This window comes from Nomascus leucogenys, chromosome 12, assembly GCF_006542625.1.
Source record: "Nomascus leucogenys isolate Asia chromosome 12, Asia_NLE_v1, whole genome shotgun sequence".
In the NCBI taxonomy this organism is placed as follows: domain Eukaryota; kingdom Metazoa; phylum Chordata; class Mammalia; order Primates; family Hylobatidae; genus Nomascus; species Nomascus leucogenys.
In genome coordinates this window covers 10,468,030-11,581,897 of record NC_044392.1, presented here as the reverse complement: position 1 = coordinate 11,581,897, position 1,113,868 = coordinate 10,468,030, and the positions used below count along the sequence as shown (strand labels likewise).

Below are 1,113,868 nucleotides of genomic sequence, written 5' to 3'. Positions count from 1 at the left end.
GTCTGTTCCTCCAGGTCACTGAGATCCCTCCTCTCTTTAGGGCCTCGTAATAGCTGTTACTTCTGTCTGAAATATTCCTTCTAGATCGTAATGTGGGTTGGTGGGGGATTGCGGGGGTTGGTTGGGGTATGTATGTGGAAAGTAATGCTCCTTGTAGTTCAGGGCTCACCCCAGATGTTACCTCCTCAGAGGCAACATTAGACCTAATCTAAAGTAGCCCTTGGTCACTCAGATCACTGGTTTGTTTTCTTCATGCCACCCCCCCTTCCACATTATCTTCGTGTAGTATGTGTCTACACCTCATTTCCTGCCACACACACATAATCTTCCTCCCTGATAGCATATAAACTCCATGAAAGTAGAGACTCTCCTGGTCCTATTCGCAGCTGTAGCTGCAATGTCTCCTACTGAATAGCACATAGTAGGTATTCAATAAATAATAGATGCAATGAATTTAGTGGAAGAAGGGGACCTTGGGCAAGGCTCATTCAATATAACAGCATGCATTTAATATAATAGTTATTATTTCCTAGGTCATTTGATCATCTTTTCTAGCTCTGTCGTCTGAGAAAGCAAGGATTACATATAAAAAATACAGCGTGTCTCAATTTAAAGGGTCCTTTTTATTTCTGGTTACTGATCCTCTCCTCTTGGTCTCCTCCAACTGAAAAAGAAGAAAGCGGAGGAGGGGGAAAAGGAACAGCAGCAGTCACGCTTCAGTGTAATTTTATACCAACTGTTTTAGAATAAATCTTTAAAATTGATAATATCCAATGTTGATGAGGTTGTGAAAAAAATAGTACATTGATAAACCGCTAGTGAAAATAAATTATGATAGCGTTTATTAAGCAGTTACTAAGTGCTAAATACTTCACATGCTTCATTTCATTTGGTCCTCACAACCCTATGGGATAGAGAACTATTATTGTTCCCATTTTATGAATCAAGAAATTGAGGCTCAAGGAGGTTGAGTAACTTGATTATGAAAACGGTATGTTGACACACTTTTTATTTATTTTATTATTTATTTATTTATTATTATTATTGTTTTTTGAGACAGAGTCTCACTTTTTGCCCAGGCTGGAGTACAGTGGAGTGGTCTCAGCTCACTGCAACGTCCACCTCTTGGGTTCAGGTGATTCTCGTGCCTCAGCCTCCCACATAGCAGGGACTACAGGTGTGCACCACCATACCCGGCTAATTTTTGTATTTTTAGTAGAGCCAGGGCTTTGCCATGTTGGCCTGGCTGGTCTTGAACTCCTGGCCTCAAGTGATCCACCTGCCTCGGCCTCCCAAAATGCTGGGATTACAGGTGTGAGCCACCACAACTGGCCAGGCAGAACCCTTTTCTAAAGCAAAGGAAGTGATGTCCTAGAGCAATATTAACATTTATATCCTTTGACTCAGTCTGATCTTGCAAATTTGTTTTCTGGAATAATTCAAAAGAAGAAAAGAACTACATGCACAAAGACCTTCAACACAGCATAATCTTAAATAGTAAAAAAGTAAAACCAGGCCTGGCATAGAGGCTCATCCTATAATCCTATCACCTAGGAGGCTTAGGTGGGAGGATCACTTGAGCCCAGAAATTTGAGACCAGTTTGAGCAACAGAGTGAGAGTGAGACCTCATCTTTACAAAAAGTACAAAAATGAGCCAGGCATGGTAGCACGTGCCTGTACTTGGGAGAGGCTGAGGAGAGAGGATCACTTAAGCATGGGAGGTTGAGGCTGCATGAGCAGTAATCACACCACTGCACTCCAGCCTGGGTTAGAGAGTGAGACCCTGTCTCAAAAAACAAAAGTAAAAACAACTTAAATGCCAAACAAGAGAACGTCTAATTTATAGAACATCCACATCCTCAGAGATACTGAGCAGTACTGTTCCACCCTGATAGATGAAATGGATGTGAATGTTGCTGATCTTTTCTGAAGAAGCAGTCCCACTACACTAAAGATGAGCTGGAGACTGTTCACCTACTTTGTACTCCTGTTTGGAAATATTTAGGGGTAGTTTCTATGTAATGGGGTTTATGTGAACTCTCTTCTCATACCCCCTCCCCCAGGAAAAGCTCTTGGTATTTTCCTATCCTTTATTTTAGTTTATTTTATTTATTTTATTATTATTTTATTTTATTTTATTTATTTTAATTTATTTTTTCGAGATGGAGTCTTGCTCTGTCACCCAGGCTGGAGTGCAGTGGTGCAGTCTTGGCTCACTGCAACCTCTGCCTGTCGGGTTCAAGCGATTCTCCTGCCTCAGCCTCCCCAGTAGCTGGGACTACAGGCGCACGCACCACCACACCTGGCTAATTGTTTTTGTATTTTTGTTAGAGACAGGGTTTTCCCAAGTTGGCCAAGCTGGTCTCGAACTCCTGACCTCAGGTGATCTGCCCACCTCAGCCTGCCAAAGTGCTGAGATCACAGGTGTGAGCCACCGTGCCCGACCTCCTATCCACTTTTAAATAATGTATTGCCCTAAATCTTCTTCATTAAACATTTAAAACTTTTCCCATAAAAATAATTATAGAACATCAACATGATTGAATATCATATGGCGATTGAAAATGTTTCCATGGTATATACAGTAAATTAAAAATCGAACTGTGAAAATGAATATACAATATTATAATAACCATTTAGAATATATGTACTTGAATTAGGACCGAAAGGGAATAATTGTAAAATAAAAATAGTTGTGTTAAGACTGTGGTATTGGTGTAATCCCAGCACTTTGGAAGGCTGAGGTAGGTGGATCACCTGAGGTCAGGAGTTCGAGACCAGCATGGCCAACATGGTGAAACCTTGTCCCTACTAAAAATACAAAAATTAGCTGGGCATGGTGGCGGATGCCTATAATCCCAGCTACTCGGGAGGCTGAGGCAGGAGAATTGGTTGAACCTGGGAGGCAGAGGTTGCAGTGAGCGGAGATCATGCCACTGCACTTCAGCCTGGGTGACAGAGCAAAAGACTCCGTCTCAAAAAAAAAAAAAAAGCTTGTGGTATTATAGGAGCATTTTTGTTTTTGTTTTTTGCTTTTTTTCAGATGGAGTCTCACTCTGTCACCCAGGCTGGAGTGCAGCGGCGCTATCTCGGGTTCACGCCATTCTCCTGCCTCAGCCTTCCGAGTAGCTGGGACTACAGGCACCCGCCACCATGCCTGGCTAATTTTTTTGTATTTTTAATAGAGACAGGGTTTCACCGTGTTAGCCAGGATGGTCTCAATCTCCTGACCTCATGATCCACCCACCTCGGCCTCCCAAAGTGCTGGGATTACAGGCGTGAGCCACCACACCCAGCGTAGGAGGGTTTTTTAAAAAACAAAATTTGCTTTAATGTGACTGTATTATTCTTACTCTTAGAAAATAAATCAGAAAAGATACCCATGATAATGGGAAAGAATGTTGAATTAACCATACATGTGCTCTGCTGAAGAGAAACCTAAATAAATCATTGAACTAAAGTCAATATTTTGGTCAATACAAGGCATCTGAGGATATCAAACAAACTTGAGAAATCCATTTTTACAACTGCTTTAATGAATTTATCAGCAATTTTGAAGACTCTTGGCTGATATCCATTTGGGATCTGTGGTAACTCTTCTCAGTGTCATGGTCCACCTTTTGTCCAGGCTTTAAGTTAGCAGTTTTGTTCGGTATAGCTTTAGGCACCAGTGATTTTATAGTTCTGACTTTTGGTCTTGTTCTTGTATACCATGTGTCTCCTTCAGGGAAGCCACATTTATGTATCCAGCCTCAGAATTCTGTGAACACACAAGATTCTCAGGGGACTTTTCAGGGGACTTTGAACCTGCCATTGCTTCTTTTGACTTGATCTCTTCAGTCTCTTGAAGACTTACAAATGACTCTACCAAACCTTTTCCTGAAAAACTAAGGAAGGCCATATGTGAGGGCATCATGTAGAGTTTGTTGGTAGCAGTTTGGGGTTACAGGGATACAGGCATTGACAGAATTTCAATTTTTTGCAACTGTTACACAAAGAAAGCCAAATAAAATTTACCTTAAACCTATGTTCATATTTTATTTCCTACCTTAAGTCAGGATTCTGTGAGGTTTAGGGTTGAAGGAGTGGCAAGGGGAGGAATTGGAAGAAGATTCAAATAATTCATGTAGAGAAAATGACCCCAGAATGCTATGCCTTCTCAAGCCAGCAATCCAGGACTAGTTAGGCAGCCACGACTTTCAGGCATGGCTGAGAGTCCATCTCAGATAGACTTTACTTTACTTGTCTTGACTTTACTAACCTGGAGTTTGATAAAGGCAATATTTCATTCACTACTTCGGATTCAAGTATGTCACTAATTGTTGTTTCCTAAAAGGAAAGAAAGGATGAATGTGAAAAGTTATAATGATAAACCATTAGCTATATGATCCTAGAAAAAATATATATATAATAGATACAATACCTGCACATAGTACAAACAATGAAAAACATAAAAGGGTATAGAATAAAAAGCTGGTTGCCCTCTCTCTCTATATATATATAATCTATCTATATCTATCTATAAATGATCTGTCTATCTAGTTTTACACACATGGTACCCGTTTCTTCTTTTGTTACATATATTTTGGAGATATTGCAGAAAATTTTATTTTTAAAATAACTGCTTTGTTGAGAAGTAATTCACATACTATAAAGTTTTCCCTTTTAACGGGTTCAATTGAGTGCTTTCTAATGTACTCACACACTTATGCAACCATCACCACTGTCTAATTCCAGAACATTTTCATCACCCCCCAAAAAAGCCCATACCCAGGAGCAGTCTACTCCCCATTTATTCCTCCCCCGAATCCTTGGCAATCACTAATATACTTTCTGTCTTTATGGATTTTCTTATTCTGGATGTTTCATATAAATGGAATCATACAATATGTGGCCTTTTATGTCTGCCTTCTTTAAAATATTATCATGTTTTCAAGCTTCATTATGTTATAGTAAGTATCAATACTTTATGTCTTTTATGGCTGAATAATATTCCAGCGTTTGGATAAAACACATTTTGTTTATCCATTCATCAGGCGATGGAGAGTGGGTTGTTTTCACTTTTTAGTTATTGTGAATAATGCTGCTGTGAATATTTATGTGCAAGTTTCTGGTAGGACATATATTTTTATTTCTCTTGGATATTATGATGGTCAGAAAGTTTTTTAAAATTTTTATTTATACTATTGAATATTGACAAATTATAAGTGCCTATACTTATGGGGTACAAAGTGACACTATGATATATAATATGGAATGATTGGATTGAGGTAATTAACATATCCATCACCTCAAATACTTACTCTTCCTATCTAACTGAAACATTGCACCTTTGGCCAACATCTCCCCGTTGCCTCCCCACCACTCAGCCTCTGGTAACCAGCATTTTGTTCTATGCTTACATGTGTTCAATTGTTTTAGATTCCACATTTAAGTGAGAAGATGTGGTATTTGTTTTTCTGTGCCAGGCTTTTTTCACTTAGCATAATGTCCTCCAGGTTCACCGATGTTGCTGCAAAGTACAGAATTTCCCTCCTTTTTAAGGTTAAATAGTATTGTATCGTATCTACATGCCACATTTTCACACACCATAGTGTATATCACATACTGACTTCAAATCCTTTGGATGTATACCCAGAAGTAAGATTGCTGGATCATATGGTCGTTCTAGTTTCACTTTGTTGGGGAAACTCCACACAGTTTTCCATAATTGCTGTACTAATTTATATTCCAAACAACAGTGTACAAGGTTTCCCTTTTCTCCACATCCTTGCCAACACATTATCTTTCATATTTTTGGTTTGTTGAGATAGGGTGTTGCTCTGTCACCCAGGCTGGAGTGCAGTAGCATGAACATAGTTCACTGCAGCCTTGACCTCCTGGGCTTAAGGAATCCTCCCACCTCAGCCTCCTGAGAAGCTACAACCACAGGTGCACACCACCACACCCAACTAATTAAAACAAAAAAAAATTTTTTTTGTAGATACAGGGTCTTGCTGTGTTGCCCAGGCTGGTCTGGAACTCCTGACCTCAAGCAGTCTTCCCACCTCAGCCTCCCAAACTGCTAGGATTACAGGTTTGGGCTACCATGCCTGGCCCTTATCTTTCATCTTTTTGATAACAGTCATTTTGACAGGTGTGAGGTGATATCCCATTGCAGTTTTAATGTACATTTCCATAACAATTCATGATGTTGAGCTTTTTTTTTTTTCATATATCTGTTGTCCATTTGTATGTCTTTTTTTTGAGAAATGTCTATTCAGGCCCTTTGCCCACTTTTTAATTGGGTTGTGTTCTTGCTATTGAGTTGAGATCCTTATATATTTTGGATATTAATCCCTTATCAGATGTGTAGCTTACAGATATTTTCTCCCAATCCATAGGTTGCCTCTTCACTCTGTTAACTGTTTCTTTTGCTGTGCAGAAGCTTTTTAGTTTGATGTAATCCCATCTCAAAGAGTCGGACCCGATCGGGCTCAAGCCAAAGACACGCTGGTCGCGGTCAAGAGATTTTACTGGAGGCACCAAAGCGACAACACGCAGAGGAGGAGAAGGAAGGAAGAAGGGGCGAGCTGCTTAGGTGCTGGGTTTTTATACTCAGTGGGGCTACTCGGGCATCGGTGATTGGCTTAGGGGTGGGGCTTGAGTAAAAGGCAGGAGGTGTTCTTCCCTGATTGGCCTTCTCTTGGCGGGCTCGCGGGGTGGAGAACCGGGAACTGGGGGTGAAGAACACGGAACCGGCGCCATCTTACTGTGCCCACGTTACCTAACACCATCCCATTTGTATATATTTGTTTTTGTTCCCTGAGCTTTTCGCGTCAAATTGAAAAAATCGTTGTCCAGATCAACATCATGTAGTTCTTTCCCCATGTAGTGTTCTTCTAGTAGTTTTACAATTTCAGGTCTTGTCTAAGTCTTTAATCCATTTGGAGTTGATTTTTTAATGTGGTGTTAGGTAACGGTCCACTTTCATTCTTCTGCACGTAGATATCCAGTTTTCTTAATACTGTTTTGTTGAAGGGACTGTCCTTTTCTCAATGTCATTTTCATCCTTTGTCAAAAAATTAACTGACTGTAGGCCAGGTGTGGTGTCTGACACCTTTAATCCCAGCACTTTGGGAGGCCAAGGCAGAAGCATTGCTTAAGCCCAGGAGTTTGAGACCAGCCTGGACAACATGACAAGACTCCATCACTACAAAAAATTTAAAGAATTAGCTGAGTGTGATGGTGTGCACCTATGGTTCCAGCTACTTGGAAGGCTGAGGTGGGAGGATTGCTTGAGCCCAGGAAGTTGAGGCTGCAGTGAGCTATGATTGCACCACTGCACTCCAGCCTGGGCAACAGAAAAAGAAAAATCAATTGACTGTAAATGTGTGGGTTTGTTTGTAGGCTCTCTATGCTGTTTCATTTGGTCAATGTGTCTATTTTAATGCCAGTCCCATGTTGTTTTTATTACTGTACTGTTATACACACACACACACACACACACACATATATATATTTATTTATTTATTTATTTATTTTAGACTGGGTCTTGTTCTGTTACCCAGGCTGGAGTGCAGTGGCACAATCATGGCTCACTGCAACCTTTACCACCTGGGTTCAAGCAATCCTCTTGCCTCAGCCTCCCAAGTAGCTGAGATTACTATGCCCAGCTAATTTTTTACTTCTTTGTAGAGATGGGGTTTTGCCATGTTGGTCTTGAACTCCTGGGCACAAGCTGGTCTCAAACTCCTGGGCTCAAGCAATCTTCCCCCCTCAGCCTCCCAAAGTGCTGGGATTACAAGCCTGAGCCACCATGCCCAACCTGTGATATAGTTTGAAATCAGGTCGTATGAGGCCTCCAGCTTTGTTCTTTCTGCTGAATATTGCCTTGGCTATTTGGGGGTTTTGTAGTTCCACATGAATTTTAGGACTGTTTTTTCTATTTCTATGAAAAATGACATTGGAATTTTGATAGGTATTGCACTGAACCTATAGATTGCTTTGGGTGGTATGGGCGTTTTAGCAATATTAATTCTTTCAATTCATGAACACTAATATCTTTTCATTTATTGTATTTTCTTCAATTTATTTCATCAAAGTTTTGTAGTTTTAAGTATACAGATCTTTCACCTCTTTGGTTAAATTTATTCCTAAGTAGTTTATTTATTTTGTAGTTATTGTAAATGGTATTATTTTCTTGATTTCTTTTTTGGATAATGTGTTGTTGGTGTATAGAAGCACTACTGATTTTGGTGTGTTGATTTTGTATCCTGCAACTTTACTGTACTTGCTTCTTAGTTCTAACAGTTTTTAGGGATTTCTACATATAAGATCATGTTGTCAACAAATAGACACAGTTTCACTGTTTCCTTTCCTATTTGGATGCCTTTTATTTCTTTCTCTTGCCTAATTGCTCTGGCAAAGATTTCCAGTATACATGAAATAGATGTATACATGGGCATCCTTGTCTTGTCCTTGATCTTTGGGAAAAAGCTTCCAACTTTTCACCATTGAGTATAAGGTTAGCTGTGGGCTTGTCATATATGGCCTTTATTGTATTGAGGTATATTCCTTCTAAACCTAATCTTTTGAGAGTTTTTATCATGAAAGGATTTGAATTTTGTCAATGCTTTTTCTGTATATAATAAGATGATCATATGGGTTTTGTCCTTCATTCTATTAATATGGTGTATCATGTTTATTGATTTGCATATGTTGAACCATCCTTGTATTCCTGGGACAAATCTCACTTGATCATGGTGAATGATCTTTTTGTAGTCTCACCTGGCTTTGGCATCTGGGTAATGCTGGCCTCATTTAATGAGTTTGTTAGTATTCCCTCCTCTTTATTTTTTTTTTTGAAGAGTTTGAGTAAGATTGGTATTCCTTCTTTAAATATTTGGTGGACTTCAGGAGTGAATCCAGCAGGTTCTGATCTTTTCTTTGATGGGAGACTTTTTATTATGGCTTTGATCTCATGATTCATTATTGATTTGTTGAAGTTTTCTATTTCTTTATGGTTCAATCTTGGTAGGATGTATGTTTCCAGAAATTTATCCATTTCTTCTAGGTTTTCCTATTTGTTGGCATATGGTTATTCATAATAGTCTCTAATGATTCTTTGTATTTCTGAGATCTCAGTTGTTATGTCTCCTTTTTCATTTCTGATTTATTTATTTGGGTCTTCTCTCTTTTTTTCTTAGTTAGTCCGGCTAAAGATGTGTTGATTTTGTTTATCTTAAAAAAAAACTCAACTTTTTGTTTCATTGATCTTCTATATTGTTCTTTTAATCTCAATTTCATTTATTTCTGCTGTAATCTTTTTTTTTGTTTATTTGTTTTGTTTTGAGACAGAGTCTTGCTCTTTCACCCAGGCTGGAGTGCAGTGGCATGATCTCGGCTCACTGCAACCTCCGCCTCCCAAGTTCAAGTGATTCTGCTACCTCAGCCTCCTGAGTAGCTGGGATTACAGGTGCGTGCCAACACGCCCGGCTAATTTTTTGTATTTTTAGTAGAGACAGGGTTTCACTGTGTTAACCAGGATGGTCTCGATCTCCTGACCTCGTGATCCACCTGCCTTGGCCTCCCAAAATGCTGGGATTACAGGTGTGAGCCACTACGCCTGGCCTGCTCTAATCTTTATTATTTCTCTCCTTGTATCAATTTTGGGTTTGGTTTGTTCTTGCTTTTCTAGTTTCTTGAGGTGCATCTTCAGGTAATTTGAAGTCTTTCCACTTTTTGGATGTAGGTGTTTATTGCTATAAACTTCCCAGTTAAGGCCAGGTATGGTGGCTCATGCCTATAATCCCAGCACTTTGGGAGGCCGAGGCAGGCGGATCACCTGTCGGGAGTTCGAGACCAGCCTGACCAACATGGAGAAACCCCGTCTCTATTAAAAATACAAAATTAGCCAGGCATGGTGGCACATGCCTGTAATTCCAGCTACTCAGGAGGCTGAGGCAGGAGAATCGCTTGAACCCGGGAGGTGGAGGTTGTGGTGAGCCAAGATTGCGCCATTGCACTCCAGCCTGGGCAACAAGAGTGAAATTCCATCTAAAAACAAACAAACAAATAACAACAAAAAACTTCCCTCTTAATATTGCTTTTATCATATCCCATAGATTTTGTATTCCCATTTCCATTTGTTTCAAGATATTTTAAAATTTCTATCTTAATTTCTTAATTAACCCATTGGTCATTTGGGAATATGTTGTTTTATTTCCATGTGCTTGTGTAGTTTCCATGGTTTTTCCTGTTATTGATTTCTAGTTTCATTTCATTGTGTTCAAAGAAGATACTTGACACAATTTCTATTTTTCGAATTTGTGCTTGTTTTGTGGTATAAGGTATGGTCTATTCTGAAAAATGTTCTATGTGCTGATGAAAAGAATGTGTATTCTGCAGCAGTGGGTATGTTCCATAAGTGTCAGTTAGATCTATTAGGTCTAGTGTGTAGTTTAACTCCACTATTTGTTGATTTTCTGTTAGGATGATCTGTCCATTATGGAGAGTTGGGTGTTAAAGTCCCCACTATTTTTGTGTTGCAGTCTATCTCTCACTTCAGTTCTATTAATGTTAGCCTTATATATTTGGGAGCTCTGGTGTTGGATGCATAGATATTTATAATTGTTATATTCTCCTGCTGAATTGGCCCTTTTATCATTATATAGGTTACCGTCCTTGTTGTTTTTGGTCTTTCACTTGTAGTCTAATTTATCTGACATGACTATAGCTAGTCCTGCTCCTCTTTGGTTTCCAGGTGCATGGAATATCTTTTTCCACTCCTTTTCAGTCTGTGTGTCTTTATAGGTGAGATGGGTTTCTTGAGGGCAACATATAGTTGGGTTTTATTTCTTCATCCATTCAGCTACTTGGTGACTTTTATTTTTTTGCATTGATCTTATTTATTTTTTTGAGATGGAGTCTCGCTCTGTCACCCAGGCTGGAGTGCAGTGGCTCAGTCTTGGCTCACTGCAACCTCTGCCTCCCAGGTTCAAGTGATTCTCCTGCCTCAGCCTCCTGAGTAACTGGGATTATAAGCACATACCACCACACCGAGCTAATTTTTTTGTATTTTTAGTAGAGATGGGGTTTCACCATGTTGGCCAGGCTGGTCTCGAACTCCTGACCTCAGGTGATCCATCCACTGCAGCCTCCCAAAGTGGATTACAGGCATGAACCACTGTACCCAGCCAAATCTTTAATGCTAGATCCCTACCTCCTTTTTGGCTCTAGGTGGCACCTTCAGCCCAGGTTCACCTTGGCTCTAGTAAATGGTGACAGCACTGCCTGTCCCAAATAGGGGAGGTCCCAAAGGGATTATCCTGGCAGTGAGGGAAGGCTGTCTAGGGGCTCATGCCCAGGAGACCTGGGGGACATAGCTCCTACAGCCACTCTTATGCCTTCTTTGGCTGGGTTACAGAGCAGAGTCCCACCTCTTCTGTTTCAGGGATATTTCAGGGTTATGCCTGTCTTCAGGGATATTTCTGCCTGCAGGAAGTTGTGATACTACCTGTGGGTTAAGACAAGGACAGGTTTCTGGCTAGGAAACCCAAGAAAGTGGGAAATCTGTTTGACTACCTCAGTTTTACTTTTTCCAGTGTAGAAACCACAAGTTTAGAGATTTTCCAAACAGTGGGTGCCTGGCAGAATGTGGGGAAGGGAATTGTGGATGTGGAAGTTGGATTCTCCTACCATCTGCTCAGAGTGTTTCCACTTCTCTGTGCCCTCAGGAACTGACTCATCCTCATGCTGGAGTTCTGCATTGTTGCTGGTGAAGACCTCAGTGCTGTATATTTCTTTCTGTTTCTTTGTTGGAGGGAGAGAAGTCAGCTTGCCTCTATGCCACCATTTTGGAACAGGAAACTCCTTAAGATTCTAAGTTTAAAAACAATTTTGGAGTTATTATTCCAATAGGTATCAAGATGTTAGAAGTTAGTACCTTTGACACATATGGAATATTGAGTCTGATGTGCTATAGTTCTGATCCATGTGACCATTCTTTTCTTTTCTTTTCTTTTCTTTTTTTTTTGAGACGGAGTCTCGCTCTGTCGCCCAGGCTGGAGTGCAGTGGCGCGATCTCGGCTCACTGCAGGCTCTGCCCCCCGGGGTTCACGCCATTCTCCTGCCTCAGCCTCCTGCGTAGCTGGGACTACAGGTGCCCGCCACCTCGTCCAGCTAATTTTTTGTATTTTTAGTAGAGACGGGGTTTCACCGTGTTAGCCAGGATGGTCTCGATCTCCTGACCTCGTGATCCACCCGCCTCGACCTCCCAAAGTGCTGGGATTACAGGCGTGAGCCACCGCGCCGGGCCATGTGACCATTCTCATCTTGATTCAAGGGTAACAATATAGATCGCAAAGCTATTGGTCCCAGACATACTCCATTAAGTCTTCTAACTCAGCACCTGTAATACTATAGTACTTATTTACAAATGTGTCTGTCCTTCTCTGCTAGACCAAAGGCCTCTGAAAACAGGGACTATCTTTTTATTCCTAGGACCTAGGTCATTTCCTGGAATTGATAAGTATTTGTTGAATGAATAAGTAAAAGAATGAATGACTAGACAATTGAAAACAGTTGTAGCTCAAGGAAAGACATAAATTACTGGATACCAAGCCACACTACTTGGCAGTTCTACTTTTGACAAAATCAGAAAACAAACCAAAAACCCACTCATACAGCTTGGAAATAATCACCTCTCTGAGACCAAACAAGTCTTACAGCAACAGTGATCAACAAGCAGGATCTACTGTCCAGTATCTTGGGAAGAAACATCTAGTAGGTGATATAAACCAGAGAAGAAAGTAATCAGCCTCCATCTTGGTTTCAGAATATGATTCTGTTCATTGAAGTCCCTCTTGCTGACTTGCTTACCAGACAGATTATGGACCTGATCTGAACCTGTATTATTTTCTGCATCTCTCTGTATTTGGCCACTTGTCTGCTTGGACTTTTGGAACATAATTGCTTTTCTTTCACTCAGATGCTCTCATTAGGCTTGACTCTTTGCCATAGCAAACTTCACTTTACTTCAGAGTCTCAGATTTGCTCATGTTTTAGATGGGGCTAGAATCATACATGGCAAACAGTGCTGTTGAGAATGAGGCACATATGTTAAAACACTGAATATTTATTCATTCTCAAATATTTATGGAGTACCTGTCCATAGATACAGTAATATATGAGATACACTCCTTGCCCTCCAGGAACTCACTGCTGAGTTAATGAGATAGAGAAGAAAAAGGGCAATGACAATACAGTGTATTAAGGAAGAAGCTATGAGGCATATACAGATTGCTTGGAGATCACACAGGAGGAGATAGTTTACTAAAATCTGGCTGATCAAGAGCAGTCTCAGGGTCTGCTATCCTGGTGTGCAGCCAAGAGCCTCTTTGCCACAGCCTACCATGAGGCCAAAAGCCCAGCTACAGCTATATAAAGATGAAGGGAAGAGACAGCACAGCAGCCGTAGCAACCCGAACTTCACATTAAAGGCAGGCCCAATAGGAAGCACACATCTTACCTCTCCTCTGCGAATATGGATGCTCCTTATAATTCGCTCTAAGAAGCCAATCTGCTGTGTGAGACGAAGACTATGTTCCTGTAATTGCTTATTTTCTTTATCCATGTAAAGTACCCTAAGAATGGCATAAATCAGTGGCATGATTAGAAATTTCTGTATCATTACTAAAAACCCCAAACTACGTCCCACTTCCCACTGGCCCTGGATCTTAGACCGCTGTCCAGATTTTAGAAGCAAGTTTGACAGAATAATTCCCACCATATTCCAAGACCAAGTGTGATGTTTAATACTGCGTGTCAACTTGATTGGATTGAGGGATACAAAGTATTATCCTGGGTGTGTCTGTGAGGGTGTTGCCAAAAGAGATTAACATTTGAGTCAGTGGGCTGGGGAAGGCAGATCCACTCTTAATCTGGTGGGCACAATCTAATCAGCTTCCAGTGAATATAAAGCAGGCAGAAAAATGTGAAAAAGAGAGACAGACCTCGCCTCCCAGTTTACATCTTTCTCCCATGCTGGATGCTTCCTGCCCTCGAACACAGGACTCTGAGTTCTTCAGATTTGGGACTCAGATTGGCTCTCCTTGCTCCTCCGCTTGCAGACAGCCTATGGTGGACCTTGTGATTGTGTACGTTAATACTTAATAAACTCCTCTTTATATAGTAAAGACTCCTCTTTATACACACTCTCCTTTACATATACATATATATGTCTCCTATTCTTTTCTTTTCCTCTAAGAAAACCCTAATACACCAAGTAAAAGTTAATAAGCTTCTGGGCTGTACATGGTTATTAAATACATGTACAAGAGTATTAATTCTAGCCCTTGAAAAATTTAAGGAAGGATATGATCCCATTTAGGGTGGGAATGAAACAAGAGAGACTCTGTATCCCTTCAAATATTGTAGCTACATAGCTTATATCTGGTTCTGTTCTCATACTGATCTGATTCTGATTTCTTGTGAAGTAGAAATAGTGGTAGCAGCAGCAGCAACCATGTTTCAAGTACTTGCCATGTACTTATGCAATGTAACCTACCCACACAGTAAGCACTTCAAACTTTTCAGGTATTAGCTCATTTAATATGCACAGCAACCTGATGAAATATACACTGTTGTGACAAATCTGAGCCTCAGTTTCGTTATCTGTAAAATGAGGAAATACTCCTTGGAAGAAACTTACTCTAAGGAAAGCATTCAAGTCCAGTCCAGGTGATTGTGTCATCAGTAGGGCAAGATAGAAAGATTATTAATGTTAATGCAAAGGTAATGAGTTAATTGTGTTGGATCCTGACTGTCAGAAGCTATGACAGTTTGAGAAGAGCAATGATTTATATGGGACATCTAAAAGGGGAGACACAGACAGTAAAAGATCAGAGATTCTCCAAGCCTGCTCAGAGACGTGTGCCCAAAGCAGTGGACAAGAACATTCCAGTCTGCTTGGCAGTCCTCTCCCCAGACTATGGTGCCGTGGTCTAGGGCCAGGCCGCCGAGGTCCACATGCTGCTCTATCACTGACTGGGCTGAGTGAGTTCCCTCACCTCTCCAGACCTTGGCTTCCTATCTGTAAAATAAGGCTAATAGTGCCTCTCTCCTGGGATTGGTGTCAGGATTAAATGAACGAAAGAGCTTAGAACAGTGCCTAGCATATAGTAATTGCTCAGACAAATCTTAATCATTCCAGTTATTATTGGTGACATTATTTGTTAACACCAACCCACTCTCTTTGATTATAATTAAAGTCTCCTATGAAGAAGAGAATGCTCAGGCTGGCTGATATATGACTTATTTTCTGCTTATAATATTTCTCATTAAAAATTAATATGCTGATATCCTGTGGATTTCATGAATTTAAGTTACTTCTGTGAGCCTAATTCTCTCTTGTTCTACCTTGATTCCATAGGTATCAAATAATAAAAATGTGGATCAACACACACAAAATGACGGGCCAGAATGCACACAGCCAAGTCCTCAGTGAGGCAATGACATTATGAAACAGCCTGTCTAAATAGCCAACCAGCCTCCTCCATGATATTTTTCTTTTTAATTTAATAATTTCGGCCACTTGTATGTCTGCTGAAAACAGCAGACAGCAGAACGAGAGTTATAGGGTAGGCTACAATCTCAAAGGACAGTCTCTAGAACCATCTCTTTGTTGAGGGAGAAACATCCTCTTGTGGAGTTTATTGGCTCCCAGGCAGGATGGCACCTACCTGCTCTGGATGGAAGATATCGTCCATTTGTTGCTGTGGATCAACTGTTCTTGCTCTATGACTTGCTCCTGAAGTTTCCTTTTTTCTAGAAGCAGGGTATCATTTTGGGCAGTGATCTGGTCCTGTATTGCCTTCTCCTAGGGATTAGAAAGTCTCCTAATTACCACAGCAGGAGAAAGAATGATAAATTTAAGAGCATAAGGCTGTTTCTAAATCTAGCAGAAATTTTCCATTATTTACTTTTTTTTCTCCTGTCCCCTAGTCTGTTTCTGTTTGATGACATTGTCATTCACTGTAGCTAAATAGTTTTTCAATTTTTGAGAGGTTATTTTATGTCATGTCATATATATATAATTTAAAGACAGAACTTGCCCTGTCACCCAGGCTGGAATACAGTGGTGTGATCTCTGCCCACTGCAAGCTCCGCCTCCCGGGTTCACGCCATTCTCCTGCCTCAGCCTCCTGAGTAGCTGGGACTACAGGTGCCCGCCACCACGCCCAGCTAATTTTTTTGTATTTTTAGTAGAGATGGGGTTTCACTGTGTTAGCCAGGATGGTCTCTATCTCCTGACCTTGTGATCTGCCCACCTTGGCCTCCCAAATTGCTGGGATTACAGGCGTGAGCCACCGCGCCCAGCCCATGTCATGTATTTTTTTTCTTCTTTTTCATGACCCTGAAAGTTGTGAGATCATGTTTTTTTGTGTTTGTTTTGTTTTGTTTTGTTTTGTTTTTGACATGGAGTCTTGCTTTGTTGCCCAGGCTGGAGTGCAGTGGCACTATCTCGGCTCACTACAACCTCTGCCTCTCACGTTCAGCCTCAGCCTCCCGAGTAGCTGGGATTACAGGCATCCACTACCATACCCAGCTAATTTTCATATTTTTAGTAGATACAGGGTTTTGCCATGTTGGCAAGGCTGATCTCAAACCCCTGACCACAAGTGATCTGCCCACCTCGGCCTCCCAAAGGTTTGGGATTACAGGCATGAGCCACTGTGTCCAGCTGTTTTTTTTTTTTTTTTTTTTTTTTAGACAGGGTCTAGCTCTGTCATCCAGACTGGAGTGCAGTGGTACAATCATGGCTCACTGTAACCTCACACTCCTGGGCTCAAGTGATCATGTGCCTCAGCCTTCTGAGTAGCTAGGACTACAGGCATGAACCACCACAGCTGGCTAATTTTTACATTTTTTGTAGAGTCAGATGCTTGGTGCCATGGCTCACACCTGTAATCCCTGCACTCTGGGAGGCCAGAGTGGGAGGATTGCTTGAGCCCAGGAGTTCGAGACCAGCCTGGTCAACATGGTGAGACCCCATCTCCACACACACACACACACACACACACACACACACACACAAAAGCCATGTGTGGAGTTCAAGGCTGCAATGAGCTAGGATCACACCACTGCACTCTAGCCTGGGTGACAGAACAAGACTCTGTCTCAGAAAATTTTTTTTAAGATAAAAAATAAAATAAAATAGTAGGAACAGGGTCTTGCTCTGTTGCTCAGGCTGGTCTCAAACTCCTGGCCTCAAACTATCCTCCTGCTTCAGCCTCCCAAAGGACTGGGATTACAGGCATGAGACGCTGTGCCCAACCTACATGTTTCTTTTAAATAAGATACTAATGTAGGTCATTCAGAAAAGACTGGCCATCTATTATTATTATTAATTTTTTTTTTAGATAAAGTTTTGCTCTTTCACCCAGGCTGGAGTGCAGTGGCGCAATCTCGGCTCACTGCAATCTCTGCCCGCTGGGTTCAAGCAATTCTCCTGCCTCAGCCTCCTGAGTAGCTGAGATTATAGGTGCCCACCACCACGCCCAGCTAATTTTTGTACTTTTAGTAGAAATGGGGTTTTGCCATGTTGGTCAGGCTGGTCTCAAACTCCTGACCTCAGATGATGCACCCACCTCGGCCTCCCAAAGTGCTAGAATTACAGGCATGAGCCACCATGCCTGGCCATCCATCTATTATTAAAGACCTATAGGATGTAGATTAGATTATGTTCTGAAAAAACTATTCCAGATTTTAAAGTCCATCTCAGAGACCCTGCAATATCTAATGGTAGTCTCACTTGCTATAATTTAAAGACATTTAATTAATAATGTATTGGTAAGGATTGAGAATAGAAGCAATCTTCCCACAGACAAACCCTAGACAGCTCTAACTGGATTAAAAAGTGTACTGCATGAGGAAGGTGACTGACACCTTGTCCTTGGGAAATACTGTATTTTTTAAAACAAACAAAAATTCCAGACACATACTGTGATAACAGGATAAAATGGGAAAGTCTGGTTTGAGTGGTCACAACAGAAGTCTCAATTGACTCATTATATAAAGAAAAAGTTGAAGGAATGAAGCCAAAAGAAGTGGCATTACTTTTTGGAGACTTAGAAAGCAAATCTGGCATTTTTATGCTCAGTGCTCTGGTCCTTGGGCCCTAAAATACATAAAATAATTCCTAAGCTTGTACCACTGTGGCATTAAAAGCTCTAACATCAGTCTTCTCTAGGCTAAGTCATTCTAATTCTGTTAACAATTTCTCACGTGAACAATGAATCCACGAATTAACATTCTTCTAAGGTTTTTTTTTTTGAGATGAAGTTTCACTCTTGTCACCTAGGCTGGAGTGCAATGGTGCAATCTTGGCTCACTCAACTTCCACCTCCCTGGTTCAAGCAATTCTCCTGCCTCAGCCTCCCAAGTAGCTGGGATTACAGGCATGAGCCACCACACCTGGCCCTTCTGAGAGATTATATACCAAAAAAAGGAAAATAACATCTATGAAAAATGTGTATGTACCAAGTACCACTTTAGAAATTTTAAGTTTTAATACTCACAAAAGCCTTGTGTATGTAAGGTAGGGATTATTTCCCTCATTTTACAGATGAGGAAAGTGATACACAGAGACTTGTCCAAGCTTACAGGCAGGGCTAGAATTTGAATCCAAGTCTATTTAAGGCCAAAGCCCACAGTACCCTTCAATGGCAGTGAGCAAAAGATCCAATTATTCTCTCAGCCTCTGCTTACTTGGGAGCTCCAGCATATTTTAGGAAGACCTGTGGTTCTTTGGGTAGGTGCATTAGTTTCCTAGGGCTGCCATAACATTTTCTCATAGTTTTGAGTGATAGAAATCTGAAATCACATTGTTGTCAGGGTTAATTACTCATGGGGGCTCCAAGAGAGATTGTGTTGCATGCCTTTCTCCTCGCTTCTAGTGGTTGCCAGCAACCCTTGCTATTTCTTGGCTTGTAGCTGTATCATTCCAGTCTCCGAATTCATCATCATGAGGCATTCTTCCCCTGTCTGTGTCTGTCTGTGTGTTTTCCCCTCTTCCTATAAGGACAGCAATCATCTTAGATTTATGATTCACCCTAATCCAGGATAATCTCACTTAACTAATTATATCAGCAAAGACCCTATTTCTATATAAGGTCACATTCTAAGGTTCTAGGACATGAATTTGAGGGGAAGCTATTCAACCCAGTGTAGTCAGGAAGAAAGCTGGCATGCCTGTTGAAAGCAGAAGACTGTTTTTCTGGCCTAGAAGCAAAATGCAAAAGTATGAAAAAGAACTGATAATATAGAAATAGGCTGATGATATGTCTGATGGACCCATTAACTAGGGTTGCTACATTTTTTTCCTTTCTTTCTCTTCCCTTTATTTATTTATTTTTTTTTTTGAGACGGAGTTTCGCTCTTGTCCCCCAGGCTAGAGTGCAATGGCATGATCTCAGCTCACTGCAACCTCCGCCTCTTGGGTTCAAGAGATTCTCCTGCCTCAGCCTCCTGAGTAGCTGGAATTACAGGCGTGTGCCACCATGCCTGGCTAATTTTTTTGTATTTTCAGTAGAGATGGGATTTCACCATATTGGCCGGGCTGGTCTCGAACTCTTGACCTCAGGTGATCTGCCCACCTCGGCCTCCTAAAGTGCTGGGATTATAGGCGCAAGCCACCGTGCCCTGCCTCTTCTTTTCTTTTTTTTTTTTTTGCCCATGGGTGCTACTAAAATGGATTGCTACTTTTTCTTATACACTTTCCATAGTCTTTTCCTAGTTCTAAGCTGAATCTCAGTGTCTAAAAGTTTGGCAAATTAATGGCAAAAAAAGGAGGACTGCAAAAATCCAACTTATTTTTCTTCTCTCACTATAGAGTATCAAGAGGAGTTTTTTATTTTCGTTAGACAGAGCCTCTCTATGTTGCCCAGGCTGGAGTGCAGTGGCTATTCATAAGCACAATTATAGCTCACTGTAACCTTGAACTCCTGGCCTCAAGCAATCCTCCTGCCTTGGCCTCCCAAAGTGCTGGAATTACAGGCATGAACCATTGCACCCAGCCAATTTTTTAAAACTAAGAATGCAATATTTGTGACCCACCTATTATACTCCAAAAATGCTTTGTTGTGTACAGTCTGGGAATTCTTGACCTAGAGTCTTAGGATAGTTGATGGAATCACTGAAATTACATTAATGGTTATGGTATCCTTGGCACATAGTGATGGTATAAAAATTTGTTGAGTGTGGAAATGAATATTTTAAGAGTGATGACAGAGTTCTCAAAATTCTGAAAGGGCTAGTGATCCCAAGAAGGGAAAACCTTACTGACCTAGTCAGTTACTCTCCATCTTGAATTTATGTAGTTTAATAATCCCACAACCATTCTGCATTTGATTCTATTCATCTGTCCCATTTCCTGCTTATTCATCCACCACTAAGTCACAAGGGCAATAAGACAAACATAAAGAAACCATGGATATTTAGAAAAAAGCTTGAAGGCAAGGACTGATAAAGGAGTAAGGATCACGTATCTTCACTGCCATTTAAAATTGACACTGAAGTCTGAGGCAAAATGAGGGCTCCATAAAGCAGAAATGAGTTATTGAGAGTGGTTTGGAAGTCTGTGCTCAGGGGTGTTCAAGAAAAGGATCTCCATCTGAAGGCAAGACATTGACCATAAGTTGGCAGTACAGAGTATTTTCAGTATTCAGTTCCGTTTAGCAGCACTAGGAGTCTTATGTACTTTTGGTCAGGGCTTAAAGAATTACTTATTGAAAGATGGTGGAAAGAAAAGAAATGAAAACGAGGACCATGAAGGAGTCTCAAATAATTTTTAAAATGAAAAGACTTTCTCCAAATGGCTGATCATGGGAATCACCAGTGAGCTCTTCACCTTTTATTTTTTTCCTCACCTTTTCTACTTTATGCTGCAAGATTCCAATTTCATCTTCAAATTGGTTAATTCTCTTATCTCGTAGTTCTACTTCATTAGTTAAACGATACTTGACTTTTTGAAGCTTGATTTTTTGTTGGTGATGTTTCTCATTATAGTTTCTATAAAAGTAAATTTGAGTTTAGACACATGTGAACACAGTTAAAATTTATTTGCATCCTCAATATGCACCTTTCTTGGGTGTCCTCTTCTTGCTTAAGTCAGGGGACTGGCACTGGATGTGGATACTTATCCTGCCTCACATCTTCTTGCCCTCCATTTCAGGGAGTGGGCCAAGGATAACTCCCTACATAACACCAGCTTTAACTACTGCTGTGGACTCAAGTATTTGGCTTATCTTGGTCTTTTTTTTTTTTTTTTTTTGAGATGGAGTCTTGCTCTGTCGCCCAGGCTGGAGTGCAGTGGCAGGATCTCAGCTCACTGCAACCTCCACCTCCTGGGTTCAAGCGATTCTCCTGCTTCAGCCTCCCAAGTAGCTGGGACTACAGGTGCCCGCCACCATGCCCTGCTAATTTTTGTATTTTTAGTAGAGACAAGGTTTCACCATATTGGCCAGGCTGGCCTCGAACTCCTGACCTTGTGATTTGCCGGCCTCGGCCTCCCAAGGTGCTGGGATTACAGGCGTGAGCTACTGCACCTGGACTACCTTGGTCTTGTACTGATGGTTGTGGTATAACTTTAGCATCTGAGTTTAATTTAGGAAACTCCTTGATTTTTTTATTGTGGTATAACTGATTTTTTATCCCTGACATCTAAATTCTGACTCCTGTTCCACTAATTCAGTCATTAACTTAAAATTTCCTCATTCTTGGCTGTATCTTGGACAGTGATATACTCACTTCAATCTTATCTAATTTCCAGATGACTGGGCCTGTTCTCAGTCCTTGCATTGAGTCTGGACCTCTTCTTCTTCTTCTTTTTCTGAGACAGGGTCTCACTCTGTCACCCAGGCTGGAGTGCAGTGGTACAATCACGGCTCACTACATCCTCGACCTCTTGAGCTCAAGCAATCCTCCCACCCCAGCATCCCAAGTAGTGCACACCACCACACCTGGCTAATTTTTTTAATTTTTTGTAGAGATGGGTGTCTCACATGCTGCCCAGGCAGGTCTTAAACTCTGCCTCAAGCTATCCTCCTGCCTCAGCCTCCCAAAGTGCTGGGATTACAGGCATAAGCCACCCAGCGAATCTGGACTTCTAAAAGCCAGTTCCATATAGGTCACTTTCAAGACTCTGATTCTTAGATACATCTAAGTTATGGCCAAAAAGCACATGAAAAGATGCTTAACATTACTAGCCATTAAGGAAATGAAGATCAAAAGCACAATGAGATACTGCTTCACACACACCAGGATGGCTAGAATAAAATGACAGATAATAACAAGTGCTGGCAAGGATGCAAAGAAATTGGAACCCTTATACACTGCAGGCAGGAATGTAAAATAGTATAGTCTCTTTGGAAAACAGCCTGGCAGTTCCTCAAGTGGTTAAACATACAGTTGCCATTTTTTTTTATTTTTTGAGATGGAGTCTCACTCTGTTGCCCAGGCTGGAGTGCAGTGGCGCGATCTCAGCTCACTGCAAGCTCCGCCTCCCGGGTTCATGCCATTCTCCTGCCTCAGCCTCCCAAGTAGCTGGGACTACAGGCGCCCACCACCATGCCTGGCTAATTTTTTGTATTTTTAGTACAGACGGGGTTTCACCGTGTTAGTCAGGATGGTCTCGATCTCCTGACCTCGTGATCTTCCTGCCTTGGCTTCCCAAAGTGCTGGGATTACAGGCGCCAGCCACCACGCCTGGCCTAGAGTTGCCATTTGACCCAGCAATTCTACCTAGGTCTATATATTCAAGATAAATGAAAACATATGTCCACACAAAAACTTACACACAAATGTTCAAAGCAGCATTATCCATAACAGCCAAAAGGTGGAAACAACCCAGATTGCCATCAACTGATGAGTGGATAGACAAATAGGGTGTATCTAGCCAGGCATGGTGGCTCACACCTGTAATCCCAGCACTTTGGGAGGCCAAGGCAGGTGGATCACTTGAGGTCAGGAGTTCAAGATCAGCCTGGCCAACATGATGAAACCCTGTCTCTACTAAAAATACAGAAATTAGCTCGGTGTGGTGGTGGGCGCCTGTATTCAGGACGCTAAGGCAGGAGAATCACTTGAACCCAGGAGGCGGAGGTTGCAGTGAGCTGAGATCGCGCCACTGCACTCCAGCCTGGGCAACAGAGTGAGACTCCATCTCAAAAAATAAAAAAAAAAAAAGGCAACTGTATGTTTAACCACTTGAGGAACTGCCAGGCTGTTTTCCAAAGAGACTATACTATTTTACATTCCTGCCTGCAGTGTATAAGGGTTCCAATTTCTTTGCATCCTTGCCAGCACTTGTTATTATCTGTCATTTTATTCTAGCCATCCTGGTGTGTGTGAAGCAGTATCTCATTGTGCTTTTGATCTTCATTTCCTTAATGGCTAGTAATGTTAAGCATCTTTTCATGTGCTTTTTGGCCATAACTTAGATGTATCTAAGAATCAGAGTCTTGAAAGTGACCTATATGGAACTGGCTTTTAGAAGTCCAGATTCGCTGGGTGGCTTATGCCTGTAATCCCAGCACTTTGGGAGGCTGAGGCAGGAGGATAGCCTGAGGCAGAGTTTAAGACCTGCCTGGGCAACATGTGAGACACCCATCTCTACAAAAAATTAAAAAAGTTAGCCAGGTGTGGTGGTGTGCACTACTTGGGATGCTGGGGTGGGAGGATTGCTTGAGCTCAGGAGGTCGAGGATGTAGTGAGCCGTGATTGTACCACTGCACTCCAGCCTGGGCAACAGAGGGAGACTTCATCTCAAAAAACAAACAAACAAAAAAAACCAAATAGGGTATATCCATGCAGTGTCATAAAAAGAAAGGAAGTACTGATACATGCTACAACATGAACCTTGAAAGCATTATTCTAAGTAAAACAAGCCAGGCACAACAGACCAAATATTGTAGGATTCCATTTATATGAAATGTCAGTAATAGGCAAATTTAGACAGAAAGAAAGTAGATTAGTGGTTGCCTAGTCTGGTGGTGGGAAGGGAATTGGGGATAGAGTGATAGCTAAAGAGCATGGGGTTTCTTTTAGGTTGATAAAATGTTCTAATGTTGATTGTGGTAACAATCAAAACATGGACAAAAGCCATTGAACTATACACTTTAAACGAGTGAATTGTATAATATTTGAATTATATCTCAATAAAGCTGTTTAAAAAACCAAACAAACAAAAGTCTAAGTTACCATTTCAAGCTACTATAACATCTAATCAGAGTAAACAAGAAAATAGATTAAAGCATCCATACTACCACTAGCCAAACCTCTTGGAGCATGAGTGTGATACAAACAAAAAGAATGTTGTTCTTTAAAATTATGGAGAAGCTTCACTTTGAACCTGCTAGATGTGATTACACCAAATAACTCTAAACAAACCTCTGCATTGTTCACATTTTAGGCCTGATAAATATTTGTTGTGGAAAGCTATAATGTGCACTGTAGAACGCTTAGTAGCATCATCAGCCCCCACCCACCAGATGCCAGTAGCACCTCCTACAGTTGTAATAACTAAAATGGTTTCCAGATATTGCCAAATGTCCCTTTGCCCTGGAAGGCTGTAATCTTTTTTGTTTTTGTTTTTGAGACAATCTTGCTGTGCAGCCTTGATCTCCCCAGCTCAAGTGATCCTCCCACCTCAGCCTCCTGAGTAGCTGGGACTACAGGTGTGCATCACTATTGATACGGTTTGGCTATCTCCTCACCGAAATCTTATCTTGTGGTTTCCATAATCCCCATGTATCATGGGCGGGAGGTGATACCTGGTGGGAGGTAATTGAATCATGGGGGCGGTTTCCTCCATACTGTTCTATTGATAGTGAGTGAGTTCTCATGAGATCTGATGGTTTTATAAGGGGTTTTTCCCCTTTTGCTCAGCACCTCTCCTTGCTGCCACCATGTGAAGGACGTGTTTGCTTCTCCTTGTGCCATGATTGTAAGTTTCCTGTGGCCTTCTCAGCCATGCTGAACTGTGAGTCAATTAAACGTCTTTCCTGTATAAAGTGCCCAGTCTTGGGTATGTCTTCATTAGCAGCATGAGAACTGACTAATACAACTATGCTTAGTTAACTTTTAAAACAATTTTTAGTAGACACAAGGTCTCGCTATGTTGCCAAGGCTGGTCTCGAACTCCTAGCCTCAAATGATTCTCCCACTTCAGCTTCCCAAAGTGCTAAGATTACAGATTTGAGACACAGAGACTGGCCTGGGAGGCTGTGATATTGACAAAGATATATTTGGTCTCCCTCCCAGTTTCCTGGTGGAAAAAAACAAACACAAAAAAACCTCTTAAGTCCTTGGAATCTTCTCTGGAGTAATAAGTGTCTCTTGTATGTTAATGAGATGACTGGTGTCTGGAGGCCCTTAGAGAGCTTCAGGATACTAAGGTATGATTAGAGAGTTGGGGCTTCCAGGCGCATACCCTTTTCATTCAGGAAGGGGAGAGGATGAAGGTTGAGTTGAACCACCAATGGCCAAGGATTTAATCAATCATACTGAGAAAAGACAAACAGCTCAGAGCAGTCTGAGCTATATGAAGCATGCAAAATTCATCAGGCCCAGAGACAAGAATACAGAACTTCAGTCATTACCTGCCCCCATTCAGACTTTTTATAACTGAATTTGCTTGGGAGTGACTGTTTTAAAGTCATTTTGTTTCTGACTAGCTGCCTTACTCATTATTTTCTGTTCTTGAAATTTGTGATACAAAGAATAATGTATAGCTGGCCAGGCGTGTTGGCTCGCACCTGTAATCCCAGCACTTTGGGAGGCAGAGGCGGGCAGATCACTTGAGGCCAGGAGTTCAAGACCAGCCTGGCCAACACGGCGAAACCACATCTCTACTAAAAATACAAAAATTAGCCGGGCGTGGTGACGCACATCTGTAATCCCAGCTACTCAGGAGACTGAAGCACCAGAATTGCTTGAACCTGGGAGGCAAAGGTTGCAGTGAGCTGAGATCGTGTACTGCATTCCAGCCTGAGCAACAGAGCAAGGCTGTCTCTGAAAAAAACAGAACAATGTATTGCCAATCAATGTATAGCTTATGTTATTTATTTGCTTTTTTTTTTTTGAGATGGAGTTTTGCTCTGCCCAGGCTAGAGTACAATGGCACAATCTCGGCTCACCGCAACCTCTGCCTCCCAGGTTCAAGCAATTCTCCTGCCTCAGCCTCCCAAGTAGCTGGGATTACGGGCATGCACCATCATGCCCGGCTAATTTTGTATTTTTAGTAGAGACAGGGTTTCTCCATGTTGAAGTTGGTCTCGAACTCCTGACCTCAGGTGATCTGCCCGCCTTGGCCTCCCAAAGTGCTGGGATTACAGTCGTGAGGTACCGCGCCCGGTCTTATTTACTTATTTTAAGATAGAGTCTCACTCTGTTGCCCAGGTTAGAGTACAGTGACATGATCTTGGCTCACTGCAACCTCCGCCTCCCAGGTTCAAGCAATTCTCCTGCCTCAGCCTCCTGAGTAGCTGGGATTACAAGTGTGTGCCACCACGCCCAGCTCAACCACAGCAGGAGAGGGCACTGGTCAGAGTAATGAGGCCCCCTTTCCAGGCCCTAGCTCCTGGACATACCCTAAGCCATAAGGAAACCCGCTCCCTTGAAGGGAAGGACCCAGTCCCGGTGAGATTCATCATCTGCTGGCTGAAGAGCCCTTGGGCCCTGAATGACCAGCAGCAATACCCAGATACTGTATTAAGGGCCTTGGTGAGACTCTGAGACTTGCTGGATTCAGGTGACAGCACATTCCCAGCTGTGGTGGTTACAGGGTGAAACTCCTGCTTGAGAAAACTGGAGGGAAAAGTAAAAGGGACTTAGTCTTGCAGCATAGGTATCAGCTTTGCCACAGTAGGGTAGAGCACCAGGAAGGCTCTTGGGGTCTATGATTCCAGGACTTGGCTCTTAAACAGCATTTTTGGACATGCCCTGGGCCAGAAGGGAGCCCACTATCCTGAGGGTGAGTACCAAGCCAGGCAGCATTCACCACAAGCTGATTTAGGAGACATTGGTCCTTAAGGGAACATTGGCAGTAGTCTGGCAGTACTCCCCACGGGCCTGTGATGGTAGTGGCTATGAGGTGAGGCTCCTCTACCTTTGGAAATGGGAAGAAAGAGTGGAAAGGACTGCATTTTCGGGTTTGAGTGCCAGCCTAGCTGCGATACAACAGAACACCAGGTGGACTTCTCAAGTTTTTTTATTCTAGTCCCTGGCTCCCAGATGGCACCATTGGAACTGCCTGGGGCATGGGGGAGCTCGCTGCCCTGAAAGGAAGGACGTAGGCCTTGCTGACTTTGCATCTGCTGATTGTGGAGCCCAGGGACTTGAGCGGTCATAGGTGGTAGCCAGGGAGTGGTTACAGCAGGACTTGGGAGAGACCCAGTGCTGTGCTGGCTTCAGGTATGACCCAACACAGTCCTAGTGGTGGCCATAAGGGTGCTTGTGTCATGCCAACCCCAGTTCCAAGCGGCTCAGAACATAAAGAGAGAGACTCCATTTGTCTAGGAGAAAGTAAGGGAAGAGAACAAGAGTCTCTGCCTAGTAATCCAGGGAATTCGTCCAGATCTTTTCCAAGACCATTAAGGCAGTACCTCTACCAATCTGCAAGAACCATAGCATTACTGGGCTTGGGGAGTCTCCTAAAGCAGGTAGAGCTTAGATGACAACACCCAAGTACTTTTGAATATCTGGAAGGTCTTCACAAGAAGGATGGGTACAAATAAGCCCAGACTGCAAAGACTATAATAAGTATCTAACTCTTCAATGCCCAGACAAGATGAACATCTATAAGTACCAAGACCTTCCAGGAAAACATGATCTCACCAAATGAACTAAACAAGGCACCAGGGACCTATCCTGGAGAAACAGATATGTGACCTTTCAGACAGAAAATTCAAAATAGCTGTTTTGAAGAAACTCAGATAAATTAAAGATAATACAGAGAATGAATTCAGAATTTTATCAGATAAATTTAACAGAGATTGAAATAATTAAAAAGAATCAAGAGGAAATTCTGGAGCTGAAAAATGCAATAGGCATACTGCAGAATGCATTAGAGTCATTTAATAGCAGAATTGATCAAGCAGAAGAATTAGTAAACTTGAAGATAGACTATTTGAAAATATACAGGGCCAGGTGCGGTGGCTCACGTCTGTAATCCCAGTACTTTGGGAGGCCAAGGCAGGCAGGTCACCTGAGGTCAGGAGCTCGAGAACAGCCTGGCCAACATGGCAAAACCCTGTCTCTACTAAAAATACAAAAATTAGCTAGGTGTGGTGGCATGCACCTATAATTCCAGCTACTCAGGAGGTTGAGGGAGGAGAATTGCTTGAACCTGGGAGGCAGAGGTTGCAGAGAGCTGAGTTCATGCCATTGCACTCCAACGTGGGCAATAGAGCGAGACTCCATCTGAAAAAAAAAAAGAAAAGTAAATACAAAGGCAGAGGAGACAAAAGACAAAAGGAATAAAAAAGAATGAAGTACACCTACAGGATTTGGAAAATAGCCTCAAAAGGGCAAATCTAGCCAGGCACGGTGGCTCACACCTGTAATCCCAGCACTTTCGGAGGCCAAAGTGGGCAGATCACCTGAGGTCAGGCATTCACAACCAGCCTGGCCAACATGGTGAAACCCCATCTCTACTAAAAATACAAAAATTAGCTGGAGGTGGTGGTACATGCCTGTAATCCCAGCTACTTGGGAGGCTGAGGCAGGAGAATCGCTTGAACCCGGGAGCTAGAGGTTGCAGTTAGCTGAGATTGCAGCACTGCACTCCAGCCTGGGCAACAGACCCAGACTTCATCTCAAAAAAAAAAAAAAAAAAAAGTAGGGGGGCATATCTAAGAGTTATTGGCCTTAAAGAGGGGGTAGAAAAAGACACAGGGGCCCATGCAGTGGCTCACGCCCGTAATCCCAGCACTTTGGGAGGCTGAGGCCAGTGGATCACGAGGTCAGGAGTTCAAGACCAGCCTGGCCAATATGGTGAAACCCCATTTCTACTAAAAATACAAAAATTAGCTGGGTGTGGTGGCACACACTTGGGAGGCTGAGGCAGAAGAATCACTTGAACCCGGGAGGCAGAGATTGCAGTGAGCTGAGATCGTGCCACTGCACTCCAGCCTGGGTGACAGAGTGAGACTCTGTCTCAAAACAAAAAAGAAAAAGAAAAATAAAAAGAAATAGGAGTAGGAAGTTTATTCAAGGGGATAATAGCAGAGAACTTCCCAAACCTAGAGAAAGATATCAATATCCAAGTACAAGAAGGTTATAGAACAACAAGGAGATTTAACCCAAAGATTACCTCAAGACATTTAATAATCAAACTTCCGAAGGTCAAAAATAAAGGATTCTAAAAGCAGCAAGAGAAAAGAAACAAATTACATATAATAGAGCTCCAATATGTCTGGCAGCAGACTTTTCAGTGGAAACCTTACGGGCCATGAGAGAGTGGCATGGCATATTTAAAGTGCTGAAGGAAAAAACTTTTACCCTAGAATAGTATATCCAGTGAAAATATCCTTCAAGCATGAAGGGGAAATAAATACTTTCCCAGACAAACAAAAGCTGAGGGATTTCATCAACACTGGTTCTGTCCTACAAGAAATGCTAAAGGGAGTACTTCAATCAGAAAGCAAAGGACATTAATGACTAATAAGAACTCATCTGAAGGTATAAGACTCACTGGTAATAGTAAATACATAGAAAACCACAAAATATAACACTGTAACTGTGGTGTGTAAACTACTCTTAAGTAGAAAGACTAAACAATAAACCAATAAAAAATAATGACTACAACAATTTTCAAGACATAGTACAATAAGCTATAAATAGAAACAAGTAAAAGTTTAAAAGTGGAGGGATGAAGTTAGGGTATTGAGTATTAGTTTTCTTTTTCCTTCTTTGTTTATGCAAACCATATTAAGTTGTAATCACGTTAAAATAATTAGCTATAAGATAGTGTATTAGTTTGCTTTCAAGCTGCTGATAAAGACATACCCAAAACTGGGAACAAAAAGAGGTTTAATTGGACTTACAGTTCCACATGGCTGGGGAGGCCTCAGAATCATGGCGGGAGGTGAAAAGCACTTCTTACATGGCAGTGGCAAGAGAAAATGGGGAAGAGGCAAAAGCGGCAACCCCTGAAAAGCCCATCAGATCTCATGAGACTTAGTCACTATCACAAGAATAGTACGGGAAAGACTGGCCCCATGATTCAATTACCTCCCCCTGGGTCCCTCGCACAACATGTGGGAATTTTGGGAGACAAAATTCAAGATAAGATTTGGGTGGGGACAAAGCCAAATCATATCATTCCGCCCCGGTCCCTCCAAATCTCATGTCCTCACACTTCAAAACCAATCATGTTTGCCAACAGTCCCCAAAAGTCTTCATTCATTTCAGCATTAACCCAAAAGTCCACAGTCCAAAGTGTCATCAGAAACAAGGCAAGTCCCTTCCTCCTATGAGCCTGTAAAATCAAAAGTAAGCTAATTACTTCCTAGATACAATGGGGGTACAGGTATTGGGTAAATACAGCATTCCAAATGGGAGAAATTAGCTAAAACAAAGGGGTTACAGGGCCCACGCAAGTCTGAAATCCAGTGAGGCAGTCAATTTTAAAGCTCCAAAATGATCTCCTGTGACTCCAGGTCTCACATCCAGGTCACACTGATGCAAAAGATGGGTTTCCATGGTCTTGGGCAGTTCCATCCCTGTGGCTTTGCAGGGTATAGCCTCCCTCCTGGCTGCTTTCATGGGCTAGTGTTGAATCTGTGGCTTTTCCAGGTGCATGGTGCAAACTGCCAGTGGATCTACCATTCTGCGTTCTGGAGGATGGTGGCCCTCTTCTCACAGCTCCACTAGGCAGTGCCCTAGTAGGGACTCTGTGTGGAGGCTCCAACCCCATATTTCCCTTCCACACTGCCCTAGCAGAGGTTCCTATCCCTACAGCAAACTTTTGCCTGGGCATCCAGGCATTTCATACATTTTCTGAAATCTAGGTGGAGGTTCCCAAACCTGAATTCTTGACTTCTGTGCACCCACAAGCTCAACACCACATGGAAGCTGTCAAGGCTTGAAGCTTCTACCCTCTGAAGCCACAGCCCGAGCGCTACATCGGCCCCTTTCAGCCACGGCTGGAGTGGCTGGGACACAGGGCACCAAGTCCCTAGGCTGCACACAGTATGGGGACCCTGGGACCGGCCCACGAAACCACTTTTTCCTCCTGGGCCTCTGTGCCTGGGATGGAAGGGTATGCTGTGAAGGTCTCTGGCATGGCCTGGAGACATTTCCCCCATGGTCTTGGGGATTAACATTAGGCTTCTTGCTACTTATGCAAATTTCTGCAACCAGCTTAAATTTCTCTTCAAAAATGGGGTTTTCTTTTCTATTGCATCCTCAGGCTGCAAATTTTCTGAATTTTTATGCTCTGTTTTCCTTTTAAAATGAAACGCTTTTAACAGCACCCAAGTCACCTTTTGAATGCTTTGCTGCTTAGAAGTTTCTTCCACCAGATACCCTAAATCATCTCTCTCAACTTCAAAGTTCCACAAATCTCTAGGGCAGGGGCAAAATGGCGCCAGTCTCTTTGCCAAAACATAACAAGAATCACCTTTGCTCCAGTTCCCAACAAGTTTCTCATCTCCATCTGAGACCATCTCAGCCTGGACCTTATTGTTCATATCACTATCAGCATTTTTTGTCAAAGCCATTCAACAAGTCTCTAGGAGGTTCCAAACGTTCCCACATTTTCCTGTCTTCTTCTGAGCCCTCCAAACTATTCCAAACTCTGCCTGTTACCCACTTCCAAAGTCACTTCCAAATTTTTGGGTATTTTTTCAGCAATGCCCCACTCTACTGGTACCAATTTACTGTATTAGTTCATTTTCACACTGCTGATAAAGACATACCCGAAACTGGGAACAAAAAGAGGTTTAATTGGACTTGCAGTTCCACATGGCTGGGGAGACCTCAGAATCATGATGGGAGTGAAAGAGACTTCTCACATGGCAGTGGCAAGAGAAAATGGGGAAGAAACAAAAGCTGCAACCCCTGATAAACCCATCAGATCTCATGAGTCTTATTCACTATCACAAGAATAGCACAGTAAAAGACTGGCCCCCATGATTCAATTACCTCCCCCTGGGTCCCTCCCACGACATGTGGGAATTCTGGGAGATAAAGTTCAAGTTGAGATTTGGCTGCAGACACAGCAAAATCATATTAGATAGTATCTGCAAGCCTTATGGTAACCTCAAACCAAAAAAACATGCAACATATATACAAAAAATAAAAAGTAAGAAACTAAATCATATCACAGAGAAAATTGCCTTCACTAAAAGAAAGACAGGAAGGAAAGGAAGAAGGAAGAGAAGACTACAAACAACCAGAAAACAAGTAAGAAAACATCAGGAGTATTAAGTCCTTACTTATCAATCATAATATTGAATGTAAATGGACTAAACCTTCCAATCAAAAGACATAGACTCGCTGAATGGATTAAAAAACAAGACCCAATGATCCATTTTCTACAAAAAGGACATTTTACCTATAAAGATACAAATAGACTGGAAACAAAGGGATGGAAAAAGATATTCCATGCCAGTGGAAACCAAAAAAGAGCAGAAGTAGCTATACTTATATCAGACAAAATAGATTTCAAAACAAAAACTATAAGAAAAGACAAAAAGGTCATTATATAATAATAAAGGGGTCAATTTAGCAAGAGAATATAACAATTATAAATACATATATATACCCAACACTTGAGCACCCAGATATATAAAGGGAGTATTATTAGAGCTAATGAGAGAGACAGATCCCAATACAGTAATAGAGGGAGACTTCAACACCTCACTTTCAGCATTGGACAGATTTTCCAGACAGAAAATCAACAAAGAAACACTGGATATAATCTGCATTATAGACCAAATGGACCTAATAGATATTTACAAAACATTTTATCCAATGGCTGTAGAATACACCTTCTTCTCCTCAGTATATGTATCATTCTCAAAGGTAAACCATCAGGTCACAAAACAAGTATTAAAACATTAAAAAAACTGAAATAATATCAAGCATCTTCTCTGACCATATTGGAATAAAACTAGAAATAAATAACAAGAGGAATTTTGGAAACTATACAAATACATGGAAATTAAACAATATGCTCCTGAATGACCAGTGGGCCAATGAAAAAATTAAGAAGGAAATTGAAAAATTTATTGAAATGAATGATAATGGAAACACAATATACCAAAACCTATGGGATACAGCAAAAGCAGTAAGTTTATAGCTGTAAGTGGCTACATTAAAAAAAAAACTGCAAATAAACAATCTAATGATGCATCTTAAAGAACTAGAGAAACAAGAGCGAATGAAATCCCAAATTAGTAGAAGAAAAGAAATCATAAAGATCAGAGCAGAAATAAATGAAATTGAAATGAAGAAAACTACAAAAGATCAATGAAACAAAAAGTTGCTTTTTTTTTGAAAAGTTAAACAAAATCAACAAACCTTTAGCAGGCTAAGAAAAAGAGAAGATCCAAATAAATAAAATCAGGGACAAAAATGAGATATTACAACTAATACCACAGAAATTCAAAGTATCATTAGTGGCTATTATGAGCAACTAAATTCAGTAAATTGGAAAACCTAGAAGAAATGAACAAACTCCTAACCACATACAACATAACAAAGATTGAACCATGAAAAAATCTAAAACCTGAACAGACCAATAACAAATAATGAGATCAAAGCCATAAAAAAAGTTCCCCAGTAAAGAAAAGGCCAGAACCCAATGGCTTCACTGCTGAATTCCACCAAACATTTAAAGAAATAATACCAATCCTACACAAACTATTTTGAAAAATAGAGGAGAAGGAAATCTTTCCAAACTCATTCTACAAGGCCAGTGTTATCCTAATACCTAAACCAGACAAAGACACATACAAAAAAGAAAACTGCAGGCTACTATCACTGATGAATATTGATACAAAAATCCTTAACAAAATAGTAGCAAACCAGCTGTATGCGGTGGGCTCATGTCTGTAATCCCAACACTTTGGAAAGCTGAGGCAGGAGGATAGCTTGACCTCAGGAGTTCGAGGCCAGCTTGGATAACATAGCAAGACTCCATCTCTACAAAAAATTAAAAATTAGTTGGGCATCATGGGGTATGCCTGTGCTCTCAGCTACTCAGGAGGCTGAGGTGGGAGGATTGCTTGGGCCTGGAAGGTGGAGTTTGCAGTAAGCCGAGATCACACCACTGCACTCCAGTCTGGGTGACAGGGTGAGACCCTGTCTCAAAACAAACAAATGAAAAACCTAGCAAACAGAATTCAACAATACATTAAAAAGATCATCACGACCATGTGGGATTTATCCCTGGGATGCAAGGATGGTTCAACATACACCAATCAATCAATGTGATACATTATATCAACAGAAGGACAAATGATGTGATACATCATATCAACAGGACAAAAACCATATGATTATTTCAATTGATGCTGGAAAAGCATTTGATAAAATTCAACATCACTTCATGATAAAAACTCTCAAGAAACTGGGGACAGAAGAAACATACCTCAACATAATAAAAGCCATATATGACAGACCTACAGCTTGTATCATACTGAATTTGGGAAAAATGAAAATCTTTCCTTGAAGATCTGGAACACGACAAGGACACCCATTTTCACCACTGTTATTCAACATAGTACTGAAAGTCCTTGCTCAAGCAATCAGACAAGAGAAAGAAATAATGGACATCCAAATTGCAAAAGAAGCAGTCAAATTATTCTTGTTTGCAGATGATATAATTTTATATTTGGAAAAACCTAAAGACTCCACTAAAGAAGTACTAGAACTCATAAACAAATTCAGTAAAGTTGAGGAATACAAAATCAACACATAAAAATCAGTAGCATTTTTATATGCCAACAGGGAACAATCTGAAAAAGAAATTAAAAAGCGATTCCATTTATAATAGCCAGACATAAAATTAAATACCTAGGAATTAGCTTAACCAACAAAGTGAAAGATCTCTATACTGAAAACTACAAAACACTAATGAAAGAAATTGAAGGACACCAACGAATAGAAAAATATTCCATGTTCTTGGATTGGAAGAATCAATATTGTTAAAATGTCCATATTACCGAAAGCAATCTACAGATTCAATGCAATCCCTACCAAAATACCAATGACATTCTTCATGGAAATAGAAAAAACTATCCTAAAATTTATATGAAACCACAAAGGACCCAGAATAGCCAAAGATATCCTAAGCATAAAGAACAAAACTGGAGAAATCACATTATGTGGCTTCAAATTATACACAGAACTGTGATAACCAAAATGGTATAGTACTGACATAAAAATAGACACATAGACCAATGGAACAGAATAGAGAACCCAGAAACAAATCCACACACCTACAGTGAACTCATTTTTGACAAAGGTGCCAAGAACATACACCAGGGAAAAGATAGTCTCTTCAGTAAATGGTGCTGGGAAAACTGGATATCCATATGCAGAAGAATAAAACTAGATCCCTATCTCTCACTGTATACAAAAATCAAATCAAAATGGATTAAGGACTTAAATCTAAGACCTCAAAGTATGACAGTACTACAAGAAAACACTGGGGAAATTCTCCAGGATATTGGTCTGTGCGAAAATTTCTTGAGTAATACCCCACAAGTGTAGGCAACCAAGGCAAAAATGGACAAATGGAATCACATCAAGTTAAAAAAAAATCTTCTGCACAGCAAAGGAAACAATCAACAAAGTGAAGTGACAACCCATAGAATAGGGAAAATATTTGCAAAATACCCATCTGACAAGGGATTAATAACCAGAATATATAAGGAAATCAAACAACTCTGTAGGAAAAAATCCAATAATCTGATTTTAAAATGGTCAAAATATTTGAATAGACATTTCTGAAAAGAAAACATACAAATGGCAAACAGGCATATGAAAAGGTGCTCAACATCATTGATTATCAGAGAAATGCATATCAAAACTACAATGAGAGGTCATCGCACCCCAGTTAAAATGGCTTTTATGCAAAAGACAGGCAATGACAAATGCTGATGAGGATGTGGAGAAAAGGGAACCCTAGTACACTATTAATGGGAATGTAAATTAGTACAACCACTATGGAGCACATTTTGGGGGTCCTTCAAAGAACTAAAAATTGAGGCTGGGCATCGTAGTGGCCCATGCCTGTAATCCTAGCACTTTGGGAGGCCAAGGCAGATGGATCACTTCAGGAGTTCAAGACCAGCCTGGCCAACATGGCAAAACCCCGTCTCTACTAAAAACACAAAGAAAAAAAAAAAGCCAGGTGTGGTGGTGCATAAGTACGCCTGTAATCCCAGCTACTCAGGAGGCTGAAGTAGAAGAATTGCCTGAACCTGGGAGGCAGAGGTTGCAGTGAGCAAGATGGTGCAAGACTGTTTCAAAAACAAACAACAATAAAACCTAAAAATTGAGCTATCATATATTTGAGCAATCCCGCTGCTGAGTATATATCCAAAAGAAAGGAAATCAGTATATCGAAGAGATATCTGCACTCCCATATTTGTTGCAGCACTGTTCACGATAGCCAATATTGGCAAGCAACCTAAATGTCCACCAACAGATGATTGGATAAAGGAAATATGGTACTTATACACAATGGAATACTATTCAGCCATAAAAAAGAATGAGATCCTGTCATTTGCAATACATGGATAGAACTGGAGGTCATTATGCTAAGTGAAATAAGCCATGCCACAAAGACAAACATCACATGTTCTCATTTATTTGTGGGATCTAAAAATCAAAACAATTCAACTCATGGAGATAGAGAGTACAAGGATGGTTACCAGAGGCTGGGAAGAGTAGTGGGGGAATCGGGAGAGGTGGGGATGATTAATGGGTATGACTATTAAAAAAAAGTTCTTTAACTGTAAAAAGTAAAGAATGAATAAGACTATAGTCAATAATTGTACATTTTTAAAAATTGTACATTTAAAAATAACCAAAGAAACAGACCAGTTGCAGTGGCTCACGCCTGTAATCCCAGCACTTTGGGAGGCTGAGGCAGGAGAATTGCTTGAGCACACAGGTTCAAGACCAGCCTGGGCAACATAGTAAGACCTTGACTCTACAAAAATAAACAAAGTTAGGCCAAGTGCGGTGGCTCACGCCTGTAATCCCAGCACTTTGGGAGGCCGAGGCGGGCAGATCACAAGGTCAGGAGATCGAGACCATCCTGGCTAACACAGTGAAACCCTGTCTCTATTAAAAATACAAAAAATTAGCCGGGCATGGTGGCGTGTGCCTGTAGTCCCAGCTACTCCAGAGGCTGAGGCAAGAGAATGGTGTGAACCCAGGAGGCGGAGCTTGCAGTGAGCAGAGATCATGCCACTGTACTCCAGCCTGGGCGACAGAGCAAGACTCCATCTCAAAATAAATAAATAAATAAACAAAATAAAATGAACAAAATTAGTCAGGTGTGGTGGCACATGCCTGTAGTCCCAGCTACTGTGGAGGCTGAAGTGGAAGGATCACTTGAGCCCAGGAGGTAAAGGCTGCAGTGAGCTGAGATTGCGCCACTGCACTCCCAGCCTGGGCAACAAAGCAAGACTCTGAAAAAAAAAAAAAAAAAAAGAAAAAGAAAAGAAAAGAAAGAAAAAAACCAAAAAAGTGTAATCATATTATTTGTAATGCAAATGCTTGAGGGGATAAGTACACCATTCTAGACGATGTGATTACTACTCATTGCATGCCTGTATCAAAACATCATCTCATGTACTGCATAAATATACACACCTACTATGTATCTATAAAATTAAAAATAAAATTTTTGTTTAAAAATCCACTTGTAACTTCTGGTAATCAGATTGTATATTCAGGGCAACTTGAATCTATGCTCCTGGGTTGCAATCCCTAAGCCTGGATCAAATAAACTCGCTACTTATATTAATTTTGCCTCAGCTTCTTCCCTTTAGGTTGACAATGGCTACCTCATGAAGCCTTCGAAAAAGCCCGAAAGGACTGGGTTTGCGGGACTTCCAAATAGCTGAACACAGGTTCCTGGAGGGTGGTGCACCCAGAGAGGGCATAGAAACTCCAAGCCCCTTCATGGGAAGGGATGCTGTGCTCTGTTCATCTCTTCCACCTGGGTGTTCATCTGTATCATTTGTAATATCCTTTGTAATAGATGGGTAACATAAGTAAGTCTTTCCTTGAGATCTGTGAGCTGTGTGCCTTTTTCCTTAGCTGATTTTAATCTGTATCCTTTCACTGTAATAAACCATAACCATAGCTGTTTTCTGAGTTTTGCACTTCATTCTAGGGAGTCATCAAACCTGAGGGGAGTCTTGGAGATTCCTGACAGATAAGTTACTTTTTTTTTTTTTTTTGCCCCTCATATTGTCCCATATACTTTGAATAACTGTGCTCTGCCTGATTTATCCGAGATCTTGAGCCACAGAGGTCTGTAGGTATTTCCCCACACTCTTGTTTGAACTTCCCTGCAGGCAGCTCTTCCTCAAATATTGTAGTTCAAGGTTACTGGTGTTTTCTAGTTTTATAAAAGCTTTTTTTTTACATTTTATTTTAGGTTTGGGGGCACACGTGAAGGTTTATTACACAGGTCAAAATGTGCCACAGGAATTTATTGCACATATTATTTCATTACCCAGGTATTGAGCCCAGTACTCAATAGTTCTTTTCTACTACTCTCTCTCTTCCCCTACTCCTCAAGTAGACCTCAGCATCTGTTGTTTCCTTCTTTGTGTTCATAGGTTTTTATCATTTAGCTCCTGAGAAGTTATTTAAAAGAAGTTATTCTAAAGAGAAGAATCTGACCCCAGAGCCTATGATCTTCCCATCATACCCTACTGCTATAATACTAACGAAAGTAGGCAAACAGATAACCCTGATTTCTCCTGATGAGATATACTTCATTTTGTACAACCAGATGGGATTGGAAGAACAAAGCAGACTTATCTAGATGCTAATTTTAGTTAAACTGGTATGGAAGAACTGCTCCAAGGGAGTCCTATATCCTTGTAAGTTGAAGGAAATGAAAATATTTCACTCCAAAGTATATTTCCTTGATATTTCAGGATACCTATTCAGAATGGCTGGAAATACAAGAATAGTTGAAAAGTTGTCTTTTGTGGGAGCAGGTGGATGAGGGGTGGGGATTTGCATCTAGAGAGAATATGTTCAGCCAGGCTTTCTCTGAGGGCCTTCCTTCCCTTGTCAGATCTAGGACAGATTCAGTGAGTCTGAAACCTTTAAAGGTGTGAAAGCGATATTGACCATCTATTCTCTCTGAGGGCTGCTATAATACCTGTGAGGTTTCATCTACATAACAAGACCACCTTTGCTAGGGAGGCCTCCTCTTCTCCCCTTCCCTTAACCTGTTTTGCCATGATCTAAGCCCCCATTCTTTCTGTAATCTCAAGATGGTGTATAAGCTTCTATACCTCATTGAAGACTGGGGTAATCTTTCTGTGGTTCTCCCCCATGCACGTTAATAGATTTGCATACTATTTCTCCTGTTTATCTGCCTTTTGTCAGTTGATTTTTCTGTGAACCTTCAGAGGGTAAAGGAGAAGTTTTCCCTTGGCCCCTGCTAAGTTGTCTCACCCTTAAATGTGTTTTTGCAGGACTCCATTTTCCAAAATAGTCCTCCTCTTTCTCCTATTTGCTAAGTGTACATAAAAGAATCATTTTGCATGTTTTTCCCTGAAGAGATTAATTTAGCTAGATACCAAACTGAGCAGTTTGGCTTCCTGTAGGCCAGAGGCATGTATACAAAGCTAGATATAGCTTGCTCGAAAGTGCATGCCGGAGTGACTGACTGCTGGGGTTGTACCCAATCCAACTTCTCCTTCTTCTACATTATATACCCCGTTTTTTTTTTGTTTTTTTTTTTTTGTTTTTTTTTTTTGCTGGGCACTGGTTTACTCAGCATAGGAACTACATTTTCTGGCTTTCCTTGCAGTTATATGAGGCCATGTAAGTAAGTTCTGGCCAACAGAATATTACTCAGCATAGGATGAGTTATTGCAGTTAGATGAGGCCATGTAAGTAAGTTCTGGCCAACAGAATGTGAATGGAAGTAGTGTGCCTTAAAGGAAAATGGAATACCCTTGCCTTCCCCTCTTTCTTTCTTACTGGCTGAAATGTAGATATGGTAGTGAATTATTTTGAACTATGTGGATAAGGGCAACATGTTAAAGATGTTGAAGCAATAACAAGATAGAGGGAGCCTAGGCTTTTGATCCATTGAGCCACCATCAGCACCCACTACATAATATGAGGCATGTACTTTTGCAGACTGTGTTCACAATTACCACAGCTGTGACTCAGATTCTTTACAAGGAGGTATTCTTTACAAAAAGGTACACTTCATAACTGTTCTCATTCTCCTTTCTGCTAGGAACGTTTGGTAAAAGATATCACTGGTTTTCAGCCGGGCGTGATGGCTCACGCTTGTAATCCCAGCACTTTGGGAGGCCGAAGCGGGTGGATCACCTGAGGTCGGGAGTTCCAGACCAGCCTGACCAACATGGAGAAACCCCGTCTCTACTAAAAATACAAAATTAGCTGGGCGTGGTGGCACATGCCTGTAATCCCAGCTACTCAGGAGGCTGAGGCAGAAGAATTGCTTGAACCTGGGAGGTAGAGGTTGCGGTGAGCTGAGATGGCACCACTGCACTCCAGCCTGGGCAACAAGAGCAAAACTCCATCTCAAAAAAAAAAAAAAAAAAAAAGATACCACTTGTTTTCAACATCCTCCAGTATATAGCTTCAGAGATGTAAGATCCAGCAGTGTGCCTGTCATCCTCTGGGTTTCCCAGCTGTTTGCAGTTGCTCTGATGTTTTGGCATCATTGATAATACAACATGTACTTCTGAAACTGAAGAAATTACGATAGTGAAAGAGATCTGACCTAACTAACTCCATCTTGCTTCTAACCTCCAAGCTGTTCGTGTTCATTCCTAGGTGTAGGCCCAACTAACTTCGGGAGAAACTTAGTTTATAGTTTAACTTCAAAACAAACTTGATAACAGCCCTTTCCCAAAACAAACCCCCTTCTTGCCTGGGGACTAGACTGCCTTTGCAGGACTAACAAATGAGCCACAAGATTAGAAATTATGGTTTAGGAGTCACTGTTGTAAACCTGAGATCAGCGCTTGAGATATTTTGCAGACCCTGTGTTGAGGTGCACCAGCTGATGACACCTAGATGGATAAACTGGCTCATGTGGTCTTGTAGCCCCCACCCAGGAACTGACTCAGTGCAAGAGGAGAGCTTCAACTTTCTGTGATTTAATCTTCGACCTGATCAATCAACACTCCCCACTTTCTAACCCCCTACCCACCAAATTTTCCTTAAAAACCCCAAACATCAAATTTTCGGGGAGACTGATTTGAGTAATAAAACTCTCGTCTCCCATACAGCTGACTCTGCATGAATTAATCTCTTTCTGTCTTGCAATTCCCCTGTCTTGATAAATCAGCTCTGTCTAGGCAGTGGACAAGTAGCACCCATTGGGTGTTACACTTCTGGAATTTCTTTCACCTATCCTGTACTGGAATATTAAAACCCAAGTCTCTAACTTCTCATGCCAGACAGCTGCTCTCTTATTCTGCCATTTGGGTAATTAAAAAAATAAATTTATTCCTTAAAAAACTTTTTTTTTTTGGTAGAGTCGAGATCTCACTTTGTTCCCTAGGCTAGTCTTGAACTCCTGGGTTCAAGTGATCCTCCTGCCTTGGCCTCTGAAAGTGCTAGGATTACAGGTGTAAGCCACCATGCCAGGCCAATTTATTATTTAAAAGAATTAATTACAGAAAGTTTGGGAAAATCCCCAACTCCCAATATGACCAGTACTATGATATTGTATTTCCTTCTAATTCCTTTTATAAGCATCTTTTGTCTAAACATTGTCTACATCAAAATGTTTATCATATGCTCTTTTCACTTATTACATTATAAGCATTTTCCTGCATTATTATCTAATATTCACAGCCATCATCCTTTACAGCTGTATTATGTCCTATTAAGTGACTGTATTATACTTTACCTAATTAGTCTCCTCTTATTTGATATTTAGGATACTCTCTGTAGTGTTACACATGGTTTGGAAAGCATGTTGATGCAATACAGCTGGTGAGAACTTACAGATTCCCTTGTCATTGCTGGCTATTTGTCGCTACTATTGGTTCGGTCTGAAGTCCTGTTGGCCACCTTGCTTGAAGAACGTGTAGATTTTCCATGCTTATTTTTGGCTTTGTTAACTATTGATGTTATGAGGTGACACAATATTTATGTTCTAAAATTTAGGAACAACTTTTAGCTTGTGTTTAAGTAAAACCAGGTTGTCTATACTTTGATTTGAAAAAAGCAAGGGAATTGTTCCTCTGGAAAAGTGGTAGAGAAAACATAAAAAATAACCATTGCCTGCGAAAGTCAGGACTGGGATCAGGGAAATGAAAACAAAAATAAAGGTAGAGTTTCAATAATTCCTTCCATTTTCTTTCCTAAATATAGTTTTCAACCTCCGATGCACATTAGAATCACACAAGGATGTTTTTAGAAAAGTACTGATCCACAGACCCTATGCCCACAGGTTTTTATTTTATTCATCTATGTTGGAGCCCAGGCATGTGCAGCGGGGTCAGAATCCACCACCCTAAAAGCCTGTGTACAAACAATGTGGAAAAACATTCAGCCTCACTAGCCATCAAAGAAATTCAAAATAGGCCAGGCGCAGTGGCTCACGCCTGTAATCCCAGCACTTTGGGAGGCCAAGGCGAGTGGATCATCTGAGGTCAGGAGTTTGAGACCAGCTTGGCCAATATGGCGAAACCCTGTCTCTACTAAAAATATAAAAACTAGCGGGGTGTGGTGGCATGCGCCTGTAGTCCCAGCTACTCAGGAGGCTGAGGCAGGAGAATTGCTTGAACCCAGGAGGTGGAGGTTGCAGTGAGCAGAGATTGTGCCACTGCACTCCAGCCTGGGTGACAAAGCGAGACTCCATCTCAAAAAAAAAAAAAAGAAGTTCAAAATAAAATGACAAGTAAGTAATTTCTGTCTATAAGTGCACTTAAAAATAATAGAATATGTTGAACAGAAGAAGTCAGACACAAAAGAGTATGAAGCTGCCCCAACAAGATTGACAGGGAGTATGTGCTGGGTTCTGGACAGCAATATAATTATAATAAAGCATTAATCAGGCTTCACTTTGGTCCACCTCTTTGTTGCTAAAAGTCACACAGCATTAGATACTGATCATTTGCATCCCCATTGTTCCTACAGACAGGACCTCTAACATTAGAATCTTTGTTTTTTTTTTAAGAATTGCTTGGCTGGGCATGGTGGCTCACACCTGTAATCCCAGCAGGGATTACAGGAGGCTGATGCGGGTGGATCATTTGAGGTCAGGAGCTCAAGACCAGCCTAGCCAACATGGTGAAACCCCATCTCTATTAAAAATATAAAAATTAGCCGGGCAGTAGTGGCACACGCCTGTAATCCCAGCTACTTGGGAGGCTGAGGCAGGAGAATCGCTTGAGCCTGGAAGGTGGAGGTTGTGGTGAGCCAAGATCAGGCCACTGCACTCCAGAGTCTGGGCAAGAGAGTGAGATCCTGTCTCAAAAAACAAACAAACAAACAAACAAACAAACAAACAAAAGGAGTTGCTTAAGATGTTTTTCAGACACAAATTCCAGCAACCAGTTTGAAGACCCCCAGAGAGGAACAGCATCAGCATGAGAATATAGCTACTTCATCTCCCTGTCCTACGACTTCACCCTGGACTCTTTGACCTATCAACTATCTTCACATTTTGGCCCAATCCAAAACTCTTAAAAACCCTAAACCTAAGTTCCTCAAGGAGATGGATTTGAGGTTTCCTCCCATCTCCTCATTTGATGACTCTACGATTAAACCTCTTTCTCTGCTGCAACCCAATGGCTTGGTGTATTGACTTGCTGTGTGCATTGGGCAACAAACCTATTATGGTTACAATTACATGTAGTATAATTCCATTTAGAAGAAATTCTAGGGCAGGCAGAAATCAGAACAGTGGCTACTTGGAGGGAGGTGGGAGAAGCAGTAGGTGCAGATCAACTGCAAACAGGTCATAGAGGACTTTAAGGGACAGTGGAAATATTCTGTATCTTTTTTTTTTTTTTTGAGATGGAGTCTTACTCTGTCATTCAGGCTAGGGTGCAGTGGCATGATCTTGGCTCACTGCAATATCTGCCTCCTGGGCTCAAGTGGTCCTCCTGCCTCAGCCTCCCGAGTAGCTGGGGCCACAGATGTGCACCACCATGCCTAGCTAATTTTTGTATTTTTGGTAGAGTCAGGGTTTCACCATGTTGACTGGCCTGGTCTTGAACTCCTGAGCTCATGCAATTTGCCCGCCTCAGCCTCCCAAAGTGTTGGTATTACAGGCATAAGATAAGCCACTGCGCCTGGCCCTGTTCTGTATCTTCACTGGGGTGGTGGTAATATGGGCACAAACATTTGTCAAAACTTATCCAATTGTACATTTAAAAATCTTTGCATTTATTATATGCAAATTATATCTCAATTAAAGAATATTGGCCGGGCGCAGTGGCTCACGCCTGTAATCCCAGCACTTTGGGAGGCCGAGGCAGGTGGATCATGAGGTCAGGAGATCGAGACCATCCTCGCTAACACGGTGAAACTCTGTCTGTACTAAAAATACAAAAAATTAGCCGGGCATAGTGGCGGGCACCTGTAGTCCCAGCTACTCGGGAGGCTGAGGCAGGAGAATGGCGTGAACCCAGGAGGTGGAGCTTGCAGTGAGCTGAGATTGCGCCACTGCACTCCATCCTGGGCGACAGAGCGAGACTCCATCTCAAAAAAAAAAAAGAATATTGGGGAAAACTTCATCAGAACCTCTCTCCCCCATCAGTAGTAGTACTCAACGCTAATGAGGATGTGGTAAAATTGCTGCTCTTATATAATGAAGGCAGAAAAATTTCGTAGTGTCAGAGGCATTTGAACCAGAGCAACTCCGTGTTGAATAAGGGCTGGGTAAAATGAGAATGAGACCTGCTGGGCTGCATTCCCATTAGTTAGGCATTCTTAATCACAGGATGAGATAGGAAGTTGGCACAAGATACAGGTCACAAAGATCCCAGTGATAAAACAGGATACAGTAAAGAAGCCAGCCAAAACCTGCCAAAACCGATATGGCAATGAAAGTGACCTCTGGTCGTCCTCACTCCTCATTATATGCTAATTATAATGTATTAGCATGATAAAAGACACTTCCATCAGCACCATGACAGTTTACTAATGCCATGGCAACATCTGGAAATTACCCTATATAGACTAAAAAAAAGAGGAACCCTCAGTTCTGGGAAATTCCTGCCCCCTTCCCAGAAAGCACATGAATAGGCCGGGTGCAGTGGCTCACGCCTGTAATCCCAGCACTTTGGGAGGCCGAGGTGGGTGGATCACAAGGTCAGGAGATCGAGACTATCCTGGCTAACACGGTGAAACCCCGTCTCTACTAAAAATACCAAAAATTAGCTGGGCATGATGGCGGGTGCCTGTGGTCTCAGCTACTCTGGAGGCTGAGGCAGGAGAATGGCGTGAACCCGGGAGGCGGAGCTTGCAGTGAGCCGAGATTGTGCCACTGCACTCCAGCCTGGGCGACAGAGCGAGTTTCCGCCTCAAAAAATAAAATAAAATAAAAGAAAGCACGTGAATAATCCACCCCATATTTACAATCAAGAAATAACCATAAAAATAGACAACCAGCAGACCTTGGGGCAGCCTCTGTCTATGGAGTAGACATTCTTTTATTTCTTTACTCCCTTAGTAAGTTTGCTTTTACTTTACTTTTTAGATTCACCCTGAATTCTTTCTTGCATGATTTCCAAGAACCCTCTGTCGGGGTCTGGGTTCAGGACCCCTTTCTGGTAATAGTAGGATACTTTGGAATGTTTGCCAATACATTTTAAGATCTACAGTTCTATAAAAATAAATTTAAAAATGAAAAATATAATACCAAAATGATTTTTTTCAGCACTGTTTTGAATAAAAATATTCAACCATCAGACCAGTGAGTAATTCTTAACCAAATTAGGATTTTGTTGTGAGAGTTAATTCCAGCAGGTCTAGGATTAACCTAAACTGTTTTGCTAAAGTGCCTGTTTGGCACTGACTGTTGGTCAAGCATATGATAGAGGGAAATATAACGATTAAAATAGTGTGGCTTCATAACCTCAGGTCCAAGTAGTTTCATGGCAGTTTGTACTGGTTTATCAGCATTGTTTATTGATAACAGTGATAATGATGATTTGCACCTGGTCTCATTGAGACCCCCAAGAAGTCTCTGCTCTTGAAGCAGGTTACATGGCAGGAATATGCTTATGTGAACAACAGAATATAAAAAGTATTTAATAAAATCTCAGCTGAAACTCGGTTTTGGGCTCCCTGGTTGTGAGGTGGTCAATGAGCACATGAGTGGTTCCTGATCTGAGAGAGGAAGTGCATCCAGCCACGACCCTTACAGAGTGAACAACATTGCAGCTGCTGCCTGACTTCTCTGGTCCACTTGCTGTGAAACACACACAGGCTCTAATGCATATTCTTCCTCTAATGCTGTTTCTATATGATACCCTATTCCTGAAATAAGGTATACATTTGTTAGCACTGTAATTGTAGGTTCTGTTAGTCTGTTAGCAGTTGTACCCTGTTTAACTGCTGCTGTTAGTGCAAGGGCATATCAACTTCATGAAATATTAAATTTTATGGAAATAGCAAATTTGAAGACTATAGCAACAAAGCACAATGCTTATCATATGATATTAAGAGAAAAACAGTATAAAACTTTTATGAAAGCTATAATAAAACCATAAAATTATGTTTATTGACAAGACACTAGGAGTGAACTTGGGAGAATGTCTGTATAAGTTTTTTTTCATTCAAAAATTTTACACTGAGAGGTGTGCCATAAATAATTACAAAAAAAAAACTGCACTGGGCACAGTGGCTTATGCCTGCCTATAATCCTAGCATTTTGGGAGGCCACGGAAGGAGGATCACTTGAGGCTAGGAATTTGAGACCAGCCTGGCCAACATAGTGAGACCCCCGTCTCTATAAAAAAATTAAAAAGTGAGCTGGGTGAGCCTGCACATGACTGCAGTCCCATCTACTCAGGAGACTGAGGTGGGAGGATCACTTGAGCCCAGGAGGTCGAGGCTGCAGTGAGTTGTGATCGTGCCACTCCACTCCAGCCTGGGTGACAGAGTGAGATCCTACCTGAAAAAAGAATTTTTTTTTTTTTTTGCAATGTTGTTTCATTATATGTAAAATGAAAAAAAATTAACTGCCTAAAAACCAGATGTCATTTTACCTTTGGACAATGGTATTTGCCTGATATACATATATGTATATATGTATGTATGTATGTATAGAAAGAGAGAGTATATAAGTATCATATATGTAATAGATATATCATTATATATAACATCTACATAATATACGTATTAGTAATATTCTGCATCAATTCTCTAAAATAAAAAATAAAAAAGCTCTTTAAATGAGGAGAGGGTGGTTCAGGCTGAGGAAAGTATGTGAGGTGAAAAAAAGTGTGAAGGCAAGTGAGAAGGGTGTATTTGGGGAAAAACAAGTTCAATACCATCAAAGCTCAGTGAATGGTAATTCCCTTCTCCCTCCCTCTCTTGAGAAGAAATTAGGCCCCATATCTCCCTAGGAAAAGCCCTGTGGACAGCACTTTTGGAAACAGGAATTTTATGATGGCCCTCTTGAAAGGTTGCTTCAGTGAGCAGCGCACTGTCTAGCCCTAGAGCCTGCTCAGCAACAAATAACTACTCTACATAGTTTTCTTCCAAAGAGAACTTGTCTTTGTTTACCTCACATGGACATTAAGCAGCTTCAATAATCGCAAATATTCTTCACGTAGAGCTTCCTTCTCTTGCTGTAGCTTAGATAGCTTCTCTGACAATTCCTGGTTGCTTTTGACATGCTGAAAAACATTGAAAAATAATGAGAACTCTGACCTGACAAAGGTATGATGTTGAAGAAATGCAAAGTCTTTCTGGTAAAAAAAAAAAAAAAAAAAAACTTAAGAGTCACTCCTGCTTCTGACATCATAGTAGCTTCACGGGATTCCTGTACTTCCAGATTTTCTGAAAGTCAGCAACTATTTCCCCTTGCCTTTTGCTTCCCCAGCCTTCCCAATAATTTTGTAAGCATTTAATTCCCTTTATTAAAAATCTTCCAAGGCCAGGCGTGGTGGCTCACACCCATAATCCCAGGACTTTGGGAGGCTGAGGCAGGCATATCACTTGAGCTCAGGAGTTTGAGACCAGGCTGGGCAATATGGTAAAACCCCATATCTACAAAAAAATATAAAAATTTGCCAGGTGTGGTGGTGTGTGCCTATAGTCCCAGCTACTTGGGAGGCTGAAGTAGGAGGATGGCTTGAGTCTAGGAGGCAGAGGTTGCAGTGAGCTGAGATCATGCCACTACACTCCAGCCTGGGTGACAGAGCCAGACTCTGTCTCAAAACAAAACAAAACAGAAAAACAAAAAATCTCCCAGCTTAAAGTATATAAAGTGAAAGCTGTTCTCTTCAATTAATTAACTCTGATAAAGTATTTGGTTCTAGAAGTGACTGCAGTGATGAGAAACTCAAACTTAGGAATTTGGGATTGGTTATCTGACTTGGCTAGCTTTGAAGGTGATATAGTCTTGTCACTAGTTCTAGCAATCTATGGCAAAAGAATTGATTATCACTTAATAGTTGCTGGTAATGAAGTACTTTGGAAGACCACATGAGTGGTATAAAAAATGTGATAATGGGATTGAGGACTACAAGGATTGTGAGGTGGGCTAGCCACATCTGATCATGTTACTGAGCTTAGAAGAAAATGTCCAACTTGGGGATTTAATTACTGGAACAAGGCATTGTCTGAGAACCACAGACCTTCTATGAGTGTCCTAAAATAATTTCTCTCTTGTAGTCAGAAGACCAATATATCCAAAAACCAAATCCCAAATATCAAGTGGACTGCAGAATTACAGCACCAATTGATTTCACAGCCTTGCCAGGTCTCGTATGTGAGAAACAGGCTTTGGGAATGCATGGAAGCCTGAGAATTACAGTGCCTCTCTTGCCATCACGAGCAGTCCCTCCTCTCCTGTCTAAGGAGATTAAGTTTGAAGATTCTGTATTGATTTCACCCAAGGCACTTACCTTGTAAGAGGATGCCTATTGTCCTCAAGGCCCACCTCTATACCACCACCACTTCTCATTGTCTCCAATCCTGTAACTACAGTTGGATCCCAGCACACCACGGTGAGTTGGGGTCAAGTGTAGGGACTGACTTTGGGACTGCCATATTGAAAGAATGGCAAGATTTTGCCAACTTAAATTGGCAGAAACTCTAGGACTATATGCAGGAATGTATTTGTAGGGAGTTACAGTAATCAGTGCCCCTAACCCCTGAACAACATGACAGTTAGGGACACTGACCCCCCACACAGTTGAAAATCTGCATTATGATTTTTTTGACTCCCCACCAAATTACTAATAGCCTACTGTTAACTAGAGGCCTTATCAACAACATAAGCAGTTAACACATATTTTGTATGTGTATCATGTATTATACTCTTGCAATAAAGTAAGCTAGAGAAAATAAAATTTTATTAAGAAAACCATAAGGTAGAGAAAATATATTTACTATTCATTAAGTAGAAGTGGATCATCACAAAGTTTTTCATCCTCATTGTCTTCATGTTGAGTAGGATGAGGAGGAGAAGAAGAGGAGGAATTGGTCTTGTTATCTCAGGGGTGGCAGAGCTGGAAGAGGTGGAGAAGGTGGAAGGGAAGGCAGGAAAGGCAGGTACACTCAGTATAACTTTACAGAAATACACTGTAATTTGACTTTTTTGCTTTTTCATTTCCCTAAAAATATTTCTATACGGTACCAATCCTTCTTTCATTGTTTGTGTTAGTTTCAGTGCCTGTATCATATAGAAATGTCCATACTGTAAAATATGTCAAAAGCAGTCTTGAATATTTGCAATCCTTCTGCCAGATTGTCTGAGGTCAATCTGTTTTCTAGTACTGCTTTTTCTGCTTTCTTCCTCATCATGTGGCACTGGTTTGAAAGTGCTAATCTCCATCAAGTTGTCTTATGTAATTCCTCCTCTGGGTGTGGTGTCTGTTTGCTCTTGAATTTCTCCAAGACTCATATCTTTTTTTTTTTTTTTTTTTTTTTTGAGATGGAGAGACGGAGTTGCGCTCTGTCGCCCAGGCTGGAGGGCAGTGGTGCGATCTCGGCTCACGGCAAGCTCCGCCTCCCGGGTTCACACCATTCTCCCGCCTCAGCCTCCCCAGTAGCTGGGACTACCCAGGCGCCCACCGCCAGGCCCGGCTAATTTTTTTTTTGTATTTTTACTAGAGATGGGTTTCACCATGTTAGCGAGGATGGTCTCGATCTCCTGACCTCGTGATCTGCCCGCCTCGGCCTCCCAAAGTGCTGGGATCACAGGCGTGAGCGTGAGCCAGCGTGCCCAGCCAGACTTGATGGCTTTCACAGCTTTTTCTATAACAATGACGGCATCTCCGTGCCTGTCACTTGCCACACAAATAAACTAAAAATGACAAAAATAAAACAAACAAAAACAACGATGGCATCTTCAATAGTGCAATCCTTCCAGACTTCACTATCAGGGTTCTCTTCCATAGTTGACAATCCTTTCCATAGAGAACCGTGTGTGATGAGCCTTAAAGGGCCTTATGACCCCTGATCTAGAGGCTGAATTACAGACATGGTGTTTGGGGCTGAATTACAGACATGGTAACGAGCCTCAAAGGGCCTTATGACCCCTGGTCTAGAGGCTGAATTACAGACATGGTGTTTGGGGGCAAGGAGACCACTTCAACATCTTTGGTGTTGAACTCATGTGGTTCTGGGTGGCCAGGAGCATTTGTCCAACACCAAAAGAACCTTAAAAGGCAGTCCCTTGTTACCAAGGTACTTCTTGACTTCAGGCAGAAAGCATAGATAGAATCAATCTAGACAAAGGGTTCTTGTTGTGCAGACCTTCTTTTTATACAACCAAATGACTGACAGCTGGTGTTTACCTTTTCCCTTCAAGGCTTGGGGATTAGAAGCTTCATAGATAAGGGCAGTTCTGACAATAAACTCGACTGCATCTGCACAAAACCGTTGAGTCAGCCTATCCCTTTCTGCCTTAAATCTGTGCTCACTGATTTTCCTTACTAATAGATGTCCTTTGTGACTTTTTTTTTTTCCCAGAATAGGGCACTTTCACCTGCATTCAAAAACTGTTCAGCAGATATCCCATTTCCTCAATGACTTTCTTCCTTCCTTTCTTTTTTTTTTTTTTATAGAGACAAGTTCTTGCTATGTTGCCCAGGCTGATCTCGAACTCCTGGCCTCAAGTGATCCTCCTGCCTCAGCCTTCCAAAATGTTGGGATTACAGGAGTGAGCCACTGTGCCTGGTCACAATTATCTTCTTAATGGCATCTGGGAACTCACCTGCTGTCTCTCAGTCAGCAGAAACTGCATCCCCTATTTTCTTGATATTTTTAAAGCTAAACCTCTTCCTAAAATTAACAAACCATCTTTTGCTGGCATTATTATTTTTTAGAGATTGGGTCTTTCTCTGTTGCCCAGGCCAGAGTACAAAGGTGCAATCATAACTCACTATAGCCTCAAACTCCTGGTCTCAAGAGATCCTTCCACCTCGGCTTCCCTAGTAGCTGCTACTTTGCTGGCTTTAAATTCTCTAACTTTAAATTCTTCACTTTCCTTTTGGTTTAAATTGTCATATAATGACTTCTCTTTTTCTTGAGTCAGAATCTATAGATATGCCTTTCTTATAGTAATCCTGCACCAACATAAAAGCTGCATTTTCAATATGGATAAAAAGGTATTTCACAAAAAGTGCATGGTTTTTATGCCTGCTAGCACAGCTGCAGCAACAGCTTCATGAATTTGCTTTTCTTTTTTTATAACGGTCCTCATGTTGGATTCATTTATCTTGAAATGTTGAGCAACCACAGTTGCAGACCTCATCTATAGTACCTATGAGGCAATTCAGCTTTTTATTGTAATGTCATAATTTTTCTTTGTTTCTTGGCAGTATTTCCGACATCACTAGTGGCTACTTTGTATGAGTCCCATGCTGTAATTTAAGGTTTATGGTATTGCACTAAACACAGTGAAAAATACTTGAGACCCATGAGAGATTTCTTTTTAATTCAACACAAAATTTACTGGCGAGAGGAACCTGCTCACGCAAAGAAGATTGGTGTCACATGGCATTTTAAGAGGATACTTGCAACATGTGAACTCACTGCAGGCCAAGGCAGGTGGATCACTTGAGGTCAGGAGTTTGAGACCAGCCTGGCCAACATGGTGAAACCTCACCTCTACTAAAAATACAAAAATTAGACAGGTGTGGTGGCAGACACCTGTAATCACAGCTACTAGGGGGTCTGAAATGGGAGAATCATTTGAACCTGGGAGGCAGAGGTTGCAGTGAGCTGAGAGCGCACCACTGCACTCCAGCTCGGCAACAGAGTGAGAATCTGTTTCAAAATAAATAAATAAATAAACTTACTGCAATACCAAAAGGCAGTGGCTATGAAATTATTACAGCAGTACAGTGTGTACTATAGTTAATTTTATGCAGTTATGATTTAATACTGCATCTTTACATTTGTTTACCTTTCCCTCAACTGCAAATGACGCTATGTATGGTCTATACGTGTTTGTGTGTGTGTTTTCAAAAATGTTAACTTTATAATAGAGTTATGTACACTTTATGGAGTAAAGATAAAATAGATAGTATCTACATATACGCTTTCACAACATGCCTAACTTTTTCAATGTTTCTAAGCTATGTGGCTCATCTGCAAGTTTTTTCAAATTCTGGCAAATCTCCAGAAAATTTTCCAAAAGAATCTGCATACCAGTGGACCAACACAGTTCAAACCCATGTTGTTCACAGTCAACTGTAATGTTAAATAGGCGGAATTTATTAATATGAATGCACTTATTGGACATTCAGGATTTAATGTGTTAATTTGAACATCTAAGAGTGACTTTGGGCCAGGTGCAGTGGCTCATGCTTATAATCCCAGCATTTTGGGAGGCCGAGGCAGGTGGATCACTTGAGCCCAGGAGTTCAAGACCAGCCTGGACAACATATTGAAACTCTGTCTCTACATGCAATAATAATAATAATAATAATAATAAAATAGCCAGGCGTGGTTGCACATGCCTATAGTCCCAGCTACTTGGGAGACTGAGGTGAGAGGATCACTTAAGCCCAGGCAGTTGAGGCTGTAGTGAGCCATGATGGCACTACTGCACTCCAGCCTGGGCGACAGAGTGAGACCCTGTCTAAGAAAAAAATAATGACTTTGTTTGCTCTTTTCATTGACTGAAAGTTGGACATACAAGTGACTTATATTAAATATATTAAGGTGCCAAACTTCTTTGGCATAAGGGAGAAAAAGGCATCCAAAGGTTTAAGCAGATGGGAAATCTGGAGTGGGTTTATAGTTACTCTTCATAACCATGGGAATCCAAAAGATACTCCCCTCACCAAGGCTTTACCAAATAACACTGGTGAAAAAGCACCAAATTACTTGAAATGCTGTATAATGCTAACCTATTGAGGATAATGGTGGAGGTGCCAACATTGAAATGGCTCCCTGATTTTAATGGGGATGAAGGTACTACACAGTGTCAGAGGTCAAGTGGCAGTGCTTAACTTTCAGATACAAGGTAAGTATTATTAATGTTAGTAGGAAATTGGGCCAGAGATACAATCAAAGGGTTTGACCTATAGCTATCTTGTCATAGTTAATTGATGACAATGACAGTAGGACTAAAATATACAGGCAGCCAATTAAACTCTTACTTGAAATGTATTTTCAAACAAAGAAGTAAGTAAATAAATAAATAGAACCCCTTAGGTCTGGTGAACAAAGGCCCAATTTAAATGACAAGAATGGAAAGTAATGGCCTCTTCTTGTTCAATCCCTAGGCCTGGGTCAGCTCACAGATCCGGAGTCCTTTGAATGACGGGCATGCTAGGGTTTCTTCAGGAAAAACCCTGTGATACCGACACAAGTGTGTGATCTTCTTCCAAACATTCCCCAAAGAGGACCTGTAGTCTCTTATCAAGGGGACTGGGCACTGGAGAAAGGGAATTATATAGACTTTTGGGGAACGGCAGTATAGTGATTCCGAGTCAACACTAATAGCTTGGAACCCAAAACACCATTGAATTTCACAATTCAGGGTGTGGACCTTAAGGAAATGAGGTGAAAAATGCAGTTTAAAATCACAGCGTATCTTAGGACACGTCCACAGTGATTCAATGGCTACATGTATGTTTCTGAATCTCCTCAGTGGTTATTTCCCTAATTCTTGAATGTATAGTCAGAATAGATAATCTGGGATAGCAGACTCTCCATACTGGCTTTCAACCTGAGGAGTGAGGGCTATTGATGGAAGAAAAGGCCAAGTGCTTGGAGTTGCCTCTTTAGATTCTGGAATCAACATATACCACATTTGTTCCTTCAACTCATTTAATTTAATTTTTTAAGAGACAGAATCTCACTCTCAAATGCCTTTCTAAAATTAACAAACCACTCTTTGCTGACATTATTATTTTTTAGAGCTTGGGTCTTGCTCTGTTGCCCATGCTGGAGTGCAGTGGTGCAGTCACAGCTCAGTGCAGCCTCAAATTCCTAGGCTCAAGTGATCCTCCCTCCTCAGCCTCCCAAGTAGCTAGGACTACAGGCATGTACCACCCAGCTAATTAAAAAAAAAATTGGAGAGACAGGGTCTTACTATGTTGCTCAGGCTGGTCTCGAACTTCTGGCCTCAAGCAATCCTCCCACCTCAGCCTCCTAAAGTCCTAGAATTACAGGTGTGAGCCACTATGCGTGTCCCTTCAACCCATTTATTAAGTGAGGGCTACAGGTTTTTAGTGGTGTCCAAAGCAAGACATTTTTCTTGCTTCCAAGTTTTGGCAGTTATGAATAAAGCTGCTATAAACATCTGTATGCAGGGTTTTGGGTAGGCATAACTTTTTCAACTCCATTGGGTAAATACCAAGGAGCATGGTTGCTGGATTATATGGTAAGAGTACATTTAGTTTTGTGAAAACCAGCAAACTGTCTTCCAAAGTGACAGTGCCATTCTGCATTCCCACCAGCAATAAATGATTGCAGGCCGGGCGCGGTGGCTCACGCCTGTAATCGCAGCACTTTGGGAGGCCGAGGTGGGTGGATCACGAGGTCAGGAGATCGAGACCATCGTGGCTAACACAGTGAAACCCCGTCTCTACTAAAAATACAAAAAAAATTAGCCGGGCGTGGTGGCGGGCGCCTGTAGTCCCAGCTACTCGGAGAGGCTGAGGCAGGAGAATGGCGTGAACCCGGGAAGCGGAGCTTGCAGTGAGCCGAGATTGCTCCACTGCACTCCAGCCTGGGCGACAGAGCCAGACTCCGTCTCAAAAAAAAAAAAAAAAGATTGCAAAGATATTGCTTCATATGCTTGCCAGCATTTGGTGTTGTCAGTGCTCTGGATTTTGGTTCATTCTAATAGGTATGTAGTAGTATCTCATTGTTGTTTTAATTTGCATTTCCCTGATGACATATGATGTGGAAGTTTCCCATATTTCCAGTTTACTGATAGCATTTATAATGAATGGATGTTGGATTTTGTCAAATCCTTTTTGTGCATTTGCCACTGTTTGAATGATGGTGTTCCCTCCAAAATTCCTATTGAAACATAATTCCCCATGCAACAATATTAAGAGATATGGCCTTTGGGGGGTGATTAAGTCATGAAGGCTCTGTCCTCATGAATGGAATTAGCATCCTTATAAAAGGGCTCCCAGTTGAAGGGAGCACCCTCTTATCCTTTTATCCTTTCCACTATGTGAAGACACAGAGTTCCTCCCCTCCAGAGGGTGCAGCAACAAAGTGCCATTGGAAGCAGACAGCAGACATCATCAGACACCAATACTGCTGGCATCCTGATCTTAGACTTCCCAACCTCTAGGACTGTAAGAAATAAATTTCTGTTGTTTATAAATTACCCACCCTCAGGTATTTTGTTATAGCAGCATAAACAGACTAAGATAGCATCAATAGATAGAATCATGTGATTTTCCTTGTTAGCTTGTTGATGTGATGAATTACATAATTTATTTTCAAATGTTGAACCAGTTTTGCATACGTGAGATAAATCACTTGATCATGGTGCATAATTCTTTGTATACATTGTTGGATTTGGTTTGCTAATATTTTGTTGAGGATTTTTATAACTATGTGAGAGATACTGGTCTGTACTTTTCTTGTAATGTCTTGGGTTTTGGTATGAAGGGAATTCCAGCCTCATAGAATTAATTAGGGAGTATTCCCTCCGCTTCCATCTCCTAAAGAGACTATAGAGAATTGATATAATTTTTTCTTAAATGTTTGGTAGAAATCACCAGTGAAACCATCTGGGCCTGGTGCTTTCTGTTTTAGAAGGTTAGTATATGGATTCAATTTCTTTAATAGACATAGTTCTATTCAATCGTCTGTTTCTTCTTGTGTGAATTTTGGCAGACTATATCAAGGAATCGGTCCATTTTATTTAGGTTATCACATTTGTGGGCATAAAGTTGTTCATAATATTTATTGATGATTGCTCTAATGTTCGTGGCATCTGTAGTAATGTTCCCTCTTTCATTTCTGTTATTTGTAATTTGTAACTCATGTCCTCTCTTCCTCTTTTTTTTTGTTGTTGGGCTGGCTAGAGGCCTATCAATTTTATTAATCTTTTCAAAGAGCCAGTTTTTAGTTTTGTTGTTCTATTGAATTCCCATTTAAATTTCATTGATTTCTTAAAAATTTTTTTTACACAAACATCACCATGTTAGATAATTTCATTGATTTCTCCTCCAATTTTTATTTCTTTTTTTCTCTGCTTACTTTGGGTTTAATTTGCTCTTCTTTTTGTAATTTTCTAAGGCCAAAGCTTAGATAATTGATTTTAGATCTTTTCTTTTTCTCCTCTGTATATTTTCAAATACCCTGGTTTGAGCTCACTGATTCTTCTACTTTATCCATTCTGCTGTCAAGAGCCTTTAGTCCATTTTTCAGTTCAGCAAATGCATTTCTCACAGTTCTAGGATTTCTGTTTGATTTTTAAAAATTTCAATATATTTGTTGAATTTATCTGATGAATTTCTGAATTTCTTTTCTGTGTTATCTTGGAATTCACTGAATTTCCTTAAAACTGCCATTTTGAATTCTTGATCCAAAACCTCACACATCACCATCTTGTTAGGGCTGGTCACTGTCTCCTTGCTTTGTCTGTTTGGGGAGGTCATGGTTTCCTGTTTGCTGTTGTTCCTTTGGGCTTACATCTTTGTCTTCACATTGAAGGATTAGTTACTTATTCCAGTCTTTGCTGACTGGCTTCTTTTTATCTTTTCTAGGGTGTGTCTGCTTACAGGTTCTTTGCAGTTCATCTGTTGAATCCCCTTTACTCTAGGTCACTGCCTCCTTTTCAGGACTAGATGGGTGCCTTAAACCAAGGTTTGCCTCAGTTCTCCAAAACATTTGGAGTGCTCATCCTGGATTGTGGTTGGGGGTGTCCCAAAATGGGATGCCCTGGCTATGTGGGAAGGCTAGCTAGGGGTTCATGCCCAGAAGACTCATGGACTGTGCCTCATACAGCATGGTGGTGCAGAACAGCCACTCTGATTTTGCATCTCCTTTGGCTGAGATGAACAGCATGATTTTGTGGGCTGGGGTTGTTAGTCCCAAACTCCTCTCTTTGTTTCAAGCTGCCTTCAGGGGTTTTTCTCCCTTCAGACACTCACATTGCTTCCTGTCTTTCTTCTCTTCTAATATATGCATTCAATGCTATAAATGTCCTTCAAAGAACCACTTTCCAACAAATTTTGATAAGTTGTATTTGCACTTTCATTTAGTTCAAAATATTTTGAAATTTCTCTGGCGATTCCTTCTTTGACTTTTGTGTTTACAAGTCTGTTGTTTAATCTCCAAGTATTTGGGAGTTTTCCAGCTATCTTTCTGTTACTGATTTCTAGTTTAATTCCATTAGGGTCTGTATTAGTCCGTTCTCACACAACTATAAGGAAGTACCTGAGACTGGGTAATTTATGAAGAAAAGAGATTTAATTGACTTGCAGTTCCACAAGCTATACAGGAAGTATGGCTGGGAGGCCTCAGGAAACTTACAATCACAGCGGAAGGTGAAGGGGAAGCAAGACATGTCTTACCATGGTGAGTGGGGGAGAGAGAGAGAGAGAAAAAGGGAGGGAGGGAGAGAGTGAGAGTGAGAGAGAGAGAGAGAGAGAGCACAGGGGGAAGTGTTATACACTTTCAAACAACCAGATCTTGTGAGAACTCTATCATGAGACAGCACTAGGGGGATGGTGCTAAACCATCAGAAACTACCCCGATGATCCAATCACCTCCCACAAGGCCCCTCCTCCAACACCTGGGATCACAAGTCAACATGAGATTTGGGTGGGGACACAGAGCCAAACCATATCAGGGTCTGAGAGCATACATTGCATGATTTCTATTCTTTCATGTTTGTTAATGTGTGTTTTATGGCCCAGAATGTGGTCTATCTTGATTAACGTTCCATGAGAGCTTGAGAAGAATGTGTAATCTGCTATTGTTGGGTGAAGTAGTCTATAGATATCCACTATATCTGCTGGTTTATGGTGGTGTGGAGTTCAACTATGTCCTCACTGATTTTCTGCCTGCTGGATCTGTCCATTGCTGATAGAGGGGTATTAAAATCTGCAATGATAACAGTTAATTTCACCTACTCCTCCTTGCAGTTGTATCAATTTTTGCCTCACATATTTTGACATTCTTTTGTTAGGCACATACATATTAAAGACTGTTTTGTCTTCTTGGAGAATTGACCTTTTTAATCATTAAATAATGTTCCTCTTTATCCTGGTTATGTTCCTGATATGATTTGACTCTGTGTCCCCACCCAAATCTCATGTTGAATTGTGATCCCGAGTGTTGAAGGTGGGGCCTGGTGGAAGGTGATTGGATCATGGGGGTGGTTTCTAATGGTTTAGCTCCATGCCCCTAGTGCTGTCTGGTGATAGAGTTCTCACAAGATCCAGTTGTTTGAAAGTGTTTAGCACCTCCTGCCTCACTCTCTCTTCCTCCTCCAGCCATGTAAGATGTGCCTTGCTTCCCCTTTACCTTCTGCCATAATTGTAAGTATCCTGAAGCCTCCCCAGCCATGTAGAATGGTGAATCAATTAAACCTCTTTTCTTTATAGATTACCCAGTCGCAGGTATGTCTTTATAGCAGCATGAGAACAGACTAATGCACTTCCCTTACTCTGAATTATGTGCTGTCTGAAATTAATTTAGCTATTCTCACTTTCTTTTGATTACTGTTATCATGTTACATCCTTCTCCATCCACTTACTTTTTTTTTATAGTTGTTTGAAGATGTGTTTTTTCTTCTTTTTTTTAATATATGATTTTATTTTTCCGTGATTACAAACACAACTAAATATCAAATGCACAAAGTAAGAATTATACAGGGAAAAAAAAAATCAGATACGTTCATATATATATCACCTTTTCAAGGCTATTTCCATCCAGAATAACCTTGGTTTGCCAGGGCCAATAGAAAGAAGTCACAAAATCGCCTTTTTTTGTGTGTTTGCTTTCTTCTATAATTCCAATACCTCCACCATCAACGACTTGAGATAGCTGCCAAGGTTAGTTATATAATCAGTGCCAGGGTCTTCATTCATTCTACAATGAAGGCTGTCACCTCACACTTGGAAGGTTGCACAGCGGTCAGGCAGAGACGCTCCTCACGTCCCAGACGGGGCGGCCGGGCAGAGGCACTCCTCACTTCCCAGATGGGGCGGCCGGGCAGAGGAGCTCCTCGTATCCCAGATGATGGGTGGCCAGGCAGAGACACTCCTCACTTCCTAGACGGGGTGGAGGCCGGGCAGAGGCTGTAATCTTAGCACTTTGGGAGGCCAAGGCAGGCGGCTGGGAGGTGGAGGTTGTAGTGAGCCGAGATCATGCCACTACACTCCAGCCTGGGCAACTTTGAGCATTGAGTGAGCGAGACTCTGTCTGTAATCCCAGCACTTCGGGAGGCTGAGGCGGGCGGATCACTAGAGGTCAGGAGTTGGAGACCAGCCTGGCCAACACGGCAAAACCCCGTCTCCACCAAAAATACAAAAACCAGCCAGGCGTGGTGGTGTGTGCCTGCAATCCCAGGTATTCGGCAGGCCGAGGCAGGAGAATCACTGGAGCCTGAGGCAGGGAGGTCGCAGTGAGCCGAGATTATGCCACTGCACTCCAGCCTGGGCAACAGAGGGAGACCGTCAAAAGGAAAGAGAGAAAGAGAGAGAGAGAGAGAGAAAGAAAGAGAGAAAGAAAGAAAAGAAAGAAAGAAAAGGAAGGAAGGAAGGAAGCCCATTTGCTTTTAATTTACATGTGCCTTTATATTTAAAGTGGGCTTCTTGTAGACAACATACAGTTGGGTTTTGTTCAACTTTGACCAATTTGGATGTTCTCTTTTAATTGGTGCATTTAAACCATTGATGTCTAAAGTGATTATTAATATAATTGGATTGCTATCTACCATATTTATTACTGTTTTCTATTAGTTGTTCTTTGTTGCTATTTTTGTCTTCCATGCTTTTTATGCCTTTTGTCATTTTAATTGAGCATTTTATATGATTCCATTGTCTCTCCTTTCTTAGGGTATCAGTTGTACTTCTTTCTATTTTTTCTAGTGGCCCTAGAGTTTATAATATACAACTAACCCAAGTCCACTTTCAAATAACACTATACCACTTCACAGGTAGTGTGAGTATCTTATAATAAGAAGATAATCCTAATTCTTCCTTCTTGTCCCTTATATCATTGTTGTCATTAATTTCACTTACACATAAGCATATCTAAGTGTATGTATGCGTGTGTATATATATTTATACACACAGTTATATATGACACACATAATCAAATACATGGTTGCTATTATGCTGAACAACTTATCTCTTAGATGAACTAAAATTTAAAAATGAAAGTTTTTACTTTACCTTCACTAATTTCTTCTCCAATGTTTTTCCTTCCTTATGTAGATCCTGGTTTCTGATCTATATTTTGTTTCCCTTCTTTCCAAAGAACTTCTTTTAACATTTCTTGCAAGGTAACAGATTCCCTTAATTTTTTTGGTCTGAGAAAGTATTTCTCCTTCACTTAGAAACAATTTTTGTTGTTGTTGTTGAGACAGAGTCTCACTACATTGCCCAGGTCGGTCTCAAACTACTGGTCTCAAGCAATCCTCCCATCTTGGCCTCCCAAAGTACTGGGATTACAGGTGTGAGCCACCACATCTGGCCCTCACCTTTACTTTTTTTTTTTGAGACAGGGTCTCACTCTGTCACCCTGGCTGAAGTGCAGTGGCATGACCAAATTGGACATTCTCATTTAATTGCTGCATTTAAACCATTGATGTCTAAAGTGATTATTAATATAATTTGATTTATATCTACCATATTTATTACTGTTTTCTATTAGTTGTTCTTGTTCTTTGTTGTTACTTTTGTCTTCCATGCTTTTTCTGCCTTTTGTAATTGTAATAGAGCATTTTATGTAATTCCATTGTCCCTCCTTTCTTACTATATCAGCTCATTGCAGCCTCAACCTCCTGGGCTCAAAAAATCCTTCCACCTCAACCCACTCCCAGTCTCCCACCCCCACCCCCACCCCCAGTAGCTGGAATTAGAGATGCATGCCACCACACCCAGCTAATATATATATTTTTTGTAGAGATAAGGTTATCACTATGTTGCCCAGACTGATCTTGAACTCCTTGGCTCAAGAGATCCTCCTGCCTCGGCCTCCCAAAGTGCTGGGATTACAGGTATGAGCCACCATGCCCAGCTTCCCTCACCTTTGAAGGATAATTTTGCAAGGTACAGAATTCTAGGTTGGTAACTTTTTCTCTCAATACTTTACTATTTATGTATTTATTTATTTCACAGGCCAGAATACAGTGGCGCAATCATGGTTACTGCAGCCTTGAACTCCTGGGCTGAAGCGATCCTCCCACCTCAGCCTCCCAAGTAGCTGGGACTGCAGGTGGTGCTCCACCACACCTGGCTAAGGTTTTGTTTTTTTTTTCTTTTTTTTTTTTTTCCATTTTTTGTAGAGATTGGAGTCTCGCTATGTTGCTCAGGCTGGTCTTGAACTCCTGGCCTTAAGTGATCCTCCCGCCTCAGCCTCCCAAAGTGCTGGAATTACAGGTGTGAGCCACTGTGCCTGGCCATTTTTTTTTTAAGGCAGATTCTTGCTTTGTCCCCTAGGCTGGAATGCAGTGGCATGATCACAACTCACTGCCGCCTAGACCTCCTGGGCTCACGTGATCCTCCTCCCTCAGCCTCCTGAAGTGGTATAGTGTTATTTGAAAGTGGACTTGGGTTAGTTGTATATTATAAACTCCAGGGCCACTGAGCTGGGACCACAGGTGTGCACCACCATACCCAGCTAATTAAAAAACTTTGTTTTTGTAGGGATGGGGTTTCACCGTGTTGCCCAGGCTGATCTCAAGTGATCTTTCTGCCTTGGCTTCTCAAAGTGCTGGGATTACAGGTGTGAACCACTGTGCCCGGCCTCAACACTTTAAATATTTCACTCCACTCTTCTCTTGCTTGCATGTTTCTGAAGAAAAGCTGGAAGTAATTCTTATCTTTGTTCCTCTCTGAGTAAGGTTGTTTATTTTTTCCTCTTTCAGGATTTTTCTTTCTCTTTGATTTTCTGTTATTTGAAAATTTTATGCCTAGATGTAGTTTTTTGGGCATTTATCCTGCTTGATGTTCTCTGAACTCCTGGATCTCTGGTTTGGTGTCTGTCATTAATCTCAGGAAATTCTCAATCATGATTATTATTTCAAATATGTCTTCTGTTCCTTTCTCTATTTCTTCTCCTTTGGTTATTTCCCATATGTATCTATATGTATCTATCATACCCCTTACATTTATCCCACAGATCTTAGATATTCTGTTGTTTTTGTTTTTTTTTTAGTATTTTTTTGTTTGCTTTTCAGTTTTACAGATTTCTATTCAGATGTCCTCAAGGACAGAGGCCCTTTCCTCAGTTGTATGCAGTCTATTAATAAGCCCATCAAGGTATTCATTTCTGTTATAGTGTTTTTGATCTTGACTTAAAAATCAAAAACACTGTAACGGAATTTCTATGTGGTTCTTTCTTAGGATTTCCCTCTCTCTGCTTGCATTGCCCATCTCTTCTTGCATGTGGTCTAGTTTATTCGTTAGAGCCCTTAGCACATTAATCATAGTTATTTTAAATTTCTGGTCTGATAATTTCAATATTCCTGCTGTGTCTGAGCCTGGTTCTAATGCTTGCTCTGTCTGTTCAAACTGTTTTGTTTGTTTGTTTGTTTGTTTTCCTTTTAGTGTGTCTTGTAATTTTTTCTTGATAGCGAAACATGATGCATTGGGTAGAGGAAACTGCTGTTAAATGGGCTGTTAGTGATGTGGTGGTGAAGTGCTGGGGTGGATGGATGGCATTCTATAGCTCTATGATTAGGTACAGTCTTTTAGTAAGCCTGTGCCCCTGGACTGTGAGCTTCACACGTGCTTGTTTTTTTTTCTCCACCCACCTCCCTTTTGTGGGACAAGATGGCTAGAGTTGGATATTTCTATTCCGCTAGGTCTGTTAGCCTCTGACAAAACCCTAGCATCTTAGGCTCTGGTTTCTCCTGCCGGCAGACCCTGTTAGGAAGTTTCAAATGTTCCCCTTTTCTCCCCCTGCTGGAAGCAAAAGGGGATTTTTCTCAGATATTCACTATAAGAACCTGGTATGCTACAGGAGGTAAAACTCACAAATGTCTCTAAGTCCCCTATTGACTGGGTCCCCCTGGAGTTTCTCTCTCTCAGACTTGATACGCTGAGCCTCCAGCAATTCATCATTTACAGTTCAGGTTTCCATACCTGGGCACTGGTCCTCATGAAGGTTTTGCTCCAGTAAGTTGTGATTGTCTATATTTGTCTATAGGTATCTCTAATTTTCGGGGTAGCAGTTTGGACTGTGACCTCTCTTCTCTGAAGCATCCAGGGAAATGTTTTGATTTTTCAGTTTGTTTGGCATTTCACTTGTTATCAGGATACAGTGACAACTTCCAGGCTTCTTACATGCTGGATCTGAACCTAGAAGTCTGTTTCACATGTTTTTGCATTCGCACCAGAGGCGTCTCTCAATAATCAGATGGAACAAATAATGCTTTCTGTACGTGTCATTTAGCCTCTTTCTAGCACCAATTTGCCTGCTTAGTGGGCTCATGGACAAGGTGCATGATAGCAGGAATATATATTTTTCAGGGAGTCACTGAGGCTAATCCACTTAATTTGCCAAACGCCAGGATCCCAATATAAATGCTGAGCAAGTAATATGGCACCATCTCCTGGGAGAACCAGCAAGCAACCTGGTAGCAGGTTCATTACCTTTCTATCATCAGTATCGTGGATAGAATGACAATTTGCTCTCAGTGGACTAGACACATTATAGATATGGATTTGCTTTTTCTTTTGTTTTTCTTTTTCTTTTTTTCTCTTTTTGAGACAGAGTCTTGCTCTGTCGCCGCTGGAATGCAGTGGCGCAATCTCAACTCACTGCAACCTTCACCTCCCAGGCTCAAGTGATTCTCCTGCCTCAGCCTCCTGAGTAGCTGGAATTACAGGCATGCGCCACCACACCCGGCTAATTTTTGTATTTTTAGTAGAGAGGGGATTTCGCCATGTTGGCCAGCTGGTCTCGAATTCCTGACCTCAAGTGATCTGCCTGCCTTGGGCTTCCAAAGTGCTGGGATGGCAGGCGTGAGCCACCACGCCCGGCCTGGATTTGCTTTTTCTGTCCATAATGCTTCTGCCAGGACCACCATCTGTGGACTTACCAAATTCCTTATTTCTCGTCATGATATATAACTCGGATCTAGACTTGTAGTAATTAAAAAAACCCCAAAATATTGCTTCTGACTAAGAAAATCATTTTATAGTAAGAAAAGTGAAACAATGGCTCATATAATCATATGATTCATTGGTTCTACTATATATCCTATCATGCAGAAAAACCAATCTGAAAAAAAAAAGGCAGTGAAATTACCTATGGAAGACTTAGCTATGATGCTGGCCAGGTGACAACACTTCATAGGTTTGAGGTGCTGTCTTACAAGATGATGTATAAACTTTTAACTGTGATTGATATATGATATTATTTCTCCCCTAGCCAGAATACATGAAAAGGGACCAAGAGATGAAATTGGGAGTGGCTTCTTATGCCAATACCCATTAGCAAAATGCATGCTATTGTATTACTGGTAGTTAACTTTATAATTTTTTGTTTTAATTTTTAAATTTTTCATTTCTTTTTTATTTATTCAGAGCAGAAGACCATGATGTTTTAATTTAAGAAATGAGGTCTTGCTATGTTGCCCAGGCTGGAATACAGGGGCTATTCACAGATGCAATCATAGCATACCGAGCCTTGAACTTCTGGCCACAAGCAAACCTTCTGCCTCAGGCTTCTAAGAAGCTAGTACTATAGGCACTTGCTTAATTATAAGTTCCTGGCTTCTAATTAAGCTTTTTCTTTTTTCACTTGAGGTCTCACTCTGTCACCCAGGCTGCAGTGCAGTGACACAAACATAGCTCCCTGAAGCTTTGACCTCCTGGGCTCAAGCAATCCTCCCACCTCAGCCTCCCAAGCAGCTAGAGCTGCAGGTGCACACCATCAGGCCCAGCTAAGTAAAACAAATTTTTTTTGGTAGAGACAGGGTATTGCTATGTTGCCTAGGCTGGTCTCGAACTCCTGAGCTCAAGCAGTCCTCCCACCTCAGCCTCCTAAATCGTTGAGATTACAGTCGTGAGCCACCACACCTGGCCTATAATTAAGTTTTAATGTTATAGTATATCCACGCATGTGGATTGAGACTGAAGTAAAATGAACATCATCCCAAAATAATCATAGATACTGATTGGACTTCGAGTATTTTTTATTTTTATGGAGACAGCGTGTCTTTATTTATATGAATTATAGTGCATCATATTAAGTGGAAGCATGATATTCTTCTTGTAGTTTAGAAGTTAAGCCACAAGTTAAAAGCATTTGTATGGATGCTGAGTGTCCAAAGTGGACTGTGCTAGAACTCAGCATGACCCCACTCTTCTAAGCTTTCCCCTGAGCCATGAGCTTGGAAGCCTGAAAACTGCATTTTCCAGACTCCCCTGCTAGCAGGGATCAAGTCTAGTTTCTGCAGATGAGAGGAACTTGCACACAATTTGGAAAGCATAAGGGAAGGAAAAGTAATTTTTCTTGAGTTACTGTGGTATAATACATATATATTTTGATCTTTGTCCTATTTCCTGGCACACTGCTCCTAAAACTCTTGGAATCTCTGAAGTGGTAAGTGTCTTTTTGTAAACTAATGAGAACACTGATGGCAGAGGGGTGGGGAGACTCCTGGGTAGCCTCAGGATGTGGGCAGGTTGCCAGGGGTACCACTATATGATTAGAGGGTTGGAACTTTCAGCCTCATCCAGACTTCCCAGGAAGGGAGAGGGACTAAAAGTTGAGTTAATCACTAACAGTTAATGATTTAACCAATCATGCCTACATAATGAAGCCTTCATAAACCCCCAAAGGACAGGGTTTAGGGAGCTTATAGGTTGCTGAATATGTGGAGGTCCTGGGAGGGTGGTGTGATCAGAGGTCATGGAAGCTCCACATCCCTTTCCACATGCCTTGCCCTATGCATCTCTTCCATCTGGCTGTTCCTGAGTTGTATCCTTTCACAATCCGCCAGTAATCTAGTAAGCAAACTGTTTTCCTGAATTCTGTGAGCCATCCTAGCAAAAGATCAAACCCAAGGAGAGGGCTGTGGGGACCTCTGATTTATAGCTGGTTGGTCAGAAGCATAAGCAAGAACCTGGACTTGCAATTGGCATCTTGAATGGGGGCAGTATTGTGGGACTGAGACCTTAACTCATGGGATCTGATGCTATCTTCAGGTAGATAGTGTCAGATTGACTTACATTTTTGTACATCCAGTTGGTGTCCACAAAGAATTGGAGAATTGCTTAGTATAGGGAAAAACTCACATAACTAGTGTCAGAAGTTGTATCTGGCCATTTTTGCATTGCTATAAAGGAATACCTGAGACTCGGTAATTTATAGAGAAAAGAAGTTTAATTGGCTCATGGTTCTGCAGGCTATACAGAAAGCATGGTGCCAGCATCTTCTCAGCTTCTGGTGAGGGCCTCAGGAAGCTCACAATCATGATGGTAGGTGAAGTGGGAGCAGACATGTCATATGGTGAGAGGAGCAAGAGAATGGGGAGAGGTGTCACATGCTTTATTTATATTTTAAATTTTATTTATTTATTTTTTGAGACAGGGTCTGGCTCTGTTGTCCAGGCTAGAGTGCAATGGTGTGATTTCAGCTCACTGCAAATTCCGCCTCCCAGGTTCAAGCCATCTTCCCCACCTCAGCCTCCTGAATAGCTGAGACTACAGGTGCATGCCACCACACCCAACTAATTTTTGTATTTTTTTGTACAGATGGATTTCTCCATGTTGCCAAGGCTGGTCTCAAACTCATGAGCTCAACTTCAAGGTCAAGCTCAAACGCCTTGGCCTCCCACACTGCTGGGATTACAGGCATGAGCTACCATGCCTGGCTACATACTTTTAAACAACCAGATCTCATGAAGAGCACACTCACTATCATGAGGACAGCACCAAGCCATTCAAGAGGGATGCATTCCAATGACCCAAACATCTTGCCTCAGACCCAACCTCCAACAACGGGGATTATATTTCAAGATGAGATTTGGAGGGGATAAAGAACCAAACTGTATCATTCCACCCATGACCCCTCAAATTGCATGTCTTTCTCACACTACAAGATACAATCATTCCCTACCAATAGTCCCCAAAAGTCTTAACTCATTCCAGCATCAAGTCCAAAGTCCTAAGTCTCTTCTGAGACTTATCTCCTTCCACTTATGAGCCTGTAAAAATCAAAATAAGTCATTTACTCCCAAGATACAGTGGTAGTACAGGCATTAGGTAAACATCACAATTCCAAAAGGCAGAAATTAGCCAAAAGAGTCAATAGGCCCCATGCAAGTCTAAATCTCAGGAGGGCAATCATTAAATCTTAAAGCTCCAAAATACTCTCCCTTGACTCCATGTCCCACATCCAGGTAACAATAGTGCAATGGGTAGGCTCCCAAGGCCCTGGGTAGCTCTTCTCCTGTGGCTTTGCAGGCCGCAGCCCCTGTGGCTGATCTCACTGGTTGGAGTTGGGTGTCTGAGGCTTTCCCAGGTACAGGATGCAAGCTGCCTGTGGATCTACCATTCTGGAGTCTGGAGAGCAGTGGCCCACTTCTTATAGCTCCACTAGGCAGTGCCCCAGTGGGGACCCTGTGTAAGGACCCCAACCCCACATTTCCCCTCAGCATTGCCCTGTTAGAACTTCTCTGTGAGGGCTCTGCCCCTGTGGCAGAGTTCTGCCTGGGCACCAGGCTTTCCCCCACATCATCTGAAATCTATGTGGGAGCTGCCAAACCTCCTTTACTCTTGCATTCTATGTGCCTGCAGGTTTAATACCACATAGAAGCCACCAAGGCTTATGGCTTGCATCCTCTGGACAGGCAGCCTGAGCTATATCTGGGGTCCTCTGAGCCACAGCTGGAGCTGTAGTAGCTGGGATGCAGGGAGCAGTGTCCTGAGGCTGAGCAGGGCAGTGGTACCCAGTGCCTGGCCCCCTAAACCATTCTTTCCTCCTACGTCTGTGGGCCTGTGATGGTAGGGGCTGTCTCCAAGTTCTCTGAGATTGCCTTTGAGGCCTTTTTCCCATTGTCTTGGATATTAGCACTTGGCTCCCATTTAGTCATGCTAGTTTCTCTAGCAAGTAGTTGCTTCATACTCTGCTGGGATTCTTTCTCTGCCACATGGCCAGGCTGCAAATTTGCTGAATTTTTATGCTCTGCTTCCCTTTTGAATATAAGTTCCAACTTTAAGTCATTCCTTTGCTCCCATATCTGATCATAGGTTGTTACAAGGAGTCAGGCCACTTCTTGAATGCTTTGCTGCTTAGAAATTTCTTCTGCCAGAGACCCTAAATCACCACTCTTAAGTTCAAACTTCCACAGATCCTTGGTACATGAACACAATGCAGGAGTTCTTTGCTAGGGTGTAACATGAGTGACATTTATTCCAGTTCCCAGTAACTTCCTCATTTCCATCTGAGACCTCACTAGGCTGGACTTCACTGTCCATATTTCTATCAGTATTTTGGTCACAACAATTTAACCAGTCTCTAAGAAGTTACAAACTTTCATCCTCTTTTTTTTTTTTTTTTTTTTAGACAGGGTCTTGCTGTGTCATCTAGGCTGTAGTGTAGTGGCATGATCATGGCTCATTGCAACCCTGATCTCCCAGCTCAAGTGACTTCCCACCTCAGCCTCCTGAGTAGCTGGTACTACAGGTCCATGCCACCATGTCTGGCTAATTTTTTATTTTTTTGTTGAGACAAGGTCTCATTATGTTGCCCAGGCTTGAACTCCTGGCATCAAGCAATCCTCCTACCTCAGCCTCTCAAGCGCTGGGATTACAGTTGTGAGCCACTGCTCCTGGTCCTCCTGTCTTCTTCTGAGCCCTCCAGACTCTTCCAATCTCTGCCTGTTACCCAGTTCCAAAGTTGCTTCCACATTTTCAGGTATCTTTTTTAGCAATGCTCCGCTTCTTGGTACCAATTTTCTGTGTCAAGCGTTCTTGCACTGCTATAAAGAAATACCTGAGACTGGGTAATTTATAAAGAAAAGAAGTTTAATTGGCTTACAGATATGCGGACTATACAGGAAGCATGGTATCAGCATCTGCTCAGCTTCTGGTGAGGGCCTCAGGAAGCTAACAATCATGGCGGTAGGTGAAATGGGAGCAGGCAAGTCGCACGGTGAGAGTGGGAGCAAGAGAGAGCGGAGAGGTACCACACACTTTTAAACATCTAGATCTCGCAAAAACTCATTATCGTGAGGACAGCATCAAGCCATTTATGAGGGACCCATCCCCATGACCAAACCACCTCCCGCTAAGCCCCACCTCCAATGATGGGGATTACATTTCAGCATGAGATTTGGAGAGGAGAATCATCCAAACTATATCAGAAGTGAAGTATTTAGAGTGGTACGAGTATAGAAAGAAGAAACAGGTTTGTTTGTCTTTCCCCCCAACAGTTCTCTAGCACTAGCAGATGGATAAAAGGACAGACAACAGATGAGACATTTGTAGGAGCTTCAGGAGAGTTCCTGCAAATTCTCCACTTTGACGCTGCAGGAGGTGGCTTCTCTGTAATTTCTGAACTTCTGGATTTATTGAAAGCTAGCAGCAGTCCTTTTTGACTCTACTCTCCCCTGGTCCTTCCAACTGTTTTGTAAGCTCTTATTCCCTGTGTTAAATCTCTTCTTGTTTTAAATACCTAGAGTAGATTCTACTTTCCTGACTGAACCCTGACTAAACAATTAAGTTTAGTAAAGTGCTAGGCACTCAATAATAATTAGCTGTTACTAATGGGAATAGGAAAACTGAGAAGCATGTCTATTTACTTTCTTACCTCATCATATTTTCTTTTTTCATTTTCCAGTTGTTTAAGTAGGGCCTCTTGTTGCTGAATTCTGGATTGTTGCTGAGAACAGGTCATTTCCAGTAGATTTTCTTTATCTTGTAAGGTTCTCACTTGCCTGTGTAACTCATCTATGTTCTGATATAGAAGTTTCCTGAGGGAAATGAATGTACATTAAATCACACTATGAATTGCAAATGAAATTCAGACCTAAAATTTTTATGGCATCACAAGGGATTTTTTTTTTTTTTTTTTTTTGGTTCATTGAAGTAGGGTATGTGTCTATAAGCTAAAGGGACCAACACAGGGAACCTCTTTTGTGATAGAAGTTTTCATTAGTTCTCTCACTCACTCATTAAAATGACTCTATGAGGAAAAAGTAGTTGTCCTTATTTCAGAGATGAGGAAGTTGTGGTAGAGAGAACAGTTAAGACAAGGTGGAGGTAGGGCTCGAATCCTGAATCCCATATTCTTTCTTCCTTACTGCTTTATCAGTTGAGCCCTTCATCTTCTGGGTTCAAGGTAACGTTAGTTACAAGCACTATTGATAATAATAAGCACACATTAACACTGCTATAAATGAATCATAAATGAGCCTGCATTTTATGAGAAAATTTACCATTTTCCAAAAGAGGGTAAAGGAACTCAGAGAATTTTACATCAAATATGGTACCCTGGTATACTAAATATTTTGAATGAAAGGCCCTTAGAGATCAGCAGATGCTAGAAGAGGCTTTTCTCTTATCTGCATGAAGACTGGACTTACCAAGGAGAACAATTATACACATCCCCTCCCTGAAATTGCATTATTTATGGATCTTCAGAAAAGAAGATTGAGGAATATAACAATACCTCCACAGTCCTTTTCACAAGACAACAGCTATCTCTTAAACTCATTCAAATTCCCAGGAGAATCATTTATGAATTAATTTTTGTCTCCAGGGTCCCTTCACTCTCCCTAATGAGTTACTGTCCCTTCAAATTGTCTACATTCCTCATCTCCCTCTCCCCTGGAAACGGGTATATAAGCTTTTGCAACACACTCTGATGCTGGGTCATCACACTTGATTTTCCCTACCCCACATTAATAAAATCGTGTTTGCTTTTTCTCCTATTAATCTGCCTTTTGTCACTTGACTTTTCAGAAAACCTTCAGAAGGGGAGGGGAAATTTTCCCTCCACCCTTACAAGGGCCATTAGCACTTTGCTCTTTCAGTCTCATTATGAAACCGGACCAACTGTCCCATAGAAATTACATTTACAGTTTTTTGAACAAATGTAGAAATGTACCCTCCCAGTCTTAAAACTTGAAATTTACATCTGAGTTCCTCCTTCAGGAGACTGACTCTCAGGCAAGACACTAAAATTCACCAGATCATAGCATCCAGAAAATGAGATGCCTCATTCCTCATGATTGGTTCCTTACCCCTCACTAATTCCTGTTTTACATTCCTTCCCTGCTATAACCCCCCAAATTTTAGTTGGTCAGGGAGATAGATTTGAGACTGATCTCCCATTCTTCTCAACTGTGGCACCCTAATAAAGCCTTCTTCCCTGGCAATACTCATTGTCTTAGTAATTGGCTTTCTGTGCACTAAGCAATGGGACCTAGACCAAACCCCTGGCATTTCAGTAATAGAGTACAGTTTGTGGAAAGAGTTTTCTGAGGATTTCAGACCAAGGTTCTCCAGACTTAGAAGATTCATCTCGAAGACTGTGATGATGATAATGAAATAGTACTGGTGGGCAAAGTCTCACCTGCATGCTAGAGCAGTAAAATACTGACATTAGACAAGTTTGCTTAATCTAACTTCGGTATTCTGAGAAATCAACAGGTTATTGGGGGATGATTATATTTGAGACATGGGCTCACATCCCTCCACCTCTAGTTCTCCTTATGTTTCTTGGATGTAAGTGCAGACTCTCCAAGGACTGCTATAGCTAATTTTCTACCATTCACATCTACTTCTACAGCAATATCCTCTCTTTCATCTCTGCTTCATCTAATTCACTGTATACCTGCTATTATGGCCTACTTCTTTTTGGTTCCATGCTCAATTTCCAGACTAAGAGATAAGCCTTGGAACTAAAAGAGAAGTTTTGATCCACTGAAACTAAAAACACTTGAGTTATTGGCAGTAAAATTTGAGAGCTGAAAACTAGAATTGGAAAGTAGGAATTTGGCTGGACATGGTGGCTCACATCTATAAGCCCAGCAATTTGGGATGCCAAGGTGGGAGGATTGCTTGAGCCCAAAAGTTCAGGAGCAGCCTGGGCAACATAGTGAGAACTCATCCCTATAAAAAATTTTTAAAAAATTAGACAGGCATGGTGGCATGTGCCTGTCGTCCAGCTACTTGGGAGGCTGAGGTGGGAGAAGTGCTTGAGCCTGGGAGGTCAAGGCTACAATGAACTGTGATCGCACCACTGCACTGCAGCCTGGGCGATAGAGTGAGAACCCATCTCTACAAAAAGAAAAAAGCAAAGTAGGAAGTCAACATTAAAACAGCAACTCAAGAATATGCGAGAAGTTAATTGATATAGAGTTTGAAAAATAAAAGACTAACAAACCAGGTCTGCCAATGAATAAAATCAAGAAATTGGTGTACTGATAAGACTCCCTGCATTCTCTGTAGCCTGAGCCTCTTTTAGTAGTCAGAGTGTTCTTTCTAAATTGCAAACTAATCATATAACTTCCTCTGCTTAAAATCCTATAGTGGTTCCCCATTACTCTTATTTATATATATATTTTTTCTCTTCCTTGATTCAGGAACCCCATACTCTTAAGGTAAAGTCCAAACTGTTCACCATGGCTTGATAGATTCTGCATGAGAAATGGGCACCGTGGCTCATGAGCATCTGTGGCACTATGGCTCACACCTCCTAACACTTTGGGAGTCTGAGGCTGGAGGATCACCTGAGGCCAAGAGTTCTAAAACAACCTGAGCAACATAGGGAGATCCTGTCTCTAAATTTTTTTTTAATTAGCTGGGCATGTTGGGCATGCCTATAGTCCTAGCTACTCAGTAGGTGGAGGCAGGAGGATCACCTGAGCCCAGGAGTTCAGGGCTGCAGTGAGTCATGATTGTGCCACTGTATTCCAGCCTGGGCAACAGAGCAAGATCCCTGACTCTAAACAAACAAACAAACAAAAAAATCTAAGGTTCTGCATGAGCAAGGCCTACCTCACCTTCCTCATCTCATTTTCTCACCACTGTCCCTAACCTCATTTTCTTTCAGCCAATGAACTTTTTCACTTCCTCAAAGTCGTCCTCCATACTATTCTCTATTTAGCTTCTTGATACCAACCACTTCATTCTCAACTTAAATCACTTTCTTTGAGGAAGTCTTTCTTAAGCTCCCTCACTCCATAGGTATCTGTGTTATGTACTATCATGGCAACCTAAACCTTCTTTAGTATAACACTTACCACACTTCATCATACTTCATTGCAGTTGCAAAGTCTTATGTATAAAGATATTTATTATAGCTTTATAATAGCAAAAAAGTCTAAAAGATATAAGTATTACATAAAGTATGATATATCTGTGTAACAGAATGTCATGCAACTGTTTAAACTGATACTATGAAATCATAAATCAATAAGAAAAAGAGAGATGGAAAATTCTAAATATTTGGGATAAACAACACGCTTCTAAATAATACATGAGTCAAAGAGGATGTCTCAATAAATTAAAAATATTTTGAACTAAATGAAAATGAAATACAACTTACAAAATGTATAGGATACAACATAGCAGAAAACTTGTAGTATTACATGCATATATTGTAAAGGAAGAAAAATTTAAAATCAGTAATCTAAGCTTTCACCTTAGGAAACTAGAGAAAGAAGAACATTATAAGCCTAAAGCAAGCAGAAGCAAAGAAATAGTAAAAATGAGAGTATTAGTCAATGGGATTGAAAACAAGAAAACAATAGAGAAAAATCAATGAAACCAAAAGTTCGTTCTTTGAAAAGGTGAATAAAATAGATAAACCTCTAGCCAGGCTAACTAATAAATAGAGAAGACAAATATTAATAATATAAAAAATGTGGCCAGGCACAATGGCTCACATCTATAATCCCAGCACTTTGGGAGGCTGAGGCAGGAGTATCACTTGAATGCACGAACTTGAGACCAGCCTGGGCAACACAGCAAAGCCCCATCTCTATTTTATAAATAAAACATGAAAAAAATATCAAAATGAAAGAGGGGCCACCACTACTAACTCCATGGACATTAAAAGGATAATAAAGGAATATTATGAGCAATTCTGCCTACAAATATGATAACTTACATTATATGGACTGATGCTTTGAAAGACACAAACTACGAAAGCTCACACAAGAAGAAATAGATAATCTAAGTTGGCCTATATCTGTTAAAGAAATTGAATCAATAATTAATTACCTTCCAAAAATAAAGCACTAGGCCCAGACGATTTCATGGTGAATTCTACCAAATATTTAAGAAAGAAATGATACCAATTCTCTGCAATCTCTTCCAAAAAAAATTGAAGGAGAGGGGACACTTCCTAAGTAATTTTTTGAGACAAACATTACCCTAATACCAAAGCCAGATACAGATATTATGTGATAGGAAAACCACAGACCAATACCTTCATGAACAGGTTCAAACTCAGTGTGGTCTGTTAAATTCCACATGACCTAGGTCTAGCTTACCTTTCTAGCCTCATTTTCTTGCCACTTTCCTTGTCTCTAAACATTTTGTTCTGGCCACATGAACTTTTTTCATCTTACTGAGAAGATTATGATGATAATGACGACAATAGTAACAACAATAACATCCAATATTACAATAACAACCCTTTTTTTTTTTTGAGATGGAGTCTCGCCTGTTTAGCCTGCTCTGTTGCCCATGTTGGAGTGCAGTGGCACGATCTTGGCTCACAGCAACCTCTGCCTCCTGGGTTTAAGCAATTTTCTTGCCTCAGCCACCCAAGTAGCTGGGGTTAACATGTGTCTGCCACCATGCTTGGCTAATTTTTGTATTTTTAGTTAAGATGAAATTTCACTATGTTGGCCAGGGTGGTCTCAAACTCCTGACCTCAAGTGATTTGCCTGCCTCAGCCTCCTAACGTGCTGGGATTACAGGTGTGAGCCACTGGTGCCAGGCCTAATTTAAATTAAATAAAATTAACTATAGTTTAACAAATATATTTTTAATACAGTAGCTTTGTAACATTTTGACTTGTCTAGTTTCCCAGAATTCCTTCTGTGTAAGTTTCTGGTTATAGTGGGCCACAGGAGATAATATTTGTGTAAGATTTAGAGAACAGAATTGAAACATTTTTTCCAAGTGGAAGGTTGGAGCAGGCACTTTTATAGTTTATAAACACTGCTAGATATCTGCTGCTCACCTTGGCATGACACAACAGCCAGGCCTACAACTGCTCCACCTTCCCTTGAATCCTCCTTCACCTTTTCCATCTCCTGGGCCAGATGTCTATTTAGCTCCTTGATGAAGGGTGCCAGTTTCTCCTGTAGGATACCTGCACTTTATCAAGGTTAGAGGCAGCAAGAACTGACATGGGTTCCAGTCCATCTTCATGGTTTCCACCTTGTTGCTTTCCCACTTTACATTCAGCTTCATTTCCTGATTGTTTGCCCTGCAGACTTCAAGCTCTAGCATAAGATGCAAAGATGACAGCCATACAGACTGCATAACCAGTTCCCACAACTGCATAAGACCAAGTCCCTGTAATAAGGCTTTTATTAAATATATATTCCTACTGATTCTATTTCCTGGTAGAAGTGCTTATTATGTGCCAGGATATATATTATGTCACTGAAATAGAAGAAACTGGGAAAAATCTAAATGTTCAACAATAAAGGATTTATTAAATTGTGACATATCATTAAAATAATATTCTAGAAAAAGTGTAATGTCAGATAAACAGATCACAATATTTTAAGTGAAAAAGTAGGTTACAATCTAACTATTTAAATCAGGGTTACTTTCTTCCAGATTATGAAACAATATACACTATAGAGTCCCCTTTTGGTAGAAGAATTTCCCTATATATTTTATTTTCCTACACTTAGTTTAAACAGTGCATACATATTTCTTCTTAGCAAATCTTCATAAGAGATGTATAGAACTGGCATTACAATTCCCACTTTAGAGATAAGGACACTAAGCAAGAACAAACATCAAATTTATGGTGAAACTAAGGTGGAAGAATGCTGAAGTCATTGATGCTTTAATGAAAAGTTTAAAGAGACAACAGCCCAAATAAATCAGCAGTTTACTAACGGATAAGTCATTTTAAGAAGGGATGAGATGATGTTGAAGATGAGGCCCACCGTGGCAGACCATCCACACCAATTTACAAGGAAAAAATTAATTTTTTTGTGCCCTAATTGAAGACTGATGATTAGCAGCAGAAACAAAAGCCAATATCATAGACATCTCAATTGATTCAGCTTACCACAATTCTGACAGAGAAATCAAAGTTTAGCAAACTTTCCACTTGATGGGTGCCAAAACTATTGCATTCAGATTAGCTACAGACAGGAGCAAAGCTTTCAATGGGAATTTTACATAAGTGGGATGAAGATCCTAAAGCATTTCTTTGAAGAATTGTAACAGGAGAAGAACCATGGCTTTACCAATATGATACTGAAGACAAAGCACAATCAAAGAAATGGCTACCAAGAGGAGGAAGTGGTCCAGTCACAGCAAAAGTGGACCAGTCAAGAGCAGAGGTCATGCCAACAGTTTTTTGTGATGCTCAAAGGATTTTGCTTATTGACTTTCTAGAAAGCCAAATGATAACCTGTTTATTATGAGAGTGTTTTGAGAAAGGTAGCCAAAGCTTTATTTTAAAAAATGCCTGGGAAAGCTTCACCAGAGTCTTTCTCTACCATGACAATGCTCCTGTTCATTCCCCTTATCAAACAAGGGCAATTTTCCAAGAGTTTTGATGGGAAATTATTAGGCATCCACCTTACAGTCCTGATTTGGCTCCTTCTGACTTCTTTTTGTTTCCCAATCTTAAAAAATATTTAAAGGGCACCCATTTCTCTTCGGTTAATAATGTGCAAAAGACTGCAATGACATGGTTAAACTCCCAGGATTCTCACTCAGTTCTTTAGGGATGGACTAAATGGCGTGCATCATCACTTACAAAAGTGCCTTGACCTTGATGGAGCTTATGTTGAGAAATAAAGTTGTTTTTTTGAGACAGGATCTCATTCTGCCACCCAGTCCAGAGTGCAGTGTTTCAATCATGGCTCACTGCAGCCTCAAACTCCTGGGCTCAAGTGATCCTCCTGCCTCAGCCTCCTGAGTAGCTGGGACTACAGGAGTGCACTGTCATGCCTGGATAACTTTTTTTTTGGTAGAGACAAGGACTCACTATGTTGCCCAGGCTGGTCTCAAACTCCTAGGCTCAAGTGATCCTCCTGCCTCAGCATCCCAAAGTGCTGGGATTACAGGTGTGAGCCACTGCACCTGGCCAATATATTGTTTATTTTATCTTTCAATTCAATTTTTCCACAAACTCTCTGAAGTCCCCTTGTACAAAATATCAACTTCATTGTAGTTTGAATTTTGTCAGACTACACGTCAGAGCAAATTCCAGAGTATTTCATAGGCAAGTCAGTCAAGAATATTTACTGTTACCACTAGGTGTGTCCCAGAACCAGAATAAATAATCTCTGCCTTTAAAAATCTCACACTGTAGCATCAGAGGTAAACTAGAAAATAAGCAATTAGAATACAGTGTGGTAAGTGCAATACATCAGGAATTGTGTGTGGCTGAGTTTACTTCATTGGGGACAGAGCAGAAATACTCTCTGATATTCTGTTAGAGTAAATTAATATTGCTGATTAACTCAGTCATGGCTAAACACACAGGAAACTGAGATCTCTGCTCCTCTTACCTCTTCTGTTGTTCTTCTTGATATTGTTGCTTTACTTTAGCTTCATTTTCTGTTGCTTCTTTTATCTTTTCCTCTAGCTGCTGCTTCTCTGAAATACAAGTGTCTGTGAGACAGACTTTATGAGCATGTTCTAATTTCCGCTGCAGGTCCAAAATCTTGAATGAAAAAAAGTTTACAAGTAAAGCATTAAGAAGAGTGTGACCTTTTTTCAAATTAGGGGAATAACATAAATAGCAAACATAGCAGTGCTAACATGTTGATCTGACCTCAAGTAAAAAGAGTAGCTGGATTTAATTTTAAAATAAATTGTTTAATTTTTGCAGTATGTAATGCATTCATATAATTCAATGTGTGTGCATAAAAGAAGCTACAGGCCAGACATGCTGGCTCATGTCTGTAATCCCAGAACTGTGGGAGGCTGAGCTGGGTGAATCGCTTGAGCCTCAGGAGTTCAAGACCAGCCTGGGCAACATGGTAAAACCCTATATCTACAAAAAAAATACAAAAATTAGCAGGGCGTGGTGGTGAGTACCTGTACTCCCAGCTACTCAGGAGGCTGAGGTGGCGGGAATCACCTGAGCCCAGGGAAGCTGAGGTTACAGTGAGCTAAGGATTGCGCCACTGCACTCCAGTCTGGGTGACAGAGTGAGACCCTGTCTCAAAAAAAAAAAAAAAAAAAAAAAGAAAAGAAAAGAAAAAAAGAAGCTATATAGTGGAAAGTCTCCTTCCCATCCCTGTCCTACTTCCACCAAATTTTCCTCTACCGAATAGGTAATCGTGGTTTTTAATTTCTTATGTACTCCTCCAGAAATTTATGTATACACATAAAAACACATATTATATAGTCATCTCCCATACATATAAATTTTACACAAATGATGACATACTATACCATATGTAATTAGGTACCTTACTTTTTTATAGCAATACACATTTGGTCATTTTTCCGTATTATATGCACATATTGAGTTGTCTTCTCTTTCACAGTTGCATACCACTCCACTGTAAGGGTATACCATAACTTATTTAACCAATGCCCTGCTGGTGAACATTTAAGCTGATTCCAATCTTTTGCTATTATAAACAACACTATTACAAACAATGTCTGCAGATTAAATTATGAGGTGTAGATTTACTAGGGCAAAGGTTATGAGTATTTGTTTGTTTGATAGATAATGCCAAACTGCCTCCACAGGTATTAGACCAATTTATACTCCCAACAGCATGTGAGTGCACCTAGTTTCTCCACAGTGTGGTTAGATTCATGAATAACATTGCAAAACAAAATAGAAGTCTCTTATAAACCAAGCACCTATTAGCATATTGCTTAGCATCAATAATAGGTTTTTTTAATGCTCTGGGAGAACTAAAAATATGACTTATGAATTTGAGAGACCATTATATTTTAGAGTTTATATGCTAGATTTAAAGTGTCACTTAAAAACATTTTTTCTTGCCTTTTTCATGTAGCAGCAAAAAAGGCCCCACATTTTTTAAAGATAAATTTCCTTTACACTTGTTTACTTATTTTTATAAACCCTTGTGTCACCTTAAATTGTGCCTGGTACATAGTAGGTGCTCAATAAATATTTGTTGAATGAATAGATTTCAGCAGGGTAGCTATTATCTATCTAATATATTTCTGACCCAACAAGGAATCCTTTGCAATGGCTTGGCATCACATTCCCCACAAATATTCAGTGAATGCCAGTGGGTGTCACCCGTTTTCTAAGAGAGGGGCTTTCTGCATCAATCCCAAGCCCCTGCACCTAGGTCTCTGCATAGCCCACACAGCATGAGAGAGGAGAAGATGCAGAATGATTCAAGGGGAATGGTAGTAGGCAGCCAGCTGTCTGAGGCCAGCTCAAGTTCCTTGGAGCTGTTCTATTTAGTTCTGTCTAGGGAGAATTCTTACTTAAGGAATTCAGTACTAATTCCACAGACAAAAGCATCACCTCATTGGCTTCTCTGTCAATGATACATTCAAACTTTTGAAACTGCCACACAATTTAAGAAAGGGAACATTTCCAATACATTTGAAGCCCATTCTGTGACCCTCTTTGATTATCCCTCTTCCCTCCCCACCAGAGAAAACCAATATCCTGAATTTTGTGTTAATCACATCATTGCTGTTTCTTTTTAATAATCTCTCTTTTTTTTTTTTGAGATGGGGTGTTGCTATATCGCCCAGGTGATCCTCCTGCCTTAGCCTCCAGAGTAGCTGGTATTACATGCATGCGCTACTATACCCAGCTAACTTATTCATTTTTGTAGAGACACAGTCTCACTATGTTGCCCAGGCTGGTATTGAACTTTGGGTTCAAGTGATGCTCCCATCTCATCCTCCCAAAGTGCTGGGATTACAGGTATGAGCCACCATGCTAATAGTTCCTTCCTTCCATCCGTCCCTTCCTTCCTTCCTCCCTCCCTCCCTCCTTCCTTTCCTTTCCTTCCTTCCTTCCTTCCTTCCTTCCTTCCTTCCTTCCTTCCTCCCTCCCTCCTTTGCTTGCTTCCTTCCTTCCTTCCTTCCTTCCTTCCTTCCTTCCTTCCTTCCTTCCCTCCCTCCCTCCCTCCCTCCCTCCCTCTCTCTCTCTCTTTGAGACAGAGTTTTGCTCTTGTCACCCAGGCTGCAGTGCAATGGTGTGATCTCAGCTCACTGCAACCTCCACCTCCCGGGTTCAAACAATTCTCCTGCCTCAGCCTCCTGAGTAGCTGGGATTAAAGGCACGTGCCACCACACCTGGCTAATTTTTGTATTATTAGTAGAGACAGGGTTTCACCATGTTGTTCAGGCTGGTCTTGAACTCCTGACCTCAGGTGATCCACCCACCTTGGCCTCCCAAAGTGCTGGGATTATAGATTGAGCCACTGCGCCTGGCCATTCACCTCGCCTGGCCACTTGCCTCGCCTCGCCTCTCCTTTCCTTTCTTAAAAATAAGTTAATTCAGCCAGGCGTGGTTGCTCATGCCTGTAATCCCAGCACTTTGTTTGGGAGGCCGAGGTGGGTGAATCACGAGGTCAAGAGATCGAGACCATCCTGGCCAACATGGTGAAACCCTGTCTCTACTAAAAAGTACAAAAATTAGCTGGTCGTGGTGGTGCGCACCTGTAGTCCCAGCTACTAGGGAGGCTGAGGCAGGAGAATCGCTTAAACCTGGGAGGTGGAGGCTGCAGTGAGCCGAGATCGTGCCACTGCACTCCAGTCTGGGGACAGAGCAAGACTCTGTCTCAAAAAAAAAAAAAAAAGTTAATTCTAGAGAAATGGCTGTTCCACAGACAGAGCAGGGCTACCCCATAGGCAGAGTAGCCTGGATGCTCTTTCTTTGCAACTGATACAAAGTGGGGGAAAGAACTCAGATTACCAGTAATACTACTGTATAAATATACAATTTATTTTTTTGATCTTGTGTCAGGGGACATTTGGCTTGTTTCTAGTTTTCTGCTATTTGGAACAATGATATTATGAACATGACTATCTTCCTGTTTCCTGATACATACATGCATGTAACAGTTTTTCTTATGCCTAGTAGAAGTGTTAAGTTGTATGATGCACATCTTTAAAACATTTACACTAATTAACTCTTCCAAGTGAAGTGAATATATGATTTCTTGTTGCGCCAAATCCTCACCAATATTTTGTATTGTCTAAGTTTTAAAATCTTGCCAATCTTTACCAATTTTACCAATTGCTTTTTAATGGAATAATAACATCCATATGGTAAAGTAACATACGTATATACATATGGTGAATAACATACATATCTTAAGTGTATTCAATGAAATCTGACTTGTATAACTACTTCCCCGACCAAGATGTAGAATACTTGCAGCACCACGGAGGATTCCCTCGTGCCCCCTTCAGTTAATACCTATCACAAGAATAACCACTATCTTATCTCCATAGCTTAGTTTTATTTATTCTTGAACTTTATACTGTACATAGAATTGTATAGTATGAACTCATTTGTTCTGGTTTCTTTAACTCAACATTAGATTTTTTAGTTTAATTCAGATTGCTGTCATCTACTTTTTGATGTTTGCTTCATATTATATGGTTTGATGAAATTATTTTTTTATCCAATTTAACTCTCAAACTTATCCATCAAAATGTACAACTGTTACATACTACTGCCACCTAGTGTTGGGCAATCTAAAATGAAGGGACAGTATTTCAAAATGGTTCATTTCACAACACAAATCCCCCTACAAAATTATAAAATATGTTTGATGTGATGAATATGATAATTACCCTGATCTGATCACTATACATTATATCTATTTAAACATCACTATGTACCCCATGAACATGTACTCAATGAAAAAAAATTTACATTAACAGCCAATGCAAATGAGAGAATACGTCTTCTCAAATGTGAAAATATAAAACAAAAGCCATATGGGATCAGTCAGTTCTTTAAGTTCATGTTATAACTTTAATAAAACTGACCTTTTTAAGTCCATGAAGTTTTTACAATACACAAGAATTCCTAAAATTGTAGGAACAGGTGAAATCAAAACAGAAGAAAACACGGGAGAGAAAAAAAAGAATTCTATCAAGTCTGCATCATACTTATTTCTTAAAATCCTCAGGGAAATAAGATTTCAGTAGTGGTATTCAGTGCATGCTATTTATTAAGCATGAGGATAATTACCTTTTCCTCTGCATCAGCAAATTTAGATTTCTCCTGAGCCAGCTTTTCCTGTAGGTTGTTCTGTGATTTAATGCTCTGAGTCTGTTTAAGTACTTCCAACTCCAGTTCCTTGATTTTCTGCTGACAGTGCTTGCACTCTGCCGTGAGTGAAGAGCACATCTTTGTACTGTCTAATAACTTCTGTTGGGCATGCTTTAGTTCAATCTTTATCTGGAGGTAGAGAATAAGTAAGAGTAATACAAATAAGTGTGGAATGAATGTGAACTGAATAAGCAGCTTTCAAAGGAGTGTAGTCCCCTAAAAGCCAACAAATACCAATGTCACATGGCTGAGTACCTCTTTAGAGCTGCCATGTGTTAGTAACAGTTTCCAAAGTTTAGTCAGATGGCAGTTAGACAAAGGAATTTTCCTGAGTTTCTGTGTATGCATGGTCTAAACATTTTCCATCCTTTCTTCAATCTAGTCCAAACTGGCTTTCATCCCCACTACTCCAGTGAAACTTTCTGCCAAGGGTACTAGCTGACCTCTTCATTGCCAGAATAAATCCAATGGACAAGTGATTTCTCAGTAGCATTCTGTGATACCAAACTTTGCTGGTTTTCACTTAGCTCTCTGCTGTTCTTTCTTGGTCTTCTTTGTAGACTCTTCCAATGCTACCCAACATGGGAGTATTATTGGACTCTTCTAGGCCTAGAGAGTAGATGATTTGCTATCCATTTCTATAATTTGAAATGCCATTTTATGCCAATACTTGCCAAAATGAAACTCCTTGATTCTGCCCATATCTCCAAAGTCTTTTTTTCTCTGTCTTCCCAATTTCAGTAAATAATGCCACCATCCAAACTTTTGTGCAGGTCAGTAATCCCTGAGTCTTCCTTTTCCATTATGAACCAATTCCAATCATTTAGCACATGCTGTCATTCTATCCCCACAATACAACTTGCATTAATCCATTTGTGTCATTTTTTTGCCACCACCCTACTCTAGGGCATCATCTCTAGCCTGGGCTATAGCAACTGCCTCTGCACTGGTCCTACCACTTCCATTTTTACTCTCTTCTAATCTATCCTCTAATGCTGTGGCCAAATTTTCTTTTAAAAACATAAATTGAACTACTTGATACCCTTGCTTAGAATCTTTCAGTGGTCCCTCACTCCAGATCCCACCAGCTTGCCTGGCTTTGTATGCTCTGGCGCTTGTCTATCTCTTTAAAACCATCTTGTTATTTCTCCTTCTCCCACTGTAACTCCTGTCACACTGGTTTGTATTAAGAGTTTCCGATACACTAAATTTTTTCCACACTTCCCTCTGCCAGAAATGCTTTCCCTTTTCCCTTCTCATTGTATGGTTGCCTACCTATTCTTCAGGTCTTAGCTTAAATGTCACTTTGCAGGGGGCAATTTTCAGAATCATTTAATCTGAAATGTCCTTACTCATCACTGTACCACATTTGTTTCCTTCATCAAACATATCATGATTTATAATTAAGTATGCATTTATATACCTGTTTATATCCCCTTTCCCCACTTTAAATTCCAAGAAAGCAGAGACTATGCTTTTAATTCATTTCTTAACACCAAGGCCTATCAAAGAACCAGAGAGTAGGTGATTAATCAGTTATTTACTGAGCACGTAAATGAATGATATTCTAAAAAATATCAGAACGTAGTGAATGTATACACTGGGCAGGGAAGGCTCATAGACAAAAGTGGTGAGAGAAAACTTACTTTGTTTTAATGGTAAATAGAATTCCCTGGTCTCAAAGCTTTTCAACTGAATTAATAGGGATGATAGCTATAATCATCTGTGATTATAGCTGTCCTTCATCTGTGCTTTCTCTATATTAACCAATCAGATTATATAAACTGAATCTAAAAGTAATTGTGTTCAACCTCTTTGAGCATCAGTTTCTTCATCTGTAATATGGGGATAATAAATACTTACCTCATAGGATAGTTGTGAGGCTGCATTAAATGAGACAAAGCAATCAAAGCCTCAAGAATAGAGCCAGACACATAGGAAACACCTAACAAAAGTTAAGTGTTGCTATTCAATAATTGCTTTTAGAATATCTACTGCATTTGAAATACAGAGCTGAGGCATATACTAATATTACTACTTTACATTTGTTAGGCTTTCACATCTATGAAGTGGCTGGCATTGGTATTTTAGCCCATTTTAGAGATAAAAAACTGAATCTCAAATAGTTGCCAGATGATAGAACCAAGGTCTGAATATAGATCTTCTGATTCTAATCCAGTACTCTATACTATATTTACTCTAAACTGTGAAATATGCGTATTTATTATTTCTCTAAAAAGAACACATTAGAGTGGATCAACAAGCTAAAATTTGGTTCTTTGAAAAGTCTAATAACATGAATAAACTTCTAGTGAGACTGATCAAAGAAAAAGCAACAAGGCAAAGGTAACTAATATTATAAAAGTGAAATGACCATCGTTATATATTTTTTCTTCTTTTTTTCAAAAGCTACCTTTGTTAAAATGTATATATTTTAAAAAGAACACAAGATGAATAAATTTCTGTAAAACTTTAAAAACTTTAAATGAAATGGAAACTTTAGAAAAATAAAATATAACAAAGTTGACGCAAAAAAAAAGAAGAACTTGACTTCTCATAACTATTAAAGAAATGGAACTAGAAATTGAAAACCTACCCAAAAGAAAGCAAAATCAGAAGGCTTTAGGGATGAGTTTTTTGCAATAATTTAAGAAGAAATCATTGTAACTTAATACAAACTCTTCTAGAAGACAGAAAAAGAGGGTATATTACCCATTTTTATTTTAAGAGGCTAGGATAACCTTGATATCAAAATCTGACAAGGGCATTGCAGGAAGTAAATGACAGACTAGTCTCACTGTTGAGCAAAGTTGCAAACATCCCAAAGACATATTGGCAAGCCAAATCCAGCATTGTAGGAAAAGAATGATAATTTATGATGAAGTTAGGTTTATCCCAGGAATGCAAAATTGGATTAACATTAGAAAATCAGTCAAAGTAATTCAGCATATTAACAGATTAAAATTTTTAAAAAACCTTCTCAAAATATTCAGAAAAAAATTTATGAAATTCAACATGTATTTGTCATAAAACATTGAACAAACTAACGCTAGAAAGCAATTTCCTTAATGTAATAAATAATATCTATTTTTATTTATTTTTCTTTTTTTCTAAAGTACATTTGGATAAAATATCTATTTTTAAAAAGCTATAAAATCATACTAAATGGTGAAATTTGAGAGCTTTTCCTTTGAGACTGGGAATTAGAAAAGGATGCCTACTGTCACCAGTTCTATTCAGCACTGTGCTAGCCAGTAAACAGAACAAGAAAAAAGAATGAAAGGTTTAACATATGGAAAGGAAGAAAGCAAATTGTCTTTAGATGATAAAAATCCAAAATAACATATACATACATTGTAAGAATAAAAAAGTATGGGAAAGTTTTTATTAGAAAATGATTAAGTGAATTTTTATACATTGGGAAAAATTAGAAAATGAACATTTTTAAAGTTACAATTTATAATAGTATGGAAAATATCAGCACCTGTGAATATGTCTAACAAAAGATATATAAGAAAATTTAAATATTGAGAGAAATTAAAAACCTAAATACACACTCTCTTCTTAAATTAGAGGATTCAATACTGCAAAGATATAATTCTGCCCAAATTGACCTATCGACTCAATGTAATTCCAACTGAAATCCCAAAAGGTTGTGTGTCAATATACGTGTGTTCTATGTGAGTTCATGTGAGTATTTGTGTGTAGCTTAACAAACTGATTATAAAACTTATATAGGAACCCCAAAGGCCAGGAATAGCCCAGATATCCCAGAAAAGAAGAACAAGGTGAAAAGATTTGTTCTATCAAATGTTAATATTTATATAAAGCTAAAATAATCATGATAGCATAGTATTGGCACAAGGGCAGACAAACAGAACAATGGAACAGAATAGGGATCTCAGAAATATACCACAATAGGCTGGGCATGGTGGCTTATGCCTGTAATCCCACACTTTGGGAGGCTGAGGTGGGCAGATCACCTGAGGTCAGGAGTTTGAGGCCAGCCAGGCCAATATGGTGAAACCCTGTATCTACTAAAAGTACAAAAAAATTAGCCAGGCATGATGGTGTGTGCCTGTAATCCCAGCTATTCGGGAGGCCGAGGCAGGAGAACTGCTTGAACCGAGGAGGCAGATGTTGCAGTGGGCCAAGATCATGCCACTGTACTCCAGCCTATGTGACAGAGTGAGACTCCATCTCAAATAAATAAGTAAATACATAAATACATAAATAGATGTTAATGTAGAATAGCTTTATGACTTTGAAGTAGTACGATATTTATTAAATCAGACCCCAAAAATCACTAATTATAATGAAAAATAATGATTATTAAAATTCAAAACTTTGATTCATCAAAAGATATATAAGCAGAATAAAAATGCAAGCCACAGAGTCGATGTTTGTAATACATACCTGATAAAGCGTTCATGTATTTAAAAAACTTCTATAAATTAATGAAAAAATTAAAATGACAGAAACCCCAAATAAATATGAACAAAATCTTGAACAAGCACTTCACAAAACAGAAATTCAAATGCCAATTAAATGTATAAAAAGCTGCTCAACCTTGTTTGCAAACAGGCAAATGCACACTAAAACCACAAGGAACTACCGCTATACATGTATACTAGGTTTGCAAAAATTTTAACGTCTGACAGTTCCAAGAGTTGGTGAGGATGTAGAGCAATGGGAACCTTCAGACACTGTTGGTGGAAGACTTTAGAAGGAGTTGAAGTAATACACATACTATGATAAAATAATTCCATTCCCAATCTCTTTCTAGAGGAATGTGTACTTATGGACATCAGGATACATGTGCATGAATGTTCATTGCAGCACTCTTTAAAAAATAGAAACATTACTCAGTTCTATTCATATATCTTGCTACTCAGGAAAGAATCTGATATTCATTGACTGAACATGTCTGAAATAATGTGCTGTTAAACCCTCTGTTCAAAGGCAAAGTTCTTTCAGTAAAAGCTGCTCAAGTGTGTAGAGTGCTTAGCTTATGAAACTTCATTTCCTCATTTTGCATTAATTTTTGAAGACCAGAAATGCCATTTCCAAAAATGTTAGTGGACACATAAAAATGGTCAAATGCTTTGTTAAACAGAATGAAGGCCGGGCGCGGTGGCTCACGCTTGTAATCCCAGCACTTTGGGAGGCCGAGGCGGGCGGATCACGAGGTCAGGAGATCGAGACCACGGTGAAACCTCGTCTCTACTAAAAAATACAAAAAATTAGCCGGGCGTGGTGGCGGGCGCCTGTAGTCCCAGCTACTCGGAGAGGCTGAGGCAGGAGAATGGCGTGAACCCGGGAGGCGGAGCTTGCAGTGAGCCGAGATTGCGCCACTGCACTCCAGCCTGGGCGACAGAGCGAGACTCCGCCTCAAGGAAAAAAAAAAAAAAAAAAAACAGAATGAAATGAGTGTATGTAAAAGTAAAGAAATTAAACCCTAAGAGCAAAATGCCTTAATATCATTGGTGGATCAATGTAGGTCAACAGGAAAAAATGTAATAAGCTTATCTCATAGATATTAACAAAAAGAAATTCTCAATCAAGTTTTAATAAACTTCCTATTTTTCTAGTAAAAACCCATTTCCCACCTTGCCATTCTAAACCAGCACACCTTCTGTCTCATTTTTTTTTCATTTTCTCATTTTATTTTGGAGGGTTGGTATAACTTTTGAAATTTCAATGATAAGAACAAATCTATTACCTGTTGACTTCTTCTCAAAAGGCACTCTAGCCTTTTAGAAAGCCTAGAAGTTTCATTTTTCAAGAACAATCTTACTATGAAAAAAGTAAGACACAAACAATGAGTAGATAAGAAACAAATCAAAGAAAAAGAAGAAATCAAGTGTTCTGGAATATTTGGTAAATTGAATTTGTTCAAAATTAAGAAACCTAAACGTCTCATTGTAAATAGAAAGGGTACATACAAGTCCTTTCATAATATATTGTCTATTTACTCCACAGGCCAAGAAAGGTAAAGGTCTCTTGGGCCTGTGATCAAAGAGTCAACACGGGGTTTTGGTGATGCCGGTAATGATGAAATAAGACAACACTGGGGCAAACACTGTTACGGCCAATGACCTATGCATCCAAGGCAGCTTCTTCAGCTTCAAGTTGGGACAGTCGAGCACCAAGAAGAGGATCTACAATAGCATCTTGGTACTGGTGGTGACAGAGCAGCAATCTGCCTGAGGCTCTGCAAGCCTATAACATTCTTTTTAACATCCCCAAGCTGGAAACATGTAAAATGTCCATAAGCCATAGAAAAAATAAATAAAGTATGGCATTTTCTTACAATAGAATACTATAGTGCAAAAAAAATGAATAAATAATGGCTATATACTATAACAGGAATGAATCTTGCAGACAGTTATCATAAGGCAGACACAAGGTATAAATACCGATTATATTTTTGAAATATGAAAAATAGGGAAGACAACTATATTGTATGGGATTCATAAATAGTTGATAAAACTATAAAGTAAAGCAAGAGAGTTATTACCAAAATTAGTGGTTACTACTGGGGTGGTAAGGTGATGGGATTACGATGGGGACAAGGTGTGCAGAGGCCACTAGTGTGCTGGCATTGTTCTATTTCTTGTCCTGGGTAGTGTTTAGATGTCTATTTACTTTACGACAACTAGGTAAACTGTATGTTTTCTGTATTTTCTAAGTGTTATATTTTATAACAAAATGATTTAAAAGCAATAAGTTAGTATTTTGGTTTCTTTTTTTTTTTTAAAAGAAAAAGTGATATTTTAATTTTTATATAATTTTTTTTTTTGAGACAGGGCCTCACTCTATTACCCAGGCTGGAGTGCAGTGGGGTGATCATAGCTCACTGCAGCTTCAAATCCCTGGGCTCAAGCAATCCTCCTGCCTTGGCCTCCCAAAGCTCTAGGATTGTAGGCTTGAGCCACTGCACCCAGCCACTATTTTTATTTATATTTAAATTTTTAAATAATTAATTTATTTTAGTTTTAAATTATACTTTAAGTTCTAGGATACATGTGCAGAACATGCAGGCTTGTTACATAGTTATATATGTGCCATGGTAGTTTGCTGCACCCATCAACCCGTCATCTACATTGGGTATTTCTCCTAATGCTATCCCTCCCCTTGTCCCCCACCCACTGACAGGCCTCGGTGTATGATGTTCCCCTCCCTGTGTCCATGTGTTCTCATTGTTCAACTCCCACTTATGAGTGAGAACATGCCGTGTTTGGTTTTCTGTTCCTGTGTTAGTTTGCTGAGAATGATGGTTTCCAGCTTCATCCATGTCCCTGCAAAGGATGTGAACTCATTCTTTTTTATGGCTGCATAGTATTCCACAGTGTATATGTGCCACATTTTCTTAATCCAGTCTATCATTGATGGGCATTTGGGTTGGTTCCAAGTCTTTGCTATTGTGAATAGTGCTGCAATAAACATACGTGTGCATGTGTCTTTATAGTAGAATGATTTATAATCCTTTAGCTGTATAGCCAGTAATGGGATTGCTGGGTCAAATTGTATTTCTGGTTCTAGATCCTCGAGGAATAGCCACACTGTCTTCCACAGTGGTTGAACTAGTTTACACTCCCCCCAGCAGTGTAAAATCATTCCTATTTTGCCACATCCTCGCCAGCATCTGTTGTTTCCTGACTTTTTAATGATCACCATTCTAACTGGCATGAGATGGTATCTCATTGTGGTTTTGATTTGCATTTCTCTAATGACCAGTGATGATGAGCTTTTTTTCATATGTTTGCTGGCTGCATAAATGTCTTCTTTTGAGAAGTGTCTGTTCATATCCTTCATAACCCACTTTTTGATGGGGTTGTTTTTTTCTTCTAAACGTGTTTAAGTTCCTTGTAGATTCTGGATATTAGCCCTTTGCCAGATGGACAGATTGCAAAAATTTTCTCCCATTCTGTAGGTTCCCTGTTCATTCTGATGATAGTTTGTTTTGCTGTGCAGAAACTCTTTAGTTTAAAAAATATGGAACGCTTCACAAATTTGCGTGTCATCCTTGCCCAGGGGCCATGCTAATCTTCTCTGTATCGCTCCAGTTTTAGTATATGTGCTGCTGAAGTGAGCAAGTATTTTTGTTTCTTAGTCTCATAAGTATGCCTAACATTAGCTAGAGACTCAAGTTTGATAATTTGAATGGATTTTTTTTTTTTTTGAGACAGATTCTCGCTCTGTCACCCAGACTGGATTGCAGTGGCCCGATCATGGCTCACTGCAACCTCTGCCTCCTGGATTCAAGCAATTCTCATGCCTCAGCCTCCCAAGTAGCTGGGACTACAGGCATGTGCTACCATGCCTGGCTAACTTTTTGTTTTTTGTTTTTTTTGTATTTTTAGTAGAGATAGGGTTTCACCATGTTAGCCAGGCTGGTCTCAAACTCGTGAGCACTTTAAGTGATCTGCTCACCTCAGCCCCGAAAAGTGCTACGATTATAGGCGTCAGCCACTGCACCTGGCCTTGAGTGGATTTTTAAAAGTGAGTCCTAAGTTTGTAAAGCTGAGGTTCCAAAATGACCCAAATTGAGGAGGGGTGTAATATGGAAAGATGTCTATACAGGAAAGAGAGAAACAGACTTGAGTTTAAGTTCTGACTCTGTAATTTGTTAGCTTTGCAATCTTGAACAGTTTCCTCATCCATAAAGTGCTGACCCTTTAGGGTTGTGAGGCTGTTCATAAGAGATAAAGTAGACAGGCTGGGCCCGGTGGCTCACACCTGTAATCCCAGCACTTTGGGAAGCTAAGCCAGGAGGATCACCTGAGGTCAGGAGTTTGAGATCAGCCTGGCCAACATGGTAAAACCCTGCCTCTACTAAAAATACCAAAATTAGCTGGGTGTGGTGACATGCGCCTGTAATCCCAGCAACTCAGGAGGCTGAGGCAGGAGAATCTCTTGAACCTGGGAGGTGGAGGTTGCAGTGAGCAGAGATCACACCACTGCACTTCAGCCTGGGTGACAGAGCAAGACTCCATCTCAGAAACAAACAAACTAAAAGAGATAAAGTGGATGAACTCTCAATAAAGGATACTCATCGTATATAACTTTCATAGGTCCCTGGCCAAAGAAGCTAATCAAGAGGCTGATGTCTTATTCCTAAATAGCCAATAATTTATCTCACCATGGAGATTAAAATAGATAAAAAACTTCTCTCTCTTTTTGTAAATTTCCTGCATGCTCTTTACAAACAGTGAAAAATAAAAATCTTCTCTTGTTACCAAGCTATCATTTATCCATCCCTGAAAGACTATTCATTAATCCAATAAATATTTATAGGGTACCAATCATCTGTAAGGCATTATAATCTGTGTAGTTCTGGCCATTGTTCCTTAAGAAATATGTAGTATTGTTAGAATATGTTCCGAGTTGCAGAGTTAAAATGATCTAAGAAATGTCCTTGAAGGGAAAGTGAAAGACTGTCTTATGAGAACATGTGATAAAGATTTAGAATTTAATTTAAAACTACAAAGGCTTGAAGGAATATGATCAGTCTTCAAAAACTCATGAAGGGTGAGGACAAGGAAGAGGTTTATTCAAATAATCCCGGAATACGAGAACTCCCTTAGAAGGCCTTCCTTGAAGTTTGGGATAAACGGATATTTGTTTTCCTCTATATCTCCCCTACTAGACTGTGAGCTCTTGAAAAGTAGGGACTTTTCTTATTCATGTTTATGTCACTTTTCAAATAAGATCATTTTATCCCGCTAGACCAGGTGTGGGCAAACTTTTCTCATAAAGGGCCAGGTAGTAAATATTTTAGACTTTGTGGGTCATATGGTTTCATCACAACTATCAAATCTGTTAATGTAGCACAAAAGCAGTCATAATATATAAACAGACAGATATAGCTGCCAATAAAACTTTATTTATAAAAACAGAAGGCAGACAGAATTTGACCTACATGCCAAAGTTTGCTGACCCCTGCACCATGGGGATAGGGACTGTCTATTGTGCCTACCATTAAACTCTCAGTGTGTCTGCAAGAATGCATATGAATACTGAATGCTGAATTTTAGAACCTTCAATAGAGGCTTATAGAAACTAAGTCCTTAATATATATTTACAGAATTGAAACCATAATTAAGAGGAAGTACTATTTTACATGGAGGTTAATTTTAAACATTTATGCGGTTCATAAAATTTAGTTGAATCCGTGTATGGCAGTTCTACATAGATTATTTTTAAACAAGCTTTTGGGGGATGTTGCCTTAACTTTTTCATGCTGTTGTATTAGGAAGAACAACTTTGCTCTCACACGAATTGTACCTTGGTGCAGTTGAGATCTGATTGAACCAATAATAATGGATACATCTAATAGGGATAAATAAGTCTAGTGGTACACAGGGCAGGACAACCAGGGTTTAGGGCTCAGGTCACTGAATTTTTAGTAAGCACTAAAAATTTTAGATAGTGTTTTCAGAAGATTATGTAATTTAATGCCTTTTTCTATTTACAGGTTGATAATACACACATTCTTACTTAGCAGGGAAAAGTTAAAGGAGAAAGTTACCATATAGCTCATATTGTTCACATATTTGTGGATCCTATCATGAATTATCAAGTAGAGGAACTTAGATTCGTTTATTCCCAGGGCCAACTGAAACCTTTCCATAAAGCATGTGCCCACAAGAGTTACCTTAATGTTCTCTTCCTGAAGTAAGCTATTATGTTGCTTTAAGTCCAAGTTCTGCCCTCGTTCATATCGAAGCTCATTTTCAGCTGAGTTGCATAGAATCTGGAGCCGGTGCAAATTCTGGTGAAGTTGTTGTACTTCCCCTTGCTGGTTGTATTTTAGTTTTTCTCCAGATGATGGATGCTAACGCAAACATTTTAAAAGAGAAACACAGACAATTGGAAAGCATATTGGTAAAACATGGGTTCAAGTTGTCAGAACCGGAATAATCAGAATGTGATTATTCACATGTAAATGTTTTTGGAGTTAGCTTATCTACAACACACTACTCTTTCACATTTATGGATAGTCGATACATGTTCATATAATACATGTTATATTAGAGTGAAAATAACAATAAAATTATGTTAACAAAAGCATTTAGGCACAGACAACTTACCTTATTTTTCATATCAATGATTGAAGCACAGACAATTTTAGAGTAAAACACATTTAAAATGGGAAGTTCAAAGAGTCCATACGTTAAGAAGTAGAATGTGAATGTGTGTGTGTGTGTGTGTGTGTGTGTGTGTGTGTGTGTGTGTGTTGGCAAAAAGAAAGAGGAAATTTAGTAAGAGACCTTAAGTTTCCTTTTTTTTTTTTTTTGAGACAGAGTCTCTCTCTGTCACCCAGGCTGGAGTGCAGTGGCGCGATCTCGGCTCACTGCAAGCTCCGCCTCCCGGGTTCACGCCATTCTCCTGCCTCAGCCTCTCCGAGTAGCTGGGACTACAGGCGCCCGCCACCACGCCCGGCTAATCTCTTGTATTTTTAGTAGAGACAGAGTTTCACTGTGGTCTCGATATCCTGACCTCGTGATCTGCCCGCCTCGGCCTCCCAAAGTGCTGAGATTACAAGTGTGAGCCACCGCGCTCAGCCGAGACCTTAAGTTTCTAGCCTTCCTCATCACTTTCTTTTATTTCCTGATGATTCTTCTCCCATAAACACACTCCCATAAAACACATTCTTTCAAGGCTGAAGAGTATTACATTGTGTACACACACACACACCACTTCTGCAGATATCTCTTTGACATACTGGTTTCAAATCCCTCGGATATATACCTGGAAGTGGAATTGCTGGATCATATGGGTAGCTCTATTTTTAATTTTTTGAGGAACCTCCATACTGTTTTCCATATTGGTTGTACTAATTTACATTCCCACTCACAGTGTTGAAGTGTTCTATTTTCTCCACATCCTTGCCAACACTTACCTTTTGTCTTTTTGATAAAAGCCATTCTAATAGGTGTGAGGTGATATCTCATTGTGGTTTTAATTTGCATTTCCCTAATAATTCACGACGTTGAACATTTTTTCACATACCTGTTGGCCTTTTGTATGTCTTCTTTTGAGAAATGTCTATTTGCATCCTTTGCCTATTTTTAAATTGGATTATTTGTTTTCTTGCTATTGAGTTGTTTGAGTTCCTTATATATTTTGGGTATTAACCCCTTATCAGACGTATGATCTACAAATATTTTTGCCCATTCTGTAGGTTGCCTCTTTACTCTGTTGATTGTTTCCCTTGATGTGCAGAAGCTTTTTAACTTGACGCAACCCCATTTGTCTATTTTTGCTTTTAGAGTCACATCCAAAAAATCTTTGCCAAGAAAAATGTGAAACATTTTCCATAAGTGTCAATCAATGGATGAATGGAAAAGAAAATATAGTATACACACACAACACACACATACACAATGCAAAACTGTTCAGCCTTTAAAAAGACAGAAATCCTGTCTTTTGTCACAACATGAATGAACTTGGAGGGCATTATGCTAAGTGAAATAAGCCAGGCACAGAAAGACAAATACTGCATGATCTCACTTATAAGTGGACTCTGAAAAAGTTGAATTCATAAAGTTGAACTCACAGAAGCAGCAAGTAGAATGGTGGTTGCAAGGCTGGGGAGGGGAGGCATGGAATGGGAAGATGCCGGTCAAAGGGTGCAAAGTTTCAGATAGACAGGATAAATTCTGGATACGTATTATACAGCATAGTGACTATACTTAATGTGTTGTATACTTGAAAATTGTTAAAAGAGTAGAGCTTAAATGTTCTCACCACAAAAAAGTATGTGAGATGATACATATGTAACTTAGCTTGATTTAATCATTTCACAATGTACATATAAATCAAAACATCAGGTTGTACACCACAAATATACAACATTTGTCAATACTCCTGAATAGGCTGGGCATGGTGGCTCACGCATGTAATCCCAGCACTTTAAGAGGCCGAGGTGGGTGGATCACCTGAGGTCAGGAGTTCAAGACCAGCCTGGCCAACATGGTGAAACCCTTAGCTGGGCGTGGTGGTGCACACCTGTAGTCCCAGCTACTTGGGAGGCTGAGGCATGAGAATTGCTTGAACCCAGGAGGTGGAGGTTGCAGTGAGCCAAGATCACGCCATTGCACTTCAGCCTGAGTGACAGAGAGAGACTCTGTCTAAAAAACAAAAAAAAAAAAAAAAAAAAAAAATCCTGAATAAAGCTGTAAAAAAGCACATGTATCAAATGCCAGCAATACACTTTCCTATCAGGCTTCTCCAGTGAAATAAGAGAATAGTCATTTGGATTTTCTACAAAAGGTAGGCACAAGTAGTATGCTGAATAGATAAAGAATTCCATCTTATACAATTCAATAGATAAGATATTCTTAGCGTTTCCTTAGTCCTGGTCCAGTATGCTCCTATCTACAACTTTCTAAAAAGCCCATGTCACTATTTCAGTTTTATCTCGCTTATGTCCCTAAAGTAACACAGAAGCCCTCAAATCCTGTTAGCTCTCCAATTCCTATTTTGGTTTAGCTAGAAAGGCAATCTAAATACAATCTGCTTTTCTCAGAGCTGCAAGATCCCTAGGAAAAAAAAAATCTTCAATGGGTTATAATGTAATTATGAAGAAGCCTCACTTTTTTTTTTTTTTTTTTTTTGAGATGGAGTCTCGCTTTGTTGCCCAGGCTGGAGTGGCAGTGGTGCAATCTCGGCTCACCGCAACCTCCACCTCCTGGGTTCAAGCAATTCTCCTGCCTCAGCCTCTTGAGTAGCTGGGATTACAGGCGCGTGCCACCATGCCCAACTAATGTGTGTATTTTTAGTAGAGATGGGGTTTCACCATGTTGGTCAGGCTGGTCTCCAACTTCTGAAGGTGATCCACCCACCTCGGCCTCCCAAAGTACTGGGATTACAGGCGTGAGCCAGTGCGTCCAGCCACTTTTTAAAAAAATTTCTTCTAATAAAAACCAGGATACATATGCAGAATGTGCAGGTTTGTTACAAAGGTATACGTGTGCCATGGTGGCTTGCTGCACGTACTGACCCATCCTGTAAGTTCCCTCCCCTCACCCCCTACCCTCAACAGGCCCTGGTATATGTTGTTCCCCTCTCTGTGTCGACGTATTCTCAATGTTCAACTCCCACTTATGAGTGAGAGAACATGTGGTGTGTGGTTTCCCGTTCCTGTGTTAGTTCGCTGAGGATGATGGCTTCCAGCTTCATCCATGTCCCTGCAAAGGACATGATATCATTCCTTTTTATGGCTGCAAAGTATTCCATGGCATATATGTACCACATTTCCTTTATCCAGTCTATCATTGATGGGCATTTGAGTTGGTTTCATGTCTTTGCTATTATAAATAGTGCTGCAATAAACATATGTGTGCATGTGTCTTTACAGTAGAATGATTTATATTTCTTTGGGTATATACCCAGTAATGGGATTGCTGGGTCAAATTGTATTTCTGGTTCTAGATCCTTGAGGAATCGCCATGCTGTCTTCCACAATGTTGAACTAATTTACATTCCCACCAACAGTGTACAAGCATTCCTATTTCTCCACAGCCTCGCCAGCATCTATTGTTTCCTGACTTTTTAATGATCGCCATTCTGACTGGCATGAGATGGTATCTCATTATGGTTTTGATTTGCATTTCTCTGATGATCAGTGATGTTGAGCTTTTCTTCATGTTTGTTGGCCATGTAAATGTCTTCTTTTGAGAAGTGTCTGTTCATATCCTTTGCCCATTTTTTGATGGGGTTGTTTGTTTTTTTCTTGTAAATATGTTTAAGTTCCTTGTAGATTCTGGATATTAGACCTTTGTCAGATAGGTAGATGGCAAAATATTTCCCCCTTTCTGTAGGTTGCCTGTTCATTCTAATGATAGTTTCTTTTGCTGTGCAGAAGCTCTTTAGTTTAATTAGATCTCATTTTGTCAGTTTTGGCTTTTGTTGCAATTGCTTTTGGAGTTTTTGTCATGAAGTCTTTGCCCATGGCTATGTCCTGAATAGTATTGCCTAGGTTTTCTTCTAGGGTTATTGTGGTTTTGAGTTTTACATTTAAGTCTTTAATCTATCTTGAGTTAATTTTTGTTTAAGGTGTAGGGAAGGGGTCCGGTTTCATTTTTCTGCATATGGCTAGCCAGTTTTCCCAGCACCATTTACTGAATAGGAGAGCCTTTCCCCATTGCTTGTTTTTGTCAGGTTTGTCAAAGATAAGATGGTTGTAGATGTGTGGTGTTATTTCTGAGGTCTCTGTTCTGCTCCATTGGTCTATATGTCTGTTTTGGTACCAGTACCGTGCTGTTTTGGTTAATGTAGCCTTGTAGTATAGTTTGAAGTCAGGTAGTGTGATGCCTCCAGCTTTGTTCTTTTTGCTTAGGATTGTCTTGGCTACACAGGGTCTTCTTTGATTCCATATGAAATTTAAAATAGTTTTTTCTAATTCTGTGAAGAATGTCAATGGTAGTTTCATGGGAATAGCATTGCATCTATAAATTACTTTGGTCAGTATGGCCATTTTCATGATATTGATTCTTCCTATCCATTAGGATGTTAGGATGGAACATTTTTCCATTTGTTTGTGTCCTCTCTTATTTCCTTGAGCAGTGGTTTGTAGTTCTCCTTGAAGAGGTCCTTCACATCCCTTGTTAGCTGTATTCCTAGGTATTCTCTTTGTAGCAATTGTGAGTGGGAGTTCATTCATGATTTGACTCTCTGCTTGCCTATTGTTGGTGTAAAGGAATGCTTGTGGTTTTTGCACATTGATTTTATATCCTGAGACTTTGCTGAAGTTGCTTATCAGTTCGAGAAGTTTTTGGGCTGAGATGATGGGTTTTTCTAAATATAAAATCATGTCATCTACAGAGACAACTTGACTTCCTCTCTTCCTATTTGAATACTCTTTATTTCTTTCTTTTGCCTGACTGCCCTGGCCAGAACTTCCAATACTATATTGAATAGGTATGGTGAGAGAGGGCATCCTTGTCTTGCACTGGTTTTCAAAGGGAATGCTTCCAGCTTTTGCTCATTCAATATGATTCAACTTCTTCCTGGTTTAGTCTTGGTAGGGTGTATGCAACCAGGAATTTATCCATTTCTTCTAGATTTTCTAGTTTATTTGCATAGAGGTGTTTATAGTATTCTCTGATGGTAGTTTGTATTTCTGTAGGGTCAATGGTGATATCCTCTTATCATTTTTATTGTGTCTATTTGATGCTTATCTCCCTTATTTATTAGTCTAGCTAGTGTTCTATCTATTTTGTTAATTTTTTCAAAAAACCAGCTCCTGGGCCGGGTGCAGTGGCTCACGCCTGTAATAACAGCACTTGGGAGGCTGAGGTGGGCGGATCATGAGGACAGGAGTTCGAGACCAGCCTGGCCAGCATGATGAAACTCTGTCTCTACTAAAAATACAAAAAATTAGCCAGGCATGGTGATGCGTGCCTGTAATCCTAGCTACTTGGGAGGCTGAGGCAGGAGAATTGCTTGAACCCAGGAGGCAGAGGTTGCAGTGAGCTAAGATCACGCCACTGCACTCCAGCCTGGGTGATAGAGCAAGACTCTGACTCAACAACAACAACAACAACAACAACAACAACAAAAACAGCTCCAGGATTCATTGATTTTTTTAGAGAGTTTTTCATGTCTCTATCTCCATCCACTCTTCTTTGATCTTAGTTATTTCTTATCTTCTGCTAGCTTTTGGATTAGTTTGCTCTTGCCTCTCTAGCTCTTTTAATTGTGATGTTAAGGTGTCGATTTGAGATCTTTCTAGCCTTCTTATGTGGGCATTTAGTGGTATAAATTTCCCTCTTATCACTGCTTTATCTGTGTCCCAGAGATTCTGGTACATTGTCTCTTTGTTCTCATTGGTTTCAAAGAACTTCTTGATTTCTGCTTTAATTCCATTATTTACCAAGGAGTCATTCAGGAGCAGGTTGTTCAATTTCCATGAAATTGCGTGGGTTTGAGTGAGTTTCTTAATCCTGAGTTCTAATTTGATTGCACTGTGGTCTCAGAGACCATTTGTTATGATTTCAGTTCTTCTGCATTTGCTGAGGAGTGTTTTACTTCCAATTATGTGGTCGATTTTAGAATAAGTGCCATGTGGCACTGAGAAGAATGCATATTCTGTTGATTTGGGGTAGAGAGTTCTGTAGACGTCTGCTAGGTCTGTTAGATCCAGAGCGGAGTTCAAGTCCTGAACATCCTTGTTAATTTTCTGTCTCGTTGATCTGTCTAATACTGACAGCGGGGTGTTAAAGTCTCCCACTACTATTGTGTGGGAGTCTAAGTCTCTTTGTAGGTCTCTAAGAACTTGTTTTATGATTCTGGGTGCTCCTGTACTGGTTGCATATATATTTAGAATAGTTAGCTTTTCTTGTTGAATTGTTCCCTTTACCATTTTGTAATGCCCTCCTTTGTCTTTTTTGATCTTTGTTGGTTTAAAGTCTGTTTTGTCAGAGACTAGGATTGCAACCCCTGCTTTTTTTTGCTTTCCATTTGCTTTGTATATTTTCCTCCCTCCCTTTATTTTGAGCCTGTGTGTGTCTTTGCACGTAAGATGGGTCTCCTGAACATAGCACACCAATGGGTCTTGACTCCTTATCCAATTTGCCAGTCTATGTCTTTTAATTGGGGCATTTAGCCCATTTACATTTAAGGTTAGTATTGTTATGTGTAAATCTTATCCTGTTATCATGATGCTATTTGGTTATTTTGCACACTAGTTGATAAAGTTTCTTCGTAGTGTCATTGGTCTTTATATTTTGCTGTGTTTTTGCAGTGGCTGGTACCGGTTTTTCCTTTCCATATTTAGTGCTTCTTTCAGGAGCTCTTGCAGGGCAGGCCTGGTGGCATTGAAATCCCTCAGCATTTGCTTGTCTGGAAAGGATTTTATTTCTCCTTCGCTTATGAAGCTTAGTTTTGCTGGATATGAAATTCTGGGTTGAAAATTCTTTTCTTAAAAAATGTGGAATATTGGCCTCTAATTTCTTCTGGCTTGTAGAGTTTCTGCTGAGAGTTCCACTGTTAAACTGATAGGCTTCCCTTTGTAGGTGACCTGGCCTTTCTGGCTGCTCTTAACAGTTTTTCCTTCATTTCAACCTTGGAGAATCTGATGATTATGTATCTTGGCGTTGATCTTCTCGTGGAGTATCTTAATGGTGTTCTCTGTATTTCCTGAATTTGCATGTTGGCCTGTCTTGCTAGGTTGGGGAAGTTCTCCTGAATAATATCCTGAAGTGTGTTTTCCAGTTTATTTCCAGTCTCCCCGTCTCCTTCTGGTACTCCAATCAATCGTAGCCGAACCCTCACTTTGGAATTAGATACGCCTGTGTTTCAGTCCTGAATCTACTACTTATCAACGGGTGATCCTGGAAAGATTACTTCATCTTCTATACTTCAATTCCCTCATCTTAAGATATGGCTAATAATGATTACTGCTGGATGGGGAGATGAGTTAGAAAGACAACACATGCAAGCACTTAGCACAATGTCTGGCACTTAATAAGCACTCAATAATGTTACCCATTACTGTTGATGCTTCCTAACGTTCCCTTAACTGTCTTCATTTTCCATCTGCAAACAACATGGAATGCCTTGATCACCATTCTACCTTCTTGTTTAACCATTATATAACAGCTTTTAACAATTAATTTATAATCAACAGCCTATAGGTTAACATACCAAAACAGAGATACTGTATACAAGAGATGCACCCCAGTTTTACCAAAAGGACAAAGGCCCAAAAGTTTTAGCTTTTTTTGAAGGATGGAAAAACCAGAACAGTAGTTCTTCTCATCTACATTTTCCAGTTCAGTCACTCTGCCAGAGTAGCAATGCAAATTATTTTTCAAGAAAGTCAACTGTTGAAGTAGCTAGCTACTAGACAAGCAGCCAACAAGAGTCTCTATTTGTTTTCCCACCATATAATCCTGGTAGAAAGTTACTGCAGAGCATATACACTCAATCAGGTTACTCGGAACCACATAAAAGAGCAAGGTAAGTACACAGGGGTCTTTTTTTTTTTCTCAGTCAACAGATCTATTAAGCCATTTACCTTTCTTAGTCTTCATTTATTCGTCTGTAAATTAAAGACATAAGACCAGATGATGCCTAACATCTTTTCCATCTTAAGGAATTACAAATTCCTTAAGAATTAAAATAAAACAAATTGGAACTAGCCTTAACTATCCTAATTTTATCAGCTTTTAATATTTTAAAATTTTAAATATTTTATTATTTACATATTTTATTTAGTATATTTAATATAAATAAAATATTTTTTAAATATATTTAATATAAATAAAATATTTTATTTAATTATTTAAATATTTTATTGTTTAAAAATTTTAACATTTTATTTTAATAAAATAAACATTAAGTACAAATGAACTTCATAAAATACTGGTCCCAATGGCAAGTTCGTTCCTATTGTGGCAATAGAGTGAAGACTACTGGCTAAGAAAATACTTGATAATCTTTGTGATCACAGTGTTCAGCTTCTGCTCAAGCCTCCCACACTGGCCAATGTCCACTGACCAATGTCCATCTGGAGCTGTAAAAGTAATCTCTTCTTAAATATTTGATGTCATGTTCCCCTTTGGTCTTCTGAACAAATTCAGTGACTCTTTTTCCTTTCACAGGTGTATCTAAATCTCCTTACAGGTAAATATTTTCCCTGTTTACTGTGACTTGTCTAGTTTTCAAACTCTGTATCTGAATCCTTTCAAATATATTTTTTAACTTCCTTTAATGCTACTCTTTCTTTTTCTAAATGTATACTTGAATCACTTTTCAAATGTATATTATCAGCCTTCTGTTTACTTATGAGTACAAAGGCCTCCCTTCTGTGGATCTCAAAATAATTTCTGGAAAGGTGTATGTAGAGAAATTTTAATTTGTATAAGAGAGAACCTGTAAAATTGAGGTGTAAGAACCAAAATGTGGCTGTAGTCACTATTTTTATTTCTCCTACAGGCAGATCCCTAGTAAAATAGCAAAAGCCATAATTAAAATAATAAAATGTCTGTCGTCTTTTCCTCACTAAAATGAAGTGCTCTGTCTAGTAAGCTACATACCAGAAATGGCAAATGTGGTGCATCCTACCATCCCCAAATCCCATCTGGCTAGGGCAGATGTCAACAGTCAATCGGTAATTTTCCTGCTGAGCTTAGATGGAGTTTACGAACATTTTATAATAAAGTGCATCAACTGATGGACTTAGTTCAGATTTTACTTGCTATTTTGTTACTATTCAGGCCATGGTTATAATATTGCTCACAAATTTATATGATAACTCACAGAGTGTACCTGGATTGTTTGTCATATAAAGGATAAATGCTTTAAGGGGATGGATGCCCCATTCTCCATATGTGGTTTTTATGCATTGTATACCTGTATTAAAACATCTCATGTACCCCATAAATACACACATCTACTATGTACCTACAAAAATTAAAAAATACATATATATGAATGATGGTATTTAAAATGATGCTTATATCCACAGCCAATCAGAGGAAACGAACCCAGTCAGGGCATGTATTTATAGCACCTACCTGGGCACCACTGTCATCTGAACTATCCCCAGAGCTCTGAGACTGAAGAAGGCTCTGATTTATATGGCTCAGCTCTTCTCTAAGCCTCACAACTTCCTCAGGCTTCATGGTTAACTGCTGTTCTTTTTCTTCATCTTTCATATCTCGATTCTGTTGCGAGCCCTCCTCCTTCTGCCCCTCTCTTGGAAAACTGCCCTCCTTTACTGACTCCTCTGGAATTTCCTTCTGCTTTCTTTCTCCTAATTTGGGACTTGGTGCAAATATAAAAATAAAATCTATCAAAATGCTTATTATAGTAGTAGAATCAGGAGAAAAAAAGCTACAAGTCAAGACAGTGTTGCAAACAAGATTTTCAACCTGAATTCTATAGCACAGCAGTCATCTTACTCTTAAAAATAAACTTTAAAAATGTAAGTCAGCCAGGCATGGTGGTTCACGCCTGTAATTCTTCCTTTGGGCTTTGAATTTCTGTTTCCAAAATTGGTTCATTAGATTCAGGATCTTTACAGGTATTTTCACTTGTAATTAAATTAGAAGGTGCAGTTTTTCCCCCTACAGTAAAATGATTTAATTGTGCAAATTATTGTGAAAGCTTCAAGACCTGCAAAATTAAGTGAAAAGACAAATATTCTATTTTGCATACTTTTATATAGCTGTGAAAAAAGTATACTGATTTCATTAAATGCTTAACTATTGGCTTATATAATATAAAATGACATCCTAATTGAAGTCTGATTCCAACTTAATTTAATACTTTGCAGTTGTTACATAACTTAATCGATTTTTTTTTTAACCATAGGCGTAAGGGTAAATTCCTATTTATTTATTTTTTTTTAAAGGTATTTTTGGTCTCTGGGGTTGGGTTCTCAGAGTGCTGTTTAGCATTTGTTTATACCTTTTAACAAGCACAAATATGTGATCTACAGAGTTTTACATTATTACCACACATTTTTGTTTTCAAGTTTTGAATGTACTTCATTGATTCATAAAAGCAGTAATATATAATAAAAAGCAATAACATACTGCTACCAGAAAACATTAGAAAGAATATTAGATATATCTTACAGAGATATCTTCTATATCTATACGAATATTAGATGTATCTTACAGAGAAGAACTTTCTTCCATAGTGGTTCTCGAACTGCTATGATATAAAAGCATCAGCTGAAGAATTTATTAAAAATGCAGTCTTGGCCAGGTGCAATGGCTCACATCTGTAATCCCAGCACTTTGGGAGGCCAAGGCAGGCAGATTGCTTGAGTCCAGCAGTTCAAGACCAGCCTGGGCAACACGGAAAGACCCTGTCTCTATGAAAAATTAGCTGGGCGTGGTGGTGTGCACCTGTAGTCCCAGCTACTCAGGAGGCTGAGATGGAAAAACGGCTTGAGCCTGGGAGGTGGAGATTGCAATGAGCCGAGATCAGGCCACAGCACTCCAGCCTAGATGACAGAGTGAGACCCTGCCTCAAAAATAAAAATAAAAAATAAAATATTTGTTAAAGAAAATGCAATATTGTAGCCCCTACCCTGAGTGAGATTCACTATCAGTGGTCTGGGGGGGAAATGGAAATCTGTACTTTAAATAAGCCTCCCATGTAATTCTGCAAGTAGAGCCTTTGAGAGTCGCTGCCTTTTGTGATTTGGCAAACAATTTGCTCAGTCTTTTTGTTTTGTTTTGACAAACAGATTCTAAAGATTTCCTTTCCTGAAAGGTTACTCTATATCTTCATATAAAATGAAAAAACATTTTCTTCAGGGAGTAGAAAGGATGGGTGGGGAATAATTCTAAGAAAGGAAGATGGGCTAGGCGCAGTGGCTCATGCCTGTAATCCTAGCACTTTGGAAGGCTGAGGTGGGAGGACTGCTTGAGGCCAGGAGTTTGAGTCCAGCCTAAGCAACATAGCAAGACCCCGTGTCTGTACCCAAATAAACAAACAAATAGAATGGAATAAAAAATAAGAAAGGAAAATGGATCCCCATCAAAGTATTGTGCTAAGGTAGACAATAGCCTGCCTGATTCATATCCTGAGGCTGTCTGAAAATGCAAAGCTTCTACATGTTTGATTCTAAGAACACAATGGACTTAATTATAAAGATCAATTTAAGTTTACTTTAAGAGATCCCTTTGGTTTCCTATGCCTTTTCAATTCTCTGAAGAGAAACTACAGTGTGTAAAATGGATTATAATCTCATAAAATCCATATAATCTCATATGGACTATAACCTTTCTAGGGGAGAAGGTTGGTCTTGAACTAGTCCTTTCAAGTTGGGAAGATATAGATAAGAGAAGAGACCACAAATAGCACATTTTAAGCATAGGGAGCAATATGGTCAAAGGCACTGACGTAGAACTGAATATAGAGTAATTTGGGGGAAAGTAAGGAGGATGATTTCATTGGAATAGAGGCTACAAAGTAAGGAGCTGCAGAAATAAGGCAAGATTGCAGGAGTTTGAGACCAGCCTGGCCAACATGGTGAATCCCCATCTCTACTAAAAATAGAAATATTAGCCAGGTGTGGTACATGCTGCAACCCCAGTTACTCAGATGGCTGAGGCATGAAAATCACTTGAACCTGTGAGGTGGAGATTGCAATGAGACAAGATCATGCCATGGCACTCCAGCCTGGACAACTGAGTGAGAAAGAAAGAAAAGAAAGAAAGGAAGGAAGGAAGGGAGGGAGGGAAGGGGTGGGGGAAGAAGAAAGCCAGTCCTGGTGGCTCACATCTGTAATCCCAGCACTTTGGGAGGCTGAGGTGGGCAGATCATGAGGTCAGGAGTTCAAGACCAGCCTGGCCAACATAGCGAAGTCCTGTCTCTACTAAAAATACAAAAAATTAGCTGGCGTGGTGGCAGGTGCCTGTAGTCCCAGCTACTCAGAAGGAATAAGGCAAGATTGAAGGGAGAGGTCAGATTATAAAGGAACGTAAAAGATAATTTTCTTAATGAGCTTGCATTATTTTTGTAAGCAGGAAAAAATATTCCAAAATGCTACTTAATCACTAATCTTTGTGGTCATTGTAAAAATGTAAACATTACAGATAATAAATGTTAGTCTCTTAAGAAGTAAAGAAAGGCGGCCTGGCAAAATAGGGAGACCCTGTCTTTATTAAAGAAAAATTTTAAATTAGCCAGGTGTGGTGCCATGTGCCTGTGGTCTCAGCTCCTTGGGAGCTGAGGCAGGATAATCACTTGAGGCCAGGAGGGGGAGGTGAGCTATGATATTGCCACTGCACTCTAACCTGAGTGATAGACAGACCTCATCTCGAAAAAAAAAAAAAAAAAAAAAAAAAAGGATAAAACGGTGGAGTTTAGATTTGATGTTATAGCAAACTGAAAGCTGCTGAGGGTTTCTGAAGAGGATGGTGACACTAACACAGAGCATTTTCTAGGTATTCTGAATTCTCACATGACAAAGTAGTGTATCTCTTAAGTGAGTAGAAGCTTTACTCTTTATAACAAAGAAAGTTAAAGCCATCAGACCCTCCATGACATGGATATTGTGGAACAGGACCAACTCTGTTCCACAGACTTCTTCCTACCAAAATTATATCTTAGTGATGTAGCTCAGTTTAATAATCAGCCATGTTTAAGTAGCATAAGAATTAAGCTGATGGTTCCACTTTCTGATTGAGGCCTTAGGCTAGGGTAGAAAGAGCATAGGCTGAGAATCACCATGTAACTTGGCAGCAGTCTCATATCCCTGGGCCTTGTTCTTATGTGTAAACTGAAGGAGTTGGCCTACATGATCATACTCCTTTCAGCTCTGAAATTCTGTATGAGTCTAGATGTTGTAACCCAAACAAAATGACAGCCTGTAAAATGTGGGCTTCAGCAAATACATACAACTTCTTTAGCAAGACTATCTTTAAGTCTAAAGCACTCTATATTCTGAAGAAAAACTAGAATATAATTTAAAAATCAAAGATTCAAAACAGAAACTTTTAATAAATAAAAGTTTGATGGGAAACATAACACATAGTCTCAAAGTATCTCCCCACAAGATATTTATGAATTGCAAAGGCGAAAGTAATAACTTTGTAGTGGAGAAATCCAGTAGACAGTACCTTAACCAAATGATCCAAGTTAATATCATGAGCAATAGAACAAAAAAAGTCATGTCTCCTGATAAAATACACTGAGAAGGATACAACATTATCTCTGTAGTATGGGTAATCTGAATTATATTGTGAGAAAACATCAGACAAATCCAAATTAAGAGACATTCTTCAAAATCAATGGTCTTGTTATGCACCGCATGTTTGTGTTGACTCAAAGCTCATATGTTGAAAGCCTTACCCTCAATGGGATGGTATTAGGAGGACCCATTGGCAAGTAATTAATTCACAAGGGTGCAGCCCTCATGATCATAGTAGTGCCCTTATGAGAAGAGACAGGAAAGAGCTTGCACTCTCTCTGTCTCTCTGCTGTTGGCCATGTGAAGATACAATGAGAAGACAGCTGTCTGCAAATCAGGAAGAATGCCCTCACCAGACACTGAATATGCCAGATATGCCAACATCTTGATCTTTGCTTTCCCAGCCTCTAGAACTGAGAGAAATAAATATTTGTTGTTTAATCTACCCAGTCTATTGTATTATGTTATAGCAGCCCAAACTGACTGAGACAGTACTCTTTGAAAATATCAAAGTCATGAAAGACAAAGACAGACTGAGGAACTTTTGCAGACTGAAGGAGCTATAGAGACATGACAATTAAATGCAATGTATGATCCTGGGTTGGATCTCAGACTAGGAAAAAAGTTATTCTCTTGCTATAGAGGGAAGTCATTGGTAAAATCTGAATATGAGCTATAGGTTAGATAATAGTATTGTGTCAATGTCAATTTCCTGATTTTGAGACTTGTACTGTGGTAACAGGAGATGTTATTGTTTTTAGTAAACCCACATGGAAATATTTAAGGGTAAAGGAGATTATGTCTCCAACTTACTCTCAAAGAGTTTACAAAAAACCTACCTGTGTGTGTGTCTCTGTGTGTGTGTGTGTGTGTGTGTGTGTGTGTGTGCAGAGGGAAAGAGAGACAATGACAAGGTAAACACGATACCATGTTAACATTTGGAAGAGTGAAAGTACATGGGAAGTCTTTGTACTTTCATAATTTTTTCTGTGAGTCTGATATTATTTCAACATAAAAAGTTTAAGAAAAAAGAAGACCCAGATTACCAGAAGAGCAGATCTGGATCTCTTCATTTTATATTATATTCTTCTCATTTCAGCTCATCTGTTGTTAACTTTTTCAATTATATTTTAAAAGGCCTGGTCCTTTAACTGTACAACATGATGATAACTTACCTTGCTGACAAGGTCCCACAAAAAAGGCTTAGTTGTATATTATGCTCTACATATCTACTCTCCCAGGTAGCAAACCCTGTGTTCTGGACCTTTCCCTCCCGTGTCACATGCTATCTGATCTATGTCCCAATCCCTCAGCAACCTGCTCCTGATTTTCTGGGGTAACTATACATAGGTTAAATTAGGCTTTGATTTAGTTATTCACCTTACATATGGTGTTAAAATATAGCCTAATATATTTTAACAGCTGTATTCAAGACTTTGCTCCTTAATCTTTAGTCTAGGTCAAAAGAGTGATTGAGGAAGGGAATTTTCAGCCAGGAGGAGATAGTGATAACCTAATAGGTGGGACTTTAGAAATTATACAGGCAACCTTTCAGTCTAGTATTGGACTAGATGGGAATTCTTTGCCCTGGTCAGGTAGCCTTTTTTTTTTTTTTTAAGAGATGGGGTCTCACTATGCTGCCCAGGCTGAAATGCAGTGGCTATTCACAGGCACAATCATAGCACACTACAGCCTCTAACTCCTGGGTGCAAGCAATCTCTCTGGAAGCCATTTTTAAACTTAGGGAACAAGCTTGAATCAGGACATTTGAACATTTTCCTAATTCTAAGCCCAATTTTCAGTGTAACTGAGAAAGATGGTTTGATCCTAAATTTTTAAATTGAAGACGTTTAAATAAATCTTTTACATTATAGAAAGATGTTTTGATCCTAAATTTTTAAATTGAAGACATTTAAATAAATATTTTACATTATAATATGTGCTCCAAAAATGAAGTTGGTGGGAAGCTGATTTAAATTTAAAAAATTTGCAGATTAATCCTAATTGCCAAGTACTGGTTGAAGTCCGAATATTTATCTTGACATGTAGCTTGACTCATAATCCACAGTATATGGCAGTATATGGCAATTTATGCTATAATAATAGAATAAACTCCAATTCCCCAATCATCTGTTGCTTAAAATTAATTTCCTTTTATCCTATCCTCATAAAAGCTACGTTAAATATTGAACATTTAAATACCTAACTCAGTCTCACCTTTGTTTCTAATTCAGAATTCTCTCTTTGTAACAGGTCACATGCTTGTAAAAAATGGTCTCTGCTTTCTGATTCCCCTTGAAGATTGTGAACTTCATTATAAAGGCATATAAGCTCTGACTTCGATTTTTGCAATTCCTGATTAAGAAATGAAGACATTTAGTAGAATACAATAAGACTATTTTCCCCATAAAAGATATAATACTTTTAAGAATGAATCTTGAAATGGTCCTGACAAATTTTTTGTTTTAAATATTCCAACCTATCCTTCTGGCAGACCGATGCCTTTCTTAGTAGTTAAAACAAAATTTACATAAATCAATTAAATAAACTGAGCATTCTTAGTTTCCATCATTCACAGGTTGAAAGATTTAGTTTCTAGAGTCCTTCCTACATTAAGCAAGGCTTATATACAGGTAAATTCTTTGGCAATGCTTGCAATGACTGCCAATAGTTATATTATCTGTTTCTAAAATGTATCCTTTTAGAAGTACCATTTATAGAACAAAGTGCTATGTGGTTTACCTTTAATGTTCTGACAACCTTATAAGGGAATTGTTGAAAGTAAGGCTCAGAGATCTTAAGTGACCTGCCTAAATTCACAAAGCCACGAAGTATAAAGCTGAGATTCCAAATCCATAAATCTGTCTGACTTTAAACTCTGTGTTTTTTTTTAAAAAAATATTTATTGATTGATTTATTTATTTATATTGATGTGGTCTCGCTATGTTGCCCAGGCTAGAGTGCAGTAGCTAGTTACAGATGTGATCATGGTGAACTATAGTCCTCAACTCCTGGGCTCAAACCATCCTCCTGTCTCAGCCTCCCAAGTACCTAAGACTATAAGGGTGCCACGATGCACAGCTTAAACTCTGTGTTCCTAACTACAAATTATGCTTATTTAATTATATTCAGTGACTTAATTAACCAGGGTTTTCTTTAATCCTCTGATGTTTTTTCTCTTTCTCTTTTTTTTTCTTTTTTGAGACAGGGTCTCACTCTGTCACCCACACTGGAGTGCAGTGGTACAATCACAGCTCACTGCAGCCTTGACCTCCTGGGCTCAAGTGATCCTCCCACCTCAGCCTCCTGTGTAGCTGGGATTACAGACACATGCCACCACACCTGGCTAACTTAAATTTTTTTTTTTTTTTTTTTTTGTGGAGACAGTGTCCCACTGTGTTGCCTAGGCTGGTCTCGAGCTTCTAGTGATCCTCTTGCCTCAGCCTCCCAAATTGCTGGGATTACAGATGTGAGCCATTGTGCCCAGCTTGATTTTTAAAAATATATATCCACGAGAGAAAACACTTTGGCTAAATGCAGATTTTTTTTTTTTTTTTTAGATGGATTTTTGCTCTTGTTGCCCAGGCTGGAGTGCAATGGCGCTATCTCGGCTCACTGCAACCTCTGCCTCCTGGGTTCAAGCGATTCTCCTGCTTCAGCCTCCCGAGTACCTGGGATTATAGGCATGTACCACCACACCTGGCTAATTTTGTATTTTGTATTTTTAGGAGAGATGGGGTTTCTCCATGTTGGTCAGGCTGGTCTTGAACTCCTGACCTCAGGTGATCCACCCACCTCGGCCTCCCAAAGTGCTGGGATTACAGGCGTGAGCCACCGTGCCCGGCCTAAATGCAGATTTTTATCAGATTTTTACATTGATGACACAGTATGTGCACTGATTGGCTGGTGGAAGACTTTGGGCTGAGAGTCAGTCTGTGGTGCTCAATGAAGGGAATAGGTTATATAAAATTTACTTTAGGAGAGGAGCTACTTGGTATTTTCCCAAAGCCTTGAAGTCAAAGTGGGAGGTAAATGCTGATTAGAAAGGCTTAGACAAAAAGGCAAGAAGGTAGAGGGTGGCCTCCCAAAACCACGGGAAGAGGGTAAATGATAATTGATTTCCTATCTTATTTCACTGAAAATTCCTGTAGGTCATTAGGATGAGATTAGGCGCACTGCAAACTACAAACTGATTGAGTGTCACTATCCTCTAAATTACTGATTTAGACTTCCATGAACTCACTTCCAGGTCTCTTTTCATAATATAGGCTGATTATGTCTCCTGATAGATCTTTCCAAGATGGCAGGACAAGAGGTTAAAACAAGAGATAAGCCCATGACTCTATGAACACTACAACAAACATCTGCTAAATAAAGGACTCTTTGATTAGTGCTAGAACTCAGCTTGGAGAAACAACAGAGCTACCCCATTATTATTATAGAAACACATATTCTATAGTGCTATGGACTGAATTGTGCTCTCCCTCCCTATTCATATTGTTGAAGCCCTAATTCCCAATATGGACTGTATTTGGAGATAGATAGGGTTGATAAGGAGGTGATAAAGGTCAAATGAGGATGTAAGGGTGGGGCCTTAATCCAATAGGGTTAGTGCCTTTATAGGAAGAAGAAGAGATACCACAGCTTGCTCACTCTGTCATGTGAGGACACAGCAAGAAGGCGGCCATCTGCAAGCTAGGAAGAGAACGCTCACCAGGACCTGACTTGGCTGGCACCTTGATCTTGGACTTCCCATCCTCCATAACTGTGAGAAAATAAAATTCTGTTCTTTGAGCGACCTAGTCTGTGGTATTTTGTTATGGCAGCCCAAGCTGAGACATACAGTTATACTTTATTTAAAAATGATAACATGAAATCCCTAAATTAGAACTACAACAAGAAGAAAACAGCTTCCTGAATGGTAATACCTCACTTTCAACTTTCCAGGCCTTCTCTACAGTGTCAAGACCAGATGACAACTGCTTCTCTCACTCTCTCTCTTTTGACCACTCACTTTCAAACATTTCATTTTTTTCTTGGGTCATTTTCAAGATCTGTAAAAAGCATTTTACATAATTAATTTTATATATAATAGCAGGGTTTCCTACAAATTCTGATAATAACAACTTTCTAACTCAATAATGAAATCATCCAGGGGATTTATGAACCTAGGAAAACTAGTTTATAGCTCATAAGATACGTTTTTCTCTCTAAGCCTCAATTTATGCAATGGTAAAATGTAGTAACACTTGTTCTACCTACATTATAGCCATCACAGTAGGAATAAAATGTGATTTTGAAAGTATTTTATAAAATTTAATCACTTATCAAATATAAGGCATTATTGAAATCTTTCCAAATTATTTGAAAATAATAAAAATTGGAGACATAATGATAACAGCTACTTTATATTGAGGACTTAACCACATGCCAGAGACTATGGTAAGTATGTTAGATGCATTATTTCATTTTGTTTTTCTAGGACCCCTATGAGATTGGAATTATTATTACATTATTTTTACAGAGGAGACATGTGAGGCTCAGACGTGTTACATAATTTGTCCAAGTTCACACAGTCAGTACTGGGATTCTAAGTCAAGTCTAACTTAAATCCCTTACTTTTAATATCTACTCTATTCAGCCTTGCCAAAGTGAATTTTCTCTTATGTACAAAAACCTATTAGGAGATAAAATTAAGATCAAAATACAACTTAGGAACACAACAAAAACTGAGCCAATTTCTTTGATGATCACACTATCACCAAGCAGCAGACCCCTCTCCATTTTTTATTTTTTAAATTTTTAAAAAATTATATATATATATATACACACACACATAGTAGTGATGGGATTTCGCCATGTTGCCCAGCCTGTTCTGAAACTCCTGGGCTCAAGCGATCCACTCACCTCGGCCTCCCAAAGTGCTTGGGATTACAGGTGTGAGCCACCGTGCCCGGCCGACCCCTCTCCATTGTAAAAGCCAATCTGTCAAATGAACTAATTGCACCTTTGGTTTGGCCAGTCAGGAAGCAGCTGAAATTGGCACATCTATACTTTGTAACTTGGGAAATGCAGAGTGGTATGTAGGAACAGCCCTCCCAGTCCTGTTCTACTGGTTTCCAACAATGGCATCCTGAGCTAGTTACCTCACTTTTCTTAGCTGTAGTTCCTCATATTAAAAATACGGATAATGATGCCTGGACATATACGGGCTCCTCACTTATAGAAAATGCTCTGTAAGTGGCAGTTTATATTATTATTGGATTGTTCCAAATTTTTACATTCATTCGTTAGTAAGGCAATACCTTTAAATCATCCTTATAACTTCAACACACCAGTTTATCCTAAATACATTAGTAAATGGGCTCCTTACTGATTGACTACTCCTGGCAAGGTTTTCTGTAACCACTGGTCACAATCACAGGATGTATATTCCTAGAAGTGTGCTTTCTCGTTTTGCCTATTTTCAGTGATTCTCGAGCATCCTTATGGTGTCTGCCTTACCTGTATTAGAAAATGTAACTGAAAATTACCCCGTTTTTCTTACCTCATTCAAATCTTGTACTTTGTCTCTTGATCTTTTGTACTGGTTTCTCTTCTATCTTCCTATGTTACTGATAATTCAGGCTCTAAAATGGAAGTCTCAATCTAAATAAATCACCAGTTACAAAATGTCATTTTAAAAAATACTGAAAAAAAGCTACATTTCTTAAGCATCTTCTTCTGAGGTAGTAGCCCTGAAATCACTTCCTAGCAACAAGTTTCACCTCCTATCTGGTCTTGGATCGTTTAGAGATTGGCTTTATTATGGATGTGAGACTTTGCTGTTGTTTGGTAGCTGAGCCAAAGGGAACAAGAATTAGAAAAATACACTACAGCATCCTGATTGTTCTGAATTAATCAAACTACTGATTTACCTTTCTTATGTTTAATGTCAATAAAACAGAAACAACAATCCCAAGCTGAGGAGTTGGAAAGAATGGGGAATGCTATTAGAAAAATGGATACTAAAATCCTAGTGTAACTTTTATAATTCCTCCTGTCCAGTGGTACGGACAAAAGATGTAGTCAAGAATCACGTCAGCTTAGCAGCACTGCACAAGGAAATGGAGTAGAATAAATATTTTTTCCCAGAGTACCTTCTCCCATCAGCCACCATCTGCACTGGTGAATATTTTTTCAAATTCACACATGACATGTTGATGCATTCAATACTCAAGCGTTTAACCTCTCACAAAGGAATATTATGCTATTCCTAAGCCAAACCCTAACCAAGGCTGAAAAACAGGCAGCTCTGCAGACAGCAGAGAAATTCGGAGATGAGCAATATGTCTCCTATGGTAGGTCAAAAGGAAAAGAGAAAATAGAGAGAGTAAAGAAACAGGGGAATCATTATTCCCAATTGGAAGAGAGGCAGTACTTATTGACAACCCTAACTGAAACCCTCAAATGATACTTCCAGATGCCCTGGTCCTTCCTGCCCACCATCTACATTGTCAGCTCCTCCAATTCTACAACACAAACCCCCAGACTTTTCTATGGTGTTTTTCCTTCCTTCTTTCATGGCTTATAATGTTCCTCCAAACTGGGAAAAGTTAATTTCCCCAAACCTTAAAATGCTTGGCTTAGAGTTGAGCTCAGAGGAAGGGAACCCAGAAGCTTGACATGCTGGCAAAACGGTAAGAGTTTTATGGTTTTTTTTTTTTTTTTTTTTAACCAGTTGGGCTTTTGGCTTCTCTCTCTCTGTGCAAACTGGTAAAATGAATAATAAGAACCACTGTTTATATTCTCTGTAAAGTTTTAATTAATGAAAGAGGATTTGTGAGGTTGGTCTTAAGTTGCAGCCAGTCTAGGGTGCATTGTGTGTCTTTCTGCATGATTCTGTTAAAAGAAAGCTTACCTTAGGTTAGGATACAGGCTCAGGACCTCATAAGCCTGTTGATCAAGCCAGCCCAACAAAATCTTCAGTAACAAACTTTGCTACAGGCCTCTATCTTGTTTTATGTCCTTGCGAACATGACCTGTAACCACATGGCAATACTTTGTTTTAGTCCCCACCATTGTAAAATGGGGTCTTTCTTCTATGCTAAGTCAGTTCCTGGGTGGGGGTCACAAACTCAGATAAGCCAGTTTATCGATCTGGGTGGTGCTAGTTGATCCATCAAGGGCAGGGTTTGCAAAATATCTTAAGCACTGACCTTGAAAGCAGTTTAGGGAGAGTCAAAATCTTGTAGCCGCCAGCTGCATGGCTCCTAAGCAATGGTTTCTAATCTTGTGACTAGTTTCTTGGTCTGCTCCCCAGGAAAGAGGGATGGTTATCATCTTTGTTTTAGGCTATAAACTGTAAACCATACTCCTTCCAGAGTTGGTTCAGTCTATGTCTAGGGATGGGGAAGGGCAGCTTTGGGGCTGGAAGCAAGATGGAGTTGGTTGGGTCAAAACTCTTGCACTGTCTCAGTCACAGTTTTGCAATGAAGGTTTCAAAAGCTGTTTACCACCCCTTTGAAAATACCTCGTACACTCGCAGCTAAGTCATAACCTAATTTAGGCTGGTTGTTTCACCTGTGAGGTTACTTTTTGTAAAGTTCAAAAGCTGAAAAACTTAACTGCTTGGTGTGGCTAAAGTCAAGTAACAAGGGACTTAAAAGGATTTTCTTAAAGAGTGCTCAGTTTAATTAAAAGTGGATATCCAAGCAAGGGTGTATTTTAAAACCCTTTATGCTTTTCTTTTCTTGGATCCTGTTTTTTGAAAAAGGGCTTTTTTCTTCTCAGTTGACTGAACTATTTTTCTCCATTTTTTTTGTCTTGCCACCCTTAAGAGGCCCTAAGATAACTTCTGGTAGTCTGGGACTCCTTGGGAAAAACAGAGGAGGCACCACAGACCGTTTTGGGAAAACACACACACACACACACACACACACACACACACACACCCTCTGTTTTCCTCATGAAACCCCAGGATTTAAAAGCAGCTAGATCTCTCTCAAAATCGAAGGTGCTGTTCTGTTTCGTATTGTGTTATCTGATAGTTTTAAGTTTTGGGGGTATCAAATTACTTTGTGTTATGAGAGGGCTTTGTGTAATAACTAGGTAAAAAATATACCTTAAGGGACGGCTAATAGTAGTTATGGAAGGATACTTAATTCTTTGCACATCTGGATCAGAGAAGCATGCACTTGGCCACCTGGAAGATCTGGAAACATCCCCACCCCAAATTAAGGGATAAGACTCCCATGGGGAATGGGCTGATTACAAAATGGGCCGATTGCCTTTGGGTTGCCTTGCAATGAAATGCATGGTAGAAGCACTACACTGTTTTCTCCCCATAGTATTTCCCTCCTTTTGGGAATCCAGGATCCACTATAAAATGGCACCCTTAATTTTGAGGATCTGTCTTTGCCTTCAGTTGTGCCAGCTTATTAAGCCCTAAAAATGCATGCTTTCCTAGTCCTGTTCCTCCAAGGTCTCCACCCTGAAGCCAGTAATCCAATTAAGAAACCAGCAAATGAAAAATTCTACAAGTGCTAAATCTTCTATCTGGGTAGCTGTATATGTGTTGTGTGTAATATCTATAAAAAGAGCTCTAATTAATTGGCTTAGAGAAAAATAAATGCTTAAATATTTTTAAGGAAAGATAAAAGCTGTAATGCCTCTTATTTAACATGACTTTAATTTTTAAGAAATAAAAAAGTCTTAAAGATTATTGGTAAAATACAAGTGCTACCAATATAAACAGGTGATCTAAATCATATAAGTCAAATACTAGGTTTGCTAAAGGTTTCAAGGTTGTAAACCAACTGCTTCACAATTTGGTAAGGCCTGGGGACATACAAGATTAACCACCTCCCCCCAACTATGCCGGAAAAAGTAAGTGACTTTCTCTGTGCCTAGTACACAATCAAAACAACTTACCAGGTTTCACATTAAAGTTGAAAATTGCTATGAGTTACTATCATAATATGTAATTTTGACTACTAAAAATAGATTTACATGCGAGGTGTGTAAAAACAGTAAAATGTGTTTTTTAGTAAGAGATTATAAGAAGGCATAGAAATGTGAATTTTACCTAGTCATAAAGAATTGTCTTAAATAAGATAAAGCTGAAGGTTTAAGCAAGTTATGGAAAGATTATAAAAATTAATCTGGCAAAAATCCCATGTGTAAACCTTAACTAAATTCAGAAGGGTATTATACGGTTTTTTCATAAATTGAGCATTGAAATAAAAGCACAGCAAAGTTGTCTTAAGACGCTAATTCGCCTTTCAGCAAAAGGGTTACAAAAGGTTTGTAAAGATTTCACCTCATGGTCAAATTGGTTAACATTACATGGTATTGTCTATAAGGTTTCATTAAAAAATTGAGGCTGGGCGTGGTGGCTCACATCTGTAATCCCAGCACTTCGGGTGGCCAAGGTGGATGGATCACCTGAGGTCAGGAGTTTGAGACCAGCCTGAACAACATGGTGAAACCCCGTCTCTACTAAAAATACAAAAATTACCCAGTCGTGGTGGCACATGCCAGTCATCCCAACTACTTGGGAGGCTGAGGCAGGAGAATCACTTGAATTTGAGAGGCAGAGGTTGCAGTGAGCTGAGATTGCACCATTGCACTCCAGCCTGGGCAACAAGAACAAAATTCCATCTCAAAAAAAAAATGGGGTTAACATTAAACTAATGCAAGGATAAATTTTGGCTTTGAACAGGATTTTCACATAATAGTAAAGGTTAATGAAAGATTTTTGCTTTTTGAGTTATCATTTTGGCAAAATAAATAATTTATGGTAATCTAGACTTCTATTTCATAATATCAAGTGTTTTAAACTCTAACATATTTATCAGGCTTCTAAAATCAAACTTCAAGTTTCAAAATTATCTCTTCTGATGCCTGGCTTTCTGGATGGTTCAGAGGGCCTCTGAACCATCCAGGGAAGAGGCAAACGGGATTATTTGACATATTTAATTACACGGAATTGCTAAAATGATGTCCAATCTTCTTTAGGTTATATTTTGTTGAATAATACTAATACATGTTCTAAAATTGTATGGGATTTCTAAAATTCTAATGTCTATGTATATGCTATTAACCATAATTACGATAGAATTATTGTAAACCACAAAGATAACCAAATCTCTTTGTCAGTCATGTTTTTAACAGTAACTATGCTGGAAATTTTGTCATCTGCTGGCAAGTGTTGTCTTGCTTTGTTCCTTTTCAAAAGGTAGTTTATAATCAAGCTATAGGACTTTTACAGGTGTTCTCAAATGCAGGTTTCTAACATTGGAATAGAGAAAATACATACAGGATTCATGAGGAGCTGAAATGTTCATGAATATCAAACAGGAGTTAACTGCATGAACTACACTAAAAGAAGTCTGACATAATCTTTCTTAACTTTTTGCTTGAAACACTGCTTATCCTTATTTTGTCCTTCAATGTCCAGGAAACTTTTATTTTAAGCTACCTACAGCTTTTAATAATTAAGTAAGGTATACTCTTGTGAACAAAATTTAAGGCATACTTCTTTTTCATTGCCTGGTTCCTCTAAAATTTGGAAACTATTTGTGAGTATTCTTAACTTACGGCAATATAGTTATTTGCATCAGTACAATAAGAATCCATTTTCTTTTTCAACAGAATACAATTGGAGAAACTGGTTGTCTTTACCAAGACTTTGACTGGAAGGCTGTATTTCTTTTTAAGGAATCGAGCTTGACTTGAAGAGCCAATAAAAGCCCTTTGGGGAAGACTGGCCTCATACTCTTGCCTACACAGTCCCCCAGGTAGATTCCTGACCTATGGTCAGTAAAAAACGTCACTTTCTAACAGGTCCAGGTGCTCCAAACTTATCTTAGGACCTTAAGAGGAAAGGATCACCCAACTCACAGGTATTTAAGGATATAAACCCATGGCTGGACTTGGCTTTAAAAGGTCTTATCTGAGATTCTTTCTGGAACAGAGTTTCATCAAATCCAATCCAAAAGGCCTATGTAGAAATAATTATTCTTGTTGCACTTTATGCAAATAGTCAGGCCAAGCATATGACTAAACTTTATTCTACAAACAACATGGTCCTATCATAATTTGTTTTTACTGAAAATGAGGACTGGAGAGAAAAAAATTATGCTCCAGGCCGGGCGCGGTGGCTCACGCTTGTAATCCCAGCACTTTGGGAGGCCGAGGCGGGCGGATCACGAGGTCAGGAGATCGAGACCACGGTGAAACCCTGTCTGTACTAAAAAAAATACAAAAAATTAGCTGGGCGTGGTGGCGGGTGCCTGTAGTCCCAGCTACTCGGAGAGGCTGAGGCAGGAGAATGGCGTGAACCCGGGAGGCGGAGGTTGCAGTGAGCCGAGATTGCGCCACTGCACTCCAGCCTGGGGGACAGAGCGAGACTCTGTCTCAAAAAAAAAAAAAAAAAAAAAAAAGAAAAAAATTATGCTCCAAAACTTATACATTTTTCATTAAATTCTAGTTTCATTGGTTATTTTTATGTTTTTTTTCCTACATTTTAGACTAGCCCTACTTATTCTTGTGAATCAAGTAATGATTTCCTGCAACTTGGGAAAAACAAAAATGTATGGGTAATGTAAAAATCTGGGTCAATATGCTAGTTCTGGCCAATTATCCTGCAAATCCTGCCAGGTAATAAAAGTGAGTAGGTTGCTCATAACCCAGAGATTTCTTTGGGACAATAAAACCAAGGAACTTCATAGACCTTCCAAAAGGGAAATTCTGTATCTTGGCAACTAAAATTTTAGATGGAAATGATCTACTACAACACCCTTGTGGGAATCGCTACACTCACTCTACTATTTGCAGTAGAGTTATACATGGTAGCACCTTCTTTTTTCTTTTTCATGGTAGCACCTTCTAACTGAAATATTGGACAGAAAGTTTCCACTGCTGTAGTATTTTTCTTAATTATTATCCTTATAGCATGAATAATAGCTATTGACAAGAGGTAAACATGAAGGTTTTACTATCACTGAGTCCACCAGGACTTTTTATTGGGTTTGGTAATATGTCACACCCTAGCTATGCAAAGAAGGTTACAAAGAAAATAGATTTTATATAAGAAAGGATCTTGTATGGTAAATTATTATCCTAAAGAGAATAACTGCTTGTTTAAAAAGAAGGATGTTTAGGAAAAGTCAGAAATTTTAAGCATGTCATAAATGGTCTGTGGAAGTTGTGAAAGAATTAATAATTGCAGGAAAGATTTAGCCAAGGTTAATACTAAAGTTACTCTAGCCACCCAAATCCAATGCCACTTATCCTTTTATATTAACATTATTAACATTTGTTAATGTTACTTTTATATTAACACTATTAACATTTCAGCAGCATCCGGTGGAGGCAAACGAGTATTACAACCCATCAGAATGGCGGACAGCAATCAAACTCCAAATGGTGCTGTGGACAGAACTATGCATGGACATGCCTTTCACCCCAGGAGAAGCCCTAGCTGGTGTTCTCCACAGGGCACCCCTTTTCAGCAGGAAGTAGTCAGAAAGAGTCATCATCTAATACCCCTTAATAACAGGTGCTGGGAACAAGCCCCCTGAAATCTGGCCATAAACTGGCCCCCCAACTGGCCATAAACAAAATCTCTGCAGCACTGTGACATGTTCTTGATGGCCATAACACCCACGCTGGAAGGTGGTGGGCTTACCGGAATGAGGGCAAGGAACACTTGGCCCGCCCAGGGCGGAAAACTGTTTAAAGGCATTCTTAAGCCACAAACAATAGCATGAGTGATCTGTGCCTTAAGGACATGCTCCTGCTGCAGTTAACTAGCCCAGCCTATTCCTTTAATTTGGCCCATCCCTTCATTTCTCATAAGGGGTACTTTTAGTCAATTTAATATCTATAGAAACAATGCTAATGACTGGCTTGCTGTTAAAAAATATGTGGGTAAATCTCTGTTTGGGGCACTCAGCTCTGAAGGCTGTGAGAGCCCTGATTTCCTACTTCACACCTCTATATTTCTGTGTGTGTGTCTTTAATTCCTCTAGCGCCACTGGGTCAGGGTCTCCCTGACCGAGCTGGTCTCGGCAGTTAGGGTTACCACTCCTGAGTGGGGAATAAGATAGGAGTTAAAAAGAAATTATTTAGGCAGATAGTGAGGGTAAAGAAGTCCTCATTAAGGTTTTAATTTTAATGAAAAACAGCCCCCAAATCATTTTCTTCTCTAACAAAGAGCAGCCTGTAAAATTGAGCTGCAGACATAGACAAGTAAGCTGGAAGCTTACAAAGGTGAATGCCAGCAGTTGTGCCAATAGGAAAAGGGTACCTGGGACTAGGCATGATCAAAATGGTGGCTCCATCTTCCCTTCTCTTTGCCAGCCACATGTACAGTATGGAGCAGACAAGATGGCGCTGGTCAAGTAGAAAGCCCATTTGCATATTAAGATTAGGGTGGGGTGACAAGCCTTCCCCACATGCTATGTAAATGTCACACCTAGTTGAATCAATCTGTAGGCCCTACATAAATCAGACACTGCCTCCTCAAGCTTGCCTATAAAATCTGCTGCGGTCCACTGCAGGCCAGCTTTTACCTTTTGGATGCCCCTCTCTCTCTCATAAGAGAGAAAGCTGCTCTCCTCTCTCTTTTCTTCTGCCTATTAAACCACTCCTTAGCCCACCCACGTGTGTCTATGTCTTTAATCTTCTTAGTGTGAGACGAGGAACCCTGGGTATTTACCCCCTCAACAATGCCGCTTCACTAAGGGTGGGGTGTAGTGGCTCATGTCTATAATCCCAGCATTTTGGGAGGCCAAATGGAAGGACTGCTTGAGCTCAGGAGTTTGAAACTAGCCTGTGCAACATAGCCAGACCTTATCTTTACTACAAATCACAAAAATTAGTTGAGTGTGGTGGTGTGCATTTATAGTCCCAGCTACTCAGGAGGCTGAGGTGGGTAAATTGCTTGAGCCTGGGATGTCAAGGCTGCAGTGATCATGCACTCCAGCCTGGGTGACAGAGTGAGACCCTGTCTCAAAAAGATAATCCACACAATAAAATATTGAGCCACAGAAAGGGATAAAGTACTAATTCATACTACAATATGAACTTTGAAAACATTATGCTAAGTGAAAGAAGGCAGACACAAATGTCCACATATTGTATGGTTCCACTTTTGTAAAATGTACAAGATAGCCAAATTCAAAGGCAGAAAGTACTTTAGTGGTGGCCAGAGGCTGGGGGAAGAGGGCAGGTAGAAAAATAAGAAATGAATACTAATTATATATAGAGTTTCCTTCTTGGGGGATAAAAATTTCCTGACAAGAATTTACGAGGGAGGTTCCAAGATGGCCAAATAGGAACAGCTCCAGTCTACAGCTCCCATTGTGAGCGACACAGAAGATGGGTGATTTCTGCATTTCCAACTGAGGTACTGGGTTCATCTCACGGGGGCTTGTTGGACAGTGGGTGCAGCCCATGGACCATGAGCTGAAGCAGGGCAGGGCATCACCTCACCTGGGAAGTGCAAGCAGTCAGGAAATTCCCTTTCCTAGCCAAGGGAAGCCACGACAGATGGTACCTGGAAAATCGGGACACTCCCACCCCAATACTGCGCTTTTCCAGTGGTGTTAGCAAACGGCACACCAGGAGATTATATCCCGTGCCTGGTTTGGAGGGTCCCACACCCATGGAGCCTCGCTCATTACTAGCACAACAGTCTGAGATCAAACTGCAAGTTGGCAGCAAGGCTGAGGGAGGGGTGTCCGCCATTGCTGAGGCTTGAGTAGGTAAACAAAGAGGCCAGGAAGCTCGAACTAGGTGGAGCCCATGACAGCTCAAGGAGGCCTGTCTGCCTCTGTAGACTCCACCTCTGGGGGCAGGGCACAGCTGAACAACAGGCAGCAGAAACTTCTGCAGACTTAAACATCCCCATCTGACAGCTTTGAAAACAGCAGTGGTTCTCCCAGCACGGAGTTTGAGATCTGAGAATGGACAGACTGCCTCCTCAAGTGGGTCCCTGACACCTGAGTAGCCTAACTGGGTGGCACCTCCCAGTAGGGGCAGACTGACACCTCATACGGCTGGGTGACCCTGTGAGATGAAGCTTCCAGAGGAAGGATTAGGCAGCAACATTTGCTGTTCTGCAATATTTGCTGTTCTGCAGCCTCTGCTGGTGATACCCAGGCAAACAGGGTCTGGAGTGGACCTCCAGCAAACTCCAACAGACCTGCAGCTGAGGGTCCTGACTGTTAGAAGGAAAACTAACAAACAGAAAGGACATCCACACCAAAACCCCATCTGTACATCACCATCATCAAAGACCAAAGGTAGATAAAACCACAAAGATGGGGAGAAACCAGAGCAGAAAAGCTGAAAATTCTAAAAATCAGAGCGCCTCTTCTCCTCCAAAGGAATATGGCTCCTTGCCAGCAATGGAACAAAGCTGGACGGAGAATGACTTTGATGAGTTCAGAGAAGAAGGTGTTACACCTTATAATTTCAAGAATTACATTGAAGTTACAGCATGGAATTGTTCTAAGAATAAACACATGGGTTAACAGAATAGAATAGAGTCCAGAGGCAGATCTTTATAAATGTTTTTAATAAAGGTGCCAACTTTAATCCTTAAATAAATAACTCTTTTTGCCAAATCTTTCTGGAATAACTGGATATACACTGAAAATGAATGAACCTCTCAATTTTACCTCACAGTATATACAAAAATTACCTGCAGTAGACCATAAACTTAAATGTAGCAACTAAAACTATAAAAAATTTGGAAGAAAGTATAAGAAACATATTTTGTGACCTTAGAGTAGACAAAGATTTCTTAAATAGGCTTTTTGTGTCCTATCACAAAATTATAAAAGAAAACATTGATGAATTCACCTCCATCAAAATTTTAAAACTTCTACTCTTTATAAAACATTGAGGAAATGAAAGACATGTCATAGAATAAGAAAAGATTTATTTATAATACATCCAAGGGATGTGAAGGACCTCTTAAAGGAGAACTACAAACCACTGCTCAATGAAATAAAAGAGGATACAAACAAATCGAAGAACAGTCCATGCTCATGGGTAGGAAGAATCAATGTCGTGAAAATGGCCATACTGCCCAAGGTAATTTATAGATTCAATGCCATCCCCATCAAGCTACCAATGACTTTCTTCACAGAATTGGAAAAAACTACTTTAAAGTTCATATGGAACCAAAAAAGAGCCCGCATCGCCAAGTCAATCCTAAGCCAAAAGAACAAAGCTGGAGGAATCATGCTACCTGACTTCAAACTATACTACAAGGCTACAGTAACCAAAACAGCATGGTACTGGTACCAAAACAGAGATATAGACCAATGGAACAGAACAGAGCCCTCAGAAATAATGCCGCATATCTACAACTATCTGATCTTTGACAAACCTGACAAAAACAAGCAATGGGGAAAGGATTCCCTATTTAGTAAATGGTGCTGGGAAAACTGGCTAGCCATATGTAGAAAGCTGAAACTGCATCCCTTCCTTACACCTGATACAAAAATTAATTCAAGATTGATTAAAGACTTAAATGTTAGACCTAGAACCATAAAAACCCTAGAAGAAAACCTAGGCAATACTATTCAGGACATAGGCGTGGGCAAGAACTTCATGTCTAAAACACCAAAAGCAATGGCAACAAAAGCCAAAATTGACAAATGGGATCTAATTAAACTAAAGAGCTTCTGCACAGCAAAAGAAACTACCATCAGAGTGAACAGGCAACATACAGAATGGGAGAAAATTTTTGCAACCTACTCATCTGACAAAGGGCTAATATCCAGAATCTACAATGAACTCCAACAAATTTACAAGAAAAAAACAAACAACCCCATCAAAAAGTGGGCGAAGGATATGAACAGACACTTCTCAAAAGAAGACATTTATGTGGCCAAAAAACACATGAAGAAATGCTCATCATCACTGGCCATCAGAGAAATGCAAATCAAAACCACAATGAGATACCATCTCACACCAGTTAGAATGGCGATCATTAAAAAGTCAGGGAACAACAGGTGCTGGAGAGGATGTGGAGAAACAGGAACACTTTTACACTGTTGGTGGGACTGTAAACTAGTTCAACCATTGTGGAAGTCAGTGTGGCGATTCCTCAGGGATCTAGAACTAGAAATACCATTTGACCCAGCCATCCCATTACTGGGTATAGACCCAAAGGATTATAAAACATGCTGCCATAAAGACACATGCACATGTATGTTTACTGCGGCACTATTTGCAATAGCAAAGACTTGGAACCAACCTAAGTGTCCAACAACGATAGACTAGATTAAAAAAATGTAGCACATATACACCATGGAATACTATGCAGCCATAAAAAATGATGAGTTCATGTCCTTTAGAGGGACATGGATGAAACTGGAAACCATCATTCTCAGCAAACTATCGCAAGGACAAAAAACCAAACACTGCATGTTCTCACTCATAGGTGGGAATTGAACAATGAGAACACATGGACACAGGAAGGGGAATGTCACACACCAGGGACCGTTGTGGGGTGGGGGGAGGGGGGAGGGATAGCATTGGGAGATATACCTAATGCTAAACGACGAGTTAATGGGTGCAGCACACCAACATGGCACAGGTATACATATGTAACAAACCTGCACGTTGTGCACATGTACCCTAAAACTTAAAGCATAATAATAATAAAATTAAAAAATATATATAATACATATATCTAAAACAAAGGACTGGTATTGAAAATATATAAAGAACTCTTGGCCAGGTGTGGTGGCTTATGCATGTAATCCCAGCACTTTAAGAAGCCAAAGATGGAGAACCACTTCAGGCCAGGTGTTTGAGAGCTTGGGCAACATGGTGAGACATCATCTCTAATATGTAAAAAACAAAATAAAACTACTTCTACAACTCAATATAAAGAAAGAATACAAGCCAGAGGCTGGGCACAGTGGCTCACACCTGTAATCCCAGCACTTTGGGAGGCTGGGGCGGGCAGATCATGAGGTCAAGAGATTGAGACACAGTGAAACCCTGTCTCTACTAAAAATACAAAAAATTAGCCGGGCATGGTGGTGGGTGCCTGTAGTCCCAGCTACTGGGGAGGCTGAGGCAGGAGAATGGTGTGAACCCAGGAGGCGGAGCTTACAGTGAGCCGACATCACGCCACTGCACTCCAGCCTGGGCAACAGAGCAAGACTCCGTCTAAAAAAAAAAAAAAAAAAAAAAAGAATACAAGCCAGAAACAGAAACAGTGGCACATGCCTGGAATCCCAGCACTTTGGGAGGCAAGAAGATTACCTGAGGCCAGGAGTTTGAGTCTGGCCTGGACAACATAGTGAGACCTCATCTCTACAAAAAAGATTTTTTTAAATTAGCTGGGTGTGGTGCTGCATGCCTACAGTTCCAGCTACTTGAGACGCTGGAGCAGGAGGATGGCTTGGGCTTGGAAGGTTGAGGCTGCAGTGAGCCAGGACTGCACCCCTGTACTCCAGCCTGGGCAACAGAGTGAGAACCTATCTCTAAAAAAAATATAATAATAAAAATAAAATAAATTTTTTAAGAATACAGACCACTCCATTAAAAATGTACAAAAGATTTGAACAGATGCTTCACAAAAGAACATATATAAATGGCCAAAACATATTCATGGTCATTAGACACCCTCAAAAGGCAAATTAAAACCACTATTTACTAGATATACCCTGGCACTTGCATCAGTCTGTCTTGGGTTTGATTGCTTTGCTCACCACTTTAGAGGCTGATAATGCTGAATATAGTAGACACTGTACACACTGGAGCCTACACTTTATTAGTTCTCCATGATTTGCTCAAATTGGTTGTATCTTCATAAGATTCTTTTCTCTTCAGAGAAACAATCTACTATATTCTCCAAATTAATTGTTCTCTATGAGGAAGAAGTGAACAGAACACATCCTCTGTAGCCCTCTTTACTCTTCCACTCTAATTAGCTGAGCAATAGAAAAAGACAGCCAAATAAGAAGAGTAGCAAATGATTAGCACCAATTACTCTAGTATACTCTGTAAAAATGTAACTCAAAAATTAGAAATCAGAAAGAACAGAACTTTAAAATACAATACCTGTTCTCTCTGTTCACCACCCACAGTTTTTCCAGGGGAGTGGTTTCCAAGTTGCTTATTCTCTTGAGATTCACACACCTCTCCTTTAAGTCTTTCGACCTTAAATACAAAAGTAAACATCTTGTAGACTTCTCAATTTTTGTTTGGATAAATTACTGCTTTGTTTTTTAATTATACAAGTAATATATAAATACACTCTTCTTGTAAAACTTCAACACATAGGTATACAGAATAAAAAATGGTATTTTCCTTCATATCACAACTGGTCCTCCCTTTCCAGAAATAAGACTGCTTGGAATGCACCCTGCCTGAACTTTTTCATGCATACACACATGTATTAAATATATAAATGTATTAGATACATAAATTTACAAAGACTTAGACAACTTACCAATCTTCATTTGCTTATTCATTCTTTTTATGATTGCATTTTTATTGTGTTAAAATACATATAACACAAAATTTACCATGTTAGCCATTTTTAAGTGTACAGTTCAGTGGCATTAAGCATCATTAAGCATATTATTAAGTACATTGTCAAGTACACTGTTGTGCAACCATCACCACCATCTATCTCCAGAACTCTTCATCTTGCACTGAAACTCTATACCCATTAAACAATAACTCCCATTACTCCTTCTTCCCAGCCACTGGCAACCACCATTCTATTAATACTTTCTGTCTCTATGACTTTCACTACTCTAAGCATGTCATGTAAGTGTATGGCTATACCACATTTTGCTTATCTGTTCCTCTATCAATGAGCATCTGAGCTGCTTCCACCTTTTGGCTATTGTGAATAATGCTACTATGAATATGGATGTACAGATATACGTTTGAGTCTCTGTTTTCAATTCTCTGGGGCATATATCCAGAAGTGGAATTGTCAGACCCCATGGTGATTCTATATTTAACTTTTAGAGTAACTGTTTTCCATGGTGGCTATACTACTTTAGATTCTCACCAGCAATGCACAAGGGTTCCAATTTTTCCACATCAACATTTGTTACTCTCTGTTGTTTTGATAGTAGCCATCCTGATGGCTCTTTAGTCACTCTTGCAAAAAAATTTCTCAAGCACCTAGTATTATGCCAGGTATTTTCCTAGATATTAGATATATGATTATTTAATGAGTATAACTAAAATTGAAGAGATGTATTTAAAATTTGGAAGTACATATTTTTAAAAATCGGTAAATTGCTAAGAAGAAATGGTTAAAAATATAAACAATTAAAGATTTAGTATTAATAATCTTAAACTTCTCCAATATAATAGAGTAATATTTTCTATGTGGTGAACGTGTTAACTATAAACTATTATCTAATTCCTTATTTAAAAGATCCTAGATTTACATGATAGCAACAGTGTTGCTATTTAGCATAGGTAGTTAAAATGTGTAAAATATAAGTACTGATAGAATGCATCTAGGTCAAAGCATGGCATCCCCCTGAGATGTTACAGCCACCAGTATTGGTCCCTGCTAAAGACCAACTTACATGTTGTATATCTGTGTTGCTTATGCTGTTGATTGTTACGGTAGACACATTTAAATAAGTTCTAAGAAGTAAATTAAACTTACCATTTCACCAAGCACCTTTTTTTCTGAGTCAAGGGATCGAACCCTATTTCTTAAAGCCAGAATTTCCTCATCCAATCTCTGATTATGTTCCTTCGCTTTCTGTAGGTCAGCTGCATCTAAAACAGAGAAGAACACAGTTTACTCAACTGGATCAAAGTTTTAGTTTCAGGGGTACTAACTCTAAAAACGAAGGAAGTGCTATTGCCTGCCCTTCTTGTCAGTCCTACCATGTCTCTGCATATGTGGCTGGTTCTCTGTGCAGGAGAGCCACTAGGCTCTCACGTCTAGTCCTAGAATATTCTACCAACCCAAAGAAACAACAGAGAAATTTTATATTACTCACACCAGACCAATGAATTGGACTTTTTGAGTGTAGGGTTTCCAGCAATAGAGATTCTTCTAGGACCTAGAATTTTAAAACAATTTAGCCTAGCCTACCTTTTAAAAGTTAAATGACCCAAAAAAAATGGTCTTCCTACATGCCTTTCAGTCCTGTCTCTTTTACATACCTCCTAGTCCATTAGTTTATATATCTGTTCTTAGAACAATTCCATGCTGTAGCTTTATTGTAAGTCTTGAAATTGTAAAGTGTTAACACCTCAAATTTTATTGATCACAAATGGAACATAGGCTTTTTGTTAATCAAACTACATAGTTTTGTTCAAAGTGAATATTTTTATCCCACCTTCACCTAGTACCATGTCGCAAAATAATATTTTTAACACACAGTAAATATTTTCAGAAATTTATATATATTTATAGTAATATACAAACAGACGAAGTTGTGTTAAAAATATTTAACAACTGGTTAAGGATGTACCCTCATCAATAAGAATGTAGCTCTGAAGTAGAGTTCTAGAGAACATTTTGCTGTGCTAAATATTATCTCTTTAGTGGCTGGGAAGACATGGGGCTGGAAGGAGCTAAGACAATTAGGGCAGGTAGGAATGCTTGGAAGACTCAGGACAACAGCTACTTACAACTCAACACAGAATTATTCCAGTATCTTCACAACATTACTGCCATACTAGTATATACCAGCTCACAGAGGTCCTGTGGGTACACGCACACACACACACACACACACACTCCACAAATAAAAAACCCAAATTACATTATACCACACATCTTACTCTACAACTTGTCATATTCACTTGATAATATATCACAGAAATCGATTCATGTCAGTGCACACTTGGCTTCTTGTCATCTTAAATAGCTGCAAAGTATGCCTCGTATAGTCACTTATTTAACAATCTATTGTTGGTAAACATACTGCATTTAATTTTACTATCCAACAAGTTATTTCTTACTCTCTGTACTTCTTTGTTAACTGGCCACTTAAAAAGGTGGGAAGTATTCTCTTCTTCAATTTTCTGGAAGAAATTATATAAATTTAGTATTATTTATTCCTTAAATAATTCCTCTTATTAGAATTCACTAATGAAGCCATCTGAGCCTGGAGTTTTCCTCATGGGAAGATTTTTATTTATTTTTATTTTTTAATTTTATTTTATCTTTTATTTGAGTCAGAATCTTGCTCTGTTGCCCAGGCTGGAGTGCAGTGGTGCAATCTCACTGCAGTCTCCGCCTCCTTGGGTTCAAATGATTCTCCTGTCTCAGCCTCCTGAGTGGCTGGGACTATAGGCATAGGCCACCACACCTGGCTACTTTTTTTTTTTTTTTTTTTTTTGTATTTTTAGTAGAGACAGGGTTTCGCCTTGCTCACCAGGCTGGTCTTGAACTCTTGACCTCAAGTGATTCACCCCCCTCGGCCTCCCAAAGTGCTAGGATTACAGGCATGAGCCACCATGTCCGGCCCATGGGAAGGGTTTTAACTAAAAATTCCGTCTCTTTACATAGATTTAGAGCTATTTCTTCTTAGGTGAGGTTTGGTAGTTTGTGTCTTTTAAGGAATGTGTCCATGTCATCCAGGCCATCAATTTATTGGCATAAAGTTATTCATAATATTCCCATATTATCTTTTTATTCTGTAGAACTATTCTGTTATTTTTTATATTGGTAATTTGTGAGCTCTCTTTTTTCATGACCAATCTAGCTAAAAGTTTATCAATGTTGTTCTTTCTGAAGAAGCAGCTCTTGGTTCCACTGATTTACTCTATTGTGATTCTGTTTTTAGTTTTGTTGATTTTTTTTCTGTTTTGAGACGGTGTCTCGATCTGTCGCCAGGCTGGAGTGCAGTGGCACGATCTCGGGTCACTGCACCCTCTGCCTCCCAGGTTCAAGCGATTCTCCTGCCTCAGCCTCCCGAGTTAGCTGGGATTACAGGTGTGCACCACCACGCCTAGCTAATTTTTGTATTTTTAGTAGAGATGGAGTTTCACCATGTTGGCCAGGATGGTCTTGATCTCTTGACCTCGTGATCCACCTGCTTCACCCTCCCGAAGTGCTGGGATTACAAGCATGAGCCACAGCGCCCAGCCACTTTTGTTGACTTTAACTCTTATTTTAATATCTCCTTCCTTCTGCATGCCTTGGATTTAATTTTTTCTTCTTATTCTGTTCTTATTCTCATTATATTTAATTATATTCTTATTGTTCTTATTCTGCTCACCTTATCCTGGGTTTCTGAGGTATAGACTTAGATTATTTTGAGTCCTTTCTTGATTTCTAGTATAAACATTAAATACTATAAAATTCCCTCTAAGTACTGATTTAGCTATGTCACAGAAATGATGATATTGTTGCATTTTCATTTTCTTCAAAATATTTTCTAATATCTCTCTTAATTTTTTTCTCTGAAGGCATGGTCTTTTTATAAATATCTTTTTACGCTGGGTGCAGTGGCTCACTCCTGTAATCCCAGCACTTTGGGAGGCTGAGGCAGGTGGATCACAAGGTCAGGAGTTCAAGACCAGCCTGGCCAACATGGTGAAACCTCATCTGTACTAAAAATACAGAAATTAGCCGGGCATGGTGGTAGGTTCCTGCAATCCCAGCTACTCGGGAGGCTGAGGCAGAGAATTGCTTGAACCTGGGAGGTGGAGGTTGCAGTGAGCTGAGATCATGCCACTACACTCCAGCCTGTGCGACAATGTGAGAATCCGTCTCAAATAAAAAAAAATCTTTTTAATTTCCAAATATTTCCAACTAACCTACTTCTGTTACCAATTTTCAGTTTAATTCCATTATGATCAGAGAACATAATTTGTATGATTTCATTTTTTTCACAGAGATTTGCTTTATGGCCCAGGATGGCTTCTCTTTTTTTAAATTTTGAACTTTAAATAGATTCTTGGACCAGTGCTTCATATCCATCAGCTAATTAGACTTTAGCACCTGTCTCATCCCCAGTGGCTTTTTCAGAACAATTACCTTCATGAATTTTCTCAAACCAAACTTGGGCATCTTCAGCATTTTTACTTTTCTAACAAAGACATCATGGAGAAGATAAAGAGATTGGCAAAGCTTTTCTATTTTCCAGTGCTGTCTGGAATCAATTTATTGACCACTTCTTTCAAGTCATTTGCACCTTTCAGGTCATAATTTCCATCATTTTCTTCTGGATTTCGCAGACCTGTTGGTGCTGAGCATAAGAGGCCTTCTATATCAGATTGTTGTGTTTTTTAGTAAAGTCAACACGGAGTAGATGAAACAAATAACCATTGGTAGTCTTGACATCAACGTGAGGTTCAATCATGGTCTGCCATTTTTTGACCATGGAACACATTTTGTCACGGGTAAATCCATGCCCTGGAAGTTAGTCAGTTTTTATCCTGAACATCTTCAGCAATCAGCTTGAATTTTCTAAATGCAACTTCATCATTCTGCAGATCAGCAAGACTCACTTCATACACACGGCCCTTGAGGCTATCAGATGCAATTTTGGTTCCTTGAGTCCTGGTGACTAGCATCTCTCCAATATTTCTTATACTGAACATAGCAAGTGCTTTTACATCACACCCATCTTTCTTAGAAAATGGATCAACCACTTTATTTTTGGCTCCCTTTTTGCTACCTTTCATAAGGTGCTTGTTCTTGCCAACAGCCATGGTGCTGCTCACAGAGCCAAAAGGCTATATGAGATGTTTTGATACAGGCATGCAATGCGTAATAATCATGTTATGGAAAATGGGTTATCCATCTTCTCAAGTATTTATCCTTTGTGTTACAAACAATCCAATTATACTCTTTAAGTTATTTTAAAATGTACAATTAAATTATTATTGACTATAGTCACCCTGTTGTGCTATCAAATACTAGGTCTTATTCTTTTTTTTTTACCCATTAGCCATTCCCCACCTCCCCCTGAAACTGCCCCTCTACTCTCCTTCCCAGCCTCTGGTAACAATCTTTCTGCTTTCTATGTCCATGAGTTCAACTGCTTTGATTTTTAGATTCCACAAATAAGTGAGAACACGCAATGTTTGTCTTTCTGTGCCTGGCTTATTTCTGTTAGCATAATGACCTCCAGTTCCACCACAATGGTCTCTCTTGGTGAATGTTTCATGGGTATATGAAAAGAATGTGTATTCTGGTGAAATTTTCTATAAATATCAACTAGGTCATGTGGATTGCTAATATTTTTAGGACTTTTTTATCCTTACTGATTTTTTTCTGTTTACTTGTTCTATTAATTACTAAGAAAGCAGTGTTCATTTTATAATTGTATTCATACATTTTTAAAAGGAGGGTATGTGTAGTTTTAGAATTTAATAACTGGTAAACGTATTTAAAAATTTTTTAGCCATTACCATTAAAATAGTCAAATTTCATTATATTATTGATAACTGGTAGCATTTTTATATAGGCAAGCTAGGGTCAGATTAATTCACCACTAATTCAAGCCTACTGGCTTCCCAGTGAACAAATATGTACAAAGTATTGTTAAATGCATTATAAAGTATATTGGTGTCAGTGGTCCCAGTAAAATATGCATGATTTGTGTTGATCACCGGTTTGGGAGTCAGACATACAAAGAGTCAAATACCAGCTCTGATACTTAATGTAGCTACTGGATAACTCACTTAACTTTGCCATGACTCAGTTTGCTTATCTAAGAAATGGGGATACTATTACTCACTACTTGGAACTGCTATGAGGATTAGATGAGATATGTGTGTTCAGAGTGGTATGGCCATAGACTGTTGTGAGGATTACAGATAACGCATGTGAAATGCCTGGCAGAGTACCTGTCACTTAGTAAGCAATAAATGGTAGTAGTACTGGTAGTAGTAGTAGTAATAATAACAGCAGTAGCAACAGCAATAATAGTCATAGTACTCATTATTTTAATTCCTAAATATTATTTTAAAGCATATTATTAATGTATATTATTTCTTAATGTATTATTATTAAATAATAATTTTTTTAAAATTTATTCTTTTGAGATGGGGTCTTGCATTATCGCCCAGGCTGGAGTGCAGTGGCACAGACATGGCTCACTGCAACCTCCAACTCCTGGGCCCAAGCCTACCAAGTCTTTGGGACTGCAGGCATGTACCATCGTTCTTGGCTACTAAATAATAATTATCGTATCTTCTAGAATGACTTACCATTTTCTTTCAGCTTTACCAAATTTTCCTTCAATTTGTCAATTTCTAGTTGAGCCTTCTTAAGTGCAGAATCTAAAAAAAGAAATAAAATATTTGTATAAGGAGCAAATGATTAGTATAATAATCAAATTTCAAATGACTCTCTCTCTGGAACACTTTCTTTCACCTGGCTACTGTCCTTAGAGTTTCTGCTTAAATGTCAGCTCCTCACGGAATTTTCCCAGACTTCTCTCTTAGAGTTCCTACCGCACCCTATATTTAGCCCTATCCCTGATTATCTGATCTCGTAATTGTCTTTCCCTAATAGTTTCCTCCATCAGATTTCATGATGAAGAGGAATTTAAACCACTGTAAACAATAGGAAAAGCTGAAAGTTTTTAGGTATGGTACTACCAGTTTAGCAAAAAGAAATTACACCCAGAAATAAGTAAAAATAATTTCTGCAATCAATCATATTTAGAATTTTGCCAATAGCTGCTAGATATATCAAAAAAACAAAATTTCAGGAAATAGCTTTTGGTACTATGCAAGAATTGTATAAGGATGGCACAATGATATTTAGGAAGACATGACGCATTGGAGTCTATTGGATTTGGGTTCTCTATCTCAGGTTTTATCCCTTTGTCTCCTGTGGTCTCCTCATCACCAGTGATATTGCTGGTGGATCTCCTATATTATCAGAATGAAGAACCTCCCAGAAGTAAGAGACTAACATGAATTTTATAACGGGTCACTTCTAACCACAGAGTGAATACATCAGCACAATTGTGAAGGTTTTATTATTACATCCGTAACACTCAGTTCTTTAGAGTAAATCCCAGGATAACCTACCAGATTCACCTAAAACTGTATTCCTAACTATAGCAATATTATTACTACTACTGTTACCATAGCAGCAACTGCCAGTGCCAGATATATGTATCATCATAACAAATCTGCAAAGTAGATATTCATGTTTCCATTTCATAGATGAGACAAACAAGACTCAGAAAAGTTAAGCAACTTGCTCAACATTACACAACTAGTAAACGGTATGTCTGGGATGTGAACCTAGGTCTGTTTACACTGAGCCAAAGATGTAAAAATAGCTTCCGTTTTACTAAAAGAACAGTTTTGCAAATGTATTCCTCTATGGAAGAAGGAAAGTAAAGTGAGGGCAGGTGGAAAGGATATTCTAGAAAGAGGGAATAACACGAGTAATGTAGGAGGTAGGACAGAACAAAGGAGATGACATAGGAGGGAACACTGAGTAGTTTTGGAACTACATATAGTCTAATACTGCCTGGTCTGTAGTGCAGAGAATTAGGAAAGTGTGGGATATGACCTGGATACATAGGCAGAGGCCAAACCAGAAAGACCTTATTTGCTACATAAGAGAGCTCAGAATTTATTATGTGAACCAGGGGCTCCCAAACCGTATTCTGTGAACCTCAAAGTTCTGAAGAGGTACTTCAGATGTTCTGAAACATTTGACTTGATTGCTATTTGAAAAAAATAACTATTTTTGGAATAGCACACATAGTGAAATATATTGCTCAAAATTTAGATAATATCAGACTACCGAATTTATTAACTTGTATGGTCAGGTTAGTTTCTGCCATATTTGTGTGGATACCTGAAAACTGTAGCTTTCTGGGGTTGGGCACAGTGGCTCACACCTATACAACACTTGGGAGGCTGAGGCATGAGGATCGCTTGAGGTCAGGAGTTTGAGACCAGCCTGGGCAAGTAAAACCCCCTTCTCTACAAAAGATTTAAAAATTAGCCAACTGTGGCACTACATGCCTGCTGTCCTAGCTACTCATGAGACTGAGGCAGGAGGGTCACTTGAACCCAGGAACTCAGTGAGTGAGTGATGATCGTGCCACTGTACTCCAATCTGGGCAACAGAGTGAAACCCTGTCTCTAAAAAAAGACAGAAAAGAAAGAAAACTGTAGCTTTCCAATAGTCCTCTTAAACCAGTAATATTTCTAAAACTGTATTGGTTGTAACTTTTCTTGAGATCTCTCTACTGGATTAACAGTTGTACTTTCTTAGTCTATTTCTAAGTCTCTTTCTAAGTCTAGTTAGCATCGATTTTAAAAAAAACTTTTTTACTTATGGAAAATTTCAAATATATACAAAAGTAGCTAGGGCAGAGTTATGGTAATACCTACATCCATCACCCAGCTTTTAACAATTACCAACTCATGGTCAATCTTGTTTCACTTATACCCTTACATATTATATTAATTTTCTAATGTTGTATAACAAATTACCACAAACTTAGTGGCTTACAACAGCATCCATCTACTAGTTCATAGTTCTCTAGGTCAGGAGTCTGGGCATGGTGTGCCTGGGTTCTGTGATCAAAGTCTTACAAGGGTGAAATCAGGGTGTTGGCCAGGCTGTGTTTCTCTCTGAAGGCTCTGGAGAAGAATCCATTTCCAATCTGATTCGGCTTGTTAGCTGAAATCAGTCCTTGAGGGTGTAAGACTGAGGTCCCTATCTCCTCACTGACTGTCAGTTGGAGGTCTCTCTTGGGTCTTGGAGGCTGCCCACATTCTTTGTTACGTGGTCTCCTCCATCTTCAAAGTTATTACTTATTTGCTTTTCAAAGTCATTAATGAAGAATCTCCCTCATGTTAAATCCCTCTTGCACTTCAAATCTTTTTTGCCAGGAAATGCCTTGACTCTTTTAAGATCTCACCTGATTAGATCAGGCTCATGTAAGATAATCTCCCTTCTTTAAAGTCAGTTGGTTTGGGACCGTAACTACACTTACAAAATCTCTTCACAGCAGCATCTAGATTGTATTTGTTTGAATAACTAGGAAAAGATGTATGTATACTAGGGGGTGGGGCTCTTGGAGGCCACCTTAGATTTTCACCTAATACACTTACTTCTCCCAGTTCTTATATTTTTAACAGCTTTGAGGTACAGTTTACATACCTTAAAAATTACGTATTTCAAGTGGACAATTCAATGGTTTTTCGTATATCTACAGGTATGCAACATCACAATCTAATTTTAGAACATTTCCATCAGCCTATTAAGAAAATCATATGCACTTAGTCAATCCCAATTTTCGTACCTAGCCCTAGACAGCCACTAATCTACTTTCCATTGTTTTTTTGAGACAGGGCATCACTATGTTGCTCAGGTTGGACTCAAACTCATAGGCTAGGTGATTCTTCTGCCTCATCCTTCCAAGTGGCAAGTAGTTGGGACATAGGCATGTGCTACTGTGCCCAGCTATGCCAATCTACTTCCTATCTCTATAGCATTGCCTTTTATGTACATTTCATCTAAATGGAATCACACAATATATGATCTTTTGCTCTGACTTCTTTTACTTAGCTTGTTTTTGAGATTCATCCATGTAGCAGGTATAAGTACTTCCTTCCTTTTTACTGGCAGATAGTATTCTATCATATGAGTGTCAGGAGTTCCCAAGATCACCCCCAGGTTTGGTGATGTGCTAAGAGGACTCACAAGACTCAACATATGTTCATACTCAAAGCTAAGATTTCCTACAGCAAAAGGATAAAGCAAAATCAGCAAAGGGAAAGGATGCATAGGGCAAAGGCCAGAAGAAACCAGGAACAAGCTTCCAAGAGTCCGCTCCCAGTGGAGTCACACAGGATATGTCTCCAGCAGTGAACTGTGACAATACATGTAAAATGTTGTCTACCTGGGAAGTTCATGAAAGACTCAGCACCTAAGGTTTTGTTGAGGGCTGGTCACACACACACTTTCTGCCCAGCATATGCCAAGACTCTTAAAGGAAAGCAGGTGTTCTGCATGGACCACATTGTATAAACAGCTTAGGCACAGTGAGCCACTATTGGTTAAGGAATGGTGGAAACCTTCCCAAAATCCAAGTTCCCAGATGTCAGCCAGATGCTTGTGACTGTTATAAGCAGTCCTTTCTTAAGAATAGCAGTGTCGGGTGTGCTGTTAGCTACTTTCTGCACAGTATGGATATACTGCATTTTGTTTATCTGTTCACCAATTGACAGACATTTGGGTTGTTTCTAACTCTTGGCTACTGTAACTAATATTGTTATGAACATTTACATACAAGTCTGTGTTGATACATGTTTTCATTTCTCCTGGGTAGATAGCTAGGAGTAGAATTTCTGGGTTGCATTTAATATTTTGAGAAACTGTTAAATGTTTTCCAAAGTATCTTCACTATTTTACCTTCTTACCAGCAATGTATAAGGGTTTCAATGTTTCCACATCCTTACCAACACTTGTCACTATCTGTCTTTTTCAGCATAGCCATTCTAGTGGGTATGAAGTAGACTCTCATTGTGGTCTTGCTTTGCACTTCCCTAATAACTAATGGTATCGAACATCTTTTTTTTAATCGACAAATAATAATTGTATATGTTTATGGGGTACAATATAATGTTTTGATATATGTTTATATTGTGGGATGATTAAATCAAGCTAATTAACACATCTATCACCTCACATACTTATCAATTTTTGTGATGGGAGGTGCTCAGCATCTTTTCATGTGCTTATTGGTCATTCACATATCTTCTTCCTGGAAATGCCTTTTCAAATCCTTTGCCCATTTTTTTTCTTTGAGACAGGGTCTTGCTCTGTCACCCAGGCTGGAACAATCATCGCCCACTGCAGTTTCAAACTCCTGGGCTCAAGCTATCCTTCCACCTCAGCCTTCCAAGTAGCTAGGACTACAGGCACATGTCACACACCCAGCCCCTCAACCCATTTTTAAATTGGGCTGTCTTTTAATTATTAAATTGTAAGAATTTGTTACATATTCTGGATGTAAGATCCATATCAAACAAATGATTTGCAAATATTTTCTTCTAGTCTATGAGTTGTCTTTTCACTTTCTGATGGTATGTTTTGAACTGTAAAAGTTTTAAATTTTGATTTAGTCCAATGTATTAGTTTTTCTCATCATTTTTGCTTTTGATGTAATATTTAATGTATTACTGCTTAACCCAAGATCATGAAGATGTTTTCCTTGTTTTCTTCTAACAGTTTTATAGTTTTAACTTACATTTAGCTCTGTGATCCATTTTGAATTAATTTTTGTATAGATATAAGGTAGAGACCTGTATTATTTTGAAGCAAATCCTAGACATCATTTCATTCACTTATGAATATTTCACTATATATCTCTAAAAAATAAGAACTCTTTTTAAACAAAAAATTAATTTAACAAAAATTTAACAATAATCTTTAACTCATATGTCTAGCAAGTGTTCAAATTTCAAATTGTTTTATAAATGTTAAAAATTTGAATCAGGATTCAATAAAGGCCACACATCATAATTGGTTAATAAGTCTCTTAAATCTTTAAAAATTCATCTTTTTTCTTGATATTCATTTGTTGAGGAATAAATATTTTATATAAATTCTTTTTTATTCTTGAAAAAATTATCATTGAAAAAATTTTTCATTTTCATCTAAATTTTATGATGTGATAAGAGAGTTAAAGAATAAACTAAAGAGAGCTAAAGGGATTTATTTTAAAAAGAGTTTGTTGAAAGAAACAAGGTAATACTTGGGAAATATTGTCATATAACACATGCCTAGCTACAAATTCTGCTATAAGTGGATGACTCAGGAAGTTACAGATGGCACACACACTGATACTGCACAACATTCCAAAAGGACTTGCTAATTCAGCTTCCCAACAGTCCTAATAGACTCACTATGGAGATGGCTTTCAGTTGATACGCTTGGGATTTACCCTACAGAGCAACTGCTGATAGAACAGGTTGCTATGTGATTGTGTTCTGTTGTGTCCAAATGTAACTACTAAGGGTACTGAATATCCAGCTTTTCCTTTTTCTTCTTGTATTGCAAGCAGCAAATATTGCTTCTCATCATGCTCATGTGACCAAATTTATTTTCTTTTTAGAGTGTGTTTACTAAGGAATAAATTGTATACAGTAAAATGCACCCTTTTAAGTGCATAGTTTGAAGAATTCTGACAAACATGTACAATTGTATACCCACCAACCCAAACGGGATATGGAACATTTCCATCATTCTGAAAAGTTATTTGTGTCCACTGTTTAAAATGTATTTATAAAAAATTTACATCCTGATATTCTTTGTTTTTTATTATTTGTTTTTAATCACACAGTTTGGCATAATCATTATTGTTTTATACATTTAACATTTTTAATGTTTATGATTCTAAAGTAACCTATATATTGCATTTGTAAAAGAATCAGTCACGTATTAAAAATATAGAAAGGAGATAATTATAATTTAAAATTTTTATACTAAATTCTAGATAAAGCAAAGATGTAAATATAAACAATAAAAGTACCTCCCCAAAACCAGTAAATATTTTCAATAATCTTGTAGTGAAGAAAAGGCTTTAAACATGAAAACTCAGAAAGCATAAAGAATAATTCACTTAAACCCAACTTGATGAATATTAGCATTTATGGTAAAAAAAAAAACCAATAACAACAACATAACATTTATAACCAACAAAAGGCTCATATCTACAATATATAAAGAACTCCCACAAATAAATAAAATAGAAAAATATACAAGAGATTCGAGCAGGAACTTCACAAAGTTGTATATCCAAACGAGTAACAACAACAACAAACATATGAAAAGATTTTCAACTTAATTAGCAGTCAGGGAATACCAATTAAAGCCACACTTAAATACCACTACACACTCAACATAAAAGGTGAAGTTAATAAGACTGATAGTACCACGTATTGAAAACGAAGGTGGAGGAACTAAAATCTCACATACAACTGAGGAAAGCTTAAATTAGTATAATTACCTTGGAAGACCAAAGTAGAACCTGCCCTTTGATTCAGTAATTCTGCTCTTAGCACAATCAGAAATGTGTAATAAGCACACTGAGACATATACCAAAATGTTTATAGCAGCAATATTCATAATAGACAAAAACTGACAACACAATCGTCCATCAGTAGAATGGATAAATTGCAGTATGTTTATTAATGAAATACTATAAACAACTATGAACAAACAACTGCTACGTGTAGCAAAATGAATGAATCTTATAAGACTGAGCAGGAGAAGCAAATCATAGAAGGCATACTGCATATAGTCAAACGCAGAAACTGCATTCAGTCAGGACAGTAGTTACTCTGAGGGAGGAGGAAGGATGTAGAGATAGAAAGAAGGAACAAAGGGGGGCTTCTGAGAGGCTGGGAATTTCTTGTGGTGAGTGGTATACACTTAAGAGTTGCGCACTTTTGGTAGATATGTTTAGGCTTTGAAAAAAATTCCTAGCATGGTAGAAAATGAGGCAGTTCATCACTTTTATGTGTTTATCTTAAAGTCTTTTTTTCTCAGTGTTTTTTTTTTCTCATGTTCCACCCTGAGATGAGATCAGTATAGTTAAAGCATGATCGGAAATGGTCATCTGAAACCACAGCTTACCTAATTTACACTGTTCTTTCTCCTTCACTTGTAGTTCATCAGTGAGCCTTTGAATCTCTTCATGAGCCACCCCTAACTTCTTTGCTACTCGTTCCATTCCTCTTCCTAGGCAGTTTTGTGATGTTTTGTCTTTTTCCAGGTCTTCATTATGATACTGAAATAAAACTTCTATTAGTAATAAAACAAAGAGCAAATGTACTCTCATGACATTTTGCTATTTTCTATTAATGTTTAAAAGCCAATAAAGAAAATTAGCAAACAATATCTATGTGTATTTCTTTGTGTCTGTGAGTGAGTGTGTATGTGTGTGTCTGTGTATTTCCTTTCAAAGAATAGGTTGAACCAAATAAAACTGGTGATATTTGATTGCTTTTACTTGTAAATATGTGGTTTCATGTGGTTCAACCTAACATCCAAGAGGTATGAGCGTATTGTTATATTTCTTTGCAGTATTTTTTATTCATACACATTTTTACAGTCATAATACTAATACATGTACAAGTTTCTGTCTGGCTTTTTAAATTTAACATTATACAGGAACACTTCTCTGTAAATTGCTGTACCAATTTTGTAATGATAATTTTTTTTTTTTTGAAATGGAGTCTCGCCTGGTCGCCCAGGCTAGAGTGCAATGGTGCAGTCTCGGCTTACTGCAACCTCCGCCTCCCAGGTTCAAGCAATTCTCCTGCCTCAGACCCCCAAGTGCTGGGATTATAGGCACGCACCACCACAACTGGCTCATTTTTTGTATCTTTAGTAGAGGCAGGATTTCATCACATTGGCCAAGCTGGTCTCGAACTCCTGACCTCGTGATCCACCCACCTTGGCCTTCCAAAGTGCTGGGATTACAGGCATGAGCCACCACTCCCAGCTTGTGCTGATCATTTTTAAAGGCTGTACTGTGTTCCAGCATGGCTATAACATTATTTCTGTACTCACTTAAAAATTTGGATAGCTTCTGATTTTTGCTATTGAAAATAATACTGTGACATACAGTTTAATCTTGGGTTACCTCCCATACTTAAATTCACAGTGTATACTTTATTCACCAGACTTACCTTTTAATAACATTTCCCTAGATCAAAAACATTAAATTCCATGAACAGAATTGAATATATTTAAAATAATGTGTTATATAGTCTAAAGAACTCCTTAAAAGGGGAACTACAAACATATTTGTAAATAAAAAATATGTATAGTCCCAGGGTGATTTTTTTTTTTTTTTGAGACAGGGTTTTGCTCTGTCGCCCAGGCTGGAGTGCAGTGACATAATCTTGGCTCACTGCAACCTACACCTCCCAGATTCAAGCGATTCTCCTGCCTCAGTCTCCCTAGTAGCTGGGATTACAGGTGTGCACCACGATGCCTGGCTAATTTTTGTATTTTTTAGTAGAGACAGGGTTTCACCATGTTGGCCAGGCAGGTCTTGAACTCCTGACCTCAGGAGATCTGTCTGCCTTGGCCTCCCAAAGTGCTGGGATTACAGGTATGAGCCACTGTGCCTGGCCTAGTCCCACGGTGATTTTTAAAAGGACATAATATATATTGATTGTTTAAATTTGGATACATTCAACAAAAAATCAGATATCATGTCAAATGAGTGATTTTTTCCTCCTCAAATTTTTGTGATGTGTTCAAAATACTTTTATGCATAATTTGATACTTTTTACATCACGACTCTTTTTTTTTTTTTTTTAAAGAGATGAGGTCATGCTCTGTCACCCAGGCTAGAGTATGGTGGCGCGACCATAGCTCACTGCAGCCTCCAGCTCCTGGGCTCAAGCAATCCTCCCACCTCAGCCTCTCATGTAACTGGGACTACAGGCACGTGCCACCACACTCAGCTAATTTTTTTTATTTTTCATAGAAACTAAGTCTCACTATGTTACCCAGGCTGGTCTTGAACTCCTGGCCTCAGGTCATCCTCCAGTTTTGGTCTCCCAAAGTGCTGGGATTATAGGCATGAGCCACCACATCTGTCCATGAATCTATACATTTTCATATATTCAAACAAAATACTTCTAAGGTAAAAGCTGATTTGTAATTAGCCACAATTATTAAGTAAAGGATTATAATTTCTTTTTTACCTCGCTCAGTTTTTTTAGACTGTTACACAGGTTCTTGATGTTCTCTTTGTAGAGACTGGTGGATTTGTTCCAATTTCTTCTTAACAAAATTCAATATATAAATGAAACGTACATAAATCAGTCTTCATGAACAAAAATGTCATTTTGCCTGGGTGTGGTGGGTCACCTGTAATCCCAGCATTTTGGGAGGACAAGACAGGAGGATTACTTGAGCCCAGGAGGTTGAGGCTGCAGTGAATGGAGAGCACTCCGGCACTCCAACCTGGACAAGAAAAAGAGAGAGAAAATGTTTAAATCCTCAACTAAAGTATAAAAATGAATGATAAACTTTAGCAAGATTGCTAGATATAAGGTCAATATATAAAAATAATTATAATTTAAAATACCAGTAACAAATAAGTAGAAAATTAATTTTTTAAAAAAGATAGCATTTATTATTAATAGCATTTAAAATATGAAGCACCTACGAATAAATCTAACAAAAATGGGCAAGATCTTTGTGGGGAAAATTATAAAAATTTACCTACATACATTAGAAAATGAATAGATATTTCATAATCACAGATCATATCTATCGAACAATTTAATTTTTATATATGGTGTGAGATAAATTTATTGCAAGGTTTAAAATTTCATGTATTGCCTTGACATCTTTCAGCCTCATGGAAGCCCCAAAAAAGCCTAGCCATCAGTTACTCGGCTCACACCAGAGATGTCCCCCATCCAGAGAGAAAGAGTCCCCATCTGGCCAGTTCCTCTATCAGCCAGAGCAGCTGTACTCCACCCAGTCCTCAAACTAATGAGTTTCACTTCCCTGCCAGCCCATAGAATTTTTCACACAAGCCAATCACATCTTTCCATGGGAACCAGGAGGCACCTCATCTTCTTGTTACTACAAAGCCTGCCTCCCATACCCCCTGTGAGTTCATTCTATTCCTGAGAGTAATCCCCTGTGGCCCTGCATAGCATAGCATATCTATCCTCTTCCCATGGGCTGTGAGTATATGTGACTAATAAACTGTTATCAATCTCATCTCTCCCCAGTGTCAGGTGTCATGTATTTGGCCATCTTGTGGTATTTAGAGCAGGCATTCCTCACCAATGGGAAACAGAACTTCGATCAGGATTTGGGGGGCTTTTTTTTTTTTTAGCATATGTCTATATCTAATTGTTCCAGCATCATTTGTTGAAAAGGTTATCTTTTTCTCATTGAATTACTTTGTCACCTTTGTTGAAAATCTGTTGATGGTGTACTTGTGGGCTTATTTCTGGACTCTCTATTGAGAGATCTATAGATCTATCTGAATGCCAAGAATGCATTTTCTTTTTTTGAGACGGAGTCTCACTCTTTCGCCCAGGCTGGAGTGCAATGGTGCAATCTCGGCTCACTGCAACCTCCACCTCCCATGTTCAAGCGATTCTCCTGCCTCAGTCTCCTGAATAGCTAGGATTACAGGCACCCACAACCACGCCCGGCTAATTTTTCTATTTTTAGTACAGATGGGGTTTCACCATGTTGGCCAGGCTAGTCTTGAACTCCTGACCTCCGGTGATCTGCCCACCTCGGCCTCCCAAAGTGCTGAGATTACAGGCGTGAAACATCGTGTCCAGCCCAAGAGTATATTTTCTTGATTGCTACAGCTTTATGGTTAAGTCTTGAAATCAGGAAGTGTTAGTCCTCCAACTTTGTTCTTTTTCAGTTTTTTGACTAGTCTAGGACCTTGCATGTCCACATCAATTTTAGAATCAGTTTGTCAGTTTCTACAAATAAAAAAAGTGACTCTGCTGATTATTTTATGCTCAGGCTCTTTACAACATTAGCTAAAACAAAATATTAGCTTTAACCAAATTGGGAATGCAACACAAATGTTACAGGCTATATTTTATCATAAAATGGGTATCTGGGAGGGGTTTTTTGGTTTTTGTTTTGTTTTGTTCCGTTGTTTGAGACAAGGTCTCCCTCCGTTCCCCAGGCTGGAGTGCAGTGATGCAATCATGGCTCACCACAGCCTTGACCTCCAAGGCTCAGGTGATCCTCCCACCTCTGCCTCCTGAGTGACTGAGACTACAAGTGCATGCCACCATGCCTGGCTAATTTTTGGATTTTTTGTAGAGATGGGGTTTCGGCACGTTGCCCTGGCTGGTCTCAAATTCCTAGGCTCAAGCAATCTACCTGCCTTGGCCTCACAAAGTGCTGGAATTACAGGCGTGCGCCACCGTGCACGGCCAGAGAATCTGTGTTAATTCTTTCTGGCCGTTACTGGAAAACTATGATCTAAAAGTGATTGAGTAGATGGCATTAGAGTCATCCAAGATTTCACCCACCATTCTCAATTTGTTTTACAGATTCATTTTCATTAATAACTCAGTTCATCTTCCCTTCACCATTTACACTCTGAGCCTTGTTTTCGTTCTCATTCTTTGATTATTACTGCAAAACTAACCCTAAGTTTCCCACTTCCAATCTGGTCCCTATGTAATCCATCCCTCTACTGTTGCTAGAGTAATTTTTCTAAAACATGTATCAGATCATGTTAACTGCCCTCTTAAAATTATTTAGTGATTCTCCAGATATTTTATAACAAAGTCAATAACTCATATATTCAAATATATTTGTATGCCTTTAGCATAGTCCAGGAACATCAAGCATAGTCCAGATGCCTTAGTTTATGGTTTCACCATGACGTGGTTCCTGAAAATATCTCCAGCCTCATTTCTTCTTAGCATTCACTTATGTGAACCAGTATGTATTATCGACTCTGTTCCCTTTGCCAGGAATGCCTTTCCCAACTTCTTAATCTAGCTAGCACCTTTCAAAACACAACTCAATACAATCTCCTTTGGAAGCCCTTTCTGGTCACCCTACCCATCCTGTCTTTCTCATCACCTCCCCTGAATTTTCCTAGTGTTCTGTGCTTTCCCTTAGCATAGGACTATCCACACTGAACTACAACCACTGGCTTATCTCTTTCCTTCATAGTTTACAGATTTATTGCAAGTCCAGATCAAGTCTAATTTGAAGAATGTGGGATGAATAGGATTGATTTACAAACTGAGGCTTACTGGTAGTCCAAATCATTAATATGCTAGGGAAAATTGTATGTGAACTTTTGCATTATAATGACATCATTCTCCTATTTATCAATCATCAAGAGATAATTTATATTGCAAAAACACATGGCCTGTAATCCCAGCACTTTGGGAGGCTGAGGCAAGCGGATCACGAGGTCAAGAGATCGAGATCATCCTGGCCAACATGGTGAAACCCTGTCTTTACTAAAAATACAAAAATTAGCCAGGCATGGTGGCGTGCATCTGTAGTCCCAGCTACTAGGGAGGCTGAGGCAGGAGAATCCCTTGAAGCCGGGAGGCAGAGGTTGCAGTGAGCCGAGATCACACCACTGCACCCCAGCCTGGGTGAAAGAGTGAGACTCCATCTCAAAAAAACAAAAAACAAAACAAAGAAAAACACATGTTGGCAGCAGGACATACAGTATCCTCTGTTTCTTGCAGTGTGGCAGATTAGAGCCCTTGAACAACCTTCCTACTGAGAATTACCAGAAATGCTGGAAGAAATTTTCCAGAAGCTTTGTAGAGGAAAAAAAAAAAAAGCCGGAATTAAAGAAAACTCTTAAAATGCAACCACTATACAAACAAAAATAGAATATTAACTTTAAATCATCAGAAGAAAATTCAGTCTACCCAGTAGAAAGCAAGAAAGGAAAAAATGAGGGTACAGTACAGTAATATGTCCTATAATTAACTCAGTTTTCTCTGCACCTGAGGCAAAAAAAAAAAAAAAACTTCCATCAACAAACTCTTGTAAAAGAAATTTCTAAAAGGAAAAAAGGAAAATGATCCCAAATGGAATATCTGAGATGCAAGGAAAAATGCTGAGTAAAGAAAATAATAAATGTGTGGTAAATATAATCACTGACCATATATAATAATATGTATAATAACAGCACCTAATTTTTTTATCTTTTTTTTTTTTTTTTTTTGAGAAGGAGTTTCACTCCTTTTGCCTAGGCTGGAGTGCAATGGCACAATCTCCGCTCACCACAACCTCTGCCTCCCAGGTTCAAGCAATTCTCCTGCCTCAGCCTCCCAAGTAGCTGAGATTACAGGCATGTGCCACCACACACGGCTAATTTTGTATTTTTAGTAGAGACAGGGTTTCTCCATGTTGGTCAAGCTGGTCTTGAACTCCCCACCTCAGGTGATCCGCCCACCTCGGCCTCCCAAAGTGCTGGCCTAATAGCACCTAAGTGTGTAGCTACACAAATATAGAATATTCTAAAGGGGTTCCATCTGTATTTTCCTTTGCAGCTTTGAAGTACTTAATATTTTCTAAGTCCTTAATATGCTAGTGAAGGAGTTAAAAATATGCCACTCTGGTGTATTGACTATTATGAGTTAAACACACTTGAAAAATAGCAGGTGCAAGATCACTCTGATCCTCCTTCTATTTCTTAAAAGCAGAAGATGAAATTCCCATGTTGAAAGATGCCCTCCCTTTGCTAGAAGGAAAGCAACACTCTTATGATTAAGGATGGGAAGTTGAGGCCAAGAGAATTCTGTACAGACCTTGTTAAAGTAACTCTTATCTCTTCAGCCTTTCCATATATTTAGTTGCTTTTTCACAACTTACTATTGTCTGTCTAACTCAGTATATGAGAGATTGATTCTAAGTGCTTCTTTGGGTCTTCATCTCCATTTATTTCCAATTTAAATAAATTTGTATGCTTTTCTCCTGTTAATCTGTCTTATATCAACTTAATTCTCAGGCTCAGCTGGGAAAAAAAAAAAAAACCTAAAGAGGAAGAGGTAAAGTGTTGCATCCCCTGAACTAGGTACTTTACAAGCCAGGTACTGTGAGAGACACAAATCACTAAAACTAGGACATGGTCTCTACTCCAGAGGAGCTGACACAGATTATAATATAGCGTGGTAAGTGCTGTAATAGACACTGAAAGAAAATACCCTGCACTCTCACACACATTTCAGACTATTTCAGAATACATACTTTTTAAAAGACAGGCAGAAAATACACCTAAAACATTAGAAGTATTATACTTTTCTTGGGGTAGAAGATATAATTTTTCCCTTCCTTATACTTGCATACATTTCTCAAATTTTCTATAATGTCATATGTTAATTTCTAGAATTAGGGAAGAAGTTTTAAAATGATATGCCCACAAAAGGAAAAACAACTCTGAGTTGGAGCTCTTTAAACCCAAGTCTAAGCTGTTCATTTTCCTTTTCATCATAACCATGAGAAAATGCTTCTTTTCCCTCTGTTAGGTTACAAATATAGTTTGCATAATTTTCCACCTAAAAAAAACGCATTTTCTTACTTTTAGTCCATGACTCATATTTTAATCCATATTAAAGGTCCAGGAAGTGAAAGAGCAATTAAGAGATCAACATTCTATTATGACTATAATCTGAGAAAACAACAGAAAACTCAGCTTTCCTTAAGTGTTGGCATCTGGCTCTAAACTCCCTTCCAGCTGTCTTACATTATCATACGCTATGTTTCCCATAGGTATGATGACATGTAACCACAAATTTCTGGGACAGTCCCAATCTCTAATATTTTTTTCTATCAACATACCAGGTTTCAAATCAAGTCTCCCTATCTGTGGTTTAGGAAATATGGTCATGATATCCATGAACAGAGAAAAATCTACATAATAATTAGGTTTATACTGCTATGCTGAAACTGATGGCTAAGATGATTAAATGTTAACAGGAGATTACATGAAAACAAATTGTTGGGTATTCTTTGAAAAGTTTCCAGTTAATATAACGGCTTCACAAAAAGCTACTTTTATGTGCATAATAACAGGTAGAAAGTTAATATGCTCCAGACACTATATTAAGTACATCAAATATTTAATTGTCACCACAACAACATGGGACTATTATTCTCCCACTTTGGAGGTGACGAAGCAGGCTTAGAAAGGCTAAGAGACTTGCCTTGTCACATAGGGAATAAGGGGAGGAGCTAGAATTCATACTCTCATGGGTAGAAACCAGAGACTGAGCTCTTACTATGCCAAAGTGCTTAGAAGTAGACTACCAAAATAACTGAATTGCATTTTGGTGAATTCTTTGGAAGCCTATAGGAAAACTCCTCAAAATATGTACAAAAAGATAAATAGGGCCAGGCGCGGTGGCTCATGCCTGTAATCCCAGCACTTTGGGAGGACGAGGCGGGCAGATCACGAGGTCAGGAGATCGAGACCATCCTGGCTAACATGGTGAAACCCCGTCTCTACTAAAAATACAAAAAATTAGCCGGGCGCGGTGGCGGGCGCCTGTAGTCCCAGCTACTCGGGAGGCTGAGGCAGGAGAATGGCGTGAACCCGGGTGGCGGAGCTTGCAGTGAGCCAAGATCGCACCACTGCACTCTGGCCTGGGAGAAAGAGCAAGACTCCGTCTCAAAAAAAAAAAAAAAAAAAAAAAAGATGAATAGTATAGAATGAACATAGGAATCACAGTCCAACTTCATCACTTCCTGGCAAGCTTCAGTTTCCTCTTTAAAATGGCAGGAACAATATCTATTTCTAATGATAATAGCTATCATTTATTGAACACTTGCTAGGTGCCAAGTACGTGCGTAATTTATATACACTAACCTGTATAAATCTCACAAATCCCTTTGAAGATGCTATTAACATCTCCATCTTACAGACAGAAATTTCAAGTTCAAAGCAGTTGAGTAACTTGCCCAGGGTTAAATAGAAAGATAATGCTAAAGGCTACTTTTCACCCCCATCTGCCTAATGTTAAAGTTCACACTCTATGATGCTATACTGCTTTTCATTCTAAAGGAGCTGCATTCTTCTTTAGAATCTGGAGATTGGATTGTCCTTTAAGAATTAAATTTTAAAATATTACCTGTGTGAGCTGAAATGTGAAAACATAGCAGAGTGATTCCCACGCAACCTGAGATAATTCATTAGTTCATTTAAAGAAAGTATGTAGAAAGTATGTTGATCAGTATTGGAAACATCCAAAAGAGTAACAATAGGATCAAAAAATAGCTTTATCTACTCCTCTAAGCACTAGGTGCCTGGTCCTAGGATATGAGGTCCAGAATGAGCGTAGATATAGATAGCCCTATTGTGGAAACCTGGCTATCTCAGCCAATGCTATAAAAATTTAGAATCATTTGTTCACTAAGTAAACATCTAATTAAAAGTTGGCTTCCCACATAATGTGCCTGTAAGAGAATACATCAGCCACCAAAAATACATGTTTAGTTCCTCTGGCAATTATATTTCTTATTGTCAATTAAAAAGGAGGTGTCTCATCTCTATGACTTTGGTTAATACAAGTCCAACTTTGAGAAGCAGATCCACTGATACTATGCTGACATTAGTTTCTAAGCCTTCAAAGAAAAGAGAAACCTAGAAGGTAAGCTCCTGAGAGATGGATGACTACCAAGATAATAAAAGCTACCTGGAGCAGTCCTGCTTAGATGCTCAACCAGTCATCACTGGGCAACATCCTATACATGTAGTCTTAATGGAAACCAACACAGACTGTTGCCATGTTTCATTAAAAAAATAGTCTACACGTGGGTGCTTTTCAAACTGTACAGTGATAGCCAAACATTAGTTTTTAATATGTCAATTTAATGAAGGGCAATAAGCAAAATCACAGGTGTCTTTAAAATTCTATGCTATTAGTTCTTACTTCTTTTGTTTCATCCATGTGCTTCACTATAAGCTCTTCTACATCTCTGGTAGCGGTCCTCAGCCTGTCTTCACTGTGCTGGCTGGAATAAGCACCAAACAGAGTTGTTCTTCTGTAGTAGCAAGGGGATTGATTTCTTCTTTTTCAAGATGGTGAAGTATGTCTTCTAAATGAACTTTTCCCTTGATAGAAGAAATAAGCATATGTGTAGGTACACACACACGCACACACACGACTGAGGATGCAAGGTATCTATGTGGGTGCCACCTTAGGCTCATTAGAGTACTAGTATTTAGGGTATTAGTAATAGAAAGCTAGTAAACCACCTGATCCTTCATCACACTTATGTATGTGTATGTATATATATCGTGGAAAATCCAAGATATTTCTAAAGAACAAAATATAGCTGGCAATACACATACAAAGCTGCTATGTGAGGAAAACGGAAAGCAGGAATAAAGAAGTCTATGTATATATGTCTAGAGTCAGACTCTCTACAATGTATATTTTACTTTTCCTATTGTTATCTAGTTATGAGCACTTAGATGAAACAGCTGGTAATACCAAAAAATTTAAGCTCTGAACAACTGTATATCTTCTAAAATAACAAATGACATGAAATATTTAATGAAAATTATGTACAATGGAAAAAAAGAAAGCTTTTCTGTCTGTTCTGAAGTTTACAACTTTTATCTAAAAAGTCTCCCAAAGGGCTCTTGTTTCTTTTTTAAAGTCCAAAGAAGTCTTTGTTCCTTTTATTGCATATTTAGAAATAAAAGGACTCCTCTGGAAGCTAGAGAGGCCGCTAATTCTGTACTATCCAGGATTTATTTTACTCACAGAATATGTCTTATAAATTATGTTGACTTCTCATTAATTCAGTTCTCTTCTGCAACTTTTTGATCTAAGCCTGCTATCAATGTTAATTTTTTTAGGTTGCAAGTAATCATGACATAACAGTTTGCAGTATGACAGTATATGAAAGATAAATATCTGCTGATCGATGAAGTGATATCTGTGTTACTAGAACCACTAACTATTTTTTTTTTTTTTTGAGATGGAATCTAGCTCTGTCCCCAGGCTGGAGTGCAGTGGTATGATCTCAGCTCACTGTACCTCTGCCTCCTGGGTTCAAGTCATTCTCCTGCCTCAGCCTCCTGCGTAGCTGGGATTACAGGTGTGTGCCACCACGCCTGGCTAATTTTTGTATTTTTAGTAGAGATGAGGTTTCACCATGTTGGTCAGGCTGGTCTCAAACTCCTGACCTCAAGTGATTAGAACCACTAACTATTAATAGGACTTGCTGTTCTAATCAAATACAACTTTTAACCAAGTTAATCTGACCCAAATTGCAGTGACAGACATAATTGTTATTGTACTTCAGTCCACATATACTATTTTGCTTTTTAAAAAGCAAAACCATATTTTTATTATTTTTCTCTTTGATTGCTAAGTTTTCTAGAGTCTTACCATTTCCACATCAACAGTATTTATAGATGGTACATGGTTTTAACTATCAGCTGATACTCATACTGATGAAAAAGCACCCAAGTCTGAATCCTGCACCTCTGTGGGTCCTCTTCACGACATATAACTAAAAATGTTCTTTTGTTCCCCGACCTCCTTCACCTGGTCGCCACTCATATCTTCCCCCTTCTCCCTACAAGGTCTCTGAGCATCATACGGTTATTTGTGGTTTTAGTCCTGGGTAGCAGAGAGCCCAAGATACTAAGAATACATAGCATCCTATGAGGACTATTTGGCAATATGGAAAAATGCTTGTGTGATAATGCTAAGAGAAAAAGCACAATGCAAAAGTATTATTATAACTATGTGAACACCAGACACACAAAGAAATGACTGGGAGCAAATACCTCAAAGTGCTAAAAGCAGTTGTGATAAACTGATGAGGTAATTAGAAAATAAATGCTTAAATTATTGTAAGTCCTGTACTGTGGGTTGCTTGCCCAACAGCATAATCCCCATGCTGTAGGGGTGCAGTAGGGGAATCTTAGGTTGGAGGATGTTAAAAGGAAAAGGGGATCAGGGATATTGGAAAATACCTTTGGATCTGATCCTTGCTGATCAGGAGGATGGTATAGGCTTCAGGTCAATACTCAAGTGCACAGATCACCCAAGCTCCTTCACTTGACCATTCTCCCAAAGCCAGTGATCTTTATTCACCATTTTATTTAGCCACCCATCCTCATGGCTACACCTGAGTCCTTTTCAACAGCCTGAACTGATGCTGAAACCCTGCCATCCTAAACTCCATGTGTCTCCCTCTAACACCTTCTATGCTTCTTCCCCTCTTTTTCTTCATTGTTGTAAATACACATAACTTAAAATTTACCATTTTAACCATTTTTAATAAAATTCCATGGGATGAAGTACAACCACAATGTTGTCTAACCATCACCACAATCATTTCCAGAAATTTTCCATTATCCCAAACAGAAATTCTATACCCATTAAACAATAACTTCTCATTCCCCTCTTCCCCAGTCCCTGGGAATCTCTATTCTACTTTCTGTCTCTGTAAACCTGCCTATTTTATATAACTCATAGAAGTGGAATCATACAATATTTGTCCTTTTGTATTGGCTTATTTCATGCAGCATAATGCCTTCAAGGTTCATCCATGTTGTATCGCTAATCATAATTTCATTTATTTTTAAGACTGAATAATATTCCATTGTATGTACATAGCACATTTTATTTATACATTCACCTGTTGATGGACATTGGGGTTGTTTCCACCTTTCAACTATTGTGAATGATGCTGCTATGAACACTGGTGTAAAAGTATCTGAGTCCCTGTTTTCAATTCTTTGGGGTATATACGTAGGAGTGGAATTGCTAGATACATAATTCTATGTTTAACTTTTTTTTTTGAGGAACTGTCCTACTGTCTTCTACTGCAGCTGTACCATTTTATGTTCCTACCAGAAATGCAGAAGGTCTTAATATCTTCACATCCTTGTCAACACTTACTTTGGGTTACTTTAAAAAAAAAATAGCCATCCTACACATATACACCATGGAATACTATGCAGCCATAAAAAATGATGAGTTCATGTCCTTTGTAGGGACATGGATGAAACTGGAAAACATCATTCTCAGTAAACTATCACAAGGACAAAAAACCAAACACCGCATGTTCTCACTCATAGGTGGGAATTGAACAATGAGAACTCATGGACACAGGAAGGGGAACATCACACTCCGGGGACTGTTGTGGGGTGGGAGGAGGGGGGAGGGACAGCATTAGGAGATATTCCTAATGCTAAATGAGTTAATGGGTGCAGCAAATCAACATGGCACATGGATACATATGTAACAAACCTGCACATTGTGCACATGTACCCTAAAACCTAAAGTATAATAATAAAAAAAATAAATAAAAATAAATAGCCATCCTAATGGGTGTGAAGCAGTTGCTCTCTTAAACTAAAAGAATTCTACAATTACAGTGAGACCTCCAGTCTCTGGACCATTACATCCTCTCTCAAACTACCAGATACTCTTTGGCTTCACCTGTTTGCCCCTCAAGCCTAAACCCAACTGTTGATCACTTCAGTCCTTCACCAGCATCCCCAGTTGTCTTACCCCTTTGTCCCACCTTCCTTGCAAATCTCAGCCCTGGAAAAGTTCATGCATTTGACTATTCTTCACTCAGGTTGCTGAGTGCTGACAGAGAACAAAATCAAACAGTCATGCAAATTTGAACCACTACAAATTCATGGCTTCTGGTCTGAGCCAAGCTTCTCAACCACTGGGTCATTTACGAGTTACTAGTTTCTGTTACTATTTCACTCAGCAACTATTCAAAACTTTCACCTCTCCCATCAAACTGAATATCTCATCTCTCCCCTCACTCTTGGCAAATGACCTTGTCTCCCAGAGAACTAGTAAAACTAAGGTCATCATAAAACTGTCAGTTGCTTCTCCTCACCAACATACCAACCTTCATCTCTACCCATCTTGTCCTCTTTCCCTTCTCAGTGGAAGAGCTTCCCAACCTCCTGATCAAGGTTAATCCCTTTACCTGTATTCTAGGCCCCATCCCATACTGCTTCCTTAGGGAAAAATTTTCTTTTCTGTATGTTCCTTATCTCCTTCTCTACTATTCTCTTGTCCTCAGCTCAAGACATCTCTGGTCTTAAAGATACAAAAAATAACCTTCCTTTAGCTGCACCATATACCTCTCTAGCTACTGTCCTCTTTTGGACAATTTGTCTTCCACACTCCTATATTGTGGCTTCTGTGCTTGGCTTCCACACTCCCACACTTGCTGCATTTTGCCTTCTGCTCTTACCATTGTACTCAAATTATCAGTCAACAATGAACTCAAAATGCCACATCCATAGTTCACTACAGTTTCAAACTCCTGGGCTCTAGTGATCCTTCCGCCTCAGCCTCATGAGGAGCTAGGACTACAGAAATGTGCCACCATGCCCATCTTATTTTTTAAATTATTTTTTTAGAGACGAGGGTGTTGATATGTTGCCCAGGCTGGAACTGAACACCTGGGCTCAAGTGATCCTCCCATTTCAGCCTCTCAAAGTGCTGGGATTACAGGCATGAGCCACTGTGTCTGGCCCTGTTTTTGTTCATTTGTTTTAACATATGATCTCTTTGCTGTACCTCTTCACTCCTTCCCTGAAAGTTTTTTTTTTTTTTTAATTCTGTTCTGTGATGTCACTTTCTCCTGTTTTGACTCCTATGTCTCTAGCCTTTCCTTCCCAGTATTCTTCCTGGGTTCCTCCTCTTCCATCCCTTCGAATGCTGCCATTTCCAAGAACCCTGCCTTTAGCTCTCTGCCCTTCTCACTACCATGTGATTAATAGCTTGGGCACAAGAGTCTAACATACCTTGGCTCAAACCTTGGCTTCGCTACTTTGTAACTGTGTGACTTACACAAGTCAGGTGACTTCTTTAAATTTTTATTCTGTCTGTAGAATAAATGTAATAGTAATGCCTACCTCACTGGGTTGTTTGAAAGATTAAATAAGAATCTCTCTCTGCTATGCTCCAGATCAATCTAGAAGTGGCAAGAAACAGAAACACATTGAAGTTGGAACAAATACAGGTGAGTGTGGTAGAGACTGCCGGTGTCCTTTAATATTTACTATTCCCGTCTTCCACAGAAATAAGATATTTAGTGTTTTGACTGATCACAAGGGTGACTTCCTTACTGATAGATACAGCCAGGTGACCAAGTTCTGACCAAAGGGTGTAAATGGAGTTATGTGCCGCTTCCAGAAACTGTCCTTAAGGAACATGATGCCCCCTTTCTTGCTCCTTTCTCCTTTCTACTAGCTGGAATTCAGACAAGATAGCTGAAGCTTGAGCAGCCATCCTGGGCACCATAAGCTGGAAACCACATGCCATGGATGCTATAATATCAGGAGAGAAGAAATCCGGGTCTCTGACCATTTCAAGGTGCTGCTTCTACCAGTTACAGATTGCTTTATTTTTGACTTTCATGTGGGAGGAATACATTTCTTTCTTTTTCAATGCATTATTATTTTGGGCTTTCTGTCCCTCACACAACCAGCTAATCCCAACTACTATACGAGGGTTATTGAGTGGATGAGGTACAAAGACATATGCTGGAAACTAAATGTGGCTACACAGGAATTGGATACGGAACTACACAGCCATTAACAGTCTCTCCTGACCCATGAGGTCTTTTGTCTCTGAGCTTCCCTGTGAGTTTGCTCCTCTTGCTTCTCCGCAGAGATGAACTTCCTCTGCTTGCTCATCAGCAAGGCTGAAAACAGCTATTCAAGTCCTTAGCCTATGTGACTTTTTAGATTAAGCCATTTCTATCTTTGTATCTCTTAGTTCAAATTTTTGAAAGAGACAACTGTTTGTTGCTCACCGAATAGGCTGTGCCCCCCTCTCCAAAGTTACCTGTATTTTTCCCATTCAGTCAGTTGTACATGGAATGGGTTGGAAGTAGAGGTACAAATATGGCCTCTGTGCCTACTCTTTAAGCAAGATTTGGCATAAAGATGCAAGTTCCAGAGAAGAGGCTATAAGCTAGGAGGGCAATATAAAATGAGTCTACTGTTTAAGACCAGTGTGTGTCCAGTTTTCTTGTGAACAACTCAGCTTGAACAACCCATTCATCTTTCCCTCCTCCTTCTGTATTTCATAGTTAAAATCACTGTCAACATAGTTTCCCAAGCCAGAAACCCAGGAGTCATCCTTGATCCTCCTTCCTATTCATTCTACCCTGGTATGCAACCAGTCACTGAATTTGCAGTACTTCTTTCATCATTTTCTAACTCATCCTCTCCATGTCTAGGGTTACTGCCTTAGTTTAGGCTTGCCTACTATTTTTTCAGTTTAGTGTAATAGCATCCTCCAGGCTGGCCTACATCCAATCTGTTCTCAGTAAAACTCCAGACTGATCCTCCTGACTGCAAATCACTTGCTGCTTAACCTTCTCGTAGCTTTCAGGTAGAGTTCAAACCCTTTAGCTTGGGGCCAGATATTCTTCACAATCTGGTTCCTCCCAGTCCCTCTAGCTTTGTCTTCTGCCGTGCCTTGATATTAGCCATTCATGTCAGTATACTTAGTGGTCCCCATCATGCTGCTTATATTTCCACAAATTTTGACATTCAGGTCACTCTGCCTGGAATGGTGCTATGAGATCCCCAAACAAACATTTTCCCAGTGGATTTATTGAGACCTGATAAATTCTAGTAAACTAGATCTTGAAGTAATAAAACTAAATTATGAATGCTCTGACACCTAAACTGTACCTAAAATTGCCCACACAACAAAGTACATAAGAATACTATTCTTGGCCGGGCACAGTGGCTCATGCCTGTATCCCAGCACTTTGGGAGGCCGAGGCAGGTGGATCACCTGAGGTCAGGAGTTCAAGACCGGCCTGGCCAACATGGTGAAACTCTGTGTCTACTAAAAATACAAAAATTAGCCAGGCATGGTGGCATGCGCCTGTACCCAGCTACCCAGGAGGCTGAGGCAGGAGAATCGCTGGAACCCGGGAGGCAGAGGCTGCAGTGAGCCGAGATCTCGCCACTGCACTCCAGCCTGGGCGACAGAGCAAGGCTCCATCTCAAAACGAAAACAAAAACAAAAAACTATTCTGTCCAAAGTAGATACTAAGCAAAGGCTCATTAAATCTCTTAAAAATCTAATCTCTGGAAAGAAGTACATCCTGAAGTGGTTTTAGGCCTCCAAAAACTTCTAGATGTAAAGAATAAGGTGGTAAAGCAAACTGAGACAAAGAATTTTAAACGAGAAGAGGGCAAGGAGAATGGGTGCAGTCTCCTTGTTGTTCTTTCTCCTAGTAGGTACTCTCCAACTGCATTGCAGGGGCCAGGACCCTATCTTATGCCATAGCACATCTCCTGACTCTGAGCAAAGGCTGAGCTTTGGATTCTAAAGTCTTTGAGTGACACCAGGGAACAAAGTACATAGCACGGCCACAAAAACTGAAATATCCAGTCAGGTGACTTTTCACTGTAACCTTTCTATCTTCTATCTTCCACTCCTTTCACACAAATATAATTTAAAACTCACACACATCTTAAATACAATACATATTATGCACAGTTTTTCAATTCCCAAATAAAATTAGTATACTTTTTTCAAAAGTTGAAAACAGTGTAGCAATGTAAAAAATGTTTAAAATATAAAGTGAAAAAGAAAGGCAAAATGTACATAACTATGTAAAAATGTACACAGCTAAGCAACAGTGACACAGAACAAAAAAATGAACTGCTGATGTGTTAAGACAGAGTTTCTCAACCTTGGCACTACTGACATTCTGAGCTATTGTGGAGGCATGTCTGTGCATATTAGGATATGGAGCAGCATCCCTGGTCTCTACCAACTAGACACCAGTAGCATATCCCTAGTTGTGACAACTAAAAATGCTTATGTACATTGCCAAATGTCTCACAGGGGGCAAAACCCCACCCCCCTCCCCAGGTTTAAAACTGTGCTAGAGGCCGGGTGCCGTGGCTCACGCCTGTAATCCCAGCACTTTGGGAGGCTGAGGCAGGCGGATCACCTGGGGGCGGGACTTCGAGACTCAGCCTGACCAACGTGGAGAAACCCCGTCTCTACTAAAAATACAAAATTAGCAGGGTGTGGTGGCACATGCCTATAACCCCAGCTACTCAGGAGGCTGAGGCAGGAGAATCACTTGAACCCGGGAGGTGGAGGCTGCAATGAGCCGAGATCGTGCCATTGCACTCCAGCCTGGGCAACAAGAGTGAAACTCCGTCTCAAACAAAACAAAACAAAACAAAACAAACAAACAAAACAAAAACAAAAAAAACTGAGGTAGAATGACAGGAATTTATTTTTTTTGAGACAGGGTCTCACTCTGTAGCCCAGGTTGGAGTGCAGTGGTGCGATCATAGCTCACTGCAGCCTCAACCTCCCAGGCTCAAGTGATCCTCCCACCTTAGCCTCCAGAGTAGCCAGGACTACAGGAGTGCTCCACCATGCCTGGCTAATATTTTGCAATGTTTGTAGAGTCAGGTTTTTTCCATGTTTGCCCAGGTTAAAATTTTTTTAAATTTATGCCTTGCTATTCAATAAATACATATTAGAATAGGAAAGGAAAGGAAAGCCCCTTACAATATAGCATCTAACATACTCTTTTTTGAAGAGTTAGGGTTTATCCAGTTCCAATTTAATGTGCAAGATTGAAAAGGCTGCAGAACTTGTTTTTGTTTTCTGATCTATTCTAGAGGAGAAAGCTTAATTTTTCAGTATTTAAAAACTTGACCTGGCTCTGAGCATGAGACATCACAAACAACTGCTTCCACTGGACTGAGAAATCAAAATATCCAAATCATTGTAGCCCCAAATAGCTGTTTAAAATGTGTATGTTCTGCATGTCCTCAAAATAGGTTTACTTTTAAACCTGAATACTGAAGAAGAAATAGTAAGATTCAACAAGGGATGCATATTGTAAGACAAATTAAGTCAAGCTTTCCAAGCTAAAATAAATTGCACTGGATCTAAATTAATCTTATGCCATATTTAAGGCCCTCTGTTCCAGCCTTTTTAGAACTATTGTGTCTGCTCCCTTGCCAAAAATATTTATTTTCAATCACTCCTTATTGTTTTCATTTATTGGCTTACATCACAAAGAATGTTTTCTGATTCAGAAATTGACAGGAAAAGAAGGCACAAGTACTATTTCAATTATCTCCTCTCCAGAAAATTACATCATATCCCCAATGTTGGGTTCATATGGGCTTAAAGTTGAAATCCTGTCTTACATGATCATTTTGAATGCCCTTTTCACACTGATAAACACATCAATAAAATTTAATTAAACAAGGAACAATCTTCTTTCATTATGTAAGCCTGAAATGGGTCCAATACTGCAATTTTGATTTTTTTTCCATTTTCAAAACACACCAGGCCTGCAGTATTTAATGTTTATATTTACCAATGTGCACTTCTCCTAGTCTCTAGTTTACCCAAGACTGAAAGGTTGCCATAGTGCAAAGAAAAACAGAAAATCTTCCCAATGACTGCAGAACTGGAGAATGCGAAATACTTAGGTACACAAAGCATTGCAGCAGGAAAGCAGAAGGAGGTGGTCTATAGATGACAGAGGTGGTGCAGACAAATGGACATTCAATAACGTGCAGCGTGAATAGGGAAAGGTTAAAATGGCTGTGAAATAAGCAGGATGAGAAAACTGGTGCTTGGAGTGATGAGAAAAGTGGAGAAAGTTGTAGCTTGAAAGGCAGAAGGTAACTGACTTCATGACCTCTGATGTTGAGGATACAAAAGGCCTCCAAATCTTCATCGGGATTCAAGGTTCTGCATGACGAACATCGGCCAAAAGAAAAAACCAGAAAACGGTAGTTCTTTGTTCGCGGGCCTACACGTAGGGGAAAGCTGCCCCTCCGTGGACTTCGTAGTGGCCTGGACCTTCGGGCGCTCTCTGCCCAGGGGCGCGTCTCGACACCTCACCTTTAAGTGAGAAAAGGAACGCCGACCTACCTCGCTGAGGATGTTCTAAGCCCGCTGTCATAATAAGCGGCAGCCTAATACTAAATGCTTGTGGCAGCTGGGTCCAGGGAAAACGGGCGAATTCTCCTTCAGGCGGAATCACTCCACCCAGAGAATAGAAAGGCCGGGCCAGGAGGTGTTCCCCTCCTGTAGTTTCGGACCATACTGGGGAGAAGCAGAAAAGGCCCGGAATGCGAAAAAGAGGGGAGATAGGGTGCTTTCCTCCTTGGGGCTGAGGCAGGAACCTCAGGAACCAAGTCGGAAATTTTCCTGCGGAGGGTGCGGCGAGGGTCCCGGGGTCTCTCGGTCCCTAGGCGCTCAGCTGCTAGCTGCAGGTGCCGACGGAGACCTGGGCGTCATAGCAACCGCGCTCGCCGCGAGACGCAGACGCGTCTTTCCGGCGGGAACCATAGAGACGACGCACGCCAATGGAGCCAGAGACTGTGGTTCTTCTGGAGACTGTTATTATGGCTCACACCATTGGCCTTCGGGTCGGGGGCGGAGTTGTCCCGGCCGTATCGATAGTACAACCCATTCCATTGGCTTTGGAGACAGCTGTAACCATGGTAACGTCGTGTCGAGCGTTTGCGACTTAGCGAATACATTTTGTCTTGGGGCGTTCTAGTTCTCAAAGAACTTCCCGCCAGGCCTCAGCTAGAGCCCCTGCCTACTAACCCTGGATTTATTTTTCTGTAAGTTCCTTCATTCTTAAAGGGGCAGGGAGTGCTAGCTTCTTAAAGGGGCAGGGAGTGCTAGCTCAAGAGTTCTGAATTTTAGGCCTAGATCGTGTCACTAGCCACGTGGGGCACGCAAGATAAATCACAATTTTTGGATCCAGCTTATTATTGGAAAAAGGAAGAAACTGGGCTTGACTAGAATTGTCCCTAAGGCTGAAGCCCTTTAGAAGTCCTAAGCACTGAAAATTCAGGTAAGGTGAACCTTATCTTCCCCACCTATATAATGCAAAATAAAAACTTATAAACGACACAAAATTTAACATACTCAATTTATATCATCTTTTTAGATGCGCTTATTGCAAAATTCTAGTTAATTATCAAACTCGATTTTACTCATGTTTTGGGGGCCCTTGCTTTGCTGGTATCCCAAACACAACATTTCTTGGTCTTACTCTAGTTCCCCAAGAGAATACTTTCCAAATGTTTGCTGGTTCTCCATGCATTATCTGGACGCTATCTTACTCTTTATTTAATAAAGTGCCTCAACCTCTTCTTCTGGCACTAGACTTCTTGCAAGTGTTTTTTCTGAACTAAAATGCTCACCACCAGCACTTGTAGCCCACTTCACTCCTGTTTATCAGTTTAAGTATCACCTACTCAGGGAGACATTCCTCCAAGATCAGGTTCTTAGTTACCCTCATTGACTCATGTTCCTTTTCTTTATACACTTCCACTTGCTAAAATACACACACACACATATACACTTTCTCTCTCCACCCCACCCCCCTGGAACTTTTACTTGTGTAAATAATCTTTTTAAGTGCTCTGAATATAAATTACACTGAAGTGGAAAACACTAAATAATTTCATGTAGAACACTGTTTTTAAGCGTTAACAAGACAGGATATAAAATTCCCAAGGGAGGTAATAATTATGGTAAAGACAAACATTAAGATCACTTCTACTTTTAACGCCATATATCCCCACTGTACATTCAAAGATGATGACAGTCATCATCCACATGAAGCTATGACTGCAGACAAGAACATATTCTACTTCTTGCCCTTCAGTACTGCAGCCACTGACAGAGCCCGCTGCTTTTGGGGTTTTGCGAATTGGACCCGAAGTTCACTTAAAATCATTGTCAAAGGAGCCTGGGTGACCGGGCGTGGTGGCTCACACCTGTAATCCCAGCACTTTGGAAGGCCCGGGCAGGCAGATTACGAGATCAGGAGATCGAGACCATCCTGGCTAACAAGGTGAAACCCCGTCTCTACTAAAAATACAAAAATTAGCCGGGCATGGTGGCGGGCGCCTGTAGTCCCAGCTACTAGGGAGGCTGAGGCAGGAGAATGGTGTGAACCTGGGAGGCAGAGCTTGCAGTGAGCCGAGATCGTGCCACCGCACTCCATCCTGGATGACAGAGCAAGACTCCGCTCAAAAAAAAAAAAAAAAAAAAAAAAAAAAAAAAAAAAGGAGCCTGGGTAACATAGTAAGACCTTGTCTCTATGAAAAATAAAATATTTAGCCAGGCATGGTGGCACACACCTGTAGTCTCAGCTGCTCAGAAGGCTGTGGCAGGAGGAGTGCTTGAGTCCAGGAGTTCTAAATTACAGTGAACCATAATTGGACCAGTGCATTCCAACCTGGGTGACAAAGCATGACCTTGTTTCTAAGAAAAAAAATTTTTTGTTCAAAGGGACTGCTGCTTCCAGAAGTCTTGACTGCTGCAGTTATTTTTCCTCTGTTCAAGGTCACACTTCCTGATTAATGAAGTATTTCAGTCTATCTTCGAATTTCTGTCAAATCTTCTCAATTAAATTTATTGTACTTCTATTATCAGACAGACACAGGGGCTACCCTTCCCTACTCCATGAAACACCATGAATTGTATTTTAAGTCAAATATTTATGTGAAACACAGTACCTGCTTCTACCTTAGTCATCAATGCTAATTTTTCAAATTGCACCTGGACTATCCTACAGATCATTTAGGGAATTTTTTTGCACTATGCTACTTGTGCACTCCAAACCCAAAACCTAGGACAGCAAGAGAAGTATTGAAAGTTTTTCAAAGATTCTCAAGGATTCAAAGATTAAGCAGGGCACTGGTATAACACTGCTTTGCTAAGTGAGAAAAACAATAATTGCAACCATTTAGTGAGTATGAATCAAATTCTAGGCACCAGACTGATGCTTTCTTTTTGCTATTTCATTTGATCCTCACAATAAATGGCATTACTTTGCAGAGAGATTATCCCTATTTTATGCATGCGGACACAGAGATTAAGTCAAATGCTTAAGTTTATAAAGCTAATAGGTGGCACAGTTGGCGAAGTTGATTCCTAGCCCACACTCTACCACACTGTAATGCATCCCTCAGGACAGAGATCACCAAGTGGCCCCTGCCTGGTCCCAGGTGGAAGGACATATTAAGTTAAACTGAAGAGCAGTCCTAAAATACTTGAAATGTAAACTGTTACCCAAATGTGACGTGAATCTACAGTACGAAGCAAAAAGTAAACGCAGTGAAAAACTCACCATTCTACAATCTATCTTCAGGGAGGTATCCTTCTTTCCTACTCCTATATTTGATAAATTTCAAACAAAACAAAACAAAACATCCTTTCCATTGTGTCAGCTTTTGGACACACACTTTATTGCACTTGATTTTTTTATACATCCATTTCCTAAATAAGATATTTTATTCATCTTTTTAATCCTCATGGCTCAGCACAGGGCCCGCCATACATAGGCATTCAACCAATATTTGATCTTCAAAGCATGACCATTCATGCATCCATAATCCTCTTTTTATAGTATAAAGATGGCTGATACTCAGGCCCCCATGTATATTTTAAGGAATATGTAATTCCCAATAAGCTCTTCTTTTTAAAGGTGAGAAACAGTTCTAGTGTTCAACTTCAAAATCAAAATGACATTCAGGTGAGCGTGTCAGGTGTCATTAAAAGGCAAATACCAAATCATATTTGCCTGCACACCACTGCCTTTTCCCTTTCTTTCATTTTCTCTGTCCATATGAAAGCCATGGTTTTACTGTAGTTTTCACCATCTCTAAGAGCCCCGAACAATTTTTGATCCTGTAAGGGCTTTTTACTTCAGTTTTTGTCACCTATAAAAGCTGTGTGTCGAGACTGAAGATTATCCACTATCTTCTCTTCTATCTCTATGCCTTTTTCTATTTCTTCCTCTGATAGCAATAACTTGGTTTCCGAGTCTTTGGTTACAATAAACACAAAGGACTGTCGTGACTCAAGGATATTAGCCACCACCATTTGATGCTGATAAATTTCCAAAGCCTTCCGAGCTCGATTAATTACAATGGCCGGATCAGTCTCCAACTTAAAGGAAATTATAAATGCTTTGGGAGCCCAGTCTTTAACCAAAGGAGAAAGCAGTTTTGGCACCATCTTCATTGTTATCTGTATTGGAAAAAGAAAAGCTTAATAAGCAAACAATGGTCATTACCTACCAGGTCAATCTCATGGGAAACTATGGAAACTAAAGAATCAAATTTAAGTGGGATTTCTCAACCATCAAACTTTTCAGTTAAATGCTTAGTTTAAAAAGTCTTAGGGGGACACAGTGGCTCGGCCTGTAATCCAGCACTTTGGAAGGCCAAGGTGGGCGGATTGCCTGAGCCCAGTTCAAGACCAGCCTGGGCAACATGGCAAAACAATGTCTCTACAAAAAAATACAAAAATTAGCCAAGCATGGTGGCACCCACCTGTAGTCCCAGCTACTCAGGAGGCTGAGATGGGAAGATAACTTGAGCCTGGGAGGTTGAGGCTGCAGTGAGCTGTATTCGTGCCACTGCACTTCAGCCTGGTCAACAAAGCGACACCTTGTCTCACCAAAAAAAAAAAAAAAAAAAAAAGCCTTGGCTCTGTAGAGTTCACAGTGATGCCTAAATTCAAGGCTCCATACATATTCTGGGGCAAACCATGCCTTCTGAATAAGCCCTGCCCTGCTCTGCCACCCTTACCACCATTAATATTTTCTCAAGCATGTCCCTTTATTTTTGAACCAAACCCTCAAATAAACAGATACAAATAATCTGTTCATACGAATGCTTGGCAGAAGCCCAAATAAAGTTGGGTTTTTAAACCTCTCAGCCTAAAATATTTCTTGCATTGGTAGAATGGCTATTAGATTCCATTTTTAAATTGTCACGTGTAACACAACTTAGCAGTGAGGGAACTGATTTTATTTTCACTTGACCAAAACTCCTAGTACCTTATCCCCAATCCCTTCTCAGGGTAATGTTCAGTTGCTTTGTTACTTTCAAGATAGAACTAAAAACTGTGGGATAAACTAAAGATCCCAGAGATATAAAAGTGTGAAATCACTAAGCTAATCATCAGACTTTCCCCTAAAAAAAAGCTGTTAGTGGGATAGGGATCATATACCAGTTTATTTATACTTTATTTTTCTCCTTAGCATTTATCACTACTAAACAAGGTATGTATTTGACTTACTTATTGTCTCCTTTGCAGAGGAAGCAACACAAGGGCAGGGTATGTTTCTTTTCACTGCTTTCATCTCCAGGTCCTACAGCAGTGTAGGACCTCAATAAACAAAGTCAGCAAATGCCCCACAGATAAGAGTTTCTCCTAATAAAATCCTACCTGTATCACCCAATAAATGACTAAGAACTCCTGAAGGTTCCAAGAAGCCAGATCATCTAAAATCACAACCACACCTAACTTACCCATATTTCTTCCTTAACCTACAATAGCCCCCAACTAATCTACCCACTCCACTTTCTCCCTCTCTACTTCGTCTTTCATACTAATGCCAGAATGTTGTTCTAAACAAAAACTTTATCTCCTTCTCCTACTTATGTGTCCCTTAGCTCCACAAGAAAAAGTCCAAGCTCCTTAAAAAAGGAAAACGTAGTCTTCTACAAAGCAAGCCATCTCTTCAGTCAGCTCTCCAGCCTTACCAAAGCACTTCGGTTCACAGCCCACTGTCCACTTTCAAATTCCAATTGCCATACTCTACCTGGAATGCCCTTTCCCACTTCGTACACCCTCTGCTCATTTTGTTTTGTTTTTTGTTTTTTTTTGAGACGGAGTATCGCTCTCATCGCCTGGGCTGGAGTGCAATGGCGCGATCTCAGCTCACTGCAACCTCCGCCTCCCGGGTTCAAGCGATTCTTCTGCCTCAGCCTCCCGAGTAGCTGGGATTACAGGCGCCTGCCACCACGCCCGGCTAATTTTTGTATTTTTTTAGTAGAGACGGGGTTTCACCATGCTGGCCAGGCTGGTCTCAAACTCCTGACCTCAGGCGATCTGCCTTCCTCGGCCTCCCAAAGTGCTGGGATTACAGGCGTGAGCCACCGTGCTCGGCTCTGCTTATCTTTTAAAACCCAGTTCAATTCATCTCCTCCAAGAAGCTTCATCGACTCCCCCAGGATTCACTCGCCCCATGATCTGACTGCGCTTTGTACATACCTCCACTAGAGCATTTATCACTCTGTATTGTAATTATGTCTGTGTCCAGCTCCCTCACTAGATTGTGAGGTCCATGAGGGAGGGCGGTGTCTTATTCATCTCTGTATCCCCTGTGCCTAGCGAATACAGATGCAAAAAGGCCATCTCCAGATCAAGAGGAAATTAACCCAAGATTGGTTATATGGGATTAGATCTCTGGAAGAGAAGCGCCCATCACCTGCAGTGGGCCCCCAGATGACTGGATCTTGTGTTCAGGCATTTCAGAGACAGGAACATAGAAATCTGACACAGCCGCAGCCAGGTAAAACATCGCAAAAGGGCCTGCAAAGAGAAACACAAGGTGTTAACAAATCGGCGAGGTACGATATAGGATCAGCTCCTTCTCAACTTGGGTTCCCCAGCTGAGATCCGTGGGTAAGCAGGAGGTAAGGTGATAAGTGGCTGGAGAGAAAGGCTGTGCTTCCAGGCAAAAGGGGTACTCCTAGGGCACGCACCTAGCGGATTGAGTGCCTGGGCCGCAGCCTGCAACAGATGCAAATAGTCCGCCAAAGTGGTGAACTCTACCGCCAGGAAGGTGCCTGCAGCCGCAGCCTCCTGGTAGCTCCTCAGAGCTTCAGCAAAACCCGGAAGTGCACTCTCCTCGGCCTCCAGGCTCAGCAAGCCCGAAAGGGCTGGGCCCGAAGGCCGCAGAGCGGACAGCCAAGTCTGGGGTGGGAAGCGGTGGGCATAGGGGAAGGCGGAGCGAGCGCGATACAAGAACAGGACCCCGTAGCCGGCGGCGAGAAAGGCCTCGGCCGAGGTTGCACCGCGCCGCCCGCTGCTGAAGTTGTCCAGGAAGCGCACCGGCCGCGCTTCCAGTGGGACCTTGGTGCCGCCTGACGTGACCAACACCACCCGCCGGCCCTGCGCGCCCAGCCTGGCCGCGAAGCGAGCCATAACCTCAGCCCAGCGCGCAGCACCGGGAGGCTGGGGGAACTCGGCTACCGGATCCATATCCGCCATCTGCACCGCAGCGGCCGGCGCCTGCGCACGTTTCGCGGCCGCCGCGCCACGCCCCTTTTCCCCTACCTGGTGTACGCGCCGCGCCGTAGTGAGTGGGCGGTTCACTACCCTTCTTTTGACACTAGGTCCCGATCTCTCCAAGTCTGGAAATGCGTAGTTGTTCTGCTCCAGAGCCCAGCGAAAGTGACACTGCGACGAGGGGGATCCCCGGCTGGGTGGGCATCTAGTAGGGTCACGTTCCCTCACTTTCCTAGCCTGGGTGAAGAACTGGCCATGTTTGACCCTTACCGGCCACTATACGGGCCTTCCTGAACCTAGACTCCTTGGGAGTCGTTTCTCAGCCATTTGACCCGTGGGACTTGTGGGTTTTGTGCTTTTCTTTCTTTCTTTCCCTTTTTCAACTTCAACAGTAGACCCAGATGTTAGTCGAGTCACGTCCCGCCGCCCTCTGCCCTAGAAATGCTGGCAAGTACGCGGGCCCGCGATCGTCACGTGACGCCGTGGTTCAGCGTATCCTTGCCGGGCAACCGTCTTAGAGACCAGCACCGCTGGCTGCACCATGAATGTGATCTACCCACTGGCGGTCCCCAAGGGGCGCAGGCTCTGCTGTGAGGTGTGCGAAGCCCCAGCTGAGCGGGTGTGCGCGGCCTGCACAGTCACTTATTACTGGTAGGCCCTGAAACGTGGCACCTGGGCGCTTTAACTCCCTCCCTCTCTCCCATTCCCGGGTCTGGCTTGGGTACCTTGCGTTAGCCGTGGCCCCTGACTCTGCAAGGGACACCTCAAAACGGCTTTAAGACAGGCCCCTAAGACTCCCGTGGCCTCGTCTGTCTCATCTCCCACTTATTCGTTCGTCACTCATGTTTTCTGAAGGCCTACTATGTGCTAGGCACTATTTTAGGTGCTGAAGTTACTGGGGCAGCTCGGTAGGTCAGTTCCTTCAAAGATCTAACATTCTAATGTGGGAGACAAATAAGTAAAGAAACAGGCCGGGCGCGGTGGCTCACGCCTGTAATCCCAGCACTTCGGGAGGCCGAGGCGGGCGGATCGCCAGAGGTCAGGAGTTAGAGACCAGCCTGGCCAACATGGTGAAACCCTGTCTCTACTAAAAATACAAAAATTAGCCGGGAGTGGTGCTGGGTCCCTGTAATCCCAGCTACTCGGGAGGCTGAGGCAGATGAATCGCTTGAACCCGGGAGGCGGAGCTCGCAGTGAGCGGAGATGGGGCCACTGCACTCCAGCCTGGGCAACGAGAGTGAGATGATAGTGAATGGGGCAGTATGTGGAAAGCTTTCTCTGTGGAAGAAGCATTTGAGCTGCATTTTGAGAGGGCAGTCAGAACCTGCTGCGTACAGGAGTAGTGAAGAAGGGTAGGGCATTCCCGGCATCCGGGACTGCTAGGGCAAATGGCAAAAGAACAGAGTTTGCTAAGAGCTGAGTGGAGAACAGTAGTGGAGGGAGCAGTCAGTGATTTTCAAACTGCAGGCCAGGGCCCTTTAGCAGTTTATGAATAAATCACAATCACCATTTAGAGAAAACAATAACAACAAAAAAGAGCATAGAATGAGTAGAAAGTATCAGGTTAATCCTACCTGAATTGTTTCTTAAAACTTTTGTCTTAGTGTTTTATGCGGACATGTGTGTGTGTACAGGGAAAATGTATTTCTTACTATAGGTTGAGTCAAAATTAGCTGGATGTGGTGGCGCGGGCCTGTAATCCCAGCTACTCGGGAGGCTGAGGCAGGAGAATCGCTTGAACCCAGGAGGCGGAGGTTGCAGTGAGCGGAGATCGCTCCATTGCACTCCAGCTTGGGCAACAAGAGTGAAACTGTGTCTCAAAAAAAAAAAAAAAGGTTGGAACATCATTGTGATAGGTAGTAGAAGTTTAAACCAAGAAGATAAAGGTTAGGGCTAGACAGTGACATGAGATCAAGGGTTTGGAATTTATCCCTTGGGAAACCATGGATGGTTTTGAGCTGACATGCTCTCATTTGTGTTAAGGAAAGAGGATGGGCTGCAGTGTGGAAGATACAGAGGAAGGTAGACACTGACGACTGCATAACAGATTAAGAAGCTGTTGCAGTACCTTCTCATACTGGCCTAGGTGTCCTTCCTCAGTGCTCTCAAAGCACTGAGTATGTCCCCTACCCTAACACTTAGGACGTGGACTGAAATCATTTATTTATTTCCTTCATTAGGCTGTATGCCCCACAAGGGCAGGGATGGCATCTGTGTTATCGTTGCTATCTCCTCTTTGGCGGCTTCATTGCATTTAGAATATAATTAAGAATTTGTAACAGAAAATACAAGGCCCTGATTATTTCTCTACCTTCACTTCCCACCACACTTACCCCATTTTTTCTTTGCTATAGTTATAGAGAACTGAAGTTCTAATTTGCTAAGCCCTTTCTTCCCTCAGTTTCTTTTCCCAGACTGTTCTCTCTGCTAGGAACCTCCCCTTCAACTACAAGCCTTCCTGGCTCCCTTTCATCCTTCAGTTCTCAGTTTAAATGTCATTTCTTCAAAGAGGTCTAAACCCAGTCTCAACTCCCCGTCATACTTTTCTCTCTCACAGTACCATTTTTCTTTGCTTTTTCTGTACTTTTATATTTTATTTTTGTGTTTGCTTCTCTGATATCTATGTCTTTTACTAGACCCAGTGCCCACACATACCAGACACTCAGTGAACATCTGTTGAATAAAACCAAATGGATAATAAACCCATTAACTTGGGCAAGGAACACAGGGGGAAAAGATGACAGGCGTCAGATTTGGTTTTGGGCATAGAGTTTGCGAGGCCTTTGGGTCACCCCTGGAGAGATGGCCAGTAAACGGCCGTGAGTAAAACCTGCCACTCAGGCTTGGGAAAGATTCAACCCTTTTGCTTGGTGTGAGCACTGACTTTTTCCTTAAAACACCCCTGTCCTCTGTATCCCTCCAGCCGGAAGTAATTCCTTTTGCCTCTGAACTAACTTTACAGTATTCTGTATCTCTCAGATGACTCATATTTCCCTTCATTTTAATTGTCGGTGAGTGTGTTATTTCAATTTTGTTATGCTCCATTAATGCTAGATACTATGTTAAATGTGTACAGAGGGACTGTCAAGTATGCTAACTTTTGATCTATGTCCAACCTGTCATTGTATGCCCCATAGTCTCTAGCAAAGTGTCTTGAAATAGTTGGCACTTGTGCTTTTATCCCTTAGGCCAAAAAATAAAAACAGGAAAAAAAAAAGAAAGACATAGTTGGCACTAATGTCTGATGAATGCATGTATAAATTATCATCTTCTATGCCCTTATCTTCGATTTTTTTCTTTTGCTTCTTTTACTTGCTTTTAATTCTCTTTAAGACCTTCTCCTTTTGTTTCTTTGCTCCTTTTCTCCAGATTTCTATGTCTTTGTGTCTTGGAGATTTCAAGATTTTTTGATAAAACAAAACTGAGGTCATTGTTCTATAGGTTTTGATGGTTGAATGTAAAGCATCTAGTACCCTGCCTGGAACCATGTTGGCACACAATAAATGTTCTTTTTCATCATCCCAAGTTTAAGGAGCAAGAAAGTCAGTTTGAATTTGTGAAAGTTTTTTTCTGCAAAAGAATATTTTTCCTGATTATAAATGCAATTCATGCTCACTGCAGAAAATCTGAAAATATAAAAAATAAAGAAGAAAAATAATCCATAATCCCACAACCCAGAGATTAATAACCTGAAATTTTGGTGAATTTCCTTCTTTTATCTGAATACATTTATATATTATGTATAATCTTGTGCATATTGCTCTATAGTGGATTATGACCATTCTCAGAGAATAGCACATTTTTATTTACTTTAGAGACACAGTAGAACTTTTTTTTTTTTTTTTTGAGACGGAGTCTTTCTCTGTCGCCCAGGTTGGAGCACAGTGGCAGCAACCTCCACCTCCCGGGTTCAAGCAATTCTCTTGCCTCAGCCTCCCAAGTAGCTGGGATTACAGGGATGCGCCACCATGCCCAGCTAATTTTTTTGTATTTTTAGTAGAGACGGCATTTCACCATATTGGTCAGGCTGGTCTCGAATTTCTGACCTTGTGATCCGCCCTCCTCGGCCTCCCAAAGTGCTGGGATTACAGGACAGTAGAACATTTTTAAGAAAAGGTAATTTTATGGAAGTACATACTAAAACATTGGTGACAGGTAAAAGAGACTTCAGTACCATAGGTTTACATGAATTTAAATGTCTTTAGTCAGGGCGGTCATTCTGTAATTCATTACAAATACTATTGCTTCCTGTTCTTGAATACCACTTCACCATTTGTTTTCTTCTCCTGGCCAGTGGTGGCATTTAAATTTGCACTTCATATGTCAAAAGGAAAAATTATTGCAAAAAATATTGCAGATTACTAAGAAAACAAACAGTGAAGTGGTATTCAATAATAGGAAGCTATAGGATCAGTGGTGAATTGTAGAATGAATGCCCTACTTAAAAACATTCAAATTCAGCTTAAAAAAAAAACGTGATAATAGCCAAACAAAACATTTCTGGCTCACAAGCTACTTAATTGTGAGCCCTGGTTGAAAGCATTTATCCATTCCTACTTTATCCCTGATCCTGTGTTAGGTGTTACGGGTGGGACAGATCAATAAGCAAGAAGCCCGCAAATATATAAATAAAGCTCACTTTATTTAGAAAGGCAAGATATGTCAGTTGCTCTCAGTGGAACAAAAGTTCAGGCATCTAAGTTAACATTTCCATTGCTTATAAGCCCCACTTGATAAATTCCCTGTGGAACTCAGCTATATCCTGGCTAAGTGCTTTTATTGATCTGTTTATAATAATTCTCTACCTCCCTAAAAACATTTTAAATGGTTTCTGTCATTTCTTTGGTAGCAGTCACAACTTGTAAAGAAAACACTTTAATTGCATTTCTATTGTCCAAGAAGTTGGCAATATTGTCCAAGAAGGCGCTTGAACATGGCTGTATATTGTCTGTGGCTGCTTTTGTGCTACAACAGCAGAGTTGAGTAGTTGCAACAGAGACCCTATAGCTCTCAAGCCTAAAATATTTATCTGACCCTTTACAGAAAAACTTTTCTGACCCCTCCTCTAGATTATTGTTACCTGTTTTGAAATACGTATAAATGGAATCAAACAGTTAACTCACATTTAAGTGAAAATGTGTAATAAGCAATAGAAATGCAAAAACCCATGATTGTATCCATCTAACAACAGAGCCTCAAAATACATGAAGCAAAAACAGACAGAACTGGGGAGAAAAATACACAATTTAATAATAATAGTTGAAGACTTCAATATCCTACCTTCAGTGATGAACAGAACAACTAGATGAAAGATCCAATATCCCACTCTCAGTAATGAATAGAACAACTAGATAGAAGATCAAATATTCCACTTTCAGTAATGCATAGAACAATTAGACAGATCAGCAAGGAAATCTAAGACTTGAACCACACTATAAACCAACTAGACCTAACAGATATCTATAGAACACCATTCAATAACAGCAGAGTGCCTATTCTTCTCTAGTGCATATAGAACATTCTTCAGGATAGACCATATGTTAGACCATAAAATAAATCTCAATACGTTTATAAGGATTGATTTCATACAGAGTATGTTCTCCACCTACATGGAATGAAATTAGTAGTCAATAACAGAAGGAAATTTGGTAAATTTACAAATATGTAGAAATAACACACTTTTAACCAATGAGTCACAGAAGAAATTACAAGGGAAATTAGAAAATGCTTTGAGATAAATGAAAACAAAAGCGACATACTAAAACTTAGTTGCTGGCAAAGCAGTACTCAGAGGTTACTATATGAATTTAGTACTCATATGAATTTATACTAATATACATACATTGAAAAGAAGATCTCAAATCAGTAACCTAGCATTTCATCTTAAGAAACTAGAAAAAGAAGAGCAAACTAAAACATATTTATAAACTCCTTTATGCACAGCCCTGTGGTGGGTATAGACACAAGCTAGCAGAAGAAAGGAAAATTAAAGATTATAGCAGAGATAAAACAGAATAAAGAAACTACAGAGAGAACCAATGAGACCAAAAGTTGGCTCCTTGAAAAGACCAACAAAATTGACAAACCTTTATCTAGGTTGACTGGCCTAGAAAAGAAGATTCAGATTACTAAAATCAGAAATGAAATTGAGGGCATTACTACCAACCTTGCAGAAATAAAAGAGATTATAAGAGAACACTATGAGCAATTGCATGCCAGCATCCCTGTGTGACTTCAGAATGTGAATGTGTGCCTGCAGAAACATTATACTCTCCAATCCCAACACAGTTTATACACCATCAAATAACCACATGAAAGGAAAGAGATTTGAGTCTCAGAAATGGCTTTGAGCTCCCTGCCTGGTTTGTGTTTGGCTTACTTTTCTGGTGTCTAGGGATAGGCCGGTAGGAGGGTTAATGGAATCTTAAGTCATGCCAAATATAAAGATCATGAAGTCTATGTTTCTGTTGTCAGTGGCGTGGTACATCAGAAAGCTGACTGGGACAGCATCCATGAGAAAATATGTCAGCTCTTGATTCCACTGCGCACTTGCATGCCCTTCTACAATTCGGAGGAAGAACGGCAGCATGGCCTGCAGCAGCTGCAGCAGCGGCAGGTAGGGCCTGCAGCACTTTCCAAGGTTAAGTTTTAGGTGCGGTGAAGCTGCCCAAGACAAGGGTGAAACTGTGTTGAGATTACTAAATTGTAACCTCACTGAGGGCAGAGACTTTGTTTTATATCTTTTTAAGTCCTCAACACCATTCAGTCTGTTGTTTTCCACATTTACTAAATACTCACTGTATTAGTCTGCTAGTACTGTCATAATTAAATATCACAAACTGGGTGGCTCAAACAACATACATTTATTTCCTCACGGCTCTGGAGGCTGGGAGGTCCAAGATCAAGGGGTCAGGAGGTTTGGTTTCTTCTGAGGCCTCTCTCCTTGGCTTGCAGATGGCTGCCTTCCTGCAGTGTCTTCACATGGTCCTTTGTGTGCAAGCATGCCTGGTATCTCTTTGTGTGTCCAATTTCCTCTTTTTATAAAGACACAAGTCAGATTAGGTTAGGGCCCACCCTAATGGCCTCATTCTAACTTAATCACCTCTCTACAGGCCCTAGCTTCAATTATAGTCACATTGTGACAGACTGCAGAATAGGGCTTCAACACATGAATTTTGGCAGGGGACACAATTCAGCCCATAACATCCACAGATGCCAAGAGCCTGGCCACATAATAGGAGGGTTAAGAATGATGTATGGATATACTACTGAATAAATAAAGGAGGTTAGCAAAACTTGCCACTATTATTATGTATAGTGTTGAGTATTGAGCATCTCAATCACTCTAAAAAATTAGCCCCTTATTATAAGCCATAAATCTCTAAACATAAGATCCATCTATTTTAGTGTTATGACACTTTGATAGTGGCCTTAAAACGATGCAGAGTTAAAGTTTTTTGTGATATTAGCTAAACAGGATAATTCCAGAAGGGAAAATGAGATGTTTCTCTCAAAATTAACTCAACTAGGAAGGCAGAAAGTTTCAGATTGTCCTGAGACGTGCTAGCTTTGCTAAAGTAAAGTTTTATTAGAACTATAAAAATAATACTCATTTATTCATCTGATAACTCTATATTGAGCATTCATCTATGCCAAGCCCTGAACTAAGATGAAAAGACACATGTTCCTGGGCCTTAAGGAGCTCATAGTCCAGAGTTTGCCTTCTTATATCACTTATGTGGGGCTTCACGTCCACTCTAATACAGGCAGGCTCACTATGTGCCTTTAACTGGGTCATTAGGTGTTGGCCTTATCCCCAGGGCCATCTACATCCACCTTTGCCTTTAACTTTAGACTGTCTCAGATAGTCTGTTTCTCTCTTCCACAGAAGTATTTGATTGAATTCTGCTACACCGTAGCCCAGAAATACCTCTTTGAAGGGAAACACGAAGATGCTGTACCAGCAGCTTTGCATTCCCTTCGCTTCCGTGTGACCCTGTACGGCCTGAGCTCCGTAGAGCTTGTGCCTGCTTACCTGCTGTTGGCCGAGGCCAGCCTTGGTGAGTGAAACCGACTTGATATGCTTGGATCCCTTAAGTGGTGCTATGTTTGGGTCACACCAATGATTGACAGTGGCACCATGAGACCTATTGTAGAAGGAGCAGGGTTGCTGTAAAGTTTAGCACAAGGTAGGGAAGGAGATGTCACAGACTTTTGTCTACAACTGGCAGAAATCCACTCAAGCTGGCCTGCACAAAAAGGAGGAATTCTGTGAGGGTGCTGTAGTATCCTACAAGAGCTGAGGCTTCGTGAGGGACTAGAATTGGAATGCTGTAAGGAACCAAGGCTCAAGGTGCCTTTCGTTCTCTCTCGGGCCTTGTCTCCTGTATCTACTTCTCTCTGGGTATCTGCTTCACTATTTTCCCTCTCTGCAGACCAGATTTGTCTACCCTATGCTCACTGTGGAAGACAGCTACCCCAAAATGTCAGATGGAGTTCTTCAGTTTACATGTTTTCTAGGTTCGAAGTAGGCAGTAGAAACTAATTAGCTTCTGATTTCCAATTACAAATTCGTAGAAGACAGAATTTTGTTGACATGGCTTGAGTGTGGGATCCACCTTTGTTCCCTGGGATCAGAGTCGCATAGTTCAGAAATACAGGAACCCACCCCTATAGATGGGAGAGGCAATTCTGAGAGTATAGAACAGACTTAGCAGATACCCTATGTGGTGGCTACTACAAAAGGAAAATTGGCATTTTGAGAGGAATTGACATTCTTGAGCATCTACGGTGTTTTAGGCACTGTGCTAACACTTCATATATTTTAATAGCCACCGTTTAAAAAAATGCTTCATATGTTTTAATAGCCACCATTAAAAAAGTGCTTCTTTAGAAGTAAAACTTTTTTAAAAGTAAAACTGTTAAAATTAAGTACCATATAAAGAACTTTTATCCCCTGAGTTCTCTGAGAGTAAGTTGCTCCCTGGTTCCCTATCCTTAGAATACTTCAGTGTCCCCTTAGTAAATGAGATAGATTGTATTGTGGTTATGAAGGAGAATGTCTTTGTGGGAACCACACAAGGGGACCCTGTCATCTAAGAAGACCCCATTCAAGTTTCTTGAATTTTCCCAATATCATCTTTATAGCAAAACGATACAGTTCAGGATCACACTTTTCATTTCGTTGCCATGTGTTGGCAATAAAACTCTGGAATAGTTTCTCAACCTTTTCTTGACTTTTATGACCTTGACACTTTTAAAGGTTACAGGCCAATTGTATAAAATATGTCTCAATTTGGGTTTGTCTGATATTTCCTGATGATGGGACTCAGGTTATGGATTTTTGGCAAAAACAGTACAGAGGTGATGCTGTGTTCTCATCCCATCCTATAAACTGGCATGTTTCCTTTTTTTTTCGTTACTGATGATGTTCATTTTAATTATGTTACTAGGATGGTGTCTGCCAGGCTTCCTCCCTGTAATGTTACTTTCACCCTTCTGTAATTAATAACTGAAATTTTCATTTCATGGAGAGGTCCTTTGAAACTATATAAATATCCCATTCCTCATGAAATTTTCAATGTATTCATTTAGTTATTTATATCAGTATTGCCTCTTTATTCAATGGGCTTAAATCCATTACTATCATTAATTTGATTCTCAAACTGTCCCTGATTTGACCAGTGGCAGCCCCCACTCAAGCTGGCTTCTGCATCTCCTAGATACAACCCCATTTGTTCTTTGCTCACTTGACTGCTTTCTGGAACATACCTCTAAAGAGCCCTGATTTCTTTCAGTGGAAAGTGAAATTCAGAAGCCAAAAGCTGTGCACTAGATGTATTCATGCTGTTGGGGTATTACTGCTCCCAGGCCTTCTCAGTGGAGTTAGGGAGTAAGTGTAAATATAATAATGGGTGTATGTATACACACATTACATCTGTATTTATTTCTATATCTATATATCTTTTTTTTGAGACTGAGTCTCACTCTGACACCCAGGCTAGAGTGCAGTGGTGCAATCTGAGCTCACTGCAGCCTCCTCCTCCCTGGTTCAAGCAATTCTCCTGCCTCAGCCTCCCAAATAGCTGGGACTACAGGTGTGTGCCACCATGCCTGGCTCATTTCTGTATTTGTAGTAGAGACGGGGTTTCACCATGTTGGTGATCTTGAACTCCTGGCCTCAAGTGATCCACCTGCCTCAGCTTCCCAAAGTGCTGGGATTACAGGTGTGAGCCACTGTGTCCAGCCTATATCTATATATCTACATCAATATCTGTATAACCACTAGTCTATAATACTGTTTGATCCAGATCTAATTCAGCACCACAGGGTTCAATCTAATTTACTTCCATTCCATAATTGCAACTCCCTTTGCTGACAGCTTTCACTTTCATTAGTTTATTTACATATTAATCAGTTCCCCTACATGAATCAATCCCCGCTGTCTAACTCCATCCTTTCCACCTTACAGATACCTCCTCCCTCTCCACGGGCTCTGACTCCCCATTCCAGGCTGCCTCTGCTGCATGGATCCCTCCTCCCTTGTATGGGTTCCGACTCCCCATACCAGGCTGTTTGCCTGCAGGAATGCCCTGCTCACCCTGCTCAGGTCTGTCACCCCATTCCAGACTGTCTTTCCTCCAAACTAATGAGAAAAGCACTGGACAAGATAATACAGCCCAGGTTCTGTTTACCTGTGACACTGGCTAGCTATGGGATTCTGGAAAAGTCACCTTAGCCCAAGTCTCATCATCTCTCATCTAGACCACTACGTACTAACTGGTCTCCCCACATCTTCTCTGGCCTCCCTCTAATCTGGTTTGCATACAAAAATGTGACCCATCACTCCTCTAAATAAAGACCAAATTTCTAAAGCAACCCATGAGGCTCTGCTTGATCTAGCCCTTAACAAATTCTCTCACCTCAATTCTATCAACTGTCTCTCTTGAATTATTTTCTCCCTCCCTTCCAGTTACACCGACCGGTCTTCTCTCAGTTCCTCAGAAGCACGATGATTTCCTTGTTGGGAAAGACTTTTCTGTAGCCACTCTCTCTGCTTCTCCTCCTCTTCCCTTCACCAAATTAACTTCTTGTCATCTTTCAGGTTTCAGCTCAAGGGTTACTACTGCCTTGTCTAGAAACTGTCCCAGGGCTCTAGACCGGGTTGGGTCTCCCTTTTTTTTTTTTTTTTTTTTTTTTTAGACAGAGTCTCGATCTGTTGTACAGGCTGGAGTCCAATGGCCTGATCTTGGCTCACTGCAAGCTTTGCCTCCCAGGGACAAGTGATTCTTCCGCCTCAGCCTCCAGAGTAGCTAGGACTACAGGCACGCACCACCACGCCTAGCTATTTTTTGTAGTTTTAGTAGAGAGAGGGTTTCAGTATGTTGCCCAGGCTGGTCTTGAACTCCTGGCTTTAAATGATCCACCTGCCTCAGCCTCCCAAAGTGCTGGCATTACAGGTGTGAGCCACCGCACCCAGCCAGGTCTCTTTTTTAATATACTCATTTAAAGACCTACTCCTTTCTTCTGAGCACTTACTCCATTAATAATTGTATTCATTGATGAGATTATTTAATTGTCTCCCTGCTCCAGTAGACTGTAAGCTCAGGGAGAACTGGATCTGTGTCTATTCTTCACTCATCACGGATGTCTTCACGCTCAGCCCAGTACTTAGCACAGAGAAGGTACTAAAAAAATAATTTCACAGTACCTGAAACCTCGTGAGCACTGTGTGAGTATGTGTTGAATCTGAGTTCTCTTCACAGGATTCTTTTAAGGATGAAAAGAGTTCGAGTGTAATGTCCATGAAAGTGCTTTGAAGTCTGGAAAGTGCTGTCTAAATGGAAGATTTCACTGTACCTCCAGTCATTGGTTTAAAACCTTGCTAACCTTTTTGGAAGTCTAAAGAAATCACTTTCCTGTGCACATGTTTCTTTCCCATCTTAGAGATTCCTTCAGACTGGAGTGGACAGATAACAGAAATTCAGCTTTTTTTTTTTCTTTTTAGTAAAACTTTGAAATTTTACTCAACTAGAAATGACATTTTCAGGAACACTTCAAGGAGGAGCCACCCTGCTCATCTTCCCCCACTGTTATCAGTGCTTTGGAAGCAGGAGAGCCTGGGTTCAAATATCAGCTCTTTCTTTACTGGCTGGGTGATCGCAGGCACCAAGCTCTTCTTCACTCAGAGCTCTCACATACATGGTTCCTTCTGCCTGGTATGCTCTTTCTGCTCTCATATGTGGCTGGCTTTTGATCATCCTTCAGGTATGTGCTTAAACTGGCCAGGCGTGGTGACTTACACCTGTAATTTCAGCACTTCGGGAAGTCGAAATGGGAGGATCTCTTGAGCCCAGGAATTCAAGATCAGCCTGGGCAACCTAGCAAGACCTCACCTCTTAAAAAAAAAAATTAGGCGGGCATGGTGGCATGCACTTGTAGTAGTCCCAGCTACTTGGGAGGCTGAGGTGGGAGGATTGCTTGAGCCCAGGAGGTGGAGGCTGCAGTGAGCTAGCATTTTGGTTACTGTGTTCTGTTCATTTCCTTCACAGCACTCGTGTTTTGTCTATTTATTGTATGCCTACTTCACTTGATTTTAAGCTTCTTGGAGTCAGGGATCATGTCTTAGTGTGCATTGAGCATCACACATTGTGATAGAGACTCAATCAATTAGGTGAATATATGGTTGGTTGAATGAATGAATGAAGTTGCCTCCTCTTCAAATTCCTCATCTGATGTTTATTTCACAATATTGTTGGCAGACTTAGACCACAGATACAAAGGGACTAGCACAATGTTGGGCAAATAACAGGTCTTCAATAAATGCAGATTCCCTTTTCTTCCCCTGGGCACCTCACAGCCACAACCTTTGACTCAGCTGTGACTGCTGTTTGCTGCATTCCTTCACTTTCATCACCAAGTCCTGCAAAATCTTCCCCCATAGTATCTCCCAGATCTGCCATTAACCCAGTATAAGCCTGTTGCCTCACCCTTCAGACAAGTACCACTGGTCTGTAAATGGCTGTCCTTTCTCAATTCCATACACTAGTAAAGTCACCCTAAGGGACAGTGTCACTTCCTTTATGTCTCCAGCACCTCCACCTCACCCTATGCCTCTCCAGGTAGGCACTGTCCATAAGAGGCAGGCCTGAACTTAGGCACTCACTGGTCACAATCTTAGTTCTGACTGTAATCTCATGGGCTAGTAGCAGCCCATTCTTCTCACCGTACTCTCTCTCTCTAGCCTCACAGTTTATTCTCCCAAGTATGCCTTTTCCTTTAGGACTGATGCTTGTTTAGATGCTGGTTCAGCTGGGTCTTGGAGTCTTCCTTCTTTGGCATTGCCTTCTTGAGTGAGAACTGGATGTGGAAAATTTTAAATTTCCAATATTTGTTAACGCCCTGTACCATTTTTTTCCCATCTAAACAATCTTAGTTAAGAGTCATTTGCTTCTTCAAATGTGAGAGGACTTCAGCCTAAACCTCATATTTTACAGACAAAGCCTGGAGGGAAGATGTGACTTGCCATGTTCACATGAGCCAGGATCAGGGACTAGGCCTCATGCTCCTCATCTAGTAATTTCCCATTTTAGTTTGCACTTTGACCTTCCATTAGGCAAAGTTACTTGCTTCTTCTTGTAGACTGCTTCCTCTTCATCTCTTTTCCTTTAATTCAGTGATGTAGGGTTACAACTAGAATAAAAAGCATGCTTACATATGAACTAGGTCTGACAGGAAGGACACAGAGGAGCAGAGGGTTGGCTTATGAGGGGTTCGTGTCCTTACCTCCTAACCCTTCGTTGATGCCGTTTCTGCTGCAGCACCTATCACACCAATGCTTCACTCCCAGAGCACGCCTCCTGCCCTGCAGCACACTGATGTAGTGGCTTTCTATTCAGTTCTGACAAATTTCCCCAGGATCCAAGCAGGTAGGCAGGCCTCTGTATATGTAAAGATTATATGTAATAAACAAAAAGCTTTAAGTGTCCAGAGTATCTAAATATTAGCAATAAAGGTGGCTTTCCTTTCTCTTACCTTCCACATCACTTAGTAACCGTGCGTTGTTCATTCTACTTCCTGTCTCTTTTGGATCTCCTCTTCCTTAGTTCACTGTCTTGTTTCAGGCTCTTAAGTGTGCTTGCCTGAACTATTTCAGACATCTTCCAGTGAATCTTCTACCTTTATTCCTCCCCTCTGGTCCCTCCTCCACATTGGTTCCAAAGGATCTTTCTAAATTTAAATCCGATTCTCTTGCCCTTTTTGAAAATCCTCTAGTTTTTATCCGCATGCATCAAGTTCCTTGGCATAACTCACTAAGCCCTCTGTGACCTGCCCCTTGCCTACCACCATAGCCTCATTTTCTGCCATTCTGTCCTTCACAATTTGTGCTCCAGCATCACAGGCTAATACAGTCGGTCCTCCATATTTGCAGGTTCTGCATCTGCCCATTCAAGCAACCATGGATCAAAAATATTTTTTAAAATAATATAATGATTAAAAATGATACAAATAAAAACAATACATGATGTTATTTGTGGGCTAGTAAGCAAAAAAAGAAAAAATTTAAACTTAAAAAAGACAAAAATTATATGGTATAACAACTATTTACGTAGCATTTACATTGTATTAGGTATTATAAGTAATTTAGAGTTGATTTAAAGTATAAGGAATGATGTGCATAGGTTATATGCAAATACTACACTACTTTATATTAGAGCCTTGAGCATCCTTATATTTAGGTATCTGATGGGGGTTCTGGAACCAATTCCCTGCAGCTGTGACTCTGTATAGTTCTATGAACATAACGTATTATTTCATATTTCTATGACATTGCACATACTGTTAGTTTTGCCTGGGATGCTCTCCCTGCCTTATCTACCTGGAAAACTTCTATTCATCCTCAAAACCCAGCTCAGACTCTGCTTCAGTGTCCCTCTCCATCTCATCTATAGAATTAAACATTTCCTATCCTCTGACACTTCCAAAGCTTGTGTTTCTATTGCAATTATACTATATTGTAAACACATTTGTTTTCATGTTGCACTTTGAATCCCCATCACTCAACACAAGGCCTGGCGCATAAAGGGTATTAAATATGCATATATATATTTCACAATTTAGATATAATTCACATATCATAAAATACACCCTTTTAAAGCACAATTCAGGCCAGACGCAGTGTCTCACGCCTGTATTCCCAGCACTTTGGGAGGTCGAGGCAGGTGGATCACCTGATGTCAGGGGTTTGAGACCAGCCTGGCAAACATGGTGAAACCCTGTCTCTACTAAAAATACAAAAAGTAGCGGGGCGTGGTGGCGCATGCTTGCAGTCCCAGCTACTTGGGAGGCTGAGGCATGAGAATCACTTGAACCCGAGAGGCAGAGGTTGTAGTGGGCTGAGATCACGCCACTACACTCCAGTCTGGGCAACAAAGTGAGACTCTGTCAAAAAAAAAAAAAAAAAAAAAGGACAATCCAGTGGTTTTAGCACATTCTGAAGGTTGTGCAACAATCACCATGATCTATTTCCACAATATTTTCATCACCCCTAAAAGAAAGCCTGTAATTGTCAGCAGTTACTCCCTCTTAGTTCCTCCCTTGCATTGGACCCCCTGTTAGTGCCTCCCTTGCATTGGACTCCCTGTCGCCTGGCCACCACTAGTTTGCTTTCCATCTCTATGGATTTGCCTATTCTGGACATTTCATATAAATGGAATCATGCAATATGTGGCCTTTGGTGTCTGGTTTCTTTCTGTTAGTATAGTGTTTTCAAAGTTCATCCAATTATAGCAGGTAGCACTACTTCGTTCCTTCTTATAACTGAGTAATATTCCACTCATGGAGATGGAGATGGAGATGGAGATGCCTCCTTTTGTTCATCCACTCATCAGCTGATGGACATTTACATTGTCTCTTTTTTTTTTTTTTTGGCTCTTCCGAATAGGCTGCTATGAACATTCCTGTATGAGTTTTTCTGTGTCAGTAAATACTTGAGTCAATGAATACATGAGTGAATGGGAAATGACTCATATTTCCTCATGTGTTCTTTGGCCTGGATATGAATTATAACCTTCTTTTCTGCTTTTGGGCAGGTCTGGGCCGAATTGTTCAGGCTGAAGAATATCTATTCCAAGCCCAGTGGACAGTCCTCAAATCAACTGACTGTAGTAATGCCACCCAATCTTTACTGCATCGGAATCTGGGACTTCTCTATATAGCTAAGAAAAACTATGAAGAAGCCCGTTATCATCTGGCCAATGATGTAAACAAGCTAAGTTATAACACCTGGATATTTCCAAAATCTAAATTATAACACCTGTATATTTCCAAAATCTGTTTAATTTTTTAAAAATTGTGCATTTCTCTAAAACTTTCTGTTTACAACTGATTATTTGGTGGCATTTTAGCCATGACACAATTCTACCGACCTAAGTTCAAGCATTTCTACTTCATAGCTATTCAACCTTGGCCAGGTCACATATTCCTGAAGTTTCAGTTGCCCTGAAGAGTAAAGGGAGGCAAAACAGCATACTCATTAAGAGAAGGGCTTTGCTGGCCGGGCGTGGTGGCTCACGCCTCTAATCCCAGCACTTTGGGAGGCCAAGGTGGGCAGATCACGAGGTCAGGAGATTGAGACCATCCTGGCCAACATGGTGAAACCCCGTCCCTACTAAAATACAAAAAATTAGCCAGGCGTGGTGGTGCAAGCCTGTAGTCTGAGCTACTCAGAATGCTGAGGCAGGGGAATCGCTTGAACCTGGGAAGTGGAGGTTGCAGTGAGCTGAGATCGCGCCACTGCACTCCAGCCTGGCGACAGAGCAAGACTTCGTCTCAAAAAAAAAAAAAGAGAGCGAGAGAGAGAAGGGCTTTGCTTCTAGTCACAGATCTGTTGTTTCACTAGCCACATAGTCTTGGAAAATTTGTTTCACCTCTTTCATCACCTGCAAGACAGGAATAATAAAACAGTCTCTGCCTCATTGGGTCATTGCGAAGATTAATAATAGGACAATATATGTACAGTACTTTGGCTATTATTTTAAAAAATAACAGTAATATCTCTACTTCAGAGTGTTGGTTATTAAATTTAAAAGAGCTAGATGTATAAGAAAGCACTTATCGATGATTAAACTCTGTACAAGGGTTAGATGGGATGTTGAGGGTGATAACTGAATTGTTCTTTCAAAATTTAAGGGGTTTCTATTAGGATTTCAGTACTGGAAAATATTACCAGAGAACAGAGTTCCTGGGTGTGAAATCTGAGTTAGCGTAGAGTCAGACTGCAGTCTCCATGCAGGTTGGTTCTCTCTTCAGCCTGTCTTCTGGCCTCTGCACCAAGCAGCCCTTCCTCTGGTTGCCTGCCTGTACGATGTCCATAAATTAAATTTTACACTGGTTATTCTTTAAATTCCACTACCCCATATCCGTTCTCTGCCCTATTCTGTGCCCTGGGAGCCTGACCTCTATGGACGACACAACCTCTGTGGACTCCATTGCTCTCTGGCCTTGGTTGGGTTTGGAGAGTGGAAGGCATAGTAGGGGAGTGGAAAGTAGGAGGAGAAAAAGGCTGAGGCACTGATTCTCTCTGCTGTCTCTCTGCCCACCCCTGATCTGGCAGGAACAGTGTTCCTCTGTGGCCACAGCTCCTGTCAGGCAGCCTTCTTCCATAGTGCTAGCTCTTGCTGGGCCCTGGTAACCTTGTTTCCTCCCCTTGCTGTTTCGGGTGTAGGGATGGTAATAGTTTCTTGCTGTTGGTAGTCCCGGGTGTTTCACTAGGCCTTGTTGGTTTTACTCGTAGGGCTTTTCCCTAGCCCTGGTTGGTTTCTTAACCCTTCTACATGTCAAATCATAATTCCACTAAACTGTCTTCAGGCAATCTTATTGAGGGTGCCATCTAGTTCCACCTGGGCTCCTGACTAATACAATTCTTTGTGTTTCTTCTCTATACTCTACATCCTCCAACAAATTAAGCAGAGGCACATTCTTTCCTGAGCTGGGCCACACAGTTAAGAATTAGTAGGCCAGGTGTGGTGGCTCACACCTGTAATCCCAGCACTTTGGGAGGCCGAGGTGGGCGGATCACCAGAGGTCGGGAGTTCGAGATGGTGAAACCCCATCTAAATATACAAAATTAGCTGGGTGTGGTGGCATGCGCCTGTGATTCCAGCTACTCGGGAGGCTGAGGCAGGAGAATTGCTTGAACCTGGGAGGCAGAGGTTGCAGTGAGCCAGGATTGCGCCACTGCACTCCAGCCTGGGCGACAGAGTGAGACTCAGTCTCCAAAAAAAAAAAAAAAATACAAAAAATACAAAAATTAGTCAGGTGTGATGGTGTGTGCCTGTAGTGCCAGCTGCTCGGAAGGCTGAGGCAAAAGAGTCTCTTGAACCCAGGAGGCGAGGTTGCAGTGAGCCAAGATCGTGCCACCGCACTCCAGCCTGGGCGACAGAGGGAGACTATGCCCCCCAAAAAAAAAAGAATTAGCACAAGATCAGATTCCTTAGCCTAGCTTTTTAAACACACACACACACAGACACCCCTTTATTGATATATACCATAAAATTCACCCATTTTAAGGGTACAATTAAATTATTTTTAGCAAATTTACAGAGTAGTGCAACCATGAGCACAATCAAGTTTCAGAACGTTTCCATCACCTCAAAGAGATCCCTTGTATCCATTTGCAGTCATTTCCCATTCCTGTTCCAGCCCCAGGCAACCACTTCCTGTTTCTACAAATTTGCCTTCTCAGGACAGTTCATACAGACAGAATCCTGTGTGGTCCTTTGCATCTGACCTCTTTCACCTAGCATGATTATTTTGAGATTCATCCATGTTGTTGCATGTATCAACAGTTCATTCCTCTTATTGCTGATTAGCATTCCATTGCCTGGATATACCACAATTTGTCTATGCGTTCATCAGTTGATGGACATTTTTGTTGTTTCTAGTTTTGTGTATTTTAAATAATGCTGATATAAACATTTACGTACAAGTCTTTGTGGGTAGGTACTTAGAAGAGGAATTGCTGGGTCATGTAGTAACTCTATGTTTAACTTTTTTAGGAACTACCAAACTGTTTCCACAGAGGCTGCACCCTTTTACATGCCCACTGGCAATGTGTGAGGGTTTCATTTTCTCCATATCCTTCCCAACACTTATTTTCTGTATTTGATTCTAGCCATCCCAGATGCAGTGATATCTCATTATAGCTTTGTTTTGCATTTACCTAATTACTATGTTAGCATCTATTCATGTGCTTATTATTCATCTGAATATCTTTTTGGAGAAATGTCAATTCAGATCTTTTGCCCATTTTTAAATTGGAATGTTGTAACAGTTTTTTGTATGTATTCTAGATACAAGTCCTTTATCAGATATACGATTTGCAAAAGGAACTCAAGCACTCTCCTTCTTCCTCCTGCTATAGATTTATTTTGCCAGTTGCGCATTTGGAACAGAGGACATTAGGACTTCAGGAGGCTACTTCCACCTGGCGAATATATTCTATGACCTTAAAAAGTTGGACCTGGCAGACACATTGTACACCAAGGTGAGCTGGGGAATGTGGGAGCTGAGCCTTCACTCTTAGGCTTGGTGTCTTATGACTTGTATTAGACTATTCATGAAAAACATACCATTCATGAGAAAGAGAGGCACAGAGAGATGAAGTGGCTTGCCCAAGATTATATAGCCTGATACATGATATACTCCATTTTCTTTCTTCCAGTGTCTCCACTACCAAAATAGACTAACCCTTAACATCCATAGGGTGATTAATGAATAATGAAGGACAGGTCAGTAAGAGCCAAACCCCTTCAAATAGACAGTTGTATGCTGTGTCATACCCATAGCAGCAAGCTAATGTGGGCATATTGAAGTGTGTGATAGAGAAGGAGATTTCCAAGGGAAGTCTCTTGCTACAAGATCCTGTCAAGGGATCCAAGAACATGAGAAATTTCCATATTTACATATAAAATATTTTAAACTGTTTCCAGTATATTAAAATGTCAGTTGTTTCCATATAGTACCACCTCACTTAGCAGGCAATCATTTGTGTAATAAATGTGTAATATAGGCTTTCTGCTGATTGTTGATTCATGTTTTAGACCTGCTTCTGAGAAAGAGGCATTTTGCTGTAGCTTAAAAGCTTTAGAATCAGATAGACCAGAGTTTAAATTCTGGCTATTTAGAATCAGATAGACCAGAGTTTAAATTCTGGCTATTTAGAATCAGATAGACCAGAGTTTAAATTCAGTTTACTAAATAAACTGAGCCTCAGTTTATTTACATGTAAAATGGGAATAATAAGAATATTACATCGGGATGTTGTGAGGATGTGAAGGTTTCGTGTTTTGTGTGCTGTACAAAAGATAGCCACTGTTATTGGACCCCACTAGGGCTACCCCAAGATGAGCTGCCACAGGCCCTTTGCAGCCCATCACTTGTCACACTTACCTTGGCCAGGCCTGTTTGGGCTCCTAGGGCTCCCTCTGCCTCCAGGCACAGTAGGAGAGAGAACCTCCACTTTGTCCAGAAGCCCGGCCATACGCGCTATTCTCCTCACCTGCCTAGTCTGACGGCTGAGATCTGGCCTGCTTGTCATATTACCGTCTCTTTTCCCAACAGGTCTCTGAGATCTGGTATGCATATTTGAACAATCACTATCAAGTCCTCTCACAGGCTCACACCCAACAAATGGATTTACTGGGCAAACTATTTGAGAATGACACTGGCTTGGGTAAGTGGCAGTTTTCCCTGAAGGGAGAGTAGTGACTTCATCTCACCCAATACACAGACTTTGTCCCTAAGAGGGAAAGCAGCTGTCCCTGTCATGAAGCACCATTGCTACCTTCCCCATGTTGCTGATGGAGAAAACTGAGATACGGGGATCAAAGAGATTTTACCAGTGTTGGGAAGAATTCAGATCCCTATCATCACACATAGCCATTCGGAGGTTACTAAGGGACAGATTTAGAGGAAAAAAAGACCCCATCAAAGCCCCCTGTGATTTCTGCAGAGCATCCATTTCTATGTGATCCCTCCAGGGCAGCAGTCCCAATCTCTCCCTGGCACCAGGGACCCATTTCATGGAAGACAATTTTTCCATGGACTGGGGGGCGTGGGAGGAATGGTTTCAGGAGAATTCAAGTGCATTACATTTATTGTGTACTAGGTTTTTATTATTTTTAATATATTGTAATATATAATGAAATAATTATACCATGCATTATAACGTAGAATCAGTGGGAGCCCTGAGCTTGTTTTCCTGCAACTAGATGGTCCCATCTGGGAGTGATGGGTGACAGTGACAGATCATCAGGCATTAGATTCTCATAAGGAGTATACAAACTAGATCCTTTGCATGCACAGTTCACAATACGGTTCATGCTCTTAGGAGAATCTGATGCTGCCACTGAACTGACAGGAGGTGGAGCTCAGGTGGTAATGCAAGCAGTGGGGAGTGGCTGTAAATACAGATGAAGCTTTGCTCGCCCCCACTACCCCTGCTCACCACCTGCTGCACAGCCTGATTCCTAACAGGCCACAAAACAGTTCTGGTCCATGGCCTGGGGGTTGGTGACTCTTGCTCCAGGACACATAAGCCAAGGTAGACTCTACACAGAAGTTGCATTGCTGATTTCTTCTGGTGCCTTAGCTTCATGCTTTACTGAACAGTGAGCTTCTCAGTGGCAGGGCCCAATTGAATTAAACTGTATTCCTGACTTCAATCTTGAACATTTGAGAATCTACATCTGACAAAGCCCCCCCAAAAAACCATCTTTGTTCTGAAGATCCTGGTCATGCTTTACTACCTGATGATGAATTCTTGAAAGGCAAGTTTCCCTAAAAAAGCAACATGTCTAAAATGAAGGTAGAAATTCATCTAGTTGAACTCATTTGTGTTTTGCCCAATTCCAACAAATTCGCAGCAAAAAAAAATTGCCCAATTCGCAGCAAAGGGCTAAGTGTTGAATAGTACCGTACAGCATCGTGCCTTCAGAGACAATGAAAAGACACAGAGGATCTAGTTTCTGCTCAAAAGAGACATACAGTGCAGCTGGTGATACAGAACCTATAGGCAATAACAAAAGAACATTCCTGTGAGTACAAATTAGATTACAAGATGAGTCCCAGAATGAAGAGGTGAGGACAGTTGGGTGGTGTTTAAGAAGGAAGGCTCTTTGGAGGAGAGGTTTTGAGCTAAAGTTTAAAAAATTAATAACTTTATTGAATTTTCTCTCATTATGTAAATAGTTCATGTTACAGCTGAAAACATGGAAATCATAGATATCCAAAGATAGCCAACCTTAACATGATGGTGTATATCCTTTTCGTCTTTTTCTCTAAGCTTAGTACTTGTCTAAGTGCTTTTAAGTGCATGTAGTAACTTCTCAGTAAATGATGACTAAAGTAGGACCAAAAACTGCTGGGGAAAATAGTAAACAGACTCTCAGAGGGAAGCATGAAGGTTGTTGCTTACCCATCTATGGCCTAGACGAGAAGAGTTAAGCTGCTGCAGCTGCAAGAAGTCCCTTCCCCCAGTTCTCTCCTCTCAGCTATAGACTGGAAGCTGAATTGGACCCAAGGAATCTGCCTGTGACAGATTCTCTGTGTTTGCAAGCCCAAGAGATCTAGAGTTCAGGACACCGAAAGAGAGAAACCTTAGCAACTTTGGGACCTGTGGGAGTGAGCATATTTTTAGGCTACTCTGATAATGGCATGCTAAGCAAAGCTGGAAAGCGGTCTGAAACTCCTGCTTTGGGGCTTCCTGCTTTGCACCTGAGGGAGTCCTCTAGGTAAAAAAAACTTGCTGTAATTGGTGCTATTTCCACCAGTGCCCCTGGGAAGGCTTCAGCAGACCAGGCCCTTTAACAGCTGAGTGCTTTTGATGAGGGCAGACTCAGTTGCCAAGAGCCTGTTTTTTCTTTCTTCCCCTTCCAATGCAGATGAAGCCCAGGAAGCAGAAGCCATTCGCATCCTGACTTCAATCTTGAACATTCGAGAATCTACATCTGACAAAGCCCCCCAAAAAACCATCTTTGTTCTGAAGATCCTGGTCATGCTTTACTACCTGATGATGAATTCTTCAAAGGCAAGTTTCCCTAAAAAAGCAACACGTCTAAAATGAAGGTAGAAATTCATCTAGTTGAACTCACTTATGTTTTGCCCAATTCCAATAGCTTTTGCCCTCAGAGCAAGCCTTACTCCAAAGAGGTTCAGATGCTCATGACTTTTCTCCTGTGTTGAGTCCAGCCTGCATAATGGAAGCTGGATTGTCTTCTTCCCCCGAGGGTTCCCAGTCTTGCACAGATAAAGGGAGTCTGGGGCAGTGCTGGGAAGCCTGCAGGGCAGGAAGGCTCTGGGGAGCCTTGGACAGATGTAGTAGCCGCTCTCACTCCACTCAGTTACTGAGTTCCCTGTTGCTGCAGGGATTCAGGCAGAAATGCATTGCCATGAAATGATTCAAAAAGTAACTGTTTTTGAGTACTTTTACATACCAGTTGTTGGCCTAAACCCTTTACACAATTATCATACTTAATGCTTACACCAACATTAATGAGGTAGCTATTTTATTATCTCTACTTTACAAACAAGGAAACTGAGGCACCAAGAGGGTCAATTCTTTGCCCAATGTCTTACAGACAGTAAGTGGTATGTCTCAGGTTTATTGATTTATTGGTTGATTCTCTCATTCATTCAAACATTTATTGAAAATCTACCATTTGTAAAGCACTAATCTAGGGACTGGGGATACAGTGGTGAGCCATACGTTTCCTATCTCCATGGCACTGGTATTTTTTGGAGGAGTGGAAATAAACATATGTATGTCTAATATAATTTCAGATAGTAGAAACTGCTATAAAGAAAACCAGGCCAGGCACAGTGTCTCATGCCTGTATTCCCAGTACTTTGGGAGGCCGAGGCGGGATGATTGCTTATGTCCAGGAGTTCAAGACCAGCCTGGGCAACATAATGAGACCCACTCTCTACTAAAACTAAAAATAAAAAAATCAGCTGGGCATAGAGGTGTGCACCTGTAGTCCCAGCTACTCGGGAGGCTGAGATAAGAGGATTACTTGAGCCCTGGAGATTGAGGCTGCAGTGAGCCGTGCTTGTGCCACTACACTCCAGCCTGGGTGACAGAGCAAGATCCTGTCTCAAAAAGAAGAAGAAGAAGAAGAAAAAGCAGTAGGCAGGGGGAGAGAGAGGAGGGTGGTTAGAGGGAGGCCTTTTTGTGTGGGTGAAATGGGAAAATTTAAGACTCCTTTCCTCCCTCCTCCTTCTCTTCTTTCTTCAGCTAACTTTTACTAAGCACCTGCAGTATACCAGGCCTGGAGGAGCTCACAGGTTATAATAGAGTGTGACAGTGAAGCCCAGAGCACTGTGGGAGCACAGTGCACAGGGCACTAACCCTGTCTGGGATAGGGGTAGGAATAGGTGAGGAATAGGAAAACATTTCCACTGAACTTTCAAATTTACATTGGACAAAACCTCATTTCTATGGTGCAATGTCCAATTTTCCACTGTATACTCAAGGAAGTCATTACCCCAGGGCGTGTTAGATCTACAAGAGGCCTTAGACAAAAGGCACACATCTATCTATCCATCAAGACTGGCACCTCACTTCCTTCAGGCCTTCACTTGACTCAGCTGTTTTCTTTTCAGTGAAGCGTTCCCTGCTGTCCCTGTCTAAAACTGCAGACGCCCACTACTATCTCTAATGCTTCCTATCCCCTTTCATGCTTTATTTTTTTCCTTAGCACTTATCCCTATTTAAGAGACTATCGTGTTTTACTTATTTGTCTTCTTTATTGTCTTTCTCCCCTACTACACTGTAAGTTCCATGAGAATAGGAATTTCTGCCTATACTCACAGGACCTGGAACATGGTAACCATTCAATAACAATTTATAGGAAGGAGGGAAGGAAGAGAAGAGAAGAAGGGAGGAAGAAAGGAGAGCCTCTTTCCAAGTCAAAACTCTGGGCCACATGGTCCCCAGGACCACCCCAGAGTAGTAATTTACTTATGTCACCTGTCACCTCTATGCCTTCCGTGATGGCCTCTAGGGCCGTCTTTGTATGGTCTGATTAAGGTCCTACATCTTAGGATGTAGTAATTTACTTGTGTCACCTGTCACCTCTATGCCTTCCAGTGATGGCCTCTAGGGCCTGATTAAGGTCCTACAAAGATCTCACTTTGTTAAGAAGGTATACTTAGTTTGTACTTAGTTCGTCAAGTCAGGTGGGGTTTTTTTCTGGTGCCCTGCTGCCCCTCCCAGCGCACATGTGGCTAGCTGTAAGGGCCCAGTGTGTTTACAGGTTTATCAACAAGAGCTCAGTGGGTGGTGTGAAAAGGTGGTGAGTTCTCTCTCATGTTTCTGGAGTTGAGCACAGATGGGGCTTCCCAGTGTTGTGCTTTCCTGTGACAACTTCCTTTTGTCACTGCAATGCTATTTCAGGCACAGGAATATGGCATGAGGGCTCTCAGTCTAGCTAAAGAACAGCAGCTTGATGTCCATGAGCAAAGCACCATTCAAGAGTTACTGAATCTCATTTCAACTGAAGACCATCCCATTACTTAGTGACCCATGAGCTCTGCATCAAGGGTTATTCCAGGGACTACTGAAGATCTAATATATTCCAGCCTTGCACAACTGCTTTGAGGTACTGTAGACTGCCGAAGTTTCCGCCCTCTTCCCCTGGGATTGCACACATAGCTGTTCTTTTTTTCTTACACAGCATATTAAGGGAATATAAAGCTTTAGGCATAGAAATCACTAAAAACTGTGTTTGTCATGACCTTTGTACTTGATTTATCATGACTTTGTATGACTGAGTAATATGTAGTCAGATCACTAATATGGTATTTGTAATTAAACTACAAATAGTTTGTCATTTCCCAGAAGTCTCCCAACAATGCATGTTTCATACACTTTTGCTAAAGGAGGGGTAAAGGAGGGGGTAGGGAATAACGCTATATTGGAACAAAGTTTCTCTGTTCTTAATTCTATGCTGGAATTAACTTAGCGTTAATCTGAGGTAGACTGTGATAAAGTACCTATTATAATAGAGCAATCACTAAGAAAATAACTCTAAAAATAGTTAAAAATCAACAAAGGGATTACAATGGTATGCTAGAAAATATCCACTTAAAGAAAAGGTGAGATAGAGGAACAAAAAGGACATGAGACACATAGAAAACAAATAGCAAAATACAAGCATAAATTAGACATAAGGTCTTTCTGTGCCAGAGTAGGCCCCTGGGCCTGTCAAGGAGCTTCAGTATGGATTGACTGAGATGCCATTCCAGGGTGGTATCTTTCTTATCTCAGACAATAATTTGAAGCAGATGTGGGCCATCTATACAGTCTAGGGGAGAGGCACTCTGAAAGATCTCCTGTGAGGGAGAGGACAGAGGGTGAGCCTTGGACTCAGACATGCCTGAGCTCAAATTCCAGCTCTCTCACATCATTGGTTTGTGACCTTGATCTCCCCATAGCCTCATCCATTACTATTGTAAAATGGCCCAGATGTGGCCACAGCTGTATCAGCTCATCCCATCTTGATGACTCTGGTAATTTAGCGTATCCTTTTTTTTCTCCTTTAGTTCCTCTCCAGACTTGCCAAGCAGAATTTTGCTTCATGAGTAGATCTGCACCCAGGGAGAAGATATGCAGGTCAAGAACCTGTCAGAGATTTTATGTTCCTCACTGTAAATTAATTCACTCAGACACATATAATAAAAATAAGTCAGATGGGTCACCCTGCCCCTTCAAGTAAAATCAGCTGGAAACCGCCCCCACCACCCCCCCACTCCCATGCCCCCTCCTTCCATACTTCTGGGCATTCTTATGCTTCTCCATGATGGCTATGAAGTCCCAGGGGCTTACTTGTCTTTCAGCCATCTCTTGATCTAATTTTCAGCCTCAGATGAATTCTCATTCTCCAGTCAACATTGTGTAGCACTTTCTTCTTCTCTTTAAAGACAGAGCCCCTTCTTCTTATCTCTTAACCTGTAACCCCAAATATGAGTCAGCTCTTTCAAATAGACTCTTAATGAAGACTGGAGGGGTAAGGAGGAGGATCAACAACTCTTCAGCAGATAATTTAAAAGAAAATATTAGAACTTACCTATTCTAAAAACATTCTAAAAAGTCCATTTTACTAGACTCTCACTCTGTTCTTTATTCCTTGGCCTCCTTCTGCCTTCTGACTCCTGTCTTATCCTCCCTGAATTCCTGTTCATTAATGCTTCTGCATTGAATAAATTTATAAAGTTATTGTTTAAATTTATTGTTTCTATTTTTTATTTTTATTTTTATTTATTTATTTATTTATTTTTGAGATGCAGTCTCACTCTGTCGCCCAGGCTGGAGTGCAGTGGCGTGATCTTGGCTCACTGCAAGCTCCGCCTCCCAGGTTCATGCCATTCTCCTGCCTCAGCCTCCCGAGTAGCTGGGACTACAGGCGCCCGCCACCACGCCCGGCTAATTTTTTGTATTTTTTTTTAGTAGAGATGGGGTTTCACCGTGTTAGCCAGGATGGTCTTGATCTCCTGACCTCGTGATCTGCTCGCCTCGGTCTCCCAAAGTGCTGGGATTACAGGTGTGAGCCATTGCGCCCAGCCAATTTATTGTTTCTATTGACTGATTTACTTCTTGGCTATAGGCCATAATTTTCTGCTTTTTTTTCACACTTAGTAATTTAATTTTCAGTTTTTCTTCTTTTCTAACACATGCATTTAAGGCTATAAATTTTACTGTATATACTGCTTTAGCTGATCCCATATATTTTAAAAATGCAGTATTTTATTTTTCTAAATGTTTCTTATTTTTTATGACTCATGAGTCACTTAGAAATATGACTCTTAATTTCCAAAAGAGAAGTCCTAAAACAACTTCTTTGCTATTGATTTCTAGCTTTATTGAGGTCCTAGAACATACTGTATATAATTTTGATTTTTAGAAATGTTCTTTATAGAATGTGGTCAATATTTTAAGTGTTCTGTGTGTGCTAGAAAATAATGAAGTTATTGGGAGCAGTGCCCCTTAAGTCAAGTTTATTCATATTTTCAATTCTTGCATATTTTTGCTGACTTTTTGTTCATTTCTAAGAAAGGTATAAAATCTATCCACTAACATTGTGGATTTATCTATTTCTCCTTGTAGCCCTGTTAGTTTTTGCTTTATATATATATACACATATATAATATATATGTGTGTGTGTGTATATATATGTATTTTATATATATATATATATATATATTTTTTTGAGACGGAGTCTCACTCTATCGCCCAGCCTAGAGTGGAGTGGTGCGATCTTGGCTCACTGCAACCTCTGCCACCTGGGTTCAAGTGATTCTTCTGCCTCAGCCTCCCAAGTAGCTGGGATTACAGGTATGTGCCACCATGCTCGGCTAATTTTTGTATTTTTAGTAGAGACTATCTTGGCCAGGCTGGTCTTGAATGCCTGACCGCGTGATCCACATGCCTCGGCTTCCCAAAATGCTGGGATTACAGGTGTGAGTCACTGCGCCTGGCCTGTTTTTGCTTTATGTTTTTTGAGGCTTTGTTATTGGGTGTCTACACATTTAAATATTATATTTCCTAGTGAACGGATTTTTTTTGTATTATGAAGTGTGATTCTTTTTATCTCTAGTAACGTTTTGGGCCTTAGAGTTTATTTTGGTCTCATATTAATATAGCTGCATTCACTTCCTTTGGGGCTGGATTGCTCGTTATCAGCTAGGCATCATCACCATTCCCTTCATCATTTACCTCTGCTTCTAAGGGGAAGCTTAGAGTTATAGTTCTCAGTATCCCTCTCCTTTTATGATTCTGGATAACATTCTGTCAATGAGGGCCAACTGCTCAAAATTTGGAAGCTGCATAAGGAGCAACCATTTACCTTCCTGCGAGTCATCCACTGTTGTTTTCCTGGATGCAGATTTCCTGTGGAAGCAGCCTGCTGCCCTTTGCCCCCTGATCTTGATCTCCCAGCTACTTCAAAGATTGTGTATGCCTCTAATTCTCTGTATTAAATAAACTTCTTTATTCAAAATGCCTAGGGAGGTTTCTGTTTTCCTGACTAAACTCTGACTGAAACTCTTGATATTTCTTCCAAACAATCTATATGTCTCCTATACTACCAAACAATCTATATCCTTAGAGGGGTTCTCACTATGTTTTGCAGGCTGGATTTGAACTCTTGGGGTCAAGAGATCCTTCTGCCCCAGCCCCCTGGGTAGTGGAATTGGGGCAGGCACCGCTGGGCCCAGCTCATAATGTTTGTGATGCATCTCTTGTAAAAATAATATGATTAGGTGTTTTTATATCTGTCATTCTTAAAGAATCATTTAGTCCATTTACATTTTGTTTACACACTAAATGATTTGGGTTTTTAAAAGTTGTTGGAGTTTAAATCTATGATCTTATTTTATGCCTTCTATTTGTTCTGCATGTTCTATTTTTTCCTTTTCTTTCTTTTGGATTGATTACATATTTTTTCTCCTTCCATTTCTTCCACTCTGCGAGTTTGTAGTTTATATTCTGTGTTTCTGTTCTTTTAGTGATTGCCCCAGAAATCCAAGCATTTGTTCCTTACTTATCAAAATTTAAAGTCATTTGGGAAACCCTCATCCCTGACAATAGAAGGTCTTTAGAATCTTTTAACTATATTTACCTCCCACTAACTTATACCTTCTTATTATCTATTTCAAATATACCTTAAACTCATGTCATAATTACTTTGTAAAGTCATCATGTTCCTTCTTTTCACATCTTCCATCTCGGCTCACATTACTGATAAATATTTCAGTATTTCCTATAGTGAGGGTCTAAAGATGGCAAATTCTCAGATTTTCTTTCTTTCATTAATTCGAAAATGTTATTTTGCCCTAATTTTTTTTTACTCTTCAATGAAAATGTATTTCATTTTTATATATGATTTATTGATGCAGGAAATCATCTCAGTTGTGAACAGCTCTACAAAATGTGGTTTACTTGGCCGGACGCAGTGGCTCACGCCTGTAATCCCAGCACTTTGGGAGGCTGAGGCGGGTGGATCATGAGGTCAGGAGATCGAGACCATCCTGGCTAACACGGTGAAACCCTGTTTCTACTAAAAATACAAAAAAATTAGCCAGGCATCATGGCGGGCGCCTGTAGTCCCAGCTACTTGGGGGGCTGAGGCAGGAGAATTGCTTGAACCTTGGAGGTGGAGGCTGCAGTGAGCTGAGATTATGCCACTGCACTCCAGCCTGGGCAACAGAGTTAGACTCTGTCTCAAAAAAACAAACAAACAAAAAAAAAGAAAAAGAAAAGAAAAGAAGCCTGGGTTCAGAGATAAATTTGAAAGTATCACGTACATGGTAATTAATACCAAGCCAATGGAGATCATGTAGGGATGAAACCTGCAGCTAAGGAATAGAAGAAAGCCTAAGGAAACGCCGGAGGAAACATTTAATGGAGAAGAGGTGAACCCAGCACAGGAGGCTGAGGTAATTTCAGACTTATTCAGCCTACTCACGCAAAGAATTCCTATAATACCTTTCGCCCAGATCTCCCAAATGTTAACGTCTTACCACATTTGCTTTATTTTCTCTCTCTAGAAACCCATTATTTTCTGAGCCATTTGAAAGTAAATTGCAGACATGATGTCCCTCTATCCCTTGATATTTAATGTGTATTTTCTAAAAACAAGGACACATTCTTACGTATTCTTATTAGAACAATCACCAAAATGAGGAAATTGACATTGATATGATACTATCAGGCAATACAGTACAGACCAATTGTCTTAATAATGTCCTTTAGAGCAGAAGAAAATCCCTGGGCAGGCAGTGTGCTCAGCTGCCACTTCTCTTTAGTCAGAGGAGTGCCTTTAGATGTGACACAAGTGCTGCCACTCCAAGGTTCCCTGACCCATCTCATGAGAATTTCAGCCAGAATTTTCTAACAAAAGATGCTTAGGCCCTTGGGGAGCTCTAAAGAGCTGTGATTCACCGAGAGTACAGTAGACCTAAGGTTAGTGGAAGAGCGATCATTTTTGAGAGAAGCCTCTCACCAGATTTAAGAAGTGCCATTAGTGAAAGCAGCAGCTGCAGGAAAAGCAGCGGATACCAGCGTGATAGACAAGTGGGTGCCAGCAGCATGAAGCTGGGAGAGTCCTAGAGGGACACCATGTGACTCTGGGAAGTAGAAGGGGAAGTATCACAGGCTTATTCTTCAAGGAGAGGAAATCCCAAGATCCCACAACTTGGAAAGGCACCTGCAGCCAGCCTGAACATCTCTCCACCTGTGCCCCTGCAGCATGGTTTCTGCCAGAGCCACCGTCAAGAGGGTAGGGAAGCCATCAGCAACCTTTCCAAAGTACTTCGTTTCCCACCAAATATGCTGGTCTACCATGGAGCTAAATGCGGTTCTCTTTGAGACAATGGGGGAATTTGAATATGCACTGGGAATTAGATGGTATCAAGGGATTATTGCTAATCTTTTTATATGTGGTAAAAGCAAATGGAAACGTCCTTTTCTGGGGAGTTTACTATTCTCTCCACTTTTGTGTAGTTTGACGATTTTCATGTAAGAGAAGAAGAAAGAAACATAGGCCACATTCCCCAGTGTTTGGGTTCAAGGACAATATGAATGGTACGTAATGTCATACCCCAAATCATCCTCGGCTGCAGCAATCAGGCACTATCCCTTTGATGCTCTGACCTCAGTTTGGACTCCCTGACCCTCAGAAGCTGGGGAATAGCCTTAGTTCAAGGGTCTTGAGCCTTGTTTTGACTGTTAGTCCCCCAGGGTCTTATCACTGCTTCTCCCAGGAAGCCTCTTGAAATGTCAGGCAAACACAAGTCCTGAGGGCCCTGCCTGACCTGTCAGAGTTCTTCTGGTGAGTACACAGATTCTTTCAATCCCCTGAGACCCCTTACCGCACCACACAGCCATTTTAAGCAGCTTTCAGCTCTCACTTGCTATTTGAATCTTAATTCAAATGTCAGCCCAGGAGAGCACGCTGAGCAGGCCCGTGACAAGCTCACGCCATCTGCATTAGTATTTTCCTCCATCATCTTGACAGTTGAGAGCTGGCAGTGTTACAATTCAGACGGCAGTCTGCGTTTGAAAGGAAAATTATAGTTTTTCAGAATGCAGCTGGTGTGCAAGTGAATAGGGTAAAGTTTCTTCTGTGAAGGCTTTTCCTCATTTTATGATATGAAAATAATAAAATGTAGATTCAGCATGTGATTCTTACAAGAACCACCAAAAGGCACAGAATTTTGGGGACAAAGGCAAACAAAGCATTCTGTTCCACAGTAATAATTTTAATAAAAAGCAAAAACAGCAAAACAATCATTTATAAATGATTTCTTCTCTGTTGGAGAAGTTAACACTGTTATTGCTATATAAACCACTTGGAAATGAGCTATTTTGGTGCCTAGTTAAGATGTATTCTTTTCAGCACATTTTCATTTTGCCAGTTAGGCAGGAAAAACTACAGTCCACTTTCCTGGAGGGAATTTAGCTGAACTACTGCCCATAGGTGACAGTGAACTTCACAAACACTCCAATAAGTTTAGTAGCAAAGTAAACATCTTTCTCAAGTGTTAAAACCACAGAAGTTAGACAGAACAAGCAGAGAAACAGTCTTTTAGGTGTTAAACTTCATGCCACTTGTGCACATTACACTAGGACACTTGCTTCTGAGAAATACAACACAAATGCTACCTTCCTGGAACTAAGATGTTTCAGTGCTCATGTGTATCAATTTCTTCTCTCTGTCGCCCAGCAGCAGTGGTGTGCTGACAAATGTTTAACAACCAGCTCTTGGGGAGGGGGGGTCTTGATATAGAGTGTTTGCCAATCTCTGTGGTGTAAGTACTCTCAATAGGGCCAATTCTCCAGCTACCGATGTGATGTCACTGAATGGTCAGGTTGGGAAGAGATGTGCAATAGCACCCATTATATGGTAGCACACCATACCAATACAATAGATGTCAGTATCCTCAAGAACATAGATAATAGTAAAATAATTAGGAAGTGATGAGTTTTGAGTATTTATTACTGTTTTTAACATGCTTTATTTAATTGTAGGTTAATATAATCTCTGATGGTCACTGTGGCTGTGTTTACCAACCAGCTTACAAAATTCCTGAAAATTGAACAATCCACTCTCATGGGCCAGTGCAAACCACTTCAGCACACCACTGGAACTCGGGACCTCAAGGTGGGACTAAGCAAACAGGGCACCTGCCTAGTCCTGCCTCCACAGTGACCTTTATTAGCTCTGTAGAATGGATAAGGGCCCCAGCTCTCCCCTTACAGATCAGTGTTCCTTCTAAATAGGAGATTATGGGAGTCCCACTCCGGATAGGCCCAGGACAGCAGAATTTTAGCGGCTTTATTGGTTAGTTCCATCTATCTCAGGGCTGTCATCCCTGCCAAGTCCAGATGGTGCTGTCAGACTATCAGAGTTCCCCACACAGCCCCTCCTCCCCCCAGCCTTCTGCACTCCCCTCACCCTCCATTTGACAGGTTTAATTCACGTCCCTGGCACCACCTCCTTCCATTTGATGCGAAGCCAGCAAACCTAATACAGGAAGCGCCAAAAAACCCAGGTGCTAAATCATCCAAGGTCAGGCTGTTTTCCAGGTCGGCTTTCCAGCCTCCCAGTTGTCTGAGGCAGTCTCTCCTCCAGGATTTTTCTTAGCCAAATACGTTCGCTAGATCTTGCACATAGCGTCATAAAATCTGAAGGATGGATGGGACCTTCCAGTCATTAGCCTGAACCACAGCATGCTTGAGCTGCCGCCAGCCCTGCCCCCAGCAGCTCTTTTTCCCAGCTGTAAAGCTGCTGTCTGCCAGCTTTTATCCCTTGGCACTGAGCCATGATCTCAAGAAGGCGATGCTTGTGTTGCTCACAGTGGGGGAAGCAAGAGGAAAGGAACTTATGGAAAGCCAGGCATGTGGTTAAGTGCGACACATTCAAGTTTGTTTATTTATCACATTTATAGGTGGCAAAATTAAGGTTTAACAAGTTGAAGTAAAGCGTCCCTGGGTCACACAAGCTTTAAGTTACCTGGATTTGAACTGGATCAGACTCAGACTAGTACCATTCACATTAGCCCACGCTGCCTTCCACAGGGTGTGCCCCTGACAACGAGTGCTGAATATGGTCATTGTGATGCCTGGCTTGTGTAGTGGAAATAAAAAATGCATCACCTTAAGAGGTGGGTCGAATTCCCCTTGAGGAGGGTACAGTCTTTGTCCAGGAAAATGCTTTTAATAAGCCACCCATGGTAAAATGTGAAGTCATGACGGTAAGGGTGTTGGCAGGAATCAAATTAAGAAAAGGAATGGCTATCCATCCAGTTGTATGTGAGAATACAAATGGATCTGCTCTGTCCTAAGGACAAGAGACAGGGACCACGTGGAATGGAAGGTGAGTGGAGATTCCTCCATAGTATATAAAAAGAACATTCTATAAATGGGGTGCCGAGTCTGCACTGTTGTAGCATCTGCCATTCCTTCCCATGTCACTGAGACACACGCAGGCACACACACTCACTTGCTTGAATTTTGCTATGTGGAAATGGGCGAGGGAACTGAGCTTCATGTCTCAGCTGATGCATTGCAGGGATAAGACGCTATTTAAAATGAGGTAGCAGAAGTGTGGAGTCAGCAGTGGCTGCAAAAATATAAGTCTTTGAGAAATCACAGAAATCTAGAGGTTCAGAAACAGAGCCCAGTTATCAGACCTCTCTGGATGTCAAGAGGCAGGGAGCCCTCAGCTGACATTTGGGTTACAATAGGGATGAATCTGTGCCTAATGTCTGGCTGCAAGGGGGACGCCCTGTGGAACAGAAAGTGGGGGGAAACTTTTGACCTTTTTGCTGATTGAAACTGGAGCATGTGCATCAAACAGGATTTCTTCTTGGGTGTGCCTAATGCAATAGGTTTAGGAGCTGCAAACCCTTGGGTTCCAGGACATTCCACAGTGAGGGAACATCAGCCAAATTGGAGCCAAATAAGCTTTCAGTTAGCTTGGCATGGGCTTTCTTCCTGAAAGTGTGGGGTAGAGTTAAATGGTCTTGGCTGGTCTAAAGACGGTGCAGGCCATGAGCCAGCTTGCATCATGGAAATATACATGCCTTTGGCGCTCTCACCTAGAAGCCATCCAAGTGCTGAACCCTTGACAGCTGGCACTTCAACACCATGTTGATCCAGAACAGAGGCTCATCAGAAGGGGAGGAGGTGGAGGGTAGGCCCAGGATGGGAGCACGTGCTAGATTCCAAGGAGGGACGGAGCTTCCTCCGGCAGTATGCCAAAGTGGATGAGGAATCAGATTGCCTGAGTCCAGCCTTGCTATTGACTGGCAAGTGACCATGGCCTCTGGAACTAAGATTCCCTGTTTATAAAATGGGGGACTAGACTGGTCTCCAAAATGCTATTTCCATGGTCTCAAATGGGGCTCATAAGCGACTTTCTTAGTGTTGCCCTGGAGCCCCAGAGAACATGAACCTCACAGCAAAATTACCAAACCAGGTTGGAATGCCAGCACAAGGCTTGAGATGGTGCATATTGGCACAGGAACTGTACCTGGAGAAGGAAATGGAAAGGCTTAAAAGAAGAAAGTTTTCACATTCAGCCCTGTGGTGTGAGGAGGGAGGGCTGCAGTCTAGCCGTAGACCTGGAATGGAGGCATGATTTAGTTTTAGGAAAAGATTAAAACAGTGTATCCCTTAGAAGAATCATCTCCCAGGTAACATTTTAAGGTAACAATCTGTACTGACCTTGAGTCTCAGAGGTAGAGTCAAAAATAGTCCCAGATCTATGAACATTCACTTTAGGGACAGTGACAAATATGGCTATTTTCAGGGGCCTTCCCAAGACATCCACTCAGACTAATGGCAAATAGGCTTACCTCCAGTTGCAAAGGAAAATATTAAACTGTAGTGACTTGACTAAGGTTGGATTTATTCTCTGACCTGACTCCTTCAACTGACCTGCTAAGGCAATGCCTGCACACAGTATTCTAGTTCATTAGCCTCTGGGAGGGTCAGCTTTTATTTGGGTGGTCCTAAAACTCCCCAGCCGCTGCTTACATCTTCCTCAGATTTGCATTCAGTGTTCTCAAGACCAGCATTCCTCAGGATTTAAAGAAGAGAGGAAGCACATCTCCCCCACTTCTCCAGGGTGGATGGAAATCCATGCATCTCATTATCTTTATGCAGAACAGCTTCAAAGACATCTACCTCAGATCAATACATATTCATGATTCTTTCATTAAAACAGCCCACAGAAGGGCCATTTTTTTCCTCCTTCCTACCAGAATTCCAAATGATCCCAATTTTTTGTTTCTTTCACAAAACTATTCCAGACCTTTCCCTTTTCCCTTTCCTCCTCTCCTGGCCCCCAGGGTCATGGAATCTCCTTTTAGCTGGAAGCCATGGGCCTGCAATTGTGACACTAGTGGCTTATGATCTACTTATATTGTTTCTGAGATCCTGAAGACCGAAAGCCCCAAATCCTCCTTCTGGCAACCCCATACCCGATCAGAAAAACAGCATGAAGACGTTTTTCCCAAGTGCAGAATCGTATATTCTGAGTGACTGAGCTATTGGCATTCAAGTTTTGACCAGTTTCAAGATGCTACTACCAGATAATGGGAAGACCATATACAGACACTGCAATCTATGTTACATAAGGAAGACTTCGTCAGTTGGTATACAAGAGTGGAGAGTTTCAGGTTATATACGATACATCCAGAAGGCTGTTTGAATACACAAAGTGCCTTATTCCTTTCAGGTCTTAAGTTTCCCTGGCTGGAAGTGAGGCCTCTGAGAAGCTGCATTCCTTTCTCGGGGTCCCTACCACTGTTTGGTGTGCTAATGCCAAGAATGTATGGCTTTTTTTTTTTTTTTTGAGACGGAGTCTTGCTCTGTCACCCAGGCTGGAGTGCAGTGGCACGATCTCCACTGACTGCAAACACCTCCTCCGGGTTCACGCCATTCTCCTGCCTCAGCCTCCCAAGTAGCTGGGACTACAGGTGCCCGCCACCATGCCCGACTAATTTTTTGTTCACTGTGTGAGCCAGGATGGTCTCGATCTCCTGACCTCGTGATCTGCCCACCTCGGCCTCCCAAAGTGCTGAGATTACAGGCGTGAGCCACCATGCCCGGCCTGGCCTTTTTCTTTAAGGAGTGATGGGAAACTGTTATAAAATCAGATGTGGGAGGTGCTCTACTACCATTAATTTACATGCACCAGTCTCACTTCAGCCTCAAAGAGGTAAACAAATGAGGCATTTTCTCTGTCTGAATGAAACATGGAGACACAGAGTTCCTGTGATTGCACAAGGTCAGCTGTTCAAGCGGAGAACCAGAACCAGGCTCTGGCTCTGCACTTCATGTTCCTTTAGCAGGCCTGTGGCCAGCTGTGACAAGTATAGCCTGTGGCCACCTGGCTGAGGCTCACAGAGCCCACAGCCAGCATGGTATGGGAAATCCTGGATTGGGGCTGGTTGTGGTCCAGCTATGATCCAGCTTTCTCCACTTCTAGACAGGGCGAGTGCCAGGCAATGAAGCCAATGACTACAGATGTCACTCACAGCTGGAAAATGGGCCTCCTTTGGCAAAGGAATCTGGAAGCACTCTCTAGCTGCTCTGCTCAGGCTGGGGCCCTTCTAGCCTCTTTTTAGATAAAGTGGGGAGACTAGATTCACACCAAACAGTGGAAATGAGGGAATGCAGCTTCCAGACGATCATCACTTGGTTAAGTTTGCACAGAAAGCGTAACCAGTTCCAGCGAGAACAAGCCTAAAGCTGTCCGTCTTTTAAAGCCACCCTGAGTGGTAAAGATAAGGTACATATCTTAACCTATATAAAGGTGAAGTATTATTTTTCAACTGTACAAGACACATTACTAGGGTTACAGTTCAGTGGCATGCACCTTATGTTGGACTGCATTTAAACTACAACTGTGTAGTGTGACATCTCCATTACATGGCACCAAACATTTGTCAATTGTACAACTATTACTTGGTGAGATCTGGTTTTAACTACAATACTTTAAAAGCCAATTTCTATTTAAATGTGTTACGAAAAAATGCAATAGCTTAACTTTATACACATTTTACATTTATGGCAGAGTAAGTACAGTAATTTCTGCACCCGAATGGGTAGTGTTGCCTTTGAAGTAGTCACCTTGGGAAGATGTATGTTTATTCCAGTGAAGCTGACCTTACACAGAACATTCCTAGAACCCTCTTTAGAAACTGTCAACTTGTAAGGGTCTTCAGTGTTGGTAAATCTTTGTCCTTTAAGGGTAGATTTTTTGAGGAATGATTTTTTTTTTAACAGCTACAGAGCATTAGAAAATAAGTCTGCTAAATAAAATGGGCGATGAAGCTCAGGATTATCTTGGTGGGCAGGAGGAGGGGTTGGATAAAACACAAGGTCTGACTATAAAGTTGCAGGGCCTCTTGCCTTGCATGGCTTCAAAGGTAATCCCAAAGGGGAACCCTAAGTGTTCTTGGCACATGCAACATCAAGAAAACAGCTCCAGTTATGCTAACTCTTGAGTGCACATGTTCTAGTGTATTTGGTTAAAAAGGTGGCTTTGTTCATTTTCAGTCATATTTCATATAAGCAGAAATGGAAAACTCCATCTCTTGATTTCTCCCAAGGGAAAGATCTCATTTACTGCTTAGAGAATTAAAATGAAAAGCACTTGGTGTCATGTCTACATTTAGCCCCCCGCCCCCACAAAATGTGCAATGAGTAATTCCTGATACCTGAGTCTTCCCCGTTTGGAAAAGTGGGTAAGGACAGGTGTCTGGATCCTAGATCAAAGTAGAGTTTCAAGGGGATTGGAGTGTTTCCAATGGCTCCCATCTACTCAACAGACCTACAACACCCACTCATACAAGGAAACCTCCTACAGCTAAGCAGTACACAAAGTTTCAGTAGAGGAGGGGAAGAATGATGATCTCCAAGTAGCTTTCTATGGTAAAAACCCACTGGCTTCTGGATGACAAGTGAACAGAGTCCATTGAAAAAGAAAGTCCATGGTGTTAGATTCTAGTGCACGCTTAAGAAATAAACTGAGTGGCCGCTAGCTCATTGAAGTGCATTTCCAGCTGAGGCCAAAGGCAGCAAAGGTGCAAGAAGCTGCTAGAGCTGACACTAGTTGAAGCAGGGTCTATAAATTCAGAGTGGCAAAGCAATTTGTAGAAAGGCCCAGTTACAAAGCAGGACATTTGCCAACCTGTGAAGTCAAAGAACGTTCAATCTCACTTTCTACAAAGTGCTTCATTGAAAATGCTAATGAGGAAGCTCCCTAAAACACCATATCCTGAGTGTCGGAGAAATATGGTCAAGATGGTGATTGATGGGGAGCAGAGATCGATCCTCTAATAGTGTTTGAACTGTGTATTTTCCAAGCATCACACACACACTTAGTGAAGAACCTATTACTGCAGTCACATTCCACCTCGTCTGCACATGCTTCCATCCCGTGGTTGCTTTTGAGTACATAATTCCAAGAGCCATTTCGAGCTAATGGGTTCTACTGCTAAAAGTCAGAAGCAACAGCAGAGTCAGTGCCTTAGAGTCAGCCGTAATGGCCACGTGCTCACAGCAGACATCAGTCTCATATTGATCAGTCGGGACGTTGTTCTTGGTGAGTGTTTTCATATTTGTCTTTGTAAAAACCACAAAGCTAGGCCATTTGCTTAAATCATCGTTAGAAAAAATGCTGAGTGCCCAGATGGGATTTCTAGTTTCTGTGCAAATGAAATCACATTAGTCCAGATTTTATTCACTCAAAACTACTAGGGAAGCAGTAGGATTTGGTTTAAATGCTGCCAAAAAGCAGGAATTCACTTAAGTTTTAATTCAGAAGCAATCCTGTTGTTAATGTTGTAGCCAGGTTCGGGCAGCATGGAGGGTGGGGCCCCCATTGTGCTTGCTGAGGAAGCCTGGATCTCTACCAGTTCAGGCTCACTTTCGCTAGAGGTAGACCCACTATTGATGGTATAGACGCTCTCTGCAACTCCCTGAGCTGAAGCACAGCCATCCGGCTCGTTCTTCTCCCTCGGACTCGACAGTCCTGGGAGGACAGCCATCTTTCCAGTCTGCCTAGTTGGCAGCAAGGACATGGTATAGTCGGCAATGATCCCACCCACATCTAAGTTGCATGCCTGGTCGAAGGCTAGGAAGCCGACATTAGCGTTTGCCTCACACACCACAAAGGAGCCATCGTCCATGATAAGGAGATCAATGCCACAGAAGTCCATGCCTAGGATGTTGGACACCTGAATAGCCAACTGCTTGCCTTGTTCTGTCAGCGGACACATGACGCCCACGCCACCTGTGGGGAAAGCACAGTGATGTAAAGGTGACGACTGAGAAGTCAGATGACTCTTCAGAGAAGAGGCAGGGATCTGCCCAGAAGGGGCAGAAAGACAGGCTCGATTAATCACAAAAGGTCTGGATGGAAATCAGTACACCTTGGGAAAACAATATGGCCATTTTTTATCTAGTCTTAAAAATGCTGATTTCCTCTGACTCAGCCATCCTACTACCAAGGAAATAATCTTATATATGGGGAAAAAAAGCTTTATGCACAAAGATGTTGATGGCAGTATTATTTAAAATACAAATCATAGAGCCAGGTACATGATGGGCACTTAATAAATACTCAATAAATATTGAAGAAATGAAAAATTATAATCTAAATCTCTCACAATAGAGAAAAACAGTGTATTTTACAGCCATTAATAATAATACCAGCTGGGTACAATGACTCACGCCTGTAATCCCAGCACTTTGGGAGGCTGACGTGAGAGGATTGCTTGAGGCCAAGAGTTTGGACCAGCCTGGGCAACACAGCGAGACCCCATCTCTAAAAAAAAATAATAATAAAACTAGGTGGGTATGGTGGCTTGCTGTAGGATTCCTCCCACCCCAGCTGCAGTTCCAGCTACTTGGGAGGCTGGGGTGGGAGGAACCCTAGAGGTCAGGAGTTTGAGGCTGCAGTGAGCCATGATCATGCCACTCCACGCCAGCCTGTATGACAGAGTAAAACCCTGTTCCAAAAATAATGCCCACAGAGAGCTTGTAATTACATGGGAAAACAGGGGATTAAAGACCATACAATATGACCATAACTAAGCAAAAAGAGATTTCTCAGAAGAAAAGACTAAAGAATGACACCAAAATATTAACAGTAGTTGTCTCTAAACGGTGGGGATGATACATACCTTTTTCATTTGACTTTGCTGTATTTTCCAAATTTTCTTTTTTTTTTTTTTTTTTTTTGAGAGAGTCTTACTCTGTCACCTAGGCTGAAGTGCAGTAGTGTGATCCTGACTCACTGCAACCTCTGCCTCAAGCAATTCTCCTCCTGCCTCAGCCTCCTGAGTAGATGGGACTACAGGTGCCCGCCACTACACCCAGCTAATTGTTGTATTTTTAGTAGACACGGGTTTCACCATGTTGGCCAGGCTAATTTCGAACTCCTGACCTCAGGTGATCCACCTGCCTTGGCCTACCAAAGTGCTGGAATTTCAGGTGTGAGCCACTGCACCTGGCCATATTTTCTGAATTTTCTATACTGAGAATGTATTCTTCTCATGATTAGAACAAATAAAATTAACTTATTTATTTATTTATTTATTTGAGACACAGTCTCACTCTGTCGCCCAGGCTGGAGTGCAATGGCACGATCTCAGCTCACTGCAACCTCTGCCTCCCGGGTTCAAGCGATTCTCCTGCCTCAGCCTCCTGAGTAGCCAGGACTACAGGCACATGCCACCACGCCCAGCTAATTTTTGTATTTTTAGTAGAGACGGGTTTCACCACCTTGGCCAAGATGATCTCGATCTCTTGACCTTGTGATCTGCCCGCCTTGGCCTCCCAAAGTGCTGGGATTACAGGGGTAAGCCACCACACCTGGCCAACTTACTGATTTTTAAGAAGAGAGATGGCTCCTTCTTCCATCTTTCTGTGCTGACAGAATGGTGCACATCAGTGTCCTGGCTGATGCTCTCAAGAGCATCACCAAAGCCAAAAAGAGGCAAATGCCAGGTTCTTATTAGGCCATGCTCCAAAGTCATCATCTGGTTTCTAACTGATGACAAAGCATAGTTACGTTGGCAAATCTGAAATCACTGATGATCACAGAGCTGGGAAAATTGTTGTGAACCTCACAGGCAGGTTAAACAAGCGGGGAGTGAACAGCCCCAGTCTGATGTGCAATTTGAAGATCTAGAAAAATGGCAGAATAATCTGCTCCCATTCCATCAGTTTGGTTTCACTGTACTGACAACCTCAGCTGGCATCACGGCCATCATGGCCTGTGAAGAAGTAAGATGAAAATACACAGGTGGGAAAATCCTGGGATATTTTTCTAGGGATGTAATAGATACTAATATTTATAAATAAAATGCCTCAATGGACCAAAAAAAAAGGAGAGAGAGATATATAGAAAGGACTGAGACAAAATCCTGTACCAAGGACAGAGACTGATTCCCCTTACTTTGCTAAAAAGCTAGGACTTCAGATTTGTCTCCAGTTAGTCTCCCTGGAAAGATTTAAGAATTGTATTCTCAGGTCGAATAACTAGTGTCTTTACCTTAACAATGTCCCTTCCCACCTATGACACTGTATCTAAAAAAGGCTATAAAACAGTTTTAAAACACCTCACCAAGAAAAGCAACATGGATAAATTATAAAGCCACCTGGTTACGAATGAATGGATTTTGTAAGGTAACTAAAAAAGTCAAAATGATAACACACAAGGTTTAACACTTCGGCACTAAGCATGATGATCATGAAAATGCCTGTAATCCCAGCACTTTAGGAGGCTGAGGCAGGCAGATCACAAGGTCAGGAGATCGAGACCATCCTGGCTAACACAGTGAAACCCCGTCTCTACTAAAAATACAAAAAATTAGTTGGGCGTGGTGGTGTGCACCTGTAGTCCCAGCTACTCGGGAGGCTGAGGCAGGAGAATGGCATGAACCCGGGAGGCAGAGCTTGCAATGAGCAGAGATTGTGCCACTGCACTCCAGCCTGGGCGACAGAGTGAGACTCTGTCTCCAAAATAAATAATAAGTAAATAAACAAATAAACACAAAAATCAGCCAGGTGTGGTGGTACACGCCTATAATCCCAATTACTCGGGTGGCTGAGACATAAGAATTGCTTGAACCTGGGAGGCGGAGGTTGCAGTGAGCTGGGATCATGCCTCTGCATTCTGGCCTGGGCAATAGAGCAAGACTGTCTCAAAAAAAAAAAAAAAAAAAAAGAAGAAAAGAAAATGAGATAACATGTAAGGTACTTAGTAGTGTGTCAACCTGCATCTAGCATTTGACACCAACACACCACTTTATCACAATTATAATTCCCTCTTCTTCTTCCTTTTTAAGAGATAGGGTCTCACTCTGTTGCCCAGGCTGGAGTGCTACGGCGGAATCATAGCTCACTGCAGCCTCAAACTCCTGGGCTCAAAGGATCCTTTCACCTCAGCTTCATGAGTTCAGCTGGGACTACAGGCATGTGCTACTGCACTTGGCTAACTTTTAAAAAAATTTTGCAGAGATGGGGTCTCACTTTATTGTCCAGGCTGGTCTCAAACTCCTGGCTTTAAGTGATCCTCCTGCCTTGGCCCTCCAAAATGCTGGGATTACAGGCATAAGCCACCACACCTGGCCCATATGTCTTCTTTATGGGACCACGTGCTACCCGAGGGCAAGGGCTCTCTCATCATCTCTACGCTCCCGGCATCCCTCGCAGAATCTGTTCCTGGAAATGCTCAATGACTATCAATGAAAGAAGTGCCAGACAGTGTCTAAGCCTCTTTATTAGTCACTGGACTTGGTATACTCATATGGTGATTTAGGAAATAATAACTAGTGATTGTGATTTTTTTTCCTATTACCAACATATAAACTCATTCAATGAGGTTGACAATAGCTTTCTGTGATGGGCACAAGAACTTACATCCCTCTTGGAGTATCTCCATTCAGTACAACAGAAAACAAACTTTATCAATGGGTTAATGGGATGGGTTTATGCATTCGACCAAAGCATAAACTATAGCTTTCTAATAGCATCATACAAAAAGGAAAACATTTCCATTAAAATATAGAAGGAAAATATGATATTTCTCCTGTCATCACTTTAGACTCTTACTATTTTTTTTGCCTGAGCTGTTGCAACAGCTTCAAATCTCACCTCCCTGCCTCCCACTTTATGCCGTCATTCCATCCTTTACCCAGATGGGAGTTTTTCTCTAACGTCGGTCCTCATGTCACTCCCTTTTAAAGTCTTAACACCTAGAGGACAGGGTTCAGTCCTCCATGTCCTGACACTCCTTGCCTGACCTCTGCCACAGTGCTTACACTTGTACGCTCCCCTCCAGGATTGCTTGCTGCCATAGGAAATAGTTTCTTCCTCATTCTCCTCTGTGAGATCCTGGTGTCTAGCAGAGGGTCTGACAAGACAGTAGGGATCGATATACATTTGCTGAATGGGTCCAAATACCCTAATGAAACCCTGTGCTTTTATACCTTACCGAGAGAGCAGTTGCTCTGCATCCGTCCATCAGTGGAGCAGCGAAGCATAGAGCCTATGACCTGGCCCCCTACCACCACCACCCGGATGTCCTTTCCATGGGACTCCTTCACGTACTTCTGGAACAGGTAGGGCACATCGTGGCGGATCAGATGGCAGATGTCAGAGAGGTGATGTTTATCTCTTGCCAGAAAAACAGCTTTTCCTTTAAGAAGAAAAAGAGCAAGAGAAGGGGTTAGAGAAGCCTCTGGACTCTGTACTTGCCATCTGGCCTCCTTGTCCATAAAGTCATCAGTTCTCTCTGAACTTGCCTCACTTTGGTTCCTTCTATTTCTCTGCTAGACTTTTGCTTCTTATCAAATGACTACGGAACCTTACTTTCCCTTAACTTTCCTCAGGTCCTAATACCCTCTCCCTCCACCATCATTCTTTTTGAAATGACTTAATGATTATTCCAGAAACACAGAGAAAGAGCCAAAATAGAATCCCAAGGATCTAATCAATTCAGTCCCCAAAACAGTTAATTAGCATCTCCCATCACCCCCAGGATGCTGATTAGGCAGGATCCACATCTAACTCATTTTAAAAAAATTCCTCAGACCTAACACTGGGCTGGATGCACAGGGCAGATGCCAATTAATGTTTGTAGAACACAATTTATTGAACATACTTTAGAGAAATTCCAAGTCTGGATGGAGAGAGATCCCAAAAAAAGGTAGCACAGAGTGATATAACATCAAGAGAGGTCTATGCATAATTCTGCGGGAGCTCAAAGGAGGGAACCACTGACAGGCATCCTTCCTTTTAGACATAAAGTTATTATATTTGGCTATACCCATGTAATTCTGAAAGGAATGGCCTATGCCTCTATTGATCTCTGCCGAAAGCATTCCTTCTTGATTCTAAATTCTTTATTTTCTGTTCAAATTGCCTACACTTTTGTAATTATTTAGCATCAGCTTTTTTTTTTTTTTTTTGAGACAGAGTCTCACTCTGTCACCCAGGCTATAGTGCAGTGGCGCGATCTTGGCTCACTGCAACCTCCACCTCCCGGTTTCAAGCAATTCTCCTGCCTTAGCCACTGGAGTACCTGGGATTACAGGCATGCATGCCTAGCAAATTTTTGTATTAGTAGTAGATATGAGGTTTCACCATGTTGGCCAGGCTGGTCTCAAACTCCTGGCCTCAAGTGATCTGCCTGCCTCAGCCTCCCAAAGTGCTGGGATTACAGGTGTGAGTCACCATGCCCGGCCAACATCGGCTTTTCCATTGATATATTAGTTAACAGACTTGAGCAGGGGTTCTGATAAGTTTGCTCTGCAAATCTGACATGAGCATGCCCAGTCTGAGCATTCTTTTCAGCAAATATGGAACAAAGAGATGGTTTTCCTAAGCTTTGGGTCACCATCTTACAAGGACTAGAACTCTTCTGAAGTCCTAATAAAAAGACCAGTCCCAGGCCAGCTGCAGTGGCTCACACCTGACATCCCAGCACTTTGGGAGGCTGAGGTGGGCAGATCACCTCAGGTCAGGAGTTTAAGACCAGCCTGACCAACATGGAGAAACCCCATCTCTACTACAAATACAAAATTAGCTGGGCATGGTGGTGCATGCCTATAATCCCAGCTACTCGGGATGCGGAGGCAGGAGAATCGCTTGAACCTGGGAGGCAGAGAGGCTGTGGTGAGCCAAGATTGCGCCATTGAACTCCAGACTGGGCAACAAGAGTGAAACTTCATCTCAAAAACAAACAAACAAACAAACAAACAAACCAGTCCCTAGTGGTACATAAAACTGAAAAGTAAATTCCAAAACATGTTATAACCAGGATGCAATCATTCCCAAGATGACTGGACCCTAGACACCTGACAGAGCTGGAGGAGTTCGGCCACGTGATCTGAAGATGTCCACATGGCAGGTGACAGGAGAGTGTGCAGGTAAGTGGGTGTCGGTGTCAGGGAAGCTGGATAGGGCCCAGCAAGGGTTCACAAGAGGAAAATGGAGAGGCCCCAGCAAGTGTGAATGATGCAGCACCAGTGTTTCCTGTCTTCAATGAGTGTGGGGCAAGCAGATACACATCTGATGCCAGGAGATCTGGAGATCTGGCTTCTGGCAACAGATGGCTGGGATTCAGGTATATGCACTGGGTTCTCCGGACATTAGGTAGGATTTTCAGCAGAGATGGGGCCTAGAGATAGGAACTGGGTTTCTTGGTTTCGGATACAGAAGTTCTAATATGGGCATCAGTCTGCAGTTAATAAAGGAGCTACAGTTTTAAGGCAAGAAGGAAAAAGGGAGAGAAAGGCAGTAAGATTGGTTAATTATGTACTAAGTGCCAAGCACTTTGATTTTTTATTATTTCACTTATACTTCATGCTAGCCCTAGGGAGCCATTATAACAAGGATGGTTAATCCCATTTGAGGGAAAAAGGGTCCAATCTCAAAACTTACTATAAAGTTACAGTAATCAAGACAGTGTGGCTTGGCATATAGAACTGTATCAAAAGAATAAAATTGAGAGCCCAGAAATAAACCTTCATGCACATGGTGAACTGATTTTTGACAAGGGTTCCAACAGCTTTTAGTGGTGGAATGAACAGGCTCTTCAACAAATGGTACTGGGAAAACTGGATACCCACATTCAAAAGAATAAAGTTGAACCCCTACCTCATACCATACATAAAAATTAACTCAAAATGGATCAAAGACTCAAAGGTAAGGGCTGAAACTATGAAGCTTTTAGAAGGCAACATAAATGTAAATCTGTGTGGCTTTGGATTAGGCAAGAACAAAATGACATCAAAAGCATATGGAAACAAAAAAAATAGACAAGTTAGATTTTACCAAAATAAAAAACTTCAGTGCATCAAAGATACTATACAAGAAATGAAAAGACAACCTATGGTAATGGGAAAAACATGTTCAAACATGTTATTATATATCTAATAAGGATTTAGAATCTACATTATATGGCTGGGTGCAGTGGCTCACGCCTGTAATCCCAGCATTTTGGGAGGCCGAGGTGGGTGGATGGCTTGAGTCCAGGAGTTTGAGACCGGACTGGGCAACATGACAAAATCTCATCTCTATAAAAAATACAAAAATCAGCCAGGCATGGTGGCACATGCCTATAGTCCCAGCTATTTGGGAGGCTGAGGCAGGAGGATCCTTTGAGCCCAGGATGCAGAGGCTGCAGTGAGACAAGACTGCACCATTGCAGTCCAGTGAGAGCATATCTCAAAAAAAAAAAGAATCTACATTATACAAGAACCCTTCAAATTCGACAATAAAAAGACAAAAAACCCAGTTAAAAAGTGGGCAAAGGATATGAAAAAACATTCCTCCAAAGAAGATACACAAATGGCCAACAAGCACATGAAAAGATGTTCAACATCATTAGTCTTTGGGTAAATGCAAATCGAAACCACAATGAGATACCATTTCACACTCACTAGATAGCTATAATAAACATACATACATACATACAAACATACATACATACATACATAACAAATAACAAGTGATGGTGAGGATATGGAGAAATTGGAACCCTCAAACATTGCTGGTGGAAATGTAAAATGTGATACAGCCATACAACAGTCATATTATTAAGTCACAAAGAGATAAACTAGTGTTACTTGCTACAACATGGATGAACCTTGAAAACATCATGCTAAGTGAAAGAAGCCAGACACAAAAGTCCACATACTGTATAAATCCATTCATATAAAATAGCCAAAACAGGCAAATCTATAGTAACAGAAAGTATTATTAATAATAGGTCAGTAGTTGCCAGGGACTGAGGGAGAGGCAATCGGGACTAACTACTACTAGGTATGAGGCTTCTTTTCGGGGTAATGGAAATGTTCTGAAATTAAGTAGTGGTAATAGTTGTAAAACACAGTGAGTACACTAAAATCCAGTGAATTTTACACTTTGCACTGGTAAATTTTTTATGTGAATTGTATTACCATTCTTTAAATTTCCAAAACATTATGTATTATATTTAATTTCTGTTTGCTGTCTTACCTTTCTACAATGTAACCTACTCGAGGGCAGGAACTTTTGTTCTTATCTGTATCCCCAAAGCCTGGAATAGTGCCTGGCATTTTGTAGACACTCAATAAATATTTGAATTTTATGTTATGTGTATTTTACCACAATAAAAATGACTAGTTGAAAGGCTGGTTGAAATTGAGCTCAGTAGCACATCTGCACCGCACTAAGAGTCCCTCTTTGCCACCCAGGCTCCTTTCTCTGCTCCTCAACATGACTCACCTATGCTCACAGGTTGCGTTGCCTACCCTTGCTTCTGTGTGTTGCTCACTCACTTCTGCCAATTCAAATTCTACACTTCCACTGAAGTCTCCTTTTCTTCCAGTGAAGACTTCATGGCAGAATTGTCCCCTCCCTCCTGTAGGCTCAAACAGACCCCTGGGCATACTTGCTTCATCAGTGATCACCCTGCAGTGCAACTGTGTCTACACATTTGAGCTCCTTGAGATCAGTGACTGGGTCTAGTTTTTTTTGTTTTTCTTTTTTTCGAGACATGGTCTCGCTCTGTCGCCCAGGATGGAGTGCTGTGTAGTTCATTTCTATTGCATAGTCCCTATACCATAGTAGTTGCTTACTATGTATCTATTTAGGGTGACCTTCCCTCACTCCAGATGCCCGGAGCGTTTAAGCATGCCACCTGGGTATCCCGATGAGGCACCTGCTCATATACTGCAGGAAGACTCCTTTCTGTTGCTGATGTCCCTACTGAGTCCCAACAATGCACTGAGCACTGCAGTAAGCCTTACAGAGACAGATGCTCAGGATCTGGTCCCCACCACTGAGCAGCTCGCAGTCTAGTAAAGGAAGCAGGCATATAAACCCGTAACTGTTACAAAGTATAGCACTCCGCTAGAGGCACATACAAAATGCTATGGAAACAAAAAGGGAAGAGCAATTAATTTTGTCTGGAAAACAAGGGAGGGAGATCAGGGAATGTATGTAGAAAAGAAATGACATCTGGAGCTGGCCTTAAAGGATGAGCAGAAGAAGTTGACCAAGTGAGCAGAGAAAGATGGCATTCTCAGCAAAGGGAAAAGAGCAGACGCTTAAAGAGGGGAAAATGCATGGTCTACTTGGTGAATGAGAAGTAGTCTGGAATGGATTATGAAAGGTTCATGTGGCCAGAGACAGCTCCAAGGGAAGGCTGAGGCTGTTTGTACAGGGCCTTCAGTTTCATGATGAGGAATATGGACTCTGTCTAACAGGCAGCACAGGGTCTTGGGAGGGTTTTTCAGTGAGAGAGTGACAAGAATAGATCTATGTTTCAGAGAAATTACTTCAAAAAAAGAACAGAAGAGGCACTGGCAGTGGAGTTAGGGAAACCGATCAGCATTAAGTCAGGAGTTGATTGCAATAGTTCAGGGAAGAGGTGAGCATGATCTGACAAAAGCAAGAACAGAGGACAAAGAGGAAGAAACACTGCAAGCTCCTCAAAGGGGAGCTCCATTTTTCTAAGCAGCACTTGAGGAGTGTCTTGTTCAGGCAGAGCAGCAGCCCTAGTGGGCTGATTACCCAGGAAGCCCTGGAGAGCTGGCACTGACCCCGGTGGCCTCGTGTGCTCTTCACCACGACTGGGTAGCCCAGGGGCTCAGCTTCATCAATCATTTTTGAAAAGTCTTCATGCCCACCTGCCAAGAAAAGGTGAAAGTCAGTGAAGGTAAGGCTGACGGTTAGGCAGTGGTCACCTCAGCCCTGCCCCTCTGTAGGAATTCTTGTGAGGCCTCATCTCTCTCTGATTAAGGCCATTCAAACCCAGGTGATTCAACAGACACACATTATGTACCTGCAAGGTAAAAGGTGGGAGCAGAGAGGTAAGGAAACCAACATTTAGCAGGTACCTTCTGTGTGGTAAAGGCTTCACTATCCTTCTAACAATCATATAGGTAGATACCTTTTCCTTTACAATGGCTGTGGTAGATGGAACCCCAAGATATCTGCCCCCTGGTGTACGCACCTTGTATAATACCCTCTTCGAAGTGTGGAAGGGACCAGTGAATACGTTGGGATATCATTCCTGTGATTTTGACTTTTAGTTAACTGAAAGGGAGATGATCCTTGGTAAGCCTGACCTAATCAGATGAGTCTCAAAAAAAAATGGTGAAACATCAGAGAGACTCTTCTGCTGGCCTTGAAGGAGCAAACTGCTATGTTGTGGAGAAGGCCATGTGGCAGGGAGCGGAGCACAGCCTCTAGCGGAGAATGTCCTCAACTGATGGCTAGCAAGGAAGTCGGGGACTCAGTCCCACAACTACAAGAAACTGAACGTCAACAATCAGGCAGCTTCGAAGAAGACCCCAAACTTCAGGTAAGACCACAACCCCAGCTGACACCATGATTTCAGCCTAAGGAGACCTAAGCAGAGAACCCAGCTATGCTGTGAGACTTCTGACCTACAGAAACTACGAGGTAATCAATGGGTATCATTTGAAGCTGCTCAGTTTTTAGAAGTTGGTTATGGAGCAATAGAAAACCAACACTCAAAGAAACCAAGCCTGGGGATTTGTCTCACCCCAAATTAAGGTATGACTCTGAAGCCTGAACTGGCTCCACCACACTCCTATAAGCCTTAATTTAAAAAAATATGAATAATGATCTGCATGAAAATATTTCTAAATTGTTTTATGAACCTGGGTTCCTATATATACTATATCAAACATAATCTTTTCTTGATAACTTAGAGTCCATGTCATGAACATTAATGACTGCACATTATGTTACTTGTCCTTTTGGAATCACACAATACTTTTGATTATACCATCCATCTTGGAATACTCTCTCCACTGGGCTTCTGTGATCTCTCTTCTTTCTCTTCTCACCTCTCAAGTTGCCCGCCCTCCCTCCCTCCTTTTTTTTTTTAGACATGGAGTCTCATTCTGTCATCCAGGCTGGCAATGGCATGATCATAGTTCAAAGCAGCTTTGAACTCCTGGGCTCAAGTGATTAGTTTCTTTTATAGATTCCTCTTCCTGTACCTGTTCCCTAAAGCAGGAGTCCCCAACCCTAATACCAGACTGTGGCCTGTTAGGAACCAGGCGGCACATCAGGAGGTGAGCAGCAGGTAAGCAGCATTACCGCCTGAGCTCCACTTCCTGTCAGATCAGCAGCAGCATTAGATTCTCATAGGAGCTCGAACCCTATTATGAACTACACATGCAGGGGGATCTAGGTTGCGCACCCCTTATGAGAATCTAACTAATGACTGATGATCTGAGGTGGAACAGTTTCATCCTGAAACCATCGTCCCCCACCGCCCCCCCATCTGTGGAAAAATTGTCTTCCATGAAACTGGTCCCTGGTGCCAAAAAGACGGGGGATCACTGCCCGAAAGGATTCCCTCTTTTAAAAAAATGTTGGTGTTAAAATATACATAAAATATACCATTTTAACCATTTTAGGTGAACAGATCAGCCCTCTTTTCTTCCTACATACCCTCCCTGAGTACTCTCATCCATTCCTGGGACCTCACCTCACATAATGAAGGTTTCCAGCTCCACTTCCCTTGTCTGCACTTCTTTCAGAAGCTCCAGGTTCGTTTATCTGCTGCCTACTAAATATTTTTACCTGCATGTACTATAGACACCTCAAACAGATCATGTCCCAAACTGAAATCATCTCTCCCCTATAATCCTTCACCCCCTACCCACAAATCAGCTTCTTTCCTCCCACATTTCTAGTCTTAGCGAATGTTTGCTTTCACATCTGGTGCTCAAATCAGAAACCAGTCACTCTTCATATAAATCAATCATCATGTCCTATTATTTCTACAACCTTCACAATTCCTGAATCTGTTCACACATCTTCATTCCCACTCTTAGTTTAGACCATCATTGCTCACTTGGATTACTTTTAAAACCTACCACTACTTGTCCTGTCTCTACTTTGCCCCGTCCAATTCCTTCTCCACAGTGTAGCCAAAGTGATCGTCTGAACTATAACTCTTATCAGGCCACCTTCCTGATTAAAGCCCTCCCATAACTTCCTGTTAGTCTCAGGATTAACCCTCATCTCCTTCACATGCTGTATGTAGCGCCCTCCTATCTTCCCAGCCTTATATTTCAGCTATCTCTCTCTTAACATTCTACAAACTACTCAGAATACCACCAACGGGTCAGGGTGTCTCTCCCCTCTGGGTCTTTCTATATTCTGCTCTCTCGTTACATTGCTCCCCTCCCACCATCTCCCTTCGCTTAACTAGATAACTTCAGCTTAGCTCTATGTTAGCTCTTTTAGGAAGCCTTCCTCAATGTCTAAACTGCACTGGGGAGCTCTCCTATATGCTCCTGCACCGCTCTGCACTTACTCTTATCATGGCACGTTTTACATTGCTCTGAAATTGCCTGTTTACTTGTCCTCTGCCTCTGATGAACTGGGAATGCCTTGAGGGCAGGAGCCTCTTGCTTAATGCTGTAGCCCAGTATCTAGCAGGCTGCCTGGCACACAGTGTGTACCAGATATGTATTTAATGAATGACTTTCAGAGGGGAAGACGCCAAGGCATTTTCAGATAGCAAGGTCAGGATAAAGATTTCAGACAGGCCAAGATGTTGAATCAACAGACTCACATTCAACAGCAACAAAGATACTAGAAGGTTTCTAGGGAAAGAAAACAGAGACGCACATGATTTGGGAAGATATTTCAAGCTGACTCACCGTAGGAGAAGGTGTCTGGCATGGGGACCCCATGTCCAGCCAGTTCTTGGAACGTCCAGAATTTGTTGATGCAATTTAAGATGCTCTGTGGGCGATTGACCAACCGGCAGCCCAGCTTCTCCAGGTGTCGCAGGACAGTGATGTCACTGTCTGACTGCACTGAGGGTGTGGGTACCCGTACAAGCACCACATCCGGGAAGGTGGTGAGAGCCTTCTGGTTTAGCTGGAGGCCTGCAATTCAAGGACAACAGTGAGTGCTGTGCCTGCTATCATTTAGTCCACCAGACGAAATGGTTCCAACAGACTCTTCAAGACTGAACCTAGTAGGAACAGAGCCTCAAAAATGGCCCCCTTGACATCCTGGTGTACAAGGAAACTCTACAGGCAACCCTATATGCCAAACAGACGGGCAGAGCATGATCATGAGGAAACACAAAGGAATGACCAGAAAGAAAGCATATCAAGAATAATCTAGGTTAAAAGAATCCACAGGAGATATACAGTCACCTTCCTTCCCATAGGACAAGTATGACTCAAAGTGTAGTGGCTTGGGAGGCTGAAGGCTTAATGAAAAGGAAATAGTTTAGCCTACTTCAGTAATCCCTACTACTCTTTTATATCTGACTGGAATATTATATAGCCCTTTTTTTTTTTTTTTTTTTAAAGACAGGGTCTTACTCTGTCACCTAGGTTAGAGTGCAGTGGCGTGATCTTGGCTCACTGCGACCTCTGCCTCCCAGGCTCAAGTAATCCTCCCACTTCCGACTCCCCAGTAGCTGGAACTACAGGCATGCACCACCACGCCCAGCTAATTTCTGTGTTTTTTGTAGAGATGGGGTTTCGCCATATTGCCCAGGCTGATCTCACACTCCTGAGCTCAAGCAGTTCACTCGCCTCGGCCTTCTTAAGTGTTGGGATTACTGGTGCGAGCCACTGCGCCCAGCTATGCAACCATTTAAATGATTTTATCAACATAATGCACAAATGTCAATGTTACATGAAAAAACAGGATATAAAATTATAAATAATGCATTATGATCTCAACTATATAAACAGATACAAGTTGGGAACAGCTAGAAGGAAATATACCAACATTTTAACAGTGGGCAATGGAATTACAGGTAATTTCTTCTTTATATTTTATACTAGTCTGTATTTTCCAAAATTTCTCCAAGTACTTATTACCTTTACAACAAAAAACTTTCTGAAAAAATCAGTCTACTAAAAATCAGTTCAATTCAATATCAAACAAAACTAGAATGCATCCAAAGACAACCAATCTACTTTGTAAGACGACGTGATGCTGTACTCCACTGGGTCAAGTAGAAATATTAGCTTGAAGTGAAGACTCAGAGGAACGGGAGCACAGTCTTCAAGTTTCTGAAGGGCTTCAGTGCAGAAGAATTATTTGGCTTGTCTTCTACAACTCCAGGAGACGGAGATATCCATAAGAGCATTATTTTGTCTGTCTGTTCACTGATATATCCTCAGCACCTAGAATAGTGCCTGCTGCACGGTAGGCACTCGGTGTTTATTGAATTGAATAGATGCTATAGGGAGATAGATTTGGGCTCAACAAAATGGATACTTTTCCACGCTCTTAGGATGTAAGGGCCAAGGCTCATTACTCAAGGATGGTATAAGAGAGCATGCAAGGGTAAGAGGGGTTCACAGCAACTTGCTTGGTCCCTCCTAGTCCTGACATCCTATGGCTGGTATTACTCTAAGTCATTACCTAGGTCTCTATGGTGCACCCAGAATCTGGTGATGGAATGATGCAGACAGGATATGGGATAAGTAGGGCAATGAGAAGCTAGTTCAAGGAATTATACTTGGTCTGCTCTAATTAACCTTGAAGGAATCTCTAAAATGCTCTAAAGAATATATTGTATTATTTTATTTTGTTTTTTAGACACGGGATCTTGCTATCGCTCAGGATGGAGTACAGTGGTGTGATCACAGCTCACCACAACGTCTAACTCCTAGGCTCAAGTGATCCTCCCACCTCAGCCTTCCAAGTAGTTGGGACTACAAGTGTGCACCACCATGCCTGGGCAATTTTTAAAAGAATTTTGGGGAGATGTAGTCTTGCTATGTTGCCTAGGCTGGTCTCAAACTCCTGGTCTCAAGTGATCCTCCTGCCTTGGCCTCCCAAAGTGCTGCGATTACAGGCATAAGCCACTGTGCCCATGCAAAAAAACCTTTAAAACACAATCTACAGAGACATTTTATAGGCTTTAACCCAAAGCACCTTCTATTTCGTAAGTGATATTATACTGTATAACCACATAATTCTAGGGGGAAAAGGGTGCTAATGAAGTTACAGTTTCTCCACCAGGTGATGAATAATATCAGTATAAAAGCTCTAGGCACAAAGATGAAAAACAAAACACCCACAAAATTATTACATGGCTCTGAACTGCACACTGTCCCCCATTCTAGGAGATATTTCACTGATTAAAAAGGGGAGGGGTAGGAACAATCATTACAATAAACTGTTTTTTGTACTTCCGCTGATCGTGTGAATCCAAGGAACTGGAACCTAATTCTCAGGGATGATGTATAAAGAGCATCCAAGTTATCTTCACTTTGCCATCAGAAAACAGTATCACTTATAGATGCTTTTACTGTTCTTTGAAAAATTCCTTTGACACTTACAGCCCTTGGGGGAAATAATACGAAAGGTAAAAGTAAACCATGTGTAGTAGCCTCAAAAGTGGTTGGAAAAAAAAGAAAAATATTCAAGTTGCTTAAGATAGTCAGTACAGAACACCCAGGACAACATTACACAGTGAGATAATATATGTGAAAATGCTTTGAAAACTATAAAATGCTATACATATGTAAGGCACTGGCATTATTACTACACAGACATTCTACTAAGCAAAGTAGGACAATTTATGGAGATTTTTACCACCTCACAAGAAAAACGGCTTTACAACAGAAACATGACCTAGAGAAACGAGAAGCAGCAAAAACGTCTGGCTTTCAAATCCCAACATGAGACCACAGACAAACAGTTAAACTTCTAAATGGGAAGAAAAGAATTCAATCATTTCTGGAAATACCAACCACAAGTGGACAGAGACAACTCAGTCTCAACGAGCAGATTCACATAGACCTAGGAAGTCTTACCAGGACTTCATCTCTCTTCTCCAAAGGTAAATCTTTGGGCCTGGCTCATTCCAACTGAAGCCTTTAATAAATGAAGAATGGAATGGGTTAAAGTGTAGCCCAAAAGGCTCTACTAAGCAGTTAGACAGGTCTTGTGCATGCTGGCTATCCAGCCCTGTGCAGAGAGGGACGTGACAGGTTTAGGGATGCAGTTGCAAAACTAATCACAATCTTTGCCCATTTACACAGCTCTGACATTCTTTTTTTCTTTTCTTTGAGACGGAGTTTCACTCTTGTCACCCAGGCTGGAGTGCAATGGCGTGTTCTCGGCTCACTGCAACCTCCACCTCTCAGGTTCAAGTGATTCTCCCACCTCAGCCTCCCAAGTAGCTGGGATTACAGGCGCCTGCAACCACGCCTGACTGATTTTTTTGTATTTTTAGTAGAGACAGGGTTTCATCATGTGGGCCAGGCTGGTCTCTTGACCTCAGGTGATCCACCCGCCTCGGCCTCCCAAAGTGCTGGGATTACAGGCATGAGCCACCGCGCCCGGCGCTAGCTCTGACATTCTTGCCATGGGCAACTTCACATGCCCCCTGCTCTTTCCCATTGCCACTGCCATCACATTTCTAGTAGTAGTAGACAAGAAGCAGCTGCTCATAGTGGCTTCAGTGGGAGCAACAGTTATACACAGCCATGGCCAAGGACAATTTGGGTTTAACGCTGGCCCTCAGCAAACCTGTCTGTAAATTTTGAGACCTATAACCACTTAAGTAATCTCCGCTCCCTCTCACCATTAACATCTCCTCTCTGGAAAGGACCTAACAAACTTAATACAGGATGGAGCTTAATGTATCACCTTTCCCAGGATCATTAACATTTCCACTGCAGTCTACGGACCTCAAGTCAAGGGAACGAAGAGCTGATGCAGGATATCAGGAAGGACAGGGCTCTGCTTGGTTGCCAGTCAACAGAAGGAAAGCCCTCAACAATCAGAGGCTCATGCCCTCCAAGAAGAGGTTTCATGTGATTGAGTACCCTAGTGCTCTTGGGTATCACCTTAACTTGGGGAGAGCGAGAGGCAGCTGAGTTGTTTCTGGAATATTTTGGGGTCTCCTAGACTGATAGGTTGGGCTTGAGATTTATTATGTTTGGCCTTAAACCACTTAAAAAAAAAACTAAAACAACCACTCTATCCCCAAATAGGTCAATAAAATATTAGTGGAAAAAAGATCAAACCTCAAACAAGTTAGGACAGTGACCAATTGCCAACCCAGTTAAAACCAACTTTTTGAAACCAAAACAATATTTTCTCTATATTCTAAAAAAGAATAATCTACTTTTGCGGGTAATTGTGTTCTGATTTCCTTTTGAATTCTCTATTTATATTTGAAAATATTTTAATGTATTAAAAACAAGATAGAAAACCAGGATAACTTTTCCCAAAGAACAGAGTCTGTTTTTTCTAACCCATATATTGGGTTAGGCTGGGCACAGTGGCTCTCGCCTGTAATCCCAGCACTTTGGGAGGCCAAGGCAGGTGGATCACCTGAGGTCAGGAGATTAAGACCAGTCTGGCCAACATGGTGAAACCCTGTCTCTACTAAAAATACAAAAATTACCTGGGTGTGGTGGTGTGCACACCTGTAATCCCAGCTACTTGGGAGGCTGAGGCAGGAGAATCACTTGAACCCAGGAGGCAGAGGCTGCAGTGAGCCGAGATCACGTCATTGCACTCCAGCCTGGGCAACAAGAGCGAAACTCCGTCTCAAAAAAAAAAACTTCATAACTAGACTTACGCATTTGTATGTGCAATAGCGAAGAAATGCACTTTATGATAAAGAGAAATAGCTTCAGAAATAAATCTTTATTGGAAAGCAGAGTTCTAAAACTTAACCATTCTCAATCATCAAACCAATAGAGGGAAGCAGAGGCATGGATAATAAAAGGTGTTGTAGTTCAGATTTGAATTCAGACAAGATTTTTACTGAGCCTCTATTGTGTTTTAGGTAATTTGCTAAGAACTTTCACACATTATCTCGTTTAAAGGTGTCTTATAATACAGATCCTTGGATAGATTTGATTATAAATGTCTTTGCATTTACACAAAGCCGACACATAATGAGACACCCTCCAACCTGTGCACGCATGTCACTCACATATGTGTGCACACATGTGCATCCTTGGATTCACTAAAGAAAGCTTCAACACTAAACGGATGTCTGGTATGCCAGAAAAAACCTTCATGTACAAAACAAGCAGAAAAATTAAGAAAACGGCAGGATACTAAAGCATGACAGCAAACAAGGACCTCACTTACGGTAGCTTTTAGGATCATGTAACAGTGGCTGGCAGTGAAACTCTGAAAGTTACCAGAAAGGAATCAACTATATAAATAACGTGAATAGGCCAGACGCAGTGGCTCACGCCTGTAATCCCAGCACTTTGGAAGGCCGAGGCAGGCAAATCACCTGAGGTCAGGAGATCGAGACCAGCCTGGCCAAAATGGTAAAACCCTGTCTCTACTTAAAATACAAAAATTAGCTGGGCGTGGTGGCAGGCGCCTGTAATCCCAGCTACTTGGGAGGCTGAGGCAAGAGAATTGCTTGAACCCAGGAGGCAGAGGTTGCAGTGAGCCAAGATCGCACCATTGCACTCCAGCCTGGGGGACAAGAGTGAGACTTTGTCTCAAAAATAAATAAATAACTAAAAGTGGATAACCCACTTAGCACTTCAGATTATCTTGTGTTATGAGGAAGACGTGTCACCCAAACATGACTTGGCACACCTCCATCAGTTTCCACCTTTCCCCTTATTTCTTCCTACTCCACCCACAGCATTTTCTCGTAAAATAGTTATTTTTATTCTTAACAAGTAGATGCCACACCCCTCCTCCTTCCCTTTTAAAGTTCTCTGTGACAATGCCCAAAGACTCACTAAAACCCACAGACATTTATGTGGCCATTTTCTCTTTCCACCAACTGTGATTTTGAGGTGATTTAATTCAATTCAACATTTATTGAACTGGTTGGTGTGACTCAGACACACTACTAAGCAGGAATACAAAGTTGAACTAGACGGTCTCTGCCTACCAGGAGATTATAGTCTCCTCACAGAGAAAGATAGAGACACAACTTATTCATTTTTTTCACTCATGAAACACATTGATTGTTTCACATATGCATTCAGTGAATATTTATTTAGCACCTACTTTGGGCCAAGCCTAGTGTTAGTTTGGTTTCTGTAGAAGCTCACTCAGACAAGGATTTAAGTGCAAGTAGTCTATTTGGATAGTAATTTCAGGAAATGTTGGGAGGGGCATAGAGAAGGGAATGAGGCAAACAAAACATACTTTATCAAGGGAGTTACCACCTCTCAGCAACCAGAGCTGAATCCTGCTGAGGAACTCTAGGAAATGGCTTAGTACATGCACTTCAGTTATTCCACCTGAGAGGCCAGGGAGTTGACAATTTCAAGTTTTTGTTTTGAGACAGGGTCTTGCTCTGTCACCCAGGCTGGGGTGCAATGGTGCGATCTCGGCTCACTGTAACCCCTGCCTCCCAGGCTCAAGTGATTCTCCTGCCTCGGCTTCCTGAGTAGCTGGGACTACAGGCACGAGCCACCATGCCTGGCTAATTTTTGTATTTTTTGTAGAGACAGGTTTTCACCATATTGCCCAGGCTGGTGTCGAACTTCTGAGCTCAGGTGATCTGTCTGCCTCAGCCTCCCAAGTGCTGGGATTTCATAAACTCATAATGTCTACCTCTCAGGGTATGAGCCACTATGCCCAGCCGATTTCAAGTGTTTATACATCAACTCAGTTTTTGGTTAAGGCTGCTCCAAGGGCATGGTGTTAATTTCCTGACCCTTCCGGCTTGCCATACATGTGTGGGCAACATGGGATCCTGTACCAGACAAAGCCCTCTAACAGGTGCAGGTGCTGGTAGTCAGAAGCCGGGCCCTGGTGCAATCAAATGGTAAAAGCCAAAGGGACTGACAGGGAAGCAACAAGCACTGTCTTCTTAAGGGCGGGGCATGGGAGTTGAGAGGTGTGAGTAAAACAAACAATATCTCTGGAATTTAAGAAGACAGACAACACACAGTTGTTATTAATGCTGTTAATGTTCTGTGTAGAGCACCTGGGTCTTGTTGAGCAGGGGGAGGGAGAGGAGACTGATTATAACACAATGTGCTAAGTGCTCCAACAGACCTACATCAGGGTCCAGGGAGAGCAAAGGAGGAGGGAGCAGTTAGGACGATTATCTCTGCCTGGGGAGAGAGAACAATCAAGGGAAGTTTCAGAAAGGAAATGTTGACACCTCGTGCCTCTAAGCTCTGAAGAAATGTGGAAAACTAATAAATTCATAATCTCTACCTCTCAAACAAATAAATAGTAAGACATTGCATCTTATAGGCACTGAGTTCAAGATGTCTTAAGGCTAAAGTAACTCCTTGGAAAGGCCCTTCAAGAAGTTGAAACAACATGAGATGAAAGGGAATTTGGCAAAGTGGATTACAGTATTGGCCTTCAAGTCAGAGACCTGATTTATTTAGCTGCTCTCATTTAGCTTGGCAAGACACAAAAATCTCTCTGGGTCTGTCTCCTCTTCTATAAAATGGAAGGGCCCCAGAACCTGGCAAACCTTCCTCCCTCGTCTCCCTCGCCATCTCACAACATGATCTTTCTTCAGCTATGAAGACAAAGCTCAGCAAGTCCTTCTCCTCTGTTCTTATCAGTCACTCAAGTCTCAGTCTCTGAGGCCACATCATTTCCCTGGACTCTATACCCCATATGGCTCTGACACTGCCTTTTCTCATTCCACCCTCCACCTCTTCCCATCTCCACTCTGCCCTCTGAAACTCAATGGACAGAAAATTCCCTTATCCTCAACCTTTTCCATGTGCCTTCCCTTCACTTTCCTTCTTTTTATGAGTCCAGCTGCACCCTGTCTCTCGCCAATGACACCGCTTCCCCAACAGCCCTCTAAGTTGTGGCTGTTTTCTCCCCTCTCGCCACAGATTACTGGGCCTAGATATCCTCCTGGCTCCTGATTGCAATTAGAAGACCATTCTGCCTTCTCTCCTCCCTAAAATACCCAGCCCGAATCTCATCAGGCCACACATCACCCCTTCTTGTGCAAGTCGTCTACAGAGCCCAGGTCACTCCCTCTGGTCTTGAAGCTTTAGCTCCTTACTCTCACTGTCAGAAATATTGGTGATTTCCATGTCCCTATGAAGAATCTTTCAAGGCCAAGGACTCTCAATGTCTTGACCTCCTTTTCTCCAAGGATCTTCTCCACCATCCCACCTCAGCTACCACTCCTGGTTACATTCTAGACTTTGTGCAAGCATCCTTATTCTAATCTCCAACCACTACTCCTATCTTTCCAGCTTGCTTATTCTAGTACTATACCTTGACCCAGCTATGCATTGACCTCACAAGAAGCTACCATCCACGGGTACCACCATCTTTTCACTGTCCCTCCGTTCATATCCTCAACTTCCCTTCTTATCCTATTCAAACTCCATAATCAAGCACCATGATCACTTCCTGCATATACCCTCAAATCCTTGCACCCACTTATTGTTTAGGTAAACCACAACTCCGGCCAGACCGATCCAACCCTTTACTTCATGTCCCTCCTTTGTAATGAAACATACCTAGAGAAAATACACAAACCTGCTGACTTGTCTCAAGGGCACCCTTAATGTCTGGCAATCATTATATGTCCCTAGTCCCTTCACTCAACCTCAACACTATTTCACACTTTCTCTTCTTATCTTACACTTTTATTACTTTGTCCCATCTTCTCATTCTTCCTATCTCAATGTGAAAAACTGAAGCAATCAGAAAAGACCTTCTCTGTAAGTTCCCACTATCACATCTACCCAACCACCTGCACCTGTGACATATAGATTACCTTCTCTGCTCTTATAACGGCTGAACTGTCCTTACTCTTAGCTTAGACCAATCCCTCCAAATACGCAGTATATCCCAGCCCTTCTCAGCCACTTAAAGCACTGCTCCTGCCATTTGCCTGTCTCTCCTACATCACCAATTTCTCCTGCTGTATTAGATCATTCACAACAGCATACAAACGTACGTTATTTATCCCTTCTTTATGAAAAGCCTCTCAGCTGGGCACAGTGGCTCACGCCTGTAATCCCAGCACTTTGGGAGGCTGAGGCAGGCAAATCACTTGAGTTCAGAAGTTCGAGACCAGCCTGGTTAGCATGGTAAAACCCCATCTCTACTAGAAATATAGAAAATAGCCGAGTGTGGTGGCATGTGCCTGTAGTCCCAGCTACTCAAGAGGCTGAGGCAGGAGAATCACTTGAACCCAGGAGGCAGAGGTTGCAGTGAGTCAAGATCGCACCACTGCATTCCAACCTGGATGACTGAGCGATACTCCATCTCAAAAAAAAAAAGGAAAAGAAAATCCTCTCAATCCTGTCTCCCTTTGGGCTATCATCCTGTTTTTCACCTTCCCTTTACAACAAAACTCTTAAGACTGTTTATATTCACTCTTTTCTGCCACTTACCTGAAACTGCTCTTATTGGGGTTGCTAATGCTACACGCACATTGCTAAATCAATTATCATTCCTCATCCGACTTCATCTACCAGCAACATTTTTTTTTTTTTTGAGATGGAGTCTCGCTCTGTCACCCAGGCTTGAGTGCAGTGGCACGATCTCTGCTCACTGCAACCTCTGCCTCCCAGGTTCTAGCGATTCTCCCACCTCAGCCTCCAGAGTGGCTGGGATTACGGGCGCACACCACCACACCCAGCTAAATTTTTTTATTTTTAGTAGAGACGGGGTTTCACCATGTTGGCCAGGCTGGTCTCGAACTCCTGACCTCAAGTGATTCACCCACCTCGGCCTCCCAAAGTGCTGGGATTACAGGCAAGAGTCACTGTGCCCGACCTACCAGCAACATTTGACATGATCTGATCACATCTTCCTTCTTGAACGACTTTCTCCACTTAGCTTACAAGACATCCACTCTCCTGGGTTTCATTTTTCTTTTACTCAGGATTCTTTGCTAGTTTCTCCTACTCACTCTGCCCACTAAGCACTGGAGCTCAATCTCTGAACCCTTCTCTATCTATAGTTACTCTCTTGATAGGTGTGTAAAGGTGCTCCTACGTTGATATCTCCAGGCTAAGCTTTTCTCCTGAATCCCAATCTTTCCATAAATGGTTACCTGACATATCCCCTTGGATGTTTAATGTGCAACTCACACTGAGTTCCGATATTCATCACCTGCCCAAACTTATACCTGTCTTCCTTTCCATATCAGCAAATAACATATTTTATTCTTCCAGCTGCTCAGGCCAAACACTTTGGAGTCCTCCTTGACTAGTCTTTCCTGAACACCCAATACCTGATCCCGTAGTCAAATCCTGACCACTTTGTCTTCAAAATATGCCCAAACTCAGTCACTTTTCACCATCTCCCTTGAAATCATGCTAGCCCAACAATCTCTTCTCACCTGAATTGTAGCAATAACCTCCCAAGCAACCTCCCTACTTCTGTCCTTGGTCCCTCTAGTCTGCTCTCAACCTGGTAGCCAGAATGACTCCGTGACCCATTAGGCAGATCATATCATTTCTCTGGTCAAAAGCTTTCAGTGGAGGCCAGACACGGTGGCTCACGCCTGTAATCCCAGCACTTTGGGAGGCCAAGGTGGGTGGATCACGAGGTCAGTTCAAGACTAGCCTGGCCAAGATGGTGAAACCCCATCTCTACTAAAAATACAAAAATTAGCTGGTATGGTGGCATGTGCCTGTAATCCCAGCTACTTGGGAGGCTGAGGCAGAGAACTACTTGAACCCGGGAGGCAGAAGTTGCAGTGAGCCGAGAACGTGCCACTGCAATCCAACCTGGGCAACAGAGCAAGATTCTATCTCCAAGAAAAAAGCTTTCAGTGGGCCAGGCACAGTGGCTCATGCCTGTAATCCCAGCAGTTTGGGAGGCCGAGATAGGTGAATGACTTGAGGCCAGCAGTTCAAGACCAGCCTGAACAACATGGCAAAACCCTGTCTTTACCAAAAATACAAAAATTAGCTGGGTGTAGTGGTGTGTGCTTGTAATCCAAGCTACTAGGGAGGCTGAGGCAGGAGAATTGCTTGAACTCAGGAGGCAGAGGTTGCAGTGAGCTGAGATCGCACCACTGTACTCCAGCCTGGACAACAGGTAAGATTCCATCTCAAAAAAAAAAAAAAAAATCCTTTAGTGGATTCCCAGCTCATCCAGAGTAAAAGCAAAAGTCCCTCAGTGACCCACCAGGCCCTGTGTATCTGCTTCCTCCCCCACTCCCCTCTCTGACCTCCTCTCCCAATACTTATCCCTTGGCTCACTCTGCTGTGCCACGCTGGCCCCCCTGCTATTCCCTGTTGCCTAAACTACTCTACTTCCAGATATCTAAACGGCTTGTGTCCTTACTTCCTTCAGATCTTTACATGGATACCATCTGGGTGAGGACCACCCCGGCCACCCTATCTAAAATTGCAATCCCCTCTCTTACCTCCAGAAACGTTCTTTTTTTTCTTGCTTAGCTCTTTTCACCAATATACTATACTTTTTATTACCTTGTTTACATTCTATTTTCCCCATCTAGAATGTAATCTACTTGAGAGGCACAGATTTCTGTCTACTTTATTCTGGTGCCTAGAAACAGTACCTTATACACAGTAGGCCATCAATAGATATCTGTTGACAGGATTAAAAAAATGAAAAAAAATCATAATAATGAGCGTGAAGCCTGCCTCTGTTCCCACTCTCCATTTTATCTCTACTGCCTAGCACAATGCCTGGCACAGAGTGGGCACTCAATAAATATTTATTAAATGAAATAAATGAATGTATAGGATTGTTGCAAAGATTAAGACACAAAAAGTATACTAAAGTATTAACAACAGAGTTACAGGAATGAAGAATCAGTATTCCTGTTAGTTCCTCAACACAAAGTAATCTAAATTTATCACTTTCTCATGGTGGAATCTGGAGTTACGTTTTTTTTTTTTTTTTTTTTTTTGAAACAGGGTCTCGCTCTATTGCCCAGGCTGGAGAGCAGTGGCACTATCACGGGATCCTCCTGCCTCAGCCTCCTAAGTAGCTGGGACTACAGGTGCATTCCACCATGACTGGCTAATTTATTTTTTATTTTTTGAGATGGAGTCTCACTGTGTCACCCAGGCTGGAGGGCAGTGCCTCAATCTTGGCTCACTGCAACCTCTGCCTCCCAGGTTCAAGTGATTCTCCTGCCTCAGCCTCCTGAGTAGCTGAGATTACAGGTGCATTCCACCATGCCTGGCTAATATTTATTTATTTATTTGTTTGAGATGGAGTCTCACTGTGTCGCCCAGGGTAGAGGGCAGTGGCACAATCTCAGCTCACTGCAACCTCCGCCTCCCAGGTTCAAGTGATTCTCCTGCCTCAGCCTCCCAAGTAGCTGCATTTACAGGCGCATGCCGCCAAGCCTGGGTCATTTTTTTTTTTTTTTTAGTAGAGACGGGGTTTTACCCCATCTTGAACTCCTGACCTCAAGTGATCCACCTGCCTCGGCCTCCCAAAGTGCTGGGATTACAAGCGCCTGCCACTGCACCCCCCCTAATTTTTTATTTTTATAGAGACAGGGTCTCTATAAAAAATTTTTCAGAACATGTTGTAGGTTTGTGTTAAAACAATATAAACCCAATTATAACTAAAAAACAATTATAATCCAAATTATAATTGTTTCTCGGGACAATGGGTAAAGTGGCCAGGGAAGTGGCTGGAGTGAGGTGAGGCTAGCACTGACATATGCAGATGCAGTGTCCTCCCTGCTAGTGAGGAGAGTGGCAAGGAGGTGAGGTGTGGATGGGTGGAGACGACACAAACATCTCTGAATGATGGCTGTACTCCCTTCCACCAAGCAGGCCCAACAAATTTGGTGGAAGTGCTCTGGTAGCGGCAACAGGTGGTTCAGAAATCTAGGAGTAGGGGCCAGGCTCGGTGGCTCACGCCTGTAATCCCAGCACTTTCGGAGGCTGAGGTGGGCAGATCACCTGAGGTCAGGAGTTTGAGACCAGCCTGGCCAACATGGTGAAACCCCATCTCTACTAAAAATAAAAAACATTAGCCCGGTATGGTAGCACATGCCTATAGTCCCAGAAACTCAGGAGGCTGAGGCAGGAGAACTGCACGAACCCGGGAGGCAGAGGTTGCAGTGAGCCGAGATCGCACCACTGCACTCCAGCCTGGACGACACAGTGAGACTCCATCTCAAAAAAAAAAAGAAAGAAAGGAAAGGAAATCTAGGAGTAGGGCTTTGAGATCCATGAAGGATCTCATCCACTGGTTCTAAAACTCTTCCTAACATAGTTCATGGGGTATCCATAAAAACTGTTAGAAACGTAAACTAAACATCCATCCCGCTCTCAGCCCTTGTGGTCAGCCTACAGATATAAATGTGGACCCAAGGGGTAAAGCAGATCCATGCAGCACTCACGTCTATTTGGAAATATATGGTAGGTGCTTGTACTCATTCCCTGACCTTTCTTTCCACGAGTGTTGTACGGTGGTATCATTTGGATTATAAGATGTCAGGCACAAGACTTTAGCAGGAACTGAAGTTAAAGATCAAGTTTTCTGCACAAAAGTTAGCATGGTACTCTTTCCTGCCAGTGTCTTCTTGCACAGTGATAGGAGTCCATCCTTTCTCTGTGAGCCTTCTGTTGCCTTTTAGTGGTCTGAGGTAAGACCATTTCCTTATACAAATGTAGTCAGAATCCACCCCTTCCCAACCCTTTTAAATCTGACTCACCTGATTACTACAAAGAACCAAGTAAAAGGATCCAAGAACACTTTGATTTAAAGAATCTGACCTAGAATTTGTCATTTAGCTACCAACGTTTTAGCTCTAAATGTAAGGGAAGGAATGCTGAATCATCCTGCTCCTAAGAGACAAACAGTAACACAACCTCATTTCCAGGTCAGACTCATTTTATATGTCTTGGTGGGTATCTGTCCCTGAGTTTGTGACTATACTTGTTTCTTGAGCCAATTAATCATATAGACCTGTGGGTGGGCAAAGAACTTAATTCTTCCTAGTGAATCTGTCCTCATTTACACATTCCCTCATGATCTCCCCCACACAGAAGCTCCTTAGCTCATTGCAGTAAAAGTCTCACATACTTCAAATTAGCTTTTAAGACATTTCATTCAGTCATCCCAACAAACATTAACTGAAGGCCTACTATGTACCAGTTTTGAAGCACACATTTGAGGAATCCTGGTTCTTCAGAGGGAGGGGGGATAGAAACTGTATAAATAGACAAATTATAGCAAAATATGATGAGTGCTATTTTAAAAGGTATGGACAAAGCTATTTGGCAGCAGATGGAAAAGAGGGACTACTTGGGGACAGAGAAAGGAGCTCAAGCAAGCCTTTTTAGAGATAAGTGACTTGTGCTGGATTTGAAGGATGAAAAAAGGTGAAGCATGTGGGAGGGAACAGTGGGCATCTGAGGCAGAGGGAATTTTAGTGCAAGGTATGGAGTCACAGAGAGGCATGGTGAAATCAGTGTAGACTGATGCAAGGGATAAAGTGGAAGAGAGGAGACAAAGTGTTTAGACCAGAATTACTGAGTATTGGTCCTAACTCTCAGCCAGTGCTATATTCCCATATATCCTTATTCGCATTTAGAAGAGCTAATAGGTAAAAAGAAGCTAAACCTATGCCCGGCACAGAATAAACACTATATATATATATAGATGTAGATATACATATATATGTCTATGTCCATTATTATTATGTGCATTCTGGTGTCACATTCATCACTTTATCCCTAGGGTTGAGAATATTTAGTACGTATTTGTGAAATGAATGAAGAACTTGCAGTTTCTAAAAAGGAAACGGAGATGGGTATGATTTTCATATAATGCTACACCCAGCAAAAAGTGAAGGGAGGCTGTTTTCTACAGGATTGCTTCAGTCACTAAAAGATCATTTTCCTCTCCCCACTGTCTCCCCACTCAGATTACTAGATTAAAAATAATAATCATGAAAACTTGTAATCTCTTGTCTGAATCTTATTTCCAGATATAACCTGAAACTCTAAGCCCTGGATTTGGGCTCCCACTAGCCTCCAGGGAGAAAAGCTCAGGAATGAATTTAAGCAATTGGCTGAGGCACTGCCCATACCTGCCCCAATCAACTCCATCATCATATTCCTACACTAACATAAAGAAGCAACGGAAAGGAGTGAAGGCACAAAGGCTTTGTAAAGGTGATACCTGAATTTCCTAAATTATAAAATTACGGTGCAAAGTCACTATCTAGCCTCAACATAACTCAATTCAGTTCAATTCCACATCTACCGAGAAAGGTACTATAGGCTACAGACATCCTAAAGGAAGCTTATTCTATATCCCTGGGCTAGAAATTAGAAGACCAGGTTTTTTAACTTTAGGTTTGCTGTTAACTAGCTGGATGGCATTGAGAAAGTCACTTCACCTTTTAGAGACTCAGGTTCTTCTTTGTAAAATGAAGGAATTAGAATGGATGATCTGAAAATCCTTCCCAGCTCTTACATTCTATAGTTCTCAAATGGTAAATAATATCAGCATCATCATAACTACATATTTCTGTATTTCAAAGCAAGTTGAATTCTGGAATTTTTTTTTTCGAGAAATACTCTGGCTCAGCAAATTACCAAGGGTTTTCTATAGTTTGACTACAGAAGAAACCGGGAACCAGAGATCATATCCTGATTCATTAAAAAAAATATGTATTGAGAGCCTACTATGTGCAAGGCACTATTCTAGCCACTATTATAGCACTGGACAAAGCCAACAAGGTCATTCTCATGGCACTCACTTGTGCTTTAATCTGCTTCCATAAGAAATCTTTGGACAGCTTTGGACAGCAGAATTCGTGATCTAATCGTTTTGTTCTACGTTTTGTGATTTGTGTGGGCTACCTCGGAATTAACAGAAATTAAAACTGCATCAAAAAATACCTGTCTTCAATTTCTCCACTGATCAGGCAAAGAGCTGTGTAGATTTTCCTGTAGTTAAAAAGAACGGGCCGGGCGCAGTGGCTCACGCCTGTAATCCCAGCACTTCAGGAGGTCGAGGCAGTTGGATCACCTCAGGTCAGGAGTTTGAGACCAGCCTGACCAACATGGTGAAACTCTGTCTCTACTTAAAAAAAAAAAAAAAAAAAAAAATTAGCCAGGCGTGGTGGCACATGCCTGTAATCCCAGCTACTCAGGAGGCTGAGACAGAAGAATTGCTTGAACCCGGGAGGTGGAGGCTACATGAGCCAAGATGGTGCCATTACATTCCAGACTGGGCAACAAGACCCAAAACTCTGTCTCAAAAACAAACAAAACAAAACAAAACAAAAAACAAAAAAAACGAACTCCTGGTTTGTGAATAGATTATTTTCAAACATGAATTCTATTAACATTTAAGACACTAAACAAAAGGGTTTGAGTGTTTCCTGTGGCACTAGCATTTAATTTTATCTTTTTCTAGGACTGATTCTTTAAAATGAGGTTTTAGATACAGAGCATTTTCTTGCTCTTACTGAATTTGTGATGGTTCTACAACCTAAATGTGATGTGGCATTTGGCTACTGTATCTCGAAAAAGAGACATCTTTACAAATTGTAAAATAAATAAGCAAAAAGTTCATCCTGGGTAGAAAGATGTACATGTTAACTACTTAATCTAGGTCGGTGAAATACAACAGATTATACAATTTAAATATGACACTGAAACCCATAAAATGAGAGGAGTCTTAACCCCCAGTTTCTATAAATAAGAATCCTGAGATTCAAAGACAAAAGTGGCTTGCCCAAAGCAAAGCCAAGATACTTGTTAACTGTAAAGCTGTAATAGGAATCCACATCTGCAGATTCCTTGTTCAGAAATCTAGTTCTACATTAACTGTGACAGTTTTAATTAATCAAGGATAGAGAGAGGGTACCGGTTGCATCTGATAGACATCGTTGTAGATTAAATGTAAGGTACCTAATGTTTGTGGTATATTTCTCCAACAGGATATACAGTCTGATATTAAGTATGAGGGACTTCGATAAACTTAGGGATGAAAAATCTATAACAGATATATTCCACTCAGAAACAGGTCATATTCAAAATCTGACTTGTAAGTAGTCTTTCCGAATTTGAAATTCCTTCCCCTGCCAAAGCAAAGTAACAAATTAAGGGCTTATTTAACCATTAATAATTGTTGAAATAATGCAGACAGTATCCCAAGATGCACCCTGAACTGGGCACAAATCCTTTTGAGTCCTGGACTCCCTGAAATGGTTGGATGCTTCCAGTGGAGCCCCAGAGACACTCAAACAGCAAGCCAGAGGGAGTTTTCTGCGTCAGGGATTCCTAAATCAGAGAGGCCTGTATTAAGGATATACGAAAAAATAATTAACCTTTTGAGGTCAAACTCACAGACGGCAACCATGTCTTACCCACAAAAGTCTCCTGAACACAGCAGTGGGGTGATCAGTGAGGCCAGAACTGTCTGAACCTGAAATCCCGGCTCTTCTGGAATCAGAATTCAACGCTGCTAGGGAGAAGGATGAGTTAAACCCATCAAAGGTCTACACTCCCACTTTGCACTCGAGAAGTCACTCCAATCTTTCTCAGATTTCCCCCATATGTGGCTTTCTAGTTTGGAAATAATATTCTATGTGGTGCACATTACTGATGCTCACACACTCCTAAAAAACTTTTTTATAACAGTCATCTTAATAGTAATTTTGTAAATCTGGTGTGGATTTCTAGAAACCTCAGAGTCTAAACTGTCAAGGTATTGATGCGAGCAGGATTTGCAAATTTGGGGTTTAACAGCCTGATTTTCCTCGGACACCCGGGCGGCTTCAGGTGAATTTGGGTTTCTCACAAAATGAAATCCCCTAAGTAAATTAAATCGCGTTCTCGAATCTTGGCCTCGGGGCAGGTGGTGGTGGTTAAAGACGCTATGAAGGTTAGCGGCTTTCCAACCCCAAGAGGTCTCGCAGCGGGAGTGCGGCTGGTGTGCGGGCCCGAAGGAGACTCTGCTGCGGGAGGCCCGGCGAGCGTGCCCACCCGGCCGACTGTCGTGGACCCCGGCGCGCCTCCCTGCCCTCCCGGGGCCCGCCTCGCTCACCGAGGTGGCCGCCGACGATGGTGACGGCGATCTGGTCCATGAGCACCGCCCGGAAGCGCACGTCCTGCTCGGAGCAGCGCTGCCGGAGGGCGCGCAGGATCTGCACCTGCGGGTAGTCCTCGCGGATGCGCCGGTCCGTCAGGAACCAGAGCTGGGAGCACATGGCGGCCAGGGCGGTGCGCCCCGCGCGGCGCGGACCCCTCGGCGCCCCGGGCCGCTCGCTCAGCAGGGCGAGCGGAGGGGCGGCCGGCGTCCGGGGCGAGCGCGCCACGGCTCCGCTCCCGCGGGTGCGCCAGGCGCCTCTGCAGCCCTGACCCAGCGAATCCGCCCGGCCACTCAGCGCCGCCGCCGGCCCCGCCAGCCAATCAGCGCGCGGCGGCGGGCGCTGGCGGCTGCAGAGGCGGCCCTGGCGGGCGGTGCCGGGGAAGGACGGCGGGTCGGGGGCCTGCGGCGGCGGAGAAAAGGACCCGGGCTTCCGGGGTTCCGGGGAGCGAGCCGCCGGCGGGCGCAGGCGAGGCGGAGGACGGCAGCCCCGGCAGGCCCCGGACCCCCCGGTGGGCGTGGCGCTGCGGGCTGGGGTGGGACAGCCGGAGCAGGAGGGGCCGGGGCGGCGGCCCTGTGCGGCTCGGAGGGTTTCCGAGCTGACTGGCCAGCGATGCGCAGTGGGCAGCGGATGCGTCTCCAAGGCGATCCCGAGCCTTCGGGGGCTGGGACACGGGCGGACGCTTGCTGAGCCCCGGACAGGGAGGGCCTCGGGGACGTCCCAAAGGAGATTCCGGGGCATGGCGAAGGTCACACGGCTAGGTCCCCAGTTGGACCCTAAAGCATTGGAAGGAGAGGGATTTCTCTGCCGAAATCCTAGCCCGAAGCCCCACGGGGGTGGAGGAGGATGTAGGAGAGGGGGAAGTTGAGTCTTACCCACCTCCTATTCAGATAATTTGAAAGTGCATTTCCTGGGGTCTCAGATTTTCTTACACTGGACACCCCCTCCTAGGTTGCAGCAGGTCTGAGCCTTCACAGCCTCGAGGTCATAAAAAATTGACCTAGCATCCTTTCCAGTTAGAAGGACTTCTGGCTGGTCTCCCTTCACCACTCCCCCTCTCCCCAGGCCATACAACTGAGTCATCTTTAAACACTGTCCTTGGTCCTGGCCAATTGCAAACCCTGCCTGCAGACAATAGTGTTTGAAGCCAGATTTTCCTTTCTAAATAACTGCAGGATTGAAGTTAGCCATCTTTGGAGACTGCATTTGCTCTTCCAGTTCATTAAAATATGTCTTTTTTTCTTTTTCTTTTTTGGCTTAGGGAAGCAAGAGTAGTTTCAAGGTAGACCCAGCAATGGCAACTTAGAAATGGGGTAAGTTGTCTCAGGGAAGACACAGGCTTCTCTGTAAATATTGTGCAGGTGTGTGCATGAACTCACTAAGATGAGCCTGTAGGAAAGTTCTGTATAATGGAATTTCAAAAATTATTTTTCAAGCAATCTTAAGTAAATATTTTGATGTTGCAAAATATCTCCTCCCCGCTTCTATGAATGTATGTTCTTAAAGTAACAATAGTGCCCTATGAATTAGTAACTTTTCAAAACTATCTTATGGCAAAAGACAAAATTACAACCAATTTAGTTATAGATTGAATTGGCCTTTGAGATTCGTGAATTGGGGTAGCCTCCATTCCACAGAACAGAATGAAAGCTTTCACTGCGCAATGGCAGAAGAGTGGGTTTTAAAAGAGGGGAACAAGGAAATAGAGCAATGGAAGAAGAGCTGATTGCTTAACATCAGGCTACTTTGGGTTACTTTTTTGGTAAGGGTTAAAGCAGAGGGGACTTCCTTATTCTGACACAGGTAAACTGAAATCTCCTGTTTTCAGGAAAACCTGGTCTGTTGTGGGATGTATCTGAAGTTTGATTATATGGCATTTAGCAGGAGGGACTCGATTTGGTTTGGTCTGGTCTGTTGTGGCCTAGTGCAAAAGCTCAGTCCAAAACAATGGCCTCCCATAATTTTTGTTTAACACTTCCTAAGCTTGGGCACTAGAACCTCTATGTTCTACATTGGCCTTTTCCTTGATATTTCATGTTATATATTTTTTGACCCTGGCTTCTATAGTATCACCCATAGAATGTGATGCTTCCTTTAAGGCTTCTATAGTATCACCCGTAGGAGGTCTATAAGATAATCAGAACCTTGATTTTCTGGGACGATAATTTACTAAAAGATATATGAGTCAGTGAATTTGAAAGTTACTTATAACCCATTTTCAAAGCCATCCACACTAGACTAGAATGTTTAAGTTAACTGTAAATGGCTATCGAGGTCCATAAATGCCAGGCTTGAGAAGAGCAGAATCCGAGGATGGGATCCAGATGTTGTGATCAGTTTCTCTGAACTCCCTCACCAGGAGCTCACTACCGCCTCTGTGATCTCCCCTTCTCCAGATGGGACACAAAGACCTGGGACAGTAGCATATCCAGTTAGGAAATGACTACACATGGAGGTGCAATGTTCTCTTATGCCACCAGAATTCCTCAAGCACAGAGGCAGCTTTTCCAGGTACAGGTCTGCTTTCTAAGATGTATTACTTTATGGAATATTTCTCCATAGGTGACTCCCAAATTCAAATTTAACCTTGATGTTCCCTGAGCTTTAGGATTTAAAAGGATACTGTTCTGCCATCACCTCGATGTCCCTAGGCTAAACTCATTATTTTCCCCTCCACTCCAGGCTCAACTGTCTTAAACAAAAAGGAAAATAAATTATCTCATATAACAAGAAACCTGGAGGTAGGTAGGTTAGGATTCTTTTTTTTTTTTTGAGACAGAGCCTCACTCTGTCGTTCAGACTGGAGTGCAGTGGCATGATCTTGGCTCACTGCAACCTCTGCCTGCCAAGTTCAATTGACTCTTTTGCCTCAGCCTCCCGAGTAGCTGGGGTTATAGGAATGTGCCATCACACCTGGCTAATTTTTTTATTTTTAGTACAGGCAGGGTTTTGCCATGGTGGCCAGGCTGATCTCTAACTCCTGACCTCAAGTGATCTGCCCGCCTCATCATCAGTGACCCAGACTCTTTCCATATTTTCACTCTGACAGCCTTGGGCTAGTGCCCCTCATAGCTACAAAATGGCTGCCACAATTCCAGGTGACGTACACATACGCACAATGTCCAGCAGAAGCAGAAGACTATTTCTTCCTGTGTGTCTCTTTTTTTCATCAGCAAGGAAAACTTTTCTCAGAAGCCCTCAAGCCGACTTTCCAGTCTCATATGCCCACGTCTAAGCCAGTTACCAGCAAAGAGAAGGAAACTATCATGAATGGCTTAATTTCATTATGGTTCATTCCTTGGGGCTGGGAATTAGACTCCCTTCCTCCAAGCACATGGCCATGTACAGATGGATGAACTGGGGAAAAATTGGAGGTATTTTAGGAGGATTGAAAGGAGAATAGATGGCCGGGTGCAGTGGCTCACGCCTGTAATCCCAGCACTTTGGGAGGTCGAGGTGGGCGGATCACTTTAGGTCAGGAGTTGGAGACCAGCCTGGTCAACATGGAGAAACCCTGTCTCTACTAAAAATGCAAAAAAACTAGCCAGGCATGGTGGCGCATGCCTATGATCCCAGCTACTCGGGAGGCTGAGGCACAAGAATCACTTGAACCCAGGAGGTGGAGGTTGCAGCGAGCCGAGATTATACCACTGCACTCCAGCCTGGGCCACAGAGCAAGACACCATCTCAAAACAAAAAAAAAAAAAAAAAAAAAGGGAGAATAGATGTTGGGAGGATAAACAATGGTGCTTCATGTAGATGACAATATGGTAAATGTATCAGTCAAGATAAGCTAGGTTAGGCTGTGGTGACAAGTGATCCCAAGAGGGCTTACAACAGTGAAGTCTTATGTCTGAAAATGTACTCATACATGGTAGGACAGTGTAGCTATCCTCTAGGTTGTTTTTGTGTCAGGACCCAGGCTGATAGAGCAGTCTTTACTATTTTTTTTTTTTTTCAGAGACAGGATCTTGCTCTGTTGCCCATGCTGAAGTGCAATGGTATAATCAGAGCTCACTGCAGCCTCAAACTCCTGGGCTCAAGCAATCCTCCCACCTCAGCCTCCTGAGAGGGTAGGACTACAGATGCATACCAGCATGCCCAGCTAATGTTTTTCTTTTTTTGTAGAGATAGGGGTCTCAGTGTGTTGCCCAAGCTGATCTTGAACTCCTTGCCTCAAGTGATCTGCCTGCCTCTGCCTCCCAAAGTGTTAGGATTACAGGCGTGAGCCACTGCACCGAGCCCAGAGCAGTCTTTATTTGGAACATGTTGGTCTCTCATGGAAGAAGGAAAGTGATTATGATGAACCACATGCTGGCTCTTAATACTTGTGCCTGGCACTTACACATGGTCAGGTCACATTTTCTTGGCCAGACCAAGTTCACCTGGCCACACCTGATGTCAATGAAGTAAGGGAACTATAATCCTTCCCTGGGAAAGGCAGCAAAAATTTGAACAATTGTGACCAACTATACAGTCTGCTACAATTGAAGACCAGAAATAGCCAAATCCTGCTCTGCTAATCATCCCTCCTCTCCTTAGGGTTCCCAAGGGAACTGTATCCAAGAAAAATTGGAGTAGAAACCAGAGGATCATTTTATTCATAGCTGAGCTAGCACCCAACAACCTCTAAAGCAGAGCTCTGCAAAAAGATGGAGTCGAATTGCATGGCTTAGGTTTAAGGCTGAAGCGATGCTTCCTAATTTCCTGCCCCACCCTCCCTGCACTGTAAATTTTGGGACCAATATGCTTAGGCATGCCTACAGAAAGAGAGGGGAAGATGATCAGGTCTGCAAAGCTTTACTCATCCAAGTGTGTGCTAAAAGAAGACTGGTCTGGGCCTACTCAGAAGGAAATGAGAGCTAGGCACAGTGGCTCATGCCGGTAATCCCAGCACTTTGGGAGGCTGAGGCGGATGAATCACTTGAGGTTAGGAGTTCGAGACCAGCCTGGCCAACGTGGCGAAAACCCCATCTCTACTAAAAATAAAAAAAATTAGCCAGGCGCGGTGGTGGGCGCCTGTATAGTTCCAGCTACTCGGGAGACTGAGGTAGGAGAATTGCTTGAACCCAGGAGGCGGAGGTTGCAGTGAGCCAAGATCACACCATTGCACTCCAGCCTGGGCAACAGAGGGAGACTCTGTCTCAAAAAAAAAAAAAAAAAAAAAAAAAGAAAAGAAGGAAATGGGGAATGATCCTTTAGCACAAAGTGGCCCCAACCACTAGTGTGGACTAATTAATATCCTGGTTTGATATTGTGATATAATAAGGGATATATATTTTGGTCTCTGTCCCCAGCTCCTGACGACATCTCCTAAAATCCTTGTAATTTCCTAAGTGATAGGAGCTATAGGAGCATCTTTTCCTGAGATACTGGGTTTAGTCACTGGCTCCTGAGACAGCTCCAGAATGATAAAGTTGTGTTATTCCTAACAGGCCCCCTTCAACCACGCCTGAGTTTATGTTAGTAAGGTGACTTTTGGAAATCTCCCAAAGATGAGCTGGTTACCAGAGGAACCAACCATGTGATTACAGAGTTGGAACTTTCAACCCCACCCATTCACCCAACCCAGCCTCTAGAGAGAGGAAAGGGGTTGAAGGTTAAGTTGGTCACCAATGGCCAATGATGTAATCAATCATTCCTACTTAATGAAGCCTCCATAAAAACCCTAAAGGACAGGCCAGGCGCCGTGGCTCATGCCTGTAATCCTAGCACTTCGGGAGGCTGAGGCAGGTGGGTTGTCTGAGCTCAGGAGTTTGAGACCAGCCTGGGCAACATGGTGAAACCTGTTTCTACTGAAATACAAAAAATTAGCTGGGCATGGCAGCATGCGTCTGTACGTCTGTAGTCCCAGCTACTCGGGAGGCTGAGGCAGGAGAATTGCTTAAACCTAGGAGGCAGAGGTTGCAGTGAGCCGAGATCACGCCACCGCACTCCAGCCTGGGTGACAGAGCGAGACTCCGTCTCCAAAAAAAACAAAAACCCTAAAGGACAGGGTTCCAAGAGCTTCTGGATTGGTGACTATATCCAGTTGCTGGGCGGTGGTGCATCTGGAGAGGACATGGAAGTTCCATGTTCCTCACCCCACACTTTGCCTATGCATCTCTTCCAAGGCACTTCCTAAATGGTATCCTTTATGATAAACCAGAAAACATAAGTGAAGTATTTCCCTGACTTCTGTGAGCCGTTCTAGCAAATTTTTTAAAAATTTATATTATAGACAGGGTCTAGCTCTGTTACCAAGGTTGGAGTGCAGTGGCACAATCACAGCTCACTGCAGCCTCAACCTCCTGGGCTCAAGCGATCCTCCTGCCTCAGCCTCCCAAGTAGCTGGGACTATAGGCATGTGCCACCACGCCCAGCTAATTTTTTAAAATAATTTTTTTGTATAGACGAGGTCTTGCCATATTGTCCTGGCTGTCCTCAAACTCTGGCCTCAAGCAGTCCTTCTTCCTCAGCCTCCCAAGGCACTAGGATTACAGGTGTAAGCCACCACACCTGGCTGTTGTAGCAAACTATTGAACCCAAGGAGGGGGGTCATAGGAAGCCCCAATTTATAACTAGTTAGCCAGAAGCACAGGAGGCCCAGACTTGTGACTGGCATTTGAAGTGAGGGCAGTCTTATGGGACCAAGCTCTTAACTTGTAGCATCTGATGCTAGCACCAGTAGATAGTGTCAGCATTGAATTGAATTGAATTGTAGGACACCCAGTTGGTGTATGAAAAGAATTGGAGAATTGCTTGTTGTAGAAGAGACCCACACATTTGGGGTTTAAAGTGTTGTGTGAGCACATAAAAAAATACATCTAGGCTGGGCGCAGTGGCTCATGCCTGTAATCCCCGCACTTTAAGAGGCTGAGGTGGGCAGATCACGAGGTCAGGAGTTTGAGACCAGCCTGGCCAACATGGAGAAACCCCGTCTCTACTAAAAATACAGAAGTTAGCCGGCTGTGGTGGTGGGCACCTGTAATCCCAGCTACTCGGGAGGCTGAGGTGGGAGAATCGCTTGAACCCAGGAGGCGGACATTGCAATGAGCCGAGATTGTGCCACTGCACTTCAGCCTGGGCAACAGAATGAGACTCCATCTCAAAAAAAAAAAAAAAAAAAAAAAAAAAAAAAAATCGGCCAGGTGCAGTGGCTCACACCTGTAATCCCAACACTTTGAGAGGCCAAGGCAGGCAGATCACGAGGTCAGGAGTTGGAGACAATCCTGGCCAACATGGTGAAACCCCATCTCTACTAAAAATACAAAAAATTAACTGCACCTGGTGGCACAAACCTGTAGTCCCAGTTACTCTGGAGGCTGAGGCAGGAGAATTGCTTGAACCCAGGAGGTGGAGGTTGCAGTGAGCCAAGATTGTGCCACTGGACTCCAGCCTGGTGACAGAGCAAGACTCCATCTCAAAAAATAAAAATAAAAAATAAAATAAAAAATCTTTTCCTTTTGCCTGGGCTTTGACCAATCAGGTTAATATCTCCTTCTTCCTTGTGAACATAGCCGTAAGAGGACAGGGAAGAGGAGATAATTCCTCTGTTCCCACATTTTGTTCTCTCTTACTCCATTGGGAAGATGAGTGGAAAATTCTCCTACCAAACAGAATATGTGCATTGTCTAATTACCTCCCCATCTAGACTAAACCTCTCAAGATCAGGGGCAATGCATCATGCATACTGTTTCTACATGTGGTAGGCACTCAGTTTCTGTTGGTAGCAGTTGTGGTTGTCATTTAAGAAACATCATTGCAAGTTCAGTTTACAAAACTGTGGCCAATACAGATATAGCAGGCTTTCGTAACCTGGGGTTTTGGGGCTTTATTTCTTATCTTTCTTTCAACCTTCACTATATATTGGCATGGAAGGGTATTGAGATATGGGACTGGACAGTAGAAGGAGTGTCTTTATAAACATTACATATATCCCCAAGAAGATGGACCTGCCAAGTATATAGAAGATCAAAATTCAAGCTACCTCGATAAATTAGAGAAACGGTCGTCAATAGCAGGTTAAAATGCACTAAAGTAATTGGATTGTTTCTGACACAAAGGATAAATGCTTGAGGGGATGGATACCCCATTCTCCATGATGTGATTATTTCACATTGCATGCATGTATCAAAACATATCATGTACCCCACAAATATGTACACCTACTATGTACCCACAAAAATTAAAAATTTAAAAACTTACATAAAATGCACTAGGATAAATGGAAAAGTGGTATAACTAAGGAGTGAAAAAAAAAGCATCACGTGGCCAGGTGCAGTGGCTCACGCCTGTAATCCCTACACTTTGAGAGGCCGAGGCTGGTGGATCACCTGAGGTCAGGAGTTCAAGACCAGCCTGGCCAACATGATGAAAACCCATCTCTACTGAAAATACAAAAAATTAGCTGAGCGTGGTGGTGTGCGCCTGTAATCCTAGCTAGTCGGGAAGCCGAGGCAGGAGAATCGCTTGAACCTGGGAGGTGGAGGTTGCAGTGAGCTGAGATTGTGCCACTGCACTTCAGCCTGGGCAACAAGAGCAAAACTCCATTTCAATCAATCAACCAATAGCATCACACACAATAGAATTCAAGGGAAAAACTGACCACACAGAAATGTGGCCAAGAAGGGCCTGATAAATGTGGCAAACCAGTAATGGAATGTGTAGAAAAATTGGGGGCTATATTAACAGAAGCCTGGGAAGCCAAATTAATCTTCATATCTCTGTGACTTGGCACAGTGTATGGCACACAGTGGATATTGATACATATTTATTGAAAAAAAGTGTGACGTTGACTTCGGTCACATCATCTTTTCTGTTCCCTGCCTCTGAAAAGTATTCGCGGAACCAATTCCTGTCCACCCTTCAAGACCCAGCTTAAACACAACTTGTTCCCTGTTGCCTTCCCTAAAATCCACCTCAACCCCAGCTGGAAGAAAGGGTTCCATTTCTGAATTATTGTAAGCATTTAATAACTCAAGCAATTATTTTAGTAATGTGCACTCTGATTGCATATTGGGTAAATGGTAATTCTTAGATTATGGCAGTGCAATCTATATAATTTTTAAATTATAGAATTAATAAGGGAGGGTGTGTGAAATTCTAGAAGTTTAATCTCTGGCACTGTCTCTGACTTTCCTTGCTCTAGTTTTTTTTTTTTTTTTTTCAGTTGTTATATGTCATCCAGATATCAGCCTCATCCTCTTATTCAAGCTCACACCCCCTGTGTCCTCTCATACAAGGGCCTTAGTGAACCAGGCAGAATTTACTGAAGTAGAGACACAATTTGCATCATGTAGCTTGCAACAATTCATTTAGTAATCCCTCTATAAACTGTTTTCCAGAGTACCCTCTCTGGTTCTGCTACCAGAGTGTTTTTTTCTACTCTTCTCCACCCTCCAAGCCTCCAGCTTTGCTGCTCTTAACTCTCCCACTCCGAAGCCTCTTCCAAATTCCTCAGCCTTTCATTACTCAGAGGAAAACATTTTATCCCAGCTCATACTTCCAAAAAGTGTACCCTGGACAAATTACTGTGTTCAGCAAAACAGAAGTTCTTCCAATTAGAGGACCCATCCTCTTCAGAAAACAGAGGAGGATCATAAATACATTTTCCTTTCTGCAAACATAATTAATACAAAATGACTAAGTGGGGTTAGTCAAGGAAGTATTGGCAGACTTGTTGGAGTCAGCTTTTGAAGGTGGCAATGGACATAGTTTTGCAGGGTGGAGTGCAAAGAAGGCATTCAGGTGGTTGCCGGCTGCAATCCTGCTCTGGATGAACTTAGCTCCTAGAACCAGGTAGAAGTTTATAGTTTTCAAGGGACTTTTCCTATCTCTCCCAAGACAAGGCTGCATAGTTGCTTATCCTGCTATCTGCCAGCCTTAGCTTCACTCAGCTATAATCATTAAGGATAGACATTTGTTATCTCAGCCTTTCCTAGCCTCTTAGCCATTTCTGACCAAGTCAGGAATTAGATTAGAAGCCTCAACACTGTTTCCTTCCCTTCTGTGTTAGGATACAGGCTATGCTGCTATAACATAGACCCCCCAAAAGACAGTGACTCAATAAGAAATTTATTTAGTTCTCACTTAATAGTCCAGTAAGGTGGATGTCTGACTATACAGATAGCTCTGCTCTACTTGTTCATCTTGGAACCCAGGTTTCTTTCATCTCAGTGTGCCACCTACTCCAGGATGTGCTCATTGTTTGCATGGTTGAGCCTGGCTCACTTGGCCACATCTGTGTCTAGACCTCTGGAAATAGAAAGAAGAGAAAGAGAAGGTGGAGAGCAAGTAGCCTCCTTTTAATGACATAACATCAAAGTTGTACTCTTAACTTCCATTCACATCTCATTGGCTAGAACTTGGTCGTATGGTCACATCTACTGCAAGGAAGGCTGGATAATGTATTCCCTAACTGGGTAGACATATGCTCAGCTAAATTTAGTGGAGGAAAGAACGGCTTCCATTACAAAAAGGAAGAGGAGAAATGATGATAGGGATGATGAGCAGTTTCCACCATACTTCCCCATGGCCTGTGGAATAAACTTCTTAGCATGGCATAAGAGACCCTATGGGACCTTCAGCTTTCCACTCTAGTAATATCCAATTACTAGACATGCCCTGAACTTGCTTTGCTGTGTTTCCCCTCCATGACTGTTTATGGTGAATTTTTCTCACCTTTCTTTGCCTGCTAGAATCAGCTCAAATAACATCATCTCCAACAAGTGTTCCTAAACCTCAGTCTGGGGCAAGTGACCCTTCTTTGTCTTCTCATAGCACACTATGCATTCATCTCCTCTGGCACTTGTCAGATTCCCCCACTGACTGCAAAAGTTTGAAATCATCTCCTTTCGGCTCTGTCACCGTCTAGATTGTAAGCACCCTGAGAGCAAGTATGCTATGTCTTGGTCGTATTTGTACCTTTAGTTCCTAATTTGAGCTGAATTCCTTTTGCCTACCAGTGGGTGAAAGATGTTGCGCCATTGCCTGAGCCCTTGCCTGCTCACTGGGTTGTAGCTTTCATCTGTAATAGCCAGGCTGTATTAGCGGACATTCTTGTTCCCATTGGTTTGGAAGCACTAGCCTGAGACTGCTGCTGGTCTAGGATCCCGATCCTCTTGCTAGTCCTTGTGAATTTCCTCCTTTGAGGAGCCTGAAGCTTGTTTTTGTTACCCCTAGGGGCTAGCTACTGAAGGGCATGACTGCCATTTATTGCCTTTGATCTTGGAAGCTCTTGCTGCTAGGCTTCACCTGCTATGGATTTTCCTGATGGTGAGACCTGGGGGAACTCAGTTCTGGTTTATTGTCTTTGGACACTGACAAATGATCATTTAGGTAGATCATTTCCTCCCAGTTCTGCTCCTAGTGAGCTCTGGCCATTTTCCACTTGTCATTGTGAAGACTCTATCCTGCCTGACTTGTGAATGTTTTCCATTTTAAGATTGATAAGTATTATTGGTACCTTCTATTTTAAACTAACTGGTCCATGATGAGAATGGATTAACAGCTTTGTGGCATATCACTGGCACAAAAAGCAACTTGTACAGACTTTCTTTGGATGAATATATATATATATATATATATATATATACATATATATACACATATAATATATACATATATATGTATATACACACGCATACATATACATATCTACATACATGCTTAAAATATGAATATGTGAGCATGCAAACCAGGGTATTGAGAAGGTTATTCATATGGCAGATGTTCTTTATTTTATAAAAGGGCTTACTAGGAAGATCTTATGCATTATTTTCTTTTTTGGTATAACTTTGGTAATTGTTGAGCAAGGCAGAATTCCCAGGTCAAATGGATGATTTGGGCAGCCACATAATCTGCCCTTCTGTGTGTCAAAGCTATGGGTCAGAACAAGGAGATTTAACCTTAAAAAGTCAGCAATTTAGTCAGATTGTCAAAAGAACTCAGTAATATCCAGGGAAGTAAGAGGCAGGGAAGTCTAGTGTTCTTGATGAGCTGAAAATGAATTGGTAATTTGTCATGAACTGAAAATTCTCAATTCCAAAAGGTCATGGAAGAGTCATAGATAGGTCCCACCTGGGCAGCTCAAGTACCCAGAACCCTTCCAAGTTTCCCTGCCTGTATTAGTTAGAAGTTATTCATTTACAAATGACAGAAATCCAATTTAGCATAAGCAGCAAGGGAGTATACTGACTCACAGTCCTTGGAAGGCTAGGAATGGACTTCAGTCACAAGTAGATCCAGAGACTAAAATGCATTTTCCAAATTGGCCTTTCTCATTTTTTTCAATCCCAACCTTCTTATTCTTCATTGATCCCATTCTCTTCTATGGGAATTACCTTCCTCCACGAGGCAGGGAAGATAGCCCTCATTCACGTTCTAAATGTTCTTTATCTGGAAGGCTGGATAACTTTTGTTCTGTCTCCAAATGAAAAATTTCCCAGGAAGAACTTTGATTGGCCTGACTCAAGTCACATTCTAGCCCTGGACTAGTCACTGTGGCCAAGGGTACGGGGTATGATTGGCTGGGCCCTGTGGCTGGGAAGTGGAGTGGTATAACTAGCAACCTCGTCAGACTCAGAATTCATGTGGGTCACACTCTCCTTTCTAATGCTGAGACTCTCCAGTAAATATCTCACATGTTCACAGCAAACAGCCCAGGCTTCATTTCATACTTCTGCTTGTTTCCACTCTTGATGTTCTGCACTGACCACTGCTTGCTTTTAGTGTGGACACCTGCTTTGTGGTTCCCTTAGACTGCCACTAAAACCACTTAGCTGGACCACTGTTGGCCACTTTGCTGCTCAGGCCACTGCTTGTGCTGACTTTTTTTCCCAGACCTCCTCTCAGTGGTCTATTTGGAGAAGTGCCCATGGGCGTCTCAGATACTCTGGCAGGGACTAGTTCATGCAGTTGTGTAATTAGGGACAGTTACATAGGTCGTTCAGTGCATAAGGGCATCCCATGAAAGCAAACACGGGAACTGAAGTCTAGCATGAAATCCAGCTTACTAAGCTATACACCTACCTTTATGTGTTCTCCAGGTAGAAGACATACTTTTTTTATTTGCACAAGGGTACCAAGCCACCATGCATCAGGGAGAACATATAACTTGAGCTGATTCTAGCAAGCAAAGAAACGTGAGAAAGATTTACCATAAATAGTCATGGAGATAAGACACAGAAAAGCATGTTCAGGGAATTTCAAGTAATTGGATATTCGTAGAGTGGAAAGCTGAAGGTCCCATAGGGCCTCTTATATCAATGCTAAAAAGTTTATTCCATAGGTCGTAAGGAAGTGACATTTTGTTTTATTTTATTTTATTTTATTGAGAGTCTCACTCTGTCACCCAGGCTGGCATGCAGTGGCGTGATCTCAGCTCACTGCAACCTCCACCTCCTGGGTTCGAGCAATTTTCCTGCCTCAGCCTCCTAAGTAGTTGGGACTACAGGCGTGTGCCACCACGCCTGGCTAATTTTTTTGTATTTTTAGTAGAGACGAGCTTATGCAATGTTGGCCAGGCTGGTCTTGAACTCCTGACTTCAAGTGATCCACATGCCTCGGCCTCCAAAAGTGCTGGGATTGCAGGCATGAGCCACTGCGCCTGGCCAGGAGGTGACTTAAAAATTCAGACAAGGCTGGGCACAGTGGCTCACGCCTGTAATCCCAGCACTTTGGGAGGCCAAGGCGGGCGGATCACGAGGTCAGGAGATTGAGACCATCCTGGCTAACACAGTGAAACCTTGTCTCTAATAAAAATACAAAAAAAAAAAAAATTAGCTGGGCGTGGTGGCGGCTGCCTGTAGTCCCAGCTACTTGGGAGGCTGAGGCAGGAGAATGGCGTGCACCTGGGAGGCGGAGCTTGCAGTGAGCCGAGATCACGCCGCTGCACTCCAGCCTGGGTGACAGAGAGACTCCTTCTCAAAAAAAAAAAAAAAAAAAATTCAGACAAAGCTTTCCTGCAGGCTAGCAGCAGCATAACGCTGGCTGTTTCCTCTGAAAGGTTAGGAACAACTACATCTCTTCTGTTTGCCATTGTATCAAAAGAATGCCACTACATAACATTGTGAGAGCAGCTAGGGGCACAAGCCCACCTCACCTGTCTTTATTAGGGCTGCTATACTAATACACCATAAATTTGTTGGCCTACAAAGGAGAAAAACGTATTGCTTATAGTTCTGGAGACTGGGAAGTTCAAGATCAAGGCATTGGCATATTAGATGTCTGATGAGGGCCTATTTTCTGGTTCATAGATGGTAACTTCTTGCTGTGTCCTCACATGCAGAAGCGGCAATGCAGCTGTCTGGGGTGTCTTTTATAAGGGCACTAATCCCAATCGTGAGGGCTCTGCCTTTATGACCTGATCACCTCTCAAGGCCCCACTTCCTAATTCCATCACATTGGTGTTAGGTGTTAGCATATGAATTTTGGGGGGACAGAAACATTCAAACCATAGCACCACCCCATCATCAAACTACATCTTCATATATGATAATCTCAGCAATGTGAATAAAACTATTTTGAATAATTGACCTTCACACTGATTTGCCAACTAAGTCAGTCCTGGACCTACAAACTAAACCCCTGGTGAAAAGCAAAAGTCAGATGAGCCATACCCCTTACTTGGAAAAATTAATAGTGATTGGCCCTGTCCTTTTTTGCCTGGGAAGGTGACAACATACAATTAGTATCTTGTATTTATTTTGTCATATCTTGCTGAAGCCTACATATTTTATTTTTTTAATCTTGAAGCCAGCTGAAGGCTCTTAGGTGCAGCTTTTATTTGACTACGTCAGATGATTTAGTTATATTCAATAGAAGAGCTTGTACTGTATATAGCATAGATTAGGCAGACTATATAGGAGGCAACATGGGTAGTAGGAAAGAAACCATCGAACTGGGAGACCCAAGTTCTTGTCCTGCGTAGCACTGCTAACTAGCTAGCATGTGACATTAGAAAAGCCACTAAAACTGGCCAGTCATGGTGGCTCATGCCTATAATCCCAGCACTTTGGGAGGCCAAGGCAGGCAGATCACCTGAGGCCAGGAGTTCGAGACCAGCCTGGCCAACGTGGCAAAACCCCATCTCTACTAAAATATAAAAATTAGCCGGGCATGGTGGCAGGCGCCTATAATCCCAGCTACTTGGGAGGCTGAGGCAGGAGAATTGCTTGAGCCCGGGAGGCGGAGGCTGCAGTGAGCTGGATCGTGCCACTGCACTCCAGCCTGGGCAACAAGAGCAAAACTCCATCTCAAAAACAAAAAAAAAATAGAAAAGCCACTAAAACCTCACTAGCCATCTGCAAAACGAAGGCCTTCAGATAACCTCTAAGGCCAGCTCTAAAATGCCATCATTCCGTAGTCTCATTGGAAGTGTCACTAGGCTGTTCAAGAAACTCATAGACACCAGGGGCCAAGGACAAATCAGCTGCACTGAGCCAAATACCAAGAGGGAACAAGCCCAAGCTGGTGATAACCAGAGGCGCAGACGCAAAGTGTGCACTTGCCTTCCAGGAAGGTGTTTGGTGGCTGGGCACAGGGGCAGTGAGAGATAGTGTTAGAAAATAATTTAGTCATGGGTTCACTAAATGTTCCATTCAACCTAGGTTTAAGATACATCTAAACATTCCCCATCAGTTGCTTTTTTGCGGGGGCAGGTGGTGTCATCATATCTCTAGGGAAATATATTCCAAAGACCTACGTGCATAGTAAAGCTCTCTGTGGTACCTTTAGAGGCTGTGCACAACTTCACAGACAACTGGTAACATTAGGATGGAGTATTATATTGTTAATCCTGGCTAGTTAGGAGGCTGAGGTGAAAGGATTGCTTGAGGCCAGGCATTCAAGATGAGCCTGGGCAACATAGAGAGCCCTCCATCTCTCCTAAAAGAAAAAAAAATATGTTGTAGCCATTCTGGATAGTTCCAAATGTGGCCCAAAGGGTACTGGCTATCTTCTGGCCTTGCTTGATCTGTGATGTTATTTATGTTCATGAGATATAATCTGTACTCTGTTGATGGTACAGCTTGGATTCCTGATACCCCCTTAGTTATCTACAAGAATAGGAGAGTGAGTCCTGGCCTATAGGAGATAAGACTCAGACTAGGTCTGTATAATATACATCACATCTCCAGAGACTGCTGACAAGCCATATGAGACACGGAGGAAGTCTTTCAGAATACTGCCATTTCCAAGAGATAGTACCTGTCTATGTACCAAGTCCTATGTCCCAGTAAAAGAGCCTGGGGCCAGTCATGGTGGCTGATGCCTATAATTCCAGCACTTTGGGAGGCCAATACAGAAGGATCGCTTGAGCCCAGGAGCTCGAGACCAGCCTCGGCAACAAAGTGAGACCCTGTCTGTACCAAAAAATATAATTTTAAAAATCAGCCAGGCTTGGTGGTGCATGCCTGTAGTCCCAGCTACTCGGGAGGCTGAGGTGGGAGCGTCACTTGAGACTGGGAGGTTCAGGCTACAGTGAGCTGCGATCATGCCACTGCACTCCAGCCTGGCTGACAGAGCAAGTCCTTGTCAAAAAAATACAAAACATTTAAAAAGCCTGAGAGTCAAGTCCTACAAGCCCTATTGCAAGCACTTACTTTCAGTTGACATCCATGTAACATGGCTTTGACTTCCCTGGGGAAAATTGCCCAAAGCTTAAGCCTTGTGGGGGTGATCAGCAACACTTCTCTTTTTCCATCCAAGTTCTGAACCACTTGATAAGACAAGAGCTGTCACATGGGAGGCCAAAAGAACATATTTATTTCCATTGTAGTAGAGAATGTGACTTACATGTGAGATTCAAACTGTTTTCTTAATGCTGAACCTCAGAGTTAGATGGTGCGATAATTTCGATGTGTGTCTGGCCCAAATCTCATGTTAAAATGTAGTCCCCAGTGTTGGAGGTGGGGCCTGGTGGGGGCTGATTGGATCATGGGGGCAGATTTCTCATGAATGGTTTAGTACCTTCCTCTTGGTACTGTCTTTGTGACAGTGAGTGAGTTATTGTGAGATCTGGTCGTTTAAGAGTGTGTGGCACCTCCCCACTCCCCCTTGCTCCTGCTTTTGCCATGTGATGTACCTGCTCCCCCTTCACCTTCCACCGTGATTGGAAGCTTCCTGAGGCCTCCTCAGAAGCAGGTGCTGCTATGCTTCCTGCACAGCCTGCTGAACCATGAGCCAATTAAACTTCTTTTCTTTATAAATTACCCCGTCTCAGGAATTTTTGTGTAGCAATGCAAGAACAGACCAATACAGACTCTGTAGGGCTCCTCCATAAGGGAAGGACACTTATACAACACACAACATGGAGTATCAGAGCGTGGCGCCTGCTAACTGTAGGCAGACCCACTCCCAAAGGGAGGGAGATGGGAAGGGGTTCTGCTGTATACGCCCAGTTTCTCTTTCCAAACCTACCAGTCAAATAAATTGTTCCACATTCCCAGGATTATGCTAATAATACAGCTTTGCTAAATGGAAGGGAGCATTGTCTCATCCAGGCACCCTTCCCTCCATTAACAAAATCCTAGATCTTTTTCTAGACTCACAGGGAGGCCTAAAGTTTCAGTAATGAAACAGTGCATTTCCCCTCTTTCTAATCCATTTCTTGGGACAAAACAAATTAAGAACTGACAATACTAGGCAGAAGCCTGCCCATTAGAGGTGCCATGGACAGAGAGGGAGATAGTGTGTTCATCCTGCCGTCTTCCAACTGAATCCCAGGGTACCTTCCTCCTTTGGAATGACCATGGTTGGCAAAAACTGTAATGATGATAACTCCTATTGGATAATTATTTGGCTGCTGCTGGATTCGTATTCTAGGGGTTTTGTTCTAAGGAAACCAAGAGTAGAGTGGGATCTCAGGACACCATTCAAAAATATGGAATTCAACAGGCCAACTGATACAAAATGAAGGACTCGTTTATTGTTGGTCTGTTATCTGTTGGCTGCTGCATCAGAAACCAGGATTCTTTTTTTTTTCTTTTGAGACAGAATATCACTCTGTCACCCAGGCTAGAGTGCAAGTGGCTGAATCAGGACTCACTGCAGCCTTCATCTCCCAGGTTGGGCTCAAGTGATTCCCCCACCTCAACTTCCCAAGTAGCTGGTACTACAGGTGTGCACCACCATGGCCAGATATTTTTTTTTAATTTTATTTTTGGTAGAGACATGGTCTCACTATGTTGCACCTGTTGGTCTTGAATTCCTGGGCTCAAGTGATCCTTCTGCCTCACCTCCCAAAGTGTTGGGATTACAAGTGTGAACTACAGCACTTGGCCTCATTCTTTTTTTTTTTTTTTTAATAAGCTTTCTATTTTGGAATAGTTTTAGATTTACAGAAAATTTAGATTTTGCGAAGATAATAAAGAGAGTTCCCATATGCCTCATATGCAGTTTCCCCTGCTAACATCTTACCTTAGTAAGGTACATTTGTTATAATTTATGAACTAATATTGATACGTTACTATTAACTAAAGACTACATCTTACTGAGATTTCCTTGATTTTTACCAAAAGTCTTTTTCTTGTTCAGGATTCCATCTAGGATACATAGACTTCTCATATTTCCTTAAGCTCCTCTTGGCTGTGGCACTTTCTCAGACTTACCTTTTTTTTGTAACCTTAATAGTTTTGAGGAAAATTGTTAGATATTTTGTAGACTGTCTCTCAATTGGATCTGTCGGATGTTTTCTTCATGATTACACTGGGGTTATGGGCTTTTGGAAGGAAGACCACAGAGGTAAAGACCCATTTTCACCACCTCATATCAAGGGTACCTGCTATCAACGTGACTTATCACTACTGATGTTGACCTTGATCACCTGACTGAGAGGAAGTCAGGTTTCTTCACTGTAAAGTTACTCTTTTTCTTCCTTTCCATGCTGTACTCTTTGGAAGAAAGTCGCTATACACGGCCCACACTAAGGAGTGGGGTGGTATGCTTGCTTCCTTCAGGGCAGATTATGTACATACATTATTTTCAATTCGTTTTCATGGGAGATTCACCTCTTCTCATTTACTTATTCTTCAATCACTTATTCATTTCATTCACTGACTTCTGCTTTCATCCAATTGGCTGTTCCTATCTGCAAGAGAAATGGGAAATGCAGTTTTTCATGTGGGTGTATTGTTCAGAATTTGGAAGGAAAGAGTCATCCTGGATTTCATGGATATTTATTTTGTTCATTGGGTTATAATCCAATACTAATTTGTTTATTTTGTTGCTCAAATTGTTCCAGCTTTGGCCATTGAGAGTTCTTTCAGTTGGTCCCTGTTTCTCTTTAACATATTCCCATCATTGTGTTATTGTGGTTTTTGGTTTTGTTTAGTTTTGTTTATGTTGCTTTTTAGCATTTCCTTATTTCTGGCACTAGAAGATGTTTCAGATTAATCTTGTATATTTTCTGTCCTAATTTTGGAACCAGCCATTTCTCCAAGGCCCATGGTTTGTTCCTTGATTTGCATATTTCCATTTAAAACAAACTCCTTAGAAAGTGGTGATATCAGCCAGGGCGCGGTGACTCATGCCTGTAATCACAGCACTTTGGGAGGCTGAGGCGGGTGGATCACTTGAGGCCAGGAGTTCAAGACCACATGGCCAACATGGCAAAACCCCATCTCTACTAAAAATACAAAAATTAGCCAGGCGTAGCGGCAGGTGCATGTAGTCCCAGCTACTCAGGAGGCTGAGGCATGACAATCATTTGAAGCTGAGAGGCAGAGGTTGCAGTGAGCCGAGATTACACCATTGCACTCCAACCTGGGTGATGGAGTGAGACTCTGTGTCCAAAAAAAAAAAAAAGAAAGAAAGTGGTGAGGGAAGTTGAGAGGAGAGGAGAATGGGCAGGACCTACCACCCCTCTCACTTCCTATTGATTCAATTGTTTTACCTTGCTTAAGCAAATAAAAGTTTGAAACCCATATTTATTTCCTATTGTTGCTATAACAAATTACCACAAACTTTGTGGCTTGAAACAACAGACATGCATTATCTTATAGTTTTGGGCATCAGAAGTGTAGAAATGGGTCTTATGGGGCTAAAGTCAAGGCAGGGCTGTGTTCCTTCTGGAGGCTCTAGGGGAGAATCTGTTCCTTGCCTTTTTCAACTTCTAGGGGCTGTTTCTCTGCCTTCCTTGGCTCATGGCCTCCTTCAATAATGAAATCACTCTGACCTCTGTCTTTGTAGTCAAATCTCTTCTCTCTTCAGCTTCCCTCTTTCATCTTTTAATGACCCTTGTTATTACATTGGGCCCTGTATTACTTCGTTCTCACACTGCTATAAAGAAATACCTGAGATTGTGTAATTTATAAGGAAAAGAGGTTTAATTGGCTCACAGTTCTACAGGCTGTACAGGAAGCATGGCTGGGGAGGCCTCAGGAAACTTACAATCATGGCAGTAGGCAAAGAGGAAGGAGACATGTCATACATGGCTGGAGCAGGAGGAAGAGAGTGAAGGAGGAGGTGCTACACACTTTTAAACAACCAGATCTTGTGAGAACTCACTATTATGAGAACAGCAAAGAGGAAATCTGCCATCATGATCCAATCACCTCCCACCAGGCCCCTCTTCCAACATTGGGGATTACAATTTGACATGAGATTTGGGTGGGGACACAAATACAAACCATATCAGGCCCACTCAGATTATTCAGAATAATATCTCTATTTTAAAACCTTTACATTAATCACATCTGCAAAGCCCCTTTTACTACATAAGGTAACATAGTCACAGGTCCTGGGGATTAGAACATGGATGTCTTTGTAGGGGTGGGAGTGTCATTATTCCACCTACTATAAAACCTTAAAATCAAAAAGTGGCATCTGCTGATAAATCACACTTTTACCTTCCTTTATGCTACACAGGACACTCAAACTCTGAATGTTTTCAACAGCCTCAGACAATCATTTCTTCTTTTTCCGAAAGGAGATGATAATAACAGTATTATTTAATAAACCCTTCTAAAAACCTTATGTTGCTTTTTGGTATTTTGCCAAAAACGTATCACAATTTTCCTCACTTATTCTATTGATATTTTCCTCAGTAGCCATTTAGAACGTGTAGGATAAATAGTACATATGGTTGATTTCCTATTCTCATTAAACGATCTCTGAAACTTTAAAGGCTGAAATGTTTATACAGGCTTCTAGGTTCATGATGGCCCACAAAGCCTGTCTATTCCTTGTCTTCCATGTCTTTTCCATCCTGATAGTCTAAGGCCTCATTGGGCAATCATATAGATTACAGAATGCAAGCTGTGTGTCCCATAAGGTAGACCTAATGCATTAGACTTACAGTTAAATAATCGTGGATTTTTTTTCCAAATGAAAAAAGTTACATTAATGAATATAATTTGTTATAAATTTCAAAAATGTTCCCTATTAATTTTCCTCAACATTGGTACCTCTTTCTGCTTGTCTGTCAGCGTATGCTAGCTGACAACAAAGGAAATGAACAAGAAGCCGATTAATATTAATAGAAAAAGTCAGAGATAGGAAATAAATTATGTCTAGTTTGATAGCTCACGGTGTGTTTCTATAATTTTATGTTGCATACATCTAATAGAGAACTATTTTGCTAGCTGAAATGCTTTCTCACATAAAGAACTCTAGATGTAAAACATAATTACCTTTCCCTAAATATGGTGGAGCCAACTACCATTTTTTTCATTTTATTGCAGATACTTTACAAAAATATACTATTTTCCTCTTGTAAAAGAGAAGTTTCCTCCTGGAAAGGCAAGAATATGGGCTTTGGAGCTAGATAAATCTGAGTATTAACATCTGACTAGTTGTATGACTTTGTTAGTTTTTTTAAAATTCCCCTCCCTTCCTTCCTTCCCTCCCTCCCTCTCTCTCTCCCTCTCTGTCTTTCTCTCTTTCTTTTTTCTTTTTCTCTCTTTCTTTCTTTTGACAGGGTCTCACTCTATCACCTAGGCTGGAGTGCAGTGACACAATCATAGATCACTGCAGTCTCAACCTCTTGGGCTCAAGTGATCCTTCTGCCTCAACTTCCCAAGTAGCTTGGACTTCAGGCATGTACCACCACGCCCTGCTCATTTTCAAATTTTTTGTAGGGGTGGGATCTCACTATGTTGCTCAGGCTGGTCTCCACCTCCTGGCCTCAAGTGGTCCTTCCACCTCAGCCTTCCAAAGTGCTGGGATTATAAGTGCCCGACCTAGTTGTATGACTGAATACATCACTTAACTGAATAATTTGTAAGAAATTACATGTGGTTGTTTGTAGAAGATACTAATTAAAGCAACTTAAATACAAAGAGGCATATTTCTTCCTCAGAATAAAGAAGAGCCGAGTTAGGCAGTTCAGGGTTGGTGTGGCTGCTCCTTGGTCATTAAGCATCCAGGATCTCCCCTTTCCATGTGCTCTGCCATCTTTGGCACACACCTTCATGTTCTAGGTTACTCTTGGTCCAATATGGCTTTTGAAGCTCTAGCCACCTCATCTGCCTTCCAAGCAACAGAAAGGACAAAGGGAAGAAGGGCAATAATGACAGTGTTCCAGGAAGCCTACCCAGTGACTTCTGCTTACATCTAGTTGGCCACTTTTGTCTGCAAGGGAAAGGGAAATGTATTACATGTAATAGTTATTAGGATGGGTTTCAAGAAGCTGATTAAATCACTTGGAGGAAATAGGCAGTGTGCTACCCCACCAGTATAATAGAGAAATATTACGTGCAAGTCGGTCCTTGATTTAACAGCAAAAGCATAAGAACAATAAATATCTTGGACTTAAATGTAAGTAAGCTAGTTGAAGTGTTTGTAGAAAATACCCTAATGCATATTATCTCTCTCTCTCTCTCTGTCTCTGTCTCTCTTTTTGGAGTCAGGGTCTCACTCCTGTCACCCAGTGGTGCTATCATTCCTCACTGCAGCCTCAACTTCCTGGGCTCAGGTGATTCTTCCACCTCAGCCTCCCAAGTAGCTGGTACTACAGGTGCGTGCCGCCACACCTGGCAAACTTTTTGTATTTTTAGTAGATACAGGGTTTCGTCATGTTGCTGAGGCTCGTCTCAAACTCCTGGACTTAAGAGATCCACCCACCTTGGCCTCCCAAAGTGCTGGGATTACAGGTGTGAGCCACCATGCCTGGCTGCATTTTCTCTTAATAATCTCGATTATTTCCCTGCTGCTCCCTTGCCTGTACTGTTATTGAATCAAAGTACGGGAGGGCTAATGCCACGTAGGAAGGAAAAGGGTATTTGGTAGAGGAATTCCTGAGAGACAGGAAGGGAAAGCAGGAAGTTCTTCTGATAATTGGGAAAAGCAGAGTGTGTGAGAGACAAAGGAGTGGGAGGCCAGAAATAAGTGATTTGGGGATACAGATCTGGTGAAATTCCAAAACATGGCTCATGCCCACTTTCCAGATTTTGTTTCAGACGATGCAGGTTCTTCGGAACAACCCTGTATTGGGGTTGGTACCATGTTCAGTATGACTCAGGTAGCAACGGATGAGGGAGAAGTCTGAGAGCAGCCTCCCAGGATCCCACCAGTACATCATGTTAAGGAGAAAGCAGTCAAGAGTTCCTTGGATTCCTCAGGGGACAGATGGTGCTGAGGGGAACCACTTGGCTGCAGGAAGCCTTGGGTTGCATAAGCAGAGCACAGAATGCAGGAATGAAGAATCTCAGTAACAGGCAGCAAAATGATGCTGCAAAAGATAAGATACAGCCAGGCTTCCCTCCGTCAGCTTCAACAATGAGACAAGGGGCATCTCAGGGAAGGCCACGGGACAGTGTGCTTTTATGAGGGGAGAAAACAGCCAGCAGGGAGTGTGAATTTTATTTATTTATTTTTGAGATAGGGTCTCATTCTGTCGCCCAGACTGGAGTGCAGTGGCATGACCTCGGCTCACTGTAACCTCCAATTCCCAGGCTCAAGTGATTTTCCTGCCTCAGCCTCCTGAGTAGCTGAGATTACAGGTATGCGCCACTACCACCTGGCTAATTTATTTTGTGTTTTTAGTAGAGACAGGGTTTCACCATGTTGGCCAGGCTCATCTCAAACTCCTGGCGTCAAATGATCCACCTACCTTGGCCTCCCAAAGTGCTGGGATTACAGGTGTGAGCCACCACACTCAGCCGGGAGTGTGAATTTTGAATGAATTAAATTCTATTTAAACTCACAGAGACATAAACACAATTTAAAAATTTCCCCCTGCTATTAGTAGGAATTGAGGCTTGAGTCTAAAATAGGAGTCATTACAGAAAGTAACAAATGTTAACATTCTTTCGCACATCTGAGTCATAGTATGCAAATTTCTGTCCTGCTACATGACACAAGGTCTGTACAAAAAAAGCACATGTATAGGTCAATTTCATTTATAAACATAGATTCCAAAATCTTAAATAAAACACTGGTAAATTTAATCCATTAGGATAGTAAAAGAATAATACATCACATCCAAGTATTGTTTAGTCCACAAATGTAAGTGTAATAGATTTCAAATAGGAAGTTTCCACCAGAAACCCTAAGGCAGTAGATATTAGATGGCAAAGTTGTCAGCATACCCTTCTGTGGGAGTTTCAAAGTAGATAATCAAAAACCAGTTGCACAGTTCTCAAGCCCCTCATCCTCAGGGAGGTAAAGAGATGTTGCTATAGGGCTTCTTCGAAGAGGACTTTTCTGGAGAGACATAGCTTGTGAGGATGTCTCCTCCCTCTCTCCCAATAAGCAGGGTTGGATGATACTTTCTTATTCTTAAGCCAAGGGGGAGCCATTTCAATGGGACCACCTTGAGAACTTGATATGTAACTCCTGCAGGTAATGGGATGCAGTGGACCAATATCTAACTCTTGCCTAGGACACATGAAAGGCAGTAGTGGACTAGCTAGCTGTTCCAACTACAGGGGTGAAGGTCAAATAAATGATTATATCAAGTGGCCTGCATTCCAAGAGTTTGTCAGGGTGGAAAGTTTCTTTGGAAGGAGAGCTGGCTTAAACCCTTTAAAATCTTGCCTAAGAGAGTTGTCTGGAAGAGCCATGGAACTCCTAACAGAAAGACGCAGTGTAGACTGGACCACCAAAAAACAGAGGCTGAGATGAGAGTAGCCAATGAAAGGAAGATGGTATCACCTGAATTATATAAGGTACAACAGAATCTTCCTACTGGGTCTTCTGCAGAATCTGTAAATGTGTCCTAAGAGAGAAATACTTAGCTTTGAATATCTGCCAATCCCAGAAAGCTTGAAACTATTTAACAAATCTTAGAGAACCAGTATGTGAAAATGGAGACTAAACTAAATTCAACTGCCTCTTTTTTTTTCTTTTACCATAACTTGTTTTCTCAACTTTCCCACTCCCCTCCTGCTATACCCTCCAGTAGAAGAAATTGATGCTCTATTCCATGTCCATGTTTTGTTGAATTTGCTCCCTTTTTTTCTTCTGCCTAGGATGTTTGTACCCTACCTCTTCTGGTTCACTCAGTCCTCCAGAAAACCATCAGCACCAAGGTTAATGAATTACATAAGGGCCTTTAATCTGTGTTAAGAGACAGAATGACTATCACAAAGGCGATTTATCCAATGCGATCAGTCTAGAAATGGAACCATTCCATTAAAGCAGGGAATCATAAAATATGATCTGTACTTATTTTAAATATTTTAAGTTCAAACCCATTTATATACATCCATTCACAGGCCTTCAAATGTGAGGCAAGCTTGTTTTTCTTTGTACAACAGTCCACTGATTGGAACTCTGTATTATCATTCTTGAACAAACCACTCACAATATGCATTTTTATGATTCTTCAGTTTGGGTTTCTTTAATGTGCAAGAACTTAAACACACCTGGGAAGATATCTATGTGTAGGACTTTACTTAAAATTATTTACCCAACTCTATAGTTGTTTTGCTTACATTTATTTCAACAGTCGTTTTTGCTTTTTTTTTTTTTAGGCAACTCAGTCAGTCTTCAGTCTTCACTGAGTCTTTCCAATGAATAGGGGAGCCATAGATCACAGCCAGTCCCCCTTCTAGCTCCTAGTGGGCTCTTCGGATGAATCTGCAAACCAAATTGACACCAAGCAGATGAATAAAAGTATACAAATTGTATTAGTTTTACATATACATGGGGATCTTTATGAGTGAAGTCTGAAGCAAGATACTTTCATACTTTTTAGACAAAGAGCAATAAACTTGAAAAGAAATGACCCAGAACTGTGCTCCAAGAGAGAAATATGTTTGAATATCTGCCGATCTCTCAAGAGAGCTTGAAACTATTTAACAAGAATGTTTCCTAAACCTGAGAGGAAATAAAATCTGGCTAGGGCAGTAAAATTTTCTAGGGGAGTCGTTAGGAAATACACAGAGGGGTGTAATACAGGTAAAAGCTAAGGGTAACTTCACTAGGTATGTTTATTCAGGCCCATTGCAGCCTTCAATTCCAAGTTTCTAGTGATAAGGGCTATTTCCTTGCTCTGGTATAGAGAGGGTACCCCTCCCAGAGGAATCTGGCTACATGCAGGAAGAAAATGGTCAGCTCTCGCCCTTTCTGAAACTACAATTTCTCCAATGTTTTCTGTTTTTAAAAATGTTTTGGCCAGGTGCGGTGGCTCATCTCTGTAATCCCAGTACTTTGGGAGGCTGAGGCAGATGGATCACCTAAAGTGAGGAGTTCAAAACCAGCCTGGCCAACATAGTGAAACCCCATCTCTACTAAAAATACAAAATTAGCTGGGCATGGTGGCACAAAACTGTAATCCCAGCTACTTGGGAGGCTGAGGCAGAAGAATTGCTTGAACCTGGGAGGCAGAGGTTCTAGTGTGCTGAAATTGCGCCATTGCACCCCAGCCTGGGCAATAAGAGTGAAACTCTCTCAAAAAAACAAAACAAAACAAAACAAAAAGTTTTTATTTTGTAAAGATGGGGTCTTGCTATGGTTTTTGTTTTGTTTTTGTTTTTTTTTGTCTTGAGACAGGTTCTTGCTCTGTCACCCAGGCTAGAGTGCAGTGGTACAATCACAGCTCACTGCAGCCTTGACCTCCCGGGATCAAGTGATTCTCCAACCTCAGCCTCCTGAGTAGTTGGTACTACAGGCAAGTGTTCCCACACCAGGCTAATTTTCATATTTTTTGTAGAGATGGGGTCTCACTATGTTACCCAGGCTGGTCTCGATCTCCAGGGCTCAAACGATCCACTCACCTTGGCCTCCCAAAGTGCTTGGACTGCAGGTGTGAGCCACTGCACCTTGTCTGCAATGTTTTCAACTTGAAATAATAAATATACCAATATGGCATATTTTGGGACGGCACATTCTTCACTCCTTCAAAAGCATTCTATTTAGTTAAAAAAAATTTAATGAAATGGTGCAAAGTTAAGAAATTAATGAATGTTGCAAACATACAAAGAGAAAAACAGAATGGACACCTGTTCCTACACCCAGCTACATGAATGCTAACATTTTGTCATACTTCAGATTTTTCAAAAAAGAATAAACATTTCAGGTAGAAGTGAAATCTTCTGTACACTCCATGCTGATCTCATTTCTGTCCCTCTCTCCCATCCATAACAACTATCCTGAATCCTGTGTTTAGTTTTCCTATGTGTGTTCTTATACTCAAAATATGTGTGTCATAAATATATGACTTTGTTTTACATGTATATATATATATTTTTTTGAGACAGAGTCTCACTCTGTCGCCAGGCTGGAGTGCAGTGGTGCGATCTCAGCTCACTGCAATCTCTGCCTCTCCTCAAGTGATTCTCCTGCCTCAGCCTCCCGAGCACCTGGGACTACAGGCACGCACCACCATGCCCAGCTAATTTTTGTATTTTTAGTAGAGACGGGGTTTCACTATATTGGCCAGGATGCTCTCAATACACTTTGTCCTTGTGATCCGCCTGCCTCAGCCTCCCAAAGTGCTGGGATTACAGGCGTGAGCCACCGCGCCTGGCCACATAATTTTAATCTATATATAAATGGTATACTGTATGCATTATTCTGCAACTTGACTTTTTTTTCTCTCATCATTATGTGTTTGACTTATCCTTGTTGATGTATGCAGCTCTGGTTAATTCATTTGAACTGCTGCATAATATTCTATTTTGTGAATATACTAAAACTTATTTATATTTTCTCTTGTTGAATGTCTGAGTTGTTGCCAATATTTTCTATTACAAACAACACTGCAATTATCATTTTTATATACATCTCCTTGTATACAGATGCGTCCTTCTCTAGCCTGGCAAATATAACAAGACATGGAATTTCTGAGTCAAAGCTCATGCACATCTTCACATTCACAAATACACTGTCATTTTCTAATAAGTTATTACAATTGACACTCTCACCAGCAGTGTATGAGAGTTTGTTGCTCTATATCCAACACTGGTATTATTCTCTTTTTTTTTTTTTTGAGACGGAGCCTCACTCTGTCCCCCAGGCTGGAGTGCAGTGGCGCGATCTCGGCGCTCACTGCAAGCTCCGCCTCCCGGGTTCACGCCATTCTCCTGCCTCAGCCTCCCGAGGAGCTGGGACTACAGGCGCCCACCACCATGCCTGGCTAATTTTTTTGTATTTTTAGTAGAGACGGGGTTTCACTGTGTTAGCCAGGATGGTCTCGATCTCCTGACCTCGTGATCCACCCGCCTCAGCCTCTCAAAGTGCTGGGATTACAGGCGTGAGCCACTGAGTGCGGCCCAACACTGGTATTATTCTCTTAAGATTTTTTCCAATTAGAGGGTGCGAAATGGTATCCCAAATGGTTTGTTTAATCAATAATGAGGTTCATTATCTTTTATATGTTTATTGGCCATCCGGAAGTCCTCTTCTAGGAATTCCCAGTTTCTGTTCTTTACCCATTTTTTTCTGCTCTTTATCTTGTATTCTTGATTTGTAGGAATTTTGTTATAAATTCGGCATACCTGCCGGGCGTGGTGCCTCATGCCTGTAATCCCAGCACGTTGGGAGGCTGAGGCGGGCGGATCACGAGGTCAGGCGTTTGAGACCAGCCTGGCCAACATAATGAAACCCTGTCTCTACTAAAATTACAAAAAATTAGCCGGGCGTGGTGGCACGTGCCTGTAATCCCAGCTACTTGGGAGGCTGAGACAGGAAAATCGCTTGAACCGGGGAGGTGGAGGCTGCAGTGAGCTGAGATCGCACCATTGCACTCCAGCTGGGCGACAGAGCGAGACTCCGTCTCATAAATAAATAAATAAATACAGCATACCTTTTCTTGTCAATTAAATGAGTTACAAATATCTTCTCTCAGAGTGCAGCATGTAATCCATCTGTTTCATATCATCTTTTGTTAAATACATGTTTTAAATTATAGGTAATCACATGTATCAAACTTTTCTTTCATAGTTTATGCTTTTTTTGTTTAAAAAAAACATTTCCTATTCTGAGAGAAAGGTTTTTCTACATTCTCTTCAAAATGTTTTAAAGCTTTATTTTACATATTTAGGTTTTTATTCCTCTTAGATATGGTTTTGGATATGGTGTGGCGTAGAGACCTAACTTTCTTTTTTTCTATACACGTAACTATCTTACCCAGGTTCTCTGAAAAACAGAACCTGAAATACCACCTCCATGCTAAGGTATTGAGAGGGGCAATCCCAGGCCAACAAGAGTGGGGAAAAGGGAAATAAGGCATGGAAGAAAAGAAAGCAAATGCAGGATACCATGTTAGAAGCTGGGCACAGCTTCCTAAGGAAATTCAGCCTGTGGCTTGGTTGTCCAGGATATCTTCCAGATAGGTTTCACGGAAATGCTACACCTCAGAATTGTGCATCAGAGACAGGAGAAAGGGCAAATAATTTATTTTCTGGCTCCACTTCTGTTTGTTCTTGGTTGAAGTTTGCTCTATGGGGAGTTAGTTAACTTCTGGGCTGTGTTACACAGCTTCTCTGTGTAACCAGTTGGCAAACCAGTCTTCAGTGCTGTTATATGGTGCTTGATGCTTTATCTGAGATTGATGGGGATGGGAAGACTCTCTATGAGTCTGGTAGGGTGGGACCTGGGCACCAGAATCATTGTGTCTTCTGATGTACTGAGAGCAATGGAGGCCATGCCAAAGCCAGGCTCTCACTCTATGGGGAGATTGAGAAGTGTTGGGAGATGAAGGAATGTCAGCAGCACCTGGGGCTCCCCAGGGGGCAGGTGTTATTATTTTGGTCCTTTAGAACAATGAATTTTCCATTTATTGACTAATTCATTCCTTCCCTCTACATTTGTAATACCACCTTTGAGCATGTCAAGTCTGTGTATATTCATGGACTTCTTTCTAGGGTCTCTTTTCTATTCCATTCAACAATTTGTCTATCCCTAAGCTAATATCATACCATCTTAAATCTTATAACTTTAAAATAAGGCTGGGCACGGTGGCTCATGCCTGTAATCCCAGCACTTTGGGAGGCCGAGGAGGGCAGATCACCTGAGGTCAGGAATTCAAGACCAGCCTGGCCAACATGGCAAAACCCTGTCTCTACTAAAAACACAAAAATTAGCCGGGCATGCTGGCGCATGCCTGTAATCTCAGCTACTCTGGAGGCTAAAGCACAAGAATCACTTGAACCCAGGAAGTGGAGGTTGCAGTGAGCCGAGATTGCACCACTGTCCTCCAGCCTGGGCGACAGAGCAAGACTCAGTCTCAAAATATAAATAAATAAAATAAAATAAGTTGATATGTGGTGGCACAGTCTTTCTATGTTGTTCTGCATCTTCAAAATTATCTTGTCCTTTTCTACTTCCAAATGAATCCTAAGATCAGACTGTTTAGTTCCATAAAAAGTCATAGCTGATAGAGACCATGGTGAAACCTCGTCTCTACTAAAAATACAAAAAAATTAGCCGTGCGTGGTGGCGGGCGCCTGTAGTCCCAGCTACTCGGAGAGGCTGAGGCAGGAGAATGGCGTGAACCCGGGAGGCGGAGCTTGCAGTGAGCCGAGATTGCGCCACTGCACTCCAGCCTGGGCGACAGAGCGAGACTCCGTCTCAAAAAAAAAAAAAAAAAAGTCATAGCTGGATTTAATTTAGAATTATATTGAATTTATGGACAAATTAGGGAAGAATTTACATCTTTATGATATCGAACTCATGAACCTGGTGGATATCTTCATTCAGATCTGTGTATGTATTTGTATTTGTTCTTCAATTTTGGAATTTTCTTCACAATGATCTTACATAATGTTTGTCAGGTTGATTTCTAATAATCTTTTTATTCGTATCAGTATTGTGGATGAGCTCTTCATTTCTAATACAGGTTTTAATTATTTATTGATATTGAAAGCCTATTGAGCCAGGCATGGTGGCATATAGCTGTAGTCTGAGCTCCTCTGGAGGCTGACGCAGGAGGATCACTTCAGCTCAGGAGTTTGAGGCTGTAGTACACAGTGATCGCACCTGTGAGTAGCCACTGCACTCCAGCCTGGGCAACAGAGTGAGACCCCTGTCTCTAAAACAAAGAAAGAAAGAGAAAAGAAAAAAGAAAGGCTATTGATTTCTTTATTGGTCTTGAATATGGCAAACTTGCTAAACTTCCTTACTAGCTTTAATAGATTCTATTCTAGCTCGGGCGTGGTGGCTCAAGCCTGTAATCCCAGCACAGCACTCTGGGAGGCTGAGGTGGGCGGATCACCTGAGGTGAGGAGTTCAAGACCAGTCTGACCAACATGGTGAAACCCTGTCTCTACTAAAAATACAAAAATTAGCCAGGCATGGTGGCGCATGTCTGTAATCCCAGCTACTCAGGAGGCTGAGGCAGGAGAATCGCTTGAAATCCAGGAGGCGGAGGTTACAGTGAGCCGAGATCGTGCCACTGCACTCCAGCCTGGGCGACAGAGCAAGACTCCATCTCAAAAAAAAAAAAAAAGATTCTATTCTATAGATTATTCTGGGGCTTCTGGGGCTTTGTATGTAATCAATCATATTATCTCTATATAAAGACCATAACTAGACTTTTAATTCCAGTTCTAAAGATTTTTTAAAACCGTGAATGAGTGTTAAATGTTGATGCCTTTTCTGTATTTATTGAAAAGGTCATAGTTTTTCCTCTTTTAATCTGTTAAAGTGGTATACTACATCAGTAGATTTTAGGATGCTGCACTTCCTTGCATTTCTAGGATAATCAACACAGTCTTTATAGAAACAACCTCATTCTTTTGACATTTATAGTACATTGGTCTATATAACTACATTAAATAAATTAGTTAGAATATCAACTACACGTGATGTCAATAGGTTATTAAATAAAATACAACTGACTTCGGATGAGCATGAAACTCAAGTGCACAACAGCCCATTACCTATAAGGCTTCACACTGATGGTTCTTTTAAGATAGTAGGAAGAGTATCAGTTAAGTGGAAGTCAACTAGAAAGTGTCCACTGTTTAGGGAAATTAGTGATTGTGGCGACATACCCACTCTATGCCAACATGATTTGTTTCTATTCAACTAAATTCAAGAAATAGTTACGGAGAAACTACTATATATTAAGTACCATGTTAGGCATCATGGCTAAACACAAAGGTGAATCAAGCAGTTTCTATTCATAAAATATTTCCCAACCTAGTAGACAGGTTAAGATCAAGTGCTTAAATGTCTCATCAAAATACAAAACAGAGTAAGACAGATGTCCAGGGAAATAAAAAAGTTATCACATATCATGGAGGGAAAGTGTAACTTGGGGAGAGGAGTAATCAGGAAAGGAGTTTTGGAGAAGGTAGATTTTGCAGTGAACTAAGTGGGAGGTTAGACCTTTGGTGTCCATCGCAGCCAGCCCCTTTAACTGATCTCTATTAGTTTCAGCAATCCACTTTAAAAGCAATGAGAGCTACCCCATCTCACCTGTTCTGATGATCATTTCTTTTCTTGCTGGACTTGCACACAGATTCTCCCTTTCTGTCCAGCCCTTTCATGTGAGATGTCCATCCCCTAATCCTTAGAACCTGTGAATATATTAATTTACATGGAAAGGGAGAATTAAGAGTGAAGATGAAGTTTAAGGTTGCTAATCAGCTGATCTTGAGATGGAGAGATTATCCTGTATTGTCTGTATTGGCCCAATGCAATCACAATGGTCCTTAGAAATAAAAGAGGGAGGCAGGAGAGTGAGTGTCAGAGTGATGTGACATGAGAGAGACTCGACCATTGCTGGCTTTGAAGATGGAAGGGGGCTATGAGCCAAAGAATGCTGGCAGCTCCTAGAAGTTGAATAAATCAAGGAAATAGATTGTCTCCTAGAACCTCCAGAGGAATGCAGCTTCTGCAAAAGCTTGCTTTTAGCCCATTGGAACCTATTTCAGGCTGCTGACCTCCAGAGCTGTAAAATAATACATTTATGTTATTTTAAGCCATTAAGTTTGTGGTAAGTTGTTACAACAGCAATAAGAACTAACACAAAAGATTAATAAAGCCAACCAGGATAAAAAACAGGTTTGGAAGGAAAGCTCACAGCTTTGCTCATGTTGAGCTGAAGAGCCAGTGCCTGTCTGTGAAAGGCCAGCAGGACAGTGGAAATGTGGGTTGGAATCTCAGAAAACAGGCTGGGATTTGGAACCTTAAAATCATTTCATAAAGGGGATATTTGACACCTAGAGCATGGGTGAGATGTTTTTAGGAAAAACATTTAGATCAGTGCTGTCAAATGGAAATACAACACAAGCTGTGAATGCAAGCTACACATGCAATTTAAAATTTTCAGTAACCATATTAAAAATCTAAAAAAATTAACAAGTGAAATTAAATTTTAATTATGTATTTTATTGTACTAAACATATCCAAATTGTTTTTTCAACATGTAATTAATATAAAATTATTAGATATTTTACATTTTTACACAAAATCTTTACAATCTGATATGCATTTTACACTTACAGCACATCTCAGTTCAGCATGTCTATAAATAATTTCATGGGCTCAATAGCTATCATGTGGCTAGTGGCTATGGTACTGGGCAGTGCAGTTTAGAGAAAGAGCAGATACAAAGGGTGGAGCTTTGAGAGACACCTGCATTTAGGAGATGGGAGAAGGAAAAGGAGCCAATAAAGAAATAGACAGGGCCGGACACAGTGGCTCACGCCTGTAATCCCAGCACTTTGGGAGGCAGAGGTGGGCGGATCACCTGAGGTCAGGAGTTCGAGACCAGCCTGACCAACATGGCGAAACCCCATCTCTACTAAAAATACAAAAGTAGCCGGGCGTGGTGGCATGCACCTGTAATCCCAGCTATTCAGGATGCTGAGGCAGGAGTATCACTTGAACCCGGAAGGTGGAGGTTGCAGTGAGCCGAGATGGTGCCACTGCACTGCAGCCTGGGTGACAGAGCAAGACGTCTTAAAAAAAAAAAAAGAAAAGAAAGAAAGAAATAAACAGACATAGGAGGATAGTCAAGATAGTGCAATGTCTCAAAATCCAAAGGAATTTTCCTTAGGGAAATGTGGGGATGAAAATTTCAAACGCTCTTCTTCAGTGCTCTGGCTCATTCAACTCTTATATTTGAGAGGTTTTCCCTCCTCTCTGAAGTGCAGCTCTATACTACAAAGTCACTTTCATTTGCTCTGGCTTTTTAACAGTCTCATATATCCATCTAAACATAAATTTAGGGGTGCCATCATAGGTGGCTGGGGATAGCAAGGTGACTAAGGGAAAGAAGAAAGGAGCATTGAGGTGGTTTGAGGTTGTTGGAGGATGTGCTGATTTAGAACAGGTGCCTGGTGGGAGTAAGATGGAGATCATGTTACCATGACAACTGATTATTTCATTGGTCCAATGACCAGTTGCCATGGTGACAAAATCTTTGTGTCAGTGTGACATGGATCCCAAGGGAGAGAATGCTTGTGCAAAGGACCCCTTTGCTCATTGGTGAAGCTTTTATATTTGCAATGATTTCTGCATTGCTTGATGAAGCCTCCTTCAGGAACTTCAATCAACATTGATGTCCCCTTCTCCTTATTGCTCATTTATAGCAGTCACCACATGCAAAATGCACACATTTTCATTGTTCATGTTCTACATACTGCTTTCTTATCTGACATTTCTTAGTTGTTTTAGTACTTTAACCTCTTTCTCCTAAACAGACATAATCCCACTGAAGGCAGGGATTCTTCTTGTAATTTAGTTATATTTTCAAAGGACTGGGAGTTAGAGGGAAAAAGCAGACACGCCTTGGGCACCAGACATATCTGGGTTACATGCCACCTCTGCTTTTGCCATTTGCCTTAGATATTTCCTAATTGACTTAGGAAAGTCATTTTATCTTCCTGAATTTAGTTTTCTTCTATAAAATGGGGATATTAAAATTTGCACTGTGAGGTTGTTATGATGATTAGAAATATCTGAAATGAAGTAGTTGGCCTACAGCAAGAACTGAATAAATGGTGCCAGTTATTATAACATGGTTCCTAGCCCAGTCCTGGATGCCATCATCAGTACTTAGCAATACCTGATGAACAATAAGATAATGATGACAAATGATACCATGGTAACAGTAGGACTAGATTAATTTCAGGGTTTCTTAAATCAGTTGTCCTATGGTGGACCAATTATATACCAGCTGCAATTCTTAACTTGCAACCCAAGTTATGCTAATTGTAACTTCTTGGGAGGAAGAATTTTTAAGTATTTAACTAAGAAAAATGAGAGGAAAGAGAACCAGATATTTTGTGCCTTCTCGATGGAAAAACATGAAAAAAATCACATATGAATGATCCAGCCTCTGGATCCAAGTACTTATTTACACAAAACACAGACAGGCCTGGCGTGGTGGCTCACATCTGTAATCCCAGCACCTTGGGAGGCCAAGGCAGGCAGAATCACTTGAGGTCAGGAGTTCGAAACCAGCCTGGCCAACGTGGTGAAACCACCTCTCCATTAAAAATATAAAAATTAGCTGGGCGTGGTGGCGGGCGCCTGTAATCCTAGCTACCCAGGAGGCTGCGGCAGGAGAATTGCTTAAGCCCAGGAGGTGGAGGTTGCAGTGAGCGGAGATGGCATCACTGCACTCCACCTGGGCAACAGAGCAAGACTCCGTCTCAACAACAACAACAATAACAACAACAAAAAAACAAAAAATGGAGGGCAGAGATACATGTTAAACACCACAACAGGGAAACAATTAGCAAAATCCATACTGTAGAAATACTACAGTAAAAATGGTGTGGTTTCTTCAACAAATACACTGCAAGAAAAAATAATGGAAAAGGAACTTACAAAATAAAAAAAGATTTAAGAGACATTAATTTCCACGTGTGGATCTTACTTAAGCTTTGATTCAAACAAACAAAATTTTAAAAAATTCATAAGGTGATTGAAAGTTTAAATACTGACACGAACAAAGACATATCTTAATACTAGTGACTTCAAAAATTCTCATTAATTTTTAGATAAGTTAATGGTATTTTTTGTTAATAAAAGAGTTCTTATCTGTTGGAGATGTATTTTTAAAATGTGTATTGATGTAGTATGAAGTCTGGAATTTGCTTCAAAGTAACACAGAAGGGGCAATGTGAGGGTGAGGGTAGGGATATAGATTAAAAAGGTTAGTTATCTGAGGCAGGTGGATCACTTGAGGTCAGGAGTTTGAGACCAGCCTGGCCAACATGGCGAAACCCCATCTCTACTCAAAGTAAAAAAATGAGCTGGGTGTGGTGGCACGTGCCTGAAGTCCCAGCTACTCGGGAGGCTGAGACAGGAGAATCGCTTGAACCTGGGAGGCAGTGGTTGCAGTGAGCCGAGATTGCACTATTGTACTCCAGCCTGGGTGACAGAGCGAAACTCCATCACAAAAAAAAAAAAAAAAAGGTTAGTTACTACTTGATAACTGTTGATGTTGGAAAATGGGTATATGAGGATTCATCATATTACTTGCATATCTGAAGTTTCTCTATATTTAAAACATTAAGTGTGTCTATCCAAGATTATATGCACAATAAAGACTTAGATATAAGGAAATACAGAATATTATTTAATACAATGTTGGACAAATGCATTGTGATGGTTTAATGAATAAATTAATGTGTATTTCCCCTAGCTAGACCTTCATAGCCAGGTTTCTACATTATATACATAAATGATATTTTTCTTTCTTTCTTTTTTTTTCTGAGATGGAGTCTTGCTCTGTCGCCCAGGCTGGAGTGCAGTGGCACAATCTCAGCTCACTGCAACCTCCGCCTCCTGGGTTCAAGCGATTCTTCTGCCTCAGCCTCCCCAGTAGCTGGGACTACAGGCGCGTGCCACGATGTCTGGCTAATTGTTTGTATTTTTAGTAGAGAGGGTTTTCAGCGTGTTAAGCCAGGATGGTCTCAGTCTCCTGACCTCGCGATCCCCCTGGCTCAGCCTCCCAAAGTGCTGGGATTACACGCGTGAGCTACCGCGCCCGGCCACAAATGATATTTTTCTATTGCAAATTACAGTTAGTATCATTCATGATGTCTTAGGTTAGATTCCTTGAGAAAAAGACTCTGAAAGGGAGTTTTGTGGGCAAGATGTTTTTTGTCGGGTAGGGTAAAGTAGGGGTGTGCTTTTGTGTTCAACCCTAGTGGATAGGAATGGGCGGAGGAAGGATCTGAGCAGTGATACAGCTGCCATACGTATCTCTTCTGATCTCACCTCACCCAACCCCTAGGGAGCTTGAGAGATGGAAGGCGCTTTTCAAATATGTCCCACGTTGAAGAATGGAGCCAGGCCTTTATCCTTGGAATCATTCTTCTGCCTACTTTGCCTCAACAAACTTGAACTCATTTTTCAAGGATGTGGTCAAGTGTTTCTGTATCTGCAAACTCTTCCTTAAAACACTCACCCTCGCCTGGCAGGCAGAGGTTGCAGGGAGCCAAGATGGTGCCACTGCACTCCAACCTGGGTGACAGAATGAAATCCCATCTCAAAACAAACAAACAAACAAAAAAACCAACAAAAAATGCTCACCCTCAGTCAGATCAAATTCCTTCTTCCACTATCCTTCCTATATGAACCATACAGGGGAATAGGAAGAGCTAACATTTATAGCACTTCTCATGTGCTAAGCACTGTGTTAAGCAGTCTACCTGTGCGTGGTTTCAGTTAACTCACAGCATACCTAGACAGGTAGGTACAGATGCTCCTTCATTTAGGATGGGACTACATCCTGATAAACTCATCAGAAGTTGAAGAGATCCTAAGTCGAAAATGCACTTAATACACCTAACCTACCGAACATCATAGCTCAGCCTTGCCTATCTTAAACATGCCCAGAACAATTACATTAGCCTACAGTTGGGCAAAATCATTGATCATAAAGCCTAAATAATAAAGAATAAAATGTATTATTTTATAATAACATGTTGAATCTCTCATGGAAGAGTATCGTACCACATATTGCTAGTCTGGGAAAAGATCAAAATTCAAAATTCAAGTATGGTTTCTACTGAATGCATATTGTTTTCACACCGTGAAGTCAAAAAATTTTAAATCAAACCATCTTAAGTCAGGGACTGTCTGTATTGTTATTATCCCCATTTACAGATGAGGAAACTGAAGCTCAGAGAGATTAAGCAATCTGCCTAACTAAAACCATTGAACTAGTGAGTGGCAGGGCTGGCCATTTAACCCCAGACAAGGGAGCCCACATTTTTTTTTTTTTTTGAGACAAAGTTTCGCTGTTGTTGCCCAGGCTGGAGTGCAATGGCGTGATCTTGGCTCACTGCAGCCTCTGCCTCCCTGCAGCCTCCACCTCCCAGGTTCAAGCGATTCTCCTGCCTCAGCCTCCCAAGTAGCTGGGATTACAGGCACACAGCACTACGCCCAGCTAATTTTTGTATTTTTAGTAGAGATGGGGTTTTGCCATGTTGGCCAGGCTGGTCTTGAACTCCTGACCTCAGGTGATCCGCCTGTCTCAGCCTCCCAAAGTGCTGGGATTACAGACGTGAGCCACCATGCTGGCGGGGAGCCCTTACTCTTAATTGCTATTATGCTATACTGCCCCCTAGCTACTGCTTTTATCTTTGTACTCCCAGCCCTTAGCATAATACCTAACCTAGAATTAGCACTTAATAAATATTTACTGAATAAATAAATATTCATTTCACTAGCCTTTCTACCATATTTTATTTTGGAAAAAGATCAACTCCAGATGAAATTTGTAGAAATAAGGGTGGTATATTTCATGGTAGCATGGAACAAGAAGCCCCACTAGAAGAGTTAAGCTTGGCTATACTTAACACTGCAGAAAAAGAGATCTGATGGGGGCAGTGGACAGAGTATAGGCCATAAATTAACTGCTAAATAGTTAAAAAGGGAAATACTTTACTTAAGTACATTAAAAGAAACTTTGTGTGCACGCATGTGTGTGTGTGTGTGTGTGTGCACATGCCTTTTTAGCATATTTTGCTTTAAGAATCATTGCAAAAAGAAACTTTTTTTTTTTTTTGAGACAGAATTTTGCTCTTGTTGCCCAGGCTGGCGTGCAATGGCTTAATCTCGGCTGACTGCAACCTCTGCCTCCTGGGTTCAAGCGATTCTCCTGCCTCGGCCTCCCAAGTAGCTGGGATTACAGGCATGCACCACCACACCCAGCTAATTTTTTTGTATTTAGTAGAGACAGGGTTTCACCTTGTTGGTCAGGCCGGGCTGGAACTCCTGACCTCAGGTGATCCACTCGCCTCGACTTCCTAAAGTGCTGGGATTACAGGCATGAGCCACCACGCCCAGCCGAAACATTTCTTATTTATTCTACCATACTAAAGTGGGGGCAAGCCATGGGTGACTCATGAACATAGATGAGATATAATGAAAACAGCATAAGTCAGCAAGTATTCAAAATAGTTGCTAAAAGGTGGAAATGAGATCCTTTAGGAAAGGTGAAAGATATAGGAATTACAAATAAGTTTCCTTTAAGTAGTAAAGCAACTCTTCTTCATTTTCACTGAAATAGAATATGAGATGACATATTTAAGCAGTCTGTGTGGTGTGTTGGCAAAAGGAGGGATTTCAAAGTCATGAATTGATGTTCAAGTCTTTATATTGCCATTCACTAGCAAAGTGACCTCAGTTTCCCTTGCCTATAAAATGAGGAGGATAATCTCCAACTTTTACATTACAGGGATTTATTAATATAAAATATTACTTCCTTTTTCTGTTTCCTGTTTCTGACGGAAGCCATTGTTCCCTCCTCTGAACTTCTACAGACATCAACATTTTGTCAGTCTTGTTTCATCTATCTCTCACACTTTTTTTTTTGAGATAGGATCTCTGTTGCCCAGGCTGGAGTACAGTGGCGTGATAAGGCTCACTGCAGCCTCAACCTCTGGGTTCAAGTGATCCTCCCACCTAGTAGCTGGGACTACAGGTGTGTGCTACCACGTCCAGCTAATTTTTGTATTTTTTGTAGAGATGGGGTTTTTCCATGTTGCCCAGGCTGTTGGAGAACTCCTGGGCTCAAGCGATCCACCTGCTTCAGCCTTCCAAAGTGCTGGGACTACAGGCGTGAGCCACTGTGCCCGGCCCTCAAATTCTAATTATGCCAACACTGTCATACTCCAGAATTAGATGCCCATTATGTTTGCAGTATTGTCACTTCTTAAGTGAATAGTAGAAACAACAGGTTGAATCTCTTCCTAGTTTTGAAGAACTGATCCACAGATCTGAGCAGTCCTAATTAGTTCTCAGGACTCTCTTCAATGCTTGCATCAAGGCCATTCCACAGATGGTTTTTCAATTACTGCCCAGTAAGTTTTGGAAATGTCTGGAAAGTGTTAAGACTTAGGACTTTGCACCTATGTTTGTCTAATTTTTTAAAAATTGTTTTTTTGTTGAGACAAGTTACTTTCTCTGTTGCTCAGGCTGGAATGCAGTGGCAGAAACACAAATCATTGCAGCCTCAAACTCCCGGGTTCAAGTGATTCTCCCACCTCAGCCTCCCAAGCAGCCAGGACTACAGAGTTTCACCATGTTACCCAGGCTGGTCTTGAACTCCTGGGCTCAAGCGATTCACCCGCCTCTGCCTCCCAAAGGCTGGGATTACAGGTGTGAGCCACTGTGCCCAGCCTGTTTACTTAAATTTAACCTTCACCTACATGTTCTCTTAATCTGGTCCCATTAAAAACTTGGTCCCCAGTGCACTTCAAGCTAGATTTCTCATTGCCAAGTCCTTTGGGATCTTCAGTGTCTTCCATGCTTTGTGATTCCTTCAGAGAGGACTGAGTGCCTTTACTGAATATTTACCATGCTCCAGGGCCCGCAGATCCTATTGTTCCAGATATTTTTCATTTATTTGGCATTTCAAATAGATTAGGTACACATAATATTTTATATAAAAATTAGCTACTAATAATCCCTTAACCCAAGTTAGCAATATGTCACAACACAGGAAGAGCCTTTGTGGGGACTTAGGGGACTTCAGTTACAGTTCTAGATTATTCCATAGCATTAATTTGACAAAAATTTACTTATTTAGGGCCTAGAGGCTGCCACATACAGTGATGGGTTGCTAGGTATAGAAGCAAATGAGCATGGCCCTTATCTCAAAAACAGGGACTGTGCTGGGCATGGTAGTTCACACCTATAATTCCAACACTTTGGGAAGTTGAGGCAGGAGGATTGTTTGAGGCCAGGATTTCGAGACCAGCCTGGGCAATATAATGAGACCTTGCCTCTATTAAAAATAATAAGAATAAAAGAAAAGAAAAACAGCTGTATCTTAACATTCTTTGTAAGTTCCCCACCTTCTGGGGCATGATGTGGTCCATGGCACTTATAAAGGGTTGTCTGAGCCCACAGATCAAGACTGACTGACTTTCAAATTCTGTATTTTTATTTTATTTTATTTTTATTTAGAGGCACTGTCTCACTATGTTGCTCAAGGTAGGGTCTCTCTCTCTCTCTCTTTTATTTTTTTTGAGACAGAGTCTTGCTCTGTCGTCCAGACTGGAGTGCAGTGGCACAATCTCGGCTCACCGCAACCTCTGCCTCCTGGGTTCAAGCAATTCTCCTGCCTCACCCTCCTGAGTAGCTGGGATTACAAGCATGCACCACCACACCCAGCTAATTTTTGTATTTTTAGTAGAGATGGGGTTTCACCTGTTGGCCAGGCTGGTTTCGAACTCCTGACCTCAGGTGATTCACCCACCTCAGCCTCCCAAAATGCTGGGATTACAGGTATGAGCCACCACTCCCGGCGGGTCTCTAACTCTTAGCTTCAAGCGATCCTCATGCCTTGGCCTCCCAAAGCTCTGGGATTACAGGTGTGAGCCACCATGCCCTGCCTCAAATACCTCAAATATTGTATTTTAAAACCTTTCACTATATTACACCAATCATCCCATTCTCTATATCTTCTCGTAATCCCCAAGCAATCTTTCTACCTGAAGATGACACCAGAAATTTGTGTCACTAAAGAGAAAGACTCAGAAAGTGTCTGCGCTAGTCAGTACAGGCTCTGTTATGCTATGGTATCAACCCCAAAATCTCAGTGGCCTAATCAGCAAAGGTTGTTTTTCTCGCTTATGCTGTGTCCTTCCCAGGTCAGCTGTGGCTTTGCTGCACATTGTCTTCACTCTGGGACTGAGGCTGGTGGATTAGCCTCTATCCAGAACATTGCTGGTCATGAGGACAGCAGGAAGGGAAAACATGGTGCAGCACATTGCCTGAGAGCTTCCAGCTGGAAGTGGCTCATACTGCCACTCACATTTCATTAGCTAATGCAAGTCACACAGCCAAGCCTGCTGTCAATAGGAAATTACAGTCCAATTCTGGAAGGCACAATAAGTGTTTGGGAACAATTATATAGTCTTCCACAGGGTCTCTTTACCCTTTATTTGTGATACTTGGATGTAAATACACCTTCTCACAGTGCCTCACCCAGGACCTTACGACTCTCATATTGGTGTAAACAATCCTGCTGGTTTAGAGTCTTTGAAGGCAGGAGAGAGGGCTTAGGATCAGACAACTCTGGCTTCAAATCCTGCCTCTGACACTTAAAGTACTGAGCCTGTTTCCTCTTCTTTTACATGATGACCATCTTGGAGTTTTACTGTAAGGATTAAAAAAACCAAACAGATGCAAAGGGCCTATTGTGTTGCTACTCACACAAAGAACAGTAAATGTTAACTATTCCCCACCAAACTCCATCTAGCACTGGGGTTTCTTGATGGTTCTTATTTAGCTCATTAGGCATGAAGTAAGCCAATATCTTTACAACTTTAAATAACTGTTTCTTACTACGAAGTTTGTACCAGAGTTTCAGGCTCCTTTGGGCTGCAAACCTTGGCTACTTTTTCCTGCTAACCAGGTTCCTTTCTATCATCTCAAAAGATATTGCTAACTAACTGGCAGAGAGATTTTCCTTGATCCTACTCTGTTTGAACATCCTCTGACTCACCCTTCCTAGTGCCACCCAAGTTTCATCTGCACCATTGCTTACACATAATACAAGTACTTTATTTACTCTACGCATTTGTTAATGTTTGTTCAGCTGTCTTTGTGCCTTTGTGTCTTTCACTGTGCTTTTAATTAGCTCGGCTGATTCTAAGAGTGGAGGTAAGCCAAGGTTTGAACCAGGTGGTTACAAGGAACATGGAGATGGGTTGCAGGTGGCGGATGGCCGATTGTTACGAATGCACTGGTGCAAATTCATTGACAGCCTAGGAAAAAAATGTATTTTAGGCTAATGCCTTCTACTGGAAAAAAATAATCTAAGCTACTCCTTTCTACTAATAATGATTAAGTAGTAAAGTCTTTGGGAAGGATCACATTTTGCCTTACTAATATAATCTGAAGTTAACACCCAGCTACCAGAGGACAGGAACTCGATGGTTTACATAGAGTGATGTGGTCTAGCTGCATGAGTTAGTTATTCCCATCAGCCACTAATTTTAATGACTACTTATAAGACTATCACTTCTGTGGCCTCTACTTTTATTGTATCTACCCAACCTCTTTGACTTTGCACAAGCTGTTCTCTGCCCCCAATTGTCTTTCTCTACTCCCAGTCTTGCTTCTGTCTCTGCATGGCAAATTCCTTCTCATTTACTAAAATTAAGCCTTAACTTTACCTTTTAAGGGTGAAGCTTTCTTTGGCCCCGGTGACTGTGCCCCACCCTCCACCTCATCCAATTTTACAGCATTAAGCTGTGCTTCTTTTCTGTTTCCATGGCACAAGTATAAATTTCTACCAAATTGCATTGGGATTAACTGTTTACACGTCTGCTTCTCTTTTTTTCTCTTTTGACTCCTTGGTATTTCGTACAACACCTGGTATAGAGTAGGTGCTTGCTAAATGATTATTGAATGCTATTTAAGTGTGCATAGTGACCAACGCCCAAGCATTTTCCTTAAATAGCAGTCAGTAGTGCTGAGACCTCTCAGATGGCTTATGTATAGCCTTTTAAAAAACCTAATTCAAGAATTATAAAATATTACATAAAGATACCCAGGGAATCTGGAAGGCTCTTCCCGGGCTAGGAATAATAGGAGGCGCTCTCTCGTGTTTTTCTCTCTCCCTCTTGCAAGTCTTGGCTCATTTTAAATTCATTTCTCATTTTCTGATTTCCTCTTACAATAAATACAGAGGGAGAAAAGGATCAGGTTAAGGCTCATTTATCTAAGTGTCTAGGTCATGTGAAGTGTTGAACACTCTGCTGTTGAAGCACTGCCAGTGTCCAATCAAGGTTTTTGTAGGGCTGTGTTCCTTTCAGAGAATTCAGAATTCAGATGAAGCTAGCACAAGATTGCAAACAATACAAAACAATAAAACCACTACTTTATTCCTCTGGACAATCTGTGTCTTTTAAGGATCCGTCCCTTGAGCTGGATAATATCTCCTCTTTGAAGGCTCTCCTGCTCTGCACCCTCCCTTCTAGTGCACTCCCATCTCCCAAGACAGTCAACTACTATACTCTTTTCTGTGCTGACACTGGGACCTTATAAATAATAATAACAGCTGTCTTGGGGACCTTTATTTTTGGCAGCCTGTGCATGGTCTCTTTTGCTACATAGCTATGATTATTGTTCCCATATTATAGGCAGGGAAACAGAGGCTAAGAGAAACTAAATAACTGATGTAGGCACAAAGGAAGTAAGCTATGGAATATTAGACTTGAATCTAGGTATGCCTTCTCAATCTAGGCTTTAAGCTTTTCTTCCTTACAATGTTCCAGAATTCCCCCTGCTGCTATGGCCATCCTAGCTTTTTATTTGTTTTTTATTTTTCTTAGAGTCAGGGTGTCACTTTGTTGCCCAGGTTGGTCTCAACCTCATGAGCTCAAGTGATCCTCCCACCTTGGCCTCCCAAAGTGCTGGGATTACAGGCGTTAGCCACCATGCCCGGCCTGCTTTATTCTTTTTTTTTTTTTTTTTTTTTTCTTTTTTGAGGAGGGATACTCCTCCACTTTTTTTAATCTTAAAAAAATTAAAATAAATGTTGTTGTATATATTTAAGGTACACAACATGATGTTATGGGATAGTCAAAAAGTCACTATAGTGAAGCAAATTAACAGAGCCATCATCTCACACAGATATCCATTTTTTTGTTGTTTATTGTGGCAAGAGAAGCTAAAATCTACTCATTTAGCACGAATCTCATATGTAATAAATTTTATTGCCCCTCCACCTTTTAACACCCTGGGACTCATACTTATTTCCTTCCCAAAGCCTGCTGATCCCCACCTTCCCACCTCATTCTGGCAGCTATCCACCTCTGTTCTCTCTCCAGCCCTATCCCATATTAGCTCAGGATGAGCACTTTAGGGAAGTGCCTCAGAATTCCAGACAAGTGAGAGGAGCGGAGCTGCCCAACACTTGTAAGAGGTGGTGCCCAACACTTGTAAGAGTTCAAGACAAGTCTGAGCAACATAGTGAGATTCCATTTCCATAAAGTTAAAAAACAAAAGCTCCAGACTTGGAGCTAAGTCTACTTTCTCTTTCTCTCTCTCTTTTTTTTTTTTTTTAAAGACAGGATCTTGCTCTGTTACCCAGGCTGGAGTGCAGTGGCACAATCACAACTCACTGCAGCCTTGACCTCTTGGGCCCAAGGGATCCTCCCATCTCAGCCTCCCACATAGCTGGGACCACGGATGCACACCACCCTGCCGGCTAATTTTTTAGTTTTGTAGAGACAGAGTCTCCCTATGTTGCCCAGGCTGGTCTTGAACTCTTGTGCTCACGGAATCCTCCCGCCTCTGCCTCCCAAAGTGTTGGGAGACTGTAGACAGACTGTATGTTATTTATTTTTTAGAGATGGGGGCTTGCTGTGTTGCCCGGGCTGCACTTGAACTCCTGGGCTCAAGTGATCCTATCCTCCTGCCTCAGCCTCCTTAATAACTGGGATTACAGTCAAGCGCCACTGTGCCCGGCTGAGACTGCATCTTATTTATCTTAGTCATTGCTACTATTTGGTTCAAGCCATCATTCTGTACCTGGGTAATGGAGCCTCTGGCTCCCACCATTGTCCTCTTAGGTCTGCTTTTAGTACGGCGGCCAGAGTAGTGATCTTTTGAAAGCACGAGTCAGATCCTATCACTCCTCTGTTCAAAGCCCAGCAGTGGTTCTGTTTCAGCCAAGATTCTTACAGCTCCCTACTTGAGACCCCTCTCTCTGATCTCCTCATTCCGCTCCCATTTGGCCTTCTCATTATTTCTAACACTTCCCGAGGCTTTTGTCTCTGGGCCTTTCCACCAGCTAGCTGTTCCTTCTGCCTGGGACACTCTTCCCCAGACAACTGCATGGCTGACTCCCTCAGCTCTTTCAGGTCTCCGATTTAAAGTCATTTTATATATGAGGCCCATGCTGACGGCTCTATTTAAAATTGCAGGCCAGGCGCGGTGGCTCACGCCTGTAATCCCAGCACTTTGGGAGGCCGAGGAGCGCGGATCACTTGAGTTTGGGAGTTTGAGACCAGCCTGGCCAACACGGTGAAACCCCATCTCTACTAAAAATACAAAAATTAGCTGGGCGTGGTAGCGCGCGCCTGTAATCCCAGCTACTTAGGAGGCTGAGGCAGGAGAATCACTTGAGCCCGGGAGTTGCAGTGAGCCGAGATCGCGCCACTGCACTCCAGCCTGGGCGGGAGAGCAGGATTCCCTCTTAAAAAAAAAAATTGCAAACCCCCTTCCTCCAGTTTTCCTCATACCCCTTATCCTGGTGTATTTTTTTTTCCCATAGCACCCAATGCCTTCTAACATATTACATAATTCTCCTACGTTTATCATCTTTCTCCCTATATTAGAATGAAAGCTCTACGAGAGAAGGGTATCTGTTTTCTCTCTCTCTTCTGTTTACTGATACATCCCAAGCACTAAAATAGTGTCTGGCAACCTTAGTAGTGATTGGCAAATATTTGTTGAGTGAATGAGTACATGAAGCTTCAGAATCTTGCTAGTCTTATAAAGAAAAGGAATATATGAATACTTTGAATCTCCAGTGCCTAGAAATGCTTGACCAAACGGCAGGTGTTCAATGTTTACTGAAGGAATTGTGTGCTCAGATCTGCTGGAGGTCTTTATCTGAACCCTTTGAGACTATGTCAAAAAAGTACCCAGGGCCAATTCACTCATGCCTCTCCTTTTCCTCTCATCCAATCAGCCTAGTATTCATCTAACAAATATCTAAGTCTCCAAATATTGAGCCATCCATTGTGAGTTCAAAAGCGTGTTTGGCGCTGCAGGGGAATATGTGACTAATGCGAATGAAGCAACAGCAAATACTACACTGGAATGTAATTAAGTGTGAAATTATAGGGCAGATTATCAGTGCTAATAGTTTAGAGAAAGAATCAGTGAAGACTGACGTAGAGGTAAATTCCAAAGTTCACTCGTCGACCAAACTACCCTTCTAAACGCTCCACCTACTGATAGTAGGACCATAACCTGGGTAGCTACCTTGAGAATCAGAAGGGCCTTTAGAGTTCCAACTCCTTTAAGAAAGAAAGTAAGACCAGGCACGGGAAAGGCCTCCGCAGACATGAGTCTAGCACCTGGGACTCATGAAGTTCTGAAAGGAGGGGTGTCCTGAAGGTCCAAGGCGCCTTTATTGGGGGTGCCGGAATCCGCGGTGTGCCAGGTCGGAAAAGGCGTCCGGTTTCCTGGAGAGGAGGCTAAGGTGCCAGGCGCTTCGGTGAGGTGGCGGAGGTTGGGGGGCGGGGGAGGGCAGAAGGCATCATTCCTTCGGGGAATGGGGCCCCAGGTATCCGTGGGCAGGGTCCAAAGCCACCGATCCCTACTGTCCTCAACTGCGGGGTTGCCTCCGCCGCCTTTGCTCCCCAGACGCCACTCCGAGGCACAAAGACCCCAAGTCGCTCGGAACTGCCGGCCGCTAGATGACACCGGCTGCGCCGAGGCAGAGCCCCGGGAGTCTCAGGGAACTACTTGTCCCAGCGGAGGGATCCCGCGTGCGTCGAAGCGGCCGTGGCCGCGCAGGGACTTGACGCCGCTGACGCCGGGCGGGCGGCCTAAGCGACGTCGCAGGAGGCGGTGGCGGCGAGGGCGGGAGGGGGATGCGGGTCGGGAAGTAGTTCCGGGTGCGCGGCCCCGGATGTTGGCTGCTCTTGCTGCCGCCGCCGCTCTCGGCGCTGCTCGGGGCCTCGACCGCTCGCAGTAGGCACCGTTGGGACCTTTCCCGGGGGGCGGAGACGCACGCAGCGGCCGGGGGCTCGGCCGGGCCGTCCCGGCCTGCGCAGCCTGAGGTAAGTGCCCGCCGCCGGGGCGGCCGGGCCTGGGCGGCGGGCGAGGAGGCGGGGCTGGGGCATCTCCCGGCACGGAGACAGGGGCTGCCCTCCGCGAGACGCCCTCTCTCTTCTAGCCGCAGCCGTGCTGCGGGTTGGGCGGCGGGCGGGGCAGGGGGCCTGGGCCCGGGCTGGGGCCTGGCGGGCGCCGAGGGCTGGGTTCGTCCCTCCCCCGCGGCGCTTCTTCTCAGCTGCTGCTGCCCCTCAGCCGGGAAGCAGCGGCTCCGCGTCTCCCGCCCCTCCCCCAGGCGGGGCCCCGGGGAACCAGACGTGGATCCCGGGGGCGCCTAGTCCGAGGGCAGCGACCGTCTCCTTCCCTCCATGACCTGTCCCCTGGTCTGGGCTAGCCCCCGACCCCGGCACTCTGCGTCTTCTTCCCTTTAAGCTTGGGGGCGCTTTTCTGCCGGCAGGGCGGGCTGTACCTCACGCCTTGGAGTGGCCCTTTGGGGAGAAGAGGCCCATGCGAGGGTGCCTGCGTTCCCGCCCATCCTGTGTCTGTGTCCTTTGCTGGGATTAGGGCAAAGGCAGCCGTTCCATGCGGACGTGTTGCTGTCCTGTGTGTGTTGCATCCTGCCCACGTGGTAGAGTGTCTCCCGCCCCCCCCCTCCCAGCTCCATTTTTGCAGCTGGTGAGGAGGGAGGTTAACGGGATGGTTTTTCCTCTGTGATTTCCTCCGGGTGGCATGGAAGGTGTTAGGGTCAGTTTGCTTTGCCGAGGCCCACTGTTGGTTAGATGAAGAATCAAGAGTTGTACTCTGAAATTGAGGCCAGTAGGGGACATAACAGGGCTTAGTTTCATTAACATCTTTTCTCCTCTTCCATTAGCTGCTCTTATTCTTTTCTCTATTGCTTAATCATAGAGGATAAGTGCTTGCTACGGATGCATTCAGGTGTATAGTTTTCATTTCTCTGTTTTGCTTTTTGTGTGTCTGGTTAGCAAAGGTTTTACTATTCCGTGTTGGTGCATTCCACGTCTGTGTTGTCCCTAGTTGGATTCCTGAATGAGTTAGAGCCATTCACTCTAATTCCTGAAGGAGTTAGAGATTGGTGGGCACCTTTTTGGTCTTTTTCTGAGATTTATTTGTGTGTGTTTTCTTCCTTCTGTTTTGTTTCCCAGTGAAAAAGCGTGATGTCATAGGAACGTTACATGCATAGCTCTTTTTCTCACAAGGCAGCACTAGTTTCACCTAGTCGCTTATTTTGTAGAAGCTCTTTTACTTCACTTTTCCTCTTACTCTGTTGAGTACCCATTGCACTCTCTTTTTTGAAACTGGTTTGAAACATGTTTTGAGTAGTTTTTTTCTTAATGTCTCTTCCAGATTAGGGTTTCCATCTTCTGTTTTGCTGTTTTGAGACCACAGATTGTTCCCGCAGTAACAGTGAGAGAAGCCTATTCCTCCTGGTCCCTAGCAAATATTTATAGAAAAGCAGTAACTCTTCTCTTTTTTTCTGAGTGGCATGTATTATATAGATGTGATTAAATTTTTTAGTTTCTTAGATAAATAGGAGGATTTCTCTTTTTGCTTTTGTGTCTCAGAACTGAGGTGAATCTTCTTGGTTTTGTGCTACTGAGGACAAAACTGGGAAGTTTCTTATGCTTTCATTAGATTTTTTTTGGATGAGCCTAGAACGTGTTTATTTTGGCTCTTTTTTGTTCATTAGTTTGGGTAAAATAAAAAAACTTAATGTTTCAAAGTCACTTATTAGATTCCAAAGTGGCCTGCATTCTCACTTTGTTTTTCACATTGTACATTCTTTGAGTATATTTTTGACATTTTTTTTCCTTTTTTCTGGTACAGTTCGTATATTCCCTTTCCTTCTATGTAGAATGAAAATATTTAAATATAGATTTTAGATTATATCTGCTTTCATTTTGCTAAGTATGGGTGGGGCAGTGGAAAATGGAGAATGCTGTTCTGATACATACTGAGGCTTTTTTTTTTTTTTTGGTAAGTCAGCATTTGTGTACTTTGTAAAGTACCGTGTTATGTATGTGTGAAGTAGTCTGTATGAAGAGACAAGATATGTGGTCTCTTGGAAAGCTTCAACTTATGTCGAAAGAACAGAGTTTCTTTTTCTGTTGGGGAAACATCTGCATCATTCAGAATTACCAAACTGCATCAAACTTCTCCTTGGGGTAACAGTACAACCAAGGTCAAAAGTGTAAGGGACATTTGAGAAAAGATACAAATTTCCAAAGGGAAAGAGGTGTATTTCAGGAGAGTGAAGGGGCCTGTGCATAGCGAGAGAAGTGGCAATGTACAAATGATATCAAGGAGCTTGACTGTCAGATCATCTGTGTCGGTGAATAATAATAAATGAGTTTAGGATTGGTGAGGGGGTATTGGTGGAGGATCTTTCAAGGATAGAGGGTTTAGTTTGATAGGGTACCACAATGGGTTCTAAAGAATGAGAGTAAGATGATGCGTCTTGTTCCTGAGGAAGGTTTTTGTATCAGCTGAGTGTTCTGGGAGTGGAGAGACTGATTAGAATGCTTATGGAGAATTTTAGGAATAAGCTGATGAGGGTCTGATATGAGATAGTGGTTGTAGGAATAAAATGATAGCTAACGTTTACTTACTGTATGGCAGATATTGTTCTAAGTGCCTTACGTGTGTTTAATTCATTAAATCTTCATAATAAGGTATTAAAATCAGAAGGGACTTTGGGCAAGTTACTTAACCTTATGCATGTAATTATTCCCATATACAATGAAAGGTTAGATGAAAGGTAGATTTTGCACTGACCAGGGATATAGATGCTAGTAAAACACATCAGTGGATGTGTGTTGGGAGGTTAGTAGTGTAATGAAGAAAGAGCTTTGAGGTTTGGAATTTTGGGTCCTGTAATAGGCCGATAGCATTCTGAGAAGAACCAGAAAGTGCATCATTTCCAGGTTAGGAAGATTTTCTACAAGGGCAGGGTGTTGACAGTTTCAAATGCGGTGTAGAAGTTCAGAAAGTGACTACAATGAAAAGACAATTGAATTAAACCAGAGGAGATAATTTGTAACCTTAGAGAGAAATTTGAAAGGAGGGGTAAGAATAGATGCCGGATTTGTTTTTCACAGGATTTGTAGAGACATTAGGATCTGATATGGTAATTATTAGTATTTCCTTAAAAAAAGAAACAAACTTAGGTTCCAAAGCCAGTGATTTTATACTTTAACGCTTCTCTCCTTAAACTTTTATTCTTTTTTTTTTAAAAAACAGCTTTCTTGAAGTATAATTCACATACCATTTCATTCACACATTTAAAGTATACAAGTCAATGGTTTTTAGTGTATTCACAGAGTTGTGTAACCATCACCACAGTCATTTTTAGGACAGCATTTCAAAAAGAAGCCTTGTACCCATTGGTAGTCACTCCCCATACCCTCACCTCCAGGCAGCCACTAATGTACTTAAAATCTTGTAGAGATGTTGATAATTCCAAATGCCTGTTGTGGGCATTTCATACAACATACGGTCTTTTGTGTCTGGCTTCTTTCACTTGCATATGTTTCAAGGCTCATCCATGTAGCATGTATCAGTATTTCATTCCTTTTTATTGCCAAATAATATCTCACTGTATGAATATACTACGTTGATATCCATTGCTTTAGTTGGTGGGCATTTGAGTTTCTTATTCTTTTATTATTATTATTATTATTATTATTATTATTATTTGAGACAGAGTTTCTCTCTGTCTCCCAGGCTGGAGTGCAGTGGCGCCATCTCGGCTTGCTGCAACCTCTGCCTCCCATGTTCAAGCGATTCTCCCACCTCACCCTCCCCAGTAGCTGGGATTATAGGCGTGCACCACCATGCCCGGCTAATTTCTGCACTTTTAGTGGAGACGAGGTTTCACCATGTTGGCCAGGCTGGTCTTGAACTCCTGACCTCAAGTGGTCTGCCTGCCTTGGCCTCCCAAAGTGCTGAGACTACAGGTGTAAGCCACTGCGCCTGGCCAAGTTTCTTAATTCTTTTAAGCTTCTCCCCATTTTCATTGGATCTTCACCCTGCCAACCCCTCCCATGGCCTTCTTTTAGATTATAACCTCTGCCATGCATTTTGTTAAGCATTGGGGATATAAAGATGAATAAGACATGGCCCTTGAACGTTCATATAATGTTTTATTGGTTTATATACATTTTCTCATACATTCTCTCATTTGATCTCAACAACCCTGTGATAAAGGCAGAACATCTTAAGATGAGCAATTTGAAGTTTAGGTGACCTGCTTAGGGTTGTACACTTAAGTAATTGGTGGAGCAAGTGGCTCTTCTTAGTTCATACTTGTGCTATTTCCACTACTCTGTGCTGCTATTTTAACTTAAAGATTCTCATGTAATTTCCTGGAGACTTAGAGGGACTGGAAAATGTACTGACTCAAAGAATCATTGTTTTTGTTTGTTCGTTTGTTTTGTTTTTGAGACAGGGTCTCACTCTTGCCCAGGCTGGAGTGCAGTGGCGTGATCATGGCCCATTGCAACCTCAACCTCCTGGGCCCCAGTGATCCTCCCACCTCAGCCTCCCAAGTAGCTGGGACTACAGGTGCACGCCACCATGCTCAGCTAATTTTTGTATTTTTTGTAGAGAAGTGGTTTCGCTATGTTGCCCAGGCTGGTCGCAAACTCCTGGGCTCAAGTTATCCGCCAACCCTGGCCTCCCAAAGCGCTAGGATTACAGGCGTGAGCCACTGCACTCAACCCACTGATTTTCTTCCGGACTTAAAATGAAGATTTTTTTCCCTAGATTCTGCCACTTGTTTGTTCTGTGTTTTAGAGAAATCATTTCATATTTCTTTTCTTTCAGAACTTTCATGGAGTTCATGTGATGATAATGATAATGATAATAATAGCTAACATTTTTTGAAGCCTCACTATGGGCTTAAAAGTGTTCTAAGTACTCTACATTCATTATCCATATCTTACAACCCTTAATATTTTATAAATTTTATAAATTTTATAAATATATTTTAGATTTTATAAATTTATTGTAGTTGTAAATTTTATAAATATGGTAGTTTTACAGATGAGGAAATGGGCACAGGTTAATTTGACTATGGGAACATAGCTAGGAATGGTAAGAGCCAGGATTTGAACCCTTGTAGTCTATTTTCAGAACTCTGTGGCTCTTAATCACTACACTGTTCTGTTTACTGTGTTATAAATTAATAGAGGATAATATTTCAAGTAAGGGCATGACCAGAATATGAAGATTTGATTTTGAATGTAGTTAGGGAAACAGTTAAACAGCAATTTTAACTTGACATCGCATCCACATTTCTTTTAAAAGTGGACTTAACACTACAGTATACAAAGATACATATTGTTTAGACATTTTTTTGTTTGTCCCTGCTCAAAGCTTCTCAGCTCAGAAATTACATTATTTTCACTGATGTTCACTGTTGGCTTTGTTAGTCACTTAGCTTTCCACATTGCCACTATTCAGAAACCTTGGCTTGAGACAGCTAAAGCTCACTTTTACCTCTCTCCTCAGCCTTCCTTTAACTGTGAATTTTTGTTTTCCATTTTGAACAGTTAGCCTTTCAGTCCTAGAGGGAGTTATTCTTTACCTCTTCCACTCCCAAACCCAGAAAACACCACAGTGGCATTTTATAACAACTGTCACAAAATTTGACCATCTTAATTGGCATAACATGATTTTAGTGCACAAATAAGAACCAAAGCCTAGTGTTTTGGTTAAAGAGATTGACTTACTCTGAAATTGGAAAAGGCATCTGCTGTACAGGATTTTTGATTTAATAGAATTTGTTACAACCAGATCAGCAGAGCATTATTACTGTGGGCCATCTGTTGGGATATGGAAATAGCTTTGTTATATGGAACCGGATGTTGTTTTTATATTTATAACAATGACATTCTACTTACTTTAAGTAACCTTTTGTAGTTAGGTACCTTTGGCTGCCATTCTATTTGACATGTATGTCAACTGATAACCTGAGAATGTGATGTCTTTCAAAGTGGCTATTATTCCTCTATGGGATCAGGACAACACAGATGAAACAAAAAGGAAATGAGACTCATACAGTGTCAAACTTTAGTGCTATAACAAGATAAAATATAGGAAAAATGACCTGGCATGGTGGCTCACGCCTGTAAACCTAGCACCTTGGGAGGCCGAGGCGGGTGGATCACTTGAGGTCAGGAGTTTGAGACCAGCCTGGTCCACGTAGTGAAACCTCGTCTCTACTAAAAATACAAAAATAAGCTGGGCATAGTTGTGGGTTCCTGCAGTCCCAGCTATTTGGGAGGCTGAGGCAGGAGAATCACTTGAATCTGGGAGGCTGAGGTTGCAATGCCGCTGCATTCTAGTCTGGGCAAGGGAGTAAGACATTGTCTCAAAAAAAAAAAAAGAAAAAAAGGATAAGTATGAATATGTGATATGAGATAATTAGGACCATATTAAATAAGAGCTCTGACCTTTAGACTATTAATAAAGGCCTCGTTTCTAATAATTACTAAGCCACTTGGTTGCTCTAAGAATTTTTACCATAAATCTAAAGTGATTTGATTTTGATGTAATTGGACCTACATTAATACCACACTGTCTGACTTGTTTCCCATCATCAATTGATGAAATAGTCTGTAACAAGACTCATATTTGTAGAGTGGGACTCAAACTTAGAGTGCAATAAGAGGAACTGTTTTTAGAACGTAGACTTAGAGAACTCTGTTCTGAATTGAACGCTAACAATTTGAAGATGACTGGGTCTTTGGGTAGAACTTTTTATTTTTTCGAGACAAGATCTTGCTGTGTCACCCAGGCTGGTGTATAGTGGCTCCATGAGAGCTCATTGCAACCTCCCAACTGCTGGGCTCAAGCGATCCTCCTGCCTTAGCTCCCCAAGTGGCTGGTACTAGAGGTGTGTACCACCACACCTGGCTAATTAATTTTTTATTTTTAATTCAGAGAAGATCTGATTATGCTGGCTCCCTAGGCTGGTCTCGAACTCTTGGCGTCTTCTTCCCTCCTTGGCCTCCCAAAGTGCTGGGATTGCAGGCGTGAGCTACCAGGCCCGGCCTGGGTGGGAATTTTTAGAGAGTCTCTCCAGAAACTGCATGATGTCTATTTTTATTGTCTTCAAATCAATGTAGACAGTCTATGGATTCCATAGAGTTGGCCAGCTATTCTAGGATGAACTTTACCCAGTAAACTGACTTTCAGTCAGAGTTTTCACCTGGAGTATAAAACAAAAAGTTCTAACGGAATTTTCCTACCTTGAGTCCTCCTCAGTGGTGTAGTGTTTACTAAGGAAATAAGATTGATCTGATTGATTGGTAGAGTGTGGTGCCAGTGTGACCTTATTAAAAACCTTGTAAATTGGAATCTTTTTTTTTTAAGATTGGGACCTGACCTTTGACACCATTAATAGGCCTTGTTTCTAATTAGCACTATTGTGTTGAAACAGATTTGTGAGAGGAATGGATAATAAAGGAAAGACTGCTAGAACTTACTAACTGTTGCAAATTTTGTTTGCTTACAGAGAGAGGGGATTGCAATATGATGGAAGTAGGTTATCATAAAGACTCTAGATTTTGGCTGGTGGTACATGGGTGCTTATTAAATTATTAAAATTAACTTTAAAAAGTTTGTGTGGCTTGGCCATCAAATTTTGGGTAATTACAGGCATAGCAGTCAAACATGCAGCAATCAGGGTCAGGTTGGCCTTTCTGAATGAGGATGGAGCAGACTGTCATGGCAGGAGGTGAATGATACATGGCGTCTCTTTTTGCTAGGTTAGTTGGGTCTGTGAGTCTGTGGCACTTTACTTGTCTACCCTGTGTACAGAACTGTTGATGGTATTGTCCCACTGTGTATACGTGGGTAGCCGTCACCATCAGAAATGGCACCTTTGTGTATCAGAGGAAGTTGTGTTTTATATTGTTATAGGGGATGTGTGTTTCCAAAAGATTTCCACCTTACATTTGAATAATATTTTTTCAAAAGTGTTTGATCTGTTGGATTTTGGAGCCTTATAACAGCCTTGTGATATGTGTTAATAGTGATATGTGTTAATAGTGATATTCCTATTGACAAATGGAGAAGATGAGATAGAAGCTAGGACTCAGTGCCACTCAGTTATTTAGTAGTGGAGCAGATACTGGAACCCAGACCCTGCATTCTCCTTGTTTCATACACTTAGTATGAAACTGACAAAGTTTTGGTGAGGAACTTACTCTGGATTTTTGAGGTAAAAATGAAAGATTATAGACCCCCAAAGGACCTGGCCTACTTGGAGCAGAACATATGAGAATATCAGACTTAGACTACTTAAAACCAATGGGAGTGGTTTCTTCCCTTGTTAAATTTAGGTCCATTTCTAGTCATTGGAAGCATTTTTACTTGAATCTGCATTCTTTGTCTTTGTAGAATTCAGGAGTTAAGGGAAACTTTAAAGGATTACTCAACAGCAGATTTGGTCTTGTTTTATGTAAGTACACATCTATAAAATTTAGACTTTGAGAAAGTATCCCTGGAACATGATTCTACTAAGGATGCCTAGGTTACTGCCACAGTGGGAGATGTATTGTCTGTTGCCTGGTGGTTAGGAAGAGTAACAGTATATGAAGAAGTTATATCTGCATAGAAAAAAAGACTGGGAGAGAATGCGTCATAATGGGTAATTTAAATTTTCTTCTTTGAACCTGTATATATTTTCTAAGCTCTCTACAGTGACCATATATCATTTTTGTACTCAAAGAAAATGCATACAGTTTGATTTTTATGGTTCAACTGAGAATTTTCAAAAATGTGGATCTTTGGACTTTTTTTTTTTGAGTTGGAGTCTCACTCCGTCTCCCAGGCTGGGGTGCAGTGGCGTGATCTCTGCTCATTGCAACCTCAACCTCCTGGGTTCAAGTGATTCTCCTGCCTCAGCCTCCCAAGTAGCTGGGATTACAGGTGCCCAACATCACGCCTGGCTAATTTTTGTATTTTTAGTAGGGACGAGGTTTCACCATGTTGGCCAGGCTGGTCTGGAACTCCAGACCTCATGTGATCCGCCTCCCAAAGTGTTGGGATTACAGGTGTAAGCCACAGTGCCCAGCCTGATTTTGGGACTTTTGAAGAGCAGTTTAAAGACTTGATGCTCTGAAGTTGTTTTGCTTTCTAAGCAGTTTGTTAACAAATCAGTTTTATAAATTATTGATTATCTTATGGGTCAAGTTGTGAGTGTATTAAGTGGTTTGGATTTTTCTTTGCATTAGAATTTGGTCATTTAGTTCTGCTGATCAAGAAATTAATTTTAGTCCCCTGGAAGCAACCAAGACCTTAAGTTTACTGACAGTAATTATTTATCAGTAAATGACCTAGAAATAGCACTCCAATTTAAATCCTGAAAACTAACTTAAGGATCTACTTATATGCTTCCATTCCTTGGCAGATTTCTAATAAAAAAACAAATTGTTAGTGCTTCTTTAAGGTACTGTTTTTCATCCAGGTACATTGGACTCATCATTTCCCTCACTCATTCGCTTGCTCATTTGTTCCCTCTTTTGCTGTGTCCTGGGCACAGTACTAAATACTGGGGACACGACTAAGGCAGGGTCCCTGCCAGCAAAGACTACAGCTTTTAGTTTGGGAGAAAAATCAGAGATGTCCTTGGCATCTGGAAGTATTCTGTGATTTCTTCTGTTTTCTTCTTTTCGTCTAGAAAGGCAGAATGAGTAGCTTGTTCAAAGAACTTAATGGATTTAGGGATGTGAATAGATGGCTTTAAGGGAAGCTGATGGCTTCATAGTTATTTCTCTGATTGCAAAATATTGAAAATTTGAGGAATTTCCTCATCTAAGGCGCATTTGTTACTGAGGTAGATGACCTGGGCATTCAGATTCGTATCAGGTTTGCTTTGGGAACTTAATCAAACAACATTGTATCGATTCTTCCAGGATGGAGACAGTGTCTTTTTGACTCTTATCCTCTATACTTAACACTGTGTGTGACACATAATAGGCATTATTATATAGCCATTATACACTCATGTGCCACGTAATGACATTTTGGTCAACTGTGGGGCATGCATATATATATATATATATATATATACACACACACACACACACACATACATACATACATACAGTGGTGGTCCCATAAGGTTATAATGGAGCTGAAAAATTTCTATTGCCTAGTGACCTCGAAGCCATCATAATCTTGTAATTAAAAAAATAAATTTAGTGTAGTCTATGTGTACAGTGTTTATAAAGTCTACAGTAGTGTGCAGTAATGTCCCAGGCCTTCACAGTCACTCATCACTCACTCACTGACTCTGAGCAACTGCCAGTCCTGCAGCCTCCATTCGTTGTAAGTGTCCTATACAGGCATACCATCTTTTATACAGTATTTTTACTGTACCTTTTCTGTGTTTAGATACACAAATACTTTTGTATTCCAGTTGCCTGCCATATTCAGTGCAGTAACATGCCATTCAAGCTTGTAGCCTAGGAGCAATAGGCTGTACCATATAGCATAGGTGTATAGTAGGCTCTACCATCTAGGTTTATGGAAGTACACTCTGACGTTTGTACAATGATGAAATCGCCTAACGACACGTTTCTTAGAAAGTATCCCTGTTAAGCGATGCATCACTGTACTAATAAAGGATGTTGTGTGTTTAAATTTAATTTTAAGAATTTTAATATTACTACAGATAGTTTTGTCTGAAACAGTGATATATATGTTATATATAGTGTATATATACTATATATGTTATATATAGTATATATAATGTTATATATAGTATATATAGTATATATGTGTTATATATAGTGTATATAGTGTATATATACTATATGTATGTTATATAGTATATATGTAACTATATATACTATATATAACATACATATAGTATATATGTTATAGTTATATATATGTTATATGTAGTGTGTATATATATATATATATATATATATATACAGTAGTTCCTAGAATTTTAAGAGTTAATCATTTAACTCTTTTAAGAAGTTAAGAATTTTAAGAGTTAATCATTCAGGTAAGTGTAATATATCGCTAAAACACTTGATATATAGTCATTTGGCTACTTTTAGAACACCTTTGGTCACTCACAGCTATAAGGTAACCTGTTTGTTGTTAGCTTTAATTGAGGCAGAATTTGCATCTAACGTCATCTCTTTTTCTTAGTTCTTCCCTGTGGAACAGTAGGGACCTAGTCTGCCTTCTTTCACAAGATAATCCTTCAGTTATTTGAAGGTGATTATTCAGCATATGTCTCTTGAGTACCTGCGCATGCAAGACACTGTCCTGGATATTGTGAGAGATTGAAAGGTAATTAAGAGGCATAGTCTCTTAGCAAGAAATGGGTACAGATACTAAGAGCTATGGGTTTACTGAGAAGAGGGAGTGTTTTCTGCTTATGATGATGAAAAAAGCTTCGTGGATGAGATAGTGTTTGGATTAAGATTAGACATGGAGCATTCTAGGCTGAGAGCATAGTCAAAGACTTAGAAATGAGGAAGCACAATGCAAGTTAGAGGAATAGAGACCCAGCTTGGTTGTTCCCCAAACTATCCTCCAGGATATTAAAACTGTTCATTGTTGTATCCCCAGCACTTGGAGGAGTGGTTGGCTAATAATTGGTGCTTAATAAATATTTGTTGAATGAATGAATGAATGGTCGTATTTGAGAAATACCGATCATCATTTTCTTGGACGTTAACAAAGCATTTTAATATTAAATTTATTTAGAAAAAAATTTTATTATTTTTAATTATAGAATGTATTAAATCTTGAAATCTCTGAAATATTACATCTGTATGGTAGGTGAGGGAAGCTAAAGTTTTTATTAAGCTAAACACAGTTTCTTCAGTTGTTATACACTTGACATTTGGTTTCTGATCCCTCACTAGTTTGATATCCCTCCTTCCAAGGATTCTGTCATGTAAGTGTTCTTAAAATGTGGTGCTCAGAACAGAACATGTTTCCCTCCATAGGTGATATTTTTTTAATTCTATATTAAAACAAAACAAAAACCCCTCAGAATACAATACTCCGGTTGTGAACTAAGTAGTGAGGAGTACATGGTACTGTTACCCTCCTTTTCTGGATACTGTTCTTCTAATGAAGCCTAAGATTGCATTTTGTTTCTTTTTAGCAGCTGAGTCACTCTCTTGGCTCATATTCAGTTCTCATCTTAATTTACAAGAAGTTCTTTGAGTAGATTCAGAGAGATTTCCTATTAGTAGAGCTAACTAATGAATGCCCATTTTCTTCTGATTGAGTCTAGGCTGTTTTCTCAGAAGTACTAGTCATCCTTAGCTTCCTGAAATCTGAGAAAGAAAAAGAATTAATTATCCAGTATTGAGCAACACCAAAACTTTATCAACGCCTTGAGATATCAAATAAAATATGAAGAACCCCCCTTTACCCATTGAGATTCAACAAATTTAGGTGCCACATATGCCTCAAATATCTTTTTTTAAAAGTATTTCAAAGAAAATCATAGACACTGTCTTTTCACCCCATGCCAGTATGCATCTCTAAGAAAACATAGATATTTTCTTATATAACCCATACCATCATGTATCTAACAAAATAGACAATATTTTTAGGTGTCATCTAATAACCAGTTCATAAGAAAATGTCCTGATTCTTTAAAAACATCTCTTTACAGTTGGTTTTTAGTTGACTCAAGATCCAGATAAGGTATATACACTGCATTTGGTTGTTATATTTCTTAAATCTCCTTTAACTGAACCATAGCCACTTCCCACTCTTCCCACCTTTTGGATAATTTGACTCCTTTGGCCCATCACGTCTCTATCTGTACCAAATTCTGTTCCTTTTGAAATATCTGCTAGATTTTTTCTTCTTTTATGACAATTCAGCAATCATTTTGGAGTATTATGTGTAGAACATGTGCTAGGCATTATGGGAGATAACAAGTTAATTCGACATGTACATGGACCACTAGGAGCCAGCATTCCAGTGGTAGGGACAGATGCTTACAGAAACAACATGAAATGGATTATTTGTCCTCCAGTGCATCATGCCTTGATAATAAAGTCTCCCATTTTTTTTCCCTGGAAAATGATGCCAGTGGAATCTTCTTCATACATCTCTTTAATCATATACTGATCAGGAACCCGCATTTGGTTTCCTCTTTCAAGTCAGTTCATACTTGACTGTTTTTGGCCTATCACTCAGTTCTTCCACTGGCTCCCACTGTTATCCAAAGTGGCACAAAAATCTTTTTATTTACTTTATTAAAAAAACCCACGTTTATGTTATGTAGAATTTTCATTTCTCCAACAAGATTATAAACATCTGGAGAGCAAAAGTCATACTGTCTTCTTTTTCTTTATAATACTGGGTGCTTAATAAGTACTTTTGAAGAGTTCTGGTACATATATCAGGTCTGTTCTTCTGTTTCCTACCTTTCTAGAGTCAGCTGGAGATTCTGCCAGTTAAAAGTAAATAATCCAGACCTGGATCTCTTCTTACCTCAAAAGTCTTCTTACAAACAGTCCATTCAGTGGTCTAACTGAATCAGGGATGACAGATAAATGATTTTCATGTTACCAATTCCCCATCACCATGTCCTTGGCAGACTACTAATTTCTGATTGTGTTTAGACATTATTTTCTCATTGTAGCACTTCAGGCAGCCACTCCCTATTGAGCATTATTGACAAATGATAGGAAACCGTTCTGCTACCCTTGTCCTAAACCAGTAGTTCCAGAATCAGACTACATCAGAATCACTTGAGATAACTTTTAATTAATAGATTTCCCAAGTTTCACCTAAATCAGGATTTCCAGGAATGGGATAGAAATGATTATAAAGTCAGCAGTGGTTTGTTTACTGGCTTTGGGAATGAGGCAGGTGATTTTTATTTTGTTAAACATCTCTGGCAGTGGAGACTTTATAGCTTCTTATCTTTTCAGTTTCAGTACAGCATTTTATTCCTCTGACAGCCAGTAAGTTCTGTTAGGTTCAGTGGACTTTTCAGCAATATGGGTAGGATCTGTTGCTTTGAATTACACCAGGCAAAGCACATGAATCAAATGCCCAAGATAAAGATACAGGATCCAGAGAAGTGGCATCTTGGTTTTCTAAATATAACTGAGTTCAAATTTAAAGCCTTACAGCCTTTAGCCCTCCAAAAACTTATTCTATCTTTGTTTAGTGAATACCTGTAAATGTTTAAAATGTAAGAGTTCAACATTTTTGCAGTAGATTAGCTTTTGGGTTTTTCATATTTCATGTATATTCAATAAAGGTGATTTAAACATATGTGATCTAATTTCATATACCTTTAAACATATAATGTGATCTAATTTCGTATACCTCTAATTTCATATATCTAATTTCATATATCTTTAAACATATAATGTGATCTAATTTCGTATACCATATAATTTCAGTATTTAAACATACAGTGTGATCTAATTTCTTACACCTTTGTTAGATTTTCTGTAAAAATAAATGTGTAAATTGGGAAAGGGTTCTTTATTAGACCACATGATATGATTTTGGGACCAGATATTAGGTAGTTAAGTTTTTGAGCAAAGTAGAGAGACTGAAGCCTCAGGATTATCTAGTGAGTTAATGACAGACCCAGAAATAGAATCTTGTGCTGTTTGCTTGGGTTATGATTTAGTTTGAAGAGGGTGGCCTGTGATCTGTTTACATAAATTGCAGGAAGTAAGGTTTGGGGTTTGGAAGAAGTTATAGCTCTGTGATGTTTGGCCAGGAAGCCCCCCTCCCCCACGCTCACCACCTGTTTTATTGACACTAGTCCTAAAGTATGGAGGAAAACAGGCAGTTACGTATATTTCCTACTGTTAAAACAGTCTTTAAAGGCTGAAGCTGATTTTTTTCATCTTCTGTTAGTCTCTTCCTGGCCCTGGTCTTGTTTTAGGAGGAGAGGGGTATAGCCTAAGTAGTCCATTTGTAGATAGTAGTAGTTTCCTTGATAATTTTTTCAGGTGTATGAAACTTTTTTATTGGCCGTACATGTATCTTCATTAAACGTGTTTAGTGAATAAACAATATGGTTTGAAAATAGTGGAGGCCACCAGAAAACTATTGAATGGTTCAAGGAGTTACAGGTTTGTAAGTAATTGTTTTTTCTAGAGTTGTTTTCTGGTGAGGTAGTTACTTTTACTCTCCCTTTCCTGTTCCAGCTTTGGGATTTGGGGGTGGATCCTGTGGCGCTAGTGAGAGAAGAAGCAGGATTGTGACAGAATAAAAACATTTGTGTGTGGTGGTTCTGAACTTATTTTTTTTCCTAACTGCTTTGTTGAGATATAATTCACATACCATACAGTTCATCTAGTTGAAGTGTAAAATTCAGTGTTTTTTAGTATATTCACAGGGTTGTGCAACCATTGCTACAGTCTAATTTTAGAACGTTTTTCTCCTCCCTTGAAAAGAAACTCCATACCTAATAGCAGTCAATCCCTGTTCTCCATTTACTATTTCTCTTACTGCTAACCCTGAGAAACTGCTATCTAATTACTCACATGAATTTGCCTATTTTGGACGTTTGATGTAAATGGAATCATACAATATGTAATCTTTTATGACTGGTTTCTTTCACTTAGCATAATGTTGTTAAAGGTTATACATATTGTAACATTCATTCCTTTTTATTGCCAAACAGTATTCCATTATGTGGATATAACACGTCCATTCATCAGTTGATGGGCATTTGGATTATTTCCACTTTTTGAACAAAACAAAACAAAAGAAAACAGGGTCTTGCTCTGTCGCTGAGCTGGAAAGCAGTGACATGATCACAGCTCACAGCAGCCTCCACCTCTTGGGCCCGATTGATCCTTCCACCTCAGCCTCCTGAGTAGCCGGAACTACAGGCACCAGCCACTGTGCCTAGCTAATTTTTGTATTTTTTTAGAGATAGGATCTTGCCATGTTGCCCAGACTGGTCTTGAATTCCTGGGCTCAAGCGATCTGCCTGCCTCGGCCTCCCACAGTGCTGGGATTACAGGTGTGAGCTACTGCACCTGGCCTATTTTCATTTTTTTGCTGTTATGATTTAATACTGCTGTGAACATTCTTGTACAGATTTTTCTGTGGATATATGTTTTCATTTCTTGGGTATAGAATTTCTGGGTCATATGGTAACTCTTATGTCTAACTTTTTGATGAACTGCCAAACTTTCCCAAAGTAGCAACACTATTTTACACTTGTACTAGCAATGCATGAAAGTTTGAATTTCTCCACATCTTTGCAGCACTTGTTATTTTGTGTCTTTTTGATTATAGCCATGTTAGTGGGTATGAAGTGGTGTCTTGTTTTAATTTGTATTTCCCGGCTGGGTGCAGTGGCTCGCACCTGTAATCCCAGCACTTTGGGAGGCAGAGGTGGGCGCATCACCTGACGTCGGGAGTTTGAGACCAGCTTGACCAACATGGTGAAACCCTGTCTCTAACAAAAATACAAAAAAAATTAGACAGGCATGGTGGCGCATGCCTGTAATCCCAGCTACTTGGGAGGCTGAGGCAGGAGAATCGCTTGAACCTGGGAGGTGGAGGTTGCAGTGAGCCAAGATCACTCCACTGCACTCCAGTCTGGGCGACGAGCGAAACTCCGTCTCCAAAAAAAAAAAAAAAAGAAAAATTGTATTTCCCTAGTGATTAATGATGCTGAACATCTTTTCATGTATTTATCGGACATTCATATATCTTCTTTGTAGAAATGTCTGTTCAGATTCTTGCCCATTATTAAATTGGATTATTAGTCTTTTGGTTATTGAGTTGTAAGAGTTGTTTGTATATTCTGGATACCTAACTTGGTCTTCTAGCTGCAGACTAGTCCTAAATTGCTTAGAGGTAAAGTGATGGATACAAAAGACTATTAAGTAAAGACCTGGTGAGTTGTCAGATCTCATTTTAAGTTTCTTTTTTCCCCCTAATTTTTGAAGAATCTGATTTATTCATTCACTGAATAAATGAGTGCTGGCTTTATACTAGGTTTTGGGAATATAACAGAATGAAACATGGAGCTCACATTCTGATGGGGGAGAAATAAAAATCATATCAGATGGTGACGAGCTTTTCTGTTTTCTATTTCTATTTATGAAGAATAAAATAGGGTAATAGAGATAATGTGATGAAAGTTCTAACATTCTTTACCTTTCCTGAATTCTTAATCTATACCTTCTGTTCTTACACTTTCTACTTAATTTTATTTAATACAACTTGTAGCTAAACTTTTTTCTTTCACTCCTGATTCTTAACCCCTATCCATGCTAATTTTTGCCTTCACTATTCCACAAAACTCACCCACTGTAGTATTATTATCTTCTATTAAAAGCCAGTATTCTCTTTTCAATTTTTATCCTTCTTGATGTACACTGAACACTATTGCCTTTCTCCCTCTTAAATCACTTGCTGCTATCTGCATTCCAACTTCCTCAAGTTTTTTTTTTTTTTTTATGGTTTCTCTTAATTATCTATGTGGCCTCTCTTCTGATACTCTGTGGTGAATTACAGATGCTCATGATTTTAATTGTTCTCTGAAAGCAGATGACTTCTTAGCTCAAGCTGCACCACTGCCTTCAGGTTTAGCTAGAGTGGCTGGGATGAACAGCTGATTGCTTCTCACCCATCAGGATTCTTTCCCTTTACGCTTTCCCCTGGCACATTTCTTCTATTTGGGTTGATTAGGATACAGGTTATTTTTGCGACTGCTTTAATGATTACCTGTTACTAATGGTATAATAATCTGCAATGTTCAGTCAAGTTTCTTGAATCAAAGGGGTTGTTTCTTCATGGATGTTAGTGGATGTTATACTTTCAAGTCTTTTGGAAAGATATGGCTGAATTCAGAAGTAAAAAAAGGAATAGTTTCTTGACCTCTAGAGCTGTGACAGTTTTTTTAATAAAATAAATAATGAATTTTTAATTTTTTTATTTCAGTAGCTTTTTGCGGAACAAGTGGTGCTTAGTTACATGAATAAGTTCTTTAGTGGTGATTTCTGAGATTTTGGCGCACCCATCACCCGAGCAGTGTACACTGTACCCAGTATGTAGTCTTTTATCCTTCACCCCACTCCCACCCTTTCCCCTGAGTCCCCAAAGTCCGTTGTATCATTCTTATGCCTTTGCATCCTCATAGCTTAGCTCCCACTTATGAGAACATATGACGTTTGGTTTTCCATTCCTAAGTGTAATAGTTTTAACAAATTTTTAATTCTTACCTTTGTCTGGTGTTTCACTAATGCTTTCACTCAAACTACTGTCGTAGTAATTGAGGCATTTACTGCATTTTTCCTTTCTTATGAAGGAGGAAATTAAGCCTTAGGGAAGTTAACATATCCAAGGTCACACAGGAACTGTCAATAGTTGGGATTCCAGTCTTGAGTCTTCAGCTGCAAGGTCATGAATGGTAGTAAGTTTTTTGTAAATTATAAAACGTTAACATTTCTGTGTAGGTGGGAGAGGGGAGAGAGCTCATAAATATTTCGGGCTGGGTGTGATGACTCATGCCTGTAATCCCAGTGCTTTGGGAGGCTGAGGCGAGAGGATCATTTGAGGCCAGGAGTTTGACATCAGCTTGGACAACACAGCAAAACCTTGTTTCTACAAAAAAAAAAAAAAAAAAAAAAAGCCCAGTGCATTGGTGTGCACCTGTGGTCCCAGATACTAGGGAGGCTGAGGCAAGAGGATTGCTTGAGCTCAGAAGTTCGAGGCTGCAGTGAGCTATCATCTGGCCACTGTACTCCGGCCTGGGCAACAACGCAAGACTGTCTCTTAAAAACAAAAAGAACTTATTCAGAGCTTTTTCAAAATACTTAGTTCTATTTCACTCCATGCTCCCAAATAATGTTATTATACAACTGTTAGTGTGTTGTGATGGCTGCTTCCTAAATGTGGATAGTTTGTAACTCAGTTTAATGTACACTTGAATACTGCTTATGTTAAAGGAAATTCCATGCTTCTCTGTTGGTAATGGAATGTAATACAGTAAATAGCTTGTATTGCAGCATACTCATTAGCTAATGCCTGGCTTTTAGTACTCATATTCTGGTTGTGTCATTCTGCTGTTTCTTGATAAATATTAGTTTTCAAAAGATTTGGAGATTTATGCTGTTGGCACCAAATAAAACCATGTAAATAAATTATGGATGTAACTGAACGAGTTAATATAGTTGTTCAACTATAGTTGATGCCACAGAGATTTGTTTGTGACTTGGAGGACTTTGAAATTTCCTGAGTTCAGTGTGAACCTTAGCCTTCTTTTGTGAGATTTCCCTGTTGCTGTTCAGTTGCCTGGGTAGGGAGAAGACTGGTATATGTTTGTTCTTTCAGTCAACAAGCCTAGGGTTCAGGACGTCATTTACGGACAGTAATCTAGAGGAAAAATGAATAACACTGGAACTAAGGCAATGAAGCTAGAGCAGATTGGAAAGATAACTAGAAGTTAGAATTTGGTAGTAAATGGTAACTTATTGGAGATACTAAGGGTGTTGATGTTTGGACGATTTAGTATATGAGACCATTTTCCCTTTCCTGAGTTTCGAACTGACTGAGAAATAAGAACCTACAGATGAAGAAGCAAGACAGTACCTTTAAAAAAATTAGCTTTTTATTCAGGTAAAAATCACATACTGTGAAGTTCCCCATTTTAAAGTGTACAATTCAGTAGTTTTTAATGTATTCACAAAGTTGTGCACCACTATCAGTTAGGCCATTTTCATCACTCTGAAAAGAAACCTCCTAGCAGTCACTTCCCATCTGCAATCTTCCTCTCTTCCCCCATCTCCTGGCAACCACCAATCTACTTTTCATTTCTGTAGATTTGCCTATTCTGGACATTTCGTATAAATGGAATCATACAGCGTGTGGTCTTTTGTGTCTTTTTCACTTAGCATAAGGCTTTCAAGGTTCATCTATGTTGTAGCATGTAAAAGTACTTCATTCCTTTTTATGGCTGCATAAAGTTGCATTGTATATTATATGGCTATTACTTAGATAAACCATATTTTGTTTATCTGTTAATTAGTTGACAAACATTTGGGTTATTTTCACTTTTTGGCTTTATAAGTAGTGCTGCCCATTTGTGTGCAAATGATCATTTGTGTGCATGTTTTTCTAGGAACATTTAAATTCTCTTGGAGATGTATATGCTTATAATTGCTGGGTTTTATGGTAACTCTGTGTTTAACTTTCAAAGGAGTTGCCTTTGTTTTTGATAAAACCTATATTGTAGAACGTGACTTAGGTTTAAGAGCCAAATGAGTTGGCTAACTTTCTGCAGCACCTCATCCCCATCTGTCAATGGGACAGTGCACCCTAGAGGATGTTTGGGTCAGCAGAGCGGACACACTCAGATCTTTGCCTTGTAGAATCCTGGATGGAGAGTGAAAAGAGAGACTGAGGGCTGGGCGTGGTGGCTCACGCCTGTAATCCCAGCACTTTGGGATCTTAACCGAGGTAGGTGGATCACCTGAGGTCAGCAATTCAAGACCAGCCTGACCAACATGATGAAACCCCGTCTACTAAATACAAAAAAGTAGCCAGACATGGTGGTGCATGTCTGTAATCCCATCTACTTGAGAGGCTGAGACGGGAGAATTGCTTGAACCCAAGAGGCGGAGGTTGCAGTGAGCCGAGTTGGCGCCATTGCCCTCCAGCCTGGGCAGCAAGAGTGAAAACTCCGTCTCAAAAAAATAAAGAGTCTGAGTCCCTGGTACTCAGTTCTTTTGTTAAGTTAGCTCTATGTACTAACCAATTTACCTCTTTGGAGAGGAATGGGCTAAGAGGCCAGGAGTGTTTACTGAAGTAATTCCTCATAGAGACTAAGAGTTGGAAAAAAATTAGTCTGCTCTAACAAAGAGTAAGAGTTAAGCTAGAAACCTGAAAGCCATTCTTAGATGAAAAGGCTGTGCCATTTTATCCAGGAAGGAAGTATATTAAGAGAAGATGATGAATTCAGTTTTAAACATGGTAAATATGGGATTTCCAGGGGGGAATGTTAGATATTTGTTTGGAGACCAGGAGATTGATCTCTGCTAGAGATGAAGATTTGAGATCTATCTACCTACAGGCAATTAAAATACAAGACTAGGTAAATCACACATAAAACAGTAGAGAAGGATGTCTAGTAATTTTTTTTTTTTTTTTAAATAAAGAAAGCTGCTCTGCTGTGTATGAAACCATGACCCAGAAGCAGGTCGTCTGTGAGTGGTTTAGCGCCAGGTTCCCCACAACAGTGTGTTCCGCGACAGGCAAGGGGATGGCTGCCTTTTCAGCCACACCCCATTCCCAGGACGAGGGGCAGTCCACGCCGGACCCTGGTCCCAAGGATGTCTAGTAACTTTTATATCTGCATTCCTTGTGGTTTTATTGTGCTAACTGATGTTTCTGCTGTATTTTGCTGTGAGCATCTGATTTCCTTCTGGGTTTTGTGATTTTTAATTATGAATACATTTATTTTGAGATCTTACCTGTGGGCATTTTTCCAGGCTTAGATCAAAGGTGATTTCCTCCAGAGAGAAGGTAAATTTGCTTCTATCAAGATTGGGTGGGGGATACAACCATCCTAGTGCTACCCTAAACAAAATTCTAGGTATGAAGCTTTTTTTTTTTTGAGATGGAATTTTGCTCTTATTGCTTAGGCTGGAGTGCAGTGGTGCGGTCTTGGCTCACTGCAACCTCTGCCTCCCAGGTTTAAGCGATTCTCCTGTCTCAGCCTCCCAAGTAGCTGGGATTACAGGCACATGCCACCATGCCCAGCTAAATTTTTTGTATTTTTAGTAGAGACGGGGTTTCATCATATTGGTCAGGCTGGTCTGAAACTCCTGACCTCAGGTGATCTGGCCGCCTCGGCCTCCCAAAGTGCTGGGATTACAGGCATGAGCCACTGCGCCCGGCCGGTGGTATGAAGCTTTTAAAACCATGATCTAGGGAAAGATCAGCTTGTGGTTGTGAAATATCAGGGAAGACACCCTTGCAGTGCTGTCACAGCCCCTGATCCCCTCCCAGCACTAAGTGCTGAGGTTAAAAAAGTAGTTTTCCTGGCAATTTTCTTGGTTAAGAACTGAACATTGCTGCTGTCATAGTCCTGGATCCCCTCACCAGCCCGAAGTGCTAAGGTTAAAAAAGCAGTTTTCCTGGCAGTTCTCTTGGTTAAGATCTGAATGTTGTTGCATCTTGTACATTGGGTCCCACAAGGTCTTGGAATTGCAAGCCAGAATTCATAGTGCTTGGCATAATGCCCTAAAGGTGAAGGAAAGCTGTTATCAGTACTCTGCATACCTTTGTAGTTTCCACTGTTTCACCTAGTTTTTGGATTCTCATCATACCTCATTTTCTGTCAAGTTTTTGATTTATATGTAAAGATTTTAAGATATTTTACTCAGCATTTTAGTTATTTTCAGTGGTTACGAGATCGAGCCTTCCATCCTGTCATTCTGACAGAAATAGAAGTGTCTATCTGTCTCTCTCTTCAGTGTATGCAGGGATAATTATTAGATGCAGGGACTTCAATCACCTTCTAAACCAAAGGTTACAAACTTGCAGCAAAATCCAGTTTCTGTTTGACCCACGTAGTGTTTAGGAAATGAAAATCAGGGCCAGGTGCAGTGGCTTATACCTGTAAGCTCAGCACTTTGGGAGGCCGAGGAAGGAGGATCACTTGAGCCCAGGAGTTCAAGATCAGCCTGGCCAACATAGCGAGACCCCATCTGTATTTTTTTAAAAAGTTAAAATAAAAAATCAAGAGACTGCAGGTAAAATTTTGGATTTTTTTGTTTCTCTTGAAAAATTGGAAGTTCTTAAAATGCTGGTCTATAATACTCCTGCCTAGCAACAATTGACTAGAACTGGGAATAGCCCTGATCCCTTCAGACTGAACATGCTCTCTTCAGTTGCTCACAGTTTCCGCCACTTGTGCAGTGTATGCATATGTATACACTTAAACCCATTTTACCTTATCCCATTTATGTGTTACCATTAGGCATTTGTGAATCATCGTTCTGCCTAATGAAAATATTGATACGCTCCCATGTGCTCCATAGTAGTACTGATAGACACTTTTACATTTGTTGATTTATTTAATTCTAACAACAAGCTTGCAGTTTAATCCCCTCTGAATAAAGTTATGTAGGTGGTATTAGCCCCACGTTACAGATGAAGAAACTGAGGTTCATTGAAGTTATATAAATCCTTTAAGGTGTCAATAGTGCCACAGTTAGAATTTGAACCTAAAACCTAGAATTTGAATTCAAAGCTCTTTCTGTTTCAGTGCTGCTCTTTACTACTACTACTACTACTACTACTTTTTTTTTTTAAAGCAATGGAACTGTTTCTTAGATGAAGTCTTTGTGAAGTCCAATATTTAAAACCAATAAAGGTAGCACTATTTTGATGGAAGAATAGATTTGGTGGGGCACTTACTTGGGGGTTGGAACCTTGCATGCTTAACTCTGTGGTAGCTTTTGGGCACCTCTCTAGAATCCCTAGGACTCTACTAAAACAGTTTGGACACTCTTTATGACATAGCCATAATCATTTGTTACATCTTATGAAATCTCAGCTTCTTTAGATGTTACAGTTATAGTGTATCTGTTTCTGTTGTGCTTCCTGATATGTCTGTCTGCTTCCTGATATGTCTGTCTGTCTTAGTGTAATCCCTCTTATGACTCAGTAGCATTTTTCTTTCATGTAAGTTTGTGTTGATGGGGTGATTCTTTTAGCATTCTACTTCTGTTTTCAGAGTGTTTTAAATTAAATCTAAAGTGAGACTTACGGTTTAATTTACTTTGCAGTATCTGATAACTAACTCTTCTTTACTTTTCAGATTCTCTTTGTGGCCAGATGGGTTTGTATGGACAGGCTTGTCCATCTGTAACTTCATTAAGGTGAGTGCTCTTTTTTTTTTTCTTTATTAGAACATGTAACATTTTAAAAGTTAGACTGGTCACCTCATATTACAATGAATTTCAAGGTGAGGTTCAGAATAAAATATTGTAGTTTGTTTTGTCAAGTAGTGCAATTTGGCGGAATGGAATGATATTTCTGCTTACTGAAATTTTTGTGGTAATGGGATTTGGATATGCTTTTAATCTTCATTTAGTGAACTGAGTATAGTGTGGTGGTAATTTGTAAATGAAACAACATAATTAACACTTCTTTGTGTTTCTTTTAAAAAGACTAATCTGGGCCGGGCACGGTGGCTCACATCTGTACTCCCAGCATTTTCGGAGGCCGAGGCGGGTGGATACCTGAGGTCAGGAGTTTGAGACCAGCCTGGCCAACATGGCGAAACCCTGTCTCTATTAAAAATACAAAGTGATTAGCCAGGTGTGGTGGCTCACACCTGTAATGCCAGCTGCTCAGAAGGCTGAGGCAGGACAATCGCTTGAACCTGGTAGGCGGAGGTTGCAGTCAGCTGAGATTGTGCCACTGCACTCCAGCCTGGGGGACAGAGCGAGACTCTGTCCTTAAAAAAAAAAAAAAAAAGCCCAGGTGCGGTGGCTCATGTCTGTAATGCCAGCACTTTGGGAGGCCTAGGCGGGTGGATCACGAGATCAAGAAGTTGAGACCATTCTGGCCAACATGGTGAAACCCCATCTCTACTAAAAATACAAAAATTAGCTGGGCATGTTTGCGCGTGCCTGTAATCCCAGCTACTTGGGAGGCTGAGATAGGAGAATCACTTGAACCCGGGAGGTGGAGGTTGCAGTAAGCCGAGATCTGCCATTGCACTCCAGCCTGGGCGACGAGCGAAACTCCATCTCAAAAAAAAAAAAACCTAAACCTGCTTTCTACTCAATTTAATTAGAACATAGTAAATTTGGTTGCCTTTGTAGCAGATTATTAAATAAGACTGAAGATACTAATTTTAATTTCTTTCTAAGGGATGGTAAAAACATAATATCTAGATTTCTCTCATTTACAATAAAACGTGAGAAATGTAAAAAAGTAGGCACTGTTTTGTTGTGTACAACCCAGTGGTTTCAGATTTTTGAAGTCACCAGATCAGTTTTGCCAATCAATTCATATGCGAAGTCAAATTAGTAAAGCAGATAAATGTATGACTTTTTTTGCTGGCGTAAGCTTCCATGTGTTCTACCTTCACAGTGGCCCCTGAGGGATTGTCGTGGTTCCCAGAGTGAAAAATAATCTAAACCTAATCTGCTAATTGAAATCTTAGAATATGAAGTGTTGATGGCAGGACCTGCTAGTTACATGTGGTGGTGCAGTCAACCATATCATTTATTCATCTAGCATACTGAGCATCTACTGTTGTCAGATACTATTCTAAATGTTGGGGCATAGCAATGAGCATAACATGTAAAAATCCTATAATCATGGAATTCATATTTTGGTGGAGGGACAATTAATAAACAAAATAGTATAAGTATCTATTAGTGATATGATAAGGGCTAAGGAGAAAAATAGAGAAGGGGAATAGGAAATAATAGGAGTATGTGTTTTTAGACAGGCCAGTCCTAAGGGAAGGCGTCACTGAAAAAGAGGATATTTGAATGAAGATCTTAAAGTATGGTGGAGGGAGCCATATATTGGATAAGTGGTAGTCGAGCATTCTTTAGGCACAGAGGGAGTGCAGGAAGGTCCAAAGCAGGAGGTTGCCTTGTATGTTTGAGGAGGAATGGAGGAGGTCAATGTGGTTGGAGCAGCCTAGATGATGAAGAGTTATAATTGCCCAGCTTTGGAGGGCAGAAGGAGAGAGAGGACAGATACAAAATTGCCAGAGCCATGATTGGAAAGTCAAGGAATCCTTAGGCTTGAGAGAAATCCTGATTTTCCAGAATGCCACACACACACAGAATGAACAATGAAGTTACGTTTGCAGTTTTTATGTACTTGACTTTTCACAAGTCAAGGCTGACTATCCTATTTCTCAGTAGAAAAGCATTTTTTTTTTTTTTTTTTTGTAAAACGACTGTTGTTATTTCTTTAGTGTCCACTTTCTACCGATTAGACTTCCTTAAGATATTTTAGTTGTGGAAAGTGCTGAAACACTCATATATTAAGGTAATTGACTGAAATTTTAAATCTCTTTATGTGAATACTATATCTTTAGGTTAAGCCTTTATATGACATTGGATTAGGAATAATATGTGTGTAACTTTTGTTTGATGAAAGAGAAGAGGTAACATAAGTTATGTTATAATTTACTCATTGTGTTGGAATTCCTCTGCACAATATTCTAGAATCAGAATTTTTTGGGATATAGCTATATATCTAGCATTTAATTTATAAACTGAGAAGCCCTATGGCATCTGAGTCATGATATTTAATCATGGTATCTAGCATTTAATTTATAAACTGAGAAGCCCTATGGCATTCGGAGTCATGATATATAGTGTCCTTATATATGTCTTTCATTTCTCTAATATTCTGTGTGGTCCACCTCTGAAACAGAGGATTCTCATTCTTAGATGTATGTGTAGAAGACCATTGTCTGTCACCGATTTTTCTTAGCGGAAGCCAGTATTGTTTTGAGACGAAGGGAAGAAAAACTGGATTACTTAATAACCACAATAAATTTTAGTCTACTTTCCCATAGAGTCTTCCCCAAACCAGAAATGGCCCCTGCAAACTACACTACCCAATAGGAGTAGAGCCAGAACTCTTTAATTCAAAACTACTGACAAACACTGCATGTTTGCCTTCTCTGTCTTGTATATACTACCTTGTATATATGATCTGTATATCTAGAAAGTGGCTAACCTCAAGACAGGAAGCAAATGAGTTGGTGGAGAAGAACTGGACATATGGCTGGGAATCAGAAAATGGTTAGGCAGGTGGGAGTTTGTAGGCACAGGTATGAGTGGGAGTGGACAGTTTATGTATAAGTGAAGGTAGTGAATAGAAGGAAAGTATAAAAAATTTGTTGGTTAGAAGACGGTAGTTAGTAAGTGAATTAAAACTCTCTCCCCCAGTCTCCTTAAATATTTTGGGTAAGGTAAACAAGTATTGTTTTCTGTGGATGATATTGGATCCTTGTTTAATCTGACTCTGTTAGAATTGTTGTTAAAATTAGACTTACTGTATTTTTATGATTAAAAAGTAGTACATATTTATTGTAGAAAATTTGGAAAGACAGAACTTGCCTTTTTTATACCAGTAGGTATTATATGTGTATTAGAAAAAGACCCTCTAAATTTTCCTTAAAAAAATGGCTGCAAAGTAGTTTGTAGTGATAGTTAAATATACTCTGTAATTTTAACCAAATTGCTCTGACACTTTGGTCTACTTTACTTGCTAGTATAGGTAGAATTGCATTTCAACAAAAGTCACTGTAACAACATCATATTCTACATGAGACTGTTTTATCATTCAGGGTTCTCTAGGGAGACTGAAACCATACCAGTATTTGAACAGAGATAATACTTTAATAGAATTGATAACTAGATATAAATGTGTTAACTAAGTAACATAAAGGATAAAAACAAAACTAAAGTATCACGAAGATAGACATAACAGGCAGCAGCTACTGCCCATAGGGCTCAGGGACCAAAGGGAACAAGAAAACATTAGGAACTTAGAGGAAAGTCCCCGAAGAAATGAAACTTAGACCTCTGAGAAGCCGCTGCATGATTGATGCTGGTATCTGAGCTTGGGAGAGGGGTCCTGTGAGGTTGGGACCCAGACCTTGCTGGCTGATGCTGATGTCTCTCAGTGGTTTATGATGAAGCTAGTTCTGCAAGTGTTGGAAACACTGCAAGCTGGATTCACTTGTTGCTGTTGGAAGGACCTGCTGCTATAGGGCTGAAGAAGCCTTTGCTGGGGAAATGGCTCTTACGAAACCTGAAGATTAGATAGGAAGATACAGTCTTTTCTTCCTCCTCCAGCCTTTCAGTCCATCTTTAGTGCCTCTTCTTGGGAGAGCTTTATAGGAAGCCAGCTGGCAAAGCAGGAATGTGGTTCACAGAGAGTCTTAGTGCAAGCACCACAAAGCAGAATACGGGTAGGGGTGCTGCAGTTTGGAGCTGAGGGGCAACAGCTTAATAGCTGCCATCCTTGTTCTAACAGACTGCTGAGAAATAGGGTACAAGAAGGTATTTTCTAAGATGTTTTGCAGCTAGTATTTATGAGATTTAGTAGAGTACTGCATATTACTTAAAAAATCCTCAAAAGTTTTTTAAACACTGTGAAGTTATATTAAAAATTTATGTTAAGATTCACAAGTATTTGCAATCTGAATCTATTGTATTTATATCCTGAGTTTGGGTGATAAGAGTCTGGGTAGTGAGGGATAGCAGGCCATTCACATCTGTTCAATTCCTGAGTTTTGGATAGCAAGAGTAAGAGTTCAGAGAGTGGGACCAGGCACCGTGTCTCATGCCTGTAATCCCAGCACTTTGGGAGGCCAAGGTGGGTGGATCACGAGGTCAGGAGTTCAAGACCAGCCTGGCCAATATGGTGAAACCCCGTCTCGACTAAAAATACAAAAAATTAGCCAGGTGTGGTGGCGCTCACCTGTAGTCCCAGCTACTTGGGAGGCTGAGGCAGGAGAATCACCTGAACCCAGGAGGTGGAGGTTGCAGTGAGCTGAGATTGTGCCACTGCACTCCAGCCTGGGCGACAGAGTGAGACTCTGTCTCCAAAAAAAAAACAAAAAAGGAAGTTCAGAGAGTGATGGATATAATTTCTGTTAAACAGTAGAATCTTAAAAGTTTAGCAAAATCGGTTTCCGGAGTTTCCTGAGTTTGGATAAGATGGATTTGAATCCTCAGATGTACCTGTATTTTATTTCCAAGTACAGATTCAGTAAGAGCAACAGCTTACTGAAAAAGCAAAGGCTTTCCTTGATTATTTGCTTTATGTAGACAAGTGAATATGTATGTATCTCATATGACATACTTCTTTTACATATTGTAACAATAGACTTTTTTGTAACTTCCTTTTGTTTCAATTTTTAATTTTTGTGGGTAAAATGTATATTTATGGGGTACAGGAGATATTTTGATACAGGCATGCAGTGCATAATCACATCCGTAAGTGGGTTAAATTCATCACCTCAAATGTTTATCTTTTGTATTACAAAGAATCCAATTATACTCTTTTAGTTATTTAAAAATGTACAATTAAATTATTACTGACCATAGTCACCCTGTTGTGCTATCAAACACAATGTCTTAGTCACTCCTTTTATTTTTTTGTACCCATTAACCATTCTCACGCTGCCTGATACCCCGCTTACCCTTCCCAGCCTCTGGTAACCATCCTTCTACTTTCTATCTCCGAGTTGTTTTCATTTTTAGCTCTCACAAATAAGTGAGGACATGCAGTTTGTATTTTTGTGCCTGGCTTATTTCACTTAGCATAATGGCCCTCAGTTCCATCCATGTTGAAAATGACAGGATCTCGTGTATATATGTACCACATTTTATCTGTTCGTCTGTTGATGGACACTTAGGATGCTTCCAAATCTTGGCTATTGTGAACAGTATTGCAAACAATATGGGAATGCAGGTATCTCTTTAATATACTGATTTGCCTTCTTTTGGGTATATACCCAGCAGTGGGATTGTTGGATCTTATGGTAGCTCTACTTTTAGTTTTTTTGAGGAACTTCCAAACTGTTCACTGTAGTGGTTGTACTAATATACATTCCCACCAACAGTGTACAAAATCCAGTGTTCCCTTTTCTCCACATCCTCTCCAGCATTTGTTATTGCCTGTCTTTTAGATAAAAGCCATTTTATCTGGGGTAAGGTGACATGTTACTATAGTTTCGATTTGCATTTCTCTGATGATCAGTGACATTGAGCACCTTTTCATACACCTGTTTGCCATTTGTATGTCTTTTGAGAAGTGCCTATTTAGATCTTTTGCCCATTTTAAAAATCAGATTATTAAATTTTCTCCTATACAGTTATTTGAGCTCCTTATATATTCTGGTTATTTATCCTTTGTCGAATGGGTAGTTTGCAGATATTTTCAGCCATTTTGTGGCTTGTCTCTTAACTTTGTTGATTGTTTCCTTTGCTGTGCAGAAGCTTTTTAACTTGATGTGATCCCATTTGTCTATTTTTGCTTTGGTTGCCTGTGCTTGTGGGGTGTAACTCAAGTAATCTTTGCACACTCCAACATCCTGGAGAGTTTCCTCAATGTTTTCTTTTAGTAGTTTAGTTTGAGGTCTTAGATTTAAGGCTTTAATCCATTTTGGTTTGATTTTTGTATATGTCAAGGAATAGGGGTCTAATGTCATTCTTCTGCATATGGGTATCCAGTTTTCCCAGCACCTTGTTGAAGAGACCGTCCTTTCCATTGTATGCTCTTGGAACCTTTGACAAAAATGAGTTCACTGTAGATAAAGATATTTGTTTCTGGGTTCTCTATCCTGTTCTATTGGTATGTCTGTTTTTATGCCAGTACCATACTGTTTTGGTTACTATAGCTCTGTAGTATAACTTGAAGTCAGGTAATGTGATTCCCACAGTTTTGTTCTTTTTGCTCAGGATAGCTTTGGGTATTCTGAGTCTTTGGTGGTTTCATATAAATTTTAGGATTTTTTTTTCTATGTCTGTGAAGAATGTCATTGGTATTTTGATAGGGATTGCATTGAATCTTTAGTTTGCTTTGTGTAGTATGTACACTTTAACAATATTCTTCTAATCCATGAACGTGGGCTATCTTTCCTTTTCTTGGTGTCTTCGTCAGCTTTTTTCATAAATAATTGATGGTTTTCATTATGGAGGTCTTTCACTTCTTTGGTTAATTTCTAGGTATTTTATTTTATTTGTACCTATTGTAAATGAGATTACTTTCTTGATTTCTTTTTTGGATTGTTCACTCTTGGCATATAGAAACTCTGGTTTTTGTATGTTGATTTTTGTCTCCTGCAACTGTCAGTTCTAGTAGTTTTTTTGGTGAAGTCTTTAGGTTTTTCCAAATATAAGATTGTATCATCTGTAAACAAGGATAATTTGACCTCTTCCTTTCTAATTTGTGTGCCCTTTATTTTTTTCTCTTGTCTGATTACTTGAGCTAGGACTTCCGTTAATTTGGTTCAGTCAAAGCAAAATAGGTTTGCTGTTTCTTAGGGCTTGTTGAAATGGAACCCTTTCTGCATTTCTGAATTACCTAACATTTATTAGAGGATTTATTTTATGATTCTCACATGTATACAGCTTGGGACACAGTAGTACTTGTAGTAGTTTCTGGTGATATTTAATGCCTTCTACTTGAGATCACTTCCGCTTACGTTTTTCTGTATTTATCCCTTTTTATCACTCATTTTTGTTAATGCTTCTTCCTTAAAGATGCCTTTTATTATTGATCTAATTTGTCTACTTAGGGTATGCCAGGGAACACATAGAAATATTTGAGTGCCCCAGATGAATTTCCTGTTCATCTGTTTCCCCATTTCCCTCCTCTTGAAATTGATGACCCTGCTGTTTAGAACTACCAGAAGAAGGCAGATTTATTTCAAGCCTTCTTGCTGCCTCATTTCTAGAAGCATACTGGTATTGATAAAACAGCTGTGGTATATAGACTTAAGATAATGTAGATACAGGTTCACATCTCTCTCTTCTTACTATTAGACCAGGCATTATTTAAGCACTTAAGTTTGTTAAGTTCCCCCAACAATTCTGTGAGGTCAGTACCATTATCATCCTTACTTCACAAGTGAGGAAACTGAGGTAAAGTTAAGTAACTCAAAGATATATAGATAATTAGGGATAGAGCTGGGATTCATACATAGGTCCTTATCCAGCGCCCATGCTTTAATCATTTAACTCTACTGCCTCTTGGCTATAAGTATTTATTGTAATTTCAGGCTTTTTTCTTAAATGAAGGCTGCCAAACAATATTCTTCTTAATTGAAGGTACTATAAAAAATAAGTAAAGAGAAATGTCAGTGCAGGAGACTGTGGAAAAAGGTAATAGAAAACCAGCACTTTAATTTTGGAATACTAATATTGAAAAAAATAATATTGTTTAAAATTGATAAAATATTTTGCTTTTTTGTTAGCAAAAGACAGCAGGTTTTTTTTATTTCAGGGAGGTGGAGAAATTGTGAGTTTTTATGAGGGGGAATCATATATCAGAGGTAATAGGGAATAAAAAGCATCACTGAATATACTAATGAGTTAAATATAAAATACATGCCTACTAACTGCATGTATAGAGCAAAAAAATACGACTGAAAAATAAAATTGTATGATTTGATATAATAAGCTTATCATAGGCAAGCTTTATGGTTCAGTGGCACTCAGTGCAGAGATGTATCTTTAGGCATTTGGAGCACCCACTTTTCTAGATTAGGGTTTAGGCTGTATTCGCCATACAGAGAACTTGGGGCAGTGGAGATTTCCCAACTCCATGCCTAGGCATACCTCTGGGTAACTGGTGGTTGCCCATTGGACCCCAACTCTCCCCTGCCCCCCATACCTGGTGCTTGTGCCCTGCTATTGGGAGACCTGTAGGTGGGCCTGCCTGGTCTGGACCCACCTGTCTTGGTCTCCTGCTCCAGGGCTGGGCGGGGAGCTCAGACAACTGTGCATTCTGCAGATCAGCCCCATTGCCTGAGGCAACAGAGAGCTTCTCTGTAAACAAGGATCACATTTATACTCATCTACAATGGCTTCAGCTGGCTCTTACTTGTGAGTGCCACCAACTGACCTGGAAGTTTAATTGCATGACACAGTAGAAAATCTGCTGACACAAGTGTGCAGCACTAGGGATCTAGATAAACTTCCTGAGACCTCCACCACCCTGGCCCCACAAGATGCAGTAAGCCTGCTCACGTGCCCAGTACATCACTAATACAACCAGCATTTGGGAAAACTACCATTCAAAGGCTATCTACAATCAAGGAACTTAATACAGACTCTTTGCCACTGAAAGCACCCAGAACTAAAGCCAAAAGACCCTACGCAGCATATATTATAGACACCTCCTGAAGGGGAGAAAAATCACAACCAAATCAAAGCAAATTCAAAAAATAAGGAGAGACGGCTTATCTAGATGAGAAGCAACCAGAGGAACAACTCTGAAACTATGAAAAAAGTGTGTTACAGTGCTCCAGAAGGATCACACTAACTCTTCAGCAATGGATCCTAACCAAAATTAAAATCTTTGAAATACAAGATAAAGAATTCAGAATGTTGGTTTTAAAGAAGCTCAGTGAGATCCAAGAGAAAGTTGAAAACGCACACACATCAGAAAAACAGTTTGGGATATGAAAGGAGATATCACTAAAAATAAACCCAAACATCTTTTGGAAATGAAAAATTCATCGAAAGAATTACAAAATATAGTTGAAAGCTTTAATACTAGTCTAGAGAAAGTAGAAGAAAGAATTTCAGAGCTGGAAGACAGGTCTTTTGAATTAACCCAGTCAGATGAACATAAAAAAGGAACAAAGGCCAGGTGTGGTACCTCATGCCTGTAATCCCAACACTTTGGGAGGCCAAGGAGGGTGGATTACTTGAGGGTCAGGAGTTCAAGACCAGCCTGGCCAACATGGTGAAAACCCCATCTCTACTAAAAATACAAAAAAAATTAGCAGGGCGTCGTGACGTGTGACTGTGATTGCAGCTGCTTGGGAGGCTGAGGCAGGAGAATCGCTTGATTCCAGGAGGTGGAGGTTGTGGCGATCCAAGATGGTACCACTGTATTCCAGACTGGGTGACAGAGTGAAACTCCATCTCAAAAGAAAAAAAAAGTGAAAAAGTCTTGGAGAAATATGGGATTGTATAAAGCATCCAAACTTACAGGTTATAGATATCGTAGAGAAGAAAAAGTAAAAAGTGTAGAAAAGCTATTTTAGGAAGTAATTAGGGAAAACTTCCCTAGTCTGGGAAGAGATATAGACATCCAGAAACAAGCTCAGAGAACTCCTGAAAGATAAATTGCAAGAAGAACCTCATCTAAGCATATAGTCATCAGACTGTTCAAAGTTAGTGTGAAGGAAAAAATTCTAAGAGTAGCAAGAGAGAAGGGATTACCTATAAAGGAAATCCCATCAAACTAACACCAAACTTCTCAGCAGGAACCCTACAGGCCAGCTGGAAGAGATTGGGGGCCTGTTTTTAGCAGCCTTAAAGAAAAAATTACCAGCCAAGAATTTATTTTGTTTGTTTTTTGGACAGGGTCTCAGTCTACTGCCCAGACCTGGAGTACAGTGGTGTCATCACAGCTCACCACAGCCTTTACCTCCCAGGCTCAGGTGATCCTCTTGCTCAGCCTCCCAAGTAGCTGGGACTACAAGCACATGCCACCATGCCCGGCTAATTTTCTTGTATTTTTTGTAGAGACAAGGTTTTGCCATGTTGCCCAAACTGGTCTTAAACTCCTGAGCTCAAGCGATCCGCCCGCCTTGGCCTCTCAACATACTGGGATTACAGGTGTGAGCCACCATGCACAACCACTGGCCAAGAATTTTATATCCTGCCAAAACATAAGCTTTGTAAATGAAGGAGAAATAAAGTCTTTCCCAGACAAACAAATGTGAAGGGAATTCATCATCACTATATTTCATATAAGAAATGCTGAAAGAAGTTCTAAACATGTTAACGAAAGGACAGTACTTACTGTCATAAAAGTACAAAGCTCACAGAGTCTATAAAGCAGTTATGTAGTTGAAACTCTAAGGCAACTAACAATACTGTGACAGGAACAAAACCTCACATATCTATATCTCTGTCTCTATCTATTTTTTTTGAGACAGAGTCTTGCTCCATCACCCAGGCTGGAGTGTAGTGGTACGATCTCGGCTCACTGCAACCTCTGCCTCCCGGGTACAAGTGATGCTCCTCAGCCTCCCTAGTGGCTGGGACTACAGGTGTGTGCCACCACGCCTGGCTAATTTTGTATTTTTAGTAGAGACAGGATTGGCCTACTAAAAATTGGCCAGGCAGTCAAACTCCTGACCTCGTGATCCGCCCGCCTGGGCCTTCCAAAGTGCTGGGATTACGACGTGAGCCACCGTGCCCGGTCTATATATATATTTTAAGATGGAGTCTTGCCGTCTTGCCCAGGTTGGAGTGCAGCAGCATGATCTTGGCTCACTGCAACCTCTGCCTCCTGGGTCCAAGCAATTCTGCTGCCTCAGCTTTCCAAGTAGCTGGGATTACTGGTGTGTACCACCACACCTGGCTAACTTTTTTATTTTTTAGTGGAGATGAGGTTTTGCCATGTTGGCCAGGCTGGTCTCGAGCTCCTGACCTCAAGTAATCTGCCCGCTTTGGCCTCTTAAGGGCTGGGATTACGGGCATGAGCCACCACACCCAGCCACATATCAATATTAACCTTGAATATAAATGGCCTAAATGCTCCACTTAAAACATACAGAGTGGCAAATTAAAAAAAAAAAAAAGACCTAACCATCTGCTGCCAGCAAGAGACCCCTGCCACACACTGGTTACAGACAGTTACAGACTCAAAGGGGTGAAAAAAGATTTATCATGCAAATGGAAAACAAATGCCAGCAGTAGTATCCATTTTCATATCAGATAAACTTCAAACCAATAACAGTAAAAAAAGAAAAAAAAAGACGAGCATTATATAATGATAAAGCATTCGATACAACAAGAAGATTTAACTATCCTAAATGTATATGCACCCCACACCAGAGCACCCAGATTCATAAATACTGCTAGGCCAAAGCAAACAGATTGATAGCAATACAATAATAGTGGAGAACATCAACACCTCACTGACATCACTATTCAGATCATTGAGGCAGAAATTCAAAAAAGAAATTCTGGACTTAAACTATAGACCAAATGGACCTAATAGACATTTACAGAACATACGTTAATCTCATCTGCACGTGGAACATTCTCCAAAATTGACCATATGCTTGGCCATTAAAGCAAGTCTCAATACATTCCAAAATACTGAAATCAGATCAAGTATCTTTTTGGAGCACAGTGGAATAAAATTAGAAATCAAATACCAAGAGGAACTCTTAAAACTATTCAAGTAGATGGAAACTAAACAACATGCTCCTGAATGAACTTTGGGCAAACAATGCAATTAAGGCGGAAATTGAAAACAATTTTGAAATAAATGAAAATGGAGACACAGCATACCAAAACCTCTGGGATACAGCAAAGACAGTGCTAAGAGGAAAGTTTATAGCGTTAAATGCCCACATCCAAAAGATAGGAAGCTCTCAAGCTACCACCATACATCAAGGAACTAGAAAAATAACAAACCACACCAAAAGCTAGCAGAAGAAAAGAGCAAAGATCAGAGCAGATGCTAAATGAGATAAAAAAATGATACAAAGGATAAGTGAAACAAAAAGTTGGTTCTTTGAAAAGATACACAGAATTGACAGACTGCTAGCTAAGTTAACCAAGAAAAAAAGAAAAGTTTTAAATATAAGCAGAAATGATAAAGACAACATTACACCTGATACCACAGAAATACAAAAGATCATCAGAGACTGCTGTGAACATTTCTGTGCTCATAAACTAGAAAAAGCTAGGGGAAATGGACAAATTCCTGGAAACATACAACCTCGCAAGATTGAACCAGGAAGAGATGTGAATCCTGAACAGACTGATAACAAGTAACAAAATTCAATCAGTAATAAAGGAAAACTTCTGTGTTAGTCTGTTCTCATGCTGATATAAAGAACTACCTGAGCCTGGGTAATTTATAAAGGAAAGAGGTTTAATTGACTCACAGTTCCACAGGGCTGGGGAAGCCTCAGAAAACTTACAATCAAGGCAGAAGGGGAAGCAGACATGTTCTTCACATGGCGGCAGGAAGGAGAAGTGCTGAGCAAAGCGGGGGGAAGCCCCTTGTAAAACCATCAGATCTCGTGAGAACTCACACACTATCAAGAGAATAGTATGAGGGTAACCGCCCCCATGATTCAATTACCTGCCACTGGATCCCTCCCACGACACATGGGAATTATGGGAACTACGAGCTGAGATTTGGGTAGGGACACAACCAAACCATATCACCTTCTAACAACAAAAAAGGCCAGGACTAGATAGGTTTATAGCTGAATTTTGCCAGACATATAAAGAAAAGCTGGTATTTAGGAAATAATACTGAAACTATTTCAGAAAATTGAGGAGGAGTAATTCCTTTCTAACTCATTCTACAAAACCAGTATCAAAGTCAGGTGAGGACACCAGATACCAAAGTCAGGCAAGGACACAACCAGAAAAGAAAACCACAGGCCAATATCCCTAATGAACATAGGTGCAAAAATCCTCAACAAATGCTGAATCCAACAGCACATCAAAAATATAATATATCATGTTCAAGTGGGTTTTATTCCAGGGATGCAAGAATGTTTAAGCATATATATGCAAATCAATAAACATGATTCACCACATAAATAGAACCAAACCCCAAAACCATATGTTTATCTCCATAGATGCAGAAAAGGCATTTGATAAAATCCAACGTTGCTTCATAACAACCGTCAATAAACTAGGCATTGGAGGTACATACCTTAAAAATAAGAGCTATATATGACAGACCTACAGACAACATCATGTTGAAGGGGAGAAGTTGAAAACATTCTCCTTAAGAACAGGAACAAGACAAGGATGTCCACTCTCACCACACTTGTTCAACATAGTACTGGAAATCCTAGCCAGAGCAATTAGGCAAGAGAAATAAATAAAAGGCATCCAAATTGGAAAAGAAGTTTGCTGATAACATGACTGTATACTTAGAAAAGTCTAAAGACTCCTAGACTTCATCGAAGTTTCAGGATACAAAATCAATGTACAGCGATCGGTAGCATTTCTATAAATAATGTTAAAGCTGATAACCAAATCAAGAACCCGATCCCATTTACAGCAGACAGTACACACACACACCCCTAGGAATACATTTAACCAAGGAGGTGAAAGATCTTTACGAGGAGAACTACAAAACACCAATGGAAGAAATTGCAGATGACACAAACAAATGGCAAAACATCTTGTGCTGATGGATTGGAAGAATCAATATCATGAAAATGACCATACTGTCCAAAGCAATCTGTAGATTCAATGAAATTCCTTTCAAATTACCAACATCAGTTTTCACAGAATTAGAAAAACAGCATTAGAGTTCATATGGAATCAAAAAAGCACTCAGCCAAAGCAATCCTAAGCAAAAGGAACAAATTCAGAGGCATCAGATTGCCTGACTTCAAATTATACTACAAGGCTATAATAACTAAAGCAGCATGATAGTGGTATAAAAATATGCGTAGAGATGAGTGGAACAGAATAGAGAGCCTAGAAATAAAGCCACATACCTACAACCAACTGATCTTTGACAAAGTTGATGAAAATAAACAGTGGAGAAAGGACATTAACATCTTTTTCAATAAATGGTGCTGGGATATTGGCTAGCCATATGCAAAAGGATGAAACTGGACCCTTGTGTCTCACCATGTATGAAAATTAACTCAGGATGGATAGATTAAAGACTTGAACATAAGACCTTAAACTATAAAAGTCCTAGAAGAAAACTTAGGAAGAACTCTTGGATGTTGGCCTAGGCAAAGAATTTATGATGAAGGCAAAAATAGACAAATGGGACTAAATTAAACTAAAGCTTCTTCACAGCAAAAGAAATACTCAACAGATTAAACAGCCTATAGAATGAGAGAAAATATTTGCAAATGATTACTTTCAGAAAGGATGAACATCCAGAATCTACATGGAACTCTAATAACTCAACGAGGAAAAAACAGCTTCTTTTAAAAACTAGGCAGAGGACATGAGACATTTCTTGAAGAAATACAAGTGCCAACAAACACGTGAAAAAAATGCTGAACATTACTAGTCATCAGAGAAATGCAAATTAAAATCACAATGAGATACCATCTTGCACCAGTCAGAATTGCTGTTAAAAAGCCAAAAAATAACAGATGTTGGTGTGGTTGTGGAGAAAAGGCAATGCTTATACACTGCTGACGGGAATGTTCAATCTCTGTGGAAAACTATGGAGATTTCTCAAAGAACTAAAAATAGAACTACCTTTTGATCCAGCAAACATGCTACTGGGGGTATCTGCCCAAAATAAAATAAATCACTATATAAAAAAGACACCTGGCCAGGTGCAGTGGCTCATGCCTGTAATCCCAGCACTTTGGGAGGCCAAGGCAGCGGATCACCTGAGGCCAGGAGTTCAAGACCAGCCTGGCCAACTTCGTGAAATGCTGTCTCTACTGAAAATAGAAAAATCACTCAGACAAGGTGGTGCACACCTGTAATCCCAGCTAATTGAGAGGCAGAGGCAAGAGAATCGCTTGAACCTGCGAGGCAGAGGTTGCAGTGAGCCAAGATTGTGCCACTGCATTCCAGCCTGGGGGACAGAGTGAGACTCTGTCTCACACAAAAAAAAGACACTTGTAGTCATGTTCAACACTATTCATAATAGCAAAGTCATGGAAGCAACCTAACTGTCCATCAGCAGTTGACTGAATAAAGAAAGTGTAGTATACAGATACCATGGAATACTATGCAGCATAAAAAAGAATGAAATCATGTACTTTTCAGCAACATGGGTGGAGTTGGAGGTTATTATCCTAAGTGAAATAATTCAGAAACAAAATCAAATACCACATGTTCTCACTTATAAGTGGAAGCTAAATAATGGGTATGCATGTACATAAAGACGGAAATAATAGACACTGAAGACTTCACTGGGGGGAGGGAGGAGGATGAGGGTTGAAAAATTACATGTTGGATATAATGTTCACTATTTGGATTGTGGGTACACTAGAAGCCCAATCTCCACCAATGTACCATGTACATTGGCAATGTACCCATGTAACAAACATGTATGTTTACCCCCTGAATCTAAAGTTTAAAAAAAGCTTCGCTTGGTTGCAAGAAAACTAACTCTGGATACATTAAGCAAAAAAGAAAAAGAATTTATGGAATGAATTTAGAAAACATGGTTGTATTTTACAGAATACAAGGATAGTTTATTCTCTTGAAATGGAACTAGGAATTGATGAAATGCTGTTAGAAACCTAGGCATTGTACTTACTCTTCTGCATTGAGTTTCTCTGAATCTAATTTATTTCTTCATTTCTACAGGCAACTTTCTTTGATTTTCTTACATATAGCCATTCTATCCCTCAAGTTCATGGCTTTTTTTTTTTTTTTTTTTGAGACCGAGTTTCGCTCTTGTTGCCCAGGCTGGAGTGCAATGGCGTGATCTCTGCTCACTGCAGCCTCCGCCTCCCGGGTTCAAGCAATTCTCCTGCCTCAGCCTCCCAAGTAACTGGGATTACAGGTGCCCGCCACCACACCCGGATAATTTTTTTATTTTTAGTAGAGATGGGATTTCGCCATATTGGCTAGGCTGGTCTCGAACTCCTGATCTCAGGTGATCTGCCCGCCTCGGCTTCCCAAAGTACTGGGATTACAGACATGAGCCACTGCGCGTGGCCTCAAGTTCATGGCTTCTTTATTCAGGAGAGCAGCCCAAACTGTTTCACTTCTAATTCTAAATCCTGGGGGAGAAAATCTAGGTAAACAGCTTGAATCAGGTAGCACCCTTGGTTCAGATTTTTTAATTTGTTCCTGTATTACTGGTACAGACAAGGTATAGTAGAGCTTTCAGAGCCCTGGGGATGGAGGCACCTCTGAGAAAGGGCATTGATATGAGCTAGGCAAAACATTACAGGAAGCGTTTGAGACAAAGCAGCATGTATCCACTTTTGGTTGAGAAAGGATTTCAAGAGAGGATAATTTTTGGATTCCTTATGGTCATTGGGTATTGAATGGGAGACTTGATTCCCAGCTTTATATGAGAACATCCAGAGTATCTTTAGAATTGTGGATTTGGAATTGGACTCCTGCCTCAATTCTATTCCATCTGATAAATATATATTGAATACTTACGTCCTTACTAGTGTTCAAGAGTCCACAAAAGCAACAAGAGAAAAGGAAAACAAAAAGATTATTCCACCCCCTACTAGTGCTTACTTGAGAGCCTGATGGATAAGTGCTTGGCTGGGTCTCTTTTGAAGGTTAGGGATCTGAATGGGGCTTTTAGTATAGGGATCCATTTCTTCACAGTTTTATTAACACTTTCCCAGTCCCTCACATATATTTGGAGCTTGCAAAATGATACATCAGCTATGTTAAAAAGCACAAAGCATGGAGTTATGGAAAGACGAGACTATCTGAGTAAACAGAGGCTGAGAAAAAGATAGTGCTTCTTAGTATAGTGCAAGATAGGTCTATAGATATTCAAGAAATAGAAAACCAAGAGAAGCTCATGAGACTGGATTGGAAGCCATGTGAAATGGAGATACTCATTCATGCTTTACCTCACAGCACAAACATTTTTTTGCTATCGATATCAAGAAGAACCCAGTATGCTTAAAATAAATTCAGGAAGGAGGATTATTATTATTGCTTTTCAGATTTTTTAGACATTTTATTGGGTTTGGAATAGTATTTTGTTGTTTTAGTTTGCATTTACCTGATAACTAGTGATGTTGAGCATCTTTCATGTGTTTATTGGGGTTTGTCCGTGTTTAAATTTTTTGTACATTTTAAAACTGGGTAGTTTGTCTTCTAATTATTGAGTTATATGAGTTCTCTAAATACTCTGGATACAAGTTTTTTTTTGTTAGAGCAAGAAAGTTTTAAATTTTGGTAACATCCGACTTACCAATTTTTTCTTTCATTGTTCAAGCCGAGAAATATTTACTTATTCCTAATCACAAATATTTGTTTGTCTCTTTTTATGTCCAAGCTGAGAAATCTTTACTTACTCTAAATCACAAATACTTGTTTTTTATTTTATTTTCGGAGACAGAGTCTCACTGTGTCACCCAGGCTGGAGTACAGTGGTGTGATCTTGGTTCACTGCAGCCTCCACCTTCCAGGCTCAAGCAATCGTCTTGTCTCAGCCTCCCGAGTAGCTGGGACTACAGGTGCCCACCACCACACCCGGCTAATTTTTGTATTTTTTTGTAGAAATGGATTTCACCATGTTGCCCAGACTGTTCTCAACATCCTGAGCTCAAGCAATCGGCCCACCTTAGCCTCCCAAAGTGCTGGGATTACAGGCGTGAGCCACCATGCCGAGCCCACAAATACTTGTTTTTTAAAAACAGCTTTACTGAGATGTAATTGACATAGTACAATTTTATAAGTCTGACAAATACATACACACATAAATCATCACCACATCAATGTGGTGAACATACCCATCATTCCCAACAGTTGTCAAAAGTGCTTCTGTGAAGTTCTTCCCTGCTGTCCCTCTGTCTGCAAGGTATCTACTGATCTGCTTTTCTGTTCCTTATTATATATTTGCATTTTCTAGATTTTTACATAAATGGTCATACAATATGTATTCTTATTTTTATCCGGGTTTTGTTTCATTATTTTGAGATTTATCTGTGTTGCTGGCTGTATCAGCAGTTCATTCCTTTTTATTCCATTGGATATATTCACAACAGTTTGTTTATTCATTCACCTGTTGATGGATATTTGGATTGTTTTCAGTTTTTAGCTAAATACCTGGGGGTGAAATGACTGCCATATTGTAGGTGTGTGTTTAAGAAACTGCCAAGCTGTTGTTCTTAAAACAGTTGTGCCTTTTTAAACTCCCACCAGCAGTGTGTAAGAGTTCCATTTGCGCCATATGCTTGCGAACATTTAGTATGGTCAGTCTTTCAATTAGCCTTTTTGGTAGGTGTGTAGTGATATCTCAGTGTAGTTTTAATTTGCATTTCCCTAATAACTAATGATGTTGAGCATCTTTTCTTATGAATCCTTTTTCTTTGCAACCGCTCTTTAGGGTTCTGTCCCCGGCCTTGCACCCCCCTCCTCAGGGTCCCATCCCCTGGCCTTGCACCCCCCTCCTCAGGGTCCCATCCCCTGGCTCCCACTCCTGCCTTTCCTCCCACTGGCGTCAGGATCCTGAGCCCGCTCCCGTCCTCCTGGCCCCATCTGGCTCCTGCCCTTGGCTCCTCTGAATCTTTGCTATATGTTATTTGTTGAAATACCTGTTCAAGTCTTTTGCCCTTTAAAAAAAATGGGTTTTCTCATCTCATTGAGTTTTGAGAGTTCTTTGTATTTTCTGGATACAAGTCCTGTTGGTTCATCCCCTCCACGCACAGTAAGGTGGATCTTGCTCTGTTGCCCAGGCTGGAGTACAGTGGCATGATCATAGCTCACCGCAGCCTCGAACACCTGGGCTCCAGCGATTTTCCTGCCTTGATTGAACAAAAACAAAAAAAAATTTTTTTTTTTCTTTAGAGATGAGTTCTTACGATGTTGCCCAGGCTGGTCTTAAACTCCTGGCCTCAAGTGATCCTCCTGCCTTGGCCTCCCAAATGCTGGGATTACAGATGTGAGCCCTGTAATTTGTAGGGTTAAGCCCTGCACAAGTCCTTTTTAAGATATATGCTTTGCAAATGGTTTCTGTCAGTTTGTGACTTGTCTTTTCATTCTCCTAACACTGTCTTTGAAGAACAAAAGTTTTAAATTTTGATAAAGTCCAGTTTATTAGTTGTTTTATGAATTGCGATTGTTTTTGGTGTCATATCTAAGAAATATTTGCCTAACAAGATTTTCTCTTGTGATTTCTCCTATAAGTTTTATAGATTTAGCTTTTACATCTAGGTTTGTTGTTCATTTTTCAGATTTTTATGTATGATGTGATGTAAGGGTCATTGTTAATTTTTCTCCCATGCCGACAGTTGTTTCAACATAATTTTTTGAAAAGTCTTTCCTTTCCCCACTTACTTGTCTGGTGCCTTTATAAAAAATCAAGTGACTGTGTATATAGATATATGGATCTTTTCTTGGACTCTGTTCTATTGATCTATGTCTGTCCTTTCTCCAAAACTTGGTCATTGGAATTTTACAGTAAACCTTGAAATCTGACAGTATAAGTCCTTTATGCTTTTGAAACTGAGAAAAGAGCCTGATATCCCATATCTGCTTAGTGGAGGGTTGAAAATTAGGGTATTCATATTTACAAATTACCAAATAAAAATTTAAAAGATAGTAAATAACTGTGGCTTCTTTGAGCACATGGGAAGGGATGAGTAGTTCCATCAAGTAAAGATTGTGATGTTTTAAGGAAGAAGTTGCTGTACTTGATAAGAAGAAAAAGATAAAGTCTGTGATAAAGACAGCAAAGTTCAGATATTTTAAAGTGATGGCAAGAAATAAAAAATAGAAACAAAAAATGTAGGATCTTTTAAAAGGAGCCAGTATAATAGAATAAAGAAGATAGAATAAGAAAGACTTTAGGCAGTGAGATTCTTAGAGTCTTAGTAAGTTTAAGCTGCAGCATCTTTACACGTGGGTTATTAGTGAACATCCCAAATAGTGCTGGGATTTTCATGTAAGTCAGTTATCTTCACACTTTTTCACTCCTTTTCATACCATGCATGGAATTTTAATGATAATCAATGTTGATGTTTTATGTAAGTAGATAAAGACCGACGTGCTGTTACAACAGAGGTCTGTTTGTTTAGATATTAACTAGTAGTAGGTAACGGTCAGCTGACTCATGGTGAGATCCATAACCTTAAGGGATTCTAGCTTAACTTATTCCTACCTATTTTTTTGAACTCCTTCAATGAATATGAATTCCTCCAATGAATTGACTGGCGTAGTCCTCTAATTTTTCTCTTCTTTGATGACTATTGTTTTAAAGTTCAGAGTTGAGTGAATTTTAACATAGGCTTTAACTATCTTTTTCTTCCCTTCCAGCATAGGAACTTTTTCCTTAAAACATCATAGCCTTTTCTTGACAGAACTACTCATCTTCTACCATGTGCTCAAAGGAACGTAGTTATTTACTATTTTCTAACATTTTAATTCTAGTTGAATGTATTTTCTTTACCCAGCTTTGTCTCTCTACTTACCCCTTCTTATTTTTTTGTCCATTTTTTAATAAAAATTGAAGTGGTTTTGTGTAAAAGACTCAGTCTAATTTTTCTTTGAACCTTAGTGCACTTGAAATTATAAAAAGAAATCTAAAGGTAGATGGAACGTATTTATGATCCTCTGAAAATAACTCCAACTCAAGTAATCATAATGAGCAGTATGGAAGGTTTGTAATATTTATTATTTCAGACATTTTATATTGTTAAATAGCTTGTGTCAGATTGCTTATCAGAGAAGACTTATAGGTAATTCAGAGGTTTTTTTTTTGGCCTCTTCAGGTGCTGTGCACTTCATGCAAAGCCTGACATGTGCATGAGCAGGGAAGATTTTTGTCTTTTTAAATCCACAACATAGAACTGAATTGAATTGTATTTTTATATGTTTTACACTATGGAGACTTTTGACAAAGGGAAAATAAGCATGTCTTTTTAAAAGTGTTTCTAACAAAATTGATTATAATATTTTTCATTTATTGAATGCCTACTATGTACCAAGCATTCACTGTGTGCTAAATATTCCACATGTATCTTGTCATTTATTCCCCAGAGCACTTCTGTGAGGCTTAGGGGTTTATTTGACTTCTTTAAGGATACATAGTTAATAAGTGGGAGAGTAAGAATTTAAGCCTAGGTATCACAGTAACTTCAAAGTCCTTACTCTTTCTGTTATATATAAGAAACACACGTACATAAACATATATATTAAGAAACATATTCATATATAAATATTGTATATACTATATTAAGACACGTGTAAATATAAGAAGAGACCAAAAGACTAAAGATCAGTGTTGCTTATTTTTTGTCCCTTAAAAAATTAGTGCTTAAAGAGCTTTTGTTTATGTGGGTTATATCTGTCAATATTTATTGTATTACAAATTAAAATTAAGAAAAATTTAAAATATTCACATAAAAAATAACAAAAGTCTCCGTAGTGTACAGCATATAACAAATATAATTGAATTCAGTTCTACATTGTGGATCTTTAAAAAACCCTTTGACAACATAGATAACAAGTTTTATGAAAAATAACTGTATGTTCCAAAACAAAATTTAGTGAGAAAATTGGCATTACATTACATTTTTGCAGATCTTTTAAATATCTGACTTAATAGAAGACAGCTGGATTCTCATCTCTCTCTCTGCATTAAATCTGTTGTGATATCACACACCACATAGCATCTGAAAAGCTCTACTATACACTTTATGAGAGGATCAGAGTGAAAAAGGCAAATAATACCTTATGAAAATAGTTTTGACTCTTCAGACTGGCCGAAGGTTCTCTGGACCACATTTTGAGAACTGCTGATCCATAAACACCACATATAGCAGCTTAAACTGTTTCTTTAGCATTTTCTGTACATCATACTTAACACTAAAAGACAAGACAGGATCACTTTCCACTGTGTTAGCCCTCTGCCAGCATTGATGCCATACTTACTTGTATAATGCCATGGAAGCAGAAGTTGTGGAGAAAAAAACTGATGACAGAATATCCAGTAAATGTTGGTTGGTGAGCTGAAGTATGGTTGCAAACAGAGGTCAGAATAACCACTTTAATGAAACAAAATTAGTGGACATCTGTTACTTGAAGGATGTGTGTGTGTGTGCTAAACTGGATATAAGAAACATTCTGGAGCAGATTCTGAGTTTTTAAATTATGGCTGCAAAGATGATGTTGAATGTTCTTATGTGAAAGACTGGTTGTGTTCATCAATCTTTACAACCATTCAGAGATGTAGACATTTTAATAGGGTGAGATTTAAATGCAAAATACAACATTTACTTGATGACAGAATAAACATTTGGTTAATGTTCAACAGTCTTTATTTTTTCCTCCCTAAATTGTAAAGTGAAATATTTTGAAGATGAGAATTATAGCATAAAATATCTTTGACCATATATATGATCCTTAGGTTTGTATTCTAAGTGGAGTTCTATTTTTATTTTATTTTTTTGTGACAGGGTCTCATTCTGTTGCCCAGGGTGGAGTGCAGTGGTGTGATCACAATTCACTGCAGTCTCGACTTCCCTGGGCTCAGGTGATCCTCCCACCTTACCCTTCTGGGTAGCTGGGACTACAGGGACACACCACCACACTTGACTAATTTTTTTTGTATTTTTTGTAAAGACGGGGTTTCGCCATGTTGCCCATGCTGATCTTGAACTCCTGGGCTCAAGTGATCCGCCCGTCTCTTCCTCCCAAAGTGCTGGGATTACAGGTGTGAACCACCATGCCCGGCCCTAAATGGAATTCTAAGGAAGGCTTTAGATTGTATAAATTCAGAACACAGTTTTATGAATCTAAGATTAAATAATTGTGGAATGATTTGGAGAGACTAGAGAAGAGAAATAAACATATTGTGATTCTTAAAACAGATCTTGTGAGAAGAATTGGAGAAGTTCTGGACTTTTAACTTAGTGAAGAAGGAACCCAAATAGTGTTACTGTTATAGGATATGTTACAGTCATTATGAAGAGAACCCTGACCAGTTCTCATTTTCCAAGATAGAATTTATAGAAATTTACTTCTCTGTAGCAAGGATAATTTAGATCAGCTTGTTAAAACTTTTTTTTTTTTTTTAAGATGGAGTCTCACTCTGTCACCCAGGCTGGAGTGCAGTGGTGGGATCTTGGCTCACTGCAGCCTCCGCCTCCTGGGTTCATGCGATTCTCCTGCCTCAGCCTCCCAAGTAGCTGGGATTACAGATGCGTGCCACCATGCCCAGCTAATTTTTGTATTTTTTGGTAGAGATGGGGTTTCACCATGTTGGCCAGGCTGGTCTCCAACTCCTGACCTCATGATCTGCCTGCTTTGGCCTCCCAAAGTGTTGGGATTACATGTGTGAGCCACCACGTCCCAGCCAACTTTTTCTTTTAACCACAATGAATTGTATACCCTAGAACAGATCAAATATATTGTGAATTTTTCTTCCCTTGGAGATTTTAAGAAATATTGTTGGTCTCCAAAATAATTAATACCAGGACTTGGCTGGGCGTGGTGGCTCATGCCTGTAATCCCAGCACTTTGGGAGGCCGAAGCAGGCGGATCACCTGAGGTCAGGAGTTCGAGACCAGCCTGGTCAACATGGTGAAACCCTGTCTGTACTAGAAATAGAAAATTTAGCCAGGCGTGGTGGCACACACCTGTAATCCCAGCTACTCGGGAGGCTGAGGCAAGAGAATCGCTTGAACACGGGAGGTGGAGGTTGCAGTGAGCTGAGATGTTGCACTCCAGCCTGGGCGACAAGAGTGAAACTCTGTCTCAAAAAAGAAAAAAAATTTAGGAAACCCTGAAGAGTATGAACTTCATATTAATATTAACTTGATAACAATATGAGCAGTTATTTTGTGTTGGAAACTGTTCTCAGTGCTTTATATGTATTAACTCATTTAATCTTACAGCAGTCCTTTGGGGTGGGTATTATTTTATCCTCATTTTACAGATGAGGAAACTGAGGCATGAGGAGGTTAATTTACTTGTTCAGGACTACATAGCTGAAGGGAAGAACTTGGATTCCAATCCAGGCAGTCTTGCTCCAGAGCCTCTATTCTTAATCACAAAGCCATGTCTTTTCCCATATATGTGGACATTGACTCTTTTATTTTGCTGAAATTATACTAAGAATAGAAACTTTGATTTGGGTTGTATATAACTAATTTAGAAAAAAGTAACACCAGCTGTTTTCCTTTGGAAATAGCCTAAGTTATTTCTTCATTTACAAACCTAAAAAAATTTATTTTACATTACATGATAACAAAATATAAAGTCAGTCTGTAGTAAATTATTTTATTTCTTTTTAGATTTCTTCCGTAGTTAACTCCTTTGTCTACCCAAGCATCTACATAAACTTTTCTTCCTATATCTAATACTCATTTGCCCACTCCTCAAGGGAGACAACCCAGCGATTCTACCATTTACTATATCGGAAAATATAAGCTCTCTGGATACAGTCCCTTTCATCAGAGTCAAGAATGACTTCTTGTGGTTTGAAAACCTATATAAACCAAAGATGAATTATATGCACTCTACATATCCAGAATACAGTGGTGGAGAAGGAATAGGAAAACAACAATAAAAGGTGTTATTCAGAAAAGAGGATCATGGGAAACTCAGTAGTCACTAGTCCATATTGATCATAAAATCCTGCTGGATAGGAGTGGCAGAGACTCCTTGGCAGAGTAATAAGTCCTTTTAATCTGCTCTTTGGGAAGATTTTCATTGTCCTTTATGGTCTTTCAAGGAATCTTACCTTGTCCAGTATCCTCAATGGCCACATCTTAGATTGATATTGATAAAGATGCCCTTTCTGGGAAATGCACAGTTTTTACAGCTCTCTTCGTTGATAAGCCTTGGGGAGTATTTTAGAAACTTAAGAGACTTTTGCAGTTTAGACTCTTTCACCTCTCACCCTCCCGTATAGTTACCTTAAAAATTTTAATTTCTAGACTTTTTGCTCCTTTGGGTAATTAGAGCCAAAGGACCTGCCCAGACACTTTTTTTTTTTTAGTGTGAAGACTGCCATTTATACTTTACTTACCTCAGGGATATCTTGTTTTGGTGCCATGGAACATCTTTAACAGTCTGGTGAAGCCTATGCATCTTTCTCAGAATAATGTTTCAAAATTCATAAAATACAGGAGTTGGGTAGGGGGAGGGAGGGCATCAGGAGGAATAGCTAATGGATGCCAGGCTTAATACATAGATGATGGTTTGATCTGTGCAGCAAACCACCATGGCACGTGTTTACCTATGTAACAAACCTGCACATCCTGCAAATGTACCCCTGAACTTATAGTAAAAATTGGAAAAAAATCATAAAATACAAAAGGTTAAAAATAAAACCAGTTAATTATATCAAAATACAGTTATCAAAATATTAACTTTGTGACATAGTAATATATACGTTTAAAATAACACATTGAACAAAAGATCTAGTGACAAATCTAAGAAAGTCAGTTTTGAAGTAGTTGATGAGTTTAAATAAAAATTTTAGATTTCTGCAACATTTCTCATTGGTTATATTTGTGATTTTTATTGGTGGCGGAGTTACAGATACTATTAATGTTACTGTGATTTGTTGTCTACTGTCATACTTAAAGGAAATGCTAAATTTTGGTCACAAGTTAGTGGAAATAAAGAAGATATTTTCCTTCATCCAAGTTATTTGACCTCTTTTAGTTCCTAAGGAAAAGGTGGCTTTCGTGAGGCCTTCTGAAACAGTAGTCTGGGTGGAAAGACAACACCTTAACACTACCTTTGTGTGGTAAGGTATCAGTCTTCTCTACTGCTGATGCTGTAGTTTTGTAGCTACATTCACCTACCTCGGTTTGGACTTCAGAAGCACTTGGTTTTTTCAGCCTTGCAAGACTTCAGATTATAGGACTCTTAGCTGAAATTGCAGGACAAGGGCAGGCAGTACCTATCTTAGCAAATCTGTACTTTCTCTGTCTCTTCTTGTAACTCTCATCAAAGTTTATTTCTCTTTTAGGACTTCACTTTAAATGGCGAGAAAGGGCCAACACATGCCAACATTCTAAATTTTTCCTGCATTTCTGTTTTTGCACTAGCCTCAGTTGGCATATGGCTTGCTTTTCAAATTCCACAGATAACAGTTCGACCAAATTCTTTGTCCAGCTTTCCAACCGTCAGTATCGGAATTTATTAACTCATTAATTCATTTTTAAGAGAGTGTGCTATTTTAGGTTATGTTACTTGTGTCACCACACTGCCATGTCCTAAATTCTCTATGTTAGGAACTACATTCATCTGCTAATAGAGACTCTTTTATAGTAGTTAAATACATTAAAAGTCTGTAGGGTAGGCAGTCTGCGGATGGGATGGCAGCTTCACAATCTACTTCACAAAAAAAAATCAGGGACCCAGACTTTTTCTGTTTCCATATGCTCAGTGTCTGGCTTCCATGTTCAGGATCATCTTAGGATCCAAGATGACTGCTAGAGCAATAGTTAATTCTGTCCACATTCCAGAGGGCAGGCAGGGCAAAAGGTGCAATACCATCCTGAATAAAATTGGGATTTATTCCTAAGGTAAAAGGTAAGAACAGCTATTAAGTGGCAATAGGAGTCTCTGCCATAGTCCCTGCTTCTGGTTGCTTTGGGTGTTGAAACGCTGTAATAGGAGTGATAGCACATATTGACCCAAAGAGATGCATGAGATCAGAATAATTCAAGAACCAGTCCTGTGGTAATTACAAGAATTTCTCCTGAGTTCTAAGTTGCTCAGTTTTTTATGTGCCGCAGGTCTTAATATGAAATGCCACATGCCGGGAATGAAGTGGGAGGATTCAGTAACATTTGGGTCACAACATTGTTACCCTCATTATTCTTACTCTTTTTATTTTCTTTTGTGTCTTACTCTTACCTCCATTTAGGGAGCCAACAATATCTCTACCCATTTGCCCCCCTTTTTAATACGGTTGAAACTTGAAAAACTTTCTGAGTAAGCCTTTGCTACACTTTGGGAATTAGGAAGGTTGCAGAGGTAGGCCACGCAGTGTACTAAAATAGCTAAAAAGCATACATGGGATCATATGAGTGTCCCTGTTTCATAAAGTGGGATTAAAACCCCCCTGTTATGACTCAGTTTTGAGTTGTTATAGCCTGATCCTGATGCTCCTTATCCTTTATTCTGTATGGAACTTCTTTTAAGTAATAGTTACCATCATAGATTTAAGAACTGTAGACATAAATTCTTCTCTATGCCTTGCTTTCTCCCACAGGTAACAGTATATGCTTTTCATCTTACTTCCATATTCTCATTTTCTTTGTTATTCTGGTAGAATGGTTTCTTTTCCTGTGTAAAGCTGCCTGTCAGTCTGTGCTCTGAGTCATACTTTTTTCTGTCTTATCAAAGACATCAAACCTATGAGTACCCTTACCTTCTGCTACTTAGTACTCTCACCTCTTTCTTTTAACTTTTGAACTTGTTACAGTCTTAACTTGTTTGGGGAGGAGCACACGCATACCTTCATTGGACAGTTACTATTTCAATCATGAAAGTTCCTTCTTTCAAGGAGATCAGAATCTCGTGGGAGAGGTGGATAAAGATAATTACAGTTACATATAAATTCTGTGATATGAGTGTTTATACTCTGCTTTAGGAATAATAGCTCCTTTAGCTTAGGAGATGGAAGATGGAAAGAGGGGATTGACCAGGCTTTCTGTAGTGGGAGATGTTTGGTCTTGAAGTAGAAGCCAGCCAGGCAGACAGAGAAGGAAAGGACATTCCAGAAAAGAAGGCCCTTATTCCTTATCCAGTTACTATGTTATTTTTCAGATAACTTGTACCTGGCATGGTATTAGATAGCATCAGAAGTACTAATGTATGGTCACTGTCCTGAGTGGTTGGGGGAGAGGAGGTGAGGGTAGAAAGCTTAGTCATATGATTCAACTATGCATGTGAAACAACATGTCAGTTGCCAAACTGAGGTTGTAATTGCCCTAGGAATTTAGAGAAGGATTAATGAAGGATTAGTAAAAGCTAAAGTAGTTGAAAATGAGGAATTTGGATTCAGTATAGTAGGAGTTAGGGAGCCATTGAAAGTTTTTAGGCATAATGACATGAAAGCAGTGTTGATAGGTTTCTCTTGGAGTGTATGCATGGACTGGATATGATTAGTAGGGAGGAGTGGTTGAGACATCAGAGTCCAGGAAGCCAGCTAGGAAGCTTTTGGAATGAGGTGAGGTAATGAGGGCCTGACATTTCTTAACCAGATTTCCATAACCAGATTCCTCAGAGCCTCCCGTGCTGTTTTTAAATTTACCACCATCTGTTCTCGTATACAAGTGGACTTCTGTCATCACCATTCCACTAATAAGTTTGTTTGTTTCTTTTTTTTTTTTTCCCCTTTTTTGAGACAGAGTCTCGCTCTGTCGCCCAGGCTGGATTGCAGTGGTGCAACCTTGGCTCACTGCAACCTTCATCTCCTGGGTTCAAGTGATTCTCCTGCCTCAACCTCCCAAGTAGCTGGGATTACAGGCATGTGCCACCACATCCAGCTAATTTTTGTGTTTTTAGTAGAGACGGGGTTTCACCATGTTGGTCAGACTGGTCTCAAACTCCAGACCTCAGATGATCCACCCGCCTCGGCCTCCCAAAGTGTTGGGATTACAGGCGTGAGCCACCGCACCCGGCCTAATAAGTTTGTGTCTAAAGTTACTGGTGATCTGGCCAAACCTAGTGGTCATCTTTTGTGCTCTCCATGCTTGATGGAGAACCACAGTAGCCACCAGCCTACGTACCAACAATGGGGGCGCTTTTTGCTTCACTACCAAGAATGCTGTATATAAAATTTAAGAAATTGCAAACAGAACAGAAGCCCCACTTTTTTAGAGTTTAAATTTGAGATGTTTTTATAGTGTACTTAAAATTTGCTCTTGCGGAACTGATGAATATAAGCACAGTGGAATAATTTTTGCACATGATGGCTTTGAAGACTAGGGTCCTTTTTCTTTCCAGTCTATTTAAATCTTCACTTAGCTGAAGTTCTTCAGCCAAGTCAATCTTCACTTAGCTGAAGACTTAGCTAAGTTCTTCCTTCTTTACCCTCAAGGCTTTAGTCCATGTTGTTTATTCTTTTCCTGAACCTTCATAGCACCCAGAGCTCAGCTGTGTACTTTTATTCAGTTCTTTGTTGTGTCTGAACTTCTTTATTGGATTATAAGTTCCTGGAGGACAGGAATTTTACCACACTTCCTATGTGTGTATTTTTATTTTGTTTTATTTTTTACTCTAACATAGCTCTTTACACATATATAATTTATGCATCCTTGTTAAATATATAACACATAGTAAATACCTGTATTACTGAGATTCTTATAAAGTCTCATTACTGGCACTGATGGAAGGGAGCAGAAGGCAAAGATGGTTCTCAGTAGGGAGCACCTGCAATAACAATTATATTCCAATTTGTAATATGGTTTTGTATGAAAATGCATGTAACTGGCTGCTTTGGGAATTTGAACAAAATAAAACTCCACTCCATGGAGACTTGATATGAGGTAAATTGGATGACAGCATGGTATAAAATAGCCAATCTTTATTGAATGAAATGTGAATAATAATATAAGCAACTACTCTTATTACCAATACAAGTAGTTAACATTTGTTGAATACTTACTACTTGCCTGGCACTGTTCTGAATACTTTACATCAGTGAGGTGGGAACTATTTAAATTTTTTCGTTTTACAGATGAGGTATGTTTAGCAAAACTACCAGACTGGGTATCAGGAGATCTGGGCTCTCTTTTTCGTACTACTGCTAACTACCTGTGTGAAATTGGATGAACTTTAACTGCAGTTTTTCGTTACTGAAGGGATTAGTCTCTGATCTCTAGGGTACTTTCTCTACTGTTTTGACATTGTGTGATCTCTAAATTATCCTATCTTCTTCTTCTGCAAGTCCCTATAACTTCTTGCTGGGAACAGGCATTTCTGGTTGAGATTGTAGAGTAGGATAGTAAGTTTTTTTTTTGTTTTGTTTTGTTTTTAAGATCTCTGAAGATGCTATGTAGATGAATTTAAAGTTCAGGTTCAGAGGAATGTGTACAATAGAGATGGAGGGAATTTGAGAAAATGAGTAAGGTAAAATTATGGATCAACATATCTGAAAATCAAGAGGACTCAATTTACTGGCAGTGCAGGTAGAATCCTCGTGGTTGTCTTCTGATTTATAATTGCTTTTGCTTAATGTGGTATACTTTATAGTGCATTAGTGCCCTCCCAAGATACTCCTAGACTAATATTATTAACCAGCACTTACTGAATATTTTTGTGCATGTTTTAACACATTTAATTTTCAAAGTAATATTTTGACCTTAAGTACTGTTGTTGCATTTTACAGATGAGAAAACTGGGAGGTAGAGGTAATTAACATCTTCACAGTTCTGCAGCTTATAACTGTTAGAATCAGTGCTTAGACTCTGGGTCTTCCTTACCCCAAACTTCCTGTTCTTTATTATTCTCTGTTGCCTCCAAGTTGTTCAAATCCTATACATAATATTCAAGGTTGCTTTTTGTCAGGAGCCATTTGGAATGAAGGGGCTATATGGGATTTTCATAGCTACAAATGTTTTCTTTTGACTTTTAAGTCAAAAGAAACCTTTAAGTTTTTTTTTTTATTTTGTTGTCCTTTTTTCCATTATTTTGGTATCACTTAGAAGTCTTTTCATTCTTCTCTACTTTATTGTCAGTCATTATTCTTGCTGCTTTGATCCCAGAATAGAAGGGCTTATATCCTCTGCTGAAAGTTAACAATTCCAGTGTGAAGTGTCAAGCCTTGTTTCTATATTCTTATCTTCAATTCTTAGAGCAGCTTTCTCCCTTTTCGAGGATATGTGTTAACCTGGCAGATTTAGTTTTCTTTCTTTGTGTGGTAATAGTCTGAATTTTTCAGCTTTGGAGAGAAATACACTACAGAATTCAAATCACTGGACGTTTGCCCAAACCTGTCTTTTAGTTTTTAATGCTTCTTTTCTTGCTGACCATTTATGTGATTTAATGCCTTATATTCTGTACTCCCACAATTTCAAGTTAGTTTTTGTAAACCTGTTCCTTGACTTGTTTTTTTAAAAAAGTAACTCCCTGGTACTGCCTATTTTATTTTTCTCTCACTCATCAGTGTCCTTGACTTTGCATTCCTTTTTTCGGTCAACTCCCCCAGCTAGCTTGTCTCCTTGCTATTCTTGTATACCCTGCTTTACTCTTCCTACCTCCTACCTGCATAAACTCTACCTTCTTTCCTTCATGCAGATTCCTGTGCCAGTTTCTCAGTTACTTCTCTGACCTCTTGCCTCCACCTTACTTTTTGGTAATTTGTTTTTATGACTCTCCTAAAATTTGTGTAAAAGAAATGCCAGAGGTACATTTTAAGCTTTTAACGGCTTGTGGTGGTGGTGAGTAAAAGAGTTGGGCTGCAGCTGGGTTTTTCTTACCAAGATCCTGTTGCCCTCTTAAAGAAACAGGCAGCGATTTTTAGAAAGATTGGCATCAGAACCACTTTGTTTGTCTATATTGTTCAGTATTTTAAACCATTTTAAAACCAAGTTTGTTATGTTTTGGTGAGGAAAAAATTAAGAAAAGATTGGAAATGTTGATCCCTTAAATATTTGGTTTGCTCATTAACATACTCAATCTTTTTCCTCCAGATGTAACTCAGGCTTTCCCTCACTTTGGAACTCCTAGATTTGTGAATATTGGATATTTTGAGAAGCAGGGGTTCTTTCCTTGATATTGACTAAGGAGTCTATTTACCTTCAGGATGACATCTGAACTGGAGAGCAGCCTAACATCTATGGACTGGTTACCACAGCTCACCATGAGAGCAGCCATCCAAAAATCTGATGCTACACAAAATGCACATGGAACAGGAATTTCTAAGAAGAATGCACTCCTTGACCCAAATACAACTCTGGACCAGGAAGAAGTCCAACAGCACAAAGATGGGAAACCTCCATACAGTTATGCCAGCCTCATTACATTTGCAATTAATAGCTCACCCAAAAAGAAAATGACTTTAAGTGAAATTTATCAGTGGATTTGTGATAACTTCCCGTATTATAGAGAGGCTGGCAGTGGTTGGAAGGTAAGGATTTTATTTAAATTATTACTTTTATGAAGTAAGCAATGATAATGTTGATTTCTACTGAAAATAAAGCTTTGTGAAGGCTCATGTAATTGAATATGAAATTTTGATCTCTAGTGATTTTTAGGATGTCAAAAAGTTTTTAGCTTAGATGAATAATTTTATTTTTGGTAGATTATTAGTGTGTTGAAGCTTGATTATGTTATAGGACTGATGTAGCATAAAGTAAGAGCAGGGATAATGTAGCGTTCACTGGAAACCATACCTGCGGTTCAGGTGAGTTGACAGTAAGCCTAAAGTGAAAAACAACATAGTATTGCAACTAGTACTAACTGTCTTTATCAGTCAAGATTTTTTTTTTTTTTTTTGAGACGGAGTCTCGCTCTGACGCCGAGGCTGGAGTGCAGTGGCACGATTTTGGCTCACTGCAAGCTTCGACTTCCGGGTTCACGCCATTCTCCTGCCTCAGCCTCCTGAGTAGCTAGGACTACAGATGCCCGCCACCACGCCCAGCAAATTTTTTGTATTTTTAGTAGAGATGAGATTTCACCGTGTTAGCCAGGGTGGTCTCGATCTCCTGACCTTGTGATCCACCCACCTTGGCCTCCCAAAGTGCTGGGATTACAGGTGTGAGCCACCGTGCCTGGCCAAGATTTTTTTTTTTTTTTTTTTTTAAATTAGAGACAAGGTCTTGCTCTGTTACCCAAGCTCGAGTGCCTGAGCACGCCACCATGGCCAGCTAATTTTTAAATTTCCTGTAGAGATGGGGCCTTGCTCTGTTGCCCATGCTGGTCTCGAACTCCTGGCTTCAAGTGATCCTCCTGCTTCGGCCTGCCAAAGTTTTGGGATTACAGGTGTGAGACACTGTGCCTGGCCAAGACATTTTAAAAAATATTTATCTTGAAAGAATTTTAGATTATCGGAAGAGTTGCAAAAGCAATACAGAAGGTTCCCATGTATACTTTATCAGCTTCTTCTAATGTTAACATCTTACATAACCATAGTACAATTATCAAAACTAAGAAATTGACTGAGCATGGTGGCTCATGCCTGTAATCCCAGCGCTTTGAGAGGTGAAGGCAAGAGGATTGCTTTAGGACAAGAGTTTGAGACCAGCCTGGGCAATATATGTTGCTCATGATTAGATGTTTTCTTGTAATTAGAATGAGGTAATACATTTTTGGGAAGAATAATACAGATATGGCCTTTTGTGCATAACATATCAGAGGATAGATAATGTAAGTATGTCTTAATGGGAATGTTAACTATGATTCTTTGGTTAAGGGGAGGTCTGCCAGGTTTCTTCATTATAAAGTTTACTATTTATCACTTTGTAAATAATAATATGTTTTGGGGGGATGCTTTGAGCATATGCAAGTACAGTAAGTCCTCAACTTTGATAGGTTCTTGGAAACTGACTTTAAGCAAAACAACATAAAATGAGACCAATTTTTTTCCTCATCAACGTTATAACGAAATGATGTTATTTGAAGACATGCTATACTTTTGTTTGACTTAATGTTGCAGTTTCAAGAACCCCATTAGTAGTGCTAAATGAAGACTTAACTGTACTTTATTTCTTAAACCTTTATCCATTAATTTTAGCATTCATTGGTAGGTTATAAGTGTAGCAATTATTACTCTCTCCCCTCTCCTCCCCTCCCACTCCCCCTCCCCCTCCCCTCCCCTCCCCTCCCCCCCCTTTTTTTAAGACATAGTCTTGCTTTGTTGTCCAGGCTGGAGTGCAGGGGCACCATGTTGGCTCACTGTAACCTCCGTCTCCTGGGTTCAAGCAATTCTCCTGCCTCAGCCTCTCGAGTAGCTGGGATTACAGGCACCCACCACTGCGCCTGGCTAATTTTTATATTTTTAGTAGAGACAGGGTTTCACCGTGTTGGCCAGGCTGATTTCGAACTCCTGACATCAGGTGATCCACCTGCCTCAGCCTCCCAAAGTGCTGGGATTACAGGTGTGAGCCACCGTGCCTGGCCAGTTGTTACTGTTTTTTAATGGTGATTGTCTCTTTTCCTTAATTCCTTCGACATTTATTAATTGATATTCTTCTGAAAAGATGAGTTGTTCCTTTAGTCCCTTTTATTCATTCAATCATTTATTTATAATAGTATGCACTCATAGATATTTATTCTTTGTGCTATTGTTGTCATTCAGATTGTGCAACTTTGGCCACTGGGAGCTCTTACAGGCTGGCCCCATACTTCTGTTTGCTTAGCACTTTCTTTTTGGCACCTTGAGATGTTCCAGGGCTATATTGTATCTTCCTTGCCCCTGGAATCAACCATTTCTTTAGGGAGACTTTTGAGGTACTAGCTAATTTATGTTTTACAACAAATAATTCAACTTCCTTTTTTTAAATTTTTATTTTAAGCTTTATTTTGTTTTTAGACAAAGTCTTGTTCTGTCAGCCTGGCTGGAGTTAGTGATATGATCCTAGCTCACTGCAGCCTCAAACTCCTGGGTTATAGTGGTCCTCCTGAATAGCTAGGACTATGGGTGCGTGCTGCTATGCCCACCTGGCTAATTTTTAGGGTCTTGCTATGTTGCCTGGACTGGTCTTGGCCTCAAGTGATCTGCCTGCCTCTGCTTCCCAAAGTGCCGGGATTACAGATGTGGGCCACCGCTTTCTTTTGTCTCTGCACATGTTATATTCATATGCTTACATAGGAATTAACAAGTCGTGTGCTATGTGGGGTGTGTGTATACATGTAGAGGAAGGGAGTTATAGGGCTTTAGGTCTATCATCAGATGGTAGTTACTCTTTAGTTTCTCTTAGGCCTTGCTGCTTCAACACTTTTGCCTTTTTCATTTGACTGGATTTATTAGAGACATTTGCTGATTTACCATGCACCAAGGATGTGCTGTGCATGATTCCCCTGTAAGGGAGGGGATTGTGCCTCACTGAAGTTTTTGTATCTCTTTCTCATACCTTAGCACACAGTGCTTCCATTTAGTAAGCTTCAATAAGTGCAGTTTGAATGAAAGCATGAATCTTGGTCCCAATCTACCTTTTTAGCTTTATTTTTTGTACCTTCCTTTCATATGCTTCTCGCCATTCCAGCCTACTAGCTGTCCCTGTAAGTAAGCACATCTGTTTCCTTCTTGCTTTTGTTTTTCTTTTATTTCTCCTTGGACCTTGTCTCTTTTGCCGCCCCCCCCCCCCTTTTTTTAGTTGATATTGCCCTATTATTTCAGCTCATGTATTATTTCTTATCTCCCGATAGAATCAGTCTCTTGTGTTACCATTTGCTTTATTAATAATAGTATTATAAACTTAAGAGTTTTTGTGTTCAGAAATCTTGTTTCATTAGTTTTTGTTTCTGTACTCAGATACTCAAATGATAGCTGCTTTTATTATTTTCTGTCTGCCGGGCACTATACTAAGTGCCATCATTGTCTCTTTAGGTCACACAATAGCCTTATGAAGTAGGTACTATTATTTTCCAAATTTTAAAGGTAAAAAAACTAAGGATTAGAGAAGTAACTTTGTAGAGTTTCTCAGCTAGAGAATGATAGAATCAGGATTTGGTACCAGACTTGGTAGATGTAGAGATTTTTTTCAATGCTCATGTTCTTAACCATTACACAAGATGCATAATTCTGCAAAAACTATATTAAATACTTACTAAATTTGATTTTCCCGGATAAACTCCCCTCAACTGGCTGACTCAGTATGAGAAGTGATTGTTAACAGTATATTTTGGATAGGAGTCTACCCTAACAGAATGTTTCAGTGGAGGATATACCTAATAAAACTTGAATGAAATGTGAATCAATGCATCATTTTAAGCAAGTGGTAGTGGCCCTATTTAAGCTGTGCTTTCTGGCTTTACCCCTCGGTACTGTAGACTTTTTTTGTCAAGATTTAGCCTGAGAAAAGGCTAGAAAATTTTGATAAACCTGTGTGGCAATGAAAACACATGATGGCTAGGGAGTAGAAATGGCTACAATTTGAATATGTGGCTTAGAAAGTCAAATAAGAATTCATGGGTCCGTATCATTGATTGTAAACCTAAGTGCCTTTAGGTGCCAGATGGGTGACGTAAATGGGGAAAGCAAAAAAGGTGCCAGACTAAAGAGTGTGTTTAATGTAAAAGGAGCAACTATGTTCTAGTCAGTTACTGCTTTTTAGGGCACATGGCAGATCTTCCAGTCTACCCTGCTCCCCAAGAAAAGGGAAATCTGGATTTTGTGTGTAATTTTCAAATTTTTAACTGTTGTCAACTAATTCTGATTTTCATGAATCTCTGCAGGCCAGATATAAGTCTTGTGTCTGGGTTCAGCCTAGGGAGTACTAATTTGGAATCTCTGGTCTACATGATATCCTCCCCTTTTCTGCTATTTTTTTTTTTTTTTTTTTTTTTGAGATGGAGTCTCGCTCTGTTGCCCAGGCTGAAGTGCAGTGGTGTGATCTCGGCTCACTGCAAGCTCTGCCTCCTGAGTTCAAGTGATTCTCATGCCTCAGCCTCCCGAGTAGCAGGGACTACAGGCGCATGCCTCCTATGCCCAGCTGTTTTTTTGTATTTTTAGTAGAGATGGGGTTTCACCATGTTGGCCAGGCTGGTTCTAAACTCCTGACTTCAAGTGATCCGTCTACCTTGGCCTCCCAAAATGCTGGTATTACAGGTGTGAGCCACCGTGCCTGGTCCTCAGCTGATTTCGTCTTTCATTTGATAATGTGAAAAGGATTTATTTATTATCTGCTCTTGTGAAGCAGTATGCTAGGCTTTGGCAGTACTAGGAAGCGTAGCACAGGGCCTAAGGGAGCTTACAATCTTTATTGGATGAGAAAAATACATATAAACAAGTAATTATTATGCTGTGTAAAAAGCTGTGTAATAGAGGAATCCAGAGTGCTGTGCTATAAATAGTTGACTAATTGGGCACACGTACTGTGTGTAAACTATAAAAATATCCATTGTGTATGTGACCTAGTAAAAAGTGTTAAATGAAGGGTACAGTTAGTGAGTTTATGGGGAGTATGATAATCTAAATTGAGTGGTACAGAGAGTAAATGCCACTAGAGTACAAGGAAGTGGGGAATCATTAGATAACCATTGAGGGAAGTGGGACTTGAGCTGTGTTTTGAAGAACAGTTAAGATTTGTGGAGGTGTTTTTCAAAGTTCAAGTGTTAAGAAGCACTTGGTTATAGTGGTTTGCAGTAGAGAGTGTGATAAGAGTCAGAATATGGAGATCCTATGAATATATGAATGCCAAACTGAAGAGCTTGGTCCAAATTTAAGGAATAGCATATAAAGTTCGAATACTGTTTTCCTCATTAACTTGTCTGGCTTCATTTTTGATGACATCTACCTGAGAATGCCAAATCCATTCTGCTAATATTCCTTGCCGATAGCCAGCCCAAGTCATGGATCTAAAACTGTTTTAGATGTAGTGATACAGTTTCAATGGGAAGAAATAGAGAACTAATGGGTAGAGAAGGATGATGTTGCTCTTAGAAATAGAAGATCCTGAGAGAGATGATCTGGTCCTATCTACTGCTTTAGGCAGACTTTTAATATTTCCAGAGATTGCTATTAAAGTTTCCTTTACCCAGTTTTTAAGTATTTGGTGCCTAGCACATGGCATGATCACTTTTAATTTTATTTTTACAAACAGAAATATTTTGAACACTTCGAGTGGAGACAGATGGAACCTAGTTTATCTTCTCCTTTGCACAGGCCTTTTTCTACTTTACTTCCCATTCACTCTCCTTAGATTTGTTTAGAACACTTCAGCAATCTGCTGCTAACTCTTCTTCAGGTATGGAGGAGATGGGTCGTGGGAAAATGGGAGGTCACTTAGAACTTGTGAAGTTAGCTTGTATTGGTTGAAGAGAGGTTTGGAGAAAGATCTTAAAGTGACTGTCACCACCTTTCCGGAAATGCAGAGTCAACTTATGCAACACAGAGGACAATATGTTGCCACTGTTGCTTAAAAGGACTCAAATAGAATTTTAGTAAACTCCCTTTCATTTTGTGTCAGGGCCTTGAAGGGAGATTACATATTAAAAATACCTCTTTGGATATTCCATAATTGAATGATTTTGTATTCTGAACTAGAGGAAAAGGAATTAAATTTTCAGGCTCTGTGCAATGGGGGCTCGTGGCCCATGCCTATAATCCCAGCAGTTTGGGAGGCCAAGGCAGGAGAATCACTTGAGACCGGCCTGGGCAGCATAGTGAGACCCTGTCTCCACAAAATAAAAAATAAAAAAGAAATTAGCCGGGCATGGTAGTGTGTCCCTGTGGTCCCAGCTACTTGAGAGGCTGAGGTGGAAGGATTGCTAGAGCCCACGAGGTTGAGGTTGCAGTGAGTTATGATCATGCCACTACACTGCAGCCTGGTGACAAAGTGAGACCCTGTCTCCAAAAGAATAAAATAAAAAATAAAATTTCATGGTATTCACTTTGAGGAAAGTTAACTTATTAAGTTGTTGAAGTTTAGGAAAATTTAAGAAAAATACAAAAGTGGTGTGTGGGTGTATTGTGCTACTTTTTGTGTGGGTAAAAAAGGAATAATGTTATACATTATGTGTTTGCTCATTGTTGTGAAAAGAAATTTAGAAATTTAAACTAGAAATGTATTTAATATAATTACCTCTAGGGGATAGGTGGGAGCCAAGGCGGAAAGGATGTGGAAGGAAATAAGATTTTGAGTGTATCTTTTTATATAGTTTTAACTTTTGAACGCATGTACATGTTTTACATATTTAAAAAAAATCAAAAGGGATGAAAAAAGGAAACCCTCAAAGAGAATGCAAGCAGAAACAAGCCTAACAGTGTTTTGAATTAATAATGTGATCACACAGAAAAAAGCAAATTGAAGAAACTTTTGGTATATACCTTATATACCTTCATGGCATACATTCCAAGGCCAAAAATAGTTACAAAGAAATCATCAACTTAGTAGATTTGTGTTCGGTAGTGGAACTTCAGTAGAGGTAGTCTCTATCTCCAAAAACCCCTAGGAAAGAAGCTGGGAGGGAAGAAGTTAGAAAGTTGAGAGCAATTCTGAAACCATTTTAGGTAGGGTAGAACAAATGAATACTTATATTGATTTTTGGGGGGACCTATGGGGACAGAAACCAGGACTCACAGAAGAAAGAATGGATAAGAATGTAGCAGTTGGTTGGATTGGAGGTGGCAGTTTAAACTCAGCTTTAAAATAAAAATCACATAGAATGCTTTTAAAATTAGAATTGTCAGGTCACTACTCCAGAGATTTTAAATTAGGTGCCTTGGATAGAGCCTAGGAATCTGCATTAAAATAACATTTCAAGTAATTCTAGAGCAGATAAACTGTAGTTTTGAGAAACTGCTTTTGGGGATGGTGTTTTTAAGGCCAATCAGCATGACTTCATCATATTGATTGATTAGGTGATTAAAAAAATCACCTAATTATTTCTGCCTCTCTACTTCACCAACTTCTTTTCTTGGGGTTGTGAGAGATGGGGACTACCCAAGCTGTACAGAAGTAACCTCTTTTCTTTGTGGGTTTTATGTGTATGTACAAGTCTTGGCTTTCGTATCTCAGTGTTTTTACATTCTAAATAGGTTTTTGATGTCTTTTTTCCAACAGATGTGATTACCCTTTGAAAAACATTGTATCCTAGCTTTTGGGTTAAAAGACAAGGTTCCTACCCTCATGGAATCTGTTTACATTTTGGTAGAGAATACAGCATGGAGGGGGAAGACCATTAAACAAACAATTGCACATGTGATGAGAAATTCAGGATGACGAAGTTTATTACAGTGGAACTTAACTAATCTGTGAACACCAGAAAGGGCTTCCCTAAAGAACTGAAGTTTAATCCAAGAATGAATTGAAAACTGAGTAGATTGATTTAGGTGAAGAAGATGGAGTAAGGCTGGAGGCAGTAATCTTTGCAGATGTAGCAACTTGTGGAAAGCTTAGAACCTGAGAGAGAACATTGGAGGGGATGAATGTAGAAAGCAAGATAGGGTCAGATCATGAAGAGTCTTTGGAGGCTTAAGAATATTAGATTTTGTCCTAAGTGCACTGGAAGTTTTTAAGTGAAGGGGTAACACCAAAATTGCATTGTGAAGACATAACTCTCTGCAGGGTGGAGAATGATGGAAGCAGGGCTGAGGGGAAGGGAGACACCAGTTAGGAAGCTGTTGTACTAGTTTTGCTGAGACTGGTTCCCTGGACTGAGGTAGTCACAGAAAAGATGCGGTAAGATAGGCAGATCTAAGGTAGGCTTAGTAAGATTTAGTGATAGATTTGTTTTAGATGGTAAGAAAGAGACAGGAGTTAAGGATGTTTTTTAGGTTTCTCATTGGAGCAGTTATGTGAATAATAATGTCTTTAAACTGAGAAGGGAAAACTGGAATAAGATCACATTAGGCATAAAGATTGAGTTTAGTTTTAAATATGTTGAGTTTGAGGAGTTTCTGGAGATGTGCAGTTGATAGTTGGAAATATACGTTAGGAACTCAGGAGAAAGGTCTGTGCTGGATCTAGACAGATTTAAGTGATTTATCACAGGTGGCCATTGACTATAGATGAGATTGGCTAGGCAGCAGATGTAGAAATGAAAAAGACATAGGGCAGAACCTTGAAGATTTCCAACATTTAAGCTTTTTGTAGAGGAGGAAGACTGTAGAGGTGTGTACTTCTTTGAAGTGATGAGTTCACACTGGGCCATTTACTAATGATACTTGTTTCTTCTGACCATCTTGATTTGTATTTTACTCTCATCTTGAACTTTTAAGTTGGGTAGGTGAACTAGTTTGTCTGATTCCTCTTTCTTTTTTCATGTCTTATTTTAGATTTGAATTGTGTATTTTTTATGATTCCATTTTATCGCCACAATTCTGTTATTAGTTATCCCCTTTCTAAATTTTTTTAGTGATTACTCTAGGGTTTACTATATACATCCTAGTTCATTCAGGCTGCTATAACAACAAAAAGAAAACCAAAAACATAGAGTGGGGGGCTTACAAACAACAAACGTTTATTTCTCATAATTCTGGAGGCTGGGAATTCCAAAATCAACATGCCAGCAGATTCTGGTGATGGCCTGTTTCCTGCCTCATAGATGATCCCGTTCTCATTATAACCTTACATGGTAGAAAAGGGAAATAAACTCTCTGAGGCCTCTTTTAGAAACACTAGCCTCATTCGTGAGGACACCCTTCATAACCTCATCACCGCAAAGGCTCCACCTCCAAATATCATCACATTGGGAATTAGGTTTCAACATAAGAATTTTGAGGGGATGCAGATATTCAGTTGATTGTAACATCTTTTAAGTTACTGCACTCTACCTTCAAATAGTATTATACCATTTCATGTATAATGTAAGAATTTTATAAACCACATCTTTCCAGTTCCTTTGACCCATCCTTTTTGCTATTGTTGTCATACATTTTACTTTTACATAGTTCCAAACTCCGTAATAAATTATATTTGCTTTATACAATTTATTTTTTATGTTTTACAGTCTGAATATCTTCATACAGTTTTTTTTAAAAGCATTAAATCTACCTTCATTTTTTACCATTTCTGGCACTGTTCATTTATTTTTGTGATCTGCATTTTTGTTTGATTTCATACTTCTGCCAAAAGAACTTCCTTGTAAGAGTGTCAGTGAGCTGAAATGAATTTTTTCAGCTTTTGTTTGGAAGTCTTTATTTTGCCTTTATTTTTGAGAGATATTTTCACTGCACAGGTTTTTTTTTCTTTCAGTATTTTAAGATGTCACTCCATTGCCTTCTGGCTTGCATAGTTTTTGAGAAGTCCACTGTAATTCTTATCTTTATTCCTTTATATGTAATCTGCTTTCTCTGGTTGTCTTCAAGATGTTCTTTATTTTGGTTTTTAGCCCTTTCACTGTAATTAATATGGGGATGTGGATTTTTACTTTATTCTGCTTGGTGTTCTCTGAAATTCTTGCATATTTGGGTTGATGTCTTGCATTATTTTTTGAAGATTCTTGACTGTTAGTTCAGATTTTCCCTCTGCCCCGTTCCTTTTTTTTCTTCTTCTGGGACTTTAATTGCATTTATCATCACACAGTTCTTGGATGATCTGTTTTGTTTTTGTTTTGCTCTTTGTGAATGTGCCAGTCTCCATTTGGAAATTTCTGTTACTCTACCCTCAAATTCTCTGAGCCTTTCCCTAGTTGTGTCTAGTTTAATGATGAGCCCATCTGAGAAATTTTTAAAATCTTTAATCATGTTTAATGTTTTTTATTTCTATCATTTATATTTGTCTCTTTCTTTAGTTTTCACATTTCTGTTGAAATTCTCCATCTTTTTATGCAAGCAAGTTGTCCACTTTTTTCTGCTTGACTCTTTAACATATTAATCATAGTTATTTTAATTTTTTTTTTCTGATAGTTCTAACACCTGAGTCTTCTCTTGGGTTTTGTTGATTATTTTATCTCTTGGCAGTAAGTTTTCCTTTCTTTTCTATGTCTTGTAATTGTTGACTGAGACCCGATATCTGTGTAGAATGGTAGACGTTGAGTTAAATAGTACTTGTACTTGTGAATGGACAAGCATCTTTTTTCTCAGGCTGTTCTTGTGGGGATTGAGTCAGTCTGTCAGTAATTTGGATTTTTTTAATTGATGTCTTTATCTTCAGTATACCACAAACTTTACATTCCTCCAACAGTGAGCTCCTGTTAACTTGTGCTTGCAGAGGGTGCGGTAGGATTTTTTTGTTTTTTTCTTCTGTTTAGATTTTAGTTGTTTCTGCCCACCTTTTTACACATGGGGATTTCTTGTCCCTTCTCTGTCAGTAGACTGCGTTTGCTTGTTATTCAGTGCTATGCTTTTGGTAGAGGCAAGGGGTTTTCTCTGTTGTGTTGGCCCAGCCTTAGTTTTATGCAGACCCTCGAACTTAGGGTGGGCTTTTTCAGTGTTTCTTTCCCTCAGCCAAACTAGTCTTGTGTATCTGTAGTTACTTTTGGGTGAGAGTTTCGCACCTCTTCTCCAGGTGTAGCAGACCTCTACATGGTATCTGTATAGGATCCTGGGCCCAAGGTAGTTTCCTATACCTCTCCCAGAGTTCAAGGGATTTGCTTCTACTTTTCCTCCAGCAGCGGAACATCTTTGCCTATGTGCTGGGTAAGGGTTTCCTATCCCTCCCTAGAGGCACCAGGGTTTTGTTTCCATTCTTCCCCCAGAAGCAGTGAATCTTTGCCAGAGTCCTATGGGTGAGAGGTTTTGCTGCCTTTACTGCAAACTTGTTTTTTTGCTTTGTAAAATCTGTGGAAGGTTGGTGGGCTTTGTCTCCTCACTGCCTATCACTGTCAGTCACTTTCTTCCTGTTTATGTCACTAGGGGAGACTTTCTTGGGTCTCCTTTCCTACCCCTGTTCTTTCTTAGGAACACATGGTAAAGGCCTATGGAGAAGAGCTTAAGAGTATGTGGGAACTTCTCTTGTGTCTGGGGTCCTTGTTGCTCTAAAGTGACAACCCCATGCTTGGCCTTTAAAATTTTAGCTAATTTCTTTTTAACTGCTTGGATGGTGGCCATCTCTTTTTCCTATGCTCTGCCAAAGGTAATTTAGTTGTATGTCCAGTTTCTCATTGAATAGCCTTGCTCCTCTTAGGAGTGTGGTTTGGTTGCCTTGCAACCTGAGCTCTCTGATGTGGCTTAAAAATAGGTTTTTTTGGTCTGTTTTTTTAAAGCTTACCTAGGGTTTTCTCTTTGGGAGAGAGCATCATTCTTTGTAGCTGTTTACATCCCAAGCATAAGTTTTAAATTTCTGCTTTGGTAATAAGATGGTCTTGAATTTATATTCTGTAGTCATCTTTTTAAAACGTTTAAAATTCCAATATTGTGCCTAAGGGAGAGAAGTTTTATTATAGGCATTCTTGTTAGACTACTGAATTTTATATTAAAAAATAAAACATTATGCCAGAATATCCCAGAAGGTACCATTCTAAGTAATGGCTAAGTGCAGTAGGGCCTCTTCTCTCCCAAATGCTAGCCATTTGGGAACAAACAAGATAATTTGAGAATGGGTTTTGGAGCAATTAATTGAGAAGAAATGGACTTCGGGGCATATTCTGTAAGAATTGGGGTACAGTCCTACTTATTCATGAATAAATTTCTATTTCAAAAGACTCTGCAGGTTTCCAAGGGCATTTTCCTGCTACCCACCTTGGGTGTTCTTCCCTGCTACAATGAGGAATTTAGATGTTCTTCCCAGCTCCCTCTAGCCAGTATCTTTCCATGTGGTTTTCTTTTTTACAGATTGCAGTGAGAACCTAATAGGGTTCTGTATGTTTTTTTGTAATAGAGCAGTGAACGTTTTTTTAAAACATTTTTTAAACTAATTAAGTAGTGGTAATACATGTGTCTTGCAGACCATTTGGACTTTGCAGAAAAGTGAAGAGAAGAAAATAGTCATCATCTTTAATTTCATGTAGAGTAACTCTAACATTTTGCATTCTGGCTTATTTCCAAGAATAAATAAATAAACTTAAAATAAGTACCACAATTAAAGTCATGGTATGTATCATAATATGCCAATTTTATATTTGGAATTTAATATTTAGCATTACATTAGAGGCATCTTCCTGTATCAATAAAAGTCGTAAACACTTAAAATGCTACATATATACATTTTATGAAATCCTCTAGAAATTATTTTCCAGTAACAGCTTCCCCTTGTAGCATTCATAATTTGAAAGTCAGAAAGATTTAAATTTTAAGCTGATTGAAAAGTTTATTCCATTTGTAATTGTTTTGCAAAGCATAGAGATGTTTAGATTTCTAATTCTGTTTTTAAAGTTGGGTTATGTTTTTTGAATTTTATTGACCTTATGGCTTTTCTTCTTTAATTCCAGAATTCCATACGACATAATCTGTCATTGAACAAATGTTTCCTTAAAGTGCCTCGATCTAAGGATGACCCTGGAAAGGTAGGATTCATCTTCTTAAAACAGTTGATTTCTTCAATATGTCACTTGTCATGTTTGAATTAAGAACTTTTCCAGTTCATTGAATAGGAACCTCTGCAAAATAGTAAGTCCTCCCCAACACTGCTCTAAAGCTTGTTAGAGAGTTTTAACCTGTGGGAAGCTAACTAGTGTATAGCTGTTGCACACCACAGCGCTGTTATACTTTGCTGTTTCTAATCTAATCTTTGGTTGAACTATTGTGTATTAAATTAAATTTGGTGGTTGAGCTGCTTGTCAGGAACCATAATTAATTATTACATATAAGGGGTCCATCTCTGTGTAACTGGCAAAAAGTGGAAGTATTCTTACACTGGAATAAAATAGTTTCTCTGTTATTAGTCCATTTCTGAGTATAATCAAGAAGAATATTCTCTACTTGACTCTTCTTATCTCCTGACACCATTGCATTTTTCACGTTTTTAGCATTTTTTCTATGGTGACTCCCCCCTTTTTTTGTTGTTTTAATAGCTAGTCAACTATAGTGTGCCCTGAACTTGGTACTAGTTGCTTGGTTTCTGAAACTTAAGAGTACTTGGTTGTACTGTATTTGGTTGTCAAGGTAAGTTACTAGATTAGGGCTTTGAGACAATGTATTTATTGGGAAGCACGATGCTTGCTTAGGTGGCTAGACTTCTTATATTTGTTTTTAGGCTAACTGATTTTGGAAGAATCTTTCTAAAATGTAAGCCTGGTTATGTAAGCACCTTGCTTGAAAGTATTCCTTAGTGTCCAGGAGGTGTTTACTTTCTCTTCTTGTAAAATATTCTTGACTGTTTTTTTCTCTATCTGCCTTTCCAGCTATAATTCATCTCATTCAAGACTCATTGTGAAGAACTACTTGAAGTTTTCCAAACATGCCATTCATATGGTCTTCTGTACAAATTTCCTTGCTTTACTTGTCTAGACTGCTTCTTATCTTGCAGTATTGAGCTGCAACATGACTTCTCTGAGGCTTTTTTGTTTCCCCATACTTCAGCTGAATTTGTTGCTCCCTCTTTTGAGTTCTTTTTATTTTGTAGCGACCGTCATCATTGTAGTAGCTCATAATTGGACTCTCAATGGCTGGGCTCGATCCCTCCAGTTTATATTAACTTTCACATAGTAGGCAGCAATCTTCAAAAAAAAAAAAAAAAAAAAAAAAAAAGGAAAAAGTCAACCTACTCATATGGTCTCTTTTTTTCAAGCGCTTTGTTAGTTATCTACTGCCCTTAAAATCTAAATTTATGCAAGTAGGGATCATGTGTATCTTGTTCAAGTTGGTTCTCAGTAAGATTGAACAGATTATTATAATAGTCTTGTAAAAAATTGTTTCTCTATGTTTTTAACTTTGAGATTCTGAATAGGAATTGGTGCACCTTTTCCTTTAAAGAAGGCTTATTACAAAAAGATAATTAGATTTTAAAAATAAATTATCACATTTCCTATAGGCAATGAGTATATATGGATCAGACTGAAAAATATTTTTAAGAGACTTCAGAGATTATTTACTAGAGTCCTGTGAAGTTACTGTTTGGGTTCTGTAAACATTTTGGTTCTAATTGGATTTTTGAATGAATTTGAAATAATTTTAAAAAGTTAAAAATCAATACACATGAATGCTTAATTCTGTCATGTGCTTGATTTTAACCAATTGGAGACTCTTAAAAATGTGTCATGTCAGGTATTTTTCTTTTGTGTAGAAGTTTAAGCTTTTTTTCATCTTTAATATATGGGGTAAGACAGATGTGGAAAACATGTTAACTCTTTGCAATTCTTCTTTTTGAATCAGGATTCTCAATGTGCACCTAAAACAAAATACAGAAATAAATTGAGTCCTCAGAGGCTAATCAGAGCTTTCATCTTTTACCAGTAGTTTTCAGTTTTAAGGTTTTGTATTTATTAAAACACTTCATTCTTATTGATTTTGGTCATAATAAGTAAATATCATACATTTGATTTTATAAAGTACATTTGTAGTAGTAATTTTTCTTTTCAGTCTCAAAGTGAGGTTTGTTTTATTTGTTTGTTTGTTTGTTAATTTTGAGATGGAGTCTCACTCTGTTGCCCAGGCTGGAGTGCAGTGGTGCAGTCTCAGCTCACTGCAGCCTCCGTCTCCCAGGTTTAAGCAATTCTCCTGCCTCAGCCTCCTGAGTAGCTGGGACTACCGGCATACATCACCATGCCTGGCTAACTTTTGTATTTTTAGTAGAGATGGGGTTTCACCATCTTGGCCAAGCTGTTGTCAAACTCCTGACCTCAAGTGATAAAACCACCTCGGCCTCCCAAAGTGCTGGGATTACAGGCGTGAGCTGCCGTGCCTGGCCACAAAGCGAGGTTTAAATACATTTTTCTCTTTGATTTTGGTCAGACATAGATGTAAATTTGCTCTTATAAAATACATTTGTGTGAATAAAGTCATTTTTATTTTTGATTTCCAAATGAGATTTTGTTCTTTAAGAAAACGCAAAATTCCACTGCTTTAAAAAGCTTTGAAGACTTCAGCTCAAGCCCATTTCATAAAAGAAGAAACTAAGGCCAGTAGATGAGGAACAGCTTGCTCAGGTTCAGTGTGGAATTAGAACCCAGGCATATTCGCCAGACATACTTGTCAGTCACAGAAACTCAATACAAACTAACTTAAGGGGAAAAGTACTTAAGGAAGAACTGGAGCCAGGTTCTTAAATTATATCACCAGGAATGTCTCTTTTCATCCCTTAGTTGTGCTAACTTCTCTGATAGCTTCATTTTCAGTCCAAGTGGTGGCAAATATGTCTTTCAGCAGCTTCTGGTTTATATTCCATCAGCTGAGTAACACTTAACAGAGAGAGTATGCCTGGTGTTCACCCCGCCACCCCCCAAATCACCTGGAATTACAGAAAAAGTCTCAGAGTGAATGCTGAACAAGCAAAATACACTCGGTTTCTTAGTTCTTAGATTAGTACTTTTTCCATGATATCAATCTTCCTTGAGAGGGAGACCAAAATGTTAGTTAAGTTTTGGTACTTATGAATTGTTTTTTCTTTTTGTATTACAGTGTTTCCTGACATTTGAGGAGCTTTTCCAAAACCACCCTCACCACAGTGGGAGAAAACCATTGAGCCAAGGTGGGGTGGGAGTAGATTTTGGTCTTGGGTATGGGATGGACTTTATAACCCCTTAGGATTTTGCTAGCTGCTGCCATGACTTAGGTCAAGAGGTAGAAGTAGCTCGTATAGCATCTTCTCTGTATTTTCACGATACAGCTTTCTGTTCGTTGTATTACCAGAGAGGTGTGAAGAACAACCTAATCTTGAAGTGTATTGTTGAATCGTAGATGTTTTTATGTGGCTATCTATTCCTTACTTAATCCTTCATTTGCAAGAAGATTGTGTCGTAAAAGCCCTTAAAATTTGGTACCCTTTATGTACGTTGGTAGTCTGAGATTCATTTTCCCCACCTCTTTACAACTAATTTCAAGCAGCTATGTTACCACTTTATTTAAAAAACACACACACACACAAAATGAAATTCAATTTTGCATTCACTTTGCTGCTTTTTTGGGGACAGATTTGTTTTTCTTTTCTCTTGATTACACCCTTTTCACCCTGTCTAGATATTCTGCAGTCTATCTCCATTTTTTAAATCCTGTCTTTTATCTCTTCTCTTTTCATTAGTTCTGTTTTCTCTATATTTGTCTTTTTTTAAAATTCTTTGGGTTATAAGTCTTATTGTGTAATTCATACATGTGTCTTAATTATCTTAAAGGTAAATATTTACATTAGGGAAAAACAGATTACTGGCTAAATGTAGTTTAAAAAATATAATTCTTTTTCTCTGCTTTTCAGCTTAACCTTTTCTCAATTTTGTTTCCCTTTCTTCAGTTCAGAAAAATGATCTTTGATTTGAAAGGAACTAAAGGATTATAGGGCTTAGTTTCAACAGTTATCTAAACTTAGTAGCAGTGGGCTCTAATAGAACTGAGAAAATAGCTAAGAAGTTTAAAACCACATGAAGGCCACCTGACTATCCTGGGGAAATAACTACAGTTAATTCATGGAAGAGTTTTTAGGGGTGTGGGGGTTGGGGAATCTTTGTCTTGCCTGGGAATGGGAAGTTGTAAAGCCTCAGTGACCGTAGAGATTGGGCTCTCCTGGTTTGTGAGGAAATAACAAATTCACTGCTAAGAGACTAACTTTTGAAACTTAAAGGACTGTGATTTTTTTCTTTAAAAATTTCTTTTGAGATAGGATCTTGCCCTTTTGCCCAGTGCAGTGGTGCTCTCACAGCTTACTGGGCTCAGGTGATTGTCCAGAGTAGCCAGGACGACAGCACATGCCACCATGCCTGGCTAAGTTTTTGAAATTTTTTGTGGAGATAGAGTTCTCACTATGTTGCCTAGACTGGTCTTGAACTCCTGGCCTCAAGTGATCCTCCTGCCTTGGCTTCCCAAAGTGTTGGGATTAGAGGTGTGAGCCACCACGTCTCACAAATTATGAATTTTTTTCTATTCCTATTCTGTAGCTTAGTATAAGGGACCATAACATAGTTGACTGATCTTTCTTTTCAAAGGGTATTCTTTTTTGGGGGGCTATGTTAGTATTATGTTGTATGTATTTGTAAATTGCTTGTTAATCTCTGGTATCCCATTTTGGTCATTTTCTTTAAAAAATATGTAGAAAAACTGGAGAGGTTTGAGGGGACATAAAATATGACATGAAATGATGAACAGTGTTGTAGGAGTCATAGGTGTTACCCTAAAGAAGGAAGATGAGTATAATTTTAATGCTAGTCTTAAGTAAATGCATGATTTTTGTGAAGATGATGATGACTGCTTATCTGTGTTTCTGTACAAATTAAACAGAAAGTAGGACTGAAGGATAAGCAAGAGTTTGGTTGGACCGAAATAAGAATGTCATATTTATTGAAGTGAAAAAACACTGATGTAGCTTCCAAAGGGAGACTTTAGAGTTTGTCACTTCTGAAGCACTTGAATAGATGAGGTTGCTAGCGTTTGTCATTTTAACTCATGGTAGATAAGAACTCGAGTTGAAGGCTAGAAGAGGGTATGATCAAGTTTAGCTGAGGGACGAGTCAGAGCAAAGCTGGGTAGAATCAGGAATTAAGGGAATTAATATAAGTACTAACGTGAGATCCAAGAGTGAAGAAATGGATTGGTGCCATTGAGTGATTGTCGAGACAGAGGTGAATTATGAATGTGAGGCATTCCATTAGACAAACCAAGGTTAGAAAGCCAAGGTATTCAGAAGATTAGAAAGATTGAGTTAGATAGAAGTGAGAGTCTGATTCAGGGACATAACACTGCAGAAGCTGAAAGAAGTGTTGGCCTAGAGCCCTGACGTTAATACTGTTTGAGCAGTGTGGTTGCAGCTGCCTTTTGTTTAGACATACAGTGTTCTCTGTTCTCTTTTTAAAGTTGGAAGAGAACGTTTTGTTGTTGTTGGCCTCTTTTTTCTTTTCCAGATCTAAACTACTTTAAAAAATGATATTATACCTAGAAATTAAAAAACAATTATGTATGGTAAAATTTACTCTTTGGTGGTTAATTCTATTACTTTCAACACAGTGTAACCATCACTGTAATCAAAATAGAGAACAGTATTCTAGATTGTCACTTGGTAGTCAGCCCTTTCCCTCATCCCCAGGCCTTTGCAACTACTGATCTGTTTGTGTCCCTATAATTTTGCTTTTTCCAAAATGCAATATAAATGAGACTCATATAGCACATGGCTTTCCGAGTCTGGCGTCTTTGCTTTAGTATAATGTATTTGAGAGCCATCCATGTCATTGTGCATATCAGCAGTTTTGTTTCATTTCATTGCATATATTCCATCATAGGGATTTGTCAGAGTTTAGTTGGAAGACATGTTTTTGCTAGTTGTGTGATCATTTGACTATCAAGTTACTTTCTTTTCGGCTTAGACTTGACAGATATTGAGCTATAGCACTCAAGTAGTAACATAATAGTCATGTTAGCTGCCTTGTGAGTGGATTATGTAGGTGAGCCGTCTGTTACTTGGAAATTCGTTATGATATAGTAAAACTTTATCTCTAACTTAAAGTTTCTAAAAGGATTGATTGGCACCATGATTTAAAAGCCAGATATGTCTGTTAATCCCTTAATAGGATATACGTTTTAAGTATCTTTAACATTTAGGGGAATTGTTTACTATACTACAGTCAATATGCCAATTACATATTTTAATCCATTAAGAGTAAATTTCTTAATACTCTCTCTAGACTTAATTTGATGATCAATGTATTTAAAAGTAATAAAAACTTGTATTTGTTCAAAAACGGTATTTCAAGGACCTAAGCAGGCATTGGAATGGTTGTTATCCACATGTTCATTCAGTCAACTAGCCAGACAAGCAGCCTGCCTTTGAGTACTTACTGTGTGTTTGACCATTCATAGTCTATTTTTGTGGTCTCAGTAGCTATTTAACCTATTGTCCAAGCCAGAAACTTCTGAGAATGAAAGGGGTGCTATTCTTAACTGTTTAGGGAACAGGTATAAAGCAGGATTGAAACTCAAAGTATGGTTGCTCTAGATCTGTGGTGCATGCAAATGCTGTGCCTGAGCAGTTACCAGGAACAGCATCCTAAGAAGTTGGGAGAAAACAAGGCAAACAAATCTTTTGAAGTTGGATTGCCAAAATAAACTGGGAGAGGTTAAAAAAATAAAAGATGAAGGCATGGTATAAAGCCAAAGAAGTCAGGGACAAGAGGAATCCAGCTCCTGAGGTGTGTGCATTGAAAGCTAAGGAAGGGCAGAGAATTGTCTATGATGATTCCCTTTACCAACGGGCATGTACTTGGCAATAGTAATAGATTTCACCATTTGGAATGGTTAGCTATTTATGACAGGGACTGCTCTCCCCAGGAGTCTGAAATTAATATTAGCATTTTTGGTTTATTTGTACTTAATCAGGTAATAGCTTTTTTGTTAGGCTATTTTCAACCTAAGATAAACATGCAGGGTACTTTGTGTTGACATAAAATTTTAGCTAGAAATAAAGTTTTGGAATAGTTAAAATGCACTTTATTTGAAGTAATAAATAGTTTATAATGATGGGAATAAAGACATTTAAGTTTATTGTTGATCTTTGACACATCTTCATTTCTGATGCATTTTCTTTTCTTTCTTTCTTTCTTTCCTTTTTTTTTTTTTTTTTTTTTTGAGACAGAGTCTCACTCCATCACCCAGGCTGGAGTGCAGTGGCATGATCTTGTTTCACTGCACCTCTGCCTCCCAGGCTCAAATGATTCTCCTGCCTCACCCTCCCCAGTAGGTGGGATTACAAGCGTGTGCCACCACTCCTGGCTAATTTTTGTATTTTGTATTTTTTCTTTTTTTCTTTTTCAGTAGAGATGGGATTTCACCATGTTGGCCAGGCTGGTCTTGAACTCCTGACCTCAAATGATCCACCCGTGTTGGCCTCCCAAAGTGCTGAGATCACAGGTGTGAGCCACCGTGCCCAGCCATTTCTGATGGATTTTCTGTATCTTGATAACCTTGATTTTTTTCTGAAGTTTATGAATTGCTGGTATTTGTTTGCTCTCTTCTACTTAACAGTGACACCTGGTTAGATCTTTTCAGTTGGGTGCCACTTTCCTCCCTTCTGGAATTAACTTCTGTTTTAGGGTATCTTGATTGATTTTTGGAAAATGTGGTCAAAGTTGTAGAATTCTTGTTTGTGATCTTTCTTTGGGATTTTACAGAGTAAGCCACTGCAGTCTTTTCCGTCAGAAAGGACATTACTGTGTTGTACTAGAATTGTTGATATAAATTAATGTCTGCATCTGTATATTGCTTTAAAGAATTTAGAGCCATTTTACATGCATTATGTTGATCCTCAAAATAAGCCTGTGGTCAAGCCCCAGTTTTAGATAGTGATCCTTGAGTGCATAGCAGATTTTTTCCATAAGTTCACGTAATAGAACTACATGTAAATGGAATCATTCAATATATACTCATTTGTGTCTTTCACTCAGCATAATGTCTATAATGCTGCTACATATATCACTTGTTTGTTTCTTATTAAGTGGTATTCCATTGTATGAATCTATGACAATTTGTTTATACATTTATTTGTTGATAGACACTTCAGGTGTTTTCAGTTTTAGGCTATTAATAAAGAATTACTAGTAAATTCTTAAGCAGGTTTTCCATGGACGTGCTTTCATTTCTCCTGAAGGATAGAATTATTGGATCAGAGGGCAGATGGAAGGTTAACTTTATAAGAAACTGCCAAACCCTTTCCCAAAGTGGTTGTGCTATTTTACATTCCCAACAGCAATACCTGAGAGTTGCAGTTTTGCTTCCCATGGCCAACAGTTGATTATTACCTGTCTTTATAACTGTAGCCATTCTGCTGAGTGTGAAGTGGTATTTCATCATGGTTTTGATTTGAATTTTCCTGATGGCTGTTGATATTGAGCATCTTTTCATGTGCTTCCTGGGCATTTGTATATCTTCTCCTCTGAAAGTTCTTTTAAAAGTCTTTTGACTTAGAAAAAATTGGTTGTCATTATTACTGAGTTGTAAGTGTTTTAAAAAATATATTCTGGATACAAGTCTTTCCTTAGATTTCTGTTGTTTAAATGTTTTTTTAGACTATAGTTTGCCTTTTTGCTTTCACAATAGTGTTTTAAAAAGTAGAAAATTTGAATTTTGGTGAAGTCAAATTTATCAATTTTTAATTTAATGGTAAGTGACTTGTGTGTGCCGTCAGGAAATCAAATACAGTCATGAAGATTTTCTTTTTAAGTTTTATAATTTTAGATTTTGCATTTAGGCCTATTGCAAATTGCTATTTATGTATAGTATGTTTATTCTTCCAGATAAATTGTTCTTTTATCTTCATGAAATGTTCTTCTTAATTTCTTTTTTTTTGAGACAAAGTGTTGCTCTGTTGCTCAGGCTGGAATGCAGTGGTACGATCTCGGCTCACTGCAGCCTCCACCTCCCAGGTTCAAGTGATTCTTCGGCCTCAGCCTCCCGAGTAGCTGGGACTACAGGCACGTGCCACTATGCCCGGCTAATTTTTGCATTTTTAGTAGAAACGGGGTTTCACTATATTGGCCAGGCTGGTCTTGAACTCCTGACCTTGTGATCCGCCTGCTTTGGCCTCCCAAAGTGCTGGGATTACAGGCATGAGCCACCGCACCCGGCACTTAATTTCTTAAAATGCTCTTTGTCCTGAAGCCTACTTTGTCTGATACTAATTTAGCCATTCCAGCTTTCTTATGCAACATCATGGTGTATCTTTTTCCAGTATTTTGCTTTTAGATTGTAAACATCTTTGTGTTTAAAGCGTTTGTCTGGTAGATAACATGTGGCCATTGGCTCTTGCTTTTAAAATTGTCTAATGATCTCCACCTTCTATTTAGACCACTTAGTCTTTGTATTTAATATGATTATTGGTATTGTTGCTGTTTGTTTTTCTTTTGTTCTTAATGTTGCTTTATTTCTGCAACCTTTGGGGTTAATCAGATAGTTTATAGGATTCTGTTTTATTTTGTCTCTTGACTTCTTAGTGTCCTCTTTTAATTAGTTTTTTAGTAGTCATTCTAGAGCTTAACAATATGTATCACCAACTTATCAGAGTCTATTTGGAGGTAGTATTATACCACCCTCCACTTCATACTTTACACTTTATACCACCTACTCTACCTCTTGCCATCCATTTAAAAATGTATTAATGTTACAACAGTATAATTTCATTTATCTACATTCCTTTCTTTGTGCTATTGTCATATCTTGTGCTTCTACTTATACCGTAAATCCCGTCTTAGGATTTGTGTTATTTGCTTTAAATAGTTGCCTTTTAAGGAAATTACATTGGAGGAAATATTTTCTTAGTTATTTACCTTTTCTGATGTTCTTTCCTAGAAATCTAAGTTTCCATCTGGTATCCTTTCTCTTCAGCCTAATAATATCCTCTGGCAGTTCTTGTAGTGTAGGTCTGCAGGCAACAAATTTTATAGGCCTTCGTTCATCTGAAAATATCTTTATTTCATCCTCAGTATACTTTTTTCTGGGTATGGATTCCTGGGTTTGCAGGGTATTCCCACTTATCAGAGTTTTGAATATATTCCATTTTGAAGATGTTCCATTGGCCTCCATTATTTTTTATGAAAAGTCAGCTGTCATTCTTATTTTTATTCTTCTCTATGGAATGAGTGTTGCACCCCCAAACCCCTGCCACTTTTGGTAGCTTTCAGTAATTTTTCTCTTTTTCTTTGGATCTCAGCAGTTTGACTGTGATATGCTTTGATGTAGTGTTTTTATATTTATTCCAGGCCTGCTAATCTAGAATCAGTAAGAAGAGGCTTTCATCCAAATTTGGGGTGTTTTCAGTTATTATTTATTAAAAATTCTTTTGGCCCCATCTTTTTTTCTTTTAGGGTCAGTTATAACAAGACATGAATTTTTTTCACAAGTCCTTGAGACTGTTAATTTTTCTCATCTTTTTGTTCTTCAGATTCGTTAGTTTCTACTGATCTATTTTCAGGATCTCTGACTCTGATTCTGTCTAATCCAGTGGTGAATTTTTATTTCAATTACTGGACTTTTTTTTTTTTTTTGAGATGGAGTTTTGCTCTTGTTGCCCAGGCTGGAGTGCAATGGCATGATTCTCTGCTCACTGCAACCTCTGCCTCCCGGATAGCCTCCTGAGTAGCTGGGATTACAGGCATGTGCCACCACGCCCAGCTAATTTTGTATTTTTAGTAGAGATGGAATTTCTCCATGTTGGCCAGGCTGATCTTGAACTCCTGACCTCAGGTGATCTGCCCACCTCAGCCTCCCACATGCCCGGCCTACTGGACTTTTTAATTATAGAGCTTCCCTTTGGTCCTTCTTGTGTATATGCATAGGTAATTGGTAAAATGGATTCAAGCAGTTGTTTTGATGCTAGAGAATTAGGACTTACGTGATGTCCCTGACCAGTTATTTAATAGTTCCTGGACATGAAACATGCATAGGAGACTCTGCTTCCCTTTGGGGTTTTATTTTAAGAGGGTATGAAGTATTATCCTTATCTGTATAGTGTTTAGCAATCCTGTGAACCTAATTCAGTCTCATGTGATTCCTTCTGTCATCACTGATCTTTTCAGATTCTGGTTTTTATATGAAAACAAATTAATTAGAAGAGTTGAGATTTTTTAAAAAATAAAATGATTTTAACAATAAATAACCTGAAATACTATCTATGTCCCTTTCAACTAGTCTCCTCTAGTCTCCGTTTACTTTTTCTGTGCCTTCTTCTACATTGCTGCCTTAAGGTATGGCACATGAGTAAAAACACAAGTCTACTTCTGTGGCCCTATTTTCAAGTCCAGGCTCCAGCTTCATGCTTCTAAACTTTATATTCAAGCTATACTGTACTATTTTTCTTGCATTTATGATACACGGTATCTAAATAGTGTTTCATTTTCTTTATCCTTTAAAGCCCAACTCACATTTCAGTATAATAACTCAGAAAGGAAGTTATTTTCCCTTTTTAACCTACTCCAACTTTTCAAAATTAATTGCTCTTTTCTTTTTGCTCCCATGGTTCTTGGAGAATTTCACTATTACAGCTCCCGAATGATGTAGCTGTCTACGTATTGTTCTGTTCCATTCAATTGTGAGTTTTTTGTTTACAAGGATTAGGTCTTTGACATTTTCATACCTCCATCATACCCAGCAGTGTCTGATACAGTAGATGCCCAATAAATGTTTATCTCAAAAGTGATGTTTGTCTTTTCCTAGTTAACTAAGAAGTCGCGGTTCTATTCTCAAAGAAACTTTTCAAATTGTATGTTAATTTTTTGCCATTTTAAGACTGGTCTTTGAATGTTCTAGAAATTGTCACTTTGTTTCATTTTACTCAGACTTTGATTTTTGATCAGTAGGTTGGGGCCAGGAAACTTATTTCACTTCTTGACATTGATTAACATCTACTTTAAATTTGGGAGAATCTTTTGAGTTCTTAACCTTCATGTAGATGAATTCCTTGATTTTTCTCTTAATGACTACTTTAGGTAACTTTTATCACAGACTAACATGGTCTGGAGGAGAGCCAGGAATCAGCTAGAGATCAGGAGCCTTATACCCAAAGAAATATGTACTCATTTATGTCTATTTCTTTTACTCAGCATATCTTTATAATCATTCTGTTATAAAGATACATGCACATGTATGTTTATTGCAGCACAGCTCACAATAGCAAAGACATGGAAACAACCCAAATGTCCATCAATGATAAAGAGAATATGGTACATATACACCATGGAATACTATGCAGCCATAAAAAGGAATGAGATCACATCCTTTGCAGGGACATGGATGAAGCCGGAAGCCACCATCCTCAGCAAACTAACAGAGGAACAGAAAACCAAACACCACATGTTCTCACTCATAGTGGGAGTTGAACAATGAGGACACATGAACGCAGGGAGGGGGACAACACACACCGGGGCCTATCGGGTCGGGGGGAGCAGCAAGGGGAGGAAAAACATCAGGACAAATAGCTAATGTATGCAGGGCTTAAAACGTAGGTGACGGGTTGATAGGTGCAGTAAACCACCATGGCACATTTATGCCTATGTAACAGACCTGCTCGTTCTGCACATGTATCCCGGAACTTAAAAAAAAAAAAGAAAAATCAGGAGATTTGAGTTCTTTCTGGACAATATCACTGGCTTTGCTTTGTGAAAGGTGACTTTTGACTGTATTGGATATACTCTGTGTTTGATTAGAGCCTGTTGATTCCTTTTTCTCTTAGATCAAAAAAATGTTTTTTATTGAGAGAAAATTTACATACTATAAATGTCTTTTTTTTTTTTTTTTTGAGACGGAGTCTTGCTCTGCTGCCCGGACTGGAGTGCAGTGGCACAATCTCGGCTCACTGCAAACTCTGCCTCCCGGGTTCACGCCATTCTCCTGCCTCGGCCTCCCGAGTAGCTAGGACTACAGGTGCCTGCCACCACGCCCGGCTAATTTTTTGTATTTTTAGTAGAGACGGGGTTTCACAGTGTTAGCCAGGATGGTCTCGATCTCCTGACCTCGTGATCCGCCCACCTCAGCCTCCCAAAGTGTTGGGATTACAGGCGTGAGCCACCACGCCCAGCCAATGTTGTCTTTTAAAAGTATATAATTCAGTAGTTTTATTATAATTGCAAAGTTGTGCAATCATCACTACCAAATTTCAGGACATTTTCATTTCATCCCTCCCAAAAAGAAACCTATCCATTAACGATCTCACCATTTCCACCATCTCAAGTTCCTGGCAACCACTACATTACTTTCTGTTTCTGTGAATTTGCCTATTCTGGACATGTTACCTATTTTGGACATTTCATATAAAATAATTATATGTGGCATTTTGGGCTTCTTTCACTTAGCATAAGGTTTTCAGGGTCATCCATATTGTAGCATGTGATAGTACTTCATTCCTTTTTATGCTAGAATGATACTCCATTGCATAGCTGTACCACAATTGTTAGTCTCTTTATCCAGCTGAAGAACATTTAGATTGTTTCTACTTTGAAACAAAAATGCTGCTGTAAGTATTTGTGTATACACTTTAGGATAGACTCAGTGTTTTTATTTCTCTTGTGTATGTTTCCAGTTTTTTAGGAATGGAATTGCTGGGTCATATGTTTAATCTTTTGAGGAACAGCCAGCTTTACCGCTTACATTCGCACAGTTTTGAGGGTTGCAGTTTTTCACATCCTTGACAATAGTAGTTATTGTCTTTTTTATTATGGTCATCCTTGCGAGTATAAAATGATACCTCATTTTGTAATGGTTTTTGATTTTCATTGGATTAATGGCAATTGATGGTGATCAAATTTTGATGTGCCTGTTGATCATTTGTACGTCTCCTTTGGAGAAATGTTTGTTTAGATTATGTGCCCATTTTAAATGGAATTATTTCTCCCTTATAACTCAATTGATACATATTATTTGTGCATTTTTATGGGGTACTTGTGGTATTTTGTTACAGGTACAGAATGTGTAATGATCAACTTAGGGTAATTAGGGAATATATCACCTTAAGTATTTATCATTTTAACGTATTGGGAATACTTCAAGTCCTCTTTTCGGTTTATTTTGAAATAAACAATACATTGTTGTTAATTATAGCCAGTCTACCCTGCTTTGGAACTTGTTTCTTCTATCTAACTGTATGTTTATACCCATTAATAAACTTATTTTCACCTGGCACTGCTACACTCTTCCCATCCTCTGGTGACTGTCATTCTGCCCTTTACCTCCATGAGATTAACTTTTTTACCTCCCACATAGGAATGATACTATGTGACATTTGTCTTTCTGTGCCTGGCTTCACATACTTTCAGTTCCATCCATGTTGCTACAAATGACAGGCTTTCATTCTTTTTTATGATAGTATTTCATTGTGTATATATACCATATGTTCTTTATCCCATTCAGCCATTGATGGATATTCAGTTTGATTCTATGTCTTTCCTTTTATGAATAGTGTTGCAGTAAATATGGGGTTGCAGGTATCCCTTTGATGTAATGATTTCTTTTTCTTTGGGTAAATACCTAGTAGTGGAATTGCTGCTTCATATGGTAGTTCTAGTTTTAGTTTTTTTTTTTTTTTTTTTTTTTTTTTTTTTATAAAGAAAGCAACATACTGTTTTCCATAATGGCTGTACTAATTTACATTCCCACCAAAAGTATATGAGAGCTCCCGTTTTTCCACATCCTCTTCAGTGTCTGTTATTTTTTTTGTCTTTTTAATCATAGCTATTCTAACTGCTGTAAGAGGATATCACCTTGTGGTTTTGATTTGCATTTCCTTAATGATTATTGATGTTGAACATTTTTTTCATATACCTGTTGGCCATTTATATGCCTTCCTATGAGAAATGCCCATTCATGTTTTTTTAGCCCACTTTTTAATGGGTACGTGTGTGTGTGTGTGCGTGCGTATGTGTATGTGCATGTAAATAATTATTGAAGTTGAGTTCCTTGTATATTCTGAATATTAGTCTCTTGTCAGATGAATGGTTTGCAAATATTTTCTCCTACCCAACAGATTGTCTCCTCACTCCGTTGATTATTTACTTTGCTATGCAGAAGCCTTTTAGTTTAATATAATCTCATTTGTTTATTTTTGTTTTGTTGCCTGTGCTTTTGAGGTCTTAGTCATAAAATCTTTGTCTACTCAGTGTCCTGAAATATTTCCCCCGTGTTTCTTCTAGTAGTTTTTTAGTTTTGAGTCTTTCATTTAGGTCTTTAATACATTTTGAGTTGAATTTTGTTTATGGTGAGATACAGGAGCATTCTTCTGCCTATGGACATTCACTTTTCCTAGGACCATTGAGTTTTTTGGGGAAGTCTTTAGGTTTTTCTAGATGTAAGGTCATGTCATGTGCAAAGAGGGACGATTTGCCTTCCTCTTTTCCAGTTTATTTCCTTTTCTTGCCTGACTGTGCTGACTAGGACTTCAGTACTATATTGAATAGTAGTAGTGAAAGTGGGCATCCTTGTCTTGACCAGCTTTTAGAGGAAAAAGTTCCAGCTTTTCCCAGTTTGGTATGATGTTAGCTGTGGGTTTGTCGTAAATGGTCTTTATTATGTTGAGGTGTGTTTTTGAATTTCATAAGAATTCTTGAGAATTCTTATGAAATGATGTTGAATTTTATCAAATGCTTTTTCTGTATCTGTTGAAATGATCATATGATTTTTGTCTTTCATTCTGTTGATGTGATGTATTAGGTTTACTGATATGCCTATGTTGAACCATTCTTGTATCCCTGGGGTAAATTCCACTTGGGCATGGTGTATTATCTTTTAGATGTGCAGTCGGATTTGGTTTGCTAATATTTTGTTGAGAATTTTTGTGTCTGCGAACATCAGAGATAATTGGCCTGCAGTTCTTTTTTGTGGTGTCCTTGTTTGGTTTTGGTATCAGGGTAATGCAGGCCTCATAGAATGAATAAAGGAGAATTCCTTCCTCTTTAATTTTTGGGAACAGTTTGGGAATTGGGTTAGTTCTTTATAAGTTTGGCAGAATTCGGCACTAAAGGCTTTGTAATCTTGGGCTTTTCTTTGTTGGGAGACTTTTTTTTTTTTTTTTTTTTTTTTTTTTGAGACGAGTCTCAGGCTGGAGTGCAGTAGTGCAGTCTCGGCTCACTGCAACCTTCGCCTCCCGGGTTCAAGCGATTCTCCTGCCTCAGCCTTCTGAGTAGCTGGGATTACAGGCGCACGCCACCATGCCCAGCTAATTTTTGTACTTTTAGTAGAGACGGGCTTTCACCATATTGGTCAGGCTGGTCTCGAACTCCTGACCTCGTGATCTGCCCACCTCGGCCTCCCAAGGTGCTTGGATTAGAGGCGTGAGCCACCGCGCCTGGCCAAGACTTTTAATTACTGATTCAATCTTGTTGTTACTGGTTTGTTCAGATTTTCTATTTCTTCCCTGATTCAGTATTAGTAGCTTGTATGTGTCCATGAATTTATTCATTTCCTCTCAGTTTTAGAGTTTGATAGCATCTAGTTGTTCATAATAGTCTGGTGATCTGTATTTCTGTGATATCAGTTGTTACATCTTTTTTGTTTCTGATTTTGTTTATTTGGGTCTTCTCTCTTTTTTCTTGATTAGTGTGGCTGTCAGTGTATTGATTTTTCTTAATGTTTTCAAAAAACCAACTTTTAGTTGATAGTTTGTATATTTTAAACCTCTTTTGTTTAGTTTTGCTCTGACCTTTATTATTTCTATTTTCTTAATTTTTTAGATTCAAGGTCTTGCTGTATTGCCCAGTCTGGAGGGAAGTGACATGATCCTAGCTCATGGCAGCCATGGACTCCAGGACTAACAGGATACCTCTCACCTCAGTCTCTTGGGTAGCTGGGACTATAGGCACATGTCACCATGCCAGGCTAATTTTTAAATATTGTTTTAGAGATGAGATCAGCCCATTGCCCAGGCTGCATTATTTCTTTTCTTCTATTAATTTTGTGTTTGGTTTGTTCTTGTTTTTCTGGTTCTTGAAGTGCATCGTTAGATGTTTATTTGAAATCTTTCTGCTTTTTTTGATGTAGGCATTTATTGTTATAAACTTTCCTTTAGCTCTACTTTTGCTTTTGCTGTATTCCATAGGTTTTGGTATGTTGTGTTTTCATTTTCATTTATTTCAAGAAAATTTTTTATTTCCTTCTTAATTTCTTTATTGATCCAATAGTCATTCAGGAGAATCTTGTTTACTTTCCATGTATTTGTAGAGTTTCCAAAGTTCCTCTTGTTGTTGCTTTCTAGTTTTAGTCCATGTTGTCTGAGACTATACTTGGCATAATTTTGATTTCAAAATTTTTTTGAGACTTTTTTGGGACCTAACAAATGGTCTGTCCTGGGGAATATTCCATGTATTGATGGGAACAACAGGTATTCTGCAGCTATTGGATAAAATATTCAGTAGGTGTTTTTTAGATCCTTTTGTTCTAAGTGCAGTTTAAATCCAGTGTTTCTTTGTTTGATACTTGTTTTATGTATCTGGTTGCTCCAGTGTTGGATGCATATATATTTAGAGTTTTTATATCTTCTTGGTGAATTGATCCCTTTATCATTATATGATGACTGTCTTTGTCTCTTTTTGTTGCTTTTGACTTAAAGTCTGTTTTATCTGATGCAACTATCTCTACTTACCTTGGTTACTGTTTGTGTGGAATATCTTTCTCCATTCCTTTACTTTCAGTCTACGTTTCCTTACAGGTGAAGCAAGTTTCTTGTAGGCAGCATATAGTTGGGTCATGGTTTCTGTTTTTTGTTTAAATCCATTCAGGTAGTCTGTATCTTTTAAGTGGAAAATTTAATCTGTTTACATTCTAGGTTGTTATGGATATGTGAGGATTTATTTTTGTCATTCTATTAATTATTTTCTGGTTGTTTTATATCTTGTGTTCCTTTCTCTCTTGCTGCTTATTATTGCAATTTGGTGGTTTTCTGTAGTGGTAACATTTGAGTTTTTTCTCTTCTTCATTTGTGTGTTCGTTCTACCGTGAGTTTTTATACTTCTCTCTGTTTTCTTGATGGTAGATACTGTCCTTTTGCTCATGGACGTAGGACTCTTGTAAGCCCTTTTTTTTGTAGGGTTTGTCTAATGGTCGTGAATTCCTTCAGTTTTTGTATTTCTGGGAAAGACTTTATTTCGCTTCAGGATAACTTTCCTGGGAGTAGTATTTTTTACCTACATGCTGCGTTCTTCCAGCACTTGAATATATCATCCCATTCTCTCCTGGTCTGTAAGGTTTCTGCTGAGAAATCCACTGTTAGTCTGATGAAGGTTCTCTTATAATAATAGACTAGTTTTTTCTTGCTTTTTTAGAACTTTGTGTTTGACTTTTGCCAGTTTGAGTATCATGTGTCACAAAACCTTTTTGGATTGTAGCTATTTGGGGATCTCTGAGCTTCCTGTATCTGGATGTCTAAATCTCTTGCTATAATAGATTGGTAAGTTTTCTGCTGTTACTTTGTTAAATAAACTTTCTATGCCTTTCATCTTCAGTTTCTGGAACACCCAGAATTTGTCTACTTTGGTCCCTTTATGGTGTCCCATATGTCACATGTGCAGTAGTGGGCCGGGTAGATTGCTGTATCCTTGGTCCCCTGGGCAGCATGTGTGGCATGAATGATGGCAGTAGTGGTGGCAGGAGAGCCCTCTTTCATTCTTTTTTTTTTGTCTTACTGAGTTATTTCTAAAGATCTCTCATCAAGTTCTGAGATTCTTCTTTCTGCTTGATCTAGTCTATTGTTGAAGCTCTCAGATGAATTTTTAGAATTTCATTTATTGAATTCTTTCATTCCAGGATCTGTTTTTGGTTCTTTTTAATGATATCTGTCCCTGGTGAATTTCTCATTCGTATCCTCAATTGTTTTTCTGGTTTCTTTGTACTGTTTATTTGTGCTCTCCTGTATCTCACTAAGCTTCTTTAATATTATTATTTCAAATTTCTTTTCTGGTATTTAATAAATTTCATTTTCATTGGAATCTATTGTTGGAGAATTATTGTGTTTCCTTGGAGGTGTTGTATTTTTTTTTTTCACATTTCTTGTGTTTTTATGTTGATGTCTGTGCATCTAATGTAGCAGTTACTTCTTCCAATTTTTTAGATTGAATTTCCTAGGGTAAGACTTTTTTCCTGAAGATGTATCTATGAGACGTCTGTCGCATAGAACACTTTAGCTTTGATTCTGGGTGTATGTAGCAGTGTAGTCGCCATATGATTTCTTCAGTTGTAAATGGCATCAGTGATTTTTGTGTTTTTCTCAGTGACTTGGGCTATAGTCATTAGTGGAGGCTGTGGCGAGGCAGTGCTAAGGATGTGGATGCTCAGTAGGCCAGTTCTTGGGCCCTGGTGGTGGTAGTGGTGGGTTGGGTGTTCCTGTCCTTGAGACTCTGGGTAGTGTGCTGGTGGTATTTGTGGGTACGATTGGGCCATTCTTCGGCCTCAAGGCAGCTTGGCTGTTTGCCGACAGTGGCAGCAGTGGGCTGGACAGTTGGTGTGTCCTCATTCCCTTGGACAGCATGGGTGATGGCAGTAATGGTGGTAGGACAACCCTCGGGTTCCGAAGTGGTATGCATTGATGTTATCAGTGGCTGCGATGTGTGGGAGGGCCATTCCCCAGACCTCATGTATCACTCATAGGTGGCTGGTGGTTGTGGTAGTGGCAAGCTGGGTGGGTTTGTCCTCAGGGCTCCAGGAAGTATGCACAGATGCCAGCCATGGTGGGTGGGGCAATCCCTGGTCCCCTAGGCAGTGTGCTTTGGCACTTGGAGGGAATGTGCCAGGCCAGAGTGGTTTGTCCTTAGGTGTACTTGGGCACTGGCTTTGGTGGGCAGAGTGGGGGTGATCCCCAGGCACTTTGGCAGTGTGCTTAGGTAGCTGGAGCAGTGTTTGCGGTGGGCTGGGAAAGTCTGTCCTCAAGGCGTGTACAGATATGCTGTGGCTGTGCTGCTGGGGGTGGCAGAGTTGTCAGTGGCTGCAGCTGCAGGCAGTTCTCAGGCTTCAGAGAGTGTGTGCTTCAGACCCTGGTGGAGCTGTCAGGAAGCTCCCTATGCTAGTCTCAGGGCCCTCGTAGGGATTCTTCTGTGGTTAGGGTTACAGACGTTCATAATAAGAATGTGGACCTCTGGGAATCACTCACTTACCCTTTTCCTACAGTGGGCAGCTTCTCCAAGATTCCAGCTGAGCTGGCAGCCTGCTTCCCTCGCCTCCTTCCCTGCCTCAGGTGTTTCCTGTTACTTCTTTGTTAAATTCTAGTGTTCTCTCTTAGATGCTATGTTTGAAATGTGATTATCTACTTGCTATTTGGTTTTTCTAAGTGCAGGAGGCAAGTACCAGATCTGTTTTCACTTTCTTAATAGTGTCTGTTGACAAAACAAGTTTGCAATTTTGATGAATTCTTCAATTCTCTTTGGGTTGCTTGCACTTTTGGTGTCATAGCTAAGAAAAGATTTCCTAATCCAAGGTTACAAAGATTTACATTTATCTTTTCTAAAAGTTTCACAGTTTTATCCCTTCCATTTAGATCTTTGATCCATTTTGATTAATTTTTACATGTGGTGTGAGTTAGGAGACCCAGTTTCATTCTTTTGCATGTGGACCATTTTCCTGGCACTAATTGTTGAAAAGACGATTTCCCTGTTGAATTGTCTTGGTAGTTTGTGGAAAACAATTTGACCATAAATATATAATACATGGATTTACTTCTAGACTATCAGATCAATTCCATTGATCTGTATGTCTGCTCCTATGCCAGCATCACACTGTCCTGATTACTACAACCTTATAATAAGTTTTGAAGTCTGAGAATGTGAATCCTCCAAGTTCTTCTTTTTCAAGATTATTTTGGCTATTCTGGGTTCCTTGGCATTACAATATATATTTTAGGATTATCTTGTCAATATCTGCAAAAAAGCCAGCTGGGATTTTGATAGGACTTACATTGAATCTGTATGTTGATTTGGGGAGTGTCGCCATCTTAACATTAAGTCTTCCATCTGTGAACATATGATGTCTTTAAAAAGCTGATGAGCAAGACCCTACCTCTATAAAAACAAACAAAAAACTAAATTTAGTTCAATGGACCCAAATAGTATATTGAGTGTTAAGCAAAATATGTATCAAAGTATTCCCTCCTCCAATATCTGACCTTATATTGTTTTGTGTTACTCTTAAGGTATTCTTCTTTCTTACCTCCTACAATTTCTGTGAAAGAGCAAGCACACAAATGTTTGGCAAATCCTAAATCTTAAGGGCAGAAAAGGACCTTTAAAATCATCTACTACAACTTTTATATAATTATTGCAGGGAATAATTACTAAAGAGAATTATGCCTGGGAAAGGTAATTTGGCTAACCCCAAAAGATTTGTGTTTTCATTTCGCTTGCAAGGGAATAGATGATAAAAAAAAATGAAATAGTTGATTGGATTCATCATTCTACTTGGAATTTATAAATCTAAACAGGAGAATTTTTTTGCGATTGTGGAGCAAAAATGACTACCCTTCAACAAAATTATAGGCCATCAAATACTTCATAAGTCTGGCATTTTGAAAATGTAAGTACAAAAGCCAGAGTAATAATACTCTAGAATCTATTAGAGTTGTATTTGAAATCTGGACTCAGTATTTACAAGATAGGTACGTTTGTTTTAGTTTTATGTGTGACAATTGATGGGTAGTTAGTTACCTTCAAAAGATGTTGTCCATTTTGGTACATATGCCTTTAAAACCAGGGAGATTTAAGTAACTCCTCAAGTGAGTAGAAGATAGATAAAAAATCATACCATGTCAGGTGTAGAAAAAATATTTGACCAAGGTTAACACTCATCCAGCAAACTACCAAGAAAAAGAGAATTTCCTTAACTTGATTAGAAGCATTTATGAAAAATCTACAATTTATATTATACTCTGAGATTGAGAACAAAGCAAGGATGTTTACATTCAACCACTTTTATTCAAAATTCTATTAGAGGTCCTAGCCAATGGAGTAAGGCAAGAAAAAGAAAAGGCATCCAGATTGAAAAAGAATATGTAAGCTTGTCTTTATTTGCAAACATTAGATCCTAAGGAATCTGTGGAAAAAACTACTAGAAATAATATGTGAGTTTAGCAGGGTTACAAGATACAAGATCAATATATGTTTTTTTCTATACTAGGAAGGAATGCTTGGAAAATGAAGTTAACAAAAGCAAAATAATGAAATACTTTAGGGATACATTTTAACAAAATACATGTGGACCTGTTCACTGAAAACTGCAAAACATTACCAAGAGAAATAAGGGCGGATCTACATGAATGGAGACATATAGTATGTTTGTGGAGTGGAAGACTCAATGTTAGCTACCAGTCCTCCCCAGGTAGATTTATAGAGTTAATGTAAACCCAATAAAAAAATCCTAGGCCAGGTGCGGTGGCTCACACCTGTAATTCCAGTGCTTTGGGAGGCTGAGACAGGAGGATCACTTGGGTCCAGGAGTTCAAGACCAGCCTGGGCAACATACAAAAAAGAAGACGAATTTGCCAGGTATGGTTGTGCATGCTTGTGGTCCCACCTACATGGGAGGCTGAGGTGGGAGGATCTCTTGGGCTTGGGAGGTTGAGGCTGCAGTGAGCCATGATTGTGCCATTGCACTCCAGCCAGGGTGACAGAGACCCTATCTCAAAAAGGAAAAAAAAAAATCCTCATAGGCTTCATTTTTAGAAATTGTCATGCTGGTTCTCTTATTTATGTGGAAATGCAAAGGGCCTAAAACAGGCAAAATAATGTTGGAAAAAACTGAAGTTGGGCAAACCACTGCCAGCCCGCAGGTCAGCTTGTGGTGGTGGTGGTGGGGAACCAAAGTTGTAGGATATATACTGCCTGATTTCTAATTTTTATACAGTTAACAGTAATTAAGATAAAATGGTATTGGTGGCCGGGCATGGTGGCTCATGCCGTAATCACAGCACTTTGAAGACTGAGGTGGGCAGATCACTTGAGGTCAGGAGTTTGAGACCAGCCTGGCCAACGTGGCGAAATCCCATCTCTACTAAAAATACAGAAAAATTAACCAGGCGTGGTGGTGCACACCTGTATTCCCAGCTACTCGGGAGGCTGAGGTGGGAGAATTGCTTGAACCTGGGAGGTGGAGGTTGCAGTGAGTGAGATCACAGCACTCCACTCCAGCCTGGGTGGCAGAGTGAGACTCCCATCTCAAAAAGTAAAAAAATAAAAAATGGTATTGGCATAAGGATAGATACAGAGTTTAGAAATAGACTGTCATATATGTGTGTGTGTGTGCGTGTGTGTTTTGATAGAGTTACCAATGTAATTCAGTAGGGAAATGTTACAATATTTTAAAGAAATGATGCTGTGTATCTGAGTGAACGAAAAATTAATATTGCTCCTTATCACACACTTATACAGAAAATTAACCCTAGGTGTACCAGAGACCTAAACGTGGAAGTTAAGACTATAAAACTTCTGGAAGAAAAGACTATAAAACTTCTGGAAGAAAACAGTGGAGAATATATTTGCTATCTTGGAGTAGGCAAATTAAAATAAAAAGACATAAAGCACATACCATAAAATGAAAATTTGATAAATTGGACTTTATTGAATGAGAAGCTTTTCGCTCCTTACAAGGTTCCATTATGAAAACAGATAACCACAGGCTGGGCGCAGTGGCTCAAGCCTGTAATCCCAGCACTTTGGGAGGCTGAGGCGAGCGGATCACGAGGTCAGGAGATCGAGACCATCCTGGCTAACACAGTGAAACCCCGTCTCTACTAAAAACACACAAAAAAATTAGGCGGGCGTGATGGCGGGCGCCTGTAGTCCCAGTTACTCGGGAGGCTGAGGCAGGAGAATGGCGTGAACCCGGGAGGCAGAGCTTGCAGTGAGCCGAGATCGCGCCACTGCACTCCAGCCTGGGGGACAGAGCAAGACTCCGTCTCAAGACAAACAAACAAACAAACAAAAAAACAGATAACCACAGATTGTGAGAAAATACAGTACATATTCACATAGAAATGACTCATTATTTGGAATATTAAAAAGTCTCGTAACAGAAATAGCCTATTTATATATATATTTTTATATTTATATATATACATTTTTGAGATGGAGTCTCGCTCTGTCGCCCACGCTGGAGTGCAGTGGCGTGATCTCCGCTCACTGCAAGCTCCGCCTCCCGGGTTCAAGCCATTCTCCTGCCTCAGCCTCTGGAGTAGCTGGGACTACAGGCGCCCGCCACCATGCCCGGCCAATTTTTGGTATTTTTAGTAGAGACGGGGTTTCACCTTGTTAGCCAGGATGGTCTCAATCTCCTTACCTCGTGATCCACCCGCCTCAGCCTCCCAAAGTGCTGGGATTACAGGCGTGAGTCACCGCGCCCGGCCCAGAAATAGCCTATATTCTTGAAATCCAAATAAAACATGGGCAAAAGATATTTGGAATACTAAAAAGTCTAATAACAGAAATAGCCTATATTCTTATAATCCGAATAAAACATGGGCAAAAGATATCAATAGACACTTTACAAAGGATAATATATGGGTGGCAAATAAGTACATGCAAAGATGTACAACATCTTTATATGTTAGAGAAATGCACTTGAAAATCACTGAGGCACAGCCACACATCAGTAGAGAGGGTATAATTGAAAAGGCTTAAAATACCAAGTGTTGGCAAGGACGGAACAGCTGTATTGTCATACACTGCTATCGAGAGTGGAAAATAGTTTCACAGTTTGAGTTCACTTGTATGAAATGCTAGAAAATGCACAATGATAGGAATCAGTGGTTGTGTGGGATGAGAGAAGGTGAAGGAAAGGGAATTGCTTCCTGAGTCATGCAAAGGAGATTTTTAGCGTTCTGTATTTTTAGTGTTAGTTACATGAAGGTATACAATTGTCAAAATTTCTTAAATTGCACACTTAAAATGGGTGCATTTTATTTTTATTTAAATATACTTCAGCAAAGTTGATTTTAAAAATAAAACTAGATTGAGTGTGATGGCTCATGCCTGTAATCCTAGTGCTTGGGATGCCTAGGTGGGAAGATCCTTAGAGGCCAGAAGTTCAAGATGAGCTTTGGCAACATAGCAAGACCCTGTCTCTACAAAAAGATAAAGGAAAATATTAGCTGGGCCTGGTGGCAGGCACTTATAGTCCTACCTATTCAGGAGGCTGAGGAAGGAGTATTGATTAAGCCCAGGAGTTTGAGGTTGCAGTGATCTACGATTGTGTGCCACTGTGTTCCAGTGTTGGCACCAAAGCAAGACCTTGCCTCAACACCCTTTTCCCTGCCAAAAAACAAATAACAAAAAAAAACAAAACCACTTAAACAAAAACCTCCTGTTTCCTACTTGCTCCACATGAGCCTAGTGGTGTAGACCCTACTCTGGGAGGAAATTGGACTGAGCCTGTGTTTGTTGATTGGCTATCTAAAATGGCAGTTCAATTTTTGTGAGATTTCTGTATTGTCTAACATGGAAGAGCAAAGGTAACTGCTTCTTAGATGGCCGGGTGTGGTAGCTCACACCTGTAACCCCAGCATTTTGGGATGCCCAAGGCAGGAGTATCATTTGAACCCAAGAGTTTCAGACCAACCTTGGCAACATGACGAGACCCCATTTCTACAAAAAATCAGAAAACTAGGCCTGGTGCAGTGGCTCACACCTGTAATCCCAGCACTTGGGAGGCAGATCACCTGAGGTCAGGAGTTCAAAATCAGCCTGGCCAACATGGTGAAACCTCGTCTCAACTAAAAATGCAAAAATTATCCGGGCTTGGTGGTGGGCGCCTGTAATCCCAGCTACCTGGGAGGCCAAGGCAGGAGACTTGCTTGACCCCAGGAGGCAGAGGTTGCAGTGAGCCCAGGTTGCGCCACTGCACTCCAGCATGGCCGACAGAGTGAGACTCTGTCTCAAAAAAAATAAACCAGGTGGAGCCAAGATGGCCAAATAGGAACATCTCCAGTCTACAGCTCCTAGCGTGAGCGACGCAGAAGACGGGTGATTTCTGCATTTCTAACTGAGGTACCAGGTTCATCTCACTGGGGAGTGTTGGAAAGTGGGTGCAGGACAGTGGGTGCAGCGCACCAAGTGTGAGCCGAAGCAGGGCGAGGCATTACCTCACCCGGAAAGTGCAAGGGGTCAGGGAATTCCCTTTCCTAGTCAAAGAAAGGGGTGACAGATAGCACCTGGAAAATCGGGTCACTCCCACGCTAATGCTGCGGTTTTCCAATGGTCTTAGCAAACAGCACACCAGGAGATTATATCCCGCGCCTGGCTCGGAGGGTCCTACACCCACGGAGCCTTGCTCATTGCTAGCACAGCAGTCTGAGATCAAACTGCAAGGCCGCAGCAAGGCTGTGGAAGGGGCGCCCGCCATTGCCTAGGCTTGAGTAGGTAAACAAAGCTGCCAGGAAGTAGGAAGCTCAAACTGGGTGGAGCCCACTGCAGCTCAAGGAGGCCTGCCTTACTCTGTAGACGCCACCTCTGGGGGCAGGTCATAGCCAAACAAAAGGCAGCAGAATCCCCTGCAGACTTAAATGTCCCTGACAGCTTTGAAGAGAGTGGTGGTTCTCCCAGCACACAGCTGGAGATCTGAGAACGGACAGACTGCCTCTTCAAGTGGGTCCCTGACACCTGAGTAGCCTAACTGGGAGGCACCCCCCAGTGGGGGCAGACTGACACTTCACACGGCGGGTACTCCTCTGAGACAAAACTTCCAGAGGAACGATCAGGCAGCAACATTTGCTGTTCACCAATATCGGCTGTTCTGCAGCCTCTGCAGCTCATACCCAGGCAAACAGGGTCTGGAGTGGACCTCCAGCAAACTCCAACAGACGTGCAGCTGAGGGTCCTGACTGTTAGAAGGAAAACTAACAAACAGAAAGGACATCCACACCAAAACCCCATGTGTACGTCACCATCATCAAAGGCCAAAGGTAGGTAAGACCACAAAGATGGGGAAAAAACAGAGCAGAAAAACTGGAAACTCTAAAAATCAGAGCGCCTCTCCTCCTCCAAAGGAATGCATCTCCTCACCAGCAACGGAACAAAGCTGGATGGAGAATGACTGACGAGTTGAGAGAAGAAGGCTTGAGACGATCAAACTACTACGAGCTAAAGGAGGAAGTTCGAACCCATGGCAAAGAAGTTAAAAACCTTGAAAAAAAATTAGACGAATGGCTAACTGGAATAACCAATGCAGGGAAGTCCTTAAAGGACCTGATGGAGCTGAAAACCAAGGCACGAGAACTATGTGACGAATCACAAGCCTCAGTAGCCGATTTGATCAACTGGAAGAAAGGGTATCAGTGATGGAAGATCCAATGAATGAAATGAAGCGAGAAGAGAAGTTCAGAGAAAAAAGAATAAAAATAAATGAACAAAGCCTCCAAGAAATATGGGACTATGTGAAAAGACCAAATCTACGTCAGATGCAGAAAAGGCCTGTGACAAAATTCAACAACCGTTCATGCTAAAAACTCTCAATAAATTAGGTATTGATGGGATGTATCTCAAAATAATAAGAGCGATCTATGACAAACCCACAGCCAATATCATACTGAATGGGCAAAAACTGGAAGCATTCCCTTTGAAAACTGGCACAAGACAGGGATGCCCTCTCTCACCACTCCTATTCAACATAGTGTTGGAAGTTCTGGCCAGGGCAATCAGGCAGGAGAAGGAAATAAAGGGTATTCAATTAGGAAAAGAGGGAGTCAAATTGTCCCTGTTTGCAGTTGACATAATTGTGTATCTAGAAAATCCCATTGTCTCAGCCCAAAATCTTAAGCTGATAAGCAACTTCAGCAAAGTCTCAGGATACAAAATCAATGTGCAAAAATCACAAGCATTCTTATACACCAATAACAGACAAAGAGAGCCAAATCATGAGTGAACTCTCATTCACAATTGCTTCAAAGAGAAGAAAATACCTAGCAATCCAACTTACAAGGGACATGAAGGACCTCTTCAAGGAGAACTATAAACCACTGCTCAATGAACTAAAAGAGGATACAAACAAACGGAAGAACATTCCATGCTCATGGGTAGGAAGAATCAATGTCGTGAAAATGGCCATACTGCCCAAGGTAATTTATAGATTCAGTGCCATCCCCATCAAGCTACCAATGACTTTCCTCACAGAATTGGAAAAAACTACTTTAAAGTTCATATGGAACCAAAATAGAGCCTGCATTGCCAAATCAATCCTAAGCCAAAAGAACAAAGCTGGAGGCATCACGCTACCTGACTTCAAACTATACTACAAGGCTACAGTAACCAAAACAGCATGGTACTGGTACCAAAACAGAGATATAGACCAATGGAACAGAACAGAGCCCTCAGAAATAATGCCACATATCTACAACTATCTGCTCTTTGACAAGCCTGACAAAAACAAGAAATGGGGAAAGGATTCCCTATTTAATAAATAGTGCTGGGAAAACTGGCTAGCCATATGTAGAAAGCTGAAACTGGATCCGTTCCTTACACCTTATGCAAAAATTAATTCAAGATGGATTAAAGACTTAAATGTTAGACCTAAAACCATAAAAACCCTAGAAGAAAACCTAGGCAATACCATTCAGGACATAGGCACGGGCAAGGACTTCATGACTAAAACACCAAAAGCAATGGCAACAAAAGCCAAAATTGACAAATAGGATCTAATTAAAGAGCTTCTGCACAGCAAAAGAAACTACCATCAGAGTGAACAGGCAGCCTACAGAATGGGAGAAAATTTTTGCAATCTACTCATCTGACAAAGGGCTAATATCCAGAATCTACAAAGAACTCAAACAAATTTACAAGAAAAGAACAACCCCATCAAAAAGTGGGTGAAGGATATGAACAGACACTTCTCAAAAGAAGACATTTATGCAGCCAAAAGACACATGAAAAAATGCTCATTATCACTGGCCATCAGAGAAATGCAAATCAAAACCACAATGAGATACCATCTCACACCAGTTAGAATGGCAATCATTAAAAAGTTAGGAAACAACAGGTGCTGGAGAGGATGTGGAAAAATAGGAACACTTTTACACTGTTGGTGGGACTGTAAACTAGTTCAACCATTGTGGAAGTCAGTGTGGCGATTCCTCAGGGATCTAGAACTAGAAATACCATTTGACCCAGCCATCCCGTTACTGGGTATATGCCCAAAGGATTGTAAATCATGCTGCTATAAAGACACATGCACACGTATGTTTATTGCGGCACTATTCACAATAGCAAAGACTTGGAACCAAGCCAAATGTCCAACAATGATAGACTGGATTAAGAAAATGTGGCACATATACACCATGGAATACTATGCAGCCATAAAAAAGGATGAGTTCATGTCCTTTTTAGGGACATGGATGAAGCTGGAAACCATCATTCTCAGCAAACTATCGCAAGGACAAAAAACGAAACACCGCATGTTCTCATTCATAGGTGGGAACTGAACAGTGAGAACACATGGACACAGGAAGGGGAACATCACACACCGGGGCCTGTTGTGGGGTGCGGGAAGGGGGGAAGGATAACATTATGAGATATACCTAATGTTAAATCACGAGTTAATGGGTGCAGCACACCAACATGGCACATGTATACATATGTAACTAACCTGCACGTTGTGCACGTGTACCCTAAAACTTAAAAAGTATAAAGCAAAACAAAACAAAAACAGGCGTGGGGGTGGGGTGTGGACCTGTGGTCTCAGCTACTTGTGAGACTCGGGATCACTTCAGCTTTGGAGGTCAAGGCTGCATTATGCCATGATCGTGCCACTGTATTTAAAAAAAAATAAAAATAGAAATGGCTGAGAGGTACTTTTTTGATGGCAAAATATACATAACATAATTCTTACCATTTGAATCATTTTAGGTGTACAGTTCAGTAATATTAAGGTCGTTCACATTCTTGAGAACGTTTTCAACTTCCCACACTTAAATTCTTCACTCATTAAACAATAAGTACCTATATTCCCTTCCCCTTATCCCCTACCAACCATCGTTCTACTCTTTGTCTCTGAGAATTTTAGTACTTATAAGTGGAATCATACAATATTTGTCCTTCTGTGACTGGCTTATGTGTCAGAGTATCCCTCGTTTTTTTTTTTTGTTTGTTTGGTTTCTTTTTTGGAGATGGAGTCTTGCTCTGTCACCCATGCTGGAGTGCAGTGGTGTGATCTCGGCTCACTGTGAGCTCCGCCTTCTGGGTTCACGCCATTCTCCTGCTTCCGCCTCCCGAGTAGCTGGGACTACAGGCACCTGCCACCACACCTGGCTAATTTTTTGTATTGTATTTTTTTTTAAAGTAGAGACGAGGTTGCACTGTATTAGCCAGGATGGTCTGGATCTCCTGACCTTGTGATCCGCCTGCCTCGGCCTCCCAAAGTGTTGGGATTACAGGCGTGAGTCACCGCGCCCAGCCAGAATATCCCTCCTTTTTAAGGCTGATAATACTCCATTGTATGTATGTGGCATATTTGTTTATCCATTTATCCTTCAATGCGCACTTGGGCTGCTTTACCTTTTGGCTGTTGTGAGTAATTACTATGAACATTGGTGTTCAAATACTTGAGTTCCTGCTTTCGTATCTTTTGGATATATATCCAAAAGTGGAATTGCTGGATGATTTGGTAATTTCGTTTAAATTTTTTAGGAATTGCCGTATTTTCTACAGTTGTTAACACCGTTACACATTTCTGTCAGCAGTACATAAGAGTTTCAGTTTCTCTATGGGCTTGCCAATACAGGTTGAGCATCCTTAATCTGAAAATTTGAAATACAAATGCTATAAAATCCAAAACTTGTTGAGCGCCAACATGATGCCACTAGTGGAAAATTCCATGCCTGACCTCATATGATGGATTACAGTCAACATTTTGTTTTCATGCACGAAATTATTAAAATTATTACAAAAAATTACCTTCAAACTATGTGTATAAGCATTTATATGAAACATAAATCAATTTTGAGCTTTAGACTTGCGTCCCATCCCCAAGATATCTCATTAGGTACATGCAGGTATTCCAAAATCTGAAAAAATATGAAATCCAAAAGACTTCTGATTTCAAGCATTTTGGATAAGGGATACTTAGCCTGTACTTGCTATTTTCTGTTTTTTTTTTTTTGATCATAGACATCCTAGTGGGTATAAAGTGTTATCTTACTATGGTTTTGATATGTGAAGAGGAATTTTAAGGTCTCTTTATTCAAACCTGTGATTTCAGAGATCAAACTCAAATACTGTGTTAGCCTGAATTATTTGGTGGAATATTTCACAATTACTTTTGTGAATCTTTTTAATTATTAGAATTTGCATTTAGGCATTCAGGATTTTATGATACCTAGTGGATAGGTAGGCTACGGGCAAATTTTTTCCCTTTTGTTGATTTATTTGTGACAAGCCACAACCATTCGTATTTTATGTGGAAGAAGAGATATCTATTTGTTTTTGTAATTTTATTGAAATGTTTACTAACAAATCAGGGTCAAGTTTGGACATTGAATGGTTTCCCCAGATTAATACACATATACATACCCATCCAAAACAAAACTAAATGCTGGAATTTATCATTTCTGTGAAAAGTGGTTTTTAAACTATTGTATTGTATGTAAACTATTTGGTATTTTCTCTCCTACTTTATTTTTAATTTTTATAAGAACTCAGTATAAAATTTTCCCCCTTGCATTTATTCTGAAACTGTTCCCAAAATCATTGTTTTCCCATTTTTAGTGCTTTTTGTAGCATCTGCATTTTATAGGGTTCTTGGCAAGTTCATAGGTCCTACCTATCAGGTTCTTACCATGTCTGGTAGACTCCTTAGCTGAAATGTAGTGACCGTTTTGAAAAGATAACATAGAAATACCCCAGCGGTGGCTGGGTGATGAAATGAGCATTAACTTCAGGTACCTGCATAGACCAGGATCTGAGATGTACACACCTACCTTGTACCCCAACAGTGTACACTGACATGTACATAGTAATACCCTGTACACTGATATTCTTGCTGCAGTTTGTTAAACAGCTTTTTTCCCCTTCTCATTTCAACAGATGTTAATTGAGTACTTGCTTTGTGTCTAACATTGTGCCTGGCACTGTGGATATAGAAACGAGTAAAATAGTCCCTACCCATAAGGAATTTATAGCCTAGAAGGGGATACAGACCTGTAAACAGAATTGAATGTTAATTTGAAAACAATGGTCTAAATGTGTAAAAAGTATAGAGATCTTGCAGAGGGAGAGAGTGATGAATTCTTGGGTATGGCAGGACGGTCAGAAAAGGATTCCTTTGGATAATCTGAGGTAAAATTTGAAGGTGGAATATGAGTTTGTCATTGGTATGGTGCGTATTACAAGTAGTGAGGTCAGCGTGTAGGACAGGAACAGATAACATGGTATGTTCAAGAAAGTATAAGGAGATGATTCGTGTTGGGCATGAAGTGTGAGGATTGATAGGTGAGGGTTGTATTTCCCCTCATTGTCAAATGTTGCCTTAAAAAACAGCCTAGGAAGATTAACGAGATAGTAGAGGTGAAGACTAAATTTGGATATGATCACTGGGATTAATTGTAAAACTAGGATATACATTGTGTTTCTGTTTCTGAAATGCATATCTTCCTCCCTTCCCTCTTTCCCTTTCTTGAACTCCCCTCTTTCATGCTTTCCTCCCCCATGTGTGTGTGTATAGAGGTAGGATAATTGAGGGAAAAAGAGCTAAAAATCCAGACTTTGTTTCTGTTTGTCTTTGTTGCTGGTTCTCACAACTTTGAATGGGAAAGCCACTTTATCTTTCTGTGTTTTGCTCTTCTTGTTTGTATAATATTTGCAAACTTGTATTATCTATGGATCTATGCTTTTCCAAAGGTTTTTTTTTTTTGGAGAGTCACAGTTTCTGAGTGCCCGGAACACGGTAGGTGCTCCATACATATTTTCAAATGAATGCTGTGATAACTTGTGTCAAAAAGTAAGAGAGAATAGTTAAGTCAGGACAGAGTAAGCAGTAAAAAATTTATGCACATATCATTGCTTCTCAGGAACACTTACTATATAAAATGTGTTCAAGCAGTTTGTCTTTAAAAAGGTTTCACTAACCATGTAGATTTGTGAGGTCCTGGGATATGGAAACTACAGTATCTTTATACATTAAATTCTTTTAATGTCATATAATTAACATCTGTTCAATTGAGAATTACTACGAAAAATGTGTTTTGTGGATCATTTTCTTTCAAAATTTTGGTGTGGCAGAAGTTCTTGGATTTGGATTCTTCAGTTTATGAAAGTTTTCTTTTAATAATGTAATTATAAGTGGATATATTTTCTTATATAATCTTTTTCTCAGTTCAAAACAAGTGTTTCTTATGCTATTTTTCCGTTGTATTTGCAGAATGTTTGCTTTTGATGCAAAGGATTATAAAAATCCATTTCAATATCATAGGGTTGCTGTAATATACTGTTAATATAATTTCTTTACCTCTAGGGGTCCTACTGGGCAATAGACACCAATCCGAAGGAAGATGCGCTGCCTACTCGGCCAAAGAAGAGGGCACGATCTGTAGAACGGGTAAAGGCTCTTTATCATAAATTTAGTATAATGCATTGAATATGTCTGAAATACAGATTTTGAAAGTTCTTTTCCAGTGTGGCACATGTAACTATAATGACGGTAAGATTTTATTTGTGTAGCATTTTACATTTTTCAGAACACTTTTCAGACTCATTTTATTTGATCTTAACTCTAAGGGACAGTTTAGGAATTAAGTAAAAGGTTTTGTCATAATTAGGGCGCAGGTGTTGTTTGAGACTTGATTGAATCCAGCTCTCTTGAGTTTTAATTTGGTATTCTTTTCTCTACATCTACAACATTTAGGAATAGTTTTATGTAACACAACTATTCCCTTCTATTATAGAGGATCAGTTTGGTTGCACTGAATTTTCCCCATTGTCCTCAAAATACCTTTTCCTGGTTCTGTCCGTTTAATAGTCACTTTGTACACAACATTTCTAAGTTGTGTGTGTGTGTATTGCTTGTAATATAATTCTTACTTGTGAATTAATGGTTAAAATTAATTTGCAAGAGTGAAAGTAAAAAGGAACTATAGTTAATATCCTAAGTTGTCTATTTTAACATATTTTTAGTCAGCACTTTGACTGCCATCAGCTTTCCTTATCCTTTCTACATTTCCAGCATCTCAACTAAAACATACAAACACGTATCCATCCTACCTGACTGTTCGTCAAGACCCATTTCAAATGTTAACTGCTTTGTGAAGCTTCCCTTACTCTCTTCCATTTGTGTTCTTGTAGAATTTTTATAAAACTCTTTTATGGAATTTCTCACACTTTGTAGAAATTACTTGTTTTTTTATTTGTCTCCGCTACTGGAATATGTGCCCCTTAAGGGCAGAGAAAATACCTTACATTTGTATCTCCAGTGTTACCATTTTTCACAGCTTATAATAGATACTAGTAAAGGTTTGCAGTATGAATCAGGGCAAAGAGAATAGGATAAGATGGAAGAAACGGAGTAAATGCTTGGTCAAATAAATTTGTTCTATGCCCATTCCTGGTAAAGGGTTAAAACTTTTGAGCCTCAAAGATAAAGATCTCAAACTGGGATTAGGTTGGGATCACATGAGTTCATGAGGTATAACAGCAATGAGATTTAGTAAGGAAGATTTATTGGATTCAGCAGAGGGAATTCAGTAAGCCAGTTATCAAGATATATAAAATGAATTCTTAGGCCAGAACAACTTTTGACTTTACACAAACCAGAGTTTAAGAAGTTAAAGTTTAGTATTGGTGACATGGTCTTCTGGTAACAGAGCTAGACAATTTTTTTTTTTTTTTTTTTTTTGAGATGGAGTCTCGCTCTGTCACCCAGGCTGGAGTGCAATGGCGTGATCTCAGCTCACTGCAACCCCCACCTCCTGTGTTCAAGCCATTCTCCTGACTCAGCCTCCCAAGTAGCTGGGATTACAGGCACCCACTGTGCCCGGCTAATTTTTATATTTTTAGTAGAGACAGTGTTTTGCCATGTTGGCCAGGCTGGTTTCGAACTCCAAACCTCAGGTGATCCACCCACCTTGGCCTCTCAAAGTGCTGGGACTACAGGTGTGACCCACCGCGTCCGGCCAGAGCTAGACAATTTTACAAGAGATGCTGATAAGCTCAGTATGTTATCATTTGAGAAGGAATGAACATCAGTTTCTGCTCTCCTTTCTTTGCCTTTTTTTTTTTTAAGCACTCCTCTCAGCTTATACCTAGCCTTTGCCTTTTAAAGTAGGCTTAATGCATGGGCAATTATATGAATATGTGGAGTATAAAACATTTAGCACCTGTTGCCAGAATTTGAAGGAAGGGGAGAAAAATCCACTTTTTTAAAAACACATAGCATTGTTAAACAATTTGGAAAAGATTGAAGAGCTGAAGAATTGTGGTCTTCTCTATTTGCTTTTTTCTTCTGAAGTTCCTGGAATTTCAGTTGTTTTTGGAAGTTGGAATTGGGTTAACAACTGTGCGTGTCTTTTGGATATTAAGCTTGCCTTTTATTCTTGTTACCTTGTTTTATTAAAGCAATCCCTCCCTATTTTTGAGAGTCTTCCTTTTTTTTCCGAGACTGTATTGGCAGTTTTATAGTGGAGGCCTAAAGAAATATAGGATTCAGGTTACAAAAGCATGTGTTATTGAATGTACATTTTGGACATATATTTTCTGTATTCATTTTCTACTGCTTTTTGATCATCACTTTAAGTTTAAAATGTAAAATATTCAGAAATTTACTTTTGTGTTATATTTTCACAAAATATTCATAACCATACCAGGGCCTTTCAATTACTAATACTGATATTCATTTTGGCCTAAGCTGGATATTGGTTGCCCCTGTAGGAGCATACAAAGAGATTAGCTATAAGCAAAGGGCATATAATTAGGGGGACGGATATTATTTAACAAATATACTAAAATATAGTGTTCTTATGAAACATAATTTCCTGCCCTGATAAACTGAATTACCTGTATTTTTCCGAGTTTTTTTTAGAGTGGGAAGTGAGAGGTTATATAATATATAGTATTTTTGTTAGGACAGAGTTTATATTTTAAGTAACTATTGGGTTTTATCTAAGAAAATGCCTAGGGAAAATAGTGATGGTCCTGAACATGACCTTCAGACATTTAAAGGATAAAAGTGAAACGTAGATGGTAAATAAATTGATATCCCTCTAAGTTCTTTATTAAATTTCTGAAATTTGTGATTCCTTTGTCCATATGTAAACATTGAAATTCTGTGTGAAAAAATAAAAATTATTTCACACATTTTTAATTTTGAAGTGATGAGTTTTTGATGGAACAGAGAAGGCTTTCTTTCCTTTTTTTTTTTTTTTTGGGAGACTGGTTTTCACTCTGTCACCCAGGCTAGAGTGCAGTGGTGCTGCTGGCTCACTGCAGCCTCTACCTCCTGGGCCCAGGTTGATCCTCCTGTCTCAGCCTCCTGAGTAGCTGGGACTACCACCGCGCCCAGCTAATTTTAAAATTTTTGGTAGAGATGGGGTCTTGCCATGTTGCCCAGGCTGGTCTCAAACTCCTGGGCTCAAGCAGTCCACCCGTTTCAGCCTCCCAAAGTGCTGGGATTATAGATGTGAGCCACTGGGCCCAGCTGAAAAAAGACTTTCTAAACTGCTAAAGAAAAGTGATTTTAAAAAATGCAAGCAAGAGCATCTTTATGTTTTAAACAGAAGATAAAGCTTGACAGTTACCTCCATCCTAATATTTATTTTTCTTTCTTATTTTTATTTATTTATTTTTTCTTTTGAGACAGAGTCTCAAAAGACACCCAGGCTGGAGTGCAGTGGTGCAATCTTGGCTCGCTGCAACCTCTGCCTCCTGGGTTCAAGTGATTCTCCTGCCTCAGCCCCTCCGAGTAGTTCACCACCACGCCCAACTAATTTTTGTATTTTTAATAGAGATGGGGTTTCACCATATTGGCTAGGCTGGCTCCATCCTAATATGCTTAACCCAGTTCTCTGGAATACTCACCTGTCCCCTCCATTTACATGAGCATAAGCCTGTGTGTGCTGTCTGTTCTATTATTATTACATTTCTTCTTTTCTTAATCCATAAGTTAGTTTATAAATCTCCTTTTCCTTTTAAACATTTATTTCATCTTACCATTTTTTAATCATATAATGGTCCTGAAGACCTTAAACAAATTGAATAAAATTTCAGTTTATTGAAAAGATACTGAATAAAATGGACAGACTCTAGTAGGAATCTGATGTTTCTTTTCTGACTTCACAACTTACTAGTTCCTGTGACTTTTGGCAAGTTGTTAAATTTTTTGCACTTCAGTATTCTCAGCTATAAGTAAGAGGCTAAAAGTCAAAACAATAGAAGATTATGCTGAATTTATGTGTCAAATGCTTTTTAAAGGATTTTATGTGTATTAACTCATGTGATTTTTAAAATAACTCTGATGAAGCTGATGAACATGGATGTTAAGTGAGTTATCCAAGGTACTAAAAAATACCAATGCCAGAATTTGAACTCAGATAGTCTTGCCTTCACAGTCTGTGCTGTCTACAACTACATTATTCTTCCACTAGTATTTGTTATGCTGAAGACTACAACACTGAATCAAAATTCTTTTCACAGATGCATATTCTGTTGTGAGCTCATCATCCTTGATTTAAAGCAGAATTCCCTACATTAATTCAAACATATATAATTAAGTAACATAAATGTGATTATAAATGACAGAGCAAATATTAAGTAATGAATTTGGTAGACCAACTGAAGTGACTCAAAATACATAATGCTCTCTGGGAAGGCCTCTAAGGAAGAGGAATGAGACTTTGAGACTAATAATTTTGGTGCGGAAGTGGAGCTGTTTTTGCGTAGAAAATGCTAAAGGATGTTCCACTTGGAGACACAGCATGCATGATTGACTAGTAGGTAAGAAGTACAGGTGGGCATAATTGAAGACCCTTTAAATTGTTGTGAAGAACTTAGGCTGGAGTGTGGATATTTAGATAAGGGGTAGACAGATTTGGTTAGATAACCTAAAGTTATGAGATCAAGACTTTTACTTTGATTTGACAGCCCATAGTGTTGAGAAGTGAATCAAAACAGTTAAGGTACATACTCTTCACAAAATAACCCATTGCAAGAGGAAGATGCTGAGTAGATACAGATGGTGTTGCAATAGTAATGGCCTGAGCTAGGGATATGTACATGAATGAGGTTCTTTGGAAAACTAGCGTGCTTTCTGAATGCTGTATATACCTGTAATTATATGTAGTGTCATTTTATCAGTTGGACAGATCTTTATTCTGTAGATACTGTGAGCCAGGCATTGTACTAGGGTACTGTGGTGCATACCAAGAAGAATAAGACGTAAGACACATAATTTTAGGACAAGGGTAAAGTATAGAAGGTATTTTAAGAAAGATAAACTATTGTGTGCAGAGGAAGGAGAGATTATTTCTTACTAGTACTGTCTGAGAAGGCTTCATAGGTTATGTGGCTTAGCTTTCAGGTGGAGATAGGCAGAGCAACGTAGAGAGAATACCATTCAGGGTACATCCCTATAAATGAGGGTTAAGTGTCTATCATGAAAAGGGATTGTTCTAGATCCTGAGGAAACAGCAATGAACAAAACACAAAACCTACATCCTGTCCTCTTGAAGTTTATATTCTGATTGAGGGGAGGGAATATAGAGAGAGTAAGGGAGGAGTAAACACAAGATAAGAGGTCTTTATTAAAGGTATTGGATAGAAAAGTATTAGGATTTGAGTGGGAACACAGTAGTTAATTTTGTCTGGATAAGATTTTCCTTTTTGAAGTTAATTTGCATTATAAAAATTCATGCTTATCAGACCACACCTTTTGTAGTCTAAGCACTGAGTTAAGTGTTGAGAGAACAGTTGGTAAACAAGACAGTCATACCTTCTCCTCATGAAGCTCTTACTCAAGCTTGGAAGATAAACTGATAAGGTAGGATGAATGTACATTCCTGGTGTTGCTTATTGTCTCAGCATAACTACTAGTTCCGCATTCATTCTCCAAATAGCTTGTGGATGATAAATTATGTGGTCACAGAAAGATAAGGGTCTTTGAGAACTGTGGGGCCATGTAGCAGAGAGGCATAACAATCTAAGAATCAGGGAAGATTTTCTTGAAGAAGTGATGTTAATTGGAGGCCTGATGGATGAACTGAAATAGGGCAGATTAGTGGGATTTGGAAAGTGAAAAACTGGTCGTAAAAAGGAATGCCCTCAAAGTGCAAGACAGGTCAGTATGGTTGACTGAGCATGGAATCCAAGAAAGATAGTAATTCCTTATTTTTCAACTTTTTATATCTTTTTTTCTTCTTCTTCTTCTTCTTTTTTTTTTTTTAAATAGAGACAGGGTCTTGCTACATTTCCCAGGCTGGTCTCAAACTCCTGGGCTCAAGCAGTTCTCTTGCCTTGGCCCCCCAAAGTACTGGGATTAAGGTGTGAGCCACCTGTGCTTGGCCAGCTTCCTGACCTTTCTGCATTTTGCTTTTTAATTTGGGCTTGCAAGCAATTAAACTATTACAAGGAAACTAGTGTCAAGGAGTAGAAGAGGGAACATATATCTTAGGTAGTTTTTTAGCAGTGAATCATGCCTGTAATCGCAGCACTTTGAGAGTCCTGGACAGCAAGATAAGACCCACCTCTCCATCTCTACCAAAAGAAAAAAAAAAAAGAAAACTGGGTGTGGTGGCACCTGCCTCTAGTCCCAGCTACTGGGGAGGCTGAGGCCAGAGGATTGCATGAGCCCAGGAGTTTGAGGTTGCAGTGAGCCATGATTGTGCCACTGCACTCCAGCCTGAGCAACAGAGCAAGACCCTTTCTCAATAAAAGAAAGAAATGCCTCAAAACAGTGAGCGCTCCAAGTTATTTTTATCATGTTGATAATCAAGAAATCATATTCTTGTCTATTCATTCTTTGATCCCCCCAACCCCCTTTTTAACTTAAATCTTTTGTCTTGACTATTTTCTAATGTTATTCTTTGCTTATAGAAACTTATGATGCTGTCTCAGTAGTTCTCAGTGTGTGAGGCTGTTTCAGGGAGCACATGAGGTCAGAACTATGTTCATAATAAAACTCAGATGTTCTTTGCTTTTTTCATTCATTATCGCTCACAACTTTTCTAGAGACTACATGACATGTGATTTTGCCATAGATTGAATGCTGAGGCAGATGTGTCTTCTATAATGGCAAGCATTATAGCAATTAAAAATACGTAAATGAATGCCATTCTTCTAAATATTTTTGTTTTGGAGAATGTTTATGCAAATTAATATTATGTTAACATGTATGTTTGTTCTTGTTGGTTTTAAATGAATTAATGATTATTGTCCTGAGACTAAAAATTTGAGAACTATTGCATTAAAGGAAGATTTTGTATCTATCCCAGGAGACTTTCCTTTAGAGAAAAAGAAAAGATGTCTGCCATGGTTTGGGTTTCCTCAGAAGTAGACAAGAAATTGAGCACAGGTAGTTTGAGGGATGATCCTTGCAAAGTAGGGCAAGGAGATAGGACAGGGAATGAAGCCAATAAGGGTAAATTACCCAGTCAGTTAAAACTGTTAGCACCTGGAGCTCGATCTCACTGGGGACTCCGGGAGGCAGTTTAGAGCTGCAGGCCAACGAGTGGGATATTTATCCATCAGTTCTTCCTTCTCATTAATTGAGTGATTCTTCTAGGGACTTTAGCTTTTCAGCACCTTTGGCTTGTCCTGCATGAAGCCAAAGCATGCTTCCCAATCAGAAAAAAAGCCCTGGAGGAGAAAGTTGCTGATATTTGTAGTAAGCAACCTTCAGAGTGTAGGTGGGATATGGGAGGGTTTGGGTGGTTTTTGCCGTGTCTTTACTTTTTTTCTATTGGTGGAGTGTGTTTTCAGACCCTTTGTTTTTGTTTTTTTCCTTTGCAGCCTCCTGGATTTTCAATTCCTAGCCCAGGGAATCCTTTAAAAGCATAGTTTGTCTCTTTTCAAGTGTGTATGTGCACAACTGTTCCTCTTAAATTAGTAGACTCACGGTGTATCTTTTTGAGTGTATTGTTTCATGTAATTGAAATAGTCTCTTCCTGGTCACTGCTTAGTGTGCCTAAGTTCCATATTCAGAGTTAAAAAATATAAGTGACGCATTCAACACTTTTACAGAAGAAGCTGGAACTCTGAATGTGACTATTGCATATGGGTAGTGATTTCAGATATTTACTGTGTTGTATGCTTAGCCCAGATAAGGTACTTTGAAAGAGTTATAATTAGGAAATAATGCACCTGTTAGAAATGTAAACTGTCTGAACATTTAAAGCTGCTAGGAGTGAGGATAGGGGTGTTACCAGTGGTAGAAAATGGAAATTGTAAAAAGAAAACTCCAAAACTTTATTTGTTGGAGACAAAGTCTCACTCTGTTGCCCAGGCTGGAATACAGTGTTGTGACCGTGGCTCACTGCAGTCTCGACCTCCTGGGCTCAAGCTATCCTCAACTGTTTAGCTTCCTGATTAGCTGGGACTATAGGTACATGCCACTATGCCCAGCTAGTTTTTCTTATTTTTGTAGAGACAGGTCTTTCTTTGTGTCAAACAACCTGGCCGAGACCTCCTGCCTTGGCCTCTCAAAGTGCTAGGATTATAGGCATAAGCCACCATGCTGGGCATCCAAAACTTTAGATTGCTTTGTGTTTTAACATCATTTAAAGACCTAAAGTTTCTGTTTAGGTTACTATTTTACCATGTTTTTGCATAGTAAGCGCAAAGCCAAGTTATGTTATAAAGTCATGAGGGTATCATTTTTATTTGGTACAAGATTTATGGGAAATGGTACAGTAGACCTCCCTGAGGGGGATACATTCCAAGACCCCCAGTGGCTGCCTGAAACCAGACAGTGCTGAACCCTATATATACCATGTTTTTTTCCTAAACAGGCATACCTATGATAAAGTTTAATTTATAAATTAGGCACAGTAAGAGGTTAACAACAATAATAATAAAGTGATACCACGACAGTCAATCTGATAACCAAGAGGGCTGCTGGTAGTGTATACAAAGTGGATGATATGATGGACAAGGGATGATTCATGTCCCAGGTGGGACAGAGTGGGGTGACACAAGATTTTATCACCCTGCTCCGAATAACATGCAATTTAAAACTTATGAATTGGTTATTTCGGGAATTTTTTTATTTAATATTTTTAGACCATGGTTGATCACAGGAAACTGAAACCTCAGAAAGTGAAACTGTGGAAAAGAGAGGACTCCTGAACTAACCTGGAAGTTTGGAGACCTAGTTTTAAAGGTGTATGTTATAACTTAGGATATGTATTTAATTTTTCTGGCTGTAGTTTCTTTATATAAATGTAAGTGGATTGTCAGCTGTACAGGCCTGGGAATCTGCTGTCCTACAAGTGCGAAGGCTCTGAGGTAGAGATGTACTTGGCATGGTGAGAAACAACAAGGAGGCTACTGTGGCTGGACAGTGTTTGTGGAGGGAGGAGTAGTGATAGGACTTCTCATTAGAGAAGTAAGGGGTGGGAGCAGGAGGCAAATTGTGCAGGGCTTTCTAAGCCATTGTAAAGACAATCTTTATTCTGAAGGAGGTGGAAAGCCATTGGAGGGATATGAATAGAGTAGTGATATGATGTGACTTAAATTTTAACACGGTCACTCTAGCTGTTGTGTAGAATATAAGTGGTAAGGGAACAAGGGCAAAAGATCAGTTAGGAGGAAATTGCCGTGGATAGTTTTGCCTAAAATCTTATAATGCATTGTTATAAAAGTTGTATGGAGGAGAAGAGGCCAGATCTGTCAACTCACTATCCTAAACATATTGGCCCTTGCGGAAAAATCAACACATTGTCTGCAATTATCCAGCTTTTTTTGGAACAAAGATGGAAGAAATACATATTACTTTTTCCTGAAGGTGTTTACAATCACCTGAAGGTGATTACAAGTATAATCAGTAAAAGAACTGGAGGATAGATGGATAAATAGAAAAGAGAACATTTTTCTAGGTGGAATACTCTCCATCTGGACATGTATCTGAAATTGTTGTCATGCTGTTACTTGTAATTCAGTTTCTCAATTATAATACCAGAGTGGTTTTGTTGATTAAGTGATTCCCTCACTGTGTGCCTTCCCTCTCTGAGGTGGAGTCTGAGAAAGAGTGAGGATTTAGTTAAAGGAAAGGGTGTAAGTGAGCACAGGAAGAATTGCAATCTACATGCTTACTCTTAGCTGTAGAACTGAATAAATGTTTATTTCAATTGGGAAAACTACTGAGTATACATTATGTGGGAGCACTGCATGTTGTCTCTAATATATATGCCTAAGTAGAATTTCCTGGGGGTTAAAAATGGTGGAAATCCTGTCTGGTTAGAGATGGAGATCATGAAAAGTTTCATAAGAGATCATTGTGATGAATGGGTAGGATTTTGTTTTTTTGCAACACTATTGAGGGATAGTTGTACAGTTAACTGCATATTTAAAGTTTATAAGTTGAGGAGTTTTGGGATCTGTACAACTGTGAAATTATCAACAGTGGCACATTAACATTTCATCATCCCCAGAAGTTCACTCCACTCTTGTCCCCAGGTAAGCAGTGATCTGGAGAAAATTGACATCCTAGCAATATTGAATATTCTCATCCATAAAAATGTTATATTTCTCCATTCATTAGGTCTAATTTAATTTCTCTGAGGAGTGTTTTTTGGTTTTCAGCATAGAGACATGGATGCTTCCAGTTAGATTTAATCCTGAGTATTTTGTTTTTCAATGGTATTGTAAGGATTTTTTTTTTTTTTTTTTTTTTTTTGAGGTGGAGTCTTGCTGTGTCACCAGGCTGGAATGCAGTGGCACAATCTCGGCTCACTGCAACCTCCGCCTCCCGGGTGCAGGCCATTCTCCTGCCTCAGCCTCCCGAGTAGCTGGGACTACAGGTGCACGCCACCACGCCCAGCTAAGTTTTGTATTTTTAGTAGAGATGGGGTTTCGCCATGTTGGCCAGGATGGTCTTGATCTCTTGACCTTGTGATCCGCCACCCTCGGCCTCCCAAAGTGCTGGGATTACAGGAGTGAGCCACTGCGCCTAGCCTATTGCAAAGTATGTTTAAATCCATTTTCCAATTGCTTGTAGCTAGTATATAAAAATATAATTAATTTTTCTATATTAACTTTGTATTTTATTATCTTGTTAGTTCTAATAGTTATTTGAAGATGCCTCTTGAGATTTGTCATAAGTAATTGTGTCATCTGCAAATAGAGACAGTTTTCCTGTTCCTCTCCTCCCCTCCACCCCAGATCTATATATTTGAAGGTGTGGCTCTTGCAGACAGCATTTATCAGTCTTGCTTTTTTAGCCTCTCTGAAAGTCTTTGCCTTTTCATTGAGCATTTACATTAACATTTAATGAAATCATTAATATAACTGATTTAGGTTTATGTTTTGTTTTCTGTTTGACCTCTGTTTTTAGTTTCATCTCTTTTCCCTTTTCCTGCTTTCTTTTAGATTATTTTGGATATATTTTAGTATCTCATTTTAATTTATCTGTTGGCTTTTTAGCTGTTCCTATTTATTTATTTATATCTAGGAATTTCAGTATACATCCTTAACCTTTTGCAGTCTACTCAGTTATTAGTGTATCACTCCATATAAATGTAAAAATCTTCCAACCATATAGATCCTCTTTGTTCTTTCCCTCACTATACCCCATAGTTGTAATATGTGTTACATCTGTAGATGTTCATAAGACAGTGTTACAACTTTTGCCTTAAATAATTTATATGATTTTTAAAACTTAAGAGGAAAACAGTCTTTTATATTTACCCAGTGTCTACCATTTCTGGTGCTTTCATTTGTTTCAGAAGGTCCAGGTTTTTTCTTTGCTATAATTTTCCCCTGCCTAAAGAACTTTCTTATAGTGCAGGTCTCCTAGCAACAAATTCACTTAGTTTTTCTTTCCCTGAAAATGTATTTATTTTGCCTTCATTTTTTAAAATTGTCTGTTTCACATATATATGTATATGATATGATATATAATTTTTTTTGCCCCTTAGAGATGGGTGTCTCACTATGTTGACCAGGCTGGTCTCAAACTCTTGGCCTCAAGTGATCCTCCCATCTCAACCTCCCAAAGTGCTAGGTGTGTGAGCCACCACGCCCAGCCTGCCTTCATTTTTGAAGAGTATTTTTTATTAGATATACAGTCTGGATTGATTATTCTGTTTTATTTTAGCACTTTAAAGATGTTCACTGTCTTATGACCTCCATCATTTCTGATGAGAAATCCACAGTCATTTCCCAGTCGATGTTTACCTGCATGTGATATGTAGTTTTTCTCTAGCTTTTTTCTATCTTTATTTTCAAGAATTTGATTATGATGTATCTAAGTGTGGTTTTTCCTTCCATTTATTTTTATGGGGTTTACTGAGCTTCTTGAATTTGTTAAATTTGTCTTTTACTAAAGTTTCAAAGATTTTAGTCATTTTTTCTTCTATTTTTTTCTGCCCTTTTCTCTCTTTGTTCTTCCGTAAATCACAGATATACATTAGACCTTTTGAGATTGTCCCACAGCTTTCTGAGGCTCTGTTCTTTTTTTCATAAGCTTTTGGTTCTTCAGATTGGTTACTGATCCACCGTTAAGTTTACTGATTCTTTACTTACTCATTTCCATTTCAATATTAAGGCCATCCATTGATATATTTTTCTTTTGGATATTTTTCCATTCTAAAATTTTGATTTTTTAAATTTTTCTCTTGAGATTTCCTTTATTATATTTCCATTCAAGTATTTTTTTAACTTTATTTCATTGAGCATAAATGATTATAATAGCTGTTTTAAACTCCTTGTCTCATAATTCCAACAACTCAGTCTTTTTTGGAGTGGGCATCTGTAGATTTCCCCTTCTGCCAAGAATGGGCTGTATTTTCGGTTACTTGTGTGCCAGGTAATTTTGGATTGTGTCCTAGACATTGTGAATATTATGTTTTTATAGACTCTGGGTTCTAGAATAATCTATAGAATATTGATATCTGTACTTCAGCTGTCTTATCTGTGTTATATTGTAAGCTTTCTCTTTCACCTTCTGTGAGCAGTGGTTCCAATTTCAATTTGATCCTTAAGCCTCTGCTTTGATGCAAATCTGTATATGCATGGTTCAGGCCTCAGCCTGGCACATTTGTGCTGTGTCATACACAGGATTATGGGATCTCTTTCAACTTTTTCTCTTATGGGATTCCCCTTTTTCTCTGGTGGCTGGCTGTGTTTACCTGGGGTCTTTTCCCTAGTTCCTCCTGATGGAAGAACAGCTTTAGCTGTCTGCACTCCACATCTATTGCCTAATCTTGGGGCAAAGCTGCAACAAACAGGAAACTCACCCACATTCTTCCCAAGTTTTGACTTACCTCCCCAACCTGCCTATTTTATTTACCCTTTGGAATGCTCAGGAAGCTGTTTTTTCTCACCATAATACTTTATAGTTATCAGCAGAAGGTTGGTCTATAGGGGTATCACACTGCCAAACAGGAAGTGGAACTCAAATAGGTATAATTAGGGAACTCCAGAAAGGACCTTTCTTGAGCTAACTGGTGCCACCAGATTAGATTCATTGGTACTTTCTTTGTCCAGAATTTCGGTTGATGGCTGCTGTAATAAATTATCCAAATACATTTTGGGATGCCTAGATCTATTGGCTTTACTGATCAGACTACTTTTCGCCTATTAAGAACATAGAATCAGTGCACCTATAAATAAAAATATGTACCATACTATTGAGTATATCAGAGTATGTGAAGAGAGTGCCTTTACTCTCTCTATCGAAACTGAAGTATTCATGAACAAATAATTAAAAGCTTTTTTTTGTTTGTTTAATTTACTGTTTCGTAATAGTTGAAGCTATGTGGGAGTACAGTGCCTCATACCGAAGCTGTCACCTTTCTTATTAGTCACCATTGAGTATTCCTTTGTTTTTACTTTGTTTTATTTTTAATTGACAATAATTGTATATATTTATGGGGTACAATGTGATGTTTCAGCACATGTATACATTGTAGAATGATCAAATTAGGCTAATTAGTTTATCACCTCAGATATCATTTGTGGTGAGAACATTTAAAATCCTCTCACCTATTTTGAAATATACAATATATTATTAACTGTAGTCATTGGGATGTGCAATAGAACACCAGAACTTTGTACCCATTGACCAGTGTCTCCTCTCTGCCTGTTCCCACTTCTGGTAATCACCATTCTATTCTCTGCTTTTATGAGTTTGGGGTTTTTTTAGATTCCACATATAGGTGAAATTATACAGCATTTTCTATCTGTGGCTGGCTTATTTCACTTAGCATAATGCCCCCTAGACAGAATTTCCTGTTCTTTAAAGACTGAATAATATTCCATTGTGTATGTGTACCATGTCTCTTGTCTTAGCTCTAGTACTAGTGATTTTATGAATCTGGGAGCATTGGAGTTAGGCGCATGTGTATTTAGGTTTGTTATATCTTCTTGTTGAATTGATCCTTTTATCATTATATAATCGTGTCTTTTTTTTTTTTTTAACTGTTGTTGTTTTAAAGTCTTTTTTACATGATATATGAATAGCTACTCCTGCTTGCTTTTGGCTTCCATTTGCTGGAAATATCTTTTTTCACTCCTTTGTCTTCAGTCTTTAAGAATCCTTACATGTTAGATGTGTCTTCTGAAGACAGCAGATACTTGGTTTGTGATTTTTTTTAATCCATTCAGCTAGTGTATATCTTTCAAGTGGAACATTTAGACCATTACATTCAACATTAATATTGAGATGTGAGATACTGTTCCAGTCATGCTGTTGATTGTTATTGTTACGTAGTGACTTTCTTTTCTTCCTTGTGTTATTGTTTCACAAGCCCTGTGAAGTTTATACTTTCAGGAGTTTCTATTCTTTTGCACATCAGCCTTTTGTTTCAAGAACTCCTTTTAGCATTTCTTGTAGGCAGGCCTATTATTGACAAGCTTCCTTAGCATTTCCTTTTCTGAGAGACTTTCTCCTTCACTTATGAAACTTAGTTTTTTTTTTTTTTTTTGTTTTGTTTTTGCTAGATACAAAATTCTTGGCTGACAGTTATTCTGTTAAGGAGTAAAGATAGGACCCCAAGCCCTTCTGGCTTGTAAGGTTTCTGCTGAGAAGTCTGCTGTTAGTCTGATAGGTTTTCTTCTATAGATTACCTGATGCTTTTGTCTAACTGCTCTTAGACTTCTGTCTTTCACTTTGACTTCACATAATCTGATGACTCTATTCCTTTGGTGATGTCCTTTTTGCAGTGAATCTCCCAGAAGTTCTTTGAGTTTCTTGTATCTCTAGCAAGACCAGGGAAATTTTCCTCCATTATTCCCTGAAATAGGTTTTCCAAATTTTAACTTTTTCTTCTCCCTCAGGAACACCTATGATTCTTAGGTTTGGCTCTTTTACATAATCCCATATATTTTGGAGACTGTTCATTTCTTTTCATTTTTTTTCTTTATTTTTATCTGATGAGGTTAACCTGAAAGCCTCGTCTTCGACTTCTGAAATTATTTTTTTCTACCTGGTCTACTCTGTTGTTAAAACTTTCTGCCACATTTTGTAGTTCTCTAAATAGGTCTTTTATTTCCAAAGTTCTGATTGGCTTTGCTTTAAAATACTTGTCTCTTTGGAAAATTTTTCCTTCATATCCTGAGTTGTTTTTTTAAATTTTTTCTGTTGCATTTTCACCTTGTATTTCTTTGAGTAAATTCACAATTAACTTTTTGAATTATGTTATTGTTGAGATGGAGTCTTGCTATGTCGCCCAGGCTGGAGTGCAGTGGCACCATCTTGGCTCAACCTCTGCCTTTTGGGTTCAAGCCATTCTCCTGGCTCAGCCTCCCGAGTAGCTGGGACTACAGGCACGTGCCACCATGCCCAGCCAAATTTTGTATTTTTAGTAGATATGGGGTTTCACCATGTTGGCCAGGCTGGTCTCGAACTCCTGACCTCAAATGATCCACCCACCTTCGCCTCCCAGAGTGCTGGGATTACAGGCATGAGCCACTGTGCCCAACCACTTCTAATTATTTTTGAATTTATTTTTGATTCAACTGTGTCTTTTCATTTCTTACCTTCCCCGGCCCCCCTCACCGCCACTACTCCAGGATGTAACTTTAATGTTTATAGTTTATTGTCACCCACCTTTGGCTCTGGGTGCTTTCTGTGGTGAAAACTCTGTATGAGTTTCTTGGTTACAGAGAATCTTTGTGTAGTGGCTTTCTCAGATGCTGGTTGTAGTAGCATTGTGCTGGATGTGTGAGCAGGCTCACTATCTCCAGTGGAGCTGGAATGGCAGAGGTCTCTTGAAGCTTATCTTGTTCCCCAGTGGTGTGCATTTAAAAATTTTCTCCTCCAGTACTTTATTTACTGAGTTGAATAGTTTAGGCTTCAGGCTGATAGGAGGTATCCACAGGTATGGCCAAAGGAGGTAGTAAAGGCAATACCCCTGTGGTGGGCAAAGTTTCCAGCCTTGGCAGAGGCTGCTAGGGAAGCTCTCAGTGAAATGCACTGAGGTCTTTTCAAGGGGAAGGAAGGAAACCACCAAAGCTGTCTTTCAGGCCAGCAGGAAAACAGTCACCTCCCAGTCACACTCCTGACCAGATGTTCCAGCTATTCAGATCAGACAGGCATCTCTTTTCATCTGCAGGAATGTGATGTTCCATATAAAGAGGGATTATGACCCTACCTCTCATGGAAGCCTGAATCTGGAGGGTACACCTCCTGTAAGGATGCAATTACCCCAGAGTGTTCCAGGAAGAGTATCTACAGATGCACCCATGCCAAGCTCTCATGGGGGACGCCCCAGCTGTGTCTGCAGTGATGGGCGAGAGAAGAAATCCCCTCCTTCAAGACCCTTCACGAGCACCAGGGCTGCCTGACTTTGGGGTAGAGCCAAACAAACTTCCCCCACTGAGCTTAGCACTGCACGTTTCTCTGATGAAAGAAACTACCCCACAAGTGGAAAGTTAAAGGACTTGAGGCCTGCAGTCTGGTTTCTTTTGTCTCATGAGGTGCTCCCTTAATGTAGTACACTCCCCGCCCCGCCCCTTCCCTTCGGAGTAGCAGTCCCTGAGGGCCAGACTATTGTGGAGCTTGCTGCTCTTCTGGGTGTAGCTGCTCAGTGGGGTTGCCCCACTCCAGGCTGGTGCTGGGGAATGTATGCAAGGGATTCAGTGATGTGACCTGTCCTCTAGTCTCCCAGCAGCGGGTACCAGCACCAGCTCTGATGGGGGTGGGAAGGGAGTTATGTAGACTATGAGATTTCCTTGGTTATCTCCAGGAAATCTCCTTGAGATTTGTGTTGGCTTTCTCAAATGCCAGCTTGTGTTGGCTTTCTCAAATGACAACTGTAGTAGTAATGTACTGGGCACGTGGACAGACTCAAGACCTTCTGGTTAGCCAGGGTGATACAGGCAATGATGATAGCTGAGGTCATGCAAAAAATTTATCCTTCCTCAGGGTGGTGTTATTGTCCCTGCAGATGTTGTAATGGGCTGTGCTGGTTGGCCTCAAGAGGTGATGCTTGCAAAAGAACACCAACTATGGTGGTAGTGGTGGGATTTGTGCTTGCCTTATGTTACCCAAGGTACTCTGGTGTCTCAGGCCATAGGTGGGGCCTTGGAGCTTCCCAAAGTCCCAGTCTGTTGTGTTATGCTACCAGGAGGAGTGAAGGGACAAAGCCAGATGGGGGCCGGGTCAAGCAAGTCTGCATTCTGGCTTTTCACATGTGGGTGCAAGCAGTGGCCCCACTGGGGGTCAGAGGGCAGTTCCGTGGCTGTCGAGATAGTGTTACAGGGTGAAGCACAGCTGCCTCTGATGCATGAAATAATCTGCATGGGGCATTGGGTGTAGCAAATGGCATTAAGCCCCACTCAGCTCCCACAGACTTGGCAACACAGATCTCACACCCAGTGTTCTGCTAGCGGCAGCTTGTTGGGTTGTAGGCAGCCTGCACTTAGAACTCAAAACTGCCCCAGGCTATAAGCCTTCCCAGCCAAGACAGAAACCACAGTTTTCAGGCCATATCCCTCCAGGTCTGCCTGCAAAGCAGGGACACCCAGCTCCTGCACCTGTGGCCATAGCACACTTCTCACTTGCCCCTCGGTTCTGGCCAAGGGGTTCCATCTGTACTCAAGATTATATCACAAGTCTCAGTTGGGAGCGTCTCTCAACCTGTGACCTCTGCCTGAATTAGCTGGCAGTCTTCCCTGAGATAGGATCAGGAATGGCTTCCCTCAGGGCCTGTTGGAGTCTGGGAATGGATGTAAAAGCATGTCGTGATGCCGCTTCTCCTCATATTCTCCCCACTGCTCATTAAGTCAGCTCCAGCACTGGGTAGCATTAAGGCATTCCCCCGTGGCCTGGATTGGGTTAAGGAATTTTATACCTGGGTAGGGTTAAGGCATTTCCCACTGGCCTGACTCCCTAGTGGGAGTATGTGTCATGGAGGAAGTCTCTCTCCCACTCAAGCTCTAGAGACAACAGTTTTCTACCTGCTTCATGGTGTAGGCTGCTGCCTGCCACTTATTTCAAAAGGTCTGCATTTTCTTTCAGTTTTTCTGTTAAGTTCCTGTGTTGCTTCTAGGAAAAAAGTTCACAGCATGAATCTCTACACATGATTTTATTTTTCCAAGTGGGAGGGGCATGTTAATCCCTTTAATCTACCATCTTGGAGAAAGAAAGAAAAAAAAGAATCGTTTTCTTAATAGCTTTTTTAGATAGTTTGTTGTTAGTGTATAGAAATGCTACTGATTTTTATAGGTTAACCTTGTTTCCTGCAACGTCACTGAATTTGTTTACAACTTTACTGAATACTGTTCTGTTTTTGTTGAAGTCTTTAGGATTTGATCTATGTAAGAGCATGTCAGCGGAGCCAATTTCACTTCATTGTTTCCTATTTGGACACCTTTTGTAGATAGTACCTGACTTAGAGAGTGTTTTAGCTTAAAATTTTTTGACTTTATGATGGTGCAAAAGCAGCACATATTCAGTAGCAACAGTACTTCAAGTACCTATACAACCATTCTGTTTTTCACCTTCAATATAGTATTCAATAAATTACATGAGATATTTAACACTTTATTATAAAATAGATGCTTTTGCTCATGTGTGGCTTAATGTAAGTGTTCTGAACATGTTTAAGGTAGGTTAGGCTGAGCTGTGATGTTCAGTAGGTTAAGTACATTAAGTACACTTTTGACTACGGTAGTTTCAGTATATGATGGGTTTATTGGGACGTAACCCCATCATAAGTCGATGAGCATCTCTAGTTCCTTCTCTTGCCTAATTGCTTTGGCTAGGCCATCCAGTACTATGTTGAATAGAAATGGTGACAGTGGGCATCCTTGTCTTGTTCCTGGTCTTAAGAGGAAAAGCCTTTAACTTTTCACCATTGAGTATGGTGTTAGCTATGGACTTATTATATATGACCTTTATTGTGTTGAGGAATGTTCCTTCTATACCTTATTTGTTGAGTGTTTTTGTCATGAAAGGATATTGAATTTTGTCAAATGCTTTTTAAAATATCTTTGGGATGATCCTTCATTCTTTTTGTCTTTGATTCTCTTAATATGGTGAATCACATTTATTAGTGCGTGTATATTGAATCAGCCTTACATCCCAGGGATAAATCCCACTTGATCATGGTGAATGATCCTTTTACTGAACTGTTGAATATGATTTACTAGTATTTTGTTGAGGGATGAGTATTTATATCAGCAGATCCTTGGCATCAGTAGCAGATATATTCTAGTGGTCATCATAGTGGCCAGCACTTACTGTGTTTCAGTTACCATGCTAAGTGCTTTACATGAAATACCGTGTTGATGTTCTTAACAGACCTCTAAAGGAAGTAGCATAATCTTCTTTTTATAGATGAGAAAACAAGTATAAAGTTCGAGTAATTTACATGAAATCAGAATACAAAAATTTCCCTTTTCCTACCAGAAGGGAAGAATGAGAATTAGTGAACCAATAGTTTAGACTGAGATGACTGAGTTGAGTTAAGGGAATATGAGATTTGTACCTTTCTAAAGTAATCTTCTGTGTTAACTTAATTATAGCTTGGTTGGCTGGCACTAAAACTGAGGCGTAAATAGAGTTGTTTTTATAGCTCTTCTATTTCACCTTGCTCTCAATGTGTACCTGGGACCTAAGTACTGGATTCTAGCTTGTAGGGGTAGCTCTGGTCTTTTTCAATCAAGATCCGTATTCTCTGCCTGAAGGTTGATTAGATTATCTGGAATGAGAAAAATGCTGAGGGATTAAAGGATAGATTAATTTCAGAAATGTGTCTTGGTGAAATTGCTCTCTCGCTCATCTGGTATGATCTTTTAGAAATGCATATACAATTAGGATCATGTGTGGGACAAATAGTTTTTGCCAGAGAGGGAATATATATGCAGCTAGCATCATAATCATAAATTACTTCTGTTTGCCCCTCTTTAACATTTACCATTGAAGTTGAAATTTTGAGGGCTCAATAAAGCAATAAAAACCATTTCTTAGGAGAGAGAGAGGAGTTATCACGATGTATATATTCAAAATTCTAATAGCAGAAAACTTTCCGTATTGTTTTTAACACCCATGTTAACTCTAAACAGTACATATGAAGTATATTTAGGAGATCGTTCAGTTGCTCTAGCGGAGGAGGAAAAATAAAACTATAACTGATGTACACTCACAGAAAGACAAATATTGTGTATTCTCACTCATATGTGGTAGCTAAAAAAGTGGATTACATGAAGATAGAAAGTAGATTGGTGATTATCAGAGGCCAGGAAGGGGAGGGGGAAGGGAGATGAAGACAGGTTGATTAATGGATATAAATATACACTTAGATAGAAGAAATAAGAACTGGCTGGGCATGATGACTCAGGCCTGTAGTAGCACTTTGGGAGGCTGAGGCAGGTGGATCACTTTAGGTCAGGAGTTCGAGACCAGCCTGGCCAACATGGTGAACCCTGTCTCTACTAAAAATACAAAAATTAGCCAGGAGTGGTGACACACACCTGTAATCCCAGCTACTTGGGAGGCTGAGGCAGGAGAATCGCTTGAGCATGGGAAGTGGAGGTTGCAGTGAGCCGAGATTGCACCACTGCACTGCAGCCTGGGCAACAGAGCAAGACTCCATCCCAAAAAAATAATAATAATAATAAGAAATAAGACCTGATGTCTGATAAATCAGTAGGGTGGCTGTAGTAAACATTAATTGATTGTATATTTCAAAATAGCTTAGAAGAGAATAATTTGAATATTCCCAGCATAAACAAAAGATAAATAAAATTTGAGGATATCTCAAATTTTTCATTTGATTATATGAATGTATTAAATTATCACATGTATTATACTCAAAATATGTACATCTAATATGTATCAATAAAAATAAATAGCAAAAGTTTTAAAAATCTGTAACTGGCTTAAACCAGAGATTTATTTCTCTGTCAGGTAGAAGCCCAAACTGATGGGTAGGTCAGAGATACAAACAGCTCTGTTTCACAAGGTCATTCAGATGTCGAGGTTCCTTCTAATCCTGTTTTTCCAGTATTTTCCCAGGGTATTACCCTCAGCTATTTATAGTTAAGCAAGATCACCACCACCATATCTGTCTTAAATCTGCAATAAGAGAGAAAGAATGAATGGTGGGCAAGCAGGTTTCTTTCAAAGACATGACCCAGAAGTGGCACACATCACTCCTGCCCACATCCCATTGGTCACACCGTAGTCACATGGCCACAAGTAGCTCCTCATGAATCTAAAAAGGTAGTCTGTGGCTGGGCAGACATGAGTAAATACTGTATCTATTACTGAAAGGGATGAGGGGAGAATGGATATTAGGGGATCATTAGCAATTTTCACTACAGAAGTTTGTTTATAATTTTTGTCAGCCTATCCTCCAGTAAATTAAAAGAGTTGTTAGAGAGTAGCCATACCAAGGGACTTTGTAATATCAAGTCAGTAGCATACTAAAATATAGTAGAAGAGATTTCCCTAGTGATTTAAATTCATTTTCAGAAACAAAGCACAAAACTGGATGTTCGAGAATTTGATGAGATCCCTTCAAACTGTGTTAAAGTTGCTGGATATATGAGCTAATAATTATTTATTTTGTTCTTGTATTTTAGGCCTCAACTCCATATAGCATAGATTCAGATTCTTTGGGAATGGAGTGTATTATTTCGGGAAGTGCCTCTCCAACTCTGGCAATCAACACTGTGACTAACAAAGTAATTTCATTTTTTTAAACATTATTGAAATGTCATTGCGTAGTACATTTAATTTGCCTTTGTAATGATAGAATCCTATATGGTTCAGTTTAAAGATTATATAAATTTGTCTACCCTATACATGGTAGCTTGAAGGCTAAATTCAGAATGTTTTGAGGTATGCACAAATTAGAACAAAATATCTCTCAGGAGAAATTGGAAAGTCCTTATTGAGAAGTTCTATACTCATTTAAAAATTCTTGGCTCTCACAATTTCCATTGATAGAATTTGTGAGCCATCATTTTATTGAGTCAGTTTGTTTCAGAATCATTAATTACCTCTCCAAATATGTGGTTGAAAAAAAGATTGTCAAATTCTGGGGAGTTAACAGAATCTAGTAAAATAAATAATTGGACAGCCTTATAGAGTTCACCGGGATGGTGGTCTACCTATTTTCATGATATTCAAGTCTAGGAATATAGCCAGAAATAGTACATGGTTGTTTGCTACATTTTGATGGTTGAGTCACAACTTTGTGATGGGTCATTATATACCTAGTGGGATACAGGTATATATCTGTCTCTTCTTTATAAGACAGTTTCTTAATCTTATTTCTCAAAACCCTAAAAAGAGTCTGGGAGGTTCATGAATCCAGTTTTGTTCATCTGTTTTCTTCCCTACTAGACCATGAGTACTCCAGAGCCATACATCTCTCATACTTATGCTTAGATTCTCTTTCAGTCTTGTTTTCATTTTCTCCCTCTAGCTTTCACCCTCTTTTTCTCTCTCCCTCTCTCTTTCGTTCTCCCACTTCATGCACACACATATATATGAACACATACACATATATCATTGCACTAATATGGTACTCCTAGGATCCTTTTACTTGTAGAAAGATAATGATTAAACAGATGACAGATTATAATCAGAGTGACATACTCAGATTTCTAGTTCAGAAAGGAAACTGGTAGCCTAGGCATAGAGGAATGATTCTTCTCACATGGCAGTCTCTGGAATAATTACATCACAGTCACTTAGAGAGAGGGTTTATGGGGCAGTTGAGGGGTGGGGGGTGGTGGTAGTGGTGGTAATCCCAGGATTCCATTGCAGTTCTACCAAATCAGTTACTGTGTCATTATGAATAGGGCCCAGAAATATGTACTTTAAAAAATGATCTCTAATGGTGACCAGCTAGGTGAGAATTCCTGGTGAAGTGGTTGGGTTAGAATCAGAAATACCTAATACTGCTCTGTGCAGTAGTCTAAGTGGTGATGAAGACCTAAACATAGATGATAGTGTGGTTACTAGGAAACGATTAGGAAGTAGTAATGCTGGGACTTTATGACCAAATAATGTGGATGTCAAAGGAGCTGAAGATTTTGGTTTTCTGCATCCAGATATGACAGAATACTGGTATTAGATTAACCTTTCTGCCTATCTGTGTAAAATACCAGACATACATAGCCACACACCCTTCCCCACCCACCTCCTTGATTGAAAAAAAAGAAGAGGGAGGTATTGGAAACTAAGACAGCCAGGGCTTCAGGGGTCAGGAGCCCAGAGAATAGGTAAACACATTGAGATAAGCTTTGTACATTTTCCTTTGGTACATTTCCTGACTCTCAGTGCATGGCATAGGGGCTACACAGAGAGCAGTAGCGTAGAGCAGTCATTCAACCAGGGAGACAAAATTGGAGTTTGGGGTTACCGAAGAGCCAGGGCTTGCAGAGCCGAGATCCTGAGGAATATCAGGGATGAATTCAACTTTTTTTTTTTTTTTTTTTTTTGAGACAGGATCTCACTGTGTTGCCCAGACTGGAGTGCAGTGGGATGATATCAGCTCACTGCATCCTCTGCCTCCCGGGTTCAAGCAATTCTCCTGCCTCAGCCTCCCAGGTAGCTGGAATTACAGGTGCCCACCACCGCGCCTGGCTAATTTTTGTATTTTTAGTAGAGATGGGGTTTCACCACGTTGGCCAGGCTGGTCTCAAACTCCTGACCTCAGGTGATCTGCCCGCCTCGGCCTCCCAAAGTGCTGGGATTACAGGTGTGAGCCACTGCACCTGGCTGAGTTCAACTTTTTGTAAGTAGTATCCACTTAAGGCATTTGCTAACTCCTAATTGTGTGTGCTAGGGCTCAGACACAAAGTAGTTTTTTGCTAACCAAAATTCAACACTCTCACAGAATAGGAGGGACAAATATTGTAGTTTATGGTCTTCAAAGGAGGAGAGAGCCATGGTAATACACCCTAGGCTTTCAACTTGATATCTGAGAAAAATTTTGTTCTGAGAGTAAGAGCAAACCAAAATAGATCAGCTCAACAGTTACTAGAGTGGTATGCTAATATTCTTTCTGCTGAAAGAAAACGGAATTCTCTTTGGAGGAAGATAACATCATCCAGAGCTTCTGTAATTTTCCGTAAGTATAAGGTGCAACATTCAGTCAAAATTTCCAGGCGTGCTAGGAGAGATAGTTCGAAATAACTAAACATGCAGTTGGGGAGACACAATGTAAACAAGTGATTGAATATTGATTGCAAAATAACTATAACTGATATGGTCAAGAAAATAGATGAGTTATAGAAAATTTACCAGACTATTGGAATTTATATGGAAGAATCAGGAGGAAACTTGAATAAACCCAGTAGATGGGTTAATAGCAGATCAGACACATCAGCAGAGAAATTTAATGAACTGGAAGATAGGTCTGTAGAAAACGTGCACATGGAAGCACAGAAAGAAAAAAGGATGGAAAGTTCAGAAAAACTTAAGAGGTAAATGGGACATGGGGAAAAGGTCAAACAAGGTTGTTTTTAGTGTGCAGGAGGAGAGGAAAAAGGAATAAAGAAGATCGTGGTAATAGATTTAAGCATGCCTTTCTGTAACTCATAGAACATGCAGACCAAATCAAAACAAGAAACAACCTCATTTAAAGAAATACAATATTTGGACTGGGTGTGATGGCCCACCCCTTTAATACCAGCACTTTGGGAGGCTGAGGCGTGTGAATCACTTGAGGCCAGGTATTCAAGACCAGCCTGGCCAACATGGCAAAAATGCATCTCATACTAAAAATATGAAGATACTATACTATATCATGTATAAGAACTTTATTACTGTACACTCCCATTTTTTTCTCCCTTTGATAGAAACCCACAATATGTATTTGTTATTTTTGCTTTAAACAATCAATGATCATTTCAAGAGATTTAAATCAGAAAAAAAAATGGCTTTACATTTACCCACATAGTTACCATTTCTGGTATTCTTTATTCCTTTGCGTAGATCCAGATTGCCACCAGCAACTTACACGTTTATTAGTTTGCTTGAAACCGTCCCCAAAGCTCACTAATGTTTTTTACTTTTTTACAGTAAACAACCCATAGTGAGGAAAAAGTCACAACTGACCCAGAAATGATAGAAATGATAGAATTAGCTTAGAAAAGGACATTAAAGCAGTTTTATCCATATTTCATGGAGAAGCTAAAAGACACATTAAACAATGTGTGTAGACACATGGAATATAAACCCAAAGCAAACTCCTAGAGATAAAAAACTGCAGTGTCTGAGTTGAAAAGTACACTAGATGGGATTAATAACAGACTAAACAGAAGGAAAGATTAGTAAATTTGGAAATACAGCAATAAAAAGCTTTCAAAAATGAAAAAACAAAAAGGTGCTATTAAAGTTGATGAAGAAGGAGAAATACAATTGGCTGATATCTGGAATGAAAAAAGGAGCTATATGGATTCTACAGAATTAAAAAGATAATGGAAGGATAGATATGAATATCTTATGTAAATAAAGTTGAAATTTTAGATGAAATAGACAAAATCATAAAAAAATGACTTATCAAAACTGGCACAAGAATAAATAGAAAATGTTAATACTTTTGTATATATCAAACCCATAATTTAAAAATATTTCTTTATAGAAGACTTCAGGCCCAGCAAGCTTCAAGGAATTCTTATAAATATTTAGTGAAAAAATAACATTGATCTTATATAAACACTTCAAGAGGATTTTAAAAAAGAGGTAACATGTCCCAATTTATATTGTGAAACCATCATAACCTAAGTAGCAAAACCTGACAAAAACTTTACAAGAAAGGAAATTTTCAGCCAGTCTTATGAGCACAGGTATTAAAATCTTAAATAAAATGTTGTCTAATTTAATTCAGCAATACATAAAAAAGATAACATCACAAACACAGTTGTATTCTAGAAATGCAAGCTAGGTCTAGCACTAGGAAATCTATTGCTGTTCTTCTGTTTGTAGTTAGAAGTGCTACATGTATACTCCACATTTTATGCAGAATATTACAAAGGCATACTTAGAGGTCATGACTTAATAAAACCCTTAGAAAGCTGTAAATAGGTGGAAATTTTTTCAGTGTGATAAAGAATATCTACAAAGAAGCATATAGCAAATGCTATATTAAATGGTGAAATACTGAAAACTTCTCTTTGAGGTATGGAAGAAGAGAAAGATGTTTGCCGTCAGCACTTTTATTTGACATTGTGTTGGAGGCCCTTGCCAGTTAGAAGTTACAAACAAGAAATAAAAAGCATAAAGTTTGGAAAGACAGAAACAAAGTTGCCACAGATGATCACAGAAAATTGAAAAGAATCTACAGATAAAGCCTTAGAATTAATAAGTGAATTTAGTGAATTCTCTTCAGAAATCAATTTTATTTCTGCCTACTAGCCACAGATAGTTTGAAGATAAAATTTAAAAGATAACGCTTATGTTAGCATTCAGAAACATCAAATACCTTGGCTTAAATGAAAGATGAACTCTACACAGAACACTATAAAATTACTGAAAGAAAACAACATAGATTATATAATTTTCGTGCAGAAGACTATTGTAAAGAAGACAGTTTTTCCAAAGTTGATATACAAATTTAATGTGATTCCAGTCCAGATGTTCTTTGTGGAAGAGAGGAGGTGGGTAGAAAATAAGCTGATAGTAAAACAAAAATGAGAATCCAAATGACCATCGGTAGCTAAAGGAAATATTGAAGGCCAGGTGCGGTGGCTCACACCTGTAATCCCAGCACTTTGGGAGGCTGAGGTGGAGTGGATCACGAGGTCAGGAGTTCGAGACCAGCGTGACCAACATAGTGAAACCCTGTCTCTACTAAAAATAACAAAAATTAGCCAGGCATGGTGGCGCGCATCGGTAATCCCAACTACTTGGGAGGCTGAGGCAGGAGAATCGCTTGAACCCGGGAGACAGAGGTTGCAGTGAGCCGAGATCGCACCATTGCACTCCAGCCTAGGCGACAAAGCGAGACTCCGTCTCAAAAAGAGAAAAGAAAATATTGAAGAAAAGGATAAAACATGGAGGATTTATACTTCCAAATATATAAATGATAAAACAATAAAGCTCTATTGCACAAAAAAATGAATTTTAAAAAGGAAAGAAGGAAATATAAAGATTAAGAGTAGATATTAATGCAGTAGAAAACAAGGCCTTGTAAAAAGGATATACACTATGTGATTCTATTTATACTTAGTTCAAAAATAGGAAAACCAATCAGTAGTGATAGAAGTGGTTACCTGGTACAGGAGATATGGATGGATAATGACTGACATGCGTGATGAATAGGAGAGTACATGAGCTTCCAGAGTGCTGGTCATACAGTGTATCAGTGGTTCTCAAAGTGTGGTCTCTGGATTCCTGGGTAACTGAGAGCTTTGTAGAAAGTCCATGAGGTCAAAACTCTTATTCATGATAATATGTATTTTTTTTTCTTCCTTTATATTTGCTTTTTTTTTTTTTGAGACGGAGTCTCGCTCTGTCACCAGGCTGGAGTGCAGTGGCGCGATCTTGGCTCACTGCAAATAGGCTAATTTTCTATTCCAAAAATACCTTTTTTTGTTTGTTTGCTTCTAATTAAAAATTATAATGCTTATAGACAAACTCAAGCACTGTAGAAATATACACAAATGTAAAAGTCTTCAGGAATCCTCAGCCCCTTCTAGATAACCATTAACAACAGTTTGACAGTTTTTCACATCTAATGCATATATTACCATATTTTTTAAAAGTTAGATCATATAATTATGATTTTATAAATGTGTTGAACAATTGTTTCCAATCTCCAGTATTAAAAATATTGTGATGCCCGTGATTTAAAAAAAAAGTCTTGTTTTTTTTGTATGTGCTTCGTTTTGATTTCTAAAATTCTGATAGAATAGTAATTTTGCTTAAAGCCTGAGCAAAAATTTATGCATTATAGAAATATTTAATAAGGTAAAAATCTATTATATTCCTCTCTTATTAAATGTTTATGGGCTAATTATACCTGGTAAATTGTGCTATAAATTAAATTTCTGTACCTCTGAAAGACATGTCCTTTAGTTTAAGTATTGAGAAAATTATTTTATGATGAACACGAACTTAGCCATATGGGGCATGGAATTGGGGTGAGGACCTAGGGAAAGGCCACTGAGATTTTTTTCTTCTTGCCATATGCCTGCTCATTTGTATTTTTGCAGAGCTGCTTAAGAAGTACCCTTATATTCTATTGTCATTTTTCGTTTTTCATTTTAGGTAACATTGTATAACACTGATCAGGATGGTAGTGATAGCCCACGCAGTAGCCTTAACAACAGTCTCTCAGACCAGAGTTTGGCATCTGTTAATTTGAACAGTGTTGGAAGTGTGCATAGTTATACACCGGTAAGTCTTAATGAAGTTAACATGTTAATAGTTATTCATTTAGTACTTAAAACTAAACCAAACATAATTGAAATGCAAATTTAAAAATGAAGGTATGTTTTTCTCACTAATAAATTTATTAACTTAGTAAGTAGATCAAACTTAATTAGAGGAGATTGTAGCTTGTTAGCGTTTTAATTTGGTACCATATTAGATTTTTAAAAAATGGTTGTGCAGTGTTAACAGATTTTGGTCTACTTTATTCTGTCCTGTGTCCAAGAGAAAAGCAATTGGAACAGGAAAAAAATTGCAGTTTAGTCTAGTAGAGCGATAGTTGGTGATATTCTGTACTTCTTAGAAAAAGAGCTTAGAAGATGTGTGTATCAACATGGTTTCCAGCTATAGATCTGAGAAGGGAATTCTATAAACCCCAGAGGTTAGGGTGGCCTGGTACTCAATTGTTAACTACTCATGTATTTTCAATTTGGATCCAGGGGGGAAAAAGCCATGCTATAAAGGGACCTGTGTGTATGTATTCTTGCTCCTATGCTAATTTGTTACCTATTACAAGAACATGACTCTTGGTTATCTGTTATTTCTTTTCAAACTACCTGGCAACTGTCTTCCTCAGTGAGCAGATAATAAAGCCCAAGAGCTACACACCACATTGTCAGTGTAAATTTGATCTTACCAGGTCACTCCCTGTTGTTCCAGGATGAGTAAATAGGAAAAAACTTACATGGGACAAAGATACAAAGGGAGGGACCTGAAAGAAAATAACACAAGGGAAAGAAAAACATAGCAGAATTAAAATTCACATTGAATGTAGGGAAAAAGTTGCCTCTGCAAAATTATTATTGCTCTGTAAAAAAAAAAATAAAGTATTATCCCACAATGGAGAAGAAAGAAAATGGAATAAAAATTACATAAAAGAAGACAATAAATGTGGAGAACTGAGAATTTTAGTTGTCCCTGCAGAAGAAAATGTTGTTATAGAACCAGTTTTCAGAAGAAATAGAGATTTAAAAGGTTACTGAGTTCTAGAAGAAATTAATGGGGAAAAAACCTATACAGTCAGCCCTCCATATCTGTAGGTTCCATATCCGCAGATTTAACCAAACATTGGATTGAAAATATTTGAACAACAAAAAACAATTTTAAAAAAAAGGTACAGCAATAAAAAATACATGCTGGAATGAGGTAGCTCACACCTGTAATCCCAGTACTTTGGGAGGCTGAGGCAAGAGGATTGCTTGAGGCCAGGAGTTTGATATCATCCTGGCCAACATAGTGAGACCCCGTCTTAACAAAACGAAATAGCCAGACATTGTGGCATACACCTTAGGAGGCTGAGAAGGGAGGATCAGTTGAACCCAGGAGTAATCACATCACTCCACTTCAGCCTGGGCAATAGAACGAGACTGTATTTATTTATTTATTTATTTATATATTTTTTTTTAAAGAAAAAAATATAGTTTAACAACTGTTTACATTGTATTAGGTATTAATCATCTAGAGATGATTTAAAGTATATGGGAGGATAGGTTATATGCAAATATTACAGCATTTTGTGTGAGGGACTTGAGCATGTGCAGATTTTGGTGTCCTAGTGGATTGGGGTTCCTGTAACCAGTCCCTCGTGGATACCAAAGGACTGCTGTATCTAGATACATTATGGCAAATGTTAAAATTTCATAAGTAGTTACCCATAAAAATACTCTGACAGAATAAGTAAATTATATATAAAGAAACACAAATCAGACCTCCCCCTCTTGTTTTCTCTCTGTTTTTAGACACAAGATCTTGCTAAGTGGGCCAAACTGGTTTGAACTCCTGGCTTAAGCAATCCTCCTGCCCTGTTGGCTTCCCAAAGTGTTAGGATTACAGGCATGAGCCACCATGCCTGACCTCAGGCTTCTCTTTGATGCTACTAAATGCCAGAAGATAATGGAGCATTGTATGCAGAGTTTTGAGGGAATGGGTTTGGAATAACAAATATTATGCCCAAATTTTAATTCATATGTGAAGGCAAGAGAAAGACGTTCTTTGATATGCAGAGATTAGAAAGTATCCTGCCCTTGTTTTCATGTGTCTTTCCTGAAAAAAATTACTTACCAGTGATCAAGATTAATTAAATAATAATGACAAAGTGAAGTTATAAAACAACCAGTTAGAACATTGAAGCAAACTAAGCAAAGATATAATGATTTTAAGTTGCTTTTTGAAGTAATTTAAGTGTAAAAAATCTTGACCAAAAGAAAGCAAAGCACACAGTCCAGTATCACAAAACATTATAAAAGGACAAATTAAAGAAGCATGTATAGAACTAGATGACAGACACAGCTAACATGTTCGTTGTGCCAGTAAATGTAAGAGGGTTAAACTGCCGTGTTTAAAGCTAGACTTTGTAGACTGCTTTTTTTGTTGTTTTTGAGATAGAGTCTCTCTCTGTCACCCAGACCGGAGTGCAATGGTGCGATCTCAGCTTATGGCAAGCTCTGCCTCCCAGGTTCAGGCAATTCTCTTGCCTCAGCCTCTCAAGTCGCTGGGATTACAGGCGTGAGCCACCACACCTGGCTAATTTTTGTATTTTTAATTGAGACAGGGTTTCACCATGTTGGACAGGCTGGTCTCGAACTTGTGACTTCAGGTGATCCACCCGCCTCGGCCTCTTAAAGTGCTGGGATTATAGGCGTTGAGCCATCGCGCCCGGCCCTGCCATTTTCCCGGCCCTGCCATTTTCTTTCAACAACAAGGTGTCAAATGGTCGAGCAGTCCCTAAGCAACAGTGCAGTGGCAGCTGCTGGTTGGGTTTATCACATCTATATAGTTTGATCCTGTAAGGCCACAATGAGCCCACATGGATTGAGATAATTTTATTACTTATACAGAGAGTATAAACCAGGTTAGCATGGTGTCAGCTCCCTACATCCCACATGACAGTACCAAAACAGAGGACCAAATGACAGACTACTCGAGTAGTTCACTCTGTAATAGAGGAACAAATTCCGTAGTACAACTAAGCAGTTTTATAACCTGCAGCTGTACCCTAAGGGAGTAAGGCAGAAAGTCCCATGCCTCCTCAGTCAGCAGGGAGGTAGATGAGAAACTGTTTCTTGGCAGCCTCTTGCGAAATAGAAAGGTAGATGAGTAACTGCCCCATGGCCATCTCCTACAAGAGATAAGGGCAGATGAGAATTTTCGCCTCAAAACCACTTGTTCCAGGATAATCACAGGGTGTTCCACCAAGGCTTAGGTCATCCTGCCATGGAGCCTTGCCTACATGGTTTGTGTGGAGATGTGTAAGGACACTAGGGTGCCAGTGGCAGAGCCATTTTCCTATGTAAAAATTCATATTTTTCCACGTTACTGCAGACTCCTTATGAGCGTTATTTTTAATGGCTATGTAAGTTTCTAGTCAATGTTCATACCTTAATTTTTCAAAACACTAAACAAATGGTAGTTTACCACCCTTTCATATAGTACGTAGTCTTTAAGAAATACAGATGATTATCTTTTATTGATTTTATTTCTAGTTTTCCTGCTTTTAAAGATAAGTTTTCCCTGGAAATGAAGAGTTAGGCATATTTAATTAAGCTCCTTGTTGCTTTGGGCAGAGCCATACTTCTGACTCATAGTACTCACAGTATTTGGGTTTGTATACTAAAAAATTAATTGAATAAATGAAAGAAATGTTAGTAGTTTTATAGCTTAGTGGAGTTTGAGATAAAATAGCTTCTGTAGAAATCAAGATTGAAGATTCTACAGAAAGCCTAGAAGGATTCTAGGCCTAACCCATCACTTATTTGTGTGATCTTAGGCAAGTTATTTAACTTTGAATTCTTTCCTTCTGTGAAATATGGAGGTTGGGTTAGACTTCCACAGTTCTTCAAGATTCAGTTTAACTGTTTTGCTTTCTGTCCATTATGCTTTAACAGAGGATGGGAAAGCCTAAGACAGAACAGTTATTTTCTTTGAATTCCAATGTTGGCACTGTTTTCAGTTATGTATTTTATATAACAAGCCAATTGTAATTAATAGAGAGGCTGAATTAGTTGTGTTTTCTTTTAATGTTAGGTGACAAGCCATCCAGAATCAGTCTCTCAGTCATTAACTCCTCAGCAGCAACCACAGTACAACCTTCCAGAAAGAGACAAGCAACTGCTTTTCTCAGAATATAATTTTGAAGATCTTAGTGCCTCATTTCGGAGCCTTTATAAGTCAGTTTTTGAGCAGTCACTTAGTCAACAAGGTGAGTTTTCTTAAAATCTTTTTTATAACAGTTTTATTGGAAAAAGGTTTTTAAATTATTTCACATGGCAGCTGTTATACTCTTAATCTTAGAATATTGTCATCACAATAAGAATCGGATAATTGTATTTTGCCGTTTGTGCCTTTACTGTGTTCTATTTATATCATAGCACAAAAATGGCAGATACGTTTTATGTTGCATGCCTACTTACTTGTTTACTAGTGGCATCCAGGAGCACTGTGTTAAAGAATTCTGACACTGCATCTATACCATATGGGAAACACTGCTATAACTAATTAGTGATATCTGGCATATGAAGTGTTTGAGTGGTGAATGTTGCACCACAAGAATAGATGTGCCTTGCTTTTGTTCTGACTGGTATCAGCAAAAAGAGATAACTATCGGAATGTGGTAGCGCCAAATTTGTGATTTTGAGTGTGGCACTTAGAAGTGAATACATCAGCTACTAGTAAACTCTAGGTCATTGTTGTACACGATATACTTAAGTCAGATTTTAATATTAAAAGTGACTTTAGTTGAGATACACTGTTACATCTTGACCAAATGCTAGGTTCTTGCTATAATGTGTTCTCGTCCCATTAGCTGCTGGTTTAATTTTAATCAGAGGGTAAAAATGTCACATTATCTTTTCCCCAGAGATGAAGAGTCAGAAATTGTTGAGAACTCTGCTGTTGAAGCATTCCTAATTACTTGTTTGTTTGGTACATTAACTATTTACACCCCATGTTTTATTCCTTTCCTGCTGCTGTGTCAAAATACCTTAGAATGGGTAATTTATAAACAACAGAAATTTATTTCTCACAGTTTGGAAGGTTGAGAAGTTCAAGATCAAGGAACCAGCAGATTTGGTGTCTGGCAAGGGCCTGTTCATCATAAATGATGCCTTTTAGCGGTATTCTCACATGGAGCTGAATGCTGTGTCCTCATTTGGCCGACGACATGGAAGGGCAAAAAGTAGCTAGTTCTCTCAACCCCTTTTGCAAGGCCTAATCCCTAATTACCCCCTAAAGGTCCCACTTGTTAATACCATCACCTGGGGGTTTAAGTTCCCACATACGAATTTTGGAGGGACACATACATTGAAACTGTAGCACCGCAACTCAGAAAGTTTACATGTTCACAGCAGTGAACAAAAATGAACAGAAATCACAACTTGTCTTTATACTGTTTGCATTTTAACACTTACTGCCAGTTAATGTTAATGTTATATACTGTTATTTATATTGATGAATACTGATGATGTGTATGTGAAATGGCTTTTTCTGGTTAGTATTTGAGTTTAAAGTAAGATTCATATGTTTTATAAGTTTTTTATCTATAAAAGTATAAAAAGAACTAATAGAAGACATTGCTAAGCAAATCCAACCTTGGTATTCACAATAGAAAAATAAGGGCTTTGAAATAACAATGATGACAATTTTCGAAGCCCATAATTCCATTCCATCACACTATTAAAAAAAAAAAAGGAGCATCGATAGGAATTCTGGGTTCTAGTCCAGGTTCTGCCATTAAGTCAACTGAGTTTACTTCTCATCTCTGGACCTCAGTATCCCCATTTGTACAATAAAGAGGGTTAGATTAGATCAGTGATTTTCAGATTGTTCTCTTCAGAGGCCTTGGCTTTTGTAAAGTTCTTAGGGACTGCAGGAGGAGAACTGTGCAGATGCAGAGGTAGACCTAGTAAGCTTCCTTCCCCAGCTTCAAAAAATAAACTATATTATACTTATCAGTTTTATATATTGGGCTTCTGGAGAGATATTTTGCTTTCTTTTATTTAAAAATAATTTGAGATTGAAAATGTTGATACAGATCAGACCTTGGTTCCCTTGTAAAATGCTAGGATTTTATTGAAAATTGATAAATTACTGCTTTCTTTGATCTTAGAGTAATAACCCTATAGATTCCTTATATGTGACTATTTTCTAGGGCCAAGGCAAGAACTTTTATTAACTCTTCTGCCTGTAAAACTTGGTAGCTTTTAAGATTATCTTGCAATGTACACAAATACGGTTTTACTACTAATGACAAATAGGAGAATAATTTTATCTTTTTTAAAAAGCTTGATTCTTTTATTGATTGATATTATCTTGTGGGTTTTTTTTCATTCAACAAAATTATTTTTATGTTTGGTTCAGCATAACATTGCATTGGCTATCCTTTGGGATTTGAAAATAGTCTACTTACATAGAACCAAATGTTGCAGTAAGGTTATCTAACTACTTGTAGACCAAACATGAATTATCCTTAACATTAAGCATTTTTGGCTTAATCATCATCATGGCAGCTAACATTTACAGAGCTCATCCTGCAGCTTACACCTTCACTATGTAGAAAGTAAAAAGTTCCTCTTCATAGTTTCCCTTCTTGTTAAAGAATAAATCATAAGTGTTAGAAATAATAGTTTCTTTCAAAAACTAACTTCCTTTAAGCCTCCTTGCTTTATGCTAATAACTCTTTGTTGGGCCCTATCCTATGTAGCTGTTAAACATGCTCACAGGCACGTAGTGCACTCTATGTCCTTGTACCTTAACCAAGATATTTGTGCTGGACGTGCTCACAGGCATGTTCCAGCTCGCAGCCTATGCCCCTTCCCTATTTGGCATAAACAACTTCCTCTTTTCCTTTGTCTTTCCATTGCTTTTACCTATTTGGAAAAGTTTTAAACTATTAACTAGTCGGGTTTTAGTTTAGATTGTGTGGTCTTCTATTAAAGCCTTGGTCTTTATGCCTACAGAGAGCCATCCTGAGTGTGACCCCAACACCTTTCCCACTTTTCCCCGAACATTTCCTTATCTTTCAAGACTCAGTTCAGGCACTGTCTTTAAAAGAAAGGCTTCTCTATATTTTGAGCCTCCTCCTAGCTGAACAGACAAGAAGCAGTTTTCATAATCCTCTGTATACTTTAGCTTTAGTACTTAAATTGTTGGTCGTAATCTTGTCTTTCTCTTCCACTTGAGGGTGGGGCATTATATTTCTTCTCATAAACCACAGAGCCTAGTGTGTAGTGGATGTTGCATTAGCACTTGTTAAGTTGAATCAGTGTTGCTTCCTGGCATCATATGCTTTTGTTATGTTAATAATTTTACAAATATTTGTCATAAAATACAACTGAAATCTGACCATAAGTGATCTTGCTCTCTCTGTTTTTAGGTTTGATGAACATCCCTTCTGAATCTTCCCAGCAGTCCCACACTTCATGTTCCTATCAGCACTCTCCCAGCAGTACAGTGAGCACTCACCCACACAGCAACCAAAGCAGCCTGTCCAACAGTCATGGCAGTGGCCTCAACACCACGGGCAGTAATTCGGTTGCACAGGTCTCACTATCTCACCCCCAGATGCACACACAGCCGTCTCCACATCCTCCCCATCGACCGCATGGTTTACCGCAGCATCCGCAGCGTTCCCCACACCCAGCACCACACCCACAGCAACACAGCCAGCTCCAGTCCCCTCACCCCCAGCATCCCTCTCCACATCAACACATACAGCACCATCCGAACCATCAGCATCAGACGTTAACACATCAGGCACCCCCACCCCCACAACAGGTATCCTGTAATTCTGGTAAGTTTTTGTCTCCTGGCTTGTGTTTGGCTAACTGTGAATTAGGATCTGTCCTTTGTTATTTGGAGCTCATGTAGTAGTTACTACCAAAACCTCTTTACATCTGTTTCCTTTTGTGTTTCCTTGCTATAATCCTATAGTTGTAACTCATTTAATTCATAGACTGACCTGGTGACTTTCTTGATTAAAATTTATTGTGGCAACATAGGCAAACCCAGCAACCCTTGCAGGTTTTTATTTTAACTCGTTTGTAATTTAGATACATTATCTTACATTATCCTCCCAAATCAAGTATAGATGACCACATTTTACATATAGGAAAAGTGCAACTAAAAGAATTTTAAGTAATTTGCTTAAGATCATACTGTGGTAAGTGGTAGAACTGGGGTTTATATTCTGACATGTCTGACTTCAAAGCTTATAACACCAGTTATTCTAAAAGAACTAAAATTAGCAGACATTTGCTAAGTGGGTAGGGTTTGCTCACCCACTTGCTGCAGAGTTGGCTTTATTTTTATTTGCCAGGTCACTATTTATTAAAGGAGCCTCCTCTTCCTCTTACCCACAACAACAACAAATTGGTCATGGCAAATGTCCTAGTTCCTGCTCGTAATTTCATTTCAGTTAACCTTTTTCCTACCCTGACCTTTTGACTACCTGAGTTGTGTTTACCTCAAGAGATCTGGATTCTAGTACTGCTTTGGCTGTTGTATTACCTAAGTGACTTAAATCATGTAATTCCTTTGAAACTTGGCTTCCTTATCCATGAAGTTCTTCTTGAACTAAAGGATCTGAGTCTGGTAGACTTGCATGTTCGTGGCTCATTTGGGTATTGGTTTAATCCCCTCCCATCCAACAAATTTCTTCCTAAGTTATGACTTGCTTCATGGCAGGGTCATGTTGTCTCTAGTTGATTGTTTATTTTAAAAATCCATAATTGGCAGAATTTTGTAATCAAGTAGCCGGTAGTTGATATAGCCAAGAGTTGCCTTGATGTAGCAAAAGCAAACCAACCAACCCTTTTTATTGGTCTTTATCTTCATCCATCCAGGGGAGATCCTAGAAACAGAGTGGCTTGACAGCGGTCACTGAATGGAGAATATTCTTCCTCTATTCAGCACTGCTGTCTCGTTGAGGGTAACTCTTGCTGCATGGCCTCTGACTAATGACTGGTTTGCTGACATACAGATTATGGAGTCTTAAACTCTTCTGATGTCATACCAGAGGATACCATTTCTGACTAAAAATGCCCTCACGTGGATTCATCAGCATTTCTTACAGAGATCTCACCCCTCTTCCTTCACTACCTTGGCAGGGGGACTGTGTTAAATTTTTTTCTCCTAAGGCTGCCTTGGAAGAAGCATTTACTCTTACTATATGATCTAATCCACTTGCGTTGTCATTGCATTAAATTGTACTGTGTATTGCCTCTAAATGTGAACCTGCCTCTCAGTTTTTTTAAGGTCATAAGAAGACAGGAAAATGAACTTTATATGGGGGAAAATACAGATTTGCATGACATTTCCTATCTGTTCCTTTATTGGTACTGTAATGTAAAGAGCAGTATCAAGTTTGATATTACTAGGTGATGTGGCAATTTGGAAGCTGCTAGACTGGAGGTTAGAAGACCTGGGTTCAAGTCTTAGATTCATCATGATAACCTTGCTAAGTTATGTCACTTACTCTGGTTCAGTTTCTTTTATTTGTAAAATGGAGGGAAATAATACCTTTCTGCTCATCCTTTTCCCTTACCACACTTCACCCTTTCACCATCCAGGAATTACACTGTTGTCAATATTTTATAGGTGTTTCAAATGATTGGTATGCGACACTTGATATGCTAAAAGAAAGCTGTCGAATTGCCAGCAGTGTTAATTGGTCAGATGTAGACCTTTCACAGTTTCAAGGTGAGTGTTGGTTCTTTTTGACATATAACCAAATACACACAATCCTGTTTCTCTGCTAGATTATAATTTTCTTTGTAGTAGAAATAAACATCATCTTATATAGCATTTCTTTTGCAGTTGGTAAAATTCATAATAATTTTGGCCAGTTGATGTAGCAGAGGGTCACAGACAAGTTCTGAAAGAAATTTGGCCACATTTAAAATAATTGGGCTTTGAATAACTTAAAAAGATCATTCTTCATTGCATGGATAAATCACTACCATAAAGTGGAGTGAGTGGAAATTTTGAGGGCTGAAAAAAATTATGTCTTGCTATTTTCCTTGCAATGTTTATTGCATAACTGTGCTAACATATTTTTAATGCTTTCCTCTTAGGTCTGATGGAGAGTATGAGACAGGCAGATCTCAAGAACTGGTCTTTAGACCAGGTTCAGTTTGCCGATCTCTGTTCTTCTCTTAATCAATTCTTTACTCAAACTGGCCTTATACATTCACAGAGTAATGTTCAGCAAAATGTTTGTCATGGTGCCATGCATCCAACAAAACCTTCCCAACACATTGGAACAGGTATGGGATTAGTTATCTTCTTGATTTTTCTCATTTTCTCATTCATACGAAATTTAGTAACTGTCTTAACCAACTTGGTTTGCTGCTAATGGTGACAGTGATCTGTTTACAAATTTTTATTTACAAGAAATGAATGAAAGCAAATAATTTATATGTAGGGTATATCTTAGAAAAATTGAGGTAAAGAGACTGTATGTTTTTCTGTTGTGATTTATATGATTGCTTTATTATTTACAGTTAACTGTTGTAATCGTTATCCTTTTACTAAGTTCTCAAACAAGAATTAAATATATTGGAGATACTTATGTTTTTATAGGAACATAATTATGAAATTATATTTAAATTTGTACAGATCTGCAATGGAAATCAACGTGTCGTGTGTATCTCCTAAGAATGTTAAAATTAAACAATTCAAAGTGTTTGAAGAGTAGACGTAATGAAAAATAGTCTCACTGATGTTTTACTTTAGACCCAAAGTCTTTCCTATGTATTTTTTAAATCTCGCTTTCTTCCTTCATTCTTTACCCTGGCAACCATGTCTTCTACTCTGATTGCACATTTTTCTGTAGGAATTTCATATCCAAGTTACTTCTTTCTTCATTTTAATTCCTTACCTTCTCTTATCGTCAGGTTCACTTCTTTTCTGTATGTTATATTGATTTGACATTTTATGCCAACAAGCTCTCTCTTCCCTATCCTGAGTGGCTTCCTTTAACCATTATTCTATCTTGTTTCACATCTTTCGTTCACCCATGGTTTGAGTTTATTCAACTCAAGCTTATCAGTCTGTGTCTTTCTTTGCATGAAATCTTTATTTCTGTATCCTTTGATGTAGTGGAAATCTATTATCTTTTCTTCTTCCATGTTGAATAGCTTTTCCTAAGCTATTTTGAATAGCTTACCCTGCCTGAAACTTTCAGTCACTATTTGATTCTGGTGACCTATTCATTCAGTAAATTATATCCACACAAGGGCCTCATTCAGTCCCTGGCTGATTGCCTTCTGTGCCAGACACTAAAATTTAGTTTTTGATAACTTTTTAGTTTCTTTATCTCTTTCTCTCCTTTTGTTAGTTCTTTTTGGTATCTTTCTGATATATATTCATGTTTAAGCATCAAGATCTCTATAATTCAGGTATCCTCACTTATGTGCCCTTCTTCCATTTCTTTTTTTTTTTTTTAATCTTTTCTTGCAGATGGACAGCGTGTCTTCTTTGTCTCTCTCATGGGTTCTAAGCCCATACTTTGTCCCTTTCAGGATATATCACTTTCATTTTTCCAACTTGCTTTCAGTCCTTAGACCAGGTGTACCACCTCTCTCTGTTTTTTGTCCCTTTTTTCTCCTTTCCTCTTTTCTTTCTGTGTTCACCCAAAATTGCTGCTTCTGAGTGCTGTCATGATGTTCACTTCCTTGCTAGCTCCATCTCTAACTATTTCAGTCAGCCTCAAAAAGTACTAAGTGAAATTAAATAGCTTATGTATATATCACTAGTCTTGTGTGTTTGGGGGTAAGTACCTGTGTTGCTCATAGATTATTGCCTTAGGCAGGAGAGGTAGAAGTTGATGTGGGTCAGTGTTACAAGAAGGCAGTCTCGGCCAGGCGTGGTGGCTCATGCCAGCAATCCTAGCACTTTGGGAGGCCGAGGCGGGCTGATCACCTGAAGTCAAGGGTTCGAGACCAGCCTGGCCAACATGGCGAAACCCCGTCTCTACTAAAAATACAACAATTAGCTGGACGTGATGGCACATGCCTGTAATCCCAGCCACCTGGGAGGTTGAGGCAGGAGAATCGCTGGAACCTGGGAGGCAGAGGTTGCAGCGAGCCGAGATCACGCCAGTGCACTCCAGCCTGGGTGACAGAGGGAGACTTCGTCTCAAAAGAAGAAGAAGAAGAAGGCAATCTCAAAAGCCAGTGTACATGTTAGCCAGTAGCTCTCATGTTGGTGAATTTCAGTTTTGTGCCCTAAGTCTGTAAGAAAGGTCTGTGTGTACCTTTTGGTCTTGGAACTTGGTAGTTTTGTCATGGAAAAAACTGTTTATCTGCTGCTGTCCTCTGTCAGAGTACCCAGGCACTCCTTCTAGATTCTCTCTAGACTGAGATCCTGAGTTATTTTCCTGAAGCCCTTTGTTCCTAGACTTCTGTAGTCATCCCTTCCTGAGCCTTGACCTTGGTTATTTGTTCTGGTGTTCTGTGATTCTGTTAATTTTTTCTGTCATCTGTTTTGTCAGGGCCCTCCTCCTTTCTAGGGTCCCGATGACACCTTCGTGATTCTCAGTGCTACCCTAGTCACAGCCTATCAAAGGTAGAAAAACTATAGTTTTTCTTCAGTGTTGATTCAATTCTTTCTACTCTCAGTCCCCTTTTGTATTTTCCTTCTGACTCATGCCTGCCAAGCCGTGTTGGCCTCTGACAACAGTTGTTCTCTCATCAGTTATGGTGCTCCAAGTATTCATCACTTCATGCCTGCTGATGTCTGTTCACAAATATTCAGATTTTTTTTTTACATGTCCAGCCTCCTTCCTCTTGTTTTAAGTGTCAGTGTCTTTCTGTCATTCCTTTTTTCTCTGTCTTATATCCCTGTATATCACATCCATTCAGATCTTTCACTTCCCTCATCTCTATACCCCAATAATTCTTAGTCATAATTTCTTAGAAGTATAGTCAAGAGGAGACTTTCAGAGAGCTGTTGATTTTATCCCTTTATTTAACAGATGAGGACATTGTGATCCAGGGGGAGAAAGTGACTTACTCAATGTTGTAAAATTCATTTAGGTGTAGGTCTTGAGTCCCAGAATATAGTCTCTCCATTTCCTTAAACTTTTCCTGTCATTCCTGTCTTCAAGAACCCTCTTGGTAAACACCTCCTTGAGCTTCCTATAGACTCTAGAACTAATTAGTGGTGTAGTGAGCTAGTGTGGAAGGGGGAAGGGGAGAAGGATGTTATAGAACACAGTCTACGACATCTTTTCCTAAATCTTTTTACCTGTGGTTATAATTTGTTTATATCTTCTGGCTGTGCTATTCTAATTTGATGCTTTGCTTAAAGGTCATTAAATATAGGTAGGGATGCAGTCATTGAGCACACACTAGACACCTTTTCTGTGTCTAGCTTTGTATTGGGCACTGAGAATAAAGACATGACCCCTGTAGTAGCTTTTATCTCAAAGAGTTCACAACCTAGTGGTTGAGACAGATCCATCAAGAAATACAGTATGTTCACTTTGGAAGGCCGAGGGCAGGTGGGATCATGAGGTCAGGAGATCGAGATCATCTTGGCTAACATGGTGAAACCCCGTCTCTACTAAAAAAATACAAAAAAATTAGCCGGGCGTGGTGGCAGGCGCCTGTAGTCCCAGCTACTCAGGAGGCCGAGGCAGGAGAATGGCATGAACCCAGGAGGCGGAGCTTGCAGTGAGCCAAGATCGCGCCGCCACACTCCAGCCTGGGCGATAGAGCGAGACTCCGTCTCAAAAAAAAAAAAAGAAATACAGTATGTTGAGGGCTACACTTCTCCATAGGGTATAAGTACAATAAGAATTCAGAGAAAGGGGTGCATACTTCTCTTGGAAAGACGGATAATTTTCCTAGAAGACAACATATTAAAGCTGGACTTTGTAGCTTAAGTAGGATTTTGCAAGACAGAGAGGTCGGATCATGTCATGTCTGTTTTCTGCTCAAAACCCTCCATCTTTCTCAGTAAGGACCAATGTTGTTACTATGGCCTATATGGCCTATACAATCTGATCACCGATTATTTCTCATCTTGTCTCCTGCCTTCTCCCCTCCACCCCTGTGCTCCAACACTACTGGTCTCCCTGGTGTTCTTTGAACACACTAGGTAGCACACTCTACCTAACCAGGGCCTTTGTACTTGCTGTTTCCTCTTGTCCAGAGTGGTCTTCCCTCAGATAGACACATGACTTATTTCCTCATCTTGTTCCGTTTTTTTCCCTCAAAAAAACACCTGCTCGGGGGATGCCTTCCTTGGTCATCCTATTTAAATGGCACCACTACTCAGCACTACTTGTTCTCTCTCCCTGCTTTTTTTCCATAGCACGTTACATACTATTTAATTTACTTTGTTTGCCCCTACCCAACATGCCCAAGAATACACTCCCGAAAAGCAGAGTTGTGTTTTTTCATTGTTGTATCCACAGTGCCTTGAGCAGTGCCTGAAATATTTGGAAACTGCATTGGAAGTTAATTTCTTACATAGGAAATTCAGGAATACACTCATTCAGACTCTATATTGAGAATATGGGAAAAAATGAGAATTAATGGGAATTTCTATATGAAAATAAAAGTGTTACGAATATGATGGAATTTCAGAAAGTTAAGACTTTTATGTAGATGCTTGTTTGTTGTCATAATCCTGTAATTCTTATTCCCCTCTGCCTTTAAGGTAAGAATTAACGAAGCCATAAAAGAGAAGTGATAAAAGATTAATTCCCAATAAAAATCAGTTTTACATTTTACATGAACTCGAAAGATGTGTAGAATGAGAGCTAAGATTTTGAAGGACAGAGACAGGGAAGTTGTGGGCATATGAGCGACCATATTACTCTGAGTAGTGTGGCCCCTCCAGCTTGGTGCAGTCTTTAGAAAGTACACTAGCCGTGCATGTGAAGACCGATCAGCATTTGGAGACAGGATTCCGCCCCACATCACTCACACCAGTATTAGAGCTGTAGTTTAGTATAACTTTTCTCCTCTTTTTTCTTTCTAAATCATCAGTATGGTCAGTCAATCAAAGAGCTCAATTCTGACTATAAACTTCACTGATAAAAGGCATGTTATCATGGGAAGCAGGGACAGGGGGTCAGAAGTCTTGAATTCTGGTCCTGGTTCTGTCTCATTTCCTCTCTGTTTCTGTTTCCCTATCTACATGGACAGAGGTAAGGTCAGATTAGATTATCTCTGAGGCCATCTCAAGCCTGGCTAGTCTGGCTTTCCACTGGAGGGTAAAGACTTGTGAGCAGCCAAATTGAGAATGCCTTACCTTAATAGAAGTGGAAGATTTTTCCCACTCTTTTTAGTTTCCTCTGGGAAAATGATTACTATTTTTTAGTTTCATTACAACATTACTAGAATTCAAGTGTAATTTACATGAAATAGTAGATAACCTTAGGAAAGTAGCCTTTCCAGAATTCCAGATGTTCCTTACAATGTGAACCACTTTTATAATCATTCCTCATGAGTTATTGGGGGAGGGGTCATGTTTGTTCTCTCTTTTGCATTGTGATGTAACGTAGTTGACATTTTGGAGGCGTTAACACTTGATGTCTCCTGTTAATGAAAATACATTAAGAACCTTCTGAAGTAAAATTTGAATGAGATCCATGGTCCCCATCCTCACACTCCAGAATAATCCTCCCCTCCCCTCCCCTCTCTTTTGACAGGGTCTCACTCTGTTATCCAGGCTGGAGTGTAGTAGCACAATCTTGGTTCACTGCAACCTCCGTCTCCCAGGTTCAAGTCTGAGTAGCTGGGACTACGGGCGCATGCCACCACGTCCAGCTAATTCTTGTATTTTTAGTAGAGACAGGGTTTTGCCATGCTGGCCAGTCTGATCTTGAACTCGTGACCTCAGGTGATCTGCCCGCCTCTGCCTCCCAAAGTGCTGGGATTACAGGCCTGAGCCACCATGCCCTGCCCAGAATAATATGTTTTTAATCATCATTGCTTGGTGTAGCTCTTTTACCATGTGCAGATCTTTATTGTTACTTTGTGCTTCCCAGGTACTTGTTAATTAACAAGGGCACACATGGTTACACATAGTTAGGCCTGCTTCTAGGGTGAGAGCATCAGGGAAATAGAGAAATAGGTGGTGATGGCTGGGTGTGGTGGCTCATGCTGTAATCCCAGCACTTTGGGAGGCTGAGACAGGTGGATCACTTGAGGTCAGGAGTTTGAGATCAGCCTGGCCAACATGGTGAAACCCCATCTCTACTAAAAATACAAAAATTAGCCAGGCGTGGTAGTGCACGCCTGTAATCCCAGCTACTCATGAGGCTGAGGCAGGAGAATCGCCCCAACCCAGGAGGCAGAAGTTGCAGTGAGCCGAGATTGCGCCACCTGCATTCTAGCTTGGGTGACAGAGTGAGACCCTGTCTCAAAAAAGAGAGTCCATGAGTTAGGAGATCTGGATTCTAGTCCTAGCACTGTCAAACTAGTGTGTCTTTGGGCAAGTCAGGTTAGCCTTTCTGAGTTTCAGTTGCCTCATCTGTAAAATGGGTGTAACAATCCCTGTCTTACCCTCCTTTGGGGCTTAGTGGGAGGGTCAGATGAAGTAATGGATACAAAAATACTTTTGAATTATAATGAGGTATGTGACAGCAACAATAATAGACATAACTTGCCTACCAGCCTACAGTTAGTGGCAGCGCCAGCATTAGTTCCAGTGTGTTCACACCCAGCCTGGCACCCTGTTCAAAAGGCCAAGACCACAGTTTTGGCATCTGAAAGGAGTAATATTTTCTTTCCCCTTTCTCCTCGTTTTACCTGCTTAATTTACTTTCAGAGTAACAATTCTGTTAAGATTTTAGTGCTCCATTTGTTTTATTTGTGGTAACATGTTTTCCCTCTTCCTGCTTTTAATCTGATTAGGAAATTTGTACATAGATTCTAGGCAAAATCTCCCTCCTTCAGTGATGCCACCCCCTGGTTATCCTCATATCCCACAGGCACTCAGCACTCCAGGAACAACGATGGCAGGTAAGTGTGTGTGTGTGTGTGTTGTGTGTGTGTGTGTGTGTGTGTGTGTGTGTGAGTTATTACCCAGAGTTTAATATTGAGAAGCGTTAGCTTTCCCAGTGGTGAATGAGGCTGCCTCAAGGAGTGAACTCCCTGTTAAGAGGGGCTAGGGGACAGTGTCTGGACAGCCACTTGGCACTCGTGCTAGCAAAGGGATTCAAGCATCAGTTGGGGTTTGGACTGTAGGACCTGAAGTCCTTATTAGCCCAAGATGCAATGGTTCTACTTACTCTAGTTATTTATTGTCTTGCCTCTCTAAGAAGTCCTGGGGTCATAGTTGAGGGTGCTTGACAGGACTTTAGCAGGTTTTAGGAACCTACTTTATTAGCTCCTGTAGATTCTGCTTCATTCATTCCTATGGAGTTTCCCCGGGTATAGTTTCCAGGGAAAGTACCTTGTAGAGAAGGTAAATTTTAGGAGTTAACTGGTTCATAAACTTTTCCCACTGGGTTCTTGAATGCAGGATATGTTTCATTTAGCCAGGGGAATACGGCACATTGTTAGAGCTGGAAAGTATCTTAAGGATCACTTAGGATAATGGAGGCTCCAAAGGAGAAATGCCTTGCCCAGGCCACCCAGTTTAGTGAGTGGCCAGACCAAGACTCAAGCCCCAGTGTCTGGATTCAGAGTCCATTGTTTTTCTCACATACCACACAATCCTTTACTTAGGCTATTTGAGGAAAAGACATAAAGGTAATCAGGTTGGGGGTGGATTTAAAACCTTGAAGAACTGTGTGGCAGACAGCAGTGAAGAAGGAGTTGGGATCAAGTGATATGTCCTTTGCTGAAGGGGGAAGGAATGTTAACCTGTTGTGAGTGCTTACTACTAATTTGTTAAGTGGCACCATAAGGTGGATAAGACTCTGGAGCCAGATTGCTTGTGTTTGAATCTTCATGCTTTGCCACTTAATGGCTGTGTGATATTAGGCAAGCTACCTAACCCTCCTACCTCAGCTTCCCTGTTTGTAAAAGGGGCTAATAAAACTACCTGCATCCTCGAGTTGTTAGGATTAAATGAGAATCATGTAAATTAGTGCCTGACCCACATTAAGGAACTTACAAGTTTTTTTTTTAAATGGAGGCATTTTACCTATATTGTGATATACTGAAAACCTTAGCATTAAATAATTGTACAAGAAAATATTTCAGGGCATATGAGAAAAATGAGTAGCAGACTACTTGAAATTTTGTAATCAGAGTACTAGAAAAATAATCCAGTAAAACTTCCACAACAGTTAAAAGGATATGTATAATTTGTAATAAAAGAAAGAATTCTACAAGTAAATATCAACCTCTACTTTTAAAAAGCAGCTGGTTTAGAAGGGGGTCTGTCAAGATACGGTGGAGACGCAGACCCAATGAATCAAAATTGGGGAGCTCAAACAGCACATGGCCAAACCGGTGCAAGAAGAGCATGGGAAGGTGGGCATTCTGTACTCAGCTGTGGTTCCTTCTGGTTTCCTGTGTTCCCTTGTTGATGTCCTCTGTGTTCACTTGACGTTACTTGGTGGCACAGAAATTAGCTTGCTGGGGAAAATTCAGTATGATGTCATTGGTGCACTGCCATCATTATCCTGTTTACCATCCTCATGGGAGCCAATTCATGTTACTGAAACAACCTATTGGAGCAAAACAGACTGTAAGAGCAGTGGCTACATTGGCACTTTTCTTGTGTCTTCCTTACTGCAGCCTGGTATAATGGAAGAAGTGTGGATCAAGTGAACTGACCTCAGATCCTATCTTTGCCCCCTACTGGTTGTGTGACTTTGGGTAATTTACTCATCCTCTTAAACCCTATCCCCTTACCTATAAAATAAGGATCATAAGAGTCACTTTTTGAAGGCTTATGGTTGAATTAGTGAGGTAATGTGTACCTGGCATATAGGAAGTACACAGTAGGGTTAGTTTATTTCTTACTTTCTTCTCTACCCAAGTCGCTGCTATTATTGCCTCTTTCCTTCCAGGCCATCACAGAGCCATGAACCAGCAGCACATGATGCCTTCCCAAGCCTTCCAGATGCGGCGTTCCCTGCCTCCAGATGACATCCAGGATGACTTTGATTGGGATTCAATTGTGTAGGGCTTGTTTCTGCAAGACACCAGACCCTAACGTTACCTTTCTGTGCAGTGAAGGGAAAGGTTTAAGAGAATCCAGTTGAGAAAACAAACTTGCTAATCACTTTACCAATGTTATCAAAATTACTTTTGAAGACAATCAGAAGGATTTTAGCTGGATAACTTACTGCTTTTATCTGACCCAAACAAGTCCTACATGTTTGTCTCCCTGCCAGCTGCCCTATGTAGCTCCTAACTGTTGTGTGATTTGGACGGCTTTTTGCGTATTTGTGTCAGTTTGATGTTAACCACAAGTGCCAGACTGATTTTTCAGACAGAGCCTATTTTGCTGCAAGCAGTTTATATAAAGATACATATGTGTAAATATATGTACAAAAATTACCGAAAGGCTTCAGTTTTTTCTAATTGGATTATTATGTCTTGAAAGGAAAGTTATTGTCAGTTTTTATTCCTTGTTAGGCTATTTTCTGCAGTATGCTTTTAACTGATGTAGGAAACTGAAAGGAAATAGATTTTTTCCAAAGCCCAGTATCCCTTATTTAATCTATTTTAGAAATGTGGGTAATGAATTCTACCTAGTAAGTCAAGGAAACCAGAATTTGACACTCTCCAACAATCCAGAGGGGCACGTTGCTCCTGAGCAGCATGAAGAACTGACCAAATTGGTTTTGATGTTGGGGATCATGGAGTATTTATGTCTGCTTTTCCAAATCTGCGTTACAACAGATCTAAAATGTGTTGATTGGTAAGAAATTGGGCATTGCTTGGCTCTTTAAACACATCAGTGCTTCCACATTCACCTATGTATTTATTATTCAAAAGTGTTATTTTAATATTTATTGCTACCTTCTGTGAATGCTTAGCTCCTGTTGGGTTCATTAAGGAGAAATGTGTCTGAAAGCACAGAATTATTATTATTTTTTTTCTTTTTTTGAGGTGGAGTCTCGCCCTGTCGCCCAGGCTGGAGTGCAGTGGTGCAATCTCAGCTCACTGCAACCTCCGCCTCCTGGGTTCAAGCAATTCTCCTGCCTCAGCCTCCCGGGTTCAAGCAATTCTCCTGCCTCAGCCTCCCGAGTAGCTGGGAGTGCAGGTGCACACTGCCATGCCTGGCTAATTTTTTGTATTGTAGTAGAGATGGAGTTTCACCATGTTGCCTGGGCTGGTTGCAAACTCTTGAGCTCAGGCAGTCTGCCTGCCTCAGCCTCCCAGAGTGCTGGGATTACAGACGTGAGCCACTGCGCCCAGCCCAGAATTACTTTTCTTGATAAGAATTTACAGATAAGACACTCAGACATTGTGTCATGCTCTGTCATCACTCCTTTTACCATGTGAATAGATTTCTCTGTCTTGGCATTCTTGCTGATTCAGACTTATTAGTTAAATCGGATTTTTCTGGAATTTGAATCAGATTCCATTTGGGCAACAACAGCAGGGCAGTATTTCTAAAGCAAGTTTCCCCACTCATCTAGGTTGTCTTTAAAGGAGGATAGAGCCACTTACAGTTTTATTTGCTTCAGTGTTTAATGTAGATATTATGTGGCCTGCTGTTTCTGTTGTCTTATATGTCTGTGTATGCATGACATTTGGTCCCTTTCTTTGAAATGCAGCCCACCTCTTATGGGTTTTTTAGTGGTGGTGGTTTGTTTTGTTTCGTATCATATCACAGTTTGCATGGACTGATTATCTTAGTTTTATGATAAAACTAGAAGAAATGAGGGTTTTTTTTTTTTTAATGAATAGATTTTGAATTGATTCTTTAGACCCAAAAAAAAAGTGTCAATTCTAATGGGGAAATATATTCCATCAAGTCAAAGAGTAATAACTGCTCACTAGTTGCTTTTTAGCATCTCTGGTCTTATCAGCCATGCTAAATCACTTTAATTAGCCTTAGTGATTCTATGGTTGAGTAATCTCTACTTGAACTAAACAAACATCTTTTGTTTCTGTGTGTGTGTGCTGTGTGTGAGAGAGTGTGTGCGCGCGTGCGCGTGTGTGTGTGTGTTTTAATGGAGTGTTGCCTTGAATGAATCACTGGGAAGCCAGCCATGGTAAGGGCTGGTGAGGTTGGGGAGAAAGGAAGAGCTTTATGTTTCTCTGTTGTTTGGACCCTACTTGGCATGAAAAAGGAAGCTCAGTTCCAGCCCCTTGGATCAACGAAAATCAGAGGATTCTGGAAAGGCAGCCAACTTGCGCCTCTTAGAAGGATCAGAGGCAAGATGAGATGGCAGCCTGCAGAGTAAATGCTTGAAAAAAGAGGGGTGATTTTCAATGGCTTGCTTAAGTCACTGTTTTCTAGACACCAAAATAGCTGTTTTGAAACTGTTTTAATTGCTTGGGTAGCAATGTGCACTTTAAACAATTTGGATATTGGAATGCAGTCTCATGCTGAGTGATTTGAGTAGAACCACTGATGATGATTTTATAAATTGTGTGAAGCGAATTTCCCATTTGGCAATCATTTACTGATTTGCAGTGATTAATATTTTTATGAGAATTTAAACTTAGCAAGAATGGCCATGGAGGCAAAGCCTTCACCCAGACCCATCCCACTCTCCTGTGATCCAGGTGGTCCAGGAGCCCAGGACAGGCCTTTTCTGTGGGCCCTGGCCAGACAGGGTTACCTGGTGAGGTGCAGAGAGTCCCTCTAGTGGCCATTTTGTATGGTTGTTGCTAATGCAGAACAAGTTCTGTCTTGGGCTTAAATTGACTGAAGACTTTAGGGGGAAAGAATAGTAAATGCATGTAAACGAATGGGGGCACTCTGTCCAGGAGAATAATCCGACTGGCATTTGTGGCAGTTTTTGAAATGTAAATGTATTCATGTGTGTTCTTGTAAATACGTGTCGCTCAGATGTCCTTTGAAGTGGGAGGGAATCAATCCGGGGATAATTTCAAATGGAATAGAGTATTTTGATATTGTTCATTCAGAGGGTGATGTGTACATATCTATATTGTATATATGTGATGAAAATGCATTGGCTTTTTGTGCAGATACAACCTGCTCTCTGTACTGCTGTTGGACAGTCAGTGTTTTAATGTTTCTACAGTTTTGCTATTGCACGATTTCATATTTTGCCTCTATGATGAACGGCAACCATTATTTGTAACTGTTTAGTGCTGTAAAGAAATATTCCAAGTGTCATTAGGATTGTTGCTGCCAGAACTGATATGCATGAATGGCACTTAAAATAAATATGTTAACTCTATTTACAACACTGATTAGCCTCCGTTGTTTGCTGTAATTGAAGAAGTGAGAATGGAGCTAGTCCAGGTGCAGAAACCCCACAGCCAGGACCCCAGAGTCCTTGGGGTCACTGAGATTGTGTCCTTTGCATTACTACCTGAGAACAGTAATTGCTGCCATTTAGTGAGCATCTTATTAGCTCCATAAACTTGGGGAAGTCACTGGATTTCCCTGGGCCTCATTTCCTTATTTGCAGCACCAGTACAATGAGGATAGTATCTGCCTCCTAGAGTTGTAGTGGGACTTACATGAATTAGTATATTTAAACATTTAGGACAGCACATGGGGCATAAAGCATACTGGTACTCAGGATGTGCCAGGTGCTGTGCTAAGTGTATATTGTGGTCCTCCTTTTACCGACATGGGAACAGCTCAGATAGAGGTATAGAAACTTGTCTAGATTCTTTAGTTGGCAGGTGATAGAGCAGAGATTTGAATCCAGGTCATTTGATTCCAGGCATCATGTTTTTTGCACAATCCTCTCATACTTCCTGAGGGAATTCCCCTCTCCCTACACCCTGCCCTCGCCCCCTGTCTTGTCCCCAGCATTGCCTTCCCAGAGCTATTTCCAAAAGGTGAAAGCGGGGCTTTACATTTGCTGAGCACATACTCTGTGTCAAGCCCTCTCATGAGAAATCCAGAGATGAGGTAGCCGCAGTTCCTGCCTTTACGGGGTACAGGCTTGCCCAGGACAGGTAGCAAATGCCAGCCCAGGGAGGCTATTCTGAAGGTATGCTCTGGTAAGGCAGGATTCTGGTGATGAGGAGTTAGGTCATACTGAGGATTGGGGCCGTGGTTTAGGAAAGGCTCCGGGTATGGGCTACCAAGTTGCGTCTTCAAAGGGTTCCAGACAGATGGGAGGAGGTATTGCCATTTACACCATTACCTTGGGCAAGGCATGGGAGCCACCTTAGCGTGGGGGTTGTGGGTTGAGGTGGGAGAAGTGCAGGGCTGCTGGTCAAGAGCTGAGCATAGCAATTCTGTGAGAAATGCTGTCCCCACTTCACTGATGTGGAAACAGGCCCAGAGAGGCTAAGCAACAGGCAGACTAGCCATGTGGCTGGAAGTGAGATTAACCTGGAGTCCCTCCCACTCTAGAAGGGGGACCTTTTCATCAATCCCATGATCTACCCAAAGCCTCAGGCTGCTTCTAATGTAACCCACACAATGCTACCAGAAATATCTCTGGCAGTTTTACAGATAGGGAAACAAGGCCCAGAAAAGTTAACCTGCCCAAATTCTCACAGCTAATAGAAGAGCTGGAATAATTCAGTCCAGACCTAACTCCAGAGTTCATTTCCTTTTATCTCACTGCTATCTAAAAAAAGGAATTTTCCCGAAGCCAAGGATAGTTACTATCCTCCGTGTGTGTGTCCATTGTCCCTCTGTGTTCCTTGGAGGGAAAGCTGTGCTTCACTCCTATCACAAGTATTTGTCATTCGCGGTGCTTCTGAAGGACTGTAGTAAGGGCACCACTAAATGTGGTCACCTTGTGCTGATTCAGATGCAGCTGAAGTATACTTCTGCTGAGCAAATGAAAAATAAGGCGATTAAGATGCATGTATAATTCTCAAGGTTTTAAGATACTACAGTGTGCAAAGGGCTGCTGTTTATAGATGTGACCCTTATCAGTTGGGTAAAGGAGTCCTGGAAAAACCATGTAATCATCAGTTAACATTCACTGAAGGCTTGATAGCTTCTTGGCCTTTTGGCTAAGATCAAATGCATTGAAGGTTTGACTGCATTAAATGCCCTAGAATTACAGCACTATCCTAAAAGCTTCAAGCTGGAAGGGGCCTTAGAAACCAACTAACACAACCCCCATATTTTGTTGTTGGAGAACATTGAGACCCAGAGAGGGAAGGGTCTGCTCACATTTCACATAGTCAGTTAGGGAAAATTTGGGGGAAGGGAATGAAGAATGTCATTTGCTTGGCAGCGATTTAAAATTCCTACACATACTGTCTTATTTGATTGCACAATAGTCTGATGATGTAGTACTGTTACTGCCCTCTTTTTACAGAAGAGGAAACAGCTTTGGAGAGGTGAGACACAACGGAGTTGTATCATGAATGCGTTCAATCAAAGCATGTAAATTCAGTTGTATATACTTGGCCAAAAAGAGAAGGAATGGAAATTTTAAATAATGTGATGGTGGAGTATCCACCTGTGATGGACACGTGCCCCTGAGTGTGAGATGGAAGATGCAAATCTGAGTCTATAACTGGTATTTGCTTCCATGTACCTTCTGCGTGAGCATCTCATTACTGAGTCAATTCCGGTGGATAAAGATACACGTGTTTGGTGCAGCATTGTCTTGGGTTCAAGCCAGCAGCTTCTTCCAATGCTCAAAGACAGTCTTCAACCAAGAACTAGAAAAACTGGCCAGGTTGGGCTTATTGAGACATGTTTATCCACAAAAGTGCTGCCTTCCCAAAGGATTTTCAAGAGTGATTTTTGAACTTACCTCCTTGGACTCTTCCCTTAATATATGTGACTAGTCAACATGTACAAAGCAGAGACTTGGTAATTGACTGCGTCAGAACCAGAATTCAACCCTAGGTCAGGGCTTCAACCCCCAGCTCTCCTGCAGTACCCCCTAAGCAATGCTGACCTCAGAAGTACAGAATTGGACAGCTACTCTTTATTAAAAGCCCCTGTTACTTAATATTACTTATCCTAAGCACCTGATGTGGATTATCATATTTACTCTTTGAAATAACTGTGTGTGGTAGATACTGTTATTATCAGCTTCATCTTGCAGAGCCACAGAAATGAAGTCCCTTGCCCAAGGTCATCCAGCTTGTAGGTGTTACAGGTAATAATAGTAACAGCAACAGTAAAGCTGGGGTTTTGAACCTAGGCCATCCAGCTCCAATGTCTGCGCCATTCACCACCACACTGTGCTGTCTCAGGCCCTGTTCCCGGAGCGACCAGGCGGAGAATGAGGGCCTTAGAACAAAGCCAAAGCTACTTTGCAATGAGGCTGTAGTGAGTGCCTGTGGCCACTAGAGGGCGGGGCTGCCGGCTGTGCACCTTTCCTCTTTTGGAGGGTTTTTTTTACCCTTACTTAGGGCTGTGCTCCCTTTCTCTGCAGCCCCCAGATTTTGGTGCTCCTAAAGAAAGGTAGGGATTCCACTAGCCAGCCCTTAGAATCTGTGCCCCTCCTCTCCTGTGTCAGAGCTTGCTGGAGGAAGCGAAGGAGCCTGTCTAGTTCTCAGCCACATACTGCTGGGGCCCACTCTAGAGCTGCCTCTGAAGCCTGCCGCCCCATCCCAGCCTCCTGGTGCCTGTGGCTCCCTTGCTCCAGGACTCAGGTGGGAGAAGGTGCCCCACTGTCAACCCCACACTCTGAGGCTCCTCAGGCTCTGCTCCTTCCTCTTCTGGGGCCAGCTAATGCTGGGGGCTGGCATGGTTTCTGCACGCATAGAGAGGGCTGTGGTCCAGCCAGCCATGCGCCTTGCCACTGGGCAGCTACACTTGCCCCCCCCCACCAGCCCTTCCTCTGAGCCGGAGCAGGCCTTGTCTCCACTTGTACACCAACTCCGTCGGCTGTCACAAACAACGATGGTTATTGCCACATTTGCCAGGTCCCTGCCTGGCACTGGACAGCCATTACCTGAGTGAGCATGCCCAGATGCCTTGTGAGGTTGGTGTCATTATCTTTTATGGCTGGACATTGCCAACTCAGAGAGGTGAAGTGATTTGCCCAAGGTCAAGGCCAGCGAGCGAGGCTGGCAAGAGGACAGGAACCCACATCTGCCCCAGGCGTGCCTGCTCTTCTCGAGGGCGCGCTGTCTCTTCCATAGTACTCCCCAGCTGCCCTGACCACCCTCTGGTCACCCTACCCCAGAGGCAGGCCTGAGCTGGCCTCATGGTGGATAGATGGCACCACTCTCACCCCACATCCCCCAAAGGTCAGAGAGGCAACTTCCTGTCCCAGACAATGGCAATAAAGACGTCCAAGGACACTTCCCAACCTTCCCATGCCTGAGTGACGTTCATAGGCAGAGGCCTTCCTGGAACAGCCCGCTGTTTCCGTGTGACTGTGTGTGTGTGTGTGACCATATGTGAGCAAGGCCTTGTGCGTGTGTGCTCGTATGCTTGTGTGAGCATGTGAGTCCGTGGCTGAGCATGTGATAGGTTGTAGCCTATGTGATAGTGACTGGGACTTTGTGTGCCCATAAAGGAGACAGGAGACAGGAAGATTTCTCCTCACTCAAATTTGATGACTTGATAGCCACTCCCTCCTCCCATTAGGATAGGGGAACTTGCAGGAGGAGGGAGGCGCTTGCCTGGGTTGGAGCTGGGTTCACAGGCACTGTCAGGGTTAGACCTGTGGGTCTGATACAAATTTTCTTACCATACCCCTGGCTTGTCCTTGTGGCTTTGAGGACTCCTCCCTCCTTTATCCCTTTGAGCTAGATCCCAGATCGATACTGGCTCCTGCCCCCAGGCATCCCCTCCCCTGCCGCCCTAAGGCTTTTACACCAGAAGTTGCTCCAAGAAGAGCAGCTCAGCCTGCATGTTCCCTGCAGGCCCCATAAGCTAGCAAAATACTTGAGGCAATGGAAAGAATTCAGAGTTTGGAGTCAGAAGAACCTAGAATTCTGTTTGGGTAAGACATTGCCCTCTCTGAGCCTCAGTTTGCTCATCTGTAAAATGGGGATGCAGTACTTCACCTCAACGTGTTATTGAGACCATCAGTGAGGAGTCAGATGGCAAAAGCTGCCCTGGCACATATTAGGTTCCCACGGGCGGTCTTCCCTTCTCTGTCTCCCTCCCTCTCCATCTGTTGCCAAGTTGCCAAGACCAGTTGCTTTTCCTGCCATTCTATGCTTCCAATCCACCCCCTGCCCTTCTGGGGCACTGCCAGGGGTGGAACACAGACCTTCTCTCCTGGACCCATGCAGCAGCCATCGCTAGACAGTCCACTTTCAACGCCAAGTGCCAGGGCGCTCCTTCTGAATCATGACTCTTACCAAGGCCTCCCCTACTCTGAAACCCCCTATAGCTCCCCGCTGTCACCAGGTGAAGGGCAAAGCTCCTCAGCCCGGTGTGTGAAGCCGCCTTCTCTGGGCTGCTGGCCCATGAGTCCTCGAGACAACCTCTGCTTCCACCTCAGCCACCCCCGCTTTGCCCTTTATGCTTCCTGCTGCCAGGCCCTTGGCTCGCAGTTCACCCCTCGATGGGTCCAAATCTTCCCATTGATCAAGACCTGCTGCAGATGCTACCTTGTCGGGTAAGCATTCTCTGACCTGGTGCCAGGAGGACCGGTAGCCTCGGCTTGTTCCTCCCTCATCCTAGGGAGTCTGTGCCCATGCCCTACCCTCCCTGTAGCCTGTGGGCTCTGTGAGCGTCTTCTATGGGGGCAGGTGGAGGGAGCTCCAGCTGTGCTCTCCTTCCCTGTCAGCCTTTGGGTGTGGGAGGTTGTCTTGGTGGCCAATGCCCAAAGCAGGCTGGGGGACGCGGGAGAAGGCTGCAGCTGCTGTCCCACTGAGGGGGAGCAGATGGTGAACGGAGCTTCTTCACCGCCTCTTCCTGGTCAGGCCACAGGGCCCTGAGATGACACCGCTGAGCAAACAGCCAGGCACGCCCCCTGCCCACTCCCCAGCTGCCCCTTGGAGCATCAAGGGAAAGAGCCGGGCCACCCAGGGCCTGGGGGTGGGGGAGAGATCCCTCCACCCTAGCCTGGACTTGGGCTTCAGCCAAAAGGCTTCCAATTCCAACTCAGCCATCCACTTTCTGTGTGACATTGAGCACTCTTTCTGAGAGCCTCAGTTTCATCCTCTAAGATGGACATCATTGACCTACCTCACAGGGTCTGACTCAGTGGCCACTCCTTTCTTTTTCCTTTTCCCTAGAAGGGGGCAAAAATGGGTGTTTGGGACGAGGAAGACAGTGCAGAGGAATGGGATGGACTCAGTAGAACTTTAGGCTTTTCTTTGGCAGTTGAGAGAACTGGATTCTGTTCTGGGATTTCTAGCTATGTGACCACAGCTGCCACCCACTCCACCTGGCAATGAGTCTGAAGTATTGTGCTTTCCTCTAGGCTGAGGTAGTCCCATGCTTGTGTCCACACTTATGATTTCTGTTGGTTGGGTACCCTTATGCAGTGCACAACCAATACAACTGTACACAGCACCCCTGTATGCACCTTTGGGAAAATTATACTTTCTTAACCTCTCTGAGCCTCTGAGCTTCAGTTTACCCATGTATAAAATAGGGTTGTGCAGTTATTTCTTAGGTGTTTCCAGTGCTGTCAGGAGGTTCACATATATTGTAATGTCTGCCTCAGGCAGTTCTGGATTCTTATAGGAACCAGAGATTGTTACACCCTCCAAGACACATTTACAAGCAGGTTGGAGAGCTGCGTATTGTGGACCACACCCCTTTCAAGGTTACACAGATCTGTATTGGAGTCTTCAGGTTCCCACCTGGGCTCTGTTCCAGGCCTTCCTGCTGAGGTTCCATTAGGCCTCTGGGCCTGTGGGAATGGGGGGACTGAGCCTTAATGGTCCCAATTTTACTGTGCACACAGGAGCCATGATAAGGTCACCTAGACACAAGAATCAAACATCAGCATCTTCAGAGACCGGAGGGCTGCCCCAACAGCATGGCAGAGCCTCTGCAGCTTCTGGAAGTGGGTGAGGGATGGCGGGGCTTCAGGGAGTGAGACCGGTTTCCACACGTGTAAAGCACTTGGCCAGAGCCTGGTACAGGGTGAGTCTTGATAAATATTAGCTGCTGTCATTAATGTGATGATCATTACAAACGCTACAACCTGCCTCATTCTTTAAAGACTCAGTGGTACCTATTAAGTGCCAGGCCTTGTATGAGTGCCGGGGCCTCAGTCGAGTAGGACACAGTCTCTGCTTTCAAGCAGCTCCCAGGGTAGTAGGCTAGACAGACAATTTGCTAAGTTCTGTGATGGGAAAGGTGTAGGAGGCTGGTGGAGCTCAGGGGAGCAGAAATGGTCTTAACTCGGGCTTGCCTGGGCGGGGGTCAGTTTGGAGAGGCTTCCAGAAAAACTGAAATTTGCAATCTAGCTGTTATTGTCTCCATTTTTTAGAGCAGAAACTGAGGCTCAGAAAGGTCATGCAGCGTTTTTCCTCACTCTGTTGCCCAGGCTGGAGTATGGTGGTGCAATCTCGGCTCACTGCAACCTCTGCCTCATGGGTTCAAGCAATTCTCCTGCCTCAGCCTCCCGAGTAGCTGGAACTACATGCATGTGCCACCATGCCCGGCTAATTTTTGTATTTTTAGTAGAGACGGGGTTTCACTATGTTGGCCAGGCTGGTCTTGAACTCCTGACCTCGTGATCCACCCGCCTCTGCCTCCCAAAGTGCTGGGATTACAGGCGTGAGCCACCGCGCGCCCGTCCGGTGACACTGGATTCTAATACAGGGCTGTCTGGCTCCGAAGCCTGAGCCCTTGAAGCCACAGCACCCCAGGTTTAAGTCCCTCCTTCTGGGTTCCCTCCGGGGAGTCCTTTGGGATCCTGGTTGAATGGAGAGCTCAGCAGGGGCCTGATCACAAAAACCTTGAATGCCAGACAAGGGAGGCTGGCTTTCTTCCAAAGGGTTTGGGCAGCCACTGATGGGTTTTCAGAGCGGGAGGCAGGCAGGACAGGTGGCATGGCCTGGAAGGCTATTAGGAGCAAGAGTTTGCCAGAAAAGGCAGTCTTGGAGTGTGGGAAACCCAAACAGCCTCAGACCCTCCTACCCATATGGGAAGAATGAGGGATGTGGGGGTGCTGGGGACCAGGGCCTGAGGACTCAGGGTGTGGGCTGGGGTGGGAGGCAGGAAGCTTGGAGTTCAGGGAAGAGCCCAAGATCCAACTTCTAGCAGCTTCAGAGCAGGCTGCAGAGGTCCTGAGCACCCTGGAGGTTCAGAGGGGAGGGGGCCTGAACTCACAGCTGGGGCCAGACTAGGCAGAGGGGCTTGGGGAACAAGGGAAGGGGAGTTGGTTCCCATTTCCCAGGGTAGAGGTCAGAGGTGGAGTTGGGTAGGGGAGGACCCTAAGGGCCATGGCTTAGGAGTCACTTCCTCTTTCCCACAGTGTGGAGTGATGTCACTCTTGAACCTACTCCATTCCATCCCTGCCTTATAGCAGGCAAGCCTTGGCCAGGGGGGCTGTGGGAAAAAGAGGCTCAGGTATGAAAGCCCCTGCCCTTTACCCCCATTCCTGCCACAGCTTGGGAGGGGAAAGACCAAAATGACTCAGAAAAAACAGGTCCTCAGCCTGGTGGCCCCACCTAAGCCCCATCCTTAACTGAAAGTCAAATCCCAACCCAGCTTTAGCGTCACACTTAAGCCAGACCCACCCCCATCATAAACCTAACCCAGCCACACCTCCAATCTCTGCTGCAAACGCAACTCCAATCCCAGTCCTGCCAATGAGCCCCAGCCTAGCCCAAAGCAGCCTCCACGTCAGTTACAAGCACCACAACAGCTCAATCTGGACTGCGCCCTCGGCTCCACACCTAACTCTAATTGACCCCGACCCAACCTCAGCTCCATCTCAACCTGACCCTAATCCAAACCTACTTTAGTGTCGCCCGAATTGAGCCCCAATCCCAACCCCGCTCCAGTCTCCCCAAGCCCCGGCTCCAGTCTAGCATGGACCGCAGCCGCACTCCCGAACTTCTCCCGGGTTCATCCCCACCCCAGCCTCCCAAACTCCTGCCCCTCACCTTCCCCCCAGCTGCATCCCCCAACATCCTGTTGTTCAGCATCCAAGTCCCACGCCCCGACCCTCAGCCCCATTCCTTCCCCTAACCCCACTCACTTCCACGCCCACTCCCACCTGCACTCAGCAAGGGGACCACTGTGTGGCTGAGCTTGGTGGGCACACACACATGTCCAGGCACGCACACACACCTCAGCACACACACACACCTCAGCGTATACACACACGTCAGCACTCACACACACCTCAGTGTATACACACAAGTCAGCACTCACACCTCGGGTATACACACACGTCAGCACACACGTCTCAGCACACACGCACCTCAGTGTATACGCACGTCAGCACACACACACCTCAGCACACATGTACCTCAGTGTATGCACACACCTCGGCACACACACCTCAGCATACAGACACACCTTAGTGTATACACACCACATGTCAGCACACACACACGTCAGCACATACACACACCTCAGTGTATACACACACGTCAGCACTCACACACACCTCAGTGTATACACACATGTCAGCACTCATACACCACAGCACATACACGCACCTCAGTGTATACACACACAGCACACACACACACCTCAGTGTATACAAACACGTCAGCACACACACCTCAGTGTATACACACACGTCAGCACACACACACCTCAGCACACACAGCCCACATACGCACCTCAGTGTATACACACACGTCAGCACTCACCTCAGCACACACATGCACCTCAGTGTATACACACACCACGGCACACACACGCACAACACAGCAGACGCACTCAACTCAGCATACACATACACACCTCAATGCACATACACACACATATCTCAGTGCATATACACACATGAGCATACACACACATACCTCAGTGCACATACACACACCCCAGCAGACACACACCCCAGCAGACACACAGACACATCCCAGCAAACACACACACCTCGGTGTACACACACACATGCCTGTGTATATACACACTGACACACACACACCTCGATATATATATGCACACCTTGCACAGACACAGATACCTTGGTGTACACGGACACACATATACCCCTCAGCATACACACACATACACCTCAGCATATATACACATGCACTCCTCAGTGTACACACATGCCTCAGCACACACACACCTTCAGCACAAGCACACATACAAACACACCTTGGCTACACACACCCATCAGGGTATATACAGACACCTTGGCATACACAGACATACACATCTCCGCAGACACACCCCCCCCCTTAACAAACACACACACGCACACACACACACACTCACCAGAAAGGGGTGGGAAATCCAGTGCAGCTGTGAGGACTGCCCTGGGAGCTGGGCCAGGAGCTCCCTGCCCCTCCCTGAGGGCCTTGTCCCGGCAGTTCCCTCCTGGTCAGGCCCAATTCCCTCTTCAGTGTTGACTCTCCCCACCCAGGAATTCCTGCCCAACCTCCCGCCCTAGGGCTGTCCTGGCATCGGGCCAGGTTGGCTGAGTAGAAAGATGACAATCCCAGGGCTACCCTCTCTCCTGTGTCCTGGGGATTCCTGCTCACAACAGCACACAGTGAATGCATGCTGCGCTGAGGGCGCAGTCTGAATGGGGTCAGAGTCTAGAGGGGCGCGGTCACACCCAAGCAATTCCCCAGTGAGATCTGTGGAAAGGGGACTGCATCTGCAGGGGCAAGGGGGGCAGGCGGATTGCGGAGGAGCTCATTCGAGGACACCCTGAGGCTGCAGGGCAGGCATGACAGGATGGAGACCAGCACAGGATGGGGACAGCCTGTGACTCAGACAGGCAGGAGGTCACCAGAGGGGCCAGGGAGGACCAGGAGCTGTGGTGGCTGCTAAAACTAATACGGGAATGGACCTCTGCTGAGTGCCTTCTGTGTGCCAGGCATTGAGCTAAGTGATTTTAAAACCTCACTTGATTCTCGAAACAATAATGCCTACACATACCTACCCCATGAGGTAGGTATTATATTGGGTTCCCACAGGGGACACAAGGGACAACGAGACTCAGAGAGGGGAAAGCATTGGCCCAAGTTCACATGCCTCACAGCTGGGCAGTAGGTAGAACTGAACCCAGGCTGTGCGGAGGGCTTCCTTGAAGTCGCAGCAATCAAACCCAGCCCCTGACTTGCCCTGCAGCCTCCCCCGTGGAATTTCTCACATTTCTCTGAATATTCCAGGCCTGTCTCACCTCCTGGCTGTCCCTCTGGCATGAAATGGCCTTCTGTCCTCAGTCCCTTCTCTGAGAAAACTTCCACCTATTCTCCAGAGCTCAGCCCCCAGTGCAGCCCCGTCACCTCACCCTAATCACCCCACCCTAATCGCCCTGCGTTTCATTGTCGGGCTGGGCCCTCCTCCTCAAGGGCAGGGTCTGCCGGCCCCACACACCAGCACAGGGCAGTCATGAGTGAATGTGCCTTGTTGGTGAATGAATGCAGGACCCAGCCCGGCTGTGGGTCAAAGTAGGTGCTCAGGGAGGGGCCGGGGGGCCCCCCTGCCTGGCTCTTACCTCCTAGGGCTGTCTCGAGCCTTATCTGATAAGGCTGACAGGTGAGCAGATGAGACTGACAAAGGCTTCCGGGTTACTCAGTAACCTACGCTCTTTAAAAGTCCCGCCGCTTCCCCCGGCATCCGGAACAGCCACCCCTCTCTCGGGCACTGCTGCCATGAATGCCCTCCTGCTCTCCGCACTGTGCCTCCTCGGGGCCTGGGCCGCCTTGACAGGAGGGGTCACCGTGCAGGTGAGTCCTGTGTCCCTACCCTGGCCCAGAAGGCTCCCTGCCCCTAGTGCCCAGGGCTGAGAGCGCAGTCCCCTGAGAGAGTGCCTCCTCTTTGGGGCTGGATTGAGGGTGTGTGTCCGAGGCTTGGCCTTCTTCGAGGAGCTCCCTCTCAGTCCAGCCACACACACACCTTTCCCTTCAACTTTGGAGGAGAAAGAAACCCAGTGGAGGGAAGAGGAATAACCATATGGGGAAGGCGGGGAGTTGGCCAATTTACTGAGTGTCCCATGTGCCGGCTCCTTCCCCAGCCCCTCACTGTGGCCCCACCATCAACCTGGAAGAAAGGGATTATTAGTCCCATTTTACAGAGGGGAAAACTGAGCCTCACAAAGGTTCTGTAACAGGCCGTGGGCACATGGCTGTGGGAAGTGCAGGAGTTGGATTTAAATCCAGACCTTACTCCTCAGTTCCGTGCTCAGCCAAAGCACCCCTGTGGGTTCCAGGAACCACGTGGACACCCTGGAGGTCCTGACAGATGGGTGTGCCTACCAGTGCCAATGTTGGCGACAGGCCAAGCTGGCACCTAGCGGGCCCCTGCTCTCTATCAAAGCCAGATTCCGGGAGGCCTTTTATTGCTTCTCAGACAAAAACCAGGCTGCAGGCTGGAGCTGGGGGCCCAGTAATCAGCCGCACCGCTCTCAGGCAGGGGAAGGACAGCCTGGGCTTGGCCACGTGGAGCTACGACGCCTGGGTGCTGGTCCTTTGCCTCTCCCTAAAAATCAGCACACTGGCTCCTACTCATTAGGCACCTATGGTGTTCCTGGAGCTTCACACCCATTTTCTCCATTCCCCATACAACATGCAGAACTTGCGGGTTCCAGAGTGTCCAGCATCACGGAGCCAAGCCAGGGCGTGGGGCCTGAACTCTGCCCCTCACAGTGCCCTGCAGTGGATCGCCTGGCTCCCATATGCCACGAACACTGCCCGTGAGCACCACTGGGCTGGACCGGGGCCAGCATGGGGGGCACAGCCAGGAAGCAGGCTGCAGCCTGGCCTCATGCTCTGGGCTTGTCTCTTCCAGGATGGAAATTTCTCCTTTTCTCTGGAGTCAGTGAAGAAGCTCAAAGACCTCCAGGAGCCCCAGGAGCCCAGGGTTGGAAAACTAAGGAAATTTGCACCCATCCCTGGTGAACCTGTAGTTCCCATCCTCTGTAGCAACCCGAACTTTCCAGAAGAACTCAAGCCTCTCTGCAAGGAGCCCAATGCCCAGGAGATACTTCAGAGGCTGGGTAAGCAGCCTTCTTCCTCTCTGATTGGTGGGGCTTGGGAATGCTCTGGTAGCACTTGAGGAAGAGATGTGCTCTGATTGGTGGGATTTGGAGGAAGGGCTCAGCTCTGACTGGTGGAACTAGGGAGCTTGGCTCTGACTGGTGGGTCTGTTCCACGCCCACTTCAATTCCAAATTGTAATTGCTGAGGTTTGGGAACTAAGACCGTTCATCTGGTCTTAGTTGCCTCTCTTTCAGGTGGAATCTCTGCTTTGATTGGTTGGTTTGAGTGGTCTGTGTGCCCTGGTTTGGGGCAAAAAGCCCAATAGGTCAGAGTACGGGCCTGCTGAGATTCTCCTGGGGCTGAGTGGTGACGTACAAGCTCTGGGCCAAGGGCGGCAGGGGCCTTGAGAGGAAATGCTGGTTCTCATGAGGCTCCATCTCTGTTGTGCAGAGGAAATCGCTGAGGACCCGAGCACATGTGAGATCTGTGCCTACGCTGCCTGTACCGGATGCTAGGGGGGCTTGTCCACTGCCTGCCTCCCCTCTGCAGCAGGGAAGCTCTTTTCTCCTGCAGGAAGGGCCACCCATGATACTCCACTCCCAGCAGCTCAACCTACCCCGGTCCAGTTGGGAGGAGCAGCCTGGGGAGAAACTGGGTGACTGGAGGCCTCGCCCCAACACTGCCCTTCCCTGCCACTCCAACCCCCAGCTAATAAACCAGATTCCAGAGTACTCTGGGTGTTGCCTTCCTTCCTTCCTTCATCCCCTAGTCTACCCTGCCCTGGAAGCTCGGGATGTAACGTACTAAGTGAAGGAACCCACTCTCTCCGCTAAGCTGCTCACTGTCCCTGGGGCTGCCACAGCACAGAGGCGTGGAGAGGATCCAGATCTCCAAACCACCGAGGCAGCGGGTGGTGGGGAGGGTTTGCTTCTCTTTCACATCTCCTGAGGTCACCAAATTCACTGAGCCACATGTGAGTAAGGGAGCCAGTCTGAGCTGGTTTGGAAGACCAACGCAGGCACTCGGCCCACTAGAAGACTGGCACCAAACTCTTGGGTATTCAAGGACTTGGCTCCCACCAGCCATGCTAGTGTGGCCTCCAGCCATGACCACATCCCACACCACACCTCTTGCCGTTTCCTCTGCTGCTGCTCACCTCTCCACTGCCCCTCTTCCCACACTACTGTCCAGGCAAACTCCTACTCAGGCTCCAAGGCTTTCGTTCCATGGCCTCTCCTCAAGACAACTTTCTCAACCCCCCAGGAAGAGTCTCAATGCTCCCATTGTGACCTTGACCTTGGTGCTTTCTGGGCACTGTGATCACCCACAACCCTTGCACAGCTCTGGCCACCCTGTTGTGCAATGGCTTCTGTGGGGGAAGTCTGGGGAAGTCTCTCTGACCTCCAGACCCACATAGATAATTGCATGAGGATATAAAACAGGGCAGGGTCCCAGCCACAGCTTTTCCAAGCACTGTGTGATCTTTGGAAAGTCACCTTCCCTCTCTGTGCCTCCACCTCTTCCACTATAAAACTGCGGCACTAATATTTCCTGCCTCCCAGGCTGGGTGAAACAATGCATATAAAGCCCTCAGTTCAGGCCTGACACAAACATAAGAGGAATTCAACAAGTGGTAAAACAAACTAGAGAAAAGGGGATCAGGATCAGGCTGAAAGTGGTTCCGACAGGGTGAGGAGGCAGGATGTGGAAGTGAGGCTTGTTAGCAAAGGTAGAGGCAACAAAAAAAAGAGGAGGCAGAACTCCCAGGGGTCCATCTTGAGGAGTGGGGTGGAGGGGAAGTGTCACAAGGGGGATTCCATGGGCTTCAGAATTCAAAACGTAAGGTCTCTTCTAGTTGAGATCAGGAAGGCTTTGTGAAAGGGGAAGGGCAAGTGCATTTGCATCACCTCTCGAGATTTGTACTGGGATGCAGGTAATTTCAAAACCAGTGTGGAAGTAGGGAGAAAGAGGGTGTTGCAGAAGGTGGGAATGGTGCAGAGAGACACAAAGACACTGGAATGCTTCAGTCAGGACAGAGTGGAGCTTGGGAGGGCAGACAGGACTGAGTTTGAGCCTTTCTGTGTCATTTACAAGCCGAGTGTCCCTCTCTGAGGCTTGGTTTCTCATCTGAAAGTGAGGATGATAACAGACCCTACCTCCCAAGGTTGGCAGGGGATTAAGTGAGATGTGTGGTGGAGTAGAATCATTTAATGTCCTAACTCTGGAGCCAGACTCTTCGGGTATAAATCCTGGCTCTATCTTTTACAGGTATGTGCCTTTAGGCAGGGTACCTAGCCTGTTCTCTCCTCAGTTTTCTCATCTGTAAAATGGGAAAGATAAGAATCCATATATCATAGGGTTGAGTGAAGAGTAAATGAAAAAATGCTGGAAAAACTCTTAAAACTCCACTGGTTTTGAACAACCACTAGGTCAAATAGGAAATCAAAAGGAAAATTGAAAAGTATCTTGAGACAAGTGAAAGTGAAAATACAGCATACAAAAGCTTATGGGGTGCAACAAAAGCAGTTCAAAGAGGGACATTTATAGCAATAAATGCCTACATCAAAAAAGAAGAAAGATTTCATATAAACAACCTATTGTTACACCTCAAGGAACTAAAAAAGAAGAACAAACTAAGCCCAAAGTTAATGAAGAAAAGATCAGAGCAGAAATAATTGAAATAGAAACTAGAAAAACAGTAGAAAAGATCAACAAAAGTAAGAGTTGGGTTTTTGAAAAGATAAATAAAACTGCAAAATCTTTAGCTAGACTAAGAAAACGGGAGAAGACTCAAAAGCATTGGAAGCTATCCCTTTAACGTCAGGAACAAGACAGGTGTGCCCATTCTTGCCACTTTTATTCAACATAGTACTGTACTGGAAGTCCTAACCAGAGCAATTAGGCAAGAAAAAGAAATAAAAAAGCATCCAACTTGGAAAGGAAGAAGTTAAATTGTCTGTATTTGCAAATGACATCATCTTATGTATAGAAAACTCTAGATATTCTACTAAAAAGCTATTAGAATAAGCAAATTTAGTAAAGCTGCAGATTACAAAATCAACATACAAAAATCAGTAGCATTTCTATAATTAACAGTGAATGATCTGAAAAAGAAATCAAGAAAACAATCCCATTTAAACAGCAACAACAACAACACACATCTTAGGAATAAATTTAACCAGTGATGGAAAAGAATCATACACTAGAAAAACATAAAACATTGATGAAAGAAATTAAACAAGATGCAAATAAATGGAAAGGTATTCCATGTTCATGGATTGGAAGAATTAATATTTTTAAAATGTTTATACTATCCAGAATGATCCACAGATTTAATGCAATCCCATGCAATCCCTATCAAAATTCCAATTTCATTTTTTCACAGAAATAGGAAAAACAATCCTAAATTCCCCAAATAGCCAAAGCAATGTGGAGCAAAAAAGAAAAAGCTGGAAACATCACACTACTTGATCTCAAAATCTACTACAGAGCTGTAGAACAGCATAGTACTGGCACAAAGCAGACAACGAGACTAATGGAACAGAATAGAGAGAGCCCAGAAATAAATCTAGACATTTACAATCTGATCTTTGACAAAAGTGCCAAGATCACACAATGGGGAAAGGACAGTCTCTTCAATAAATGGTATTGGGACATGCAGAAAAATGAAATTAGACACTTATCTAACCTCATGTACAAAAATTAACTCAAAATGGATTGAAGTCTTAAACTTAAGACCTGAAACTGTAAAGCTACTGGAAGAAGGCAGGAGCAGTGGTGAACACCTGTAGTCCCAGCTACTCGGAAGCTTGAGGCAAGAGGATCACTGGAGCCCAGGAATTCGAGGCCAGCCTACACAACACGGTGAGACCTTGCCAAAAACAAACAAACAGACAAACAAAAAGCACCAAAACCCAAAACAAAACAAAATAACAACAACAACAACAAAAAATGTACTAGAGGAAAACTTTTCGACAATGGTTTGGCAAAGATTTCTTGCCTATGATCCCAAAACCACAGGCAATAAAACTAAAAATAGACAAAAAGAAGTGCGTCAAATTAAACTGCTTCTGCACGGTAAGGAATGAAAAGAATCTATAGAATGAGACAAAATATTTCAAATGAAACATATGCTAGTGCATTAATATCCAAAATATATACAGAATTCAAACAATTCAATAGCAAGAAAACAACCCAATTTAAAAACAGGCAAAGCAACTGAATAGACATCATTTTTCTTTTCTTTTTTTTTTTTTTTTTTGAGACAGAGTCTCGCTCTGTCACCCAGGCTGGAGTGCAGTGGTGTGATCTTGGCTCACTGCAACCTCCGCCTCCCGAGTTCAAGTGATTCTCCTGCCTCAGCCTCCCGAGTAGATGGGATTGCAGGCACGTGCCACCATGTCCAGCTAATTTTTGTATTTTTAGTAGAGATGGGGTTTCTCCATGTTGGTCAGGCTTGTCTAGAACTCCTGACCTGAGGTGATCCACCCGCCTCGGCCTCCCAAAGTGCTGAGATTACAGTGGTGGGCCACTGCTCCCAGTGACATTTTTCAAAAGAAGACATACAAAAGGCAAGGAGGTATATGAGAAGGTGCTCAACGTCACTAATCAACAGGGAAATGCAAATTAAAATCATGACGAGATATCAGCTCACATCTGTAAGAAGGACTTTTGTCAAAAAGGAAAAAAAAGATGCTTGCTGAGTATGGTGGCACCCACCTGTATGTAATCCTAGCTACTTGAGAGGCTGAGATGGGAGGATCATTTGAGCGTGGGAGTTTGAGACCAACCTGGGCAACGTAGCAAAATCCCATCTCAAATAAATAAATAAATAAATACACACACATTAGCAAAAAGAAAAGATAACAGGTTTTGGCAAGGGTGTGGAGAAAATGGAACCCTCACACACTGTTGGTGGAAAATCATGTAGCATAGCCATTATGGAAAACAGTATGAAGTTTCCTCAAAAAATTAAAACTAGAAATGCCATACAATCCAGCAATCCCACTTCTGGGCATATAGCCAAAAATACGAAATCAGTATGTCAAAGAAATATCTGCAGTCTCATATTTATTTTAGCATGATTCGCAATAGTCAAGATATAGAATCAACCAAGGTGTCCATCAACAAATGCATGGATCAAGGAAATGTGATATATACATAACACAATGAAATACTATTCAGCCTTAAAAAAGAAAAAAATCCTGTTGTCTGTGACGAAGTGGATGAAACTGGGGGACATTATGCTAAGTGAAATAACCCAGGCACAGAAAGACAAATCCTACATGATCTCACTGAAATGTGGAATCTAAAAAAGTTGTACTCATAGAAGTAGAGTAGAATAGTGGTTACCAGGGGTTGGGGTTTGGGAGGAAGTGGGGAGATGGTAAACAAAGAAGAAGGAAAAGAAGAAGCTCCGCCAGGCCCACGGAGAGCAGCTGGTTGATGCTGGTATCATTACTGCTTCTAGGCAGCAGCACGGCCGTGTGGCTGGCACATGGCAGGACTCAAGACAGTGGCAGTTGTCTTTGCTGCCTCCAGCAGGCAGGTGGGAAGCCAGCATAGCTGCAGGAAGCAGCGGCAGACGAGTCTAGATCCAGATAGTGCACGAGCTCCGGTTAGACTTGGTAGTTGGCAGTGTGGAGCCACGGAGGAGTGGGGGCACCATCAGGGTGGTGCTGCGGTGCTCCTCTGGCATGGTGGGCATGGAGGGCCCACAGGACGCAGGGCCAGGAAGGAAGGTCTGGCCCGGCCCAAAGGTAGTGCTAAAGGTCCCAGTGAGTGAGGATGGAGGGGTGAGAAATAGGGGCCCAGAGAACTACAGGAGGCATTGCAAAGGCCCTTCACCAGCCCTGCCTGTGGGGTGAGGGCAAGGAGGAATCTGTAGCCTGGGAGATTGCAGGACTCATGAGCAGAACTAAGCAGCTGTCTTGGGCATGCTCCCAGGTCTTCGGGAGCTGAGTTCAGATGGCATAGCCCCTTGGCCTCCGACTTTCCTCTTCCCCGGCTGCCTAGGACCAAGGCTTTGGGGGAGCCCACTCTGGAAAGGTCCTGCTCCCAGGAGTTCCCAGCATGGCTCCTGGCCTGAATAAAGGCACTGAGGTTGGCTGCAAGGAAGCGGAGGCTGCACCGGGCCCCTGTCAGCCATCATCAGCTGGAGCAAGGCAGTAATATGGTGGTCAGAGCATGGACCCTGGCCCACATGTCCTGGGAAGGGCCCTGCCTTGTCACTTTGCTTGGTCCATGATCTGGGCTTAGTTTTTCTCTCTGTAGCTGACTCTTCTTAGGCTGGATGGGGTGATAATAACCGTATCCACTTCATCGGTCTGTTGTGAGGACTCCATTAGTTACCATGAGTGCCAAGTGAGTAGGATAGTGCCTGGGATAGAGCGAATGCTCAATCAACATGGGCTATTATAACTATAATAAGAATAATAATTTTTATTTTTTTTCAATTTTTTTCTGAGACAGGGTCTTGCTCTTGTTGCCCAGGCTGGAGTGCAGTGATGCGATCTCGGCTCACTGCAACCTCCGCGTCCTGGGTTCAAGTGATTCTCTTGCCTCAGCCTCCCAAGTAGCGGGGATTACACGCCTGGCTAATTTTTGTATTTAGTAAAGATGGGGTTTCACCGTGTTGGCCAGGCTGGTCTCAAACTCCCGACCTCAGTGATCCTCCCACCTTGACCTCCCAAAGTGCTGGGGTTACAGGCATGAGTCACCACGCCCAGCCTATAATTATTATTATTTTTAAAGACAGGGTCTGGCTCTGTTGCCAAGGCTGGAGTGCAGTGGTGTGATGGCAGCTCACTATGGCCTCAACCTCCCAGGTTCAAGTGACCCTCCTGTCTCAGCCTCTTCAGTAGCTGGAACTACAGGCAAGTGCCAACACTTCTGGCTAATTTTCAATTTTTTCATAGAGATGGGATCTCCCTATGTTGCCCAGGTTTGTCTCGAACTCGTGGCCTCAAGCAATCCTCCCATCATGGCCTCCTAAAGTGCTGGAATTACCGGTGTGAGCCACTGTGCCTGGCCTTTATTAATAAATATTAATAAGGAATATTAATAAGGAATATTATTAATATTCTTTAGGCTGCCGGGATGGAGAGAGGGCGGGAAGGCCTCCCAGCTGGAGCTGGCCAGATGGTCCCTGTGGGGCTGGGAAAAGCGGGAGCCTGGGAGTGAGGATGAAGGCCAAGGGCTGATCTTCTCAGGCAGGCCCCAGGCAGAGTCAGCCCTGATTACGGCTTGGGAGGGCATGCTGCTTGAATCTTCCCTCCACTCTCTCCTTCTGTCTCACCTCCTCCCTGCCCCAATCCCAGTCCTGGGTCAGGAGCACAGGTGCTCTTGCTCCGAAGCTGGGGAGGCCTGGAGTTCAGCCTGGGGGTTGCCAGGTCTGGCTGGCTCTGTGGCTTCTGAGCTCTGTGATCCTGGATGCCTCATTCCTGCTCTGAGCCTCAGCTGCCTCATATTTGGGATGGGGTTCAGTCAATCAACTCCCCGGGACTTGAAAACTTCAGGAAAATTCCTGCCTGATATTTTTGGTCCAACCTTTCTCCTCAACCCACACTTCTTCTCCAGAAGCTCCTCCCATGGCTCCTGGGGATGAACAAAGCACACATGGACTCGTGTGTTGTAGAATCTTTATTCAGGAGCTGGGCTGCCTCAGGGGCCTGCCCCTCCAACTCTGTGTCCGATTGCTTTGCACCAGATCCAGCTGCTCAGGCCCTGGAAGGATGGTGATGATCATGGTGGCCAGGGACCCATCTTGAGCATGGACCGGGATGGGAGGCTGCCAGGGTGGTGGGCTGAAGGGCGAGGTGTCCCCGGTGTGCTCAGCGTACCCAGGGCCATCTCAGAGGCAGCCGGTACACGCAACGTTCACACACAGCTCACAGTCGTCGTTAGCGATGGTCCCTGGGCAGGGAGAGAACTGGTCAGCTGACCTGAACCTGGGCCCCCTGTGGCCAGGTAGCAGAAAAGGTCTGCTTGGGAGTGGGTGGCATCTGCCACAGACTGGGAGCAGGAACCTCTAGAGGTGGAGCAAGGGCTTGGGTTCAAGTCCCAGATGCTCTCCTTCCTGGTGGCTACTGGGCAAGTCACTCACACTCCCTGTGCCTGAGATTTCTTGTTTGCTGAATGGACAGAGTCACTGCGAGGAGATAATGCAGGACCGACATGTCCCGGCACACAGTAGGTGCTCAGTAAGTGCTGGCTAGTTGCTACATTCTCCTGCCCAGCTCTGCACCATCCCTCAGGTTTCAGCTTGGCTGACACCTCCTCTTGGAAGCCTTTCAGACCCCTGTCCCACCGCAGATGTCAGCCAGCTCTCCCCTCTGCTCCATGCAGCCATTGTCTGTTGATGGGTCTGTGCCTGGCGTGGACTAAGGGGATGAAGCAGGTTCCAGGCATGCCTCACTCACAGTGCCCAAACCGGGGAGTCCTGGGAGCCAGCGGGACAGGGCCTGAGTTACTTGAATCTCCCCATCCTCAGCCGCTGGGTGCTTAAGAGAAACAACCCAGGTGGAAGAACCTGGGCGTGGGAGGAGAAAGAGCGAGGTTCTGCAGGGAGCGGGGGCACTTACTCAGGGTCTTGAAGATGCTGGCAGCCTCCTGCGAGGCGCAGACAGGCTGGAGGTCCTGGGGCAGAGCAGGGTGGTGGCACACGGTGGGAAGGAGGCTCTGGGCCTGCAGGCGGGGGCTGGGTGCCCACTGTGCCTCCAGGTCACTCAGCTTCTTCATGGATTCCAGCTGGACCCGGAAGCCTTGGTACTACAGGCAGGGGAGAGGATATAGGAGCAGATCAAGACCTGGGCCAGGGGCAGGCACTGCCATGACACCCAGGGTCGCTCAAACCCTGCAGATCCTCTGGAGACTTCCCCGTCTCTATGGGAAGTCCAGGGCCACACTGGAAAGAGCCGCTGGGGTGGGAGGTGTGAGGAAGAAGCAGCGAGGCTGTGGAGCACGGTGGTTCAAGGCCTTAGAGACAGACAAGCCCTGGTTCAAATCCCACCTCTGCCCGTGACCGGCTGCCTGTCTGTTCCCCACTCAGCCTCAGCTCCCTCATCTGACATCTCCCGTGGGGGCCTGGTAGCAGGACACACTCACCAACTGAGTACGCCTGCCTGAGCTGACATGGCAGAGTGATGACAGCCCCAAGTAGCTGGTCTCTGAGGCCAGGGCTATTGGGGAGGCCAAGTCTCCTGCACCCCTCTCTGGGACCCACTTTGTTCTTCCCAAGGAGACCATGCCCAGAGTCAGGGATGTGACACCCAGGGCCACAGACGTCTCTGCCATGCTGGGTGAGGCCAGCAGCATCCCCTGTGACGTGGCAGAAAGGCCCTGCTGTGATGACTCCTGCCAGTCTCCCATGCCCCCTGGAAGGGCACTGGAACCTGCAATCTTCTATCAGGCCTTTGCACATGCTGTGCCCTCGGCCTGGAACAGTTTCCCCATCCTCTGTGTCTGGCAACCTCCTGCTCATCTTGCAATGCCAGCTCAAGGGTTACCTCTCAGGAAAATTATTCTGGAGCCTGTCCTCCTCCATCCACATGTGGGTGAATATACGGAACTGTGGGAGCATAACAGGGGGTCTCCTTCCCTTTCTGGGCTCCTCCTATGCAAGGAGGAGTCTTCTGTTCCACACCCTGACCTCTGTGACCAGCATGGGCCTTCGAGGGGAGCAGTGCTGAATCAGTTTGGTGTTATCGCCATCGTCACAGCCATCAACATCTGGCTGCCCCCACCCACCAGCTGCCTTGGTCCCCGGGCTGTGAAGGGTGTTGGGCTGAGCCCCGGGCCCCGTGCTCCCCCAGTGCCCCCTGAATTCCCAGTACACCCTCTCCAGCCTAGCCGCCCGCCGTGGGGCCCTTCAGGCAAAGGGCACACTGGCCAAGGGACTCACCTGGATGTAGACTGACTGTGTGCTCTGCAGCAGCAGCAGGAGGACCACGGCCACTCCTGGCAGGAGCCCTGACACAGCCTTGCAGCCCATCGCGCTCCCTGGGTTCCCCCTGCCACTGTCCACCGTCTCCCATCTGTGTCCCTGCCTAGCACCTCCTTATAGGTCAGGCTCCGGAGTCCTGGTCACTCATTAACTGGCCAGCTGGGGTGGGGTTGACAGCTAGCTGGCTCTCTGACAAGCCGGGGCTGGTTCCTAGGAAGGGGGTTGGGGGCGAGGAGGGCAGGAGCCCAGAGTCTATGGGAACGCAGTGCTTGAACACCGAGTGCCTACCGTGTGCCGGGCTCTCCATGGGGGCCTTGGAGCACACCATCATCCACTCCTCAAGACACCTGTGTGGGTGTGATGCTAGGGAGGCCATTTTACAGACAGGAAAAGTGAGGCTCAGGAGGGAGTGTGGCTTGCCCCAGGTCACGGAGCTAGTTAATGTCAGAGAAGGGGCTCTAGCCAGGTGTCCTTGGCCCGGGTCAGCCCATGGTCCTTTCTCTGGGGGAAGGATACAGACAGACAGGCTGGTCCAGGGCAAAGTGGGCAGACATAGCTGATTTCAGGGTTCTCAAGGCCCCAGTCCCCCAAGACCCACATCTCTCTCACTCCCTCTCCTCAGTACTATTTAACGACCATCCTTCAGACCTGTCCTGGCCCTAGGTTTTGAACCTGCCTCTGCCTGCCATCTCCCACCTGTGCCTGGGTGCTATCGGGCCGTGTTTGACCCATCTCACCTGTCTGTGCTTTCAGAAGCCAATAGCCTAATCCAGCATGGAGGAAAAGGCAGTAGTGTTGGAGGCAGATTGACCCGCATTCAAATCCTAGTCTTACTGCAGCTGTGTGATTTAGGATAAATCACATCAATTCTAATGGAACCTTAGTTTTCTCTTCCATCAAATGGGCACGATACAACCCCTCGCATAAGGTTGCTGTGAGGGCCCCGGCCCACCTGAGGTTGCCCTTATCTCCTGGGTAATGCATCCATAGCAGCCCCTGAATCTTACAGTTGCCTTCTAGGCAATGCATAACCTACTGCCCCAGTGGTTGAAGGTTGGGTCAGAGAGAAGAGGGCAAAGTCTCTAAGGGTGATATCACAACTGCCATACCAGGCAGCTGTAAACAGTGCCTCTGCCAGGGCTCAGCTCTGCCAGGCACAGACTCTGGCATGTGGCAGCCTCCCCTGACATTGAGCCTGAATGTTGGATTGAAGCCCGATAGCTCACCTTGGCATTTAAGATGCCACTCCCAAAAGTGGCTTAAATCTGATGTCGTGCTTCCCCATACCAATCCTATTTGCACAGGTCTAATCCCATCTCATGTCTTTGCCTACTCATTCCACCTGCCTGAAATGCCATCTTCCTTTTTCTTATCTCAGACTGAAATGAAGAAGAAGCTCAAGTGAACTTTGGAATTTCTTATGTATTGCTTTGAATCCAGACTTCAGCCTTTGCTCTTTAGAGTCTATGGAAATGAAGGGAATCTTACATGCCCTCTCATCTGTAAAATGAAAACAACATCTGGGAACGATAGCTCTCATTTCTTGAATACTGTGCACGAAGCTATGTTATAGTCATAATCCCATTGAATCCTAAAGGATAGGCATAATGGTTATTCCCATTTTACAGATGAGCAACCTGAGACCAAATGAAGCGCCATGTTTTTTGTCACTGTGGGAGCAAGAGGGGTGAGCAGATTTTCTACCTGGAATTCTTGCCTTTGCTCAGCCTGTGGTGTTGTAGAAAAAGGAACCGAGGACTTAGAGATAAGGAGAGCTGGGTTCAAACCCAAATGCCAGCACTCACCAGCTGTGTGATCTTTGGTACATTACTTAGCTTCTCTGAGCCTCCGTTTCTTCATCAGTAAAGTAGAGAAAATAGTAATGATAATTTTTAAAAAGACCTCATAGTGGTTGTTGTAAGGAAAAACTGAACGATACCTGTCCCAGGAGAGCCTGTGACTCTCCCTAAAACCAACCGTTTCCCCAGCATGTGCCTGGCTTACGGGGGATGCGTCATGAAGGGGGGTTTCCCTGCCTCTCCTTATGGAACTCCCACGACGAGCCCCATCTCTCAGTCTATAGCGGGACCAGTGCTGCTTTCTAACTTGCACAGGCTGAACTCAATGCTGGGCCGGAATGTCCAGACCTGGGTCTGATCAACTGTAGGACCTTGGACAAGCGACGACCTCTGTGATCTCGGTTTCTCATTTGTAAAAATAATGTGACGTCTCCAGTGTTTGAGGTTGTTATGAGGCTGCTTGATACCTAAATCAATGGTCTTTCTATGAGAGGAAGCTCATCTCCCTTGACCCCCACATCGATGGGACACACCTGTAGGGTCTGGGGGCCCTTTGGCCATGGTCTCTGTCCCTTCTTCGCCCTGTGGCTCCTCCAGCCAGGGCCCGTCATGTGTCAGTCTTCCCTGGGAACCAGGTGTGACTTCCCTATCTGCCTAACATGACTCAAGTTTATTTGTCAAACCCACCTCCTCCTAATCTCTTTCTAAATGACCCACCATCCATCACAACCAACTTGGCCACAGACGCAAATCCTTGACGCTACCCCCGGCCAGCCCATGTGCATTGACGTGGTATTATCAGGGCACTTCCTTCTTTATGGATGTGGGAAGTGACTGTCACAAGAGCCTGGAGTTCACCCTGTGTGGAAGCCTCAATCACAGATGCGGGGTGGGTAACAGCTTGCCCGTGTGCATTTGGGCAGCTCCGCTCTCTACCCTGGCCTCTCTGCTCAGTGCCCACTGCTATGGTGCCCAGAGCCCAGGGCTCTCCCTGCCCCAAACTGCTCAGTTCCCCACAGCATTTGTCATAGCTGATCACTCCATCTTTCTTGGAGTAAAGTGCTTTCACCATTTGGCTCCTGGGACTCTCCATATTTTCTGCCAATCTCACTGGCTCCATATTCTCAGCTTCCTTCCTTGGTTTTTCCTTCTCTTCATGACCTCTAGGTGTTAGAGTGCCCAGGGGGCACCATGACTGTCTTTGGACCTCTTTCTTCCTGTCTGTAATCACCCCCTTGGTGATTTATCCCATCTCAAGGACTTTAATGCCATCAACACTCTGTTTACTCCATAGCCTGGCCTTTCTTCTCAGTCCCAAACTCATTTATCTACTGGCCTCCTCAGTGCCTCTCATACCAGTTGATAGTACTACCATTCACCCAGTTGTCAAGTCAAAAATCTAGGAATCATCCTTGATGTCTCTTTTTTATTTACCAAATTCAATTCACTAGCAAATCCAGTTGGCTCCACCTTCAAGATATTTCTAGATTCCACCCATATCTCATCATCTCCACTGCTGTGATCAAGGTTCAAACTATCATCACAGGTTGAATGGATTATTGCAATAGCCTTGTATTAGGCAGGGTTCTCCGGATAAGCAGAACATACACACACACACACACACAACCACACACACACACACAGACACAGAACACACACACACACACACACACACATCCTATATAGAGATATATATTTCTTATTAGAAAGTCTACTGATTATAAATATTAATCGCATTGAAAAAGTCTTACTTCAGGCCGGGCGCAGTGGCTCACACTTGTAATCCCAGCACTTTGGGAGGCCGAGGAGGGCAGATCACGAGGTCAGGAGATCGAGACCATGGTGAAACCCCGTCTCTACTAAAAATACAAAAAATTAGCCAGGCGTGGTGGTGGGCGCCTGTAGTCCCAGCTACTCGGGAGGCTGAGGCTGGAGAATGGCATGAACCCGGGAGGCGGAGCTTGCAGTGACCCGAGATTGCGCCACTGCACTCCAGCCTGGGCGACAGCGAGACTCTGTCTCAAAAAAAAAAAAAAAAAAAAAAATCTTACTTCAGAGAGCTTCTCCCATCACTCCTAACTCTTTTAACTTGCTTTCTCTTAGCACCTGTCATATATATCCATCTAAATTTTTGCATCTTTCTGTCTCCTAGAATGTAAGTTCTATTACAGTAAATAATTTGTCTGTTTTGTTCTCCTAAAACAATACCTGGCACATCTATCCTAGTGGATAGATCTATCTATGTATCATCGACCTAGATTTATTTTAAAGAACTGGCTCACATGATTGTTGAGCTGGTAAGTCTGAAATCTGTAGGGAAGTTCGGCAGGCTGGAAATTCAGATTAGATTTGATATTGCAGTCTTCACTCTGAAATCTGCAGGGCAAGCTAGCAGGTGAGAAACTTAGGGTTCCTATGTTGCAGTCATTGAGGCAAAATGCTTCTTCCTGAAGAAGGCCTTTACTGTTTTTTTTGTTTTTTGTTTTTTTGAGATGGAATCTCATTCTGTCACCCATGCTGAAGTGCAGTGGTGTGATCTCGGCTCACTATAACTTCCGCCTCCCGGGTTCAAGCAATTCTCCTGCCTCAGCCTCCTGAGTAGCTGGGATTACAGGCACCCGCCACCATGCCCAGCTAATTTTTGTATTTTTAGTAGAGATGGGGCTTTGCCATGTTGGCCAAGCTGGTCTCGAACTCCTGATCTCAGGTGATCCATGCGCCTTGGCCTCCCAAGGTCTTTTCTTTTAAGGCTTTCAACTGATTGGATAGGAAGCCCACCTACCATTATGAAGGGTCATCTGCTTAATCAAAGTCTACTGATTATAAATGTTTATCACATAAAAATTATTTTCACAGCAATATCTAGACTGATGTTTTATCAAACAGCTGGGCATCATGACCTGGCCAAGGTGACACATAAAATTAACCATCGCAAGCATCCATACAGATCTCCCTGGACCTTCCCCAGGCCTTTCTCCATGTAGCAGCCAGGGGACTCTTATTAAATTCTGAGTCAGATCATCATGTCTCTCCCCCGCTCACACCTACTAGCTTCCGCTTCACTCAGAGGAAAATCCAAAGGCTTCTGCCTACAAGGACCATTTGGCATCCCATCTTTATCTTTGACCTCAACTCCAAAAACTCTGCCCTTCACTCTCTGAGTACCAGCCACCCTAGCTTCCTTGAGGTCCCCCAAACACACCAAGATTATTTACCTTTAGGTCTTTGTTCTTCACCACTCTCTTCATTCAGGTCTCTGCTCAAATGCCGCTTCCTCAGAGATCTTTCTTGATCCTCCTCCCTCAGAGAGTTTCCCCATCACTCCTAATTCTCTTACCTTCTTTCTCATAGCAACTGTCATATATACACATCTCATTTCTTGCATCTTTCTATTAGAGTAAGGAATTTGCCTGTTTTATTCTCCCAAAACAATACCCAGCACATAATTGGTGCTCAACAGATACTTGATGAATTGAATAAATGGATATGGTTCAAATATCTATTCCACCAGGCACTAGATATTTAGCCTTCGGCCATTTCCTATTTCCCTGAGCCTTAATCACCTCACCTAGCATCTTGCTGGCATGTGGTAGGTGTTCAAAAAATGTATGTTATTATTATTTTCATAGTTGTGAAATCACTTGTTTACTGAGAAACAGAATGCCTTTTGTGTTTTGTGTGCATAGAAGCCCCTAGGGCATTCGATCATTTAATCAGAAATGATTTACTGATAGCCTATTATGTACTAGCATGGGATACAGCACTTAACAAAGCAGACAAACCACCACTCACAGGGCAGTTTGGTGACTTGGATAGGGAGGCGGGAATAGAGATGATGAGAAAGGGTTGGATTCTAGAGATTCTCTGAAGCCAGAGGCCTCAGGATTTTGTGTGCTTGGATAGAAAGAGTGAATGAAGAGAGCAGTCCAGGACAACTCTATGGTTGCCCCAAGTCAACTGGTGCTGCCATTTACTGAGATGAGAAATGGGAAGGAACATGTCAGGTGAGTGTATCAAGAGCTGGGTCTGGACACACTAAGCTTGAGATGCCTGTTTGAGATGTGAGTAAAGGAGTGGGCCACAGATATAGATAATGTGGTCATCAAGTGTATCTGGTGCTCAGAGACCTGAAACTGGATTGAGAGAGTGACAGGATGGAGAGAAGTCGCAGGGCTGAGCTCTAGGGCACTGTAATACCTGGAGATGAGGCTGAGAAGGAGGAACCAGCAGAGTGGATGGTGGGGAAGGAATAGTTGATGAAGAACAAAAAGAGACTTGTGTCTTTGAAGCCCAATGGAGAAAGGACTTCAGGAGCAAGAACATGCTCGCTTGGTCAAATGTGGTTAGCTCTAGTAAAATGAAGACAGAGAATTGTCCTTGGATTTGGCAATATGGAAGTCACTGCTGACCTTGATAAGACCAATTCCAACAGTGGTGAGGATGAAAACCCGACTGGAATGAGTTCAAGAAATGATAGGAGGATGGGAAGTGGACCCGATGCCCTTAACTATCACTTCACATCAAAGCATAAAACAGAGAGATGAAAAAATTAAGGAAGGATCAACACGCGAACAGTTGATCTGGAAGACTCTGTAGGGAGAGTTGTATAAACCAAGATGTGATAGATTTCCCAGAAACCCTCCAAATGAGTTTGGTTTTTCCCCGGAGAGGTGGGTGATCTAATGAGTGGTTCTATTTTTGCTATGGCCACCAGGAAACTCAGAACCAAATTTTGTTCCAACATTACTGACTGTACTAAAGTTCATTCAATCTGTGTCTTCCCCTTTGACTTACTTTCCCAGTCTACCCATATTGTACTGACCTTGTTACATGGGCACGTGCGCGGACACACACACACACACACACACACACACACACCCGTCAGGTTTGTTTATACGAATGCTTCCAAGGTGCAACACCTTTCCGGTTTGGGGTTGGGTAACAGGTATTTAACACAAATGTGAATTAGGGCTGCCCCCTGGTGATGGCAGGGAAGACTGCAGGCGGGGAATGAGTCCTAATCCATTTCCCTGAGGCACCACCTTGAGAGTTAATGGGGTGAGCAGACATTTCTGCGCTTTGCTTTGAGGAGTAACGGAGAGCCTCCTTGTCCCCATGTCTGCGCCTGGGGGTCCTACCAGCATGACCGTGACAGTCACCGTAAGCGACGCGCCTTTGGGGTGCGGGGAGAGGAGGGGTGCGGGGTCGTTACCAAAAAGCCCCTGCTGATGCCTGAGTGCTGCGGTCTGCAGAGAGGAGATGCGGAGGCCAACAGTGGGGCTGAGGGGAGGAGAGGAGGAAGTTCAGGTCCCAGGTGGGACCTGCATTGAAGTCGGGTCTTGGGGGCAGCCAAGGGCAGAGGGAGAGCTACATGGAGGACACGGGGCCCCCAGAGACCAGCTTCGCCCAAGTGTCCTGTGAGGAGGAGAGGTGCACGGCTCTGACCCGGCTTCCTCGCCCATGGCCCCACGGCAGGTGTGAAAGGCGTGTGTGTGTGTGGTGGGGGGGGGGGTTGGATCTGTGTGTGAGCATGTGTGTACATGCCCCAAGCCCTGGTGAGAATGTGAGCGGGAACATGTGTATCCAGGTGCGCTTTTCGTGTCCGCGCGTGTCCACATGTGAGGGTGATTATGTGTGTATATTCGTGTGTACGTGTGAGTGCTGTCGTGTGTGTTGGGGAGCATGTTGTGTGTCCGGGTGTATGAGGATCTTGTGCTGGTGGGTGGGAGTATGTGTATATGGGAGTGCTTTCTGTGACTGTGTGTGTATCTGCATGTGAGAGTGTGGGCATGTGTGTGTGAGCCTGTGTCAGCCTGTGTGTGAGTGGATGTGTGTGTGTGGGTGGCATATGGGAGCGTGTGCGAGTGGTTTTTGCTGTGTGTGTGAGTGTGTCTGTGACCGTGCGGATGTGAGGGTGTGTGGTGTGTGGGTGGTCTGGGAGGGAGGCCACATGTGCTGGGCAGTACAGAAGGGCTGATGGGGGCAGGGATCCCATCTGACTCAGGCGGCCCTGTGATCTGGCGGGGTGGGAGGTGAGGAGAGGTCTCTGCGTGCAGAGGTGGGGGCCGACTCGGGGAGGCGGGCCCGGGCGCAGCTGCCTGGAAACTGGAAATTCACGGAGGACCCGGAGCGCGCCCAGCCCACACCGTCCGCGCCAGCAGGATCGCCCTTCCTCAACTCCCTGTCTCGCCCAGCAGCCGGCCGGGCGCTGGAGCTCTGGAGTCAGGCACAGCAGAGGTCGACACGAGTGCGGGATATTGGACAAGTTGTTCTCTTCTCTGAGTGTCTGTGCCCTCCACTGTGAGACGTGAATGACACCTCTGCCTTGAAATGGGTCAGTGAGGAGGGCGGAACGGAGGCACAGTAGTGCCAGGAAGTGCTTGCTGGGAGTCTGGTCTCAAGGCTGCAAAAGTGTGAACATGCGTGTTCCTCATACAGCCCCAGGAGGCATGGAACTTCCCCCTTTTTACAGAGAGAACCCTAAGGCTCAGAGAGGGTTACTAACCTGCTTCTGAGGGGCAGGCCGCCTTGGCTGTCACTAGCACCACACACGGGGCATGTGTGGGTAGTCAGCAGATATAAAGCCCTCCTCACGTTTGAGATCCTCCAGAGGTGTCCCCTCGTCCCCTCCAGGCTTGGAATGTCCCTTCCAGGGGTTAAAGAAAACAATTGAGTGTTCATCTCCCACGAACACTACCCCACAGAAGGCCCTGGATTCCTGGAATCCTGATCTCAAAGAAATGGCACAGACGATGGTCCAGGAGGCCAGTCCACCCCCTGCCCCCGCAGGAATAACAATGACCTGAGGGCATGTAATACAGTTAGGTGCCATTTTCCGTTCAGCCATCAAATATTTATTGGGTTCCAAGTCCCTGTAGGGCACCAGGGCTCAGAAATGGATACGTTCATCCCTGCCTGCAAAGGGTCTGTGGTTGAAGAGGACAGATGAGGATCGCGCTATGTGGCAGATGCGCAGATAAGGACAATGCTCACGCAGCAAATGGGGGAAGCCAAGGAGATGGTGGGAATCCAGAAGGGGCACCGTCCCCAGCCAGGAAGTGGGGGAGCTGTTGAGCAGAACCCTCCAGCCCTTTGCTGACGTCTGCCTGGGCTGCCTGCCTCTGCCCTCTGCAAACATCCTGTTTCCAGGAAGCCCGCCCAGACCCCAGCCTTTCCTACTTTCCCCTTCTGGGGAATTCCTGCAGCCTTGGGCCCCCACCATGGAATCGAGCATCTGCTATCTTTATTGCTTCTGTTTTTGGCGCAAGGGACCCACCTCCACAGTTAGACTGCATCCTCTGGAGAGTACAGCCTCAATTTCACATTCCTCAGAGGCCTCTCCTTCCTCCAGGGCGCCAGTGCCTAAGTGGCCCTGCCCAAGATCAGGACGCACCGCATCTCTGCTGATGCTCAAGTCTGGGGGTTCTTTGTTTGCAGCACCCGGGCTGAGCTGCAGAGGAGATCCTAACTGCTGAGTCAGGGGCCCCGATTTGCCAAGCAGGATTGAGTTTCATTAAGTGGGGATGAAATACAAATCCCCCACCGCATTCATGGGATTGATGTCCAAGACGCAGCTGCCATTTGTGTTTTCAAATTTGCAGTTGGGGATCATTGTGAAACTTGATTGCTCTGTCTTGGGGACTTTCTTAAAGTCCAACTCCACAATAAAGCCAATCAGACGGAACCATCAAATGTCAAATAGGAGCTAATGAACCATTCACAGGCTTGGGAAAGAAATCAGGCAAACTCTTATTTCAGGATTATCCCTTCCAAATATTGAATCTGAGCTGTAAGCAGAATTTTCTATAATTGCGTCCCCCTCCCCACGGGTGTGGGGATCATTGGCATTCACTTCATGTCTCTGTTTTCTGGAGAGAGGCTTGACAAGCCGACCCGTGGCTTTCCAGAGACTCACGTTCCTGGGGGCATTGTTCTGAGAGGGAGGCAGGGCAGAGGTTGCCGGGATTCCTTCTTCCCACCGGCTGGGCATGCCCAGAGCTTGCTGGCAGCCTCTGCAGGAGGTGGGAGAGGGAAGTGTAAGGCTGGGGAGGGGGATCCCCTCACATATGTCCCACTGGGTACTTGGGTGTGGCCTCAGGAGGGGAGGTGGAGTCCAGGAACAATGTAATGTGTCTAGTCTCTATCTCTCTGCTGCGTTAAATCTGCAACGACAAGCATCTTTGCAGCAGCTTAGTGTAGACTAATGCCTGAGCACATGCGCTATTTTTTGGTGTCTCTTTGACACATCTGGCAGGTGATTTGGGTTATGATGAAGGGTTTGCCAACACTTCTGCCTGCGGCAGTGCTGTGATGCAGAAAAACCTTACTCTGATCCTTATTCCTTTAGGAACTTAGGGCAGCACTGGGTGGGTCACTCCCTGCAGCAGAGATGGCTGGTTGTCTATCAAAGTTGATCTCCATTTCCAAACTAAACAGTTGTGGCTGGAAAGCAGCTGTCTGGCTGGGGACTTGAAGGTAGGCTTAGTCATGTGACTGGTTTTTATCAGCAGAATGTGAGAGGAAGTGATGTGTGCCACTTGTAGCTCAAGGCTCTTAAGATGCCACGTGCCTCCTCCATTCTTATTTTCCCCTTTTATTGAGTGGTTTCCTGTGATGACAAGGCTCCTCAGGTGGCAGGAGCCAGGGTTCCTGAATCAATATATTTGGGCTAGAGATCGTGGTAGACAGAGTCAATTAAATGGTTCTGCATCTCACTTCTCCTTGTATCTGTGTCTATTGTCATGTGGACTTGGAGCCCTTCCCATAAAGCTGGAGTACACTGGCCAAAGCAATGGCGTATGTCCTCCATTGCGTTAAAACGAGGCAGAAGCGATGGTGTGTCAGTTCCAAGGCTAAGTCACAAAAAATCCTGCATGTTTCTGCCTGTTTGTTGCATCTCTGCCATCTCCACAGGAACATTCCTGACTGTTCTGCTGGAGATGGAAAGACACAGGATGGAGCCAAGTCACTCCAGTTGTGCAGCTCAGATCAGCCTTTAGCCAGCAACCCAAGGCATGGGAGTGGGTGCAGGGAGATCAACAGAGCTAGCTAGCCAAGCCCTATCTGACCCTGGATGCCTGAGCAATAAATACGATTGTGTGTGCCGCTGAAACTTTATGGTTGTTTGTTACATGGCATTAGGACAATAGATGACTGACACAGCAGTTTACCGACCAGGAATGGATCCGTGCCTCAGACTGTTAGGTGCGAGATATTTGCACTGTGATTGAAGGGTTGTATTTTCGGAGTGGATTTGTAATAGCAGTTTCTTACCCTGGTTCACGGGCCCTACAACTACTCCCTCATTGCTTCAGTATGGAGGGACCACAAAAATCTGGCCCCTGAATGCTGTCTGGCTCCATCTGGCATGTCTCGCCACTTTTCTTTCTACATCCTAGTTGCATTGGATTTCTTTTAAGCCCTTGAATGCCCAAGAAGTCTCCGTCATTACAATCTCATCCTCTTTTCCCTGCTTAGAATGCCCGCTCGCCACACAGCACAGCTAGCTCTCTGCTGAACGTCCCTCCTTCCAGCAAGCTTACCCCAATGCTAGGAGGAGGTCAGTCCCCAAATAATATGGTCCCAAATCCCTCTGCACTTCCCAGTGGCACTAAGCTCCTTTGAGATTCCCAGCCCAGGTGTGCCTTCTCCATTGCAAGGCAGGATCCCTGTCCGATGTGCTCATGATGTGTCTCTCCCATTGGGCACAAACCCGGCACACTGTGCATGCTCAGTGAGTATTTCTTGAATAAATGGGCTGGTGTAGGTGACATTTTCCAGAGTAGAGTTACTCAGCTTTTTCAGTGGAACACGTCTGAGCTTGTGAGGACTCCCTGGGTACCTGGTTGTCCTCCAAATACATTGTCCAGTTGCATGTTCATGCCCCTCCCCACCTTCCCGCTGAGCTCAGGTGGCCACGTAGAGAGTGGTATGGACTCTGCAGCCTGCCTGCCTGGAACCAGATCCTGGCTCTACTCCTTACTGACTGTGACACTTTGGACAAGGTTTTGAATGCCTCTCCGTCTATAAAATGGGGATTAGGAGGGTGTCCATCTCATAGCCCTGTTTCTCATGGGGCTGCTCTGAGAAATAGATCAGTTAATATATGTAAAGCACATACACAAAACCTCACATGTAGTAAAAGCTATAAAAGTATAAGCTAGTACTATTCAAGGTTAAGGACTAGATATTATTCATTTTTGTATCCCCCCAAATGCTTAACCCAGTGCTGGCAAAAAGAATGTGGTCAGGCCGGGCATGGTGGCTCACACCTGTAATCCCAGCACTTTAGGAGGCAGAGGTAGGTGGATCACGAGGTCAGGAGTTCAAGACCACCCTGGCCAAGATGGTGAAACCCCATCTCTATTGAAAATACAAAAATAGCTGGGCGTTGTGGTGGGTGCTTGTAGTCCCAGCTACTCGGAAGGCTGAGGCAGAGAATTGCTTGAACCTGGGAGGCAGAGGTTGCAGTGAGCCGAGATCGTGCCACTGCACTCCAGCCTGGGCGACAGAGCAAGACTCGATCTCAAAAAAAAAAAAAAAAAAAAGAGAAAGAAAAAAGAATGTGGTCAATAAATGTTTTATTTTTCGTCTTCTTTTGCAGTCCAGAGGCCTTTTTTATTTAACACCTGTTATGACATGAATCACAGGGAATAGGTTCCAGCAGCCCAGACCCCATTCCACTGGCTCTCACAAAGTGTGCTTCCCTGGGTGGAGCAGGCTGGTGCTTCGTTAAACACAGGTATCTTATTCTTTGCCTTCCTTCTTTTTTTAATCATTTTCCTTCGTGCATTTCTGGTGCCTAATATGCTCAATATGCACATTAATTCTCTGGTCCTTAACTTGTTTGTTTACAACAATGCTAACAGCGTAGTGGGGGACACTGCAGACTTTCTGGATTTGCCATGGTAACATTTGTGGGGCATTCCCTTTTTTTAACAGTGCATATTCCCTTGATGTCGATGGTATCACATTTTTTTGTAGAGTCGCATGTGTGTGGCCAAAGGAACAACTCCATGTTTTCTTTTTTTTTTTTTTTTTGGAGATGGAGTCTCACTCTGTCACCCAGGCTGGAGTGCAGTGGCGCCATCTCAGCTCACTGCAAGCTCCATCTCCCGGGTTCACACCATTCTCCTGCCTCAGCCTCTCCGAGTAGCTGGGACTACAGGCACCCGCCACCACACTTGGCTAATTTTTTAGTATTTTTAGTAGAGATGGGGTTTCACCGTGTTAGCCAGGATGGTCTCGATCTCCTGACCTCATGATCCGCCCCCCTCAGCTTCCCAAAGTGCTGGGATTACAGGAGTGAGCCACCTCACCCGGCCACACTCCATGTTCTCTAAAAGGCCTGGAGAACATGGCAGATGTCCCTGCACCTTCCTTTTGTGTTCTCTGGTGTGTTTGTAATTCCACACCTGGACGAGTGGACAAGCAAAGCCCTGAGGCAGCAGCCCCACGTGATTCTAGGAGTGGCCCATTCCACTCTTGGGCACACTCCTTCTTGGAGGACAGTCGCTGTGGACTGATGGTTTCCAGCATGTGTTTGGGCCAGAGGAACTAAGTTTCAATTCTAGCTTAGCCACTCCCTAACCATGCTGACTCTCAGTTTCCTCATCTGTAAAATGGGGATAATGATTGTACTTTCTCCTTAGGGTTATTTCAGTGGGTAAATGAGGTAAGGCATTCATCCCAGGACTGGCATAAGAAATAAACAAATACTTATTAAACACAAAACAAAGTAAAGAAGACTGTCCAGGTATTTTGCCCCAAGGTGATATATTTGTTTTGCGTGGAAATCCGTAGTGTGAAGTAACAATACCAAGGTAACACTTACGTAGCACTTACCAAGTGCCAGACATGGTTGTAAGAGCTTTAACTCTATTAACTAATTCCTTCCTCAGCCCTATGATGTGGGTATTATTATTTATTATCATCTTCATTCTACAGATGAGGAAACTGAGGCACAGAGAGGTCTCACTTAGAAATCTCCTGGGGGGCTCCATTTGGATGCAGGTTGCTCAGCAAGGCGGCAGGTTGGTTTGGGATGAGAGAACTCATTGTTATCATCTGGTGGAACAGTCCTAGTATATCCCCCAACATCTGGGAAACCACCTCCCAATAAGGTGAATATTCTTTTTTAAATTAAAAGTTAAGAACTCCTATTCTTCAAAAGATGCTATTAAGAGAATGAGAAGACAAGCAACAGAATGGGAGAAAATATTTTGCTAATCACATAGCTGATAAAACAATTAGGTCCAGAATGCATGAACAACTCTCAAAGGCAATAACAAGAAAACAATAATCACACTAAAAAAATGAGCAAAAGATTTGAGCAGACACTTCGACAAAGAAGATAAATGGATGACAAATAAGCACATGGAAAGCGCATCCATCCTCATGGTCTTAATGCAAATTAAAACCATACTGAGATACTGCACACCCATTAGAATATTAACATTAAAAAGTCCGACCATGCTCTACACTGAGAACTGGCAAGAATGTGGAGCATCTGGAACGCTCATACACTGCTGATAGAACATCAAATGGAACAACCACCTTGGGAAACAGTTTAGCAATTCCTTAAAAAGTTAAATTTAGGCCCACCTTATGATCCTAGCCATTTCTAGATAAATACTCCTAGGTTTCTCTCCAGGAGAAATGGAAGGACATGTCCACACAAAGACTAGTGCATGAATGTTCACAGCCACTTTATTTGTAACAGCCCATCAAGTAAATGGATAAACAAACTTTGGTATATCCATACGGTGGAATACTACTCAGTAATAAAAGAGAACATGCAATAACATGGATGAAATTCAAAATAGTTATGCTGAATGAAAAAAGCCAGGCAAAAAATGAGTAGATGTCTGATTTTATTTATATAAAATTATGTAAAATGCAAACCAACCCATACTGAGTGTATTAGTCTGTTCTCATGCTGCTAATAAAAGCATACTTGAGACTGGGTAATTTATAAAGGGAAGAGGTTGAATTGACTCACAGTTCCACATGGCTGGGGAGGTCTCACAATCATGGTGGAAGGCGAAGGAGGAGAAGAGTCACGCCTTACATGGCGGCAGGCAAGAAAGGTGTGCAGAGGGTGCTCTCCTTTATAAAACCATCAGATCTTGTGAGACTTACTGTCACAAGACCAGCACAGGAAAGACCCGCCCCCATGATTCAGTGACCTCCCACTGGGTCCCTCCTACGACATGTGGGAATTATGGGAACTACAATTCAAGATGAGATTTGGGTGGGGACACAGCCGAACCATATCACTGACCAAAAGCAGATGGGTAGTTGGCTGGGTATGGGGAGAGGGGGAGGGATTCCCAAGGGCCTTGGGGAAGCTTTAGGAGCCATGGATTTGCTTTGTGGTGATGCTTTCACAGGTGTACACATTTGTCAAGACTCATCGGATTGGGCGCTTTAATTATCTTCGGTGTTTACGTGTTAATTATACCTCAACAAAGCTGTAAAAAAACAAAACTTGTGTCTCATGTGCCAAGAGTGAGGAGTTTGGGAGCTCGTAGAGGTCCCAGATGGTTTAACTCAGGCTCCTTCTAGGCTGCTGCCAACGAAAAATTTATTTTTAAAATAAAATCTCCAATATATGCCAGGCCCTGTACTAGAAATTTTCACTTTGTTTTCTCAGGACCTGGGCAGATCCTGTGTGAGGAAATATCCCCCAAAAGACAATGGGGTGGTGAAGGGCTGCTTAGAGCCAGGAGGGCTTGGGGAAATCCCTTCAAATCTCAATCCAGTTTTCTGCTTACAAACGTATTGTTCTGGCCCTTTTAGAAAGTGAGCTGTGTTCCCTAAATCTCCTAAAATGAGGAGGGCATTAAAGGATAAATGTGTTTCAGTGGATGCTGTCAGTCGTGCCCGCCTCCCTGGCACAGAGCTGAGGGAGGGAAGGGTTGTTGAGGCGGGCAGAGCCCTGGGTGAGCCCAGGCGGGGTGCACGCCACTTTTGAGCTCCCCTGGGGGAAGTCGGGCTGTCTCATGCATATTCTAGCTTGTCTCCTGTTGAGGCCGACTAGGCAGACAAGGCCAGGCTGACAATGTGCTTGTTCACGGTCTGGTGCACCTGCCCTCCTTGCACAAACTCAAGTGAAGATTTTTAATGATGCTCAGAAATGGTTTGCAATGGAAATAATGACTAAATCCCACTCTCCAGCCTGTTGGTGTGTCTGTGTGTTGTTGGGGGTGGATTCCAACCCAAGACGAATGCCAGTTGGCTCCCAACACCCCTCCAGGAGGCAGATGTGGAATTCTCCCCTCCTGGCTTGGCAGTCTGTCGGGAAGAACCTGTCTACTGGACTGATGGATAAAGGCAGGCTCAGCATTAAGTAGGCTGTTAGTCTCTAACCAGCACAGCTGACGGTGTAGACGACAGAAGGAACAGGCCCCAAGAAGCGGAGGGAAATGAGTGGATGAGCGAATGAACACATGCGTGAGTCCAAAAGCTCATCTAGCCCTGGACCACTTTGGTGGAATCAATCTTCATTGTGAGGGGATGTCCTGTGCATTTTAGGATGTTTGGTAGCTTCTTTGGCCTCTAACCGGTAGATTTCAATAGCCGATCCCACCCTCTCACTTTCTGATCAAGACAATCGAAACTATTTCCAGATGTTGCCAAATGTCCCCTGGGGTAGGAATCCCTGCTGGGTGAGAGCCACTGGACTGATTGCTTTGACCTCGGTTGTATCACCAGAGAGACGGCCACACACTTGACCTTTCTGAAAAACAGAGATGGGACGAGACCTGCCTTGTTCAATAGCATAGCCACAAGCCACATGTGTATCCTGGACACTTGGAACACAACTGGTCTGAATTGACATGTATCCTAAGGATATGAATGCTTAGGATAATAAAAAGAAGGTAAAGCATCTTATTAATAATTTTGTTATTGATTACATGTTGAAATGACCATATTTTGGATACGTTGGGTTAAATAAAATACATTGTTAAAATAAATGTCATTTGTTTCTTTTACTTTTTAAAATATGGCTACTGGAAAAATATCAGATGTCCTGTTTGGCTCATATGATATTTCTATTGGACAGCGCTGGTGCAGAGAAGGAACAAAGGCTCCTCAAATGACCGTGAAATCAGTGTGATGGCACACTGACAGGGACAGTGGTGTGGTCATGACAGCACGTGGGGTAGACAAGGGTCAAAGATCAAGTGTCGGGGAGGCTCACCTGAGGAAGGGATGCTAGAGTGAAGAACTGGAGGAGGAGGAAAAGGAGGAGGGGGAGGAGAAAGAGGAAATAAGAGGAGGAGAGAAAAGAGGAAGGAGAAGAGAAGGAGGAGAAGGGGAAATGGATTTATGTAGAGGAAACAGCTAATACCAAAGTTGGGCGGTGGGAGGGAGCATGGCACATCTGAAACACAGACCAGAGGCCACATGGTGGAGTGCAGGGAGGCCAGGGAGGCTGGCAGGGTGAGAAGTTGGCCTCCATCCTAAAAGCAGTGTGAGGCCATTGAAAGGATTTTAAGTGGTGGGGTGACGTGATCAAATTCACATTTTAAATAGCTCACTCTGTCTTTGATGTTTTATCTCCCTTCCTAAGAGGTTACAGAAGGCTCTAGAATCAGACTGCTGGGTCAAATTGGAGCTCTCTCACTTCCTAACTGTAATCTTGGGCATGAACTCTCAGTGCCTGTTTCCACATCTGTTAAAATGGGGATGATGATGATAATAGCGCTGACTTCATACGGTTGTTGTGATGATTAAATGAGTTATTATGTGACGAACACTTAGAACAGGACTGGACACATGGTCACCACTCAGTGTTACTTAATAGTAAGTTCCTGGGGTTAGGGGACACTCCATCTTAGAAATCTTGGCTTTTCTCATTCTGAATACACATACAAATAAGAGTTGAAAAGACTTGTTTTTTTGTGTGTGTGTTTCTCTTTTCTATTAGGCTTTTTCTTCTCCCAGGAGAAATCCCAACTTGACTGGCATTCTTGTGTTCTGTCCCACGGGGTGGTTGGAGAACAGAAAGGAAGAAGGTGGGGGGCACTCAGGGGACATAAGGAGAGAATCCCATGAAGACCTGGATTCCAACTTCTCCTTGACAGACAGCAAGATTATTGACAGTTTCTTCCAACAATGCTTTCTTTCACAGTAAGTCTGAAGAAAGAGGTGCTCTCCTCACAGGAAGGAAAGAAAAATGAACTCCCCTTGGCTCTTGCCCATTGTAGTGCCCCACGCTGCTGGGAGAAGGTGGGGAGAAGGCACAGCTTTCACAACTTTACGCACATATTTGGATATTTGGAGAAGTCCTTGATTGTTGAGTTCTTTGACCACATTCCAAGAACCCAGCAGTGCCTGCTTGGAGGGTGACCACTGGAAGCCAAGACTGGTCTAGGGTATGTTGCAAATTGCCCTCAGAGTTAATGGCAACTTCGGTGGCATGACATGTATACACAAGAGCTCAAAATCTTGAAACTCTATCTAGGTGCTGAGCTGTATAAATAGAACCAAGTACTTCTGCAGCTCCTCATGTTAATTCAAGTAGAAGTTTCCTAAGTGCTTACCCATAGGCCTGACTTGCCATCGGTGGGCAGGCTTGGGTGACCATCCATCGAACTTATCTCCTGGGAGGATAACATTGATCCTTTGTGCACGAGCAGCAGAGGAAGAAGGGCTGCTGTTGGCCATGAGGTGGGGATACCTGCTCTTATCCATTCCTTTTCCTGCTCCCCACACCATTAAGAACTGAATTTGGTCTGGGCTGTCTTAGAAACTTTGCTCAGCCTGGGATATACTTTGAGCACTTGAGACTTCAGGGGTCCCAAGGGACTCTTGATGAATTTCATTCTCTCTAAGGCACAGTGTAGGAGCAGTATGATCCAGCGTGCCACTGCAGCTCCAGGCATCCCATCCCTATAGTCCTGTTTCCCAAATAGAAAAGAAGGGGCCATGAACAAACCTTCTCCTTGCGGGCTGTCTTATCAGAGAAGAACTTTCCCAAATGTCCCCAGCAGACCTCTGCTTGTGTATTATTGGCCAGAACTGTGACACAGGTCCTCCCCCAGGCCAATCACTGTCATAGGATTGCCATGATTGGCATAGACCGCCATGATCCATCTCCTGGGTCCAGGCACACTGGGCTTTGGTGGCAAGAAAGAAGTGGGATAGGAACTCTATTGTCCTATAGATCCTTTATCACAAGAGCAACGAGGAGCCATTGTAGGGCTTTAAGCAGAAGAGTGACGTGATCAAAAATGTGTTGTCACAAGTCACCTTGGCAGGAGAGTGAGGTTGAATGGAAGCATGAACGGAAGTGGGGAGACTAGTTCCTGGCTGTCCAGGCTTTTATCCCAATAGGTAGAGTCAGACAGGATTGCACTTTATGTGCCATAACTATTAATACTTTTTTCAGGCTGTAATATGTTGCAGAATAATGCTTTGAAAACCATCCTGATATCTTTTCCCTTCTTAGTAATTTGCTTTTTGCCCCTCTTGCAGCCCTTAAAGCTGGGCTGGGAGGCCAAGCTGCTCCAGGGAAAGGAGGGAGAATACCTCCTAAAACAAACAACACATTGCCGAGTGTGGAATTAGACTTTAAAACTCTGCAGAAGACAATAGTCTAGAAGTCTAGAACAGGGGTTGGCAGACTGTGGCGTGTGGGTCAGATCCTGTGGCATTTTAGTCAATAAAGTTTTATTGGAAACAGCCATGCTTGTGTGCTCAGGTACAGTCTGTGCTGCTTTGATGCTACCACAGCAGAGCTGGGCAGCTGTGACAGGGACTGTGTGGCCCACAACGCTTAAAATATTTACCATCTGGTCCTTTACAGAAAGAAAGTTTGTTGACTCTAGTGGAGAAAGGCAGACTTTGGAGAGAGCAGGCATTTTCCTGGAATATCTGGAGCTGCATTTTTACATGCCAGAATCCAAAGCTTGGAGGACTCTGCATAGAGGAGGAAGGATGGGGACATGTCACAGGGATGGCTTTGCCACCCGGTACTAAGGAAAGTCCCTCGAGTGAGAGGTGGGCAGGCCCAGTGAACTTTGGGTGTGAGTGGCATCCTGCCTTCCCCTTCAGAGTCAGAACTCCCAACTGCCTGACAGGCATAGCTCGGGGACATTCAAGACACCCAGAATGTCTTGTGTGTGGCCTGGTACTGCTCCAATGTGGCTCAGCGAGGCAGGCTAGCAGTGGCCCAGGAAGACTCCTCAGAAAGGTGGTCCCCAAAGCAGCCTCACCTGATCCCACCATTCTTGTCTCTGTTTGGACAGCTTGGCCAGTCGAGAAGGCCTTCCCTCATCCCTCACTCTCACTCCACTAAGTTAGCCCTTTCCTCTCCATGCTCACAAAGAACTCCAGACCTCCCTTCTCACAACACTCATTTGATCTGTAATGATTCATTCAGTATCTATTTAGCCTGCAAGACAATTAATCCTCCAAGGCAGAGACTATAATTTGTTTATGGCTTTATGCTAAGCACGTAACTCAGTGATAACACTAAGCGGATGTGCAATGAATGAATGAGTAACTCAAAAGACCACTACCTAGTTTATCCCTAGCTGTTTGGTGTTTTATTTATAATAGCTGTTGGCATCATCATGATGAAAGGCAGGATCCCCATTTACAAGAGGAGATGAGAAAACCATCAGGCTTGGTGGCTGCCTTTGCAGGCAGCACTTGGGAATCACGAAGGCCCTGGAGCTAAGACGTGTTCTTGACGTTGCTACACTGACACGAACCATTACCAGCTCTCCAATAACTGTTGCTGGTATCTGCTGGGAACAAAGACTGTCCCACATCGATTTCTCCTTTCGGGAAGTGAAGCCAACTGGCCACCATCTAACTGAACCAATCAGCCTGAGGTATGGCAAGTGTGTAAATGGACAGAACAAGATGTCGCAGGAGGGATGACCTGGCTGAAGTGCTCTGGGACAAAGAGAAATTAGTGGGGATTGGACCAAATAGTTTAAATAATTTTGTGATTTTGTGCATGAATGTTATACTTCAGTAACAAGTTACAAAATGAAAAAAAAACCCAACCTCCACAAATTTCTACCCAAATCAATACTAACAATAAAAGGCAATCTTTGTTTCATGTTCAACAAGGGCTACTTGCTCTTCTAAGTACCTGACATGCATTTTCTTTTTCTTTTTTTTTTTTTTTTTTTGAGACGGAGTCTCGCTCTGTCACCCAGGCTGGAGTGCGGTGGCACGATCTCGGCTCACTGCAAGCTCCGCCTCCTGGGTTCTCGCCATTCTCCTGCCTCAGCCTCTCTGAGTAGCTGGGACTACAGGCGCCCGCCACCACGCCCGGCTAATTTTTTGTATTTTCAGTAGAGACGGAGTTTCACCGTGGTCTTGATCTCCTGACCTCATGATCCGCCCGCCTCGGCCTCCTAAAGTGCTGGGATTACAAGCGTGAGCCACTGCGCCCGGCCGCATTTTCTTGTTTAATCCTGACAACAACCCTATGAGACGCCCATCATTCATTCATTGAAAAAGCTGTTTAACGAGCACCTGTACCAGGCCTTGTGCAGGCCCTGAGATGCAGACAGTAAAGAAGACAGACAGGGCAGATCCCTGCCCTCCTGGAACTTACATTCTAGTGGACACGTACCATTATTAGTCCCAGCCCATAATCTGAAAAAAACAAAGCTCTGAAAAGCCCAGTCATTTGCCCCAATTCTGTGTTTAATAAATAATTTGATCAGGCCAGGATTCAGTTTTAGATGTCTCTGACCCCAAAATGCCTGAGCACTTCTCCTGCTGTTTTTTTTTTGTTGTTTGTTTGTTTTTTTAGATAGTGTCTTGCTGTGTCATCCAGGCTGGAGTGCAGTGGTGTGATCTCGGCTCACTGGAACCTCTGCCTCCCAGGTTTAAGTGATTCTCCTGCCTCAGCCTCCTGAGCAGCTGGGACTATAGACATGTGCCACCACGCCAGGCTAATTTTTGTGTTTTTAGTAGAGATGGGGTTTTACTATGTTGGCGAGGGTGGTCTTGAACTCCTGACCTCAAGTGATCTGCCCACCTTGGCCTCCTAAAGAGCTGGGATTACAGGTGTGAGCCACCACACCTGGCCCTCCTGCTGCTTTTTTTTTTTGGTGCCAATTCCCCAAGAGGTTGTGCGGATGACCCTCTATACGGGCTCAGGAGTTCTCTGCTGCATTGTTATACAGACGAATTCTTTCTATTTATTTATTTTTAGAGCAGAAAAGGTTTCTGTGCTTGGAAAGTGGGAGAGAGGGTAGATGGAGGTGCTCCGATGCTGTCATGAGGACTCCCCCTTGCGTCCTGCTTTCCGGGGTGTCAGCTTCCTTCTCAGGCGGGAGCTGGCCACAGCAGCCTCAGGCTTAAAAGGCCCTGGCTTTCATGCGCGTCCGTGTGAAGAGGCCACCAAACAGGCTTTGTGTGAGCAACATGGCTGTTTATTTCATCTGGGTGCAGGGGGGCTGAGTCTGAAAAGAGAGTCAGCAAAGGGTGGTGGATTATCATTAGTTCTTATAGGTTTTGGGATAGGTGGTGGAGTTAGGAGCAATGTTTTGGGGGCAGGGAGTGGATCTCGCAAAGTACATTCTCAGGGGTAGGGAGAATTACAAAGAACCTTCTTAAGGGTGGGGGAGATTACAAAGTACATTGATCAGTTAGAGTGGGGCAGAAACAAATCACAATGGTGGAATGTCATCAGTTAAGGCTATTTTTACTTCTTTTGTGGATCTTCAGTTACTTCAGGCCATCTGGATGTAAACGTGCAAGTCACAGGGGATGCGATGGCTTGGCTTGGGATCAGGGGCCTGACATTCCTGCCTTCTTATATTAATAAGAAAAATAAAACAAAATAGTGTCAGAGTGTTGGGGTGGCGAAAATTTTTGGGGGGTGGAATGGGCGATGTTTCTCAGGGCTGCTTCAAGCGGGATTGGGGTGGCGTGGAAACCTAGAGTGGGAGAGATCAAGCTGAAGGAAGATTTTGTGGTAAGGGGTGATATTGTGGGGTTGTTAGAAGAAACAGTTGTCGTGTAGAATTATTGGTGATGGCCTGGATACGGTTTTGTATGAATTGAAAAACTAAATGGAATAAGAGAAGGAGGAAAACAGGTATAAAAGGTCTAAGAATTGGGAGGACCTAGGATATCTGATTAGAGGGGACCTAAGGAGATTCAGCATAGTCCTGCCAGCAAAGATGATTTACTTACTTCAATTAAGAGTGGCAGTTTGGGGATAGCACCAGGAGATATCAGCTGTGACGGCTTGGAGAAACAGTGTAAACCGGCAGTGTAAACAAGAGCAGGGCATGTATGAGTAGTTGAGAACGGTGAATAGGAGTATGACTAGACAGAAGATAGTAGGGATGACAAGTTTTTTGGGGGCACAGTCTAAATTGGTCCGGTGTCTGAAATGAGACTGGGGCCTAATAAAAAGGAGCTCAAATGGGCTGTACCTTGTAGCATTCCGAGGACAGGCCTGAATTCTGAGAAGCGAAAGTGGTAAAAGTATTGTCCAGTCCTTTTTAAGTTGGTGGCTGAGCTTGGTGAGGTGTGTTTTTAAAAGACCTTTAGTCCGTTCTACTTTTCCTGAAGACTGAGGACTGTAAGGGATATAAAGGTTTCACTGAATACTAAGAGCCTGAAAAACTGCTTAGCTGATTTGACTAATAAAGGCTGGTCTGTTATCAGACTGTATAGAAGTGGGAAGGCTAAACTGAGGAATTATGTCTGACAGAAGGGAAGAAATGACCACGGTGGCCTTCTCAGACCCTGCAGGAAAGGCCTCTACCTATCCAGTGAAAGTGTCTACCTACACTAAGAGGTATTTTAGTTTTCTGACTCGGGGCATGTTGAGTAAAGCTAATTTGCTGGTCCTGGGTGGGGGCAAATCCTCGAGCTTGATGTGTAGGGAAGGGAGGGGGCCTGAATAATCCTTGAGGGGTAGTAGAATAGCAGATGGAACACTGAGAAATTATTTCCTTGGGGATAGATTTCCACGATGGAAAGAAAATGAGAGGTTCTAAGAGCAGGCTAGTGGCTTGTACTATAGCATAGCCTGCCTTTGCTGGTGTGTGGCGATTAGGCCTGGTGGAACTGCCATCAATAAATCAAGCGTGATCAGGGTGAGGTACAGGAAAGAAGGAAATATGGGGAAATGGGGTGAATGTCAGGTGGATCAGAGAGATACAGTCATGAGGGTCAGGTGTGGTATCAGGAATAATGTGGGAGGCCAGATTGAAGTCCGGGCCAGGAACAATGGTAATTGTGGGACTTAACAAAGAGTGAGTACAGCTGAAGGAGCCGGGGAGCAGAAAGTATATGCGTCAGGTGTGAGGAAGAAAATAGATTTTGGAAGTTATGAGAAATGTAGAGAGTGAGTTGAGCACAGTTTGTGGTTTTGAGGGCCTCTAAAAGTATTAAAGCAGTGGCAGCCGCTGCACGCAGACATGAGGGCTAGGTTAAAACAGTAAGGTCAAGTTGTTTGGACAGAAAGGCTACAGGGTGCGGTCCTGGCTCTTGTTAAGAATTCTGACCGCACTAACCATGCCTAGGAAGGAAAGGAGTTGTTTTGTAAGGGATTGAGGTTTGGGAGATTAATTGGACACGATCAGCAGGGAGAGCACAGGTGTTTTTATGAGAATTATGCCGAGATAGGTAACAGATGAGGATGAAATTTGGGCTTGACTGAAGTAATGGAGGCTGTCTGTGAAGCTTTGCGGCAGTATAGCCCAGGTAATTTGCTGAGCTTAATGGGTGTCAGGGTCAGTCTAAGTGAAAGCAAAGAGAGACTGGGAGGAAGGGTGCAAAGGAATAGTAAAGAAAGCATGTTTGAGATCCAGAACAGAATAATGGGTAGTAGAGGGAGGTATTGAGGATAGGAGAGTATATGGGTTTGGCACCATGGGGTGGATAGGCAAAACAATTTGGTTGATAAGGCGCAGATCCTGAACTAACCTGTAAGCCTTGTCTGGTTTTAGGACAGGTAAAATGGAGGAATGTTAAGGAGAGTTTATAGGCTTTAAAAGGCCATGCTGTAGCAGGCGAGTGATAACAGGCTTTAAAAGTGTGCTGTGGGATGGGATATTGGCGTTGATCGGGGTAAGGGTGATTAGGTTTTAATGGGATGGTAATGGGCATGTGATCGGTTGCCAGGGAAGGAGTAGAGATGTCCCATACTTGTGGGTTAAAGTGGGGGGATACGAGAGGAAGACGCGAAAGAGGCTTTGGGTTGGGGAGAAGGGCGGCAGTGAGATGTGGCTGTAGTCCAGGAATAGTCAGGGAAGCAGATAATTTAGTTAAAGTGTCTCAGCCTAATAAGGGAACTGGGCAGGTGGGGATAACTAAAAAGGAGTGCTTAAAAGAGTATTGTCTAAGTTGGCACGAGAATTGGGGAGTTTTAAGAGGTTTAGAAGCCTGGATGTCAATACCTACAGCAGTTATGGAGGGGCCTGACACTGGCAATTGGACATCCCAAGAGGGTCCACACGCCTTTTTCCTGGGCTCTGGCAAACACTGGGACTATGCCCTTCCTTAGGGCATATGCCTTTGCCGACTTGCTCATAAGGCCAAGGGTATGAGTATTCTTTTTATAATTATATTTATTCTCTGAATATGTTATATATGGCATAAAATTTGAGAAGTTAAAAAGAAGTTACAAGAAACAGGTGCCCCTCTCACCCTGTCCTCCAGCCACACTAGTCCTCCTGTCTCTGTGGCCTCTCTTGGTATTTATCTTTAAGAAATGACCTTTATTTTTTTTTTTTGAGATGGAGTCTCACTCTGTCAGCCAGGCTGGAGTGCAGTGGTTCGATCTCGGCTCACTGTAGCCTCCGCCTCACAGATTCAAGCGATTCTCCAGCCTCAGCCTTCCAAGTAGCTGGGACTACAGGTGTGCACCACCACACCCAGCTATTTTTCTTTTTATTTTTTTTTTGTATTTTTAATAAAGATGGGGTTTCACCGTGTTAGCCGGGATGGTCTTGATCTCCTGACGTTGTGATCTGCCTGCCTTGGCCTCCCAAAGTGCTGGGATTACAGGCATGAACCACCACACCCAGCCCTAAGAAATGATTTTCAAAACACCCTGGGTCTCTCCTATCCAGTTCCCAGGCAGGTAAAAGACATTTGAAATGTTGGGTAATTGGTTTTAAAAAAAGCCAGGGTCATCAGTCTTCTGACTCTTAGGTGATAGAAAACACAAATTGACACTGGTCACCATCCATAATAAACCATCTTCAGGGGAGCCGGTGGGCTAGTGTGTGCTCCACCAGCTCACTGATGCGGGTTGATTTAACATTAGAGTCAGGCCATTTGGCAGAACCAAGCAATTATTTTCAATGTTTGCTGAACTTGTCTGGTTCCCCAGTTTCAGTAGGCCCAAGAATGTGTTAGAAATGGATATTCTTGACCATTCTTTTGAGATGATCATACGTAGTATTCAAGGTCATAAAATTGGCAGGCTGTTTTGTTTTACCTTTTATTTAAGTGGATGTTTTCCTTTGCAATGAAGTGTTCTGTTGCCAAAGACCATTTGGCTCTGCTTCCATGCCCCCATCAAATTCTCTAGACTTTTGCTAACTCAAGCCCTATTTGAGTAAATCATATGCATATTGGAATTCTGTGGGAACTGGGGTCAGAACAAAAGTTGCCCGTTTTCTCCTTGTGTCAATCCTGCAAACACTCTCTGAATTCCCTGCCTAGGGCTATAAGACATTGACCTGGCAGTATGAGGGTTTGCACACAGCAAGAGCAGGTGATAGGTCACACACTAACTGTTCTGGTGTTTACCAGGCATGACCCAGTGTCTAAGATCAGAAACGAATTGTTCAGAGACTGGCTGGAGACCTGTGGCTCTCACAGGGATCACTGGAGAGTGTTGGCAGCAGGCGGAGGATGAAATTCTACGTGCTGGATTAAGAACTGAGGAACACAAAGATGACTGAGATGTGATCCCATTTTGGGGATTCTACCATCCAGGATGGGAGATGAACGTTTATTCTAGAGATATGTAAAGCACATCTACTATGCGCCAGGCACTGGGGAAACAGAGATAGTAAGATGGGGGCACTGCTTGCTTGTAATGCATAACTTGATGGGAGACAGACATGTGAGAAGAGAACTGTGATCCCAAAAGATAAGTGGATGCCAAGCATTCTTGAGAGGAAGGAGGTGGGCATGGAAGATTAGAAGTAGTTTCATAGTGGCCTGGTGCAGTGGTGCATGCCTATAATGCCAGCACTTTGGGAGGCCGAGGCTGGCAGATTACTTGAGGTCAGGAGTTCCAGACCAGCCTGGCCAACATGGTGAAACCCTGTCTCTACTAAAAACACAAAAATCATCCAGATGTGGTGGCAGGCGCCTGTAATCCCAGCTACTTGGGAGGCTGAGGCAGGAGAATCGCTTGAACCTGGGAGGCAGAGGTTGCAATGAGCTGAGATTGTGCCACTGCACTCCAGCCTGGGCAACAGAGCGAGACTCCGTCTCAATGGCTGGGAGGGAAAAAAATAGAGTGATAGTAAATAGGAATGTGTGGGGAATAGTAGTAACAATGATGACACTAGCAAATACTAATGCAGCACCACGAGGCACTGCTCTTAGATTTTAGATATATTGAGTCACTTGATCCTCACACAATCTTATGTACAGATGAGATTGGCTCACTTGCCTATGATCACAGTGCTTGTTAGGAACAGAGGTGGGATTTGAACCCTGGCAGCCTGGCTCTCTGGAGCCTGGGCTTCACCACTACACTCTGTCACCATGTACAATGATAGCATGATGTGGGAGTGGAGGAAGCTAAGCTAGGAAAGATCTGACATGTAAGTTAGAGCTGGATGGTGATAGCTTTGTCTGCCATCTGTCAGATTTGAGACTTTACCCTGTAGGCACAGAAGGATTCTGCGTAGGAGAGTTTGCAACCAGATCTATGTTTTGAAAAAAAAAATCACCTTGGCAGCTATAATAATGAACTAGAAGCAGAAGAAACTGAAGGCTGGTTTAAGGCTACTGCAGTTGTCTAGGCAAGACCTGAGGAGACCTGAAGGGCTGGAGAAGAGGGGAAAAATTCAAGAATTACATAAGGAGTAAAATGGGTAGGATTAGGGGAGGAACTGAGGGGATGATAGGAGTTGTCAATGGCTGATGCTTGTAGCTTGGGTGCCATTTGCAGCTGCCAGCTCTGATCCACTGCTCTGGGCTGCTGGCATGTGGGGACCACCTTCCTCCATTAAGATGCTGCTACACCCTCATGCTGGCTCCAGAGGAAGGCATGGCATGAGAAAGGTCACATTCCCCTGATGAGTCTGTCCCAGTGTGGACGCGGGCTCATCTCTTAGTTCCCTTCACTACCACAGACACCAGCTGTAGGATAACAAAGGAGCAGAGATCTGAGTGTAACACAGAGAGATCATAGGGCAGGACCAGTCACTCCCTCTCACAGGAGCTCTACGGCTCCTTCCTACTGCAGAGCATGCTAAACCCAGATCGTCTTTTCTCTGATCCTGGGGTCCCAAATCCCCAATTGCCCCCACTCAAGAAGGCAAAAATCTAGTTTGCATTGTTACAACCTCTGTTCTCAGGAAGACAACCTTTTGGCATTTTCTAGCCTCACAGTATCTCTTCATTGTTTCAACCTCTCCCTCCAGACTAATTTCTCAGCTCACCTTTGCATACTCAAGAGGCTCATTAAAACATTTTCCCAAACAAAAGAGCAGTCTTCTCCCAAAGATGAATTTTGCTGCCACCCCTAGAATGCAGAAACAGCTGCAGGCATCTTTGAAAACTGCAATGTTTTCATTCCTCCTATAATATTAAACATTGCAAAAAGGCCAAGAATGGAGGCCATTAGATTTATCTAGCATCTTATTGAATGAATATTTATTGAGGGAGAATCTCCACCTCTAGGAATCGAAGGGTCAACTCTCTTGCTAAGGACAACAAGAAAGGTTGGACATGTTAAAAAAATGGTCTGTTGTATCCGAGAGCTAAATCAGGCCTTACCCAGACTGCGGCTCAGCTTCCAGTCATCTCGGTGGCCCAGAAAAATCTCAGTTCCTGCCACTGGATGATGATAGTCTTGTATTGCTAGTGCCCCTCAGGCAACTGGCAAAAGCAAATATAAATCTTCTCTAGTGGAAGATACCATCATCTGAGACCTCAAGTTATGCGTATAAACAATTCTTCTACTACAAAATCGGATATCAAATCAAAGTAAATCAGGCATGTGAGTAAACCTGATAATATAACTGACATCCATCAGAAGAAAACAGATAACGGAAACATGGAAGCTCAGATATTAGAATTATCAGACACAGATTTAAGATCATCATTGGGTAACTATTATAGGTCAGACACTTGTGCTGGCATCAAGGATAAAACAGTGAACAAACAAAGCATGCTTCCTGACCTTATCATGCTTTTATAGTCTTCTTGGGGAGACAGACATTAATCAAATAAATCATGCTGTGGTAGGTTGATTGCCAAAATGGACCCAGTCCTCCACGTTCCTCTCCCCCTTCCCAGTATCTGCACCCTTGGTAGTGTGACTTTGCAGTGCTCCCAACAGCAAGCAGGTGAAGTCTATTTCCCGCTCCCTGAATCTGGGCTAGCCTTGTGCTTGCTTTGGCCAACACGATGTGGCAAAAGTGATGGTGTGCCAGTTTTGAGCCTGAATCTCAAGAGGCCTTGTGTCCATCTGTTGGTTCTCCTGGAAGGCTGGCACTGAGAACAATTCTGGGATCCTGTTGGAGAAAGAGAGATTGTCCCAGCCAAGGGCTCAGACCTATGAAAGAGTTCAGCCAAGATCAGCAGCTGACTACGTATGCTCAGGTGAGTCCCACCAAGCCCTGCTCAGATCAGGACTATCCAAATGGACCCACAGGCTTCTTAGAACAAATATTTATTGTTGTATGCCACTTAGGTTTGGTTGTAGTTGTTATGCAGCATTATTGTGGCAAAGATGACTGACACACACATAGATCAGTAATTCTGACCTGATCAATGACAAAGAAGGTGTGGTAGACTCTGAGGGTTTAGGAGAAACTGATTAAGTCTGGGGATTGAAGGAAGACTTCTCTGAGGAGCTGATGCTCAAAGTAAGACTGAGGATAAAGATCGTTAAATGAGCAAAAAAGAGGACTGAACATCCCAGGCAGAGAGAACAGCATGGGACAAGACCTTGAACAGAGAGGCAGTGGGACATTTTGAGACACTGAAGGGAGGAGGTAATGCAAGGAGGGTGAAGGACAGGGTTAAGAGAGGAAGCAGGGAATAGACCAGGGAGGCTATGCCTTTAGTTTTTGTTTTATCAAATGTAGCTAGAACCTTTTGATTCTCCTCTTGTAAGATGAGGGTATTAGTGTCTGTACTCTTTCCTTCTCTCTTCTTCCTTCTCTCATACCCCAAGTTCTGTATATACTTTAACTTGTATATTGTCAAGGTCAGTGATGTTTATTCTATAACTATAATATCCATGTTTTAGCTCCAGATGAATTCTAGAATTGAAGATCAACAAAATTATTTACATTATTAAGACTGTTTACATTATTATGACAAAGACCTTGTTCCATTATTGCCAAATGGTACGCTATGATTTTCATTTTCCCATCTGAACTTAAATTTTTTAAGTGGCCTTTCTTTTTCTTTCACTCTATCTTTCTAAACTATTATTAAATATCAGATATTCTATTGGAAGAAAAATGTTTCCCAAGAGAATTCCCTTCTAGGGTTTTAGAACCTCTGTTCTCCCGCTTCAGTCTAGACTAGCTGTTCTGATGTTACCCTGGAACTTTTCACCGCATTCATGGATTACATCCCTATTTCCAGAAACGGATGCTTCTTTCTTGGTTTACCTCTTGCCTTACTAAACCACATCTTCAGCTTTCTTAGAAAGGGTATGTGGAAAGTAATTTTTTTGGTCCATGTAGGTCTGAGAATATTTTTATACTACCCATACATTTGATAAATATCTTGTTTATTTGTAACAATCGACTCTGAAAATAATTTCTTAGAATTTTGAAGGCATTGCTTTATTATCTTCTGTCATCCAGACTTGCTGGTGTAAAGTCTGATGCCCTTCATTTTATTTTCTGTAACATAATTTTATTGTGAAATATAACACACTTGCAGAAAAGTGCATAAAAGTATAAAACTTAGTTATGTATCAGAAAGCAAATATTTGTGTAATGACTAGCCTGGTCAGAAACTAAACAATTGCAAGTCTCCTCCCCTCTCCAAACTCCCCCACTGTATCTCCTCCTAATTACTGCTCCTTCCCTTCACCCGAAGGTAACTATTATCCTGACTTTTATGGTCATCATGCATTTGCTTTTATTTAAAACTTTACTACCCAACTTCATATTCCTAAATCCTAAAGTTTCATTTTGCCTATTAAAAAAACTTTAATATGTATATAGAAGAAAATAATTTATTCTTTTGGGTATAGATTTTTAAAATTCAACATTATGTTTGTGAAATTTTCCATCTTGTTCTGTGTAGCCATAGTGGATTCATTTTTCGTTACTGCTTAATATTCCTTTGTTTGGATCTACCCTAATGTATTTATTTGCTCTATTGTTGATGGATATTTAGGTTGTTTCCAGTTTTTGGTCATTTCAGGCGAAGCTGTCAGGAACATTTTATACATGTTTCTTGGTGCAGCCATATATATTAAAAGTAATGGCAAAAACCGCAATTACTTTTGCACCAACCTAGTACTTTCTGTTGGGTATATATCTGGGTGGAGAAGTATCGTGGGTTTGTAGGTCATGTAGGAGCATATCATTGTAGTTTTAATTTGTATTTTCCTGATCACAAAGGATGTCGAGCATCTTTTTGTATGCTGTTGCCTATTTCTTATTCTTCTTCTGTGGTGTGCCTATTTAATTCTTTTGTCTGTATTTCTATTTTACTGTTTCGATTTCACTTTTCTATTTTTATTATTGATTTGTAAATGTTCTGGATACAAGCCCTTTGTTGGTTATATTATTGCAAACATTTTCTCCACCCAGCGGCTTATCTTTTCACTCTCTTAATGGTATCTATGTCTATATCTATCTACATCTATTTATTTATTTTTTTTGAGATGGGGTCTCACTCTGTCACCCAGGCTGGGGTGCAGTGGCATGACCTTGGTTCACTGCAACCTCTCCCTTAAGGGCTCAAGCAATTCTCCCACCTCAGCCTCTCAACTAGCTGGGACTACAGGTGCATGCCACCATTCCAGGCTAATTTTTGTATTTTGGTAGAGATGGGGTTTTGCCATGTTGCCAAGGCCGGTCTCAAACTCCTGGACTCAAGTGATCCACCTACCTCGTTCTCCCAAAGTGCTGGGATTACAGGTGTGAGCCATCACACCCAGCCTTCTTAATGGTATATTTTGAGGATGAGGAGATGTTCCTAATATTTATGTCATCGAATTGTAATTTTTTCTTTATGGTTAGTCTTTTTATATTCAGTTTATGAAGACTTTTCTCTACCCAAGTATTGTAAAGCTATCCCCCATATTAACTTTTAAAAGCTTTATTGTTGCCATTCATATCGAGATGTACAATCCACTTGAAACTCATATTTGTATATGGTTATGAGGTAGGGATTGAGTTTGGTTATTTTTCTATATGAGTATTCAATTAACTCCATATTATTTATTTTTAAAGCTTTTCTTTCTCCAATTCTCTGCAATGTCACCTTTATCATTAACCAGTTGTCTACAGAGACACACACACACACACACATACACACACACATTTCTGGACTCTCTATTCTATTCCATTGGTTTATTTTTTAAATTTTGCACTATTACTACACTCTCATAATTACTGTATTGTTATAAGAAATCTTGATATCTCATAAAGCACTTTCTTAACCTTTCTGTCCTTCTTTAAGAATAACACAGCTACTTTTGGCCCTTGACATTTCCAAATAGTTTTTAGAAATATCTTGCACAGAATTAACCCACTGATATTTTTTGGGGATTGCAATAAATCTACAAATTGGTTTGGTGATAATTGACGTTTTTAAAATATGTAGTCTTCAATCCACACACATAGTATATCACTTCTATAAATCATCTATTTCTGTGTAAGAAGCTACCTTACAATCTAGTGGCTTAAAACAACAATTTATTGGCCAGGCGCAGTGGCTCATGCCTGTAATCCCAGCACTTTGGGAGGCCAAGGCGGGTGGATCACAAGGTCAGGAGATCGAGACCATCCTGGCTAACACAGTGAAACTCCGTCTCTACTAAAAATACTAAAAAATTAGCCGGGTGTGGTGGCGGGTGTCTGCAGTCCCAGCTACTTGGGAGGCTGAGGCAGGAGAATGGCGTGAACCCGGGAGACGGAGCTTGCAGTGAGCTGAGATGATGCCACTGCACTCCAGCCTGGGAGACAGAGCAAGACTGTCTCAAAACAACAACAACAACAACAACAACAACAACAATTTATTATTTCTCATGACACTGTGGGTTGGCTGGGCACTTCCTCTGGTGGTTTCACTTGGGCTCATTCATGTGGCTGTATTCAGCTAGAGTTTTGGCTGGACTGGAGGGTCCAGGGTGGCCTCACTCATACATCAGGCAATTGGTGCAGGCTGTCAGCTGGGGTCCCTTGGTTGTCCTTCATGTGGCCTCTTATCCTGTGTATGCCAGTTTTTTTGTTTTTTTAAACATGGTAGTCTCAGAGTAGTGTTCCAAGAGGTCAAAGGTGGTCTCTTGAGGCCTCTACTCTGAAATTCATACAACATCATTTCCACCACATTTTGTTTGTCAAAGAACATCACAAGTCCACCCAGATTCAAAAGGTAGGACAATAGAATTGGCTTCTTAATGGAAGGAGCTTTAAAGAATTTGTGTAATATTTAATATCCTATGTCATTCTTTTGTTTTTAATTTTTCTCACGTATAGTTTTCAGTGTGGAGGACTTGCACGTTTGTTAAATTTATTTCTACGTATCTGATGTTCGTTGGTGCCATCATGTTGTTCTATTTTCAAACAACTTTATTGTAGTAGAGTTTACATACAGTGAAATGTATCCATTTAAAGTGTAGAGTTTGATAGGTTTTGATAAATATTTACACCCATGTAATCACTACACAATTAAGATAACCTTTCTATCACCCCTAAATATCCCTTGGGCCCTTTATAGTCAATTGCCCTCTACTCTTGGCCTTAAGTAGCCACTAATCTGTTTTCTATTCCTATAGATTAGTTTTGTCTTTTCTAGAACTTCATATAAGTGGAATAATGTAGTATATTCTCTCTTGTCTCTGTCTTCTTTTGCTCAGTACAATGTTTTTGAGATCCATTCCTTTTGTTGCATATATCAGTAATTCATTACTTTTTACTGCTGAGTAGTATTCCATTGTGTGGGTATACCACCATTTTTTATTCATTCTCCAAATGATAGACATTTGAGTTGGATCTGGTTGCTTCCAGTTTCTGGCTATTACAAATAAAGCCACTGTAACATTTGGTTACAAATGTTATATATTTGTATTTATCTTGGGTAAACAACTATGTGTAGAATTACTAGGTTGAATAGTAAGTGCATATTTAGCTTTATAGTAAAGTAATAAACTTTTTCCCAAAGTGGCTGTATCATTTTACATTCTCACTAGCAGTGTATGAGAGTTCCAGTTGCTCCACATCTTTGCTGACACTTGGTATTGTCAGTTTCATCATTCCTTCCTGAATCTCAGATTATTCATCTGGGCTCACTTTCCTTCTGCTTGAAGCACAACCTGTATTAATTCCTCTTAGTGTGATTTCACTGGTGGCAAATTCTGTCAGTTTTTGTTTATTTGGAAATGTCTTTATTTTGTTCTAGTTCTAGAAAAACATTTTCATTGGCTGTATAATTCCAGTTTGGCAATTTTTTTCAGGCCATTAATGACATGATTTTATTGTCTTCTGGTTTTCATTGTTGTTTAGAAATCAACTCTTAGGGCTGGATGCGGTGGCTCACGCCTATAATCCCAGCACTGTGGGAGGCCAAGGCGGGTGGATCACCTGAGGTCAGGAGTTTGAGACCAGCCTGACCAACATGGTGAAACCGTATCTCTACTAAAAATACTAAAATTAGCTGGGTGTGGTGGCACACGCCTGTAATCCCAGCTGTTCGGGAGGCTGCAGCAGGAGAATTGCTTGAACCCGGCAGGCAGAGGTTGCAGTGAGCTGAGATTGTGCCATTGCACTCCAGCCTGGGTGACAGAGCGAGACTCTGTCTCAAGAAAAAAAAAAAAGTATTCTCTGGTTGCTTTTAAGACTCCTTTCTTTGTCTTTAATGTTTGACAGTTTCATTATGTTGTGTCTAGTGTATTTATATTTATTTGTCTTGCTTGGAATTTGCTTGGCTTCCTGAATATTTGGAATGGTGTTATCAGTTCTGGAAAATTACCTTGAAATATTTTCTCTTGACATATTTCTCTGACTCATTTGCTCTCTTCCATCTCTTTCTAGAACAGGAAATATTGGCCATTTACTAGACCATCTCACTTCATAGTCCATATCTCTTAGCTTATTTTCTATGTCTCCCACTCCTCTGTCTTCCCATTTTGCATTTCTCCTGACTTATTTTCTAATTCACAAATTCTCATTGCAACATGTCAAATTCTAAAGTACACCCATTTGTTGAGATGTTATATTTTATTTTTCAGAAGTTCTATTTGGTTCTTTTTCATAACTTCTATACCATAGTTAGAAGTTTCTATAGTTTCCTCTTCTCCTCTATATCTTGTAAACCTTGTCTTTTATTTTAAAAAACATTAAGCTTAATTATCTAGAGTTTCCAAATTCCAGTTTCAGAAATATTTGCAGATCTTGTTCTGTTGTCTGTGCCTACTGCTGATTTTACTCATGGCATATTGATTCTTTATGCTCTTGTTTATTTATGATTATGTATTGCTCAGTGACCTAAGGTGAAGGCATGTACAGAGCTTGGCAAACATTTTCTGTAAGGACCACATAATAAGCATTTTAGGCTTTGAAGGCCATATACAGTCTCAGTTGCTTCTCCTTTTCTTCCTGTTTCTCCCCTTCCTCCTTCTTCTTCTGACAACACTTTAAATATATTAAAACTATTTTTAGGTTTTGGGTCTTACAAAGACAGGCCGTAGGTTGGATTTGGCCTGAGAGCCATTATTTGCTTATTTCTGGTCATCCTAGGCTTTCTCCAAAGATGCTTTGCTTCTTTCATGTGTGTAAGGGCATTATTTTAACTAAATATATGGCCTTTAAAAAATTGAACCACTTAGGTGAAGTGAATTAGGGCTTCCAGTACATGAGGGATAGTTTACTTTGGTTAGCTTGAGGAAGTAGCCGTTTGAAAGCTCTGCTAGGTCCAAATAACCTAGCCTGTTATAATGGAAGCAAAAGAATTCTATTTTCTTCTGAAAATTGTATCGAACGGCTCTTAAGGGAAAGATGATCTTCTGAAAGACTATTTAAATTTGTTTTGTTCAGTTATGTTAGTAAGTCTTAGTGGTAAATGAAACATCATAATTTTAGGAGAGTACAGCAAATAAATGTTCGTTTGAAAAAAATCAATGTGAGGTCATGACCTTAAAATATATCTTTTTAAGCTCTGTTAATAAAAGTGTCCCAACAGTGACAAAAACACTTTTATCTATCAAGAAATAGCAATCTAGCACCCAGATTTTGGTCTTTAGTATCATTTGCTGTTCAAAGAACTAGGAAAAATCAAAATAATTCTGCAAAATTTTGTTTTCCAGAAGCAAGAATAATTTCAAATATGTTTGAACTGAAAGGACTTCAAGAAACTCCCATTCAATAAGTTATAACAATTGAACATAAAGAATACATATTGTTATTATGAATGTAATTATTTGGAATAAATTAATAGAAGTCCATACGTTTCTAACGATATCCAAAAGATAAAAGTTAAAAGTAAATGTACAAAAAGTAACAGTAATACAAAAGGAGGGATGGATATAATAGAATATGCCCTATTTTCGTTACTTTAAATAAGCAGAAGACTTGATATTTAGAGTTTTTGTTGCTTTTTGTTTTTTGAGGTGGGGTCTCACTGTGTTGCCCAGGCTGCAGTGCAATGGTGCAGTCTCAGTTCACTGCAACCGCCACCTCCCAGACTCAAGCTATCCTCCCACTTCAGCCTCCTGAGTTGCCTGGACAACAGGCGCATGCCACCACACCTGGCAATTTTTTGTAGAGACGGGGTTTCGCCATGTTGCCCAGGCTGGCCTCAAACCCCTGAGCTCAAGTAATACACCTGCTTGGCCTTCCACAGTACTGGGATTACAGGCTTAAGCCATTGCACCCGGCCAGATGCTTTTAAAACATATATTGGGTTATAAAGCAAATATATTTAGTGTTTTAATATGTGTAAGCAAGAAAGAACAAACACAAACATACGTGAATAGAACAAGAATCTTGGAAAAAGTAAGAATGGTACCAAGAACAAGAAGGACTGTTTGAAGCCATGGGTCAAGCAACATATCCAGGTAAACAAGAGGTCAGCAATCGTTTGGCATCAATGGTCGTCTACAGTACGACCAAAGTCAGTTCTAAGATAATAAATTAACCAAGTCTTTCAAACAAGAGAAATCATTGCACAGATTCTATCTCTCTTCTAGCTGTTCTAGCTAATTATAATGAGAGTCTGATGAAGTCTACTTAAAATTTCAATACTACTCACAGAGTGGGTCAATAGATCACAATGATAGTCAATTAATAAGGTAATTCTGAGCTTGTGAGACTTAAAGGGTATATCATATCTGGGAAAGATATCAGATGTCAAAAATACAAATTTTACATGAAATAAGTCCTATTGATGCAATGAGTGAAACTTTGTTATACAAGAAGCTTAGGCCAATGAGTAGAGGCTCAGGTTTGAGTCTCCTTGCGCTGTGCAACCAGGTCCTGTTTCTCAACTGAGAGCTAATAGGTTGACATCCCAGAACTTGCAAACTGAGCTCCTCTGAGATGGTGTTTGTTTCTTCTTCTGAGTCGAATAAGATGACTACATCCCGAAGAAGGTACAGATGAGCTCTGTTCAAAAGAACCGTCTTCAGTGGTGGAAATTTTCTTTATCTGTACTCCCCATATGGTAGCTACCAGCTATATGTAGCTATTGAGCACTTAAAACGTGACTGCTGGGGACTGAATTTTAAATTAAACTTAATTAATTTAAATTTAATTAATTAATTTAAATAATTTAAATGGCTATCGGCTACTGCATTGTGCAGAGGAGGTATATATCAGAGCTGGTAAAATTACTACAATTCTAGGAGGTAAACCCCCAGAACAGGGAAAAAACAAGAATAACAATAGGTAAAAGATAAAAATAGAGATGATCGAGAAATAAATTTAAGTCAGGGGCATTAGTATTTTTGTAAATAGTTTTAATATAATAGTAATAATCACACTTTAAACAATTGTGATATTTTGGGGGTGTTTAAGGTATTTAAGAGAATCTGATATGAGAGTGATGATCCTGAACACCTCAGAAGACTAAGTTAGTAGTCAGTTTTTGAGTGCTTGTGGAAACCTAATTTAATAAGTCCATCAGTTATGATTTGTATTTTGTATGCATTTTGGGTGACCGAGAAGAATGTTAATGATTTCAGGTTTAAAATGATGCTAGCTTAGTAGAATTATAAGATCAATAACCTGGATATTAAACAAAGTTCAGGGAGTGGTCAGTGTTCCTCTTCATGCACAATAGGCCCCTGGGTACACTTTTTCCTCTGGATTTTCCTACACTGACTCTTTACAGTTTGTGTCTCTAAATATAAATATGCTTCGCTTTAAGAAAATGCAGTGTGTGGCTTTGTGCTCTTACGACCCTGAACAGTTATATTCACGGGTTATACATTTCTTCTGGAAAGTCCACTGTTTCTTTTTTTTTTTGAGACGGAGTCTCGCTCTGTCCCCCAGGCTGGAGTGCAGTGGCGCAATCTCGGCTCACTGCAAGCTCCGCCTCCCAGGTTCACCCCATTCTTCTGCCTCAGCCTCTCCGAGTAGCTGGGACTACAGGCGCCCGCCACCACGCCCGGCTAATTTTTTTGTATTTTTAGTAGAGACGGGGTTTCACCGTGGTCTCGATCTCCTGACTTCGTGATCCGCCCGCCTCGGCCTCCCAAAGTGCTGGGATTACAAGCGTGAGCCACCGCGCCCGGCCAAGTCCACTGTTTCTACAGAGACAATGTCTTTTTATTCTGTCCTTCATAAATGAGTGAAGCGTGCCCTAGTGGACTACCCAGCCTTGTCCACATGGAACTCACCCTGCCAGTAAGTTCTGCTGAATTCCCAGTTGCTGACATCAAGACCGCAGCTTCTCAAGCACTTTTTAGCTGGTAGGTTGAAGGAGAGCTTAGAAGTGGGGACGCTGGAGCCAGACAGAGCTAGGATTCAGTACCAGCTCTACCATTAAATCTGTGTGACCTAAAGCAGTTGATTCTGTGCTTGGTGATGATGATACAAATAGCTACTTGGGTTTTGTTAGGATTAAATAACCTAGTTAATGTAAAGTACTTGGCATTATTATTAACTTCTCGATAAATACTCAAATTCACTGTTCTCAGTAAATCAGCTCAAATCCCCCCTCCACCTACAAGGCTAGTACTTGTGGCTCTTATTGTCTGACTTATCCAAAATGACATAGCAGTTTTCACTCCACCCTTGTCCCTCACCCCTTTCAATTCTTCTGTTGTTTTTGCAAATTACTTTATTGAGATGTTTCCTAAGCCTACTGTTCTCCAGTTTCAGTGAGTGGGGCTTTTCCCTCGTCCGTCCCAAGTCTGCTCTCCTCATTCATGCCTCTTCATCTGTCTCCAAACTCCAGCACCTGCTCTGTGAGCTCACTCTCAGAGGAAACAGAAGCTGTCAGAAGAGTTTCTGCGAACTCCCTGCGCCACCGGCAGCACCTTCCAGCAACTGTACCTGCCGCTCTGCCATTCCTTTCCTTCCCGTGGATGAAGCGTTTGTGTTCCCATCTATGGCCGAGGCGACCATGGGTGCAATGGAGCGCAGCCTCCTCACGCATTTGAATGCTCCTGGCTCCTTTGTTGATTTCCCCTCTCTCCTGCATCCATCGTCAATTGCGTCTACTCCATCCTTCATCATCATGCAAAACGTCTCTCTTCCCTGCTTCCCTTTGCGTCAGAGCTCATTGAAGAGTTGTGTAACATATTGTCTCCATTTCCTCTTCTCCCCTGATCCCCTGAACCCTCTCAGCCCTTTCAGAGACATTGATTTCACCAAGATCATCAGGGACCTCCACATATCCATATCCAGAGGTCAATTCTCGGTCCTCATCTTACTTGACCCTTTAGTATGATTTGACACGGCTGATCTCTTTGTTCTCCTGAAACACGTTTACCCCTTGGCTTCCAGGACACCCCAATCTCCTTAATATTCCACAAAAAAGCCACCCATTCTCAGTCATCTTCATTAGTGTCTCCACGACCCCAGGCTTTAAATGTTGTGGTGCTCAGGGCTCAGTCTTCGGAGCTTTTCTCCTTTCTTCACCTATTCACTTGGGGATCTCATCCACCAGAGTTTTAAATGCCACTATATGCTAACAACTCCCAAGCCTTATGTCTCCCTCAGACTCCTCCCTTATGGGTTCAACTTCCTACTTCCATATTTCCATTTGGGTGCCTACTAAGCATCTTAAATAAAAAATGCCCATGAGCTCTTAATCTTCCCCCTTAAACTTGCTCTTTCTCATGTCCACCTTTTCCATTGCTCCACCTTTTCCATTGCTCAGGCCAAAACCCTTTTTCCCTCACTTTCTCTCACGCCCCGTATCTAATCCTTTAGTAAAGCCTGTTGTCTCTACCAGCAAAACATAGCCAGAATCTGACCACCCCCAGCTCCTGCTCTAATCTAACCTCAACTTTCTCTCTGGGATATTCCTGCAGGAGCCTCTTACCCAGACTTCCAGTTTCCATCCTTGCTCCTAGAACAGAAGTGAGGGCGATTTAGTTAAAAACCAAACTCAGATTGCATCATTCCTCTGCTCAAAACTCTCCAATGGGCCAGGCGTAGTGGCTCATGCCTGTAAACCCAGCAGTTTGGGAGGCCATGATGGGTGGATTGCTTGAGGTTAGGAATTCAAGACCAGCCTGGCCAACATGGTGAAACCCTATCTCTACTAAAATACAAAATTAGCTGGGTGTGGTGGTGGGTGTCTGTAATCCCAGCTACTAGGGAGTGTGAGGCAGGAAAATTGCTTGAACCCGGGAGGTGGAGGTTGCAGTGAGCTGAGATTGTGCCACTGCACTCCAACCTGGGCAATAGAGCAAGACTCCGTCTCGAAACAAAAACGAAAACCTCTCCAATGCTCCTATCTCACTCAAAGTGAAAACCAGTCCTTAGTGTGGCCAGTGCAAGTCTACACAGACTGGTCCCTGTCTCTCTATGACCTCATCTACTGCCTGTCCACTGCCTGCCCCAGTCCCACTCCCCACCCCGCCTCCCTGCGGTTCTTTAATGAGCCAGGTGTGCTCCATCGTGGGCCTGCCTCTCTGACCCATTGTGCCAACTGTACTCCTCGTTCCCTCTGCTCCGACTGCATTGTCTTGCTTCTAGGTTCTTTCTTCAATATTCCAGGCTGTCATTCAACGTTGCATTTGCTATTCCCACATGACCTGCTTCTCCATATTTCCAGGTTTTCGGTCTGGAAAACTTGGAGAGAGGTCCATTGTCTTCTCGTTTTTTCTCCCCATTGCTCTGCCCATTATGTCTCAGCATCCCTGATGAACTTTGAGAACCCCTTGACTCTCCCAACCCCAGGTTGATCCTGAGGTCGTGATTCTCTTTCCACTGGAAAGCAGATTTGTAATAGGCACTATTGGTGAGAGTCTGAGGAATCAGGTTCTGTCTACTTCTTGGTGAAAATTAAAATTGGTACTAAATTTTGGAGGGCAGTCTATGGAGGTGCCTCCTAAAGATATAACCTCAATGCCTATTAATGGGGAATTAATAGGGAAAGCCTTAGTGAAGCTTTAAGTGACCCTGCATTTAAAATTAGGATGCTCATCTCCTGATCTTTTCTGTTTACCTTTCCTACACTGTTTATTTATTGTCTGTTTCCCTCAACTCCCATCCCTGCTAGAGGGTAAGCTGCAGGAGGTCAGGATTTATTTATTTATTTATTTTGAGAAAGAGTCTCACTCTGTTGCCCAGGCTGGAGTGTAGTGGCATGATCTCAGCTCACTACAACCTCCGCCTCCTGGGTTTAAGCAATTCTCTGCCTCAGCCTCCCGAGTAGCTGGGATTACAGGCACCTGCCACCACGCCTGGCTAATTTTTGTATTTTTGGTAGAGATGGGGTTTCACCATGTTGGTCAGCCTGGTCTTGAACTCTTGACCTCGTGATCCACCTGCCTCAGCCTCCCAAAGTGCTGGGATTACAGGCGTGAGCCACCGCGCCTGGCCAGGATTTTTTAAAACCCTGTATGTTTTGAAAATAATTATCTCTAACACCTAGGCACATAGTAGGCACTCAAAATTAAAATACCCATTGAAAAGGTGAGTGAATGATTGAAGTTAAATGAGCTTGACTGGCTCTTGTGAAATGTAAGAATTCTTTGAAATATAATTATTTTCAATTAGTTTGCTCAAATTCAGAGTTTTAAAAGCTCTTTTTTAGTGTTTGATATAATTAATGCTCCTTTTTTGACAAGACTTTGTATAATAGGAAAGGATTTTTTGAGGTTAAAAAAAAAGGCGCTAGAAAGAAACATTCTTTTAATTTTAAGTTGATGAAATAAGAGTTCTTTCTCCCTGCCCCAAGTCCTATTTTAGACTGCAAATTGTTTCAAGGGAAGAATCATGAGATTAACATTTCATTTGAATTCCTGAAGCTGGACACGCAGTAGCATAAAAATTTTTTTGTAACTTAAATACGCTGTGATAAAAGAATGCTTTCCCACAGCAGAAAATGGTTTAACTGAGGTCCCAGTTTAAGGTGAGACCACTCACTGGTATGGAATCACTGAACCGCAGAGGTGGAGAAGCTCTGGAGATCATTTGAGCAAGGGATCCAAGTCTGTGTTAAGCGCCCACCCTGCTCCAGGGTGGGGCAGGGCCTCTGCTGCGATGGTGCCCTTTCTCATACAAGAAAACAGGTTCAACGAGGTAAGTCATTCAGCCAAAGTCATTCATCTACTAAATGGAAGAATCAGGATTCTTCCATTTGCAGGTCTCGGCTTTTCCTAGGAGACTTATATTTGCTTTTGGCCTTTTACAGACAAGGAAATGGCGGCCCAGAGAGGAGAAAGGACTTATTCAGGGTCAGAGTAAATATTAATAGTAAAATAGTCAGAGGAGATATTAATAGTAAAACCAGTGGTCTCGTCCTTGTGGTCCCCCTCAGCAGCAGCCTCTTGTCCAATTTTCAAAGCTTCCCTTTCATACAACTTCCCAAATGGCCTTATGTTTTTACTGCTTTTCATGCATTCAAATGCAGTACAGTATCGTTCAACTATTACTAAAATGCATTCTGTAACAAGTGAAAATTCCCCATTATTTCCCTTCTAAAGAAAGCTACCATCATCAGCTTGAAATAGTCTTCCATGTTTTTTTTTTTTTTTTTTTTTTTTTTTTTTTACCCCTCACGGACACACATGAGTTACATAGTTTTGTAGCTTGCCATTTCTACTTCACAGTCTCTTTTGGGACTCTTCATGTCAATAAATGTTACAACCCCATTCTAACTGTTGCATAATATTCCCTATGTGGATGCACCATGTACCATATTGTATTTAATTTCCTATTAACAGTCATTGAGGCTGTTTCTTTAGGGTGCATCTCCATTGGCTGCCCTCCAAAATTTGGTACTAATTTTAATTTTTACCAAGAAGTAGACGGAACCTGTTTCCTCACACTCTCACTAGTAGTGCCTATTATATATCTGCTTTCCAATGGAAAGAGAATCAGGACCCTGGGGTTAGCCTGGGATCAGGAGAGTCAAGGAGTCCCTAAAGCTCATCAGGAATGCTGGGACATAATGGGCAGAGCACTGGGGAGAGAAAGTGAGAGGACAATGGACCTCTCTCCAAGCTGGTGCCTTACCCGGCCCAGCAGAAAATACTCCAGTTCTAGATTCTTTTCACAATGGAACTCACGTATCTCCTCTGCTTAAAGTCCTCCAATGGCCTGTTACTTTTATCTAAAGACACATGCCTGAGCAGAGTCTACAAGGCCTTATGATGTGGCCTCTGTCCCTTCATCCTTAGCTTGCACTATGCTCCAGCCACATGGTCCACCTCTCTGTTTCCCAAAGGAGTGCACTGGGGCAGGTTTTCCCAAGTGACAGCCCAGCATAGTTAAGGGCTTTTCCTCCTGTGCTTCTTACTTCCCCTCTGGGTGTCAGGAATACCATCCTATGTTTGGGAGTTTATGAACACCTCGGGTTGTTGGCCAAGGGGCAGCTCCAATGACACTCAGCACAAGTTTGGGGTCCAGGAGACTGTCACTTTTCTGGTTCATCATTGGTGTCTTGTAGGCATCTGTCAATGGAAGGTCTTCTCCAGAGAGCAGTGATGGCACTGCTTTTGTGGCCCCTCAGCTGGAAGGACTCCCGGGACTGGCTTGATGATGGCCTGCAGCCATTGGCTTGGCCTCCTCCTGCTCATTATCTCCTCCTTTCTTTGCTGATCATCTTCTCCAAGATCCACTGGTTTTCTTCATGAAGGAACACTTCTCATCCAACTCTACTTACAGCCTGTGTGGCTCCCATCCTGTGCTCAGGGGAGGGTGGGGTACGTCTCTTCTCTTCTTTATTTATTCCATAGCAAAGGCTTAAATTCGACATCCTCTCCCTTTGGAGTCTCTAGAGATACTTTTTTCCCCCTCAAGAAAACCCAACCCTTGCAAATCCAAATCTTTGGCCTTTAGGACTATTATTTCTGACATGGAGTTCAACACATCAGCTTATTTTAAAAAGCTGAAAAAGAACACTAACTACTTCTGTCTTTGTATTCCTGATATAAAAATCCTAATTATCTTTGCAGCAGCATCCAGGATGTTTCTGACTGATTTTTTTTTTTGAGATAGAGTTTCGGTCTTGTTGCCCAGGCTGGAGTGCAGTGGTGTGATCTCGGCTCACTGCAGCTTCCGCCTCCTGGGTTCAAGCAATTCTCCTGCCTCAGCCTCCCAAGTAGCTGGGATTACAGGCACCTGCCACTACGCCCAGCTAAGTTTTTGTATTTTTAGTAGAGACGGGGTTTTGCCACGTTGGTCAGGCTGGTCTTGAACTCCTGGCCTCAGGTAATCCACCCGCCTTGGCCTCCCAAAGTGCTGGGATTACAGGTGTGAGCCACCACGCCTGGCCTCTGACTGATTTTTGAAACCTTTGTAAGTAAGGGAATATAGAAAAGAACAGGACAAAGATGGTCGTGTCTAGATATTATCTTGTGATAGGCAACATTTCCTCCTACCACGGGACCTTTGCACATGCTCTGGCTTCTGGCTTGATGTCTTTTCCTCTGCATGATGATGCTCTAAAGCCTCAGGAAAACTGACCCTACCTAACCTCTAGTTCCATGACCTCTTAGCACCATATACTCTCCCTCCTTAACATTTGTCACAGTTACAATTTTACATTTTTTTCATACTTTTATGATTAAATGCTTATCTCTCCACTAGACTGTGAGCTCCAAGAGGATGAGCACCAAGTCTCCTTTTTCTTCCTGTTTAACCCCAGCATTTAGCACAAGACCTGGCTTATTGTAGGCACTCAATATAAGAAAGAAAGAATAAATGAATAATAAATTAGCACAAACTTTAACTGGGCTACATCCAGTGGCAGTGCTGGCTTGTACCTACTCATGACAGCTGACTGTGGGCCTCTTTTTCCAACTTTGCATTCAGTGATGTTATGATAACTTGAATTCAGTGAGGGTGGCAATATTTGCACCGTGAAAATTGGCAGATACTACAAGCAAGATCTCTTCTTTCTCCTGCCCCCCATCTGTTGTTAAATGTTTACCAGCTCTCTACTGGGTATACCTGATTTCCCAAAGTGTTTCTCCTTATCCTCTATATTATATTCACTTCTACACTTTTAATGTGATATTATATAATCTTAATGTATCCATGGTCAACTCTTTGCCAGCTTTCCTAATTCTTCTTTTTAGCATGCATTTTTTATTCTATGTAGGCGTGAACTGTAAAATCAACAGGAATTAAAATGTGTGATATTTATTGACTGCCATAATAGGACCTAAGGATTCTGCTGCACATCGTTTCACCAAAATATCAAGCTTTCAGGAAGCACAAAGGCAGAAGGCAGTCTTTACAGTTTCCTTTACCAAGAAACTACAGATGCACTATAGAAAATACATTTATTTGGTGGCAGTAGGATGACACGGGCGAAGCAGTGAACAGGGATGCATGAGGTCTCCACTCCATGCCTCCTTTTACTACATAAGGGGTATGTAGCTCTGCAAAATAACCCAGCTTCTCTGGTTCCTTTTCCTCAAGTGAAACATGAGAGGGTGGAATTTAATGATTCAATTACAGGCTTTCCTGAAGAGGATGTGAGTGAGGCTGACCACACAGCCACTGGGTAGAGGAGAAAATTGAATGGATTTGGGATATCTTGGCTCATTTTGGTGAAGCTGTTTGTTCATTTCTGTTTTTACCAAAAGACCTTATGTCCGACAGTGACACTTGGTCACTGGGGAGTGTGTTTTGTTCTTTCAGAGCAGAGGTCCATCTTGGGTGCCGATGTTCACTTTCTATGACTTACTGGTAATTTAGTGAATACAAGGACTAGGTTAAAGTGTAGTTATTATTGAGAAAGGGGTCTTGGGGTATGGAGGTAGGGTGAGGGAGATCCCAAGCCAAAAACTTGGTACAGTTAGCTTTGAAGAGATGCGCTCATCCTGCAAAGATCATGAGCACCCACCACACGTGGTCGCTGCTACAATCATGGATTACTTCCTGAGTCTACCTTTCTGTTAGGTGGGGCATACTGATCCCAGTTAAGACTGTTATGAATGGCCTCAAAGCAATATGACATACAACTCTGCCTTTTGGTGGCTACAGTAAGTTCTGTAATGCTGGCAAAGTATTTGCCTTGATAAATGTAGGAGAGAAGATTCTAAGCTGCTTAAGAAATAGAGCTCTAAGAGGTATTGTTGATGTTGTCAATCTTTCCAAATGCACATGGTCTTTCTTATTTTTTTTAAGACAGTCTCACTCTGTCACCCAGGCTGGAGTGCAGTGGCACAGTCTTGGCTCACTGCAACCTCCACCTCCAGGGTTCAAGCGATTCTTGTGCCTGGGATTACAGGCATGAGCTACCATGCCTGGCTAATTTATATATATATATACATATATATATATACACGTATATATATATATATATATACACACACATATATATACACATGTATACACACATGTATATATATACACACATATGTGTATATACACATATATGTATATATATACACACACATGTATATATACACATATATATATACGTGTGTGTATATATATATATATATATATATATATATATATATATACATGTGTGTGTATATATATATATTTGTAGAGACGGGGTTTCACCATGTTGGCCATGCTGGTCTCGAACTCCTGGTTTCAAATGATCTGCCCACCTCAGTTTCCCAAAGTGCTGGGAGTACAGGAGTGAGCCACTGTGCCCAGCCTAAATATACATGGTCTTTAAAAGACCTTATGTCCGACAGCAAATCACCTCTAGGTAAGGGGCATTAGCTCATGGAAGTCCTGGGAGTCTTAGAGATATTTTAAAAAAGAATATTGTCTTAGTCCATTTTCTGTTGCAATAACAGAATACCACAGACTGGGTAATTTATAAAGAAAAGAAGTTTATTTAGCTCACAGCTGTGGAGGCTGGGAAGTCCAAGAGCATGTTGCTTGCATCTGGTGAGAGCCATCTTGCTGTGTCATTACATGGTGGAGGACATCACATGGTGAGAGGGCGTGTTTGGGTGTCAGCTCAGGTTTCTCTTCCTCTCCATACAAAGCCACCAGTCCCATCATGACAGCCCTACCCTGATGACCTTATCTAATTTTAATTACCTTCCAAAGGCCTCACGTTCAATCAAAATATGAATTTGGGGATTAAGTTTCCAACACATGAAATTTGGGGAATACATTCATACCATAGCAAATACAAATTCCTTTCTCATGACCTTCATAATGCCTTGGTCAAAAGTAAAGGTCACTGGGGTAATGCATAGGGATGTGGAAGTTTATAATTACAAGGGGCCAAGTCACATTGACCATTCATAAGTGAGGCAAGCCCTTTTACAATCTCCCTGAAAATGATCATCTAATTTCTCCTTAAATATTTTCAGCAAACTACCACCTTAACAAGGCAGCTCACAAATTATAAAATATCAGAGAGAACTGAAATTCATCTCCTCAAAATTTGCACCAACTTTGTAACTGCCATCACTCACCAGGCCCTGATTTTCTTCTTAGGCTTTAGTAAAATCCTTTTTCCCAGCTCACCCTGAATGTCTATTTTTAAAACCCAGCTCAAACCTTCCTGATATTTACCATCAATAGCTGTGACTTAGACTTACTTGGGCTTCAGAAGATTCCAAGCTATTTTCTCCAGATTCTGTGGATACTTCTATTGCAGCTGGTGTGTCTGGCAGCTGAACAGACCTACAATTTTAGGAGAAGCATCTCACAAACAACTTAGTGCATCAATGTATGTGGTTCTAATTATCAGTTGCCCCGACTCTCCCACCCGCTTTACTTAGGAACCATATGAATGTGCAAAAGGCAGATAACAAGAGATTTGTAGTATTGGTGTTCATGGCCTATCAAATCTCTAACTTTTAAAAACATATAGCAGATCACGAGGTCAGGAGATCGAGACCTCCTGATTAACACGGTGAAATGTCATCTCTACTAAAAATATAAAAAATTAGCTGGGCGTGGTGGTGGGCGCCTGTAGTCCCAGCTACTTGGGAGCCTGAGGCAGGAGAATGGCATGAACCCGGGAGGCGGAGCTTGCAGTGAGCTGAGATTGCGCCACTGCACCCCAGCCTGGGCGACAGAGAGAGACTCCATCTTGAAAAACAAAACAAACAAACAAAAAACATATATAGCTCTGAGAAATCATACCCAAATAAATTCTACAAGAATTTTTTAGACTGCATAAGGCACAATGACTGTTGTGCTGAAAAGTTTGGAAAGTTTTCTACTTTGCCTCTGACCTTGCTGCAGTGTGGGCCAGTATTTGTGAAACGGGTCACTCTTAGGAATACTTCAAGTTTATGAAAGCGGGTTCTCTCCACTGTGAGTGGCTAGAACACTGGCAGAACACTTGTAATCAACCAGTAAACATCTAGTGAGATAAGGTCAGGCTCTCAAGGAACTTCAACCCAGTTGGGAAAAAAAGCTGGCAGGACTTCATGGGGAAAAAGCCAAAGTAAATGCATTTTAAAATGTCTTCTCAAATTCCCACCTTTATTAGTCAGGATACAAGTTTGGGGGCTGTAATAAAGAAAGGTCAAAATACAGTGGCTTAAAGGTAGATTTTTCTTCTTTCCCATGTGAAAATATGAGTAGATGGCCCAGAGCTAGTATGGTGATTCTGTAGTGTTGAGGATCTGAGATGTCTTGCTTCTCTGCCATCCCCAGCATTCAGATTCCATGTCATCCTCCATGGTGACTGCACGTTTCAGCCATTGCATCCATAGTTTAGCTGGCACAGGGCCTACTGCATCTAGTAGTCTATCTAGCACAGGGGAAGGGAGAGGGAATGCTTCTTCCCTTCTATAGCACAACGTGGAAATCACACATTCCTCTTACACTTATATCTGGCTACATATATGGTCAGATCTTAGTCACATAGCCACACACCCAGCTTGAAGAGAGTCTAGGGAATGTCCCTTTAGTTGAGTGAACATTTGCCCAGCTAAAATGTATATTGGAATGGAAGAAGGGGGAATTGGATTAAGGAGGGGGACTAGCGGTCTCTGTCCCATCATTGAACTTAACTACAGAGGCCTGGCATGGTGGCTCAAGCCTGTAATCCTCCCAGCACTTTGGGAGGCTGAGGCGGGTGGATCACCTGAGATCATGAGTTCGAGACCAGCCTGCCCAACGTGGTGAAACCCCGTCTCTACTAAAAATACAAAAAAAAAATTATCTGGGTGTAGTGGCAGGAGCCTGTAATCCCAGCTACTTGGGAGGCTGAGGCAGGAGAATCACTTGAACTCAGGAGGCTGAGGTTGCAGTGAGCCGAGACCGTGTCATTGCACTCCAGCCTGGGCAACAAGAATGAAACTCTGTCTCAAAAAACAAAACAAAACAACAGAGCAAAACCACCAATTAGAGTTGCTAACATTAAAGTGATTACATCCAATGTTGGTGAGTATGTGGGGAAGCTGGTCCCCTCATACACTATTGACAGGAGTGTAAATTGATGTAAGCTTCCTAGAGGGAAATTTGGCAGCATCAGTCACTCTTTAAGATGTGCATGCTCTGTGTCCCAGCAATTGCACTTCTAGAAATTTATCCTACAGAAGCATCGTACAACATGCTTAAGTATTTATCTATGAAGACGTACGTGGAAATATTGTTAGTCATAGCAAATGACCAGAAAGTCCTTAAATACCCATCAAGAGGGAGCAAGTTTATTTTATTTTACTTTTGAGACAGGGTCTTGCTCTGTTGCCCAGGCTGGAGTGCAGTGGTGCAATCATGGCTCACCGCAGCCTTGACCTCCTGGATTCAAGTGATCCTCCCACCTCAGCCTCCCAGGTAGCTGGGACTAAAGCTGTGCACCACCATGCCTGGCTAATTTTTTAAAATTTTTTATTGTAGAGATGGGGTTTCCCCATGTTGCCCAGGCTGGTCTCAAACTCCTGGGCTCAAGCCATTCACCTGCGTTGGCTTCCCAAAGTGCTGGGATTACAGGTGTGAGCCACTGCGCCCAGCTATCAGGGAGCAAATTTAGAAAGTTATGGTGCATGTACATAATAGAATGGTATGTAATTATTGAAAAGAAAAAAGTAGATCAATATATACTGATATAGAATATGTCCAAGCCATATGAGTTAAAAAAGCAAGTTTGAGAATAGTATACATAGAAACGTTCCATTTGTGTGAAAAAATATGCATGTATATATTTGTATATACACCCACGTATGTTTGTATATGCATAGAAAAATGTGAAAGGGTGTAATCTGCAGTGTTAGCTGTAATTCCAGGCTGTGGAATTAGAAGCTGGGTGGCGTAGTTTTCACTTTTGATTTTATACACATCTGTAATGTTTGGGATGTTGCATGAATATGCATCTCTTTTGTCGTAAAATATACAAATTTGAGGAAAATTAATTTAAAAAAGATAAAGCATTAAACCATGAAATGTCATTGCAGGAAAATGTAACTAAGTGCAAAAAGTTTGGGATAGCTCAAATGCCACAGGAGTTAGGATGAGGGGAGATCAATCAGCTTTGAAGAGGTAGAAGGAGGCTTTCTGAAGAGGCAAAGAGAACAGAATTATATGAAAAGGACAGAATATAAGATTCTGTACACAATTTGATGCTAGTGAGGATGTGTGCGCCCATATAGATAGATGCATATAAATAAACACAACAGTGGTACCCCAAAATGTGATTAACACTGTTATTAAATGCTATTAGCTCTCTGTGAGATATGTGTTTTAATTTTCTTAAAGAACACTCTTGATTTTATAATTTTTTAACCAAAAAATTAAAAATAAAAGACTCAGTGATGTTTGTATAGGTGGCAAAGGATGAAAGGAGTTTCTGTGGGTAGAGCAGGCAGATGGGTGGATGTGTGAGACTCTTTAGATGAGTCTGAAGCAGAGGCCAGGAAGACACCACTTCTCCATCAGTCCCTCACATACCCAGATGCAGGGTGGGAGAGCGGCGATTAGAACGTATTGTCCACTCCTGAGTCAGGTGCTTTGCCTCTTAACTCACTGAATCCTTAGTATGTTCCTGCCCCTGAAGGACATAATTATCTCCAGGATGGGAGCAGGAGTTGTAGGAAGGCATATTCTAGCTTGCTGTGAGGGCAACAGCCTGTTAAATTGGACTTTAAAAAATTATACTTTAAGTTCTGAGGTACACGTGCAGAATGTGCAGGTTTGTTACATAGGTATACACGTGCCATGGTGGTTTGCTGCACCCATCAACCTGTCATCTACATTAGGTATTTCTCCTAATGCTATCCCTCCCCTGGCACCCCCACCCCCTGACAGGTCCCCATGTGTGATGTTCAGATTCCCATCTGAGAAATCTGAAGCAGGTCAGGCTGGCCAGCTGCCAGGGGGTAAGTGGAAAAAGAGGAGGGTGTGTTGGGAGAATCCTACAGCCCCAGAATGTCAGGGCAGAAGATGCCGAAATGTTTTGCATAGACCAGCTTCGGGCCATATGCACAAAAAGCCTTGGGTGGAGTCACAACAGGTCCCCAGCCTCCACCGCCCCTGGGAAGGTTGGCTGGAGGGGCAAACATGCAGCAAGATGCTTGACCAAGAGAATCACTCAGTGACGGGTGAGTGGCTAACCCTAAAGAAACCACAGAAGCACCCACGGAAAGGAAGGGTCAACTCTAAACACCTGCTAGACCCAGGGAGCCCAAAGCCAGCAAAAAACAGCACCCAGCACCTAAGAACTTTCCTGTCTCAGGTGGGGGGCGTCAGTATTAGCCAGCCAGTGGGCGAGGGAGGAAGAAGGAAAGAAGCCTGATTGGATTTTCCACCTGGGCCTGGTCTGAGCTCGGCAGAGGGGCAGTGAAGAGCTGTAATGTTGAATGGATTTGGGAGAGTTGACAGCTACCTGAGATTGGACACCCTCATGACTGACTGGAGGACTTGTGTCACCCAAAAGTGGCTAGAAAAGTCAAGGGAGGACGTGAACAGTGGAAGACAAAAAGACAGGTGCTTTGGACCATGAGTCCTACTTGTTCAACACACTGTTACACAGAGAACTTCCTAAAAATTAGAGCTCATTACCCCATTAGGCTCTTAGTGCCAAAATGGCGGGGTTGGCATCCATCTCGTTCCTTGCATCTTCAACACCTGGCACAATGCCTGGCATATACCACGTAGTCTATAAGTAGTCCTTGAATGAATTAATACATCTTAATCAAGCTGGGTGGGCTGTACTATGAAGGGGTGAGCTTCCTGTGACAAGGAGGATGGAAGTAGGTGGTCCTAGAGGTGGACTCGCAGAGGGTCTCGCTTTGTCTGGAAGATTGGCTAGGTGGTGCCTACATTTTCTTCCTGCCCACTGTTTTCATGGCTTTACACTCTGGCATGGTTTCCCTACCTTATCTATAAAGAGTTAACACCAAAAGCCAGGATAAGGCCAGGTTTTAGAAAAGGTGTGCTTTTTGTTTCTGCTTTCGATTTTTCCAAAAATGAAATTAACGAGCAAAGTACAAATCTTTGTGCTAAGTATTTACATGTATTTTCTCTTCTCTGAAATAAATCTGAAAGGCAGATACTATTTTTAATCCTCAACCTGAGAGAGGTTGAATAATTTACTCAAGGCTACTACTTAAGCTAGCAAGTTGCCAAGATGGGATTCAAATGTAGGATGCTTTTTTTTTTTTTTTTTTTTTTTTTGGAGATGAAGTTATGTAATTTTCTTCCCTTATTCATGAGGTGAGACACTTTCTCAGGCTTTTGGATTCACATGGCTTGGGGGAAAACCATGTGTAGTTTTAGGATTAAAGGGGCAGAATTTGAGAGGTAAGGGGCCATATATTCAGAGTGCTTTGGGTCCAAGAAGAAGAAAGGGGTGGAAGGATTACAATATGGAGCCCCTCATCTGCCTTTGCAGGTAGCTGTGGGTCACACTGAGCAGCTGCAGACTTGGGATGAGGAGCCAAAGCCCATGGATCTCAGTGGGTTTTGAGGAGCTGATCAGTGGGTTTCTCTAGACCCCAGAATGCACATCAGTGGATACCAGGGCCACACTGCTGGGATAGACTTAGCTTGAAGATGCCATTAGAGTCAAATGTATCTACTTTAATTTTTCAAGCTATTTAATTGAAGTATAACATACCACATGAAAGAGCAGAAGTCATAAGTTTACAGTGCAGTGACATCTTCCAAAATGAAAAGCCCTGTTTGGCCACCATCCAGGTCAAAAAACATAATGTTAAGACCACTCCAGACCCCCAGCTCGTTGTGTCTCCAGCCAGTCCCAAACCCTCACCCCAAAGGCAGCTACTATTCTTCTTTCTAACACCATAGAAATCTTTGTCTAGTTTTGAAATCAAATCAATGGAACCAGTCTGTGTGTTTTGTGTCTGATTTCTTTTGGTCAGCATTACGTCTGTGAGATTTGTTTATGCTGTTGCATATAGTTTACTCTTTTTCATTGCTGTATATTATTCCATTGTAGAACTTCACCATGGTTTATTTATTTCTTCTGCTATTAATAGACGTTTGTTTTTTTTCCAGTTTGGGGTGATGACAAATGATGCTATAGATTTCTCGTATATGTCTTTTTGTGCATATATGTACACATTTTTCTTGGAAATATACTTGGGATTATTGAGTCCTATCATATGCATATGTTCAACTTTGCCAGATCCTGCTAAACTTTTTTCGAAGGTGAATGTACAATCGTCCCCACTCACGAGCAGCATAGAAAGTTCTAGTTTTTTTCACATCTTTGCCAATACTTGGTAATATCAGTTCTTTTAATTTTAACTATACTGATGAGCATGTAGTAGTAACTTATTTTGGGTTTATTTTGCATTTCTTAGATGACTAAAGTTGTTGAACATCTTTTCATAGGTTTCTTGGGGGCCATTTGAAATTATCCTTGTTTGTGAAGTGCCTATTCAAGTCTCTTGCCCATTTTTCTATTATATTGTCTGTCTTTTTTCTTACTGATTTGTAGGGGCTTTTAATATACATGACTGTGAGCTCTTTATCAGCTCTCTTTTGTAAATACCTCCCACTCCATGCCTTCTCATTTTCTTAATGGCATGTTTTGAAGAATGAAAGTTATTCATTTTAGCATAGTCCAATTTATCAATATTTTGGTCATGAAGATCTTGTCCTATGTCATTTTCTAAGAAGGCAGTCTTCTCCCTATTGGGTGGTATTGGCAGCTTTGTCTTAAATCTAGCATCCATATGTGCACACATTTGTTTATAGATAGTTTATGTTTGGCCTATTTGTCTATGTTTATTTTCCAATGCCACACTGTCCTATTTCCTGTACCTTTATAATAAGTCTCGTTATCTGATAGCATACGTCCTTTAGCTCTGCTCTTCTTTCTCTTCAAAATTGCCTTGACTCTTTGCATTTCAATAAAAATTTAGAGTCTGCCCGCCAATTTCCACAAAAATCAATACCATCTGGGGATTTTATTGGGATCATTTTGAATCTATAGAGGGAGAGTGGACATCTTAACAATATTATCTAATCATGAATATATTATATTTCTCCATTTATTTATTCAGTCTTTAACATATTTCAACAATATTTTTGAGTTTTTGGGTTGAGGTCTTACACATCTATTTTGAATCTAATTCTAGGTTGATTTGTTTCGTGATGCTATTGTAAATATTATTTTTCTTAACATTTTATTTTCTAATGGCTTGTTGCTGGTATATATAAATAAAATTAAAAAAATTTGATTTTGTATGCACTGGCCTTGCTAAATTCACTATTTTTCTCTATCATTCAGTCATTTAATGACTTTATTTTAATTGCAGTAAAATACATATAACACACAATATACTATCTTAACTACTTTAAGCTTAACTATCTTTAAGCATGCAGTTTAGTGGCAGTAAGCATATTCTCATTGTTGTATCTTCGCCACCATTCATCCACAGAACTCTTTTTGTCTTGCAAAACTGAAATTATGTATCTGTTAAACTGAATCATTCATTTTGAAGTGAAACATAATTCACATACCATAACATTTACCCTTTATAAGTGTACAATTCAGTGTTTTTTTTTTTTTAAACCACGGGTATTTGTTTTTTTCCAATTTGGGCTGAATGGAGAAAACTTTGTGAATGGTTGCACAAAGTTGTGCAACCATTATCTAATTCCAGAGATGTTCAACTCTCCAAAAATAAACCCTGTTCTCATTAGCAGTCACTCCCAATTCCCCTCTCCCCTCCTCCCTTCTTTATTTTTATCCTGTTTATCTTTGTATCTGTTCTTACACCAGTACTGCACTGTTTTGGCTCATTTGAAATTGAGAAGCGTGAGTCCCCTGACCTTGCTTTTCTTTTTCAAGATTGTTTTGGCTATTCTGCATCCCTTATATTTCCATATGAATTTAGGATCAGCTTTTCAATGTCTTCAAAAAAGACAACTGGAATTTGGTAGAGATTACATTGAATCTGTAGATCAATTTGGGGAATATTGCCATCTTAATAATATTAAAGCTTCCCATCCTGTAACATGGGATGCCATTACATTTATTTAGATCTTTAATTTCTTTCAATGACCTTTTGTGACTTTTATCATATAAATATTATACTTTTGCTGAATTGATTTCTAATTGTTTTATTAATTCTGATGTTATTATAAATAGATTTGTTTTCTTAATTTCCTTTTTGGATTTTTTTGTTGCTGATGTGTGGAAATAAAGTTAATTTCACTATATTGATCTTGTATCCTACAACCTTGCTGAATTTGTTTCTTAGCTCTAACTGCTTTTTAGTGGCTTCCTTAGCATTTTCTGTCTATAGAATAGCATCATCTATGAATACAGAGAGTTTTATGTCTTTTCCAATGTGAATTTAAAAAATTTCTTTCCATTGACTATTGCCATGATTAGAATCTCCAGTGAAATGTTGAGTAGAAGTGGTGACAGTGGACATTCTATGTCTTGTTTTTGATCTCAGGAGGAAAACTTACAGTCTTTTGCTGTTAAGTATGATGTTAGTTGTGGGTTTTTGTAGTCAACTTTTTTCAGGTTGAGGAAGTTCCCTTCTATTCTTAGTTTGCTTAGTGTTTTTTTAATCATGAAAAGGTGTTGAGTTTTGTCAATGCTTTTTCTGCATCTACTGAGATGATCATGAGGTTTTTCTCCTTTATTCCATTAATATGGTGCATGACATTGATCGATTTTTATATGTTGGACCAACTGTCACTCCTGTAATAAATCCCACTTGATCTTGTGTATAATCCTTTTATGTAATATTTTGTGGATTTGGTTTGTTAGGGTTTTGTTGAGGATTTTTGTGTCTGTATTTATAAGCCATGTTGGTCTGCAGTTTTCTTGTGATATTTTTACGTGGTTTTCGTGTCAGGGTATAATACTGGCCTCATAGAATGGATTGGGAAGTGCTTCATGCTCTTTTTTTGGAATAATTTGTGAAAGATTAATATTAATTCTTCTTTAAAAGTTTGGTGTGTTTCACTAGTTAAGGCATTGGGGTTTCCTTTGTGTGAATTGCTACTAATTCAATTTCTTTACATGTTATAGGATTATTCAGATTTTTTATTTCTTCTTGAGTCAGTTTGGTAGTTTGTGTTTTTCTAGGAATTTATCCATTTCATCTAGGTTTTAAAATTTGTTGGCATTCAATTTTTCATAGTATTCCCTTATAATCTTTTTATTTCTGTCGGGTTAGTTATAATGTTCTCTCTTTCATTCCTGATTTTAGTAATTTGAGGTTTCTCTCTTTTTTCTTTTTCTTGATGAGTATAGCTAAAGGGTTGTCAAATTTTTTCTTGTACAATACACTCTGTTTTAAAATATTTTTAGTGGCCTTATTGAAATATAATTGGTATTCCAAATTGCACATATTTAATGTATACAATTTTATAGGTTTGAACATATGCACACACCCATAAAACCATCACCAGCATCAAGATAATAAACATATTCATCACCTCCAAAAGTTTCCTCTGACACTTGCCTCTTTTTTGTAGTAAGAACATTTAGCTTGAGATTTACCCTCTTAACAAAATTTTAGGTGTACAATAAAGTATTGTTAACTATAGGCACAGTGTTATACAGCAGCTCTCTAGAACTTCTTCTTTTTGCATAACTAAAACTTTTCACCTGCTGCACTCCCCATTTCCCCTCCCCTCCAGCCCCTTGTAATCACCATTATATTCTCTGCTTTTATGAATTTAACTATTTTAGATACCTCATATAAGTGGAATCATGCAGTATATGTGCTTATGTGACTGACTTATTTCACTAAGCCTAGTGTCCTCCAGGTTCATCTATGTTGTCACATATAGCATGACCTTCTACTTTTTTAAGGCTGAAAGATATTCCATTGTATGTATAACACATATTCTTTATCCATGCATTGGTTTGGGGACATGTAAGTTATTTTATATCTTGGTTGTTGTGAATAATGCTCCAATGAATATGAGAATGCAAATATTTCTTTGAGATTGTGATCTCAATTCTTTTGGATATCTACCCAGATGTGACATTGCTGGATTATATGGTGTCCTATTTTTAACTTTTTTTGAGGAAACTCCATATTATTTCACACTGAGTTTGCATCAAAATCACAATGGCATATTTTATTTTATTATTTTATTTTAAGTTCCGGGATACATGTGCAGGGTGTGTGGGTTTGTTGTATTCCATAATGGTTGAACTAATTGACATTCCCATCAACAGTGTAAAAGCTTTCCTATTTCTCCACAGCCTCACCAGTATCTGTTGTTTCTTGACATTTTAATAATCGCCATTCTGACTGGCCTGAGATGGTATCTCATCATGGTTTTGATTTGCATTTCTATATAGGTAAATGTGTGCCATGGTTGTTTGCTGCACCTATCAACCCATCACCTAGGTATTAAGCCCCGCATGCATTAGCTATTTATCCTAGTGTTCTCCCTCCCACTGCATCCTCTGACCAGCCCCGATGTGTATTGTTCCCCTCCCTGTGTCCATGTGTTCTCATTGTTCAGCTCCCACTTATAAGTGCGAACATGTGGTGTTTGGTATTCCATTCCTATGTTAGTTTGCTGAGGATAATGGCTTCCAGCTGCATCCATGTCCTTGCAAAGGGCATGATCTCATTCCTTTTCATGGCTGCATAGTATTCCATGGTGTATATGTACCATATTATCTTTATCCAGTCTATCATTGATGGGCATTTTGGGTTGATTCCATGTCTTTACTATTGTTAATGATGCTGCAATGAACATATGTGTGTGTGTAGCTTTATAATAGAATGATTTATACTCCTTTGGGGATATACTTAGTAATGAGATTGCTGGGTCAAATGGTATTTATGGTTCTAGATCTTTGAGGAATCGCCACACTGTCTTCCACAATGGTTGAACTAATTGACATTCCCACCAACAGTGTAAAAGCTTTCCTATTTCTCCACAGCCTTACCAGTATTTGTTGTTTCTTGACATTTTAATAATCGCCATTCTGACTGGCATAAAATGGTATCTCATCATGGTTTTGATTTGCATTTTTCTAATGATCACTGATATTAACCATTTTTTCATGTTTTTTGCTGCATAAATGTCTTCTTTTGAGAAGTGTCTGTTCATGTTCTTTGCCCACTTTTTGATGGGGTTGTTTGTTTTTATCTTGTAAATTTGTTTAAGTTCCTTGTAGATTCTGGATTTTAGACCGTTGTCAGAGAGATAGATTGTAAAAATTGTCTCCCATTCCTGTAGGTTGTCTGTTCACTCTGATGATAGTTGCTTTTGCTGTTCAGAAGCTCTTTAGTTTAATTAGATCCTATTTGTCAATTTTTGCTTATGTTGCAATTGTTTTTGATGTTTTTGTCACGAAATCTTTGCCTGCACTTATGTCCTGGATGGTATTGCCTAGATTTTCTTCTAGGGTTTTTATAGTTTTGGTTTTTTTTGACAGAGTCTCCCTCTGTCACCCAGGCTGGAGTGCAGTGGCGCGATCTTGGCTCACTGCAAGCTCTGCCTCCCAGGTTCACGCCATTCTCCTGCCTCAGCCTCCCAAGTAGCTGGGACCTCAGGTGCCCACCACCACGCCCAGCTAATTTTTTGTATTTTTAGTAGAGAGAGCCTTTCACCGTGTTAGCCAGAATGGTCTTGATTTCCTAACCTCGTGATCCACCCACCTCGGCCTCCCAAAGTGCTGGGATTACAGGCATGAGCCACCGTGTCTGGCCAGTTTTGGGTTTTACATTTAAGTCTTTAATCCATCTTGAGTTAATTTTTGTATAAGGTGTAAGGAAGTTGTCCAGTTTCAATTTTCTGCATATGGCTAGCCAGTTTTCCCAGCACCATTTATTAAACAGGGTATCCTTTCTCCATTGCTTGTTTTTGTCAGGCATTTTCAGGTTCAATCCATGAGAGCAGCCATGTGGACTGTGCCCAGTAAAGCGATGGTGGCAGGGCTGCCCTAGACCTTGGGAGCCTCCCCCTTGCACCAGTGTGCCCAGGATGTGGGACATGGAGACAAAGGAGATTATCTTGGAGTTTTAAGGTTTAATGTGTGTCCTGCTGGGTTTCAGACTTTTATGGGGCCTGTTACCCCTTTCTTTTGGCCAATTTCTCCTTTTTGGAATGAGAATATTTACCCAACATACAGGTATCACCATTGTATTTTGGAAGTAAATAACTTGCTTTTGATTTTACAGGCTCATAGCTGTAAAGAACTTTCCTTTAGTCTGAGATGAGACTTTGGACTTTTGAGTTGATGTTGACAGCAAGTTAATACTTTGGGGAACTATTGGGATAGAATAATTATATTTTGCATGTCAGGAAAACATGAGTTTTGGTGGGGCCAGGAACAGAATGCCATAGTTTGGATGTTTGTTACCCACAAAGCTCATGTTGAAATTTTATTCCAATGTTGGAGGTGGGGGCCTAATGGGTGGTATTTCGGTCATGGGGACAGATCCTTCACTAATATATTAATGCCTTTAATGAGGTGGGGGTGAGTGAGTTCTTGTTCTATTAGTTCCCATGAGAGCTGTTTGTTAAAAAGAGCCTGGCATCTTCCCCCACTCTCTCTTGCTTCCTCTCTCACCATGTGCTCTCTGCACAAGCCCACTCCCCTTCACCTTCCACCATGAGTGGAAATAGCCTGAGGCCCTCAGCAGAAGCAAATGCAGGTGCCATGCTTCTTGTATAGCCTGGAGAACTATGAGCCAAATAAACCTCTTTTCTTTATAAATTACCCAGCCTCAATTATTTCTTTATAGCAACACAAAACAGACTATGGCAATTTGTTTTTGAATTATATAACAACCTTGCATATCTGGAGTAAGTTTAATTTGGTTGTGATGTGCTATGATTTTTATATACACTGAATTTCATTTGCTAATATTTCATTTAGGCATTTAAAATCAATATTCATTAGCAAAATTAGCTTATACTATTCCTTTCCTTTAGTGTCCTTGTCAGGTTTTGGTAGCAAGATTATGCCAGCCTCATAAAGTTAAATTGAAAGTATTGTCTCTTTGGTTGTTGTTATTGTTGTTAGAGTAATTCAATTTCTTCTTTACTTATTTGAACAACTTTCCTGATGAAGAAATCTAGGTTTGGAATTTTTTGAGTAGGAAGGTATTAAATTGTAGATATACCTTTTTTAATGGATGCAGGCATATGCAGATTTTACATTTCTATTTCAATTTTGGTAAATTGTGCTTTAAAAATTATCCATTTATTTTAAATTTAAAAAAATTTGCCACAAAACTGCTCAAAATAATCCCTTTATTAGCTTTGTAGTATCTGCAGAGTCTATATTGATGTCCCATTTTTCACTGTAATATTTTTTCTACTCTCTTTTATTATTGATCAGTCTCACTGAGGATTTGTCACTTTTATAGGCTTTTCAGAAATCAGTTTTTTACTCAAAAAATTCTCTAATGTACATTTTTATATTATATATTTGTTTTTTATTTTATTATTTTTGTTTTTTTATTTGTTCTTTTCTATTTTGGGGGATTTAATTTGTTATCTTGTCCAAATTTTTGTGATTATTCATTTTCGGCTTTCATTCTTTTCTGCTATATGCACTTAAAACTAGAAATTTTCTTTAATGTATTTCTTTAGTTGCATTCTCTAATTATGTAATTTTTTATTATCATTCAATTAAAATATTCTAATTTTGATTTTGATTTGTTCTTTGATACACAGGCTACATGAAAATACATTGCTTAGTTCCAAACATTCGGAGGTTTTCTTATCTTTTCTTATTGATTTGTAGCTTAATTCCACTGTGGTCATACAATATACTGAATACAATTTCATTTCCTTGCAATTTATTGAGACTTGTTTTGAGGCTCAGAATATATTTGATTTTGGTATATGTCTTCTGTGCATTGGACAAAAATGATTATATTTCAGTTTTGGGGTACAGTGTTTTATATATAAGATGTATAATCAAGTTTCATGTTTTTATTCAGTATGGCAATATTTTAATTGTAGTTGTAGTTTTTATTGCATTCATACTTAATATACTTATTGATAGTGCTGTGTTTAAATCTACTATCTTATTATTTATTTTCTATCTGTCCTACCTGTTCTCTATTCATTATCCTTTCCTTCTTTTGTGGGGCTTAATTATTTATTATTACTGCTTCATTTTTTATTATGTCTCATTAACTTGTTAATTATACATTATTTTACTGTTATTTTAGAGGTGTCCTTAAAGATTATAAGCATTCTTGACTTAGTAGAGTCTAATAGAAATTAATATTTTTTCCCACTTTTTGGGACCATGCAAGACTTTAGAATACCTCAACTATATTTACCACCCTCCTGCTTTTATGCCATTATTGTCATGTACTTTAATTCTGTTTTTATTTTTTACTCCACAGAATATTATTATGTTTCAAACAGTCAATATCAATTAATATCTATCCATTTCATTCTTCATTCTATGCTTCCACTTTGGATCACTTATTTTCTACCATTTAGTATTTTTTTTAGCGTGGACTGCTGCTGATGAATTATCTCAGTTATAGTTTGTCCAAATAGTACTTATTTCACCTTTATTTGGGAAGAATATTTTTATCAGGTATGATGTTTAGGTTGTAGTGTTTCATTTTAGTATTTTGAAGATAATAATTCTATTTCCTTTTGGCTTTGTTACTCTATTGAAAGTTTATCTGTTGGTTTTATTATTGCTCTTGAAGTAACACGTGTTTTTTGGCTGGGTGTATTAATTACATTGCTGCGTAACAAATTATACCACAATTTATCAGCTTAAAAAACAAGTATTTACTATTTTACATAGTTTCTTATGGTCAGTATTCTGGGAATGACTAGTTAGGTGCTTCTGTAACCTACTTCACAAGGTTACCATCAAGATGTCTGTAAGGGATTTAGTCATCTCAAAGTTTGACTGGGACTAGAGAATCTGCTTCCAAGCTCACTCACGTGATATCAGAAGACCTCGTTTTTGGCTGGCTGTTGGCTGGAAGCTTCAGTTCCTCAACACACGGACCTCTCCACAGCCTATATGTGACATGGAAACTGGCTTCCCCCAGGTTAGTTTATCCAAGACGGAGAGAAAGAGAATGCCCAAGATGGGAGCTACAGTATTTTCATAACCTTATCTCAAAGGAGACACGTTGTCACATTTCCTGTATTGTCTTTATCAGAAGGGAATTCAACAAATACTAAAAGGGAAGGGAAATAAGTTTCATATCTTAAAGAAAAAAGTATTAAATAATTTTAGACATATATTTAAAACCACTTCATCTGGCTATTTTAGCATTTTTTCTTTATCTCTATTTGCAGCAATTTAACTATAACATACCTAGAAGTTTTTGTTTTGTTTTGTTTTTTGTTTAACTCCCACTTGGAGTTCATAGAAATTCTTTAATGTGTGGCCTGATCTCTTTGTTTTTGTAAAATTCTAATCCATTTCTCTTCAAATATTACCTCTTCCTTATATTAATTTTTTCTCTTTTGGACCCCGATTATCTCTATATTGGATGTTTTCACCATGTCCCATATTTCTCTTATACATTTTTTGTTTTTTTCTATCTTTTTGTATCTTTGTGCTTCAAATTGAATATTATATTCTGCCCTTTATTTTATTTCACCAATTCTCTTTTTATATATAACTGTATATATGTTACTATTAAAACCACTCATTGAATTTTTATTTCATTTACTTTATTTTTCAGTTCTAAATCTCCATTTAATTCTTCTTTCTGGTTTTCAATTCTCTCGCCGAATTCTCTACCTTGTCATTTAGTTTCTTGAACATATCAATCATTGGTATTTTAAAATTAGTGGCTGATGATACCAATATCTAGATATCTTATGGGTCTATTTTTACTTTATTTTCTGCTTTTTTTTCTCTTGAATTTTAGAAAATTCTTTTTTTTTGTATGTCTGGTTATTTTTGATTGAATACTGGACATTTTGTGTGAAAATTATAAGACAATTGGAAGCTATGGGTACTGTCATTTTTCTGTTTAGACTAATAGAAAAATTTTCACTCTGGCAAGCACTTATGTTAGGGCATACCACTTAATCGAATCAAGGAGTATATCTGATTAAAAGACTAGTGTTGGTTTTCATAAAATTTCATCAATCTTATTTCAGCTTTACTTCTAGGAGCTCTTCAGTGTTCCAACTGAAAGCCTCAGGTGTTCACCAGGGCTCCTTGATCTTGGCAGACTCTGAACTTTTATTTTTGTCCTACCAGCCCAAGGAGTCTGAACAAAGTCCTGCTCAGTTTCTCAGCCTCTCACTTGCTGCTTTATGCCCAGCTTCTTGTTTCTCAACCACTTTCAAATAACGTATGTGTCAATAAGGAAAGTGGAGCCATATATTGGGTATACCTCTCTGGATTTTCCTTTTTATCTGAGATTTTTGTCCTGCAAGTCATACACTGGAAGTTCTCTCTCTCTTAAAAAAAATTCCCCAGATTTTTAAATTGTTTTCAATCAGAGGGTTGATTCTAACTATGCTAGTCCACTATTACTACAGCATAATATTTTAAAGTCTCTCTCTACTTTTCCTACTCGCTTTTAAATTCCCAGTTCAGTGTTCCACAAAGATGTCCCAGCTGTTTTACACTGAAGATCTTGGTCTGGAATCCTGAAAAGAGGCCAGGAGATTTCTGAGCTCATTCTGGGTTTCTGGACACATTCCCTGGGTTCTCCCATGTCCTGGGACTATATGTTTGGGAAACGTTGGGTATATAACACAGATAGGTGGATATCTTTGTGTTATGTCATTGCCACTGTATGCATTTTTCTTAGAGAGGAAAAAACAAGGGTCATAACTGACAACCACTAGTGTCAGCTCTACTCCAAGGAGAAGTAGGTAATAACCAATGAGGAGCAATCTGAGGGACACCAAAGAACCCTCTGAGCCAACAACCCATTACATACTCATAGGAAAAATCTATCAAAAGAGATTCAAACTTTAATGATCACCAGTGGCCCAGATGTTTTGCTATAAGTTTGTTCATCACTGTATTTTGTATAATAGGAAACATGGAAATGATTTAAATCTACCACAATATGAGATTGAGGAATAACTTAGGGAATATTCATGTAATATAGGGTTGGCAAACTATGGTCCACAGCTTCATACCACTCATGAACTGAGTACTTTTTACCTTTTAAATGGTTGAATAAAAAATCCAAAAGAATATAATAGTTCGTGACACATGAGAATTATATGAAACTCAAATGATGTTGTTGATAAAGCTTACTGAGGTATTGCCACATTTATTCCTTACATATTGTCTGTGGGTTCTTTCGTGCTATAATGGTAGAGTTGAGTTATTTTGAGAGAGACTATATGGCTGGCAAAGATTAAAATATTTCCTCTCTGGCCTTTATAAAAAATTTGATGTAATAGAGTGTTATGCAGCCACTTAAAATGATCCTGTAAATAAGTATTTAATGATAGGAGAAAATGTTCACAGTAGATTAAGTGAGAAAATTAGGCTCCAAAATATTATTTTATTCTAATTCCATTTTTTACAGTAATCATACATTATACATTGATATATGCTTAGGAAAAAAAATAGCCCAGAAGAAATATTACTGGGGACTAGCAAACAGTGATGGAATTATAAGTGCTTTTTCCTTTCAGAGTGAATTTTATAATCTTCTTTGGGCTTTTCAGTATTTTCTAAACTTTCTCAATTAAATATGACTTTTGTAATATTAAATAAACAATGAAAGTCTTATTTTTCTTTAATTCAACCAAAATTCATTAATTTAATTAAGACTCCATCTTCTAGTATAGCCCATTATTCCAACCCATTTCTAGGCTGCAATGCCTTGGTAGAGCACTAGTCTATTAGACAATTAATTGTCACCTTGGGAAGATGTAAGAGGGTCAGCGTGGTCCTAAAAGAACTAGACAGATAGGTTGGTTTTGATGAGAAGCAGAAAGGGCAAGTCAGAATAATGAGGTGTAACTGTGGTGACAAGGCTGAGCTTGACCTGGGCAAGGTCTGAGAAGGTAGGAATCAGAATAAGGTGATGAAAAGGGGACAGGTGGGAGGGATGGAGAAAGAACATTACTATTTTGTTTAGGGACAGTCCTGATCATCATTGCACATACAGAAATGTGAGGTCTGAGGTTTATACAATTTAGAATTTAGGGTACCTTCTTTAGGAAAAATGACATGAAATTACAAATGAAAAATTAAGTACAAAGTATTTTCTTAGATAAAAAGAAATCATAACAAATTACTGTGTCCAGGAGCTCTATGATCCTTTCTTCTGAAACCTTTATAGGCAATTGACCAGAAACACCTATAAATGGTTCCTGATCACTACCTGGCATTCCCTCTCTCCAGAGCCCTCTATCACTCCCAGTATTTCTCAGCTGTCACAGAGGTTTACACGAGCAAGGGGCCCTGAAACTTAAGTCTCATTAGCTTCATGTAACTCAGTTTCTGCCGATTGTCTTTCTCATTTCAAGTCTATTCAGGCTTTTCTCCTTGTCAATTCTTAGACCCCTAGGTGGTGAAACTATAGGACAGTGATTTTTCTGTGACTTGCTATAGGCTTTTCGTACTTATGGGCTGCTCCTACCCCAGCTGCTCTGTTCTCTTAAAGTGGAAAAGTTGGCACCTTTCCTGCTTTCCCTGGGATAAACTAGCATGTGCTAGAGAGGAGGACAATGAAAACAGACTCTGGAAAGTACGTAAATTTTACTAATTCACTTTCCCTTGCTGATATTATCCTGGGTAATTCAAAATTTATTGCAAGTGTCAAATCTTGATATTGTAAGTGGGGAAATTGTTGGTCAAAGGGTCACACAGATAGTCTCAGCTTTTTGGTTTATATTTAAGTAAAATATGCAACAGAGTATTCCAAGTTCTCAGGGTAGGTGTCACTGGAAAATATATTTCCCTGAGTGGTAAATTTTCAAGTAATACTGGGTATCATTTGTCTTTATTTAATCTGAGAAATTCAACATGCGTAGCAAGCATTTATTACTTAAGCCTCATATCACTTGTGTGGAGAAGTTTCAGCAAACATTATCTTTTTGCACAGTTGGAAAAAACTGAAGCATGCCAAGGTTGCAGGGATATATGTGAGGTTTATCCAGTAGAGCTAAGATATCAGGAAGGAGCCTGCCAGGCATTTCTTCTTCCCCCTCCCTGCTGAATTGCTTAGGAAAGAAAGCATGAGGACGATTGTGTAACCAGCTCCTTTGCCCAGTAAAGTCAGGACTTTGGGAGAACTCCTGCTCTTGCTTTTCATGGATTGGTAAATTCAGTAGGAGCCTTTTGGTCATTTATGAGGAACAGAAATCCGTTTGAATGAGCATAACCAGAAAAGTGCAACTTTATTATAAAAAAATGTAGAGTTGTCTCATGGAACCCGAAACTGGAAATGTGGCCACTTCAGAAAAACTGAAAGTAAGAGCTGGAAAGAGTCTAGGCTCTCTTTCACTCCACCCTCTATCTCTGTTTTAGTCTTTGTCATTGGAGACAAACTCTGTTTCTCTCACTCTTGGGAGAGAATATGGCTCCCAACTTTAGTTACAGGCAGAGACAAATTTACTGGCTTTCTCAATGCCAATCAGAGGCAACCTGATTGTCACAGGGACAGGTACAGAGTCATATGATATAAACATGGCTGCCAGCAGCCTACGCTGGGTGAAGCAGAGGTAGTTCCAAGAGAAAGGGAAGGGGAGTATTAGGAGCTAAGAAAATCACACCAAATGTGTTTATTTTAGGTGGAAAATGTATGAGACCATTAAAGTCCTCATTAAGGGCTGCCTTGGGGAATCAGTCTTCACTTTAATCAAAATAGCACGGTAGGGGACTTCTAGTTTCTAGTCCAGCGTGCAAGAAACTTAGAAGTTGCCACCCTGTCCTAACAACAAGTAAAAAGCTGAACAAACAGAAAAATCAACAACTCAAAATCTGTGAGAGAAATGAGGTCACAGGACAAACCACTGCCCTCAAAATTGGAAAGACAGACAGGCAGATATAGAGAATAAGAGCTTTACCAGAGCAGAAACTCATGAGCAGAAATTTCCACAAGAACCAGTGCCAGGGTAAGGAGACCTGAACTGCAACTCATGAACTGTTGGAGGCTCAGTGAGGACAAGTCTGTAAGTTAAAAAGCTCCAAGGGGGTCCAGTCATAATAGGTGGGCCACATGCTTTTTTGAATTTTACCTCCAGGAGTCTTACCAGGTTCTCACAGTGAATATCAGAGAAAAGTTCCATTGTCCTTTTGGAGAGAAGATATAAATGTTCCTATTTTGTGATATATTTGTTCCTATTTTATATGTTCCTATCTTATGATATATGTTTATATTTTATGGTATATTTGTATACATGTTCTTCTTAATAAGACCTGTCCTTCAGAGAAACAATTTTACCAGAGCCTAACCTGCTGAGGTCTTTATCAGGGCCTAGCAAACCTGGGAGAAGGTAAACACCCAACTCCAGACTTCGTAGCTATTCTGTCCCACCCAAGGGGGAAAAAATCCTAAGAAGCACTGGTGAACTTCACAGTCCAGGGACACAGCCTCACCAAAGAATTGAGACCTAATTACAGGCCTCTAGGATGCTTCCCCTCTCCCCACACCTTGCCACTACATCACTAAAGGCCTATTGACTACAGTTTCTTTTACCCAGCACATCTTGTCCACTTTTCAAAAAAAATTATAAGGCAAACTAAAAGGCAAAAACACAGTTCAGGGAAAAAGAAGATGCATCAGAACCAGAGTCAGATATGACAGGAATTTTGCAATTACAAGACTAGGAATTTTTTAAAACTGTAATTAATAGGCTAAGAATTTTAATGGATAAAGTAAATAACATACAAGAACAGATGGATAATGTAAACAGAGAGATGGAAATTCTAAGAAAGAATACAAAATAAATGCTGGAGATTAAAAACGCTGTGACAGAAATGAAGAATGCTTTTGATGGGATTATTCCTAGACTTGACATGGCTGAGGAAATAATCTCTGAACTTAAGGATATGATGATAGAAACTTCCAAAGATAAAAAGTCAAGAGAAAAAAATCCAAAAAACCCCAGAGCAGGATATCCAAGAACTGTGGGATGGCTATAAAAGATGTAACAAACATATAATGGGGAAATAAAAAGGAGAAAAAAGAAAGGAACAGAAGCAATATTTGCAGAAATAATGACTGAGAATTTCCCTAAATTATTGCAGGCATCAAACCACAGATCCAGGAAGCTCAGAGAACACTAAGCAAGATAAATGCCAAAAAAAAATAAAACCCACAAAAAACCAGCCTCAAGGCATATCATTTTCAAACTGCAAAAATCAAAGACAAAGAAAAAATCCTGAAAGAAGCCAGAGGGGGGAAAATAACACATCTAGAGAGTAACAGAATTAAGTATTACATCCAAAAACCATGCAAGCAAGAGGAGAGTGGCATGAAGTATTTAAAACGTTGGGAGGAAAAACCAGCAACCTAGAATTCTGTACCTTAATAAATTATCCTTCAAAAGTGAAGAAGAATACTTTCTCAGACAAACAAAATTTGAAAAAAAATTGTTGCCAGTCGATCTGCTTTGCAAAAAATGTTCAGAGAAGTTATTTAGAGAGAAGAAAAATAATATAGGTCAGAAACTTCATCTATATAACAAAAGGAGCATGGAAGAATAAAATAAATGAAAGCAAAATAAAGACTTATTTTTCTTATTTTTAATTGTTCTAACAGATAGTTTGTTCAAAATAATAATAATGCATTTAATTATATGTGCTTATGTATATATCTTATGTATTTATTTACATGAATACATATATGCTTGGATGTACTTATATGTAAGTGAAATGAATGACAGAAATGATACAAAGGATTGAAGGGAGGAATTAGGATTATTTTATTGTTATAAGGTACTTATACTACCTGTGAAGTGGTATAGTGTTATTTGAAAGTGGATTTAGATTAGTTGTAAACATATATTGAAAACTCCAGGTCACCCATTAAAAGAATGTAAAACCAGAAGTATAACTGATATGCTAAGAAAGGAAAGAAAACTGAATCATATAAAATGCTCAATTAAAGCCAGAAAAGGCAGAAAAAGTGTGGAAGACTAAAATAGGAACAAAGAAGAAAGGCAACATAGAGAAAGGCAACATACGGAACACATAGGTACACACTGTGGCAGGTAAGGTGGGGAAAATACTAAACAAATATAGTAGATATTAATTGAACTATATTATAATCACTTTAAATGTCAAAGCTGTAAATACACCAGTTAAAAGAAAGAGAGTGTCAAAGTGAAGCAAAACAAAAAAAATTCGAGATCCAGTAATACATTGTCTACAAGAAACCCACTTTAAAGGAGGCTTCAGGATGGCTGACTACAGATATGTGGTACTCACCTTCTCTACAAAGAACCAATATAGCCCTTCAAATGGAGCATCTAAGATAGAACACTGGAATTCAGAAGAAAAGTGACAGGAAACATCTGAAGCATGGAAAGAAAGGCAAATGAGGCAGCCAGTTTAGCCGGGATTGCCTGTGAGCCCCGTGAGGTTGCCCCATGTGGGAAAGGGTAAGTGAGAGATCTCCAGCAGCCCACATTCCTGCAATCCTAGCCATGGGAGAGCCCTGTGACCCTTGTGGGCCCTGAGACTAATATCAGAAGCAGTCTGGAGTCTGTGTAATGGCATTGCTCCAGAATGGAAGCTCATGCTGGGTCCCATACACCCTCTGAGACTCAAACAGCTGCCGCACACACCATTTTGAAAGCCCAGCCCCCACAAGACTGCATACTGCCCTGGGGCGCAAGAGCCTCTGTATCTTCATGTCTCTGAATCCCCAGTGACATCCCCCAACATCCACCCAGAGGGCTGAAGTGGACAATGTTGGTTGGACCCAGCAGTGCAGCAGGGTCCTCAGTACTCCAGCTTACACAGTGTACTATACCCCAGGGAATGGATGGTATAGTGCATTGGAGAGGTTATCATTGGGACAAAGGGAACCAAAGCGTGAACTCCCCAGAACAAGAAAGTCACTCTGCTTGCTGCCACTGAGAGCAACCTCATCCACTCTAGTAGCAGGGCAGGGTGCCTGTGCATGCACCCTAAGGAGAGGCTCTCCTCACCTGTGGCCACTGCTGCCACTGCCACTGGGGACGAAGTGTGGTCCTCAGAGACTGAGATACACCTGCTTGGACCTGCTGCCACCAGTAGAAATTCCACCCCCTCCAGCAGCAAGACCACTGCATACTTGCACATGCCCTGAGGGACAACAGTCCTGGCCTGCTACTGCTGCTGCTGCCACTGCCAACACCCTGCTGGGGGCCAAAGTACACGTTCCCCAGAGACTGAGTGTCACCTCCCTGGGACAGCTGCCACTGGCAACAACCCTGCCACCAAGCAGCATGGATGTGGTATACTTTCACACACTCTGGAAATGCTTTCCTGCCCACTGCTGCCACTGATCCCTCCCCCTGAGCATGCCACCCAGGAGCCTGGAGATAGCCACCTTTCCTGCCACAGTGTGTGCCCATGAACATCACTGAAGGGCCTGAGGACAGGCCCGCTCAACCTGGTACCCAACCCCACTGCCTAAGTATGCTGCCCGGGGGCCTGAGGATTACCCCACCCTGTCTATGATGATTGGCAGCTATGCACTCCTCCAAGGGGCCTGAGGACAAGCCCACCCAGCCTGCAGCAATCACCACTTCTGAAAACTTCCTGGATGTGCCACCTGGGGGCCTGGGTCCTGGAACAGCCAGCCTGCTGCAGCCACCACCACCAGTGTGTGCTGCCTGGGAGTCCGAAGCTAGGCCCACCACTGGGCCGCCTTCTGGGTACTCTCATTGCCCACACTATATATGTTGCCCAGGGGCCCAAAAATCTGCCCACCTTCCTGGCCCACTGCTGTCACTGCTGGCATCTGGAGGTCCAAGGATTGACCTACCTGGACCCACTGACACTGCTGCCCACATATGCCACCTGGGGCCCCCAAAGACAGACACAATCAGTCCTTGATGTGTTTTGGCTCTCTGTCACCATCTGAATCTCATGTCGATTTTTAATTCCCAGTGCTGGAGGAGGGATCTGGTGGGAGGTGATTGAATCATGGGAGCAGATTTCCTCCTTGCTTTTCTCATGATAGAGTTCCCACACTATCTGGTTGTCAGAAAGTGTTTAGCATCTCCCCCTTCCCTGTCTCTCCTCCTCCTGCTCTGGCCATGTAAGACATGACTCCCTCCTCTTCACCTTCTGTCATGGTTGTAAGTTTCCTAAGGCCTCCTCAGCCATGCTTCCTGTACAGCCAGTGGAATTGTGAATTAAACCTCTTTTATTTATGAATTACCCAGTCTTAGGTAGTTCTTTATAGCAGTGTGAGAACCGACTAATACGGCCCACCACTGTCAGCACTAGGGTCAGAGGACAGGCCCACCTGGCATCCCCATCCCCATCCCCAGCAAAGCCTCATCACAGTCTCCACTAACAATTGCAGCCGAACACACTGAGGAAATCACAGACACTGCTGACATCGTTTACAGCCAAATAAATCATACAGAGACTGTGCTACTGCACATATCCAGAGTCAAAGGTAAAGATCTTTACCCAATCAACACCATAGATACATCTTGAGAAAAAAATCTTCTCATATAAAAGCCAATTCAAAAAATTGGAAGAAATTATGTTACACTCGATGCATAGATATCAACTTAAGGACACGAGAAACATGAAAAATCAAGGAAATATGACACCTCCAAAAGAACACAATAATTCTTCAGCAATAGATTCCAATGAAAAAGAAATTTATGGAATGCCTGAAAAAGAATTTTAAAAATTGATATTAAAGAAGGTCAGTGAGATACAAGAAAACACAGTAAACAAAATAAAGAAATCAGAAAAACAATTCAGTATGTGAATGGGAAATTTACTAGAGATAAATATCATGAAAAAGAATCAAACAGAAATCCTGGAACCGAGTAAATCAATGAATGAAGCAAAAAATACAATGGAGAATTTCAACAATAGGCAAGATCAAGAAGAAGAAAGAATTTCAGAACTTGAAGACAGGTATTTTGAAGTAATCCAGTTAGACAAACATAAATAAATAAATAGAATAGAATGAACAAAGCTTATATGACATATAGGATACCACAAAGTGACCAAATGTTCAAATGTTGAGTGTTCTGGAAAATGAAAAGAAGGCCAAAGTTACAGAAAATCTATTTAACAAAATAATAGCTGAACACTTAGCAATAGGTCTAGACAATAGATCTAGACATTGAGGTGCAGGAATAGACTTCCAGGTATAGGAATCTCAGAGATCCCCAAAAGGTCGTCTCCATGGCACATTATAGTTAAACTGTTGAAAGTCAAAGACAGAATTCTAAAAACAGCAAAAGCATCTAGTCACATACAAGGGAACTTACAAGTCACATACAAGAGCACCCAGATATGTAAACCAAATATTACTCAGTCTAAAGCAAAAGACATACTCCAACACAGTAACAGTTGGAAACTTCAACATCCCACTCTCAGCATAAGGCAGATCATCTAGACAGAAAATTAACAAAGAAACGTTAGATTTAAGCTGCACTGTAGACCAAATTGACCTAACAGGTATTTATAGAAGATTTTATTAAACAGCTACCAGATATACATGGAACAATTTTTTTTTTCCAAAAAGTCAATCTGCTGAATTAGTTCTTTTTTTTTTTAAACTATACTTTAAGTTCTAGGGTACATATGCACAACGTGCAGGTTTGTTACATATGTATACATGTGCCATGTTGGTGTGCTGCACCCATTAACTCATCATTTACATTAGGTATATCTCCTAGTGCTATCCATCCCCCCTCCCCCCACCCCACGACAGGCCCCCATGTGTGATGTTCCCCATCCTGTGTCCAAGTGTTCTCATTGTTCAATTCCCACTTGTGAGTGAGAACATGTGGTGTTTGGTTTTCTGTCCTTGTGATAGTTTGCTCAGAATGATGGTTTTCAGCTTCATCCATGTCACTACAAAGGACATGAACTCATCCTTTTTTATGGCTGCATAGTATTACATGGAACAATTTTTAAGACAGACCTCATATTAGGCCACAAAAATGTCTCAACAAATTTTTAAAAATTGAAATAATATAAAGTATCTTCTCAGACCATAATGGAATAAAACTAGAAATCAGTAATAAGAGGTACTTTGGAAACTGTAGAAATACATGGGAATTAAGGAGCATGCTCCTGAATGACCACTGGGTCAATTTAAACATTAAGAAGAAAATTAAAAAATTTCTTGAAACAAATTAAAATGGAAATGCAACATACCCAAACCTATAGAATACAGCAAAAGCAGTGGTGAGGGACGTTTATAGCAATACATGTCTACATCAAAAAAGTAGAAAGATTTCAAATAAACAACCTAATGATGGACCTTAGGGAACTAGAAAAGGAAGGACAAACCAAAACCCCAAACTAGTGTGAGAAAAGAAATAATAAATGTTAGAGCAGAACTAAACAAAATAGAGACTGAAAAAACAATACAAAGGATCAATGAAACAAAAAATTGCTATTTTGAACGGATAAGCAAAATTGATAAACTACTAACCAAGGAAAGAAGACAGAAGACCCAAATAAACAAAATCAGAAATGAAAAAGGAGACATTACAACTGGTATCACAGACATGTAAAAGATCATCAGACACTTTTTTAAACAATTATATACTAACAAAATGGAAAACCTAGATGAAATGAATAAATTCCTGGACACATACAACCTACCAAGATTGAATCAGGAAGAAATAAAAAACCTGAACAGACCAATAACAAGTAACAAGATTAATCAATAATAAAAATTCTTCCAACAAAGTAAAGTCTAGGACTGGATGGCTTCACTGCTGAATTCCTCCAAACTTATAAAGTAGAAGTAACACCAATTCTCCTTAAACTATTCCAAAGAATTAAAGAGAAGGGAATACTCCCTGACTCATTCTATGAGGGCAGTATCACTCTGATACCGAAGCCAGACATGGACACAACCAAAGAAAGAAAACTACAGGCCGATATCCCTGATTAACACAGACGCAAAAATCCTCAACAAAACATGAGCAAACCAAATCCACACATTAAAAAGATACTACATTATGATCAAGTGTAATTTATCCCAGGGGTGCAAGGATGGTTCAACACATGCAAATAAATAAATTTGACATACCACATCAGCAGAATGAAGAAGAAACACCATATGATCATTTCAATAGACACAGAAAAGCATTTGATAAAATTTCACATCTCTCTATGATAAAAATTCTCAACAAACTAAGCGTAAAAGGAACTTACCTCAACATAATAAAGGCCATACATGACAAACCCACAGCTGACATCATACTAAATGGGGAAAAGCTAAAAGAACTGGAGCAAGATAAAAATTCCCACTTTCACCACTTTTATTTAACATACAGCTGGAAGTCCTAACCCTTCCAAATTGGAAAAGAGGAAGTCAAATTTTCTCTCTTTCAGATGACATGATTTTATATTTAGAAAAATCTAAAGACTTCACCAAAATATTCTTAGATCTGATAAACAACTCTGTAAAGTTTCAGGATACAAAATAAATATATAAAAATCAGTAGCATTTCTGTACACCAATAAAAAAAACTAGCTGAGAAAGAAACCAAGAAAGCAATCCCATTTACGATTGCTACAGAAAAAATATACCTGGGAACACATTTAACCAAGGGGATGAAAGACCTCTTCAAGGAAGACTCAAAACACCTGATGAAAGAAATTAAAGAGAACACAAACAGATAGAAAGATATCCCATGCTCATGGATCAAAAACCTAGTAATGTTAAAATGATCGTGCTACCCGAAGCAATCTACACATTCAGCGCAATTCGTATGAAAACACCAATGACATTTTTCATGAAAATAGATAAAAACAACTGTAAAATTAATATGGAACAAAAAGAGATCCAAAGCAATCTTGAGCAAAAGAACAAAGCCAGAGGCATCACTCTGCCTGACTTCAATATATTGCAAGGCTATAATAACCAAAACAGCATGGTATTGTATAGAAACAGACACAGAGACCAATAGAGCAGAATAGAGAACCCAGAAATAAATCCATGTATTTACAGCCAACTGATTTTTGACAAACAGTCCAAGAGCATACATTGGAGAAATGACAACCTCTTCCATAAGTAGCGCTGGTAAAACTGGGCATTTATATGCAGAAGAGTGAAACTAGACTCCTGTGTCTCACATGTACAAAAATCAACTCCAGATGGATTAAAGACGTAAATGTAAGACCCCAAACTACATATCTACTAGAAGAAAACATGGGGAATACTCCAGGACATTGGGCTAGGCAAAGGTTTTATGGCTGAGACCTCAAAAGCACAGGCAACAAACACCAAAATAGACAAATGGGACTATGTTAAACTAAAAAACTTCTGCAAGTTTTTTGCAGAGGTTTTACCTTTCTGCAAAGGAAACAATCAACAGACTGAAGACAACCTGTTGAATGGGAGAAAATATTCATTCAACAAGGGACTAATATCTAGAATATACAAGGAACTCCAGCAACTCAACAGCAAAAACACCAAATAGTTCCATTAAAAAGTGGGCAAAGGATCTGAACAGACATTTTGCAAAAGAAGACTTGCAAATGGCCAGCAGGAATATGAAAAAAATGCTCAACATCAGTAATCATTAGGGAAATGCAAATCAAAACCACAGTAAAATATCAACTTACCCCGGTTAGAATGGCTATTATCAAAAAGACAAAAATAACAGATGCTGTCAAAGATGCTGAGAAAAGGGAATACTTATTAATTGCTAGTGAAAATGTAAATTAGTACAGCCATCAATATGGAGATTTCTCAAAAAACTAAAGTAGAAGTACCATATGATTCAGCAATCATACTACTGGGTACTTTTTTTTAAAAAGGAAATCATTGTATCAAAAGGACACCTGCACCTCCATGTTTACTGCAACACTATTCACAATAGCAAAAATATGGAATCAGCCTAAGTATCCATCAGTGGATGAAAGGATAAAGAAAATATATACACACAATGGAATACTGTTTAGCCATAAAATGAATGGAATCCTGTCATTTGTTGCAACATAGATGGAGGTCATTTTGTTAAGCGAAATAAGCCAGCCACAGAAAGACAAATATTACATGTCCTCATTCACATGTGAGATCTAAAGAAGTTAATCTCATGGAGGTAGGGAGAAGAATGATAGTTATCAGTGGCTGGGATGGGTGTGTGTGGTGGTGGTTGGGGCAGTGATGAAGAAAGGTTTGTTGATGAGTACAAAAATGTAGGTAGATAGAAATAATAAGTTCTAATGTTGAATTACAGAGTAGGGTGACTATAGTTAACCACAATGTATGGTATTTTTCAAAAATAGTTAGAAGAGAGGACTTGAAATGTTCCCAAGACATAGAAATCATAAATACATATATACTGTAAATATGTACAAATACTATGTAACAATAAAATGTTTTTTAAACGTTATGTATTATATTATGCCAACACGAATCAAACAAAAGTGAGAGTACCTATATTAATTTCAGGCAGAGCAGACATCAGAGCAAGGAACAGATACAGGGATAATGAGGAATATTACACAATGATGAAGGGATGAATACTCCAAGAAGACATAACAGTCCTAAATGTGTATGTGCCTAACAATAGAGTGTAAAATCCATGAGGCAAAAACTGATAGAACTGCAAGAAGAAATAGGCGAATCCAGTATTATAGATGGAGACTTTAACACACCTCTATCAGAAATGGACAGATCTAGCAGGTAGAAGATCAGTAAGAACATAGTTTAACTACATAACATTATAAATAAACTGGATATAGTTGACTTCTATGGGCTATTTCATCACATGACAACAGATTATACATTCTTCTCAAGCTCACATGGAACATTCACCAAGATAGACCACATTCTGGACCATAAAACACACCTTAACACATTTGAAGTAATGGAAATCATAGAATGTCTGCTCTCAGAACACAGTGGAATTAAACTGGAAATCAATAACGGAAATGTAGCTGGAAAAATCCCAAAATAATTGCAGATTAAGCAACAAACTTCTAAATAACACATAGGTCAAAGAAGAAATCTCAAGAGAAATTTAAAAATATTTTGAGGTAATTGAAAATAAAAAGACAACTTAAAATTTATGGATGCAGTGAAAGCAGTGCTTAGAGAGAAATTTATAGTATTGAATGCTTATGTTAGAAAAGGAGAAAGGACTAAAATCAATAATCTAAGCTCTCATTTTAGGAAACTAGGAAAAGGAGCAAATTAAATCAGAGGAAGTAGATGAAAAGAGATAATACAAATTACAGCAGAAGTCAATAAAATTGAAAACAGGAAACAAAATCAACAAAACCAAAAGCTGTCTTTTTAAAAAAGATCAGTAAAATCAATAAACCTCTAACTGAGAGAAACAGAGAGAAGATACAAATTACTAATATTAGAAATGAAAAAGAGGACATTGCCCACAGATCCCATGAACATTTAAATGATAATAAAGGAATATTATGAACAACTCTCTGTCCACAAATGTGATAACTTAGAAGAAATAAACCAATTTCTTGAAAGACGCAATCTGCTAAAATTCACACAAGAAGAAATAGACAACATGAAGAGGACTATATCCATCAAATTAACCTTCCAGAACAGAAAACACCAGGCCCAGATGCATTCACAGGTGAATTCTTCCAAACATTTAAGGAAGAAATTATGCCAATTCTCTACAATCTCTTCCAGAAAATAGAAGGAGAATGAAATAGAATCCAACAATGTATAAAAATAATTATACACCATGACCAAGTAGGATTTATCCCAGATATGTAAGGCTGGTTCAACATTTGAAAATAATTTATGCAATCCATTCCATCAACAAGCCAAAGAAGAAAAATCACATGAAAATATCAGAAGATGCAGAAAAAGCATTTGACAAAATTCAACACCATTCATGATAAAAACGCTCAGCAAACTAGGAATAGAAGAAAATTTCCTCAAATTCATAAGCAAAATATATTTTGAAAACCTACAGCTGATGTTATACTCAAACTAATATACTTTAATGGGAAACTTGAAGCTTTTCCACTAAAATCAGGAATAAGGCAAAGAAGTTCCCTCTAAGCACTGCTTTTCAACATTGTACTGGAAGGAAGTCTTAGTTAATACAATATGACAAGAAAAGGAAATTAAAGATATACAGATGGTGAAGGAAGAAATAAAACTGTCTTTGTTTACAGCTGACATGATTCTCTATGTAGAAGATCTTAAAGAATAAACAAACAAATGAAACAACCCTGCTGGAACTAGTAAGTGATTATAACAAGTTTGCAAGATACAAGTTTTTTTTTTTTATTATACTTTAGGTTTTAGGGTACGTGTGCACAATGTGCAGGTTTGTTACATATGAAGATACAAGTTTAATATAGAAAAGTCAATCACTTTACTATATATCAGCAATGAACAAGTGGAATTAGAAATAAAAAACACACTACCATTTATATTATCACCCCATGAAATGAAATTCTTAGATATAAATATAATAAAATGTATGCAAGATCTATATGAAGAAAACTACAAAACTCTGATTTAAAATACTGAAGAAGAACTAAATAAGTGGAGAAATATTTCATGTTCCTTAATAGGAAGACTCAATATTGTCAAGATGTCAGTTCTTCCCAACTTGATCTATAGATTCAACACAATCCAAATGAGAAACTGCCAAGTTGTACTGTGGGCGTCAACAAGCTGATTCTAAAGTTTATGTGGAGAGGCAAGAGACCCAGAATAGCCAACTCAACACTAAAGGAGAAGAACAAAGTTGGAGGACTGACACCATCTGACTTCAGGACTTAACTATAAAGCTACAGTAATCAAGACAGTGTGGTGTGGTGAAGGAATAGGTAACAGATCAATGGAATGGAAGAGAGAGCCCAGAAATAGACCCATATAAATACAGTCAAGCGATTTTTGACAAAGGAGCAAAGGCAATACAATGAGGTAAAGGTAGTTTTTTCAACAAATGGTGCTGGAACAACTGGACATCAATATGCAAAAAAAAAAAAATCTAGTCACAGACATTATACTCTTCACAAAAACTAAATCAAAATGGATCACAGACCTAAATGTAATAAGCGAAACTATAAAACCCCTAGAGAATAATACTGGAGAAAACCTAGATCGTCTTGAGTATGGCGATAATGTTTTAGATATAACACCAAAGGCACAATCCAAGAAAGAAGTAATTGTTTTCGTTTTTTTTTTGTTTGTTTTGACAAGAATGAGACTTTAATCAGTTTTAAGTGGAGTTTATAACACTAAGAGATAAAGGGTTGTTAACAAACACAATAATAAATGGACATCTGATTGGGATGAGGCATTATCCTGTACACATCGTATTGGTATTTTTGTGTATCCTCAGTGCATAGCATTTACACACAGAGCCACTGCTGCACAGCACAAGAGTGTCTGAAGAGGCTGAATCAGAGTAAGGCTGTTTAACAGACTGAAATTTTTTAGTATATATATTCTATATGAAAACAGGTTGAACTTTTGAACTGGCAGGTAGAAGGCAACTCTGCCAAACACTACAGTTAAAGCCCCCACTTTAGTGCACAGTTCCACCCCTTCCATCTGCATGCATGACACATTAACAGTATTTAAAGGTAAATGAGGCACTTTGTGGCAACCACAGCCATCATTATGAACATATTGCACAAAATTTCTAGAACTAAACATTAAACTTGTACCCTACTTTAATTTTTTAAAGCTGAAACATTTGATGCTGCTGGTAAACTCCACTTAAGTTTATAACCTGTGCCACAGCAAAGAATGGTGAAGCTATTTATTCAACTACCCTTTTAAAAGTATGGCAAACATGTTCAAGAGGAGCTACAAAGGACTTGGGATGGCATAGGGCCCAGCTGTAAGCTTTCTTAAAAGTGATGCCTTCAAGTAACTTCAGACACGTAAGCTGCTGCACATCCAAAAAGTCTAAGAAAACATTCCAGAAACTCAGAGATTACCTACAGAATGCATTTCAGGCTAATTATGAATAGTGCCATAAATAAGAAAGTTTTAATTAGGACTCGAAAACCTTTCAGTCATAGCAATTCTTGTCAAATTCTATGGGGATGGTAACTGAAATAAAGTAAGGAGAGTATGTATAATATATATTTATATATATAATATATATAATGCCATTTTTCCATTTCCAATGACTACACCATAAAATGTAAGCAAGGCTTCTCAAAAACACTGAAACATTCAAAATCAAAACCCTCATTCAGACCTTCACATTCCAAAGGAAAAGTAATAACAGTGCAAAAGCCCATTATAATGTCATTATTTATGACCTGACCCTCCATGTTACATATTGGAACAATAAAAGTTATGTTTTAATATGCGGTGCCCAAAATTGTAACAAAGAACAATATTTATAACTATCTTCAAAACATGACGTTGATTTTCATTTTAGGTAACAATTTTCAGCTTTTATGAAAGACAAGGTGGCATATAAATTTCAATGGTGACGTGTTAGAAATAATTATCTCTAACTTTACCAATTTAACTTATGAGCAATCAATCAATACTCTATATATCAATGTTTAAATATAAATGTGTAAATCCTAAGAGCTTTGTTAAAAATTTAAAAATTGTTGAATGAAATGACAAGGTATGGAAAACATGTCAACATTATTTACTAATAATATTTTAGATGAAGTTCTGCCTAATCTATTTGCCATCAAACTCTATAAATGCTGCTCTAGTAGGTCCTATTCAATCTGTATTTGTAAATTAACTAGGTCAGACCACAGCTAGTGAACAAAGAAAGAAGTAATTGTTAAGCTGGACTTCATGAGAATAAAAAAAAATGTTCTGCAAAAGACAATTTCAAGAAAATCAGAAGGCAAGCCACAGACTGGGAGAAAATGTTTAAAAGACATATCTGCTAAAAGACTGTTATTCAAAATATACAAACAGTATTTAAAATTCAACAATAAGAAAACAAACAACTCAATTAAAAAAAATGGGCCAAAGACCTGAACAGATGCCTCACCAGAGAAGATATACAGATAGCACATAAGCATATGCAAAGATATTCTACATCATATGTCATTAGGGAATTGCAAATTAAAACAACAATGAGACACCACTACACACATATTAGAATGGCCATAAGCAAGAGCACTGACAACATCAAATGCTGGTGAGGATGTGGAACAACAGGAGCTCTCATTCATTGTTGGTGGGAATGCAAAATGGTGCAGTCACTTGCAAGATACTTTGGCAGCTTTTTTACAAAACTAAGCATAATCTTGCATGGAGGAATTTCTGAGCCAGGAAAAAGAGAGATAAGAATGGCTGGAAGAGTAAGTCAGAGAAATATGACTAATCCCATGGAAAGGCACATAGGGATAACTTCTAATCTAGGTAAGTCCATATAATATACTCAATAAATTTCCTGATATACACACCTTCAAATTCTTCAAGTTCTGTAAATGCATACTAACTACTTAGCCAAGTCAGTGAAGGAAATTAGGGTCAAGGCCAAGTTACAAGAACCTTAAATGTTATGTTGTGTGCTCTGATTATATTTTCTAATGTAACTTAAAGGAAAATGTGGTCATCTCTTCTGCTCCATTTTAAAAGAGTAAGTAAGATTGGCTTGGTGGTTTTGAAATGATATTGCTTGGTCACTCTAATTTTATCCCATAAGATTTTACTTTTGTTAATTTGTTTTAAATGAGAAACTTATGATGTCTATTATGTTATCTTATATACAACTAAGTATATAAGATAGGAAATGGAATCTGATATCAGTTTCCAATACAGGTAACCTTTAAACAATGTGACTTATGGGAATTGTTCGGAGCCAGTTCTGAACTGGGCTTCTCCCACCATATTTGGGTGGCATGTCTCCTTCTTGCTGCTTATACTACCCATTCATAGAGTTTTACTTAAACACTTGTCCAAGTTTTCTGTAAGAGTAGTTTTTTTTTCTTTTTTCCTGTCTCTTCTCCCATCTTCACTCCAACTTCCTCCTTCTTCCTCCTACCTACAGGTAACTCATATTAATGATATAATCATATAAAATTGTCTATACTCGCATAGCATTTTGTCTATTGTTCTTATTATATCACCTTCTCAACATTTTTCTTTCCTCACTTAGGAGTAACTCACGGAAATCTCTCCAACTAAGTGGCCAGTGATTAAGTCTGTTTTTCAATTGCTACATGATATTTTATAGCATGCATTTGGCCACATTTATTCAACCATTTCCCAGCTACAGTCTTTCATTGTTTCTAGCTTTTCTGCCTGTAGAGTGCTGCAAAGAACATCCTTATACATATGTCTCTACAAGTTTTACCACTGCTTAATTATTTCCAAAATATGCTCCAGTTAACCTGTTTTGGTAGAAAAACAAAAATGTGTTCTGATTTTTATAAAATTTTGTTTAATTAATCACCCAGAGAACAGATTGGCCTTTTATTATATTTAGTTATATTTGATTTATCATATTTTGATGTCCCTCAATATGTTCCTCTTATTCTTAAAGAAAGATACAGGAGTCCCCAGCACATTGTTTTTAAAAACTCAACTTTCAAGAAGTCTGTTTATGATTTGGATTAAAAAATATTCTCCCTCGTGCCCCAAATTCTGAACATAGTTTTAATTTAAGAAGTGCAAACTCAAATGTATGATAATGAAGAGTTATTTCTCATTGTATACATAGTGTTTGTGATACCATTGTCTCATATCATCTTTTAGAAAATTTTATAAATGGTCAAAACGGGGACTTAGTGTGTCTTCTTGCATTAGTGATGAGGATTGTAACTAAGCCCAATCTTTTAGGAAGAAAGTCATCATTGAATATGGCGGTTATCATCACAGAATTCCAACTGGAGTTCATGGCTAGAGCAAACTACTCAGTGGTGCCAAACATCGCCATTGGGCATTGGAAACATTGGGAAAACAATTCGTCAAAAGTTTCATGCTCTGTAACATGGACATTCTCACTTCTGAAATAATTCAAAATACATAGAATATATTTTCATGAATATTTTTGTCATAGCTTTTTATTTATATAAACAAAAAAATGGAAAGAAACCTGAATGTCCAAAAATAGGAGAAAGGTTAAGTAAATAATCACAGAAAGATGGGATGGACCATTATGTAGCCATTATAAAGGAAGATTAGGAAGACCACTTAGCAGTATCAACTTAAAAGAGTAATGCAGGCTACAAAACTATGTGTGCAAATTGGTTACAACTGCATTAAAATATACATAAGGATAAAAAGCAAGTGAGAACTACACTGAAATCCTGACAGTTGATCATATGAGTTTTGGAGAGAGGAGGATTTTGATTGATTTTAAAAATTCTATTGCCCAAATTTTGTATAGTTGTGTTATATTACTTCTATGCTTTTTAAAAAGAGAGAACCAACTAAGAAAACAGATTTCTGATGAGATTATAAAGAAATTCATCCTTGTGCACCAGTGGGAGTTATCCTGATTCAAGTAACGTAAATGAGATGACAGTACAGGTTTTCATAGCAACAGCATCTTTTGAAGGCAAAGAATATTCGAGAACAGATAATACAGGAAAGATTTTGTTTGTTGTATTTGGGTTTTTCAATGTATTAATCCAGAATTTATTCAACCAAAACAACAGCACCGTCGACAAATAAACAGAAAAAAGGAGAGGACAGAGTTAACTCTGAAGATGAAATACAGAGAAGTATGAAGAGCAATAGCAAACGCTTTGTGTACTTGAATTCAGCTCTGTCAAAACCGAATATTTCCAATTTTGCTTATGATAATCTTTTCTTTACCCCATTTTCCTCCTTTCCTTGATCAGAGATAATCAATATCCTACATTTTGTTATCATTTCCATGCATATTTTTATATTGTTTCTATATTTGTATGTATCCATAAATAATAAAGAGCATAATTTGCAGGTTTTCAAACTTATTGTCAGTGACGTCATCCTGAATACATCATCATGTACTTGCTTTTGCACTCAGGATCATGGCTTAAGATTTAACCATGTGGACACGTGTAGCTTTAGGTTATCTATTTACCTATTTGTAGAGTAGTCCATGGAATGAACATGCCACTATTTATTTATACTTTCTCCTGTTTATGGATATTTAGGTCATTTCCATTTTCTTTTACTTTCATTGCAATGCTGCAGTGAACATTCTTGTTGGCTCACACACGTGTGAGAGTTTCTCTGAGGTATATACTCAGAAGTGGAATCTCTGGGTCACAGAGTAGCTCATTTTCACCTTTATTAGATAAGGCCAAATTATTTTCCAAAGTGATTGTACCAGTTGATACATTCACAAACAGTGTATGCACATTCTTGTAGCTACAAGTAGTCTTCATTACTTGGTGTTATCAAAATTTAAAATTTTGACAAACTGAGGGTGTGAAGTGTTAGGTTATTTGCAACTTTGTGATTCCCAGTGTGCTCAAAATTTTTCATTGATTTATGGTTTAAGTTTACTCTTCTTCTGTGAGTTGTCTGTTTATGTCATTTGTTCATTTTCTTGTGTATTTTTTTCTTATCAAATTGTAGCTCTGTGTGAATTTAGACACTAGTGCTTTGTCAGCTGTGTGCATTACAAATGTTTCCTCTATATTGTCTTTAACCTGTTCATGATAGCTTTGGTTAGGCATACGTTAATTTAAATGACAGATCTATCAATCGTTTACATTATGCTTTGTACTTTCTGCTTCTCATGTAAAGAATCTTATTTTTTAAAAGATATTTATTTCTCTACAACCATATTCTTCTATATTTTCTATTGAAATCTTGAAATTTTAATTCTCATATTAAATCTTTAATCTACTTAAGATTTATTTTATATAATGTGAGTTAAGGATTGAATTTTAATTTTTCCTTTTGGGTATGTCACAGCATAAATTATTAAACGGCCCATCCTTTCTGCACTAGTTATAGTGCTGCCTCTGTCATAGATCAAGTTTTCATATCAGTCCGTTTCTACACTCTCTATCCTGCTCCATTGATGTCTTCATCCTTCTCTGAGCCAATTTCACATTGTCTTCATTATTATGGATTGAGATAACCTAACTATCTGGTATGTGAGCCTCCCAACCTTGTTTGTTTGTTTGTTTGTTTTGTTTTATTTTTTGAGACAGTCTTGCTCTGTCGCCAGGCTGGAGTGCAGTGGCGCGATCTTGGCTCACTGCAAGCTCCACCTGCTGGGTTCAAGTGCTTCTCCTGCCTCAGCCTCCCTAGTAGCTGGGATTAAAGGCGCCTGCCACCATGCCCAGCTAATTTTTGTATTTTTAGTAGAGATGGGGTTTCACCATGTTGGCCATGATGATCTTGATCTCCTAACCTCGTGATCCGCCTGCCTCAGCCTCTCAAAATGTTGGGGATTACAGGCGTGAGCACCGCGCCGGGCCCCAACCTTCCTTTTCAAAACTATCCTAGTTATTTGACTCTCTTTGCTTTCCTAAATGAATTTCAGGATCGGCTTTTTCTGTTGGGATTTTGATTGCAATTGCATTCAATTTTAGATTATTTTGGAAAGAAGTACCACCTCCACCATATCAAGTCTTCATCAACCCTGAATACATTATGTCTTTCCGTTTATTTTAGTCTTCCTTTATACCTATCCACAGTGTTTTTGTAATGCTCTCCATAAAGGCTATGCTCATCTTTTGTTGGATTTATTCCTAGGTGCTTTATGTTTTTGTTGCTATTTTGAATAACTTTTCTATTACATTATCTAATTGGCATTTGGGAAAACCATTAATGCTTGTTATTCTTGTGTTTGGAATCTTGTTGGCTTCTCCTGTTAGTACTAAAAGTTTGTGTGTAGATTAGATTACCTTAGATTATTTAGACAATAATAAATCAGCTGCTGTTTGTTATATTCAAACTTTCAAATTTCATATACCTCTGATTCCTTTTACCCCCATTATATATTGACTTTGACTTCCATTACAATGTGAAACAGAAGTGTTGATGGCAAGCATTCTTGTTTGTTCCTAGCTTTATTGGGAAGGCTTCTGTGGTTTCACCATTGTGTATCCTATTTACTTTAGGTTGAAAACAATGTGCAACTTTTACTTGTTGTATGCACAGATGTATATATTTCTAAGATCAGTATTTCATAAATTGTGGGTCACAATCCATTATTGGGTGTGAAATCAATTTAGTTTGTTGTAACTCGTGTTTTTTTAACAATTTAATTTGATTTAATTTAACATTACAGTATACAGAAGCAGGATATGCAGGTGTGTTACATAGGTAAACGTGTGCCATGGTGGTTTGCTGCACCTATTAACCCATCACCTAGGTATTAAGCCCACATCCATTAGCTATTTATCCTGATGCTCTCCCTCACCTCCCCGAAAGGCCCTAGTGTGTGTTGCTCCCCTCTCTGTGTCCATGTGTTCTCATTGTTCAGCTCTCACTTATAAGTGAGAACATGTGGTGTTTTGTTTGCTGTTCCCACTTTAGTTTGCTGAGGATAATGGCTTCCAGCTCCATCCATGTCCTTGCAAAGGACATGATATGGTTCCTTTTAAAGGCCGCATAGTGTAACTCATGTTTTTTAACAAAGGGAATAAAGTAAATAGTATCAGAATGTACTACTCATGTTAAAGGTGAATATTGTTTGTTAAACATCTGTCACCTGTCTACCTGTCTATCTAAATGGGTATGTGCATGCATGCACATGCATTTATACACTGGATTTTGATATAAAATATATTTCTTAAAGAGGTCACATTTTCAAAGTTTGAAAAGTTCTGTATTATATCGTGGTTTTAAATTTTGTTCTTCACTTTTACTGTAGCCTTACTAAATTTTTGCCTGATTGAGCTCTCAGTTTTGGATACGAGTGTTAGAAAATCTTGAATGCTGATTATGGATTTTTCCATTTTCCCTTTAATTCTAATATTTTGCTTTGTATATTTTGAAGTTATGTTTTTAGATGCATAAATTTATAATTTTTATACATTCCTGGCAGTTTTGTTCCTATTGTTTTATGTAATTCTCCTCTTATTTCCTCTTAGCTTTTTTGCTTTTTGCATAAAGTAAACATCATCTCAGTAGCTTTATCTGGTTATTATGTATATGATATAACTATTTCTATCCCTTTACTTTCATTTATTTATTTATTTTTATTATTATAGTTCAAGTTCTAGGCTACATGTGCACAACGTGCAGGTTTGTTACATATGTATACATGTGCCATGTTGGTGTGCTGCACCTGTTAACCCGTCATTTACATTAGGTATATCTCCTAATGCTATCCCTCCCCCTTCTGCCCACCCTATGACAGGCCCCAGTGTGTGATGTCCCCCAACCTGTGTCCAGGTGTTCTCATTGTTCAATTCCCACCTATGAGTGAGAACATGCAGTGTTTGGTTTTCTGTCCTTGTGATAGTTTGCTCAGAATGGTGGTTTTCAGCTTCATCCATGTCCCTACAGAGGACATGAACTCATCCTTTCTTATGGCTGCGTAGTATTCTGTGGTGTATATGTGCCACATTTTCTTAATCCAGTCTATCATTGATGGACATTTGGGTTGGTTCCAAGTCTTTGCTGTTGTGAATAGTGCTGCAATAAACATATGTGTGCATGTGTCTTTATAGCAGCATGATTTATAATCCTTTGGGTATATACCCAGTAATGGGATAGCGGGGTCAAATGGTATTTCTAGTTCTAGATCTTTGAGGAATCGCCACACTGTCTTCCACAATGGTTGAACTAGTTTACAGTCCCACCAACAGTGTAAAAGTGTTCCTATTTCTCCACATTCTCTCCAGCACCTGTTGTTTCCTGACTTTTTAATGATGGCCATTCAAACTGGTGTGAGATGGTATCTCACTGTGGTTTTGATTTGCATTTCTCTGATGGCCAGTGATGATGAGCATTTTTTCATGTCTCTGTTGGCTGCATAAATATCTTCTTTTGAGAAGTGTCTGTTCATACCCTTTGCCCACTTTTTGATGGGGTTGTTTGATTTTTTCTTGTAAATTTGTGTAAGTTCTTTGTAGATTCTGGATATTAGCTCTTTGTCAGATGGGTAGATTGTAAAAATTTTCTCCCATTCTGTAGGTTGCCTGTTCACTCTGATGGTAGTTTCTTTTGCTGTGCAGAAGCTCTTTAGTTTGGTTAGATCCCTTTTGTCAATTTTGGCTTTTGTTGCCATTGCTTTTGGTGTTTTAGTCATGAAGTCCTTGCCCGTGCCTAGGATTTTAATGGTTTTAGGTATAACATTTAAGTCTTTAATCCATCTTGAATTAATTTCTGGATAAGGTGTAAGGAAGGGATCCAGTTTCAGCTTTCTACATATGGCTAGCCAGTTTTCCCAGCATCATTTATTAAATAGGGAATCCTTTCCCTATTTCTTGTTTTTGTCAGGTTTGTCAAAGATCAGATGTTTGCAGATGTGTGGTATTATTTCTGAGGGCTCTGTTCTGTTCCATTGGTCTATATCTCTGTTTTGGTACCAGTACCATGCTGTTTTGGTTACTGTAGCCTTGTAGTATAGTTTGAAGTCACGTAGCATGATGCCTCCAGCTTTGTTCTTTTGGCTTAGATTGATTTGGCAATGTGGGCTCTTTTTTGGTTCCATATGAACTTTAAAGTAGTTTTTTCCAATTCTATGAAGAAAGTCATTGGTAGCTTGATGGGGGTGGCATTGAATCTATAAATTACCTTGGGCAATATGGCCATTTTCACGATATTGATTCTTCCTATCCACGAGCATGGAATGTTCTTCCATTTGTTTGTGTCCTCTTTTATTTTGTTGAGCAGTGGTTTGCAGTTCCTCTTGAAGAGGTCCTTCACATCCTTTGTAAGTTGGATTCCTAGGTATTTTGTTCTCTTTGAAGCAATTATGAAAGGGAGTTCATTTATAATTTGGCTCTCTGTCTGTTATTGGTGTATAGGAATGCTTGTGATTTTTGCACATTGATTTTGTATCCTGAGACTGCTGAAGTTGCTTATCAGCTTAAGGAGATTTTGGGCTGAGACAGTGGGGTTTTCTAAATATACAATCATGTCATCTACAAACAGGGACACTTTGACTTCCTCTTTTCCTAATTGAATACCCTTTATTTCTTTCTCCTGTCTGATTGTCCTGGCCAGCACTTCCAACACTATGTTGAATAGGAGTGGTGAGAGAGGGCATCCCTGTCTTGTGCCTGTTTCCAAAGGGAATGCTTCTGGTTTTTGCCCATTCAGTATGATATTGGCTGTGGGTTTTTCATAAATAGCTCTTATTATTTTGAGATACGTCCCATCAATACTTAGTTTATTGAGAGTTTTTAGCATGAAGGGCGTTGAATTTTGTCGAACGCCTTTTCTGCATCTGTTGAGATAATCATGTGGTTTTTGTCTTTGATTCTGTTTATATGATGGATTACATTTATTGATTTGCATATGTTGAACCAGCCTTGCACCCCCGGGATGAAGCCAACTTGATCATGGTGGATAAGCTTTTTGATGTGCTGCTGGATTCAGTTTGCCAGTATTTTATTGAGGATTTTTGCATCAATGTTCATCAGGGATATTGGTCTAAAATTCTCTTTTTTTGTTGTGTCTCTGCCAGGCTTTGGTATCAGGATGATGCTGGCTTCATAAAATGAGTTAGGGAGGATTCCCTCTTTTTCTATTGATTGGAATAGTTTCAAAAGGAATGGTACCAGCTCCTCTTCGTGCCTCTGGTAGAATTCGGCTGTGAATCTGTCTGGTCCTGGACTTTTTTTGGTTGGTAAGCTATTAATTATTGCCTCAACTTCAGAGCCTGTTATTGGTGTATTCAGGGATTCAACTTCTTCCTGGTTTAGTCTTGGGAGGGTGTATATGTCCAGGAATTTATCCATTTCTTCTAGATTTTCTAGTTTATTTGCGTAGAGGTATTTATAGTATTCTCAGATGGTAGTTTGTATTTCTGTGGGATTGGTGGTGATATCCCCTTTATCATTTTTTATTGCATCTATTTGATTCTTCTCTCTTTTCTTCTTTATTAGTCTTGCTAGCAGTCTATCAATTTTGTTGATCTTTTCAAAAAACCAGCTCCTGGATTCATTGATTTTTTTGAAGGTTTTTTTTTTGTGTCTCTATCTCCTTCAGTTCTGCTCTGATCTTAGTTATTTCTTGCCTTCTGCTAGCTTTTGAATGTGTTTGCTCTTGTTTCTCTAGTTCTTTTAATTGTGATGTTGGGGTGTCAATTTTAGATTGTTCGTGCTTTCTCTTGTGGGCATTTAGTGCTGTAAATTTCCCTCTACACACTGCTTTAAATGTGTCCCAGAGATTCTGCCATGTTGTGTCTTTGTTCTCATTGGTTTCAAAGAACATCTTTATTTCTGCTTTCATTTTGTTTTGCACCCAGTAGTCATTCAGGAGCAGGTTGTTCAGTTTCCATGTAGTTGAGCAGTTTTGGTGAGTTTCTTAATCCTGAGTTCTAGTTTGATTGTACTGTGGTCTGAGAGACAGTTTGTTATGATTTCTGTTCTTTCACATTTGCTGAGGAGTGCTTTACTTCCAAGTATGTGGTCAATTTTGGAATAAGTGTGATGTGGTGCTGAGGAGAATGTATATTCTGTTGATTTGAGGTGGAGAGTTCTGTAGATGTCTATTAGTTCTGCTTGGTGCAGAGCTGAGTTCAATTCCTGGATATTGTTAACTTTCTGTCTTGTTGATCTGTCTAATAATGTTGACACTGGGGTGTTAAAGTCTCCCATTATTATTGTGTGGGAGTCTAAGTCTCTTTGTAGGTCACTAAGGACTTGCTTTATGAATCTGGGTGCTCCTGTATTGGGTGCATATATATTTAGGATAGTTAGTCTTCTTGTTGAATTGATCCCTTTACCATTATGTAATGGCCTTCTTTGTCTCTTCTGATCTTTGTTGGTTTAAAGTCTGTTTTATCAGAGACTAGGATTGCAACCCCTGCTTTTTTTTTGTTTTCCATTTACTTGGTAGATCTTTCTCCATCCCTTTATTTTGAACCTATGTGTGTCTCTGCATGTGAGATGGGTCTCCTGAATACAGCACACTGATGGGTCTTGACTCTTTATCCAATTTGCCAGTCTGTGTCTTTTAATTGGAGCATTTAGCCCATTTACATTTAAGGTTAATATCATGTGTGAATTTAATCCTGTCATTATGATGTTAGTGGTTATTTTGCTCATTAGTTGATGCAGTTTCTTCGTAGCATCGATAGTCTTTACAATTTGGCATGTTTTTGCAGTGGCTGGTACCAGTTGTTCCTTTCCATGTTTACAGCTTCCTTCAGGAGCTCTTGTAAGGCAGGCCTGGTGGTGACAAAATCTCTTAGCATTTGTTTGTCTGTAAAGGATTTCATTTCTCCTTCATTTATGAAGCTTAGTTTGGCTGGATATGAAATTCTGGGTTGAAAATTCTTTTCTTTAAGAATGTTAAATATTGGCCCCCACTCTCCTCTGGCTTGTAGAGTTTCTGCCAAGAGATCTGCTGTTAGTCTGATGGACTTCCCTTTGTGGGTAACCTGACCTTTCTCTCTGGCTGCCCTTAACATTTTTTCCTTCCTTTCAACTTTGGTGAATCTTACAATTATGTGTCTTGGAGTTGCTCTTCTCGAGGAGTATCTTTGTGGTGTTCTGTGTATTTCCTGAATTTGAATGTTGGTCTGCCATGCTAGGTTGGGGAAGTTCTCCTGGATAGTATCCTGAAGAGTGTTTTCCAACTTGGTTCCATTCTCCCTGTTACTTTCAGGTACACCAATCAGACGTAGATTTGGTCTTTTCACATAGTCCCATATTTCTTGGAGGCTTTATTCATTTATTTTTATTCTTTTTTCTCTAAACTTTTCTTCTGGCTTCATTTCATTCATTTGATCTTCAATCACTGATACCCTTTCTTCCACTTGATCGAATTGGCTACTGAAGCTTGTGCATGTGTCACGTGGTTCTTGTGCCATGGTTTTCAGCTCCATCACGTCACTTAAGTTCTTCTCTATGCTGTTTATTCTAGTTATTCATTCGTCTAATCTTTTTTCAAGGTTTTTAGCTTCTTTGTAATGGGTTCGAACATCCTCCTTTAGCTTGGACAAGTTTGTTATTACCAATCATCTGAAGCCTTCTTCTCTCAACTTGTCAAAATCATTCTCTGTCCAGCTTTGTTGCTGGTGAGGAGCTGCGTTCCTTTGGAGGAGAAGAGGTGCTCTGATTTTTAGAATTTTCAGCTTTTCTGCTCTGGTTTCTCCCCATCTTTGTGGTTTTATCTACCTTTGGTCTTTGATGATGGTGATGTACAGATGGGGTTTTGGTGTGAATGTCCTTTCTGTTTGTTAGTTTTCCTTCTAACAGTCAGGACCCTCAGCTGCAGGTCTGTTGGAGTTTGCTGGAGGTCCATTCCAGACCCTGTTTGCCTGGGTATCACCAGCGAGGCTGCAGAATAGCAAATATTGCAGAATGGCAAATGTTGCTGCCGGATCCTTCCTCTGGAAGCTTCGTCTCAGAGGGGCACTCAGCTGTATGAAGTGTCAGTCAGCCCCTACTGGGAGGTGTCTCCCAGTTAGGCTACTCGGGGGTCAAGGACCCACTTGAGGAGGCAGTCTGTTCGTTCTCAGATCTCAAACTCTGTGCTGGGAGAACCACTACTCTCTTCAAGGCTGTCAGACAGGGACGTTTCAGTCTGCAGAGGTTTCTGCTGCCTTTTGTTCAGCTATGCCCTGCCCCCAGAGGTGGAGTCTACAGAGGCAGGCAGGCCTCCTTGAGCTGCAGTGGGCTCCACCCAGTTTGAGCTTCCTGGCTGCTTTGTTTACCTACTCAAGCCTCAGCAATGGTGGACGCCCCTCCCCCAGCCTCGCTGCTGCCTTGCAGTTGGATCTCAGACTGCTGTGCTAGCAGTGAGTGAGGCTCTGTGGGCAAGGGGCCCTCTGAGCCAGGGGTGAGATATAATCTGCTGGTGTGCTGTTTGCTAAGACCACTGGAAAAGCACAGTATTAGGGTGGGAGTGTCCCAATTTTCCAGGTACCATCTGTCACAGCTTCCCTTGGCTAAGAAAGGAAATTCCCCAACCTCTTGCACTTCCCAGGTGAGGTGATGCCCTGCCCTGCTCCGTGGGCTGCACCCACTGTCCCACAAGCCCCAGTGAGATGAACCTGGTACCTCAGTTGGAAATGCAGAAATCACCTGTCTTCTGCATTGCTCACGCTGGGAGATGTAGACTGGAGCTGTTCGTATTCGGCCATCTTGGAACCTCCCCCCTCTTTACTTTCAATCTTGTTTTGATGTGTTCTAGGTATGTATCAGATATTCAGCAAGCAGCTAGATTTAAAATTTCAATCTAATATGCTAATCTCTGTCTTGTAACAGATGCATTTAGTCTAATTACACTTATTGTGATTATTGATGCACTTTATATTTTTTCTTTATTGACATTTTTCTTGTGTTTTCTTCTCCCAGTCCTTTTTGGCTTTGTATTCGATTGGTAAACTATTTTATAAATATGTCTTTCATTTTTTCCTCTGTTGGTTGTTAATCTATATTTTTTGTTAAGACAGAGTCTTGCTGTGTCGCCTAGGCTGGAGTGCAGTGGCGCAATCTCGGCTCACTGCAATCTCTGCCTCGCGGGTTCAAGCAATTCTCCTGCCTCAGCCTCCTGAGTAGCTGAGACTACAGCCATGCACCACTACGTGCAGCTAATTTTTTGTATTTTTAGTAGGGATGGGGTTTCACTGTGTTAGCCAGGATGATCTCAATCTCCTGACCTTGTGATCCACCTGCCTTGGCCTCCCAAAGTGCTGGGATTATAGGCGTGAGCCAGCATGCCCAGCCTGTTAATCTATTCTTTTAGTGTTTTTTCTTATAGTTTCAACATATCCTACTTGAGTTTTAAAAAGTATTCTCAAAAATATATTGTTATTTAGTATTTCTTTTCTTCTAAACACAGAATATTTAATTTAATTTAATTTTTTTTTTTTTTTTGAGATGGAGTCTTGCTCTGTCACCCAGGCTGGAGTGCAGTGGCACAATCTTGGCTCACTGCAAGCTCCACCTCCCAGGTTCATGTCATTCTCCTGCCTCAGCCTCCCGAGTAGCTGGGAATACAAGCACCCGCCACTATGCCTGGCTAATTTTTTGTATTTTTAGTAGAGATTGGGTTTCACTGCATTAGCCAGGGTGGTCTCGATCTCCTGACCTCATGGTCCGCCCACCTCAGCCTCCCAAAGTGCTGGGATTACAGGCATGAGCCACCACGCCTGGCATAAACACAGAATTTTTATCATGCAAGTCAACATTTAAACCTACAAACATATTTAATCAATTTTTAGATTATTATTTCATTGTTTCCTCTATCCCCTACCTTTGCTGTAGTTTCATATTTCTCTTTAGTGAAGTATATCCTTTACTAAGTGTGTCAATGTGCAACTGCATATGGGGGACTCATTTAGTCTTCATGTTTCTGAAAATGTCTTTTTGCCCTCACTGTTAAATAATAGTTTAGCTGGATATAAAATTCTATGTTGACAGCTGTTTTCTCTTAACCTTCTAAGGATATTAGTACATTATCCTCTGGCCACAGTTGTTACTGAAAATAAGTTCACTGTCAGCCTAATGGTTCCTACTGGATATCTTATCTGTTCTCTCTAGCAATTATAGGAGTTTCTTCTTATTATCAATGATCTGTACTTTCACTGTCATATGTCATGCCCTGTCTACAGTGTCCTTTTCATCAGAGAACACATATGAGATCATGAAAGTCTTCAGCTTTAATCTCCTATTAGGACCTAATATCTAACCTCTTAATGTTTCTCCATCATTCCCTCCGTCCTCTTCTTTTGGAACATCTACCAGATATATGTTAGAGCCTCTCAATGGATCTTTTGTATCTGCTAACCATTGTACTAAAAATCATCTCTTTGTCACTCTAGACTAAGTTCTGTGTTTATGTCTCAAAACTATTTCTGAATTTACTATTCTCTTTGGATTTAATCTAGAGTTTTTCTTGTCTTTTGAGGATTTGTTTTGGTAACTGCTTTTTTTTTTTGAGATGGAGTCTCACTCTGTCACCCAGGCTGGAGTGCAGTGGCACGATCTCAGCTCACTGCAACCTCCGCCTCCCAGGTTCATGCCATTCTCCTGCCTCAGCCTCCTGAGTAGCTGGGACTACAGGCGCCTGCCACCATGCCCGCCTAATTTTTTTTGTATTTTTAGTAGAGACAGGGTTTCACCGTGTTAGCCAGGTTGGTCTCGAACTCCTGACTTCGTGATCCACCTGGCTTGACCTCCCAAAGTGCTGGGATTACAGGCATGAGCCACCATGCCCAGATGGTAACTGCTTTTTTTTTTTTTTTCAGTTCCAATATATATTTGGTTTTTCTAAATACCCAACCGGTTTTGTTTTATTTATATCTGCTTTGTGTTTCATAGTTCCTTAGTCGCTATTAATGAATGCAATGCCTTAATATATGCCTTTGAACAGTCTAGACATCCTTATTTTAAAGTCTTGGTAAGACTGTTTCAAAGATAAAAAATAATTTTATCTCTAGGCATTTCATGCTTCAATTAATAATTTTGATTGTTTTCTAGGCTTTCTTCTTTAGTTTTAGATTTCTTCATTTGTTATAGCAGCTACGTCTTGAAAGAGTGTTTGTGTGTGTGTGTGTGTGTGTGTGATATTTTTCTCTCATCCTATTTGTCTAGCAGTTTTGGGAATTTACAGTTGTCTCCATTTGACCTTTTCTCAGGCCCCTAGTGCAGCACCAGGTGTAATTTGTTCTTCAGTGATATTGGGGCTATCACAAATCTAGTTATAGGGCAGCAGGTATCTGGCTGAGTTCCTGGCCAGGAAGTGCATCTACAGTCTGCTTTCCAAGCCAAGAAACCTGTGTAAAATGTAGTCTCGGGAAGTAGTTGATAATTGCTTTATCTTAATAGACTTTTTTTCTGTAGAGGGAGGAGCTTCATTCAAGCCTCTGGCTTCCATAGTAAATCTTCTTCTGATCCACGATTGTGCATGAAGCACTTTCATTTCTATTACATGATAGGAGTCAAGATTCAAGCTACTACTATGTGCTTACAGACCTAGATTGTAACAGACTCATGGCTTCAGACCCACTCACTACATTGTGATTAATTTCTAGTTCTGTTCAGTGAAGCTGTTTATTTTTTTAACCCTCTCTTCTTATATTTTAGTAGGCATTTAATGTGTTTGAAGCAGAGCAGGTGGATCAAAGCATTCATTCTTGATGCTTTTCTTGACCGGAAGTCCAATCCACATTGTAAAGTTTTTCATTTTATTTGAAAATTCATGTAATGTTAGTTTCTGAAAGCTACATGTTATAGCTAGATAACTACAGACTGAAAGTATTTTTTGTTGTTGAGACAGGGTCTCGTTCTGTTGCCCAGGCTGAAGTGTAGTGGCATGACCATGGCTCACTGTAGCCTTGACCTCCAGAGCTCAAATGATCCTCCCTCCTCAGCCTCTAAAGTAGCTGGGACCACAGGTATGTGCCACCATGCGTGGCCATTTTTTTTTATAGAGATGGGGGTCTCCCTGTGTGGCCCAGGCTGGTCTCAAACTCCTGGGCTCAAGCAGTCATCCCATCTTGGCCTCCCTAAGTACTGGTATTACAAGCATTAGCCCCTGTGCCTGGCCTGAAAGCAATATTTTTTTACTAAAATAATTTAACTTGTATTTATTATTTAACAATTTCCCAAATGTATAAGCATTTTTATTGTTTTAGTGAAAATAAGGCAACTTAAAAGTCTGTTGTATTTGTTCTAATTTTAGTATATGTGCTGCCTAAGTAAGCACAAAAGTCTGTTGTATTTGTTGAGGGTTTCTGTGCCCTTCATAGAACATGGCACCTCCCCCAGAAAGCCATCTTAAAAAACTCTACAATTCAACTTCAGAACTGGATAGAGAAAGTGCACAATCCATTTGTCAATAAAAATCAGCCTGATATAGTTGCAAAGAGGCTTGGGAATTTCTGGGAATCACTCAGTCCTGGCTTTAAGTTCCAGTTCCACTGATTACTAGGTTTATGACTTTGGGCAACTTACACAACTTTTTAAGCTTCCTTTTCCTCATCTTTAATGTGGTGGTAATAATAGAAACTGATGGAACTGTTTGAGAATTAAATGACATAATATGTATGAAATGCATATGCACAGCACCTGGCACACAGGAAGTGCCCAACAAATGTTAGCCATTGTGACCATTATGAGTAAATCATATGTGTGTCAACTAGCTTTGATAAATAAAACAACCAAATCATGATGTTATGACATGACTGGAAAGTTCATCTGAAAGAGTAACAGAAAAATAAACTCACTCTTTTACAGTATACGTATATTATGGGTAGTCCAAACAATGAAAACCACATCAATCACAAAATCAAAGTGCAAAAATTGCTAGCATTCCTATACACCAACAACAGGCATGCAGACAGCCAAATCATGAATGAACGCCCATTCACAATTGCTATGAAGAGAATAAAACGCCTAGGAATACAGCTGAAAAGGGAAGTGAAGGACCTCTTCAAGGAGAACTATAAACCGCTGCTCAAGGAAATCAGAGAGGGTACAAACAAATGGAAAAATATTCCATGCTCATGGATAGGAAGAATCAGTATCATGAAAGTGGTCATACTACCCAAAGTAATTTATAGATTCAATGCTATTCCCATTAAACTACCATTGACATTCTTCATAGAATTAGAAAAACTATTTTAAAATTCATATGGAACCAAAAAAGAGCTTGTATAGTCAAGACAATCCTAAGAAAAAAGAACAAAGCTGGAGGTATCACATTACCCAAGTTCAAACTATGCTACAAGGCTACAGTAACCAAAACATCATGGTACTGGTACAAAAATAGACACATAGACCAATGGAACAGAATAGAGAACTCAGAAATAAGACCACATGCTTACAACCATCTGATCTTTGACAAATCTGACCAAAACAAGCAATGGGGAAAGGGTTCCATATTTAATAAATGGTGCTGGGAGAACTGGCTAGCCATATGCAGAAAATTGAAATTGGACCAATTCTTTACACCTTATACAAAAACCAACTCAAGATGGATTAAAGACTTAAATGTAAAACCCAAAACCATAAAAACCCTAGATGAAAATCTAGGCAATACCATTCAGGACATAGGCATGGGCAAAGATTTCATGATGAAAACACAAAAAGCAATTGTAACGAAAGCAAAAATTGACAAATGGGACCTAATTAAACTAAAGAGTTTCTGCACAGCAAAAGAAACTATCATTGGAGTGAACAGACAACCTACAGAATGGGAGAAAAAGTTTGCCATCTATCCGTTTGACAAAGATCTAATATCCAGATTCTACAAGGAACTGAAACAAATTTACAAGAATAAAACAAACAACCCCATAGAAAAAGGAATTCTTTTACACTGTTGGTGGGAGCGTAAATTAGTTCAACCATTGTGGAAGACAGTGTGGCGATTCCTCAAAGATCTAGAACCAGAAATACCATTTGATCCAGCAATCCCATTACTGGATATATACCCAAAGGAATATAAATCATTCTGTTATAAAGATACATGCACGCATATGTTCATTGCAGCACTATTCACAATAGCAAAGACATGGAATCAACCCAAATGCCCATCAATGGTAGACTGGATAAAGAAATGTGGTACATATACACCATGGAATACTGTGCAGCCATGAAAAGGAATGTGATTATGTCCTTTGCAGTGACATGAATCGAGCTGGAAGCCATTATCCTCAGCAAATGAATGCAGGAGCAGAAACCCAAATGCTGCATATTCTCACTTATAAGTGGGAGCTGAACAATGAGAACACATGTACACAGGGAGGGGAACAACACACACTGGGGCCTGTTGAGGGATGTGGTAGGGAGAGGGAGAGCATTAGGAAAAATAGCTAATGGATGCTGGGCTTAATACCTAGGTGATGGGATGATATGTGCAGCAAACCACCATGGCACACGTTGACCTATGTAACAAAATCTGCACATTCTGCACATGTACTCTGGAAAATAGAAGTTGATGAAAAAAATAAAAAAGAAAACCACATCAATCTCTACCACATGAACAATAGTGTTACATAAAACCACAGGAATGTGGTTTTTGAAAAAAATTTGATTCCATTGAGTTTTATTGACTAGTAATTTATTTTATTTTATTTTTTTGAGATGGAGTCTTTCTCTGTCACCCAGGCTGGAGTGCAGTGGCGCAATCTTGGCTCACTGCAAACTCTGCCTCCTGGGTTCATGCCATTCTCCTGCCTCAGCCTCCCAAGTAGCTGGGACTACAGGCACCCGCCCCCACGCCTGGCTAATTTTTTGTGTTTTTAGTAGAGATGGGGTTTCACTGTGTTAGCCAGGATGGTCTCGATCTCCTGACCTCATGATCCACCCGCCTCAGCCTCCCAAAGTGCTGGGATTACAGGCGTGAGCCACTGCGCCTGGCCCTTGACTAGTAATTTTAATCAAATTTGTCCCAGCCTCCAGTGGCCAAAATGTCATCTTCAAATTTTCAATAGCTGTGAATCAAAAATCTTTCCAGTAGAAAATATTAAGTTCCTGCTTTTCATGTGGCTAAAATGTTATCATTTCGACATTATTATACTCTTCTACTCTTATTAGTAGTTTCTATTAATGAACAGAAGGTTTCTTTCTTCCTCCTGGAGTTTAAAAAATATCCCAGCAAACTAATCTGATCTCAGTCTGAGAAGAACAGTTCGACTATGCGATGATGCAATCCCTATAAATATTGTCATGTTAGACAAGGGCTCCGTGGCTTAAGTGGCCTAGTTTAACAATTAAAGCCAACCTGCTTGGACCCTTGTGGTCATAAAACCAAGAACCTAGGGATTCAGTACAATCCCGAGGGACTCAACTTTAAAGACACCTTATTTAACTTGCTTTTAAAAACAGTGCACCAAGTTTTCATGTGTTTTACTTGGCAGACACGCTGACTTGGGGGTTGGTCTTTGTGCCTGGTTTAGCATCAGTGCAACACCTTTTGTTGATGGATGGAGGGAAGAAGTATGCTAAAACGAGACAGTGATGCGTGTAGAAAAGCTTGTGTCTCATTCAAAGAGTAATGAGACATCTAGAGGGGAAAGGAGAGGTCAGAAGCAGGGTTTCTGCTAAAGAGAAAAAGGGCTGTATCTCCAGGGCTGAATTCACATCATCTTTGGAACAAGTGTCAATGTTAGGACATATGACACTTCTTTCTTTGGGAGCTGAATAGGAGCCTAGACATGCTGGGTCTTTAAGGACACGTTTAGAGGCTTCTAGGTTCACTTTCAACACCAGTCCCAGTTGCCAGTTCACTGTTCCTTGGACCTTAAGGTGAACTCCACTGAAGAGTAGGCATATTTACATTGGAAGACTGTATGACTCTCCACTCTTTGCCCTGAAGTTAAGAGGGACTGTGCCAAGCACTGTGGTAAATGGGAGATTGGGGGGTTGTCAGCTTTCTGGCCTTGTTATTGCCAAGGAAGGACGTCAAGAGAAAATAGAGAAGGGAGGCAAGGACAGAACCTTGGAGCGCTAGAACTATATTAGTTTAGGTTGTAAATGTGCAAACTGAATCTTTTATGATCTGACATTCCTATCCCTAATGCCTCTGTTGAGACTCCTTCCTGTCTTTGTATGTCCTTCAGCCATTTCTAGAAGTCTACCTCTCCCTCAGATGGAAATAATCTTTCGCAGCGTGATATCTGCTCCTCTTTTGTGGTACTGATCACTTTGTACTTCTTGCTATAGTTATTTGCACACTCATGTACTTATATGTTTGAAGGTCTGTTTTCTGAGTTAGAAAACTCAGCTTCCTATCACTGTGGTCCAGATCCTCAGGGAGCATCCTGAAGATGATGGTGATGGTAACAGTGGGGAGGCCGATGATGAAGATGATGATGATAATGGCAGCACATCGGAGCAGAGCAAGTATATCTTTGCAGGCAGAGTGTCCTTGGTTTGAACTTAACTCTGCCATTTACTAATTGTTTGGCACTTAGCAAGTTCCTCAATTTAGCTGAGTAAGGTCATTTTGAGGATTAAATAAGTTAACCTACATTAATATGTGCTCTATTCTAGAGCACACAATAATACGTGATCTAGAAATATTCAATTCTGTTTTCTTCTCTGCCTCTCCCTTACCCAGTCCATGATGGTTTCGAGTGTATAAAGAGCTTCCATCTTCAATGTAGTAGTCAGGATTCTTTCCCTGATGGAAACCCAGCTGAAACAAATGAAATGACAGAACCTTTTGTTCATGTAATTGCAAGAGCAAGGCTAGGCTTGATCCAGCATGCAAATGACATGATCAGAGCCCAGTTATCCTCTCTTCATTTCTCGACTGCTTTCTCTGTGATTTTTCAGTTCTCAGGTGGGCTCTACTCCTCTCTAGCTGCTCCAGCCAAAGTCCTAGAATTTTATCCAACTGGTTTCCATTGGCCTGGCTTAGATCACCTACCCATCCCTGAACCAATTGCCGTGGCCTGGGGGAAATGATGGCCTGAGTGGCCGAGCTGGGGGCATTATATTTTCTCTGATCTGAGGGTGAGAACAGCCCCATCCAATCCACATGTACCAACAGAATTGAAGAGGTAGCTCCCCAAGGAAAATCAGGGGGCTGTGACCAGAAGAAGGTGACCCAGTGACAGGCAAAACCAACAGCTGCCAATCATCTACATGACTGCAATGAAGCTAGATGCGCCTAGGGAAAACTCCTCTTCTGCCTTGTGCAATTTCTAAACACTTTGAGGTGACATGCAGATACCTGTAGACCTCAGTGGTTTTGGACTTCTTTATTACTTTCCCAGTGCTATGGTGTTTGTTTGTTTTTGGAGGAGGAGGGAGGATCTAGTGAGCTAAGTGAAGTGTTGGAAATATGATGCTTCTCACGTGTCCTGAGGAAAAAGATGGCACACTCAAAGTGTTGAGTATAAGGAATATTTACATGGATATGGGCAGGGTTAGTCGACAAGGGGTAGTGAAGCTCTATGGATCTTGCTAGAGGCAATGAGGAGCAGGAAGGGGATTGCCAGAGTCCAGTGAGAGCTGGATTTGTAGAAGAGGGGCTCCTCAACTGATCTGTGACCTTGGAGGGATACAACTACTGCTTGACCTATGGAAAGGCAGGGAGGGAGGAGGAAAATAAATAGCCCAGCTTCCCTCTACTCCCATCCTCCATTCTCATGCTGGTGTCTCCTATTGGCTAAACCAGCCAGAAGCTGTAGGGCAAGGGAAGCCAAGTGATACAGTCCACAGAGCCAGGCAGAGAAGGGCAGAGAACCGCGAACGGCAAGGTCTTACTGTTCTGCGAGGTTTGTTGTCTGGGAGGAAAGTGTAGTGTGTTAGACACTTGGCTCATGATCAGTGGAGTTGGGGGAAGGGGGTGTTTAGTCAGCGTCTAGCTAAATTCTCATTTATTCTCTTTGCTTTTGGAAATGTAATAATCTCTCCATCAAAGCTCCATCTATCTGCCAAAATAATGCATGTCCTTTTGTACAAATGAAAGAATTACTGCTATTATGCAAACACTGAAAGGGTAACACATTTGCATGCAGAGGGGAAAAAAGAAAAATCCTATTTGGAATAAAATTAAGTATACCAATGTGGCAAAAAGACACACGAGTATCCATTTAACACTTGGACAGGAGCAGGACTAACTTTCATTGCCAACCCCAATGAAGTAATGGAAGCCAAAAAGAAAATACTCTGAAAATAGAGGCCTGGATAGAATAAATGGGAATTGGGAATTTCTGGCCATTTTAACACTCCCCCCTCAACAGAAACAAAAGATTAAAATAAAGGTTTTTACAAATACTAACCATGAATATTAATGTTCTATAGCTGATGCCTGAACCAAGTTCCTCATTAAAAAGGCCTTTCGGCAGAGAAATGTTAGCATGCAGGGTTTGGAACTGGTGTGAGGCTGTGTGGAGAATATGCTTTGCATCTGAAACCAGAAGGAAGGCAGATGCATTAGATTCAGAACTTGTCAGATGTTGATGATATTGTTTGATCATTGGGAAATAAGAGCTTAGAAAAGAAGGTAAAGGAATCACTTATTCTGGAGAAGAGAAAGTTGAAGTGTCACCTGAGGGGATATTCAGTTGATGAAATGCTTCCCTGTACTCCAGGTCCCTCATGTTATATTGACACTGTTGGTTTGCTTGTCTGTGTCTCAACCAGAACAAGAGCGGACAAGGGGCGGGGACTGTATCTACCAAGATCTTATTCTCTGTAGCTCCTGTGCTTAGCACAGAGTAGAAACCTAAGGAATGTTGAATTGAGAATGCACCATAGAATTTTAGAGCCCAAGGTAGCCTCGGAAATCACTAATTTCAATGGTTCTAAATGAATAGATATGCTTGGGTTGGGGGTCTGGGCAGTAGTGGTTGCGGGGAGAATAAGGAAAATGAGATATATCTGGGAGGGATTTCTTTGAAATGCACCACTCCCAAACCCACCTGCCACTCTAGCCCCGACAACTTAGGTGGTACATCAGGACGCAGTGGGAGTGAACATTGTATTTTGGAAAGATTCACTGGTAACCCGCTCCCCAACCATGCTGAGAACCACTGCCCAATACTTACCCATCCAACTATCCGGCAATCCTTCCTGCTTCCAGGGTTCAGCTCAGCACCTGGTGCAAAACAGATGCCACCAGGAGTTGCTGAGTGAATGACTGTCACAAGAGAGACTGTTTAGAAGTAATAATAATTTACCCAAAGCCACACACAGCCAGGTCATAAAGGATTATCATATATGCAAAACTCTTAGAACAATGGCACTTAGTAAATGCTATCCAAGTGTGAGCTGTCATTAGAATTATTATTGCAGAGGAAGTGCTGACCAACGTTTTTCAACACCTGCCTCTCCATCCCTAAAATCAGGGAAAAGCTGAATGCATTCATTTGTGAATGAGGACATAGGTCAGGACTTTCTGCTGATAGGTGTCCTTAAATAGTGGGACCAGCCCTCAGAGGAAGCTTGGGATTCCCTTGCTCCATCCTCTGCTGAAGTATTAAAATGTGATGGACACTCATCTTTCCAGGTTGATTAAGATTAGATGCAGCTTTCATGGAGGCAAAAGGTAGACTAGAGCTAAAAGCTTCCTAAGACCCCAGGAATCACATCACAACTCCATAATCTTCATCTGGAAATTACATTACTACTATTGAATGCACTGAAATGGATGAAAGAAACGACAGCCCTATCTCACTATCTCTCGGTCTGTAAAACTGATTGTAATTACAGTTTATTTATTTGCTGATAGATATAGTTTTGGTAGTATAGTGTATCATTAAAAGCATGGATTCTGTGAATGCACTAAATACCACTGAATTGTATGATTTAAGATGGCTAAAATGGTGACTTTATGTTATGTGGATTTTCACACACACACACACACACACACACAAACACACACACACACAGAGCGGTTGGATTCTAGAGCCAGATAGTTTGAGTTTGAGTTTGAGTTGTGTCACCTACTGGCTGTGTGACTTTGGGCAAGTTTCCGAACCTCTCTGTGCTTCTGTTTCTTCATCTGTAAATGGGATAATAATAGCACATACTTTCTGAGGCTGCTGTAAGGATTGAATGAGCTCATATATGCAATACTCCTAGAGCTGTGGCATGTAGTAAATGCAATCCAAGCGTGAGCTCTCATTAGTATTATCATTGCAGATGATATTCCCACAGAGAGATGAGGCTGTTAACTTTTGTCGCTTGTCTACAATGATATGCATTATTTAATAGATGAAGTACAGATTGACAACTGAAGTTATCTTAGTTGTATGATATTGAGTCAGACTGTGCCTGTTTGTGAGAGAAAATAGTTTGTTTTTCTAGGCATGGTGTTAATATAAATGATTTCTTTTGCATTCCTGAATCACAGAAACTCAAACACTAGAAAAGGGCTCACAGTTTATCTCAGCCTGAATAGAGAAGAAACTGACTTGCCCAAGGTTACACAACTAGCTGTGGCCTGGTCTTCTAATTGCTAGAGCAGTGCTCTGTCTTCTCATCACCATAGCTACAATAACTCAGTGCATGGAAATGCATTTTGTTTTCACATCTGTAATCTTTAAAGTGAAATACACACACACACACAAACACACATGAATCAAGGTGCAGACAGTATTTCAATTTTGCAAGGAGTCATAGGCATTTAATTGGAATGTACCATGTTTTCTGTTTTGAAGGGAGGTGGTTAAGACTACATTAATGTAACAGGGTTCCTAATTCAAAGTAACAGAAACAAGCTCAGGCTAACTTGAACAGTCAAGGAATTTATTGGAAGGATATTGGGTAGCTTGAGAATTGAAATGGGGCTGGTGAACTATGCTCAGAAAATAACCACAACAAGAGGTCAGGGAGCAGCTGCCAAAGCCAAGGTCACCCTTCAGAATTGGTCTGGTAAGGATGCTGCCAGGCACAGCTGCCCCTGAACATGCAATGCCAAAGCCCCAGATCTTGCACAACACAGCAGCCAGTGGACTCTCATCCTTGGTGGCGCAGCTGTTCTGTGTACTCTCACCTGCTCTCATCTGTGTCTTTGCATCACTCGTCATGATTCCAAGTCCCAGAAGGAGTATCTCATTAGCTGGGCTGGGTTGGATGTCTGAGACCAAGTGTGGTTGGCAGGTGGGGGTGTGGGACAGGGCACAGAGAAAAGATTCCTACCCATAACCAAGGTTTACAAAGGAGGACCCCTCCCATTTGGATTCTCCCCACATAGGAAGGTATTAGAATGCTGAGTAATTGAAAAAAAAAATAAATGAACAAAAGCAACAAAAAATCCACATCAATCAGGAAAATCTAGAAATGATGCCTAGCCCAGCAGCTTGCTTTTGCCCTCTCTGGAGTCAGCATCCTCTACTCTGCCTGCTGTCTCCCTACTCCCTTCCATCCCCATCACCCCCCATGCAGGAGGAAACAGGTGTTCCAAGCAGAACTACAAGGTCAAATGGTTCTTTTACAGCTCTGTTTACTTCAGTCACTGCCAGATTCACCCCTATAACCCTCCACCACCTTCTTACTCAATTAGAATGAAATCCAACCACTTTACTGTTTTTTTATTGTGATAAATTTGTATAACATAAAATTCACCGTTTTGGTCATTTTAGAGTAAACAATTCAGTGGCATTTAGTACTCTTACAAGGCTGTGCGACCATCACCACTGTTTTATTCCAGAACATTCTTACTATCCCCCAATGAAAACCCCTACCTATTAAGCAGTCACCCTCTATTCCTGCCACCCCTTAGACCCTGGAAACTGTGAATCTGCATCCTGTCTCTGTGGATTTACCTATTCTGGAAATGTCATAGGAATGAAGTGATAATAATATACAGCTGCCTTCCTAGAATTCCTACTCCTCCCCCTGCTACGGGCCCTCCACGGCCTCATCTCAGTGCAGGATGGGGAACCAGCAGCAGTTACTCAACCCTTCCCTGACAATGCCTCAGAAGGGAGAGGGAACCACAGAAGAGGGAGGAATCTGAAAAACCATGGGAAAGACACTAAGAATCCCCATAGAGGGAGGACACTGAGGAAGAGTAGCCCTTGGAATCAAGGTATGCGGTGGTTTTCTGAGGCACAGGGTTGCCCAGCGGGGATTCTGCAGCAAATCAGCATATTTAAGCCCAGATTATAAGACCAGAGGCCTTCCCCTCTCTCCACCCTCCACCCCAACCCACACTCCTCACAACTTAACCAGAAAAAGCATAAGTTAGGGCTATGCTAACAGCCAAGATGGCTGTCTTAATTAGGGCAATGTTAAAATAATGTAACCAGGAGACAGTAAAGTAGAATAGCTTAAATTAGATAGGGGTGCATTTCTCTCATACATAACAATTCCAAAATGAGTGTTTTAGACTGGTGGGCCGCTGTGCTCCACATTGTCATCCAAGGACAAAGATTGACTGCAGCGCTGTCATCTTCAACACAGGGCTTCTAAGGTGTCTGTAGTGAGGGTTCAGTAGGCCAACTGGGATGTGACACCATGCAAAGCTTGAGCTCACCGGTAGGATTAGTGTATACTTTAAACCAGCAGTCAATACCTGGTCCTGTCTCCATAGCACGAACTGTGGGCTAGGAAACACGGGGAAGCATTAGGAGTGGCCCTTGTAACTATCACAGCTAATACTCCACTTAGTAGAACTTTTGCTTTCCGTCTCCATGATTTTGAGCCTGAATATCCCTAAGGGAGGAATGTTCCCACCAAGGAACTGGAAGCTGAGCCTGTCTTTGGCCATTTTGGAACTCACACCATTGAACTAACAGGAAGAGGATGGATCACTATATTGAGTACCAAGAACAAAGTGGGTTGCTGCCATGCAATAGGGCTGGGAAGACTATATTTTAAACTCAGAGGATTTCTGGGGTCACTTACCAGGACTTCCATGTCCAATAATGAAGGTCAGTGGGAAACTGACCGCCCACTGCAGAGAGGACTAGTAAGGGCTCAGCTATTTGGGGATGAAGGTTTGGATCTCAGACCTTCCCAAGATAAGGTGATAAGTGTTTGGTAGAGGATAAAGTGATCACGGAATAAAAGGAAGCGGTGATCATTTGCTCCGGTCTCATGAAAGACTACAGAAGGGGAGACCATAGCAGCCATACTTATTTTATGCCAATTATCTCGTCCTTCCCTCCCCTTCTCCATACTATTTTACATTAAGAGTGCTAATGGTAGCCAACCTCAAAATTTAGGGTCCAGGTGAGAGTACATTTGAAATGATGTCACCAGTAATAACACAGTGGCTGATGACTCTTGTGTCTCCTTGTGTTTGGGATGGGATTCTCACCATTTAAATGAAGGGGAAAAAATGGGACCTGGGTGGAAAATGGGGCGTTCTGGTTTGATTATTCTTTGTTTATGCTGCCATATCCGTTATCTACATCTGCCTTAGTTCTTCCCCCAGGAGGCTGATCCCTACAGACTGTCATCCGGACTCCCTTGCTAGTGGGTTATCTGTCTGAGTTAGTGGGTGATATGCACTTGCAGGGTATTAGAGAATGGGAGGCAAGAGAGGTCAGGGCAGTTTCTCCCACGGTTCTAGCCTTGAAGCCTCCCCTCTGGTAGAAGCCAGATCTTTGTCTAACTGCAGCTCCTGAGGGAGCCCCTCCTCCATGGTTCCAACTCTCCTGTTCCCTCTGCTTATCTCTTCATTATTAGGGATGGTAATGGTTCTCTGCTGTTGTTGGTATCTGGATGCCCCACCAGCTCTGCCCACACTTCTCTAAGTCCTCCCTTGATTGAGATCTCATTGAATTAAATGGGGTGAGCTCTGTTTCCTGTTGGACCTGACTGATGTAGTGTCCTTTTACTCCTGAGCTCCTCAAGAATGGGACTATTGTCCCAGTCATCTCTATATGCAAAGGTTATCCGGTCATAAAATGTGAAATGACTCAATCACAACAGTGCTGAAGGTCTTTTCCCATGAATCTTGCAAGGCCAGAGGAAAGAACAAAGTTAACTAGCAGCATGCTAGTTAATTTTTTAATTTCTAACTATTTCTAGAAAAACTATTTCCAACCAGGATTTTTTCCATATCAACTCAACTCTTCCCTGAGGTCCCAGTAACTTCAGGTATGGCCCCAGTGTTCCAACACAATATCTGTCAGGGACCTAGATAATGCTTTTTCAAATTAGGAAGTTGATTAAATTACATTTCCAAATGCGTTATTTTTAAAAGGCTATGTATCTAGGAAGCCAGGTATGTGAAAACTTTCACACATAATTGCAAGCGTAGTGTATAAAACAATTTGCTCAAACCTTCAGGCTTCTAAGGTGCTTAATGCCTTTTATTAAGTGACTCTGCTCCACTAAATAACCATCCCTGGACTTCTTCCTTTAGGCCCTGTTGCTACAGATAAACTAATCTGTGTTTTGGAGTTGCCTGACTAATATATCACCACTTTCAACTGATTGAAGGTGGTCAGGGCTGGGAATGCAGACATGAGGGCATGAAGCCAAGCTAAATATATAATCCAGGGGTCAGATATGGGGAGGGAGAGAAGGCGGAGGAGAGTAATCTGGGAAGACTTATGTCAAAGAGTTTGGGTAGAAGAGGTCAGAACCTGAGCAAGGGGTCCAAGGCCAACAAGGGGCATCAGCAAGAATAGTGTCTGCGACTGAATCCAAAGTCTTCTAAAATAGGGCCACTTTATAAGGTTCCTTTCCAGATTACTATCCCCCACCCCCAACTATTCTCAGAGTAGAGGAATAAGTGGCTGAAGTATAGGGGGCTAGCAGGGGAGGTGGAGATCAGGGTAACTCCTAGTACAGGACAAAGATGAAGGATTTCTCTTTGCATTTCTAGTCTTAGCTTTCTTTTGTTGGGTTAAACTGGGCAGTCCTACTTTCCTTAGTGCTTAATGGTAAAAGACAATACATTTAAATTTTCATGAGTGTATTTACCCTTCAGAAAGACACATAGGATGTGAGAACTGGCAGAATTCTTTTTTTAAATATTTTTATTAGACTATTATTTAGCCTCATTATTAGAATATAAGGGAGATCATAGATTTAATGTATGAAACTATTTTTAAATTGACACTTAAATACATTAAGATTAAAAAGAATTATCTTGAACCACTCAGTGATTTCGCTATCTTTTGCTGAGTAGATAATCTGTGCCAGTCATTGTGAAAAAGTCTTCATTTTAAGAAAAAAATTTAGTTAACAAAAAATTTAACAAGTTTCACTTAGCGAAATATACCCAAAAGGAAATCACAGTACAAAGAAAGTTTTAAGTCAAGGCCTCACCAATTCCTCCAGTACTAGTATTGTGTCTCAATTTTCAAAACTTGCTTTTAAAAAGCTTCAACTTAACCTAAAGGATCTTAAATGAAAATATAAATTAGAATGAACAAACATGAGAAACAGTTCTTTGAATCAGGGAGCTGATGCCTTTGAGTTTTCCAAAAAAGCACATCTCCCCGGTGTGTTCACTGTGATGTGGTGTAAAAGGTCCACGTGTAACATACTTAAACTTGGATAACTTCTCTCTGAAGTATACTAACAAAATGTTGAGAAAAGCTGAAAAGTTTTAGTTTACTCAATATCACATGCTAGAAGAAAATTTTGCATGAGAAAACACTGAAGAGGTATATATATATATATATATATATATATATTTTTTTTTTTTTTTTTTTGAGACAGGGTCTCACTCTGTGGCCCAGGTTGGTATGCAGTGGTGCATCTTGGCTCACTGCAACCTCCGCCTCCTGGGTTCAAGTGATTCTTGTGCTTCAGCCTCCCGAGTAGCTGGGATAACAGGCGCCGGCCACCTCGCCCGGCTAATTTTTGTATTTTTAGTAGAGAAGGGGTTTCACCATGCTGGCCAGGCTGGTTGTGAACTCCTGGCCTCAAGTGATCCACCCACCTAGGCCTCCCGAAGTGCTGGGATTACAGGCCTGAGCCACTGGGCCTGGCCTAAAGAGGTAATTTTTAAATCCAGATTTCACAAACTCTTGGTGCAAAATGGGTCCCACAGCTTCCTCCATTGTAACTACTCTTCACTGCTTGTTGGCGGCCTGTGAAAATTTGATTGAAATAACTCAAAGGTTGCTAACAAAACGAGTCCTGTTCACCCATGCTGTTCTGCCCGCTGTGGCCGGCCCCATCACAGACGCTCACTGACCGGCTTTCCAGGCCACTGTAGGTGGTCACGCCCATGCCTCGCATACCCTGACTGCTGTACGTCCCATTGCTGGCCCCTGTTGTCAAATTCAGGAATAGTTCTATGTATCTGTGCCGCATGCTGACCCTGTCTCTGGACGTAGCTGCCACTGCTTCCTCCTGAGTAGCAAACTCAACATCTGCTTTGCCTGTCACTCTTCCATCTGGGCCCATCTCAATGTGGACTCTCACCAGTTGGGAGGAGAGAAGAGGTTGTAAATGTCGCTCTTGGTCGCTTTGCATGGCAGCCCCTCATGCAGAGGCAGTGGCCGGTGGTGCTATGCCCTGTGACCTCACCGTCGCCATATTTGTGGTCGTACATTCCGGAGAGACAGTAGCTGAGGTTCCCCCACGCCCCCCACCAAGCAGCTCCGTGGTGCAGAGGCCGCCATGCTCCTCGTGGCCCCGTATCCTGCGCCTGCCTGCTTCACGATGCCAGGGTAGCTCCGGGCGGCCCCGGGCGGGTCACAGGGGTCCGGGGCTGCACGGATATGAGCCTCAGGGGAACCTGAGTCCGACCTAACTTCCTCCTGGCTGCTCTTGAACACCTCCACGTCTCTGTGCCCTGTCCTCTCCTTGGGCGTTCTGAGAGCCTCTCAGCTAACTCCTGCGAGGCCAACTCTTGAGATTTCCAACACTGAGAAGAACTGAACGATTTCTTCTTTGTGCATCCAGATGCGAGTCCTCGAAGTTCGAGCGCGAAGCCGTAGGTGGCGCTGCCCGCACTGTTGGGACCGCGGTGCTTCCTTCAACACCCAACTCACCTCGGTTCTGTGGGACTTGAACACCGCAATGCGCCAGTGTCCCATGCTTTCCCGGTCTTTTTCCTGGGCCATTTTTACATCCTCTTCTGATCCAAGTTCTACAAACGCCTCACCACTCCGCCTACCCATCTCTGGTGTGGATGGAACTCGCCTGCAGCCTGGTGGGACATGGTGCAGTCGGAGAGAGGACGTCCTGCGCATCCTCGACAGAGCAGGGCCAGGGCGGGCCATGGAGCCTGACCACAAAGCCCTCCCCTGCCTCGGGGTCCAGCAGCATGGACTCTTGATGGGGTGGGTGTCAGGTGAGTGGGATGTGGCTTTTTTGTGGCAAGAGTCGGGCAGAACTGGTTTCCGTTGCTATCAAGCAAGCATGGCTGGCAGCCAAGGGCCCCCAAATTCCACTGAAGCGCGACCACGCAGAGGGCTCCGGAGAATGTCCAGGTGCTTCTTTTTGTTCTCAGCCTGCATCAGAAGTTCACGTGGCCTGGGGCGAATGCCTTCCGTGAGGTCTGAAGGCTCCGGCCTGATATGCGCGTGTTTGGCCGGAAGCAGCAAACCCAGGCCCTTGGACCAGGTGACCGGTGTTCCCACGGCCTCCTCCCGGCACTCCAGCAGCCTCCTTAGAGGTTACCCGTATGACTTTTATCTATGAAAAATGGAGGCCCAGAGAGATTGTTACTGTTAGAACTGTTTATGGTATAGACAGAAAACTAAATTCCAACAACAAAGGGAATTGATTGGTTCACATAACTGAAGCGTATAGAGGTCTATCAGCTTCAGGTGTTGTTTGACCCAGTTGTTCACTGCCCAGCAGTATAACCAACGTCCTGCTTCTTTCCCATTCTGCTTTCCTCAGTATTCCTTCACTGCCTGGCAATCTTATCTCTATCCCAGTGGTCACACGTGGCTGCATTATCATTGATCTATCATCAATCTATCATTGGTAGGATCTACAGCAGGCAGAGGAATCTTTTCTTTGCCAGAAGCCCTTTGCAAGTGTGTTTCAAATCCCTTTGCTCCGATTGGGTTTCATGACTGCCCTTGAACTAACTTCTGTAGCCAGGCGCATGGGATAGAAACAATGGCTTTAAGACGGTCAGGCCCAACTCCTGGAGTCTGGGGTCAGGTGAACAACCACAATACCATATAGGTTAGAATGGAGAAAAAGTGGTTTCCCAGATTTTGGGGTGGGGGGGTTCCAATGGTGGGAGAATAAAGAAATAGATACTGGGAGGCTGACAGCAGGTGTCCAAGGGCAATGACTTATCCAAGGTCAAGCTGCTGGTCATGGCTAAGCTGTGACTGAAATCCAGCTCTCCTCACTCAACGTTTGCAAATGGATGGTTATATAATTCCACTTAAGGTACATATTTCACAATAGGCATCCAAACAGAACCATGGATTTGCTTGCTTACATTCTGTTTATTCTTCAAATATGTACAAAAATATGTACAGAAACACACTTTGCCATTGAGTCACAGTGATGAAGACAATTGTCTGAGTTAATTTTGAATCTCATTAAAGCATGAAAGCTTTCATGAGAAATTCAGATTTTAGAGAATGAGAGCTATCATTTAAATAAGTGTCCGCTAGTCTTACTAGGGTCTTGGCAGTGTTCTGGAATGTTTTTCAGCACAGGAATAAATTTTTTTGATAGCCTATATGAGTTGCCTCCAGCCTGGATTTTCATCTCTCTGATCAAAGGATTTGTTAATATCCTGTATTGGGATCCCTTTCTCTTACTCAGGAATTATGGAGGCAGAGAAACAGAAAAGAAGGCACAGCCCTCGAGGAACTCCATGTTTGGTGGGAGAGGCAGATAACAAAGCAGGTAGGTGAAATACCATGACAGTGAGTGAGGGGGTGGGAAAATCAGGTGCCTTGAGAACACAGAGGAAGGCAGAATGTTGGGATCAGGGAAGAGCCAGGGAAGGCTTTCTCAAGTGGGCTGGATGGGAGCAGGGAGGGGTTCTACACAGGGGACTCATGAGTATTGAGGCATGAAACCTCGTAGGTTATGTGAAACCTCAAATAATTCAAAAGGGCAGAGATGTAAGGGCAAGGTAAGGAGTAGGGCGAGAAGGTGCAGATAGGCAGCCTGGAACAGAGTAATGGAGGGTCTTGGGGCTTGTATTATGGAGCTTGGTGTCTTTCCCGTAGGTGATGGAGTGCCTCTAATGAGTTTTCAGTAAAGATGTGGTTTGCGTCTTAGACACATTTCTGTATCAGATTCTTTGGTTGAAGATAATTCTAATTAAGTTCCTACAAGGAAGTGCATTGGAGAGATATGGGCTCCTTCAGAAAACCCAATAAAAATTTGAAGAATCCAGGCTCTTAAGGAATTTCCCAGGACCTACATGGCAGGAATCAACTGCAAGTCCCCTCGGTTGGGAAGTATCATGGCCAACTGCCTCCAGCGTTATTCCACCTAGGATTCAAATTCCAGATGAAAGATGTCATAGTGCTCCAGCTTGGGGGCATACCTGGCCTGGGCCAGGTAAAGTCATCATCTTCACTGGCAGTCTCCCCAAATCCATATCTCTTGGAGTGAGTTCCTGAAAGAAAATCAGCATCATGTTACCCTAAGAAAGAGCTACACTGGCTGAAGTAATGGGTGTCCACTTCAACAGCTGTGTGGAAACTAGATCTGAAGGGCACTAAAGACGAAGGGAATTAAAAGTCAAAAGACAGTGGAGATAGGGACCAGGGCTGTGGTAGTATTGTGGGATTTATGAATACTTATGAGATAAAAATTGGTGATTGACTTTAGGAGAAGGAAGAGGGCAGAATCAAGGATGATTCCTGGGTCTTAGAATGTGGTAGCAGATATTATTACTGGAGAGAAGATAGAGGATGGGGAAGGGGAGATGTCAAATTGCTTATGACACGCCAAGTTTAAGAACACTATGGGACATCAGGTGGAGGCTAGAATTTGAAGCATAGTAACTGAACTGAACTCATAGGCATGGATGATATAACCTAGGAAGGATTCTGGAAGAAGCCACAGAAGAGATCAAAATAAGTTTTGATCTTTGAAAAGATTAAAATAGATTTGCCAAGAAAATAAGATCAAAAGACAAAGAATGGAAGAAGGAGGAGAACCAGGAATGTGCAGGGTCATAGAAAGCCACAGGATAAAATTTCAAGGAGAAAGCAGATTTGAGCTCTGGTGCAGGCAGAAGGCACATTCTAGGGAGCTAATGTATAAGTGGGAGTACAAACGTGTGGGCTACCCTTGCAAGAATCTTGGATGAGAAGGGCTGGTTAACTGCATGGTAACTTGGAGGGCATACAGTGCCAAGAGAGGTTTTTTTTTTTCCTAATTTTTTGAAATTTTTGGTCATTTGGATTTTTGGTTTAAATTAAAATATCATTCACATACCATAAAATTCACCCTTTTATACAATTCTGTGGTTTTTTTTATATTCACAAAGTTGTACAGTCATCACCACCATCTAAATCCTTAACATTTTAATCACCTCCCAAAGAGGCTTTGTACTCATTAAGCAGTCACTCCTCATTCCCCCCTCCTCCCAGTCCCTGGCAACCATTAGTCTACTGTCTCTATGGATTTGCCTATTGTGGACATTTCATATAAATAGAATCATATACACTATGTGGGTTTTTGTGACTGGTTTCTTTCATTGAGCGCTATAGTATTTTCAAGGTTCATGTTGTAGCACGTAACAGAATTTCTTTCTTTTTTTGAGACGGAGTCTCGCTCTGCTGCCCAGGCTGGAGTGCAGTGGTGCGATCTCGGCTCACTGCAAGCTCCGCCTCTCGGGTTCACGCCATTCTCCTGCCTCAGCCTCCCACTTAGCTGGGACTACAGGCACTCGCCAACACGCCCTGCTAATTTTTTGTATTTTTTTAGTAGAGACGGGGTTTCACTGTGTTAGCCAAGATGGTCTCGATCTCCTGACTTTGTGATCCGCCCGCCTCGGCCTCCCAAAGTGCTGGGATTACAGGCGTGAGCCACCGCGCCCGGCCTCATTATTTTTTATGGCAGAATACTATTCCGTTGTATGGATAGACCATAATTTGCTTATCCATTTGTCAATCGATGGACATTCAGTTGTTTCCTTTTTTGGCCTTCTGAATACACTGCTATGAACATTTGTGTACAAGTTTTAGTATAGACATGTTTCTAGTTCTCTTGAGTGGAATTGCTGGGTCTCCATTGATTTTTGTTGGGCGAGACCCGATATTGTTTACAGGCTGAGGGTAGGGAGCCGGTGCGGAGGGAGAGGTGGGAGAGCCAGGGGATGGGGAGGAGGAGGGAGGGCTGGAGCAGAGGCGGCCACTTTCTTCAGCATCACTCACTCTCTGTTTGGCACAGCCCTAAATGCGGGCTAATCTCTCTTCACATCTTCTAGACCCTCTGTAAATACCTCATACTTGCTGACCAGGGAGCGAACCCAGCGCTTGAATAAAGCACCCCTAGACCCGGCAGAGCCGGGAACCGATTGGCTGGTTCGTTTTCTGATGCAGATCACAGTTTTGGGGTCCCCTGTGGTTAGCGCCTGGCCCATTCGGGTTTGGTTTTCTCCTGGACGTTCGTTCACAGGTGAATAAGGCCAATTCACCGTGGAGTCTGCGTCTGAATCCTTGTTCCTTAGGTCATCCCGGGGTCCCAGCTGCCCGGGATGAAAAAACGATGCCCGGGTACTAGGGGTCGGGGACCAGGAACGCCAGCGCTCAGCGCAACCGCTACCCTCCGCAGCCACCGCGCACGCGCCGCTTCCCTGCCAAGGAAGGGGCGGGGAGTAGGCGGGGCGAGCACCTTTGGGGCCAATCGAAAGCGAGCATCCCCGCCCTCCGAGCCGATGGACCGAGTTTGACCCCGGCGGTGGGCGGAGGAGGCGGGGCGAGCCGCGCAGCCAGGAAGGGGGCGGGGCCCGGGGTCTGGAGGCGGGGCCTGGGGCTGTCAGTCCCGCGCCCGCCGCCGCGCCGCGGCTCCTCTCATGCCGTGGCCCGGGTGGCTGCCAGCGCTGCCGCCCGCCGCCCGCCACCCCGGCATCCCGAGCCGCCTCCCGCCGCCCCGGCCCGGCGTGCAGGTAAGGCTGGCCGTGGCTGCCTAGCCATCGCGCCCCCCTCCTCGGGCTTGGTCTGCCGCGCGGGCGCCCTCTCCGGGCCGTGTCAGCGCCGCAGCTCCCCACTGCGCCCGGGGGCGGTCCCAGGGGGCGGGACGAGAGCCCTCCCCATCCCCCCAACGCCTCTGGGCGCCGGACCCCACAGCTGGGGTTCCCCGTCTGGCCTCCGCAGCTCTGGCGCGGGGAGCTGTCCCGAGCCCCCCTTCCCGGGACGATTACACAACCTCCGGCCCTGGGGCGGGGGTCCCTCCTCAGCCCCGGCCCCACACCTGTCCCCGCGACGCGCTCCCAGGCAAAGGGCAGAGACCCGGCGCGACAGCGGGGGCCGGGAAAGTTTCACTTTGTGGTCAGGGTTTGTTGACGACGGAGAGATGCGGGGAGACGGAGACTGAGCGGCGAGGATGCGCCTCGCCAGCCGCGTTCCCTGTGCCCGGGGTGGCCCTGGTCCAGGTTTCCCTTCCAGAAGTCCTGCCGACAGCCCGGCTCTGGGCCGGGAGGCTGCTGCTGCAGGGCGCCCGGGTCTCTCCGTCTCTACGTTAGCGAGCTCTGGATTGCAGCAGTCTGAGGACGGCTCAGTCTCTCGCGCTTGCCCCCTTTCTTAATTTAGCATTGACATTTAGACCAGTTGGACAAATTTACTTAGCATTTTCCTGACACTTTGTATTGGTGAGTTGCTTTTCCATCCCTAATTAGCTAATTAACAAGGTGGGAAAGCTAAATAGATCCTGGAACGAAATGTCTTCAGTCTGACAACTCTTTAAAAACCTCTGAGAGCCCTAGGCTCTGGTTGTGTGGAGAGATGCTTTTGGCCAAGATGAGAGAGAGATTCCATGTCTTCTGGTTGCTCGAGGAGGCTTTGGTAATAATGGCATGGCTTTCTCTGCCTCCCACTGATTGTGCCGTTTATTGAGGGTCTTCAGTTTGTGGTGGGTTATTTGGTTTTCTTCACTCAAGAAAGGAGGAATCAGAAGTGTTGCTGATGAAACAGTTAAGGAAAACACTGAGGTTCAAATAAGTTTGGATACTTGTCTGCTTTATCAGGTTACCTTCGTGTGCGGAAAACCTTGGCTCTTCCCATTCTCTCCCCATCTTCCCAGCAGGGCTGTATCCAGCTGGGTTGGCATTACTGCTTCCTCATTTAGTCTGAAGACCTCTTGCTACTTGAGTGTACAGTCCTGCCTAGGGATAACCTCTAAGAGTGGACTTAATTAGCACTTTTATCTGCCCGTTAAGCAATACAGCTTGAAATCTCTTGTAGTCAGGCGCTGTTGTAGTGTTGAATCTTCAATGATACCTGATTCATTTTACTAGTGTTTCTATAATAATCTTTCTATTAGCATGCCGGTTCTGCAACACCGGTAGTTTTGGTATAGAAGCAGCAATTTACTAGAAATATTATCATGGCAAACACAGTTCTCTAACAGATTTGCAGCCCACTTTACTTAGATAATTACTGATAGAGGCTGTTAAGATTTTTTAAAAAATTTATTATTTGGTGCAGTAAATGTTACAATGCTTCTGATGTATGAGGTCTTTATGAGGTCATTCCTTCCTGTAGTAATGATTACAGTTCTTGTGTCACTTAAACCTGTTTTGGACTAATATTGTGTGAGTTTTCACCCATGCTAATTTATTTTTAGACAAAATTCAGAGCTAACAAGATTTGGTTTTGATTTGCCAGCCTATGTTTTAATAAGGAAGATATTTATTGTATTTTGGGTGTTACATTAGAGGTAGGATAGCATGTTTTATTAACATACGTACTGTTTTGAGGGGTTTACAGATATTAAGCTACTAATTTTGCAACAGTCCTATAAGGAAGGGATGATGAAATTGAGGCCCAGTTGCTAGACTCAGGTCACATAGTTAAGTAAATGACAGCCAGATTCTAACCTAGGCAGCCTGAGTTCAAAGTCCAAGTTCTTAACCACTGGACTATCCTGCCCCTACGCTTGCAAAAGGCAATTATTTCTACGTGCTGTCTGTACAATATGATATTTTGCATGGTGGGGAGGAGAAGAGCACTTTACAGTGTAACAGCAAACATTGAGTTAGGAGTTCTTGTTCTGGTCTTAACTCTGCCACCAGCTAATCTGTGATTTTGAGCAAGAAACCTTATCTCCTTCCCTTTCAATTCCTCCTTGGTGGAATAACAGCAATTGAAGCAGATTAACTAACTATCCCTACTACCCTAGGGAACTGGAGAGATAAGTCAATGCAGATAAGAATTAAATATCCTTCTTCCTATGGCACAGCATAAGACCAGGTGTCAAGTGAATGGAGTGTGTGTCATAGGAAAGGACTAGGAGGGCATATATTCTGCTGAAACCAGTGGCTACCCATGGAAGTGCAGTGGTTGAGGACTTCATGTTAATACTTCAGTGTTGTTTTATTTTGTTGCACCAAGGAGTGTTACTTTTGCAATTAAAAAAAAACAAGACAATTAAAAGAAGTCATCCTATAGAGGTGGGGTAACCATGTGCAGGACCATGTGAGGAGCATTATAGGGGACCGCCTGGCATCACTTTGCAGGAGGCATCACTTTTCAGGGCTCAGATGATGGTAGGACCTGCATGGCAGACCAAAGAGTTCCCAGAATCATGGGAAGTCAGGCTTGAAAGGAAACTTTAAAAGTCATTTAGTTTAACTCCTTCCTCCCATCTCCCTCCACCATCTATCCAGTGGATAAATGCCTCTGCATACGGGCACCTGTCCCACTCAGTGCTCGTCCTGCTTCTGCTTGGACACCTCCAGGGTCAAACATTTGGTGTGCTTCACAAACTGTGCACCAAAGAAGATAGGATTGTATCTGGTGCTAGGGAATGGGAAACCACAGAAGGCTTCTGGCTGTTCTAGCTTGTACTCTTGAAAGACTATCCATTGTCAGAGTGAAAGCAATGTTACAGGAGAAAAGCCAAACCAGGGAGACCAGTTAGGAGGCCGTGGCCAGAATCTAGGATGAGGGGATCCAGGCTGAGACCAGAAGTGGCATGAAATGGGTCCAGGAAGGAATGGACCCCGGAAGGCAAAATCCCTGCACCCAGCAACTGCCTGTCCATAAGCAAGAGAGAGGAGGAACAAGACGACATTCCCAGGGGAATGGCGTGGGAGGGGGGCAATAAGAGGATGGAGGCTTGGGAGAGCCACTGATTGGAGCTGGGAAATCCAGTGGGGTGGAGAGGAGACACAGTTTTGAGCGCGTAGCCCCCAGAGCTGTATTGTAGACTGTGGCTAATGCAAGACCCATGCAGACCAAAAACAGATTCCTTAAGAAGAGAGTGTACCATTTAAATATGGTGGGAAACCCTCTGCCTAATGGAGAAAAATTGCAGTATTTCCCAGTGGGTGTTGCAGCTTGTGACACTGGCTCATTTAACCTCTCGTTGCACTTCTTGGTCAGGTTGGGAATCGAGTATTCTTCCTTCACTCAGAGATGAAGGAGGTGGCAGTGAGATGGAGCCTGCACCAGTGAGTCTTTCTGACTCCAAGTCTTAAATACAGAATTGGAACTGGGAGCTGTAGGGCTGGAGCATTTTGTGTGTGAGAGGATGCTGCCTTCCTGTGGTTACACAGAGATGGGGTTGGGGTGTGACTGTTTGGAGTTGGGCCGGGGACGCATTGGCTATGCTTTTTTCTGATTTTGTAGGGAAATGCCCTTTTAGGGGATTCTGTTGTCCAGTGACACCTTTTTATATAGGTGCTGGAGAGCCAGTGCATGTCATGGGGAGTACTGAGAAAGTCATTGGAAGTTTTTCTTTCCAATTCAAACACAGATTATGTGGCATTCAAAATATTATGCTTGGAGCACAATATTTTGATTACCACATTGACTGGAAAACAGGATAATTTGGAAGAAACAAATAAGATTCACACAGGAAACCATGAAGACAGAGAAAATATAGTTGTGAAGGTTTTAAATTAATTTTACTCTTGTTACTTTATATACTTCTGGCTTAGGATACAACATTTACAAAATATTTATATTTACAAATTTATAAGTTGGAAGATATTGTATATGTGGGAAAAAAACTGTATAATCTCATTTTTGGGGGGTTGGGGCCAGGAAAATATTGTTCTTGGATTTTCAATATTTTTTAGACTAGTAGTTCTTTACCAGAGGTGATTTTGTCCCTCAGGAAACACTTGACAATACCTAGAGATATTTTGATTGTCAAAAGTTGGGGTGGTGTTTGTGCCACTGGCATCAAGTGGGTAGAAACCATGGATGTGGCTGAACACCCTGTAATGCACGGGACAGCCCCCACAACAAAGAATTATTCAGCCCCAAACCTTAACAGTGTTGAAGTTGGAAAACTCCACTGTAGGCAATTAAAAAAAAAATCTTACTAGGAGCAAATTGAGTTTAAAGGGAAGAAGAAGAAAATACAAAATATTCCTACAAACTGATCACGTCTGACATCCAGGAGGAAGAAACAGCTAAACAACCTGCTGGAACACAGGCGTTTGCCTGCCACCCAGGAGCTATTTCAATAACTGGGTTGTTCAGCACAGTAGTCTGGAACAGGAAGTAGAGGACGTTGTAGGAGGAAGAGGCTGTAGGGGTAATTGGTAGAGGCAGGTCTAGAAAGGAAGGTCAAGAAGGGAAACTGGGTTCTTCCAGAATACTTCTGAAAAGTTCTAGGGAATTTTTCAAAGATTATTTTGTTAAGGACATTGAGTAGTGCTTAGAAGATACAGTCTCCACTCTGAGGGCGCATGAACCCTCTAGGCTGTTGATGAGAGAGTCTGAGCACTTCCCCAGGTTTTTCTGCATCTAGACATGAGTAGAGGGTGAAGAACACTTGGTTTTGTTTTCAGGTTATATCTGTGTCCTCCTTCGACCCTCCCTTTTAAAACTTTTTCATTATGTAAAATTTTAAATATGTACAAAAATGGAGAAAATAGAATACTGAACCCCTGTTTACGCAATGCCCGTCTTCAGTGATTGTCAACTGCTGGCTGATGTTGACCTATATCTTAGACACCCCTCCTTTTTTGAAATCTGGAAAATAGCATAAATAATTACAGATTGCCTGCCCAATAGGAGAGGCTTGGCAGTGATGGATGTAAGTGATTTTCTGGTGCTTGGGCCTCCCCGGAGGAAAACTGATAATTGACGTGTGTGATTATAAGAGCCACGAGGGCCTGAGAAATAAGAATAGGCCCAGGCAAATCTGGAATGGGGGAGCTCAGCTCTTCTTGGTGGGAAAGTTCAGCGATTAGAGACACACTTCTTTCTTTTTAAACCTCCTTGGTAGAGAGGAAGCCTACTTAGAGTTCTTTGCTAGGAGAAATGTGTTTTCGGTATCAGTTGTAGAGAGTTCTTTCGGTTCCTGGAGGGAGCATAGTTTTCATGTTTCCTTTTGGGATGCCCCCTTTCCTGTTGCATGACCCTCTAGGGCAGGGTTATCCAATCTTTCGGCTTCCCTGGGCCACATTGGAAGAAGAAGAATTGTCTTGGGCCACACATAAAATATGCTAACATTAACGACAGCTGATGAGCCAAAAAAAAATCGCAAAATAATCTCAGAATGTTTTAAGGAAGTTTATGAATTTCTGTTGGGCTGCAATCAAAGCTCTCCTCGGCTCTAGGTTGGACAAACTTGCTCTAGGGTGTGCTGTGTGGTATAAAGCCAAGGGTTCCTTGTGGCTTCTGCCTCTGACCTGATGGCTTCTTCACAGGGTGACTCCTCCCCAGAAAGCACAGGGCAGAGTCGGGTGGGAGAAAGGCAGTATTTCCAGTGGTTATGAAATGACCTTTTGCAGCAATTGCTTTCTGCATTCGTCAGTGGATGGACGACTCTTGCATTCCAGCCACTGGTGGAAACAGCATTGTAGCTGACACTTTGGAAACAGGGCTTTCTTTTCCCAATTGTGTCTCCCTGAACTACAGGATTAATTTTTTTTTGGCCATTGGAGAATTGGCATGCCTTTACTTGACTCAGTGTTATGTTGTAATATGCATACAAAAATGGATTTAAGAGTTGAGAGAGTTCTTGAATAATCACATAATTGATGTCTATGAATTCTAATTAGTGCTAGTTTCTACAAACTTAGACATTCTGGACTAGGTTCACAAGCAACTACATTGGTGTGAAGACCTGGGTCTTCAGAGAGCTGTATTTTCCATCCTTGTGCTATTTATTAAATGCATTTTTACCCTCTACTTATTCCACAAAGAGGTGTAGATGTCATTAGCTTATTATGAACATTCCGTGACACAATTGCAGATTTTCAAGTATCATGCCTTTCTCTAGGAAGGGGCCGCTCCTAGTCTGTTAATAATAATCACTATTCCCAAGAACACTTCTAGGTAGGAATTAGCATCCCCATTTTGCAGATGAGTAGACTGAGGTTTGGAGAGGTTAAGGAATAATGCTAGGAGGTAATACTGAGGTTTTTGTTTTTGTTTTTGTTTTTCTTTTTTTGTCCAGACCCACTTGATTTCAAAGCCCAAATGCTTTTCAATAAGCCTTCTGTCTGTCATGGTTAAAAGTTGGTGGAAGTTTGTACCAGGATTGGTAGAGAAGATGGGGGCAGGTGCTGTGAAAGAGGACTGAGAGTACTGGTTACTCCAACTAATGAAATCTTCACACTGAGCCCCCCTGAGAAACATTGCTTTTGAGTGTGATAAATTACTGATGTCCTGTTTTTGAGCTGACTTTACAAAACAGAAGTTGTACCCTGGTATTCCGTAGCCAGATTTGCTCAGTGGATGTATATTCTTCAGTCTGCATAGTGTTTTTTCTTGTAAAAAGCTAGATTAGTTGTCAGTTAACAAGTGGGAGATTTCACACTAAAATATAGATTTCTGCCTTCTCTTGAACCATCAGAAGATCTGGCGACATTGGCCCCATGTTCCCCTAGGCAGTAGTTAGTTACAGTGCCTGCCCTCTTTGGATGCAGCATAGGCTGCTGAGTTTGCCATATTCCCCACCCTGGCCTCTTCACCCATTTATCTTACCTGTCAGGATTCCGAAGGCATTTGAGTTAGAGGCACCCTAGTAGAAGTTATGTACATTCTCTCTTCAGTGTCAGGGATGTATTAGAGAAGGCTTGTTTTGTTTTTAATTAAAGATCCCCAACATTTATTTCCTCTTTGCAGAAGCATGGGGATGGTAACTATACCTGGCATATAAACAGACACACTCGCATTCCCCTCCCCTTGACCCCCAGCAATGGCTAATTGGACTCTAGATAGGTTTTTGAACTCAGAAAGACCAATCAGATTTGGGATTTGGACACCAAGTCAGTAAGCTGAGGAGCCTCAGGCAGGGAGGATTTATAGACTCAAGCTGGAAGTGGTGACCTTGGAAAGGTGGAGTGGAGTAGTGAGTAAAGAAGCTGTATGGCAAGGAGGTGGAAGATCACGGGCAGCAGAAAGAAAAGTGCTTCCTGGTCTCTCCTTCTACTGTACTTCCTGCAGTTGGGTTCCTCTGTGTCCACAGCATACCTTCTGTGATATTTACTGAGCACTTACTATAATGCCAGGCACTGTTCTAGATGTTTGTGATATATCAGTGAACAAAACAAGACAAAGTTCCTGTTCTTCTAAAGCTTAGATTTTGATGGAAGAAAAGATAATGCTAAACAACAACAACAACAACAACTAAAATATATTAGATAATAATAAATACCAAGAAGAAAAATAAAACTGGGTTAGGAGACAGGAGTGGATACAGGAGAGAACATTATGTTGAGAGATTGTTCAAGGAAGGCCTCTTAATAAAGTGATATCTGAGCAGAGATGTAAATTAAGTGAGAAAAAGTAAGCCATGAAGAAATCTAGAGGTGGAGCATTCCCTACTGATATGGTTTGGCTGTGTCCCCACCCAAATCTCAACTTGAATTGTATCTCCCAGAATTCCCACATGTTGTGGGAGGTAATTGAATCATGGGGGCCAGTCTTTCCTGCGCTATTCTCATGATAGTGAGTCTCATGAGATCTGATGGGTTTATCAGGGGTTTCTGCTTTTGCTTCTTCCTCATTTTTCTCTTGCTACCACCATGTAAGAAGTGCCTTTTACCTCCCGCTGTGATTTTGAGGCCTCCCCAGCCATGCGGAACTGTAAGTCCAATTAAACCTCTTTTTTTTCCCAGTTTCGGGTATGTCTTTATCAGCAGTGTGAAAATGAACTAATACACCTACAGAGGGTTCAGCAAGTGCAAAGGCCCTGAGGTAATTGTAAGCTTGACCTGTGTGAAGAACAGCAAGGAGGACGTTGTGGCTGGAATGCAACAAATAATGGCAGAGGAAGAGGTGGAGGGAATGCAGGGCCTCACAGTTATATTAAAGACTTTGGATTTTATTCTGAGTGACATAAGAAGCTATTGGAAGATTTTGAGCACAGGTGACATGATCTAGCTTCTGTCTTAGAAATAAATTCTATATGGAGAATAGATTGTAGGGCAGCTAAGGTGAAGCAGGAAAACTAATTAGGAGGCTATGCAATAGTCCTGATAAAATACAGTTGTGGCTTGGACTGAAAGAGAAATGGAGATGGCAAGAAGTGGACAAGTTTTGAACATATTTTGAAGGTAGCATTGGCAGAATTTGCCAATGTATTGGGTATTGGTTATGTGTGTGAGAGACAGAGGAGTCAAGATTATTTGAAACTTTGTGTAAAAACATAGCTTCATTTGGTGGCATTTCAACTTGTCTTCCTGGAAACATTCAAAAGCAAGGTCAACAACAACAACAACAAAACCTTGAAAACTCTATTGACAGCAAAAGTAGGAGAGAAATTTAGTCCATAAACTTCAAAATACATGTAAAGACTGTCCCAAGTAGATGAGATCAGGTGGAAGCCATTGAGGAAATGAAGGGAAGCAGCATAGAAATGGTGAGAGAGCCCAGAGACAGTAGATCTTGGAAAGTACTGGAAAAGTCATGCTCTTTAAGATGAAAAGTCCACCCTGACATGAAAAAGCTGTATCTGTTGCTTGCAATAGTTTTGGGAACTGAGTGTACAGCTGGTGGAAGAAACCCTCCTAGATGTAGTTCGGTTCAGAGAGCAAAAAAGAGGGGTTATGTAAAGAATCATATAGGCAGGCTGCCATATTTGTAGGAAGTACTCTCTGTGGTAGCAGGGAAGAAGAGAGTCTTTGGGTTGTAAAAACAGCTTGTCTGAAAGAGTATCCTAGGCATGCCTTCCTCCCCTGCCAAGAGGAATCTCATGCAAATACTGTAGCTTGTCCAGGAAAACTCAGCTCAATGATAATGGAGAGAGGAAATTGTAGGCTTTGGTTTCTGATAACGGTAGGATAGGTTATTTGGACCAAAATTCCACTGAAAATATTAAAATGTTGGATATAGTTTTTAAATTGAAAAAATTTTAGATTTTCTTAAAAGCACTAAAGAGCTGAGGAGAGACTAAAACACTAGAACATCTAAGTTCTTTTTGCCCTGAGAACATTTGTTGATCCTAATAAATATAGACTTTAGTTTTGGTGGCCTTGCAGGACAAGGAGGTTTTTGTCAAAGTACATGCCTTGCTCAAGGTGGAGAGTCTCACAGGACACCATCTCCATATAAAGCTGGATTTATTCAGGGCAAAGGTGAACCAGAAATAAAACTAGTTCTCTCTACCCTTCTGGGACAGCAGGGAGGTTGCCCTGGTACTGAGCAGGGTAAGAGAAAAAAGGAAAAGTAAGTTATTGTGACTGACAAGCCTTTTCACAGATTTTTTTTTTTCTTTTTTGAGACAGGGTCTTGCTCTGTCGCCCAGGCTACAGTACAATGCCACGATCACGGCTCACTGCAGCTTCGACCTCCTGGGTTCAAGTGATCCTCTCACCTCATCCTCTGGGTAGCTGGGACTATAGGCACACACCACCACACCTGGCTAATTTTTTGTATTTTTTGTAGAGGCGAGGTTTTGCTGTGTTGCCCAGGCTGGTCTTGAACTCCTGAGTTCAAGCAATCTGTTCTGCTCAGCCTCCCAAAGTCCTGTGATTACAGGCGTGAGCTACCATGCCTGGCCCTTTTTACAGGTGTGAGGATGGTTTTATGTCACCTCAATTTCTGAGAACCTCAAGCTATGAACTTGGTTTAAGGTAGTTCCAAGTTTAAGGTAGAACCAGTTCCAGGTTCCTAACCCCACTCCCAGATACCTGGCAGAATCAAAGATGAATCTTCGGAGGAGGGCACCTTCTTCCTAATTTTCAAGGGACAATGAGCAGTGCAGTCAGAAATAACAAAGCATACAGGGAAACAAAATGTGATGCGAGAAACAGCAGAAGCAATGAATAGAAAAAAAGAAAACCAGACTCACAAATTCTTTATGTATTATAAGTACAGAGACAAATAAAAACCTATGCTTATTGTGTTCATAGAAATAAAAGTACACTTATAAATATCTTCATGGAATGGGTAACAATTAAAAGTGGCTTGGAAGATTTTAAGAAGGTTAAAAAAAACTAGAAATAAAAATATAAAACTGAAATTTTAAAATGTAATGGTTTCCCATTAGACAGCACAGTTGACAAAATCAAAAAGAAATTAGTGAATAATTGAATGATGAGGCATAAGAAATTATTCAGATGCTGCACAGGGAGACAAAAAGACAAAAAATATGACAGAGAGGCTAAAAGACATGGAAGCTGGAGTGAGAAGATCTAACATGCATTTAACTGGAAAGGAGGGGAAAGAGAATGGGCAGAAACAACTATTCAAGGAGATGATGCTTAAGATTTTTCCAGAATTGATCAAATTTATTAAGCCAAAAATTCATAGGCAGAGCACTGAAGGCAAAGAAAAAATTCTAGCAGGAACAACAACAACAGAAAGACATATGACTTTGGAAAGAGTGTTTTACATACTTCTCAACACCAATGGAATCTAGAAGACAGTAGAATAACATCTGTAACTGAAATAGCTGAAAACTTAGGATTATATGCACAAAATACCTTTCAAGAATAATGGCAAAATGAAAACATTTTCACATAAAGAAGAATGTGGAATTTGCCACCACTTTAATGATTTTGCCTCACTGAAGGCAATCTTAATTGATGTGCTTTATGCAGAAGGAAAGCAATTGCAGATGGAAAAAGCTGAGATGCTATAAGGAATTAAGGATTTTATAAAGAGGTCACAATGTGGGTGAATGTAAATATAGATGAACAATGAAGCATAAACAAAATTTTAATATCTTATGGGCTAAAATATTTAGAAATGAAAGACAACAATAGCATGTAAGTTAAGAAAGGGGGTAAAAAAATCAAGAGGATTCTAAGGTCCTTATATTACCTGGAAGGAGAGTAAAGATAATGACTATATTCAGGCTGATAAATTAACAATGTATGCTGTCATTTCTAAAATAAGCACAAAAGGAATAGAAGCAGGGTACTTAACATCCCAGCTAGTTGAGGAAGACTCATTGGAAACATAAGACTACAGAAAGAGTGAAAATAAAGGAATGGAAAACTATATACTGTCAAATAATAAGCAATGTATCAAATAAAGTAGAGATTGTGATTAAAAACATTAGTAGGGATAAAAAATTATGTTCACAAGGAAAATATGTTTGAAATGTATATGTACCTAACAACTAAATAATATACAGAGAAGAAAATGACAGAACCACAAAGAGGAAGAGAAATATCCATGATCATAGTTATTTCAAATTAGAATACCTAAGACATTTTAAAGGAGAACTAAGTCAGAGGACTTGCTGTATGGATATTATGTCTTATTATAAAGCTATCGTAATAGCAATGGCATGGTATTGATTCAAGGATAAACAAAGAGTCCAACAGAACAAAGTAGAAAGCCCAAAAACACTAGTTTGCATTTACAGACTCTGGATATATTACAAAGGAGACACTACAGATAAAGGGTAAACTTTCCAATAAATGGTACTGGGACTCATGCATATGACATGAAAAAGATGTAGTTTGACTATCACTTTACACAATGCATAAAAATCAATTGCAATGGATGTCCTGAGACTGGGTAATTTACAAAGGAAAGGGGTTTCATTGGTTCATGGTTCTGGAAACATGATGCTGGCATTGGCTCAGCTTCTGCGGTGGCCTCAGGAAACTTACAATCATGGCAGAAGGTGAAGGAGGAGCAGGCATGTCACAGAGCCCAAGTAGGAGCAAGAGAGAGAGAATGGCGGGAGGTGTTACACACTTTTAAACAACCAGATCTCATGAGAACTCACTCACTATCAGGAGAACAGCACCAAGGGGATGGTAAGAATTCATTCATGAAGGATCCACCTCCATAATCCAGTCACCTGGATTATTCATGAGGCTCCACCTCTAACACTGGGGATTACGATTAGATGTGAGATTTGGGCAGGGACACAGATCCAAACCATATCAATAGGCTTTTAAAACTTAAATATGAAAGCAAAAAAATGGAAGATTTTGAATGGTAATATAAGAGAATATCTTCATGATCTCTGCATAGGGAAGGGCTTAAATAAAATTCCAAAAACATTAACTTAAAAAAAGGTTGATGGCTGGGTGTGGTGGCTTGTACCTGTAATCCCAGCACTTTGGGAAGAAGAGGCAGGCCGATCACTTGAAGTTTGAGACCAGCCTGGTCAGCATGGTGAAACCCTGTCTCTACTAAAAATACAAAAATTAGCCAGGTGTGGTGCCACATGCCTGTAATTCCAGCTACTTGGGAAGCTGAGGCATGAGAATCACTTGAACCCAGGAGGTGGAGGTTGCACTCCAGCCTGGGCGACAGAGTGAGACTCTATGTCAAAATAAATAAATAAAAATAAATAAAGTTGAGAAAACTTATTACATTAAAATTGAAAAATTTAAAAATAAAAACCACTATGAAAATAATGGAATAAGGAGTTACAACACTGGAAAAGAAATTTGTGAGCTTTGTGAGGACAGGGACTGTGTCCATTTTATTCATCATTGTATCTCAGCACGTTCCATAGTGCCTAAAATCAAAGCTCCAGCATCCAAGATACTTTAAGTACTTATAACCATTCCCAAATGATGGATACTTACCTACAGAGAAGACTCCACATCATAAACCACAAACATTATTCTATTGCTTTCTTCTGTTGCTGTTCATTCCTTAGAGAATAAAGAAGAGATATATAGAAGTGGTGACTTAACCAGACAATTGTTTAAAAATGTGCATTCAGTGTAGAAACTATGTGTTCAGGATTGTGCAGGTTGCTGAGAAGAATATATAGAAATATAAAACAAGAGTCTCTTCCCAAAGGAGTTTACGGCCTACTTGGGAGATTGTGACAAATATGAAAAAATACTTGACAAATCTGGACCATTTAAATAGTGCTATTTATGCTATAGCCATACATAGGACAGAGATAACACTTCCAGATGTGGTAATTGGGAAATATATCATGCAAGAGGAAAGATTTGATGTATGTATTGAAGGAGGGTAAGTTTATGGGCAGGAAGAGAGCATGGAAGCAAGCATCCCATGGGAGGGACGCTTTGTAGGAAATAAAAATTTAAGGTGCTTTGGGGAAAGGGCAATCTCATCCGAGTGGAGGGAGACAGATTAGAAGTATAGATTCTTTAAGAATACATATGAATGAGTAGCTGGAAATTTTCTGAGAAAGAATAGTAGTGATGTGAACATAAAAGCCTAACTAGTTATGATAAATGTATCCGTAAGTAAAGTAATTAAGCCAGTTTGGGGTTGACAGAGGAATTGTGCCAGATATCTGTGGATTTTGCTACCCAGCAGCATTCGCTCTTCTCCTGGTTGTGGGGCCCCAGCCCTGTTGCTCTTATCTGGAACTAAAGGTTAAGATGATGGTTCAAAGATGAAGCCACCATGGAAGAGAGCATAGCAGACAGATGGAGAGAAACTGCATCCAGGTGACCCCATTTGTACTAAACCTGGTTACCTGGTTTTTCTTTAGTACATATGCCAGTTTGAATTGGCTTTGTCATTTGAAATGAAGAATGAAAACTGACAGAAAAATAGACAGACAGAAAGATCAGGAGAGCAGAGTAGAGAATTCAGAAACAGACTGATATACACGTGAGAATTTCCCCTCACTGGACATTCCTCGGTCTTTGCTCTGAATCTCTTCCCAACTTCTTGTAGTATCCCAGGTCTCAGGCCCTAGACTTCTTATCTATTCTTAGATGAATGAATTCAGTCTTGTGGTATGATGTATCTATTTGCACATGACTCCTAAGTTTATATTTCCAGTTTTTGTTATTCTCCTGAGATTCAGACCCATATATTCACTTGTCCACCAAGATTCTCCACTTGAATGTATAAATGGATCTGAAGTGTAACATGTCCTATATCAAACTCCTAACTCCCAACCCCCACTTCACCTAAATCTGCTCCTTTCCTAAGAATCTCAGGCTCATAAAATGGCAGCATTGTCCACTCAGTTTCCTAGGCCAAAAACCTAGGAGTTACCCCTGAGTCTTTTCTTTCCTATAACTCTCACATTTAGGCCATCAGCAAGTCCTGTTGACTCTACCTTCAAAACATAGCCTGGATCTGACCACTTCTTATCTCCATATAGGAGGTAAGTAGATATGTAGGTTCCCGACATAGTCCACGCCAGCACCATCTCTTGCTTGGATTATTGTAATAGCTTCTAAGTGGCTTCTCAACTTCCTTCTTTCCCTCTTATGGTCTATTCTACACACATTAGTTAGAACAGTCTTTTCAAACACAAGTCAGATCATGTTACTTGCTTGTTCAAAGCCAGTGTTTTCCCATGACATTTTTAATATCCCAAATCATTACCATGGTCTCCAGGACCCTGCAAAATCTGACTTCTGCCTAGATTTCTCAATCATCTCTGCTTCTCTCTCACTCACTCTGCTACAGTCACACCGGCTTCTTCACTCTTCCTACAACATGCCAAATACATGTCTACCTTAGGGCCTTTACACTTCTTGCTTTGGATCTTTTGATGGCTCATTCCCTCACCTTATTCAGGTTCTCCTCAAAGTGGCCTTTCCTTTCCTCCTCCCCAGACCCTAACCTTTCTTGGTTCTTTAGAACACTTATTACTATTTTGTTTATTGTCTGTTCTTCTCATTAAATGAAAACTCCATGGAGCAGGAATGTTGTCCTCTTTAAAAGTATATTCCTAACATTGGAATAATGCCTGGTTATAGTTTGAGCCAATACATATTTTTGAATGACTTATTAAATGAAATTTTTATATGATAGAGGTAGCACAGCATATCATTTTGTAAGAGATTTATTATCCAATGACTGGTTTTGAGAAAACTAGTTAGACATTTTAGGAGAAGATGTATGCTTAATAAGAGGATATCATGAACAGTTTTGTGCCAACATACTTGACAATTTAGATGAAATAAACAAATTCCAAAAAACCTGATATGCCAAAGCTAACACAAGTACAACTAGAAAACCTGAATAGAGCTATATCTAGTAAAGAGTTTAATTCATTATTAAAGACCTTCACATCAAACAGGAGACAAATAAATTTTCTGGGGCAGATGGCTTTTCCAGTAAAGTCTTCCAAACACTTAAATAATAACATCAATCTTACATACTCTTTCAGAGAATAGAAAAAAAAGTAACATTTCCCAGCTCACTCTCAAGAGAAAACATTATATCAAAAGCTGACACAGACATTACAAGAAAAGAAAATTAAAAACCAAACTCTCCTGGACATAGATACAGAAATACTAAGCAAAATATAATCAAAATGAATTTAATGATACATAAAAAAGATAATACATTATAACCAACTGGGATAAACTTTAGGAATTCAAGAGTAGTTTAACATTTGAGAATAAATCAAGATAATACCTTGTAGTAACAGAATAAAGGAGTAAAAATATACATACAATCTACATAGATGTAGAAAAGGATTTGATAAAATTCAGTATTGATTTATGATTTTTAAAAAGCCTAAGCAAAGGAAATTTGTTAATCTGATAATGAGTGCCTAAAAATATCTTGAACATCATACTTGATGTTGAAATGTTGAAAGTCTTCTCCTTGAGATATCTGCTAGCATCACTTTAATTTAGCATTGCATTAGAGATCCTAGCCATTGTAGCAAGGCAAGAGAAAGAAATAAAAAGTATATGGTTTGGAAAGTAAGAAATAAAACCGTCATTATCAATAGGCAACATGACTGTGTATATAGAAAACCCAAAAGAATCTATAGATAAACTATTAGAATTAATAAGTAAATTTAAGCAGGGGTGCTGGATACCAGGTCAATATATAAAAACCAATTATACTTACATATACTAGCAATAAAAAATAGAAAATCAAATTTAAAAAACAATACCATTTACAATAGCCTCAGAAAACACCAGATTCATAGGAATAAATGTGATAGAGATGTAAGATTTCTACACTGAAAACAAGAAGACATACTGAGAGAAATTGAAGAAAACTTAAGTAGATGGAAAGATATACCATGTTCATAGAATGGATGACTCAATATTGTGAAGATGTCAATTTTCCTTAAATTAATTTGTATATTATACAAGCCATTCAAAATTCTAGCAGGCTTTTTAAATGAATATCAACAAACTGAATATAAAATTTGCATGGAAAAGAAAAGGGCCAAGTTAAGCCAACACAATAATTAAGAATATGAAGGAGGCTGAGATAACTTATGGAACCGAATATTTAGAATTATTATAAAGCTATTGTAATTAAGTCAATGTGGCATCTGTGCTAAAATAGACAAATGGCCCTGTTGGGGAGGAAATATAATTTTTCCTCAACCTCTATGAGTTCTTAGTTGAGACAGATTCCTGTAACAAAAGACAAGATTAACAAGATAAAAACAGACAAGCTAATTAACATGTGTAGCACACATCATGAGGGAGAAACTTTAATGAAAAGTATCTCAAAGCAATGGCTTAGAACTCAGGCTTATATAGTATCTTCAACAAACAGCAATACATTTGTAGACAAATGAAAGGACAAATGAAAGGGTTTTAGGCTTCCAAGGGTGGGAAATGATGGGAAGGTAAATATATGGGAGGAAACTAATGGAGTGAGGTTTATTTTCAGGTTGCTCTGATGCTGTCTCTGGGCTGATAAAGAGTCTAGAGTTTTCTCTAGTCAAGGAGAATTTATATCCTGCCTGTAGGCAGAAGGTAGGATAGGGTGAGCTTTTTCTCTGTTTACTGCTTCTTAATTGCCTTTTGCTAAAAAGTAATTTTTATGTCAGAGGCATATTTTGGGGTGACATATTCCTGTTTCCTTAAGCCCAATGGAACAGATTAGAGAATTTAGAAAGAGATCTTTATATGACCACTTGATTTATAACAAAGTTGACATTAAAATACAGTAGAGAAAGGATGTCTTTTCAATAAATAGTGCTGACTCAATTTAGTACCCATACGGGAAAAAAAGAATCTTCCTCAAGCCATTCACAAATATCAATTCTAGCTGCATTGTAGATCTCTATATATTAGGTAAGACAATAAAGCTCTTAAAAGAAAACATAAGAGAATATCTGTGTATCCTTAGAATAGCCAAACATTTCTTAAACATTACACAAAAGGACTGACTATAAAGGAAAATATTGATAAACTAGATTAGACTAAACTCAAGAAATTCTGATCATCAAAAGATACTATTAAGAGAATGAAAGAGCAAGCCCAGAGTAGGAGAAGATACTATAAATAACTACAAATCAATATGAGAAAGGCAAGTAACCCAAAAGAAAGGTGGACAAAAAGCTTGAACAAACACTTTACACAGAGAATGTTCAAATGGCCTACAAATATATTAAAAGTTATATCAATTGCATTCATTGTCAGAGAAATGCAAATTAAATCTACAAAAAGATATGTCTACATATTCTTCAGAATGGCTAAATTTAAAAAGTCAGACGATACCAAATATTGACAATAACATGGAACAACTAGACTCTCATATATTATTGGTGGGAATGTAAACTGATATAGCTATCATGGAAGACCGTTGGGCAGTATCTGTTGGGCAGTATCTACTAAAGCTGAACATACACTCTGTACCCCCAATTCCCCACTCCTAGATATATGACAAACAAATGTAGTATATATATTTGCCAGAAGACATATATAAGAAGATACATAGCATTCATAATATTCATAATAGCCTCAAACTGGAAGCAACCCAGATATCCAAAGACAGTAGAATGGAGAAATAAATCATAGTATATGGAATATATACAGAAATGGGAATACGTAATCTATAATCACATGCAAAAACATGGGCGTATGTCGCAAACATAATGCTGAGAAAAAGAAGCCAAACACTCAAACAGGCTGCACTAATCTCTGGTAATAGGAATCAGGATAGTGGTTACCTGGGGGTGGTAATGACTAGAAGCGGGAATTAAGGGGACTTTTAGGGTGTGAGTCATATCTGGTTTCTTAGTCTAGGTGTATGATATGGGATGGGATTATTTTGTGAAAATTCATCAAGCTGTACAATGATGCCTTGTGCCCTTTTCTGTGTGTCTCTTATACTTCATTAAAATTTTTATTTAAAAAAACCTGGATCCTTACTTCAATCCTTAAACCAAAGTAAGTTACAGCTAGATTACATATTTAAATATAAAATGAAAGGTCCACAGTTAAACATGGATAACTTTTTTTTATAATCTCAGAAACATGAATTGGAAAAAATTTCTTCGAAAAGAAAATTAAAATGGTAATAAATAAATATCAACATGAGGAAAATATTTATAAAATAATAATGTATTATGTGTTGCCAGTCAGATCATCAGACATTAAAAGATACAAAATACTCAGTGTTGCTAAGGTTTGGTGAAAGGGTACTCTCATGTTTGATTGTTAGAATAATTTGTTTCTACAGCATTTTTGGAGGACTTTAAAATGTGCATACTATTTGACCTAACAATACATTTCTAGGAATTTTATCTTAGGAAATATTTGCATACATAAATATATCAGGATAGTAATTAAAGCATTTTTATAATATCAAAACTGGAAATACTTTAAATGTCTATGAATAGAGTACTGGTTATAGAAGGTACACCCTGTTTAATAAAGTATACTCTGTCTGGTAGAAAGAATGAGGTTGAACAGTATCAGTGGATGAAGTCATATGGCCAGGAGATACTGACTGCTAAATGAAAAGAGTTAAGTTGATGAACATTTGTGTAGTGTGATCTCATTTAAAGAAATAAATATTTCATTGGAAAATTCTGGGAAAATATACACCAAACTATTTACATAAAATGATCACATATAGTTAAAAATATTCATGTGCATGTATTAAAATCAGTAGAAACTATACCAAAATGTCAACACTGGCTCTCTCAGGGGATTACTGAGGCATTTAAATTTATTTTTGTATACCTTTGTATTCCAAATTCCCTGCAATGAGTGTATGTTGATTTAATAACCAGAAGATGCTAAATAGGATTATTAAATTTTGTCTGTATTTTATCAGTTTCATGATAAAGATCAAGCTCCTAATGAAAGCATTTCTTTCCCGTCCTTACTGCCTGTCTGTCCACCTTTATCTGGCACTGACCTTCCACATGCACCCTGCATTTCATTTGTATACAGAACACAGATACTTTCTTATTGGAAATAATTTAAACAATGAGGAGCACATAGAGAAAAAAATGTGGAAACTCGATCTTTTTCTGTATGTTTGCTCACATATGTATGTGTATATACAAATATAGTCTTTTTAAAAGCATAAATGGGATGTTTGCCTCCTCCGTCTTAACCACATTCCATTACTTGCTGTTCCTTGAACCATTCATGCTGTTTCAGCCCCATATAACTAGCCAAAGGCACCTTTTACCCTTTCTTCCTGTCCCTGTGCAACCAGCAATTACAGTGTCTAATTATTTGATGTTTTTCCTAAAGACTTTTGATGCAAGAGGTTCAAAAGGCACAAAGCATGAAAGGAAAGCAGACATAGCCATTGCCATGTAGGCAGCTGAAGGATGATGGAGAATGTGGCAGGATACTGTTTCCAGTTATTCACTGAGATTTTATCCCTCTGGTTTCTCTTAGTGATGGCACATTCCCTGCCTAGGCAGCTAGGGTGTTCCCTGCTCATTGCCTCAGGGGACAAGTGACATAGTGGATTTCGGAAATCGATGCTTAGCTTTTGATTTGCTACAATCTGGTTCTTGTGTGGCACCAAAGGACTCAATGCATAGAAAAAACATTTAGAAAGATGCCCCATGAGCAAGAAAAGGCTTCTTTAGTACCTTTAAAGCCCCTTCCTGATGGGGTGATGTTGTCCTTGGTGAGAAGAGAGGAGGAGAGCTGGAGGGAAGGAGGAAAGGCAGATGTCTATGGTTCCTTAGGAGGCAGGTCTTGCTCTATGTCTACACTGAATTCTGAAGGGCAGTGACCGTGCAAACCCCTCACAGGTCTGGCAAGCCAGAGAGCAGAGGAAACCCATGCCCCTGTATTTAGGCAAGGCTCAGAGGCTTTGGGACTCACTGAGTAAGGCCCTGGAATGTAGACTTAATTCTGGGGACATGGGGTTGGAGGAGAGACCTTGAATTGCATGGAATTAATCTCTAACAGAGGATTGCATTATAAATTAAAATGATTAGAGAACAGGTAAGTTGCATTCCGTACATACCTGAGTTTGAAAACTGAGAATTGTCCTCATAACAAATAGGAGAATTCTGATTTTATTTCTTTGCTTTGGTGGTGGTGCTGGTTGGGTTTTGATGTTGGCCATGAGCCCCGGGGATTTCCTTAAGCATGATCCTCGGAAGCTGTCTCACTTTCTCCCTGACTTTGCCACTGCACGGGGCTGCTGACCACCAGCAGCACGGACCTCTGGAGGCCAAAACAGGCCTGACAGTCACAGATGTGTTTGTCATCTCATCTTTATGTGAGTGGAGTAAGGAAAGATGAAAGCCACAGAATGAGACCTTTCTGGAAACGACTGTACAGGAGCCCAGCCTGGAATGCACTCAAAGTTGATGGTGAATAAACTAAGAGATGCAAATAAAAACCAACAAGGAACCCTTCTTTAACATATTAAATTTGAGGGAAAATTCTTGTCATTGACTTGCATTCATTCAAGGGTTGGTTAAGTAATTTTCAGACCTAAATTTGTCATTGATCATAGCATTTAGAATAAATTTTGGAAATCACTCAGTAACTTCAGCTTCATCGTTCATTCAGGTGAACTTAGAATGTTCACCTAAGCAGATGTCACAACACAATAAGCCGATGGAAACGAGAGGACAGATTGGCATCACTGGACCTACAATAGAGGAGGTTATTTCTTTATGGCCATTCTAGGTACTCTATGAAGCTCAGGATGTGGATATTGTTGGCCCAGCTTTATTTGCGCTCTGTTGTCCCGCCATCATTTCAGATTTGCTGATCTTTGCCACAAGTCCGAATCAGCTCATCCATTTTCTCACCTTTCTCTGCCTTTTCCCCACCTCCTGCTTGTGCTTTGCACCCCCTGCTTCCTTGCTGTGTGCTGGAGCTGCGTGACTTTCTCCTTTCCCCAAACTCTCACCCTGCTTGCCCTTGGTCACTTCTTTCTCTGTGATGTGAACATCCTTGCTTAAATGCAGCTGTATTGTTCATTTTGTGGCATGCCATTTCCTTTCCACCTGGCAGACTCTCCACCAGCTGGGAAGGGACTTGTATCTGCTCTTCAGGAAATGCTGTCCTTTGGGTGGAAAAGGACTGGCTTCCTGGCAGTGCCAAAATGAAGATCTTTCTCTGCTGAAAACAAAACAAAACCCCTTTATCTGTGAAACTTCCTGTTTCCTCCACTGAAAGCCGTGCTTCTCCAACATGGGGCATTATGCCAGGGGCACATGAAATCATAGGACAGACTGGGTGCATCTTCCTGGATGCTGCTTGAAACTTTTGGGGGAAATAGTTTTGACTTTTTCTTCCTTGTAAAAGCTGTTGCCATACATGGGTAGAGGAATATTATGGAGGGCAATGTAAAATTCACGTGGCATTTAAGGATTAAACAGGAGATGTAAAATTTTCTTGTTTCTGGTAAGCTGCTTTGGGTTGTATCTTCAAAATTCCTGGGGTGTCTTTCTGCTTCTCTGCTGTTGGGAAGGACTAAAATGGAGACTTCTGAGCAGCACCTAAAGTATTCCTTGTAAGTGGAAGACTGCTATGGGTTTGACCCAGCACATTTGGCAGCTTGGGCTGATTTAATGAAGTTGTACAAAATTTTGAAATACTAATAGAGATGTCTTTCTTCTCCACCCCTTAAAATTTCCCCATGGCCCTCCCCTTATTCTGTTATTAATTTATTGCCGGAAGCATTTGGACTGTTATAATAGGAATGTAAAGATAAAGAAACAGGTAGGGCTCCTGTTGAGATTTTAAATGTCTGTATTTTCAAATTCATAGCAGAGACAAAGCAAGACTTTTCATTTGGAAAAGTTTGGGTTTGAACATCAAAAGCAAATCTTTGAAGAAACTGTGGTGTTATTGGTTGAATTGTGTCTCCCCAAAAATCAGATGTTGAAATCTTAACTTCTAGTATCTCAGAATGTGACTGTATTAAGGAGAGAAGATCTATTACAGTGGTAATCAAATTAAAATGAGGTCATTAGTGTGGGCTCTAATCCAATATGACTGATATGCTTATAAAAAGTAGAAATTTGGACACAGAGCCATGCATACAGGGAAGATAGTATGAAGAGACATAGGGAGAAGACAGCCACCTACAAGCCAAGGAGAGAGTCCTAGAACACATCCTTCCTTCAGCCCTCGGGAGGAGCAAATGTGGCCAACATCTTGATCTTGGACTTTAGCCTTCAGAACTGTAGACAATAAATTTTTGTTGTTTAAGCCACTCAGTTTATGGCAGCCCTATCAAACTAATACACAAGGCATAAAGTTTTGCCATAAACAACAGATTGGAAATGTGTTTCATCACATCTAATGTCTTGGTCTGTTCAGGCTGCTATAACAAAGTAGCGTAGACTGGGTGGGTTAAACAACAGACATTTATTTCTCATAGTTTGGAAGCTGGAAGTCCAAGATCAGATGCCAGCATGGTTGGGTTCTGGTGAGGGCCCTCTTCCTGGCTTGTAGACAGCTGCCTTTTACAGTATGGCAAAGAGAGGGAGAACTCTAGTCTCTTCCTCTTCTCTTTATTTTTATTTTTATTTTTATGGAGAGGGAGTCTCACCCTGTCTCCCAGGCTGGAGTGCAGCGGCACAATCTTGGCTCACTGCAACCTCCACCTCCTGGGTTCAAGCAATTCTCCTGTCTCAGCCTTCCAAGTAGCGGAGATTACAGGTGCCTGCCACCACACCTGGCTAATTTTTGTATTTCAGTAGGAATGAGGTTTCACCACGTTGGTGAGGCTGGTCTCGAACTCCTGACCTCAAATGATCCGCCCACCTAGGCCCCCACAAAATGCTCTTCCTCTTCTTATAAGGGCTCCAGCCCCATCATGGGGAGCACACCCTCATGACTCATCTAAACTTACTTACTTCTTAAAGGCCACTCCTCCTAATAAGATCACATTGGAGGTTAGGGCTTCAACATATGAATTTGGGGGGTACGCAAACACTCCATTCATAACATATAAGAGGTCACCGATTGTAAGGTACCTCCCAATTTTAAGAGACATCTATGTCTAAAGAAATGTACTACATCTTAGAATCAATAAAACATGGCAGTGTAGATGAAGAATAAAAGTACCCTGTTCTGTAAACTAGCTAAACATGGCCTAAGTCAGGGACAGGGAGGAACCAGAGGAAATGTTCCAGGGTTTATATTCCAGTGGGTTCATGGAAAGATACCTAGTTTCCTGTCTTTTTTTGCAGTGGACTGAGCCTTGGAGGTGGGGTGAGAGGAGCAGGGACATCCCTATGTCACTTTCCATTCTTGCTGTTTCTCAGGATGAGGCCCTGTAGAGAAGCTCCTTGTGTCCGCATGGTACAGCACCAGCAAAAGTACAAAAGGGCCGGGTGGCATGTCTTCATTAGAGACTAGCGAGTAGCACAGGACAGTGTCCAAAACTCCTGGTCTATAGATAATTTATTTGGAAATAGCAAAGAGGCAGATGGAGGAAGAGATTGTGAATAAGGGAGTCAGAGAACTGAAAGGAGCTCGTAGTTGAGATTAGAAGGATGTGGGCGACCCCTCTGCCTTGATGCTTGGAGGCCAACATGAGGATCATGGAATCGGTGGAGGATTTGATAGGGATAGAGGCCAATGGGCAATGACCAGGTGGAAAGAAGGCAGTTGATGGAGGCCAGGGCAGGCACCATGTCCTCAAATGCCTGAGAAACCTTAGCTAGAACCCCAACAAGAAGGGTGATGGTGGTGTGATATCTTGAATTGATCAAGTTAAGCTTGAAATGATTAATTTTACCCAGAAGTAACTGAGTTTACCTGGAAATAACCTAGATTTAACTTCTAACTTTGAAGGGAATAGGAGGTCAATACAGAAACTAATTCTTGTTATAAAGAGAAAATATATTTGACTTTATACACGTGAGTCTAGATTTTAAAAAATTTCACTCAGTATATCAATTTTCACTTCTAATCCCTTGCCCTCCACATTATATTGGTTTTCCAGATACTCTGAAACTCTACCTTGTCAAAAGAATTGAAATAAAGTTGACTTGTGTTAATAGAAATGTACACAGGATTCTTTTTCAAGATGACAGACTAAGTACATTCGTTTACCTCCCCTGCCTTCTTGGAATCTTCTGAAATGGTGGCTAAAGGCATCTAGAAAAAAAAAAAATTCGTGACAACTCTGAAAACAGGAGGCAGTGCTGTGGGTAGAAAAGATATTTCATCAAGACAAGCTAGATGGGCTTGCAGTTTGTTATTTCAGTGGGAAACCATGTTCTAGAACTAAATGAAGAATTGTGTCAGAGGTGGGAGACCTTGTTCAGACAGGATCCAAGCTAGGAATTAGCACATATGGAGGACAAGAGTGAGCTTTGAAACAGCGGTCTGGGCTGAGCCTTGGAGGTGGGGTGAGATGAATTAAAGAGCAGGGACATCCCTCCTCTTGGTGGTTAACTGGAAAGATGTCTTTGGGACATTTTGGTTAAGTAGCTCTTTCCTTTCTAAGATGTGTATGGAGCAATTTGAATTCTAAGAATGGTTTTCTGAACTTATGAATGATTTGCTAAGGGATAGCCAAAGGTATGAAGTTGGGGCAAGAAAGCACTGCAAAGTAATATCTGATGTAGACCCAGCAGGTAAAAAGGAAATCCTGAGGGTAGAGCCAGAGGGTAGAAAGGAAAGTCATCTCCAGCTAGGAGGGAAATACTTTTAAGTGCCCTACTTTCCTTTGAAGGTGGTGGAGTTCCAGATGTACTTGCTTGCTCCCTACCTGCATGTACCAAAGAGAAGAATCTCTGCACACAAAGGCCAGAGTCAGCCCTCACATTCAGAGCAAATAGACCTGCCTAACTACAAAGGAAACACACATGAGCTACCTATACTAATCTACAGTCCTTCAGCAACAAATATAAAGGATCTCCTAAGGACCACCAGACATCTGAGGGAAATCAGCAACATAAGAGACAAAGACCAAGATAAACAAACAAGAAGTCACTTGAGAGGATATGGAGATATTAAAAGCAATTCAGAGATTTTTACATAGATAAAACAATGACTCACTGCTATGAAAAACATGTTATTATGGCTGGGCACAGTGGCTCATGCCTGTAATCCCAGCACTTTGGGAGACCAATGTAGGAGGACTGCTTGAGGCCAGGAGTTTGAGACCAGCCTGGGCAACATAGTGAGATCCTGTCTGTACCAAAAGAAAAAAAAATTAGCCAGGCATGGTGGTATGTGCCTGTAATCCCAGCTACTCAGGAGGCTGAGGCAGTGAGCTATGATGGCACCATTGCACTCCAGCCTGGGCAACAGATAAGACCCTGTTTTGTTTGTTTGTTTGTTTGTTTGTTTTAAAAGGACATGATATATTCCAAATAAGTAACTGAGATAAAATTGAGAAAATCTTTCAGAAACTAGAAAAGGTGGCAAATTTAAGAAATATGTAAAAAGACAATATAATAGTTTGAGAAGGTCCAATATCTGCATAGTAGATACAAAAGAAATGAAGAAATAATGGAATAATTTTTCTCTGAGCTAACGGAAGAATCAAATTCTTCAATCAAAAGGAGCCCACTGAGTGCCAAGCAGAATAAATGAGAACAGATCCAGATCAAGACACATTATGATGCATTTCAATACTCTGGGAATGAAGTTACACATTGGCTAAGTAGCTCTTTCCTTTCTAAGATGTGTATAGAGCAATTTGAATTCTAAGAATGGTTTTCCAAACTTATGAATGATTTGCTAAGGGACATCCAAAAGTATGAAGTTGGGGCAAGGAAGCAATGCAGAATAATATCTGATGTAGATCCAGCAGACAAAAAGGAAATCCTGGGGGTAGAGCCAGAGGGTAAAAAGGAAAGTCATCTCCCACTAGGAAGGAAATACATTTAAATGCCTTACTTTCCTTTGAAGGTGGTGGAGTTCCAGATGTACCTGCCTGCTCCCTACCTGCGTGTACCAAAGAGAAGAATAAAAGCTCTCAGCAACAGGAGAAACTACATTATTCACAAAGAAATAGGAAGTAGATTCACATATTACTTCAGTAATCGATACAATAGATACCAGCAGGCAATGGCATAATGCTTCCAAAGTTTTAAGGGAAAGTAAACTAATAATTCTATACCCACATTTTCTGAAATTCAGAGGTAGGGCATCACCAGCGTTGGTAAATTTATCAGCTTAATAATGACAAATAATAATCAGGATTCCTGATTCTTCTGTTATTTTGCAGTGTCTCCTTAGCTTGTTGGCTTTGTGCTCAGGCTAGCTCCTCTATGGTGACAAGATATCCACAGTAGTTCTAGGAACCACAGTCAGAAATAACAGTCTGCAGAGGAAAATGGGAATGCCTTTTATTCAGAACTCCTGGAAGACTTATTTACCAAATTTTAACGTGTCTATTCCTGAACCAATCACTGTAAGGGTAACAGGTAGACCACCCACCTGTGGACACACGGACAAGGAGAATACCTGTACAAAGGAAGATGCTATTATGAAAAGTATCGAGGTGGGAGTGGATGAATGTTGTGACAGCCAGTAGTGTCTGCTGTACCAGCCATGTGAACTATTAAGTGTGTGAGTAAAATAAACATTTTCAGACATGTAAGAACTCAGGAAGTTTACTTCCCATATAGCCTTTCCAAGAAAAGAACAACTATTAAAGGATATCTCCAGCCAAACAACAAATGATCAAGAAATGGTTAAAATGTTGGACCCAACAAACCATGATAACCCAGTAGGGCAATGAAAAGAAATCCCAGTATAATAATTGTAGAGCCAATTTAGAAAGCAGCTGCCAACAATCAGAAGAAGCCACGGTGTCTTCAAAGAGAAAGTGATTCCATTACAGAAACTGTATAGCTAAGAACTAATAACGGCTTTATCGTATGATGCTGCATATGCCTTTCTTTTTCTTTTTTTCTTCTTGGGAACTCTGGGAAAAATACAAAGTCATAATCCACATACAAAGGAAACAAAAATGTGTCTTGGTTCTCAGCAGTTGATGGAGAGAAGGAACAGAGAGTCCACTTGATCTTCACACTTGAAACATTATTCTTCAAGTGGCACAGATTTCATGTCACAGGATCACATTTTGTTCTTTTGGGTTCAGTCAGACTTCTTGGTTCTGTACGTTCCATCATATTTTCCATGCTGTTTAATAGTTTTTATGTTTTAGAATCAATGTAAAAACAAAGCATAGAAAATACAATTACAGAATATGATGTAAATTTATCAATCACATTTGGAGCCTAGGAGATGAAGTGGAAGGAATATAGGTGAGTCTTCGTGGAAGTTTTTAAAAGGGATACAGCAAGAAATAAAGATGTAAGTGCATTCGAGTTATGAAGGAATCCATCAGAAGAACTAAAGGGAGAAACAGATATGTTACCTTTAGAGCATGGACTGTCATGGGGGTGGAGTCAGAGTAAGACTTCTCTATTCTTCCGTACTCGTTTTTTTAAGCAAATGAATGTATTACTTTTGCGGTAACCATTTTAGTACAAATATTGGCATATTATGGAGTAGAACAGTCAGTAGTAGGCATTGACACTGATGAGGCTGAGAAGCCCCAGTGGAAGTGCCATGTATTTCTGGTGAGCAGTGTGCACTTGCCCCTGTGTCAGTGTCTTTTCCCATCACCCAGACGCCTCTGCTCTCATCACAAGCCTCCCCATCACTCACGTGTTGCTATCACAGTAGAACTCAGCTTTGTCAGAAGACTTGCCCCTAAGTGAGGGTGAAGTTTCAGAGATGGCAAAAAGCCAGTATTACCCTTGGAAATCCTTAAATTGCCCATCAAATACTCTACCTGCAGCGCTAGAGACTGTGCTGCCTTCAATAAACTTGGTAAGGCTGGTGTTCCCCCATTCAATTGTTGTTCCTTGCATTCACAAGCCACATTCTACCAAACCAAACTGAACCAACTGAACAAAAATGTCTTAATCTCTAGAATCCTACTCAAGATGTCAAAATGCTCATACTTGAAGATAACTGCAGTGAGCCTCATGAAAGACTGGGGGATTCACATCCCTACCTCACGGTCACTTGAGGGCATGTGCTTTTGCAATGAAATGGTACATGCAATTGATCAGGCTCTATCTCTGCTGTGGTGGAGATGGGGTTGAGCAGAGGGCATAGACCCAAGTCCATGTAAGTTGAATACTTGACTGACTCAGCTCTATTGTATTTCGTAATTGTGCTTATTACTCAGAAAAACTCAGATTAGGCAGAAGCTTCTGTACACATGGAAACACATATAGTCCAATGCTGACAGTACTCATCAGAAGTTAGCCTAAGTTCTGCTGCTTTCCTTCCCACTCCCTGCCGTGACCTTTGGTAAATCATAGAACTTCCTCTCTCTGAGTCTCAGTTTATCTGTCTCTAAATAGGAAATAAGTTGATAACATTTGGCTAGTATGGTCATTCTCAAATTGTGATCTAGGGGTCCCTGGGGGTCTCTGAGAAACCCATTCAGGGATCCATGAGGTCAAAAATACTTTTATAATAATACTAAGATGCAATTTGCCTTTTCCATTTTCATTCTCGTGGGTGTACACTGAAGCTTTACAGAGGTCACAGGGCCTACGACACTGCAACAAACTTAATGCAGGGGCAGATTTTAGGATCCAGTTGTCTTCTATTAAGCCAGACATTAAAGAGACTCACTAAAGTGTGAAACAGCACCACTCTTTTCACAGTTTTGTTTTTTTTTTGTCTTTGGAAAGTATAGTTATTTTTCATAAAATATCTTACTTATGTTAACATGTAATGAGGTTATTGACAATGAACTAATAAATATTTTAGTAATTTTTGTTTTACTTTCTGATATGGCAAATAATATAGATATTACCCCATAAACAAAGGCTCTTTGGGGTCTGCAATAATTTTTGGGAATGTAATGAGGTCCTGAGACCAGAGAGTTTCAGAACTGCTGCTCTGGTGCTTTGCAGTTAGCAGGGTGGTTTCCCACACCTTATTTCATTGGTCTGTCTCCTCCCTGTCTCCTTCCTTGTCTCTTTCATCCTCCCCCCACCCTCCACCCCCCACCCCCCACCCCAACACATGAAACACACACACACTGAAAGACAAACCTGTAGTTTTTAGCTTGGTCTTCTGTCATATCTTGGTTTCCAAGTTTTGCTTCATATGGTTTTATCATCTGGAGGAAATGGGGAAGATTGCATGAAAACATCTAGCAATGATCCAACGATCTTTTCTAATGGTCAGCATTCATTTTTAACTTGTCGTGACCTTAAAGCTATCTGTGTAGAACTGTTTTATAGAAAAATATCTGGAACTGGAAATTCCCGGGAAAATCATAAAAAAGAAACTAGTTATGAAAGACTGGAGACCTTACTTCTAAACCACTCCCACTGAACCAGCCAAGAAGAGATTATCGGCTTTTGGCACAATTCTACATTTCTCACTTTAAGCTAGAAGCAAAAGTATTAAATTTTAGTTACCTCTAATAGTTATGCAATTTTTAAACATGGGAGAAGACGTTATTTGAAAGAATTGTCAGATGAGTAGTGCATTCAACTGACAGCAAAGATTTCTACAAGCAGCATCTTCACTAGTGATTCACAGTGCAGTTCCAGCAACTTACTCTTTCCTGAGTGTTGGTTGCAAAACAATGTTATCAACCATTCAGATATCTTCAGAAAGATGCAGCATGGGAACCAACACTGGGGTCCTCCATGGGCAATGGAAACTTCTCTCCAGTTTATAAAGGTAGCTCCCCATCGTTTGAGCCTTTACAAAATAAATGAAGGCTGTGCACCCAAAGGTTTATCCTGGAATTTGCCTGGCTCATTTATTCATTATATATATCTGTGTAGATATATATACACATAGACATGTATATACACATATGTGTGTGTCATATATATGTATATGTGCATGTATACATATATATGTATGTGTGCGTGTGTCTGTGTGTGTACACCTACTATGTGCTGAGCACTACAGACTGCCATGACAGCAACTTACTTTGCACTGAAGGGAGACATACAGAAAACCCTCTACATTAATCAGTGAATTATATAGATCTTTAGAAGGGCAAAATACTTTGGGAACAGTGAGCAAGGTAAGGGGAATCAGGGATACAGGGTGGCCTTGCTGAGATGATAACATTTAAGCCAGGTCCTGTCTGAGGTAGGGTGGAGGGGGCAGTGCTCCCATCACTGGGAATGGCCAGGGCAAAGTCCCTAAGGTGGAGTGTCCAGAACAGCAAGGAGGCCCGCGTGGGGATTTCCTGTCCCCTCTGAAACAGATATTGACCGTTTGAAGCAAAGGATTTAGAACTAGGCGACAGACATATTTGCAGCAAACTCTAATATTTGAAACACATATGTTAGGAGCTATTTTGCTTACTAAATGAGTTGCTGTAGCAGTCGTCAAGATCACAACGGTGACTTGAAACACAGACTACTGGGCTTCACCCTCAGAGTTTCTAAGTCAGTAGGTCCAGGGTGGAGCTTGAGGATTTGCAGCTCTAATGGGTTAACAGGTGATGCTGATGCTGCTTCTTCAATTACCATACTTTGAGAACCACTGCTTAATAGGTGATAGGATTTTCCTAATAGTTCCATGGTGCATTTTTAGGTATAATGTATTGACAACTTGCTTGGGAACATATCTTTACATAAGTAACTTCTATTCCTCAAGAGTTCATGTGATCATATGGCATGGAACTCAAGCAGTCAGCAGGTCTGACCCTTTGCCTTCCAAGAAATCATTCTGGCCCCGTGTTGCAATAGTAACTCAGAGAGGTTGCAGCTGCCCACATCACCTAGTTGTTAGGTTTTTGAAAAGATGCTGATATACAACAGTAATGAAAAAAAAGCTCCCCTTTCTTCCTTATTTCTAGAACCACTGGATGTGCAAACATAATTAAATCTTGCTTTCTTATTAAAACAGTGAGGCTACATTTTGCCCTTGACTGACAAAATCAGCAGTCATGAGCCCCTGCTGTCTTTGCCACATATTAAGGCTTAGAATGCCTACAGTGGATGGATGTGGGCTCTACCTGTTTTGAACACGTGTGCTTCTGATTTCTTCCCGAGCTCTCTGATTTGCTTCCTTGATTTGTTTTCCTCTCCTCTTTCCTCCTGGGTCATGCCTGGGGCCTGCTCCACCACCTGGTTGGTGTCCACTTTGCAAAGGCAGACTTGCTGGGAGAGGTGGCAGTGAGGTTGTGTCCTCCTTTCCTTACTTGGCAGTTGCAGTGTGGAGGGGTGACCTACAACATGAGATGCCTTGTCACTCTGCCCGGATTTAGTACCTAACCTGAGACATTTGCATTGATTTGTTCCTTTTTTTGGTGGCAAAGTTTGTGAGACAGAAAAACGACACATTTAACAGCAGCTTAATTTAACTAAAAATCTCAAGCTTATGTCTCCCCCAGAAGCATGTCTGAGGTTTTTTCTCTTTACTGTACTCTTGAGGTGATGAGAGTGCCTTTTATTTTTTGCCCTAAAAAGACATTTGCCCATTGACTTGGCCCCTTTACCTCCCTGCACCTTATAATCCTTGTCAGCAACACAGGAAACGCGATCCTTCTTTAGAAAGGAGAACTTTGGAGGTTCTTGAGCTCAGTGGCCTGGTTTGCTGCCAATCTGGGCAGCCTCATGGGAGGGGCATGATTTCAGGATCTGTGCCAGGAAGGAGTGCCTGAGGGACTTGCTCCCAAAGTGGTTTGTCTTCTGTTGCCACTGTTCTCCCTTCTGGCTCTGTCAGTCGACTTCCATGTGCATGGACAAGGACCTCTTTGCTGAGTAAAGGACATGGTGCTTTGGAAAACGGCTCAGAAACAGCAGGGGCTCATTTATATTATGTTTTATTCTTTTGTATGGTATTGTCTTTGAGAAGTCAGCTTTTTAGGCGGGGCACGTTGGCTCAAGCCTGTAATCCCAGCACTTTGGGAGACAGAGGAGGGTGGATCAAGGAGGGTGGATCACCTGAGGTCAGGAGTTCGAGACCAGCCTGGCCAACATGATGAAACCTTTTCTCTACTAAAAATACAAAAATTAGCTGGGCGTGGTGGTGCGCACCTGCATTCCCAGCTATTCAGGAGGCTGAAGCAAGAAGAATCGCTTGAACCTGGGAGGTGGAGGTTGCAGTGAGCCGAGATTGCGCCACTGCATTCCGGCCTGGGCAACAGAGCAAGACTTCGTCTCAAAAATTAAAAAAAAAAAAGAAAAAGAAAAGAGAAGTCAGCTTTTAAATATTCATTTCTAGATATTTAAAAATATTAGTTAGCAGTTAGAAGTAAAACCCCAGAAATCTCTAAAAGATAATATTGAATGATGCCAATAAACTCACAGTCTCATATTAGGATTTGAATAAATATCTTTCGTGTCCTTACTGTCCAGCTACCATGTGTGGGCAAAATGCCAGAACCCTTTATTCTCAGGACCTTTCCCCCAGTGGAAAGGGGACACCTCTCAAAGCTCCATCTGCTGTATGAGCACGTGGGCAGGGTGGGAGGGGGAGCCTGGAGCCAGAATGATGTCTGGACATTCCCCTTTTGGGCTACTGACTTGTACAGGAGAGTGGAACCCCAGGGGTCCATCTGACTGGCCCTTGGAGGCAGTTCCCGTATGTGGAGTCGCCTAAGCCATGGCAGGCCCCACTGGATCTGCTGATGGAATTGGCTGGGGCTTGGCATCTATTATCTTAAAAGCACCCCGGAGTGATTCTAAGGGGCAGCCAAGGTTGAGAACAAAGTGTTCATGGGGGACCCTACTGCCTTTGAGTCTGGTTTTGAAGATCTCTGTCAGGGCCAGTCCTGATCTTTCCTGGCACCTGGACAGGTACAGGGATTTCCCAGCAACTGAGGTATCATGTGGGCAGATGGGGGAAACTCCCTGAGTGGTGTTGTTTGCACTCTTTCGTGACTGACACAGCCAGCAGAAGTCTGTGTCCGTGAGAGGCCAGGGGAGATGAGAAGGTCCTGCCCGTTCCCTTGGTTGCTGGGCCATCTGGGTCCCTGTCACTGGGGCCTCTGTTCTGAAGGTATCTGCTGATAGAAGCTGCAGTGGGTGGCAGAGGAGGAGGAGGTAGTTTGGTCCCATCTTGGCATGATGTCCTCTGCGTCAGCGAGTCATTGTCACACAGTTGCTAATTGTCACATTGTGTGTCTGATGATTCTCCTTTATTTTATTTTTTAAAAATAAAGACCTACTGTTTCTAAAGAGAACTGGCAGTCGACCAGAAAAGTGTGAGTTAAAAGCTTGTGGAAAGGGGGATTTGGGGCTACTTTTAGTGATTACAGGCAGGGGCATTGGTACCCACCAATCAGAACAAGTGCAGGACATATGCTGGAATGGGGACTTGGGGATCCCCTTCCAGGCCCAGGCTACCCCCAAGTTGATGGATCATGGGGAATGTTCGGGGTTCCTGAGAGTGGAGTCAGGGCAGGGTGGGGGTAGTGGTGAGATGCCCCGGAGACTTAGGCAGCGACTGTTTATCAAGTAGTACAAAATATTTCAGTATTTTACCAAGCAGTATGTCTGTACAGGTGCATACCATCCAGATACCAGGGCTGCTTGTAAAAGATGCCAAAAATTCTGGTTAACCTCAGCTTAAGTGTGGGATGAGCCAGGCTTGGTGGAAGATACTGTTGGGTGCATAGCTGTGCCTGTCTCCTCATTGCTGTGTCCTCGGGGCCCAGCCCAGGGTCTGGCACGTAGTAGGTAATCAATAAATACTTGATCCTTGAATCTAGTCTTTCAGCTCTTATGGCTCTCCTAAGGAAAATTAAAGGAACACTGTTGAGCATGACAATGTACCAGACACTGTATCAGGCACTGTGTAGTGAGGTTATCTGCAGACACCAGGCTGGCTTTATGGGCACAGCATCTGCAGAAAAGGAGAGGATATTTTCATGCCAGTAGAATGTGATGAGTCTTTAACCTGGATTTGTTAAACCAGACTACTCACACCCTCCATAGACAATGTTGGGGCCACACGGACAGGCTTATGCTTCTGAGCTGACAGTTCAGTGTCTAGGTTATGTTACTAGTATTATATCTGCTTATTTATTCCTTTGCAGACTCTTCTTTTTCAGTGTGTCCCTTTTTTCCTGTTCCCTTGCTCACCATTTTTATATTATGACCTATCTGGAGTAGAGGTTCTGTGTCTATCCTTGGGGTAAAGAGCACAGACTCTGGATCGGACCACCTGGATTCAAATCTTACGTGTGGTGTGACCTCTCTGTGCTCTGGCATCTTCAGCCATAAATGGAAATAATAGTAGGTCATGCTTCACGGGGTTGTTGCAAGTATTACTATATGTAATGCACTTAGAATAGTGCCTGGCACATCCTCAGTGCCATATGGATGCTTGTTCCATTTATGATCTAATTTTAAATGACCAGATTTCAAATATGCTAATGTAAGACACAAGAGCTAAACCAGGTGACTCTTATTACTAGGGGAGGAGCTGGGGAGCGATTGGTTGCTCTGCTTCTCTATTTTAAAATTCAATAGAGTCTTCCATTTTGAGCATTGGGAGAAAAATCTTTGTCAGGAGGGTTTTCGGGTGCTGATTTGAAAGTGTCTTTAGTATATTTCTCATCATTGTATATTGCAGGAGAACTGTCATCCATCTGCAGTGCTTCCCAAGTAACTGTCTGGGGCCTATGGTGATGTATCCCCACTGCTGAGATGGAAGGGAGTCCTCAAATACCTGGGAGATCAACTGTGCTAGTTACAGCTGTCATGTGCTGAGCATACTCTCCCATCCTCCTCTTTCTCCTTTGGGAACCTGCTCCCCTACTTCATGTGATCTTGGTGGGGCTGTCCATGAAGATGACTTGTGCCTCCTCCTGCCCTCGCACGTGGGCAGTGACCTGCAGTGGGCCAGCTGTAGTATTACATTCCTCCATTTACAGTGGCTGGTTTAGGGATGGGCAATTTGTCCAATCTGGGTTACAAAGGTGCCCCCCGGGGGTTCTTCCCCTGGATCTACTGAGGGAAGACTATTCTCTTCATTTATGTTAGCAAGTTGTAAGGATGTTGGCCTAGGCCCACCAGAAGCTACCTTTCCTGGGATATGGAAAGAGTATCTACAGTAGGAAAGAGTGACACTAACATGCAAAGAGAAGTGGATACAAGCAGAGCGGAGAAAGAGAAGTGGAAACAGAAACACAACCAGATCATTTGAGTACCTAGGTCCAGCTTTAGCTGAACCAGTCTACACACTAACTTTTTAAATTATGAATTAATAAATTCCCACTTGTTTTGCTAGTTTAAATTGGGTTTCTGTCAACTGTGATTTAAAGATTCCTCACTAGTAGAGTCTGGAAATATTTAATAACGCTAGATTTTCTAGAATTCCCTAATATGGCCTCATAATAAAAGTTTGAAAAAAAAAAAAAAAGAATGGATCAATTTGCTGCATGGCTTGACTCTCTTGCTGCTTTAAGAATGGGCCAGCAAGGTACTTCTGTGACCTGATGATGGAACCGTTCATATTGGACTTCACCACTCTGTGCCTTCCTTTATGTTCCCTCTCTTTGAAATGCTGTTTCCTTTGACTTCTTAGGTTCTTGCTGGCTTGTTCACCATTCAAAGTTCCATTCAAATGTTTTTCTTCTGCAATCGTCTTTGATCTTGCTAGTCAGATCCTTTCTCTTCCTTCTCTAGGTTCCCACAGCACTTTAATTTTTCTCTATTTATCTCAATTTGTAGTATGTTATACTGAATTGTCCAAGTGACCCATGTGTCCTCTGGAACCATCCTGGCTTTGACATTCTAATGGCACTGACTTGAATGCCCATTGATGTGAGGTGCGAACTCGGTCTTCTCCTATTTAGGGTTTTGGGGGTGGGACTGTTGGGAGGTGCCCATTAAAATCACCTGTATCTCCCTCTAGCACTTTTATGAGTTAATTTTTATACTCACGTCTTTTCTCCAATTCTAATTGCCTTTAATGATCAAGAATGAGAATCTAATTCAGGGTGTTTAAAATAAATTATTATGGAGGATTTTAACTTTTTTGTTTAGTTGGTTTATATTTTCTACACTTTCTGTACGGGGCACATGTTGCTTTTATACTTAGAAAAAAAGTATTATGGCTGGGCGTGGTGGCTCACACCTGTAATCTCAGCACTTTGGGAGGCCAAGGCAGGCGGATCATGAGGTCAAGAGATCGAGACCATCCTGGCCAACATGGTGAAACCCCGTCTCTACTAAAAATACAAAAATTGGTTGGGTGTGGTGGCATGCACCTGTAGTCCCAGCTTCTTTGGAGGCTGAGGCAGGAGAATCACTTGAACCTGGGAGGTGGAGGTTGCAGTGAGTCGAGATTGCACCATTATACTCCAGCCTGATGACAGAGCAAGACTCCATCTCAAAAAAAAAAAGAGAAAAAAAGTATTAAAAACCAGCAAAAATGATTCTCTATTATGTAGATGCTATCAAAATAAGAGTGGCAAAATCACATGAAGGAAGTGATAATGACAGCTTATTTTATTTTCTAACAATCTTCTTGTTATATAAAAGACATAAGCAAACCACTTATTAATTAATCCCTGATTATTTCAAATGGTCAGTTGTTAATAGACCTCAAATAAGGGTTTTTATGATCTGATTTTCAACAATTGGCTTTGGCATTCAATACTAATATTTATGCTTAATTTTACATTTGACAGAACTAAGCCATACACAAGGTATTTATTCTCAGGATATTAAATATCTGCTGTGTGGTTTACAAACATCCATTATAAGATAGAAGGCAGAGACCTATCTGAAATGCTCAGTATTCCTAAAGAATATATAAAATTTAGCAAAAAGTATGACCTCACGACGTGACATCATTTTGCTTAATTTTCCCGCCTCATTTGATTAAATATGCCAAATATCCAAAGTCAAAAGTGGAAGGAGACATAGTAATTGTCAGTTTAACTGGGCAAAATTCAGTATCCAATGTCCTGAATGATAATATAGTGAAAATGCAAAAATTATTTAATACTTAATGTAGAGAAAATTAAGATAGAATATGAACTTTTTTGACATGAACTATGAACTGAACATATTATGTTCATTTTATAGTATATTGGCTTTCCTTTTAAAAATTAATCTTATATTTACCCCCTTGTTAATCTTTTTTTTTAATAGACAGACTTTTAACACTCTAAGAGGGTGGTTTGTTTCTTGATGTTAAGCCAGGGTACCTAAGGATATTTTACAAACACATCCATTAAATTGCTGACTTCTCTAAGTTTGACAATTTACTAAACTGATATAACAGGTAGTTCAATTTAGCAGCTGTATGGAAGCAAGCGTTTAGCACAGTTTGATATTTAACACTGCAGCTTAACCATAAAAATACAATTTATGCTAATATGTTCTATTCAGGCCTGTTTCCTACAAAGCCTACAATTTAGCCCCTTCGAGTTCTCACAACCGCTGTTTACTAATAATGCTTGATTTCAACAGAAAAAAAAATTCCTTCAATTCAAACAGCATGGGAAACTTGTATTTTGAGGGAAGTTAATCATTTGGTGATTCTTTAATCCTTATGCTAAAAGTTGGATGTAATTTTCACATCTTCTCTGTTTTCTTTCTTCATGTTATATGGTGTTTTGGTCCTTAGGGAATTAAAACAAGTACAGCATATTCACATTTTATGCAGAGGATGCATTCCTAAAAAACTCACATAATTTAAAACTTGCACAATTCGAGTCTAGTTTTCAGTTAGGAATAAATATAAAGTAAGATTTGCTTGACTTCAACTGTGCATAAAGAGAAGGTTTATTAATTTTGTATATGATACTATTTAAAATTTACATGAAGTGCGACTGCATGGCATATCTTTTGCCCCCTTTCAATGTCTGCTGGACTGTCCATCTTTTTTCATGTTCATGTTGCTGAGTCAAAAATGGGGGTGAAGCTCCTCTCCCATTAGCCAGTGTGCAGCAGCCACAACAGGAAAGGCGTGGCAGTTTCAAACCAAGGCCACATGGCCACACATTCATTGGCACTCCTTCCATTGAGAGGTTGGGTCTATGACCCCTGCTCTAGAATCTGAGCTGGCTGTGACGACTTTGACCAGTCTTTACTGTGGACATGATGCTATGCTATGTGATTCCCAAGGTGTAGTTGATAGAATAATGTTCCCTCCCCCTGCCATAGATGTTCACATCCTAATCTGCAGAACCTGTGAATGTGTGTTACCTTACATGGCAAAAGGGACTTGGCAGATGTGATTGAGTTAAGGATCTCGAGGCTGGAAGATTATCCTGGATTATTTGGGCGGACTCGATGTAGTCACAAGGGTCCTTATAAGACACAGACAAGAGTTTCAGGGCCAGAGAGAGATTCGAAGATGTGCTATGCTGCTGCCTTCAAAGATTGTAGAAGGGGCCATGGGCTGAGGAATGCAGGTAGCTGCAAAAGGCAAGGGAACAAATTTTCCCCTGAGTCTTCAGAAGGAATGCAGCTCTGCTCACACCTTGATTTTATTCCAGTGAAATCCATGTGGGACTTCTGACCTCCCAAACTGTATGACAGTAAATTTGTATTGTTTTAAAGCACTAAGTTTGTGATAATTCGTTATAGCAGGAATGGGAAATTAATACACAGGGCTAAGTCAGGAAAGGCCTGGTTCTGGAATGTTCATTCCCTGGATCCTCCCATCCTTCCTCTCAGGATGCTACCTCTTGGAATCCAGCTACCATACTATGAGATACCCAAACCGTGCATGGGTGCTCTGGTCAGCTGCTCAAAGGAGCCCCACCTTTGGGCCACCCCAGCCTGGGTGTCAGATATATCAGTTAAGAAATCCCTCTATGAGTCCAGCCCTTAGCCATTAGAGTTACTGCCAGCTCTCTCTCTTTTTTTTTTTTTTGAGATGGGTTCTTACTCTGTCACCCAGGCTGGAGTGCAGTGACATGATCATAGTTCACTGCAAGCTCAAACTCTTGTGCTCGAGCAGTCCTCTAACCTTAGCCTTTCCGGTAGCTAGGACTACAGGCATACACCACCACGCTCAGCTATTTTTTTTTTTTTTTAATAGGAATAGCGTCTTGATATGTTGGCCAGGCTGGTCTTGAACTCCTGGCCTCAATTGGTCCTCTCACTTCAGCCACCTGATTGCTGGGATTACAGGTGTGAGCCACCGCATCCAGCCCCCAGCTCTTTGAATCTTCCAGGCTGAGACCCCAGACATAGTGGCACAGAGACAAACTATTTCCGCTGTTCTCTGCCAAAATTTTTGACCCTCAGAATCCAGGAGCTTAATAAAATGGCTATTTTAAACCAGTAAATTTGGGGTGATTTGTTGAGGCAGAGGAGGAAGTGAGGATACGTGAACCAAGGCAAAACATCTCACTGCCTAGAGGCAAGTGTGGTTTGGCCTCTGCTGGAGGTTAATGTTACAAGCTGATTTGGACTTATGCTGTGATGGAGCTGAAGGAAAAAGAGATGAACCCAAAAAGAGACAATAGGCATATCTCACTCATCAAAGCCTAAAATTACTTTAAAATATCTTTATTTTCCTCCTGAATGATACAATGATTCCAGGACACTTTTACTCCACTTACCTCCCTCCTGATCATAAATTATTGTTGTCATGCATTTTATTCCTATCATTTTTTTAACTGACAAGGCATTTTCGATGTTTTATGCAAATAGTGTTAATTTAGATTTAGCCACATCTTTGTTACTTTTTCTGCTTTTCTTATTGTATCTCAGATCTTTCATCTGGGATCACCTTTCTTCTTTCTCATGAAGAAAATTCTTTAGAATTTCTTTTAGAGAGTGTCTGCTGGTAGCAAATTCAGTTTTTGTTTGAAAATGGCTTTATTTGCTCTCATTTTTGAAAGATGCTTTCACTGATAATACAATTCTAGATTGGCAATTGTTTTCTTTGAATTCATTGAAGATATCATTTTATTGTCTATAGCCTCCATTGTTTCTGCTGGGAAGACAACTACAGTCTTTGAAGGTAATCTTAATTTTCTCTGGTTTTCTTTTCCCCCTCACTTCTGTTACTTTTGTCATAATTTTGTGAAGTTTCACTGTGATGTGTCTAGGAGTGGGTTTCTTCCACTTAGTGCGATTGGGTTTACTGGGCCTTTCATTGGATACTCATGACCAACATCTTTCATTTGTTCTGGAAAATTCTTGGCGATTATCTTTTAAAATATTTCTTCTGCCCATTCTCTCACTCTTCTTATACTCTGAATAAAACGTATGTTGGACCTTTTCCTCTCTGTATCTTAGACTTTCTTTTATATTTTCTGTCACCGTCTGTCTTTGAAATATTTTAGGTAATTTCTAATTCTCTCTCTAATAATGTCTAATCTCTTGTTAAACCCAGTCATTGATCTTTTTTTTCTTTTAGTTTCTGGAGCCTCTCAGGTTATTTTTCAAATCTTTGATGTCATTTTCAGATCCTTGTTCTGTGCAGATAGGCTTATACTTTATTTATTTGAACATAGTAACATGGTAAGCGTGGTTGTTTTATAGTTTGCATTTCTGTGTTAGTCTGTTTTCACACTGCTATAAAGAACTACTTGAGACTGAGTAATTTATGAAGAAAAGAGGTTTAAGTGACTCACAGTTCAGCAGGCTTAACAGGAAGCATGACTGGGAGGCCTCAGGAAACTTACAGTCATGGCGGAAGGTGAAAGAGAAGCAAGTACCTTCTTCACATGGCAGCAAGAGAGATAGAGAGAGTGATGGGGGAAATGCCACACAATTTTAAACCATCACATCTCCCAAGAACTCATTCACTATCATGAGAACAGCATGGGGGGAAAACTGTTCCCATGATCCAATTACCTACCATCAGGTCCCTTTCCCAACATTGGGAATTACAATTCAACCTGAGATTTGGGTGGGGACGTAGCGCCAAATCGCATCAATTTCATAATTCCAGTATTGCTAACATTGGCTTATCTGTTTCTGCTGATGTTGCTTCTGCTTATAATACATTGTTTCCTAGGCTGCTTGGTATATTTTTATTTTTTTGCTAAGTCTATCACTGTCCTTAAAAAATAATTTATGGGAATTATTTGAGGCCTAAGATAACATGCTCCTCTCCAGAGAGGATTTTTTTTTCTTTTGCTGAGTACTTCAGGTCACTCCTGGTCTAATATAGTTTTAAAATAAACTATGGCTTATTTTTGTTGTTTTGCCTACACAGGTAAAGTAAATCTGGACAGAAAATTCTTGCTAGGGCTGCCTTTTTCCCTTTCCTTAGTTATCCTCCTGATTAATTTCTTAACTCTCTTCAGAACTCTGTTCAAACATCTCCTTATCAATGAAGCCTTCCATGACCACTTGCTATAAAATATTATTCTTGTGTAGTGCAGTCTTCCTATCCCACATTATTTTGTGCATAACATTTTTTACCATACAGAATGCTCTATGATTCCTTGTTTATTTTTTGTAGATTTTAATTTTTTAAATTGACAAATACAAATTGTACATATTTATAGTGTACAATATGATATTTTGAGATGTATATATATATGTACACATACTGTGCAATAAGTAAATCAAGCTAATTAACATACCCATTAACACACATAATTATCATTTGTTTTGTGGTGAGAGCATTTAACATCTACTCTCTTAGCAATGCTTAAGATTATACATTGCTTAAGATTATACAATGCTTAAGTTAATACATTGTTATTAACTATAACCACCATATTTTACACTAGATATCTTAAACTCATTCTTCCTATCTAACTGAAATTTTATGTCTTTTCACCAGCATCTCTCCAACCCACCCCCCACTATCCACTAGGAACCATCATTTTTATTCTCTGCTTCTATGAGTTTGACTTTTAGATTCCACATACAAGTGAGATCATGCAGTATTTGCCCTTCTGTGCCTGGCTTATTTAGCTTAACATAATATTCTTTAGGTTCATCTGTGTTTTTGCAAATGATAGGATTTCCTTATTTTTAAAAGCCAAGTAATATTCCATTCATCCGATATATATTACATCTTTTAATCCATTCATTTGTTGATGGACACTTTGGTTGGTTCCATATCTTGGCTGTTGTAAATAATGCTGCAGTGAACATGGGAGTTGCATATATCTCTTCAACATACTGATTTTATTTCCTTTGAATATATACCTCCAAGTGGAGTTGTTGGACCACATGGTAGTTCTAGTTTTAATTTTTTGAGGAACTTCCCTACTGGTTTTCATAATGGCTGTACTATCTTACATTCCCATCAATAGTGTAGAAAGGTTCCCTTTTCACCACATCCTCACTAACCCTTGTTATTTCTCATCTTTTTGATAATAGCTATCCTAACTGGTGTGAAGTAATATCTAATTGTGATTTTAATTTACATTTCCATGATGATTAGTGATGAGTATTTTTCACAAACCTGTGGCCATATGTATGTCTTCTTTTGAGAAATGCCTTTTCAGATCTTTTGCCCATGTTATTTATTTTCTTCATATTGAGTGGTTTGAGTTTCTTATATATTTTGAGTATTAACCCGTTATCAGATGACTGGTTTGCAAATATTTTCTCATGTTTGGGTTATTTTTTCATTCTGTTGATTATTTCCTTTGCTGTGCATAAGCTTTATAGTGTGATGCAATCTCACTTGTCTATTTTTGCTTTTGTTGCCTGTGCTTTTGGGGTCATATCCAAGAAATCTTTACCAAATCCAGTGTCAAGAAGCTTTTCTCCTTTGTCTTTTTCTGGTAGTTTTATAGTTTATTATGTTTAAGTCTTTAATCCATTTTGACTTGATTTTTATATATGGGATGAGATAAGGGTCTGATATGGTTTGGCTCCGTGTCCCCATCCAAATCTCATCTCGACCTATAATCCCTACGTGTTGAGTGAGGGAGGTGACTGGATCATGGGGGTGGTTCCCCCATACTGTTCTCATGATAGTGAGTGAATTCTCATGAGATCTGGTTGTTTGGTAAGTGTGAGGCTCTTTCCCCTTGTGCACTTCTCCTGCTGCCTAGTGAAGAAGGTGCCTGCTTCCCTTTCTGCCATAACTGTAAGTTTCCTGAGACTTCCCCAGCCATGCAGAACTGTGAATCAATGAAGCCTCTTTCTTTTATAAATTACCCAATCTTGGGTAATATCTTTATAGCAGTGTGAGAATGGACTAATACAGGGTCTAATTTCAATTGTCTATCTAATTTTCCCAACACCACTTCCCCAGTGTGGGTTCTTGGCATTTTTGTCAAAGATCAGCTGACTGTAAATGCATGCATTTATTTTTGGGCTCTCCATTCTGTTCCATTGGTCTCTATGTCTGTTTTTGTGCTAGTACCAGGCTGTTTTGATTACTCTAGCTTTGTAGTAGATTTTGAGATCAGATAATGTGATGCCTCCAGCTTTATTCTGTTTGCTCAAGATTCCTTTGTCCATTTGGGGTCTTTTGTGATTCCATATGAATTTTAAGATTGATTTTTCTATTTCTTTTTTATTTATTTCTTTTTATTTTTTTAAATTTTACTTTAAGTTCTGGGATACATGTGCAGAATGTACAGGTTTGTTACACAGGTATACATATGCCATGATGGTTTGCTGGGATTTTTCTATTTCTATGAAAAATGTCACAGGACTTGTGGTAGGAATTGAATCTGTGGATTACTTTGGGTAGTATGGTCATTTTAGCAATATTAATTATTCTATGTTTATAGATTTATCACTATCTTGTAAGCTTCGAGAGCGCAGAAACATTGTTTCATTCATTGCTCATTCCTGGTACCTACAATGATGTCTGGCACATTGTAGGCACTAAATAAATATTTAGCAGAATGTATAAATGAATGTGTATTATCTCAGATACTCAGAATCCTTTAGACACAATTCAGTGTAGTACAGTATACAGATATTTGTCGATCAGGGATACGAGCAATACAAAGCAGTATCTAGAATAATTGATTACCCTTACAGATCCACTTAATTAAAGATTACAAACTTCTCTCTCCAATACTAACTCATATTTTTAAAAATCATGTTTAAATATATTTGATAAATAGTATTCATTTAATACTCTGCTGGAAGGACACTATCTTAATATTTTATGAAATGGGCAGCAATTAATAAATACATTTGTGTTAAAAATGTCCTATTTGGCAGGGCGTGGTGGCTCACGCCTGTAATCCCAGCACTTTCGGAGGCCAATGCGAGTGGATCACGAGGTCAGGAGATGGAGACCATCCTGGCTAACACGGTGAAACCCCGTCTCTACTAAAAATACAGAAAATTAGCCGGGTGTGGTGGCGGCACCTGTATTTCCAGCTACTTAGGAGGCTGAGGCAAGAGAGTGGTGTGAACTCGGGAGGTGGAGCTTGCAGTGAGCTGAGATAGCGCCACTGCAGTCCCGCCTGGGCGAAAGAGCAAGACTCCGTCTCAAAAAAAAAAAAAAAAAAAAAAATGTCCTATTCAGCACAAAAATGTAATGTCAGTAAAGCTGTACCACTTGTTCAACAAATACTTATAGAACTTCAGTGTTCTGCATGGAAGCCTTGTAATTATGAAAATGAATATGATAATGTTTTGGTAAAATAATATTTTACATCTTGTGCAAGGAAAACCTGAGCAGTTTATTTTAATTTGGCACCAAAATTTCCTTCCACTTCTGAACATTCAACTAGATAGTTATATAAGCAGGCTCTCATCTCTTAGAGATTTTCTACATATTAGATTCTGAAAGGGCCTTAGAGAGCAGGACATTCTCTTCCCTTGATTTTAAAGATGAGGAAGCTAAGGTACAGATAGCACGACTTGAGCGACATCATGTAATTGGATAAGGGATCTAGATCTTGGCTCCACAAACTTTCCAGATGGCTGCCTCCTAGTCTATGAAGATCTTAACTTTGAAATAGATTGACTAAATCTGTGACAGGTTTAACATGGGTGGATCATTGTTTTTAAAACTGACTTTTGTATTCACAGAAGAGACTTAATGTTTAGCCTTGCACTGAAAGTTTTCCAGGCAAAACTTTTAGGAGTTTCAGTATTAGAAGGCAAATCTACTCCATAGCCAACTAGACATGGACAAGCATCTGACAAGGGCCTCCTTTGAGCCACTCTCCTTTGTAGCTAACTGGGATAGTACTGAGCATTTCCTCCTTCTAGCTATTGCTGTTCCTCGCCCCCAGATCTGACAAACAGGAGGAACTCAGCTTTTCCTGGACTTACAAGAAATATTTAGCAGAACTCATCTTCGTGTCCCTGCAAATTCGTATGTTGAAACCCTAAACTCAGTGGGATGGTATTAGGAAGTAAGACCTTTGGGAATTAATTAATCCGCCCTCATGATGGGATTAGTGCCCTTATAAGAAGAGACACCTATAAGAAGAGAGCTTGCTTCCTCTCTCTCTGGTATGTGAAGACACAGCAAGAAGGGGGGCATCTGCAAACGAGGAGGTGTGCCCTTACAGATGCTGGATCTGCCAGCACCTTGATCTTGGACTTCCAGCCTCCACAACTCCAGAAATTATAAATAATTTCTATTGTTTATAAGCTACCCAGTCTCTGGCAATTTGTTATAGCAGCCTGAACTAAGAGTAGACTCTTCATGTTCTGTACTATGGCCTGGAAAATTCTACATGACCTGGCTTCTGCCTCCTTCTTAGGCCTCATTTTGTGATACTGTCATCTTGCTCACTACAATCCATCCTCTTCTCAAACTCACCATGCTTAGCATAGTTCACGTGCCCTTAACCTGGAACTAGTTTTCCATTCGTCCCATGGGTAGCTCCTTCCCACCCTTCATATCTCAACTTGAAAGTTGTCTGCTTGGAAAAATCAATCAATCAACCAACCAGTCAATCAATCAGTCATCCCCTGGGAAGGGCCTTTGCTGCCATTCTGTCCAAAGCAGGTCCTTTTTTGTTGGTCCTCTGACTTGGTGCCTTGTTTATTTCTTACATAGCACCTGTGACAATTTATAATCATTGTATTTATTTGTTTATTTCCTGCTCCTTTACAAGATTATATGCTCCTAGAGGGTAGGAGCCTCATTTGTTTTGTTCTGTGGGCCCAGCTGGGTGCCTGGCATGTGAAAGGCAATCCATAATAGTCTGTGGGATATATAATGAAATGATTTCTCAGAGTTACTTCTAAACTCTCCATCCTGTGGCCAGCAGTAACCCTTCCCCCTGTTATCTGCCCATTAGCAAAACTGGATCTTTCTAGTAGTGGTCAGTGTGCTTTTTTACAATAAACAAAACTTCTCTGCCATATGTCCTCCATGGGGTTGTGTTTTAAATGTTCGATCCCTTCTCTCTGCCTTCTGGGTGATTGCTTTTCCCTTCTCTCGAGTCAGTGCTCCTTGCATAGACTTTGCTTTCTGAAATGTACATTCCACTTCTGGATATTTGTTGTGCACCTTTGAGTTCTGAGTTGGTTGCTTTTTTCCTCACTTCTCCCTTAGGGCTATCATGTCAACTTTGATACGACAGTTTCAATCTCTTTTTTTCCCCATTCAGGTCATATTCTTCAGAGAACAAAATGTTGTTATTGAATAGCCCTTCTGTATTGTTTCCTTGCTCATTTTTTTCTCAAGAAAAGTTCTATCCAGGTTTATTATTTGGCCAAAAAATACATAGTATGGGCCCAGCACAGTGGCTCATGTCCATAATCCCAGCACTTTGGGAGGCTGAGTGGGAGAATCACTTAAGGCCAGGAATTCAAGACCAGCCTGGGCAATATAGCAATACCCTGTATCTACAAAACAAACTTGTCTTAAAATTAGCTAAGTGCATAATTTCATAGCCCCAGTTACTCAGGAGGCTGAGGAGGGAGGATCACTTGAGTCCAGGAGTTCAAGGCTACAGTGAGCCAAGATTGTGCCATTGCACTCCAGCCTAGGCAACAGAGTGAAATGCTGTCTCTCTCTCTCTCTCAAAAAAATATGAGTATGGATTTTTTTTCTTCATTGTTCTACTTCTTTATCTGAGCATCACTTGAATTCTCCCTTTTGTACATGAGAGGCTGTATGTTTGTTACATCCTGCTGCTGCCTATGGATGGTGGGCAGCAGACGGAGCCTTCCAGTAGGCTACTCATCATCAGGACATTTTTTTTTCTTTTTGTTCTGTCTTTTTAATTAAAAACAAAACTCCAGGAGCCCCTCAGCTAAGAAGGAGGTGGATCTGGTATCCTGATGGCTTTTGAGCTCTGGCATCCCATCCTATCATGCTTGCTGGTGAGTCGGCCACTGAGGAGTGCGTGACTTGTGGCTTCAGGGGTTTGGCTTAGGTGTGACTGTTTTTCTTTTTTCTCCACCCAGCTGCACCTTTCTTAGCTGTTGCTATTTTCTGCTAAGACAGACAGTTAATCTTTGGTGGTTATTCCCCCATACCTTTTCTTCTCATTTATATTCCAGAAATAATATATATTTATGCATGTGTATGTGTATGTGTGTGTCTGCCTGCACATAAGGAAAAGGATAACAAAAAGTGTGATCATGTTTTGAGCTATCAGTATGTTTCCTACTTTATGTTTGTGCTTGTTAAATTTGATTTTTGTGCGTTATTGATGTCTAGATCTTCTTGATTTAGATCGGTCATGGTTCCATTGGTATAAGTAATTTTTGATAGGGCTTTAAATTTATAGTAGATATTAATAAAAACTGTTGTGAATGATTCTTCTTTTCTTCCTCTAGGGCAGGGGTCTGCTACTGGTCTGTAGTCTGTTAGGAACTGGGCTGCACAGCCAGTGAGCTGTGGGCGAGCATTACCGCCTGAGCTCCACCTCCTGTCAGATGAGCAGGGCATTAGATTCTCATAGAGTTGCGAACCCTATTGTGAACTGCACATGCGAGGGATCTAGGTTGCACACTCCTTTTGAGAATCGAACTAATGCCTGATCATCTGTAGTGGAACAGTTTCATCCTGAAACCGTTCCCCTGCCACTGGTCTATGGAAAAGTTGTCCCTGGTGCCAAAAAGGTTGGGGACCGCTGCTCTAGGGACTCCCTCATACTAGACTTTTGTTTTGTTGGCATTTGTTTCATTCAACTAACATTTATTAGGCACCTACTCTGTACCAGGCAGAGCCTTGAGGATACCAAATAGTCCCTCCCTGTCTTTCAGTTGGCCAAGATCTATTCATATTTAAACTTTTTAAAAATTGGCAGATTTAATAATACACCTTCTATTCTATCACCAATTCTGCCGGCAAGTAATTAATGGAAATGTTAAATAGTACTGGGCAAGAACTGACCCAGTGGAACTACATTTGTTAAATTCCCCCAGGCTGACATTTACACTGACCTGTTAATCAATTTTGTCTTCACTGGCCAAATAAATTACGGTTTCCCAGTTTCATGATGGGTAGGTCATACAAGATGAAACTGAAAGCATTACATAAATTCCTCTTTTTGAAGGACACGATTTATCAAATTTATTCTCCAAACCCTGTTGATTTCTGCTGTGGCTGTAGCTGTTCATTAAAATAAGGTAGGGCTGCGCTCATGTATTCTGGAAGCTTTGAGTGCAACAGCAGGCAAGGGGAAGATGAGAGGGACTCAGTTCCATCAATGCCATTAAACTGCTTTTGTTTGTGAGGAAGAAGAAAATAGAAGGACAAGGATTTTGTTACCTTTGAATCCCCTTTTGCATTCCCATTCTCAAAACTTTAGTTGTCATTCAGGTGGATTCGGACCTTTCCAGCCCCTTTGACATGGATGATGGATAAGGCTTCGCTTTCAATGCCATATGGTTGCTGTTAAGTAAAACCAAGCAAACAAGGAAATCTTATAAAGTACTGTGATAAAGGAATTGATGTTGGAAGTACATCCTTTAAAGTATGTTTTACAAGTGGGATGAATATACGCCCATTCCCTCATGTTTTCATCTGCCACCTTCTCATTTGCAAGAAGTAAGCATTTCTTTACTTTTACTGACTCACCTCAGAAATATTTACTTCCCCCCTTCTTTTAAATGCTAGGCAGCAGAACCCCTCTGCAGCCCCTGGACCCCCACATTTCAGCAGCTGTCCCCTTGGCCTGAACTTGCCGTGAGACTGAAGTGCCCACACATTCAGTGGAGACTGGAATATTGTCTTTCACATTTTCCCTTCTCTTCCTTCACCTTTAAAAGTATGTAGAAGAGAGAAAGTCCCAGAATGATGAATCCAGCGAAAGCAGTGAGAAGCTATTTATATATATAACAAAATGCAATTTCCTTTACCTTTAATGCCTTACCTTCTCTTATCAACCCTCATTCTCTCATCAGTCCTAACCCAACTTTTTGCAGCAGGTAAAATCTCCACTTTACCTTGGAGGAGATGGGGTGGGGAGGCAGTGTGGTTACCCAGTTTGCAGAGGGTCACACAGCTAGTGCACTGCACAGCAGGAAGACGTGGCAGGCTTTGAGTCCAGCCGCCAGCTCAGCAGAGGTGGGGAGGCTGGATCTGACACACTCTGAGCCTCCCCACCACTTCTTCCCTCCTGCCCCCGACAGAGCTGGCTCCTCCAAATGTGACCCTATAAATGGGGTTTGCATTTCCCTGTTTGATTCCCAGCTCCGTGGGGATGAAGGCAGAGTCCTTCTGGAATCTTGCCTTTATTTTCTGACAAGGTTCCTATAGGGCTATTTTAGGTGTTGTTATTTCGATGTTTTACCAGGCTGATGCGAATGGTGCCAAACTCCCTGTAAGAGCTTGCTCCCTTTGGAGCCACGTACCTTCTTCCTCTTGTTTGCTTTCCACCCTCCTCACTGTTCTCACAAGGGGAGGACTTTCCTTCTCTCCTCGCTCCTGGGCCCAGCTTGCCAGAGCTCGCCCACACCTTGCAGAAGCAAATCCTGATGTGTGCTTCTGAGCCAGGCCTCTCTCAAGCTTGCCCAGCCATGAAACGATACCCACTTCAGCCCTGCTGGGCACGGCTCGCCCTGGTCTTGCCTTGCTTTCTCTGCTGCTGGCCCAGACACCAGCAGGCCCATCCTCCTAACATTCCTCAAGGAGTATTTGCTTGGCAGCAGAACCTCTGCTCCAAGGAGACTGTTCCTCTGAATTGTCTGTCAAGGGATTTATCAAAGAAGAAAACAGCTTGCTACTTCTTGTCGCTGACATGTGGGTTAGGGTTAATAAGCCTTGGTTGTACTGAATCAAACAGCTCGAGCCCATGGCCCTCAGATGGTTCCATTCACACCCTTTCCCCCCTTTAAAAATAGCTTTATTGAAGTATAATTTGACACCATAAAATTAACCAATTTTAATTGTGCAATATAATGATTTCAGAGTTGTGCAACCATCACACGTTGCAGTTTTAGAATATTTCCATCATCCCCAAAAGATCTGTTGTGCCCAATTGTAGGCAATCTTCACCCCTTCCCCAGACCCAGGCAATCACTAGTCTACTTTCTGTCGCTATAGATCTGCCTTATTTGGGCATTTCATATAAATGGAGTCATGTAATAAGCAGTCTTTGCGTCTCTTTTTTTTTTTTCACTTAGTAGAATGCCTTTGAAATTCATCGCACTGTAGCATGTATCAGTATGTTTCATTATATTGCCTACTGTATTCTATTGGATGAATATCCCTTGTTTTGTTTATCCATTCGCCAGTAGATAGACATTTGGGCTGTTTATACCTTTTGGCTATTATGAATAATACTACCATAAACAGTCGATTACAAGTCTTTATGTGGACATATGTTTTCGTTTCTCTTAGATACTTAGCAGGGAATTGCTGGGTCCCAGGTAAGTTTTATGTTTAACGTTTTAAGAAACTGCCAAATTGTTTTCCCAAGTGGTTGCACCATTTTACATTACTGTCAACAATGTCAGAGGCTTCCTGTTTCTCCACATCCTTCCAATACATACCACTGTTTCTTAAAGGTTGGCTTAGAGCAGACACAAAGCCCTGCCTTGCTTCTTTGCTAGGCATTGCACCTTCACCAGACTGCAGATTCATTCACTCAGAACTTTCTGCTCCCCAAATGCAAGTCTAAAATGGCAATAGAAAATATGATTTTATAGTATTCATATTCCTGCTCCCATAACTAGTGGCAGACTGTTTTTAGTTTCTTTCTTTACGGTAGATACTTTTTCTCCTGTAAAGAAGGGAAGAATATCAATTTTTCCCAAATATCTATAGGGAATTTAGTAATGCACCATGCAGCAAGGAAGGAGGGCTCATGTTAAAGTGTAAATGGGCCTTCTGAGTACGCAGAAATCAACCAGTGTTACTTTCAGGATGTGGCTCTTGCTAAGCCCTGGATATGAGATCACAAAAGGCTCAGGTGAGCTGATTCCCATTAGACCAGGTAGGAGCTGATTATTGTGTGGTGCAATGATATGTCAAAAAAAGAAAAGAAAATAGATTGAGTGACAGTAATAGGGAGAGAGAGCAGGACAGTGAAATAGGAAAGGCCTGAGGAAAAAGTGTGCACTTTGGCCTTTTTGAGTCCAGATCCCATTACTTAGCTGAGAGCTTGTGGGCAAGTGACTAAGCCTCTTTGAACCTCAGTTGCCTCCTCAGTAAATAGGGATGATTTTCTCAACCTTATGAGTACTGATGGTCTTCGAGCCAGCATGTGGAGTGTCTCATACCGGGCCAGGCATACAGAAGGCAGAAGCAACAGATTGCTGCTGTTATATGAAGGAGGAGGAGGAGAGCAGCGAGAACCAGGTTGTGGGTCGGGGGAATGCCAGAGGGTGGATAACAGTGGTTCTCAAACTTTCATCTGCCTAAGAATCCTTTGGAGGCTTGGGCTAGGCCCCCAGAATTTGTGATCCAAGAGGGTAGAGGTGGGGCCCGAGAATTTGTGTTTCTAACAAGTTCCTGGGGGCTGCTGATGTTGCTTGTGCAGGTGCCCTGTGCTGAGAACCTCAGGTAAAAGCAGGGGTGCTGGGGAATCGGGTCCCTGGCACAGGGAAGAGAGGATGCCTTCTTGACACTGCCTGCATCCCAGACTCTGTTTAAAAAGATGATGACAACCCATTACTGGGTATATACCCAAAGGACTATAAATCATGCTGCTATAAAGACACATGCACACGTATGTTTATTGCAGCACTATTCACAATAGCAAAGACTTGGAACCAATCCAAATGTCCAACAACAATAGACTGGATTAAGAAAATGTGGCACATATACACCATGGAATACTATGCAGCCATAAAAAATGATGAGTTCATGTCCTTTGTAGGGACATGGATGAAACTGGGAAACATCATTCTCAGTAAACTATCGCAAGGACAAAAAACCAAACACCGCATGTTCTCACTCATAGGTGGGAACTGAACAATGAGAACTCATGGATACAGGAAGGGGAACATCACAGTCCGGGGACTGTGGGGTGGGGGGAGGGGGGAGGGACAGCATTAGGAGATATACCTAATGCTAAATGACGAGTTAATGGGTGCAGCAAAACAATACGGCACATGGATACATACGTAACAAACCTGCACATTGTGCACATGTACCCTAAAACCTAAAGTATAATAATAAAAAAAGAAAAATAAATAAATGAAATAAAATAAAATAAAATGGAAAAAAAAAAAGATGACGACGCAGTTCCTGTCCTCAACACATCAGTCTGGTGCAGTGATCGTTGGGGCAGGGGTGAGGGGCAAGGACTGGGAAGGTGGCTCCTGAAGTCTAAACTAGATCCTGCATGCATAACTTTTCAAACTAGATCCTGCATGCATACTTTTTCAAACTCTACTTGTCCCCAGCAGAAGATTCTAATATTGCATTTTAGGAAGGCTCCCACGCTTCTCCTTCTCCATGGCTCTGTCTCTTTTGTTTATTGCTGTATTCTTAGTACTCAGAAGAGTGCCTGGCACTGAGTAGATGCTCCTTTGCTGAATGAATGAATGAAGGTTGAAAATTACCATTGGTATTCATTTGCTAGCGATGCTGTAATGAAATACCACAGACTGGGTGGCTTAAACAACAGAAATCCATTTTCTCGAAGTTCTGGAAGCTGGAAGTCCAAGATCAAGGTGTTACAAGTTGGTTTCTCCTGAGGCTGCTCTCTTTGGCTTGCAGACAGCCACCTCCTGTGTCCTCCTGTGGTCTTTTTCTCTGTGCACCTGCACCCTGGTGTCTCTTCCTCTTCTTATAAGGACACCAGTGTACTGGACCCACCCTTATGCCCTCATGTAACCTTAATTACCTCTTTAAAGCCCCTATCTAGAAAGATAGTTATATTGGGGCTTAGGGCTTCAACATATGAATTTGGGGGGTGGGGGGACACAGTTCAGCTGTTGCCCACAGCTGCTGACTGGAGAGGGTTGTATTTCTCACCTTGGGGATCCACAAGGGTTGAGAACCCCCAACCTAGTGGATTCCTTAGGACCTTCCTGAGAGGCTGAGGCACCAGCCAAGTAAGGGAAGTGCTCACTTTGGTTGTAAACTAGTATATTCTATAATTTAGACCAGAAAATAAAGACATAGACTTGAGTCTTAATGGGAAAAAAAAGTAGGAATAAAAAGTATTGGCAGACACAGTTTCCAGGAGGAACTATTCAGTTCTTTTATTACAGAGACATTGCCTATTGGTATGATCGATTCTTTTTTACTTGACATGAAATTGTGTGAGGCGATTCCTCAGTTACATGTTGTTCATAGACCTCACATCTTTGCATGCTTCTGAAGTTTGACTCTAGAACTGAAGCATCCACGTGAGGTGTATTACCATGATCACGGTCAGGGAAAGGCAGGATTGCTGGAGGAATCAGAAAATGGGACACACACAGCAGGCCAGTCTCACTATTGTGCCTTTGGGTGTTGGAAGGAAACATGGAATGTGTCACTTATGCTGTGGGTCTCACAGCATCTCGTCCTCTCACAGCACTGTCCTTGTATGTTGCAGATTTTCAAGGAAGATATTACGCCTCAGACCTCTGTTTTATTTGCAGATGTTCTAATGAATGAGTCTGACATTTTCTGAACTTCCTAGTCCTCTTCCTATTTCATGCTCAGGTTTAATCATCAATCAGTCTGGGAGCTGCAGGAGAGATGGTGGGATGTGACACTCACCTCTGCCTGCACCTGCTCCCGCCACCGGAGGCTGGCAGGTGGGACCTCCTGAGGCTGAGAGGCAGGCAGGCAGGCAAGCAGCTGGGGGGTGGGGGAGCGTGGGGCCACACCCCTCTCCTGGGGTGGCTATGTTCCCTCATTTGGTGGTAGCAGCAGGTGGCAGCTCACACAAGGGAAGAACCACCTGGAGCCTCTAGATTGTGGAGTTGGAGGAGCCATGGCAGGTAATAGTTCTCATCCTAACCCTTCATCTACTGCCCTGTCAAGTCCTATCCTGAACTCCCCGTCTCATTTTTATTTTTACCTTGTTTCTCTGCCTCTCTCCACCTTAGTCCACTCACACTGTTATAACACACTCCATAGGCCCCAACTCATTCTCCCCACCACTCAGCTCACTTCCATCCGTTCGCCTTTGGTTATAAACAGGTGACTACTATTAGGGTTTTAACATTGCAAACATTAGAGATATGTTGAGTACTGCTGTTGTATTAGTCGCCCAGATGCCAGAACAAAGTACCACAAACTGGGTGGCTTAGAACAACAGCAGTGTATGGTTGCACAGTCCTGGAGGCCAGGAGTCTGAAATCAAGGTGTCCGCCAGGCGGTGCTCCCTCTCAAGGCACAAGGGATGGTCTATTCCACCCTCCCAGCTCCTGTGGATTCCTCGGCTTGTGGCAGCATAACTGCAGCATAACATGGCATCCTCCCTGAGTGCGTGTCTGTGTTCACATTTCCCCTTTTTATAAGGACACCAGTCATATTGGATTAGGGGCCCACTCTACTGTATAATCTCATCTTAACTAATTACATCTGCAGCGACCCTAGTGCTATAACAGCAGTTCTGAATTACTATGAGAAATAACTTTAGATTTAGTCTGAATTGCAGTATCTAAGAACATGCTTGAAAATAAATACCATAAATTTGTATAACATGCTTACTTTTAAGATAGCAAAATATGGAAATTGCATGTTATATAAATTAGCAGGCAAAGAAATGGGTGTCACACCCTCAGGTGTGAATTCTTAGAGGCAGAATTAGAACAGACGGGAGGTTTGTGAATCCTTAGTTGGGAAGCAGTCCAGAACAAGCTAGCCCAGCAAGGCAGGCTAAGGATTGGGAGTTCCGAGTTGTGTTTCTGGCATCGAATGCCTCCACCTGAGCCAATTGCTCATCCCCTCTGAGACTGAAAGTACTCCGTCTCAGGAGAAGAATAATAGTGCTTTAGAGAGAAATGAAAGGAATTAATGAATGACGCCGCAAACGTATTTAGGAGATCCTCAGATGAAAGGTACGGCAAGAGTGGTAGTAAACTTTCAAGTCACATGTGGAATAGACACCAAAAATTATCTTCTCTTTTCTTTTCCATTGACTTCAGTGGGTCATAGCTCTAATCACAGATGTAGACGTAAGCGTGGTTGACTTAGAGGGCAGATCAAAGAGAACATCAATGAAGTGGATGAAACCACTAGTTTTGAGATGAATTTCTGAGTTTGCTACGTGCTGTTCACGTTCAGGGCTGAGAACGGTTTGCCCTTAGGGAAGTGCTGGCTTGGTGTGCTTCCACTTGTGAGCCAACCGTAGGCCCCTTGATCTCTGAACATGCTGTGCTGGTTCACCCACTCCCGGACGAATCTGTCCTCCAGAAGCACACCTCTCCATGGACATTGGCCACCACAGACTCTGTTTATGTGCTCCCTAGCAAGGGAAGTAGCACCAGGATTCTGGTCCGTAACACCCATTCTGGAACCTCTGCCTTCAGTCTTGGTTTACTAGGTCTAAAGAAAGGTCCTTTGAGAGCAGCCTTGGCATTATGCCTTCTTTTCTAGCAATAGCAGCAGAATTCAACTATACTGTGCTCAGATAGACTCATCCTAACTGACCAACTGAATGAACTATAAAAATTGTGTAAATCAAGTTTTTTGTACTTCCAAAGAAATACAGTACTGTAATTCAAACCAGATTCATCAAGTGTGTGTTGAGAGTCACAGGAAGAATCCAAGGGCTCAGTGACCAGATTGATTCATTCAATCAATATCTCCTGAAGGCCCGCTATCTGCTACCATAGGGGCTGGCCTGGAAACATTGTGGTGGGCATTCCTGCTGTGGGGGAGTGATTTGGACAAATTCATTTGTGTGTATCCACTTGTCTCGGGTCAGGTTCCCTGGGAAACCAATTCTGAGATAAAGATTTGCAGGCAGGAGGTTTATTGAGGAGTGCTCTCTGGGTCAACATCTGTGGCGGAATGAGGGAAGCAGGATTGGGTAGAGGGGGCAGTTGAACTGTGATGTTATTCACAGTGAGGCCCCTGCTGATCCCACAGGAGGCTTGGAAGCTTGGATGGCTCCTCATAATTGTCCCAAATTGAGGCAAGAGGGCCAGGTCTTTATATTTTTGCATCCCTGTGCCAATAGGCATTGGACCCGTGGCTGCTCTCAGGAAGGGATGTGACTCTTGGGGAGCCAGCTCCTTTCAGTCTGGAGCAATGCCCAGAAATGGGCTCAGCTGAGAGCCATCAGCAGTGGAAAGAATTCCACACCTCAGCCCTTCACCTCAGTCCTGAAGGGCAGGTTGCGTGGAGATAATGGCCATGCACCAGAGCATCTGCTACTCTCAGTAAATTTGTGTGGAGCCAACCACTGTACTAGATGCTGAAGCTATTGTGACTACCATAGGTATGGCCTCTGCTCTCACAGAGTTTTCCATCCAGTAGAAGGCCAACAAGTAAAAAGGCAACTGCAATTCAGAGTTTACTGTACTGTGGGATTACACAGTGGGGGTTCAGGAAGGCTTCCTGAAGAAGGTTATATCTAAGCTGAGATCTGGTCATGTGAAGAGGGGTGTGAAAAGGGTATTCCAAGCAGAGAGCATGCACACAGGACATCCCAAGGACCAGAGACAAAGAGCTTCACAGCTTTGAAGAATTATTAAGGTTCAGAATGGCTAGAGGATACAGTGTGTGTGTGTGTGTATGTGTGTGTGTGTGTGTGTGTGTGTGTGTGTGTGTGTGTGTAGGGGGTGGAGTGGGGTTATGGGCCAGGTGTGATAGCATGCTGAAACCATGGGAGTGGCCAAGCCAGCTTAGAGGAAGTGTTAGAAGGGAAGGTTTGGACAGGAAGGGGAGGGAAGAGAACCCACTGCTCCTAGGATGGGCACAGAGCAGAGCTGGTAGCAGTAACTGAGGAGTCGGAAGAGGAGGAAAACCAAATGTCTTCTCCGTCCCCTCCAGGTCTAAATTCCTGCCATTAGTCTGCCTGAGCTCTTTGGGACTATTACACAAAAATAGACATTGCCCTTTTTCTCTCTTGTGTCTTTGGCTTTTTCCAGTCTCCACCTCCACCCCCTGCCCTCCTTGCTGTGAACACATCCAGCTCTCTTCCAGCCTAAGAATCTCTTCTTAAGAGGCTGCTCTATGCCAGCTCTTGCCTTGACTGCCCCATTTCTTTGAAGACACTAGTTTTCTGTCTGTCCCCTCACCTTGCATGCCCTCTGTCCTGCATGCATAATCTGGTTTCCACCTCCCTCCACTGAATTCCCTCCAGTGGTATCAGTGACATTTTCGGTGACCTTCTCTGCAGTTGTCTCCTAGGCCTCCCTCCAGCATTGATGCTGGTGACTCCATCCTTTCTTGGATGCTCTTTCTCAGGGTCTCCCGACACCGGGGCCTCATGATAGTCTTACTGATTGCCCTGCCTTTGCCACTGGCTCCTATGCTGTCTCCTCTTCTTCGGATTCTTCCATTGGGCCCCCGGTGACCCCTGACTCCTATTATTCCTTGCATATGGGCTGAACCTAGTGAACTGCTTTCAATGAATAAAAGAGAGAAAAAGAGATGGGATATGACTTCTGTGATTGGGCTACAAAAGACTATAATTTCTATCTTGCCAGCAGCCTCTCTGTCTCTGTCTCTGCCTCTCTCTTTCTCTTTCCATTGGTGAAGCCAGTTACCATGTCAGAGAGGCTCACATGGCAAGGAACTGAATCCCTCAGCCCAACAGCCCACAGGGAACTACATCCTGCCAACAGCCTGTGAGTGCTGACAACCACTGAATGGTCTTGGAAGCAGTTCCTACCTCAATCAAATCTTGAGATGACTGCGGCCCTAGCAGGTATCTTGGGTAAGGCCTTGTGAGAGTCTCAGGGCCAAGGCCTTGATTGCAGCCTTGCAAGAGACCCTGAAGCTGGTAGTGAATGCCCAGCTAAGCCGTGCTGGCTTCATGACCCCACAGACTGTGAAATAATAAATGTGTGTTGTTGGGAGTAATTTCTTATTCAGCAATAGATAACTTATATACACCCTGATCTCTTTGTTCCTTACCAAGGTCCCTTACTTATCAGAACCAAATTCCATGCTATTTCCAGACCACACTGTGTGCTTTCTTGCTTTCATAATTGTGTGTGTGTGTGTGTGTGTGTGTGCACAGGCGTGTGATTTCTGCTTTGCTTGGAATACCTTTTTCTATCTTCTTTGCCTGGAAAATTCTTGCTCATCTTTTTGCCTTGAGCTCTAGGAGACTTGCATTATATAATAATGTTTCAATAAATAGTTGTACATTTGAATTATTGAAAAGAGTTTCCAAAATAATAATTATTATTTGGAAGAATCCACTCAGAGAAAAAGTGCTTAAAGGTACTCAAAACTTTTCAAAGAATTTAAATCAGTAAATATTTATTTAGAGTCTGCCTTGGCCAGTCCTGTGGATATGAAGATGTCAAGAACCAGAATGCTTGGTTTGGAATATGGAATGCTCACTTCACACCCATTTTCTCTTCACTTAATTCCTATTTATCCTTTGAAGCTCATCTGTTACATGCCACCTCTTCAAGGAAGCTTTCCATGACTCTTAAAGTAGATCAGGTCAACTTATGTGCATTTATTGATGCTTGTACTTCTCTTTTGAAACACGTCCCACCATTGTAATGAAGTAATCAATTGCGTGAAAGGCAGTTTAATGTCCATCTCCCTCACTGGGCTATGAGCTCTAGGAGGGCAGGGACCCTCCTTGTCCATGTCTACCCTTGAGTCCTTATGCCTGGCCCACTGCCTTGCCTCTAACAGGAGATCAATAAATATCTGCTGCATCACTATAGGCCCAGTTGGTTCCTAATGGTTCCTGGACCCTAGAAGACCACATTCTAGGTGAGGCAGCTACAATGGTAGCCCAGCATGGCAAGGACTATGACATGGATCTTGTTACTGGGTACAATGGGAGTATAGCAGAGGGGAGGTGGAAAGACATCATAGATGAAATGGTCATTGGGCTGGGTTTTGAAGGATAAATAGCAGTTTGCAAGGGGGAGGAGTGGTGAACTCGGGAGAGGTAGGACTTCCTGAATGAAAACAAAGGCAGTGTCCTACTCTGTTTGTGCTGCTATAATAAAATACCAGAGAATAGGGAATTTATAAAGAATATTTATTTCCCACCGTTCTGGAAGCTGGGAAGTCCAAGATCAAGGCACCAGCAGATTTGGTGTCTGGTGAGGGCTGCTCTCTGCCTCCAAGATGGGAACACGTTGCTGCGTCCTCTGGAGGGGAGGAACACTGTGTCCTCACATGGTAGAAGGGACAGGAAGGGTAACTTGCCCCCTCAAGCCCTTTTACAAGGCACTAATTCATCCATGACAGCAGAGCTGTCATGGCCTATCACCACCAAAAGGCCCTACCTCTTAATACTCTTATATTGGGGATTAAGTTTCAAAATGAATTTTGGAGGAGACACAACATTCAAACCATCATAGGTTAGAGAAGGATTATAGTGGATTAGAATAGAGCTTCCCAACTGAGTAGTGTGCGGTGGTATCCTGAGATGCTTTGAATATGTACAGGTTTACCAATTTATTGATCTTTTTAGCCTTTGGGCTGCCAGGTGGGGTCTGGGGTGACTGGGGCTTCCAAGACACAGCTTTGTCTGTTTTCCCAGTGCACCCTCAAATATTATCATCTTCTGTGTGTACCTTGACATGAAAACACTTGGGTGGGGGCACCAGATCAGCTCCAGATGGAACAAGGCAGGTGTGAGGGGATTTGGCAAAGATGAATCTGGAAAATAGGCTGTGATCAGATTGCAAAGGGCATTCCATGCTTGGCTAAGGAGTTTGGATATTGCCCTGTAGGAAGAGGGGAGCCACTAGTAGTTTGACCATCTGTTTTCTGACCCCCTCCCCAATCCTGTTAAGATTATTGATAGACTGTATACATTTTTATAGATGCCAGATTACTGTGGTCCAAGTGAATAACTTTTATAAATTACATTTCAAATTTCTCTGAGGCACAACACAGAATATCCTGTGGTGTGGCAGTTTTTCCCATTGTGTTGTGACCCACTGATGGTTTAAATCAGTTGTAACTATACTGCAAGTAATTTATTGCAGCTAGTAAAACATTAATGTTTTGAAATTATACTAATTTAAAAAATTAAATCAGGTCTATATTTTTTTTCCACATCAAATCTATATACAACAGAAACTTATTGTCTCACAGTTCTGGAGGCCAGAAATCCAAAATAAAGGTGTCAGCAGGGCCAGGCAGCTTCCTCTGAAACCTGTAGAGCAAGGATCCTTTCTTACCTCTTCCAGCTTCTGGTAGCCCTAGCTTGTGGCAGGGTTGCTCCAACGTTCATATAGCCCTCCCTCTGTGCCTAAGTCTGTGTCCAAATTCCCCCCCTTTTTTTTGTAAAGACATCAATCATACTGGATTAGGGCCCACCCTAATGAGCTCGTCTTCTATTTCATTTTATTTTATTTTAAGTTATGGGGTACTGCGCCAGATATGCAGGTTTGTTACATAGGTAAATGTGTACCATGGTGATTTGCTGCACCTATCAACCCGTTACCTAGGTATTAAGCCCAGCATACATTCACTATTTTTACTGATGCTCTCCTTTTCCCTGTGTCCCTCCCCTCAACAGGCCCCGGTGTATGTTGTTCCCTCCCTGTATCTATGTGTTCACATTGTTCAGCTCCCACTTATAAGAGAACATGTGGTGTTTAGTTTTCTGTTCCTGCATTAGTTTGCTGAGGATAATGGCTTCCAGCTCCATCCACATCCATGCAAAGGACCTGATTTCATTCCTTTTTATGGCTGCATAGTATTCCATGGTGTGTATGTGCCACGTTTTCTTTATCTAGTCTATCATTGATAGGCATTTTGGTTGATTCCATGTCTTTGCTATTGTAATAGTGCTGCAATGAACATATGCCTGCATGCATCTTTATAATATAATAATTTATATTCCTTTGAGTATATACCCAGTAATGGGATTGCTGGGTCAAATGTTATTTCTGGTTCTAGATCTTTGAGGAATCACCACACTGTCTTCCACAATGGTTGAACTAATTTACATTCCCACCAACAATGTAAAAACTTTCCTATTTCTCCACTGCCTTGCCAGCATCTGTTTCTTAACTTTTTAATAATCACCATTCTGACTCATGTGAAATGGTATCTCATTGTGGTTTTGATTTGTATTTCTCTTATTGAGCTTTTTTTCATGTTTGTTGGCCACATAAATGCCTTCTTTTGAAAAGTGTCTGTTCATGTCCTTTGCCCACTTTTTAATGGGGTTGTTTTTTTCTTGTAAATTTATTCAACTTCCTTATTTATAAATTCTGGATATTAGACCTTTGTCAGTTGGATAGATTGCAACACTTTTCTCCCATTCTTTAGATTGTCTGTTTGCTCTGGTGAAAGTTTCTTTTGCTGTGCAGAAGCTCTTTAGTTTAATTAGATCCCATTTGTCCATTTTTGCTTTTGTTGCAATTGCTTTTGACATTTTCATCATGAAATCTTTGCCCATGCCTATATCCTGAATGGTATTGCCTAGATTTTCTTCTAGAGTTTTTATAGTTTTGAGTTTTACATTTAAGTGTTTAATTCATCTTGAGTTAATTTTTGTATAAGGTATAAGGAATGGGTCCAGTTTCAATTTTCTGCATATGACTAGCCAGTTCTCCCAGCACCATTTATTAAATAGGAAATTCTTTCCCCATTGCTTGTTTTTGTCAGGTTTGTCAAAGATCAGATGGTTGTAGGTGTGTGGTCTTATTTCTGAGTTCTCTGTTCTGTTCCATTGGTCTATGTGTCTATTTTTGTACCAGTACCATGATGTTTTGGTTACTGTAGCCTTGTAGTATAGTTTGAACTCAGGTAGCATGATGTCTCCAGTTTTGTTCTTTCTGCTTAGGATTGTCTTGGCTATATAGGCTTTTTTTGGTTCCAGATGGATTTTGAAATAGTTTTCTCTAATTCTATGAAGAATGTCAATGGTAGTTTAATGGGAATAGCATGGAATCTGTAAATTACTTTGGGCAGTATGGCCATTTTCACAATATTGATTCTTCCTATCCATGAACATGGAATGTTTTTCCATTTGTTTGTGTCCTCTCTGATTTCCTTGAGCAGTAGTTTGTAGTTCTCCTTGAAGAGGTCCTTTACTTCCCTTTTTAGCTGCATTCCTACATATTTTATTCTCTTTGTAGCAATTGTGAATGGGAATTCATCCACGATTTGGCTTCTGCTTGTCTGCTGTTTGTGTATAGAAATGCTTGTGGTTTTTGCACATTGACTTTGTATCCTGAGACTTTGCTGCAGTTGCTTATCAGCTTAAGGAGCTTTTGGGCTAAGTTGATGGTGTTTTCTGAATATAGGATTATGTCATTTGCAAACAGAGACAATGTGACTTCGTCTGTTTCTATTTGAATCCCCTTTATTTCTTTCTCTTGCCTAATTGCCCTGGCCAGAACTTTCAATACTATGTTGAATAGGAGTGGTGAGAGAGGGCATCCTTGTCTTGTGCCAGATTTCAAGGGGAATGCTTCCAGCTTTTGCCCATTCAGTATGATATTGGCTGTGGGTTTATCATAAATGGCTCTTATTATTTTGAGGTATGTTCTTTTAACACCTAGTTTATTGAGAATTTTTAACGTGAAGGGATGTTGAATTTTATCAAAGGACTTTTCTGCCTCTATTGAGATAATTGTGTGACTTTTGTCTTTAGTTCTGTTTATGTGATGAATTACATTTATTGATTTGCACAAGTTGAGCCAGCCTTGCATGCTGGGGATGAAGCTGACTTGATTGTGGTGAATAAGCTATTTGATATGCTGCTGGATTTTGTTTGCCAGTATTTTATTGAGGATTTTTGCATCGATGTTCATCAGGGATATTGGCCTGAAGTTTTCTTTTTTTTTTATATATCTCTGCCAGGTTGTATCTCTATCAGGATTATGCTGCCCTCATAAAATGAGTTAGGGAGGAGTCCCTCTTTTTCAGTTGTTTGGGATAGTTTCAGAAGAAATAGTACCATCTCCTCTTTGTACCTCTGGTAGAATTCAGCTGTAAATCTGTCTGGCCTTGGGCTTTTTTTGGTTGGTAGGCTATTTATTACCACCTCAATTTCAGAACTAATTATTGGTCTATTCGAGGATTCAACTTCTTCCTGATTCAGTCTTGGGAGGTTGTATGTGTCCAGGAATTTATCCATTTCTTCTAAGATTTTCTAGTTTATTTGCATAGAAGTGTTTATATGAATAATGTTCTCTGATAGTTGTTTGTATTTTTGTGGGGTCTGTGATGATATCCCCTTTATCAATTTTTATTGTTTCTATTTGATTCTTCTCTTTTCTTCTTTATTAGTCTAGCTAGTGGTCTATTTCATTAACTTTTTAAAAAAAAAAAAAACAGCACCTGGATTCACTGATTTTTTGAAGGGTTTTTTTGTGTGTGTGTCTCTATCTCCTTCAGCTCTGCTCTGATCTCAGTTATTTCTTGTCTTCTGCTAGCTTTGGGGTTTGTTTGCTCGTGGTTCTCTAGTGTTTTTAGTTGTGATGTTAGGATGTTGATTTGAGATCTTTCTAGCTTTTTGATGTGGGCAATTGGTGCTATAAATTTCCCTCTAAACACTGCTTTAGCTGCATTCCAGAGATTCTGCTACATTGTCTCTTTGTTCTCATTAGTTTCAAAGAAGTTCTTGATTTCTGCCTTTCATTATTTACCCACGAATCATTGAGGAGCAGGTTGTTCAATTTTCATGTAGTTGTGTGGTTTTGAGTGACTTTCTTAATCTCAAGTTCTAATTTGATGGCACTATGATCTGAGAGATTGTTTGCTATGATTTCAGTTCTTTTGCATTTGCTGAGGAGTGTTTTACTTCCATTTATGTGATCAATTTCAGAGTAAGTGACATGTGGGCTAAGAATAATGTATATTCTATTGTTTCGGGTGGAGAGTTCTGAAGATATCTATCAGGTCCACTTGATCCAGAGCTGAGTTCAAGTCCTGAATATCTTTATTAATTTTCTGTCTCAATGATCTAATATTGACAGTGGGGTGTTAATGTCTCCCACTATTATTGTGTGGGAGTCTAAGTCTCTTTGTAGGTCTCTAAGAACTTATTTTATGAATCTGGGTGTTTCTGTATTGGGTGCATACATATTTAGGATAGTTAGCTCTTTTTATTGAATCGAACCCTTTTCCGTTATGTAATTCTGTGTCCTTCATTTTGACCTTGGAGAATCTGATGATAATGTGTCTTGGGGTTGATCTTCTCATGGAGTATTTTACTGGAGTTCTCTGGATTTCCTGAATTTGAATGTTGGCCTGTCTTGCTAGGTTGGGGAAGTTCTCCTGAATGATATCTTGATGTATGTTTTCCAACTTGGTTCCATTCTTTCTGTCTGTTTCAGGTACCCCAATCAGTCGTAGGTTTGGTCCTTTTACATAATCCCATCGTTCTTGGAGGTTTTGTTCATTCCTTTTCAGTCTTCTTTTTCTAATCTTGTCTGCCTGTCTTATTTCAGCAAGATAGCCTTCAAGCTCTGAGATTCTGTCCTCCACTTGGTCTATTTAGCTATTGATATACTTGTGGTTGCATTGTGAAGTTCTCATGTTGTGTTTTTCAGCTCCATCAGGTCATTTATGTTCCTCTGTAAACTGTTTATTCTGGTTAACAGCTTCTGAAATGTTTTATCATGCTTCTTAGCTTCTTTGCCTTGGGTTAGAACATACTCCTTTAACTTAGCAAAGTTTATTATTACCCACCTTCTGAAGCCTACTTCTGTCAGTTCATCCATTTCAGCTGGAGAGGTATTGCAGTCATTTGGAGAAGAGGCACTCTGGCTTTTTGAGTTTTCAGCAGTTTTGTTTTGCTTCTTTCTCATCTTTGTGAGCTTATCTACCTTCAATCTTTGAGGCTGCTGACCTTTGGATGGGGTTTTGTGGGATCTTTTTTGTTGATGTTGTTGTTGCTGCTTTCTCTTTGTTTTTGTTTTAGTAGTCAGGCCTTTCTTCCATAGGGCTGCTGCAGTTTTCTGGGGGTCCACTCTAGACCGTATTCACCTTGGTCCCTAGAGGTGTCACCAGTGGAGGCTGCAGAACAGCAAAGATGGCTGCCTGTTCCTTCCCCTGGGAGCTCCATCCCAACGAGGCACCAACCTGATGCCAGTGGGAATGCTCCTGTATAAGGTGTCTGGTGACCCCTGCTGGGCGGGGTGGGTCTCACCAGTCAGGAGGCACAGGATCAGGGACCCACATAATGAAGCACTCTGGCTGCCCCTTGGCAGAATGGGTACATTGCTCTGGGGGGAGTCCCGCTTGCCCAGACTGCCCAGACTCTTCAGAGCCAGCAGGAAGGAAAGAGTAAGTCTGCTGAACCACAGATACTGTGGCCACCCCTTTCCCCAGGGGCTCTGTCCCAGGGAGATCAGAGTTTTGTCCTAAACCCCTTGCTGGAATTGCTGACATTCTGGTCCGGTGAGGAGAAATGGATCTGGATCCCACCTAAAGAAGCAGTCTAGCTATGATCTGCCACAGCTGTTGTGCTGCACCTGTGGGGAATTCCTCCCGGTCCAAACTACCCAGCCTCGCCGGCACCAGTGGGGAAAAATGGCAGTCTAAAGCCGCAGTGATGGCAGCTGCCCTTCCCCCCAGGAACTTGGTCATCTTAAGCAGTCTCCAGCCTGCTGCCAGTGGCCACTGAGCAGCTGCATAGCTCTGTGCGTGGGACCCAAGGCCCTGGTTGTGTGGGCTCATGAGGGGATCTCCTGATCCACAGGTTGCACAGATCTGTGGAAAAAGCATGGTTTCCCAGGTGGGGTAGCACAATCACTCTCTGCCTCCCTTGGCTGGGACTGGGAGCTCCCCTTTCCCCGTGTGGCTCCCAGGTGGGCCGTTGCTCCACCCTGCTTTTCCTCGCTCTCAGTGTGTCACGTCAACTGCCTAGTCAGTCCCAATGAAAGAACATAGATACCTCAGCTGAAGGTGCAGGATTCACTTGCCATTTTCGTTCTTCTCAGTGGGAGCTGCCCACTGCAGCTGCTTCTAGGCAGCCATCTTGGCCCCTCCCACACAAGTTTTCCTTTAACAACCTCATCTTAACTACATTTGCAGAAACCTTGCTTCCAAATAAGGTCAAATTCTGAACTACTGGGTGTTAGGAAGGACATCAACCTATCTTCTTGGAAGGACACCATTCAATCCGTAACACCTTCATTTTCACTCATTTGCATTTTAATACTCTTTCTTGGGTCAGAATAAAGTGGTCGAGCTTATATAAGCTCTAGTCATATTATGTCAGAATCTGAATATGTCCATGGGAATGACTGTTTGTGAACTTGAATCTGTTGGGCGGAAAAAAAGTTTGGATCACTGCTGTAACATAAGCTTGTCCCATTGGTTATCTGCCTACATCCCAAAGACATTTTGCTTCTCCTTCATGCTTAGGAAGCTGGCCCTTTAAGACTAGGTTCCACCAATGAAGTGGTTATCAGCTCGGAGTGATTTTTTTTTTTTAATACTTTTAAGTTTTAGGGTACATGTGCACAACGTGCAGGTTTGTTACACATGTATACATGTGCCATGTTGGTGTGCTGCACCCATTAAATCGTCATTTACATTAGGTATATCTCCTAATGCTATCCCTCCCCCTTCCCTCCTCCCCCACCCCACAACAGGCCCTGGGGTGTGATGTTCCCCTTCCTGTGTCCAAGTGTTCTCATTGTTCAGTTCCCACCTATGAAAAATGATGAGTTCATGTCCTTTGTAGGGACATGGATGAAGCTGGAAACCATCATTCTCAGCAAACTATTGCAAGGATAAAAAGCTCGGAGTGATTTTGCCTCCAGGGGACGTTGGCAATGTTTGGAAAAACTTTTGGCCGGGCGCGGTGGCTCACGCCTGTAATCCCAGCACTTTGGGAGGCCGAGGCAGGTGGATCACGAGGTCAGGAGATCGAGACCATCCTGGATAACACAGTGAAACCCCATCTCTACTAAAAATACAAAAAAAAAAATAGCCGGGCGTGGTGGCAGGCAGCTGTAGTCCCAGCTACATGGGAGGCTGAGGCAGGAGAATAGCGTGAACCCAGGAGGCGGAGTTTGCAGTGAGCCGAGATCCCGCCACCGCACTCCAGCCTGAGCAACAGACCGAGACTCCATCTCAAAAAAAAAAAAAAAAAAAAATTTGGTTGTGATATCTGCAGGTGAGGAGAAGGTGTTACTAGCATCTAGTTAGTAGATGCCAGGGATGCTGCTAAATCAACAACCTGCAATGCACAGGACAGGTCTCCATGATGAAAAATTATCTGGTTCAGAATGTCACTTGTACTGTTGTTCAAAAACCCCACAACAATGGGTTTTGTGTACCTCAACCTCTAGGGTAGTAGTGATAAAATGCTTGGCTTGAGTTTGGTGGGACTCTAGTACATCTTTCTTTCAGAAATTTTTTTTATCATTGTCTTTCCAAGAGACTTTGATATCCTCAACACCTTTGCCACTCTTGTTAGTGTGATGAGGTGAATTTGAATGTAGAATCAAGTCAGTATCCCCAAAGCCATTCAAAGATGAGTAAGAGTTTCAGTATCCCTTCTGGTCCAACTTTTTGAACCAGAGAAAGATGCATAATAACTTTCATACACTCAATGTCTAGTGATGCCCCAGGGAGTATCTAGTAAGTTCACAAGTGACATGTGTTTTATGAAATTAACATGAAAATAAAAATATGAATTGTCGAGTAATTTGGTATGACATTTCCTTATTTTTCCTGATCAACTTGTATTCCATTTTTAAAAGACACTGGGCGATAATTATTCTTTATGTGCTATGAATGATTTTCAAACCACTGGTTCCAGGAAAGTCAAATCCTTTTGGCCAAGGCTGACCTGAGTAAGCCCTGGTTTGAGGTTTGGTTTGATCTGGAGATCTGGGCCTGGCCTCTTTTCTGTTTTCTTGGTTTCTCACTTTGGTCCTGAATGTCCTTGGGTAAATGTTTATTGTCCTTTCCTCTTTTGTATTGCAGTTTATTTTCCTATATTTCTGGCTTAAGTGAACTTCTTGATGCTTTTTTACTTATAACCCTAATGTACTGCTTAGATGAATCAATACCCCTCCAATTTTTGATGGGATTCCCTGATCTCTTACCTCAGGGGTTTGTAAATTAATTCTTGGCTTATGGTGCCTCTAATTCTAGCTAATGTTTGCTGGGAATATTTTCTATCTATCCATTGTCTTCTTTTTGAGATGCCAAAGGCACCTGATTAAGGAAAGCCTGTGAAGTCATTTGTCATATGTATTTAGGACCTCAGAAAAGGGACCAGTATTACTAATTGGAGAGGGATATTATTTTCCAGGATAGAGATGCTATTATTGGACAATGTTATTGATAATAAGCATAAAGCCTACCTAATTACGAGTTATGAAGTATCCTATTCTTGGAATCACAGAATGTTTTCTCTTGCTTTCATATTTCTCCTTGTATCAGTTATCACCATAATGCTGTATAACAACAATGCGATCCCACCCAATTGCAGTAGTGTACAGTTATGAACATTTATTTCTCATTTATGCATCTGCAAGACAGTTGGCTAAGGTCTGGCTGATCTGGGCTGGGCTGGCCCAGATTGCAGGTTTTTTCCAGGTCAGCTACACACATCTCTCAATTTTCTTGTACCAGTGTCATGCTTGTGCCAAGACATGCTTTTCTCATTGTGATGGCAGAAATACAAGATGCAAGTGCTATTGACCCAAAACAGTGATGTGGCGAAGCTCACTGTCATTGGGTGCCTTGGTTACTATTGCTATGGAAAACATTCCCTGGAATTTAGTGGCTTAAAATAATAGCAATCATTTTCTTGTCTCTCTTGATTGATGTGGGTCAGGGATTCAGGTGGGTCTTAGCTGAGTGGTCTGGCTCAGAGTCTCTCACGCAGTTACAGTCTGATGATGGTTGGAGCTGGCATTGCAGGGAGCTGCCCAGGTATCTCTCACGCTTTTTCACATGGACCCCGCATGAACTCATTTGAGCTTCCACACAGCTTGGTGGCTTTAGGACTATCAGGCCACTTACAAGGCATGTTAGAACTTGGCACAATTGTTGCAGAGGACCAAGTGGAAGGTACCTTGTCTTTTATGACCAGCCTTGGAAATTCACATAGCATCATTTCTACTAGTCTCTGTTGGTTGAAACAGTCACAAAAGCCTGCTCACTTTCATGGGGAAGAGACATGGATCCCAACTCTCCATGGGATGGATGTGAAGGTCACATTGTGAAAAGCACATGAGGGATGAGAGATAGTGTTGCAGCCATTTTTGGAAAGAACAATCTGCCACAGTGGGGCAGGGAAGTATTTTCTGCCCACAGTGGAGGGGGAGGAGAGTGGATATTGGCTAAACATTACCTCAAACTCTCATATGCCTTTAGCACTTCGTATGGGGCTGTAAACACTGTAGGCGTGCAGAAGTGGATCCTGCTTGGGCACCTAGAAACAGGGCCTAGATGGGAAGCTTGTGCAAGATGTTTATTAAGGAATTGCTCTTAGGAAAAACCTCCAACAGAGGGAGAAAGCAGTATAGGACAGGGAAGAAACTAGGAAAAAATGTGGTTTTAGGAGAAGTCTGGCTGCAGTGTAATCCTATGAGGAGCTCTAGAGTGTGAGATGCGCCGCACAGGTTGTCTTGTCTTGAGACAAGGGAGTTGAACTCTTATTCCCCTGTATCAGTCAGTCACAGGTGACACTTGGGGGAGGATTGGGGAGCGTATACTTCTCAGATGTCTCTAGGTAAGGCAACTGTTGCCTCTGCTAGCGTCCACTGCTTGTACCACTGAGAACCATTTGTTTCTCACTGTAAGCTTACTCTATCTTCTCATAACTTCTGCAGGGTTCTTCTTGGTCAGACTTTTTGGGTTATTGGGACAAACTACAGTCTCCATGGTTGCATTTGGTCCTGAGGCCATACTGATACTCATCATCTTCCTTGTCTGCTACCCTTTCTAGACTCTTCTTTCTTGGCTAGCACTTCTGGCTAACCAATGTGGCTGGTGTGGTGAACTTTCTGGCCCAGCTTTCATCCTGAGGGGATCTGAGCCCCTGGTTTCCATTCCCTGATCAGGCCGTGGTTGTTGTACTTGCCAGTTTATGAGTTAAAACTGAGTATTGAAGTACCAGGAGATAACCTAGTGGGTCACCTGTCATATGTATCACGTCATACCTATTCCTTCCTGCTCCCATTAGGTAGCAGTCTCTCTACTTCCTCATATTGATCATGGCCAGACCCCCTTGCCAGTAAGACAACTCAGTTTTTTTGCCTACTCTTAGAATGAAGAGCCTAAAGCAACCTGGAGGTAGCAGCTATAACTTAATTTTAACAAAAACTGTGTTCCTTGGTGGACACATCTCTAGCCCCGTGGAGCATAAGGTACTATATGTAGGAAGTGCAAATTCCACAAGGGACACTGGGAGTAATAAGGAGTGGGGTCACTCCTGCTTTGTCCCCCAGCCTTAGTTCCCAGACCTATGCATTCTGTTTCTTGGGAACCAGCCCCATATTATGGCTTTGGCTTAAAGTATATGCTACTTCCTGAAGGGCAGTGCCTCACCTGTACAGGGTGTTATGTCCAAACTTGCCCCTTAACTATGCTTTTAAGAGGTTATTCCAATGCTTGATCAAGCCAGCAGCATCTGGATGGTGTGGTAAGTAGCAGGAGCAGTGGATCACATGGTCATGTGTTCCTGTGCACCTTCTTTGCTGTAAGGTGGACTTCTTTGTCTGAAGTGAACAATGCAGGATCAGACTCTCAGCTATAGCAGTCAGTTGGAGTCCTTGGATAGTAGTGGTGGCTGAGACCTGCAGGCAAGAAGGATAAATCCATACCTGGAATATTTGCCAATTCTAATCATGATAAAATATTGTCCTTTTCAGGGTGGGAGTAAATCAACTTGTCACCATCAAGCCAGTTTGTCTCCTCTAAGGATGGTGCCATCTCAGGGTCTCAGAATTGGCTTTTGTGGCTAGCAGCTTGAATGTTTAGCAGCATCAGGAGCTAGATCATCTTCAGACTTCAGGAGCTCCTGCTGTTGGGCCTGTGGGTAGCCTCTATCTCTGTCATCATGGCTGCTCCATTCATGAGCCATTGCATAAGCCCTGGATGGCCAAGGACAGAGGCCGGCTGAAGTCTCCTGTCCAGTGGTAGTTAAGCACCTCTTCCGTCATCAGTGCTCACTGGTTGGCCTTAACACACAACACAGAACTCATGTCACTTGGTGCCCACTCCCACAGGTCCAGCCACATGCCCTTGGACAGACTTCCATTTCCTCGGTCTTCTAATCTAGTTTTACCCAAGCCCCTAACCCACCATCCAAGCCTTGCATGACTGCCCATGAGTCTGTATACATCTGTCTTTACCACAGGCCACTTTTCTCTTCATGCAAAGTGGGTGAACAGGCCTGCTTCCTGAAGCTTTGCCCGTTGGGAGGCAAGCTGACCTATCTGTAAGCCAAGCCAAGCCTTGGGTTTTTTCCTTTTAGGTCATCCAGGAATGGGCCATAGTTGTGATCTAGGAGGGAAGAAGGGTTGCTGCAACAGTGGTGAGTGACATGGTGGGGGTGGGCCTGGTCACCTGCCCCTGCAGCTTGTGACCCCCGGCCCTGCTCATGTGAAACCTGGGGTGTACCTCTTCTACTTTATGAGGATTGTTGCTGGGCCCTCTTGACCTTATGACTTGCTGGATCTGACTGTACTTAGTTCAAGATTTTCAGCTCTGCCCATATGGTCACTTGCTGTTTCATATTCAGATGTTCAGTTTTCACCAAGTTCCAATAACTACCAGGAGCTGTTTTCAGAATGGTGTATAATCCTTTACTTACAATGGCATTATCTCACTCCTGAACCCTCAGGGTCTGCACTAAAATTCTCCTACTGGAGCATGCCCAAGGCACCACACAGCACCTGCATTCACCACAGCTGCCATTAGTGCCTTGAGATGTGCCTGGTCACATGGCCCAAATGGCAAGGCTGCTTGTATTGCAGGCTGGAGCTGCCGCAGCTCTTTCTTGCCCTGGGTGCCACTCAAAATGGGCAGTCTCCTATGCTACCCATTTTATAGATGAGACGTTTTGTGTTTAGAGAGGTTGAATAACTTTTCAAAGTCTCAGAGCTAGTTCATGGTGGTTTGGGAATCCAAATGTGCCCAACTCTGCTGCTCCACGTTGCCTCTTCTACACTTTCAGGCCTATTTCCAGGATATCTATGAATAGAAGGAAAACTCACCTGTGGTTGATTGCATGTGGGTGAATTGGCTTGCCCTTGAAATGCCAGATGTAGATCAGTTTTAGCTTTTCAAAATAGCCTCTGACTCAGGTAACTGCATTGTTCAAGGACAGGAGCTGGTGCCATATCCTACCCTGACTCAGGGAGTGATTCAGACTGAGAGTTGGCTAAATCTGGAAGGCTTTTTGGATTGCATTATAACCTTTTAGGTATTCTTCTTATCTTTTAGCTAAGAATAGATCTGGACCATGAACAAGCCCTTCTGAAATCATCCTCCTCCACTAGAGTTCTGAGCTTTCTTTCCGTGTCCAATCTAGACAGTAGGGATCACTGCACGTTGAGCTTTTCTCGTTCTTTCTTCTGCCCAGTTTGTCCTTGCATGATGGCGTTCTCCCAGATGCTTTTGGGTTGACTAGAGCATAAAGGGCATGATTGGCTCAGAAAGGTTAATTTTCTTGCCTAAGCTATTTATGTGGAAGGCAGGACTTAACCCCAAGTGGTTCAGCTCCACTGTGTTAGACTAGGGCCGCGCTCAATAGTTTTCTATTTACTGACAGCTATTGATGAGAAACTAACCCCTACTTGTTTAGCAGTGTCTTAGAGAATTATGACTTTGGGGGAATTGTATCAGGATGAATATAGTAATAGTTTTGGATTTTATTCTACTTTATTTGATAAAATGAAGTTTTATTTGTATAAAGGTTATTCTGGCAAAACTTTTAGTTTTTTTGGGACTCTGGACAGTTCTCTTAAGTTTTGTTTATAGTGGCTTACAGATTAGTGGGAGGTAGACTTTAAGAAAGTATAGTAAAAATATAAATTACTGCCTTGATGCTATTGAGTAAGGATGAAAAATAAATCACTGAGCCCTTTCATGCTAATATAATTCATTTCATATATTAATTTCACTTCCAAATATATGCATACATATATTTACAAAATAAACATACAGTTTTGACTAAAAGAAAATTTTAGGCTCCTTCCCACCCATCCTAAGGTCTTTTAGACCACCCAAGCAATTCACTTCTTGTTCACTCTGAGCATAGACAAAGGAGTTTGGAGGATTTATTTAAAGGAGCAAGATCTGAAAGTGAGAGCACCTTCCAACTCCTTGTCCTCCATGATTCATATTGTAGCTTCAATAATATGCTCCCAGCGCTGTTCAAAAACCATATAAGCTTATATTCAAACAAAATTAAAAATGGATTTCAAACTTCATACCTAACTTTTGGGCTCCTGTCTCTTTTTATTTTCATCACTGGAAATACTTTTGAGTCATACCTGCTTCTCCACATTGCTGAAGTGATTGCCTCTGTATTCTAGGAGGAAAGAGAGGGTAACCTTGGCCCTCTTCAAGCATCAACACAAGCATGGAAATAAGACAATAAATCCTAGTACTTAGACCGTCTGATATGTGGGATGAAGTGGTACTCCTGCTCCATTAGCATGGCTCATCTGAACTGGCTTTAGTTACAGAAATTCTTGGAATAGATTCTTAGGTGGAAAGTGCTTTCTGTGGCTGGTGCTCTACAGAGATCCTGACCTAGGGAGTATTGTTTTTCTTGCTTAGGATCAGCCTCCATTTCTCCTAAGAACTCACAGCACCCTGGACCATTTCATTTCTAATCCTCACCATACACGAAACAGATAATGGGCCCCAAGTTTGCATGCGGACTTTCTGTTAACTACAACAGCCCCATCTCCAGTGCGTGCTTGTGTTCCTTAGTTTCTCTCTCTGTCAGGCCTCAACAGATGCAAAATATTTCTGAGTTTGGGCTAAAGAGTGAAAATCCAGTGTGATGCTGTCTTTGCTTTTTCCCTTCTCCTGACTGTGATAATTTGCTACAAGAAACGTCCAAACCAAGAAGTAATTGACATTAGACACTTGTGGTGTTAGCACCACAGGAGGTAATGACTCCCCTGGGGAATTCAGCCTTCACTGTTCTTCACCTTCTGCTGGAAGTGAGTCCTGGCTACAAGCCTAAATCATTCAGGAGTGAAAGGAGAGGTCCCAGCTCGCCTCTCTATCTTTTGACTGTAGAAGAGTTCCAGATTTTTCCTTCAATTTCCAGATCTTCCCCAGAAATAACTTAAGTCCCGGAGGCCCTTTTCTAAGCAGCCTAACCCATGAGTCATTCCTGTGCTCCCCATCTCCCACAATGATTGTATTCCTCTGTCCATTCGCAATTTTAATTATGCCTCTGCTCAATGGGCTTCCCTTCTGGTTAACTTCTCCGGGTAACTCATTAAACCTCTGAGTCACACGTTCATTATTAAAGAGAGGACAAAAATGAGAGAACAAAAAGGAACTGTGCCCCAGGAGAAACTTAGGGGTGGATTACTGTGGTTAAGTGTAGCTGAGTAGCTGGAGGCCTTAGTTGCCTCTTCTCCCCTTTCAGGATGTGCCCTGCATGGCAGGATGCATTGCAGGACTTAATACGGTGAGATCATTGTTGTGGTTGGTTTTAATATGAGGGTCTTTTTTTTTTTTTATGCCGTTGTAGGACACAGTTTGCAATTCTGGTGAAAGTACTTCCCTCCTATTTAACTATGCCCTCTAAACTTAGGTGGTCTCATAACAATGATGGAGCTACTAATTAAAAAGAATTCCAGTCTTCACTTGTGCCTCTGAAAGAACATAGGAGGGAACCAATTCATAATCCACAGAGACACTTCTCAATATTCCCTTTCTTTTTTCCGTCACAATTTTTCTAAACCGGCTCCCACCCCACCCCTACCCAGTCTACCAAGCAATTTCTTTCCTTCCTTACCTCTTTCCCAAGGTAAGTTACTTTATTTCTTTCACCCTTGGATCTCCCTTTTGTAAAATGGGGTTCATATTAACACCTGGCTGATAGGTTGTTGTGAAGATTAACTGAGATAAAACATGTAAATACTACCAACAGAGTGCATGGAACATTGAAAATGCTCTTAACGATTAGATGTTATAATTTTCAATTCAGCCTCCCTAGCCTCAATTTTGATCTTCTCAGTGGAAACACTAGAGAAAAAAAAAAAGAAAAAAAAAAAACCTGGAAGCTGAGAAAATGGTTCCTAAAGAATAATAACAATGGATGTCATTTACCAAGTGTGACTCACGTCCCAAGCTTGTGGAAGCATTTCTGTGCATTGTCTTTAATCCTTACCACAACCCTGAGAGATAGATAGATACTATTATTACCCCTATTTCACAAATGAGGAGACCCAGACTAAGAGCGATGAAGCAACCTGCCCTGGGCCACAGCTTGTAGGCAGAGGAGCTGGAGTTCAGACTCTGGCCTGACTGACTTCCAAGTTCATGGTTTAATGGCTTTGCAGAAAGCTGCAAGCCAGTGGTGCAGCCAGCATCAGAAAGGCCAGTGTTCTCTGCGTGGGTTTTGACTCACAAGGGCCATGACCCCCTGCTCAGAGACATAGGGCCTTGATGACGACTGGCCTGTCCTTGCAAACAGCTGCCAGGTTGGAGCTAGACCCCGCAGGGTTGGGTGAAACCACCTGGCCTGTGCCGAGGTGAAGTCTCTGAAGGCCTCCTTGGTTTTCAATGAGAGACGGACAGAAATGTTTTTTTTCTGCAAAAGTTGGCATTTATTTCTTAATAATCCATTTTTAAAAAATGTATGTAGCCTCCCTAATCAGCAAAACAAAGGCTTACTGTACTTTTACGCATGCTAGAAAGTACTAGTGAGTTCTTGGGGATTTATCACTGACTCTGGAACAGAAGTAGAAGCCAGTATATCTGGAGTCAGTAAAAACAGGTTTTGCCAAGGTACTTCAGCTGCAAGGGAACCTTTAAATATTCCACACATCCAGCGCTGCATCTGTCCTGGGGAATTTGAGGATGAGCTGATGCCCTGCATAGGATGCCTGGTGCACACTCTTCTCTTCCACGTCCTGGAATCTTGCGGGTGGGCCCTGCAGAGTCCTTTTAGATGTGTCACCTCAGGTGGTCTGCCATCTGAGGGTCTCTCTGGGTAGAGAACCAGTTACACAACTCAGTTTCCCCAGAGGCCAGAATGGAATACTGAGCTTTGCACCAAGTGTAAGGGCCAATATATTCTGGGTTCTGAAGAGTTAGCAGAAAAAAGGCTGCTGCAGCCTTGGGTACTGTGACTGATGCCTGTTTTTTGTGCACACAAGAGTCAAATACCATTATTATTAGTGGCAATTCATTGGTATTCTTCTTCTTTGTCCTCTTCTTCTCCTTCTCCCTCTCTTTCATCTCCTTCCTTCTTCCTCTCATTATCCTAATTTTCCTCCTTGGTTTCTTTTAACAATAAAAGTATGTAGAGCAAGAGAGTATGTCAGGAAGATTTGGTAGATCATTCACTCATTCATTCATGTACTCATTCGTTCATTTCTCAGACATTTATAAAGCACGTACTCCAAACTGAGCATGGGGTGGGGCCACAAATTCAAGTAAGAAATATTTCTTATGGGATGTGCATAGTCTAGGAGGGAAGAGGCAGACATCTGACAATTACAAGAAGTAACATGTTCCGAGGACTCATTATGTACCTGGCATTGTGCTAAGTTACCCTTTAACCAGATCATCTCATTTAATCCTCATAGAAGCACTCTGAGAAGAGTTTTAGCATTTTATCCTCTTATACATGAGGCTGAGGCAAAGACAGATTAATTGGCCCAAGGTGACACAGCTAGCAGGCCACAGATATGACTTGAACCCAGGCAGTCTGACTCCAGAGTCAGTATTATTAACAGCTCTGCCACTGCCTCCCTCATAATCACAGCACACCGTGACAAGTGTCACACAAGTGGGATCCAGCAGAAGTGAAATTTGAACCTAGTCTTGAAAAGTGAATAGGAGTTTTCGAGGCTGAAGAAGTCAGGAAAGATCATTGCAGGCCTAGGGAACAATGTGAGCAGAGACAGGAACACAGAAGACCGAGTATCCACAGCCCATAACCAGGAGCAGTATCATGGACCCATGTGTCAAGGTTGGGGACAGGCAGGGGACTAGAGAAGAAACCAGAAAAACAGCTGGACAGCTGTGCCTAGACTGCAAAGGGCTTTGAGTTGATTGCTCATGAGAAGGACTTTTGTCCTATAGGCAGTGGAATGACTTGACACCTTCTAAGAAAAGAGGGGAATGATTTGACTTGTATACTAAAAAAGATGATCATCATTTAAAAATAAATGAAGAAAATATCACACGATCTTTGGGTGTCAGTAATATGAGTAATATGATTTTTTCCCTTTTGTTACTTTATATGTTTTCCAAATTATCTTTAATGAACTTGTCTTTCTTACTTAAATAATGTGCATGTCCTTTACATGCATGTGCATATACACATGTAAAGGGTATGTGTGCTGGAGAAGAGAGTTGTGAATTGGCGGCAATGGAGAGGGAGGAGTGAAGTGGGAAGGGAACTTTCATGAGACTACATAGAAAGCAACTGGGAGTGTCAAGGCTTTGGTGAAAGTCAAGGGCTTTGGTTATCAGGGACCAGATGTAACTTGCTTCTGCTGATCCTTACCTCACTTGAAGGGCCTCACAGGCACTACACACTTCACAATGAATGAACGAATGAATGAATGAATGAACAAAAGAAAATGGAAGCAATGTGGTTGGAGAAGAGGGCATAAATTTGAGGAAGATTTTGGAGAGACAACTAGGAATCACATAATGGTGCAGCGAGGATAAGATTTCTACATTAAACATCAGGGAAGCTGATCACCCTCTTATCTGTGATAGAGAATGGGAGGAAATTCATGAAGTGAGAAGCAAGAGATGATGAAGATTTTGATTATGAATATGTTGACTTACGGATTAAATTGATAAGATAAATTTAACTCTCTGTTGCAAAATCCAAATTGGATATAGAAGACAGATGAGCTAGAGAGAGTGTATCTTCAGGGAAGAGAGCCCTGAAGGAAAGCTGCTGTTTTATAGAAGGGCAAGTGAAATGCAGTTGAAAGCTGCCTTCAGAACCTTCCAGTCCAGTTTCTGCCACCTCCATTGTCAGGGAATGTCTAGTTGTTCACATAATTTATTTCTAACTACATGTTTTGGTTACTTACTATTTAAATATATTGCATGCACACTGATATGGTTTGGCCATGTCCCCACCCAAATCTCATCTTGAATTGTACTCTTCACAATACCTACGTGTTGTGGGAGGGACCCAGTGGGAGGTAATTGAATCATGGGGGCAGTTTCCCCCATGCTGTTCTCATGATAGTGAGTGAGTTCTCATGAGATCTGATGGTTTTATAAGCATCTGGTATTTCCCCTACTGGCACTCATTCTCTCCCCTGCTGCTCTGTGAAGAGGTGCCTTCCACCGTGATTGTACATTTCCTGAGGCCTCCCCAGCCACGCAGAACTGGGAGTCAATTAAACCTCTTTTCTTGATAAATAACCCAGTCTCAGACATTTCTTCATAGCAGCATGAGAACGGACTAATACACACACCAAGTGCACATATAGTAAGTTTACAGTTTGTAGAATTTACATAAAATGAACACAGTTCTCTCATCTCCACCCAGACAAGAAGAGATCACTCCCAATTTCAGCACACCAGATATCTTATTTGTGCCCTCTCTCAGTCGTTATCTGCCACCCATCAAACATAAACACTATTTAGGCTTATATTGCCATACTCTATAATTTTGTCTTGTTTTAATCTTTATATAAATGGGATCATACAGCATGCTATCTTTTTGGCCTTTTCCCCTAAACATTATGTTATGAACTCTATCATCATGAGTTGCATAGATGCAACTCCATCATAACTAGAAGTGTAAGCTTGTTTTCCATGTTTTAAATAATTCTTAGAAGGGCATTTCAAATGCTCCCTTCTTCTTTCAGTATTTAATTGCTTTTATGGTCAAAGACTTTAATGTGTCTCATGATACTCTCTAAGTGGCAAGACAGAAGCAAGGCTATGTGTTAGAAATGTGGGAATTTCCAGCACAGTCAGGAGCAGAAACTAGGGGATTGCATTCTAATTATTTTTCTTCCTTAAAGTTCAAATGTGGTTAGAATGGTAACTGACTAGCTCAATATGCCTTCAATTTCTGGCCAGATATATTACATGTTTAAACAAGAACATATCTCCCTGTTAACAGAGTATCATTTTTACTTATATGGACCAATAAGACCATTTGCTATAACAGCAACTCAAAGAATTTCAGATGCAAAGTTTTATTTTTTAAATCAATAGTCTTTATGTTTTTAGGGCAGTATGAGGTTTACAAAATATTGATCTGAAAGTACAGAGAGAGTTCCCACATATCTCTTTGCCCTCTTCACATAGTGTCCCCTATTATTTACATGTTATATTAATGGAGTACAAAATGCAAAGTTTTAAAACTGAGTCAGAGGTAAATGCTTCCCAGGTGGCAGTAGCTCACAGCATAGTGATTTTTCTATTTTCCTGTGAGAATAGAGGGGAAGGCATGGATGGGATAGAGCATTCTACTCAGAAGCACAAATGCAATTATTATGGATCCATGCCGATACAAAGCTTTGATTAGAAACAAACATCAGAATCTTAAAACACCTCTTAAGTTAATCACCAATGTGTTACTCCTGGTTATACAAAGTCCAAGGTGCAAAGTGTTTCCAGGGAAGAAAGTTTCTGTAGGAAATACTCTTGGGGCTGGTGGAGGAGGAGAGCATGGTACCGTGTTTTGTTTGTTTGTTTGTTTGTTTTTTTTTTTTTTGCAGTTGCAAGATTTAATAGAGTGAAAACAGAGCTCCCTTACAAAGGGAGGGGACCCAAAGAGGGTAGCCATTGCCGGCTGGAATGCCCGGGTTTATATCCTGATCATTGTCCCTCCCGCTGTGCTCTCAGATGATAGATGACTGGCTATTTCTTTACCTCCTGTTTTTGCCTAATTAGCATTTTAGTGAGCTCTCTTTGCTACCTGATTGGTCAGGTGTGAGCTAAGTTGCAAGCCCCGTGTTTAAAGGTGGATGTGGTCACCTTCCTAGCTAGGCTTAGGGATTCTTAGTCGGCCTAGGAAATCCAGCTAGTCCTGTCTCTCAGTCCCCCGTCTCAACAGGAAAACCCAAGTGCTGTTGGGGAGGTTGGCCGATGACGGCTGTAACTGCTTCCTGCTGAATTGGGGCATAGTAGGGGTCGTGCAGTTGAGATTTCCTCAGGAGGGGTGCCTTCAATGTCATCAACATCAGAGCATGGGCTAGCAGGCTGGTCCAGGGATCCATGGTAGATTTTAGTTATGGACTGCCTCTGGGGCTACATTTGAAGAACAATTTGTAGCCTTACAGCTTCGATTCTGGAAGAGACAAGCTTAACAAGGAGGTTAAAGATACAGGGTCCAAAGAGGAGTAACAATGTTATAGCTGCTAGAGGTCCTAAGAAGGGGAGAATCTAGGGCATCCATTGGCTGAGGAGGCCCCAGGGTCTGGTGTTTTGAAGCTCCTCTGCTCTATGTTGTATTCAGTCTTGAATTTCTTTAACTTTCTCAGTGACGATTCTGGATTGATTAACATAATAACAGCATTTTTCCCCTAAAAATAAACAGGTTCTCCCTCTTTTGGTGATAAAGTCTAAAGCTCTTCGCTTTTGAAGGACCACTGCTGCTAGGGCGTTAAGTTGATCTTGCAAGATGACCAGGGAGTCACCGACCCGTTCCATGTCTCCATTTAGTTCTTGAGATAGTCTGTAGAACTGAGTAGAGGTTGTGATATCGCCGGTGCCAGTACCTAGTCCATCTAGCACTCCTGCTCTGATATCAAAAGGAAGAATGGGTACTCTTTTGTTGCAGGGCTTAGATACAACATAATTGTATAAATCTTGCTCAGTGTAGATGGTCATAGGGGGCACTAAGAATGAGAGGAAGCATGTAGATTCTGAAGAGCTATTCAAACAACGATAGGCTGAGGTACCACAGACAAAAAATATTCCTGAGGGTAGGCAGATATTTGTGTGGGAGGAGTTACCCACCTGATGCATTAGGAGTTGGTTGTGTCTATAGTATTGCTAAATTTTACACAGGTGAGGTATGAGGTGTGGATTATTTCCAGACTGGAAACAAGAGGTCCTACTAAAACGGAAGTGGTGTTTATTTCTGGGCTGAAAGCAGACTTAAAGCATCCTCAAAGAAGTATGGTCTAGCTGGCAAAATAAATTAGGCACACAGATAATGTTAGTAGTTTGTCTGTGTGTAGAGAAGATGGAGAAGGGGGCCTCAGAAAGGGAAGTGGGAATATTTGGCTGGGCAGACTAAAGAGATCAATGAATTCAGGCTCAGGAATTTGGACTCAAGGCAGGTAGTGGGAAGCCACTGAGGATTTCAGATTGTTTTGATTTTTATGGATTACTTTGTTTATTTTCTATTTAATTTTTTTTGAATTATGCAAAACATTTACATGCTTTTGAACTTAAAACTACAAAATATGATACATTCAAAGAGATCCAGCTTCCACCTAAATCTCCTTCCCATTGTTCTTTCCTCTCTCCTATAGGTAACCCATTTTATTAATTTTTGGTTTATCTTTCCATTTCTTCTTTTTGAAAATATAAGCAAATATGTGGCTGGGCGCGGTGGCTCATGCCTATAATCCCAGCACTTTGGAAGGCTGAGGCGGATGGATCACGAGGTCAGGAGATCGAGACCATCCTGGATAACACGGTGAAACCCCATCTCTACTAAAAAATAAAAATAAAAATAGTTGGGCATGATGGTGGGCGCCTGTAGTCCCAGCTACTCGGGAGGCTGAGGCAGGAGAATGGCTTGAACCTGGGAGGTGCAGCTTGCAGTGAGCCAAGTTCACACCACTGCATTCCAGCCTGGGCGACAGAGTGAAACTCCGTCTCAAGAAAAAAAAAGAAAATATAAGCAAATATGTATATATATTCCTCTTTGTATTAAAAAAAAGTAGCATGTTATGTTCATTCTTCTGAATTTTGTATTTTCACTTACATTCCTTCATATCAATATATATTTTCCTCACTCCTTTCTGTGTCTGAGAATTATTCATATAATTCTCAATTTTATGAATGCATTATAATTTATTCAACTAGTCCCCGATTCATGGACATTTGGGGGCTGTTTTCAGTTATTTACTGTTACAAATTGTGTTTTGATAAATAGCTTTGTGCATGTATCATTTTATATATTGCTAGTGTGTCTTTGGGATAGATTCCTACCTTAAAGGATCAAGGCTTAGGTAATTTGGCCATACATTGCAAAAAAATTCCATAGGGGTTATACCACTCTGCATTCTTGCTAACAGTGCATGCAAGTAGTCTCAGATTCTTCACAGTCATGCCAGTAGGGTATGCCATCAAACTTTTGGATTCTTGCATGTCTGATAAGGGGAAATGGTGTCTTGGTGTAGTTCTAATTTGCATCCACAGAAACTACTGATATTTTAGGGATAAATCAGCAGGCCTTAACAACTTTAAATGTGGAGGCCAATGAGAATGAGAAGAGTAAAAGGATGAAAAGATCAAGGAGAGCAAATATAGGTGACAATTTATCATTTGAGTTGCTTACGGGACACCCATATGGATGTGTTAATTGCGCTTTGGGATCTAAGAAAGACATCATACATCCACATAAAGATGGTGGTTGAAGTTGTGAGATTGCATGAGACTGCCAAAGCTGGAAATGTAGATAAGAAGAAGGGCAAGAAAATATATTTCTAATACAGCCACAGTTGGATAAACCAAATCATCTTCTTTCTCTATGTCCTTCCTCCCTTTTTCTATTATTTTTGAGGTTTTAATTTTTATTATTAATATTATTATTTTCAGACTTAGAGGTGACAGATCTGCTGTGTCCCCTACTGAAATACTTGAGAAAGGAATGACAAAGGAAATTGGTGGATTACACTTGCCACTGAAAGTGTGGTCCAGCGATCCAGTAGCAGAGAGATCACCTGTGAGCTTGTTAGAAGTGCAGAAGTTCAGACCCCAGCCCAGATCTATGGCTTAGAAACGGTGTTTTCTCAAGATATGCAGGCAATTCATGGCTTCTCCATGCCCTTTTGATCAGCTGGACTTTGCTGGACAAAGTAAAAAGTTGTCTGGTTGTGCCTTAAATTTATAATTCCAGATCATAACCGGGTGCTCTGTATTTTCTACTATGTTTCTCCAGTGGGCCTGCTTTCACAATCCCAAGGTTATTACTTCACACTTTTTCCCCTTCTGCAAGTTTCACTTAACCTCCCTGCTTATTCTCAAACCATGTCTTTCCCTATTTTATGTAGAAAGTTGAAGCCATCAGATGGGAATTCCCTCACACTTCCACCACCAAATTTATCACCATGCTGGCATTTACACCCCCTTTCCTTCTTCTCTGTAGTGTGATGGAAGAAGTATTCCTTCTTAGATCATAGACCACTCTTCCTATGTGTGCCTGGATTCTATTCCCCTTCTCTAGGATCGGCTCCTTGGCCATCATCTTCCAGTGCCATCAATGGCTCCCACTTTTCTGGATCATTCCCATCAGTAGACAAACCTGATGACATCAACTGTCTTTTTAAAAACCACCTCTTCCTTGACGGCTTGCCCTACTCTACCCACTGCCCCATTCCTTTGCTTCCCTTCACAGTAAAACTTCTTGAAAGAATTGCCTTCATGCTGTCTGCCTTCCATTCACTTTTCAGTGTGTTTCAGCCTGGCCTCTAACTCACCACACCATGGAAACTGCTCTTGTCAAGGTTATCAGTGACCTCAGTGATGTCAAATCCAATGGATACTTTCAGCAAAATTTGACACATTTGACCATCTTGAAATGTTCCCTCTTGTGGCTTTTGGGACACCATACTCTGCTGGTTTTCCTCTTCTACCTGCCTTTTGGTGTTGATGTTTTCTCTCTTTCTTTCTCTCTCTCTCTCCCCCCCTCCCTCCCTCCCTCCTTCCTTCCCTTTCCTCCTGTCCTCCCTCTCTCTCTCCTCTATCTTTACCAGCTTCTCTCTTTATCCTCTCTCTTCATGCTCTCCGGTTATACTTGTGCTCTCTCACTTCCCCCACCTTCTCAAATCTTCTCTCCTTTCATTCTCAATTTTTTTCTTTAGAGGCAACATTCATTTTATAGCTCCCCATAACTTTCCCATTCCCTGTTGCCTTTTACACCACGTGTTTCATGTAGTTACATTGACTACCTGGCCTCTGTGGCCATTTGTGTTTGGGATCACTCTCCTAAGCCACATATTGTAGATATTTACGTAAACATTTTTCTCTCTTTCTTGATAGTATGTTCTCTAAGAGTTCGTTTCACCTCCAACAGTGCCTAGCATAGTGCCTTGAGAATAATAGAAATAAAATTTATTGAATAAAATAAATAAGCAAATACATATGTACATGCAAAGATTCTTGAAAATCTGAAATTTAAACATTTTCACTTTGAAGAGGGTGCATAAGAAAAATGCCTGGAACAGTATTGGGCACCTAGTGGGCATTTGGGGTTTTTGGTTAACTAATTGAATGTTAGCAATCTGTAGATTTCTGATATGACAAATAATGACTCACTCACCATTTAGAAGTATTCTGGAGTATCTATATTTTTAAAAATTCAGCTCAATTATATATTTCATTAGAAGTAGAAATATGAGGCAGAGAATGTCAGGATATCAGAAAAATATGATTGAATAGTTAGTGACTTCTGACATAAATGGCTGTTAAGAATAAAACAAAGTATTTTACATTAATGTGAGTATATCTTTTATGTATGGTTCAAAAATCATTTTGTAATTAATAGTACTAAATGAAAATACTAATAGCCTAAGGCTAGGTGCCTCAGACTAAAGTAAAATAGTCAATAATGTGATCAAATTATGAATAATAAAAATATATTAATGAGAATTGAAAAATGGGAAATAAAAAATAAAGAAAAATAAAAAAAGAAAAATGGGAAATAAAAACAATGATTTGGAGATGGAAGATATATATTTAGCTTAATAACCTCAGGCAAGTCCTGTGTCTTGGTTTTCTTAGGTCTAAAACAAGAAGATTGGATTTAGTTATCTCTAAGTTCCTTTCCAGCTATAAAATCTTTGTATTTATGTAATAAATAAAGGGCTGCTAGTTCTATGATCCTGATGTTTACTTTTTCAATGCATGTTTGATTCTGTTCAGAGAAAATACCTGGTAAGCCCTAATGGAAACCATCTGTTAGAAAAGGAAGGAGACAGAATCGTGAAGCTCTGTTGACTTCCCTGGTCTTACCAGCGAAGAGAAGAGGTGTAGTAATTCTTAAAAAGGAAGAAAGAAGAGAGATCAAAGTGGAAGAAGGAAAAAATAAAAAGAAGAAAAAGGACTAAGCACTTTCCTCTTTCCTCTGAGAGACTGTGGTGGCTCTCCCACCTTTCTGGAGACTCGTCAGCACCTGCTTGGTGGACAGCACCACATCTCTTAAATTCTAAGGTTCTAACCCCTCTATTCCCAAATTCTGGAGTTCACTAACAAAGTGGTTTGCATTCTTTAAAAAATGAAATGAAACCAAAGAGGCACACACAGAGGGCTTCCAAAATAATATGCTAGATCTTAAATTGGGTGCTTGGTTTATGAATTATTTTGTATTGATCAACTTTCCATTATAAAATAAATGAATTAAAAATATATATCACAATAAAACAAAAAGAAGAGCCATTCTCATTTAAAAAGAGGCCTTATCTCCAGAGAAATAATTAGAGGCTATCATCTATCAATCCTAAAGGGTTTTAGTAAAAACCCTTACTGCTCCCTCCGAGGTATAAGGTAAGCTGAGGTAAGCAAGCAGGGTAGTGGCAAAGATCACATGTGAGAACAAGAATGTGAAGAGGAATGTGAAGAGGAAAATAGAAGGGATCTAGATATTTGATGAAGTCCAGAAAGGCTGGCTTTGATATGAACAGCAGCATTTCAGTCAGGCTCATGAGAAGCTCCACAATGCAGAAGTCAAAGAATATGATCTTGCCTTTGAGCAGAGTCTGATGAAAATTCCTATAGTGGGACTCAGATTCCCCCATATTTTTGTATTTAGGTTATGAGAATGAGACTAAGAACCAGATTGTCACTAACAGAAAGCAAAATCTCAGCATAATTTTCATTGTGTGGAGTTCAGAAATGCATTTGAACTGCAGGCTTCATCATTTGTATCTCTGACCATTTGCTTTTATGCCTGGAGGAAGGTCCAGGCAGTCACTAACTGCTCAAATCCTTCCATTCTGGACTTGCTCTTCCTCTGTCAGTTCTCATCCATACTTTGTTTCTGAGTGTTCTAGATGGCATTAATCAACATTCATCAGTGGCTTGGTTACACTGAATTATCTTGGTTCCCTTCCCCCATTACTTCATCTTCCCCTGAACTTCCTCCTTCTCCTGGACTCATTAACACCCATTCTTGGCATTCAGTAGATGTTGATTGAGCACTTACTATGTGTTAGTTACTGTTCCAGGTGCTGGGGACAAGTGGGTGAACCACATATACATGGCTTCTGCATTGATGCAGGGTATGGTATGGTGGGGAAGGAGAAGGTAGGTGTTAAACGGCCTTCTACAGAGGTTAATACATATTTTGGTCCATGCCGTATAGAGAAGATGTGGTGCTATGAGAGACAATATCAGGGGTGACCTACTCAAAATAGAGGGGTCAGGAAACTCAGCTCTGAGGAGGTGGCATTTAAATTGCGTCCTGAGTAACAAGAGGGAGCCAGGCAAATGAAAGAGAGGAAAGCGTGTTCCATGCAGAAAGTAAAGTATGTGCAAAGGCCAGGTTAAGAAGACTATGGCACTGGAAGACCTGAAAGAAAGCTGGTGACACACCCCAGACACATACAGTGGTGTTAACAGATAAAAACAATGGTTGATTTGTCCACATATGGAATACTTTGTGCAGATCTGGGCACACTACTCTTAAGGTGCTGGCATGAACAAGTGCTCATGATTGGTTGTTCGGTCTTGAATGTATGGCATGACTCTACATATACAATGTACCAGTTAGGATTCTCAGTTGCAAGTGCTAGAATGTCCAATCGGAAGTTTCTTAAGCAAAATAGATATTTATTAGTTGACATATCTGAAAAGTCCATGACCAAGGATACCCTCAGGCCTGGCTTTATCAATGGTTCAAATGTTTTAGACTGGCACTGTCCACTAGAGATAAAATGTGAGCCATATGCATCATCACTTCAACATGTAATCAAAATAAAAATTATTGGTGAGATATTTTGCATTCCTTTTTTCCTTCTAAGTCTTTGAGATGCAGTGTGTCTTTTGTACTTACATCACATCTCTGTACTGGTCACATTTCAAGTGTTCAACAGCTACATATGGCTAGTGGCTACCATTTTGGATAGTACTTACATCGCATCTCTGTACTGTTCACATTTCAAGTGTTCAATAGCTACATGTGGCTAGTGGCTACCATTTTGGCTCTAAAAGAGTCCTGTGACCACCTTGAACCAACATCATGACCAGGAAGAAAGTGTTGTGCCCAGCAGTTTAGAACCAAATCCCATGCTGTACCCCAAGACTGCAGGAGAGGGGTAGGCTCCATGTGAACTCTGTGTATAGAATATATATTTATTATTTTTGGCCACCCAGTATCCATTTATCTGACTTTGGATAATAATATTGGGGGATCAATTCTCCCCACGTAAAGAGGACTGGAAAGAAGACCATTAATGGAGGTTATCTCTGGAAAGAATGATTTCAGGGGTTATAAATGGTACCACTTTTATTTTCTGTTTTATAGATTTCAGTTTTTAGTTTATTGCTACTAGCATGCACTATTTTATTTTTATTTATGCTTTTAATGAAGAATATAAACATAGCTTTCTTTTTTGTAAAAAGGTTAGGACCAAATAGGGAGAATGATCTAATACTGGGGTAACCAAATGGTTTTCCTAGGACAGCCCTGTCTTATACCAGTGATTATAGTGTAATTATTAATACCTTTACCTCCAGTGTGTAATTATAGTGATTATAGTGTAATTATTAATACCTTTACCTCCAGTGTGTCCCATCATAAGAGCTTATGGTCATCCAATATAATAATACTTTAAAACCGTCATGGTACTGATATGGTTAATTCAGACTTCACAAATACCTTGAGATAACAGAATGATTTGATAGATACACCTTGAACCCCAATAAAAGACAGAATAGTCACACCTTGTATTGCTGCATCATCAGGAAATGAGGCATTCCAAGAGTTAATTTTTCTAACTGAAGCTTGCCCTCTAAGCATCAAAATGTTTTAACATTTAACTACTTTTGATGGAAATATTACTCTGTGATATTTTATATTTTCCCAGCTTCTTAAGTGGAGTAGACCAAACATAATGGAACTACTTCTTGTTGACACAAGTTATTGCAGAGCTTTCCACCTGGTGGACAAAAGCTCACTGGTGTGTTGTGAATGGATTACAGGTGTGTGGAAATATGATCCCTCCATCTCCACCTCTCAGGGAAACCAGGCCGGGCTTGAGGGGTGACAGAAGCCCCTGGATCAGTTGCCTCTTGCTGAGTCATCTGAATAGATTCATTTTCTGTGTGCATCTTGACTTGCACATGAGTCATCTGAATAGATTCATTTTCTGTGTGTGTCTTGACTTGCAGTAGGTCGGGAAGCATTAGTTACTGCTTTGTATTATAGTTCAGAGATCCTGGCAGGTGACCCTCCATCTTGGGGTTACAGAGGGTTATTTACATTTACCCTTGAACTGAATTTCCCTGAATTGACTACTTCTCCTTGCTCTTTGTAGCACTCTTCCTTTTTACTTTGCAGGCAATTGCCACTGCTTGTTACTGTCTTTCCTATGTAGTCTGCTATCTTATTTTACACAGGTTTGTTTAGGTTAGGTGAAATATACTTGAGTATAGCTTGACTCCCCTAACTGAAGATTTAGTGGTAGCTGTTCCCATTGTTGTCTTTGAAACTCATTGCTGTGCTGTTGCTATGCTCCAGGTATCTAAGATGATCTTAGAATATCACATTATGTTTCCTCATTAGAGATGGTAGAAATCTTATAGAGGGCTCTTTATTCTTAGTTAGTTGTAGTTTATTTTATATATATATATTATATATAAAGTATATACGTATATATGTATACAGAGAGAGAGTGAGAGAGATGTTTAAAAAACATGGAGGACAGTTATGCCCTCTTTGCAAACCAATCTCAGAAAGGTCAGTTGTCATGTTCACTCAACAAATAGTCCCTTGTTGCCATTCTGAAACTGAATGTCCTTGTGGCTGGACAACTGGACTCAGCCAATAAGGCATTTCTGATGCTTTTGTTTTCTTATGCAAGGATGGACCTTTTCCAGCATTGTAAATGACAGCAGGAAATACTCAATGGGGCACAGGAAATAATTAACATCATCTGGGATAGTCTGGCTCAGAAGTTAAAAGTAAGGACTTTAAAATCTGACCTGGGATTGAATTCTAGTTCTAGCATATGTTAATTCTGTGGATTAGATGAGTTTCTTAGTCCCTCTGAGTCCCACTTCTCTCACTGAGTTGTTGTGAAGATGAAATGAGAACATGTTTGCTATTAGCTAAGGATAGTTTTTGGCTAGTAGTGAGTGGTCACTAAATTGTAGTTGTTTCATTATCATTTTTAATAATAATAATATATGGAGTAGTTAATGATTAATGACAAGACTTACCTTTGGGGAAGCTAGAATAAATAATAAAACATAAGTATAATATTTTTGTCATTGGCCTAATTTTGAGTAATTAGTTGCCTGTCATATTTCTCACTCAGTAGTGACATGTATGAACAATTCTGAAATTAAATGGACTAGAAGGCCTCTAGAGTTATTTTATTCTTCACTATCCATGGTGTTTACTATGTGGCATCATATTCTTTGCCAGGCAATTGCAGGCTGGTAGATGCTTTCAGCAAGACAGTTGTCCTGGATTATAACTGACTGATAGTTTACACAGATTCTGCCTTCCACTTTTTGAAAAATTGGTACATTATTTGTACTTTACTTAACTCCTATAGGATTTTCCCCATATATCTTACATTTCTCAAAAACAACAGATAGAGGTGTTTTTGGAACATCTGTCATTCCTAAAGCTCTTTAAGCAAGTTTCCAAGAGGATAGTGACTACCCTGACCAACTGCTGTACCTTCTTCTGTTTGCTGTTGCAAAAGATGCAGAAGTACCTATAAGAAGGTAGACTTCTAGTTTCTTCTCAAAGATGTAGAGAGCTGGGAAGGATTGTTCCTAAACTTATAGTGAAAAAAAATCTTTACGAATAGAAAGTTCACAACTTTTCTTGAGCTTACTGGAGTCCTAACATTGCTGGGTACGCAGCAGGCCCAAAATCGAGAAAGAGATAGGTATCTTCAGGGAGAAATGAGATAAGAGCTCTGACTTACCTAAGCAAGAAACATACCTGTATGAATTCAGCTAAGGTGGTTGTTGAATAGGTGGAATCTGGCCTAATGAACTCTAGTAGAAGAGGGCAAAGCCCTAGGGATAATAAATAAAAGGAGATCACACTTTCTTTCTTAGACTCATTTCTCCATGAACCCCATCACAGGTTCACAGAAATGGTTGGGAGAGTCTACAGAAAATCTCCCTTGTAGTGAATTGCTGGAGGAGAGGAAAAGAAACTGCTGTGAGAGGGGTGAGAAATTCTACCTGGACCTTTATTCCCTACCTCCCCTATGAACAGAAGCCTTAATTAGTGTGACATGTATGTAGAAGGGAGCAAACGTTATCACTCTTAGGATACTGGTAAAATCCCATTACATCTGAGATAAGGGAACAGGGAAAAAATCTTAATTCCTGGGGAAAGGATGGGTATACATTCCGGATTCAGAAGTGACCCAGGGGAGGGATGGGATCACTGGGAAGGATGCTGCTTCAGGACTCAGTGATATAGTGCTTGCCTAAGACTACAGCTTAATCAGAACAATAGAAACCATTTCCTCCACACACCCCCAAACCAGGCTAACAAGAGAAGGCAGAAAAAGAAAAGAAAAGAAGAAAAAACAGAAGGAACAAAAAAACAGCTAGCAAAATAGATTTTAATTTAACCATTTCAATAATCACATTAAACGTGAATGGTCTAAACATACCAGTTAAAAGATGGAGATTGTCAGATTGTATAAAAAATTAAGAACCAGCTATACACTTTCTATAAGAAACCCACTTTAGTTATAAGACAGATGGGTTAAAAGTAATAGAATAGAAAAAGATATGCTGTGCAAACACTAATCAAAATAAAGCTGAAGTCTTTATATTAATATCAGACAAATGAGACTTTTAGAACAATGATTATTATCTGGGATAAAAAGGAACATCGAATAATTATAAAGGGCTTGATTATCCAAGAAGACATAACAATACTAAACATGTATGTACCTAACGACAGTGTTTCAAAATACATGATGCAAAAGCTGATAGAATCAAAAAGTGAAATAGATAATTTCACAATTACAGTTGAAAACAGTGCTTGTTTTTCAGTAAATGATAGAACAAATGGAAAGAAAATCGTCAAAAATATAGATGACTTGAGCAATATTATCAACCAACTTGACCCAGTTGATATTTATAGAATACTTTATACAACAACACTTCTTTCTAAAGTGCATATGAAACATTCTCCAAATGATACTATATTCTGGGCCATAAAGCAAATTTAACAACCTTAAAAGACTAGAAACGATAGAAAGCATAGTCATGAACTATAATGGAATTAAGCCAGAAATCAATAATAGAAAGATAAGTGGAAAATCTTCAAATGTATGGAGATAAAACAACACATATCTAAATAAACCATTTGTCAGAGGAAGTCTTAAGGCAATTAAAAAAGCATTTTGAACTGAATGAAAAAGAATTACAACATATCACAATTTGGGAAATGAAGCTAAAGTAGTGTATAGATGGAAATTTATAGAGTTAAATGCTTACACTACAAAAGAGGAAAGGTCTTCAATCAGTAAGGTAAGCATCCACCCTAAAAAGAAAAAAACTAGATAAAGAAGAACAAATTAAAACTAATGCAAGCAGAAGGAAGAAAATAATAGGAGCAAAAATCAATACATTTGAAACAAAAAAGCAATTTGGATATATCAATCAAACCAAAAGCTGGTTCTTTGAAAGATCAGCAAAATTAATGAACTTCTAGGCAGACTGACCAAGAAAAAAGAAGATACAAATTATCAATATCAGAAATGAAAGAAGGGACATCACTCCTGACCCTATAGACATTAAAAGAATAATAAGGTAGTGCAACAAACAACTCTGTGCCCATAAATTTGACAGCTTAGGTGAAATGAACCAATTCCTTGAAGGATAGACATACTAAAATTCATTCAAGAAGAAATATATATCTTCAATAGTCCCATATCTTCTAGGGAAATTGAAGTTATAGTTAAAAGCCTTCCAAAAACAAACAAGCAAAAAACAAAACAAAACAAAAAAACGCAAGGCTAGTTCAACACTGGAAAATCAAAGAGTGAAATTAAATATATTTACAGAACTAAGGAAAAGAAAAACCATGACTATCTCAATAGATTTACAAGAAGCACTTTAAAAATTAATCATCTATTCATGATTAAAACTATCTGCAAACTATGAATAGAAGGCAATTTTCTTAACCTCATAAAGAGCATCTATAAAAGGCTACAGCTAACAATACACCTACTGGTGAAAAACTAAACACTTTCCCCTTAATACAAAAACAATGCAAGATGTTCTCTCTTATGACTCCTATCTGACTTCATATGGAAAGTCCTAGATAGTACAATAATGCAAGAAAAAAAAATAAAGGCTTAAAGATTTAAAAGGAAGAAAGGAAACAATGTCTTTTCACGTGTAACTTTATTGTCTTTGTAGAAAAACCCAAAGGATCATTAAAAAGTTTCTAGGACTAATAAGTGAGTTTAGTAAGGTTGCAAGATACAAAGTCAATTGTATTTCCCTTCATGCTAGCAATGAACGTATGGACTTTGAAATTTAGAGAGCAATAGCCTTTTCAGTAGCACCAAAACCCACAAATTCTTAGGTATAAATCTAACAAAAACAATATTCAGGATATGTATGCTAAAATCTAGAAAATCCTGGTGAAAGCAATTAAAGAACAGTAAAATAAATAGAGATACTATATTCATGGATCAGAAGACTCAATATTGCTAAGATGTCAGTTTGTCCCCATTAAAACAAATCTGAAAAAGCACAAAGTTGGAGGACTCAGACAGTACCCAATTTCGAGACTTGTTAACGAAGTTATAATAATCAAGGAAGTGTAGTGTTGACAAAATGATAGATACAATAATCAGTGGAACAGAGTTGAGAGCCCAGAGGTAGACCCACACAAATATAATCACCTCATTTTTGACAAGGGTGAAGAAATGAGTCTTTTCAATAAAGGGTGTTGGAACAATTGGATATCTATATGCAAGAAAATGAACCTCAACACATACCTCACACCTTAGAAAACAACTGAGAAAAAGATCATAGATCTAAATGTAAAAGATAAAACCACAACACATCTAGAAAAAAAATCATAGGAGAAAATATTTATGACCTTTGGTTTGGCAAGGAGATTTTAGATACAACATTAAAAGCACAATCAATAAAAGAAACATTAATGAATTGAACTCGAAATAAAAATTTTGCTCTGTGAAAGACAATGTTAAGGGAATAAAAAGACAAGACACAGATTGTGAGAAAATATTTGCAATCACATATGTAATGAAGGACTTGTATCCAGAATATATAAAGAAATTTCAAGCTTCAGCAAGAAAGTAAACAACTCTATAAAAAATGGGCAAAATATTTGAACATATCTTTTACCAAAGAAAGCATATGATGGCAAATAAGCATATGAAGAGACACCTAACATTATTTTTAATTAGGGAAATCAAAGTTAAAACCACAATGAACTATCATGCATATCAATTAGAATAGCTACAATTAAGAAAAAACAAACCTGACAACAGTAAGTGTGTGCTGGCAAGGATGCAGAGCCACTGGAACTCTTTCATGTTCTTGTTAAGAATGCACAATGGTACAACCACTTTGGGAAGTAGTTTGGCAATTTCTTATAAAATTAAAGATATACTTATTATATGATCCAGCAATCCCACTCCTTGGTATTTACTCAAGTGATTGAAATTTTGTGTTCACTTAGAAACCCATACACGAATATTTATAACAGCTCTACACATAAACACCCAAACTGGACACAACTGAGATGTTCTTCAACAGGCAAACAGAAGTGATATATCCATAAAATGGAACACTGTTCATCTGTAGAAAGGCACAAGTATTGATTCATGCAACATCATGGATGAATCTTAAATCCATTTTGCTAAGTGAAAGAATCCAGACCCAAAAAGTGCATATTTTACCATTCCATAGGACACTTTAGAAAAGGCAAAACTACAGTTATGGGAAATGCATTGCCAAGGGTTGGGGTTTGGGTTGGGGTTGACTGCAAGGGAGCAACATGAGGTAACTTTGTGGTTGATGGAACTGCTTTATATGGTACTGTGCTGGTGGCTACAAAACTCTATGTATTTGTCAAACCCATAGATCTGTACACCATAAAGTGTAAATTTTGCCATATGCAAATTAAGAACAAAATCAATCAGGATACTGAGGAACCCAAGATGTAATGCAGAATATGACAAATGAATCTAACTGCATTGCACATGTATAACATAAATTCATTGAAGATGATGAGGAAGAAGGGAGCTGACCTAAGTAACTTTGGAATCCTGTAAGGCTAAAGACAAAAAGAACTGTACACAGACACTGTACTCTACATGATAAATCTGTCCTTCACAGGGGTATGTGTCAACCATTCTAAAACCATTTTACATATATACTAGGAATGAACAATAAGTAAATATATTATTGATAATAAGACGCAGGTGTCTGTCTGAGAAAGAAGTTACTAATAAGCAAAGCAGAATGATGGAGTGAATCCATGGTGTTTGATTAGAGTCAGAGGTATCACTATTAACTCATGTTTAAACATATATATATATATAAACACATGTACACACACTCACACATATACACTGATAGATACGGAAATATAGGTGTGTATTCATGGATAAATATACATATGTATGTTTCCTAGCTCTGTCTACTGAGATGGCCTGTAGCACTGTAGCACTAAAAGCACTGACATCCCAGTAGCAGTGAGCACATCAGGTTCCCCAATCTTGGTCTCTAAATGCTATTATTTAATAAAAGGAGCCAGGACTCCTTGGAAACATAGGCTCCAGGACTAGGTAGGAAAACTACAAGATGAGCCTGGAGCATCTTCTGGTGCTAGAAAGTAAGAAAGTGCTGAACAAGAACAATAACAATGGGAATATGCAGAGTACAGACACTAACCTGAAAAAGCTCTTATTGGCCAAAGCTGGAACAATTTAGGTCAAAAAAATAAGTAAGGATATATTGGGTTATAACTCAAAGAATAAAATAACTATCCATGAGTCTGTGTTGACAAAAATAAAAGTTGAATAAACTGATTATTTGATGGGGAGAAAGGACAGTTCTTCCTTACCAGAAGAATTCCAATGAATAAATAGAGAGAAGTGGAGGAAATAGAAAATCACCCCTAGAACACTGCAGTCATAGTTGCTGCAGACAGTTCACCTGATAACTGTTAAACTAATGGGTATAAGTTTGAGAAACATGGTGTTTGCATAGTCTCAAAGTATTTGAGACTCCCAATATTTATCAATTGCAAAGGAAAAAATAGTAATTTCATAGTGGAGAAACCTGGCAGATACCACCTTAACCAAGGGATAATGTGGGGTCTCACTAAGTTGCTCAAGCAATCCTCCTGCCTCTGCCTCCCAAAGTTCTGGGATTAGAGATGTGAGCCACCTCACCCAGACAGTAAGACATATTAACAGCATGTCTCCCTTCCCCAGTTCGATGCACTGAGAAGAGTGCATCATTTCTGTGGCATTCTTGCCAAAACTCCATAATCCCGGTTTAATCGTGAAAAAACATCAGACAAACCCAAATTGAGGGACTGTCTACAAAATACCTGCCAAGTACTCTTCAAAGGGGTCAAGGGCAAGAAAGACAAGGAAAGACTGAGGAATAGTCACAGATCAGAGGAGACCAAGGAGAAATGACAACTAAATGCAGTGTGGGATCCTGAATTGAATCCTGGAATGAAAAAGGACATCAGTGGAAAAACCAGTAACATTAGAGAAAATTCTGTAGGTCAATTAATAGTATTGTACCAATCTCAATTTCCTAGTTTTAATAATTGTACTATGGTTATGTAAGATGTTTCTGATAGTGAAAACTGGGTAAAGGGTGTATGGAAACTTGCACAATCTTTACAATTCCTCTATAAGTCTAAAATTATTTCAAAATAAAAAGAAAAAAAGTAGGGAGAGCATTTGATTAAATAGCCCTGAAGGAAAGAAATGAAGAATCCTCTGGGTTATAAGGGACACTTTAGACGGTGAGTGAGACTTGTGGAAGAACATTTTGCATATCACCTGGGCACTCCTGTAACCCACTGTAGTCTTTGGACTGTAATTTGAGAATTACTGTAATAGGGTCATCTGACTCAACTCATTTAAAGACATCCTATTTTTAGGGATATTATTTAACTCTTTCTTAAAAATTGCTTTAAAAAGCAATAGATGCTTTTACAAGCCTTTTTTTTTTTTTTTTTTTTTGAGACTGAGTCTCGCCCTGTCACCCAGGCAGGAGTGTAATGCTGCAATCTTGGCTCACTGCAACCTCTGCCTCCTGGGTTCAAGCGATTCTCCTGCCTCAGCCTCCTGAGTAGCCGGGATTATAGGTACGCTTCACCACGCCTGGCTAATTTTTTGTATCTTTAGTAGAGACGGAGTTTCACCGTGTTGGCCAGGCTAATCTTGAACTCCTGACTTCGTGATCTGCCCACCTCTGCCTCCCAAAGTGCTGGGACATAGGCGTGAACCACTGTGCCCCGCCTACAGGCCGTTTTTAAAAGATAATTCTTTTATCCTTCTAAGAGAGGTATGAAGTTTTTTTTCTTCTTGCTTTTATGGACTGTGATTACTGGGGAGAAGGGTTGCAAATTGGTGGTCCATCTTCTGATTCCAATCGTTTTTAGCTACACAGCTTTCAGCTTTTTCATTTTTAAAATGATATGTAGAGAGGCATGAACACTCCAGTTCTCTTTTGCTTATGCCAAGGTACTTTGCACACTTACGTTACTTGATTGGCCCTGAAGGCACATGAGTTTTTTACCCCAGGTGAATGTAATAAATTACATGTGATTTGGGGTGTTTATTCACTATTCTCTAGTCATGACTTTAATGACTTTTTAATGACTTTGCTATGTTTGTCTTGCAGCATTTTTGGGTAGTCTGTGGGTTGCCACAAGAGAACTCCACCCCACCCCCAAAACACACACACACAGTTTGTTTAGCCAGAATACACAAACTGACCAGAAGCCAGGTGGCCTGTCTCAGTGCAGGATTGGGTGGCTCCCAAGGGTGCCCATTTGGGAGATGTCAAATGGGTACCCAAAGGAGGATCTCACCAGATCAGAGAAACTCATTTGTGCTACACCACACTCCTTTTGTACTAGAAGCTTACAAGACTGAGGGAAATACTCCAATCACTTTGCTTAATACTTCCCAGAAGGGAATTCTTACCAACATCAGACTCTTCCGGTTCTTGAACCCAAACAGCCTGACAAGGCTACATCCTTGCCTGAGACAGAAAGCTGAGTCAGACTCCAGGAGCTGGTAGCTGAGCAGAGTCTCTACCTCAAACTTTCTAGTGTGCTAGAAAGCTGAAACTCACAGTGGCTTATCACTACGGTTGTCAGAATTAGCCATGGAGCCTTAAAGATATACATATGCCAAGACCCTCCTGTAGCAACTTGGAAGCATCCATATTTTCCCTAAAACTCCATAGGGTTTTTGATACATAACCTCAAGTAGGACCTTCAGGCTGCAAGAAACTTTAGCTAACATATTTTAAAAATTTCTCTTAATATTCCTTTTTTTTGTTCACAAATTTATGACTATTCCACTTAAGGCACTAATGGGGGCACTTAAGGCACTAATAACTTCACAATGGGGGAAGTTCCCAGCACAGTGACTGGAACATAGTAAGCTCTCCATAACTGCTCATCTCCTTCCTTTCCTCCTTCTACTTCATTTGGACCTTATTTTGATCTGCTATTTCTTTCCCCTACAAACTGAGGTCATAGCCTCCCTGTCGCTCCTTTCCCTTCCCCACAGCCACCTCCCCCAGCCTCTGGTACCACCATTCTACTCTCTACTCTTATGAGTTTGACTTTTTAAGATTCCACTTATAAGTAAGCTCATCAGGTGTTTTGATGAGCACTGTGTTTAGCTTGAGTGCCACAAATAAAGTGCCTTTGAAGAATGATGTGAAATTACAAAGGATAGAAGCTGGTTTGAGTGACAGAATTAGATCCCAGATGTCAGGGCAAAATGATGGGCTGATTTGAACAATATGAAACATAATAGGGCTAAATGTAAGGTCTTGTAGTGGGGTCCAGGTGACCAGGTTAGGGAAGGGACCCCAGGTGAATTTCTAAGAACAATAATGTTTGGAGGCATGGGTTACTTTTAGCCTAGAGAAGCTCAGACTCTTAATGACCTGATCAATGGCTTCAGATATTTGAAGGACATTCAGGTGGTTTGGAGATACCCTTGTTTTGTATGTACCCAAAGAGAAGAACAAAAATCGGTGAGAAAAAGCTCTGGAACAGAGACTGCAGCTGCATAAGGACTTTCTCATGATCACTTATCATTTATGGAACCCTTATTCCCAGGCACTGTTCTAAGCACTCTACATAGATGGTCTCACTGTATCTTCAACTGCCCCAGTGGGTAGGTACCTTTCCTACCTCTACTTAATAGATGAGAAGAAGTCAGTGTTAGGAGGTTATATAACTTGCCCAAGGACATTTTGCTACTAAGTGGTAGGGCCATAACAACTCCAACTCTCCACCATCTCCTTGCATGTGACTTATGAGGTAAGATATATAAATAATTTAGCAACACCAGGTACATAGTAAGTATTGTTGTCGGCAATAATAATAATGATAGTCCCTAGGAAGTACTATGTTTCTCATCATGGTGGTTGTAGTTTTCTATGGCTGCCATAACAAATGACCACAAACTCAGTTATTTAAAACAACCCATTTCTCTGCTTACAGTTTTAGAGGCCAGAAATCCAAAATCAAGGTATTGATAGGGCTATGCTCCCTCTGGAGTCTCAGGGGAGGGTCCATTCCTACCTCTTTCTGCTCCTGGTGGCCTCTGGCATTCCTTGGCTTGTGGCTGCATCCCTCCAATCTCAGCCTCTGTAGTCACGTTGCCCTCTAGCCCATCTCCTACCTCAGTCCTATAAGGATACTTGTGATTTCATTTAGGGCCCTCCTGGATAATCCAGGATCTCTCCTCATCTCAAGATCATTAATGTAATCACATCTTTTGCAATATAAGGTGAAATTCAGTTTCTAGGGATTAGGGGGTAGATATCTTTCGGTGCCAGCAATTAGCCTATCACAATGGTATCTAAGCATAGACTGGATGACCACGTGCTTTTCTTTCCACTATTAGAAAAAAAACTTCATAGAATTCTATGATTTACAGTATTGGTCAATCATAACACCTGTCTTTCCCTTGTGGAATTTTTGTGTATGTGAAAATAGAATATTTTTAAAGCCTTATTTTATTTTTAATTGACAGATAACACTTGTATATATTTATGGGTACAATATGATGTATCAATACATGCATAGTGTACATTATGGAATGACCAAATCAGGCTAATTAGCATATTAATCACCTCAGATATTTCTCCTTTCTTTGTGGTGAGAACATTTAAAATCTTCTCTTTTAGCTATTTTGAAATATACAGGACATTATTATTATTAACTGTAGTCACCATGCTGTACAGTAGGGCACCAGAACTTATTCCTCCTGTATAACTGAAACTTTGTTCCCATTGGCCAATGTCACTCCTTTCCCTTCCCCCCAGCCACCTCCCCCAGCCTCTGGTACCACCATTCTACTCTCTACTCCGATGAGTTTGACTTTTTAAGATTCCACTTATAAGTAAGCTCACACAGTATTTGTTTCTCTGTGCCTGGCTTAATTCACTTAACATAATGTCCTCTAGGTTTATCCATGTTTTCACAAATGGCAGAATTTCCTATATGAAAACAGAATATGTTTTTAACAAGATATCAGTTAGAGGTAAAACTTACATTTTTTCAAATACATAGCCACAGTCCAACACTATTTATTGAATAACACATTCTTTCCTCCACTGCTTTAAAATTCAGTTTTTATTTCTTAACTACCTTGTAGTAACCAGGTTTATAGCTAAATTTGTTTCTTGACTTCCATCAATCCACTTTGTAGGTTTCTGCATTTGTACTGTGCCATTTTGTTTACTGTAGCATTAAAGTATATATTTCTAACTGATGAATTGTCCTCCTTTATTATTCTTCATCAATTTTTTTGATCAATGACTCTTTTACTGTTTTTGTTTTGTCATCATCTATTTCAATTAAAAAAATCCTTATTATCATTTTAATGTGGTCTTGGGAAGAAGAGGAAATAGATGGAATTATTGGCCTGCTATAACAATCCTCTCTTTCTTTTATCTCTTTCCTTCCTTCCTTCCTTCCTTCCTTCCTTCCTTCCTTCCTTCCTTCCTTCCTTCCCTCCCTCCCTCCCTCCCTCCCTCCTTCCTTCCCTCCCTCCCTCCTTCCTTCCCTCCCTCCCTCCCTCCTTCCTTCCTTCCCTCCCTCCCTCCTTCCTCCCTTCCTTCTTCCTTTTTTAGTGATTTTACCTGTTTCCATTGAGATTTTCTATTTTTTTGTTATAATTATATGGAAGTTTAATTTCAGACACATATATGTAAGAGATAGATATAGATATGAATTCAAATCTGGAATAAATGTACATATACTCTTATCTTTCAAGACTTCTAACAATTAAATTTTACAACTGTATTCTCAATTATTTTTATATTTGACCACATATTTCATTGGCTTTATTCATTACATTTTTTATATAACATATCTTCTCCTTTCTTGAATTTGTTATCCTGCCTTATTTTTTCCTCAGCTGGAAGAGATCTTCAAGTAACCTTAAATTTTTTTTAATAAAGGGTGTTTGGGTGATATAATTTCTGTGTCTTTGAACATACCTTTCTTTTTCATTGCATAAGAGAAATTATAGTTTGGCAGCTGGTAGAATTCTTAAATTGTAATAATGTTCCCTTAGAATTCTACAGAAATTGTACCAGTGTCTTTTAGCATAGTGTTACAGATGAGAAGTATGATATTAGTCTGATTTTCTTTCCTTTTAAGCAACCTGATTTTTCTCCTTTATGAGGAAGCTTGTCATTGTTTGTCTTTGCTCTTGGAGTATCAGAGTACATCTGGAAGTGTATATTCTTTCAGTAGTCCTGCTGCCTAGCACAGCATTTGATCTAAGGCCTAAAGACTTTCTTCAGGTTAAGGAAATGTTCTTCTGTTATTTCCTTGATTATTGATTTCTTCTTCATTAATGATGTCTCCATCTGGAACTCCTATTAGGCTAATATTGATTGGATATTCTGGATCTATCTGTTATATCTTATGTTTTATCTGATGTTTTAAATCTCTTTTGTGTGTGTGTGGTGTGTGTGTGTGTGTGTGTGTGTGTGTACTTTTTAGGGAGGGGCAGTGGCATTTCAAACGGAGCTGATATCCTGCCCCTATTTAACCTTTGGCTTCTATTATATTTGGAACAAACCTCTCACTTTCCAAAGAAGCTGTGGACCTATTTCTGGGTCCAGCCATTCTGTGTGGAGAAACTGACCATGTTCCTGATGTCCCTTAATTTGCCTTTATACTGCTGCCTATGATTCCCCTCCAATCCTGATTCTCTGAGTTTGGGATTTTCCAAGACTGTTTTCTGGAAACCTGTACACTTATTTCTTAGGGGTCTGTATTAGTCTGTTCTCACACTGCTAATAAAGACATACCTGAGACCAGGCAATTTATGAAGAAAAAGAGGTTTAATGGACTCACAGTTCCACATGGCTGGAGAGGCCACACAATCATGGCGAAGGTGAAGGAAGAGCAGAGGCACATCTTACATGGTGGCAGGCAAGAAAGCGTGTGCAAGGGAACTACCCTTTATAAAACCATCAGATCTCATGAGACTTATTCACTATCACAAGAACAGCATGGGAAAAACCTGCCCCCATGATTCAATTACCTTCCACCAGGTCCTTCCCATTACATGTGGGGATAATGGGAACTACAATTCAAGATGAGATTTGGGTGGGGACACAGCCAAACCATATCAGGGTCTTTGCAGAATCATGAGCTTATCAGTACTAATTAGTTTTTCCTCCCATGTCCCATCTACTTTGTATCTTCCCATATTATTCAAAATGTCTGCTTTATTGATGACATCTTTCCCTGATTCCCAGCATTGCCAGTGAATTTACCGTTCCCCAAACCAAAAGCCCCAGTATGGAAATAGTGGAGAGTTCTGACACATCATATGGATAGCTGGACCAAATGACCTTCTAGCCTCATCTAACTCTGGGAGGCTTTTTCTTTAAAGCAGCATAATTAAAGGGTTGAGAAACAACTTTTACTGAAAAGGCCAGAGAGATAGAGTTTAGTTTACTCAGGAGAACAGAATAAGGTGAGACTTAAATGGTGAGTCACACTAAGCCTGCTGAAGATACAGCAGGAGGGACTAAGATTAAATTACAGCCGAAGTGATTCATCTTGGTCACTACAAAGATCATTTAACCCTTAAAAAGTTGTGTGGCATCATGATACATTGCAAAGCCAAGTTACAAAGCCTCATTTTCCTGGAGCTGTTCTCTTTAAAGGTAAGAGGATGGACTCGAATCACCTTCTGAATTATCTGACAGCCCTGTGACATGATTATACTTTGGTGCCTGAGATGTTAGATGGGAAATAAACAGCAGCATCTAGTAAACTCTCCTGGGGTAAAAACAAAACAAAACAAAACAAAACAAAATCATCTTGTTTTCACCCAGTCTTACTGATTTTTTTAGTGTGAAGACAGAATGTTTTTGTCAAAAAACAAGTTCTCCAAATTTATAAACCTGATTGGAGACATCCTTAGTTTCTTCTCAAACATGCTGGGAAAACAGGAATGTCACTGAGACCCCTTCACCATCCCCTCGCAGCCCCTATTCCCCGGGGCTGGGTAGAGGGAGAAGCAGGAGGCAGGGGCTGGATCAGGGAGAGAGGGACAGGCTCTCTGTGGTAGGTCTGTGCCTTGTCACAGAGCCTCCTGGGCTCAGGTCTGTGGTGGCCACGGGAGAGCCAGCTCCACGCTGTGTGGCTGGTGACATTTCCAGCTGCCAGGGCCCAGCCAATCAGTGATGGGCCCAGCTTGCTTGGGCGATGACACAGGAAATATGATAATTTTCTGCCAAAGGGCCCTGGAAGAGGGGAAGGAAGAGAGTGTGTGTGTGTCGCTGGGAGGGGTCCACACAGGAGCGCCTGCGATGAGGTGGGAGGGTGACAGTGCACTTGTTTTCACGGTTTGCCTGGCAGGACTAGGCAAGGGAGGGAATGGGCTGTGATGCTGGAGCGGCTGTAGGAGCGCCCCTGTAGCTCCCGAGGTGAGCCACTGCCGCTGCTCTTAGGCAGGAACCAGCGGAGGAGCAGACAGCGCCATGCTGGAGCTCTGGGGCTGGGGTGAAAAAGAAACTGTCAAAGACATTTGCCTTCTTATCACACGTGAGCAAGGTTAGGACTCTTGTTTCTTCTCAGTGCTACCTCTTTAAAAGCCAGAACAAAACTGCAGTAAACACCATCTGGGTGGCTGAAGTACTCGAAGAATAATTTTTTTCAAAAAAATTTAGGCTGGAGGTTGTCTCTCCCCCTACCCTGTTTTTCTACTTCCATACCTCCATGCTCACCCTTAAAAGAAAAATGAAAAACAAAACAACAACAGAACTCAATAACAAAATCTTGAAGAAGGGCCTAAGTCTGAATCATAAAGACTCTAACTAAGGTTCAGATGGTACTTCTGATTCCTGATTCTGGTTGAAAGAAAATATGTCTTGGAATGCGGTGTGGCTCTGGATTATGTTCGAGTTTAGAAATAGTGCCAGAGCTATTCTTTAATTTGTGGACATGGACCCTGAGACTGCAGAGCAAGGCAGGGCAGGGCAAGGAGTGCCCGTGTTGAGCTCTCGGGTGCAGAGGCCCCACTCCCTTCAGCCACTGTTGAGGCTCCCCGGCCCCTGATCTGCAGCCAGAGGCTGCTGAGATGTGACACGCCTGCTGACGAGAGTGCCCTGTCTCGTCTGACCCATGAACATGGGTGTTCAGAAGTGAAGGATCATGGTGTTTACATAACGTGCCGATTAGTCACTGAGAAGCTCATCAGTGCAATAAATATTTATGGCTTGCATTTGCATTTTTTTCTCTCTCCACGTATATATGTATAATATATGTGCATATATTATACACATATGTTGTTTTTTAAAAAGCACCAATAAATGAAATCCTTATCACTGTGTGCAAGCCTACTGTGGCTTTAGGCATGGGACTGGCTTCCTGCGCTGGGAGTGATAGCTATTCCGAAGTGATAATTGGTGTACTGTGTCTTTAAAAGGTTAAAACCCCTTTCAAAAAAGGTCTGGACTCCTAGTGGAAAAGACAAGCGAGGCATGGGTTGGCTCTGGATTCAGAAAACAGCTGCTGATTAGATTCTGTGTCTGCGGGCTGAATTTATTCCGTGTTTTTCAGCAGCACGAATTCAAGAGGGATGCTTCTGTTTGGGTTTCTGATCGTGATTTATATTTATTCAGAGGAATAACAGAGGGTGGATCTGTTCCCGGCGCGAGCATGCTCACAACCAGCCGACTCTCCCATTATCCAACTGCCTAGTTTGGTGCTTCAATGTACATGGCTATTCCGTGTGCATATGTGTGTATACAAACACGCATGCATGCCTGGATGGACATACGTATGCACAGGTTATTTTTTAAGGACAATTCTTTCAATAAGGTCTTTACCCCTTACTTGAAACAGGTGTTCATGAAAAAAATGCACAAAATCCTGACTGGCCGGAATAATTCATGAAGAAGGGGCTGGATCCGTGGGTCAGAGAACACAGGACCAGTTTGCCATCCCAAGGCCGAAGGTAGGGGACTCTGGGTTTTTATTCGGCGGATGGATTCCTTGCGCTGTATTTTACCTTGTGATTGTGTTTTTGCCTGAGGCCGCACCGAGAAGCAGGATAGCGAGCTGCGATTCCATTTTGTGGCTGCCTTTCTTAGGCAAGGTGTGCGGCTGCCGAGACGCAGGGGCCGGCCGGGTGGGCTGCGCGTGGCGGCCAGTGCCCCCGGTGGGCTGAGCGCGCTGCTCGGCCTGGTGCTGGGGAGCGGCGCGAGCCTCAAGTGACCCCCGCGCGTCAATCACAGGCGGCGGCGGCGGCGGCGGCGGGGGGGCTGTAACCCTGTGCGCGCCGTGCGCTCCAGCGCTGCTTGCAGCAGGCTCTGCTGGGCTCTGCACCCGCGCACTGGCGGCCGGCTCCATAGGAGCCTCGGCTGAGGGACTTAGGCATCGCGTCCCGTGGCACCTGCGTTTTCTTGTGCTGCCGTGGCTTGCTGCTCCGGATTGTTTAGTCGGACTGCAGTAGCCTGCTTGGTTGAGAATGAGATTCGTATGATGCTGGTTGCTGAGACAGAAGGGATAGCTTTCTCTTTCCCCCTTAATCCTAGCCCCCTGAAAATATTCCTAAAGCAAAATAATCTCCCAACCCCCAACCCGACCCAACCAAACCCAAACCAAACTCCTATTCTATAGGGGATTCTTGCCTCTCTGCTAGCAGAGAGAGTGTACTCTCCAAGTTACGCCCCACATTTTACTGTCTTCTAAATGGAAACACTGATGGTGCCGAATGGTCCCTGATGATGTTGTCCAGGCTGCTGAGGACTCCTGAGTGTGGCAGTGGTGCAGAGGAACTTGAAGGCTCTGCATTGGTTTCCTTTAACATATAGCTGGTTTGGTTTCTGTTGCAGGTCAGGAATATTTCTGTGGCTAAGGCCCTTCCTTGAACTTTGGGGGCAGTGGTTGCAGGAAGAGGGTCTGCAGGTCTGGTTGCTGGGTGAGCAGCACCCTGGCCCTCTTTCTGGTATACCCTGACGTTTCTGGTAGCCCTTGGCATTGTAACCACAGCAGCCAGGTGCCCACTGGCTACCTGGAGTGCTTCGGTTTTGTTAACTCTGGTGTGCATTTTGTGTGTTGCGGGGGGAGGGAAGAGGAAGGAGGGAGAATGAGGTGTTTGCTGAACTGATCTGCATGGCAGTGTTCTCCAGCCCATGTTTGTGTGATTATGTAATGATCAGATGTGTGCCCAAACAGCTCCCCACCATCTCCTGGCTCTCCCCCAGACTGAAGAAGTTGGGTGCTACAGTTGTTTAAGATGTCTTTATGTAATTATGTGTGTGCTGGGGACAGGGAGAGAGTGGGGGCAAGGAGGAATAATTCGAGCAACTTAAATGTGAAGAACACAGGTCAGTGATCGTGTGTCCCTCTGAGGACAGTGTGGTATTAGCTCTGGGTCAGTGTTGATCTGAAGACCCTCCCGTATCTCTTTCAGCCAGTAATTGCTTATCTGAACTTTCATTTGGTAATTTCACCCCTCTTGCACCCTGGAGACAGTTGGACCCAGGAGAAGGACCCCTGCAGGGCATCCAGTTTCCCAATTCCAGGCAGAAAATGAATCCTGAAGCCAGGGTAATAGGCCAGGTCCCAGCTGTTCTTCATGGTCCTGCTGAGCAGCCAGTGGGGGGGGGAGGAGTTCCTGTCCACTAGGGTGTCACTTGTGCTCTGGGGTTGGGCTATACTGTGGGGCTGAAGAGTAGACCTCAGATGCTGTCTGAGCTGTTTAACATATGCTCTTTAAAGTTGTGATGGCTTGCAGAGGCTGGAGGCCCTTTATGTAGTTGCATTTAAAGATTGTGGGAGTTTTTTGCAGGGAAGGAGGACAGTTGTCCAACCAAGATACCTGCAGGCAGGAGGGGAGGGTGTGTGTAACACTTAGCTCTCTCTGCTTCCTCCCCACTCCGTCTAGTTAAGGCACCCACAGGATGCAGAACTGTTAACAGGGGCCTTTTTGTCACACCCCTGAGCGCCTCAGCCTGGGGCTGTTGGGCAGATTTGTTAATTTGATGGCAAAGTCTGGCCCCTTAAGGCTAAGATTGTTTTTTTGCCCTCAACACCCCAGTGGGTTTGCCTTGAGGGCCAACTACTACTGTGAACTCTGTGGCAATGGATCAAGATGTGTTCAACTGGCACTATTGTTGAGCTGTCTCCGCCCATTGTGTTTTAGTGGCAGCCACCCTCCTTGGAGTGGAGAAGTGCGTGCTGCCTTTGGGCCCTTGCCAAGTGAGCTGTTGAGACATTTAGTGTGTGAAAGGTACAGGCAAGAAGAAGATGCATTTAGTCTGAAGTCCTGGCAGGTTCTAGGACCTGACTTGATGAAAGATAACATTAAGAAAGCTGTGTGACAACTGGATAGAATTAAACTTGTCTCTCACTCCCTACTCTGTGAGTTCCCTGATGTCTTTAAGGCTCTTTTCTGCCCTCTGTGCTGCCCATCAAGGAGTCCCTAACATGCTGTTCTCCATCCTGTTTCCTGGGGAGTCAAAGTGTATTTACAAATCTGCAGATGCACTGGGCGGGCAGGGCTGGAAAACACTGGCTGTATCAACAGGCAGCACTGGTATTCTGGGTCAGACTTGGCCAAAGCCCATGACCATTTTTCTTCCTTATCTGTAAGGTGTAACCATCATAACCTTACCAAGACCACTGAACTATCTTGAGAAGAAAAATGAGATACGTTTAGTAACATATGCTCTGTAGTTGATGGGTATTAGGATAATACCACAACAATCTGGAACTCACATTTACATAATTTCCTTTATCTAGTCGGGACCTAGGTGGCAAATCAAGAGAAAGTCCATGAGCTACAGTTCATGAATTTTGATCATTGGGGGAAATTTTGTATCCTCTTTCAGGCCTCTGTATTTACTTCAAGTTTTAATAGGCTTGGTTATTAGTTTGTCAAATGCACCTAGCAAATTAGAAGCAACTGATACTGTACTGTGCAAGGATTATTAAAGATCTTTTATCAAGTATCAGTAAGAAGTAAGAGTAAGAAACAGAAAAACTAAAAAAAAATTTAAAAGGCACAAGAATTCAAGGCATGGAATTCTAAAGCTGATCTGAGCATTTAATGTAAGCAATTCAGTGAAATTTTATGTATTTCGATGGATCTTTGGTACTCTGTTTTATAACATAGTAACTGCTGCTCACAATGACCCACATGTACCCATAGAAGTTAAAATTATATTTTGTTCATCCAATTTAAAAAGACAAGAGTTTTGAAGTATCCCCAAATGATTTTTTTTTTCATGATTCTTAGAGAAAAAACTGCAACTATCCATGATAATGGCACCCGTGAGGTTTCTGGATAGCCAGTGGCTTACTGGTCAAAATTATATTACAACTATAAAGCCCTGCTGTTGAAATTGAGAACTTTATGATCTCTTGTCAAAATTTATCAGGGAACTACTATGCTACTCTTATTATTAGTGGTTATGTTCTAACATTTGATACTAAAGAAAATACTCATGAACCTCAACCTGTCTTCCTATGATCAGGAAACACACTTAGAGTTCTTCCAACTTGATGACTTTAATTCTGGAGTTGGAAGAGACCTAGTGATGGAAAAGATGGAGCAGGAGAGGTAGACCCTACTGCTATCTGTTTCTTACATCTGTGTAGCAAATGTAGACTTACCACTACCCGGATGTTGTTCAAGCTGTCATGGCCACACCCTTATGCTAAGCAATGGTGTTTTTCAGTTCAGACATCGTGCTGAAAACTGGAAGGTGGCTGAGATACATGAGCAGTGCCAAACTTGGCCTGACCCTCTGACAATGTGTTCAGTTAAAATTTGCTCCAAAACAAAGGCAAGAGGAAAAACAGAAGTAAAGGAAAATAAATGCAGACATTTTTAAAATAGTATTTTAAAAATTCAATACATACGTGGAAAATGTGAGGACCTAATTAAAAGTAGTGGAAGAGTATTTCTCAGCTTCTAGATGTACATACGTTCATTGTTTTGGTAACTTACTTGAAAAAATTCTTTAACTAAAAGAAACTGTCAGTAACAGGTTATTGAATATAATCACAAATACTGAGAACTCTCCAAAAGTTCCCTGTATCTAATTGTAATATAATGGAGAAAAGGGTATTCCCTGAAATCCCAGGGGGCTTGGAAGGCAGAGGAGGTGAGGCATGGTGGTGGGAAGTGACTGAACCACACTATCCAGAGGGCTGCCCTGTTGGGAGGTTGGGAGGTTTCACAGTTGGAAATATGTGCTTGGGAGGCAGGACAACAATGGAAGTGGTGAGTACATGACTGATGGGTCTCCCCTCCTCATTACTAAGTGTTTTTGAAATGCCAGGTGCAGCTGGAATTCTTGTGGATAAAGGGGGGAGCTTTATATCTAAATATGAAGTAGGGATGATCTGAAAATGCCCTTCAGATCTGGGGAGCAAAGCCAGGGAGAAACACAGGGAAGCTAGTCTCAGAAATCTTGAGATCTCTGAGCATCGGTGGACCCTTGAATTGGGGTTTGGGATTAACTTTAAAAAAATGTGTTATATATGAATAACTGAGATCCAAAGAAAAGCTAATAAACAAATAGTAGAAAGATATGGAAAAAATAAAAGCGGTGTTATAAACTCACGATATGCTCTGCTGAATCTCAGTCACCAGTTTTATTCTATTGAGTCATTCATTGGACTTCTAGGCTTAGCATTAGATGTTGAAACTATCTTAAGATCAGAGGAGCTGGATACAGTGGCTCATGCCTGTAATGCCAGCTGCTCAGGAGGCTGACTTGAGCTGTAATGCCAGCTGCTCGGGAGGATCACTTGAGCCCAGGAGTTTGAGATCAGCCTGGGCAACATAGCAAGACCTTGTCTTAAAAAAAAATAAAAATAAAATTATCTGGACATGGTGGCTCACACCTGTAATTCTAACTACTCAGGAGACAGAGGCGGGAGGATCTCTTGAGCCCAGGAGTTTGAGCCTGCCATGGGCTATGATCACATCACTGTACTCCAGCCTGGACAATAGAGCAAATACATCTCTTAAAAACAAAAAGATCAGAGATGCCCTGATAAACATGAATTGATGGGATTTAAATAGAAGAAGAATTTTGAAATCCTTTTCCATTAAAATTCTATACAGTAGACGCTTGACATTCTCAGTGGATACATCTCAAGCCCTTGGCAAATCCACAAGTTTGCAAATGCAGAAATATTTGCATAGGCTCTTGACTTCCTCCTGAATCAGGTTTCAGTCCAGAGTGAAGAGGTTCCTATGACTATTCACAGGCTACCAATTATTTGCCTTTTCAATTTGCACTCAAGGAAATTAAGTTTCTCTCACCTCTAGAGAGTTTCTGTTTCCCTGGTGGCATCTTGGGATGGGGTTACTGGGTCTTTGAGAAGGCTCCCTCTCTAGCTAAGTGACTTATTCTTTGCTGTGGCTTTGCAACATGCAGTTCACATTTGTGCTCCAGAGAAAAGACAAATTGCCATGTGATGTGGCTATTAGGGGTTGTTCACAAATAACTGAAAAAGTGTTGAATCTACAAGCATCTGCTGGGTTTGTTAAAAAATTGCACATGTGTGCAGCCCCTCAAACTCCCCCCAATTCCCTGGCCCTCAGTATACACTTAATACAGTGTTAGAAACTTCCCCTGACTGTCAGCAAATCTTGATGAGGGGAATTGGGCATAGCACAGCTGAAGCGTCTGGTAAAGAACTTAAAATGAGAGCATCACCATTGAAATCTTAGCAAGAGAAGCAGAATGTAGTCATTTGCTCCATGCCCTCATTTTGAAGATTTCAAAATTTGAGAAAAAAACCCACTATGATTATGATTGTATTAAATAAAGGAGCCAGAGCATAATGTGCCCTGGAGGTTGGGCCTTGCTGTACCTCGCTGGAAAGATTCTCACAAGAATGTTTTGGAGTGGTTTGGGGAGAAGCGCATAGAATTTTAAGTGGGTTTAAGAGCACACCAATTACAATTGAGGAGAGCATCTTTGCCCAGCAACTAGAAAAGATATGGCAGGAACTGCAGCAATTTGGTATAAGAGTTTCTTATTAAATTTGTGTTGTGACCATCTTTTGAAATAACTTTAATGAAATAGCCCCTAGATGCAAATGAATGCTTATAAACTGTGTAGAAAGGTCTAAAGAATAACATTATGACCAACACGTATGTACTCAGCAGTCAATTTGAGAAAAAGAATGTTACTTGAACCTTTGACATCCCCTGTGTACCTCCCTCCACCCTATCCCATTCCCTCTCTTCTCAGGGATTACCATCTTCTAGACATTTCTGTACCTTTTATTCCCCTATGCTTTTCTTTATTGTCTTATGCTCTTGCATTTGTATCCCTAAACAATATATTGTCTAGTTATGCATGTTCGTGAACTTCATATAAATGGAATCACACTGTTTTATTCTTTTGTTCTTAATGCTCTTGTGTAGTCCATGTACACCACACCAGTAAGGCTCACTGGTTGACAAACAACTGAAATATTTCCATATCAGTTGGTAAGTTGCTGCTTACCTGATCCTTCCCAGGTGCTCCTATGGTACTTCTCCAAGTCCACTCCTTTCTAAAGGGATTACACCTGGCATGGCAGGGGGTCTTGGGTACCAGCTCTGGCACTAGGGCTGGGACTTCATTTGATTGGACATTGTGCCAACTAGTTGTTAAATGTTTCGTCCTGGATTCATTCACATTGTTGGGTGTACCTGAAATTTTTTCATTTTGCTGAACCATAATATTCCATTGAATGAATATATGGCAGTTTATATGTCTATTCTATTATTAACGAACGCTTAGCTTATTTCCAGTATTTTGCTATTATAGATAGTGCTGCTGTAAACATTTTTTTTTTCAAGTTCCTTGCTAAGTATGTGTGTAAGTTTACTTAGGGAATACACATAATAGTAAAATTACTGGCCACAGACTATGGGCATTCTCAATGCTGCTAAAATAGTTCAGAATTTCTATTGTGTCATATGAGTTTCACTTTAATTAAAAATTAATTTCCAATGTGTTTAACCAATTTCTATATCCAGCTGCAGTTGCTCCTATTGCTCTCGAATCTTGCAAACACTTTATATTTTGTAGGATATTGTCAAAAATTTTTGCCAGTCTTGTGGATGTGTAACAGTATCTAATCTGGTTTCAATTTATATACATTTGATTACTAAAGAGGGTCAGTATCTTTTCATACACTGTTGACCTTTTGGATTTTCTTTTTTTTTTGTGAAATACGTCTTTAAGCCTTTTGCCCATTTATTTGAAAATTGGGTAGTTTACATCTTTCTTATTCTTTATTTGTAGGAGTTCTTTATATATACAGGAGACTATTTCTCTGTGTTGCCAAAATACTTTCTCCTTATTTGTGATTTTTTTTCACCATCTTTTTTAGTATCTTTACAGTGGCAGAAATTCTTAATTTTAATGTAATAAAATTTATCAAGTTTTCCTTTATCATTGAACATTTTGTGCCTTCTAAAGGACATCCTTAAGGACAATTCTTGTATTGTCTTCTAAACGTTTAAGCTTTGCCTTTCATGTTCAACATTTCACCTTGAGAATGATGTTTTTTATGGATTTGATATTCCTAATCAGGATAAGAAACTACTCCTGTAGTTTGCAAAGAGCTTTTTTTCTTTCAAATTATATGCATGGAGGTTTATTAAATACTTCCTCTACATTTATTGAGAAGATTTATATAATTTTTTTCTTTAATTTATTAATAGCTGGTAAACTAATTTTCCAGTGTTAACCTTGCTTTTCTAGAATAAACCTGACTTGGTTGTAATGGGTTCATTTCTTATACATTGCTAGGTTTTTTTGCTAATAAAATTTAGAAGTTTTACATCTATCTTCATGAGTGTGTTGTACTGTAATTTTCACTTCTTATGTTATTCTTGGCAGGGTTTTCTATCATGGTTTTGCTGAATTTGTAAAGTAAGTTATAGAATGTTTTCTCTTTATCTGTTCTGAAAAAAAGATTATGTGAGGCTGGAATTCTTTCTTTCCTGAAGATTTTTAACCTCTGATTCAATTTCTTCAATAGATAGTGGGTATTCAGGTTTTAATTTTTTTCTTAAATCAATATTGGTAAATTAGATTTTTCCAGAAATTTATCCATTTTATCTGAGTTTTCAAAATTTTTACCTTGAAGCTACTTATAAGATGCTGTTATTTTTTAATATTCTGTAGGATCTGTGGTTATGTCCACTTTTCATTTGTAATACCTCCTATAATTTTGTTAAATAGTCTTTTAAGAATTTTCTCAATGTTATTAGAGACTATTTCTAATCCTTGACTTGCTGATCCTCTCCATCTTTTGTTTTCTAGTTTATGAATGTCTATACTAATTTTTATTATTTTCTTCGATCTAACTTATTTACATTTGAGCTATTTTTCTTTCTTAACTTTTTAAGGTAAGTGTTTGGCTTTTTTAATTTTCAGGATTTTTTCCCCATTATAAGCATTGTAAGCTATACAATATTTACTCTAACTTCATATATTTTGATATGTAATATTTTTATATAATTTGGTTCTAAATATTTTATAATTTTCACTATGATTTATTCTTTGACTTACGATTTAAAGCTGTGTTTCTTTTTAATCCTCTGAATATTTGTTTATTTTTCTTATTATCTTTTTGTTACTAATTTCTAACTTAATTGCCTCATGGTTGTCAAATATTGTTTGAGTGCTACCCAGCCTTTTAAATTTATTGAAGCTTACTGTAAGGCTTGGTATGTGGTCACTTTTCATAATGTTCTGTGGATCCTACCATTGTTAGATGCAGTGTTCTATGTAACTCTATTAGATCAAGCTTCTTCACTGTGTTGTCCAAGTCTTTTATATCTTTGCTGATTTTTGTATGCTTGTTCAATCAGTTACTGAGAGAAGTATATTACAATCTCCCACTATGATTGTTGATTTTTCTGTTTCTTCTTATGGTCTGTCAGTTTGTGTTTTATATATTTTGAGCCTTTGTTATTAGGTACCTATAGGTTTGAATTGTTTTATCTTTCTGGTGAATTGAATCTTTTATAATTAAGTGAAACTTGTTTCCTTAGTAATTCTTTTAGTCTTAAAGTCTATTCTGATTAATATTAACATAGGTCTACCAACTTCGTTTTGGTATTTTCCAATAGAGCCTGAAGTACAGTTTTAGGATTTTCTTTATTGAGGGTCTGTTGGTGACAACTTCTTCGATTTTGTTTGCTTGCAAATACACTAATTTTCCCCTTGTTTTTGAGAGAGGTTTTTACTGGGTAGGATTAGGGTAGAATTCTAGGTTGCCAGTTATTTTCTCTCCAACACAATGAAGATATTATTCAACTGTCCTCTGTTTCCATTGTTGCCTCTAAAATCTACTGTCTTGTCTACAGACGAGACTGTCTCCTTTGAGAATAATCTGTGTTTTCCTTCTGGTTCCTTTAAATTGTTTGGCATTCTGTAGTTTCACAAAGCATATCTAGGTATATATTTATTTTTATTTCTCATACTTGGTATTCATTGGAGTTCCTGGATCCATGTGATAGTATCCTTTATGTTATGGGAAATTCTTATCCTGTCTCCTCTTCCCATGAGGCCACAAAAGATAAAAGTGAAGGTCACTTTGTGGGCTAATGTCTTCAAGCTAGCTTCAGGGATTGGCTCTTATTCTAAGCTTCAGATTTTGCTTAGTTTTTGCTCACTGAATATGTCTTACTAACTTGCCAGCTCATCAGTCATTTCAAAAGATGTTTTTCTATAGTATCCAGTTTGCTTAGTGTTTTCAGTAGAGTTGGCTACATATTGAATCCACCATGGTTCAGGAAATGAAAGTCTATAAGGTTTTCTTTAATACCACAATAATCCTTAACACTTGAAACCATGAAAGACTATGCCAAGTCTATTAACAGAATGTATATATCCACATGTATTTATTACAGTGGCCAGTCTATTTAATAATTCATTCAGTGATACTATGTTCTTAGTAATGTAACCCACACATGTTCCTTCCAGGCTAAGATAGAAGACAAGTTGGTGCTAGTGGGTTGGGTAGGGGTGCTTTAAACCTGCCAATAAGAGTCTTACTAGAATAGAAGTGAATGATATTGAGTAGATATAGGTAGTTTAGCCTTTAAATGCAAAAGTATGTCAGGTACTAGGGAGTTAATTATTCTTTCTTAGTAAATTGAGAGAGCTGATGGATTTTTGGCCGATTTTCAGTTCTACACATTGGCAATTCTGCTTTAACAGGCTATTTCTCCTGATACAGCTTTTATTACAAACCTGGAACAGAGTGAGTTAGGATTAGAGATGGTCTCTTTCCTCTTCCACTTACTAGATACCCAGAACCACTCACTTTTTTCTCTTATAGATGCCTGTTTTTTTGTTTCGTTTTGTTTTGCTTTTGCTTTTTTCTGTCTTGGGCCAGAGTTGTACCCTCCTATCTCTTCAATCTCCAGTTTTTATAGAATTATAGGCTTCACCACCTGGAGACCAGCTCTCTTTTGGAGAAATAAAAAGTGAAAGCATCTAGTTCTCCAATACTATCTCTCTCAATTTCCAACAAACAGGACTTGGATGGCAGCTGGCATCCCCAGCTCCCCTTCCATTGCCCATGTGTCTGAGTTGCGCTTGGCTGAACTCAACTTCCATGCCTCTTGGCCAAGGGACTTTATAAACTCTCTTTGTCCAAGAGGTTTCCGACTGATAACTCTGATGTGGTTTACTGCCAGGCTAGCGGGTCCTGCTGCTCACTTCTTGGTGTAACTTCTGCGCGAGGGACAATTGGGTTGTCATTGTTCTCTTCCCTTCCTGTGAGCCTACTAGTGGTGGGGCACAGCAGATGGACATTCTGGCTGCCATGGGCCTCCTGCAGGCCCAGAGGAGGGAACCGTGCCAGTCTCACATTCTCTTCCCATTACTGCTGCTTCTTTGCCCTGTTAACCTCTCTGTTCACTTCTCATCCAGCGAGGACAGGGATGCACCTCATATGGGTGCTGTCTTAGGTAGCCATGTGGGCACTGGTTGGTGAAGGGTTCCCTCTTTTCCCATCTTTCCCAGAGTTCAAGGTGGTAAGAGCTCACCTTGCTGCTACCGCAGAGTAGTATGGCATTGGCTTCCTCTGTCCTCTCTAACTCCTTTTCTCTCTTACTGTAGCCCCTCTGCCCTACCCCTGTCCCTAATTATCTTGGAGAAAACAATTCAGGGGTTATCAAGGATTACAAGGAAGGAACATGTTTTTCTTGGACAAAGACAAGTGACCTCTCTCCCTTCCCAAAGCCGAGTAGTTTTTGGAAAGGCACTTCCTCTTTTTTAATCTAATATATACATGCTTTCTACCTGGGAGGCAGAAGCCACAGAGGGGTCCTATGAGAGCCTTGCGGGCTTGCCAGTCTTCTCTGTGGGTCACTGGCTGCTTTTGCAGAACATCTGCCCCTCTGAAGCAGGCTGAGAACCAGTCTGCCTGGGGGTCTGATCATTTCCACTAATTTGTAATGGCAGTGCTGGAAACGCCTGCAGCTCAGGGCCTGTCACCTAGGCTTGGCTTGGAAAAGGAGGTGGTAGACTTTGAGGAGAGACAGAAAGGAGGGAGAGAGAGAGAGAGAGAGAGAGGGAGAAAGGAAAGGGGGAAAGAAAGACCAAGGAACAAAAACAAGTAAAGGAAGCAGAACATATGTAACTCTCACTGTTAGCTTCAGAGCACAGCACATTTCAGTTTCGACTGCATGACATCAAGTCTCTTGTTAAAATGTTTTCTAAATTGAGTTTAATTTACATGTAATAAAATTCACCTTTTGAAGTGTACAATTTAATGAGTTTTGACAAGTATCTGCACCAGTGTAGCCATCACCACCATCAAAATATAGAACATTCCCATCATCCCTTAAAAGTTCCTTCATGCTCGTCACACTTAGTTCGTCCCTCCTACCCCCATCCCCTTGCAAAACTCTGTTTTCTAAAACTTGAGTTTTGCCTTTCCTAGAATTTCATACAGATAAAATCATAAAATATGCACTCTTTTTGCTTCTGGCTTCTTTCTCTTAGCATGATGCTTTTGAGATTCATCCATGTTGTGTAGATCAGCAATTCATTATTTGTGTGGCTGAATTATATTCCATTGTGTGGATATGCCACAGGATTTTTTTTTTCAGATGGAGTCTTGCTGTTTTGCCCAGGCTGGGGTGCAGTGGTGCGATCTCGGCTCACTGCAACCTCTACCTCCCAGGTTCAAGTGATTCTCCTGTCTCAGCCTCCTGAGTAACAGGGACTACAGGTGCATGCCACCACGCTCGGCTTATTTTTCATATTTTTAGTAGAGACAGGGTTTCACCATGTTGGTCAGGCTGGTCTCAAACTCCTGGACCTCATGATCCACCTGCCTTGGCCTCCTAAAGTGCTGAGATTACAGGCGTGAGCCACCGTGCCCAGCCGCCACAGATTTTTTATCCATCCACCTGTTGATAGAAATTTGGGTTGTTTCCAGATTTGGGCTATTGCAAATGAAGCTGCCATGAACAGTCACATGCAGGTCTTTGTGCCTTCTTAGCTCTCCTAGGTGAACTTCTTCAGGTGCACATTCTGTCTATCCTTGTATCTGCTAGCCTGTCACCAGGTGGGTCCTTCTGTTTTTCTTCCTACGAGTGAGCATCAGATAAGAATGGGATTTTGGATGCCACCACCTGTGCTAGTCCCTAGCAATCACTTAGACTGTACTATATTCTAATTGTCTGTTGACCTGTTTGACACCCTCACTAGGCTAGAGGCAATTTGGCATAGGAATTAAGAGCACAGGGTTCAAATCCCAACTCTGTCATATACTAACTGTGTGACCTTGGACAAGTTACTTAACCTCTATGTGCCTCAGTATCCTCAGCTGCAAAGTGAGGATAACAGTACCTATGTCATGGGGTGTGAAATCAGATAGATAGATAGACAGACATGCTTGGCCTATAGGGAATACTATGTTGTTGAATGACTGGACAAGAAGTAGTATCAGCATCTGGAATGCACATGTCAGATCTCCTTTTAACAGCTCATAATGGCACTGGAACTGTCTCCATCAACTGCTCTGTTGCCTGGCACCCTGGCACCCCAGTTCCCACTGGATGACAACCCCTCCTTGACACTGCATGGAGAATACTTGTTTCCTTTGTCACCTGTTAGCTCTTCTTCCAGCTCGGATGCTGGCTGCCCCATCCTACTGCTTGACTAAAGTTCTGTTTCAGTTTCCCTGAATGTCTATTACTCTTTGAAAAACATAACTATAAACTATAAGGGATCCCACCTGTTTGCTTTGTTCCTTCTCTCAGTTGTGGGTCCAGACACATCAACTATGTAGGAAGCAAGGCCTAGAGAGGCCCCACCCACACTCTTAAATCCTTATACCCTAGTTTGCAAAAATCTTCATGTTCCACAGGGCTAAAAGCCCTATGTTGACTAGAGACACGGCAAAGGAACCACAGGCTCAGAAATATTTGTCCTGCAACTCTATCAAGAATGTAACTGTCAGAGCAGCCTTCATCACAGCCAGGGTTATAGATGCTCATCCCTCTTCTGCAAGCCAAAGGCCAAGGACCCTTGTGGATGGCAGCTCTCTTATTGGGATGGGGGATTGGAGGCCCATGAGGGCAGAGGTGGAAACAAAGATTCAACCTCACAGCCCTTAATCCAGAGAAGCACTTCCTGGGTGTGACCATTTTCTCTCTTGAAGAATAAGATGATTCTGGACCAAGGTGATTAAAAGAACTAGAGAAATCAAAATGCAGGATTGATCTTTGATACTCAGCAAAGTGGGGCATAAAGTACAATGAATGAAGTTTCAAGTACAATCCTCTGTGGGCCGGTGGGAGGTGTTTCTAGAGTACGGGAACTCCAAATGGTACCGTATCATGGCCTCCTTTTATGGCACACTCTGTGTAAAGCATGATGGTAAGCACCTTCCATGGATAGTCTCCCTTAATTCCACTTCTGGGAGTAGAAGATGATCATTTTCCCTTACAGCAGTGAGTCTCATCAGGGGATTCTGATTTTGTTGGTCCGGGGCGAGCTCTGGGTATTTGGACTTTTAAACACTCCCCTAGTGATTTTAATGTGCAGCCAAGGTCAGGACCTGTTTTACAGTCGAGGGAATTGAGGCTTCAGAGGTCAAAGTCACTGGCCCGAGGGTCACCAAGCTGTTTGGGGAGGTGCAGTTAGAGCACATCGCCTGTGTGACTGCATTGTTTGATCCTGAGGCCCTCCTTCTGCTGCCAATCAGAAAATGGTCAGGACCAGGTATGGTGGCTCAGGCCTGTAATCCCAAGACTTTGGGAGGCCAAGGTCGGCAGATCACTTGAGGCCATGAGGTCAAGATCAGCCTGGGCAACATAGAGATACCCCAACTCTACTAAAAATGTAAAAATTAGCTGGGCATGATGGCACATGCCTGTAATCCCAGCTGCTCAGGAGGCTGAGGCACGAGAGTCACTAGAACCCAGGAGGTGGCTGCAGTAAGCCAAGATCATACCACTGCACTCCAGCCTGGGTGACAGAGCGAGACTGTCTCAAAAAAAAAAAAAAAAAGGGAAAATGGTCAGCGCTGGCTCCAGGGTGCTGGGCAGGAAATGGTCAGTAGGGATGATGCAAGGATGCTGATGGCTTTCCCAGTGCATCCTTGCTGACCCAGTATTCTTTAAGAGGCAAGCATGTGTGTGCTGTGAGTCTAAAAGGCTCCCTGGACAGAAAGCCGTCAGCCTCAGCTGCTGGCCGGCTCAGCAGAGGAGCATACCACCCAGCTGCCCGTCAACTCTTGGTCCAGGCTTAGCTTGGTTGCATCTGGCTTCAAGAAACAAGGACAGATGCTTTTTGAATGTTTTTCTAATGTCACCTCATAGCCAGGCATAAATGTCTTGGTCTCTCCTGAGGAGAGAAGGGTAGGACAAGTCGGGCAAGTGTGGTCTTTTCTAGCCTCACCTCCAGTAATAATTGCAGAATAACAAGGCCTTAGTGCTCACTGCATTCATCAGCACCACGCTAAGGACCTTGCACACCTCACCTCATGTTACCTTCACAGGAATCTTGTGAAGTAAAGACTCTTAGTATCTCAATTTTTCAGATGGGGAAACTGAGGCACAGAGAGTCTGGCAGCAGAAATGGGAGTGATCCTAGGCAGTTGCTGAGCCTGGCTCAACTCTTAATCATCATCCTACGTGATGTCCGTAGATCTGTTTTTGCCTTGTTCTTGAATTGTTTCAGGAGCCCCATCTAGTCCCCAGCCTGAAAATCAGCTTTGAGCAAGGGAGATGCTGCTGCATTTCTAGCACAGAGTTGGATCCATAGCAGGTGTTCAGTAAATGGTAGTTGGTAGATGTATTTTATTTTATTTCAATTGATTTTATTTCTCCAGATTCTACAATATGACAGTACTGTGATAATAATAAACATGTCCCAGGAATGTAACCCAAGTTATCCAGTTTTTATGTTTTGACTTCTAAGTATTTCTAAATACTCTCCATACTCTCTTAATTGTTGTGTCACATTCAGTTTTAGTAGCTGTGCTACGTTCACACCCTATAGTTGTCCAAGAAGAGCACCTCTCTGCAGTGTAAGAGCCTCGGTGTCTTTCTTTGAAGGATTCTTTACCAGAATAGAAATGGAAACGATTCTACATGGTAGCTATCCCTGCACCATCCAGGCCCTCGGAATGAAGTCGTTTGTTTGGTGGGCTCTTCCAGGGTAATCCACACAAAACTCTATCCCAATTTAGTAGCAGACATTGCCGGCGCTCTGCTCAGATGGCCTTGGATCACTTTGGCCACTTCTGTGTGCCCATCCTGCAGCTTCTGTAGCCTCTGTTTCTAAAGCTTTGCCCCATCGCCTCCTTCAAAGGATTGCCCTCTTGCCAAGAGAGTTGGAGTGGTTGGGAGTTTCTGTCCTCGCCACGACAGAATTAGAGTGGGAATATGAAAGGTCAGCCACCTTGCCCTGGCAGTGGGGGGTGGGGGTGTACAAACTCGGAGGAGGTTCGGTTTACATTCCAGGACCCTCCCTGGGGTCAGGCTGAGGCTGGGATGTGGCCTGAGGTCATGCTTGGCTTGGCCTCTCCCCTCTCTGTCCTGCTTCTCCACTCTCCTACAGGCCACTCTGGGGACATTTATTCAATGAATCACTCATCTAGGAATCCTTATCTCAGGGTTTCCTTTGGGGGAACATGACCTAAGTGAAAGCAATGTGGGCCGGATGTCTTTCAGACCAGAAAATGCCTCGAATTCTCTTTTAAGCATTCCTTTTAGTGTCCAGGATTCTGCCCTAAGCCTCCACCTAAACTGGGGCTCCCACTTCCCAGGGACACTAACCCACCCTCCTCCTCACCACTGGCTCATTCCTGTGGGTAGTTTCTGGACTTTCCAGCTCTCTCCCTCCTCACTTCTTAGCCAGACTTTACTCTGCTTCTGTTTCATTCATTCAATACCCAACAGGTATTGAATCCCTATTCTGTGTCAAGCATCCTCCTAGGTGCTGGGGTACAGCTGTGAATAGAGCAGACAAGGAGCTCGCCCTAACAGACCTTAAGGGAAGAAGGCAATTCACAAGTAAACGAAGAAGCAAGACAGCACACATTAAGATAATGGCTGTGAAGGAAATAGGCTAAGGAGTGGGGCTAAGCAATTGGGGTGTGAGTGAGGCAGCCTCCTGGGCTGTGTGCATGGTGTCACCTCCCTCCTCCGCTTCAGCCCTTGCATGCCCGGCCACACCTGCTCCTGAGAAAACCACCTCTGACCTGCGTCTTAATAAATGCCAGTGACATTGTCCTCACTTTGTCTTTCTTGCCCTCTGAGTGGCATTTTGTGAAGTTTACAACTCTGCATCTTGTTTTCTTCCCTGGGCTTCTGAGGCACCAGCCTCTCCTGGTTTTCTCCCTGCTTTTCAGGCTTCTCCTGCATAGCCTCCTCTGCTGCCTCCACCACCCCTCTGCTTGGCTATTGAGGATCGCAGCTCCCTAGACTCGGTCTGAGGATTTCTCTTCTTACAATGTAGTCTTCCCCTAGGTGAAGGTGTCACCTCCCCTGGTGTCAGTTTCCGTGCATCTCATCTGGACCCCTCTTTGGAAGAACTGACTGTAAATGCAGCCCCCTTCTTAGCATCTCCACTTGGATGACTCAACACATGGATAACTCGGCTCAGCACCTTCCCACACGCATGACCAACCCACACCCCAGCCCCTGCCTCAGCCTGTGAGTCTCTCCTCTTCAGATGCACCCTGTCTTAGGAAGGGGCACCATTGTCCCCAGGCTGCTTGGGCCAGAAGCCAGACTTCACCCTCTCCTCTCTACCACCTGTTACACTTAAGCTGTCACCAAGTCTTGTGCATTCCTCCTCCTAAGGATGAGTGCATGAATCCATCCACTTATCCATCCTGACATCCACTCCCTCTCCAGGCCACTATTGCTTGATTGCTGCAAGAGATTCCTCACCCGTCCCCCACGTCCTGCCTTGATGCTTCCAGAATGTTTGCATGGGCCCTGATCGTGTCTGTAATTTCTTGCTGAACTAAAGATAATTGAAAATTCTTCCCAAGGTATGCACCCCCCCAGGCGATGGGCCCTGCCTACTTCTCCAGCCTCACCTTCAGCCACTCTCCTTTCTCCCTCTCCCTCAGCCTTCCTAAAAGATGATTCATTCCCACTTATGGCCTTTCCATACACATTTCCTTTTTCCTGGGAAGCTTTTTAGGGAGGGCCATATGTGTGAAGGCTGCTTTCTTTTTCCCTGAAGTCGTGTGATCACCATTGGGATGTGGGGTGAAAGAGACCACCACTGCCTCTCTATTTCCTCTCTACTGGGAAATTTGGAAGAGATCTAGGTGGGAGCACAGGGAGGGGGAGAGGGAAGGGGTAGAGAGGCCCAGCCCAGGGACAGGCAATAAGGGGGTATGTTGTCTGAAGAGAACGTAAAAGCAATAATATAATCAATGAAGTCTGTTAGATTTTGACTCTCACCTTGCACCAAAAATTCTAAAACCTGTTGATGCAAAATACTCTACCCCCAAGGGAGGATTGCTCCCTCCTCTTCCCTCCACTGGATGTGGGAATAACTCTTGGGAGTCTACCAAGTAATAGCAGCAATAACTGTCATTTACTGACCACCCAGTACCAGGCACTTGTTAGATATGTTAGGATTCTCATCACATTAAATCCTTATAGCAGCCCTGTAGGACAGGGCTTGTGGGACCCACTTTAAAGGTGAGGAAACTGAGATTAAAGAGGAAAGCCGGCACAGGCACATCTTGAACTGCTGGCCAGGAAACCCTGCCCATGGGCAGCTATTCTTGAGCAGGGAGCTGGCTGCATTGGCCTGGGCAGAGAAGGCTTTCTGAGATATATATGTATGTATGTGTATACATATATATATTTCCCTTCAGAATAGCTCTCACAAGCAGTGAACTTCCAATAAATCTGCTTTAGTGCAGGGCTTTGTAATGCAACATGAACCCTGAGATGCTCCAGATTCTGCTGACAGGGGAGAAGATCATGGCCTGAGAATGTTTTGGTTCAGGGACAATAATGTAGATTTGGAGAAAGATCAGGCTGGACTTGAATTTTAGACGTACTACTTACAGGATTTTGGGCGGATTATTCTCAGAGCCTCAGTTTCCTCTCTTATAAGCTGGGGGGTAATAATAGTACTTCATAGAGCTACTAGGAGAGTTAAATGATTCAATGAAGGTGACACTTTCATGAGCGTGTTCATTAGGTGATTAGACTCTATAATGCTTGTTAAGCTCATGGCAGATTAAATGATGTATTATGGATGTGTGACAGTCAGCTGACATTAGGAGTTCAAGACCAGCTCAGCCAACGTGGTGAAACCCCGTCTCTACTAAAAACACGAAAAATTAGCCGGATATAGTGGCGGGCACCTGTAATCCCAGCTACTCGGGAGGCTGAGGCAGGAGAATTGCTTAAACCTGGGCAGCGGAGGTTGCAGTGAGTCGAGATTGCACCATTGCACTCCAGCGTGGGCAACAAGAACGAAACTCTGTCTCTAAATAAATAAAAAAATAAAAATAGATATGTGACAAACGTTTGTTTTCTTCCACATAAACATCATCAGGAGAGTATAAACGTTGATTTTTCTTTTTAGGTAGACATCTTACTCTTCAGGGAGTCCGTTAAATAGACAAGAGACACTGAAAACACCTAGAGATGCATAAACCACATCAGATGGGAGCCCACAGTTCTGGTTTAAGTTATTTCCTAGTGAACAAGTTATTTCTTCAGGAACAATCAGTAAATGGATATGTTTCCTGGACATAACATCTTGTTAAAAAGGAGCTTGCTGATATAACTAAGGATATAGTGGCAGAGATTTTATTTTTAACGGTTTTGTTTTCTTTCCTCATTGATGCTACAAGGAAACATCCAAAATGGCTGTAGCACGTGTTCACTGTCCGCATCTTGTGCAGACCTCAGTGGCAAAGATGCCAGCCCATGGGGCTGAACTGTTCTTCCTCTTTGCAAGGAGGGAGCAATTGGTGTATTAATTAAGCAGTGAATTTTTAATGCTTGCTGAATGAATAGATCTGGTCTGTCTTCTAGCCTGGGAACCAGTGCTCTTAGATTTTATGTTATTTCTCCAAAACAATAAATTCTTACAACCTTCTAGTGAGAAAACAAAGCCTCCACTTGCTTCAGCTGGAAGGAAGCTCCATTTATCTCTCTCCCTACCTGCAGAGACACTGCTACCTTCAGAACTCAGACAGAGGATGACTCTGTGCTGACGGCAGCCAGGTGCCTTCGTAAATTCTTAGACAGGACTTATTCCACCTCCTGTGTATATCCAGCATGCAGAGGTGTGTGTGTGTGCACACACGTGTGCATGTATGATCTGTTTACACGTGGGCAGGCTGACCTGAAGATGCATCTCAGCCCTGAGGATCCTTGCCTGAGCCAGGACAGGGAGGTAATGGTAAATGGCAGAAACCCTGTGGATAGAAGTTATGAGCCTTTGCTCTTAGGCTGTGGGAGGCACTACTTAGAGATGAGTGCAAGATGATGATGCGTTTTGGTGAGGGTGTTGTCAGCAGTTCTTCTGAGACTGGATTCTACATCACTTCCTGCCCCCTCCCCGTCCAGGGAGACTGCCAGGAAGCAAGGGCCCTCCCTTCTGCCCTGTTGGCTTTGTGTTGATTGATGGTGGCTAGAGGAAACTAAGTTTTTCTTATGTTGAATTAAAAGAACCTAAATTAGTTTTGTGTCCATACAGTGAGAACTTTGGTTCCAAGATGCACCAAGACTGAAACAAACAACAAACAGATGAAACCAATATTTCCTGCCCCCAGGATGCTGGGAGGTTAAACAACTGCTTTATTGTGCAGAGTGCAGGGGCCCTGTGAGAGCAAAATGATGCCAGTGGGGATGGCAGGCTCTGAGGCTCTGGTCTGCCCTTTCCCTCCACCCTGGCTCCTCCTTCTCCTAGCACCTCACTTTCTCTCTCTCTCTCTGCCCTTTCCTTCCACCCTGAGTCCTCCTTCTCCCAGCATCAAATAATTAGGTCATTCAAAGCATCTCCCCTCCCTAAGAGTGTGGATCTCACCCACCACATGCTGTCCTTGATCTGGGGCCTGACAAAAATTCTCTCCATGACCACACGTTAGGCTCTTCTGAGCTTTTTTTCAACTAGGGGTCAACTTTTGAGCTTCTGTGTTTGTCTCTGTCCAATTGTAGCACGAATCCAGTTTAGACAGAATCCTCCATCTTCAATATCTGATCACCCTTGGTATCTGATTGGGTTCCTCATCTGTCTTACGCTGTTCCTGCTGCTATAACAAAATACCTTAGAATGGGTAAATTTATGTACTGCTCACTATTCTGGCGGCTGGGCAGTCCAAGGTCAAGACACCGGCAGATTCAGTGTTGACGAGGGCCTGTTCTTCAGAGAAGATGCCTTCTACGTGTCCTCAGATGGTGGAGGGGTAGGGACGCTTTCTTCAACCTTTTTTATGAGGACACTAATCCCAGCCCCCATGACCCCATCACTTCCTATAGGCCCCACCTCTTCATTCTATCACACTGGTATTAGGTTCCAACATAAGAATTTTGGGGGGACACCAACATTCAGACCATAGCATCATCCTTTGCCATGCCCCGGGTGATGTCTGTTCAACCTGCCTGCCTTCAGCAAGAATCCTGTTAGGCCAATTTAGCCAGAATCCCTCCTTACCTCTGATGTTTCTGCAGTAATTTTCCATCCACCGACCTTTGCCCTGCTCGTTGGCTGTGCATTCCCACTTTCCCTTGTATTTGGAGTTGATCCCAATCTCTCTCCCTGACTGCAAAACACCACTGTGGTGGTCCCTGCACCAATCTTGGTGGTTTCCCTAAATAAAGCTTGCCCTATAGTTCGTTAGCAAGTGCCATTGAATCATTTTTTTCTTTAACGAGCCCTCCATCACTGCTGTCAGGATCCTCTGTCACAGTAGTGACCGCTTCTTTCCAAAGAGCATGTGATAGACCTCTTTGAGACAGGAGAACTGGAGTTCACTAAAAAGCATGCCTTGGCTGGGCGCAGTGGCTCACACCTGTAATCCTAGCACTTTGGGAGACCAAGGAAGGCAGATCACGAGGTCGGGAGATTGAGGCTATCCTGGCTAACACGGTGAAACCCTATCTCTACTAAAAATACAAAAAATTAGCTGGGTGTGGTGGCATGCACTTGTGGTCTCAGCTACTCAGGAGGCTGAGGCAGGAGAATCGCTTGAACCCAGGAGGCAGAGGTTGCAGTGACCCGAGATCGCACCATTGCACTCCAGCCTGGGCCACAGAGTGACACTCCGTCTCAAAAAAAAAAACAAAAAAAAACAAACAAACAAAAAAAAACCATGCCTTTTTGAGTGGGATTACCAGGAACTTGGAAAGGAGCTGGGCCTCACTCACAGACTTGAGTAGAATTTCAGCTCTGGCCAAGTGGCAGTCAGAACAGCAGTGGGCTGGGCACCTAAGGCAGTTGCCTCCACATACGTTGACAGGAAAGGTTCTGTCTTTGGACACCACGCAAGTTCACAGCGGTTAAGGAAGGACCAGATAATTCAGCACTAACTTCTGAAGAGAGGAATGCTCATAAGCTGGTCGATGCCCATACATTTCACTCATCACCTTGAATCCTGAAGCTTTTTAAAAAACAAAAACTACTATGTATTGAGAGTTTTACTTTGTGGTAAACATTGTTTTTACTTCCATTTTACAGAGTGGAAAACTGCTGCGTAGAAAGGTCCAGGGATTCGCCAGATGTCCCAGGGCTAGTAAGTGGCAGAGCTGGGAATCGCACCTAGGAAGCCTGGCTCCAGCAGTACCCCCTCCACCGCTCCACATTGTTAAATGTGTCAAAATATATTGATATTCATTAGAAGTACCTATGAGTCACTCAGTGTGTCATATGTTGTATATAATATTCAATTAATATTCATCCAGGCAGTGCCGTGGTTAGTGGTGAATTATATATTATTTTAATAACTGAGGGTACCAATGAATGGTCTTTCTCACTTTGCTCAAACACAGTCTCTCTGTCTTTAAGCCGTTTCTTTGCCCCTAACACTCCCATTTTTCTAGAGGCCGTGTTCTCATTCTCTTAATATAAAGCAAATAAATGTTTATCAGTCACTTGATGCGTTCCTGGGGGATGTTCACAGCCACACCCTGTCCTGACACCTCATTTCCTGCCTCAGAGGGCCCTCCTCCACCTTGCCTTCTACTCCTCTCCTTACCGTTAGCCAGAACAGCCTTCCCTTGGGCCTGCGGGGGGTCCAGTTACACCTCTAAACAAATCGCCATCTTTAAGTAATTTCAAAAAAGATATATATTTATTTAGTCTGAAATGTGCCTTTCTCTGGTCAGCACTTCTGACTGGCCTGGGTGGCCTGCATTAGCACACTGGGTTGCCAAGAGTCTGTTCCTGCTTTTTGGTTAACCTAAGCACCTTTGCCTCTGGTAATGTTAGGCCATTTGAAGTCCTAATATGAACATTGGACCCCCTGGATCTGAACAGCCCATTGTGGAAGCATTCTACTGAAATGGGTGGAATGAAGCCTGGGGCCAGACCGCATGGGGTGTGCAGGGGGAGATGAGTTTATGTGCAGGGAGACCAAAGTGGGCAGATAGAAGGGAACTGGGTTCATGGGGAAAGGAGTGGGATCTTCTGAACATCCTTCACTGAGAGATAGAGGACAGGGGAGCCTGCACAGAGCCTGCTTGGGGCCACCCTGGTCTTCAGCAGCTGTACCTCTCAGGACTTGGGCTTCTTTCTCACCTGAATCAGTGAGCCTGTCCATCCTTTCATAAAAGGATCAAGTTTTCCAATGTGGGGCTTATCTTATGACTTCCTTACTTTTGCTTACAGACCCGACCATACTAAAACTTGTGAGACTGTTGTGTTTTCTGGGGGGTGGTAGTGGAGGAGGGTCCTGACTTGCTGCTGCAAGGTTAGTTTCTCTTCTGCAAAGTGGCCAGGAAGGGAGCTCTTGCAGCGTGCTTCTAGAGTATGTTTTTTAGATTGCTTAGTAAGGCCTGGTTATCTGTTAAATATAGACAACATTTTAATTTATTTCCAAGTAGACAGACTTGGGACCTTTCAAAGCTGACATGCAAAGGCCAGAGTCACCTTCAGTGCTGGGTTACAGCAGAGAGCAATTTCAGGCCTAAGATGTCATTCACAGCAACCTTAGCACTGGTCATTGTTGTTGAGCCATGATATTTGAAAACATTGTGTTAGAGTATATTCATGCCAGCCTCACTAGAGCTCATTTTGAATTTCTGGATAAACATGCTGCATGTTTCGGGAGTGGAAATGTTTGAATGTTTGCCATTCTGGGCGATGGAAGGAAAGTAGAAAAAGCAAGTGGTGAGATCCTTGGTCTCAGTGTTCAAGGGTAATGTAAACAGTATAAGGTTAATTAACATGGAATGAAGGTTGAGAAGCCACATTTGCTGCACATCTTGATAGGAGAGACTAAGGTAGATAATAAACGTAAACTTTGATCCATAAGGCAGCCCTGTGAGTGAGCTAATGGAAGAGTGTAGGTTGTGGCTCCAGATTGCTGAATGTGAATCCCGTGTCCTCCTCTTACTAGCTGGGTCATCTTGGACAATTTACTTAATTTCCCTTCACCTCAGTTTTCTCATCTGTAAAATGGGGAGGTCAGGTTAACACTATAGCATAGGGTGACTAGGCAGATTAAATGAGTTAATATGTATGAACTGCTTTGAATAGTGCCTGGTACTTAGAAACTGCTACATAAGTTTTGTTAAATATATAAAATAGGCTGGGCATGGTGGCTTATGCCTGTAATCCCTGCATTGGGTGTGGTGGCAAGTGTCTGTGATCCTAGCTACTCAGGAGGTTGAGGCAGGAGAATCACTTGAACCTGGTAGGTGGAGGTTGCAGTGAGCTGGTATCATGCCACTGCACTCTGGCCTGGGCAACAGAGTGAGACTTCGTCTCAGAAAAAAAATATATATATATATATTTTTTTATATATATTATGTATGCATATTCATATATAATAAATATATTATATAATGTATTATATAAAAATATGCATATTTAATATATAAATATATAATATATAAAAATATGTATATATATGAATATAAATATATATGTGCGCATATATATATATAAACCTGGGGCTCTGATAGGTGAAGTAAGTTATACAAAGGCCCCTGGGCTATAGTCAGCAGTGATGTTAGAATTTGAGCCCAGCACTCTTAGGCTCTAGAGCAAGGTTTCTCAGCCTTGGCACCACTGACATTTTGGGCCAGATGATTCTTTGTTGTGAGAGCTGTCCTGGGCATTGTAGGAGGTATAGTAGCATCCCTGGCCTCTACCAGGGCCCACTAGGTAGTGATAGCAACCCCCTGCCCCCCAGATATGACAACCAAAAATGTCTTCAGACATTGATGAGTGTTCCCTAAGGGGGCTAAACTGCCACCAGTTGAAAACCACTGGACAGAGAGAGGGGTTAACACCCTGGAGAGTTTTGCAGCAGCCTGACTTCTCAGTTCCAGGGTTCAGAGCCCAGTTCCCACTTATCACCTTATTTCCTTACAGACCAATGGTCAGAGAAGGCCAGGATCTTGGTGGCTGGTATGTGTACACACAGCAGCCGAGAAGCCTCTGTATGTGGGTTTGAGCCAGAGGCTTCTCAGCTGTGGGTTTTTTTTTTTGTTTGTTTTTTGTGTTTTTTTTTGAGACAAGATCTTGCTTTGTCACCCACGCTAGAGTGCAGTTGCACGAACATGGCTCACTACAGCCTCAACCTTGTGGGCACTAGCTGTTCTGCCTCAGCCTCCCGTGTAGCTGGGACTACAGATGTGTGCCACCACCCCTAGCTAATTTTTGCATTTTTTTGTAGAGATAGGGTTTCACCATGTTGCCCTGGCTGGTCTTCAACTCCTGAACTCAAGCAATCTGTTCACCTCGAACTCCCAAAGTTCTGGGATTACAGGCATCAGCCACCATACCCAGCCTTTGCTGTTTTTTGAGCTGTTTTCTTTTCTTCTTTTTGGCTGGGCACATTCAGACTATAAGGTGGGCCAGGCTATGTGGCTGGTTTGAGTTTCTCTCTGTGGCTGTCAGCAGCAGAGTCCGGGCAGCCACATTGACCCATGCTGCCTTTCTTGGAAGCACAGCTGGTTGATTTAACTGAAGTCACAGTGTGAAGGGTCCCAGAGCAGAGGGGTCAGCTGACAAGAGGAGAGCCAACATTCACCGTTTATCGTTGCCATGTCACGATACTGCCTCACTCAGCACTTATTCTGATTTGCAACATCTGGGTCTTTTTTTCTTCTCCTCTTGCTGCTTTCTCTGTGCTCTCTTTGGGTTTCAGAACTTGAACCTGTGGCAGCAGTGGTAGGCTGTGGTTCAGAGCGTCTGGGCAGATGTGAGATGTGAGCAGAGCCGCCGTGTTCTTGGCACCCAGCTGCTAGTTCCGCTCTCGAAGCCCCATTTGTAAGAAATGTGTTTACCAGCCGCTCAGTGTCTCTGACCAAGTTCTTAGAAAAGTCTCAGAGCTAGCAATACGTTACTCCTAGTGGGTGGGTGGAGATGGGATGGGGAAAGGAGTTTTTTGTTGTTGTTGTTGTTTGTTTGTTTTAAGATAAAGCTCTGGTGTTTGGACTCATTTAAAGAGAGCTATGCAGTGTCTTGTTTGAATGTTTGTTTTTATGGGTTAATGGCTTTACGTCAGTAGTCACAGCTTCAGTGTCCAAATATTTTAGTTCTGGTTCAGAACCTACTTTTCCCTTGTTTAGATGCAAGCTATTTTCCTAGGGTACTCTATTTCTTTTCAATAGAAAGGTGATATTCACCCTTGCACTAAATGAGTGTTGATATCTGATAGGGTAACAGGCAGCTCTTGTGCTGGCAGAACCGATGTGCCTTTCTCCTTAAAATCTCCAGGACGCTTTCTCTTGTGAGTTTTACTCCTTGCCTTTTCCCATTGGAAGGCCATCTCTTTTCACAAGCAATGAAATCAGGACGTGGGAAGAAGTGACTGTAGGAGAAAGAAGGCAGCTCGTCAGTAAACGTAATTAACCCCGATCTCCTCTGGAGGGCTGCCTCTTGAGCGAGCTGTGCTCTAAACCAGCTCGAATGGATGTTCAGAACAGAAAGAGAAAGTGAGTTACCAAGGACTTCTGGGGAGTGCCGTGAGCAGGGGTTCCTTTCCTACCTGGAGGGAGCCCCACACATTCAAATCATTTGCTGAGAACTAACCAGGTGCTGTGCTGGGGACACAACGATGACAGCCTATGGAAATGCTGGGCCTGGTGGACCCAGGAAGCATTGACTCCCAGAGCAGGAGGGGCAGCCCGTCTGTGCAGCATGGACCTTGCTGTGGTAACCCACACCATCAGCCCTTCTGCCCCGTGACACCACCACTTCATTGTCAGGAAGCACAGTTAAGGGGAAATGAGTTTTGTATTTTAGCAAAGTTTAATTGAAACTCAAAATTCCCCCCAGTTGGGTGCAAACTCTCTTATGTGAGTAGAAATAAATGTGCAACCCAAAATTGGGAAATAAGTTTGGGGCTTTTGGGATTGGGCCTGCCTGCTGTTTCCCTGTTTTTTTTTTTTTTTTTTTTTTTTTCTGTGTTCCTGCACACTGATTAGAATTCTTGTCCCTGTTAGTCCAGGGTGAAAGGGAAGGCTGGCAAGTTTGGACACACATAAATCTTACACCAGACGAGTTTCCTGGAAAAAGATCAGATCAGGCCTAAAGCAGGGCAGTCCTTCTGGCAAAGTGACTCTGTGTGGTCAGGTGGCAGTGGCCATCTGGGGAGCTCGGAGCCTCTGGGAGAGGAATGTGTTGGCCACCTCTCCAGCTGGCCTGCTCGTTTCAGGGCTCCCGTGTGGTGGAAGCAGGACCGTAGAGAAACAGGCAGCCTCCCAGGAAGGCCAGTCATTCAAACCTCTCCCTTACACATTATCTAATAATTATGTAGTAAGGAATGGGAGAGCTGCCTGAGTGGAGTGTTGACAATGTGCAGGTTATATAAGGAGGCTTGCCCAGAGACCTGGGTTCACAGGCCTCACATTTCTCATCCCCCTGACCCCAGGGTTGTAGACAATTGCCCTTCAGGCAGCTGCCTGGCCAGCCCACGCCTTGCCCAGACTTGGAGTAAGGATTCTGGAATCAGACAAATGTGGGCTTGAATCCCGGCTCCACCACTTACCAGTTGGTTGTCAGGGGAGAAGCTGCTTAACTTCTCCGAGCCCCAGGCTCCTCATTTGTAAAATGGTCCAAGGATTAAATGAGAAACTATATAAAAAGGGCCATGGATCATTCATCCCCCAAACCTCAGCATCACACAATAATCCCAGGTAACAAACCTGCACATGAATCTAAAATAAAAGCTGGAAAACATAAATAAGGGCTGTCACAGTGCCTGTACTGTGGCTCTTCAGAACTCAACCCAGTTGTCACTTGGCCCAGGAATCAGGCCCTTCCTGGATTCCAGGTCCCTCATTTGTGCCCCGAGCATCTTTTCTACCCTAGCTCTTGTTCGCTTTTCTGTTTCTCCCTTTAGGCGGTAAGTACCTTGGAGGCAGGTGCTATGTTTGGTTGTCTCTGTGCTCAGAGCCTGCACCAAAGCAGCCAGCACTTAAGGAGTGCTGACTGAGCATTCCAGGCTTGGTTCTAAGTAATTTACATGTGAAAATTTATTTAATCCACACAACAACCCATGAGGTAGGGTATCATCATCCCCATTTTACAGACAAGGAAACTGAGGCATAGGGTAATTGAATCACATGCCCAGTGGCCCAAAGCTAGTCATTGGCTGAGGCAGGATTTGAACCAGGTACATCTGTTTCAGAATCTGTTCTCTTAACCACTGTGCTGTCACTTGAGTTGTTCATTGGATGTTGAGCAGATGGGGCAATGTTATTATGGTTAAACTATTATTGTTAATTCTGGGCAAGCCACTCACCTTTCTAGGCCTGCTTCTTTGTTCATTAAGTGGGGAGCAGGGTTCTTGTGAGGATTAGATGGGAGTGATGAGTGTAAAGGAGACTGCAAACCCTGTCCAGAGCCATCACCTTGGGAGTGTCACCATGGTAATCAGAGTCCGTTATTCCTACAGGAGCTCCATCCACAACTGCTCTGCAGGGGACAATGGGTGCCCTCATTCCCCACAGGGCTCCCTACCCTCTCCATCCATACACACTGACATATGGGAAATGAAGGCCCACCCTGCCGGGCTTTCATACTCTAGAATGCAGTGAATTTTTGCTCTTGACAGCCCATTAAAAGGCCTAGAGTCCCCCATGCTGTCCTTTGACCGTGGAGTACAGGAGAGTTTAACCTCAGGCCCTTCAGCAGAGTTGAGGCAAGGTGTCCCTCCCGCCCCAAGAAGAAGGGGGTGCTGCCCTTCAGACTCTGCGTAGGTCTGGAATGGCAGTGGCTTTTGGGTAGTGAGGTGGCAGTGTTGGGGGCGATGAGAAAGTGGATGATGTTATTGTCAGTGACCCTACAACTCCTGCCTTTTGATATTCCAGCCGTGTAAAGCTGCAACTAAGGTTTCCCAGCAAAGACTTGAAATGCAAAGCACACTTTAAAGTGTGTGAGTGTGTGTGTAGCGGGGGATGGGGGGTGGGAGTGTGGGAGGTGTGGGGTGTGTGGTGTATGTGGTGTGTGTGTGTGAGATATGTGTGTTTGTGAGGTATATGGTGATGCGTGTGATGTGTGAGGTATGTGGGGTATGTGTGTGTGGTGCATGTGTGTGGTGTTTGGGGTGTGTGTGAGGTATGTGGTGTGTGTGGTGTGTGTGTGTGTGTATGTGTGTGTAGTGTGTGAGGTATGCGGTGTGTGTATGTGGTATTTGGTGTGAGGTACGTGGTGTGTGTGTGGCATGTGCGGTGAGTGTGTGTGTGTGTGGCATGTGCGGTGAGTGTGTGTGTATGTGGCATGTGGTGTGTGAGGTATGTGGTGTACGTGTGTGGTGTGTGTGTGAGGTATGTGGTGTGTGTGTGTGTGTATGTGAGGTATGTGGGGTGTGTGTGTGTATGTGGGGTGTGTGTATGTGGGGGTGGTGTGTGTGTGTGAGGTATGTGGTGTGCGTGTATGTGGGGGTGTGTGTGTGGTGTGTGAGGTGTGTGTGGTGTGTGTGGTGTGTGTGGCATGTGTATGAGAGGTGTGAGGTATGTGGTGTGTGTGTGTGTGAGGTACATGATATGTGTGGGTGAGGTATATGGTGTGGTGTGGTGGCGTGTGTGGGTGTGGTGTGGTGTGTGGGGTGGTGTGTGAGGTATGTGGTGTGTGTATGGTGTGTGGTGTGTGGGGTGTGGGTTGTGGTGTGTGTGGTGGTGTGGTGTGGTGGGGGGGGGGGGGGGGGGGGGGGGGGGGGGGGGGGGTGGGGGTGTGGTGTGGTGTGGCGTGTGTGGGTGGTGTGTGTGGGTGTGTGTGTGAGGTATGTGGTGTGTGTGGTGTGGGGGGGGGGTGGGGGGGGGGGGGGGGGGGGTGGGTGTGTGGTGAGGTACATGGTGTGTGTGTGTGAGGTATGTGGTGTGTGTGTGTGTGTGTGTGTGGTATGTGTGTGGGGGGGTGTGAGGTATATGGTATGTGTGTTGTGGGGTATGTGAGGTATGTGATTACTGATTCTGGAGCTAATTTATCCTCCTTATTCTGTCAGGTGTGATCTGAATCATTTCCTTGGCTCACATCTGATGATGCCCTTATTCTCTACAAGGCCTCACACCTCAGTCAGTTTAGGTTTTATTTCTTTTTTCCCTCTCTTTGGCCCCTTCTCAGCTGGGCTGTCCCACTCTTCTCTCTGAATAGGCCTTCCTTTCTCCTTCTTCTCCTCTCTCCTCACATATCGGCCACACTCACCTGGAAACATACTCTGCTTGAGAAGAAGGGCTTAGATATGTCTTAGTAAAGACTGTTTAAAATCAGCTGGGCTAGGCCAGGCGCAGTGGCTCACGCCTGTAATCCCAGCACTTTGGGAGGCCAAGGTGGGCAGATCACGAGGTCAGGAGATCGAGGCCATCCTGGCTAACATGGTGAAACCCCTGTCTCTACTAAAAATACAAAAAAAAAAAAAAAAAATAGCCGGGCGTGGTGGTGGGCTCCTGTAGTCCCAGCTACTTGGGAGGCTGAGGCAGGAGAATGGCATGAACCCTGGAGGCGGAGCTTGCAATGAGCCGAGATCGCGCCACTGCACCCCAGCCTGGGCGACAGAGACTCCGTTTCAAAAAAAAAACAAAATTCAGCTGGGCTAAACAGTAGAGGCTGGGGTGGGGGGCTGATGGGAGCATTCCATATCTCCACTGTCTGACCCAGGAACCACTGGCCACATGTGACTATTAAGTATTTAAAACGTGGTTACTGCAACTGAAGGACTGGATTTTTAATTTTGTTTCATTTTAATTAATTTAAATTTAAATAGCCACATGTAGCTAGTGGCCACCATTTTGGACAGTGCAAGTTTAGGGAATGTGACACCCAGAAGAATCAAACCAGATTCAAATTATATTGTTTGGGGATTTTGGGCTATTTATCCTTAATCTGGGCGCTTGGTTTTAACAGAGTCGGGATTTGTCAGTTGCATACTCAGGTCTTCAGAAAGCCTCTTGCTGTCTGTTCAGGTGAGGTAGAAGCCACATATGCTGGCTGCAGTGATGGTATCCAGTTTTTAAATTCATCATCCTTTGACCTTCTCCACTAGCACCCTGCCCCTTGTAGCCCAGGCTGCCCTATGGATGACCGGGCACAAATGTGTGAGGTTCAGGGGATCCCAAAGTCAGGGGACCAAGTCCTCTAGTCCTGGGTCTGCCCCTTCCTGGCTGGGGAAGTTATTTCACCTCCAGGGATGGATTGAGATTTTGTAGGGCTTGAAGTTTAAGCAACTGGGGGACCTCTTTAAGAAAAAGAATATAACATTACAAATACAAAATTAGGTACCATGGTGAATATTTATTTAGAATAAGAAAATAAATCACATCCAATATAAGTTTTTAAAACCTGACATGTATCACAAACTTTATAAAATCCAGAAAAATAACAAAATATTTTTATTATTTGCCTGTGAAACCTCCATAATACCTTTTTCCCTGAATATCTTTTGGCTGAATACACTTTGATCACCTCTTCATATGATAGTGATTTTGTAATTTTTCTAAAGGGAGATTGAAAAGAAAATTTAGTTTTTCTTCTAGCATGATTGACAATATTTATTTTTTATTATTGATAGTTACATTGCATAAAACATGGCTTCAGACACAGACATCCACTTTTTTTGTTTTACTGCCATAGGTTGGGTCCTACAATACAGGAATTTTGATAAAATATATTTTGTGTAATTCCCACCAAAAAGGGGGAAAATGTCTGGTATGTTTATAACTGTCTTCATTATATTATCAAATACATTTCTGACAGGAGAAAACTTTCTTTTTGGAATAGGCATCAGTGAAAACTAAATTTTCCTTCAATTCCACATGTCCAAAGACTGGAAGAAAGTTCTATGCTCTAGCTTCTGGCTCTGTGTATTTCTTTTTTCTTTTCTTTTCCTTTATTTATTTATTTATTTATTTTATTTTTTTGTTTGAAATGGAGTTTCACTCTTGTTGCCCAGGCTGGAGTGCAATGGTGCCATCTCAGCTCACCATAACCTCCGCCTCCCGGGTTCAAGCGATTCTCCTGCTTCAGCCTCTCGAGTAGCTGGGATTACAGGCATGCGCCACCACACCCAACTAATTTTGTATTTTTAGTAGAGACAGGGTTTCTCCATGTTGGTCAGGCTGGTCTTGAACTCCCGACCTCAGAGGATCTGCCCGCCTCGGTGTCCCAAAATGCTGGGATGACAGGCGTGAGCCACCGCGCCCAGACTGCTCTGTATATTTCAATCCTATTTTTTCTCCCCTATTCTCATGTCTCAGGTGCCAGGTATTGCACTTTGAGTCTCAAAGCCATTGAGTTGTGGAAAGCATAGCTCTAGAAGCCATGGGGACAGCTAGCAATCACTTGACTTTGCATTAACCTCACTGTGAACAATAGACATAAATCCCACTACACCCAAACTAAATTTATCCCCAAATTAACTTTCCCTTATGCTGGATCCCAAAACACCTATAGCTACTGTAACACCACTCAATATGAACATGAGGGGAAATGTATCAGGAGGAGACATCAGTGTTGAAAGATACAGTGCTTTTCATCAATTGCAGTTAAAATATCTTACTATTACAAATTTCATTTAAAAATTACATGATTCTAAGAATATATTGCTAGGGCCTTGAAAGGGTCCATGCTGGCAGGGCCCTGAAGCTTTCTTCCTTAGCATCACAGTAAATCTGCACCTCACTGCTCTGAGCCTTGGGGGTCTTCATCTTTAAAATGGGAAGAATAGGATCCATTTTATAGAATTATCATGGGTATTCAGTGTGCTGTATTTGAAAGCTTGTTTACTTTGTGCCTGGGAAAGAAATGCTCAGAAACAGGAAGGAAGGAGGGAGGGAAGGGGAAGGGGAAGGGGAAGGGGAAGGGGAAGGGAAGGGAAGGGAAGGAGGGAAGGAAGGAGGAGGGAAGGAAGGAAGGAAGGAAGGAAGGAAGGAAGGAAGGAAGAAGGAAGGAAGGAGGAAGGAAAGAAGGTTTTTTTTTTTTTTTTAACAGAGTCTCACTGTCACTCAGGCTGGAGTGCAGAGGTGATCTCAGCTCACTGCACCCCCTGCCTCTTGGGTTCAGGTGATTCTCATGCCTCAGCCTCCTGCATAGCTGGAGTTACAGGCATGTGCCACCATGCCCAGTTAATTTTTATATTTTTAGTACAGGCAGGGTTTCCCCCCATGTTGGCCAGGCTGGTCTCAAACTCCTGACCTCGAGTGATCTGCCTGCCTCAGCCTCCCAAAGTGCTGGGGTTATAGGCATGAACCACTGTGACTGGCCTTTTTTTTCACTAGCCATCTACTTCAAGTACAGTGGCCCGCTTTGAATTCAGTGACCCCCTACCACTGAGCAGCCCTAGGGGATCCCTAACCCAAATAAGAAATGGGGCTGGAGAGCAAGAAACGGAAAGCTCCCATGAATGAGATCACCTAAGGGAACTTCTGAGTGGTCAGAACTTGGCATTTTTTCTTGAACCAAGTCTTACTGCTCATGACTTTCCCATGCCATATGATTCAGGGAGACTGTGCCTGAGTTATGTGAAGGCCAGAGGAGATTCTGAGCAATATGAGACTGGAACATGGTTCTCAGCTGGTGCAGAGCCTGTGTAATAAGGGACTGCTCTGTGGAGAGTGTGGGTATTGGATGCCTTTGGAATTTGACAGCTGTATCCAATACTCTGCAACAAAATTCCACAATCAGACTTAGATATCCTTGGATCTGAAGAGGAATGGTTGGGCTAAGAGTTATGGTGATGGTAACGAGAGATTCTCTAAATTTGAAAGGTGAGTCCTGAGACTCTTGTCCCCGACCTGGGCCTGCCTTCTCTGGCTGCTGCCCTCTGCCAAGTGGGGCAGGTGGGTGAGGTGGGGCGGGGGCTGGAGCAGAGTCCAGGGACAGACGGTAGACCAGGAGGAGCCTGGGGTTGGCGAGGAGCCACTCCTAGACCCCAGTGCAAGCTAAATCTCTCTCAACTCTGCTTTCCTCATTTACAAGTGAGGGGATTGGGCTGGATAGCCTCTAAAATCCCTTCCAATGCTAACCATTTAGGATTTTAAAATTTTGAGTATGTTGGGATTGGCCCACCCTCCACGGCTAACCTTCTGAGGCTGGCAGGATGGGCAGTGGAGGGAGAAACACAAGTTTGCAAACCCCTGATGTCCTCATTCCCCAATGTCCTTCTGCCTCAGCCACACTCGCCTGCAATCCCAGGATGGTTAGCAGCAGCCGTGATGGCATTTCACAAAAGCAATGCCTGCCCATCCTCTCAGGTGGCAGGTTGCATGTGTCAGTGCTCAGCTGAGCAGGGAAGTGGACCTCTAAACAGTTAGTCTGGTGCAACACCATTTTAAAGATAGGCAAACAGTATCTGCATCTAAATGCATAGAAAATTACTGGAAGGGGCCAGGCATGTAAGGGCTCACGCCTGTAATCTCAAGACTTTGGGAGGTTGAGGTGGGTGGATCACTTGAGGCCAAGTGTTCGAGACCAGCCTGGCCAACGTGGTGAAACCCCATCTCTACTAAAAATACAAAAAGTAGCCAGGCATGGTGGTGCGCTCCTGTAATCCCAGCTACCAGGGAGGCTGAGGCACGAGAATCACCTGAACCCAGGAGACAGAGGTTGCAGTGAGCCGAGATTTCGCCACTGCACCATTCTAGCCTGGGCGACAGAGTGAGACTCTGTCTCAAAAGAAAAGAAAAGTACATGAAGGAATTAATCCAAAATGTTAAAATTGTTTCTCTGTAAAATAATAGGTCACTCCATTTTTTTCTTAATTCCTTTCTGCTTTGTCCCCTTAAATTTTCTACCTTAAGTATGTATGGTTACAACTTTAGAGTTGGGGGTGGGTGTTTCCAGACGGAGGTGGCTCTGGGACAGGGGTCAGCGACAGGCAGGGAGAAGCTGGCAGCAAAGTTGTGAGAAATAACCTGCAAAGCTGTCAGAAGAGCAGGATGTGCCAACAGCAACTTGCTGTCACATTCTGCGCCCACCAGACTGCCTCTGACAGGCATTGAGGGGGCAGGCTAGGTCCTGTGGGGTCACAGGCTGTCTTTTGGCCCTGGAGAGGTAGGCCTTCAGTGAAAGTTCTGGTTCTACTATCAGGTGTACCATTGCAGGTGAGTTGCAGTTCTCAGCCTCAGTTTTGTCATTAGTGTAATATTGATGTCACCAACCTCACAAGCATTTCGCAGGAGAATGCCTGTGGTCCATAGCAGGAGGTCAGTAGGCATTAGCTGTCCACCCCGTTTCACTCTTATGCTGCTTAGGGGAAGGGTGGTAGGAGACACCTCTTGGCTAGGGAAAGGGCAATCCAGCTCACAGCACTGCAGTCTGATTGTCCAAGCCATTTTCCCAGCAGCTCTTTCACTGCAAGGCACACTTTTCCTGGAGAGTATTTACTGCCAGGACCACTGAGAAGCTGCCCCAGCCTTCCCAGCAGCTCCTGCCAGTCCCGCCCCAGCCAGTCAGTCTCCGTGAGTCCTCAGACCTCCTAGGTTGTCTATATATTTTTTTCTTTTTTCTCTTTCATACCAAGTCCTGCAGACTCCTGGGTAGTCTGAATGCTGCCCCTGTATTGTCTGTGTGACCAGCGGACCCCTTGGACTAGTGTCTCTTACTCCATTTAGACTTTGCTTTAACCTCTAAGCCTACTAAATAGCCAGCTGGCTCCCCACTCCTAGACATACCCTTATTTTAATCTAGAATTTCTAGACAGAAAGCCAGTTCAGCCCTGTCTCATATTTTTAAAAATTTGCCTTTAACCCTGCTTACAACATGACAAACCAAAGTTGCAGTGTAGGAAATCCTATCCCAACTCCTGAACTCTAACAGCAAGGATTTAGCAAGACACTTTCCAAATGGAAAGTCAAGTTATTTCATTCCTTCCCCTATTCCACTCACTCAACAGATATTTCTTGAACACACACTGTAATAACAATAATTCTCATTGATTGAGTGCTTGTTATGTGCCCAGGGGACTTCTAGGAGCTCACAGTCTACTGAGGCTACAGACAGGTGATTGTTTCCAATGTGATGAGTGGTATGAGAAGCAAGGTGGAGGCTGCCTTGGAAGTAAGTAAAGAGGGACATTCCTTACCCTTCCTATCAAGCCTAGCTATTAATTGTGTGATGATGTCTTTTTCATGGGAAATCTGCTTCTCCTGCGACTCCTAGTTTAATTATCCCTTCCCAGATCTACCTAGAGGAGAGATGACCAGAGCCTTCTGACCAGAGCCTTCTGTCCAGAGCTGGGATTTTGAAACTCCTGTCCCATGCAGGGGCTGGGATTGGCCTGGCCACAGTAGGGTCTGCTCAGTTGTAGCCTGCCATCTTCCTTTTCAATTGAAACAGAAAACCAGGAAGTGTCAGGCAGACATAGGGGCAGTCTTTAGGTTCCCTTTCCCTCCCGCATGCAGCTCGCAGCTGTTTATCTGTGAGAAACAGGTTTGCCCAGTGGAACGTTTATTTGGTTTCTCTGGCTGATCATGGGAACACACCTGCCACATTACCACTTCCTGAAAATCAAGCAGTTTCTTAGAAAAGGGACATATTCCTTAAAATACATTGTGTGGTTTGGGAGTGAGATACGGTTTCTTGGATTTTTATGATTTAATGTGTCTACAAAAACATTAAGCCACAAGATAAAAATATATTGACTGCCCCTATGAGAAAACGGACTTTCTTTAGGATCAGGGGGCTGGTCATTTTAATTTTTATGCCAAGTTTTGTTACGTTTTCAAGTTTTTGTTTGTTTCTTTTGCTGTTTCTCATCAACCCTCTTATGTTCTGGACATACCACGGGCAGCCATTGGTACAGTTTACTACAGTGAAACTTCTACTTATCAACCCAAATAATTTTGACTGAAGTTTTATAAGAAAAAGGCAAATAATAAAACACATTTTTTTAAAGATCTTAATGTTTACTACCCTAATTTCAGAGCATGCCCTCGGCTGAGTGTATGGTCCTCCTCAATGCTGTACCTACATCTGAAATACTCTACAATAAGAACAGATCGTTCTGCCAAATAGCTGGGAGATAGTCCATCATGTGTCTATTAATAAAGTAGAACTAGATTTATATTTAGTGTGCTATATTTACTAAGGCAGGACTGGGGACCATGAACATTTCGGCAATTTTTTTCAATTGAGTATTTGGAACTGATTACTATGTATTTACCAGAAAATTTGACTAATCAGCATATCCTGTTTTTAGAACTTTCTATAATAACATTTTCTAATAGGAAGAGAGAGATGAGCAGTGGATAAGAAGGTGAAATTTTGGAGTCAGATTGGCCTGGGTTCATATCATGACCCAAATTATGACACCTTGCCCCAGAGACTTGGCCTTTCTCATCTAACTCCTCCTCATCTTCAAAGGGGGCATTGTGCTGATGCCCACCTCTCATCATTGTTGTGAAGATATAGCACAATAATGCTTGAAAAGCAGTCAGCACAAAAGTATTCACCCCTGACCTGTATTAGATGCTGCATAACAACTCACGCTCTTCGTTGCCCTCGTGGTCATTGCTGCTATTGTCTAATCTATCAGCACTGTTGTCATCACCACGATAACGATCATCCTCTATATACTACGGCCTTTGTCACAGCCAACTCCTTTCTCCAAAGAGGCGTTTACTGGGAGGAACTTGCATCGTGGAATATTGCGATTCAGTATTTCTAGGAAGCTAGGCTAAGATAACACAGGGCACATTCCAGAGTGTTATATTAGAACTAGACATAGTTAACTGGCCTTTATGCCTTAGTTTGGTTATCAAGAAATTTAGATTTAACACCATTGTCTTAGTACTAGAGAATGTGGCCCCTTTTGCAACCTTTTGAAGCATATCGGTATTGATCAGGATTAGGGGATGCTCGCTCCACAGATGCAGGTCTCCCCTCCTTTCCTATTCACTGGGAGATCTGAAGGCAGTGCAGGGAGAGCAAGGAGGCCACACAGAGGTCAGACTCCTCTGTCATGTCTCCCTTTTCAGATGACTGCCTCATGTCTGGAGACCTCGAAAACTGATCTTGAAATCCAGGGCTTGGTCTGTTCAGTGTTTTCTTAAAAATTAAAATAGAATCTCTCAAGGGCAGAAGTCTCCTCTCTTCTTCCTTCTCTTCACCCAAGCCAACGCCACTCTTCCTGAAGGTGACATGGAAATGCACTCAGTAAATGTGTACAAACGTGGTCTATCTAGAGCTCCTGCTGTGTGTTTACAGAGTTGGTGCTGCATTTAAGGAGGACAGAGATGCCTTTGTTGTCATGCTGACCACATTCCCTTCCTGGTAAGCGAAGTACTCACTCCTGATTCAGGCCCCTAGGTTCAAATCTCAGCCCTACCATTTATTAAGAGGATGGGCCGGGCGTGGTAGCTCACTCCTGTAATCTCCCAGCACTTTGGGAGGCTGAGGTGGGGGCACTGCTTGAACCTAGGAGTTCAGGACCAGCCTGGGCAACATAGGGAGGCCCCATCTCTACTTGGGCCTATGGGTCCAGCTACTCAAGAGGCTGAGGTGGGAGGATCGCTTGAGACTGAGAGGTGAAGGCTACATGGGCTATGATCACGCCACTGCACTCCAGCTTGAGCAACAGGGTGAGACCCATCTCAGAAAAAAGACAGGACGATCCCAGGCAAGCTAATTATCCTCTTTGGGCTTCATGCTCATGATCTGTAAAATGGGCATACTAATAATATCTATATCGTAGGACTGTGGTGAGGTTTAATGGTCAGTATCTATAAAGCACTTAAGACCATACTAGGCGCATAAGAAGAACTCTGTGTGAGTTGGCTGTTGTTCTTGGCCTTGCGTTTTTCTTTTAGTAACTACCTGGGCTGTGACTTCCCTGATTTTTCTAAAAAATGAATAAAAATCTGGATTTTCTTGTGATGCAAGGTGTAGAAGAGGAAATAGAAGCAGAGGTTTCACAGTGTGGTACCCCTAAGTCAGAGGTACTTAAAATCAGTTGGATGCACTTTTCTAGGTGGAGGAAACCAGGGCCAGAACAGGCAGAGGTGGACTGAGGAGATAGAGAAGCAGGGTGTTGGCTGGAGGCAGGGAGGTGAAGGGAGGACTGCCTTGGAGGCAGTACAAGTACCACTAGACCAGGGTGTTCCTGCTTAATTTAAAGCATGCTGTGAAGTGCTCCAGAATATGTTAAAGCAGAATTGGCTTTAATTGGCTTCAATACGGAAACTTATATTTTCAGGAAGAGGAGAAGAGAAGATCGTTCAAAACCAAATGGCCACAAGGTATCCTGTGCAGTGGTTGGGATCTGAGTGTTGTAATCCACTGAGGGGAAACCAACCCTTCTAGGGATTGAGTGTCTCACTTGAGATCTGTCTGGACGATGGAGGGATGCCTAGTATTCCTTGGCAAATGGCACATCCTGTCCAGTTGAGAGAGGCCACCTTCATGTAGGCAATAACTGTGCTGAAAGGGAGACCTCTTCTAGATAGATAACGTCAGGCACCTGGAACAGGTCATGCAAGTCCCCTGCAATGCCAAATTAATCTCAGAGTGTGTTCTCTCTGCTAGGCTGCCCATTGCATGGAGACTTGAGAACAGACAGGCACTGGGCCTTGTTCGCCTCTGGATTTCTAGAAATGCTTAGGTGCCTGCATTATACATGGATTATAAATCTGGGATGACCTGGGAAGTAAAACTTAAAAGTGGGGCAAGTGCTGATAGAGCCATCCCCAGGCTTGGAAGAGACAAATGGAGTATGCGGTATCCCTGCCATCACCTGGGCTTGTTGATGGAAAGGAAAGGTAGGACAAAAACAAAGGAGGGGAGGGAGAGAGGGATGGAGGGAAGAATAGAGGGAGGGAGATGGGGAAGAAGGAAGGGAGGGAAGAAGAGAGGGAAGGGGAGGAAAGAAGGTAGGGAGTTAGGAAGAGAAGGAGGGAGGGGGGAAGGAGAGGAAGGAAGGGAGGGAGTCAGAAAGAGAGGGAAGAAGAGGGAGGAGGGAAGAGAGGGAGAAAGGAAGGAAGGAATTCTTCTGTACATACGTTCAGGTTAGGCCGATTCAGCTCCCACCCCTGCTGGTGGAATTTATATCCTGTGATGTGTGTGGTGTTTTCTTCTCCTACGCTCTCCCCACCATCAATCTATATTTTATCACTTGCAAAGGTGGTTGTAAACTAAGACAAAATGACCAAATATCACACATTCAGATTTATGCTAATGAAATGTTTAGATATAATTTTACCCTTTTTTTCTTGTGAAATGATTGCTTTCTGAGCCTTGGGGGTCTGGTTCCATTGAAACACAGCAGGACCCTCATATCCTTTTGGAGAGAATGAAGATGAACCCCTGCAGAATAGAACATCCTTAAAATTGGTAGCTAGGGCCAGGGTTTTTATGTGTTTTAGAGCAAAGTTTCACAAATTGCTTGCTCTGTGGGGGCACAGACCTAAATTCTCCTCAGTGCCAACTCATGGTGCTTAATTCGTATTTGTGGATTGCTAGATGTGCAATTAATTAAAAAGCACTCTTAGTTGCGTGGTTCCAAAGAAACTCGCTAAGATACCCTGGTATATTTTACAAATAAAATTAGGCTTTGTAGGAGTTGTAAAATTATGTATGTATATTTCTTTAAATCTCATATGCAAGAATAATGTTTCTGAATCCAGTCCTGTTTCCTGTCTCCAATTTATGTCTTCAGCCTTTCTCTATAGCAGTGCTGTTTCTTTGTAAGTGTAGTCCAGGACTAGTTTAGAAATCAGATAGTTTTGTTGAGTCTGTAGTCAAAAAGTTCACTGATTTGGTTTCCAGTTTCTAGATAGTGAACATTAGAAAGATAAGATGAATCCCACCTATTTCCCCACCTTTTATTCTTAGCCTTATAAGTATCTACTTAATAATATTATTTAATATGGGTCTCCTTTAACATGAACCATTGACTATGAAACCCATATGAATTTTACTTTTACCTTTCACAACTGATGGATAATTGCATATTTGGGATATGAGGGTGTGAGATATTGCTGGAGGGTGGGAGGAATGGTTCTGAGGCCCAGAGGTAGAAATACACGTGGTATAGAGCACGAAATCCAACAGGAGTGACTGCAAATACAATACTAGAATTCATTCACAAATATGGTTTTTGTATCTTCAAATAGCCTTCTATTGAAGAGAAATAGAATTCAGTTAAAATTGCTTGAATCAGGGTGTGAAAGGCTATGAGGAAGAATGGTGTTTTTGTCCAAAACCAAACTCAGAAACATCACAGCTTCAAAAGCCTGTCCTGCCTCCTGGCTGAGTGACAGCAGCAGCCTGAGTGGGGACTGGCCCTGTTGGACATGTGTTCTCTCCCAGAAAGGAATTCCCCCTGCAGAGTCGTGAGGGGTCTGTTCCTCTGTTGTGTGAACCAGACTGTCTTCTGCGGAGGGGTTTGGGTGTTGGCAGAGCTTGGGGAAAGGAGAATCCTGCCTGGAGTCTTAAGGTATTCTCCTGGATGAGTTTAATATTATTAACCAAAAAAGAAAGAAGAGTTTTAGGATTTAGCAGGGTGTGTATTCACTAGACTCAAAACCACAGTAACCTCTCAATGCACATGGCCTTCCCACTTCTTCAGTAAGGAAACTGAAACTCGGGAGGGGTTTAAGGCTTGGAGGGAGGACAGAGCAGGGCTTTGAACCCAGGTTTGCAGAACGTGCTGAGTTTTCCTTTTGCTGTTTCCAGGCTGCACAGCAGATAATTTCTGTAATGATACTCATCTCAAAAAACCCAGTTAAAAAGTAGAAAAGATGTAACATATTGTAGCAACATTTCTATCCTAAATGGATACATTTTATCAGGGTTAGTGTTTAGCTATTCAAAAAATGTGCTTGGCTGGAGTGGGATAGTTTTCCAAGTGCTGAGTTTCAGTCTTACACTTAAGAGACAATGCTGGGAGATAACATTTTAGAGAGAAAAGAGTCCTGGTTGGGGATTTAGGAGACCTGGGTTTAGTAATAATAACAATAGCAATAATAATAATAATAGATAATAATGATAGCAGTAATGTTTGTCAAGCATTGTCTATAGGCCAGGCACTGTTTTATTAACTTTACAAGTATTAATTCACTTAATTCTTATAAAAGTCCTCTGAAACAGGTTCTATTATTATCTTTATTTTGCAGATGAGGAAACTAAGGCACAGAGAGTTTAAGTAACTCGCTCAGAGTTTGACAGCTACCAAGCAGCAGAGTTGGGACTTGAACCCATGCCCTGCAGTCTGACGCAAAGCCCATCTCTCCTCTGTCCCTATCTTCCCCTATCTCTTTGCCTCTCTAGGATCCAACACTGTGACTCCCAAAACATTGCTTAATCTGGGATATCACAGACTCAAAAATTTCAAAAACATTTTGGAGAATTATATCAGGTTATCATTTAAAAATTTTTGATGAATACACCTTATTCTTACTATCCTTTCACAAAAGAAGAAAAAAAAACTTAACACTGTCCCCCAAAAAATAGAAGGAACATAATCTCAGATTACAAAGCAATCCTTCCTCAAAAAGGAGAGTTGTCCACTTTATAGGAACCCAAACCCAGTTGCTGTTTTGCAGATGTGCCTAGAGTACCTGTTGTGTGTCAGGTGGAGAACAAGACAGACCTAGTTCCTACCCATGTGGAGCTTGCATCCCAGTGGGGCAGAGAGTCGTTTAAAAAGTAAACAAAAAATCACATAATTACAAATTTGTTAGGTGTTTGGAAAGAAATGAGCACAGTCCAGGGATAGAGAATAAAAATTCGTGGAGGGAAGAAGGTGCGGGGCATGTACCCTGCTAAGGCAAGGCTCTCCTAGAGGGGTGGAGACAGCCTGTGCCAGGGACGGGGCATCTGCCAGGCACAGGGACAGCAAGTGTGAGGCCCAGAGACAGGGCAGAGCCTGGGGTCATGAGTAAGGGAAAGGAGGCCCCACAGCTGCTGGGGTGTCCTGAAGCTCGGGGCACAAGAGGAGGCTGCAGAGAGCAGCCCCATCTAGAGCAGCTCTCAAAAGTCAGCAAGGAGCTTTGATTTTTACTGGAGATGCCAGAGGAAACCATCGAGAGGTTTTAAGCCAGGGCATGACATGGTCTGACTTATATTTCATGGCATAGCTCTGTATGCTGCTGGGGACAGCAGATGAAGAGGGGCCAGAAGGGAAGCCAGGAACCCAGTTGGAAGGCTGTTTTGCAGCCCTTCAGGCCAGAGGCCGGGGCCAGGAGCAGGATGGATGGGGAGCTGGAGGGGAGCCATGGGAGTCGGTGCGTATCCTAGCAAACAGCACTCTCCAAGCAGGACAGTTCCCAGGCACCAGCTACAAAGACAGGGTACAGGGGAGCCTCAAGGGCAGGGCTGGGGCTGAGAGCAGTAGAGCCCTAAAGGCTGAGGACAGGGGAGGGTGCTGGAGCCCTGAAGGAAGGCGCTGCATTGCAGGCAGCAGTCAGGACCTTCGGGAGCAGCCCAAGCCAGGCTGCTACTCTGGCTCTCCCTCTCCTGCAGGGCAGAAGCCTATTTGCTGTCCTCTCCCCCGCTCCATCCCTCCCTGTGACCTGCCAAGGTTGTTCATCGATGTGGTCCTTCCAGGTGAGCCCTGGGCAGAGACAAGTGGCGAGGGCGGGAGGCAGATCTGGTGGGAGAAAGGACAGAGCCAGCACCGAGACCAACCCGAGCTGTGTGTGAGCAGCTGGGAGGATGCAAGCCCTTTTCCTGAGGTGGACACACTGGAGAAGGGAAAGGTAGCTGGGGAGGAGAATCCTTTCCTCAGGGACTGGCACTTGGAGACCGCTGACTAAATCCCTCAGGGCCTCTGTTTGTTTGTTTGCTTATTCGTCTGTAAAATCAGCCATGGGACTGAGTGACTCCACAGTTCCTTCCAGCTGTTTTCTAATGGGATACTATTGAGGGCTTACTTCCTGTACCGTGGAGTCTCTCTTTATCTTCTAGAATCCAGTCCTCCTCACCTGCTGCTCAGATACTGAAACAGAGAGGCCACGGTGAGGGAGGTGGTGGTGAGTTTGGTGGTGGCTTTCTGCAAGGGCAGGAAAGTGTTTGGCAGCTGCCCTGCTGCTGAAGTCTACATTTCAAACCTTAGACGCTGTGAATCTCCTAGAATACTGTCTCTGAAGCCCCAGGTGGTAGACATACCAGGCCCAGGAAGAGGAAGACTTTTCTCTTGACAGGTTTATGTGCTAGCCAGCTAAGCCTAACTCAAGCAGAATTCTCCAAATGAAAGGAAATCAGTGGGCAATCTTCATGCCTTTATTTTGCTTTCCAGACGAACATGAACATCCCAAGTGAAATCCCAGCAAGTAAATGCATTTCCTCTCCCCTCTCTTGGCTCCTTTTAAAAACCCAGTGAATAAGAATAAAAAATGCAAATAGGCACTTCTGTGATCTAGTTCATTTCAGTGATAAGGGAACTTTAAGGCGGTTAGCTATATTTCTGATTGCTTTCTAAGACAAGTAGGAATGGTTTCAGTGAAGCCAAGGGAAGTCCGCTCTACACAGGAGTCATTATGAACTCAGGTGGGAGGCAGGTGGCTGTGCTGGCCCAGCAGACACTGGGGCTACTGCCCCTTCCTGGAGCAGTTGAGAGTGTGGAGGAGAAGGGAAGGGAGGGTGGGAAGGAGGGCCTGCAGCTTCTTCCTGACCCCAGAATGAAGCAAGTACAAGGCTGCCTGGGCCAGTTACTCTGAGAAGCTTCTCCATCTTCTGGCAGAGGGGTTCCTCATTTGCCCTGGACCCTACGGTTTGATCTCTTGAATCCCACTCTTGAATTCACTTTAAAGCTTCAAAGCTCTGGGATTCTCTGATATGAGGAATTCTAATCCCCCTCCTTCCTTCTGTCCTTTTTTCCCTCCTTCTTCCTTTCTGAAGGTAGTGAGATATTCTGGAAGAGAGTTAAAGAGAATTGCTTCTCCCTCAGAAACCAAGATAAAGCCAGTGTGAAAAACACAAGTCAGTGAGAATACAGAAAACCTAAATTTATCTAATTTCAGCTTAGTGTCTTGGGAAGTTATCTTGTGTAAAAGTGTCATCACCTCTGAAATAATGTAGATCAGTGGTTGTTTTGTAAACATATAGGTTTTTGTAGTTTCCGTCCTAATTATATGACATGACGTTAAATGATGCTTTTCCTGGCCTTAGCTGAGGCCCAAAGCTGAGAACAGTGGGTGCCAGGACCCCCCAAATTCTAAAAGGAGATGCTAGGTTATCGGTGCCTGGGCCAGCTGAGTGCATGTCCCTGGGGCTTAGTGGTACCCCCAAGTCCTGTCTCTCCTAGAAAAGTCTGCTGGAAACAGGTTAGTCAGGACTACCTCTGAAGGCAGATGAAGAGAGGAGCACTGAAGGGGCTGCACGTCCACTGAAGGTGGGGTGAAGGTGGCCATTTTCCTGTGGGTGAAGCAAGCACCAGGGGAGGCATCTGGCTAGAGCAGTCCTGAGCAGACCCCGCCTGGGAAGCTGCCTGCCAGCCCCTTCAGCAAAGCAGCCCCCATGTGCTTTCAGATGCACTACGTTTTCTTTCCTCTCGTTTCCTTGTTCCCTTGTAAAATCTAGTAAGTCCTTTAACAGTAAATCAATTGATCATTTCTATTATTCAGGATAAATCTGGCATTTTCCTAGAAAGTTAAACATGCACAGCATATGACCCAGTGATTTTACTCCTAGGTATTTACTCAAGAGAAGTGAACACGTGTTGGCGGAAGACTTGTATGTGGATGTTCATACCAGCTTTATTCAAAATAGTCCAAGACTAAAACCAACCCAAATACCCATCAACTGGGGAATGGATAAGCAACTTGCAGTCCACCCAAATAGATATTATTCAGTAATAAAAAGGAACAAACTACTGACACATGCATCAACATGCATGGATTTTCAAAGCATTAGACTGAAAGAAGCCAGATGTCAACGAGTATATATATTGTACAATTCCATTTACATGAAATCCTAGAATAGGCAAAACTAATCTATGGGGGGAATGTCAAAACTATGGTTGCCTTGGGGTGGGATAGAGGGAGATAAGAGCAGGGGCTAACCGAGAAAGAGTGTGTTAAAGCAAACTACATATGGCCTGAGAAGGACTCCGTACTTCTATATTTGAGTTCTTGTGGATGAATTGCAACCTAGCTTAATAGGTAGACAAGATTTAGGAGTATGTGCCTGTAACAATAGCTGGGTCTTGGCCAATCCCAGTGGCCATACTTCAACCATTTATAAACTGCTGAGTGTTCAAGCTGTGTTTAAGTAAGGCAAATGCCAACTTGTAACCAATCCTGCCACTCTGTACCTCACTTCCGATTTCTGTACTATGTCATTTCCCTTTCTTTTGTCTATAAATCTTCTTCCACCACTTGGCTGTGTTGGAGTCTTTGAATCTGCTGTGATTCTGGGGTCTGCCTGATTTGTGAATCATTCATTTCTCAATTAAACTCCTTTAAATTTAATTCGGCTGAAGTTTTTCTTTTATCAAGGATGAGGGAACTTTCTGGCATTATGGAAGTTTTTATATCTTTATTAGGGTAGTGGTTACTTGGGTATATACATTTGTCAAAACCCACTGTTCACTTGAAATGGTCACATCTTACTGTATATAAATTATACCTCAATACAACTTATTTTTATAAAGAAAACTAACATATAAAATAAAAGTTTTCTTCAAAAAATGACTCGGTATAAAGAGATCTGGTCTTGGGCTCATCAATGTAGCCAAGGTTTTGCATTATCAGCAGCTGAGGATTTTGAGCTTCTTGATGTAGCCCTATTCTTGTCTTTTATCTACGGGTTCCTGCTAACTCATTGAAGGTTGTTCTATGAAATCATTGATAAGACATTTGAACTGATTTAATTGTCGAGTAATGCACAGATTCTTGGATAATGTTTCACGTAGATAGTGAAATTATCCTGCTATCTGGTTATTTCAGCAGATCAACCTGATCCCACCCTCTGTGGAAACATGTTCATCATCTTATTCATTACCAGGAGAATTCTGCATCTACATTTTCATTGTTCACTTACTGTTTAAAGATCTCAGAGATAATTGTGTATAATTAATTTCAGTTGCATGAAGCAACTCCTGTTCACTTCTGCATTTTATTCTTCTGGGGCTAGCACATATGCTAGATAATATACTTTGGAATATGCAGGGGTTTTTTTAGTTTTAAATGGTATTCATTGTAAATTAACACAGTGAGCATTTTCTAAGCTTTCAATGCATGTTCGTCATTGTGCTGGGCACTGTGGGGTGTATCAAATCAAATCCCAGACTCCAGTCCTGGAGAAACCTTGAGTGTTTGTTTGACCTGGCCCTTAATTTCAGATGGGTAAGGCATCATAACCTCTATAGGTAAAGCAGTAAGTCTGGAAGTTGGAGTAGATAACCCATCCAGCCACCTGCCTTTGAATTACTTAATTTTGTAATACGAAATCTTGGAGATTTGGTCTGAGTGGTTTGTGAATTTAGTGACAGTATGTCCAACTCCTTGGTTTTAACCCATCTTGTTCCCATTCTTCCAGAAGATAAAGACAACTGACATTTAGTGAGTACTTAGCACGTGCCAGGCACTGTTCTAAGCAGTTCAGGTGTCGTAATCCATTTACTTGTTAATGAAATTATCTGAAGCTGATATCCTTATTCTCAATTTACAGCTTTAAAAACTAGAAGACAGAGAGGTTAAGTTGCTTGCCCAGAGTCACATAGCTGGTCAGTGGAGGGGTCAAGACCCTAACCCAGATAGCCTGGCTCTATCCACACTCCCCTCAGCGATGACCCTATGCTGCTTCTGCCAGTCCCAGGATAACACCTGCAGGTTCTGTCCTCTAGCCTCTACCAAGAGGCTGCCCCTCAGGGAGAGTAACTTTCTTCCTGTTGTCTTACATCTTGTTGTTTTCACTTACTGATAGATTAATAAATAAAACAATTTCCTTTGTTAAATTTAAAAGTCATATTGATTGTGACATCAATTATCCCTGTGTAAAGTAGACAGCAGGGTGCATTTTGGAATTTTAGAATATGAACAGAGCTTTCAAGTGCCTTCATTCATTCATTTGTACGTTCACTCGGCCAGTATAGACAGGATGCCTACTATGTTGCACGTACTGTGTCAGGCGCTGGGAATGAAATGACACATCAGATACAATCTCTGTCCTTTTGGAACTGACAGTTTAGGGAGGGTGACAGACAGTAAATCAGTATTGTGCGTGTGATTATTTAATTACAACGTTGAAAAGAGAGAGTGATAAGTCGAATGTGACTCATACTAGGGGGTCAGTAATCACTTGTTGAATGGATGAGTCAGTGAATAAGTGAATGAGTCACCCAATCTAGTGTTGGGGGGCTTTTTGGGGGGAAGTGATATTTCAGCTAAGGTCTGAGGCATGAGCAGGGATCAGCCAGATGAGGATGGTGGGGTGGGGAGGGAGCGTCACCCCTGCAGCACCTTCCCTTCTTGGAGTCCTAGGCGCACTACATTTGGGGTGTCAGCAGTCCCAGGGTCCTTATCTCAGGACTGACACTTGAGAAAAGCCTCCTCTTTTAGTCAGACGTACTCACATGCTGCTCCGTTTCAAATCTGTTTAGACATTGTTTAGGCCATCTCTTTATTGTTTGTCCTCCAAAAGTGTTACTTGTAAGATTTGTTCCTTAATAATTTATATTTTTCTGTCTGGGGCCAATATGTTTTCTCCAAGAGGAACACATTTCAATGTCATGATGAAAGCTAATGGGAGAAGCCTTTTGTTCTACAAAAATTTTCTTTATTTTTTCAACTTTATTGAGGTTATAATTGATGTAAAAAAACTGTACGTATTTAATGTGTACAGTCTAATGAGTTGGGACATATGCTTACACCCATGATGCTGTCACCACAGGCAAGGTAATACACATATCCGTCACCTGCAAGAGTTTCTGTGTGTCCCTTTGTTTCTCATTTTGTTTTTTTCAAAAATTTACTTTATAGGATTATAGAACACATGTGCTCCGTAAAGAAAAACACTGTGCATGGAGATAACCGTCATCAAATATGGAAGCCTTTGAGTTGAATGTGGCTTTCGTACTTTGGTGTCTCACATGTGGCTTCATCAGTCTTTTCTGTGTCCTTGGCATCTGATCTCAGATGTAGCTGCGTCAGGCTCTGTCGTCTCCTCGCTGGGCACTGACTGGTCTGGGGCCTCCATGGCGTGTGCTCTTCTCACACTGAGTGGGGTTTCCGTTTGTCTCTTGGGGAAAGGAAGGCAGTCACCTTTAGTTTACATCTCTTAAGGGCAGTTGACATCCAGGGCAGGTGAATTCTCTTAGCTTTTTTGATCCCTTGCTTGTGACACACAGATTTCTCCGTGTGAGGGTGTGACCTCCTTAAGAGCATAGTCCTTAGTAATGAGCATTGTCTTTAGTAATGAGCATTAGCCTAGAATGGAACTGTCCCCAAATCCTCAACAACCGTTGCTTTGAACCCCACCTTTGCTGGGAACAAGCCTTCTGACCTCAGGCAAATCATTTCACATTCTGAACTATTGCTTCCTCACTTACAAAAGGGGAGAAATTCCTATTTATTGAGCAATTAATGTGCACAGTCATTATGCTTTAGCTGTCTGTTTTGTTTTAATTGTTCACTTAAGCCTTACAACAATCTTACGAAATAAGTATTAGTATCCCCAATTAACAGATGGTAAAGCTAAGGCCTAGAGTACTTGGTACCATGTCCAGAATCAGACCACCTAGAGATGGCAGTGTCGGGATTTGAAACCCAGACCTCTGCTGAGCAAGCCCATGCTTTCTCTTTCCTTGCTGTGCTCATGCGAGGGTGGTCGTGGTGAGTGCAGGAGAGCCACGCGCAGGTGTGCTCTAAACCATAAAGCAATCGTTTGTTGTTTTCCCCTGAGATAATTGACTAGTTCAGTTGGAATATGAGTTTGTTGTTATTGCTTTAGGATTGAATATAAACAAAAAATTGGAGACTGCTGTCTCCAGGGGTGTATCTGTTTTCAGTGTCTTATCAGTTCATCTGGCTACTAAGGTGGGGGAGGAGGGGACTTAAGAGCAAAAGACTTATTTGCATAAAAGTATCCAAGTGCAAATTGATACACAGTGTCATGACAGTGCCACCATCTCTCACCCATCAGTAGGGCATCTTGTCCCCATGCATTCTCCAAATATTTGTGTATTTGTACAGCACCTACCCAAGGCTGACACTGGGCCCTGGAGTGTAACGTTGAAGTCAGACTCTATTTGACAGAGCTTATATTTGAGTGAGAAAAAGAAGACCACAAAAAAAAAAAAAAAAACCCATAAAATATTATATAACTACTGATGGTGTTCAGGGCTAAGAAGAAAAGCAGGGTAGGAAGGAGGCCAGTGTGGCTGGAGTAAGTATCAGCTAGGGGAAAGAGGAAGCATTGAGGCCGGCCAGGTGGCCATGCAGGCCAGTTGGGGCTCAGCAGGTCAGTGATAGGACCTGGATGACCATGATGGGTGGCTTTCACTGCTCAGAGACATTGGCTTTTATTTTGAGTGAGATGGGAAGCCTCTGGGAGCTTTTGGAAGGGGATGGGGGAGGGCAGAGATGGAAGCAGGGAGTCCAGATAGGAGGCTGTGGCTGTGTTCCAGGTGATAGCCTTGGAGGGGCGGGAAGTTATTGGATCCAGGCTCTGCCTCCAGATAGAACTGACAGCATTTACCTTGGTCTCCCTGCTCTGAACCTACACAGGAGGTGTGGGAGGAAGAACCCAAGTTAGGCCATTTACCAGATGGCACCTTGTAGTGGAGAGATGGTGGACAAGGTCGCATGAGTATGGGCAGGTGAGACCTTGAGGTGAGGCCAGCAGGGCCTTGTGCTTCCATGGTTAAGCACGAGGGAGACAGAGTAACTCATGATCCATGCAGCATATTTTCTCATTGAAATGCCTACAGCAAGGAGGCCATCCTGCGATCTAGTATAGGTGCCATGTGCAGCTGGAATGAGTCTGGAGGAGTCAGGCTAGAGAGGGAAGGTGGGGAGGGGCTGCTTGGTGAGGCCTCAGCATCTTCCTCTAGGAGGGGGTCTGCAAACTGCAGCCTGCTTGTGAGCCAAATTTGCCTGTCGCCTGTTTTTATGTAGCCCCTCAAACTAAGGATGATTCTTACATTTCTAAAGAGTTGTAAAATAAAAACATCGAAGAAGATGGTCCATAACCGTTTCTGGCCCTTTATAGAAAAAGCTTGCCAATGCCTGCTGTAGGCACATGATGGCCAGGACAAGGAAGCCCCATCCACCTCATTTCATGCCACTCCTGGAGAGTCTCAGAGGCTGGCTCTGAGCTAGAAATGCCCACTGCAGAACAGCTCTCTACCTGGAGTTCCTGCTGGAGTGTCCCCTCTCTAAGAGGGAGAGTGCCCAATAACCACTGGAAGCTTGAGTGATGATTGGAAAGACTGGCCCTGGCTCTCCATCATGGTGGTGGTGAGGATGCAGAGGAATGACAGAATCATATATTTTGCAAGCTTTAAAGATGTCTGTTTTGCCTGTTATGCCTGAAATACTCAGAAGTTCCTCTTTCTGTCGTAGGTATCCTGACATTGAGTGTCCTTGAGACACAGTCAAGGTTTAAGTCAGGACATGGGCATTGAGCTGGGACATTAGCATCTTGTCCAGATTTTTCAATGATCTGTAAATGACCTTTAGCATGCCAGGAGCTCCCTGTGCTCTGCAGCTGCTGACTGTACCGGGGTGATTTGCTGGAGGAAAAGACTAGGCTCATGCTCCTTTGAGTGCCTGATGGTCAGAAACTGAGCCAAGAGAAGGCTGATTTGGAGAAGAGGAGGAGGTAGCTGGGGAAGAGAAAGGAAAGGAACTGGGAAAGGACAAAGGTTACCTTTTTAAACCAACCTGACCTTCTGCTCCTGGCAAGCAGGCTGATCCTGGGTCCAGATCCAGTGAGTCCCACAGGGAGCAGCCAGGTCCACTGTGAATCCTTGGCAACAGCCTGCCCTAGAAAGTGGAGTGCACTGCGTAGAGGCCCAGGAGTCAGTACAGGCAGTGGCCTGGCCTGGGGCTGACCCTGAGCTGCAGGTCACCCTAACCTGTTTGCCTTCCCGCTCTGGCTAGAGAGAAGAGAATCTTTGGCTCTTGAAGGTTGCTAATGCAGCAGCTGCAGTGGTTTCCACTATGCACCCCCTGTCCCTGAAGCTGGGGTGGAGGACCAGCCTCTGAGGAGCGGTGGCCTGGGGAAAGGGGCTAGAGCCTGACCCCTCCCTGCAGATGTGTCCATCCCCATCTCTCTCAGTCCCAAGGCAGCTGCACCCCCCACTTTGACCACTGCTGGTGTAAAGGGTGCTGAAGATTCCTGAGACTCCACTGTGGATCTGCCTGGTGTGAGGAAGTTGGCCTCGGCTGGATAGTTATCCATCTCTCTGTCTTGTTAACGGACAGTAGGGCCCAGTTGCCAGCTGCCATCACAGCAGCGGGGAGAGAAGGAACAGAAGGCCTCAGATTTCGATGCTCCCTTCTACCATAAAAGCCTTGTTAGTTTACTCGTCAAGTCTTTGGGACCTATTTATGAGCTCAAAGCTCTGTGTTTATGTGGTTTTTTTCCTTTTTGCCAAATCCCAAAGCTACATGTAATGGACAGATGGTGTTAACCTTGGTATTAGCTCATAGTTAAAGCTGTTGCACTTTGTCCTCCTTCTTGCTATTGCTGTAAATTTTAACTTTTAAGACTTTTAAAAAATAACAGCAAATATAACTTCCTGTAAACTAATTAGGCTTGAGTCTACACCTACATAGGAATTCACAAATTGTATTCAAATCTAGAGTTCCCTGGTCATTTCTTACTTTGCTTCAAAATAGTTCTCATCTCTGCAGAGCACATTCAAACAGTTTCCCCACATTATTTCCAGTGGAAGACCCAGCACTCAGAGATGCCCTTCCTTAAAGGTAACCAGAGGAAACAGCGATAACGCCAGGACCCAAGAGCGTGTCTGTGGCTCCCATCAGCCTGCAGTGTGGGATGTGACAGCTCCCCTGAGCATATTCTTAGGGGAGGGGCTGGATGACAGGGGTGGCTGTACTTCTGTGAGACCTCAGGATTCATGGATTCAGCCCCAGCTGCCCCTGCTATCACCGCCAGAGGTGGCAAATGGCATTTGACAGGTGGGCTGTACGGTGGGTCCAGCTCATTGGTGATACCCCTTGGTAGGACCAGATCTCCTGTCTGTCCCATCTGACCCTTATTGCTCCTAATCTTTGTTTAGCCCCAGCTGCTGTTGTGGCTGTGACTATTATAAAAGATGGCATGAAGGATGATATGAGGAAGGGCTTTAATTTTGCAGGCTACCATGGAGAGAGTGAATAAAAAAAAATAGATCCAAGTGTCTACATTGAAAAGATGTTTGAGTTAACCCCGTAATGGGGTCAAGTCCAATGATGGGATGGTTTGTGCACTTTATGACAAGCTCCTTCACCCTTGCTGTTTAACTGTCCCAGCCTCAAAAACTGGCAGGAAGCACAGTGCTCTCATTAATCTCTGCAAGACCTCCGTGGGAAACCAGATTAAGGAGCTCTGTGAAGAGAATCTGCTTATCAACATACTGATGAATGGGCTGGGTCAAGGGTGAGAGTCAGAGACAGCCAGCGCTGAAGTGTAACCGCCTTGGATTAGAGTGGGTCGTTTTGTCTTTATGCCAATGTTAGCTGCTAAAGCAATTTGCAATCTGGACCTGATGCTCCTTTGATAGTCTTTCTTATCGAGAGTGTTTCCGTGGGCCAGCTACCATTCAGCTGTGTCACTGGTTAGCTGCTGTCAACACATCTGTGAATTCCTTTCCATCCTGACAGAAGCAGTTTATCCATTCTGCATATCCAGAGGTTCTCCTCATGACTCAGAGCCCCTCTGAGAAGAGAAACAGGTGAGCCAGGTGGTCTACTTACACATGTTCCAGTGCCTGGTTAGGGTAGTTCCAGCTCCTCTGTCTGAAAGTTGCCCATGACAAACTATTTATGGAGTAAGTAGAAGCATCTCTATGTGAAAGGACCAGCCTGAAGATGGCCACAGCTCCCTCCTTGATCTGTTCTTTCTGGTGCTTTAGAAATGGTGAGAAGTCACACTAGTTTTCTGCATCTTCATTTTCTTATCCATAAGAAGTAGGATGGGGAGATGATCGTCCTCTAAGTTTCTGTAACCCTCCAGCTCTCCGCTTGCTACACGCACTCGAATGTGAATGGTTTCTTCCCTCTCCATCCCCTTCCTGTGTACCTGACCAGGGTGCTATAAACCTAAAGGAAATTTGGAAGGAAGGGAAGAAAAGGCCTGTCCCAATCCTGAGCCCTTGGGGAATCTCCAGTGGAAGAATTTAGAGAGCCTGTAGGGGAGAGCGGATGGGAAGGAGGGGAAGATGCGGAGCCAGAAGGGGCTGCCACTTCCTTTCGGTGCAGAGGATGGAATCTTCACCCCTCTCCACATCTGGTTCCAGGATGGATGACATAGGGGGAATTTTCTGCAGATGGCTGATCCCATTCAGAAATTCTTCTTAGCTTCTATCAATAGTTGCGGCCCTTCTTAATCTGGATGTATTTGCTCATTTCCTGCAATAATCAGTTCTCACAATCGTAAATTTTAGAGCCAGGGAGAAACTTAGAGGCCAGCTTCTTAGCTTTAGCTTGACAGATAGAGAATAATGGACTACAAAAATTTAAATGACTTGTCCAAGGTCACACAACCAATTAATTGAGAGAGGTAGAATTACTAAGGTCTAATTTATATACAGTGAAATGTACAGCTCTTATGTGTGCTGTTAGATCAATTTTGATGAACTCATGCACATGTGCAGCCCACACCTCCACTAGAGAACCAGAATTAGAATCATGCCGTTGGCTACAAATGCAAAAGTACAGAAAGCATAATGCAAAAGTACAGAAAGCATAATGCCCAGTGGGATTTCAGCTTCCATTTGGGAAGACCTTACTTTCCCTGAAGGTCTGGTCCCCACTCCCTGAACTGGCACATGGTATCACCTCCCTTGCCTTTCTTCTTTTGTCTCATTCCCAGAACCTATATTATTTTTGAGCTGGAGTTCAGATGTCTTCCTAGTTTAGGCAGGGTTGTCTAGGAAACTAGAAATAACTGCAGATTCCAGGCTGTACGGATCAGGTGATCCTTGGCTCCTCTCTTCAGAGCCATGTTAATTCCTGCCATCCTTTTCCAGCATTCTCTGCTTTTTCCTGCCCTTACATTACTGGGATCACCCCCACCTTACGCAGTTTACTTTCAGCTCCCCAGCAGAAGCAGATCTGACCCTGCAGCTTAACTTCCCAGGAGGCAGCTGCTGGTAGCAGTCAATGCTGGGTGACATGTGCACAGATGACTCTGCGTCTGGGAATGTATGTGACAGTGGAGGAGGAACGCCTGTGAAATTCAACTCCTGTTTGACTCATCCTTGCCTTCCAGGAACTGGAGGAGGTGTGCATTTGAGACTCTTCAAGTCCATTTCACCTTAAGCATTGCTCTTGTGTGTGTGTGCATTCATTGTTTCCTTCCCTCCCACTGCCATTCAGAATAACTGCAGCTGTGAGCCACTGCACTTGGGGTTACCATCTGAAAGGGAACCTGCTTATCTTCCGTCTATATCTGCTAAGTGAGAAAACTTGTCTCTACGTCAGCAAAGCCGGGCAGTGATGATATCCCCTTGTTTTCAGGGATCTTTATCTGATTCCCTTGCCTGACTCCTAAAACCTAAGTCTCTGACCTGCCCTCCAATTCTCTTTTCACAACAAGCTGCCTGTCTTTGTTAAGATCTGTGGTCCACAGTCCTGTTGAAACTGTAGTTCATTTCTTAGACTCCCAGCGTGTGTAAAGAAATAGGAGGCAGGAGGCAAGCTTGGAGGGAATGGGAAATGTTGACAGCCGTGCAGAAATGGGTGGGGAGAGATGCATGCCAGGATGTTTGCAGTGGCTTGGGGGTGGAGGCAGAGGAGGTGCTGGGTGGCAAAGAGGAGGGAAAGAGAGGGGAGAGGGGAGGAGAAACGAAAACAATGACTCAGTTCTTACACATTGAAGCATGTGCATAAGTGTGAAAATAACTAAGCCCTACAGTATTTCAGCAGAAGGAAGGATTAGAGTTCTGGATTTCTGAGGATTTCTATCTTGTTCTCATGACTGCTCTTAGCTTATGGTCAGATAAATGTTAGGGGAGCATCAACAGAAGGAGCAAGAGGGGTAGAAAGGAGTGCAGAGCCCACACTCGTTGCTTATTTGTTTGGACAGACAGCCATTTCATTGGTGGATAAAACTTCGCTTAACTTGTTAACTCCCCTTTGAAATGAGTAAGCATTGTCCGTAGCCTCGTGCTTCCAGTCGGTGCCACCTTTGGGTGGTCTGGCTTTTTTACGTTCTTGTAAAGCTGCTCGAACCTGTGTCTTAATGTCTGACAATGCCACCTCCACCTCACGTCCCCCAAGTTTTAAAATTCAGAACTGCCCCTGACTCATCCTTCATCCGCCCCTCGGCCAAATTTGTTTCCAAGCCCTTTAGATATTTGCTTCGTGGTATCTTCCAGATCTATTTCTTTCTCTCCCGTTGCCAACACCGTGGCCAGCCTGGTCTACACTGTAAAAGCTTTCTCATGTTCTCATCACCTCTCATCTAGTCTGCATCCCCACAAAAAGCTAAAGTCTTGAAGTTTTTATTTAATTATGTTAATCTGCTGTTCACAAGTCTCCAACTGCTCCCTGCAGCTTACTGGAGAAAGCCCAAGCTTCTCTGTGTGGGATTCAGACCTCTCTGAAATCTGGCCTCCTTCCTTCCTATCAACGCTCTCATCTCTGCCTCCCTTGTACAAATCCTCCTCCCAGGGCTGGGAATGCAGGCAGCATGTGCAGGATGCAGAGCCTGTCTCATGCGGCTCTCACAGTCTCCCCATGTCCCCAGAGGCCAGCTCACTTCTTAGCCACCTGCCTAAAATTTCCCCACCCTTCAAGGTAAACTCAATCCATTTTCCCATAAAGGCTGACCTGTGTCCTCCTGATAATGCCAGCTGCCCTCTTGGGCCTCTAGCAGAACACACTCCTGGATTCTTTGTGCCTTGATTTACCATATTGCCAGCTACCATTGTGAATCTCATCTCCTTGGTTAAATCATAAGCCCTTAGAGTAGAGCAACTAGATTGTTCTTTTTTCATTTCTTTTTTATAACCCTAGTTCTTGGCCCGGTGCAGTGTGCTCACAGGCCTCTGTGAATTATTTTGGAAGAATTAAAGTGGACTTCTCGAGCAAGCTACAAAATGACTTTGTGTATTCAGCTATAACACGGACCCCAGATGGAGCATGGCGTAGGAGTTTTATTTGGAGTCATTAGCCATTCTGCCCATACTGACGGATACAGGCAGAGATACAGGCTCTGAATGGCACACAGCTTTTAACCACCACCCACCTCCAATACCCTGGCTAGAGTGTGCTGAGGGGCTGGCAGCAAGGCCTCTCCTCCTTCTTAGTTTGGGGTTTTAATCACGTTGCCAAGAACCTGGTCCTGGCTTTGCCTCAATCTGATTCCACCTCCCTCCTGGAAGATGTTCTTCTTTTTGCTTTATTTTGGCTGCCAATTTCACTGCTCTGCTGCTTTCAGGTTTGTGTGCTTAAGGTGTGCCCACAGGAAAATTAGCCAGGATTCTAACTCCACATGTGACTTCTTCGTTAGTGGAGTAATTTAAGAGATATGAGTGTTCTCTTTCCAGCTGGCATTATACCTGTGGGGGCCAGACCCAGCAGGGAACTCCAACAATGGCAATGGTGGAGATATTAGGGGGAAATATCCCCTTAGTGAAAATGTAGAAGGTCCTCTGAAAACACTGAAAAATTTTTGCAAAAGGAGGGAGTCAGATACATTCAGATCCCTTTCCAATCCAAGAATAGTTTATTCTCTAAGAGCAGAAAACTAGCAAATCTGGCTCCAGGTGTCTGCTTACTACAAACACAATGGAATTCTCCAAGTCCTAGCAGGGTTTTGACCAGCTCAGGAGAAAATTGCTATGTAAATACCTGTAGAGGAGTGGGGTTAGGAGGGTGTTTATGTCAAATTATTGTACCAAAGCCAAATGCAAAGCAGGGAAAAAAGTTATAGCTTGAGGTAAACAGACCACTGGCCCCACCTTGGGAGTCTTTGTGCTACACTGGCCTTGATTATGAACGTGTTTGTTGTGGTAGGATTTGGTCTATGATCACGAAGGTTTTCCATCTTGTCAAGGGGGAGATTTAAGGAATTCCTCCACTGTGGCATGCTGTAGCTACTAGAGGCATAACCATGTCAATTTGACTTTTCTCTCCGATATAACTGGGGTGTCTTTATGCAGAAGCTTATGAGAGATGTTTAGGCATCAAATCCACTTTGGGAAATCCTGGTGGAGGTCTTCAGAATCCAGTTGTTGATCCACAAGCCCTCTTTTCTTTGAGGTTTGCCTGCTACCTTTGCTGGTCTGGACAAGAGTGAAATGATCCCAGTGTAATAAAGGACTTCAGAGCTCATCCAGTTCTGCTGTCCACAAGGCACAGAGATGCCCAGTTCCCTGATGGGCAGCCACCTGGCCCTGCTCAACCCTTCCCAGCGGTAGGGAGTTCACTTTGAGGCCACCTATTCTGCTGCATCTAATTATGAAAACGGGCTTCCTTTTTAAACATGAAGAGGCAATTCACAAGAGGAACAAGGCAAATGAAAAACTGTTAAGTCATCCCTGGTAATTAAAGAAAGGCAAATTAGAACAATGAAAGGTTGTTCTTTCCTCTAACAAATTGGCAAAGATTGTCTAAAGGTTAGCAGTCAGCGTAGATGAAGGTTTGAGGAGATGGGCTCACACCTATTTCTTAAAGACTATTTGGCAATATGTGTTAAAAAGCCTTAAAATCCCAAATGTCCTTTGGCTTGGTAACTTTAGAGAGATGCTCTAGGTGGCCAGTGGTGAAGGTGGGATGTGAATCCAGGCAATCTCTCTCCAGAGCCCACATCCCTACCCTTACATTCTCTTGCCTCTTATAACAGACATGTGGAGTGGAAAATAGGTACAAAGCAGTATGTAGAATATGATCCCATTTTTGTTTAAAATATTAAAGACACGACATTACTTTTATAATTAGAAAAAATTGTTTACAAAAATCTATTTTTTTATATGTAGCCAAATTCTGATTTTCCATAGCCATTACCCATTTTTAAAACCCGTTCATTTACCAAATTTTCATTGAGTTCTTTCTATAGGCTGGGCATGGTGCCAGCTACTCTGGTTCAGCAGGGTAGAAAACTGGCCAGGCCCAGCTTCCATGCCACCAGGGAGACTAATGATAAATAAGTAAACAGACACTAGGGGCAACCATTTATTGATGCCAACTGTGTGCTGGGCATTCTTCTAACTGATGTTGATGTTTCATAGATTTACTCTTTTAATCCTTTACATAACTCCTTTAATAACCTTGGGCAGCATATAGCATTAATACCCAAGGCCACCTAGCCAGTAAGCAGTGGGGTCAGGACCCTCCAGCCTGAGCTGCCAACCTCTCCAGCTTCTCCAGACTCTCTTCTTACTAATGTATTATAATCCAGCCACACTGGCCTTCTTTCCTGCCTCGGAAGCTTTGCACTTGACATTCTCTCTGCCCAGGCACCCACTCTCCCACTAGACCCCCTCCTCATGCAGGTCACAGAGGCCTTTGCTGAGCTCCTGGTCTGGTCCATCGTGACTTCCCTCTTACCCCTGTCGACATTCTCCATCACTTAACATCACATCATCTTGTTTTATTTTCTTGTGGCTGTTTTCACTCTCTGACATTGTCTGACACTGTTTCACCTGCTGGATTGGAAGCTCTATGGAAAACATGATCCTCATCCATCTGGTTCACCCACTATCCCCAGCACCTAGCATAGTACCCAGCATAGGGTAGGTGTTACTGGAGACAGTGGGAAATGAATAAATGAGGGATGATGAGCACATATCCTAGGAGAGTGGTCTCCAAAGTGGGATGTTGGTGTTGGAGACCATGGAAGGTGAGATGGTCCATTGTGGGGCATGAAGAAATTATGATTGAGAAGTAGATAGACACATAGGAAGATGAGCCACACACATCTCATCATTTTTCCCATTTTTGTGGATGACAGGGCATGAATATAATTTATAAATAAACAAATGTACACATAGGCAGGTACACTCAAATGTTTATTGTTAGGGCATATAACCAAAAAGCTTTGGCAATCACCGGCCTAGAAGGAGAGACAGACAAGGAAACAGTCCATTCCAATATGGTGGAAAAGGTGTCCCAACAGAGCAGAGTGCTGTGGTAGCATCTGCAGGGCCACCTAACCTTCCGTGGAGCATTGACTAATGGGTAAAACTTATGTTTTCCATTATTTTGTCAATACTAGGAATGATGATTTTTAAAACTATTCAAAAATATGTAAGCTCTCATTTTTAGACCATTAAAGCAACCTGAATGACCATAGCCTTTATGATCATTGTCGTAATAAATGGTGAGAGAGAGAGATTGATTGATTGATTGAGATTTCACGGTTAACTAGTTGGAGAGGCTAACTCCAAAGAGTTATATGGCTGTTAAGGAACTGTGGTGAAATATCCAGGTTGTCCTTGCTTTCTGAACTGCAAAAGTAATCTGAAAGTTAGAAAAATAAACATACATTGAAACTCCAGTCTTCTAGCTTAGAGAGGTAATAGGAGGTAGCAGGGGAAAAACTTGGGCTTGAGTCTCACCCCTGCCTCTTTCTTTCTGCATGACTTTGAGCAAGTCCTTTTCTCAGGACTCCCATCTACGAGATGGGCGTGAGGATGCATACTTCATAGGCATCATGTTGTGAAGATGAAAAAGAATTGCTTGGTATGGAGTGGGTCTTGATGAATATTAGTTCCCGTCTAGTTCCTCTGTTTAAGGAGAAAACCCCATGTTATTTAGAAAGGGCCTAAACGTACATCCTTTAGAACATCATCAGAAACATGCTTTTTTTTTCTTTTTTTTTCTATACTTGGTTAAACTGAGTTGTACTTGAAATACATTCTTCTTTAAATCACTTAAATTGATTTCATGTAAACCACAGCCACCCATCCTGGGGTGGTATTGACCCTTGATATTTTACTGGTGATACCATCAGGTCAACCGTCTTTTCTTCCTGGGCTTGACCTCAAATGATGCCACAGCTGGATTTCTGTAGTACAAATAACTCTTGTCTTCTAAGCATGGAGGGTTGCAGTTGGATGGAAGCAGAATAAACAGAGGGAAGCCAGGACCTTGGCTTGGGAACCACCTGCGTCCAGGGAGCGGGGCCTCTTGTGGAATGGGGGAGGAGGGCTGGGTGGCCAGTTTGGAGGAGAGGAATTGGATCAGGAAGGGGAGGACTGAGTTGGGCAGAACTCAGCAGATTCCTTGGCATGCACTGCAGAAGGATTCCCTGAAGGGCTGCACAGAAAAGAAATGTGCTGTGTGCTTGGCAGGCCAGAAACCACAGAGAACCTGGCAATGCTTTTTGAGGATTTGGGAGCAGAAAAGCAGACTCCCTAGGTGGTTATTTATAGAGCCGCAGCAGTAATGATCAGTTAGAAAAAATAAATTATAACTCAGTTGAACCTGAAATAACTTTTCTTTTGCAACTCCAGGCATTCCACACAGGCTGCTTGTACACCACTCCCTGCCGATAGTGTTGCTGGAGCTGAGGGTCAGTCCCACACCAGGCTCACTTATGCCTCCCCCAAGCTTCAGCACAGTCAACAAAGCAAGGAGAGGGAATTTCTGGGTAGAGATGGGGAGAATTCTGGCTGGATGACCCCTTTTCCCCTGCTGCACCTCCCAATTTGCTAAATTGTCCCTCCCTTCCTCCCTCAAGACATCTGTAACATGAGGCATAAGGTGTGCTTGGAGGGAGTGTGGAATTTGTGGCATGCTGAGCCTTCAATTTCCGCACACCTCGTGCACGTGCATGTGTGAACGCCCGCTTGTTTTCCGCACCTGTGTTTTGGCTGCAACAAGAGCTTCTGATTGTAATGTTTTTGGAGAAGGTGGTTGCTAAGTTCACAGGGCCATAGGCTTTTATCTTCCCCTTAGCCAACAAGCAAGACCATGCTGATGTTCACACTGACAGCTTGGCAACGGGGTCACCTTGAGCATGCCCAGCCCACCGCTTGGCACCGCTTGACACTTGGGCACCCATCCTGTTTCCCCCTCCCACCCATCTGCTCCTTCTTTTCTATTCCTTCATTCATTTGTTCATTTGCTCTTCAATCAACAAGCTTTCATTGCATCTGGCTGCAGATGCATTTTATTTGGCTTGCAACATGGTGTCTTAAATTTGGATTTGCTGCTGACACACAAAGATAGGGTAATTTCATATAAGAATGCAGATACCTGGCCTCTTCCTGAAAATTGCAGTTCTGGTAATACAGGTCACATTCCCATGCTCTGGTATTCTCCATATGGGCAGGAGGGGCAGCAGGCCCCTTTGGTGGCATGCACCTGTAGTCCCAGCTACTTGGGACGGTGAGGCAGGGAGATCGCTTGAACCCGGGAGGCAAAGGTTGCAGTGAGCTGAGATCGCATCACTGCACTCCAGCCTGGATGACAGAGCAAGACTCTGTCTCAATCAATCAATCATTGCAGCCCCTCTGATTCATCACAGCTTCCAGTGACTCCTATTGTCTCTCTATCACTAAGACAATTACCACCCATGTCACCTAAACCAGCAGCTTCACCCATTTATGTTACCTGCCTGGCTCTGTGAGCATTTGAATTTGTGACCTAGTGCAGTTTCTAATCTGAGGAGTTTTATGGTCCAGTGGGGGAGATAGAGCCATATCTGATTTTTGTGTATGAAAAGTGCTGTGAGAATGGTGTATACGGGAGGAAAAGATAGATTTTTGACTTCAAGAGTTAGGGAATTCATGGAGAAGGTGAGTTTGGAAGCAGGTTTTAAAAGTGCAGTGAGAACATGCCAAGAGGGAGCCCTGAGCAGTGCTCCAGACACCGGGATCAGCATGGGCAGAAGCTCAGCCGGGTGAGCGAGCAGGAGTCAGTGGGGTGGGGGCAGGGCTCTTCTGTTTTCAGTGGGATGCTCCATTGCCAACCCTGCCCAACTTGAAACCCTTTCCAACCTGAAACCAGGCATCCCCGGCCCTTCAGACCTGGGCCTGGCTCTGCTGTCAGCCCCTTAGCAGGCTCCCTTCCCCAGCGCCTGCTGGGTGGCCCTGTATGCAGGTCCTGGCCCATCTGTCAAAATTTGCCTGAAGTAATAGAGTCCTGCTGTTCTTCCCTGTCCCAGCCCAGAACCGAGAGAGAGAGAGAGAGAGAGAGAGAGAGAGAGAGAGAGGAGGTGGGGCAGAGAGAGAGAGAGAGAGAGTGGAGGTGGGGCAGAGAGAGAGGGAGAGAGAAAGCCGATCTGTCTCCATCCAAGAGGACAACAGGTGGCCCTAGGTACAGCCGGGTGAGTGGACACACTCAGTAAGGCTCTATGGTTTCCTGGTCTTCGCTCTGCTTCTCTGGTGCCTTTCTTTCCCCATCCCTTGAAAGCCAGCTCCTCGATGTGTGAGCTCCTCTGGCCTCCCTTGGTGAGCTCACACATTCATCATCATTTATAGATAGGCTTCTCTAGCTGGCATCAGCAGCCTAGAGCCGCTGCTGAGGGTTGGCAGGTGGAGACCGTGGGTAGCTTGTGGCAGGTTTGCCTTGGTGAGTTCCCAAGTGCCTCAAACCCCACTGAACTAAAGCTGCTGGATCATCCATTTTCTGGGTACCCTCTTCACTCCTCCTTTCCCTCACTCACTCCTCTCAGCCTGGAACTCCTTTCCTCTCCCTTTCTACATGTTGAAATCCTTCCGTTTTTTAAGCTCCTTACTATATAACACCTCTGATATGGTTTGCCTGTGTCCCCACCCAAAATCTCATTTGAATTGTCATCCCCAGAATCCCCAGGTGTCAAAGGAGAGAGCAGGTGGAGGTGATTGAATCACGGGGGCAGTTTCCCCCATGCTGTTCTCACGATAGTGAGTTCTAGCAATATCTGATGGTTTTATAATTGTTTGGTAGTTCCTCCTGCATTCATTCTCCTTCCTGCCACCTTGTGAAGAGGGTGCCTTGCTTCGCCTTCCCCTTTCACCATGATTTTAAATGTCCTGAGGCCTCCCCAGCCATGCAGAACTATGAGTCAATTAAACCTCTTTCCTTTATAAATTACCCAGTCTCAGTATGTCCTTATAGCCGTGTGAGAACAGACTAATAGAACCTCCCTGAAACTTTCCTGATTCAAGAAGATTCTAGCCCTCGTTACATCATAGCAACATTGCCAGAAATCCAAGAATTTTCCCCTGATCCAGACAACCCAATAAACACAGCATTTTGGAGCCAGAAGAGAGCTGGGCCAGTCTCTCTTTTCATGAAGAAGACCTCATCCAGCCTGCTCACTTTATTCCCCACATGCCTCCCACCCTGTTTCTTTTTGGGTAATGAACTCTAAAACACAGCCATTTGTGGTGGGGACGTGAAGTCTCTGTTCCCACCCAGACAGTGTGCTGCTCGGTGGCAGGAACTGGCTGCTGTGTTTGTCTTCCCGAGGACAACTTTATACAGTTCTGGGTGCAATCTGTGCTCAGCTGTAAGTAGTTAGTAGCCAGTTGCTGGAGTGAACTGAACTCTTGGAAGAAAGGATAAGAAATTACTGTTTGCATGAGACTTGTCATTAAGGTTATCACTTAAGGAAGAGTGGAAACATTTTGGGAGTGACTGGGTCAGAGGAGGTGATTTCTGTAACATGAGGACACCTTATGGCCAAGAGCCTCATTGCCTGGAACATTAAAGTTTGGTCAATGAGAAATTGGCAGTGCAGCCCATGAAGACTGAGAAAGGAGACCTTCTCCAATCTTGGGAATCCATCCAAAGATCCCAATACCATCCACCCCACCTTCTTGGCAAAGGAAGAAGTGTAGGCCCTGCTTTTGGGAGTGGAGTGTAGACCCCACCCTAAGGGCATGAAGAATCCAGGGCCTGGTCATAAGAGGGAAGCTGGCTTCTCTGATGTTCCTGTCTCTGGGATTCTGGCCTATCCAAGGCATTTGGGCCGAAAGTGAGGGCTTCCGGCTTGTTTCTTACACCTGTCCTGGCTAAGGGCTGATGACGGTGTCCCTGTGTCCCTCTGTGGCCTCTCACAGTGGTCTTCTCCTGGGCTTCCTGTTGGCTGCCCTGCTCATGGCTGTGCTGTGGCTGCTGGCAGCCCCATGGGGCTCTGAGGAGCCCATGTCAGCACCTTAGGGCTTCTGCTTTTGAGCCGGGGCTCCCATGCAGCAGCCTGGGGTCTGGGGGTGCTGGTAGAACTAAGGAAGGCAAAACAGCAGGACTGAATGGAGATGCATCCCTGAGAAATTTCACCTATTTGGATCTCTCCAGAGCCTATGTGGTCTTATCAATAATCATTTAATAGCAACTTATATTATTTTACTATTTACAGAAAGAGTCCACATATGTTAACTTCCTTGATCCTCACAAACATCCTATCCCTTGGGTATTTTCTACCAGCCCCATGAGGCTCAGAGAGATTTACATGACTTTTTGAGGGTTCGAACCCAACTCTTTGGTCTCAAAAACATCTCATTCCAGTACACCTCGTTGCTTCCCAAGCCCTGTATCCAGGAAGACCTGACTCACCAGCATGCTTTCTGTGCGAAAGGACACCAGAGCTGAGAAGTGAATCAACACCAGCCCCAATCCCTGCAACTTCCTCTTCTCTGTCCTGTCATTGAGAACACCAGCCTAAGGGCATGTTTTTCTCCTTCCACGTCCTATTAAAGCTCAATAGCCTAACTCCTACTATTGAAAATGAGAGAAACAGGAAGGAAAGTCTCAAATTCCAACTTTGGGAACCACGTTGAAACAAGGTGCTCTCATCCGGGTGTGGTGGTTCACGCCTGTAATCCCAGCACTTTGGGAGGCTGAGGCTGGCAGATCATGAGGTCCAGAGATTGAGACCATCCTGGCTAACATGGTGAAACCTTGTCTCTACTAAAAATACAAAAATTAGCCAGGTGTGGTGGCACGTGCCTGTAGACCCAGCTACTTGGGAGGCTGAGGCAGGAGAATTGCTTGAACCCAGGAGGCATATGTTGCAGTGAGCCAACATCGTGCCACTACATGCCAGCCTGGCAAAAGAGCGAGACTCTGTCTCAAAAAAAAAGAAGGTGCTCTCTCATCATTCTTCTGTACATTCATTTGTTCATTAGACAGATATGTATAGAGAATCTGCTGTGTCCCAAGCACTGTTCTAGGTGCTGCAGTTATAGTGGTGGACAGAAAGGTAAAGTTCCTGCCCTCTCGAAGCTCGTGTCCTACTTTCAGGGGGTAATGAGCAAGTAGATGGTGAACAAATGTTTCATATAGTGTTAGAGCTATAAGGAGAGTAGAGAAGGCTGATGAGATGCAGTGTAACTGGCAGGAGGTGGGAGTGAGAACTGCTTGGGTAGATGATCAGGAGAGACTCTGCAAGAGGAAACATGCAGAAGGAGCCTGACGTGAGAAAACTGGGGCAGCAGTTTTCCAGGAAGAGGGACCAGCACAGGTCCAAGTTGAAACTCAGAATGGAATTTTAGGAAGTTATATTCTTCATGATGGTTAGATCCTGTGGGCTGTCATCACTGCAGTTCAACAATGTGGTGCCTAGTAGGAAGAGTTCTCCCAGGAACCCTCCAAGTGTGCTATGGGATTTCTGAGAAAACCAGTTCTGAGTTCTAGGCAGTGGACTCACAGTTTAACTTGGAGGGAACCAAGAATTGCTTCCATCATAGCCTTACTAAGAAATGACCATGGCATGGCCTGAGTGCTTCGGCATGGAGGACCGGAAGGGGAAGCCCTAATTTGCCAGTTGCAGACTCTTGAGCCTTGTGACTCTAATGACGACAAAAATTAGGAGATTTTCTAGGACTCCACGTTTACGATTTTGAGAGTAGTGCTACTGGGGTTCCTGGTTTGGGTTCTATCGACTGTTTCATTGTTTCTGTGTGCCAGTTACCTTCTCTAAGCTTAGTTTAATTAATATTATATTAAGTGAGGTAGTTAGATTATATGAACCCTAAGGCTCTTTTTATTCTTAACCTTAAAATAAATACATTTTGTAAACAGTTTTTCTTTGTATGTGTGGTGGCCTTTTCTGTGGCCCTGCTTTGGATGACATTAGAGGGGTGAGTGAAAGTGAGTCATTAGTGGTTGCTTTGATATAAGACAGGTGATACTATTGAACACTGTTGGTGGTAGACCAGTGGTTCTCAAAGTGTGGTCTCTGGAACTTGTTAGAAACTCTAGCTGTCAGCCCCCACCCTAGATCTACTGATTAAAAAACCTTAGGAGTGTAACCAAAACTCTGTGTTTTAACAAAGTCTACAAATGATTCTGATGGATGCTAAAGTTTAGGAACCACTAGAGTAGAGTATGTGCTTTAAGATTTGGGTCTACTGGCTGGGCGTGGTGGCTCATGCCTGTAATCCCAGCACTTTAGGAGCCCAAGGTGGGCAGATCACAAGGTCAGGAGTTCGAGACCAGCCTGGCCAACATGGTGAAACTCCATGTCTACTAAAAATACAAAAATTAACTGGGCATGGTGGCGCATGCCTGTAGTCCCAGATACTCAGGAGGGTGAGGCAGGAGAATTGCCTGAACCCAGGAGGCAGAGGTTGCAGTGAGCCAAGATTGCATCATTGCACTCCAGTCTGGGCGACAGAGCAAGACATGGGAAAAAAAAAAAAAGATTTGGGTCTACCACTGATGGATCCTTACATTCCAGTCACTGTCATGGTCACAGCAAGTAGTTGCATGTCTGTGCAAATATCACAATAAGAGGTTTATTCAGCTTGGCTTGGTGAACAGTCCTGTGACTCTAAAGCAGAAAATGTTCCTGGCCTGTGCTAGGACTGGACCCACACTCTCCTCCTTGGTATTATGTCCCATCCACTCCTCTAGGTGAGCACCTGCATGGAGGAGGGGTTAGCAAGGGGGCGAGCTGCTTCCAGAAGTTGTGACAGAGTGCTGTTGGATGTGCTTCTTGGAAGACTGATGTAATTAGAGAAGTTTGTGCATGGTTAGTTTCCACACATGTTGAAAGTATGAAACTGTCTTGGGTTTCTAAGTCTTTGGTAGATACATCTGCATGCATCTGTTGTGAAGATCAGTGGTGATGAAAGGTCTCAGGTGCCATAGAACAAGCAATCTGGTGACCCTGCCGCACACTGAGTTTAGAGTTCTGATTCAGTTTGGTTTCCCTCATCTAAATGTCCACTCGTGAACTAGAATGAGGTGACCAGATGGTCCAGATCACCCAGGACTGCCCCGTGTTTCCCCTTCCTGTCCCTCTCAGTCTGGTGTCTCGGATTTGTTCCTGTGTTGCCCACTCCTGCTGGATCTTGTCCAGTCGAGGGACAAACGTCCTGAAGAATGGGAAGAAAGGAGGTTCTGAAGGCACAGATTCCAATACCATGCCAGAGGTCGAGGACACTGGTGCTTGAAGGGAAACTGGCACACTCTGGAGCCCCAAGAAGAGCTGGAGCTGGAGGCATGCCGCCCATGAAGGGTAGAAGTAAGTTCATTTCTCTGGTAGGGCTTAGGGGAGGGGTAGTCACAGATAGGGCTTGGGATGTGGGGCTGGGATGGCTCCTACAGGACCAGAAGGCAAAGAAAGGGCAGCATATGGGCACAGCAGGGATAAGGGTGTGGTGAGGAATCTGACTGCTCCAGCCCAAGCTGGCATGGCCTCTCGGCTCTCGCCTTCTGCCCTCTTTCTGTAATCTTTCATCTCTGAGGATGTTGGGCCATTCCTGGGTCCTTCCTTCTTCCTGCAATTCTCTCTACCCTTCTACCCTGTTGCCCTCTCCCCTCCCTCGCCTCTTATTGTGTCCTGCCCACTGCCGATTCCATCCTCCTTATCTCATGTCTATCCATGATTGACATGATGGAAACAGCACAGTAGAGTCCAATGGTGATAACTACTCTCCCTGTTCGCAGGTACCAGCCATGACCAAGAGCCATTCACATCATCTGGCAATCCATCCAGAACCCGCTGAATGGAGGACAGCACAGTGAGGTCTTTCTCATTTTGTAACTGCAAAAGCTGGAACAAGAGCCAGAGAAGCCAAAGAAGCAGTACAAGTCCAACAGCTTTCAGAATAACCCTGAGAAAATGGTTGAATTGTGACCAGTTTTGCAATTAGATAGTATGAGAAGAGACCTTCCCTCCTGCACTGGATTTCATCATTGAATTTCATCATCACTGGAAGCCATTCCTCATGGGACTTTGGCCATCTCATATCTACCTTTAAGCATGTTATTCCCATTTCAGCTGTGGTAGCTCTGGATATCCTTCCCTAGGAGAAAATATTAATCTTTTCTCCCTCTGAGTTCTGGATTAAACTGTCTTATCTGAAACTGGGTCACTTTAGGCTAGAAGCACCACTAGACATTCCTGTTCTCAGAAGTTGCCAAGTTCATGTCACATCTGTTTCATTGTTAACGGGATCCACTTCTGCAAGAGGCTGCCTGGCCGGATCAGTGCGTCTCCTGGTCAGCTCCTTGGTGCCCTTCTCCTCTCCCCTGCCCCATCCCAGCTGAGACTTGCACTGTGGTGACTCTGTCCCCTCCTCGTGCTTTGACTGGATGTGTGAGAGAAAATGTGGTTTGTGGCACTGACATCTTTGTGTGTTTGGAGGTGATTGGAACATGGATCCACCCCTGGAGGAAGGTGGCCGGGAAGGAGGCCAGCCTCAGCTCAGTGTTCTACTCTCATTGCTCTTACTCCCGCCTTTTTAGTGCCTGCCCTACTCCAGGATAATCGTGCTTTTCTTTTTTCAGTTAAATGTAACATTGCTATTTTTCATTATTGCAAAGCAGCACATGCTTGGTACAAAAACTTTGGAAATGTAGACAAATAAAAAGAAGAAAAAGCTACCTCCAAATCCTACTTACCCCAAAGACAAGATGATCATTTAGTCATATAGTATCACACATATATAATATGTACACATATATTTTAATGTAACTGTAATGTCACAATATCATGTGTAGTCTTTCATAACACACGCTGGCACTTAATATCTTCTATGAACAACTTTCTAGAGCAACAAGCTCAGTTTACAGCAATTGTAATGTAAGAGTACTCAGTTACATAGCTACAGCATCCTTTCTTTACCTCATCTCTTACAGTTTGATGTTTAGGTTGTTTCCAACTTTTCTCCACCTAAACAGCATTAATGAATGTGGTTTTAGTTTCCTCTTCCTACAACTAATTATTTCCTTAAGATGAATCCCCGGAAAAGAATCAAAGGAAAATTTGCAAAAGTTACAAAGATGTCAAAGTATGGAGCCAGCATTAACTGCTCAGAACCCAAATGCATGACAGACTAGGGTGCTGGAAAGGCCACATATGCCCTTTCCTGGATGCCTTTATATAGCCACACTTGGGTGGCTCTGGCTTCCGTTGCCTTGCCTGGAACAGGGAATACCCATGAATGATGACTGAGGTAAGCAGGAGGTGAATGAGGGAGTGGTGTTGTCTCTTTGGGGTTAATATGTGGCTATATCCTGTGAGTGCTCATTGGATGCTGAGAAACAGTCATTTGTTCATTCTTTCATTACCCATCTATGGAGCAGCCACTGTTGCAAGGCACCAGGCAAGAGGCTGAGAAGACAAAGATGAATTAAATAGGGACTTCATTCTTGGGAAGATCACAGCCTGGCAAAGGCCAGTGACTCATCACACACGTTTACTTCACAGTGTAGTAAGAGGAAAAACAGAAGTTCAGTAATGCATCTCAGGGCAGAAAACTTGGAAGAATCTGAAATTCCCAAGGGAAAAATATGAAAAATCACGTAATCCTCTGGCCCATTCCTCACAGCGAACACGTCCGAGTGTATCCTTTAGGCTGTGAGCCTGGCTTGCTTGTGGTCATCCTCACCGGATGCAACCTTGATGGCATTGCCTGTGTCCTGCATTGGCACCTCTGGTGACCTGGCACCATCTTAGACAACTTCTTCTGAAATCTATTAAATGAAAAACCCAACAGGAGTCAACAGAATGAAAGGTAAATGGATTTATGAGTTGAAACAAAGTCTCCATGTTTTATGTATGTAGGGAAATTTGCATTAATTCATATCCTTCTGCACAATGGAAACTTTTTCAAATATTTCATTGTAAAAGTAACATGCACATTTCAGAAAATTGGGGGATGAGAGAAAAGGAGAATATTACCATATTTCACTATCTAATCCAGGGCTTACAGCATTCTAGTGACCGTCACCCTGAAAAATTTGTATTAAGATGATGTGAGGACGAGAGCTGAGGAATGAGTGAGTGTCATTTGTGCGTTGGTTTTTCCAGTTTACTTTTTATTTATTATTTCTTTTCGAGATGGAATCTCACTCTGTTGCCCAGGCTGGAATGCAGTGGCACGATCTTGGCTCACTGCAACTGTCTCCCGGGTTCAAGCAATTCTCCTGCCTCAGCCTCCAGAGTAGTTGGGACTACAGGCACCCACCACCATGCCTGGCTAATTTTTGTATTTTTCATAGAGATGGGGTTTCACCATGTTGGCCAGGCTGGTCTTGAACCCCTGACCTCAGGTGATCCACCTGCCTCGGCCTCCCAAAGTGCTGGGATTACAGGTATGAGCCACCATACCCAGCCTCCAATTTTATTTTTAATTAAACATGCTTGACAGGTAATTACATTCATATAGTTCAAAATTCAAATACTATAAAAGCATACAGAGTGAAAAGTTTACATGCCCAGCCATCTAGTTCCCTGGGACACCTAGTGATATCAGTTTAATGTGTATCCTTCTAGAGTTTTTGTGTCTATAAAACCATATATGTATATAAAACATGAGTTTTTAACGGAAGGCTTGGCAATATTATTACTGAATGTTCTAAGTTTAACCTAAACTATCCCTGGTGTTCCTAGTGGCAGGCCTGGGGTATGGGTGAAGAAGAGAGAAAAGGGCAGAAAGAGGCGTGTGTGTGTGTGTCTGTGTGTGTGTGTGTGTGTGTGTGTGTGTGTAGGAGGTGTGTAGGTGGTTGTTGCTGATGGAGACAGTGGAGGAATGAGCACTCATTCATCCATTCTACTAGTATTTATTTACTGAGCACCTATTATGTATCAGATACTATTCTAGACCCAGGAGATAGAGGAGTGAACCAAAACTCTTTGTCCTCATGGATATTATTTAAGATGGAAGGTGGTAGGGAATAAACATAGTAAATAAGTTATGTAGTCTCTTAGAAAGTGATAAACACCACGGAAAAACTTAAGTAGGGTGCAAGATATGGGGACTATCAAGGGAAATTTTCAAGTGAGTTGTCAGGGGAGGCTACATTGAGAATGGAGCCTATGAGCACAGATGTGAAGGAGGTGAGGGAGTGAGCCCTGTGGATGCCCAGGGATGGAGCTCTCACAGAGGGAAGAGGCAGTGCTAAGGCCCTGTGGCAGAAGCTTGAGCCCTGAAGGCCTCCAGTGGCCCTCTTCTCCCCTCTCCAGGCTGTTCCTGGTGACCTCTGCCCCTGGCTGGCCTTCCTCAGCACCGAAAGAAGCCTAGGTCAGGCTGGTGTGTTCTAGGTATATTGCTGAGATTATTCTATAGGAGACGTTAGATTTTCCTTTCTTTATGTTTTGATCCTGATGTTTAATGTCACTCCTTCAAGATAATTCTATGCTTTGGATGTTACTTTAGTCTGAATAAGGGGAAAAGCGGGGAACGTTGTTGTAGAGGGTGGCTTAAATTGAGACTTGAAGGTCCTGGATTTTGCACCAACCTTTGCACTTGTTTTCAAGCCTTTTGAATTGAGCACATTATTTAGCCTCTCTGGTCTGTAGTTTCCCCACTTAGAAAATGAAGGGGATGTACTTAAATGGCTCCAGGGCTGTCCCCAACACTGTGGTTTTCAAGCTCTGTGACCCTGCGAGCAGTTAAGGTAAGAAGTGGCATTGGATGACGTCTAGTGATACTGCTGGGGAGGAGAAGGGGGCTTTTGCCTGCAGAGGACTCTGTGTGCATGATAACGTGGTTGCTACTTGTTTCTCCCTCTTGGACTAGAAGAGCTCAGGTTGATCCTTAAAATAGAACATTCCATCTGATAAGTCCAGAATCCCTGATGTTCACAGAGGAGATGCAGCGGCACTGTTCATTGCATTCTTCTCCTTGTTAGTTTAGTGTGCTGCTCCCTTTCAGCCCTGAAGGGGTTGTGTTGTTGTTTTCCATGCCCCTTGGCTGAACTGATTCTCAGGTAGCAGTGCAGGTGGACTTGGTGCGGCTGGGTCTCCTTCTTTTGTTCCTTTGGGTGTCAGAGACTCCTTCCCCTCGTTACTATCCTCAGTTTGGCTGCCTGAAGTCTTTCATCCGCCCTGGTAAATCAGGCAGTGAGAGAAGGGAGTGTGTCATTGGTATCACCATTGTCCCGTGTGGAGCAAAATCACTGTGAATTTAAAAATCAGGGAATTGAACAATGAGAACACATGGACACAGGAAGGGGAACATCACACACCAGGGCCTGTTGTGGGGTGGGGGGAGAGGGGAGGGATAGTATTTGGAGATATACCTAATGTTAAATGACGAGTTACTGGGTACAGCACACCAACATGGCACATGTATACATATGTAACTAATCTGCACGTTGTGCACATGTACCCTAAAACTTAAAGTATAATAAAAAAAAATCAGAATGTGTGTAAAAGGTGCGGGGGCAGAGCTGGGGCCTCCAGAAATTTCATTTAGAGGGAGAAATGTTAAACATGAATAGAAGCCGTTTCTCTTTTACTTTTAAAGGGTGAATCACCTTGGTTGTAGTTACTTTCTTCCTTATTCCTCAGCATTTCCTCTGGTTTTTTTTGTTGTTGTTTCGTTTTGTTTTGTTTTCTTAAACTACCCTTCTTTAGCACTCCTAGCTGCTGTGAAACAGGGCAACAGAAGAGTGGCTTCTGGAATTGGGTTTCACATTCTTTACTGGAGTTTGTGGGGGGACGGCGTGTTCTCTAAGCATTGCGGAGGAAATACTGATGCCCATGCATCTTTCATTGGAAATGGGTCCTGAAATGTTTAATTTGTTGAAATCAACTTCTGATTTATGCTATTTTCCCAGGACCTTTTAAAAATATAGGCACAAAAATCCCTCTGTTACTTCTCACATTTCGTGTGATGTCCTTTGTCTCCATCAACTGTTGTAGAGAGAAACTGTATGTGGAATATTCATAACAAGTCTATCGCTAATTATCACTTTAACAATGTGTTATGGAGTGTATCCATGCAGTCATCTGGGAAGGCGCATATGCCGTGAAATGTGGGGATTTGCTGTGTACTGCGTGTGCCTGCTTTTAGCATTTCCTCAGGTCTTAGGGAGGAAGTAGAGGTGCTTGGTAAAGGGGAACGGAGGGGAGGACTTCACAGCTGAGGGCCTGCATCCTGCATTCCTGTCCTCCCAGCAACAATTTCCAGGGTACATTGCTTTTGAGAGTAAGAAAAGCCTTTATTTGAAACAAAAATCTTTCTCCACACTGAAGCCTCACTTCTGGAAAGCTGCAGAGATTGGAACTGAGGTTACCCCAGGTCAGTGCCAGGTAGACAGATCCTAGCCATAGATCTAATTGCTGATGAAGAAAGAGGCTGCAGGCCTTAGTGCCTTTCTGATATTCTAGCAAGAAGCGGGGAGCAAAAAGAGCTAAAATTGCCACCTGATTTGCAGATCTCAGAAGCAAATGAAAAGGAGCTTCACCATCTCAAGGGAGGATGAGAAAGAATGCTGCTTCCTTTTCTTTCTTTCTGCTCTCTTTTCTCTTGGGAAGGAGAATGAACTCATGCTGGGCTCCTTCTTCAGGATTCTCAGTGGGTCTGAGCTTTGGGAAGCTAGAATTCTATTATCTCAGGGGCACGTGGAGCTCTTTCCACCAAGACTTCCTGATTGGCGTGGATGAAGCCCCAGAGGCTGCTTTCAAATGAGGCCGGAGTAATGGAGCATAATGGAGCAAACCTCCTGGTGGAAGAGTTCAGTCCTACTGCAGTGATAAATCAGGAAGCCTTTATGAGGGGCCAGTAATGGGACAGCGGGGAATGAGTTGCCAAACCTGGCTCCGCGTGACTTCGAGGCTCCTTTGTGGGTCCTGTTTTTAGCGCTATTGGGGGATTCAAGCTCAGTCTTTTCTGGGTGTCCTGGGAATATTCTGAAGGGTTTAATTTGGATAGTTTTAGAGTTGCATCTGTTATAAAGATTTAATAATGAGTTTTTATGGCACTTGGAGCCTGGTTTTGTTAGAGGTTACTTTAGAAATAATAACAGCACTTTATTGCTGTTAGTATTGAGTGCTTACTATATACTAGGTGCATTATTCATCATAATCATTAACAATGAATTTTTTTTTTTTTGAGATGGAGTCTCTCTCTGTTGCCCAGGATGAGTGCAGTGCCACGATCTCGACTCACTGCAACCTCCACCTCCTGGGTTCAAGCGATTCTCCTGCCTCAGCCTCCTGAGTAGCTGGAACTACAGGTGCACACTACCACACCCAGCTAATTTTTGTATTTTTAGTAGAGATGGGGTGGGTTTCACCATGTTGGCCAGACTGGTCTTGAACTCCTGACCTCAAGTGATCCACCTGCCTCGGCTTCCCAAAGTGCTGGGATTACAGGCATGAGCCACCGTGCCCAGCCAACAACAAATATTAATGCAGTACTTATGATGTATGAAACTCATAAGCACACTTACCTCACCAGGTCTTAGAAGAACACTCCCTCTGGAGCCATCACTTACGCGTGAGGACACTGAGGCCCTGAGCTTAGATAACTTGTTCAAAGTGGCCCTGCTGATAAGCTGCATAGATGAAGTCAGCGGTTTTAGGCATGTCTTTCCACCAGCTTCTGGAAGAACAGCACACAGGCTGTCCCCCTCTCCCCCATTTTAAAGCGGCAGTAGAAGGTGGAGTGAAGACAATAAATAGGGTGGTCCCTTTCTCTTGTGGTCAGAGGGTGATACTGGTTCAGGGTCTGGCTTATCAGTGCTGCACTGATATTCACAGAGCATTCGGCTCTGGAAGCTTTGCAGCTGTTTATAATGCATTGTCAAAACTCGGTGTCGGCTGCCTGTTTAAAGAATTGATTTAATAAACACCGCATTTCTGGATGTTTGGTTTCTTTGTTTTTGTTTGGGGTCATGGAGGTGGGATCCTGGAGGAGTTGGATGGGAGTGTATTTGCGAGGGGAAATTCTGGGTGTGTTTAAAAACCAAGGCACCACAGATTCTGATGCAGCCTTCCTGAAGACAGGTGTGTGTGGGCAGGTGCGCTGGGGGCACTGGGATGGGCAGAGGAAGTGGTGGGTTTGTAGGTGGAAACGCAGGGCTGGCTTTGTTGTTGCCTGCGCGGCCCTGCCAGGCCACAGCCATTAACTGCGCCAATACCGCCACTAATAGGTGGGTGATTCAGCTCCTTCCTGCGTTTTATTACCGGACAGAGACTTTAACAGCCCTTTGATTTAGCAAGTTAATAAAGTAAGTGATCAGGCTCCACTGTTTAACCACTGACTGGATGGCCTGGGGCTTGTTGCTTTCTGGGAACCCTTCTGATATTGTTTTAGAATTAAAAGGAGAGAAAGTTATGGAATTTGAGTGCTCTACTTGAGTCTCCTGGCTCCTTCCTAGGCAGCCTCACCAGCCCAGCGTGCCTGGCCTCCTTCCAGTGCCAAGCTTCCTCTGGTTATGTCGTCCAGTGACTGGCTGGCTGGCACGGCCAGGATCTGATGGGCTCCATGGGTGTCACTGGCCAGGGGTTGATATCCAAGGGATTTGAAAGTCCCGGCTGTCTTTGAGGGAGAGAGTTGGATGAGAATGTAGGGTCTCCTGATGGGGCCCTGTATTAATTTCCTGTGGCTGCCATAATAAATTAGCACAAACTGATGGCTTAAACACCAGAAATTTATTCTTTCATGGTTCTGGAGGCCAGAAGTCTGAGATCAAGGTGTCAGCAGGGCCATGCTTCCTCCAAAGTCTCTAGGGAAGGATCCTTCTGTGCCTCTTCTAGCTTCTGGTGGTTGCTGGCAATCCTTAGTGACCTTGGCTTATAGAGGTGTCATGGGGTCTCTGTCTCTGTTGTCATCACATGGCCTTCTCCCTGTGTGAATCCATTGCATGTGTCTCTCCTCTCCTTATAAGACACAGTCATGTTGGATTTGGGGTCTACCCTATTCCAGTATGACTTCATCTTAACTAATGACATCTGCAAAGACCCTATTTCCAAATGAGGTCACATTATGAGGCTCTGGGTGGATGTGAATGTTGGGGGGACACCAACCCAGTCCAGGTTTTTCAGGAACAAGTGACAAAGAGGCGGGGACTGTAGCAAACTGATTCATAAAAGGAGGCGCGACGAGAGCCAGGCTCAGGATTCCCAAACAGTTTAGGCAGCACTGTGCAGCCGAATTTCCTGAGATGGTAGAATACAGTTCTGTCACTCTGCCACTTGAAATTTGCCCAGTGTGGCTAAGGACCTGGGTTTTAAATTGTATCTCATTTAAATAGTCACACAGGACTACTGGCAACCATAGCAGACAGTAAGGCTCTAAACCCTCCTGAGAATAAAATAAGAGAAGGAGGGTTTGAATGTTTAATAGTTTGGGCGAGGTCATTTGCATCCAGGGTGGTTACCAGGGCTTAAAAGGCAAGGTAGACTGTTGCTCTGTTTCCCTTCTTGATTAAGAGAAATCCTCTGTGACACACAGCCAGCCAGGCTGTATTTCACTTAGGGTCCCCTGGACCCCAGGCGTGGCCATTAATCGGGACTGTAAGTGGTTACCTCACTCATGCGTGGTCACACACACAGAGCATCCCATGCCCCACTCTGGGGTACTCACGCCCTGGGCCCTGCGATTTGTTAGTTCCATCCCTGGAATCCTCCTATGGGCAACTTAGAAAGGAGGTGCCTTGGGAGTGCCCACAGGTGGCCCTACCTTCATCTCCTGGGTCAGAGAATGCTTCCTGGAGGAAGTGATGCTTAAGCTAAGACTAGTTGCTGCTGCAGAGTCCTGTCTGTGTTCAGTACATGAGAGTGAGCTGAGGACTTAGGACTGCAGGTCTTTAGAACCAGAAGGAACCCCAGCAATCATCGGGACAATGGTCTTGCAAGTTCTGAAACCACCAGAGACTCTTCTTCAAAGGAAAGAGCACCTGTACTCTTGATATGTAGAGCCAGTAACAGAGGTGGGTGCTGCTTTGGATGGGGAGGTGGGAGGAGAAGGAGGCCAGAGACCTTCTCAGGGCTCCACCTTCGCTCCTCTGTGGACCCTGTAGCATAGGGTGAGGAAATCACAGGTCAAGGCTGGCATCCCTGTGGCAGACCAAGAAATGGAGGTTCAGAGAGGTAGAGAAACTTGACAAGGTCACACAGCAAATTGATGAATATTGTCAATTGGAAGATTTTGAGGATCTATTCCTGGACCCCCAACCCCCTGACATCCTTGACACCCTTCTTGAAAGAAGATAATTTGGTCCAGTTGTCAGCTATTAACACTGTGGGATTTCTGCTCTCGGATCAGATGCTCTTTCTGATTTTAATCCCATCAGGAAATGGTGTTTTGATTAGTTGCTATTTTTGTTTTGCAGACTGACTGAGATTGGTAGGTAATCCTGAATTGTGCATATTACCCTTCCTAGCATGTGCCTGCTATGTGCCAGACACTGGGCAGAGTCCTTCCTCTCACTGTGTCATTTATTCTCCATGGATCCCTGATATTAGTATTATTGACCCCATTCTATAGATGAGAAAACTGAGGCTCAGAGAGGTAGACTAGAGTAGGATTCAAAGCCTGTGTTCTTTGCACAGGGAGATGCTGCCTCCCTAGGAGGGTGGTGATAAATGTGAAATGTTCTGGATGAATTAGAAAGAAGGTCCTAAAAAATCACGGTGCCATTTATGGATAAGGTTGAGACAATGTGGCTCAGGAGGGAAGGGGAGGCCAGATCCGAGGCTATGACCACAAGCGGATATGAGGCAGCCAAGCATCCTGACAGCAAAGCCATGGGGTCTGAAAGTGTGGAAAGAAGGCAAGGAGTGAAATGACACAGTTATAGGAAGGGGGAACAGACAGCTTAGTGGTTGTCCTGGTGGAGCCTAGGGGGATGGGAGTGGCTATAAAAGCACAGTGTGAGGGATCCTTGTGCGATGGAAATGCTCTGAATCTTGCCTGTGTCGATGACATTATGTGGATTCTGATATCGTGATATAATATAGTGTTGCAAGATGTTACCATTGGGGGAAAATGAGGGAAAAGTACCTGAGATCTCTTTGTATTATTTTTTACAACTCTTTGTGAATCTACAATTATCTCAACAAGTTCAATTAAAATATATATATAAGCCCTGAAAAACAAAAAGAATACAAGGAATTCACCGGGCCGTCTGTGTCAAAGGGTCAGAATTCCTGTTCCTTTCATGGACTGAAAGGAGAGCTAGAACATGGTATTCCAAAGCAAAGGTGTATTCAGATGTCCATATGCAATGCATTGAGGCTTAGCCTGGGCCCCTGCAGGGCTGACAGGAACCGCCTTCCAGAGATTGCTGCTAAGGTAGAAGGCAGTGGGAGAGACAGAGATGGCCAGAATCCCCAGAGGTGGTGGCCATGCGGAATGAATACTGGCCAGGCAGGCAGGTGACACTCATCAAGTACCTACTCGGTACCAGACACTGTTCCAGGGCTAGGGATTCAGGGCGAAGAAAGCCAGTGTGCTTGCCTGTAAGTCTTGTATTTTAGAATAGGAGATAGAATTAAACAAGGAACAGGTAAGTGAACAGGGCAATGTCCAGTGCTAACAGGTGCTTATGAAGAAGACAAAAGAGCAGGCCAGGCATGGTGGCTCTTGCCTGTAATCCCAGCACTTTGGGAGGCCCAGGCGGGCAGATCACCTGAGGTTGGGAGTTGGAGACCAGCCTGACCAACATGGAGAAACCTCTTCTCTACTAAAAATATAAAATTAGCCGGGTGTGGTGGCACGTGCCTGTAATCCCAGCTACTCAGGAGGCTGAGGCAGGAGAATCACTTGAACCCGGGAGGCGGCGGTTGCAGTGAGCCGAGATCGCACCATTGCACTCCAGCCTGGGCAACAAGAGTGAAACTCTGTCTCAAAAAAATAATAAAAATAATAAAAAGAGCAAAACGTAGGACAGGGTGACTGAGGGGCTGCCTTTGCTGGAGTGTTCAGGGAAGGCTTCACTGAGGAGATGAAACCCTTGAGGGAAAATCCAAATGGGATGGAAGCAGCTGTGCAGATGTGTGGGGAAGAGTATTCCTAGCAGTAGGAAGAGCAGGTGCAAATTTCCTGAGACAGGAATAAGCTTGTTGTGTTTGAGGAACAAAATGAAGGCCATTGGGTGGGAATTATTGAAAGGGTGGAGGGAGATGAAGCTGAAGAGATGGGCAAGGCCCAATCCTATAGACTCTTGTAGGCTTTGGTAAGGGTTGGTATTGGGAAGCTCCTAGAAGGTTCTAAGTAGGGACATGATCTGCTGTGTGGGGGATGGATTTTAGAGCAGGAAGAATGGAAAAAAGACCATGATGTGCTACTTCAGTAGTTCATGCAAGAAGGTAGTTGCATGATTTGAGTTTTGGCAATGGGATGGAGAGAGTTGTTGGGTTATGGGGATACTTTGGAAGTAGAGCCACTGGGGACTCACTAGGGGTTTAGACATGGGTGGGTGGCATGAGAAAAGCCAGGATGCCTCCTAGGTTTGCCAGTTGCATCCTACCACAACCAACTCCAAAGGACTGGTTGCATTCTTTTTGACTCTTGTGAATTTCCTTCAAGGGGAAAACACTAGAAATAAATGAGAATTGAGCTGAGACTCAGTAAGTCTGGAGTAGTGTGGGAATCCACATGACCAGTTTCATTGATCTGGTTCTTAGCTCTTGCTGCGGGAACTGAGAACACGCTCAGATTGTCTCGTTGATGGGATTACTCGTAAGGAGATCAAGGAGATGAGGAAGTTCTGAAACATCCTGGAAGTTGCCCTGTGACACCCAAGGAGAACTGCAGCATGTCCCTTGTCACCCTCAGCAGCTCTGGAGACCAGGCATCTTTCTGTGCCAGCCACTAACCCAGGCTGAACCTGACCCAGCTGTGCTCTCTGCCTGTCCTTCTCCTGCAGCCATGCCCCCCTTGTTCTTCTCTCTCTGGGTCTCACACTCCCAGCTGCTCAGCCGGGAGAGTCGCTTGGATTGGCTGGTTCACCAGAGAGCAAGTCTGCAGGGCAGAGGGCTCAGCCAGGCCCTGACTGAGGCAGCTGGAGTCCTTGACGTCTCTCCTGAAGGTCAATGTCTTTGGCATGTGCACATATTCTTGGCCTAGTCATGGCCAGAGGATCATGGGACTCAAAACATGCACGAAAGCTCAGGTGCTGAGAGCTGCCTGTAATCTCTGAAGACATAGCGGCCACAGGGTTCATGGACTGTCGTGTTCATAAAAATCACATAATCTAGAAAGACAAATATCAGGTGGATAAGAAGGAGCTCATATGGCAGGTTAGGGTATCTGTTTCTTTTGGTGAAACTGTGAGGAACATAAGAAATAATCTTTTATTTGCATAATACTCTATAGTGACTTGAAATTAACTTTGTCTTTGGTACTGCTTCTTAGAGGGGCCCAGGGAGCACTACATTTGTCCACTGTTCATCAGTCTGTCAAAGTGGCTGGTTAAAATGCACTTTCCCTGGGCCCTACCACAGCACTTCTGAATCAGAATCATCCCAGGGCGGAGAGCTACTGCCCTAAGGAATATTAGCGTGATCTACATCCATTTCCTCTGCGTTGACTAACTCTGACTTCAGCATTGGTTTTGTCCATCAGTTTGTCTGAAGTTAACCATGGAAGAGCAGATTTTGTAAAATCTAATTTGATAGGAGTCTAGTCGCTATGGACTGAATTGTGTTACTTTAAAATATGTTGAAGCCCTAACTCCCAGTGTGAGTGTACTTGGAAATAGCACCTTTTGGATATCGAGATAAATAAGGTTATAAGAGTTACTAATAGGATTGATGTCCTTATGTGAAGAGACACCAGAGAGCTCACTTTCTCCTTTGCATGCCCTTACAGAGGAAGGCCATGCTGGGATGCAGTAAGGAGGTGGCTGTCTGCAAGCCAGGAAGAGAGCCCTCACCAGAAACCTAATTGGCTGGGCCTTTGATCTTGGACTTGTAGCCTCCAGAGCTGTGAAAAAAATAAGTTTCTGTTGTTTAAGCCACCTAGTCTGTGGTATTTTGTGATGGCAGTCCTAGTAGGCTAAGACAATAGTATTTTCAAACAAGTTAATGCCCATGTACTTAGGGTTTCTTTAATGTACTTACATTTCCTTGGAGCTTACATGCTAAGAATCAGTCCTTCTGGTCCCCAAATCATGTAAACCAGATGGCCTCACCACTGTGCTCAGAACCCTGCAATGGCTTTGTGGAATTTGTAATAAAATCTAGAGTCCTTGCCATGACCACTGTGGCCCAAACCCCTGCCTGCTGCTCCAGCTTCATTCTCAGCTCATCATTCCTGGTCACTGCTCTCCTGTTCCCAAGCACATTCCCACCTCAGGGCCTTTGCACTTGCTGTTCTCTCTGCTTGGAAGGCCTTTTCATGCCATGCATCTCAAATAGTGTTCCCAACACTTTATTCTCTCATCTTTATTATTTTTTTCAGAGCATTTATTACTAACTGATACTGTATTTTGTCTTTGTTTGTCTGTCTCTTCCACTAGAAAATAAACTCTATGAAGTCAGGGATTTATATCTCTTTTGTCCATCACTGAATCCCCAAATAGTGCCTGGCACTGAGTAGCTGCTCAATAAATACTGGATGAAATTATGAACCTCACAACTGGAATTCTAATCAATGCTTTGTGGAGGAACCACCACATCGCTGTCTTACTCAATAAGAACTGGGGAACTGTTACAGCTATAGTGTTCTGCCTGAGTCAGACCCTTTATATGATGATTATCCAGTCATAGCCAATACTTACTGAACACTTGGTGTGCTGGAGAATGTACTAGATGTTAAGAAAACTGAACTTTGACCCCGTATTTTATAGGGTAAGGGGCAGCCAGACAGAGCCCACAGAACAGCAGCAGTGCCAAGGTCCTCTTGGGGAGGGCATGGACACATTCCCCCTTCCCCTGAGAGAGTGGTTTATTCACAGTGGGGGAATGGGGGTGTCATTGAAGATGTCTGTGGTCTCTGCAAAGAAATGGAGCTGATGAGACACCCAGATGGCCATCACCCCTCCTGTCCCCAAAGACTTCATACTTCTCTGACCCATTTGTGAGGAGGATTAAATGAGGGTGTGTTATGCTAGACCCAGCCCCAGGCCCAGAGGGAGCCAGGCTCACTGGTCTCATGAGGCCATTTCCAGCCTCTTGACCTTTCTTATTCTGTGACCATGCTGGGGATTCCTGGTCACACCTCTTACAGGCAGGAAAGCAGCCCCCAGGGAGTAGGAGTGAGGTCCTTGCTAGGGTCACACCAGGTGGTCAAGTCTGGGTCAAAATACTACCCCCTCGCCATTTCACAAGCCGGAGGCTCCCACGCTCAGCAGGCTCGGCAGCTTCTTTGAAGGATTTTCCTTTGTGTTTATCAGATCTTGGATTTTCCACCATGGTCAGCTTGTGGTTAGTTATTATCCAGATGAGCTGGGTGTCACCCACGGAATGACTTGGGGAAAGGAGGAGCCACTGTGTGTGGACCTTATCACTGTGGGCTCAGTCGCGCTCCTTGTGTCCATAATGTTTGATGACAGCAGAGTTCAGGAGAGGCTCTGGAGCCATGTTCAGCTCCTCCTTGAGCCCTCAGATTCTGCTGCTTTTATAATGGTAATTACAAACCTGGAGGGGCAGAGGAGAGGGCATAGACTTTGGAGTCAGTTGTCCCTAGGTTCAGGCCTTATCTCCACCATTCATGCCTTTGTGCTTCGGACTAAATTCCTTAGCCTCTCTGATCATTGTTTCCTTGCCTCTAGGATAGGAACAGTATCATCCTCTTTAGTTTTTTCCATCTCTAAGCCATTGAGCCTTAAATTGAGTTGGTCAGTGGACTCAAGACCTCAAAAACCAGCCCCCTCGTGTGGCTTTGCATTGTGTGGGAAGCTGGACTCCATGACCCCTAAGTTTCCTGCCAATGATGGAGCTATAAATTAATGTCAAGAACAAAATACTTTGGTCAGCAGGGCCATCCAGAGACCCTGGTGGACCTCACTTTGAGAGCCACTGTTCCAGGCATTTGCTCCTTTGAACTTGTTGAACCTATATATTCTGGATTGGCTTTGGAGGCCCTGATAATAGGAAGACCTTGACTTTGCTTCTCATTGCAGAATACTTGAAGGGTTTATTTTAGCTGAATTATTTCCGTGCCTTCTCCCACCCCTAAAATGAAGAGGTTCTACTTGCATTTGTAGGATCTGTCCCTAGACCGGAGCCCTCATTTGTTCTAGGAAGGAGTTGGACTCCCAGTGCCCATGTGACAGGTGCAGAAGCAAAATCTGGATCCATTCCTAGACCTCAGCCAGACCCCTATGTGGGAGTAATAATGGGAGTGGAGGGTAAAATCAGCATTGGTTTTGGAACCAGACAGACCTCATTTAAAATCTGGGCTTCAGCATTTACTGCTTTAGTAGTTTGAGGGTGTATTAGGCAGTCTCAGTTTCCTCATCTGTAAAATGTGAATCAGAGATTGTTGTGAAGATTAAATTACATAACATTTAAAGTACTTGGCACTTTTAACACTTACTAAATATCTACTATGTGCCAGGCGCCACTGCTTTGTGCTGGCTCAAAGACTCACATCCTAGAGGGAAAGAGACGAGTGGATAAGCAAATTTCTGTCCCCTTGCTTTTGAGTTTTCTGGTTTATAATGTGCTTTCACACACACCCAGTAATTTTTGATTTTTTGAGACTGGGTCTCACTCTGTCATCCAGGCTGGAGTGCAGTGGCATGATCTTGGCTCATTGCAGCCTCTATGTTCTAGGCTCAAGTGATCCTCCCACCTCAGCCTCCCAAGTAGCTGAGACTATAGGGGCACCCCACCATGCCTGGCTAATTTTTAAAAAAATTTTTGTAGAGACAGGGTCTTGCCACATTGCCCAGGCTGGTCTTGAACTCCTGGGCTCATGTGCTCCTCCCATCTTGGCCTCCCAAAGGGCCAGGATCACAGGCGTGAGCCTGTGAGGAGAGGTCACTTAGCCATGGTCTCATTGCCAGCATTTGCCAGGGCTGGACCAGAGGCTAGTTTCTGACTTTTAGCAGGAGTTCCTTTTTCTGTACTTTTACAACTCAAAGCCTGAGCCATAGGCTAGAAGCATCAACATCACCTAGAAATAGTTAGAAGTGCAGATCTCGAGCCTGACCCCAAACATTCTGATTCAGAATCTGAATTTTAAGAAAATTCAGACAGCTCTAGTGTAGTGGATAAATGGCAACGCTCTAGACCCTCACTGTCCAGATTCCAACCCTGGCTCCATCACTTATTAGTTCGATGACTTTGGGTAGATTAGGTAAATCTCAGTGCTTCTGTGTCCTTAGCTCCAAGATGGAGTTAAGAGTCCCACCTCAAACTGACTGTTGTTTGGTTAAATGAGACAGATGTTAAGAGCCAGCATTCCTTGAATGCTTGCTCCAGGCCAGGTGAGGTGTTCAGTGCCTCCCGTGAGCACAGACTCATGCCTGGTGCACAGGCAGCCTCAACCAGTGTTCACTTTTTCATTACCTCATAGGACTTGAGAAAGAGACTTAGTTCTCATGATATTTATGCAAATAGGAGAATGGTTATTTCACAGTGCTCTAAAGCTTTGATGAACCCCATGTTGAACATATCCTTAACTGCAGCGTCTCACATGAAAGTTTTTCTAGCATTGGTATAATAATGAAATTGGCATCTGAAAGCCGATACTCATTGGATATTGGGAAATGCTCTGGGAAGCTCCATTTCAGCTTAAAAAACTGTATGATTCCCATAGAATGTAGTTTATAGACAGAACAATTACAGGCTGAATAACCATGTAAAAATTATAGGATGCTGGAGCTGTCACAATTTCTAGTGATCATCACATTCTACCATCTCATTCTGAATATGAGAAAACTGAGGCTCAGAGAAGTCAAGTGGCTTGCCTAAGGTCGCCCAGATGGTTAATGGCAGAAACAGAGCTAGAAATGAGGGTTTCCCACTCTCAGCCCAGTTCTTCCCACTATGAATGTGTGTGCAAATTCTCATTCATTCATTCAACAAATATTTCTTAGGAGCTTGCATGGTGCTGGGTGCTGTTTAGAAGCTGGAGATAGTGGTGAGCAGTATAGCAAGGTATTTGTCCTCTGCAGTTCACATCCTCACGTGAGAAAGAGAAAAAACAACAAGAAAAGAAAGAACAAGATGACTTCAGATGTGGATGACTGCATAGGAGGAGACAAAATGGGGAAATATGCTAGCAATGATTTGGGAATAGTTGGACAACACTGCCAGAGAAGTCATCTCTGAGATAGTACATTTGAGACAAGCCATGAATAAAGTGAGTCATGAAGGCGTAGGGATAAGAAGCTTCCAGCAAGAGCCAACATACTCCCACCTCCCAGCTCTTACTCCTGGTACCCACTGTCACAGGTTGGCTTCCTCAGAAACAGACTCAGAGATGATGGATCTATGTGTAGGAAGTTCATTGGGGAGGGAGGGGCAGAGGGTGGGGGAGAGGGAAAAGTTGAACTGTGATGCAATTCCAACAAGGGCCTGAGTCCATGCTACAGAGTTCTGGGGCTGAAATGGCTCTTTAGAGTTGTCCCACATTGGGGCAAAGGAGCCAGGTCTTTGTCCCTGTGCAAGTGATCAGTGAGTGGATAAAGACTGCTTTTGGGAAAGGTGTATTGCCTTGGTAACACAGCTCCCTTCAGAATTCCTGGGAGAGACTCAAGTGTGAGCTGTCAGCTGACAACATTCCCAGCAGCCAGAAGAACGAGTGGCTCCGTCCTGGAGGGGACCTGGGCAGTACCACAGCATCCACCATAGCCTGTCATCAGGCTTGCAGGACTCTTCCACTGAAGGACATAAGAACACCTTTCTCCTGTATTATTGTTGCCTTGTTTGAATATTCATTTATTGGTCACATACTTGTTGACATTTACTAACTTCCAACTTATGGGATGGGCACTGAAGGGGCAGAAATGAATTAGGCAAATTTCCCATCTTGGAGCTTGCAGGACTTTGTGGAGACACAAGTAGACAGAGAGATAGTTAGACATGTATTTCCATGTAGCTCTTCCAGCCGACGAATTGTATGAAAATACTTCTTCTGTGATGGATATGGTGGTCACTTCAGCATTCAAATCTACGGGGTCAATGAGAGCTTGACATAAAGTGCATCACACCTGAATATGTTCACCTTCATTCAATGCACAGAGATCATGGAAGCTGATAAACCCATTTGATTAGCTTTTTCTGGGAAAAGGAAGGAGAGAAATTGGAAAGATTGCCTTGTACATGCAAATGATAATAAAAGTAACTAATACTTATTGAATGCTTATACTGTTCTGAAAATTACATACAGATCTTTCCACTTTACAGATGAGGAAATTATAAGAGAAAGTTAAGAATTCTTGAGTTTTTTTTTTTTAAATTGGGAACATGAAGGCAACATTTTTTTAAAAAAGGCTAATAAGTCTAAAATTATACCGACTCTTCAAATTTACTTTTGACCTTTGTTCAATGTATATGAATATATTTCATAGTTTTTATCAGTTTGTATGTGCTAGGTTTGTATGTGCTTGCTTCTGTCATTTACATCTGCTGTTTTGTTGTATTTACTATTATTTATTTATTTATAATTGTATTTATTATATGTTGGGGTTACATTCCCCCCCGCTTAATTCTGCATTTCTGAGAAGCAATAGAACAATGACTTCTATGCACAGAGGTTTCTGTTTGTCTGTCTAATGGCCGCTGGTCTGGATTTATATCTGGGCCATTTTCAGGGCCTGGGATAAGCAACAGAGGTAGGGTGGAGACAGAGAGGGAAGGTCAAGATGAATTATCTGGATTTTCTAACTCAAATAAATTGATATACATGAAAGTAATTGGAAAGCAATAAAACACTACATCAATGTGATATTTTTGGTGTGTCATCATCATCTGGATTTCTGTAAATGTGTGTCAGGTCTGATTGTGGTGTCTTTAGATAAAAGCAAAGACTTTTTTAGTAAGCATGCTATATAGAAGTGGGTATTGTTTCCATCGAATAATCCCCGTGTGACGCTTCCACTCCATTCATGATATAGCGCCGGGTCACTGATGTGAGTGCCTGGCCTGGCCAGGCAGGCCAAGCCAGTGGGTCATAGGGGTGGGGTGGGAGAGGGGTGGCTCCTGGAGAGCCTGGACCATTAAGGGAGGCCACCCCTGAGCCAGCTCAGGTGAACTCTGCCTTGCAGGAGGGTTGGACAATGTTGGCCAGAATTACAGATTTTTACTGTAAATTCTGATTTTTAGCTGACTCACTTGGGCTTTTATAAAATATTGTGTATGCCAAATGAAACATGCCTGTGAACTAGACTTTAAAGGGCTGCACTATGTGCAAACTCTGGCACAATGAAAGGGATTCTGGATGGGGAATTAGGAGATTGGCCGGGGTGCAGGGGGCTGGACAAATGATATTTGAGGAGCCTGAGTTGGTACTTCTCACCCTAAGGTCTCGGGCAAGGCACATGTTCACTATCAGCCTCCATTTCTTCATCTGTACAATGAAGCTCTTACAGATTTTCATAATGTGCAGGGAAGTACCTAATGCCATCTGAGTGCAGCACCAAATACATGAATTTCTGGTCCCAGTGATTCAGTCAGCCAAAGCGGAGACCCACTGGCTTAAAGTATCTCTTAGAAATGCCTTCAGAACCTGTTGTCTAAGAAATCCCTAAGGAAGGCCATTCATCTTTTAAAGGAGGGGGTCATATTTTGGAAACAGTCAAAAGGCAAAGTTTATCAACTCAAGTAGCTAATGCCATTTGGACGGTTTCCAAAAAAGTGAGTTAGGAGTTCTAAATAAGGAGAGTAAATCCCTGGTGTGGTTAGAACTTGGCTCTGAGGAAGACAGTTTCTTCCAAAGATCATTGTGAACATCTGTGAACTGCAGACATGACAATGCAGCCGTGAGGGGCAGCGGGGAGTCCTGCCGTCCAGCAGGGACACTGGGTGGCCACCCAGGGCTGTGACCTTGCAAGGACCCTCTAAACTCTTAACTACACCAGCTCCTTTACTAGGGTCCAGAGTGACTGCTTGCACACTGGGGTTGCAGGGGGAGCCGGGCATCATCCCAGGAGCTCCTGCTGCCAGAAGCATGTCCTTCACTGGTTGGGAAATTATAAATAAAATAATGGTCACTTTTCAAAGGTGTTCTTTGATGTCAGTGTGTGAAGAAGCCAGAGAGCTGTCCTAGGAGTGACAAGGACTCTGACTTCTCTGCCACTCCTCTCCCTCTTCCCTCCCTTCCCTGCCTTCTGTCCCTCTGGGGTCCTCCTCTATTGACTCTCCCTACCTGACCCCATGCCCCACAAGCCCTGCCCATATCCTTTTCCCAAGAAGCCTGTGGAAAAGGGAGGTCCTGATGAAATTGCCCAGTGAATTTGGATCAAGGATTTGTAAGTGCAGCCTTGAAAAAAAAATCTTCTTCATGTTCTTCACTGTAATGTGGTTCTACTGGAATAATTTAATTACTGGAGCATTTAATATATTTATTAATGATCTACATCTGTGGTCCCCAGTCAGCCTATAGACTTTGATCCCTTCTCAAATAAAGGGCAGTATTCACCCAAAGATGGAAACAGCTGCTTTGGTTAGGATGGGGGAGGGGAAAGTGGGACTGACTCAACCCATTCCTCACTGTCTCCAGCCCACCCCCTCCCCAGCAGTGCCTCAGGCATCTTCCCTGGAACCTCTATGATACCTTGAAACAATGTAAAATCCAACTAATTTAGAACAAGGCATAAGAGGGTCATTCACTTGCAGGTGATGGTAAATTGGTAAAGTTGGCAAACAGCAGCAGGGAAGAGGTGTCACCAAGCCAGCCAAGAGGATGAGGAATGGAAACTGATTCACAAAAACTGTCAGGCTGTTTTTAGGTTTTAGGTGATGCCAGAAGGATATTAATAAGGTACTGTTGGTGACTATGGAAAAGGTGACTTTAATGGAGATTTGTGGTGGAACAAGAAAGTGCCTCTCCATTGGGCCAAGTTCATGTCTCTTACCTGTTTCAGGAAGAGTACCTTGATTTTGGCCGTCAGCAGCCCCCTGGTCCCCTGGGCTTTGGGGCAGCCTGGTGACCATCTTCCTGGGTGTTTCTCCTGTTCAGCTACCATAGAGGCAGCAAAGAACTCTAGGTAGAGAAGAGAGCTGGGACTTTAGAGTCAAACAGATGAATGTGGGCTCCATGGGACCTGGGGAAGAAGCCATGCCTCTTTGAGCTTCAGTTTCTTCATCTGTAAAACAGCAGTAATAAGTCCTCCTTTGAAAAATGAATGAGTTAAGGTGGCCAGCTGGGTACCAAGTGCATGGCAGGGCTCAGTCGCTATTAGTCCAGTCCACATTGCCCCAGCAGGTTTTGAAGTCAGTAACATTTCTCCCTGATTTTATTAAAGCAATACAGGTTCATTATAGAATGAATGAACTATAAGACAACTCACAACCACGTCTCCAGCATACAAAACCTTCAGAACGTCCAAGCCACAGTTCCCAGGGGCTTCTTCAAAACCTCCTCCTTACTTCAAATGTCAAAAGCCTGGCCACTGGGCCTCGGAATGCCCACAGCCTGGGATTCCTCCTAAGCCGTGCCTAGTCTGTGAGGGCCCCCACTGGAAGTCAGACTGTCCAGCTCACATCGGGAGGCCGAGGGAGGAGAATCACTTGAACCTGGGAGGCAGAGGTTGCAGTGAGCTGAGATTGTGCCATTGCACTCCATCCTGGGCAATAAGAGCAAAAACTCCATCTCAAAAACAAACAAACAAACAAACACAACACCCAGGGCATCTCACACCCATGCAAGCACACTTGAAGCCCTGAGTAAGTACTGCTACTAATGCAAAATCAAGCATGCTGTTTAGGATGCCCCATTTCCTGGAGTCCCTAAATTCCTCAGCCTCTCCCAGTGACAGGCAGTTCTCAGCCCCTTACCTCTGTGACAGTGACCTATATACAAGAGAAATAAGCCTTTTACAAAATATTGGTTAATGAGGAATAGACATGCTAATGGCTCACAGGTTCTGGAAACGAAGCAGGGTGGCCCCACTTATGAGAGAGGAGACCTCAAATCAGTCCTATATCAGAGAAAGGGAGTAACAGTGACAATTCCAGCAGGCCAGCCATGTCCAGTTGCACAGGTCATGCACTGCACAGTTGTGGGCAGCATCTTCACATCATGGCTCATTACTCTGTTGGGGCTACAGGGATGTGCAGTTGTTCATGGGGCCAAGGGGTCCCAGGAGGTCAGGTCAAAAATAGTGAGACTCCTGTGCGGGAGCAGGGCAGAGGCGCTCCTCACTTCCCAGATGGTGGGATTGCCAGGCAGAGGTGTTCCTCACTTCCCAGATGGTGGGGCGGCCAGGTAGAGCCGCCTCTCACTTACCAGACTGTTGGGCTCCGGGCAGAGGTGCTCCTCACTTCCCAGACGGTGGGCCTGCCTGACAGAGGCGCTCCTGACCTCCCAGATGTGTGGCTGCTGGGCTGGGGCCTCCTTACTTCCCAGATGGTGCAGTGGCCGGGCAGAGGTGCTCTTCACTTCCGAGACTGTGAGGCGGCCGGGCAGAGGCGCTCCTCACTTCCCAGGCAGTGCCTAGCCAGGCAGAGGCGCTCCTCACTTCCCAGGCGGTGGGGTGGGAGGTGAGGGGGAGTGCTGGCAGAGGTGCTCCTCACCTCCCAGATGGGGTGGTGGCCAGGCAGAGGCACTCCTCTCTTCCTAGACTGTGAGGCAGCTGGGCAGAGGCGCTCCTCACTTCCCAGATGGTGCGGGGACCAGGCAGAGATGCTCCTCAGGTCTCGATCTCTTGACCTCCTGATCCGCCCGCCTGGGCTTCCCAAAGTGCTGGATTACAGGCGTGAGCCACCACGCCTGCCCTGCCGTGTCTTCTTTCTCCTCCTAAGCAGCTGTTTTCGTCTCCTGGATTTTGATGTTCTACTTAACACCCTCATGTTCTTACGCATGTTGCCCTGCTGGAGGCGTCCTTCTCTTTGGGCAGCCTGACCCACCAACAGTGCCTCAGGAGATAGATAGGGAAGCTGAGCCGGTGGGGGCCCCTCCTCTCTATCCCACCTCAGTTGCAGGGGAGGGGTCGGTTGCAGCTGCAGCGGTGGCCCTGACAGCTTTCTTTTGCGGGACCCGTGGCCGGCAGCTCTGGGGGGAGAAGAGCTACTTGATGCAAGAGCTGCAGGATCCCTGGGCTGCATGTCCTCCCCCACCATCAGCAAGCCTGGAGAGCTGGGCAGGTGGTCTTTAACCAGCACCTTCAAGGCCGCCTTCTCTGGCCACAGGGAGCAGCCTGGAACTGGTGCAGGGAGCACTGTTGGAACTGGGTCAGGCTTCCCAAAGGGAAGGATGCCTCCAGCAGGGCTGTGTGAACTGGCGACTCCATGGCCCTTGGAGTAGAAACTCACTGCATGCACCTGGGCCTTGTCAGTCTGGTTCTTTTCTGTCAAGCTCTTCAGACGGACATTTCCTTCCAAGGGCCTGGGATTGTACCAGGAGGAAGTGAGGTTTCCCTGAGTCTCCAGGAGCCTAGAGGTGGAGGCTGCTTCCCTGTTGCTACAGGGGCCCCTTTTATTGTCTTCCTGCCTCTGGGTCTCTACCTGGTCTTTCACCTGCGTTGCTTCTTTGGGCTCTTTTGTCCTCATCTCCATCTTCGGGAGCCTGGCTGGGATCACCTGCTCATCTAATGAAGGAAGTCGGAGGTTAAACTTGCCTCTGAGATGAGGGATCCTCAGGGGCTGAGGTGTCCAAACATCATGGAGTTGCGAGCAGACAGCACGGGTTTCTTCCTTGAGGGGGGGCTCCAGACCACAGGAGGCAGGACCTTCAGTGGGGTGCCCGTGTTCCGAGGGAGAAGACACAGCCTCATAGGGGCGCCATCCCACCTGGCTGTTAAAGAAGGCCCAACATGTTGCGGAGGGTTGAAGAGGAATCAGAAACAGCCCAAGTTTCCTGGGGCAGGCACAGGTGCAGGAGCCACGGGGTGAGCCTGGCCAGCTGGGAGGGCCTCACGGACAAGACGAGCAGGTTGCCGAAGGCATGGCGGGGACCCGTGGTGGAACCAGGAACAAAATAGCTTAGAAGAGCACGTTGGCAATGGCGTGGCCCGGACCTGCAGCGGAAGCAGGAACAACTTACTCTTAGACCAGAACGTTGCCGATGGTGTGGCCGGGACCTGCAGCGGAACCAGGAACAAAATATGCTTAGTGAGTTGCCCATTTTGAGTGAGTTGTGCACAGACGAAACTAAAGGTCAGAAGTGGAGAGGATTAGCTTGGGTGCAGGCAGGCTGAGTCTGAGAAAGGAGTCAGCGAAGGGTGGTGGGATTATCATTGGTTCTTATAGGTTTGGCATAGGCGGTGGAGTTAGCAGCAATTTTTGCGGGTAGGGGGATGGAAGTTACAAAGTACATTCTCAAGGCGGGAGGATGTTACAAAGTACATTCACAAGGGCGGGGAGGGCGTATTGTCACAAGGGCCTCCTCTCTCATCAGTGGGGCCACCCTGCTTTGTTTCCAGAACCTGTGAGCCATTAGCATGTCTATTGCTCATTAACCAATATTTTGTAAAAGACTTATTTCTCTTGTATATAGGTCACTGTCACAGAGGTAAGGGGCTGAGAACTGCCTGTCACTGGGAGAGGCTGAGTGAGGAATTTAGGGACTCCAGGAAATGGGGCATCCTAAACAGCATGCTTGATTTTGCATTAGTAGCAGTACTTACTCAGGGCTTCAGGTGTGCTTGCATGGGTGTGAGATGCCCTGGGTGTTGTGTTTGTTTGTTTGTTTGTTTTTGAGATGGAGTTTTTGCTCTTATTGCCTAGGCTGGAGTGCAATGGCGCAATCTCAGCTCACTGCAACCTCTGCCTCCCAGGTTCAAGTGATTCTCCTCCGTCGGCCTCCCGATGTCACCCACTTCTCTGTGGCCGGGTGCGCACTGGGCACCTGGGAGTTTATGACATCACTATGGGGCTGGTGACAGAGCCAGGGTGTGGAGGAATGAGCAGGAACCTAGCGAGGGTGCCTACAAGAGGAGTCAAAGGGCAAAAGGCGAGGCCCCTCCACCAGTCCAGCTGGACTCTCTAGCCTCAGGGACATCCTGCTCCTGGGGGCAGGTGTGTGGCCCTGGATGGCCCCCCCGTGGCGTTGTGGAGGGTGCGGGGCTGATCTGCCAGAGCCCTTCTCACCTGCCATCTGGCCCAGGCGCTGGCTGACACCCAGTGGCCATGTCTTGGCCAGCCCTGTCCCCCGGGTTACAAGGCCAGAACCTGGAAGCAGAGTGCAGGACCAGCCAGATCCCGCCAGGCTCCCCCAGGGCCTCTGCAGTGCCTCTGTGCTGCCTGGAGGCAGGCCCGCCTTCTCCATGGCCTCCGTGGCCTCGAGGGCCACCAGGCTCGCTGCGCAGGCTTCCAAGGAGAGGACGGGGTGCCCTGATCTGACTGGATGCTGCCCCTTACTGCATCCCTTCCTGGCAGGCAGGGTCTCCACTTCTTTTTACAAATTTGCCAGAGACCGTTCCTTAGGTCATCCAGGTGGTCATGGTCCAGCCAGGCTTTGAACCCAGGTTGTGCCATTCCACAGCTGGTGCTCTGGCCTGTGTGCCTCCTGATCATAGATACAGCATGTATTCTTATTTTTTCCTGTAGTCCGGGGGTACTTAGCATGGTGGCATGTCCGTAATCAGCACATGCACACTTAGAAGGAGGTCTTCACTTCAACATATAAGTTGACCATGGCCCACTCTGGGCTCCAGTCCTCTGCAAAGATGTAGGGCAGGGACTACCAATTGTCGGCACAGCACCATTCCACATTGCTCTTCTAATGGAGCCTTTCAGCCCAGATGTTCTTTCTCATCTGGTGGGTTCTCTCTCGTCTCATCCAAGTATGTAAAGATTATGTTCTAGATCAGCTTTGGTCTATCCTAAAAGAAATTCATCAGTGGATTATACCATATAGATAAAAGTCAGTTTCTCTGGTCTTCCTAGAATGTGTCTAGAAAGCAGGTACGCTATTTACAAGTTAATAGTGGATCAATGTATTGGATTAAAATATGACCAACGTAATTTGATCATTGTGAGCATGCCAGCTCGGTCCAGTCTTCACCACACTTTATGATACCCTAAATATAACTCTAGATTTTCTTATGCCCAAGAGAAGGACACACTCTTGGGTGTCTGGACTAGGGAAACAGGTATGAAAAGCCATTCGGACACTCTACATCTTTTTATTGGAGAATTGAAACATCTATATTGATGTAATTGATGTATATTTTTAAAAGGCAAGAAGTTACTTCTGTCAAGAAAAAAAAATAGTGAGACTCCCCAGACGCAGTGACTCACCCCTGTAATCCTAGCACTTTGGGAGGCCAAAGTGGGCAGATCACTTGAGCCCAGGAGTTTGAGACCAGCTTGGGCAACATGGAGAGACCTTGTCTGTACAAAAAAATACAAAACTTAGCCAGGCATGGTGGCACACACCTGTAGTCCCAGGTACTTGGGAGGTTGAGGTGGGAGGATCGCCTGAGTCTGGGGTGGTCAAGGCTAGAGTGAGCTGTGATCACACCACCGTACTCCAACCTGGGTGATAGAGTGAGACCCTGTTTCAAAAAATATATATAGTGAGAATTAAATCAATATATATATATTCTCACTTTGGCCAGGTGCAGTGGCTCACGCCTGTAATCCTAACACTTTGGGACCCCAAGTCAGGTGGATCACCTGAGATCAGGGGTTCGAGACCAGCCTCGCCAACAGTAGAAACCCCATCTCTACTGAAAATACAAAATATTAGCTGGGCGTGGTGGCGAGCACCTGCTATAAGGTCCTCTGAGCTGGCCGTACCATGGTCAAGCCATGGTGACATTCCCCCGCCCTTGTGATAATGTACTTTGTGATATTCCTGGTCCTTGTGAATGTGCTTGGTAACATTCCTCCCTGCCCTTGTGACAATACGCCCTCCCCGCCCTTGTGAATGTACTTTGTAACATCCTCCCGCCTTGAGAATATACCTTGTAACTTCCATCCCCCTACCCGCAAAAATTGCTGCTAACTCCACCGCCTATCCCAAACCTATAAGAACCAATGATAATCCCACCACCCTTCGCTGACTCCTTTCTCAGACTCAGCCTGCCTGCACCCAGGTGAATAAACAGCCCTGTTGCTCACACTAAGCCTGCTCAGGTGGTCTCTTATACAGACATGGGTAACACCTGTAATCCCAGCTACTCGGGAGGCCAAAGCAGGATAATCACTTGAACCTGGGAGGTGGAGGTTGCAGTGAGCTGAGATATGCCATTGCACTCCAGCCTGTGCAACAAGAGCGAAACTCCGTCTCTCTATCTCTCTTTCTCTTTCTCTCTCTCTCTCTCTCTCTCTATATATATATATATATAAACTCTCTCTCTCTTTCTCTCTCTCTATATATAAACTCTCTCTCTCTCTCTCTCTCTCTCTCTATATATATATATATATATATATATATATAAACTGGGAACAGGGCTTGGTATCTGGTGATATAAATGTTAACTCTGATTCCTGTTCATGTGAGTTAATATTCCTTGTGTTCCTAGGAGGGACTACCTTGTCACAAAAAAACAGTATAAATCAGACACAAACATACCTTTTCCAGTTGTTCAAACAGCTTGGATGTTTGAGGGTTCTTAAGTGGGAACTGGGTTGTTGAAGTTGTCAGTGTGCAGTGGGTTGTGTGGGTCACGAGGAAAAATGCCAGGGCTGGGGCCCGGGCCACTTACAACGTTAGCTGTGTGATCCTGTTTTGAACTGAAAAGGAGGCATTACCTTTCTGACTAGACTAGGTTATTATTAAATTACAAAATGGTAGCTCGTATTAAGTTCCAAAATGTTAGACTGAAATTTTGATCAAAAAAGGGAAGGAATTGTGGAAAGTAAACGGTGGAAATGACTATTTGAAGCAGTTGGGGGAAAGACAATATGCATCTCCAGGGTGATGGAGCCTTTTGGGATGAAAAGAGTGTGGCATTCAGAATGAGAAGCCCTGGGGGGATTCTTGGTGTATCCTGGGACCAGTTTCTTACATTCTCTGTGTCTTCATTTCCTCACCTATGAAATGGGAATCATGATATGCAAGCACTCACTCTGCTGACTTCTGACATGAAGATAAAGCTAGATTAGTACGAATGTGCTTGAAACACTGAAAAGTCCTACACAATGGTGCTTCCACTACAGCTTAATTCTGTTATCAGAGTCCACAAACCAGCTTATTTGCTTCTGCTGCCTACTCAAAAATAGCAAGTAACCAGACTTTTATGTGCCAAGACAGAAATAAATGGATTTTTAAAATATTTGGTTTCAGTGCTTTTGTGTCATTGACAGGAGTCTGCTAGAGTCCTAGCGCCCTCCTGGAATGATCCAGGCCTAGAAATGAAGCTGTATGTACCCCCAGTGACAGCAGAAGGAAGGACAAAAGCGGCTGTCTCCCCACCCACCTACACACTTTGTGCTAATTGGGCTTCTTTGTTGCCCTCCCTAGAGGCTGGGAAGGAATGTGCAGCCCAGGCAGAATTCCTCTCTGCACCCTGCCCCTCCCCTTGAGGTCACCACTCTGGGATCGCTTATGCCTGTGGAGAGTGTAGAATGAGGTAGAGGGCAGAGCCAGGAGCAAACAGCCAGCAGCCAGGGACTCCGCCTCCTTTCCAAACTGCAAATTACAAGGAAATGGCCAAGAAGCCTCTTGGCATGTGGCACAGAGCATGGGCTTTGGAGCCGGATGAACTGGGTTCTAATCTGCCACTCACTGTGCAACCTGGGGCAAGTCAGTCTAACTAAGACTGGGTCTCATTTCTTTCATCTGTGAGCTGGGGACTTTTCTATCTGCATCTTGGTGTTCTTGTGAGGAGATTAAGCATACAATGCAGTCTTTGGGTATATTAGTCTGCTCAGGCTGTCATAACAACATACCACAGACTGCGTGGTTTAAACAACAGAAATTTTTTTTCTCACAGTTCTGCAGGCCAGAAGCCCAAGATCAAGGCGCTGGCATGGTTGGGTTCTGATGAGGGCTCTCTTCCTGGCTTGCTGACGGTTACCTTCTTGCTATGTACTCATATGGTGGAAAAAGGTGGAGATCTCCTTCTTGCTCTCCTTCTTTTTATAAGGCCATAGCCCTATCAGATTAGGGCCCCACCCTTATGGCCTCACTGAAACTTAATTACTTCCTTAAGAGCCTTTCTCTAGATAAAGCCACATTGAGAGTTAGGGCTTCAACATATGAATTTGTGGGGCAGACAATTCAGTCCATAGCATCATGAAGGGTGGAAGTGGACAATATAATCAAAAGGTAGTAAAAAGAACAAGGACTAGAACATGAATTGAATGCTGAAACTAAGGATGGGTCCCTGCCGCATTCTGCAGATATCAACAGCCATTTCCCAGATCCAGAACAATGCAGATCAAATGGTGGGAAGACGCTTGGAGTTGATAGAGGGCTCCCCTTCCCAGACCAAGCAGTTTTGTGTGATGCAAAGCAAATATAGGAAAGCTTGAGAAACTACACTGATAACCCCCAAATCTGGTGGGGACTGTCGTGGTATAGCTGGACTGGGAAAAAATGCAGAACTGCCTTCTTGAAGCTTCTTCCATGACAGATACTTGCATCCTGAGACCTAGGCCAGAAGAACCTCTAACCACTCTTACTCTTTCTTCATCCCTGTGAAAAGGATGGGAAAAAAATTCTAAGCAATTAGCAAGGAATATGAGCAGCAATCAAAGAAGGACAGTGGCAGTCCTTCTGGATGGCAGTCAACAGTTCCCCCATCCATCTCTGCATATGCTGCTCCTCCATCCAGAAGCAGATTCCCTTCAACCTGGGCTGGCTTTTGACTCACTTTGTCCATAGGATTTGGAGGAAGTGACACTGTGCCAGGTCCAGGCCCAGACCTTTCGAGACCTGGCAGCTTATACTACTGTTCTTTCAGAACCCAACTTCAATGTAAAGAAACCCAGATTTTCCTACTGGAGAGAGAGGCAACATAGGGAGAGAGGCCCTGGAGGATGAGAGATCACGTGAAGAGAGAGAGTGGCCACACAGAGGACAGCCTCAGTGCCCCGCTGGGACCCTCCAACCTGAGTCACACTGCCCTAGCCACACCACATGGAGCAGAGACGAGCTGCCCTCACTGAGCCCTACATTAATTCCTAACCCACAGAACTGGGAGCAATAAAAGGATGATTTTAAGACACTGCATTTTGGAGTGGTTTGTTAGGCAGCAATGGATAAATGAAGGAGGACCTTCACATCAAAATGGCCTGTGCACCCTGATGCCCGCACTCCACGTAGGCTGGATGTATACCTGACCCAAGGGAATGTCCTGGTGCAGCACGATCAACACAATTAAAGCAAGTGAGAGCCTGAAGACTAGGATGTGGACAGAGGCTGCCCAAGGCCCAGCCCCGTTCTCTCCCCTTGCTCAGGCAGCCAAAGGACCAGACTGGCCAAATGATGAATACCCATTACCTATCTCTCTAGTTCCTGTTCTAAGGGAAGGATTCAGACAGTGCCTGGGAACTAGGGAAAGTAGGGCTTCTTTCCAATATGTAAAAAGGGATCTGGATGAGTATTTTGAAGAGAGGATTTTGTGAGGAGGACTTTTGGATTGTAGAGAGAGGTGAGATGGTGCTTCATCTCTCAGTTCAACCTATAGTATGTTTGGAGCTGGGGTGGAGTAGGGGAAGCCCTTCAGCAGAATGACTCAGAGAGCCTGGTCTTGTGTCCTGCAGTTGAGAGATATCTGCTCCAATGCTTGACATAGGCTCGAAAAGCTCGAGTGGTCTTTGACGCATGGAAGATGAAGTAGAGGATGGCATTTGAGAAGTGCCTCCGTTCCCACTACAGCAAGGCAAGGGATGCATGCCTACATTTGATTGATGAGAGGCAGATTATGCCAAGTCAGATGGGAGCCTTAATATCTAAGACCTGCCTGAGAAGATGGAGTGAGGACTGGTGATGAGGACCTCTGGGGCTGAGAGGTGGGAAAGCTGGAGGGATATAATACAGCCTTTACCCCAGGGGATTTGCAGCCAGACCACAACTGGGGAGTCTCTGAAGCTGGAGTCACCTATTAGTCAGCAGCCACCTAAGAGCTTTATGGCTGTGCTTCCTCTCCTTCTCTGGGCTCCAGCCCTTCAGGAGCTTGGAGCCCTGCTTAATAATCTGAGGGCAAGAAGGGAAAGGGGAAAATCAGCACACTGTACCTTCTTTCCCTGACCCCAAGTTCCCACCTGTCACAGGTGCTAGCTAGGGAGGGGAGGAACCACTTGCAACTTGCCTATGTAGGGATAAAGGATTTCTTACTTTGAATTGAAGATTCAAGTGTTCATTCATGCAATAAATATTTGAGTTCCTACTCTGTGCTAGGTATTGGTTGGCACTGGGGATTTAGCAGTGAGCAAAATACATAAAAATATCCTCCTTCATGGAGCTAACATTTTAATGGATTAATATCTAGGACTAGACACTTTAAAATTGATATTGTATGTTGTGTCTTAGTGACCACAGGACTATTACCTAAAAGACAGTAGAAAATTCAAGGGGCAGGCAAATATAAAACAATTTTTTAAAACATTTGGACTTAAGTGGATGGCTATTTCCCAGACATACACTACCAGAAGAAAGCTGAAATAACTACATTATCCTTGCAGAACAGAGAACATTAAGGATGTTTTTAAAAAGTGACCATGTAATCAATTGTTCAAATGAGTACTCTTTTCAGAGTTAAAAGAGGTGCTATTAGTAAGGTCTATGGGGATGTATGAATATAAGAGGTTCTATTAATAAGACCTGTGAGAACAGCGTGTGTTAACTAGGACTATCTCAAGCAAACAGGGACCTATGGTCATTCTGGGGATAAAACAGGTCACTGCATAGAGATAAGAGGGGTTCATGAATCCATAACAATTCTGACCTTGTTTGTACCTAATAACATAACTTCAAAATAAATAAAGCAAAAATTGGCAGAATGACAAATAGAAATGGACAGATACATTTTCATAAAGGGGGATTTAAACATTACTCTCTCTACAACAGACAGAGTAGATAGACAAAAAATGTATGGGGGATACAGAATATTTTATCAACACAAGTAAAAAGCTTGATCTAACAGGTGGTGGGCCAGTTCCAGCCCACCACCTGTTTTTGTCAATAAAGTTTTATTGAAATACATCCCCATTCATTTATTTACTTATTTTCTATGGCTATTGTCTATGGCTGCTTTTGCTTTACGATGGCAGGTTGAGTAGCCATGACAGAGTCTACATGGCCTGCAAAGCTGAAAGTCTTGACTATAGGACATTTGCTAACCCCTGATCTAAAGCATTTATATAAAATCCTGACTCTTAACAATTTTTGAAGAGTACATATACTTTTCAGGTACATGTGAACATTTGCAAAAATTAATCATGTAGCAAATTTCAGCTAATTTTTAAAATCCCAATATCATAAACATCTCTAACTACAAGAAAAACCCCCAATATCATATATATCTCTGACCGCAAAGCAATTCAATCAGAAATCAATAATTAAAAGATAACTAATCCCCCATAAGTCTGAAATTTTAAAAATTCTTCAAAATAATGAATCGAAGAAGAAATCTTAGTGGAAATTATATATTTGAATGAATTTCAAAATGAGTGGGAAATGGCTAAAACAATTCTGAGAGGAAATGTATAGCTGTAAATATTTATATTGGTAAAGAAGAACCCAAATCAAGAAGTAAGAAAAAGAACAAAAGAATAAATTCAAAGAAAGCAGCAGAAGGGAAATTAACAGAATAGAAAATAAAGAGACAACAGAAAAGAGCAACTAAATCAGAAAACAAAAGATAAAGAATTCTTTAGCAAGACAGACCAAGAAAAAAAAAAGACAAAAGGAACAATTAGACGCTGTTGAGAATGAAACTGATTTGTGGTTAAATGGCAAAGCACCGGAGAGTGCTGGGTGATGGGCAAAGTGTATTCATTTTATTAGTCTCTGTACATTTCTGTATATTTGAAAGATTTCAACACACGCACACACATACACACACATGAAATAAAATCTGCAAATAAACAAAAAAAGGGAGAGTGGGCTCTGAATTAAAACTGCCTGAATTTTAACACTGATTCTACAATTTATTAGTGAGTACCTTAGGGGCAAGTTGCTTAAATGCATCTCTTTAAAATGGAGGTGATAATAGTTTCTGGCCCATACCTCCTCACTGCCTCCTTCATAAGGCTCTGGGAATTCAGGACAAGGTTTCATTCACTCTGATTTTGAAAACTCTTTCTCTAGTTAAGGATGCCCCAGAATTACTTTACACCTCTCCCTCACCTTCCGCAGCAATGCTTAAACTACCTGGAGACCTTGGGACGCCACTCGGGAAGCATGGGGAGGGAATGAAGAAGGGGCAGAGGTTGGAATGCACAAGGGGGAGAGAACCAGCATTTATTAAATCTCCACAGTGCATGGGCTAGTGTGCTAAATGTGAATACCTATTTCCTCCTTTGGACGGGAATAATAATATCGTCTGCTACTGACTGTGTTCATTTTCATTCAGTTTGGCATGTCCAATGTCCCCACAACCTTATACATTCAGCCCACTGCTTCCAGTGACTGTGTGGTGTTTCAGTGGTGTTTCACATCCCCCCATAACCTCCTCTTATCCTCACCCCTAGTCTAAGGCACTTGGGTTGCTTTCAGTCCTTGCTAAGAGAAACAATACTTGAACACATTTCTTCATCAATGCCCCCGCCCCCAGGGATTTACATCTGAGAGTGAACTTTCTGGGTCACAAAGAAGAAATACTATATACTGCAGACTGTTTTCCAGAATGTCTGAATCCATTTGTATTCCCACCAGCAGGGTACACGAAGAAACAGGAATCTTTGCACCCTGCTCACCAACACAGGCATTATTAATATTTACTTGTGGGAGTTTATTAGTATTTTGTTGTGTTTAGTTTGGCTTTTTGAATTACTAGTACATTTGAAGGTCTCTTCATACGCTGTTACCCACTTGGATTCTCCCTTCTGTGAATTGCCTATTCATATGCTTTGCCATTTTAAAAATTGAGTTTCCTGTCCTTTTCTGACTGGATTTCCAGAGTTCCTTGTATATTCTAGAAATTGATGGTATGTTGTGTTTAGGCATCGCAGATGCCTTCTCCCAGTCTTCATATGCCTGTGACATTGCTGAGATGTTCTTTACTGGACAGTAGAGCTGGCCCCTAGTCACTCAGCTCAAGAGGGTGGAATCAGGATTGGAACCCAGGCCAGTCTCCCTCAGGATCCATGCTCTTTCCACAGTGTTCCTCCCTCCCCACCTGCTTTCTTCAAAGAGGGCAGTTCGCCACTCAGTCAAGGCAGCCTGTGGGTATTTGGAAAGGGTGGGAGTAGTGCATCTCCAGAAATTGCACGAGGTAACCTCCCAGTAGTGCTGCAGAAGCCGCATTGATGCCTAAAGGGTGAGGATTTGTGATTTGTAAAAGACCTTTTCTGGTGCTGCTGGAAGCTCTCATTTCTCCTTGTCCACCTTAGCAAGGGGTAACTGTCACCTTCCTGGCTGTAATTATCAGGCATTAAGCATACCTCTAAATGGAGCATTGAACCACAGGTCCTCCTGGTGACCTGGGATCCCACTGACAACCCAAGATGAATATGCGAAGAAAACTTCCTCAATGTGTCCACATCCCCTGCTCAGCCTAGCCATGCGGCAGGCAGTGTCCTCATTTCTCCAGCATCCCACGTATGGAACCTCAGGTAATTCACCTCTGGCTCACTTCCACTCCATTTTCTGCCATGTCCTGCCCCATCCTGCCCCATCCTTTTTTCCCTGCTGTGTCAGGTTTCATTGCAACTCCTTTGATCCAGCCTCCTCTCTGCATCACTTCCCTGCACCCCAAATTATTGTCTGTCTGATGTCTCCATCACCTTTGTCCTGACCTCACTACTTTTATATAGCCATTCCTCATGGCCGAAAAATGTGATCTAAGGCTTGGATGTGGGTCTCAGCTTTGCCATTTATCAGCAGTAGCAAGAAAACCTTACTCAGCCAGCAGCGGCCTCCTCAATAAGCATTCAATAAATGCCTATATGTTAAGTGCTATGATGGGCACCAGCAATTCCTCAGTGAGTGATGTAATCCCTGCTCTTCATTTGCTCACTTTAGGAAGGGGCAGACATTTAAGCCACCAGATGCATCCAGTGTGATGAGTTGATCAAAGAGATGTGCTTAGAAGTGATTGATTTGGCCTAAAAGTGGGTAGAGATGGTCAGGAAGACATCTTGTAGGAGCTGACACTTGAGCTGAATCTGGAAGGGGGGGACGAGTTTTCCAGGTGGGCGGTGCTAGCAGAGGGCAAGAGCATGGCAAGGTGAAGCAGGTGGCGTGTTAGGAATGCAAGTTTGTAGCCCTTCTTTTTCATGGGGCTTGGAGGAGAACCACACATGAAAACACATACCATGAATCGCCAACAAATGCTGTAGGAATAGATGCTATGTTTTTTTTGTTTGTTTGTTTTCTGGTTTTTTTTTTGAGTCTGAAGTCTCCCTCTGTTGCCCAGGCTGGAGTGCAGTTGTGGGATCTCGGCCCACTGCAACCCCTGCCTCCTGGGTTCAAGTGAACCTCATGTCTCAGCCTCCTGAGTAGCTGGGATTACAGGTATGTGCCACCGTGCCTGGCTAATTTTTGTATTTGTAGTAGAGATGGGGTTTTACCATGTTGGCCAGGCTGGTCTCAAACTCCTGACCTCAAGTAATCCACCCACCTCAACCTCCCAAAGTGCTGGGATTACAGGAGTGTGCCACCGCACCCAGCCGGAACAGATGCTTTTAGTTGTTAGTTAATGAAAATTTGCCTTCTGGGTTTGATCTGAAATAAGAGAAACACTTAAACTTCTTGTTTCACCAGGTTTGAATGGCCTACTCCGTGGCTGCCTTCCATGTACCCACCCCGATTGTGCCATAAGCAAAATGCCGCATAAGAATGTGCTTTCTGTTCAATGCTGGCAGCAGTTCTCCTTGTTATCTTTATGTGTGCTGTGTGTCTAAGCTTTATGGAAGCTACTGAGAGGCTGGAGTGGACAAGACTTGGGATTGTGGAGTCAGGCTGAACTGGGTTCAAATGCTGGTACTGCCACTTTCTACATACTAATTCTGGCCCTACCTCCAAGGCCACCTTGATTAGTTTGGGATGCTCCACAGCTCTTTGGGGACTTACTCCAGAACCAGCAGGTGACTAATTGCATCAACGGCATGTGGGCTTCAGTTGTTTAATTCTGAAGGCAATCTGATTTCTAAGTTTTGGGAGTGTGGTTCTCCAGCTACTCAGGAGGCTGAGACAGGAGGATCGCTTGAACCCAGGAGGCAGAGGTTACAGTGGGCCGAGATCCCACCACTGCACTCTGGCTTGGGCAACAGAGAGAGACTTCTATCTCAAAAAACAACAACAACAACAACAACAATAAAAAAGCATCGATTCCTGCGGCACTTGTTGGCGATTCATGATATGTGTTTTCATGCGTGGTTCTCCACATGTCACTAGGATAAAAGCTAAGCCTCCTCCACGGACCTCTGAGGCCTGGTATGGGTCAGCCTCCCTATCTTCCCCTGCTTCCCTTTGAACTCTCTAGATCCCATTAACACTGGCTGTGACCATTCCCATTCCTACCTCAGGGGCTTTGTACTTGTTGTTCCTTCTGCCTAGAACTTTCTTTTCTTTTCTCTTTTTTTTTCTTTTTTTGAGACAGAGTCTCACTCTATCACCTAGGCTGGAGTGCAGTGGTGTGATCATAGCTCACTGCAGCCTCAAACTCCTGGCTCAAGCCATCCTCTTGTTTCAGCCTCCTGAGTAGCTGGGGCTGTAGGCATGCACCACCATGCCCAGCTAATTTTTATTTTTTGTAGAGAAAGGGTCCCACTATGTTGCCCAGGCAGGTCTTGAACTCCTGGCTTCAAGTAATCCTCCCTCCTCAGCTTCCCAAAATGCTGGAATTACAGACATGAACCACTGCACCTGACCCCCTTCTGCCTAGAACTTTCTTTCACCTGATCTGTATATGGCTGACTTCTTTTCAGTTAGCAGGTAACAGGTATCAGTTCAGATGTTACCTCTTATTACATCCCCAGGCCATCCTGTTTTACTTTCTTCATAGCACCTCTTACCTGAACCATCTTATTTATTTATTTACTTATTTACTGTCTGTCTCCTCTGCTAGAACCTAAGTTTGACTTTAGCAGGAACCTTATCTGTCCTGATTACTGCTGTATCTCCAAAACCCAGAGCAGTGCTGATTTTGCATATCATGCATATAACGTGTATGCCTTTTACACTCAGTAAATGCTTTTGAATCAATGGGCAGTTGAATAAATGGATTCACTGAAAGAAATGCTTTCATAAAGGAGCAACTCTCCATTTTAAAATGGGGAAAAGAACTTCTTGGGTACCTATTCTTACCTGTGGAATGGAAACATAAATATTTGTGGAACCGAAACACACTAATGCATAATAAAGCTTTCAGTTGCAAATGCAATGGAGAGTGGTCATAAATGAATAGTAATTACAAGATTAGCATGCTGTGGGAGTCATATTTTAGGCCAATTCATAATTGTGAAATAGAGTTTGGAAAAGTGTTGCACCCAGGTTATGCAAGATTCATGGCTATAATCTGGTGGCAGGCACTAGCCTTAGGAAAGCCGGGCCTGCATTCAAATTCTGGTTCTGCATCTTAGTCATATGACTTTGGGCAATTCCCTTAACCCTCATGGGTCTCCATTTACTCGTATGTGGAATGGGAACATATCAACCACCATGGTGGCATGAGAGCTAAAAGAGGTGATGGATATAGTTCATACAGCACAGGATAGGGAGAGGGGAGGAACTGTCCCCACGTGACCCCACTCTCCTGTGGCTCTGCACTCCAGCCCTGGCAGTGTGAGCACAGAGGTCATGCCAGATAAATGTCTGCTGAGTGCTGGCTGAGGGACACTCACTCTTATCCAGCTCCTGTGGTCAGAAGCCAGCTTTCCGCAAGCCTCACAGACATGATGTACTGGGGCTTGAATTTCACCCATGGCCTAAAAGCAAGGTCCCATTCTCTCAGCTCTCATTACTCAGTGTCTTCTGGGGATTTCCCTTGGACAGCAAGATAAGAGTGTCCAAGGTCAAGACCATCAGGAGATGAAGCCCCCACCACTGGAGGATGGACCGTGTGGGGGTGGGGAGGAGGCTGAGATTGAGAAAGGGCAGTGCTGTGGGCTGCTGTGGGTAACTACAGGAAGGCACCAGAGGCCTAGACATCTCCAGGTGAGGAAGCCCAGGCCGCAGTGCTGAATGGTTGGGGAAGAAGCTACTGTCTCCACCGCAATAGGCTGTGCTGGTCTGGTCTGTGGGATGGCTAGTCATGGTTCCCTTCTACATGTGTCTCTTGTCGAGGCTGGCTGTGAAGACCCTGTGTTTAGGAAGAGTTGTGTGGCATGGGGCAAGGGTGGGGTTCCCCAGCTCTCCTCCTTTAATGGTCTCTCATGTGTTATGGTTACGTATTGGGCATCAGAGAACACTGCATGGCTTCTGATGGTCCTTCCTACTTGATAGCTCTATGGTTCTCAGCCTTCTCCCTTTGGCCTAGAAGATCTATCCTCTATGGCTAGCAACCAAAAGGAGATTTCCACAGTGATTTCTATCCATTGTGGTCCTGCGGAGAGAAGTCGCACCTCTGCTAATGGCTGGGGACGGGCAATTGCAAGGCAGTATGTGGGCGCACAGTCTCTCAGGCACCCTGTGTGTCACTGGGTCTTGCCAGTGTGTTTGGGAGGAGGACAAGCTGGTGAACGTTGCCTGGCAGTGGTGTGAGACACTGTTTTCCAGCTGCCATGATAGGACTGCTTCCAGGTCACCAGAAAGACAGGGCAAGGTTGGCGCCTAGTGTTGCCCCTGCTGGTGGAGGCTGTGGGCCAAATGGCAAGAGGACTAGACAGGGGGTTGGTGGGCTGCATGACTGGGCTCCAGTCCCATTTCTGCTTCTTACTGACCATAGAACCCAGAGCCTCAGAGCCCTCATCTCGAAAATGAAGGGGTTGTTTGGGAGGCTGAGGCAGAAGAATCGCTTGAACTTGGGAGGCAGAGTTTGCAGTGAGCCAAGATCGCACCACTGCACTCCAGCCTAGGCGACAGAGCAAGACTCCATCTCAAAAATGAAATGAAATAAAATAAAATAAAATGAAGTGGATGGATCAGGACCTGGAGACAGCTAAGGTCCTTCTTGCTGTAGGAGTCTCAGAGGCCCCAGAGTGCATATGCACTTTACCAGGTCCAGAAAGCAGCTTGGCTCTGAGTGCTGCAAGGACCGTCCTCCACCCCCTCCACCCATCCTGCTAGGCTGCATTTAAGGACAGAGAACCTTGGCAGCTCTAACTTATCTGTCCCCCCACCCCCGAGGAGGAGTGCACCCTCAGGGAAGGGGACACTCTGCTTTTCACAGACAGGGAACTGTTGGAGTGGTGGCTTCGCAGCCCAGTGGCCAGTCTTCTCTGGGGTGAGCAGCCCAGGTCCCCCCCACCCCCTACCAGCCTTGGTATTTGCTAATTTCCCTTTCCAGGACAAATGCGTCACTATCACTCTTAAAATGAAGTGTCCAGATGGGAACACAATACAGATGTGGCCCAGTCATTCCAGAGGAATGCAAGAAAGCTGCTGACATTGTCTAGAATTCAGGCATTTCCCCAGTGGGCTTTACCCTCTATTTATTCCATATCCATGACATCTTATTTATTTTTGTTGTTGTTGTTTTGTTTTGTTTTGTTTTTAAGACAGTCTCACTCTGTTGTCCAGGCTGGAGTGCAGCGACATGATCATAGCTCACTGCAGCCTTGAACTCCTGGCCCTAAGCGATCCTCCCTCCTCAGCCTCCCCAAATGCTGGAATTACAGGCATGAGCCACTGCACCTGGCCTATGGCATCTTATTAAACATCTGTCTGTTGCAAGCTGAGAAAGAGGTTTCTGTTTGCGCTCCTCGTGTTTGTTAAGTTTGCTTAATGAAGGCCCTGTTTAAAGGGAAGGACTGCCTCTAGCTCCCCCTAGAGGATAGCTGGCTGGGATTCCACAGCCTCAGCCCTGGGAGCTCCCGTGTATGTCTCAAGCCAGCAGAGAGATTAATGACCTCGGTCATTTTGTTTATTAAAATATTATGTTGGGGGTTCTTTATACCATTGTAAAAATGGTTCAACTGAGTGCCTTCTGTCTTCTTAAGCCAGTGCCTCTGGGCACTCTTCTTTGTAACTTGGGCACTCGGGGGCTTCTCTGGGCCTCTGCTTGCTCATCTTTAGAATAAAGTAATTTTTTTTCAGCTGTAAATTAATTATACGGTTCTTTATATTAATTATATGGAGTTAGATACTCATCTTTACAACTACAATAACGGCGATTTTCATATTTCCTCTTTTAGGAATTTGTTATAAAAAGGACTCAATCTTTTCCTGACTTTATGCCTCCAAATTCCCATTTCTCGCCCTCTCCTGGTGTTTCACCTTTCCCCACCCTCTCCCCGTGGTGCTCCAAGCTCAGTGGGTGGCAGCACAGCACGATGGTTCAGGACAGTGTCTCTGGAGGGTGCTCTGGGCCCCAAGTGAGTCACATAACCTCTCTGTCTGCCTCATTATCTGTAAAAAGGGGATGTGGTAGCATTTGCCTAACAGCAAATGTAATTGATAATTAATGCATATAAAATGCTTAGAATAGTGTAAAATGGTGTTCAAAGAAGCATTCGTTGTTATTGTTGTGTTTCTATGGGGTGAGGTAGCCAGTAAAACCCAAGGTTAACACCAGACTGTTTTCCTCTAGGAAATACAACAAGCAAGCAAGCACAAGACATGGATCCTGAAGTTTCTTATGAGCAGGAGACTAGCACAGACCACTGTTCCTACCATTGGGAGGAGAGCACAGCTGGCTGGCTGCCAGAGTTGGCCTCGGGGAGTAGGAAAAGCCAAGGGCTTAAGAGATGGAAGATCTCCTGGGTCACACTCGGGAGACTATTCACTAGCTGCCCACTGGGCAATAAACACCAACTGAGGACCCAGGTGACACAAACCCTGCATTAGGTACAAAAATAAAATCTGGTCATTGGAGGACTCAGGCCAATGGGGGAAATAAACTGGTCAATAAACAATCATAGTGCCCTGTAAGGGCTGGAAAAGGGCATCCCAGGAGTCTGCAGTTGATAGGAAGGGATTGGGAAGGGCACAAGGCCAAGAAATAGGACAGGCAAGATCCAAAGGAGTGAGAACTTCGCAATGTCAAAGGCTTCAGGGCCATTACAGGCAAATCCATAAGCCACATGCCACATAGGGCACCTGGCTTCTCAAAGAGATCCACGCTATAAATTGGAGGTGAAAACTTAGAAAACTACTTCTCAAAATGGGCTACAACAGTGAAGCCAAATTTATTTTGAATTGATTCTTTTTAAAAGACTATAACCATATATAAACTCCGAATAACCACATTTCACCATGACACTGTTTTTAGGGGCCCAGCCAGGAATGAGGATCAGTACCTTGGAGAGCTCCAAGGGGTTCCAAAGGGCTGAGGCACGCACTAGTTCAGCAGGAGGCAGAAGCATGAGCATGAACCTACCAGGATCAGTGTGGGGCCAGCCCCTACTGGTGTGGGCTTCCATTGCCAAGGCTGGTGCTTCTCCTCTTAGGTGGAGGTCCCAGGGACTAGGAGATGGTGGATGAGGGGCAAGGGACCCAAGATGGACATTTGTTATCTGCCCTGTCTCTGAATGGTGTCTTCTTGGTACCCAGGAGAGATCATTGCACTCATCCTGGAGTCAACTAGTAGGCCCTATTGCTAGGATGCTTGTGGAGTTTTGCTTTCTTACAAGTAGTTGATAGCACTTCTCCAGTGGAGGTGACTTAGTTATTTGAGATAAGCAATTGAAAGGATTGTTGCTGCCTGAAGGCAGAATCGAAAAACTGGGGCAAGCTTCATAGCAGTTCTGCCATTTCAGCCTCATGGATGTGGATTTCTACAATTACCCAATCAGTCCAGGTCTTGTGGGCAGCCGGGGGACTGTCTGTGAGATGTAGGGTGAGGCCTGACTTTGAAATGTTTGTTGTGGCTTTTGGCCCTGAACACTGGAGCCTGATTAAGTTTTATGCCAGTCAGGTATAAAACTTGACTGGCTGCAATTTGGGCAGCTGCACCCACATGCATCTGGTGTGTGCATGTACACTGTTCTTTTCATCAGATGGACATGTCGTTTGGATATTTCTCTCCTGGAATAAGACATTGAAAAGTAATTTATAGCTTCAGGAAAGTCCCCAGTCAAGTATGGACTCGGCGAGATGGTGATGTCAGCAGATTTATCCTCAGGGACTTTCTACTTCCCCTTTTTCTTTCATCTGAGCCCTCCTCCCATTCACTTGTTACCCATGTGTTTACTGAGTGTCTTTTTGTGCACAGGCCCAGGATCTGCACACACAGTCAACTGTAACAACCATATGACCTAGATCATCTAGGACAATTCTGATTAAGGGGCATTTATTCTTTTCATTAAAAGTGATTTGTTAAATATATGGGGGAATGTGATTTGACTTTATGCTTTTGTAAAGCGTAAATAAATTCGTAAATCAGGGAAATAATCTTCAGTTGAATTACATGTCAGAATTTTGCATGCAGAAAATATGGTCACCATATATCTAAGAAAGAGAGAGAAAACAATTTGCATCTCCTGAGCCGGTTCAATGCACTGGAAGAATCACCTGTATTGAGAAGGAGCCTGGGGTCACTGTTGATTAGTGGCACCTGCCATGGGCATCACATGGCAAGCGATGGCATGAAGACCGTGTCTTTGGCACCACCTGTTTCTGTTCTGAAGGCCTACTGTCCTCACACTGTTCCAAGTGTCTCTTATCAATATAAATAGCTGTCTGAGCCGTCAATAGTGAAGGGTTATTACCCTAACATGGTAACCATCCCAGAGGCTGGAAGAGACCTGTGCCTCAACGGTGCCTACATGGATGAGCCAGGAGAAGGGAATATTTTAGGTCTCAGCACTCCTTGCACAACACATAGGAGCTGTGCTCTGAACCCCAAATTGTGTTTCTTAGCTTGAGACCACCTAGTAATGGGAAGAGCCTGGTGTCCAGAGGCAGACAGACCTGGCTGTAAATCCTGAATTCTGAAGCGTCAGCTGTATGACCCTGGGAAGGTTACTTAACTTTTCTGATCTTCAGTTTACTCCTTTCCAAAATGGAAATAGTAATACCTACCTCTTAAGTTTATTATAAGAATTAAATCATAGAACACATTTAAAGCCACTGTGGTTTTGCCTGCCACATAGCAGGTGCTCCATAAATGAGATCCCTTATAACAACTTGTAAGAACTGCAGGCTCCATCCCCTGCTCCATATGGGCCATTTGAATAAACCTATTTTAAGTAATGGATGTCACACATAATTTGGGCGATAATTCCATTTCACTTCTACCCCCAAATCTGAAAAATAAATAGAGGAAGTTGACCTTTACTAAGTGATTTGGAATTTCAGTGGAAGTTTCTATAATTGCTAGTTAACAGGCCAGGGAAACCAGCTCTTGTGCCATAATTGGAGGTGTGCAGGTCAGGACATTTAATTATGGCCTGGCCACCTGGAATAGAAACTTTGCCACCATGACAACACCTTTTTGCATCTGCCTGATTAAGTCAACAAATTGTTGGTTCCCAGCCCAAACTGGACTGTGACAAGTGCTTTCTCCCCCTGGAATCTGCCTGTCATGATGTGCCTGTCAAATTTCTTTACAAAGGCCAGGCTCAGGTAGGGGAACTCAATAGAAAGAGGAGAGGACACAGCCCTGCTCCGGAGATGCCTGCAGCCTAGTGGAGAGGATGAACTGGACCTGCTGGGGAGCAGGAAAGGCATTTTGTGGTCTGTGGGGCAACCCAGCTGAGTGGTCAGGAGAGCATGCCCTCTGGAGCCTCAGGTTCAAGTCCAGCCCCACCCCTTGTAGAGGTGTGTGCCTTGGGCAAGCGAGTCATCTCTTTGGGCCTAGTTCTTGATCTCTACCAAACGGGGGTAGTAATCTTACTTTATAGGGTTGTCGTGAAGATTAAATGGGGGTAGTGTTTATGAAGTGCTTAGGACAATGACTAGCCCACAGTGGATGCCCTGTTAGTGGTTGATAATATTATCAGGTTTGTGACTCTAATTTTCTGGAAATAGCAGTGACTTCTGGGGTCCAAGTTATAAGGAAAGTCAGCATGGGCTGCTGAGTGCCTCCTTCACAGCCTCCCCTTTGGCTGGAGCCTCTTGATGCCTTCCCCCTGCCCCCCCACCACGACTACACACCTTGGTGCCTTTGCCCTGATCTTTGTCCCCTTGACTTCCTGACCTATTTCCACGCATGCGCTGTTCAGATCCAGGGCAAGCATCACAACCATCATGAAATCCTTCCCCAGATGGGGTTAATTGGCCCTTCTCTTGACCTCCCAGAGCCTCTTTCACCCGACAGCATTGGCCCTTTCCATGCTGTGCTATGGAGATCTGTTTCCTTGTGACTCTGTCATCAGCCCCAGAGACACACAGGCCTGTGTGCGCATTCTGGCTCACACCCTGCTGGAGGTGACAGGCTGGGAAAATCGTCTCCCATTGCTGCCCCATCACTGCTTATCGCTACACAACTGCCTGGCAGGATTCTGTAGGGATCCTGTGTCTGCCCTGTAATTCAGTCTCTATACAGGTCCCTCCTTCCCTCACTCCCTTTGTCTGTCTCTCTGTACCTGGCAGGGCCTGGCACTCCAGACAGGTGAAGCATGCTGGTTTCTGATTTCCCTTCCACTCTCCTGTCATCTGGGGTCCCAGGATCTACCTCAAAGCCTAACAGATGACAGGGGCATATGTTTGCACTTCCCTTCGTTGTCTTCTGCCCCTCCTGTCCTAGCTTCATTCTTGAGCCCTGGCTAACACCAAGGGGGCCCTCCCCATGAGGGTGAGGAGGGGGCATGCCAGCCCCGCAGCAGTATGGCAAGGTTCTGGGAGCTGGGAGCTGAGCTCAGCCACAGGAGAAGACTAAATGCGCCCTACTTTTAGTTTTGAAACCTGTCAATGAGCGATACCCCTCCCACATCAGAGCACAGGAAAGTGGTGGGGGCAGAGAGTAGGAGGAGAGCTGGAGGTGGGCTGGGCGGGGAGGAAGGGAGGAAACTGCACCCTGTGGCCCCCGCTGCTTACTCGATGACCCAGTGACCTAATGATGACTCATCCCGTCCTCCTGAAGGTGTAGGGGCTGTATGGGTGGGGGGTGGGGTGAGGGTGAGGGGTGGCGAACACATCATACTCTGAGTCCTGTTGTCGTGACCTCTTTGGGTAAAGCAGGGAAGATGTTGAGCTGGGAGCCCCCCACCCTGTGGAGTCGTCCTGAGATGCCCCTTCCCTCTGGAGTCCCAGGTGAGCCTGAGTAGTCCCGCTGGCTCCGGCCCTGCACCTTCCAAGGCCCCCTTGCCCACTAGAGTGCCACAGAGGGAAAGCACAGTGTCCCCCTTTCTGCTCAGCTTTTACTCATCATGGTGCTGGGACGGAGCCACCTGCACTGGCCCTCGCCATGTGCCGAGTGGAGATCAGTGCTTCTCATTCTAGTGACAACCTTCAGAGGCAGGTGAAATGCATCCATGCTGTTCTTATCACCATTCACACGTAAGAAATGGAGGCTTATGGAGGTGAAGTTGTCTTCCCAAGGTCCAGAAGAGTGTAAGTGGCATAGCGGGGGCTCCATGCCGGGGCTGGGCCTTCAATCTGTCAGCCACTGTGACATGTTTCAGAGGGGGTGAAAGGAGAGGGCAGGAGGCCACACCCAGGAAATCTTTGAATCACCTGTCACCCTACCATGCCCACCCTGTGTAGTCAGGTTGGTCCCTGGCTGGGTCTCCTAAGATTATGTCATCCAAGGCCATCAAGAAGAGAGGGGATGATAAGGGGACAGCCCTGGGGGGTGGCTGCTGGTGCAGGCTGAGAGGGGCCTTGGTGGCAGAGTGAGGGTGTTTGTCTGGAGAACAGAGGGGAGTCCCTGGAATATTCAGGAAGGAAGGCAGAGGGCAGGCTCCGGGGGCCTCATGTGGCAAGGAGGACAAAGAGAACTGACATTTGAAGATACCTTCTGTGCCTCAGCTGGTACTGCTTCTACCATTGTGATTTATTCAACTTGTGCTTACTGATCTCAACCATGTACCAGACAGGGAAGGGAGTGGGGGGAATCAGGCTCAGGACCTGGGTGCACGAGCTTTACAGAGGAGATGTGTGTGCGTGTACGTGTGCACACACACACAGAACACAAGGCGTAAGGTGGCCTGAGAGACACGAATCAGACCCCCAAAAGAGGTGCTCTCCATCAGGATGGAGGAGCTGCTTTTGTGAAGAGGTGGGTCAGAAATCCTTCTCCTTCCCATCCATTCATAGCTTATGCCTTATTCCCCTCTCTCTGGCTCTTGTTCTCATTTTAAAATGGAAGAACACAAGGTCTGCAAAGAGGACTCCAGCTCTTACTCACGTATCCTCTTGCCTGGGATGCAGTGATTTATTCAACATTCTCCCTGTGCCAGCTTTGTCCTCACTGCAACCCTAAGAGGTGGTGTCATTATCATCTCCCACGCACCCGCATGTAAACTGAGGGGCAGAGGGAGAGCCCCCAGCTTGCCCAAGGCCATTTGAACCCAGACCTGAGCAGCCTTTGTTGTGCTGCCTTCCTCATTCCATGGAAGGGCACTGGTAGGTACCAGTGGCCACTTTGATTTAAAGGCCTCAGGCCAATTAGGTTCTCGACTGGAATATTAAAAATTGTTTCATGTAGTTTATTTTTTATTTTTAAATTTTTCTTGAGATGGAGTCTTGCTCTGTTGCCTAGGCTAGAATGCAGTGGCACAATCTCGGCTCCTGGCAACCTCTGCCTCCCAGGTTCAAGCAATTCTCCTTCCTCAGTCTCCCGAGTAGCTGGGATTATAGGCACGCACCACCAAGCTTGGCTAATTTTTGTATATTCAGTAGAGATGGGGTTCCCCCATGTTGGCCAGGCTGGTCTCGAACTTCTGACCTCAGGTGATCTGCCCGCCTCGGCCTCCCAAAGTGCTGAGATTACAGGTGTGAGCCACCGTGCCCGGCCATTTCATGTAGTTTAATTGTCTGTACACTGTAAAGCCAGGGTAATGATTGGCCTCATGGGTCATGTGCACTTGCCTACCGGGAAAGTAGGCTTTGTTTTCTCCTAGAAGCCTCTTGCAGAATTAGCTCTTGTCTTCTGAGTATATGCTTTTTTTTGCTATAACTACTTACCAGGATATAAAAATGTGTGTATACCTAGTGGGTGGGGGAGTGAGGATGGGAGATGCTCTGAAACAATCTGGCATGTGAGTACCTCTAATCCACTTGCTCTGACCAGCCTATTGAAGGGTGAGCATGAGTCTGCCACAATTAAATACATGTAGATTTTTCTAGACAGTCGTAGAGGATGAATTGTTCTGAATCAAGCCATACTTTAAATGGTTCCAGTGATGCAGATGACTTTGACATCTGCAGTGAATGATTTGATAATCTAAGGAAATCTAAATCCCTTCCCTCTCTCTCCTTTTCTCTTTTTCACATAAAAACTCTTTCTCATGTCTTGGGTGACCTTAGGGAGATAAGCCTTCTGTATCAGCTCTGCGGCTCAATAGTACGTGACCTTGAATGAGCACCTGATGGTGCCTAGCTCCAGTTGCTTCAGCTATAAAATGGGCACAGCCAGCCTTATCTAGCAGGTTTGTCTTGAGGATTAAACAAGCCAGTGTGCCTGCAGCACTGGGCAGATTTTGGCAGAGGGCGGGCTTTTAGCTTTCACACAGGAACCTTCTGTCGGATGGTGGGGAGGGCCATGAAAACAGTAAAATACGGAACTGTGGGTGAGTGTGAATCCAGGCAGGTACAGGCAGGGGCTGTGGGACCACTGGGGAGGGAAGCCCACCTTTGTGGAGTCGTTAGGCAGAAATCAGAGGTGGGGACATTCGAAGTAGGTTTTACAGAGTAAGTTGCTCAATTATTTATGTATACCTCACTTTATTCCAAATAAAGATTTGAGATCGTATACATTCTACATTAAGGTAAAATAAATTTAATAAAGAAATAACACACAAGGAAAATAAGAGGAGAAACTAAAATAAAGCCATGGACAGGTTAGACATAAACCTGTTAGAGGTGATGAACAGGTCTGGCACTACACTTCCTAACAGTGAAGACAAAAAGAGAACATGATCGATTGGCGGTTCTTAGTCATCATGTTCACAGGATTAAAAATGCACCCAGTGCCCAGGATGTGCACAGCTTTCCCTGGGGCTAAGACCTAAGATACATTTTCCCCGTGACCCCTCAACCAGGGGACCCTGTGTGACACAGTCCTTAGCAACACTGCTGCACTAACCATGTCGTTCCAGTGTGATTGCTTCTGGGGAGAGTGTGCCAGGCAAGGAACACTGTTCTTGGCAGAGGGGACAGCATGAGTCCAGCTTCATGTGGAGGGAATGTCTGCAGGCCTATTGTCAGTGTGGCTCTTGGACCATGTGGCCCAGTGGGGCCTCTGGGTACCTATGGAAGCAGTTTTCGGGTGAGTGACATTGCACCAGGTGAGGGGCCAGAGGAAAAGCAATGCTGGGGTGTGGAAGACTCACTTTGCAGACATGCCAGGGCCAATTCTGTTAGGATATGACAGGAATCAGGGCTTCTGTGGCCCTTGCAGTTGGGGTCATTAGTAGCTGGATCAGAGACTGAGAAGGTGGGGCCTTGGCAGTGCAGGAAGCATGATTGGCTGGGCTGCCTGCTGGTGTTGGGCCCCAGAGGCTGGTCACCTTTATAAAGACATTGCAAGACTTTTTCGCCTGTGAAATTTAAAGCAACAATAACAACACGTACTCCGCAGCCTGTCAGGAAGCCATGTGAGAAAGCCGAGCTGCCCCACTGTCAGAGCCTCATATTTTGGGGTTTTTGTCTGTTCTATTTTTGAGGCTGGTAAATTGGTTTCCTGTTTGTTGCAAAATGGGTGGTTGTTGCTGTCTGTGCCTGCCCTGGCTTTGGCCAGGCCTGGAGGGAGGTGGCCTCACCAGCCTAGGCCCATCCTTTTGCCTTGGGCCAGTTCCCTTCTGTACAAATGCCAAAGAGGAACCCAGCATTGCCAGGGGCAAGGAGTGGGGGCACCCTGCCAGCTGCTTCCTAGGGTGCCTGACTGTGTTTGAAGTCATCATGCCTCTCACTGGGAAGACTAGCTTCATGTCACTAAAAGTGGACACATTTTATACTCAGAGGTCAAATTAGCAACTCAGTAAGAGCAGGGGGATGGGACTGGGAAGAAAGAACCATCTGTCATTGTAAGGATGGAAGGGAGGAAGAGAGAAAAGCCCATGTTAATTGATACTTGCTGTGTGGCTGTCATTTTCACGACTTGTATCTCATTTAATTGTTATATGTCATTCCCATTTTCAGGTGAGAAGCCTGAGGCTCAGAAACAGTAAGTGGACTAGAATCATTTGCTCAGGATGTTGGCACTTTGACAATGCCTTGGAGAGCGAGTTCAGCATTCCTCTCCTATTCCCACCCTCCATCACCTTTTTATTGAGGATGAAAGCCAAAAAGAGAAAAAAGCTTGGGGCCAGGTGCAATGGTTCATGCCAGTAATCCCAGCATTTTAGGAGGCTGAGGTAGGAGGATTGCTTGAGCCCAGGAGTTCGAGACTAGCCTGGGCAATATCAGGAGACCCCCGTCTCTGTGAAAAATAAAAAGTTAGCCAGGTGTGGTGACACATGCCTGTGGCCCCAACTACTCGGGAGGCTGAGTCGGGAGTATCTCTTGAGCCCAGGAAGTTGAGACTGCAGTGAGCTGAGATGGCGCCACTGCACACCAGCCTGGGCAACACAGCAAGACTCTGTCTCCAAAAGCAAAAACAAAAAGCTTGGGAAAACTCCCAAAGCTAGGTAGTAGCTGAGTCCGAAAGTTACTTAACTAGTGGTTTCTAGTCTACTGCTTTTCCAAACTGCCTTAGATGCTTTCTAAACTGGCAGGGACATGATACCAGAGCAGAGTTTGAACTCGTGGCTAGGCAAGCCAGGCCCAGCTGCCATGATATTTACATTTGGACACCTTTCTTTTCTCCCAGAGCAGCTGGATAGTGGTGTCCCAGTAGGACCTGTGGGCCAAGGGTATGCCTCTCCCCCGCCCCCCACTTCTTGACATACCAGCTCCAGATCCTGCGATTCCCTCATTGTCTTTTGGGGTCAAAGCAACGAAGGCCCTTCTAAAAGCATGGGTCTGTTTCATTGGCTGATTATTTCCTCTCATCAGTGGTTTTTGGTGGATTCAACCTGCTCCTGGACCCCTAGGGGCATTATTATAAGGATAACTGATATCTATTTTCACATGTGTATTTTCTCAATCAACTTCTTGTAAGAGTCTTAAAATTCCCAAGGCTGGAACTACTACCTGGGGGGCATTCTCTGGTCTTAGTAGCTCTTCTCAAATGATTAGTATTCCCAATTAACTCAACCTAGGGCTGGGTGCAGGAGGGAGTAGAGAGATAAGAAAACCCATCAGCCTAGGTGGCATGGCCTTGAGGAACCTTGGAAAGGGAAGAAAGGAGACCAGATTGAAGGGAGGAATTACCTGGAGCAAGGGAGGGGGATGTTGCTCTTATGCTATCTCTTTGCTACTCCCTCAACCTTGATAATAGCCTCACTTAATCTCTTCCTGCAGGGGACCTCTCTTCCTTCCTGGCTCAGCACAGAGGGCCCTTCAGCAAAAAGCCTTGCATCTTCTTCTCTTCTGGGCCCTAATAAGCCCTCGGTTACACTGCCTGTCTTCTGACCTCCCTTCATCGTACCTGCTTTTAAGTCCTTTGTGACTTTATTTAACTCCACTTAGTAATTGTAGCTCCTTGTGGGTAAAAGGTAGCATTAATTATAGTTTGTTCTCTGCACAGTCATGGTTCAGGGCCAGAAAATGTAGACGAAAGGGAGGGAGGGAGTTTAGGTAGGCAGGTAGCTGATTCCTTCCTTTGTCTCAGGGTAATAGGCTCTGTCTGGAACATTATGGGAGAAGCAGGAAGGGCATATCCTAGCCCGTCTCTATGTGGGAGGCATCTGATCACTTGCATTTCTGATACCCTTGGTGCTTTGCATGTATAGTGAAAGGGGCACCTGCCTTGCTCTTGCATTTTCTATAGCAAGGGGACTTCCCACATCCTTTATCACTGGACACATTTGAGTTCCTTGCTGGCTTCTGAGCCTTCCCTTCTGTTTCATTATCTATTGCTGGCTTAACAGACTACCCTCAAACTTTGTAGCTTAAAATCATGATTTGTTATTTCTCTCAATTCTGGCTGGGTGGTTCTCTGCTGGTCTTGGCTGGACTCACTCCCGCAGCTGCATTCAGCTGATGGTGGGGCTGAGCTGGGAGGTCCAAGAGAGCCTCCCTCACATCGAGGGGCCTGGTGCCAGCTCTTGGCTGGAGCAGCCTGGTTCTCTGCATGACCTCTCGTCCTCCAGTGGGCCAGACCCAGCTCCTCTGTGGCATGGCAGGCTCCGGACTCCAGGAATGTGGAAGCAAGCCTGCCATGCCTCTTAAGGCAGAGGCCAGAACTGGTGCAGTATCCCTTCTGCCACATCCTTTGGACCAAAGGAAAAATCAAGCCCAGCCAGATTCAAGGGAGGGAGAAATAGACTCCACCCCTGATGAAAGGAGCGGCAAAGTCAGATTGCAAAGGGCCTGGGACAGTTTAGCAATAGTTTACTATATCCTCTTTCATTTACTTTGAAAGATAAAAATCCTCCTTTTGGAAACCTTTGTGAAATGGCTTCTAAGGAAGCATTCTGAACTTGGCATGGTCAGGAAGTTCAGGAATTGATGCTCTGGTCCCTGCCTGCCCCAAAGCCCAGGAAGAGGCCATTTGCAGAGTAGAGTTGGGTAAGGCTGCTCCTAGGGATGTGGGCACCACCTTTTTGATTGGCCCGAGTAATGCTGTCTCTCTGGATCTGAGTCAGCAGAGTGTGCAGCTTCTCAGCCAGCAGGCAGATCCTGCTGCATTTTTCCCTGGGGCCCTGTGAACATGATTCCCCCTATGAAAAGAGACCTGTATGCTTGGGGTTGGGGGGGTGCCATTTTTAACATTCATTTTTTGGACTAAAAGTGTTTTAAAACTCTTCTTTCTGAGTGTAGAAGTTAGGATTTTTTTGGTCTCATGCGACTAAGAAAGTCATTCTTGGTAACTTTTTTTTAAAAAAGAGGAAATGTAGGCCGGGCGCGGTGGCTCACGTTTGTAATCCCAGCACTTTGGGAGGCCGAGGCGGGCGGATTACGAGGTCAGGAGATCAAGACCATGGTGAAACCCCGTCTCTACTAAAAATACAAAAAAAAAAAAAAAAAAAATTAGCCGGTTGTGGTGGTGGGCACCTGTAGTCCCAGCCTCTCCCAGCTACTCGGAGAGGCTGAGACAGGAGAATGGCGTGAACCTTGGAGGCGGAGCTTGCAGTGAGCCGAGACTGCACCACTGCACTCCAGCCTGGGTGACAGAGAAAGACTCCATCTCAAAAAAATAAATAAATAAATAAATAAAATAAAAAAGAGGAAATGTATTAAAGGGAGATGGGAATCTAATGGGATTGATAGGAGCTGAAGAATTAGGCCAGGAGAGAGCAAGAAGCAAGACAATTTACAGGCTAGAAACACACATTTATAGTCTGGGGAAGTGCTGATAAGCATAAAGCTAGCATTGCAGAAATATTGGGGCTGGTGTGACTTTGTCAGTCTGAGGGAGCTGGGGACATTTCAAAGAGTTGGCAGTGTTGAACTCAGAGGACAGCAGGGAACAGCATTCTAGGCTAGTGGAATAGCATATGCAAAGGCACTGAAGTTTGAAATAAGACAGCATGTTTAAGGAACCACAAACAGTTCTAGGGTGAATGTCAGAAGTATAAGAGAGGTGAAAAGTGATCCTGGGGAGGGAGGCAGACAGCAGACAATGGAAGGGCTCACATGCCTACTGAGGAGTTAGGATTATATTTTAGAGGGCGGGGTTTCCCAAACTGAGTTCCTAGAACCTAGTGGCCTGAGAGGCATTAACAGATGTCCTTTGAATATAAGATTTCATGACTAAATAAGTTTAGGAAATACACATATTATTTTGTGTTGTATTTCCCTCTTGGAAGATCATTAGGATATTAAAGGCTCTGAGAAGTTCTGCATTAAAGAAAAGGAGGGAGGAGACAAGTCAAGAGGCTGAAATGATACTCCAGGTGAGAGATGCTAAGTGCTCTCTTTCCATGGGGTTAGAAGGGAGGAATTTCTTCATGTCAACATCAGGGCAGACATAACCCAACCCTACATGATATTACAAGAGTCAAGCACTTTAATTATTTTGAAGGAGCCCTGTCAGCAGCAGGGGTCTGGGTTGTAAATCCACTAGAAAGGAAGGTAGCTCATGTGGAAAGTGAGCTCTATGACCAAATGCTAACTTTTTTCTTCAATAAACATTTATTGAATGGACCAAAGTGATTTAAAAAATGCAAACACACAATAGATTATTTAAAAAAGCAAAGACAATAAAAATAAAACTTTAAGAGTGTAGGTGCAAAAATACATTTTTTAATTGGGGAGAAAAAAAGGCAGCAGAAGAGAACCAGCTACCCAGAGGTTTTAAAATTATTTTTGGAGAAAAGACCAAGCCTGATTTTATTGTTCTGTTGTATCTTTGTTGGTATTCTTCTTTAGAGTTTTCACCGGCAGCACAGCCTGGTGTGGCATCAGCCTATGGCTTTATGTTCACTTCAATATGAATACAGAAAGCAGACAAATTTGAGGCTTCGCATTAGTGCAAAGGGACTTGTAATATTCCCTCCAGGTATGGTTAGGAGCTCAATGCTGCTGACAAGGGACCACAATTTGGATTTTGGAATCCCTATTGGAAAAGAGTGTTTCTCTCTTTTTTTTTTTCTTAATTATACTTTTAAGTTGTAGGGTACAGGTTCACAACGTGCAGGTTTGTTACATATGTATCCATGTGCCATGTTGGTGTGCTGCACCCATTAACTCATCATTTACGTTAGGTATATCTCCTAATGCTATCCCTCCCCCCTCCCCACACCCCATGACAGGCCCCGGTGTGTGATGTTCCCCTTCCTGTGTCCAAGCATTCTCATTGTTCAATTCCCACTTATGAATGAGAACGTGTGGTGTTTGGCTTTTTGTCTTTGTAATAGTTTGCTGAGAATGATGGTTTTTTTTTCTTTTTTTTTTAGACAGAGTCTTGCTCTGTTGCCAGGCTAGAGTGCCATGGTGCAATCTCGGCTCACTGTAACCTCCACCACCTAGGTTCAAGTGATTCCCCTGCCTTAGCCTCCAGAGTAGCTGGGACTACAGGCACCATGCCTGGCTAATTTTTTATATTTTAGTAGAGACAGGGTTTCACCATGTTGGCCAGGATGGTCTCGATTTCCTGACCTTATGATCCGCCCGCCTTGGCCTCCCAAAGTGCTGGGATTACAGGCATGAGCCACTGTGCCTGACCTAATTTTTTTAAACCAACTCAAGTATTTCTAGATTTGTTTTCATGAGAAGCCCTCAGTTCCCTTTGCTTTTGCTGAATATGCTAGCTTTTCCAGACTTGGGACTTTTGCTGTCGTGGTGGAACGTCTCTGCCTTCTTGGTTCTAGAAGTACAAAATATTTCCCCTCCTCCTACCAGAAATTCTCCATCATTTTTTTTTTTTAAATAAGAAGAAGCACGTAATTTAAAAGCCGTCTTTCCTCCCTCCTCTCAGAAGGAGGGAAGGGAAAAGTTTCCTGGAGGAATTCATCTTAGGCAGAGAAACAGAATTTAAGCCAGGACTGCTGGGGTGGAGGCTTGTAGCCTGAAGCTCACATACTGTGCTCTGCTCTCTGTGAGGCTTCAAACCCTGCAGCCTGAGGTCTTCAGCACAGATAATGAGGGCTCGGGGGAGCAACCATAGCTGGGCCCTGGTTAAAAATGAGCGGGAGCTTCCTGGAGCATAAGCTCCTTAGCTTCGCGCTGGACTGGGAGATGTGTTCAGGCAGGTGTGGGGCCTGGGAATGGACCCTCCATCTTCCTTGATGGTGGACACTCCACATTTCTACAAAGACACCTTGAGGAGGCCCTTCACAGAGGATGCCAGGGAGAGAGGACTCTGAGTGACAAAGAAAGGGGCTCATTTGACAGGGACTTTTTTGGCCATGGCCATCACGCTCACACTAGGGAAAAAAGGGAGAGGAAGACTTTTTCCACCAGTTTCACAATGTAGCTTCTGGATCAGCAGGAGAGAGAGAAGAAAGGACAGAAACTAGTGCCTGTTGAGCACCTACTTTATGGCGGGAACTTGAAGCTTGCATGGGTTCCAGTTCATCCACACGAGCACAGTGCTCCTCAGTGCCAGCCTGTGAAGTACTTACTGATGATAATTCTGGGGAGAAGGATGGGATATGCTCTTGTGTTTTTTAAAAAATCTAATTGTTTTCTTTTAGTAGGTATAAAATAACATGTTTATTGTAGGAAATCTAGAAAATACAGAGAAGTACCAAGAATACAATAAAAAATGCTGATGCCTGGCAAGGTAAATTACTTGCTCAAGATAATGATGGACCGTGGATTTGAACTAGAGAAGGGCCCTGGTGTGTGCCAGACTCCTCTTCTCACCCACTCATTCACTCAGCCAACATGAATCGAGTGCCTTCTGTAATCACAGAATAGCAGATCTATGCAGCATCTAATTTAACCCCTCATTTTACAGAAAAAGAATCGACCATTGGTAGTTAGTGGCAGGGCTGGGATTTGATCTCTGGGCAAGGCTGCCTTATTCTTTGTCCTCGTATAGTTCTCTGTCCTCTGTTGCTCTCTCCAGGCCTGGAGGGACAGAGCTGGAGCCATCCTGGGGCTGTCGTGTGGTCCCGGCCGATGGCCGTGGGATCAGTCACAGCTGATCAATGCTCTACTTGATTTAATTTTTGCTCAGAATTGGGTGGGAAATGGAGATTCCAGACAGTGTTCAGAGGTGCTTTAGGGGTTTAACATTTTTGCCCTAGAAAGGTTCGAATGAACTCTATAGTACTGGGTTAGAGTCAAAAATATCATGTATTTTTAATATACATACAGATAGATACAGAAGTAGAGATATGCATGGATTAGTATACACATATTTCTTCCAGTTCTGTCCGCTGAAAGAGCCTGGAACCAATGATACGCTAGTAGAAATGAGCACACTCACTGCCCAGCTCTTAGTCTCTAAAGACCATTCTCTAATAAAAAGAACCAGAACTCCTTGGAGAAATGACTAATTCCAGGCCTGGGCAGGGAAAAACAAAAAGCAAACACACAAAAAATGAGCCTAAAACATTTTGTAGTTCCAGAAAGTAAGGAAGTGTTTAAAAACAAAAAACAAAGCAAGACCAAAAAAGATGGTAGCATGTCTAAAGGACCCACAAGCCAACCAGAAAGAGCTCTCAACAGCCAAAACTAGAACAATTTGAGCACCAAAATAAATAATGATAGTATTGAACTATAACCCAAAGCATCTGACCACATTTTTTGTAAATAAATAATTGAATAAATAAATAAATAAATAAGGGAAGAAGGCACAAATCTTGTTTACAGGAGAATTCTAGATACATACTACTCCCCTTCCAGCAGATGGAGCTTAAACTCCCTCCGCTGGAGTGTGGGCTAGACTTAGTGACTCACTTCCAAATAATAGAGTATGGCAAGGGAAAAATAGTAACTTCACAGTTAATAAACCTGGCAGACATCACCTTAACCAAGTGGTCAAGGTTAACATCACCAGTAATGCACCTTGTTGGTATCATGTGACCTCAGAAATGGAGAGAAGGGCATTTCACTTCTGTGGCATTCCTCCGAAAACCCACAGCCCCTGTTTAATCATGAGAAAACATCAGACAAATCCAAATTGAGGGACATTCTACAAAATACTGTACCAGGACTCTTCAAAAATATCATGATCATGAAAAGGAAAGGCTAAAATCGATCACTGACCAGAGGACAGTTAAGGAGATGCGACATCTAAATGCAGTGTCAGATCCTGGATTAGATACTGGAAGACAAAAAGGACAGTCAAGAAAACATTGGTGAAATCCAAATAAAGTCTAGAGTTTAGTTCATTGTATTGTACCAGTGTTAATTTCTTAGTTTAGCTGGATATGGTAGCACATGACTATATAGTCTTAGGTCCATTTGAGGTTATAATAAGCTATGATTGTGCCACTACACTCCAGCCTGGGCAACAGAGCAAGACCCTGTCCCTAAATAAATGAATAAATTTCTAGTTTTGAGAACTGTGCCATGGTTTTGGAGGATGTTAACATTAGATGAAACTGTTTGAAGGCTATATGGAAACTCTGCACTATCTTTGCAATTTTCCTGTAATTCTAAGATTATTGCAAAATTAAAAGTTAAAAAAATTCTTCCCTAGCAATGGACAAAATAAATATAAAACAGAGAAAGAAATTCAAAAAGCCTAATAAACATGGGAAAAGTTTAGTTTGCCTAGTAATAAGAAAGGCAAGTTACAATAATGAGATAACCATTTTTACCTATCAAAATGGCAGTTTTTTTTTATTATTGTACTTTAAGTTTTAGGATATATGTGCATAATGTGCAGATTTGTTACATATGTATCAAAATGGCAGTTTTTAAAAATAAAAACCAAATACTTAGGTTTTTTGGGGTTTTTTTGGTAGGGTGTGAGGACCCAGGCATGCTAAACAACCCCTGTTAAGAGCACAAATTGCTTCAAATATCCAAAGGGCATTTTGGCAGTATAAAAGCAAATAGTTCTACATTTTTACCTATAAGTTCCCCTTTCAAGGATTTCTACTAGTAAAATAATCACTGATATGGATAAGGATCTAATATGGTTTGGCTCTGTGTCCCCACTCAAACTCACCTTGAATTTTAATAATTTCCACGTGTCAAGGGTGGGGCCAGGTGGAGATAATTGAATCATGGGGGCATTTTCCCCCCTACGGTTCTTGTGATAGAGAATAAGTCTCCCGAGATCTGATGGTTTTATAGATGGGAGTTCCCCCGCACAAACTCTCTTGCCTGCTGCCATGTAAGCCATCCCATTGCTCTTCCTACGTCTTCCACCATGATTCCCCCAGCCACGTGGAACTAAGTCCTTTAAAACTCTTTCCTTTATAAATTACCCAGTCTCAGGTATGTCTTTATTAGCAGCATGAGAACCGACTAATACAGGATTACTTACGAGGATGCTCTTCACTGTATTGTTTGCACTATTAAGAGATTGGAAACAATCTAAATACACAAGAATGTGGGAATTGGTTCTGTAAGTTATGGTGGGTACATCTATGCAGTTATAGATGTGTATATGAAAATATTTAAGTGACAAACACAAAAAATGTTTATAAGAGTATTTTCTGAGTGGTTGAATTACCAGTAATTTTTATTTTCTTCTTTGTGCATTTCTACATTTTTCACATTTTCTACACTGATGTTTCTTCCTCAAAGGGCCTATATGCTAAGCCCCTTCCGGGGAAGTCATGGTACCTGTGGTTGACATAGTAAAAATTCTGAGTCCTTCCTGCAGGACAGAAATCTTTCTACTTTGGTAAACCAACATATATTTCCCTGAAAATATTTCATCACATGTTTTTTTCTATTGCTTTATTCCCAGAATTATGCCTAGCACATAGCAGACATTAAATATATATTTCGTGAATGAATTAATGAATTAATGCTTATGATGTGGTGGGAAAGGCATGGCCCCAGACCCTGGTTCACAGTGCAGCCTCTTCCCACCTGTTCTAATAGCCTCTTCAGTGGATCAGCTTCTCTGCCCCTCTGTGTGTGACCCTAGGAACTTTTGTGGCACCAGTCATGGGAAGCTGAACTCCAAGAAGCAGGCAGAAGAGTGAGGTAAACCAGATTAAGAGATGGACCTTTGGAGCAGTCAGAGAACCAGGCTTGAGCCACTTGTAGTGCTCTGCAGATAGAGAGCATCCCTGATGAGACAGGCGGAGCCTAGAAAGTTGGTTCAGGTATCAGGAACAATTGGCATTCTTGGGGCCAGACTGCATGGATGTCCCAAGAAGCCCCAGAAGGCAGCAGGTCCCAAGTTCCCAGAACCCGAAGTCTTTGTGGTGGCATGTGATTCTGAGTATGTCCACTGCTTCATGGCACACAGTGTATGAGCCTCCCATGACAGGCCACTCGTGTGTGGGCTGATGCTACACTGATCATTAGCTTTCTGGGAGAGTGGCCCAATCATTCTTCCTTATGGTGGCCATTCACATTGGAAAGAGCAGAATCCAGGATCCCCTGAACATTCTCCTCTCCCCACTATTCATCCCATTGCCCTTGAAGGATACAGCTTCCATCCCTGCAGGGCCCTGGGGGAAGCAAGCAATATATTCAAACACAGCTACTTTAAGTTACTCTGCATTTCTGGCTATGGTTCTGGAAGTTCTCCTTACTTTCTTTATTTTCTGTCCAGGTGTCTTCAGTGTATGCAATGAAGGTGGAGGGAAACTGTCATGTGTAGGTTTGAGTGGCCATGGAAGGTGTCCTTTCTCTAAGTCAAGGACACTGCTAGAGGGGAGGCCCCGGCCAGGGCAGCTCCTGCGAGGCTGCCCACCTCCTGCCCACTGGTCTCCATGCAGCAGCTGTTTCCATGCTCCTTGGCCTTTTGTGGCTATGGAGAGGGCAGATTTCAGGACGGTGGCAGCTAAGTGCTTTTCCTTTCATTTTGCAAGCCTCCTGCCTCCAGCTATGAGTGCCTGCTTGGTATGGCAGGGAAAGGGAACCAGAGAGGGTCAGATGGTGACAGGCAGCACCACCACGGCTGGAGGAAGTCAGCATCCTAGAGAGAGAAGCTTGAAGGGAGGTTGAGTTGCACATTCATTTGCCCACCCAACAGACATTTCCTGGTGCCTCCTAGGGCATAATGTGCCCAAGCGCAAGCCCTTTTGCCCTGCAGGAGCCCCCATCCTCTCCCAAGGACATAGCCCTGCCCCCTGGGCCAGAATCCCAGGCCTAAGAAGATGAAGCCTTGCCTCAGGGGAACTTTCCCTGAACAACTTTATTTGTGCTCAGTGTTGCCAGGTCCTGGGCTACATGCTGGAGACAAAGATGATTGAAACAGCTCTTGCCTCAAGCAACTCAGGACCTGGGAGGTACAGGTGGATGACTAAATGATGATATGTTAGAGGGTCCATGGTAGATATTTGGGGGCATACAGATTGGGAGGAACGGTCACTTCTGCCTGGTAGAAGTGTAGAGAGTGTATCTGGAAAGGCTTCATGGAGGAGATCTTCCTTGAGCTGGGTCTGGAAGGCTGAGCAGGTGTTCCCAGATGGTCTGAGGAGGGACATTGAGGAGAGGGGGAACGGTGTGATGCCTGAGAAAAGCATGATGCATTGAGGAAACTGAAATTAGATTAGTAGGTGTGGAGTATGGGGTTTGGGGGTGGGGAAGGGAAATGTGTGGCTAGAGAGGTGAGTAGGAGCCAAATCAGGAAATGACTTGTATGCCTGTTATATTGGCTAGGATTAGATTTTCTGCATATAACAACAAACTAAAATAACAGTGGCTTACACACGTAAGAGTTTATTTTCCTGTCTCATAAAAGAACCAAAGGGAGCCAGTCTAGCCTTGATATATGGTAGTGCCACAATATCAGCAATATCCCAGGCACCTTCTCTCTTTGGCCTCTCCATCCATACAGCATGATTTTCATTCTGAAGGTGACCTTGTGTCTAAGATGGCTGCTGGAACACCAGCCATCACATCCATTTTATATAAAGAAACTAGAAAAAGGTGGAAAGGCCATGCAGCCAACTGTGCTCCTTTCAATAAGCCTTCTTTGTAGTTCCACCCAATGATTTGCACTTATGTCTTATTGGCCAGGACTTGGTCATCTAAGCTGCAAGGGATGAGTGGAGGTGGGAGTTTGCAAAACAAAATGCTCTGTTTCAGCAAAGTGCTAAGGGGTTAGAAGGCATTTACCCAGCAAAGAAAGGAGTGGAGTGTTCCAGGGATAAAAAGCAGCTAGTGCACAAATATGCAGGTGCAAAGAAGCCCAGGCTATTGAAGGAACAGTAAGCGGACCTGACTGGCTTGAGTGTAGACTCGTGTGTATGTGTGTGTGTGTGTGTTTGTGTGTGTGTGTGTGTATGTGTGTGTACACATGTGTGCCTGTGCTGTGGGGAGAGAATTATGGATGACTAAGGATGACTACAGAGAGAGAGAATGGGGTTAGATGATGAGAGACTGTGACTGCAGTTGTAGGGAGTTTGGACTTTATTCCACAGGAAAGGGTGAATTGTGTAGAGGCTTTCAGGAGGAAGGTTAATTAGATGTGGGTTTTTGCAAGATCAGTCTGTACAACAATGTAGGGAAGAAAATGGTACAGGGGTTGGGAGTCAGTATGGATGCATCTTGTCCATGGGGCCATGAGGGAGCACGGGATATGCTAGGACAAGTGTTAGGGACCAAGGAGATAAAGTTGGCTTGATGGGAAGGGGCCACATTGTTGAGGCCTGCAGATTTGCAGTGGTAAGAAACAGGGAGTGGCTGAAGATTTTGTAGTCAGAGAGTGATGTGTGAACTCACAGATAGATAAAGAGCTTCCTACTAAGGATTCTCCCATATCTTTGGTGGGAGGTGCTTGCTCTTGCTCTTAGAGGAAGAAGAAAGGAAACTCACATTTAATCCTCACATTCTGTGCACTAGATTTACCACCTCCTATCTCGGTTTGTACATCTGAAAACAGAAGCACAGAGAGATTAAGCAACATTTCCAAGGTTACATGGTGTGTTAATCTGTTTGTATTGCTATAAAGTAATACGCGAGGCTGGGTAATTTATACAGAAAAGAGGTTTATTTGGCTCATGGTTCTGCAGGCTATATAAGAAACATGGTACTAGCACTGGCTACTGGTGAGGGCTTCAGGCTGCTTCCACTCATGGTAGAGGGCAAAGAGGAGCTGGCATGTTCAGAGATCCCATGGTGTGAGAGGGAGCAAGAGAGAGAAAGGAGGTGCCAAGCTCCTTTTGACAACCAGCTCTTGAGGGATCAGTTGCCAAGCCATACATGAGGGATCTACCCCATGACCCAAACACCTCCCACTAGGCCTTACCTCCACCACTGGGATCCAATTTCAGCATGAGATTTGGGGGAATGAACATCCAAATCATAGCACACAGTTAGGAAGTGGCAGAGCCAGAGAAGCCAGTTCCACCAGCCTCTCTGACCCTGGAGTCAGAAAGTAGCACCTGACCCTGTTTTGTAAAGGAGCTGCTTTTACTCCGTGGGATTATCTTGTTTGACATGGCAGAGGATTTGACCTGGGTGTCACGTGTGATCCTGTCTGATGACAAGCTGTCTATGCATAAGCTTCTTTTGTTTGTACTTATTTAAATGTGACCCTGATGAATCTGTTGAGGAGGCAGAATGACAGGACAGGGAGGACAGGGCATGGGGCAACTGTCAGGTCCCAACCCAGCCAGTGACTACATTGTTGACCAAGGTCTCAGCTCGCTACTTCCTGTTTAGAGTTTCCTCCTCACGGAACTAGAGGGCTCAGACTAGATCAATAGCTCCCAAATAGTCTGTGTGCCCTATCTTGGCAATTCATGCCACACTAGCCTGTCACCTACACTAGTATTTATTTACATTCTTTAAATATGTTTACATTGATTTGTTTACTTAGCTTTGACCTAAACAATATGGTCTGCAAAATTATGAGTTTGATTTTAATTTTCTGTAGGTCATTTTAAATTTTCAATATGTCATATTAAAATACACTCCTAACCATCACTTCTTAGCATTCGGGCTAAGATCAAGTGTAAAATAAACTCACAGCTGCAAATAAAATGCTAAAATTGGTCTTCATGAAAATGGTAGCTCACAAATGTTGAACTATGCCTTGTACGCATATGAACTCATTTCCCCTCCTCAGTCACTTTGTGAGGCAGATGCTTTATTATCCCCATTTTACAGATGAGGAAACTGAAGCATGAAGTGGTTACATAACATGCCCACAATCATATGGCTACATCCACCTAAAACAGTCTTGTTTTAGGTAAGTGCTCCCCACTTTGGTTCCATCTGAGGTGCCACAATTCTACACCTACCTCCGCTGCTGCAGGTGTGGTCACATGAGCTGTGAGATGAACAGACCAGCCATGACCTTGGTCCAGGGAAGACAGCAGTGTCCAAGGAGGGTGCCTGCAGCTGCTGTGAGGAGCAGGTGAGGAGAGCACGGGGTTGTCCTGACTCACTGGGTACCTAGAGGGACGAGGAGCCAGGGGGCAAGATGGCGGCAGGCTTTCGCTCTTACGTTCCGTGGAGCTGGGAAGAACCACAGATAGAAAGGACACAGGGGTGGCAGGGGATGTAGGATTTGGCCTCAGTGGGAAGAAAGCTGGGCTCAGCTACCAAGCAAGTTGAGAAGGAGGAATGAGTTGAGAAGGTCATGCAGCTGGCTGACATGGCCCCTCCTTTCCACGGGGATGTTCCTAGGCACTTATTTGTAGTTTTCCTTATTCCATTAAGCATTCATTCCTAGCGGAAGGATTTACCATTCCCAGCTTTCTTCAAATTTTGCTCTCCTGGATGAGATACAATATGGAGAAATCCACAGGCCAGGGCACTGATTTCCTGGACCATGTCCCAGGACTGCTAGCAGGATGCCTGTGACTAACGTGTGCTGCTCTGTAGCAAATGGGCTTGGCTGGGTCCCAGAGTGCATCAGAGAGCAGACTCCAGGGTGCTTTGATCCCGGCTAGGAGGAAGAATAGCCTGAGCTCTCTTTCCTGCTCAGGCCTCTCTCTCCTCTCTTCCCTGGGGCTCCTGGCTTCTGACCCTCTACTAGGGGTCATTGGCTGAGTGGTCTTAGGTGGCCACTTTGCCTCTCCTGAGCCTATGCTCATCTGCATGCAGCCCAGACTGGCTCCTGGTGATTCTGAGGAGTCCTGTAAGGGGTCTTACAGATGCCCACAAACAGGACCATTAGCCGCAGTGACCATGGGCATCTGCTCCCCTCCTGCATTCCTGCACTGCCTCCCACTGAGGCACATTGCTGCCCTGGAAGCTGCTGGGAGAGGCTGTGCTCCTGTCCCCACTGTCGGGGGGTGGCCACTCCTTCCGGTGGGTTGTCTGGATAGTCTCAAGCCTCCAGTCCTCAGGCCCAGGGCAGTTCTGACTCTGGACAGAGGTAGGAGGCTGGGTAGACAGAGGGTGGCACCGGGTCACCTGAGCCCCAGAGCAGCTTCACTTGAGCCCAAAGTCACATGAAATCCCTTTGAAGAGTTCCCTTGGCTTCTGTCTCTGACTTCTCTCTCCCCAGGGGCTCAGAACCCACCAGGGGAACCTGGGACATCCACACCCCCCTCCTCACATATTTCTTTCACTACCTCTGCCCCCATTCCTTAGCTAAAATTCTCTCCCCCCCTTGAAAATTACCTTGCAGGCTGAGGGCAGAGGCTTATGCCTGTAATTACAGCATCTTAGTAGGTTAAGGCAGGAGGATCGCTTAAGCCCAGAAGTCTGAGACCAGCCTAGGCAACATAGTTTTGTCTATTTTTTCTCTACAAAAAAAAAAAAAAATTGTTTTTAATTAGCTGGGCATGGTGCTGCACACCTGTAGTTCCAGCGATTTGGGAGGATCGCTGGAGCTCGGGAGTTTGAGGCTGCAGTGAGCTAGGATCATGCCACTGCACTCCAGCCTGGGCAACATAGCAAAATCCCATCAGAAAAAAAAAAAGGAAAAGAAAAAGAGAAAATCACCTTGCATGTGAATGAAGCCATGTAAAAATTCATCTGCTGTGTGCATGGAAGGGGCATAAGTATACGTAGGGAGGGGGTATGCCCAGATAGGCATTGTCCAGTATGGTAGTCATTGGAAATGTAACTGGTACAATTGAGGAACTGAACTTTTAGTTTTCATTTACATTTACATTTAAAAGCTAAAGTATAAGGAATATGTTTCCATTACACACAGTTGCACTGTTTGGGGAGTACTGCAGTTCACTTTCACCTTTGCATCCCGTCAGATACTGTTGCAGCGGTGCATGCATCAGACACAGGCATTATTTTAGTACCTCATTCATAGATTTTTATGTTTATTAATCAAATGATAGCATTTTGGAATATTGAGTTAAAGGAAATATATTATAAAAATTATTTTCACCTGTATCTTTTTCCTTTTTTAATGTGGCTACTAGGAAATTACATATGTAGGCCGGGTGCGGTGGCTCACGTCTGTAATTCCAGCACTTTGGGAGGCCGAGGTGGGCGGATCACTTGATGTCAGGAGTTTGAGACCATCCTGGCCAATACGGTGAAACCCCGTGTCTACTAAAAATACAAAAATTAGTTGGATGTGGTGGTGCATGCCTGTAATCCTAGCTACCGGGGAGTCTGAGGCATGAGAATCGCTCAGACCCCGGAGGCGGAGGTTGCAGTGAGCCAAGATCCTGCTACTGTACTCCAGCCTGGGCAACAGAGTGAGACCCTGTCTCAAAAAAAAAAAAAAAAAAAAAGAAAATTACATATGTAGGTTATATTATATATATTTTGGATGGTGTTGGCCTAGAACAGGGGTCAGCAAGTTTTCCTGGTAAGAGACCAGGTAGTAGTAAATACTTCAGGCTTTGCTGGCTATACAGTCTCACAACTACTTAATGCAGTGGCTGTAGGGCCGAAGCAACCAGGGACAGTACATAAATGAATGGGTGTAGCTGTGTCGCCATAAAACTTTATTTACAGGAAACAGGCACCATGTTAGATTTGGCTTGTAGGCTGTAGTTTGTAGATTCTTAGTCTAGACTAACAGCAGCCAACCAGAAATGCACTGTAAAATCAGAAGTGATGAGGAAGAAACGAGCAGCCTCAAGGCTGGGCTGAGAAGTGGGGCAGGCCCTGAGCAGAGGAGAGGGTAAGAAAGGCCCTCTAGAAAGATCACAAGACAGGAAACTCACCTCTACTGAGTGCCTGGTGTGTGCCTGGCATTTTTCACATGCTTCACCTCTATTGACTCCTGTCATCCTCAACAAGCCTGTATTAGGGTGGATGCAAGTATCATTAATGCTCCCATTTTTTAGATGAGAACATTGAGGCAGCATGGGGCCAGGTGACCTGCTTAGGACCACAGTGTAAGCTGAGCCAGGATCCACGCTCAGGCAGCCAGCCGTGACCCTGCATGCTGTGCCACCTCTTGCATGCTGTCTTTTTTTCCCTCACTACATCTCCCAACACCCTTATGAGGTGGGGTTTAGTAACCTAATTTTTTTCTTTTTTTTTTTTTTTTTGAGACAGTTTCACTCTTGTTGCCCAGGCTGGAGTGCAATGGCACAATCTTGGCTCACTGCAACCTCCCTGCCTCCAGGGTTGAAGCGATTCTTCTTCCTCAGCCTCCTGAGTAACTGGGATTACAGGCACCTGCCACCATGCCCAGCTAATTTTGTATTTTTAGTAGAGATGGGATTTTACCATGTTGGCCAGGCTAGTCTCGAACTCCTGACCTCAGGTGATCCACCCGCCTTGGTCTCCCAAAGTGCTGGGATTACAGGCATGAGCCACTGCACCCAGCCCAGAGAAGAATTTTTCTATGTTCAAATATAAATTGAGAGGAAATTAGCATCAAAATTTGTATACAGCTTTATATTCTTGGTTTTGTCTCATTTAATATTATCATGGATAATTTCTCACACCAATAAATATTTTCAAAGCCAGACATTTTAGTGACTTCTCAATATTCCATTTTATAGAGTTGTCAGAATTTATTTAACCACTATTCCTTGTTGGATGTTGAGGCCATTTCTAGTTTTTTCGTTATGTTAAATAATACTATGATAAATATCTTTGTATGTAAATTTTTGGTCTGTTGCTCCTTTGATCTATCCTAAATCCCTATAAGTGGATTTATCTGCTTGAAGTATGTAAACTTCTGATGCAACCCTCCCCATTCTCTGCCTACTCAGTTGGTTTTAGGATTTCTTGGGACTGGTCAGATGATGGGCAGAGAGGAAAACTGAAAACAACTTTTCTCATACAGAAGGGCCTGGAGGTATGGAAAGAAGAGAAAAGAGAACAGATCCCAGAGAGAAGAGGGGCTCAGAAGAGCTTGGCCAGAGAGGAGAGAGGGAACTAAAGAAGGAAGTCAGGGCAGGTTTGAGGAGAGGAAAGAGAGTGATTTGAGCAGCTTCTCTAAAAGAGAGAACTATGTCTAAAGACCTTTTAGAAGATTTTCCATGACTCGTTCAGGACAGTTTCCCTTTGCTGCCCTCTTGGGGATCTCAGTCAACAATTAACAGTATTTTTCAAAACTTTGAGGAACTGGATTTATGTTTCTTTTGGGTGTATCTCCATGTGGAGACAGGCATTTGGGTCCAGTTTTATTTAGGTTATATGGTTTTGATAAAAATTTGTAAATTATCTGCCAAAAAAAAATGTAAAAACTTACATTCTCACCAGAAACCTGTTTTGCGGCTAATAATTGCAACAGAGCATTTTTCTATGTAAACGGAGATGTGGTCATAAGAAGACTACAGTAGAATTTACAAGGCTTGATCCTAGGCCAAGCTCTTCTCCTTAATTTACTTGAGTAAGTCATGGAAACTCTCCAGCCTCCATCCCATGGGGCGTGTAGCCAGCTTGCCTGCCCCAACCCCTCATGGTTTGGGGTGTTGCTCCTGTACCCCAAAATATCCCTGAGTGCATAAGTGTGAGCTCCCCACTCACCTAGGCATAACAGCAGCGAGTCAAGAGCAATTGCTCTCCCTGTTCTGGGTCCCAGGACTCCTCTGGAGCAATGCTGTCCAGTAGAAATATAATGCAAGCCACAAATGTGAACCACACGTGTGATTTTAAATGTTCTGGTAGCCACATTTAAAAAAGCAAAGAGAAACAGTTGAAACTAATTTTAATCGTTTATTTTCTTTAACACAATATATCCAAAAGGTTATTTCAACATGTAGCCAATATTAAAAAATTAATAACAGATTTTACATTCTTTATTTTTTCATACTACATGTTAAAAATAAAGTATGTGCTTAAATCTTACAGTATGGCCTAGCCATATCTCAATAGCCACAAGTGGCTAGTGGCTTCCATATCCTGTAGCCCTGCCCTAGGGCAGGGGAGGCAGGACCCTGGGCTTCCCCCAGGAACCCTGCTCTCCCTGGAAGCACAGCTGCCTCCCTCCTGCCTGATTGTCATGTGCCTGTCTGCCCCTGTGCAAACCCAGAATTCCCATCCTTCTTCCCTACCTACTCCCTACAGAGCCAGGCAGCTTTTTACTTTTAAAGCGTTTTACCTTTACTCCTGGAGACCCAAGAAGTCTGATTCTAAATCCACCCCAAGAAAATGGACAATAGATAATACCGCCCACCCGCTGCACCCTTTTTGGAAGAGTTTCCTTCCATGATTTTGCTGCATGACCACTTGTCCTGACAGACCATTGCCAGAACAGCAACTTCATTGATTCTAGGGAGCAGCCTTACCTTTCTCCCCTTCTGAGCGGGGTTCAGCCCTCGAGGGGCCCTGGGTGATTTTCTGGCCCCTTTGTTCTGAAAAAGTAATACCCATGAAGGTCATCTCCAGCAAGACATCTCCTGTATGTATAAAATAAGGCTGGCGCCCTCAGTTTGAGGGAAAGATGATCTATGCGTGTGTGTGTGTGTGTGTGTGTGTGTGTGTGTGTGTGTGTGTGTGTAAAGGAGCACAGAGTATCTAGTGACTGGCAAGAGTGTCCTGAAGGCCCTGGTAGCTGTGAGGTTGCCCGCACCCCTCCCATCACCCTGTGAACCCTCCGGCCTGCGCCACCTTGCTTCCCTCCCTCCCACTCTCCTTTTGTTAAGTGGCACACGGAGATGTTATTTATCGTAGCATTCTGACAAATAAAAGCCATTCCTCTGATTTACAACCCTGCCACCCCCTCTCTTTCAGTCAGTGTGTGATTCATCTCTTTAATGTGATCCTTCCGAAGCGTGTGGCTCACTAGGGGAATGAATACGGAATGAATCCTCTCTGCCAGCCTTCCTCCTCTGGCTTCTCACTGCTCCTCCTGGCCCCAACACCCACACCCGACAACAATCTAGTCCGTGCCAGCCTCTGCCGAGGGCTTACCGTGTTTCTCCTTTTCTTCTGTGATTCTGTCCCGTTGGTGACTCTGTACTCGGTTCCCAGGAGAACTTAGCAGGGGCTCTGAGGACAAACACCCACCAGAGTCAGCTGCAGCCCCAAAGATTCCTTTTGGTTTGGGAGGAACCCAGGAGCCCTGGAACCTGGTTTGGTTTCCAGGTTTGAAAACCACGGCCCTGGCACCCTGAAGCCCTCGCTGCTGATCTGAAAAGGAGTGACATTGACAGGGAGTGCGGGGGGAGTGAGGTGTTGTGGCCCCCACCCCAGCCTCCAGGCTCCTCCGTTCTGACCTGGTCACATCATCTCCTAAGATTTTCCTTGCTTAACTCCTCCTTCATTCATTCATTATATTGTGGTCTTAAACTCCTCCGTAGTCACTTTTCTTTTTGTAAAACTGTGGTATACATTAAAAACTTACCATTTAGCCTTTTTTTTTTTTTGAGATGGAGTCTTGCTCTGTTGCCCAGGCTGGAATGCAATGGCTTGGTTTCAGCTCACTGCAACCTCCACCTCCCCGGTTCAAGCGATTCTCCTGCCTCAGCCTCCCAAATAGCTGGCATTACAGGTGCCCACCACCACGCCCGGCTAATTTTTGTATTTTTAGTAGAGACAGGGTTTCACCATGTTGGCCAGGCTTCTCTTGAACTCCTGACCTCGTGATCCGCCTGCCTTGGCCTCCAAAAGTGCTGGGATTACAGGTGTGAGCCACCATGCCCAGCCCCATTTAGCCATTTTTAAGCATACATTACAGTGGCATATTCACATCATTATGTGACCATCACCACCCTCCAGCTCCAGAACTTATTTTGCCTCTCCAAACTGAAACCCTGTACCCATGAAACAGTGATTCCCTTTCCCTTCTGCCCACAGTCCCTGGCAATCACCATTCTACTCTCTGTCTCTATGAATTTGACTACTGTAGGTACCTCACAGAAGTGGAATTATACAGTATTTGTCCTTCTTTTGTGACTGGTGTATTTCTCTTAACATAATATCTTCAAGATTCACACGTGTTGTAGCACATGTCAGAAGTCCCTTCCTTTTCAAGGTTGAGTGCTATCCGGAGTGTGCGTATATCCATGCCACATTTGGTTGAACGATTCATCCATCAATGGATGGACGCCTGGGTTGCTCTCGCCTTTTGACTATTGTGTCACACTCTTCTCCATCCTGGGCATTTCCCAGTGCCTAGAACATTCTTTGCTTTTGAGGGGTTTCTGGTATGGGAGGAAGGCTGACTCCTTATAATGCGTACAGATCACCTGGGAGCAGAGGAGGGACACCTTAGAACAGCAGGAGGTGACAGGAGAGCTGAGGCTTGAAGAGTGACAAGTGACAGAAGGACATGGCAGCAAAAGGAATAGCATGTGCAAATGCTCAGAGGCAATAAATCTTGGTTTCTTCCAAGCCTGCAAGTAGCTAGGACTGGCTACGAGTCAAGGAGGCGTATTGAGGAGCAATGGCTATGGGGCCCATCGTTAAGGGCCAGAAGACCTTTCTTTATCCCATTGACCCTGGGAAACCACGGTAGGGTTTCCAGGAGCCGTTAGAAGGCAGAAGAGCTCCTTCTGTGGCCATATAGAAGATGGTCTTCGAGTGAGAAAGACTCCAGCTAGAAGGCCAGAGGGAGATTATTGCCTCAGTCTAGTGAGAAACAGAGTCTGAACTATGGCAGTTGGCTAGAAAAGAGGCAGCCATTTCAAGAGCCCTTTAGGAAGTAGAATAGACAGGACCCAGGAGCCATTTGGATGTGATGGACTCATTTCATTTCAGCAGCAATTATGGAGCTGGGTAAGGAGATCATTAAGAAATGGCATTTAGGGTTTAGTGTGGAATGAGCAGGAGGGAGGAGCTGGGAGTGACTCTGAGGCTTCTAATATGGACAGCATTGTACGTTGTCACGATGATAACTTTCCCCACCTGGTTGTGTACACTCGTAGGATAGGGACCTCTTCAGGCACGGTCTGGTCCAAGCATGGATTTTACTCAAAAGGGAAGACAAGCTCAAAGAGGTGCTCAATCCACCCAAATGCACATGGCCTTCTCCTTCCTCTGGTCAGCCAGCTATAAGGCCAAATGAAATTTCTCCACTTACTGCACAACCCTGTTTGTTTTAAGAGATTTTATTTCCAGTTACCACTGGGAGATCTAGAGACCTTAACAAAATCACGACCAATGGGGGAACAAGAACTTGTAATTAAAATTCTCTGTTTTTGATACTCCTGCTCTTCATTCAAATGTCAGTGGAGTTAAGTCAGTAGCATTCTTTTCTTTCTCAAATGCTTGTCTTGGTGGCCTCTGGGGAGGTCATTCCTGTTCTTGTCTGAGGAATCGGCCCTGCACTACCTTCTATGCCTGGCTTAGCATAGCCTTCCTCCTTGCTCACCAGAAGCCCCTATGCGCATGTTTGCGAGATGTGACCTGGTTGCCGATCTGGGCTGTTCAGGCTCCCGAGCCCCAGACAGAAGCAGGTTTGCCTCCCTTGGGTCAGCTGGCACCTCCACTTCGTTCCTGCATTTGTATCTATTCACTGAGTTGAGCTCTGTGGGGCAGGAAGGTCCTGCCTTATCCTTTCCCCAGAGCCTCCTGCAGGGATGTCAAGGGGCCTGCGCCAATCTGGAGGTTTGGGAGGTGGTCCCTGACCATGGCCACTTTAAGACAGACAAGGAACATCCCCAGAATAAACCAGCACGACCAACTCAGCCTCAGAACAATCCTTGCCCTGCCCTGCTCCTGGCTCAGCACTCACCTGGCTCAGGTCTTACTTGTCTGGATTTGGCCATGGGTGTCCTGACTCTCTTTTCTTCACTACCCCTTGGCACTGGCTTTCAGCACCTGGTGCTCCCTTTGGCACTTGACACCCCTGCCCCCGGCCTTGGCAGAGTGGCCCAGGCCCTACCCCCACGCCACACAAATCCCACGACTGGCCCAGCTCTCTCCTCACTGCAGTGGGCCTCTGCACAACGTGAGCTGGCTGTGGCCCACCTTGGCCCCCACTTTGAGACCCTGAGTCTCTGCTCCCCAGTCTTTTTGTCTCTCCACTTTGGTTCTCTCCTCCCTGATCATTGATCTGCAACCTCATCCCTAGCAAGGTTGGTTCTTCCCATCAGCGAAGCTGCCTGTCCTGGGCCAATCTCTCCGTGATTTGTCATTGTCATTTAATTTATCCTTTTTCAAACCCTGTGGGGGACAGATCATGATCTCCATGTGGAAGTGAGGGAAATGAGGTTTAGAGAGACTAAGTTACTTGCCCAAGAACACACAGCTGGGGTGCACATCTGCATCTGTCTGACCCCAAAGCCTGTGCCCTTTCCACTTTCTCCCCAGGCAGCAAGCACCCAATTCTGGTCACCTTTCCTGGTAGGGAGGGGTTTCTGGCCAGGTACGGTGGCACACGCCTTTAATCCCAGCACTCTGGGAGGCCAAGGTGGGCAGATCATTTGAGGTTAGGAGGTTGAGACCAGCCTGGCCAATATGGCAAAACCCTATCTCTACTAAAAAATACAAAAATTAGCCAGGCATGATGGTTTATGCTTGTAATCCCAGCTATTCGGGAGGCCGAAGTAGGAGAATCACTTGAACCCTGGAGGTGGAGGTTGCAATGAGCAAAAATCGTGCCACCGCACTCCTGCCTTCTGGGCAACAGAGGGGGACTCCGTCTCAAAAGAAAAGAAAAGAAAAAGAAGGGGCTTCTGTCACATTAATATTTTTTCATGAATATTTGCTGAATACTATTCCATATATGCTTTGCACATTAACTCATTTAATCTCACAATAGCCCCTGTGATAGGCACTATCATATCCCCATTTCCAGTTGAGAAAACTGAGTCACCAAGAGCAGTTTACCCAGGCTTCCCCATGTAGGGAATGGCAGAGTTGGGATCCACCCAGGCAGCCTGACTCCAAAGCCACTACTTTAACTGCTCCACTGCAGACGCCTCTCATTGGTGCAAGGAGAGTGTGCAGAAGTGGAGAACAGACAGATGCACCTGGTTGGGGGACAGCAGGAGCGGGTGGGAGGAAGGCAAGTGATCCAGGCAGGTGGGCACCATCTGGGGTTGGAGGGTAGGAAGCAGCAAGCTGAGGCCCAGGCGCAAAGATGCAGGATGAACTGATGGGCCCAGCTGCCGGCATGAGGGTGTGAGGTATGGAGTAGGCCCTTCAGCCACACTGGTCTCTCAGCGTTCCTGCCTCCAGGCCATATGCATATGCTGTTTCCTCCACCTGTGATGCTCTTCCCTCAGATACATGCCTGGCTTTCTCCCTCTCGCCCTTCCTATCTCTGCCCAGATATCTCCTTCTTCCAGAGATCTTCCGTACCACCCGATGTAACATAGACCCCTCATCATGTTCCATCTCCTTACCCTGTTGTATTTTCTTCTTACCACCTACTGCCAGATGATACATATTAATTCACCTCCCCTCTAGCACATAAGCTCCCAGGAGGACAGAGATTGGCCTGTTTTACTCCCTGGGATTTTCCCAGCCACTAGGACAGTACCTGGCTCATAGTCCTGCCCCATAAACATTATTTACAGAGGGAATGAATGAATGAAGCAAGAGCTCAGCCCTTAAAACTACGTCAGAGCGGGATCAACTGTCAGGCTGACCTGCCCCGCCCTCCAGCAGCAAGATTGGATCCCTGAGCCTGGGGCAAGGCTGAGCCTGTACCTGGGGACCAGTGAGTCCCAGCTGCACCCCCAGGTATTCACTGTCATTTCAGGTGCTCTTATCAGGGACCCTTGGTAGCCAGAGGACTGTGGTATGCCAAGCCGGGCAGGCTCATGGGGCTGGGTGGTGAGTGTCAGGAGCCCTACCACCAGGGCCTGGAGAGCCACCTGAACTACACTGGGACGCTGAGTTTCTGCACCACTACGAGAGAAAAGCAAGTTCTACTCTCTTGCCTTGTCAAATGGGGCCACTCAGGAGGTAACTTGTACTGCCGGGGCAGAGCAGATGCCATCCACTCAAACGCCAGGAAATGACAAGCACCCCCTCTCCTTGTCCCCTCTTCCTTTGTTCATTACCGAAGATAAGGAGAAAATCAACTTTTCAGTCAATGAAGTGAGTGCAACTAACGGCCTCATGTGCTGTCTTTGAGCCTTTGCTGTGTTTACCAGAACAACGCCCCCAGGAGGACAGGGATTTGGTTGGTTGTGACAGTTGCTGCCAAGAAGCCCCGCTGATTGAATAGATTTGTTGAAAGTGTGAGATGGCACCTCCACCACACCGTGCATGAAGCGCGCGGTACTCTGATGCATACCACTGTTCTGGGGCCACATGACACCTTTTACCAATATTCCACCGGCAACATCCGCGCTCTTCCCAGAGGGCAAGGAGCTGGGTGCATTATTGTGGGGATTAAATGCGTGACACACGTGGGATATAGGAAAGTGCCTGATACCAAGAAGCCCCCAGCAGATGTTTGCTTTTAGAACTGGCAGCTACTGTTCCCATTTGACAGATGATGACAGGCTTGGTGAGGTCTAGCCGATGAACTGCCTTGACTTTTAACCCAAAGCTCTTTCCTCTGCACACACAGAAAGTGAATGCATGTGAACTGTTATATGCAGTTTTAGTTTAATCAGATCAGGGTGTGAACCTCCCCAGTGGGGTGTTAGGCTATATAATAGTTAAATACCATGGACCAGGGACTTGGCTTCACTGGGTGGTGGGTTTGGGGGTTTGAAAGAGGGCCTGTGCCTCTGTTGGCCTGCCCCATGAGGCCTGGAGCCGGAGAGTCAAGAGAGCCCTGGGCACACAGCCGTGATTCTGAAAGCTGACAAATGCCCAGTGTTCCTGCAGACAGGCTGAAGAGATGGGGCTGCGTGGCCGGAACAGCTGGGTGGAGGCTGGTGGCAGGAGGCAGTGTGAGTCCCTGCTTTGTTCCTGGGCAGTCACGGGGACAATCAGAAGCATAGAGAAGCCCCTTTCCTTTCCCTCTGGGCTGCAGCCCAGCATTTGGAGCTTCCTGCTTGCCAGCCAAGGAGAGCCTCTGGGAGAGCCCCAGATCAGGCTCTGCACCCAGGCTGGCAGGCGACCAGCACCCTAGGCTGCCCAGCTGAAGCCAGGACCTCTTTTCTCCCACGGCCCTCCTGTTGACTTGGGGAGTAACCCAGGGGAAGAGACCCCGAACCAGGAGTCCAAGTCCTGGGCTGGAGTCCAGTGTAACTGCTCATGTCTGTGGCTCTGGGCAGGTTGCTTAACCTCTCCTCCCTTGTCCCTCCCAGAGCTGTCATGGGAGCTCAGAGAAAGAGCTTAGTTCCATGCCTGCCACCCACTACACTCACAGTAAAGATCTGCTGTAAGAGTGAAGGGAGGGAGGAATAGCAGGTGTTCCCTAAATATTTTGAAGCAGCTGAAGGGGTTTCCAGAAAGATGGCAGAGAGAGTGCCTGTTTTCAGAACTTCCTTCTCTGAAGCCTCCAAAATGAATAAGAGTCAGAAATGGAGAGGGAAACACCTTCTTTGCTGAAAGCAGACAACAGCTATGACCTCATACCCCAACCCCTGAAGACTATCATAAAACCAAGAAATCTGGGTAAAGTGAAGTGGGGGGCTAAAAGCCAACACCCACCTGAATAATGGGTGTCACAGGCTGGTCTGCAGCCTCATCTTCACCTGCATAAGGACAGGGCCACCTTTCATAAGCAGACAGACCCAAAGGCAGACCCAGGTGTCCCAGGGCCAGTGGTGGAAAGAGATTATCTCAAGGACCCAGTCAGCCTGACCCTGCCCCCAGAGCGTATGCACACACCCCACTGCCCAAAACACTGGCTCAAGCGTGGACAAGGCCAGTAGTGCCTGGCACAGAGGCCATGCTCAGGGAATGTCTATGCCTCTGAATTCAAACCTGTCTCAAGAGAAGGCTCTTCTTTTTTCTTCATGGACATGTGGCCGGTGTTTAAGTTCTGGGCCCAATCAGCAATGAGAAGAACAGGTTTCTTGCCTTTGTAAACTCTAGGGTCCACGAGATTTTCTTTTATGGACTGCACGGGCAGGGCCTGCTTGGCAGCCTCTTTCCTTTTGTTCACGTTCTGACTGAGGGCTTTGTTTAAATGCCAAGGAGCTCATCTCTTTTATTATTGTTATTTCGGCTGCAGGAAACCCAAATCTTTATAGATTTCCCCTTGCAGTGGATCTTCTGTGATCTATTCTTCACTGACAGTGGACACATAAAAATGGATGTGGAGGCACATCCACATGTAACTGCACATAACTGACTAGGCAGAATGCTGGGCTGTTGGGTTGTCTGCAGAGTAGGATGCTGACCCTTTTGTGGGTGTGATGTCAGGAGCTTATTTTGCCATATAGTGAATCCATCAAATCATGGACTCTCCATGTTGGAAGCTCTGGTATCAAAACCACTCCTTCTGGCTGGGTGCAGTGGCTCACGCCTGTAATTCGTGCACTTTGGGAGGTGGACCACATGAGGATCAGGAGTTTAAGACCAGCCTGACCAACATGGTGAAACCCCATCTCTACTAAAAATAAAAAATTAGCCAGGCATGGTGGTGAGCACCTGTAATCCCAGCTACTTGGGAGGCTGAGGCAAGAGAATCGTTTGAACCCAGGAGGTGGAGGTTGCAGTGAGCTGAGATTGCACCACTGCACTCCAGCCTGGGCAACAGAGTAAGACTCCATCTCAAAAAAACAAAAAAACAAAAAAACAAAAAAAACAAAAACAAACAAACAAAAAACACTCCTTCCATCCTCTTAGAGCCTTGAGGTGATCTGAAAGAAGAATACAAGGCTGTTTTTGGCAACTCAGGAGTTTTGTTTAGATTCTGAAGCCAACAACTCTGCTAGAAAGAACAGCATAGTGCCTGAAGTCCCTCTTAAGGGAGTATATTTCCATTCAAATTTATATGCTCCACAGAAATTTCTTCTTCCACAAAGACTAAGAGGAGAGACTTTTGATGTTTGTCTTGTATCCAAAATATGATGGACAAATGGATGGAGGGAGGGAGGGAGTTTGTTTCAAAATATTCATGTTTCAACACCAGAAAACAGAATGTGATGTGGTTATTCTGTTTACCAAAAATAGTAAATAAGGATATTTGTGGCTGGGTGCGGTGGGTCACGCCTGTAATTCCAGCACTTTGGGAGACTGAGGAGGGAGGATTGCTTGAGCCCAGGATTTCAAGACCAGCCTGGGCAACATCGCGAAACCCCGTCTCCACAAAAAATACAAAAAGAAAAAATTAGCCAGGTGTGGTGGCACATTCCTGTGGTCTCAGCTACTTAGGAAGCTGAGGTGGGAGGATCACTTGAGTCCAGGAGATCGAGGCTGCAATGAGCCAAGGTCGTGCCACTGCACTCCAGCCTAGTGACAGAGTGAGGCCCGGTCTCAAAAAAAAAAAAAAAAAAAAAAAAAAAAAGATGCTTGTGAAAATTCACACATGACCTTAATTAGAGGCAATGATCCTAAGATCTCATCTTACTCTAAAACATATTATTTAATCATCCTCTGAATTGAGTAACTCCTTTTATTGGGAAAGATGTGATTTATTTTCTATTTCTGAGTAATCTTCACAGATACCCCTCGGAGTTCCATAATATGTATGGCCCAGGATTTATTGATTACAAGCCTTTCTGAAATATGTGTATGTAAAAGTATTTCTGGAAAATCGAAATATCTTCTAAGTACTTGCCCATTTATATGCCTGAATTCTTTCTCACAAAATGATGTTTAATTAGAAGCTAGAGTCCTTTAACACTTTAAACTCAAATCATTTTTGTTCTTCAAATTTTCAAAGCATTCTTTCTTCCCAGTGCATCAGTCAGCTTGTGCTATAGAAAAAACAACCCGCTATATTAATAACGTATGAAAATAAACATGTATTTTCTTGCTCACATGATGTGAGGACGGTGGCATCTCTGGGCTCTGAAGGCCCCGTGTGCCTTCCTATTCAGGGACCTTGGCAGAAGGTGCAGCCAAACCCGAGACACACTGTTCTCTTGTTGCAGAGGCAGGTGCAGGGGCGACTGTGCTGAACCTCACAATAACTAGAAACAGCTTTGCCTCAGACCCGGCACACAGCACATCCCCTCTCATCTCATTGGAAAGTGTCATACAGTCAAGTCCAAAGCCAGAAGCATCTGCTCCTAGGATGCTCAGGCAGGTCACATGACAATGGGCAAGCATGTTACATTTAACTCAGGCCTACTGAATCTTTGTCAGTAGCATTGATTTTGTCTTTAATTGACAAATCTCATTCACAAAGACTTGTCCTTCACCTGTGACATTTTCTAATTTTATCTATTTTAGATTTCTTAACTCTACCTAGTATAAAATTTTCTATTTAACTGACTAAAAGCTGGAGAATGGAGACAGCTCTTGACCGGAAGTCAGATGACTTTGGCTTAAGCCTAGCTCAACTCGGCGTCACCAGGCAACCTCGGGCAGTTTTTACTTTCTCTGGGCCTCAGCTTTCTCATCTGTGCACATCAGAGGAGGTAACACTACAAGAGTGCTTAGGAAGGAATGAAGCACCAGAGGAATAGATGGTTGTTAGAGATGACATTCCAAGCACTTACCAATTGGCTGAAGTGGGTGTGTGCCAGAGCACCAAAGCAGCATCTTGGAGGCCTCAGTTAAAATTCTTTAGATACTGGATTCTGGAGGGTGTCTGGGAAGAAGGAGCCAGGGCAGCGTTTGAGGATGCTCAGAGCGGTGGCTGATTACCAAGTGGTGCAGAGGCATTTCAGCACTTTCACAACCAGTACAGTCATTTCAGCACATCCCTACTGAACACCAGCCCTGTGTGATGTTTTTATTCACATTCCTGCAGATGAGGAAAGGCAGCCTTGCCCAGCGGAGAGAATATTGAACTGAGAATCACAAGACCTGAGTTCTGGGCTTAGTTCCACCAGTCACTTGGCAGGTGACTTCACTCTTGTGTGCTCCAGTTTCTCTACCTGTAGAATGCAGTAAATAGTCCCCACCTTCCAAAGCTGGCATTTAGATGAAATGGGGCCTTGTGACGGAAGCACCCAGCACAGCATCTGGCTGGCCAGTAGATGTTTCCTGAATCTACATCTGAACTTGATCATATTGTTTGGGTCCTAGCCCTGCCACTAACTGATTCCATGAACCTGTTCCCTGTAAACTCCATAAAATGGGTCAATCTATGGGGTATATGCAGTGCACATACAGTGTTCAGAACAGTGCCTCGTAGACAGTAAGTACACAAATGGATCTTATTTTACTCTTTTTTTTTTTTTGATACAGAGTCTCACTCTGTCACCCGGGTTGGAGTGCAGTGGCACTATCCCTGCTCACTGCAACCTGTCCCAGGTTCAAGCGATTCTCCTGCCTCAGTCTCCTGAGTAGCTGGGATTACAGGCACCTGCCACCACACCCGGCTGATTTTTGTATTTTTAGTAGAGATGGGGTTTTGCCATGTTGGCCAGGCTGGTCTCGAACGCCTGACCTCAAGTGATCCACCTGCCTCGGCCTCCCAAAGTGCTGGGATTACAGGCATGAGCCACCACGCCCGGCCCTATTTTATTCTTTGTTTGTTCTCTGTTGTCACTGATCTCCACATCGGGTCTGCTGAAACCATCCCCATAGCCGCTTCCACCTTTCTCTTTACTGTCATTTCTGATGTATTTTGCTTCTGATGGCTGCCACCTCCTTCCCTCTTCTGTTGTTCTTTGTTTGTTCCTTTCCCTACTACCTCTCCCGTGCATCATAGTATTAGCTTTGAGAGCTCTGATGCATTTGGCTGCAAGTGCCAGAAAACCCACCTCCAGCTGGCTTAACCTATGTGGAAATGTGCCTGTCATGCACCAGGAAGGAGGGCACATCTCATGGCCTCAAAACCATGAAGAGACTAGTTCATCCCAGCTCTCGTTCTCCTCTCAGCAGGATTCCACATGATTAGAAGATGGAAGATGTTGATGGCACATGGGACTGAATGTGGCCCTGTTCATGCCCAAGTGTAGATTTCCTGGTGTATAGAGGAATCCTGGTGCAAAGAGTGAATGCACAACCCTGGGTGCCTTTTTAGTGGCTTCATGTAAGATTGCTGCCTGGAGGAGTGACCACTAGAACCAGGAGGTCAAGCATGGCCTACTTGAGGTGGCATCACTCACGGCAGGGGCTGCAGGTAGAGGCCACTCATGGCAAGTGGGAGTCTCTGAAAAACCCAAACCGGACCCAAGAGAGGGAGAATCAGCTTAAAAACCTACCAAGGGACTGGGCCCGGTGGCTCACGCCTGTAATCCCAGCACTTTGGGAGGCCGAGGCAGGCGGATCACAAGGTCAAGAATTCGAGACCAGCCTGGCTAACACGGTGAAACACCATCTCTACTAAAAATAAAAAAAAATTAGCCAGGCATGGTGGCATGTGCTTGTAGTCCCAGCTACTTGGGAGGCTGAGACAGGAGAATCGCTTGAACCTGGGAGGCAGAGGTTGCAGTGAGCCGAGATTGCACCACTGCGCTCCAGCCTGGGCGACAGAGTAAGACTCCATCTCAAAAAACAAAACAAAACAAAAAAACCTGCCAAGCCCCGAGAGTACTGTCAGTTCCTGAGAGCAACAATCAAATCCAACTCCTCCTGCTTCCTTACCCCTTCCAGCCCCTCCTGCCAAAACCACAAAGCAGCCAGAGGCAGCCCAGCAAGGGGGGTAGACATGCCGGGCAGGGAGGAGAGGAAAGAAGAGGTCAACCTAACCTGCTTTCCCATTGCAGGGGCCAGCTTGAGGCAGGCCTGAGCTCGAGAGGAGAGAAGCTTTAATTTGGCTAAAGTTTAACTTTTTTTCTCCTATTATTATTACTCCAGGTCAGCCTTATTAATTACTAAATTGAAACTGTTTTACAGGTACAAGTGACCAGAGGATTATTTTTTAGTAAATTAATTTTTGGGGGGTGGAAGGAGTGGGGAGGTAAGGTCTTCACAGACCAACTTTTAGAAACAGCAATTGAAATTATTTTTTGAAATAATCTTCTATTTATAAGGAAGTTGCAAAGATGGTACCTCTAGAGCAGGATTTCTCAACCACTTTTATTTTCATCATTGCTCCACTCCCACCCCAGGACACTGTTTAGGTGTTTATTTCTATGATTGTTCTCCCATAAAATTTTAGTCCCACAGATATGCTGGATATCTGTTTATGTACTGTGGCCCTTTAGAGGGCCACAAACCATTGTGATTTTTTTTTCTACCCAACAAACAATTTTCTCCCCTTGGGGACCATCTTACCCCCATTGAGAATGCATGCTCTAGAGAGTTCTGGTGTACCTTTCACCCTGTCTCCCCTAATGTAACCATCTTACAAAGCTACTGTGATAGGTGTGTCAGAACTAAGAAATTAACATTAGCGCAATAGCATCCTGGAACAGGATCCAATCCAGGATTGCACATTGCATTTGGGAGTGGGGGTCATACCTCCTTAGTGTCCTGCATTCTGTGACAGTTAGGCTTTTCTTGTCTTTCATGACCTTGACACTTTTGGAGCATACTGATGGGGCATACTGTAGAATGTTCGTTCCTCACCTTGGGTTTGCATAATGTTTTCTTATGAGCAGACTGAGGTTGTGGACTTTGAGGGAAAATGTGGTAGAAGTGCTGTCCCCTTCTCATTGCATTATATTGGGGGGTCCATGATCAACAACACAATTTATTGCTCGTTATGTCAATCACTTGGCTAAGGTGTTTTGCCGGGTTCATTGCAAAGTCGCTATTGTCCCCTCTCCATAATCTGTCATTAGAAGCCAGTCAATACATCCAGCCCACACTCAAGCGGGGGAATGAAGCTCCACCTCCTGCAGGAAGGAATATCAAATCATTTTCGGACATATGTTAAAACTACCACAGTCATTAGAAAATATTCTGGGGGAGAAATGCTGTGGCTATGCAGATATCCTGTTTCTCCTTAAAGCTTTACCTTTTAATTTTAGCATTCATCTGTAATCCCAGCCCTTTGGGAGGCCAAGGCGGGCAGATCACGAGGTCAGGAGATTGAGACCATGCTGGCTAACATGGTGAAACCCCGGCTCTACTAAAAATACAAAAAAAAAAATTAGCCGGGCGCCTGTAGTCCCAGCGACTCGGGAGGCTGAGGCGGGAGAATGGGGTGAACCCGGGAGGTGGAGCTTGCAGTGAGCCGAGATCGCACCACTGCACTCCAGCCTGGGCGACAGAGTGAGACTCTGTCTCAAAAAAAAAAAAAAAAAAAAAAAACAGTTTTAGCATTCATCGGTGAATCTTGCCTGCTGCCATTTTTACTGTGATATTCTAAGAGTGATTTTTCTACTTTCCTTAATTTTTCATTTATTACTTAGAATTCTTTTGTAAGAAAGAATTGTCCCTTCTCCCCATTTATCCATTTATTTATTTATTCAATACATTATTTACATTAGTATTGACTCAAAGATTTTTATTCTTTGAGTCCTAATACAATGCTATTGTTATTTATTTTGTTACTCAAATTGTTCTACCTTTGGAATATCAGTCATTGGATGTTTTGATCATTGGAAGCTTTTTCAGGTTAGATGTTTTATCCTTGTTACTTCCTTCCTTTGTTCCTTTCTTCCTTCTTAACTTCTTTTTTTACTTCTTTCTTATTTTCTGGCACTACAAGTTGCTCCAGGCTTGTCTTGTATTTTCTGAGCGCTAGCCTTAGAATCAGTGCTTTCTCTAAGGAATCTTGGTTCCTAGAAGACTTTTCATTACCTAAAGAGGGACCGAAAACATCATGAGATGTGCCCTAGATTTCTTCCAAAGGGCAGAGAACATCCAGCTCTTCAGGGCACGTTTAGTGGGACAGGGGGAGATAAAAGTGAAGTTACTTTTTGATTGTATACTACATGACCCTTTGCTTAATGTAGCAGTAACCCTGAGTCACTAATCCCCCATAGGGTTGGCCAGATGGGCTGAGGAAGGTGCACGTGCCTTGGAAAGTGGACAATGCTTTGCAAGTGTAAAGGCTGATTTCTGTGGCTGGCTGTTGATACACTGTTGTTTTAGTGTCCAAGGTACCTGAAAGTCAAGGAGCAAATGAAATGATTCTTGCTACAAAAGGGAACCATTTGGTGTGTGATTTTTAGCCCCTCAGGGCCATGATGCTAACAGATATTGATCAGAAAGCACTTGCATTGCAACACGCTGGCCAAGTGCTTCTGCAGCACAAGGGACATGAGATTGGCAGGCTTCATAATATCACAAGGCCACTCTTTTCTGTAAGGGTTGGAATGGGAGCCTTGTGGGGAGACCTGCCGGATGCAGCCTGAGGTCCTGAGGAACAACCCTGAGCTCAGAGATCAGATTGCACTGGAATACTTCTGGTTAGGCCAAGCAAAGCCAACAGGGCAGGTTTTAGACTTGCAGTGAAATATTTACATTAAATTTGGAATAGCATAGGCAAAAAACCCTCAGCTTCCTCTCTGTGAATGACCAGAAGCAGCAACTCCTCAGTGTAGAGGAGGTGAAGGCAGTTCCTTTTCTGGATTGGTAGATTTCCTCCCAGCCCGCAAGAAGAGTTCCTCTTATCCCCAAGAAGGGGGGTTTCACACCCCAACAAGGGAAGCTGGTTAACAAGGGTCTATACATCAAAGGAGCTAGCTGCTGTACTGCTAAGATCAATTCCAGCACCTTTATAATTCTGCAAATTTACAGATTGGTGGAACTACCCAACTGGGTCTCCAAAAGAAGCTTACCTTAGATGGAGATATGGTTTGGCTGTGTCCCCACCCAAATATCATCTTGAATTGTAACTCCCACAATTCCCATGTGTCATGGGAGGAACCTGGTGGGAGGTAATGGAATCACGGGGTCAGGTCTTTCTTGTGCTCTTCTTGCGATGGTGAATAAGTCTCATGAGATCTGATGGTTTTAAAAAGAGGAGTTCCCCGTACAAGCTTTCTCTCCTTGTCCGCTGTCATCCATGTAAGATGTGACTTGCACCTCCTTGCCTTCTGCCATGATTGTGAGGCCTCCCCAGTCATGTGGAACTGTAAGTCCATTAAACCTCTTTTTCTTCCCAGTCTGGGGTATGTCTATCAGAAGTGCGAAAATGAATACAGATGGTGTCAGCTTGAGGGGAAAGAGCAGCAAGCCACAGAGCTAGGCCTGGAATGCAGTGCTTTTAGTCTTTTGGCTTCCGTTTCTTCATCTGTAAATGACAATGAATGATGTCTGCCATCTACATCTACAATCCATCATGGCTTCATGAGCATGAAGGATTGTTATAAGGAACAAATGCAGAACTAAGAAGAACGAGGTAATAATGAATCCTGAGCAAACTCAGCCTGAGGCTTCTTGTTCATTTCCTGACAAACACAATCCAGTGGAAAGAGACTGCACTACGGATGGACAAGTTTGGGCCAGAAGAACAAAAGCCCTGCCAGCTCAGAGAATCTGTGACTCCAGCTGCTGCTGGTTTCCTGACATAAAACAGGCACTATATGCAGATAAGTCAGCTGCATGAACTGAGTGAGGGAGAAGCAGGTCGAGCAGTGTCCTTGTTCTGGGGTCTTTTGAAGGGAGAGTCCTTCAGCTCTGGGAAGCACAGCAAAAATGCAGCCTAAGATTCCATGAGTCCTGATACAGAGCCAGGTGACAGCCAGGCCCTCAGGACAAAGGCAGGGCTGCAGAAGGACCCTGGAACTCTCCAGTATCAGAACTGGTGGGGCCCACACCCTCATTCTTCCCAGTGTTGCCTCCTCTGGGAAGCCTCAGCTGCACACAAGTCAACCACACCTCTGCCTCTGTGCAGGTCCCTAAAGGAGGGGAGCCTACCTTACTGTGATCCCATTGTGGAAGATTCACTCCCATCATGAAACCAGAGCTCTGGGGATTGGGGGAGCTGTATCTGCTTTGATTCTGTGTCCTCTTTAATCCCCAGCACAGTGCTTCCTTCCTAGTGAAATCTTGGTAGAATTTGAGTGGAACTGAGTATAAAATGTGGAAGGAAACTTGAGGCCCAGAGGGAGGAGTCCAAATAGGAGATGGAATTGGGGTGCATAAGGATGCCCAGATGATGCATTTGATGAGATGTGGGTGTCAGACAGAAAGATGAGAGGTTCAGGACCTGAGTAAGAACCATTGTGGACAACACAGGACCCAGATGGGGCAGAGGAAGTGGGATCTAGGGCTGAGTGGGACCGTGGCTGGGATCTCAGCCAGCTGCCAAAGCTGTAGTCTAGTGTGGGTTGGTGTAGAGTATCCATTGGGTAGGACAATTTTGGGGAGTCTTTCCTCCTGTGGGGTTGGTTAGGGCACCGCTTAGCAGCAGGAAGGAGGCCAAACAGATGGGGAGCTCTGTGACACTTCCAAGAGACTGTTCATTCTTTACATGGCTTCCACAAGGCTGAGAGGGTTTAGAGGTATGTTGGAGACCATTAAGCGGATCTGGCCAGACTCCAAGCCTAGCAGAGAATGGAGTGCTCAGCAGGAAAACCAAAGTAGATGCACTGCCCACTGGACTGAGCCAACACAGCAGAGAGGGAGTTGGTGATGCAGGTGCTGTCCAGATGTGCCCAGCGGCACACAAGAGCAAACCCTGCCTACACCATTGACTAGCTGTGCATCATTGTGCAAGTGAGTTCACCTTCAGTCTCTCTATTTCCTCATTTGTACAATGGGAAAATGGCACTGCCTGTCTCATACCGTGGTGGTGAGGATTAAACAAGAAAGTGCATGTAAAGTACTTAGCACAGCCTCTGACACACAGCAAGTGCTCAATTAATGGCAGGTATTGTTATGTTTAATGACACTGCCCAAAGCTTTTAAATCTCAGCACTATTGACATTTTTGGCTGAATAATTCTTTGATGTGGGGTGGCTGTCCTGTGCCTTGTGTGATAGCAACATCCCTGGCCTTTACCCACTAGATGCCAGTAGTAACCTCTAGTTATGAAAACCAAAAATGTTTCCAGACATTGCCAGATATCCCCTGGGTATCAGGGGAAGCAAGACACCCCCAGTTGAAAGCCACTGCACTAACTCCAGAGCCTACACGTGCTGGTCTTCAGACAGTGAGTATTTTTCTGGTGGGGCTGCAGCCAGAGAGCACATACCATGGCTCAGGCCCAGGGCCCACCTGAACCTGCCCAGGACTCATCAGAGGAGGTGAGGCAGAGAATGGCCCTCTGCAGCAGCGGCCAAGCCCAGCTAGGGGCAAGGGCAGCAGCAAATAGTTGTCAGTGCAGGAGGCGTATGTCAGCCAGTGTGGGCCAGGGCAGGCTCAGAGAGACAGCTGGAGAGAAAGAAGGAGCAGGCACACCCCAGACAGGGGTGCTCCCAGCAAAGAGAGGCCACACCATGAAGTCCTTACTGCCTGAGGGCAGGGACATTCTGTAACATATGGACCCCATGAAAACCATCAAACAGGTGGGGAGAAAGGCAATGGGATAGGAAAGATGGAGGGGGTAACATTGAGCACCTACTTATGCCAAGTGTTGTACCAGAGGATTAGGAAGGTGGTGTGATAATATATAGGGTAGACCTTGCTTAGAAGGTCTAAGGCTTACAGTCTAATTTCTGTTTTCTTCTTTCCTTAAATTTACCAATACAGTATTTGAGACTCAAATACAAAATAAATCAACACTAAAGGTTAACTTCCAAACAAAGAGGGAACAGTATAGTGAACCATCCTATTCTTAAGGATGCTGATCCTTGGAGACCTGCCCAAAGACACTCAACCAACAGGGGAGGAGCCAGAGGTTGACATCTGGCTGACTTGAGAGCTTGTGCTGTTTCTACTCTGCCAAGTTTCAGGACACATCGGGGTTAAGCAACATCAGATGAGCCTGGGTAGATAATGGGGACCTCCCTCTCTGGGGAGACCCTACAGCAGGAATATTCAACAGTGAGAAAGGAACCAAGTCATAGGCCAAGGGAGCAGGTTTATAAATAGCTGGGGAGATGAGGAAGTCTGAAAAAGGAACAAGCCTGATGGGGCCAGGAGGGAAAACGTTAATTAATTAAAATAAGCCAAAGTACTCTAGGAAATCTAGAACCCTCGTCTCCAGCAAATTTCTGGGAGCCCCCTAAATCCAAAAATAAAGGGAGGTCAAAGAAGCTCAAGAGGCAAGGATAAAGGGGGTTGCAAGATCCAAATTCATGGTGCTGTGCACTCTGAGGTTGGCTTGCTTGGTAAAGGGTGACACAGTTGACATGATAGTTTTCTCTAAAAATGCAAGGTCATGGTCACCTAGCATCTATCCCTTGCCACTCCCACCTGTGATGATGGCCCTGAGTTGTGAAGAAAGGTTGGGATTCCTCCCAGGAGATGGCTCTGGCTGCTGAGCCAGGGAGAGCGTCACCGCCATGAACCCTCCTCTGGCCTCTTGTTGGAGCACTCAGCTGACAGATTGTCAAAAACTTCTTTGTGTGGTAGTTTCCCTTCTCTACTGAGGGCCCCTGAGGACAGGGACAGCATTTCTGGTTCCTCTCTACATTCCCAGTGCCTGGCATGATGCCTTCCCCGTAGGAGGGATGCAAAAATGTTTGTCAAATGAAGATAAAGACCTGTTTCCATCAAAAGTGCAGACAGGTTTAGCCCTTGGCGAATTCATCTTTTTTATAAAATCAACCAACCACCCAGACTTTCTTATCCTTTAATTGTCACTTCTAGACAATGGAGACAGACCTCACAACGTGAACTTTCCTTGCAGGTTTCCCTCTGCAGCTGTCCCTCTGGTCACTGAGCATTGAAGTTTGACTTATCTTTTGCTCTTCCTGTCCTCATGCCCCCTACCCGCACCTTGTCCCATCAGTGAAGGCGTTCAGTTAAATCTGCTCCTATGGTGTTTCTTACACCTGCCTCCTTCTTTCTCTTTCTCTTCTGATTGATTTCAGGCCCTCCTGCCTGGGCTATGATGGTCACTTTCTATTTTCCCATCTTACACTCCCCTCCTAGATTAAAAGTCTTCAAACACAGTTGGGCCATGTCTCTTCCCTCCTAAGCAATCTCTGTTGGCTCGCCTCATTTTTTTTCAGTTTTATGCACATTCCCCACACATCCCTTGGGTATTCAGAGTCCCTTCTCTATCATTTGTCCCCAACCCACCCTTCCCATCTCATATCCGACTGCTTTTCCCATCTATAGCTGGGACACCAGGGCTCTGGGCCCCCGCATCTGTCCTGTGCTTGTCTGCTCTCCAGCCCTGTGCTTTTGCTCATGTGATGACCCCTGCTGGGAGAGCCCTTCCTTCCCATGGCCACATGGCCACATCCTATCTTTTAAGATTCAGCCCCAAACTCAATCCTCTGATGAAGCCTTCCCTTATTCTTCTCCTGCACTTTAGTTAGTAGCAATTACATCCTTTCTTGAACTTCCACAGCTTTTAAACTTCACCTCTATTGTGACATTTGTCACCAAACACCAAATTGTAGTTATCGTCGTTCTATGTATTTTACCTCCACTAACACAACCTCCAAATTTTATTAATTGCATACTCTTCCAGTAAAAGTATTTTTGAGAACATACTCCAGCATTACTATATGATATATTTTGTATACACTAACACATACACATATAAATTAGGAATTTGCAGAAGGATGTGATAAGTAGAAATAGTATTTTCTTCCTATGCTCAATAATGGTGTATACTGTACTTTGGAGACTACCAGTCTAGTGAATGAATGGTGCTTAGGCTGTAGGGGACATGAAGTCAGGGCTGTTTCCAGGGGTGGAGCACCCAGCTTTGAAAGGAAGCAAGCATGAGAGCCAGGCAGGTCTCAGAGAGGACGAGCACCCCCTGGATGGCTGCTGCTGCAGCCAGATGGAGTGTGGCAGTTGGGGAAAGGTTCGGGACCCCTGTGCAGGAGGGCAGGAAGGGGACAGCAGCTGGGCATAGTGCTTGCCCCAGGATTCCGGGCTCTCTTCAGTTGCCAGGTCATGTCCTCAGCAAACAGAGCCTCAGGAGAGAGGGGTGGACTGTCAGCAGCATGTCTCCTTGAGCATGCTGGGGCAGCTCTTAGCAGAGATGTTAATGCAATGTGAAAAAGAGGGTCTCTGGCTCCTTTGTTATTTGATGGGCGGGAAACTAAAGCCTAGGAGAGGAGACTTGCCCAAGGTGACCGTGACACTCTGATGTGTGAACTCTCCTCTCACTTGGCATCTGGCTTTTGTCTTAGTGTTCACACTCTCAGGCATCCCCCAGTCACCTTGGCAGGCCTGCAGGCCCAGCTGCCCAGACCTGGCTGCACATGTGAAATTAAGCTGGTGGGCATCCAGGAAGGAGTGGCCAATTCCACCTGTTCCCCTAGCTCAGCCCCCTAACATGCAAGCACATGCATACACATACATGCCTATCTAATGCAGGATATTTTCAGTACCGCTTTACCAGCCAGAGACCTTCATGGCTGGTGATGCCCCTGCTCACTCAAACCACCAGGCTGTGCCTGGCTTGCACTCCAGTGCAGATCCCGTGGCCACAAGGACAGCGCACTCAGCCCATGGCAGAAGTGGGTGTGTGAGCAAGCAAGTGCGGGGTCCAGCCAGCTGCTCCAAGTGCCAGTACAGGAGCAGGCTTTGTGCGGGGCTTGCATTTGGACCAGGCGTGTCATGACCAACTGCTGTGGTGGACTCTGGCATCCAGATGAGGGGAATGCAGTGGCACCCAAACAGGAATGCCCACAACGCTGAAGCCCCAGAGCAGGTGTTAGAGCATGCTAACAGCTCCTTTAGTCCACTGCCCTGCTCCAGCCTGTGGATCCAGGGCTGGCCTGGCCCTGACACTGCTTCCTGCTGCATGGGGTGGCTGCCCTCTGCTGATGGAGAATTGGAGGGTTACAGTGTTACAGCCTTCTTCCTACTCACCTTCAGTGGGTCCCAAGTTCTTGTCCCACATCCAAGAAGAATGAGATTACACTGACAGTTGAAGGGTGTGAAGGGCATATAAGAGTTTTATTAAGTGACAAAATAGCTGTCAGCAGAGAGGGGATGTGAGGTTGGTCCCCCATCTGAAGTTGGGTGGTCTCTCTCCCTCAATGTGGCTAGGTCCAGGGCTTTTATGGGCTCAGAATGGAGCAGTGCATGCTGATTGGTTTGTGGGTATGCAAAAAAGGCTAAAACAAAGGCACCACTCAAAGGTGAGCATGACAGTGTAAAAAACCAATTAGGGAAGGGTAGGTATATGTAAAATAGGGAAGAGTGGGGATCAATCAGAGGAAAGCACGTCAAATGGGAAGAGAGGTTCTCAATCCAGTCCATGGATTAACCTGGGACTTGTAACTTGGCTTTCAGGCTTTAAACTGTCTTTGGTTTGAAAGTCAGTTTTTCACTAGGGACCTGCCCCTGTCTGCCTAGGGATTTGTCTGCCTCCTGCCATTATCATATCCACTCATACACTCACACGGGTGCATAAGCACACATGCACAAATGCATATACATGTGCCTACACATATACACCCATGCACTCACATATGCATAACACACACATGAACACATGCATATACATGCACACACACACTTATTTGCTCATATACACTCATGTATACACATGTGTACATGCACATTCATGTGCATACACAGCCACATCCATGCACTTACATAAGCATAACACATGCACACATACATGCACACATGTATATGCAGGCACACATACTTATGCATACACACCTGTGAACTCATACACTCACACAGGTGCATGCATATACAAGCATACATGCATATACACATGCATACACATACATACCCATGCACTCACACTCAGGTGTATACACAGACATGCACACACACGGACACATGCATATACATGTGCATGCATGTGCACACATACCTATGCACTCACACATGCACACATCCATGCATACACACTCATACACTCATACACTCACACAGGTACATACACATATGCATACACATACACAACCATACACTCACACACTCACATAGGTGTATACGCACACAGGCATACACATGCACATGCATACATACACATGTACTCACATGTGCACACACATATGCATACACACCCGGGCACTCACACAGGTGCATACACATATGCACATGCATGCACATACACCTAGCTGAAGGACTGCTCTTGGTTAGGACCCCTTCACCAGCAATGTTCCTTCCAAATGTTCCTGCAATCTCTCTGTCCTATAGTCTCTCTCACCAGACTGGCAGGCCTCAGTGCCTCCATGTCTGGCAATGTACACTTCTTCTCAGAGCATCTTTTATTTCCAACAAAGAGAAGGGAGCTGAGTGTAGGGTCCCATGGCCTACATTTGAGAGGACAGGTAAAGTGGGGAGACAGATGGGACATGTTTGAGGGTCATGGGAGGAGAGCCCATGCCTACCCATCACCACCTTCTGAGCCCAAGAGAGCTGAGGAAGGCTGGGGAGACCAGGTGTCTGGGCCTTGTCACTGCTCTGCCCCGCTCATTCCTGGATCCTGAAGTGACCTCTCACTGTGCTGTTTGGCAGACTGTGACACTGGGGAGAGGCACTGTGGAGCATGTGGACATGCTCCTGGCTTAGTTGTGGAGAGGGCCCCCGAGCCCCAGGGCCTTGTACTGTGATCAGCCCCATGAGCCAATTCCCCAGTTGAAGAGAAATGTTTTCTTTCATTTATTCAATCAGCAAGTATCTATTGAGTATCTACTGTATACTAGGCCCTAGAGAAGAGCCATAACATTAACAAGCCAGAGTCTACACTCAAGTCAAACTCAGCAAAGTATGCTCTGCAGGGCATAGAGCACAGAAGAGGGATTAATCAAGGGGTCAGGCTGTGCATTGATCTGTGCATGTGAGAGAGAAGGGTCCCAGCAGAGAAGCACAGAGACAGAAGTAGAGAAGTTGAGAAAGGGAGGGCAGGAACCCAGGTGCAAGCTGGAAATGTGAGCACCAGCTCCCCGGCCCCCACCAGTATTGCTAAGCATTTTCTAGCAGTAGCTAAGTTGGTACGGCTTTCCAGTGAATGCTTTCCATGAATTGACTGTTTTAACACTAGAGTCCTATGAGGCAGGTACTCTTATTCATCCCATTTTTAAAAATACAGGCCCTCACTGTGTTGCCCAGGCTAGAGCTATGGAGTGGCTATTCACAGGTGTGATCATGGGGTGCTGCAGCCTCCAGCTCTTGGGCTCAAGCAATCCTACTGCCTCAGCCTCCCCAGTAGCTAGAACCACAGGCTTGCACCACTATGCCCAGCTTATTCACCCCATTTTATAGATGAGACTGAAGCATAGGCTATAGGAAATTGCCCAAGGTTTTACCATCACTGAACAATAGGGCCAGGTAGAGCCCTTACCCCCTACTACTCTAATATGGCATCTCTCATTTTATCCATAGTCTCACTTATTATCTGATTCAATATTTAGACAACTCTGTGAGGTCCTATGTGGAAACCAAAGCACAAGTATAGGACCAACCCATGGTGTCACAGCTTGTAGAATCACAGTCTGACCTACACCCAGATCTTCTAACCCCTAAGACTCTGCTACAGGCTCCCAAGGCACAGACTGGGGTGCCTTGGGTGCCTGTGCCAGGGCACAGGCTGAAATGTTAGATGCCTTATAAGAGTGAGTGTGGGTGGAAAACCTTTTGGAGGTTCCTGAATAAGTTAAACATAGAGTTACCATATGACCCAGCAATTCCACTCCTAGGTCTATACCCCAAAGATTTGAAAATAGATATTCAAAGAAAAACTTGTACATGAATGCTCATATCAGCACTATTCACAATATCAGCACTATTCACAATATCAGCACTATTCACAATAGCCAAAAGGTGGAAACAACCCAAATCTCCATCAACAGATGAGTGGATAAACAAAATAGAATATATCCATACAATGGAATATTATTCAGCCATAAAAATGGATGAAATTCTGATACCTGCTACAACATGGATGAACCTTGAAAACATGCTAAGTGAAAGAAGCTGGATACAAAAGGCCATATACTGTGTGATTCCACTTATATGAAATACCCAAAATGAGCAAATCTACAGAGATACTAGGTTGGTGCAAAAGTAATTGCAGTTTTTGACATTAAAAGTAACAGCAAAAACCACAATTACTTTTGCACCAACCTAATAGAAAGCAGACTGGTGGTTGCCAGGAGCTGGAAAGGGGGAAATGGGGAGTCACTGCTAATGATTATGGAATTTCCATTTGAGTCATCAAAAAGTTCTGGACCTTGATAGTGGTGATGGTTTCACAACACTGTGAAAGCACTTAAGGCCACTGAATTTTATACCTTAAAATGGTTAAAATGGCAAATGTTATGTGTATTTTATGACAGTTTAAAAAAGATGGGAGTGAGGGAGTCGTTGGCCACAGTACACTATGGGGGAGCAGTGGGGCCAGTACCCCCCATTCTCCTAAAAGGGAGGTGTCTAAGATTCTAGCAATGTCTTTAAATTTTTCTGAGTGCTTCAAAGAAAATCTCACAAATCAATCACTGCTAGTTCCCATATCCTTTCGTCACAAATGGCATAACTACTACAAGTTTGCCCAACATGATGCTGTTTTGGCTTTATGCCCCCTGCCTGGAGGTACCCAAACCCCATGATGTATCACAATCACCCAAGGACTTTGTAAAATGACATTCCTGGGCCTTGGCCCAGAGACTTGGGTTCAATGGTCGCTAGATCTTGGGTTCTGGTCCCCAGAGACTTGGGTTCCAAGGTCGGAAATCTGTATTTTATAAAGCATCCTGGGAATTGTGATGCAGTCTGTCCTCAGACAGGTCTTTTGGGAACCACTACCCTGGTCCATTGAAGCGTGGAAGGCTGTGCATAAGATAGGCCCTGGTGGATAGATGTGTCTGCAGGTTTCTGTCCTGTGCCCTCCCCCAGCCCCTCCCCAGAGGAGATTTGGACCAGGGTTGATGCCTTCTCTCCCCATTCCCTGTGTACCTGGCTCGTCATTCTATCATCTCTCTGGCTCATAGGGGACCTCACTATTGTCAAGATCTCTTATGAGGGTTCTCACTCCAAACATAGTGTCCCTCATTCCAGAGCCCTGGGAATGGTCTTCAGACCCCACCAAAACCTGTCCAGGGCAGGCAGCCTTGGTTGGATGTCATCCAGCTGTACCACCCCCAGCTTTGCCCAATCCGGCCAGAGATCTGCACAGCACATTCTGCACTTTGTTTGTGATTGTGTACTTTAAAAATATATATTCCATAAACAATATATAATTATTATTAAAAAGTAGAAAATAGGCTGGGAGCGGTGGCTCACACCTGTAATCTCAGCACTTTGGGAGGCCAAGGCAGGTGGATGACCTGAGGTCGGGAGTTCAAGACCAGCCTGACAAATATGGAGAAACCCTGTCTCTACTGAAAATACAAAATTAGCAGGTGTGGTGGCACATCCCTGTAATCCCAACTACTCTGGAGGCTGAGGCAGGAGGTTTGTTTGAACCCAGGAGGCAGAGGTTGCAGCGAGCTGAGATCACACCATTGCACTCCAGCCAGGGCAACAAGAGCCAAACTCCATCTCACATAAATAAATAAATAAATACATACATACATACATACATACATACATACATACATACAAAGTAGAAAATATAAACAGACTGAAGGGGCTGTAATTAATCAACCAAATCAACCAAAATTCCTCCATTCCCCTATTCTGAGATAACCATTGTTTTGGGTTTTGTTGTTTTTTGTTTATTTGTTTTTTGAGACACAGTCTCAATCTGTTGCCCAGGCTGGAGCGCAGTGGCATGATCATAGCTCACAACAGCCTCAAACTCCTTGGCTCAAGTGATCCTCCTTGGTACTACAGGTGAAACCACCACACTCAGCTAATTAAAAAAATAATTTTTTGGGCCGGGCGTGGTGGCTTAGACCTGTAATCCCAGCACTTTGGGAGGCCGAGACGGGTGGATCACGAGGTCAGAAGATCAAGACCATCCTGGCTAACACGGTGAAACCCCGTCTCTACTAAAAATACAAAAAAAATTAGCCGGGCGTGGTGGCGGGCGCCTGTAGTCCCAGCTACTTGGGAGGCTGAGGCAGGAGAATGGCGTGAACCTGGGAGGCGGAGCTTGCAGTGAGCCAAGATCACGCCACTGCACTCCAGCCTGGGCAACAGAGCGAGACTCCATCTCAAAAATAATAATAATAATAATAATAATAATAATAATAATTTTTTAGAGACAAGGTCTTGCTATGTTGCCCAGGCTGGCCTCATACTCCTGGCCTCAAGTGATCCTCCCTCCTCTTTGAGATCCTGCCCTCTAAAGTGCTGGGATTACAGGCATGAGCCACTGACCCCAGCCAAGAATTGTTAATATTTTATTGCAGAATAACTTTCTAGACTTTGCAAATGTGTGTGTATATTATTTGTTTATTCAACAAATATTTATTGAGTGCCCACTTCGAGTGGGCTGAGATCCAGGGATACTGGAGTAAATGATACGGACAAAAATCCCTGCCCTCAGGAGCTTGAGGTCTATATATTCGTATAACTTTTTATTTTTTAAAGAACCATATGGTGCTTTTAAGTAATCTTTTCCCTTTAAGAGTATATTGAGAAAGTCTTTCCATATCAACGAATGTAGAACTACATCATCATTTCAATGATTGTATAATATTCCATTGGATGTATTTATCCTAGTCTATTTAACCAATTATTGGCATGAAGAGGTTTGTTCTAAGTTTCCACTGTTATAAACAATTTTGAAATGATCTTGTTTATCCAGGGATCTAGGGATCTTTGGTGCCTTTTTAATATTACCTTAGGATAAGTTTGTAAAAGGGAATTTGGAAAAAGAACCAGGAATCAATCCCTGGTTTTGATACCGTATTGTAGTAGGCCTACAGGTCTATGTAATTTTATCACGTTATTTCATCATTTGTGTAGATTCACCAAAATCAAGATACAGAACTATTGCATCACCTAAAAGATCTTCTTACTGCTTCTCCTTTATAGTCATACTCTTCCCATCCCCAAGTCGTCCCTGACTGTTGGCAATCACTGGTTTGTCCTCTGTCTCTGTAATCGTACATTATATGACCTTTTGAGATCGGCTTTTAAAACTCAGCATATTGCCCTTAATATTTATCCAAAATCTGTGTAACAACAGTCTGTTCCTTTTAATCACTGATTAGTATTCCCTAGTATGGGTGTACAATTTGTTTAACTCATCACCTATTGTAGGCCAGTTGTTGGCTTTTACAAACACGGCTGCCGTGAGCATTCAAGTACAGATTATGTGTGCACAATTTGTATTTGTTTGAGATAAATGCCCAGGAGTATTACTGTCAGGTCTTATGCTAACTGTATGTTTAGTTTTTTTTTTTAAAGAAACTACGAAACTATTAATAGTTTTCAGTGTAGCTATATCATTTTACATTCCCACCTGCAATGGACAAGGGATGCAATTTCTCCACATTCTCTCCAGCATTTGGTATTGTCAGTATTTTTAATTTTAGCTGTTTTAATAGCTGTGTAGTGATATTTTATTGTAGTTTTCATTTGTATTTCCCTAATGGCTAATGACATTGAACATCTTTTTACGTGCTTATTTACCATCTGTATATCCTCTTCGCGGAAGTGTTCATTCATGTCTTTAGCCCATTTTCTAATTAGATTGTTTATTGTTTTGGGTGTTTTTCTTGACTGCTGTGTTTTGAGAGTTCTTTGTATGTTCTAGATATGAGTCCTTTGTCAGATTTGTTGTTTGCAGATATCTTCTCCTAGTCCATAGCTTGCCTTTTCATTCTCTTAACAGGGTCTTGTGTGAAGCAGTTTTTAATTTTGATGAAATTCAATTTTGTGGATTTTTTTTCTTTTATGGATTGCGCTTTTGCTACCACACCTAAAGACTCTTCACTGGGCTCTAGGTCCCAAAAATCTTTTCCTGTGTTATCTCTGAATGTTTTATGGTTTTGCATTTTATGTTTAAATCTCTTACCTCTTTTGGATTAAATTTTGTATAAAGTAGAAGGTTTGCATTGAGATCCATTGTTTTCCTTATGGATAGCTAATATTTCTAGCACCACTTGTTAAAAAAAAAACTATCCTTCCTTCATTGAATTGCTTTTGTGCCTTTGTCCAAACATGGTTGGCTGTAGCCATGTGGAACTATTTCTGGGTTCGCTATTTTGTTCCAGTGACCTGTGTATCTGTCCTTCTGCCAATACCACACATTCTTGATAACTGTAGCTATATCATGGCTTAACATCAGGTAAAGTGATGCTTCTCACCTTATTTTTCTTTTTTCAAAATTGTTTCAGTGTTCTAGTTCCTTTGGCACGTACTTTTTCAAGGCTTGTGATAACATATTACCAAACTGCTCCTGAAAGGTGGTACTAATTTAAACTTCCGCTGCAGTGTAGGGGCGCTTGTTTCCATACACCCACAACAACCCCGGCTGTTATCATTTTAAAAAATCTTTGCCTATCTGATAACTGAAAAATTATTCACATCCTTATTTTAAATTGCATTTCTTTGGTTGCCTTTGAACCTAAGCAGGCAGCCAGTGCCCCCAGATCTGAGTAGAAGAGTTTGGTACCTTGGTGATTCACATTTGAGGTTTCAGAAATGTCCAACAGAGTGAGCAGGCAGGTTTGTGTGGCGACCCCTGCTGACTCCTTCTTCCCTCTGAAGGCGTATTGCACCCTCTCTTCCTTGCTTATTGTTGCTCATCTCGGCTCCTGGAGACTAAGTCGTCTGTCCAGGCAGCCACACGTACCACAGGCAGGCATCGCTCTGCAGAAAAGCCCAAATGTACTTTCAAATTGTACTCAAAAGCTGACCACTTCTCACCTCCATTGCCATTACCTTGGCTCACTTGCTGCTATCTCTAGCATGCAAATACTACTGTTGTGATAGCCTCCCAACAGCGTTGCAATCTGATCCTTGTCTCCCGTGCTCTTGTCTCAAAGGGCAGTGGAGTCTCTTCACCACCCGGAAGCCAGAGGGTTGCCTCTAAAACACAAATCAGAGGTCCTCCTCTGCTGAAAATCCTCCCTTCTCACCCAGAGTGAAAGCCAAAGGTCCTGGGTGGCCTGCAAGGTCCTGCCTGACCCTGATGGCCAGGTCCCACTCTCCTTGCTGGGTCACCCTGCGGCAGCCGCTATGGTGTCTTTGCTATTCCTCAGACCCACCCAGAATGCCTCATGCTCTTGCTCTTTTGCTGTTTCCTTCTGTCTGGAAGACAGTTCTCTCTGCCTGGAATGTCTTCCTCAGCTATCCGCAGAGCTCACTCACTTCCTCACCTTCTCTCTAGTCTCCATCGGCACTCACCTCCGGCATTCCCTCTGCTGCCTTCTCATACGCCCACCACCCGCTGACCCACAACGGATATTGCACATGCTTATTGGTTCCCTGGTTGTCTTCCCTCCCAGAGGACAGAGATTTTGCTCATTCATTCACCGCCTGCTGTATGCCTAATGTCTAATACACTGCCTGGCACATGGTGCCTGCTCAATAAATACCTGAATGAATGAAAATGAAAGGCCACCTAGTAAACAGCCCCTTATTAGAAACCCTTCCATTGTTTTCAATATTTATTTATTTATCTATTATTTATTTTTGAGACAGAGTTTCTCTCCTGTCACCCAGGCTGGAGTGCGAAGGCATGATCTCGGCTCACTGCAACCTCCGCCTCCCGAGTTCAAGCGATTCTCCTGCCTCAGCCTTCCAAGTAGCTGGGATTACAGGCACATGCCACCACACCCGTATAATTTTTGTATTTTTAGTAGAGATGGGATTTCACCATGTTGGCCAGGCTGGTCTTGAACTCCTGACCTCAAGTGATCCTCCTACCTCGGCCTCCCAAAGGTCCAAAGTGCTGGGATTACAGGCGTAAGCCACCATGCCCGGCCCGTTGCTTCCAATTTTTAAAACAAACAATGCTGACATGAATATCCTTGGAGTGAATTACTCATACACAGTCATGATTATTTCCTTAGGATTAATTTCTAAGATTGAATTGCTAGGTCAAGGGGATGCACATTAAAAAAAACACTTTTGACAGATATTTCTCCAGAAAGGCAGTATCAATTTCCACACTTACCAGAAATGTGCGACTGTGTCTTTTCCCCTGCACTCCCACCAACGCTGGGTCTTGTCATTTTTAGAAAGTCTTTGCCAAATTACCTGCCACTGTTCTCACGTGAGTTTTTACAGAAGGAGCTTTGTGTAACTTGATAGAATACAACCGCTTTACAGCAACTCGGAGACAGTCTTTCTGTGGTTGTAACCACACTCAATAAAACCCAAAGGCAGTGCCCAGCGATGTAGCCAGTGGAGCAGCAGCCAGGCTAGTAGCCAGACCCAGATGTGGATCTTTCCCTGAGCCTAACACTTTTTAAAGGGAGCACTTAGATTGTCCAGTGGAGAGAAGGGACACCAGATTATTTGGAACACTTTCCTGAATTGTTACTTTTCCCAGCCAAGCTTTGAATAGAACCCAGAGAGGTGAGAGTTCAAGGTTTTGCTGTCTTCTAAGGCCTGCCCTAAACCAAGGGTTCTCAAACTGAGAGTGCGTCAGAATCACATGGAGGGCTTGGGCTTGTTAAAACACAGACTGCTGGTTCTGTTGGTCTGGGACAGGCCCAGGGATTTGTATTTTTAACAAGTTCCCAGATGACGCTGATGCTCTGGGTTCAGGAACCATACTTTGAGAACTGCTGGCCTGGAGTGTTGGATGTGTTTTGTCTGCCTCCCACTGGGTCTTTCCCCCAGCCCCCCTAGGCTGGGTTAGGCACCAGCCTCTGTGCCCCATGGGAGCTCCATCGCTGTGCTGACCACATCATAGTCAGAGCTGCAGTCTTCCCTGGTCTTTTTCCCCTGTTTGGAGGTGGACCCAGGTCTAGGCCCCCGGTTCATCTCAGTCCACCCAGAGCCTGCTGAGCTGCTTGGCACAGAGGCCTTCAATGAGGGCTCCCCAGAAGGGTGAGGAGCTATTGCGGAGCCTCCACGGGTGACTGCCGCAGACTCCATGTGTGCTGACCAGGGAGGTGCTGCACAGAGGTCACCCTGTGGTTTTGAAAGTCAGTCATCCGGATTCATTCTCACTTCCTCTGATCGTTGGATTCTGATGTCATCAAGAATATATTCAGAAATCAAACAGAAAGGCAGTCCAGTGGACTTGTTTTACAGTGAGGAACAAGAGAAGGAGAGGGACTAACTCAAAGTCACACCCCTGAGTGACGACATAGGTAAGACTTGAACCCATCACCTCCCCAGCAGTCTTCTATAAAGAAGGTGGAGTGAGAAGACAAATGTGATATGGACAGGGCCATGTTGGAGAACAGGCCTGGATCCTCCACCCATCACAGGCTTTGGACCCTCCACCCATCACAGGCTTTGGAACCTCACGGACCCTCCACCCATCACAGGCTTTGGACCCTCCACCCATCACAGGCTTTGGACCCTCCACCCATCACAGGCTTTGGACCCTCCACCCATCACAGGCTTTGGACCCTCCACCCATCACAGGCTTTGGACCCTCCACCCGTCACAGGCTTTGGACCCTCCACCTGTCACAGGCTTTGGACCCTCCACCCATCACAGACTTTGGACCCTCCACCCGTCACAGGCTTTGGACCCTCCACCCATCACAGGCTTTGGACCCTCCACCCATCACAGGCTTTGGACCCTCCACCCATCACAGGCTTTGGACAACTCCCTCTCTTTGGGTCCCCACTTGCTCACCGGTAGCCTGAGTATGATACCATCTGTGTGATGCTTTTGTGTGGATTCACTTTGGTCACTTGTGCACATGGTCCTAGTGCTGTGCCTGTGGGAAGCATTAGACACTCTCCTGCCTCGCCATGACTTCTGCTGGGCTTTTCATGGTCCCTTGCCCACCACTCAGTGCTGTTGTCCCAAAGGGCAGTAGCGTCTCTGGTCACACTTTGGCTGGGTGAGTCTCAAGCTCCAAGAGAAGGACAGCGGAGAGGTTGAAGAACGCACACCTGAAGGTGCAGGTGGGGCCTCATGTGATGTCAACCCTGCTCATTTCGTGAACTTCCCTTCCCTCCTCACCACATCCTCCTGGGGTTTTTGGTGTCAGAGCTCAAGGGGAAGGTGCAGGCAGAAGTTAAATATAGAAAGGCACCTACTCATGGTGAAATGCGTGGGCTGAGCCCTGGGTGAGGGGGCGTAAGCACCTGCTAAATTTAACAGGCTGACTTCCTCTCCTCTTCCCTTGCATGCCATTATGCAAAAAAAAAAAAAAAAAAAAAAATGCTTGTCTCAGTTTCCCTTGGGATGAATTCAAAGGTTGAAGAGGAGAAGTTGGAAATAAAGCCTGCCAGTTAATCATGACCCCTGGCCCCTGGATGGTCCCATCTGTTGTCACTTTTTATCCTCAGAGCAGTTCTATGGGCTGGGCAGGGAGGGTGTTGCTGATCTTATTTTACAAATGAAGATGCTGAGCCCCAGAGAAACCAGGGACTTGCCCGGTCATCGCATGGCACAGCCTAGACATGAACTTCGGGTTTCACACGGATACCCATGTCCGTTCTTACAAACCTAGTCCAAGGGTGCCCTGGGGACCGGGTGCGGTGCGGTGTCTCACACCTGTAATCCCAGCACTTTGGGAGGCCGAGATGGGTGGATCACTTGAGGTCAGGAGTTCCAGACCAGCCTGACCAACATGGTGAAACCCCATCTCTACTAAAAATACAAAATTAGCCAGGCGTGGTGGTGCGTACCTGTAATCCTGCATACCTGTAATCCCAGCTACTTGGGAGGCTGAGGCAGGAGAATCACTTGAACCCAGGAGGCGGACGGAGGTTGCAGTGAGCCGAGATCGCGCCATTGCACTTCAGCCTGGGCGATAGAGCGAGACTTGTGTCAAAAAAAAAAAAAAAAAAAAAGTGCACTGGGCTTGGTAGCTCAGTAGATGATAAAGAGTGCCCAATCTATAGAGGTTTTCAAGGGTCTTGAGTGGTTTGGTAACTGCAGGTGGGAAGCCCACAAGCTAATGAATATGAGTGGCAATGAACCAAGGCCCGGCTACTCAGCCCAGCAGCAACGGCCTCGCCTTGGAACCTGGAAATGCCAAGGCCCAGCCCCAGCCCAGACCTGCTGAATCCAATTCTGCCTTGGAACAAGGTTCCCAGATGATCCGTGCACACACTGGAGCTTAGGAAGCCTTGGATTATTCCTTTGAGTGGGCTCGCTTAGAGAATCAACTAATGGAATTTGGGACTCCAGTCATTCATTCCTTCACTCCCTCGTTTATTCAGCTGCCATTTGTTGATGAATTCCATGTTTGTGGGCTCATGTTAGAAGTTGTGACAGAAGATGGCTGCTAACACAAGTGCTTGCTGTGGATCTGGTGAGGTGTTGTAGGTTTATTAATTTGTTTAATCATAATAGAGACCCTATGGGGTAGGTGTGTGCAGTTTGTAGAAGAGGAAGCAGGCTAGAGAGTTTAGGCAACGTGCTTAAGGTCATGGCACTTAATGAGTGGCAGAGCCAAGATTCCACCCAGGTTCTGGCTCTTAACCAGGAGGCTCCACCATCTCTAAGGATTACAGAACCAGAGCAGCTTGGTGCTGCTCAGGGCTCAGACCTCACAAGCCAGAAAGGTTCCAAGTGATCAACTGGGCCAGGGTTTTGTTTCAATTTTGGCTTTAGGCTACAGAGCCATTTGCTCATGTAACATTTCATGCAGATTCTGTGAGAGCTAGAGCTGCTGTGGTTGGACAGAGGTGACCCCCACATACATTCCACCCGCAAGGCCACCACTCTCGCCTGTGCCCCCGGAGCTCCGTAGAGCACATGCTGAAGCCACTCACAAGTCCAACTTCTTTGTTTTGCAGATGGGAAGAACAGGGGCTAGAAAGGCGAGATGCCTTATCCAAGATCACATAGCTGATGAAGACCAAATTAGTTAGGGCTATGTGAGCCCCAGGTGAGCTCTGTTCCATGGGGTGGGGGGATGGGGGATTTCACGCCAGAGATCACATGGCTGATCTATGTAACGACATTTCACAGGGAAAACCCTTTGTCATAGCATTTCTGAATTTTCTTAGGAATGAAGAAGCCCCAGTGAAACTATGTTGACGGCTTGACAGCTACAGGCCCTCTCTCTGGAATTATTCTCATTCTGTCTCTTTCTCTCTCTCTCTCTCCATCACACACACACACACACACACACACACACACACAATTTTTTCTAAGGTTTCAGAGAGTCCAGAGAGCCTTTGAATCCTGGAAGAAACCCTCAGGTCAGGAACCATATGCATTTTTTGCCTTTGCTGAAACCCAGCCAGGGGAAGTGAGACGGGCTCATGGGTAAATGGTCATGGATGCCAGAGGGTGACCCATCCCTACCAGAAGTGCCAAGTGTGAAGTCACAAATTTCAAACAAACCTCTTTTTACACCCATCATACCTTTTTACGCCTTTATACCTTCCAGTAGGTGACATTCACTGTCTGCTCACAAATTTCAAACAAACCTCTTTTTACACCCATCATACCTTTTTATGCCTTTATACCTTCCAGTGGATGACATTCACTGTCTGCAGCCTATTGGAGGGTTGGAAGGAATCCCTGTCATGACTGAAAATAGAGACCCCTTGTTCTGTCTCTAACCAGGGTGGACAAGAGAGAGAGACAAGTGTGTATTGACTGGGGGCAGATCATCTTTGTGTGGGCAGCAAGCAGCCCTCATTTGTGGTGCCTGTCTCAGATGCTTGTGGAAAGCCCACACACTCTGAGCCCAGCTCAGTGGTGGTCCTCCTGTGTGCACTGCTCCCCTGAGAGTCCTCAAAGCCAATGAGATGGAAAGTGGTATCCCCATTTTACAGACAAGGAAACTCAAGCCTCAAAGAGGCCAAATAAGAAGCCCGAAGGACCCCGCTGGTGGGCGGCAGGGGGCCTGTGGCATTCTGACCAATATCTGTGGCTTAGAAGAAGGCTGCTAAGTTCAGACCCCAACAATTCAGCAAGCCAGCTGGGTGACCTCTCTGAGCCTCCTGCCTCCATCATGCAATGGTGACCGTGATAGTAGCAATGCCATAGAGCTAGCATGAAGATTAGCATAGCCTAAGCACTTAGAACAGTACCTGGCAGGTGAAAAGTGCTCAGTAAATGTTAACCGCCCTTATTGCTGCCATGATGGCGATGACAATGATGATGATGTTACTCTAAAGTCTCTATTCACAGTGCTACCCCCTGATTGCTTTGTGCAGGTGAGTGGACCACAGTTTCCCATTCAGTAGTTGAAGGAGCTGGGGCAGAGATGGGGAAATGACCTCTCCATGGTCATGAACAGAACAAAGATATGTGTGGCTTTGGTATGTCATTGTTCCATGAAACTAGGGTTTCTGGTCACCTGCCTAGCCCCTGGCTTCTTCATTTACTCTCCCTGAAGCTGAGGGAAAGTAATGAGGATGGACAAGAGAGGGACAAGTTCCTCACCCAGGACGGGCTTCCCACCTTGCATTTGTGACCAGTCTCACCTTTCATTTGTTAGGTGCTTAGTGCACGCCAGGCACTCAAGACTGAAAGACATATAATGTTTATATATGAACCACGTGCCTGCCCTGACCTTAACTCAAGAATGGGGGATCCTTCCATTGCTGTCTGGTTCCTGTTCTCTGGATGCTCTGGATCATCTGTGCTGGTGGCCTTCTCCCATCTGATTACTGCCTTAAGACCAGCAAATGCTTCCGAGTGGAATCACTGGATCAAAGGGAATGGTATTTTTTTAAGCCTTTTGATCCATGTTCTTAATTGATCCCAGAAAGACACTATCTTAAAGATGCTCATAGCAGCATTGTTTACTGTAAAACCAGCAATAGTCTATCAGTAAAGTTGATTTACATAAAATGGGAGCCATCTACACAACACAATACTATGCAGCTATTAAAGATGGTGACATAGGTGTATATTCAATGACTTGAAAGATACAGATAATATATCAATAAAAGAAAAAAGTAATATAGCTGATAGATGTAAAAACTAAAATCAAACTGCATATGTGTCTAGAAAAAGGTCTACCAGGAAGGACACTCACATGTGAATGGTGGTGATCTCTAGGATGGGATCATAAGTCATTTTTATTTTATTTTTATACTTTCTGAAATTTTCACAGTATGTACTATTTTTATAATCAGAAAAAAAAATGGACTCTTTCCACTTTCCTCATCCCCCTGCCAGAAATGCAGGTGAGAGTTGCCAGTAGCTTTGGAGGTAGGCAGCTGCCAGATTGGGTCCTGGGTGACTGGCACTGCCATGGGTGGGTGCATGGTAAGAACTGGCAGGATCAGTCGGGAGCTGGGGGTGTCCTGCAGCACTCCTCTCTAGGTCCTGACCAGCCCCAACATGTTCTCAGGATAAAATGCCTGTGCTGGCCCAGCATACCACCCCTCACCCCCACCACCCTTCTTTCTAGCCCTGAGGTCTGCCTACTGGCACTTAGCTTCTTACCCTCTCCCCTGCCTCTCTCCTGCAGCAGGTGTTTGGCCTTTAAATCTGACAGGCCTGAATTCCTATCCTGCTGCTGCCTCTCACAGGTGGGAATCCTCAGTTTCCTCATCTGCAAAATGGGAGTCATAGTGCCCAGTTTGTAGGACCCCGGGGTGATTTCACGCTCCCTTACCCATGGATCCTTGAGCCGGGGGTGGTGCTGTTACACCAGGTCACATGCTGGCCCTCCTGACTTGCTCATTCTCTACTCTGTGCACCTGCGAGGGAACCAAGGCATTTATACCCTGCACCCAGCAGCCGTTACCTGAGGGCTGGCCCATGGCTGAGATAGTGGGGGCCATTAATTCCCAAGAACTTCCAGTCCTCTGTGCATGCAAAATTGAGGCCAGGAGGTCAGGTTGGAGTGCAGGGAAATGACAAGAGATAGGGGAAGGGGCCAAGCTCCAACAGTGTCTGCTGCAGACCTGGGCAGGTTGGCTTAGCTGAGTGCCATTGCCCCATGCCATGTGTCTCCCCACACCAGACCACTCATAGGTTACAGCAGTCCAGAAACAAGTGCCTTGAGTCAGGAGCCACCAAAGCCCAATTGGGACCTGCCATCCCCATGCATAGCTTCCCTGGACAGAAGCTCTTGCGCCCCATGCTCATGGGCATAAATAAATAGCATTTAAGTGCCTTAGACTCTTCTTATTGGAAGGAATGTGACTGGGAAGTTGAAATGGGGAGGGGAGCAAGTCCCCATTGTTCTTTCTTCCTGTGCCAAGCAAAGAAGAAAGAGAGAGGACTTCACAGCCAGACCCATTTCCCCAGCAAACATGTCACCTTGTGAAGCCCTTGGTTTCTAATCTGAAGCAAACGGGGTTGATGGAAAGTTGGTGTGAGAAGTAAACAGATAATAAATGCGAGGTGATTAATAGAGACCCAGTCATTTGGTACCCATTATTAAGGCAAGATTTTTTTTCTCTAAATACAATTAGTGGTTTATAATCTATGGCACTTTTTACTGCATTAGCCACAGAGGGAAACCGTGGGGGCAGCAGGCAGTCCATCAAATGATTGCTTCAGAGTGGAACAGAAGGGTGGTGGAGGCACTGCCAATGCATGATTAGGGCCAGAAGCGCCCCAGAATCATCTCGGCCAGGGGCTGGCCGCTGGTGCTTTGTGACTTAGCCATTCATTCGTTGACCATTCCTTCATTTATTCATTCAACAGACACTGATTGAGGATTCTTGATGCCAAGCATCATGGTAGGGACCAGATCTCCTAGGATTCACTGACAGGTCCTGAACCCTCGGCAAGGAGGCCTGTGAAACAGCCGCATCTGCTTTCTCAGGGGATGTGTTATATTCCTTCTGGTGGAAAGAGGAGAGCCTCTGCCCAGAACATTCCTCCCATATTCCCACCCCCACAACCCTGCTCCAATTCAGGCTTTTATCATCCACGTCATCCTGCCCTTCAAAGGGGTCCTCAGAGACGTCAGCTGCCTGGAAAGGCCCAAGAGCCACAGGGACCCCTCCCTCTGTCAAGGAAAGACACATGGTGTATCCATAGCAAGTCATGATTAGAATTCCAGGGGTCTCCTCTGCCCTGTGCTCTCGACTGTGGATGCCCTTGTCCCCAGGGTCAGAGCAGAGTGCTGGAGGCCTAGCGGATCTTCAGTGTAGACCTGGCCCATCTTTCAGGTGAAGAATTGAATACATGTATATTTTACCACATGGGTAGATACATGCATAGATTGCAAAGCAGAATTTTATACATGCATGGCTTTTAACGATCAAACAGGAGACTAAAGCCCTTTTGGCTATGGGGACTGCTTTGGGGATGTCCCTGGAGTTCCCTGAGGGACATCTTTCAGCATTCCCCCACCTTAGGGCTGCTTTTTCACCATGTGATCTGTGGGGGCAGTGACCTCTTGTGCTCCACCTGCTCAGTGGGGTGAGAAAGTACACGGCAGACTTAGGTTAGAGAAAGGGGAAATGTCTTGAGTATGGGTTGTGAGAGGATTAAAGAAAGTCACCATCTCTGAGTCATTTAGGCCCAAAGTCCAGAGAGAAGCAACTGAGGGAAAGGAACCATCTCTCTCTCTTGGTAGTGCTGGGACCCCCAGGTTCTGGCTGGAGCTTACACCTTCCAGAACCACAATCCTGAGACTGGCTGACATCCAAGCTCTTCTGAGATCCACGCCACTGGCTTCCTGACTTCCTCAGCCTCTGTTCACATGGCACCCGATCAGAGACCTTCCTCTCCCACCCTTCCCCCTGCCCCCTGCCCCCTGCCTTCTACTCCTGTTATCCTCAAACAAGGCTTGGTTTGCTTCTCAGCACTTGGAAGCACCTGGCGGGTTAGATATGTATGTGTTGGAATGTAATATGTTAGATATGTACGTGTTGGAATGTAAGCTCCGTGAGAAGGTGAACTGTCTTCTTCTTCACCCCTTGAATGAGCCCACCCTATAAACCATGCTTAGCCTCAATCTCACTGATCAATACATCGACTGAGTAGAACTTTCAGAAAAACAAAAGCAAATCAAACAAGAAAATCCAGCTAAATCAAGAACATGAGCTTCCGTTAGACATTAAATACCAAAACATAGCTTCTGAGGACTGTCAGGAACTCAACCCCATTTGACATAATCTCCTAAGTCTCCCATCTGGCCAGCACACCCTGGTCATGGCCAAAGACTGGCACCTCCCCAAAGACTGGCACCTCCAGCATCAGGGAACTAGTTTGATTCAGCTCTTCCACTGCATGCAGTAGGCACTTAGCAAAAGTTCAGTGACATAAATCTTAAAAGGCCGGCTGGGCCAGACACGGTGGCTCACGCCTGTAATCCCAGCACTTTGGGAGGCCGAGGTGGGCAGGTCACGACGTCAGGAGATGGAGACCATCCTGGCTAACACGGTGAAACCCTGTCTCAACTAAAAATACAAAAAAATAGCCGGGCATGGTGGCGGGCGCCTGTAGTCCCAGCTACTCAGGAGGTTGAGGCAGGAGAATCACTTGAACCTGGGAGGCGGAGGTTGCAGTGAGTCAAGATCACATCACTGCGCTCTAGCATCGGCGACAGAGTGAGACTCGGTCTCAAAAAAAAAAAAAAAAAAAAAAGGCTGGCCTCTGAGCTCAAGTCAGAAGGGAAAGATTCTATGTGTTACCAAGGAGGGGAGGTTACTAAGGATGGAAGAATTTTTGACAAGGGTAGAAATTGAGATTTCTGGTGAATCCTCTTCTCAGAATATCCAGGGAGTTCCTCCCTCCCCCATTTCCCTTCCATTTCCCAATTACTCTGCTTGACCGGGTTTGCCCACATTTACGCAAAGGTGCCTGATGGCAGGCATTCAATGCAACCACTCACGAATCTGCTGAGCCTGCTAGGGACCAAGTCCCCTGTACCCAGGATCAGAGAGGGAAGAGAGGCAGATCCTACCCCCACATTCTAGTCATGGAGAAGAGAGAAGCTTTTATGAGTCAGACAGGATTCACCAGGGAAGGACAAATGACGAGCCTCTGAGCATCATCTCCAGGGGTCTCAGGCCTTGAAGGAAGGATAGGATGGGACATTCAGAAAGGGGCAGCTGTTCGCCCACCATCTCCTTATCCTGTGGTTTAGAGCTGCGTAGCAAACACTAGTAGTGATTAGATTAGATTTGACATGTTTCACCAAACAGCTACTCACCAGTGATTGACTGAACATGTAACATTCATTCATTCATTCACCTAGTGTCTGCCAGATGTCAGGCTCTGTTCTAAGTGCTGGGGATTTGGTAGCACTGAAAGAGATAGACAAGGTCGTCTCCTTTACTTACGAAGCTTACATGGTGGCCACAGTTGGTGGGTGTCTACCTTGTACCAGGCCCTGCTGAGGCCCTTTTCACAGGAGTTCTCACTGGAGGTGCAGTTAGTATTTTGAGGGGAAAGTTCTTTGTTGTGCAGGCTGTGTGGCATGTTGCAAGATTTAGCACCTCTGGTTCCTGCCTCGTGCTGTCAGTGACATACCCATACCCCATACCCCATACCCCACCGCAGCCTTTGGAACATCCCCTAATATCCACTGACGGTTAAAAATGCCCCCTCATGATGTGATATTGCCCACCATTAGAAAAACAACATGATCTCATTTAATCCTCACAACAGCCCCATGAAATGAATGCTGTTACTGATCCCCATTTTACAGATATGAAACAGACATAGAGATGTCAGCGACTCGTTCCACACCACACAGAGTGATGGATATGAAACCTAGGGGCCCAGCTTTAGAGACTGCACTCCTCACTCCCCTGTTACACAGCCTCTCAAGGCAACACAGACTGCAGATTCTAGACAGTGAGGGGAGCGATGGTGAAAATGGATCAAGATGATGCGACAGAGGGAGACAAGCTAAAGTGGGCAGTGTGTCCTGTGTATAAAGCCTTGTGCTGACCCAGTGGGCAGAGTAGACAGAGTACAATCAACTGCAAGCCCCACACAGGCCCTAAATCCCCATTAAAACTATGAGGCAGGCAGTATATATGTGTGCACATTAGGGATATGTACCTTTGTGAAAACCTCTGCTCTTATGGGGAATACCCTGTTCATCAAGGAATAATTATTCACGAGAAAGATAGTCACCGGGAGACTTGCATGTGGAACACAGAAAGGCGATGTCAAGCAAGCCAGATGCTGGGAGGGAGGCAGTGCTCTTCCTCTCCACATCCGACCAATGGAAAAGTAATTATTAGCTGCCTGTGGTGTGTGTCTGAGTCAACAGCAGTGGAATATGCGGAAGCTGTTGAAGCTCTTTTTTGTTTGGAGCCCTTGCTGTGGCTGGCATATGCTGGGGATTCAATCATTGAGTGGGTGAGCGGATGAATGAATGGATGGATGGATGGAGTAATGGACAGCTGGATGGATAGATGGTTGGACAGACAGATGGCAGGATGGAAAAAAAGATGAGCGTATGGATGGACAGGTGGATGGGTGGATGGATGGATGGACAGATGGATGGGTGGATAAGATTTGGTACCAGCCCCACATGGAACTTCTGGCTGCAGAGGCTGGATATATTCAGGGTCCAATTCACAATGGTATAGAATTCAGGGCTAAATTACAAGTCAAAATCAATTCTAAAAAGCATTATCTTGCCACAAATCAAGTCAGGAATAGGAAAGCATTTCATTTCATTGGACAACCAATGTAAATAAATGCCTTGGCCTTCAGGCCTCAGTCTATCTTAGACAGTTGAAGGGAAAAGCTCGGATTTGCTGAGTACCTACTACGTGTCTGGCATCCTGCAGATAGGATGGCTTCTAGTTTTCAAAACAGCCCTGTGTTTGACAAATCGGGATGTTTAGGCTTCTCAGATAGGTGAAGCAACAGACACAAGGTCACACAATCAGTGGTTGAGCCAGAAATGAAAATTCATGTTGTTCGTTTCCACAGCCCCTTCTCATCCTGACGCCCCGTAGGAAATCAGATTGATAGGGCAGCACTTCTTTAGGCAGCAGATCCAGGTGGCTGCAGCCTCAGCGTGACCCACCTGTATCATGGGCTACCTCTCTGTGTAACACAGGGCCTGGCTAGAGACCCCAGGCCAAGGATGGGGGTGAGGATTAGAGAGGAAAGAACCTGGGTTTGTTTCCACTGTGCACCCTGCGAGGGCAGCTTAGTCAGCGGCATGGCCCATTAGTCACTGAGATAGGGCGGGTGGGAGAGTGGGGATGGGTCAGGACTCCACAGGAGAGCACCTTCCACTCCCACCACGGAAAGACAGCTTGGGACCCCGGCCCTGCTAGGAGAATGCAAAGGTGGGAAGCAGCTGGGTTCCTCCACACCTGCCTCTTGGTTCCATTGCTCCTCCAATGCTAACACATCCTAGCTAAGTGCAGGAGGAAGACAAAGGTGCTAGGGGACCCGGGAGAAGAAAAAGGAAGGGGCAGCTTCCCCTCCTTATTTGAAAGCAAACAGATCTGCGTTGCTATCCTCTCGCAGTTCCTCCCTGCTCTAGCTGTGTGATCTGGGGCAAGTCATTTCTCTTCTCTAAGCCTGTTTTTGCCTCACTTGGTTGTTGTAGAAATTAGACAAGATACCACATGTGAAAATGTTTGGCCAGGGCTGGCACATGGTAGGAGTCCAGGAAATCGTTCTCATCCTGCCCTACCCTCTCTGGGTAGGTCTGATGAGAGGACAGAAAAGCACCAGCCTCTGGCCAGACACAGGAGACTGAGCCCCCACCCCCTGCCAGCTGTCCCTGTTCCTCCCTGCCTTATATAGGCCTGGCTGTCCTCCCCAGCCGTGCTTCTGCCCACTGAGGGCAGCGGGTTGCCCGGGTCACACATCTGTGGATGAATGGCAGAGCCAGGGCTAGTACCCATGACTGCAGACTCCTTGTGCAGTGCTCCTGTCCCCATTTTGCTTGCCTGTCTGCCATGGTGGTGGGCACAGAGTGGGGGCTCCCCACATGTTGGTTGTCAGGATGAGTGAAGGAGGAAGTGTGAGAGTTCCTAGCCAGGGCCTGTGCAGTGGTGGGTGTTTATTAAACGTTTGTAGAATAAATATAAAGGACACATGCCCCAGAGCCAGCCTCTCTGTATATGGCAGTTTTTACCTTCTTCCCCACTCTTTGCACCCAAAACTGCTGTCATGGGCTTGCCCTGACAGCACTGGAGAGAAAAGCAGGCAGTGTCATTCCAGAACCTTTGGGCTTCCCAGTGTCTGTTCCCTCCTTGCCCAATCACACCAGGTTTGCATGGTGCAGCTGTGTATAGGCAATGGAGGAATGGCAGAGAAGCAGGGGTGTCCTGTCCCACCTACATGAACTCATCCATTCTCTGGCTGCCCAGCCTCCAGCAGGTCTTGCAATAAGCTGCTTTCAGGATGGCCTTGGAGACCGAGTGGTCATCAGAGAAAAGGGGTGCAGGGCCTTAGGGCCCAGAGCATTGGTGGTGGCTGGGGAGGCGGTGGCCACTCCATTGCCAGTGCCCACATCTTCATCCCGTCCACTGGCCAGCAATGTGGATGGGTAGGTTGAGTATGGGGAGACCTGGAGGACTTAGGTTTGAGTCCTGGATCTGCCACTTCTTAGCTGTGTGACTTTAGGCAAGTTACTTCAACCCTCTCATCCCATTTTCTCATCTCTAAAATGGGAATAGACAACTTCCTGATTATGCCGTGGTTGTGGGTAGGAAAGGGCTGTTCATGGCTGGGTGCTAGGGTGGCAGTGAAAACACTTTGGAAATGCTGAAATGCTGTCATGTAGGAATGTCAAGGCCACTGTGCTGTTACCAGTGCTGTCTTCTGAAGCACACTGGGGAGGTGGGCCAGACAGCCTGGACTTGAGCCTCCGCCTTAAACAAGTCACATGGTCTCTGAGAGCCTCAGTTTTTCTCATCTGTGAAGTGGGCATGATTACCCTGCCTGTCTTACGGGGTTATCTGCAAGCAGACAAGATGATGCTGGGAGTCTGGGGTTGAGACGTGTTTGGTAGATGTTAGGTGGGTGGGTACAGTGGGTGGAGTGGAAGGAGGGCCTGAGGAAGCCAAGACTTCCTTCCAAGAGAGGCAGAGGGGGTGGGGGCAACCCCAATTTTTTCTCTGCTGAGCTGGGTAACTCCTGGAGGCACATTACTCACCCTCCCTGAGTCTCGATGTTCCCATCTGCAAAGAGAGTTGCGGGTGCCCAGTGCTCGGTGGGCAGTCACTCGGCCACCACTGGGCTGTCACGCTGTTCCTCTACTCCTGGAAGGAGTGACCCACTGAGACTGGGCCTCCCTCTCTGGCAAGTTAGGCCTACGGCTGCCACCTACCCTCTGACTTCACTCGGCTCCTGCCTAAATGCCCCTCAGCTCCAAGTACTTCTCTGAAACAGCCTGGTTTCCTGGAGTTCCCCGTTTGCCACCGGCTGCTCTGTGCACGTGACCTCCAGCTTGAGATGTTGAAATCCTACTCCAGGCTGCCCGGAAACCCCCAGCCGTCTGGGGCCGTGCAGGGGTAGAGGCGGCGCGGGCTCCTTGGGCATTGCCACACTTTGCGGCAGCAAGTCGGGGGCATCGATTCACGTTCTATTTTCAGACATTTCTGTTTCCTCCGCAAGAGGCAGTGGGTGGCCGAGGGAATTCAGCCTTCCGGGGACTGTGAGATGATTCCAAGCACAATATCTTCATATGGATGATGATCTCAGAAGCTACGTGAAATGTTGTGGTCTAATGGCGCCAGGATTCATTACCAATGGAGAAAAGATTTTAGAATCTACCCTCTTGGGGATCTGAGTGCTGATGTGGGAGTTTTCTCTCCACAGGTTTCTTTACCCTGTTTGTAGGGAGAGAAGCAGACAGGGAGGCGGGCATTTATGGTGGGCCCAGGAATCCCTATAGCTGCCAAGACAGCTGCCCCATTTTACTGGTGAAGAAGCTGAGGCACGGAGAAAGGAATTGATCAAGCCAAAACAGCACAGTTACACAGCAGCAGAGCTTGGACTGGAATCCAGGGCTTCCTGACCACAAAGCCGCTGGTTTCCAAGCCCGAGTCCAGGTGCTGTGAGCTGATGGATCGTGGGAACCTGAGCAAGTCACCTGACACCTTGGACTCTACTATCTTTCTGCTTTGTGGGAGGGGTTGGATTAACTCAAAACTTCTTAAGCTTTTCCACAGAGAAGAGTCAATGAATTTCTTTGAGTTTTAAACATCCTTATGCTATAGCATATATCAGAACCTACTTTAGGAATTTTTAAATTGTTTTCTTCCCTACATCTCCAAGTAGAATTGATGGTCTGAGAAGATGCCCCACTACCCGATAGCTCCGTGCTGAGGCTGCCACCTGGATTGAGAAACCCAGGGCTTTACTGATTTCTGAGGACTGGTTCGGCGACAGTGCCTGCGATTTCTGCGCAGTCCGAGGGCTTGGCCAGAGTTTGTGAGACCCAGAAGCATGTTTATATGTCTCCAGGGATGCTGCTTCCCGCTCATCCTTCCTAGAGGCCAAAGCCTGGGGCAGGCCCTCTCCACATGGAGTGTCCCTCCCACTGGCAGCACAGGGCTGGCCAGAGCAGGATGGAAGAGGACCCTGCCCTCCCAGAGGTGGCCAATGCTGAATTTGAGTTTCAGTGTTACCAGCTGTGGCCTTGGACAGATCACATGGCTGAGCTTCATGGTCCTCTATAGACATGGCATGGATCCATATCCTTCTTCAGGATTTCAGTGACACAGAACAGAACAGGTGCAGGAAAGGCCCCAGCACAGGGCCTGGCATGTGGGATGTGCCAGAACAGGTTAAGTGACACCTGCTATATTTTAGGGCCTCAGAGCCTCACAAATCTGTAAGCCATTTCCACATTAAAATCTCCCTTTCCAAATATATCTCCCTGCCCAGTTTTGTCATGAGCCTGAGGTCCTCATTATCAGAAAGGCCTTGGGTTGATGACCCTTATTAAAACACAGTCCTTACGTAAAAATGCTAGACTGAGTCCCCCGCCCCACCTTCTATTTAATTAACCGCGTGACCTTGATAAGTCCTTTCTCTTCTCTGAGCCTTTATCCTTCATCTGTAAACCAAAGATGCCAAGGAGCAAATGAGTTACTGCAAATAAGACTCTTTTTCAGGTGTTTAGCAGCTGGTGGGACAACAGATGATTCAATGGGCCATGGTAGCCCAGGACACTAAACCCAATGACAGGGGTATGCTCAGCCCTTTGGGGACGCAGATGCTTTGAACCTGCAGTCTTGGAGAGTCAGGGACCCTTCATGGCAGAGATAGAGGTCTCGTCTCAGAAACAAAGGTTGACCACAGCCAGCCACAAAAAAGTGGGACCGCATGGGGTTGGAGGCACTGCGGGCAGTGGGAATGGCAAGAGTATCGGTCAAGTGCCTGCTTACACACACAGTATCTTAATCAGTCCCCCAGACAACCCTGCCGGTAGTACTATGCATCCCATTTTGCAGATGAGGAAACCAGGCTGAGATACGTTAAGCAGCTTTTCTGAGCCCACGTAGCTTGTAAGTGGCTCAGCTGGTCTTCAAACCCCGGCCAATTAGATCCGAAAGTCTATGTTCATGAGTGGGCACTCCCACTGGTGAGCTGGGAACGAGGGGAGCCATGTTTCTCAGCAGATAAAAGAAAGGGCGGAGAAGGCCTCGAACATTATTTGTGGCTGGTGCCTGGAGGAGGGGCAGGAGTAGTAGGCACCAGGGTCTAAGAAGGGGTAGGTGGTGGCTAGAGCCTGAAGAGTCAGCCCTGGAGTGAACATAGTGCCCTGGCCAACCGTGTCAGCTTCTCTGGGTAGGAAAAGAGCCAGAACTCCTCCTGGTCCTTCAACACTTCCTTCAGGCCACATCCCTCTGACAGGCCACCATCCTGCCCTGGTCATGATGGGGACTCTGCTCTCCGTCAGTTTCTTCCTTGGGACTCTGAGCCACCCAAGGACACACATGTAATCCTCTCTGTGCCGTAACCCCCAGGCATCCAGTACAGAGTCTGGAAGGCAGTGAAAGTTTGCGGAGGGAAGCCAGAAATGCATGCCCTGGTTCCTTGGCCTGCATCTGCCCACAGTGAATGCTTACCCTGGATCTGGGGCAGGGAAGGGTGGCATGTGGTGAAGCCCTCTCAGTTAACAGACAGGAGAGCCAGGACCCAGGATGGCTACTTTTCTGAAGACCCCTGCTCAGGTTACCTGGGGAGGCTGTTTTCTGTGGGAGAAGGAGTTGGGGGAGCAGTGGCCCTACCTTCCTTCTCCCAAAGCCAGGAAGCCTTGCCAGGACGCCAGGACCCACCCTTCTTGACCCCTCAACCCCTTCCATGGGGAGCTGAGCATCTGTAGCTTGTCAAAGGAGCTTGGTCTGTTTTCTTACGGACAGAGAATGCATCTGCCAAGGCTCTGCAGGAGGGAGAGATCTGAACACCATGGGGGATGCAACTGGAAAATGGATATTGGATTCTTGTTCATTTCCCCCAGAATGAATGCCATGGAGGCATGAAGCCCGGGCACTCCTTGCTTCTAAAATTGGGGAGGGATCAGAACATTGGAACTCTCGAGATTGCTTCCTAAGTGGGAGCGTGAAGGGCTGTTGTGATAACCATCGGCTCCCGGACACCCTGGGCGGGCACTGGCTGCAGATGCTGCCTTATTGAGCATGGAAAAGGTGGCTCTTCAGAGGTGGTGTCTCCCCTGCACACCCACAAATCATTTTTTAATGGGTTGTCACTTTGATGGTGGGGCTAACTCTTGGGCCTGATTCAGTGTTCTTGCCATTTTCTCTCATCTTCCTTATTCCCCCAGTGCCCCCACCCTCCTGCTTGCTTCCTTCTCTCTCCAGCCTCCACTTACTGGAAATGCAATCTCTCGGTGCATGAATGGCAGGGAGGGAGGGAGGCGGCAAGATCGAGAGGCGGCTTTGTCTGGCGGTGAATTTAGATAGCACGTGGGTGGCCAGGGAGCAGGCAGACATCCTCCATCCGCCTGTCATGGAGTTTGCCTGTGCTGGCGGAGGAGGAGAGCAGGGTTTAATTCCCCAGCAATGCCTGAGTCCCAAATCTCCAGACTAGAGACATATCTCCAGCATGCCAGCCATAGGAGAGAAAGGCAGAGTGGTAGGAAGTTGCTAATTTGGGGGAAGGGAGTGAGCAGGGCCTGGATGGTTCTATTTTAGAGCAGTGAATGAGCTCTGGGTGACACTGACCTCTGTGACCTGAGCTCAGCCCTCATACTGCCACAAACTCCCACACTGTTGTGGCTCATTTTCCCCATAGTCAAGGGGGACTCACCCCCTCCTCCTAGAATTGTCAAATGGATTCAGATGTGAGAAGTGCATCCTCATCCCTGTCACCTTCATCGTCGTCATCTTCTTCACCATCGTCACCATCAGAGCAAGCGTTAATATGCATGCTGTGTGCTAGACGTGGTTCTACGTGCCCTTACGGAGGAAGAGATCTCCCAAACAGCGGGCACTCAACAGAAATTATTTGCAACTGACTCCAATTTCTGCTTTGTTGATAATTTGTTGGGCAAGATGATTCCACCTCTCTGAGCCTCAGGTTTCTTATCTGTGAAATGGAGATGATAATTAAAGTGCCTTCTGCACAGGGTTGTTGAAGACAAATGTGTTGAAGCACATAAATTACTCGAAAAAAGTCATAGTACTGGCAAATGATTTGCTGTTGCCAGAGCATGTTGGTGGGGCACTATCTTGGCACTGAAGAAGGGATGTGTTTGGTGTCACAAACATTGTACCCCACAGACAACACCCTGAACACCCTGTAAGCACTCTCTTAACACTGCAAAAACCCAATTCCTCATTTCATCATTTTCACTGCTGCAGACCACAGCCCTAAACCTGCCTTTCCTCTTTAGATCACGTCTCACCCAGTGGCATCAGGCAGCCACCTATGTTGGTGGATATTTTCCTCTATTCTTCCCCCGTCCTCAACTGCCTTCCTGCCCTGGGGCTGGCTGCTGTGGGTCCCGCTCCTGAGTCTCTGGCTGGACTTCCTACTGCCCAGCCCAACTGTCGAGCCCTCCACTCCTTTACAGAGCTGCAGCCACCTCCTCTCTGGTCTCTTGGCTTCTGCCCCCTCCTTCCCAGACTGCCCTCCGCCATGGCAGTCCCAAGCGCCTTTCTAAATCACCCAGTGGCCCATCGCTCCTTGGCTGGACACCTTTCAGCAGCAAGAATGAATCAGTCAGTGAAATGCTTAGTGGCCATTGACTATGTTCAACACCAGCCTGGACCCTGGGCATGGGAGGAGGTGGCTGGAGACATTTGCCTAGTTAGTCCAGTCACTGAATGCATGTCTATCTCTCGCCTTTCCTGGGCCAAACGCTGGGCCATGTGCGTGCCAGCTGGTTCTTTAATTCACCTGTGCAGGAGGTGTCTGCTCCATTTTTCAGATGAAAAGAGAGGTTTACTGGCTGGACAAGGCCACACAGCTAGAATAGGTGGCAGCGACTCAATTCAGATGCAGGCGGCTCTGAAGCCAAAGGCACCATCCACTCAGTGCAGCAGAGACAGCTGCAATGCACACGAGCCTCAGAGAGCCCACCCCAGGCCTGGTGCGTGCAGCCTCTGCTCACTGACTGGAGAGGCCAGGAGGGGTGAGGTGGGAACTGCAGCAGATTTGGGGGCATGGCGAATAGAGTGAGGAGGGCTTAAGGGATGAATTGCACCTTGCACAGCAACCAGGCAGGAAGGGGAATGGACCAGGGAGTGGGGACTGTGAGCGTGTGCTGGGGGAGAGGGCGAGGAGTGTGAGTTCTGTGCAGGGGCTGGAGGTTGAGAGGAGTGGGACACCTGGAGGAGCTGAGGCCTTGAGAGCCGAGGAACAGCCTGGGAGAAGGACTGGGCTGGAGGCTGGCCTGGGATGCTGAGAGTGCTTCTGAGAAGGTTGCAGGGGGACAAAGACAGTGAGGAGCCAGGGAGGCCTGTCCCAGAGCCTTCCCCACATACCTTTCCTCTTTCCAGAGTCCCTGGGTTGCCGCTTCCCTGCCTGGCACTTTCTTTTGCAGAACCAATTCCCCTAAGTCACTCAGCCACAGTGGACCCTCAGAGCACAGGCTTGTCTCCCAGGACAAGGCCCCAAGAGCCAGGCCATGTTTGGTGAGTGACGGAATAGGAGATGGGAGCTCTGGCTTCCAGTTCTAACTCCACCGCCAACTCTCAGGTGAGCTTTGAGGGTCTCAGCTGCTGGCCGGGCCTCAGTTTCCTCTTGGATATAGGGAGAGGCTGGATGGCCACTAAGGACCCTTCCCACAAGCCCTATGGCCTGTGATGTGACTGAGGGAGGGTTCAAGGTAAGGCCTTGGGTGAAATCTACATCCTCCACTGTCGAGCTCTCTGCTTTTCACAGTAATTACCACTTAGTACCTGGGAGTTGGACATTGGCTGTCAGCACTTGGGTTTCAGAATCCAAGGACATCCCATCCCTTGGCTCTGCCCCTGCTTGTGTTCTCATCTTCCCCACCCCCTCCACCCTGTCACTTTTTCTCAGCACAGGCCCATATGGAGTGTTGCCCAGTGCAGCCAGGAAGATGCCAGCAGTCCCTGGTGGCAATGACAGAAAAGACCTGGATTATCAGGGACCAGCATGAAAATTCATGGCCAGAACATTCCCTCCATGTGATTTCCCAGTGTGCTCTGAACTGCTTTGTGTTTGCAGGATGGAGTTCTGCGTCTGCTGGTTTATTTATTCTGTGCACATGTATTGAGTACCTGCTGTGTACCAGGCCCAGGGCTGGGTCCTAGGGACATGGGTGAACCAGACCCTGAGGACTAGGCAGGCTGGGGATGCTCCTGCCTCCCATGGGGACTGAAACCTGGTGTCCTTTGCCCTCCTACCTACCCCCAGTCCCATCTGATCCCTGCAGGGCCCTCTGGAGAAGAGAGCCTCTGGAGACTGTAACTCGAAGTGCTTGGGGTTCTGTTGGGGGAAGGTAGGCCTTGTTCTCGGGGATAGAGCATCACGGACCAGGCGCTGTGTGATGGGGAATAGGCAGAGCTATGTAGGGGAGTTGGTCAGCCAGGCACAGAGCCCAGCAAGAGCATCCTGGGAGAGACATGAGGCTCCAGCTGGGGTGAGAGTGGCTTGGGTACAAAGCCATGTAGTCCTCAACTCTGGCAGGGCCTTTGTCATCTCCCACCCCAAGGCTACTTTCCCCCGCCTTTCTATGCTCCTATAGTACCAGCCCCAGTGGCCTTTCCTTGGCCACCTTCCCTAGCACCTGTGTGCACTCCCCTCAGTCACCCCGCTGGGGGGCCTCATCTCCTTGGGCCTTGTTAAGACCGCCCTCTGCTAGTTTTCTGTTCCATGGTCTCCTCAGTTCAAATCCCGGCTCCATCATTTCCCAGCGTTTTGACCCTGGGCGAGTTGCTTAATCTCCGTTTCCATATCCACAAAATTGAGATGATAATAGTAGCTATCTCAGGGAGGCTAGGGATACAGCAGTCAAGATGAGAGCCACTGGAGAACCCAACTCTGCTGATACTCCCCACCCAGCCCAAGCTGCACCATGGCTCATGTGGTCCCCTCTCTTGGAACTCCTTCCTCATCTTCCCCACATAGTCTAGCCCATCCAAAGCTCTCACACTGCTCCCTCTGGTCTGCACCTGTCATTCCCCACCGCATGCCACAGCCTTCCTAGAGGACCATGTCCTCATCTTTTGTTTCCTCTCCATCCCCCACAGGCCCCAGAGGGCCTGGTTCCATGCTGGACCCTTCCATAGAGAAACACTCTTGGTCAGGGGAATCATTCACTTGTCTAACCAGTACTTATTGCACATGGTTTTGTTATCTATTGCATGTGATAAATTACCCCATACTTTGCTTCTTAAAGCATTAAACATTTCTGTAGGTCAAGAATTCAGAAGCAGCTTAGCTGAGCAGTTCTTGCTCAAGGTCTGTCATGAGGTTGCAGTCAAGGAGCTGGCCAGGGCTGCAGTCATCTGAAGGCCTGACTGGGGCTGGAAGACTCCCTTTCCAGATGGCTCCCTCACAGGCTTGGCATGTCAAAGCTGACTGTTGGCAGGGGACCTCCATTCTTCCCCACGTGGGCATCTCCGTAGGCTGTTTGACATGACAGATGGCTTCCCCCAGCAACTGGGGTCCAAGAGAGAGCAAGGTAGAAGCCACAATCTCTTTAGGACCTAGCTGTGGAAGTCATGCCTGTCATTCCCACAACATCCTGTTAGTTACATAGGTCAGTTCTATTCAGTGTGAATACTCAGAGATGAGAACCATTTGGGGGCATCTTGAAGCCTGACTACCCCCAGCACCTACTGTGCATGGGTTGTTTTTTTCTGGACTGCTCATCCTGAGTGGTGAGCATAGAGATGCAAAGTTCACAGGTTCATGGGGGCTTACTGGGGTCCTGAGGTGGATTCAGGGGGTCTGCCACTGGGGTAGGCTGTGAAGACTGGCCAGGTTGATGGCTCCACAGCTGCCTGAGGACAAGGAGAATCCTCAGTATTAGAACCCAGCACCTCTGTCTCTCAAATCAGCCCCTTTACCCAACTTACCCTTGCCCTCAACACTCAGTGGCATTTGCGTTCTTGACAGCTGTACACAGTACACCTGTTTCCCAGCAGTCACACTTGTTCAAAGAATGGGCATGTGTCACTCTAGGAAGTAGTAAGTTCCTTGTCCCTAGAGGCACTTGCTGCAGAGCCACTGGTCAGAGACGCCACAGAGGAGAGATTTTGACAGGTTTCATTCAGTCCTGGGTTTCTGACTTCCCATTTTCTTTGTGATCTGGCTGTGGGAGTTGTGTCCTCTTCACAAACAAACTCACCTCCTGCAGGAAGCCTCAGCTAGCCCCATTAGATCCCCTGAATAGGGCCCTGGCCTATGGAAGCTGTCCTCTTGCCCCACCCCCCAGCCTCCCACCTGTGGGGTCTAAGTGCCCGGAATCCTGGCTTCCTGCCCATGCTGCCCACATCCCACTGGGAGCCTTCACCAGATAATCAGGACCATTAGAGGCCTCCTAATACCACCTGACCTTGGGCCTGTGATGGCCCCCGCACCGGCTGCCCATGCATTATTAACGTGCAAAGAGCATGAGAGAACTGCTTAGATGGATTGCACCCTGGCGCCCCTGGTGCATTAGTTGCTGCATTTGTAGCATGCCCCTGGTGGCCCCATGATGTCCCCCTCCAGGGTCTCCCCCAGCATTGCCAGGCCTGGCTCTGCCCCAGGACTGAGTGCTGATGCGGAGCTGGCTCTTCAGGCATTGGGTGGGACTAGGAGCACTGGTTCCAGGGATGCAGAGTTGTGCAGGCCCGGCACTTCCAGGTCAAGGAGGGCAGGAAACTGGAGGATCAGCTCATCTACCCCTCACCCCCTCAGCTCTACAGGGGAAGACACCAAGTCTTGAGGGGAGAAGTGACCTGTTCAAGGCCACAGGTGAGGGGCAGAGGCCCAGGTTCCTGGTTCTCCCTTCATACTGAGTCTTCTTTGAGCTGAATCACATCAGCTCCTAGAGCCTGGGGTGAGGCCTCTCAAATGGACAAAGAGGAATCCTTTGCAGGAAGAGCCTGCCTAGTCTCTTGAGGGCCCCTGTGAGAAAGGAGGTGAATCCCCACAGGAAGATGAGAGCCCCTTGCTCTGCAGTCACATCTTCTAAGGTTAAACACGCTCAACCCCGACTGGCTGGAGGACCTTGGCCGACTCACTTTCCCTCTCTTGGCCTTCGTGTCTTCATCTGGAAAACAGGCACAGTATTCCCTGCCCTGCCTTTCTGCCTCTCTTCCTGTCTCCCTCTGTGGGCTGGTGTGAGGATCCAGAGTGGCTGTGGAGGAGAGGGAACTGGAAACTCACATGACACTTCATGTCAAGAGCAAGAACACACCTCTTTCCGGCTCCAGCACCTTGCACCTTTCAACACAGAATCAAAGATTGGGCTGGGTTACCTAGAGTTAACTGGAGGTAATTAGAGGAACAGGGACACATGGCTGAAAGGACTGTCACCTTCAGGAGGCCCTGGTCCCAAGCCTAGGGCTGCTACTTACAAGCTGGTGGCCCCGGTCAGGGCCCTTCTCCCTCTCTTCTCTTCACTTTCTCCTTCTGTAAAATGAGTAGGGAGTTGGAAAGGAGGAGATTAGAATTCCTCTAAGAATATTCCAGCTTTAAAGTCAACGGGGGCCCATTCAGAATAAAAGGTCAGTGACGGATATCAGGCCCTTTGCCAACAGCAAGTTTGGGAACCCTGGGAAACCCATGGTCCCTGGACATAGAGTTGTGGGAGTGAGGCAGTGACGATGAGCTTTGCCAACCTGAAAGCCATTGCCTGCTCAGTTTCTTGCCAGTTTTGCAGATGAGCAGTTGATGTACAAAGAGTTGGAGTGAGTTGCCTCAAGTCACAGAGCCAGGGTGAGGGATAGCATGGGCCCAGGTCTGCCCTGTTCTTCACAACATAATGTTGGAAGTAGAGGGAAAGGGGCTGCGGGTTACTGATCACCCCTGTGCCCTGGGCTCTCTGCTTCCCCCAGGATCTCGTTTTATTCCCACAGCCACCTTGGGAGGTGGAATCCCTGAATGGAACCCCTGAGGGTGGCAGAGACAGTAGTCTGATTTCTGGTTGTTCCTGGATGGCTGTGTGTTGGGGAAGCACGTGGCCAAGGCAGCCTGGGTAACCCCTGGTCCGTGTGGGAGATGGTGACTGAGAGCAAGATTGCAGCCACGTGGAGATTGTGGGCAGCAGTGCGGCTGGGACAGCAGCTGCTCTCTCTATGCAAATGAGGCCCTCAGCACCCACCATCCAGCACTGAGCAAACACCCAGCAAAGAAACCCCCTCCTAAACCTCTCTGGGACCCTAGCCTGTGCCTTCTGACACCTTCACCGCAGCAGCTGCCTGTACTCTAAGCCCAGTCCCAGGCCACAGCAATTCACAAGAACCATGCCCACCCCTTGGGGGAATTCCCACGTCTGTCTGGAGACAAACTGCAGCCTAGGCAAGTCTGGCTGTAGAAGCTGACCCTAGAAGCCAGCCCTGCATTAAGAGCTGACTGTAGGCTAGGCAGGGTGGCTCATGCCTGTAATCCCAGCACTCTGGGAGGCCGAGGCGGGTGGATCACAAGGTCAGGAGTTCAAGACCAGCCTGACCAAGATGGTGAAACCCCATCTCTACTAAAAATACAAAAAATTAGCTGGGCACGGTGTCAGGTGCCTGTAGTCCCAGCTACTCAGGAGGCTGAGGAAGGAGAATCATTTGAACCTGGAGGGTGGAGGTTGCAGTGGGCCAAGATCATGCCACTGCAATCCAGCCTGGGTGACAGAGTGAAACTCTGTCTCAAAAAAAAAAAAAAAAAAAAAAAAAAAAAAAGAGCTAACTGTAGCATCCCCAGTGGCATTCCCGTATCACTTACAGGGCCAGTCTGAGAACTGTCAGTGGGGCTGTAGATTGAGAACAAGTCTGGCCTCATCCACCCTCTGCAGTTCCCAAGCACGGTGCCTTTAGCCCCGCCTCTGCACTTTTGCTCATGCTGTCCCCTTGGGATTACATTTCACCCCCCCCTTACCCCCCCTGCTCTGTCGCCTTGGCAGAACCAGCCCCGCATCCCCTGCCCAGCACTGAGTGCCCCAGGCCTGGGTGCTGTCTGTCATTACAGCCTGCTCATGTCCTTGGACTCCAGCTCCCCTCTAGGCTGGGCACTCCCTGGGCTGGGGCTGAGGAATTTGTGCCTGGCTCTGGATTGAGTGTGGTCTCATTTATTCCTTGCAACCTAGAAGACAGATATGCTTATTGTTCTAGCTTTATGGGTGAAGAAAGATACTCAGAGAGGTCAAATCACTTGCTCAAGGTCACACAGCTACCAAGTGGGAGAGCTGGGATACGGAACTGGAGTTGCATGCAGAGTCTGTAATTGGGAATAGACTGGCCCTTATTCAGCCCTTTGTTCCCAGGCCTGACAAAGCCTAGGGTGATTAAGGACCAGCAAGTGCTGATGCATTCTTGTTCACGCAATAAGACGGTGGATGCTCCCCCTGTCTGTTCCCCAGGAATCCTGAAGGTGCAACCTGCCGCTGTGTGGACAGCCCACCTGCCCCAACATGCACCCGTCAGGCCCTGGATGAGGGCTTTGGCTCAGGAAATCCTTGCAGCAGTGTGGTGGGCTCAGGATGGTTATACCCATTTTATGGATGGGAAACTGAGTACTAGAGAGGCCTAATCAATGTCCCAGAATGACCCAGCAGGAAGTGGCTGACTATGACTCCAAGCCAGGGCTTGGGGCTGTGTGTCTGGTGCTCCTTCCTAGGCTGGCGGGATGAGGCCATGCTTGCCAAAGTCACCTGGGCTGCCTCTGGCCCAAAGTGACGGAGCAGTTGGTCAGCTGGTCCTCCACCCCGAGGCCTCTGAGAAGAAAGGAAACACCGGTCTGCAGGGGATTCCTCCGGCGGCACCGCGCCCCTCGGCCACTTCCTCTGGACACTCTCATTTTCTTTGTCACTTGTTTTAGTTTCTGCTTTTCTTCCCTCGTTCCTTTTTCTCAAGGCCACTTTCATTTCCATCTGGCAGTGTCCCCCCAGCCCACCCCTACTCCTCTCTGCTCAGCTCCCACTGCCTGCTGCCACCTTGGGATCCCCAGAGGCCTTGTCTGCCTGGGCCATGTTTCCCAGCTGGTAGGGGTCAGGCACAGGAAGGGACTGCCTCCCGGCTTCATCCCTTGTGGTGGGGAAGCTGAGGTGGCTGTCAGTTCGCCCTAGGAGCCCAAGCAGCCCCAGGCTCCCTGCTTAGCCTCTCTGGGCCCCAGGCTCTTTCTCATCTGTCAGATGGGAGGAAGTCCACCCTCAGAGGGTGTGAGGAGAGAAGGAGATGACACGCATGAAGCTCCAGTAACTAGCACATAGAAAAACCCAGTGAACACCAGCTCTGCATCTCCGGACCTGCCTGTGAGTTCAGTCTCCTGTGCCTGCAGTCTTCTCCCCCAACACTGGGGGCCCACACCTGGCCAAAGGCAGACCTCGCTATCTGTGCCTCCCGCGCTGAGACACAAAAGCCTGTAGAAAGGTGGTTCTGAGAAAGGAAGAGAGGATTATCACTTACGCCCTCTGGAGTCCATATGTACAGCCCTCTACCACAGCAAGAGCCCCTGCCCCCATGCCCAGCACAGAGGCATCATTTTCCCTGCAGACTGCCAGCCACCAGGCACTCAACACTCAGGGTAGGGCAGCACTCCATTGTTGGACAGCTCTGCTTTTTTACCCAAAGGACTGTAAATCATGCTGCTATAAAGACACATGCACACGTATGTTTGTTGCGGCACTATTCACAATAGCAAAGACTTGGAACCAACCCAAATGTCCAACAACGATAGACTGGATTCAGAAAATGTGGCACATATACACTATGGAATACTATGCAGCCATAAAAAATGATGAGTTCATGTCCTTTGTAGGGACATGGATGAAACTGGAAAACATCATTCTCAGTAAACTATCGCAAGGACAAAAAACCAAACACCGCATGTTCTCACTCATAGGTGGGAATTGAACAATGAGAACACATGGACACAGGAAGGGGAACATCACACTCTGGGGACTGTTGTGGGTTGCGGGGAGGGAGGAGGGACAGCATTAGGAGATATACCTAATGCTAAATGACGATTAATGGGTGCAGCAAACCAGCACAGCACATGGATACATATGTAACAAACCTGCACATTGTGCACATGTACCCTAAAACCTAAAGTATGATAATAATAAAAAAAAAAGAAAGTTCTTCCCTCTAGTCAGCTGAGACCTGCCAGCCTCCACACCTGTCCTCTATCTTTGACCTTCCCCAAAAGAACTGATCTCCTCTCTCCTATTGTTCTAGATGTCTCAGCATTGCACTTGGGCCTGTCCAGACTTGCCCCAAATCCTTCTGCTCCAGTGTGAGAGGCAGTATCCCAGAGCAGTTAAGATTTTGGACTCCAGAGCACAACTCCCCTAGTTCAAATCGTGGTGAGGCCACTTGCTATCTATGTGACACTGGGAGTTTCCTAACCCCACCACGCTCAAAAGGAGGTAACTGTGGGACTTAACGTGAGCGAGTGTGTAAACGTCACCCGCCATGGCTGTTTATGATCAAACATCTACAAAATCTGTAACAGCTACTCAAAGGGCCTCACTTCCAGCCCCCTTCATGCCTGCTTGCCTGCCGGTTCTATTTAGTAGTTTCCCTGTTACAACTTAGAGACAGTGCCTTGACTCTTGGAGGCAGCCAGACATTGAGGAAGGAGCCTTGGTTTTGGAAGTAGACCTGTGTTCAAATCTCAGGTCCATCCCAGGTTTGATTTACCTGAGAGACACCATGGGCCCATGTGGCTTCTCGAGGGCTCATGAAAATGCTTGAGACATGAAAAGAAAAAGGTTTGGTTTCAAAATATGAAAACTGCTCCTGAAAATTAATATTTAGTTAATATACTCAAGCATAATGAATTGTATGATTTAGTTTTTATAGAAACAGCCCTCCCTTTGGGGGTTAGCATGCCTCGCCTTGCCAAGGTTCCTGATTACAGACAATGACTGCTGAGAAATCAGAGCAGATCATTACTACAGGTTACTCACTGCAAATCATTTCAAAAACAAAATTATCTTTTAAATGTATAGTTGTATTCCAGCAAAATATTACATTCAGCAAGGGATAAATTTTATAGAATGTCGGGGAGGCTTCCAAAAGTAATGCTGCTTGGGTCTTAAAATGACCCTGGGACTGGTCAACTCATCTCTCTGAGCCACTATGTCCTCATCTGCAAAATACACCTGTTTTCCAGCATTGTTGAGCCTATCCTGGAGATCTGATAGTGCCTGCCTGTCTTTTGGGGGTCACTGGAGGAAGGGATAGAGGACTATTGGCCCTTGCTTCTCATGGAGTTTCCGTATGGATGCTGGACACTGAACCTGTTTGCTTTATCAGTCCTATGTGTCTGGGCCTTTCATCCCAGCTTCTGCCCATCAATCTTGGAGCGAGCAGTTACCATCAGTACAGACAATAGTTTGGGCTTTGGGAGGTGGGAAGTCCTGGGAATTCTTAGTTATCCCATTGCTGTTGCATTAGGTAGGTCCGCACATACCCTTGAAGATTGAACATCCCTCCTGGGCTCTAATGTAATTCAGGAAAAAGAGATGTCTGTTCTCTTGCCTCTCAACAGCTATTCCTTGTAAGGAACCATCATTCTCTTGTCCCTGTGACTGGGAGAGGCTTGTGGCAGGAGTGAGGAGACATTGACTGATAAGTGGCAACCAGTTAGGGGCCCAGCTGCGTGTCTGCATGTCCCGAAGCGTTCTTGATTCAGGGATGCCATTCACAGCCTGAGAGGTGCCTCTTATGTGCCCATCCTGCTTAGGGTCAGCTGTTTCATTCAAAGATGGTAAAAAGTGTTGAGTCTTGGGTTTCAATTCTGCCTTTCTCATTCACTTGCTGTATGACTCTGGGCAGGTCACTTGACCACTCTGAACCTCAGTTTCCTCCTCTGCCAACTAGGAAAACAAACAGCTGGTCTCTCTTCCCTGAGTTGGTGTGGGATTGTGGGTGAGAAAGGCTAAGTAGACCATTGTGAAACTTCAGGTGGGAGATGCCAGTGCTATTCTTTGTCTTGGTGTGAGAGCACAACCGGAGTCATTCACAGGCTTCTGCTGAGCCCCAGCCGGACTCTCACCTCAGCCTTGTTCAGGCCTAGGGGCCACCCTGGCAAAGGAACAGAACCGTCTCACCTGAGCTGGAGTTCATGGCCTCAGGCGAGATTTGGCAGGTGCCCTTAGTGCAGACCAGATGTTTGGCCTGTGTGTGATGGCTGGGGAGGGGCTCACACCTCCCAGTTTTTTCCATGGTATCAGCATCTTAATGCATCAAGTCTCACTGACCTGGAGCTGCTCCTGTCCATTACCTGTGCATCAGCTCAGAGTTGGAAGCCTCCAGTCTCCATCGTGTGTCCCAAAGAGCCAGAAAGGGTAGGTGTGGCCAGATGTGCAGGAACCTCCTGCATATGTGATCCAAGCCAAGTCTTTGTTCTCTGATCCTTGGTTTTCTCATCTGGAGAATGGTCTTCTATGGTGGACGTTTCTGTTCACTTTACTTGGCAGCAGTAGTAGGTCAGGAAGGAAACCCCATCTGATTGTTTATTCAGCCCTAGGCATTCCATATGAAGGCCAGCCCCTTTCTCCCTAAGGGGACCAACCAGCTTTGCCAACTGTTCTCAGAGGAGGATCCCAGGGGCAGTATTCTGGTGAGGGGTGGGAGCATACAGAAGACTTATCTTGAAGCTGCATTTGTAGAATAAGCACACTTTTAACCTAGAGTTTATGTTTGCTCATTTGGGGTGGCTTTGGAAGGTGACAGTGGATAGTGGTGGAAGGGGATGTCAGAGTCTACCCCAAGACACTACTTCAAGCCACCGCCGCAAACCTGGAGAAAAAGATTCATGCTCGAGCTGCCCCTCACCCCTCATGACATTGTTATCCCAAGAGAAACTAACATCTGTATTATCCTGAGTTTACAGGCAGATTATAGCATTTGAAGGAAGTTGGAAAAACTTACTTCCCCTCCATCTCTAAAGCCGAGCTGCTAGTACCTCCAGGCAGGATTAAGCTACTCTGGTGGTCATTCATTCCTTACCATGATCTGGTTAATCAGATTGCTTTCCAGCCTTGACCAGGAGAAACCCATGAGAGTGCTAACCCTAATCCTAACCCTGACCCTGGGCTCTGAGGGCTGTGCTGAGATGTTCCACTGCTACACTAACTGATATCTAGCTCTTCCCAATTTGCAGTAAAGGACAAAGTTATTACTTATCGTTATCTCGTTCTAGTTTTCTCCCATTGGCTTTTCATAAGCTCTGGGCACTTGCTACTGCTTGACTGCTAATGAGTGCTCATAGGCAATAAAATGAAATGTACAAGTAGCAAACAAATATTAATGAGGAATATCAAAACCAGCCAATTCTGCGGAGTTTTGCAGCGTATTTTTTGTGGTGGCTGTGTGTGTGTGTGTGTGTGTGTGTGTGTGTATGGTATGGGTGCATTTTATGCTAGTGAAAATTGTTCCCAGTTCTTGTGATGGAGCCAGAAGTTTAGTATTTCATGGAGTTCCCCCAAGAATTCCATGACTTTCTGTTACAACAATGCGATAAGGATGAGAATGGTGGCAGGAAAAGAGAGGGGCCCCATGGAAGGGATGAGATGACCCAAACTCAGGGCTCATTCCTGAGCCCCCAACCCCCAGGGAAAATCAAGTGACTCAAGATCTGGCAGATGTGTCCCTTCCTCTCACTCCTACTGCTAACAGCCTTGTCTTACCTGGATTTCTGTAGCTGCTTCTATCTGCCACCACCATGCCCCCTCTAATTTGTTCCCCATAGTGCACCAGGGGGATCTTTCTAGAACACAAACCTGGTCACGTCATTCCCCAAATAAAATCCTTTAATAGCTCCCCGTGGCCTCTGGGGTTAAATGCTAAATTCCTTTAGAGCAACTTGCAAGGACCCTCACGATCTCCTACCTGGTCTAACCTCTCTCCCTCAAAGCTCTGGCCTTAACCTCTCGCTTCCTAGCTCACACACACACATGCATCTCTCTCTCTGTCTTTCTCTTTCTTCCTGTTTCTCTCACACATATACATATGCACGTGCATGCACACTGAATATTCAAGTCTCAGTTTAGATGCCATTTCCCAGAAGTCTTCCTTGATTACTTCCTCCACACCTGTGGAAGCCTGTGGATTTGATGTGCTCCTATGCTCCCTGGACTCATGCCAGAATGCATCTCACCAACAATTGTCTTTTTGCTAGTCTGTCTCCTTGACTAGACTGTGAGTGCCCACAGAATAGAGACTGTCCTGCTGCATTGCACCTGCCACATACAATGGATACTCAATAAATGCCTGCTAAAAGTGGAGGGAAGAAAGGCAGGCAGAAGGAAGGGAGAGAGGGAAGGAGGGAGGGAGGAAGGGAGGGATTGAGGGAGGGAGGGAAGGAAGGGGAGGGAAAGGAAGGGGAGGGGAGAGGGAGGGGAGGGGGAAGGCGAAGGAGGGAGGGAGGAAGGAAGGAAGGAAGGAAGGAAGGAAGGAAGGAAGGAAGGCAGGCAGGCAGGCAGGCCAGCCAAATTTATTTTGCTGATCTCCAGGTCCAGTCAGGGCCAGCCTTGATGTATGTGGAAAACTCGTATCAATGCAAGAAATATTTCACAAGCACCAGCTACATCCCAGGCCTGTGCTGGGAGCTAGAGATGTCAGAGAGGTGGAGGGAGGTGGAACAAGGACTGCACTGGAGGGAGGCAAGACAAGTCTGCAGCAGAGACAAAGCTGACTGTGGTCCACACTGCAAAGGAGATACACACCAAGAGTTCCAGGACCTTGCAGGAGGGAGGAAGAGGACCCTACTAGGATCAGGTGGGGAGACAGAGATCCCAGGGGCAGGGGTAGGGGCAGCCTGCTTGGCCAGAGGCCCTCTCAGTTCCTCCCGTGGCATGTTTATGGCTGACTTCGTTAGTCTTCAGAGATGATGGAGAGCTTCATCCTTGAGAGTCTGTGCAGGCGTCACTCCTCTACAAAAATGTCCGTGCCCCTCCCTCTGATGGAGTGGATCAGGCTCACTAGCCTCTGTGCTACCCAGGGCACACCTCCGTTAGGGAAGGCAGCTCTGTGCAGCATGGGCAGCACCGTGTGGGGTTAGGAGCACAGATTCTGGAGCCACCTGCCTGGGCTCCCATCCCAGCTCTCTTCCTGTGAGCAGCAGAGCAATTGTGTGTCCATGACTCAACCCCTCTATGCCTCAGTTTCCTCCTCTGTACAGTAGAGATGATAATGATACTTTCTTCATAGTATTAATATCATTGCAAGTGTTAAGTGAGTTAATACAGGTAAAAACTCAGAACTGTGCCTGATGCAGGATCCAGATTATATAAATATTTGCTATTAGCACTATTGAGTAACCTATGCACCTACCTACATCTCTTGTTCTAGCTTATGAGCTTTTTAAAAATTGCAGTAAGGGTCGGGCACAGTGGCTCATGTCTGTAATCCCAGCACTTTGGGAGGCCAAGGTGGGTGGATCATCTGAGGTCAGGAGTTCGAGACCACCCTGACCAATATGATGAAACCCCCTCTCTACTGGCATGCGCCTGTAATCCCACCTACTCAGGGGACTGAGACAGGAGAATCGCTTGAACCCGGGAGGTGGAGGTTGCAGTGAGCCGAGATCGCGCCATTGCACTCCAGCCTGGGCGACAAGAGCGAAACTGAAACTCCGTCTCAAAAAAAACGAAATTGCAGTAAGAATGTTTCACATGCGATCTACCTTTCAACCAATGTTTAAGTAGATAAAGTATCATTCATTATAGGCAAATATTGCACAGCAGGTCTCTAGAACTTAGTCAACTTGCTTAACTGAACATTTATACTCCTTGAGCAGCAACTTCCCATTTCCCCTTCCCCCAGCTCCTGGCACCCACTATTCTACTGTCTGCTTCTGTGAGTTTGACTATTTTAGACACCACGTCTAAGTGGAATTATGCAGTATCTGTCCTTCTGTGCCTATTTCACTTAGCATAATGTCCTCCAGGTTCATCCATGCTGTCACATATTGCAGGATTTCCTTCTTTTTTAAGGCTGAATAATATTCAACTGTATGTATGTACCACATTTTCTTTATCCATTCATCTGCCGATGGACATTTGGGTTTTTTCCACATCTCGACTATTGTGGGTAATGCTGTAATGAACATAGGAGTGCAAATATCTCTTCGAGATCTTGTTTTCAATCCTTTTGGATAAATACCCAGCAGCGGGATTGCTAGATCGTATGGTAGTTCTATTTTTAATTTGTTGAGGAATTTCCATACTGTTCCCCATAGTGGCTGCACCATTTTACATTCCTACCAGCAGTGCACAAGGGTTCTAATTTCTTCTCTTAGAAGCCTCTTGACATCAGAGCCTGACTCTGGTCTCACCTGTAGCTCCCTCAACTCCTCACATAGGACTCACACATAATAGGCTTTGAAAAGGTAGAATAATAATGCAGGATATTCAGTGCTGGAACTGGGTGAGTCAGAGCTGGATGAGCATGTTTCTTTCTAGACAGACCCAAGGCTATTCCCAATGTGTCCAAATGGAATAAATCTGTGAATGAACCATTCTATTTGTTAAATGTCTCAAATGGGGAAAATTATAGGATCTCCCTTCTTCTTTAGCCGCTTCAAGAGTTGCAGTCTGGGGCCTGGAAGCAGCCCTGGAGGCCCACTCAGAGGTGGTGTCCTGAGCTCATCAGGTTTAGCATGCTGATTATGGAATTTCCTGCCTGCTCTGATGAGTTTTTGGCATCTGAGACGTAGATGGAGAGTTGGGAGGATGTTTGAGGGGAGACGCAGGAAGGGCCAAGTAGCTTGGTAGGGCCACTCAGCTGAAATCAGAACTGGGCCTCTGCAGCTCAGTGTGTGGCTGGACCCCAGCCCCGCTCCACAGCTGGAGTCCTTGTGTACCTGGGAATAAATCACTTCCATCTTAGCTTCTATTCTTGGCCTGTGCAACTTAGGGCAAGAGACAGCCTGGCCTGATGGAAAGGACATGGGAGCCAGGAAGCGTCTGGGCTTCCTATCCTGGCTCTGCCAGTTTACCAGATACAGGACTCAGGCAAGACACTGAACTTCTCCAAGGCTTGGTGGTTCCCTGTGTTGGTGCTAACATGAGTCGGGAGTCCCACTGGGGCTGCTGTGAGGTTGAGGTGACCCTGAGGAAGGGATCTGTGTGTCTCCTTCTGGAGCCTGGTCACCATGTCATCCCTCTCTATTATTGTGAACTTGCCCCAGAAAGATGGACATCTCAGGAACCCCAAGGCTTTCCAATGAGCCTAAGACTTCATGGTGGGGACAGGGACGTCCCTGAGTGATGTGGAGCAGCCAACGGCTGCCTACTAGTTAGGAACATCAGCTCTTGGGCAGTCTCCCTCTCCATGTCAGTGACAAATCCATTTAGGAGATGGAGAAATTGAGCCAAGGGAAGGAAAACTCACTAGGGCTCACTAGGGCTGCCGAAAATTGTTTTAGATAGATGAGTTATTCATATGAATGAAGGAATGACCATTGGTTCAAGGTAAAGGTGAGAACTGAAGGCAAAACAAGTTCTTGCTCCACCTCCCAGTCTGTTTCACTTCCATCTAACCTGTAAGAGGAGCTTCACTGTCTCCTACACCCTAACAGTTTGAGCCTCTGTGCCTTTGTACTTGATTTTGTTTGACTTTGTGCTTGAATGCTGTTTTCATGTAGAGCAATAAAGTCTATGGCCAAATCCTCCCCATCCTTCAAAGCTCCTCTCTCCTCCTCCAGGAAGTCTTCCAGGGTACCTGGTTGTCCTTTGTGCAGCTCTTGTCTTTAGCTGCAGCAGCACACTCTGAGCCCTCAATTCTAGCTGTCTGGCCTTTATCTCTCACCATATGAAGAATGTGCTCCTTGTTACTCCCTCTTGGCCATGGGCTGTTGCCCTTCCAACCTCCTGGTGGGTCCTAGTCCATCAAGCCTAGTTTCAGTCCAGCAAAGAGGAAGGGTTAAAACATGTACCTTGACCCCCAGCTAAAATCCACTAGCACCTTCGTTCTGATGCCTTTGGTCTCAGCTTCCACTGCTCTGGGCTGGGTCAAGGTCTTATGGCTATAATTACAGCACATGAGTGTGTGTGTGTGCACGTGTGTGTGTGTGTGTGTGTGTGTGTGTGTGTGTGTGAAAGAGAGAAAGAAAGAGAGAGACAGAGACAGAGGAGGGAATGGGAAGACAGGAGAGATGGAGAGAGGAGGGGAATGGACTTGTGTCGGACCACACACACCATGTTTGTGTCTGGAGGTGAGTGAAACAACCCTTATTCCCATCAGCTGACACGCCTGGGCAGACCCTCTGTGGGATGCTAAGCCCGGTGGCTGGGGCAGGTCCGCTGTTCCCATCCCAGCAGGGTTCAATCTCTGTCATCTAACACTTCATACCAGTGTTATTGAAGTCTCACTAATAATTACCAGCACAACAGCAAGTGTTGGAAGCATTTGCCACGCTAAGCACTTTACGTGGATTATGTTAATTCTCACGACAACCATTTGAGGTAGATGCCATCTTAGTGCCATTTTACAGATGAGGAAGCTGAGGTTTAGAAAGATTCCACCACATAGCAAGCATGGGGTACAGACCCACAGCCAGTCTGTCTGGCCCAAGCCTGTATTCATCCCCATTGCCCACAATCACCTCACTGCCCCAGAAGCCCAGACTCCTTGGCAAAGGCCCTGGTTCCACCACTGGCCACCCTATGTGGGACATTCAGTGCACCAGACCTTGGTTCTACCCCTCTTTAAAATGGGCTGGATGCCTCTGGAGGGCCCTGCCAATTTCCCATACGGAGAGGCCGTGCTTGGGGGATTCCGAATCCTTGGATGCTAAGATACCGTCATTTTGATTCTGGGATTTCCAGATTCTGGCCACAGATTCTAGGGTCCTGGAATCCCATGATCCCCATAATCTCTGATCTCCACTAGAATGCAGGCTCCAGGGGGACATGCACTTCCATCCATGGGTGCCCTGCTGTGTGCTAGGGCCCAGCACAGCCAGAGCCTGGCGTGGGCTAGGCGCTCAGTCAGCGTTTGTTGAGTGAATGACTGACTCACCCTCCCCTATATTCAATGTCCATCCTCTGGCCAGGGTCCATGCCTGAAATGTGCCCAGTCCATATACGGTGGGTGAGCCCTGGATAAACAGGCAGAAAACTTCCCTCTGGTCCTGCTTGGCCACTGATCTGCAACATGGTTCCAGGCAAGTCACCTGACCTGCCTGAGCCTCTCTTTTCCCGAGAGCACTAGACAAGGAGTCAGGGAAACACACCAGGCTTATTCCCGCTTCAGGGCCTTTGCATGTACCACCCCCGTGCCTGAAATCCTTGTGCCCCTGCTCCCTCACTTCACCCAGGCCTTTGCTCAGATGTCACCCCTAGAACCTCACCTCCTTAGAGAAGCCTTCCCTGATCACCTCAACTCAAGCACCTTCTCTGGTCACTTTCTCTTTCCTTTCTCAAGTTGTCTGTATTTTCTTTCATAGGGCTCATTACCACCTGACAACATTTCTTTGTTTGAATGTTGTCTGTTTCCCCTATTAGAATTTAAGTTCCAAGAGGACAGGAGTTTCTCTGGTCTGATTCACCGCCTAGAACAGTGCCTGACACAAAGTAGGTATTTAACAAATATTGGTTGGAGGGAAGAAGGGAAAGAGCGTGGGAAAATGCAAGCTCCATGGGATCCCCCCCCTGCCCAAGTTCTTGTCCCCAGATGCTGAGCCACTTGGGCAACTCTCTCCTGGCTCAGCCTGAACTCCCACGAGACCCAGAACCTTCCCCCAGGTACCACTCTGGGTGCCTTCACCGTGGGAAACCAAGGTCACAACTGTGTGCCCTCAGAGCAGGACACAGGGCAACTAGCTCTCCCCAAAAGAGGAGACTGCCAGGCCGAGGCCTGGGCAGAGCTGGCTGTGTGCTGCCGCTGAAGCAAGACCAGCTGCTGAGTAAACATACTCATCTTCCACGACATGCGTGCAGCTTGAGGCCTGCTTTCTGTTGCTGGCACTCAGACAGCCAGGGGAGAAGGAGAGTCATGCCTGAGAGTGACAGAGAGGAGGAAGGCAGTGGTGTCTGATGCAGCCTGGCTTCTAACCGGCTTTGTTCACATCTCCCTCTCCTGCCCCAGCCCCTCTGAGCCCCCCCATGGCTTGTCACTGCCTGCAGGAGGACATAGCCTCTCAGCTGGAATTCAGGGTCCTCCGTGACCCAGCCCCGCCTGGATCCCCAACCTGCTTTCTCCCAGCAGGGTCCAGGGACTATTTCCCAATGCACCATGACCTGTCCCATCCCCAAGCTTTGCTTGAACCGTGCTGTCTGTCCAGAGGGCCCTCCCACTGCTCCTCCTACCAGAAGCCCTTCGTGACCACACCCACTCATGAGATCACACCCACTCATGAGATCTCACCCTCATCTGGGCCCCCAGCTCTCCTGGACTCTTCCACTTCTAGGGGATGCTCAGGAATCTAGATGTAGCTCCTTCTGTACATGGTGGGTGCCCTCAGCCTGTGGGAAGTGCTGGTAGGTGGTGATGGGGGGAGAGCTTGGGTGGGGCAGCAAACTCTATCCATCCTGTGATGAGAAACGAGGTAATGGACATGGCCACGCCTTATAAACTGTAAAGCACTGTCCTACCTTGGCCCAGCCTCCTTATCTGTGGCTTGGACTTTTGCCCAGCATCCCCATGGGCCTCCCTGCCTCCGGGTTTACCCAGCACAGCCAGCCTCCCTATAGAGCCTCCCCCAGCTCTGATCATTTCCCTTCTTCCTGCCCACGTTGCTGGTAGGTTCTGGCCTCAGAGGCTAAGACCTGCCCTCAGCAAGCCCTCCTTGTGCTCCCTGCACCCCGGGCTTTGCTCCTTTCCTCCACATAGAGTGTGCCTCTGTCACCCTGCCCTTCTCCTGCTTCAAGGACTACCTCAAACTCTTCCTTCAGAGTTCCCTGCCCACTCCAGGCATGATCGGTTGCTCGGGGCCTCACTGTCCACTTCCGTGTGATGGCACCTCTCACTGTGTCTCATTCCCCGTGTATATGTGCAAGTTCCTCTGTGGCTTTCGCTTTGGGCCTGACATAGAGAAATGCTAAGGTGAAGGTTTCTCCTGGCAGACGGGGCTGCCTGCTGAGGATATTCTAGGCATCAAGCCTGGTGTTTGATAAACTTCAGTTTATTGAGGCCCAACCGTATTCCTAAGGGTCACTCTCATTTTCCCTATGGTAGCACCAAGATGCTGAGGGCCTGGCTTGAGGTCACATGGTAACATGCAGCAAAGCTGGCCTGGGGACCCCAGTCTGATTTCAGAACTCTCCTTCATATTGCATAACCATGATAGAGTAAAAATGCCAGGCCTCTTTCCAATCCTTGGCTGTCAATAAACTGCCTTGGGGATTTTGTCTTTTTGCCACCCAGTTCTTCCCATGGTTCCCATGGGAGCTGCCATCACAGCCGTGACAAACAGCTGGCTGGTGTGTGAGGACACACAGTCCCCATCCATCTTCCCACCCTCCCCAGGCTTGCCGTGGGTCCCCTCCAGGTCGCCTGGGCCCAGGCTGAAGACCCAGGCTGGACCTAGCGTGTCTCTCCAGGACGCATCAGAGAGTAGGGCAGCCCCATGCCCAGATCTGCCAAGCCGCCTCCCATCCCTGACATCTAGGCTGCAGATCAATAAATCTGTCTCCTGCTCTTCTCTCCTGACCATCTGTTTTCCCTGGTGGTCCCCAGGGAGTCTGCCAGGCTGGCTGAAAGCTCCCAGGTCGGAGAGAAGAAGCTATTTGGGGGCCATCTGTTTGAGAGGTGCCTCCGGCTGGGGTTCCGCAGCTGAAGGAAGCAGCCCAGGCAGTGAGGGGCTGCCAGGAGGGGACAGCAGTTAGGGAGCTGAGAGCCTTCTTTATCTTTAGGCTCAGGGCCAGGGTGTGCCAGCTCCCCCGACGCCAGCAGACCAGTGAGATGCCAGGCGTGGCTGCATCTTGGACATGTCGCTGGGGCAGATGGTGCCGGAGGGAGTGGGGAAGACAGTCTGAACCTCACCACCTCCCCCCAGAAAACTCCTTTTAAAACACATACACACACACACCCTTAAAATTGGGTTGCCAGTGACAACCTGGCATATCATCTTCTTTTTATATTATTCTTAGCCCCTCTGTTACCATAGCAACCGAACAATGCTTTTAAATATAGCAGTTAATTTTTTCAGCTTCAGCGACAAAGTTCTGGTGCTGCCCAGAAGGCCAGTGGCTGGCTCCTCTCCCAGGGGCCAAGCCCTTCAGACTCACCTCTCCCCATGTCAGCCCCAGAGTATGAGCTGGGGCCAGGTGTCCTGAGGCCAGCAGGGACCCTCTGTGTCCCCTGACCTGGCTACCCTCTAAAGTCAAGGTGTAGCAGAAAGAACCCGTGTTCTGGAATCAGCAAACGTGGGTCCAAATCCCATCCCCTCATCCCCCCTGCTGTCCTTGAAACCTTTGCTTTTCCTCTTGGAGCATTAATTTCTTTATCCAGTCATTAGAGATGACAGTACCTGCCTCATAGATTTCAATGAGTCTTAAATGAGCTAAAGGAGGCGAAGGTAGCATGGTACCCATGGGAAACACTCAATAAATGCATCTTTGCCTCTTTTCCTTTCTTCTTCCCGTCCTCCACTTCTTCTCCTCCTTTTTCCCTTTCCATCCCCACCTCCCTCTCTCTTTTGCCTTTTTCCCATCCCTTGCTCCCCACTGCCTTGAATTATTGATGTTAAATTCCCAGCCAGTAACATCAGAGGGTTAAAATCCATAACCAGCCTTCTTCCAGCCTCCCCTCGGATCACCCTCCCTCCCTGAGCTGGTGAGCTCATCGGAGTCATAAATCATACATCAGGGCTTGAGAACCCAGGCCCCTGTAGTCCAGCTGCTGAGCAGCCCTGGGCAGGAGGCAGCCATGAGCAGAGGAGGCACCATTATCGGGAGCTTCTCTTGAAAGGGGAGTTGACAGCCTGTGGCCCACTGACCCAGCGGCATTGTTTCGGGGGGCTCTCAGCTCCCTGCCACCCTCCCACCATCATCCTGCAGCTCTCTCCAGCCCCTCCCCCAGGCTTGCTCATCACCCACTAATTTCCCTGCATTCCAGAGCTCAGCATGGCAGGTCTTAAAACAATAGAAAGCAAAGTTTCTAATGCTCAGAAGCAGTCAAAACATGGCATGGGCTGCCCAGCAGGTAGTGAGTTCCCTGTCACTGGAGAGTTCAAGTAGAGGCGGAACATCCAGGGGGCTGGATGTTGTGGGAAGAACTGTAGTACCAGGTTACAAATTTAATAGACTCTTGTCTCCACCTATGATTCCATAACGGAAACAATAATGTTAAAATCACCATATAATTTTGCAGAACCTTGGGGTATTGGGTGATTATCCTCACTTACATAAAAAGTTAACTTGCCCAGGGTCATTTAGCTGATAAAGAGGCTGACTGTGAATCCAGAGCTCTACATGCCCCATTATTCTCCAAGTTAAACTTTCCTGGCTGGAAGCTACTTGGAAGAACGTTTATTGAGCAGCGACTGCATGTGACTCTCTGTGCTGAGCCCCAGGCAGGAGGCTCAGGAACTTGCAGAAGCCAGAGACTGCTCTCTGAGGTTGGCAGTCCTATTCAGGGACAAAGAGCAGACCCAGAAAGAGAAAACAAGCACACTCAGGGCAGTGGGAGCTCAGAAGAGGGAGTGATGCTCTGGGCTGGGGTGCGGATGGGGGGTGGGAGGACACTGCAAGAGGGGAAGGTGTCCATGCCTACCAAGCCTGCTGCAGGCCATAGGCTCCTGGGTGCCTTTTATTTCTTACTTTATTTAATCCTCCCAGGGGCTCTGTGAGAATGGCCCAGCATCCAGTTTTGACAAATGCTCTGCTGAACTTTTCAAGGTCACACATCTCAGAAGTGGAAGGACTACGTGTGTCTGACACCAAGACTTCCACATCGGTGGGAGGTGGCAGAGGGAAGGACAAGCCTGCCCCGCTGTGTCAGGAGGCCAAGGATCTCCTGTCAGGCTCCACTGCCTGAGGCCAGCATGGGCAACTGGCCAGGAAGGAGGTGATGGCTGAAAAGGCCTGGTGGCTTTGGCCTCCAGCCTGGGAGGGCACCAGCTTGTTGCTTCCCCCCAGGGAGGATGGAGGAAGGAAAGGTGGCTATGAAGGGAGGGGCTGCCGGGCCATGCAGGGGACCAGCTCTGGCCTGTGTTAGAAGAGACCTGGGACAGGTTGTGGCTCTGTTTCTGGTTTTCTGAGACCCCTGAGGCAGGTCAGCTCACGACGCTGGTTTCCTTCTTCACTCAGAAGGGCAGAGCCTTCATTGTCCTGCACATCTCATGTGCTAAAGTTAATTTGTCACTGTTAGCATCGGCCCTGACCATCTGCCTAAACCATCGGCCAGCCACAGGTGCCCACTGTCCCCTTACCCTGCTTTGTTTTCCTTTTCGGCGCTTACACACCCTAATGTTACATTCTCTACCTCTTCATTTATGCTACTGCCTTTCTCTGCCAGGAGACTGGAAACCCCACAGAGGCAGGGCCTGGCCTTCATCGAGGGCTGTGTCTCCAGCACCTGAGCAGTGCCTGGTGCGCACCAGCAGTGGGCGCATCTTTACGGAATGAACGGTGCATGTGACTAGGGCGGCATGCTTCCTTCATATCACCACGGCCCTGTTCCTGCTTCTCCTGCCACTTGTCGCAGGGCACTGTAACTGCGTGTGTTGAATGTGTCTCTGCCTCACACAGTGAGATGCTGAGGCAGAGCACGGAGCACAGCCCGGAGCAGGTGCTTGATGAGTACTTGTTGAAGCAGTGGAATACAGTGCTCTCCTCCCTGGACCTCAGTTTCCCCATTTGTACACTGAGAGGGTAATCACCCTAGAGGCTTGTTAACCACCCTCCCTCAGTGACATTCTGGGATTAGCGACCTGCTGGCTGGCGTTTCTGCACCTGCACCTTGGTGTGTTTGCTGCCCTGTTTGCCACCCCAATGCATGTCCTGACCTCCAAGGTTGGTCACCGCCCAGAGCCTGCCTTCCCTTTGATGAGCAATTAAAACCCCAGAATAGCCCATTGTTTAGAGTCAGGTGCCTGGACCCTGTATTTATCTCCAGTGTGCCGAGTGTGCTCGGGCCCCTGCCAGCCACGTGGTGGGCATCGTTGGAACCACTCGGGCCGCTCAACACAGGGAGCCTGTCTCTGGCATCGGGAGGCAGCCAGCTCCAAGGGGCAGCAGGAGGGATGAGGAAAAGGCGTAAAAGGGAACCAGCTTTTACCGAGAGCCAGGCATTTGACAATTGCTTTTCATATGTCCTCACAAAGGCTATGCAGGATCGGTGTTATCAACCCCATTTTATTGCTGGGAAGTCTAAGACTCAAAGAGATCACCTTCCCATGGAACTTCCTCAAGCTTGCAGAGCTTCTAAGGGACAGAGCTGGGATCTGAACACAGGACTGTCTGGCCCCAAAGCCCAAGCCTTTTCACTGTGCTCCTTAGTGTCCACTGGGTGGTGGTGATGGTCGGCCACCATCAGCCCATGAAGCTATAGCCCAGCAACTGCCAGTGAGCGAGCTAGAGAGGGAACCAGTAGACCCCATGGATGCTGCCATGAGCTCTGCATTTGCAAATCACCAGCCTTGACTTCTGGCCTCTTCCTGGCCTCCCCATACCCCCTGCCTGTTCTTCTGGGTCCTGTCAAATCTCACCCCTCTCTGAAGGAGATATCATGGCCAGGCATAGGCCTGGGGCTACCAAGTGAGAGAAGTCAGGAACCTGTGACCAATCGTGTGCAAAGGGAAGGGAGGGCACTAGAAGGCCAGCCCAGTGGGTGGCAGTGGGGACTGCAGTCTAGGCCCACAGCAGAGTGGAGAGTCCAGAGAAAAGGGCCAACTCAGGGGCATCTTCGAGGCACTACCGCTTCCCAAGGAAGCCAAGCAACCTTCAGCAAGCTGGTTGATTTCTCTGGTCTTCAGCTTCCTTATCTGTAAAGTGAGAGTAGCGATGGTGATTACACGATAAGGCTCTCTTTGGGGAGTCAGTGGAGTAATCCATGTCAAATTCTTAGCTGAGAACCTGGCAGGAATCAGGTCCTTAAGAAGCTATGATCAGCCACCATCCTATGGTGACCACTGCTGCACAGCCACAGGGACTGGGGAGTCAGGCTTCGGGTGTGAGGCCACGGCAGGACACAGCACCAGTGCCCAGGAATAAGGTGGGTGCTTGGCCTTGGGAACAAGACAGGCACATAGTTTCTAGACACAGGACACAATATTAGGGCAGGGAAGCCTGGGCGGGGGCTCTTTAGATGCCCCTCATTGTGAGAGGGAGGACCGGGCTGAGAGCAAGGGGTAGGACTGTGCTGGCCAGTTGGCGCAGGGGACCAGCCATTGGAAGAGAAGAGATGGGGGAGAGGAGAGTCAGACCCTCACTGAGGGCTTAGAGTTGGAGCCATTCCATAAGGCTCTGAAGAATTCATTGACCACTTCACATGTGCTTGTCCTTTTGAAGCAGAGCCGTGGGATGTCAGAGCTGGCACGACCTTAGAGCTGGTGTTGGCTGCCCTGGGTCACACAGCAGGATGACAGAACACCCTTGCTCTTCTCTGTGCTTCTGTTTTCCTTTTGGTCACATGAAGAGTGTACACTTTTAGAATCTTTCCAGCCCTGAAAATGACCCCCAGGGACTATTTTGGGGTTTTGCCCTGTGCTAGGAGAGGGGGGGTGGGAGCTCTGAAGAGGCAGAGTGTGCAGATGAGAAATGCGGCAGGAGGAAGTGACAAATCCCCTGGCTGATGCACGAAGAATGGAATGGAGGGCAGAGTGTTGGTCCAGCTGTTATCACCTTGAACTTGAGTAGAGCTCTCTTCGGGCACTAGGGTTGCTTGCATGTTGACTCAGATTGGCACAGGTAGAAACTTCCCTAGGGCTTTCTCAGCTCCTGGTGGAAGTGGATTCTTAACCAAAAGTCCCTACCTCCCCCTGCCCCACTCGAGACACGTCCCTCCAAAGTGCCTATTCATCACCTGAGCCGAACCTGGCTAAAGCCGGCAGAATCTTAGTTCCCAGTGGGCCAGCAGAAGCTGCAATTGGCCCGATTGCCCTGAACTCTGCATCTGGCATTCCTATGGATGGTGGTGGAGGGTGGGGGTTACTGAGCTGCACCCTCGCCTAAACTTTGCCGTGTCAGTGACTCAGCATAACTGGATTTGCCTCTTTCTGCCTCAATTTCCCTGCCTAAGACTCCAATGATCTACAAAGCCAGAGCTCCACGTGAACTCCAGTCCTCAGTGAGCCCCTGACTGGCGATCACCGTTCCACCCAAACCCCACTTGGGGCTGGGTTCTGTCCTCCATGTCCTCAAGCTACAGGCTGGGTTCCTGACCTAAACAAGGAAGATTGTCAGGAAATGGCACTGCCTTTCTTCTGACCTCAGAGATTGCTACTGCCTGGAGGCTACCTCTGTCCCACCCGTGAATGGCCCTGCTTGGATCCACCACAGGCCTGCCCCACTCACTGGATGCTCCTTTCTCCGGGCTTCCACCTGACATGACCCAGATGCAGCTGTCCTGGCCTGCTGCTGGGGTGCCCATTCCCAGGTTTAAAGCTTGCTTGGGTATTAGGAGGCTTTGGGCTGCAGGTAACAGAAAGCTAACTACAAGGGGCTTACACAATAGGGGTTTGACTCCAAAGAGTGGAGGTAGGGGTGGTTCAAAAGCTGAAAAACGTACAGCCCAGACATCCAGGATCCAGGCATGTTCCAGCTTCCCCCTTGGCCAGCCTCACCTCCATAGGTGCAGTGTCATCACCCAAGGCCGTGGGTAGCTGGCACAGTCCAGGGCCATATGCCATGTGGTGGTAGGGGGTGCAGAAGAGGAACATCTTCCCCAGATTCTCTTTTTATTAGCAAAGAAACTCTTTCCCAGAACCCCTGAGAAAGGCTTCCCTTAACTCTAAAATTGGAGTAATTGACCCAGCTGGCCAGAACTGAGTGATATGAGCCAATCACTGGAAAATGGAATGGAGTTTCATTCAGTTCTGAGCTCACCCCAATAAAAGCAGCCTCCGACAGCAGAGAAGACATGGGGGATGACATGGCTACTAGGTTGCTTCTAGTACTTAACTTGAAGTTTTCTCGTTTGCAGTTTTGGTGCCAGAGCTCCTGGTCATAGCCTTTTGTGCCAAAGGAAGCCATTTGACTTACTCCTCTCGGAATCCATTAGGGCTCTTCAGTGTAAGCAACAGAAGCTGACTTGAGATAACTTAAGCAAAGAGGGAATATATCAGAAGGATAATGAGAATCTTATGGAATTGACAGGAAGGCTGAAGAAGCAGACTCAGAAAAGGATCCAGGGCCCCTCCAGGGACCAGAAAACAGGAACTAATCAGAAGTGGTCTTGTCATGGCCACAGAGATGGAAGAATGAGCTCGCAGAGTCAGGGCCTGGCAAAGAGCATCTGAGATGCCTGGCTCAGGCTCATGCCCTCCCCTTGGTTGTGAGGAAGCAGGAAGCCCTGATTTACTGTCCACCAAGAGCAGGAGAGCTGATTTCCCCAAATGAAATCAGAATGCTATTGCCAAAATGGGGAGAAGGGGTGCCGAGTGGGCAAAAGTCAACAAATGCCCACCACGGTAGCACATGATGCTTGACACAGAGACAGAGCACAGATTGCCTGGCATGCCTTCCCATGTGGAGGTAAACGATGCAGAATCTCAAGTGCATGGGGCTGGTCACTCAGAGCAGGAGGCACATGAGCACTCTCAGGTCCCCACAAAGGTAGTCCCTCCCTAATGTCACCCTGATAGGGCAGAGAATTCCATCGAATCCTTCTAGAGGCTCCCTGTGCACTCACCTGGGGGATGGCCCCTCCTGGCATCTCCCAGTCACTCTAGAAATTCTAACGAGTCTTCTGTTCATCAGCCACAGGAAACTGGTGTCAGCCCCGGAACATCCCTGAATCTTTCTTCAAGCCTGCATGAATTAAAGGTCAAACCCCAGGCTTACTGACCCCTGACAGGCCAGGGTTCGGCTTGGCCAGGTCTATTGCTGCAGATAGCAAACCGTTATTGAGCATGTATTCATTAGGCCAGGTAAGGTGCTAAGCACTTGGCATGCAGTAAATCATTTTATTCTTCCAACAACTCTATCGTATATGGCTTTCATTTTCCTTTTCTACAGATGAGGAAACTAAGGTTTAGAAAGAGTCAGTAACTTTCTCATGGGCACAGCTAATAAGTAGCAGAGCAGGATTCAAATCTGACCCCAGATCCCCCTCTTAGTGACTTCACTGTACCATCTACACCCCACTCCCAATAGGCTTCTTGTTCTTCCCTCTTGGAATGAAAATGGATCCAAGACCTTGGTTCACACATTTGTCCTCTAGGCGTATCCACCCGCCAGAGACCTTCCTCACCCTTCCCAGTACCGGGACTTGAGCCTCAGCCTTGGCCCTTTAAGAGCCTTGAAGCTGCTCCAGAACTGCCATCCGAGAGAGGGTAAGTCCTTTCTTGCCCCACCCAAGGCCTTCCATGGAAGCATAATCATAAGTTGCACTTTTTAATTTTCACAGCGAAATCTTGTCATTGCCCTCATGGTAGTTCTGGTTTCCAGAGGACATGGTTCTGCCTTCTGTGGGTAGCAGAGTATCCTCTGCTTCTCCTGCCAGTGCCCTCGACTTGGCAAAAGACCAGGGATGAAGCAGGTGCCCTGGGGATGGTCTAATGTAGCAGTTCACCAGCCGGACTCTAAGAAGCCCCAGAGGTCCTGCAGAACCCCTTCAAGGGGCAGCCCCGGGGGAGCTGAGGGGAGCAGCATTGAAATATACCCAGCTCACCAGCTCAGCTTCTACCAGAGTACCCTGCCTTTATCTGTCTTACACGCTGATCTGCAATTTAAGGGTTATTTTCTAAGAAAAGATTCTCTGGCTAAAACTCACTGGTCAGCTAGATACATTGATGCTTTTTTCTACAAGATTCTGCAATATTTTCTTTGAACTGAACTCCTATATCACCCTGGCCACTGAGTGAATTGCCTTTATAGAACGATAGCTTAACATTCTTTCTTTGACATTGTTAGAGGACCAATAACCAGGACTTGCTGTCTATGTGGGCTACACCTCAGCACATCGGCAGAACGATAGAGAAAGTTGTCCATTGTGTTGCTCAGAAACTCCTTGAAACAAAGACCCTGGTGACTAATTCCTCTCCAAAATCTGGGCCAGGAGAGTTTGACTTTCCTGGTTTCCTGGTCCCCTCCTACTGCCAGACAATTAAAACCCATCTTTACTCTTTACTGTGGCCACTAATACGCCCAGAGCGTATTCAGCTAGGCATCTCTCTTTTTAAAATACGTGTATTCCAGCCTGGCATGGTGGTTCACGCCTGTAATCCCAGCATTTTGGAAGGCCGAGGTGGGTGGATCACCTGAGGTCAGGAGTTCAAGGCCAGCCTGGCCAACATGCTGAAACCCTGCCTCTACTAGAAATACAAAAATTAGCTCAGTGTGGTGGTGCACACCTGTAATCCCAGCTATTAGGGAGGCTGAGGCAGGAAAATGTCTTGAACCTGGGAGGTGGAGGTTGCAGTGAACTGAGACCACACTTCAGCTTGGACAAGAGAGCAAGACTCCATCTCAAAAAAAACAAGTAAATAAATAAAAATAAAACACGTGTATTCGGACACAATGATGAGAAAAATAAACGCAGGGGATCCTAAAAGGGGACAGGGAGGAAAGAGGGTAAGGGTTGAAAAACTACCTATAGTGTACTATGTTCACACTTGGGCAATGAGATCATTTGAAGCCCAAACCTCAGCATCACAAAATATGCCCATGTAACAAACTTGCACATGTACCCTGATTTGTCCCGCAGGCTGTCAACCTCTGATATAGCTGTACCCTAATTTTCAATGGTAGGTTAACCCTTTCCATGTGTTTGCATGGTTGTGTCCCAATAAAACTTTATTTACAAAAACAGGCTACCAGTTAGATTTGTACTGCAGGCTATCAACCCCTGATATAGCTGTACCCTAGTTTTCAATGGTGTGTTAGCCCTTTCCCTGTGTTAGCACTTAGATTTGTTGTCGGTATTCAATGCCTCAGTATTAGAAGTAAGACTGCATGGAACTTGCTTAGAATTTTTTTTCTTAGACTGTCTTCCTGGGAATTGGGATGACTACGCCCAGAAGTGTGGATATTTGTGAGGCAAAGTTCTTGATGCACGCTCTGAAGTTGCACTCTGTCTATTTTCACTACCAGCAGCGATGTGAGAGCACCCATTTCCTCACACCCTGTGAGCGCCAGGCAGTGTCCTTCAAAACATTTGCTTCCAGCACCCCCTGCTCTTTTACATCTGGATTTTGCTTTTGTCCAGTGTTTTGAGCCTCGGTCTTCACTTTTGTTCCTTAACCTTCCTCACATCCTTTTTGGAAGTAGGCAAGATACAAGCAAACAAGTTTCTGGGTTTTACAGGTCTGTCATCCTGGGGTCAAGTTCAGGGAGTGGAAGGAGCCAGGGAGAAGCAGAGTCCTGAAGATCCAGTGTGGATGGCACAGGCTGGTAGGGCTGACAGCTATCCTTCTCTGCTGAATGGAGAACACCTTCTGCCAGGGATACTGATGGAACTTCCAGAGGCTGCGTCATTGCAGGCCAGGCCAGGATGGGGAGATGAGAGCATCTTGGAGAGAAAGAAACATGGTGGGAAGGGAAGGAAGTGAGTTTTGGCATCACGTGGGCATAGGCGTCCATCCAGGCTCCGTGGGTGAGCCTGGACACGTTCTCTTGCCTCTTTGAATTACCCATTTTGTCATTTGTAAAGGGCGCAAAAAGGTCAACTGCACAGGATTGTCATGAGGGTTCAGTGTGATCCTTTATACCAGAACCTCGCACAGTGCCTGGGCACGTAGAAGGACTTGATGTCTTTGTTAAGTTGAATTGCCTTGCATACTGGTGTCTTAGGAGCAGTGGGAAATTGATAATATGAATATTTTTAAAAAGAGTCTATGGATCCAGTGCCCACCACATGGTAGGCTCTGAAATAATAATTGATGGATGAATGAACGCATGGAACTTTGAAGTCAAACAGCTCCAGCTTTGTCATTTATTAGGTCTATGATCTTGACAATGCCTTTCCCTCTCTATGGTTCAGCTTCCTTTTCTGCAAAATGGGTCTAATGAACAAGGATATTGACATGTGCTCACAGATAAGGAAACAGACATGGGCAGCTGAATGGTTTGCCCAGGGTCTCACGGCTGGTATGTGGCAAGATTCAAGTGCCCACCGCAGACTCATTGTGAAGTGTCAACGAGGCAAAGAATTAAAGCTTCTGGCTCAATGGATGTTAGCTCCTTCCCATAAGCAGGACAGGCTGCCAGCCTTGGGGTCTTAGCGGGAGAAACAGAGTAAAGGAAGGGTCTGTAGCCACCACAGGGACTGGGACTGACCCAGGCAGCTACATACAGGCTGCTAGTTGCTGGCACTGGTGCTTGCAAGGAACTCTCTAAGCTGATTCTCTGGAGACCACCTTTCCCAGGAGCCCACTTCCTAAGCATCTGTCTCGCCTCCACAGAGCCCAGTTCATGCTGAAGCCAAACAGAGAATCTGCCTTTTCATAGCAGCCTTTTGGCCTAGAAGGTGGAGCCTGGGCTGTGCAAATGAGTCCATCCCTGGTGAAGGCTCCCAAATCCCATGTGAGGGAGAGAGCGGTGGAAGCGATGCTTAGCACAGAATGAGTTGGCCCATAGGACGAGCTGCTGTTGATCCTGTAAGCTCATTGTTACTATGGCTGTGGACTGGGCCCAGGTGCAGGAAGCTTCACCTCCTGCATGTGACATTTAATCCACCCAACATTCCTTCAAGGTAGGTGTGAGTATTCCCATTTTACAGATGAGGATACTGAGGCAAGTACAGGAGGTAAGTATACAACTAGTGAGTGACAGAACAAGAGTGAGGACTTGAATTTAAGTGTCTGACTCTAAAACCTGTGTTCCTAACCACGAGCCACATTTCCTGCCAGTTGGTGGACAGGCCTTTGAATCCTGGAATCACGAATCTCCTCCCGCCTAGATCTGTGAGCAAGGAATTGGGGGACTCCAGCTTCTTTGGGGCCAGAGCTTCAGCTATTCTTTTGCCTTGCTCAATAATACTTAAGCATAGATATTTAATAATACTTAAAGCATAGATACTTACTTCTTTACAGAAAGTATTTTATCCATTCAACAATCCAATAAATATTTATTAGGGATTTTTTATGTGTTGGGTCTTATGCTAGGTACAGGAGATACGTCACAAATAATGATACAAATAATAATTACAACTAACCCTTACTGTGCACCAGGTACTGTTCTAGGGATTGTACATGGATTAGATCACTTAATCCTCACAACAACCCTATAGATAGCTATTATTATCCTTTCCTTATAGATGAAGAAATTGAAGCACAGAGAGGTTAAGTAATTTGCCCAAGGTCCCACAGCTATTAAGTATCAGAATCAGGATTCGGACGCATGCAGTCTGGGATCAGAGTTCGTACATTTACCTGCCCCCACACTGTTAGGGCTCTCATAGTCTCTGCCCTTATGGAATTTACAGTCTTTCTTTTCCAACAGTCATGTTAAAATAACACCAAAAATAATTTAATTCAGTTTTATTTGCTGAGAAGCAAATTGGACAATGAGAATCAGGAATGAATGATCCTGGATTTGGAACGTGCCAGCAGGAAGGAGTGAAGATCATGAGCAGAACCTTGGTCCATGTCCCACTGTGGCCTTGACAGCTGTATGTCCTTTGTCAAGCCTTGTCACCTCTCTGGGCCTTCATCTATTTACAGAATGGATTGTCAGTAATGTACCTATTCTATCTTCTTCTCAAAATTTTCGTGGAGACTAAATGCGGTGGCAGATGGAAACAAGATTTCACAATAGGAAAAAGCACTGGGCAAGGGTTTGTTAGTCAACCAAAGTGAAAATTGGGTGTCAGTACGATGAATAAATGAATGAATGAATGAATGAATGGTCCTAGCAGTCCTGCAGCTTGGCTCCATGGGTGACAAAGAGCTCCCTTCAGGACATCTGTTGGAGTTTTTTCAGGGTCCTAACAAGGCTCTTTACCCTTGACCATGCCCCTTGAGTTATTTTGCACTTGATTTCTGTGAAGCTCCAAGACTGTTTTAGCAATCATTTATTAATGTCTGCTGGGAGACCGGCCTTGTGCTAGACTCCGTGGGGAGACAGAAATGAATTTTCAATGGACTATGCCCCTAGGGGCTCACAGGCCAGGAGGAGAAATTGTATTAATAATAATGGTAATAATAATAACAATAACATGAACAATAATAACCTGCAATATCTGAGCATTTACCACATGACAGAGGCTGTATTGAGGTTTTATGTACATCAGTTCATTTAGTCATTACAATTCAATGAATTACTAAAAATACAGTTCCCATTTTACATATGGGGAAACAAATTCAGAGAGGTTAAATAACTTACCTAAGTTCACGCAACTCTGAAATTACAGAGCTGGGCATGAACCAAAGAAAGAAAATGTGGATACAAATAACTCTATTATAAGGTATTATAAGTGTGGATACAAATAACTCTATTATAAGGTAGAAACTACTGTATACCCTAGTAGAGGGACAAGGAAAGGCTTCTGAAGGTTCAGTAAGAGAAGGGAAGCAAGACGGTGGTGGTGGTGCTGCTGCTGCTGTTGTTGATAGTAATGATGTTGATGTTGATGGGGATGATGGTGATGATGATAATCCTCGGGTGCCCATTTGTTGAGCTTCTGCTTTGTGCCAGGCCCTTACCTGGGTGCTTTCTACTATCTCATTTGCTCCTCATAACAACTTTGCAATGTCAGGATTACATCTCCATCTTACTCTTGAGGACTCAGAGCTGGAGGAAGACCAGATGGCCTCCCTAAGGGCACACATCCAGTGTTACCTGGGCTTAAGCTTAAGTGTACCTCACTGCAGAGCTGCAGCTCCTTCTTGAACCAGGATCCCTAACCTTTGAACCAGAGGGCTGGACACCTCAGAGATGCTCCATAAATGTTTGTTGAATGAATGAATATTGAATGAATGGATCCCCAAGGGCTCAAAGCCTTAAGCCCAGAAGACATAAATAACATGTCTCAAATGAGTACGTGTCCAACCGTAATTTAAATATATGTAGTGGTGCTGTAATTACTAAGATACAAGTTAATTGTAAAGCATTAGTTCATTGTAACTTTCGTATTGTTTATTTTCTCAACGAGAAGATAATAGGTATACAGTTACCATCAGGAGGAGTTTGGAGAAATAATTTCATACAAAGAGAGGTCCTTGTACCCAAAATGGTAGGAACATTCTGCCATCCTGCACGGCTTAACCAAAGTGCTTTGCCCAGCACCTGGCACAGAGGTCACTTGGAGAAGGGAGGCAACCCACTAGCCTGTGGCATTTGTCCTGGGTCTACGCATGCCTTTCTTACTGGATCTAGGCTGTCACACTCAGAGACTTCATCTCTATGAGGACCTGATGCCAGCACCTAACAACTTTCCCAAATGGCTGTTGAATGCTTACATGAATGAATGAATAATGAAAGCAAGAAAGAGTGAATTACAATGAACAGTGCTTAGGGAACCCACAAAGGGTGTTTTCCCAGAGGAGTGTTTGAAAGGGGGAGTTCCTCCAGCCTTAGGCCTGAGCACAGGACCAGCATACCTGTGGGGTTCCCAGGGGCAGACAACTTGTGACTTTCAGCTCTGTACTGGGGTTTTGAGGCTGTGGTTTCATCCGCAGGGACCTGATCTTGACCTCGTCATAACCATGTTGGAGAAGGGGTGGTGGTTGGGGCTTTGCTTTCAGCAAGGCTGTGTGCTCACCATTTTAGGGTACATTTTTCAGACTCAGATGGAAGTTGACAGATGGCAGTGGCATAATATTCTCACTTTCTCTACTTCCCACAGGCCTCCCTCCAACACAGTTCTCCAAGCTCTAGAAATCTCTGACACATCTCGACCATGAGACCACGGCTGGTTTTTGGCAGGTGAGCCCTCCCCATCCCCCACAGGACACAGGGCAGTTTCAGCACAGCCCAAAGGCCATTAGGCTGTGTTTTGAGGCCAGGAGGTAGACAGGAATGACCTTAGCCTCGGGCAGGAGAATGGGGCCCCACACGCTACCGACACTTTAGGGAAAAAGCCACCCAAATGTCCCGAGTCCTGCAGCTGGCATTTCTGCAAATGGCAGCATATGGTGATGGAGAGTCCTGGGCCAGGAGCCAAGGGAAAGGCTTCTGACCCCAGGCCTGCCTTTATTGCTCAGGAAAATCTCAAGCAAGCACCTCCTTTCTGGGTCTCTGTTTCCTTGTCTGCAAAGTGAGGGAGTGGGACTCGGTGAAGCCAGCAGGGCTCAAGCCAAGGCCCTGGGCTCTGGGGAGGACAGTGGGGCTGACACTGCAGCTGTGTACCACATCCTTAGAACTCAGTCTCCTGTTTGATTGCTCCATGGACTTTGCAGTCACAGAGATCCTGGACTGGGCTGTGTGTTCACCATATATGTGTATGAGTGCATTTTGGGGAGGGGCCTGTATTCCTCCTAGTAAACGCTGCTGGAAGTCAAACTCGGATGCAATCACCAGCCCCATGCCTGCCCTCTCATGACCTCGTCATCAGGACGTCATTTATTGCCTGTTGTGCTCTATCCTCTGTGCTGGGCACTGAGGCACAGAGATGAACAAATCATGGCATTGTCCTCAAAAAGCTTCTGCTCCAGTGGAGGAGATCGATGTGCAAATAGCCACAGAACAGCAAAACCTGTGAAGGCAGGAGGGCTCTATTCTGTCGGGGTTTCATTGTGGGGGTAGCTCAAGGAAGATAATTTAAAGGTGACACTTGAACTGGGCTTTGAAGGATGAATAGAAGTTCACCAGGTGAAAAATGGAAGAAGAGCATTCTGAGCCGAAGGGACAGCAAGTGGAGCAGTGGAGTCGCTGGGATGCAGGGCCCAAGAGGAGGAGGGTGGGAGTGAGGCCAAGAGAGCAGCAGGACTCTGAAGTTACCCAGGAGCTCGGGCTGGGTCCTACACAAGCAGGGAAGGGAGACAGTCAGCCCTGTGGTTCTGAGAGAGGCCCCTACCGGGGTGTGGGAGGGTGGGGAGGAAGGTGGTGGGGAGGCCAAGATGAGAGGAGGTGCACATGTCAGAACCTGCAGAACCTCAATAGGGGCCCAGGGCAGGACACCCCGTGCAGAAGTGTCTGTGGCCTCAGCTCTCACAGACTCCAGCATCCCTCTGCATCCTTTCAGGTCCCCAGGGCCCCGTCCTGTGTTGGGCTGCCACTCCAGCCACAGGGCTGCTTCTCTTCCGCTTGTCCAGCTCCCGCTCACTCTCCTCCTTTCCTGCCCCTGAAGGACAATAGGCCACCCCCTCCTGGGCAGCAATTCTGTAAGGATTCAGTGCTGTTCCCAAGGCCCCTGAAGACTTCTTCTTGATAGCAAGGTTGTCCTAGAGTGGTTTCTGTGTGGTGGGTAATAGCTGGCAATTCTCTGGTTTTACAGTTTCCTCTGTTGGTAGAACTCAGAACACTTTCACACCTGTTGTCTCACAGGAGTGTAGAATGAGTAGGTTCTGGGGCCAAAGAGAGCCTTGCTCCAACCCTGCCCTGCCCCTCCTTTGAGGAGCAGTGGAACCATCAGAGCCTCAGGAAGGCCTCTCTGTATAGAACACCCACCTCCCGCAGCGGTGCCAGAGTCAAACACAAGAGCTTGAGCGAGAGGCCAGCACGGTGCACACCACACGCTCAGCACTTACTTTCGGGGCTTTCCTGCCGACTCAGCCCTGCGATGGAGTGAGTGGCAACCGATGGGCAGGGCTGGCCTAGAGCCACCTGTGAGTTTTGGGTTCAGAAGGTGGTGTGATCAGTCAGCGTGCATGCCTTAACGGGAGGTCAGGCCAGCGGGCTTGACTTTCCTCTGAAAAGTGCGCTCAGCACAGCTTTCCTGACGCCCCTCTGATCCTGGCATTGGTGGACACTGGGGGCCCAAACAAGAGCAAGTTTGCCCCTTCTCCAGAAGGGACACATAGACAAAGGAACAGCCACACACTGAGAGCGGGAGCAGCCCCACAGGCCCAGGGCAGAAACAGGAGAAGCCCAGGAGAGAGGAAGCTGCATTCAGTGGGGGCTGTGGCTAGGAGAAGCATTGTGGGGGTGGGGCCAGGAGCACTGGCACCCAAAGGATCCATGGGAGTTCTTAGATCAGCAGCGGGGACATGGGGCCCCGATGGAGAAAGGCATGGCACGGGAAACACCAGGATGTGGTGGGGTGTCAGTAGTTGGTGTTTTCGACGTCCTGCCCAGCAGAACTCCCTGTCACAGAGAAGCATTCGTGGAAGCTTAGCACACAGCTCCCTCATCAACTTGGTTCTCATTGGGAAGGTCACACCCAGGGTCAGACCCCACAGTTCAAGGGCAGCATGGATGAGCTCCGTGATAAGTCCAGATGGACAAACTCTAATGCCTCTAAGACTTTTCTCGATTGGAGTTGAGGGCACACATTACCTGCAAATGCTGACATAACCCTGGTGATGTTATAACATCTGTGCTGGGTGCTGGGATGGAGACGAATAAACTCAGTCTCTACCCAGGTAGAGAGAAGGAGGGAACAGGGCCTCAGACACCTATACTGCATGCCCATCAGTGCTCTCGTGGAGGGGTGTTCAAAGTGCTATGGGACTGTACAGGAGGTAGCAGCCAGTGGACAAAAGCAGGGTGGGCACCATAAGGAGGGAATCTGCACCAGAGGGTAATGATGAGAATGTTTATAGCAACTGAGGTTTATTGAGCACTTACTACATGCCAGGCACTGTTCTCTAAGAGCTTTACACAGATGTACACTCCACCTGCACTAGTCTATGAGGCAGGTGCTGTTTTCATTCTCTTTTACAGATGACAACTGATGCACAGAGAGACTGTGACTGGCCCAAACACACAGGGCTATGAAGTGGCTTAGCCAGGGTGAGCCTAGACTGTCTGGCCCCAGAGTCTATGCTTGAATGACCCTGGGTAGCCTTCCTCTGAGCACTAGAGGCACCTACAGGGTTGATACTACGTCTTTTGCTCTAGCACCTAGCAGGCCTTCAATTAAAATGTGTTCACCAATAAGAATGCACAAATACCTGGATGAACTGGGCCCTGGAAGACTGAGGGCAGCATACGGGGATAGAGATGGCACTCACGCAGAGGGAGGAGCTGGAGCAAAGGCCTCAGATCAGGGCATCTGGCGTTGCTGCGGGGTGCTGCCCCTCCCAAAGCACTGGAAGACTGAGAGTTTAGACAGCAGCCTCTCCAGCCAACTCGCTCCCCCTCACCCTGTCCCAAAGGCCTGACACCTGCCAGCCAGTCCCACCTTGGGATTTGCTGTGCCGTTTGTGCCCCGACGTCATGATTTGTTACCCATCCTCTCAAAGGCTCCCATGGGCAGCTCTGGGAAGACGACCATGAGCCCCCCAGAGCTAAGAAACGCGTGCACCTAGAGGCGCTCAGGAAACAGTTCAAAACTCACTCCCTTAAGGAGTTGCTTTCTGAATGTTTGAGGCTTCAAGGAGCAGGGCGTTTTTGTTGTTGTTTTGTTCTGTTCTTTTTTCAAGGGCCTTCCTTTCTTGAAGCTCAGTGGGCTGTGGGTGGAAAGCTAGGGTTGCAATTTGGCTCTATGGCTTCCGAGCTGGTCATCTTTGAGTGAATCAGTTCACTTCTCTGTACCTCAGTTTCCATCTCCATCAAGTGGGAATAAAACCAACTACAGAATTAAGTGGGGCAAGGCTTGGGGAAACTCCAGTGCAACACCAGCCTCAGTGAAAATCTGCCTCTCTGCTTCCTGCTTTGCTCCTGGGGCCTCCGTCTCTTCTGTACAATGCGGGGTTGGAGAATGTTGATCTTTAACACCAGCCAGCCGTATAAATGTATTCACACACACATATATACCACATGTCATAAGCATATGCAATTTAATCATTTTATATATTTCATAGGAATATATAACATAGCATCTTATTGTGTATTCTTCTGATTACAAAAGTAATACATATGTATTGAGAAAATTTTGGAAAATAGAGGAAAAAAAAATTCACCTACTATTCCACATCCATGACTGGGCTATTTAGTGAATCCCTCTTCCACTTTTTTTTCTATGCACTTACACAGATTTTTTTTTTTTTTTAAATTAGGATTATACTCTACATTCTATTTTTTAACTCAAGCTGGGCTACTGAACCAGGCTGCTGCATAGGGCCGTCTGTCTCTGTGCCTGGGAGGAACAAGAGGCAGCAGCTGCCACAGCTGTTTGGTGCCCATCTGCTGTGCTCCTGCCTGGGTGGCTGCTTGGAGGCGTCTGACCTTCGGATGTTCAGTGTGTCTGGCAGGTGCACATCTGACACTATTTTCAGCTTGGCCTCTCAGGCCTGCTGGCCTTGGGGCCTGCACATAATGGGCACCTTATGTAGACAGCTGCCAACGGTGCAGGAAGAAGCATCCCACCTTAAAATGTTCCTCATCGCCTGCCAGCAATCTGCTCTTAGAGAATGAGCTGGCTCCCTGTTCCATCTCCCACCAGGAAGGGGCTGCTGTTGATGCTCATGGCCCAGCAGGCTGTGCCCCGTGGGCAGGTGGCCCACCAAACACACGGGAGATTGCGTCTCTGGATGGGGTCATGTTTTTACAGGACAGTCTTTGACTGGAGCTGGAACAGCTGAGAGAGACTTCCCTCAGACATTGCAGGCTGTGGGGCATCTGAAATGCCCTTGGGGGTGTGGACTGGTCTCCAGGAGTCTCACCCTCATGCCTCACATTTGTCAAGTAGGTACAAATGCACAGTGTCATTTCATACCCCATTTTGTCCTGAAGACGGCCCTTGTATTAAGTGGCAGTATTCCCATTTGATAGATGAGGAAACCGAGGTTGAGATGGGGAAGTCATTTGCTGGAGGTCACACAGCAAGATGGTGGCAGGGACTTGATCGTGGATGTGGGTCTCTCACTCCAAGCCCAGGGCTCTTCCCATTCATCAGCCCCATAGGTAAGTGGCTCATCCAGGGCCATAGCCATCTGCTGCAATTCCTTATGTTGGGATTATTTGTCCAAAATGGAAACACTTTAATTTTCACCTGAGAAAGAATTCACGTTTATTGAAAACGAATATACCTAGTTGGTCTGTTTCTAAAGCACAAATCTAACCACGGCAGGCTCTTGCTTCAAAATGTAGGGCATTTCCCTCTGCCCACAGGATGAAGCCCATATGCCCTCACCTGACATCCAACCTCCACAGCCTGCAGCCGGCTGACCCCCCAAATCTGGGCACCCTCAGCATTAGAGATCTCTACTGTGGCTCTTGGGCAGGGTTGGGGGTTTTCCTTGTGATTCACCTCCTGATCGGAATGGAGCTGCATGAAGCAGGAGGCTTGTAGGCTGCTCATCCCCATGTCCCTGGGGCCTACACTGGGCCAGGCACAGAGTCAAGTCCGGTAAATGTATTGGCCCCCAACCCATGGTCCTTCATGAGAAACCTGCGCTCTAATCCAGGCTTAGAAATAAGCTGAGGCCTGCCCAGCCACTGCCAGCCTGATAAGGAAGTGGCTGCTTGGCAGCACTCCCAGGAGGGAACTGCAGGGCTGTCTAAAAGCCGCAACCCCCTGGGCAAGCAAGGAGGAGGACTCTGGAGGGCCATCTCCAGATAGGTACTGGAGACCAGCACCCCTCCTCCATGGCAAGTCCACCACTTCCCCCATCCCTCCACTCCCCAGTCCCATAGCAACAGTAATGCCTGTGTGATGTGCCCCCTGCCTGAAAGTAGCTCCTTGACCCAAGCTCTTTAGGAATGATTTATAGAAGCGGCATCATACAGCTTTGGGGGAAACAAGTTTTCTAGGGACTGTCTTGGTTTAGTGACAGCAGGACCCTTGCTCTTTGACTCTGTACAGCATTCCCCTCTGGGCCACAGTCCCTCAACCTCCCAGACTCTGGTGGTCTGGAGGTTATTATAGGAGAGGCAAGGTTTTTAGAGTCCCACAGCCCTGGCTTCATCTGGCCCTACCACTTACTAGGTAGGGTTACATCTCTCTGAGACTCAGTTTCCTCATTTGCAAAATGGGACTAGTGATCCCAACTTTCAGGGTGTTGTATCTTATTGGTCAAAGTCTAGCTCAGTGGCAGGCACGTGGTGAATAGTTGTGTTCCTTCTCCTGGAGGCCTTTTAGAGCCTGAGAGCCTGCCTGAGAGCGTGCCTGAGAAATGCCCTGCTGCTTGGTGAGGGTGGCAGTCTCTGGGGACAGGTGTTGGGGCATGTTGCACATGACACGCAGTCTAGTAGTGAGCCACTTCTCTCATTCTGACACGTTCTTGGGGATTTAGCCAAGGACAAATATTTTGTTTTCTAATGAAAGGCTATGAAAGAGGGTTTTTGTAATCAATTTGTTTCATTTCACAATCAGCTTTCCGGGAGGATGTCTTTCATTCACTTGTTCATTCATTCATTCACCCTGCAAATATCTCCAGAGCCCCGACAACCTGCCAGGTGTGGTAGGAAATGTACAAATAGGCCATGCAAGGACCCTGCCTTCAAGGAGCTCACTGTCTGAGCAGTAATTATAATTCTGGGTAAAAAAGTTGGGTGGGGCATGCAAAAGGCAGAGTGCTGAGTGGGGAGAGATTAGAAAAGACTCTTGCAGGGCTGAGTAGAAAAGCTTTCATCAAGAAGGTGGTACCAAAATAAGGCAGTTAGAAAGCATAGAGGGAAAAAGACTTCATTCTCCAAAGAAATAAAAGCATAAAATTATGAAGAGTCGACTGAAGAAGGTATTATAAATTGTTCTATAAATAAAATTGAATCTCGAAATCCCAAAAAGATTTTTCATAACATGTTTACAAAGTACATCTGGAAAAATAAACATGGATGAATGGCCTAGAAAAAAAATCAGTGTTGGTACAGAAATAGACCTGTGGCTCAAGGAACAGAGAGCCCAGAAGTAGATATCAGTGTACGTGAGGATTGGTTTGTGAATGCATGGCATTGAGAATTAGAGATGAAAATGCAGGTGATTCCTGATGTGTTCTAAAGACAACCAGCAAGCTATTTGTAGGGAGGGAAGGGAATACAACTGGCTCCCTACCTCAGTTCCTACACCAAAATAAATTCCAAGGAGATTAAAAAACATGAAACCATAGTGATACCAAAAGAAAGACAACGAGGGAATATTTGTGTCATCCCGGAATGAAGAATGCCTCCTTACACGTAATATCAAATCCAGAAACTGTGAAGGAAAACAATTAAAAACCCTATGGGCAAACACCCCACAATAATCAGGTTAAAGGATGATCACAAACTAAGAAAAGTATTTCAACATAGGCTTGATGGGTGAAAGGTTAGCAGCACTAATATCCAAAGAGCTCTTGTAAGTGAAGTATTAAAGACAAACTGCCAGCGGAAAAATGGGCAGAGGCTATGAACAAGCAATTCACAAATGACAAAATACAGAGGATAGAAAGCATGTGAAGAGTCGTCACCCAGGGGCAAAGGATACACATTAAACAATCAAAGTGTCCTTCCGGGTTCATTTCAAAGAATGAAAATACTTGGGGAAACGTAGAATGAGAAACAGGAACACTGGAGCACTGTTTAGTGGGTCACGAATTGATACACATTTTCTGGAGGGGAGATTATATATCCATACTTTCAAATGTCCCCACCTTTCAACTCAGTAGTTCACTTCTAAACAAGTATCCTAAAGTGTCCAGGGTTTATGTGTGTAGGAAAGCAGCAGAGCATTAGTTAAGAGTGTGGAGTCTGAGATCAGAGAGACCTTGTTTCAAGCCACCTGGCCCTGGAAGAGTTCCTTAACGTCTCTAAGCATCAAAGTCCTCATCCACAAAGTGGGCATAATAATACCACTTTCATAGGCTTGTGGCAAAGCTCAAGTGAGATAACACTTGTAAAACTCTTAGCAGACGGTTGGGCCCCTACTAAGTGCTGAATAAATGCTAGCTCTTTTATTATTACCACTAAGGATGTTCATCATAGTATTGTTTGTAATAGCAAATAATGGAAAGCAACCAAATTGTCCATCAGTAGGGAGCTACTGGTTATTCATTACAGAAACGTGCACAGTGATGCAGCCATCTGAGGACCTGTATTTATGAAAATGGAAAGATGCCTTTGACATATTAACATATGATTCTTTAAAGCATCAAAAGGGTATGGAATGTCCATTCCAAATTGCAAAGAAGCGTACATCCATGTATCTAGAAAGAAGTCACTGATTCTTGTTATTCATAGTAGTTATGTTCTGTAAAGTCCTCACAAACACAGAATTAGCAAATACTGAACTGTTGCTCCTAGGCGAACTACAGCATAAGATTCCTGCGAGCCTCTGGTTACAATGTTTTTCTCAACTGATCAATATATTAACTTTGTTTTATGTGTGTTTCTGTTTTAAGATACCTTATTTAACATAGATTGTTGATTCATTAATATTGAACTCAGGGCCAGCGGCACTGTAACTCCTCTCTGAACAAAGCTTACCTAACACAGTATTTTCTCTGTAAGGCACACAGTAGCTCCCCTGTGCTTGGGAACACCAGAAAGCACCTCAGCACTGTACTTGGAGGCCATTTGAAAAAGTAAAATCACCAAACAAAAAGTGCAAAACTGTGAAAACTGTCCCTAGTGTCCTTTTTGTGGACACTTGTTTACCATATGGGATCTGAAACTAGAAGGCAGAAGGTCGCCTCATTTAGCCTCATCTGGGAACACGCACATTAGGCAACTCAAAATTTTCACCACACTGGGCGCGGTGGCTCGCGCCTGTAATCTCAGCACTTTAGGAGGCTGAGGCGGGTGGATCACTTGAGGTCAGGAGTTCAAGACCAGCCTGGCCAACATGGTGAAACCCTGTCTCTACTAAAATACAAAAATTATCTGGGCATGGTGGCGCAGGCCTGTAATCCCAGCTACTTGAAAGGCTGAGGCAAGAGAATCGCTTGAACCCGGGAGGCGGAGGTTGTAGATACAGTGAGACTCCATCTCAAAAAAAAAAAAAAAATTCACCACTCTGCACATCCACAAGTGACTATGAATGTAAGTATTGATTTGGAGGTTACAAATAAATTTGATCAAGTAGATAAATTTGCAAATACAGAATCTATGAATAATGAGGATTGACTGTATCTAAAAAGATAGTGTCTTCGTTCATTCAGGCTGCTATAACAAAATACCATAAACTGAGCGGCTTAGAAAAACAGAAATCTATTTCTTACAGTTCCCAAGGCTGGGAAATTCAAGATCAAGGCAGATTCATGATCTGATGAGGCTCTACTGTCTGATTCATAGGTGTTACCTTTTTGCTGTGTTCTCAAATGGTAGAGGGGATGAGAAGTCTTTCTTTGGCCTCTTTTATAAGGGCACTAATCCCATTCATGAAGATTCAGTCCCCAGAACCTAATCACCTCCCAAAGGCCCCACCTCCTAATACTATCACCTCGATGGTCAGGATTTCAACATATGAATTTTGGAGGGATACATACATTCAGGCCATAGCAGATGGTCATGTCAGTAGTTATCTGAGTCAGGATTTAAGGGGATTTTTTTCTGTTCTTCTTTATACTGATAATGCTTTAACTTTTTACGGTGGGTACATATGATACGATCAGTCAAAGCAATAAAGCTATTTTCAATTTAGAAAGAAAACTTGTTATTGATGGCACTCCATTGTCAAGATAAAAATCTATATTCTTTAGAATAATATAGTTAACACTTTTATGTATTGCTTGCTATGTGCCACACAGACTTCTAAGCCCTTGACATATATTAATTCATGTAATGGAGTCTTTTCACCAAGAAGCTCCATGAGATAGACTCTATTATTATTCCCATTTTATAGCCGAGGCAAAGAGAGGTCAGATAACTTGCCCAAGGTCACAGCGAGTAAGGGGCAGAGCCCAGATTTGAACCCAGGAAGTCTGGCTCCAAAATCCATGCTTTCTTTTTGTTTGTTTGTTTTTGTTTTTGAGATAGAGTTTCACTCTTGTCACCCAGGCTGGAGTGCAATGGAGCGAACTTGGCTCATTGCAACCTCCTCCTGCTGGGTTCAAGTGATTCTCCTGCCTCAGCCTCCCGAGTAGCTGGGATTACAGGTGCCCGCCACCACGCCTGGCTAATTTTTGTATTTTTAGTAGAGACAGGGTTTCATCATGTTGGCCAGGCTGGTCTCGAACTCCCGACCTCAGGTGATCCATCTGCCTCGGCCTCCCAAAGTGCTGGGATTACAGGTGTAAGCCACTGTGCCGGGCCAGAATCCATCCTTTCAGCCAACAATATGTAAGTGTGCTCAGTCCCAAGCCTGGCACAGGGCTCTGGAGATGCCCAGGAGGATCTGACCAGGCTCCTGGCCCAAGGCACTTCTGGTCTACGTTGAAGGCAGTGGCAAGGGTGCACCAGGCACTTCAGGCTCATAGAAGCGGGGTGCTCCCCATCCCACCTTGAGGACTCAGAGAAGGCATTGCTAGCCCAGCATTCAGTGTCCCCACAGTCTCCTGCCCTTCTTTCTCACTTCCTGGCAGGCACACCCTCCCACCAGGGTGCCCCTGCCACACCCAGCCATCCCCTGCCCCTTGAGCCAGCCATGTCTCTCAGACAAGGCTCAGCTCAAATGCTATCTTCTTTCTGTAGCCATCAGGAAGAAGCAAGGGCTCCTTCCCCGGACGTCCCAACACCTGATTCCTCTCTGTTTTGGAACTTTATGGTTATTGTCTTTCTACTCACCTGTCCACACTCCCCCGCCATAAGCTGGTGTCAGAAACCTTTTTTTCCCAGCACCCAAAACAATCTTCGCACATTTTATCCAGCCATACAAGTGTATTGAATGAATAAATGAACAAAAATGTGGAAATATCTAAGATCTGAGACTCCCAAAGACCTAGGCACACGGGATTGTGGCAAAGTAGTTGCTGAAGGCTGCCAAGGCCCAGGAGGACTGTGGAAGGCTGAGCTGTCTGGCTAGCAGCCTCTGTGACCACGGGACTGGGAGGCGGAGCCAGCAGGCTGCAAGGCCAACGTTAGCCAGGGTGCTGTTTCTGTGGCTTCTGAAGCACCCCCACCCTGGTGGGAAAGACTAAGAAAGGTCCCATTCAACTTGTCTTGGCACTTCTAAGGGAAAGGATGGGGTTCGGATTAGCTGGGCCAGGGACATCTTTTCTAAAATAGCTTCATGCATATTCAGTTGCTCCCTGAAATAGTCGGGCGGCTATTTTCAGCAGCTTCTACTCAGATGCCCACACATAATGGCCTCTACCTTGAGCATGTAAACCAGTAGGAAGCAAAGCAAAGGGTACGGGAGGACAGTGTCAGAGGCTTTTCATGGCTTCCTACCACTCCCCCTAAGCCCTTGGTGTGTTTTTCCTCCCAGGGACTCTCTCCCATGAAATGGAAAGTCCTGGTTACTATGACAACTTGCTGGAGGAGGTTTCCCCGCCAGTGACCCTACCCACCCGGATCCCAGAAAGCACAGACTCACCAGGGCAGCCATAACTTGAGGCACAACCTCCAAACACTAAGTTGGTGAGTTCACTCCCGAGAGAGCCCCTCGGCGCCCATTCCCTCGTGGTTTGCACACAGTTCTAACAGGTGCCCTGTGGAGGCCGAGGGAGGCCGGTGAAAGGTGGGTCCCTACCAGCAGGGGGTTGAGGTCACAACAGACAATCCAGCTGGAAGGGTAGAGAGAGAACCACTCTACCAGGGAAACATTTATTTGCAAATACCTACGGAAACATCAATACGTACCTTGTGCTGTTTGCTGGGGAAACAAAGATAAATAAGACTCAGTTCATGAAATGAATCGGTAAGTAAACACTTGTGTCTTTCTCTAAAGTGTAACTTTGTTCTCCCAAAAAGATTTTTTTAGAAGTTGGAAATATAGTGTCCTAAGTGCTGAGGTTAAGGTGAGGTCACGGGATTCCCAGGGGAAGGAAACGGGCTCTCTGAGGAGGTTGGGAGGTGAGCTTGAGCAGAGAGGTAAGAGCTTTCTTATGAGACAAGCAGGTGGCGGCCTGTGTTCCAGGTGGCCAGCACAGCACACATGAAGCAACAGAGGCGGAAAAAAACAGGTCCGTTTGGGGAACTCCTGGCTCAGGATGTCTGGAGCGTGGTGCCGAGGAGGAGACAGAATGATCAGAGGCGAGGAGGGGGAGCCACACCACTGGGGCCTTGGAGGTGCTTCTCTGTCAGAAGAGTTCCCTGGGACAATTGTGTGTTTGGACGGATTCCTACCCACCCCAGTCCACCTAAGGTTTCCCTATGTTACAGTGTAGAACAATGATTAGAAAAAAATGAGATTGTGTTAAAAGTTTCACAGTGAGAAGTGTGACTTTAAGAATGAGTTAAGTGTTCATTCCACCTTCCCTGGAGATGTATCAAAAATTAAAACGAACTGGGAGGCCAGAAGCCTGGATCCCAGAAAGAGGGTTAGGGAGGGACCGATGTGGGGGCTCTGGGCCTCAGCCAGGTCAGCCATAGGACCAGAAAAACTGATTGCTTACATTTTATACATCTGAATTTATATTCGTTCTCTTGCCCCATAGCCATCCAGGAAAAGAGTCCTGTTTTGTTCAGGACACTCTGAGAAAGGCAGGGAAGTGTGCTTTGATACCTTTTAGGAAGATAGTCACCCAGAGGGGTCAGAGGAGAGCAACAGAAGGGGCCAGACGAGAGGAACTGAAGGAGATCGGCTTGGCTATCTGGAGGTCACCTGTCAGGCACACCATGACCCCATGTCACTTCCCGGTTGGCTTCTTTGAAGGCATCAGGAACCATCAACAAGAACCGTGGTGCCCACAGGCAGATGCATCTTTCTGCTCTGTTCATCCCCCATCGTTCCTCCGTCTGCACTCAGCCTCTTTATTTATTTGTTCATTCATTCATTCTTTCATTCATTCATTCATCTGGAGCTGTGGCTGGGAAATTGTTGGCTTAGATAATGGTTTCTTCACCGAATTTTCAAGGATCTGTGAAACCCTTAAAATGATAAGAAAATGAGTACATATCTCATGTTCATTTTCTGATAGCTCATAGCTTTCAGCAGATTCTCAAAGGAGCCAGTGACCCAAAAAAGGTTAAAAACCACTGATAGAGATGGGAGCTGTTTTATTTTAAAACAAATGATTTCACCTTTTGGTAGATAAGCAGGGTGAGGGAGCATGGAGTGAAATTCCCAGTTCTGCGCTGAGCTTTCTCAGATGATGAAGGGGCACCGGGGACTCTGTCATTGCTCCCAGCATCGCCGTGCACCTAAGTGTGTGCGTTTGCTGCAGCTGAGCCAGGCCCAGAGGCCCTCAGAGCACAGAGAGAGGGGAGCAAGATCCATTACCTAAGACTGCTCTGTTTCTCTCCCTTCCCAACCACAGCCTCTCTGCGAGGTCCCTTTCCAGCCTGCATGTGGCAGAGCATGACGAGGCCCTCTTGGTTTGGAGAGATGTGGAAAGCTGGAAGAAATCTGAGAAAGGAGAGGCACATAGGCTGGAGTTGCAGAGGTCTGGATATTAAATGAGGCTTTGAAGAGAAGGGGCAGCTAAAGTTTAGTGATTAGCTCTAAAAGTCAGGTTGTGTCATCTTGGCTGGAAAATCTCCCATAGCTTCGTGTCTCTGAGTGAAATTCAGAAGTTGCATAAATGCCTTCACAGCCCCAGTGATTGTCTTGCCCCCGTATCCTCTGGACTGTGTACTGTTCTACAAACTCTGGCCTCAGGGCCTTTGCACTTACTGTTTCCTCTGTTAGGAAGCACATGCACATGGCCCATCCCTCACTTCCTTTGGGTCTTTACTTAAATGTCCCTTTCTCAGTGAAGCCTTCTCTAGTCCCCTACTTAACATGGCAACACCTCCTACTGCCACCACCCCCATTCCGTGTTCCCTTTTTCTGCTTCACCTTTCTTGATAGCACTCAGGACCAGCCCACGTGCCACTGGCTGTATACTGTGCCCAGTGCCTGGAACAGGGCCTGGTCCATAGTAGATGCTAAATGATTATTTGTGGAGTGAATGAATCCATTCTTACCATGCTCCTGTGTTTATATATTGTAATCTCATGCTGCTCCTGTGATAACTCTGCAGGGTGGATTTTATTCTCCCTTTTCACAGATGAGAGCCAGAGACTCATAGCAGCTAGAATTGCTTCCTGGGTTCTGGGGTCTCAGAACTGCTGTGTGTTTATACTCCATCCCCACCCCCAGGAGGCTTGATTCTGTCTTCACCAGGACTCCTTGAGCCATAAAAGAGGCCGGGGTTTTGCATGGGTCCAGTCAGTACTTAGAAGTACACAGCACACTCTCACAGTCCAGCTATGTCCAGGCTTGATATGTCCTGGAAGTGGTCAGGCATGTAAACTCATCAACGGCAAAGTCAAGGAGAAAAGAAGACACCTGTATGAGGCTTTTGATGGATTCCTACTCCTTGCTTTCTCCCCATTGTGTATCTTGAACATCGGCCCATTGTTCTGGAAGAGATTACTTAAGTGGTGACTTTGAAAACACAGTCCATGGCTGGGTGTGATGGCTCATGCCTGTAATCCCAGCACTTTGGGAGGCCAAATTGGGAGGATCACTTGAGCCCAGGAATTCGAGACCAGCCTGGCCAACATGGTGAAACCCCATCTCTACTAAAAATACAAAAGAATTAGCCTGGTGTGGTGGTGTGTGCCTGTAGTCCCAGCTACTCGGGAGGCTGAGGCACGAGAATTTCCTGAACCCAGGAGGTAGAGGTGGTTAGTGGGCTGAGATTGCGCCACTGCACTCCAGCCTGGGTGACAGAGTGAGACTCCATCTCAAAAAACAAAACAAAACAAACAAACGAAAAAACCACAGTCTAGAACCCAAAAGTAAACCCAGAATTCATCAAGACATGAGGCAACCCCCAAATGATAAGCCAGTCCATTTGCCTGTGGTCAGATCCACTGGTGCCTGTTGTTTCTACTGTTACACACAGTTCTAACATATGCCAGCCCATGAGGTAGGGGGAGTTTGCAAGACAGAGCGGAGGCGGGTTGGAGAGAGAACCATGCTACACATACCCCAAAGGTTCCTGGGGCTGGTTATTGAGAGTTACAAAGATGAGTATCACACAGAAGGTGCCTTAGGGAACTTACAATCCAGCAAAAGAAACAGGCAGAAAACAAATAATTCAAGTATGTTTATTTATTCAAACCCTGACCCTGTTCCAAAAAGGATTCAAGGTAGAAATTGGGTTTGTGATATAGTAAGTGCTACAGTTGAGGTAGGGACCTGGGTTCATGAGAGAAGGATGATGTCTTCCCGTGGGGAGTTGAGCTGGGCATGGGGGCGAAGCAGCATGGCCCCCTTGGTGAGCTCCCAGGAGCCTATGTGGCTGGAGAGGGGGGTGAATGCCATCCATCCAAGTGATGTGCTGTGAGCCAGTCCTTCCCCTTGAGGAACTTACAGTGCAGTGGAGGAAACAGGGAAGGAAACAAAGACTTGTACTGTCTGCAGCCTCCCCGCCTTGCTCTCAAGGACCTGCTCTCAACATCTAGAAAGCCACAGACTGAAGGGACCTGCAGCAGTTCCTGTGGTGGCCAAGGCAGGTGCTCCTACAGGCCCTGGTCCTCCTGGATCTCTGCCCTCAGGCTGCACTCGTAACAGTCCCAAAAGCATTTCTGTTTGGGGGAGTAACACCTTGCATTCAAACAGCAAGGTACAGTTTGCAAAACACCATCACATCCGTTCTCTTCTCTTGTGTGTTCCTCCAAGAAGAAGGCTGGGGGAGTGCCAAATTTTCAGTGTATGGATGGGACAGTGGGGGCTCAGAGACAAGTCTCATTCCTGAGAAGTGTCAGAGCCAGGACTGGAATCCAGGGAGAAGGAGAAGAGGCCCTGTCCACACAAGCATGTGGTGGTAGGACAAAAACAGGCACTTGACCATATAATAGTAAGAGAAGGTTCTGTAGCTGGTAGGAGAATATTCAGGCTCTGGAATCAGACAGAACCAGGTTCACATCTGGCCATGAGCTGTGTACCCTCACCTCACCAGTGAAAGAGAATAATGGTATCCACCTGGCAGATTGTTGTGAAGATTAAATGAGAGGATGCATGTGAACACACCTAGCACAGTCACTGATGTCAAGAGCCAGTGTGTCTTAAGTTCATGGTCTGCGGCTGGCCATTATCGCATCTAATCCTGCAAGCAAACTACAAAGTAGGTACTGTTGCCTGTAATCTCATTTTACAGATTAAAGAAACTGAGTTCAGGAAGGTGGATCAAAGCATCCATAGCCAGCAAGTGATGAAAACTGAAAACAGACCCCAGAGCCGAGCTATTAAACATGAGGCAGTAATTACACCTCCTCTTATCTCACTGATGAACCTTCGGCCTGCACAGGTTCAGCCACATGCCAGGTCTATGGAGGTGACTCCTGACCCCAGCAGGAGGGCAGCACCATGGGACTGTATGGCAGGGAGTCGCTGGAGACCCTGGAGAGGCCATGTGAGCTTGACCTTGGAGGAAATGGTCAGCAGCTGCAGCCTTGGGAAGGAAGGGCTGGAAGGTCACTGGCACCAGGCAGAGTTGCATGGCCAAGGTGGTTGGTGGCTTTGGACTAACAAAGTGGTGACCTGGAATCCAGCAGGCTGGGCTTCCCTTTCCCACTTCCTTCCTTTGCTGCCTGTCTCGCTGAGTCACCTCCAGGAAGTCAGAGTGGTGAGACAGACAGTGAGGAGACCTGGGTCCTCCCGCACCCCTGTCCCCACCTCCCCTCATGACCCTGGGTTAACCACTTCCCCTTGCTGGGGCTCAGTTTCCACATTTGTCAAAAGAGCAGACTTGATCTCAAGGTCAGGCAAAGGTCTTTTTTAAAGGCAGTGCTTTTGGAAGACAGGACAAAGGACCACACAGCTGCTAACCAATTAGGAACTGATAGTCATCCGAGCTCTGTAGCAACCCCCTGCACCACACACAACTTGCTGAGGTCCTCCATGGGTTATGAGGGTCACCAGCAGTGATAGGACCAGGAGGGCGGTGACGGGAAGAACCTCTAAGTGCTGGTATGGAGATGGCAGTGAGGGGCCGCGCCACAGACGGCTGCCTCCAGGTCCTGAGCCTCTTCTGACTTAGCTCTATCCTCTACCGGGCTGCTTTGACTCATGCTCTTGAATTTTTACTGAGTCCTGGGCCCTAGTGAGAGTCCAAGAAGATGCTCCAGGATTTTCAGTGCAGGTAAAATCTCACAGGAAAACACGCGGCCACTGTGGGCTTCCTCCCAGCCTCCAGCCGTGCCCATACCAGCCCTGAGCCAGGCGATAACCCTTTCCCTTTACTCAGACTCAAGAGAAGCTGTTTTTGCTAAAGTTCCAAACCTGTTTCTAAAACTTATCCCTAAGGACTCCATATTCTGAAGTCACCGTGAACTCATCTCTGCAATGATTAATTGTTAGCACTTCACAGCTCCAGCTCTGAGATGCAAGGATGTCTGTAGCTAAGAGGAGTTCCCATGAGTGGTGAAGTGTTTGTTCCAGGACCTAGGGGGTTGCCTGGGTAAGGGATAGAATAGGATTATGTCATATACCAGTGCCTTTTACCACTTTGAGGATGGTGGAAGGGAGCTCTGCATGAGGCACACGGACTGCAAATATAAGGCTCTTTTCCTACCGGCTGGGGTCCAGTTGGCTTAGTGTAGCTTTCAAGCCCTTCTTGATGTGGCCTTGCCCACTGCTTCAGCCTTAAAGTGCAGGTTCCCTTCTGTCTCTGGGGCTTCAGCCCCACCACTTGACTTGGGAAGATCCCCATTTTGCTGTGTTGTTTCATGTTTCTCTGTCTTTGCACATTTCTCTTTCACTGAACCACCCACTTCCTCTCATCTCCCATCTCCACTTAGTCCTCTTGTAAACTCTCATTTGAGACACAGTTTAGATGTCATTCCTTCCACGGTGTCTCCCCTGACCTCCCCCATCTTCCCTGGTGGCACTTTTGTGCACATTTCTGTTAGTAGATTTTCACCCCGCTTTGCAGCTCTTTGGGTCCATGTCTGTACAGCTCCGCGAGCACCAGGACTAAGTCCCAGGCCAAGCCCAGGGCTTGGAAGGTGTCTACTGGGAGGAATAGAAATGAGTTCCCCAGAGCGCAGCCCTGAGTGAGCTTCTGCAGGCTCTTACTGAGGTCTCAGAGGCAGCAGGAGGGTGGAGAGGCCTAAGGGAGTTTGCATTGAGCCCCCTTAAGACTTCTCTACCACCAAGAGGTCCTGCATCCCTAGGCACCACCTGTCCCCGGCTGGGCGTCAGTTTCCACTCTGAAAACTGGATTCATTTCTTTGGTTTGTCTAGAGCTGATATTTCGTGGTGTTTCTGGAAAGTCTGTAAGGCAGCTAATGCAGAGCTCCGCAAGACACCAACCACAGGGTATTCGGTGGGGTCCTCCCTCTGCTTCACTGACCTGTTCCATCAACCCTCCCAGAGCCTGCTTGGGGCTGGGCCAATTCAGGGGCTGGGAGCACAGGGAAGAATCAGGCTTCCTTGCCTGCCCTTGAGAGCTCACGACCTAGGTAGGGAGACAGACACATCCACAGCAATGCCATAAGCACAGAGTGCCACGGAAGCCAGGAGGAGGCCAGCCCTGAGCCACCCGTGGAGGTGCTCAGAGAAGACTTCCTGGCGGGGATGGGCCTGAAAGACCTAGGGCAGCATAGTTCACAGTGAGCACCAAGCATGCAAGCCACTGAGTGTGGCCAAGGACAGGCACAGAAGATGTGGCTTCAGCTGCGTGTCCCTGTGTGCGTATGAGAGAGAGAGATAAAGAGACCACAGAGAGGAGTTGAGAGGTAAGAGGGCTTGGGCTGGCACAAGTGATATCCGGGGAGACCCTTGGGGAAGAGCTTTCCAATTAAAGTCCTGGCTGAGTTCCCTTGATTATGTAATAGCCGGGGAAATGTCATCAGGGATAGTGTTAGAGGAGAGAGGGATGTGCCTGAGCAGGGCTTCACCATTCCCAGAGGGGAGCTGGGAGCAGATTTGTAAATGAATCGGAATTCGCACATAGTCAGAAAGAACATCCAAGTTGGGGCAGCCAGTCCATATCAGGAGGAGGGGACATAGTCATAAGGCTGTGGCAGTGGAACTCATGTAGCTGAACACAAGGTTTCCCTCCCAGCCCCTCCTCCCTCAGGTGCCACCAACCCACTGGATCACCTGCCCATCCCATTAGGATGGTCTCTGGGGAAGCAAGGAGAGAGGGGCTAGGCCAGCGCTGCACCATTCTGGCCCAGAGGACGTGTGCCCCCAGAGCTGTGCCTGTGGAAGAATGTGGTGCAAGGGTGCCTTGTCCTCCGTGGCTCACAAACTAACCCTGGGATCTCACAGCCACGTGAGCACCAGCTGAGCACTTTAGTATGTTTTGCCGGGGAGAGGGCACATCTCATTTTAGTTCAACTGTGAGTCACCCCTGGCCCTCAAGAACCATCTCCAATGCCCATTGATAAAACACACAGATCAGGCTCAGCACGGTGGTGCATGGATGCAATCCCAGCACTTTGTGAGGCTAAGACGGGAGGATTACTTGAGCTCAGGAGTTCAAGACTAGCCTGGGTAACAAAGCAAGACGCTGTCTCTACAGAAAATTTAAAAATTAGCTGGGCATGGCGATGCACACCTATAGTCCCAGCTACTCGGGAGGCTGAAGCAGGACAACCCCTTGAACCAAGGAGTTTGAGGTTTCAGTGAGCTGTGATTGTGCCACTGCACTCCAGCAGATAGTCTGTGTCTATACACACACACACACACACACACACACACACACACACCAGTTCTCAGCTTCTGGGGAATGATAAGAGCTTTGGAATAGGATGGACTTTGAGCCCCAGTTTTCTCATCTGCAAATTGGGAATAATATTAATACCCCCTCCAGGGATTATTATTGTGAGGCTTAAATAAATGTGAAATGGTCAGCCCAGATCGTGGCGCTTAGCAAGTACTCAGTAATTGACAGCTGTGATTATTTTCATAAAAGCTTCCACGGAGAGGGGGTTGTCCTGTTTGATTTATATGCCATATACTGTTTTATTTTACTGTAGTAAGAACACTTGAAGTCTACTCTCTTAACCAAATTTCAAGTGTACAATACGTTGTTGTAGACGACAGGTATTAATACAATATTGTGCGGCAGATCTCCAGAGCTTCTTCATCTGGCTTAACTGAAACTTGATGCTCGTTGATTAGGAACTCCACATTCTGCTTTAAAAGATTTGGGATGCCAGCATGAGAGTCACAGAGCAGAGCACAGGGCAGTTTCCATGCAGAGGTGTGGTTTGTGTTTCCAGCACCAGCATAACAGCCAGTGTTCCTCCCTGGGTGGGACTGAGACAGCTATCAGCTGGTTCAAGAAGAAGCAAGTGGGACTATGGCCTTGGAACTATAGGCTGAGCCCTGCCTAGCTGGACACTGTGATAAGGCTAAGAACCTGTAAGTGATCTTTCTGGGTGAAGCTTACTGCCCCCAATCCTTCCCACTGTTTTAGCACTCTGAGTGACTCCCTGCCAGAGTAAGAGTTTGGACAGGAAGAAGATAATTGGCATTTGAGGACAAGGCCAGAATCTAAGGTATCCTCTTAGGTACCTTAGACATGCTTGGTACTGATGGAGCCCAGGGGTCTCAGCTGCTTGGCCTGAGAGGAGTGGCCCAATGTCAGGCCTGGTTGCCAACCTGACCTGTAGAGGAATGACTATGTCACATCCTTAGCTGTCTGGCCCACATGGTCATCACAGGGACCAGTGTGTGCCTGGGGTGTGAGAGCCAGTGTCTCTTAGAAGGAGGTTAACCATCCTGGCCCATCTCCCCTTCAGGGTAGGATCCAAAACTTGGTTGCTAAAAGGATGAGGCACAGCGTATAGTCATGGAGCGGGTGCTGTGGAGTCAGACAGGTGTCCTGCAAAGACCCTTAGCAAAGTGGACCTGAAGTTCTCATTAGGGCAGCAGGATTGAGCTCGAGTCAGACCTCCAGATAGATGCCCTGCCTCCCAAGGGCACTAGGAGAAGACTGTGGCAAGCGAGTAGAGGCAAGCCCAGAGCATCCACAAGGCATGTGGCTTCTGGTGAGAAAATTAATTCTAGCCCTAGATGGAACTGGGTTTCCCACATCCTCCCAGGTCTGGGCAGGCTGAACTCAGTGATGGGCAGGGCTGAGCCTTCAGGCACTGAGCTGAGAGTCTGGAGCCAAGCAGAGCTTGGGGGAAGGAGGGACACTCCTGGTCTACACGGTGCCAGCAGAGCCACAGCTGGGCAGCAGCACCTTGTAGGCTGGTCAGCTCCCCTCCATACCAAAGCAGTCCTCCATCCCTGCCGCCAGCCCCCTCCCCAAATGCATGCAACTGGTCTCTGGACCACCGAGAGAGGCTAGGGAGGGACTAGCAGCTTCCATTGCAGGTACAGGCAAATGAGTCCCATGCACCCAAGTGGGGAGATAGGATCTGTCCTTTCTATGTTCAGAGGTAGCCATGGTGCCATGGAGTGAGTGCTGGATTTGGATTCTGACAAATGGGCCCAAATCAAGGCTCTGCCTTGCTTGCTCTGTGACCCTGGGCATGGACCTTGGTCTCTGGGAGTTTCAGCTTCCTCACTCACACAATAGGGTCCCAGAAGGCCTGCATCATGAAAACTTGAGCCACCAGTATTGGATGCATGTCAAAAAGAGTAGGGGAGTGGCTTTGGGGAGGTGAGAAGAAAAAGGAGGGAGAAAGAACAGTGTGTGCCAGCCTCTGCCTCCATGGCAAGAGTCTCGAACATTCCAAATGCCCAGTCGTGGTATGAGTCCTCCCACCCAGGATCCTTGAGATGTATCCCTTGTGGAGCACCTTCTCCCTGGGCCATGGGTCCTGTACTGTGACACCTAAGTCTATGCCTGGAAAGCACCCTCCCTACTTTGTGCCATTTCTCTGTCTTGATTGCCAGACCCTGACCCCATGAATCCTTCTTCTCCCTGGACATCTGGCCATGGTGATAGGGAGCAGAGTCTAAGATGAGCTGGCTTGAAAGTGTGCTTAAGGCTCCCACCTCTAACTACTTCCTCTTTGAGATGAGGTGTGGCCTCCTGGCTGGAGAGCTGTCATCATCTGAGCAGGGCTGGGCATGCTGAGCCTTGGCAGCCCTGGGGACCTGGCCTCAAGCGGGTAGGGCAGTCGTCACAGTCACTGTAACCAAGAGGTGTGGCGTGCTCAGGCCCAAGGGGGCTGGGGTTTCTCTCCATGTTGCTTTGATGTGTGGGGGATGGGTGGGAGACAGTGGTCCTGCTCAGACTGGATAGTGCCTGCTGCTGTGTGGTTGTGGTTCTGGGGAAGAGGTGTGTGGGTGTAGAGGAGCGCAAGCCGGAGGCCACCCCTGGGAAGAGGAAATGGACAAGGCTGCTTCTCTAGGCCCACAGGAATTCCAAGCCCCTGGCCTAGAGCAGCTGGGCTAATTACAGCCTCCTCCTTGTTGGTGGGAATGGGACTTCTAAAAGAGCACCAGCCTTAGCCAGAGCTGGCTAAGGAGGGCAAGGTTAAGCTGGGGAGTGGGGAGGCCCTGTGGGTCTGGTGGCCAGCTGCCTGATGCATTGTCGCAATCAGGCTCCCAGTGGAGGGGCCGGCCAACTCAGCCTCTCTCTGGAGCGGCGCATCCAGGTCCCAGCGGCCCAGGAGTGCAGCAGACGCCGATGCTGCCAGGAACAGGCTGTGGGGATCGCCGAGAGTAAACAACAGAGGAGAATCGCCTTGCAAACCACACTCGATGGAAATCTCCCCAACAGCCACGTCGCAAAATGGAACCAAAATATTTGTTCAGAGCAGCATTTTTTTAGAATTGCTCTCCAGAAGGTGACACAAATGGGCCAACCTCTCAGACAGCCCAGCGCAGAGAGGCATGCCCTGTCCCCAACCCAATAAAGCCAATAACCCATTAGCTAGGACCTCCAGGTCAAGTTCAGCTTTATTCAGAGTCCTAGCCCATCTTTTCAACACTGTGCAGGGGAGACTGGAAGCAGCTTAGGCCCATCTGGAAACTATTAACAGGCCCCTTTCCTTGGTGACCCATCACCACTCACCAGAACTGTTTTTCCTGCGGACTCACCTGACCACCCGATGTGCGGGGAAGCAGACGCATCAGCCAACCTTACGTCATTGGAGATCTGATAGTTACAGGCCAATGCTGGATATTAACCAGATATTGGACTTTAGCTGGGAGCTTGTCGCACATTCCTCTCTACTTTTCCCCATGGCCAACGCTAATTCTTAGAAACAAGACTAGCTATAGGATTTCCAGACTTCACAGGCTCAACTAACATGTATTAAAGTTCTCCTAGCCAAGAACATTCTAGACTCTTTCATTTGTTTTGTCTCATCAATCTCCTGATGGCCTTTGAGGTAGGCATCACTACCCCATTTTATAGTGAAGCAAAGATAAGCCCAGAGAAGTTAAGGAACTGACTCAATGTCACACCGCTGGTGCACGGCAGAGCTAAGGTGAGAGCTCAGGTCTTTAACTCCCTTTTCTAGCTTCCATTGTCTTCTGTCACACTATTGTATTTCTCTATTCCGACATAGGCTTGTCATGAGGATTAGACCGGATGATACGTGTGCAGCGTGTTAGAGCAGTGCATGGCTCTCAGTGCATGCTCATTTTCATTCCTGCTGCCTTTTCAGAGATTGTTTAAAAGTGAGAGTTGGGGTGGGAAGAGAGAAACTGAGTTTTGTCTCATTGTCTCATTTTATAGGGATGAGTAGGTGGTGGAACTCAGGCATGGCTAGATCCAGGAGCTGATATAATGTCATCAGATCACCAGACTCTTATTTTCCCCATTCTTTTCATCTTTACTCCTTTTCGTGTTGATCTCAGTCTCATCTGCTGCTTTTGGGTGTCATCCTCCACATGGCATAACACAGTGACTCTGCAGGGTGGAGAAGGGCCATGGCCCCTGCTGGCTCCTAGCCTGCACCATCCCAGCTGGTGACTCCAGAATGAAAAGTGGACTTTCCTCCCAGCTGTTGCAGGGTGAAAAATCCCAGGGAGGTGCTGTGATTGGCCCGCCTTGGGCCACATGACTACTCCTGGGTCAGTGCGCGATTGTGTTTGGCCAAACAGGTTGCCCCTCCCTGCCCTGGCCAGGATGGTGGCCTCCTGTGAAGGGAAACCCTGCCTGAATCGAGAGTGGAGTTGGGGGGCAGTTTCCTGTGGAATTCTTGCCAGAAGAAAGGGGAGAGAGGATACTGAACAGAGAAAGAAAAGGAATGGTCATGCATTACACTGGGATGGATGAAAGTGCTGAGTCAGTAATAATGTGAGGCAAAATATGTAAGTCATTCTATATTGGCTTATCCATTAAATCTTACAGATAGGGAAACTGAGGCTTGGAAGCATTGTGTGACCCTGCCATGCTCCCACAGTGAATTTCTGAGACACTGGGCCGGAGTCTGAGTCCCCTGTTCTTCCGCCTTCTCCTGCATGGAGAGGAAACTGTCCCCGCCATCCCCAGCCTCACCCAGGCCTCAGGGAGTGCTGAGAAACACCTAGTTGCCAGGCACGGTAGCTCACACCTGTAATCCCAGCACTTTCGGAGGCCAAGGCAGATGGATCACGAGGTCAGGAGTTCAAGACCAGCCTGGCCACCATGGTGAAAACCCATCTCTACTAAAAATACAAAAATTAGTGGGGCATGGTGGCACATTCCTGTAATCCCAGCTGCTGGGGAGGTTGAGGCAGGAGAATCATTTGAACCTGAGAGACAGAGGTTGCAGTGAGCTGAGATGGTGCCACTGCACTCCAGCCTGAGGGACAGAGCAAGACTCTGTCAAAAAGAAAGAAAGAAAAGAAAAGAAAAGAAAGAAAGAGAAAGAAAGAAAAAGAGAGAGAGAAAGAAAGAAAAGAAAGAAAGAAAGAAAGAAAGAAAGAAAGAAAGAAAGAAAGAAAGGGAAAGGGAAAGAGAAAGAGAGAAAGAAAAAGAAAGAGAGAAAGAAAGAAAGAGAAAGAGAGAAAAAAAGAAAAAAAGAAAGGAGGGAAGGAAGGAAGGAAGAAAGAAAAGAAAAGAAAAGAAAAGGAAAGAAAGAAAGAAAAGAAACACCTGGTTGGCAGAGCTGGTCGAGGGGAAGCGGGGTGATGTGGCATTAGATGTTGCCCGGCCATTGGCAGTTCCCCAGCTGTCCCCGGTCCCCAAGATCCTGTGTCACCTCAGCTCCATAACATTATGTGTCTGAGCTGGGCTGTGTGGACACACCCTGGAACCGCAATCATCAGCAGAGCCTGTGGCCTGGTTCTCCTCCCCATGGGCTCGCCCACCACCCCTGCACACTTTCCTCTAGGCCCATATTGAGGGCTGAGTTTGAATCACATTCTATGCCAGGTGCAGGGAATTCACGATGAGTGGTAAACTCTCCCGGTCTTCCTAGGGCTTAGCAGGCTCTGAGTGGAGACAGCACCTCAGTACTAACATCACAGGGTGATCAGTTCTCTGATCCCAGGGCTGAGCATTGAGAAACAATCCATGTGGGCCACAGCTACTGTGACAGTTTCTGGATATTCCATGGTGAGCAAAACATACATGTCACTCTCATCTGACAAGACTGCACACATAAATAAAAGTTACAAATGCTGCTACTTGAGAGGCTCTGGAGAGGAGATACCTGCTGCTGGGGAATGTGCACAGGGCCTGGTTTAGTAGGGGGCAGGGGAGGGCTTCCCTGAGGAGGTGACATGCAAGGGGAAATGGAAAGGTTGAAGAGGAGTCAGCTGGATGTGGAAGGGATGTACGAGCCGAGTGTCCCAGGCACAGACATAGCATGTGCAAAGACTCTGAGGCAGGGGGCACTGAAAGAAGACCCTACGCCCCAGGTGGATCGAGGGGGAGATGCAGCAGGAGGGGCAGGTGTGGTCACTGAAGCAGGCCTGGGACACCATGTGGAAGAATTTGGCCTTTGTCTCAATAGCAGAAGGAGGCCATTGAGAGGATTTAAGCAGGACAGGCCTGGGGCACATAGGAGTACAGATTAAAGCCTGGAGTCAAGGACATTTGGGGTATCTGTGGGGGGACAGGGACACCCATGGGAGGATGGTTCTATAAATGAGAAGCCAGCAGAGGGGCTTTCTAGCCTACTTGTGCCAGCATTTTAAGAATTCCATGGCTGTGAAAATGGTGTGCAGAGGATGGGACCTGTGTGGGGAAAAGGGGAGTCCCTGTTCTGTTCCAATAAGTGTGGACTAAAGATGAGCTGTTCTCTTTACCCGCCCCTCTCAGGGCTTTGTGCATTGCTGTGTACATTGGGGACTCCAAGATGACTGGGATAGGCAGTGTTTTCCCAACGTAATTGACCATGGGAAAGGCTGCAGACAAAGGGACTCCTCAGAGGTGCTTGAGTGGAAAGGCGGCTGGATGTGATCTCAGCGTGAGGATTCCATCCTGGTGGCCGGAAGCTGGGTGGGGCTGGGATAACCCTGGACAAAGGATATCTGTTAATAGGCCATTATAGGAAACCCATCAACGGGCAGCTCTACTGCAAACTCTATGGAGGGGTCCTGGGTACAGGACAGGGAGGAAGTTCCAGAGCTGGGAGTCTCTCGCCTTCTCTGTCCTCGTTCCTCTGCCCTTTCTCCTTTTCCCCTGGTTCCTGCCCTGAGAATCCCATGTCCTTGAAATATTCCAGGCTCCAGTCAGCACCCTGAGAGCTCTGGACAGGCTGTAAGCATGAATGCCACTGAACAGGATGAAGCATCGCCAGAATAAATAAATTCGTGTGAAGGCCATCCCTTGTGTCCACAAAACCGTGGCATGGGTGGGGAATGGAGGAAAGAGAAGGGGAGGATGTAGTGGCTCCTTGATGCCTCCTTCCTCTTGACCCATTGATTTGTTGAATGATCATTTAACAAACATCAGGCACTGGACTGGACATTGAAGACCTGGCGGGTCATGAGAGACTCAGGGCCAGCTTTCCTGGCACTGGGATTATGTCTGGGTAACATTCAATTCTCCTGACAAACCTGCTTCTGGCTTTGTCACAGGCCCCTCTGGGGAGGTTGGCCCCAGCCAGCTGGGTTTAGGGAAATGCCCCGCCCTGGTGTCAGAGAGGCAGGGGTTAGAAATGCAGCTGTGCATCAAAGCTCTCTGTGCCTGTTTCCTTTTCTGCAGAAGAAAGACAACCCCACCTTCTGCGCAGGCTGGGGTGGGGGTTCAGGAGGGTCTCACACTCCTGGCACCCAACGTGTTGCTTTTCACGAACTGGCTTTTTGTTCTCATCCTCTCTCTTCACCACCAGGACTTGGCCAGGAAATTTCTGATGGTTTGGTTTTTCCCAAACTGAACATTTTATCCCTTCTTCCCTAGCTCAACAGCATGTGCAATTTAGACTCACAACCAAACTTGATTTATGCATATTTAGGGAGTCCTCAAAAATACCTTGCCAGGTAAACCTTCAAGTTTGAGAAGCTAACCCAATCTTGAAAGAAAAAAATGCTTAGAGTTCAAGAAATTGGACTCAGGCTCGTGGTTTTGGTTTGTTTCAAGCACTGAGATACAGTGAAGAGAAGCTCTGGGTGTGTAACCAGGAAATCCAGGTCGTGGTCTGGTGCACTGCCTGTAAGCTGAGCCCAGCACCCAGCCCTCCTCAGCCTCGGCCTCCCCTCCTATGAAATGGGGGTAATAACCTTTTCCTCCTGTGGCTGCTGAGGAAACTGAGTGAGGTTCAAAAGCAATAATGAACTGAAAATGCTGTCTGCCTCTCCTGAGCTACTCAACATCTTCTCTATAAAGTACTTAAAGGTCCTCCTGGGAAACTTGCATTCTCTCACTGCCTCCTTGCACCTGAGACCACCCATCTGGCCTCTGGGAGACCCCAGCCATTCCTGACCCAGCTGTTTGGCTCCAACTGTCCTGTGGTTAGAGCAGCTAGCCGGCTGTTCCAGGAAGTCTCTTTCTCAGGCTGGGCCCTTAGGGAGGGAGCTGAGCCCCGTTTGGTGGGGGAGAAGACAAGGCCTGGGGAGGGGGCAGGGGGACTGCCAGGCTGGGAGAAGCTGTGCCGTATTTTTCAAATAACTTCATGTCCACAAAGCTAAAAATGTGGTCTGGCTTTACATATTTTATATATGTGTATATTCCCGGTACATTTCCTTCTAATTTTTAAAACCATACGTAACGTCAGGGACATTTAATCCATATGGTTCTGATTCCTTAACACTTAAATCATCCAAATGTTGTTTTGTAGAATCTATTTGCAAATCTCTTTACATAAGTGTTTAACTCATTCTTTCTCAAGGGAATCCAGGCATGGTCCCTGGCTGAGGCTTCCTCCTCGTTCACCCTCCTCACTCCCCACTCCTCACTCGAACTGGCCAGATGTCTTGAGTGCCTCTGCCCTGGGTATCACTGCTCAAGCCCTGCCCTCAAGGCTGGGGGAACCTGGTGGGAGAGGACCGAGAGGCAGATGGCCTCCACTCTACCAGTTCCTGGCTGTGTGATCAATTACAAATTAAGCTCATCAAACCCTTTTCTTCACCTGTAAAAAGGGATAAATAATAAACATCTTCCAGGATTGGTGGGGGATAAAGCAAGGTGATGTGTAGAAAGTCCTTAGCTCAGAGAACAGGGCTTGCCGCCCACAAACAGAAAGGTAGGGAGAGGCACGTGGGACTGCAGAGTCATTCTTGAGGAATCTTGAGATAACAGCCCCAGGGCAGAGAAGCTGAGGCCGGAGAAGCAAAAGAACAGTGCCCATGGGAACTGGGGATTCAGACAAGGACCAAGCAGTGGCTGCAGCGGTCAAAAGGGTGGGAGGTGATGGGCCTGACGCCAGGAGATGCGTGGGCAGAGCTCGGGTGGGGGTCTGGGAGGGGAGTGAGCATCCACAGTGCGCACTGCACATGGGGCCTGCCCCACATGTGCCAGGGAGGTGGAGAGGGCCCAAAGGACCTGGCAAGCCATGGAGGAAGTCAACAGGGAAAGTGGCTCTCCCAGACGAGAGGGGCATGGGCTTCCCACCTGGAAGTCTTCCACACCTGTCTGTCGGAGCACACTCATGCCCTAAGGGCCCCCATAGAGTCTCCCACCTGCAGATACAACCCCAACTGCTTAGCCTGGAGTTGTGGCCCAACTCAACTGCACCCAGCCCCTGCCCAACCCCCACCAGGGTCTCCCCACTGTCTTCTCCCTCCCTTCAGGCCATTCTCCAACTTTCATACTCTTTTCAGCTGTTTCCCCTGCCTCCATGGCTTTTCTTGGCTTTTCCACTGATAAATACCTACCCACTCTTCAAAATCCAACTCAAAACTCATCTCCTCTGACAAGCCTTCCTGGGAAGATTTGCAAACAACTGGCCCTTCCTTTGTGCTCTCCTAGTCTTGGTCTGACTGGGCCGTACTCACCTGGAATGAACTCTTCGGGGTCTGTGCTGGGAGCTGTGGGTGTGGGGATGGATAAAAGTCACTCCTGTCCAGGAGATCCCCTGTTCTGCATAAGGCGGAGTCTCATTCGACCTGTGACAGAGTGGGACTCCAAGATGGCAGCTATAGGACTCTGTGGATGTCAGTGTGAGATGGGAGCTCAGCTAGGAGGACACAGGATGGCAGGGTGGCACAGCTCCTGAGGGCTTCCCCATGGCAGGGCCTATTGGTCAGCTCTGATCTGGACACACCAGTGCCTGTACCCGGAGAGCAGGACTCGTTTCTCCGGCAACTCCAGAAGGAGCAAATCCCAGACAGAGCTGCATCTCCGGGACGGAAGAGCAGATGCTCAGCCTAAAATTAGTCTGCTAACTGCGACTTCATCTAGGCTTCGGAGCGGATCTGCTTCTTGCATCTGCCAGTGTGTAGTAGAGGAAAGGCGAAGCCCCTGCCTCCCTGTCGAGGCTGGGCAGTGATGGTGATAGCCAGCTGGGGGCCCAGCATTCTGGAGTCTACCTGTAGTGCTTTCCTGGGCTCAACTTCATTAACTCCTCACAAGTCCCCTGAGAGGGAGGCTTAGGAGGTGCAGGGTGGGGAGGGGCCTGTGCCCCACCCGCAGGAGCTGCCTCTGCTTGGGGGTGTCTGGTTGAAGCAGAAAGGGATGATAATCAGGGAAAATTTCTTCCCACCTCTTCTTTATCTACTGTTCCCACCTCCATTCAGGCATCCTCTGGCTCTCCTATTGTCTGCCTGAGCAGGCCCCGCACTCCAGGAAGGGTAGAATCTGTTGGAGGCCTCTTTGTGGGCCTTCTTTTATCTCTCCGAAAGCCACAGCTCTCACGGTGGCCTACCAGGCCCCATGTAATATGCCCGACGCAGGGCCTTTGCACTGGTTGCCCCTTTGCCTATAAAGGCCTTTCCTCGTAACTGTGCGGCTTAATACTTCTCCTGCTTCAAGTTGCTGCTCAAATGCCACCTTCTCAATGAGGCTGACTCTAACCACCCTATTTAAACTTGTGACTCATCTCCCACCCCTGCATTCCTGGTTCTCTTACTCTGTTCTGCCTTGTTGCCATAGTCCATACCTCCTGCTAATATGCTCTATAGTTTACTTACTTATTCTGTTTCTTGTTTACTGTCTGTCTCTTTCCCCTAGAACATAAGCTCCATGGGGCAGAGATTTTTGTTCATTTTGTTCACCGATGCACTCTAAGTCCCTAGAACAGGGTCCAGCCAATAGTGGCTGAACATGTGTTACAGAATTCATGAATTCAGGGGGGATGGAGGCACCTGGGCTCAGGGCAGCATCCTGTTTTTGCTAAACATGAGCCATGGCTGCTCCAGAGAAAGCCAATGCCCTGGAGATAGGGTCCCTCTGCTGGAACTGCTTCCAGGTCCTCTCTGGGCCTCTGTTTGCTCATCTATTAACTGGGGCTGATGGTCCCTGCCCTGCCCCTCACAGAGCCTTGGGATCACACCCATGAGGACATGGTGTGTGATTATGCCCCAAACCATAAAGGGCTACCCCAATAAGTATGAGGTATGCATTTGTTCAGTCAATATCACTGTTCACCTACTGGGTGCTAGGACCCATATTGAGTGCTAGGAGTCCACAGAGGAGTGACAGCTTGTGCCCGTCTGCAAAGAGGCCCTCCCAGGGAGCGAGGCCTCTGCTAGCTATGAGGAAGAAGGAAATGCTCACTTACTTCAGAGTTGCTGGAGACGTGAGACCCCAAAAAAGGAATATGGGGTCCTCAGGGCATCTGGGGGAAGTCCTGACTTAGCCATCTATAAGGGTTCTCTAGAGAACCAAAATCGATACGATAGACATAGCGATAAATGTAGATATAGACATAGGAAGAGACTTATTGTAAATAAGTAGCTCGTGTGCTTATGGGGGCTGAGAAGTCCCATGATCTGCTGTCAGCAAGCTGGAGATCCAGGAGGCCCCATGCATATTTCCAGTCTGAGTCTGAAGGCTTGAGACCCAGGAGAGCCAATGGTATAATTTCTATTCTGCAAGTGGGTAGGCTTGAGACCCAAGAAGAGCAGATGTTTCATTCTGGTGCAAAGGCAGGAAAAGACCAATGTCCCAGCTCAAGCAGTCAGGCAGGAGGAGTTTCCTCCTACTCAGCCTTTTCATTCTCTTCAGGTCTTCAGTAGATTGGATGAAGCGCTCCCATGTTAGGGAGGGTAATCTGCTTTAAGTCTACTGATCATCTCACCCAGAAACACCCCCACAGACACACCTGGAATAATGTTTGGCCAAATGTCTGGGCACCCCATGGCCCAGTCGAGATGGCACATGAAATTAACCATCACACCCTCCTCCCACCCCCAGACTGCTATTGATCTTTCACCTTCAAACCAAGACCCAGCCACCAAATTCACAGGCCTGCCTTCCCCTCCCCAGGTCTCCCCTCAACGCTTCCACCCTGCCACCCTCTGGGACGTTGCCTCTGCTTACAAGTTCGCCTGACTCAGCCCTTTCTAAATAGGACACAGCCAGGTGCCCAGGACACTTGCTGGGATTCTTCTCCAGTCAGAGTTCAGGGTGGATTTGAGGAGCAAGTTGCAAGAGATCAGCAGAAAAGCCTGGGGAAGACAGCTCTCAGAGGGCTTGTTTTTAGGCCAGAAGGTACATGGCTGACTGGACTAAGAGCCTGGAGTTCCTGAGGGATCATGGAAGCTTCCTCTGCACTCCCAGGCAGAGTGGCAGAGGCTGCCATATTCCACCCCAGCTATGGGAAGCCTCAGGAGAAAGCCTTCCAGGTACCCTGTTTATTGAGCACCTAGTAGGTACCAAGCATAGACCCCAGAGCTCTCCTAACCTAGTAGGGGCACCAGATACAAATACTTTACTATAATGTGAGAAATATTTTGATGGTATATACAAAGCTAATTACCAGAACATCATTGAGAAGGGGGCTTTCAATTCTGCTGTGAGTGGAAGTCAGGAAAAAATAAGAAAAACGGGACATTTGAAGGAGAGCTTATAGGATGAGTTCACTAAATAGGCAAAGAGAATTTACAGGGGAGCTGGAGGGCAGGGTGGATGGGGGATAGGAGAAGGAAGGGCATGCCAGGTAGAAGGAACAGCATGGGGAAAAGTGGGGTATACAAATTCACATTGTGTTTACGGACTAGTGAGCTGTCTGGCCCAGGCCACGCCCTTCCTGGGCATGACTGCAAGTGGGAAGATTGCAAGGCTGAAGGCTGAAGGATTGGGGTTCTCACCTCTGGCCTTGAGAGGTCAAAAGGGCTGCAGTGGGAGCAGAGCCTGAGCAGGGATGGGGTGAGGCCACTTCCACAGTCCTTTGCTGTGGATGCAGGCTTTTAAAAGTAGCCTTTGCACCAGGCCCCACCCCTCCCGTATTCATCTCTCTCGCCTATGTCTTCAGCAGCATTCACTGCTTTTATCCACGGTTGTCATAGCTATTTTCTGTAGTGTGCAAGGCCTCTCCGGAACCAGACTGTGAGCTGCCTGAGCACAGGATCCTTCATGCCTCATTTGTCTTGCCTTGGGATTCCTTCCTGCCCACCCCCTGCCCTACCCAGCCCTTCGCCCTGGGCTGGCCACATGGATTATATCAATCAGTTGGATGAAAGTCTCAGAAGAGAAGAAGAATACAAGGGCATCTCAGAATTCTTTTCTCCCTCTGCTACTCCCAGAACTCTTTTGTCGTTCCTGTTGCTGTTTACCTTGTGTTCATGTTTATAGGGTCTGATTTAATTCTCATGTCCCCCTTCCCTCACTTCATCAGCTATTGGCAAGGACTAGGTCTTGTTCATCATAGTATCCCCCAAAGAGCTTGAGTTGGGGGGCTTGGAGCTTGGGGGGACTTCTTTATTGAGTGACTAATACATACTGCTTCTGTTATTGATACTTTAAATGCATTTTCTCTTTTAATTTTATCTGCTGTAATTTATTCCTCTAATTTTTCCTGGGATGTGTTATTCTCCCCATTTAGCAACTGTGAAAACTGAGGTATAGGGGAGTTAAGCAGCCAGTAAGTGTCAGGACCAGGACATGCACCCAGATCCATCTTAATCCAAGCCATGGAAGTTGATGCTGTACTTATTTACCTCCCTTGGTGGGCACAAAGCCATGGGCAGGGTAAATATTTGTTGTTATTGATAATCTTGCAAGTCCCTTGGCTTGGGGAAAACCTGTTCTCACAGCTGCCAGGGGAGTGTGGCTTGACTAGTCTTCTGATTTCCTGGAACTGAAGGCCCCGCCTTCCCACCTGGGGCCTGCTGAGCCCTGTGGGAGTCCCCCAGAATGCTGGTGAAAAGCCAGAATGAGGCAGTCTCAGAGCCCAGGCCAGACCCAAGTCTCAGTCTGAAGTATAGGAAAAGAGGATGCTTTTGTCATTTGGGGAAAACTATTCCACGAGCTTGAGGCCAACTGGCCTCCTGTAGTTGCTGGTTACCAGGCAGGATGGTCAGAGCAGCCGTGTGTTAACAGTTCAGCATGCTCTGAATATCTGTGACATTCCTAGAGCTAAGATTTGGTCATGCACAGAGATGCAGAACCTAAGGGGGCAACAGACACATGAAGAAATGACTCTCACAGTGGGGCACAAGCCAGGACAGTCTGTATCAAGTGCTGGAGGCTCATGGCGAAGGAAGCGGCCAACACTCCCTGGGGGCCAGGGAAGCCTTCACAAGGGAAGTGGCCTCTGAGCTGGCCTGGAAGGCTGAGTGGAGCTGGCCAAGCAGATGGGTGAGGGGAAAAGTATAGGGAACTGCATGTGCAAAATGCACGTGGCAGGCTCAGAAACAGTGAGAGATTCTGTATGGTGGGAGCATAGGGTAGATGGGGAGGTTTGGACTGGTAAACTGAGGCTCTGTTGTTAAAGGCCCTAGTAGACCAGGTGGTTTCGCTGAACAGGGACCCGCTCGAAGGTGTCCTAGAGAGTTCTACCTGTGTGGAGAATGGACTGCAGGGGTAAGCTGGGCACAGCGCCACGGAGGAGGCTGTTGGAACTTGTTGGTGATGGTGGCCCGAATTGAGGCACCAGGCATGGAGAAGGGCTTCTGGCCCTGGGCTTGAGAAGATTGATGCCCACATCCATGAAGATGAGCAGTATGAGAGGAGGAGGATTCTGAGTCACCATATGGGAGGACAGTAATCGATGCTACTGTTTATTGAGCACCTACTATTTTGTACTCTGAAGAGTTCTATTGCAGTATCTTGTCAAAACTTCCCAGCAGCCCTTGGAGATGAGAACGTCAAGATCAGTGACATCAAGTAACATGCCCAAGGTGACACAGTAAGTGTGGGGCTGGAGTCAGAACCCAGGTCTATGTGGCTCCGAGGCCCATGCTGTTACCCACAGCATCGGGTTAAGTCAGGAAGCTGGAAACACGGTTCTCAGGCTGGAGAGAAAGGATGGGAACTGAGTCTGGAGAGTTGGACCTCAGGAAGGTGATATCCATAAAATGCAAACTCTAGTCTCTGTCCCAGGACAGAAGCTGCATGTGTGCAACAGGTCTATGAAGAGAGCACCTACCATACACGTGCGCATGCACACACACACACACACAGACACACACACACACACCCCAAACAGGAAAACGACCAAAGCATCTGAGTCCAGGAAAGCACAGCAATGGGGATGGAGGATGGAGAGAGGATGGTTGCTAAGTCAGTATAAGACCTAAACATAAATAACCCAGAAGGCCCACAAGGCCTGGTTGCTCAGCCCCACCCCACCTTAAAAGTGCTCCCAACACACTGTGGTGGTCCCTAGCTCCTTGGGAGCAACAGTGGGTTCCAAAAGTGTGTCTAATTTTGCTGTTATAAGCTGGAAACAAAATTCCATAGAGATAGCCTTCTAGATGGCAGATCAGATGCCAAACCTGCCCTCTGCTCTAGTCTGTTTTAGCTTGTAAAGTCTTTACAGTGTGATGCTGGCTTTACAGCAGATCCAGGCCATGTGTGTGTGTGTGTGTGTGTGTGTGTGTGTGTGTGTGTGACATTTCCGTGGAAACAAGCATTCAGCATTCTAGCCTGGGACACCTGGATCACAGTTTTCTTGAATTGTAGCTCCAGAAGTAGAATGAATCTTATCTTTCCATCTTATATGCCCCTACTCCGCCCCTCTCCAACGTTGTCAAACAGCAGTGTAACATTTAGCAAGTTACACTGGATATCTGTTTACCTGTCAGTCTCCATCCATGAACACAGGCTTGTGTATTACATGTTCCCAACACAGAAATGGTGCCTGATTCATGTTTGAGGAATGGAGGAATGTGGGAAGGCCCCCAGGGCCAAGTACTGGGACTTTCTCAAGACCTGGCCCAGTTACTTGCAGGGGATGGGGCTGATAGGAAGGAACTGGCACCTGGTACCACCTGCCTTTCAGATACATGGTGGGAAAGGTGCCCTGCACCCCACCTCTGCCTTTCTGCAGACTGGTGGAGGCCTGGTCTGCAGTTGGGGGCTCACAGAGCAGAGTCGAGGTCAGGCTGGTAGCCTCGAAGCAGGGCTGCCTGCCCCCACCTTCTTTCTCTGAGCTCTGAGGCTGGAGTCCTGAAGACCTTCTGGCTTCCAGTGAGAATTGGCACCAGAGCTGAGGTGGGGGGCTGAGTCTTGAAGTGGGGACAGATGGTTGTGGGAGGAGCTAGGTGAGGGCTCCCCAGCTGACACTCCTGGCCTGGAGAATGACTACCACTGGAAAGGCCTGTGTGGCTTGGAAGGCTCAGGGGAATCAAGTCTGACTGTGTCTGGTACAATGAAAGGGCTTGACAAATTGCATTTTCCTTCATCCTTCCCCTCCACCTCGTTAGGGCCAGCTCAGGACTCCGTGTTTTGGAGGGTTAGCATGGGGATATCCCAGGCTCCCTGATGGCTGCAGAGGAGTTTGTCAAGAGAAAGGAGGAGACAAATCCCAAGCCACCCCAGTCTCCTGAGCATTCAAGCCAGTCTAGCTGAGAACCCCACCTTTCATCCCAGCCCCCAGCCAGGGACCCTAGGACATCAGCCACAGTTCTGGGTTGGGTAAATTCTCCCCCATCCTCTGGTTAGTTTGTCTTAGAATTTGTCCCTCAGGACCATTCATTCACTTAACAAACATTTGTAAACGTATCAGTCCTGGGAGGGGAGAGGGATCAAGATGGAAAGTTCCCTGAAGCTCCCAGTCTGAGGAAGAGGAGGCCTCCAATAACTGACTTCAATGTGAGGTGATGGGCAAGTCTGTAGAGGCAGGAACTATTGAGTTGCCTGTGGCATCATGGAAGGTGACCAAATCCACTGGGAGGGTCCCTTGAGGCCAGGCCACCTCTCAAAGGGGAGGAGGATGTCATTCAACTTGGGGCAGGAGCAAGGCTGTCATCTGAGCTTGTGTGTGTGAATGATAAAAAGTCACCCCTCAGGGCATATGAGTTATAACAAGGCACCCACCTCCTCTGCCTGGAGTTGCTTTCAGCCAGAAAACGGGAAGCAGGACAGTGGGGGCAGGGCAGAAGTGGAGTGAGGAGCAGGAATCTGTCCCAGGGGGCACCCCACCCCAGTTACCCTGCTCAAGAGAAGGACCTGTATCAAGGGCAGGCTTGGATTCAGGGTGTGAAGGACAGCCGGAGGGGTGGAGAAGACATTTCAAAGGGAAAGCCTGTGTGAAGACCTCAAGAAGTGGAAACTGGTGCCAAGTGGTGCATGCTGGGGGTGGTGGCTGGGCAAATGGCAGGGTGGGCTGAGCTCTGGGAGATGCAGCTGGTCCGTGGGGCCTTGCATGCCAGATCAGGAAGTGTGGTCCTTCCCTTTGGGGCTTTGTCAGAAGGAGGATGACCCAATTAGAGCTGGGATTGGGCCCTGGGAGCTGATGGAATTTGAGAGACTGGGGTGGTGGTGATCCACAGAACAGCTGGGCAGCTTGGCAGCTGGTCAGTGGGTTTGCAATCGTGTACGTGAGTGTGCAGACCCATGTCCAGTTGCAATCACACCTGCCTTGACTCTCTGCAAGCCCTAGAGCCATAGCTTCCTCCTCTCTGCCCCTAGGAGTATAGTGCCTCTTAGAAAGTGGGGGTTCCCTCCATTAAAGCTGGGGGTCTGGGAGGAGTCTATTTGCTCTGATCTGGCTTTGGAGGAAGGGTGGCGGCTCTATCAGAGGCTGTTGTATAAAGGCACACAAATGCCCAAGGCCACTAATCCGCCCTTTGGGCCTGGAGAAGTTGAGGGCCTGACTTTGGAGCCAGAGGAAACCTGGAGCCTCCAAGGATCCTCTTGGAAACCTGGGTCAGCATAGTGCTTAGTTCCCCTGTGGGGCCTCAAACTTTCATGACCCTGAAAGGGAGTGCTTGGTTAAATTCTGCATGCTAGGCACTTAACTTACCTCACTCTAGTCCTGGCTCAACCCCACTCTACACCCCCCACCCCCAGCTCCATTATCTCCTCCTGCGGCTGTTCCTGGAGTCAGCCAAACCCAGGGCCAGCCCTGGTTCCACTGTGGCAGACGGTTAACCTCTGCCAAATAACCTCTGGTGGGCATCAGTGAAGTAACAGATCACTGAGAGAGATCTCAGGGTCCTGGCCTTCCCGCAGACCTGTGGGGGCCTGGCTGGGAACTGGCTCAAGTGTGCTTGATCCTGGCCAGAGCAAGGACCAGAGTGACTCAGGCCCAAATCCCGAGATCCAGCAGCTTCTGGTAAAGTCAAGCCATTGGGAAGCCCCGGGGTGTCCCCCGCCCCCACCCCAGGCCTAAGCCCAGGGAGGCCCTGGCAGGCCCGCCCCGCCCAGAGCTCATTAAAGCGGATTCCCGCCTGGGGAGGCGCGGGCTTCCCGGAGCCGGGCTGGCACCCAGGGGGAAGGCGGGGAGCGCACACTTTGGGGACGGCGATGGACGCCCGCTGGGCCCGGGTGCGACCAAGGCGTGGCGCCGAGCGGCAGGGCCCCGGCGGCGGCGACCGGGGCTTCCCTGTCTGCCCTCCCTAGAGGGCCCAGGAGGAAAAGACAGCGCGGGAGCCGGGGCAGGCGCGAAGGGAGGGGCGGCGCCCGGAGTGACACGGCCTGTCACCGAGGAGGCCGGCGCGCAGACCCTCCCCGCGGCCGCCGGCAGCCAGGGATTCCCCGGGCGAGGAGACCCTCCCCTGGCAGCCGCCAGCCGCGCCCGGGACCATCTGCGACCGCGGCCGCGAAGGCATCCCGGGGTGGCCAGCAGTGAGGCCGAGCGGGCGGGAGAGGCGTCCCGGGCCGGCGGCGGGGTCCCCGTGCTCGGCGACAGGAAACTCTGGGGAGTGAATGGAAAGAAGTGGGTGGTCCGGCCCCTGCGACTTCCCCTGACATCACTGCCCAAATAAGGAGCTTCCAAGCGGCCGCGGGGCGGCCCGGAGCCGCGCCCGCCGCTGGCGCCCGCCCGCCAGCCCGCCCCGCGCCCACCCCGCGCCGCGTGGGCCGCCAGCGAGCGCCCGGGGCACCGCCGGGCGGAGCCGAGCCGGGCGGAGCCGAGCGCGCGGGCGCTGCCGAGCCGCGCGGAGGCCGGGCGCCAGCCCAGCGCAGCCCAGTCCAGCGCGGCGCAGCCCAGCCCAGAGCAGCGGAGCCTCGGCCGCCCGCAGGTAAGCAACGAGCGCCCCGCGCGCCGTGCCCCCGCCGCGGCCTGGCAGCCCAGGGGCCGGGCACCGCCGAGCGGGCGGCAGAGGGACCGGAGGGAGGCGCGTCGGTGGGAGAGGGCTGGGCGCGGGCGCGCGTGCAGTAGTGCGTCGGTGCCAACTCCCGGGACCCTTGGAGTGAAGGGCCCCGGCTTCTTCGCAGCCTGCGGTGGCCTGATGCACGCGCTCTCAGCCAGCGTTTCCCAGACACTACTTCTGTTACCACCCTAGGGCGACACAAGCGTTCCCGCGTTCACACACTTCTCTGGCACACTCGCGCCTGGCACGGCCATTGGCGTGCACAGCCTCCTGTGTCCAGCGCAGACTCTCGCCCCGGCGCGGCGCTCACCCCCCGCACCCACGCATACCATGGGACACGGCACACCCCGCGGGAGCTGCTCAATGGGTTTGGCAGCCCTAGCTTCCCCCAAGGCCATGCAGTTTCAGTCTGTCAGAGCCCACCAGCCTGGGGCTCCTCGGGGCTCACTGGGAGTGAGTTAAACTAGCATTGCTCTGGATCTTCCCGAGGAGCCCCTCCTCCCGGCATAATGACACCTGGCACTGGGGGTACATCCTAGCGGGTTGTACCTGGCATGGTCAGGAGAGTGTGGTGACTGGGAGAGAGCTACTCCTACTTCACAGCCTGGATGTTTCCAGAGCGGCTTCTACTCCAGGGGCATTACTGAGAGCACCTCCCCAACCCCCCTTAATCAGAGCAGGGTGCTTGGGCTTCAGACAGAAGTGGTGGTGGCTGCAAAACAGGTGCAGATGGCATCAGCCTTGGCATCTTACAGGGATCTCTGCATAGTGGCCACAGTTGTTTATCTATAAAAATATAATGTATTGATTCATGTTTCATCAAGGACATAGGGGAAACTGATAGAGCCAAATTATGGGTCTATCCCTTAGTGACTCTGGGCAGACTCCTTCGTCTCTTTCAGGCTGTGTTTTATCAAAAATGGAATGAGTGTCCCCAGAGGTATGTTTTTAAGAAAGATTGAGATCACGTAAGTAAAAAATGTTTTGTAGATGTAAAGCCTTGTGCACGTGCCAGTAACTGTGGTTTGGATGATTTCTGGGCTGGTAGTTGTCATGGCTCTACTCTGTGACTTAGAACAACATTTCTGTTCCATCATCTGCAAAAAAGGGGTCATTAATAAGTGTCCTGTGTGCCTAGTAGCAGATTTTCCCAGTGTGTTCAGTGGATTGTTAGTTCTGAAAGCTGTTCCACCAGTAAAGGTTTCCCTGTTAGAGTAAGAATGGCAAATTGTGCAAGATCTCTATTACCCTTTTGGCCAATTACAATCCATACTGGCAAATGAAAGGCTCTGAGAAGTCCTGCAATAAAAGACTCTTTAACTTTGTCCAACCCAGCATTTTTTTTCTAGTTGCGGGCCCTTTTCAAGTTAGTAGGCTTGCTCTCCAAGGAAACAGTGCTTCAGGGGCTACCCATAGAGATGATGCAGTGTTGTACAGTTGCCACCAAACTTTGAGAGCTAAATTCTAATTGGTCTGTTTTAATGGAGAGTAAGCAGAAGCCCAGAACAGTTAAGAGGCTCATCTGAGGTCACACAGCTAAGCAGTGGCCCAAGATCACCCAGTGGTTAGTGGTAAAGCACGGACCATAACATGACTCCCCATCCAGTGCTCTCACCTCATTGAATGACATCCAGAAGTTGAGAATTTTCCTCTAGAACCAGTCTTGCTGCTTTGTATGGACACTTCGCAGAGTGTGTTTAAAAAACATAAAGATTCAAATGATTTATTGTTGAATGAATTGAGTGATGACCAGTTACCTACTCTGTGCCATTCATTTTGGAGACTTTAGCATGTAAAGTTCAACCAGATGTGGAGCCTGTGGTGAAGAGCTTGGTAATGGTACCACAGTCATCTCTCACACATGCACACGGACACACATGTGTGCACTCTTACACACTCAAGCACCCACTTCTACACACAAGTTTGTTCCTACACATGCACACACCCACAGCCTATTCCAACTCACTCACACACGCCATCCTGTACACTCATTCGCACACACAACCCTGCTCCTCTACACACACCTGCTCCCATGCACTCTCACTTATGTGATCCTGTATACTTGTTCCTACTCACACATCTGCTCCTACGCACACTCTCACACACACACATTCATCCCATTGTGTTCTAGGCTGCAGCTATGAGGTAGTTGTGGCAATGGGGATATCCCCCTGTCCCCATGTCCCTAGAGCTGGTGGCGGGGGGCCTGGCACTAGCTCCCCAAGATGACTACTGAGCATGTGGGAGTGCTTTGCAGGGCCAATCCAATGCTGCATTTGCTCCATGTCTCCCAGTTTCTTCCATTTTCTGCCATATTTGCGGATATTGGCCAACTATTGCTTGGTTGCATGTGATGGGACAGCCACAGCTCTGGCTTCTCCTGTGCTGTTTGCTTTAATCAGTGTCAAAGCACTGTGAGGGCAAGGACTGCAGCATTTAGCAGAGAGCCTGGCATAGAGGAGAAGGTCAATAGCATTTATTGAATGAGTATCTGTCAGATGCTAGGATGACCATGACCCAGGCCAACATCCAGGGGGATTTGATGAACATGTTTGCTGAGTGCCTGCTGGGCCCTGGGCACCATTCTAGGGACTACAGCAGTGAAAACTATTTAATCCCTTCTTTCAGGGAGTTTGCATTCCAGTGGGAAGAGAAATAATGAATATTAATGGATCAGATAAAGCTAAGTCGTCATATACACTCTGAAGAAACTCAAACAAAGCTGTGTGATGGAGAATGCCAGGGAGGAATGGAAGAAGCTACACGTGGGGGCCCAGAGAGTTCTCTGAGGAGCTGACATTTATCTTGAGATCTGAGTAATGAAGAAGTGACAGCCTTTCAAAGCTTTGGGGAAAGAATATTTGCCATAGAAGAACAGCAGGTACAAATGCCCTGTAGCAGAAAGGAGCTGGGCTAGGGACCAGGAAGAGGCCACACTTGCAGTTCGCTGCTGATATTCTTGCCAGCACCCTTTGGAGGGAGTAACTGCTGGTGTTTGATCTGAGACCTACTTATCTTCCTGGTTCAATCACTAAAGCCAAGCAGTGCATCCTGGGCTTTGTGGGGCGGGGCTGCCCTCTAGATCTGTCCATCCCCAACCCCTGTAAATGAGGAAAAGGTCAGACTCCTAAGGCCCCTCTTAGCTCTACCGTTATAGAATTCGATGCTCTGTTCACAGGAGGTTTGCAGGAGACAATTCAGGTGGTCCATCTGGAAGGATTGTGAATTAGTTGTGCTGCTTCCATTATTAATAACCATGATGTCATACATCTGTGCGGTTCCTGATCGGCTGCAGAGCACTCTCCCTTATTATCCTGTTCACTCTGTGGACTAATCTGCCAAGCGGGGGATGGGATGGAAAGAGCACAGACACTGCCACACACTGCCGCAGGCTCACCCAGGCCACTTCACCCCCTTGAGCCCCTGCTTCCTCCGCTGCAGAGCAGGATCACAGGAGAACCTGCCTCTCGAGGCTCTTGGTGGGGTGAAGTGAGAACATGCACGTCAAGGCCCGGGGGTGTAGCAGGCACTTGGTAACTGCTGGTTCCTGTTTTACAGATGAGGAACTCAGAGCTAAGAGGGATCATGACTTTTTTTTGTCTGCTTCTGTGTCTCTAGTCTTCCCAGCCCAGGGCTCTGGGTCCATAGTGGGCTTTTAATAACTATTAGGTTGAGTTGAGTTGCCTGTGGTCAAATAGCTGGTTTGAGCTAGGACTCAAACCCAGGACTTTGGGCTCCAAAGTCCTTTTTATAAACATCACGCTGTTTGGGAATAATTGTCATTAACAAAGACAAACCTTCACATGCATTTGTGGATGAGTTATTGTTGCTTGGTTGAGAATCTTAGAATTGGAAGGTCTCAGTGGTTTTGAGGTGTGATATTCTTTGTAAACCAATTAACAGATTTCTTAAACATTTTAGAACCTTCCAGAAGAGGGTGTAGTTGTGAGAAAACGGTCTGAGAATTGAGAGCAGTGGGTCTTAACCAGGGGTGCCAGGTGCTGTCACCTGAGGGCTTTGAACAGAAGAGCTCCAAGTTCCACCCTGATTGTCTGATCAGAGAGTCTGGGGACGGCATGTGGGCATGTGGGGAAGTGCCCTGGTGCTAGATGTTCTGCCTGGGATGAGAAGCCCAGCCAGCAGGAGGCCCAGGAAGTCAGGCAGGCCTTCCATCTGCCTCCCATTTCCATCTGTCCTTGGCTGTGGCTCCGACCCCCTTGTCCCGGACCTGCAAAGGCCACGTGGTAGGAGCATGAGCGATGGCGTCCCACAGACCGGAGTTTACATCTCCTGCTTTCTAGCCCTGTGCCTTTCCTATTTGCTTTGCCTCTCCTAAACCTCAGCTTCCTGATCTGTGATGTGGGAATGCTCACACTTACCTACAGGGTGACAGATGTCTCATTAGATACATATGCCTGGCACTTAGTAGGTGAACCATAAACAATAACTAGTTTCAGTTGTTAGGGATGAATAATTACTGAGAATAATAAAAGCTGCAGTATTTGCGAATGAATCAGCTGCTCCTAAAGGGGGCAATAAAATAGACCAATTTGCCCCAAACACCAGCCTTTGGGAGGAAGGTACATTCCGTGCCGTAAGCATCAGTCTTTGGGTGAAAGAATTACCAGCTCCGCCATCTTCCTAAACCTCTTCATTGTATAACCATTGCTCCATGGAGAGCTGAGGGCTGAATGGGGACCAGAGCTAGCATCACTTCCCATGCCTCTGACAGATCGATGGGCTCAGAGACGAGGATGTGAGCTTTGGATATCAGTGTGAGTTTAGGCTTGTGCTCATCAGCCTGGTCTCTCGCTCCTGAGGCCACCGTGTGGGGCAATGGGGGTGTAAACACCCGGCTTGTGGGAGTTTCGGGAGGTTGTGCTTGTCACCTTACTCTGTCATTTATTCATTTATTCAACAGTGGATTGGGGCCTTCTGGGGGCTTAGCTCTGGGCTAAGCACTAGGAGAGAGCCTGCGTCCCCAAGAAGCTCAGAGTTGAGCAAATCCACCACCCATAAGCCACATGGCCATGTGCAAGTTGCATTTCCTCTCCAGGTCTCAGTTTCCTCATCTCTAGAATGGGATCATTCTGGTTACATCCCCAGAGGAATATTTTGTTGTTTTTAGGGACCCAGCCCAACAGGCTCTGGAGTGCTGTCTAGGCCTTAGGGTCTCTGATGGAGTGGTCGAGCAGAGAGAACAAGGGCTTCCTTACAAGGAGGAACTTGACTCTGATGCTGGTCCTGCCCTTTTCTCACTGTGTAATTTGCTGCATTTTTAAGTTCTCTGTGTTCCATTTTCTCCATTTATAAAACGTAGTTATAACACCTTCATTGCAGGGCACTGTGAGTGTTAGTTGAGATGATCGTATAAAGTACCTGGCTCTGAACAAATGCAACCCCAGTTTCCTTTCTGTCTGGCTCTTAACTCTGCTGCCTGGTGCATTGCTGCTTTGGAGAGTCATCTCAGCCCATCAGTGCCCAAGTTCAAATACCCAGGAATGGTCGGGGTAGGCAGACAATCAGATTAGAGCTCCAGGTAATAAGCACGTATGTGTCCCTTGGTGAAAGGCAGGCATGGGGAGATGGTTGCAGCCCACAAAGGAATCGGGGCCAGGGTATGGAGCTGGGAGTCCTGGGTTCTGTTCCTGGAACTGCCACTAAGTACTGTGTGTCATTTGCCAGTTCCCTCCCCTGTCTGAACCACAATGTCCTCAGCTGCAGGCTGGCCTGAGGGATCCCCTGGGTTTCTTCCTGCTCTGAGAAGTCCATGGGCCTTTGATGTGCAAGTGCTGAGTGAATACAGTAAGGAAGTGAACTGGCTGCGTGTGGGGGTGTGGGGATTTTACCAGCTTTTTCTAGCCTGGACTCTGTTGGAATTGATTGTGTGAGGAGGCCAGCAGACAGGCTCTGGACAAGGAAGAGACTGTGGTTTCTAATTGGCAGAGCCACTCATGGAGAGGAGGGAGGCAAAGAAATGTTAATGACATTAAATTAAATTAAAAGAAAGGCATTACCCTGTTTTTTTTCTTAAAGAAGACCCAAAGGGCTCTGAGCCACCTGCTTCCCAAATAGCTTTGCTCTTATTTGAATTCAACAGTATGTTTGGGGGTAAAGAGTTGTTTTCAAGTTACCAGGGTGGAAGCAAGAGATTACAGAGTAAAACCAAGCATATAGTCATTCATTTAGCAGACATCTGTTGAGCCCTCACTATATGTCAGGGCTCCTCTAGGCACTGGGGTACAGCACTGACCAAAACAGACCACAATTGGGGCTCTCAGGGAGCTCATAAACTAGTGGAGGGAGGCCAATCGTGAACAAAGGAACACGGCAATAGGGAATGTGTCAGATGGGGTCAGTGCCACGGAGAAGCATGAAGCAGAGCGGGAAGTTAGAGAATGCCATGGGGAGGGATTCGGGGGCTCTTTTCTCTCTCTCTTTTTTTTTTTTTTTTTTTGAGATGGAGTCTCACTCTGTCACTCAGGCTGGAGTGCAATGGCACAATCTCTTCTCACTGCAACCTTCGCCTCCTGGGTTCAAGCAATTCTCTCACCTCAGTGTCCCAAGTTGCTGGGATTACAGGTGCCCGCCACCACACCTGGCTAATTTTTGTATGTTTAGTAGAGGCGAGGTTTCCCCATGTTGACCAGGCTGGTCTTGAACTCCTGACCTCAAGCAATCTGCCCACCTCGGCCTCCCAAAGTGCTAGGATTACGGGCGTAAACCACCGCGCCTGGCCTCAGAGGCTCTTTGCTGTAGGATGGTCAGAGAAGGTATCACTGATATGGTGACCCATGAGTGGAGCCATAAAGGAAGTGTAGAACTGAACAGACTAAGGAAAATTTCCTTTCTCTATGGGGCACATGGAGGTCTATGGAAACAGCTCATTTGAAGCTGGAAGGGTCAGCTCGGTCAGACAGCTCAGACTCTGCGCTGTCCTGCTTTGGAAACAGTGTATCAAGTCTGCTTAATGATAATCGTTACAGCAACTTTAATAATAATAACAGTGAGCCGCATGGGACAGGGCTTTAAGCCTTCAAAATGTCTTTCCACGTAGACTGTCTCATTCAGCTCTCTCACAAGCTAGAAGGTATTATCTCCAGACTGCAGTTGAGGAACCTGAGAACTATAGATGTGGGGTGACCAGCCCAGGACTGTATCAGAAATGAGGGGCAGAGTGGACACTCAAACCCAAACTTGCTGCCCACTGGATACTGTGTTTCTCCCTGCAGGGCAGCTGGGATCCACCGTAGTATCCAGCATACCCCCTTGTGGGCAGTAGAGAATGGTACCTATTTCTTGAAAACAATAATAAATCCACAGATGAAGGAGGCATGACAACTAAATACCATGTTGTATACTGGAATGGATTCTGGAACAGAGAAAGGACATTAGTGGAAAAACTGGTGAAATAGTTACTAGTAATGTACCAATGTTAATGTCTTAGTTTTGACAAATATACCTTGTTATGCAAGATGTTCACATGAAAGGAAACTGGGTAGAAGCTATATGGGGTCTCTGTTCTATCTTTGTAACTTTTCTGTCAATCTAAAACTATTCCAAAAATGAACGTTTTATTTAAAAATAAATGAATGAATCCATATACACTTCCACTAGCTGTCCTCCTCAGGGTTGCTTAGGAAAGCCATAAAGAGTCATTGAGTAATTAAATCTCTGCTACTGGTCATCCTAAGCATACTATCCCGAGTTGCCTGTGTGAGAAGGAGCAAAATTATAAACCAGTGCCTGTAACAACACTGGTAGAGGAATTTCCTATTGGCGATTCCTTCCCCAGGGACTGCCCCCAAGTGAATTTCATGTATACTGTATGACTTACATTTTAACCTATGCCAAGTATGCCCTTTGTATTTGGTGAAAGTTCACCAACTCAATTTCACTTGATGCTATAACAGAGAGAAACATAGTTTTACTTGTAGAGCTATATCAAGTGACTATATATCTATATAATGAACGGCAGTGACAAGAGCTGGGAAGGAGTAGGTGCAAGGAGAACAGAGTCAGAAGAGTCAGAGGGCTGGAGAGGCCTTTAAAGGCAATCTGGTTTTCTTTTGCAGTAGAAAACATGTAGGCCCAGGGAGAGGTGTCTCATGGAGTGGATGAAAGAGAACAGGGGCCAGGGGATTTTGAGGCCTAGTGCCTCATTCTCCATTCACAGAACAAGTGAGTTGGCTTAGGTGAGTCTCTGGGGACCCTTGGGCTGAAAGCCACTCAGCAAGGGATTGATCCAGGCCCACCCTTCAACTGCTGAGCCACACAGCTGAGCCTGTGTAGGACACCTGGCCTCCTAACGGTTTCTTGCCTTGGCATGCGAACATTTGGTGTCACCCTGAAATCTAGGAGAGGCACCAGATGCCCAGGTGGGCAGGAAACCATCATCATCATGGGTTGATTAGAACCCGTCTGTTTTTTAAAAGGGTAGGATATCTGGGCTCTTTATTTTAAGGAAGCTCTGATCTTATGAAATAAAGAAGTCCAGCTTTTCCCATGGTGTGTTTGTAGATCACAAGTGCCATGGGGTGTAAAGATGTGTTACAGGGAGAAAATGAAAGTCCAGTGGCCAAGTACATTTGGGAAAGTTTAAAGACCCTTATCCTGCAGGAGTTCTCAGTCTTTAATATGCAAAAGTGCATTGGGTATCTGCAAAATAGTATGTGTGTGTGAGGGTTGTGAATGTGAGTGTGTGTGTAGAGGTGGGTACTGTGTGCAGCTTTATAAGATTAATTGATCAGAGAACAAATATATATGTAATATACACACACACACACGCACACACACACACACACACATTTAGACACATACAGAATAGCTGGAGAAGAGTTCCACAGAAAAATATTTTGGGAAATGCTAAGGTTATCTGAGGTCAAAGCTAAAAAAATTAAAGTGAATAAACAGTGACTCAAAACTTATTTCTGCATGTTAGTTTCAGCATGTCACTTTCTCACATTTTTTCCCACTTTGTTAGCTTAATTTCTTTTTTCCTCAGAAGAAAAATGGCATGCAAATGATCCTTCTCCCTTCCCTACGTGCGGTGCTCATGGGAGGCAGAAGTATTGTGTGTGCTCATTGAGACGAGGGTAACCAAGCTCATGTGACAAATCAATGGTGGGTTTGTAACCCAGAAACCCACATGTGACATTGGTGTTTAGGAGCTAAAAAAGAACCTTATTTTAAAATGCCACTAAAGACCAAAAACCCTTTTGTCATGCATAGCTTTCACACGCAGAGTTGCCACCACCTGCATATACACAGGTGTGTTTGTTACCCCGCAAGGCAGGCTTCTTTACTGGTCAGTGTGCCTGGTCAGTGAAAATGCTCGGTGAGGTGGGGACACCCTCTGATTTGATGATGATTTCTCACTAGGCCGATCTTCACCTGACTCCTTGTCCCAGCCTTTCACCCCTCCACGTTGCTCGTAGGGTGAGTCCTGTAGACTGCCTGGCCTGCTCTTTAAAACTCTTCCCATCCTGGGCCTTGCCTCAGTCTCCACTTTCCCTGATCCTCGGCCCCATGTGTGAATCCTGCCCCATGCCAAATCCTGCTCCTCACTCCTCCAGGCACGTCCCCAAGCATGTCAGGGTTAGGGGCCAATTCCATGCTGTGATTGCCTCTCGTTGGAAACTGGACTTCAGTTTCCTTACCTGGCATATGAGAATAATACTCTTTTAAAGGCTCTGCAAGTAAAGCAAAGGATAAATAACAGAGAGGGAAATTTTAAGGGAGAATTTTCTTTCTCTGTGGATTAGATGGCAAGGGATATGTGGGAAGGCTTCAGAAACAACTAATTGGTGATGAAGTGGTTGGCTTAGCTAGTCCTTCAGACTCTGGTGTGTTCTTATCTGACCTGTGTGACCTCAAACAAGTTACTTGACATCTCTGAGCCTCCCTTTCCTTGGCTATAAACATGGACTGCTGTGACCACCTCTCAGGGCTTTGAGTCAATGCTGTGAAGTTTGTCAGGAACCCAGAACAGTGCCAGGTGCATAGAAAGCTATGTATTAGTTATTATTTAAAGAATTATTAGTTAGAAAATTATTGTTCTATCAACTAACTAAAACCGTAGCCAAGTTTTAAAAAATGTGCAAAAGATAAACAGATAGTACACAGATATAAAAATGGCCCATAAATATATGACTAATGCTCTAGCCACTAAAAAAACCAAAGATTGTAAATTAAAAATGAGATCGTTACTGCCTAGAGGTGGCAAAATGTAAAAAAATAAAAATAAATAGGGAACATCTAGTACTGGCAAGGGCCAAAGGGTCTGGAGAATCTATATTGGTATCAATGAAAATTATAAATGCATATTCAGTCATCCCTTGGTATCCATGGGGAATTGGTTCCAGGACCCCCTGAGGGTGCCAAAATCCACAGCTACTCAAGTCCTTTATATGAAATGGTGTAGTGTTTGCACATAACCTACACACGTCCTCCTGTATACATAAGTCATCTCTAGATTATTTATGATACCTAATACATTGCCTACATATCACTCCTTGGCACACAACAAATGCAAGTTTGGCTTTTTAGAACTTTGTGGATTTTTTTTTTTTTTTTTTTTTTTGAGATGGAGTTTCGCTCTTGTTGCCCAGGCCGGAGTGCAATGGTGCTATCTCGGGTCACTGCAACTTCCGCCTCCCAAGTTCAAGTGATTCTCCTGCCTCAGCCTCCCAAGTAGCGTGCGGATTACAAGCGTGTGCCGCCACCATGCCCAGCTAAATTCTTGTATTTTTAGTAGAGACGGGGCTTCACCATGTTGGCCAGGCTGGTCTCGAACTCCTAAACTCAAGAGATCTGCCTGCCTTGGCCTCCCAAAGTGCTGGGATTACAGGTATGAGCTACTGCACCCGGCTGGAATTTTTGTTCCAACTATTTTTGATCCTCGATTGGTTGAATCCCTGGATGTGGAACGCACAGATAGAGCTGACTGTACGCACTTTGGTCCAGTAATTCCCTGGCTGTAGAAAAATATGTACTCAAAAATATATGTGTACAAAAGTACTCCCTTGTAGCATTGTTTGAAATAGAGAGAAATTGGAAATGACCTCAGTGTCCAGCAGAGACAATGCTTAAAAAATTTATGGTGCATTTGTGCCAGAGAATACTTTGTGGCCATTTCAAAAGAAAGAAATGATCCTTCAGGTCTTAACGTGGGAGGATATTCAGAACGTATTCTTAACTGGAAAAAGGTTTCTGTGTAATATGTTTAGGACAATCTCATTTTTATACAGGAAAAGTTAAACAGTTAAGTCTGTGTGTGCACATGTAGAAATGTTTCTGCGCTCAGAGAAACAGCCTGGGAACAAGCCCAGTGAACTATGCTTGGTGGTTTCATCTGGGAAATAGGCTTTGAGAGGATGAAGTAGGACTTGTCTACTTCTTACTTTAAATATCTCTTTATTTAAAAAAAAAAAACAACAACTCAGAAAACAAAAAAGAAAACCCAAGAAAATAAAGAGAAAAGAAAACTCTTTACATCACAGGGTTACTGTGATGATTACATGAGATCATAATACTTGACAAATATTTAACACAGTGCCTGACACTCAGCAAGTGCCCAGGAAATGCTTCTAGCCTCTTCTTCCTTCCTCAGAGTCTGTACCTCCCTGCCCCCGCCATGCCCATTCCAGTGTTTTTCCCTGACTGTGAGATCAGTAAGCATGCAATGGTGCTTCAGCAGTGTCAACACATGCCACTGCTCTGTCACTGCCCATGTGTCTGCCCTTGTGGGGCTGCCAGTCTAAAGGACCCACCCCTCCCATCCCCTAGCAGTCTCTCGGGTCCTTTCTTCTTGACCCTCTTTTGAAGAGCTGCCATCCTTAACCGGCTGCTGCCCAGCCACACCTCCTGGCTCCCAGAAGGAGCCTCTAGCTACCTTGCAGTGTGGGGCTGCCTCTGTCACCACCACATTCCAAGGGTGAATCTTAAGGATTTGGGTCATTTCTGCTTGCCGGTTTGTTTCTTTTCCGTTTCCGTTCCCGGCCAGGCTTTCCCACCCCCGGGGATGTGGGCTTTCCTGACTCCCTTCCCCCACGAGCTTCCACCTGGCCCTGATGAATTCCATCATGCCTGCTTGAAATCATTTTACTTGCAATTTGCTAATTTAATTCTAGTCTTACAGAATTTTGGCAACCCTGCCAAATTGGGTGCCAGATGCAGATTTAATGAGCATATTTTCAGTTATTTCTTTCCTGTCTTCATGAAGATGCTGAAGAGAACAGGGTCTGGAACTCATCCCCAGGGGACTCCGTCTCCAGAGCATCCCTCCCCGCATTTGATCCTGAGCCACTGGGCATGGCCCTCCAGCCAGGTCTCTCCCCATCTAACGGGAGGAGCTCTTTGGAGAAGGAAGCTATTATTGCATCATCTCCTAGTCTTAGAAGCCCCAACCCAATTCCCATCATTTAGATTTCATAGGAAATGTATTTGGGGAAAATTACTTATTTCCTTCGGCCCATGTCTCCCAGCAGCCATATGCAGCTCAACAGATGTTCAAGGATTCGTGTATTTAACAAACACATATTGAGCCCTTTTTAGAGGGATTTCTTGCAGTGTGGCCTGTTGACTAACTGCAACAGAATCATGATGGGGAATGAGGGGATTGGGGAAATACAGATTCCCGGGCCCTGCCCCGCAGCTGTAGAATCAGACAGTGGGAGAAGGTGGAGCCCGGGATTCTGCAACCCAGAGGATTCTTACGCCTCCAGTGTTTCCACATGTGTTACCCTCATTTCAATTCATACCAACCCCTTATGGGAGACGTTTTTATCTCCCAGAGTAAGACTCAATGAAGTCAAGTGGGAGGCTCAGGCCACAAAGTGATGAGCATCAGAACTGGGACTCTACTTGAGGCTTTTGAGTCTAAATATAGAGCTCTTTCCATCTTCCCATAGAAGCAGCTCAGGGCCCAGCTCTGTTACCCATGATCCTTCTCGAATAAATCCACACAGGCTCTGCTGTGCAGACAAGGACGCAGAGGCTCTGAGCATTTGAGCTACGAAGCCATCAAGTATGCAGCACTGTTAAAGCAGGATCCAGGACCCATACCACATTGGATTCTAAATTCTGTGCCAAGCAGTGCCAAGGGCTAAATGGAGCATACGATGTCCTCTCCATCAAGGAATGGGTGGGAGAAACAAGCGGCGTTCACTGGCTTCAGTGGCAGAGGCCATGACTTTGGGCAAGTCACTTCCACTTCCATGCCTTCGTCTTGTCATTGGTACAAGGATGGGGTTGGCCTACAGTCCATGACCTCCGAACTTTTAAATTCGTGTAACCCCCTCCATATCCTCCCTACTTTTTGAAAACCCAAATAAAATCTTAGGCCAAATCCCAACACATACAAAGAGACAAAAATTGGAGACACCTTGAGCTGCTCCGGGCTTTCTAGGAGGCAAATTGGACACATTTCATTTAGCATTTGCCATTGATCATCTCTGTGTCTCCTCCCGTGGCCCACCAAGTGGGACATGGTGGCTGCAGCCTCAGGCTTTGGAGTCTGGCACACAGAGGTCCAGTCTGGGCCCTGCCACCTTCTGGCTGTGTGACGTTGGGCAAGTCAGTTGCTTCTCTAAGATGGCAGTGATGATGGTTGAGTGGAGGTGAGGGATGAAATGCGTCAATGCATGCTTGTTTAATACTTTGCCCAGTGCCCAGCATGTAGGAGGTGCATTAACTCCATTTTCCTTTGTTGGACTAGGATGAAAGACATGAGAAATTAAACAGTCATGGAGGACATTTCCCAGGGCCATAGAGACACAATGCCATATGAATGAGTGGTGTAGGATGGTGAGGCCTGGGTATTCTTTGGTCTATATATTTCAGCAAATGTTTCAGCCCCTGCAGTGGGTGAGATCTTGTTCTATGGAAAAAAACCTGCAGAAGGAGGGGCTTTTGGAGAAGGTAGGGTTTGAGCCCAGCCTCCCATATAGGGCTCCTGGTGCAGGGAGGCAGGGCAGGCTGGCAGGGCTCACCAGGAGCAAGAGCTGGGCTGGGGGCTGGCAGGGCTTGTGAGAGTGGGTCTCAGGCCCACCAGGCAGGGCCCCACCAGGCAGGGGCCTCCCAGAGGCCTAAGGAGGGGACCAGATCAGAACATCCCATGGGCTTCTGGCCCAAGAGACCAAGAGTGTTCTGCAGATCCCAATGTTTGGTGGCGAGAGATCCAAGAAGCAGCGATAGGGACTTTGTAGGGACTTGTGGCTCAGAGGCAGTGAGGCTGAGGAGAGAAGGAGACTCCAAGCTCACCACAGTGGTGTGGAAATGAGGTGACCAGGCCTGGCCCCACAGTCAGATCCCTATGTTCCCCCCGCTGGAGCCAGGCTGCAGGAGGAGTATTCCCCAAGGCCTCAGCGTGCCCTGGAAGGGCCTCCGACTTAGAACCCGCTGGAACCTCCCATACTATGATGGGGAGAGTGGAGAAGGAGAGAGCAAAGTACCAAGGGAAGGGGAGGTTTTCCTTGTCGGTGGGGTTATTTCTGGCTCTGCTCATGCTCTTGCAGTCACTGTGGAACAGCCTGTGCCCGGTTCAGTGTGGAAACATGACAAAGTTTTCAAGGGTGATGTGTGCTAAGCAGGCAGCCAGGAGGCTGAGTGTGTGTCTGCCTGCCTCCCTCTCCTGCCCACACCATCCACCCCATCTCTCTCATCCTGGGCCACCTTACTTCCAAAACCTCATTTGGAGGAGATGTGTCTCACACAGTGTGAAAGGCAGAGTAATACCCCACTCAAAGGTGTGTGCATCCTAATTCTTGAAGTCTATGAGTATGGTGGGTTCTAGGGCAAAGGGGAGGGAAGGTAGCAGATGGAATTAAGATTGCCAATCAGCTGGCTTTAGAATAGGGTGATTGTCCTGGATTACCCACAAGGTCCCAGTGGAATCCCAAGGGCCTTTAAGTGTGGTAAACAGAGGCGGAAGAGTCAGTGCCAGGGGAATGCAGTGTGAGAAAGACTTGACCTGGCCATTGATGTCTTTGAGGAGGCCATGAGCCAAAGAAGGAGGGCAGCTTCTAGAAGCTGGAAAAGGAGGAAACAGATTCTTCCCTGGAGCCTCCGGAAAGCAATGCGACCCTGTCAACACCTGGATTTTAGCCCAGTGAGACCCATTTTGGATGTCTGACCTCCAGACCTCTCAGATAATAAGTTTGTGTTGTTTTAAGCCATTAAGTTTGGCTTAAATGGTGATAATTTGTTACAGCAGCCTTACAAAACTAATGCATGCAGTACAACAGGGAGGCTGAGGCAATGATGGGGAAGAGGTCCTTGGAGTGCCCTGGAGGCAGAGGATTCTGTAGTTGTGCTCTTCTGCTTTATCTCCATCTGAGCTTTGCCTTGTGCCTCACCCTCGTGGGTCCCCATTGGCCAGACCACTCTGCAAGTAAGAAAGTGGTCGTAGACCCTTGAACATGGTCTCCTGCAGGCACACTGTGCAGACATCGTCTCTTCTGCCAGGAATGCCACCCCATCCACCTCCATAAGCCCTCCTGTTTCTCAAGGCTCCCGTCCCATCTCCCCCAAGGAACATCTCCTTCCTCTGCTACTGTGTGTGCCTCTGCCAGCTGAAACTGGTCGTGCCCTGCACTCATGGGAGCCAGGCTGTGCCCGCATGCTGAAGGGTCTGGATCTGAACACAGGGTGCCTGGGGTTCGCCCCTGGCTCTGACACTTGGTAACTTGGATCTTGAGCCAATCCTTCCCTCCTTCCTTCTCCATAGGCTGGAGGTTAAACACGGCTGATGAAGAAGCCCTTTGAAGACACTGCTCTCCTGGGGAAGGACTGCTGTCTGTTATTTTTCTCTCCCAGAGATACAGCCCAGGAATAAAATCTCCTCTCCCAACCTTGGCGTCCCCTGCATGCTGCCTGGAAGCCCCCCTCTCCTTACTTCATTGAGCATCTCCCATAAGCCCAGGTCTGGACAAAACCAGGAAAATGTGGAAAACCAGGGTCAGGTCATGATGGGTGAGGGGAGCAAGGTGCCCGGGGTGCAAAATTTAAGGAGATACTTTTCCTCGGGGTCGTGCAAATGTGGCATGGAGAATAAACCCCACACTATTTTATAGATGAGGAAACAGACTTAGAAATGGAAATGCCTTGCTTAAGGGCACACATTGGTAGAGCTGGGGCCACAACAGAGGCCTGTCACCTTTAGTTGCAGGGCAGGTTCACTCCCCTTCAAACTGAATGCATGAATGAATGGTTGGGTGGGTTCATTAGCCCAGCATGTATTTACTGAGCACCTATTCTCTCTTAACACTATGCTGGAGGCTGGGCTACAGTTTGGGAACAAGACAAACAGGGCCTGGTGCTCCCCTGAGGATTTATATTCTGTGAAGACAGAATAAGTAATTATGCAATTAGTTTTTTAATTACAGTGGTGATACATGCTATGCAGGGGATGGCCAGAAGCCATAGGTTGTGAATGGTTGTGCAGGCTGTGCACTACACAAGTGCATGTGGAGGACCTACTGTGGAGACTCTGTTAAGGAGTTTCTGGTAAAATATGGAAGGCAGGATCAGTATGTTCTTAAAGTAACAGTACAAGACCATGAGCAATAAGAGGGAGAGCCAGGTTGGAAGAAGGGCCTATAATTGCAACCCTACTTCCTTCTCTTCTGGGGCCGTGGGCCCTCATCTTCTCTCCCTCCCTGTTTGGCGGTCAGATCACACACAGTCAGCCCTCCCTTAGGAGTCTCAGAGAAGGAGCCCTGCAGCCAGCAGGGCCTGGGGTGCCAAGAGGAACGAGGCATTGCCCTGTCTTGTGTGGCAGAGCTTCTGCTGCCCTGGATTCAATTCAAGGGCTTGGAGGCCTGGGATAGCAGCAGGGGCTGGAGTCTTCAAAACCAAGGATTCTCTGCCTGGACAAAGCATGGTTCTCAGTATTGCCTGTTCTCTGGAATGTTGGGTCTGGGTGGAGCCTGGCTTCCAGGAATTAGGCATCCCACCAGCTCACTGTGAAGCTTTGGGTACCCATGCCTCAGAGTGTTTCTGCATGCATGAAGAAAGCTTGTGTAAAAATACAGGGAGATGTGTGCTATTGTTGTATTAAAGTATCTTGCCTGCCTGTTGGGTGAGGCCAGCTCCTAGGCCAACCACCTGGGCCAGCTGTGGTATAATAGCCTGGGAGCCAGTTCCCCTTCTCCCTGTTGCTTGCTGGGGAACTTTGGATAATCCTTACCTCCCTGAGCCTCACTCTGCAAAATGAGAATGATAAAGGCCTAGCTTACCCAATTATTAACATCCAAAAAAAAAAAAAAGAACGGCTATGCAAGTGTGCTTTAAATCCCTGGGTTATATGGGAATGAAGATTGCCACCAAATGGAGACATCCCTTCAGTAATCAAAAGGGGATCTGACTTATATTCTGAGAGTTCGAGGCCATCCTGGCTTTCAGGAGCAGCAGAGAAAGACACATCATTCTCTCTGTTTGTTTCCTTTAATTAGAAAGAATTATTCTGGCCGGTAAAGAAATCAGCCTCCTGACAGGGAGTTAAACAGAAGGCGTCCTTAGAGACAGACTTGTTCAGGTTTTTGGTTTGAGAGCAGGGGAAACTGAGGCCTAGAGGAGAATGTGATTTGTTCTTGGTCACACGGCCAGTTAATGGTAGGGCTGTGGTCAGATCCCAGGTCCTGTCCACCCACCTCCTCACCACACGTACTGTCCTGTAGGTCCGTGAGTTTAGCTACTTCAGGCACAATAGGTGGCCACAGCCTGGCAAGGAAACAGGGAGGTGACGACCCTGGTGAGGAATAAGGGGATAGGAAGGTTTGCCAGGCACGGTGGCTCACACCTGTAATCCCAGCATTTTAAGAGGCCAAGGCGGGTGGATCACTTGAGCTCAGGAGTTTCAGACCAGCCTGGGCAACATAGTGAGACCTCATCCATACAAAAATAAAAAAAATTAGCCGGGTGTGGTGGCAGGCACCTGTAGTCCAAGCTACTCTGGAGACTGAGATGGGAGAATGGCTTGAGCCCAGGAGGCGGAGGTTGCAGTGAGCCAAGATTGTGCTATTGCACTCCAGCCTAGGCAAAACAGAGCCAGACCCTGTCAAAAAAAAAAAAGAGGATAGGAAGGCAGGCACAATCTGGGGAGGGGGTGAGTGGGGTGGGCAGAGGGGAAGGTAACAACATGGAAGGTCTTGGTATAGAGCGACCAGAGGTGGAACGCCCTTCAGGTTTATTCCCCTCCTTCTGGAAGCACCCCAAAACCTCTGTCCATCTCCACATTCCTAGGCCATGTAGCTAACACCAGGGCAAGCATCTGCCCTGCTGACGTTAGGCCATCAGGGGTTCTGGGAGCTGCAGCACAGACAGAGGGATGTCAAGTGCCCTGGGACAACCTTTGGTCCAGGCAGACTGTGTATCTGTCACTTTAATAACTTCACCTGTTGCTTGGTCCCAAAAATGAGGTCCTGAGTATGGTGGTGTCAGGGAAAAACTGGAAGGCAGAGCAGTGGTGGTGTGTTTAATTCATTGTTATTCATGCACCCGTCTGTTCAGCATGCTTTCACGGCAGGCTGACTGCATGCCAAGCACTGGGGGTACAGACAGTACATGTTCTTGCCCTGAAGGCACTCCCTGTCTGTGAGGAAGACCCATGTGCAGGGGAATAAATGTCACTGGACAGTGTGATTGATGTTACACCAAAGCTCTGGATGAGGGTTAGAAGCGTTAGAGAAGAGAGAAACTCCAGCCCCTTCCTAGGGAATCTGGGTTTCTGATGGCAGTCAGCAGGCATCAGAAGTTGCAAGGAGCATTGTGGCCTAATCAGAGCTGTGATGCAGAAGTACGCTTGGGGCAGCATGGAGGGAAGACCCAGAAAAGGACGGGAGTCACATGGGGAGACCAACGAGGAGGCAAGGATGCTGAAGCCTCGGCCAAGACGGTGGCGGTAGGGTGGAGAGGGGCTCATGGGCGTAGGGACTTAGGGAGCTGATTCACTGAGAACCTGGTGACATATGGAAGGTGGAGGTTGAGGAAGAGGGAGAAGAAGTCAGTGATGGTTCCTGGACTTCCACACATGCCTCAGATGCAAGGCCCCATGCTGAGACTCAGAGTCTGAGTAGCTGTGAGCCCCTAGGGGTCCTGGCCCCTGGCTGACACCCCAGTCTGCAGGGTCCCTCAAGAAGAACGGAGAGGATCATGTGGACACTGATGGGCTGCAGATTGATCTTCACCAACACACACCCAAATAGCTTTCCCTGTTGATGGGGGTAGTAAATTGAGAGAATTCAGTATTTATTCACTCACAGTCACCAATTCTGTTCAAGGCTCTGTGAGTGACACAGATGCATCACACACATCCCAATCCTGTCCTCAGAGATCAGGTGGTTTGTCTGTGATGCCCACATGCATTTGGATGTATTATATTGCACCCATACAGGGTAGAGAAGGTAAACACCACAACAAAGAGATCAAATCCTTAAATGAAAGATCATTCCTGGCCAGAGAGAGAGTAGGGTCATGGAGGGCTTTGTGGAGGTGGAGGCGTACGAGGTGGGCTCGCCCAAGCTGGTGTGGGTTGGATTTGGCCACGTTAAAATGGAGAGAAATATTCCAGACAGAGACAACTGCAAAGAGGCATGAATGTGAAGCATGGCAGTTGGCAAGAGTGGGGCTTTGCAGGGGAGTGTTGATGCCGAGGCAGCCTGGCATATTTGTAAAGTGTAGACATTACTCTCTAAGGAGAACCACTGAAGGATTTGGGATTTGGGGCGGGGAGTGACTTGGTGAAAGCTGGCTATCAGGACAGTCCGTCTGGGTCTATGGATCGGTGAGCTGGGCAGGACACTGCAGACACTGTTGCGTGTTGGTTCACACAAGAGAGGATGGGCAGTAGGGTCTGAGCCAGGGTGGGGGCGGGAAATCCTTGTCCATTCATTAACATGGATTGAGGCTTTGGGCCAGGCCCTGTTCTAAGCACTTTATGTGCATTACCTGATTGAGTCCTTCCCAAAGTCTAGCCAGGTAGGTGCCACTGTCATTCCCACTTTACAAATGATAGTTCACGGGGGCCCGGAGATGTCAGGTCAATAACTCAGAGCATAGCTAGGAGGTGGAGGAGGCGGGATTCAAACCTAGTAGCCTGTGCTCTTAAATTCTCTTAAATCTCACCTTAAAAATGGCATCCCAAAGGGACTGAGCACACTAAGAGTGGCCCTGCCAGGGTTGGGGGTGGCTCTGAGGGTTGACCCAGAGCTCCACGTCCTCTCGCCGTAGCGACTGGCTCCCCTCACGCCCTGTAAGCAGTGTTGGGCCCCACAGGGCCTGCTCTGGTTCACCGACTCGAAACCAGAGCCCACATATAGGTGGCGACAATGTAAATAACTGATGCAATGGAAACTTTCTATGGAAAAAGGTACCCACTCAAACAGCCACAAAGTCCAAAAAAAGGAAGAACACCACAGCAGACCAAGAGGGCCCTGTGGCACACAATTTCCTTTGGCACGGCCTTTCTGTCTGGCTGAATCTCTGAACTGGTGGAGGTGGGGATGGGGTGGGAGACGGGGTAGCACTGGGCAGGAGTGGGGCAGGTTGAGCTCTAGACCAGAAGCCTGGCTGGGTCCCTGGAGGACCCTGGGTCACCAGGCTTCCCCTCTTAGCTAAGGGGGCAGCTGTCGTGTGGGCAGAAAGCAATTCTGCCTCCAAAAACACACACCTGTTATCGCAGTCTTCCTAGTAGGCATGAATTACTCCCTGCCCCTGCCCTACTGTGGGCCAGTAGTGGAGGTTCTCTAGTCCCCGGGGTCTCCCGAGGCCTCCACCTGCTTTGCTGTGAATAAGTTGCAGCAATCTTGTTATGGGATCTGGTATCTTCTTATTTTAGAAGATGAAATAATCATAAACATAAGTAAAGTTAAAAGATCAGAAGTAACCAGAAGAGGAAGAGGGAGAAGGTGGATTTTTCTGGGAAGCCAACTCTATCATTTTGTTCTTACCCTGGCCCAGGGCGTGCATTCTTGCTCTTGTTTCAGAGGTGAGGAAACAGACTCACAGGTGGTCAAGGACTCGAAGAAGGCCACACAGTGTCTAAGACCAGTAGTGTCCAGTTTTGTTTAATGCCAGAGCCTTGGGCCCTCCTGCAATGCAAGCTGTCCACATCTCTGTTTTCAAAGCCTCAGTTTCCTCAGTTGTCACATGGTGATGATGGAGCCTGACCGTAGCATTAGTATGACCGTGAAAAAATGCAGGGACAGCCTTTGCACGTGGAAGACACTCAACCAATGTTGGGTTCTTCCTCTACTTCTGGCTTCTGTGTCTACAAGCCGGGGAGATTTAGAAGCCTTCTTGCGGGGAAGCAGCTCAGGTTTTGGGCTCGCTGGGAGAAAGGACCAGAACCACTGATTTTCTTATCTATCTTCCCTGCTAGATCCATCACAGCCTGAGATATGGACAGGGTCTTCTTCACCTTTTCACCCTGAGGTCTAGCCCAGTGATGGGGAGTGTCTTGTCCAAGGTCACTTAGCTGGGTGCAGCTGAACCTCAAATGTGGGGCTGTCTCATGGGCTTTCTGTGGTACCCAGAGAGGGAAAACGGTGCCTTCTCAGCTCCCCTGTGGTGAGTGCCTAGTTCCAGGGGGCTTTCTGTGAGAGAGGGCTGCGAGGTGTGGCCTGATATAGCAGGAAGCGACCTCACTGCTCCTCCCACCCCTACCTTCCCCCGCCCCCCCACACCCACCCCAGCAGCTCTCAGAACCTTCATCTCCAAGTGCAGTTCCTCCAGTCTCGTCTGTTCCTCCTCCCGCCACTCCAGTGTTCTCCTCGACTCCTGGGCTGGGTGCCCCCCATACACCCGCAATATCTCCCTTCCCTGTCCCTGCAGTGCCTGAAAACCGTGAACTTTTCTTCTGCCAAATCCCAGTGTAGAGTTTATGGGACAGTATATTCCTGCCTGCCACTAAATGGAATATGTTATCTTGCACTTGAAGTTCTTCTTTTTTGCTCCTTCATACGATGGAAAGTATCACCGTTCTCTATTTTTAAAGGCCCTGTCTGGAAAAGGCCCTGGAAAACATTTTTGGGTATCCTCAAAGCAGGTCTTGTTGCTATCAATGACTGGGCTCCATTGCCTGTCTCTCTGCCCACTCTCCTTGTTGGGGACGCCTCACTCATCCGTGAGTCAGCTACCATGTGAGGGAGAAGCCTCTTGTCTGGAGAACACAGCTGGGGACCAGGAAGGTTCCCAAGGCAGCCTCCAGGCCGTCAGCTGCATGCCACAGCATTCTCAGACTAGAGCGCACTCAGCTGAAACAAAGGTGAGCCCCCCAGGAAAGTGAGAGCCGGAAGGCTGACCACAGAGAGGGAGGTGGGTCACAGAGCCAACCCCAAACCCCAAAACAGAAGCCAGAAGGAGGAGAGATTGACAGAGGGAGGGAGACTTGGAGGTGTCCCACCATAACTGAAGAAGGGCACAGGAATTTATTGAGTGCCTTTGGTATACTGGGCTCATACTCATTTCACACACACTTTGTCGTGTCTGATCCACATGACAAGCCCAGTGAGGGGGTGAGAGTCTTCACTTCTGACTCAGGAGGAAAGTGAGCTGGTAATGGATGAAACCAGGGTCTGAACCCATGTGTTTCTGATGATGTTAAGGCCAACTCTCTGTGCTATGCCATGCTACTTCTGTGGTGCTGGGTAAATGAGGCATGCCAGTAATTCTCTCTGTTCCCCTCCCACACACCCCTTTGCCAGTATCCCAGCATGAGCCACCAGGATTATTCCATATGATTCTGCCATGTGTGACCCATGTCTTAGATTTTCATCTTTTCTTATTGATCACAGACCACAATAACAAATAAAACTGAAAATAGAAAGATTCATCCCACAATTCGCTGCCCCACGCAGATCAAATTCGGCCTTCCATGTTCCGGCCCCTTCTTCGGATGTTCCATTCAGAGTGGAGGGAAGGGCCACGTGTCAGGAGGGTGGCAGGGGCCTCAGGGCCAGCCTTCTTCTCCACTTTCTTTAGGATCAGGGTGTGAGGCCCAGTGCCAGAGTCCAAAGCCCCCCTGTCTCCCTGCCAGCCCTTGGAAAACAGCTGTCATGACCCAATGAGGCTGGCCCCTGCCAGGCATCCAGGATTTTTCTTTAACCCTTTGTCAGCTGCAGTGATGCCAACCCCCAGTGCCCAGACCGGATGCGGCTCCTACCAGCTGCTGGCAAAGGCCTTGCTTTGATGCGTTGGTGGAGAGTGGAGAGCAAGGGCCCTCCCACCTTGTGATTTTGGGTGGGGCCAGCAGAGGAGCTGGCCCTGGTCCTTCCTGCCCTGGGTGGGTGCCACCTTGCAGATGGGCCCCTCTACCCCTAGTAGCCCCCTCCCTGTTCAACTGTTTTCTAAAAAGAAGACACTTTTATATCAGTTTCTCAATTTTTATTGTGGTAAAATACACATAACGTAATTTACCATCTTAATCATTTTTAAATGTACAGTTTAGTGTTGTTAAATACATTCATAAAGTTGTGCACCCATCACCACCATCCATCTCTTCTTTTCTCTTTCTTTCTTCCTTTTCTTCCTTACTTCCTTTCTTTCTTTTCTTTCTCTCTCTCTCTTTCTTTCTCTTTCTTTTCTTTCTTTCTTTTTCCTGTTTCTTTCTCTCTCCTTCCTTCCTTCCTCTTTATTTCTCTTCCTTCCTTTCTTCCTTTCTTTCTTTCTTTCACCTTTCTCTCTCTCTCTCTCTCTCTCTTTCTTTCTTTCTTTCTTTCTGTTCTTTCTTTGTACAAACTTAAGGGGTACAAATGCAGTTTTGTTACGTGGATATATTACATAGTGGTGAAGTGTGGGCTTTTAGTACAACTGTCACCCAAATAATGTACATTGTACCCAGTAAGTGATTTCTCATTCCTTGCCCCTCCCACTCTCCCAACTTCAGAGCTTCCAGCATCTATTATTCCACACTTTGTGTCCGTCTGTACACATTATTTAGATCCCACTTATAAATGAGAATATGCAGTATTTGATTTTCTGTTTCTTAGTTGTTTCACTTAAGATATTGGCCTCTTAACTGTTTTCATCTTGTAAAACTGAAGTTCTGTGCTTATTAAACACTGACCCCCCCATTCTGCTCTGCCCCATCTCCAGACAACCCCTATTCTACTTTCTGTCTCTATACTTTTATATCATTTTCAAATTACAAAAGTGATACAAGCTTATTGCTTAAAAAAAGAACAGTATGGAAATGTAGAAACAAGAATGCATGTTTCAAGCCCCACCCATACTGCAGTCCCCTCCAGGACAAGATTGCATCCCCCAGGTCCTTTCCATCAATCACAGCTACACAGATAGGTGTGTGTCTGTGATTTTGCTTTTCACCATCCCATTCAGAGGAAGTGTGTGTCACAGCTGAGAGTGCAGGCTCCAGAGTCTAACAGACCAAGGTTCACTACTTGGTCAGGCTTTAACCTCTCTAGGCCTCAGATGGAAAATGGGGGCAGAAGTGGCACCTTCCACCCGGCCGACTGTTGAGGGAGGGGGGCAGGGAGACTACCCGTGAGAAGCGCTGAAGCTTGTACGTCACATAGACAAAGCTTGACACATAGAAAAAGTCACAATGAATCTCTATTATTGGTAGGAGTATATGTTTATCTTTAAGAAAAGTTATGTTCCCATGACTATTGCATTGTGTGTATTTATCATCATTTACTTATTAAACCAATTTCCTGCTGATGGTCATTAAGGCTGCATCCAACCTCACTGTTAAAATAATGCTACAGTGATCATCCCTATGTGTGCATGTGTGTGTATGTTTGTGTATGATGATGTGTGTGCACACTTGCAAAGCTGCCAAGTCAACATACATTTTGGTAGACATGGTTAAAAGATTCTCCTCATCTATACCCTACTAGTAGTGTTTGAGAAGTATTTGACGACCACTCCTCCCTCCACCACTTGATGGTAGCAATCACTTTCCTCTTTGCTAACCAAATGGGAAAAGGTGATACTGATTTTTTTTTTTTTTTTTGAGATGGGGTTTCACCCTTGTTGCCCAAGCTGGAGTGCAATGTCACAATCTCGGCTCACTGCAACCTCTGCCTCCAGTTTCAAGCGATTCTCCTGCCTCAGCCTCCCAAGTAGCTGGGATTACAGGCGTGTGCCACCATGCTCAGCTAATTTTTGTATTTTTAGTAGAGACGGGGTTTCACCATGTCAGACAGGCTAGTCTTGAACTCCCGACCTCAAGTGATCCACATTTTAAAATATATTCTTTATTAACGAGGCCAGCATTTTGCATATCTTTATTAGACATTTTTATTTCTTAAGCAATGATCTGTTAATTTTCTTTCTCCATTTTATTGGCTATATGTCTTACTGTTTTGTGGATGCTTATTACGTATTATGGATATTGACCCTTTTTCATGTATGTTGCAAATATTTTTATCCAATCTGTCATTTGCTTTTTAACTGTTGATTAACTGTTTTTTTTTTTGTTTTATGTAATGCTTAATATTTTTATGTAATTAGATTTATTAATCTTTTCCATTAAGAGCACTGAGGTCCAATTCGGGCTTTAAGAGTTATTTTCCAACACTAAATTATAGAAATATTTTAATAGTTCTGGTATTTTCATGAACTTGCTTTTATAGGATGTTTATATCTCTAATCCATATACATTTCTGTGTGTCTATGGTGCATGTATTCTATTTAAAATGGCATTCTCCACCCTTCCTCATTCTGTACCCATTTTGCCGCTTAATTTTCATTATAACACCTGCCACTATTTGCCATGCCGTTTGTTTTACCTGTGGGTTTGTTTGTTACTCATCTCCCCTCACCAGACTCTCAGCTCCATAAGGACATGGACCTTTTCTGTTTTGTTCACTGCTGAATTCCCAGTGCCCAGAACAACGCCCAACGCATAGTAGGTTCTTAATAAATATTTGTTGAATGAATAAACAGGTAGCCAGTTGTCCTAGTGCTTTTATTTACATAGTGCATTCTTTCTCTGCTAATCTGGAATTCCATCTTCAACAGCCTTCTCTTCTGTAGTTATTAGAGTCTACCTAGGTTTTCTCCCTCTTCTTCAGTTTTACAATTTATAATTTTCTAGAAAATCACCAACTTGGAAATTCATTGACACAGTTACGTATCAAATTCTCTCTAGTTTTTCAAAATGTTCATGTATATGTTTACATCACCTTTCTTAATGCTTATTTGCGACTTTGCCTATTACTGCTAGTCAGATTTGCCACCGACTTGTCCATTTTGTTGGTCTTCTCAGAAAGCTTAGCTTGCAGCTATATATATATATATATATGTATATGTATATATACATATATATGTATATGTATATATACATATATATGTATATGTATATATACATACATATATATGTATATGTATATATACATACATATACATTCATATACGTATATATGCAGCTGTATATGTATATATGTGTGTATATATATAGTTGTGGTTGCTGTCATTTTCTCATTTACTCGTTTTATTTTCAACTTTATTCATTTCTCCTAGATTACTTTGGTTTATTTCATTCTTTTTTAGTTTCTTGGGTTATGTGCTTAACTCATTTAGTTTCAACCTTTGTTAATTTATCATGAAAACATCTAAGCTTTGTATTTTCTTCTAAATGCAGCTTTGATTGCACTACACAGATTTTGAAAAGTAGGGTTCTCAATGTTGTACATTTATAATTATCCTACGATAGTGTTGCTGTCCTCTTTGATTCAAGAGTTTTTTTAGAAAAGCATTTTTAAATTGTCATGTGCATCATTTGTTTATGTATTTTTATTTTTTGCTATTTGTTAATGTCTAATTTTATTTCATCAAGAACTGAGGCTGTGGTCTGTACAATTAGTGCATTTTGGAATTTGAGATTTTCTTGCAGTCTAGTACAGGGACATTTGAGAAAAAGGTGTTTTCTCTATTTCTTGAATGTATATGAAGTTAAACTTACTAACTACATCTTCAAACCCTTTGTATTCTTCTTTGGAGGTTACTTATACCATCAAATTTCAAATAATAATGCTCAAGACATTTCCTGTTCTTTCTTTACCTCCTCCTTGTGGTCCAAGAATGTCTTATTTTATACATTTTGTGGTTCTGTGTTTATGATGAGAGTAAAAGTTCATGATTTTTGTATCTCCTTGGAGAAATAGACTCTTTAGCAATATAAAAGGCCCCAGTTTAGTGTATTTAATTAACATTTTTGCATTTTGTCTGATATTAATATTGGCTTTCTCGCATTATTTTCATTACCATTTGCCTTTTTTCCATTTATTTGATTTCCATCGTTTTTGCCAGTGTAAGTGTGTTATTTCCAAACAGTATATAGTTGAATGCTTTTTTCCTTTTATCCAGCCTGGTATCTTATATCTTAAAGTAATTTAATTTATTCATATTATTGTGTCTTTTGTCATCTTATTTTATGTCTTTTGTTTGTTATACTTTTTCTTTCCTGTTTAATTTTTCTTTTCCCACTTTTGGCTAAATTAATAGAGTTTTCTTTGTTTCTCCCTTCTCCTCTCCCCACACAGTGGTTTAAAAGGTTTGCATCTTGCTTTTCTTCTAGAAATGATTAGTTTTTACACAGATTTCTCTATTGATGTCAAGAATTAAATGGTATCTAATTCCCAACAAGATAGGATCATGATTATCAACATTTGTTTAGACTTCACTTCACCTTTTTCTGCTTTTATTATTTCTCCCTGTTTCTTGTATATCCTATCTTGTCCTTTTTTGAATTACTTATTCTAGTACAATTCTTATTTCCTTGGAGTAATTCCTCGAGTAATTTTTTTTTTTTTTAAGAAAAGATGCGTGGGTGGTGGGTGGCATACTATTTTACACTTCTCTTTGGCTTTGAGACTTGGCTGAGTAAAGGATCTAAGGGTTTTAACCCTTTTTCCTCCACGCTCGGAGGTCTTTGCCCTATTGTAAATGATGCAGATATCAAGTTGAATATCAATTTGATTCCAAGCATTTTTGTAGAGACTGTCAAATGCCGGCTCCCCAGATATCATCTACAAACTTGTTGGTAAGGCAAAGCTGAGTTTATTACTCACTTGCCAAAGGAAGGGCACTGATTCCAGAGGGTTTGGCCTGTCTGGGAGTGGGGAGGCAAGGTTGGGTTTTCTGAAGCCTGGCAGTTCTCTTTAAGGTGGGGTGGGTGTGTCAATGTGGGGGCTTGGTTAGGGTTGTGTAAGGAATACAGCAGTCCAGGACTGGTGGAAGCCATGAGGTGAGGGATTTTGAGGCCAGGCAAGGGATTCAGAGAATCCTAGGGCACCAGCTGTTGATTGAAGAGTAGATGGGTCCTTCAGGAGGTTTCTGCGATGAACAGTCAAGCATTTGCCAGGGAGAGAGGCTCCTGGGATAATAAAGTCATGCAGTTGAAGGCAGAAGGGTGTCTGGGGAGGTACTTTCTGCTCCCAGTACCTCCCTGCCCAACTCCCACTTTGGTCTTTTTGGAAACTGAGAGGATCCACTCTTTTGGGGGGCGGATTTCAGGACCCCACTCCAGCCCGCCCTGCCATGGAGGAGCTCTGCACAAGTCCTGGGGTGCCTGGCAGGTGGGCCCTCCCTGCCAGGCTGGGTGAGGCCAGCTTCACTCTGATTAGATTTCCTGTCACTCCCACTCATCTGTTTTCCCTCGGACTTTCTGGCCAGCTGGTGCTACTGCGGATCTGTTCTTATTTGTACATTTCTTCTTTTATTTCAGGGGCATTGTGTGGGGAGAAGAGGGAGATAAATGGGCTCAGTTTGCCATCTAGGCCCTCAGGTGTGTGTGACATTTTCTGGTGACCTGGACGTGGGTGTGGTGGGCAGCCCTCTGACCTGCCACGGAGGAGGAGACTGGGGAGAGTCAGTGACACCAGCCTCACGCCCGCAGCCCGAAGAGGTCTCTCTCCTTCCACCTGATCCTTTCTCCTCAAGCCACACCCCTCATCCTGGCTGCAGGACCTCACTGATGAAAATGACCTCACTCCACACCACCACCACGTCCAGGCCACTTCATCTGTCAAACCCTCATGTCCCGGTCCCTGCACAGCACCTCCCACTGTCACCGCCCCTCACCTCCAGCCATGTGGACACCATGCAATTTTCTTGAACATTCTGGCCATTTGGGGGTCCTCTGTCCCTTCTTTTTATCTTTTTTTCTTTCTTTTTTTTTTTTTCTTTGAGTTGGAGTCTCGCTCTGTCACCCAGGCTGGAGTGCAGTGGCACAATCTCGGCTCACTGCAACCTCCGTCTCCCAGGTTCAAGTGATTCTCCTGCCTCACCCTCCCAAGTACCTAAGACTGCAGGCATGCGCCACTACGCCTGGCTAATTTTTGTACTTTTAGTAGAGACTGGGTTTCACCATGTTGGCTGGGATGGTCTCGATCTCTTGACCTCATGATCCGCCAGGCGTGGTGGCTCATGCCTGTAATCCCAGCACTTTCGGAGGCCGGGACAGGTGGATCACGAGGTCAAGAGATATGTCTTTTCTTACACGACTCCCTTTGTTTTGAATATCCTCTTTCTTTTTTCTCTCTCTCACACATTCAGACACCAACAAGATTGACTACCCCTACTCCATGCTCCCCTTGAAGATAGAGACTAAATCTTTGCCATCTATTAACGCTGGCACCTACAACCCGGCTCTACCCAAAATAGGCACTGAGTGGACATCTGTTAAATGAATGAACAACCAAATTGGGCGCTAAAGAGAATTGTTCCACACTGACTGTGTGTGACGGGTCATACTCAGGATGAGGGAGTGAGTCTGAATGACCCTGCCTGAGCTGTATGTAATCTAGAAGGGCTTTAAGCAGTGGCTGAGCACAGTGGATGCTGTTATTTACATTAGGAGGGGCACAGCAAATGTGCTTTGGGTATTCTGGAGAGGCAGAACTTAGGTCCAATTTTGTGGGAGCTGGCTGAGCCTCCTGAGGGAAGATGGGCAGGATTCAGCCAGGTAGGCACGATTGCAGGGGGAGGGGAGTAGCATTCCATGCAGAAGAGGCTGCCTGGGCCAAGGCTCGGAGGTAGGAAACTGTAGATTGTGTTTGTAGAATAGCGTGTTCTGAGAAGCGAGTGTTTCTACACTGGGAGGAAGAGAGCACGGCCATTTTGATTAATAACTGCAATCTATTGGAGGGCATGAGGTCAGATCAGGGAGGATAGAAACCCACAGAGTAGTGAGAAGTTGGGCGGGTTAGGACGGCAGAATCAGGAACTGATTGATAGACAGAGCCACAGAGCAAGCCTCTCCACTGTGTGGTGCTGCGATGCTGCCCTGGGGGTAGGACGGTGCTGGCTGGGTTTCATAGCAGCAGGTACATTGGGAAGGGGACAGCAGGGGGGCATCGATGACCTGTATGCTCTGTAGGAATCGGCAGTGTGATATGGTTGCCAAACATGATTCTGAGGCTGTGTGAATAAAAAGCAGCGTGCCCAAGAGGAGAAAGGTAACAGTGCCCCAGGCCTGTGTGCAGGTTACTCCAGACCCAGATTATTGGGTTCCATTCTGAGATAATATTCAGAGCAGTTACGTGGGCCGTGCCAGGCATTGTTCCAACCTTTTTTCACATACGGACTCATTAAAGTACGGGCCCTGGAAGGCACTCACCATTCTTAGCCCCGCTTGCCAGGCACAGCAAGGCAATGCAACTTTCTCAACCTGCAGATGTCAGAAGTGGAAGAGCTGGATTTGAACCAGGTATGCCTGGCCCTGGAAGCCACATTCTCATCCATCCCACCACACTGCCTGCAGCAGGCAAACCAGAGCATCCTCCAAAGAGCACGGCATGGATATGACACACCATGCCATCGCTGACTGAAACAACTTCGGCTTTCTAGTTTACAAAGCACCTTCCTCTGTATTTCCTTATTGGATCCTTACAACAGCCTGGCAAGTTGATTATTAAAAACCGATACTCATTTGCGTATTCATTCAGGAATCACTGTTGGGCTCCTGCCCTGAAACAGGCCTCCCTTGGCCTGTTTTATTTTGTGATTTGGGGAATACAATATGCTTTTATGTCTATTATTGTATTTCATTGCCACCCATGCCTGAATATGAGTCACTTTTCCAGGCTGTATTAGTTTTCTCTTGCTGCATAACAAATCACCTCCAATTTAGTGACTTAGAATAACACCCATTTGTTAGCTCACGGATCTGCAGGGCAGAAGTCTGGTACAGAGTGGCTGGATTCTCTGCTCAGGGCTGAATCAGGGTGGTGGGTCAGGTTCTCATCTGGAAGCTCTGGGGAACATTCTGCTTTCCAAGCTCATTCAAGGTATTGACAAGACTGAGTTCCCTACAATGGTAGGACTGAGGTCCTGTTTTTTGCTGGTCATCAGCCGGGGTTGCCGTCAGCTCCTGGAAGCTGCAGGCCAATCCTTTCCATACAATCCTCCATCTTCAAGGCGGTGAGGGTATGGTGAAGCGTTCTCCAGACCCAAATCTCTCTGACTTCCTCTCCTGTGATTAGCCAGAGAAAACTCTGCTTTTTAAAAATAATTCCAACTTTTCTATTAGATTTGGGGGTACGTGTGCAGGTTTGGGTACATTGTATGATGCTGAGGTTTGGAGTAGAATGATCCTGTCACCCAGGTGGTGAGCATAGTACTCACTAGGTAGTTTTTCAGCCCTTGTCCCTCCCTCTCTCTCCCCCACCCAGTAGTTACTAGTGTCTGTCGTTCACATCTTTATGTCCATGTGTACCCAATGTTTAGCTCCTGCTTATAGGTGAAAACACATGGCATTTGATTTTCTGTGCCTGTGTTAATTCTCTTAGGATAATGGCCTCCAGGTGCATCCATGATGCTGTCAAGGACATGATTTTGTTCTTTTTTATGACTACGTAATATTCCATGGTGTATATGCATTACATTTTCTTTACCTCATCCACCACCCATGGGCATGTAGGTTGATTCCATGTCTTTGCTATTGTGAATAGTGCTGGAGTGAACATACAAGTGCGTGTGTCTTTTTGGCAGAATAACTTATTTTCCTTTGGGTATATACTCAGTAATGGAATTTCTGGGTCGAATGGTCGTTCTGTTTGAAGTTCTTTGAGAAATTTCCAAACTGCTTTCCACACTGGCTGAGCTACCTTACATTCCTGCCAACCGCGTATAAGCATTCCCTTTTCTCCACAGTCTCGCCAGCATCTGTTGTTTTTTTGCCTTTTTAGTAATAGACATTCTGACTGGTGTGAGATGGTATCTCACTGTGGTTTTGATTTGCATTTCTCTGATGATTAGTGATGTTGAACATTTTTTTCATGTTTGGTGGCCACTTGTGTGTCTTCTTTTAAGAAGTATCTAGTCATGTCCTTTGCCTACTTTTTAATGGGATTATTTGGTTTTTGCTTGTTGAATTGTTTAAGTTCCTTATAGATTCTGAATATTAGATCTTCATTGGACGCACAGTTTGTAGACATTTTCTCCCGTTCTGTAGGTTGTCTGTTTACTCTGTTGATAGTTTCTTTTGCTGTGCAGACACTCTTTAGTTTAATTAGGCCCACTTGCCAATTTTTGTTTTTGTTGCAATTGCTTTTGAGGACTTAGCCATAAATACTTTCCCAAGGCTGGTGACCAGAATGGCATTTCCTGCAAATTCTGTTTTTAAAGGGCTTTCATACCAGGCCAGGTCCGGATAATCTCCCTCTTTTAAGGTCAGTTGTGCCCTGTAACATAACCCAACCATCCATCCTATTCACAGTCCTGGGGTCTATGCAGGGTCTGTGCACCAGGGGAGCCGGAAATCTTGAGGGCCATCTTAGAATTCTGCCTACCACACTAGTGAAGAAATAGAGGCTCAGAGAAGTTGTGTTGAATACAAAGTAGGGGGGTGTGGGGATCAGGCCCTGCACCAAGTAAAGCCACTTGGGAGCAGTTGGGGGGTGGGTCCTCCAGGGACCAGGCAGGGATTGTTCTGTGTCTAAAAAAGTTGACCAAGAAAGTTCTTTGACCATGTTTCTCAATCATCTCCTGCAGGATTCGAGGCACAAACCCAGCAGCCTCAACCTAGTTCATGGAGGAGCCTCGCAGGGTCCTGGCCAAGCAAGCCCGCCCCTCCGGTGGGAAGAGCGGCGCCTAGGAGGAGGGCGGCTGCCGCAGGAGTGGACATGAATGCTGGCTTTCAGAGAGAACAGCGTTTCAGTTTTGGTCATCGGAAGTGGTGCCTTCAGCACAGGTGGGAAATGGGGGCTGTTGCTGAATATGCTTGCCAGGCGCCATGTTGGTCTGTCTTGCATGAGCTTGCTTAGTTCTTCCTCTGAAAAATGTATTATTGTTATTATTAGTGTTATCGTTGCCTTTCTGATGCCTCTGTGAAAGTTGTTCTGGAAGTCCTCAACCTTCCTTGGTCAGGAGTAGAGACCCTGAGTGCCAGCAACTGGCTACTGCTCCCCATGCTGTCTCCCATGAAATGCAGTCTGCCCCCTCCCAGTTCCTCAGTTTCCATTCTGTCCTGGCAAAGGATACAACAGCTCCTCTCAAAGGGCCACAGCCCTCTCTCCAGGGGCCACAGCCTCCACAAGCCAGTCCAACTGTGTGCTCCTGGTAGCCAGAGCTCTACCCTCTTCTCCCACATAATGGTTCTTGCCTGAAGACCACCACTGCCCACCCAATGCCTAGTCAGAGGAGCACCATGGGAGTTAGAGACATAGCAGCAGGTCTGCAGTCCCCTTTCTCACCCCACCTGCCCCCAAGTTGTGAAGAATTGAAAAGATGTCGGAGTTGGGGCAATGATTCTTGGAATTACAGCAATTTCAATAGCAGGGCCCCAGCTCCCGAGATAGTGATCAAATGGGCCTGGGGAGAGGCCTGGTATCAGCTTATGTTGATATATGCATTTAGATCTTCAGGTATGTGCTGTGGTTTCAGGCTAGATGTTCAGGCTGCAGTACAGGTTAGGTGTGCAGTGTTAGAAGCTCGTTGGGTCAAGAACAAGTCCTTGGATGTTTTCTCTGGTGTGAAGAGCCATAATCACCCAGAGAGCTGGGGATTAGAAAGAGGGTGCCTGGTATGACAAAGGAAGGAAGGGAGGGAGGGAGGGAGGGAGGGAGGGAGGGAGGGAGGGAGGGACAGACGGAGGGAGGGAGTTCTCTGGCCTACCTGTGCCCTCTGCATCAGACTCTTGGGGGTTGGGGACCCAGGAATCTACATTGATTCTGATGCAGCCAAGGCTTGGGGACTCCAGGGCCTCCTTCTGGGGCCCTGGAGATGCTCATCCTATCCTGTGTTTGGGTCTGTGGGCCCAGCTGTGATTTCCAAGGTGACATTTCCCAGCCTGGCATGCCAGGAGCAGTGACTCTTCTGCTTCGCTGAAAGCTGAAGTTTCCTCACTGTATAGAGAAGGGGATGGGGCCACAGGCAGCCCTCAGAGATGGCATCGCTGTTGCTGCCTGGACTTCGGGGTGGCTGGAGCCTGGGCCTCTGCCCACAATATGACAGCTTGGGCCTACCAGCCCTAGGCCTAGACCAGGGTTCTCCTGAGGAGGTAAAGGAATCGTTCCCTGGATTCCAAGGAAGAACTGGGCATTGGCGCCTCATTTTGAGAGGGGATGTTTGTTGTGGTACTTAACAGTGTAGATCCACCCTGAGTTCAAATCCCAGTCCCGACTCTTAGTGGTTGTGTGAGGCACTTACTGGTTTAAGAGGCAAATTGCTCCATCTCTGCCTCATCCTTCTCACTTGCAAAATGAGGCTGGTAGTGATACCTGCCTCACAGGGTTGCTGGGGAAGGCCCCTAGAATGTTTGCCAGCCACGTAACAAGGACTCCCCAAATGTGAGCCACCCTTCTGGCATGTGTGGGCAGTTGGGCCACCACCCTGCTCTCCCAGTTGCAGCCCTGTGCCATCTGCATGCCCTGCCCTCTGGCCCCAGTGCTGCGTCCCTGAGGTCAGGCTGAAGCACGGGGACCAATGCTGCTGCCCACATGGTTGGTACTTTACAGACAGGTTCGAGTCCTTCCCAAACCTCAGTGAGTCTGGTCCTGTTGCCCCTGTTGTGCACATAAGGAAACTGAGCACAGAGAGGTTCAGTAGTTTAAAGACAGCTACACAGATGGTAAGGGGCAGAGCTTCTGGTTACAAAAGACCCAGCACTTTTTTCTCCACCAAGATGCTTCCTGAAGAAAAGCAATGACAGCTCCAAGGATGACCCCTTCCCCAGGAATGTCTACATGTTCATAGGAATCGGTCATGCTGTAATGACCCAGGATGCCCCTGGCTTGGCATCCTGGGGCACTTCCTGGTACCTCAACTTAGCACTTATTTTCTTCTGTGCCTATCACAGCCATTTAGGGGTCTCAGGAGCAGTCTCAGGACAGGATCTGGGTTCATTCCATGAGGTGTACAACAGATACTTGAACTAGTCCAGAAGCAGAGCCCTCTGAGAGATGCAAGCCAGAGATATGGGGGAACTGTCCATGGGGTACAGATGGGGGGGTCCTCTGCAGACTTGGCATTTCCCTCCCCTCCCCCCGCTTCATGCCCAGACTCTCTGTTTGTCCGTGTGGGCTCAGCCAGCTGCTTGGAAGAATCTGTAGAGTATGGGACTTGCCCAGAGGGAAATGAGCTGTCAGTTCCAGCGAGAAACCTGGTTCCTGCCTCTGCCTATGTTCTCCCTGGGAAAGAAAGTGCCTGTGATTAATGAGGTGCTGACTTGGTGCTGCTGGAGTCCAGGTGATCATGGCCACTGCTGGCACAGCCCTCCCAGCCACCAGGGAGGAGCTGGGATATATGGCATCCGAACAAGACAGAGGCGTGCAGTGCTGCAAACGCCCCGGTACTGGGGAGGGTGGGGTGGCCCATCAGCACCATTGGAGGCTTGGGCACAGCTATGTGTGGAATTACTGAGGGCAGGGAAACATGGAGTCACAGCCGCTCTTCAGAAGGGCCTGAAGTGGGGCTTTCTCCAGAATCAATATGCTTTCTGAATGAGAAACCAGAGGACAGATCTCATTTGAAAATGGATATGGAAGCAATTTCTCAGCAACGAGAAACTTGAGCAATTTTCAAAATTTATAGTCTTAGAAGCTATTTTTAAAAGCCAAATCTTGCATGGAATGTCAGTATATAAAACAGGTTAAAGTGATGGTTTATGAATACATTTATTTTTTAAGTTCAAATTTTTAACATTGTTTAAAAATTCTCATTTTTATTCCTATTTCTTATCTCCAAATTATTGCCATTTAGACTTACTCTAATTTAAGTCAGATGCAAAAGACTTTATTTTTTTTTAATATATACTGTCTTGCTCTGTTGCCCAGGCTAGAGTATAGTGGTGTGATCATAGCTCACTGCAGCCTCAAACTCCTGGGCTCAAGGGATCCTCCTACCTCAGCTTCCTGAGTAGCTAGGAGTACAGACATGGACCACCACACCTGGCTGTCAAGTTTTTAACATTTATTTATTATTTATTATGAAAGTTATATTTATTATGTTATTAGCAATGCCTCTGTTCTGATGCACAAACACATTGAAATCTGAGGTTCTAGATCAGGAATTGGCAAACTATTGCCTGTGGGCCTAATCCAGGCTGCTGCCTGATTCTGTAAAGTTTTATTGGAACATAGCCACACCATTTTTTTAATGCATTATCTATGGCTGCTTGAGACTGTCTGTTTCACAAAGTCTAAAGTTCTTACTATTTGGCCCTTTACAGAAGAAGTTTGCTGACCTCTGCCCTAGATCATCATTGTATTGCTTGCTGTATCAGCTGCAATATCTAATATTCCTTTTTCTTTCTTGTTTCGTTTAACTTGGCTGCAAAGTATTAAGGAATTCTTTTTTTTTTTTTTTTTTTTTTTTTTTTGAGGTGGAGTCTCGCTCTGTCACCCAGGCTGGAGTGCAATGGCATGATCTCGGCTCACTGCAATCTCTGCCTCCCAGGTTCAAGCTATTCTCCTGCCTCAGCCTCCCGAATAGCTGGGCTTACAGGCGCGTGCCACCATGCCGGCTAATTTTTGTATTTTTAGTAGAGATGGGGTTTAGTAGAGATGGGCTGGTCTCAAACTCCTGACCTTGTGATCCGCCCACCTCGGCCTCCCAAAGTGCTGGGATTACAGGCGTGAGCCACCGCGCCTGGCCAAGGAATTCTAAATCACATCCATAACATGACGTGAATGGTGACAGATTGTTAACAGCTTGCCTTAAAGCCACAGAATGGTCTTCAGTTCAACATTATCTGGACATTTGGGGAGGAGTAGAAGGGAATTCTGGTTTGCATCAGTGACAATATCAAACAACTGCTTAAATTCCTTCCTATTACACACACAAGTCAGACAGGAAGCCCCAAAATCATTTATGATATTTTCATGATAATCCACATAATACATTGTCTTATCATTGAAAGCTTCAGAGTGTACTTGCTTGTATGGTTTTATGTGCGCATATAAAGTCCTGAATTTAAAAAATGACAACACAAAGATACCCAGTAAAGAGCTCCACTCTTCCTAACTGAAGATACATTTCAACAGTGAAGGTCAAGATCTACCCAGACCTTAATCTGAGGTCTGCAGAAACCAAATCAAACCGGCAGCACTTGTTGGCTGTATTCAGTATGTTCCCACGTGCTACAGAGCATGTTTGAATGTGTGTACATGCTCGTTTTCTGTTAAAATAGGAGTCAAACTGTACTTTTAGAATAACATTCTCATGGAACAGTTGGAGAGCCTCCGAAACACTTTCATGGAACACAATTTGGAGACTACCCCTTCAGCAAATATTGGTGGTTCTCATTTTTGTACTTGAGGATAATGGAGGGGCCACGGATGCTGACAGTTGGAGGCAGAGGAGGAAGGAGGAGAGATGGGGAGGGGAGAAGTTGCGGTGATGCTGTGGAGAATGCAGTCAGTAGCGGAAATAGTACTCTTGCAACCCAGGGAGGCCATGTGAGCTTCCGGCGAGGCTTGGGAAGCCTCCTAGCAGTTGTTGATGAGCAAACTCAGCTCCTGGGGCTGCTTTAAGGACCTCTGGCCCGCGCCTTTGAAGAAAAGGTGCAGAAGAGCATGGAGCAAGGTAAACATGTGTGCAGAGAAGTGGGGGTGGGGAGCATACACGTCACTTCTGATCGGCAGGCAGAGAGCCTCAGTGGCCATTCAACAGGTCAAGGTGTGAGGCAGTGGGGAGGAAAAAGGACAGCAGAGGGGCCAGGAGAATCAGCTCGCCAAGCCAGGGCTGGCACAGGAGGAGGAGGGCCTGGAGCATGGGCCGTGTTTGTGAGAGACCGGCGTGGGGTTGGATGTCAGGGTCCCTGGACGGTGGTGGCTGGGATTGGACATTGGCCTTAGGCATTCGAGGCAAAGCCCACAGACCCAGGAATGAAACCCAGGAGTCCTGACTCCCAGGCCACCTGCCCTTCACTCAGTGGGTGCAAGGAAGAGAGCCAGGCCTGGTGGTTTTTGGAGGCAATGGGCTAGAGAAGCCTCAAGGGGATAGAAAAACCCCTGTGCTTTCTGAGGTTGTGCTGCTCACCCCATACAAAAGGGACATTTTTAGGTTTTAAAAGGATGACCTCATTTTTTTCTTATTTACATAGCCCTGTTTGTTTATATAGCCCTTTAAAAATAGCAAGTGTGTGCTAAGCTTAGTGCTCTGTCTCCCACCACCAGTGGCAGAGCCACTGTGTGGGGAGAAACACCTTTTTATCTTAGAGAGGGGCAGCCTTGTTTCCGAGGACAGATGGGAGCAAAACGGGACAGGTAGGAAGTTTCGTGGTTTCTCGTGTCGCTTCTCCAAAATAGCCACACTGCTGCCTCCCACTTCCTGCCTGACTCGGCTGGGGTAGATTTTCTCCTTTAGAGGATTTGTGTTCTGTGTATTCCCAGGGAGGCTCGAAGGGATCTGTTGCCAAAAACATGCTCGACCCTGAAGCCCTGGAGCTTGGCACTGAGGGCCCCAGCTCAGGTTTGGACCACTGGGTTTGCATCCGGGCTCTGTCGCATACTGGCTGCGTGACCTCGGGCAAGTGACTTCACTTCTCTGTGCCTCATCAGTAGGATGGAGATAACAACTGTAGCCATATCCAGCAGTTACTCTGCAGATTAAATGAATATGTGTAAAGGGCACAGCCCAGTGTGGGCACATAGCAACTCTTAATGAATCTCTTAATAAAAAACAGCAATGTTGTTGTTGATCTCCATCCCCTACCTGGACAACTGTACCAGCCTCCCAGCCACCTTCCCTTTCCCCTGGCTTGCCTGCTCCAGCACATCCCAGCATGATCCGAGAGTGACAGAAACGTGAAACACAAATCTGACCCTGCTATCTGCTGCTTAAAATCCACCCGTAGTTTCCAATGTCTATAGCAGGAATGAGCATTCTTTTACTCTGAATGGCCAGATAGTATTTGAAGATTTGCCGGCCATATAGTCTCTCTTGACTTTGTCATTGCAGCCTGGAAGCAACCACAGATAATATGTAAAAAATGGGCGTGGTTGTGTTCCAGTAAAATTTTATGTACGAAAACAGGCAGCCGGCTGGATTTGCTAACCCTTGACCTACAGGATGAATCCAGACCCTTAGCTCAGCATTCCCAGTCCAGCCTGTTCCCGTTATCTCCATCCTTCTTCCTCCCCCACCCCTGCTCTTGTGCAGAACATGTCACACTTTAATCCTTTGAGTGTGCTGCCCCCTCTTTCTGCGTTTTCCTTCCCTGCCCCCTGAGTGCCCCTCCCCCATGGCATTAGGACCCTTACTCTGGGATTCTGTGGTACCCTGTCTTTATTTCTACCCTGGTCATATATGCAAGTTCCGTCTGTCTCTCCATGAGAGGGGCTCCCCTCTAGGCAGGGATTCGGCCTTCCTCTTCTGTACACCCAGCAGGGTGCTGTATAAGTTTCTGCAGGTGCTCAGCATTTGTTATTGAACACAAGGATCTGCAAGATGGATGGTTGGCCTCAGGGAGCTCACCGTCAGCTTAGGAAGCTAGGATATGAGCCAGTCAAAACCCAGCCAGCAATCCAGGCAGGAAATGATGATGGCCCGTGTGTTTGGCCCTAACTCATGTCGAGTGGCGATTCTGAGCTTGATAGAGGAAGGTGAAGGCATTTGAGTTGGATGTTGCAGGGTGGGAAAGAGACTTGCAGAGATGGGGAGGTCAGGAGGTCTTTCCAAGTTGGGGAAATCATAAGAGAAGAGCACGCCTGACCAGGCCTGGGGGCTTAGGCCTGTAATCCCAGCTGCTTGGGAGGCTGAGGCAGGAGGATCACCTGAGCCGGGGAGTTTGAGACTAGAACGGGCAAGGTAGTGAGACCTCATCTCAAAAACCAGAAAAATAAAAATTTAGCCAGGGGTAGTGGTCATACTCCTGTAGTCCTAAATATTGAGGCTGAGATGGATGGATGGCTTGAGCCCAGAAGATGGGGGCTGCAGTGAACTGTGATTATACCACTGCACTGCAGCCTGAGGGACACAGCAAGACCCTGTCTCGAAGAAAACAAAACAAAACAAAAGAAGAAGAAGAGCAGGCCCATTGCAGGGCTCAGGGTGGGGAGTGGACAGACCAGTCTGGCCACAGCTGCAGGCCCTTCCTTTGGAGACAGAGGGGGCCAATGCTGGAAAGCAGGGCGAAGGTTTCATCAATGAGTTGGGGGTGGTGAGGAAGCTTAGACTTTATCCTGTGAGCCAGAATTTCTCCACGTGTAGTCCACACACCCTCCCATAACAGAATTACCTTGAGTTTCTTTAAAATGCAGATTCCAGGGCTCTGTCCCATACTGGAGGCCAGGAGGCCGAAGGGGGTCAAGGCCATGGTCTGTGGGAGGAAGAGGCTGCACCATGGCTATGGGTGCACCACAAGTATTATTCAGACTGATGTCACCTGTAGGAAGCCGGGTGATGCCTTTCCCAGCTGGACGGGGGACAGGTGAGGCGGGAATGAATCATCCTCCCAGAGGGCAGATGGGAACACCCAAGCTCAGACGTGGCAAGTGACTTGCCCAGGGTCACACTGTCAATTACTTGCAGGTGTAGGGCTGACCAGTTATGGAACAGGCTTCCTCTCCCAATCTCAGGGCCTCGGGTGGTCCTGGAGGTGCCGCAGGTGGAAGAAGAACAGGCCAAGGTGAATGCCTCCTGTACCCAGCACTGCCTGGTGCACAGTAGTGGTTGGTCAGTAATTGTTGAACAAATGAGGGTTTCTGTTTGCTTGAGGGAAAGGGTAGGGGTGGAGGGTGAGTGACTGGGTGAATGGGTGCTATGAGGACAAAGGAGAGTGGAGTTTAGAGGTAGCGCTAGTGTTGTAAGCCTGAAGGTTTACCAGAGACAGAGGGGTGAAAAGATGAGTGGGGCGCTAAGCATACTGATGTGAGAGCTGCTGGAAATGCAGGATTGGGGCGTGCTGGGCGGGGCAGGTGATGTGTGCAGCTGTGGAAGCTGCTACCAAGTCAAGGCGAGCAGTGCAGAGAGAGAAAAGCAGGGGATTAGAGACCAAAGCTTGAGGACTGAGTACAGGCATCTAGGAAGAAAAGGCTTGGATGGAAGAGTCAGAGAAGTGCTCAGACAGGTGAGAGGAGAGGTAGGGCAGGACAGGAGGATCAGAAAAGGGAGATTTGAACAGCCAGTCACCTAGGCCACTTAGTTTGGGCCGCTCTTTAGAATAAAGCCAGCTATCCTAAAAGAAATTATGTCACGGGTAAATAAAAATGTCAATCAAACTAAAACTGAAATCACGAGTTTCTGTTTGCTTGAGGTTTGTGCTCCCGGCCAGTGTAGCTGCAGGTGTGGGAGAGCGAGTGGAAACTGGACCCACCTGTGCCACCTGTCAGGCCAAGCCCTGCTGTCTTGCCTCTGTTCGGGCTCTGTTTGGCATGCCTCCCTGGGATCATTTCAGTGCTCCCAAGCCTTTGTCTTCCTCTCCTGTGTCTGCCTTAGCACCTTTCCCCCTTTCTTTCCATTTCTTTTATTCATTCAACAGATATTCTTGGGACTAAAGCTTGTTCAAAGGAACTCAGCTGCAGCCCCCAAACCCCTGCAGGGCCTTTGAGTCCCCTACTAGAGAGCTTGAAACATGGAGATGGAGATTCCTAGATGTGCAGATTCAGGATGCCTAAAACCAGGGAGTGGCCAGCCATGCCTGGGTGCTCACTGCAGCCTAATCTGAGCAGCCTCTCTGGGGCTACCTCTGCGAATTTCCTATTTTGGAGCTACTCTACCAGGGCTGGTTGGGGGTGGGGGACTGAGGCCCAGGAGTCTGGGTGTTTCTTCCATATGGATCCAAAAATATAGCATTCGGACAGCCTCCCAGCTGACCTCCCTGGAGCCCTGGCTCTCCCTCTGCTGAGCCTACATATGCCACCAAACTCATTCCTTCCCCCACTCCTAACACCCATACCAGTCAGGTGACACCCCAGCCACCATCACCATCCTCATCCATCATTAAAGAGGTAGGTCATCCTTACCTTCGGCCCTACTTAGACATAAGGGGCCAAGCACCATTCTGGGTGACAAAGCACAAAACACCTGTCTCTTGGAGTTACATTCTGGTAGGGAAATAGACAAACATGTCGTCACTATACACACATGCACACTCTCTATAGACTGTATATTTTGTGAGATCTTAAATACATAAGTGTATGTAAAATAAATGTAAATATATTATCTTCTTAAGTAACATACATAGCATGTGACAAGGCGGCAGTCAGGAAAGGAATAGGGGGCACGGGGGCTGGCAAGTTGTCGAGGTTTAGAAATCAGGCAGTCAGGACGGGTGGAGAGTAAAGACCGGAGGGAGGCGAGGAGCAAGTGCTGGGGGTATCAGAGAAGAGTATTCCAGGTGGAGGCAAGATCAGCCTAGTGGGAACAGCAAGGAAGCTGGTGTGGCTGGAGGAGTGGGGGCGGGGGCACAGGAGCAGAGGAGGCTGGAAGGGAGAGGCAGGTGCAACACCCAGAAGCCCTGGAAGACCTGAGCAGAGGAGTGGGCTGTCCTGCCGAAGGAGGCTGTGGAGGCTGCCCTGGAGGGGGTGGGGGCAGCAGCCCGAGGCCAGCTAGGAGGCAGTGACGTGACAGATCAGGAGGTGATAGAGTCGCACACCAGGGCGGCAGCTGCGGGGGCCATGGTAAGGGGTCTGATTCCAGCTCCATTTTGAGGTCAAGGAACATGATTTGCTGACAGATGGGACATGCGGTATAAGAGAAAGAGTTCTGAGAGAGGAGCCAGGCTGACACACCTGTTCAGTCTTCTCTCAGACTAGTCAACTTCTTCAAGCCTCAGTTTCCTCATCTGGAAAATAGGCCAGCTGGATAGATAACTTCCAAGGTCCCTTTTGGCTTGGGAAACTCATCCTTGAGCTCAGGTCACTGGGGCCTGGGGTGGTCAGGGAAGGCTTTGAAGAAGTGAGTAGAACTCGGGATTAAGAAAGTACTTAGACCAGACACCACCGAAAGGGAAAGAACGGGATAGGGGCACCCAGGCAAAGGGTTGCAAGGCCTGTGAGTGGTGCCCGAGGATGGCGGGCAGACACTGCTGTCAGAGCACTGGGCCTCGGTAGGAGGCTGCCAGGAGCCACAAGGATGGGCACACCAGCTCCTCAACACTAGGCCCTTTGGAATAAACCAGCAGGTTCAGGGCCCGAGCACATTTTGCAAACACTGAGGCCCTCAACTTTCAGCATTTTCAGATGGACATGCTTAGGCAGGAAGGAACAAGGCTTGGCTCCTGGCCGAGGGAGAGTTAACCTCCTGGCCCGGCATTGCATAACCACAGAGTCTGCTGAGCGCAAGGAGACTCTTCTGTGTGGCAGCCAGAGTGGCAAGCCTGGTGGCTCCGGGCTCTGGCACCGTCCCGCAGCGGAACAAACAGCCCTCCCTTCCCAGATAATGGCCCTCATTGAGCATTGTGTCCATGGCCAGCGCCCAGCACAGGGCAGCTCAGCCTGGGTAAGTTTCCTCTCTTGGCTGCTTAGCAAAATATTTACACTACGCCTTTCTAGTAAGATGGTTCCTAGGAACCAGCAGGCAGAGAGAGCTGGGGAAATGCACCCACCAGTGACCCTGGTCTCAGCTTAGGGAAATGCTGCCACGCACCCAACGACATGTGAGCCTGGTGCGGTCATTGCCCTTCAGGGCTCTTTTGTAAAAGAAGACACTGAACTAGAAGATGCTTAGAAGCCTGTCCAGTTCCAAAGCCATTGGCATCTTCTCTAATTAAAGAGCGAACTCCAGTTTCTTATGATGTAGGAGTAGAATTTGGCTGGTCTTTAATACCTCACAAAGGGCCTCTTTCTCAGGAAGGCATGTGTGTGATTTGGGAGAGGTGAAGATGAGAAGTCTGAATCCTACCTACTCGGTTCTCTCCTGTGCACCGTGGATGTCAGGAAACACTGTCGGTATCTCCTGTGCACTGTCAACGTTCCTCTCTGTGTGTCTTTGAATGGGGAGCAAGGGGCATAAGCCAGATCACCCCAGGCAGTGCTGCACTTTAAGAGGTATCTGGACCAGTCCTCAGGAACATGCAGCCCTTGTCAGAGGAACTTTTGAAGAAACTGGGTAACAGAATACTTGAGAGGCAGACTTGTGTCCTCAACTACCCCAAGGGTTGCCTGGAGAAAAAGGGTCAGAGATGTTCTGTGTGGTTCTTGGGACAGAATCAAAACCAGTGAGTGAAAATGACGTGGCTCATTATTAGGACGATGGCCCAAACAATAGGCCCCACAGGTGTTTTCACCGAAAACACACACACTGACCCATGTTTCCACTTCTGGGAATCCGGCCTATGGAACAATGCATCAGTCTGTAAAGATATGTGTGAAAAGGATGTTTACGGCAAAATTCTAGTAGGAAAAATTAGAAAAAATATACAAACTTAACAGTAAATTTAAAGGTATTCCATCCAAACCATGGTCCATCATTCAGCTGTAACAAGATTGAGACAGATCCTGTCTCTCTGTTTAGAAAGGCAGTATGGTAGAGTGGTTAGGAGCACAGGGTCTGAAGACAGACAGCCAGGGTTCAGATCCAGATCCCACCACTTACAAACTGTGTTGCTTGACCCTCTGGCCATCACACTCCTCTTTGGTAAAGTAGGGATTGCGGTAGTGCCTGCCCTTTAAGCTTGTTAGGAGCAGTAACTGAGTTAATTATGTGAGGTGCTTATAACTGTGCCTGGTACAGGATAACTGCTCAAAACCTGTTGGCCTATAGCCTAGAAAGACTGTCCATGAGGAAGGCTGAGTGCTGAGGAATGTACATAGGGTGATACCCTTTTTAGAAAAACAAAAATTGAGCAGGTGCAGTAGCACAAGTCTGTAATCTGAGATACTCAGGATGCTGAGGCGGGAGGATCATTTGAGGCCAGGAGTTTGAGACCAGCCTGGGCAACATAGTGAGACTCCATCTCAAAAAAAAGAAGTCTCCCAATCTTCCCCACTTCCTATAACCTGTTTAAAAAAAAAAAAAAAGTAATTGCTATTGCCTCCGGCAGTGAGTGGCCTCCTGAGAGCAGCCCCTAAGGAAGGCTGGAGTCTCGAATGGGAGCTTGGGCCAGTGCCCTCGGCAGTCCCTTCAACCCCTAGACTCTGAGACTCTGTGCATCCCTCCTGGAAATCTCAAAGTACATCCTACCCTGCCTTTAACTGAATGGGATAGTCTGCTGTTTGCAAAAATATGCATGCCAAGACACGTCCTTTGTGCAGGTGGGGAACAAAGATGTTCGTTGGGGGCTTAGTTCTATAGCACTGCCCATTGCCCTGCTGCGGCATTCATCAGTGGAGCCCACATGGTTCCACTTGGGGTGCTCTAAGTCTCCTCCTAGACCATGGGTTTGTATGAGCCATGCCAACCATGACACCATGCCCTGTCTGAAATGGACTGCACCTTGGTCAGGTACAATCATGCTCAGATCCACCCCCCACATGTCACAGGCTTTGGGAGTGGAGGGAGAGGTGACAGAAGCTCCCCAGCTGGGGCATGTCTCTTGTGGAAATCAGTCATTTCTTCTCCCCTTTGGTTAAACCACTTGAGATGCGGTAGAGACTGTCATCTTAGCAGAGAGAAAACACACTTGTTAAAGGAGTCTTGGAGTTATTCATATATTTAACAAAGATAAAAAATTTTCAAAATATTTCGGCCAAGCAGCAATAAAATGCATGATAATATAACACTAGTGAACTCACCACCCTGCTAAAAAAAAAAAAAAAACTTGTCAAATACAGTGGAAGCCCTGCATCGCTTCCACAATGTGGGTCCCTTTCTCCTGTGCTCCCAGGAGTGACCGTCATCCTGAACTCGGGATTACCATCCCATGACTGTTTTCTGGGTTTACCCTGCCCCCACCAGGCTTGCCCTGAGTTGGGTGAGGCCCCGTGCCTCTCTGCCCACAGTCCTTTCCTGTTAGACTCCTTTGGTGAGTTTCAGCCTTTGGTTACATCTAAATGTCCACCGGCCCTGACACTGTTTCTGGGCAGTACTGATGCCTGTCCTGTCACTGGCCTTGTGGTCTTGAGCGAATCCCTTCTCTTCCTTGGGCCCAGCATCTTCACCTGTCAAACGTGGGCTTCAGACCCTGCTTAAACACCCTCTAGCTCTAAGCTTGCGTGATGTGATGAGGAAGCCAGGCTGAGAGCTCTCCAGGTGGAGGAGATGAGGGGCAGGCCGATTTCCCAAGTTCAGGACATAAACCACGAGTAGAAGATGAGCTGATTTTAGGAGAACATGCTGGAAGTTCTTTAACTGAATAGTAAAATTACTTATTTAATTCAATAAAAAACGCTAGTCGGCAGTTTCTCCTGTGGTCCCTATTGTTTAGGAAGAAGCAATGTTTAAACAAGTCAAATTCAAGTCAAAGTAAATTAAACTGTTACATAAATAGCAATACAATATGATGGCATTATTTCTGACAAAACTTGTAATGGTGGTCACCAAATGGCACAATGTTTCCCAAACAGGAGTTAATGACTTAAAGGGTGGGGCCCACCTGGCCTTCTGAGATGCTGGGAGAGCCAATTGCCTAGTTCAGTGCTGGATGTCAGAGCCTTGGAAGTATTGGGAGGATGACTTCATGGAAGGCTCCCTACTTAAAACAGCATGGAAGAAATTTCCTTCAGATCTTAGTGCCAAGAAGAGCTTTGCTTTTTCTGAGGAACTGGCCTGTGTATCGTCAGAACATGGAGATTGTGCAGCTAACTGTGTTGCCCTTCTTCCTCTGCCTGCTGTATACTAAATCCATGGCCCCAAGAGAGCTCCCATGTGGGGCCTTCTAAGTGACTTATCCATCTTCTTCCATCCCTTCTGGTCTTTCATTTCCCCTGGGTTGATTTTTCATTTTAAATTTGCGTTCCTATTTTGTTTTTGTAAGTTACCTCAAATCTGCTGTGGAATAAATCAAGTTAAAAATACAAAAAGACAAAAAGGGGATTAACTAATTAGTTGATCTATCTGTGCGCAAACTGTACACGACCAAAGCATGCTTGGCTCTGCTCAGCCTGTTGGGACTCCCTATGAGGAACTGAAGCCCTATAGAAAGGAGGCTTGCCTTAGGCAGAGAGGGTGGGAAAGCAGTTGGGATGGCCACTGCCTGTTCTCCACCCCTAGATTGGAACCAGCTAAGCCCTTGGGACTTGCACCCTCTGCTGAGCTTTGAGATCATCTCAGAAATGGGACTCTCCCTGCAGACTCAGAGCCTTTAGACTCAGGGCTGGTGGCCCTTGACACGCCTCTCTCACCACCAGAGAATTGTATTTTCAGGCAGCTGTTCCTGGGGGAGTAATATTGAGTGCCGTCCCATGTGCCTTCTGTTTCTGATTTCTGGTTCTGCCGCTGACCCCAGACTGCCCATGTTGTGGCTACCTCTCCCATCTGAGTCCCTGCACTGCCCAGTCACGGACATCTGCTGCTGGACCCCACACTGCCCTGATGGCTCAGAGTGGCCAGCTCCAAGCTGCATGATCTCACAGGCATTGTGGCCTGGGCATGAAGGTGCTGTGAGAAACACCACGAAACGCTGATCTTTTTAGTGCAAATGATGAAAAATGTTATGCTAAGTGAAAGAAGCCAGACACAAAAGGACATATGGTGGGTGATTCCATTTTTATGAAATGTCCAGATAAGGCAAATTTATAGAGATGGAAAGTAGATGAATCAGTGGCTGCCAGGGGCTGGAGGGAAGGGAATGTGGAGTGATTGCTAATGGGTACAGGATTTCTTTTCAGAGTGATACACATGTTCTGGAATTACATCATTGGGATGCTTCCACAACCCTGTGAATTTTATGGTATGTGAATTGTATCTCAATTTTTGAATAATCAAACGACTAGACACCATTTAAAGAGTTATGTTTATGAGAAAGATACTCAAAGTTTACACAATTCTACTCATTAGCAAACTAATAGACCCCTTTTTGCAGAAGGAATTAAAGTGACTTCTGCAAACTATTAACTGAAGCTTTCCACAATTTTAACTTCATTCATTCATGTATTTATTTATTCACTCACAAATGCCCATGAGTGCCTACTATGTGGCAGGCACAGAGAACACGAAGGTGTTTAAAATACAGCCCCTGCTCTCCAAAATGTGTAGCTGGGGAGATGGGCATGTGAAAAGATTAGCACGGTGAGGGAATACAATATAAAATGTCACGAGACCCGCCCGCCCCATGCATTCCAAAGTAAGCAGCCAAGAATTGACAACTGTCATTGCCACTGGAGAGGGGAGCTGTGAGTGGCCTGGGCTAGAAGGCAGGGGTGTGTTCCTGTTCTGGAAAGAAATCACTCACTCAGGCCAAAGCCTATTGAGAAACCCATTTGGAGAGGACGCAGCTTGTCAGAAGGGTTTGGAGCTCTTGGGAACGGAGGGAGTGTCCCTGCAGGCAGTGAGCCCCCAGCGGCTGACTCAGCACCCAGCGCTCCTGGCTGTCCTGCACTGCTCCCTGCCCAGGGAATCCTCTGCCCTGTCCAGGTCCCTTGGAGCCTCCTTGGGCGCTTCCTGGGAGGAGGTGCTGCATTCACCCTGCCGGGGCCAGGTTGGGACAACGAGAGGTAGAGACTGCCCCATTTCTGTGTGGCAAACAAGAAACATGGTTTATCGGTTCTGCTGAGGCTTCAGTTGAACCTCAGACCCTAAAGGGCCCAGCTCTGCCCGTCTCTTCCATGCAAAGATAAAGGGAGGGGACAGGGGCTGGCACTGTGGTATCCTGAAGGAGGCACTTACGAGGGTGATGATTCTAGGCCCTGATGAATTCATTTTTTAAGCCAGCAAACCCTCCTGGTCCCCTGAGTTCAGGATACCATATTTGTCCAAGCAAAGGATAGCTCAGGAATACAGAAATGAGTCTGATCCTAGGCAGGACTCAGGGAACACCATGAATCCTTGAGAAGCATGGGACAGAGAATCAGAGTCCTGAGCTGTGGATCCAGCCCAGCCACTTTCCACCTCTCTGAACGTCTGTTTCCTCATCTGCAAAATGAAATGATAAGGCCCTTCCCAGAGGGCTGTTTTGAGGAAATTCTCAGTTATGAAGTATGTTCAGACATTGTGTTTGCAGTCTTAGGGGGCAGTTAGAGCCATGAACAGGAGGTCTGCAGGGAGGAACTTGGGTGAAATTAAATGAGATGGTGGCTACAGGGGACTTTGGTGAGCTGTAGTCACTGCACTAACATAAGGCGGCATGGTTGGGATTAAGATCCATCTGAAACGGGTGTAAACACCTGCCAGAGGAAGGCGGAATGGGTTCTGTCTGGGATGGTAAGGGGCCCCAGGGAGAAACTGGCAGTGGTGACAAGAAGGATTTGGCTGAACAAAGGAAGGAAGATGGGGGACCGGGAAGCAGGCCAAGGGAGGGGCTTGAACCCTGGCGGGAAGCAGAAAGGGTGAGAGGAGCTGGGACACGGGTGGGTGGGAGTGGGAGGAGGAAGGTGGGGAGGCAGGAGGAGTGGAGGTGGGATCTGGTGGGATCTGGTGGAATAGCCAGACTGCCAGGCAGGAAGGTGAGGTGAGGTTGAGTCCTGTAGAAAAAGCCTGGGCCATGGAGAAGGGCGAGTTTATATCTTCACAGACCTAGTCAGGAGGTTCATCTGAGGCCAGAATCAGGTGCTCTGGGGTGAGCCAACCTCAGGCAACCGGAGGTCCCAGGCTAGGGAGAAGAAGTATCCAGAATGTCAGGGCAGGAAAGGTCCCCAGAATCGAACCCTAGTCAATACCATATTTTTCCAATATGGAATCAGGCAGCACAATCTCACAGACGACTTGCCTGGTTGCCCAGGACAGTGGGAGAAAGCCAGGTGGGTCTCTAGATCCCCAGGCCCGAACAACATTTGAGTTTTCCCTTGCTTCCTTGATTAAAGGCTGCTGGAGTCACACATGGGGGTGAAATGGGGAAGTGGTTGAGACACACACTCCAGACCACCTGCCTGCCTTGGCTTGCAGTCTCACTCTTTGTTGAATGTGTGCCCCTGGGTGCATGATGGAACCTTCTCTGCCATCGTGTCCTCATCTGTGAGATGGACGTAAAAACATTGCTGGCCTGATAGGCTCGTTCTGAGGACTGAGGACATGTCAGGTTCTCGGCAGAGAGCCTGGCACATGGCGCTGTGTCCCCATCAGCATTTCTTATGATTATCCCAGTTGCTCCACAGTTTGTGTCTTTGTTACGAGATGGAATTTTCCTTCCTTAAACCACCTTTGGTTTAAGGAAGTCCCTTTGCCCGTGTATAGCTTATCTTCTGGCTCTTCTCCTGTTTCCTCAATTAAACGTTCTTGACTTGAGCCTGGGTTATGTTATCATCCATTCAACATAGCGTTTGTTTATTCATCCATTCACTCATTCATTTGCTCATAATTCCCTGGACAACCTGTGACCTGTGTTTAGAACAGGGGTGTAACATACACTAGTAATTTTCTCAAAGGGTCACCCTTCTGCCCCCACGCCCTCAGCCCACGGCCTTCTTTCTCGCAGTGTGGGATTTTCAGAGTTCACCTGGTTGAATGGAAGAAAGCCTGTATGAACTGCAAGAGCTTATTTTCTGGAAATGCAGCCCCACGAAATCATACTTGACAACATTATCTTGTTCAGGGAGCACAGAGTGGGAGCTTGGGGGGTCTCAGGGCAAGTTGAAGAAGGCTGAGGATGAGGACTGCTCCCCTCAGGCACACAAACAGTGCATTCCCTGACTGCTTTTGAGAGCTCAGATGTTGTCAAAAAAGGAAGATCTGGAGGTCAGATCAGGACCTAGAGTGAGGATGCCTGACAAGAAATTGCGCTCGGAATTCAGTAAGTATTTATTGAATTAAACCGGGCTCCCTGGGTGGGGCTGGAGAAGCTGGACAGGTGGTACCGTGGCCTGTGGGGTCCTCTCCTCACCAGCGCTGAAGGAGGCTGTGGGCCACTGCCCCACCAGTGACCGATATTCAGGAGCGGTGCTGTGAGCCTGCTTTGCAGAAACCGTCCCTCTCTGGCCTGTCTTACCGGATGCCTTTCAAGAGGCTCAATGGGAATGCCCCTCCCACCATCCAGTAGAATTCCCCTAGGCCATCAGCCTCAGTACTCTCTTGTTCTCACAAATTCAGCCACCCAGGGATGTAATGGTGAATGAGACTGGCTCCTTGGCCTAAAAGAACCCCGTCCTGTAGGAGGACAAAAGCTTGTAAACAAATACGTTACCACAAGGTGTGAAGCATGTGACAGCAGCAAAGTGTCTAAGGTACAGAGGTGACTGACTGAATGTAAGGGGGCCACAGAAAGCTCGCTGAAGGATTTGATGTCTGAAGCTGTGTATTAGGGTTCTCCAGAGAAACAGAACCAATTGTGTATGTGTGTGGTGTGTGTGTGTATACAGAGAGAGAGATTTTAAGGAATTGGCTCATGCAGTTGTGGAGGCTTTTCAAGTCCAAAATCTGCAGGATGGGCCAGCAGGCTGGAGATCCAGGAAGGAGGAGCCAACGCCAAAGGCAGTCTGCAGGCATCATTCCCCTCTCCTCTGGGGAGGGCACTCTTTTTCTGTTAAGGCGTTCAACTGAGTGGATGAGGCTCACCCATATTGTGGAAGGTGGTCTGCTTTACTCAGAGTTTACCAATTTAAATGTTAATCTTGTCTAAAAAATGCCTTCACAGAAACATCTAGAATAATGTTTGACCAAGCGTCTCGGCCTATGGCATAGCCAACTTGACACAAAATTAACCTTCACAGGTGGGTTTAAAGGACATTGAGGAGTTTGTCACATGTCTAGGAGGGAAAGGGCATTTCAGCCAATGGGAATGGCATGTGTTCTGAGAATTCTCCAGCTCCATGTGGCTGGAACACACAGATGGAGGGAATGAGAGAGGTGAGGCCTCCAGAGCCATGCTGTGGGGCCTAAACTAGTGGGGAGGCTGAAGGGTCTTAAAAAGGGGTGTCATTATGGATTGGAGACAGCCTTTGAGCAACCTTAGAGGATGGGGTGGAACCCTTTCTCCTGGTACACTTAGTGTAGATAGCTCACTGAATCTCAGCTGTGGTAGCTGACAGTGTACGGGGACTTTGCTGATTATCCACCTCCAAAGGCAAACACAGCCTGCCAGGTGCCCACACAGAGGCTTGCAGGCCCTTAGGCAGTCGGGTCATTGACTGGTGTCCGTGGACTACCAGGCTGCCCAGGCAAACAGGGCTGGCTGTTCCTACCCTCAGTGGAACTAGGTGGGCATTGTGCATCGGTGGGGGCCCAGGTTCAGGAACATCAGAAGTGTTCCCCCTAAGGGCAGACACCATGGAGTTCTGAGATGATGCCCTGCATGGGAAAGGTTCATCTTCCTTTCCGGTGTCCACATCCTGGGAGGGACATTGGCCTCAGCTGATGAGTCATGAATGCATTGATTTCCTAAGTCCTGGAGCACAGGTGCCCACCTCCACCTCTTCCCTAGGAATTGGTATGATGACATTGAAAACCATTTTTTTTTTTGAGATGGAGTTTCACTCTTGTTGCCCAGGCTCACTGCAACCTCTGCCTCCTAGGTTCAAGGGATTCTCCTGCCTCAGCCTCCCAAGTAACTGGGATTACAGGCATGCACCACTACACCTGGCTAATTTTTTTTTTTTTTTTTTTTTTTTTTTGGATTTTTAGTAGAGATGGGATTTCACCATGTGGTCAGGCTGGTCCCAAACTCCTGACCTCAAGAGATCCACCCGCCTTGGCCTCCCAAAGTGCTGGGATTACAGGTGTGAGCCACCGCGCCCAGCTGAAAGCCATTTTTGAAAGGATGACATCATAACAGCATTAGAAAACAAGATAGGAAGTCATCCGTGGGACGGAAACATTTCTAAATCTTAGGAAGATAGAAAGCCCATGCGATTGCACAGACAGAGAAATCAGAGCAGGAAACATTGCAGCCCAGGACTCCAGAAGTCTCAGTGATTTTTGTCTCAGAAGAGCCAAGCACAGTTCAAGCCGAGAGCCAACAAAGCACAGAAGAGGAATGGGTTAGCAGTGTTCTCCCCTGAGAGCCCTTCAGAAGAGCAAGTACAGTTGGACCCCTCCCCGCCTTCTTCACAAAGAGGCAGGCAGCCAGTGGCCGCCAAATTCCCCAGCAAATGCTCTCTAAGGGAAGTCTGAGACAGCAGCTGAGCAAGGGCATTCCAGACCTCTCTAGCAGACTGGATGTGGGGCAGGGAGCCAGGAGAAGGATTGGCAGCTCCGTCTCAGGGTGAAGTATACCATTGTGCCCACCATGGAGAAAAGTCCTTCTTTTGGCAATTGTGGGAGTTCCCTGGCCACTTCCTGTCCACGGTTGTTACTGGGAGACTTGCCACACTGCTTCACCCTCTTGCAGGGAAGCTTTCCATGACTGCCACCCTCACATTCAAGACTGGACTGGTCAGAGAAATAGATGAGACACCTCACGGGAAGCCCTATGTAGTTAGTATTCCACTTATATCTTTTTTCTCTTCTTCTGTAGTGATGGAAATTTTAGCAGGGCACACAGCCACTCAGCTAAACACTACGCTGCCTCACCCTCCTAGCAGCTAGGAGTGGCCATGGGCTCGTGTGAGCTGAAATGACAAGTGCAACTCCCAGCTCTGCCCTCCCCTTTATCGTTCCCACTGAGAAGGGTGGGGATGTGATGGTGGGAGACTGAAGCCACGTGCTGTGGATATCAGAAGACCAAGATCAAAGATGCCCACACGGTGAAGCCACCATATCAGCCATGGCCACTTAAACTCAGATTGCACATAAGACAGAAATAAACTGTCTCGTCTAAGCCACTCCTGCAGTTAGGTCCTTGTTATAGGAGCTAGAACCTGTATCCTAATACATATCCTAACTTTACAACATAATCCCTCATTCATAAATATATTGGATAGCCAAAATCACCAAACATTGGAAGCAAACCAGTAGAATGAAAGAGAAGGCCTAAAATGGGAAAAAGAAAAAAAAAAAAGGAAGAGCTTATTTCAAAGGAAACAGTTTGAATATAAGAAAGACCAAAACTAAATTATCAGTAGTATCCTTAACAATAAGTAAGAGGTTCTTTCATTCACCTCTGTAAATGAAATAACCTATAATATCAGAGGAACAGGTTGCTGTGAAGATAGCACAATTGGAGGAAAGGAAATACTTGTTGAAATTGTAAAATATCAATATGGAAAAAACTTCGGTGGAAAAACTGAATAACACAATGGATATGCATGAAGACCAGATTGGTCATTTCAATGTTAAAACCAAGAAAACCTCCCAGAAAGCAGAGCAAAGTCTCAAGAAGAAAAAATTAAGACCCATGGAGGATAGATCCAGAGGTTCAGTATCCATCAACTAGGAGATCTAGAACTAGAAGCCACAGACAGTCAGGGGGTGGGTAGAAATAGTCAAAGATATAGCCAAAGAAATTTCCTCTCAGTTGAGAAATACACATGGCCAGGCATGGTGGCTCACACCTATAATCCAGCACTTTGGGAGGCTGAGGTGGGAGGATTGCCTGAGCCCAGGAGTTCAAGACCAGACTGAGCAATATGGTGAGACCCCATTTCAATTTTAAAAATAAAAATTAAAAAAAAAGAAACACACACAGATTTTAAACTAGAAAGATCATACTGACTTTAGGGCAGGAATTAGTAAAATGAACATTCAGACCCACCTTGGTGAAATTTCAGAACATCAAGGATGAAAAACAAAAAACTTTCAGAGAGACTCAAAACTTACCTCAGAATTTCTCACCAGTCACGCAAGATGCTCCAGCACAGTGGAGTACGTTCACCATTCTGGAGGATAAACTAAGAATCATCCTGTCAAACTTTGAAAAAAAAATAGCTTTTTAAATGTGTAAGATTCAGAAAGTTTATCAGTCAGTCACCTATATTTTCTGGAAGAAAATAAAACCTCCTGGAGTTATTTCATCAATCAAAAAAGGAACCCCAAATAATTATTAAGTGAGGTTCAAGAAGTGAAGGAAGCTATCCATTTTTCTTCTTGTGACCAAGTTTCAGTAAAGTGGAACCACTTGCCTTTCTCATGGGTCCATTCATACTAAGTGGCTTCACAGGCAATGATATCTTCATAATTATGTTGTTAACTAGCTTCACTTTTTAAAATTATCCTATAGAGTAGACTTAATTATACTGTTGATGAGAATGTAATTGTTATGCAAAAGCAATAACATATAACTAACAAAAATCCGAGGGTGGGCAGGAGGGAAGGAAGTGGAAAGAAGAGAATGTGGACAAATTTTATTGCTCATAGTAGGAAGTGAATAGACACTGTCTAAAGTTGATGGATCAGAAAATCGCAATTTAAGTATATTACTTGAAGATGCTAAAAGCAACTGCCAGAACCACCAAAAATTGGTAACTACCAAAAATTGTGACATGGGGTGGAAGGAAATTGGGAGAGAGAGGTTGAATGTGAAAAACTCTGCAGTTTCACAACAAAGAGTCAGTACCATAACCAAGTGAGGATGGTTTGGAATTCTGGGGCCTAGAAGACATCAGATTTTAGAGAGATTAATAATTTGAGAAGAAATGGACTTCGTAACCACACCAGTACTATATCTCTTCAGTACTTGCTGCCATCCTAACACATGTGTCCTACCATTCCAGACATCAGATGTATCATGACCGTGAGAAGGTTCACTTGTTCACTCAAAAAATGTTTATGGGGAATTTATTTAAATAAACAAATCTGAAAGCTGATTTGATTCATGCCCTCAGCCCCACCCCCCACTACTATGCTCTGCACACCCAACACTCTAACCACACTGGACCTTCTCACACACTTAGGGTTTCCCCAGCATCTTTCTGTCTTTCTCCCACTCATCCCCTTTTCTGCTTGGTGAGATCCTGTTCATCCTTCAGAACCCAGTGTGTGTATCTCTAAAGCCTACACTGGTGAGCCGTCCCTCCCCACCCCCAGGAGTCAGCCTCTCCCAACCTGTACTGGGAACATGTTTCTATCATGGCATCTACCACCCCTTATAATCTTTTTGGTTCTTTTTTCTCTTTCCCTATAAGCTTTGTATTTTTCAGGTGTAAAGCCCATGTCTTTTCAAAAATTGAGGTATAACATACATACAGTTATGTACACAAATCAGAAGTGTACCACTGTACTGGAATAGTTTTTTTTTAACGTGTGTGTGTGTGTGTGTGTGTGATGTAATATCTATGTACATCAAGATGTGGAACAATTGTACACCCAGAAAACTGCTTCATGCCCCTTCGTAGTAAATACCCACCTGCCCCATCAGAAATCAGAAACCACTATCCTGATTTCTTTTCTTTCTTTCTTCCTTTCCTTCCTTTCCTCCCTTCCCTTCCCTTCCCTTCTCTCCCATCCCCTCCCCTCTCTTCCCCACCCCTCTGCTTCCCTTCCTTTCACTTCCCTTTCTCTTTTTTTTTTTTGATTGGAGACAGAGTGTCATTCTGTCACCCAGACTGGAGTGCTGTGGCATTATCTCAGCTCACTGCAGCCTCTACCTCCTGGGATTAAGTGATCCTCCCACCTCCACCTCCCAAGTAGCCAGGACCACAGGTGTGCACCACCACACTCAGCTAATTTTATTTTTTATAGAGATGAGGTCTCTCTACATTGCCCAAGCTGGTCACGAACTCCTGGGCTCGAGCAGTTCACTCACCTCGGCCTCGCAAAATGCTGGGATTATAGGCATGAGCCACTGTGCCTGGCCTATCCTATTTTCTAATACCATAAGATTGGTTTTTCGCCTATCCTTTAACTTTAATTAAGTGGAAACATATAGTATGTCTTAGACTGCTAGTACAGGATACATAAAGCTGGGTAATCTATAAAGTAATTTATTTCTCACAGTTCTTGAGGCTGGGAAGTCTAAGATCAGGGTGCTGACATATGGTGTCTGGTGAGGGCCTTCTTGCTGCATTCTTACATGGTGAGAGGTACCAGGGCAAGTGAGATGAAGTCTCCTCAGCAAGCACTTTTATGAGGCACCTAATCCCATTCACTAGGGAGGAATCTTCATGGCCTAATCACCTCTTAATACTATCACGTTGACCATACTTGAATTGTGGAGTTTCCACATTCACATCATCACATGGCATATAGTCTGTTGTGTCTGAGTTCCTTTACTTATTATTATATCTGTAAGATACATATTTTTGTCTGTAGCAGTACTTTGTTCTTTTTTATTACTATGTATAATTGTTATATGAATATACCACAATTTATTTATCCATTCTATTTGTTGCTGGCATTTGAATTGTTTCCAGTTTTTTTGGCTATCATGAATAGATCTGCTATGAAAATTCTTCTTTGTGTTATTTGGAGGACATACATAGGCATTTCTATAGGATATAGTCTTAGGAGTGGAATTTCTGGGTCTGAGGGTAGGTGTGTGGCATTAGTCTTTGCCAAGCAATTGTCCAAATGTGTCTATTTACCTTTCCACTAACAATGCACAAGAAGAGTTCCAGTTACACCACATCCTTGCCAACACTTGGCGTCATTTTGTTTGCTTCATGTTAGCTGTTATGGTGAATGTGTTGTAGATTTAATTAACATTTCCCTAATGACAAAATTGTATTGAACATTGTTTTATATGCTTCAATACCTCACTTTTAATAATGGATAGAATATCCAGACAGAAGATCAACAAAGAAGCAAATGATTCGAACAACACTATAGACCAAATGGACCTAACAAATATATGCCAAAAAATTCCCCCAAATAGCAGCAGAATACACATTCTTTTCAAGCACACATGGATTTTTCTCCATGTTAAGTTATAACACAAGTCTTAACAAATTTAAGATTGAAAGCATACCAAATGTATATTCTGATCACAATGGGATGAAACTAGAAATCAATAGCAGGCCAGGCACAGTGGCTCACACCTGTAATCCCAGCACTTTGGAAGGCCAAGGTGGATGGATCACTTGAGGTTAGGAGTTCAAGACCAGCCTGGCCAACATGGTGAAACCCCGTTTCCACTAAAAATACAAAAATTAGATGGGCATGGTGGCAGGTGCCTGTAATGCCAGCTGCTCAGGAGGCCGAGGCAGGAGAATCGCTTGAACCTGGTAGGCAGAGGTTGCAGTGAGCTGAGATCACACCACTGCTCTCCAGCCTAGGTGACAGTGAGACTCCATCTAAAAAAATAAATAGGCCGGGCGCGGTGGCTCACTCCTGTAATCCCAGCGCTTTGGGAGGCCGAGGTGGGTGGATCACCTGAGGTCAGGAGTTCGAGACCAGCCTGGCCAACATGGTGAAACCACGTTGCTACTAAGGATACAAAAAATTAGCTGAGCATGGCAGTGCATGCCTGTAATCCCAGCTACTTGGGAGGCTGGGGCAGGAGAATTGCTTGAACCCGGGAGGTGGAGGTTGCAGTGAGCGGAGATCGCGCCACTGCACTGCAGCCTGGGTGACAGGGCAAGCAAGACTCAGTCTCAAAAAATAAAAAATAAAAATAAATAAATAAATAGAAATAGAAATCAATAGCATAAGGAAATTGAAAATTCAAAAATATGTGGAAATTAAATGACACACTGTAAACAACCATTGGGTCAAAGAAGAAATCAAAAAAGAAATTAGAAAATACCTCAAGAGAAATGAAAACAAAAACACAGCATACCAAAACTTATAGGATTCAGCAAAACCTGTACTCAGAGAGTTCGTTGTGATAAATGCCTACATTAAAAAAGAAAGATCTCAAATAAATAACCTAACTTTATACCTCAAAGACCTAGAAAAAGAAATTAAGGCCAAGGTTAACAGAAGGAAAGATATAAGGATTACAGAAGAAATAAACAATACAAAAACAATAGGAAAAAAATCAATGAAACTAAGAGTTGGTTTCTTGAAAAGATTTTTTTAATTGACAAATCATTAGCTATGCTAGGAAAAAAAGAGAGAAGACTCAAATAAATAAAATTCTAAATTAAAGAAGAGACATCACAACTGATGCCACAGATAAGAGACTACTATGAACAATTCTATGCCAACAAACTGGATAACCTAGAAGAAATGGATATGTTCCCAGAAAAATACAAGACTAAATTATGAAGAAATATAAAGTCTGAACAGACCTATAACTAATATGAAGATTGAGTCAGTAATCAAAAAACTCCCAACAAGGAAAAGCCCAGGACCAGATAGCTTCACTGGTGAATTCTACCAAAATATTTTTTAAAGATTTAACATTGATCCTTCTGAAACCCTTCCAAAAAAATTGAAGAGGAGGGAACACCTCCAAACTCATTTTATGAGGCTAGCATTACTCTGATACAAAAGCTAAACAAAGACACCACAAGAAAAGAAAACTACAGGCTAATATTCTTGATGAATATAGATGCAAAAATCCTCAACGAAATACTAGCACATCAAACCAAATAGTGCATTAAAGGGATCATACACCACGACCAAGTGGGATTTATCCCTGGGATACAAAGATGGTTCAATATACAAGAGTTAATTAATGTTATGCATCACATTATCAGAATAAAGACTTAAAATCACATGAGCATCTCAACAGATGCAGAAAAGGCATTTGACAAAATTCAACACACCCTTTTTGATCAAAGTTCTCAAAAAACTGAGACTAGAGGGAAAGTACTTCAACATAATGAAAGCCATATATAACAAGCTTACAGCTAATATTATACTCAGTGGTGAAAAACGGAAAAGTTTTTTCTCTAAAATCAGGAATAAGCTAAGGGCAAGAATGCCCTCGCTTGCCATTTCTATTCAAGATAGTACTGGAAGTCCTAGCCAGAGCAATTAGGCAAGAAAAAAAATTAAAGACATTTAAGTCAGAAAGGAAGAAGTAAAATTGTTCCTGTTTGCAGACAAAATAATATAAAATCCTAAAGATTCCATTAAAAAGTATTAGAACTAATTAACAAATTTAGTAAAGTTGCAGGATACAAAATCATTTACAAAAATCAGTGGCATTTCTATATGCTAACAACAAACTAGCTGAAAAGAAAATTAGAAAAATAATGTCACTTATAATAACACCAAAAACAATACTTAGGAATAAACTTAACTAAGGAAATGAAAGACTTGTGTACTGGAAACTACAAAACATTTAATAAAGAAATTAAAGAAGACACAAACAAAGGGAAAGACATCCTGTGTTCACGGATTAGAAGAATTAATATTGTTAAAATGTCCATACTACCCAAAACAATCTACAGAGTCAATGAAACCCCCATAAAAATCTCAATTACATTACTTTGCATAAATAGAAAAAACAATTCTGTGATTTATATGGAACCACAAAAAACACAAATAGCCAAATCAATCCTCTGATACAAGAACAAAGCTGGAAGCCTCACATTTCTTAATTTCGAAACATAAAAAGTTACAGTAATCGAAACAGTATGGTACTGATGTAAAGATAGACACGTAGACCAATGAAACAGAATAGAGAACCCAGAAATAAACCCAGTATATATGCTGACTGATCTTCAACACGGGTGCCAAAAAAACACAATGGAGAAAGGGTAGTCTCTTCAATAAATGGTGCTGGGAAAACTGGGTATTCGTATGCAAAAGAATGAAATTGGATCCTTATCTTACATAAAAATTAACCATACATAAAAATCAACTCAAAATGGATTAAAGACTTGGATGTAAAACCTAAGACTGTAAAACTCCTAGAAGAAAACATAGGAGAAAACTTCATGACATAAAACTTCTAGAAGAAAACATACGGGAAAACTTCATGACATATTCTTATTGACCATTTAGATAACCTCTTGCTTGTAGTGCCTGTTAAAATCTTTTGCTATTTTAAAAATTGTGGTAAAATACACATAACATTTACCAACTTTACTATTTTAAATTCAGTAGTGTTAAGCACAGTCACATTGCTGTGCAACCAACCTCTAGATTTCATTCTGAAAAGCTGCAACTGTATACCCATAAAACAACAGCCCCCCCATTCCCGCAGCCTCTGGCAACCACCAGTTGACTTTCTGTCTCTATGAATTTGATTACTCTAAGTACTTCATATAAGTGAAATTATTCAGTATTTGTTCATTTGTGGCTGGCTTATTTTACTTAGCATAATGTCATCAAGTTTCATACACACAATGGAATATTATTCCGTCTTAAAGAAGGAAATTCTGACACATGCTACAACATGAATGAATTTTTTATCCATTCATTCATCAATGGACATTTGGATTGCTTCCACCTTTGGCTGCTGTAAATCATGCCACTATGAACATGGATGTACACATATCTCTTTGAGACTGTGATTTCAATTCTTTTGAGTATATACCCAGAAGTGGAATTGCTGCATTAGATGGTAATTCTATTTTCTATTTTTTAAGGAACTACCACGTGTTTTCCATAGAGGCTGCACCGTTTTACATTCCTACCAGCAGAGTTCAACAGTTCCACTCACTTTCTCTACATCCTTGCAAACACTTCTTTTTCTTTTTTTGTTGTTGTAGCCATTTTAATGTGTGTGAGGTGGTATCTTCATGGTTTTGATTTTTCATTTCCCTAGTAATTGGTAATGGTGAGCATCTTTTCACATGCTTCTTGGCCATTTGTAGATCTTCTTTGGAGAAACGTCTCTTCAAGTCCTTTGCTCATTTTTTAAAAATCATTTTGCTTGGCTTTTTGTTGTTGTTGAGTTTTGGAGTTCTGCATGTTAATCCCTTATCAGATATATGATTTGCAAGCGTTTTCTCTCATTCTTGTCTTTTTACTCTGTTGATGTTGTCCTTTCATGCATAGAAGTTTTTAAATTTTGATGTAGGCAATTTATCTATTTGTACTTTTGTTGTGTATGCTTTTGGTGCCACATCTAAGAAGTTACTGCGAAATCCAATGTGATGAAGCTTCTTCCTTATGTTTTCTAAGAGTTCTATAGTTTTATCTCTGAGTTTAGGTCTTTGATTCATTTTAAGTTAACTTTTGCCATTTTCAGGTGCGTTGACTGCCTTTTTCTTACTCATTTTTAGGAATTTGTTTTCAAACATGTGTTGCAAATATCCTCTCCTAACCCATGGTTTGTACTCTATTATTAGAGTCTTTGTTGAACAGAAGTTTTAAATTTTAATGAAGCACAATTTAGCTTCTTTCCTTTATGATTATGCAATTATGCGTTTGTCAATCGAGTAAGAAATCTTTGCCTACCCCAAGTTCCATGAAGATATTTTCTTGTTTTCTTCTACAAGCTTTATTGTTTAATCTTTTGTATTCAGGCCTATCATTTATTCATTTCACGTTCGTTTTTTGTGTATGGTATGATGTCGGGGGTCAAGGTTCATTTTTTAATATGGATATCCAATAGCTTTAGCGCCATTTATTGAAAAGACCATTATTTCCTCTATTGGATGCATTTTTCTTATAAATCAAGTGACTGAGACTGGGCATGGTGGCTCACACCTGTAATTCTAACACTTTGGGAGGCCAAGGTGGGTGGATCACTTGAACTCAGGAGTTCAAGACCAGCTTGGCCAACAAGGTGAAACCCCATCTCTAAAAAAAGATACAAAAATTAGCTGGGCGTGGTGGCAGGTGTCTGTAGTCCCAGCTGCTTGGGAGGCTGAGGTGGGAGAATCACCTGAGCCCAGGAGGTGGAGGTTGCAGTGAGCTGAAATTGTGCCATTACACTCCAGTTTGGGCAACAGAGTGAGATCCTGTCCCTAAATAAATAAATAAATAAATAACATCATGTGACTGTATGTGTGGGAGTATGTTTCCTTACCCTGCTCCGTTTCAATTGATCTTCTTATGTCTCTTTGTATCGATACTATACTGTCTTGATTACTGTAGCTTATAGTAAGGCCTATGATTTATGTCTGTTTTCATCTTACTGGCCTGGCATTGAGAAGGCCCACATAGTACTTGCAGACTGAGTGGAGAAATGAAGAAATGAGTTGCAGTAGAGTGATCGTTATAACTGCTTTATCATTACTACACAGTTATATCTATCCTGCCATGTGGGCAAGAATAACAGAAGCCACATGCAGTCGCCACCTCTTCTGTTGGACTACACTCTGTATGTTACCCAGTCTCCCAGCCATTTTTCTTCGGTGGTTCACCTTGTAGTGTGTGTGTGTGTATATATTATCGTGTATTCTATGTATTGCTCTCCAGTAGACACAAGAACCTTAACTACCTAGGAAGCTTGTAGGTAGGTGTGCCTTTTGTGCCACAGTCACGTGTATAGAAACAAAATGCCATCAAAGGAACCACTAGAGACCTGCCAGAAACTGACAAGAGATTAGGCCACTGCAGCAAATGTGGAATTTGGGTCTTTCTTAGGCAGCATTAATGAGAGACTGGCTGGACACAAATGGCCAGAAGACAAGCCTGCTGGGCCTGCCCAACTCTCATTTCAGGCTTTGTTCTTCCCTAAGCTCTTTCACCCACAAGCACTTCCTGGACCATTTAAGATAAACAGGTTGAGTTAAGTTCATGGATGCCCCCTGAGTTCTCATGGGTGTCCAGAAGCCTCTTTTAATCCTCACGGGAAAAAGCAGATATAAATAAACAATGAGATAGGTAGGTGGATAGCTAGCTATGTACATTACATTAGATAACTTAGTAGATGAATTAGCTACAAGCATCTGGGCCTTGTTTGTATATGTGTGTAGGTGAGGTAAGGCTGTAGCAGCTGATGTCAGTTCATTTTCTGTCTCAATGGAAGCAAGGCTTAAACACTGTAGATACTTTTCCAGGTGAAAGGAAAAAAAGGGTTAACAAGCTTAGCCCTTATGAAGGAAAGGAAGGCTGCTAGAAACAGTATTTGGTTACCTGCAGTGTCAGGACTGTGATTCAAATCTGTGTCCTCTCTGTGAGGCTGGTGTGGCCCAGCTGCCTTGAGGGTCACCACTGCAGGAGTCACCTGATGGTCCAAGTTCAGGTTCTGTCTCTGCTACTTAGCAGTTTTGTGATTTGGGGCCTCAGTTTCCTCACCTGTAAAATGGGAATGATAATAGTACCTGCCTGATAGGGTCATTGTGAGGAATAAATGAGTGAATTTGTTTAACATACTAAGAACAGCCCTGGCACATAGAGTTCATTTGTTCGGTCTAGGCACAGGACATTGGTTTAGATGATCTTCCTCTGAATTATTATGTCCACAGACAATCGGGGGAAATCTGGGCCTCTGCAAGTCTGGCAGAGTAGAGTTTTTGCTGCATCATTGCTTGATCTTGACTGTGAAATGTGTTTTTGCTTTCTATGGGGATATCACAGGAGACTTCATTCTCCTTGGTGATATCAGTTTCACCTGGATCCCTGAGTGCTCTAACAGGAAGACAAATATCAGCTGGGTCTAACTCATCTAGGATTGCCTAGGCTTCTGTTTGCTTTCGATAGAATTTGCTTTTTGACCAGTGTGCAGAAATTCCAAACCCTGTTTAGGTCTTGGAGTTGGGAGGGAGGAGGAGAAGGAAAAGTAGGAACACAGAGACCAGTCATCCAAGGAAAATGATTTAAGAGCCTCCCGGACAGTGAAAAATCCACCACTCATTATTGAGGGAAAAAGCAGTTAACAAGAAACTCAGCCCTAAGTTTAACATGGTCATGCAGAGTGACTTGCATGCAGGGAGGACTTTGATGCAAGTGTATGTAGGTGGCTGCAGTTAACCAGGGAAGACTTCCTGGAGGATCTCAGACACAAGGAAGGAAGGTAGGATCCACTCGGTCATTCTGACCAAGATCAGGGCCCTTGGGGGTTTCCTGGATGTTGGCCAGCAATCGGGGTTCAAATCCTGCCTTTGCCTTTTTGTGTCTGATCTGAAGCAATTAGCCTCAGCCCTGTCCCCATCTATAAAAAGGGGATGTGTAAGAATCAATATGTTTGTTTTGTTTGGGCATGGTAGGTGGTCAGTTAAGTGTTTTTAAATATTTTTAATATTTTACTGAGTGTGGAGTTCTGTATCAGGCACTGGAAATGCAAATCTGAATGGAGTCTAGTTCCTGCCCAGGCCAGGGGGAGGCAGGTTCACCTGGAAGACACTGATGAACTCGTTAAGCCGCAGGCCTGTCTCAAGGCAGACATCCCAGGCTTCTTGGGGGAACAGCACTGTTTGACCTACTGGATTAGCAGAAAACCTCTTCCTTCCAACACAGGCTATCTGTGGACTCTAGGTTGTGCCTGTTTTCCATGAATGAATCCAGGTTAGAGGGTATGAGGGGCTGGTCACTCTGGAAGCACGGTCCAGCCCAGCAGCAGCAGTGCGTCCTTGCCCACCCCATGGGGACCCAGTTGTGCCTTCCACCTGCTTTCAGAGGGCAGTCACCAATCACAGCTCTGTTAGAAGATCTGCTTGACATAACTGAGGCCTCACAGTTGGGGACTTTATCTCGTCATTCTGGGGCCTAGGAGGGGACGTGTGGAAACACCTCCCAGTGTCCAGAAGCCATCCCAGCACATCATGGGGCTCCTGCCTGGAGCCCTGAAACAACATTTCCTGTGGCCACATTCCAGTCCCCTGTGCTTTGCGTACATTGAACCTTGTATTAGTCAGGGTTCTCTAGAGGGACAGAACTACTAGGATAGATGTATACATAAAGGGGAGTTTATTGAGGAGTATTGACTCACGTGATCACAAGGTGAGGTCCCACAATTGGCCGTCTGCAAGCAAGGAAGCCAGTCCGAGTCCCAAACCTGAAGAACTTGGAGTCCGATGTTTGAGGGCAGGAAGCATCCAGTGCGGGAGAAAGATGTAGGCCAGGAGGCTAAGCCAGTCTAGTCTTTTCATGTTCTTCTACCTGCTTTTATCCTGGACACACTGGCAGCTGATTAGATGGTGCCCACCCAGATTGAGGGTGGGTCTGCCTTTCCCAGTCCACTGACTCAAATGTTAATCTCCTTTGGCAACACCCTCTGCATCCTTCAATCCAATCAAGTTGACATTCAATATTAACCATCACAAACCTCCCACCTAGAGTCTCTTTCTTGCAAATCTCACCATCAACATCTTCCCATAGTTCAAAACCCAGCTCAAACAAGGGTTCGCTGACTCCTCTGTGGAATTAGTCTCCAGACTCCTTTCTCGGCATGTCCCACCAGGAACAACAATGTGTAAAGGCAGAGAGCTCAAAGTGTAAGAGCAGGATGGAGAGAGAGGAGGCCAGGAAGACTGGGTGGGCCCTATTTTGACAGGACTGAAACGCCAGTGGCTGAATCTCTCTGCACTGGGGAGCTATTGAGAATTCTTGACAAGGGGAGAGGTCTGGTGAGGTTGGCAACTGAAGAGATTTCTCTTTCCACAATGAATAGTGGAGTGGGGTGGAGTGGGAGAAGGCTAGAAACCTGGAAGCAAGGTGATTAGGAGGCAGTCGGAGGAATTTCATCAGCTTCCCCAAATGCCAGTAGAAAAGTATATGCCAGATTTATAATATTCACATGGGGAATTAGCAAAAATGTAGATTCTGGGTCCCCTTTCCCACAAATTCTATTTCAGTGGATTTGGAATAGGGCTAGAACCTGTGCTTTTAGCAGACACCACAGACATTTCAGAGGTGGGGAGGTGGACTATTCAATAATGCTGTTGGGACAACTGGCTAGCTAGGGAGTAAAAAAACTTAAGCTTTATCTTTACCTCACTCCTTACACCCAAATAAGTGCCAGGTGGAGCCAAGATGACAATGGAAAGGAAAGAAGAGAGGAAGGGAGGGAAAAAATAAATAATAATGGAACTAGAAGAAAATTTGGGTGACATTCTAAAAAATAATATGGGATGTGAAACCTAAAAGTCATAAAGGGAAAAATTAATGGTACATTTAACCACATGGAAACAAAAAAAATTTCTATACAGCTAAGACTAATGATAAAGAGAAGATATCTGCAACCTATATGTAAAGGGTCAATAGCTTCAATATCAAAAGAGTTTATGTAAACCAGAAAAATAATCTCCCAAATGAAATAACTGGTGAATATGTTTATGCAAAAATGCTAAGCCTCTCTAGAGATCAAGAAACAGATTTTAAAACATAAGATATTGGCCAGGCGTGGTGGCTCACACCTGGAATCCCAGCACTTTGGGAGGCTGAGGCGGAGGATCACTTGAGGTCAGGAGTTCAGGACCAGTCTGGCCGCCATGGTGAAACCCCATCTCTACTAAAAATACAAAAATTATCTGGGTTTGGTGGTGCACACCTGTAATCCCAGATAGTCAGGAGGCTGAGGCAGGAGAAGTGCATGAACCCAGGAGGCAGAGGTTGGAGTGAGCTAAGATCAAGCCACTGCACTCCATCCTGGGCAACAGAGCGAGACTCCATTTCAAAAAATAATAATAAAATAATTATAACTGAAACGTAAGATATCTTTGTGGTAGGCAGAATAATGGACCCCTAAACTATCCACATTCTAAGCCCTGGAAACTGTGAATATGTTGCCCATTATGGCAAAAGATAATCTGTAGATGTGATTTAATTAAGGCTGTTGAGGTGGAGAGATTATCCAGGTGGACTCAATGTAATCATAAGAGTCCTTAGGAGAGGGAGACAGGAGTCAGTATTAGAATAATTTGTTATGAGAAAGATGCGGCTGGCTGTTACCAGCTTTGCAGGTGGAAGGGGAGCCTTCCATGAGCCAAGGAATTCAGGCATCCTCTAGAAGTTGGGAAAGGCAAGGAAAGGGATTCTCCTCTAGGGCCCCCAGGAAGAAAGGTGGCCCTGCGGACACCTTGCTTTTAGCCCAGTGAGACCTATTTCAGACGTCTGACCACTCGAACTGTAAGATAATAAATTTTGCATTAAGCCACTAAATTTGTGGTAATTTCTTACAGCAGCAATGGGAACCAAATACAACCATTTTGCCTTTCTTATTAGCTAATGTTAAAGAGACTGCTTATATTCCAGGTAGGCAGGAGGTTAGGGAAGTAGTGCTCATCCGCCATTGGCGGAAGTGTAAATTTCTGCTTTTTGAAGAGCTATTTGCCGGTCCCCATGAAAAGCTTCAAGGTGTATTCCCTTTAATCAAGTATTCTCCCTTCTAGGAGGTTAGCCTGTGATATACTCATACAAGTATGCAGAAGATATTCTATGTAGCATTTCTTGGAATAGAAACAGCTGGAAACAACCTTCATATCTATCAGTAAGGGACTGGCTGAGTTTGAGTACAGCCAAAAATGGAATACAGTGCTGCTGCCCCCCCAAAAGAAAGAGGTAAACCTAGATATCCATACATAGATTTAAAAAAAGAAAAAAAACAAGTCGTAGATCAATATAAATATATTAGGACGTCGGAGGCCGGGCGCGGTGGCTCACGCTTGTAATCCTAGCACTTTGGGAGGTCGAGGCGGGCGGATCAGGAGGTCAGGAGATCGAGACCACGGTGAAACCCCGTCTCTACTAGAAATACAAAAAACTCAGCCGGACGTGGTGGTGGGCGCCTGTAATCCCAGCTACTCGGAGAGGCTGAGGCAGGAGAATGGCGTGAACCCAGGAGGCGGAGCTTGCAGTGAGCCGAGATTGCACCACTGCACTCCAGCCTGGGCGACAGAGCGAGACTCCATCTCAAAAAATAAATAAATAAATAAATAAATGAATAAATAAATAAATAAATATATTAGGATGTCGGGAAGAACATATATTAAATTAACTGTAGCTTCTCTGGGGAGGGGCATGTGGAGACAGGGACATTCAGGAGAAAGAGCCAAGGATGGTACAATTCTGCAGTGGTTTAAATTTTTTCAAGTAATATTTCTTTTAAGAATTTTTTTTTTAAAAGAAGGAGAAAGCTCCCCAGCATTTCTATTCTGTCGTTGGTCTTTGGAACTTCTGGTCTCGACAAAACTAGGGGTAGGAACTCGAGCCCAAAGGAGAGGCAGGGAACAGAAACAACCAGATTTGGGGATTGATGATGTGGCTGGGGACAGGGGTGGAGGTGGTGACAGCCCAAGAGAGGGTCAGCAGGTCAGGACCTGGCCAGGGCCTAGACTGGCAGAAGCTGGTGTCCAGGAGGCCTGGGCTGCTTGCTGGGACACATGCGGATCTCTGGGCAGGGGTAGTTTTCTCTGCACAGAACCCCCTGATTGCTGGTAGGTCAATGCTGTGGGATACCCTGACCTGAGTGGGGTTAGAATGTTATAGGTGAGCCAAGCATCTGCAGGAAAGGCACGGCTTCCACCAACAATTGCAGGTTGCTTGGTGTCAGCAACTATAGCTCAGGCCAGCACAGGATCCTTCCCCAGCCCTTCCCCCAGAGAAGCCAAGAAGATGGTGGGGTGGGCCAGTAGGTGAGCCTGACCTTGCCAGTCCACCTCTCAGTCAGTCCCATGGGGAGGGTTGCCTTTTATAAAGATTATCAGGTATCCCTAGATGGATCCTCACTTTGACCAAGGTCTAACAGGAATTTGAGGCGTAAGTTACCCTGTGGAATTCTCCTCACCTTAAGCAAGCTTATTGCAGCCAGCCTGAGCAAACTAGGAAACGTGGCCAGTGTTTTTCAGTTGGCCACACTGTCACCTGGTCTTAGATTTCAAAATCCAAAATTGTCAGAATGGAAGTGACCTTGAGGTCATTCAGCCCAATTTCATGTTACAGAAGGGAAAACTGAGGCCCAGAGAGGAAAGTGCCTTGCCTAGGGTCACACAGTAGACCTGTGTGTTCCAGGGCTTCCTGCCACAGGTTACCAGACCCATGGCAGCCGAGGTGACTCCAGGCCTCCTGAACTGCCCTTGCTGGAAGTAACCCACAGACCGACCCCCAGAGAAAGTTGAAGCAAGCAAGCCAGGGAGGCAGCCGGCTGCCTGTAGTGAGGAGACCCAGGTGCTCAGCCCCCTGGCTCTCACCAGGTGTGCTACTCACTGTCCCACCTGCAGCCCAGACCTCTCTGCCCCTGTAGAGCTCCCAAGCAGGTCAAGTCAGTGTCAAGCAGCACCTGCTGTTCAGGAGGAATTGACCCCAAACAGCAGATCGAAGGACTCAGAAATGTCTTTAGTTTGGCTTGAAGACTTCCCAGCCCGCTCTCGTTGGGTCGGTCATGCCTCTTCTCTGGGAGTCAGTGTCTCCCAGAATCAAATGGCAATAAGAGGGATGCAAGTGTTGTGAGTTTGAGGACAGGAGTGTGCTCATGTGACTCCTCTACTTGGCAGTAATCGAGGCTAGAATTCAGGACACTGACAAGACAGAGCCTCTCTGCCATGGTCCGCACTGAATGGTCATTATCTCATGAAAATCCAGTGACCAAGAAGTACATTGGAGGCTGCAAAGTCTCAATCTCAGTAGGAGAACCATCTAGTGTGGCTTCCATGGAGTCAGGAAGATGGATCTAGTGGCCTGGAAAGCTGTGTGCCAGGATCGTGATGATTTTCATCCATGATTATCAGTTCTAGCTTGTGCCGTGGGTTAGTATGAAGCATTCAATCTGAAAAGTGTCACATAAAGTCAGATCCATCAGACCTGTCACCACCTGATCGCCTGCCTGTGTTCTTATCCCCACTGCTAGGACCACATGGCTCCAGCATGCAGGCCAAGGCTCTGCCCAACTCAAGAACCAATGCTTCCTCTGTTTGGGGGAACTCAGGTCTATCCCAGTATCCTGGTGGGTCAGCGTGACACTGGCTTCTGTGGGGGCCCTGCTTTGACCTCCGAATTCAACCTTGGTTCTCATTTCTTGAGCACCAGCTGTGTGCCCGGGACTTTATATACATGATAACCCCAGTCAGTCTTATGACAGCCTGTCAGCCTAAAAGCTGCAGAGCCAGGACTGGAATCTAGTCTAGAGATCTTTCCACACAGCCATGACAGCCCCTCCACAGAAATGCTTTCTCCAATAGCAATGATGACTATTATTTATTGAATGCTTACTATATGTCAGGTGCCATGCCAAGCGATTTGTGTGAGTCAACTCAATTTAAACCACATATGACACTTTTACTGTCCCTGTTTTACAGATGGGGAGATTAAGGCTTAGAGGGGTGCCCAGATTAGGGGATCATCAGTTAGGAGATGGAGGAGCCAGGGTTCAGCTGCAGGCTGCCTGAGTCTCAAAGCTACCTTGGGAGTCACTGTGCTGTGTTGCTGCATGCATGGGTTTAGTGGCTGGATGCTAACCTTGCTACTGGTGCCTGTCTTGTGCTTTAGAACTAAACCCTGATCTGTGTTGCTACCTCTCCCTGTGTCCCCACTTACCTAGACCTGGGTTCTGCCAAACCCTTTTCAGCCTCCCAGACACCAGCATCACACTCCAGTCCCCTGGATGAGTTAGTGTATTTGTTCAACTGCTCCAAAAGGAACCAAGTAACAAGCTCAAAGATGTATGTCTCTCTCAGGGGCAGGTGTCTTTGCTTCACGTTGTCTTCTTGTCTTTTTGTCCCACTGTTCCTTGGGGTGATGTTCTTGTCCATGTGGTCACAGTCGGCTCACCCCTGCCACATCCATATTCCTTCCTGACAAAATGGAGAGGTGGAGGGCAAGCACTTTTCCTTCTGGCTGTGGCCTAGAAGTTGCATACATCATTGGCCAGAACTAGCTGCAAGGGAGGCTGGGAAAGGCAGCCTCTAGCTGGTGGCCATAGACCCAGCTTGGGGGCCTTTGATTACTACAAGAAAGAGAACCGGCTAATGGAAGAAATATTCAGTCTCTGCCACAATCCCTGTTCCCAGCCAGAGCCCCACCTTGACCTTGGCCTCTCTTTTTGCCCAGACATTCTTCTGTGACTCTCTGACTACCAATCCCTGTTAATCTCCAGACCCATATCCTTATATCTGGCTTGTTTTGCCACCACCTGAGCCCACAGCCACTTTTAGTATTTTTTTTGCAAGTGAAGAATTCTGCTCCAGCTTAAACACACACATGCATACATGCACACACAGAGTGTCGTACACAGAGATTTTTAGAAGGGGCACTGGCTTTGTTGCTAGGTCATTAAATAAGAATATTTACTGAGTGCCTCCTCTTCAGCCTGTGGCCTTGTGCCCTGGGTTCCCAGGTATTAAAGTTAATAGGAAAGTTTTCTTATATTTTTGACATCAGTATGTTTTATTACTGCCAGTAAAATTTTGACCAGATTTTGGCATGTTGGGATATGTGGGAGTGTGTGTATAAGTAAATTACAAACAAAGAGCTGTATTAAGCCCCACCAGCCTGGGGCTAGCGTAGCCTAACAGCTCCTTGGACATCAGGCCCCTGCCCCCGTCTTGCCCCAGCCTTATCTAACTTTGACTGGGGACCCCAGCTCCTCAGTCTAGAGCCCAAGGCAGATTCAAGCTGGCCTCCTGCCAGGACTGGTGGAATTGTCCACCTGAGAGAGCCCATCTCCCACCCACCCTCTGGAACTGTCCTCTGGGGTGTCCACCCTGGGCCATGGTCATGTTGTCCTGACACCTTCGATACAGAAGGTGCTTTCCAGTTTGGTTCCAGAGCTTCAGGCCTCCCTGCCTTGGCCCCAGGCTCCTCCATTACTTCCCACTCCCCTGAGGCTTTTGTGGCTCCAACCCCAGCAAGTCCCTATCTCCTTCCTATTGGGCTGCTCCCACAGTTAGACCGAAGGAAACTTCTTGAAGTGGGAGCTAATTTGTCAGGTATGCTAACCAGTTGGCTGCTGAAGCTCAGGTTCCCCTCAGGGTTATAAGCTGGTCTCTGAGCTAGAGCTCTCGGTGGCTGATAGTGGCCTCATGGCCCATTCTGTGACCATCAGTAGAGGCTGTCCATGCTCTTCTGGTCTGGGGTTCAGGCCTCTGTTGGCCCAGCTCCTGGGCCCATTTCTCTGGTGACTTTTACAGGTGCTCTCACCAATTCCCCGGAAAAGTGGCTTTTTTCTTTATCACTTCAAGTTTGTATTAAAATTTCACACATACCCTCAGAACCACAGAAGGTAGAAAAGAACCATGTTCTTAGTGTCTATTGGTCACAGTCATTAGAACGGTCCTTAGTTTATGCCGCACCACAATTAGAATCCATTCCAAGACAGAAGTCTCCTTAGGTCCTGCAGGTTCCCCTACATCTGCACCTGTGGTCCTGGCTGCCCTTCTCCCCCTGCCCCTCCTATTAAGCACTTCAGACCTGTCGTGATGTGGTAGAGCAGGCTGGCAGAGAGCACTAGTCGAGGAGTCCAAGTCCCAGTGTGGCTTGGGCTAGCCACTCTCCACCATGGCTCAGATGCCTGTGTGCAGAATGACAAGGTGGCCCCTCCGGCTCCCAGGCCTCGCTGACTCTGCGCCCTGGCAGCCAACGGTGCTCCTGTGGCCTTTTTGCTCCCCACTCAGAAGTGTGGATAGGAGGCCTCTCCTTGGAGAAACACCATGTCCAGCCCACAGGTGCAGGCTGGACACTGACCCTGGGCAGGCAGTGCTGGCCCTGCAGTCACCTGATGATGCAACAGTCATCTCACTGTCTCCTTCATCTTCCCTGCCCCTCCCACCTGGCCCTGGGAATTGCACCAAACCCCAGCTGCTGGGCGCTCCGCCACCTGCCAGGGAGAGCCTTGTGGCTCAGTGAGGGGAGAAGGCAGGACTAAACAATGTAGGGTCCTGCCTGGCCAGCTGACCCCCACTCAGATTGATCATTTCACCACCCAGTCATGCCGCAGGGTCCCATCCATCCATCGGAAGAAGCAAAGCTTACCACTAGCTAGTATTTCAGGGCTGCTCTCAGATCCTTGCATGAAAGGATCAATAAGAATAGTAAGTATAGCCAACCCTTGATTATCCACACATAGCACCCAAAGGCCTCTCCATCACAGTGCAGCCAGGCCGAGGAGGCCCAGCCCAGCCCGAAGAGCAGTTCTCTGTGTGTACTGCAAACCATGTCTACCATGTCTGATTTTTAGAAGGCTCAGCATTTCTGCCCACCTTAACTTAGGTAAGCAAGACCCGGGGTAAGGCTGCCAGGACGAGTTCCCCCACCTTTGCTGGGCTCCCCATTTCTTCTCTCCAGCAGCTGCAGTGTGGTTAGGACATAGGTTGAAAGGGCAACGCTGTTGTTCAGATGCTAGACAACTCCTTACTCCCCCTTGCTGTGGATACAGTGATGTCCCCTGGGGCCATGCTGGTGCTTCCATAGGACTAGGGGCCATAGACTGCAGTGTCCATCATGCCACAGAAGCCACAGAGAACTTCTATTAATTGATGTGGGAGATAGCCCTGGCTGGGGGGTCAAGAGGCACAGGATGGTCCAGCCCTGTCACCATTCCCGTGTGCTTTTCAGGGAAAATCATATCACCTTTCTAGCCTTCAGTCTCCTCTGTCAAGTGAGAGGAATGGACTAGACGGTCAGTCTCTAAGAATCTATCAGAAGATCATGGTGTAACTTTAGTCTCCATAGAAGAGATCAAAAGTTTGTACGAGACACCCAGAGACAGTTGGCACTTATGCCTAGTTTTGGCCATAAGGCAAATATTAATTGTAAGGGTAACCGTTTTGTCCTGGTTTGCCTGGGACTGTCCTTGTTTATTCCTGTTGTTCCTCCATGATTGTTAGTAGTTCCCATTTCATTCTCCAAGTGTCCCAGTTTGTATGGTATCTTATATGGCCACCCTGTTCACTGAGATGTAATCTAATGAAATGAGATTTCCCTGTCTTCCCCACACTCAGCCTGCTTCAGTACAAGTCACAGGAGGCCTTTGACTGCTCATAGGAGAATCTCTGCTGATACGCGGTCTTTCATTGACAAATATCAGTCACTGTATTTGCACCATATCCAATGACTAGAGGGATGTCATTGAATCCGTCACTGTATTCAATGACCAGAGGGGTGTCATTGAAGACATAAATGATCTCCTGCATCATTCACTGCTCCTGACTGAAGTGCTACGTGAAAAAGTTTTGCAAGAAACTTAGATGTTCCTTCTTCTCTGGCTATAAGACTCCGTAATGGACCAAATCTCCCTTTTCTCCTTGGCTGCCAGGAAGCTCATATATAAATGCATAGCTGAATTATAGAAACACCATAAGTCCTTATTATTGGTATAGCAGTATTCTTTTTATCCCACCAATCCTGACTTTTTGCCTTATTTCCATTTTATTCTGATTTGTTATTCTTATTTATAATTTTCTCATATTTATAGTTTGTCATTCTTCTATAAATATGGTTTTGTTATAGTTACTTTGAATTCTTTGTAGCACCAAGTAGAAAAGGAACACAAAAGGAGTGAACTTAGAGGATGTGCTTTTTAGCTAAAAGATCAAATCACCTGTTCCTCCAAAGCATATCACAGTGTCCGAGGGCCCTGCCCTTTAAGAGACAATTATTTGAGTCTTAAAGACTTGTTCATCTTCTGAGCACCTGCAAAAATATAGTAAGTGGAATTTTCAAGTCTGTATCATCACACACCTAGTGAAAAGCAGAGTGTGGGCATGAGGGGAGCCTGAGGGCAGGATGCTGGGGGTAGGGCATGCTCACAGGAGAAAAAGCAAGCACAGAGATGCTCATCACTCACCCAGGGCCTCGCCAGGGGATGCCAGGGGATGGACACCTGAGAAGGGGCTGGGGAACAAACTCTGGCCATGGGAGGCCTGGGTCCAGGTGGCAACACTGCCTGTTAGCAACAAGGGACCTTCAGTAAGCCACCTTCCTGATGTCCAAAGTCAGGTGGTTGGGTGAGATGGAGTCCATGGTGACTCCAGCCTTGGGATTCCAACCCTGCTCCTGGGGAGGAGGGCCCTGAGGATGCACCGGAGCCCAGGAAGCTGAGACTGCCCAGCTTGCAGCTGGCCCTAGGAGGAGGCACACACTTGGGGCTCCACGCAAACCAACTTTGCTCCTCCACTTGAGGGCAATGATCCCCATACTTCCATGGCATCCCGGGGGCACTGACTGGACAAGGAAAGGCTGCAAAGCCAGAGGAACCTCCCAGAATGATCCTCCTGGCAATTGCTTGGATCAAGCAAATGGTCACAGCTGTGTCAGATTGTAAGTTCTCACAGGCTGTGGCGGTAGTTTGCAGTTTTATCTTCAAACATGGGCTGGGGCGTAGGTTAGCAAGGGGGTAAAATGCAGTGAATGATGTCCCTCATGGACACTTTCAGAACCCAGGACCAGAGAGAAAAACTAACCTGAGAATAATCTACCCCTTGGAAAACTCACCCCTGAATAACCCACAGGCACTTCCCTCCTGCACCAGCCACGGCCCCATCCAGAGTTCACCCAGCAGCATCTGCATCTCCAATCTCACTGGGCCCACTGCAGCTCTGAGGCACAGTCGAGGCAGGATTTGTTATCTATTTTATCGATGAGGCAACTGAGGCTTAGAGAGCTCAGACCCACTCGGAGTGGATCACAAAACAGAGATGAGATCCCAGGCCTTCTGTCCCTAACCGCCCTGCAGTTCCCAGAGCCCACTTTGCCTTCTGTTCTCAACATCCCACATGGCCACAGTCCTCAGAAACACATTGGCATTCAGATCACCCAACACTGACGTGGGAGCGGGTGAGGAAAGAATTGCAGGGCTTGGGCATGTGGAGCTGGAGCCTGTGGTTCTGGTTGAGTTTCCCTGGTTAACTTTTGAGGGGTCTCAGCCAGGTGTGGCACCGAGTCTGGGCTGCCCAGGCTGTGCATGAGTCCCAGTAACTCTGTCTTCTCTTTTGTGTGTGTGTATTTCCGTGTGTGTACATCTATCACACAGACGAAGAGCGTGATTTCTACTCTGAGGCCGTTGATCTCCAACGCAGAACTAAAGGGGAGAAGAGCCACCCCCAGCATCCAGCGTGGCATATCTTGTGCCAGGACCAGGGATGACTGGGCCGTGGACACAGATGTCTCCAACCTTCAACCGTTCGCATAGCACACAGGGGACTCGTGGGGGCCACCTGCCACTGCCAGCTGAAACAATACAATGGCAATACTGACATCCTTCATGACGTTTTCCCGACAGACATTCAGGCAGAAAGTGCTGGTGCGTTTTCTGTCTGCAAAGTAGAGGGCCATGCCTCACCAATAGAATAGCTTGGGCCCTGATGACCTGCTCCGAGTCCACTCACAGCCAGTGACACTTGCAAAAAACTCCCAAAGCTGCCTTGGGTTTGGCTTCTGCAGCTCTTGACCAATGTGGCCAAAGCTGGACACCTCCTTGGGACACTGGGATTATTCGTAAATGCAGCCTGCCCTGACTCTCCCTGAATAGCATCTGAAGTCTTTGTGAAGGTCATGGATCCTGAACAAAGTGTCAAGGGCACCAAGAAGGCTGAGGGAAGTCCCCGGAAGCGGCTGACCAAAGGAGAGGCCATTCAAACCAGTGTTTCTTCCAGCGTCCCATACCCAGGCAGCAGCACAGCTGCCACCCAAGAGAGCCCCGCTCAAGAGCTCCTAGCCCCGCAGCCCTTCCCGGGCCCCTCATCAGTTCTTAGGGAAGGCTCTCAGGAGAAAACAGGCCAGCAGCAGAAGCCCCCCAAAAGGCCCCCCATCGAAGCATCCGTCCACATCTCACAGCTTCCGCAGCACCCTCTGACACCAGCATTCATGTCACCCGGCAAACCTGAGCATCTCCTGGAGGGGTCCACATGGCAACTGGTTGACCCCATGAGACCTGGACCCTCTGGCTCCTTCGTGGCCCCTGGGCTCCATCCTCAGAGCCAGCTCCTTCCTTCCCACGCTTCCATCATTCCCCCCGAGGACCTTCCTGGCGTCCCCAAAGTCTTTGTGCCTCGTCCTTCCCAGGTCTCCTTGAAGCCCACAGAAGAGGCACACAAGAAGGAGAGGAAGCCCCAGAAGCCAGGCAAGTACATCTGCCAGTACTGCAGCCGGCCCTGTGCCAAGCCCAGCGTGCTCCAGAAGCACATTCGCTCACACACAGGTGAGAGGCCCTACCCCTGCGGCCCCTGTGGCTTCTCCTTCAAGACCAAGAGTAACCTCTACAAGCACAGGAAGTCCCATGCCCACCGCATCAAAGCAGGCCTGGCCTCAGGCATGGGCGGTGAGATGTACCCACATGGGCTGGAGATGGAGCGGATCCCTGGGGAAGAGTTTGAGGAGCCCACCGAGGGAGAAAGCACAGATTCTGAAGAGGAGACTAGTGCCACCTCTGGTCACCCTGCAGAGCTCTCCCCAAGACCCAAGCAGCCCCTTCTCTCCAGCGGGCTGTACAGCTCTGGGAGCCACAGTTCCAGCCACGAACGCTGTTCCCTGTCCCAGTCCAGCACAGCCCAGTCACTCGAAGACCCCCCTCCATTTGTGGAACCCTCATCTGAGCACCCCCTGAGCCATAAACCTGAAGACACCCACACAATTAAGCAGAAGCTGGCCCTCCGCTTAAGCGAGAGGAAGAAGGTGATTGATGAGCAGGCGTTTCTGAGCCCAGGCAGCAAAGGGAGTACTGAGTCTGGCTATTTCTCCCGCTCCGAGAGTGCAGAGCAGCAGGTCAGCCCCCCAAACACCAACGCCAAGTCCTATGCTGAGATCATCTTTGGCAAGTGTGGGCGAATAGGACAGCGGACCGCCATGCTGACAGCCACCTCCACCCAGCCCCTCCTGCCCCTGTCCACCGAAGACAAGCCCAGCCTGGTGCCTTTGTCTGTACCCCGGACGCAGGTGATCGAGCACATCACGAAGCTCATCACCATCAACGAGGCCGTGGTGGACACCAGCGAGATCGACAGCGTGAAGCCAAGGCGGAGCTCACTGTCCAGGCGCAGCAGCATGGAGTCCCCCAAATCCAGCCTCTATCGGGAGCCCCTGTCAACCCACAGCGAGAAAACCAAGCCCGAACAATCACTGCTGAGCCTCCAGCACCCGCCCAGTACCGCCCCCCCTGTGCCTCTCCTGAGAAGCCACTCTATGCCTTCTGCTGCCTGCACTATCAGCACCCCCCACCACCCCTTCCGAGGTAGCTACTCCTTCGATGACCATATCACCGACTCCGAAGCCCTGAGCCGCAGCAGTCACGTGTTTACCTCCCACCCCCGGATGCTGAAGCGCCAGCCGGCAATCGAATTACCTTTGGGAGGCGAGTACAGTTCCGAGGAGCCTGGACCAAGCAGCAAAGACACAGCCTCCAAGCCCTCAGACGAAGTGGAACCCAAGGAAAGCGAACTTACCAAAAAGACCAAGAAGGGTTTGAAAACAAAAGGGGTGATCTATGAATGTAACATATGTGGTGCTCGGTACAAGAAAAGGGATAACTACGAAGCCCACAAAAAGTACTACTGCTCAGAGCTTCAGATCGCAAAGCCCATCCCTGCAGGCACCCACATATCTCCAGAAGCCGAAAAGAGTCAGACTGAGCATGAGCCGTGGTCCCAAATGATGCATTACAAACTGGGAACCACCCTGGAACTCACTCCACTGAGGAAGAGGAGGAAAGAGAAGAGCCTTGGGGACGAGGAAGAGCCACCTGCATTTGAGTCCACAAAAAGTCAGTTTGGCAGCCCTGGGCCATCCGATGCTGCTCTGAACCTTCCCCTGGAGTCTACCAAGTCACCAGCAGAACCAAGTAAATCAGTGCCCTCCTTGGAGGGACCTACGGGCTTCCAGCCAAGGACTCCCAAGCCAGGGTCCGGTTCAGAATCAGGGAAGGAGAGGAGAACAACGTCCAAAGAAATTTCTGTCATCCAGCACACCAGCTCCTTTGAGAAATCTGATTCTCTCGAGCAGCCGAGTGGCTTGGAAGGGGAAGACAAGCCTCTGGCCCAGTTCCCATCACCCCCACCTGCCCCACACGGACGCTCTGCTCACTCCCTGCAGCCCAAGTTGGTCCGCCAGCCCAACATTCAGGTTCCTGAGATCCTGGTAACCGAGGAGCCTGACCGGCCAGACACAGAGCCAGAGCCGCCCCCTAAGGAACCTGAGAAGACTGAGGAGTTCCAGTGGCCCCAGCGCAGCCAGACACTTGCCCAGCTCCCGGCCGAGAAGCTGCCACCCAAAAAGAAGAGGCTGCGCCTGGCGGAGATGGCCCAATCATCAGGGGAGTCCAGCTTCGAGTCCTCTGTGCCTCTGTCTCGCAGCCCGAGCCAGGAAAGCAGTGTCTCTCTGAGTGGGTCCAGCCGCTCAGCCTCATTTGAGAGGGATGACCATGGGAAAGCCGAGGCCCCCGGTCCCTCATCTGACATGCGCCCGAAACCCCTGGGCACCCACATGTTGACTGTCCCCAGCCACCACCCGCATGCCCGAGAGATGCGGAGGTCAGCCTCAGAGCAGAGCCCCAACGTTTCCCATTCTGCCCACATGACCGAGACACGCAGCAAATCCTTTGACTATGGCAGTTTGTCCTTGACAGGCCCTTCTGCTCCAGCCCCAGTGGCTCCACCAGCACGGGTGGCCCCGCCAGAGAGAAGAAAATGCTTCTTGGTGAGACAGGCCTCTCTGAGCAGGCCTCCAGAATCTGAGTTGGAGGCTGCCCCCAAGGGAAGACAGGAGAGCGAAGAACCACAGCCCTCATCCAGTAAACCCTCCACCAAAAGCTCATTGTCCCAGATTTCCTCCGCTGCCACCTCACATGGTGGGCCCCCGGGAGGGAAGGGCCCAGGGCAGGACAGGCCCCCACTGGGGCCCACTGTGCCCTACACAGAAGCACTGCAGGTGTTCCACCACCCTGTTGCCCAGACACCCCTGCATGAGAAGCCGTACCTGCCCCCACCTGTCTCCCTTTTCTCCTTCCAGCACCTCGTGCAGCATGAGCCAGGACAGTCTCCAGAATTCTTCTCCACCCAGGCCATGTCCAGCCTCCTGTCCTCACCATACTCCATGCCCCCACTTCCTCCCTCCTTATTTCAAGCCCCACCGCTTCCTCTCCAGCCTACTGTTCTGCACCCAGGCCAACTCCATCTCCCCCAGCTCATGCCTCACCCAGCCAACATCCCCTTCCGGCAGCCCCCTTCCTTCCTCCCCATGCCATACCCGGCCTCTTCAGCACTCTCTTCTGGGTTTTTCCTGCCTCTGCAATCCCAGTTTGCACTTCAGCTCCCTGGTGATGTGGAAAGCCATCTGCCCCAGATCAAAACCAGCTTGGCCCCACTGGCAACAGGAAGTGCTGGCCTCTCCCCCAGCACAGAGTACAGCAGTGACATCCGGCTACCCGCTGTGGCTCCCCCAGCCAGCTCCTCAGCACCTACATCAGCTCCTCCACTGGCCCTGCCCGCCTGTCCAGACACCATGGTGTCCCTGGTTGTGCCTGTCCGTGTTCAGACCAATATGCCGTCCTATGGGAGCGCAATGTACACCACCCTTTCCCAGATCTTGGTCACCCAGTCCCAAGGCAGCTCAGCAACTGTGGCACTTCCCAAGTTTGAGGAACCCTCATCAAAAGGGACAACTGTGTGTGGTGCAGATGTGCATGAGGTTGGGACCAGCCCTTCTGGGTTAAGTGAAGAGCAAAGCAGAGCTTTCCCAACTCCATACCTGAGAGTGCCTGTGACATTACCCGAAAGAAAAGGCACTTGCCTGTCATCAGAGAGTGTCTTGAGCCTGGAGGGGAGTTCATCAACAGCAGGGGGAAGCAAACGTGTCCTTTCACCAGCTGGCAGCCTTGAACTTACCATGGAAACCCAGCAGCAAAAAAGAGTGAAGGAGGAGGAGGCTTCCAAGGCAGACGAAAAACTTGAGCTGGTAAAACCATGCAGTGTGGTCCTTACCAGCACCGAGGATGGGAAGAGGCCAGAGAAATCCCACTTAGGCAACCAGGGCCAAGGCAGGAGGGAGCTAGAAATGCTGTCCAGCCTGTCCTCAGATCCATCTGACACAAAGGAAATTCCTCCCCTCCCTCACCCTGCATTGTCCCATGGGACAGCCCCAGGCTCAGAAGCTTTGAAGGAATATCCCCAGCCATCTGGCAAACCTCACCGAAGAGGGTTGCCCCCACTGAGCGTGAAGAAAGAAGATTCCAAGGAACAACCTGATCTCCCCTCCTTGGCACCTCCCAGCTCTCAGCCTCTGTCAGAAACGTCCTCCAGACCAGCCAAGTCACAAGAAGGTACGGACTCAAAGAAGGTACTGCAGTTCCCCAGCCTCCACACAACCACTAATGTCAGTTGGTGCTATTTAAACTACATTAAGCCAAATCACATCCAGCATGCAGATAGGAGGTCCTCTGTTTACGCTGGTTGGTGCATAAGTTTGTACAACCCCAACCTTCCGGGGGTTTCCACTAAAGCTGCTTTGTCCCTCCTGAGGTCTAAGCAGAAAGTGAGCAAAGAGACATACACCATGGCCACAGCTCCGCATCCTGAGGCAGGAAGGCTGGTGCCGTCCAGCTCCCGCAAGCCCCGCATGACAGAGGTAAGTTCAGCCTTGTTTTTCTTCTCATCACTGATTTGCAAAAGCCCTTGGTGAGCTTTTAAAGCCACTGTATCCTCAGGTTCCAGTTGCAGAACTAGAGCAGATGAGTAGTCAGATTTCCTCTCTGAAAGCTGAGACTGGTCACCTTACAAGGAAACATGTTTATTGAGTTTATTTGTCACTGTATCCCTCATATCATTGGAATAGATACACTTCAATAAAGTTAGCCATAAAGTTATCCTGCTCTCCCATGAATTTCTGTTGTAAAATCAAAGATACATTCTCCGTAAGAAAAAAAAGAAATTTTCCAAAAGACTGAGTTGGAAAACTTGGCTAACAGGAATGCCTGTAGCAATTTTAGAACTTTTTACCTCTCCTTCATTATATGGATATCCCTTGTCTTGTTAGTCTTTTCTTGCTTTTCTTAATTCTTACATCTGCTGTTTCCATTCTCTAGTACCACTTTAAATCTTCCCATTTCCAAGATTCTAGAATTTGGCACAAACAACCCCTGAAATATTCCTTCTTCCTTTTCTGGGAGTAAGACAGCAAATGGAGCTGTGCTGCAGTATCCCTCCTTACCAGTGGATGGCAATGCCACTCACAGTTTGACCTATCTGTGCTCTGTGGTCAAGAAACCCTAATGTTTACTCTTTCATTGCCTTTGATCTGAGGCTACATCAGGAGCTATAAAATGAACTGGTCCCCTGAAAGCTCAGCAAGTTTGAAATTCAATAATTTCAAACTTCAGATAAAAGCCACCACCATACCCTGACAAGACCAGCCTGGGGATTTGGATTATGCTGACTTGGCATTTGTGGAATAACAGCTGGTCTTGTTTATTGAGCAGCCTCATGGTGCCAGGCACGGTGTTGGGCCCTTGAATCTAGTCACTGCTCGCCTCCACCTCTGAAGTAACATAACCATCTCCCTTCTATAGCTTAGGGAACTGAGGGTCAGAGTCTGAGAAAGGTCAAGGTCATCTGGCAAATGTTGAACAAACCCAGAATTTGAACCCAGACCTATCTGACTCCAAAGAGTCTATTTTTCTTCTTTTAATTATTTGAGGAGAGAAAATCTTAAAAGATGACTGCAAATTAAAAAATGTTCATTAGTGTGTCTTCAGACCAGAAGCCGTGACCAAATTAGGTCTAAATTCCGCAAACTAAATTCATATTGTAGATAAGTGAGCAAAACTGTGTTCTATAATTTCCCATGCTCTCATATCTTCCCCTTTTGTCATTGAGTGAACTTTGTGCATTGAATTTGTCCTTAGCTTGACTGGATGTTCTTCACAGAACTGTTTTCCAGATTTATTCCCTAGATGTCTTTGTCAGTCTACAGACATCCCTGACCAACATTTCCACTTTTGTGTTAATGTCATGCTAATTTCCTCTTCAGCGTCTCTTACTAGCTGTGACTACTCCCAAGATGCTGTTATAATTATTCACACTGCTAACTTTTGGGGTACCTATTATGTACCAAGTACTATGCTAAATGTTACTTTTCTCCTCACAACCAACTTGAAAGTTAGGGTACAATATCACCATTTCATAGATGAGGAGACCAAAACACAGAGAGGCTAAGTAACTTTCACAAGGCCACACAGAAAATGGCAGAGCCTATATCAGAACTAGATTTTACCCAATGCCCTTTTGAATTACCTAAGCTGCTTCTAGTTTTTACTGACTGAAAATGTTACAGGCCATTTAAGAGAAAGGAAGTGTTAATTTGGATTCGGCAATTATTTATTTATAATGCTCCTAAAACCTGTGAACTTTTTCTTGGAATATTCTGTTTGGTTCACTGGCATGTTTCCTTCCAGAATTGCACCAATCTGGTACATTAGTATAACCACATGGTCTGTGGCTTAAGGCGTTCATGCAACTACACCTCTCTCTGGTCTCTGCTTGCATACTTCCAGCAAGAGGAACTCACCATCTCATGATGCAGTCCAATCCATCTTTGGACAGTGCTCTAAGAAGGTTCTTTATTGTACTGAGCTGACATTTGTCAGCTTGTGGCTTCTATTCTCTGTTAGTAGTTCTGAAAAGGTCCTTAGGTCTATCTTAGCATTTTGAAGCTCTTCCAAACCATCTTCATGCAGGTCTAGGACACCCCATGATGTTTTTGTTTGGTCATAGATATTTTCTTCCGCGTATAAACCCTGGAGAAACCCCAGCTTATTAAGAGTCCACTTTGTAGCCACATTCTTTCCTTTTTCCTCCTTGGGAATCATTTTGACAACAACACAGCACTGTCACAAAGTGATTAAGAATAAGGACTCAGGTGCCAAGTTGCCCAGGTTTGAATCCCACTACCTTACCTACTAGCTATGTGACCTTGGGCCAATATCTTAACCTCTCTGAGCCTTGGTTTCATCCTCTGTAAAATAGGGATAATAATAACACTTAGCTCACAGGACTGTGGAGATAATTAAATGAGTTAAGACATGCAGAGTGTGCTTAGAACAGTGTATGCCACACTGGCACTCAGTAAGTATTTTTAGCTGTACTTATTCATATTGTTGTCATCAAAAGCTAAAATGGATCCCTGGTCCCTGCTCAATTCCAACACTGTGTTTCCTGGGAAAGTGGTACACTGCCACCCAAACCAGCCTCCTCCAGTGTGGCCCAGATATCATGGCAGGCTGTGAGGGAGAAGTAGTCTGTTTGCCTGTGGGAGGCACCTTGGTCATTCCATGGACAGTCTAGATCTCAGGCTGGGGTGGAATGGAAATGGTAGGCTCTGGAAACCCAAGGGTATTGCAGAAAACTAGCTGCCTTCTGCCAAAGCGGCAGTCCAGATCTTGCTCAGTTTCCACTCCCCTCCTCCAAATCTGAAGAGATTATTTGGTGGTCACTGAGTCACAGAAGTTGCCCTGGAGTTGATCTTCAAGATGGTCTAAATCCCCTCAGACTCTGAGGCCCAGAGAGGTGAAGTCATCCACCAAACGGCAGCTCAGTGTGCCATGGCCTATCTGGTGCTGGAACTCAGATTCCCCGATTCCCAGCCAGGCACCTTTCTACCTAGCCCCATGCTGTCCTTGTGGGGGCAGGTGTGGTGGCTGGCAAAGGGGGCTGCCATTCTTAGATTGCCCCAGCATCAGGAAATGTGGTTGCTTCATTCACTGGCTGGAAACAGCATGGTTTTTCATGACCTTAATGACAGTGGCATGAAGTAGGAGGAAATTCTCACTCCCAGCCCCCGCCCTAAGCACAGCATTTCTGCTCCCTAGGCAAGAGTGCACCCACCCCTGACAACACTGCAGCGTTTAGAGGGCATGTCCTTGGGACAGTGGAAGATGTGTAGGATGCACACGGCCAATGCCAGCCCTCCCCTTAAGCCAGCTCTCATCACTGAGGCATGGCTCTGTAAAGAGGGTGGGTCCTGCAGGACTAACAGCCCAGAGTCTGCACAGCCTCTCTGTGCCTGTCTCTATGGTGGAACTGGGGACGTCCTGCTGGTCAGGGTCCTCAGCCCAGCTCCTGGCCTTTGGTACTAGCTCAGGAGGGCCAAGATCCTGGAAGCAAGAGACCTGTGCTCTGCTCCCAGCTCTGCCCTTAACTCGCTGGGTGACCTTAGCTTTCTGATCTATAAACAAGAACTGGACCAGTTTATCTCCAAAGGCAGAGTGGAGCCTTTGTTCATGTGTTCAACATTATTTAAGCATCTTCTCTGAGACAGACCCTGTGTGGGGTTCTGGGGTGCCCAAGGAGACCAAGCTGAGGACCTGTCCCCCGGAGTTCCCAGACTAGTGTAAAAGACGGAGAACAAACACAGGTCTTACGGGAGGTTAACCTGAAAGAGACAGGGTTCCAGCTGTAACACCAACTAATGGCATGGCCTTGGATAAGGGACTTCTCTCTGGGGATCAGTTTCCTTAATTCTGTAAAGTGGAGCTAATAGCACCTCTGCATGGGGGAGTGTGAAGATTGCATATATGTACTTGTGCAGTACCGTGTAAGGCATGATTATTAGCATTGCATTCGTGGCTGAGGACACACTTTTAACCAGCAATGATTTTGTCATTCCCGCGGTGGGCCAGGTTCACCTCCCTTCGCTGGTTTCCCCGGAAGGCCAGAAAGATCTAGCTAGAGTGGAGAAGGAAGAAGAGAGGAGAGGGGAGCCGGAGGAGGATGCTCCTGCCTCCCAGAGAGGGGAGCCGGCGAGGATCAAAATCTTCGAAGGAGGGTAAGACTCATGTTTGGTTTTCATCGTCTGCTTCCCGTGGAATAAGAACTGGTGCCCATCGGTGTTCACAGGCAGCAGTGGCTCAGTTGGCAAGGGCTCTGCCCACAGGTGCCCTGTGGTCCCAGCGATGCCTTTCAGCAGACATCACCTTCCTGGGACTCTCAGTCCCCTCTGTTTAAGAATGCCATGGGGCTTCTTGGTGGGGATGGGTGATGCTGGGTATTTGTTGAGGATCTGGAGGGGTCTGGGTCTTTCTCCAGCCCTTCATTTTCTCAGATCCTGGCCAGGTCTCTAGTTCCTGCATTGGAGTTGCCATCCCAGTATCCCAGCAAACGTCCAGACTTCTGTCTGTCTTGACATGTATTCTCCAAAAGTCACCTCTGTACTGCCCAATGGCCATCTTGGCATGTCTGGTTTCCCACGGGGCACTTGGGCTCAGCCGACTAGGCTGTTTGCAGGGCTGATTGCACACTGTATGTACCAGGTGTTTCCACTGGTCCCCATCCTGACTGGCTGGGGCCCAGGGCTCAATGGTTGGTGAATATTTTGAATCTCATTTGTAGTTATTCACCTTTGATGCTTGACTTTGGGAAACCAATGGTCTAAACGTTTCAGAGCTCACAGCTTCAGGGACTGTCTGGGCTCTGGAAGGGTGCCTTGTTTCAGACGTGCTTTGTGGAAGTTTTGTGCCAGCTGTGTTTTGTGTGGCCACGTGTTTGCTTCCTGGGATATGGGTGTCTGTGAGCAGGTCCTGTGGCGTCTGTCTCAGGGTCCTGTGTCTGTGTCCCTGGTGTGATCAGGGTGGCCTGGTCCTGCACAGCCCTTAAGGACAACAACGTAGAGGAAAATGTGCTTCCTGTGCAGGACAGTCCCCATGAGCCGGGGCCAACACGGCTGTCAGCGGGGACCTCTGATCCTCTAGCACCTGCAAGCGCCTAACTCACAGGGTCGGCATGGGAGGCACGGGAGTCCTCCATAAGGTTGGGGGACAACAGAGACTGCCACCCTCCCCAGGGCCACCAGTTGGCATCTTCTGGTGGCACTGACCAGCAGGGGCTCTCAGGAGAGAGGGTGCTTGGAAATGTGGGGAGCAGGGTAGTCAGTGATGGGAAGGGGGCCAGGGGTAGCAAATGCCCCTGAAACCTACTGCCTAAAATACCAATAGCAGCTGCATTGAAAAAACACTGGACCAAAGGTCTTCGAAAATGCCAACCCTCTTTCCGCATAGGGATGGACGCGGGTCCGCCTGCTGTTTGGTTAGAGCGCCCTCGTGTGTCTCTGTATTCTCATGCCACTGGATCCCTTAGAGGCCACGCAGAGGCAGGATTGATGAAGCACCTGCTCACAGCGACTGGCCCTCTTCCTTCTTGCTTCAGAAGTTCTCTGTGGGAGGGCTGCTGAGTGTTTCATGGTGTCCCAGGAGCTTGCCCCAGCAGCATTCCGTGTGTGCCTGCAGAGGTTCGAATCTTCCCTGAGAGGCAGGTGCTCTGAGACCTCGGGAAGCCTGAGCCTCCAGAAAGGCAGCTGGCAAGAGCCACTCCCCGCCCGGCTCCCTGCTGGATGTCTCTACCTACACGGTCTGCATTGGCTGAAGGAGGGGGAAGATCACCCACGAGTCCCCTTCTCCTCTTCCTCCAGCCGGCATAGGTCCTACTCCCTCTCCACCTCCTTCCAGGTCTTCACTTAGTCCCACCTGCTCTGCTTCAGAATCCTCCTCTGTTGAGTTCTGTCGTCTCTGCCCCCACTTACCTCTGTTCTGCCTGAGACTAGCCCCCCAGCTCTCCCGCCCTCAATTTCCTTATTTGTAAAAGGGGGAGAATAACATTTGTAAAAGGGGGGAAATAACATGTGGGATTTTCAGAGGACCTTGTGAGACCCCATATGAAGGCTATAGTTCATAGCTGCTCAAAAAAAAAATAGACATTGGTGCATTTTGCTATTAGTATATCCATTTCATCAATCTCCGTCCGGGACAGTCCCACTCTATTCTGTCAGCTGTGGAAGGTATCCTCTCCGTTTCAATTTGTCACATGCTATTTGAGCACGGATGGAACTGATTATAGTATCAGATCCTTTCCTCCCCCAGCCTGGCTGTCTCAAGCTGGGACCGTGCCTCCCACTCTCACTTCTGGTGATTCTTCTAAATTCATGGTTCTCTTGGGGCTGGCATCACCCCCCAGAGTGTTTGGAAATGGTGAAGGACGGGGAGGGCATTTTGGTTGCCACATAACCTAGGACACTTCCGGCATTTCAGGGACGGGGCCGGAGATACTGACTTTCCATTCCACCAACCTTACAAACTCTTGTTCCCCCAAATCACCAAGGATGCCCCCACCCAGAATCACTGGGCACACTCCTCTGCAATCCCACAGTTTTGCCTTAGACTCAGTTCTTCCTTTTATTTTTTTCTTTCTTTTGTAATACAACAAACATGTGTATTTCACTCCTGTACACATTTGAGAAGGGTCTGCCATGGAGCTCTGTTCCTTAGATCCAGGCCTATAGAGGCTGAGAGAGGAAGAAGAAAACAATGGTTCCACCCAGAAGCTTCTGCTCACATTTAAATGGCCAAAGCAAGTCACATGGCCTCACCTAGCTCCGTGGGAGTAGAGAAGTGCATTCCTACCGTGTGCTTGGGAGAACCTGAAATATCTGGTAGATATAGTGCTCGTGACTATTCAAATTGGTTCAACATACATCTGTAACTTGTTATGTTTACTCAACCGTGTTTTTGACATGCATCCATGTTGATACATGTAGACCTAGTTCATCATGAATCAGTAAGCCAGACACAAAAGAGTAGTTGCTATATGAGTCCAACATCCGTGAGTCTTTTCATCTCTAATTAAACTCGCGTTAATTTCTTTCTTGACCTCCATTTCAGTGACTGATCAATTTATTAATTCATCAGGGAGGAGGATCTATTTAATCAGTGCCTTTGGGTGCTCTGTGCCAGAAAATGCAGTGGCCCATGGGGGTTAACTGTCATCCTGCCCTCAAGGTGCTTGGGGACTACACCAAGGTGGCAACACAAGACCCACTGCTAAGGTGGGGATGGCCAGGGCTGAGAAGCTCACAGCAAGGGAAGGATGCCTGGGGGATGGAATAGCCAGAGAGGGCTTCCCAGAGTGGGTGGGTGGGGCCAGGCCCTGGAAGGGTGGGCGACACCCAGACAAGTGGAGAGGAAGAGTACACTGCCCAGCAATCTACCTGCTACAGGTGTGATGGCAGCTCCCGTACCTGATCAGTGAGACTCACTTCTTCTTGGCTTGAGCATTCTCCCTTGCTGGCATCACCCGTCTCCTTAGCTCCAAGCCTCATCTCTGTGCCGACATTGCTACATTTGGGTCTCCAGCCAGGACCTCACCCCTGAACTGCAGACACTGGTTTTGATGCCTCCTGAGCATTTTTGCCGGGGAAACTCACAACACCTCACACTTAGCATGTGCAAACCAAGCCTTCCACTTCCCACCAGCAGCATCTCCTTCCACATCCAGACCTCAAGTGACACACCCAGCCCTTCACACTCAGAACCTTAACATTGTCTTGGACGCCTTCTCCCCCTTTCCAGTTAGTCCCCCAATCCTGGTGTCTGCATGAAGTAGTCAGTGACTCAGTGTGGTCTCTTTACTACCTCTGCCACTGCTCTGGTCACTTATCTCTAGAACTCCAATGTTGGTGCCACTGAGCATCACTAAACATGATTCTGCCTGTGTCATGCTTTTCTCCAGAGCTGTCTGTGGCTGCTTCACCTACAGGATCCAGTTTAAAGTCAGCCTGTGGGTGCTGGCCTCAGAATCTGACCTGCTCCTATTGCCCTTCATCTTTTGCTGCCTGCTGGGCCCTGCCATTGCCAAATCCTACCCAGCCTTCTAAAGCCAGTACTCAGCCCTGCTCCTCTAACGAGCCTCCCAAATCCCTCCACACTCTGTAGTTCTTCGTGTTACTTCTGTCATAACCCTGGTGCTAAGATCCATTTCTGTCTCCTCCCAAGTCCCTTCTTGACTTGGGTCCTGGGGTAATGCTTTGCACACACAATGCATCAGTCTCTGTTTATTGCACTAGTTTCCTGGCACATGGCCCCCTCTGCATTCCCCATCACTTCCACACCTGAACAAAGCCCGAATTTTCCAGGCAGCCCCTGGGAGTGCCCATCAGGGATGTGATGGCTCTCTCACCCAGCACCCGTGCATTTGCCTTGGTGGTTTAGAATGGCTTTTTGTTAAGCAGTGTTGTTTTCACACACACAAAGTTATATTGTTCCTTGAGAGTAATGACTATATTGTCTTAACTCACGTTCACTCGTTGCAAGGAAACCTGGGAATTCAGCCCAATGGGCTTACATGGAAGAGGAAGAGACTGGAATTGATAGGAACCACCTGGCTGACCAAGCCCAGTTGGGTGGTGTGTTGTTGGGGCTTAGGTCCGAAGGGCATGATAAGTTCAGATGGTGAGATCCCAGGAGTCCATGCCAGACCCTGCCTGCTGCAGGACTCAGCTGCTGCACCTCCTGTGGGAGGGCATTGGCTCCCATCCCACCTCACCTACCCCAGTACCTCACTCCAGCCATTGCCACTCTCCTGGGCCATTCAAATGAGCATACCCAGACTTAAGGTTTCCACCTTAAAAACACTTTGGCCGAAGGGCCATATTGCCAGATTTCTCTGTTTCCTTTAAAGGAAAACTCCATAAGAAGTTGACCGTGTTGCTCACCTCTGTATCTTTCCTCCTGGCTTCTCTCAGACCTATTCAAGATGGGCCTCAGAAGCTGCTCTTATCCAAGTCAGTGATGACCCTCACCTTGCAGAAGTCAGTAGTCAGTTCTCACTTCTATTCTTTCCTGAGCCATCGGTAGCATTTGACACAGTCATTCCTTTGCTCGTCCATGCAGGACTTTGTCCTCTTGGTTTCCTGGATACTGCCTGTATTAGTCTGTTTTCACACTGCTACAAAGAACTGCCCAAGACTGGGTAATTTATAAAGAAAAGAGGTTTAATCGACTCATTCACATGGCTGGAGAGACCTCAGGAAACTTACAATCATGGTGGAAGGTGAAGGGAAAGCAAGGCACCTTCTTCGCAAGGTGACAGAAAGGAAAAATGCGTGCAGGAGGAACTACCAAATGCTTATGAAGCCATTAGGTCTCATGAGAACTCACGCACTGTCAGCAGAATGGCATAGAGGAAACTGCCCCCATGATTCAATTCCTCCACCTGGTCTCTCCCTTCACACATGGGGATTATAGGGATTACAATTCAAATGAGATTTTGGGTGGGGACACAGACAAACCATATCACCTTCTTTCTTGATCCTCCTCTTCCTTGACTGGTTGCACTTTCTCACCATCTTCAGTGAGTCCCATCATTGCCTGATCTCTGAACATTAGGGCTCCATGTGGCCCAGCCCCAGGCTCCGTGCTCTTCCTCTAAACTCAGTCCCAGTGTGATCTATACACCATCTACAGTTGATGACACTCAGACCCCTATCTCCAATGACTTCTCCCCTGAACTCCGGGTCATGCATCCAGCTTCGTATCTGGGAGGCAGGCCACCTGCACATCAGTGAACCCACCCTTTGTCCACAGCACAGCGCATACTGAAGAACTGTGACTCAGGCCTCTTTGACATTCCTTAAAGAAATTATTTTAAAAGTTTATTTAATTCATTATTGTTCCAGTTGAAGGGGTTACATTTTTAACGAATGTACTTTTCTATCTCATTTATTCCTATAGCTGAATTAATTTTTATCCAACTCTTAAGAGTTCATGCAGTGTACGCAACACATGTTTTTGTGACAGCGCATTTGTACATTTTGAAGTGTGTGTGTGCCTGTGCATGCGCACACATGCCTGTGTGTTTCATGAAATAGTAGCTTGGAGAGAATAGTGTTAGTTGTAAAAAATCAAAGATTATTTTCTTTTCTAATAGTTTTTTACAAATCCGTTTCTTCTTGGACTTTGAAACCCAGAAGTGTAGCATAATTTTCAGCCTAATCATCTGCTGTGCCTAGTCCCATTTTGCTGTGAACTCCAGATTTAGAATTATGTCTTTGGGAATATGTGTTACCTCTGTGTATTTATTGGGGAACAATTGGTTAAACTATGAATTAAATGAATGGTAATAAGTTGGAGCCTTTTGGATAGGTGTGTAAAAAATAAAGTCAGTAAACCACTCTAAGAACCTAAACAGGAGCAAAACCACATACCACAGGAGGGTTGGTGGCGTGGAGGTTGGGAAATGTATAACATAGGCGGACAAACTGTGCCCATTACCCACACTTGCTGCGTATCTCTTTAAAGTCTTTTAAGTGGTCAAATATGGGTATATTAGTCAATTCTTGCATGGCTATAAAGAAATACTTAAGACTGGGTAATTTATAAAGAAAAGAGGTTTAATTGGCTCATGGTTCTGCAGGCTATACAGGAAGCATGCTCCTGGCATATGCTCGGCTTCTGGGGAGGCCTCAGGAAACTTTCAATCATGGCAGGAGGTGAAGGGGAAGCAGGTGCGTCTTATATGACTGGAGCAGGAGCAAGAGCGGGAGGGAGGTGCCACACAATTTTTAAACAACCAGATCTCGGAACTCACTATAGTGACGACAGCATGGAGAGGGGATGGTGTTAAACCATGAGACACTGCCCCCATGATCCAGTCACCTCCCACCAGGCCCCATCTCCATTACTGGGGATTACAATTTGACGTGAGATTTGGCCAAGGACACAGATCCAAACCACATCAGTGGGGAAAGGCATCTTCTGAAGGAGAGCAGCAAAGTCACTCATTCAGTTAAGCAAGATGGACGTTCTGCATAGGCAGTTTCATTTTTCTAGATGCTTGGACCAAAAGCCACTCTGTCTCACATCATTAGCAAATCCTGGCAGCTTGGCCCTGAAACCGTATCTTGAATCTGCTCATTTTTCCCCACCTCTGGGTCAAGCCACTGGTAGCTCACACCTGGGTGATGACAATGTCCTACAGTCTCCTCCTCCCACCTTCCCCACTGTGGTCCATTCTCAGCCCAACAAGAGTGATCCTGTTAAGGTCCACACGCGCCCTGCCGCTCCTATGCTGTGTTCCCCGAAGCCCTCACGGGCCTGCATGTGCCGGCTCCAGCTCCTCCCTGACCTCTGCCTGTGGCTCTCGCCCTGCTCCCTGGGCTTTGGCCATGCTCTGCTCTTTGTAAGACAAGCTTCTGCCCCAGGGCCTTTGCACTTGCTGTGCTCTCTGCCTGGAGCCCTTTTTCCAGAGACTCCCATGGCCCCCTCACTTCCCTCCATCACCCTTCAGTGAAGCCTTCCCACACTACCCATGATGAATTTGCACACTCCATGGCACTTCTTACCCTCTTCCTTTCCTGCTTTATTTTTCTCCAGGTATTTACTAGTGTGCTTCTGTTTCCTCCACCAGACTGTGAGCTCTGTGAGAGGGCAGGAACCATGTTTTGTTCATTGCTGTGTCTCCAGTGCTGAGAATACTGCCTGGCACATGAGCAGTGCCGGGGAACATCTATTAAATGAAGGAATCTTCCTCCAATGTGCTCAGAATTCACTGAGACCTTGGGTGAGAGGGCAGGTCCCTGAACTCTGCAGCTCTTAGAATCTGGGAACAGAATTGAGACTCTGGGTCTCAGGAAGGATCAAGGACACAATCAAAGCCAAACCAGGCCAGCGAGAACCCATCCATCAGCCTGAAGGCAGGCTTGGTCTGGGAAAGGTGAAGTCGATGGCCTGTGTTGTGGGGCAGGCTCTGGGGTTGGGAGCCAAGGACTCTTCCTTGCAGACCATTCTGCTCTGCAGGTGTTCAAGGTAAAAATGAAATACATAATGCCAGAAAGGGCTGGCTCGTGGGCCACTAGCTCCCAGGCCAGGGCCTTCTCTGAGCAGAGCCCTTTGTGTTCTAGAAGCCGAGAGAATGGGTCCTAGGTTCTCAGCTCTGGATGAGGGGCTGCTCTTCTTCCGGGGTGGGTCTAGGCTATCAGGGCCCTGCCTTATTCCTGAGGCCCAGTACCTTGCTCTCTCTTTAATTCTCAGGCTTCTCCCCAGAAGTGTAGATGTGCAGCTCTGAGCATGGCCCAATGGGCTGGGGAGTGAAGTGTCCAACCCGCATCACATGAGCCCACACTAGGCTTTTTCCGCTTTTTCTTTATACCTCCAAATCCTGTTGCCCCCTCTCTCCTGGGGAATATAACCCAGACTTTGAGAAGGAGTAGTGGTTGTCAGGGCAGCGGGAAGAGCAGGATCCTGAGAGCCCAGGTGAGACATCGATGGTTTAGACCAGGAACATGGCAGTGAAGATTGAAAGAGGAGCTATAGGACTTCTGATGACTGTGGAGGCTGAGAGAGAAGCCTCCACCTGAGACTGACTACCGTATTTCTTGTAGTAACCACTGAGTAGATGGTGGTGCCCTTTATGGGGTGAGAAGGGATGGAGGAGGGAAGTGAAAAATAGGTCTGGGGACAGGGAAATCAAAACTTGTTGGACACGTGACTGTTGAGATGCCAGGCCGAGCGGAGATGTTCAGGGAGACATTTGGCAATTGGATAGATGAGCCTGGTCCTCAGAGGACAGGCCTGAGGTCGAATACACTCTTCAGAGTTGTCAGTGTATAGATGCAATTTAGTGCTATAGGCCAAGATGGGCCATCTTGGGGGGAGATGGAGAAGAGAGAAAAGAAAAAGGCATCCAGGACTGATCCCAGGATACCAGCATTTCTAGGGCAGACAGAAACACTGCTGCAGAAGAGATTGAGGAGGAATCGCCAGAGAAGCAGGAAGAGACCCAGCCAAGTGTGAAGCCTGGAAGCCAAGAGAAGAGAATGTTCAAAGAGGAAGGAGGCTCAGCCCGGTGAGGACAGGCATGTGGCACGTGCCCATTCAACAGGGCCCTGTGCAGAGGACTGGTGACTGATGGGAGCTGTTTCCATAGTGATGGAACCCTGATGGTATGAGCCGAAATGAAGAGTGGATGTGCCTGTGTAAGCGTTGTCCTAAGAGGCTGGCTGTGGAGGAAAGCAGCACAATCGGGGAGGTGGTTCCTGGAGGGAGTGTGAGCTGGAGCAGGCAGGTGTTTGAACTGAGAAGTCCTCATGTGTGTTTGCTGCAAGGAATGCCTTCTAGCAAGGGGCAGGTGATGATGCCAAGGAGAGAAGGGGCAGGGGGCAGGAGCAAAGCCCTGGGGACCTGCAGGGGCATTGATGAGAAGAAGACACTTCCCTGGTCATGATAGGAGGAAGAGAGGATGCTGGTTTGGGGGTGGGCAGTGGGGAGGATTCTCTCAGCCCCATTCCAGGCCTCTTTTCCCTATTCCAGGCCACCTATGGGCTTGAGGTCTTCACCCACCATGCATTTGTCAATGACTATTTTGAAACCAGAGTAGAAAATTTCTGTACCCAGGAAATCACTTAGACTCTTGGAAAAGTTATTCCTCCATAAAGGTGATCCTCCAATAAAAATCTCCAGTGTTGGTCTAGCTGGGGTGACTGTGCTGGCCTTCTGGATTTCCTCTGAGGACTCAAAGGACTTCCCAGGGAACACTCACTCCAGTCATCAGAGACAACTGATGATATGCTGTGAAACCCAAGTCATGGATCGTTAAAAAAAAAAAAAATGTGAAAAGCGAAGAGAAAGAAAAAAGACGTATTGATCATTGGGCAGACTGAGTGTCTGAGTATACTGGACCCAGAGCCTTCCAGAGCTCTGAGCCCTGTCAGGGAAGATCTCTTTGCCTCGTATTAAAATTTAAAAGGAGACTTTTCTTCAAGCGGGTACAGCCTTAGGTTCCTGGGTAGGGGGGTCTCGGGCAGCCCCTGGTAGTCCCCTGAGAGCTACAACGAGGAGGTTGCATCCTCTAGTCCTGGACACTGTCTGCCTGGATCCTGGCCTCTGTTTCTGTCCTGGAGAATCAGGCTGGGCTCCCAGGAGGAAGCTGGCTTCTCTCTGTCTCTCTCCTGTGGGAAAAGCAGCCTCTTAGAGAACAGAGGCATATGTGCTCGCTTGCTCTCTCTCTCTCGCTCTCTCTCTCTCTCTCTGTGTGTGTGTGTGTGTGTCTGTCTTTCAGTTTTTATCAAAGTTACACATGTCTGGAGTTTAAAGAGTCAAATATTTCCATAGATTTTGTTGTGGGAAACAGCAGTACTCTTTCTCTTTGCCCCACATTTTCTCCCTGCCCAACCCCCACCCACCCGGCGGTCACCACTCCCAGAAGCAGCTCCTTTCATCTCTTTTAGCGGATTGTCTTGGTTTGCCATATCTCTACATAATGTGCTTGGATTGCCCATGACTTGGCTTCTCAGCTTCAGCATTATCTGCAGGCTCCGAAGCCTTTCCCGTTGGCATTCCACCTCCCGCCACCTCCCTATCCTCTCATTAGTGTTGTATCATAAATAATTCACAGCCAAGCCATAAAGTGAACCATGATTACTTTCCTTTCCTGTTTTCACTGTGTATAATCATTGTATGTATGTGTGCTTAATTGCACTTTGTTTTCTATACATTTGTTACTAATTCAACCCCAGATTCACGCCTCACCCAAATTTCCCCTCAAGACGTTGGAGATGTTCAGCAGTGCCTGACACTCTCTGCATCCAGTCTTGCTGAGACAGGGGCTCCGCTGAGTTGTCCGGTGGCCCCTGACTGCCCCGGGGCTCCCCTCTCCATGGTGGTGCACTCTCATCCAGCGAGCTGCCTCCACCCACTCCCGGAGGTCCTCTCTGCCTCCTGCGTTGGGTCTCCTCTTTCCGGAACCCTGGGTCTTCCTTTTCCTTAGTTTTCATCCTTGTCTTACAGAGACCATCCTTCAGCGTGGTCTTCTTCAGAGAAGATGCATGAAAGGGAAATACTTTGATCCTTCACATATCTGAAAATGCTGGAAATGTCTTCATTCTATTTTGCAGTCGATTGAAATCTATCATAGAATTCTGGGGTGGAAATCATTTTCCTTCAGTATTGTGAACACACTGCTCCACTCCCATCTAGCTTCCTGGGTTGCTCTTATAAGAGCTCCAAATCCATTCTGAGTCCTGTTGCATTCTTTATGGTCCTGTCTTAGGATCTTCTCTACAACCCTAGAACATGACATCTCACAGTGACGGGTCTTCGTGTGGGTCAGTTTTCTCACTCAGTGGCTCCTTCAGTCTGGTGACCCTGGGACTTCTGCTTTAAGAAAATGTCTTGAGTTCCTCGATTATTTCCTCTCCTCTGTTTTTGTCTTCTCTCTCTCTGGAACTGCTGTTATTCAGGCCTTGGCCCTCCTATCTGTTTTGTCAGATTTTCATACCCTCTGTCACATTTTCCATTGCTTTGTCTTTTTGCTGGATTCTCTGAGTATGTCCTTCCATTTTGTCTCCATCCATTCTATTGAGTTTTTGATTGTTGTTGTTGTTGTTGTTTGAGATGGAGTCTTGCTCTGTTGCCAAGCTGGAGTGCAGTGGCGCGATCTCGGCTCACTGCACCCTCCACCTCCTAGATTCAAGCAATTCTCCTGCTTCAGCCTCCCAAGTAGCTGGGACTACAGGCACGCGCCACTATGCCCTGCTAATTTTTTGTATTTTGAGTAGAGACAGGGTTTCACCATGTTAGCCAGGCTGGTTTCGATCTCCTGACCTTATGATCTGCCCTCTTCAGCCTCCCAAGGTGGAGTTTTTGACTTCTACTGTCACATTTTTAGTTTTCAAGATTTTTTTTTCTTGAATGTTCCTTTTAATGGCATCCTGTTCTTGTTTGAGAGACTCTACTATCTTATCTCACTAAGGCTATTAACATTAGTTGTTATTAATTTTCCTTGTTTTTTTTTTTTGGCTTTGTTCTTGTTCTGTTTTTAGGTTTTTTTCTTGCGTGGTTTCTGTTTCTCTCAAGTGCCCCTTTATTGTGTGTTTGTTTGGTCTCGTTTCTCAGACATCTGATAGCCTTTGGTGTCTTCTCATGTTTAAGAGTGGAGGGGCTCAAAGATGATTGGAAGCGATAAGTGAGGCTCTTTGACGGCGCGTTCCCCATAGCTGCCCGCTGGGGCTGTTTCGTCGGGGAGTCTTCAACGGCAGTGCCTTTCTTCTTGAGCAGAATCAATCCCTATGAAGACTCAGTCTCCCTCTTGGAGGTTGAAGAGTCTGCTTCCCTTGTTCTGGAAGCCGCAGGAAAAAGTCAGGGAGGAGGGGAAGAAGGAGGGGTCTCTGCAGCCAGTCTGCATGCATTCACTTCCTCCCCACTATTTTTTTTTAATTTTTATGTATTTATTTATTTATTTTTTTTTTTTTTTTTGAGATGGAGTCTCTCTATCGCCCAGGCTGGAGTGCAGTGGAATGATCTCAGTTCACTGCCACCTCCACCTCCTGGGTTCAAGCAATTCTCTTGCCTCAGCCTCCTGAGTAGCTGAGATTACAGGTGACCGCCACCGTGCCCAGCTAATTTTTGTATTTTTAGTAGAGATGCGATTTCACCATGTTGGCCAGGCTGGTCTCAAACTCCTGACTTCAAGTGATCCACCCACTTCAGCCTCCCAAAGTGCTGGGATTACAAGCATAAGCCACTGCGCCCAACCCCCACTATTTCTTTATGGCACCCCTGCCATGCCCTCAGTGTTCCTGATGTCTGCCCTCAAAAGGGCTCAGTTTCAACTTGTGCAGAGAAGAAACCTCCAGGCTTTCTCTGGGGTTGGTGGGGAGGGGAGTCTCCTGAGCTGCTGGAGTTGAGGAAGGGATGGGAGTCTGACAGCTTCTAACAAGACTTTCCACCAATTGTCCTTACGTTGGTTCCCTCCACCCCAACCTGCAGAGGCTTTGAGGGATCCTGGGATGTAAATCAGATTGGTTCCCAGACTTCCCTGCTGCAGGCTTGGGATTCTGTCTCTTCCACTCATTCATCTCTTTCCAGCTTCCAAAAGTTTACTGTTAGTTTCCTATCCCATTCCCCTCTTCCTTGTGGGTTTATTATACCAAAAAGAAAGAAAGAGAGAAAGAGAAAGAGAGGAAGGAAGGGAAGGAAAGGGAAAAGAAAAGGAAGAAAGTTTTTCCCACTATCTTTAATTAAAGACTGGCTGTAAGGTGGTATTCAAATATTTTTTAGCCACGCAGCTCATTCTTCCAAAGAACTCTTCAAGAAAGGTCACCCTCTCAACCCCAACCCCAGACCCCAGGAGCCTATTGGCACCTCCCTGAACTTCTAGGACTTGGAGGCACAAGTGGGAACCTGACAGTGTTGGAGAAAGTCTTTGGGCTTTGAAATGATTCAGAGTCAAATTCTAGCCTCACTTCCAGTAATTACTGGCCAGTTCCTTTCCTCTTTGAACCTTAGTTTCTTCATCTAAATAGAGATAATGACACCCGTTTCCAGGGTCCTTTTGAGAACTAATAGTTTATCCCAGGTCCAGCATACAGAAAGTATGCAAGTGTTCAGCAAAGGGAGTCTTCCTTCCTCTTTCATAGTTATTTCCTTCCTTCCCTCTTCTTTCTTCCTTGCCTCCACTAGCATGATTCTGATTTTCTTCAGGCTAAGGTGGTCTTTCTGCCCAAGGAGTAGAGAGATGCTGTCTTTGTGTGTCTTTGGTGGCCACGTGTGGACGGCACATCATAGAAGAGAGAGAAGTCTGCACAAACTCTGTAAATGCATTGACTCATGCACAGTAACAATGAAATCTAAAATGCAAAGTGAATATGGGTCAGGCATGGTGGCTCACACCTGTAATCCCAGCGCTTTGGGAGATCATGGCAGGTGGATGCCAGCACTTTGGGAGACCATGGCAGGTGGATCGCCAGGAGTTTGAGACCAGCCTGGGCAACGTGGTAAAACCTTGTCTCTACAAAAAAAAAAAAAAAAATTAGCTGGGCATGGTAGTGTGTGCCTGTAGTCCCAGCTACTCGGGAGGCTGAGGCAGGAGAATTGCTTGAGCCCAGGAGGTCAAGGTTGCAGTAAGCCATGATCGCATCACTGCACTCCAGCCTGGGTGACAGTGATACCCTGTCTCAAAAAAAAAAAGTGACATATGGATTGTTGGACAAATCGAGTGTCTGAGAATGGGGTTGAGTGTGGGTCCGCCTGAATTTTCTTAGCTGCAAATCACAAGAACATCTTACCTTTTCCATCTTCGGGCATTGTTTGAAATGAGGTCTTCTACAGGGAGGGAGGTCACGTGGTGTGAGCCGTGGAGCAGGAGACTTTGTGTGACCCTTTCTGGGTCACAGTTTTCTCATTTGCAATTGGAAGATGTAAGAATGAGGCTTGGGCTGTAGTGTCCGGGGGACTGGGGTTTGAGTCCCGGCTGCCATTACTAGCTCTGCGTTTGCTCTTTGTGAGTTTCTTTTCCATGAAATGAATGATTGCCATGTGGTTTGGATGAACTATCTCTGGCTGTCCAGATGTGAATGTGCAGGGTCTTTCCAGCTCTGGAAACAGCAGAGCTTGGCACTAAATCCTGGGAGCTGCTGCTCAGAGAGAGTCTACCGAAAAGGCCTGGGCGAGGGAGCTATGCAGGCTCCTTCAAGCCTTGTCTCCATAAGGAGAAAGCTGGTCTTCCTTGAAGGTCAAAGGACCTCATCTGAGCTTGTCGCAGGATGCTTCCTATTGGGCAGGATCATGGCTGTGTGCCCTGGTTTGAGGTGAGGCGTCTGCTGGGAATTCTTTCCTTCCAGAGCCCGGAGCTGGGTATCAGCTTGCTGGAACACCTACAGGTGAGGTGAGGCCCACAGAGGAGATGCCAAGTCTCCAGAGGGTGCTCTGGCCTCAGAGCCCTGGATGAGAGAGAAAGCACCTCTCTACCCACAGCCTGGAGTCTCTTGGAGGAGGGGCCTCCGCTGTGGTGTATGAAGAATGGAGACCAAACCCAGCAGCTTCAGCAGTTCCTTGCAGTCCACGGGGTGAAGTCCTGGCCCCAGGAGGCAATGAGGTCCTCTGTGAGTCGGTGCCAGAGGTTTTCCAGCCTGGCTGCATCCCAAGGGTGCACGGAGCTCCAGCCACATCTGCCCTGCTTAGTGTGGCTGGGTGTCTTTCCCTGCTCTGCGGGTGGAGGTGCTTCTCGGGAGTGCTGGGAATATAAAATCAAATCAGACGCATGAAACAGTTGCCCAGGGCCTGGTACTCTGCCCCCAACCCTGTTGCCAGTCAGAGCCAATGACCTGCATCCTTCAAGACCTGCCCTCTGAGCATGGCATGTGTCCCAGTTTAGCACTAGGTGACAACAGCACACCTGGGTTCAAATCCTGGCTCTGACTCTGACACAAAAGTTGTTTAACCTCTCTGGCTCAGTCTTCTCATCTAGAAAATGAGAATAATCATAGTGCTGTGTCTCAAAGTTGTTGCAGATTAAGTGAAATGGCACATTAAGATTGTGTGTAATGTACTTGGCATGCAGAGAGTTGACCTCTTTTTCTGAATTATCAATATTTACTTCTACGATTGCCTCTTCAGGCAAATAATAAATTCCAGATAGTGCCACCCACCCTGCCCCCATTACTTTTCAGCAGAGTATAAACTCTGAACTGGACCACCTGCATGAAAATCTAGAATCTCTGAGGGGCTGCCTGAGCATAAGTTATGTAACTGTTCTGTGCCTCAGTTTCCCAGTCTGTAAGATGGAGATAACAGTACTGTGATTATATCTTAGAGGGTTGGTATGAGAATTAACCAAGATGCTACCTATGAAGTACTCACAGTGCGTGGCACATAGTAAGTGCTTCATAAAACTCAGCTGTTATTATTAGAAAAGAATTCTCAGAAATCACTTAATCCTAATTCCTCATTTGCCAGTAAGGAAACTGTAGCCCAGGGAGGCATTAACATGGCGTGTTAATGATGGAAGCCAGCCTCTTGACTCCCGCTTAGTATATGCCAACAGGAGGAAGGAAGTAGGAGGGAACATATGATAAGTGTGCACAAAAGCACGTGCCATCCTTCTGTGGCTGTCTTGATGGCAAGGAGATGGCGTGGTGGTGGGATCAGATTGGAAACCTAATGTGCCTTCGGCTCCCTTGCAGAGGGATATTCAGCCCCAGAGGATTCCAAGCAGGCTGAGAGGGGCATCCCTCCATGGAGACAGATCCTGAGCAAAGGAGGAAAGCGTCCTGCCAGGGAGGCCTGGGGTGGCCTCGGCTACAGGAAATCACACTGATGAATTCAGGGGAAATGGACATTGGGTTGCAACTTGCTCTCAGATGGTTCAGGAGAAAAATGTTCCTGTATGTTTGTGATGTTTCTAAATAAAAACCTTAAAAGATAATACAGCATGGCTCAGAACAAGGGGGACCAGGGAAGCCAGGAATTGAGGGAAGACTTTAAAAGAGACAGAGGGCATTGGGAGCCAGCCGGGCAGACTTCTGGACAAGTGGACACTGCTGAGGCCAGGAGAGGTGGTGAAAGGCCTCGGACCAAAGGAGGCAGCGGGGCCAAAGCTCCAAGCGGGATTTTGGATCTGTGCTATGGATGGGGTCATCTGTTGACATGAGTGGCTGGCGGGCCCAAGATGGACAGACCCAGCTGTCAAGAGAGTCAAGGGAGGTGTGTGCTGGGGCCCAGCAGCCAGCAGAAGACAGAGCAGGCTTGGAGTGGGGCAGCATGGAGTGGGACAGGCTTGCTGGGCAGGCAGACTCCCAAGAATGTGGTGACAGCTGACAGGGCTGGACACAAGAGCCAAAAAGAGCCTACGGCAGCCAGGGAGAAGCCAGGCTATGGGTTAGGCCTTGTGACCAGCTGGCAGGTGCAGTTGGCAGACTGGGCCAAATGTGGCCAGCCAGGGGGCTGGACAAAGTTTTTAGAGACTAGAGCCAAGGGTAGGCCGGGCATCTCCCCTGCATCCCCATGGAAAGTGACAAGGAATGGAGGCAGCTAACAAGGGCCTGGAGGCCGAGGGAAGCTCCTCCGCAATGTGAGCATTATTCAGCCTGAAGCCCAGGGTAGAGTCTTCAGGGGCCATGTTCCCCCAAGAGCAGGCCAGGAGGGGTGCAGGCTGACATAAAAGGAAGAGGAGCTACCCCCTCACAAAGAGGAGGAGTCAGGCTCCTACAGACTTTCAGAATGTCAGCAGATCTAGCCTCTGGGCTTCCCCAAATCCTCATCTCCCCAGGGCTCCCCTCAGAAGTTTCTGGGGCTGCGTAGCTGGCGAACTCAGGACCAGGCTCTAAGCTCTGTGATTTTCCTGAGGGTTGTAGCTTACGCTAGTCTAACCATGAGACACTTGGATAGGAATCAAGTTCTGGGTCCAGAGCAGGAAGGTCCAGGAGTGAGGAGGTGGCTGGGCTCCAGCAGGCTCTGCAGATAGGACTGGCAATCCAGCGCAGGGCATGCTCCAATGTCCCCAATGCTGCCTAGGCCGGGGGGCATCATCCCTCTCCTGAGGACTCACAGGGAGGAGGTGGGGCACCTGCGAGGCCACTCCCTCCCCTTTCACTTAGGAGGAAATGGGGGCCCAGGAAAGAAATAGGTGCCTCAGTTGCCAGAGTGCCCAGTTCAATCCCAGCTCTGCCGCTTACTGTTTGCTGGGCACATTCCTCCACCTCCGTGTAGCTCCATTTGTTTGTCTGTAAGTTGGGAAAGAACAGCGCCTACCTCACTACTGAGAGGCCGCTGCGAGGCCTGCAGGGCTTGTTTTCTCAGTGCAAGTGGGGAGCCCTGGCTGGGTGGGGGTTCTCGCCATGCCTCACCAAGCACTGGCTGTGAATCTCTCCCCAGTGGCAAAGCTGAACCCTGGGGTCACCGTTGAAACAAGATCTTACTCTTTGTCCTTTATTCTCTTTCTTCCCCAAAACCACTGGGTCTGCTGACCTGGGTGCCCGGCACACCCTCTGTAATAGATGGGAGAAGTCAAGCCCTCTGGGGCTGCCCCTCTGCCCCCCACCCCTGGAGAGAGACAAGGCTCTGGGCCCCACAGGCTGGGTTCCCTGCCCACCACTCCTCAACCTCACCACCCCACTCCCTGCTATCCCCCCAAAGGTGCCTCCAGGCTGGTTGCTTCCTTCCAGAGCCTGTGCCTTCATTCCCCAGTGCCTTTGCACACTCTATCCCTCTGCGCAGGTGCCCCTACTCCATTTTCTACCTAGTAAACTCTTCAAAGCCCAGTGCAGTGTTTTCACCCTCTGGGAAACTGCCGTGATCTCCCTCCACACCCATACCCACCCCTCCATCAGAGTCAGCCTACCCACCTCTGTGTCCCTCTGAACTTGTGCATTCTGTCATCAAACACACTGCTATTTTATTCAGCCGGCACTTTATCCAGCCACCTCCTCCCAGGCTGTCACTCCTTAAAGGCAGGGACCAGAGCGGATTGGTCTTGGTCCCTAACACCTAGCACATGACACAGATGCCATAGATAGTTAACTTTTCATGCATCAAATATTAATTGGGTGCCAACTGCTGTAGGTGTTGGGGGTATAACAGTGAACGAGCAGATGAAAAGCAAGGAAACTTGAACCACCAAAACCATCTTGCAAGAGAACAATGTTGCAGCTTTCACACTTCCTGATTTCAAAACTTACTACAAAAATACAGTAATTGAAACAGTGTGGTACTAACACAAAATGGAAATATAGTTCAGTGGAATACAACAGAGAGCCCAGAAATAAACTCTAGCAAATATGGTCAAATGATTTTCAGCAAGGTTGCCAAGGCTATTCAATGGAGAAAGAAAGTCTTTCCAAGAAATGATGCAAAAGCAGAATATCCGCATGCAAAAGGTGAAGTTGGACTCATACTTTACACCGTATACAGAAATGAACTCAAAATGGATCAAAGACCTGAAGGTGAGAGCTAAAACTATAATAAGACTCTTAGGAGAAAACATAGGGGAAGAACTTAATGAAATTGGATTTGGCAATGATTTCTTGGATACAACACCAAGCATAGGCAACAAAAGAAAAAATAGATAAGTTTGGACTTCATCAAACTTTAAAACTTTTGTTCATTAAAGGACACTATCAACAGAATGAAAAGGCAACCCGGGGAATGGGAGAAAATATTTGCAAATCATCTATTTGATAAGGGCTTGATATCCAGAATATGTAAAGAACTCCTACAACTCAACAACAACCTCAGTCCAAAAACCCAGTTTTAAAAATAGCCAAAACACATGAATAGACATTTCTCCAAACAAGATATACAAATGGCCAATCAGCACATGAAAAGACATTCAACCTCACTGATCGTGAGGGAAATAAAAGTCCAAACTACAATGAGATACTACTTCACACCCTCTAGGAGGGCTATTATCAAAAACATGGGAAATAACAAGTGTTGAGAAGGATGTGGAGAAATTGGAATCTTTGTACGCTGCTGGTGGGAGCGTGAAATGGTGCAGCTGCTGTGAAAAACGGCATGGTGGTTCTTCAAAAAACACAAACATAGGATTACCATATGATCTAGCAATTCCACATCTAAGTATATACCACCAATACCGAAATCAGGAACTCAGATATTTGTACACCTGTGTTCAGCAGCATTATTCACAGTAGTCAAAAGCTGGAAGCAACCCCAGTGTCCACTGATGGATAAACAGATAAACAAAATACGATCTAGTCATGCAATGAAATACCACTCAACCTCAACATGGAAGGACATTCTGATACCTGCCACAACGTGGATGAACCTGGAGGACACCATGCTGAGTGAACTAAGCCAGTCACAGAAAAAGGACAGATAATGTATGATTTCACTGATATGGGGTACATAGACTAGTCATGTCCACAGACAGAAAGGAGAGTGGTGGATGCCAGGTCCTGGAGGAAGGAGGAGATGGGGAGTGAGTGTTTAGCAGATACAAAGTTTCCGTTCGGAAAATGGAAATTTTTCTGGAGCTGGATGGTCGTGGAGCTGGATGGTGGTAATGGTTTCACAACAATGTGAATGTACTTAATGCCACTGAACTGCACACTTAAAAATGGTTCAGGGCAGTTCCAAGATTGCCAAATAGGAAGAGCTGTGGTCTGCAGCTCCCAGCATGATCAACGCAGAAGACGGGTGATTTCTGCATTTTCAACTGAGGTACCTGGTTCATCTCATTGGGACTGATTGGACAGTGGGTGCAGCCCATGGAGGGTGAGCCGAAGCAAGGCAGGGCATCACCTCACCTGGGAAGTGCAAGAGGTCAGGGGATTTCCCTTTCCTAGCCGAGGGAAGCCATGACAGACTGTACGTGGAAAATTGGAACACTGCCGCCCAAATACTGCACTTTTCCAATGGTCTTAGCAAACGGCACACCAGGACATTATATTCTGTGCCTGGCTCGGCATGTCCCATGCCCAAAGAGCCTTGCTCACTGCTAACACAGCAGTCTGAGATCAACCTGCAAGGCAGCAGCCTGGCAGGGGGAGGGGCGTCCACCATGGCTGAGGCTTGAATAGGTAAACAAAGCAGCTGGGGAAGCTCAAACTGGGTGGAGCCCACCACAGTTCAGCAAGGCCTGTTGCCTCTGTAGATTCCACCTCTGCTGGCAGGGCATAGCTGAACAAAAAGGCAGCAGAAACTTCTGCAGACTTAAGCGTCCCTGTCGGACAGCTCTGAAGAGAGCAGTGGTTCTCCCAGCATGGTGTTTGAGCTCCGAGAACAGAAAGACTGCCTCCTCAAGTGGGTTCCTGACCCCTGTGTAGCCTAACTGGGAGACACCTCCCAGTAGGGGCTGACTGTCACCTCATACAGGCGAGTGTCCCTCTGGGATGCAGCTTCCAGAGGAAGGATCAGGCTTCTGCAAATATTTGCTGTTCTGCAGCCTCTGCTGGTGATACCCAGTCAGACAGGGTCTGGAGTGGACCTCCAGCAAACTCCAACAGACCTGCAGCTGAGGGACCTGACTGTTAGGAGGAAAACTAACAAACAGAAAGGAATAGCATCAACATCAACAAAAAGGACATCCACACCAAAAACCCATCTGTAGGTCACCAACATCAAAGACCAAAGGTAGATAAAACAACAAAGATGGGGGAAAACCAGAGTAGAAAAGCTGAAAATTCTAAAAATCAGAGCGCCTCTTCTCCTCCAAAGGATCGCAGCTCCTTGCCAGCAAAAGAAAAAAGCTGGATGGAGAATAACTTTGACAAGCTGACAGAAGTAAGCTTCAGAAGGTCGGTAATAACAAACTTCTCCAAGCTAAAGGAGAATGTTCGAACGCATCACAAGGAAGCTAAAAACCTTGAAAAAAGATTAGACGAATGGCTAACTAGAATAAACAGTGTAGAGAAGACCTTAAATGACCTGATGGAGCTGAAAACCATGGCACGAGAACTACGTGACGCATGCACAAGCTTCAATAGCCGATGGAAGAAAGGGTATCAGTGACTGAAGATCAAATTAATGAAATAAAGTGAGAAGTTTAGAGACAAAAGAGTAAAAAGAAATGAACAAAGCCTCCAAGAAATATGGGACTATGTGAAAAGACAAAATCTACATTTGATTGTTGTACTTGAAAGTGACAGGGAGAATGGAAACAAGTTGGAAAACACTCTTCAAGATATTATCCAGGAGAACTTCCCCAACCTAGCGAGGCAGGCCAACATTCAAATTCAGGAAACACAGAGAACACCACAAAGATACTCCTTGAAAAGAGCAACCCCAAGACACATAATTGTCAGATTCACCAAGGTTGAAATGAAGGAAAAAATGTTAAGAGCAGCCAGAGAGAAAGGTCAGGTTACCCACAAAGGGAAGCCCATCAGACTAACAGCGGATCTCTCGGCAGAAGCCCTACAAGCCAGAAGAGAGTGGGGGCCAATATTCAGCATTCTTAAAGAAAAGAATTTTCAACCCAGAATTTCATATCCAAACTAAATTTTGTAAGTGAAGGAGAAATAAAATCCTTTACAGACAAGCAAATGCTGAGAGATTTTGTCACCACCAGGCCTGCCTTACAAGAGCTCCTGAAGGAAGCACTAAACGTGGAAAGGAACAACCGGTACCAGCCACTGCAAAAACATGCCAAATTGTAAAGACCATCAATACTAGGAAGAAACTGCATCAACTAACAGGCAAAATAACCAGCTAATATCATAATGACAGGACCAATTTCACACATAACAATATTAACCTTAAATGTAAATGGGCTAAATGCCCCAATTAAAAGACACAGACTGGCAAATTGGATAAGGAGTCAAGACCCATCAGTGTGCTGTATTCAGGAGACCCATCTCATGTGCAGAGACACACATGGGCTCAAAATAAAGGGATGGAGGAAGATCTACCAAGTAAATGGAAAGCAAAAAAAAAGCAGGGGTTGCAATCCTAGTCTCTGATAAAACAGACTTTAAACCAACAAAGATCAAAAGAGACAAAAAAGGCCATTACATAATGGTAGAGGGATCAATTCAACAAGAAGAGCTAACTATCCTAAATATATATGCACTCAATACAGGAGCACCCAGATTCATAAAGCAAGTCCTTAGAGACCTACAAAGAGACTTAGACTCCCTCACAATAATAATGGGAGACTTTAACACCCCACTGTCAATATAGACAGATCAACAATACAGAAGGTTAACAAGGATATCCAGGACTTGAACTCAGCTCTGCACCAAGCAGACCTAATAGACATCTACAGAACTCTCCATCCCAAATCAACAGAATATACATTCTTCTCAGCACCACATCGCACTTATTCCAAAATTGACCACATAGTTGGAAGTAAAGCACTCCTCAGCAAATGTAAAAGAACAGAAATCACAACAAACTGTTTCTCAGACCACAGTACAATCAAATTAGAACTCAGGATTAAGAAACTCACTCAAAACCGCACAACTACATGGAAACTGAACAACCTGCTCCTGAATGACTACTGCGTAAATAACGAAATGAAGGCAGAAATAAAGATGTTATTTGAAACCAATGAGAACAAAGACACAATGAACTAGGATCTCTGGGACACATTTAAAGCAATGTGTAGAGGGAAATTTATAGCACTAAATGCCTACAAGAGAAAGCAGGAAATATCTAAAATCGACACCCTAACATCACAATTAAAAGAACTAGAGAAGCAAGAGCAAACACATTCAAAAGCTAGCAGAAGGCAAGAAATAACTAATATCAGAGCAGAACTGAAGGAGACAGAGACACAAAAAACTCTTCAAAAAAATCAATGAATCCAGGACCTGGTTTTTTGAAAAGATCAACAAAATTGACAGAACATTAGCAAGACTCATAAAGAAGAAAAGAGAGAAGAATCAAATAGATGCAATAAAAAATGATAAAGGGGATATCACCCCCAATCCCACAGAAAAACAAACTACCATCAGAGAATACTATAAACACCTCTATGCAAATAAACTAGAAAATCTGGAAGAAATGGATAAATTCCTGGACACATACACCCTCCCAAGACTAAACCAGGAAGAAACTGAATCTCTGAAGAGACCAATAACAGGCTCTGAAATTGAGGCAATAATTAATAGCCTACCAACCAAAAACAGTCCAGGACCAGATAGATTCACAGCCGAATTCTGCCAGAGGTACAGAGAGGAGCTGGAATCATTCCTTCTTAAACGATTCCAAGCAATAGAAAAAGAAGGAATCCTCCCTAACTCATTCTATGAGACTGACATCATCCTGATACCAAAGCTTGGAAGAGACACAACAAAAAAAGAGAATTTTAGACCAATATCCCTGATGAACATTAATGCAAAAATCCTCAGTAAAATACTGGCAAACTGGATCCAGCAGCACATCAAAAAGCTTATCCACCACGATCAACTTGGCTTCATCCCTGGGATGCAAGGCTGGTTCAACATACGCAAATCAATAAACATAATCCATCACATAAACAGAACCATCGACAAAAACCACATGATTATCTCAATAGATGCAGAAAAGGCCTTCGACAAAATTCAACAGTGCTTCATGCTAAAAACTCTCAATAAACTAGATATTGATGGAACATATCTCAAAATAATAAGAGCTATTTATGACAAACCCACAGCCAAAATCATACAGAATGGGCAAAAACTGGAAGCATTCCCTTTGAAAACTGGCACAAGACAGGGATGCCCTCTCTCACCACTCCTATTCAACATAGTATTGGAAGTTCTGGCCAGGGCAATCAGGCAAGAGAAAGAAATAAAGGGTATTCAATTAGAAAAAGAGGAAGTCAAATTGTCCCTGTTTGCAGATGACATGATTGTATATTTAGAAAACCCCATCGTCTCAGCCCAAAATCTCAAGCTGATAAGCAACTTCAGCAAAGTCTCAGGATACAAAATCAATGTGCAAAAATCACAAGCATTCCCATACACCAATAACAGACAAACAGCCAAATCATGAGTGAACTCCCATTCACAATTGCTACAAAGAGAATAAAATACCTGGGAATCCAACTTACAAGGGATGTGAAGGACCTCTTCAAGGAGACCTACAAACTACTGCTCAGTGAAATAAAAGAGGACACAAACAAATGGAAGAACATTCCATGCTCATAGATAGGAAGAATCAATATCATGAAAATGGCCATACTGCCCAAGGTAATTTATAGATTCAATGCCATCCCCATCAAGCTACCAATGACTCTTCACAGAATTGGAAAAACTGCTTTAAAGTTCATATGGAACCAAAAAAGAGCCCACATTGCCAAGTCAATCCTAAGCAAAAAGAACAAAGCTGGAGGCATCACACTACCTGACTTCAAACTATACTACAAGGCTACAGTAACCTAAACAGCATGGTACTAGTACTAGTACCAAAACAGAAATATAGACCAATGGAGCAGAACAGAGGCCTCAGAAATAACACCACACATCTACAACCATCTGATCTTTGACAAACCTGACAAAAACAAGAAATGGGGAAAAGATCCCCTATTTTAATAAATGGTGCTGGGAAAACGGGCTAGCCATATATAGAAAGCTGAAACTGGATTCCTTCCTTACACCTTGTACAAAAATTAATTCAAGATGGATTAAAGACTTAAATGTTAGACCTAAAACCATAAAAACCCTAGAAGAAAACCTAGGCAATACCATTCAGGACATAGACACGGGCAAGGACTTCATGTCTGAAACATCAAAAGCAATGGCAACAAAAGCCAAAATAGACAAATGGGATCTAATTAAACTAAAGAGCTTCTGCACGGCAAAAGAAACTACTATCAGAGTGAACAGGCAACCTACAGAATGGGAGAAAATTTTTACAATCTACTCATCTGACAAAGGGCCAACATCCAGAATCTACAAAGAACTTGAACAAATTTACAAGAAAAAAACAAACAACCACATCAAAAAGTGGGCAAAGGATATGAACAGACACTTCTCAAAAGAAGACATTTATGCAGCTAACAGACACATGAGAAAATGCTCATCATCACTGGTCATCAGACAAATGCAAATCAAAACCACGATGAGATACCATCTCACACCAGTTAGAATGGCTATCATTAAAAAGTGAGGAAACAACAGACGCTGGAGAGGATGTGGAGAAACAGGAACACTTTTACACTGTTGGTGGGGGTGTAAACTAGTTCAACCATTGTGGAAGAGAGTGTGGTGATTCCTCAAAGATCTAGAATTAGAAATACCATTTGATCCAGCAATCCCATTACTGGGTATATACCCAAAGGATTATAAATCATGCTACTATAAAGACACATGCATATATATGTTTATTGTCACATTATTCACAATAGCAAAGACTTGGAACCAACCCAAATGCCCATCAGTGATAGACTGGATTAAGAAAATGTGGCACATATACACCATGGAATACTATGCAGCCATAAAAAAGGATGAGTTTATGTCCTTTGTAGAGACATGGATGAAGCTGGAAAACATCATTCTGAGCAAACTGTCACAAGGAGAGAGAACAAAATACCGCATGTTCTCACTCACAGGTGGGAATCGAACAATGACAACACTTGGAAACAGGATGGGGAACATCACACCCCGGGGCCTGTTGGTGGGTGGGGGGCAGGGGGAGGGATAGCATTAGGAGAAATACCTTATGTAAATGACGAGTTAATGGGTGCAGCAAACCAGCATGGCACATGTATACCGATGTAACAAACCTGCATATAGTGTACATGTACCCTAGAACTTAAAGTATAATAAAATAAAATAATGACTTGGAAAATAAAAAGGTTCTAGGGCTGGGCGCGGTGGCGCACACCTGTAATCCCAGCACTTTGGGAGGCTGAGGTGGGGTGGATCACTTGAGGTCAGGAGTTTGAGACCAGCCTGGCCAACATGGTAAAACCCTGTCTTTACTAAAAATACAAAAAATTGGCCGGGCGTGGTGGCACACACCTGTAATACCAGCTACCTAGGAAGCTGAGGCAGGAGAATCACTTGAACCTGGGAGGTGGAGCTTGCAATGAGCTGATATCGGGCCACTATACTCCAGCCTGGGCAACAAGAGGAAAACTCAGTCTCAAAAACAAAAAAAAAAAAACCCAAAATGGTTCAAGTGGTAAATTTTAGGTTATGTATTTGTTACCACAATTTTAAAAAGAGTTGTTTAAAAAAGTGCAGTCTGAGCAGCTTGGAGCCCAGACAGACACACAGAGCTGAGGTTGCAGAGCGCCTGGAGGAAGCTGGCAGGACAGGATGAAGGCAGGAGTGGCTGGGAGCCAGGAGCGCAGGTGTGTGATCATGGGCAAGTTACTTAATGCCCCTGTGAATCCCTTTCTCATCTGCAGGGTGGGGAGAGTGATTGCTACCACATCTTGTGTCATTCTAAGGACTGCGTGGTGCTTGGGACATGTCAGTGCTCAACACACACATACACACATTCGCTTGTCTGAATCCTGAAGCCCAGTTCTGGCACCTCCTGGACTGCTTTGCACATGAGGCCATTGAATGGGAGGGTCACAGAAGGCTCAGAAAGCACCTCTGAGGACCTGGCATTCGAGCTGAGGTCTGAGGATTGGGGCAGTTAACAAAGGCATGGGGATGGGAGGGGAGGGAGGATTGTTCCATCTGGAGGAACTGCCAGGGTCAAAGGTAGGAGGCTGGACAGAGCATTAGCACCGTGCAGGAAAGGGGTGCTAGGAAGGCTGGAGTGGGGGATGGCCAGAGAGGAGGGGAAGCAGTGGGCAGCCTGGGAGGGGCCTGGGAGCCCATGGTCGGGTGGAAGGTGTCCGTGGAGTGTGGAGAAAAGGATCTCTGCTTCTTTTCCATCAAATGGAAGAGGCCACATCACTCATCTCACTTTTGTGAGGGGAGAGTGGCAATGAATACATGAAAATTTTTGTAAATTATTGTAAATTATAAATGCTCTGTGGGCTTTTCTTAATAAATCCCCAAAGCCTGGTATTGCTATAATTCTGCCACGTGGTTGGCCCTAACGCCTGGCCCAGCAGGAGTCTGTGCTGGTCCCCATGTCCCTCCAGAGCGCCGGAGGCTGCCTAGGCCCCAGGCCACCTCCTCGGGCTCCTCGCTCTGCCAGCCAAGCCATTCCCTCGGTGGATCCCAAGCGTCCCTGCCTCTGTGCCTTTGCTCCTGCCATCCCCTCCACCTGCAGGGCCATTTCCCCTTCTTCATCTTCAAAGCCCAGGCCAGGCACCCCCATTCCCTGGAGCCTCCCTGGCCCTCCCCAACCCTGCCACTGCCTGCTTGTCAACAGCTGTCCTTCCAAACCCCAAGACCGACCGATTATTTTCCCTTCGCTTGACTTTTACTATTTTCTGTTTGCTTCAGACAAACTATGCTTCTTCTGGCCATCTTTTGAGCCCGCAGGCAGGGGAGGTACAGTTAATAAAATCCATAGATGCTTTAAAACATGGAAGTTTAAATGTGTGGACCGCAAGCTTGGGCAGGATGATCTTCAGTGTGATATGGTGTCACCTCCTACTAGCTGTGTGGCTGAGGGCAAGTCACTGTGCCTCTCTTAGCTCAGTGTCCACATCTGCAGAATAGGGACAGCTCTCTCTACCTCACAGGGCTGTCATGAAAAGCCAGGAGACTAGAGGACACTTCAGCACCTCCCACCACTCCCGATGAGCACTGCGTAGATCTGCAGTCAATGTGAGCAAGTGCTGTTCTCTTTCTGTCATTTGGAATGGCTGCATCTGGGCTTGATTCTAGCCACAGGGCTGCCTCCTGGCTGACAGCTTCTCTGAAAGGCACTACACGTGCTTTAAGTAGTATTTGTAAGTGACACTGCATCCAGGCAGGGCCAGTGCTGCTGGAGAGCTGCCCACAAGCTTTCTGGAGACAATGCGTTGATCCATTTCTTTACTGGGCACCAGGCCTGATGCAAGGAGGCATGTAGGGAGTGAGTGGTCATCTGTAGCAAGGCCACACCCAGTTACATCAGCCCTGCTTCAAGAAGCAGAAGTCTAGGTTTGTAGTCTTGGCTCTGCTGCCAATGGCTGTGTGACCTTGGGCAAGGCCTTTGTCTGCTCTGGTCTTCAGCCAATTTGCTGACTCTACAAGGCCTCACAGCTTCAGGGGATGAGCACAGGTCCCTCCACACCTGGGGGCTCCTCACTTAGAAACTTCCTGGCATGTCTGTTCTGAGAATGAGGCCAGGTCCTCTGGACAGCTGCATCTGTTCTGTCTCGGGAACCCTTCTCTGTCAGCTCTGAGCCTGCTGAGAAGAGCACTCCTTGCTTTTCTGTGCCCTGAATTTCCCACTCTCAGGCCATGAAGGGAGCTGATTCGAGCACAGAGAGGAGTAGAGAAAGGCAGCTCCTGGGAGACTTCAGCCCCACCCGCCTTCTCCACTACAGTCCTCACTTTGCACACTGAAGAGGGACCTCGAACAGCTTCACCTGTGGTGACCACTGGTTGAGGTGCAGCACATGGTGCCCAGGGACTGAGCCTGTTCCAGCTGTAGTCACCTGCCCTGCTGCCCACCCTCCACCTCATCTGCAGAGTCACTGTTGACTGAGGGACTTACATGCTCCAGGCACAGAAGTAAGCACTAAACTCAGAGGGGCCATGGTCACTCAGGTTGTAAGGAGCAGAGCTGGGATTCACACTCAGCCCTGTTTGGCTTCAAAGCCTGTGTCCTTTCCTTCACACCTCACTGCCATTAACTGGGAGCCCTACTTTCTGCATTTTCCAACTGTCAGCTTTCTGCATGGCAAGGCTCTGGTGAGACCCTATTACTACTGTTCCTCTCTGTGACTAGGGCCAGGACTGGAATGTCCAGTGAATGCTGCGGATGGTAGTGGTGGTGGTGGTGGTGGTGATGGTGGTGGTGGTGGTGGCTGTGGGGGGGTGGTGGTGGTGGTGATGGTAGTGGTAGTGGTGGTGGTGATGGTAGTGATGGTGATGGTGGTGGTAGTGGTGGTGATGGTAGTGATGGTGGTAGTGGTGGTGATGGTGGTGGTAGTGGTGTTGGTGGTGGTGGTGATGGTAGCGATGGTGGTAGAGGTGGTGGTGGTGGTGATGGTGGTAGAGGTGGTGGTAGAGGTGGTAGTGGTGGTGGTGGTGATGGTAGCAGTGGTGGTAGAGGTGGTGGTGGTGGTGGTGGTGATGGTGGTGGTAGAGGTGGTGGTGGTGGTGGTGATGGTGGTGGTAGAGGTGGTAGTGGTGGTGGTGGTGATGGTAGCAGTGGTGGTAGAGGTGGTAGTGGTGGTGGTAGAGGTGGTAGTGGTGGTGGTGGTGATGGTAGCAGTGGAGGTAGAGGTGGTAGTGGTTGTGGTAGTGGTGGTGGTGGTGGTGGTGGTAGAGGTGGTAGTGGTGGTGGTGGTGATAGTGGTGGTGGTGGTGATGGTGGTGGTGGTGATGGTGGTGGTGGTGGTGGCAGTAGTGGTGGTAGTGGTGGTGATGATGGTGGTAGAGGTGGCAGTGGTGGTGGTGGTGATGGTAGTGGTAGAGGTAGTGGTGGTGGGGGTGATGGTGGTGGTAGTGGTGGTGGTGGTGATGGTGGTAGTAGTGGTAGTGGTGGTGGTGATGGTGGAGGTAGAGGTGGTAGAGGTGGTGGTGGTGGTGATGGTGGTAGAGGTGGTGGTAGAGGTGGTAGTGGTGGTGGTGGTGATGGTAGCAGTGGTGGTAGAGGTGGTGGTGGTGGTGATGGTGGTAGAGGTGGTGGTAGAGGTGGTAGTGGTGGTGGTGGTGATGGTAGCAGTGGTGGTAGAGGTGGTGGTGGTGGTGGTGGTGATGGTGGTGGTAGAGGTGGTGGTGGTGGTGGTGATGGTGGTGGTAGAGGTGGTAGTGGTGGTGGTGGTGATGGTGGTGGTAGAGGTGGTAGTGGTGGTGGTGGTGATGGTAGCAGTGGTGGTAGAGGTGGTAGTGGTGGTGGTAGAGGTGGTAGTGGTGGTGGTGGTGATGGTAGCAGTGGAGGTAGAGGTGGTAGTGGTTGTGGTAGTGGTGGTGGTGGTGGTGGTGGTAGAGGTGGTAGTGGTGGTGGTGGTGATGGTAGCAGTGGTGGTAGAGGTGGTAGTGGTGGTGGTAGAGGTGGTAGTGGTGGTGGTGGTGATGGTAGCAGTGGAGGTAGAGGTGGTAGTGGTTGTGGTAGTGGTGGTGGTGGTGGTGGTGGTAGAGGTGGTAGTGGTGGTGGTGGTGATAGTGGTGGTGGTGGTGATGGTGGTGGTGGTGATGGTGGTAGAGGTGGCAGTGGTGGTGGTGGTGGTGGTGGTGATGATGGTGGTAGAGGTGGCAGTGGTGGTGGTGGTGATGGTGGTGGTAGTGGTGGTGGTGGGGGTGATGGTGGTGGTGGTGATGGTGGTGGTGATGATGGTGGTAGAGGTGGCAGTGGTGGTGGTGGTGATGGTAGTGGTAGAGGTAGTGGTGGTGGGGGTGATGGTGGTGGTAGTGGTGGTGGTGGTGATGGTGGTAGTAGTGGTAGTGGTGGTGGTGATGGTGGAGGTAGAGGTGGTAGTGGTGGTGGTGGTGGTGATGGTGGTGGTGATGGTGGTGGTGGTGGTGGCAGTAGTGGTGGTAGTGGTGGTGGTGATGGTAGTAGTGATGATAGTGGTGGCGGTGATGGTGGTGGTGATGGTAGCGATGGTGGTAGAGGTGGTGGTGGTGCTTCACTGGGGCCTATGGTGAGGGTTTGCAGTGGAAAGACATCCCCTTCCCTGTCCAGTTATTCCATGCCCTAGAGAATATTTCTCCCACTAGCAACATCTTCAACCATGAGAGCCAGAGGGTGTTTAATCCATTCAAAGAGGGGGGATTGGTGCCCTTCTTTTCCTTCCCACTGGTTGTGTGACCTCAGGCAAGTGACTTTACCTCTCTGAACCTCCATTTCCTCACTTGAAAAAGAGGACTGACATAACCCCCCTCACTGGTTTCTAGTAAGGATGAGGAGGTCCTGGAGTGAGGATAATGCATTGTAGTGCTAGAGGATCACAGATGTTCGTTTGTGTTCTTGCGGTTGCTGCTGTCTATCCCATGCAGAAAATGGCTGAGCAGTGTGGGGTCCGGTTAGCCACGAGGTACAGGCATACCATGGGGCTGGAGAGACGTTCCTCTTCATCTTGATCATAAAGGTGACGTGGCGCTCTGATCAATAAAGGTGTTGCTTCCTACTCCAACAGAAGATAAAGATGACCCTTTGGTGGCTGTGTCAGGACATGTAAAATCCTTTATGGCTTGTAGCACCAGGAGGAGCCCTTATGACTGGAATGAACAACAGCAAGGCCACCAGCTCCAAGATATGAAGGCCTGAGGAGGACAGGGCATGACAAAATCTGGGCAGGAGATTGGACTCTCGTAGGAGGTGCTGATCCCAGTCAACGAAAAACTTTCAACACGGCGAAGAAGCGTCTCCCCTTCCCCTGCGCTTGCATTGGAGGAGACCAAAGAGCCACATCTATAGCAGCCTCCACCTCATTTCCCTATTCTGACCTTGCTTTCTTGTTTCCAGCATCTGGGTCATGGTCAGGTTCACCGTGCAGCTCTCAAGAGGGTCTAGCCCCAGTCTCAATATAGATACACCAGGAAGGACCTAAATAAGGATCCCTCAGGTGTTGAGGGGGTCTATGCTCACCCCCTGGAGCTATGAGGCCTTGTAGAGTCAACGAGGTGGCTGGAGACCAGAGAGGGCAAGGGCCTGGGCATAGGTCACACAGCCAGTTACCCACATGTGACTGGGAAGAGACAACGTGTTCTCTGCTAACTAGTTACCACCTCCTTTAATCTCTGACAAGTTTTCATAGAAATGGCTTTTCTGAGGGATAGCCGGGCCAGCAGTGACAACTCTCACAGTCTGATCTTTACATATGAGCTCTGGAAGCTTTTCAGAGCCACATTTTTCACCCTACCTACCTCCGTGAAAACCATCTCTATCCATCTGTCATGCTAAGAACTGCCCAAAGCATTAAGTACTTTGAACTGAAGGGAAGATGAGACAGGATCAGCAGGCAGGAGCAGGAGCTGAATCACGCCAGCTCGTGGCTGTGCCTTGACTCCTCGACCCCACTTTCTGCTGGTGAGGACACTAATTTGGCCCCCACTTTGAGTGGCCAGACATTTAAGGCAGCGGGTAGGTGAGGGGCTACTTACAGAGCTAGAGTGTGCACGGTCCAGCCCTACCGTCTCACCAAGGGGGTCCTGCTTCATGTTTGTCAAGTGCAGAGAAGCAAACCCCTTTATTCTTCATCTTGGAATGTCTTCTAAACTTGTCACCCATTTTGCGCCTCAGTTATCCCGATAGAAGCCTAACAGTTAGGTTAACTTTCCTGAGGCTTTTATTGCCCCCTGCATATTGTTAATCTGGACCATGATCCTGCATCCCACTGATTGCCATTTTAAAAGTGGAAGAGTGGTTCAAGCTCCGTGTCATATGGATCATGTGTCATAGGAGGAACTGAAGCCTGCTCTTCAGCACTGTATTCGGTGTCAAAGTTTGGAAGCTGAAATGCTTCCCTGCCATCATCCCCTTGCGCTGCCTCTGCCTCTGCAGGATACTGTGGCTCTGTGACGATCTTTCTGTCTGCATCCTCTTTTTCCTCTACATCCACGTCATCTTCGTCATCTTCCTCTTCCTCATGCTGCTCCTCTCCTACTTCATCGGAATATTGACCTTCCTGGGGACAAGACTCTCATCAGGAGAGATGGGCACAAAGGAATCTACTCTGTGAGGAGCTTCCTCCGCCTTGGACCCCATCCTGGCATGAGCATGGTCATCTCCATCATCCTCCAGCGGGGGGGTCCTGGGGAGTTCATGGTCCCCTTGGCTGTCATCTTGGAGAGCTTCCAAGGGCTTCTGTATCCCCATCAGCATGTTATGGATTCCTCCACAAACCTGGCCATGGCTGGAGAGAAGGAAGAGATGGTAGAGAGACTCCATCGTGGCTTCTTACTCCATCAGCTGGTCCCAATATTGCCAGGGCTAGACAGTTGAGCCAGCCTCTTAGCACGAAACCATTGGCTTCACTTTTGAGGTGGGTGAGGGAGACATCTCCAGGCTTCTGAACCTACTGAAATCTGGGGCACTTGGTTTTCCTTCCACAGTTGAAGAATGAATCTGACTGTAATGAGTGCTATCAAGGCAGAGTGCCAGATACAGCAAATATTGATTGAGCCCCACTCGGTGCTAGGCACTCTTCCAAGCACATAACCTATATTAACTAAGTAAAACGTGCAACACCTCTTGGAGCATATGCTATTATTTTGTAGTAATTTTTTAATTGAAACAGCTCATACATATGAAAAACAATCCAAGTCATAAGTATCCAACCATGAGTTATTACAGAGTGAACATACCTATGGAATTGTGCCCAGTTACCCACAGGTCAAGAAATAGGACATTATCCCCATTTTACAGATGAAGAAGCTGAGGCACAGAGAGGTTAAGTAACCTGCCCAAGGTCACACAGCTAATAAGGGACAGAGCCTGTTTTCTGCCTCAGGAGTTCTGTCTAGTGAGCCCAGCTCTGTTTTCTACTGCCCATAGAAAAGGTGGACCTGGAGAGCATGACCCATCTCAGGGTCAGGGGAAGCTTCTGAGAAGCTGGGGTTGGATCTGAGCTCAGGGGAGAACTGGAGCTTCATCAGAGAGAGGGAAGGAGAGCATTTCAGGCAGGGTGATCTGCTGAGAGGCCTGCAGATCTGCTGTGGGGATTCAGGAGGGAGGCGATGTGGACAGCCTGTCACGGCCACAACACACAGACTCACCAGTCACTGGAGGGCAGCCATGGGGCTCACAAAGGGATTCTTCCTTCCACAAAAGGGCTCGCAACAGGCATCCCTAAATAGCTCGCTGCAAGGAAAACCCACTTTGAGTTGGGAACGTCACATTTCCATAGAGTGGGTTAGAGAAATAGGGCTTTCATTGGAAGAGGTGGCTCAGTCTGAGAATAACAGCTGGGAGGTGTAATGGTAAAACCATCCCACAGCCACAGCCACATCTGGGCTCCTGTGGGCGGCATCAGCACACCCTCCATGGGCGGGTGCTTGCTCAGGGTCACACAGCTGGTCGGAGGAGGCAGGATTTGAACTCGGCAGTCTGATGCATCAGCACCCCATGCCTAACCACTGCACTCCGAAGCGTCCTAATCAGACAGGCCACCTCAGTCCTCTGAGCCGTGACCACACCCTCCCTTCCTTCCTGTTTTCCCACCCACTCACCTACTGGCTGTTTATGTCTGGAGCACCAGTGTGGTTGCAGTGTCCATTTAGAGTCCAGCTAAACCCACTGGACCTGGAGTCCAGCCCAGCTCCTACCATTAGAATCTATTTTGCCCCAGACTTACATTGTCATTTAATCTGGGCTTGAATACTAGACCTGTTGGGGAGCTCACTACCATTCAGTCTTGCTTTTTTCCAAGTTTGTAGCCCTGGGGTCAGAAAACTCTTTCTTAAAGGGAGCCCAGATCTTCCTCCATGTCTGGTTCTGCCTGTTGGCTGAGCTACCTCCCAGGAGGCTGAGACAGTGGTCACAGGTGTGACCTGAGGTGTCCAAAGACAGGTTTTCCTTGGTCCCTATTTCTCCTGTAATCTTAATTGGTGGGAAACAGATCTGCTCGGGGTATGGGGTAAGAAGGTGGCTGTTGTCATGCAGCAATTAGAATGCCTTCTCTATCCTTCTCCCTTCCAGATTGGAGTAACTCTGGGGTCTGAGCACGTATCCTCCCCCAAGCCCCAACCTGGTGTTCTTCAGGTTTAATCTGTAAGGACAGCTGCAAGAGATGCCAACCAGCTGCCTTCGTGAGCCCTGGCTACCTTGCCCCGTTCAGATAGATCAAAAGCTGTTTCACGGCCTTCGTGGTGCTGATGCCTTGAGCTCATTGCAGGATTTAAAACTGTTCACAGCCTTTTCTTACCTAATCTGTATCTCAGCATATGTGTATTTCTGTGCGGCCAGGAACACCGAGGTCTCAGGTTGTGGTAGCCCAGCGTTGGCCAGGCACGTGGTGTACGCATATTGTCAGCTACTACTAGAGACAGCCTTGGTCAGTGTCCTCTCTGGCTAGTGCCCCGCACAGCCCCAATGGGGGGCTTCCAGCTGCAGCTCCGCAGGTCCCGCCTCTGACAGTACACCTTTCCTTTCCTATCCTTCACCATCTGTAAGACGCTGGCCGAATTTTAGAGCCGGGCAGTGAGGCTTTTCTAAGCCAGTCTCCAACTGGTCTCTCTGCCTCAATACCTGCTATTTATACTCAGGACTGTCATAAGAGAATTGTACCAAGGTTTCTACAATATAATTTCTGTAAAAAGTGCCTACCACAGAGTTAGCACTCAACAAATTATAGCTGTTTATTTTTATGTGATAAAAGATTTCACCGATGACACTGGTTGACTTTTTTTTAGTGGTTTTTAGCAAAAATACTAATGAGAAGAAGAAGTGTTCATAAATGTTAACCAGGAAGAAAGGAGATATCCTATAGAAAGTGTGTGGCACATCGCGGGGGCCAGGTCACTGTGAGGTCAGGTGGTTTGGGGAGACCTCGGCCCTCCCAGCTCTGGCCGTTTGTGTGGTGTGGAGCACCAGACAGGCTCCCGCCTCTTCAGGGTCTGGTGACTTCCCCATTCTGGGTCTGGGACATAAGGGAGTGAGCCTGGAATAGTGGAAAGAGGAAACCATGGTCCTGCATCGGCCTGGGCTATGTCCAGCCCCACCGGAGGGCTTCTGTGCTCTGGGCCATTCTGGGAGAAGACGGACAGTCTGGGGAGAATTTCTCACATGTGGAACTGTTTGAGGACATGGAAAGGCTGAGACTGGAGGAAAGAAGTCTCTAGCAGCATCATAGCTTTTGGAGACTTGTGTGAAGGAGGAGCTGGACTGCCCAGAGCTCAGAGCATGGGTGTGAGCACAAGTTGACAACTTCAGCTTAATAGTGAGAGAGCTGCCCAGAAGTCGCAGGGGCTGCCTGGGAAACTGTGAGTCCCCTGGTGCTGGAGGAATACGCACCTTCGGGAGGGTGTGGACATGATCCACCTGCAAATGGCCTAATCCGACGATGCGACAGGCTTCCCTGCATCAGAGGTTTTAAGGGCCTTCCAAGCATGAATGTTCTCTAACAGTAATTTTCAAATTGTTTTTAAATTCACAGAACTCCTTTTTACAAAGTTCAGTTTACATACATACTCACTCTGAAAAACAACACAATCCAGAGCCGCTGTGGGTGGGGGAGGAGGACCCGGGGCCCCAGTGCTCCGCTTCCCCACCCCGATGCCCCATGAATCCGGAGCACAGATTGGAAGTCACTGTTCTAGAACCCTGCAGGCCAGGGCTGCTCATGGCTGGAGCAACTGCACCTAATGTTCGCAGTGAAGGCATCCACTCCTCTGACAGTTTCATTTCATTTCAACCCAGCTTCTGGGTTCCTGCCTGCCTCCCTAACCCCACTGTCTGGTCAGAAATGGGGTATCGGCTGCGTTTGACGGACCCAAGCTGGCTTCAGCCCAGGCTTGGTGCCTGTTTGCTGGCTCTTAGGCCTCTGCTCTTGGTCACCCAGAAGTCACTCCACAGGATCTCCACCTATCATATCCAATTCTGTAGAATAAAGGCGTTTGCTATGCTTAGAGCTGTGCTGGGCATTAGACCCCTGAGCTGCAGCCATCTTCCCAGCTGCTGCCACTGGGAGCTGATGTTTTCCTAGTATTAAAAAAATCACAGTAGTAAAACCAAGGAAATGGTAAAATGCCACTGTAGGTAGCAAGCCTGCAAAATGACAAGAGCTTGCCCCATCAGCGAGAATCCTTCTGGAAGGTGTCAAAGAAGGCATCCTTGACCCACTCTCCCCTCTTATTTCTGTCGGGCCACTGCTGAACTCTCTCGAATCTAGGTCCTCTTTCCTCTTGCCCTCGCCTCTGTCCAGCTGGGCTGTCTACAGTCACAATAGCCTCTCCTGGCCTCCAGACCTCCCCACCCACACCATCCTCCACACTGCACTCAGGCGGAGACTCATAAAACAGGAGTCTTAGGTCTGACCCTGTGCATCCAAAAAGTCTCAGACAAAGGCATTTCTTCTGCAGAAGCCACCTGACACCCACCCCCGCTGCTTCCTCCTCTCATCATCGGTAGCACTTTGCCCATTGTCTGTATTACTGTTTCCATCTCTTTGCTTTACGATCTTTTAAATGCCTGTTAGTTGCACTTGAGACCAAGGTCAGGGTTTTATTTAGCTTTATATGTCTGGCCCCGGCCCAGTGCCAGGCTCAGACCAGGCCTTAGGAAATACTGCTGAGGAAATTCACATGCTTGCAGCTCACGTCGCTGTTGAGAACAGAGACTGTGCTGGTGGGCTCTGCGCCTGCGTGCCGCGAAATTCCTGGCACAGCAGCCTGTCCCTGGAGGGTGCACCTAACGGCCCCCAGCCTGAGCATTATGACATGATGTAGTTTCTGCAGAACCCCGACAAAAGGAGAATCTGGGGCGTACCCAGAACCCAGTGTGAACTTTCCCCATGACCCCCACGGCCTCCCCAGTTCACTTTCCACCAGGGGATGTGTCTACTACCTCTTGGCAACTGAGTATTTTTAAGAGAGACACAGCTCAGCAGGCTGTACCACCTGGCACTTGCCCCTCTTTCCACAGACATCCATTCCTCTGTGAGTTTCACTCGAAGAAACAGCGTGTCACTGCGGACAAGGCAGCCAGCTCGCCATGGCTGCACCTCCCAGGGCACTGGACCTCTGGGAAGTGGCCCTGAGCCTCACTTCACGGACACAGGCTGCCCGCCAAAGTGGGGCTCAGAGCAACAGTGTGTGCATTGCTCGTCACATCTGCCTCTTGCTTTGCATGACTGACTACACCCAAGAAGTGTGCCCCCTGGGAGGAGGGCATATTTGGCAACAAGATCATAATAAAATCAGAAATTCAGCAAACCTTTAAAATATCCAGACTTGGAAGAGATGCAAGAATTCTCTAATTAAATATGAATAATAGGTGGAAAAGTCACAATATAAATAATACATAGAATCTCAGATTAAGGTAACTTGGAGGCTGAGTTCATCCCTTCATTTCAGAAAATAATGCAGCTTGGTGGAGAGAAAAGTCACGGGCTTGAAGGTCAGACATGCCCCTGTTTACTAGCTATATGACCTTGGGGAAATTACTTTGAGCCAGAAGTTTAGCTCCAGGCTGGACCACCTCTTGTATTTTATTTGACTTACACAGTGTTTTTTAAAAAACAGAATTGCACAGCAGTTAAGCACATGAACTTTGTAGCCAGGTGACCTGAGTTCAAATTCTGACTCCATTAACTAACTGGCTGTGTGACCTTGGGCAGGTTACTTAACCTCTCTGGGACTGTTTTCTCCTGTGTAAATGGGAATCATGACAGCCCCATCACATAGGGCTGTCATGTGATTTAATGAGTTAACGCATGTAAAGCATTTAAAATCGTGCTTGGCACCCAGTGTAAGAGTTTGCTAATATTTTTAGTTTTTTAAAAAAATCTGGATTTGTGGTTTCGTTGAAAAAACTGGAAGATGTAACAACTTCATGTGACATTTGGTGGGACGAGAGTAGCCACTGCCCCTTCAGAGAGGGATATGCCCTGCCTTCCAGGTCACCGCAGTCCCCACCGCGCCCCCTCTACACCTCCTCTGCTTTGCTTGATCTTGTTGCCAGCCCATCCCCCTCTAGTGCCCTGAGCCTCCACTTGGTCTTAGGAGTAAATATATCCATTTATATTTACTGGAACAAATATGCTAAACTAAATATATCCAAGTGAACTAAATATATCCACTTTATAATGTTATGACACTCATACACAAGCTAATCCACCCAAAGCCACTCTGTCGGTGTGCTGGACGTGTCCTGAGCACGTAGACATCATGAATTCCCTCCGACTAGCTAGAAGTGGTAGAATAATGCTATTCTACCTACTACCTACTACTAGAAGACCTCATAGCCTGTTCATCTGGCCTCTAGGTGGACAGTGCTAGTAACGGGGAGCCCCCTGCATGGCAGAGCCGCTTCTTTCCATCTTTGCTATATTCAGAGTCCAGGACAACAACCTCCTCCATCACCTTGCCTGAAACGCCGCGCAATTTCCACCACAACCCCTCTTTGGCATCTTGAGCAGAGGAACGCGTCATGTCCTTTGGGGGCTCTGTGCCGAGTTCCTCTGTGCTTAGCAGAAGCCGCGGGTCTGCTACAACCCAAGATATCATGTGCTGATGGTTCACAGTCAGGCAGCTCAGTATCACCAGCCATGGGGATTGCAGGAGAAGCTGCCGGGGACAGGAGAGGGCATCACACCAGATCATACTGTGCTGCACTTCAGGGCACACGAGTCAGATCTGGGGTCCAGTCCTTGCTTCACCACTTTTGAGCTGCCTTGAGACTTTGGGCAAGACACTCAGCCTGTCTGTTTCTGTTTCTTTCTCTCTTCAGTGAAGATTGTAAGACCCTCCTGATCAAGGGGTTGTTTAAGGATCTTTTTCTTTTCCTTTGAGTCCACGAGTCTTAGAGCCACAGCATAAGAATGAAAAGATCCATCCATGAAGACCCTGGTCTCGCCATACCCCTCCCCATAGCCTCTGTCCTGCCCTGACCCCAGGCATGGGGCAGAAAGGTGCTTCCAGACAGGGGTCTGGAACCCCTGGTGACACAATGACGGGTCAGGAACTCCAGCCCCACCTTCTTGCATGGCCTGGAAGTCACAGCCCTGAGCCTTAGGCCGTCAGGCTGTCCAATTTCAAGGTCCCTAGAGGCAGCTAAGATATTCAAAACCCACAGAAACAGCTCTTTTTCTTTAAGAACAAACCCGAACATTGTTTTTCACACTGACTGACACCCCCCGCTTGTGAGGGCAGCAGAAACCAGGTGAGCAGGGGGACTGGGAGAAATTACTCCATAAGTCAGCCCTGCCAGGCCCACCAGCAGTGGACCTTCTTGCAGCCTCAGAACAGGCAGGGAAGTCGGTCACTTGCTCCCCTGATAAAGGGCAGCCTGTGGCGTAGGCCTCCAAAGGGCTGCCTTGCGTGGAGGAGGGAAGAGGCCAGCAGACCAGGCAAGCAGGACTGTATCCCCAGGGACCCCCATCATGGTGTTCTGGTTTCCCACCCTGGCTCTTCCCCGGCATTTCTCTACAGCTGTCAACACCCGGGGGTTCCACTCCAGCGCTGGCTGGAAGGGCTGGGCGGGGAGTGACGCCATTCTTATTTGTCTGCAGTGTAACAGGTCACTGTTACACTGAGAGGGAAGATGCTAACAAAACCTTGGTCAGCATCATCTAAAAGTGTTTAGATGATGTGTGGGAACAGGGTGCTATGTGGTAAAATTGCTGGCTGGGTGGTCTTGGCCATGTCAATGAACCCATTGGACCTTGGTTCCCTTTTCTATACAATGGGGACAATGGTAAAATGGTTGATGGGAGGACCGAGTGATGCCAGCCATGTGACGGTGCTCTGCCGTGTCTCAGCTAATGAGGACTATTTCCAAGGCAAAGAAACTGACTTGCCCAAGGTCACCCGGCGAGTTCCAACAAGAGCAGAACCGAGACCCAAGTGTCCTGCCCACCTCTCCCCCTCTGAGCAGAGTCATTCCTCTCAGAAAGTGGGCAGCGTATCCACCCATCAAGGTTCTGAGGCACTGCCTGTGGCCCGCCTCCTTTGGGAGCCCAGCATTGAGTGAAACTTGTGCTCAGGGACTCCTAGAGTGGGAAAGTCAAGGCTAGAATCTGAGGATCGCAGGTCCCAGGAAAGAAGGCCTCGCTGGTCTCTCTGATGTGCAGCTAATGAATACTTATTGGGCACCTGCTAGGGATGTCCTGACAAATGAGGTAGATGTGGTCCTCACCCACGCAGGGATGATGGGGGCTGTGCTTGTGCAAAGGCCACTGCAGTACACACAGCCTGACAAGTGCCCTGAAGCAGGAGCGGGTGAGATCCCCAGGTCCAGAGGAGGCGTGTGAGACAGGCCTCCGAAGAACAGGACCTTGGTGCAAAGTTCTGGTGGAGTGGAGGAGCTGGTCTTACAGGAGATGGGGTGGTGCTGGGGCAGGAACGCAAGGCCCCAGGTGACCTTTGGCATGGCTGGAGGGGAAGTGCAGCAGGAAATGGGGGAATCAGTGGGAATTGGAGGGAGATGAGCTGGGGAGGTGGCAAGGGCAGATGGTGCCCTGGGCCTTTCCTGCCAAGGAAAAGAGCAGGGCTTCGCTCTGATGGTAGTGGGCCAAGCATGAAATGGGACCTCTAGGCTGGGAGGAGTGGTAAGCCTGGATGGATTTGGGGACAGCTCCTACTGGCTGTTTTGTGAAGAAAGGAGGCAGTGGTATAGGAGAGAGGGTGGTGGCCAGGGCTGGTGGGGACAGAGAGGTGGCACCCTTGGAGCATGCATTGCATGGAGCACTGATGGTTGTGGTGGTGGATGGATTATGGATCATGAAGGAAATGGAGCCATCAAGGATGAAGCCCAGCCTGTGGGCCTGGCCAGCCACACGGGTGCAGCTGCTGCTTACTGAGAGAGACGGGGACCCAGGAGCAGACACTGCAGGTAGAGGGACTTGGAAGGCTGGTTCTGGGCACGCAAGGTATGAGGTGCCTGAAAACCACCAGAGGTGATACTAAGGGGCAGTTAGAGGTATAGCAAAGGCATCGGAACTCGAGAGAGAAGTGACTGGGGGCCATCAGCACCCAGGTGGAGGGTCACCTGGGGAAGGTGTGTGGTGAGAAGAGTGCAGGTCGGAGACTGGCAGGGGCCCTGTTGGCATGGGAAAGGGTGGGCAAAAAAGGAGCTTGCAAAGGACACACAAGCAGGAGGGAATGAGGTGCCTCCAGAAGGCCGGCAAGAGGGCAGACAGGATAAGGCAAATGGACTTTCGATGCAGCAAGCTGTGACCTCGGCAAGAACAGTTGGTCATCAGAGCTGGGCTGCAGCGGCTCAAAAGCATAGAGTGGGGAGGAGGTGTGGACAGCCCTCTGCAGATCCGGGCTGTGCAGGAAAGAGGGGCAGCAGAGCTGGCCCGGGATTTGGGCCCAGGGAGGCTTGGGGCTGGTTGATTCATGATGGGAAGAGAGCTGGGCTTGTGTCTGTGGTGGTGGAAGGGGCTAGGAGAGGGAGGCAGTGACGCTGCTGGCACGCTGTGGGAGAGGACAGTGGGTGGGGTGGGCCCTGGCACCGCAGGAGGAGCTGGACCCGGAGCCGGGCAGGTCTACCTCAGGCTTGGGGAGGTCCACACTGATAGACAGCTGCCATAGGCCTGTCCCTGGGCTGGAGCCTTTGGGAACCTCAAAGCTGGACAAGCCTCGGTCCTGGCCTTCAAGGAGCAGAGGAGCCGCGGGTTCCAGGTCGTTGAACCGGGACTGCCCTCTTTCAAGTCCTGGGCCCTCAGCAGCCGTCCTCCTCACGCTCTCTGGGATGTCCAGCCACGGGCCCCTCCTCCTCTAAACCCTCTCCTCTTGGCTAAGCCACAGTTCTCTCCCAGTTTCCTGCTTCTCTGACCTTTCTCTTTTTGAGGGCAGGGTTTGGGGTGCCATTTGTTCTGCCCACCCTTGAATTTGGGTGCCACCCAGGTCTCTGCCCTCGGCACCACCCTCTTCTGTCTCGTGGGGTCATCCTCCTCCCAAATCTACACGTCCCCTTCTGAGTCCCACTGATTTCTAACTCTGACACAAGGACGTTTCTTCATGTCTTCCTCATGGGCATCTCATACTCAATGCTTAAAGACTAGGATCCTCCATCACTTCCCCCCAAGCTCGGGGGTGGTGCCACTAGAGCCAAGTTGAAACTTCTGGATCTTGGTTTCTCCTTCATTCTGACCCCTGCCCCATCCAAATGGCCATCGAGGCCTGTGGAGCCTATGCCCAGAAGGCATCTCAAATCTCTGTTCTGGAACATGAGCCTGGGCCTGGATTCATTCTCTCCTCCTCCAGGCCATTCCCATGGCCAGGGAATATCCTCTCTTGGAGACTTTATATTTCTCTTTAAGGCTTTTATCAAGCCCAAACTTAGCATGGTGTTCAAGGCCAATGGTGATCCAGCCTGCCTTTCCTCCAGCCTCATCTCCTCTCTACAACCAAATACTCCAGGCTCTCAACACTCTGCCGTTGCTCTGGGGGGTGCCTACCCAAGTCCTCCCTTCTCCCCTGTCCTCCATCTCCCCTGTCCTCCATCTCCCCTGTCCTCCATCTCTCCTGTCCTCCATCTCTCCTGTCCTCCATCTCCTCTGTCCTCCATCTCCCCTGTCCTCCATCTCCCCTGACCTCCATCTCTCCTGTCCTCTATCTCCCCTGTCCTCCATCTCCCCTGTCCTCCCTTCTTTCCTGTCCTCTATTCTCTCCTGTCCTCCATCTCTCCTGTCCTCTATCTCCCCTGTCCTCCATCTCCCCTGTCCTCCCTTCTTTCCTGTCCTCCATTCTCCCCTGTCCTCCATCTCTCCTGTCCTCCATCTCCCCTGTCCTCCATCTCCCCTGTCCTCCATCTCCCCTGTCCTCCATCTCCCCTGTCCTCCATCTCCCCTGTCCTCTATCTCTCCTGTCCTCTATTCTCTCCTGTCCTCCATCTCCCCTGTCCTCCATCTCTCCTGTCCTCCATCTCCCCTGTCCTCCATCTCCCCTGACCTCCATCTCTCCTGTCCTCTATCTCCCCTGTCCTCCATCTCCCCTGTCCTCCCTTCTTTCCTGTCCTCCATTCTCTCCTGTCCTCCATCTCTCCTGTCCTCCATCTCTCCTGTCCTCCATCTCCCCTGTCCTCCATCTCCCCTGTCCTCCATCTCTCCTGTTCTCCATCTCCCCTGTCCTCCATCTCCCCTGTCCTCCCTTCTCTCCTGTCCTCCATCTCCCCTGTCCTCCCTTCTCTCCTGTCCTCCATCTCCCCTGTCCTCCATCTCCCCTGTCCTCCATCTCTCCTGTCTTCCATCTCCCCTGTCCTCCATCTCCCCTGTCCTCCATCTCCCCTGTCCTCCATGTCCCCTGTCCTCCATCTCTCCTGTCTTCCATCTCCCCTGTCCTCCATCTCCCCTGTCCTCCATCTCCCCTGTCCTCCATCTCCCCTGTCCTCCATCTCCCCTGTCCTCTATTCTCTCCTGTCCTCTATTCTCTCCTGTCCTCCATCTCCCCTGTCCTCCATCTCTCCTGTCCTCCATCTCCCATCCTCCATCTCCCCTGACCTCCATCTCTCCTGTCCTCCATCTCCCCTGTCCTCCATCTCCCCTGTCCTCCATCTCCCCTGTCCTCTATCTCTCCTGTCCTCTATTCTCTCCTGTCCTCCATCTCCCCTGTCCTCTATCTCTCCTGTCCTCCATCTCCCCTGTCCTCCATCTCCCCTGACCTCCATCTCTCCTGTCCTCCATCTCCCCTGTCCTCCCTTCTTTCCTGTCCTCTATTCTCTCCTGTCCTCCATCTCTCCTGTCCTCTATCTCCCCTGTCCTCCATCTCACCTGTCCTCCATCTCTCCTCTCCTCCATCTCCCCTGTCCTCCATCTCCCCTGTCCTCCCTTCTTTCCTGTCCTCTATCTCTCCTGTCCTCCATCTCTCCTGTCCTCCCTTCTCTCCTGTCCTCCATCTCTCCTGTCCTCCCTTCGCTCCTGTCCTCCCTTTGCTCCCATCCTCCATCTCCCCTGTCCTCCATCTCTCCTCTCCTCCATCTCTCCTCTCCTCCATCTCCCCTGTCCTCCATCTCCCCTGTCCTCCCTTCTTTCCTGTCCTCTATCTCTCCTGTCCTCCATCTCCCCTGTCCTCCATCTCCCCTGTCCTCCCTTCTTTCCTGTCCTCCATCTCTCCCGTCCTCCCTTCGCTCCCATCCTCCATCTCCCCTGTCCTCCATCTCTCCTCTCCTCCATCTCCCCTGTCCTCCATCTCCCCTGTCCTCCCTTCTTTCCTGTCCTCTATCTCTCCTGTCCTCCATCTCTCCTGTCCTCCCTTCTCTCCTGTCCTCCATCTCTCATGTCCTCCATCTCCCCTGTCCTCTATCTCTCCTGTCCTCTATCTCTCCTGTCCTCTATCTCTCCTGTCCTCCCTTCGCTCCTGTCCTCCCTTCGCTCCCATCCTCCATCTCCCCTGTCCTCCATCTCTCCTGTCCTCCATCTCTCCTGTCGTCCCTGGCCTCACCCAACCCAGGCTCCTCCCTCGTGCTCCCCAGCAGGCTGCACTCCCTCCCTGCCGTGACAAGGTGCTGCACGTGGTTGTGTACACCCCGCCCCAAGTCAAGGCACCAACCTTGAAGCCTCAGAGTCCTCTCTCTCCCTCCCCTTCCTATCTCTCTCTCTCTCCATTTGGAAAGACCATGTACCATTTAAGCTTGATGTGGAGGAGGAAATGAAGGGGTCGGAGAGCAGCTGGGGCAGCTGGACCCTGGCACCTGCTTCTAGGTTGGCTGGCACACAGGCCCAGTAGACGTCAGAGTGGCTGTGGGCCTGTGTGGGGATCAGCAGGGTGAAGGCTAGGCTGAAAGACACCATTAGGCTGAAGGACACCATTGCAGGTGGTGGCGGGAGGGGAGCAAATGCCATGGACCCGACGAGCAAGGCCAGGTGGAGGCTAGTGTCCAGGAGGTGGTGGGGCTTCCAGTGCAAAGGGGATACCAAGCCGTCCTCACTCTGTCTTCTTCTAGCTGGGAAAGGGGGTCCCATCTCAGCCATCTTCCCTGGCCACCAGGTCCCAGGGGCATGGAGGGACATGGGAATTAAGATCCAGGTGTCAGCAACTGGTTTTGGTCCTGGAGATCTGCTGCGTGAGGGTCAGCCGCTGTCACACTGAGGCAGATGCCTCATGCTTGGCCACAGAGTGCCCTTCCTAAGAGAACCGAGTCATTTCTGCACACCGCCACCAAGGCCTTCAGTTCCTCCTCTCGGACGCAAGGTGGCGCGTGTCCTGGATCCCGTGGAAAGGTGGCCCCCAATGGGGACACAGCCAAAACTGGCTGGTCAGGGCGGCCACGGTGGAGAAGGGGCAGTTTTAGACTCCTTGACAGCATCAGTTGGCCAAATCTGAGGTGACAAAAAAAACAGGGTCTACCTGTACTGGTGGACAGCAGTCCATGTGTGAGGTGAAGGTGAGTGTGCCAGGAGAGTGTGTGAGCATGAGCGTGGTCTGAGTGTGCAAGTGAGTCTAAGTGTGTGGTGTGTGTGCATGGGTGTGAGCGTGTGTGACTGTGAGCGTGTTAGGGTGGGGGGTGTGGTGCATGTCCGTGTGGTGGGGGGGTGTTGGTGTGTGGGTGTGATTGTGGGAGTGTGCATCAGGGTGAGTGGGAGTGTGAGGATGTAAGTGTGACTGTGGGGGTGACTGTGAATGTGGGGGCGTGGGGGGTGTGATTGTGGGGTTATGTGTGTGTATGAGTGTGTGGGGATGTGGAAGTGAGTCTGGGGGTGTGTGTGAATGTGTGGATGGGTGTGAGGGTGGTGTGTGTATGTGTAAATATGGGGTATATGAGTATTCAAGTGGAGATGCAAGTGTCTGGTTGTGGGAGTGTGTAGGGGCGTGAGTGTGGGGGTGTGAGTGTGAGGGTGTGGGGAGTGTGGGGTGAGTGATGTGAGTGTATGTATGTGTATGAAGGTGGGGACGTATGTGTGAGGATGGGGTGTGGGGAGGGGAGTCGGGTGAGGGTAGGGGAGTCAGCATAAGTGTGAGGATGGGGTGTGGAGTATGAGTGTGCGGTGAGTGTGGGGGGTGTGAGGGTGGGGGTGTGTGCGGTGTGAGCATGTGTGAGGGTGTGAGGGTGTGGGGTATGAGCATGTGTGTGGAGGGTGAGCATGTGAGGGTGAGCGTGTGAGTGTGGGGGTGCCAGCATGTGTGAATGTGAGGGTGTGGGGGGTGTGAGCATGTGTGAGGGTGTGGGGTGAGGGTGTGTGTGTGAGGGTGAGGTGGGGGTGAGCATGTGTGAGGGAGAGTGTGAGGTCAGGGGTGTGAATGTGAAGGTGAGTGTGAGGGTGGGGGTGTGTGAAGGTGTGAGGGCGGTGTGTGGAGTGTGAAGGCATGAGGGTGGGGTGTGGAGTGTGAAGGTGTGAGGGTGGGGGTGTGGAGTGTGTGAAGGTGAGTGTGAGGGTGGGGTGTGGAGTGTGAAGGTGAGTGTGAGGGTGAGTGTGGGGGTGTATGTGTGAGTGTGTGAGGGTGGGGGTGTGTGAGGGTGAGTGTGAGGGTGGAGTGTGAGTGTGAAGGTGTGAGGGCAGGGGTGTGTGAAGGTGAGTGAGGGTGAGGATGTGTGGAGTGTGAGGGCGAGTGTGTGGGTGTGTGGAGTATGAAGGTGAGGGTGAGGGTGTGAGGGTGGGGTGTGAATGTGAAGGTGAGTGTGAGGGCAAGGGTGTGAGTGTGAAGGTAAGTGAGGGTGGGGGTGTGGAGTGTGAATGTGAAGGTGAGTGTGAGGGCGGGGTGTGGAGTGTGAGGGTGGGGTGTGGAGTGTGAGAACGAGTGTGAGTGTGGGAGCGTGGAGTGTGAAGGTGAATGCAAGGGTGTGGGGTGCATGTGTAAGGGTGAGCATGTGAGGGCGGGGGTGTATGTGTGAGGGTGAGCATGAGGGTGGGATGTGAGTGTGAATGTGTGAGGATGGGTGTGAGTGAGGGTGAGGGTGGGGGTGTGGAGTGTGAGTGTGAAGATGAGGGTAAGGGTGGGGTGTGGAGTGTGAGAACGAGTGTGAGTGCAGGAGTGTGGAGTGTGGTGAGTGTGAGGGTGTGGGGGTGTGTGAGGGTGAGCATGTGAGGGTGGGGGAGTGTGAGTGTGTGAGAGTGAGTGTGAGGGTGGTGTGTATGAAGGTGAGGACGGGTGTATGAGGGTGAGGGTGGCGGTGTGGAGTGTGAGTGTGAAGGTGAGTGTGAGGATGAGTGTGGGGTGTGAGCATGTGTGTGAGGGTGAGCATGTGAGGGTGTGAGGGTGTGTGGAGATGTGAGCATGTTTTAGTGTGAGTGAGCTTGTGAGGCTGTGTGTGTGTGTGAGGGTGAGGGAGTGTGGGGGGTGTATGTGTGAGGGTGAGCATGTGAGGGTGTGCTAGGGTGAGTGTCTGAGGTGAGTGTGGGGATGTGAGCACGTTTTAGTGTGAGAGTGTGTGAGGGTGAGTGTGGGGGTGTAAGCAGGTATGAGTAGGAGTGTGAGTGTGGGGGTGTGTGAGGGTGAGTGTGTGAGGGTGAGGGAGGGGGTGGGAGCAGGTGTAAGGGTGTGAGTGTGGGGGTGTATGTGTGAGGGTGTGTGAGGGTGTGTGAGGGTGAGGGCAGGAGTGTACAGTGTGAAGGTGAGTGTGAGGGTGAGTGTGGGGGTCTGAGCATGTGTGTGAGGGTGAGCGTGTGAGGGTGAGTGTGCAGGTGTGGGCATGTGTGAGTGTGAGGGTGAGCGTGTGAGGGTGAGTGTGGGTGTGAGCATGTTTTAGTATGAGGGTGAGCGTGTGAGGGTGAGTGTGTGAGGGTGAGTGTGGGGGTGTGAGCATGTGTGTGAGGGTGAGCGTGTGAGGGTGAGTGTGCAGGTGTGGGCATGTGTGAGTGTGAGAGTTAGCGTGTGAGGGTGAGTGTGGGGTGTGAGCATGTTTTAGTATGAGGGTGAGTGTGTGAGGGTGAGTGTGGGGGTGTGAGCATGTGTGTGAGGGTGAGTGTGTGAGGGTGAGTGTGGGTGTGAGCATGTTTTAGTATGAGGGTGAGTGTGTGAGGGTGAGTGTGGGGTGTGAGCATGTTTTAGTATGAGGGTGAGTGTGTGAGGGTGAGTGTGGGTGTGAGCATGTGTGTGAGGGTGAGCGTGTGAGGGTGAGTGTGGGGTGTGAGCATGTTTTAGTATGAGGGTGAGCGTGTGAGGGTGAGTGTGGGTGTGAGCGTGTTTTAGTATGAGAGTGAGCGTGTGAGGGTGAGTGTGTGGGTGTGAGCATGTGTGAGGGCGAGTGTGAGGGTGGGGGTGTGGTGGTGGTGTTTCCGTTGCTGCCAGCGGGCTCTCTCCCTTAAGTCCCCTCTTCCAAGCCCTTCCTTCCGACGTCCTTTCAGCTGTAAGCTGACGGCCCCATTGGATCAGGGTGGAGCCTCCCCACCCCGACACGCTGTCCCTTGCTCACCTCCTCCCAGCCACCTCCTGCCCCTCTGTGCTGCACCCGGGCAGGGGCAGGTGACGCGGCGTGAGTAGGGCACGGGCAACTCTGGCTGGCGTTGGAAGGTGCGCTCCACAGGCTGAGAAGCCACGCCCCCTCCACGTGCCGTGCCAGTGGCCTCTCAGGCTTCACGAGTCAGAAGTCTCTTCCGGAAGTATGCCAGGGTCCCCTCTCCTGGCGCGCCCCCTGCCACCCTCCCCACCGCATCTGAGACTTGCGCACGTATAGCATTAGACCAACAAGACGGCTTCATCGTGATCCTGTTGCGCAGGTGGGACTCGTGGGTTTCCTTCTAAGTGGAAATAAGAGCATTCTGATTCGTGCTTCAGGCGCAGCTTCTGAAAGCTGGTGGCACTTCCAGATAGAACCCCAAGCGATGTGGCAGGTGGCTGGGACCCTGCATCCTGCAGAGCTTGCAGGCTGAGGTGCAGGTGAGGGAGAGAGCTCAGGACTCTTCATTCCAAACTCTGAAGCCAGGGAAGCAATGGTGGTCCCTGTTCCTTCTCCTCCCATGAATATCAGGGCGGCTTCCTGGCAGACTGGACAGGCTTTGGGGCAGGCAGGTTCAAAGCCTGGTTCTGGCCCCTTCTGGCTATGGGATCTTGGACAAGTCTCTCACTGTCTCTAAGTCTCGGGGTCTCACGGGCTGTCCATGGTGAGGTGGTTGTGCTTTGATTTGGGTAAAGTGCCTGGCAGAGTGAGCACTTGGTGAATGGCAGCTGCCGGAGCTGCTGCTGTTGTTTTATTATCGTCATTCCCTCTCTGGGACTCTGGTGGCCTGCGGTGGCTGTTCTTTGTGGGCGAAGCTGTAGCTGGGCTGGCTCTGCCAAGGAGGCTGTCTGGCACCCTGCAGCTCCATATCCCCTCGGTGGGAAGCACCAGTGTCTGCTGCCTCTGGGGGAGGAAGAATAGTGCAGCCCCCCGTCTGAGGGGGAGGGGCGCAGGGGTCCGCGGTGGATCACCAGGGTGACTCAGCTCCTCCCACTCTCGTGGTCCTCTCTGGTTCCGTGGCCTCCATTCCTTGCGTCTGTAACGGGCTGGACGAAGCTAGGAAGCGCGTGCGTCTTCTGAGGTGGGAACCTGCCTCTTCTCCTTTTTTTTCCCTTTACTATGACGCCTGTTGCTCATAGGTACAAATCAAACGAAGAGTATGTATATGTGCGAGGCCGCGGCCGAGGGAAATATGTTTGTGAGGAGTGTGGAATTCGCTGCAAGAAGCCCAGCATGCTGAAGAAACACATCCGCACCCACACTGACGTCCGGCCCTATGTGTGCAAGCACTGTCACTTTGCTTTTAAAACCAAAGGTAAGAGAGAGTCAGCTGGGGCACTGCCCCTGCCCGCTGCAGGGAGCTCCCCTCTGGGAGTCCCAGCACAGAGTTCAGGCGCCCAGACCTCTTTGCGGGGGGCCTGGAGCAGCCCCATTTCCTGGGTTCCCACCCAGCTTGGTGCCCAGTGGCAGAGCAGCTGGCTCCAGACTGGCCTGTGGCTCCCCATGGCTGCCCCCAGCCATCCTCCTGGAACACGCACACAGCCCCTGCACCTGTGGCCACCTGGCCCTGGCCTGCCCAGCCTGGTGCGGCACTCTTGCTCACCGTTCCTGGTTTTGCATCTTCTCTCATCTCCCCTCCCTTCTGCATGTTTCCTGAGCCGTTTATCCACTGATCTGAGGCACTCCAGCATCCATGCTCATCACTGCCACTCTTGCATTTGGAAATCCATTCCACTCCCAGCTGCTTAACACACTCACATGCTCACTTCTCATGCCAGAGTGCGCCGACCTCCACCCACCTCTCCACTCCCACCATGTCCCTGCTCCACCCAGCTTCTCTGCACCTCTCAGCACAGGGCTGGCCCCCCACTCCCAGACTGGCAGCCCTGTCACCCCTGCCCCAGCCACACCCCACATCAGGGTCAGGATAGGCTCTGGCAGTCACTGGTGAAAGGAGGGGCCTGCTGTGAAGAGCGTGCATCGCAGAGAGCTGTGATGGGTGATGGGCATGGCCTGGCCTGCCGCAGCCACCCAGGCCAGGCCCCTGGTGTGGACAAAGGAGCTGAGTCCATGAGATTCTTGGATTGCACTCTCCTGCAGGATAGGCAGGGAAGGTCCTGGCAGCTTGCTCACTGCAGACTGAAGTGCCTTGGAGGGAGACCCAGGGCTCTTGGCACCCCGGTGTCTTCAGCCTCTTGAGCTTGATAGATTCCTGGGTCAGGGTTTGGACATCAGGGTCCTGTCTTCTCCTTTGAGCAAGTTGGGGGCTTCTGGGAGCCCCGTGGTTTCTCAGGGGGTGAAACTCAAGGGCATCCTTCAGCTGTGCCACCTGTTGACCTTTCTTCTGTTGGCAAACTTGCTCCCAGCGAGCGAGGCTGGGCAGCTGCTCTGGAGGGGGCCCTGCAGGGTCGCCACCCTTCTTCACTTTCTCCGTGCTCTTGCTGCCTGTCCCCTTCCGTTCTCTCTATACCAGGTCAGGGGCCAGTTTATCACATCCCCTGGGAGAGTGGCCTCTTCTCTGACTGCGTTCCCATTTCTGGTCTCCTGACCCCATTAACTGAACCCCTGCCCTCCTCTGTCCCCTCGCCATCATCTGCAAGTTGAGCTCAAATTTTCCTGCCAAGGTTTTGGTTTAAACGGAGGTGCCTGCCCTCCCACTGCCTTTCCCTGATCCTCTTCTCTCTTAGTGTCTCATAAACAATGTCCCAAAGGTTGCCCAGAGAGGGCACATAGGCCCAGGACTCCCCACCCACCCCATGGGTGCTTCGAAGGTGTCTTCCATCCCTGGAGCCCTGCCCAGCATGCGTCGCCCTGGACGTGGGCTGTCCCTGACACGCCCTCCAACCGCACTTCCTCTGGCCTTCTGCAGCCAGTTGAGATTTTATGGAAGAGCAAGATGGGGATAACTGACTGACAATTCAATGGATGGTCTTCAACTCTAAAAGCGGAAAAGTTATCACCCAAGTCCCCTTGAAGGTGAAGAAAGTGATCCCAGAAAACAGAATAACTGTTAATCCTGGAGCTGTAACTAGAACGCGGGACCCGAGCTCCAGGGCATCACCCCATCATCTTCCTTTCTGTGAGCAGTTAGTTCCCTCCCTTCCCTGGAGTGGGTGGCAAAACCTGCACTTGGAGTGGCCTGTGTCCAGGGGACCACACTGTCCTCAGCCTGGAGGAGCCCTGAGAGCTCCCAGCCCAGGGCCATGCAGAGCACACTTGCGCCCCACACGCAGCCCGGGCTGCTCATCGCCTCAGGAAACCATCACTCTGCCGCGTGAGATGGGAAGTTTCCAGCCCAAGCAGTTTCCTGCAGGGGGCCCACTCAATTCCCTTCGCCTTGGGTCCCTAGCAGGAGCCCCTACTTTCTAAGGAGATGCCTTCATTGGAAGCCATACTGAGCCTGTCTGCAGTCCCTTCCTGGGTCTCTCTGAGCCAGCACAGAGCCAGGGCCCCGGAGGGCCTTGGAGGGTCCAGAGTGTGTAATCTGAACAGAGAGGCTGTAGGCCCTCCCCATTTCCGGGGGTGTAGAGCATCCCCCGAGGGAAGGCGGCCCCTTCTGTCCTGAAGGCCAGGCCCGTGAGGCCGTGCTCTCAACCAGTGATCAAGCAGTGCCATGAGCTCTTCCTCAACTGTTCACAGGGGCTTCTAGAAGACTAGAACCTTCCAGAACCAATGCAGGGAGCAGATGGGAAATGGTGGAATCTGAAACTGTTTGACTAACAGATGGAAGGCCAGGTTGGGATGGTGGCAATGGAAGCAGGGAAGGCTCCCTGTTAGCTCTCTCTGCAGTATGGGGGTGAAGGGAGAGCAGGGCGCTGGAGCTCCTGTCTGTTTCTGGGGCCAGGCGTCTTTGTGGAGTGCTGGGCCCCGTCAGCCATCAGCTCAGACAACACAGGCCCCTTGTCTCCGGGGCTTTGCGCCTCCCCATTGGGCCACCTCCAGGCCTGCCCCAGGCGGCCCTCCCGGCCCTACCACCCGGCTACACCAGGGCCTGGGGAGCCCCTCCTGCCTTCCTGTCTGTCTCTGTCTGCCGTGTGTGTCTCGTCTCTTGTGTCAGACGTCGTGGCAGCAGCTCAGGCCTCTGGAAACTGGCTAAGGAATGCGTCAGTAGGTGGGGCTGGGGAGGCCTGTGGGGGGCCCTGTGGTGGCCTGTGGGTGGCCCTGTGGTGGCTGGGAGTCCCACTTCCTCCTCTCAGATGGTTCCCAGAGGCTAGCGGATGGCTGTGCCATGTCCAGGCCCTTGCACCGATCACCTCAGGGGACAGAGATGGCCTCAGGTCTGCCAGCGGCAGGGGCGGGGACAGAGCCGTTGGTCAAAGCCGAATGAGGCAGGCAGGGTTGTTGGTGGATGCCCTTTTATCAGAGGTTCCGCCTCTTCCCGACACCCATCACTTTCCCTCTCACTTGCCTTTCCTCTTCATTCCAGGCCTGTCAGGCTTTGGTGGGGTCTGGGATGACTGTGAGAAGCTGTGGCTCTGCCTGACAAGCTGAGGCCCTGGCCCTCAACAGGGAAGTGGTGTTCACGCTGCGCCTGCAGCCGTGTGCCCTACCTTCCCCTTTCACAGAGGAGGAGACAGGCCTGGAGAGGGGAAGTCACAGAGGGACCCGGACAGCACTCAGGGCTGCCCATCCAGTGTCCACTCCTGGACCCGCAAAGTCACCCCCAATCCTGACTCCTCCCTGTACCCCTGTGGTGGGGACAGAGGAGAGGCAGACCTTTGGGGGGCTCCCTGGTGCCTTCTCCTGAGAAAGGTAAAACCATTTCACCAAAAGCATCATCTTAGCATCTCTTCCTCCACACCCAGCACGGTGCATGGCAGTGCCCCCAGACTACTCAATAGAGTGACTGGCAGGGGCGCAGGGTCTGCTCTCTGCCAGGCACACTCTGCTGCCACTCTCCACGTGTCACCTCCTCAAGTCCTCCCGCATTCCCATGAGGTAGGTATTACTTCACAGTTACAGAAACCAGGGCTCAGAAAGTTAAGGAACTTGCCCAAGAGCCCACAGCTAGCAAGCAGCAGAGCCCACAGTCAAATCCAAGGCCGCCAGGTTCCATCTAGGTTCCATTCTGCCTCCACATGGAGTGAGAAAGGCCCCCAGAGTCCTGAGACCTGGGTCTAGATGGAACTCGGCACCAACCAGCACTGTGACTGTGGGCCACTTGATTCACTGTGTTGGTTCAAGCAGCCCTGCCAGCATCCAAGACAGCCAGTGATCTTGTCTAATGGTGCCACCAGCACCTGGGCCCAGAGTTAGATCAGAAGCAGGGAGAACCTCAGCCTGGCGGGGGTTGAATTACATGGACTTTGAAGCTCCTTCCAACATTTCCTCCTGCGATGACAAGGGCATTTCCCATACATGGCTATTGTACACCCATTGTGTGCCCAGCATCTAGCTTGGTTCATTAGAGACCTAAACCTTCCAGGCAGAACAGGTGCAACAAATGAGGTAATAACCAGAATGAGCAGTGTCCGCAGTGCTCTGTGGCCTGGGGTAGTCAGGGTAGGGTGGGCCTGGCTCCAGGACCTTAGGACAGTGGGTATCTCTGATCCACGGAAGACCCCAACTGCCTTTTCCCACCTCTTGACTGTCCTACTCTGGCTTTGCCTTCTCATGACAATGAGGGCAGAAGTCCACAAGGTTGGATAGGGACCTCTGAGGACTCTCTGGCTACAAGATGACTCTGGAAGTTATGGCTTTGCTCCCACTATGGCCAGGAGTAGGACATGCAGGTTTATTTCTGGTTGTAGGAGGAAAACCCAAATTGGGAAGGATAGAGTCACGAAGTAGGACCAAGGTGAAGAAAGAGGAAAGGAAACATCTCCCCTCCCATCCCTACTGCCTTTGACTTGGACACCTCAGGGAATCCCAGCTTAAGATTCCTCCATTAGCCTCTTAGCAAAACCCTAAAGATTTCTTCTAATTCTAGGAATGATTAAGAAGCACCCTTCGGTTCATCCATGGGCCCTCTCCCTGGTCACCTAATCCATCCATCTCATCTAATTGTTTTCCTGTTCATTTATCTGCTCACCCTATCTGTTGCTACCATTCTCCCATTTGTCCTCCCACCCATCCAACTTCCCATTCTTTCATCCTCTGTCTGTACTCTCATGCATGTAAAAGTGCATGTATCCATTCATCCATCCAACCAGCCATTCTTCCATTCTTCCATTCATCCACGTCTCTGTCCTCCCATCCAGCTCTCTATCATCCCATCTGTTTATTGACCCATTCTCCATCTATCCTTCCATTTGTTTTCATCTACTCACCTATCTTCCGTCTACCTATTCATCTCCTTATCTGCTCATCTAGTGTTCCATCCCTCTGTCTATCCTCTTCCCGTTCTTCATTCTCTTTATATTTCGTTTATCCACTTTATCTATCCACGCATCAATCGCTCTATTCATCCACTCCAGGAGGCTTAGCTCTTTCCATTCTTCTCTCCTCCATCCATCCATTCAAACTTACCAATTTATTAGACTAATGGGACAGAGCACCTGACTCAGGGAACTTATGACTTACGATGTTAATGACCATACGGAAATATAGCCATCCCCAGGGCAACAGTGAGCACATCACAGTTTGGGAGTAGCTGCCGTGCCCAAAGGAATATCCTGAGGCATCTGGCCTGTGTTCTTCTGGGGCAGGCTGGGATGCTCTGCCTGTCCTTCCTAGAACGCTCCTGTCCACAGAGCTGTGTGGCCTGTGAAATGTTGTGCACCTGTTGGGGAACTGAAGCTGTTGTTACTGTTCCCTGATTCCACAGAGCTGCTGCCTCCGCTCTTCAGTTTGTGGGCTGGACCTACAACTTGGGGCAAAGTCAGGCTCCCCTCTGAGGGCTTTGTAGGCATGGAGCAGGACAGAGGCCTTCCCCGGGCCTTCCCTCAACCACCCTGGTCCTGTGTCTGCACTGTAGATTGGCCTGGGGAAACTAAAGGCCCAGAAATGGGACTTCTCTATGGAAACCAAGCTTGGGTCCCCAGCCTTGTGGCTCCTGAGTCCCTGGCTAGTAGACTTCCCTACTCTCACCTTCTGCCCTCTCGCCATGCCTAATATTAAATTTGCCCTGGTTTCTCTACCTACATTTTAGAATTCTGCCCTGTGAGCTGCCCTAGAAGTGGCCTCAGCCAGAAGGGCATGCTCAGTCCTCACCCGTCATGCCTGTCAATAGGAGCCTCCCACGTCATCCCACACTTGAGATGGCCAATAGTCCTGCCTGATGAGTGTCACCAGCTACTAGGGCCAGACTTAAATCAGAAGCAAAAAAAAAAAAAAAAAGAAAAGAAACTATTGCACTTGAGTTGTCTTTTAATTTCTTTTTTGTTTGTTTTTTAACCAGCATCTCACTTCCTCATTATACTCTCTGTCCCCTCACAGCCCATGCCCACCCCACCCAGCTCCTGTGCACTGCCCTGAACAGCAGCTGTGGCTACACATCTGGGCCTGAGCACCAGGGCAGAGGAATACCCCAGCTCCTGCCCAGCCCTGCAGCTGGCAGGGCTTTGACTGGCCTGAGAAACCATGGCCTGCCTGCCAGGTGCTACCTCCATGAGCCCTGGGTCCGCCCTGGCCTCCTGCCCCATAGCAGAGCCTAAGTATTCTCGTTTCTTTCTAGGGAATCTGACTAAGCACATGAAGTCGAAGGCCCACAGCAAAAAGTGCCAAGAGACAGGGGTGCTGGAGGAGCTGGAAGCCGAAGAAGGTAACAATTGCCAACCTCCTCCGTCCCCTTTCCCCTTGTCCGCTTTCCCTGTCCTCCTCCACCTTTCCTCCTTGCCTTCCCTGCTTCCTTTCTGTCTGCTTTGCCCCATTCCCCCTTCTCCCCTCTCTCCCTCCCATGCCTTCACCTTCAGTTCTCCTAATTATCAGAGACAAAGGTTAAATTCCCTGAATGATCGAGCCGCCTCCCCACATGCTGATAGGCTATGCTCTGCAGCCCTAGCTATCATGCATTACCATCTGCCATGCAGGTGGAGTGCCTGGCACCCATGGGTGCTCAGTGAATGTTTACTGAATAAATGCACACAAGAGAACTTACAGCCAACGTTGATTGAGTGCCCACTGTGTGTCAGGCAGGTTCTAAATGCATGCCCTGAGTTATCCCAGCCAACCCCTCACAGTGACACTGTGGGACACATACTCTCCGAAGCTCCACACCCACACTCCTGCCTACACACTCTGGCATGGGCCTGACACATGGGCCTTTTGGAGCTAGGAGAGTTTCAAGAAAGCCCAAACCAGTCCTGACAGCCACTTGTCACCTCCCAGCCCCATCCCCGTACACACCCCGGCCATAGTGGTCAATCCCCAGGAGGCATCTTAGAGTCAGTCTCTGCGAAGACAGGGCAGAGGAGTCAAAGCCAGTGGGTCTGGCTGAGCACTGCCCGGCCTCAGCAGTCAGGCAGGTGGCCAGAGGGGCTTTGGTGGTGGACGGCAGTCCCTCCAACAGAAGGAGGCTGGAGCCATTTCTCCAGCACCAAGCAAAGCAGGAAGCATACTGATTCCCTGAAATCAGCCCCAGGACTTAGAGTGTGACAGAGAGGAGTGTGTATGCACGCACTGTGTGTATTGTGCTGTTGTTGTTTTTCCAATTTGGGGATGTATTTGTGGTCTTACAAAAAAGAGAAGTCATATTTCCTTTTAGGTGGAATAAGTCATTTTTATAGAGCAGAACACAGCGAACTTGGGGCTGTTCTCCCCAAAGCTAGAATGTGGGTTCACTATGCTTGTCAAGGATACACTGGGCCATATACACATGTTGTCTCACTGAGTCCTCAAAACAGGGGGCAGAAACTTGTGTCACGCATATTAAGTCAGCGAAGTCAAAGCTCAGACAGGTAAAAATAGCCCAAGGTCACACAAAAACCCTGGCTGCATGCCACTCCACTGCCTGGTGGGCTGGACCAGGGGAGCCTGAACCTAAGCCAGAGCCCTCCCCTGAGGTCCCTGCCCCGCCCCAGCCTCATTTTCCCGGTGGAGCGAACGAGGTTGCTCAGAGCCACTTTTTTGAGGACGAAATCCATGCATTCATTCTAGAAGTAACTACTGGGCACAATCTCTGTGCCTGGCTCTGTTCTGGGTGCTGGAGGTTCCACAGTAAATAAAACAGCTTCTGCCCTCAGGCAGTCGGCATGGCAGGGGAGCTGGACAAGGAACGAAGGTGGAGTAGAGCAGGGGCCCTGCCTGTGAAGCCAAAGAGAAAGCAGAAGAGCCAAGTGAGGGCTGGAGCGCGTGGGGAGGGCCGCTGCGCTAGACAGGGCGGTGTGAGCAGAGAACCCATCCGGAGGAACCGGGGTCAGGAGCCACGTGGGGTCAGGGAGGAGCTCTCCTGCAGAGGGAGCAGCAGCTGTGGGGTCCCCGGGGGCCACCGCGCTTGGCCCGCGTGCTGGAGCCCGCTGGGCGCGGGAACAGCCGGTTCAGAGAGAGCTAGAGCCTGAGGGCTGAAGCGAACGGGGGCGCTGGGGGGGCGTGCCCTGGAGCGGAGGAGAGAGGCAGGGCGTCCTCTGGCCTGTGCCGTGGGCGCGGGGAGGCCGGGTGTGCTCAGGAGGTGGAAAAGCGGCGGGATTCTGGGTAGGCTCTGGAGGGAGAGCCCACAGGCTCAGCTGACCCCATATGGGGCAGAAGGGAGGAGGGAGGACGAAAAGGAGCCAAGGAGGACTCCAAGGTTTACGGCCCAAGAGACTGAAGGATGGAGTTTCCACTTCCCGCGACGAGACAGATCCGGGGAGAGCGGCAGGAGTTCGTGTCTGTGGGACGCGAGGTGGCGCGTGGGAGGACTGCCTGGAAGGAGCGAGGCGCCCCGGCCCTGCCCATGGTGCTGGCCAGACTGGGCGCCAGCGCCACCGTGTGGCCTCTCCCAGCTGCGCCCGCCGCGCGCTCAAGCTCTCTCATTTGTAGAGCGTTGGCCTGGATCCCAGCAGGGGCGGGGCCGCTCCAGCAAGGGCCCTGGGAAGGGGCTGCCCAGCCAGGGGCATTCCCCAGCGCCCTGCAGGAACGCAGATGTGGAGGGCCCGGCCAGCCCCGAGCTGGGCAGGGGACTCTTGGCTTCCAGCATTCATGCACTGAGTGCCCAGGACGGGCCATTATCCCCACTGGGTCTCAACTTCCACATTAGTAAAGAGGATCTTTAGGAACCCTCCCTGCTGGACATCAGGAGACGCTGGTCCTGACTCTCCTTCACTCCTAACACTGACCTTCATCTGCAAAATGCTGACAGTCCCACCCCAGCTACCTGCCTGCTGAGACTGGGGGGACAGGGTATCATGGGATGACAGGAGCTGAAGTTCATTGGGTACTTACTGTGTGCCAGAACCTCACAGTCCTCTCAACAGCTTCCTACAGTGCTTTTATTGCTACCCAGTTTACAGATGAGGAAACCAGACACACAGAAAGTAAAGTATCCAACGTCACACAGCAAGGAAGTGGTAGTGCTGAGATTCAAACCCGACACTCCCTGCTTCTTACTGCAGCACATCATTGTTAAACTGTCAGCGTAATAATGCAAGGGCTGTAAACCTTAGTTCTGACTCAGCCACCAGCTCGCACTGCGTCATCTGTGCCTGGATTTTGCTGTATGTAAATGAGCGGCAGGGCCAGGTGAACGGGTGATGAATTAGGCCCCTGCCAAAGCCCTAGGCAAGGGAGGTAGATGCCTGGGGCATAACTGCAAAGTTCACCCCCATCCCCAGCCCTGCTCTCATCCTAATCCTTCATTCCTCCTCTGGTCTCATCACCCTGCCTCTAGCCTCAGGGGCCTCCTTTTGCCTGCCAGCCCCAGCTCCACCCCATAGCTTTTGACCTACATCCAGCTGAATGCCCACTTTTGTCCACTTTGGACATCTGACTGCTGCATATTGAGTGACTTGGAAGTGCTAGTTCCGGGCTTTCTGGCCCCGGGGCAGCTGGGCATGGTGGAGAGCCAAAGCCTGGCTGCCCCAGCGGCCTGAGTCAGCTTCTGTGCCAGCCCTCCTGGTCAGTGATGGGTGCAGTACTGATATGTGTGAGTGATGGGGCTGGCTGGCCGGCTCAACCCACCTGTGAGCAGCCTCACTCTGCAGACCAGAAACAGGTTCCGATGGTCTAGTGATGGGCCAGATGTTAGCGGAGCTCTCCCCAGCGTCCGGATTGCTGTCCATTTCAGAGATGCCCAAACTAGACTCCTGACATGTTAGAGGTGACCCGACTGGTTGGGGCCATCCCAGAGGAATCAGACCAGGAGGCTAGTATTTCAGAGCCCTAACCCCCACTTTTAGACTCTATTCAATAACTCTGTTATTGTTCTTGTGGTCTGTTTAAGGAGTTCAGGTGACCTAAATGTCCAACAATATCTGAAACAAGTATCACAATTTTGTTTTTTGTTTACTCTTGTGAACAATTGCTTCCAAGTCACTCAACATGCAGCAGTCAGATGTCCGAAGTGGACAAAAGTGGGCATTCAGCTGGATGTAGGTCAAAAACTATGGGGTGGAGCTGGGGCTGGCAGGCAATGGGAGGGCCCCAAGGCTAGAGGCAGCCTGGACTTCAAAAGGGCAGTGGCTCCTCAGATAAGAGTGTGGCTGGGATGGGGACCTGCTCTGCAGCCTGAGGCCAGCTTAGCCAAGCTGCCCACAGAGGCCAGAGTCCGCCACCTGCCAGATGCCATTGTGCCAGCCACCGGGAGGCTGGTCACCATGGCAGATGTGTGTTTACACTGACCACGGATGGCTCTGTGCTGCTGGACCAGCCAGTGTGACTGCTCTGTCCTGGAATAATAGATTTCATCATTAATGTATTAATATGGTAGCTTATAATTATTTTTAAGCCCTCAATATGTGCCAGGCCTTCATTTTACTCCTCCTGGAAAACTGGTGAGGTGAGACCATCACATTCATTGGACAAAGGGGGAGACCAAGCAGAGTAAGGTGGTCACTTGCCCATGGTGAAGCCAGCACTGAGATGCTAGTGAAACAAACAAACAAACAAAGACTGTCTTCTTTGCTATGGCTCAATCCCAGCCCTACTGCTGTCTTCCATGGGCAAGTTACTTACTTTCTCTTACCTCAGTTTCCTCATCTGTAACATGAGGATGAGAACAGTACCAGCTTCACAGGATTCTCTGAGGTCTAAATGAATAAATATACCTAAAGCTCTCAGAACTGAACATTGCACATTCTAGGCATAAGGGAATTATTGTTCACTATTGTTATTTACAAAGCGCTCCCGTATCTGTTACATTTCTATGTTGTCCCAACAATCCTGTGCCCTTGCAATGGCTATTTTGCCCAGTCGGCAGGCAAGGAAACTGGGGCTCAGAGAGGAGCAGCCACGGGGGCAGTGGGGCCAAGGCCCAACTGTGACCTTGGGTCTTCTGTGCTTGCCCTCAGGAACCAGTGACGACCTGTTCCAGGACTCGGAAGGACGAGAGGGTTCAGAGGCTGTGGAGGAGCACCAGTTTTCGGACCTGGAGGACTCGGACTCAGACTCAGACCTGGACGAAGACGAGGATGAGGATGAGGAGGAGAGCCAGGATGAGCTGTCCAGACCATCCTCAGAGGCGCCCCCGCCTGGCCCACCACATGCACTGCGGGCAGACTCCTCACCCATCCCGGGTCCTCAGCCCCCAGATGCCCCTGCCTCCGGCACCGAGGCTACACGAGGCAGCTCGGTCTCGGTCTCGGAAGCTGAGCGCCTGACAGCCAGCAGCTGCTCCACATCCAGCCAGAGCATGCCGGGCCTCCCCCGGCTGGGACCGGCCCCTCTGGGCTCTGTGGAGAAAGACACAGGCTCAGCCTTGAGCTACAAGCCTGTGTCCCCAAGAAGACCGTGGTCCCCAGGCAAAGAAGCAGGCAGCCGTCCACCACTAGCCCGCAAACACTCACTAACCAAAAACGACTCATCTCCCCAGCAATGCTCCCCGGCCCGAGAACCACAGGCCTCAGCCCCAAGCCCACCTGGCCTGCATGTGGACCCAGGAAGGGGCATGGGCCCTCTCCCTTGTGGGTCTCCAAGACTTCAGCTGTCTCCTCTCACCGTCCGCCCCCTGGGAAGAGAACTGGCCCCTCGAGCACATGTGCTCTCCAAACTCGAGGGTACCACCGACCCAGGCCTCCCCAGATACTCGCCCACCAGGAGATGGTCTCCGGGTCAGGCCGAGTCACCACCACGGTCAGTTCTGCCAGGGAAGTGGGCCTTGGCTGGGCCGGGCAGCCCCTCAGCGGGGGAGCATGGCCCAGGCTTGGGGCTGGCCCCGCGGGTTCTCTTCCCGCCCGCGCCTCTACCTCACAAGCTCCTCAGCAGAAGCCCAGAGACCTGCGCCTCCCCGTGGGTGAGTTCCTGCCCCTGGTGACTGGGCCGCTTCTCCCCTGTGGGTGCAGGGGTTGCAAGTTCACACCCTCCTGGGTATCACACCTGGAACTAAACAGCTCTGCCAGCTCAGTAGTTATTAATAATTTAGCAAACATTTATTAGGCACCTACTGTGCCATGCACCATGCTGGGTGCCCTAAATCAGCTGGCTTATTAAACTTTATGTTAGCCTCAGAAGCTCAGAGCGTGGACTCTGGAGTTCATGGGATCTGGGCTCTACCACGTATTAGTCCGTTCTTGTATTGCTATAAACAAATTCCTGAGACTGGGTAATTTATAATGAAAAGAGGTTGAGTAGGCTCACAGTTCTTCAGGCTGTACAGGAAGCGTGGTGCCAGCATCTGCTCGGCTTCTGGGGAAGCCTCAAGCAGCTTTTACTCGTGGCAGAAGGCACAGCAGGAACAGGCATCTCCCATGGCAGAGTGGAAGCAAGAGGGAGAGTTGGGGGAAAGGTGCCACACACTCAAAACGCCAGATCTCCTGAGAGTTCACTCACTATCTGGAGGACAGTATCAGGCCCTGAGGGATCCGTCCCCATGACCCAAACATCTCCCACCAGGCCCCACCTCCAACACTGGGGTTTACAATTCCACATGAGATTTGGGCGGGGACAAATATCCAGATGATATCATATCACTTGCAAGGGGTGTGGCCTTGGATGTGGGTGTAAATACTCGTGCAATTCCCCACCCCCCACCCCATCCCCATCTGCCTGTGTTCTTTGAGCAGATGGCAGAACTTAACCAAAACCATCACCATCTCCAATTTCACTGTCACCAGTGCCCTCAGAGACGCCACAACCGATAACATCCTTGTCAACCATCAGCACTATCCACATGACCAGCACCACCACTGTCACCATTGCACCAACACACCACTGCTGCCACCCCATCAGCACAGTCACCATCCCTGTCTCCTCAGCTGCCATAACCCCTCGACTGACAGCACCATCATTGTCAGCTGACCACCTTCCGACACCTTCTCTGTCCCCATGTTGCCATGACCCAGCCCTGTCACTCCTGGAGGAACGCTGATGTAGGAATCTTTCCTTGATTTTTAATTTTGGGTTCACATTCAAATTCCTGGAGGTGGCAGAAGGGCAAGAGCCTCAGGTGGGAACTCACGTCCAAGGGTGAAGCTGGGTGAAGACCATTTTAGGAACAGGAGAGGCAGCAGACCCACATAGAGGCCAGGCTCATGGGTGACAACAGGGCCCCACGTCGCTCAAGTATCCCCTCCTTTGAAGACAGATACGCTGGCCAGAGGCATGGTCACCGTCGAGCTGGAGATGGCCCATTCCAGAGATGGCAGCTGGCTCCGCATCTGTGGGCAGGGAGTCAGGAACTTGGTTCTGGGCCCAGATCAGCCAGGACCCTGGACTCGCTCTGTGATCTTGGGCGAGTCCCCCTCCCACTTCCAGGCCTCAGCTCCCCATGTGCCCAGCATGTAACCTTCACCTTACCTTGTCTTGTTTTCTGACCCCAGCAGAAGGCCGAGTCCCGAAGTCCCTCCTGCTCACCCAGCCCTGCTCATCCTCTCTCCTCCCGACCCTTCTCCGCCCTCCATGACTTCCACGGCCACAGCCCGGCCCGGACAGAGGAGAACATCTTCAGCCACCTGCCTCTGCACTCCCAGCACTTGACCCGCGCCCCGTGTCCCTTGATTCCCATCGGTGGGATCCAGATGGTGCAGGCCCGGCCAGGAGCCCACCCCACCCTGCTGCCAGGGCCCACCGCAGCCTGGGTCAGTGGCTTCTCCGGGGGTGGCAGCGACCTGACAGGGGCCCGGGAGGCCCAGGAGCGAGGCCGCTGGAGTCCCACTGAGAGCTCGTCAGCCTCCGTGTCGCCCGTGGCTAAGGTCTCCAAATTCACACTCTCCTCAGAGCTGGAGGGCAGGGACTACCCCAAGGAGAGGGAGAGGACCGGCGGAGGCCCGGGCAGGCCTCCTGACTGGACACCCCATGGGACCGGGGCACCTGCAGAGCCCACACCCACGCGCAGCCCCTGCACCCCGCCCGACACCTTGCCCCGGCCGCCCCAGGGACGCCGGGCAGCGCAGTCCTGGAGCCCCCGCTTGGAGTCCCCGCGTGCACCGGCCAACCCCGAGGCTTCTGCCACCCCACCGCTGGACCGCAGCAGCTCCGTGGGCTGCCTGGCGGAGGCCTCTGCCCGCTTCCCAGCCCGGAGGAGGAACCTCTCTGGGGAACCCAGGACCAGGCAGGACTCCCCCAAGCCCTCAGGAAGTGGGGAGCCCAGGGCACCTCCACATCAGCCTGAGGACAGGGGCCCCCCCAACGCTTAGCCTCTCTCCAGCTGCTTCAGCATCTGGCTTCCAGTGTCCAGCAACAGACGTTTCCAGCCACTTACCTCGAACCATCCCGCTCCCTCAGCCCCATCTGTCCCGCCGTCCAGGAGCTCTCACGGCCCGATCTGTTGTACCTTCCCATGTATGCAGTTACCTGTGCCTTTTTCGACACCTTTTGTTGCTTAAAAAGAAACAAAACAAATCACATACATACATTTAAAAAACAACAACAACCCACGAGGAGTCTGAGGCTGTGAATAGTTTATGCTTTTGGGGAAAGGCTGATGGTGGAGCCTCCTGACCCTCCCTGCTGCCGCTGGCAGCCACCCATCCCAGAGGCTGGCAGAGGGGAAGGGGTACACTGAGGGAGAAAGGAAAAGGAAACTTCAAACAATATAGAATTAAATGTAAAAGGAAGCACTCCTGTGTACAGATGCGATCAAGGTTCCTGTTTATTGCCACTTTACCCCCCTGCCCAGCTCGTAGCCACCCCTCTCTGCCAGCAGAAAGGCCAGTGTCCCCAGGCAGAGGGGCGCAAACACAGGCAGGTGACCCCCACCCAGGCCCCAGCAGGCAGGCCCAGAAAAAATAATCTTTTCCTTTTTTTTTTTTGCAAGAAAATAAAATGATACTTTTCCTAGGATTTCAACACAAAATAATAGGTGCAGGTAGAAGGAGGAGGGTTGGCTGCCCAAGGGCTCCTGGATACTCTGGTAGTCTGAGTCATAGGCCCATCCTGGCACTCCACAGGTGGGCAGGCCACCCCGCCCACACACCCCCACTCCCGACACCTCCCTTCTGCACCCCACCCTGGCCCCCTGGGCTGGGGAAGGAGCCCTGACTGTCCGTCCCTGGCTCCCAAGCCCCTGACCGAGGCCTCACTCTCCTGTTGCCTCCTCTGTTCTAAAACTACCCACAAAGGCGGAAGTGGCAGGGCCCAAGCCCTAGGGGCCGTTCCTGAGACTGGGTTTTGGGTTTTGTTTCATCTTGGTCCCTAGGGTACAAAGGACCCTGTTCCCCTCATGGCTGGGATTTTCCAGTGCTCCACAGCAGACGTTTGCAGGGAACTGTCAGGACCACTTTGCTGCAGGACTGTTTCTCCCTGTCCCTGCCCGTCTCCACTACCCCAAGGAAATACCCAGAACTGTGGCTGGTGGATATGGCCTGGGCCTGTTTGCTGTCTTACACCTCTTTTTTAAAAAGAGAGAGGATGGTGTTTGATACTTTGCCCGGCCACCACAGATTCTCTTGACCTAGAGGAATTTTGAATTGTCCTAAGTCATTGGAATTCTCCAAAGCAATCAGTGCGAGCCAGTGCCTCTTCCTTACCCACATCTCTACCTTCAAGAAGCTGCCCTGCATTTCCTGGGGCAACAATCTACTTTGTTAGAAAAATAATAGGACCAGAAATTTAAATCCCAAATTGAACTATGGAACTTGAACTCTAGCGTGTTTGCCCCAACTGGGAGAGGCAAGTTTTTTCCCAGTGTTTCAGAACTGATTTTCTTTACTTTCTACAAGGGAGGGCAGCACAGGGACTACGGTTGTGGCCCATGAAGGCTGGGTTTGATGCCACCCTATACAGAGCAGGGACCTCTCTGGCCAATCCCCAGTCCTCAGCCAGGCTGTGTGAATCAAGTGCCTGCCCCAGGGCTCTTGAGCTGTTGAAGCTGTTTGGGTACAGGACACAGTAGGTGGGGAGGGTTAAGACCCTTCTGTGAGTTCCCTGTGCGGGGCTGTACTTGCCTCTTCCAATTCGTGGCCTTTCCCTGCTTGGTCCCTACTAGACAGACAAACCAGCCACAGTCCAGCCTGCAGCCAGACCACCTTGTTCATTCATTCTCCTTTGACTCACTCAGAGCTAAGACAAAAATGAGACAGAAGGCAGGGCCTCCCTGGGAGTCCACTGTGCTCCAGGGTTCTGGGGAGTCAGGGTTAGCCAGCAGCTCCTGGCTGCTTCCCTCAGAGACGAGGGCTCTCACCCTCCCCAAGAGAAGCAGCAAGCCCAGCCCGGACCACACTGTCCATATTGCTGGACAGTGGCCTGGCAGAAAGTGACTCCTCCAAGTCCCAGGAGGCCAGGGCTTTTCCCACCCTTGCCTTTCAGCCCTAACCCATGGGACTGCCCACGGATTGGAGGCTTCAAGGGCTGAGGCCTGGGAGCTGCATAAAGGGCATTGCTTCAGCCCAGGTTAGAAATCTGCCTGGGCAAGCTCTTCCTGCCCCAGACCTACAAAGCAGCAGACCGGGGGCTCTGGTAGACTAACCCCGGACATTGGTGGGGGGCTCCATACCACTCCACCCCACCCTGCCTCCCAGCTCTCCTGGGCATTTTTCTCCCTGTACTCAAACAGCCTACCCACCCAAGGTTTCCTCCCTGGGCAGCCTAGCAATGAACAGTGCAGCCGGCAGGGCAGAGGCCCGGCAGTCACCGGGCCCGTCAGGCTCAGGCAGAGAAGCCACAGGGGCCAGGAGTCACTGGAGACTATTTCTAAATGATGGGGGAAATGCACAAATAGAATCTCACCAAAGGGCTGCCTCCACATTGATGCCGTGCCCAGAGGAACAGAACCAATGCCACCAGCCTGGGTATATGTCACTGGGCACAGCTCTAACCCCCTCCTCCGGACTCTAGTCTCACTCCTCTGCCCACAGAGCCCCCAGCCCACATGTACGCCTTCATGATTTGGAGAAAGACGCTCGCCCCATGCACGCCCTCCCCTGGGCCTTCTGCCCTGCTCCCAGTCACTTCCGAGCTTCCTGTTTGCCTGTGATGTTATTGTGCCTGTTGAGGGAAGAAGCAGAGGAGGCAGTGGCTGACTTGGCACAGATGCCTGCTGCGTGCTCTGTTGAAATGCGCGGGGTGGCCATTCTCGGTACAGACTAGCCCTGGACCTTGGGTGTGGGCAGTGGGGGAGGAACCAACTGGTCGAGGTTTCAGAGCCAAACCTTGCCTTTGGTTGGTGAGTCCTTGCCCCCCAGGCCTGCACTCCACGATGCCTTTCACCCTTGGCAATCTCAGGGCCATCCTGGGTAGTAACCCCACTCCTCTCTGCTCCCGCCCGCACCTATGGCTCTCACTCTGGGCTCAACCCCTGCAACCCTCCAGGAGCCCGACAGCAGCCAGCTGCCTGCACTGTCGCCTCCATAAGCTCCAACTTCCAGACCCAGAAGTCCCTCTGCTTCCCTCTGTTGGAAAAAGCCTAAAAGAATTAGCTTCCAGATTCCTCTAGCCCCTGCTCCATTCCCACCCAGTCCTTCTGAAGAGGAATGAGCAATACATCTGAGCTGGATTTCTCTCTAGTCCTTTCTCCAGACAAATCCTTCTTAAAGCAAAAGTCCTGGCTGAGCACCTGTCCTTGGGGACCGATCTGCCGTGTGACCAGGGGAAGAAAGTTCCCGAAAGCCTGTTCCACCAATTCTGCTTCTGTGTTGTGAATCCAGTCTGCTTTCCATTAGAAAACCGCTTCGGCACTTACGGTCACTTTACTAAATCTAGTATGTAAAAAAAAGAAAGAAAGAAAAGAAACAGAAAACAGAAACATGCGGGCAAATGTAAAATACAATGCTCTCTGTAAGATAAATATTTGCCTTTTTTTCTAAAAGGTGTATGTATTCTGTACGTGAAATTGTCTGTAGAAAGTTTCTATGTTCTTAAATGGCAATACATTCCAAAAATTGTACTGTAGATATGTACAGCAACCGCACTGGGATGGGGTAGTTTTGCCTGTAATTTTATTTAAACTCCAGTTTCCACACTTGCATCTTGCAATGTTGGTATGGTATATATCAGTGCAAAAGAAAAAACAAACAAACAAAAAAATCCACGCAGGTCTAAAGCACAGAGTCTGACGTACAAAAAGAAAAACGCTCAGTATTGATGTGTGTGACCTTTGTTGTAAATTACATCTGTACTGTGAATGAGAAGTTTTTACAAGTATAATAATTGCCTTTATTACAGCTCTGGCTGAGTGTTCAGCCTGAGGATATTTTTTAAAAAAAAGAATTAGCATGTTGGAATAAATTTGAAAATCCCAACATAGCCCTGCTTGCCTGGCTTATGGTTTTTCTAGAGGGTTCCACAATGTCAGAGTTGGAAGGACACTTGGCATCCCAAGTGCTCATTTTGCTTCAGAGCAGTCAGGCCAAGAGAGCAGAGGTGACTAGCCTGCAGTCACACAGCCCAGGACTCTCTTGCAGACCCGGGAAAGGCCTCGCGAGGAAGCACCAGATATAGCACCATGTGGTTTGGGGCCTGTATTTGTTCCCTAGTCTGCTGTGACAAATCGCCACAAACTAGGTGGCTTTAAACAACAGAAATTTATTCTCTTACAGTTCTGGAAGCCTGAACTCCAAAGTCAAGGTGTTGGCAAAGTTGATTCCTCCTGGAGGCTCTGAAGGAGAATCAATTCTATGCCCCTCCTAGCTTCTGGCGGCTGCAGGCAATGCTTGGCCTTCCCTGCTTTATACACTCATCACTCCAGTCCCTGCCTCCACAAGGTCACATTCATAGATTCCAGGCTTTAGGACATAAACTCAACTTTCGGGGGGACCCCCATTCACCTCACTACAAGACGAGTAGTGAATTGGTTCTTGAGTGTTGGCAGTGGGGGAGGCACAGCGCTTACTGCCTGTGAGACCTTGGGCAACTCACCTAACCTCTCTGTGCCTCTGTTTCCTAATCTGTAAAGTGGAGGGTCATGATCCATATCTATAAGGGCTGGTGTGGGGATTAAATGAGATGGCATATACAGGGTGGCTAACACAGCCTGGAATATAGTAAGCCTTCAACAATTTGTTTCCGAGCAGGCTTTGCACAGGGTTCTGGGGTTACAAGGGCGGAAAAGATATGGAGTCCTCACCTTTTGTATTCAGCAATGATTTGCCAAGTGCCAATGAGAGGCAGTCATTGATACAACAGCGAGCAAGACGGACACAGATCCACCACGACGAGCTCACATTGTAGCAGGGGAGGCCATCATCAGTTACTCAATCACAGTGGCCAGCACTGCTGTGGTGGAAGAGAATGACGGTGCTAATCCAGAGTGAGTCTGCATCACCCAGGGGACCTTTCCTGGAAAAATCCTAAGGGTCGGGAGGACAAAGGGAGCCACGAGAAGGAGATATTGATGGACGATCAAGGGGGATTCTGAGGGTAAATGCCATCCAGAAGTTTAGTGCTAAGAGCCTAAGCGGGTCTGTTCGTTCAAAGCAATCAGAGGATTAATTGTTGCTGGCTTTTGGGAAAGCTGGACTAGTACAGTTCCTGGCGCACAGTGGGCCCTTCATAGATGCTGCTGAGTGTTGAATGAATAAAGGGTGGCGGTGGATAGTGGTGGCTGAGGAGTGAGGGCAAGGTGGGGAAGTGGAGGTAGCAGACACAGACACCTTCTAGGGGCCTAGGCCAGAGACAGGGGAGAGCTGGGGCAGTTGTGGGTTGGGGGTGCGTGGGGTGCAGGGAAAGGAAGCCGAGTGTGTGATGGGCTGGTGAGGAGACGAGAATTCAGCCTGGCTTGATGGAGAGCAGATGTAGACTCCTCTCCCACAGTGGCCTAAAAGGAGGGGAGGGAGGAAGTGCAGATGAAGTCAGTGTGTCTATTTGGTGACAGGAAGTTGAGGACACTCTTGAGGATGGATTGTGTGTGGGACATAGAGTGAAGTCACCTGAGGAAGCTGCAGGGTGAGAAGATCAAAGACACCTGGGTAGGTGTGAATGACCTTTGAGGGGAGCCAGAGGAAGCACCAGGGAAACCGGGAAGGCACCTGCATAGCATCGCGGGCCGGCTGCCCTCTGTCTGCTCAGCGGTGTGGTTTTTCCAGCAGTCCTCCGCCGCTGGCTGTGGGCATGGGGAAGGTGGCCCAGGGTTAGCCAGGCCATGGGACACAAGGACAATGAGTTACTGGAGGTGAGTCACTGGCGAGTGAAGAGGTTGAGGCCACTAGCCACCGAGCCCACGCGCCGAGAAGGGAACAAACAGGCCTGGTTGATAAGGAGAAAGGCCAGTGGTCAAATGACCACTTGGATGAAAACAGGAAAATGCTGTGAGTTGTCTTAACTCGTTGCATGAAGACCGTGTCAGCCACAGGCATAGGTGGCAGAGGTGCAATGAAAGAGATCAGGAAGTGAGAGTCCAGGGTGCTGAGTGGGCTGTGCAGGTGGCAGATGAGGCCATCACTGAGGATTGCAGGGCTTAAGTGGAGATCCGGGCTGTGAGCCAAGGCCTAACAGTCAGGATGGGTTCTGTTATGCGGCAGAAACCAGCAACCCAGACACTCAGTGGCTGAATGCAAGGGAAGTGTATTTCTTTCCCTCACTGTATGTTCAGTGTGGGTCAGCAGGGGAATTATGCTTATCCTAGTCATAGACCTAGACTGATAGAGGCTCCTTCCCTGTGCTTCCATGACCCCAGGGGCTGAGGCAAGTACAGTACTTGCGGCCTCCCACTGGCAAGTAAATGCTTCTACGTGGAAACAAAAGCTATCCCTTCCATGCATATTTTGCTGGATAAAGCAAGTCACATGGTCATGCCTAATGGAGGAGAATGAGAATAATTGGAAACAGCCCTAATGATAATCATACAAGGCTAGGACTTCTCAGAATTGGAAAAGGAGATGAGCAGATGTCAGCGATGGGAGGGAGGAGAGCCTGACAGTGTTAGCCTCAAAGGTGCTGGATTTTTACAGTGAGAGAGTGAAAAAAACAACAGTTCAGAAGAGGCCCTGGGAGCAAACGTGGCAGCTGGCTTTAGAACCACGGGATGAAGAACCGTCGTTGGAGCAGGTGCCTGGGGAGCACGTCCTTGGGTCATGCGGGGGGCATGTCTCAGGCTAGGAAGTAGACCCCCCATCAGCCCCAGAAGGAGAAGAAGAATAGCATAGTATGTGTCAGGCCCAGTGTCCAGCATTTTACAAATTTGATTTGTAGTCCCTACAACAACCCAGCAAGATGAGAGTTACTATCCCCATTTTTAGAGAGGAAAACAGAAGCTCCAAAGGGCCCCCAGCAGCCGAAGTTGCACAGCTAGGTAGGGGCAGTATGAGGACTAGAAAACCCTTGCATGGCTCCCATGTAGTCCTTCAGGGAAAATGAGGTCCTCCCTCCTCCTCCCATATCACACTTGGGCTCCAGGGGAGCCTGGAATCTCAGACTGTCCAGCTGTGACCACTCAGGGTCCAGCTGGGGCTTCTCTCCAGCAGCCTCCTGACTTGTTAGTATGGCCATCTGGTAGCCATTTTAGGTCCCTGTGCCTGAGGCCACAGGTGAAAGGAATGACCAGCCAACACCAGGGCCTAGAGTCCAGTAACTGAGAGCAAGAAAAGTGCCTGTGAATTCTTTCCTCCACTGTCTGCCAACAGGCCCAAGGCCCACCGATCATTCACACATCGCTGGCCAGCAGGCCTCCCAGGCTGCTCTCTGAGGTTCATGAAGTGCTTTCCCATTTGGAGTGGACTAGGACAGGGTGTGCGCTCCCATTTGCAGATGAAGGGGAGAGCCCAAGATCACACTCACCTGTCCCCCTGACCCCAGCCTCAGAGGCTGGTGGCCACTGCTGGCTGCTGCTGAGGCCTTCATCAAGCTTTGTCTGGGTCCCAGTCCAGGTTTGGGCTGGGGCTGCAGGACTCGGGGATCCTACACTCACCCTTAGGCCGGGGTCCTCTCTGGGCTTAGAACCTGGAGGCCACACTCTGTCCTGGAGACTCCGGGCGGGCAGGCCACTGTAGATAGGATGGGCCAGCCTGAGATGGGCATGAGTGGAGAGAAGAAGGAAGAGCTTGAGGGGGACAGAGAGCAGGTGAAGAGGGTGCAGACGGGACTGTGCTGCTTGGAATTCATTATGGGCACTGCTCAGGAGATCCTGGGAGGAGATGCCTTATAACCTCATCATCTATTCTAGAGTAGGAAGGTAGGCAGTTTGAGCCCCATTTAACAAGCAAGGAAATTGAGTCACAGTGAAGTTATTTGCCCAGGTTCAGGGTGCCAAAGTGGTGACACTGCTTTCCCAAGGACATCATGGTAAGTGGCAGGGCCAGGAGTTGAAACCAGGTCCCCATATTTGGGAAGTGGTTAGCTTCCTATGGAAAGAGAATCTGGGCCTCTTTGCTACTAAGCAGCCCTGGAACCTGGGTTGGTGGCCGGGGGACCCCAACATGCATATTCCTCAGTCCTTTCTAGGCATCACCTACTTCAGGGGGACCCCGCTGCCTACTGCTTCCCTTCCAGATGAGAAAACCAACATCCAGAGCTGGGAAGTGCTTGGCCCAAGGTCAGGGCTATGATTCCTGATCCCTCAACAAAGCCACCTGCACCACCCCACCCAACCCTCCTCTACCCCAGGCCTGAGTTCAACTGTCCGTCTCTCCTGCCCAGCTCTGCCTTTTTAGGAAAGGAAAAGAGCAGCCCTGGGGGGGCGGGCAGGCGAGCAGGCAGGGGGGCGGACATGCTAATCCACCTGCTTCCGGCGTCTCTAGTTACCCGTGGTTTGGGGCTGGGCAGCCCCAGCTGGGAGTGCCAGTCCAGCCAATGGGTGCTGCCGGCTGAGCTCTCCGCCAGAGCCATACAAGGCTTTGCCACAGCCCAGGCCTGAGCTGGCATAGGGCAGCCCCAGCACCAGCGCCCGCCCCGCCCCTGAGCCTGCCAGCCCGGCACGTCCTCGGCCTCTGCCTAATCCAGCCTGGGAGCAGATGGGGCTGCCGTGCACGTGCACCAGACCCAGGCCGCTCCAAGGTCAGAGAGGTGGCACCACCAGGGCAGAGGCCAGAGTCAAGGCAGGGGCCTAGCTAGCCATGGTGATCCTGGCGAGGGTCCAGGGTGATGACACCTAGGCCTGGTCCAGGCTGCATCATCTCTTGACAATGGCCACCTAGCCTGCCTCCTCCACCTCTGAAGAGGTTCTCAGCAAAGTTAGTATCTGGCTCCTACACCTTCTGGGGTCTTCCCAGGGATCAAGCCCCAACCCATTTAATCCATCCTGGGCTCAGGCTGCAAGTTCCTCTCAAAAGTAGGGGTGTCTGTTAGTGCGTGCCTGTTGTGAGAGCCATGTGTATATGTCCCCTGTGACCTGCAGGTGGGGACAGACAGCCCCTCCCCAGCACAGCCCATCCAATCTGTCAGCGCATAATGTCTCTGACTTAACGCTCATATGATCCCTGGAAGGTAGGAAGTATTGGTCCCATTTAACAAGCAGGAAAATAGAGTCATGAAGAGGTTATTAGCTTAAGGTCAGGGTGCCAGGATCCAGCTTCAGAGCAGTCTGACTCTGGATCCTGTGTTCCAGACCTCTGGGCATGCAGACCTCCTCTTGGAATTTACCATCCTGGAGGGCAGGGGGACCAACATCTAGAGCAACATGTGAATGCGGGAATGAAAGGCATGTCTGACACATCTGAGATAAGAGGACCCTTTGTTCCTGAATGCTGAGAGTGCTTCCCAGGCCTCCAATGCACCCACATTGCCCAGGCCATGACTGCCCATGTCTGCAGCGACCCAGACTGGAGAATCCCTGGCCACCTCTGACAATTAGATTCCTCACAGAAGCCACTGGGTTCAAGCACCCTTTTGTGTGTCCTACGTAGGCCAAGCTGAACTTAGGGCCAAGACTGTGGTGTTCTCCAGGGCCACCCTACAGGTGAAGGAAATGTGCTGGGGGGGTGGGGGGGGGCGGTGCGCGTGTTTGGCGGGCCTGGCTGGCATCAGGCTCTGTTTGCTCACCCAGGAAAGGAGGAGATAAATATAGACACAGGATTACTCAGATACAGCCTGGGAAAACCGGCTCTGGAGCCTTGACTTCAGCCCTGGCCCAGCTTCGCCTTCACCGGCCTGCCCACGCAGTGCCCGCTGCCAGGTCTGCCCCGCCTCCTTTCAGGACTTCCTTCCTACCTGCTCTCCCTGGGAACTGGGGAAGCACTTGTCTCAACTCCCATAGCAAGTGAGGAACAGACAAAGTCAGCGCTTGCTCGGGCACCGGGAGTACCTTTGAAGGCCCAGGCACTATACCAGTACAGACACAGTTTCCTCAGTTTCCCCATCTGTGAGGTAAGAGGCTGGTGCACCCAGCCCTCAACTTCCTTGGGTCTGCATGTAGAGACCACCCAGCAGAAAGGGGGTGAGGTCGGGGTCTGTCTCACGCACAAGGAGATGCCAGTCGGAGTGGCATGTGTTGGGGGCTGCCCTCAGACCCTGGAGCCAAGCTGCATGGGCTGGAATCCCAGCTGTGCCAGGTATTAGCAGTGGGACTTCAGACAAGTTACTTCATCTAACTGTGCCTCAGTTTCTCATCTCTAAAATAAGAATAATAATAGTTTATTAATAATTATTATTACATATTACATAATATAAATATTATACATAGTATAATAATAATGAATAATAATAGCACTGGCCTCCTAGGGCATTAAGATAATTAGATGCGTTATTGCGTGCAAAGCACTTACACCAGGGCCTAGCACACAGCAATGGCTACACATGTTTATTAGAATAGTAACCAGCTGTAGCAGCTGGGGTCCAGGGTGCACATAGCCTGGGTAGGCCACTCAGAGGCTCTCACCTTCCAAAGGACCTGCTGGGGGCCCTGGTCTACACAGTGGACAGGTCTCTGCTGTTCTCAGGCCCTGGCAGCAGCTCCTCTGCCTCCCTTCCCTGACTGACAGCTTCTAGAGTCAGGTAGACACAGATTTGGCAGTGGCTCCGCCACTTACAGGCTGTGTGACCTTGGGCAAGTGACTGGCCCTCTTTGAGCCTCAAATAGCCATAACCCTAACCCTAACCCTAACTTCAAACAGAGAGGCTCAGAGGGGACCATTTCTCCCACATTTCTCCCTCCAGGGGTTGGTATGAGAGTGAATAGGGGAACATGTGGGAAGCTCCCAGCTCTGCTGGGCAAATGGGTTCTCTGCGTTTGATTTCATCCTGACTCCCTTCTTTCAATTCCTCCAGCTTCCTCCTGTGGCTGTGAGCTTGACCTGAGAAGGGCCACGCCTGGGTACATGACCCTCACATATGCAAGGACCCTCAGGTATGGGAAACATGTGTGCCTCACCATCATGCATGAGTGCAGGTCCCCACTCACAGGCCCATGGGGCCCCTAGGAGCTTGTATGTTTCCTCCCACATAGGCCTCTACTGCATGGCACTCATGTATCCACACAGCTGTCTGTGTCCACTCTGTGCATACCTGCCAATGCACGCACAAACCTATGCACACACAGACACACGGGCACAGCCATGCACGAGCATGGAGAAGCAGGTGCCTGAAGCTATGTCCCTGCACATCCTGGCCAGCACGCACGCTTCCACTCTCAGGGGGCGTCCTAGCCAGGCCTGGCCCCAAGGTGGCCGTCCTCATGGCACAGGAATG

The 1,113,868-nt window shown here is 43.8% G+C and overlaps 9 protein-coding genes, 1 non-coding gene and 2 pseudogenes across 29 annotated transcripts; 4 read left to right on the top strand and 8 right to left on the bottom strand.

Moving 5' to 3' along the window:
* Positions 1–3,515: 3,515 nt before the first annotated feature.
* CCDC30 (coiled-coil domain containing 30) lies at positions 3,516–152,646 on the bottom strand. 2 transcript variants are annotated; one of them, XM_030823616.1, is made up of 16 exons: positions 152,565–152,646; positions 142,771–142,924; positions 135,357–135,428; positions 129,841–129,956; positions 128,262–128,360; positions 94,176–94,355; positions 83,435–83,644; positions 78,783–78,937; positions 70,865–71,027; positions 47,993–48,105; positions 20,911–21,052; positions 15,724–15,860; positions 13,512–13,626; positions 11,681–11,863; positions 4,263–4,330; positions 3,516–3,888 (listed from the first exon to the last, which is right to left on the bottom strand). In XM_030823616.1, exons 1-16 carry the CDS (start codon positions 152,580–152,582, stop codon positions 3,678–3,680), a joined length of 2,136 nt encoding a protein of 711 aa, XP_030679476.1. In that variant the 5' UTR covers positions 152,583–152,646; the 3' UTR covers positions 3,516–3,677. The 2 variants fall into 2 exon arrangements, with proteins under 2 accessions (XP_030679476.1, XP_030679477.1); XM_030823617.1 differs by lacking the exon at positions 152,565–152,646 and adding an exon at positions 144,858–144,999.
* Positions 91,508–91,614, bottom strand: LOC115837700. Its single transcript, XR_004032760.1, has one exon. It is a non-coding gene; the product is annotated as a U6 spliceosomal RNA (small nuclear RNA).
* LOC105740636 lies at positions 133,085–133,853 on the bottom strand (annotated as a pseudogene).
* Positions 152,591–169,970, bottom strand: PPCS (phosphopantothenoylcysteine synthetase). 7 transcript variants are annotated; one of them, XM_030823618.1, is made up of 3 exons: positions 169,238–169,811; positions 168,961–169,064; positions 152,591–152,746 (listed from the first exon to the last, which is right to left on the bottom strand). In XM_030823618.1, the coding sequence occupies exons 1-3, from the start codon at positions 169,743–169,745 to the stop codon at positions 152,624–152,626; spliced, it is 735 nt and encodes a 244-aa protein (XP_030679478.1). In that variant the 5' UTR covers positions 169,746–169,811; the 3' UTR covers positions 152,591–152,623. The 7 variants fall into 7 exon arrangements, with proteins under 7 accessions (XP_030679478.1, XP_012366927.1, XP_004089809.1 ...); XM_012511473.2 differs by lacking the exons at positions 152,591–152,746; positions 169,238–169,811 and adding exons at positions 165,890–166,709; positions 169,812–169,970 and having other exon boundaries at positions 168,744–169,064; XM_004089761.2 differs by lacking the exons at positions 152,591–152,746; positions 169,238–169,811 and adding exons at positions 165,890–166,709; positions 169,812–169,970.
* A 68-nt stretch (positions 169,971–170,038) lies between these two features.
* Positions 170,039–196,566, top strand: ZMYND12 (zinc finger MYND-type containing 12). 3 transcript variants are annotated; one of them, XR_004032569.1, is made up of 9 exons: positions 170,039–170,414; positions 176,238–176,379; positions 177,652–177,823; positions 185,855–186,024; positions 189,187–189,309; positions 190,386–190,497; positions 192,707–192,852; positions 195,220–195,424; positions 196,368–196,566. XR_004032569.1 is itself a non-coding variant. In XM_030823613.1 (8 exons), the coding sequence occupies exons 1-8, from the start codon at positions 170,305–170,307 to the stop codon at positions 195,340–195,342; spliced, it is 1,098 nt and encodes a 365-aa protein (XP_030679473.1). In that variant the 5' UTR covers positions 170,039–170,304; the 3' UTR covers positions 195,343–195,660. The 3 variants fall into 3 exon arrangements, 2 of the variants coding, with proteins under 2 accessions (XP_030679473.1, XP_030679474.1); XM_030823613.1 differs by lacking the exon at positions 196,368–196,566 and having other exon boundaries at positions 195,220–195,660; XM_030823614.1 differs by lacking the exons at positions 177,652–177,823; positions 196,368–196,566 and having other exon boundaries at positions 195,220–195,660.
* A 7,156-nt stretch (positions 196,567–203,722) lies between these two features.
* On the bottom strand, positions 203,723–241,620 carry RIMKLA (ribosomal modification protein rimK like family member A). The gene is made up of 5 exons (XM_003273352.4): positions 241,321–241,620; positions 223,044–223,274; positions 219,936–220,022; positions 214,340–214,543; positions 203,723–210,130 (listed from the first exon to the last, which is right to left on the bottom strand). The coding sequence occupies exons 1-5, from the start codon at positions 241,481–241,483 to the stop codon at positions 209,640–209,642; spliced, it is 1,176 nt and encodes a 391-aa protein (XP_003273400.2). The 5' UTR covers positions 241,484–241,620; the 3' UTR covers positions 203,723–209,639.
* Positions 241,621–243,773: 2,153 nt separating this feature from the next.
* On the top strand, positions 243,774–441,485 carry FOXJ3 (forkhead box J3). 7 transcript variants are annotated; one of them, XM_030823607.1, is made up of 13 exons: positions 243,774–243,874; positions 313,785–313,845; positions 346,096–346,420; positions 359,266–359,340; positions 392,852–392,935; positions 414,568–414,669; positions 421,211–421,339; positions 425,396–425,570; positions 428,742–429,158; positions 430,964–431,065; positions 431,440–431,631; positions 438,238–438,345; positions 440,349–440,841. In XM_030823607.1, the coding sequence occupies exons 2-13, from the start codon at positions 313,802–313,804 to the stop codon at positions 440,462–440,464; spliced, it is 1,869 nt and encodes a 622-aa protein (XP_030679467.1). In that variant the 5' UTR covers positions 243,774–243,874; positions 313,785–313,801; the 3' UTR covers positions 440,465–440,841. The 7 variants fall into 7 exon arrangements, with proteins under 7 accessions (XP_030679467.1, XP_030679468.1, XP_030679466.1 ...); XM_030823608.1 differs by lacking the exon at positions 243,774–243,874 and adding an exon at positions 289,746–289,953 and having other exon boundaries at positions 438,253–438,345; positions 440,349–441,485; XM_030823606.1 differs by lacking the exon at positions 243,774–243,874 and adding an exon at positions 289,746–289,953.
* Positions 441,486–455,059: 13,574 nt separating this feature from the next.
* On the top strand, positions 455,060–457,141 carry GUCA2A (guanylate cyclase activator 2A). The gene is made up of 3 exons (XM_030823384.1): positions 455,060–455,160; positions 456,221–456,428; positions 456,861–457,141. The coding sequence occupies exons 1-3, from the start codon at positions 455,086–455,088 to the stop codon at positions 456,923–456,925; spliced, it is 348 nt and encodes a 115-aa protein (XP_030679244.1). The 5' UTR covers positions 455,060–455,085; the 3' UTR covers positions 456,926–457,141.
* A 6,892-nt stretch (positions 457,142–464,033) lies between these two features.
* On the bottom strand, positions 464,034–466,401 carry GUCA2B (guanylate cyclase activator 2B). Its single transcript, XM_003273347.2, has 3 exons — positions 466,312–466,401; positions 464,993–465,179; positions 464,034–464,324 (listed from the first exon to the last, which is right to left on the bottom strand). Exons 1-3 carry the CDS (start codon positions 466,399–466,401, stop codon positions 464,263–464,265), a joined length of 339 nt encoding a protein of 112 aa, XP_003273395.1. The 3' UTR covers positions 464,034–464,262.
* Positions 466,402–578,093: 111,692 nt separating this feature from the next.
* On the bottom strand, positions 578,094–579,245 carry LOC100607858 (annotated as a pseudogene).
* Positions 579,246–583,907: 4,662 nt separating this feature from the next.
* HIVEP3 (HIVEP zinc finger 3) lies at positions 583,908–1,106,557 on the top strand. 5 transcript variants are annotated; one of them, XM_030823601.1, is made up of 11 exons: positions 583,908–584,025; positions 690,047–690,158; positions 911,929–912,008; positions 923,410–923,561; positions 983,965–984,163; positions 1,027,886–1,033,467; positions 1,037,516–1,037,661; positions 1,088,008–1,088,183; positions 1,094,484–1,094,570; positions 1,099,231–1,100,171; positions 1,101,697–1,106,557. In XM_030823601.1, the coding sequence occupies exons 6-11, from the start codon at positions 1,028,407–1,028,409 to the stop codon at positions 1,102,510–1,102,512; spliced, it is 7,227 nt and encodes a 2,408-aa protein (XP_030679461.1). In that variant the 5' UTR covers positions 583,908–584,025; positions 690,047–690,158; positions 911,929–912,008; positions 923,410–923,561; positions 983,965–984,163; positions 1,027,886–1,028,406; the 3' UTR covers positions 1,102,513–1,106,557. The 5 variants fall into 5 exon arrangements, with proteins under 5 accessions (XP_030679461.1, XP_030679463.1, XP_030679460.1 ...); XM_030823603.1 differs by lacking the exon at positions 583,908–584,025 and having other exon boundaries at positions 689,586–690,158; positions 1,101,700–1,106,557; XM_030823600.1 differs by lacking the exons at positions 583,908–584,025; positions 923,410–923,561 and having other exon boundaries at positions 689,586–690,158.
* LOC115837557 (putative UPF0607 protein ENSP00000383144) lies at positions 782,335–783,530 on the bottom strand. Its single transcript, XM_030823605.1, is given in 2 exon segments — positions 782,335–783,224; positions 783,227–783,530. Coding segments are annotated over 2 exon segments (1,023 nt in total). The 5' UTR covers positions 783,360–783,530.
* Positions 1,106,558–1,113,868: the final 7,311 nt, after the last annotated feature.

Excerpts from the sequence above, each read along its gene's own strand:
- CCDC30 (XM_030823616.1), bottom strand. Across the intron at positions 135,429-142,770 it reads GAAAGAACAGTGTAAATTAG|ATTCTGCACTTAAGAAGGCT; the intron begins GTAAGCTGTGGT and ends TTCTTTTTTTAG. Across the intron at positions 78,938-83,434 it reads TTGCTGATGCAGAGGAAAAG|ATTTTGGACCTGCAGCGGAA; the intron begins GTAATTATCCTC and ends TTTTCATTCAAG.
- PPCS (XM_003273355.2), bottom strand. The coding sequence starts at position 169,745 with ATGGCGGATATGGATCCGGTAGCCGAGTTCCCCCAGCCTCCCGGTGCT. Across the intron at positions 169,065-169,237 it reads CCAGGCACTCAATCCGCTAG|GCCCTTTTGCGATGTTTTAC; the intron begins GTGCGTGCCCTA and ends TTCTCTTTGCAG. Across the intron at positions 166,710-168,960 it reads CATCTGGGGGCCCACTGCAG|ATAACAATGAAGATGGTGCC; the intron begins GTGATGGGCGCT and ends TTTCCAATACAG.
- ZMYND12 (XM_030823613.1), top strand. The coding sequence starts at position 170,305 with ATGAATGTGATCTACCCACTGGCGGTCCCCAAGGGGCGCAGGCTCTGC. Across the intron at positions 170,415-176,237 it reads TGCACAGTCACTTATTACTG|TGGCGTGGTACATCAGAAAG; the intron begins GTAGGCCCTGAA and ends TTCTGTTGTCAG. Across the intron at positions 176,380-177,651 it reads AGCAGCTGCAGCAGCGGCAG|AAGTATTTGATTGAATTCTG; the intron begins GTAGGGCCTGCA and ends TCTCTTCCACAG.
- RIMKLA (XM_003273352.4), bottom strand. The coding sequence starts at position 241,483 with ATGTGCTCCCAGCTCTGGTTCCTGACGGACCGGCGCATCCGCGAGGAC. Across the intron at positions 220,023-223,043 it reads GCCAGACACCTTCTCCTACG|GTGGGCATGAAGACTTTTCA; the intron begins GTGAGTCAGCTT and ends TTTTCTTGGCAG. Across the intron at positions 214,544-219,935 it reads GAGCACACGAGGCCACCGGG|GAAAAGCTGTTTTTCTGGCA; the intron begins GTCAGTGCCAGC and ends TTCTTCTTAAAG.
- FOXJ3 (XM_030823607.1), top strand. The coding sequence starts at position 313,802 with ATGGGTTTGTATGGACAGGCTTGTCCATCTGTAACTTCATTAAG. Across the intron at positions 392,936-414,567 it reads GGGCACGATCTGTAGAACGG|GCCTCAACTCCATATAGCAT; the intron begins GTAAAGGCTCTT and ends CTTGTATTTTAG. Across the intron at positions 429,159-430,963 it reads ACAGGTATCCTGTAATTCTG|GTGTTTCAAATGATTGGTAT; the intron begins GTAAGTTTTTGT and ends AATATTTTATAG.
- GUCA2A (XM_030823384.1), top strand. The coding sequence starts at position 455,086 with ATGAATGCCCTCCTGCTCTCCGCACTGTGCCTCCTCGGGGCCTGGGCC. Across the intron at positions 455,161-456,220 it reads CAGGAGGGGTCACCGTGCAG|GATGGAAATTTCTCCTTTTC; the intron begins GTGAGTCCTGTG and ends TGTCTCTTCCAG. Across the intron at positions 456,429-456,860 it reads GGAGATACTTCAGAGGCTGG|AGGAAATCGCTGAGGACCCG; the intron begins GTAAGCAGCCTT and ends TCTGTTGTGCAG.
- GUCA2B (XM_003273347.2), bottom strand. The coding sequence starts at position 466,401 with ATGGGCTGCAAGGCTGTGTCAGGGCTCCTGCCAGGAGTGGCCGTGGTC. Across the intron at positions 465,180-466,311 it reads CACAGTCAGTCTACATCCAG|TACCAAGGCTTCCGGGTCCA; the intron begins GTGAGTCCCTTG and ends CCCTGCCTGTAG. Across the intron at positions 464,325-464,992 it reads CAGCATCTTCAAGACCCTGA|GGACCATCGCTAACGACGAC; the intron begins GTAAGTGCCCCC and ends CTCCCTGCCCAG.
- HIVEP3 (XM_030823601.1), top strand. The coding sequence starts at position 1,028,407 with ATGGATCCTGAACAAAGTGTCAAGGGCACCAAGAAGGCTGAGGGAAGT. Across the intron at positions 1,037,662-1,088,007 it reads ATCAAAATCTTCGAAGGAGG|GTACAAATCAAACGAAGAGT; the intron begins GTAAGACTCATG and ends TGTTGCTCATAG. Across the intron at positions 1,088,184-1,094,483 it reads CTTTGCTTTTAAAACCAAAG|GGAATCTGACTAAGCACATG; the intron begins GTAAGAGAGAGT and ends GTTTCTTTCTAG.